The 1153433-nt window shown below is 40.1% G+C and overlaps 3 protein-coding genes and 1 pseudogene across 11 annotated transcripts; 1 reads left to right on the top strand and 3 right to left on the bottom strand.

The window, feature by feature from the left end:
• Positions 1 to 79467: 79467 nt before the first annotated feature.
• On the bottom strand, positions 79468 to 125492 carry GCNT1 (glucosaminyl (N-acetyl) transferase 1). Of its 7 annotated transcripts, XM_070375747.1 has the most exons (6): positions 125337 to 125492; positions 124371 to 124493; positions 100690 to 100810; positions 88997 to 89051; positions 85107 to 85242; positions 79468 to 83863 (listed from the first exon to the last, which is right to left on the bottom strand). In XM_070375747.1, exon 6 carries the CDS (start codon positions 83721 to 83723, stop codon positions 82437 to 82439), a length of 1287 nt encoding a protein of 428 aa, XP_070231848.1. In that variant the 5' UTR covers positions 83724 to 83863; positions 85107 to 85242; positions 88997 to 89051; positions 100690 to 100810; positions 124371 to 124493; positions 125337 to 125492; the 3' UTR covers positions 79468 to 82436. The 7 variants fall into 7 exon arrangements, with proteins under 7 accessions (XP_070231848.1, XP_070231849.1, XP_070231847.1 ...); XM_070375748.1 differs by lacking the exon at positions 100690 to 100810; XM_070375746.1 differs by lacking the exon at positions 88997 to 89051.
• A 63096-nt stretch (positions 125493 to 188588) lies between these two features.
• Positions 188589 to 194922, top strand: RFK (riboflavin kinase). The gene is made up of 4 exons (XM_005892980.3): positions 188589 to 188818; positions 189740 to 189891; positions 191947 to 192049; positions 192808 to 194922. Exons 1-4 carry the CDS (start codon positions 188737 to 188739, stop codon positions 192936 to 192938), a joined length of 468 nt encoding a protein of 155 aa, XP_005893042.1. The 5' UTR covers positions 188589 to 188736; the 3' UTR covers positions 192939 to 194922.
• A 23531-nt stretch (positions 194923 to 218453) lies between these two features.
• On the bottom strand, positions 218454 to 735579 carry PCSK5 (proprotein convertase subtilisin/kexin type 5). 3 transcript variants are annotated; one of them, XM_070375751.1, is made up of 38 exons: positions 734883 to 735579; positions 690196 to 690300; positions 639837 to 639950; positions 595678 to 595821; positions 590197 to 590273; positions 553397 to 553485; positions 549549 to 549721; positions 516139 to 516351; positions 502799 to 502899; positions 457970 to 458073; positions 434288 to 434405; positions 425522 to 425710; positions 412430 to 412566; positions 400963 to 401106; positions 396885 to 396987; positions 394846 to 395039; positions 381518 to 381602; positions 377738 to 377835; positions 376575 to 376704; positions 376034 to 376149; positions 325712 to 325814; positions 317391 to 317527; positions 309357 to 309563; positions 307964 to 308032; positions 269557 to 269599; positions 265868 to 266004; positions 264656 to 264856; positions 259585 to 259665; positions 256550 to 256633; positions 253665 to 253860; positions 248524 to 248741; positions 247006 to 247242; positions 244369 to 244599; positions 241885 to 242062; positions 239549 to 239766; positions 228698 to 228798; positions 224926 to 225112; positions 218454 to 219644 (listed from the first exon to the last, which is right to left on the bottom strand). In XM_070375751.1, the coding sequence occupies exons 1-38, from the start codon at positions 735072 to 735074 to the stop codon at positions 219244 to 219246; spliced, it is 5655 nt and encodes a 1884-aa protein (XP_070231852.1). In that variant the 5' UTR covers positions 735075 to 735579; the 3' UTR covers positions 218454 to 219243. The 3 variants fall into 3 exon arrangements, with proteins under 3 accessions (XP_070231852.1, XP_070231854.1, XP_005893041.1); XM_070375753.1 differs by lacking the exon at positions 259585 to 259665; XM_005892979.2 differs by lacking the exons at positions 218454 to 219644; positions 224926 to 225112; positions 228698 to 228798; ... (13 more) ...; positions 317391 to 317527; positions 325712 to 325814 and adding an exon at positions 372648 to 372853.
• Positions 557381 to 557510, bottom strand: LOC138989051 (U2 spliceosomal RNA; annotated as a pseudogene).
• Positions 735580 to 1153433: the final 417854 nt, after the last annotated feature.

The raw sequence follows: 1153433 nt of genomic DNA on the forward strand, positions 1-1153433 counted from the left end.
TGCTCCCTTTTCTACCCATGTCTATCTCTTTTTTCTTCCCCAAAGGCTCCATCAGTCCCCTCTTTCCTGACAGAGTAGTTGATGGTGCTGAGCCCACCTGCTTTCTCAGAAACAATGGAGACAACGGACCAGATGCTCTTAATCTCTTTGGAAACCCACATTCCACAATTATCCATTCCTCTTCCCTCTTCCCTCTTCATTGCCCTTCAGCCTTCAAACTCCTGTGAGAAAAATTCTAACTGGTTGAGGTTGAGTTAGAAGTTGCTAGGAGGTATAGCAATGTGAGAGAAAGAATTCCCCAGGGATCTCGGGCTTCCTTACTAGGAAAGCAGGATTGGGTTTCCAAGTCCCACCACCACTGCATGATTTGTGGAAGAGGAAGAGGTAATGCCTCGAAAGAAATCAGAAAGGAAAAATAGACATTGGAGCTGGGATGACACAAGAAGAAAGAACTACTATAGACACTGTGGAGAAAGAATAAAATCGGCTGCATGTTTCTTTTCCATTCAAAAGTTTATTTATTAACTTATTCATGTATTCACTTTTGAGAGTCTAGACCACTGGCGAGACAAGCTTAATCTGAATCTCAGGCTGTTTAGAAAGGGTCATATTGAAAAGTTCATGAAAATATTTTGTGGTAAATGAATAATATAGGATCCCCTCAAAAAGTAGAGTGGATCCCAAGTACTAATTGAATTTATCCTCAAGGTTGACCACATCCTTAAGGGATGGCTATATAAGACCTATGAAGGCATAACATTCAGAGGGCCCTGGGATATGAACCAGTCCTCTAGTTCTCAACCTGGGGTGATTTTTGCCCCACCCCCGACCCCAGAGATATGGAAGGGGAGGAAGTGCTGCTACTGGCACCTACTCAGTAGAGACCAGGACACTGCTACACATTCTGCAAGACAGCTCTCCACAACAAAGAATGATTCTGCTCCAAACGTCAATAGTGCCAAAGTTGAAAAATCCACAGCAGATAAACAAGGGGCGGGCCTTTCAGCCCAACAATCTTGATGCCTTCTTTTGAGTCTGAGACTCTTCTCTTCATAAGAGCTTTTTGTAGTCATAATCTAGTTTACTCAACCGGTTGGTGACTCTTCAATTGAGGAAGTCAATGGGCCGCTGAAGGATCTTGGCCCCATATCCTTCCTCTTTCCTCTCTTGTATCGTGAAAGAGCAGACAGAACCAAGCTCATCCAATTCAAACTTTCTACAGAACTTTGAATGTTAAGCTAAATATTTCAATATAAAAGAAACAAAGTTTTCTAGCAATTAGGCACATCTGATGTAAAATTCCTGCTGATGTGAAATTCCTGCTTCTAAGTCTCCCGCCAGGGGCTTCCCTGGTGGCTCAGATGGTAAAGAATCATCCAGCAATGCAGGAAACCCAGGCTTGATCCCTGGGTATAGAAGATCCCCTGGAGGAGGAAATGGCAACTTACTCCAGTATTCTTGCCTGGAGAATTCCATGGACAGCGGAGCCTGGTGGGCTAAAGTCCATGGGGTTACAAAGAGTCAGACATGACTGAGTGACTAACACTTTCACTTTTTCACACTTCAAGGCTCCTTTTAGCTGACTCATCAGTTTTAAATCTACTTTCCCAGTTTCTCTTGGATTTTCTGAGCTACACCATATTGTTTCAGTAAATTACCTTTTTGTTTCAATTAGCTAGTCAGTTTATTTTGCCTGCAACTAACTGAGAAAAGAAAATTTCAAATCCCTTTAATGACTTCCAAACTTTACACAAACATCCCAAGGATATCTCATCCAAGAAATACAGGACCCCAAAATATCCTGACACACAACCTGCCTCTCTGGGATCTGCCATTTGATCACTCAACCAACCAAGGATCAATGGGTATTGAATGACACCCATATGTTTTAAACAATGCCAGCCTAAGGAAAAGTCAAATAGAGAAGAGGGACTAATAGTTGTTGGGTGCCTATGTAGCCAGGTACAGTGCTAAGGTCTTTATATCTAGAATCTTAGCCTTGTCACTATACTAGCTGTGGGTTTTACTATCCCATTTTACATTCAAGAGAAATGAGAATTGGAGAGGTTAACTAACCTCCAGAAGACCATGTATCTAGAGTTTCCCTGGTGGCTCAGTAGTAAGGAATCTGCCTGCCAGTGCAGGATCAATGGGTTTGATCCCTGATCTGGGAAATCCCACATGCTATGGAGCAAATAAGTCGGTGGACCACAACTATTGAGCCTGTGCTCTACAGCTGGGGAATGACAACTACTGAGCCCATATGCCACAACTACTGAAGCCCACAGGCCCTAGAGCCCATGCATGGTCCACAACAAGAGAAGATATCTCAATGAGAAGCCCTCACCTCATAAGTACATAGTAGTCCCCGCTCAGCACAACTAAAGAAAAGTCCTTGCAGCAACGAAGACCCAGAGCAGCCAAAAGTAAAAATAACAGATAAATAATTTTTTAAGACCATATATCTAGGAGCCATTAGAGCTAGGACTAGAGTTCATGTGTCTCCCCATAGACTTGATTTTTTTTAACCTCTCTACCACCAGAGTTGACAAACGGTGGCCATAGGCCATATTTTGCCCACCATCACCTATTTTTGTAGGTTAAGTTTTATTCTAACAGCCACAACCATTCTTTGGCTCTATAATGGCAAAAAGCCCTACTGTGTCGCCTGCAGCTAGTCTTCAGGGCTGCCTGGCAGCTCCCTTCCTTCTGTTTATGTCTCTCCAGATCCCCCGTGTCTGGGTGAAGATCTAGGGGTGCCATGAGGACTTCTACCAGCACATCTCTCCCCTGTCACTCTGTGAGGAGTCAGATGTTCTTCCCTTTGATTCACTCTTAGTGCTTTCTAGAAACGCTTCTTGTATAACTGGTTTAAGATGTTGTATAACTTGGGAATAATTCTATGTTAGCCAGGACCAGAGCTTTTGATCCACTGACTCCTCACTGAAGGGGAACCCAGACAGAATGGTCTCAGGATGAGGAAGGCCTGTCATTCAGCTCCTTGGTGAGAGGCTCTGGGCCAAATGGAGATGCTGGGTGAGAGGAACAAAAATATAGCTATCACTCATGGGTTGAGGGGTGCTTCAGCACAAAGAGCAGACTCCACACAACTGCCAAGCACCCACCCCATCTTCCTCCTGCACCTGGGGCCACAGGCCCATGCACTTTCACTTTCAAAACATACAGATCTCCAAAGACATACAGATGGCCAGCAGGCACATGAAAAGATGCTCGGCACCGCTAATTATTAGAGAAATGAAAATCAAAACTAAATTGAGGTTATCACCTCATACCAGTCAGAATGCCACCACTTAATAAGTCTACAAATACCAAATGCTAGAGAAGTGCGGAAAGAAGGGAAACTCATACCATTCAGTTCAGTTCAGTCGCTCAGTCGTGTCCGACTCTTTGCCACCCCATGAAACGCAGCATGCCAGGCCTCCCTGTCCATCACCAACTCCCGGAGTTCACTCAGACTCACGTCCATCGAGTCGGTGATGCCATCCAGCCATCTCATCCTCTATCGTCCCCTTCTCCTCCTGCCCTCAATCCCTCCCAGCATCAGAGTCTTTTCCAATGAGTCAACTCTTTGCGTGAGGTGGCCAAAGTACTGGAGTTTCAGCTTTATTAGTGGGAATATAAATTGGTGTAGCCACTATGGAGAACAGTATGGGGGCCTTGCTTAAAAAAAAAAAAAAAAAAAACTAAAAATAGAACTACCATCTGATTCAGCAGTCTCACTCCTGGGCATATACCAGAGAAAACCATAATTCAAAATGACACATGTACCCCAAGGTTCATAGCAGCACTGTTCACAATAGTCAAGACGTGGGAACAGCCTAAATGTCCATCAGCAGATCAATGGATAAAGAATATGTGAGATTTTATATATATATATATATATATATATATAATGGAGTATTTCTCAGCCATGCTGCTGCTGCTGCTGCTAAGTCACTTCAGTCGTGTCTGACTCTGTGTGACCCCATAGACAGCAGCCCACCAGGCTCCCCCATCCCTGGGATTCTCCAGGCAAGAACACTGGAGTTGGTTGCCATTTCCTTCTCCAGTGCAGGAAAGTGAAAAGTGAAAGTGAAGTCGCTCAGTTGTGCCCGACTCTTAGCGACCCCATGGACTGCAGCCTACCAGGCTCCTCCATCCATGGGATTTTCCAGGCAAGAGTACTGGAGTGGGGTGCCACTGCCTTCTCCATTCTCAGCCATAAAAAGAATGAAATAACGCCATTTGCGGCAACATGGATGGACCCAGATATCTTAAGAGAATGAAGTCAGACAGAGAAAGATAAATATCATATCACTTATACATAGAATCTAAAAAAAAAAATGATACAAATGAACTTATTTACAAAACAGAAATAGACTCACACACATAGAACAATATTATGATTACCAAAGGGGATAGTGGGGGGCAGGGGGTGGTGATAAATGAAGAATTTGGGATTAACATATACACACCACTATATATGAGCTTCCCAGGTGGCACTAGTGGTAAAGAACCTGCCTGCCAATGCAGGAGACATAAAAGATATGGGTTCAATCCCTGGGTCAGGAAGATCCCTTACAGGAGGGCATGGCTACTCACTCCAGTATTCTTGCCTAGGGAATCCCATGGAGAGAGGTGCCTGGAAGGCCTGGAGGGCTACAGTCTACAGGATCGAAAGAGTCGGACATGACCAAAGTGACTTAGCACATACAAGAATTCTGAAGGCCTTGAGCACTTAAGTTGCTATTTTTCAAACAGATGGAAAAACAACCACACTTCATATCAGAATGAGATTAACATATATACACACTACAGTGTGTAAAAGATGTAAACAGCAAAGACCTACTATAAAGCACAGGGAACTGTACTCAATATTGTGTAATAACCTACAATGGAAAAGAAGCTGGAAAAGTGTGTGTGTGTATACATACAATCACTTTGCTGTTTACTTGAAGCTAACAACACTATAAATTAACTATACTTCAGTTTTTTAAAAAGACACAGAGATAGGCAATGGTTGTTTGCCTTTTCTCTACATGGACTATGGAGACCTCTGAAGATATCCTTCTTTAGGTGAAACTGCCCTGAGTCTTTCAATGATGCCTGGGCTCCTGTAGAAAATCATGCGACCTCACTGGCAAGATAAGCCTGGCCTGGGCACCCTTCCAGCCCCATTCCTGGACCTTTTCCTGCTCACACCCTTTAGTGCAGCCATCTCAGGATATTTTGGTTTCCCCTTTGTGGTCCCGTCCGCTGTTCTTGCTGGAAACGTCCTTCCTTCTGCAGCATCCAGCTGGCCCTCTGCACACGTTTCCTCATGCCCTCTGCCAGCCTGTTTGTTTTAGGGCCACTTGGATGCCCTTACCCTACTGGGCAGAGTCTATCCTGCTCTTTCCCGCTGCACAATAAGCATTTCCCTTCCTGGCTGACTTTTCCCTTGGACTGTATCTCCTTACAACAGCAGGGACTGGCACTAATCCTGTATCCAGTATCCACTGAGTGGCATCTAGTATAGGTAGGAGCCAGACAGCCCAGTATTTCAGCTTTCTGTTTAGTGAAACAGGCATATACACACACACACACACACCCGTTTTGTGCGTTCAGTCTTATTCTTATGGCACAATATTACTTCCATGCATAAGCAGGGCAGAAAAATTACCATAATATAGACTGTAATTAAAAAAAAATGTTGTTTGGCTCTCTGAATCATTAGAGGATTCCCTCTGATGTCTGGTGGCTCAGGCTTCCTGCTCATTTAAAAGTATGCTATGGAAAGAGCTGAGAGCGTGACTGAGGCCTATCCACAGCAGCCCCCCTGCAGTGAGACACAGCTGGGCTATTTTTGTAAAGAACATCCACTCTCAGAATGGGTCTCAGTTTCAGTTCAGTTCAGTTCAGTCGCTCAGTCGTGTCTCTTTGTGACCCCATGAATCGCAGCATGCCAGGCCTCCCTGTCCATCACCAACTCCCGGAGTTCACTCAAACTCATGTCCATTGAGTCGGTGATGCCATCCAGCCATCTCATCCTCCGTCGTCCCCTTCTCCTCCTGCCCCCAATGCCTCCCAGCATGAGTCTTTTCCAATGAGTCAACTCTTGGCATGAGGTGGCCAAAGTACTGGAGTTTCAGCTTTAGCATCAGTCCTTCCAATGAACACCCAGGACTGATCTGTAGAATGGACTGGTTGGATCTCCTTGCAGTCTAAGGGACTCGCAAGAGTCTTCTCCAACACCACAGTTCAAAAGCATCAATTCTTTGGTGCTCAGCTTTCTTCACAGTCCAACTTTCATATCCATACATGACTACTGGAAAAACCATAGCCTTGACTAAACGGACCTTTGTTGGCAAAGTAATGTCTCTGCTTTTGAATATGCTATCTAGGTTGGTCCTAACTTTCCTTCCAAGGAGCAAGCATCTTTTAATTTCATGGCTGCAATCACCATCTGCAGTGATTTTGGAGCCCAGAAAAATAAAGTCTGACACTGTTTCCACTGTTTCCCCATCTATTTCCCATGAAGTGATGGGACCAGACCCCATGATCTTCATTTTCTGAATGTTGAGCTTTAAGCCAACTTTTTCACTCTCCTCTTTCACTTTCATCAAGAGGCTTTTTAGTTCCTCTTCACTTTCTGCCATAAGGGTGGTGTCATCTGCATATCTGAGGTTATTGATATTTCTCCCGGCAATCTTGATTCCAGCTTGTGCTTCTTCCAGCCCAGCGTTTCTCATGATGTACTCTGCATATAAGTTAAATAAGCAGGGTGACAATATACAGCCTTGACGTACTCCTTTTCCTATTTGGAACCAGTCTGTTGTTCCATGTCCAGTTCTAACTGTTGCTTCCTGGGTCTTAGTTTAGGTTCCCCCAAAGGAGACCCAGGGACAAGGAGCTGAGTACAGTAAATTAATTTCAAGGTAATCAGAGGAACATTCAAAAAGTTAAGATCATGGCATCCAGTTTCATCACTCCATGGCAAATAGATGGGGGAAAAGTAGAAGCAGTGACAGATCTTATTTTCTTGGGCTCCAAAAGCACTGCAGATGGTGACTATAGTCACAAAATTAAAAGACACTTGCTTCTTGGAAGAAACACTATAACAAATTTAGACAATGTATTAAAAAGCAGAGACATCACTTAGCAAAGGTCCATTTAGTCAAAGCTATGGTTTTTCCAGTAGTCATGTATGGATGTGAAAGTTGGACCATAAAGAAGGCTGAGCACTGAGGAATTGATGCTTTGAACTGTGGAGCTGGAGAAGACTCTTGAGAGTCCTTTAGACAGCAAGGAGATCAAACCAGTTAACTGAAAGGAAATCAACCCTGAATATTCATTGGAAGGACTGATGCTGAAGCTGAAGCTCTAATACTTTGGCCACCTGATGCAAAGAGCTGACTCATTGGAAAAGACCCTGATGCTAGGAAAGACTGAGGGCAGGAGGAGAAGGGGGGTAACAGAGGATGAGATGGTTGGATTGCATCACTGACTCAGTGGACATGAGTTTGAGCAAACTCCAGCAGACAGTGAGGGGCAAGGAAGCCTGGTGTGCTGCAGTTCATGGGGTCACAGTTGGACAAGACTGAGCGACTGAGCAACAAAGCAGAGAAGTGAGACAGGAGAAGAAGGTCATCCACAGTGAGCAAACTCAGTGCTCTGAGAAACTTGAGTCCCCATGGGTCCTGCAGCTCAGGGTTGTCTACCCAGTGAAAGAGCCAGGCAACTGGGCTCTTTATCCACCAACTGCAAGGACATCGGTTCCGGCATTTCTGGCTGGGATGTGCAGGCTGAGAAGCACATTCTCCCCGAGAGAGTTGCAGGCATTTGCAGGAACCCATCTTCATGCGCAAAAGTGAACGTTGGGAGATAGCAGGGTCTGCCAGGGTTTGCCTGGGGCTCTGTAGGTCTTCTCCTAGGCTATCCTGGGCTGAGTGTTCCCTCTCCAACCTGAGGTTAGCAGACCAGCTGCCGTTCTGGGATCTGAGTGAGGGAAGGGACTGGGGTCTGACTATTTCCTGTTAGCTTTCACTTGGCCATCCTGTTTTCAGTATGGGAACTCCTTGACTGCGCCCTTGCTCCAGAGTCCCCCTTGGTTCACATTCTCTAGAGCAATGCTGTGCAACAGAAACATACTGGGAACCATGGAAATCACCTTAAATTTTCTCTCAGCATATAAAAAAAAAGTGTTTTAAAAAGAGGAAAATGAATTTAATCATATGTTTTCTTATGTAACCCAACATATCAAAACCACTATTGTTTCAGTTGAGCTATTCCAAATCCTGAAAGATGATGCTGTGAAAGTGCTGCACTCAATATGCCAGCAAGTTTGGAAAACTCAGCAGTGGCCACAGGACTGGAAAAGGTCAGTTTTCATTCCAATCCCAAAGAATGCTCAAACTACCGCACAATTGCACTCATCTCACACGCTAGTAAAGTAATGCTTAAAATTCTCCAAGCCAGGCTTCAGCAATATGTGAACCATGAACTTCCTGATGTTCAAGCTGGTTTTAGAAAAGGCAGAGGAACCAGAGATCAAATTGCCAACATCTGCTGGATCATAGAAAAAGCAAGAGAGTTCCAGAAAAACATCTATTTCTGCTTTATTGACTACACCAAAGCCTTTGACTGTGTGGACCACAATAAACTGTGGAAAATTCTGAAAGAGATGGGAATACCAGACCACCTGATCTGCCTCTTGAGAAATCTGTATGCAGGTCAGGAAGCAACAGTTAGAACTGGACATGGAACAACAGACTGGTTCCAAATAGGAAAAGGAGTACATCAAGGCTGTATATTGTCACCCTGCTTATTTAACTTATATGCAGAGTACATCATGAGAAACGCTGCGCTGGAAGAAACACAAGCTGGAATCAAGATTGCCGGGAGAAATATCAATAACCTCAGATATGCAGATGACACCACCCTTATGGCAGAAAGTGAAGAGGAACTAAAAAGCCTCTTGATGAAAATGAAAGTGGAGAGTGAAAAAGTTGGTTAAAAGCTCAACATGCAGAAAACGAAGATCATGGCATCCAGTCCCACCACTTCATGGGAAATAGATGGGGAAACAGTGGAAACAGTGTCAGACTTTATTTTTCTGGGCTCCAAAATCACTGCAGATGGTGATAGCAGCCATGAAACTAAAAGACACTTACTCCTTGGAAGGAAAGTTAGGACCAACCTAGACAGCATATTCAAAAGCAGAGACATTACTTTGCCAACAAAGGTTCGTCTAGTCAAGGCTATGCTTTTTCCTGTGGTCATGTATGGATGTGAGAGTTGGACTGTGAAGAAGGCTGAGTGCCGAAGAGTTGATGCTTTTGAACTGTGGTGTTGGAGAAGACTCTTGAGAGTCCCTTGGACTGCAAGGAGATCCAACCAGTCCATTCTGAAGGAGATCAGCCCTGGGATTTCTTTGGAAGGAATGATGCTAAATCTGAAACTCCAGTACTTTGGCCACCTCATGCCAAGAGTTGACTCATTGGAAAAGATTCTGATGCTGGGAGGGATTGGGGGCAGGAAGAGAAGGGGACGACAGAGGATGAGATGGCTGGATGGCATCACTGACTCGATGGACGTGAGTCTGGGTGAACTCCGGGAGTTGGTGATGGACAGGGAGGCCTGGCGTGCTGCAATTCATGGGGTGGCAAAGAGTCGGACACGACTGAGCGACTGATCTGATCTGATCTGATTGTTTCAATGTGGAATCAACATATTTTTTTAAATATCAAGAGATTATTTCATATTCTTTTTTATTGTGCTAAGTCTTCAAATCCGGTGTATATTTCACACGTACAGCACACCTTGATTCAGAAGAGCCACATTTCAAGCGCTCAGAAAACCACAATGTGCTGAGTGGCCACTGTGTCTGGCCGCACAGCTCTTTAGACGAACCTTCAATCCTGTGCAAAGGTAGGGAAGCAACCCTCGCCTGTAGGACATTGAGAAGGGAGCTGGGGGTCTAATAGCTTCTCAAAAACATTTTCAACCTGTTTTCTTCCCCATTTTAGAGAGACCTGGTGTCACAGATTTCTGAGCATTTCTGGGACCTGTGGTGCAAAACGGAGGACTCCCTTCCCACCACAGTCCCCTTAGGATTTCACTTCTTTGAGTTGGCTACGTCAGTTCCCACTCATCTACTGGCTTTCCATCTTGCCTTCTTTCCTGTGGTTTCTTCTACTCTCTGTTCTGATGCACCTGTGCTTTGAAGTAAAGGTCACTGTTATTTGTAATGGAGTCTTTCAAGAAAACCAAGATAAATATATGTGTCCAGGCCACCACCTCTAACTAATACGTTTTCGATATTATTGGAAGTTTAGGTGTTGCTTTCTTTAAAAATTAAAAAAAAAAAAAAACAAACAACTTAGTCTATACATTTTTATTGTGTGTCTGGTATTTTTGGTTTAAACCACTTGACGACCCTATGTATGTAATAACTACTCCCTAAAGGAATGAATGGATGAATAAAGAAATACACATGAAATTAGCTTCATGTTCAGAGGTCATCCAATCCAGCTGACACCAGTGCCATATAGTGAGACCCTCTGGATCACCCTGTAGAGAGTCTGTTCCTCCTCCCATTCACTCTCCAGCTCAGTTACCTACATGGCTCTCATCTGCTGAGCTAAGAAATACCTTGCAGTTACAACATACCTACAGAAATAACTAAAAATGTGTAATGACACTTGGCAGCCCACCAAATGAAAGAGAAGCCCATGAGTCAGTGGTTTTCATCTCCTTTCAACCTTGCTGCCCACTCTCTGCTAGAGCTGACCACTTCCTTGCAATGTTTATGCTGTTTTTAGCTTTCTCAAATGAGGGGATTTCTCAACTCTGCCTTTCCTAAAATTTGCCCACATTTCTCCTTTTGAACATACTTAATTTTTCTTGGGGTTTTTCTAGAATCTTAAAAAAATAAAACCCAAGCCCCTCTAACAGAAAGTAACATTAGAAGCCAGTCTTTACTTGTAATCTATACGGGTTGGTGGCCTCAGGGCCCTTTTCTGGTTTAGTTGTATGTATTAATTCATCATCCTAGCATTCAAAACTAAGTGAAAAGTAATTTAAATGTGTATTAGAATCACTTATAAAAATGCCAGAGAGGGGTTCTGTTCATAATATTCTTAAATTCTTTCTTTTTGCATAAATGGAAGCTTTGGGGATCAAGGAATTTTCGGATTCAGAGACCTCCCATTGAGTTGGCTTCTTTTGTTGAAACAGAAGATAGTTCACTTACACGCCACACACATGGTAAACAGTAATGAAAAAAGGAAGTTGTAGAGGCAACTACAAGAGTATCAGTACACAGGAAATTTCCACAGAAAAGACAGGGAAGTAAACTCGGGGGCTGAAGTATCATTGAAGAAAATAATCTTGCTCTTAGAAAGATTATAATAAAACAACTGATAAATATGCAACTGAATTAAATTGGAAGTTCTTCAAAGCTCTTCCAAAATTTACAAGTTTCTGGTTTCAGCAAGATCTAGCACATGCTGTCCCTACCCCTACCCAGAGTCCCATATTTTATTTGCCCAGCACACATTTCCAGCTCTGCATATTTGGGTATATCAAAGAAAATGGGATATTTCCCTGCTAAAACTTTTGTATTAAATTAGTGTTTCCTGATGAAATATTTTTCTTATAAAAAATATCATATATGCATAGGTTTCTATAGTTTTCAAAACATTTCAGAATGTTTTACCTCAATTCATATTCACACCACTATCTCTACTTCATATGTGCAGAAAAAGGATTCCTACTGGGCATTTTACCTATCGATCATTTTGCTTCTTTATCACCCCATTTATACCAAGGGCTAGAGGTGGAACAGGATTCCCACCCCTGATAAAGTGCAGACTCAGGACTAGAGGCCAGGCCTCCTAACATCTAGCCTGGTGCCCTGTCTGCTGAAGCTCTTAATCACCCAGATTTTCAACTCTGTGCCCAGAGATGGTCTCCAAAATAAACTCGATCAGAAGCATAGAATCTGACAAGCTGACCTGGGGTTTGTCATAGTGATGATTGAGGGCTGTGAGGTTTCTGCACTTAATTCCAATGTGTGGGGGGATTGTGCCCATAACACCAAGCAATTTACAGACACCAGCTGGGTGTTCTACAATTCAATTCAATTCTGACACCATCTACCTAGAGACAGAATGAGATACCACAGGATAAGGGCTCAGTCCCACAAGACTATCCTCCTCTCAGATGCCAATCACAAGTCCAAGTTGCTACCTGTGCTTCTGAGCCACTGGTTCTCAACTGGAGGTCCCACCATCCCCTCCTTGGGTCTGATTCATTTGCTAGAAAGGCTGACAGGACTTAGGAAATCAATCTTATTTACTTATTAGATGCAAGTTTATAATAGAAGATATCAAAGGACACAAATCAACAACCAGAGAAGATGATACAGGGTGAGGTCACAAACAGAGGAGCCTCTGTCCTTGCAGAGTCTGGGGTCTGGCACAGTGGCATATACAGGCACCTGGTTCAGCAACTGAGAAGCTCTCTGAACCTACTCCTTTCAGGTTTCTATGGAGGCTTCACTACACAGGCATCATAGATAAAATCATTGGTCATAGGTGACTGATTCAATCTCCAGCCCCTCTGCCCTCCTCAGAAATCAGGGGGTTGGACTGAAAGATCTAACCCTCGAGTCATAGTTGATTCCTCTTCTGCCAGTGCCCAGCCTTAGGTGCTTTCCAAAGATTAACATAAGCCCAGTTGTGGTGGAAAGGGATTTGTTTTAACAGATTTCAGGAATTGAGAACAAGAGACCAATATAAAAGTAACGGTCCCTTTACTCTTGTTGCTTGGGAAATTACAAGGATTCGGGCAGCTGTGAGCCAGGAACCATGGATGAAGACCAAATATATATGAGAAAAATATTCTGGTCATCAGAATCACCAAATACACACACACACACACGCACACGCACACATCACAATATTGCAGGCTAAGAAAGACAGTTTCTCGTCTTCTTCTTCCTCTTCTTTCCCCCTTTCCCACTAGAACAATGCAGCCCTAAAACCAATTAGTGAGGCGGAGAAGGTTGAGGACCAGTTCTAGAAGAGGTGGTGGTGGCCCAGAGCAGGGTGGCTAGCCAGAACTCAGTGAGTCATGATCCTTTGGGAGAGTGAGGCACAGGTTCTATCAGGGCCTAGGTAGCCAAGGGGGCCCTCGTGTAAGAGACGCCCATGCTGGGTATGGGATTCCCAGCACAGTGAAGACAGCACTGCCATGCAAAGATGGCTTAGCATAGATGTAGAGTCCAAACAGGGTGAGAAGGGTCAGTGGGGAGAGGGGAGGCGGATTTTTCCTCTACTCTTTTAGGTCCTTGTCTGAGAAACCTCTACTAAAGGACAGATTAACAAGAGAAAAATGGGGCTTCCCTGGTGGCTCAGTGGTAAACGATCTGTATGTAGGAGACATGAGTTTGATTCCTGGTCTAGGAAGATCCACGTACTCCAGAACAACTAAGTCCCTGTGCCACAACTATTGAGCCTGCACTCCACAGCCTGGGAGTCATAACTACTAGGCTCACATGCCACGAGTACTGAAGCCCGTGCACCCTAGAGCCTGTGCTCTGTCACAAGAGAAGCCACGACAAGGAGAAGCCCAAGCAGTGCAACTAGAGGGCAGCCCCTGCTCACTGCAACTAGAGAAAAGCCCATGCAGCAACGAAGACCCAGTACAGCCAAAATAAATAAAATTTAAAAAATGAAATAAAATTTAGTCCAAAAGACTGTGTACTATAATGGTATAGTTGGCCAATATAAACCACAAGTCCTTAGATTTACATGGCATCTTTTTGAGCATTGCTGCTGCAACAAGAAGCCCATGCAGCAATGAAGATCCAGCACAGCCAAAGTAAATAAATAAAATTATTTTAAAAAATTCATAGGAGACATTAACAGGAGAAATCACATAAAAGTTTAATAACATGTACACATGGGAGAGAGCCAGAAGAACTGAGTAACTCACCAAAATGGCTGAAACCCTCACCTTAAATACCATTTTCAGCTAAGGACAAAAGAGGAGGTTGAGGGTTTGGAATTTCAGCGGGAAGGAAGGTAATGCACAGGAAGATGGAAAAGCAAGTGTCTGGTAAACAAATGTTTTATGGGTCTTGCAGAGACCATGAGACACAGTGAGGAATTTTAACAGACTTCACTTGGACCCTCCCTGCATGACACACACAGTTCATACCATAGTTAGCTATGGCGCTAGTTCCTTTCCTGGAATAGGTTCTCTACCTACTTTCTTTTAGGCAACTAAGGGAAAGGGCAAAGTTTCTTTCTGAGTCTTTTGGGCCTTGATTTGTTTTCAGTTCCAAATAATCTACATAGCAGAGAGACACTCTGAGATGGCAATTTTGTTCCCCTATAATTAATAAATATACAAATATAGGTGAAAATGTATATAAATATATATATATAATATTTTATTTATTTTTATATTTATGTGTGTGTATGTAAGTCATTCAGTCATGTCCAATTCCTTGCAACTCCATGAACTATAGCCCACCAGGCTCCTCTGTCCATGGAATTCTCCAGGCAAGAATACTGGAGTGGGTTGCCATTCCCTTCTCCAGGGGATCTTCTCAACCCAGGGATTGACCCAGGTCTCCCATACTGCAGGCAGATTCTTGACTGTCCGAACCATCAAGGAAGCCCATTTTCAGAGAAAGTTATGAAATACATGTACATAAAAATTTATATAGGTATATACATATACCCTGCTAAGATAGCCTTTAAAAGCAATCAACACAGTCTAGATCTTACACTCTTGAAATCATCCTCTACTTCCTGAGAAAATGGCTGATTGCAAGACTGAGGAAAGGAATTTAGAGGATGAACTTTGAACCAGAAAGCAAGGAAATAATAGGGACATATCAAAAGAACACAGATGCTAGCTTCAACATGGAGATATATCATCATTATAATGGATGATAACTTCTTGAATAAAATAGAAAACCATGAGACCTAAGCAATATAAATAGACAGATACACTGAAAGTTTAATGAAGAATGGGATATTTACACAGAAATTTCCTGACAAAATATATATTAATGACAGCAGGAAAAGAGTAACTTCCTAGTGGAAATGGAGGCAGACACTACCTTAATCAAGTGATCAAAATTAATATCATTGGTAACAGAGAAAACTGAAGTTGTATACTCCTGATTGGATGCAATGAGAATAAAGCAGCACTTGAGAAATTCCTGTCAAAGATGCATAAACTAAATTTTGTATCAGAAGGACCCAGATTGAGTGATGTCTATAAAACAATGGGCCTAGATACATGCACCTAAATGTCCATCAACAGACAAATGGATAAAGAACTTGTGGTACATATACACAATGGAATATTACTCAACCATAAAAAAGAATGAAATAAGGCCATTTGCAGCAACATGGATGGACCTTCTTAGATTATCTTACTAAGGGAAGAAAGCTAGAGACAGAAAGACAAATATATGATATCACTTTAGGCAGAATCTAAAAAAATGATACAAATGAATTTATTTTCAAAACACAAATAGACTCATAGACATAGAAAACAAACTTATAATTACCAAAGGGGAAAGGAAGGAGAGAGGGTTAAATTAGGAGTCTGGGATTAACAGATACACTCTACTATATATAAAATGGATAAACAACAAAATAATGAGGACCTACTAGATAGCACAGGGAGCTATATTCAATATCTTGTAAAAATCTATTGAAAAGAATCTGGAAAAGAATATATATAATATATACTATACAAGAATATATATATTATACAAGAATATAATAATATAATTATAAAAGAATATATATATATATATAAAAGACTGAATCACTTTGCTATATACCTGAAACTAACACAACATTTTAAATCAACTCTACTTCAATTTTTTTTAAATGGGTCTTGAGAAGGTGAAAGAGACTGATAACTAAATGCAACAAAGGGTTCTGAAGTGGATTCTTTTGCTATAATGTACTCAAGAAGATAAACACTTCAGTGGGGTCTGGAGTTGTAATGTAACAATGTTGATCTGCAGCTCTTAATGAACGTATTTGCACTTTTGTAAAAGGATGTCTTTGTTTTTAAGAAATACCTGCTGACACAATGGGGAAGGAGAAGGATACTGTACCACATAGTCAACTTAGCATCTTATGGTTCAAGGGAAAAAAAATTCTTTGTATAGTTCTTGCAGTTTCTGTGAGTTTGAGATTGTTTAAAATAAAATGCATTTGAAACCAAAATTAGTTGTCAGTGTTAGTAAGAACAACAGCAACAGAAGAAAGAAAAGACTATATAACATCCAGAGATGCAAGACTATGATGACAGGAAAATGTTAAACTGTAAGATTCCCACGTGGATGCCTTTCCCAGCAAACAGAATGCCCTTTCCAATAAGTTACCCACTCAGGTGGAACAAGGTAAAGTTACGCCCATTCCAAACAAAACAATCCAGAAGCTTTTCTTTTTCCATAACCACAGACAAGCCCCAGAGAGACTATACAAAAGCAAGTTCCAGGAAAAACAAAAGGTCACATTCCCCCTCCCAATATTACCAACAAGGTGATGTGACTTAATTGTTTTTATAAATTCCACATTTTAATTGGTAAAATTAATCTTCTCCTTTAATTCAAAGAAAAATGGCATCCCAATGAAAAGGTCATTTGAAGCAGGACAAAGTTTCTTCCAGCATAGTTTTAGAAAATAGAGAAAAATACAAACTACACCACAGACACAATGACTAGTATGCACTTCATATGCTCCTTTGAATCTTTTTATGTGCCATCTTCCAACAGCTGTAACCCTAGCATACAATTGTTTTCTGAATGTAGAACAGAGATTACACACAGCCTTTGAAGCTGACTGACCGAGTTCTAGACCTGGCCCCTGGCACTCAGTCTGACTCTGTGTTATTTTCTAAACTGCTATAAGCCCCAGTTTCCTTCTGTATCAAATAGGGTTAATATTCTCCCTTATCTTAGGATTTACGAGAGGAGTAAAGATAACAAATGTAAAGCAGTTTGGTATATCGCACATTTCATGTATTTGGTAAATATACAATTATAAGTACTTTTTGATTTTTAAAATCATCATCATTACAATTATTATTGGCTGATATTAAAGAGATACTCACCTTACCTGCTGCTGCTAAGTCGCTTCAGTGGTGTCCGACTCTGTGTGACCCCGTAGATGGCAGCCCACCAGGCTCCCTGTCCCTGGGATTCTCCAGGCAAGAACACTGGAGTGGGTTGCCATTTCCTTCTCCAATGCATGAAAGTGAAAAGTGAAAGTGAAGTCGCTCAGTCGTGTCCAACTCTTAGCGACCCCTACCTCCCGAGAAATCTGTATGCAGGTCAAGAAGCAGACATGAAACACCTGACTGGTTCAAAATTGGGGAAGGAGTATGACAAGGCTGTATACTGTCACCCTGCTTATTTAACTTATACACAGAGCACATCATGCAAAATGCTGGGCTGGATGAAGCACAAGCTGGAATCAAGACTGCTGGGGAAAATAGCAATAACCTCAGACATGCAGATGATACCACTCTAATGGTCAAAGTGAAGAAGAACTAAAAAGCCTCTTGATGAGGGTGAAAGAGGAGAGTGAAAAAGCTGGCTTAAAACTCAACATTAAAGAAACTAAGATCATGGCATAGTCCCATAACTTCATGGCAAATAGAAGGGGAAAAAGTGGAAGCAGTGACAGATTTTCTTTTCTTGGGCTCCAAAATCACAGCATACGGTGACTGAAGCCATCAGGTTAAAAGACTTGCTCCCTGGAAGGAAAGCTATGACAAACCTAGACAGCATATTGAAAAGCAGAGACATCACTTTGCTGACATAGGTCTGTATAGTCAAAGCTATAGTTTTTCCAGTAGTTACGTATGGATGTGAGAATTGGACTATAAAGAAGGCTAAGTGCTAAAGAACTTATGCTTTTGAATTGTGGTATTAATATCTTTTAAATAAAATATTAAATACTTTTAATAAAAATATTAATATCTTTTTCAGGGGTTGGTGTGGCAGAGTCCATTAGCTGTCCTGCAAAATAAGTTTTCTTTGCTTCCTGAGCACACAGCTGGATATTTCCCCACACCCCTGCAGTTAGACATGTTCTGTAACTGAGTTCTAGCAAGTAGAATGTGAGTGGAAGCTGTGTGTGCCACTGGCGCTCCCTGAGACTGCAGTACACCATCTCGACAGTGTAGTTTGAGACATACTATTTTGAAAATGACAAAGCCAACATTTGATGAAGTCCTACAAGTCTGCAGAGACCTTCCTCTGACGACCAGAAACCCCATTCTGGACTGTAAATGAACGAGAAGTGAAATTTTACTGTGTTTAAGTTATTACCCATTCTTGTTGATCTTTGTTACAGGAGCCAGTGTTACCCTAATATGAATTGCTTGGGCACAGTTCCAAAAGAAAACACTGAAGGACTCTGAAACATTTTGAACCTCTCCTCTAAATTCTGGGAAAAGAAACAACAGAAAAGACAGTTCCTCTATGGCAGTCCAGAAACCATATGCTCTCTCTGGAGCAGGTTTCTGAAGTGGTTTACTTACAATGCTAAGCTGTGCTTAAGTGATTTTGAAACTTCTTTGAGCAATTTTCAAAAGGTTGGTGGAGAAGCGGTGAAGTGGTGGTATCACAGAACAAGGTCAGATCCTAACTCTGCCATTACTTGGGGTTTCAGCGTCCTAGCGCTATCTGCCTCACAGGACTGAGGTCAAGAAACAGGGAGGTCACGTACACACAGTGCATAATAAAGAGCCTGGTCTGGAGAATGGCATTGAATACACATGAGCTTGTCTCGTTTCACCCCTAAACGTCACAGTTTCTGAAGCATGTTTCAGCAGCAATCATCCCATGATGTATTCTCTTAACTATACCTTAAAAAAAGGGTTCATGGTCAAAAAATACTGCAACTGGTCAGAACTGTGACCAGCTGTTGCAGCGCTCCCATTAGTACTGGAAATTAGAGAAGACGTCCTGCAGTTAACTTCTTTCATTTTTCTTTGAACCAACTAACTATAAAGTCAGCTTTCCCATAACACAACTATTAGTACCCTGTTAACGCCCAGCTAATGTTCTGCAGGACAAACTGCAAGAAATGGCCACAGTGCTTGGCACATGGGGAATAATCACCAAATGTCTACCCAATGTGAAGTGACTGACAGAAGGAATAAGGGAGCTCCCTGCCTTCTTACCCTCCTCAGCGAAACGGCTGCAGGAGTCTATAGCATATGAGGTGCAAGCAACTTTTAGGGGCTGGGAGAAGAAATATACGCAGATGTCTCACCACCATCAGAGGACAGCTGCCTAGACCACAGCGCAAGCACCAGGTGAGGATCAGAAAGGGCATCCTGACCAGAGCCTGGCGGGGGATTGAAACTTGCCACATGAATGTGTCCATTCATCCTGAGGCACAAGATGCTGAAAAATCAGGCCATGCACCGGTTGGGTTTTCTCTGCTCCCAAGTCTGAGCAAATGTAAGAAGATGAAAGGGGTTAAAGAAGTTTCCTCTGGGTTCCTCAGCAGGAACTGGCACCTGCCTGCCTTGAAACAACCACGGAACAGAGATCAGGTTTTCTGTACCCAACTGCGGATACTCAGACTACTAGAGCTCATCCCCAACAGGCAGCAAAAAAAAAATACAACCCATCTGAAGAGACCAGCAGTAAGAGACATGAAGATGGACATGAACAAGCAGAAGACATACATAGAGAAACAGCACTGCTATAGGAGGAAGATCATATCTTAAATATGAAAATAGTTTAAAGTGCTTAGATTCAAGTGTAGCACACAAAGCACTCTGGTCTCTAAGTGAAATAATTTCAGAACAAACAAAATCAGTAAACAAGCGGAAGGACATCGCTGAGGCCAAACCGGACAAAGCACGAGAACACATCCCCACCCAGGCCTTCACAATGTCCCCACCTTGCTACACGAATGCACTTCCTTTCTTCTGGTTTTTCTTGCTGAAACGTGGGTTCCTTAACTGAGGTCAGCCCTGCCACTTGTGGCTAGATTTCTCGGCTACACAGTGGTGTTGCTCTGGAACTTGGCTCCATCTTGCTGCTGCAGCATCAATTTTTTTCTCTTCCCTGCCTATGCTGTAATATTCCCCCGATTCATAAAAGAAAGCTTCTCCATTCACTTCCTCATGTCACTGCCCCATTTCTCTGCTGTTCTTCCCACTAAAACTGCCCACTTTTCTACACAAATATTCCAAAGGGAATCTCAGAGGATCACAGTATGTCTTGTAGTTGGTTCTGTGAAGTGTGTTTGTGGGTGCTGCTTTATTTGTTTGTTTTATTCATAGTTGTTAAATTTAAATTAGCAGAAGTTACCTACCAGGGTATGATTAGGTTTCAGTATTAAGAAATATAACAACCTTTTTATTTGAAGTGCCAATAATAGGAAAAATGCTTAATCCCTTATTCACTTCTCTCTTGAATCAACACCAGCCAAGCTTTCATCACCACCCCCGCAGCCAAACAGTTTTCATCAGCTCCACCAGCGACTTCCATCTCAGCAAATCCAACGGTCCCTTCTCCAATTCAACTTACTCCATCTCAGCTGCCCCTGACCAAACTCAGCATTCCCTCCTTCTGGAGGCGCTGCCTTCACTGGGCTTTAGGTCACCCATCTCTCTCAGTTCTCCTCACATCTCACAGACTGCCTTCTCTCAGCCTCCTTTGCTTTTTCATTCTCATTTTCCAGCCTTAAATCTCTTATCTATACAGCACTCATTCCTTAGGTAACCTCATTCAGTATCATGAGGTTTTTTTTTTTCAGTTTTATTGAGGTATAATCCACAACATTGTAAGATATTTAAAGTGTACATTGTGGTGATTTGACTGAATGTACACCCGTACATTGTGAAAAGATTCCCTCCCTTGAGTTAATTAACACACCTATCACTTCATGTATTTACTTTTCTGTGTGAGAACATTTAACATCAGCTCTTAGCAAATCTCAGTTACACAATATGGCGTTATCAGCTATGGCCACCATAGCACATAGTTCCTCAGACCTTATTCATCTTATAGCTAAAAGTTTCTACCCTTTTACCAACCTCTTCTTATTTCCTCTACCCCCAAGTCCCTGGAAACTACTTTGTACTTTCCGTTTCTATAAGTCCAACTTTTTTTTTAGATTCCACATATAAGTGATACCATATAGCATTTGTCTTCACTGTCTGGCTTGCTTCACTTAGCACATGCCCTCTATGTTCATCTCTGTTGTTACAAACGACAAAACTTCCATCTTTTTAAATGCTGAATAATATTCCATTGTGTATGTACTGTGTGTACGTATATATATATACATACATATAGTATCATGATTTTAAGTACTATCTATCTGCTAATAATTCCCAAATTTCTTATTACCAGCCAACACTTTTCCTTTGAATTTCAGCAGAGAGATCCAACTGCTTACTCAATATTCCAATTAGGATAGTTAAAAGAAATTTCACATTTACCATGTTAAAAGTAGAACCCTTAATTTTACTCTCAAACTATGTCTCCTGCAGTCATCTTAATATCAGTAAATGATTCAATTCATCCAATTTCTGAGGATAATGACCTTAGAGTTTTCCTATATTCCTTTTTCTCTTTACCACATTCAATCTAATGGCAAATTCTCTTCATTCTATTTGTTCACTTACAATTCACCATTATCCCCATGACCCCAAAATGTTCACCATTCACCTAGGTTATTGTACTGATCATAGATTCTTAACTGGACAACTTACTTCAAAGTCTCATTTTCTTATAGTCTATGGATTTGTTAAAAATGTAATTCAGAGTTTTGAGGATTTTTTCATTCTATCATTCAGTCCCAAATATCTCATTGCCATTGTATATTAAGGTCATAAAGTACATTTTCCAATTCCTGATGAAACGTAAAGAACATATTCCTTTGGTGAACATCATTAACCATGATCAATGTGGACCTCATTGTTTGTTGATGTGATGTGATCATTACTGTTGCTAATGTGATCACTGATGAAAAAAGAAATCCAGAAAACACTAGAAAGTCATGGGTTCAAATATCTAACATAAGCATATAGCACACAATAGCCACAATAAAAAGGCAAATAACCCAATTAAAAATATACCACTTGAATAAACATTTCTCCAAAGACATACAAATAGTCAACATATGTATGAAGACATGTTCAACATCATTAGTCATTAAGGAAAGGCAGTATTGTGAGAAAAGACACATTTTAGCCAAATTTCAATGAAAGTCTTGAATTCTAAGGATAAGGAGAAGATTTTGCAAGCTTTCAGGTAGAATGAACACATTACCTACACTCAGAAAATAATCAGAACAGGTATCACATTAGACCACAAAGCTGGAAGCCAGAAAACAGTAAAGTATCATTATATAGAACTGAGAGAAATTCCATACCCAGGCATTATCTCATCAGTCTGTGAGAGTGAAAGGAAATATATACGAGGAAGGACAGGCAAGCTTTCAGAGAGCACATCAGTATACCTCTGAGGTGCCCTGAGGAAAATACTCAGAAAAAGACTAAACAAACATCAAATAAACCAGAATATAAATCTCAATATGGGAAAAGATATTAATAAAAAAAGAAGAGTAACTGGTAAGCAATGCGTTTTTATACATGTATGTATACACATATATCAAATAGATAGAAAGACTCAAAGACTCTACTCTTTGAGTAGAGATAGGTAAGTTCAAATGAGGGCTCTTGAAAGATTTAAAAGATTCATAAGAATAATTCAAATGACAACATAAAATTAAAACACTAAATTATATCAGAAAAATCTAGGTACTTAAAGTTGGGTGGGAAAGAGAAGGGAAATACAAATGTTTAAAAACTTACCAGGCAAGAATTTCTAACTGAATTTTATCTAATCCTTAAAGTAAATATTAATTTTATTTAAACTACTCTGAGCCATAGAAAAGGATACAAAGACTCCAATTCATTTTATAAAGTCAAAATAAACTTAAAGCTGATAAAGATAAAACTAAAAATTAAAGAAAACTTCAAGTATAGATTTGCAAAATCTAAATAAAACATTAACAGGTAGAATAAGTCATATACCAAAAAACAAACAAAAACCAGATCATGACTTCTTCCACGAAGTCAAGGGTGGTTCAGTAACAGGAAGTTTAAACACAATCTACTATATCAGTCTTTTGAAGGCGGAAAACCATATGATAATATTTTTAGATGTTTAAAATGTATTTAGTAAAGTGGCAGCCATTCCCATGAGTAAAATAAGAATTAAAGAAATTAGTTAATATGCAAAGGTTATTTATCAAACTGATGACAGATAATATCCTAATGTGTAAAATGCTAAAACCATTTCAATTAAACAGAAACTACATAGGGATGCTCACCATCATCATTATGACTAAAAACTGCCTTGGAAGAGACCCCAAACTTATTAACACAACAAAATTAAATACAAAATTATATAAATTACATAAAGAAGGAAGGCTTAAATGCAAACTTAAAACAAACAAAAAAATACTACAAGAAAACGTAAGGCATATACCATGTAGAGATGAGCAATATCTTAACTGGGACTGGAATCCCAAAACATATTTTTAAAGACTCAGACATACTTAAACATAAATAAATGAAAAACTCAAATCTCAAAAATGTGCCAGGTAAAAACCAACTGACAAAAAATACAGTTCAAAGAAATGAGTAATGCCAACGCCAGGTATTAGGATTTCTACCATACAAAGAGCTCTTGCAAATGGGCAGGAATGAGACAAATAACCCATTAAAACCAGAGTGCACTGCTTGGCCGTCAGTGGCTCCATTTTTCCATCTTCGTATCTCTAACAGAGGTTGGTTCATCCTTGGGCAGAATTTTCAGAGCTCTAAAATACTATTATTTTTATAATTTCATAGCTGTCAGAACCAAGTGAATGATGACTTTGCTGGTGACTAATATGAAAATGGTTATCTGTTCTTGCCAGTAAGAGAATCAAATATTTTTTCACTTCTGTCTGACGCTGTTTAAACTGAAAGAAGAATGTCCTTATTCATTTGGTTTCTTTCTCTTTCTCTCTGCTAGAGATCACCTAAAAGTTTCCATGATGAGCTAAGTTTGGGGGTTGTTTTTAATGAACCTAATGTTATTTTGCTTTGCAGAGTGATTCTCCCCTCTGAATTTTAGATTTTAAGGTTGGGTATTTTGTTTGCTGCAATATGTCAACTTTTCCCCTCTTCTTTTATTCAGTAAGCTTATGCTAAACTTGAAAAGAAAGAAAATAATGACCCAAAGTTGGCAAAATGTGAGGAAAATAGAACCTCAGCTTGTGCCTAAGACTGTAGACTCACTTACTTGTTACACCCAAAAAAGAACTTTCTATTTTGAGTCAAACTCTCTCTCCTTCCAAAACATAAATCCAGACTGAAGACATCATGTGTTCATCATGTATTGCAGGCAAATCTCTATTGAAATCACGTCTAGAATCTATAGACATTCTAGATGACATTTGTGGTGACAAGGGTCAGAAAAAGACACAAATATTCTTCAGGGAAACAATATGATGGGAGGAAATATGGAGTTCTATGTAGTGCAGAACATCAGCCCTAAAAAAAAAAAAAAGAACATCAGCCCTAGAGTCATACATGCCTCAGTCTGAGTTCTTACTGTTTCATACTAAGCCTCCATTTCCTTATCTGTAAAACTGGAAGGAAAAGAGTATCTGGTGCTCAAGGTTGTTTTAGAAATTAAATTGCACAATTAAGGTAAAAGCCTGGCATACAGTAAGACATCAAATGTTCATCATTATTATTTTATGTTTAGGTACAGCCCCTGAGCCCTACATTAGGAGGATGGCTGTATGTCCATCTCTCTTCTGGGAGGCACTGGCCTCTGCTAGACAAGGTGGAGGCCAAGGAGCAGAGGTTTTCCAATTCTGCTCCTCACAGCCTTGAAACTCCGGAGGGCCTTTGAGGGTTGTGGAGGCATGCGCAAGAGGCTGTGATAATGTGTGAAACTCCCCATCCTAGCTTTGTTTTGTTTTTCTGTTTTATGTAAAAGGAACCTACCTAACATATCACCTCAAAAACCACTGGTGCTCATAATCTGCAAGGCAATTACAATTCTGTTAGTCAACAGGTTATTCCTCCTTTTAAATGACTTTTCCCGACTTTTTAGTAATCCCTGTCTTCGTTATCCATCTGTAGCTATCTGATCCCTCCTGAGAGAAAGAAAACATTCGAGAAGCCCCATGTGTTTCAGTCTGGGTTGCTTTGATGTATTATGCCTTCTGAAAGGTGCCTACATTTTCAAAAAGTCTAAACAAGAAGAGAACAAAAAAAAGATTGCTTTTCTGTTCACAGAAATTCTGGCACTGCAAGGAAGACACTTATGGGGGGAGGCAGATTTTGTAGACTTACTAAAATGCCAGCTCTAACCACTGCCTTAATGAAATAATAATGATGGGCATTTGTGAGGAGAGTCGGGTTTACACAGCAATCTCAGCTCCACTCTCTCAGCTGATGAACAACAGCTTCCTGTGATGTGCTACTTTTTTTTCCCATTTGCCTTTCCAAGATGAGGACATAGAGGCTCTGGGTGGCTCAGTGACTGGTCTCAGTTGGCAGAGTCAGACCCTGACTCTGAGTTTTGGGCTGCTCCCCGGGCTTCTCTGACACCTCCGCCCATCAGGGCAGCCAGGCCCACCAATTACCCACAAGGCCCAGACTCTCCAACAATGCCTGTGCAGAATTGGCACAAGCCTGTCAGCTGGTTTTTCTGATGCTTTCTCCATGGGAGTAAAGGAATGGCTGAAATAGGTCTGTCAGCTCTCAATGAGCTCTTTGTGAAATAAATTCCAGAGTTTTTATGAACGATGATGGCAATGGAGGCCACTTTTCCCCCAAGTAGTCAGAAAGTTGATGCTTCAGCCATGCTTGGCATCCCTCCAGAAAACTTTTGGCCATATGCACTGCAAGTTGCAGACTCCTGGATGAGTGAACTCAAGAGACTGGATAAAAAGAGACATAAAAAGCTGAGGGCAAACCAAGAAGTCCTCATTTTTAATGGGCAAAATTTTCTTTCTCTGTCAAAATCCCTGGTGACACAACTTTCTAAATTTCAAAAATGTAAGCATGAAAGGCATCAAATCAGTAGAGGAAAAGACTATCTTTTTCTATCATATTTACACAGAGCACAGTTGTCTGATTTGTATTTATACACTCATATCAGGAATGGCTGATATGAAGGCAGATGTGTAATAAGATCTTGATACATATTTATTGAATGACTGAATGAATGAATATGTCCTTTAATTTGGGGCTAAGAAATTATGATAGCAGAAATAATATAACCTCCTCTGATTATCTTTCATTATGACTACTCCTTGGAAATGCCAGCAAATAGCTCTGAAGTCATTTTTTACTGTATTCAGGAAGACTGTCACCTTGATAGAGTCTTAGCAGCATCTCTGGGTTGGGAGAATCAAGTTAAAGTACTGAATATTTATGAGGTGTTGAGGTCCGACTGAAGGCAGGTCTTTCAATGCAGGATTGTGATATAATAGTTTAGGACTGGGAGACACAGCAATATGAGGGTTTTGCAATACATTTTGAAGAGTCTTAGAAAACCAGCATATGATGCTATTCAATGAAAAGTTCAGCAGTTGAATGTTCACTCAATTGAGTCTTTCCAAAGCTATTTGCAACTTTTATTATCTTGAGCTATTATCTTGAGCAAGAATTTCCTGGAATAGAAAAGTCATGGTGATGAAGACAGTGGAATTGCAAGGTCACGTTAATGAAGATAGCAGAATTTTATAGTCACGGTCATCTAGATCAAATCTGGTTTGTGACCTGTTTTTGAAAATAACATTTTAGTGGAATACAGCCATGTTCATTCCTTTAAGTACTGCCTCTGGCTGTTTTCATACTACAAACACAGTTCAAATACTGTGATGCAGATTGTATGGCCATCAAGTCTGGAATAGTTACTGTTTGGCTATTTACGGGAAAAGTCTGCAACCCCTGATACAGACAGTAAGCTGTGTGGAAATAGATGGCTTCATTTCTCATTGCATCTATTCATTCATCTAGTATTCATTAAGCACCTACTGTGTGCATGCTGCCTTCATAGTGCTGGAAATACAGCACACAAAAGACAAATCTAGCTTTCATGGAAACAAATCTGTAAGTAATGTAAATGAGAGTGATAGTGCCCTAAAGGAAAACAAATATGGAAAGAAGACAGAGAGGTTACAGGGTTGGTAGACGGGCTGAAAGGGACTCTTTGTGATGTGGTAGTCAAGGAAGTCTTCACTTATGAGGTAACATGTGAGTAAGACTCTAAATGAAGTGGACTGACTATGTAAAGATATGGGATAGGGCTTCAGGGAGAGATTTCCACACAGAGGGTACAGAAATGAGAATATCTGGAGCTGGAACAAACTTGGTGTGTTCACAAGAGCAAGCAGACCAGTGCAGCTAGAGAGCCCAAGCAAAAGGCAGAATCAAGAGAGCTGAGATTGGAGAGGCAGTAAGGGCCAGAGGAAGCAGGAAAGCCTCATGGGAGGTGGCAGGGTTTGAATTTTATTCCCAATATGATAAGCTAATGGGGGGGGTGGTTAAGCAAGGGAATGACCGAATATGATTTCTATCATAAAGACTTACTCTGGCTGCATGTAGAGAACCGACTGCAGAGGAATACAGTGGAGGCAAGGATGCCACCATAGAGGGAAATCAAGCTTATGTAACAGAGCAGGGATTGGAGATGAACGAACAACAGTGTGATCTGGAAAGAATTTTAAAAACATAGCTAATTAGCCCTGCCAATGAGTTGCATGTGAGGTATAAGAGAGAGATAGAGTTAGGAATGATTCTGAGGGTTTAGAACTGAGTGACCAGGTGAATGATGATGCCATGTACTGAGATGGTAGACGATGTGAAGGGAAGTGGGGATGAAATCAAATGTACTGTTTTATTCTTGTTAAACTTCACATGCCTATTAGACATCCAAATGAAGATGTCAAGTTGGCAGTTGGATATGAATATGTGCAAATGGATAAACTGGGCATAAGATCTAATTTAGGATTCATCAGTATGGAGGTGGCATTTAAAGACATGGAATGTGAGGAGATCACCTAGGAGATGACTACCAAAAAAAAAAAAAGTTTGATTAAATTCTAGAGCTATGGGTGAGCTGCTGGTGAGAGTTGATTAACTGCATCTCTTCCCAGATCCTCATTCCATAACATGATGCAAACAGCCTGAAATCAGCCATCATGGAGATATTTGCATCATGAAAATTGGCAAAAACCACACATCAGGGCTTTTTTTCCCCCATAGAGTCAGATATTAAACATTTACCAGCATATCACTAGGAGAAGGCAATGGCACCCCACTCCAGTACCCTTGCCTGGAAAATCCCATGGATGGAGGAGCCTGGTAGGCTGCAGTCCATGGGGTCGCTGAGGGTCGACACGACTGAGCGACTTCACTTTCACTTTTCACTTTCATGCATTGGAGAAGGAAATAGCAACCCACTCCAGTGTTCTTGCCTGGAGAATCCCAGGGACAGGGGAGCCTGGTGGGCTGCCATCTATGGGGTTGCACACAGTCGGACACAACTGAAGCGACTTAGCAGCAGCAACATATCAATATCTGGAAACCCTCACATTTAGAGGTCAAGAAAATCAAGAAGAAACAATACAAGAGATTGAGAAGGAATGGAGCATGAATTAGGTAGGAGGAAAACCAAAAGAGCATTTTTGCCCTTGTCCAAGATTATCACGTAATACTATGTCTTGTCAAAAACTCAAGTAACTACTATATGGTCTTTTTCTCCTCTCCCTTTACAAAAGCTTTCAGTACTTAAGAGTTGCTAGAACATATCAATACAGAATACAAATCTTTTTGCTTAACTCTCCAATCTATTCTTCACCTCATAAATTTAACTCATCCTGTAAACCCTGATGCTCTCAAAGCTATTATATGAAAAAAAAATTTCCATGAATTTTAATGAGAAGAATTATGATGTATTCTAGCTCAAATAACCCAAGCAAGATACATAAGTGATTTCCAAATACAGAAAATAAACAATTGGAGATAACTTTAAATAACAGAGGATAAGTTGAAAGTAAATAAAGACTAACCATAAAAGGTAAACTAGTGAAAACGTAAACTAGTCATCAACAGAGGAAAACAGTCTTGAGAATGGATGGTGGGTGGTAGAAGAAGGTAAATGGGAAACATCCTTTGGGATGTATGTTTTGTGTTTTTTTACACTGTTTTCAGCTTCTGTGGCTTATAGATATCTTACACTCAAATGCACTTAAGATTGTAACATGGAAAAACAATTTAGAGACTGCTTTGAAACATATGCTAATAATATATATGCATAACAGGCATGAAGAGTCTAAGAAGATGCTCCCCATTCATCCTTCTTGCCCATCTCACATATGCAAAGCAAAATATATGAGTTTGTTCACACATGGCACACAATAATGTTCTCTTAGTAGAAACTATTGTGTCAAGTGAATTGGTGAGCATGGCTTTGCCCAAAACCATAACATCAAATTAGTAGTTCTTACAGACTCTATAGCTACTGTGTTTGGGGGTGCCCCCTTGGGCTCTGACACTCTCTACTCTGCCACACTTTCTCTTCCACTTCACCTTTATGTTTTGCCTTAAGAAAGAAAAGCTCAGCCAATTTCAAGAAATCTGCACATTCTGCTCCATGGAATTCTAAACACAGAACTTGAGACTTCACTGGTGGTCCTGTTAAGACTCCAAGCTTCCATTGCAGGGGAACCAAGGTGCGATCCCTGGTCAGGGAACTAAGATCCCACATGCCACAAAGGACTAAAAAGTCGCCTGACTGGGTTCAGAAGTCTCAAACAGGAAGTAGACACCATGGTTCTTTGCCTTTCCCAATCCTATCAACAACACAAATAATATTATCTCTTCCAACAACAAGGATTACTGTTAGTAGTATTATATCTGCTTTAAAAAAAATATATATATATATATATTTAATTTTATCTTTATTTATTTGGCCACACCAGGACTTAGCTGCAGCATGTGGGATCTAGTTCCCTGACCAGGAATTGAACCTGGGCTACAATGGCACCCCACTCCAGTACTCTTGCCTGGAAAATCTCATGGATGGAGGAGCCTGGTAGGCCGCAGTCCATGGGGTCGCTAAGAGTTGGACACGACTGAGCGACTTCCCTTTCACTTTTCACTTTCACGCATTGCAGAAGGAAATGGCAATCCACTCCAGTGTTCTTGCCTGGGACGGGGGAGCCTGGTGGGCTGCCGTCTATGGGGTCGCACAGAGTTGGACACGACTGAAGCGACTTAGCAGCGGCAGCAGCAGCACCTGCGTTGGGACTGTGGAGCCCTAGCTACTGGACCACCAGGGAAGTTCCCATCTTCTGCTTTGACAAAAGAGTAATTCAGGCCATCTGAGAGTCAACGTCTTCATTTGCTCTGTATGATTTGCCCTTGTCCTCCCAGCCACTAGTTCTCAGCAAGTGGGGAGAAGTGCTGACAAACAGCAGTTGCACAAGAAAAAGGAAATCTATATGTTCATGTCATTTCAAAAGTTTGTGTGATCTGTGGGTTCCCCTCAGTTTGGGGCTGAGTCTTTATATTTTCTTCTATCCACTCTCACCACCCAGCTTGTTTCCCTGTGCCACAATGCCCAATTTACTGTCTTCTCTACACTAGAAGACTCAGAGGTGGCAACACAAGGCTTTCCAGGACAGAATACCCAGAGGATACCCTAGACAAAATCAAAGTCAGAGTCGGCAGGCGCAAGCTACTGTCCACTGGCCTCAACAGCCTCACCCACTGGGAGAGGAGCCCATAGGAGGGAGCCTTCAGCACAAAACCCATCATGCTGGAAGGACATCCATTCCTACCCTGTGAGGATGCTACGGAATGTGGTAAAGACAGAGTAAGACAATAGACAGTAAGGTCTGAAACATCCACGTTTTAATCCTACCCTTTTCACTTTGATTATTACATTCTTTTGTTTATTCATTCACTCAGTAAATATTTGAGCACCTACTACATGCCAAGCATTGTTTTACATTTCAAAGATATAATGAACAACAAAATTTCCCTGTTCTTGAGAAGGCTAAGATAAAGAATATACCTGATGTGTGATGTTGGTCAATTCACTTAAACTCTTTGAAGGATAAAAAATACTTACCTCACAGGTAAAGATTAAAGTGAAATAATAGGTGCTGGGGACATGGTAGCAGAAGATAAATTGTAGCTATTATTACTAGGTATGTATTTCCTGGCCCCAATCCATTTCCCTGGTGCCCAAGTTCCTCCTTCAATGAAGCCAAATACTTCTTAAAATGCCTTTAACTCTAACAAGAAATAGTATTTCAGATTTAGTGTCTGTGGTCCTGTGATTTTAAAGGCATAGGTACTTACTGGAACTAGGCTGGAAGAATTCTCTAACATCTGAACCCCAAGTACACTGAGGCCATGCTTCAAATCTCCCATCAGGGTAGAAAATCAACAGTGGAGTAGAGGAAGTTGGAAAGGAGTTTAAATTGTCTGGGGTGAAGATTTTGTTACCAAGTAGGGGCCTGTGTGCCTGTCATGCAAAAAGTCAACTCTGACAGCAGGTGTTTGCAGCAAAGTAAGGCTTTATTTGGAGAGTGCACAACAAGGTTTAAAATTCAACATTCAAAAAAACTAAGATCATGGCATCCGGTCCCATCACTTCATGGCAAATAAATGAGGAAACAATGGAAAAAGTGACAGACTTTATTTTCTTGGGCTCCAAAATCACTGCAGATGGTGACTACAGCCATGAAAGTAAGACACTTGCTCCTTGGAAGAAAAGCTATGACCAACCTAGACAGCATATTAAAAAGCAGAGACATTACTTTGCCAACAAAGGCCCATCTAGTCAAAGGTATGGTTTTTCCAATAGACATGTAAGGATGTGAGAGTTGGACCATAAAGAAAGCTGAGTGCCGAAGAATTGATGCTTTTGAACTGTGGTGTTGGAGAGGACTCTTGAGAGTCCCTTGGACTGCAAGGAGATCAAACCAATCAATCCTAAAGGAAATCAACCCTGAATATTCACTGGAGAGACTGATGCTGAGGCTGAAGCTTCAATACTTTGGCCACCTGATGCGAAGATCCAATTCATTACAAAAGACTCTGATGCTGGGAAAGATCAAAGGCCCAAGGAAAAGGGGATGACAGAGGATGAGATGGTTGGATGGCATCACTGACTCAATGGACATGAGTTTGAGCAAGCTCTGGAAGATGGTGAAGGACAGGGAAGCCTGAGGTGGTGTAGTCCACGGGGTTGCAAAAAGTCAGACATGAGTGAGTGACTGAACAACAACAACAAAGCAAGGAGAATGGGCAGCTCATGCTCAAAAGACCTGAACTCCCCAGTGGCTTTCCGGGAAGGGATTATTAAGACAAGGATTTATTGTATAGCACAGGGAACTCTACTCAATATCTTGTGATAACCTAAATGGGAAAAGAATTTGAAAAAAAGAACAGATATATGTGTATAGATATAAATGAATCACTTGGCTGTACACATGAAACTAACACAACATTGTAAATCAACACTCCAATATACAATAAAAAAATTTTTTTTTTAAGTGTTAGGGGAGAGGTTCATAGGGTGGGTGATCAGTTTGTAGACTTTCTGATTGATGAGTGGCAAGATAACAGTGATCTTTTGGGGATCTCAATCATCAACCTTCTGGTTCCAACCAGTTTGGGATCTATGTGCTTGTGGCCTGAAGATAGTCAGCATTTTCTACCATGGGTTGGGGTCTGGGCTCCTGCAGAACAACTCAAGATATGCATCAGATTGCTATATCCCTTCAGGAAGAACCAAAAATATGCGACTCTATTGTTCTAATCATCAACTGCTTGAACCTGCTCTTTGGAACTTGGGACGATCAAGGAGACTAAAGCCTTTTTTTTTTTTTAAAAAACAAACAAGAAACTGGGGACACTAAGCAGCTTTTATACCTTTTAAACCCTGCTTGATTTCAGTGCCCTGTTTTCCTTGATACTCCTCAATCCTGAGGGCAACAGGGGCAGGACAAGAAAGAGAATAAAGTTTTGGATAGAGAGGTTCATCAGAAGCCCAGTAGGGGAACTTGGTTTCTAGGGGAATTGGTTTCAACATCATGAAATTTAACCACAGTTATACAAAGTTATTCAAATGTCTCAAACGTATAGGGTAATCTAGAAGAGAGACACTATATATTTTTATAATATTCTTATGCTCTGTTTTAAGTCATTTGAAATGAGATGCCTCTCACACTTACTATAAAATTCAGCAAATGCTTAGCAGCTGTGTCCATCAAAGCTGAAATTTCCCAGTTTCTACTAACTTGTGGCATGACCTTAAGTTTAAGTAAATGTTTATGTGTAAGCTTCCAGAAGTCAGCTGGCATAGAAATAACTCTCGACGTAGAAAAGGGGAATTTTTATTCTAAGCTAAAAAACAGATTGTGGAGTTGGTCTTTTTGTTGTGGATTGTACCCCTGCCCCCCTCACTACTTCTTCAAATATTCTTGCTGTAGTTGTGAAACAAACATGCCTTTATATCTACCAGTTGAGTAATCTGATCCTCAGCCAAAAAAAATGTAACTAGCTCCTAATAAGCAGGTATGATGTAAAGAATGTACCTAAAGGGTTACTCTACACATAGGTTACTCTACACATCAATGGGGTGGTTGTGTGAGTCCCATGAATTTTTCAATAAAGAAAACAACCAAAGGAAAAAGAAGTTTTTGCAGCAGAAACCTCTGACCAAGTTAGAAATAGATCAGTTTGATACTGCATTCATCTGGGGAATTGTCTAGTCAAATCCAGTATATTCTTATTTCATGAGGACCTGCAGAGTATATCACTCGGGACATTCCTACATAAAAAGCAACACAGGGCAGAAGGCAAGACCCTCTTCATGTGCCAAGACACTACACAACCCCACAGACCAGCTGATGACATTAACCTCTGTTTACTTGAGGTAAACTTTTAAAATGCAATTTCTCTTTCTAAGGTGTGTGAAATGTCTTCATTTTCTGATAGTTAGAAGTGTGACTCCTGAACCAAAATTATAAATTGTGAGTTGACAGAAACTGAGTTTGTAAATTGCTTTGGAGGTTTAAGAATCTGGTGAAACAGGGCAAGTGCCAAGAAACAGTATCTGGCAACAAAATTCCTTTCTTATCTTCAAAGATTTTAACTCTGAGAATCCACCAAACTACATTTAGAGACCTTTCGTTTATGGCTGACATAATGAATTAGCTGGGACCATAATGAATTAGCTGAGTACAGTATGTAAAATTTTAAATAGTGTCAGTGTGGTGATACTACATTGGTGATTATAAGCATTCTCTTTGTTTTGTCAGATTAATTATCTATTAATGTCCATCTGAAATACAGAACTGATTTCTTTTTCCTAAGTCAAGTAGTTATTATCAGCGGTTTCTGTTCCTGTTTCCACTGCCTATCTCCAAAAGGAAACCAACAGATTTTCTTTTAGTGCCTCCTAATTGGAGAGCAACAGAAGATTTATGTTTACATGAATATCTGTGTTCCTTCATTCATTTATGTTTACATGAATATCTGTGTTACTTGGGCAAAATGGCATGTTTTCATTAACTAGAACCCCAAAGTATGGAAAGACAAAGAATTCATCATCAAAGAAAAAAATGTCAGGAGATGTAACAAGCTCTGCTGCTTGCTATTTAATAATATTTAGTCTTCCTCCATTCCTAACTAAGAGATCCATATCTTGCTTAGATCTCTATCCATTAGAGAGGGTGGCTCTATTCCTAGTTCAAGATTAAATCTGACACTGCAAACTTTTTAGACTGTAACTCAGAGTAAGAAACAAATATCACACAGCAACCCAGGACACATATGCATTCTATGTGATTTTACAGAAAATTGAAAAGAAAGCTTAATAGAATATCTATTTTTATAATGTGCATTATGCTTTGATATGCTTCTTCAATTATATTTCTTTTTCAAATGATAACTCTGACCCACTAAATGTGACTTCTGAACCCGCTAATAAGTCAAGAAGCAAATTTCAAAACACTGGTCTAAGCTGTCATGTCAATCCTACTCCTCTTGACAATGACTGGCTTTGGGCTTAGTGACCCACTCAAGTTCATGAGACAAGAGGAAGTCTTCCAGGAACTTTTCTTGAAAAATTTCCTCACTCTTAGTGTGAATTAGAGTGCATTAATTTGGAAAGTATGCATTATACTGAGTCCATGGATTAGAACTAAATATTGTTAAAATGTCAATTCTCTCCAAATTGATCTATAGCTTCAACATAGTCTTAAGTCTCAGAAAGAAAGATTTTTCTTCTTTTGTAAAGACTGAGAAGCTGACTCTAAAAAATAACAGACTCATACTACTTGACTTTGAGATTTACCATTATAAAGCTACAGTAATCAAGAAAATTTGGTATTGGTGAAAGAACAGACACTCAGGCAAACAGAATAGAGAGTTCAGAAACTAACCCACACAAACAAAGTCAACAAATTTTGACCAAGGGACACAGGCAATTCAAAAATGAAAAGACAGTGTTTTCAACAAATGGTGTTAAAAAATTGGACATCACTATGTTAAAAAAAAAAAAGAACCTCAATCTGTGCCTCTCACTTGGTACAAAAAATAACTTAAAGTGGATCACAAATATAAATGGGAAACTATAGAATTTTTTTTCACTCTCCTCTTTCACTTTCATCAAGAGGCACATTAGTTCTTCTTCACGTTCTGCCATAAGGGTGGTGTCATCTGCATATCTGAGGTTATTGATATTTCTCCTGGCAATATTGCTTCCACCTAGTGCTTTATCCTGCCCAGCATTTCTCATGATGTCCTCCGCATATAAGTTAAATAATCAGGGTGACAATATACAGTCTTGACCTACTCCTTTCCTAAGATCATGGCATCCGGTCCTGTCACTTCATGGGAAATAGATGAGGAAACAGTGAAAACAGTGTCAGACTTTATTTTGGGGGGCTCCAAAATCACTGCAGATGGTGACTGCAGCCATGAAATTAAAAGACACTTACTCCTTGGAAGGAAAGTTAAGACCAACCTAGATAGCATATTCAAAAGCAGAGACGGCAACCCAGGACACATATGCATTCTATGTGATTTTACAGAAAATTGAAAAGAAAGCTTAATAGAATATCTATTTTTATAATGTGCATTATGCTTTGATATGCTTCTTCAATTATATTTCTTTTTCAAATGATAACTCTGACCCACTAAATGTGACTTCTGAACCCACTAATAAGTCAAGAGGCAAATTTCGAAACACTGGTCTAAGTTGTCATGTCAATCCTACTCCTCTTGACATATTGAAAAGCAGAGACATTAGTTTGCCAACAAAGGTCCATCTAGTCAAGGCTATGGTTTTTCCAGTAGTCATATATGGGTATGAGAGTTGGACTAGAAAGAAAGCTGAGCGCCAAAGAATTGATGCTTTTGAACTGTGGTGTTGGAGAAGACTCTTGAGTCCCTTGGACTGCAAGGAGGTTCAACCAGTCCATCCTGAGGGAAATCAGTCCTGAGTGTTCAGTCCTCAGTGTTGGAAAGACTGATGTTGAAGCTGAAATTCCAATAACTTTGGCTACCTGATGCAAAGGGCTGACTCATTGGAAAAGACTCTAATGTGGGAAAGATTGAGGGAAGGAGGAGAAGGGGATGATGGAAGATGAGATGGTTGGATGGCATCACTGACTCAATGGACATGAGTTTGGGTGGACTCTGGGAGTTGGTGATGGACAGGGAGGCCTGGTGTGCTGCGGTCCATGGGGTCGCAAAGAGTCAGACACAACTGAGCGACTGAACTGACTGATAGAACTTTTAGAACATAGAAAAATATCTTTGTAAGCCTGGGTTATACAAAGACTTGTTACATATGACACTAAAACTATAATCATTGAAAGAGAAAATTGGTAATTGGACTCCCTCACAATTAAAATCTTTTGCTTCACAAAATAGAGCAGTAGAAGAATTGAAAGACAATCCACAGGCTTTGGAGGATATACCGGCAAAACGTACACAAGAAAGAACTTCTACCTAGAATATATAAAGAACTCTCAAAACTCAATAGTAAGAATAAAAACACAAAAACGTGGACAAAGATTTGAACAGAATCTTCACTATAGAGGATATACAGATGGCAAATAAGCACATGAAAAATTCTAAAATCATTATGCTTTATGGGAATGCAAATAAAAGCCATAATGATACATTACCACACGTATTAGAAAGGCCAGGACAAAGAAGATATCAATCGTTGCCAGATTTAGGGATGGGTACGGCACACACACATACAAAAGTGGGGGTTAATGAAAGTGTTCTGTATCTTGACTGTGGGCGTGATGACGTGAGTATGTGTTTGTCAAAACTCAAAGAACTGCATGATAAATAGTGAATTTTATGTAAATTTAACCATTTTGAAAGAAACACAAAGGAAGACATGGTTTCTTTTTGCTCAGTGGAGGGCTGCATGTGACTTGTAGAAGGAGGACAGCCATTTTGTTACCATGGTTGAGCCAGAATCAAGATAAAATTGACACATGCAGGTGGAAGATGGAAAAAATGAAAGAAGTCGGGTATTCAAAGATGTTATCAAGCTAACTGTTTATTCAAACCTGAAACCAACCCACCTTGAATCTTATTATATAAAATAATGATAATTTTCTTTGCTTAAGCCATTTTGAATTGGGTTCTCTGTTATTTGAAGCCAAATGTATCCTGCACAGAAAGTCTCGTTAACTTTGTTTCAAACCCTGCATCATCTCCATCATTAAAAAAATAGAATTTAGCAATCTTTTGAATGTTTTGAGTAATCTGAGACTACGTTCCAGATGGAGGCAGGAGATAGATGGGCCCCAGGCTGAGCACCTGGAATTTGTTCCCTGTGGACAGATACTACGGAATACCAGGAGAGAGGAGTCTGGGCCCTGCCCAGATAAGAGATAGAGAGACCACAAATTCCTCATTCCAGAAGTCAAAGAGACATTCCTGACTCCACATGTGCAGAAAGGCTCCTTGAAGGTCAAAAGGGAGGGGGCGCCACCCCATAGTAAGTGGTATCAATACCCATTCTAGCAATGGGTATTTCTAGAATCCATCTTGGCTAAGAGATGCGTGCACACACATGGTACGACCTTGAGACATACCAAATACAGACGCAGTCAGTCAGTTCAGTCGCTCAGTCATGTCCGACTCTTTGTGACCCCATGAATCGCAGCACGCCAGGCCTCCCTGTCCATCACCAACTCCCAGAGTTCACCCAAACCCATGTGCATCAAGTCAGAGATGCCATCCAGCCATCTCATCCTCTGTCATCCCCTTCTCCTCTTGCCCCCAATCCTTCCCAGCATCAGGGTCTTTTCCAATGAGTCAACTCTTTGCATGAGGTGGCCAAAGTACTGAAGTTTCAGCTTTAGCATCATTCCTTCCAAAGAACACCCAGGACTGATCTTTAGGATGGACTGGTAGGATCTCCTTGCAGTCCAAGGGACTCTCAAGAGTCTTCTCCAACACCACAGTTCAAAAGCATCAATTCTTCACAGTCAAACTCTCACATCCACATGACTACTGGAAAAACCATAGCCTTGACTAGATGGACCTTTGTTGGCAAAGTAATATCTCTGCTTTTTAATATGCTATCTAGGTTGGTCATAACTTTCCTTCCAAGGAGTAAGCGTCTTTTAATTTCATGGCTGCAATCACCACTTTGCTCTTGTGACGAGCAACCCTACATCCAAGGAGTGGTGGCTGCATGGGCGCAGGAGGGCTGAGAGGAGCTACCCCGTGTTCAAGGTCAGGAGGGATGACCTCGTCCAAGGTAAGGAGCAGTGGCTGCACTTTGCTGGAGCAGCTGTGAAGAGATACCCCACATCCAAGGTAAGAGAAATCCAAGTAACACGGTAGGTATTGCAAGAGGTCATCAGAGGGCCAACACACTGAAACCATAATCACAGAAAACTAGCCAATCTGATCACACAGACCACAGCCTTGTCTAACTCTGAAACTAAGCCATGTTGTGTGGGGCCACCCAAGACGGACAGGTCATGGTGGAGAGGTCTGACAGCATGTGGTCCACTGGAGAAGGGAATGGTAAACCACTTCAGTATTCTTGCCTTGAGAACCCCATGAACAGTATGAAAAGGCAAAATGATAAGATACTGAAAGAGGAACTCCCCAGGTCGGTAGGTGCCCAATATGCTACAGGAGATCAGTGGAAAAATAACTCCAGAAAGAATGAAGGAATGGAGCCAAAGCAAAAACAATACCCAGTTGTGGATGTGACCAGTGATAGAAGCAAGGCCTGATGCTGTAAAGAGCAATATTGCATAGGAACCTGGAATGTCAGGTCCATGAATCAAGGCAAATTGGAAGTGGTCAAACAAGAAATAAGAGTGAACATCGAAATTCTAGGAATCAGCAAACTAAAATGGACTGGAATGGGTGAATTTAACTCAGATGACCATTATATCTACTACTGTGGGCAGGAATCCCTTAGAAGAAATGGAGTAGCCATCATGGTCAACAAAAGAGTCTGAAATGCAGTACTTGGATGCAATCTCAAAAATGACAGAATGATCTCTGTTTGTTTCCAAGGTAAACCATTCAATGTCATGGTGATCCAAGCCTATGCCCAAACCAGTAACGCTGAAGAAAGCTCAAGTTGAATGGTTCTATGAAGACCTACAAGACCTTTTAGAACTAACACCCAAAAAAGATGTCCTTTTCATTATAGGGGACTGGAATGCAAAAGTAGGAAGTCAAGAAACACATGGAGTAACAGGCAAATTTGGCCTTGGAATATGGAATGAAGCAGGGCAAGGCTAATAGAGTTTTGCCAAGAGAACACACGTAAACACCCTGTTCCAACAACACAGGAGAAGACTCTGCACATGGACATCACCAGATGGTCAACACCAAAATCAGACTGATTATATTCTTTGCAGCCAAAGATGGAGAAGCTCTACAAAGTCAGCAAAAACAAGACCAGGAGCTGACTGTGGCTCAGATCATGAACTCCTTATTGCCAAATTCAGACTTAAATTGAAGAAAGTAGGGAAAACCACTAGACCATTCAGGTATGACCTAAAATACAGACTCAGAACTGGTCAAAGCAAGATGACTGGCCAAAGGAAATCTAGAAGAAATACTCCCTAAAAGTGATTCAACCTATGAGTGTGCAACTCTCTCTGAGCCTGTCTGTGTGTCTATCCATACATATTCTTTTTCCTCCTAATAAACACTTTACTTATTTCTCTACTTTCCATCTCTATGTGAAAATTTATTTCTACACAGATGATGTGCAGAGTCTTGTCACTGGCCACTGGTCCCTGGCTGTCTATTGACTAGGATTCCATGCTCTCACTGCCAAGGCCTGATCTCTATTCCTGACCCGGAACCGGAACTCTTGCCCAAGCTTCTGCAGGCCAAACCACCCTTGTATATTAACATTTCTACAAGGAAAAAAACACATGAGCTTTCACAGTTATCTCCCCCCAACTTATATAAAGAATTCTTAAATCATGTTCTTTATTTAGCATTGTATAAAAGACTATCCTGTGACTTCTGAAAAGAAAAGTGAGTGAAATATGTGTTGGGATTGGCTGGTGCCACAGACTAGGAGGAGGCAGTCAACCCTGACCCATGGTCATCTATTTCTCTTCACAAGTACCTCAAGCACCTTAACTCTTTTTCACCATAGTTAAAGTGCATTCATCATGATAAAAAAAAAAAAAAAGAATGTTACATATGAATTTAAGAATGAATAATTTTGGAACCAAAGAGAAAATAAAGTTCAGTATATTTCCTTGGCATATACTTAATGTCAGACACCATGAGTTGTAGTAATCAACACTGGCAGTGAGCCAAACAGGACAAATAGAAATTAAATGGGTAATTCCAAATGTGACAAGTGTTATAAACAAAAGTAAGGACAGGACGTTGTGGGAACATATAACGAAAGTATGGAAATCACCTTGAACATCCCAAGAATGCCCCAGGAAGGCACACTCAGGCTGAGATCTGAGGAAGGAGTCATCAAGGCCAAGGGTGGGAGTTTATGTACTCATGAACTTAATTTTAAAATGTAAATAGAGTGGGAAGGGGAAAAATAGAGGGAAGGCTACTTTGGTCCAAGTGACCCATAATAACCATGACTAGGATGAAGCAAAGACATTTTGATATGGCTCTTTTCATTTAGGGAATATTTTGAAACTGGAGCTTTGGAAAAAGGTATCTTGATTTTAAAATCATCCTTCTTATTACCAGGTATGGGTCCAATAGAATATCCTTACCTAACTCTTTGGTTCTCAGTGAGGAGTTTTGTCCCCGAGGGGACAGGTGGCAAAATCTGGGGACATTCTGGTTGTCACAACTGGAGGTGGGGAGTTCTACCAGCATCTGGTGGTAGAGGCCAGGGCTGCTGCTCACTGTCCCACAATGCAGTGGGCAGCCCCCACCACAAAAAAATTATCCAGTCCCAGGTCATTTGTGCTCAAGTTGAGAAATCCGTCTCTAAGTGCCTTCCCCTGCATAATTTTTCTCTTAGGAACTGAAATGATTATTTCCCACCTTATTATGGTCTGTGTTGTTTGAATTATTTATGAATGAACATATAGTACTTTCAAAGAATAGTTTGAAATTTTTTTTTAATCTAATAGATTCTAAAATTAGCTTCTTCTAAAAGTAGGTTGTCTGTAACCCAGCAATCCTGCTCCTTGGCATATATCTGTGGAAAACCACAATTCAAAAAGATACATGTACCTCAGTGCTCACTGGAGCACTATTTACAATCGCCTGGACATGGAAGCAACCTAAATGTCCATCAACAAAGGAATGGACAAAAAATATTTGCTACATATATACAATCGAATATTAGCCATAAAAAAGAACCAAATAATGCCATTTGCAGCAATGTGGACGGACCTAGAGATTGTCTTACTGAGGAAAGTCAGACACAGAAAACAGGTATCATACAATATCACTCATATGTGGAATCTAAAAAAAAAAAAAAAGGTAAACGAACTTATTTACAAAACATAAGTAAAGTTACAGATGTAGAAAACAACTTATGGTTACCAGGGGATAAAGGCATGATGGCACAAATTGGGAGATTGGGATTGACATATGCATACTATTTAAAATAGATAACTAATAAGAACCTGCTGTATTACATAGGGAACTCTGCTTAATACTCTATAAGGGTCTATATGGGAAAGAGTCCTAAAAAAAAAAAAGTGGATATATGTATACCTCATTCAATTTGCTATATACCTGAAACTAATATAATATTGTAAATCAACTATACTCCAATAGTTTTTTAAAGTAAGTTATTTTTCCCTCAAAACAATTATTTATAAAAGCCTATAAACAATTTTGATGAATAGACATTACTTAGCTAAAAGAAAACATAAGAAATTTAGTTGAACATTCTTTTTTTTTCTTATCAGAATGTTATCATTTTTAGCCAAAATTTCCTTCTCTCCTTTTTACCCTTGAAACATTTCTCTGCAGAGCTGAGTATACATCTGACATGCATTATAAGTAAGGCTGCAATAAAAAGTACATGTATGTGTACATGCATACTAACAGAAAGTGAATTGCCATTGTTAAGGACACATACGATTATTTAATGGATGTGCAGTCCGTGAAGCTGAAGTGAATTCTCAAAGTCATCACTGGGCTTGACAGTCTTTTCTGAGCCAGTGTGGTGACCCTGCTCTCCTCTACTTGTGATCTTTCCATGGGTGTTTACTGCCCTCCCATCATTCACCCCAGTTCAGTCACATCATGTGAGGTGGGGTGAGTGATGGAAAAAGTCCCTGTGAGAGAGGAAGACTGACTCATCTCCTACATGATAATTAATGGCAGTTTTATTTATTTATCAGTCTGCATCAATTCATAACAAAATCATAATAACTTCATCAACATCACTTTGGACCACTGAGTAAGTACTCAAAATAGGATACAAGAATGAGCATGAAAAGACTCTCATTATTCAAATCTAGGATAATTTGAGCATAAAAATAAAAACCTGTGTGTAATAGAGCCTATGTGTTCATAAAGATACTTTATTAAAAACTTAAATGGAGTACCAGAGGGGAAAGTGAAAGCTCTTCTTTAGAGAAAAAAAATGCCAGCTAGAAGTGGCAAGAATACACAGAAGAACTATGCAAAAAAGGTCTTAATGACCCAGATAACCACGATTGTATTGTCGCTCACCTAGAGGCAGACACTCTGGAGTATTGAGTCAAGTGGGCCTGAGGAATCATTTCTATGAACAAAGCTAGCGGAGGTGATAGAATTCCAGCTGAGCTATCTCAAATCCTAAAAGATGATGCTGTGAAAGTGCTGCACTCAATATGCCAGCAAATTTGGAAAACAACGATCATAGGACTAGAAAAGGTCAGTTTTCATTCCAATCCCAAAGAAAGGCAATGCCAAAGAATGTGCAAACTACCATACAATTGCCCTCATTTCACATGCTAGCAGGTAATGCTCAAAATCCTTCAAGTTAGGCTACAATAGTACGTGAATCAACTTCCATATGTACAAGCTAGATTTTGAAAAGGCAGAGGAACCAGATCAAACTGCCAACAAACGCTGGATCACAGAAAAAGCTAGGGAGTTTCAGGAAAACATCTACTTTGGCTTCATTGACTACATACACTAAAGCCTTTGACTGTTTGAATCACAACAAACTGTGGAAAATTCTCAGATAGACAGGCATACCAGACCACCTTACCTGCCTCCTGAGAAACCTGTATGCAGATCAAGAAGCAACAGTTAGAACCAGGGATGGAACAATGGACTGGTTCTAAACTGAGAAAGGAGTTCAGCGGGGCTGTATATTCTGCTTATTTAACTTCTATGCAGAGTATATCATGTGAAATGCCAGGCTGGATGAATCATAAGCTGGAATCAAGACTGCCAGGAGAAATATCAACAACCTCAGATATGGAGATGATACCACTCTAATGGCCAAAAGCAAAGACGAACTAAAGAGTCTCTTGATGTGGGTGAAGAGGTGAGTGAAAAAGCTGGCTTAAAACTCAACATTCAAAAACTAAGATCATGGCATCTGGTCAAATCACTTCAAGGTAAATAGAAAGGGAAAAAGTGTCATCAGTGACAGATTTTATTTTCTTGGGCTCCAAACTCACTGTGGCTGGTAATTGCAGCTACAAAATTAAAAGATCCTTGCTCCTTGGCAGAAAAGCTATGACAAACCTAGACAGCATATTAAAAAGCAGAGACATCACTTTGCTGACAAAGGCTTGCATAGTGAAACTATGGTTTTTCCAGGAGTCATGTACGGATATGAGACTTGGGCCATAAAAAATGCTGAGGGCTGAAGAATTGATGCTTTCAAATTGTGGTGCTGGAGAAGACTCTTGAGAGTCCCTTGCACAGCAAGGAGATCCAACCAGTCAGTCCTAAAGGAAATCAGTCCTGAATATTCACTGAAAGGACTGATGCTGAAGCTGAAGCTCCAATACTTTGGCCACCTGATGCAAAGAGCTGACTCACTGGAAAAGACCCTGATGCTGGGAAAGCTTGAGGGCAGGAGAAGCGGGTGACAGAGGATGAGATGGTTGGATGGCATCATTGACTCAGTGGACCTGAGTTTGAGCAAACTCTGGGAGATGGTGAAGAACAGGGAAGCCTGATGTGCTGCAGTCCATGGGGTCACAAAGAGTCAGACAAGACTTAGCAACTGAACAACAATAAATGTAGATGACATTATGGAATTAGAAAATAACCATCTGGGAACTTTCCTGGTGGTCCAATGGCTAGGACTCCCCACTTGCGAGGCAGGGGGCCGGGGCTCAATCCCTGGTCAAGGAACTGGATCCCAAATGCACTAAGACTCAGTGCAGCCAAATATATTAATTAATTAATTTGAAAGAATTGTCAGAAAATAACCATTTTTCAATAGCTGATATAGCCAATAGTCATTAAATGTTAAAACTTCTTCATGAAAAGATTTTGGGAAATTAAATATTCAGAATTTCACACAAAATATTACCTAATTACAAAAGCTAAAATATCTTTATAATGGAGAAATGTGGCATATATTACCAAGCAAAGTGATATTATGTGTCTCATGATATACTGAGAAGGACACAAAATAACCTATATAGCTGTTATATAATAAAGAATTTGTCTGGTCTTTATCCCTGGTTCCTGGTACAGAATCTCTAAAACTCTTGAAATTTCCTGAGTGAAAGAAGAACCTTTGTTTCCCATCAGCCCCTTGGATCACACCTGAGTTTATGTTAAGAAAGTGAGTCATGTGGGTGCTCAGCCTGAGGATGAGGGCTGGTTACCAACCACAAGACCAATCACAAGATTAGAGGGTCGGGTCTTTGCACCAGCCCAGTTTCTGGGGAAAGGGTAGGGGCTGGAGATGAGTTCAACCATATGGCCAATGACTCAACCAATCACGTTAATACCATAAAGCTCTAGACACTGTAGCTCAGTGGACTTTCTTGGTTGGTGAACACATTAATGTCCCAGGAAGGTGATATGTTCTCATTCCATAGGAACAGGACACAGAAACTCTGCTCTGCCAGACCTCACCCTCTATGTCTTCTCATTGACTGTTCCTAGGTTGTATTCTTTATAATAAAATAATCAGTATAGCGAAGGGAAGCAGAACCCTGTGGCTGTTAGTCACTCTTTGCAACCCCATGGACTGTAGCCCACCAGGCTCCTCTGTCCATGGAATTTTCCAGGCAAGAATACTGGAGTGGGTTACCATTCCCTTCTCCAGGGGATCTTCCCGACCAGCTGAGCCACCAGGGAAGTGCCACCCCAAAATATATTTGTTTGGCATTAGAATTATGTTGAGATGGTCTTAAAAAAAAAAAAAAACAAAAACAAAACAGTAGACATGAGAGAAACTCTGAAAACCAAATAGATGTTACCTTTTGTAAGAGACACTTACAATTATGAGGGAAACTTGGCACGTGTTAAGGGTGTCTCCCTCTCTGTACCAGGAAGAGGATGACTAAAACTCTAGAAATTTTTATCAGTGGAGAAGGCATGGACTTAAATCTGCAATAACAACATACCCTTGTTTACTATACTTTGCCTAGTAAGCTTCCATAGCTGGTGTCCCCATGCCCTCAAATGTCTAGTTTGTCTTTAACTGGAGATGGTAAAGGTGGTATCTTGGGCCATTTGGGGGAGTTAGTTTTCATGGATCTCTCTCATGTATACAGAAGGTATACACATTATTAAACTTTTATTTTTCTCTTGCTAACCTGTCTTTTAGCCAAGAACCTAGAAGAGTAGAGGGAAATGTATTTTTCCTCCTCTGCAACAGCATTTTTATGAATTCTGTGAGTCATTCTAATAAATTACTGAACTCAAGGCGGGGTGTAATTAGAACCTCTGAATTTTCAGCTTGTCAGTGGATGGGTAGCCTGGGAATCCCCTGAACTTAGAGCGGACATCAGAAGATTGTGGGATCTGTGCTGACTCCAGAGGTATCCTAGGTATCTGAGCTGCAGTATCCTAGGTGGTGTTGAAATAACAACCTTCCTACCAGCAAGACTCAACTTGAATCCAAACACAAGGAAATAAACAGCCAAACCAAATCAACAAATACTCTGTAAAACAACTGACCTGGGCTCTTCAGAAGCAACAATGTCAAGAAAGACACACACACACGCACACACACGAAAAACAGGTATGTGTTCTAGATTCAAGGATACCGAGGAAACATGATGATAACATACAAAGTGATCTTTGGATCCTGAATTAAAAAAAAAATAATACACAACAGTTTGTGTGCCTTGAAAAGAAACGACCTTTGTTTATGGGGTACATGGAGAAAATTTTAACAGTGACTTGTCATCATGATGTCTGTAACTGAATCTCAGATGATTCAGCAAAAAATCAAACTAGTGTACACTGAGAGAGAGAGAGGAAAATCAAAGAAAATGTTAAATGAAGAATCTATTTTTGTCACATCATGTTACTTTTCAGTTTCCTTAAATTCTCTCTAGAACAATATTATATATAAATAAAATATTTGAGATTTAAAAAAAAAACAAACAAATGGCGAATCTAGGTGAATGGCTATTCACTGTCCTATTCTTTTGAAGTGTTTAAAACAAAGCTGGGGAAAAATGACAGCCTCAAGTGGACTGTCTTCAAATGTTCCCTGCACCAAAAGGCTGTGTCAAGCACAACACTGCGAATGTACTCAATGCCACTGAATTGTACATTTCAAAATGATTAGAATGGTACATTTTATGTTACGTATACTCTACAATTTTTATAAAAATATTATGTCAAAATGTCTGCCTCAGGTCTTGGCCTTCCGCCATGGGGGAGGGGCAAGGCTGGGAGGTGTCCTGTCTGCCTGACACAGGCGGGCCAGGAAGGGAGGCCTGAAGGGAGGCAAGAGTCCGGTCAGGCGGGGCCCCCTCAGGGTGACATGAAGCCCTCAGAGGTTTCAGCCAGCTGACTCTTGGGATGGGGACCCAGCTTCCCAAGACATCTCCGTCTAGCCTAACGGCAGTACACCCAGCATTCCTTCCCTCCATGGCCTAGAACGTGGACCCTGCCCCCTGTCCCCTCCCCTCCACTGGTGGGCATCTGGCCAGGAGAAGTTTGCTGGGCTAGTTCTAACCCAAGGAACACAGGGGTCTGGGATGTTTTTATTTTGTCTCTATTTTTAACGGGACAGTGAGTGAAATAACAATGTGGGCACAGCTCCAGGCAATGTGCCATGGGCTGGGCAGCTCCTGGAAGCAGCCTGGAAGGTCAAATCCAGAGTTGTTCTGTGTGAAGGTGGGTCCAGCCGGGGCCGCCCTCAGCCTGAGCATACAGCCAACCTGGAAGAGGGAACGTGATCAAAAATGTCCCCGAATGTTGCTCTTTTCGCTGCTTAGGGGGATAATTTTAGAGCTGCCCAAGTAGCATGCTTTTTCTTTTTAGCACATGTCACATCAAAGACTGAACAATTTCAGTAAAAGCAGAACAATTTTAAACATTCGTTTTTAGTCCTATATTTATCAATGGAAGATATCCTTCCCTCTCCTTTCTACCCCTCCTTTCCTCTTTCTCTTTCCCTTTCTTTCATGTTAAAATCTGCATAACATAATATTTACCTTTTTAACCATTTTTAAGTATATAGTTTAGTGGCATTAATAAGGACCTTTCCCTTTTTCTTTTAAACTAGTTTTTACAATTATTACAAAAAGTAATTCGCGCATATGATTTTTAAAATGTGAAGGCAACAAAATTGAAAAAAAATAAATAAATAAAGTCTCCCTCCCTATCCTTCCACAAAGTACAATTAACAGTTCTTATGAAACCTGTCCTGAATCATTTTAACGGAGCATTGCTTTTTAGTAACACAGGTGTATTTATTTGCTCCTTGGGAATAAGGGACTCAGGTCTTGGAAGCATGATGGCTACTCTTTCTTCCTGGAAATGCAGGTAAGTTTTCCTTATATAGCCTTATGAATATATGCCCACAAGCAGATATGCATATATTTTTATACACATGTGCATATATTTTCATAACTGCTACACATATATATGAATTTTATACATATACATTTATATAAAAACAGTAACATTCCTACTGCTTCATGCCTTGATTTTTTTCACTTAATATCTGTCCCACAATGATCCAATCTCAGAGATGCATTTTATTCATTCTCTCCTCTAAAGCTTTAAAAAACACTTTTCACTGCCTTAAAAATACTTCATCATCTCTTTTCCTCCAGGTAATTCTAAAAACCCATCAAGATCTATCTCACATTCTGTATTCTCCAAGTATTTGTTTATATTTTAGTAGGTAATTATAATGATCATAATTCACTGAAAGAATCCTGAGTCAGTCATTCATAGGTCTTCACCTCAGATCCATCACTAACTAATGTAGAAGGAGTCTATGTAAGTCCCCTTGGACATTTTCCCAAATGCTTCTGGATCTATTTACTCATATGGAAGCTTTAACTTTTTATAAAAAGAAGTAATTATATTATTATTTTTAGAGATATTATACATGTGTGTTAGGTGCAGGGATTAGTCAGGATTCTCTAGAGAAACAGACCAGTAGGATGTATGTATAGATAGACAGAGCCGGGGAGAAAGAGAGAAACTTATTTTAAGCAATTGGCACACATAACTAGGGAGACTGGCAAATCCAAAATTTATGCCAGCAGGCTGGAGACCCAAGGAAGAATTGGCATTCATGTCCAAAGTCAGTCTGCTGGCATAATTCCCTCGTTTGGGAGGGAGGTCAGTCTTTTTTATTGAGGCTTTGAACTGACTGGATGAGGCCCACCCACAATATGGAGGTTAATCTGCTTTACTCAAAATCTACTGATGCTAAAGCTGAAACTCCAGTACTTTGGCCACCTCATGCAAGGAGTTGACTCATTGGAAAAGACTCTGATGCTGGGAGGGATTGGGGGCAGGAGGAGAAGGAGACGACAGAGGATGAGATGGCTGGATGGCATCACTGACTCAATGGATGTAAGTCTGAGTGAACTCCGGGAGTTGGTGATAGACAGGGAGGCCTGGCGTGCTGTGATTCATGGGGTCGCAAAGAGTCGGACACGACTAAGCAACTGACCTGAACTGAACTGATCATCTAAAAAAATACTTTCACAGAGGTATCTAGAATAATGGTTGACCAAATATCTGACTACTGTAGCCCAGCCAAGCTGACACATAAAATTAACCATCACAGTGCTTTTTAAATTTAAAAAAGCACAAAGAAGAATTTTTATTTCTCTTCATCCCAAATCCAAATGTCTCGCAACAAGAAATCTCAATACATATCTGCTGCTGCTGCTGCTGCTTTTAAGTCACTTCAGTCGTGTCCGACTCTTAGCGACCCCATGGACTGCAGCCTACCAGGCTCCTCTCTCCATGGGATTTTCCAGGCAAAAGTACTGGAGTGGGGTGCCAATGCCTTCTTCAGTGACCTTCAAAACTTCTGTATAGCCAGCTAGGCTACTAGAGAGAGAAATACAGACAAAAGATTAAAAGCATATAGAGACGTCACTCTGATATTGTAGGTCTGTTTCCAGACCACTACAACAAAGCAAACATCACAATAAAGTAAGTCACATGAGTTTTTTGGTTCTTAGTGCACATGAAAGTCACATTTACTCTATATTGTAGTCCACTAAGCGCGTAATATATTACATCTAAAAAGACTATGTGCATAGTATTTTTAATTTAAAAATACTGTATTGCTAAAAAATGCTAACCATAATCTAAGCTTTTAGTGAGTCATAATCTTTTGGCTGGTGGAGGGTCAATGTCGATGGCTGCTGACTGATTAGGGTGGCGACTGATAAAGGGTGGGGTGACTGTGGCAATTTCTTGAAAGAAGACAATGAAGTTTGCCACACCATTGACTCTTCCGCTCAGGAATAATTTCTCTGTAGCAGGCAAAGCTGTTTGATAGCATTTTATCCATGACAGAACTTCTTTCAAAATTGGCATCAACCCTTTCAAATCTTGAGGTTGCTTTATCAACTAAGTTTATGTAATATTCTAAATGCTTGTCATTTCAACAGTCTTCACAGCATCTTCACCAATAAACTACCTTCTTTGCTTATCCATTAGAAGCAACTCCTCATCCACTCAAGTTTTATCATGAGATTGAAGCAATTCAGTCCCATCTCTAGACTCCACTTCTACTTCTGTGTGTGTGTGTGTGTGTGTGTGTGTGTGTATTAATTGCTCAGCCAAGTCCAACTCTGTGACCCCATGGACTATAGCCCGCCAGGCTCCTTTGTCCATGGAATTCTCCAGTCAAGAATACTGCAGTGGGTTGCCATGCCCTTCTCCAGGGGATCTTCCCAACCTAGGGACTGAACCTGGGTCTCCTGCATTGGCAGGCAGATTCTTTACTGTCTGAGCCACTTCCACTTCTAGCTCTTTTGTTATTTCCACTACATCCACAATTACTTTCTCCACTGAAGTCCTGAACCCCTCAAAATCACCCATGAGGGTTGGAACGAACTTCTTCCAAACTTCTGTCAATGCTGGTATTTTGACCTCTTCCCACAGGGATGGGGGACCCTGGTGGGCTGCCGTCTATGGGGTCGCACAGAGTCGGACATGACTGAAGCGACTTAGCAGCAGCAGCAGCAGAATGATGAATCCTTTCCAGTGGTTTTCAACTGACTTTGCCCAGGTACATCAGAGGAATCATTATCTATTGTAGCCATAGCCTCATGAAGTATATTTCTTCAACAGTAAGACCTGAAAATCAAAATGACTCCTTGCTCCATGGGCTACAGAATGGATTTTGACTTAGCAGGCATGAGAACAACATTAATCTCATTTTATGTCTCCATCAGAGCTCTTGGGTGACCAGATACCTTGTCAATGAGCAGTAGTGCTTTGAAAGAAATCTCTTTCTGAGCTGTAAGTGTCCACAGTGGGTTAAAACATTCAGTCAACCATGCTGTAAACAATATGCTGCTACCCAGGCTTTGTTGTTCCTTTTATAGAGCATAGGCACAGCAGATTTAACATAATTCATAAGGGTCCTCATAATTCATAAGTGGCCACAGGACTGGAAAAGTTCTGCTTTCATTCCAATCCCAAAGAAAGGCAAATGCCAAAGAATGCTCAAACTACCACACAATTGCACTCATCACACACGCTAGCAAAGTAATGCTCAAAATCCTCCAAACCAGGCTCCAACAGCACGTGAACCATGAACTTCCAGGTGTTCAAGCTGGATTTAGAAAAGGCAGAGGAACCAGAGATCAAATTGCCAACATCCACTGGATCATCAAAAAAGCAAGAGAGTTCAAGAAAAACATCTACTTCTGCTTTATTGACTACACCAAAGCCTTTGACTGTGTGGATCACAATAAACTGTGGAAAATTCTGAAAGAGATGGGAATACCAGACCACCTGGCCTGTCTCTTGAGAAATCTGTATGTAGGTCAGGAAGCAAAGGTTAGAACTGGACATGGAACAACAGACTGGTTCCAAATAGGAAAAGGAGTACATCAAGGCTGCATATTGTTACCCTGATTATTTAACTTATATGCAGAGTACATCATGAGAAATGCTGGGCTGGATGAAGCACAAGCTGGAACCAAGATTGCCAGGAGAAATATCAACCTCAGATATGCAGATGACACTACCCTTATGGCAGAAAGTGAAGAGGAACTAAAGAGCCTCTTGATGAAAGTGAAAGAGGAGAGTGAAAAGTTGGCTTAAAACTCAACATTCAGAAAACTAAGATCATAGCACCTGTTCCCATCACTTCATGGCAAATAGATGGGAAAACAATGGAAACAGTGACAACTTTATTTTGAGGGCTCCAAAATCACTGCAGATGGTGACTGCAGCCATGAAAGTAAAAAATGCTTGCTCCTTGGAAGAAAAGCTATGACCAACCTAGACAGCATATTGAAAAGCAGAGACATTACTTTGCCATCAAAGGTCCGTCTAGTCAAAGTTATGGCTTTTCCTGTAGTCATGTATGGATGTGAGAGTTGGACTCTGCTGAGCGCCAAAGAATTGATGCTTTTGAACTGTGGTGTTGGAGAAGACTCTTGAGAGTCCCTTGGACAGCAAGGAGATCCAACCTGTCCATGCTAAAGGAGATCAGTCCTGAATATTCATTGGAAGGAGTGATGCTGAAGCTGAAGCTCCAACGCTTCGGCCATCTGATGCAAAGAACTGACTCCTCACTGGAAAAGACCTTGATGCTGGGAAAGATTGAAGGCAGGAGGAGAAGGGTATGACAGAGGATGAGATGGTTGGATGGCATCACTGACTCTATGGACATGAATTTGAATAAGCTCTGAGAGTTGGTGATGGACAGGGAAGCCCTGGCGTGCTGTAGTCCATGGGGTCACAAAGAGTTGAACATGACTGAGCAACTGAACTGAATTAGGAAGGGTCCTCAGATTTCCAGAATGGTAAATGAGCACTGACTTCAACCTCAACTCACCAATTCCCTTCGCTCCTAACAAGAGAGTCAGTCTATCCTTTGAAGCCAGGCACTGACTTTTCTTCTCTATGAAAATCCTAGATGGCATCTTCTTCCAATAGAAGTCTACAATGAAAATCTGTTATTCAGTCACCTTCATTATCTTAGCTAGATCTTCTCATTAACTTGCTATAGCTTCCACATCAGCACCTGCTGCTTCACCTCACACTTTTATGTTATGGATATGGCTTTATTTTTTTTAACCTCATAAACCAACCTTTGCTAACTTCAAGCTTTTCTTCTGCAGCTTCCTCACCTCTCTGAACTCTTAGAGAATTGAAGAGAGTTAGGGCCTTGCTCTGGATTAGGCTTTGGCTGAAAGGAATGTTGTGGCTGGTTTGATCTTCTATCCACACCATCAAAACTTTCTCCATACTAGCAATAAGGCTATTTCACTTTCTTAAATCTGGAGTAACACTTTTAATTTCCTGAAAGAATGTTTCCTTTGCATTCACTGCTTGGCTGTTTGGTGCAGGAAGCCTGCCTATCTCGGCTTTTCATGCCTTCCTCACTAAGCTTAATCATCTCTAGCTTTGTGCTTTAAAGTGAAAGACATGTGACTGTTCCTTTTACTTGAATACTTAGAGGCCACTGAGAAGTTATTGGCCTAATTACAGTGTTGCGTGTCAGGTAATACAAAGGCCAGAGGAGAGGGAGAGAGATGGGGAAAGGGCAGTCGATAAAGCAGTCAGATAACATTTATTAAGTTCACCATCTTATACGGGTATGTTCACTCACCCCAAAACAGTTACAACAGTATCAAAAATTACTGATCACAGATCACTATGACAAATATAATAATAATGAAAAGTTTGAAATATGAGAATTACCGAACTGTGACACAAAGACACAATGTGAGCAAATGCTCTTTAAAAAAAAAAGGTGCCAACAGACATGCTTGATCCCAGGTTGCAAGAAACAGTCTATTTCAAAAAATGCAATATCTATGAAGCACAATAAAATGAGGTATGCCTGTACTATAAATGCTAGTTTTAAGACAAAATTTTAAAATTTAATACTTCTGTAAAAGGAGAAAAAGGAATTAAGGTGTAACTTCAAATAAATGTTTCCTTACAATAAGGTATGTTCATTCCCCAAAGATCATTTTGAGGCTCAGTAAAGCTTTAATGATGTAAAGCCATTAAGAAGGTAGAGGTCACCGTGGGCTTTTTCCTTTGTCATTTTTTTCCCCCTACTTGTTTCAATTTCAAACAGAATCAAGTTCCTATCATGAAAGAAATTAGCTCAATAAAGGACCTCCTGACTCCCTCTCTCTCTCTACTTTTCAACATTTGTTATTTGCATAATTATAGTACCTTGTTAAAATTTATAAAACTTATAAGACATGCTGGCTTATAACCTCCACAGTGGTTTCATTTTAAACACAAATATAGTTGGTGCTTATTACCATTTCTTTTACAAAGCCTATCATATTTCTGACCACTTGATTTTGATTGTTTGTTGGCTTGATTTTGCCAACAAATCTTTTTTTTTTTAAATCTTCAAATTATTTTTTTTCATGAAAAGTTCATGACTGCTGTGTGGTTGTTATTGCTTACTCGCTAAGTCACGTCTGACTCTTTGCAACCCCTTGAACGGCAGCATGCCAGACTAACCTGTCCTTCACTATCTCCCAGAGCTTGCTCAAACTCATGTCCATTGAGTCAGTGATGCCATCCAACTATCTCATCCTCTGTCGTCCCCTTCTCCTCCTGCCTTCAATCTTTCCCAGCATCAGGGTCTTTTCCAATGAGTTGGCTCTTCAGATCAGGTAGCCAAAGTATTAACTGCTATGTACATAGTAACAAACTATCCTCATTTGTCTGGGACTATCAGGTTTTAACACTGACTGTCTTGTATCCCAGGTATGCCCTCTGTGCAGGTAATCGGAGACAGGACTTCTGAACAGATAAACTACCATCTTCTTTGGTGGTCCCGAAATAGAAGAGTGAACCAACTCCCATGGGATCACAGAGGCTGGCGAGTCATGCAAGCTGTCTGGAAGGAAGAGGAGAAGGTGGTAGGATGAGGGAGTAAACGTCAAGGGACAGGGCACCCTATAGGGACTCATGCTGCTGAGTTGAAAGCGAGCATATTCTAATGCTCAAGGAATAATGGAAACTTTGAGGCGGCTGGAGCATAACGCGCAGGGAACAACGTGTGAGACATGCAACTGCAGAGGCAAGTTAGGGCCAAACGATCACTAGAAGTTTAAAAGTTCTTGGAAGGCTCATATATACTCAGTTCAAACTTTCTACATACCACCCTACGTCTTATGTCAGTAGTTGGGTTTTTTTTCTGGTTCATCCTTGATATTCCAGTAGATTATAAGAATATACTTCTACTTTTGGTTTTTACATTCAATCTGCCCAAGATCTGCAGTTGGGTTATCATTCCCCCTCTCCTAAAGAAGTCAATCTTATCCATTTAACCTCTTTCCAGGGCTTCCCTGGTGGCTCAGTGGTAAAGAATCTGCCTGCCAATGCAGGAGACACAGGTTCGATTCCTGGGTCAAGAAGATCCCTTGGAGGAGGAAATGGTAACTCTCCAGGATTTTTGCCTGGGAAAACCCCATGGACCAGGAGCCTGGCAGGCTACAGTTCTTGGGTTTGCAAAGAGTCAGACATGACTAAGCGACTGAGCACACACAGACATAGTGTGATGTAAGCAACATGGAGAGCAGAAGACAAACATAGAAACCTAAGGAAATACAATAGTTCTTTTCGGGGAACAAGGTGGGGTTTTATTTTGTTTCATTTTTCATCTGACAGCCAACTTTTTGGCAGCACCTTCCCATCAAGGAGAAACTAGTACAAGGGGTTGCCTAAGGGTGGGCTGGCAGGAAAGTTAAGTACACTGACTCAGTTGAATTCAGTGTTTTCTGGATATCAGAGCCCACAGAACTGCAATCCCTGGTTCCTGAACCCACACAAAAAAACTGGATTTGGGATTTGGGGAAAAAACTAAGTTTTTAGGGTTGAGGCACATGTACCCATAGAAAACTACAGCTCTCTGCTTTTAAGAAAATTCTTGTTGAGTGTATAGTTGGTAAAAATTTTTCCAAAATGGCAAATCCATTTTAGAAAACAACAAATTAATAACTTAATGAGTGCTTTTTTTTAAATTGAAATAGCTGGCAAATGATTAAACATAGCCCACTTACAGGGCAACTTTCCAGTGTCAGTAAAAAGTCTGATTTGGATAGAGTTCAACGAAGTAGTCAGAAGGGGCTGTAAGTGAGAGGAGAGGAGAAAACTGCTGGAAAAAAACAGAGGGAAGTGGTTACCAGGAACACCGTATCCATTAGTCACAGTTGGCAAAGTGCCCGGGGCACACGATACTTTTAGAGACCCACAAAAGTGATTTAACTTTTATTTCAAAATCAAAAGAAAAATATACATATATTATAATGAACCCAGCTTGGGCCATATTCATCTTTATACTAATGCAGCTGTAAAGTGTAATTGTTTAAAAAAATTTTTCATGGAGGAAGGAACCCACAAAGGCAGATGTGCTGAGGGGCCATGGCAGTCTTAATAACAGTGCTGGCGGTTACTAACACGTTGGCTCAAAGGCCTAAGAAAACATAACCCTAATGTCTTCCATTGCATTAATACTGATCATGCTCACATTTTGCCAGCTGGGTGGGCCCCATCCACAGAGCCACACATACTCAAGTTTCCCTATTTCGAGAGACCCCTTCCACTTGCTCAGGGAAAAGGCTAGATCCCTTTGTGCTGCCCTCCCCCACTCCCCACCTTTTTTAAAAATTTTTCTTGGAGTATAGTTGTTTTACAATGTCATATTAGTTTCAGATGTACAACTGAATGAATCAGTTATATGTATACATATAGCCACTCATTTTTAGATTCTTTTCCCATATAGGCCACTACAGAGTATAGAGTAGAGCTCCCTGAGCTATACAGTAAGGCCTTATTTGTTGCCTATTTTATAGTGTGTATATGTCAATCCAGTCTCCCAATCTAACCCTCTCCTCCTAGCCCCCTACCTGGTAACCCAAAGTTTGTTCTCTACATCTGTGACTCTATTTCTGTTTCATAAATAAGTCCATATTTACCATTATTTTCGAAACCACATATAAGGATATCATATATTTGCCTTTGACTTACTTCACTCAGTATGACACTCTCTAGGTCCATCTATATTGCTGCAAATGGCAATATTTCATTCCTTTTTATGGCTGAGTAATATTCCATTGTATATATGTACCACATCTTCTTTATCCACTCCTCTCCTGATGGACATTTAGGTTGCTTCCATGTCCTACTATTGTGAATAGTGTTTGTGCAGCCCCTTTATTAACTTTCACTGCCGTAAGCCACCCAGGAGATACCCCACCAATGTTCCTTTATTGGGCACCTCCTTCAGCTTTTCTTTCTAGGTCCTGTTTCCAAAACCTCAACCCATTCTGTGCCCAATAGCACTATAATGCCATCTATCCTGATACTGTGTTAAAGCTATGCTGTGTCTACCCAGAACAGGGAGACTCCTGAATCCATAAATGTTTTAGGTTGTTTTATTAGAAAATAACTAGAAGTTTGAGGAAGTGAGATTTATCTACATCCTCATCACCAGGTTACAGAGAAAGCAACCACAACTCAAATTCTGCCACCCATATAGCTGTCTGTTACATGCATAGTCATCAGCAGTCATCAAAGAGTTGACACTCTCCTGTTAACTCAATAATATTCTAGCTCTGTACCCTTTCAGTGATCCAACCACACTGCAGGAAATGTTCACAGGTGGCAGATGCTTCAGAATCAGGAGTCTATGTCTCCTAATTGGCATCATTCAGAAATCCTCCTACACCAATACCTGGGCAAAGGACCAAGCAGGGATCAAGCCAGATTTTACATTTCCCTAAATGTTACACTCTATTCATACAAGACTGTGGAGCTTCTCTAAGGTATTTTTAGCCAGTTTTCATATTTTGAATACCTTTAATGTCACCACTGAGACTTCATTTCTAAGAATCATCATGCTAAGTAATTAAGTTTATTAATAAATTAAGCTACTAGTTTCTCCAATAAAATCCCCTTTCTGACATTCACTATGCTGATTAGCAAAGTATTGTTTTGACAGAGCCACCATTTCTGGACTGCAGCCTCTTTTTATTTAATCCTAGCCAATCATTCTTTGACTCTCTTTGACTGTGCATGCTGTACTACTTCTTGGGTTTGGGCTTAACCTAAAAACAGATACAAAAATATCAGAATGTTTATACTGAGTATTTTTAAACAAATTATAACCTCTGTAAGGCTGTGGCATCCCCATGGGCCCCAATGCTGTGATCCACACGTACAGATCTGCCATGACTTAGACACCCTGGGTATCACACAAATGCCAAGTAAACAGTGGGGGCCAAAGGAAAGCAGAGGACCAAGAGAGAGAGAGACTCAGAAGCAAGATGACTCCTTCCTCACTCTCAATTACTGGCAGGGGCTTAAGAATCCAGGAATTTAGAACTAATTGAGAGGGAAGGCAATGAGGAAGAAAAACCCTGGGAAAAGGGCATTCCCCCTAATGGGATAGTTGTTTAACTCTGAAGAATCCAAAAAGCTAAGAACCTGAGTTGTTAATAGAATGAAGAAATTTATTCACAAGTTTAACAAAATTAAATGTTTCTTCCAGATAGAAAATGGAGCCATGATCTTCTACATACAGCTGACTTACTTCAAATTAAAGTTATATTCTTGTGCCTCTGAATTTTGTGGACTGATGTGACTGTGAAGTTATACCTGTTACAGAGCAATTACATATTCATGTGTGTAGAGTCCACACTCTACACACAAATAATAACTCAGAGTCTTGCATGAGGCACAGGCTTATCCACCATGCCTGACATGAGTACCACCAGCCACTTGGAAGGAAATGTAGCCTTCAGATGTGAAGCTGGGTCTGTAGCTTCAGAAGAACTCTGGATGAGGAAGTGTTTATGGGGTAACCTGCCCTCATACCCAGAATACAGAAACATCTCATGCCAAATATGAAACAGGAAAAGGAGCAGGTAACTGTGCTAGGATCTGAAGTTTGTGTTTCTCATATTTTCTGGCTTATTCATCTTCGGTTATCTTTGAGTACGTTTGGCAAGATGTTTTTTAAAATTCCAGCCATACTAAGGAAGTCAAAGCAATTTTGTTGCTGTCTGCTTGAGAGATTTAGAAGGAAACGCTGCTCTCCAGTTACCAGTCTGCTGATGGCAGCAAGAATAAACCTATTTCCCAAGTGGAGAGTGAAACTCGGGGGTACAGATGGGTCCCTCTTGTCTGCCAAATCTATCTGAATGGAGAATATTTATTTTATTCTATCTTAAAATTATGTAAGTAATTTGTATTCACTGAAGAAATGTTTGAAAGCACAAATAAAATGTTTTTAAAAGATCAAGTCACTTGGAACCTCCCTACTCAGTGAGAACCATTGTCAACACTTTACAATCTGGACATCTTTACAGATCCAGTGTTTCTCATACTGGAGCATACTCTTGAAGAGATCCATACAATACAAGGTGTTTGGTCTTCACCCACCCAATCACCTCGTCTCCACTTTAGTAGCTGGGGAGAGGGGACAAGAATTTGCATTTCTAACAATTGATGCTGATGGTACTGTTCTGGGAAGTACAATTTGAAGACTGTGGTCTACATCATCACATTAATGACTGTTTAACATTTCATTATATGGATGAATGAATTTATTTAGCTGTTGCCCTTTATTTGAATATTTAGATTATTTCAAACCCAAATGATGCTGACAGCAACATCCTTATACTGAAACCTGTGCTTGTTTTCACGAAAAATCAGTTTCCTTAACACTGAGACCCAACAAAGGTAAAACACTGGGAAGAATTCTCACTACCATGAAGTGAGAGAGGAAGAAAGATTAAAGGGCTCCTGGTTTACAATTATTTAGAGCCCACTATAGAAGGTCAAATTTACAGTGGTTATAGGATTAATGAAACTGCAGATAGAGAAACCTGCCCAGAGAACTCTTTGGCTAACTTCAGTCCATCCCTGACAGCCCTGTTACAAGTAGAACACGGTTATATGAGATGGCATGAGTTAATGAATAAAAAATTTTAAAAGCCAGAAAAGAGAAGAAAAGATGAAAAGTGATTTTGACAGCGATTACAACAAAATGAGTGTGTGTCAAAAAAATTAATGATCTTCATGTGACTGAGAGGTTTCAATTACATTAAAACTTAAAAAAAAAAAAAAAGGAAAAGTGGCTCAAAATGCATTGCTTTGAGACTTTTCAGATTTTGAACAATTTTCAATTCTATCAGTTCAGTTCAGTCACTCAGTCCTGTTTGATTCTTTGCGACCCCATGAACTGCAGCACGCCAGGCCTCCCTGTCCATCACCAACTCCCAGAGTTCACCCAAACCCATGTCCATTAAGTCGGTGATGCCATCCAACCATCTCATCCTCTGTCAAGCCCCTTCTCCTCCTGCCCTCAATCTTTTCCAGTATCAGAGTCTTTTCAAATGAGTCAGCGCTTCAATAAATAGGAATTTTAGTACATCTCAAAGCTAGATCTCATAAATAAAATAAAATGTGTATGAAGCAATCTGATTTTAAAAAGATCAGAAGCGGGACTTCCCTAGTGGTTTAGTGGTAAAGAATCCACCTGACAATCAAACTTATAACCTAAACTCGTAACAACTAAACTGACATGCCACAACTACCGAACCTGAGCTCCAGAGCCCAAGAGCCCCAACTACTGAGCCCACACACTGCAACTACTGAAGCCCGTGGACCCTGGAGCCCACGCTCCACGTCAAGAGAAGCCACCGCAATGAGAAGCCCACGCACCACAGCTAGAGAGGAGCCCCTGCTCGCCGCAACTAGAGAAAAGCCCGCTTAGCAACAAAGACCCAGCACAGCCAAAAAAATTTTTTAAAAGGATGAGACGTTATGAGTGGAGTTTATAGAAGTAATATAAAGTAAAAGAAACCGAAGTCATACTTCATAAAGAAATACAACTCAACATGATGTTAGCTTCTGGTGTACAACACAGTGATTTGGCATTTCCATATATTACAAAAAGATTACCAGATAAATTTAGGTACCATCTGTCACCACACAAAGATATTATACTCTTACTATTGATAATTACAAAATGATCACCATGATGAGTGTAGTTACCACCTGTCACCATACAAAGATATTATACTTTTATTGACTATATTCCCCACGTTGTATATTTCATCCCATGACTCATTTATTTTAGAACTGAAAGTGTGTATCTCTCAATCTGTCTCATTTATTTGGCTCATTCTCCCAACCCCTCCCCTCTGGCAACCACTTAATGTTCTCTGTATCTATGATTCTATTTCTGTTTTGTTATGTTCATTAGATTTCACATATAAATGAAATAATATGGTATTTGTTTTTCTCTGACTTACTTCACTTAGCATAAATACCCTCTAGGTTCATCCATGTTGTTATAAGGGGCAAGATTTTCTTTTTATGGCTGAGTAATATTTCATTATTTGTGTATGTTTGTATATGAATATGTGTGTATCACATTTTTCTTTTATTTTGTATCTATATATGATGAGCATTCCTTATTGTAGTAATCACTCCATGAAGTATGTAAGTCAAAATCACAAGCTATACGCCTTACATTTACACAGTGTGTGCGTGCATGTTCAGTTGCTCAGTCAGTGTCCAACTCTGCAATCCCATGGTTTGTAGCCCTCCAGGCTCCTCTGTCTATGGAATTTCCCAGGCAAGAACACTGGAGTGGATTGCCATTTCCTCCTCCAGGGGACCCTCCCAACCCAGGGATTGAACCCATGTCTCCTGTGTCTCCTGCACTGCAGGCAGATTTTTTACCACTATACCACCTGGGAAGCCCCACTTACACAGGGCTCTGGGTCAATTATATCTCAATAAAACTGAAAGAAAAAAGTTTTTAACTATTATCCTCCAAAAATGCAAATTAAATCATCATTATTTTCTCCTCTAGCAGATAGCAAATATTTAAAGTATGATGATGCTCAAGGTTGGCTAGAATATCAGAAACAGGTATTTTCAAATATTTCTGTTAAGAGGTCAAAACAGTACAAATCTTTGGAAAATAATGTGGCATTTTTAACATTTAAAGTAGGTATTATTAAGCCTATAATATTATTGCCAGGAATCCTATGGAGATGCTTTAAACTGTTTCTGAAAACATATAAAGATACTCACTGAAACATCATCTATTACAGAAAAAGACTGAAAACAATCTAAATGTTCTTTAACTGGAGGGTCTCTTTAAATAAATTATCTTCATCTGTGCTATATAATCTTTAAAAACAACAATGCTGGGCCTTCCCTAGTGGTACGGTGGATAGGAATCTGCCTGCCGATACAGAGGACATGGGTTCGATCCCTGCTCCAGGAAGATTCCACATGCCTTGGAACAGCTAAGCCTGTGTGCCACAACTGCTGAGGCTGCACGCTACAGCTACTGAAGGCTGTGTGCCTAGCGCCTGTGCCCCATGAGAAGAGAAGCCACCGCAACAGAAGCCCGTGCACAGCCACAAAGAGCCCCCATGTGCACAACTAGAGAAAGCTCGCATGCAGCAAGAGATCCAATACAGCCAAAAATAAATAAAGGAAGAAACTTCTAAAAAGCAAAAACAACGATGCTTTATACTGATATCCAACTATAAACAAAGTTGTCGATAAGTCAAAGTACGTAGAACACTTTGTAGAGTATAATTCCTTTTGCATAAACAAACATAAGCATATATGTTTACAGAGAAGTATATATGCAACCATTTTTTCTCAAAGGGAACCTCCAAAATTGTTCATTGCCATTTCCTTTTCCAGATGAGATGATGGGGGAATACCAAATATGGACATGGGTGGGCAGAGGTCAAAATCACTGATACTCACTGGGATGGAAGAAAACTTCTTGGTTCGGGGGACATATTTGATCCAAATCTTAACAGATGAGCCAAATTTCAAAGTCTTCCATAGTGCCTGAGGACATGGTTTCTTTTTTTAACCATTAAAAACTTCTCACGTTTACAAATATGCTTATAGCAGATTTATTCATTATGGTGCCCAAATGGAAACAAGCCAAATGTCCGTTAAAGGGAGAGCAGCAGTGTAAAAAGTTGGGTATTCATTCAAAGGATACACAAATACTATGGCATTCACAGCAATTTTTTTTTGAAAAAGAATAACCTACTGCTGCATCAACATGCATATATTCCAAAGACACTGTACTGAGCAAAAGAAGCAAAATACAAAAGAATTCATACGTTTGTGTGTTGAAGAACAGGTAAAAACAAATCTGTAGTGGTTGCCATCAGAACAGAGCCTACTAAGGTTGGGGGGACGTTACTGACTGGCAAGGGTGTGAGGGAGACTTCAGAGATTCTAGACTTGTTTGATATACTGATCTGGGTATGGTTTTACAAATACACACACATAGGCAAAGATACTGAAGGTATGTATATTTTATTATACATTGTTATCAATACTTCAAAAAATGTTTTTACCTCTTTAATATGTTTTGAGGCAACAAAATTTTTAAAAGAAAAATTTTTGGAGCTCAACAAGGAGCATCTGATATGTTACATGTTTCCAGTAATTTTTCACCAATCTAAAATAAATAGCCCCTTGATTCATCATTTCTCCCTTGATTTATACTGTTAATTTAGTAAAAAGGGTGTACTAGGATGAATCATGAATAACAGCTCTCAAAGATGTCCTCATTCTCATCTCCAGATCCCGCAAATGTGCTATCTTCACGGCAAATGACACTGCAGATGTGAGTAAATTAAAGGCCTTGGTGTGGGGGATTGTCTCAGATTACCCTGGGTGGGCTTGATGTGCTCATAAGGCCCTTCCAAGAAGGACGCAGAGGAAATAATCAGAGAAACAGATCTGAGGATGCTACTCTGCTGGTTGTGAAGATGGCTGGGAGCCAAAGAATGCAGGAAACACAGCCCAGGCAGAAACATGATGGAAACCAAACTCCCCTCTTGAGGCTCCGCAGAAAACAGCCCCGTTGACACCTTGACTTAAGCTCAGTGAAACTGGTTGCAGACTTTTGGCTTCCAGAACCATAAGGGAATACACTTTTGTTATTTTAAGCCACTAAGTTTGTGATTATTTGTTACAACAGCAATACAATACAAAGGGGAAGCTAATACAGAGGAGAAAAAAGGTAGGGTGCAAATACTCTTACTCTTTTGAATACTCTGGTTTGTTTTCCATTGAGAGATGCAGAAAATCCTTTTGCTGAGTCATTTTTTATGTCAAAGATGATTTCCATATCAATAAAGGTATTATTCTCTCCTGCTTAAATGATTCAGGCATTTCAGTGAAGAAATCAACACTAACATATTTTAAATTAATACTAAGCATTTTTTCAGCTATAAAACTTCCACGTGATCCTTGCATAAACTAGATAAAGAAACCAAAACTCTCCTTTAACAGCTCAGAATCAAAACTCTCTGGGCTGCCCTGAGCATTCTCACATCATTATCTGGGCTGACAGACCCACATGGAAACTGGACTAAGCACTTTCAGTTTCCAACATGTCACTATTCACAGTATTAATAGTTAGTGAACAAGAAAAGGAAGGTAGGATGGTTTCTTCCCTTCCCTGGCTCACCTGCATTTGGCATGAGAACAGGTCAGCTGGAAGAGCAATGCCCCCTGGGAAATCATCCTGTTCCGCCTACGTCCCCGGGGGATCCAAGTTGCTCAGTGATCACCGTGCTCCCTTCTCCATGCTGGAGATTGAATAGGCTTGAGTGGGCTACGAGGGGAGTAATCTTCCCAGGTAGCACTAGTGGTAAAGAACCAGCCTACCAGTGCAGGAGATGTAAGAGACAAGGGTCGATACCTGGGTTGGGAAGACCCCTGGAGAAGGAAATGGCAACCCACTCTAGTATTCTTGCCTGGGGAATCCCATGGACAGAGGAGCCTCACAGGCTACAGTCCATAGGGTCGCAAAGAGTTGGACACGACTTAAGCGACTGAGCATGCATGAGCTGAGAGGGAAGGTTGGGGGCTAAATGCTTCAAAAGTGAGAATCCTCAATCCCAAAGCAGGCAGGTAAAGGCATGTTACTGGAGCCGAGGCTGTGTGCTTTTGAGAAGGCTGATGTGTGTGAGTTGAATTCTCTCTCTGCTACATTCCTTCAAGGGGTGGGGGGCGGGGGTGGTAGGAAGGAGGGGCACGGAGAAAGGTTCATGCTATCTGGCAATCATTAAAGTCAACATCAAGACTTGGGAGTAAATGGGTCTCAACTCTAAAATATGGGTGCAGAAACTCTGCCCATAGTGTCTGCATGGAGTTCTGAAACTGGAAAAAAGCTTGTAAGGGGACACTGTGTGTGTCTGTGTGTTCATTTGGGACCAGTAAGAGACAAGTTTGTGTTCACAAGTTCCCTAGGTATTTATACTGACCACTATTTACACAACATGAACCTAGCAGCCTGGAAAGAAGCCCAGGGAGGATGAGGTAGCTCTTTTCCTTTCTGTCCTAAATACTTTCCTTTAAGATATCCAGCCCCTCTGAACCCAGGTGTGGACACAGAGCTCAGGGTGGGCCAATCATGGTACCCAGCCACAGTGACTGGTCCAGGAAGGCGCATGTGACACAAGACCTTCTCCAGGGTGCTTCTTTAGAAGCCAAAGAACAGTCTCACCTTTCTCGTGGGTGTGCCTCTGATGTGGAAATGGCCGATGACCAGGTTCCAAGCCAAGGAAGGGAACCTGGAGGCATCAAGTTCCAAGCAAAGCCTTCTGGGCTGTTGAGCCTGGATCTGTGTATGAGTTACAGACCACTCTGGGGTTCACTCATGCATGAGGCCCACTCCACCCTTCTTGAGGTTTGGTTATGAGAGCTAGAATTTCATCCTTTACTGTTTCAGTTAATTCACTTTGCATATCTACCCATCAGAATGAAAAAGAAACTGACAAGTGGACTCTTATGGAAACACAAAGCACAGATGCTGCCCTCGGAGAACTTAGGATTCATATGAAAAAATAGGGACAATTACAGAAGAAAATAAAAGTTAAAATATACTGAAGGGCTTCCCCGGTGGCCCAGTGGTAAAGATTCCACCTGCCAATGCAGGAGATATGCCTTCAATCCCTGGCCTGGGAAGATCCCACATGCCACGGAGCAACTAAACCCATGCGCCACAACTACTGAGCCTGTGCTCTAGAGCCTGGGAGCCACGATACTGAACCCACATGCTGCAACTACTCAAGCCCACGTGCCCTGGAGTCCACGCTCCGCAACAAGAGAATCCACTGAAATAAGCCCACGCAGCACAGCTGAGAGTAGCCCCTGCTTACCATAACTAGAGAAAAGCCAAAGCAGCAACAAACACCCAGCAGAGCCAACAAATTAAAAATATATACATATACTTAAGCATCATGTAGTACTTACTTCACATATACCTGTACAGTGAATAATTCTACTGTCAAATGTATGAAGAATGAGCTAGAGTGGACAAGCTGAGTGGTTTACAACAATGCCCATTATTCAGCTCCCCTTGGGACTCAGAAGTTTCTGGCCTTTGTTTTAAACAACTTCACTTTCTGAAAGACAGTGGAGTGGAAAGCACACATCTGAGTGAGATACAGGAAAAAATCTGGACCTGACACTCCCAGCTACCTATTCATGTCAATCTGGATGTCTTCATCTGAAAATACCACCTTGACTCAAAGTGCATGAAACAATACAGAAATGGATTTTTCCAATCTGACAAGTTCAGGGGTGGAGTGACCTTGAGGTTAGTTAAAGGCTTATTCACATCATCATAGACCCTGGTTCTTCAGCTTCTCCACTTTGCTATTTCAGGTCACAAGATGACTGTATTTATTCCAGGCATCATACCTGGGAAACATCAAATCCAGAGATTCTACATTTTTTAATGTCCCCTTAGGAATTCTACATCTTTTTCAGGACATCCAAACCCCAGCATTAGTTTGAACTGAGTCACATGTCAAACCCCAAATTAATCACTTAAAAAAGGAACAACTTCACCCTGATTGTCTTAAATTAGTCAGGACGTACACTTGGAATGTGGGCTAGGAATGCCTTTCTCTAAAGCATGTGAGGGTTAGGGGTAAGGTGGTGTGCAATATACTCAACATAATTCAGGCTCTACCGGCAAGGAAGAAGGGGAGATGCAAGCTAAGCTAGCAACTAAAAATGTCTGATGGAGTGACACAGGTTTCTTACAAAGCCTCTCTGAGCCTTGATTTTCTCATCTATAGAATGGATGCAAAATATCTATGATAAAGGTCTGTGAGGAACAAATGGAATAGTAATTTGCTTAACATATAGTAAGTTCTCAGTAAGTATTCACTTTCGCCTTTCCCTTCTCATTCAAAATACACGCGTTCAACCACACTTTTTTGAACATTTACTATGCACTAGGTATCAGGGACATGGTTGTAAATAAGACAAACACAGTCCCTAGTATATTTACATTCCGCAGGAGAGACAAAACACAGCAAATGGTAAGAAAAGTAACTGTGATCATGGTAAGGCTGAAAGAAGTAGAGGGAGACATCATGTTCCAGGAATCTTTTGATTCCTTTCAATTTGGGGCGGGGGGTGGGGGGGGGGCGGGGTGGGGGGGTGCGGAGAATAGTATCTCATTTCTCCTGAGCATCAAATATAAAGAGAAACGTTCACCATACACTGATCTTTGCTCCTTTAGGCTCAGCTGATTTTAAAAACTGAAAGATTATTCCAGTTGTACTTTCCTATCTTAATTCTGCAGTGGTAACCTAAATTTTTGTATACTTCCATCACATAGATTTTTTTTTTTTTCATATTTGAAAACTTTATTTTCTCAAATGAGCACCAACACAGATTGGAAATATGACAGAAACAATGCACTTTTCTCTAATACTGAATCACTATGTACAAATACAGGAAATGGTGAAGACAAATTACTTGAAAATAATTTTCTTTGTTATTGAAGCAAAGTGACCTGAAAATGCCACTAAAAAAAAATAATAATAATAAAGATAAAAGAAAAACAAAACCCAATACAGTTTGTAAACACAAGCATAAATAGGCAGAGTCTGTATTGAAATAGTCTCTGCAGGTTGGAAAAGGGAACTGACTCACTTTCACCCAAATGTTATACAAAAACATATGGGCAGGTAGAATTTGATACAATGAGAACGGCTTGTTTATTCTTGGCTTTATCTTTCACTGCTGGCTGATTTCATGACGTTATCCTAATTTTAAATATTAAATATTAATATATCTCTTTCCTCGACCTAGACCACTAGCATGTTTTCTCATTTGAGGCAGACTCATTTTTTAAAAAAATATCTAAGTTGATTGTGTTCAATATTTGATTTCCCAGCCTCTTCCTGAACCTGAGGCAATGTGACCTTAAAAAAAAAAAAAAAAAAGCTGTTTACCTACAAAATATGTGTATTATTTTATTGACATTCTTTTCAACCCAAACCGGTTTAATGTTTAACATGATGTGGCTTCCACAACAACTGGAGCCCTGGGTCCATGATGAGTACCCTCACCTCTCAGTGAGGGACACAGCTGTGACTGCTGGGTCTTCACAAACAACAGATTTCCTTTACAGTCTGTAAAAGCTGAGCACACAAAGACGAAGGGGCAAACTCGCAACAGCTCCATGCTCGGGGAAACAAACTCCTGGAGGGTTGTGCTGTTGGTCCACTCGGAAACAAAACCAGCAGAGAGAAAGAGAAGAAAAATCTTATGTGCCCAAGGTGTAAACTGTAGGTATCGCATCACATAGATTTTTTAAAAATCTCTCTGCTTATCTATGGTTAAAAGAATAAAAATGATTTCCTCAAGGAAAGTTCAACCAATGGTAACAGCCACAGTTGCACCACAAGGCATAGGCATAGCTTTTAACATTTTTTTAAAATTAGGGCAGGACATTAAATCTAAATGTATTTTGAAATTTTTATAAGTTTTGTACTGTCACAAATAAAAGCACTACCTCACATTCACAAATTATATAATTCAGAGGTTCCTCAATTTGGCTGTGTATCACAGTACCACAGTACCACAGAGAACTTGTTAAATATATAGATAGCGTCAATCCTCATTATTTGTGGATTCTGTATTTGCAAATTTATACTAACTAAAATGTATTAATGATCCCAAAAGCATCACTCATGGCACTTTTTACAATCACTCACCAACAAATACAAAGAGGTAAAAAATCTCAGTCATCCCATATGCACCTTCCTGGCTGAGGCAGAAAAAGGCAAGGCTCTGTTTTCTCGTTTAGGCTTTCATACTTTTTCCACACACTTTCTGGAAAAATTAGTCCTTTTTGCAGTCTAATTAGTGGCCTGATTTTTGCATTTTTGTGCTTTTTGTTCAGCACCCCCCCTCAACCCGTGCAGTCCCCCCAGCAGAGCTGAAATATTGTCTAGCATCCCTTAGCACCAGAAGGCCATGTGCCTTACAGAGGAACATGGGTGACAGGAGCTTGGTTCAGGTACAAGTGCTGTTGGCCATGAGTTCAATATTAAAGAATCAACATCCAAAATAGGAAGAGAAAATGTGCTGATCTCTGTGTAAGGCCTCTCGGGAAAGTGCCAGAGTAACACCTGTAGTGCATAATGAAGCTATGGGAAAGATGGAGAAGTAGCTAAATTTGTGGGTTCATGAGACAACGATAATTGTTTTGTTTAAGCAGAGTGGGTAGCATTACTGTGAGGGTGAAAGACAAAGAAATTTGTGGTCATGTTACCCAGAGTCAAGAAATTCTAAACCCTACAAAAATAAATAAGATACAAGGATATATTGTACAACACAGGAAATGGAGCCAATTTTATAATAACTATAAGTGGAGTACCTATTGAGACACCCTCCACCCATCTATCCACCTTCTCATCCACCAAATGTAAGCATCAAACAGGCAGCATCCATGAATATTTGTCCACTAGAGTGACTCTAATAACCACTCAGTGATTTTTCACATTATAGTCACTCTTTCCAAGCTGTGAGGGGAACTGAATTCTTCCTATAAATCAGTGGTTCTCAAAACAATGGTGATTTTGCCTCCCAAATGTCCAGGGGATATTTGGCAAATCTAGAGCCATTTCAGTTGCTACTGGCATCTAGAGCGTAGGGGACAGGGATGCTGCTAAACATCATACAATCCACAGAACAGACTCCACCCCCAAAATAAAGAATGACCTGGCCCCTAATGTCAATCATGCCCAGGATGAGGCAAATCTGCTTACAAGCATGGATGTAGTAATCACAGTAGGCAATTTCTCACCCTTGGACACTGCACTCCTGCCATATTTTGCTGTTGAAATGACACAGCAGTTTTGAGTCACATTACCTCCCAACAGCATGCCTACCATGCAGTATGTGTTAGTCACTCAGTCGGGTCTGACTCTCTGTGAGGCCATGGGCTATAGCCCACTAGGCTCCTCTGACCATGGAATTCTCCAGGCAAGAATACTGGAGTGGAGTGCTATTTCCTTCTCCAGGAGATCTTCCCAACCCAGGGATCAAACCTGGGTCTCCTGCACTGCAGGCAGATTCTTTACCGTCTGAGTCCCCACTATGGAGTAGTTGTGTGGAAAGGTGCCTGGGGAAGGCGTTTCTCTCTCCTGTCTTACTGGTTTATTGTTACTCATCGTAAGCCAAGAAGCCATAATCTTCAGACATCTATCTTTCCCATCTGCATTACCCATCCCTATTTCCTTCTTTGCATATCATACAAAGTGCAGTCCAGCATCATAGGAAACAGGTGTACCCTGACCCTGTTTGTGAGTTTCCATAAAGGGTCTGGGGTGAGGGGAAGTACATCCAGGGGCCCATGACCATGCCCTGTGCCTCCACCTCCCTCTTCTTCCTCCGGAGAATGAAGGGAACCTTGACCTGCCAGAGATGCAAACTCTGTGATAGCCCATGAGATCAGACCTGCTCTCCAGCTACCTCGGTCACATGCTCAGGCAGCGAGCAAAGAACAACAGATTAAAGATCGTATTCCCTGAACAGAAATATCTGTGGGCAGGGCAGAATACTTGAACTCAGGTGCAGCATTTCATTTTCAGTAAGGTCTTATTTCACAATGAATATGGGATCTTCCTGGACCAGGCATCGAAACGCTATCTCCTGCACTGGCAGGCAAATTCTTTACCACTGAGCCACCAGAAAAGCCCCCCAATAGACTATTTTTTAGAATAAGTTGTAAGTTCACAGCAAAATTGAGTGGAAGGGGCAGTTTTCCTCTGTATCCTGTCCCCTCGTTACATCCCTATCCTTCCCTACTATCAACACCCCAAACCAGAGTGGTTGATTTGTTATAATAGATGAACCTACCTTGACATATCGTCTTCACCCAAATCCATAGTTTGTATTAGGGTCCCTTGTAGTATTGTCCGTGGTGTGGGTTTTGACAGGTGTCCACCGTTTCAGACCATGCAGAAAATAGTTTCACTGCTCTAACAATCCTCTGTGCTCTGCCTGTTTATTCCTCCCCTCCCCATCCCTAACAACCACTGAATTTTTTTTTATGGTCTCCATTCAGGATATATAACCTTTTCAGATTGGTTTCTTTCACTTGGAAATGGGGGGTGGGGCACAAAAAAACCCCAGATGAGACCTATTGGAAGAGACATAAAATAGTATCCTGTGTTCAGAAAACCAGGGCTTCCCAGGCGGTGCAGTGGTAAAGAATCTGCCTGCCAGTGAAGGAGAGGCAAGAGATACAGGTTCGATCCCTGGGTCAGGAAGGTCCCCTGAAGTAGGAAATGGCAACTCATTCCAGTATTCCTGCCTGGAAAATTCCACAGAGAGGAGTCTGGCAGGCTACAGTCCATGGGGTCACAAAGGCAGACATAACTGACTGACTGAGCACACAGGCGTGTTCAGAAACCACAGGTGATCCAAACAGAGCATCATGTACAAACAGGAGGACTGGAGAGGTACACAGAGGTCAGATCAGGAAGGGCCTTTGCGTCATTTGAAGAAATCAGGCCTTATCTTTTAGGCAACAGGCAGTCATTGAAAGGTTTAAGAAAGAATGTGAAATTACCAAATTTTCACTTCTGACAAATCACTCTGATGATGAAGGTGATATGTGATTTGGTCAAGTAACTTGACCTGAGTGACTTTATTCCTACACTTGTAGAATGTGGACAATTGTGTGCATACCATAAGACTGTTGTGAGGATTAAATGTGCTAATATATTTTGTTATTATTGTTGTTGTTATTGCTGCTGTTATCAGAAGAGTGAGAGGTCAGAGGGAAGGTGGTGAGAAGCAAATTCATCTGCTCCCACGTGGTCTTCATCAACACAACATTATTATTCCAGAAAACGCTTGTCCTGAAAGGTAGAAGTGGCAAATAGCTTCATTTTTAACTGCAGGAACATCCTCTAAGACCAATGAATTTTGCAATAAATAAAAAGCATCAAAATAAATAAAAAGCATTAAACCCCAGGACTGTTTGAACCCTTTCCCTCAAAATCGTCACCTTCGCTGCTTCCTCCAATCTACACTACTCTTCAGTGTCATTATCCAAGACCCTACATCATCAGACCCACCAAGCAGAATTCAAAACCTCTGAAATAGCTGGGCTAAGCCCTCCTCCCTCCAGATGCTACCAGGAGCCTGGAGATGGGGCCTTCCTTCACTGGCCATCAGCAAGAGACTCCGCTCTGTCTTATGACCAGATTGCTGGTGACATTTTCAGGAAGGCAGCATTCAAGAACAGGCGGCCTGGCAAGTAGCAATGCTGCAGGTGAGAGAGGAAGAGAGACTGATGATGACGAGAGAGGAGCGACTGAGTGAAGCATTATTGAGAAACCTTAGGGACAGGCTTACACTTCAGGATGAAAATTGAGTAACTGGGTAGGTCATAGAAGGATTTTCTCAAGTAGAACCTGCAGTTTGGTGGGTATGATCTGGTATGTGCACTGACACCTATCAGAATCAGTTTTGTTGGGCTTATTCTGATTTCTACCCATTCAACAAGATGTAACCCCAAAGACCCCATCAGAGGTGGGAAAGCCTGGATGCAAACAGTTCAGCTGAGGCTTCTCAGGTTCCATAAATGAACATCATCTCCATGCTCCGCTTGGATAGAATTCTCTCCTCAATGAGAAACTCCACCTGTACACGGCTGGGTCTGCTTGTGGGCCCTCTGTTCCTTCTTGTGCCTGCCTACAGGCTCTCTCATGTGTGGACGTGAGAGCTGGACCATAAAGAAGGCAGAGCGCCGAGGAATTGATGCTTTTGAGTTTTGGTGTTGGAGAAAACTCTTGAGAGTCCCTTGGACAGCAAGATGATCAAACTTATCAACTAATCAAACAGCAAAGTCAATCTTAAAGGAAATCAACCCTGAATATTCATTGGAAGGACTGATGCTGAAGCTGAAGCTCTAATACTTTGGCCACCTGATGTGAAAAGACCCTGAGACTGGGAAAGATTGAAGTCAGAAGGAGAAGGTGACAGAGGGTGAGATGGTTGGATGGCATCACCAATTCAATGGACATGAACTTGGGCAAACTCCAGGTATTGGAGATGGACAGGTAAGCCTGGCGTGCTGCAGTCCATGGGATCACAAAGAGTTGGACTCGACTAAACGCCTGGACAACAAAGGCCAATTTCTAAATTCCTAATGCTCAGAAAGCATAAAATCCATTCTCACTGATGCAGATTTTCCTGAAGATTTGGGTGGAAAGACAAAGGGTGAACAACTCCTCCTGGTGTTAGCAATGGAGGTCTGAGGTCCCAAGAACCTCCTCCTCCCCTACCACCCCTGGGCAGAGCAGGATGATGGATCACCTGACCATCAAGGAAAAGGTGAAGGCTCCCTTCGCAATCTCCCTCTGCCCTCAAGTTCCTCTCCGTAGGCTAACCCACTACCCTGCCTCCCCAGTAGTCCTTTCTGGTCTTTCCAACTGATAACTCCTCCGCTCACATTCCTTAGCAAAATCCACGCATTTACATAATTCCCTCAGCAACACAAAAGCAAGCAAATAGGGCTCAGCCAAACAAAAATTATCTCACCATCCCCAGGCCACCCTTCTTTCTTTGTCTGAAGGTATACTTATTAGTTAGAGAAACAACGCTGACTACAGGAAAAGTATACTTAAATGAAGACTAGTCTCTGGAAACTGGAGGTTGGCACTTGCAATATATTTTATGCCCAAATATTTCCCTGTCCAACCTCCCAAACCTTCTAGTGTGAAGACTGATGGCACTTGTTAAAACTATTCCCCTTTGCGGCTTTAAGACTCCTCTCCCCAACCCTTTCTTCTACCTTTAAGACTATAAGGGCTCAGGATTTCTGGCCCATCTCTCCCTTTCAGTCGCCCTCATCAAAATGAAGTTCACCACACTCCTCTGCTCCTGATCTCAGGTAGCCTTGGTCTGCAACCGTTTGGAGCAGGGCTTGGGTTCCCAGCCAGAGGCTAGGCTGGGTCGCAGCGGTGAAAGCGCCAGATCCTAGCCACTAGACTAGTGGTCAGTCAAGGGCCCTGGTCCTTCAGCTTTGCAGAAAGGAATTCCCACAAAGATGAAAAGTAGTGAAGGTAGTAAAGCAGTTATTAAGACGAAAGAGGACAGTATGTGTAGACAGGCCCATGAGCCGACGCAGAGGGAGAGTCCTTGAGTCACACCCTTGTGGCAGCTTGAATTACTTTTATGGAGTATTTCTTCTGGGTTTCATTTGGCCAATCATTTTGATTTGCCTGGTTCACAGTCCATATTTGATATATCTCAGGAGCCTTCCATGTGTGCGCACACATCTCTTAGCCAAGATGGAACCTACTGCAAAGGCATCTGGGTTGACATTGCTCCCCCTCTGGCCTGCAAGGAACCTGTTCTGTGCATGTGTGCTCGGGGCAGTCTCCTGAACAAGAAATATGTGGTTTTGGCAGGGCCCAAACTCCTCCCTCAATTGTCCTGCTATTCTTGACTCAGTTTCAGTCCATAGGGAATGACTCTCCAATTACTTTACCCTGGGTGGCAGTTGGGGGGGGCGGGTGGAAAGGGCATCTACCTCCTGCCTCACTCCCACACACTCTTTTGGGAATAATTTCAGCATGAGTCAAGGGTTCTTTCTGTTTCCATCCTTTGCATGTCTTCTTTTTTAAAGTGCTACACTCAGAGCAGCACAGAGTCTGGGGAATGGATGGGACAGTTGAGATAGAAAGGAGATGAACAGATCAGAAGAAAATCTTTTTTTTTTTTTAAGGATGTGCCATTTGTTACAGATTCACATACTTCTTTACCCTCTTTCTAAATTAGGCCAAGAGTAGCTCCCAAGGTTGTTATGAAGTGAGTATTAAAAAGTGCTTAGAACATGCAGAAAGGAAATGCTCAACAGATATTAGCTGTTGTCATTATTCTCTCAAAGGGTTTCAGGGAACATATTTGAAGGGGCATTTTCCTTTAGAAAGAGAGGTAGGGAAAATTTCCCCAAGGGAAAACATGTCTCCTTTGAATAAAGTTAAATGAAGGAACTCTGACTGGGCCAGTGAGAGTTTACTAATAAGTTTGACAAAGTAAACTGTAAATAGCCAGTAAGTAATGTTTAAGCTCTTGATTAGCTCTGCAGAAATCTTAAAAAAAAAAATTGTGTGTGTTTTTTAAAGAAAGCATTGGGTTTTGTTTCTTAGCTAATCTTAAAGGTAGTGAAGCCTTCACATGGAATGCAAGAAAACTATGGAGTTAAACCAGATCCTCCTTCTGTACCAAGATTGCTCATCCAAGAGACTCCCACGCTACCCATCTGAATTTTTTCCTGTCCTCCTGCTGAAGAACATTTGTTTTGCCACTGGTATGCAGCTAAAGGAACCAAACTATCCTCACCTAGTAAGCAATTAACATCTGGGATCAGAAAATGAAATTCCATCTATAGAGCACCTGGGATCCTGAAGTCAGGTTGACAGTCCTTTGAGACTGGTTCAATGATTCTTCTGGAAAAAGTTCTCTCCACCCAGGATATACAAATGGAGTATCTTACAGGGTTGCCTAGAGTATAAGGACTCAGGACACACTGAAAATCACCAAAGCTTAAATCTAAAAACATTTCTGTAGGTAAAAGAGGATTGCTCCAGGAAATGAGAGCTCCTTTCCCCCAATCCAGCAAGTAAAGGCCAGGGGTAAGGAGTCTCACTAAGACTCCCTAAGGCAAAGCATACGTGGAAAATGCTCCAAATAAATATTTGGCAAGCATCAATTTTATAGAGCTGGAAGGAATAGTTCTCAAAATATCAAGATGTGATATTTCAGGGAAATTCTGAATGCTCCTTTCCGTTCAGCATCATTTTTTTTTAACATAATTGAGATCACATTATAGGTCCTGTTCAGTTTGTTTACTTCATTTAAACTACAGTAATTTTCCATGGCATAGGTATACTATAAGAATATTTCATATTCCCAACATATGTTTTGTAAAATAATTATTCCTCTATCACTGGAGATTTATGTATTTTTACATTTCACCATAAATAAAGAGCTGATAAAAACTGGGTTTAAATGTGGCCCCACATCTCTGGTTATTAGCCTAGGATATTTTCCAAGAAGTGAATTATTGATCAAAGAATTTGAGTGTTTTTAAAGACACTGAATGATAGGTTTTAACACTGCTCCTGCAGTAAGTGCATGCGTTCCTCAATACAGTCTCATAAATAAAACCAAAACTGATGCCCAGGAATTGGTTTTAGCTTATTGAATTTGAGTTTTCATATTAGCAATTTGTATTCTTATTTCACCCTCTGTGAATACTTCCTGTAGCTCAGATGGTAAAGAATCTGTGTGCAATGTAGGAGACCTGGGTTCAATCCCTGGGTCAGGAAGTTCCACTAGAGAAGGAAATAACAACCCACTCCAGTATCCTTGCCTGGCGAATCCATGGACAGAGGAGACTGGCGGGCTACAGTCCATGGGGTTGCCAAGAGTCGAACATGACTGAAATGACTTAGCACTAACACTCGTTCATTTTACTCTGGGCATCTTAATAATTTTTAAAAATATATTAATATAAGGGGTTGGGAGGTAATGGTGAGTAACAACTAAAGGGTAGAGTTTCTTTTTGGAGTGATGGAAATGTTCTAAAATTGACTGATGTTATACTAAAACCCACTAAACTGGAAACTTTAAATGGGTAAATTGTATGGTATATGAATTATATCTCAAAAAGCTGTTTTTAAAATAATATTAGCAAATGGAGGAGGGAGGAAGGTTCAAGATGGGGAACATGTGTATGCCTATGGCGGATTCATGTTGATATATGGCAAAACCAACACAATATTGTAAAGTTAAAAAAAAAATAAAAATAAAACCATTTATTTGCAAAGAGAAAAAAAATAAAAAATAAAATAATATTAGCAAAAATAACTTCCATATTTCCCTCTTTCAAAATTTGTTGGCAAATTTTCCGAGTCTGTTTTTTGCCTTCTCATATTTGGGAAATACACACTTTGAATTAAATCTATTATCTGTTCCTTAATGAATCTCATTGTTTTTATCTGGAAAATTCCCTTACATGTAAAGACAGTCACCAACAAGTTCTTCCAATTTATTTTCATCCTTAATCCATCTGGATTTTGGTGCACATTACAAAGTTATAATTTAATGTTCTCCAAATAGGTATTTATTGAATAAGTTTATCCCTGTCCCCTCTTCCTCACCATGTTCCGATGCTTGCTATTCAATGTTTTATATATACCAGTATCTATTTCTGGGCTATTACTGTTTTCAGTCTGAGAGTTTAATTATAACTTATAATACTCTCTTAACATTTATCTTTAAAATATGGCTTTATATATAGTATTAGTTGACTTCATTAATCCCTTTCAAAGCATTCTTAGCTATTCTTGTACTTTTTTCCTTCTGGATGAAATTTAGAACAATTTTACCAACCCTTTGAGAATATGACACTGCACTTATATTTGAAGGATGGATTAATCTGGGCAGAAGGGTCATATTTAAAATATTTACCAGCTAGGAGCAAAAATTTTTTTAATCTACTGAAGTATTTTATTCATCAGGTCCCACACATATCTTAAGTTTGTCTATACATTTTACAGAGCTTCTTGCCATGATCAAAGATAACCTATTCCCCTAACATCTTAAAACAACTTTTTTTTTTTTTTGCTTGAATATGGAAAAACTGGTTTTTGCATGTGTGGCGATATTCGCTAATGTCTTATTAATTTCAAGTCCAGATTCCCGAGCATTCAACTTGGACTATCATCTGCACTAATGAAAACAGCCTTTTCTTTCCCAATACTTATAACTCATTTCTAGTTTGGCTTTTATTACACTGAAAAATAGTAAATCAATATTCTGATGACAAGCTCTGAGAACTTTAAGCATATATTAAAATTAAATCCTTGACAAGCAGACTTAAAAAGGATACATAACGCTCTCAAGCTTTCAAGAAAGAGCTGAGGTTAATCAACTGTGCTACATTGTAGAGTCTGTTTCATCTAAAACAAGGCTAAAAATTATGTATACATATAGCTGATTCACTTCATTGTACAGCAGAAACTAACACAACCACTGTAAAGAAATTACACTCCAATTAAATAAATGAAATAAAATGGGGCTAAAGAGCACCCAGAGTCAGCCTGGTGGCTCAGACGGTAAAGAATCTGCCTACAATGCAGGAAGACCCAGAGTTCGATTCCGGCGTCAGGAAGATCCCCTGGAGAAGGGAATGACAACCCACTCCAGTATTCTTGCCTGGAGAATTCCATGGGCAGAGAAGCCTGGTGGGCTACAGTTCCTGGGGTCACCAAGAGTCAGACATGACTGAGGGACATTCATGAACAGCACACAGAAGGGTTTACCAGATCAGGTGAGGAGACATCTGGAGCTGGCACTCAATACTTGGGGAGGGGGGTTACTTCCCTTTTCCCTCTGGTGTGCTCTCCACATCCAGACCGCATGTAACAACCTGTTAGTATCTACGGTCACTGTTCCTCAGCAGACCTAAGCTTTCTCAGCAGATATAAGCTGAAGCTAGTGACGCCCAGAAAGTAACACTGGCTATTAAACTGCGTTCTTCTAAAGTTCCCTGTCTAGCTCTTTTGGCATAAACTGTGTTACACTTTTTACCATGACAATACCCTCTCTCTCAGACATTTCTGCCTAAAGAATAAATTTTTATGTTTTGAATAACTACTCACACAAAACCCTTGTTGGTTACAAACTATCAGATCCAACTACTAAATTTAATATTGGGGTGCTTGTAGCTAACAAAAAAGTAGTAACTTATGTAGCTAACAAAATAAGACTAACTTGTGGAGACAAGGCACTAGTTTCTGAATAGCTGATTTTAATGGTGATATGACTACTTCCAAATGCATTCAGTCACACTCATATTCAAAAGAGTAAAACCCACAGTAACCACACATGTCATGAAAGTCTTGCATTTACTGATTTATTTTTACCATAATGAGAAATGATTTTTACTTTTCTAAGCCAACTAAAAAAGTTCAGGTCAGTTTACTCTACTGGTGAAATGAAGTAAAACATGCCTTCCTCCTCCACCAAATGACTACAAAGGAAAATCCATGTATGTTCTTTCATTTAAGTAAATTGTACTTGAATGACACAAATATCAACACATGTTTAGAGACAATAGTAGTAGATTTTCAAGGCTGAGTGGTGGGTTACCATGCTCTGAGAAAAGCCTAGGTAATCGCCTGTCAAGGAAGAACCATTTTTGTTAACTCTTATTCTTAACATGAATCTTGATCAGCACTTCATTAACTAGAATACTTCCATTTAAAAAACTGCAGTTTCTGTACACTTAAGGATTTATTTGGGAACACAATTTCTAATAATTCCCTATAAAAGACCTTAAATGACAGTAAAAGAAATTAGTGTTTAATAACTGACATATAGAAGTTTAAGTAATTTATATTTGCCAAAGAACTTACACTTCTGCTCCTCCTGAATGTAGTATGGGTTTCCTTTTGAAACCATCTTCTTGACTCTTCCAGTTCTTGTCCCACTAGTATGAATTTCATTTAAGTTATGTTGAAAAGCATAAAATGAAGAGTCCTAATGGCTATATAATCCCTGTAAAGCTATTAGCAATAGGGTAATATTCAGACACATTTAAGTAAACTTTCTAGAAAGAAAAGGTACCACAGTTTCATAAAAGACAGTGGGTCCAAAGTTTTAGTGTGGGGCTTGGGGAAATGGATTCTAAAATCATTGTTTTTATGTCTATGGGGAGGAAAAAACCCCTCAAAGCTGCCAATTTAAACATTAACAAGATTTAGTCACACTACAATAAGAGCATTGCTCTGAATAAAAACTTTAGATATTTATAAACTTTAACTTTCAATTTTCAATTTTGTTAAATTAAAAAATCCATACAATTGAAAGCACATAGGCACGAGGCTAACAACCAGTGACTCCAGGTGAAGGTTATATAATGTTCACTGTACCATTACTTTTAGCTTTCCTGTAACTTTGCAAATATTCCAAATAAAAAGTGAATAGTAGTCAAGACACCACGAGTGAAGTTAAGAAAACACAAGACAGAGACATGAAGTATGTCACTGAAAATCACGAGTTGTAGAGTTTTTTTTTTAAAGGCCTAACTTACAGGTAAAACTTTTCTTCTAAAAGAGAGCATGAGAGAGACTCGCAACATGCATTAAAAGAACAAGATGGTTTAGAAGTCAACAGAGACAGAATGCTATGCATATAACGCCCTCATTGACATCACGTCTTGAATTTTCAATGTCGGTATATTTTTCTTGGTCCAACACTGGCTGCCATGTTAAATCATGCAAACCATAGCAATCCACTGACTTGCATGTTTACAAATGATAGTCTCCCAAAGTGTGAAACTTTCATTCAGGAGGGTTGGTATAACAAATCTCTCCGTAAGATAAAACTGTTTCCTAACTCTATGGAACAAAATGTTTTCTCAGCTGAATGCCTGAACACTGTGTGATATTATGAACTTCCCATATACTATTTAAGTTGGCTAAGTTTTAACAATAAAGTTCATGAATTTAATTCTTTTTTGACATCTCAGGTAATGATAAAAACTTCCTATGTCCTATTAGATCTTTGGCTGAATGCTATCACCTTAGAAAAAGTCCAAGTTGGTGCTTTTTAAAAAATCTTCATTTACTTTTAGAAATGAGATAGCAATAGCAACCACAAATCTATCTTTTGGTGAAAAGTAGAGTAAAAACTATATGCTAAAAATATCAACACTGAGACAATCTGTCTCAAACCTAATGCTCCCCTTTAGGATTCCCAGGCCTTCAAGCACACTAGGTGGTACAACAGACATCTTTCCCCTCCTCATAGGTTCTGAGAGAGAAGGGAACTTACAATGCAAAAGCTAAGGACTAACCAGTGGGCCGGTAACTTGAAGAAACAAGCAGTGGGGAAGCCAGTTCCTTTCAAAGGGTGACAGAGTGGCAGCTGGATGCAAGAGTCTGGAGCATGGACACAAGCTGATCCAAAGAGCAATATCCTTAATTTCTGGGGATAGTACAGATTGGTGCTTTTTAACACTCATTAGAAATTGTCTACATATGACTCTTCACCCTTTCTTAGTTCTACAGGCCAATTACTACCAAACATAAGAGACTGAGGCTGTAATATGGGTCACTATGAAAACTAGTTTATATACAGCTGGATAGCAGGGTGTGGGGAGACTGGAGAAGAGAGACATTTGAAAAAATTGAGTGTTACTCTGTAGACACTATAACAACCCAAGATACCTTAACTTCTTAAGTAACCTGATTCACAGAATCAACTAGAAACTGCTTTTTCTTTTAAAAACACATATACATTGTTAAAAGCAAAAATGAGAAATATTCACATTCAGTCAAGCCTGTTTTTTCAAGTTCCCTGAGATGGCATATATAGATACACAACATAGCTCAAAGTAACAGCAGAAAGTCAATCATTTAAAAAGATCATTTAGAATACAGTCAAATTTCTTTTTCAACAAACATAATCTACAAGATAAATTATATCCCGATTGAGTTATTGCTATAAATCTATTCAAATCAGGAAAATCCCTCATATTTAAAGCTCTCCAAGTAATTTTGGCACAAGTCAAATCTTAGAATTCTGAGTTTAAAGTCCCTGAGCTCTTTAAAAGGCTAGCTTGCCTTCAGCCTCTTCTCCAGCTACCTTCCCCTACAATGCCTTGCAACCTGCCCAAGCCTCTCATTAACTCTAAGTCCAGGCTTAAGGATACAGCCTTTCTAACTGACTCTGCTCTGCAGAAACCATGCAGCTTCTCTGGCTTGAAGAATCCAGTTGGATTCTGGAGGCGGAAGAATCAAATGGGGGTAGATCTCCTGCCTCCTTATTAATATTTCTAAAACTGCCTACAACATTCAGGGTTTTAACGTCTCCAGGGCTTTATGCCTCAGATGCTCGTCCAAACACTGGATGGCAAAGAGGTCAATGTCCGTGTCGAATTTGTTGGCAAACAAGTGGTGCACGTGCAACAGCCAGTTCAAGTCACCAGCTCCGAAAACGCACACAGAGCGAACGTGGACGCCGCTGCACGGCGGGTAGGGGGCGCCCTTGGAAACGTCTCCTTCAAAGTACTGCCATTTAACAAACCTGGCAATCGCTTGCATGTCAGACGTGTCATACTTATAGCTTAAGGACAATGACCCTGGGACTTCGGGGATCCTCTGAATAGTGGCCCAGAGATACTCGTCTGGGCTGTATGTGTCTTTTGCCCACTCCATAAACTTTTGTATATTTTGGTTCTGGAGCACGTACTCCACATATTCCCTACTGACCACAAAATAGGCACTGCCTGAAAACAGAGGTGTTTCAAGAGGTGGATGTATTTTGTCAGTCCCCATGTTTGTCAGCTTTCCATTCACGACTTCATAATGCTTTTTCCACCTTTCTTTCTTATGGGATGGCATTTTCTCTGTTTCTAGGTTGTTCTCGCCCATCAATAGCTTGAGCTTCCTGACAATTTCCAGGTTGGTTTTAATAGGAAAATCCATACCGCAGAGATTTATCAGGTACTTCCAGCCTGCATTCATCTGGTAGAGGTCCTGCATGCAGTTAAGGTCAGCCTGAACCCGGCTCCAGGACGCATACACCACGCTCTCCAGCTGACTGGCGACAAAGACATTACTGAAGCAGGATGCGATGCCAACAGCTGCAGCCAAAAAGGATTTCTCTGATTTTGCATCCACGTGAATACAATAGAAATTCTGAGGCATATAGATGGCCCTCAGGAGCCTGTCAAGCATTTCAATTTTGTGATGAACCACTATAGAATATGCTATTGGAAATCCCGCCTCTTCTTTACTAAGTGGTTCTGTAATATACTTGCGCTTCTTAATGAAAGAAGCACAATCACCAGTCATGTTTATGTAGTCATAGTTTGTCCATCGAGCGCGCTTTTTAAATTTCACTGTTAGACTCTCAAGCTTTACCTTTTGGATTTCATCTACATCACCCTGTAGAATTTTGGTGCAATTAATATTACTACTAGGATTCTCTTCAAACAGCTCCAAATGTCCAAAATTTACAAATTCAGTCTTTTGATGAATTCTTAAAACAGTGAATGTGACCACCGAAAAAGCAAGAAATAAGAAGCAGTATTTAGTGGGAAAAGAAAAAAGTTTCCTCCTCCACAACTTCCTCAGCATTTCAACAATTGGGGACTTGGCTTTATTAAGGGTAGTCTTTCAGGCTTCAAGCAGTACTGATTTCCTCTCTGTCGTGGTCTGGAGATTTGTCAGTTTGCATTTATCAAAAGTGCAAAGGCATCTTGAAATGGACGATAGCACTAAGAGAAAAATAGAAAGGGTACACACACATATATAAATAGAATCTTTTACGACATCTTCTCATCAGGTTCGAAAAGTGTCCTCTTTGCTATGAGGTCAGAAGACAAAAACAAAGTGGGTCAATCCGAGAAAAGTGTTAAAGGAAACCCATAATCTCTAGTATTAATGCCAGATTATCTTTTTTAAAAAGTTGAGTACAAGGATATGCTAGAATATCCTATAATCAACACTTTACCTCTGAGGTATATTGAGGTGCAAAATACAGTTGAAGACCTAGGCTGTAATTATTGAATTCTCCATAGGGTGAGTTTTGGTGTTTATTTTGCAGGGGAGGGAGGGGTTATTGTTGCTTTTTGTTTTCTTTGGTTGTACTGCACAGCATGCGGGATCTTAGATTGAACTGCACCCCCTGAGTGGAAGCACGAAGTCTTAACCATTGAACCACCAGGGAAGTCTCAGTTGGTGAGTTTTTGATCCTGGGCCAGTGGTAATTAGCACCCCTTGCCTTGAAATTGTTACTAATCTGGGTTTCTCCAGACACATCCATTAGTGTCCATCAGTTGGCATCAGCAGCCCCAAATATTTGAAGAGATCAGATCCATTCTACTCTTCATCAACTTAGGAGTGGGGTCCACTGAAGGAGACATTCAGAAATGACTGTGGATGCTAAGAATCTCTGAAGGAAAAGCAGGTCAACTGGATTTTCAAAGTGGAACAGAAAAGTTCAGGTGAAACCAGATCAGATTTGGAACTGTTTTGGGTTGACATCACTTTGTTCAGTTCCATACCAGCCACCACAGGAAGAGAAAATATACACGACCCAAAATAGAGAAGCAGCTTTGTATTTCCTGCACTGGTTATACCAGGTTATAATAATTAAGCCTTACTGAAAAACAACACTCGTATGCAAATTGTAACTTATGAAAGACTCTTTGTCTGGATTCAAATTCCAGGAGCCTAACCCACTTTTATTATGGAAAATGTTTACAAACATACAGATGCTGTTTCATTTTCAAAAGTCAATTTTATTACTTGGCAACTGGTTCTAACAAAGAAAGTCAAATACTATCAACTCTCTCAAAACCAGATTTATAGAGATTTGCAAACTTTTTAACACCAGAATTAGCACTAGAATTTTTAAATGCTTATTTAGGAAATAATTTGTGAATATTGATAATACAAATAAAAATAACTGACCATCATTAGTACAGAATAATATTACAAAAAGTACTTAGACTTTACCATTTAAAATCAAGAAAAGTCAGGATCATTTAGTTCTGATTCCAGGTAACATCCTGTGCCCATGTAGAGCGCTTCTTATGCAGTCAGGTTTCTTAAATGTACCAGGCATCCAGCAGTGGTGTTATGTCCCATGAGTCTTTTTAAAAAAAAACACATGTGAAACAAAAAGAAAAATTTTTGAAGAGATTCATACGCCCACGTAAGTATACATACACACTCATAAAGCATACTGGTCTACTAATTCGACATATTCACTTTTTTCTTCAAAATGATGGCTGGTCATATTCACTTTTTTCTTCAAAATGATGACTATTTGATGTCTCTCTCTTAAAATTTTCTTCTCTCCAGTTTTTTTTTTTTTTAAAGTCTGTATTTGTGGATAAATATTTTAAAGGTTTGAAGACATCCTGCAATTTAGGTTGAACTTTAAAAGAAAACTCTGGTAGCATTTCCCAAAATGTGTGCCAAGGAACAGCTTAATAGTCCTATATGATTGGAAAAGTAGTCAACATACTCTATGCCTGCTGTGAGAATTTCCAGTGCTCACTGGCCCAGTGAAGACAATCCTACAGCTGAATTAGCTGCTTATCTCATCTTCTTTCAACTGTCTTGTCTATTACCCCACTCCAAATCTTTAATGGAAAGCAAACATTGAGAGATACGGTTAAAATACTTAAGCATCTTAACCATTAAGACATCCCCAACTATTATGCCCCAATCACTAATGCTGAAGAAGCTAAACAGTTCTATGATGACCTACAAAACCTTCTAGAACTAACACCAAAAAATGATGTCCTTTTCATCATAGGGGACTGGAATGCAAAAGAAGTCAAGAGATACCTGGAGTAACAGGGAAGTTTGGACTTGGAGTACAAAATGAAGCAGGACAAAGGCTAAGAGAATTTTACCAAGAGATTGCAGTGGTCATAGCAAACACCCTCTTACAACAACACAAGAGAAGACTCTATACATGGACATCACCTGATGGTCAATACTGAAATCAGACTGATCATATTCTTTGTAGTTGAAGATGGAGAAGCTCTAAACGGTCAGCAAAAACAAGACCAGGAGTGAACTATGGCTCAGATCATGAACTCCTCATTGTAAAATTCAGACTTTAAATTGAAGAAAGTAGAGAAAACCACTAGGTCATTCAGATATGACTTAAATCAAATCCCTTATGATTATACAGTGGAAGTGACAAAGAGATAAAGGGATTAGATCTCAAAGCCTGAAGAATTATGGACAGAGGTTCATGACACTGTACAGGAGGTAGTGATCAAAACTATCCACAAGAAAAAGAAATGCAAAAAAGGCAAAATAGTTGTCTGAGGAGACCTTACAAATAGCTGAGAAAAGAAGAGAAGTGAAAGGCAAAGGAGAAATGGAAAGATACACCCATCTGAAGGCAGAGTTCCAAAGAATCGCAAAGTAAGGAAACTTAAGAAAACCTTCCTAAGTGAACAATGCAAAGAAATAAAGGAAAACAATAGAATGGGAAAGACTAGAGATCTCTTCAAGAAAATTAGAGATACCAAGGAAACATTTCACGCAAAGATGAGCACAATAAAGGACAGAAATGGTATGGACCTAAAAGAAGCAGAAGATGTTAAGAAGATGTGGCAAGAATACACAGAAGAACTATACAAAAAGAGAGCTTAATGATCTGGATAACCCTGATGGTGTGATCACTTGCCTAGAGCCAGACATCCTGGAGTGCGAAGTCCAGTGGGCCTTAGAAAGCATCACTACAAACAAAGCTAGCAGGGGTGATGGAATTCTAGTTGAGCTATTTCAAATCCTAAAAGATGATTCTATTAAAGTGCTGCACCAAATTTGGAGAACTCAACATGGCCACAGAACTGGAAAAGGTCAATTTTCATTCCAGTTCCAAAAAAGGGCAATGCCAAAGAATGTTCAAACTACTGCACAATTGCACTCATTTCACATGCTATCAAGGTCATGCTCAAAATCTCCAAGTTAGGCTTCAATAATATATGAACCAAGAACTTCCAGATGTTCAAGCTGGATTTAGAAAAGGCAGAGGAACTAGAGATCAAATTGCCAACATCTTCTGGATCACAGAAAAAGCAAGAGAATTCCAGGAAAATATCTACTTCTGCTTCATTAACTACGCTTTGACTGTGAGGATCACAACAAATCATGGAAAATTCTTAAAGAGATGGGAATGCCAGACCACCTTATCTGCCTCCTAAGAAATCTGTATGCAGATCAAGAAGCAACAGTTAGAACCGGACATGGAACAACAACTGGTTTGACTTCCCTGTACCTCAGATGGTAAAGAATCTGACTGCAATGCAGGAGACCTGGGTTTGATTCCTGGGTTAGGAAGATCCTCTGGAGAAGGGAATGACAATCTACCCCAGTATTCTTGCCTGGAGATTCCCATGGAGAGAGGAGCCTGGTGGGCTACAGTCCAAGGGGTTGCAAAGAGTCAGTCAGTAATGAGCAACTGACATTACTACTACTACGTCAAGACTGTATATGGTCAGCCTGCTTAGTTAACTTCTATGCAGAGTACATCATGAGAAATGCCGGGCTGGATGAAGCACAAGCTGGAATCAAGATTGCCGAGAGAAATACCAAATAACCTCAGATGTGCAGATGACACCACCCTTATGGCAGAACGTGAAGAGGAAGTAAAGAACCTCTTGATGAAGGTGAAAGAGGACAGTGAAAAAGCTGGCTTAAAACAACATTCAAAAAACTAAGATCATGGCATCCAGTCCTATCACTTCATGGCAAATAGATGGGAAAACAATGAAAACAGTGAGAGACTATTTTCTTGGGCTCTAAAATCACTGCAGATAGTGACTGCAGCCATGAAATTAAAAGACACTTGCTCGTTAAAGAAAAGCTATGACCAACCTAGACAGCATATTAAAAAGCAGAGACATTACTTTGCCAACAAAGGTCCGTCTAGTCAAGGCTATGGTTTTTCCAGCAGCCATGTACAGTATGGTCCAACATGTTAGAGTTGGACCATAAAGAAGGTTGAGCCAAAGAACTGACGCTTTCAAACTATGGTGTTGGAGAAGTACTTAAGTACTCTTAAGAGTACTGCAAGGAGATTAAACCAGTCAATCCTAAAGGAAATCAACCCTGAATATTCATTGGTAGGACTGATGCTGAAGCTGAAGCTCCATTACTCTGGCCACCTGATGCGAAGAACTGACTCATCGGAAAAGACCCTGATATTGGGAAAGATAGAGGATGAAGAAGGGGACAACAGAGGATGAGATAGTTGGATGGCATCACTGACTCGATGGGCATGAGTCTGAGTAAGCTCCAGGAGTTGGTGATGGACAGGGAAGCCTGGCGTGCTGCAATCCATGGGGTCTCAAAGAGTCAGACACAACTGAGCGACTGAACTGAACTCATAGTTCAGGGCTTCCCTGACAGCTCATTGGTAAAGAATCCACCTGCAATGCAGGAGACCCCAGTTCAATTCCAGGGTCGGGAAGATCCACTGGAGAAGGGATAGGCTATCCACTCCAGTATTCTGACCTAGAGAATTCTGAATAGTCCATGGAGTCACAAAGAGTCAGACATGACTAAGCGACTTTCACTTTCAAGATATACTTATTAAACACTAAATGTCAGAACACTGGGGAAAAAGAGTATCATGTAGGTTTCTGGGGTGGGGGAATGGAGATAAACCACATGAAAAAGATTCAGAAGCAGAATGTCTTCATATTTCATAAAAGCCAAACAAAAAAGCCAGATGATAATGGAGTAATGCCTCCAAAGTGCTAAAAGAAATTAAATTCTAGATGAGAATTCTTAGAACTAGATGAACTATCATGTAAATTAAGGGTAAAATAAAAACATTTTACATATTAAGAGAGGAAAAGCTTCAAAATACTTACCCTTCTGCATCCTTTTCCAGAAAGCTGCAATGAACTTTGCTGAGCTCCATCAAAACTACATTGTAAGCCAAGAAGGAAGACAACATAAGAATCAGAAACTGTATCACAACACCAGAAGGAAGGAAAGGAAATACCACCGGGATGATAGTAAAGGAACCTTAGGCTGTGTGTGTAACAGGCCAACAGACAAACCCCGCACATACGGCCGTGGGAGAGATGTTGAATGGAAAGAAAAGGAAATGGAATAACTGATGGCAATAAGCATACTGAAAGCCCATTTGAACAACTGGCAGAGTTTGGGGGTGAATCTGTAATAACTATTTTGAAAACAAAGCAAACAAAGGGGGTTAGGGAGATAATTATTATTGACCCCAAAGAAAGTAGAATCACACAATGATGAAAAAAAATATCACAATGCAGTCCATGGGTTGGCTCGGAAAAGCACCAGTCTTAATAATGTAAATGCTGTTTTTCACTTGAGATTCAATAAAACAATATTAGGAGCACAGAGCAATGGGAGAGATGGGTGCTGAAACACAGGGGTTGTGTACTTTGCCCAGCATTACATAACTGGCCACAGCTGTGTGTTTAGAATTACACTGCTGTTCCAAGCAAAGGCCTCCTCCTTCTAACTTTATTCTTCTCCCAAGTGCTCTTTGTCTTCAACATGTCAAAATGGTAAGGAGCTAATCAAAAACATAAAGTAGAGAGAAAGGGTACCACCCAGTGCAAGCTTGTTTACACAGTGATAAACAGATAAGGAGATGCACGTAAGAGAAGTCCACAACTCACTGAGCATCAAATCTAGACCGGAATAATTGGAATAAGTAAGAAACATTAGAAGATTTCACAATGTAAAAGAAAAAGAAGTGCTAGAGTGGCACTTAAAAATCAAAATCTACTAGATATCACTAGCACATGCCTCTGTATTTTAAAATGAACCCAATTCTAAATGATGATATTCATCTCAATCACACATTAGTTTAATTTAGAGAACTATCACCATATAAATAAGACAACAAGGACTTCTCTTGTGGTGCAATGAATAAGAACCCGCCTGCCAATGTAGGGGACACGGGTGTTCAATCCCCGGTCTGGGAAATTCCACATGCCTCGGAGCAACTGAGCCTGCACGCCGCAACTACCGAAGCCTGTGCTCCACAACAGAGAAGCCACTGCAATGAGAAGCCCGCACCCCACAACAGTAGCCTCTGCTTGCCACAACTAGAGAAAGCCCGCTCACAGCAATGGAGGCCTAGAACAGCCAAAAAGAAAACAAAACGGTTCAGATGTATAAACTAAAAAAGAGAGAAGATAATGAAAAAAATGTGTAACAAAGTGAGCTAAATGTGGCTCAGGATATAGTCTTAATTTCTTTTTAATAATAAAAAGAAAGGCAAAGCAGGAAGAGGGAGGGAAAAGGGAATAAGAAATGTTTCACTATACATTAATATGATAACATATTCAGAACTTGGAAGCAAAAGGATTTATCATATTTACATGACAATTCACATACATACATACACGCCTTTAAGAATGATCAGAATCTTCTTGTTCAGCCTCTAATTACACCTGTGACTCCTAGTCAGAGATGGTGTCCATCAACAGATAATAAAGATGTGGGGGTGCATTTGTGTGTGTATTTCTCAGCCATAAAAAACGAATGAAACCCTGCCATCAGCAACAACATGGATGGGCTTGGATGCCATCATGCTAAGTGAAATAAGTTGAAGACAGACAAATACTGACATCACTTATATGTGGAATCTAAAAAATGCAACAAACTAGTGAATATAACAAAAAAGAAACTCACAAATACAGACAACAAATAAGTGGTTACCAGTGGGAAGAGGTAGAGAAAGGCAATGGCACCCCACTCCAGTACTCTTGCCTGGAAAATCCCATGAGCCTGGTAGGCTGCAGTCCATGGGGTCTCGAAGAGTCGGCCACGACTGAGTGACTTCACTTTCACTTTTCACTTTCATGCATTGGAGAAGGAAATGGCAACCCACTCCAGTGTTCTTGCCAGGAGACTTCCAGGGACGGGGGGGCCTGGTGGGCTGCTGTCTATGGGGCCGCACGGAGTCGGACATGACTGAAGCGACTTAGCAGCAGCAGCAGTGGGAAGAGGGGAGAGCCATTATAGGAGTAAGGATTAAGAGATGCATGCAAGCTCATTCAGTCATGTCTGACTCTCTGTGATCCCACGGACTGTAGCCCACGATGTTCCTCTGTCCATGGGATTCTCCCCTCAATACTGGAGTGGGTTGCCATTTCCTCCTCCACGGTATCTTCCCAACCTAAGGATTGAACCCACATTCCTGCAGCTCCTGCTTGACAGATTTTTTATCACTGAGCCATTTGGGAAGCCCCAAGGGATTAAGAAGTACAAACGATTAGGTAAAAAGTAAGCTACAAGGATACACTGTACAACACAGGGCATATAGCCAATATCTTATAATAACTCTAAATAGAGCATAACCTTTAAAAATTGTGGATCACTATATTGCACAACTATAACTTATATAATATCACGCATCAACTATATTTCAATTAAAAAATTAAATTAGGGACTTCCCCGGTAGTTCAGTGGCTATGACTCCATGCTGTCAACACTGGGGGTGGGGTGCCCCGGGGTTCAATTGCTCATCAGGAACTAGATCCTGCATGCCGCCACAAAGATTCCTGCGTGCCACAACTAAGACCCAGTGCAGCCAAATACTTTTTAATATTAAGTTCAAAAAAGTGAGAAAAAATAAAAAGATAAAAAGAGCTCTGCATTGGTTAGCTTTGTTAACCTTTTTGAAGGTTAAAGCTGACAGACATAACTGTCAACTATAATGAAAGAAAGGAACAGAATTTTAAAAGGTAAACTCTTTTTTCAACAATTTCCACCACAGTTAATTCTGGTTTAAGTCCAAATAAAACTATTATAGATAAGAATAATTCTGCCTGTTGCCTATTGTACCATTTTTTTCAGTAGTGGAAATATTTCACAAAAGAAGTACACACACATGTGTGTGTCCACACATGTGTGTGTCTGCATAAACGCATAGCTGGATGGATACATCAGGGTCCATGACCTGATCCTTCTGCATGAAGGTCCATGATCCTTCTGCAGCAGGAAGCTTTCAGTCTAGGTTGTCACCCTCGAGCTCCACTGAATACTCCTCTGGAGCTCAATTTCGCAGATGCTCCAAGGACCATTGTTCTTGTGGTCTCTGGAGGCTGTGACAGGAGCAAAATACCCACTACTGTGATTGATGCCAAGGTCATGTAAGATCTCAGAGGATTGGGACTCAAGCCAGGGTGCCTAAATGCAACCCTGAAGCATGGCCAAGGGAAGGAGAGGGAAGCAGGTAAGATCCCAAGGCAGAGGGTTTGCCAACTGCAGTTCTTTCTGCCCCCTGCACCCCCATGCTCTCGAATCACCTGGGAGTACCTGATCTCTATCTCTTGCCAGCTGTGCCCTTCCTGGAGGGTGGTCTCCGCTATCTAGCTGTTGTCTGTGACTCACTGCGGTGAGCTCCCTAGCTTCTCTTGAGAGTTCATGTTAAAACGAATTCCTGAGACCCCACAGTGCCTGCCCCTCCAAATTGACCAGGAGAAGCTCTCTGGGTCCCTGGACCTCATCTCCAAGCTCTACAGTTCAGGCTGTTGTCTCGTAGAATCCATCCTAGAGTTTTCTCAGGATCCAGCTAAGGAAACAAGGGCACTAGGGGACCTTCTATAAGACTGGACCACATTTCCTATGCATCTTGGAAAGGGTGCTTTCTACACGAATTAAAACCAGATGATGTGAGGAAGCGGAAAGAGGGCCCATGTCTCCCTTCTTCAGAGCCTCATGTCCTAGAATCAGGCACAGAAGGTGGCACAGAGAATCACAAAGTTATGTTTGTTGAATGAATAAATTCTCTCTCAAGTGAACTAGTTCCTCTGCTAGAAATTAAACACCTATCCTTTCTCCCTTTGGAATATCAGAGAAGAGTTCTGTCTCCAGTTCTCTACACTTGCTGCAAGGACTATCCTGTCTTAGAGAGTACAACCTAAAGAACATACTGTTTAAAGATGAAATGATGATAAATGATTGTGTATGTGTGTTAGTTGCTCAGTAGTGCCCAACTCTTTGCGACCCCATGGTCTGTAGCCCACCAGGCTCCTCTGTCCATGGAATTCTCCAGGCAAGAATACTGGAGTGGGTTGCCATTTCCTATTCTAGGGGATCTTCCCAACCCAGGCATTGAACCCAGGTCTCCAAAATTAAGGCAGATTCTTTATCATCTGAGCTACCAGGGAAGCCCCAGTAAATGACTAAACCCCTCAAAAAATTGAAGAAATGGCACCAAAATTTTGCAAGAGGGACTGAGTGACAGCTGACTTGGGAGATATCAGAAAGCTGACCCCTTGAAGCAGGCAGCAGAGAAAGCTGAGCAGCAACTCAGTCTACAGCACAGTCCCCCCAGCCCTCCCCTCCCACTACCAGCCACTGATTCCTCCCCTCCAAACACTCCAGAGTTGGCAACACAAACTCCTCTGGAAGCAGGACGAAGTGGAATAAAACTCCACTGAGTGGAAATCTACTTAAAAGACTCTTAAGACTCCCAGACCCCTCCCTCTATTCTTCATAATCCAGTAAACACCCTTCCTGACCCCACCAGAAAACTTCGGAAAACATGAAATAAAATATTTGACCTGGAGGGCACAAGGCACAACTGAGGGCAGGAGTACCAACCGGAAAACGAGGGAATTAAGTCAAAAGTCCTCATTTCCAGAATACCGGCAGGCCGGTATACATAGCTCATTCAGCCTCAGAGAACAGAAAACTACTTGATATCCAAGAAAAGCTCATGACACAAAAGAGATCAGAAACAAACAGAGGAGGTTATCAGGTTAACTATTTCCATATAATCAACCACAATCCTTAGTGACAGAAAATAAAAACAACTTATTATTTCTCACTACTTTTGGAATTGGTCGGGCAATCCTTCTGGTGTTACCTGGGCTCACCTAGGCAGTTGCATGCAGATAGAGGACTGTCCAGATTGGAGGGTTCCATACAGCTCGTTCACATCTGCATGCAGTACTCAATGTTAGCTGGGGTGCCTCTCATCATGTATAGGCTGGATGAGATTCCTTATCTGGCAGCCACAGGGCAGCATACCAAAAGAGCCCAGCAGCTCCAAAGCCTCATAAGGGCTAAGCAGCAGAATATACACAACATCACATCTGTTATATTCCATTAGAGAAAGTCACCAGGCCTGCCATGATTCCAGAGGAAATAAGGTTTACTTCTGGATGGGAAGGGATGCAAAATCACACTGCAAGGGGGCACGGATACTGCAATGGGAGGAATTTGTACCCATTAAATATTCTGTCACATGGAGAAATTAAGATCAAGAGATGACAACTGCAATGATGAAAAAATCCTAGAGTTTTTATCAGCAAACACATAAGACAAACTATTACAATCATGAAACCAGAACAAGAGACTATGAAAACGGAACAGAGAATAAAAATGAGCCCTCAGAATCAAAAGTATGATAGCTAAAATTAAAAATTAAATTGAAGAATCAGAAATTAAAGTTAAGGAAAGCCCCAAGACAATAGAGCAGAAAGATAAATAAATGGAAAATAGGAAAATGAGAAAATTGATACAGAAGATCCAACATTCAAATAACAGGCATTCCACTGAGAAAGAAGATAATGAAGGCAAGAGGGGTGAAAAGGAATGGGATGTGGGAGGGAAGTTCAAGAGGGAGGTGACATGTATACCTATGGCTGATTCATGTTAATATAAGGCAGAAACCAATACAATTTCAACCTAGAATTCTATATAACCTGCTGGGGAATAAAGGCATTTTCATACAGTTGCATGTAACTTTTCTCAGCAGGCTACTGCAAGAAGCACACCACCAAAAGACAAAGCCCATCAGTAATTATAAAAACAGTACCACTATTTTGGAATGCTTAATATGTGCAAGGAGCTCATCTAAAGGATTTACCTAAACAACTCTTAAGATCTTCAGGATATACATATAATATCATATATGAAATGAGTCACCAGTCCAGGTTCGATGCACAATACTGGATGCTTGGGGCTGGTGCACTGGGACGACCCAGAGGGATGGTATGGTGAGGGAGGAGGGAGGAGGCTTCAGGATGGGGAACACATGTATACCTGTGGCGGATTCATTTTGATATTTGGCAAAACCAATACAATATTGTAAAGTTTAAAAATAAAATAAAAAAAAAAAAGATCTTTAGGATAACTCTAAACAGAAGACAATAACTACCAAGGTCACTAAAGGAGTTCTTATCCAAATTCCACTGGAGGAGAATATACCAACAAGTAATTCTCTAGACACCAACCAGGTGTCTTACAAGTCAGCTGAATTCTGACAAGATCTAACCAGAGACAGTGTCAATTTCATGGTTTAAGAGTTCAGTCTCGCCAAGTCTGACCTTCAGACTATAAAATCAGAAATTTCCACAATCCCTTCCTCAGGTTCAATTAATTTGCTAGAGCATCTCACAGAACTCAAAGAAACATTTTACTAAGTAGATTACTGGTTTATTATAAAAAGATATGATAAAGGATACAGGTGAACATCCGGATGGAAGAGATGCACAGGGCATGGAATGGGAAAAAGATGCAGAGCTTCCATGCTCTGAGAGCCCCATTCTGCAAATCTCCACACTCGCACCAAGCTGTCCTGGGTTTCTATGGAAGTCTCATTACATGAACGTGATTGATTAAATCACTGGCCATTACCCAACCTCCAGACCCTCTCTCCTCCCCAGAGATGAGCGGTAGGGATGTAGGGGGTGGGACTGAAAGTTCCCACCCTCTAATCACTTGGTTGGTCCTCCTGCAACCAGCCCCCATCTTCAGGTGGGATCCAAGGGTCACCTCAACCACAGAATAGACAATTTTTGTTGCTCTCATCACTTAGGACATTGCAAGGGTTTTACAGGAGCTCTGTGCCAGAAATGGACCAGAAAAACAAATATACATTGATTATAAATCACAGTATCAGTCACAAAGCTAGTAAGTGGAATAGCTAACATTCAAACCTACACAATCTAGCCCCCCAAGTTTATATTATGCAGCTGGCACTCCACATTTATGGACTCTGTATCTGTCAGTTCTGCATCCTTGAATTCAACTAAACTCAAATCAAAACTATTTGGGGAAATTCCCTGGCAATCCAGTGTTTAGGATTCTGTACTTTCACTGCAGGGAGCATGGGTTCAATCCCTGGTTGGGAAACTAAGATCCTGCAAGCCATGAGGGCAAGAAAAAAAAAAGTGATGTATTAAAAAGAGAGAAAGAAAGAAAAAATTACACGTGGCTCACATCCTATTTTTATTGGACACTGGGATTCTAGGGAGTAGGAAGTTTTGGGGGCACTGAGAAAGGATTATTTTTCATAACTACAACTTTTTGTTAAGAGACAACTGTCCATGGGTCCCTCATACTTCTGCACATCTTGCAGGTGAGGTACTAACTGCCTTTTCATTCTGGACTATTTTTTTTTTAAGGCTATTTGTGCAGTGAATAGCCTTGAAAAACAGACAGTGCTTCCCTCACTAGCAAAGGGCCAGTGTGCTTGCTGCTGCTGCTAAGTCACTTCAGTCATGTCTGACTCTGTGAGACCTCATAGACGGCAGCCCACCAGGCTCCCCCGTCCCTGGGATTCTCCAGGCAAGAACACTGGAGTGGGTTGCCATTTCCTTCTCCAATGCAGGAAAGTGAAAAGTGAAAGGGAAGTCGCTCAGTCGTGTCCGACTCTTCGCAACCCCATGGACTGCAGCTCACCAGGCTTCTCCATCCATGGGATTCTCCAGGCAAGAGTACTGGAGTGGGGTGCCATTGCTTACTGTTGGGATAATAAATGCAATACCTCTGGGAGCAAAGGGGAAGCACGTTCAATGGCCCACCATAAAAGATACAGGTTCCCTAAGCTCAGGGTTCCTTCCCTGTAATGCAACCCACTCTCTGTGCAGATTATCATCTAGCTATGTTCATACTGCCCTGTGGGAACTAGGACTTAAGAACCTACATGAAAAATAACAATACTCTGCTCTGTTATTGCTATAGGTACTAAACTATGCCTTGTGTTTGGCCCAGGAATCTTAGGTCTTCTGCAAGCATCCATGAAAACTGACAGATCTGCTAGCTTTCAAATAGGGTAAAATCTAAGCCTTTTGATAGGTCTAAGAGCTTTGATGTTACACTCTTGTGGATATATCTGCTTTTTCAAACAATGTGCATTTATAAACTTTGATTAACATAAAGGCTACATTTTTCTAGTCTTAAAGGTGGTGATAAAATAAGAGCTATAATGATAGTCAATGAGTTTTTAAACATAACTAGTATAAATTAATATTCTCAAGTCTTGGTAAATAAAATAATTATTAAAACATTTTTGCCTTTTTACATCTTCATTAACTGTTTAATCTCACATCAAAACATATTTAATAATTATATAAAATTGTGAAGTACATAGTAAATATAATTAATGGAAGTCTCAATGACCTGTCCCTAATTTAAATGAGATGAAGGTTTCATCCATGTGGTCATTTACAGAAGAAAAATAAATAAAAGGTTCTCCATGCCTGAATTAGAAGTATGAAATGGCAACCCACTCCAGTATTCTTGCCTGGAAATACATGGACAGAGGAGCCTGGTAGGCTACAGCCCATAGGGTCACAAAAGTGTTGGACACGACTGAGCGACAGAGCACGTGTGCCTGAATCAATAACATGAAAAGTTTTACAGAAAATTTTTTCCATTTATTCATTATACTACTATAGGACAAAATGTCATTTAAATAACTAACTTTTGCATTTCATTCATGCCTGGAAATAGTATTCATTGTTCTCAATTGTCATCATTTTCTCCCCTGAGGCTAGGCAGCTGATGGCCTAAAATAAGAACTAAAACCTACCATTTCTGCACACAGGCTTGGCAGGACCCATGAAATACACCCCAGTCTGCACTATTTCAGAGAGGAAAGCTTTAAGTCCTCCTAGAGGAAAAGAAAGGATCCACAGAGGCTTCCTCAATTACAACCCACCTGAATCCTGAAAATGGGTAGGATTTAGGTACTAGGAAAAAGGAGAGAAAATTTTGCTGACGGAGTGAAAGCCTGAAGCAAAGGAAGCCGGAAAGGAAGACGAGATAGTGATGTGTAACAGAAGCAGCTTTAACAAGAGGAGGAAGGTAAGAAATACTGGCTGTTTACCACTCAGGTTCCTTAACCCTAGGGATGTCCTTTTAAATTCTAGTATGACACGAGGTCTGTTTCTCAGTTATAGTGAACCACAACAATGAATAGATGTTTATATATATACACACACAGAGAGTGGAATATTCTTCACCCTTCAGAAGGAATCAAAATCTGACACATGCTACATTCATCTTTGTTAAGTGAATAAGCCAGTCACAAAAACACAATACTATATACTTCCACTTAGAAGGAGTACCTAGAGTAATTAAATTCATAGATGTGGAAAGTAAAATAGAGGTTACTACAGCAGTGGGAGGGGGAAAGGAGAAGTTATTGTTTAGTGAGTACAGAGTTTCTGTTTAGGATGATGAGAAGTTCTAGAAATGGACAATGCAGATGGGTGTACAACACTCTGAATACACTTAACGCCACCAAATTTTCCCCGACTCCATTAGTGACACAGTTTTATACTTGACGGTTATTTTTTTTAAGCTCTGTTATGATTTTTAAAAAGATGCCACTGGCTTGTACCTTGACACCTTTGCAGTAGGTGTGTACATTTAGGCAAAAATGTTACTTAGAGGAGGCTTTTTAAATTAAGAGAAATTTGTTAGGAGTATAGGCAGGAGTGTCCCCAGGTGGTTTGAACACACAAAGACAGACCTTTTCAAGTCTCATGCCATGAAAATTTGGAGATAAAGAACAAAGATCATCTGTCTGGCTGTCTCTCAAAGACCAGTGTGTTTCCTATTGCATTCGAGGCTAGAGTATTAGCCCAATTTCCTTCAAGTACAAGTAACAGCTAAATGTGAAATGCAAAAAACCTATCCTCTAAGGCACTAAGTTCGTTCACAGAGGTGGACCTCATCAGAGTTAAATAGAGATACATCTATTTATGCACAGACATACACACACACACAGTTTGTTTTCTGAAGGAATCTTCAACCTCCTTACCACTACATGCCAAAATAAGTATAAAAGGTCTCATTGTTCACTTCAAAATTCCAGACTGAAGAGTAATAAACTTTTTTTTCTTTCCTTTTTTAAAAAATGAATAGTAGGTGGTTTATAATACTGAAGAGAGCACTGAATAGAGCATAGTTTCATAGAAACAAAATTTTAGATTTCAAAGGTATCTTAAGGTTCATTTTCCCCACTCTTACTAAATAATTTTAAAGATGAAAAAATCAGCACACAGAGTGTACACACCTGGCAAGGTCGCCCAGCAAGAACAATTCTTAAGCAGAAACATCTTACCAGTGAGTGGCTCTGGTTTCTGTCCCACCCAATCATCATGAAGCCCCACAGGTCCCGAATTTTTTGAAATCTTAATTTTAAATACTCTCGGGTTTAAACACTTGCTGGGTTCCAAAAATTCTAATTCTAAAATACTAGATTCTGTCTTGCTTTTAGAAGAATTCCCAAATTTCCAGATCATACCACCTGTCTGGATTTTCAGCTTGCTAAGCAAAATCGTCAGAGCAAATATTCTGAGTCCATACAGAAAAATAAACAACCATCAGCAGGAATAAGAAGTGCTCTCTCTTCCCAGTTTCCTTCAACATGTTAAAATCCAGCTCCACCTGTTGCACACGGTCCCTTCTCTGAACCACAGTGATTGCCCCCTTCTTCGAAATCCAATATCATTCACTATAGGAAGCCACAGATGGAAACAGCAGGGTGAAGTCAAACACAATTGAGAATAAATGCTAACTATGCCAAGTCCTAATGAGTGGCTTCAGTAAGCCACCTAACTTCTCTGAGCCTTAGTTTCCTCATCTGAAAAATGAAGCTTATAATCCCCTATTTGGCTGGTGGTGATTCAAAAAACAAAAACAACCTATAAAGCAACTAACATGGTAATTAGTATGCATCAGTTTGTCAATAAACAAGGGTTATCACCATCCTTGGTCACTTAATTCCACAGATCCCCATCTCTGAACTGATCCAGGCACCTGCTCGGTCAGCTCCTAGTAATCAGTAATCTAGCCTCACCCTTCATTCCCACCCCTCCACCACCACACCACCATCCCCCCCAACACCCTACTCACACTGCCCCATGGGCCTTGCATAGGCTAATGCAACCAGTAAGGACTCAAAGAATGAACAAAACAAGTCTACATATTGCAAAATCCACTCCCTTCCACTCCAAAAAAGGTAGGGTGGTATCTTGGATGCTTCTTGTTAACTGGGCCTTCTACCTCAGTCTTTTCCAGATAAAGAATCTAAAGTACAGTACTTAAATGCTCCAAATTATAGCCTGTGAGTGTAATATGAATTCAAAGCACTCTGTGTTGGATCTCACAAACTGAACATCTACAACAAACCCCAAAGGACTGGCCTCATGCTGGGTGGCTCCCATCCTATCTTCAGGATTGACCTACCTTTCTTAACCTTTCTGCACTTCAGTCTCCTCGCCTGTGCACAAGAGCAGATGAGTTCAGTGAGGGGAACCTATACCTGAGTGATACAGCATTCTGCTGTTCTTCAGCAGATGGATGATGGACAGGACCAGGTGTGAGAAGGCTGAGTTTTGACTGAGTTGAGGGTCAAGAGAGCACAGAATGGTAGGGAAGTCCCACTGCAAGACAAAATCTTAATTAGAATGTATTTCCACAAGTCTGAGATCTTATTTTTCTGCCCACATTGACAGCTTTGAAAATGACAGGCATTTGATGCATTTGTACACTATGTGTTCATTACTATGGTGGTTTCTTTTTTGTAATTTCCTTTGTTGTTGCTCAGTCACCGAGTCATGTCTGACTCTTTGCAACCCCATGGACTGCAGTAATTTCCTTAAGGACTCATATTAAGTGGATGATGCTCATACAAATGAAGTTATTGCAGAATTAAGGACATTTTAAAAAATTGAAGGAAATGTTAGGCAAGTTCTTTTTACATACATGTTCTCTTTAACAGTTAAGGAAACTGAGGCATTCACTGCTCTGATGACCATCTGCTGGTGATCTGCTCCAGCTAACCAGCAGAGGTGAGGTGGGGCTCAACCCACAACTGACTCTGGGGAGAGAGGAGAGGGAGCAGAACAGTCTGACTTTCTAGCCAAGAACCACACTGGATCCAGTTACTAACAGCTTTGAATCATACCTTGCCCTACCTCCTCACCTTACAAGGAGCCCCAGAACCTTCCAAGTCTTCCCTCAGGAGTAACTATGACACAATCTCCTCCTAAAGACTTCAGACCAAAGGTACAACAGAACAACTTCTTCAACCCTCAGATACACATATGTGAGCTGAGTCAACATTCCCTTTAAGAAGCTTCATAAACTTGATGGGCAACCTTTATCTATCATTTTATCCAAATGACATTTAGGTCCAGTTGTTGAATTTGAAATTATTGCCCAAGAGTGAAGGAATTCTGTATGTAATGACAGAAAAAATAGTGTTTGAGATGATTCAAAGATGAACTATGGACATGTACGAATATACTTATATCTTTGTTTTCTCTTAGCTTTTCCTTGGAATTCCAGGAGGACTCTTAGATCAAAATTTATCAATTTCTATGGCTCTTGATGCTCTTTCAAATAGACTATAGTATTTACTTAAACTGAGTACCCTAATATCTGAGTATCATTTTCTCTATATTGACTCTATACTTATCTAAATTATGTAGTACATATTCATATACTGTGTAATTATTTTTGACCTATTCCAACTTTTAAAATGATACAGCAGAGAGGCTTCATTTTGTATTTCTTTTGTTGCTAGTGGCTCCATATGAGTATGTCTACATGTGAGAGAAAGAGTCTGGTAGCAATGATTTCTACTCTAGAGCCAGACTATCCAGTTCAAAAACTGGACACAGTCATCTACCAACTCAGACTTTCTTAAGCCCTTAACTGCTCCAAGTTTCAGCTCCTTCACTGGTTAAAATAATAATAATTTTAAGCAATTTAATTGGGTTAAGGATCCTACATACATTAGTTTTTAAAGACAGTAAGTGAGCCAACTGGTAATATGCTTAAACTATACTTGATACAAGTCATGCTCAAAATTCCCCAAGCCAGGCTTCAACAATATGTGAACCGTGAACTTCCAGGTGTTCAAACTGGTTTTAGAAAAGGTAGAGGAACCAGAGATCAAATTGCCAACATCCGCTGGATCATCAAAAAAGCAAGAGAGTTCAAGAAAAACATCTATTTCTGCTTTATTGACTATGCCAAAGCCTTTGACTGTGTGGATCACCACAAACTGTGGAAAATTCTTCAAGAGCTGGGAATACCAGACCACCTGACCTGCCTCTTGAGAAATCTGTATGCAGGTCAGGAAGCAACAGTTAGAACTGGACATGGAACAACAGACTGGTTCCAGATAGGAAAAGAAGTATCTCAAGGCTGTATATGGTCACCCTGATTATTAAACTTATATGCAGAGTACATCATGAGAAACGCTGGGCTGGATGAAGCACAAGCTGGAATCAAGATTGCCAGAAATATCAATAACCTCAGATATGCAGATGACACCACCCTTATGACAGAAAGTGAAGAGAACTAAAAAGGCTCTTGATGAAAGTGAAAGAGGAGAGGGAAAAAGTTAGCTTAAAGCTCAACATTCAGAAAACAAAATCATGGCATCTGGTCCCATCACTTCATGGGAAATAGATGGGGAAAAAGTGGAAACAATGACAGACTTTATTTTGGGGAGCTCCAAAATCACTGCAGATGGTGACTGCAGCCATGAAATTAAAAGACACTTAATCCTTGGAAGAAAAGTTATGACAAACCTAGACAGCATATTAAAAAGCAGAGACATTATTTTGCCTACAAAGGTCTGTCTAGTCAATCTATGGTTTTTCCAGTAGTCATGTATGGATGTGAGAGTTGGACTATACAGAAAGCTGAGCACCAAAGAATTGATGCTTTTGAACTGTGGTGTTGGAGAAGACTCTTAAGAGTCCCTTGGACTGCAAGGAGATCAAACCAGTCCATCTTAAAGGAAATCAGTCCTGATTGGAACGACTGATGTTGAAGCTGAAATTCCAATACTTTGGCCACCTGATGTGAAGAACTGACTCATTTGAAAAGACTCTGATGCTAGGAAAGATTGAAGGCGGGAGGAGAAGGGGACAATAGAATTGGTTGGATGGCATCATCGACTCAATGGACATAAATTTGAGTAAACTCCGGGAGTTGGTGATGGATAGGGAGGCCTGGCATGCTGCAGTCCATGGGGTTGCAAAGAGTAGAACACAACTGAGCGACTGAACTGAACTGACTGAACTGATACTTGATATATAATGAACCTTCAATGAACATTAGCAGTTTATTATTATTGCTTATATTTCCTCACCTGGACACTGTTCAAATCTTTAACTTATATCTATCCCAGGGATCGAATCTGCGTTGCCTGTGTCTCCTACCTTGCAAGTGGATTCTTTATCCGCTGGGCCATCAGGGAAACTTGTAACTTTTTTCAGAGGCCCCCAAATAAGAAACTGTATTTGAAGTTTATTAACAAATACCTAAATATACTTAATTTAACTCCATAGGAGCTATTATACAAAACACTATATTACACAAAAAGCTATTATACAAAGCCTATTATATAGGTTCTGAGGAAAATGCATCTCCCTAATCTCAAAGAATTCACACAAAGGTTATTTGCTGAGCCTTCTGGGGGAAATTATAGGCTTGGCAAAAAAAATATAGTAAAAAACTATTTTGGAAACAATGCATCCATTGTAAAGCTGAAACTTGAGATTGTATCTATTCTGCTAGAAACACCAGCTCTGGGGGCAGTTACTATGTTGTGAAGGTGGGGTAGATTCTGTGATCCAAAAAATTGTGAGAAATGTGGTCAGAAACAAAGTTAGACAAAATGCTGCATTCCTGGGCTTCTTCCTCCTCATAGCTCGTAAGATGGCAATGCTTACCATGAATATTTAAAGACAGGTACAAGGGACAAGAGTATTCAGCATTTCCCAAACTTATTTGACCAAGAACAGACTTTAGAGCCACATTACCAGCCCGTAAGGAAAAAACTCAGCTAGTCCCAAGTCCCACCCTCCTCCTTAACTAAACAAGCTGGGCCACAGGGAAACAAGTGACTTTTCTAAGGGTCAACAATGAGAGGAAGGCTGAGCGTTCGCTCTGAACTTCACTGTGTCAGAGTGTGCCTTTTCACACTCTACTGCTTTCCCTCAACCCTGTTTGGTGGGAGAGGGGAGTTGGGGGATAGGAGGGGCCATCCACAGAGGTCCAGAAGGGAAATCTGATTCCTATGTGGTCAATGCCATTAAACATCTTTTTTTCCCCATCTGCTTTCAATACAGGTCAAATTTCACAACCAAAAACAGGAGGAAAAAAAAACTCTTTGTGTGAGTCCACCAAGAGATCTGGTGTATGTTTCTTACATCACACTCTATTTTTAACCTCCCCATCCCACCTCACCCTCAACAGTATTAACAAGGAGCACGGTCAAGCTTCCGTGTAAGGCTGACTTCCACCATGTTCCAAAATCACATCTACCATCAAACACTGGGCCCTTTGCTAATGGCTCCAATTTAGCCCAGAGGACAATCCTCAAAGTGACCAGAAGCATCTAAGGATGTTACAGAACCAAACTCGGGTCCACGCATCTGTGCCAATCTACTGACACTGGGCTATGGTGAAGGAAAATGCATCCTTTATTGTTAAGTCTGGGGCTGCCAATGCTCAAAAAACCCTGAACTCTTCAATGGTTTGGAGGGAACAGTTTTTATAGGCAAAATTTGGGGACAGGTCTGCAGGGTATGTGGAGAAGGAAATGGCAACCCACTCCAGTACTCTTGCCTGGAGAATTCCGTGGACAGAGGAGCCTGGTGGGCTGCTGTCCATGGGGTCGCACAGAGTCGAACACAACTGAAGCGACTTAGCAGCAGCTGCAGGGTATGTAACCTTCCTCTGATTGGCTGGGGGTGAGGAAGAAACAGGGTGCTGTTCCAACAATCTCAATCATCAACCTCCTGGCTCTAACCAGTCAGGGGCCCACAGACCTGTTCTCAGCCTGAAGTTATCACCCTTCACCCACGTGGGAGGCCGTATTACCAAAGAAGAGCCTCAGGAGGAATGGGGATGGCCGTATCATTGTCTCTTGACTGCTTCTCCTTTGTTTCTGCTTACCTTCACTCCTCTAATGAGTAACTATTTGAATCTGCCCTTTGGAACACAGGGAAGGTCTAGGAGGCTAAAATCTTTTTCCTACAAGCAAGAAGTGGGGGTGAAGAGGAAAAGTTAGAATTTTATATAACCTCCTATTCCTTCTGCCTCTGTAACTCAGCTTGCTCCTTGCAAAGTCTGGATCATGTAGTTCTCAGAAAGTGGGGGCTCACAATACTAGGAACTGGAGCTTATCTCACTCACCCCTGTCCTGCTCTTTGCAGTTGCCTAGCCCATGCAAACCCACAAACCCACTTAATCACACCTGTCCATGTACAAAAACTCTTTTGGGGCTCAGAGCTTGGAGGGTCCGCCAGAATAATAAACCTGAGTTCTCCAACTCTCCAAGCGTGGTGCTTGGTTTCTGGAATACTGGTTTGTGCAACATTTCTGGAGGCCCCAGAGAGATTCCAATCGTGCCCGCCCCTTGAGCCTTTGGACTGGTGGCTTGGCTAGGCTGGAGCGAAGGAACCCTGGGGTAAACGAGCAGGACACCACCGGACAGGATTCTGAGTTCTCTTTCGGACTGGTGTCCCGACTCTCTGGACAATCGAGCCCTGACTGGGCTCGTTGGAGGGACGGACCAACTCACCAGGAATGGCCACAGGATCAGCTAAGGCCCCGAGGCCAGTCCCCAGTCAGGCCTACCCCAGTGGGTAGAAGAGGAGACTGATCACCTCCTTGGAGCTCCCAGGAAGGGAGCAACAGTTAAGGAAACCTGAGGACTTGGGAGAAGGGAGGCGTGATAGACTCCAAATGATTGTGACTGCATAACTGCTGATTGAATGGAGTGAAACTTTTTTTCTTTTTGGAAACTGCAAAACTAATTCTTCTTGTATATGCAATTAAAAACTGGCTCGTTGAAAGGCCTGCCTAGGGAAAACCTTGAAGTTAACCCTTTCCATGTCCTTGAAACACACATCCAACTTTGCCTGAGACATCAGTCTTGGGCAAATTAGAACCTCAAGCAAAGAAAAAAAAGGGGGGGGGTCAAAGAGGTATTTTAAATCTCAAACAGAAAACTATAAGATCTCTGTCTGTCTGTATTTATGTATGTCTCAGTGTATATCTTTTTTTTTTTAATAATATTGTTGAAGTTGTAAATGAATTCTAATTTAATTGGCCTAAAAAAAGTAAGCGCTTAGAAATCAAACAATTCTAAATACAAGAAAAATTAACCTAAATAAATTTCAGGTTCATGTAAACTGGGAAACATTCAATATTAAATATCTAGTATTAATGTTTGTTTGCTAATCTAATAAGGAAGTAGGATGTATGTTTTTAATAAAGAAGATATAAAAAACAAAATTACATTTTATAAAGGGAAAAGAAAGTAGGTTTGACTTATAGGTGGCTGTTATGGAAAGTGATTAAAAACTCTGTGGAAAATTGTGCATGGTTAGAACTAAGAAACCTATATGCAGGTCAGGAAGCAACAGTTAGAACTGGACATGGAACAACAGACTGGTTCCAAACAGGAAAAGGAGTACGTCAAGGCTGTATATTGTCACCCTGCTTATTTAACTTATATGCAGAGTACATCATGAGAAACGCTGGGCTGGAAGAAGCACAAGCTGGAATCAAAATTGCCTGGAGAAATATCAATAACCTCAGATATGCAGATAATACCACCCTTATGGCAGAAAGTGAAGAGGAACTAAAAAACCTCTTGATGAAAGTGAAAGACAGTGAAAAAGTTGGCTTAAAGCTCAACATTCAGAAAATGAAGATCATGGCATCTGGTCCAATCCCTTCATGGGAAATAGATGGGTAAACAATGGAAACAGTGTCACACTTTATTTTTCGGAGCTCCAAAATCACTGCAGATGGTGATTGCAACCATGAAATTAAAAGACTCTTACCCCTTGGAAGGAAAGTTAGGACCAACCTAGACAGCATATTCAAAAGCAGAGACATTACTTTGCCAACAAAGGTCCGTCTAGTCAAGGCTATGGTTTTTCCAGTAGTCATGTATGGATGTGAGAGTTGGACTGTGAAGAAAGCTGAGCGCCAAAGAATTGATGCCTTTGAACTGTGGTTTTGGAGAAGACTCTTGAGAGTCCCTTGGACTGCAAGGAGATCCAACCAGTCCATACTGAAGGAGATCAGCCCTGGGGTTTCTTTGGAAGGAATGATGCTAAAGCTGAAACTCCAGTACTTTGGCCACCTCACGCGAAGAGTTGACTCATTGGAAAAGACTCTGATGCTGGGAGAGATTGGGGGCAGGAGGAGAAGGGGACGACGGAGGATGAGATGGCTGGATGGCATCACCGACTCGATGGACGTGAGTTTGAGGGAACTCCAGGAGTTGGTTATGGACAAGGAGGCCTGGTGTGCTGCAATTCATGGGGTCGCAAAGAGTCAGACATGACTGAGCAACTGAACTGAACTGAACTGAGAACTAAGTTTAAAATAAATTTAATTAAGTTTACCTAAATGAGTTTAAAGTAAGCTGGTGTAAAAACTTAAATTTGGCCTTTCTCTCTGTTAAGAGGACATACTTTCTTCAGATGATGAACTGCTTTTAATTATAGATTTAACTTTCTTTACCTCTTAATTGATCTGTTCTATATTTACCTTTGAAATCTTCTGTTAAATTTGGCTAAGTAAATAACTTTTATTTCACAGTGACTTATATGATCCTGTTTGACTGAGTGTTATAAACCCTTCTGATATTTATTGACAAAACTTCCTAAATAACTTGACTTCCAGCTAAGTTTGAGATGCTTCAGAGGGCCCCTGAGACATCCCAAAGAGCTATTAAGCTGCCTGGGTTCATTGGACATGTTAAATTACATGGGAAGTACTGTTAAAGGAGTGAAAAATCTTTTTAGGTTATACTGCACGGTTGATGTTACTAATATAGATATCCTAAAATTGTATGAAATTCATATAGATCTGACATACCCTGATAAAATATGGTCAATTATAATTCTAGTTATCATATTAAAGTGTTACATATCACAACAATGACCAGGTTTCTTTGCCAATTATAATAGAATCAGATTTTAAACATGCCTTCTATGGTTTTACTCTCATGCCTTTAAAAGAATACTGCTAGTTCTTCAAGATATATGGAAAAGACTTTCTAAGATTAAACAGATAAACAAATTTTGTTATTAACAGTAAGCTGGTACCAGATTGGAATTTGGTCCTCTGTTTAGAGAACAAAGTTTACTTAGAATGCAGATTTTGATAATAGATTATGAATTTCTTTGCCTTTAAGTGATTTATATTTGTTTTAAAATCTTTTTGTTACCTTGGTAAGGTAAATAAAATTATTTAAGATTATGGCACATGTAGACAAAGTTCATTCTGCTTCTACAAAAAAATAACCCCTCACAGTAAGACTTTTGCTATCCTGATGTCCTTAAAACATGGCAATAGTCTGCTCCTAAATCAAGAAATTAAAAATGGATAAACAACAGCTAAAAATCAAAGAGCCAAGGCTATGGGAAATCCAAGACAGCCTCTTGACTTTCCCCAGCTCCCTGACAGACCTCATTTTTATTTGATGTGTTAAAGCCTTCCCTGGCTACAGTGTTAAGGTCCTCACAATGAGTTCTCCAAAAAAAATTATATTTCACTGAATATTAAGTTCTAGTTTTGTTAATTAAGGTCTATGCTTACTAAGACTCACTTCTGAGATAGTTCCTTGTTATGTTATACTGCTAAAAGGTTTAATTAAGTTATTAAAAAGGACAATCTAAGATAGTTTTTAAAGCTTATCTCAGTAACCAATCTTTGGATAAAGGTCAGATGCTCCATGATGCACAACCAGGAGATTAACACTTGCCTAGGAATGATGCTAAAGCTGAAACTCCAGTACTTTGGCCACCTCATGCGAAGAGTTGACTCATTGGAAAAGACTCTGATGCTGGGAGGTATTGGGGGCAGGAGGAGAAGGGGACGACAGAGGATGAGATGGCTGGATGGCATCACCGACTCGATGGACATGAGTCTGAGTGAACTCTGGGAGTTGGTGATGGACAGGGAGGCCTGGCGTGCTGCGATTCATGGGTTCGCAAAGAATCGGACACGACTGAGCGACTGAACTGAACTGATAATCATTTAACTGAGTCAGATGACCTGGGGTATACCAGGCTACACCCAATGAAAGTTCTGGACTTAAATTCTTGCTTGTGACCTTACTAATAACTGCTAGCTATATTATTTTCTATGTAGCTTCTTTCAGAAGATTATTTCTTATGGTACCAAATGTGTGACTGAGCCTGTGATAAAATGCTGATGTACAGTTCCATATGAAGGCAGTAACTGTAATAATGTAACTCTAGATATGGGAAGAAGCAACAAGAGGAAATATTTTCCTGGACCAAAAGGCTAGTAAGACAGGTATGGTTCAGAGACTTTGGCTACTTACAAGGCCTGGTCTAGTGACAACTCATTGAGTGGCCTGTCAGTGGAATCTTTGTTAGACCCAGGAATGAGCCTTCCCAGCACTGTGGGACACAATGACCATTAAATGTCCCCAAAACATGGTCAAATATGTGGCTATGAAGGGGTCCTGCTGACTGGAATTTGGCCCTTGCCAGCTGCCTCTACAAAGATTAAATCATGACCACTACAAGATGCTGACCTTCAACACCCCCTTGAAAGGAGTTCAGGGTGGAGACAAAAAACAAGGCACTCTGTGCTCTGGGAAAAACCCGGAAAAACAGGCCTTCAGATAGTCAAATGTTTTCAGGGAGACATTTTTTATGAGTCCAAATTCTTGCATCTTCTCATACCTAGAGACACAGTAATGTCATGAACCAATGTCTGGACCTGGTTCTCCTGGATAGCCCCACCACAGCTTTCCCTACTTCTGTTAATCTTTGGGCCATGTATCTTTAACTTTCTTAAGCTTGTTTTTCCAAGCAGCAGTACAACAAAAATATCCCCCAGCCAACACCCAGACAATGCTGGAACAAGCTGCCTTATCATTCTGTGGATTCATCTCCCTCCGTAAATGCACCCGAGGTCCTCAGGCTACTCTCCCTTTGAGATCTTATATGGGAGACCACCCCCAGTGATAAAAAAAAAGCTCAAGGGAGACCACCAACAACTAGCCAGCTGGAGATGTCCTGACACCTGGAAAAGCCTTCTGCCATATCATCCAAGAAACCTTAGAAACGACACCCATTCCTTTGGGCAATTGGGTTCATCCCTATCAGCCAGGGGAAGAGGTATGGGTTAGATTAAAAACAAAACAAACACTTCAGCCAGTTTGGACAGGCCCTCACAGGGTCATCCTGACAACCTCTACTGCTGTTAAAGTTATAGGTGTCATCCTTTGGATCCACCACACCAGAGTCAAGAAGGCAGTGACTTCCTGTGATAATACCTGGAAAGCAGTTCAGGACCCCAAAAACCTCAAAGTCCAGTCCCAAAGACAACAACCCTCACCCACGAAGGACGCTGAGCCCTGCTCTAGTCATTCCGGAAGCTGACTAGTCAATGCACAGCAGACGCCTGAGGATTCTTCAGCCTTGCTCCAGCCACACTCCGGCAGCTGACTGGTCGACGCATGGCGGAAGCTTGAGGATCCAGCTATCGAATTATTAATGGATTTTCATTGTCAACCCTGGCCTCTATCCCTGAACAGTATTACTGCTGCTCTTCATTACAGGACCAACTAGACTCCCTGGCTGAGGTGGTTTTACAGAATAGGAGAGGGCTAGACCTACTGACAGCTGGAGAGAGAGGACTCTGCCTCTTCTTGAATGAAAAGTGCTGCTCTTATGTAAACCAATCAGAAATAGTCAGGGACATGGCCCAACAGCTAAGGGAACAAATCATAAAAAGGAGAGAGAAACTAGCTAATTTCTGGGGTAACTGGAACAATATCTGGAGCTGGGCATCGTGGCTTCTCCCTTTAACAGGTCCTCTCTTCATGCTCTTTGCAGTGCTCTTGTTTGGCCCTTGTAGTCTCAATACGATTACCCAGTTCATAACCTCTCAGATTAAATCCATAAAGTTACAAGTGCTAATAGCTCAATATAGCCCCCCAAATGATGGGGAGCTCTGAATGTCTTACCAAAACATGAGATGATGCTTTCTACAATGAGTGATAGGAGCATCAAGAAAGGGGAATGAAGAGGAAAAGTTAAAATTTTACATAACCTCCTGCTCCTTTTGCCTCTGTAACTCAGCTTGCTCCTTGCAAAGTCTGGATCATGTAGGTCTTAGAAAGTGGGGACTCACAATGCTAGGCACTGGAGCTTACCTCACTCACCCTTGTCCTGCTCTTTGCAATTGTCCTGCCCCTGCAAACCCACAAACCTGCTTAATCATGCCTGTCCATGTATAAAAACTCTGTTCGGGGATCAGAGCTTGGAGTGTTAACTCCTCTGGGCCCGCTGGCATAATAAACCTGAGTTCTCCAGCGCTCCAAGTGGGGTGCTTGGTTTCTCGAGTACTGGTTTCTGCAAGGGGCACTAAAAGGCTCTGTCCTTGGGAGGGCCCCACAGGACCCTGCTTCGTTTCATGAATACTCAAAGGCACTCATTTTGATTTGTGCATGTGTTTGAAAATCTTGGCTTTTTGTTTTTCGTTTGGCCAGGCTGTGCAATGTGCCCCATCTTAGTTCCCCCACTGGGGCTAGAACCTGTGCCCTCTGCGATCAGAACTTGGAACCTTAACAATCTTAACCAGATGAGATCAGGGTGCTCCGTCTATGTGGATGGATTGGGATAGTCTAGAGGCATGTCCTATGCTTATACCAAAAGGACACACAAGCCTGACAAGTCAAGTAGCCTGGGACGGTGCCTAGGGCGCATTCCTGAGTCCAGCTGCTGATTCCACAAAATTCATGATTCCTTGACTCCAACACGTTTGTCAGCTGAATCTAACAGTCAGCTGACTCCTGCTGGAATGTTTGATTCCCTGTGCCTCAAGTCAAAGATTCCTGGGAAGGGCAATCAGAGCCCCAACACAGGACACAGCTGACCTGAGACTGGCTTTTTAACCTTTACCTGCCTGAAGAACTGCAGCCCTCCACCAATCTCCGCTTGCCAAAACTACCCAAACTGGCTGTGTGGGTTCATGGACAACAGCACTGACATGGTTAGTGAATAAAAGGATGGACAGCCACATGACTGAAAGCATTTACCTGCCCCAGAGCAAAGAACTGATGACAAGATTTCTGGAAATTCCACGGCTTTTTGTGTTTGTATCTTAAAGTGTTCAAACTGGCTTGTTGAAAGGAAGTTTATGTACACATTTCAAGAGAAGACAGTATTCAATACTTTCCAGAGTGTGAACATTTATTTCAACTCTTATAACAATTTCATTTTCCACTGAATGAACTACAGGAGCATGGGGAAGAGGCAGTTTTAGATTAAAGTTTAAAAGGAAGCAAGTTTCCAGACTACTGTGGGGCAGGGGGTAGGGGAGACAGCAGTTTGGCTCAAAGCTTTTAATGATAAGCTTGCAAAAATTTTTACTATGAACAGCTAAGAGTAAAAGCTTTCAGTAAGTACATTCAATATATGCATATTTCTTTCAAAATTACAAGTACTACTGTACATATGTATCTTTAAATGATGTGCATTACAAAATAAAAAGATGAAACAGAGTTAATTCAGTTCAGTTCAGCTTAATTAAGGCAAAAAACTTCTTGCTCACTACAAATTTGTAACTAATATTTGTAATGGAAGCAATAAATTAAATATGGCTCATTATCTTTGAAAACCCCAGTTAATTACTTTGCCATCAAGTGCTTGAATGACTGCTTCCAAGCTCAATGGCCTGTAACATTTTGCTTTAATGGCCGTCTAGGGTGACAAGGATACACTGGAAAAACAGAAGAACACTCTTAGCTCTCCTTCCTAAATCTTGATACTTACTTCTCTGTCTATCCACCAGTTACACAAAGCTCCTTGATGAGATTCAGCTGGTAAGTTTCAATCAATTGTTCTTGCAAATTAGCCAGGCATCACATTTTTATAAATTCAACAAATAGATTCAAAATTTACTGACACTCTTCACCTAAAACACTTTAACAGGTAGACAATTTTGCTTCCAAGCTTTTTCTTTGTGGAGGGGGAGAGTTTTGGTTTTCTAAAAACTTTTTATTTTATATTATAGCCAATTAACAACACTGTGATAGTTTCAGGTGGACAGCAAAGGGACTCAGTCATACGTGCCATTTTCCTCCAAACTCCAAAGTTTCAATGACTCATAAATCTACCATATTTCTTGGCAACATGTTCACATTCAATGCAAACATTTCCAAATGGTTATTTCCAAATGCCTCTGTAGCCTAAATTACTTTTGAAATGTGGTCACTCTCCCTCTCCTTGTGTGAACTTCACATTTATCTTGGATTGTTCCTGCTCTACAAAGTAACAACAACTACTGATGCATGAGGGGTGTGTGTGTGTGCGCGCGCACGTGCTCAGTCACATCCCATTCTTTTGTGACTCTACGGACTGTAGCCCACTAGGCTCCTCTGTCCATGGGATTCTCCAGGCAGGAATACTGGAGTGGGTTGCCATTTCCTTGTCCTGGGGATCTTTCCGACCCAGGGAGAGAGTCTCCTGCGGCTCCTGCACTGGAAGGCAGATTCTTTACCACCTGGGTGGTCACCTGGGTCACCTGGGAAGACAACTGCAACTACCGACAGGCACAGCAAAACTGGGAAAGGGCATTTGCAAACCTTGTCTTTTGCTAAAGAAAAATGCAGACACCAGTAAACTCAATTACTCTTAGATGTGTGCCTGCAAGAGAACCAGGGAAGATAAGCAGTGGAAAGATGCCCTGCCCACAGCATTACAATGGATGATAAAGCATCTGCCATCTGAAGCTGCGATGCTTTTAGCACACATATCCAAGAAGGTGACTGCTCAACTTCAGCCCCCTGGCTGAAGGGAGATGGATGAGAGAGAATGAATCTCAGGAAACCTGGAACCCACTCACAGGTAAGTCTCCATTCACCGTTTGAGAGGTGCCATGATTTAAAGCCTTTGTGTTCATAAAACCTCATAACTCCATGATACTGTCACTGGCAAATTGCAACACTTCCCAATACACTTAGGGGTCAGGTGAGGATTCCTCACCTCTTCCTCCTGAGAAAATCACACTCCCCATACAAGACACCAAATCTAGAAGGCACCACACAACAGAGACTGGAGATGACATAGCTTGACTTCTTTCTTAAATGTTTACAAAATTATAAATAGAAGGTTTCATATGTTCCTTCAACATCCCATAGAATTGTCATTCACCTCCTTCTTTGGGCGCTAACCTATTTCATTCATAAGGGTCCGGACCTAACTGTTCATACACAACAGGCAAATTCCAGGCAATGGGCTGGAGCTCAATGGGGCAAATGGCTTTAACTGGTCTGGTATCCCAGTGAGCGGCTCTCAGCCTTGGCTGTACACACATTAGAACCACTGGGAGCTTTCAACGAATACCAATTCCCTAACCCGAGAGATTCGATGGAATTAGTCAGGAGTTTGACTTGAGTGCCAGGAATTTTTAAAGCTGCCAGGTGTTCCTACTGTACAGTCAACACTGAGAACCTGGACACGAACCTGCAAACTGACAAAGGAGCTAGGGAATACCCTTCCCCTCCAGAAGCCTTCCCGGCACCCACCCAGGGGCCTTGATGTTCAGCAAAAGCAAGCTCTCAGGTGATGCCTTCAGTCATCAAGTATAAGGTCAAAGGTGGTTTCAAGAAAAGATAGTGAGAGGCTATTTCAGGTGTATAGGGTTGAGCTATTTTTACAACACTTCTGACACCAAACGTGGGTTTTTTTTTCCCTCCAGATACAAGCCAATTCTGACACCAACTGGGTACCCAAATATTCAGTTCAATTCTGTCATAAACTAGCTGGAGTTAGCCCAGATCCCACATATTAAGGGCTTAGTCCCACAAGAATGCCTTCTGCAGGCATCAGCTGCAAACGGGGTGCCCAGGCAAATTATAAATTTGGGGGTTCTGTGAATTCAGGGCCTCTCATGAATCCCAAGGTGTGAAAATTTGCTTGCACAGCTCAGATTCCAGACAACATTCTACTTACTACTACAGTTTATTAGAAAGAATATGACTTACAAACAGTCAAATGGAAGAGATACAGAGGGTAAGGTATGGAAGGGGTGCCAAGCTTCCTGGCTTCTTCTCTGCACAGGCTGCCTCTATTAGCACCTTGATGTGCCCATCAACCCAGAAGGTCTCCCAACAGCTTCTTCAAGTGTCTGTGTAACTCAGTCCCTAGCACCTCTTTCCCTTCCAAGAGGTCAGCCTGTGGGGCTGAAAAGTCCCAGCCTTCTAATTACTTGGTCTTTCTGGTGACCGTTGATTATACAGTGGAAGTGACAACTAGATCAAGGGACTACATCTGATAGACAGAGTGCCTGAAAACTATAGTCGGAGGTTCACAACATTGTACAGGAGGCAGTGATCAAGACCATCCCCAAGAGAAAGAAATGCAAAAAGGCAAAATGGTTGTTTGAGGAGGCCTTACAAATAACAGAGAAAAGAAGTGAAAGGCAAAAGAGAAAAGGAAAGATCTACCCATTTGAATGGAGAGTTTCAAAGAATAGCAAGGAGAGATAAGAAAGCCTTCCTCAGTGATCAAAGGAAGAAACAGAGGAAAACAACAGAATGGGAAAGACTAGAGATCTCGTCAAGAAAATTAGAGATACCAAGGGAACATTTCATGCAAAGATGGGCTCAATAAAGGACAGAAACGGTAGGGACCTAACAGAAGCAGAAGATATTAAGAAGTGGCAAGAATACACAAAAGAACTATACAAAAAAGATCTTCATGACCCAGAATACCACGATGGTGTGATCACTCATCTAGAGCCAGACATCCTGAAATGCGAAGTCCAGTGGGCCTTAGAAAGCATCACTATGAACAAAGCTAGTGGAGGTGATGGAATTCCAGTTGAGCTATTTCAAATCCTAAAAGATGATGTTGTGAAAGTTCTGCACTCAAAATGCCAGCAAATTAGGAAAACTCAGCAGTGGCCACAGGACTGGAAAAGGTCAGTTTTCATTCCAGTCCCAAAGAAGGGCAGTGCCAAAGAATGCTCAAACTACTGCACAATTGCACTCATGTCACATGCTAGCAAAGTAATGTTCAAAATTCTCCAAGTCAGGTTTCAACAATACATGAACTGTGAACTCCCAGATGTTCCAGCTGGTTTTAGAAAAGGCAGAAGAAACAGAGATCAAATTGCCAACATCTACTGGATCACAGAAAAAGCAAGAGAATTCCAGAAAAACATCTACTTCTGCTTTATTGATTATGCTAAAGCCTTTGACTGTGTGGAACACAACTGTGGAAAATTCTTAAAGAGATGGGAATACCAGACCACCTTACCTGTCTCCTGCAAAACCTGTATGCAGATAAAGAAGCAACAGTTAGAACCAGACATGGAACAATGGACTGGTTCCTAATAGGAAAAGGAGTACGTCAAGGCTGTATATTGTCACCCTGCTTATTTAACTTATATGCAGAGTACATCATGAGAAATGCCAGGCTGGATGAAGCACAAGCTGGAATTAAGATTGCCAGGAGAAATTTATCAATAACCTCAGATATGCAGATAATACCACACTTATGGCAGAAAGTGAAGAGGAACTAAAGAGCATTTTGATGAAGATGAAAGAGGAAAGTAAAAAAGCTGGCTTAAAACTCAACATTCAAAAAACTAAGATCATGGCATCCAGTCCCATCATCTCATGGCAAACAGATGAGGAAACAATGGAAACAATGACTGACTTTATTTTTGGGGGCTCCAAAATCACTGCAGATGGTGACCGCAGCCATGAAATTAAAAGACACTTGCTCCTTGGAAGAAAAACAATGACCAATCTAGACAGCGTATTAAAGAGACATTACTTTGGCAACAAAGGTCCACCTAGTCAAAGTTACGGTTTTTCCAGTAGTCATGTATGGATGTGAGAGTTGGACTATAAAGAAAGCTAAGCACCAAAGAATTGATGCTTTTGAACTGTGGTGCTGGAGAAGACTCTTGAGAGTCCCTTGGACTGCAAGGAGATCCAACCAGTCCATCCTAAAGGAAATCAGTCCTAGGTATTCATTGGAAGGACTGATGCTGAAGCTGAAACTCCAATACTTTGGCCACCTGATGTGAAGAATGGACTCAGTGGAAAAGACCCTGATGCTGGGTAAGACAGAGGATGAGATGGTTGGGTGGCATCAGCCACTCAATGGACATGAGCAAGCTCCGGAAACTGGCAATGGACAGGGAAGCCTGGCATGCTGCAGCCCATGGGGTCACAAAGAGTTGGACACAACTGAGCGACTGAACTAACTCTGGTGATCAGTCCCATCCTGAGGCTACCTAGGATCCCTCCCCACCCTCACCTAAGTCACACATTAGCATAAAATCAGGAGTGGAAAAGTGCCCCACTGTGAATAACAAAAGATGTTTTTACCACCCCTATCTCTCTGGACATGCCAAGGGTTCTAGAAGCTGTGGCAGGAACCAGAGACAAACATCGAATATATTGCTTATTATATCACAAGGGCCAACACTAATGCCAATCAACATCATTCCTGATACTTTCCAGGAAGCCTACCACAATGTCTGGCACTAGAAAATGCTCAGTAAATACTGCGCTGATGAAATATCTGACTTTATACACAAACACACCCACCTTGGCAAATGGTTTTGCCACCTCCTTCAGAGAAAAAGTCCTCACAATTCTGATCCCCAAATCTGAGACTACTTCATCCATCTTCTCCCTCCCACTTTCTATCAAAGCCCAATTTCCCCACCTGGGTTCTCAAAACCATCTTCTTTCACCTTCTCTGAAGCCTGGCCCTAGCATTTCTTTCTCATTCACATATCTTTAGCCTCTCCCTCTGTACCAGAGACTTTCCATCAGCATTAGAATATGTTCAATTCTCTTCAATCTCAATTTGAAAAAACAAACAAGAGCAGGCCACAGACCCCCCAATTCCTGCCTACCTTGTAGGTAGGCCTGGCTTCTCAGTCTTAACCAGCTTCTCCTCTTCCTCTGAGCACAATGATCAAACTCTCCAAGGCCAGCCCCCTCTCCTTCTCATTCTACACCCCTCTTTGGGTGATCTTTTTAAAGCACCTCTTCCTCTTAGGAACTGAGCTAGCGGTGTTCTGGAGATCTTTTTCATATAGTGTGTGCTGTGCTTAGTCACTCAGTCGTGTCTGACTCTTTGTGACCCCATGGACTGTAGCCCAGCAGGTTCCTCTGTCCATGGGATTCTCCAGGCAAGAATACTGGAGTGGGTTGCCATGCCCTCCACCAGGGGATCTTCTCAACGGAGGGATCGAACCCTGGTCTCCCGTACTGCAGGCAAATTCTTTACTGCCTGAGCCACCAGGGATATTCAAGGACTATTTATTTGCAACGGCCTCGAAATATGTATTTCTATCCCAGATCTCTTTCAGGAGTTCCCTCTGCCTACTCCCCGACTCCATCTGGAATGCCTCAAAAGCAAACAGATTCAAGTGGAATTACTTTCCCTCCCCCACCTGTGCCAAACCCACTCCTCCCCTAGTCCCCTTCAACCGAAAATGGTTTCACCATCCTATCCCACTCAGGTATTTATGCCCAGCTTTTTTTTTTTTTTTTTAATTTAAATTTATTTATTTTAATTGGAGGCTAATTACAATATTGTATTGGTTTTGCCATACATCAACATGAATCCGCCACGGGTGTACACATGCTCCCCATCCTGAACCCCCCTCCCTCCTCCCTCCCCATAGCATCCCTCTGGGTCATCCCTTCATTTCTTATATGATATTATACATGTTTCAATGCCATTCTCCCAAATCATCCACCCTCTCCCTCTCCCACAGAGTCCAAAAGACTGTTCTATACATCTATGTCTCTTTTGCTGTCTTGCATACAGGGTTATTGTTACCATCTTTCTAAATTCAAAATATATGCATTAGTATACTGTACTGGGGAGAAGGCAATGGCACCCCACTCCAGTACTCTTGCTTGGAAAATCCCATGGATGGAGGAGCCTGGTAGGCTGCAGTCCATGGGGTCGCTAAGAGTCAGACACGACTGAGCTACTTCACTTTCACTTTTTCACTTTCATGCACTGGAGAAGAAAATGGCAACCCACTCCAGTGTTCTTGCCTGGAGAATCCCAGGGGCAGGAAAGCCTGGTGGGCTGACATCTATGGGGTCACACAGAGTCGGACCAACTGAAGTGACTTAGCAGTAGCAGTATACTGTATTGGTGTTTTTCTTTCTGGCTTACTTCACTCTGTATAATAGGCTCCAGTTTCATCCACCTCATTAGAACTCATTCAAATGTATTCTTTTTAATGGCTGAGTAATAATACTCCATTGTGTATATGTACCACAGCTTTCTTATCCATTTGTCTGCCGATGGACATCTAGGTTGCTTCCATGTCCTGGCTATTATAAACAGTGCTGCGATGAACATTGGGGTACACGTGTCTCTTTCAATTCTGGTTTCCTCGGTGTGTATGCCCAGCAGTGGGATTGCTGGGTCGTATGGCAGTTCTATTTCCAGTTTTTTAAGGAATCTCCACACTGTTCTCCAAAGTGGCTGTACTAGTTTGCATTCCCACCAACAGTGTAAGAGGTTCCCTTTTCTCCACACCCTTTCCAGCATTTATTGCTTGTAGACTTTTGGATCACAGCCATTCTGACTGTATGCCCAACTTTTAAATCATTTTTGATAGCTTCTCTCCAACAACTATACCCAAACAGTAACGACCTTCTTACTGATTTCTAACTACAAACTCATTATCTCTCTCATGCTCTCCATCCGTCCTCCATCTACTCCCCTCTCTACCCCTGGGTGGCTGCAAAAAGCCTTTGCACTATCAGGCCACACCCCATTCTCCCCCTCCCCAGCGTGTGTGGACAGGCTGTGCTCACACAAAGTGACTGGCTCAGGGGACTGCCTCTGACCTGACCTGGTGGGACAAGCAGTACATCTTTTCTAATTGGTCCACCCAGAAGGGAGTCTTTTCCTGGTTTGCACAGATACCATATATGCCAATAGGGCCTACCCCTCCAAACACAGCAGTGAGGATGATCATTTTTAAAACCCAAATCTAATCATCTTATCTCTTATTTAAAAGTTTTCAGTGAGTTCCCTCTACCTTTTCATTAAAGTGCAAAGTCCAAAAGATGGCCCAAGAGGCCTCATCCCAAGCTACATTCCTTCTTTGGTCTCAACCATTTCAGCCTGAACACTAAACCCTAATTCACCTCACTTCTACTCATTTTTAAGGCCTCATTTTAAGTACTTCTTTTCAGAAACACCTATCCTGAGAAATCCCTTCCCCTAATCTGGGTTAGGTCTCCAGGTTAAATGGTCTCCAGACACTTGTGCTTCTCTGAAGTACCACTTATGACTGTAATTGCCTATATGACTATGTGCTTGTCTGTCGCCCTGTCCTTGAGACACTAGACTAAATGGTCCGTAAAGGTAGAGCACTTCTATCCCATTCACAGCTGTAGGCCAGAGCTGACAATGCCTAGAATCGAATAGGTGCTCAGTAAATAGTGGTTCAATGAGTAAACAGGTCATTCAAGTTCACAGGACCCTCCCAAACAATCTGGCTCCCTCTTTAGCAAAAGAAAAATTCATCATGGGAGGACGTTCTTAGTAAATTTACTGCACTGATTATCCAATAACACATAGACTCCTGACTGGAAATATTAGTACAATCAATGAATCAGAAATTCTGGGTGCTTAATGGTAGCAGGAGCAGTTCTCTGGATTTGTATTTGTGATTATAATCCTCTTTTAAGCTACCAGGACCAGTTTCCTGTGTGCAATCACACAGGACCCTATGCTCTGCTTAATGCTCAGTTATCTGTTGCCATCTTAAAATTCATAATGTTTAAAGAAGGGGCCCCACAAACTCTGTAGCCAGCCTAGAGCCTTATAAATTAGTCTGATTTCTGCAAGGGGCCAATGAATAGCCAGTCCCTAGCTAAGAATGCATCTTTTATAACCAAGGCAATGTTTTCAACCTCCATAAGGTCTATATTATACTTGCAGGATTATACATGAGGATTATACTTGCAGGACATTTTTTTCTTCTGGTAAGCAAAATCATATATTACTTATAATTCTCTTCCATAAAATTAGTATTTCTCAGACTAGAGAAACACACAGTTTTCCTAGTTATTGATGTTAGGCAAAAAAATTTTAATTTCTTTTAAAACTAAATTCTACTTTAAGCATAATTTACACCAGGTCTCATTGTTAAATTTTTGCTTAGAATTTTGTTTGACGTTCTTATATGAGAGACTGTGTTGATTTTTTCAAATCAACAACCATCATTCATTGATACCCCATCACCTTAAAAGACAACTGAAAGACATCAAGCAATTAAAATGAGAAAAATGAAAACTGCTGTAGGATTCCTTTTTAGCTTCCACATTTTAAACTTTAGAAATTTGACAAAAAAAAAAAAAGAAAGAAAGAAATTTGACAGCCACATCAAACACTTAAAATTTCTTTGGAAGCAAAGTCTTGCAAGATATACATGGCCATTCAGAAAGAACCCTGATTCAGTCATCTTTATTATAAAAATACTTAAAGTGTTAGATAGCTTCTCTAGTCATTAGAAGTTTAAAGTTAATTATGTTCAGTATACACTTTAGTTCATAAATGTCTAAAGCATTTTAAATATTCGCTCATTTTTTTTGTCAACTAGGTAACTATGCTCCCCAGGGGATATCTAACAACGTCTGGAGACATTTTTGGTTGTTATAACTAGACGGAGGCAGTTAAAACTGGGACCAGTAGCATCCAGTGGGTTGAGCCAGGAACACTGCTGCTACACAGCTTACAATGCACAGGACAATCCCAACAGGAAATCATCTGGCCCAAAATGTCAGAAGTGCCAATAGTGAAGGAACTCTGGTCTAAGCATACATGCATTTGCCACATATAGGCAACAAGGACATGTGACAACCTCAAGCCATGTCTCCTGTGTCAAAGCCAGTGTGTTTAAAAATACAGACAGACCCAGGAGAAACACCAGACTTATAAGAACAGTCATTTGGGAACTCCCTTTTTAAGACAGGGAGTAAGGTAGCTGACAGCCTGAACTAGAACTATAAACAAACAGTAACACAATTCCTTGGTTGGCCCATAAAAAGACTACTTTTGTCAGTGCAGGTGACCTAATCTACATGTCACAGAAAACAGAAATTGAGACTGAGATCACTTTCAATAGGATTAATTTGTTTCCTGCGACCTCATTTCAGAAAAATGTACAACATATATATTATAGGTCAGAATTTTTCATTCACTTGAGAATGTGATCACCAGGTATAGCAGTTTATAAGAGATTTGAAAACACGATGAATAAACCAAATTTGATTTGATTTCTTGTGTTTTAAGAAAGGAAAAAAGCCAACATTTAAAATCACTTTTTACATTTTTTTTTTAAATAAAGTTTGTTCAATTATTGGGTAGGGAAGCTCTGGTCACACTGGGCTAGAATTCCTGTACGATTAGAGGGAGAGAATGGCCGATACCTGCCCAGGTGTTGGCAGGTCACCTGGAACCAATTTCAGTCCATTTAGTTCTCCCCATGAATTACCTATTTAGTTCCTGTAGATCTGTAGTGTGTTTTTTTGTTTTTTTTTTCTGGCCAAACCAAACAACATGTGGAGATCTTTGTTTCCATATCAGGGATTGAACCAGTGGCCCCTGCAATGGAAGCTCACAGAGTCGTAACCACTGGGCCACCAGGGAAGTCCCTAAATTTCATTTTGTACATAGTTGATCCTGCTTGTGCTCAGTCACTAACTCACCTCTGATTCGACAATTTGGACAGTAGCCCACCAGGAGATAGTTCATAATTCTCAAGAGAAACAGTTCTTTAGTGTTAAGCAACAAAATTGCAAATGGAAAAGAGCTAGAGAACTTTTCCGGTGGTCCAGTGGTTAGGAATCCACCTGCCAACGCAGGGGACACGGGTCGGCCTCCTGGTCCAGGAAGATCCCACATGCCTCAGAGCAACTGAGCCTGTGCGCCACAACTACTGAGCCCACGTGCCGCAACCACTGAAGCCACGCTCTCAGCAAGAGAAGCCACCAAAATGAGAAGCCCCTGCTGGTGCCAACTAGAGGAAGTCCCTGCAGCAACAAAGACCCACATGACCAAACAGTAATAAAGAAGAAGTAACTAGTGACTGGAAGCTGTCCTATAATTGAAATCCAGTACATGTTTAGGGTCAAGGCTGAGAAGTTCCTTTCCAACATCAGGCTGAAGGAAAGGCAGAGGCGCTGACTGGAACCTTCCAACCCTCACCATGAGATAGAAGGGGGAAAAATCAACCTCTTTTATCTACCAATAAAACTCTGTAAAAGTAAATTCACTGTGTGTTGCTGCTGCTGCTAAGTTGCTTTAGTCGTGTCCAACTCTGTGTGACCCCATAGATGGCAGCCCACCAGGCTCCCCTGTCCCTGGGATTCTCCAGGCAAGAACACTGGAGTGGGTTGCCATTTCCTTCTTTCTAAACATGGAACGGTGTTTGAGAACTCCAAAGTTTCCCTGAAGGACCATCTTGAAGGTCTGCTAAAAATCCGTGAAGGCTTAATGATTAAGCCACAGCAGAAAGCCATTTTCCTTAATCCGGGGCAGTGGGGTTGGAACTGCCTGGGTTCCTAGCAGGTAATTTACGCTGATCTTTAAAAACCATTCAGCCCTCTTCCTCCCTTCTGTAAAACAAATCCGCCCTTCAGAACAGCTCTAAAAGGGGGGCAGGATGCCCAGAGAAGCTTACAAGTAAGTGTCCGGCCAGATGCTCACCTAGCCCTCACCAAATGCAGACCACAAAAACCTGTGGCCCTGTTCTCATCTCCAGGCACCAGGCTTTCTCTGAACACTGTATATCCCCTCAATTTGCCTCCTGTCCTACTACTTGTAAAATGAAGACTCTCTTCCCCCTAGAACGAAATAACAAAGCCAACGAGTGTGCAGGATGCCAGGTGACTATAAGACTCACCTCCAACCGGGCAGCCCGCAAGGTCCAGCCTCGATGCACGGGCGACCTATCATCCACCGAGAAAGATGAGAAGTGGGTAGCAGGCTGGGGTGCCTGTGTTTTGCTCGGTATCCAGAAACAGAGCTGCAAGGCAGGGAGGGAAAGAGCTGTGAGGGAGAGCTTCTTCCACCTCAAAAAGCTAATCAACAAAAATTGGAAACATTTGAATCAGAAATTGGGCGCTAGCAACACAAAACCAAAAAGAAACCTAGGAAGGGAATATAATGCGTTCAAGAACAATCACCTGTTTCACCACAGAGCCAGCAGCAGCAGCACGCGTTTTCTAGACGTGGCGTGAAGCATGCAGAGCAAACAGGAAGGTGAGGAAACGCGTGAGGGCTTTGGAGCCCCTAGAGTAGCGTCTCTTTTCCAGTGGTTAGCCCCTAGGATGAGTCATTTAACATCCCGGCGCAGGCTTCTATCTTTATCAGTAAAATGGGGGTAATAAATACCTCTCCGCAGGGCCACGATTAGGCTTATTCGAAGTTAAAGCCTCTGGACCCCAAAGCACAACAGTGAGTAACTGTTCGCGCCCGGCCTCTCCACGCCCGCAGCCGCCAACTCCCGATTCCTAAACTACTACTCGCTACGTGAACCAGGGGGAAAGACAGCAGAAACAAGCGGCTTCCAGGTGATACTGGGCACCAAAGTCCTAGCCCCAGGCTCCCCGAACCGGACGGAAGAGTTGGGTCGAGGCAGGGCGCTCTGCACCACCCCCGGTCCCGGACGCACAAGCTGGAAGCGGATTCCCACCGCGCATCCTCTTTCTCCTGCCCCGGCTCCGCGTCCTCTTTCCCGGAGGAGCTGAGCCCACTCGCTGCAGCCGGGCCCTGGTTAAGTGGCGGCTTCCTCTTTCCCGCCTATCCTTCCCATTTCCTCCCCTCCAGCCAGGCAGCCAAGCAGGAGACCTGGTGGGGCGTTGGTTACCTGCAGCGAGCGCCTGGCCCGGAAGACGCTGGAGGGTGCTGGGCAGCACGGGGACGCTCTCGCCCGGCGCTGCTCCGCGCTAGGCTGACTGAGCTCTTGGCGCCGGAGGACCGCGCGGCCGGGCCTCGGGCCGCCCACCCTCGCGCCCGTGCGCCACGCCCCTGGGCCCGCCCCGCTAGGCCCCGCCCAGCGCATCCCTGCTTCGCAGACCTCTGCTGCCGTGGGCCTTCTGGCCCAAGTCAGCGCGCCCTCTGGGCATTTCGTTGTCTGGTGGAAGTGCTTGACTCTGCGTGCTTCCTTTTTCTCCTTCCTTAGGTTGACTTGGGTTCTTAGATGGGAGAACCGCTTAGGGACTGAGCACTTGAGTGGGGTCTTCAGAATTTTATACCCCCTTCCTGGGAGGCAGGAACCGCGGGAAGCGCTGTCTTTTCTGATTTTAAAAATAGAGTTTACAACCAAAGGAAAAATAAAATTCCGGAGGTCTTTATATTGTGTTAAAATTTGGTGTGACCATTGGGTTTGTTTGTTTTCCGTGATGAGAGACGTCTACAGGGTTCTGTGGGTCTCCTGAACACAAGGCCTTTCTGTGTCCCCCAGTTCTTTGATTATAGGAAACAGCCTCCATTCAGCTTCCATGACCTTCCCTGAGTTCCACTGAGCAGATTCAAGCAGTTATTAAGACCAAGGATAAACAATCAAGAGCAGCCCTGGGGCAAGGTCCCTTTTCCGCATCAACAAATACACACACAATATCTTTGAACTGTTCCACAAATACTGAAACACAGTATATTGCCCAGGAGCATTTAGACCCCAGTGCCGTTAGACCTGAAGGTTGATGATGCTGACTTATCTCACCACCAACCCATCAGAAAAATGCTTGCGAGCTAATCACACCATCTTTGAATAGTTAATGCAAAACTTCTCACTATCCTCCCCAAGTTGGGACAATACAGTTTTGAGGGCAGTTAATACACTGTGTCCCTTTTTGCCTGGAAAAGTAATAAAGCGATCCTTTTCTACTTCACCCAAAACTCTGTCTCCAAGATTCAATTAGGCAACAGTGTACAGAGAAGCTGAACTTTTGGCATCATGAGGTTTACTTACTAAAAAATTTAGTATTTTAAAAACTCATTACATTCGTGTGTGAGTGTGTGTGCACACGTGCCAAGTCATGTCTGACTCTTTGGGATTTTAACTCCTGGAGTGCAGGTTATTTATCTTCCTATCACTAATTCACCCAACACATATGCATTGAAATAAATGAAGGAACTAACTGAATACAGTCATTTCCCTACCCACCGGTTCCTGTTGGGGCTGTGGGGTAAAGCTGAGGTGCTGTGAGTGGGTGGGTTTCCCTGTAACAGGAAGTTTGCCTAGTGTTCATCATTCTAATCAAAGGGGGTCACTGCTCAGGGCAGACGCATGAACACAAAGAGAAGGGCTGGTACCCACTGACTCTCTGAGGCTCACCTTCTTGGGCTTTGGACTTGATGGGGTTAGATGCCCTCGGGACAGGGGTGTTTGTATAGATATATCCACACAGAGCAGAAGGTGACAGTTCCAGGTAAGTGGAACATATATTAGCCACTCGGCAGCGCACACAGGTTTCAAGCCAACTCACCTGTCTCTTTTATGGAGACCTGACCTTTTCTCTTCTAGACAATGGAACATTCTAAGAGGACTGCTATGGACTCTCCTCCTCCCCACCCCTGTGCCAGAGCATTGCTAGGCGAAGCAGCAACAAGCAGGCCAGCCATCCTGACAATGGGGGAGTCACTAGTGAGATATTCCTGGGGGGATATAGATCTTGCCTGAGGATATTCCTCCTCCTCCAATAATCTTGGAACATCTTGCTTTAATTTTATTTAGGAATCTTCTTAAAATGCATTATGTGCAAGACCTAGAACAAGGAAAGGGAGCTCCTTGTTCATGAACCTCTAAGCCATGGTTTATATTTTTATCATGGAAACAAAAATCAGAACCCAAAATATCTTCTGCAGATATACACAGCATGTACATATTGGTTAGAGTTAGAGAAAAAGTAATTGCAACTTTTTTTCAATCTATTGCCAATCCAGATGACGTTTTTCACTAAAAGACAAAGTGGTATTTTAAAATTCCTTAAGTCAAGCCATTGTGAAAGCAATTATACTAAAACTCTAATACTGCATTATGAAATTAAATTCATAAATTTTATTAATTCAGTGTTTGAAACTAAGCCTGTCACTTCCACTAGATTAAACATGTTTCCTCCACCCTCACTTGACCAGTTTTTTTCTTACTGTGCTTTCAGCAAGACTATTTTCAGTTTTTTGGGTTTTTTTTTTAATTATCAATACTTAGTATTCCTATTTAGGGGAGCAGAATATGCCATCCCAAAACACGTCCCTTTGTCATAAGAGTCATTTTAAACTGGTTATTTTTAAGAAACTTCAAACACAAGAAAAGCTCTGAAACCAAGTTAAAGTTACTCTTGTGTGAAGATATTTTTATATACAAGAGAAATCATATGTGACACCTTTGTAAAGGTGTCTCTTTCCCTGTACTAGGAAGAGGTAGTGTGGAAGTGTTAGTCGCTCAGTCGTGCCCAACTCTTTGCAACCCCATGGACTGTAGCCCCGCAGGTTCCTCTGTCAATGGGCTTCTCCAGGCCAGAATACTGGAGTGGATTGCCATTCCCGTCTCCAGGAGAACTTCCCAACCCCGGGACTGAACCCAGGTTTCCCGTGTTGCAGGAGGATTCTTTACCCTCTGAGCCACCAAGGAAGCCCTACTAGGAAGAGAGAGAATGACAAACCTCTAAAAATTCTTATCAAAGCATCACAACACTCCTTTTGTTCACTGTGCTTTTTTTTTTTTGATGACTATCTAAAGTGACTATGCCCTACCCCGCCCACATCTTCTTTCATCTTTAGCTGAAGATGGTATTTAAGGTGAGGGCTTAAACCATTTGGGAAAATTACTCAATTTTACCAGGCCTTTCCCAGTAAAGTGTAAGATACACAGCCAATTTTGAAGTCTTAATATGAAAAAAAAAATTTAGTATCTCATTTAAATGTATTAAAAAATATTAATTATAGGTTGAAATGACAGTATTTTGGATATATTGTTTATAAAAGTATTTAAACATTTTTAATTAAAAGAGCGGAAGAGTGAATACAATTTGTTGCTAGTGTTACTGAACCAAACTTGAGTCTACTCACCTATTTTGCAGCAAAATCAATTTACTGACACCAGTTTTGGTGAAGGAATGCACAGCATTTATTTTCAGGGTGCCAAGCAAGGAAAACTGGCAGCCCATGATCGAAACTCTCAGACTCCCTGACAGCCTTCAGGGTGGGGCTTTTAAAGAAACCATTTGGGGTGAGGGTTGCAGCTCATGGACTTTTTTCTGACTGGTCAGTGGTGCTGTTTCCAGAATCTTTATCATCAACATTCTGGTTCCCACCAGTCTGGGGTCTACTGTTTCTGGTCAGCTTGTAGACAGCATCCTGGGTGGGTGGGGGTCTTAGAGGTTCTTGACGACAACTCAAAGATATGTATCAGATGGTTCTTTGTATCCCTTGAGGAGGAACTAGGACTTTGTTTTATTGTTGCATGCTGTAGTGTTGCACTATTGCTTTTTGCCTGCTTTCCCTCTGTTTCTGCATTCCCTCACTTTCCTAATTGATAACTGCTTGAGTCTGCTCTTTGGCATACAGGACTAAAGCCTTTTTCTACAAACGAGAAACAAGCAACATGGAAGGGTTTTTGTACCTGGGAAGGTCCCACAGGGTGGTGATCAGTTTCAATCCCCCCTTTGCTTGATACTCTTCGATCTTGAGGGGAACAGGGGCATGACAAGAAAGAGAATAAAGTTTTGAATAGAGAGGTTAGTCATAAATTTGACAAGGGAACTCATTTTTAGGGGGCTTGGTTTCACTAGCATTACAGTTGCAACTTTGAATATATATTGCCAAGCAACGCTAGTTCTGTTGCCTAACACAGTTTGCATAGTTTGTTCAGTTATATTGTGAACACTGATGAATTGATCATCGGACTTAATGTGTAGTATTCTTTTGTTAGGAAAATTCATTTCAAGATCCAGATAGTGAATTATAAATTAATTTTTAGAATATATCTTTGTCAGTTGGATGTGGCATATATCCTATGGATATAATCCACTTATTCTTAATTATCACAATAATTTATAATCCATCATAAATCTATACAAGTTCAGACAGTATTTCTGGATCTCTTAGGGGTTATAGCAGTTATTTTTATAGAGAATTTAAGAATTTAAGGAATTAAACGTATAATGGGGGATTGAAAAAGCAGAAAGGGAAACATGGGCAGTGACAAAGAGATGCCCATAACTGAGGGGAGTGGAGCGAGAAGTGTGGCGTTATCAGAAACTAAGAGCTGGAACAACGTTATGTGGCAGCCTGGATTGGAGGGGAGTCTGGGGAGGAATGGATACATGTGCGTGTATGGCTGAGCGCCTTTGCTGTTCACCTGAAACTGTCACAACGCTGTTAATCGGCTAGACTCCAGTACAAAACAAAACGTGAAACAAGAAGAAACTAAGAGCTGGGAGAATGCCCCTGAGGAGCAGCACTCAGACCTCTGAGGTTGGGGAGGGGAGTACCCAGCTGGGCACGCTACTTCTGAAGGCAAGTGTTGAGGCTGGAAGAGAGGGTAAATTAAAAATTGGAAAATTGGAACCAACTGCCGCAGCCAGGTAAAAGAGCCGCTGCTTGGTGACACTGGTGGGAATGATTACCTGAATTGTTTTTCCTCACTGACCAAATATCAAGGAGCAAATCCCTTCTCCCTCCACCAGCTCTCTGCTCTGCTCGAGCGCCCCCTATTGGCAAAACCTTGCAGGAAAAGTCGTTGGCTTTGTCACACCCACAGCATCCCAGAAGAGTACAGAAGAATGGGCTTGAGTCACAAGATAACACCTTAATAACCAGCATGAGGAGTAAACTCATAATTGCAATTTTCAACTATCCTAATGTTATAGATTCAGGGTAGGTAGGTAGGTAGGTAGGTTTAGTCACTCAGTCATGTCCAACTCTTGCAACCCCATGGACTGTAGCCCACCAGGCTCCTCTGTCCCTTGGATTTCCCAGGCAAGAATACTGGAGTGAATTGCCATTTCCTTTTCCAGGGGATCTTCCTGAGCCAGGGATCAAACCCAAGTCTCCTGACTGAGCCACATCTTAATAACCAGCACGAGGAGTAAACTCATAATTACAAGCTATAACTATTCTAATATTATAGATGCAGGGAAGTGCTTATAAACAGAGCTGTTACAGTGATGACACTTCTGATACATTTTTTTAATATAATAAAACTGATTAAAAGCACAACTCAAATAAGGAGACAGTATTAAACTTAATTCAAACCCTGTGCTCTCGAAAGACAGTGGAGGTTTAAAAGAAAAAACAAACCGTCATCCCCACACCATTTTGTGTTTCAGGAAACGGCTTACTGCAAAGAACCACCACCTTTCCTCAAGTAACTTAGATAAAACTCACCCAGAACTCCCTATGATAAGACCAGACACAGAATCCTCCAAATTCCCTTCTTTGTTTCGTAAAATCAGTAGCTGAACTGTTTTTCCTACTTACCTATCTGGACAAAATGCCTGCCCACTTGACTTTAGTTAGGCATTCTTCTTTTCCCAGTTTTTCTTTCATTCACCCTCTGCTAAGCTAACATTGAGAGGCAGGAAAAAACCCTAATTGCCCCTACCAAGAAGCCCCTTCCTGGGAATTCCCTACAGGTCCAGGAGTTAGGACTCCATGCTTCCACTGGAAGGGCATGGGTTACATCCCTGGCTGGGGAGCGAAGAGTCTGCATGCCACCTGATGGACGTTGGGGGATGGAAGGGGAGCCCCTTCCTTTCCTGACCTCAAGGAAAACTTTTCCTGGTCAGTTGCCTGGTCAAGACAGCTGTTCCTCTCACTCTTTCATTCTAGCCCTGTTGACTCTCCCATGAAAGAAAGGCTCTTTGCTGCCTGACCTTTCAAAAGCTTGTAGAGCTTATAAATGGAGTACTCTCCATTATAATCTCCCCTCCCCCTAGTGCAATAAACCCCTTTTCTGAATTGCAATAATCCTTTTGAGTAAAGTCTCCCCTTACCAAACCTGGAATTGGTTTCTGTTTGACAGTATTCTGGTGCTATGACTTGGCTCAAAAACTATGGGCCTCTACCTACAAAGGTAGAGATTCGAGGCAACTTTGGTGAGTTCAGGAAACCTTGGTAAATTCAGGTCTTGAGCCAGCGCTCTGGATTTCTTTGTTGTGCATGCTAAGTCGCTTCAGTTGCGTCCAATTCTTTGCAACCCCATATACTGTAGCCCACCCGGCTCCTCTGTCCATAGGATTCTCCATGCAAGGATGCTGGAGTGGGCTGCCATTTCCTTCTCCAAGGGGAGCTTCCTGACCCAGGGATTGAATCCATGCCTCTTTTGTCTCCTGCACTGGCAGGTGGGTTCTTTACCACTAGTGCCACCTGGGAAGCCTCTCTTGTTTGTTTGTTTGTTTTTAATTAATTAATTTTAATTGAAGGCTAATTACTTTACAATATTGTAGTGGTTTTTGCCATACATTTACATGAATCAACCGTGGGTTGAACCACAGTAAAGTTACTTTTATTCTTTCCAACAAAAAGAGAGTCTTTGCTTGTCACAATTCAGTTTAATATCTTCAAAAATGGCAACCTTTACCAAAAGCAATTTAGAACTTCAGAGGCTTCTTTAGCAAACATGGGATCTTGCCAAATTCTCCCTTCCCATCATTCCCCCATTCCCTTTTATCATTGGAACCTTCTCTTCAGCTTCCTTGAATCCTTTGATCCGTCCCCCTTCAACGCCCATATCTCCTCCAACCCCATCCACCGTATGGGACCCCTCCCTACCCATCGCAGGCCCTCAAATCCTTACCTCTTAAGAGTTGGGCCCCTTCTGTTCTGCTCACCTCCTCTTCACTCCATTGGTGAAGGAAGGACCTCCTGTCCTAAAGAGAACCAGACGGTCATAGACATGACACCTGGTATTAGACAGGTGAGACTGATAGAAATTTATTAGTAGGCTCAGCTGGGGAAGGAGAATACAGCATGTCATTCAGGACCTCCTGGGAGTTACACTCACCATCAGAGTGAATCAGCAGGGCCTGTGAGAGGCAGGCTCTGTGGCAGAGACACAAGTGATGGTGACCCTTGGTTTCCGTGGGAATATGTGATATCTTATTTAAGTAATTGTGTGGGCTGGCAGGGAGGTAAGACTCCTCCCTGAGGAGTCAGCAGAGCATCTGGTCTGGCTGATAGGGGAACTAGCTGAGTGGAGACGAAAGCAGGGGAACTCAGGGTGAGGCCCTTGAGTATCAAGGCAGCACAGGGAACGTCAGGCCTTCAAGTACACCCTCCTCCCATCAGGGGCTCTTGAGGGCCTCAGGGAGCCCAACGGTAACACTTGCCTGAAAAAAAGTCATTGGAAACAGACTGGATATTTTAGCTACTCACATAGGCTTTGGAGGCACACGGATGACCACTTGATCTTTCCTTGGTCCCTTTCCCCAAATTTAGTCCACAGACTCCATAAGATTACACATCAGGGCAGAGGAAATCTTAAAGGTCTGCTTTACCAACATGCATGGTGATGCTTAAGCCTCATATTGAGCAAGTAATTCTTGGCTAGAAACACAACTGTGGTCAAAATATAGAGGTGGGAAAAAGATGAGAGCTGCACACCCACTTACATGAACCAGTGAGTTGAAACGTTGACATTGAAGCTGTAAACTTTCTATTTGTGCCTGTCTCTATTTGCATGTATATGTGTACATACATAAAAGAATATATGTATTATCTGTGTTAGCTATGTGCTCAGTTGCTTTAGTCATGTCCAGTTCTTTGCAATGCTATGGACTGTAGCCCATTATAGACTACAAGGCCATATCTTGTCTATGGCTTTCTCTAGAAAAGAATCTTGGAGTGGGTTACCCTGCCATCCTCCAGGGGATCTTCCTGACCCAGAAATCAAACCCGCATCTCTTGTGTCTCCTGCTTTGTAGGTGGATTCTTTACCAATAGTGCCACCTGGAAAGTCCATGTATGTTTATGCATATACTACTTTCCTAAATACAGATGGTATTACCAAATTAGATGATAAAATCCCTTAAATGTCCTCAGTTCTGACTGACGTAGAAATAAGTTAGTGCTTATGTAAATTAAATATTCCTAAAATTCCCAGAAATTAAAGACATTGAACTTCTAATATATTTATCCCTAATACTTCTAAAATGAAATTTTAATACTCAGGTGACTGCAGCCATGAAATTAAAAGACGCTTACTCCTTGGAAGGAAAGTTATGACCAACCTAGATAGCATATTCAAAAGCAGAGACATTACTTTGCCAACAAAGGTCCGTCTAGTCAAGGCTATGGTTTTTCCTGTGGTCATGTATGGATGTGAGAGTTGGACTGTGAAGAAGGCTGAGCGCTGCAGAATTGATGCTTTTCAACTATGGTTTTGGAGAAGACTCTTGAGAGTCCCTTGGACTGCAAGGAGATCCAACCAGTCCATTCTGAAGGAGATCAGCCCTGGGATTTCTTTGGAAGGAATGATGCTAAAGCTGAAACTCCAGTACTTTGGCCACCTCATGTGAAGAGTTGACTCATTGGAAAAGACTCTGATTCTGGGAGGGATTGGGGGCAGGAGGAGAATGGGACGACAGAGGATGAGATGGCTGGATGGCATCACTGACTCGATGGACGTGAGTCTGAGTGAACTCCGGGAGTTGGTGTTGGACAGGGAGGCCTGGCGTGCTGCGATTCATGGGGTCGGAAAGAGTCGGACACGACTGAGCGACTGATCTGATCTGATCTGATCTGAAGAGTACTTTCAAGGTACTTCTGCAGAAACTATCCCAAATATTTAAAGAATTCATGTTCACATAATTTAGGTAAATATTTGGAAAATAACACTAGCCTGATATTGTCAGTTTAATAAAAGTTTTTAATAAAAACTTGTCTTCTGAGTTATCATCATCAAGCATAAAAAAAGCACACATTTTTTATTCTATTTGGACACATTCTTCCTAAAATTATCTAGATTTTCTGATTAATAAGCTAACATTATTGGAAAAGTCTCTGATGCTGGGAAAGGTTGAGAGCAGAAGAATAAGAGGGCGTCAGAGGATGAGATGGCTGAATGGCATCACTATGGATGTGAACTTGGGCAAACTTCAGAAGATGGGAAGGGACAGGGAGGCCTGGCTTGCTGTAGTCCATGGGGTTGCAAAGAGTTAGACGTGACTGGGGGACTGAAAAACAACAATATCTACTATATGTTTGTGGTAGTGGTGTAGTCACTAAGTCCTTTTCAATTCTTTACAATCCTATGGACTGTAGCCAGCCAGGCTCCTCCTCTCCAGGCCAGAATACTGGAGTGGGTTGCCATGCCCTCCTCCAGAGGATATTCCTGACCCAGGGATCAAAGGAAACATATGGCTATAGAAAAAAGTTTTGAAATGTATATTCTTTAGCTTGGCTAGTCAGCTACAATATGGCAATATATAAGAGTTTGCAGTTTTTACATCATAGTTCTGTCTGTAAGTGTATTATTAAATAGTTTTCTAAGGCTACACTAACCAAGTATCAGAGACTGGCTGGCTTAACCAACAGCACTTTATTTTCTTACAGTTCTGGAGGCTGGAGGCCCCTAGGCTTGACACAAGTCAAAGTGTTAGCAAAGTTGATATCTTCTGAAACCTCTGTCCTTAGCTTGTAGATTATTGTCTTCTCCCTCTGTCTTCCTATAGGGACCCTGTCTGTATCGGATTAGGACCTACTCTAATGACCTCATTTAACTTACTATTTGAAGACCCTATTTCCAAATACAGTCATATATGGGGACACTTAGGTGTTAGGTCTAAAATATATGAATTTTAAAAGAACATAATTCAGCCCATAATTCATGGCATCCGGTCCCATCACTTCATGGCAAATAGATGGGGAAACAGTGGAAACAGTGGCTGACTATATTTTGGGGGGCTCCAAAATCACTGCAGATGGTGACTGCAGCCATGAAATAAAAAGACGCTTACTCCTTGGAAGGAAAGTTATGACCAACCTAGATAGCATATTCAAAAGCAGAGACATTACTTTGTCAATAAAGGTCCATCTAGTCAAGGCTATGGTTTTTCCAGTAGTCATGTATGGATGTGACAGTTGGACTATAAAGAAAGCTGAGCACCAAAGAACTGATGCTTTTGAACTGTGGTGTTGGAGAAGACTCTTGAGAGTCCCTTGGACTGCAAGGAGATCCAACCAGTCCATCCTAAAGGAAATCAGTCCTGGGTGTTCATTGGAAGGACTGATGTTTAAGCTGAATCTCCAATATTTTGGCCACCTGATATGAAGAGCTGACTCATTTGAAAAGACCCTGATGTTGGGAAAGATTGAAGGCAGGAGGAGAAGGGGACAACAGAGGATGAGATGGTTAGATGGCATCACCAACTCAATGGACATGAGTTTGGGTAAACTCCGGGAGTTGGTGATGGACAGGGAGGCCTGGCATGCTGCAATTCATGGGGTCGCAAAGAATCGGACACGACTGAGCAACTGAACTGAACTGAATTCAGCCCATAACAGTGGGTGAGACTCTACTTGGAGGAATACTACCAGAAAGAGACAACTTTGTATGTAAGGTCTACAGGATATATTTTTTTTAAGAAAGGGAAAGTAATTTTGCCTAGAAGATAAACATTTTAGATCTTATCATAGTAACTTCCTGTGCCTTGGGTTGACTTTATCATGTTCTTGATTATGTAAAAGAAAAACAAAGTTGATTCACTTTTGAAAGAGCCATGGTTCTTTAGAGCCATGTTACCTCCTATATTTACTTTTAAAATCTTCTATTGCTACTGCAGGCAGATAGCATATAGGTCCCCTGGAAGAAGAGAACCAGACATAGCTCTCTTGACATATCGAAGATAATGTATCAGTTGTAAAGACTCCCAGTTCTTTTTTGAAGGTAAAGATTAGTCTGAAAGACATTCTTGAGGAGTTCTGTGGAACCCAACACCCTGGAACACTAAGGGCTAACTGGAACCTAAGAAATGTTATCGTTGACTTCACTGACTCTCCTAGATCTCAATCAACTGGAGCCTGGACTCTGTCAACCTTTACCCCACTCTATGCCGAATTCTCCTGTGTTCAAGACCCTTCATGAATATGCATGTACCCTTAACTTAAAACTTTCCCAATTTTTTAAAAATTTATTTTTGGTTGTGCTGGGTCTTGGTTGATGGGCAGGCATTTCTCTAGATGTAATGATTGGGGCCTACCCTCTAGCTGCTGTGTGAGGGTTTCTCATTGTGGTGGCTCCTCTTGTTGGGGAGCACAGGCTCTAGGGCACGTGGAGTTCAGTAGTTGAAGCACATGGGCTCAGTAGCTGAGGCTTCCGGGCTCCACAGCACAGGCTCAATAGTTGTGGTGCATGGGCTTAGTTACTGCACGGCATGTGGGATCTTCCCAGATCAGAGGTCGAACCCATGTCTCTGGCATTGGCAGGTGGATTCTTTACCACTGAGCCACCAGGGAAGCCCTCCTGCTTTTGCCGTTCAGGGAGACACTTCTTTGGGAAACATCCTCGGGTTTTCTCCTTACTTGTTGCAAGTAATAAATCCTTCCTTCTGCTCTTGGGCTTGATTGTGTCTTTTGGCTCCACATCCACCAAGAGGCAAACCCTATTTTCAGGTAAAACCCCTTTGATTTTTGGATTGACTTCATTCTTGCATTGCCACATAAACAAATTTTCTTGCTTCTTGCATTATTTTTGTCATGAATTCTCATCAGATCTTCCACTTTTGAAAATTACCAGGTATAAGTTAACCCTGGTCATTCTAAGTGTTTCATCATCTACAGATAGTTCTTTTTGTTTTACTTTGATGCTTCTTTAAACGTGCCTACAAATCAGCTACAGGTCAGAGTGTTTTGTCTTCTGCAGAGAAGGACTATCCCAGAGACCCAGGGAAAAGAACTCTGCCAACTGAGCAATCCTGTGCACAGACTTCCAATGGTATCATTTAAGTGCCTTTGAGGATATACTAGTGGAATGAGTCGAGATTTCCAGAACTCTAGAGAAGCAGATGCATTCATGAGATTGCAAACCAAGATCAATCAGAACATTAATTACTTAAGACTGAATGAAGATCTGATAAAAGATGATTCTGAGTTTTATTTAAAATATTACTGATTCCCCAATATTCTATTTTTTCTGGATATACAGAACCTCTTTCTCTTTTCCCTTAAGCTATCTCTAACTCATAACAATTTAGTAGACTACATTTTTATAAACAGAAATGAAATTTAGGGACTTTTCTGGTGCTCTAATGGTTAAGTCTACACACTGCCAATGCAGGGGACAGGGATTTGATCCCTGGTCAGGAAACTAAAATCCCACATGCCATGCAGCATGGCCAAAATATTAAGTAAATATATAAAAATAAAATTTAGAAAAAGAAAGAAGTTTATCTTTCTTTTCCCTGCTTTCTCCCTCAGAATTAAGAATCTCTTATTGAACATTCTTATTTTCATGACAATATAATTATTTGTATAGGCTCAGTAAGACTCTCTCCTCTTTGTTAATAGGATATGATAAAACCAAGGCTTTGGCTGGAATGTCAAATTTGAGAATTATGCTCACTTACTTTTATTCACTTTCAAGAAGCTAATGTTGACTTTATTCTAGAGCCAAGGCTTACTAAGCCCCTTTAGAAAAACTGGCCTGGTACCTGCCTTACAGGTTTCCAGCCTTACAGGTGGGCAAGAAAGGTCACTTTGAGAGGTCCAGGAATCTTAGAAAAATTTGGGGACATAGAGAAAGTGAAATCACTCAGTCGCTCAGTCATGTCCAACTCTTTGTGACCCCATAGAATGTAGCCTACCAGGCTCCTTCGTCCATGGGATTTTCCAGGCAAGAGTACTGGAGTGGGTTGCCATTTCCTTCTCCAGAGGATCTTCCTGACCCAGGGATCAAACCCAGGTCTCCTGCATTGTAGGCAGACGCTTTACTGTCTGAGCAACGAGGGAAGCCTAGGGACATAGAGAGAAGAGGGATTTACGCAAATCCATAGATACTGCAGGTGAAATGTGATGGCAAGTTCATGAGTTGGGTTCCTAACCTTCAGATGTCTGTACAAGTCCAACCTGAAATTCCCTATGAAAAATTCCAGTAAAGCAAACTTTAAAAGGTTTATATGTCAAATTAGCATTCTTGCTGCACCCATGTAAATTATCAGGTTAATCTTAATGAGGCCAGTCTTATTTTGTGATAAAGAATAATCTTTCTTTAAGGCTATTTTTCATCAAAAGAGGAATGAACATAGAAATTTCATGTTTCATAGAAAATAAAATCACATCCTCTGGAGTGATCAAATTCTGGTTCTATTCATTGCTTTTGAGCTATTTTGCATGTCTTTGTAAATTGCAGGTCACTGATGGATGTGCAAACTCATTCGTCAGGTAGGAATTTCATTTGTTTCTTTATTGCTATGGAAAAGCCAATTACATTCCTTACCTGTGACTTGGACTAGATCCTGTCACCTAGTAAAAATTGTCAGCCCTTGCAAATTTTCAATTCTTCCAGTTTCATGCAACATCTGGTTACAGCTTCCAGACTAATGTTTCCTTTTTTCTCCCCTCCCTCTTGACCAAGAACTAAAACCTGACTGCCCAGACTGTTATCAGGACTCTGCCTTGTTGTTGTTTTTCAGCCACTCAGTCATGTGCAACTCTTTGCAACCCCATCGATTGCAGCATGGCAGGCTTTCCTGTCCTTCACCATCTCCTAGAGCTTGCTCAAACTCATGTCCATTGAGTTGCTGATGCCATCCAACCATCTCATCGTTTGTTGTCCCCTTCTCCTCCTGCCTTCAATCTTTCCCAGCAGCAGGGTCTTTTCTAATGAGTTGGCTCTTCACATCAGGTGGCCAAAGTATTGGAGTTTCAGCTTCACCATCAGTCCTTCTGTTGAATATTCAGGGCTGATTTCCTTTAGGATGGACTGGTTGGATCTCCTTGCAGTCCAAGGGACTCTCAAGAGTCTTCTCCAACACCACAGTTCAAAAGCATCAATTCTTTGGTGCTCACCTTTCTTTACAGTCCAACTCTTACATCCATACATGACTACTGGAAAAACCATAGGTTTGACTAGACAGACCTTTGTAGGCAAAATAGTATCTCTGCTTTTTAGATTTGTCATAACTTTTCTTCCAAGGAGCAAGTGTCTTTCAATTTCATGGCTGCAGTCACCATCTGCAGTGATTTTGGTGCCCAAGAAAATAGTCTGTCACTGTTTCCATTGTTTCCCCATCTATTTGCCATGAAGTGATGGGACTGCCATGATCTCAGATCTTTGAATGTTGATCTTTGCTCTCCTCTTTCATCTTCATCAACATCAAGAGACTAGTTCCTTGTTGCTTTCTGCCATGAGAGTGGTGTCATCTGCATATCTGAGGTTATTGATATTTCTCCCGGCAATCTTGATTCCAGGTTGTGCTTCATCCAGCTCAGCATTTTGCATGATGTACTCAGCATGTAAGTTAAATAAGCAGAGTAATGACAATATACAACCTTGCTGTACTCCTTTCCTAGTTTTGAACCAGTCTATTGTTCCATATCTGGTTCTAACTGTTGCCTTTTGACCTGCATATAGGTTTTGCAGGAGGCAGGTAAGGTGGTCTGGTATTCCCAGCTCTTGAATTTTCCAGTTTGTTGTGATCCACACAATCAAAGGCTTTAGCCTAGTCAATGAAGCAGAAGTAGATGTTTTCTGGAATTCTCTTGCTTTTTCTATGATCCAACAGATGTTGGCAATTTGATCTCTGGTTCATCTGCCTTTTCTAAATCCAGCTTGAACATCTGGAAGTTCTTGGTTTACATACTGTTGAAACCTGGCTTGGAGAATTTTGAGCATTACTTTGCTAGCATGTGAGATGAGTGCAATTGTGCATTAGTTTGAACTTTCTTCAGCATTGCCCTTCTTTGGAACGGAATGAAAACTGACATTTTCCAGTCCTGTGACCACGGCTGAGTTTTCCAAATTTGCTGGCATATTGAGTGCAGCACTTTAACAGCATGGGGACTTAAATCTGCATAACAACCTTTTGGGTTGTCTAAGGGTTGCCTCATAGCTGGACTTTTTCTCCAGGATCTGAGGAAATGGTGGGAACTGAAGATAAGAAAGCCTTCCTCAGCGATCAATGCAAAGAAAGAGAGGAAAACAACAGAATGGGAAAGACTAGAGATCTCTTCAAGAAAATTAGAGATACCAAGGGAACATTTCATGCAAAGATGGGCTCGATAAAGGACAGAAATGGTATGGACCTAACAGAAGCAGAAGATATTAGGAAGAGGTGGCAAGAATACACAGAATAACTGTACAAAAAAGATCTTCACGACCCAGATAATCACAATGGTATGATCACTGACCTAGAGCCAGACATCCTGGAATGTGAAGTCAAGTGGGCCTTAGAAAGCATCACTACAAACAAAGCTAGTGGTGGTGATGGAATTCCAGTTGAGCTATTTCAAATCCTGAAAGATGATGCTGTGAAAGTGCTGCACTCAATATGCCAGCAAATCTGGAAAACTCAGCAGTGGCCACAGGACTGGAAAAGGTCAGTTTTCATTCCAGTCCCAAAGAAAGGCAATGCCAAAGAATGCTCAAACTACCGCACAATTGCACTGGCTTGGAGTGCATCTCACATGCTAGTAAAGTAGTGCTTAAAATTCTCCAAGCCAGGCTTCAGCAATATGTGAACCGTGAACTTCCAGATGTTTAAGCTGGATTTAGAAAAGGCAGAGGAACCAGAGTTCAAATTGCCAACATCCGCTGGATCATGGAAAAAGCAAGAGAGTTCCAGAAAAACATCTATTTCTGCATAATGACTATGCCAAAGCCTTTGACTTCCACAATAAACTGTGGAAAATTCTGAAAGAGATGGGAATACCAGATCACCTGACCTGCCTCTTGAGAAACCTATATGCAGGTCAGGAAGCAACAGTTAGAACTGGACATGGAACAACAGACTGGTTCCAAACAGGAAAAGGAGTACATCAAGGCTGTATACTGTCACCCTGCTTATTTAACTTATATGCAGAGTACATCATGAGAAACGCTGGACTGGAAGAAGCACAAGCTAGAATCAAGATTGCCTGGAGAAATATCAATAACCTCAGATATGCAGATAATACCACCCTTATGGCAGAAAGTGAAGAGGAACTAAAGAGTCTCTTGATGAAAGTGAAAGAGGAGAGTGAAAAAGTTGGCTTAAAGCTCAACATTCAGAAAACGAAGATCATGGCACCTGGTCCCATCCCTTCATGGGAAATAGATGGGGAAACAATGGAAACAGTGTCAGACTTTATTTTTTGGGCTCCAAAATCACTGCAGATGGTGATTGCAACCATGAAATTAAAAGACTCTTACCCCTTGGAAGGAAAGTTAGGACCAACCTAGATAGCATATTCAAAAGCAGAGACATTACTTTGCCAACAAAGGTCCGTCTAGCCAAGGTTATGGTTTTTCCAGTGGTCATATATGGATGTGAGAGTTGGACTATAAAGAAAGCTGAGCACCAAAGAATTGATGCTTTTGAACTGTGGCGTTGGAGAAGACTCTTGAGAGTCCCTTGGACTGCAAGGAGATCCAACCAGTCCATTCTAAAGATCAGCCCTGGATGTTCTTTGGAAGGACTGATGCTGAAGCTGAAACTCCAATACTTTGGCCACCTCATGCGAAGAGTTGACTCATTGGAAAAGACTCTGATGCTGGGAGGGATTGGGGGCAGGAGGAAAAGGGGACGACAGAGGATGAGATGGTTGGATGGCATCACTGACTAGATGGATGTAAGTCTGAGTGAACTCCGGGAGTTGGTGATGGACAGGGAGGCCTGGCGTGCTGCGATTCATGGGGTCGCAAAGAGTCGGACACGACTGAGGGACTGAACTGAACTGAACTGAAACCCAGTAACTTTATACATCCCTGAAAGACTCGTCGTCACCACAGACCATGCATACACTGGCTGGAGTCTTCCCACACAAGCCCCTGGTTGGGCCACCAGAAGTCCGACAAAATAATGCTCATGTCATACATGCCCTTCTGTGAGAGGCAATCAAGATCATAGATAACACTGCTAAGGCCACTGACATTTTTGTTTTCAGAAACAATGACCAGTTCTTTCATAATCTAAAGATCTCTTAGACCGTTAACATGTCTTTTTTTCATTGTAAGTATATCTCTTTTTAGAGCCTGACTTATGCTACTATCTCTCTACACATGGTTCAACTGATTTGGCAGGAACAAAACCAATAAGAGACCTCAAGAAATTATTTCTTAGTCCCTGTCTTGCCTTGCTGAAGAGGTTCATGATTGCCTCTGGGTTGCTCAGCCATGATTAATATTCACTCTTCTTAAATCTGAAGGGATACAAAATATACCACCCCAAGGTATGCCTTGTTGGCATATTGATTATTTTAATCTGGTTATTTTTTCTATAAAAGCAGACACAGGTGAAGCTCTGAAAACTGAGTGGCAGTTGCCCTTCTATAAGAAATATTTACATTTATAAGGGAAATCTTCATTTGTAAAGGGTGTCTTCCTCTCTGTACCAGGAAGAGAAGGATATCCAAATTTCTAGAAAACTCTTGTCAATGAGAAGATGAGGACTTAAATCTACATAACAATCTTATACTTGTTTTCTGTGCTTTTCCTGGTAACCTCCCATGACTGACTCCACACCACTATCATCTTTTGTCTTAGCTGCCTATGGTATTTCAGATGGCAGTTTTAGCCATTTCAGAGAGTTACTCAGTTTTCCTGGGTTTCTGGCATGTATATAAGGAGGTATGTGCTCAGTCACTGAGTCAGTATACACATTATTAAACTTTTGCTTGATTTTCTATTAACCTGTCTTGTATTAATTTAATTGTTAGACCAGCCAAAGAATCTAGAAGGGAGGAAGGAACAACTTTTCTACCTCTACAGGTGGCAATGCAGATGGGACTCTGCCCACTGCAGGGTTGCTGCAACTGAGGGATCCCAGGACCTCTGAGACAAGTATGCAGAGAATGAGAATTCTCAGCATGCCAGGCAACACTGTTTTTACTGATTTAACTGGACAGAAATATGGATCGCACCCCATCTGCAGCTAGATCTTTCTTAGGGAGTGGATCTTCTGCATCTTTTGTACTTTCTTATGGACTACCTCTTGCAGCCTTGGTTAAACCATAAAAAGGATCATTTGTTTGAGTTGCTATTGAGGCTAATATTAGATACAACTTGTCAGTGGCTACGTGATGGATCCCTTGAATTGGCTATGTTTAAGAGAGAAAATGGTAGAGGGCACAGCAGCCCGTTCCAGTATTCTTGCCTGGAGACTCCCACGGGCAGAGCAGCCTGGCAGTCTATGGTCCAGGCTAGGCTTGCAAAGAGTCAGACACAATGGAAACACGCAACAGAGAAAAGTGGATACCTATGGAAATACCAAATTGAAAAGAAGACAGGGAAATATAATGCTAGCCACAAGGACTCCCCTAAGAAGAAGGGACAGAAATTATGTCCCTTAACAAGAAGAAAGGACAGAATTAATATCTACATCCAATGTAAATTCCCTTCTAAAAATCCAGACCCATCTACCTGCTTTAGCTTCTTTTTCCCTATAAGATTTATGGAGAGCATGGCAGGTAATCTCTAGACCCTGAGTATACAGGTTACTCATAAAAATGCCAAAAATTAGGAATTGAATTTAGCAGAAGCACCTGGTACAGGCAGGAGGGCTCCCTTGCTGTCTCTTAAAATTCCCCCTACTCTGCAGGGCTCTATGAGGCTCTGCCAACTTCAGACCTTCCTATGAAATGTCCTTTGCTGATGTATCCTGGACCTCCATGGCAATGCATTCACGTATCCTGACCAGCAGCAGATCTTCTGATTTATGAAGCCCTTTTATCTCCACCTTCAGAAGATCCTATTAAATTTAGAGAGGAATTGAAAGATTAGTGCATTTCCACCTAAGATGGAAACCAAAAGATCTCTACATTTTTAGAACTTCAGGTTTTAGTATGGTAAGAATACTGGAGTGGGTTGCCATTTCCTTCTCCCAGAGATCTTTCCAACCCAGGGATTGAACTCACATCTCCTGCATTGGCAGGCAGATTCTTTACTACTGAGCCAGCAGAGAAGCCCAACTTAGGTGATTTTAGAGGGAAAAATTATGTTTCAGTAGCACATGTTTGTGGATTCGTGTGTGCTTAGTTGCTCAGTCATGGTCTGACTCTTGGTGACCCCACAAACTATAGCCTGCTATGCTCCTCTGTTCATGGGATTTCCCAGACAAGAATACTGGAGTGGGTTCCCATGTCCTTCTCCAGGGCTTCTTCCTGACCCAGGGATCGAACCTACATCTCCTACGTTGGCATGAGGATTCTTTTACTGCTGAGCCACCAGGGAAGCCTTCCATAGAAATGCTTCTTATTAAATCCTGATTCATGTAATACAGACCTGAAAGGAGCATCATTCACCTCCTGTAATGAGACACAACTCTTTAACTGAGTAGACTTACTATCAAGACAGACTGGTTCAATAAGATGTGGAGCAATCTATTAATTTAGCTTTTGAACTGTGAAACTTCTTTAAAGTTTTGAAAGTAGTACTGATGAGAAACAAAATATACTACCCCAAATTATGCATATTGATTATTGTAAACTGGTTATTTTTAAAGAACAGTAGTTTCTAGAATTTCTAGAGCTTTAGTCATCCTCCTATTCCTGGTACGGTGAGGAAGACACCCCTTCAAATGGAGATTCCCCTTGTAAATATCCCATACAATAGGGTGGCTTCTATTCTGTTCTCAGAACTTCACCTGTGTCTCTTGTTTCTTAAAAATAACCAACCCAAGATAATCCTTATGCCAGAGAGGTATATCTAGGGGTGGCATATTCTGCTGCTGCTGCTGCTGCTGCTAAGTCCCTTCAGTCCTGTCCAACTCTGTGCGATCCCAGAGATGGCAGCCTACCAGGCTCCTCTGTCCCTGGGATTCTCCAGGCAAGAACACTGGAGTGGGTTGCTATTTCCTTCTCCAGTGCATGAGAGTGAAAAGTGAAAGCTCCTCTTCATATATTAACTATACTTCAATAATACTGATTTTTTTTTAATCTGTTTAAGAAAACTAGAAGGTATAAGGAGAAAAGAGAGAGATTTGTTGAGCAGGACACACTGCGTTTGCAATGATGATGAATCTCAAAGAACAGAGGCTCTCTAGGCTCCTAGAAATATACCTGGACTTCATCTGTTTCCCATCTAGAAGTCACCTAGGAAGGGACAAGAGTACTTAAGAGAAGCTTCGAGGAAGTTTCACATTTAGGAAGCGTTAGTACAGCAAACAGAGAAGGCAATGGCAACCCACTCCAGTACTCTTGCCTGGAAACTCCCTTGGACGGAGGAGCCTGGTAGGCTGCAGTCCATGGGGTTGCTAAGAGTCAGATACGACAGTGACTTCACTTTCACTTTTCCTTTCATACATTGGAGAAGGAAATGGCAACCCACTCCAGTATTCTTGCCTGGAGAATCCCAGGGAAGGGGCAGCCTGGTGGGCTGCCGTCTGTGGGGTCACACGGAGTCGACCACGACTGAAGTGACTTAGCAGCAGCAGCAGCAAAGGAAGGGGAAGGGTTGGAGGCAGTGGAGGAAAAACAAATTAACATTATGCTTCCCTGGTGGCTCGGGTTTCCCTGGTGGCTCAGTTGGTAAGGAATCCAAATCCACCTGCAATGCGGGAGAACTGGGTTCTGTCTCTGGGTTGGGAAGATCCCCTGGAGAAGGGAAAGGCTACCCACTCCAGTATTCTGGCCTGGAGAATTCCATGGACTGTATAGTCCATGGGTTTGTGAAGAGTCAGACACAACTGAGCGACTAAGCACAGCCTGGACACCAGGAAGAGTGGGCTGACATGCTAAGGGAAACAGAAGAGCCAGGTAGGCTCACAGAGGATTTTAAGCTGAGGACTAGAGTTCTCTTTCTATATTAGCGGGAACATCCCAAAGATAAATTTGTTTAATTCTGACTTGTAAGTGGTTGAAATATGACTGAAGTGCCCTCTGCTGGTAGTATGCAAAGCCAGATGTGTAAACATAAAATAGTTGAGAAATATGAGGAAAAGCAACTTCAGTTTTTATGTGTATTGAATATAATAAACTTGGAAAATTCACTACAGCTAGCTAATTTTATCTAAAATAAAGGGCTTGATATAATTCAACTAGAAATGGAAGGAGGGAGCTGATTTACATGCTGTTAAAAACAAGACAATAGGCTCAAAATGGAATCACTTATATTAAGCTCCATGTCACCAAACCAAGGCTTAACTATAATTTTTGCTCTCCCAGAAACAGAAATTTCAACTAATCAAACAGGAATCACCTGTTCAGTGTTAGTTAGCCAATCTGCCTCATTGGTCTCTGCCATCCCCTAGAGGGAAAGTAACATTGCAATAACCAATTTGAATTTTTTTTTGCCTAGTATAACTTCCTTGTTCCTGTCTCCTATGAAAGTCTCTCATTTTGTACAGCTCCTTGGAGCTCCTTTCTTATCTGCTAGATTGGAATCCTATTTCTAGAATATTGAATAAAGCCAACAAAAGTTTTAAAACTTACTCAGTTGGGTTTTGTGTTCTAACACTTCCCATCTGAAGCAAATAAGAAATCGTACAAAATATATCAAAATTATTTTTGAAATAATGGTTTTAAGAAATTGGGCATTGGGCAGCACAGGACAGTGATTCTCTCGAAACAGGAAACAAATCAGGTGAGCCATGTGATTGCCCTGGAGAATGCTTCCTCACGTGTGTGAGACTGCACATCTTTTCATAGAATAACAATGAAAGACATATAAGTCTCTAGTGCTACCAAGGCCAACTCTTCTGCTTGAGCACCTGATCCCTATCCTTCCGTGAATACTTGAGAACGCCACCCAGGAATTTTTTTTTCTGCAACATCAATTTTTATTCTTTCTCCTGAATCTTTTCAGCATACACAAATGTTATTTCATTCTTCTTTTATTTATTCTGCAGCCATGAAATTAAAAGACGCTTACTCCTTGGAAGGAAAGTTATGACCAACATAGATAGCATATTCAAAAGCAGAGACATTACTTTGCCAACAAAGATCCGTCTAGTCAAGGCTATGGTTTTTCCTGTGGTCATGTATGGATGTGAGAGTTGGACTGTGAAGAAGGCTGAGCACTGCAGAATTGATGCTTTTCAACTGTAGTGTTGGAGAAGACTCTTGAGAGTCCCTTGGACTGCAAGGAGATCCAACCAGTCCATTCTGAAGGAGATCAGCCCTGGGATTTCTTTGGAGGGAATGATGCTGAAGCTGAAACTCCAGTACTTTGGCCACCTCATGCGAAGAGTTGACTCATTGGAAAAGACTCTGATGCTGGGAGGGATTGGGGGCAGGAGGAGAGGGGGACGACAGAGGATGAGATGGCTGGATGGCATCACTGACTCGATGGACGTGGGTCTGGGTGAACTCTGGGACAGGGAGGCCTGGCGTGCTGAGATTCATGGGGTCACAAAGAGTCGGACACGACTGAATGACTGAACTGAACTGAACTTTTATTTATTTATTTTGGCTCTGCTGGGTCTTCGTTGCTGCACTTGGGCTATCTCTAGTTGTGGCCAGCGGGGGCTACTCTTGGGTTGCGGTGTTCAGGCTTCTCACTGCAGAGGCTTCTCTTGTTGCAGAGTTTGGGCTCTAGGGCTTGCAGACACGGTAGTTGTAGTTCTTGGGCCTAGTTGCCCCTTGGCATGTGGGATCTTCCCGAACCAGGGACTGAACCCATGTCCCCTGAGTTGGCAGGCAGATTCTTAACCATTAGACCACCAGGGAAGTCAAGTGGTCCTTAGGAAGCATCACTATGAACAAAGCTAGTGGAGGGGATGGAATTCCAGTTGAGCTATTTCAAATCTTAAAAGATGACGCTGTGAAAGTGCTGCACTTATGCCAGCAAATTTGGAAAACTCAGCAGTGGCCACAGGACTGGAAAAGGTCAGTTTTTATTCCAATCCCAAAGAAAGGCAATGCCAAAGAATGTTCAAACTAACACACAATTGCACTCATGTCACATGCTAGCAAAGTAATGCTCAAAATCCTCCAAGCCAGGCTTCAGCAGTACGTGAACCATAAACTGCCAGATGTTCAAGCTGGTTTTAGAAAAGGCAGAGGAACCAGAGATCAAATTGCCAACATCTGTTGGATCATAGAAAAAGCAAGAGAATTCCAGAAAAACAGCTACTTCTGCTTTACTTACTATCCCAAAGCCTTTGACAGTGTGGATCACAACAAACTGTGGAAAATTCTTCAAGAGCTGGGAATACCAGACCACCTTACCTGCCTCTTGAGAAATCTGAATGCAGGTCAAGAAGCAACAATTAGAACAGGACATGGAATAACAGACTGGTTCCAAATCAGGAAAGGAGTACATCAAGGATGTATATTGTCACCCTGATTATTTAACTTATATGCTGAGTACATCATGTGAAATGCCAGGCTGGATGAAGCACAAGCTGGAATCAAGATTGCTGGGGAAAATATCAATAATCTCAGATACGCAGATGACACCACCCTTATGGCAGAAAGTGAAAAGGAACTAAAGAGCACTCTTGATGAAAGTGAAAGAGGAGAGTAAAAAAGCTGGCTTAAAGCTCAGCATTCAAAACACTAATATCATGGCTTCTGGTCCCATCACTTCATGGCAAATGGAAGCAGTGACAGACTTTATTTTTCTGGGCTCCAAAAATCACTGCAGCTCGTGACTGTAGCCATAAAATTAAGATGCTTGCTACTTGAAAGAAAAGCTATGACCAACCTAGATTGCATATTAAAAAGCAGAGAAAAAAAAAAAAAAAAAGCAGAGACATTACTTTGCAGACAAAGGTCCATCTAGTCAAAGTTATGGTTTTTCTAGTAGTTATGTATGGATATGAGAGTTGGACTATAAAGAAAGCTGAGCACCAAAGAATTGATGCTTTTGAAATGTGGTGCTGGAGAAGACTCTTGAGAGTCCCTTGGACTGCAAGGAGATCAAACCAGCCAGTCCTAAAGCAAATCAGCCCTAAATATTCATTGAAAGGACTGATGCTGAAGCTGAAATTCCAATCCTTTGGCCACCTGATGAGAAGAGCTGACTGCATGGAAAAGACCCTGCTGCTGGGAAGGATAGAAGGCGGGAGGAGAACAGGACAACAGAGGATGAGATGATTGGATGGCATCACTGACTCAATGGACATGATTTTAAGTAAGTTCTGGGAGTTGGTGGTGGACAGTAAAGTTGGAGTTCTGCAGTCCATGGGTTTGCAAAGAGTCAGACACGACTGAGCAACTGAATTGAGACCATGAGGGAAGTCCTATTTCATTCTTTTTTAAAGCAAAACAAAACAAAAACCTTTTCTTAAACCCTTTCATCGTTTACTCACTGCCTTAATTCATTCTCTCTCTCTCCCTATTTCCAACAAAGCATGGCAAACTTTTCTGGAAAAGGACAGAGAGCTAGTAAATATTTAAAGCACCATGGGCTCTCTTGTCTCTACCCAAGACAACACATACATGATTGGGTGTGGCACCCTTTGCATTAGTTTACCCACCCTGCCTTACAGAAAGCAGACCATCATTTCATCCTCCCAGTGACCAGTCAGGAAGCTGTCGTTATTCTATACCTTCCCTTGTGCAGGATTCTAGATGGGAGTTCTAGAACAGAACAGAGGGGCTGGGGACATAAACCTCCCTTTGAGCATGGCAAAGGGAGTTTCTGGAAGAACCTGATTGTTCATGTCTGTTAAATCCTCTCTAATCCAGGGTTTCCTCCTGTGTCCCCAGGGACATCACTCTTGTCAAATTCAACTCCACGTTATCCACCAGGCATTTATCTGAACTCATCTTATTCGTCATCTTGGCAGCATTTCAGGCAAATCATCACTTTGTCCTTGAAAAGCTTTCTTCAGCTGGGCACTGAATGCTCTCTTCCTCCTGTCACTCCTTCTAAGCCTGCTGGTTCTTTTTCATCTCCCTTCATCTTCCAGGCCTTTTAACACTGCGAAGCCTCAAGACAGGCTTCAGATCTCTTCTCTTTTGTCCCTACAGTCCTTTATTATGACCTCACTGTCTTGTTTGGGGAGGGGTGCAGGCAGGGAGAGGCAGCAGGTTATATGAGATTGTCTTTCTTAATGTTTTATTTAACACAGGTCCAATGTGGAAATTACGATAATTTCACAAGTCAATAGCATAATGTCTCAATTAGTTGCATTACTGTTCCAAGCAAGGGAAGATGAAAGGAATTGTTTTTGGTCGCTAAGTCATGTCTGGCTCTTTTACGACCCCGTGGGCTATATAGCCCGCCAGGCTCCTCTGTCCATGGAATTTCCCAGGCAAGAATACTGAAGTGGGTCACCATTTCCTTCTCCAGGGGATCTTCCCAACCCAGGGACTGAACCCACATCTCCTGCATTGGCAGGTGGATTCTTTACCACTGAGCCACTGGGGAAGCCCTTCTCAGTACCATATCCACATTTAAGTCAAGAAGGAGAAACAGAGCAAAGATGGAACCACTAGTCACTTTTGCAAAAAAAAAAAAAAGTCTTTTCAAACCATATCCTGCACATATGTACAGACTTCCCTTAATGTCTCAATGACCAGGGCACTATACCCCCAGCTGCAAGAAAGTCTGGGAAAATGAGGAAATGATTACTTTAGACCAATCATGACCTAATGTCTGCTGATGGGCATACTGCTGCCAGAAAGAGAATTTCCATTTGGTTAGCAGAAGGGTTCCAGGTTTAATAAATAAATATACAGGATGCCTTGTTAAATTTTATTTTCTGTGAAAAAAATGTGGTTTTTTTTTTTAGCATAGGGATATAATATTGGGGACATATTTATACCAAACATTATTCATTATTTATTTGAAATTCAGATTTAACTGGGCATCCTCTGCTTTATCTGTCAAGAAAAAGGGGAAGATAATGGTCACTGTGGAACTCTCAAGATCATCCATGAGAGGGATGGCATTTTATTCTAAAGTTTGAATTTATGGTAGAAGAATTTCAGGTCTCATCTGCAGGCTGGTGGGGGAACTCTTCTGTAACAAGTCCTCTAGGAGAATGTTGACCTTCCATTCACATATTCATAGTTGCAGGATATTCTATATAATCTCCAGGTGAGACAAATCTTCAGGGAGGTTGATGGAGTTTTCCACTCTGATAATCCAAAATCAAAGGGCTTCTCCTTTCCAGTGATGTTTTCTGCTCTGCTCATCCCAGTGCAGAAATCGTTCATTTCTGGAAAGCAAAATAGAAAAGTGACAGAAGCAGCTGAAACGCAGTTCTGCTGAAAGTAATCCTGGCCCTTCTTTTGACTGATTCAGCTACTGGTTATGATGAGGTCGAGCTGGGAGGATCCCCTGGAGAAGGGAATGGCTACCCACTGCAGTATTCTTGCCTGGAGAATCCCATGGACAGAGGAGCCTGACAGGCCACAGTCCATGAGGTTGCAGAGAGTCGGACACAGACTGAACGACTTTCACACTAGACGCTAATGATGAGATTAGTAATTTATAACCAGCACTCAATCAGAGAAAAGGATTATTAAAAATATGAAACTAGGGACTTCCCCTGACAGTCCACTAGTTAAGACTCCACATTTCCACTGCTGCAGGGCATGGGTTCAATTCCTGGTTGAGGAATTAAGATCTGCCTGCTGAGGACAAAAAAAAAGAAAAGAAATGAAATTTAAAACTCTAATTTTCAGAATAAAAGCTCTGTCCCTATCAACTTCTTTCCTCTCATTTTTTTCCCCCACTGTAATTTAAATATTCTGTAACCATCCAGGACATGGATTCCATGGCCTGACAAGTCCTTTGGTCTGATATTTTTGACATTTGTTTTGAGCCAGAGCTGATGAAGAGAAGTATCTCCAGAAACACATGGTATGAATTGCTATGGAACACAGTTAAAGTATTTTGATGTTGATTCTGACCACACGTGAGCATTTCCCACAGTTCTTAGTCAGATTTAATATTAAAACCAAAACCATACTGTTAATTTTAAAAATTCATGATCACTTTACTTCTTCAGGGTTCTGGTTTCTCACACAGAAAAGCTTAATTCAGAAATTAATGCATGATGATTCCATTCAAATTGCCTGCCTCCTTCATTTATTGATAGATTCTCCAAACTCTTTTTGGTCTCTGGAAACCTCAAAGACTAATACAGCATTTACCAAGTCTCAGTCCTTGATGACAGCAGTGACATTTCTATAACCCCTGTAACAGTTCATTTGTGGCCCTCCTTTTGAGTCACATTTTCCTTTTATGTATCAAATTTCCCATCTGTGAAACAGCAAGTGACGACAGTATAACTAATTTAGCTATGTGAAGTGCTTTGAACAAGATGGTTATAATGTCTTAGGGTAGTATATGATTGTGTACACAGTCTGGTCCAGTGGCTCTCAAACTGGCTGCATTTTGGAATTACTCAGGGAGTTTTCTGGTGCCTAGGTCTGTACCAAAGATTCTGATTTAACTGATGTAGAGTATGGCCAGGGTGTCAATAGCGATAATGCTCCCCAGGTGATTCTAATGTGCAATTAAGTCTGAAAGCAGATAACACTGCACCCCAGAAGCTATAAACTGACCTCTTTCAGATGTGCACTTGTTAGACAGAGTCCCTCAGTGACACCCTGTGGATACAACCTTCATTCTGCTCACTGGGCTTGGCTCCCTGTAACCAGGAGGGAGGCCGAACAGTGGGGGCAGGACCCGATCCACACTAAGGGGGCCTCACCCAGGTTGGAACAGCCATGTAAAAGGAGACTCTGGAGTCTGACTGGAACAAACCATATCATGGAAACATGATATGGTTTTAATTCAGGTTTTCTCTGCCAATGTAGGGAAACATCAAGTGATGTCACCCTTGCTCAGGACAGCTTTGGTGAAGCCTGGGAGCTGAGGGAGCTCTTTGTTCACAAGGCAAACAAAGCTTTTGGTCTTAATATAGTTCCTCCAGTTTCCTTGAAGATAGTATTAGCTTGCAGGTGGGTGTGGGATAGAGACTTTTGAAACTTTTATGGGCATTGAACTGAACTTAGAAGAAAATGTCAAAGAGAATGCATGGGGCCAGGAACTAGAAGAGAAAGACCGCCCAAAAGCTGCCAAGCCAAGAAGAGAGGTATGGGAGAAGAGCTATCTCAAGTAGGGGACGGGAGGAGATGGAGGCGTGTTGGGGAACGTGGGCAGAATTAGCTTTTTAAAAATGTTTTTTATTTATTTGGCTGTGTTGGGTCTTCGTTGTGGTGCACGGGCTTAGTCGCCTTGTAGCGTGTGGGATCTTTGCTTCCCGCTCAGGGATCAAACCCAGGTCCCCAGCACTGCAAGGTGGATTGTTAACCACTGGCACCAGGGAAGTCCCCAGAATTAATTTTTTCAAAAGCAAAACCCTGATACCACGCTACTCAGCCCCTCTTCTGGGGCTCTCCTCTAACATCTTGAGTATGTTTCATTTTCCTCACTAATGCACTAGTCCTAGTGCAGAGAGAATGCTGTTTTCAAAGATCTCACAAAAGACAAGAGAAGATCAGAGTATGAGTCACAATATAAAGAAACAGGCTGTCACCTTTTACAAAAAAGTGGTTTGCTCCCATCTCTACTAAGAACATGCAGACAAATATTTAAAGCCTGTCTCCTGGAAGGACTCAAAGGTATTAGTCTGCTAAGGCACCCACCTGTCTCCGTTCTGCACTGGGCAGAAAAATAAAAAGAAGGGTTATAAGGAGGCAGTGGTTTTCAAACCCTAGCAATGCATCAGAGTCCCAAGGAGGGTGGATTAAAACACAGATTGCTACTCCACCCCCAGAGTTTCTGATTTAGTAGATAAGGACATTTCTAACAAGTTCTCAGGTGATGCTGACACTGCTGGTCTGGGGACCACCCTTTGAGAACCTCTGGTTCCTCATGCTCTCATAGAAATTTATTTCCTAGTAAAGTATTTATTATGATCTGTTTCTTGACATTTTAACGGGTTTTATGAGAGGAGAGTGATAAAGTTGAGTTGGGGAAACACTGGATTGAAGGAAGTTTTTTAAAATTATTTTTTATTTGGAGTATAATTGCTTTACAATGTTGTGTTCATTTCTGATGTACAACAACACGAATCAGCTATAAGTATACATACATCCCCTCCCTCCTGAGCCTTCCTCCCACCCTACAATCCCGCCCCTCTAGGTCATCACAGAGCACCAAGTTGACTTCCCTGTGCTATACGGCAGCTTCCCACTAGCTAGTTATTTCATGCATGGTAATGTATGCATGTCAGTGCTCCTCTCCCAGTTCATCTCACCCTCTCCTTCCTGCTCTGAGTCCACAAGTCTGTTCTCCACTCTGTGTCTCTATTCCTGCCCTACAAATAGATTCATCAGTATCGTTTTAAAAGATGTTAAAATAGGTTTCTTTTGAGACACTGAAATAACTTCCTGTCTACACATACACAACTTTATTTGACGTTCCTATTCCAGGAAACTCTTAGAAAGATGAAACGCAAAAGAAGATTATTATTTGTTCTAAGAACTTCCTGAAAATCCATTAATTGGAACTCTAGACTAATCAGTTTACCTTCATAAAGTAAATATGCTTTCCCAGGAAAGTATATACACAGAGGAAAGATCATGTGAGAACACAGTAAGAAAATAGCTGTCTACAATCCAGAAACAGAGATCTCACCAGAAACCAACCCTGCCATGACCTTGATCTTGGACACCTAGCCTCCAGAACTGTGAGGATATAGATTTCTGTTAAGTCACCTAGTCGGTAGTATCTTGCCATGGCATCCCAAGCTGGCTAATATACTTTTCTTAAGGCCGAACTCTAAACCAATGCGTCATGACCATGACCCTGACCTATGGCTCAGAAAACTCCTTGCCCAGCTTATCCCCTGACATTATAGCTGTTTTATTTGTTAATTTATTTCTGGCATATGGAACTTCCTCAATCATGGATTGAACTCATGTCCCCCACATTGGAAGAGTAGAGTCTTAACCTCTGAATCACACGATTATAATCATTGTTTTGATGTTACTCTACAGATTCTTTCAGAGACATGAGCTCAGAGGCCCTTCACAACAATTGAGAGATGTAAGGAGTTTTTTAAAAATATATTTATTTATTTGACTTTAGCAGGTCTTAGTCCTGGCATGCTGGATATTTTGTTGTGGTACACAGGCTTAGTTGCCCTGTGGCATGTAGGATCTTAGTTCCCCACATCCCCTACATTACAAGGTAGATTCTTAACCACTGAACCACCAGAGAAGTTCCAGGTGAAAGGAATTTTACTGAAAGCCTGGAAACTGAAGACTTACTTAATAGTCACAGCCACTAGAATATAGAAGGGCCAGAACCCTGTGTTGTTCCAAATTTATCTCAAATCATCCTGTCTGGTAATACTAAACTAACTAGATAGTAAACATTTCTAAATTCAATTGCTGGTGTTTTCAATGTGTGTGTGTGTGTGTGTGTGTGTGTGTGTGTGTGTGTGTGTGTGTGTGTGTGTGTGTGTAGTCCCTCAATTGTGTCCAGCTGTTCATGATCCCATGGAGTGTAGCTCATCAGGCTCCTCCGTCCATGGGATTTCCCAGGCAAGAATACTGGAGTGGGTTGCCATTTCCTTCTCCAGGGGATTTTCCCAACCCAGGGATTGAACCCGAGTCTCGTGCACCACCTGCATTGGCAGGTGGATTCTTCACCATTGTGCCAGTTGGGAAGCCCAGTATTTTCAATAGACCATTTTAATTGTCATTGCTCACATATTTTTTGGACTGATGTACTATATTTTATGTTTCATAATAAATAATTTATTGGGTCTTCATCTCAGGTTTCTGGCACAGAGCTTCTAAAAACCTTGGAATTTTCTCAGGGAAAAGGTATCTTTGTTATGCTAAAGAGATGATTTGTATTGATACTGGCCCAACCTCCTGAAGCTTATAGATGGCTGCAGATTGAGTTCACTTATGTAGGCAATGACTAAACCAGTCATGCCTCCGTATTGAAATCCGAATAAAAATTCTAGACATGGAAGGTGATTAGAGCTTCGTATTTGGTGAATAGATGCACATTGATGTGCAGAGAGGGTGACATGCCTGTTTCTCCAAGAAGAGGGCAAGGATCTTGGTGTTCCCTCCCAGACCTCACTCTGTGTGCACCCTTTATAATAAAACTATAAAAATAAGTATAGCACTTTCCTGAGTTTTATGAGTCAGTCTAGTGAATTATTGAACCTAAGTGAGTCATGGGAACTCCTAAGTCTACAGACAATAGATCAGAAGTATAGGTGGCTTAGGGACCTTACTTAGGGCTGGCATCTGAAATGATGGCTGTCTTGTGAACCACAAAGTCTTTAATTTGTGGAGTCTGATGTTACTCTGTGTGGTTAGTGTCAGAACTAAATTGTTGTACACCCAGTTGGTGTTAGTTCTGTTTGGGATTTTACCAAAATATTTTAAATGAGAAGTTATTTCCCTCCTTCTGACTTACTTCACTCTGTATGACAGGCACTAGGTTCATCCATATCACTAAAACACAGACTCAATTTCATTCTTCTTTGTGGCTGGGTAATATTCCATTGTATGTATGTGCCACATCTTTATCCATTCATCTGTCAATGGACATCTAGGTGGCTTCCATGTCCTGGCTATTGGAAATAGCACTGCAATGAAATTTGGGTTACATGTGTCTTTTTGAGTTATGGTTTTCTTAGGGTATATACCCAATAGTGAGATTGCTGGGTCATATGGTAGTTCAATGTTTAGTTTTTTAAGGAATCTCCGTTATGTTCTCCACAGTGGCTATACCAATTTACATTCCCACCAGCAATGTAAAGGGATTCCCTTTTCTCCACACCCTCTGGTATCTAGAAAAATGGTACAGACAAAACTATTTGCAGGGCAGGAATAGAGATGCAGACAGAGAGCATGGACTAGTGAATGCAATGGGGGAAGGAGAGGTAGGACGAACTGACAGAGCAGCATGGGCATTCACACACTATCCTGCGTATGGACAGCTAGTGGAAGCTGCTGCGCAGCACAGGGAGCTCAGCTTGGCGCTCCGTCATGACCTAGACGGGTGGGGGAAGGACTCAAGAGGGGGCGGTGTATGTATATATGTGACTGATTCACCATGTTGTGTAGCGGAAACTAACACAACTGTGTGATGAAATTATATTCCAATAAAAAAAATATGATAGGGCTGCCACAACAAAGTACCACAGACTAGGTGGTTTATACAACAGAAATGTATTTTCTCACAATTCTGGAGGCTGGAAGTCTGAGATAGAAGTGTTAGCGTGGTTGGTTTCTTCTGAGGCCTCCCTCCTCTTATAGATGGCTGTCTTCTCCCTGTGTCTTCACGTGATCTTCCTTACATGTGTGTCTCTGTTCAAATTTTGTCATATAAGGATATCAGTCTCATTGGATGAAGGCTTACTCTAACAACATCGTTTAAAAAATTTTTTTTTTGTTTGGCTGTATTGAGTTGGGGCATACAAGGTCAGTAGCTGTGGTGCATGGGCTGAGTTGCTCCGCGGCATGTGGGATCTAAGTTCCTCAACCAGGGACCAAACCCATGTCCCCTGCATTGCAAGGTGGATTCTTAACCGCTGGACCAGCAGAGAAGTACCTGACAACATCATTTTAACATAATTATCTTTCTAAAGACTTTTTCTCCAAATAGTCATATTCTGGAGTATTGAGGCTTAGGTCATCCATACATGACTTTGGGGATAACACAATTCAGTCCATAACAGATAGTGAATGTTTTTTCATAGATTCAGTAACCAACTGAATTGTTCTATTGAAAATTTTTATACTTGTGTCCTTTGTCCTTTTATTGCATCTTCTTACAGGAACACCACCCTTATGGCAGAAAGGGAAGAGGAACTAAAAAGCCTCTTGATGAAAGTGAAAGTGGAGAGTGAAAAAGTTGGCTTAAAACTCAACATTCAGAAAACAAAGATCATGGCATCTGGTCCCATCACTTCATAGGAAATAGATGGGGAAACAGTGGAAATAGTGTCAGACTTTATTTTTTTGGGCTCCAAAATCACTGCAGATGGTGACTGCAGCCATGAAATTAAAAGACGCTTACTCCTTGGAAGAAAAGTTATGACCAACCTAGATAGCATATTGAAAAGCAGAGACGTTACTTTGCCAACAAAGATCCGTCTAGTCAAGGCTATGGTTTTTCCTGTGGCCATGTATGGATGTGACAGTTGGACTGTGAAGAAAGCTGAGTGCCAAAGAATTGATGGTTTTGAACTGTGGTGTTGGAGAAGACTCTTGAGAGTCCCTTGGACTGCAAGGAGATCCAACCAGTCCATTCTAAAGGAGATCAGTCCTGGGTGTTCTTTGGAAGGATGATGCTAAAGCTGAAACTCCAGTACTTTGGCCACCTCATGCAAAGAGTTGACTCATTGGAAAAGTCTCTGATGCTGGGAGGGATTTGGGGCAGGAGGAAAAGGGGACGACAGAGGATGAGATGGCTGGATGGCATCACCGACTTGATGGACGTGAGTCTGAGTGAAATCCGGGAGTTGGTGATGGACAAGGAGGCCTGGCGTGCTGCAATTCATAGGGTCGCAAAGAGTCGGACATGACTGAGCGACTGAACTGAACTGAACAGGAACTTTTGCTTATTCATTTATAAGAATTTATTATATATTAAACTACTTGTCACAAAAGTTGCATGTTGTTTAAAAAAATGATTAGAGAAGACAATTTAGGTGATACAAACAAACTTTATTTAATATTTCCTGAAGTGGATGGTCTCCATTTAAAGAACTGCAAGACGGTGCAGAAGACAGGAGCCTTTTTAGTATAAAGAATTAAGAAGAAAGAGGAAAAATGGAAAATAACTGATTGGCAGGAGTCACACAGTCAATCTAGTTTGGACTGAGAAGGAATAAGGAACTAAATAAATAACAACCAGAGTGGTTGACTAGTCATTTTAGGCAGAACATTTACAAGGACAGAAAAATTATTTAAGTTTCAGCTTGCAGACATGGTACCTCATGCCTAGAAAGTTTTTTCAACTATATTTTTTCCCAGTTTTTCATCGGTTATTTGACAGGATTTTGTTTCCAGGTAGAAGAATTTTGTTCCCATTCAGAAGTTTTATGTAGTCAAATGAAACAGTCTTTTCTTTTATAGTTTTCTGCATTAAGAGTACCAAAAGCTTCATCTTTATACAGTTTTTCCTTGGCGTTCACTTAGAATACCATTTCTCAAGAATGGTGGTGGTGGTGGGAATCTCAAAATCTAAGGAAGTTCACCTTTTTTATGTAAAATATCATAATATTTGCATATAACCTTTGCACATCCTCCCATATCTTTAAAATCATCTCTAAATTACTTATAATAACTAACAAAATGTAAATTACATATGCATGAGTGCTAAGTCACTTTAGTCATGTCCTACTCTTTGCGACCCAATGGACCTTAGCCCACCATCCTCTGCTGTCCATAGGATTCTCCAGGCAAGAATACTGGAGTGGGCTGCTATGCCCTTCTCTAGGGAATCTTCCCAACTTAGGGATAGAACCTGAATGTCTTATGTCTCGCATTGGCAGGTGGGTTCTTTACCACTAGCACCACCTGGGAAGCCCAAATTACATGTAAATAGTTGTAAATATAATGTAAATGCATAGCATACAGTTGCTAGCAAAGGGCAAGTTCAAGTTCTGCTTTTTAGAAATTTTAAGATTTTTTTTTCTGAATATTTTCAATCTGCAGTTAACTCCATGGATACAGAAACTGCAGCTATGGAGAGAAGACTATATATTTAACACACATTAAAAAACTTTTACTTGTAATTCATAGATAAATTTTACCTATAATTTACATTACTTTTATGGTTTGTTTTTTACATATAAACACTTAAGCATTTTTTACATGTAAGTATTTAATCCAGATGCAATTCATTTAGGGTGCATTATGAAATGTAGAACTAAAATTTTTCCTAGAATAGCCATTTGCCTAAACTTGGTAGTCTTTATTTTTGGTAAATATTAAGTATTTTAAAAGCAAAATAAAAAAAAAAAACTACTGTCTCTTCTTTTCGCCTCTCTTCTTTTCACAGCTATTTGTAAGGCCTCCCCAGACAGCCATTTTGCTTTTTTGCATTTCTTTTCCATGGGGATGGTCTTGATCCCTGTCTCTTGTACAATGTCACGAACCTCAGTCCATAATTCATCAGTCACTCTATCTATCAGATCTAGTCCCTTAAATCTATTTCTCACTTCCACTGTATAATCATAAGGGATAGCTGTGAAAAGAAGAGAAGTGAAAAGCGAAGGAGGAAACGAAAGATATAAGCATCTGAATGCAGAGTTCCAAAGAATAGCAAGAAGAGCTAAGAAAGCCTTTCTCAGCGATCAATGCAAAGAAATAGAGGAAAACAACAGAATGGGAAAGACTAGAGATCTCTTCAAGAAAATTAGAGATACCAAGGGAACATTTCATGCAAAGATGGGCTCAATAAAGGACAGAAATGGTAGGGACCTAACAGAAGCAGAAGATATTAAGAAGAGGTGGCAAGAATACACAGAAGAACTGTACAAAAAAGATCTTCACAACCCAGATAATCACGATGGTGTGATCACTGACCTAGAGCCAGACATCGTGGAATGTGAAGTCAAGTGGGCCTTAGAAAGCATCGCTAAGAACAAAGCTAGTGGAGGTAATGGAATTCCAGTTGAGCTCTTTCAAATCCTAGAAGATGATGCTGTGAAAGTGCTGCACTCAATAAGCCAGCAAGTTTGGAAAACTCAGCAGTGGCCACAGGACTGGAAAAGGTCAGTTTTCATTCCAATCCCAAAGAAAGGCAATGCCAAAGACTGCTCAAACTACCGTACAATTGCACTCATCTCACACGCTAGTAAAGTAATGCTCAAAATTCTCCAAGCCAGGCTTCAGCAATACGTGAACCGTGAACTTCCAGATGTTCAAGCTGGATTTAGAAAAGACAGAGGAACCAGAGACCAAATTGCCAACATCCGCTGGATCATGGAAAAAGCAAGAGAGTTCCAGAAAAACATCTATTTCTGCTTTATTGACTATGTCAAAGCCTTTGACTGTGTGGGTCACAATCAACTGTGGAAAATTCTGAAAGAGATGGGAATACCAGACCACCTGATCTGCCTCTTGAGAAATTTGTATGCAGGTCAGGAAGCAACAGTTAGAACTGGACATGAAACAACAGGCTGGTTCCAAATAGGAAAAGGAGTACATCAAGGCTGTATATTGTCACCCTGCTTATTTAACTTATATGCAGAGTACATCATGAGAAATGCTGGGCTGGAGGAAGCACAAGCTGGAATCAAGATTGCCAGGAGAAATATCAGTAACCTCAGATATGCAGATAATACCACCCTTATGGCAGAAAGTGAAGAGGAACTAAAAAGCCTCTTGATGAAGGTGAAAGAGGAGAGTGAAAAAGTGGGCTTAAAACTCAACATTCAGAAAACAAAGATCATGGCATCTGGTCCCATCACTTCATGGGTAATAGATGGGGAAACAGTGGAAACAGTGTCAGACTTTATTTTTTTGGGCTCCAAAATCACTGCAGATGGTGACTGCAGCCATGAAATTAAAAGACGCTTACTCCTTGGAAGAAAAGTTATGACCAACCTAGATAGCATATTAAAAAGTGGAGACATTACTTTGCCAGCAAAGGTCCGTCTAGTCAAGGCTATGGTTTTTCCAGTGGTCATGTATGGATGTGAGAGTTGGACTGTGAAGAAAGCTGAGTGCCAAAGAATTGATGGTTTTGAACTGTGGTGTTGGAGAAGACCTTGGAGAGTCCCTTGGACTGCAAGGAGATCCAACCTGTCCATTCTGAAGGAGATCAGCCCTGGGATTTCTTTGGTGGGAATGATGCTGAAGCTGAAACTCCAGTATTTTGGCTACCTCATGCAAAGAGCTGACTCATTGGAAAAGACTCTGATGCTGGGAGGGATTGGGGGCAGGAGGAGAAGGGGATTACAGAGGATGAGATGGCTGGATGGCATCACTGACTCAATGGACGTGAGTCTGGGTGAACTCCGGGAGTTGGTGATGGACAGGGAGGCCTGGCGTTCTGCGATTCATGGGGTCGCAGAGAGTCAGACACGACTGAGCGACTGAACTGAGCTGAACTTAACTGCCTTTTCTTAGCCTTTTGGTAATGTTTTACATATAAACTTACGTGGTGGTTCAATATGCTTTTTCCAGTGGAAGTTCTGGAAAAAGGTATCTGTTTGTTGATTTTAGTTGTAGGTTGACTGATTTCATTTTTACTGTTGCCTGAGGTGGAGTAAAGGAATCATGTTTGCCCTGATGTCAATACATAACTTCTTTCCTTTTCATTTTGAACAGGGTACACAAAGAGATAAGCTACTGTTCATCTCCTAGTTCTATGTTACTGAGATCAGTGTACAAATGCTTCCATTTATAGGTTCGGTTTAGCTTTCAAAAAAAAGAAGGAACTCTAAGTATTGAATTACTGAAGATTTCTCATAACAGTCAACAAGAGAATAAAGACTGATTTTTTTTTTTCTATCAGTGAGGATGAATATCCATTTCACTAGGGGAAAACACACTCTTCAATTCTTCCCCCAGCCTTGGTGTCTCCTTAGAAAGTATCACAGTTCAGAAAATGTTTAAACAGTCAACGCTATCACCTTTTATTCAAAGGTAAACCACTCTTTGAAATCTCTACCACGTAGTAGTGAATGCAAGGTAGATAGAAAAATGTAAAAACATAGTTCTAATAAGGTAAATTTAACTATGAACCAATTCTGTCCGATTTGAGCAAAAGCCAATGTTTGAATTATTTCAGAAATCAAAACAGTATTCTGTCTCAATAAACTCCTTGCCCATTCCACACTGGAAAGGTTAACAATAGCATCACATTGACTCACTTCTATGGATTTCACTCAACTGTATTATAGTGTATGCCATTCTTAGAAGAGTTGTAGAATTCTCACCCATGGAGGCATGAAAAGCATCTGTGATATTCTCCATTTCTTTCTTGTTGCAGAACTGCAAGGGACATGTCATTTTGGGGAACAAATCTAGCCATTCTTTTATTCATAAAGGTTTTGAAATGGGTTACTGTGGTGACCTGGAAAGAGGAAAACTTTGTGGTTAGAGGCAAGACCGGGAGAGGTGGCAGTAGTGGGAATTTACTTCTCATTCTATATCATATATTTGTACCTTTTCAATTCTATATGTTGTGCGTGTATAATATATTTAAATGAGTTCTCTTTGAAGTTATTTTTAAACAGTAATTTTTATGTTAGGGCCCAATTACATTTGGAATAAATGCAAGCCAGAGTGTAACAATAGGATGTACCACTGCTCCAGATAGAAAAAATTGATTTACATTTTAAACAATTTCTTTTTTCTTTCATTCATTCAACAAATATGTAGATAATAACTCTGCCAATAATCATGTAAATAAGCTGATGAAGATCGCGGTGGGGCCGTAAGGGATTCTGCACAGAGAATGGAGAGAGGGGGTTTACTGAGATTATACCATCTGCACACGAACTAATAAAGCCATCATACAGGTGAAGAGAGAGTGAGATTTGCTATAATCTTGCTGAGATTCAATTAGTTGCCAGAAAAGTACACTCTGAAAAACACTGAAATGGGTAAAAAAAATGATGACGCATTTTGTCAAATATCTGTCATGCTTCTTTCTCTGCTGCCGAGGTGACATTTTTCATCCGTATGCTTCTTGTGCTGTCTTCCTAAATTATGATCCTTGTCTTAGAGTCTGAAGAGGGGGAGTCAAGGGAGGATTCCTTGTATTTTACTAGTACTTATCGAGGCAAATAATTTGAGGAACTTCTAAATAACTTTATAATTGATTCCAAAGAAAATTGTTTCTTATATCATTGTTTAGATATAAAGCAGATAAAAGACAAATTTGTGACCAAATGTGGTTCATAGCTTCTAAACTGCTAAGTATCATAAAAAAAAGCATTCTCATTGTCTTCAACACTTAAAAAAAAGTTATACCTTTGAGTGCAAACAAACAGAAAACAAGCCCTGCAAGGCTTGCTTCAGTTAAATGCAAGGGCGTGGCTGTTTGCTCCAGTTCTTACTATTAATTACCAAGATGCAAAGGGTAAGCTTGACAACAGAGTTCAAAACACTGAATAAACTTGATTTGAGGGCAGAACATAGGAAATCACATAAAAAGATAAATGCAAAATCTTTTAAGTTTTTTTCTGTTTGTCCTTTGTCTTGAGGAGGATGAAGAGAAATACTTTTCTAAAGCACAACTATTAAATTATCTTTCATATCTATTTTCCCCACTCAAATACTGTTAGAGTTACCTTCTACTATTTCTTTTCAAAACCAATATTTCCATTTCATTAAAAACTGCTTGACCTTCTAAGAAAAGCCCAAAGGCTATAAGAGAAATTTAACCACATTCTTCTCATGTTTGTAGTAAACTTCATAAATTCAGAGAAGTAAACTTTTTATAATATAAATAAATTTTACATCAAAATGACCTTTTGATATCATTATTTAGCATGTTTTTTAAGATATCAGATTTAATAGGGAGTTCTTATTCATTCCAGTAACACAGGGAAGCTAATGCAATTTTCCTATGGATTAGAGTTTTTATTTTGGAACCAGTGACTCACATTATATGCCTAGAGAGGAATGAGAACAGCTTGATGGAACCAAATGAGATAAGAAGGATCAAGTTCTCAACTAAGCATCTAGTAATAATGTAATGAGTATTTTCAAATCAGAGCTTTCCTAACTATAAAGTAGAAAAACATTGGAATTGGTGCACTGATCTGTGCAATATTGTTTTGCTAAATATAGCACTCTTTCAATTTCATTCAAAAAGCTTAGCTCACTTCTGTCAAATGACAAAAACAGCACAATTTAGTAATGAGGTTGATGATTTTATTCAAGGGAAAATAATCCATGGATTGTGGGGAATACAGTGCCTCATAAACAGTAGAATGCTTCTGGATGGATTTTGAGCCAGAGCAAATTTTATAGAACGTTCATAGAGACAATGCGGAAGTGGACATGAGTGGCTAGGAGATCTGGGATTTCCTTGCAAGGCTGGCAGGTCTTATTTTCTAGGATAAGCTGAGCTGGACGATTGTGACTGGGGGATGTTAGATCTCCTTGATTGGAGTTTCCCATAAAGTGCAGACTGACTTAGGTTTTGATCTGTAACATGGGCCAGGCCACTGGGGTAGCCTGCATTTTGTGGGTCCTGATCCATATATGAGGGATTGGGGTGAATTGGGAGATTGGGATTGACATATATATACACTATTGAAAGAAGAAGAAGAAGTAAAAGTCGCTCAGCCATGTCCAACTCTCTGCGACCTCATGGACTATACAGTCCATGGAATTATTAAATAGATAATTAACGAGAAGTTCCTGTATAGGTCAGGCAACTCTACTCAGTGCTCTGTAGTAACCCAAATGGGAAGGAAATCCAAAAATAAGGGAATATATGTGTGTGTATATATATATATATATAAATATATATACACAGCTGGTTTACTTTGCTGTACAGCGAAACTAACACAACATAGAGAACAACTATCCAATAAAAATTAATTAAAAAAACAAATGAAAAACTTCTAAAATGTTTCAGTGAATAAGTTTTAGCAGTTCAACTTTATAACAATTATAAATAAACCTGTTACATTTTTTCTGGACAATGCAGCATTGATATTTTTTAAAACAAGTAAATTTTTTATTGACTGCAAAGTAGAAACTAAAAGAATTAGCTATCACTTCATTGTTTACCTGATAACAACCTACCCTGCGATATTAGCTGTAACATAAAGAGCAAACAGTTTGAGGAACTCACACAAAACTCTGTAACAGTGGGCAAAATTTTATATTACAGAATGTTTACTTTCATGTATTATATATTTAAATACATTCTTAACATAGCTTATTTTTAATGATAACATTTTTAAAGTAGTTTTTAAAATTAGCTTTGATAAGAAACACATGTTGAGTGAACATTCTCTTTCCCACCTCTATTAACTCCTCCCCACCCCGACCTCAGGTTCGCAGGACAATCAGCTTCTTGAGTAAGGAATTCTATACATACCTAAGCATTATGTATGTATGTGACACCTTGGTTACACAGGGGTGTGATTAAACTTTATATTTTCTTCCTCTTGTCCATTTGACATTAATTCAACAGGCTTTATTTTCCTGTTCCTGGATGAACGCTCAGCAGCTAACACAGGACACATTCTTAGTTCAGTGATTTGTTCAGTCATGCATTAACAAACTCCAGAACTAACTTAAGGCTTCTTACTGCCACCACCCCATTCCCTTTGGTATTTTTATTATTATAAATTAATTTCTACTGTGGTATAGTTGCTTTACACTCTTGTGTTAGCTTCTACTGCATAGGAAAATGAATCAGCTGTACAAGTAAATATATCCCCTTCCTTTTGTTTTCTTCCGTTTAGGGCACCGCAGTGCATTAAGGAGAGTTTCCTGCACTGTGCAGTATGCTCCCATCAGTCATCTATTTACATAATATCAGTAGTGTATCGCTTCTCTTTGAAAGTGGTGGCTTCCTAGAGGACTGCAATAGCCATCTTCAAATAAACCTACTCATAAATCCTCCCTCCTCCCTATACTCTATTTTTAAACCATGATTTTAAACACATGTGTTGTCATTCCCAGACCCACGTAGAATTTTTCTTACCTGATCATCTTTGGTCCCATCTACTACAACAGATTACTCTGTGTTTTGGAATGAAAGATGGGGCAAGAAGAACTAGACAAGGCTTTGATAAAACTTTTTTTTTCACATCAGCATCACAATTATACTGGCTAGAGCTGAAGGAAAAGTAGATGATGAAATCTTTAAGAGATACTTTCTATAATGTATATTTAGTACTCTCTTTCCTGCACTGCCTTGCACAGTGATGTTAGTATTCAACACAGTCTTATTATCTGATTAACACTACTTTAGCCACCAACTGATGAGAACAGAGGAAAGGGAGGAAGTAGGTGATTAAACAGTTAATCTCCTAGGGGATCAGAGAGAAAAAATATGGGAGCCCTAGTATGTTAATGATCACCCAAGAAATTACCCTTACTTAACAACAAAACCAAACAGGCTTGCCTAGCAACAAAACCAAGCAGATTTGCTTAACAACAAAACCATGCAACGGTAGCATGAGACATGCCCCAAACCATAGAACAGTGGTGAAATGATACATACCCATTGGAGTCAGCAAGTTAGTGATCCTTTCGGTTCAGTTCAGTTCAGTCATTCAGTCATATTTGACTCTTTGCGACCCCATGGGCTGCATCACGCCAGGCTTCCTTGTTCTTCACCAACTCCTGGAGATTGCTCAGATTCATGTCCTTTGAGTTGGTGATGCCATCCAACCACCTCATCCTCTGTCGATCCCTTCTCCTCCTGCCTTCAATCTTTCACAGCATCAGGGTTTTCCACTGAGTCAGTTCTTCACATCAGGTGATTCTTTAGCAGCTTTTTCCACATGTATGAAACAGAAATATAGGGAAAAGGTGACACTGAAACCTGACATGACTTACTACATTCTAGTGTATGTTACTGCCTCATCAAAAAAGCAAGAGAGTTCCAGAAAAACATCTATTTCTGCTTTATTGGCTATGCCAAAGCCTTTGACTATGTGTATCACAATAAACTGTGAAAAATTCTGAAAGAGATGGGAATACCAGACCACCTGACCTGCCTCTTGAGAAACCTGTATGCAGGTCAGGAAGCAACAGTTAGAACTGGACATAGAACAACAGACTGGTTCCAGATAGGGAACGGAGTACACCAAGGCTGTGTATTGTCACCCTGCTTATTTAACTTTTATGCAGAGTACATCATGAGAAATGCTGGGCTGGAAGAAGCACAAGCTGGAATCAAGATTGCCGGGAGAAATATCAGTAACCTCAGATATGCAGATGACACCACCCTTATGGCAAAGTGAAGAGGAACTCAAAAGCCTCTTGATGAAGGTGAAAGAGGAGAGTGAAAAAGTTGGCTTAAAGCTCAACATTCAGAAAACGAAGATCATGGCATCTGGTCCCATCACTTCAAGGGAAATTGATGGGGAAACAGTGGAAACAGTGTCAGACTTTATTTTTTGGGACTCCAAAATCACTGCAGATGGTGATTGCAGCCATGAAATTAAAAGACGCTTACTCCTTGGAAGGAAAGTTATGACCAACCTAGATAGCATATTCAAAAGCAGAGACATTACTTTGCCAACAAAGGTTTGTCTAGTCAAGGCTATGGTTTTTCCAGTGGTCATGTATGGATGTGACAGTTGGACTGTGAAGAAAGCTGAGCACCAAAGAATTGATGCTTTTGAACTGTGGTGTTGGAGAAGACTCTTGAGAGTCCCTTGGACTGCAAGGAGATCCAACCAGTCCATTCTAAAGATCAGCCCTGGGTGTTCTTTGGAAGGAATGATGCTAAAGCTGAAACTCTAGTACTTTGACCACCTTGTGCGAAGAGTTGCCTCATTGGAAAAGACTCTGATGCTGGGAGGGATTGGGGGCAGGAGGAGAAGGGGATGACAGAGGATGAGATGGCTGGATGGCATCACTGACTCGATGAACGTGAGTCTGAGTGAACTCCAGGAGTTGGTGATGGACAGGGAGGCCTGGCGTGCTGCGATTCATGGGGTCGCAAAGAGTCAGACACGACTGAGCGACTGAACTGAACTGAACTGCCTTTTTGCTTATTTCCGTAGCATCATGACAGTTCTGGTTGGGCCACATAGGGTCAAAAACTCCCCTGCCCAACATGGAGGAAGAACTGATGACAGAAGCTTAGCGTCTACTCAAGAGAGAGGAAGAAGGTGGCTTTCTTCCCTCCCCACTCTTCCTTTGATTACAAAAATGTAGCCCACTAAGCTCTCAGTGCAGCATTCCCTTACCCTCTTGCTTGTATCTCTCACAACTATCCAAAACTAATACAGTTTCTTTCATTTAGTAATATGCATTGAAGTTTCCTCTATGTATTCTTATGACTTGATAGCTTTTTTTTTTTTTTTTAATGCTGTACTGTATTCCATTGTCTGGATGTACCATAGTTAATTTATCCATTTTCCTACTGAAGGACACCTTGGTTGCTTCCAAATTTTGGCTATTATGAATAAAGATGCTATAACATCCATGTGCTATTTTCTGTATGGAAACAAATTTTGAACTCCTTTGGAGTAAATACCAAGGAGTGTGATTGCTGAATCACATGGTAGAAGTATATTTAGTTTTGTAAGAAACTGACAAACTGTTTTCAAAGTGGCTGTACCATTTTCATTCCCACAAGCGATGAAAAACAAAGTCCTGTTGCTCTCCATCCCCAGCAGCATTTGATGTTATCAGTGTTCTGGAGTTTGGCCATACTAACCGTTGTGTGATAATATCTCATTATTTACCTTAATCCGCATTTCCCTGCTGACATATGAAGTGAGCATCTTTTTATGTGCTTCTTTGCCACCTGTATATATCTTTGATGATGTATCCATTTTGATCTTTTGCCCATTTTTAAAGACACTGTTAATTTACTTATTGTTGACTTTGAACTCTTTGTTTGTTTTAGGTAATAGTCCTCTATCAGTTACATCTTTAGCAAATATTTTCTCCTAGTCTGTGGCTTGCCTCCTTATTCTCTTGACAATGTCTTTCAAAGAACAGAAGTTTTAAATTTTAATGGTCTAGCTTATCAATTGGAGAAGGCAATGGCAACCCACTCCAGTACTCTTGCCTGGAAAACCCTATTGACGGAGGAGCCTGGTAGGCTGCAGTCCATGAGGTCGCTAAGAGTCGGGCACGACTGAGCGACTTTACTTTCACTTTTCACTTTCATGCATTGGAGAAGGAAATGGCAACCCACTCCAGTGTTCTTGCCTGGAGAACCCCAGGGACAGAGGAGCCTAGTGGGCTGCCGTCTATAGGGTCGCACAGAGTCGGACACGACTGAAGTGACTTAGCAGCAATAGCAGCAGCAGCTTATCAATTGTATGTTTTATGAATCACATCTTTGGTGCTGTGTTAAAGTCATCACCATATGCAAGGTCATTTAGATTTTCTCCTCCGTCATCTTACAGGAATTTTATGGTTTTGCTTTCTTACATTTAGGTCTATAGCTCATTTTGAGTTAACATATTTTGTTGGATCTATATCTAAGTCTTTTATTTTTGGTGATACTAATATAAAGGGTAATGTGTTTTTTGTTTCAAATTCTACTGTTTTTGTATATGTACCATGTATCCTGCAACCTCAGTTTAATCACTCAATTAATTGATTAGTGGACTTTTTTCTCTCAGCACTTTAAATATTTCATTTCACTCCCTTCCAGGTTGTATGCCTCTGAGAAGTGGGATGTAATTTTTATTTTTTCTCCTCTATGGGTAAGATGTTTTTCCCTCTGGCTTCTTTGAAATTTCTTCTTTGTCTTTGATTTTCTGCAACTTGAACATGACCTAGTTCTTTTGACGTTTACTTTGCCTGATGGTCTCAGCTTCCTGGGTCTGTGGTTTGGTGTCTAACATTAATGGGGGGAAATTCTCAATCATGATTGCTTCATGTGTTCTTCTGTTCCTTTCTTTCTTCTCCTCCTGTTAGCCTCATTAGGCACATATTACACCTTTTTAGTTGTCTCACTTGTCTTGGATGTTCTGTTCCAATTTTTTCAGGCTTTTTTCTCTTTACTTCTCAGTTTTTGAAGCTTCCGCATATCTTCAAGCACAGAAATTCTTCCCTCAGCCCATCAAAGGCATTCTTTATTTCTGTTACAGTCTTTTTTTTTTTTTTTTTTGAGCTCTAGCATTTCTTTTTATTTTCAGAATTTCCATCTGTCTGCTTACATTGCCTGCCTATTCTTGCATGCTGTCTACTTTTTATATTAGAGCCCCTAGCGTATGAATGGTAGTTGTTTTATTGATAGATTCACAGTGAGATAATTCTAACATCTCTGCTTTATCTGGGTCCGGTTCTGATGCTTGGTCTAGTTCTTCCAACTGTGTTTTTTGCCCTTTAGTATACCTTGCAAGTTTTTTGTTGAAAGTTAAGTTTGGTACACTGAATTTTAAAAACTGCTATAAATGAGCCTTTGGGCTTCCCAGGTAGCTCAGTGGTAAAGAACCCACCTGCCAATGCAGGAGATGTGGGTCCGATCCCTGGGTCAGGCAGAATCCCTGAAGAAGTAAATGGCAACCCACTCCAGTCTTCTTGCCTGGGAAATACCATGGTCAGAGGAGCCTGGCAGCTATAGTCCATGGGGTTGCAAAAGAGTCAGACATGATTTAGTGGCTAAACAGCAACTTAAATGAGCCTTTACTGATGTGATGGCAAACTGCGGGAAGGGAAGTCCTATGCTTAGGTCTCTGGTCTTTTGATGAGCCAGTACCAATGGCATGTGACCTACACAGGTGCCTCTTAGTTTTTTCCCAACCTTAGGTGGGACAGGATGTCTGGAGGGGGATGGAGCTGAGTATTTTCTTTCACTCAGGTCAGTTAGACTCTGATAAAACTCAGTAAGTTAGGCCTTTGATAAAGTAGTTTCTCTGAAGGGCAGACTTTCTTCAGAAGAATGAAATGCTATGTTGTATTTGAAATGGTTACTTTCCCCTCACCCTGCTGAAAGCCCAAGGATATTTTCTCTGATATTTACTGTGAGCACCTTCCTGGTAGAGCTCCAGGCAGACTGGTAAGTATTGAAGTGAAGAAGAAGAAGTAAAGTCGCTCAGTTGTGTCCGATTCTTTGCGGTCCCACGGACTGTAGCCTACCAAGCTCCTCTGTCCATGGGATTTTCCAGGCAATAGTACTGGAGTAGATTGCCATTTCCTTCTCCAGGGGATCTTCCCAACCCAGGGATCGAACCCGGGTCTCCCACATTGTAGACAGACGCTTTACTGTCTGAGCCACCAGAGAAGTCCTTTAAGCATTGAACATCCAGCAATTCACCAATTACAGCTCAGATTTTCCTACCCTGGCAATAATTCCATGGAGGTTTCTGATCCACTGAGTTGTATCTCCCTAATTCCTCTTTCCATTTTGGGGAGCAGTCATTTGTCCTGTGAACTCAGTTTTCTGACAGATCTAAGAAGACTTGTTTATTTTTCAGTTTGTTCACATTTTTACTTGTTGGTCAAATGGAGTGGTGACTTCTAAACTATTTGCATGCCAGACCAGAACCTAAATTACCTTTCATGGTCCAGTATTCCTATAAACAAAAGGAAAATGTGATTTTGGAACCACAGAACACATCTCAGGACTCAGTAGAGCATGGGTTCTTCTGTCTTGACACAGAAAGCATTCAATGAGAGGCAGAGTGACAGGTGAGGAAAGAGTTTACAGTAATCTAAAGAGACTGCATCGGAGAAGAAAATGGCACCCCACTCCAGTACTCTTGCCTGGAAAATCCCATGGATGGAGGAGCCTGGTGGGCTGCAGTCCATGGGGTCGCTAAGAGTCAGACACGACTGAGCGACTTCACTTTCACTTCTCACTTTCATGCATTGGAGAAGGAAATGGCAACCCATTCCAGTGTTCTTGCCTGGAGAATCCCAGGGACGGGGGAGCCTGGTGGGCTACTGTCTCTGGGGTCGCACAGAGTCGGATACGACTGAAGCGACTTAGCAGCAGCAGCAAAGAGACTGCATACTATATAATTTCAACTATATGACATCTGGAAAAGGCAAGCCATGGAGATTATAAAAAAAAATCAATTGCAGACTTCCCTGGTGGTCCATTGGTTAAGAATCTATCTGCCAATGCAGGGGACTTGGATTCGATTCCTGTTCTGGGAAGATTCCACATACCACGGGGCCACTAAGCCTATGTGCCCCAACTACTGAGCCCATACTCTAGAGCCCCTTTGCTCTGTGACAAGAGAAGCCACCACAGTGAGAAGCCGGTGCACAGGAACTAGAGAACACCCCGCTGCTTGCTGCAGCTAGAGAAAGTCTGCACACAGAAACAAAAAGCCAGCACAGCCAAAAATAAATAAATTAAAAAAATGTTGTTTAAAAAGATCAGTTGCTAGGAAGCACAATATAGGGAGGAATGAATAGATAGAGCACAGAGGATTTTGGGCAGTGAAACTATTCTGTATGACAGTGAAATGGTAGACAACACATCATTACACATTTGTGAAAAAGCACAGAATGGAAAATACCAAGAGTGAACCTGAAAGCAACATGAACTTTGTGTGAAAATTATGTCAGTGCACGTTCATCCATTTTAAGAACTGGACCACTCTGGTGAGGGAGGTTGATTGGGGGGAAGCTGTGCACACAGGGAATCAGGGATATATGAAAACTGCTCAAATTTGCTATGAAACTGAAACCAAAAAAAAAAAAAAAAGTCTTAAAATTAAAGTCTAACTAAAAGAAAAAAAAATGCTGGCAAAACAGAGTTCACTAGCTGGTTAGGCTATCTATTCCTGCAGAACAAATTACCCAAAACTTAATGACAAAACACTTTTAAAAAAATTATTTGTTTATGGCCACACCAACACATATGGGATCTTAGGTCCCTGACCAGAATCAAGTCTACACCGCATGCATTGGAAGCGCAGAGTCAACCACTAAGCATCAACAAGTCCCAATTTTTTTACTTTCCATGATTCCTTGGGTTGACTGGGGCTCAACTGTATATTTCTTCTTCTGGGATCTCAGTTGTGGCTGAAATGTCCATGACATATTAAGGTCTCTCTTCATACAGCTCTCTCACTGGCAAGGTGGCTGTACTTTTGATATGGTTAGCTTCTAAGAGAACATTCAAAGCATGTGAAGTGAATGCTGTAGATCTCTTTGGGTCTGTTCTGTGAAGTTACAGAGCATCACTTCTACCTAATTCTACTTGTCAAAATTACAGATTCAGGCCAGTTTAAAAGGGAGGGGAAATGGGTTCTGCCTCTCCGTGGAAGGAGTGGCAAAGAATTTGTGAACATTTAAAAACTACCATGCTATCTTTTATTCAACTGGTGACCACTTTTCAATCTGAATCACCCTGCGTATGTATACTTTTTTTGTCTTCAAAGTATAGCTGTCCATGATGAAAACAACATGGTGAATTAGAGAACTTTTCTGTGTAGAAATGTTTCATACTGGGAAGAAAAAAATGGCAGATTTAGAAATTTCATAGGCAGATTTAGGAATTTCATATCTTAATTGTGTAAAAGGAAACACTAGTAATTTTAGAGACAAACTGAAATAATTAAATATGTAATTAGGTTTCATAACATTGATATTTTTAACTTGATTGTCACATGGTGAAGGTATCATGAAGTTGAGAGAAATCAAGATAGGGGGCTCTCATTGAAGAGAGAATGTCCATTTTTATGATGAGTAAATCCTGCCTTAAAAAAGGAAGTTTTCTAGGAATTCCCTGGAGGTCCAGTGGAATTAGGATTCCATGCTTCCACTGCCAGGGCTACAGAGAACTAAGATCCCACAATCTGTGCTGCAGAAATAAAAAGGAAGTTTTCTGAAAAGAAGTGAAAATTTATCTCCACAATCTGAGAAGTATTTACTAATTATTCTGAAAATATTCCAGTGTCCTGGAAATTTTTTCTTACCTTTCTTTTCAGAAATTTTAGCATCTCTTTTACCCCAGGGCTTCTCTGATGGCTCAGATGGTAAAGAATCTGCCTGCAGTGCAGGAGACATGGGTTCGATCCCTGGGTCCAGAAGATCCCCTGGAAGAAGGCTTGGCAACCCACTCCAGTATTCTTGCCTGAAGAATTCCATGGACTGAGGAGCCTGGTGAGCTACAGTCCGTGGGTTGCAAAGATTCAGACATGATTGAGCAACTAACAATTTCATTTTCTCCTATATCATAGTCACATCAAATATATAATTTAAAACATTTTTTTAAATGGGAAAGAAGTCTGTATTCTTCTGTTGAATAATTCTGGCTTCTCTTCCATGTTATTCTTCTTAATGAATTCAGATGGAGCTTCAAAACTTATAAACTTTTCAAATTAGAACAATTGATTCTCAAATACTCTCATGATTGAGGAGAGTTCAAGGATCCTTCCTTAACAAAGAACCAAATCCAAGTGCAGGGGACAGTGAGTAAGTCAAAGTCTTCTGCTGAGGGTAGAATTCTCCTGTGACTAGTAGTGTCTGAAATGAACACGATTACTTCACTTTTGATTTTCTGCTGGCATTTCTAATTGTAAGTATCAGAGAAATAATAAAAAACAAAGTGGTAATGTGCCACCTTGTGGATGCACATGGAATGGAACGATTGTAGGATTTTTTTTTTTCCCCATGATGAGAATTTAACATTGTATTTTTATGCTTTTTCCAATTATATAAGCAATAATTGTTCGTGGGAAAACTCAGAAAGGGTGATCTTAGGTCCACAACCATCAGAGGTGGATGGCTCCCCAGAATTCTAGAGATTCTTCATGTTCTTCTGGATTTAGCAAGTTTCAGGCTCTCAGTCTGTCTCCTTTTCTGCAAAATAATACTGTTAGACAAGATTAGTAAATTTCAAGCTGTGTGTTTTAGTTTCATTATAAATATATATTTTATGAACTTAGTTCATACAATATTTTTCTTATAATATATTGATACTTTCTGGAAGTAGTATGTTATAAAAATGTATACAGTAATATGAACCAAATTTGGAGGTATTAGAGATTGTTAATGCATTAATGTTTCCTCATTGAAAAAACTTACAATATAAAAGTGGTCAAATAGGAGATGGCAAGAGTGAACGTTGATATTTTAGGAATCAGTGAACTAAAATGGACTGGAAAGGGTGAATTTAACTCAGATGACCATTATATCTACTACTGTGGGCAAGAATCCCTTAGAAGAAACAGAGTAGCCATCACAGTCAACAAAAGAGTGTGAAATGCAGTACTTGGGTGCAATCTCAAAAATGACAGAATGATCTCTGTTCATTTCCAAGGCAAACCATTCAATATCACAGCAATCCAAGTCTATGCCCTGACCAGTAACGCTGAAGAAGCTGAAGTTGAATGGTTCTATGAAAACCCACAAGACCTTTTAGAACTAACACCTAAAACAGATGTTCTTTTCATTATAGGGGACTGGAATGCAAAAGTAGGAAGTCAAGAAACACCTGGATTAACAGGCAAATTTGGCCTTGGAGTATAGAATGAAGCAGGGCAAAGGGTAATAGAGTTTTGTCAAGAGAACTCACTGGACATAGCAAACACCCTCTTCCAACAACACAAGAGAGGACTCTACACATGGACATCACCAGATGGTCAACACCAAAATCAGATTGATTATACTCTTTGCAGCCAAAGATGGAGAAGTTCTATACAGTCAGCAAAAACAAGACCCAGCATTGACTGTGGCACAGATCATAAACTCTTTATTGCCAAATTGACTTAAATTGAAGAAAGTAGGGAAAACCACTAGACCATTCAGGTATGACCTAAATCAAATCCCTTACAATTGTACAGTGGAAGTGATAAATAGATTTAAGGGACTAGATCTGATAGACAGAGTGCCTGATGAACTATGAACAGAGGTTTGTGACATTTTACAGGAGACAGGGATTAAGACCATCCCCAAGAAAAAGAAATGCAAAAAAGCAAAATGGCTGTCTGAGGAGGCCTTACAAATAGCTGTGAAAAAAAGAGAAGCAAAAAGCAAAGGAGAAAAGGAAAGATATACCCATTGAATGCAGAGTTCCAAAGAATAGCAAGGAGAGAAAAGAAAGCCTTCCTCAGCGATCATTGCAAAGAAATAGAGGAAAACAACAGAATGGGAAAGACCAGAGATCTCTTCAAAAAAATTTTAGAGATACCAAGGGAACATTTCATGCAAAGATGGGCTCAATAAAGGACAGAAATGGTATGGACCTAACAGAAGTAGAGATATTAAGAAGCGGTGGCAAGAATACACAGAAGAACTGTACAAAAAAGATCTTCACGACCCAGATATCACGATGGTGTGATCACTGACCTAGAGCCAGACATCCTGGAATGTGAAGTCAAGTGGGCCTTAGAAAGCATCACTACGAACAAAGCTAGCAGAGGTGATGGAATTCCAGTTGAGTTATTTCAAACCCTGAAAGACGATGCTGTGAAAGTGCTGCACTCCATAAGCCAGCAAATTTGGAAAACTCAGCAGTGGCCACGGGACTGGAAAATAATCAGTTTTCATTCCAACCCCAAAGAAAGACAATGCTCAAACTACTGCACAATTGTACTCATGTTACACGCTAGCAAAGTAATCCTCAAAATTCTCCAAGCCAGGCTTCAATAATACGTGAACCGTGAAATTCCAGATGTTCAAGCTGGTTTTAGAAAAGGCAGAGGAAACAGAGATCAAATTTCCAACATCCATTGGATCATCAAAAAGCAAGAGAGTTCCAGAAAAACATCTATTTCTGCTTTATTGACTATGCCAAAGCCTTTGACTGTGTGAATCATAATAAACTGTGGAAAATTCTGAAAGAGATGGGAATACCAGACCACCTGACTTGCCTCTTGAGAAATCTCTATGCAGGTCAGGAAATAATAGTTAGAACTGGACATGGAACAACAGACTGGTTCCAAATAGGAAAAGGAGTACGTCAAGGCTGTATATTGTCACCCTGCTTATTTAACTTATATGCAGAGTACATCATGGGAAACCCTGGGCTGGATGAAGCATAAGCTGGAATCAAGATTGCCGGGAGAAATATCAATAACCTCAGATATGCAGATGACACCACCCTTATGGCAGAAAGTGAGGAACTAAAGAGCCACTTGATGAAAGTGAAAGAGGAGAGTGAAAAAGTTGGCTTAAAGCTCAACATTCAGAAAACTAAGATCATGGCATCCGGTCCCATCACTTCATGGCAAATAGATGGGGAAACAGTGGGAACAGTGACAAACTTTATTTTTGGGGGCTCCAAAATCATTGCAGATGGTGATTGCAGCCATGAAATTAAAAGATACGTACTCCTTGGTAGGAAAGTTATGACCAACCTAGATAGCATATTCAAAAGCAGAGACATTACTTTGCCAACAAAAGTCCATCTAGTCAAGGCTATGGTTTTTCCAGTAGTCATGTATGGATGTGAGAGTTGGACTATAAAGAAAGCTGAGCACTGAAGAATTGATGCTTTTGAACTGTGGTGTTGCAGAAGACTCTTGAGAGTCCCTTGGACTGCAAGGAGATCAAACCCATCCATCCTAAAGGAAATCAGTCCTGAATATTCAACAGAAGGACTGATGGTGAAGCTGAAACTCTAAATACTTTGGCCACTGATGCGAAGAGCTGATTCATTTGAAAAGACCCGGCTGCTGGGAAAGATTGAGGGTGGGGGGAGAAGCAGACGACAGAGAATGAGATGGTTGGATGGCATCATCGACTCAATGGACATGAGTTTGAGTAAACTCCAGAAGTTAGTGGTGGACAGGGAAGCTTGGCATGCTGCAGTCCATGGGGTCGCAGAGTCGGACAGGCCTGAGAGACTGAACTGAACTGATACTATAGAAAGTGAATTTTCTACATTTAAACTACAAAATACAAGGTGGTGATGCATTTTTTTTTTTTTGCCTCATTTCTCTTTTATATTGGGGTTTCATGTGAGATCTTACACGTCTGTTTTCAAAAATGGCATTCTGAAGACATTTACACCTCAGCCAGCCCCTTTATGTACGATCAGGGCACTCAAGATGGCTGTTCTCTTGGTCTCTGTACATTTCCTGCTCAACCAGTACCTGCTTCACATATACCCTACTCACGTGACGGGCCTTTTTACACCCAGGCTCAGGCCAGTGATTGTTTTATTAATAGCTTTAGGTTGAATATCTCCACTAGGAGATCAAAGGGGCAGTGAGGGGCATGCCCACTGCTGGTTTCCCTGGTAAACAATGAGCCAACTGTTATCAGTTCCCCTATAACTGGTAACCTCCCTCTCCCTAAAAGGAGTGAAGGCTGGGGTGCTGGCCACTCCAGGACCTTGCTTCAGTCATGCAAGTTTTCCCCATCCATTAAACCATTGAGTCTCTGAGGCTGATTCCAGGCTCTTTCTTTGGTCTTGAAGCTGGGCAAATACAGGGCTTGCAGGCCTGTTGGAGGCAGCCCAACACCTGATTATAATAAATTCACTATAGCACATCAACAGGTATAGAGGAGAATAATAATTTTTTGTTTACATTCAGGTTCTTGGCAGAGACCCCTCTGTAATAAAAGGCAGATTAAAATGAGAAAAACAAACAGAAGTTTACTAACATGGATAACTCCTGTATACATGGGAGTTCTGGGGGTAAAGGGGTAGGAGAGTTTCAGAGAAAAGGAGAAATTTGACAAGAGAATCAGTATGGGGGATTTGAGGGTAGAGTGGAGAGGTAGCTGGCATAGAAGTGAAGGCAGAAGTGGTCCTAAAATCTTATTTTGCAGAGAGTAATTTTAGTTTACTGATGATGTTGGGATGCTTTTAAATAAACGTTCCACTGAACTCTGGAGATTTTTGAGTTATTGTACTCCAGTTCAATTTTAAGAAAATTAAGTTTGGAGATTTCAAAAATTCCCTATAGTGGTCACTGATACTCTAAATTGCCTTTGGTCATATTGGCCCATTTAGTTAGAAATATGCATGAAGAAGGGCCATGGATTTTAAACATAAAATTGGCCTGAGTCCCTATGTGTGGCTGCCCTCAAAATACTTACATAACTGGAAACCCCCATCCTAGAGATTTTCCCTTTAGAACAAAGGACAATTCTCAAATGGCTTAAGCAACTTACAGCACAAATGGCTCAATTTAAACAGCTTGTAAGCTAACCCCAGCCAGTTTTAAGAAGACAGGTTGGTTTGGTGGGAGCCAGGCCAGAGACTTTTTTTCAGCCGTCTCCAAAAGACAGCCATTCCAAAGGAATAGGTCAAATCTGAAAAATCCTGGCCATTCTTCAGAAACAGTTTCAGAGAAACAACCCCTGATTTCGATGAATGGCCAGGACTAGCCAGTTTCAGTGAATCAGTCTGATCGCAAAATCAGAGCAAAGTGCCAAATGAATACTCCAATATAGAACAAGGCCCTAACCAGAACAGAGAAACCTTTGACTATATTCTGAGTAAAACCTGGAGAGGTAAAACCTGAGTAAAGCAAAGAGGGCGCAAACTCAGATCCAGGAGAAAAACCTTCAACTCTAGGGCCTGTGAGAAAGCGGTGAGTGGCAGTGGCTCAATTGTGGTCATCAGAACTGCGTGCTCACCAGCCCCAGAGCTATCAGGAGTCTTTTTTTCTTTGGCTGCATTGGGTCTTCCTTGCTGTGCGCAGGCTTTCTCTAGTTGTGGCCTGGGCTACTCTTCGTTTTGGTGTGAAGGTGTCTCTTTTTGCACAGCACAGGCTCTAGGACACACAGGCTTCAGCTCTGCTGCACACAAGCTCAGTAGCTGAGTTCAAGGGCTCTATAGCACAGACTCAGGAGTTGTGATGCCTGGGGTTAGTTGCCCTGTGGCATGTGGGATCTTCCCAGACCAGGGATTGAACCTGTGTCCCCTGTATTTGGCAGGCAGATTCTTAACCACTGGATGACCAGAGAAGACCCCATCAAAAGTCTTTTGTGGTCTCCTACTAGTCACAAAAATGTTGACTTGAAATGAATAGACTACTAGATATTTCTCCAGCAAAGATGGGTCTATTTGGGATTAGCAGAGAATTGTATTTGGTGTTAGCAACCATTGTAAATCATGTACAAGTCCCCTACATAGAAAGGGAAGAAGAATGCTTTTATAGAGAGGAAAAGGAATTTTGGAAAAATGAAAGTGTTAGTCACTCAGTCATGTCCAACTCTTTGCAACCACATGGACTGTAGCTTACCAGACTCCCCTGTCCATGAAATTCTCCAGGCAAGAATACTGGAGTGGGTTGCCATTCCCTTCTCCAGGGGATCTTCCCTACTCAGGGATCCAACTGGGTCTCCTGCATTGCAGACAGATTCTTTACCGTGCAAGCCACCAAGGAAGCCTATATAGCAAATAAAGAGTCTATGGCTTTTTTTTGGCTGAGTTCTTGCCAGGGAAGGAGTCTTCTTCCAGTTGAGCTCTGCTATCTGCCCAGAGATAAAGAGTTCCCCCTTATGGTCTTCCAACTCTATTTGAGGTTTTTGTTTAATTTTTTATACTTCTAAGTTTTGCAATTCTGAATGAAGCTACTATAAACATATAAACATAAATGTGCAGGGTTTGTGTGGATATAAGTTTTCAGCTCATTGGATAAATACCAAAACCGTTGGATCATACAGGAAGATTATGTTCACCTTTGTAGGAAACTGCCGAACTGTCTTCCAAACTGGCTGTACCATTTTGCATTCCTGGCAGCAATGAATGAAAGTTCCTGAAGTTCCACAACCTTGTCAGCATTTAGTATTGTCTGTGTTGGGGTTTTAGCCATTCTAATAGGTAGTGGTATCTCATTGTTGTTTTAATTTGTAATTCATTAATGACATATGATGTTGCATGTTTTCAAATATGTACTTGACATCTTTATAGATTCTTTGGTGAGGTTCTGTCCAGACTATTTGTCCATTTTTAAAAACTGGGTTGTTTTCTTATTGTTGAGTTTTAAGAGTTCTTTAAATTCACTTTTTAATTGTTCATTGTTTAATTATGGTGGGCCCTCTCTTTTTCCTTCACAAGTCTCTCTAGTTCTGCTCCCGCTTGATTCCCCACTGTGCTCTCTCTTCCTGTTGAAAGTAAACTCAACAGCAGAGAAGTATGCTCTTTGCCTACTGCAGAGGCAATGATGCTGCCAGTGGAGCTCATAGGGCAAATCGAAAAGCATATTTCTAACATTTCTTTGGCTAAAAGTTTGGAGCTTCATAAAGACACACCGACATACACACTCTAGATTTACATCTGAAAATGCTATAGCATATTTTTATAAAGGAGTGGGAAAAGCAATAAATCCATTAGGTCAGGGGTCCCCAGCATCCGTGATCTATTGCCTGATGATCTGAGGTGGAGCTTATGTAATGATAATAGAAATAAAGTGCACAGTAAGTGTTATGTGCTTGAATCATCCTGAAACCATCCCCCATCCCTGGTCTGTGGAAAACGTTTCTTCCACAAAACCAGTCCCTGGTGCCTAAAAGGTTGGGGATCACTGCTTTAGGCTACAGAATAATCACCAGAATTGTTTCAAGCATATTCTTTGGCCACTGAAGTGGGGTGTGTGTGTGTGTAGGGGGGTGTCTCTGACTAGACTAGTCTATAAAGTACTTGAGGGGAGTCCTTAGAGATAAAATCCAGATGGTAAATTGAAGGGGACCCTTGAAAGGCTATTTTATTCTGTTGTACCAGGGAGCCATTGAGGGCTATTGAGTAGCAGTAGAAGAGTTAGGCTTTTGCTTTTCATATCCTGTGCTGATAACACAGTATTTAGGCATAGTAATTGACATGTCAACACACAGTTTAAAAACTGGAGCCCAAATGCCGCATCTTAGAAATTCTCCAAGTCTCCCTTTCCCTCTTTTTAAATTGGGGTTAATGCTTTACTCCAAAGCTGATATGAGGGTTACGTGAAATACTGTCAGAAGTACTTATTACCCATTTCATTAAGACCACTCCTCCTCATTTATCCCGACTCATTTAATTATTCTACTTCATTTAATTGTCACACTTCTTGTAATGTTGAAGGAGTAGGACCCATCATATATCCTTTCCCAGGCTCTGATCTCTAGGCTTTTCTTTTTTTTTTAATTAATTTATTTTTAACTGAAGGATAATTGCCTTACTACATTGTGCTGGTTTCTACAATGCATCAATAAGAACCAGCCATAGGCATACATATGTCCCCTCCCTTCTGAACTTCTCGCCCACGTTCCATCCCATCCTATCACTCTAGTAGTCACAGAGCCCCAGTTTGAGTTTTTGGAGTCATACAGCAAATTCCCACTGGCTATCTATTTTACATATGGTAATGTATCTCATTGTAAAAGCCCCTGATGCTGGGAGGGATTGGGGGCAGGAGGAAAAGGGGACGACAGAGGATGAGATAGCTGGATTGCATCACCGACTCAATGGATGTGAGTTTGAGTGAACTCCAGGAGTTGGTGATGGACAGGGAGGTCTGGCGTGCTGCGATTCACGGGGTCGCAAAGAGTCGGACACGACTGAGCGACTGAACTGAACTGAATGTATCTGTTTCCATACTACTCTCTCCATTTGTCCCACCCTGTCCTTCTCTGACTGTGTCCACAAATCTGTTCTCTATGTCTGTATCTCCATTGCCGCCCTGCAGATTTGTTCATCAGTACCATCTTTCTAGATTCCATATATATGTGCTAATATACCATATTTGTTTTCCTCTTTCTGACTTACTGTATTCTGTATACTAGGCTCTAGGTTAATCTACCTTATTAGAACTGACTCAAATGTATTCTTTTATGGTTGAGGAAAAATATCAATAACCTCAGATATGCAGATGACACCACCCTTATGGCAGAAAGTGAAGAAGAACTAAAGAGGCTCTTGATGAAGGTGAAAGAGGAAAGTTAAAAAGTTGACTTAAAGCTCAACATTCAGAAAACTAAGATCATGGCATCTGGTCCCATCACTTCATGGCAAATAGATGGGGAAACAGTGTCAGACTTTATTTTTCTGGGCTCCAAAATCACTGCAGATGGTGATTGCAGCCAGGAAATTAAGAGACACTTACTCCTTGAAAGGAAAGTTATGACCAACCTACATAGCACATTGAAAAGCAGAGACATTACTTTGCCAACAAAGGTCCGTCTAGTCAAGGCTATGGTTTTTCCAGTGGCCATGTATGGATGTGAGAGTTGGACTATAAAGAAAGCTGAGTGCAAAAGAATTGATGCTTTTGAACTGTGGTGTTGGAGAAGACTCTTGAGAGTCCCTTGGACTGCAAGGAGATCCAACCAGTCCATCCTAAAGGAAATGAGTCCTGAATATTCATTGGAAGGACTGATGCTGAAGCTGAAACTCCAATATTTTGGCTACCTGATGCGAAGAGCTGACTCATTAGAAAAGACCTTGATTCTGGGAAAGATTGAGGGCAGGAGGAGAAGGGGACGACAGAGAATGAGACGGTTGGATGGCAACACCAACTCAATGGACATGGGTTTGGGTGAACTCCATGAGTTGGCAATGGACAGGGAGGCCTGGCGTGCTGCAGTTCATGGGGTCACAAAGAGTCGGACATGACTGAGTGACTGATCTGAATTGAATATTGCATTGTATATATGTACCATTCATATTTATCCATTCATCTGTTGATGGACACCTAGGTTGCCTCCAGGTCCTAGCTATTGTAACTAGTGCTGCAATGAACATTGGGCTACATGTATCTTTTTCAATTATGGTTTTCTCAGGTTGCATGCCCAGTAGTGGAATTGTTGGGGTATATGGTAGTTTTATTTCTAGTTTTTAAAGGAATCTCCACACTGTCTTCCATAGTGGCTATATCAATTTACATTCCCACCAACAGTGCAGGAGGAGTCCCTTTTCTCCACACCCTCTCCTGCATTTATTGTTTGCAGGTGTTTTGGTGATGGCCACTTTGACAGACATGAGGTGATATTTCATTGTAGCTTTGACTTGCATTTCTCTGATAATGAGTGATGTTGAGTATCCTTTCATGTGTTTATTAGCCATTTGTATGTCTTCTTTGGAGAAATGTCTGCTTAGGTCTTCTGCCCACTTTTTGATTGGGTTGTTTGTTTTTCTGGTATTGAGTTGCATGAGCTGCTGTGCAACTATCTAGGCTTTTCTTATTTAGTGTATCACTGATAAAGATGCTCCTGCCATTGTTGCTGTTAGGCCAGGCAGTTGTTGTTAACATAGTTTGTTAAGTGCAGTGCACACATTATCTCACTTAAAACCCACAAAATTATTAATATTCCCATTTAGTTGATAAGAACACTGAGACTCAGACAGAGGGTTTTGCCCAAAGTCACCCAGCAATTAAATGAGGCAGAGCCTGCATTCAAACCCTGGCTTATCTAGCTCTAGCTCCTACACACTTCACCATTAACTGCACAAAATGCCTTTTATGTGCAGGCTTCTCCCACTAGCTACTTTCCAAGCACTTTATCAGGACTTCATTGGCCTATTTACAGCATAGAATGCTATGTTATCAGGCTTCCCAATAGGTCTCCCCCACTAAACTGAGTCTTCTGAGGGCTGTCTTTGTCTCAGACACTTTTGTTCCCCAAGCACCCTGTATTGTGCTTGGTGAACACTGGGCTCATTAATTCATTCCTTCTGCAGATACTTACAAAATGTTTGTTATAAAGCAGGTGCTATGCAGGAAGAGGAGAAAGGGACAACAGAGGACGAGATGTTTGAATGGCATTATTGACTCAATGGACATGAGTTTAAGCAAACTCCGGAACATGGTGAAGGACAGGGAAGCCTAGCATGCTGCAGTCCACAGAGTCACAAAGAGTCAGACACAACTGAGTGACTGAACAACAACACAGGTGCTATGCTAGTGTTGGTAAATAAAACAGTGATACCAACAAAGACCCCTTTGGTACTGTCAACTTAAAGAATATTCAACCTAAAACTTGAGTTATGTTATGTTTGGTGGGAGTTTTTAGGACTTCAAGCCCAAAAGGCAGCATCTCAAGTAACCTTGAGAGAACTGCTCTGTGGAAGTGAGGGGTGGGGGAGTCAAGGTTATACAGAAGTTTTGCAACAAAGGGCAGTTACTCCAAAGGTCAAAAGATTATTGTTAATTAAGGAAAACCAGGTATCTCAAGTTCATAAATTCAGTGCTTTTCTATGTATGAGACTATGCAAGAGTCTGGGCTCACTGAAATCATTCCTTTGATAAGCACCTCAGCTATCTGGGGCCAATATCCTATAGTTTCACATCCTGCATTCGGTCAGCGCTCACCAGTAGGTAGTGGCTACAGTCTGATGGTTACTAGATAGCAGGCATTCTTTCCTTCCAGAGTTCCCTCAGGGCTCACCAGCTCACTTTGGAGGGCTATAATCTCTAATGATGTGACATACTTTGTTTACTGATTTGGCGGGCAATAACCCATTTCTCAGTACCAATATAGGGAGAAGATAATTGGAACACAGGGTAAGCATATTGTCACCCTGCTTACTTAACTTATATGCAGAGTACATGATGAGAAACGCTGGACTGGAAGAAGTTGGAATCAAGATTGCCAGGAGAAATATCAATAACCTCAGATATGCAGATGACACCACCCTATCGCAGAAAGTGAAGAGGAACTAAAAAGCCTCTTGATCAAAGTGAAAGTGGGGAGTGAAAAGGTTGGCTTAAAGCTCAACATTCAGAAAATGAAGATCATGGCATCCGGTCCCATCACTTCATGGGAAACAGATGGGGAAACAGTGGAAACAGTGTCAGATTTTATTTTTTGGGACTCCAAAATCACTGCAGATGGTGACTGCAGCCATGAAATTAAAAGACCCTTACTCCTTGGAAGGAAAGTTAGGACCAACCTAGATAGCGTATTCAAAAGCAGAGACATTACTTTGTCAACAAAGGTGTCTAGTCAAGGCTATGGTTTTTCCAGTGGTCATGTATGGATGTGAGAGTTGGACTGTGAAGAAGGCTGAGCGCAGAACAATTGATGAGTTTGAACTTTGGTGTTGGAGAAGACTCTTGAGAGTCCCTTGGACTGCAAGGAGATCCAACCAGTCCATTCTGAAGGAGATCAGCCCTGGGATTTCTTTGGAAGGAATGATGCTAAAGCTGAAACTCCAGTACTTTGGCCACCTCACGCGAAGAGTTGACTCATTGGAAAAGACTCTGATGCTGGGAGGGATTGGGGGCAGGAGGAGAAGGGCATGACAGAGGATGAGATGGCTGGATGGCATCACTGACTCGATGGACGTGGGTCTGGGTGAACTCTGGGAGTTGGTGATGGACAGGGAGGCCTGGCGTGCTGTGATTCATGGGGTCGCAAAGAGTCGGACACGACTGAGCGACTGAACTGAACTGAAAGTAAAATGATGACTATATAAAGTTTGGACAGAATTTCATACACGTTTGTAGAGAAAAGTAAGAGAACAATTAAAACTTCTATCTCAAGAATAAGAGGATGTGTCTTGTGAGCAACCCAGAAACGATTTCCAGAGGTAATGTTTATAGTTCCAAGAGTCTGAAGGCCCAGAAAATTGCAGTTCGGTAGAGATCAAGTCTTTATCAAGCTTTTAAAGTTCCTCAGAGAGACCAGGAGATCAAGAGGGAGAGTGGGTAGACAGCCCTGTCCTTATCAAAAAAATTGCATCGCTGTAACCTTCCGCTAGTCTCTGGGATTGCAGGTTTACAGATCAGGGCACGCTCCCTGGAGCTTGAAGAAGTGAAGTGAAGTGAATTGAAGTCGCTCAGTCGTGTCCGACTCTTTGGGACCCCATGGACTGTAGCCTACCAGGCTCCTCTGTCCATGAGATTCCAGGCAATAGTACTGAAGTGGATTGCCTTTTCCTTCTCGAGCTTATCTTCCCCACCCAGGGATGGAACCCAGGTCTCCATGCTGATGGAACCTCATTGTAGACAGACGCTTTACCGTCTGAGCCACCAGGGTAACTTCAGATCGTGGACAAGTGGTCTAGAGAAGAGGATCACTTCCGGTAGGTAGTCGTGAAAACCCCAATGAAGAGGTGATTTCCGAGTTGAAATCTTTGAGGTTTATAAAGTGTTTAAAGAGCGACTGATTGATGAAGAGCAATCTAGCAGTTGTCAAAGCGCTAAAGAAAGTTTCTCTTTGGCGTCAAATCATAATGAAAAGGAAAAGGGGGGAAGAAACACTTAGGAGTGTCCGAGAATAGTGCTTTTCACAGCCCTGAGGCTGAAAAAAACGTGTCTCTGCCTCAGATCCCAACGCCAGGGATACACCCGAGGAAGGGCAAAGCAGCCATTCCCCATCTACGGCTGGGGGCGGGGCTACGGAAGCCGAACGGGCGCAGGGGCGCTCTGCCGGAACAGTGTGCGCAGGCCCGGGGCACTCGGTGAGCTGGGGTGCCTCCGGCGCAGGCCCGCCTCTGCCGCGCTCCCCGCCCACACCCGTACTTACTTCCGCAGTCGCCGGCTTCCCGGAGCCCAGACGCAGCCTCTGAGTCGTCCGGTACCTTCTGTTGGGTCAGCGGGCGTGAGACTCTCGCGGCGGCGTGTAGTCCGCACCGCTCGGCCGTTGGGCACCCTTCCGCTCGCCCGCCCGGCGGGCCGGCCGAGCTCCCTCACGTGTCTCCCGGCTGGTCCGGGGGTCAGGGCACCGCCTCCACGGCGGCCCCGCCGGACTCGCGGTCGGGGCCGCAGCCCGAACCTGAAGCGGACGGCGTCATGAGGCAGCTGCCATACTTCTGCCGCGGCCAAGTGGTGCGGGGCTTCGGCCGCGGCTCCAAGCAGTTGGGCATCCCTACAGGTGAGCGCGGGAGAGCGCGGAGTCCCCGACCCGCCCTTGGCTGGGTCACCTGGGAGCGGAGCTGGGACATCAGCCGGGGGAGCTCCAAGCTGGGTCGTGGGACTACGGGCAGGGATGACACTTTCCTCCACCCAGGTACCCCTTTGTTGAGGCAGAAGACCTTTGGTCGGGCTGATGGAGCGCGTCCTTGCTCGTGGCTCAGAGCTCACCCGGCTTGTGGTGTGGTGACCTCAGAAAGCTGAAGCTGAGTTTCAGGATCCCCCTTTCCCGCCTCCCAGTCCAGCTGTGATCAAGCCGCCAGGCGTGGCGCCTGTTTTCCCCTTTAGAAAATGTAATGTGGGCCAGATAGGCTAAATTCTTAAGCCAGCAATATGGTTTTCTTTCTTTAAATACGTTAGTAAATTGTGTCCAAATGACGACACAGGCACTTGAATGAGAACCAGGTATCATTTTGATCTTTCTACCTTAGTTTTCGTAGTTAGGACCTGAAGGTATGCTTAATCATCCTTAAAAGTACATTCCCGGGCTGCCTTTAGGCCTGTTAAAGTAGTCTTTGAGCTTGGGGCCTAGGCATGTGTATTTCAAAAAATAAGAATCTTCTCAAGAGATTCTGAGCCTCTTTAAGAAAGACCAGGGCTAAAAATCCAGCTGTTCCTGTATTTGTTTTCTTCTCCTACTGTGAGACTTTACATTTTTTGATACACTTATATAACCTGGTACCTTATACACTTATAATATGGTACTTTTTTCCTAACCAGTTGGTATGAAGAAGAGAAAGAAATCCTAGCCAGAGTATGAAATGATGGTATTAATAGTCTTAGAGTCCTAGGAATCTTGTTTGATGATTTAGACTAGGCTTTCATGTGACTTATAAATATTGAATATGAAACTCTAAACAGCATATTTTCTTCTATTGTTTAGCTAACTTTCCTGAACAAGTAGTAGATAATCTTCCAGCTGATATATCTACTGGCATTTATTATGGTTGGGCCAGTGTTGGAAATGGAGATGTCCATAAGATGGTGGTGAGCATAGGATGGAACCCATACTACAAGAATACTAAAAAATCCATGGTAAGAATTGTATTTCACTCCATAAATGAGGATGAGATGATGATTTGGAATAATACACAGGTAGAACTCATCAGTGGTGATCACAACAGTAATCCAGATTCTAGAATTTTGGCAGTGTATCTGAAGGGTTTAAAAGTGAAGTATTTAGTTACTATTTGAATGGAATAACTTTTCCATCCTTTCACTTTCAAGCTGTTTGTGTCTTTGGATCCAAAGTGAGTCTCTTATAAGGTATAGTTGGATTTTGTATATTTTTAACTAGGCTGCTAATCTCTGACTTTTGGTTGGAGAGTTTAATCCATTTACATTTCAAATAATTACTAGTAAGGAGGGACTTTTGCTATTTTACTTGTTTTTTTTAATATGCCTTCCAGCTTTTTTGTCCATTGGTTCTTCGATTACGGCCTTGTTTTAGCTGATTTTTTTTTGTAGTAACACGTGTTGATCCCTTCTTATTTCCTTCTGTGTATTTTCTATAGATATTTTCTTTGTGTATACCATGGGGACTGCATTTAACATCCTAAAGTTATAAAAATCCATTTTGAATTTATACCAAATTGGTAGTATACCAAAACTCACAGATTATGTCATTGTGTACCCAATAACATAGATTAATTTTATAAATTACAGAGAAAATAGAAAGTGGAATCACAAACCAAACTACAATAATTAAATTTTATAACTGCCTGTCTATTTACCTTTATTAGAAATAAAAGTGAAATAAAGTTGAGTTTGCCACAGTTAATGTAGGTCATTTACCCTTTAATTATTGCTCACTCTGTTAGGGCTTCCCAGGAGGCACAGTGGTAAAGAATCTGCCTGCAATGCAGGAGACCCAGGTTCAATCCCTGAGTTGGGAAGATTCCCTGGAGAAGGAAATGGCAACCCACTCCAGTATTCTTGCCTGGATAATCCCTTGGACAGAGGAGAATGGCAGGCTATAGTCCATGGGGTCGCAAAGAGTCGGACATGACTTCAGCGACTGAGCATGCACGCACCCTGTTAAGGTGGAACTGCTCACTCTATGAATGGTGCTTTCTGATAAAATTGCAGAATGATGCTTTTTCTCATCTTTCAGCCCCCTTTGAGGTTATACATATTCTCCTGTTCTTATCATCAAATTTACACAGCTTTAGTGCATAATCTTCTAGATATGGCTGAATCTTTTGGTCATCTAAATTTCTCTTTGAAGGGTTTATAGAAATCTGTCACAGTTGGAAAGCTAGCTGAAAAAGTACTGGCGTAAGCAGCAGAAGTGGTCCAGGACTACTTAACGTTATGCTCAATGGTCCTCTTATTTTTCAGGATTAAGGGTGTGTTGGCATAGATAAAGAAAAGAATTGATGAAAGAATACAAAATATTTTTCTGTGGAGTGAGGGAGGAAATGAAAGGAAGGGGAGGCTATCCCATGACTAATTTTTCTTATTTAGCTACTCAGATAACAGAACTGTTATTACAGAGCCAGTTAAGGAGTGCCTTCTGCAGTTAGGAGAAACTTAGTTTTCCATTGGTAGGAGGTTCATTTTAGATTTTTTCTTTTTCCTTTTCTTTGCTGATAACAGATGTACATGATGTACCTGTTGAAGTCTTTACTCCTTTTTTAAAAAATGGGATTGTCTGTCTTACTGACTGAAAGTTCTTAATATATTCTGGATCCAGTTCTTTTGTTGGAACTATGTATGACAAATGTCTACTGTGTTGCTTTTTTTTTTTTAATTTCATTAATGGAATGGTGTCTTTTGAGAAAGAGTTTCTTTGTTCATTACCTCTTTGATGTATTTGCTCAGTTTTTTTGCCTTAAGAGTCTTACTTTGTTGCGTGTTAACTTTTTCTAAAAACAGCAAATCACACCGGATTTGTGAGATAGCATCTACCTTACTCAGTTATAGTGTTTACCTGTAAGGTCAGGGTCAAGAACAGGAGCAATGGAAGAGTTTAGAAAAAACTGCATGTATATTTTAACCTGTCTTTAAAAATTTAAGGAAGGTTGATTGTTTCAGTGACCCCACCGTAAAAATAAAGATACATTCAATTTTAACATCTTTTAACTGTAGGAAACTCATATCATGCATACTTTCAAAGAGGACTTCTATGGGGAAATCCTCAAAGTGGCCATTGTTGGCTACCTCAGACCAGAAAAGAACTTTGATTCTTTAGGTAAGTTCTTTTTTAGATCTTCTTAGATATTGCTGCAGCCCCTTTTACTGCTTCTCCTAATAATAATCACGGCAGGACAGATTGTATTTGAGCATGTAATATGCCAGGCCTTGTTTTAAGAGCCTTACATGAATCAACTCACTTTATCCCCACAACGACCGCATGAAGTATTATTTAGTCTATTTTGCAGGTGAGGAAATTGTTAGAAAGGTTAAGTAGTTTGCCTGGGGTAACAGTAAGTGATGCAGCCTAGATTCAAACTGACTCTCTCTCTCTCCAACAGTATGAAGTTAGTGAAATATATTTCCTTTTGTATTTTAAGAACAAGTAAGAATTAATATTGTGAATAATGGGTGCTTAGCAGTACTTGAAGTGTAAGAAACAGTAAATCAGAACATTTAAACTAATTGGTGCTGAGTATCTTATTGTAGTGTGATAGTTTTAATTCTAATGTAGAGTTTCTTTTACAAGTGTAAATATTGAAGAGAACTGATAGTGTTTGTTTCATTTAGTATGTGACTTGTACCTTTTTGCTAATGCCTTTCTCTAAGTAATTGCAAGACGATTAGGGACATCCTTTATGTACCATTGACTTTTACTTAAGTCTAGAAGAAAGGATGAAACAAACATTACTGGGCACCTACCCTGTGCCAGGGATACTGCCAGCTTCTGAGATTTAAGGAGAAGCTGAACAAAGAAGTAATAAAAAGCACAGCAGCAGTTTTTCATTATCTTTACCTGGTATATTCTCTCCGCAGAGGCACTTATTTCAGCAATTCAAGGTGATATCGAAGAAGCTAAGAAACGACTAGATTTACCAGAACATTTGAAACTCAAAGAAGACAAATTCTTCCAGGTTCCTAAAAGCAAGATAATGAATGGCCACTGATGGAAAAATCATCTTATTTATTCATTCACTGTTTTCTAATATTTTACTGCTCATAACTCTGCAGTCTCATCTTGGTTATATTTTAAAAAACATTTTCCTACAGCTGTGAATTAATTTAAATAGTGCAATGTAGTTACCATATTATGTTCCAACTGTTCAATTAAACCCATCATGTCACAGTACTAAAAAAGTTTATTTTAAAAAAATCAAGATTTTTATGTAATATGTTGATTAAAATATACCACTAGAAAGGTCTTAAGTATCTTATAATGGAAATGAAATATGTATAAATATGGTTAACAGGCAGGTCATTAGTTTGAGATGAGAACAGTAATTCTCATGGTAAAATTCTAGCATGCGTGTACTTGTATAGCATGCTCTGCTCATCAGAAAGCTTATAAAAGTAACTGTATTAAGCAGAGGTTTGACAGTTCATTATAAACCTAAGGGGAAAATCCAGACTTCATATTTTTTATATTTTGGGCATTTATGTATTGTTAAAGACATGAAGACTGGTGAAATTTCATTTTAATTAGTCATTTCCTTTAAGGCCTCAAATCATTGTACTGTGTTCCATTTTTCATTGCAGCTGCCTCAGTTCTAATTGGTCTAGACTCCCTGCCTTTTATTTGTTTGTTTTTCTTTTAAAACAGTAAAATGGGTCTTTTTCATATCTCTAGGTCTCATTTTTGTGTTGTATAGCACTTCTCTCTTTTTAGGAGTAGGTATTCTTCAACATTTTTCTTTAACCTTTGTTTCCTGTAAACAATGGTCAACATCAGTTTTTCCATTTACAAAATGTAGAGTTTCATCTGCATCTGTATCTGCCATTCCACCCCTTCACTATATGAACAGTGGTGAAGCTGCATATCTCTTGTATTTAAGAAAAAAACACCCCAAAACTTCATCTTTAGGTTTTCTCAAAGTTTAAATGAACACACAGCTGTTCATTTATATATACCAGTTTCCTAACGTAAGATACTTATTTCCGCCCCTGCCAGAGAAAATAACTTAATTGAAGAGCCAACTGAACTGTGAAGTAGAAAGTTACTTATTTTTAATGTGATTTTATGTTCCTGAGCAAATACAAACTGTTGTAGTTGTGTGCACACAATGTAATTTAGGGCTAAAGAGTGCTTGTGGTTGGGAGGAAGGCATAAATAATAAAGTTTCAGTTAAATAATGTTCATGCTATGCATTTCTTCCTCTTGCTGACTACTAGGAAATGACTCTTAGCCACTTAAGACTTCTGTTTATATCGGCAGAACAAAAACAGATATTTGGGATATTTAGGAAATTGAGACTACAGATTGTTTTGGTTTTTGTAGCACATTGTAATATTGTCCACTTTAACACCAAATTTGGGGAGGGGATTGGGGGCAGAGTATCTAAATGGTAATTTTAAAGATAACTCATTATAAAATCATTTTCTCCTAATCTGTATAAATGAGAGAACTGATTGGAACAAAGCTGTTTATATAATATTTACAGAAACATCTAAAGCTAATGTTGGAGAAGGGGGAAGCATGCGTAAAAGCAGTTGGGTTGTTTTTCATTTTGATGTATGAATTTATGGCAAACAATGTAGTCTGTGTCTTTTTCATTTCTCTATAGAAATACTTAGGAGATGTAATTTAATGTTAGGAATCCTATACTTGAAAGAAGCCTCAATTATCAGTGGCTCTTTGAAACACAGTTAAAAACAACATGGAAAGTGTAAAAACATTTGTGTTTGAATAGCTTGCTGCTGGTTATGTCTTCATTAAGTGTAAAAATTGATATTGTCACCTTACGTCTTGTTAAATAACTAGCTTTTGAAAATCATATAGTGTGTGGTTTAGAAGTTAGTTAATAGTGTCTACATTTTTTTTAAGTTTTATATTAAGTATTTATACATTATAAGAAATTGCAGTAGGGCCTTTTTCGATTAGTCAATGTTTTCAGGCCTTGAAATAAATCTTGACCAAGTGATGTTTCTTCTTTTTCTCTGTGTCAGTTTGAATCTTTTGGTTTGTCTGTGTGAATTCCTGATTTGTTGGTTGATGGTTATTGGTTACTGTAAGGTGGTTAGAAGCCCTGAATAGTGAGTTACAGGCAACAGTTACAGGGAGAACCTGGTGAGCAGCAGCGGTTCTACAACCAGAGGCCTTGCCTTTAAGGGGCCCTGTAAGTAGGTCTGGATGCTTCCCTGATGGCTCAGCAGTAAAGGATCTACCTGCAGTGCAGGAGACATGAGTTCGATCCTGGGTTGGAGAAATCCCCTGGAAGAGGAAATGGCAACCCACTCCAGTATTCTTGCCTAGAAAATCCCATGGACAGAGGAGCCTGGTGGGCTACAGTCTGTGGGGTTGGAAAGTCTGACACGACTGAACATACACGCACTCAAGTAGGTCTGAGTATCTTTCCATATCTTCTGCTTCAGAACAGTTCTGTAACCCTCATGACTTGCCATCAACCCCACAGCAGTGAATTGGGACTCTTGCCTATCTCTACTATATGCAGAAATTCACAGATGCTCTTTGAACTCTTCATCACCAGTGCTGTCAATTATGGAGGCTTAAAGGCTTGCAGTTAGGGCTGTTTACATGGTTCTGATCAGGGAGATGTAAGCAGTAGTCTACTTGGAATTTATGAGGACAGCTCCGCTTTCCCTGGTGAAAGTGCTAGCCTTTTCCTGTTCTCTTCCTTGGAAAACGGACAGGGGCTGGTAGAGGAGAAGCAATCTGACCTTCAGGGACTGAACTAGGAAAGAAATCTACCTTGTAGAAAGAGATGCCATCATAAGCAAGAGTTTGCAAAAACAAAGTTACAAAATAAGCTCTATAAAGATGATGGATATAGGGATTATCAGATACTGAACTTGAAATCATTGTTAAAGAAGAGTGTCAAAAATGGGGAAATAAAGTTCTATTAAAAACCAGGCAGATTTAAGAATTGTCAAAACAATTTATATTGATGAAAAAATAATTGAAATTTAAAGCTCAGCAGACAGCTTAAGTACAGCATAGATACTGAGCTATGAGATCTGAGTCTGACTGCTCTCATATATTGTATGTACACTCCAAATTCACCTCTCGTGCTCTTTGTGATGTGGCTGGGACTTAACATTTCTTTGAAGTTGGCTTCCTTTTGGGTCAAGTCATACATGGAGGTTGAGCCCAAGCTTGTGTCACAAGTAACTCAGCCCTTGGACCTACAGTCTGCTTACCTCCCCTGTTCCTGAGTATGATTTTGGGATAGACATACATACCTGACCACTGAAAGAATCCCCATTTTGATGCCCTGACCATAACAAGGGCCAAGTAGAAGTTGGAATAGTAAACCACATCTGCTGTATCTTGGGAAATTGCCAAGTGCCATCATTAAAAATACAGAAAGATTCAAGATAAAGTCTCCTATCTTCTGAGGACTTCTTGGTGGTCCAGTGAATAAGATCTGTGATCCCCATGCAGGGGGCCCAGGTCTGATCCTTGGTCAGTGAACCAAGATCCCATGTACTGCAACTAAGCTCAAGTGCCACAACTACCGGGTGTGCATACTGCCCCTGGAGAAGCCTGCGTGCCGCAGTGAAAAACCCAGCGCAGGTGAGAGGTTCGCATCTGTTCAGGCTGTGCAGAAACTTGATGGGTCTTGGGAAGTGACTGTATTATCAAAATTGTCAGGTGATGACCTCAGCTGCAGCTGTTGTACAAGATATATAAAACATCTCAACATTTCTAAGGATTGGTGAATGAACACAACACAACATAATGGAGAAAAATCAGTATTTTAAAAATAACAGTGGAGAGCTATGTTGAATGATGGTATGCAACGTACAAAAGTTTATAGGATGTAACTAATGCTATCAAAATATTACAGCTTTAAGTACAAAGAAAAGAAAGATCAATGACCTAAGCTTTGATGTGTTAATGCAGTTCATCCTCAGTTTAAAAAAAAAAGTACCACTCTGTTGATAATGGCTACGCATGTGAGGGAAGGGAGTATATGGGGAATTTCTGTTCCTTCCTGTCAATTTTGTTGTAAACCTATGCTAAGTGCTAAGTCATTTCAGTCATGTCCGACTCTGTGCGACCCCATAGACGGCAGCCCATCAGGCTCCCCCGTCCCTGGGATTCTCCAGGCAAGAACACTGGAGTGGGTTGCCATTTCCTTCTCCAATGCATGAAAGTAAAAAGTGAAAGTGAAATCGCTCAGTCGTATCCAACTACTGCTTAAAAAACAGGGAGGGGCCTCAAAAAATTAATATGCAGGGTAGATGTTTTTGGCAAAACTTTTGTTTCAGTTTTATATATGTCTATATATTATATATGTGTGTATGGTGGATTGTGATGCAAAATGTTATTTTTTAGATCAAAAACTGCATATCACTGTAGTTAAATTATACTGGCAAATAAGAACACAGATTAACGTAAATCCGTGGTCTGGGAAGATTTCACATTGCCTCAGCTATTGAGCTTGTGCTCTTGAGCTGATCCATGCTCTGCAACAAGAGAAGCCACTGCAAAGAGAAGCCTCCACACTGCAATTGCAGAGTAGCCCCTATTCGTCACAGAGAAAGCCCACATGCAATAAGAAAGACCCATTGCAACCGCCCCCCCCCCCAAAAAAGGAAAAAAGACCCCAGTGAGCTCTCTCACTGTCTTTCCACTATGTGAGGATATAATGAGAAGTGGACAGTCTGCAAACTGGAAGAGGGTCTCACAGGAGGACTGGACCATACTGGCTCTATGATCTCAGACTTCCAGACTTCAGAACTGTGAGAAATAAATTTCTGTTGTCCCTGAGTCATCCCGTCTATGATATTTTGCAGAGTAGCCTGAACAAACTAAGCCAGAAACCCTGATGTGAAACAAAGTAGATGACCTCTTCCCTCCCCTCTCCCCTTCTTCCTCTACCTCTTGTTCAGGCTCTCCTCCTCTCCCGCCTCTGTCTTCCCCCTTCTCTTCTTCTCTTTTCTCTATCTCTAATGGAAACAGGTGTGAGCAGTTGAATTGAGAGCAAAGAAGATACAAAGGCATCATCTGTAACATTTCTGTTTGGAACTAGATATGAAATGCCCCAGGGCTTCCCTGGTGGCTCAGACTGTAAAGAATCCACCTGCAATGCAGGAGGCCAGTGTTTGATCCCAGGGTCAGGAAGATCCCCTGGAGAAGGGAATGGCTACCCTCTCCAGTATTGATGCCTGGAGAATCGCAGGGACAGAGGAACCTGGTGGGCTACAGTCTATGGGGTTGCAAGGAGTCAGAGATGACTGAGCGACTAAGCAAGCACACACGCACACATGAAATGACCCCTAGGGTATTAGTCTTAATAGAAGTTATTAAGGTTAATGCTCCAAACCAGTACTAGTTACTCTGGACAATGGGGAGGGCATAGCTGCCGAGGGGTGTGCAGGAAAGGGGTTGTTGCTAGTCCCTGTACATTTAAGAGTCTTGTGTGCTTACCATTGCTGTGCAGAGTGGAGCCTCATCTTAGGAAGAAGTTAGGTTGTAAAGTCAGCAAGCATGGCCAAAAGGCGGATACAGAGGTCAAAAGGACCCAAAAAATTTTTTGGCCACATGGCTTGCAGGATCTTGGTTCCCTGACCAGCGACATTTGCAGTGGAAGTGTGGGATCTTAACCACTGGACCATCGGGAAGTCCCAGAAAACTTATCTTTAAATTTCTAAAACCTAAGTTGTTTGGTAATGCAAACCTAATTTAATTCTTTTGTGTCTCTCTGCATTTTGGCCACAGACTCTCTACTCTGGGATAGCAGAGGTTGAGTTTGAACAGGCCCTGGTGGCTTAGAGGGTAAAGAATTCTCCTGTATTGCTAAAGACCTGGGTTGGGAAGATCCCTTGCATGGCAATCCCCTGCAGGCAAGAATACTCCAGCATTCTTACCTGGAGAATCCCCAAGGACAGAAGAGCCTGGCGAGCCACAGTCCATGGGGTCACAAAGAGTTGGACACAAGTGAGCAACTAAGCACAGCACTGTTCCATCTTTTATATTTCCCATAGCAGACAGCCTCACAGTTACCATCTCAGCTGGGAATCTGTTTGTAAGTAGCAAATGGATTCTGGCTGATTTAGGCTGGAAAGGAATTTATTGGAAGGATGATGGGTAGTTCAGGGAACAGATGGGAAAGCTGGAAACTGGGTGGGAAAAGGGGACCTCTGAGCAAAGGTAACCTCAAAGCAGGGCCAGAATGACCACAAAGAGCTCGTTCACTGAGGGCAGTGCCACTGCTGCTGAGTAGGGAGGTCACAACTTCCCATCAAACGCCAGCAGACCCATGCCCTCCACACTGCTACCTGGCTCTGTTGCCCTAGAAACCAATGTTTATATGTTAGGATCAGATAGGCCGAGCTTCGGCCGCGTGCCCGTGTGTTAGCTGCAAAACGGGCTGGAAAACAGTACTGGCTATTTCAGCTTCTCTGAGGAACTTTGCTAGCAAGCCTCACACAGTGGGAAATAAATTCCCTAATATATTTATCATATATATATATATTTATTTATTTATCAGAAGGGGTTCTGATGCTGTGCCTGTGTGTGCTCAGTCATGTCCAACTCTTTGCAACCCCGTGGACTGTAGCTTGTCAGGCTCCTCTGTCCATGGAATTCTCCAGGCAAGAATACTGGAGTGGGTTGCCTTGCCCTTCTCCAGGAATCTTCCCAACCCAGGGATTGAACCTGCATCTCCTGCTTTGGCAGGCAGGTTCTTTACCAGCAGCGCCACCTGGGAAGCTTCTGATACTGGGCATTAAAAAAAAAAAAGACAAATATCCACTACTGTTATCTAATTCTGAAGGAAATGATCTTACTATATGCCATCCATCCTCTCCTTCAGCCACTCTGAACACCATTCTTTATATTAAATTAGAATGTTTCAGAGATACTGATGAAAACTTTTGTTTTATTGAAAGAAGAAAAAGTGATCCACAGTATCTCCCTTTTTATCCTGATTTGCAGGCTGCTAGCCCAGGGCTAGTGTTCAATCACAGTACCTATAATTGTCTAGAACCCTAATTTTCAAAATGTTCTCCAAAGAGCTGCAGAGCCTAGTGGAAGTACCCTGGGCAATGGGCAAGCCAGGGGACCTCTGCCCCTTTCTGCTCTCCTTATTTTAAGGCAGCACTCTCAACTGTCTGGTGGAAACTACGGTTGATTAAAGGCCTCCATTGCTAAGAAATAGTTAACTTCTGCTTGGATGGATTAACCTACTCACACCCTCCTCCCTCAGGGTTCACGTCCTCGATTTCCATGTCAACAATTTCATTTGTGTAAAAGACAGCACTGCAAGCACTTTTCTGGAAGCAGATGGATATAAATCCTAGGTGAGTCACTCCTTCTGGGGCTTCGAGAGGATTCCCTGGTGTAGGTTCTGCCTTGGTTCCATGTAAACAAAATACCTGCTTCTAACTAGGAGTCACACATGGGAATTCCAGGTTAATCTCAGGTCTCTTTTAGGCCTCTTTGAGCTTCAAAATATTTTCTACCATTGTCCAGGGAGTTGTTTTGCTTACAGATTTGCTTATATTTCAAATGAATTAAAGGCTTCCCATCCATGACAGTATGTCTGTCAAATGAAGTGGTGTTTTTTTTTTTTTCCTCACATCTATCTCCTGAATCTGACAAAATGTAATACTAATACTCTGAGATTTCCACCATATTCCAAAAACAGGATTTCCCCCTAGCTCTTCGTCTAACCAGCTAGGCCTATTCTCTGTTGTTTCCTATTGCTTTGGTTTGAATACTTTTTTGAAGTTTTAGAAGATAGAAGGAAGTGTTATCTTGGATTCTCTGCCCCTTTTGAAAGTTTATTTTCTTCATTTTTTTTCAAACAGTCTTGCAAAGGTATGGCTAATGTGAAATATCACTGCAACAATTTAACTACACGAAGGAGATCATGTTCTTTGTAAGAATATACTTTTAAAAGTCAAGCATAGATAACTAAGCACACACTGAACATTCAAAAGAAGAGTAAGGTCCCCACGTTCCTCTGTAGAGATTCAGATGGGAGTGGTTACGTTCTCTCCATCTCATCTATTGCCCAGTGGTAAACTACAGTGATTGTACCCCCAGGAGTTTCGATGTATCTTAACTCACATCACTTCATTGTTCCTCACAAGAAGTCTGAGGCATCCTGCTAGGTGTTACTGTAACTACACTTCAGATGAAGAAATTGGAAGTCAAAAGTAAACTCACACCCACTTGAACTGCGTTGGCAGAAGATTTCAGAGCTGAGTGTGGAACCCAGGTCATCACCCATTACAGGTGGGAATAAGTCTTAGTAGACTCAGGCTTAGCCTCCCAGTCCTGGAGGAGTTGAGTATATGGGAGTCTGGGAGCGATGGATGGTGGAGTGGTAGGTGAGCACAATCCCCAGGCCCATCCGTTAGCAGCTTTATTTTTAAAAAGTTATTTTTTAAATTGGAGTACAATTGCCTTACAATGTTATGTCAGTTTCTGCGGTACCACATCATGAATCAACTACCATGCTCATACTTAGTCATTCAGTTCTATCTGACTCTCTGTGACTGTTTGGAGCCCACCAGGCTCCTTTGTCCATGGGGTTTTTCAGGCAATAATCCTGGAGTAGGTTGCCATTTCCTCCTCCATGGTATCTTCCCAACTCAGGCATCCAACCTGCATCTCCTGGGTCTACTGCATTGCTGGCAGATTCTTTACTGCTGAGCTATTGGGGAAGCCCCTGAATCAGCTATATGTATATATCTATCCCCTCCCTCTTGAGCCTCCCTCCCACCTCCACTCCCATCCCACTCCTGTAAGTCGTCACAGAGCACTGAGCTGAGCTCCCTGTGAGTTTGAGTTTTTGCACGACATGGCAGCTTAGTCTTTGCTTGTCTCTTTCCTCTACTAGCTGGAGTGTTTTAGACACAGGATAGAACTAGCAATGCTGAGATCAACCTTTTAGTTGAGGTAGTAAAAAGGCAGAAAGTTCACAAACACATAAGTCTTCATTCCATCACATATGGACCCTCCATGGCAAGCTCCTGTTCCCTAGTAATCCCCAGACTCTGCTTATCCCAGACGCCAAGCCTCTGATAATTCTCTTCCTTTCCCTCCACTTACCCATAGCCCATCCATCTGTAAAATGATGTGAATATGAAGCCTTTCTTTTCATCTTGCTTTTAGAAGAGCTTGCCAAGCAGAAAATCTCTGTAATAGATGATGCTAAATCTCCCATATTTCAATACTAAATCCTAGGAAATCTAGGCCATGCTAAAAGAATGTGAAACTGTTCTGCCCACCACCCGTCTTCTACTTACGGGGGAGTGGAGTTGAAGAGGGGAAGAGGGAATGTTCCTTTGGAGATAAATAGCAGTGTACTCTGTCTGTAGCCCCTTCAAGTGTATCCAATGGAGAGCCTGTGGGCCCTCAGTTAGGAAGTGGGACATAAAAATTGTATGTATGAGAAGCTGTAGCTGGATTGGCCTTAGCCAACAGGGCAGAGAGAAGGGGGCACTTTCTTCCTCAATGGAGGGGAAAGGGTAAGGGGCAAAGATGCCTGCTTCCCATGGACCAGAAATGCAGATGTGGCTGGTTGTTGTGTTCAGTTGCTCAGTCATGTCCGACTCTGTGATCCCATGCACTGCAGCACGCCAGGCTTCCCTGTCCTTCACTACCTCCCAGAGCTTACTCAAGCTCATATCCATTGAGTCGGCGGTACCATCCAACCACCTCATCCTCTGTTGCCCTTTTCTCCTCCTTCCCTCAGTCTTTCCCAGCCCACTCTTTTCCAGTGAGTTGGCTCTTGACCTCAGGCAGCCAAAGTATTGGAGCTTCAGCTTCAGCATTAGTCCTTCCAGTGAATATTCAGGGTTGATTCCCTTGAGGATTGACTGGTTTGACCTCCTTGCTGTCCAACAGACTCTCAAGAATCTTCTCCAGCACCACAATTCAAAAGCATCGGTTCTTCATAACTCAGCCTTCTTTATGGTCCAGCTCTCACATCTGTTCATGACTACTGGAAAAACCATAGCTCTGACTATATGGACCTTTGTCGGCTGGAACCAAATCTAAATGAGACTCTACCCAAGATGGCAGCCTGGAGCACTGATGTAACACAGAAGATGAGCAGAGGAAGGATTTCCTTCCTTCCTCAGGCTCAGGCTCCACGGGGCCTAAAAGGGGCTTGGATGCATGACAAACATTGCAGTATATTTGGATATATTTCCCAATAGAGAAATTTCAGAGAATCCATTTTAAGTACAGCAAGCTCAGTTAGCCAGGTAATCTTGAATTCTTTTCCCTCACCCAGGGTTTTTAAAGCTATGCATTGTGAAATCAAATTAATTGATGGTAGTAAGCTTCAAAAAAAAAATTAGAATATGATGGGAAAAATGTAATTTGTGTAAGTATCTTTTCTTGAAACTTTTGCTTCAGTTTTATACAGGTATTGGTATAAAAAATTTTTTTAATTGTGGATCATAGTCAAAAGACATTCCAAAGCCCCTGTTTTAATTTGCTCTTCTTGTGCTTGGTTCTGGAAGGATTAGGCAGCTGCAGTTTTGGAGATTAGAAACAAGGCCTGTGGAGCCAGTTTCTATTCAAACTTGGGCAAGTTATTTTACCTTTTTTTTGGTTTAGAGTCTTACCCGTAAAATAAGGATAACAAAAGCGCTTACCTCATCAGGTTATTATGACAAAAGGATTAAACAAGTTGATCCCTGAGTAGTGGTTCCCACAGTACCTTAAAAAGTGTTTACTTGATAAATGCTAATTATTGTTGTAAAGTGGTTATTTTCTCCTCTGGCCAAAGATAACATTGTAACTTTAAGGACACTGAAAACTCTTTTATAGATTATATGCAGAGTGTCTAGTATTGTTCACTAAAGACAACAACTTCTGTGAGCACAGAGGACCTCCACAAATATTTATAGAGCAATTACTGCGTTTTAGAACTCTGTTGTGCATTAAGGATACAAAGTGGAATAAGACAGTTTTTGAGGAACATACAGTTTCCCAAAGAAATTGCACGTTATTTGACTTGATCTCCATCAGCCCCATGTGGTGCCTGGTATATTTTTGGTCCACAGTAGATATATGTGTGTGTATGCGCTAAGCTGCCTCAGTCATGTCTGACTATTTGTCACCCTATGGACCGCAGCCCCACCAGGCTCCTCTGTCCATGGGATTCTCCAAACAAGAATACTGGAGTGGGTTGCCATGCCCTCCTCCAGAGGATCTTCCCCACCCAGGGATTGAACCTGTGTCTTTTACGTTCCTGCATTGGCAGGTGGGTTCTTTACCACTAGTGCCTCCTGCGAAGCCCGTATGTTGAACGTATTCTGTGACAGGAATCACGAACTTTCTACCTCACCCAGATGCAGTAAATAAGGGAGCATCACATCCCTTTATTTTTTCCAGTACCTTCAAGATGTGGAGCAAAGAACAGCAGCACTGGAGACTTTTCTGTGGATGCCAAAAATCTACCCTTGAGGAGACATGAGTTTGCTCTCCTAGACATCCTCTGTTGTCTACTTCACTGTGTTTATTGGAAAAGGTTTTCAGAAAAGAAATGAGAGAGGGAACAGATGAAGCCACATGACAGAGAAGTTTACAAATTTCATCTCTCTTTGCCGCTCAAAACAGCTGACAAGTCAGCAGGAAATAAGAGCTGCTGTAGCCTCCTGAATCATCCACGTAGTCTCCTCCCTCCATTCCAACATTCCCAGCACTTCAACTAGGTAAACAGAGCTCTAATGTCACAACCCAAGGAAGGTCAGGCTGGGTAACTATGTCCAGCCCTTCTTCCCGCCCTGACTGCCCTTTGAGCAGCGCAAAGACGTCCACGCAGGTTACACATAAAATTAACAAACTGATAGGGTGGTTTGCTTTTCTTTTTAGCTCAGAGGCAGTGGAAACTAGAAAAAAAGAGGGAGAGAGATGGAGGGAGAGGCTGATTTGGGAGACTATAAAGTCCTTCCTGGGGCTTCCTAGGTGACGCTAGTGGTAAAGAACCCACCTGTCAATGCAAGAGACATTAGAGACACAGGTTCAATCCCTGGGTTGGGAAGATGCCCTGGAGGAGGGCATGGCAACCCACTCCAATATTCTTGCCTGAAGAATCCCCATGGACAGTGGAGCCTGGAGGGCTAGTTCATGGGGTCGCAAAGAGTCAGACACGACTAAAGCGACTTAGCACACACGCAAAATCCTCTCTATCTGTTGCCTTGGAAGGAGTATACAGCTGCATCTAGGTGGCAACCAACTCAGAATGTGTGTCTGTCTTTTCTAAAAGGACCAAGAGCTACCCTTAAAAATGGCAATGGTAAAAGTTTACACTTTGTTTCGCAGTTTACAAGCTTACAATATACAAAGCACAGCCTGTGACATCATCTCCAAAGACTCACTCAGCATCTCATAGAGCTACGGTGGAAATGAAGTTATCCTGACTGGAAGATCAGTTGTCTTTCGATTTAGCTTTTCATCCTGAAAAGAAATCCTTCCTCTTCCAATATCTTGAACTCTTCCTTAATGTTGTCTTTACAGCTACATGTTTTGTAGATCTTAACAACCTTCTCATCCACTTTCCCAGAGTCACCACCTTTGGTGTCTAAATACTTGGACCCATTTGCATTAGTGGATGCATTTTGCACACCTCACATTGCTTTGACTATACTGAAGTCATGTTTAGCTTCATGGCTGTGCTACCTGGGAAGATGAACAGGGCCTGATGCTTGCAAGGGCCCCAGGCTTAGTTTCAATGTTCTGCTGCTGCCATCTTGAAATTCTCCATTTTTATTCTGGGTCCCACAACTTACATAGCTGCCTCTGACTGACCCACTTAGTTTTTCTGAGGAAGCACACTCAAATGGTTGGCCTGAGAAACTTGTTTTTCTGTTTTGTTTTTTTGGGTTTCTTTCTTTCAAGCGCACTTGTGGGATCTTAGTTCCCCAATCAGGGATCTAACCCATGGCACCCTGAAATGGAAATAGCGATCTTAACCACTGGACCACCAGGGAATTCCCCAAGAATATTGTTTGATTTCTCAGTTTCCACAGTCTTAGTGGCATGCCTGCCTAGGATGGACTACAGGTGAACAGGGGAAATAACACTGGTATAGCACCGGAGGGTTTACCATAGATATTCACAAGTCTTATCTCCTTTAATGCTCATGTGCAAGTGTTCACAGGCAGGTCTATTTAAGGCCAACAGAAATCCACCTACAACGGATGAAATTGGGAAACAGCAAACAGCTGTTTAAAATTGAAAATCAACAGAAAAACAGGACAGAGAAATTATCCACATGTTATACAGCTATACAGCTGTGCTGCAAAGCATGTTGCAAAGGCAGTAAAGGACTCATGGAGTTTGGCCAAAGGGATCATGGGGAATAAAAATTTCAATCCCAGTTCAAAAGAGAGGGAAGGGGAGAGAGAGACATTGTTCTTAGATAATCCTGGAGCATCCGTCACAAAGATCCCTTCTGATCCCTTACAGCCTAGCGATAAGTATCACAAAGTCTGGCCTTTGTCAATTCTATCGTTGCCCAGTCACTTCTTGATTTGCAATTTGATTAGGTTTCTGTGTTCTTTTGTTTCAGGAACAGATCCATAAAGAAAATACTTCCGAAGCCATCTTTATAAGGCTGCCGGCCTGAGACCGGGGACTCTGGAACCCAGGCCAACCACCACCTTTTGACAATCTTGCAGCACCCAGACGAGAGTTCTACTTCCACTGAGTTGTCTGACTTGGTGATCTCCTGCCTGCCTGTCCTGTTTGCACAGCTCCCCCTCCAACCTGATGTCTGAAGTCCAGCCGCTGGGAACTGGCTGAGTGGAGCAGTGTCATACCTACATGTTCATCCTCAGCTCAGCCCTTTGGGGCAAAGGAGGCTTTCCTGAGTTTTCTCCTCCACAGTTCAGATGAGCCTGCTTTCCTGACTTTCTTCTCAGGCCATGTTCCAATCCTGTATCTAAGGGTTTTTCTACATGGATTCAAAGTGAAAGTGACCTAGAGAGGGTCTAAATTCCTGCTGTCTTTCCTTTTCCAATGTTCTCAGCACATGACTAAGATCACCTGTGGCTTTGTAGCTAAAACCTTAACATTTGAGGTTTTTAAGACTTGGGGAGAAAGGAGGGTTTTATTGTAGAAACACGGCTTCTCTTGGACAGTCACAGTATAAATAGGGCTTCTATTAAGAAACTCTTCTGCTAGTTGCTTTGTAGATAATGATAAGTTGTGTGAGGAGAAACAGGTTTCATTAAGGTCAACCATTTGGCCAGTTATGAAATATGTATATGGCCCTTTAACCAGAACATATCACTTTAGCGAAGAATGAGTGTTTCCTCGGTATTTCTCCCCAGAAAGGTTTTAGGTGCATTGATTTGCTTTATCTAACAGTCTCTGTGTTCCAATGGTTTTGTTGTGGTTTTTTTCCCCCTGGAATTATTGTACTGCTTTCATTCTCCCTCATTTTGTGGTTATTTGTACATGAATTTGTTTTTCCACCTCAGTATTAAGCTCTTTGGGGACAGATAATGTTGTTTATCTTTGCTTTTTACAATTCAGCTTGCATAATCCACATAGCTTTTTAATTTCAGAAATACACATGAATGGTAGTATACATGAATTTCTATATCTTGCTTATTATATGTAACTATTATAGGGTATTTTGTATAGTCTTTGTAAACTTCAGTTCAGTTACTCAGTCATGTCTGACTCTTTGTGACCCCATGAACCTCAGTGCGCCAGGCCTCCCTGTCCATCACCAACTCCCAGAGTTCACCCAAATTCATGTCCATTTAGTCGGTGATGCCATCTAACCATCTCATCCTCTGTCATCCCCTTCTCCTCCTGCCCTCAATCTTTCCCAGCATCAGGGTCTTTTCCAATGAGTCAGCTCTTCGCATCAGGTGGCCAAAATATTGGAGTTTCAGCTTCAGCATCAGTCCTTCCAATGAACACCCAGAACTGATCTCTTTTAGGATACATTGGTTGGATCTCCTTGCGGTCCAAGGGACTCTCAAGAGTCTTATCCAATACCACAGTTCAAAAGCATCAATTCTTCGGTGCTCAGCTTTCTTCACAGTCCAACTCTCACATCCATACATGACCACTGGAAAAAACATAGCCTTGACTAGACGGACCTTTGTTGGCAAAGTAATGTCTCTGCTTTTCAATATGCTGTCTAGGTTGGTCATAACTTTCCTTCCAAGGAGTAAGCGTCTTTTAATTTCATGGCTGCAGTCACCATCTGCAGTGATTCTGGAGCCCAGAAAAATAGTCAGCCACTCTTTCCCCATCTATTTGCCATGAAGTGATGGGATTAGATGCTCATGATCTTTGTTTTCTGAATGTTGAGCTTTAAGCCAACTTTTTCACTCTCCTCTTTCACTTTCATCAAGAGGCTTTTTAGTTTTTCTTCATTTTCTGCCATAAGGGTGGTGTCATCTGCATATCTGAAGTTATTGATATTTCTCCCAGCAATCTTGATTCCAGCTTGTGCTTCATCCAGCCCAGTGTTTCCCATGATGTACTCTGCATAAAAGTTAAATAAGCAGGGTGACAATATACAGCCTTGACGTATTCCTTTCCTTTTCCTATTTGGAACCAGTCTGTTGTTCCATGTCCAGTTTTAACTGTTACTTCCTGACCTGCATACAGGTTTCTCAAGAGGCAGGTCAGGTGGTCTGGGATCCCCATCTCTTTCAGAATTTTCCACAGTTTCTTGTGATCCACACAGTCAAAGGCTTTGGCATAGTCAATAAAGCAGAAATAGATATTTTTCTGGAACTCTCTTGCTTTTTCTATGATCCAGCGAATGTTGGCAATTCTGTAAAGTAGTTTTAAATTATAAACAACGATGATTTTTTAATGCTTTGGTTCTGTTTATAATATTTCCTAGCAGGGAATTGGTGAATTCAAATAGAACACACATCGAAATGACTAACATATTTTGTTAGATTGATTTGTAAAAGAATTTTATTTGTTATAGTAAGAGGAGTCCTAAAATAACACCTCAAGGCTCAAGATTTCTCGCTCTAATCCCCAGTGAATACAATGAGCTATCATGCCTGTGATTATGTTACACTAAAGCCAAAGGGAGGTTCTCCAGGTGGGCCCAATTGAGGAATCATGCTGCTGCTGCTGCTAAGTCGCTTCAGTCGTGTCCGACTCTGTGCGACCCCATAGATGGCAGCCCATCAGGTTCCCCCATCCCTGGGACTCTCCAGGCAAGAACACTGGAGTGGGTTGCCATTTCCTTCTCTAATGCATGAAAGTGAAAAGTGAAAGTGAAGTCACTCAGTCGTATCCGACTCCCAGCGACCCCATGGACTGCAGCCAGCCAGGCTCCTCCATCCATAGGATTTTCCAGGCAAAAGTACTGGAGTGGGGTGCCATCGCCTTCTCCATGAGGAATCATAGGAGCCTTTTAAATGCAAGGTTTTCTCCAGCTGGTAATCAGAGGGATCATCAGATTCAGAGCATGAGAAACATTCAATGCATGGATGTTGGCTTTGAAGAGGGCCACACTGTGAGGGCATGCATGAGCCCCGAGAGTTACCTCTGGAGCCGAGTGACCTCTGGCCTACAGCCAGAAAAGAAAGCAGGAACCTCAATTCTAGAGCCACAAGAAACTGGATTCTGTCAGCAATCTGAGTACCTGGGAAAACAGTTTTTTTCCAGAGCCTCCAGGTAAGAGCCAGCCTGGCTGACACCTTGGTTTTGACCTTGTTAGACTCAGGCAGAGAACCCAGTCAAGCCCACCTGGACTTCTGACTTATAACATTATGAGATAATAAATGGATGCTAATTTAAAAAATTATTTATTTATTTTTGGCTGTGCTGGGTCTTCGCTGCTGCACGCAGGTTTTTTTTTTTTTTTTCCAGCTGCAGCCAGTGGGGGCTATTCTCTAGTTGCAGTGCATGGGCTTCTCATTGTAAAGGTTTCTCTTGTTACAGAGCACAGGCTCTAGGGTGAGTGGGCTTAGTTGCTCCATAGCAGATGGGATCCTCCCAGACCAGGAATTGAACCCATGCATCCTGCGCTTTTAATCACTGCAAGTGGATTCTTAATCTCCAGACCACCAGGGAAGTCCTGAATGTTATCTTAAGATGCTAAATTTGTGGCAGTTTGTGATTCAGGAATAAAAAAATGATATATTGGCATACCCTACACCAAGTAATACATGAAATTGTCCATGTCACTATCTCTGGCAGTGGGCAGAACTTCAGAATTATATGCTATAATTAAAACAGTTTTTGCTGTGACATTATTGATTACATTTGCTCTTCTTTGATTGCTGGTGGAAATGAGCATAATAGTAACAGTTATACTATCACTATTATTACTATTTTTTGTCTTCTGAGAATATTAGAGTGGGGGAACTTGTGGGAAAAAAAAGAAAATTCTTGATGAGATATTTATTATTGAGAGAAAGAAAAAAAAATCATAGAAAAGATTCTACCTAAAAAAGAGCAGAAGAGTGGAATGCTGAAGCTGTCTTGTCCCAGATTAGAAACCCAGTTGTTAATTTGTCAGGAATCTCGTTAATACTCAGACTCAGCTATGACTAAAAAAATTAAGTCATAAGACTTTCTACTAAAGCTGTATTAAAAACTCAGCTAAAAATAAGCAAACCTGATAACTTCCTAATTATTTTACATTCTACTATTAGCTGTGTTCTTGAGGTTATTGAATCTGATGCATCTGTGCAATAGAAATGCTGTATAATGCTTCCCCTCTTTACACTTCTTCCAGTTCAGTTCAGTTCAGTCACTCAGTCGTGTCCGACTCTTTGCAACCCCATGAACTGCAGCACGCCAGGCCTCCCTGTCCATCACCAACTCCCAGAGTCCACCCAAACCCATGTTCATTGAGTCGATGATGCCATCCAACCATCTCATCCTCTGTCATCCCCTTCTCCTCCTGCCCTCAATCTTTCCCAGCATCAGGGTCTTTTCCAATGAGTCAGCTCTTCACATCAGGTGGCCAAAGTATTGGAGTTTCAGCCTCAGCATCAGTCCTTTCAATGAACACCCAGGACTGATTTCCTTTAGGAAGGACTGGTTGGATCTCCTTGCAGTCCAAGGGACTCTCAAGAGTCTTCAACACCACAGTCCAAAATCATCAATTCTTTGGTGCTGAGCTTTCTTTATAGTCCAACTCTCACATCCATACATGACCACTGAAAAAACCATAGCCTTGACTAGATGGACCTTTGTTGGCAAAGTAATGTCTCTGCTTTTCAATATGCTGTCTAGGTTGGTCATAACTTTCCTTCTAAGGAGTAAGCATCTTTTAATTTCATGGCTGCAATCACCATCTGCAGTGATTTTGGAGCCCAAAAAAATAAAGTCTGACACTATTTCCACTGTTTCCCCATCTATTTCCCATGAAGTGATGGGACTGGATGCCATGATCTTAGTTTTCTGAATGTTGATCTTTAAGAATTTCTTCCAAATGCACATTAATTGACATTACATTTGAAGCTTGAAATTGGCCACAGGTGGAGTATTTATACCTGGAAACTAGCAAATGCCTTTTCTGAGCCAATGAGATAGCACAGAAGTTTTCCTGAGATGTGATCGGAGGTAGGATCTTTTTCCTACTGGAAGTGGACCAGGTCTGATATTTCAGGCCCTCATTCTGTCAATGTGAGGGAGACTTCCAAGGAGGAGGGAGCCAATATAGCAAAAGACAGGCAAGAGATGGAAAGAAACCTGTACCTGATGCCATTGTCTAAGCCCCATTTCCAGCAGTACTGATTTCACCCTTAGCCCTAGACCTTTTTGATTAAATGAGCCCATAAATTCCTTTTTAGGCCAGTTTGGGTTGACTTTTCTATCATTTAAAACTAAAAGCCTAAAGGATATGGCAGAATTGATAGTTGACCCTTAAAGAACATTAGGGTGTAATTTACAGTTGGTCCTCCAGGTCTGTGGTTCCTGCGCATCTGAGGATTCAACCAAACACAGCAGTACTATAGTATTTACTGTTGAAAAACATCTGCTTGTAAGTGAGCCCAGGCAATTCCAACCCAGATTGTTCAAGGATCAGCTTATCAGGTCCAGAATCACCCTCCTGGACAACAAAGAGCCTTCTTGGATAACAATAACTTAGTCAGAGGGATGCTAATGCTCCTGACCTCAATCTGGTTCTGCTCCAGTATTAGTTATAATTCTCTGTTGTACAAACATATTTCTTTTTCACTTAATATTTTAGCAAGGCTTATATCATTTCCCTTGCTGGCTAGGATCAGTTCTTATCAATGAACACTTTTGTTAGAAAGGCCTTCTTATCAGGCTACCTAACAGCTACTCTCTCCTACCCTCCTCTTTCTGGATGATGGAAAACTTTCATTCTGGTGGCAAAGCCCTAGAAGATTAGTCATGATTGTACTAACCTCGTCATGGTAATCTCATATCCTTATACCAAAAACTTGTTTTCAAGCCTTCTTTACAGTTAAGCATGGCTGCAGACCTTGTTCTAGCTTCTACCCTTAGCTCCAAAGGCACTCACATGCAATGATTTTCATTCCTGTAAATAAATGAATGGCCTTTCTACCTAGTGTTGGTAACCAAGACTGCATAAGTGAGTAAAACAGACTTCAATCCTCAACTCTTTCTTTACCTTATAACTTTTTAAAACAGGCTTCCTTTTCCATCAACAACTCCCACAGCTCATTCAAACTCATGTCCATCGAGTCTGTGATGCCATCCAATCATCTCATCCTTTGTCCCCTTCTCTTCCTGCCCTTAGTCTTTCCCAGTATCAGGGTCTTTTCCAATGAGTCAGTTCTTCACATCAGGTGGCCAAAATATTGGAGCTTCAGCTTTAGCATCAGTCCTTCCAATGAATATTCAGGTTTATTTACTTTAGGATTGACTGGTTTGATCTTGCTGTCCAAGGGACTCTTGAGAGTCTTCTCCAACACCACAGTTCAAAAGCATCAATTCTTTGGCACTCAGCTTTCTTTATCTTACATCCATTCATGACTACTGGAAAAACCATAGCTTTGACTAGATGGACCTTTGTTGGCAAAGTAATGTCTCTGGTTTTTAATATGTTGTCTAGGTTTGTTATAGCTTTTCTTCCAAGGAATGTCTTATAATTTCATGGCTGCAATCACCATCTGCAGTGATTTTGGAGCCCAAAAAAATAAAGTCTGTCACTGTTTCTGTTATTTCCCTACCTATTTACCATGAAGTGATGGGACCAAATGCCATGATCTTAGTTTTCTGAATGTTGAGTTTTAAGCCAGCTTTTTCACTCTCCCAAGGTAGACATAGGAGGCTTTAAAAGTGAAATTCCAAATACAGCCTCAAATTTTTCTCTCACTTCTTCAGTATCAGATGTTGTTTCTGTGTGGTGATTAATTAGACCCAGAGTGTATGCCAAGCATTCACTGATAAAATTAATATATTTCCTTTGGAAACACAATCTATTTACAGTTCTTACATTTCAGTGTAAATTGCAGGCTACTCTTTATTTCAGTTGATGGCATCTGAACTTCAGTCTTCAACTGGGTAGTACCCTAAACAGCTTCTTTTTCATGAGCTCTGAAGTATACCTCCTTAACTCTGAACAGATCTTAAAAGGTCTACTCCAATGTCAAGTGTTTGTGTTCAGCACCTAAAATCTTTATCTCCAGTTTCTCTAAATAGCAGTCTTCTTTCCCCACTTGATGCCCTTCTGATTTCCATGTTTGGAAATTCTTAATGTTTGAATTTTTTTTTCTTTTATATGGTAGAATCTCTCATGAATACCTTTTATCTTTTGAAATTGTATTTTATTTTCTCATGAATACTTTTAAATAATTTGACTTATACACAGTTTATGTGCATAATTACCTAAAATTCTTTTCCTCATTACCCCTCAACACTATGCCTCTAGGTGAAATTAGGCACCTGAACTGTAGGATCCCATGGGTGCTTCCCTGGCATCACTTTCTGATAATTCAAATTCCATATAGCTAAAAAAAAAAAAAATCCCCAAATGAAATCCAGGGATTACTGACAAAGCCCATATTCTTTCTTCCCTTAGAAGTAGGGTGGTACAGCAGAAGGAAGATGGACTGAAGTTTTAGGTTCACATGCCAGTTGGACCACTCACACCCTGTCTGATGGCACTCATCTGTAAAGAGGGAGCACATTCCTACTCTACAGCATTTGTGCTGTAATGATTCAATGAGGTCATATGAGAAAAGGGCCCAAAACTGTGGCTGGCACATAGAAGGCATCAAAAATGGTAGTTGTGTTATTATTTATTTCTCCCCCACTAGACTGAAAATTCCTAAAGTCCAAGATTTGATTGATTTCACTCACTGTTATTTCCAAAACAGTGCCTAGAATGTGGTAAATTCTTAATACACAGTGAATAAACATTATAATTATTGTAAAAGCCAGGTCAGCAACTTACTAACTCCACTGCCTTCCTTGAGGAATACACTCTGCATCCTCTTTTCTTTTTCAAATCAAATCCAAGCATGAGTCCTTTTCCCATGAAGCCATCCCTAACAAGGTCTAATTTGTGTTTATCTCATACTTCTCGTATTTAACTGACAGAAGCACCTGCACCACCTGCCTTATCATTTACACTCAAGACTAGGAATGGACTGCATAATATATGCCTATATCATCGCCTGATTACTTCATATTTATGAGTCCTGTCTTCTTAATATTCAATTCCATCAATATTTCTTGGTTGTTTATCAAATGCTGGACACTGTGCTAGGTTCTGGAAAGGAAATCGTAGTTGCCTCAAGAAGTACCCAGTCTCTTAGTAAATAGATGTACCCTGCCTCTTAGTAGATATAGATGTGAATGAAACAGTTATAACAGAGTATGATATGAAAGCACACTACTGTTTGCACATAGCTGTTGCTGCTGCTGCTAAGTCGCTTCAGTCATATCTGACTCTGTGCGACCCCATAGACCGCAGCCCACCAGGTTCCCCGTCCCTGGGATTCTCAAGGCAAGAACAGTGGAGTGGGTTGCCATTTCCTTCTCGAATGCATGAAAGTGAAAAGTGAAAGTGAAGTTGCTCAGATGTGTCCAACTCTTAGCGACCCCATGGACTGTAGCCCACCAGGCTCCTCCATCCATGGGATTTTCCTTGCAAGAGTACTGGAGTGGGGTGCTATTGCCTTCTCCGATCTAGGTAGCAGAGAAGTGATAAACTGATTAACCTTCTTCAAGAAGGTCAGGGAAGGGCTCCCAAGAGAGGTTATAAGGGAATATGATTTTTAAAGAATGGTTAGAAATTTCCTAAGTCAAAGTAGGGGTGGGGGTAGAATATTCCAAGGAGAGTGAACAATGTATGCCCAAGGACATGAGATAACAAGATATACCCTAGAGACCTTAGAAGCAATTCAGTACTATTGAGTGTAAGTAGAGAAGCTAGGAGGAAAAGGCAATGGCACCCCACTCCAGTACCCTTGCCTGGAAAATCCCATGGACGGAGGAGCCCAGTAGGCTGCAGTCCATGGGGTCGCTAAGAGTCAGACACGACTGAGCGACTTCCCTTTCACTTTTCACTTTCATGCATTGGAGAAGGAAATGGCAACCCACTCCAGTGTTCTTGCCTGGAGAATCCCAGGGACGGGGGAGCCTGGTGGGCTGCCGTCTATGGTGTTGCACAGAGTCGGACATGACTGAAGCGACTTAGCAGCAGAGAAGCTAGGAAATGAGGAGGGGCCAAGAACTGCTGGATGTTAAGATTTGAGATACAGACAGTTGTCACATCTTGCAAAATTCTGAATGTTATAATCAAGGTAGGTGATGGTGAGCCCAATGCGATGATCTGATAGAACTTAGAAATGATCACTGATAGCAGGGTAGATAAATAGGGTGAAAGAGACTGAAGTTCAGTAATAAGTCAGGAGAAGTTATATAGTAAAGGTCCAGATGAGAGAGACTAAGAGCCTAACTGAGTCAGTGATGATGCGACTGACAGATTGGATTTGATTTTTAAGAAGGTTTATCATTGATATGACTAACTCAGTCATTAGAAGTAGAAAGATAAAAGGGAGGGGAAAGAAGCACTTTCATTGCTTTGTACTCTTACTTGGTAAAGCATAATACTAATCACATAAAAAGTCAGTTCAGTTCAGTCGCTCAGTCGTGTCCGACTCTTTGCGACCCCATGAACCGCAGCACGCCAGGCCTCCCTGTCCATCTCCAACTCCCGGAGTCCACCCAAACCCATGTCCATTGAGTTGGTGATGCTATCCAGCCATCTCATCCTCTGTCGTCCCCTTCTCCTCCTGCCGTCAATCTTTCCCAGCATCAGGGTCTTTTCAAATGAGTCAGCTCTTCGCATCAGGTGGCCAAAGTATTGGAGTTTCAGCTTCAACATCAGTCCTTCCAATGTACATCCAGGACTGATCTCCTCAGAGGTAATTCATTAATCAGCTAGCTGCTATAGCATTATCTGGTTTTGATTCATTTTAAATTTTAAAATTACTTTCCATGAACTAGAACTTTCCAAGCTCTTGCCCAGTTTCTTGGTGTATTTCCAGTCTATGAGGATTCTCAGTATTTCCAAGTTATTAGCAAACAGAAGACCAAAAGGTGACTTTGTTTTACAACTACATATTTATGTCTTTAGATAGTTGTTAGTGGAATATTCAGAAGAAGTCTGAGAATAATATGGCCTAACTGTGAACAAAGAAGGAAAGATGTCAAAGTACCCATGTACAGTTTGAGCCTTATTTTTCGGATCACATGGAGTAATGACACAATTTTTCTTAGTTTTCAAGGTCATCTTGACCTCATTTAATGCTTAATTGTGTATCCTAAAGACAGAATTTTCTTGGGAAACGATTTCCAAGCTACACAAAGAAATGTCAGACTCAGTTTATCAGAGTTTTGAATTATCAGGAAGACGCACAACACAATATAAACAAAATCACTTATTTCCATAGGCTACACTCCAATTACACAACAAGAGATGAAGAATTCTTCCATTGATAAAATGGCTGGTGTGTGCATGCTCAGTCACTCAGTCGTGTCTGACTCTTTGCAACCCCACTGACTGTAGTCCACCAGGTTCCTCTGTCCATGAGATTTCCTGGGCAAGAATCCTGGAGTGGATTGCCATTTCATTCTCCATGATGAGATGGCTATCTTATATGTATTTCTATTTGTTTCTAAGATTTGCAAAAGGATCCATAAAGGGTTCAAATAGGTTTTCAGGGGGTGATTTTAAATGATCAAAATTTTTTGGAGCATATCATATGTGTCTGTGATATACATGGTCTCTTAGGAATTTCTGTCAACAAATTACAGTCTCTTGACCAAATCTGGCCCATTACCTGTTTCTGTATTGCCTTGAGGCAAGAATGGTTTTTCACATTTTTACGTGATTGAGGAAAAAAATCAAAAGAAGAATACTATTTTATGATATGTGAAAATTATCTTAAACCCAAATTTCAGTGCCCATAAATACAGTTTTCTTGGTGCACAGCCCACCCATTTGTTGTGGGTTGGCTGCACGCATGCCACAATGGCAGAGCTGATAGTTGCACAAAGATCCTAGAGTATTTAGGATCTGGCTCTTTTCGGAGAAAGTTTGCCAATCTTTGTTTTAAGAGCTTTCCCTTAAAGAAACACAGAGGCCTTCAGTAAACCAAGACTTCTTTACAAAGATTTCCTGTGTCAGTGATATGTTTTTTTAAAAAAAGAAAATGTACACATTCAGCAAAGATAATAGCATTGCCATATCATAAAGTAAGATAGGCCTTTATTAGATTTAGGAGGCTTCTTTTTCTACTTCGTGTCAGTGTAGCATAGTTTTTAGGAACACACACTTTAGAGTCATCCTTTTTTTCTTAAATCTTGATAAGCTTTCTGTGACCTTGGGCTATTTAACTTTTCATAAGCTTTGGCTTTCCTATTTAAAAAAAGAGTAATAATGGTACCAACCTCAAGAAGTTACAGTGATATTAAACGGGGTGAGTTTTTAAAAGGAATTATCTAGCTCAGTACCTAGCGCATAGTGTGAAATACATTTTGTGTGTGTGTGTGATTGTCCTCATTATCTGAAAATATCTCTTTCTGGTGGTTCACTCCCAAGACTGCCTATCACTTCTGTTTTGACAAGGAAATCCATAAAACCCTGCTTACTTAATTTCACTTAGTAGGAGCTCTTCCCTCTATTGCCTGCAGAAAAACTGTCCTGTGTGCACAAATCCAAGAGTGTACTGGACAGGAGGATGGAAAAAGGGATGCCTAGGATGTCTAGAAACAGAAATCATAGACATGAAGAGTGTTGGAAGGCTGATCCGCAGCTGGATTAAGCTGGTGAGCAGGATGTTGGAAATTTCCATGTTAGACTCCATCCTAACTTTTTCTGTGAAGAGCCCACAGTTCTGTGATGGGCTGTTCATAAAAGCTCTTTAATTTAGTAACTAAAGCCTTTTTTTAAAAAGAGTATTTCAAGTTTTTGTCATTTTATCCCATTTTATGTTAGGTTAACATTACCAATTTTCTTTCATTACTTGATGTTTTAGCTGATGTTTCTAACCAGAAACACCCTTAGAAAAATCATGAGAGTGTAAGACTGACATTCTCAGAAACAGTGATGTCTTTCCTCCTGGGCTTGCTGCCACCAATCTCCTGCCTGAGCTTGCTCTAGAATCATCATGACTATGGACTACTGCAGAGGAACCAGGGCATGGAGGACACATGCTTCTTGGCAATGAAGCAACCTCTCATGTCTTTCCTCCTGTCTATAAATAGATCCTGATCAGCCTCAGCAGAGGTGGCCTCTATTACTCAGGGGTGAGCTGGAATAATTGGTATAAATGGCATGAGGAGGAGAACTTTCTTTAGTGGTCCCTTAAGGAACAAATCTCTGCCCAAGAGAACTAAAAGGGGAGGAAAATCCCCTAAGACAAACAGTTCTTTTGTCTCCTCATCCCCCCAAATCAATTACAGAAATATCAGAAATCGAAAAGGTAGCAAATATCTCTACAATGCAGCTGAGAAACAGAATTTCTATAGGTCTATTTCTTTTTTTTTAATCACATGAAACAGTTTGCACAAAAATTTCACTTTTTTTTTTTTTTAAACTTCCTATGTTTTGTGTCTTGAGATATTGTTTTGAGAACAATTACTCTGAATTTTATCCTTGTCCCTCAGTCATGGTTGAATAATTATGGTTAATTGAGTTTAACTATCCAAAAGAAGAACAAAATATTTCAGCATCCTCATATACTCTAGCTGGACTCTTGGTTAAGAAGACAAGCACCCTCACGTCAGCCTGGTATGTTGGGATAAAATCCAACTTTGTAATGCTCACATGCATGCCCATGAGTGCAATGTGGTGGGGTGGGCATGGCCTCTGTTTACTGGTAGGAGTAGCTCTCATCATCGTATTCCAGGTCATCTTCATTGTCATCATCCAACAGCCCATATTTAAATTTCCGGTAGACAGTGCCATCTTGGCCCATGTAGACAATGTCATCATCATCATCCTCATCATAGTCCCGGTCTCTGTACTCAATCACTTGATCCTCTTCAAAGCTCTCACGATGGCTGCTCTTATAGGAGGAGTAAGACACGCTAGGTTCAGCCAGCTTTGCATAGCCAGCTTTTCCTGTTGACTTGGCTCTGCTCCGAGATTTCCTCCAGACAATCACAGCTGCCCCAAGCAGAAGCACCAGCATAATGGAGGAAGTGATCAACAGGGCTGTCTTGGAACGCTCACCTGCAGGCTCCACCGTACTTGCTCGAAGGATACACTCATCTGTTGGAAGATGATCCCAAAGGAAGAGGACAGAGGGGAAGGGTGGAAGAGAAGAAATGGAATGGAGAAAATTAGTTTCTGAAGTAAAGGGTTTCACCTTTATCTTTTGAATCTAAAATAGTAGAACCACTGTCTTTGATTTCCTTAGAGAGCATATCCCTCTACAGAATTGCTGTGTGGGCTCCAGGAGAGTTTCAGCCTATCCCAGATGATACCAACAAACTCTTTTAGGGTGAAAGTCAGTCTGAGGACCAAAGGGAGTCCCCCGTCATACCCATACCTCATGGGTCAGTTATCAAGTGTCCAATGTTACCAAATCGATTCTTCTGTTTCCTTCTTGAGAGAAATATTCCATTTTGGACCAGGTTTCAGTTATTGTTAAATGCTCTATTTCTGTTTCAACTTTAGCTTTTTCTAAGACTGAGTCTTTTCCCCAGCTTTAAATCAGGTTTACATTTAAACCTGATTCAACAGGATTGTCCCATCATTCAAAGACAGGAACAGATTCTTTATAAAACCATTGACTTATTGCTGTGTGGGGCCATAGAAATCACAGGTCATTCTGTTACTTGATAATTGAGGAAACTGAGACCCACAGAGAGAAAGTGAATTATCACATCATTAGAGCTTAGAAGTTGTTTGTGGAGTGATCAGAATTCAAACCCAGGAATCCTTACTTCAGGCTACTGTCTGGAGACAGTAGGGCAAAACACCGGCAATGTGTTTTTTTGTTGTTGTTGTTTTACTTTCTGACATCCTGTGGACCTTATCTGGCAGGAAGAAAACTACCATCTTTAAATTCTTTTTTTCCCTCATCTTTAAATTCTGACTGCCAAATTGAGAGATAGATTTCTTCTATCATAACTAAGATTTCCGAAGCTGAGAGCTCTGCCTCTATCTCGTTTATCATCCTTGGTTTTGATGACTTAATTGAGAACATGGAGCAACCAAAACAGTTTCATAACTCAGTGATGAACTTATTTTCACTCATTTATTCAAGTGGTATGATTTACCTAATATTTTTTTCTATTCTTTAACCCACCAAATGGGAGTGTGAGAGTATGAAAGAACTAGAGAGAAAAACTAGCAGGCTTTACTGGATGTACAAGTTGAAATACAACAGTTCATTTTCCACAAATATTTTTTGAACCAACTAGTTCTGCCCTCAGGATGTTTTATGAGATTCTAGGTACATTATGTACACTAGCTTAATGAATACAATATTGTGGCAGTTATTTTAGGGTCAATTACTTTTGCTTAATATATATTAGCCAATTAGGTGTGACTCATCACCACTCTGTGCTTCTTTCCTTCTCTTTTTGTTAGTGATAAGCAAGTTTTAAAATTTTATTTTATCCTAACTTTCATCCTTGTGGGATTTTGCCCATCAAACAGAATTTCATCTCCTACAGTAATGATACTATCATGACCACTTTTGTCATTAATATACTAGAACAGAATTTTTCCCCTGGAGGAAATATTAAAGCATTAGAGGGAAGGATAAGCAATAAGCAATAAGGACTGCAATCTGTGTGTGGTGTGTGCATGCTAAGTCGTGTTTCGCTTTGTGACCTTATGGATCATAGCCTGCCAGGCTCCTGTGTCCATGGCATTCTCCAGGCAAGAATCCTGGAGTGGGTTACCATGCCCTCCTCCAGGGGATCTTCTGGCCTAGGGATTGAGCCCATGTCTCTTGTGTCTCCTGCATTGGCAAGCAGATTCTTTACCACTGGAGCCACCTGGGAAGCCCTCTGTATGTGGTACTTTGTGATAAATGCTGTCTGAGACAGGAGACTCAATAAAAGACCTTGTGAGGTTCTTTCAATTAATAGGGCATCATATGCAATCCTGTCTTACTATCCTCCAGTCTTAGGTCTGGAGAGTTGGGTCAGCCTCTGTGATATGGGTTCTTCTTTGAAGGAGCAGAGTGTCTCAGTAAAGAATGAGCAGGTAATCAAGAGTATTTAGTCTTTTGAGTATTTAATCTTCAAGAGCTACAGAAAGCCCATGAAAGCTGAATAAGTAGTTCTTAGTTGTAAAAGGCTTGCTGAAACTCTATATCCAACACGCACACACTTCTGGTTTCATTTAAAGCCATCAATGTAATGAGGGTTGTTATTCTTAGCTGACACAGCATGAATATTAGGCAATCAGACCCTGAAGGTGGATGCGTGTGAATAGCTGGGGAAACCAGCTGCTCTGGGAGGCAGGATTGCTGAAAGGAGGAAATAATTAGTTTTTGGAAAGAGGATATTTAGAAGTAAGTGAAAAGGTTGATAAAAAATAAAACAGAAAAGGCTAGTAGTGTTTTGGGGTCTGGGATTTACTTTTTAAATAAATGGACAGGCTCCCATAAATATGATGTCTCTTTTTTTTGGTCAAGCCATGATGTAGCTGAACCCCAAAGAAATGATATGCTTTTGCACTATAGAATGTTTTTAGAATTTATTTTTTTCTTTTTACAAGAATGGAACTGGAGGAATCAACCTGCCTGACTTCAGGCTATACTGTAAAGCTACAGTCATCAAGACAGTATGGTACTGGCACAAAGACAGAAATATAGATCAATGGAACAAAATAGAAAACCCAGAGATAAATCCATGTACCTATGGACACCTTATCTTTGACAAAGGAGGCTAGAATATACAATGGAGAAAAGACAATCTCTTTAACAAGTGGTGCTGGGAAAACTGGTCAACCACTTGTAAAATAATGAAACTAGAACACTTTCTAACACCATACACAAAAATAAACCTAAAATGGATTAAAGATCTAAACGTAACACCAGAAACTATAAAACTCCTAGAGGAAAACATAGGCAAAACACTCTCCGACATACATCACAGCAGGATCCTCTATGACCTACCTCCCAGAGTAATGGAAATAAAAGCAAAAATAAACAAATGGGACCTAATTAAACTTAAAACCTTTTGCACAACGAATGAAAGTATAAGCAAAGTGAAAAGACAGCCTTCAGAATGGGAGAAAATAATAGCAAACGAAGTAACTGACAAAGAATTAATCTCAAAAATATACAAGCAACTCCTGCAGCTTAATTCCAGAAAAATAAATGACCCAATCAAACAATGGGCCAAAGAACTAAACAGACATTTTGTCAAAGATGACATACAGATGGATAACAAACATATGAAAAGATGCTCAACATCACTCATTATCAGAGAAATGCAAATCAAAACTACAATGAGGTATCATTTCACGCCGGTCAGAATGGCTGCTATCCAAAAGTCTACAAACAATAAATGCTGGAGAGGGTGTGGAGGAAAGGGGACCATCTTACACTGTTGGAAATGCAAACTAGTACAGCCACTATGGAGAACAGTGTAGAGATTCCTTAAAAAACTGGAAATAGAACTGCCATACGACCCAGCAATCCCACTGCTGGGCATATACACCAAGGAAACCAGAATTGAAAGAGACGCATGTACCCTAATGTTCATCGCAGCACTGTTTACAATAGCCAGGACATGGAAGCAACCTAGATATCCATTGGCAGACAAATGGATAAGAAATCTGTGGTACATATACACAATGGAATATTACTCAGCCATTAAAAAGAATAAATTTGAATCAGTTCTAATGAGGTGGATGAAACTGGAGCCTATTATACAAAGTGAAGTAAGCCAGAAGGAAAAACACCAACAGAGTACACTAACGCATATATATGGAATTTAGAAAGATGGTAATGATAACCCTATATGCGAGACAGCAAAAGAGACACAGATGTATAGAACAGTCTTTTGGACTCTGTAGGAGAAGGCAAGGGTGGGATGATCTGAGAGAATAGCATTGCAACATGTATATTATCATATGTGAAACAGATTGCCAGTCCAGGTTTGATGCATGAGACAGGGTGCTCAGGGTTGGTACACTGGGATGACCCAGAGGGATGGGATGGGGAGGAGGTTGGGGGGTGGTTCAGGATGGGGAACACATGTAAACCCATGGCTGATTCATGTCAATGTATGGCAAAAACCACTGCAATATTGTAAAGTAATTAGCCTCCAATTAAAATAAATAAATAAGAATTTATATTTTTCTTTTTAGATGATATCACTCCATTTGGGGCCTTTCTAACCTTGTAGCCAATGATAACCAAGTATCTGTACAAGTGGGGTTGGGGTGGGGAGACAGTTGGGGGGTTGGAATTGGTAAATTGGGTTTTGTAAGAAAGCCTTCAATAAAAATTCGTTTATAAAATGTCTTAAGTCTCTAATGGGAGCCCTGGATTTGAACTGACTTCCACAGAATGATTTTTCAACAGAATCAAGATAATATTGGCATCAGTTTCTGTGATAGATGATTCTTTTCCTTTTTTCCTAAGAAAGGAAAAACCAAAAAAAAAAAAAAAGGAATAAAGTTTATAAATTTATAAAGATGAAACTTTAGACCAGCTTGAGTTTGAATCTGGGAGGCAGCACAGGAGTGGAGAGAATGCTGGCTTTGAGTCCAAATGATCCATATTCTAATTTCACATGAGCCTCTTAACATTGGTATGGAGTCCTCTGCCCACGGAATTCTCCAGGCAAGAATACTGGAGTGGGCTGCCATTCCCTCCTTCAGGGGGATCTTCTCAACCCAGGGATCAAACCGAGATCTCCTTCATTGCAGACATATTCTTTACCGTCGGAGCCACCAGGGAAACACTTGGGCACACTGATCAAACCCTTTGAACCCAAGTCTTCTCATCAGTAAAATGGGATTAATAATATCTACTTAAATAGTGGACAGAAAGTTCCAAATATACTAGACATATAGTAAGCGTTCAATAAAAAGGTAGCTTTATCTTATAATAAACCATACTAGCAAAATATGAAAGACTATATATTATATATATGTATCTTCCCCCATGGCTCAGTGGTAAAGAATCTGCCTGCAATGCAGGAGACATAGGTTCAATCCCTGGGTCAGAATGATCTCCTGGAGGAGGGCATGGTAACCTGTTCTAGTATTCTTGCCTGGAAAATCCCATGGACAGAGGAGTCTGGTGGGCTACAGTCCACGCAAAGAGTTGGACACGACTGAAGCAACTGAGGATGCAGACACGCATATATATATAACTGAATCACTTTGCTGTACACCAGAAACTAACATTATAAATCAACTATACTTCAATTGAAAAATACACTTAAAAAGTCATTAGGAAAAAAGGTAGCTCTATTGATCCTCTGAAACGTCCCATCCCTCTCTCCCTCATGCTCCTGTGAGCATCCTGAAGACATGTCCTTCCTCTGGTTCTGCAAAACTCTTCCCCTCCCCTCACCTTCGGTGTCATGGCAGTCACAGCACTCCTGGGCATCGGTGGGATCGGAGGCACTGCAGCAACGCAGGCAGCGGCTGTCGTCCATGTGCAGCACCAGGTTGGCAGGACACACGGTACAGTTCCTGGTGCCAGGTCCCTTGCATTCTATGCAGCTCTCGTGGCACTTTTCACAGTTAAATTTCTCCCCCTGTTAAGAACAATCAGATTCATTTTAAGTGTGGAGAAATTAACAAGGCACAGAGAGTTCCCAGATGGGGGTTCCCTCTTCTCTGGATAAAGGAAGGAGGCAGGTTGGGGATAGCAGAAAGGTGATTTGTTCTGGGTCCATTTTAACTCCTCTGGGTGAAAACAGAACCAGCTGTCTGCACTCGGTGGAGCCAATGTTGACCTTCTCCTCTGAGATCTGCTGGTAATAATAGTGAGAGAACAAGCTTCTAGAATAGCTCAGGTCCCTGACCGCCATGTGCTGTACCTGGTCAGGGACAAGTTTTGTTTGGCCCGTACTCAATTGGATTTCATGGTTTAAAAAAATTTGAACTCATTGCCTACATTTCAAAATTGGGATATTTCACACATAAGTCAGTTCTGAGTTTCTCTTTCAAAACTATCAGACTTATCAACACTGGATTCATCACTCCCATATCACAGATGGAGTTGAGTGGCAGTGGCCCCTTTTTATGCTCTCCTATTGGATACAATCCTCACAATGTGCTCTGATGTCACCAACACATAGATGAAATGTCATATTCTGCCTATGGTCAAGTTTGCAGGTTTTTTTTTTTTTTTTGACCCAGTACTCTTCACTCATTTACATGATCTGCCCTGCATCTGTGGCTATTAAGATTCTTGTGTGCCTCTGCCCTCAGTTCAGTTCAGCCACTCAGTCGTGTCTGACTCTTTGTGACCCCATGAACCGCAGCATGCCAGGCCTCCCTGTCCATCACCAACTCCTGGAGTCCACCCAAACCCATGTCCATTGAGTCGGTGATGCCATCCCACCATCTCATCCTCTGTCGTCCCCTTCTCCTCTTGCCTTCAGTCTTTCCCAGCATCAGAGTGTTTTCCAGTGAGTCACATCGGGTGGCCAAAGTATGGGAGTTTCAGCTTCAACATCAGTCCTTCCAATGAACACCCAGGACTCATCTCCTTTAGGATGGACTGGTTGGATCTTCTTGCAGTCCAAGGGACTTGCAAGAGTCTTCTCCAACACCACAGTTCAAAAGCGTCAATTCTTCTGCATCCAGCTTTCTTTATAGTCCAACTCTCACATGCATACATGACCACTGGAAAAACCATAGCCTTGACTAGACAGACCTTTGTTGGCAAAGTAATGTCTCTGCTTTTTAATATGCTGTCTAGGCTGGTCATAACTTTCCTTCCAAGGAGTAAGCGTCTTTTCATTTCATGGTTGCAATCACTATCTGCAGTGATTTTGGAGCTGGGAAAAATAAAGTCTGACACTGTTTCCACTGTTTCCCCATCTATTTCCCATGAAATGATGGGACCAGATGCCATGATCTTCGTTTTTCTGAATGTTGAGCTTTAAGCCAACTTTTTCACTCTCCTCTTTCACTTTCATCAAGAGGCTCTTTAGTTCTTCTTCACTTTCTGCCATAAGGGTGGTGTCATCTGCATATCTGAGGTTATTGATATTTCTCCTGGCAATCTTGATTCCAGCTTGTGCTTGATCCAGCCCAGCGTTTCTCATGATGTACTCTGCATATAAATTAAATAAGCAGGGTGACAACATACAGCCTTGATGTACTCCTTTTCTTATTTGGAACCACTCTGTTGTTCCATGTCCAGTTCTAACTGTTGCTTCCTGACCTGCATATAGGTTTCTCAAGAGGCAGATCAGATGGTCTGGTATTGCCATCTCTTTCAGAATTTTCCATAGTTTATTGTGATCCAGACAGTCAAAGGCTTTGGCATAGTCAATAAAGCAGAAATAGTTGTTTTTCTGGAACTCTCTTGCTTTTTCGATGATCCAGTGGATGTTGGCAATTTGATCTCTGGTTCCTCTGACTTTTCTAAAACCAGCTTGAACATCTGGAAGTTCACGGCTCATGTATTGCTGAAGCCTGGCTTGGAGAATTTTAAGCATTACTTAGCTAGTGTGTGAGATGAGTGCAATTGTGCAGTAGTTTGAGCATTCTTTGGCATTGCCTTTCTTTGGGATTGGAATGAAAACTGACCTTTTCCAGTCCTGTGGCCACTGCTGAGTTTTCCAAATTTGCTGGCATATTGAGTGCAGCACTTTCACAGCATCATCTTTTAGGATTTGAAATAGCTCAACTGGAATTCCATCACCTCCGCTAGCTTTGTTTGTAGTGATGTTTCCTAAGGCCTACTTGATTTCACACTTCAGGATGTCAGGCTCTAGGTGAGTGATCACACCATCGTGATTATCTGGGTCATGAAGATCTTTTTTGTACAGTTCTTCTCTGTATTCTTGCCACCTCTTCTTAATATCTTCTGCTTCTGTTAGGTCCCTACCATTTCTGTCCTTTATTGAGCCCATCTTTGCATAAAATGTTCCCTTGGTATCTCTAATTTTCTTGAAGAGATCCCTAGTCTTTCCCATTCTATTGTTTTCTTTGCATTGATTGCTGAGGAAGGCTTATCTCTCCTTGCTATTCTTTGAAACTCTGCATTCAAATGGGTATATCTTTCCTTTTCTCCTTTGCTTTTCGCTTCCCTTTTTTTTTCACAGCCTCTACCCTAGGATAATATAAATTGTGACTGTTTAGCTAACACAGTGAAATATCAGTGGAAAGATTCTTGAGAGATTAGATAAAGTGATTTCCCTCCCAATAGGCTGCTTCGTTTCACTGGTGCTGAAAATGTGGACGAGGGAACATAACTTCTTATTTCACTTCTGCACTTTGGAATGCAGAAAAAGAAGGAATGGAAATTGCCACTGTTTGGCAAGTTCCAGGTGTTGATAAGATGCTTTCTCAGCTGAGATTTCATCAAATCCTGGATTAGGAGCCAGAACCCCTGGGTTTAATCCCAACTTTGTTTTTTAGTAGTTGTATAATCTTTATCAGTGTACTATATTTAACCTCTGAGATTCTCAGTTTCTCCAAAGTGTACTCAGGACTCTTATCTGAATTTAAAGAGAGTGGCATATGTGAATATGCTGGGTCATGTGAGTTTTACCATTTACTTAATTTCTAAAGTTTGGAAACACAATCATGAAGTTAGTGAACTCAGGTATACCTATGGCTGATTCATGTTGAGGTTGACAGAAAACAGCAAAATTCTGTAAAGCAATTATTCTTCAGTAAAAAAAAAAAAAAAGCCTCGGAATCCATGGTTCCTAGGCTAGCAAGTGAAACATCTCTCTCTCGATAGTCTGTGAAGGGAGGAGGTGAAGGACCAACATGGGTTGTGTAGTTCTAACATTCTTCAGATGTTTCAGGTTAGTCAGCAGAGGGGGAAAAGAGAAGACAATTCTTAGTTCTGGCATAATATTCCTGTGTAGACCTGAAACTTCTAGGGTTGTGAGCAATATATTGTTGTCCTCATTAAATAACTTCCCATTATTTCTCTCAGGTCTTTTCAGCTCCTTTGATTGGAATTAAGGCTACAGATGGGTAGTACCATTATTCCACAATGCAATGGTAGAAGATTTACAAATATTAAACCTGAGCTATAGTGTGTGTAGCAATTTTATGATTTTTTTGGACTTTGCCCAAAATGACAAGCAGAAACTAGCTCACGTCCCTCTGCAGCAACGGTTGAAGGCACACCACACCCAGCTCTGTACCTCTCCCACTCTGTACTCCCCCACAAGACAGTCCGAGGTACAGAGTCCTCCTGCCAGGTGGTAACTCCACACACAGGATAAGCAGTTCAATGCTCCTTTTCCTGAAAAAAAAAAAAAAAAATTCCAAGTTATGAGACTGACCTTAGATTTTACCCTCTGTCTTGGATCTGAAACAGGAGCAAGGAACATGTCAAATAACTTGAAGTAGAAAGGTGAATTGATTGAGGATATGGAAAAACAAATTCTATGAGATATCAAGTAAAGACCTAAAAATTATCCAGTTAGTCTAATCAACATAAACTCTCAGTTTGGAAAATTATGGGTTAGGAGATGACAGATATTTTATTACAGCAAAAGGAAAGATTTTCAGAGAATGACAAATCATGTAGAAATTTTGTAATAATTTTTTATCATTCTGCTTATTGTTTAACTAGTAGAGAGGATGAGAATGATTTGGAGGGCTCCAAAACTTTATGAGTAAATCACGAATGGGCAGTTCCTAATTAAGATACAACACCAGACTTGCAATTTAAAATGCTAGGGCTAAAAGAATTTAGCAGATCATTTTGTCCAGTAGTTCTTAATTTTGAACATTGTCATGATAGGTTCCTTTGAAATTCTCTAGAAAGCAGTCAACTCTCTTCTCATAAATTTGACATCCTATTTATTTAATTTTTAAATAAATGTAAACTAATGCCCAGACACGTGAATTCATCACTCAAGGTTATATGGAGAATGGTTGAGCCAAGAGTTAGACCAGGTTTGTTGACGGACAGTGCAGTGCTCTTTGATCATACTACTTGCCTTCACACATGAACCAAGTAGAGGAAGTCTGCTGCCTGTGGAGGTAATACAGTTCTCTCCTAATTCAGAGACCGAAAGAATGACTAACCCAAGCATTTCTTTCTATGTAATTAGCAAGGGATAACTTCTGGAGAGAGTTTGGGAACAGGAGAGCTGAGCTTTAGTTCACTGTGTTAGAAAGAGAAGCAGGAGCAGGGAGATAGATGAGGCATGGAATGTGCCTGATACCATGAGCTGGAACATGATCTATAGATCTTTCCATTAGAAAAATATTGTAAAGGGTGGTTAGTTGAACTTGAAGTAGAACCTTGAGTCCTCATCTTAAATTCACTATGGATTTCAATCTACTTTTCATATCTGATCTATGAACTATCATTTATAATGTTTCTATGAAAAAATGAATTCTGACTTCTGAACAACAGCTCAGATAATATATCTTTATTACCAAACTTCTTAGATTGGGGGCTGCCTATAATGATAGAAATTCAAAGCCATTCTATTTCTATATTCCCTCCAGCCTCACACAGAATTTCCTACATGTTCCGAACACAACTGTGGTCTCTGATGAAAGAATCAATCTTCTCCTACCTCTTTCCTTCCCCCTCGCCAGTTTTCTAAAATACATCTTCAGTGTTTTACTCCAATTTTAAAATACAAAACTGTGGGGTTTTTTCCTTTATGAAGAGAAATTAAAGGTAGGAGAAATTAACAGAGTGGGGGAAAGGGTGTAAAAGGTTAGATTACAAAATTTGGGTTGTAAGTTTGCTTACATTTACCCAGGAGGCCAGGAGAAATTTGGTTTGGATTCTGGGAAATTCCCAAAGGTACTACCTGTCACTTCTGGGTGACAAGCCAGGACTCCATTTACATCGCCTACACTGATTTGTTACAAAATCTGCATACTTAGGGTACTCTGTGTCTTTTGCAAAAGGTAGTTTGTTAATTTCCAGAATGTTTTCTATTTTTTTTTTCAAGTTTAACACCTTTCATTTATCATTGCTTTGAAGGATCTGTAAGAAACTTGGGACCTATAAAGACAGCTTTGGTATTTCCCTAAAATTCAGAACAGCTCACCATCTGCTCTCCCTTGGACTGACCCCCATGGGATGAATTCAATAATGCAGAGCCACCCCAGGGTCTGTCTGTGGTGTCATTCCACACTGGAAGAGAGAGGCAGCTTGAGAGAGTTAGGAAGCTTTGGTTAACCAGCCTGGATTTTTATTTAAAACAATTTTGTGTGGAGGATAAATACAAAGTGAAATGCATGAAGGCAAGGAAAGAGCTAATTATAAAGAAACCTGGTGCATAAAAGATACATACTGGTCCTTAGTAGGTTGTCCTTCCCCAACGCCTTTAGTTCTTTTAAGTATTTTGTAACAGCCTAATATTATTGGGCAGTCAAATGTGAATGAAACACAATTTACTTGGTAAGTTACTTATTTAGGGTGGGAAATTTTCCCTGGACCCTTTATGCACCCTCATTTCTTATATGACAGCTAATACTTTAAGAAGGAAAGAATTCATCCTTTGTTTTTTTCACCCAGTTTACAACCCAGGAGAAAACTTGTCCCCAAATTTTGTAATCTCTATATTGCAAAATCAGAAGGCAGCACAAAGATTCATTAACCAGCAAAGGATGTGTGTGGTAGGTGAAGAAAGGATGGCAGAAGAAATGAACATCGAAGATAGAAGGCATTGACCAGGAATACTCGGGGTTCATGTCAAATACAGGAGGGGAGGCACAAACACTCAGGGTGGCTTTACGATTCACCCAGCTATGCCCTGTCATCCCTGGAATACAATCTTAGGGAGGTTGTGTTGATGAACTTTATCTTTAAGACTTTACTATTATTATTCATTTAGAGCAGTTTTAGGTTTACAACAAAATCTTTGACAGAGAGGTACAAGGATTTCCTGTATACCTCCTGCCTTCACACATGCATAGCCTTCCCCATTAACATAACTCACCAGAATTGAATTTTTTTTTTAAACAAAGATAAACCTTCTTTGACATATTATAATCACCCTAAGTCTGTAGTTTATGTTGGGGTTCCCTCTTTGTGTTGAATATTCTATGGGTTTGAACAAGGGTATAATTACATGTATCCATCATTTTAGTATCATACAGAATATTTTCACTACCCTAAAAATCCTCGCAAGGAGATCCAACCAGTCCATTCTAAAGGAGATCAGCCCTGGGTGTTCTTTGGAAGGAATGATGCTAAAGCTGAAACTCCAGTACTGTGGCCACCTCATGCAAAGAGTTGACTCATTGGAAAAGACTTTGATGCTGGGAGGGATTGGGGGCAGGAGGAGAAGGGGACGACAGAGGATGAGATGGCTGGATGGCATCACCGACTCGATGGACGTGAGTCTCAGTGAACTCTGGGAGTTGGTGATGGACAGGGAGGCCTGGTGTGTTGCGATTCATGGGGTCGCCAAGAGTCGGACATGGCTGAGCTTTGACTAAACTGAACTGAACTGAACTGAAAAATCCTCTGTGCTCTGCCTATTCATCTCTCCCTATCCCACACCCCCTGCCCCCGCCACCCCCTCGAAACCACACCATTTCCACAATGTCACATAGTTGAAGTCATACAGTAGGAAGCTTTTTCAGAGCTGCCTCTTCCACTTATAGGTATTTAAGTTTCCTCTGTATCTTTTTATGGCTTGATAGCTCCTCTCTCTTTAATACTGGCTAGTATTCCATTATCTGAAGGTATTGGTGAATTTTTGAGCCTGGGAATGCTCCCAACCATCACCATTAATTCACTCAGGAAATCCCAAATCCAAGTAAAAAAATTTATAGTTTTTTCAAACTGTGCTGACATTACTAAAAATTTTTCCAATCCCTACAAAATTCTTAAAAAGCTGGTGCTGCCCTGTTTTGATTGACTGATGTTAAGAGACATTAACTTACCTAATGATGGTTGCCTGATCCTGATTAGAAACTATTAACAAATGTTTCTCCTCCCCCAAGTAGCACTGCACTGAACTAGGGAGTTGGGACTTGTTTTTATATGTAGGAAATTAAAATACAGTATTTTATCTGGCAATCCTAGATGGAATGAAAGCCCCTCATATCTAGTAACAGTGGCATCAGAGGTACTACCTTCAACTTTCCAAAAAACCTCATAGAAGGTCAATATTTACTATCACAGGGCCAATGACAACGCAAAGTTCCCACTACTCTCCCACTTCACCCCTAATTCACTGTAATCTCTTGTTTGTTATCTGATCCTGATTAAAAGTTCTGAGCAAACCAATTTTAAACGCCTCTTCTCAGTAAACCGGCTACAATTTACACTAACAATTTGAACAGTATTACAGAGATCAGAAGGAGTTAAAAGAAAAGATGAAATTGGTACAAGACTCAGAAGAGAAGAAAAGTTGATACTACATGGAGTTGAACTGTAATTGCTTAAAATTCCATTGAAATTATGCATTGAGTATTAATAATTAGTAAAAAGTTATTCCCTATTAAAAAAAAAAAAAAAAAAAGGCGTTTAAAATTGGTTCGCCTCAGGATGCCGCGTGGGTAACTGTCCAGGCGGAGCGCCCCTGCTGCAGGGCGGGCCTCTCTACCGCCCCCTGGCGACCGTGACGCGCTGGCGGTGCGCCCGTCTGTGTCTGCGGCGTTGTCCGCGTTGTGCTGAGTGGAATGGGTGTCAGGCTATCACCATTCATACAAATTTTTAAAGAGAAACTTTTATCAAGGGAGCATCTTTGGACTCCCTGTTTTTAAAACCTTCGGAACCGTGACTTGGAGTGGGCAGAGTCGGCTGTGGCTGTGGACCTCAGCACAACCATCAACACTGCTGTTCAAGGATTCACAATTCACGTCCATTCCAGGTTGTAAATGCTAGTCTTTTTTTTTTTTTTCCCAATAAAAAGACCATTAACTTAAAAAAAAAAAAAAAAGTTCTGAGCAGCAATTATACATGCCTCTGAAATGAAAAAAAAAAAGAATGCAAATTAATGATTAGTTAAATACAGTTTGTTTGGAAGGTAATTCTTTGAAAGATTAAAATCAATTGTAGATGAGTGAATGGATACCACTGTATGCTATGGATTTATGGAGCTACCTCAAGAACTGCCTGGAAGTGCTTGGGAGGGGACAAATGGGGCATCAGATGGGGCTCTGATATCCTGTTCTGCTTCAATCTGAGCAGCAGCAGCAGCCCTGATTATTTACATAATAGGATTCAGCCAAAGGTTTCATCTGAAGAAGATGGCCTACTGCTAAAATACAATCTGCAACCGCTGTTCTAAATTAGAAATGAGCTGTCCAATATGGTAACTCCTAGCCATACAGTTGGAGAAGGAAATGGCAACCCACTCCAGTATTCTTGCCTGGAGATTCCCAGGGACAGAGGAGCCTGGTAGGCTGCCGTCCATGGGGTCTCACAGAGTCGGACACAAGTGAAGTGACTTAGCAGCAGCAGCAGTTATACAGTGACTACTGAACACTTGTAATGTAGCTACTCCAATTTGAGTTGTGTGTAAATGTAAAATAAACATCAGATTTTGGGACTCAGTACAAAAAAAAGAAAGTGTAATCTAAATAATTTTCATATTGACAATATGTTAAATATTTTTATATGTTGGTTAATATATTATTATTTTTATTTGTTCATTTTTAAGAATGTGACTATGAAAAAAACTAAGATATATCTGCCTTAGATTATCTTTCTATTGATCAGAGGTGACACACCATGCTGTGAGATACATAAAAGAAATTCTAGGACTACTATGAAAAGCACATGACCACTCCTAGGATAGTTGAGGTTGTCCACTAGCCTATAAGCACTTTCTAGCTATGAATAACAGAGAAGGTGATGGCACCCCACTCCAGTACTCTTGCCTGGAAAATCCCATGGATGGCGGAGCCTGGTAGGCTGCAGTCCATGGGGTCGCTAAGAGTCGGACACGACTGAGCGACTTCCCTTTCACTTTTCACTTTCATGCGTTGGAGAAGGAAATGGCAACCCACTCCAGTGTTCTTGCCTGGAGAATCCTAGGGACAGGGGAGGCTGGTGGGCTTCCGTCTGTGGGGTCGCACAGAGTCGGACATGACTGAAGCGACTTAGCAGCAGCAGCAGCTATGAGTAATGTAATGTTTATGTTACTTAGAGTTACTTTAAAACAATACAAAAACTGTATTGAGCCCTCTCACCAAGTTTTCCCCCACTTCGTGTTAAGACAATTGAGGGGTGGGGGGTGGGGTGTTACGTTGGCAACCAGCGAAGGAGGAGGGAGGTCGTGGCTGGGAGTTTCAAAAAAACCCCACAGGTTACATCTTAGCTGGAAGAGGCGGTCCCACGCTGGAGATAGAGATCGTGGGCGCCACGCGGGGCAGTACCTTGGCCTGGCTCAGCCGCCCCACAATTAGCATTATGGGCTGCAGGTTCCTCCTGACCTGCTGTGGTTTCCTTTCTCTGTGTGTGTTTTTTTGTTTTTTCCTCGCAGCATTTTGCTCCTTTACTTGCAGCTTCTAGAAAGATTCTGATGGAATTCCCAGCCCTTCTGCTTTAGTTCCCTCATGTGGAAGCTTCTCTGCTTTCTCTCCAGTTCCTCTAGTTCTCTAGTTTTTCCTGTTTTCCTTTGCTCTGCTCCTCCTGTGCCTCTGCCTCTCTGGTGCTCTTCTGCTCTCTGCTGTTTCAGCTGCAGAAACTTCTGCCGCTTGAGGAACCAGTTCTTAATTGAGGCATCACTCAGGTGTTTGGTCTAATCAAAAGAAACCTGGAGGCCGCAAACCATGGCTTTGTAAGCCTCGCCTGTGTACGTGAGCGTCACCCTGCGCAAGGCGCCCGCAGCTTGGAAGAAGATCCATCGTGCTGGACCTCAAAGGTCCAGTGTCCCCCAGACTGAAGGTGTGGAAGTTCCTGGTCGGTCATCTCCTCCTAGCCTGGGTCACCTGTCGTGTTTCCTCAGACTTAGACTCCTCGAGCAGAACCTCCTCGCCCAGCTTCTCCGAGCCGTACTCCTTCAGGAGGAGCCGTTTTCTGGGCTGCCCTCGCTGCCACGTGAATCGTGTTCAGCCTCTCGCGGCAGCGTTTCCTTCACTCCTTCCATCACAGGAGAAGGAGTCCCAGTCGTGGCGGGTGGTGAAATCCATTTTGAACTCAGCAGTGCTCACCTTAAGGACGTCGGCGAAGCTGCTGAGCTGAACGGTCTTGCCCTGGAGGCAGGTGAGGAAAGAACTGACTATTCTTGTCTCCACCTCACCCTTGAAGTGGAGGAGGCATGTGGTGCTCTTGGAAAGCCGGGCGTGCGCCATGCCCTCTAGCTTTTCCATCACTTCCCGGTTGGAGATGGCCTTCTTGCCTGCCTTAGCTGCGGGGGGCGGGGGGGGGGGGGGGGGGTTGGGAGGGGTGGGGGGACGCTGATGGTCATGATGGATTGAGGTAGAGATTGTACAGAGCGCAGAGCTCCACTGCCTTAGGTGTGTTGAGGACTGCGGTCAGTTCAGTTCAGTTGCTCAGTCGTGTCCGACTCTTTGCGACCCCATGAATTGCAGCACTCCAGGCCTCCCTGTCCATCACCAACTCCCGGAGTTCACTCAAACTCATGTCCATCGAATCGGTGATGCCATCCAGCCATCTCATCCTCTGTCGTCCCCTTCTCCTCCTGCCCCTAATCCCTCCCAGCATCAGTCTTTTCCAATGAGTCAACTCTTCCCATCAGGTGGCCAAAGTATTGGAGTTTCAGCTTTAGCATCATTCCTTCCAAAGAACACCCAGGACTGATTTCCTTTAGAATGGACTGGTTGGATCTCCTTGCAGTCCAAGGGACTCTCAAGAGTCTTCTCCAACACCGCAGTTCAAAAGCATCAATTCCTTGGTGCTCAGCTTTCTTCACAGTCCAACTTTCACATCCATACATGACCACTGGAAAAACCATAGCCTTGACTAAACTGACATTTGTAGCTGCTACCATAACCTGGGCCTTGGGCAGGTGTGGGGCTCTGCCTGCTAACTAGACCTCTGCAGCCCTGGCTTGAGGTCCCCACCATTGCCTGCAGGAGCCCTTGAAGTAACTCACTGCCACTGCCACCCGTTCCCTTGACCGTGCCAAGTGCTAGAGAAGCCAAGGTAAGCAAGACACATTACTGTGTGCATTTGAGGATCTCAGTCTAGAGGAAGAGAGACAAAAAAGTAAGCAATCAATTATAAAATATGCCCTTTTGACCGCAGGGAACCTGTTTTTCCTGTTCACAGTTGTATTGGCATTATCTGGGTCATAGTGCTCGATGAGTGTTGCATAAATAAAAAGGTGAATGATTGTAGTGTACTTATCAAACACAGATAAGTGGAGACAGGTTACAGGAGGCTTTCTAGAGACAATGCTGACTCTAATGGGCGGAAAAGAGGTAGCCAGACAAAACAGGCTGGAGAAGTACCCCAGAAGGAGAAGCAGCATGGTTGGCTCAGGTTTACAGTAAATAATCGTGTTTGGATAAGAGGATGGTCGGAGAAGGCAATGGCATCCCACTCCAGTACTCTTGCCTGGAAAATCCTATGGACGGAGGAGCCTGGTGGGCTGCAGTCCATGGGATCGCTAAGAGTCAGACACGACTGAGCAACTTCACTTTCACTTTTCACTTTCATGCATTGGATAAGGAAATGGCAACCCACTCCAGTGTTCTTGCCTGGAGAATCCCAGGGACGGAGGAGCCTGGTAGGCTGCAGTCCATGGGGTTGCTATGCAACTGAAGACTGAAGCGACTTAGCAGCAGCAGCAGCAAGAGGATGGTGGTGGAGGAGGAGGAGGGATAAGAGGTGACTATGAGCAGAGTCTCATTATGAAGAACTTCCTATGCAAAGCTACTAAGATTCTACCCTGAAATCAGTGGAGAGTCTTATTAGCAGAGAGACGTCCTTACACTATCAGTCAGGTAGAAAAATAAGTCTGAGAGCTTAACAGAGGACTGGTTGGTCACAGAGTGCCTGACATTTTTTGATTTGGAAAAAGACATTAGAATTTATTTGTTTTCTATTCATTCATCCATTTGGAAAACACTTAATGAAAACTTATTATGTATGATACTCTAGACTAGAAATAGGGGCTACAAAATGAATGTGGTCCAGTCCTTGCTTTGAGGGTCTTACAATTAGTAAGCGAGACAGACATGTTTAATTGAAATGTAATGTAAAAACAGCTGTGACTGTAAAATTAGGAAGAAGAAAGATTTCTGGGAAGACTAAGTAAAGCTTCACAGATAAGATGACATTCAAACTGGGTCTTTAACTTGAGAGTTAATAGTGTTGTTCTCCAGGAGGAAGAAATGCACAGATAAAAGTCATGGAGGCATTAAAGTGATGATCTATTTGGTGGCTGCTGAGTGGTTCTGGGTGGTTCCAGGTTCAAGGTATATGGAAGGAGAGTTGAGACCATAAACTAAGAGGACTGACTGAGCAAAGAATTCAGTTACTTTTTAAAGATAGAAAACATTTATTTAAAGTATCAGGAAAAAGAGTGAGTGTGTAGATTGGAGAGATAGCTATCAGTCAGTCAGTTCAGTTGCTCCTGCTACTGCTAAGTCGCTTCAGTCGTGTCCAACTCTGTGCAACCCCATAGACAGCAGCCCACCAGGCTCCCCCGTCCCTGGGATTCTCCAGGCAAGAACACTGGAGTGGGTTGCCATTTCCTTCTCCAATGCATGAAAGTGAAAAGTTAAAGTGAAGCTGCTCAGTCGTGTCCGACTCTTTGCGACCCCATGAATCACAGCACGCCAGGCCTCCCTGTCCATCACCATCTCCCGGAGTTCACTTAGCCTCATGTTCATTGAGTCAGTGATGCCATCCAGCCATCTCATCCTCTGTCGTCCCCTTCTCCTCCTGCCCCCAACCCCTCCCAGCATCAGAGTCTTTTCCAATGAGTCAACTCTTCTCATGAGGTGGCCAAAGTACTGGAGTTTCAGCTTTAGCATCATTCCTTCCAAAGAAATCCCAGGGCTGATCTCCTTCAGAATGGACTGGTTGCTATACCATGTTCATAAACATGATGACTCCAGATTGTAAAGATGGATTTCAGTGCAATGCATTAATATCCAAGGGGTTCTTTAAATGATATGTGACTGATTATAAAATTTATATAGAAAAAGAGCAAGTTATAGCCAAGATGATTGGAATGTATCCTATCAGCTGTCAATATTAATCTAATATATTTTAAGAAAAAAACATCATAGGAGGTATTTCTTTCTTAAATGTTGAGAGGAATTCACTATAATATTCTGTGTCAGACTATGGAGAAAAATGAGTGAAATTAAATTTTAGAAAGATTGCTCTGGGATTACTTATTGTGCAGGATGACCTGGGTATGGAGTAGCAAGACCAGAGTTGGGGTAGTGTGCCGACTATTTCAGAAAATTATCTAAGATGCTAAGAATAAAGAATCAGGATAGTAGGAATTGAGAAAGAAATCTGAACAGAGAAATGTTTAGTGGGGAGAATAAATAGGCCTTGAAGTTTACCACTGTTGGAGGGTATGTGAGTGTACAGGAGGCAAATGAAAGATAACTTCAAGATATCAGACCTGGGCAATTTGTTGGACAGTGGATCCATTAACAGAAGGAGTGAATATCAGAGGAAACCCAGATTGTATTTACTCTGGGACATGTTGATTTTAAGAATCTCTGAGACAGACAAGTAGGTCTCTGGAGAATAAGATGGAGCTTGGAACAATTTTAGGCCAACATAATTGTTGAAATAATGAAATTAATTCTGCCTGGCAGATTCCAAGTTAGTCAGGCAGAGAAGGAAGGCAGTAGGTGGAAAACACTTGCTGTAGGGGATGATGTCTGTATCTGGGCCTTGAAGGATGGGAGGATCTGATGAGGCAGCAGTGTGGTGCAGGAGCAGTTAGGGGTAGAGGGCTAATGCACAGAAGCTGAAAGAGAGCATCGGGTGCTGATCTTAGGATCGGCTATGAGGTTGGCAAGCAAGAGGAACCTCCAAAGGTGATGAAAGGAGAGAAGGAAAAAGCAGAAAGAAAAACTTTGCATTTTTCCATTCACATGTGCAACATGATTAGATGGGTCCTCACCTTTGCATTTATCACAGGTCGGGTGGCATCTCTCACAGGTCTGGGTGCTTGGCTCCATGTAGTAATGCTCTGGACAGGTGCGATGGCACTGTCCTTTGGAGCGGAGCAGAAAGAAGAATGGATCGCAGGACAGGCAGTCTGTGGGCTGCGGGCCCTGGCAGGCCTTGCAGCTCCTGTGGCACCTCTTGCACTGTCCTGTGGAGTTTTCTGCATAATATCTGAACCAAGGAGAGAAGCAAAGGATCAGTACTAAGCTTGCTCAGAGGTTGGGTGTGGTGGGAAAAATCATGGTTACAAACTGAGTGCTTTTAGAATCTACTTATTAGATTCATTACCAATTATACTAATACATCTCTTGAGTCTCATTTTCTTATCCATAAATTGAACATTACAATCCCTCCCTGATATCTGTGGGGATTACGTTAGATGACACACGTGGAAGGACCTAGCACAGATCACACCAAGTTGTCGTTCAGTTGCTCAGTCAAGTCCGACTCTTTGAGACTTCATGGACTGTAATCAGCCAGGCTCCTCTATCCATGGAATTCTCCAGGCAAGAATACTGGAGTGGATTGCCATTCCCTTCTCCAGGGAATCTTCCTAATCCAGGGACTGAACCTGGGTCTCTTGCATTGCAGGCAGATTCTTTACTGTCTGAGTCATCAGGGATGCCCTTTTTTTGGCATGAGGTGACTACGAAATCACTTGAACCTCATAGCCTGGAAGAGGATCTCATGCATAAGTACAAACAGTAACTGGGCCTTAAAAATGTTCTGAGGTTAAATACCAAAATAATGATGTGCATGGGGTCAGGGTACAGAAGAGTATACACCTGTCTTCCCAAGGGGATTTAACACACAAAGTTTATGCATGTGGATGAGTGATTTTACGAAAGGAACTATATCAATAAAATAGCCACTTATATCTAATTAATACCCTATTTATTCCCCATTTAAGGGATTTATGGCAACCTGTGCCTCACTTCCAAAAGGGAACTTCACTTACTATGGAGTAATTGTTTTCTTAATTGCATGTTCTGCAATCTTTTTAGATTATTTTTTTGTGTGTGTGTGTCTGCATAAGAGTATCTAATGATTTGATTTGAGGAAGATGGAGATTCTTTATATGGGATCCAGATTTTTCAAGCACTTACTAAGATAAAGATGAAGGGCTGAGCCAGGCCACCCCATTCCCTCTCTAGTCTGGCAGGAACCTTTCTTTATTGATTTATGTGACTGGTGTTTTTTGAGAGCTGCTAATGTGTGTGGCTCTGTGCTGAGTGTTGTAGAAACTTGTGTGAAAAATAAGATGTGTTTTTCTTCCAGGAGCTTATAATTTTCTGGGAAAGAGATATATAAGAAGAATAGGCTCTTACAAAGTCTTTGTACTACTCACCTTAACTCTATATTAAGCATGTGTTGAATGAATGAGGTGAATCAAAACACAAGACAAAGAACTGAAGATAAGGATGTGCACATTTGGTCAAGAGCATTTGGGGAAAGTCCAAGATTATAGCCCTGTAATTTGGGTCTGGAAACTCTCAATGCTTTAGGTTACTGACTGGGAAGGAAGAGTTAACAACAGACCTGTAATCAGTCTTTATCTTTTCTGGGGATGCCTGGTGGCAGAAGAGATGACCCAGTCAAATCCTCTTCCAAATGTGCTGGTTACTAGACCTTCTGATAAACACACTCAGTGTTTCCTAGCAGAATAAGCATAGGATGGAGAGCTCTTATCTGCGAGATGCTTTTAAAAGGACACATCTGTGTATCTAGGTTGCTTATGGTAGCTAAACCTGCAATTTGTGGATTAATGGGGGCATGGCAGTTGGAGAATTAGTGGGGTAAAAGTGGGGAGAATTAGTGGGGTAAAAGTGGAGATATTTAATGGAAATTGTGCCCTTTATAAAAATCAATGCTCCACATCCATTGCTTAGACCTCATGTATTAAATATGATCAGAACAGATCCAGAAGAGAAAGAACCTACTTTCATGGTCATGGGCTTCTCTAAGAGAAGAATCACCTCTGCCTTGTAATTATTGTGTCCTTCCAATTGGTGATGTTTGGCATGTGGGTCTGACTTGACAGTCTGACTCTGTGTGTTATCTCATTGGGTCCCTCTGCCTTTCCTGTTTACTCTTCCATGACTGTGAACTGGCTGAAATCCTCTAGAGAGCAATTACATTTGGGTTGGACTCTCATCTTTGTTTCTTACTGGCAGTAAGACTTCAGTCTGGCTATCTAAGTGTTCCAGGATTTAGCTTCCTCATTCGCAGAATGGGTTTGCTAACAGTGAAATCTGGAGTGATTATGGGCTAGTGCGTTGAGCATCTTACCCTTCTCTGCACTGGGTCAGGCACTCCTGTCCCAGCTGGAACCAGCCTGGCTGGCAGGAGAGGCATTGCATGCTGTGTCGTCCTTCACATGTCCTACAAGAGCTGTGGCAGGAGGCACACCGGTGGCTGTCCTCATCAGCGTAGTAGCCTTCGGGGCAGTCCTGCACGCAGGTTGTGTCTGCCAAGGGAGGAAAGAGTCTGACCTGATGTCAAGTATGACATGGGTCTTCCAAAGCTCTATATGCTCCCCACTGTTTACCGGGGTTGGGGGTGATGAGAGGGGATGCAGGAGGAATGAGACAGTGACCCTGTGGACTGATGAGTATCCAAGGAGCTAAGATGAATGTCCAAGTATCAACCATAAGGTCATTAGGAGTTGAGGAAAAACAGAGGTCAGAGTGGATGGACTGTGGTGGGCAGGACAGAAACCACTGTCTGTCAGAGTGTGCAGGAGGAAGTTAAGGGCCTCCAAGGATAGGGAGAACATTTGGGGCAGGGGTGCTGGGATGGCAGGAATCAGGGCTCCATTCAAGAAAACAAAGTGCAGGGTCAGTGCGATGACAAGTTCTTACAATTTCAACTATTTTTAGCCTAAACTATGAGATTTTACCGTCAGCTTTGCTGTGCTGTCCAGACAGTGTGACTCTTGAAATACAAGTGAATTAAAATGAATTTTAAACTTTGTTTCCTCAGTGGTAGGAGGACAGACATACAACATTACCATTGAGACACAAAGTTCTCTGGGCAGTGAGACTCTCTTTCTGCCCATGTATTTAAAGAATTAGATTCTAACCATGAATCCTCTGCTCAGCAAGATGAGTTGGAGCTTTGTTGTTCAGCCCCACATAACCCCAGTCTTTCCTCCACCCATCCTGGTGGAGTCTTGATTCTTGCCTTTTCACCTTCCTTGACAATATTTAGGGGGTGGAAGGCAAGGGTGGATTCCTGATAAAGTTAAAACATGAGATTTTCTGGCTTCACAGTTTAACATGCAGTCTTAGAGGCACCTTCTTCCCTGGCTTCTGCTTAACCTCATAGAACAGAAGCCAGGCTCTCCTGCCTTGTTAATATGAGCCACTGGTCACAAACCTCTAGACCAGAAGCCGGTGTGTCTCTGTAACTTCAATCAGCATTTGCACAGGCACTGGTGGGAACAACAACAAAAAACCCCTAAATGATATTAGAGTTGCTGTTAGTGCTGTTGATCCACCCAAACTCTGTCCTGGGAGACTCTGAGCTGCTTAGGGACAGCGGTCATGTCATTCATCTCTGCTTTTCCAGCACAATGCCAGTTTTGGTTCAGTGGCTATTCTGTTAAAGATGGATGTTGACAGTGGTTTATTGTCTAGCTAATGTTATCTAATTAACTCGGGGGGAGGCCTGAATACCCCTAAGTTGAAGCACCTGTGTATTAGGTTCCTCTTACCACAAATGTGTAGGCTTAGAATAGTGCAAATTTATTATTCTGGAAGTCAGAAGTCTAACGTGGGTCTAGGGGATTGTGTTCCTTTTAGAGACTCTGAGGGAAGATCTGTTTCTTTGCTTTTTCTAGCTTCTAAAGGTCATCTGCATGCCTTGGCTTGTAGCCTTCTCCTCCAGTTTCTTATCAATATTCCAATGGTCTGACATCACATAGACTTCAACTACTGACTCTGTTTTGTCCTGCCTCCCTCTTAAAAGGACCCTTGTGATAATACAGAATAGTCCTATTAAATTAATTAATCACATCTGCAAATATTTTTTGCCATGTAAAGTAACATATTCACGGGGTCTGAGGATTAGGTCATGTACATTTTTAGGGAGAGCCTTATTCAGACTACCACAGCCTCCAGAGGAGTTATCTAGTTTATAAGTAGCCTGACCTTGATGGGGTGGCGGTAAGGGGCAGGGTGGGAGAATACGAGAAGACCAGGTCTTTGACATCCTGCATCCAGCTTTGGCGGGGACCACAAGTACTGAAATCTCGGTCCTAGTCTAATTTATATTTCTAGTTAGAGATACAGTGATAAGATAGCTTCTGTCTGTATGAAGGCACCTGAGGTGGTCTCTGGTAACACTCTATATTGGGGATAATTAGAAAAGAAGTTTTGGCATTGGGATGAGACGAGATCTGGAATGGTCTCAAGAAGCCGCAACTGCTGGGAAGAAGGTTTACTGAGATATATGAAAGAGGAGCTAAGACAGATGGATAAGGAAGACTGAAGTCCTCAAATGTTTTCTATAGGGAGGTGAGTGAGTGAGAGGAAGCATATGTAAGGCCAGTGGGGGTCAGTTGGTACAGGGCACGTGTGCAGAGCTCTTTGTACTATTCTCCCTCTTGCATCTTTTCTGTAGGTGTCAAAATTTCCAAATACAGTGTGAAAAATTGAAAAAGAAAAGAAAAAAAAAAAAAGACACCAATTCCTGCAGGGCACCAGGCATTGTACAAGGTAGTCTCCCAGATGGAGGGGAAGACAAGCTCTCCTCTGAGGAGAAGTTACTCACTGAGCAGGAGGCTGTCGCGCAGGCAGGTCTGACACTGGAACTCTGAGGGCCCCGTGCAGTGGAGGCACTTGGCATGACAGGCCTCACATGCCTGTGCCTCCTTGTCCCAGTACTCCGTGGCAGCGCATTCGGTGTGAGGCACACAGCCCCCGTGGTTGTTCACCCTCAGGCCTTCCTGACACGTCGTGCAGGCCCCCGAGGACGAGCAGGTGCGGCAGGACTTTTGACAGTCTGCAGGTGGGATGGGGACAGCACACGAGAGAGAGAGAGAGTCAGGTCACCCCTCGAGGGAATCAGTTCCTTGAAAAGTGTGCTCGCTGTCCTTGCTCAGAGATTTCTAGGGCTCTGTGTCAAGGGTGTGGGGCCAGGAGTTGGGCTCTAGGGTGGAGCATTCTTGTTGCAAGACGAGAAAAAAAATGTCTGGTTCACTTTCTCTGCAATCCCCAGGCAGTCCCTTCTTGCAGCAGCCACCTCAGAGATGTTAGTAAGAGCTACCGTAATTACACAAACTGCAGCATGATAATAACCAGCAGTTCTGTGCTAGCAAAGTCACACACTAGTATGTGGGCTCTCACCACTGTAACTCCTCCTCTGTGGTCCTCTGCTGACCTCCCAGTAGTTTGAGCTTATTACTAACATAAAAATTGCCAATGTGTATTGTAAATACCTCTTGATTAAAAAAAGACATAAACCTCTTTTATAGTCATTTTGAAAACCAGAGTGCCCATTAGAGAGCCTGGAATATAACAGGTTAATTCCCAATAGCTGAGCTGGCCTGAGTTCAGTCATCTGTATTTTTTAAAGCTCCTCTGGTGGTTCTAATGGGCAACCAGGGATGAGAACCAGAGGGCTTTTTCAATAAGAAAATTAAATCAGGAAGATTAAGAACATGTACTCAAAACTTGTAAAGTTATCTATATGGCAGATTACTTTTATTATTGAACACCAGGGAAAGGCCCAGTCGATCCTCAGTTCCTACCCTAGTGCAGGCAGGATGGCCTGCAGGCAGGTGGCCTCTGGCTGAGTCCTTAACCTTCTTGTGGAAACTGACCCATAGGTTTGCAGCCTCCTCATGTGCTCGCTCCCAGCCCCTTTCCTTCAGGTTTATAGAGATAAAAAGAACATACAGCATTGTGTACGTTTAAGGTGTACAATGTGATGATTTGATATATGCATATATTGCAAAGTAGTGACCACGATAAGGTTAGCTACACAGGTACAGCTGCTCATCTTCATGTGCTTTCACAAATGGGGGGAACATTGTCACTAAATAGGGCTTTACGTAAAACACACAGAAAGGTATATCCAGATCGTAAGGTTAGATCAGAAAGACTGTAGGAACGTACTGTATCTTCACGTTTGACCAGACACATTTCCTGAATACGTTCTAGGATGTGGGTGGCCACGAGGTTCTCCTGCCACGTGAGTTCATCCTCTAGCTCTCACTGTGGTTAGGGGGCCTGTGTCTGGATTTGCTTAGTGGCAACATAAGGAGCTAAGCTGATTCCCTGGTGGCTCAGATGATAGAGAATCTGCCTGCAATGCAGAGGACCCAGATTTGATCCTTGGGTTGAGAAGCTCTCCTGGAGAAGGAAATGGCAACTCACTCCAGTATTCTTGCCTGAAGAATTCCATGGACAGAGGAGTGTGCTGGGGTCAGTGGGATCACAAAGAGTTGGACTGGGCTGAGCGACTAACACTTTCACTTCTTTCGAGGAACTAAATTACCACTAACTGCCTCATTGCAGTGAATCCTGTGATTGTAGTTAACAATAGTATATTGTATACTTGAAAGTTGCTAAGAGTAGAGCTTAAGTGTTCTTACTGGAAACAAACAAACAAACAAAAACAAAACTATGGCTGTATTAGCTGGTCGACCTTATTGTGGTCACCATTTATCAATATATACATATATCAAATCATCCCATCATACACCTTAAACTTATACAAGGATATATATGTCAATTATATCTCAATAATAAAACTGGGGGGAAAAGGAAAGTCCTTTCAATCAGAATGCTTCTCTTACTTGCTTTAGAATTCCTCTAGTGGTGGACAGTATATTTAATTAATTTTTCTATTTCCTGACAACTAATAGGAAGCAAAGAATTCATGCCTAGTTAAAATATAAGGAGGCATAATTAATAACAGATCCTTTCTTGAATCTACAGGGGTTGAAATGCCAAATGGGATGTGGAATAGAGGACCCCAGGCAGTAGAGGCTGCCTGCAGGTGATGATGAGGGGGAGGGGGCTTTAGGGAGACAAAAAGCCTGGAGAAAACCCTCTGTGGCACAGCTTTCCTTACACTGCTATGATCCTCTAATGAATTAACATTTTAAGAAAAATTTTCTATAATTTGGATGACTTTCAAAGGCTCAGCATCTCTGTTGTAAATCTTCACCCGAGAATCCCTTTTGATCAGGTCAACATTATTCAGTGCTAATAAGTTACATCATGAAGCTAAGGAATGATTCATTTAAAAATAAATAATAAACTAGAGCAGGTATAGTGTTGAGATTGCAGCTCTGGGGCTGGAACTGTACAAACCTCAGACCTGCTTTCTCTCAGTAGAAACCCATCATCCTCGTGGGTTCCCTGGGATGTGGTGCTTGGCCACACACCCCGAAATCTTTACCTTTGCAGACCTTAGTCTCTTTTTCCAAGTAAGTTCCTTCTGGACACTCATCTAAACACTGCCCATCGTAGAGAACCAAGGACGCCTCGGCACAGAGGTCGCAGTCATCCGCCCAGGGACCACTGCACTCCAGACAGTCTTCATGGCAGGAGACACAGTGGCGCCCGTCTGCGTAGAAGTGGCTGGGACAGGACTGGTGGCATGCATCCTTGTGCAGGAAGAACTCAGGCATGCACTCTGGGGGAGGGGGAAGCAGCAGAAGGAATTTATTTGTTCTGCAGTGGGCTAGCCCATCCCCTACCACTTTGACCCATTTGACTCCGGGGTACATTTGCCTCACCCCCATCCTCCCAGGGGCTTCCCAGGTGATGCAAGTGGCCAAGAATTTGCCTGCCAATGCAGGAGACACAGGAGATACATGGGTTCAATATCTGGGTCAGAAAGATTTCCTGGAGAAGGAAATGGTAAACTGCTCCAGTATCTTTGCCTGGAGAATCCCATGGACAGAGGAGCCTGGTGGGCTACAGTCCATGGGGTTTCAAAAATCAGATATGGCTGAACACACACACCCACACACCCACCCACCCACCCCCTCTCCCAGGGCATGTCATTCTTATCTCACAAGCCCTGCCTTGGGAAAGGAGACCACTTATGGTGGCCCAGTTAGATGGTCCTGGGTTCAAATCCTGAAGCGATCTGCCGTTTGGATTGCAAAAAACCACAGGGAAGTTGAGTCAGGGCTGAGATGCTGGATGTATTGTTCTGAAAGCCCAGAAAGCATTAACAGATTTTTAAACTTCTATTGAACACTTCTGGTTCTATTTAATACAGAAAGCAGTTTCAGAATTAGTGGAATAGTTAATTTTCCATTCACTGATAGGGTAAACTAATGAAATATACATGGTTAATCCATATGAAGAATGCATTGTTAGTTTTTTTGTGCCTATTCTCTTATTCGTGGGGGAATTCCAGAAATCACTTAGGTAACACCAAATCTTTTGGGTTGGACAGATGGAACATTTAAATGAATCTGTCTTATTCTGTAGAGGAAATTAGACAGCCTTTCTCAGGAGATAATCTCAGGGAAAGTTCCTAGCCAGAGGGCTACTCTCCGAGTCTTACAGTTGCCTGATCCTTACTTTTGTATCTTTTATAACAGTTGAAATTCTCCAGCCACCTCTGTGTTTTGTTAATATTAGTCTCTCCTATGAAATTTTGTGATCAGAGCAGCAGAAACTTTGGGTTCTTATCTGTATCTCTAGCACTTGGGACAGTGCTTGTCACACCCTAACTGCCCAGGACATGTGTGTGGGAGAAATCTTATAAAAAATGGGCTCTTGTCTGTCTTAATTTGCAGAATCCATCATGGAAAGGCTTTATGTCACCCTCAGTTTTCTCGGTGACCCCCATAGAGGTCAGTTTCAGTAAAGGTATGGAGATGGTTTCCCCAGATCTTGTTGGACATCCCACTCTCAGGTAGTGGGCCCCCACGCTCTCCCCTGTGAGGCTCCCAGGTACCTTTGCATGTTTTCTCATGGATGCAGTCCTGACACATCTCTGGGCAGCGCTTGCACACCCCTTCCATGGCCACATGCCTCTCAGGGCAGGTTTCCCGGCACACCCCCTGGTCTAGGACAAGGCCTCTTTCGCAGGACTGACAGTTGGTGGCATTTCCTTCACAAGTTCTGCAGGAAGAGCTGCAGTGCTCACAGGTATCGTTATCTGCGTAGAAGCCCCTATGGGGAGAAGAGGGAGCCACTAGACAAGCTTTCCAACTAGGGAGTTGATTCACACCTGGCAGTCAAGAATTAGGGCTGAAAATGGAAGGACTATGGCTGTTGTCAACTAAAATGAATTCATCAGATTTCCTGGGGAAGGCGCTTAAAAAAAAAAAAAATCAGGTTTAAAAAAAATTAAATGAAAGAGGTAGGTATTATCCTTGTGAATTTAGGGTGTTTGAAAACAACTTTTTAATTTGTATATAGTTTAGTCATCTTCTGATTTTCTATTTTATCTCCTAATTTTTGTTCTCTTTTTTTTGTTAGAGTAGAAAATGCTTTTTATCCCATTTAATACGGTTTTAATTTAAAAACAGTTTAAAATGTAACAGTTAAAATATTTTTAAAAGGCTCTAAAGGTTTAATGACATATACAGTTTTTGCATATGAAAAGGTGGGGAATGCCCTTGGAGTTAACACCTAGAACACGGGGACCACCTCTGACCCCGTAGGGTACTTGTAGCCAGCAACTGGACCCTGTGGAATGGGGATACCCCTCTTGCCTTAGAGTCATTATAGCCACTACCCTTTCAGTTGAGGCCACTGAGGAAATTGCTGTGGAATCCCCTTTAGCCATTTTTGTTCCTCGTGTAGTAGAGATACTCCTGAATTCTCATCACATTCATTTCTCAGCCAGACAGTTTCTATGAAGTCTTTTTGTTAACTGCTCCTCACCTAATTCCTTTATGTTAGAATAACCGTAACCCGACTACTCTTCTCCCTTCTGTCGCCCATGAAGTAGCTCACCTCTGCTTAGTGCTGATGACCACCTTCTGATTCCTCGTACTGATCTACAGGAGACTCCACTGGGCAGCACTGACTTCTCATGGTTTACTGATGGTCTCATTTAACAAGGTGACAATAGTAAATAGTGTACCGGGTATGTTAGTACCACTCCTTTTGATATTGTTGAGGCAGCGTCTTTAGCTATGGCTACTTTAACTGAACAGGCTGAATCATATGCTCTTTTACAGGTTTGTACTTTAGCCAAGGACAAAACTGCCACTATTTAAATTGCTTTTAGAGTAACTCGTGGTTTTGAAATATTGTGGAAGCAATAGAAATAAAACTTAAAATGCCCCTTATGTGTAAGAATTAGTGAATATACTTTTTGCCCATCACTTTAGCTATTATGGTTTGGGGGCTTCTCACTTGACTCTCTGGAAGCTAAGGGAAACCATCTTGTTGATATTTTTGCAAGGAATCCTGCTCTTAAAGGGACCAGTTGCAGCCAAATGATATTTTATAATATCTTTTTCCAAATGATTTAGAAAAACTGGCTAGAAAGGTACAACAGCTGGCCTCAGAAAAAGAAAAACAGGTTTGGAAATTCAACAGTTGTTAGTTGGATAAAAAGAGAAAACTCTCATTTGGGCTGTATAACAAGCCAGTCCTACTGGAGATTCTGAAACTCCCACTCCCCACCGCTGGTTACATGCATTAAACCTTCAGTCTGTGACGAAATGATAAACTTCATGAATCAGTATTAATGGGGAAACATTAACAAGGCCACAAAAAATATTTACCTTACTTGTCCTGCTTATCCAAACTACAACCCAGGGAAGCCTCTTCCTACTGTTCCCCGACATTTTAAACTGCCCAGACCACTTGAGGTCTGGCAAATGGATTACATAAAATTTCCTCTGTCTAATGGATGTAAATAAGCTTTAGCCATGGTCTGTATGTTTTCACACTGGATTGAAGCCTTCCCTTGCAGGCAGGCTACTGCCTTTTCTGTGACTAAAATTAATCCCTTTAGAAAAGATTATCTTTACCTGGAACTTATTGTGATTGAGGAACCTATTTTATTGGCCATGTACTTAGGTCTGCACTGTATGGCCAGTTTTACAACTTTTCACTTGCTTAACTACCCTCAATCCTCTGGTTTAATCTAATGCACTAATGACATTATTAAGACTCAGTTGGCAAAATTTGCAGAGGCCCTCCCAATACCTTAGGGCTTCCCTGGTGGCTCAGATGGTAAAGAATCTGCTTGCAATGCGGGAGACCCAGATTCGATCCCTGAGCCAGGAGGATTCCATGGAGAAGGGAATGGCTACCCACTTCAGTATTCTTGCCTGGAAAATCCCACTGACAGAGGAGACTGGCGGGCTACAGTCTTTGGGGTTTTAAAGAGTTAGACGTAACTGAGCAACTGACACTTTCCAAATACCTTGGTCAAAAGCATTGCCATTGGTACTTCTGAATCTCATATCCACCCCTTTTGAAATTCATAAACTCTCACCACTTGAGATAGTCATAGGATGCTCATTGTACTTGACTTCTACTTCTTCTGACCCTCAACTGATAAAAGGAGAGAAACTTCAGTGTTGGAAGGGCCTAATTGCTTTTATTAAAAAGAACCATGTTTTAGTGCAGCAATCTTTTCATGGTGTGGCCATGGATTACATCCAAACAGGCAATTTTTCACAAAGAGAAACAAAGCTGCCAAGCCAAGCTGGGTATTATATGTCCCTAAGACTTTATCTCCCCTGTTTTTTTGATAAACATAAAAATGGGGGAATCCCATGGTAATCAGACCACCCTACTCAAGACAGGAAAACACATACTTGTGATTTCATAGTCTGCAGGATTTTCAGGTCAGTTTAATAGCATCCCTGTTGCTCAAAAAAAGGAAAAAGGCTGCCATGTATCCATGTGTGTGCATTTGGAGGATAAAAATCTCTTCTCCCTGCTGGGTTTTATTACCCTGACCCTTTCACTATTAAGCCTCTTTTAAAATACCCAACTGGGGAGGCAACTTGAAAATATTATGCTGAATAAAATAAGTCACAAAGTTACAAAAAGTTACAAAAAGTCACAATCTGTATTATTTATATAAAATGTTCAATAGGCAAGTCTCTAGAGACAAGGTAAATTAGTGGTTGCTTAGGGTTGTGGGAAATTAGGAATAACTGCTGAAAGGGTACAGAGTTTTCTTTTGGGGGTGATGGAAAGATTTTAAAATCAATTGTGATAGTTGCACAAGTCTCTCACTATACTAAAAATCATTGAATTGTATACTTTATGTGGGTAAATGGTGTGGCATGTGAGTTATATCTCAACAAAGCTGTTACAAGGAAAAAAGAAACCCTGGTTGAACAAGAAGGTGACATTGTGTAGTGGTTAAGCACATGGATTTCAGTGCTAGAGAGATTTGGTTTGAAATCCTGACCGTGCCATGTATTAGCAGTGTGACTTAGGGCATGCCACCCTTTTTTTCATCTGTGAAGTGAGGGAGATAATGGTATAGTGTCCCTCCATATCTGTAGGAGATTGGTCCAGGACCTGACGTGAGTGCCAAAATCCATGGATGCTCAAGTCCCATAGTTAGCCCTTTATATCTGTGGTTCTGCATCTGTGGGTTTGGCCAACTGTGGATTATGTAGTACTGTATTTATTGAAAAAAAAAATAAAGGGGATGGTGCATTTGAAACTCTTAGCACAGTGCCTAGATATTGCAAGATCTCAGTAAGTATCTGTTTTTAAATGGTTTCTTTTCCCTTGGAATCTCTTAGCTGTTTGTGTATTAAGGACCTGAGAAGTATGACATTGATTGATGTAAACCTTCCCTACTGGATTATAAGCCTGTTGCAAACTCAGACTCCCTTCACTTGACTTTATCTTAGCTTCTAGTATCAATTCTTAACACCCAATAGGTATCTGTAGAATTGAATTGTATATGTTTGCCTTCTATGATAGATTGGATGCTTCTTGAGGGTCAGTTCCTTGACTTATATTTGTATGCTATAGGATCAGTCTCAGTAATGGATATAAACAGGTCATTAGAAAACAGGAGTTGTTTTTATTTGCAGCAGGCAAATAAAATTTCTAGTTCCTTTAGATGTTGGCTGCTTCCTCAAACCCATTTCTTGCCTCCCTCTCTCCACTCTTCCTGGCTGTTAGTGTTGTGATTTTTGTGGGTTTTCAGGGGCGAATCTCGTTCAGCCTACGTCAGTCCTTATATTTCCATTCTCCTTGCCAGGGATCAGTTTAGGAAGGTGTTAGTGATGCATTCTGGCTGATGAGATGTGAAGGGAAGTCTGAGGAAGTTTTGTTTCCTCTTAAAAAGAGATAAACAAGAAGAAAGGCACCCTTTTCTGTCTCTGGTTATTGCAGCTTGGGATGATGATGTTGGGGATGGGCAGGCAACATGAACTCTGGGGAGGACAAGCTATGGAAGATACGAGAGCACAATGGAAAGATTGTGGGTTTCTAATGAAGCATTGGCCACCAAAATAATAAATGCTACACTTCCAAACTTTGTATCATATGCATAAATAAACACCATATTTTGTGCCAGGCCCTTTGACATCTTTGTTTCTTGTTACTGAAATTTTCCTGATGAACTTTTCCACTTGCTATTCCCACTTCCCATTTAGGTAAATCTTGGAGCCAGGACCATTGATAGGAAGAGTAAAGGAATTGTAAACCAGGGGACAGAGGAAGCCATGAGGAATCAATAAATAACTAAGCAGGCATTGCTCTCTATTTATTATCTGTGATTCATACCTCTCTTTCAACATGTAGAAGAGGTTCGTGCCTTCCACAGCTTATCACAACCTCACTTTTGTCATGGGAAAAAAAAAAACAAAAACCCTGACAACTATTTGATCATAAATACAAGGTAAAATAAAGAACATATTTTCATAAGAGTAAAAATATATACATCTTGTGGTCAGAAGGGAGAAGCATGCATCTGGTCTTAAGTAAGCTTTGGCTGCTGTGGCTGAGAGTGATGTCAGCCAGTTAGGCAGGGAGGAGGACATAGGTGCTCTAACTAGGCAAGAGAAGAGGTCTTTGGTGAATAGGGAGGAATTGCCCCCAGTGTTGCAGGAGAAGGAACACAGAGTAGCAAGCGAAAGGAAGAGGAAAACTTACTCAGGGCACCTGGTGGAGCACCTGCCTTGGTGGAGGAAGAGGGGGCGGTCTGGCCGCATTTGGCACTTTTGGCAAAGATTGACTTCAGAGCAAGAGGCGCAGTCCTCTGTGCAGTTCTCGCAGCTGCCGCTCCTCACCGAGGGCCACGTGCCTTGGGGACAGGATGGAACGCAGGTCTGAGCCAGCAGATAGGTGCCTGGAGTCCCAGGGAAGAAGACAGGTCAGATGATCGTCAGGTGTCTCCTCTAACAGTACACGCACCCAAGCAGAGAATTGACACTCCCAACAGCTTTTTTAACTGCTCAGGAGATCCAGGTTTGATCTCTGGGTTGGGAAGATCCTCTAGAGAAGGAAATGACAACCCACTCCAGTATCTTGCCTGGAAAATCTCATGAACAGATGAACCTGGCGGCCTATAGTCCATGGGGTCAGATACAATTTAGCAACTAAACATCAACAACAAAGACCCAAGTATCCGGAACACTTATTTCAGGATTACCAAAACATCTTTAGTGATGCAGATGGTGATTGCAGCCATGAAATTAAAAGACGCTTACTCCTTGGAAGGAAAGTTATGACCAACCTAAATAGCATGTTGAAAAGCAGAGATATTAGTTTGCCAACAAAGGTCCATCTAGTCAAGGCTATGGTTTTTCCTGTGGTCGTGTATGGATGTGAGAGTTGGACTGTGAAGAAGGCTGAGCGCCGAAGAATTGATACTTTTGAACTGTGGTGTTGGAGAAGACTCTTGAGAGTCCCTTGGACTGCAAGGAAATCCAACCAGTACATTGTGAAGGAGATCAGCCCTGGGATTTCTTTGAAAGGAATGATACTAATGCTGAAACTCCAATACTTTGGCCACCTAATGCAAAGAGTTGACTCATTGGAAAAGACTTTGATGCTGGGAGGGATTGGGGGCAGGAGGAGAAGGGGACGACAGAGGATGAGATGGATGGATGGCATCACCAACTCGGTGGACATGAGTTTGAGTGAATTCCGGGAGTTGGTGATGGACAGGAAGGCCTGATGTGCTGTGATTCATGGGGTTGCAAAGAGTCGGACACGACTGAGCAACTGAACTGAACTGAAGTCTTCTAGGATGAGTTAAAACTCTAGAAAGGAAATTGACAACAGAAGACTTTTGGCTTGTTTCTTTGACTTTCCTATTGGTATTGCTGCAGGTTACCATGGGGCTTCCCTTTGCCCAAGAGATCTGTCTATTAAGACCTCTGTCTTCCTTGTGTGAGGCAGTTGTGTATACACAGTTCAATGGAGTCTGCTCTGCATCTCAAAGCATATCTGTTGGGTCACTGACACAGTAGCAACCCTTCCACCCAACTGCACCTTTAATGGACAGTCCATCTATTTAGTTTTAATTGAAAAAAATAAGATGCACCATCATTAAAACAACCCAGAAATCACTCTGAACTCCAAAATTCCAAGAAAATTGTCAGGTTTTTTTTTGTTGTTGACTTTTATATATTGTAGAAGTAGAATTGTGGCAGATTGCACATTCTAACATAATGATCACTTTAATGGGAGTATAATATTCTTAGTTTCTAATGTGCCATATTGATAAACTGTCACCTTAATTCAGGGGAGTTGTTTCTGACTTGATTTTATAGATGATGAAGCCGTTAATTTGTTGAGCTGCTGTTGTGCTTTTTTCCCCTCCCCTAAATTCAGTACCAAAAATAAAGAAAAATACCAGATAGACACTTCATCCCCTTGTAGATTCTCTACCTTAGTTCTTTTCTTTCAGCTATGCTATGCTATGCTAAGTCCCTTCAGTCGTGTCCGACTCTGTGTGACCCCAGAGATGGCAGCATACCAGGCTCCCCCATCCCTGGGATTCTCCAGGCAAGAACACTGGAGTGGGTTGCCATTTCCTTCTCCAATGCATGAAAGTGAAAAGAGAAAGTGAAGTCGCTCAGTCGTGTCCGATTCCTAGCGACACCATGGACTGCAGCCCACCAATGCACTTTATTTATTTATTTTTTTAAATTTTATTTTATTTTAAAACTTTACATAATTGTACTAGTTTTGCCAAATATCAAAATGAATCCATCACCGGTATACATGTGCTCCCCATCCTGAACCCTCCTCCCTCCTCCCTCCCCATACCATCCCTCTGGGTTGTCCCAGTGCACCAGCCCCAAGCATCTAGTATCGTGCATCGAACCTGGACTGGCATCTCGTTTCATACATGATATTTTACATGTTTCAATGCCATTCTCCCAAATCTTCCCACCCTCTCCCTCTCCCACAGAGTCCATAAGACTGTTCTATACATCAGTGTCTCTTTTGCTGTCTCGTACACAGGGTTATTGTTATCATCTTTCTAAATTCCATATATATGTGTTAGTATACTGTATTGGTGTTTTTCCTTCTGGCTTACTTCACTCTGTATAATAGGCTCCAGTTTCATCCACCTCATTAGAACTGATTCAAATGAATTCTTTTTAATGGCTGAGTAATACTCCATTGTGTATATGTACCACAGCTTTCTTATCCATTCATCTGCTGATGGACATCTAGGTTGCTTCCATGTCCTGGCTATTATAAACAGTGCTGCGATGAACATCCACCAATGCACTTTAAAAGAACAACGGAACCTCTAGAAATGTCGGGCAGCCAGAGACCCTAGCAAACTCTGTGGCCAAATTAATCACTAACTTAATCGTGCTTTGGATAAGAACCATTTCTTTTCTTTTTTGTTCTGGTCCCTTGAAAACTAGTTTTTATTATAGGGCAGTGTTTGGGTCCCTGTGTTTCTCCAGAGTTCCTACTGTGACAGCAACATGCGATGGGACTATACCATGAGATGCTGACAAATAACTGAATTGGCTTGGCCACTGCTTCCTCCTGTAACATGCCACACTGACCTTTTGGACATGAAGTGCACAGGGTTGCCGATCCATGGCAGGTTTTACAAGAAGAATGGCACGACTGGTGTCTTCTCAAAAGGTCTGTATAAGGAGAGAAACAAGAAGTCTGCCTCTTTTGAACAGGTGCATAGCATTGTTGGGAAAATCTCATGAGTAATCTTGTTTCCCTTTTCACCCTAAATAGACCCTTCAATTTGATAGTAGTTAAATGTTGGCACCACCCATTGCCTGCCAAGTGGACTTCATTAATTTTATTTTCCTTACTCCTTCATTGACAATTGATGTCAAGACTTTCTTTGCAAATTTCCAGTGACAGGATAGCCTTAAATATAGGGAGATATTTGAACTAACAGATGTTACTTATTTTATATTTTGTAAACGTGTGGTTGTATGTATGTGTGCTGGAGTTTCTGTGTCAAAGGTAATCACTTATTTCTCCAAGATTCTTTGATGATCACTTTTCTTTACTCCAGGATGATAACTGAGAATTCATTGTGCCCCCTCTTTTTGTGTGTGTGTGTGTGTGTTCTTTAGGACCAGATTTCATAAACTGGTCAGTGTTTGGGTCTCTCTGTTCTTCATAGTAGCCACTGTGGGATGCAGCCTAAATTGATCTTTTAAATTTGTCCAAAATCATCATTAAACATCAGTAGCCATCAGAGAGCTTGCTGGCTGGTCAGTGACAGGAAGGTCATCCCAGGTTAATAAGCCATTAATCTGAGAAACATGCGAGCTGCTTCTCCTTTCTTCCCCCGCAACCATTCGCTGGGCAGGTTTTGTCAGGAAGACAGCAGCAACTCAATGGGATAGTTGTGTAACAAAGAAAACAGCCTCAGTGACGTCACTCACTCAGTACACACAGAGATCTTGACTAAATTCCAGTAATTGCTCAGGAATTAGCATGACTCATACAGGGGAAATTTAGAAAAAGAAGTTCTAGCTCAGAATATGTCACACAAATGGCCCTGAAGTTCAGTCAGTGATTATTGTTGGCATCTTACCATTCCCCTCCCTTCCTTCCTCCCCGTTTTTCCTCTTTCCTCCCTGTCTTCCTCTCTCGCCTGTCTCTTCCTTCCTTCTCTTCCTGAGAGCCTGGCAGAGTCTAGTCACACCTGTCTTCAGATCCCAGGTGTGCTTTTTCTGGGTAGGGTAACCATGGATACAGTAGTTAAACTCTTCCAGTCTTACAATGCTTTCCACATCTCTAAAATGAGAGCAAGTGATTCTTTACAGGACTCTCATGAAACCTGAGTAAGATAACGTGTAAAGTGTGCACACGGTGGCTCAGTAAATGGTGGTTCCTTCTGCTTCATTTCTTCGTTTGTTATCATCCCACCCCATTTCTCAGGCTTCTGTTTTATTTCCCATTCGCTTTCTTCTGTTCCATACTTGGAGTGGCACCAGGAGCCAGTACTTGATTCCTCTGATAGCACTCCCAGTCAATACACTGCTGAGCCTTGCTGCAGAGAAAGCTCGATAGGTAAGTAGGCAATAGATAGCCAGAGATAGAGGTCTGTGGACATAAATGATTGTCCATGCTGCCATGCTGAGTGGCAATTTCTTTCCAACTGTGAAAGAAAATTTTGTACTGGTTTTCTAGTAGACCAATTAAAATGTACTCTGCTGGGGAGTTCTGTTAAGAGTTCAGCTAGCCAGTGCAGAGCAATGCTAGTCCCTGGATTTTCACAAAAGTGATGATGATGGGTGTGTTAACTAACGTTATTGTAATCATTTTGCAGTATACACGTGTCAAGTCGTCATTTTATACATGATAAACCTATATAATGTTGTATGTCAGTTACATCTCAATTAAGCTGGGAGAAAAAGATGCTTACTTGATGAGAGCAGTTATTCAAGGAATAATAACTAAATATTCATCTGATATTGAGCACCTTGAAGATCTTTATACATCCAGGCCATGGGTTGATTTTGTTTTGATTTTATCACTTTTGTGCTAAAATGTTATATTTTAAAAGCTAGCCATTTTAATTAATTTTCTTACATTTAAAAAATATAATGTAAATATTTACACATAGTATACATACGTTTATAATTACACATACATATCTCACGTTCTGGTAGCTCGATGTATCACTCCAATACACTTGGTATAAAATTCTGTAATGTCCTCACATCTCAACTAGAGGGTGCTCTGCACACACCGTTAGCAGTCAGGCTTGGGCAATGGATAAAGATCCCCAGCAAGACCTCTTTTATCAGAAAAGATTCGATCTCAACAAGTAAAATTTTTGACTTTGATCAGTTTCTCTTTTTCCTACTCCAGAAATTTTAGACTGAACAGGACCTCACCCCCTCCCCTGCAAAAACAAAAAAGTCACCTTGCCCAAGAAAATATAATGTATATCCTTCAAATATGACTAATAAAGTATGGGTTCTTCTTAAATGTTTTAGGTTAAATAAGCAATACTCACAGGTTCACAATATAGACAAGGTATATACTGTGAAGTCTCTCTTACCACCCCCCTCCACCCTTTTTATACAGACTATTCGCAGTGTTTATCATGTTGCTTTTTTTTTTTTTTTGTAGTTCTGTATTTTGGAGACCATTGTTTATCAGTATATAAAGACTCTCATTCTTTTTGGTGGCTCCATAGTATCCCACTGTGTGGCCATGTCATCTTTCATTTTTATATTCTTGTTGGTAGCTGTTTAGTTTTTTCCAACCTTTGTTATTTCAAACAAGGCTGCAGTGACTAGGAAGGCAAAAGTTGCTTTTCTTAAAGACCTGCAAGGACACAGGCTTTTCTTGATAACTTTTCTCAAGAATAACCACTTTGTGCCTCAGGGATGTCCTTACATGTTCTTGAAGTCTCCACTGCTGAAATTCCTGCCAGTCTTTCCCTTTGGATACCCACTTATGTTTTAATCGGAGGTCCCATCCTCTCTCCATTTTTCTCACAACTTCTGCATCCCTGCTTGTTCCTCACTGCCTGATTTCTTGGGTTAGTTTTTACATCACAGAGACTCTGCTGGTATGCTTGATCATCTTCTCCTCCCTATTTCCCTATTACCTCTTTTGATTTGAACCTTCCGCCTTCGTCGATCCTGGAGCAGGCTCTTCACCAAAGATGGGCTTGCAGTGGACACAGCTACTTTTTTTATTAAAAAAAAAGAAATGTTTTATTTTTTTAATGCAAAAAGGATGAAGAAGATAGTTTGCCCCTTAATCTTACCACTCAGAAATGTCTGCTGTGTATACTTTGGCATTTAGATTTCCCATCTTTCTATTGAATGCCATGAGTATAATTACATATGTGTATATATATGTAATCATTGACATCTTTTACATATATATTACTGATCTTAAATTTTTCATTAGTGTAATGAAGCTTATAGGAATATTCTTTTGCCATGAAAATTCTTTGTAAAAATATTTATGAATCTTAATTCACTTAATGTTTTTCTTCATTACATTTTTAGATTGCTCTCTCCTTTTTTTTAGGTTATAAATAAAACTGCTGTCAACATCTTTGTACACATTCTTGGTTAAGTCAGGACTCAACTTGGCTATTAGGCATCCCAGCTGACTATCATTTGCCCTTCTTTCTGGGACTCTGTCTTTTTTTTTAAACAGACATGTATTACTCCTTAGGCTTCCAAATTGCTTTATTTCATAAGCTCAAGAAGGCAGTTTTTAAAGTAAACTAGGGTTTCGTGGGTGAAACTGGATTAGGTTAAAGGGTTAGAGAATAGATTAACCTTTTTTGCGCCATACTATGTGTTGGGGGTTTCATATGCATTCTTCCGTGTAATTCTCAAAATAACATTGTATGAGACATTTCATGTTCTCATTTTATCGCTGAGAAAACTTGAGGCTCGGAGAGGAGGAATATCTTGCTCAAGGTCACAGAGCTGATAAAGAATAGAGCCGGGAATTGAATTCGGGTGTGCTGAATTCTAAACTCTATCTTCCTTAGATGTTTTAGTAATTCATTTAGTTTCAAAATAGTTTGGTAGAGGTCAAAGCAGTGATGTACTGGTAAAATGGTTCTTTGGAAAACAAAACAGCAACAAAGACTTGATTTGTCATGTTTACCAATTTCAGTGGTGTAAATATTCCTGCCATAGCTGATTTCAAGCTGCCAATTGTTTAATAATCCACTCATAAAATTCCTGGATGTTTAATAATCAGTGTAAGCGGATACACATGGCTCCTTCATATCACTAGGCCAGAAGTTCACTTGGCTGCCCAGCCATGATTTTCTGCACTCTGAATTATGATTGATTAGTTAAGTAAATATTGTGTCCTCAGTTGTAAGTGAGGCAACTATACACAAAGTTCTTCTAAAAAAAAAAATCAGATTTTTATGTTTTTTTTTTTTTTAATTATCTGAAGTTCACTTACTATGAAGTAACATATCTCCCCACTGTTGAGAATTTTTTTTTTCACACATGTGTGGCTTCCAGGGTTTGTAACTGACTCCGGGATTTCAGTCTTTCTTAGAGCATAGGAATTAAAATCAAAAGACAGACCAGTGATAAATTGTTAGGATGTGGTCAAAGATAAAAATTTAATTTACCATGTCTGCGCTTTGTAGATTAGACTACCATCAGAATAAGTAATTGGAACCTGCTACAAACATGGTTTTAATCAATGATGGAAATAGGTGGGTAGGGGAAATGTGCAGGAATTATTCTGAGGACTTTCCAGCACCACCAGGGGGGAAACCATTTAAGAAAACCCAGATGATTTAACAGTAATAAACTGTTTCCACTCCCAACAATGGTTTTAGGAAACCAGCAGAAGCTACCGTTTTCTTTCAAAGCCCATGGCCTGCCACACCTGAGCATTTCCACTGACAGTGGGTCTGCATGGTGCCTGAGGCCCTGCTGATGCCATTGGCAGCAGTCTGTTTGACATTGGTCATTGCCACACAGGGACATTGGACTAGACAGTCCTCACAAATATATTAGTGACTGAGACAGGCAATCTGGGGATGATCTGTGCTTTTGTGCAGGGACTTTTTGGTGGTAGGAAGAACCTTTGAAGATGACTTAGTCTTGGCTTAGGATTTTCCAGCTGTGGTCTGATGTGTAGGTAAATCTCCATCTTGAACCAGGGTAGGAGGCATTCCTGCTCAGTTGGTAATTTTTTTTTAAAGACTTATTTATTTAACTTTTTTTGGGGTGGGGGCTGTGATGGGTCTTCGTTGCTGCACATGGGCATTCTCTATTGGGCTGAGCAGGGGCTACTCTTCGTTGTAGTGACCAGACTTCTCATTGCGGTGGCTTCTCTCGTGTCGAGCACAGGCTCTAGGCACATGGGCTTCAGTAGTCACAGCATGTGGCTCACAGCATTTAGTTGTTGTGCAGCATGTGGGATTGTGGGATCTTCCTGGACCAGGGATCGAACAGGTATCCCTTGCTTTGCAAGGTGCATTCTTAAGCACTGGACCACCAGGGAAGCCCTCAAAGGGCTTTGACAAAGGATGATGACCTGTCATCATCAGCACTCTCATTATGAGGAGCCACCTTATTAAAAGAGAAGTCCAGTGGACTCTAGTTGGATTTTTATTTCAAGGCGTTGTTTCTCCAACACATGCTGACATAGACAATGGGGTGGTTTTAGCTTTTGGATATAAGCATGATCTTATTGTTTCCACTGGCAGTAGTGTGGGTGAAGAAATGGGATTGAATTTGTCCCATCTGCTCTGTCCTACGTGTATCTGAGTCTGTGTTTGAAACAACAAAAACAACACAACACCTACTGGTACCAGCTGGATGGCTCCATTGTCTCATGAGCACTCTGGTTTGGGCTCCCTCTGAGTTGACCAAGGATGACTGCAGTCTTCTTTCTATCATCTTAAAGGTGCAGCTAATAGTGCTTGTTCTCTGGAATCCTCTACTTTCCTATTACAACCTCAGCCTTAGTTTCTTAAGGAAAAAAAATTCAGGAGGAAAAATGTAGGCATTGGTTTAAATACACTCAGGGCCTTGTGGAGTATGTTGCCATTTACCGTCCATTTCAGTGGTGCCTAAACCATTCCGGGGGAGCTGAGCTGTGGCCTCACCTTGCTCAGTGAAGACACAGTTTTTTTCTCATTGTTCATAGTCTGCATGCATGTATTATTCCCTGAATTGTAGGTGTGGAAAAGTTCTGCTATGTCATTGACTTCATTGCTCTTGTTTGGCCACGAGAAACAGTCTCATCTGCTTTGTGAATCCCTCATTAGAGCTATCTCCTCAAATGGACTAATTCCTTTCTCTCTTCACAGATATTGCATTTTGATAGTAGAAAAGGAAGAGGGGTAGATATGGTGCCTCGCAAAGTGGGGAGCAGTGAAGTCTTGATTTCTGCTTGCAGAGTGCGTAGTCCAGTTGAAAGGGATGTGTAATCATTTGGGGAATCGAGTCTGCTCTGGCTCTTGGCTCCCTGAACCTTTTCATCATCTGGACGCCAGATAAAATACAGATGTTCTGAGCTAGAAACACAGCACAGACTATTTTCCTCTTGGCTTGCACTGCCTCTTAAATGCCTGCATGCCAGACAAACTCGTTTTCAGCATTTTGGTTCAGCTATAATTCACGGAAGATATCCCAATCTGGAATGAATGATTTTCTTTCCAGCTCTGTCTCTGAAATCAGCCCGCATTCTTGGTGGCCTTTGGCTGCTGGGTTTGTGATGGTGTCTGAGCTGCTTCTTGCGTTAAGTCACGTAGGCGACACTGTCATTGTAGACAGCAGCTGTGGACATCCTTCCTCTGAGACTTAGCAAGAGGCTTTTCTCCTGCCCCAGATCATCCCTCCCTTCAGCTCTTACAAGACTCATCCCAAGCAGACCTGCTTTCAGCTGCTGCTGCTTCTGCACTGAAATGACCTTTTTAAACAAATCCTTGCCTTGAAATCAAGACAGAGAGCATCTCTTGTTTTCATCGGCGTCTCTGCATGGAGTGTGAGTCAGATTTTTCCAGCAGGAGGAGGATTTTGTTTTTTAACCACCTCAGACATGGAGAGGCCACTGCAAGGTTGTAATTACCTTACCAGGAAGCCCGTGACCAAGGCTTTAGGGTCTGGCGGCCACTTCTGAAGACTCAGGTGGGAATGAATACATGTAGGTATTTACTGTTAGACTCCAAGCTCCCACACGTTTTCTCCCTCCTGCCCCCTTTCAAGCCCACCTGCTTCCCACATCTGCAACTAGAGAGGGTAAATTTTAAAAGGTAAACTTGAATGATGGCAAGTTCTAATAATCCAGCCAGAAAGACAAGCCATTTTAGCTGAAGTTCCCATGCTTTACAGTGATTCTTTTTTGTCTCGAGGCTTCTCAGGTGGCACAGTGATAAGGAATCCACCTGGCAGTGCAGTAGATACAAGAGACCTGGGTTTGATTCCTGGGTCAGGAAAATTCCCTCAAGTAGGAAATAGCAACCCACTCCAATATTCTTGCCTGGAAAATTCCATGGACAAAGGAGCCTGGTGGGATACAGCCCATGGAGTCTCAAAGAGTCAGACATGACTTACTGACTAAGCACTGCCTTGTCTAACCAGACAGGCTGTCCCACTAGTGATTTTCTTTCCTCTTTTTTATAAAGAGATATATGAATGTCATCGAAGCTATTCTGAAATCTTTGAGAAAATGGTAGTCATTTCTCTTTCTCTGTGTGCTCTGCAGCCCACTCCACCCAGCTAGAAACACAAGTGGCCAGATCAGTTGTCAGTTGCCCTTTGGTGTTTCCCTTCTGACCAAGGGCTTCCCAGGTGACTCAGTGGTAAAGAATCTGCCTGCAATTCAGGAGACGTGGGTTTGATCCCTGGATGGGGAAGATCCCCTGGGGGAAGAAATGGCAACCCACTCCAGTATTCTTGCCTGGGAAATCCCACAGAGGAGCCTGTGGGCTACAATCCTTGGGGCCGCAAAGAATCAGACACGACTGAGCAACTAAACAGCAGCAGCTCCTGACCAAATGCCAGCCACACCCTCCTGCCCTTTCCTGTGGTTAGTATCACAGAGGCTCCGGGATACCACACTTTTGTTTCACTGCCTAGCCTGCATCTCTTGGGTATCCTGAAAGCAAGGGTTTGGAGTGAGGGGAGGGGGAGGAGACAGCTGGACACCTGCGATCCCTCTTGGGGGGCACATACCATTCCAGAAGCTGCCTTCCTCCTGGGTCTGGTCGTGACGCACACATGTCCCCCGCAGCAGCTGTAGGCCTTCTCGGCAGCTGCTGCACTGATTGTGGCCAAGGCCGGTGCAGGTTTCGCAGGCTTGGTGGCAGGGCTCACAGTCTCCCATCTCTGGGTCACCGTAGAAGCCAGGGCCACAGTTCCTCACACAGCTGCCCCCTACGTGAGAATATAAGACAGGAAGCCTGAAGTGGAAGCCTGGCTGGCTGAGCCGGGTGCTCTGAGCAGGGCCAAGTTCTAAACAGGCCAAAGGGAGGCTGAGGAACATTTTTTAATCTTTAAAGAAACCGTGATGACATTCGCATATTCCAACCCAAGAATCGTGTCTTAATAAATCCAACACTTTAAGTCCTCTTTCAACTGAAAATTTAAGTTGGCTATCAAGGGTTGGGAGCATAAAAACTTTTATGTTCTCAAGACCTTGAAAAATTGCAGATAAAAGGATCTCCACACATACAGAACCCCTGAAGGTCACTGTGTCTGCCCCACTGTCTCTCCCAATGGAAGACTCACAGTGTATTTCCTTCCCAACCATTCATTTCCATCATAGTCAATGAACTGACTTAAATCTAAGACTAAAAGATCTTATTTAACTTTTACAGTGCAGGGAATATAGAACATGAATAAAGTCTCAAGGAAAGAGTCATGTTCTGAATGTTCCAGGTGACTTCAGTTCCAAAGCATTTATTTCTCTTCAGTGTCTGTCCCTCCCCTCCACTCACTCTGCTTTCTGTCAGCTTGGAGATGCTTGAGAGTAATTAGTGAAGTAGGAAATATGCTTCACTAATAAAAGCAGAAGGAAGCATCCTGACTAACGATTATTTTCAAACCAAAGTAAAATTCCTCCTTGGACAAGAGGCATAAGAAGACTCTAAAACCTATCCGACGAGCTCTCGTGTTTCTGAATAGTTCTGGAGCCTTGTTCTCACTTTGTACCATGCCTGTTTTCAAGCTTGGGGCTTCCCTGGTGGCTCAGAGGGTAAAGAATCTGCCTGCAATGCAGGAGACCGGGGTTCGATTTCTGGGTTGGGAAGATCCCCTGGAGAAGGGAATGGCAACCCACTCCAGTATTTTTGCCTGGAGAATTCCATGGACATAGGAGCATGGCAGGCTACCATCCATAGGGTCGCAAAGAGTTGGACGCGACTGAGCAACTATTTTCAGGCTTACCCAAGAGGAAGAAGCCCTCTTCACACCAGTAACACTCATTCTGGTCACAGTTGCCACAGTTGGTATCACACGCCTTGCATTCAAATTCTTCCCTGTAGGTCTTCTCAGGACAGGTTTTATAACAGTGGTCTTTGAACCTGGGGAGATAAGATGTAGTTTCTTCTGTGAGCTATGTTAACATATTAATATTTCTCTTTATCACCATAATTTAATCTCCTTATGTGTCTACACATCATTTCTTTTGAAGTTATAATCTTTTCTCCCTTAATAACTTAAAATATAAGTGACATACACATTAAATTAATTCCAGGTATACAACATAATAATTCAGTATTTGTATATATTGCAAAATGACCACCACAGCAAGTCTAGTTAACATCTGTTATCATAGTTACAGAATTATTTTTCTAATGATAGGAACATTCAGGATCTATTTTCTTAGCAATTTTCAAATATTGTATATCATTAAATTTTTTATTGAGGAATAGTTGATGTACAATATTATATATTTCAAGTGTATCATGTAGTGATTCATAATTTTTAAAGATTATATTACATTTATAGTTATAAAATATTAGCTATATTTCCCATGTGTACAGTGCATTCTTGTAAATTATTTATTTTATACATATATTGCACATCATTTTTAAATTGAGGTCTATTAATTTACTATATTGTGTTTCAAGTGTAGAGCAAAGTGATATATATATATACTGAATATACATATACACACATATATGCACATATATGTACACATACACACATATATGTACACATATACTGAATATGCACATACATGCATACACATATATGTATATACATATGTACATGTATGTGTACATATATACATATATATTGAATGTACGTATACATAATATACATATATATATATATACACACATGTGTATCTTCTCCTTTAGATTCAGTTTTATATTTATATTCTTTTTAAGCTTCCTTTTCATTATAGGTTATTATAAGATGTTGAGTAGAGTTCCCTTTGCTATAGAGTAGGTCCTTGTTTTCTCTTTTATATATAGTAGTGTGTGTGTGTGTCCAGTCCCTCAGTCATGTCTGACTCTTTGCAGCCCCACAGGACTGTAGCCCGCCAGGCTCCTCTGTCCATGGGTTCTCCAGGCAAGAATACTGGAGTGGGTTGCCACTTCCTTCTATAGGAGATCTTCCGACCCAGGGATCAGAATTGTGTCTCTTGCATCTCCTGCATTGGCAGGCAGATTCTTTACCACTAGTACCAGCTGGGAAGCCCCTATATACAGTAATTTGTGTATGTTAATGCCATACTTCTAATTTATCTCTCTCTCTGTATTACACATTGTTTTCAACAGGTGTCCATATTTGGGTTCAAGGGAGAAAACTTGGTCTGGTGTTTGTGTGTGTGTGATTAATCACCTTCCTCTAAACTTCAAGTGCCCTTTATTGGGACTTCAGGGAGGGGCCTAGGAAGAAGGAGAAGGGTATATTTATTCATGGAGTACTGATTATGTGTCAGGTATTAGCTCACTTAAACCTCTGCACAATCCCCATATGGTAGCTGTTACATATCTTTAATTTCCAAATAAGGGAACTGTAATTCCCTTAAAATTACATAGGTAAATCACATAGGTAAGAGGGGGACTGGGATTCTACCTAAGGTCTGTTTGAACAACTTGTGTGCTTTTGCCGCCTGGCACTCCCCAGGCCTGAAACAAGTCAGTGTTGAGTTCAAGTAGTCTCATGAGTCCATGATGTCTATTACCAGATTATTGGTATTACCCAAGCTTTTCTGTGTTTATCATTTTATATAGATCATTTCTTATTCTTGTTCTATGGTAAAACATTGTAATTCAGACTCCATTGAGGTTCATTTGAAGGGGGAGTGGAATGAAGTTGACCTTTGCCCTCACACTGTCAAAAAGATATCACAGGGAAGCTTTGTATTTCTTCCTTAACAACATCTATTGTGCAATGTTTAATTAGCTGTATGACTGCATATCATAAAGCTATAATATGTATTTCTGGAAACAAATGTCTGATGTTTTATGCTTAGTGATGCTGGCCATGTTCTTTCAGTGTATTTGTTTTTCAGGGGGTTTTATGAAATGTGTTCATTAGTGCGCAATGCTGAAGTGGAGAGGTGGGCTCCAAAGTCCAACAGAGGAAACGGCTCTCAGGTGACAGAGGATGTAGGTGCAGATGAAGGGGTGTGTTCTGGTATCAAAGTGAAGAAGGCAGACAGGGTAGAGCTAGGCTGGAGGGGTGTTGGTTGTTGTTTAGTCACTAAGTTGTGTCCAACTGTTTTGTGACGCCATGGACTGAAACCCTCTAGACTCCTCTGTCCATGAAATTCTTCCCAGGAAAGAATACTGGAATGGGTTGCTATTTGCTTCAGGGGATCTTCCCTACCCAGGGGTCACACCCGTGTCTCCTGCATCGCAGGTGGATTCTTTACCATCTGAGCCACCAGGCAAGACCCAAGGTGGAGGGATGCAGAGCTGTAATAGGGACAAAGAGAATTACCCACCTCCTTCTGCATGGTTGCTATTTTTTTTATTTGAGTCTGAGTTCTCCTTTCTTGGCTCCTAGAGGAACATTTTGTAGCTTCAACCATGTGACCTTGTCAAGAAATGCTTGCATTTCTGCTCTTCATGTCTGCTGTGGGTTCATGTGGTGGACCACATGCCAGCTATGAATGTGCTGACAAAAGACTGGCTGCTCATTGAGTGTCATCTGGTCTACCTTACAATAATCAAGTCTAGACTCCTATTTAAATGGGACAGTAATTTAAATCATTCAATCAGGAGGATGTAGAGACATAGTCAATGTAGAGAATACTAGGCAATTCTGGAAAAGTTGAATTAAAACCATAAGTTTAAGTAATGCTGAGGTTAATAGATTATTTTTAGTATGTCTCAGCTTGTTGGGTTTCCCTTCTCTCCCATTGTCCTCACCCCTTTTAACCTCTTTCTACCCGCCACCACATTTTGAGTTCTTGGAATCTGATGGAGGAGAAAGGCCAGGTGGTGACAGAAGGAGTCAGCCCACCAAAGTGGAGGCGACCCAAACATAGACCACCCCAAAGAGCCTTGTCTCCCTTCTTTTCTTAGTTTTTCTTCCAAGATAGGCACCAATGTATCCTGGAAGGCTGACAAGAATAGGAGGGGGAGGTGATACTGAGACATAACATCCTTGATTTGTGGATTTGTAGCAGAGAACTTTGGGGGTGATGGTTATCTGCATTTCATTTAACCTAGTGGTCTTCATCTCTCATTGCCTGTAGGGGGATTAAGAGCTTAACAAACACCTGGCTTCATCCTGGACTGTCTGTCCTTTAGAACGAGGTCTCCACGCAGACATTTGGAAACAACTTGCTTGGGGTCGAGTGTATTATTAAAGTCTGTCCATAAACAGCAAGGTCTGAATCTTGGTAACCCATGGCAAGATTCCTAGACACCAGTGTCACGCTGGGTGACTTCCAGGACCAAGAGAGAGAGGGCCTCCTTTCGAGGCAAGAAAACAGCTGGGCTCTTATTGCTAAATCCAAGAATTGTTCATTAATAGCCTGACAAGAGAGAGTTGCTTCAGGCTGCAGGGCCTCTTTGCTTTAATCACTGGATTTAAGATTAAGTCAGTAATGCTTAAACTGTAGAAAAAGTTAGTGCCATGGAAAAAAAAAAAAAAAAGACCAGACTTACATGTAGTACCCTGTAGCGCATGATGTGCAGGTTCCTGGATCATCTGGAAAAAAATTATAATAATCAAAATAATAACCATCGAGTTCATCATTTGAAAAACTGAGTTTTAGAAAAATTGTGGCTTGAAACACATACTTATGGGATGGTTTCACAAAATGTACTGTCTAGAAATGATGTTTCAGTAGATTGCACCATTTTTAAATTAGTAACAAGATGTACACTATGATTTATCTTTATTAAAGCTAGTAAAATAAGAGTTCTCATAAAAACTTGGCCCTGACTTTCAAGGAGGAATAGGTCCAAGCTACTGGGTCTTCAAATTGTTGCTCATGAATGATCTACATAAAGAAGCTCCTGACCACAACCTAGGTAAAGGCTTCTGGTGTGTTCACACACACATTTGGAAGGGACTGCAAGCTTCCGACCTGAATGGGGGATTTTAATTGAGTTACCCCTTAATGGCAATGTGAGGGAATCTCATCTGGGAGGCTTCTTTGAAATCTGGGTAAGTATTTATTTATTTTTCTAGTACAGTATATCCTTTTGTTCTGCTCTTCATTGCCCTCTTAAAGAAACTGTCCTGTTCGCATTAAGTACAGTGATTCATTGTGTCCCTGTTGGCTCAGAGGACTCTTTCCTACAACTTTCAGGTGACTTAATGAGAAAGAAAGGACTTTGCGAATCACTGACTTAGACTGTTTCTCTCACCTGTCCCTCCCTGGAAGATCCCAACTCCAAGGTCCAGTTATTAAGACAATTTGGTGACTTTCTCTGGCCTGAAGTTCTTGTGAGTGACAGAGTTACTTCCAGTAAGTTCTTTCTGTGATCTAACTTATACTCTAAGTTTGCTCTTTTCATTCTAAAAGGAGATAGAAAACAGTTGCTCCTTTCTGAAATGTGCATCTTGGTATATGAGGATTTATGTCCATCTAGTCAAGGCTGTGGTTTTTCCAGTAGTCATGTATGAATGTGAGAGTTGGACTGTGAAGAAAGCTCGCACCGAAGAATTGATGCTTTTGAACTGTGGTGTTGGAGAAGACTCCTTGGACTACAAGGAGATCCAACCAGTCCATCCTAAAGGAGATCAGTCCTGGGTGTTCTTTGGAAGGACTGATGCTGAAGCTGAAACTCCAATACTTTGGCCACCTCATGTGAAGAGTTGACTCATTGGAAAAGACCCTGATGCTGGGAGAGATTGGGGTCAGGAGGAGAAGGGGATGACAGAGGATGAGATGGCTGGATGGCATCACTGACTTGGTGGACATGAGTTTGAGTAAACTCCAGGAATTGGTGATGGACAGGGAGGCCTGGTGTGCTGCGATTCATGGGGTCGTGAAGAGTTGGACACAACTGAGTGACTGAACTGAACTGAACTAACTTTATTTAAACTAAATATTGGATTGGCCCAAAAGTTCATTTGAGATGTTATAGAAAAACCCAAACAAACTTTTGGGCCAACCCAATAAAATTATGTCCTTTGAACTTTCTGCTTGGTTTTCCTTTCTAATCTAATTTAGGCTTTATTCTGGTTCTTGAGAAGTCTGCTCCTTGATGGCAGAGTCAACTTCATCTGAGTCAGACTTTCATCTTGGCTCCTCCTAAACACTGCTGTGTATCACGCATACTGTGACTAATACATGTGCCAAAAATTAGTGGAAAAATTTCTAGAAGAGGTTCTACCATGTAAGCAGGGATCCCTAGAACCTTCTGGAAACAGTCTAGTGATGATACCATGGAGAGGGCACTGGCCTAGGAACTGGGCTACCTGTGTTTAATTTGAAGTTTTCACCCTGGCTCAACTGTTTTATGAACTTGCATAAGTATCACTCTACTTTCTGGGTGCTGATTTCTGCAGGTATAAAATGATTCCGTTAGATAAGACTGTTGCTAAGCCTCCCCCAAAGTCAAATATTCTGAAGCTAAGTCTAGCAGGAGTAGGCAATCTATGGCCTACTCGGGTGGGCCCCTTTTGTTTGCATATTGTGTGTGAATTCTTCCATGCCATAGCCTCAGAGTGGTTGAAACAGAGTTAGAAAGTATTTACTGTCTGTCACTTTACATGTGCTGGCCCTTGGCTGTAGCACTGTTGGCTTATGACTTGGTCATGCTCACCTCTGTTAGATAACATGGATGCAAACATTATTATCTTAACAGCTTGTCCCAGAGTTCCTCTAAAGAGCTGTCTATATTTAGGAAAATATCTTGTTAAGCCACTTGGGATACAAGTTTAATCAGAATGATTAAACAAGAGCCAAGACAATCAAGGAGATAGCCAGGCCCTTCTGCAGGAGGCCATGATTTGCTAATGGGAGGGAAATAGTTTTTGTGTCTGGGTCAGCATGGTTTGCTGTAGGGTGACCAGAGCAGGACAGTAAAGTGAACCATAAACCAGGCGAATTGTGTCATCATGGAAAGGAAAAGCTCACTGGAATTTGTGGAATTCTCAGGAGTGGGCTTTATGCTTCTACAATCCATTGACTGGGGATCTGAGTCCTTTTTAAGAGGGTGCAAAAGTCCCAGTGAGCACTAATGGTTATATTGGGTAAGTTTATTTCCCACTATGAGTCTGTGTTTACATCTGCATTCTTTTTAGTCCTCTTAAAGAAATTGCTACTACTCGGCTTGCATTTGGGCAGCTTTCCTCTTCCCTGCCTGTCCTCAGTGAACATATTTGACTCTGACAGTTTTGCTAATTTGGCAAGGGCTGAGGAAATTCTAATCCTGTTCTCTAATGTTCTGGCCATCCCTCCCATCTAGGAACTTAATGAGTTTGCTCCCTGCTCCCTTAAGCAAGTCACTGTTGAAAATGTGAAACAGAATCAAGCCTCAGAAATGTGCATACCAATGTAATCTCCAGTCTAGGGACTTTTCCAGCCCAGTTGCATAGTGAATTTGGTACCCTTACAACAGTTTGCATAAATGAATAATGCATAGAACAAGAACTCTGTCTTATAACAGCTTATGAATGCCCATTAGTCTTGCTCATTATTACCAGTTCTAAAGCATAAGAATTGTTGAGAAAAAATTTTCTACCCCAGAAGATTCACAAGTCAGACATAACCTAAATGGATTTAGCTTGACCACTGGGAGGCAGCTGCTATGGGATTAAGGTAAGGTAACAATCCCAAACCTGGAAGTTGACTCTAAATCAAGTTGGCATTTGGATGGTAAGGAGGGCTTAAGGAAGAAAGAGACATTTTCCTGACTTTTTGTGTGTGTGTGTGTGTGTTGGGGTGGTGGTTGAAGAGTCTAAACAAGCTAGAATTGTTAACTGTCTTGGAAGGTGTCGTCCAGAGTAGGGTATTTAAATAGATCTGGTTATTTGATCTCATCAAACTTGAGCTGAGAGAGCATATTTTGAGAAGGGATGGGGCAAATTCAGACAGATCACAGTGAGAGCCTTCTACTTTTGGAAAAAAATCTTCAGAAACAGCCACTGACTTTCAGCTGCTTACATCCCAGCTAAGGAGAATGTGTGAGCAGATGCCTTGTCAAGACGTCCCTTCTTGCAAAAATTTGTTTTATTGTCTCATTTTTACAGGATGGGCTGGGACGGATAGGACTACAGTGTCCACTCTGTCTGGAGAGAGCTTCGTGATTCTCTGCGTCCCTTTTCCATAGTTTCCTTGGAGACCAGCAGGGCTGGAGCCCAGCATGAGTGCACTGTCCTTGTGGAGACATTGACTTCTGCTGTCAGCGCCACCTTCAGTGGTCAGCTTACATTCTCTGCCATTTTATTACATTCTCAGTAATACCTATAGCCTTTACCATTGAGTTGGGTGGATCAGGCCACATCAGGAGTTAGTAGTTCTTAATTACCAACTATATTGGAAAAGGGGTATTTTAAACTTGAGATGGAGCTGAACATTTAAAAATGTCCAGAGAAAAATAATTTATTTTTATGGTTTACATAAACTTTGAGCCACATAATTAAAAATACATACAAGTTAAAATGATTCTAGTTTGCTTTTTCTAAACTTGTTTCTTATTGTGTGTTTATTTTTCATCTGAGGGAGGCAGAGGAAACTTGGTATCCTAAGAATAGCCTTTTATTAATATCATGTAATATCTAGATATGCCAGAATTAGCCAGGAGTTATAGAGATTGTTTAGGCAGAATTGACTCTCTGCAGAACTGTAGGGAAAAGTTAATGTCAAGGTGCTCCCAACTTAGTTATGGTTGTTTTTCTCAAAATTCATTTTCAGGCTCCTAGGACTTTTATCCACACCCTATGCTAGCCAGGCCTCTATCTTCTACTGGCTATTGAAACCTATCTGGCCCCTGTCCCATCACTGCAAAGACCTACTAGGTTACTGCATAGGATTCTAGACTAATGGGTGTGTTAAACTTGCAGTCTTGGGAGGCTCCTAAACCTCAGTCTCTTCTCGGGTGTCCTAGATTCATTAGGGTCCTTCTACTGTGGCCTCTTAGACCATGTCCGTAAAGATGCCATAAAACAGTGCCCACCTCATTGTAATTCAACATACCCCAGATGCTTGCTTGCTTTTCTCAGATGGTTCCAACTTTTGGACTCAGTCACCTTCTTGGGTCCAGTCACCTATATCCTAGGCTTGAGAAAATCTGGGGCTTTACCTGCCTTCCCAGTGCCTCCTACATTCAGGCAGAGCATTAGACCAAACTGATGCTCCCCCCATATTTTATAGGTTTCTAGTCCCAATAACTTTCCAAAGCTCCATAACAACACAAATCAAAAGCAGTAGTCTCCATATTTTTTGAAATGTTTAAAAAAATTAGCATGTGCCTGCAATGCATATATGTCTGTCTAAATTATTTATATGTACTGGTGCATGAATATTTTACATATGTTAGAAGGGCATGCCAAAGTAGAAGATTTAAGAGGATAACATAATTTTGAATACAAATTCTGTATTTTTATATAGCCCTAATGGATTGTCTTGCATACTTTAGAGACTGCTCACTCAGGCCCACCTAACCAAAAGCTGTATCTGAGCTAATGAATTCATATATTAAACTCCCCAAAATGTGTCTTACATTTGGTTCCTTAAAGTTATAATTGAAAGGAATGGCTTTCCAATGGGTTCACTCGTATGCATATGTCTAAGGACTGCCTGCTCTTGACTTCCAGCCCCTATTTATAGACAGACTATATAATTCTAATCAACTTGTTCATCTAGCACTTTTGGGTTGAAAGAAAAGTTGAAAATACAGATATGAATGAGCATGCTTTAATGATGGGGCTGGGTGCCACTTTCTCTACCTTTCCACCACCCTCTATAGATTTAGTACACAAATTTATTTCTCTAGATGAAAATAACTAGGTCTCATGTCCCTGCAAAAGACAGCCTAAAAGTTCTTCTGTTGGGAACAAGTTAAAAAAATATGGCACATTTGTATAAGATGGGCTAGTACAAAACCATATGAAAACATTTTCATGATAGGCTAGGTGAAATAGGATGATAATCCATATCTAGTACATGCATAATCTATCCATCTATATGTATGTATAGATACAACTTTATAAAAAATCAGAAGAAAAAGCTAAAATGTTAATAGTAGTCATCTGTGATTTCATTTGTGTGTCTGTCTATGTTTCTATTTTCCTAATAAATGTGTGTCATGGAATTTGTTAGAATCAGAAATGCTATTACGGGAAGAAAGAAAGTGCTTAGGTTATGAGTCTCTGGCGTCCTTTGGGCCATGTGTCTGGAAACACTCTCTGCCCACAGATCTCCCCTGAGGAAGCTGGCCCTTTGGTTCTGCTCTTCATTTTTTGTCCCTTTCCTGCCCACTTCTGTTCTTTCATCTTTCCATTTTGCTTCTCAGCATTCTCTAATTCTACATCACTGGGAGAGGACTGACGTTCTTCCATGGGGTGCAGTTAAAACAGTGGCAGATGTTTGTACAAACTCCTTTGTAAAAATTCACTTTTAATATGAATTGTTTTTCTGATAGGACTCTGTAAAGAAGGTAGTTGACTAGGAAATGGGGTTGTTCTTGGCTCTGTCTCAGACTCCCTGAGTGGACTAGGGCTGTCCCTTGGGCCAGCCATTTTAAAACCACCTCTTTATGAGCAGCTGCAGCCTTCTCGGAGCATCAGTAGGATGTCACCTCCTACTGAGGTGCACTGCTGCTTCCTTTGAGGAAACAGATAGCATTATAAGCAGCCAGTACTTAAATTGTTTATGGAAATAATTAAGCACATTGTCAATAATGCATATTCTCTGAGAGTAAATATGTACTTCATTACCGCACAGTGCTGTACAAATCTGTAGGCAAGTCAGTGACGTTCCTCACCCCACTCCAGGAAAATGAACTGGGTTAAGGGATTTATATGCCAAAAGAGTGCAACTAATTATAAGCCCCAAATAGCACTAGAAAGTACATAATTCAAATATACTTTGCACTTATAATTGCTTCAAATAGTGAACACTCAAATATGAAATGGACCCTCTGACAGCTTTGTCAAAGCAGAAGATTTTTCTGGAAGGTTCAGTGGTGCTGGGATACAAAGTATTTGGTTAGGGGGACTGTTGATGATTTTCAATCGTTTTGTCCTCAATGGTGTCCAAGGACAATGAATAAATATTTGAATTGGCAGTAATGCAAGTAGTGCAGCTGACAGTGGGGCACAACCCACTGGAGGGACACAGTAGTAGAAGAGACATGAATAAATCATCCAAATCATTGTCTACAAATGTTGGCTAAAGAGGGCTCTATTCTATGTTGGATTTTAGTCTTTACCAGGTCTCCTGATTCCAACAATGGAATAGCATAATAGTCAAGCTGTTTATGGATTTTCATCCTTCTCTAAACCAACTAGCAGGTAAAAGTGATGGCTGCATATACACAGCTGAGTTCATGTGAGGATTGCTCTCTACAGCTGTAGGTTCTTTCACTTATTCATTCATTCTAGGACTTACATTTTAGGGGGAAGACAGATGATAAAAGAAAAATTAGATAATTTTTAGAATCTAAATAAAAAATACATATTTTCAATAAATGTGTTAAGTAGCCACTAAAATTCAGGCTCCATGTTTTGTTTGGTTTTTATTTTTCTGTACCTTAATACCAACAGCATTGCCTGACACATAGCAGATACTCCAGAAATAGGCATTGAATGAAGAAGAAAAACATAAATAATATATTCAGATAAAGGGTTAGAAGTGATGAGACTATAATGGAGAAGGGAGGCTTTAACTTAGGCTAGTTGGGAAACAGCCTTTCAAGAACTGACATTTGAATAGAGATTAGAATGATAACACAGAGTTAGCCCTGTGTAGTTCTGAGGGTAGAATGTTCTAGACAGAGACCAAGAAAGTGTGATCTGTTTATGGAATGTCAGGAAGGCCAGTGGGGCTGAAGAGAATAAAGAGAAAGGGAGAGAGTCGGGATATGAGGCCAGGGTCCAGGGCAGGACCAGATAAAATATAGTCTTATAGACCAAGGTAACAGGTTTGCATTCTAATCTAAGAGTCATGGGAAGACATGAGGTGCTGTATTTAAAAATAACTTATTTTTACTATAGACATGATTGCCTTTATTAAATTATAGATAGCAAAACTACTGTTGCATGTAACACATTGAGAAACACCCTTTTAAGAAATATAGTAGAGGAAAAATGATTAGGGATACACTAAAACTCCAGTACTTTGGCCACCTCATGCGAAGAGTTGACTCATTGGAAAAGACTCTGATGCTTGGAGGGATTGGGGGCAGGAGGAGAAGGGGACGACAGAGATGAGATGGCTGGATGGCATCACCGACTCGATGGATGTGAGTTTGAGTGAACTCCGGGAGTTGGTGATGGACAGGGAGGCCTGGCGTGCTGCGATTCATGGAGTCGCAAAGAGTCGGACACAACTGAGCAACTGAACTGAACTGAATACTATAGGTGCAGTCATGAAGAAAAGTCAGATTTAAGAGAAATTGAGAAGATAAAATTGAGAATAGATGTAAGATGTGAGAGATAAGAAAGTCAGATGACTCCCTGACTCTTGCTGGAGCACCTGGATGGATGGAAAAGGAGGAGAATTCAGCAATGAAATAACTTAGGAGCAATAAACACTTAACTGAAAGCAACCCATGCACTGCTTTTCATGTTGTACAGAGTATATGCAGATAAGAAAGGCAACCTCTGCTCTCAGGGAGCTTGCAATCTGGTGAGAGGACAGCAAGTAACAAAGCTGGCTAGAGAAGACATCATGATGTAGTAAAATGTAAAACAGATGTAAAAACCTTTAAACTAGAGCACCACAGAAATATTTGTTTAGGGCCTGAAAGAAACTAAGTTGTGATTCTCCTCTCTTCTCCTTTAAATAGGCTTTTCTTTCTCATTTTGAATGGAAAAATTCAGAGTATTCTTATTATTGTTAGGGTTGCCAGATAAAATATAAGACTAAAATGAGAACCTAAGGACTACAGTTTCAGTGTAAGGCTGAATTAAAAAATAAAGTTGCCTGGAGAAGAGGGCAACAACCACCGAACAAGAACCAAACCATCCTGGTCCTGTATTTGGCATTGGGTAGATTAAAACAACGACGACAACAAACCTCTTCTGGGAATTTGATCTTACGTGGGTTTTTAATTATGTTGCATCTTACATTGGCTCTTACATAGGTTTTTAACCAGAATTCATGTTATCTGTGTGTTCTAAAGTATCTCATAAGGAAAACTTAAACTAGACCCAGGTAGGTAGTATCCCAAAGCAATTGGTAGAGGCAAATGCGAATCCTCTCTAGAGAAATGTAATCTTAACCCAGATCTCAAAGTATTCTCACATTCATCCTTGATGTTAATCTCTCATTTTGATATTAATTTCTCATTTAAATTCTTTCTTTTCTGCAATTACCCTTTGTGTTTTTTCAGTTTTTTAACTTTATTGAGGCTTTTAGTGCTAAGTCAAAGAACTCTCTTGGTAAATGTCCCATTGCACTTGAAAATATGTGGGTTGTTTTCAAGATACCTTTTTTTTTTTTTTACATTTTAGTATAACATTTTTATTACCACCAGCACCTGTAGTATGTTTTCTTTTTTAATTTTAATTTTTTAATATCAAAAACATTTTGTATTGGCGTATAGCTCAAACATCTTTTGACATTGATTTCTAATGTAATTCCATAGTGGTAAGAGAATAGACTCTGTATGATTTCAGTACCTTTAGACCATGACATTTTTGCACTTTGTTTTGTGTCCCTGAATATGTTTCCGTGTCTCCTGGTTTATAGTGTATGGGAACTTGAATAGAATTTGTACTCTACTGTTGTGTGAAAATGGTATAAATCTCAATTATGTTGAGTTGGTTAAAAAAAAATAGAAATATTCTGACATTAAAGGAGAGTGGTCACAGTTTAAAAACATGAGCCATAAGGAAATCAGATGCTCTGAATGCAAGTCAGCAGAAATAATAGACAGCAGAATCAGACCCACAGAGACTACAGATCTTGAAATTATCTGACATAAAAATAAAAATTTAATATTTCAGAGAAATGAAAGAGCATTTTGAGAGTAGAAAAGTAACCAAACAGTTGAAAATAACCATATGTAAACTCTGTAAGTGAAAGACATAAAAATTCAAATTTAAAACTCAATGGATAGATTAAGTAGATTAGGCACAAGAGGCAGAAAACTAGTAAACTCAAACACAAATACAACGAAAGAAAATTCAGTCCAGATAGACAAAAAAGCAAACAGGAAAGAGCAATGAGAGATAGTGGAGGTTAAAATGAGAAGGTCTAATATATGTTAAAGTTCCAAAAAGAGATGATAGAATGTGAAAGAGGCAATGTTCAAAGAGAACAGAATACCTAAGAATTTTCCAGAGTTGTTAAAAGATAACTAGGCTGGGCTGGAAGAAACACAAGCTGGAATCAAGATTGCCGGGAGAAATATCAATAACCTCAGATATGCAGATGACACCACCCTTATGGCAGAAAGTGAAGAGGAACTAAAAAGCCTCTTGATGAAAGTGAAAGTGGGGAGTGAAAAAGTTGGCTTAAAGCTCAACATTCAGAAAACGAAGATCATGGCATCTGGTCCCACCACTTCATGGGAAATAGATGGGGAAACAGTGGAAACAGTGTCAGACTTTATTTTTGGGGGACTCCAAAATCACTGCAGATGGTGATTACAGCCATGAAATTAAAAGACACTTACTCCTTGGAAGAAAAGTTATGACCAACCTAGACAGCATATTAAAAAGTGGAGACATTACTTTGCCCACAAAGGTCTGTCTAGTCAAGGCTATGGTTTTTCCAGTAGTCATGTGTGGATGTGAGAGTCGGACTATAAAGTAAAGCTGAGCGCTGAAGAATTGATGCTTTTGAACTGTGGTGTTGGAGAACACTCTTGAGAGTCCCTTGGACTGCAAGGAGATCCAACCAGTCCATTCTAAAGGAGATCAGTCCTCGGTGTTCTTTGGAAGGATGATGCTAAAGCTGAAACTCCAGTACTTTGGCCACCTCATGTGAAGAGATGACTCATTGGAAAAGATTCTGGTGCTGGGAGGGATTGGGGGCATGAGGAGAAGGGGGTGACAGAGGATGAGATGGCTGGATGGCATCACCCACTCGATGGATGTGAGTCTGAGTGAACTCTGGGAGTAGGTGATGGACAGGGAGGCCTGATGTGCTGCAATTCACTTGGCGGCAAAGAATCGGACATGACTGAGCAACTGAACTGAACTAGGCATTAGTCCCAAGAAACAGCATAAACATATAATTATATCTTTGATCTGAAAGAAGACCTATTATACTAAAATAGAATAATCAAGAAAATGAACAGCTTTTAGACTGTGGAGAAGAATCAAGAGACTTAATAAAGAGAAGGAAAATACCTTGAGAAGCAGATGTGAAATTTTGGTGTATGAAAGAATATCAGTCATTTCAGAAAGACACTAAAAGAGTTGCAGGAAGTTCTCTGAAATTGTGATGAAAGACTTGGAATAATAAAATATAAGAGCCAGAGGAGAACTTAGGCTCAAAGCCCAGCTTAAATGTTAGAAGAATATGAGGGATTTTTGTTTGTTTCTTTTGAATACTCTGCTTCTTCCAAAAGAATGAGTCTTTTTCTGAGTTTCCAGTGAATTTTGTGTTTATGCTGTCACTCTTATCCAGTGGGGGTGTTGTGAATTATTAATGATCTGCCATATTCAGGGAATATATCTTACTCATCTCTGCAACCCTAGTCCCTAGTGTTATGCCCAGCATTAATTTATCCCTTTTGCAAGTATATTTTGGGTTCTACTATATGCTGTGGCTACAATGATGACTAATTCCTGATACAATATGGAGCTTATGGTCTATGGATCAATGCAGCAAGTAAAAAGATATTGTAGAATGCTATGTGATCAGTGTTACTAACAGAATTGTGAACAATTTATGAAGAAAAAAGAGTGTGTGTGTGTGTGTGTGTGTGGTGGGGGGTTCCTAGAGGAAGTGGAAGCTTAGATGAGATCTGAAAAGTGAGTTTGAGGGGGGGAGAGGGTGGAAACTTTTTAATGTGGAAAAGCCTGGAGGTAGATAAGAGCTGAATTTATGGAGATAATTCCTTTAGTAAATGGGTTCATGAGATTCTCCTTGAAGAAACCATAGAGAGAGTGGCAAAAACCTTGTTAGAATACAGCATAGATGCCCTCACCTTAAAAACATACAGGTTTTTAAATTAAAGAATGGGAAAAGTACAAAAGTGGTTTCCAAAGAATTTGAGGTAGCACCTGTAGAGTAGATGTTAGGACTCAAGTAAGCATGAAGAGATAGGAGAGAGAAGATGGAAGAAACCAGTGGCTAAATTACGAAGTTTTTATGTCATGCTCAGGAATACAGGTTTTACACAGAGCTGTAGGAAATCATTTTAGATTTGTAGGCAGTTGTCACAACAGGTTTAAGTTTTAGAAAGCATGCCATTTTGCAGGATAGAGCATGAAATTCAGAAGTGAAAGAATAGAAAAAGATTAGAATTAGGGAGACCAGTTAAAAAGACTATTGCAGTATCCAGATGAACTATGTTTATGACCTGAACTATAGTACTGGATGTGGGTTGATGTGGACAGGGTGAACAACGTTTAGAAAGTAGAAATGACTTGGTGACTCTTTGGGTTGAATTATGTCCCCCAAACAATGTGTTCACATGCTAACCCCTGGTGCCTGTGAATGTGACCTTACTTGGAAATAAATTCTTTGCAGATATAACAAAATTAAGATGAGTTTCTACTTGTAGGTCGCTCAATCCTATCCGACTCTTTGCAACCCCATGGAATGTAGCCCACCAGGCTCCTCTGTCCATGGAATTCTCCAGTCTAGAATACTGGAGTGGGTTGGCTTTCCCTTCTCTGGGGGATCTTCCCAACGCAGGGATCGAACCTGAGTCTCCTGCTTTGTAGGCAGGTTCTTTACCATCTGAGCCACCAAGGAAGCCTCACAGTAAATTAGGGTGGCCCCAGTCATTGGATTTAGGGGTCACACACTAGATTAGAGTAGCCCCTAAATCCAGTGATTTATATTTATATAACAAGGCATGTGAAGACAGACATACAGTTTCAGAAGGAAGATGTTAATGAGATCACGAAGGAAGAGATTAGAGTAATGTAGTTGTAAGCCAAGGAAGGCAAGGATGACTAGAAACCACCAGAAGCCAGGAAGAGGTGAGGAAAGAACCTCCCTTGGAGCCTCCAAAAGGAGTCACTTACGCTGACTCCATGATTTTGGATTTCCAGCTTCCAAAACTGTGAGAAACATAGATTTCTGTTGTTTTAAGCCAGTTCAATTTGTAATTCTTTGTTATAGCAGCCCTTGGAAATGAATGCAGTGATAATAGTGTTTAGTGGCCGTCATTTTTCCTCTGTGTTTCTGCCTTCCTTTTTCAAATATTGGAAAGATCGCTACTAGTTCTTCTTGGTAATTCACCTGTTTCTTTATAAGAGGAAGAGGAATGCTCTGTCTTACGTGATTGAGGAGTTTGGGAGAAGGGACTCAGCATGCTTGAGATGGGAAGTTTAATGGGGGTGGCGGAGTGTTAGGAGGCTCACTTTTTATGGATCTAACATGTATTCTCCACTTTGATCTGTTTCTGTATTCCACCCCCCCACCAAATCTTAATGCTCACCTGGTTCTGAATTGTGGAGAGAAGTATTTGTAATAAAGCCCAGAAAGAGGAGGAGAAATAATAGTTTCTGGGAATTTGGGCTTGAGCAGCTGAGTGGTACTCTATTTGGAACCATATACTCAGGAGTAGGGGTCGTTGACACAGGTGGGAGCTGATGACATATAGAAGGTGCTTGATATATTGGCTAAACTGAAGGTGGTCCAAGCCCCTATTTTTTTTCCAATTTTTTTATTTTTTAGAAATTTATTTCTTTTAATTGAAGGATAATTGCTTTACAGAATTTTGTTGTTTTCTATCAAACATCAACATGAATCAGCCATAGTTATACATATCAAGCCCTTCATTTTAAGGATGAGTAAACTGAGCCCCAAGGAATCTCAGCCACTTGTTCAAGATCATACAGAACAAATGAAGACTTGGAAACTTCTGTTCCTATGAATTCCAAGTGACTTTTCTATCTCTTCCACACTGCCTCTATTTAAGATTACATATCCTTGTTTAAAAATATTCCCACACTCACTCTAAAAGATCTTAATATGCAGGCTTACTGTGCTATTCAAGACTGCTGATTCGTCTATCCATTATTAAAAGCCCACATCACATTGTCAGCTAATGAATGTCTGTCCAGGCACAGCCTTGGGACATTCAGCTGGACTTTGCACTAAGTCTACCCGCATCGTGTAACTAAGAGCCTTCCTCCCTCTGCAGAAGGGGTCCCCAGGATATTTCATCATTGCAGTTTTCATGTCCAGACTTTGCTTGGAATCTCCAATCTATTCAGGATACTGTGCCAAAGTTAAACTGCCTGGAGCAAAACAGAACAATCCTTTGGATCCTGAAATAAGTGTCCAGGGCTGCGGGAGCCAAGCTGGAGAAGGCAGAGGGACTGGGTGTGCAGTCTCCCCTAAATCATATGTTTTATTACCTCTCTATTCAGGTAAGAGAAGGTTACAGAAAGCATAACCTTTCATTTCCTGACTCTGTTTAGGTGCACTTCACAACCTCAGCGTCCACGGAAATTCTCCAGCTAAATATATCGTTAGAAAAAAAGAAAAAACAAGACAACATACGTTGTTCTCCCTTGCTGCCTAAACAGAAACAAAACTGCTGAAAAACAAAATTTACTCTCCAACAGACATATTTTCTGGTCATTACTTTTTGCCCAAATTGCTCGTTTGTGTAAGCAAACTAGAGCTTGTGTAAACAAGTTCTGTTATCTAGAGGAAAAAAAAAAAAATCTAAGCACCATCCTCTGTGATAGGCTCTTAAAAAAAAAAAACCAAAAAGGAGCCTCTTTCATTTCTAAGAAGATATTTTGAAAGACTCTGCCTATTCATCATCAGGAATATTTTAAAGAAGTGATGTTTTCTTTTGTGTATCTTCAAGTCACTATAGCAACTGGATCACTTTCTGCTCGTTAATCAGGTGGCACCAGCCAGAGAATCTATCCTTCCCCCTAGGTTTGGAGCCTTTGCTTCTTACTTTACCTTTTGAAAACTTCACAGAATTTGGAAATAGTTTTCTTCAAAAATGTTTCCCTTGATCTGCGAGTTTTTCTGTGTTCAAGGTCTTCTTCGTCACTACACATTTTCTCTCTCGTGGTATTTGATGGCTTCTGTGGAGTACTGGGTATGTTTCGATTGCTCCTTTTTTCTGTACTTCTGTGCTTTGATTTCTTACAGCCCTGGGAGGTTTTGCTGAGTCTCTAGAGTTGTGTGGTAGATTATATAGAGACCTACTTCCTCTTCCTTGTGTAGACTATCAGCCACAAGTACATGTACAGTTAAAAGTGGAGTTTTGTTTCCTTTAATGTTCCTTTTAAGCCCCTCCTCCTTGTCAAAAGTCATCAATCCCATATTGATTTTCATCACAAACACTTGGACCTGCTGAAACAGTGTTGAGTGAGCGATGACCATAGCTCATCATTGTTCAGTGATCTGAGGGATTCAGTGACTGGGTTCCCCAATGTCCATACATTCTTCTGAATACTCAGTTTGCATGCCAGTTCCTGGATGACTCTAAACATTATACAAAATGGGGCCAGAGGACCTTGGAGGGCAGGTAGTTCAGAAGCTGCTTAACTGGAGTCTGGTTTGCAGAAATGTTTGGTGGACCAGCACAGGGTTGACCTCTATTATGTCTAAAGAAATCAAAAGATTTCTCATGACAGTCTGGATTACACTCAGGTTCTACCTGCAACAACAGATAGCTGAGCAGCAAATGACTCATCTGAACTGTTGGACCCCTGGCCCTAGGCCTGAGCTCCCCAGCTGGCCAACCCAACCGTGGTTCCTGCCTGGCACCTGCAGGGATTTGAAGTTAGGCCCTTGATCTTGTTTGGTTTCCACCCCCACCCCCCCTTTTGTACAGATTAAAAAAACTGAAACCTACACTTTTCAGGACTTGACCTAAGCAAGAAGCTAATTAGTGTCAGTTTGAGCTTTCAATGTAGATTTACTGACCACTAGCCCAGGGCTTCAAGTTCTTTGATGATCAAAAGTACATTTTATAGTGTTTCTCGGGTAGAACGGAGTTCACAGGAGATACACACTTGAAACTATGGCTCTTTAAGAACTACACACATCCACACACATGATCAACTGCAACTGGCAATGCTATAACAAATCTTGTCAGCGTGAGCTTTTTGAATAACACTCTGCATGTTATTTAGAGTAAGAATGGCATTTTTTTGCGGTTGTAGAGGAACAAAGTACTGGAGCTGAGCGTGTGCATGTGTATATGTATGGGATGGGTGGGGTGAGACGGGAGAGACCCTCTGAGCACATTCTCCAAAAGTGGTAGTTTTTCAGGGCTTCTTAAGTGTACTGGATTGAGGTGAGGACTAGGATTAGAAAAAAGTGGAAAGAAAGTTAGAAGCAGCACTGTGATTTATCTAGAGAAGGTACTGAAAGAGCAGAAACATTTTTATGTATTTGCTTCCCCACCTGTTCGTGAAGGGCACATGTCCTGTTTCCAGCACAGAGTTAGTCTCTGCACCCCCAATCACATGTTAGAACACTGATGTGTCTGTGGTGTATGGGGGGGTGTTCCCCAAGCACACATGTGTGTGCATATGAATGTACCCACAGCACGTATATAGGTTTTGTGAGGGTGGGCAATGAATTACTGAATGAAAAGGTAATACTCTTCAGGTTTTTGAGAGCCCTTTCTCCTTGTAGCCATTCCCAAAGAGAACAAAGATTAATAAACAAATCCTAGTTGTTTTGGTGCTGCAGTAAATAAAATGAAAAGTTGACCATAAAAGAGAACTCAGGCTATGGCTATACTTAGTCCAAACAGTCCATGGGGAAATGAATCCATTATCATAATAAAAATAAAAACATAGCACCTGCTAATGAGGCAAGCCACCCTGAGATATGACGGCTTGCGGGGCCTTGCAAGGATGGAGATGCGGGACTGACGGAGCCACAGTAGCCCTAACACAGGGGCTTTGTGATGACAGAGAAAACATTCTGTGAAATAGCCGAATGCCCAATCTCTACAAAGCCAAACTCTTCTTAATGAATCTCATGTGACTGCTCTAACAGAATTCCGGTGGCACTTAGGTCTGAAAACAAGAGGGATTTCACAGTGTCATTAATTCTACACAATAACACATGAAGTAGAGAGCAGGCTAACAATTGTCTGTCGAATTTGCAGAGAGCTTGGCCCCACCATGAAATATCTTTGATTGGCTGTCTATCTTGTAGGATTCTTTGAGGTAATTGCTGGCAGTGTCTTCCCTTCATTTCGTATTTTATGGGCCTGATTATTCTGTGAATGCTCTTCTATTTTCTTTCTCCATGGCATGGGAACACCCCAGGACAAGTTTTCAAAAAGAGCTCTGTTTTATAAGGCAGGCCCCTTTGCAGTCAGCTGAGATTCCTCTCAGGAACCATAAGGATTCTGTCTCTAAGGCCATTATTCTTTCTGCTGTTCCTCAGCCCTCCAGGAGCCTTCATTCATATTGGCAGGTGATAAGCTATTTTCAAGTCACGGGCAATCATAGTAATTCGGCATTTTTCCTTATTAGCACCTCTGAATGGAGAAAGTGTGTGGAAACTGCTCATCTGTGCTGTCTCTTTTCTCTAGGCTTGGGGTTTTTATGCTCCAGATGGGCTGTGTTGTTAGTCCAAAGGGATTAAATGGAAGAGCATCCTTCAGTCTTTCTAATGGTCACAAATGACATGGATGAGATGCTCAGCGTTTCTTTCTTCACTTTGAGAGAAGCCACCGACCTGGTAGGAGAGCCATTGCTATTTTCATTCCTGGGTCTTGAGACAGTTTTGAATAAGATGTTGTCAAATGATGGATGCACACGTGGGTGCCTGAGCGCATTTGTGTTTCTTGTCAGTTATGAGAGCAATTTTCCAAAGCTTTGATACATTTTAGGAATCTCCAGTGTTTTCTAAAGAAGCTTGGCACTGAGGGAAGTGGGGCTGGCTTGACCGCAGAAGGCTCAAAACCTCATATATTTTGGTGTGTGAATAGAAGGGAAGAGGATTCAGTCTCCATAGCACACCACCCCAAACACCGACATTCTTTACCAACACTGTCAAAGATGAAAGGGCTTATAGTGCAATGAGAATTAAATGGGCAAACATTTAGAATTATTTGGAGGCACCTGTGATTTATCCAGCCCACCATGATCCCTTCTGTAGGTGCATTGTTGTCAATAATTCTGTCTATGTGCAGTAAATACATGTAATTATTTTTTATGATGAACTGATTATTTCATTCGTTTAACATTTTGGCTGACAGCTGTGCCACCTTTTTGAGGCAGTGCATTTAGTCTTCTGTATGGATATTTCTAAGCAGGTGGCAAGCACTTCAGGGACTAAGAACTATGGTGTCTAAAACTAGTGGATTATTTGAAAATTGTGTTTTCTCTAAGACTTATGTTTAATACATATAATGGAAAGTTTGAGAAAATTTTGTGTCTCGATGCTGGTTTGGGAAGCTGTACATTCTAAATGCCTGGAACATGGACAGGCATGATGAGATAGGGTATCTGATGGAAAGACAAATCAGTAGAAAACATGTGGTTTGCCTTTAATGGATGCCAAGAGCTACTCATTCCTTCCCTTTACAGTTTTGCAAACTGGGATTGCTTTTCTTTTAACATTTTACAGGCTTACCTCATTTCATTGCACTTCACAGATATTGCGTATTTTACAAATGGAAGGTTGTGGCAACCCTGTATTGAGCAAGACTGTTGGCATCATTGTCCCAACAGCATTTGCTCGCTTCATGTCTCTGTGTCATATTTTGGTAATTCTCACACTATTTCCAGCTTTTTCTTTATTATTGTATGTTTCTCCCTGTTTCCTGAGACACAGTATTGAAATTAGGCCAATTGGGGTTGCAAAGAGTCGGACGTGACTGAGCAGCTGACCAACAACACAACAAATAATCCTACAGTGGCCTCTAAGTGTTCAAGTGAAAGCAAGAGTTGCACGTCTTTCACTTTAAATCAGAAGTTAGAAGTGATTATGCTTAGTGAAGAATGCAGGTCAAAAGCTGAGGTAGGCTGAAAGCTAGGCTTCTTGTGCCAACTAGTCAGCCAAGATGTGAATGCAAAGGAAAAGTCCTTGCAGGAAATAAAGAGTGCTACACCAGTGAGCACACAAGTGATAAAGTGAAACAGCCTTATTGCTAATGTGGAGAAAGGTTGAATGGCCTGGATAGAAGAGAAAACCAGTCAAAAATTTCCCTTAAGCCAAAGCCTAATCCAGAACAAGGCCCTAAGTCTCTTCAGTTCTACAAAGGCTGAGAGAGGTGAGGAAGCTACAGAGAGAAAATGTTGAAACTAGCATAGGTTGATTCATGAAGTTTCAGAAGCCATCTTTATAACATAAAAGTGCAAAGTGAAACAGCAAGTGTTGACATAGAAGTGGCAGCAAGTTATCCAGGTTTAATTAAGACCATTTATGAAGGTGGCTTCATTAAACAACAGATTTTCAATGTAGACAAACCAGACTTCTGTTGGATGGTACCATTTAGGACTTTCATAGCTAGAAGAGATGTCACTGCCTGGCTTCAGAGTGTCAAGGACAGGCTGACTCTCTTGTTATGGGCTAATGTAATTGGTGACTCGAAGTTGAAGCCAATACTCATTTACCATTTTGAGAATTTTAGGGGCCTTAAGAATTATGCTAACTCTATTCTGCTTGTTCTCTATAAAATGGAACAACAAAGCCTGGATGACAGCACATGTATTTACAACATGGCTTGCTGTGCTTAGCTGCTCAGTCATGTCTGACTCTTTGTGACCCCATGGAATGTAGCCCACCAGGCTTCTCTTTCCATGGGGATTCTCCAGGCAAGAATACTGGAGTAGGTTGCCATGCCCTCCTCCAGGGGGGTCTTCCTAACCCAGAAATTGAACCCAGGTCTCCAGCAATGCAGGTGAATTCTTTACTGTCTGAGTATCTTAAGGCCACTGTTGAAATCTGATCACAAAAAAGAGTATTAGTATTCACAGACAATGTATCTCGTCACTAAAGAGCTCTGATGGAGATGTTCAATAAGATTAATGCTGTTTTCTTTCTTGATAACACAACATCCTTACAGCACCCCATTGATCAGGGAGTCATTTTGAGTTTCAAGTCTTATTATTTAAGAAATCTCATAAGGCTGTTGCTGCCATAGATAGTGATTCCTCTGAGGATCAGGGTAAAATTAATTGGAAAAGTCAATTGAAAACTTTCTGTATAGGATTCACCATTTTACATGCCATTAAGAACACTTGTGATTCATGGGAAGAGGTCAAAATATCAGCACTTACAGGAGTTTGGAAGAAATTGATTTCAACCTTTATGAATGACTTTGAGGGGTTCAAGACTTCAGTGGAGGATAGGGCTTCCCAGGTGGCTCAGTGGTTAAGAATCTTCCTGCAATGCAGGAGACATGGGTTTGATCCCTGGGTCAGGAAGATAGCCTGGGGGAGGGCGTGGCAACCCACTCCAGTATTCTTGCCTGGGTTCTCCTGTGGACAGAGGAGCCTGGCAGGCTACAGTCCATAGGGTTGCAAAGAGTCAGATGTGACCGAAGTGACTTGGTATAAATAGCAAGAGAACTAGAACTCAAGGTAGAGTCTGAAGATGTGGCTGATTTGCTGCAATCTCATAATGAAATTTGAACACATGAAGAGTTGCTTTTTATGGATGAGCAAAGAAAGTAGTTTCTTGAAATGGAATCTACTCCTGATAGAGATGCTATGAAGACTGTTGAAATGACAGCAAAAGATTTAGAATATTACATAAACTTAGTTGATAAAGCAGTGGCAGGGTTTTAGAGGATTGACTCCAATTTTGCAAAAAGTGTTACTGTGTTAAAATGCCATCAACACATTGATGGCATTGCCTGCTTCAGAAAAATCATTTGTGAAAGGAAGAGTCAATCGATGTGGCAGACTTTACTGTTGTCTAATTTTAAGAAACTGCCAAAGCCATCCCAACTTGCAGCAATCACCACCCTAATCAGTCAGCTTCCATTAACGTTGAAATAAGACCCTCTACCAGCAAAAGATTATGACTTGCTGAAAGCTTGGATGAAGGTTAGCATTTTGTAGTTATAATGTGTTTTGAAATTAAGGTACTTATATTGTTTTTTAGATATACCATTGTATACTCAATAGACTTCAGTGTAGTGTAAACGTAGCATTTGCACTGGGTGAAGAGAAACAGATTTTGTTAAGTTGCTTTTTTGTGCTATGTGCTTTACTGTGGCGATCTAGAACTAAACCCACAACATTTCCAGGATATGCCTGTAATTTCAAACTTACAAAAAAGTTGCAAGACTAAAACCATTTATCCTTTACTCAGATTTATCTGTTGTTTACACTCTGATTGCTGTATAATTTACTCACTTGGTTTTATGTATATGTATATACATATACCTTAAAAATATACATATACTTTAGAAACATATGTGTGTGTTTGCATGTATGTATACACGGGTTTCCTTGGTGGCTCAGACAGTTACGAATCTGCGCACAATGTGAGAGACCCAAGTTCAGTCCCTGGGTTGGGAAGATCCCCTGGAGAAGGGAATGGTTACATATATTTTCCCCTGAACTACTGAAAATACAATGCATACATTGTGGCCCTTATCTCTAAATATTTCAGTGTATATTTCTTAAGAATAAATACATTCTTTTATATAACCACAGTATAGTCATTAACTTCAAGAAATTTATCAGTGATAAATACACTGATCTACCCTCTATATTCCACTTTTTTTCAGTTGACTGTCATGTCCAATGGGGATCTGTTCTGGAATTACACATTGCATTTAGTTGCTTGTCTCTTTCATAATCTGGAGCAACTCCTCGGTCTTCTTTGTCCTTTGTGACACATTTTTGAAAGGCAGCAGTTCCTTTTTAATAGCATGTTTCTCATTTTGCTTTTGCCTAATATTTCTTATTGGTTAGACTCAGGTTAAACGTTCTCAGCCAAACTGTTGCATAAGTCATGTGGTGTCCCTCTCAAGCCATCCTATCCAGAAATATACAGCATCCATCCATCCGTCTGCCCCTCTTTAGTGGTGTTAATTTGCACTGTTGTATTCTTGCATCTCAAGAAATTTCCTTGAGCTGTAATCCAGCACACCACTCAGCCCCTGAAACTGGTAAACAGTTCCTCTACAACAGCTACAAAGATGATGTTCCAAGAGAGGCAGGACAAGGGGTTTCAGAATTCAGAGCTCAACATCCAGGCAGGAAGAGATAAAACAATATTAGTAATTATGCCATTAATAATATCTATAAGAAATGGCAGTATTTATTGAGCCCTTACCATATGCGAAGTACTTAATTATGTATTTTAAATGGTGTATTAGGTTTCTATTGCTGTTGTAACACATTACCATAGCCAGCTGAAAACATTACAGACTGATTATTTTACTGCTCTGTGGGTTAAAAGCTGATACGGGTCTCAGCTAAAATCAGAGTTGTGGCAGGGCTGGCTCCTTTCTGGGGGCTCTACATAGAGAATCCAATTCCTTACTCATCTGTGTCGTTGGCAGAATTCAGTTCTTCACAGTTGTAGGACTGAGATCCATCTCCTTACTGGCTATCTTTGAGGGTTGTATCCAGCTTTGAGAGACCACCTACATCCCTCGGCTTGAGCGGTGGTGGGGGGCTTCAACTAGCTTCAGAGCCAGCAGTGACGGCTCTCCCCTTCTCTCTTATTTCTCTCTGACTGTAGATAGAAAGGTTCTCCACTTTTAAGGACTCATGTGCTTAGGTTTTGCCCATATGGATAATCTAGGATAATATCCCCATCTTAAAATCTTCCACATTAATCACATCTTCAAAGTCCCTTTTGCTGCAGAAGGCAACATATTCGTGGGATTCAGGGATTAGGGTGTGGATATCTTTCGGGGAGCTGTTACTCCCCGAAAGAGGGATTGACTCCCAGCAATGCTGCCAGGCAGGTACCGAAATTGCCCCCAGTATGTACAATGATACTGAAGTTTAGAGAAGTTAAATGCTTTTCCCAGAATCAGACAACTGCTAAAGAGGCTGAGCCTGGATTAATTTCAAGCCGAAGGGTTTATCTAATCTGGAGGATTAACATTTTTATTTTAGCAGCAGAATCCTTCATCAAATGGAAACTTATGAAAAATCAAATCCATAAAAAAAGAGGAAAGCAAAGCTGCTCTGGCTAAATTGGGAGAAGTGGACAGTGGGGGAGAGAAAGGCTTCACAGAATAGGAGGCTGACCACTCACAGTCCAGTCTCTGCTTCCACACAAGCACGTGAGGCCCATAGACAAGTGTGTAGTAACTTGGCTGGCACAGCGTGCTCTGGGGCTGGAGTTCGGCTCTTCCACTCCCCACAAGGGCCCTTTCAAACCTGTACCATAGGTTTGCTTGTTAGGAATCTGCTTGTCTGTTTGTTCTAAAACTGTGGATTGAGCATCTACTCAGGGTGGGCAGGATTCAGAAACTGATGAAAGGACAGCAAAGAAAATAACGTCCCTGCCTGCCTGACTGGCAGTTACGTGTTAATGAAGAAATACAGCAAACAAGTTTTAAAACTGCATACAAAATTGAAATAAGAGATCATTGCATGTGATCTGCCAGCATTGAAAAAAGGTAATTGATGTGCGTATGTGTGTTTGTTGAGGATGAGAATGGAGGTGAGGAGTGGGGGCAGGAAGGAGAAAGAGACAGAGCGAGAGAGAGACAGAAAGAAAGGCTGGCTTTAGGTTGAGTGCTGAAGGGAAGCCTCTTAGAGGTGATGTTTAAACTGAGATGTGATGACAGGAAGGAACCAGCCAGGTTAATATCTAAAGTATTCCAGTGGAAGAAACCACAGCTCAGGCAGGGCCTGGGATCAAGAATAGGCCAGAAACAATCATGAGCAGGAGCCCCCAGTGTAGCTGGAGAGTGAGGATGAGGGGAGCGAGGTAGTGTTGAGGTCAGAGTCCTGGAGGAGGCTAAAATTAGTAAGGCTCTTTGGATTTAAAAACACATCTGTCAGTTGCCCAGCGTTTTCTACTAATTCTAACTTGAATCAGTCTTAGAATCCCCAGTGCAGGATCCCTGGCTTCTTGGCTGAGCAGAAGTGTTACACCCTATCAGATGAGGTTTCTGTTCACTGGACAGGGTTCCAATGCTTTTTCCTGATTTCTTGCTAAGTTCCCAGGTGGCCCATCCCAGTAATGCACACTGGGCACATAATGTGCCAGTCAGACAATGGCTCTGGGTAATTGTCGTTAGCCATGTGTGCCGTGGTCAGGGTAAGCAGTTACTGATTTCATGGTTCTGATTTCCATTTTAACATTCAAGGGGGGGTAATTATGATACCCAGTCCCCAGAAATAATTGACAGATTTTATGTTTTGAAATCTCAGTAGGTCAAACTTCCCATTTGTAAAACTTTGCAGTTGCTCTTTTGCTGAACACATAAAACAATTTTACTTCTGAACTGAGACCTTTTATGCCAAATTTTTATAGCCTTAAATATAGTATTTTATCACTACTATAAATGGTTCTTGACTCACCTCCCACAGACCCTTCAGTGCTAAAGGCAATAGCCTCCCTAATTCACTTGTTTCAATTCATAGAAGATTTTTAAGTTGAAGCCAGGTCATTTGGATAATATTTCAGATGTACAGACTGCATTTCTGCTAAACATAATAAATCTGCACTTTTACAATTGGTGTGGGCATGCTTGTACTAGGCTTTCCAATAAACACACCTTCTGAACGACCTCTTTTCTCTTTTTACACTCACCTCCAGACCTCACCCAATGGCTCGATGTCATCCTGAAATGTTGGGGACTACATACGGAGACTACATTTTTAGGTTGATTTATTTTTCTAGTGGAGCATCCAGGTTTCTAGCAATTATTTTAGGGCATTAAGTTCCATCATGATGATAAATCAAGCTGTCAGTTCTTTCTGGTCCAAATTAGAGATTGGAGAGATTGAGAAACTTTTCAGGTCGAATATTCCACCTTTTGCGTCTCCAGATCAGTTTACATGTTTTGGCGTTAGTCTGGAGGTAATGCCATGTGTATCCTAGGATTTGCTCTGATCCCGATGAGCTGATTGGATGGGGACTTCACAGGCAGAAATGCTCCTCTCCCAGTGCTCTCATGGGCCTCCCAGTTCCGGGTGGACATGGAACAAGGAAGGGGCTGGGAGGGAAATATCCCTGGGTTGCTTGCTTAGTTCATAACAAAACATTATCTAGTTGTCTCATCTAGGGGTAGATAGTTTATAGACAAAACACACTGTCTTAATGGAAAATATTTGAAAAACAAGTTGGCAGCTACAGATGGCTATAGGCACTGGTGGGAGGAAAAAAGGTTTGATTGACCTGATAACAGCACCAGTGAGGACACGACTAATGTTTGGAGATGTTGGCATGGTTATCCCCTGCCTTCTAGTACTTCAACTTTGGGTACTTGGCCAAGGGGTGGGAAATGAGGGTCTGTGCTGCCTGGGCCCTGTCCCTGCACCCCCGGCTGTCTCTGGCTTCCTTGACCATTTTGTCCCCATTCTGCTGTTTGTGCCCTGGGCTGGCCCACTGTGCTGGATGCTGAGCTAAGGCTGCGTGTCAGGCTGCAGCCAAGGTTCCTCTGGTGGGAGTTGCAGGGAGACTTCATGGAAAGGATGAATCTGGACTCCTACCAAATTACCCTCCTGTTGACTGTTGGAAGGCTGGAATTTCAGACCCAGGAGGTGCAGAGGCAATTTACTGACACTCATTGTTGGCCTGAGTCTTAGCTGGAGATCTGCCTGTGGAGCAGCTGGGTATCAACATGCAGATGCTCCTGCGTCACCCACATTCAACTTCTCTCGATTCTGGTGTCTGCTCTGTGACTTCAATTAATTTTTTTCCTCCCCTGCCAGTGGAGCTTAAAGCTCTTCTTACCATCTGGCAAAGGACTGTGAAATGGCACTGTAGCAGTGGTCCTGGGAGATGGAGCCCTGGGGGTCAGAAGAGGACAGCTCCTGGTAGGCACAAAAATCACAGGTATTTACTGAGTACCTTCCTGGTGATAAACACTATGCTAAGTGCTTATGACATGATGCCACGCAAGTTAGACATACGGCCTCAGGTATAGCAACAGACCTCTTGATGATAGCAGAGATGATAGGAAAGAAAAAGTATGGAAATGGAGAGAAAGCAAATAGCATTTTATTTTGGTGTTAATAATAGAGCCTCTTGGTTTCACTCCCTTAGGGAGTCCAAGATATGATCATTTTTCTAGTTTTCATTATAATCTCTAGGGCTGTATTAAAAGGTAGAAGGAAGGCAACTTATGTATGTTTTCCTTTACGAAACAGGATGGAGTTAGGAAATGAAAAGTGTACCACAAAGATTTTCATTTGTGGTAGGGGAAGGATGGAGACAGATGCTATGATTATAGACTCCATTTTCCACAATCCCACAAAATCAAGTAAGATCTAACCATCCAAGATTCCAGTCACTACTGGTGGTCTCACTTTTACTTTTGTTTTAAAATTAGCAGATAGATGTAAGCTGAACTCTTGGTTACTGAGGGATTTCTGATATCAATAGTCAGAAATACCTTTCACTACAAAAATTAATGTGGCAACATTTTTCCAGTTTGTGTTTCCAATACAGAAGAAGTCCTCTCATTGTTTTCTAGAGAGCTCTGTTAAAGTGAAATCCATCCCCATCCAGCCCAAGTGTTCTTTGCCCCTAACTCCTGGCAGTTTAATGTTGCAGACGCCATGGTGCTTTCAGAAATGGCAGCCAGCCTTCTGAACCCCTCCGGCCTGTGTGTTGTGCTCAGCCACACTCTGTGCTTTTGTTTAACTAGGTTTGTTTTGGAAGTAATTGGCTCAGCTCTTCTCTGCAAGCATACGTGATTCAGACAGCCTTGGCTTGCAGCTTGACTTCACAGGTCACTTACACAACAAGTAGGAGGAACTTTGATTATACCCGGCTCTGGGGGAAAATAGTGTAAAGAGCCAATGATGAGCTAGTTGCTCTAGCATTGAACTTAGGATACCTTCCCACTATTTTCTTCTCCCTCATTGCCATAAGAATGTGAACATGAATGTAGGAGGGGAAGGGGGAAACTTCAGGAAACACAACTAATTTAGCATGAGAATATAGCCCAGAGAGAAACAAATATGGCAGATTGACTTAACAACCTTCATTTACATTCTTTAGGAGAATGATGTATGAGTGCAATCTGCTCTGGAAAAAGAGCATATATTTGAATATTCTGTTGGTTTGGAGCCAGAGAGTCCTAAGTTTAAATTTGGTTCTGAAACTTGCTACTTATGTGAATTTGGGCAAGTTGCATACTCTCTGGGCCTTGGTTTTCTCATCTGTAAAGTGGGGATAAGGATTTTGAACAGAGAGGATTGTATTGGGGAGTAGAGATCATGTTTGTAAAGTGCCTACCTAGCTGAGCACCCCATATGGAATGGACTGTAAGTTGTAGTTGATAGACTGTATCCGACTCTGCTTTAGCTTCTGTCCTCAACAAAGTGTTTTAAATATGATAGTGAAGTTATCTTTTTATATTCTAATCTTAAATTAATTCTGATTTCACATTAGAATCAGTCCAAGAGTTTTAAAAAAATATGGGTGTCTGAGCCTCACTCAAGACCAATGAAATCAGAGACCTTGGAAATGGGTCTCAGCACCACATTTTTCCATTCCCACCACCTCCCCCCACCACCCCGGGTGATTCTCAGAAGGACCCAGGCCCGAGAATCACCAAGCCTTCCATTTCCACATGAGCCCTTTGAGAGCAGAGAGCATATTTTTCACTTGTGCATGGTGGGCTGCAGTCCATGGGGTTACAAAGAGTTGGACATGACTGAGTGACTAACGGTAACACTATATCCCCAGGCTTAGCCAAATATAGGTGCTCAGTAAATGTTTCTTGAACTAAATTCCAACAAATGGAGAGAAGTTGTCCAGATTTCCAAGGTTGGTCTCATATGGCACATTTCTTGGGCAGCAGATGAAGGCAAGAGATACCAGCATCTTATTATTCTCATAACAGGGATTTAAAAGTGCAAGGTAGAGAAAGATCAAGGTCCTTTCAGCTGACAGTTTACCTATCATGTCATTTATCATGGGTGCTCTTTTTGACTCTTCTGTTGCCAAGGGATCAGAGAGAAGTGAGATAGTAGAATACTTTGGAAAACTCCATCAGTTAAAAAAAAAATAGCACCTATTTCAGAAGAGTTTTTCCTTGAAAGAAGGAAAAAGTCAGACACTGCCAAGGTAGATAGTGGGCAGTTATCTTGGGTAAGATTCAGAGCTGCAGAAGAGAGAAATCAGTGACACAGATGGGGTGCAGGTTTGGGGCTGTTTCATGCACAAATATATGAGGTGAGACCTCAGCATATACAGTAACAATCTTAGTCATTATCTTGTGAGAATGTCCTTAGGGTATTCACAGTATTAGTTTCTCTTTTGTGGGCAACTGGCAAGATTGCAACTCCCCCAGTCTGCAGGCTCAGGCAGAACCATATGACTTGCTTTGACCAAAAAATATGTGAGCAGGAATTACAAGTGTTAATCCTGGGGAAACCTTTAAGAGCCATTGTATCAGGTTGGCCACAAAGTTCATTTAGGATTTTCCATATTATCTTAAAACTTTTTGGCCAACCCAGTACGTTGCTTCTGCCACAACAAGATAATTAATGACTGCTCCATCATCCTGGGGCCTGGACTAAGGACCATGAAGAGCAGAGTTCTCAGCTGACCCATGATGGAGATGTAGCATGAGTGAGAAATAAACTCTTCATTGTTTATTAACTTAAGTTCTTGAGATTTGGGGATCATCTGTTGTCACAGCACAACCTTGCCTATCATAGTGTATACTTAGGACAAACAGTTTTAAAGCCAACTGCTTCCTCTGTGAAAAAGAGTAAGCAAAGTTATGTACAAGATTGCTTGAAACTGACAGCTTAACTCCTCTTTCACTTCCCATATGCATAAAATCGATCAAGTTTTGGCAATTCTTTAATCCTCAGTTTCTCTATCTGTAAAAACCACTGGATTATAGATGTGAAAACACATCATCTACATTAAGTGTTCAGAGGAGGGCCTGGTGAATGAATGATGACGCTAGATAAATATTAGGTTAAACAGTCCAATTGTTTGTGGAATAAATAATGGGAAAGCACAAAAGTATGCAATAAATATTTGCTAAGTGAATTCATCAAGAAAGCTAAGATGAATAAGGAACCATGAAACTGCAAAACTTATGCAAATTCTTTCAACAGTGGGTTCTCTTTTCTTAAGGTTTCTTTCCCTCTAACCCACCGCTTTTGAAATAAGGTAGCACTTAGAAAGTGAGGGGAGAAGGAGGCTCTAATAAATGGTAAATATATACACACACACTTTAAGGCAGTACTGTCTGCACTGTCTAATGGAGCTTGCTCGTTTCTCTTTTCTTCAGCGAACTGATGACAGTGCTTTTAGATTCCAGTCCTTTCTCTGAAGATGGCTTGTGTTGGCCTTTTAAAGAAAAGAGGCGTTTTGAACTGCCCCTCCCCACATATCCATGGAAAATGATAGTAGCACACCACCCGGGTCACGCACTAAGGCTGGTCAGACAGAGAGTAATGCAATAGGTCACTAGAAGGCCCTTTGTTTCACTTTTACCGTCAGCAACTTCTTTCCAATTTTAAAGTTGGGGGGGGAAAAAACACTTCATGCTCTGTCAGCCTAGAAGCAACATCTCAGTAGCAACAAGCACACCTAGTGCCCAGATCTTGATTCCTAACACCGTTCTTCAATAAAAGTTTCCAGGGCTCCTTGGAGAATTGGCTGATTCTAGGACTGGGAGAGGAAATACACAAGAGGAAATACACAAGGAGACACCAACCTGGTATACATTTTATTCTGCAAAGCCTTTTCTTTGAAAGGCACCAAAACTGTTTGACACTGTTCTTGTTCCCCTGAGACTTTGTGGAAAAGGTCCAAAGGGAGATCTGGATAAAATTCAAAGAGTGATCTGTGACCATGATGTTTAATTTGAAAAACCCTGTATGTCTGCTCCATTGGAAAACTAAAATGTGAGTGTCATGTCTCAAATGTTTTGATACTATTTCCTCTATGAACAAGATCTCACTCCTTAATAGAAAATAGAGTAGCAGAAGGAAGTGAGGTTGGTTCTCGTAATTCCTAGATCTGAAGCTTGAATTAAACATGGGTTGGGGGAGAGAGCACATGTCATCTTCACATGGAGAAGAGAGGGTTGTCTCTTGTGATGGGCCTACTTTCCAGAAACCAAGAGAATTACTGTGAAACTGAATGAACTGAAGGGATGTCAAGTCACAGAGAGGAATCCAGGGCTAAACAAAAATGTGCCACTTACTCTGAAGGATTGTACTGTCTTCTCTACCCCACCTCAGAACATTCCAGATGCAGGTCCTGAAGGCTAACAGCCTCAGGTGAACTGGGATCCAAGATTAATGTACATGACTATTATGAATAGTTTCATGATTCAGTAAATTTGGTTATGGCATCTGCATAAAGTTGTAGCCAAACAAAGAATCACTACTGTGTGTAGAACTGAGGAAAGGGGCAGATATAAGGATTTTTAAAAAATCTTTTTATAATTCCATAAAGCGTAAGACTCTTTGCTATAGAATCAGAAGGAAAGCACGTTAGATGGTACGGAGATAGTGGTTGTAAAGCGCACGGCTTTTGATCTTGAGCTATCCAGTATCAAGTCCTGGTCCTATGGTCACCAGCCCTGTTACCTTGCATAAGTTGCTTAACTGTTCTGAGCTTAATCTCCTCATCTGAAGAGTGAGAATGATAATTACACTTGCTTCTTAGAATACAAATAAGTGTTCAATAAATGCTAGTAATTAGTTGACTGTCATGGTTTTACTATGTGGAAATGGGAAAGAGGGGCCTTAGTAGGCCCATTGTAATGTTATCCTTTTCTTTCTAAGTCGCATGTATTGAAATACAATTTTTATTGTGTAACATTTGCCCCTTTCAAGTGTGCAGTTCTATGAATTTTGACAAACATACAGTCATGTAATCACCCCTGACAGTCAAGACAGAGAATATTTCCAACACCCTGGATAGTACCTTATGCCCTTTATGATGAAGACGATGAGATTATTAACTGAAATCCATAATAGATTCATATTTCCCGAGTTTTTACCTATTGTCTTTTTCTGTCCCAGGATCCCATCTAGGATACCATATTATATTTAGCTCTCATGTTTCCTTAGGCTCCCCTTGACTATGACAGTTTCCCAGACTTTGTTTTACCACCTTAACAATGTTGAGGAGTACTAATCAGGTATTTCATGAAATATCCCATTATTGAGATTTGTTTGATGTTTTCCTCATGATTAGACTGCCCTTATGAGTTTTGAAGGGGCATCCCTGGTGACTCAGCTGGTGAAGAATCCTCCTGCAATGCAGGAGACCCCGGTTCAATTCCTGGGTCAGAAAGATCTTCTGGAGAAGGGATAGGCTACTCATTCCAGTATACATGGGCTTCCCTGGTGGCTCAGATGGTAAAGAATCTGCCTACAATGCAGGAGACCTGGGTTCGATCCTTGGGTTGGGACGCTGGAGGAGGGCATGGCAACCCACTCCAGTATTCTTGCCTGGAGAATCCCCATGGACAGAGGAGCCTGGTGGGCTACAGTCCATGGAGTCACAAAGAGTTGGACACGACTGAATGACTAAGCACATACACACACAAGGGTTTTCGCATGGAAAACTGCAGAGGCAAAGTGCCATTCTGATATTATTACATCAAGGGTACCTGCCTATTAATCTGATATGCCACTGCTGATGTTGACCTTGATCATATAGGTAAGGTAGAACTTGTCAGTTTCCTGCACTGTGAGGCTCTTCTCTCTTCCTCCCTTTCATGCTTCCCTCCTGGAGAGAAATCACTACATGTGACCTACACTTTAGAAGTAGGGAGTTAGGGTTAGGGTTAGGGTTAGGGTTAGAGGGAGGAGTCCTAGGTAGTTATTTGGAATTCTTTTGCACTTAAGGTGTGTCTCCTTTCTTTCATTTACTTATTTATTCTACCATTTATTTATTTGTATCTTACGATCTCAAGGATTCCTATTTCTTTAATTTTTTTGGCTTCTCACACGCTAGTAAAGTAATGCTCAAAATTCTCCAAGCCAGGCTTCAGCAATATGTGAACCATGAACTTCCTGATGTTCAAGCGGGTTTTAGAAAGGCAGAGGAACCAGAGATCAAATTGCCAACATCCGCTGGATCGTGGAAAAAGCAAGAGAGTTCCAGAAAAACATCTATTTCTGCTTTAATGACTATGCCAAAGCCTTTGACTGTGTGGATCACAATCAACTGTGGAAAATTCTGAAAGAGATGGGAATACCAGACCACCTGATCTGTCTCTTGAGAAATTTGTATGCAGGTCAGGAAGCAACAGTTAGAACTGGACATGGGACAACAGACTGGTTCCAAATAGGAAAAGGAGTTCGTCAAGGCTGTATATTGTCACCCTGTTTATTTAACGTCTATGCAGAGTACATCATGAGAAACGCTGGACTGGAAGAAACACAAGCTGGAATCAAGATTGCCGGGAGAAATATCAATAACCTCAGATATGCAGATGACACCACCCTTATGGCAGAAAGTGAAGAGGAACTAAAAAGCCTCTTGATGAAAGTGAAAGTGGGGAGTGAAAAAGTTGGCTTAAAGCTCAACATTCAGAAAACGAAGATGATGGCATCCAGTCCCACCACTTCATGGGAAATAGATGGGGAAACAGTGGAAACAGTGTCAGACTTTATTTTTCTGGGCTCCAAAATCACTGCAGATGGTGACTGCAGCCATGAAATTAAAAGACACTTACTCCTTGGAAGGAAAGTTATGACCAATCTAGATAGCATATTCAAAAGCAGAGTCATTACTTTGCCAACAAAGGTTCATCTAGTCAAGGCTATGGTTTTTCCTGTGGTCATGTATGGATGTGAGAGTTGGACTGTGAAGAAGGCTGAGCGCGGAACAATTGATGCTTTTGAACTGTGGTGTTGGAGAAGACTCTTGAGAGTCCCTTGGACTGCAAGGAGATCCAACCAGTCCATTCTGAAGGAGATCAGCCCTGGGATTTCTTTGGAAGGAATGATGCTAAAGCTGAAACTCCAGTACTTTGGTCACCTCATGCAAAGAGTTGACTCATTGGAAAAGACTCTGATGCTGGGAGGGATTGGGGGCAGGAGGAGAAGGGGACGGCAGAGGATGAGATGGCTGGATGGCATCACTGACTCGATGGACGTGAGTCTGAGTGAACTCCAGGAGTTGGTGATAGACAGGGAGGCCTGGCGTGCTGCGATTCATGGGGTTGCAAAGAGTCAGACACGACTGAGCGACTGATCTGATCTGATCTGATGCCTCGAGGCATGTGGGATCTCAGTTCCCCAGCCAGGAATCAAGCCCACACACCCTACACTGGAAGCGCAGTGTCTTAACCACTGGACCACCAGGGAAGTCCCTTGGATTCTTATTTTATGCTTTAGGCTATAAGCTAATATGACTTTATTTATTTTCCTGCTTCAGCTACTGGGAGCTCTTTCGGGTGTCTCCTCATCCCACCCCATCATGGTGGGGTTTTTCTTTGAGTGCGTTCTTACCTTCTGTCACTACAAGAGGCTGCCCCTCATCTTGTGTATTTCCTGTCCCAGTCCTAGAATCAGCCAATTCTCCAAGGAGCCCTGGTAACTTTTATTGAAGAACGGTGTTAGGAATCAAGATCTGGGCATGAGGTGTGCTTGCTGCTACTGAGATGTTGCTTCTAGGCTGACAGAGCATGAAGTGCTTTCTTCCCCCCCAACTTTAAAATATTTTTTCATGTCTGCAGAAAGCCTGAAATAGTACAAAAAACAATTTTGTATGCTTCACCTCGATCCTTTTTTTCCCCTTAACCATTTGAAAATAAGTTGTAAATATGATGGCATTTCATTCCTAGCTCCTTAGTCATGAAAATTGAAAGTGTCTCAAAACATTGACAAACGTCCCCTGGGGTCACAGTCACCTCTAGCTGAGAATCGTTGGTCTAGACACTTTTATCGGGTCTACTAGGTTATATTGTGTACTTATTAATGTATCATATCAGGAGACGCATGGTGTTAGGTTATATGGAACCAACGATGGTGATGTTTAGTGCAATAGCTGGGTTAAGTTGGTAACCAGCAAATCTCTCTATTATGATTAACTAGTAGTTATGGAAGTACTTTGAATCTGTGTGATTATTCTGTTTGAGAACAATTTTCCACCTAATAACTTTAGCATCCACTGATGGTTCTCCCTTGAGTCAGTACAGTAGGGGGTGTAAAATGATAATTTTCTAATTACTTTCTCACATATATACCAGGTAAAAATTTACTGTAAAGAAGAGCTTTCTGCTTTATTCAATTTTTGTCCTCCCTTCTCTTCATTGCTGTTTTTAAAATACCATTCTTGATGGATGGATTTTTATTTATTTATTTTTGGCTGTACTGGGTCTTCGTTGCTGCTTGAGCTTTTCTCTAGTTGTGGTGTGGGCTTCTTATTGCAGCGGCTTCTCTTGTTGTGGAGCACAGGCTCCAGGGCATGTGGACGTCAGCACAGGCTCAGTAGTTGTGGTGTACAGGCTTAGCTGCTCTGCAGCATGTGGGATCTTCCTGGACCAGGGATTGAACCCCGTGTCTCCTGCATTGGCAGGCAGATTCTTTACCACTGAGCCACCAGGGAAACCCCTGGATTTTTATTAATTGAATTGAAATTCTTTATCATCATTTTTTTTATGTTCAAATTGTCCCAAATTGGCCAGTGGGAACCCATTCACACTAATTACTATGTCATTTGTATGAATACGTAACACGGTTCAAATCAAGAGCATGTAAAAAGGTATACTTAGAGAAGTCTCACTCCCATTCCCTTTACCCTTTTCTCTATGGGTAAGCATTTTCATGGCTTCTCAGGTGATGGAATAGTAAAGAATCTGCCTGCTAATGCAGGAGGTACAAGAGACATGGTTGGATCCCTGGGTCAGGAAGATCCCCTGGCGTGGGAAATGGCAACCCAATCCAGTATTCTTGCCTGGAAAATTCCATGGACAGAGGAGCCTGGGGGGCTACCATCATGGGATCACAAAGAAATGGACATGACTGAGCATACACACGCACAAGCATTTTCATTGGTTTCTGATTTATCTTTTCTGTGTTTCTTATTTTAAACTAAGTAAAAATGTATACTACTACTACTAAGTCGCCTCAGTCATGTCCAACTCTGTGTGAGCCCATGGGCTGCAGCCCACCACGTTCTCCATCCATGGGGTTCTCCAGGCATGAACACTGGAGTGGGTTTCCATTTCCTTCTCCAAAAAAATGTATATATATACACAAATATCTTATTTAACCGCCTTATCTTACCAAAAAGATGGCATGCTATGTACGTTCTTTTGTACTTTGCCTTCCACTTAACAGTATATCATAAAATCACTATCAGTTCATATAGTGTTTGCTCTTTTATGGGTGCATAAAAGAGTATATGTCATTTAGTTGATTCAGTGTCCATTAGTTCATTCAGTTTCCATTAGTATGTATCCTTTAGTTGATTCAATGAATTTCTTCCACAAAAAGGCATTTATGCCATTTAAAATAGTTTATAAAATGTTTATACCACAAATGTAGGCTTCCCTGGTGGCTCAAATGGTAAAGAATTTGCCTGCAATGCAGGAGACTCAGGTTTGATCCTTGGGTCAGGAAGATCCCCTGGAGAAAAGAATGGCAACCCACTCTGTTATTCTTGCCTGGAGAATTCTATCAATGGAGGAACTTGGTGGGCTACAATTCATGGAGTCTCAAAGTCAGGTACTTCTGAGTGACTAACACTATACCACAAATAATACCACAGTGAATAACATCGCGAATATGCTGTTTTGAGTTTGTGGATGCATATCCTCAGGACAGATTCCTAGAAGCAGTGTCGTGGGGTCAAGGGATAAATTCATATATGATTGTGTTATGTACTTCCAGCTGTTCTTCAACAGTAGTTGTACCATCAGTCACAAGTAAGACTGCTTTCTTATAGCCTTGCATGTACAGTGTTATAAGCTTTTGAAATCTTGCCAATCTGATAGGTGAGAAATAGTATGTTACAGTAGTTTTAATTTGCATTTCCCACATAATGACCGAAGCATCTTTTCTTATGCTTAAGGGCCATTTGTTTCATGTGATTTTTAAAACCTGTCTCTCTCTTCATAATTTTCTGGTTCCTGTTACTTCGTACCCAGAATTCTGAAATAGTCATCTAGCTGGTTTCTCGGCCTACAGCCTCACTCCCTGTCAGCTACCCTGAACATATTAATAATTATCGTAGTTACAAAATTAATCTTAAAACACCTCTTTAAAAAGCATTTTTTCCCCTGTAAGAACCTTCAAGTATTCCCTTTTAGCCACAGAATACTTTTAAACTTATGAGTCCAGAATTCAAGTTATGGTTTTCATCCACTTCTCTAAACTTCTCTTTGCTTATTCCCTTGTATTTATAGTCTTACGTTCCTTCTGCAAAATTAGTACACTCAGTGTCTAATCCATGGCAGAAATTCTTCCCTCCAAACCTTTTTTCTTGCAGTTGTCTAGTTCTAAAGCCCCTCCATGGTGCAACCCTGTTCTTTTATCTGTCTTAATTCCATGGAAACTCTTAAGACTTATGTCAAGTCCCATTTTCTTGGAAGCCTTCCTTAATCACTTGGGTGCCTGGGGGTTTCCTGCTTTGCTAAATTCACTTGGTACATATATTTATCCCCTTAATTGGTACTTAGTTTAAATAGTCTTTTTTTTTTTTCTTTTTGCAGTTACTTAAAAATTTTCAAATTCATGTATATTTCCCCCCAAGAGTATGAACTACCACTATTTTAGTAAGCAGATATTAATCAGTTTTCATCATCCATTTCTGAGCCAAGATAAAGGCACATTAACCTCTATTTTACTGATAAGATAAGGAAGTAAAGAGATCTTATACAATTTGACTAAAATCAATAATTAAGTCAATGGTAATGTGAGTTTGGGCCCCAAATCTTAGGTTATAGTTAAGTGTCAAGTGTAAAAATGATTCTATTTGCTCATCCTCTCAATTAATGAAGAGATATAATGTAGGACACTTATGTAGATTTATCTTATTTAAAATTTTCATTTAAGGTATTGGTTAGAAAAACAAAGAATTTGGCATTAAATCCTCTTAGAATAAAATGGTATTATGTAAAATACTGTTTTCAGCCTGAAGAAAGGCCCAAGAACACAATTTGACTAGAGAAAATATATCTAAATCCCTTTGTGTTCTGAGCCATGCATCTCTGTTTTGAATTTGGGAAACTCTCAAGGGTTTGCACATTTATTGTGCTTTTATTATACCTTAGACAAGCTGCTGGTTCTAGTGGGAGCAGAGTATATAAGTCACAGAGTTTGTTTGCAAGTATTGATAGTTTACTCTCTGAGCAGAAAGATATGTACACACCAGATATTACACAAATCATCAGTAAAAGGTATGATCATTGGCCTGCAAACAAGGAAAGATGAGAAAAAAGAATTCAGTTGGAAAGATTAATGAAAGCTTCAGAAATAAGATGATTGATTTCAGCTCAGGCAGTCCAAAAATAAACAAGGTCCAACATTTAGAGATTTTATAAATTAAGAGAAATTTTCAAATTAGAAATTAGCAGATTGTTCTGCGTCACTCTATGCCTCCCTGTCCTGTAGTCCTACTGCACTGTGTAGCTCTCTCTACTCTGGCAGGTTGACTTGGAAAAGACATGGTTCCAGGTGTGCCACTTACAGCAGCCAGAGGGGTCCTTACAGCAGAATCAGTCATGCTGCCTTTGAATTCCCTCTGCCATGGCCAACACTCTGCACACAGTAGACAATTAAAGTTTCTTAAAGGGGTGAATGTAGTCTTTTAACAGCACTTTGTAAAGTGAATCAAACTATCTAAGGTATCTCTTTTTTTTTTTCCAGATTGATTCTTTTGGATTTTGAGTCTCTAGATGGCTAGGGTCTTCTGTGGAATTTGTTTCCCAGGGAAGATGGCTCAGTTTCATCTTTAACTGAATCAACTAGGGGAGGGGTGGGTACAATGCATGGTTGTCACTGTTCCCACCCCCATGCCAAGATTCTCATTGATCCTAAATAAGTCCACACACATTCATCCATCCCTTTAAACATTGAGAGTCAAAATCATAGGTTTGAGATTTTACACACATGCACATGCATGTACACACACACACAAACATACTCACACACAGGCACACACCCCTCTGCCCATGATGCATAAAGATGTCAGCATGGACACACAACACATGATAGCAAAGGTGTAGAAAGAGACCACAAAATTTAGCTGGGAAAATGAGCAAATGAGCTGGGAATGGGCAAATATGGTCTGAAATGGGCAAAAAAGTGAAATCAAGACTGTCAAAACATTTATCCTTGCTCCCTGCAGGAAAGACCACCTCTTGTCTCTTCATAAGAAACACTGGGAATTGCTCATCTTTTAGATTTTAATACTTTCATTACTTAGTTTAGATCTGTTTTTGCTTTCTAAAAAATTATTATTTTGTCTTTAAATCTCTTGACTCTAAATGCTACTTCCTTCTTGTGTGATTGTCCTTTCCTAAAGTTGAGTTTCATGAAGACAAGGGACCTATCCATTGCCTCAAAAGGGAGTATCTCTCCCGGTAACCACGTTTGTGTCAGAGTTAACCTACATAATGGATATTGATGATGACAACAATGACAAGAGTCCCTGTTGAAGGGGTGACAGGAGAGGATGTGTGAAGGACACAGTTGTTTCAACTCTAAGCAAAAGAGAAGATGACATACCTAGGCTGCATCCCAGACACCCTTCTTCACAAGACACACATTCTTCATAGTCTGGGTCTTGGATTTCACCTACACAGTATAAAGAGAAATAAAAAAGCACAATTTCACTTCACTTTCACTGAGTGGAAACACAAATAATTGCTATAAAAATATGTTGGTGTGTAGCTTATTTTCAAGCAAATTGTAGAGCAGTTAGGAAACCCCAAACCATGCTTTGGAGATAAGTATGTCACCCACATTTTTTATCTCCTTCTATTAATTTAATATTTAGTAGATTGGATTAGCTTGATCGGGTATAAATAGAATAGAGTTAGACTGTATGCCATGCAACTAATTTTGAAGTCAAGTTGGTGTGCTATATCTATTAAAGAAGTAAGTTCTGTTTTGAAAATGTGGTTGGGTATATAAAATGATGAAGCTCTGTCTCCTTATGTCTGTTGTCGTAAATACTTTTTAAAAAGTTTTAAATTCTATACTACCTTAGTAGGACTTCCCAGATGACACTAGTGGTAAAGAACCCGCCTTGCAATGCAGTAGACTTAAAAGACGCAGGTTTGATCCCTGGGTTGGGAAGATCCTCTGGAGGAGAGCATGGCAGCCCACTCCAGTATTCTTGCTTGGAAAATCCCATGAACAGAGGAGCCTAGTGGGGTACAGTCCATAGGGTTGCAAAGAGTTGGACATGACTGAAGTGACTTAGCACACACACACAACCTTAGTAAGCATTAAGAAGGAAAAAGAGAGAGGTCTTCATTATTCTAGAAATGTGCTAAAGCTCCTTCAGCACCAGACCAGGCATAATTCTTATACAGCAGAGAAAGTCTGCAGCATTTTACATGAACAAGAGCAAAAAATGTACTGTTTTTTAATTCCCTTCTTGCAGTGTAAATAGGAATTGAACAATAACAGTAACACATATATTCCCAGATCATTTTTATATTTCCAGGTCATTTTAAGTAGGCTGACTCTCACTGGCTCCTGCCAGCAAGCAGCACAGAGCATGCTATGCTCTCCCTCTTACAAATGAAGAAACCAAGGCATGGAGAAGTTAGATTGATTTTGCCCAGGGTCTCATAACTAGTGATTGGGAAGGAGAAAATTGTTGGCGGGCATTTGAATTCTAATCTGATTTTCTCTCCATTATACCTTTCCCATATACCCTCCACTGGAGTTCACCTTCTATGTATGTGATTAGCTGCATTCCTTAGTCCTTGGATTGTGTCTAAGCAAACGCTTGGGGAAAGAGAGCAGGGTAGGTATCACTGTCCCCACTTGGGGTGTAGAGTCGTGAGAAATCATCCAGGTGCGACCATTGCACCAGGTAGATATTCAAGTCTCTGGGGCATCCAGGGTACAGCCCTTTTTGCCTGCATTGGCTCCAAGGCAGCTTTACCTTGTCCACATTCTAACTTCTGGCAGGTGTGATTGGAGGGCACCATGAAGTAGCCGCGCACACATCGTGTGCAGACGTGTGTGCTGTGACAGAGCTCACAGTTGTCTGGGCAGGGCTGACAGGTGTGGCCCTCCTCAGGGTAGTAGCCTGGGGGGCAGCTCTCTCGACACTCCCCCCAGTACAGGAACCGCTCTTGGCCATGCTTATCTAAAGAGAAAGGCGCAAAATGAAAAGAGGGAAAATGTACAAAATTAGCTATGAAGATAATAGCTGAAGACATTTTGTTTAAATGATGTGACCAAGTGCTTTTACTCCCAGCAGATCAAGGAGATAAGAATGGATTGAATGAAAAATGCAGTATCTTTGAACTTTTAGTTGAAAAGATTTCCTTGAACTCCTTTTGGTATCAGTGGAAGCTCTCAGAGTTGGTGACTATAAAGATCCCATGAGAATAAACAAGTGCTTGATGCATTTCTATGATAGTGCAATCTTTTAGAATGATTTTGAATTCTGTTATCAAAATCACATGCTTGTCTTAATTGTCTAAGGACTGAATTTTTGCACAACTACCAACTCCTGTATTGACAGCCTACTGAAGCTCTCAAACAAACACCCCTCTTTGACTCCTTTGCACGAATTTCTGGAAGTCCTGTCAACATTGGACTCTACAAGGAAAGAATCAACAGTACCCCCAGTATGAGACTGGGAATTTTCTCCTGTGGAGAATCCAATGTTCAGTTCAGTTCAGTTCAGTCGCTCAGTCGTGTCCAACTCTTTGTGACCCCATTAATTGCAGCACGCCAGGCCTCCCTGTCCATCACCAACTCCTGGAGTTCACTCAAACTCATGCCCATTGAGTTGGTGATGCCATCCAGCCATCTCATCCTCTGCCGTCCCCTTCTCCTCCTGCCCCCAATCCCTCCCAGCATCAGGGGCTTTTCCAGTGAGTCAACTCTTTGCATGAGGTGGCCAAAGTACTGGAGTTTCAGCTTTAGCACCATTCCTTCCAAAGAACACCCAGGGCTGATCTCCTTTAGAATGGACTGGTTGGATCTCCTTGCAGTCCAAGGGACTCTCAAGAGTCTTCTCCAACACCACAGTTCAAAAGCATCAATTCTTCTGTGCTCAGCTTTCTTCATAGTTCCACTCTCACGTCCATCCATGACTACTGGAAAAACCATAGCCTTGACTAGATGGACCTTTGTTGGCAAAGTAATGTCTCTGCTTTTGAATATGCTGTCTAGATTGGTCATAACTTTCCTTCCAAGGAGTAAGCGTCTTTTAATTTAATGGCTGCAGTCACCATCTGCAGTGATTTTGGAGCCCAGAAAAATAAAGTCTGACACTGTTTCCACTGTTTCCCCATCTATTTCCCATGAAGTGGTGGGACTGGATGCCATCATCTTCATTTTCTGAATGTTGAGCTTTAAGCCAGCTTTTTCACTCTTTCACTTTCATCAAGAGGCTTTTTAGTTCCTCTTCACTTTCTGCCATAAGGGTGGTGTCATCTGCATATCTGAGGTTATTGATATTTCTCCCGGCAATCTTGATTCCAGCTTGTGCTTCTTCCAGCCCAAAGTTTCTCATGATGTACTCTGCATAGAAGTTAAATAAGCAGGGTGACAATATACAGCCTTGACATACTCCTTTCCCTATTTGGAACCAGTCTGTTGTCCCATGTCCAGTTCTAACTGTTGCTTCCTGACCTGTAGACAGGTTTCTCAAGAGGCAGGTCAGGTGGTCTGGTATTCCCATCTCTTTCAGAATTTTCCACAGTTGATTGTGATCCACACAGTCAAAGGCTTTGGCATAGTCATTAAAGCAGAAATAGATGTTTTTCTGGAACTCTCTTGCTTTTTGATGATCCAGCGGACGTTGGCAATTTGATCTCTTGTTCCTCTGCCTTTTCTAAAACCAGCTAGAACATCTGGAAGTTCACAGTTCACGTATTGCTGAAGCCTGGCTTGGAGAATTTTGAGCATTACTTTACTAGCGTGTGAGATGAGTGCAATTGTGCGGTAGTTTGAACATTCTTTGGCATTGCCTTTCTTTGGGATTGGAATGAAAACTGACCTTTTCCAGTCCTGTGGCCACTGCTGAGTTTTCCAAATTTGCTGGCATATGGAGTGCAGCACTTTCACAGCATCATCTTTCAGGAGTTGAAATAGCTCAACTGGAGTTCCATCACCTCCACTAACTTTGATCATAGTGATGCTTTCTAAGGTCCACTTGACTTCACATTCCAGGATGTCTGGCTCTAGGTGAGTGATCACACCATCATGATTATCTGGGTTGTGAAGCTCTTTTTTGTACACTTCTTCGGTGTATTCTTGCCACCTCTTCCTAATATCTTCTGCTTCTGTTAGGTCCATACCATTTCTGTCCTTTATCGAGCCCATCTTTGCATGAAATGTTCCCTTGGTATCTCTAATTTTCTTGAAGAGATCTCTAGTCTTTCCCATTCTATTGTTTTCCTCTATTTCTTTGCATTGATAGCTGAGGAAGGCTTTCTTATCTCTTCCTGCTATTCTTTGGAACTCTGCATTCAGATGCTTATATCTTTCCTTTTCTCCTTTGCTTTTCATTTCTCTTTTTTTCACAGCTATTTGTAAGGCCTCCCCAGACAGCCATTTTGCTTTTTTGCATTTCTTTTTCTTGGGGATGGTCTTCATACTTGTCACCTGTACAGTGTCACGAACCTCAGTCCATAGTTCATCAGGTACTCTATCAGATCTAGTCCCTTAAATCTATTTCTCACTTCCACTGTATGATCATAAGGGATTTGATTTAGGTCATACCTGAATGGTCTAGTGGTTTTCTCTACTTTCTTCAATTTCAGTCTGAATTTGGCAATTAGGAGTTCATGATCTGAGCCACAGTCAGCTCCTGGTCTTGTTTTTGTTGAATGTATGGAGCTTCTCCATCTTTGGCTGCAAAGAATATAATCAATCTGATTTCGTTGTTGACCATCTGATGATGTCCATGTGTAAAGTCTTCTCTTGTGTTGTTGGAAAAGGGTGTTTGCTATGACCAATGTGTTCTCTTGGCGAAACTCTATTAGCCTTTGCCCTGCTTCATTCTGTATTCCAAGGCCAAATTTGCCTGTTACTCCAGGTGTTTCTTGACTTCCTACTTTTACATTCCAGTCCCCTATAATGAAAAGGACATCTTTTTTGGGTGTTAGTTCTAAAAGATCTTGTAGGTCTTCATAGAACCTTTCAACTTCAGCTTCTTCAGCATTACTGGTTGGGGCATTGACTTGGATTACTGTGATATTGAATGGTTTGCCTTGGAAACAAACAGAGATCATTCTGTCGTTTTTGAGATTGCATCCAAGTACTGCATTTCAGACTCTTTTGTTGACCATGATGGCTACTCCATTTCTTCTAAGGGATTCCTGCCTGCAGTAGTAGATATAATGGTCATCTGAGTTAAAAATCACCCATTCCAGTCCATTTTAGTTTGCTGATTCCTAGAATGTCAACGTTCACTCTTGCCATCTCCTGTTTGATCACTTCCAATTTGCCTTGATTCATGGACCTGACGTTCCAGGTTCCTATGCAATATTGCTCTTTACAGCATCGGACCTTGCTTCTATCACCAGTCACATCCACAACTGGGAATTGTTTTTGCTTTGGCTCCATCCCTTCATTCTTTCTGGAGTTATTTCTCCACTGATCTCCAGTAGCATATTAGGCACCTACTGGCCTGGGGAGTTCCTCTTTCAGTATCATATCATTTTGCCTTTTCATACTGTTGCCAATCTAATGTTGCCACTGGAGAAATGGATGCAAACTATCATGATCAATGCAAAAGGATTCTAATCAGTTCTAATCACACACTTAAATGCACACGATTAATGTAGATGCACCTGAAATCCTCTGCCTCCCACCCCCGGCCTCCTGGAGTTTTCACTTGTGCTGCATGTGCCCAGGGCATCTGTCTTCCGTGAATCAGGTCTCCCATGTGCTTCTAGTTTTGAAATACCTGTGTTCCCTAAAACAACTGGGTCTAGAGCTTGCTCATCATGTGGTCTACCACATGAAGATCCTGAACCATTGACCTTCGAGAAGCAAGGCTGCCAGATTTCTAAAGATAGTGCTGACCTCATGTTACAAGTGCAAAATCCAAAAGTCAGAATAATATTAAATTGAACCACATAAATTTGCCAACAATCAGGTGTTTCTTTAACCTGTAAGCTAGACACTTTAAAAAGATTTAACATAATTTTCTTATTTAATTAAAGTCCTATTTGAAATACAATTTAAAAACCACACCGTTGAATTATGAACTCTGAAGCGCCCTTTTTATCTGATGGCATTTTCATGCCAGAAGTCTGCTGGTCCTTATAGGTCAAGGAATATAAAGAGAGCCTCCAAAGAGGTAGTTAAAAAAGAAAAGTGTTTGCAGTTTCCAAGTTAGACCTGGAAGAACATTATCCTCTAAAGGAAGGGAGTGTTTGGGAGGATGCAGCATGCCTTTGGTGATTCTGCAGCTACAGATCAAGGTTTGGAGCACAGAATCCTAATCTGGTGGGACCTGGAATCTCAAGAGACCACACAAAGGTCAACTTTCCAAGCTGTGTTCTTTTCAGTCCACCATGACTCATTGAGAAAAGATCCTGCTTTACAGAGTGCCAGCCTTCCCACACATAGGTAGTAAGATGTGAAGGCTAGCAGTGGCAAGCCCACCCTATCCTCCACCCTCCTGTCCACCCCCTACACCTTCCCTTGATGTCAACTCAGGATCTGGAGGCTTGGGAACAGCTTGGCATATGGTTATGAGTTTTAAATATATATTTATTGAATGATTGAATGAATGAGTGAGTGAATTCATATTTATCAACATTCCTGTTTTTCAAACATATCCAACTGGATCAAAAATCTTAAAAATGAATGATGATGATTTCAGATATTAGAAGAAATGTTATTCAATTCCATTTTGGTTGTTCAGATATGGCTTTGTTATTTGAACCCCTTTGGGTATTATACTTTGGGCTTAAAGGACAGATATTTAAAGGGTCTTGTTTAAAATACATGGACTGTGCAAAAGGAAGTCACTTAGGCACCTTAAAAATGGCAGGCTTTCCCCACCTGCTTGGGTCAGGATTATGCCAAGATTTGATCATATTTCTAATAGCTTGACAGCATGGCAGCTCACTTAGCCTTGGGTGATAATTTGGATACCTCAGTGATTTGCATATCATACATAAAATTTTGGCTACTTGCCCAGAATCTCAGAATTTAAGTTCCTGTAATGATATGTAGGAGAAGTTGGTTCTGATAGTAGAAGGGCTGATATTTTTGTTAGGTGCCAAATCCTTTCATGTGGCAATGTGAGACAAAAGTTAAAAAGCAAAGAACTCCCAGAGAGGTTCAGGTTGGCTTTCATTTATACTGAAGAGTAATTAATTGTTTTCAGAGTATTTCTTGGCAGCTGATTCTGTTAGAAGGGAGGGTGGACCAATGTGAAGTCATTGGATGTTTGCCAGAGGTAAAGAAGGTTGAAGGTTGCAGGCAGGATGGGAACAGGATTGCTGGGAAGGAAGAAGGAAAGGCTGAGGACTCTGAAAATAAGCTTTATAAAGTTTACTTCAACATTTTGCTTACTGCAGCTACTGTATAATTGGTAGAATTTAGCTTAGGGTTCAGTTTAGTAGAGGATAAACTGGGGTGAGAGTCTAGAGTGAATTTTCACCAATAGAGCTAGCCTTCTGCCTTTCCAAAAGGATTCAGACCTAACTTTAACAAAGTTACAATTCAGCAAGAGGTGAAGTTTCTGCAAAGAGTTGGGAGAGGCTTGTGTGTGTGGATGGGGCTCCCTAGACAGAGGAATTTCAGCCTTTGAATAAAGCCTCTTGATACAGAACTGCATCCATTCCATCATCTATCTTCTGTAGCACTGCATCATGGATTAGCTGCCCTAATACATGGACTTGGGATATAGCACTCTTAACAGGCAGAAAACCCTGCTAATCAGAATCTGCCCAACCATCCCCTCTTCAGGAAGCCTCTTTTGCTCACTACAGCTGAAATTAGTGACATGTGGTAGGGTTACTGCCATTCATTCAGTCTTTATCTAATATCTTCTCATTTTATAATACACGAGGACAAACCTGTTTGTTAGATTGTTAACTTGAATGTGAGTATCATGCTATCATTTACTGTATCTTCCAAGGCACCAATGTAGAGTAACTTATACACAGGAGTGGCACAATACATTTAAAAATTTTTTATTGAAGTCTAGTTGATTTAAATGTTGGGTTTATTGTATGCACTTTTGAGCCTGACAGTTCTTCAGTCCTCAAAAACTTTTCTGATGAGATCAGTGGTGATATTAACAAATGTTAAAAAAAACAAAAAAGTTGTGTTTAATTTCTGCTGTACATAAACCTAACTCAGCTAGAGACTGAAATGCCCATAGAAGTAAGTGGGTACAAACAATAACAGTAGTAGTAATAATAATCATTATTAATATTTTTTGTGTGCTTCCTGTGCAGTTCACCTTGTTCTAAGTGCTTTATTATTTTATCTCATTTCATTTTCATAATAATCCTAAAGGAGGCAGCCATGATCACCATCTTATAGGTGAGGAAGGAAACAGAATAAGCAGGGTAGAGGTAAAATTGGACAGATATACTTTGTTTACAAACACAAAGAAATCATTTTAATTTACACAAAGATATGTGTTTTCCCTCATTTTTCTGCAAATGCATGATACTATTGATTTATTCTTCATTTTTCTTTGTTTTATGACAAGCAAGAATAAAGCTAAATAATTCTTTCCCACCAGTAAAACCATGTAAATGTCGTGATGATGGTAACTGACGGCCTCAGGATCAGTGAGACAGCTGGGAGGGGACTATGTGGGGACTATGTGGGGACTATGGCAAATGGAGAGCAGCCTGGAGGTCTCTAGTCAATCATTTGAGCACCAGAAGACACAGCGTTGCCAAATCTTCCAGGTTTTCAAGAGAAAAAAATTTTTTAATTTCCCAATTTCATTCAAATTTTTAAAGTGTAGGGCAAATAAAATATAAATCAGTCCCTGAACCTATTTGAAGGACAGCGGTGGAGACTCAGACATAGAGAACAGACTTATGGATATGGGGAGTGGGAGGAAGGAGAAAGTGGAATGAATGGAGAGAGTAACATGGAAACATATTCATTAACATATGTAAAATAGGTAGCCAGTGGGAATTTGTTGTATGACTCGGGGAACTCGAACCAGAGCTCTGTAACAACCTAGAGTGGGGAAGAAGTTGGGAGGGAGGTTCAAGGAGGGAGGGGACATAGATATACCTATGGCTGATTTATACTGATGTTTGGCAGAAACCAACACAGTATTGTAAAGCAATTATCCTTCAATTAAAGATAAGTAAATTTAATTATATAAAATAGAAATCAGCCCCTCATGAAGTCAAATTTGGGGACAGAGTATGTAGGGAGGCTAGAGAGCAGTCAAGGGTCAAACTGCAGAGGACCAGAGTGATCATAGAATATAATTTATTGACAGCAGAAACTTTAGAATTGTGAAGGTCTGGGACAGTAAAGGTCATATTTGTGTTTGGAAAAGATTACCCTGCCATCCCACAGGGCTCTGATAGCTTCTAAATGGTGTCACTCAGGGCTGCAGGGACCCTGACACAACCTCTCTTAGGCTGTTTCTCCTGAAGACTGAATGTGTCTGTCTTAATTTCCTAGCTTTTCACTTTCACTTCAGTGAAGCTTAGCTTTGCTGTCTAGCTTGTGCCTGTCATCATGTTTGCATGCCCTTACTTTCTCCTTCTCTGGAAAAACATCTCTTAGCTTCCCTCTCACCTCCTCAGGGGAAGCAGGTCTGTGTCTCTAGCATTGTGAACTTATGTTCTGACAATATGCAGACACTTCAAGGTTGTACATATTCTTTAATGAACAGCTGTCTAATCTCTCCTGCCTCTTCCCCAGAGATGAGGCTTCTGAGTCAAACAAAGTAATGTCCAGTGGGAGAGCAAGTTGAAGAAAGGGGAAGAAATGAGCAACCAGACCCCCTTACCTACTCCACAGGAGGTACAGTTGGAAGGCTCATCTCCTTGGCATTCTTGGCAGGTGAAGTGACATGGATGACATTGGTTCCTGAATTCAAATTTGCCCAAGGAGCAGTTCAAAACACAGCGGCCATCATCCAAAACCCTAGAGGCAAGCAGACGTTTAGTTTGTAAGGGTGGCTTTGTGGGATGGCATTAAGTATTAAAACATGTGGTGTTTGTGTTTTTCTGCACAGACTTGGTTTCATTGTTCCAGAAACAAGGGTGATGCCTGGGACTGATCATCTTAGAACATGGGGAGCATTAGTCACGTACCCATCCTTGGCCAAAGATTTGGACCCAACAGCAGGCATGCCAGGAACCGGCTGTGGATGTAATCTTGATTCTGGTTTCAAATAAATTAACCAGTGCCCTGGGGATTAAACCTGCATGGTAGGCTCTAGCCAAACCTAGTCAACACTGAGATGGGGGTCTTTGAACTTTCAAGGCACTTTAGTGGTCTTTGAATCCAGAGGCTTTGGAGAAAGTATCTTTCTTTAGTTATCAGTGTGCCCACACTTTGCAAGGAAACGTCAAGTCCAAGGGCTCTTGAAGAAGCACCATCCTGTAGTTTAGGTGCTACTTATAAACTTGACGTACACATATGGCGAGTAATCAATGAACTCTGATTTGGGGTGTCATTTTTGCAAGTGTTTCCTGGTGTATAGGGTACCACAGTCTCTATTTTCTGACCATGTTTGCCATCACCTACAAGGGCACCACAGATAAGTTAGTATGTGGGCTTCTAAAACCTTTGGTTTTATACAATGCAGTATATATATATATCATAATGTCATGGTTAATATTTTCAAAGTTTTCTTTCTTCTTTCCCTTGCAAAGTAATCCCATGTGATGAAGTAAATTGTATCCAAGAATTTTGCTCAGAAAAAAAAAAATACACAGTGTCTAAGATTTTGCTCAGAAAAAAATACACAATGTCTAAGTGCAAGTCGGATGAATAATGTAAATGGATGAAGTGAGCTGGGGAGCTCCAACCCCAGAGTTTCAGATTCAGTCGTGCCTTGGGGGAGAGAGCCAAGAATCTGCATTTTTGACAAGTTCTTGGATTGTACTCATGGTGCTGGTCTAGGGAATTTACTTTGAAAACTTCTCAAAAAACTGGTGGTCTAGGTTACTGTGGAACTTGCTAAATGACTCCTACCTAAGTCATATAGGTGGTGCAAACCAGTGTCTCAGAGATCTTCCTTAGAGCAGTGGTTACTGTGTCAGTCCTGAGGGTGACCGAGTAGTAGCACACAACGTGCTCCCCGGGGGGCGTGATGCTGGTATCCATGTCTGGGAGAGCTGAAGGCCTGCAAACACTGCTAGGGGTTCTTCCTCTCTCCACCCAGAACGATGTCACAGCTCATTCCTGGGGTGGCATTGGTTTGTCAGACTTCTTCTGTTTCCATAGCTGGAATCAGCCCTACATGGAGGACTGGCATTTCAATCCTGGGTTTGGTGGAAACCGGGGTGGGGACAAGGCATCCTGAGTATGTGTTGCTTGCAATCTTCCACCTCATCCCTGAAAGTCTGTGTCATTTGCATCTGCTTGGAAACAGAATGGAATTCAGGCCAACCACACAAGAAGGTCGCCTTGTTCTTGGATCCTCAGCCCCTCAGGTTCTGGTCACCCTACCCAGCACAATGGCGTGAATAATACTTTTGGCCACTGCAGTGTGTGGAGTCCCAGCCCTAAAAAAGACACGCACACACATCTGGCTGTCCACGTCAGAATAGATCTCCCGCACCACAACCTGGAATGGGAAGCCTGTGCTCTTACGCCAGACGTTCAGCTGATGGCACTAATGCTAGCTGGGAAATCCTGACCCCACCCTGGCTGTGGTCTCTGAGCTAGAGGATTTGTCAAGGAATAATTTGGATGTGGCTAGTTAAAAAAAAAGAAACATGAGAAAAACCTCCCTTTATGAAAAAACTATATAAGAGCTTTCTGAGGTTTTTAAACAAGTGAACTACTCTGTTCTTCACTAAGAAGGAGAATGGGGCATGTTTATTTGTGAAGGTTCATTTTCTTGCTAAATTAAGAAAAAGATGGAAAGCACATCATCGTTTTATTTGTTGTGGGAAGAGATGACAGATTGGTTTTGGGGGCAATTATTTCTCTTGAGAGAGTGATCTAATACTGTCAATGGTTGGAACCTTTTAAAACCGTTCAGAAACTTGAGTGGATGTGGCAGTGAAGCAAAGTGTGTAGTGCTGCCATGTTGATGTAGGGGAAGGGCTGTCTGCATTTACTTGAGAGCCTGAGTTTAAGACAGCCCTAAGCAAATAATTGTGCTTTAAGCCACCTCCCTCTATCCCTACCTTGAAGAAAGCACACGTGACATACACAGTTTTTGTAAGAACATAATTCTTTATAAAGATTGAATGATAAGGAAACTAGTTGTGTTTGAGTGAAGGACGGAATTACATCATCTCCTGCAAACTCCCCCACCCCAACTTCCTTAAGAAAAATTGTTAAGGAACTTGAAGAAAAGTCCCATCTCAAGTGACACAGATTCCCACAGATACCAACAGATCTCCCCTAGTGGAGGAAAAGAGATTATCTTAGTCTGGGCTTCATGGGGCTGATGACAATTTTCTTTAAAGCCAACTCCAGCCATCTCTGGGACACCAGTCATCCAGTTTGTGGATTTCTGAGATACCCAAGCAAGCTTATCTGTACTTGGGGAAGCCCTACTGTCCCCAGGTCACATATGCTCTTGGCCCTTTCATTAGCAGTGAACCATTCTGAGTCCCACAGGCCTCATGGAAAGGAAGAAGGTGTAAAACCAAATGCTGGAAGAGCTGCTGGAGGTGAAGTTCTCAACATTGGCACTAAATTTTCCAGAGACCCCAGTGTGTGTGTGTGTAGAGAGAGAGAGAGAGAGAGAGAGAAGTGAACTGAAACAGAAAAGATGCAAGTTAGGGTTAGCTGGACCTCCCTGTTGACTGTTGGTTTGCCTAACTAAAACCGTCACAAGAGTATTTACTGTAATTTCTTGGTAATGTTGTAACAGAATTAAATCTGACAAAAGGGTTTTTTCCCCCTGAGTTCTCGAAACAGATCAAATAAAACATTTGAGGGTGGGTCAGAAAACTTTTACATGTTTTTAATTAGTTCATGGGCTCTGCAATTCCTCAGGACTGGGTTGGGAAATTATCTTGGGCAGTGAGGACCATGACATTATAGAGCGATTGAATTGGGCAGAAAGTTCATTCGGATTTTTCCATACGATATTATGGAAAAACCCAAACAAACATTTTGGCCAACCTGATACATGTTATATAGCCATGACAAAGACTGTACCCCACGTTTTAAATCATCTCGAAGGAGCAAAATAAACCCAAAGGTTTGTAGAAAATGTAATGGCAACCCAGTCCAGTATTCTTGCCTGGGAAATCCCATGGACAGAGGATCCTGGTGGGCTGTGTATGGTCCCTGGGGTCACAAAAGTCAGACTCAACAAGTGACTAAACCGCCACCACCACCAAAGGGAAAACTAGAAGATAAAGAAAGGGCTTTTCAATTTCCTGTAAAACAACTTCAGAGTTAAATGATTTAAAAAATTTTTATTATGGAAAAACTTAAACATGTAAAATAAACAATACATAACAGAAACCACCACCCCCACCACCACTCAGGTACTCATCTTTCAGCTTCACCAATTATCAGCACATGCGCAATCTTATTTCACCTACATTCCCACTGATTTTCTTCTCTCTCATATTAGGAAAACCTCTAAGTTAACATTTCTTTCCCAGATAAAAACTCCTTTAGGGATGACCTTTATTCTGTCAGTACTACAGATCCTCCCAAAGCGTAAGATTAGAAAGAAACCCAGAGGGCCCTTTAGTCCTGTTTGTCCCGTTTGCCCCACCTTACTGCTACCCCATGTCCATTTTCTGCCAGTCTCTGGCCTGCTGTGCCTACTAGTGCCCACTAGAGACTGCATTCCTAAGCTCACTTTCCTCACTTGTAGGTGGTGTTTTCCTTTGGGATTCAGATGTTTCAGACAAAGAAAGGAAACACCAGCAGGAGATCTGAGGATGGGAGGAGAGAGGTTATGGTAATTATTCCTTCTGGAGCCACAGCTTAGGTTCCTCCTTGCATGTTTCTGGAGTGGTTATGTCCCCTCCAGCTCCAGTTTCTATCAAGCCTCTTTTCTTCTAAGGCTACAGGTTTTGCTTCAGGCCTAGGGTGTAAAAGCTGTCCCAGTGTTCTGGTCCCTGAGTGCATCAGCCCTTGACTTTGACCCACCACCCCCAAGTCACCTATTAAAAAAAAAATGGAGTTTGCACCTAACTCAAAACTGGACATAAAGCAGGTGCTGAAGATTGCCTTGAATAGACCTGATTCCAGTAAAGGAAATACTTTGGAGAACACCTAAAGAAAATACCTTGCTGCCCTTTTGAGAACAAACAAGTCAATGACTATATTTTTCAAAATAGTTTCTGAGATCTACACACTTGCTTTTCTGTCTTCAAAAGCTAAACCATGGGCTGCTGAAGCCAGACTATCCACATGGCCCAGGAGACCTCTGATCTTGTACCAATGAGCTTAGACTTTTAAAAATGGCCATTGATGGTAGTTGAACTTTTTTTCACTCCTGGTGAGCCTGGGACAGTCATGACTTCTGCAGTGTACACTGGATGATGGTAGCTGCCTTATTAAACAAATACTAACAAGTTCCCTTAGTTCAAAGATGTTCAAACATGGTGTAGGGTTTGATTGTTGATATGGTGAGGACTTAAAGGAGAAACAGGAGAAACAGAATGTATTTCCAAAATGGTGTCTGTGTCTAATAATATGCCTCAAAGCTGACTTAACACAAATTCAAGAGTCATAGGTATCTTAAAGAGACATTTAGAAAATGTTATCACAGCATTAAGAATTCCTAGTAAGACACTTCTTTTGTTTCCTTCTTTACCTCCTTCCCTCCTTTCTTTCTTTCTTTCTCCCCCTTTTCTTTCTTTCCCTCCCTCCCTCTCTCCTTCTTTCCCTTCCTCCCTCCCTCCCTCCCTCTTTCTTTCTTTTCTTCTTTCTGAGGGAGTTATTTGGAGAGCCAAGCTCATGATGTTAGTTATATACTTTATCAGGTTTGGTAAAACATATATTTATTGATTTATTACTGTGTGCTGATCACTAGAGAATAAAGAGACAAAGACACAACAGTTCATGCTCAGGGTATTAGATCCAGATAAAGAATTAGATGAAATAACTTTTTTTTAAATTTTAATTTTTATTTTATTTTATTTTTAACTTTACAATATTGTATTGGTTTTGCCATATGTCAAAATGAATCCACCACAGGTATACATGTGTTCCCCATCCTGAACCCTCCACCCTCCTCCCTCCCCATACCATCCCTCTGGGTCATCCCAGTGCACCAGCCCCAAGCATCCAGTATCGTGCATCGAACCTGGACTGGCAACTCGTTTCATATATGATATTATACATGTTTCAATGCCATTCTCCCAAATCATCCCACCCTCTCCCTTTCCCACAGAGTCCATAAGACTGTTCTATACATCAGTGTCTCTTTTGCTGTCTCGTATACAGGGTTATTGTTACCATCTTTTTAAATTCCATATATATGCGTTAGTATACTATAATGGTGTTTTTCTTTCTGGCTTACTTCACTCTGTATAATAGGCTCCAGTTTCATCCACCTCATTAGAACTGATTCAAATGTATTCTTTTTAATGGCCGAGTAATACTCCATTGTGTATATGTACCACAGCTTTCTTATCCATTCATCTGCTGATGGACATCTAGGTTGCTTCCATGTCCTGGCTATTATAAACAGTGCTGTGATGAAGATTGGGGTACACGTGTCTCTTTCAATTCTGGTTTCCTCAGTGGGATTGCTGGATCATAAGGCAGTTCTATTTCCAGGTTTTAAAGGAATCTCCACACTGTTTTCCATAGTGGCTGTATTAGTTTGCATTCCCACCAACAGTGTAAGAGGGTTCCCTTTTCTCCACACCCTCTCCAGCATTTATTGCTTGTAGACTTTTGGATCCCAGCCATTCTGACCGGTGTGAGATGATACCTCATTGTGGTTTTGATTTGCATTTCTCTGATAATGAGTGATGTTGAGCATCTTTTCATGTGTTCGTTAGCCATCTGTATGTCTTCTTTGGAGAAATGTCTATTTAGTTCTTTGGCCCATTTTTTGATTGGGTCATTTATTTTTCTGGAATTGAGCTGTAGGAGTTGCTTGTATATTTTTGAGATTAGTTGTTTGTCCATTGCTTCATTTGCTATTATTTTCTCCCATTCTGAAGGCTGTCTTTTCACCTTGCTTATAGTTTCCTTTGTTGTGCAGAAGCTTTTAAGTTTAATTAGGTCCCATTTGTTTATTTTTGCTTTTATTTCCAATATTCTTGGAGGTGGGTCATAGAGGATCCTGCTGTGATGTATGTCAGAGAGTGTTTTGCCTATGTTTTCCTCTAGGAGTTTTATAGTTTCTGGTCTTACGTTTAGATCTTTAATCCATTTTGAGTTTATTTTTGTGCATGGTATTAGAAAGTGTTCTAGTTTCATTCTTTTACAAGTGGTTGACCAGTTTTCCCAGCACCACTTGTTGAAGAGACTGTCTTTAATCCATTGTATATTCTTGCCTCCTTTGTCAAAGATAAGGTGTCCATATGTGTGTGGATTTATCCCTGGGCTTTCTATTTTGTTCCATTGATCTATAGTTCTGTCTTTGTGCCAGTACCATACTGTCTTGATGACGGGATTTCTGTGTGTTGATTTTATATCCTGCAACTTTACTATATTCATTGATTAGTTCTAGTAATTTTCTGGTGGATTCTTTAGGGTTTTCTATGTAGAGGATCATGTAAACTTCCAAACTCATTCTATGAGGCCACCATCACCCTAATACCAAAACCTGACAAAGATGCCACAAAAAAAGAAAACTACAGGCCAATATCACTGATGAACATAGATGCAAAAATCCTTAACAAAATTCTAGCAATCAGAATCCAACAACACATTAAAAAGATCATACACCATGACCAAGTAGGCTTTATCCCAGGGATGCAAGGATTCTTCAATATCCGCAAATCAATCAATGTAATACACCACATTAACAAATTGAAAAATAAAAACCATACGATTATCTCAATAGATGCAGAGAAAGCCTGTGACAAAACTGAACATCCATTTATGATAAAAACTCTCCAGAAAGCAGGAATAGAAGGAACATACCTCAACATAATAAAAGCTATATATGACAAACCCACAGCAAACATTATCCTCAATGGTGAAAAATTGAAAACATTTCCTCTAAAGTCAGGAACAAGACAAGGGTGCCCACTTTCACCATTACTATTCAACATAGTTTTGGAAGTTTTGGCCACAGCAATCAGAGCAGAAAAAGAAATAAAAGGAATCCAAATTGGAAAAGAAGAAGAAATAACTCTTGTGCATGGCAGAGGGGATGTCCATGCTAGAGATTTACTTGCCACTGGAGCAGCCTCATTATATTGATCTTGGGAGAGACCCTGCTTCCTTTGCATTTATCAGAGCAGTGATGAGACCAACAAATATTACATACTAGAATTTATTAATAGAGGAATATTGATTAAAAAATACAGTGTGCTCCCAACTCTCTTCACTAGAGATTCTCAGTGATTAGCAAAGATGCTTGTCCCATTCAGAGATTTGCTATTTCCTCATTCGTTCAGTTATCAAACATTGACTGAGTGCCTACTATTTTCTTAGCACTGTGATAGATAATTGAGGTACAAAGATGAGTATTTTAAGGGGCTTACAGTCTAACAAATAGATTTGTGAATCAGTGTCTTAAAATGTCACAAGTGCAATTATGGAAGTTTGTACAGAGTATAGGGGACATAAAGGTGAGGTTTAATTCTATTGGAAAGAGGTAACAAATGCTTTCATAGAACAGTTCACCCTTGAATTGACTCTAGAAATGTGAGTAGATATTTTATCAGCAGATGGAGATGATGGTTGAAGGATGGGTGTGCAGAAAGGGATGAGATTCTAGGCATCAAAGCCATCACCACCTTCATTGATCAGAAGGCTTATCTAGTGTCCAGGGAACCTATTCTTATGGTGGTTATGGGGTATCATGGCAAGAGGATGCAACAGAAGTGAGCTGTGGCCAGACCACGGTGGTTTTCTATGTCAGGGGAAGGAATCTGATTCTTTTTTTTTTGTATGCTCAAGGGGTGCCTCCAGGTGGTAAGTACCTCTTCCTCCATCCTGCCTCTCATGAGCTTGCAACCCCAGGAGCTACTGAGAAAGGTCGCTCACCTCGTGACAGGGCAGCCTGTGCAGTCTTCCTGGGTTGGTCCTTGGCACTGGATACACGAGGCTTCGCAGATCTGGCAGTGGCCATGCTCATCGATGTATTCTCCTGGGGAACAAAATCTAGCTGTTTATCTTATTTCTACATGAGAGCAACCAGATCCCTCTGTGGCTATGAAAAAACAGTGGAGACAATTCAGAGAGAAGAGACATTGAATGACTCAGCAACCAGTCCTAAATCCTGACTTACGTTGCTGTTGTTCAGTTGCTAAGTCACGTCCGACTCTTGGCAACACTGTGAACTGGAGCATGCCAGGCTTCCCTGTCCTTCACTATCTCCCTGAGTTTGCTCAAACTCATGTCCATTGAGTCAGTGATGCCATCCAACTGTCTCATCCTCTGTTGTCCCCTTCTCCTCCTGCCTTCTATCTTTCCCAGTATCAGAGTCTTTCCCAATGAGTCAGCTCTTCACATCAGGTGGCCAAAGTATTGGAGCTTCAACTTCAGCACCAGTCCTTCCAATGAATATTAAGAGTTGATTTCCTTTATAGTTACAACTATTACTTTCCCACGGGTCCCAGAAGTTAGAACGTCAGAAAGTTACGAGGCAGTGACATTATTCTGAATCTAGTCAACATGTGTTATAGATGTGTTATATAAGTGTTATATGTGTTATATAAGTAGAAAGAGGCTGGGGTGGGGTGTCCTACAGGACCCCCTTACTGAGTTCCTACTAACTTTCCTGTTAAAACCTGAGGGCTCCTGGCCCACAGAGACCCCAGTTATAATCCTGGTTGAGGTCAAGCCACAGGCATGACCTGCCCAGATCTTGTCCCACTGCTCCAGGGTGAGGGGTTGATTGTGATTACTAGCCAGAAATGCCAATTGAATCTTGGCTGACATTGGACAGATGTGAGCTGCATCTCACCCTGAGAGAGTAACAATAAGGAGATAGCCAGAGAAGTTCATCTTTCCCAAGGAAAAACCCATATGAGGCCTTCCCACATGAACGTTTCATAAAAGTTTAACACACTTGGGGACATTTAAAAATTTTTTCACATGGCAAAGGCAGTGGAGAGAAGCCAGCTTTATTGCTGGTGATAATCCAATAATGGGTCTCCATTCATTGAATTCAACCCTTTATCCACACTACATTGTCATTGTCTTAAAAAGAAAAAAAAAAGTGGAAAAATGTCTCAGTCAGATCCAAAGACCCACTTTGTATGATGTGGAAACTGATTACACCCAGGAAATATAGTTTCAGATTTCAGTCGAGTCACAACCTTCTCTTGCCCCTCTACCTCACTTCCAACTTTCACAGCCCTGTAAGCCTGTTGCGTTGTCGGTTTGAGATCCAGCCAGCCAGAAGAGGGATGGGGCAAGACTTGCCCCTGGTTAAGTCAAATGGTCTAACTCAAACTCCAAGGTTCACAGCCTGATTTATTGCAGTTGTCTTGCAAAAAGCCCTGGAAACTTGAACTTTACTGATGAGGAGGGGAGTGAAGTCCACCCCTCTGCCTTTCCCCATAGCTTTACTGAACTAGCAGAATTGGGTAAGGCAGACCTTACTTACATAAATCTTCCACTTGCTAGCACTAAAGCACAGAAGTGAAAATGAAGAGGCAACTAGAATTTGCCTTTACATAGCAGAAAAAGCCTTTTACAGAGACTAAGTCTATTGGTTTTGTTAATTAATGGGGAAGAATATATACTCAGAGCAGAGCAAGAATCTAACAGTGGCCCACCCTGCATATCTTGGATTCTTTTCTTCATTGCCAGGATGCAATGTGGACCAGAAAAGTATAATTTTTAGAATGGGACTATGGTTCTTAGCCCAGGAGTGACTCCCAGAAGTCCTAGCCCCTAAAGAGTGAGGAACCAGAGAGGGCAAAGAACGCAGAGGTTGTTCACTGCGCTAAAAGCCCAAATCTAGTTGAAGCGAAAACCACTGCTCCCCCCAGGTTCATCTCACCAAGCCAGGCACTCTGGTGTGGGCAGCCTCTGCCTCTGTAGGGAGCAGCACCCTTTACTAATTCACGCAAAAGTGTTAGAATGGACTAGTTGTACTTTTGGTAATCAGCATCCTGAGGCAGAAAAAGCTGGGATTTCTGTCTAGTAGGAGTGGTGGTTTCAAGATGGGGCTGTCTCACTCAATTACAATACAGGCATTGTATTTCTGCAGGCTTCTTTTTATTTACTCAGACTCCCCCATTTCACCTCTTTGTTATTACCCTTGCTGAAATCTCTTCCATTTTTGCTGAGGGAGGCACAGTCAGTTGAGCAGTGTGATTTTCAGCCCAGGCATCAGCAGGATAAAGAGCAGAGGAGGACCCAGGGTGGACCAGGTGGGAAGAAGCAGATCATGCCTGCACGGCCAATGAAAATGATCTGTGTTTAGAGTTAGATGACAGCTATGTGTCTTTCAAAAGATATGTGCTGAGGGCAACAGGAATGGGAGACAGTCACAGAGACTCCTAAACCCAAAGAAAGTGTATTCTAGAGAAATGTAGGATCATGGAGAACACAGCTCACTCATTCATTCATTCCATGGATATTTTTTGAACTTCTGTGTGCCAGGTACTCGGTGAGATTTAGATACACACATTTTAAGAGGCCCTTTTCTTGGGTTTGCAAAGATTTTGCGGTAGAATGATTTGTAAAGAAATAGTTATAATACAAATGCTGGCCACATGCCTTTGACTTTTTGGACAGTCTAGGTTAAAGTCTTAAACAAAAAAGCAAGGGCATATGCTAGACTCTGCTAGACCTAGAGGCAAAGACCATCCCTTTGCCTTGGCACGCATGCATGTAGGAACTGACACAGTGATGTGGGTCTCCCAGCTCCTAGTATCCATCTACCTTAACCTCCATGATATATCAGAGGCAGTGCTAGGGTAGGATTTTAAACTAAGTACACCTTGCTCTGCTAAATCGAATGCTACTTAGCTGGTTCTGAGAGTTATCCCGTATCTATACCCAGAATCTCCTTTGTAATTACAGGTGATGCATGGCTAGGTCAAGCAAGAGTTATCCAGTTATTACTGTGAAAATTTTAAATTCTACTCTGTATCTGATTTGCCTCCTCTTTGGCTTCCGTAAGCCAGTAGGTGGCACTGACAGCTTGGACTTCTACTTCTTGATCTGCTCACCTATTATGGCCTCTGTTGGTGTTCACAGAATGCCAACTTAGATATAATCATCACTTGGAATTGCCCCATCTCGAGTGAGATTTCAAGTACACACTCCAAACACAACCTTCTTATGCCCCACTATGAATCTAGCTTACCGTAGGTGGAGCCCTAGGCCACTTGGTCATCTTTTTCATTCATCTGTCTAGTTCCCTCTTGCATTCCTTATTTGGACTAGGCCAACCTTTCCAAGACCCAAGTCCCACCCATTTTATCTCCACTGTTTCTCAGAATGTGACGTCACTACCTAATTTGCTGTTAAGATACTGAGTATCCCCGGCATCTTTTTTTATTTTCTTTTTCAATGTCAAAATTCCTGTGTTATTGACTGTTCACTTGTCCCCTGTCTTTGAGGAAGTTAATTTTTTTTTTCCTGGCCATTGTCAACTCTCCATCTAATGCTTTTAGTCTTTCCTCAGGGTATTTCCCCACCAGTCTTTCTTTAATGTTTTCTTCACGTCTTCATCCTCTGATCTGTAAAAGTTCTCCCCAACTTAAAACCTTCCCAAGCATTTTTCTTCCCTAATAAGTGACTCTTTAAGCCTTTTCCCTCCTACCATTTGGAAACTAAATGGAGAAAACCTCATATTATGTAAGAGTCAGCATAGGACAGCTAAACTGTTCATCTCTCTCCTGTCTGCACACCTCTTAACTTGAGAGCAAGTTCTGGCTTTGGAACAGATGAGAAGAGAGGAACCTGCCCCATTTCTCATATTTATGTAGATGTCTGATTAGTTACATAAACTACTACCCCAAGCCCTTGGAGGCACAAAAGTTCCACTGCACATTTGAAACCAAAAAAAAAAACCCCAGATTCCAACAACGTACTTTTTTTTTTTTTTTGATTGTTGGAACAATAAATTCTTGTCATCTGTCTTCATTGCACAATGAAGCTGAATGTTTATGACAGGCGTGATATACAAAATTCTTAGGAAAAATCACTTTTAGCACAGACTTCAGGGGTCAGTATTTTTGTTCTCCACCTCATCCTATAGGCTCTTCCTTCTGGTGTCTTCATTCATTATTATCATGTCCAAATTATCTTTCTTCTGTCATCAGAAAAATTTTCATTCTCCTTTTAGTTTCTTTCTCATCTTCTAATAATTCAAAGGACACTGAGACAGTAGGGTTTCCTGGTTGGGAATGATGTCTCTGCAGACACAGCTTAAAAATTAATACTTGTAAAAGAGGCTTAGTCTGCCCGTTCTACCTGTTGATGACATTGCGGAATGTGTTTGTTTCAACAAGTCTAAGTTATAAATAAACTTTATGAAATCATCCAGAATAGGTGAACATTGATTACATCCTCCACAGATACTAAATTTGGTCGAGACTCACATGATAATATCTTTTAGGCTTACATGGGCCAGAAGAGCTTCATGTCTCCCGTGGAAATGCTATGATTTCTTTTGTACCTTGTAATATTTCTTTAATGATTAGAGCCACATTTATTGTAATATTTAAGCAAATATATAAACTCAGTAAATTAAACATATAAGTAGATTATAATGTGAGTTTAAAACAACTTTTTATCAAGGGTGATTAATTAGAGAAAATCAGGAGGGACACTGGGATAAGAAATCAGTCATTTCGTTTTTGATCCAGTTATTTCAGTGAGCAAACTTCAGTTCAGTTCAGTTCAGTTCAGTTGCTCAGTCATGTCTGACTCCTTGCAACCTAATGAACCGCAGTACGCCAGGCCTCCCTGTCCATCACCAACTCCTGGAGTCCACCCAAACCCATGTCCATTGTGTTGGTGATGCCATCCTCTGTCGTCCCCTTCTTCTTCTGCCCTCGATCTTACCCAGCATTAGGGTCTTTTCAAATGAGTCAGTTCTCTGCATCAGGTGGCCAAAGTATTGGAGTTTCAGCTTCAACATCTGTCCCTCCAATGAACACCCAGGACTGATCTCCTTTAGGATGGACTGGTTGGATCTCCTTGCAGTCCAACGGACTCTCAAGAGTCTTCTCCAACACCACAGTTCAAAAGCATCAGTTCTTCTGCACTCAGCTTTCTCTCTTGGGGTACCTGAATTATCTGTAGACCTCTGTTTAAGTGCCTTAGCACTCAGATACCAGAAACCATAGAATGTGACCTTCCTGAATGTCTCTACAACCAGAAGTGCTAATCAAATACTACTATTTCTCTGCAGGGATGTCAGTAACTAGTTTCCAACTTAAGAAACCACTGTGTGAAGATAGTTTTCATGAAAAAAATCTATATATTTATTGTGTTTCACTAGCTTAAATAAATATGCTCAGTAATACTTTCAACTAGTTGTAAGTTATATACTAATGAAATAGTTCAGGTTTTAAGGCCTCGTTAAGTGTGGAGTTTTATAGCAAGACTCAAAATATGAGGCCATCAACTGAGACTGTAATATCTTCACTTAAAAGTCTACACAATTATTCATCCTTAAAAAGGAAGGAAATTTCTTATACATGCTACAACATGGATGAACCTTGAAGACATATGCTAAGTGAAATATATCAGTCACAAAAGGACAAATATCATATGATTCCATTTATGCAAGGTACCTAGAGTCATCAACTTCAGAGAAACAGAAAGTAAAAGGGAGGTTGCCAGGAGCTGGGGAAATAGAATGGGGGAGTTAACTCCCTAAAGGGTACAGAATTTCAGCTGGGGAATATGAAAAATTATTGTGATGTATCCTTGGTGGTAAGGGTTGCACTACAGTGTGCATAGTAATTAATGTTGTAGGTCTATACATTAATAATGGTTAAAAAGGTAAATTTTATTTTTAAACTTTTCATTTTGTATTGGGGCATAGCCAATTAACAATGTTGTGATAGTTTCAGGTGGACAGTGAAGGGACTCAGCCATACAGATACATGTATCCATTCTCCCTGAAACTTCCCTCCCTGTCCAGGCTGCCACATAACCTGGAGCAGAGTTCCCTGTGCTATACAGTGGGTCTTTGTTGGTTATTAAAATGGTAAATTTTATATTATATACATTTTGCCATACACACAAAGTCTACACAATGAGTTTATTTCTTAGCAGGGCAATACTTAATTTTAACCAAAATCTCAGAATTATCAGCCTGTGGAGATGCATTTGAAAAGCACCAGCCATCTTGGAGAGCTAGTTTGTTTCAGAGTCTTGGGAGACCTCTTATACTCATGGAGATAAGTGAGGAAGTGGATAAAGCTTGTGACAGTGGAGAAAGCTGGCAGCTGGCACACTGTTTCCTTTGCATTAGGATTTACAAAGATAGAGTGAACATCAAGCGACTCAAAGGAGAGGTGTTTCCACAGCCTGGAGGTGTCTGGGGCTGCTGCTGCTCTCTCCTGTCCTGCCAATGATTCCCGCTTTTACTCCTCCACAGGCTTTTCTAATTGATGAAACTTATCTTTGCTGATCTCATTGCATTTTCATTTTCAGGCGCTAGTGTTCTGTGTGGTTTGTGCAGATGCTCTGAAAGGCTAGTCTGGCACCCACCCCCCACATATCCTGGCACTCCTGCAAAAAGGATAGATCATAAAGTGTGGATCTAACACACTGCAAATGTTGTTTCCCTCTACCTGCATGCTGAATGAAGAGTAAGGAATCAAGAGTTGATCCTTTGAGTTTTTCCACTGTTGTTGTTTGGACCCTGACCACAGGCTTCTTTAAAAAAAAATGTATCCAGTGTATGCACCCCAGTGTTCATTGCAGCACTACTTACAATAGGTAAATAGTCCAGGGCATTTAGGTTGCTTCCAGGTCATTGAAGCAACCTAAATGTCCATCAACAGAGGAATGGATAAAGAAGATGTGGTACATATATACAATGGAATATTACTCAGCTATGAAAAGGAATGACAACTGTTTCATTTGCAGAGACATGGATAGACCTAAAGACTGTCATACAGAGTGAAATCAGAAAGGGAAAAACAAGCATCATATAATACCACTTATGTGTAGAATCTAGAAAAATGATACAGATGAACTTGTTTGCAAAGCAGAAATAGAGACACAGATGTAGAGAACAAATATCCAGATACCAAGTGGGGAAGGGGATGGATGGGATGAATTAGGAAATTTGGATTGACATATATACACTGCTTTGTATTATATAAAATAGATAACTAGTGAGAACCTAAAAAAAATTTATCCAGTGTGAAGTCTTGGCCAACATACCTGAATAGAGTGGTGATGTAGCAATCACACAAACTCCCATTCACTGACACCTACCATGTTAGAAATAGTGTTCTAAGCCAATAATGTTTAAGGCAAACAATAGTTTGTTTTATAAATGAGAAACTGAGGCTCAGAGGGTTGAAAAATTTGCATAAATTCATTCAACTAGGTCAGTCACAGTGTTGGGTTGTGACTCAGATGTGTCTGTGCCCATGCTCTTTCTGCAAGATTTCCCTGGTACAAATTCATTTCCACTTTTGGAGTTCCAAGTAGCTTTGCTATTTATGAAGAGAAAGAACGGAGCACATGCCTGCTCTAAACCACTTGATGAGGTAAGGGTATCAAAAAGGAATTCACTGTGTAAACAAATGAACTTTGAGCAGGCATGGTGCACTAAGCAGATTTACTCAGTGACTGAATATGCCCTCCACATTTATTTTCTCTGATACAATAGCCACCATTTATTAAAAGACAATTCTGTTTATTGAATAGAGATCTTACAGACAGCTTATTCTGTCCACTAGGATAGAAGCTTTTAAGGGAAACCCCCACTTTTTAAAAAATGAATAAAATAATTGATTGGAGCTCTGCAAAGGGATTTTTCTATACTTAACTGCTGTCCAAAACCAAAATAAACTACCTCCTAAGAAATAGCTTACAATCAGAATTATAGTAACCTTTCTCTGGTCCCTCAATTTATATGAAAATTTAGTATAGATCGACTGGTTCCTGTATATCTTTTTCTCAATTAAGAGAATTTTGCATAGCCTTTATGTTAGTGAAAAATCACTCTTAAGTCTTAGTCAGGGAAGCTGAAATTAAAGACACTGAACAGTTGATTCTAGAATCAGGCACAAGAGAACACAAGAGGCATGAGTATGATTATTATCTGTAATTAAACAAAATAAATGTACAGAGCCTATTGTTAAATCTGTGGATGAGGGAAACTGTGAGCACTTTCCCACAAGCAGGGTTCAGTGGGTAGGAGCCATTTTTTCACCCATTGGAGGGGTACAAACTGCTGTAATGCTATCTGCTCTCCCTGTAAGCGAACCTAGGCTCACTGCAGGTTCTTCTGGGCACTCCATCCCTCTCTTCCTCGGAGGTAAGGTTTTATCCCCCAGTGTTCAGTGTTCCCATCGTTTGTACCAGAGAGACCACTCATGGGAGAAACCGTACAGATTCGGATATGTTCATGGTAAGGGGTTATGTGAGGTTCAGTACCCAGTGCTGGAAGTAAGGGACCATAATTTGGGAGAATGACTTGTTTACCTTTTGGAAAACATGGCTGATTTCCTGGGGCAGGTCACGCTTGGGTGACGCTTGTTGAGACAACCAGTGACCTGAGAGGAGAGGTTGCTGACTAGAGCTTCCTATAAGCCCGAGAGTGATCATGGGCGCTGTGAGGCCTTGAGGACTGTATCATTTCCCTGCACCTCAGACCCGATGAAGATGGCAGGTGAAACTATCAGGGCTGTGGCCCACAGAGCCTTCCTGACACTTTTGAACTAAACTAGCCCATGAATTGGTTGAACCCAAAGTCTTTCCCAAGGATCTAATACAATCTAAATGTGTTCTGTGATGGTGGGAGTCCTGAACACAAGCACAAGATGAGACTTGTTATCATCCACTTTCTTTGCTAGAGTGACCCAGAGAGCCTCCCTAAATAACCACTTTTATTGGTTGTTGGTTATTTTATTGGTTAAAAAACTTGCTCTTTCTTTTTTTTTTTTTTTTTTTTTTTAAACATAAGTTGGTGCAGCCATTGTGGAAAACAGTATGGAAGTTTCTCAAAAAGCTGAAAAATAGGATTACCATATGACCCTGCAATTTCACTCCTGAGTACCTATCCAAAAAAACCCCTAAATGCCAATGTGAATAGATAGTGCAGCCCAGTGTTCATAGCAGCATTGTTTACAATTGCCAAGATATGGAAGTAACCTAAGTGTCCATCAACAGATGATTGGATACATGGGATATATATGTGTGTGTGTATAAAACACTACTACTATTCCTTAAAAAAGAATAAATTTTACCATTTTCAACAACATGGATGGACCAGGAGGTTATTATACTAAGTGAAATAAGTCAGAAAGACAAGTACTGTATGATATCTCTTGTATGTGGAATCTAAACTAGTGACTATAACAAAAAAGAAACAGACTCATGGATACAGAGAGCAAACTAGTGGTTACCAGTGGAAGCGGGAGGGGCAGTACAGTGGTGGGAGAGTGGGTGTTACAAACTACTGGATGCAAGATAGGCTCAAGGATGTATTTTACAACATGGGGACTATAGCCAATATTTTGTAATAGCTGTAAATGCAAAGTCACCTTTAAAAATTATATAAAAATTTTTTAAAAATTAAAAAATAAGATGAACATAAAAGCCCAAACCCATGCTCTTAAGCCCATCAAGGCACCACTACTGTCCCTTCCCCAATGCCAGTGCCCCTGGGAAGGAACATCCTCAAATTATCCTTCTAATCTTGCTCTGCAGTAACACATCCAGCGTACTGTCTTTGTCTTTCCTCTTCCTCTCTTAATCTTTCCTCTCCCTTCCTTAATCTTTCCTTTTCCTTCCTTAATATTTCCTCTCCCTTCCTTAGCCTTTCTGCAAGCCCTGCCTGCTAACTCTAAGTTGCAGACTAATTGCTAATTAAGAGAAAGAGAAGCTCCTGGAAAGAGAAAGAAGTTGCCTTCCAAGGCCTAGGGCTCTATCTGCACCTGAGCTGGTAATTGACAACTTAGTCTTTCATTGGGTCATCATTAACTCTCCCCATCCTCAGGCAGGGGATGCTGCCTTCTAAGAGATGGTTTGGTTTGCCTAGTGACAGGTCTGAGTGGAGCATGGCACCCAGCACACCTCAGTCCCTTAGTGACCAGGGAAGCATTTGATGAGTCAGGCTGCCATATGTTTTGTTGAGAGTAACCAGATTGTGCTTTTGAAAAGACTCAAGTATGGAAATAAGACAGGGAACCAAAGTCTGCCTTGTGCCTACAGTGGAGTGCCAGCCTAGGAGGAATAATTGTCTTGGGTAAATGCACAAATTTCAGAGTTATCCCCACCACCTGGGTTTGATTTTGGCTTCCTTCTCCAGCTGCCTGACATTAATCAAGTCACATATTTCCCTGACATTCCTCTTCTGTGTACTGTGTATTGTGGATAATATTTTCTTTCTCACAGAATGTGGTGGGGATCAAATGAGAAAACGGACCTGAAAGTGCCTTGCATAGTGGATAAAAGAATGGTAGCTGCAGTTATCATGTACTTTGGTGTGTTATCTCATTAAATGTCAAATTAATAAGGTAGGGTGAAGTGAAAGTGTTAGTCGCTCAGTTGTGTCCGACTCTTTGCGACCCCATGGACTGTAGCCTGCCTGGCTCCTCTGTCCATGGCCTTCTCCAGGGAAGAATACTGGAGTAGGTAGCCACTCTTTTCTCCAGGGGATCTTCTTGACCCAGAGATTGAACTCGAGTCTGCATTGCAGGCACATTCTTTACTGTGTGAGCCAGGGTAGGAGCTATCAACTTAATTGGGAATTTAAGCATCAAAATGTTAATTCTCTGACCATCACTCATATATCCTGGTCTCACTAGATCCCAAGTTGTGCCTTCTTCACTACCCTTGAGGGGACTTGAACGTATTGCCTGCATAGGCCCGTGGCAATGAGGCAACTGAAATTAGCAACCTGTATAACTAGAACATTCCCTTCTCAAAGCAATTCAGCTGCAAGATACAACTTGCACACCTCACGTACCTCATGAAGGCAAGGTCATCTTCATACATAATTAGCAGCCCCTTGGAGCCAGCCTCCCTCTATCAGAGCAGCAGCTTTCCCTGAATTTAGCTGTGGAAACTTCTGAGGCCGTGACTATGCCCTTCTCAGCCTGCTGAGGTAGAAGTTTGGGAAGGCACACGAGGCTTTTTCCAAGTGGAGTCTCACTAAGTCAGGCACAGAGCGTGGGATTCTGCGCCGCATGCTGGGGTGGGCACTGCTCTTGGACAGCCCGCTTCTCCTTTAGGTGAGAGGCCCAGGACAGGCCCTAGCTTCTTTCCTTGGCTGTCATTGGGACAGATTACAGTGTTCCCTCTCTGTCTCAGTGACGCTGGCACACATAAGCAGACGACAGTGGAAGTGGGGGCGGTGTTGTAGGTTATGAGTGTTGTGTGCTCCGTGTGTGGCCAGGGGGATGGGTGGGGGAGTTCGTGTTGTGAGGCAAGGGGCCTCAGACTCCCTGGGTGTCAGAGGGAAGAGTCTCAGGTGTGTCCCTGCCCACCAGCCTCCTTCTGCATGGTTTGTATCTGATTAGAGCTTTAGGCTCTGCCCAGAGCATGGGATCCAGGACTAGAAGCTCACTTGGCACCACCATAGAATGCCCTAGCCTCCCTCTCCACTCTTCAGGATTCCTCTCTTTCCCATTGAGCCCCTGGATGACCATGCACTGGCCTTTCCTCACTGAGAGAGGAGAGAGGCTGGAACAGGTGAAGTGCTTGTATATGTTGGAACCAGCTGTCCTAGCTGTGAATCCCAGGGCTCTCTCCTGTGTAAACTTGCACATGTGCTGGAACTTCTCCCCTGGGCCTGACCGCCATTCTTCACAGCCAAGCCCACCTCAAAGCAGACCCTTAGCATCTCCCCAGGGGCCACTGCATCTTCCTGCTTTACTTACATCATTGTCCCGGCTAGGGGAGGGGCTCTTCAGCATCACTGTTGGGGAACAGACCCCATGGTAGGGGGTCCTGTGCCCTCTGGGACCAGCCCCTGGCCCCAGGTCTGCAGCCAGCAGGCGGAGAGGTGGGGCTCGTCATCCAGGACTCCAGAAGCCTGGCACTCCCTATAAATTCCCTGAGATCCCCACAGGCAGAGCTGATGAGTCAGGCTCTCCTCCCCTTTTCAAACTTCCTCTGGCGGCTGTCTGACCTGCTTTGACTCCTTTTTCCTTTCAAGGCTGCTCTTAATATTTATCTTAACCAGATTTTACACGGTGCAATGTGCCTGAGGCCCCTAGTCCTCCCAGAGCAGGAGAGGGCCGGTTTCTCTCTCTGCCACTCACTGTTCACCAAAATGGGCAGGGATGGGCTGTGGAAGAGCTGCCTGTGGGCTCGGGAACTTTTGGTTATGCAATCATCGAGTGTAATTTAGGTTGTAATTTCCTAAATATGAATTTGTAAGAGGCCAGCATTTTCTATGGGATAAATACAAGTGCTCACTATGGTAGCATGAATGATGGGCAGGCAGAACTGCTAAGAGGAACAGGGACAGGAGAAGGATGACACGTGTGTTTTGGGGATTAGAAGTCCAGGTCATGGATCAGGTATAAGGGGACCTTTTCTGGGATAGCTGCTGGGTGCTTTCTCGATGGTTCCACATTTAATTCTCAGAGCCAACTTGTAGATGTAAGCACTGCTCTCATTTTGAAGATGAGGAAACTGAGGCTCAGGAAATTTAATCTGTCAAAGATCACTTAATTAGTGATAATCCAAATAGCTCACACTTACTCACTAATGGCCGAATGCTTGGAATTGTCCTGAGCACTTGGCATGTATTAAATCAGTCCTTATAATAATCCCATGGGGAAAGGAGGACTCTGTGTACAGCTGGTATTTTGTTTTTTAAAAATGATCCTAATTTTTCTGTTGAGAAAGTTGAGTCAATGAGATATGAAGTGACCTATTACAGTCACCCAGCTGGTGGCAGAGCTGGGACTTAAACCTAAGAGGTTAGATTCCAAACTCTGCTTCTTTAATCCTGGTTTTGCAGCACTCCTTTCCCCAGAAGACAGTGGAGATGGTATTTATCCCAGGCCCTGCTCACTTCTCATGCGCCTCTTCCACAATACCGGAAATTCGAATAACTGGTGGGGTGTTTGTGTGTGTGTGTGTATGGGGATAAGTTCCGCAATCCTAGGCACCTCAGTTGTGCAACCTGCACTATTCTTTTTTTTTTTTTTTCATTTATTTTTAAGTTGGAGTATAATAGCTTTTCAATATTGTGCTCGTTTCTGCTGTACAGCAGCATGAATGAGCTATGCTGCTGCTGCTGTTCAGTTGCTAAGTTGTATAGACTCAAGTGTTCAAAACTTAATGGTTGCCCAGGGCATCCGGTTCTCATCGTACCCCTCCCTGAAGACAGGGCCATTTCTTGTTTAGTTTTGGGTCCTCGTGGCTTTACCGCATCAGTAGAAGATAGTTCCTAGACTTGTTTTGTGTTTTGGGGGGAGAAATTCAATAAATATTTGTTTGTTGTACTGAAATCAGTGACTTGGGCCTGAAAAATATAGGGGAAATGGAGCATATTTCGGGAGGGGAACACTTAGAAAGCAAAGGATTGGGAGACTGGATGAGGCATGTCTCTGTGACTCAGGAAAATGTTTGGATGGACTGAAGCAAAAACTGAGTTTGGAGAGAGGATACAGATCATGGAACATCAGACAGAGGTGTATCAGATGCGTGGGGTTGGCCAAAGTGAGCTGTGGGAGATCTAGGCATAGTGTCACTGATGAGAATAACTTTGGTGGACGATCACCCTGTTCAGGGGAGACTGACTGAACTGGGGGGCACAGTCTGAAAAGTCAGCTCTGAAGTTGCCTCAGAAATCCTGGAATGAGGGAGTTGGAGCTGTTGCAGCCCAAATCATGACGATAAGGTGGTTTGAGGAAACAGAGTCACAGGCTCTCAGGGAGAGGGGGATTTTGGAGCTTATCTACTCTCACTACTCCCCGTCCCTTATGGATCAGGCTTAATCGTCTCAGTGGTTTCCAGTCCAGTGACTGCCCAGTGTTTGAATGAAAACGAAAAGGGAGAACTCATTCTTCTCCATTTTTGGAAAATCCTGTCAGAAATGTCTTTGTAGTTAGTAGGCCAAAATGGCTTCTGAGTAAATTTCACATATCAGTCATTTCCAAAGAAGAAATAACTACTATGAAAAGAAAAAACATATTTATGAGAATAGTGAAAAGAATCAGATTTGAGTCCAAGACTCAGGCACATGTGGCTTCGAGTAAATAGGTAATTGCTGAGCTTTAGTTACTTCTGTGACAGTGGGGATAAAACATATCCTGCCTGGTTCTCTAGTTTATTTGGAGGATCAAGTGCTATGCTTTGTGACAGTGTTTTGGAAACTTCAAAATGCCTTATAAAGAAGGGGAAGATATGATGATTAATGCTCCACAGGAGGGAATACAGTACAGTTTAGTGACGGACAAAGTTGGATCCATATTCTGACTTTACCGCTTTCTGTGTGTGATCTGGGGCTCTACTTCTAACTTCATTTCCATAGCTGCAAAATGGAATACAAATAGCCCTACTGTATAGAGTTGTTGTGACAACTATTTGATAAACGACTCAAAAGCACTTAGCATGGAGTCTGCCTGACATATAATAAGCTTTGAATAAATACAATTACTGATTGTTGGTAAATGATGGCTCCAGCACACAGGAGACGAGCTGAGAACAAGAAATCAAATCCATGGACTTGAGCTTTAGGGATTAAAGAAGTGGTGGTAGCATTGATAGGGCCTGAGAATGTGAGGAAAGCTGGTTGGGATGAACTGGCACGTGTTTTGAAAATGCACAGCTCCCGGGATGGTGCTGTGTGTTTATACAGATGCCCAGGCAGGATTTTGACAGTGGTTGTTTTCTGGGTCTGCTCAACAGTGAGCAGCTGTGTTCCCTATCCGACGCACGTATAACAAGAGTTGATGGAGTAAACTATAGTGCAGGCGTTCACAGCCCATTCCGCCAAGAGCCATGCCATAAGCAATCAGGCGCTCAGTGCATTATTACCAGATAGAGTGTCATGTTTAGATGCCAAGACGTGAAAGAAATGTCATCACCTACATTCCGGTGGAGGGGCCATCCTGTGCTTGGCTGGATGGCTGTTTGGCAGAAAAGTCAAACATCTGTAGACATTCAAATATAAAACCCATGTGGAAGGAAGGTCAGCTGTTACAAAGGGCTCTTATCATAGTGATTTCAGATGCTTCCTTGTGCTTCGTGCCCATCCTATAACATGCTTTTCAATCAGTGATGAGTCTCAGGTAAGTGAACTAGCATTAGTAGGTTAAAGGCGCATCACACTGGCAGAGGCTATGCTTGTGGAAGGTGCAGTGAGCAGTGTCCTTATAATCAATGCTAATCAATCTGGCTAAGTGCCTGGTAAGGTGAGAGCATGAGTTTGATATGATTTGTGTTCAGGAGAGCTAGCACTTTGAAAAGTCTATATTTCTCAAGAAAGTTTCATCAGTTAACTATCAGGCAAGCTGATATTCATCTAGGAGATCCCGTTTTTACAGATGAAAAAGCTGAAAATGAGAGTTTACACAGTTTGCCCCAAATCACTCAATTTGCCTGTTGCGTGTCCATATTCAGCTCTGCTGAGGGGAAAAGAAATAATCATTTGGGAAAACTGTGGAGAGAAATAAAGGCAAAACAATACCCAGAGATGATAGAAGCTGTGCTTTTTCTTGGTTGGCAAAGGACTTGATACCAGAAGGCTGTTGATAGTGACATTCAACTTAGCTCACATATTAAAATTCTAGAGCTCCATGGGGTCACACAGAGTCGAACACGACTCAGTGACTAAACAATGAAAGTTGTCAAAACATTTTGGTAAATAATCTATTTGGAGTCAGGAATGCCCCAAAGTCACCTGGTAGTAGATAGCTCCCTGGAAATGTATGCATTCATTCATTTAACATAATTTTTGATCACCTACTGCATGCCAGGCACGCTTCCAGGGATTTGGGACACAGTGGTGGGCTAGACACAAGTCTCTGCCCTAGTTCAAACACAGGAGGTAGAGAGTAAACCACAAGTACAATGAGCTAGTAAACTTTGTCTAATTAGAAGCTAATCAATGCTACAGGGAAAACAAGGCAAATAGGGCAAGCAAATTGGGGAGTGCTGGCAAGGGATGCAGGTTGCAAATGGAATATAATGAGATCCAGAAACAACAGCTATAGAACCCAAGATGTGAGTGTAGGCATTAAGCTGGAATTGTTCCGAAAGTTAGTTGACAAGGTTAATTACCAACATGCAGTACAGTAATTTTGCTTCCAGTAGGCTAGACAGTTGCACTTCAGAATACACTAGCCCTATTCTATCTAGACTTGTAATATCCGTAGTTAAAAATGACTGCTTTCCTAGACATGTGGTCCCCAGGCAGATTGCCCGCTGTGAGTCCAATTTTTAATGCAAAATGTCTTTCCAGCACAGAAATGTACTGCCAATTTATTGAAGTTCACAGAGAGAATGATACTGGTTGACAAAAGCATGCTAAGTAGGAGTGTTATGTTTCAGGAGGTAAAGTGGAGGGATGAAGCAGACAGGGACCCCACATCCAGGCAATCAGGTATTCCCAAATAAATTCACATCACAGTTTTCATCAACCCACTTTTCAGAGAAACCACCAGGGCTGGAAAAAAGAATAACTGCCTGAGCATTCAGAATTACTGTGAGCTACCTAAGGCACTAATAGTTAATATAGTAGATCTATCTTTTGGACAACCTCATAAAAAGAACCATAAAGAGTAGGGGGTTAAATGTGATCCAGGGGGTTTAACAGTATTTTTAAGAGAAAGTACTTTAAAAATGAAATTGACAGGGAGTCTAAGGGAGATGATGGCTCACTATATGAGGAGGCTCTAAAAGTAAAATTCTTAAAGTATAAATCACAAAGGGTCTCAATGAGGAAGAAAAGGCAGGAGGTGCTTAAAGAAACCAGTACCACTTCACAGCGAAGTCTGCCAAGTTTGATACTTAGATGTGGAAAAGGCGGCCAAAGCATCCATGATTTCCTGCTTGGAGCCCTGGTTGCTGTTGGGGGATGGGATATTGAGGAAGGGCTGCTTAAACTTTTCAGTGGCTCTCCAGAGCACATGATGCTGTCTAGATCCTTTACAGGGCACTTGGGGCCATTCACAGCTAGGCCCTGGTCTGCACCGTTAGCTCGTCTCTCTATCTGCTCCCCAGCTTATTGAACCCAAGACTCTAGGCCAGAGAAACTCCTGGCACTTCCGAGCCCCTTTCTCCAACTCTGTCCTTCCACTCCTAACCTCCTGCCCAGAGGACTGACAACTCACTCTACTATATGCATGGATAGTATTTCCTCTCTGTTATTTTTTTTTTTCTTCATAGTCTATGTTGCTAGGTTAGGTTACTTTCTCTCTAGCATTTATCTGTTTCTGGTGGTGGTTTAGTCACTAAATCATGTCTGACTGTTGTGACCCATGGACTGTAGCCCACCAGGCTCCTCTGTCCATGGGATTTTGCAGGCAAGAATACTGGAGTGGGTTGCCATTTCCTTCTCCAAGGGGATCTTCCTGACTCCAGGATTGAACCCTGGTCTCCAGTACTGCAGGCAGATTCTTTACTGACTGAGCTACCATTGCAGTGTAAAAGCTGTAAAGGCAGGGTTCCTCATTCATTATATTCCCTGTGTCTAGACAGTACTTGGCACATAGTATTAATATTTAGTGAAAAGGTGAGCAAATGAATAGTTTAATTAATTAATGTTAGATAAATGCTAATAAGAATGAATGTGTATGTTTTAAGTTACCAAGTTGTGGTCATTTGTTATAGCAGCCATAGGAAAGGGATAAACCAAAATTCCAAGGGCACGTCGGTGGTAGAAGAGTCTGATGATGTGTTGTCCAAACTCTGGAGTTCCCCATTAGTGCTGTGTGGTTGGGGATGAATTAATAACCTGTCAGTCTCAGGGAAGCAAGCCATGTGGGATACTGATCTTGCAGAAGTGTCAAGACAGTTGCCTGGTTCTCCCTCCTTGTAGACAGGATGCTTCTGGACAGAGGCAGGTGGAGGCTGAATTCACTGTGCCCTGCCCACCACCCAAATGTCCCACAGCAGCCCTGCCAGGGACAGTCACAGAGAGCATCCTGTATCCTTGAGGGAGGGCAGAGCATGGCATAGGGAAAGGGGTTCCTTCTCTGTAGAGGAAGGGGGTGGTTTGTATGCACCCTTGTCTATCACCATACATTATCTTGTGTTATTATTATCTGGTACTATTATTCCTTTTTTTTTTTTAATAGATGAAGAAAGTGAGGATTAGAGGGATTCAGTAATGCATCCATGGTTACACGATAAATGGTCAAGCTGGGACTTGAATCTAGATCTCTCTGGTCTAATGACTGGGTCTGTGACTATCATCAGTGCCAGTGGTTCTCAGGGTGGGACTAGCAGCATCAGCATCACCTGGTTATTACATTATTAGAAACATTATTATTACATTATTAGAGATGTTAATTCTCAGCTTCCACCTTAAAGCTACTGAATCAGAGACCCTGGGGTGGGGCAGCAGTAATCTGTGTTTGAACAAGCTCTTCAGGTGATTCTGATATCTGTTCAAGTTTGAGAACAGGTGCTCCCTGCTGTTCTTCTTCGAGTCTTTTGGAAGGACAATCACCATCTTGCTTGCTACTCTGAGTTAGTATTTAGCACAAGCGGAAGAAAGTGGCCAGTGTGCACGGTACAAGGGTATTCCAGACTGTTGTAGAGATTGATGTAAAGTCTTTCGGTAGTGGATATAAGAGAGAAGAGGGGGGATCCAGCACAGAGTCAGCAATTCTGTTTACTGCCTGGAGAGTAACCGTTGTGAAAGTGAAAGTGTAGTTGCTCAGTCATGTCCAATTCTCTGTGACTGCATGGACTGTAGCCCACCAGCCTCCTCTGTCCATGGGATTCTCCAGGCAAGAATACTGGAGTCGGTTGACATTCCTTTCTCCAGGGGATTATCCTGACCCAGGGATCGAACCCCAGTCTCCCACTTTGCAGGCAGATTCTTTACCATCTGAGCCACCGGGGAAGCCCTCTGTAACCTTTAGATACAGATATAATTACCCTAAGACAACACCAAGAGAGTGATGTTGCTTCTGTTGACATCATTATCAGCATTTTTAAAGCACCTACTTGCATCCGGAATTCTCAGCACTAGATGTGACTCCTGTGTTCTTAGAGCTTATGAAACCGAAAGTCCAAACTATAATGATCAGAAGCCCAGAGAACACATGTCACAGAATGGGGCAGGGCCTGAATTAGATTCTGGAGGAAGCCTGACCTTCATATTCTCCCAGTTTCATGAAGAATTTAGTGAGCTTGCCTATTTCATTTAGTTTATGTTTCCAATTTCTCTCTCTCTCTCTTTATTCTTTCTCAGGCCTTTATCAAGTGTAGTAGAAAAGTTTTTGTATATATATATAAATTGGGGGCTTCCCCAATGGCTCAGCAGTAAAGAATCTGCCTGTCATGCAGGAGACATAGGTTTGATCCCTGGGTTGGGAAGATCCCCTAGAGGAGGAAATGGCAACCCACTTCAGTATTCTTGCCTGAAAAATCCCATGGACAGAGGAGCCTGGCAAACTACAGTACAAAGAGTTGCAAAGAGTTGGATATAACTGAGCACCATATGTGAATGGTATATGTATGTGTATAATGTAATACATATTTTAAAAACTTATGAATTTTTGCCTAGCTAAAAATTTTGACATTTTGGTTCCACTTGTTTGTCTGAGTATGAATAGAATACTAGAATTCTAATTTATATTCACTCAAAACTTTGATATAGTTCTATTTATTCTGGCATCTAGTATTACTGCTAAAAGTCTAGAAAGCTTATTAGCTTAGTGATTAAAAAAATTGTTTTTGAATGAGGCTTGAAACTTGTAATCCAATTCTGAGAATATAAAGAAATACCATGTGTTGTAAAAAAAAAAAAACAAACAAACAAAACAGGAATTGAAGATGTGATACAGTATTATTAACTAAAGTACATATTTTTTTCAAATTTCACAAAATCTTATGCTGGTGTCCATTATTTGTTTTCATACCTTATTCAAGATTCGGCATTGCATTTAATTGCATCTAGCAGCTTCAGCTGCATGCAACAAATTCTGATAAATTCTCTTCATTTTACTCTGTTGCCAATGTTTTCTAATTTTTCTTGTTATGGCTTCTTAGATACACCTATCATTTAAAAATAGACATTTAATTTCCAAATACCTGATGTTTTTAAAGTGTCTTTGATATTAATCTCTCATTTTGATATTAATTGCTCATTTTGAAATGCTTCTCTTCAATCACACTCTGTCTTTTTCAGTCTTTTAACTTTATTGAGGCTTTCAATGGCTAAGTCGAAGTTCTCTCTTGGTAAATGTCACATTGCACTTGAAAATATGTAGGTTATTTTCAAATCTCTTTTGATATTGACGTCTAACATAATCCCACAGTAAGACAACAGGCTCTGTATTTTAAATACCTTTAGACCGTGAAATTTTTGCCCCTTGTTTTATGTCTCTGGATATGTTCCAGTGTCTCCTGGTTTATATTCTATGGGAAGTTGAATAGAATTTGTACCCTGATATTATGTAAAAATTGTATAAGTCTTAATTATGTTGAATTGGTACATAGCACTTTTCAGGCCTACTGTATCCTACTTTTCTATCTATTCTATTATTTTTTGAGAGTTTGGTATTAAAACTCCAGCTAAAAATCTTAATTTATCTACTTAAAAATAATTGCAATGTATAGTAAGACTATATGTAATTTTGTTCTGTATTTGCAAAGTCTCCTGTAAATGTGTTATCATACTTCATAATTTAAAAAATAAAAAGAAGGTAAAATGATGTTTGCAAGAAAAAGGAAAGAAGAGCTTAGTGAGCTTGAACTTTCCCAAATGATATATCTATTAGTCGTCTTCCTTTCTGACATAGATATCAAATGGAAAATTGCTGACCCTAAGAAGCCCTCTGTGGTCTGCAAATGTCTGGCCACTTCCTCACACTGTATTCTGTGGGAACAGCATGGGTGGGTCTTTGCTTTACAGGTCTGGATCATGGCGTTTTACTCCCACAGAGCTGGGAAGGAAATAAGGTCCCACATAGTAGTGAGATAGTAGCAAACTACCATGTTTTTTTTTTTTTTTTGGTGGGGTTAAGATCTTTCTAGAGAGTCGTCCCTAAAGAAATAATAGGTTTCAAGTAGTGAGAATGTGGAAAGTCTATTTTTCAGCTTCTGTTTTTTATGTAACCCTTAAGACCTGTGTATTTTGAGATGGTGGGATTCCCTGGTAGCTCAGCTGGTAAAGAATCTGCCTGCAATGCAGGAAACCCCAGTTTGATTTCTGGGTCAGGAAGATCCCGTGGAGGAGGGCATGGCAACCCACTCCAGTATTCTTGCCTGGAGAATTCCCACGGACAGAGGAGCCTGGCGGGCCCTAGTCCATGGGGTCACAGAGAGTCGGACACGAGTGAGTGACTAAGCACAGCATATTTTGAGATGATACCTTTGCTAAACCAACTTCTGGCTGCACGTCTTGTGCTGGCTCAGCTGCCTCAAACATAGTTTGTGACATGCAGGCAAAGGTTGCATTTACTCAAGTTATCCAGCCAATGACTTGAAGTTTGTTTGTTTGTTTGATGATTTTATTTGCTATGGCTGTGCAGGCCCTTCCTTGCTGTGTGGGCTTTTCTCTAGCTGTGGCAAGCAGGGACTACTTTCTAGTTGTATGTAGTCTTCTCACTGTGGTCGTTTCTCTTGTTCCAGAGCATGGACTCTAGTGCCCACGGACTTCAGTAGTTGCGGCTCCCAGGCTCTAGAGCACCGGCTCAGTGGTTGTGATGAGCAGGCTTAGCTGCTCTGTGCCATGTGGGATCTTCCCAGACCACGGATGGAAGTCGCATCCCCTGCATTGGCAGGTGGGGATTCTTTACCACTGAGCCACTAGGAAAGCCCTCAGGCATATTTTAGATTCTAGTTTCCCATACTCATATCTGGTGAGCGAAGTGAGGATCAAGATGCCTGGGAGCTAGGAGTTCTCAACCACAGTTCTGGCTCTGTCATCAAAAGCTCTGGGGCCTCGTGAGCACCTGCTACTTCCTTAGTTTTGTCTGACTCTTTGAGACCCCATGGACTGGAGCCCACGAGGCTCCTCTGTCCATGGGATTTCCCAGGCAAGACAACTGGAGTGGGTTGCCATTTCCTTCTCTGACTTGAAGTTTTGAAGCTAACAAAATTTAATCCTCACCCTCCTTCCCTCCAAGCAGGAGTGAATCCATGAGACACATCAGCCCTTACTGGTCCTGCCTGTACAGTTGTGCCAGTGTTTTCGTTCACTAATTAAAACAAAGTTTATTGAGCAAAATATTATATGCCAGTGACAGTGCTAAGTACAGAGATGCAATGGTGAGGAAAGGTAAATGCACTTCCTGCTTTCAGAAAGCAGCTGGGTTCTGGAATGGTAGACAGCTGTCAGTCAAATAATCACAAAGGCAAGTGTGAAACTGTGGCTGCAGCAGTGCTGACGGAGGAGGTAGTTGGACATGGAGGAGGGGAGTGGGAGACACATCTGAAAAGATTCCACATCAGGGGAAGACTGGCCAGCATGAGGAGCTGAAAGGAGGCCAGAGTGAAAGGTGGGGAGACAGGGAGACATTGAGACAGGGAGAGAGAGAGAGAAGAAATTGGGGTGGGGGGCAGAACTTTCGGGATCTTGAAAGACCCCTAATATACCTAAAAATCAGAAAGTTTCAGCAAGATTTGAATATTTTAAATGTCACTTAGGTTTCTTTATAAAGCAACAACTGGAGAGGATGTGGGAGAATAGTTTGCAGATTGCTTTTGGCAAATGATCTTGGTAGCTAACCTCATGTGGTAGTGGTAGAAATGGAGGGAAGAGGACAGACTCAGGAGGTAGTCAGGAGGTAAGTTAACTAGGTTTAGAGATGGGTCAGATGTAGGCAAGAGGTATCAAGGATGTATCCAAAGTTTCTGGCTCAGGCAAAAATAACAACCAACACATATTTTGTCTAATATATATAAGCACAAGTGCTTTAACCATTTTAAGTGTTTCAATCCTCACAATAACTAATAACACCTCTAGGGGGAGAGAGATGATGATTATCCTCTTTTTATAAATGGGGAGGCAGAGACACAAGAGATTAAGTGGGTTTTTACTAAGATCTCATACCTAGTAAGTAACAGAGCCAAGGTGTGAATCCTGGCATCTTTCCTTCATATTCTGTGATTGTAATTATGATATTAAACTATCCGTATCCTGAAAAGGATGTATTGGAACTTATTTAGAGATGGATTGTTGTTCAGTTGCTTAGTCATGTCTGGTTCTTTGTGACCTCATGGACTGCAGCACACCAGGCTTCTCTATCCTCCACTATCTCCTGGAGTTTGCTCAGATTCATGCCATAGAGTCGGTGATGCTGTCTAACCATCTCATCCTCTGTTACCTCCTTCTCCTGCTCTCAGTCTTTCCCAGCATCAGGGTCTTTTCCAGGGAGTCGAGTCTTCATATCAGGTGGCCAAATTATTGGAGCTTCAGCATCAGTTCTTCCAGTGACTTATTCAAGGTTTATTTCCTTTAGGATTGAGTGGTTTGATCTCTTGGCAGTCCAAGGGATTCTCAAGAGTCTTCTCTGGCACCACAGTTCAAAGGCATCAATTCTTCGGCGCTCAGCCTGCTTTATGGTCTGACTCTCACATCTGTACATGACTACTGGAAAAAGCATAGATTTGACTTATGAACATTTGTCAGCAAAGTGATGTCTCTGCTTTTTAATATGCTGTCTAGGTTTGACATAGTTTTCCTTCCAAGGAGCAAGTGTCTTTTTAATTTCATGGCTGCTGTCACTGTGATATTTTTGGTGCCCAAGAAAATAAAGTCTGTCATTGCTTCCACTTTTTCCCCTTCTGTTTGCCATGAAGTGCTGGGACCAGATGCCATGATCTTATTTTTTTAATGTTGAGTTTCAAGATTTTTCACTCTCTTCTTTCACCCTTATCAAGAGGCTCTTTGGTTCCTTTTCACTTTCTGCCATTAACGTGGTATCATCTGCACATATAAAGTTGTTGATATTTCTTCTGGCAGTCTTGATTCCAGCTTGCGATTCATCCAGCTTGGCATTTCTCATGATGTACTCTGCATGTAAGTTAAATAAGCAGGGTGACAATATGCAGCCTTGATACACTCCTTTCCCAATTTTGAACCAGTCCATTGTTCCATGTCCAGTTCTAACTGTTGCCTCTTGACCTGCATACAGGTTTCTCAGAAGACAGGTAAGGTGGTCTGGTATTCCCATCTCTTTAAGAATTTTCCACAGCTTGTTGTGATCCACACAGTCAAAGGCTTTAGCGTAGTCAATGAAGCAGAAGTAGATGTTTTTCTGGAATTCCCTTTCTTTTTCTGTGATCCCACAGATGTTGGCAACTTGATGTCTGGCTCCTCTACCTCTTCGGAACCCAGCTTGCAAATCTGGAAGTTCTCTGTTTCTGTACTGCTAAAATCTAGCTTGAAAGATTTTGAGCGTTACCTTGCTAGCATGTGAAATGAGCACAATTGTATGGTAGTTTGAACATTCTTTGGCATTTCCCTCCCTTGGGATTGGAATGAAAACTGACCTTTTCCAGTTCCATGGCCATTGCTGAGTTCTCAAATTTGCTGGCGTATTGAGTGCAGGATGTTAACAGCATCATCTTTAGGATTTGAAATAGTTCAGCTGGAATTCCATCACCTCCACTAGCTTTGTTTGTAGTGATGCTTCCTGTGGCCCACTTGACTTCACAGTCTAGGATGTCTGGTTATAGGTGAATGACCACATCATGTATCCGAATCATTAAGATCTTTTTCATATAGTTCTTCTGTGTATTCTTGCCATCTCTTCTTAATCTCTTCTGCTTCTATTAGGTCCTTACTGTTTGTCCTTTATTGTGCCCATCCTTGTATGAAACGTTGCCTTCATCTCTCTAATTTTCTTCAAGAGATCTCTAGTCTTTTCCATTCTTTTGTTTTCCTCTATTTCTTTGCAGTGTTCATTGAGGAAGGCCTTCTTATCTCTCCTTGCTGTTCTCTGCAGCTCTGCATTCACTTAGGTATATCTTTTCCTTTGTCCCTTGCCTTTCACTTCTCTTTTCTCAGCTGTTTGTAAAGCCTCCTCAGACAACCACTTTGCCTTCTTGCATTTCTTTTGCTTTGGGATGGTTTTGATCACTGCGTCCTGTACAATGTTCTGAACCTCTGTCCTAATTCTTCAAGCACTCTGTCTTCCCAATTTAATCCCTTGAGTCTCTTCATCACCTCCACTGTTTAATCATAAGAGATTTGATTTACATCATACCCAAAAGGCCTAGTGGTTTCCCTTCCTTTCTTCAGTTTAAGCCTGAATTTTGCAGTAAGGAGCTGATGATCTGAGCTGCAGTCAGCTCCAGGTCCTGTTTTTGCTGACTGTGTAGAGCTGCTCCATCTTTGTCTGCAAAAAACATAACCAGTCTGATTCCGGTATTGAGCATCTGGTGATGTCCACATGTAGAGTCATCTCTTGTGTTGTTGTAAAAGGGTGTTTGCCTTGATTAGTGTGTTCTCTTGACAAAACTCTGTTAGTCTTTGCTCTGCTTCATTTGTACTCCAAGGCCAAACTTGCCTGTTACTCAGGGTATCTCTTGACTCCTACTTTTGTATCCCAATCCCCTATGATGAAAAGGACTTTTTTTTTTTTTGGTGTTAGTTCTTTTTTTTTTTTTTGGTGTTAGTTCTAGGTGTTGTGGGTCAATTTCAGCTTCTTCAGCATCAGTGGTTGGGGTATAAACTTGGATTATTGTGATGTTGAATGATTTGCCTTGGAAACAAGCCGAGATCATTCTGTCATATTTGAGATTGTGCCCCAAGTACTGCACTTTGGAGTCTTTTGTTGACTATGAGGGCTACTCCATTTCTTCTAAGGGATTCTTGCCCACAGTAGTAGATATAATGGTCATCTGAATTAAATTTGCCCATTCCTGTCCATTTTCATTCACTTATTCCTAAGATGTCAGTGTTCAGTCTTGCCATCTCCTGCTTGACTACATCCAATTTACCTTGATTCATGGACCTAACATTCCAGATTCCTATGTAATATTGTTCTTTACAGCATCAGACTTTACTTTCACCACCAGATGCAGCCACAACTGAGCATTGTTTCTACTTTGGCCCAGCCACTTCATTCTTTCTGGAGTTATTAGTTATTGCCCTCTGCTCTTCCCCAGTAGCATATTGGACACCTTCTGACCTGTGAGGGCTCATCTTCCAATGTCATATCTTTTTGCCTTTTCATACTGTTCATGGGGCTCTCCAGACAAGACTACTGGAGTGAGTTGCCATTTTCCTCTTCCAATGGACCATGTTGTGTCAGAACTCTTCACTATGACCCATCTGTCTTGGGTGCCCTTGTATGGCATGGCTCATAGCTTAGTAATGCTTGGGGATTTAATAGTATCCTATATAAGGTTCAACCTAGTAACTACTGAAATATGCATAAGTGGGTGGAGGTGGTAGAAGATATGCCATCTGAATAGGAGGACTTTGGAAGGCTGGGATGTGGAAAGAAGAGGAACAGATAGGGGTAGCTGTTGGAAAAAGCACTGGACTAGGAACAGAAGACCTGGCTAATTACATGTCTTTGAGAGAGCAATCAGCCACTCGAATCTTCTGATTCCTCACCTTGAAATGGGGACAACTGCACTGAGTTGCCAAGTAATGAACACAGAAGGCCCCAGTGCTGTGCCTGACCTAAAGTAGGTTATCAGTAAGCCGGTGATAATTTTGAAACTGTAGTAAGGGAATTAGAGAAGGATAAGTCTTTCACTTGCCTGTTTGCCAAAAATGTAACTGATCATGGAACTTATTTAAGAGGACAGATGTGGAAAATGGTCACAAGGACAGAGTCCTTTATCTCCGTGAGTACAAATGCTATCAAGGCAGAGCTTACTGGTGAACTGACTGGATTGTTAAAGTAGCTATGGACAGACTTTGTTGCTGCATCAACTGCTGAGACCCAGTGTTGGGAGCCTGTAAACAAATTTCCAATTCACAGCTCAAATAGCTGAGTCTTTCAGGCTCCCTGATCAGACTGGGGATCAGGCTCCCTGATCAGACTGGGGTTCTAGCTGCCATCTAGTTGTCTGTTTAACCTAAACTGCTGTTAACTCGCCTCATTTCTGATGATTAATGGTGAGTCAAGGACCAGCTGCCTAATTCCTCAGTGTGCATCCTTTAACACTATGAAGTTTGTAGAAGTGACTCTCAATAAATCAAGGGTACACTTCTCACACTCTGGAAAGAAGTGTCCATCTGTGGCAGTGCATTTTAAGCTCTGTGTTTATAGATTATCTGAGAATTTTGCAAAAATATATATTCTTGTTGCATGGTTTTATTCTAATTGTATTAGTTTTTCTTTTTTTTTAATGTAAAGTATTCTATTTTTGAGGTATAATTGACATTGAACATTAGTTTCAAGTATATGACATAATGATTTCATATTTCTATATACTGAAAAGTAATCTAAGATCTGTTTTCTTAGCAACTTTCAAATATGCAATACAGTATTATTAACTATAGTCGCCACACTGTACATGACATTGCCGTAACATATATCTTATAACTGGAAATTTGTACCTTTTGACTCTGTTAACCTGTTTCACAACTCCGCCCCCCACCCCCGTCCCTGGCCAACTTCTGGCAATCACTGATCTGTTCTCTGTATATAATCTGTGTGTATGTATACATACATACATATATATATATATATATATATATATATATATATATATATAAAGATTCTACATATAAATGAGGTCATACAGTTTTGTCTTTCTTTGTCTGACTTATTTCACATAGTGCCCTCAAGGTCCATTCATGTTATTGGCAAATGGCAAGATTTTCTTCTTTTTTATGGGTGAATAATACCTCATAGTTTTTATCCTTTCATCCCTCAGTGGGTACTTAAGTTGTTTCCATATGACTGTTAGTCATTCAGTCGTGTCTGACTCTTTGTGACCCCATGGACAGGATCCTATGATAATTCTATTTTTAATTTCTTAAGACAGCTCTATACTGTTATTCAGTGTCAGACTTTATTTTTCTGGACTCCAAAATCTCTGCAGATGGTGACTGCAGCCATGAAATTAATAGACACTTACTCCTTGGAAGGAAAGTTATGACCAACCTAGATAGCATATTCAAAAGCAGAGACATTACTTTGCCAACAAAGGTCCGTCTAGTCAAGGCTATGGTTTTTCCTGTGGTCATGTATGGATGTGAGAGTTGGACTGTGAAGAAGGCTGAGCGCTGAAGAATTGATGCTTTTGAACTGTGGTGTTGGAGAAGACTCTTGAGAGTCCCTTGTACTGCAAGGAGATCCAACCAGTCCATTGTGAAGGAGATCAGCCCTGGGATTTCTTTGGAAGGAATGATGCTAAAGCTGAAACTCCAGTACTGTGGCCACCTCATGCGAAGAGTTGACTCATTGGAAAAGACTCTGATGCTGGGAGGGATTGGGGGCAGGAGGAGAAGGGGACGACAGAGGATGAGATGGCTGGATGGCATCACTGACTCGATGGACATGAGTCTCAGTGAACTCCGGGAGTTGGTGATGGACGGGGGGGCTGGCGTGCTGCGATTCATGGGGTCGCAAAGAGTCAGACACGACTGAGCAACTGATCTGATCTGATACTGTTATTCATAATGGCTGCATTCATTTACATTGTCTCCAACAGTGTACTAGGGTTCCCCATTGTCTGTATTCTCACCAACATTCATAATTTCTTGTCTTTTTGATAAAAATTGCCATTCTAACAGGGGTGAGGTGATATCTCATTGTGGTTTTGACTTTCATATCCCTGATAGTTAGTGATGTTGAGCACATTTTGATGTGCTTGTTGACTGTCTGTATGTCTTCTTTGGGAAAATGTTTTTTCAGATCTTCTGCTCATTTTTAATCAGATTGTTTTTTTTTTTTTGCTGTACAGTTGTGTGAGTTCTTTATATATTTTGGATATTAACTTATCAGATATATGATTTTGCAGAAGGTTCCTTTTTAATTTTGTTGATGGTTTTCTTAGCCTTGCAGATCTATTTAGTTTGATGTAGTTCTACTTGTTTTTGCTACCTGACTAAAAAATTATCACCAAGACAGATGACAAGGAGCTTACCACCTATGCTCTCTTCTGGTAGTTTTATGGTTTCATACCTTATGTTCAAATCTTCTATACATTTTAAGTGAGGTTTGTGTATGGTATTAGATAGTGGTCCAGTTTCATTCTTTTGTGCAGCCCAGTTTACCCAAACCATCACCTGAAAAGACTGTTGTATATCCTTGGCTTCTTTGTTATAGTTGACCATATATGAATGGGTCTAGTTCTAAGCTCTCCGTTCTGTTCCACTGATCTGTGTGTCTGGTTTTATGGTGATACCACCATAGTGTTTTGATTATTATAGTTTTGTGATATAATTTGAAATGAGAGAATGATATGCATCTAGCTTTGTTGCTATTTCTCAAGATTCCTTTACTAGTTGGGGTCTTTGGTGGCTCCTACAAATTTTAGGATTGTTTGTTCTGTTTCTGTGAAAATTGCTATTGTAACTTTGGGGATTGCATTGAATCTGTAGATTGCTTTGGTTAGTATGGACATTTAAAAAATAATTAGTTTTTTCATGATACTGAATATCTTTCCATTTACTAGTCTTCTTCAATTTCTTTTCCATGAGTTTTCAGTGTACAGGTCTCCCATATCCTTGGTTAAATTTATTACTAAGTATTTTATTCTTTTTGATGCAGTTGTAAATGGGATTATTTTCTCAGTTTCTCTTTCTGATTGTTCCTTATTAAAGAGATGGAACAAATTTTTGAATATTGATTTTGTATCTTGCAACTTTACTAAATTTGCTTGTTAGTTTTAACCATTTTTTGATAGAGTCTGTAGAGTTTTCTATATACACCATCTGCAAATAGTGACAGTTTACTTCTTCCTTTCCAATTTGAATGCTTTTTACTCCTTTTTTTTGCCTGATTCTCTGGCTAGAATTTCCAGTGCTATGTGGCAAGAGTGGGCATCCCAATCTTAGAGGAAATTCTTTCAGCTTTCATCATTGTGTATGATATTAAAGGCTACCCACTCCAATATTCTGGCCTAGAGAATTCCTTGGACTGTATAGTCCATGGGCTCGCAAAGAGTTGGACACGACTGAGCAACTTTCACTTTGTTGATGTAGTGACTTAAATTGATAGCTTTGTGGATGTTGACACATCTTTGCATTCCTGGAATAAATCTTTCTCGATCATGGTGCATTATGCTTTCAATGTATTATTGAATTCAGTTTGCTAATATTTTATTGAGGACCTTTGCATTTATTTTATTAGGAATATTAGCCTGTAATTTTCTTTTCTTGTGATATCCTTGTCTGGTTTTGGTATCAGGGTGATGCTGGTCTCATAAAATTAATTTGGAAGTGTTCCCTCTTTTTCTGTTTTTTTGGAAGTGTTTGAGAAGTATTGTATTAATTTTTCTTTTAATGTTTGTTAGAATTCACCAGTGAAGTCATATGGGCCTAGAGTTTTCTTGGTAGGAAGGTTTTTGATTACTGACTCAATCTCTTTAATAGTAATTGATCTCGTATTTTCTGTTTCTTCATGATTTGGTAATGCTAGGTTGTGTGTTTCCAGAAACTTATCCATTTCTTCTAGGTTGTCCAACTTGTTGGCATGTAATTGTTTACAATTGTCTCTTATTGTTCTCTGTATGTCTGTGATATCAGTTGTAAGACCTTCTTTAATTTCTGATGTTGAGTCCTCCCTTTTCCTTGGTGAGTCTAAAAGTCAATTTTTTCTTTTAAAAAAAGCTCTTATTGATCCTTTTCACTGTACTTTTAATTTCTATTTCATTTATTTCTGCTTGAATCTTTGTTTTCTTTCTTCTATTAACTTTGGGCTTTGTTTGTTCTTCTTAGTGCTTTGAGGTGTAAAGTTAGGTCATCTGAGATTTTTCTGTTTCTTGATGAAGGCATTTATCATTATGAACAACTTTCCAAGAACTGCTTTTATGGCATCCCATAAGTTTTGGTATGTTGTGTTTCCATTTTCATTTGTCTCAAGGTATGTTTAAAAATTTCTCTCTTGCTTTCTTTTTTGACCCATTGATTTTCAGCAGCATGTTGTTCAATCTCTATATATTTGTAAATTTTCCAGTTTTCTTCTTATAATTGGTTTCTAGTTTTATACCATTATGATTGAAAATGATACTTGATATGATTTCAGTCTTAACTATTTAAGACTAATTTTGTGGCCTACCACATGATTTGTCCTGGGGAATGTTCCATGTATGCTTGAGAAGAATGTGTATTCTGGGTTTTGTTTTGTTTTTGATGAAATGTTCTGTGTATCCGTTAAGTCCATCTGGCCTAATGTGGTGTTTAATACCAGTGTTTCCTTATTGTTTTCCTGTCTTGATGACCTATACATTGATATAAGTGAGGTATTAAAGTCCCATACTATTATTGTGTTATGATCTATTTTCTCTCTTTAGATCTTTAATATTTGCTCTGTATATTTAGGTATTCCTGTGTTGGGTGCATAAATATTTAAAATGATATATCCTCTTGTTGGATTAATCCCTTTATTATTATGCAATGCTCATCTTTATCTCTTATTATATTCTTTGTTTTACAGTCTATTTAATCTTGTGAATTCCCTCATAGTCCAGTGGTGAGGGCTTGGGTTTCATTACTGGACCTGGGTTCAATTCTGGTCAGGGAACTAAGATCCTGAATACCATGTTGCATGGCCAAAAAAAAAAAAAAAAAAGTCTGTTTATTCTCAAGTATAGCTACCCTGGCTTTCTTTGGTTTCCATTTGCATAGAATATCTTTTTCAATTCCTTCACTTTCAGTCTTTGTGCACTTTTACAACTGAGGGGAATCTCATATAGGCAGCATATAGATGGGTCTCAGTTTTTAAATCCATTCAGTCATTCTGTCTTTTGACAGAATTTAGTCCACATACATTTAAAGTAATTATTAATAGGTATGTACTTTTGCAATTCTGTTAGTTGCTTTTTGGCTCTTTTGTAGTTTCTCTGTTTCTTCGTTTGCTCTCTTTGTAATTTGATGATTTTCAATAGTGGTATGGTTGCCTTCCTTTTTTCTTATTTTAAATCTTTTGTGTCCTGCTATAGATTTTTGCTTTCATGATGGCTTCCATGAAACTTACCTATAATAAGTTATACTTATGAAAGTGAAAAAGTGAAAGTCATGCAGTCGTGTCCGACTCTTTGCAATCGCATGGACTATAACCTGCCCAGCTCCTCTGTTTATGGAATTCTCCAGGCAAGGGAGTACTGGAGTGGGTTGCCATTCCTTTTCCAGGGGATCTTCCTGACCCAGGGATCCAACTTGGGTCTCCTGCATTGCAGGCAGATTCTTTACCAACTGAGCCACCAGAGAAGCCTGAAGTTATAACTGTCTATTTTAAATTGATAATAACTTACATTTTAATGTATTCTAAAGTTTTACATTTTTACTCCCTCCCAACGATTTGTTTTGATGTCACAATTTACATCTTTTTATCCTGTGTATCCCTTTACTATTTTAGTTATAGTTTTTTTTTTTTTTACTTTTGTCTTTTAGCCTTCTTACTAACTTTATAAGTGATTAATTCACCATCTTTACAACAGTTGATTATTCTAAATTTTACTGTATATTTATCTTTACCAGTGAGGTTAGGTTTTCCTGTTACTAACTAGTACTCTTTCTTTTCAGCCTAAAGAAGTCCTTTTAACACTTCTTATAAGGCCAGTTTAGAGGTGATCAACTCCTTTATGTTGTCTGGAAAACTCTCCTTCAATTCTGAATGACAGCTTTTCTGGATAGAGTATTTTTGATTGGAAGTTTTTTCCTTTCAGGACTTTGGCTAGTACATGCCAGTCCCTTCTAGTCCACAAAGTTTCTGCTAAGAAGCTGCTGATGATCTTATAGGGATTCCCTTTATATAACAAGCTGCTTTTATCTCCTTGTCTTTAATTTTTGATTATTTAATTTTCATGTATCTTGGTGTAGGTGTCTATTTGGATTCATCTGGATTGGAACTCTCTGGACTTCCTGAATCTGAATGTCTCTTTCCCAAGGTTACAGGAGTTTTCAGTCATTATTTCTGCAAATACATCTTCTGCTCTTTTTTCTCTTTGTCTTCTCCTCCTGGGGCCCTTATAATGTGAATAGCGATCAGCTTGATGGTGTCTCATGGGTCTTTTAAGCTATCTCCACTTTTTTTTGCACTCTTTCTTTTTTTGATTCTTTGTTTGGATGAGTCCCACTGCCCTGTCTTTGAGCTCACTGGCCTTTTCTCCTGCTCCGTCTTGTCTGCTGTGGTACCCCCTCTTTTGTATTTTTCAGTTAAGTTGTATTCTTCAGCTCCATGACTTGTGTTTGGTAGTCTTATGCTTTCTTTCTTTGTTGAAGTTCTCACTGTGTGCATCCATTTTCCTCCAAGTTTAGTGAGCATATTTATGACCATTATTTTGAACTCTTTATCAGGTCAATCATTTACCTTCATCTCATTAAGGACTTTTTCTGAGGTTTATTCCTTGTTCTTTCATTTGGAACATTTTCCTCTGTTTTTTCATTTTCCTTGACTCTTTGTGTTAGTTTCTATGCATAAGATTAAACAGCCACTTTTCTCATTCTTGAAGGAGTAACTTTGTGTAGGGGATGAACCTTGTCATTCAACCCTGTCTTAGATCTTGGTTGTTTCTCAAATCTTCATGATTTTATTTTAGTGGGTCCCAGTAGTTGAACTGTGCTAAAAACTTTCAATGTCCCAAAGGGGAAGATCTCAGTCAGCACCTAGATTCAGGTTGACTGGAAGCCGGACCCACAGGCAGCAGCTTTTAAGGTGTACAAACACATAGAGTTCTGTGAGACCACAAGTATAAATCCTGCTGGCTGCCAGAGCCAGGTGATCTAGAAGTGTCCCCTGCAAGGTAGTCACAAAAATCAGTGTGCTAGACAAGTGTACAAGATCCTTTCTGGGAGATACCAACCACCTGAAGTGAGATGGAAGGGGAATACAAAGATGTCATCCACTGGCTTCTGTCCCAGGAGTGCATTTTAGTAGAACTGTAGAGGGTGCCAAACCAGAAGCCTGCTATCAGGCCCAAAGCTCCAAGTAAGCAGATAGACTTCTTTCACAAAGAGACTAGGGGTACATTTCAGTCTTCTCTGCACAGGTTCCCTTGAGATGGTGGTCAGTCACAAACTGTTGGTTGCAATTCCATAGGACCCAGGAATGCAAGCTTTGCTGGCCACCAGAGCTAGGTAATCAAGAAGTATCCCTTGGGTTGCAGCCACAAAAACTGGGGAACCAGACATAAAAGCTCCTCTTGGGGAGATACTGGTTTGTAGCATGCAGAGGGAAAGTGAAAAGATAGCATCCACTTTTCATCTCTTCAGAAGATTAGAGTAGGCCCTTATATATGTATTTAATTAGAAGCCTGCTCTTCAGGTCACAGTTATGAAAATAAGCTAATATGCATTAGTTTTCCATTGCTGTTGTAACAAGTAACCATTACCTTTGTGGCTCAACAAAACATTTATCTTCTCATCATTCTGTAGGTTAGTAGTCTGGTTTCAGTATGGCTCAGCTGCTTCTCTGCTCCTATTTTTACAAGGTTGGAATTAATGTGTCATAGGCTACATTCTTTCTGGAGGCTCTGGGAATGAATCTGCTCCAAGTTTATTCAGGTTGATGACAGAAGTTCAGAACTGAGGTCTCTATTTACTTAACAACCTGTAAGTTGGGGACAGTTCTCAGTTTCTAGAGACTGCATGCATTTCTTGGCACATGGCCCCCTTCTTGCTTCTTCAAAGCCAGTTACTGTGGGACAAATCCTTCTCTTGTCTTGAATCTCTCTCTGTGATCCCCTCTTCTGCCTCATGGCTTCTCTGCCTCCTTCTACTGCATCCCTCTGATGTATACCTTGGGCCCATATGGATAATTCAGGAATCATCTCCATATTTTAAAGTCAGTTGATAGTATTCCATCTGTAAAATGTCTTCACAGTAATGAATGGATGGTAATTTTGGGGGGACACTTTATAACTCTGCCACCACACTAACTACCAGCTATACACTTTTAGTGGGAAGATCCCAAAACATTAGCTTTAGTGAGTTTGTGATAAAGGTTTTGTGTATGGTGAGTTTTAGGGCTAGTGATAGAATCTCTATCACTGGGATTTTCCCTTACATTGAATACATGGGCTTAAAAGGTTATGATGGTATGATGCTGTAGATGGGTGGACACATCTCAGTGGAAACTGGGGTGGACGCATAAGGGGCTATACTCAAATTATATGGAATCAAGATTAGAATTTAGTTGTACTGATGTCTGGGCCAGGGCTATTTCTTCCCTGTCATTTATTCAGTTATTTACTTAATTATTCATTTATTAACTTATCTACTGATCAAAGAGTTATCAAGTGTCTATGAGACACATTTTGCTAGAGTCGTGAGATGTAAGCTTCCCTCATGGCTCAGGTGGTAAAGAATCTGCCTACAGTTTGGGAAACCCAGGTTTGATCCCTTGGTAGGAAATATCCTCTGGAGAAGGAAATGGCACCCCATGCCAGTATTCTTGCCTGGAGAATTCCATGGACAGAGAAGCCTGGCAGGCTACAGTCCATGGAGTCACAAAGAGTTGGACATGACTGAGCAACTAACACTAACACGTGAGATGTAAGACATTTACAGACTTTGTCCCCATGGAACAGACTTTGTACTGAGAATACATACATCAAATATTCCTACAACTAAATACATATTAATAGTATAATTGATATGAAAGTAGAGGCTTCCACGAAACCATAGTAAAGAGATCTAATCTTGTCTGTAAGGATCAGGAAATGAAGTGTCATTTAAACTGAGATCCAGATAATAAGATTTAGCTGGGTGTAGATAATTAGGGGTGGAATAGTATTAGAGTAGGGGGAATGTCATATGGGAAAGTTATAGGGTCAAGGCAGAGTAGAGGAGTCAGGGAAAGTTAGTGTTGCTGCAAAATATGAAGGGAGGGAGAGAATGGCATGAGATGAGGTTAGAGACATGGAGTGGTCAGATTGACCATAGCCTGATTACCATGGAAAGGAATTTCAGCTTTATCTTAGGTGAAATGGGAAGCCACAGAGGGATTTAAACAGTTGAATCTCATGTGAGCTTTGAATTTAGAGAAATAGCACTCTGGCCTAATCTACTCTGTGTAGAGATTAGGGGAAGAAGATGAGGACATGTGGAGCATGGACATAAGGGGTGCGTTCAGTAGGGAGATGGGAAGCAGCGTGACCCAAGGTGATGTTGACAAGGATGGTGGCAGGTGAAGGACAGAAAATGGATCCAAAATATGTTTTGGAGGTAGAACTGTCTTGACGTGCTGACGGATCAGATATGGGACTGCTCAAGGGAAGATGATCAAGATGATTCAGTTCATTTCAGTTCTGTTCAGTCACTCAGTCATGTCTGACACTTTGCAACGCCATGGACTGCAGCATGCCAGGCCTCCCTGTCCATCACCAGCTCCTGGAGTTTACTCAAATTCATGTCCATTGAGTCTGATGCCATCCAACCATCTTATCCTCTACTGTCCCCTTCTCCCACTTTCAATCTTTCCCAGCATCAGGGTCTTTTCCAGTGAGTCAGTTCTTCGCATCAGGTGGCCAAAGTATTGGAGTTTCAGCTTCAGCATCAGTCCTTCCAATGAATATTCAGGACTAATTTCCTTTAGGATGGACTAATTGGATCTCCTTGCAGTCCAAGAGACTGTCAAGAGTCTTTTCCAACACCACAGTTCAAAAACATCAATTCTTCAGTGCTCAGCTTTCTTTATAGTCCAATTCTCATGTCCATACACGACTACTGGAAAAACCATAGCTTTGACTAGATGGACCTATGTTGGCAAAGTAATGTTTCAGCTATTTAATGTGCTATCTAGGTTGGTCATAACTTTTCTTCCAAGGAGCAAGCGTCTTTTAATTTCATGGCTGCAATCACCATCTGCAGTGATTTTGGAGCCCCCCAAAATAAAGTCTGTCACTGTTTCCACCGTTTTCTGCATCTATTTGCCATGAAGTGATGGGACCAGATGCCATGATCTTAGTTTTCTGAATGTTGAGTTTTAAGCCAACATTTTCACTCTCCTCTTTCACTTTCATCAAGAGGCTCTTTAGTTCTTCAACTTCTGTCATAAGTGTGGTGTCATCTGCATATCTGAGGTTATTGATATTTCTCCTGGCAGTCTTGATTCCAGTTAGTGCTTCATCCAGTCCAGCGTTTCTCATGGTGTACTCTGCATGTAAGTTAAATAAGCAGGGTGGCTATACAGCCTTGATGTACTCATTTTCCAATTTGGAACAAGTCTGTTTTTCCATGTCCAGTTCTAACTGTTGCTTCCTGACCTGCATATAGATTTCTCAGAAGGCAGGTCAGGTGGTCTGGTATTCCCATCTCTTGAAGAATTTCCCACAGTTTGTTGTGATCCACACAGTCAAAAACTTTGGCATAGTCAGTAAAGCAGAAGATGCTTTTCTTGAACTCTCTTGCTTTTCGATGATCCAGCGGATGTTGGCAATTTGGTCTCTGGTTCCTCTGCCTTTTCTAAATCCAACTTGAACATCTGGAGTTTCATGGTTCACGTACTGTTGAAGCCTGGCTTGGAGAATTTTGAGCATTACTTTGCTAGCGTATGAGATGAGTGCAATTGTGCGGTAGTTTGAACATTCTTTGGCATTGCCTTTCTTTGGGATTGGAATGAAAACTGACCTTTTCCAGTCCTATGGCCACTGCTGAGTTTTCCAAATTTGCTGGCATATTGAGTGCAGCACTTTCACAGCATCATCTTTTAGGATTTGAAATAGCTCAACTGGAATTCCATCACCTCCACTAGCTTTGTTCTTAGTGATGCTTCCTAAGGCCCACTTGACTTCACATTCCAGGATGTCTGGCTCTAGGTCAGTGATCACACTATCGTGATTATCTGGGTTGTGAAGATCTTTTTTGTATAGTTCTTTTGTGTATTCTTTCCACCTCTTCTTAATATCTTCTGCTTCTGTTAGGTCCATACCATTTCTGTCCTTTACTCTGCCCATTTTTGCATGAAAAGTTCCCTTTGGATCTCTAATCTTCTTGAAGAGATCTCTAGTCTTTCCCATTCTATTGTTTTCGCTATTTCTTTGCATTGATCACTGAGGAAGGCTTTCTTATCTCTCCTTGTTTCTAATGATACAAGTCAGTTAAAGATTACAATTCTGTACATAATAAAACTTACATTTTCTTGATAGTTTAGATTTTATTATGTTGCAACAGTTATGGATTTGTGTCAAGAAAATCCTGTTGAATCTCACCTGGAAAGAATTTTTTTAAATGGATTTGTCAAAGGAGCTCATGGAATTTGTATTTTGTGATGGTTTTCAGCACTGTAATGTTTCTGTGTTCCCTGTATCTCTGTTCTGTTTCTTCTTCATTTCATTGAGGCTGCTGCTGCTGCTAAGTTGCTTCAGTCGTGTCCAACTCTGTGCGACCCTATAGACAGCATCTCACCAGGCTCCCCCGTCCTGGATTCTCCAGGCAAGAACACTGGAGTGGGTTGCCTTTTCCTTCTCCAACACATGAAAGTGAAAAATGAAAGTGAAGTCGCTCAGTCGTGTCCGACTCTTAGCAACCCCATGGACTGCAGCCTATCAGGCTCCTCCGTCCATGGGATTCTCCAGGCAAGAGTACTGGAGTGGGGTGCCATTGCCTTCTCCGTCATTGAGGCTAGAGAATGCAAATGATGACTTCCAAGACAAGGATAAATTAGCATGAAAGGGACATCATGTGCTCATTTCTTATTAGTCACTGCCTCATTTCCTTTAGGTCCTATCTGATTTCCTTTGCCCACATGGCCCATTGGTCACTACTAATTCTCATAGTGATATTGAAATACACTCCTAGCTTGATCCCACACAACACTATGTGGCCATGCTCAGTAGTCCTGGGTAGAGATTGCTCTAGTCACAAGAGACAGCATGGACCTTGGACCAGACATTGTCAGGTGACCTATATAATCCTGATGTAAGCTTCATGATCACAGCCTGAAGCTTGTTTCAACAGACAACTTCCTTGGCTCTTATATTTTTCTTGGAGACTTTGATATCAGATCGTCTGGATTTAAATTAATTCCCAGATCTTCTATTTAACCACTGGGGTGCTTAAAGCATTTACCTCATCTGCATTCTCATTTGTAGAGAGAATAAAATCAGGCTATTGGCAATATTGAATGAGATAGCTCATATGAAGAATTGAGCACAGTACTTAGTACATAGGAAGCATTCCATATATGGGAGTTACTCTTTCTGTTGTTCTGTTGTTATGAAGGGTAGTTCCTCACATGTTGTTAATTCTTTCCTTTTAGTCTTCTCTGGTAATGACAGTTTAGAGGACAAAGGGTTTTCTTTTAGAAGGAAAAGAGGATTCTGAGCCAGTCCTTGTCCCCTAGTCTTGCAAACAGGCTTTGCCAGATTTCTTGCTCTAGCCATGGACATCCCAGTGAAGAGAAGCTACAGGCTGCCTCCTCTCATGTGAGCTAATCTAATAGTTGAGCTCTGCTTAGTACCCTGTCCTTTGATTTAGTTGGCTCAATGCAGCCATCAATCCCGTGGGTACTGAAGCAAATACAGCCTTCTCAGCATTCTGCCTGAATGAATGCTTCCTGCATTTGTTGGCAGGAGGCCACAAGTTGACTTCATGGGGTCCTTAAGTAAGTCAGTTAGCCTCTCTGAAAAGAAAGGCTGATGATTCAAAAAATAAAGAGGTTGAAGAGGGCAGTAGCCCATCCTAGGCCCTTTGTGAGTTGAACTCTGGGGTCTTCCCATTCCCTTCCTTCACTTGCTCACCTTGCCCACTCTCTGCCTCTCAGTCCACAAGCCCTTTGATGGTTTTGTCCCTTTGTACCAGTTCTCTCTCTCAAGAATCCTTCTCGGACATCCTCACCTTCTTTGACTTACAAATTTCTGCTTATCTTTCAAGACTCATATCTAATGTAACTTCTCACTGAAATCTTCTTATTCATTCATTCCACAAATATTTACTAAGCAAGACACTATGTTAGACACTTCCAAGGCACTGTGTTAGACATCTTGTCCACTGTGGACAAGACGGAAAAACCTCAGCTCCTGTGGTGCTGAGGGAGAGACTGACAATAAACAAGGCAATGAACTGTACAATGTCATGTTTGTGGTGCTAGACCAAAAAGGTGGGCAGGTGTGGGGTGAATGAAGGAGCTGCTTCTGAGAAAGCTGTTTTTGAACTAAGATCTGTAGGATGAGAAGATATCAGCCATGTGAAGAGCAGGGTTCCGGATGCACAAATACGCTAGTTTTGTTTGGAGAACAAAATGAAGGTTGGTATGATTAGAATATGAACAAGGGAGCATGAGAAGATATCAGAAAGGTCTCAGGTAAGGAGTTCAGATTTTATTCTGAGTGAACAGGGAGAGGTGAAATCAGATTTTGTGTTTATAATGGCACTCTGCCATCTGCGTGGAGCATGGATGGGGGGAGAAGCAGAGAGCCTGATTAGGAGGCTCTGCAGTAGTTTAGGGTAGAGAGGATGGTGTTTTGATCCAGAATTACAGCTACGGAGTGGGGAGAAGTCACTTAGAGATATATCATGGAGGTCAGTGGGATCTTGCCAACAGATTGGGTTTGAGGGTAGCAAAAAGAGAAATCCTAGGGTTTAGGTTTGAGCAACTGGTGGATGGATAGATTTTTAGATGTATTTTAATACCATATGCTGAGATGGGAGACAATCTATGATAATGTTTAGGGGATTAGCAAGTCTAAAGTCTATTTTGGACATGTTAATTTTGAGATGCCTGTTAGCCATCTGAAGGGAAATGGCAGGTAGCTTTTTGGATCTACAGGTGGGAATCTTGAGGGAAGACATCAGAATTATGTATAAATATATCCTCCCCCTACATGAGGAGTGAATTTGTCCCTCCTCTGCAGGGTTAAATTAGAAACCCAACAGATCCTAGGTTCTCCTGTCTCTGCGAGTACCACATCATATCAAACATTAAAATTCACCTTTATCCCACATTAATTATGTGATTCCTTAAGTGTTGAGCTGTAGTTGACTAGTTTGATATGTTGCATTTTGTAGATATTTAATTAAAATATCATTTGATTTTGCACATTTTAAAGGCAAATCTGTTTTGAATGCTTCATGTTATTTTTGGATGCCCTTGGAAAGCTTATCGTGTGAGCCGTGGTACATTTAACCCTTAATTGGTAGAGTGAGTGTGCTTGCTCTTTTCGACTCCCAGCAATATTGTGATGCTTTTTAAAAGGCCTTTCAGTAGCTTCATATTATAACCATGTATTCTGGTTTGTTTACCACTAGACCATAAGCTTGAAGAGGGCACGAAGGACCTCAGTGCTTGGTATATAGACAGAAACTCAAAGATTGTTTACGGAAGCAATTCACTTGGATTAATAAGGAGAAAAAGCCAAGTCCAGGAATATAGTGTGCTTTCTATCCACACTTGGGAAAAGGCTCTTACCCCTGTCTTGCAATGTATGTAATATGGACTTGTTTTCTCCTTGGCACTGATAAAAGGGAGGCAGTGTTGTACAGAAAGTTGATGTTCTGGGCTTGATTTTAATCCATACCCTTGATAGTTGTGAATCTTGCAACAGAAAGTTAGTTTCTGTAGGTCGCTCTGATTTTTGTGGGGGCAAAATTAAATAAAGCCATTGTAGTAAAACTCTGCCGGCTTAAAAACACTGTATTCTTGTAGTATATTCTTTTCTAAAAAGTGTCTTACAATTCCGACCTCAGGGAATGTTTCTGTAAATTTCTAGAAGTGGAGATGCAAAATATCTTTTGTTGCCTGACATCTGACCTGGAAAAAGCCAAGAGCTGCAACAATTATTGTGGTGAGGGACTCAACAATGGCCCTTTAGAGAAGAAATCTTGCAAGAAAATCCTTCAGCAATAAGACAGTTAAACATCTTTCTAAGTCTCTTATAGGAAGAAGGTAGGAAGGAATGGCTGGAGTTCCCAGGTCCCAAACTTGCCCTAGGAGACTCAATGATGCTGTACAGCTGTATCCTTCTTGCCCAAGAATTGACTTTGGGCCAGATCTTTGCCTCTCATGATGAAGAGGAGACATGATTTTATGGTTTATAGCGCCAATGCTATTGCCAAATTGCTCCAATGAGCCATAGTGAAATTAAGTCCATCTTGGCTATGCCTTGCTAAATTTGTCAGTGGCTCCAAAATATTCCGCCAAGAATTTCAGATTTTATGGGTTTTAACAAAAATAATTTTGGAAATGGCCATCAACCAGGGAAGAGAAATGGTTTATACTTTGTCATTGACACATACTGAGTTTGGAGCCCAGGCCCAGCTGGGGACAGGTGAGGTCGAACTGCAGCTGGACTTTGTGTTCCCCTCCCATTTTGTATTAGAAAATTCCTCCAGTTTTCTCTAATTGTCAAATTGCTGTCTGTCACTGCCCCTTGTGTGAAGCTGAATGATCATATGAAAGCAGTTAAGAAGGCATGACCACTTACATTTCAGCTGCATATTTTTTCTACATGAGGGGGATGTTAAATACTTACATACTCAGATGTGCCTATAGTGTTGATCACTTGATGGAGAAATTTTAACTTAGCAGTTACTACAACAGTTACTTTTCCTTCTCTGTGAAGCACTCAGTTTGCAACTTCCTCAAAATGAAGAGTAGACTGCTGTGTGGAAATGAGGAGTCTGATAGAAGAGATGAGTAGCATGATGATGGAGCTCTAATACTGGCTGAAAGGTGAGAGAGTGCTGATCAGTCCAGGGATGGATATTACTGAATAGCAAGGTCTTCCAAGGGTATGGAAATGAAAGGAATGGGCACACTATCCATCTTATGGAAAATGTAAAAATGTTGATTCTTCTTGACTGATCCATCACATCTTGAATTACTGTTTTTTGTAGCAATGGGGTAATTAGTTAAAATCATTAGAACAATCGACTTGCTTCCCTGAACAACTCTTGGGCAGCAGATTTGCTGGTAATGCTCCTCCTGCTTTAGTTTCATCTGCTTAGTTAAGCCTCAGCCATCCTCCAAGATCCAGTACAAGTCTAAACTGCTCTAAGAAACACCTGACTAATCCAATTCAAAAGGATTTCTACCTGTCTGAACTTAACTTACTCATCTGAGATTTAGAAGTCACTCCTTAGGATTAATGGTCTTATTGTTGAATTTTATTTTTATTATTCTGAGTCTGGTTATGCAATCCCAATCAATTTATTTCAAGTCCATATGCCTCAGCTTTCTCATTTATAAACAGAGGATACTACATGTACTTCTGTTCTAGAATTTTTGTGAGACTTAGAAGAGTATATTTATTGGGTTGGCCAAAAAGCTCTTTCAGGTTTTTCTGTACCATCTTAGGGGAAACCTGAATGAACTTTTTGGCCAACCCAATATATCTACACACACACACACTGTATTCCCATATTGTACAGCACATAGTAAATGGTCAATAAAATTAGTTTCTCCCCATCTTCGTAATGGGACTTCATGGCAACAGAAGCTCTTATACCTTTTTGTATCCCCAAATCTTTAAACCTAATCAGAGCTCAATATGTGTGTCACTTCTGTTGATTTCTCATTTCTTTTTTTTTGCAAAAGGCAGGGCATTGAACCTTCAGGGCTAGTGACTATCACAAGCAGGGTTCACAAAGGTCTATGATCCATGGTTGTTTATTTGCTAACTATACAGTTCTACCCTGTAGCATGTACTAGAGACTAGTTTTAGAGTCATCTTCTACCATCCAGGGATACAGCCCCAGGGATATGATACAGCCAGGGATAATGATGCACAGGGTATCAGCCAACCGAATAAGGCCATCTTCTATAATGTCTTTCACACTCCCCACCTCTTTGTGCCCAGCACCATGGTCCCCACCATTTCATACACCCACAGGCAGGTGTGCAGTAGTCCATGCCCTGGGGGAAGCCAGGGAAAGAGCATGTCCAGATGGCTTTCACTGGACATTGTGTCTGTACAATGCAGTAGCAACTGCACCAAGCTTCTGTAGATTTTTTCACAAGCTGCGTACTAAAAATGGGATTCAACAGTCATTCATGACCAAACCTAAACTGTTCCTTTCTTCTACCGCTGTTACAGTCTCCTTTTTTCAGTTCCCACCTCTGTTCACCCTTTCTTCCCAATCTTATGTATATGCTCCATTCACCTCCACCCTTTCTTCCATATTCAGCTTCTGTATGGAAACACAAGTTTCTCATGACCTCACCCTTTCAGAGATGTTTGCACATGGTTATGAACAGATCAAATAAACAGGAACTTAGGTTAATTTAATAGAAAAAATAAAATATGGAATAACATTGATTTTGGCCAGTATCAATTACAACCATTCTACTATATTTTACAAAAAAACAACTGAACATTTTACACATGTACAGTATTTTTCAGTAAAAGTGAATTTGGATTTAACAATGGATCACTAATGAAAAGACAAAAGAAAACAGAAAATAGGACTTCTGGCTCTAGGTTAGAGTATTTGTTAAGTCTCCAAACTTTGTACTATCCATTACATATATCTCATTATGAATATATATATTTATACATAATATATAACATTAACTTAAACTTTGAAAGCATTATGTTCTAGTTAATAATATTCTGTAGATAAACGAGGCAGTAACCACTAGTAGTTAAACCAGTATTTCCACAATGTGCACCTGCATGGTCAGTGAGAAATGGAACACATGTTGGTGGACCCCAATGGTTTTGACTGTCAGATTGATGGTTATTTGTGTAAGAACACAGACATCATTTTTATTTTTCCCTTCATAGTAACTCTGTGCCTCAAATATTATGGGCGGGTTCAGTTAAATGGATTCTTCTGCAGGCAGATCTGGTTTCACCATCTACTTGACCTTGCTTTAGGCTCTCACTTTTGTCCACTTAAGAGACTGCGACTTTAAATGTTAAGACTCTACATGCCAGACCCAGGACTAACTTGCTTTCTTCAGGTCAGAAGGGCCTGCAGTGTTACGAAGAGGAAAAATTACTCAACAAAATCAGTTGATCCCCTAGTTATATATGAATCATTATATGACTTAGTATCACTGCAGTGCTATTAAAAGGGTCATTAGACTTTGTACTCATTATTTACCTTGGGTTAAACGTTAACTTTGATGTCTTGGAATACAAAATTTCAAGTTAGGCCTTTTTATTAGCTTGCTTCTTGGATGGGGACCTTAGTTAGCATCCATTTCCCAGGATAACCTATATCATTCCTCCTCTTATCTTGGAAGTGAGGCTGTCCGAAGCCTAAAGCCTGCAAGATGGCTGGTCACTCTGAAAGCAAATGAGGTCACCAATGGAGCTTTGATATGAAACATGAAGAAACTTGATATTAGTCTCTGCTCTCCTAAATAGAGAAACTCAAGAGTTATAATAAGATCTATCAAGCTTCCTCATTTCTGACCACTGATCCAAAGAGTATTCACATAAGTCAGTCTGCTAGATTCCAGGATGTGTTTGGGGACTCATAGGAAACCAGTGAATATATTTCCAGGAAAACAGATGGTCTCATTGACATTCAGTGGACAGGTGTATCAGCATGGTTATAGAGAGACAGAGGAGTGGGGAAAGAACAGAACCAGGAGGGTACAATCATGCTGCCCATATTCCATTTCCAGTTTTATTTTCTTAAAATGATAAGATGAAAAACACTTCTAATAAGCACCATTGAAAAATGTTACCCCGCCAACTTGGGCACAGGCTTAAATATTATTTAAATAAATTCCATTTCTTAAAAAATACAGGACCTTTTAGAAACTTTTGACTTTAGGAAGAAATTTCCTTCATCATATCGAAAACACTTTCCACTACAACACATGGAATTTCTGATGGCCTTAAAAAAATGCTATGGGGTAATGGCTGAATAGCACCAAGAGCATGTGCAGGGTTTACGAGTGAACACTCTGGATTTGGGGGGAGCTGGATCAGTCTCAGCTATTCTGTGAATCTTTGCATTCTGTCCATCACCAATTTGACTATGCAGAGCAATCCCATTTGACCAGCTGTATGTAAAATAACCGAATCTACCATGGAAAAGCCAGTAGCAGCAAGTCTATCTGATGAAACCAGTGGAGCAGACTTATCAAGTGGGCATAATGCTAAAACCAGCACATAATGCATGAAGTAAATTATGTGTGGAAAGTATCAATGGCCAGCTGTGAAAAACCAAGACAAATGACACTGAACACAACTCTGTGGGATGTTCTTAATGCCCTTAGGTCCAGTTTTCTGCCATTTCCCCCAACAGTGGACTCAGGCATGAAAAATGATGGATGCAAGAGCTTTCTGTTTCATTTTGATCTATGTCTGCTCTTGTGATGTTTTTGAAAGGGATTTTTAGGCATCTCAAAGAGGGAAGCAAGCAAGTAAATGCAAAAGGAAAAAAAAAAAAAACCAAAATGGACCTTCAAAAACAGGGCAGGAAATCAAATCATTACTTTAACGTCAAATTTTGGCATCAGATGCTTTGGTCATACAATACTGTCTCTGTGGTTCTGGCTGTTTAGCACTAAACACCCAGTTATAAAAGGTAGGCTTGTTGTAGGTTTCTTTCTTTTTCCATTTAAGTTCTGACAAAACAGTTCACCATCTCCCTGCACAAATTGGAGCGAGAGAGAAAAAGAGAGCAAGAAAGAGAGAGGTGGCTTGCTTTTTTTTTTTTTTGCTTGTTTTTTTCTTTTTAATAATAATATGGAGTAATCTATAAGTCTACAGGAACAAAGAAATCTAGGATGGCAGCTCAGCCTTGGAATGTACATGTTTTGCAGCACAGTTGTTGAAGAACCTTCCGTTGGCACAGATTGTTCTTTTTCACTAGCATACAGAAGCCTCCTTCCGCCCAGGACTCTTCCGTTGCTTTTCCAGGAATTCAGCAAGAGACGGGGGAGTTGAGGACGAGAGCAGCATGATGGACACACATGGAAGAAGGTTGTGATTGGCCAGAGAGGCAGATTGGGGGGATTGGAAGAGATCACTCGGGAGCAGTCAACAGGAGGAAAATTTGGTCCACCCAAAGTGATTTCAGTCAACAGGATTGTTTTTCAAGAAGCATTGTTTTGCAGTCCAGCGGTAAATGTGATTGGTATCCATTTATGAAAAGGAAAAAAGATTAGAAAAAGAATAAATTAGAAATCAATAATAATACAAGCAAGGATTTTTCTTTCTGGAATTACCTACAGCAGAGCATACACAGTCATTGACACTATATTTCATTGAGTCTAAGACACTGGATTTCACATACACCACTTTTTTAAGTACCGCCAAGAAAAATTCTTATTAAATGGTGACACAATAACCTTTTGTCAATTAGCATATTAGTTTTATGCTTATTAAAATATTTGCATAACATGCTGTTTTTTTTCCTGGGCTTATGTAATAACTCTTCCTTTGAATATTGAGACATAGTTTAACTTTTTGAAGCTATTAGGAAGTGCAATTAAATGCCACATAAGTAGGAGTGATCATGTGCCTCAGTTGACTAGATATATCTGTGACTAAGTCACAGGCGATGACAACTATATCACATCAACCTGTGGATCAAAGCAGTTGTAAGCTGCCACAAATTATAAGTCGCATCTGATTCCAGAGCTATTAAAATATACTAAAAAAGTATGTCTTAGAATCACTGAAATATGACAGTTGGAAGAAAATAATAACACATCCCTAACAGCACATGGTGATTGCCATGTGATTTTAAAAGCGTAGTGAGCTGTCAATGATCTCATTCTTTAACCTACCTGAAAATGGACTCATCACAAATCATGAGTCTTCATTTTCTACTTTTGCCCACAATCCTGACACTCCACTTTTACCAAAGTTCCACTGGCATAAATGATCCCATGCTTACCACGGTTGAGGGAAAGCAGTTAAAGATCATAAACCTTGAAATGCCTGTTACCAAGTACTATGGGTGAACCTCTCAAGTTATAGTGCATCTTTTGGGTCAATGGCTTAAAAATCTTCCTTGGTTTTTCAGTTACTAACTTACAAAAATTCTGATCATATTCAGATAGAGGGGGATCAGCTTTTAACATGAGGGTAAGGATCACTGGCTGATAACTAGAGAGTAATACTTACATGGTATCTGGGGTGCTGTCACTCCCAGTCTTCTTACCTGAGTGTTGTGTGGTATGAATTAGCCCTGGCCATGGAAAGTCTGAATGCAGAGCCTGAGCAGGTCTGCCTGTCCCTGCCAGGTCAATCCATACATTAGAAGAGCTATGAAGACACAAAGTCACTTAGATGCTCTGTGGATATGAGAGCATAAATGATTTCCCTATTGGTGCCATCACGTGCTCAGATATCTTTGTTGTTTGAGATTCCTAATGGAAAGTTATCAGATAACCATATGACGGCAACAGCATTATCCTTTTTATTTTCATAGATGAGGGCAGTGAGGCCCAAAAAACTCCTAACCTGTCCAAGGTCTGGAGTCTAGATAAGAATGATGCGTCTGACTTCTGAATCTGCATTCTCCCGGCCATAGCACTCTTCTGCCTCTTGTGAAATTTCCAGAAGAAGAACCATTCAAAGGAACACAAAGATTAAACCCAGGGAAATGACTTTTATCAGGGAAAACTGTTCCAAATGCATCATTTTTTATTTTCCTATTTCCCTAACAATCCAAGATGTTTAGAACAATGATGGTTCAAACATTTTATTTCTACATTGTTGAGGTGCACATGTGCATAAAGTCTAGGCACAAATTTAAGAGTCCTCTCTGCATGAATTATATCTAGAGTCAAAGCTCACAAGAGACTGGGGTTGGAATAATTTAAATTCATTCATTTTATGGATAGGGAATGGCGGAAGCTAGAAAATGAGAGAACTTGGCATTTGCCAAATTATCAGAGGGAATGGCTGCACATTAAAAACACTTCAGAAGCTTCTAAAGCTATCGGTGCCTTACCCCAAGAGCAATTTAAATGAATATTGGGGGAAGGTGTGGGGTCCTGGCCTTTTGGTTGAGAACTACTGGTGCAATGAAAAGAAAAATGGACCAATATTAGCATTAGAACCAATCTGTAATTGTTTTATCATTAGATAGATGCCTATCTATCACAGCTTAATAAAAGATTCAGATGCCATTTGATTGTTATTTACATATCACAATTACAAACAATCCAAATGAGAGGAGAGTGGCAGTAAACTGTGGCATATCCACAAGATAGACTGCTAAGCTGTTATTAGAAGTGAAGTTTCTGAAGATTTTGTAAAAACACAGAGTAGCATTTATCTATTGCTTAGAGCAGAAAGCAAGGTACAAAACTCTATGTGGTATTTTAAAAATCTAGCAAAAAGTACATATGAGGGAAGATTGGAAAACAATACAATATGTAGCCTTTTCTAGTTAGTGTTTGTATAATTCCAACTATATGTCACTCTGGAAAAATCAAATCTGTGATGACAGTGAAAAAAAAAATTAGTGGTTTCCAGAGGGAGGGAAGAAGGAAGGGATAGGCAGAGCACAGAGGATTTTCAGGGTAGTGAAGGGTGATCTGAATGATATTACAGTGGTGGATACTTGTCTTTGTACATTTGTCCAAACTCATAGAACACCAAAAGTGGACTCTAATGTAAACTGTAGATTTTGGTGACAATGATTTGTCAGTGTTGGCTCATCAACTGTAACAAACATATCACTCTGGTGAGGGATACTGATGGTGAGTATGTGTGTATGTGTGTGTGTATGTATGGTCAGTGTGGTCGGAGGATAAATGGGAATTTTCTTTACTTTCTGCTGAATTTTGCTCTGAACCCAAAGCTCTAAGAAGTTTTCAAGAACAAGGTTTACTAATTAATAAAAATTAACTAGTGCCATCTTCATAAATGGATGCTTTAGTTCTTTTTGCAGTTAAAACAACCAGAAAACTAAACCCATTGAGGGTATAAGTTCAAGGAACACCAACAAGACATCAGCATGTCCTATCTGAGACATGCTTGATAGTTAATATTTTCAAGTGGAAATATATATTAGACCTTAACATGGAAGGATCACATGGTTCTCCGAAGATCAAAATAAGTAGTTGTACTCACCGTCCTTGCAGATGGCCCCCATCTGACACATTCCTAAGTCTAAGAGATACCCACTGGGACAGCTTGTACAGTTCTTGATCCCTGGACCATTGCATGTCAAACAGCTGGCGTCACATCTATGGGGAGAATGTACGATGTATCATCCTTTCACACATCAGGTGAAGGAAAAGATGTGTTTACTGTCAATCTCTTAACATCTTAAATTTAATTCTCCCTTTGAAGATGCCACAAAAATATTTTCTTAAATGAACTGCTTTAATTGACAACATTAAAGAAAACCTAGCAGGTAGACCGATTTTAAAGAGGAGAGAGCATGCACTTGAAACAGAAATACAACTTTAGAGGTTTTAAAGTGCTCCTGAGGCACACACACAAAAATCAGTTGGGTTTAAAGCTGCAGAGTGTAGGTGTCCATAGGTAAATGTTTGCACCTTATTTTTCATTAATAATTGTATGTTTCATATTGTTAATGAAGGCAGTCAAATAAGGAACCCAGTTGCCAAACACTGGAGCTTAAATGGGGGGAGGGGAATCCACTTACTTTTTGCAGGATTTGTATCCATTTTCTGAAGAGTGGTCAAAGTAGTAGCTGATACTACAGCTCTGCACGCATCTCCGCTCCTCCATGAAGTAGCCTCCTGTGCAGTTAATACACCCATCAGCGCCCGCTCCTTAAAAGCAAGACAAATGCAGGAAACAGAAACAAAGCCTCAGAAAAGGTTGCACAGCGGGCTGCTTTTTGCATAATTGGTGAAAATGGCATTAATAGGTGGCAATTTTGAGAACTGTAACATTTGTACTTTTCCTTATGTTCTCTGGGGGAAAAGGCTTCAGTTTTAGATTGAACCCATTTGCCAAAAAACATCAAACCTCTTTTGAAAGCAAAGGAGGTATCACTGGGACGTTTTAAGTTTTCAGTGAGGTTAGGCTGCTGATTACTGACTTTTGAGACCGCATGATGATTGTCAGGAGAGCGCCATACTTCTCCAGCATTTACACTAAAATTATCAAGAGGTTGCCTGCACACATCTTGCATCTACCCTTGGCCTCCTTGGAATGTATCTTCAACACAGAAGTTTGAGTACTACTGTTACATTTAAAATCGAACCCAGATAAGAAAAGACAAATACCTCATGATCTCACGTAAATGTGGAATCTAAAAAAGAAGTCAAACTTATGAAAGCAGAAGTAGAAGAGGAGCTGTCAAGGACCTGGGGTGGGGAAATGAGACCTGGATCCATGGGTGCAGTTTCAGTTATGCAGGATGAATAAGTTCTGGAAATCTAACGTACGCCATGGTAACTATACAATACTATACAATAGTATTGTATAGTATATAGTATTGTATACAGTATATACAATAGTATATTCAATAGTATATACTATATACTATTGTACAGTACTATACAATACTATACTGTATTGTATACTCAAAACTCAACTAAGAGAGTTGATCTTAAGTGTTCTCATCACACACAAACTATGTGAGGTGATGAATATGTTAATTACCTTGTATTATATATATCAAAACATCACACGTACATCTTAAAGTATATAATTTTTGTCAGTTATGCCTCAGTAAAGCTAGAAAAGTAAGTCTAATTAAAAAAATTACCAAGGGGGTGTGCATGACTGATGGATAAAGACAAATGAAAGCCAAACCAGAGCTAGAGGAATAAATAAGAGGAGTGGGGGAGGAGGTACCAGCACAGGTGGCGCAGGAGCGGTGGCAGGGCTGGCAGTCTTGGCCGTTGAAGTACCATCCGTCCTCACAGGTGATGGCACACCGGGACCCCTGCAGGCTGGAAACACAGACGGCTGTGGTCAGGCAAAGAGGTCATGACTCCCCAAGGCCATATGTAACGCATACAGTTTCCCCCAGAGGTCAGTGGATTTGGGAGAACTTCAGAGCAGGAGAAATAGCCCCTGTACCCTCTGTTTTTCTCCTCCCGATGCCTAGAATGCTTCTCTGTGCCTGTAATAAGTCTGTAGCCTATACATGTGCTACAAGTTTGGAGGACATTCCTCTTAAATTATTAGGCTGGCTGACACATTTTTTCTTTACTCAACATTTTATAACCTGGAGGTTTTTAAAAGTATTTTATGAACCAAAACAATCACGTTCCCTAACAATATGCCTACCAATCCCAGATCTGCTAGACCTACTCCACAATAAATGTGGTGGAGTAACTGTTGTTACTGTAAATGTTAAATGTTGTTCTGTTACTGTATATGTTGTAGGAATACGTGGTAAAATGATTACACCTGAAGAGAAGGGTACAACTATCCTGCCCAACCTTCAGCTCAAAATCCCATGAATAGCCTTTTTAAAATTTTAAGTGTTTCTGATTTTAGTTCTTCTCTTGGACCAAAGCAAGAGAATCCTAACATACATTTGCTTCTATTGCTTTATTTATTAATTTTAAACTCTAATGAAATATTTGGCAAAATTATTTACTTATATTGCTGCTTCACCAAACATCTCAACTTTTCTTAGTTACACTATCATTTAGTATTTTTAGGTGTTATCTGTGCTATGTTTTATCTAAATAGCACTCTTAGGCATTACCTAATATGTTGCTAGAATGTCGAATGAGGAATGTGTATTTTTTTCTTCTAATTTTTTAACACCTGTAAGGTTTTTCATAGCCTACAGATTGATGCTTAAAAACAAATGTCTAAAATTTACAGCATTTAATATACAAACACTACTCATGGAATAACTCAGTAGTGAGACTGTTACCATAATCCCATGTCACCCAGTAGACAGTTCTAGAAAATGGGTGTCTAAGCAACAGGGTCAAATGCTTTCTGTGTTCTTATAGAAAATACATTTCTCTACATTGCTGCAATTCACATGTTACTTGACTGTGCTTTGTATATGGATCATACTATTAAAAACTAACATTTAGTTTTCCCTTTATTTTTTATATGTATATAAGTATTTTTATATATTTATTTTTCTCTTTAAAGTAATTTGGAAAGAACAAAACAAAAGTAGATGAAAAAGAATCCCAGACAGTCCTGTTCACATTTTAATTCATATCCTTCTAGTATTTTATGCATAGATATTTTTCTGTTTGCTTAGCCACTATTTAAAAATTTACAGGTCTTTTGAGGCAAAATGGTCAACCCTAGAAGCCCCTAAGAAAAACACAGGGAGCCTCAAGAAGACAGAAAGTGTATTTCATTCATAGATCTTCTCTTCTGGCCAGAGAGGTGTCATTTAAAAAGCCAATAAAAGAAAATCCCTTTCCTTTTGGTAGAGCTGGAAAAAGGGACAGTGCATCACATGAATCTGTTTGTGGGAGGAAATGGGACCTCTGATAAACTTATCAAAGTTGTTGTTTTTTTTAAAGCTGCCTTGTTTTTCTAACAAAGGAAACTGCTTCTGAGGCTGGCACTTGCGCAGCTGGAGACAGAGGGTGCCGTGTGTGAGGAGGGAATGCACTAAGTGGGGCGTGCAGCAGAGCACCACCGGGAGCCCTGGTGCACTCTGCCGCGTCCAGACTCCAGGGGTGGCACGGTAAGCCGACCCGGTCCTGGGTTCATGCTGGGGTGAGCCAGCTGAGTTAGATGTGTGCCGTCCCATATGCTTTAGCACCTGCAGGCTCGAGAGCACTTGAAATGTGGCTAGCGTGGCCAAGGCACAGAATTTAACATTTTATTTTTGTTCATTTCCCTCTCAATCTTACAAATTGGCACTTGATTCAGTTATCAGAAAACTTTTAAATAAGTGCGGAACAACTTGGTTATCTAAAATCTACTTCAACTAAATTTTTATAAAACCTATATACAGATCAAGTATTTCCCCCAAAATTACTATCTTAATTGAGATATGCTTTAAGGGTGAAATACACACCAGATTTCGAAGACTGGGCACTACAAACAAAATATAGAATATCTCATTGATTATCTTTCATATTGTCTTATATTGATTACATGTTGAAATAATATTTTGGATATATTTGGTTAAAGATTTCATTAAAATAAATTTCACCTGTATCTTTTTACTCCTTTTAATGTGGCTACTCAGGTATTTAAAATTAATATATATGGCTCTTATTTCTATTAGAGAACATTTTTTACTCTATAAAATGTTCCCTAAGAAATATAGAAAATAATCTTGATCGTTTATTTTTCATGGGCCAATTCAGTGTCAGATATTGGAATAAGTGCTTTATAGATGTTATCACAATTAATCCTTATCATAATCCACCAATTTTGAGGTTAGTACCACCCTTTTATAGATGAGAAAACTGAAGCTCAGAGGAGTGAATGGACTTGACCAAGATCACACAGCTGATAAATGGCAGAGAAAGATTTAAGCCCACATTTATCTTCCTTTTTAAAAAATTATAACAGTCTGCTCCTTCTCCAAAAAGTAGTAGGATGCTGACTGGACTGATATTTATCAAAACTGAAGTCTTGAGATGAAAGGTACAAAACAAATGGACACTGAATGCATTTATGGGGCAAGAGAGAAAGCCACAAATAATCAATCAAAATAAAAATGATGTTCCCCTATTAATTAATGTAAAGGATTGCCTGCCTAGACTGCCTGAACCCTGATTATTGTGCCTTTGATCAAAAGTGGAAATAGAGGTACTAAGTGAAGTCGCTCAGTTGTGTCTGACTCTTTGCGACCCGGTGGACTGTAGCCTACCAGGCTTCTCCATCCATGGGATTCTCAAGCAAGAATACTGAAGTGGGTTGCCATTGCCTTCTCCAGGGGATCTTCCCAGCCCAGGGATCGAACCCAGGTCTCCTGCATTGCAGGCAGATGCTTTACCCTCTGAGCCATCAGGGAACTCTTAAAAGGGATGGAATGGAGCAGAATTCTAGTTTTATGTAATAAAGCCAGAGTCCAGCCCCTCACTCAGCATGGGATGATCTGACCTTCTTTAAGCATATCAAGAATATCTACTTCACTTTGATTCTCTCAAAGAATCTATCAACTGTCTGGCTTTAGCAATGAGCAAGTCTCATCCATTCAAGGATGACATCCCCTGGTATTAAATCTATGTGCATACCACAGCATAATGGAACCAGCCTGAGGTGCTTAAGATAAGACAATGATTGGCTATATGGAGAGAAATAATAAAGATAAGGGAATAGTTTCGACCATCAGAGGAATGAATCAGGGGGATTAAATATAATTCATTGATGTTACCTACACAGTAATCCTTGACTGATACACTGTCGGTCAAAAAGCCCAAAGAAAGCCTCTCAAATGGCCATTTATTTACTTATAGTTGAGCCATCTTTTCTAAAGAGAATTTTATTTGGCTTATAAACCTTCTGAAGCCAAGGTAGCATCCAATTTTTCACATAAAATGATAGAGATAATGCAAATAGCAATCAAGTGTCTGAATGGGAGTCAAACCAAGGGTGACTTATAAGAGAACTACCTATTTACTTTTTTTCAAATTTATTGAGAAGTCCTTGGGCTATGTTACTTGGTGAAATCTTTCACTCTCTTACCTTAACCCCTCCCTGCATTCTGTACAGTTGTCAGATTCAGTACATGTCTTGCAGTTTTCATTGCATTTCCGGCAAAGACTTTTCTCTGTTAAAAAAAAAAAAAAGGAACAAGGTTATAAAGCAGCTGGTCAGCTGGATTTCATAAAAGCATATGTTCTAATGTTTGCTAATGTATGCTATAGTATACACGGCCCTGAGTAGGAAATTGTAGGAAAAGCCCCAGACTCAACATTTGCTCTCACTTCTCATCAAATCAAATACAGGTAGGAATATAGAGCATTGCGAAATACCTTAGTAATATCTACCAATTTGTAGACAAGAAAGCAACAGCCCACTTAATTCTTAAATAGTTTATTGGTTTTGTCTTCTTCCTATTCTCTTTCCCAAGCAGAGTTTCCTAACTTGCAATTGTGCAAATCTCACTTATAAAGCTGGGGCACATCAGTAGTAAGTACAGAGAGGCAACACTAGCAGCGGAAGAACGGAATGGTAGACCTCATGCTCACAGCTTTAATGACTACTCCGATGAACTACACTGAAAAGGGCAACCTGCTTTTAAGATTGCAAGGTAAGGGCTGATTATTTCTTGCGTTGTTTTATTAAAGTTTATAGAACTGTGGAATCAATATAAATGTTACTATATTTCAGACAACACTTACATTTCTGGAGAACAAAAACATTTGAATGAACAAATACACTGTGAATACTGGCTTTCTTGTTTAATACCGAGCATTGAGGCAGAGGGGTGGGGGGATGGCAAGTACGTTACTGTCCTGTAGTGGAGAATGGTGATGTTATATTAAGTAAGGCCTTTTACCTCAGGTGACATTTTCCTGGAGACTTTGATCCCTTCTCTGAGATGCCGGTAGATCCTAACTTCAGGTATATATAGAACTGAATGAGGCTTTGTCCATAGGCTTCTCTGTCTGCTCTCTAAACGCTGGTGTTCTTCAGGGATCCAGAGAAGCACTGCTTCACCGGATCCCTCTAAGGACCTCCTAGAGGTCTAACTCCTTTCAGAATTCTGAGCTCCTCAGCATGAAATACAAAGTTCTTCACCGTCTATGAGCTCCCCATCTTAGGGTCATCGAGAATGCTGGACATGACATAGGACCTGAAGCCAGAGGACCTAGCGTGGCATTCTGCTCTTAGCATTGCTAGTGGACAAGTTCACAATCTCTGTTCATTTGTTAACTAAATATTACAATGATGACTACCGCTGAGCTGCTCTTGAGGAGTTAATGACCTTATTCAAGGGAACTGTAGATATGTTGGCAGTAATTATTGCTAGTCACATACATATCACTATGCTATATGTAAATGGACTTATTAAAGGAGGAAATTAAAACAAAAGGCAATTGCCTAGAAGGAGAGAGATGCACAGACCACTTGTATCAGTGAGTGAACTGAAAATTGCTCAATCATCTGTGACTCTCTGCAACCCCATGGACTATGCAGTCCATGGAATTCTCTAGGCCAGATACTGGAATGGGTAGCCTTTCCCTTCTTCAGGTTTATCAGTGAAGTAATTGTTTAAATAGCCTTCTTTAATTATCAACCTTCCAGGCTCTGGCAAAAGAACTGATTGTCTCAATTATCATTTTCCTATCCAGTACCACCTAGATTTCTTTTCCAAGGCTCAGTCTTCTTGATAGAATTTTGATTTTTTTCCTCAAGGAATACTACTTTAAAACTTTTTTTAAGTATAGTTGATTTACAATGTTTATTACTGCTGCACACATAGTGATTCAATTATACATTTTATACACATTCTTTTTAAAGTTTCTTTTTCCACTGTGGTTTATCTTAAGATATTCAATATAGTTCTGTGTGCTATTCAGTACGACCTTGTTGTTTATCCATTCTGTGCATAAAAGCTTACATCTACTAACCTCAAACTCTCAGTCTATCTCTTCTCCAGCCCCTTCCTCCTTGGCAACCACCAGTCTGTTCTCTTTGTCCATGATTCTGTTTGTTTCGTAAATAAGTTCATTTGCGTCTTATTTTAGATTCCACATGTAAGTGTTATAATATGGTATTTATCTTTCTCTTTCTGACTTACTTCACTTAGTATGATAATCTTTAGTTGCATTCATGTTGCTACAAATGGCATTATTTCATTTGTTTCTATGGCTGAGAACTGTTCCATTGTGTGTGTGCGCATGTGTGTGTGTGTGTGTTTATACACACCATATCTTCTTTATCCATTCATCTGTCAATGGACATTTAGGTTGTTTCCATGTCTTTGCTGTTGTGAATAGTGCTATTAACATAGGGGTATATGTATCTTTTTGAATTACACTTTTGTCCGGATATATGCCCAGGAGTGGGATTGCTGGATCATATGATAGTTGTATTTTTAGTTTTATAAGGAACCTCTATAATGTTTTCCACAGTGGCTCATCAACTCACATTCCTACCAACAGTGTAGGAGGGTTCTCTTTTCTCCACATCCTCTCCAGCATTTCTTTTGCAAAGTTTTTAATGATGGTTATTCTGACCATTGTGAGGTGTACCTCACTGTAGTTTTGACTTGCATTTCTCTTATAACTAGCCGTGTTGAACATCTTTTCATATGTCTGTTGGCTATCTGTATTTCTTCTTTGGAGAAATGTGTATTTAGGTCTTTTGCCTATTTTTCAGTTGGATTTTTTGTTGTTGTTGTTGAGTTGTACAAACTGTTTGTATATTTTGGAAATTAATCCCTTGTTGGTCAGATCATTTGTAGGTATTTTCTCCCATTCTGTATGTTGTTTTTTCATTTTGTTTATGGTTTCCTTTGCTGTGCAAAAGCTTGTAAATTTGATTAGGTCTTGTTTATTTTTGTTTTTATTTCTATTGTCTTGGGAGCCTAAGGAAACAGTGGTATGATTTATGTCAGAGAATGTTTTGCCTGGGCTCTCTTCTAGGAGCTTTATGGTATTACACCTTATGTTTGAGTCTTCAAGCCGTTTTGAGTTTATTTTTGTGTATGATGTAATGGAGTATTCTAATTTCATTGGTTTACATGTGACTGTCCAACTTTCCCAACACCACTTGCTGAAGAGATTGTTTCATTCCACTGAATATATGTGTTTCCTCTGAAGATTAACTGATGATAGGTGTGTGGGTTTATTTCTGGGATCTCTATTCTGTTCTGTTGATCCATATGTCTGTTTTGGTGGCAATATCATAATGTTTTGATTACTGTAGCTTTGTAGTATTGTCTGAAGTCTGGAGGGTTATACTTCTTGATTTGTTTTTCTTCAGGATTGTTTTGGCAATTCTGGGTCTTTTATGGTTCCATATGAATTTTAGGATTATCTGTTCTAGTTCTGGGCTTCCCTGGTAGCTCAGTTGGTAAAGAATCTATCTGCAGTGCAGGAGACCTAATGTTATGGTAACTTGATTTGTTGTTCAGTAGCTCAGTCATGTCTGACTCTGTGTGACCCCATGGACTGCAGCACACCAGGCTTTCCTGTTCTTCACTATCTCCCAGAGTTTACTCAAATTCATGTCCATTGAGTCGATGATGCCATCCAACCATCTCATCCTTTGTCGCCCCCTTCTCCTTTTGCCCTCAATCTTTCCCAGCATCAGGGTCTTTTCCAATGAGTCAGCTGTTCACATCAGGTGGTCAAAGTATTGGACCTTTGGTAATTTAGGGATCACATTAAACCTATATAGATTGCTTTGGTAAGTATGCCCATTTTAACAATATTAATTATTCCAACCCAAGAGCATGAGGTATCTTTCATTTCTTTGAATCATCTTTGGTTCCCTTTATTAACGTTTTATAGTTCTCAGCAAATAAGTCTTTCACCTCCTTGGTCAGGTTTAATCCTAAGTCTTTTATTTTGGGGGTGCAATTTTAAAAAGTTCTTTTTTTTTACATTCCCTTTCTTATTTCATTGTTGGTATAAAGAAGTGGAACTGATTTCTGTATGTTAATCTTATATCCTGCTACCTTGCTGAATTCATTCATCAGTTCAAGTAGTTTTTGTGTGAAGTCTTTGGGGTTTTATATACATATAGTATCATCATCTGCATATAAGGACAATTTTACTTCTTCCTTTCCAACTTGAATGCCTTTTATTTCTTGTGTGATTGGTGTGACTAGGACTTCCTAGTATGTTGACTAGAAAAGGTAAGAGTAGGCATCCTTGTCTTGTTTCTGAATTTAGCAGGAAGGCGTTCAGCTTTTTAGTATTATATTGGCTGTGGGTTTGTCATTAAGTAGCTTTTATTGTGTTGAGATATGTTCTCTCTGTACCTACTTTGGTAAGGGTTTTTATCATGAATGGATGTTGAATTTTGTGAGATGCTTTTTCTGCATCTATCCAGATGATCATGTGTTTTTTGTCTTTTGCTTATTTGGTGTATCACACTGATTGATTTGCATATGTGGAACCATCCTTGTGAACTTCAGAAGAATCCCACTGGTCGTGGTGTATGATCTTTTTTATGTGTTGTTAGATTCAGTTGCTAATATTTTGTTGAGAATTTTTGCATCTATATTCACCAAAGATACTGGTTTGTAAATTTCTTTTCTGGTGGTATCTTTGTCTGGTTTTGGTATCAAGGTGATAGCTTCAAAGAATGGCTTTGAGAGTGTTCCCTCCTCTTCAGTTTTCTGGAAGAGCTTGAGAAGGATCAGTATAAGTTCCTCTTTGTATGTTTAGTAGAATTCACCTGTAAAGTCATCTGGTTCTAGACTTTTGTTTGTAGAGAGGTATTTTTTTTTTTTACTCCAGTGGTTACTCAATTTTTTAAAATTAATTTTTATTAGAGTATAGTTGCTTTACAATGTAGTGTTAGTTTCTGCTATACAGCAAAGTGAATCAGCTATATGTATGCATATATCCCCTCTTTTTGAATTTCCTTCCCATTTAGGTCACCATTTAGAGCATTGAGTAGAGTTCCCCGTGGTATGCAGTAAGTACTCATTAGTTATCTATTTTATACATAGCAGCATATATATGTTAATCCCAATCTCCTAATTCATCCCACTCCCCTCATCCTTCCATTGGTAGCCATACATTGTTGAGAGTTTTTAAATTAGATTCTATTTCAGTTCTAGTGATTGGTCTTTTCAAATTATCTTTTTAATTCAATTTTAGTAGGATGTTTGTTTCCAGAAATTTGTCCACTTCTTCTGGATTGTCAAATTTGTTGGCATATAAGTGTTTATAGCATTCCCTTATGGTTTTTTGAATTTCTCTATCAGTTGTTATGTTTCCTTTTTCATTTATTTTATTTGGATTATCTCTCTTTTCTTTTTGATGAGCCTGGTCTGAGGTTTGTCAATCCTGTTTATACTTTCAAATAACTAGCTCTTGGTTTTATTGACTTTTTTCTATTTTTTTAAAAAAATCTTTTATTTCTTCTCTGATCTTTATTCCTTCCTTTGCTGACTTTAGATTTTGCTTGTTCTTTTTCTTTTTTTTTAAAAAAATATTATTTTTGGCTGTGCTGGGTCTTTGTTGCTTTGTGTGGGCTTTCTCTAGTTGCAGTAAGTGGATGCTCCTCTTTAGTGTGGTGTGCGGGTTTCTTATTGTGGAGCTTCTCTTGTTGCAGAACATAGACTTAGGCACATGGGATTCAGCAGTAGTTGCAGTACACAGGCTCAGGAGTTGTGGTGCATGGGCCTAGTTGCTCCACGGCCTGTGGAATCCATCCGGCCCAGGAATCGAACCTGTGTCCTCTGCATTGGCAGGGGGACTCCCATCCACAGTGCCTCCAGGGAAGTTCCTATTTTTCTTTTTCTAATTTTATTAAGTGGGAGATAAAAGTGTGTTTATTTGAGATTTTTTTTTAAACAGTAAGGAAGCTTTTTAAAAAAATTATCTTATATTGGAACACAATATTGAAGTTGGTTCATAATGTGTTAGTTTCAGGTATACAACAAAGTGATTCAGTTATACATATACATGTATCTATTCTTTTTCAAGTTCTTTTCCCACTTAGGTTATTACAGAATATTGAGCAGAATTCCCTGTGCTTGTTGGTTATCTATTTTAAAATGGTAGTATGTACAGTCAATCCCAAACTCCCAATCTATCTCTGCCCTTCACCCTTCCCTCTGGTAACCATACATTCATTCTTTAAGTCTGTGAGTCTGTTTATGTTTTGTAAATAAGTTCATTTGTATCATTTCTTCTAGATTCTGCATATAAATGATATCATATGATATTTGTCTTTGTCTTGCTTCACTTAGTATGATAATCCCCAGGTCTATCCATGTTGGTGCAAATCGTATTCTCATTCCTTTAAATGACTGAGGGATATTCCATTGTTTATATGTAGCACATCTTCTTTATCCATTCATCTTTTGATTGACATTTAGGTTTCTTCCATATCTTGATTATTGTAAACAGTATTGTAGTGAACATTGGGGTGGCATGTACTCTCTCAAACCATGTTTTTCTATGAATATATGCACAAGAGTAGGATTGCTGGATCATATGGTAGCTGTATTTTTAGTTTTTAAGGAACCGCCATTCTGTTCTCCATAGAGGCTCTACCAATTTACATTCCCACCAACAATGTAGGAGAGTTCCCTTTTCTCCACACCCTCTGCAGCATTTATTGTCTATAGATTTTTTGATCATGGCCATTCTGACTGGTGTGAGGTGATATGTCTTTGTAGTCTTGATTTGTATTTCTCCAGTAGTGATGTTAAACACCTTTTTATGTGCTCCTTGGCCATCTGTATATCTTCTTTGGAGAAGTGTCTATTTAGGTCTCCTGCCCATTTGTAAATTTTGGAGACTAATCCCTTTCTGGTTGCATTTTTTTTTTTTTTTTTTTACCATTCTGTGAGCTGTCTTTTCATTTTGTTTAGGTTTCCTTCACTGTGCAAGTGCTTTTGAGTTTAATTAGGTAACATTTGTTGGTTTTTACTTTCATCTGGGAGATGGATCAGAAAAGATATTGCTGTGATTTATGCCAGGAATGTTCTATGTTTTCCTCTAGGAGTTTTATATTAATAGTACTCAGTCTTACATTAAGGTCTTTAATCCATTTTGAGTTTATTTTTGTGCATCGTGTTAAAGAATGTTCTGATTTCATTTTTTTGGTTTGTTTTTATTTTTTACATATAGCTGTCCAGTATTCCCAGCACCATTTATTGAAAAGTCTTTTGTCCATTGTATAGTCTTGCCTCCTTTTTTGTAGATTAATTGGCCATAGATATGTGGGTTTATTTCTGGGCTTTTTATCCTCTTCCATTGATCTATATTTCTGTTTTTGTGTCAGTATTACACTGTTTTGATGACTATAGATTTGTTATATAGTCTTAAGTCAAGAAGCCTGATTCCTCCAGCTCCGTTTTCCTTTCTCAAGATTGCTTTGGCTATTCAGGGTCTTCTGTATCTCTAAACAAATCTTACGATTTTTTTTGTTCTAGTTCTGTGCAAAATGCCATTGGTAATTTGACTGAATCTGTAGCTTGCCTTGGGTAGTACAGTCATTTTGACAATATTGATTCTTCCAATCCAAGAACATGGTATATTTCAGTCTGTTTGTCATCTTTGATTTCTTTCATCAGTGTCTTATAGTTTATAGTGTACTTTCCTTAGGTTTCAGTTCAGTTCAGTTGCTCAGTCGTGTCGGACTCTTTGCGACCCCACAGATTGCAGCAGGCCAGGCCTCCCTGTCCATCACCAACTCCCGGAGTTCACTCAGACTCACGTCCATCGAGTCAGTGATGCCATCCAGCCGTCTATCTAATCCTCTGTTGTCCCCTTCTCCTCCTGCCCCCAGTCCCTCCCAGCATCAGAGTCTTTTCCAATGAGTCAACTCTTCGCATGAGGTGGCCAAAGTACTGGAGTTTCAGCTTTAGCATCATTCCCTCCGAAGAAATCCCAGGGCTGATCTCCTTCAGAATGGACTGGTTGGATCTCCTTGCAGTCCAAGAACTCCTAGGTATTTTATTGTTTTTGATATGATGGTAAATAGGATTGTTTTCTTAATTTTACTTTCTGATTTTTGTTGTTAATATATAGAAATGCAACAAATCTCTGTGTACTAATTCTGTATCCTGCAACTCCCTGAATTTATTGATGAGTTCCAGTGGTTTTCTGGTAGCATCTTTAGGATTTTCTATGTGTAGTATCATGTCATTTGCAAACAGTGACAGTTTTATTTCTTTTCCACTTCTTTTACTTCCTTTTCTTTTTCGATTGCCATGGTTAGGACTTCCAAAACTACGTTGAATAAAAGCGGACCTACTTGTCTTGTTCCTGATCTAAGGGAAAATGCTTTCAGCCTTTCACTGTTGAGTTAGCTGTAGGTCTGTCACATATGGCCTTTATTATGTTGACGTATATTCTCTCAATGCTTACTTTCTGGAGAATTTTTATCGTAAATGGATGTTGAATTTTGTCAGAAGCTGTTTCTGCATCTATTGAGATGATCATATGGTTTTTATTCTTTAATTTGTTGATGTGTATATAGTATCCTTCTTTATTTTTCTTTGTGGCCTTTGTTTTAAAGTTTATTTCGTCTAATGAGAGTATTATGACCCCTGCTTTCTTTTCATTTGCATCTGCATGAAATATCTTTTTCCATCCCCTCACTTTCAATCTTTGTGTGTGCTTTGCCCTAAAAATGGGTCTCTCATAAGCAGCATATTGTAGGCTCTTGTATTTTTTTAATCAAGTTGTCACTCTGTGTATTTTGATTAGAGCATTTAGACCATTGACATTTAAGGTAATTATTGATAGATATGTATTTATCACCATTTTAAACCTTGCTTTCTCATTGATTTTAAATTTCTTCTTTGTCACTTTATCTTTTTTTGTTGTTGTTGTGGTTTGATTTTCTTTTGTATTATACTTAATGTTCTCTTCTCTTTGGTTTCTGTGAATCTATTGTATGTTTTTGATTTGTGGTTATCCTGTTTTTCAATTATGTTAACCCATTCCTATATCTACTTGCCTTAGACTGGTAGTCATATAGGCTTAAACACATTCTAGGAGAAGTGAAAAATCTATACGTTCTTACTCTTCTCCACATTTTATAACTTTGATGTCCTCTTTTATATCTTCATTGTTAGGGAAACTAAAATAGAGGTAGTCTTGTTCAGGCTTCAGAAGCAGGAGAGCAGGCCTCTGACTTCTGACCCTGCCAGGACTATGTGCCTGCCTATAAGTACACCACTTGTTGCTGGAAAGTTAAGGGGCACTTTACATAAGAAAGTTTAGTGGGTCTTGAACTTTTCTTAAGCCGTTGAGGGCCTGGCCAGCCCCCTCTGCTCTCCAGGGTCTAAGAAGTCTTATGACTCACAAGGAGAAACAAATAGTATTGTAAAAGTTAAAGGAAAAAACCAGGGCTGCTGTTTTGCATACAAAGTGATGAATATATCAGTTTTTGGCCTGGGATTATAAGCAGGAGCTCTCAAAACTGCAATTTCAAGTCTTAACCTGTGGAGTGTATACACTTCCTGGGACCGTTTCCCAACTGGGACTCCAGATTGCTGTCATTCAGGACTTTAAAGCACTATTCAAGTCTAGATGTAGGTTGTTGGCCCAATTTGGTGATAATGTATGTTGTTACTTCTCTGTTGCTTCTATTTCTTTTAATGACTATATAATTGAAACTAAGTCAAATAATCCCCTATTAAAATATTAAAATTGTTCATTGTGTGTGCAATGAGTGGTTGCTTTTGTTAACTAATCCTTCTAACTGAAAATGAGGTAAAACTTTCAGCAAAACGATCATGTTCATCCTTTTCGTATTCATTGTAATTATCGTTACTTTCATAGAAATTTTTTGATTTAATTTTAAATTTATGTACTGGCTTATCAGTTTGTGTGCAAAATGGCTGCCCTGGTTTTTTTCCTGATAGCTCAGTTGATAAAGAATCCACCTGCAATGCAGGATACCCTGGTTTGATTCCTGGGTTGGAAAGATCTGCTGGAGAAGGGAAAGGCTACCCACTCCAGTATTCATGGGCTTCCCTGTTGGCTCAGCTGGTAAAGAATCCACCTGCAATGCAGGAGACCTGGGTTTCTGGTTTCCTGGAGAAGGGAAAGGCTACCCACTCCAGTATTCTGGCCTAGAGAATTCCATAGACTGTATAGTCCATGGGATCACAGAGTCAGACACGACTGAGAAACTATCACTTTACTTTCCAACTGTGATTTTCTCTTACCTATAGATTATTTCTTTTCTATTTGGAGAAGACCTTAATATTTCCTTTAGGATAGGTTTGAAAGTGAAAGTGAAGTCGCTCAGTCGTGTCCAACTCTTTGCGACCCCGTGGACTGTAGCCTACCAGGCTCCTCCATCCATGGGATTTTCCAGGCAAGGATACTGGAGTGGGTTGCCATTTCCTTCTCCAGAAGATCTTCCCCACCCAGGGATTGAAACTGGGTCTCCCATATTGTAGGCAGACACTTTACTGTCTGAGCCACCAGGGAAGTCCTAGGATAGGTTTAGTATTGTTGTATTCTTTTGATTTTTATCTGAGAAATTCTTTATCTCTCTATTCTAAATGGTAATCTTGCTGGGTAGAGTATCCTAGGTTGCAGGTTTTTCCCTTTCAGGACTTTGACTATATCTTGCCACTCCCTCCTAGCCTGCAACATTTCTGTAGAGAAATGAGCTGATAGCCTTATGGGGGTTTTCTTGTCATTAACTCTGATTTTCTCTTGTTGCTTTTAGAATCCTCTCTTTAAATTTTGCCATTTTTATTATAATATGTTTTGGTGTAGATCTGTTTGGGTTTTTTCGTATTTTGAATTCTCTGTGCTTCCTGTACCTTGATACCTGTTTCCTTTACGTTTGGGAAGTTTTCTGCCATAATTTCTTAAAATGCATTTTCTATCCCCTTTTCTTTTTCTTCCCCTTCTGGAATCCCTATCATGTTTACATTGGCATGTTTTATACTATCCCATATATCTCTTATATTGTTTCTAGTTTTTTTTTTTTTCCATTTGGCTTTCTGTCTGCTGTCCTGATAGGATAATGGAAATAATCCAGTCTTCCAGATCACTTATTCATTCTTCTGTTCATTTCCATTAGCTCAGCTTTCATCTCTGTAAATGAATTTTTGTAATTTTTCTGTATAGTTTCTAGTTCCTTTTTACAGCATTCTGCATTTCTGTCAACAGCCTTTCTTAGCTCCTTCAGTTTTTTCATTATCTTCTTTCAAAACCTGGTGTCTGTTAGGCTGAAGAGGTCTGTTTCATTTTCTTCCGGGGGAGTTCTCTTGGTCTTTTAACTGGGAGTGGTTCCTCTCTTCTTCTTTGTCCTTCTCTTACCTTGTAAGTTTAGGAGAAAGAATGACCTATGTGGTCTTGGAGGGCTGTGTGGGGGAGTTCATGTGTAGCTTGTGTGGGTTTAACGTATTTGGTGCAGGGGCTGCTTTAGTACTGGTGCCTGTTGCCTCGTTCCTCAGCGTGTGCTCGTCGTCATTCTCTTGATATAGGGTCTGCCCAGTCCTGGGGTTCTTGGCAGTGGTGGTGGCTCAGACGTGCCCCCAGGGCACATGATGGGAGAAGAGCTGGCTCACAACCACTCCGTGGGGCTGGGTGTCTTTTCCAAGATTCAGCCTTCTTGACAGAATGTTGAATTTTTCCTTCAAGGAATACTACTTACTTCTGAGCCCTTAGGTCTGCTCCACATTCTTTTTCTCCTTTTTCCATCAAGTTGCAGATCATGTTCCAAACTTGAGGGAAAATAAAAACTACAGCCGTAACCCCTCCCCATTGCTCTAAGGCTAAGTCAAAAGCCCCATCTCCCTCATAGAGAAGTGCTGCCTGTGTTTGAATAAAAAACTGCTTAAGGAGCAAGGGTATCCACTTTAAAATTTTTGCTGCTTTTGAAAAAAAAAAACAACTCTTGTTCCTTTAAAGTTGGGTTTTCTTTTTTCTTAAGTTGGGTAGAAACAAGAAATTTCACTGTCATACTGTGGTGTGACACTCTCATTCTGATAAATTATCCAGGGCTCAGAAATAAAGCAAAAAATTCCTGCAGTCCTTACCAGAGCTATAATAGAGCACTCTCTAAAAAGAGGTGTGCCTGAGGATTACTGGATTCTCTAGGGAGTGTGCCTTATCTGTTCACTAATGACATTTGATTAGAGCCCACATTCTGTGAAGTTACATGTTAATTTATAAATTTTTGTTTGATAAAAGTTGCAAGTGAGTTCTGCCCATTTGAAAAAATAACCCTCCAAAATTCTAATTGTATTCCCATGTATGAAATTTATTCAGTTTTTTCTCTAACTCAGCAAATGGAGTTCATTTGCCTTTCCTGGTGGACTGTGATACCTGATAGTCTTTGAACCCACTTATCACCTTTAGGTTCCTTTATTGATGGGTTAAATAACTCTGATAAATTTCCAGTGTCTATTTACACCTTACTGATATCATAAAAGTCTGTTTCCTTTGCTTAATGTGCAGAAAAAAACAGGCCTGGCTGTTATCCTTGTAAGGTTGGCCCATGGCTGACATTTGGAAAGTTGGATTTCATGAAGTTTCCCACTACCTTGACTAGAGTGGCTCATGGTGCCTAAACTGTTCGTAGAAACAATATGGTTTGTATTGAATACGTGCTTTCCTTTGCAGAGTCTGGAATTTTGGTATGGTACAGGCACAGGGTGCCTTCATGTTTTTGTTCAGTCATTAAGTCAGGTCTGACTCTTTTGAGACCCCATGGACTGCAGCCCGCCAGGCAACTCTGTCCATGGGATTTCCCAGGTAAGAATACTGGAGTGGATTGCCAGGGGATCTTCACAACCCAGGGATTGGACCCATGTCTCCTGCATTGGCAAGTGGATTCTTTACCACTGAGCCATCAGAGGAGCTTTCATGACCAGATCCCAGTTACACCTCTGGGTGCTGAAACTCTAGGGAGGTTCCCTGGTAGCTGACATTCACACATAATCACAGATTTTTGATGGGGATGGGATGTATCCTGTGTCACTCCATTGGAAGAAAACTCTTGGAAACTTGCACCTGGTTTCCTCCAGACTGTCCCGCATGCCTTTCCCCTTTGCTGATTCTACTTTGTATCTCTTTACTATAGTAAGTTATAACCATGAGTTCTTGAGTATAATTATATACTGAGTCTTGTGGGTCCTCCTAGCAAGTCAGTGAACCTGAGGGTGAGGCAGAGCACCCCTTGAAGGAGTTAGTTACAGGCATTTTTACACAAAATATTTTTTGCAAAATTTTCTAAAATTCATTTTTACAAAATATTCTAGTGTTCTCCTAAAAACTGACTAGCTCTTTTTTGATATTAAGAAAGGCCTAGATTTCATGAGGACTATCCCTCCCAAGGTCGTTCAAGTGAAAACCTTATATTTCCTCTCTAAAAACCAAATTTGGGAATCAACTCACTGGTGTCCTGATATGATCCATCAGGGCAGTGAGTGACACAGCTGTTGGTTTCTTCATTCAGGAAGTATCCATATTTACAGGACAGGCACTGGTCCCCGTGGCTTCCAAAGCAGGAGTCGCAGTTGGGGGCACACTTTCTGCATCGCTTCTTATCAGCGTGATAGTGGCCAGGAGGGCAGCTGGAGACACAGATTCTGCGTTGTGGGATGATAAAGAAGAGCAGTGTCACCAGAGATTCAGTCCTGAGTGAGTAAGGTGCTGAGCACACAGCTGTCCTCATTCTCAAAATCCTTTTTAAACTGTGATGGTAATACCACATCCAAAGGGCCAAATTCTGTTGGTTAAAGCCTTCTCGTATGTAGGGTGCTGACATAGCACTGCAGTTACATAATACCAAGTCCACCAAGCAAGGAATGTCTTGGTCCAAACCATCTTCCAGTTCGGGTCTAGCTCTTTAAAGGGGATGATGGTTAGAAACTGAGTCTCAACAGGAAGGTTGTCTGTTGGGTTGAAGAGAAGACATGTGAACCATGATTTTATGCAAAAATCCCTATATAAAGGATTAGTTTCTATTGTTGTGTATTGTTATATGAATTCTGGGATGTGTATGCTATTGTCTAAATTAATATATTTAGGGAGTTCCCTACTGGCTTAGTGGTTAGGATTCTGGGCTTTCACTGATGCGGCTTGGGTTCAGTCCCTGGTTGGGGTACTGAGATCCTGCAAGCTGTGTGGCATAGCCAAGAAAAAAAAATGTATTTGAAAATTTAATGCTGTTTATGATAAAAAAAAAAAAGCAAAAAAAACTTCTTTGTTTGCCCATAACTGAAGATCTGGGCTTTATTTATTCATTTAACAAGTACTTGCTGCTGCTGCTAAGTCGCTTCAGTCGTGTCTGACTCTGTGCGACCCCATAGATGGCAGCCCACCAGGCTCCCCCGTCTCTGGGATTCTCCAGGCAAGAACACTGGAGTGGGTTGCCATTGCCTTCTCCAATGCATGAAAGTGAAAAGTGAAAGTGAAGTCGCTCAGTCGTGTCCGACTCTTAGCGACCCCATGGACTGCAGCCTACCAGGCTCCTCCGTCCGTGGGATTTTCCAGGCAAGAGTACTGGAGTGGGGTGCCATTGCCTTCTCCAACAAGTACTTACTGAGTACTAATTAAATGTCAGGCATTTGCCAGTCTAGGAGATAATGAGAGGGGCTGGGGTAGCCAAGGACTTTTCCTTTTAAGAAATTTATTTTTAATTAAAAATTCTTTTTAAATTTAATTTTTGCTTTATATTCCCTTTAAGGAACTGAAATTCCAGCATGGATGTGACAGGAATAGGACCCTCCTGGGTGACTGGAGTGTGGATACCAGGTCGGCTTCCTAGAGTGAGTTTCCTTCTGAAACAGGAGGGAGAGGTGTTAGGGATGTGGGAAACAGCCTGGAAGAACATAGCTTCTGATGAGCAGTGTGTTCCACAGCCTTCCCTGTGGATACATATCCGCTCGAGGCAGAAGCCAGGGGCTCAGAAGCATGGGTTCAAGCAGGCCCACCTTACTGTCCAGAGCAGAGTAGTGAGGATGCACAGGGACCAGTAGCTTTGCCACATGGAAAGCTTACACTTTGAGGAATTCAGAAAATCATCCATTTCCTGGAGGGAAAGTGCAGCTGTGGGGCATCAAACATCAGTGGGATGGAAAGGTCTAGAAGGGCAGATCAGGCATGTGCATAACTAGTCCCTCCCCATCATCCTTTGAAATGTGAGAAAAGACCTCTGCAGTTTCCTAGCCTAGATCAAAATCGGGTTGTTTTGTAATTCAGTATCAGTTTGTAGATCAAAAAATTGTAGATCAAAATCGGGTGTTTTGTAATTCAGTATCAGTTTCACTATTCAAATGATGCAGCGAGGTGTAGGGGCCTGTGCAGCAGCATCTGGACTTTGGTTCTGGTGGGAGACCATGGAACACCCTGCCGCTGGTGAACTGTGGGAGCTCCCAGGAACTACCACCAGGGAGCGCGCTTCAGGTATCCTGATGGGGCATCTCTCTTACCTGGTGTTATTTTTCAGCTTGTAGTAGTAGTGCAAACAGTCATTGCAGTGGTCGGGTCCTGGCCCATCACAGCCCACCTCACTGCACTCGGGGTCACAGGGGCCTCCAAAAGAAATCAGAATAACACTTGGAAAAAGTGATTTTAAGCAAGTAAGTGTTAACTTGAATTTGGGATAAAAATAGGCTTTTTCTCCCCCTTATGCAGTGAGAGTTTTCCTTAAGAGTTTCTAATGCAGTGAGATGGAATAATGTTTAATGTGGCTATAAGCCGAGATAAATTCTTGCTTTTATGGGGCGGGGGGGGAACCTCAATTACCTAAGTATCAAGCATGTAACTCCTAGTCAGGACCTTGTCTTCAAAGTACATGTATAGTTGCTTTGTGGGAAATGACAACCCAGAATTCAAAGAAAAAAACCACTGCAGCAACTAAAAAAAAAAAAAAAACAAAACTGATTGCAATTAAATATGCATAATAATTAAAATGCTGGATTTATAGAAAAATGAGAATTTTATGCTGTTAGCAGAAAAGAAAAGAGGGCTGTTATTCAATGTCCTGACCAGACTGCCTCTCTCATCCAAGGTCATTAAAGCCACTGAGTACCTCTGAGATTCTAGAGCCAGAAAGAAACATCATTATGGGGTCTGGCACAATTTTATCAGCATCTCGTCTTGGATTACAAAGCAGGTACTTCAGGCACAGATAATAGATTTAAAATTGCATCCTACCCATAGGCCAATGGGCAACTCAACAAAAGAAAACTATACATAAGTTTTAAAAGATGCAAGCAAGCTTAAAGAATTCCAGACCAAGGATGAATGTTCCTCATCTCTCTTGCTGTATATTCTTTGGTGAAGAACTAGAAAGAATGCACAGGCAGGAAAAAAAATGCTAAAAAGAGCTATTTTGTGATTGATGAAAAGAGATTTTCTAATGACATGGGCTAGTTATAGATAACTTACTTCTTTGACTCCTTTTTTTTGTTTTCTGTAGTTTGAGACATTTGGTCTCATAATCTTCAAGCTATTTCCCAATGAAAACTCATGATTTTAACCAGCGATTTACATGGTACATGAAATGCACAAAAAGTCAATCAAGGGTACCAGAATTGTCTTGAGCCACACTTATTTTAATCAAAAGGTCTTACTTTTGTTGAAATTTGTTTTCCTTTAGTCACTGTAGGACTATGTTCTACAGTTACTAAATTGAAACATAAAATGGTAGAAGTAGGGGAGGAATGACCTGGAGAAAAATCTAGTAGCCATACACTCTCATTTTACAGATAAAAATGATTTTCCAAGAGTTATAGTGGCTTGTCTAGTTGATCTCCCTAGGAGAGTTGGGGTCAACAGAGGTCCTGCTTCTTAGTTCAGGTCTCCGACTTAGGGGTAAGTCATGACCTTTGGCTCTGAATAGAAATGAGTCATTTTAAAATGCTAGACTTGATGTATATTTCTGCTTAATCATAAGAGTCATTTGACACTGTTTATCTCTATTTTCCCAAAAGCCTTAACATTGATCTTGAAATTAAGTTCCACAGCTATTGCAACTTGCAACATTTTAGCTGACTACTGCAGTCCATGAGGAGAGAGTGCTTCTGCTGCCTAAGAGTTGAAGTTCAGCCAGCTGTGGGTCCCACCGTGCCTGGAATTCAATGAAACAGTACAGGGACCTGGTTATGAGAATGCCATCTGACCCTCTCAAAGGCTGACTTCTTAATGAAAGTGAAAATCACAGCTCCAAAGAAAAGGAGTTATTGGGTGGCCCTAAATTTTCACCAGATGATTACTACAATTAAAAAAAAACCAAAAACCCCAAACCATTTATTCTTGATATGTGCCAAAGGACTCTGTATGGCAGGGTCACATGCTGTGCTGTTTCTTTCATAATCCTAAACTATCCCAGATGCAGTTTAGCATTTTAGGTTGCTGGGTCATAATGAAATAATTGTCTTTGTTTTCTCACAAGTGCCAATGTGGACATTTTGGAGATGCAGTGAGAAAAACCACAAAATGTATATAACTGTTTAGAATTTTAAGATTACCAAAAATTGAATGGGAAACATACCATAAGACACATAGTAATATATTATTATTATGCTCCATTCATGTTTTTAAATATACTTTCTCCTATCAGAGAAGACAAAATAAATGGTTTGCTGGTTGTAACATGAACAGTAATATTATAAACGCAAAGCAAAAGTTGAACACAATCTAGCTCTGGTTAGTTCAATTGGTCTGAATTCTCTATTGACACTGGGATACTACCTGTTCAGAATAAAAGGAACCAAATGCATATTTCAAATACTCTGTTAAAGTGATTAATGAAAAAGAATCTCAGAGAGCTTAGCTGCAGGAAGACAAGATGGTTCCAGTCTAAAGGTACAATCAACTGCTATTTAAAAACAGTTCTTCATTAGGGAAAGCCTTTTTTGTTAAGTGTTATATCCCAGAAGAACTGCATGCTGCTGGAAGTGGTAAACAATACAATAAGACAGGACTCAGAAACGCACTGGGAAAGAGACAAGATAATTTGCAGAGGATATGGCTATAGTACCTAACTGCTCCAGAAAATCAACTCTAAAATACACAAATAAAGGTAAGTGAAATGGTCAGATGTAAGATAAACATACACTAGCCAATAGATATCTCTGATACCAGAATACAGTAGTTAGAAAATATGGAATATTTTCCATTACAGTAGTAACTAGACCCAAAATATGTAGAAATAATACTACCAAGAAAAACACTTCATAAAATTAAAGGATTTCAGTAAAAAAGTCTGTTTTGGATGGAAAGACTGTAAATTGTAAAAAGAATTCTTCCCATGAGATTGCATGTAAATTCAAACTAAATTTCAATGAGATTTTTAAAGAGGGACTTAAGAATTGCTATGAGAATAAGTAGATATTCAGCATATTAAAATATAGCGTGGGTGCTACTGGATTAAGTATTATTAGATTGATAAACCAGAAAAAGTGGTACCAGAAGAGACCCTGGTATAAGAAATTACTGTGCTGTTATAAAGGAAACAGTAAAAGTAGGGATGACAACTCAGTCATTAGTCTGTTTGGAGGATAAAAACAGAACTTCACTTTACACTGTATATTATAAATGAAAGTAAGTTCTAGATGAGTTAATGGCCAAATGTAAAACCAGATTATAAAAATATGGATATTTATTTTTAAAGAATAAACATTCTGTATAAAAGAAATTATAAATGTTATATGAAACTATAAACTGCCCTCCAAACAAAAACTGCATTTTGGAAGCAGGTGATAACAGAGAAATGGTTTCCAGCAAATATGAGACAATGTGAGAGTCAATAGCATACAAAGAGTTTTTATAAATAAGAAAAATGCTGCCACTTTGAATTGACAAGTGAGTAAAAGACACAATTCAGAGAACTACAAAGGAAAAAATGGTTTGCTTTACTAAATATTTAGATTTACCAGGAGTCAGAGCTATAAAAATTTAAATCTGTTCTTTTGCTTTTTTCTTTCCACTCAAGGCTGGCAGGAATGAGGGCAGTAACATTCGTGCACTGGTCATGGTGTAGACTGGTACATGTTGTCTGGAAAGCAACATATCTAAGCCCTAAAACTGACGATTCCCTTTGATGCAGTAATTCTTAGAACTCTATTCTAAAGAAACAGTCAAAGATGATATAGTCAAAAACTGATAATGATATTCATTAAGCTCTTATTTAAAATAGTGTAAAATGTAAAGCAAACTACATATCTCAGATTATGGATTAAATATAATACAATCACAGGATGGACGATTATGCTGTCTTTTAAATATGTGTTCTAGGGATATTTGACAACAGGGAAATATGCTCTTAATAATACCTTTAATGGGAAAAAAGGATATGAATGTTCTATATACAGTGTGATTTTAGTTTTGAAGAAAAAAACATTGATATTTGAATATATGAATGTACACATACAAATATGTTTAAGGGATAGAAAGGAAGATGGATTAAAATAGATCACAATATGAGTAGAAGTGTGTCTCCTTGGGGGAATGACGCGTGAGTTTTTTTTCCTCAGCCTGCCTTCTCACTGGAAGCCAGCTCACCTGCATAATCCTCCGTCCCGTAGTCGTCGGTCGGGTCTTCGACTCGGCTATACCGGACACGTTCCACTTTAGGGAACTCATTGGTGGGTGAGTATGGCTGCACAGAGGTGCCGTAGAGGACCAGAGACCATTCTTTCAATTTACCTTGGGAAACAATAATAAAAGTATGTCATGAGCAAACATTCTCTCTTGAGCTTTACAATTTCTTTCATTCCTTCTAACTGAAGAAAAAGCGGTAGAAAAATAGAACTGCGGGAAACAGATTCATATGAATCACTGCATCACATACAGGGCTAGAAATGCATTTTCCACTGCTTGCAGAATTAACTATTGAATAAGTCACATACCATGTATTTCCTGAGTAACAATTGCAGCATACATCCTAATTTAATCAGCTCTTTTTTTGGTAAGAAACAACCATCTCAGATTGCTGGATCAAGGGCTGAATGTCAAATTATGAGTATTTAAGAGAATCCTAGAATCTTACAGAAGGCTTTCTTTTTCTAGGTATAAAGGTCTTATTTACATTAAAAGCAGGATCGACATTCTCTGACTTGTTTATCAAAAATAAAAAGATTATAACAACTACTTTGTTTCACCCAATTCAAGGGCTCAGTCAGTCTTAAGAATATATCACTATATTAACTGATAGACCTGTGCTGTCCAGTGACAGTCACTCGACCCATTTGGCTGTTTCTGTGTAACTACAATTTAAACCTCAGTTCTTCAGTCAGACCACATTTCAAGTGCTCAGTAACCATATATGACTAGTGGCACTACGGTGGACAGCACAGCTATAGGAAACATTTCCACTGCTGGCAGCATGTTCTACTGGGTGGTACTGTCGGAGCATTTCCCTGCCATGGGCACCTTGGGGCACGAGGGAAGTGCTTTTCCTCCTTTGGATGGCAGGCTCTCAAGGAACATTTGCCTAATCCTTAGTCATTCATTTCTCAGCTTTATAAAACTAAAATCTTTAATGCAAAACATGTTTTGCTGACTTACTGTAGTTTCCCTGACTTACTGTAGTTCTTTTTAATATGAATCTTAAGTAAAAGTGATTAAGACAGAATCATTAAAAACATGGAAATATGCTGGCAGGAAGGCAGGATACTTCCCCCCCATGCCCACACACCTTAGATCTCCTTCTTATCTTGGCATAATACAGAGAATCTAGGTAAGGTTGGGGTTGGGCTCTGTCACAGTCCAGAGAGTGATGAACTTCAGATATCTGATAATTTATCTGTTAGCATCTATTATCCCCATCAAATTGATGCTTATTTTTTATAAGTACTTACTTTATGCTAAGTACATTTTATTCTATTCAGTGGTCACAAGTGGGGGTAAATAGATATTTTCACTATAAAGATGAGAAGACAGAGGCACAGAGGCTGATAAAGTTCCCCAAAGCAGTAAGAGGACAGACTGATATTAAAACCCATTTGGGGGTTCTGATTTAAGAGTAATATAGGAAGGTCCTGAACTCACTGCTTCTCATACACTCAGTGACTCTACAGCCACACATGGGACAGTTTCCTCCAGAAAAAAAAAAAAAAAAAAAGGCAGCTGAGTGGCCCCAGCTTCTCCCTCAAGGAGTGAAAAGTTTGATCCCTACATTGGGTATCACAACTTTTAAGACCTGCACTTGAGCCCCCAGACCATGTAGCTCTGAAAGCCAGTGGGGCTTGGGTCCACTAAAGAGTTCACCAGCGTGGGCTCTCACCCTTGGGTATTGAACAAAGGCGGTTGACTGCATAGCACCCAGACTTTCTGGGAAATAGGCTTATTTGCTTATCTTAAAGCACTGGCTGAGGGGCAGACATGTAATTTAACATACAGATGAGGACCTACTGAATACTCTCCAAAGATGGAGGCTCATGGGAGCCATCTGTATGTTCTCCCTTGGCCTCTCCATCTTGTTGGTACCAAAAGAAAGGGCTTGTACCCTCAGCTGGCACCCAGGGGACACCTCTAGGTTGCTGGCTCTGCTGGTTAGTGGGGCTTAGGTTCACACATCCTCTAAGACTATGAATAAAATTGATAAACCAATTTATCAATTGGCAGATTCACAAAGAAGAAGAGAGAAAGCCTCAAACCAGAAATTAAAAAGGAGACATCTTAATTAATACAAAATAAGGGCTCATAAGACTACTATCAGCAATTATATACTAACAAACTGGAAGACCTACAAGAAATGAATGAATTCCTAGAAATATATATTCGACTAAGACTGAATCATGAAGAAATTGAAATCTGAATAGACCAATTATTGTAAGGAGATTGAATCAGTAATCAAGAACTTCCTAACAAAGGTATGTCCAGGATTAGACACTTCACTAGTGGATTCTACCGAACAGTTTAATAAAAATTATTACCAATCCTTCTTGTGCGTGCATGCAAAGTTGATTTAATCATGTCTAACTCTGTGTGACCCTATGGACTGTAGCCTGCCAATCTCCTCTATCCATGGGATTCACCAGGCAAGAATACTGTTGTGGGTTGCCATGCTCTCCTCCCATGGATCTTCCCAACTCAGGGATCGAACCTGTGTCTCTTAGGTCTCCTGCATTGGCAGGCAAGTTCTTACCACTAGCACCACCTGGGGAGCCCGATCCTTCTCAAATTCTTCCAAAAAATAGGAGAGGAAGGAATACTTCAAAACTCATTTTATGAAGTCAGTATTATTACTCTGATGGGTTTCCAGGGGGCACAGTGGTAAAGAATCTGCCTGCCAAGGGTTTGATCATTGGGTTGGGAAGATTCCCTGGAGTAGAAAATGGCAATCCACTCCAATATTCTTGCCTGAAAAATTCTATGGCCAGAGGAGCCTGAAGGGCTATAGTCCATGTGGTCACAAAGAATAGGATGTGACTGAATTGAGCATACATGTTACTCTGATATCAAAACCAGATGTAAACATAGATGCAAAAATCCTTAACAAAATATTAGCAAACTGAATACATCAGTACCTTAGAAGGATAATACATCATAATCAAATGGTATTTCAGGGATGAAAGCTTGTTTCAACATCTGAGAATCAATCACTCTCATTTTCCACAGTAACAAAATGAAGGCTTAAAACTCATAATTAGCTCAATGGACGCAAAAAAGCATTGACAGAATTCAACATCCATTTATGAAAAAGACTTTCAACAAAGTGGTTATAGAGGGAACATTTGTCAACATAGTAAAGATCAGGAACAAGGATGTAGGCAAGAAAAAGAAAGAAAAGGCATATAAGTTATAAAGGAAGAAGTAAAACATTTGCAGATAACATATTACATATAGAAACCCCTAAAGATGCTACCAAAAAACTTAGAACTAAGCAACAAAGTCAAAGAAGTTTCAAGATACAAAATTAATGTACAAAAATCTGTTGCATTTCTTTATACAAATGACAAATTATCAGAGAAAGCAATCCTATTTACAACTGCATCAAAAGAACACAATACCTAGGAATAAATATAACCAAGAAGGTGAGATATGTGTACATTGGAAACTGTAAGAAATTGATGAAATAAATTGACATGAATAAATGGAAAGATATTCCATGTTCATGAATTATAGGAATATTATAAAAATGTCCCTACTACCTAAAGCAATCTACAGATTCAATGTAATCCTTAGGAAAATTCCAAAGGCATTTTTCACAGAAATAGAACAAAGAATCCTAAAATTTTTATGGACCCCAAAGACCCAAAATAGCCAAAGCAATCTTGAGAAAGAACACAGCTGGAGTTATCACGCTCTCTGATTTCAAACCATATTACAAATAATCAAATAGTAATGGTATTGACATAAAAACAGATAAATGAATGAAACAGAGATGCGCATGTATATAGTCAATTTATGACAGACTAGCCAAGAATATATTGATGCAATAGAGAAAAGGCAGTCTTCAACAAACGGTGTTAGAAAAACTGGACCGCTAACACCACGCACAAAAACTAACTTGTAATGGCTTAAAGATCTGAATGTAAGACCTGAAACCATAACACTTCTAGAAGAAAACCAGTGGCACACTCCTTGACACTGATCTTGGGAATGGTTTTTGTATTTGACAACAAAAGCAAAGGGAACAAATACAAAAATTAACACATGGAGCGATATCAAACTATAGAGCTTCTGCACAGCAAAGGAAATCATCAATTAAATGAGAATGTAACTTGTGGAAAACATTTGCAAATCATATATCTGATAAGCGGCAAATATCCAAAACATATAAAGATCTCATACAACTCAACAGCAGAAAAGCAATCTGATTAAAACATGGGAAGAGGATCTAAATAAACATTTTTCAAAAGAGTACATACAGATGGCCAGCATGAAGAGGTGCTCAACATCACTAATCATCCAAGAAATGCAAATTAAAACCACAATGAGCTATTATTTTACACCTGTTAGAATGGCTATTATCAAAAAGACAAGAAATAGCAAATATTGGTGAGGAAGTGGAGAAAAGGGAATCTTTATGCCCTGTTGGTGGGAATGTGAATTTTCAGCCATTCTGGAAAAATTATGGCATTTCCTCAAAAAATTAAAAATAGATCTACCATGTGGTCCAGAAATTCCACTTCTGGAAAAAAAAAAAAAAACACTCTTAAAAGTTCTATGTACCCACATGTTCACTGCAGCATTATTTAGATAGCCTAAAAAAGAAGGCAGCCCACATGTCCGATGATGGATGAATGGATACACACACACACACATAGACACATACTCATATAAATGTATATAGATAATATTTGGCCATAAAACGGAATCTTTCCACTTGGGAAAACATGAATGGACCTTGCTAAGTGAAGTCAGATAGAAAATGACAGATACTATATGATCTCTGATATGTGGAGTCTTAAAAAATTTTAAAAAGTAGAAGATTGAACACATAGATACACAGAACAGATTGGTGGTTGCTAGAGGCAGGAGGTGTGTATGAGTGGATGTAATAGATGAAGGGGATCAAATGGTACAAACATCCAGTAAAACATTATTAAGTCCTGGGGGTATAATGTACAGATTGGTGAGTATGTTTAATAATAGTGTATTGTATACAACTAAGTCGTTAAACAGTGTATCTTAAAAGGTCTCATCACAGGAAAAAAATTATGTGAGGTGATGGATGTTTACTAGACTTATTGTGGTTATTGTTTTGTAGTATATACAAATATAAAATTGTACAATTGTACAACTAAAACTAATATGTCAATTACCCCTCAATTAAAAAAAATTCTGTATCCAAATCTTACATTCTTAAACTGTTATATAATTCTGTCTTCCTGGTCGTTTCTAGGAGTATAAGCATATGAGGTTTAAAAATGTATTCTGGGCCACATTCATTGTTTTCTGACATGTGCACTGGGCCAGCAGGCTGGTTTATACTTGGTTTGCCCTCTGCCAGCTTTTCTTTGGACTCACTTGTTAATAACTATGCTAATCATAATTAGGGTGTTATTCAGTCTCAGGATTTCAAGTCGTAGACATTAAGTGCCGTCAAGAAATGAATGACTACCTGAAATTAATGACCTATCTGACTGCCTTTAGGTGGCAATGCAAAAAGAGAACCTCTTTTCCTTATGGCTTCTCTCAAGTGCATAACTGGAGCACATGATACAAAGACAGTATGGGAAACCCCATCCATCAGTCACTCTAAAACCTGGTCCATTTAACTTAAGATCATCTTGGATCTAAAAATTTACCCTTGTAAGTGTTTAGAGAGTGCTGACTCATAACTGATTATTTCCCCTGGTGCCATTTCTGAAGTACATCATAAGCCCTCTGGGGACACCCTTGCCGGGCAATTTATCTTTTTATTTTTCACTTATTATGTAATTTTATTTCCTTAGGATCTCTGCCACAATTCACATCAAATGCTGCCATATTTGGGCTGTCAATTTTTTCCTCCCCTACTACTTTTTCCATTTGCTAATTTCTTTTTTTTTTTTTTTTCGCCCTCCCAACTTTATTAAAGAAAAAGCAATGATGGTAAATCTCTAGAGGTTTTGCAGTGGAAATGGCAATATCTTGTGAAGAAATAGCAGTATACATGCAGAATAAGAGAAAATCCATTCTGTTTGCTAACACTCAAATGCAATCTGCCCAAGGTAAAAATCAAAGATAGATTTAATATGCAATGGAACAAGAATAAGAAAAAAATCCTCCAAAAACCTTATTATGTTTTAATAATTAACAAATGGGAAGAAATAATAAATAAACTCAAGTTTGGAGCCATATATATATATAAATATAAATATATATACATATACATATATATACATATATATATGTACATATATTTTGGAAATGATTCAACTATTTAATTGGGCTAGAAGATTCTACATCTGCAATTGAATTACTAAAGAAATCCCGCATTAATTGGAGGACTGTATGCCATAGTAACAATGACAGAAACAGAAAAAAGTGAAAGTCCCTTTTCAAAATTGTGTCTAATCCTGACCTGAAAGGTTACTTGAAGAAAGGATACCTGAAGACTATGTGTTTCTATTAAAGCCTTCTGACCCCAGGTTATATAGCATTAGGGTATCTCTTCTGGCACAAAGGAGCATCTCTTAAGATGACTGGAGGTGACTGCTGTTAAACATTTAAACAGTATAAGGAGAAGTCAATGATACGAAATAGACAACTCTAGATGATCAGAGCTACTGCAGAGACCTTTTAACACAGATAATCACAGTAGGGGGCTTCCCTGGTGGCTCAGAGGTTAAAGCGTCTGCCTGGAATGTAGGAGACCTGGGTTCAATCCCTGGGTTGGGAAGATTCCCTGGAGAAGGAAATGGCAACCCACTCCAGTACTCTTGCCTGGAGAATCCCATGGAGGGAGGAGCCTGGTAGGCTACAGTCCCTGAGGTGGCAAAGAATCGGACATGACTGAGTGACTTCACGACACGACATGACAATCACAATAAACTCTGGATAGACTCTGAACTCCTTGAGGGCAGAGAGAGAGATTAGTAGCCTCACACACATGAATGCAAACCCCAGGTCTGTCATCAGTGTGCCCCTAGGGGCAGTCTGCTTGTGGGGAGGAGCATTTTATCACTGAGATGCATTAGAATGGTGATATTAAAGAGTTACTTTTATATATAACTGTCTCAAATCCTCAGTAGATAGTGCACCCCTTATGTCTGTAGGCTGCACCTTTCTTGGCACACAACTGCCACATCTAGACAGTGTTTATTTCGCTTAGATCTCCTGAGACGTAAGAGTGACACATGCTGATGGATCTAGTGGGAGCTGCCCTTTGGTCAGGGCAGCCCAGTCCAGCTACCATGCCTGCTATTGCCCCTGAGTGCCTTGGCATAGTGCATCTCCATGGCATGAGCAAGAGGCATGGTTTGAAGAGAAGAGGAAGGAGAGGGGAAGGTCCTGGGAACTGAGATTAGGAACAAGTGAAAGCTTTCCAGTAACTAGGATCTAGTTTATTCAGATGTTTTCTGTCAACCCTGCCTTGTTGACAAAAATCTGGTTTCTGAGTAAGACCTTGGCAATTATTACATATATGGTGGCTGCTGGAGGTGTGCGGGGCTGATATGCTTTCACAAAACTTTTACCCTGATTCATTGTGACCTTGCTACCATGATGGTTTTGATTCCCCTGAGTCTGGGACCACTGTGACAACACAGATGAACCACATCATGGAATAAAGGGAAAGAGATGGCTACACCGTGTGCCCTAAAAATGGACCTCTCAGAATGAGTGACTTCCCCTGACTGGTGGGCAAAAGTGTGGCAAATGTATGCAGCAGGGGGACTTCCTTGGGGGTCCAGTGGCTGACTCTGTGCTCTCAATGCAGGGGGCCTGGATTTGATTCCACGTGCTGCAACTAAAGATCCTGCATACTCCACTAAGATCCAACACAGTAAAATAAATAAGAAATTAAAAACAATTAAAAAAATGTATGCTTCACTTTTCACTTTACTGTTTGTTTCTTTTGCCCAATACAACCCACAGTATCCAAATGATACATACCATTACAGTTAACTACAGAATGTTTGGGTTAATCTATTCTGATCAAAAGAGGACTTAGAATTGTACACCAGTCCTATAACGGCCCTCAAGCCTTGTTCTTCTGCAGATGGACTAGACAAAGGATTAAGAGGCAACAACTTATTAGATGATGGAAGATGTGGCCACGGCTGGGTGGGAACTGGGGTAGTTATCAAACAAAGAGAGCATTTGTTACTAGGCAAGTACTACTCAGGGCTCCGCCACAGGCAAAAAGTTCAGTCACTCAGTCATGTCTGACTCTATGATCCCATGGACTGCACACGCCAGGCTTCCCTGTCTATCACCAATTCCCAGAGGTTACACAAACTCATGTCCATTGAGTTGGTGATGCCATCCAACCATCTCATCCTCTGTCGTCCCCTTCTCCTCCCACCTTCAATCTTTCCCAGCATCAGGGTCTTTTCAAATAAGTCAGTTCTTAGTATCAGGTAGCCAAAGTATTAGAGTTTCAGCTTCAGCATCAGTCCTTCTAATGAATATTCAGGACTGATTTCCTTTAGGATAGACTGGTTGGATCTCTTTGCAGTCCAGGGGACTCTCTAGAGTCTTCTCCAATACCACAATTCAAAAGCATCAATTCTTTGGTGTTCAGCTTTCTTTACAGTCTAACTCTCACATCCACACATGACTACTGGAAAAACCATAGCATTGACTACACGGACCTTTGTTGGTAAAGTAATGTCTCTGCTTTTTAGTATGTTGTCTTGGTTGGTCATAGCTTTTCTTCCAAGGAGCAAAAAGCGTCTATTAATTTCATGGCTGCAGTCATCATCTGCAGTGATTTTGGAGCCCAAGAAAATAAAGTCTCTCACTGTTTCTATTGTTTCCCATCTATTTGCCATGAAGTGATGAGACCAGATGCCATGATCTTAGCTTTCTGAATGTTGAGTTTTAAGCCATCTTTTTCACTCTCTTCTTTCACTTTTATCAAGAAGCTCTTTATTTCTTTGCTTTCTGCCATAAGGGTGGTATCATCTGCATATCTGAGGTTATTGATATTTCTTCTGGCAATCTTGAGCCCAGTTTGTGCTTCATCCAGCCTGGTATTTCTCATGATGTACTCTGCATGTAAGTTAAACAAGCAGGGTGACAATATACAGCCTTGACGTACTCCTTCCTGATTTGGAACCAGTCTGTTGTTCCATGTCCAGTTCTAACTGTTGCCTCTTGACCTGCTTACAGGTTTTGCAGGAGGCAGGTCAGGTGGTCTAGTATTCCCATCTCTTTAAGAATTTTCCACAGTTTGTTGTGTCCACACAGTCAAAAGCTTTGGTGCAGTCAATAAAACAGAATTTGATGTTTTTCTGGAACTTGCTTGCTTTTTCCATGATCCAGCAGATGTTGGCAACTTGATCTCTGGTTCCTCTGCCTTTTCTAAAACCAGCTTGAACATCTGGAAGTTCACAGTTCATGTATTGCTGAAGCCTGGCTTGGAGAATTTTGAGCATTACTTTACTAGCATGTGAGATGAGTGCAATTGTGCAGTAATTTGAGCATTCTTTGGCATTGCCTTTCTTTGGGATTGGAATGAAAACTGACCTTTTCCAGTCCTGTGGCCACTGCTGAGTTTTCCAAATTTGCTGGCATATGGAGTGCAGCACTTTCACAGCATCATCTTTTAGGATTTGAAATAGCTCAACTGGGATTCCATCACCTCACTAGCTTTGTTTGTAGTGATGCTTCCTAAGGCCCACTTGACTTCACATTACAGGATGTCTGGCCCAAGGTGAGTAATCACACTATTGTGATTATCTGGGTCATGAAGATCTTTTTTGTATAGTTCTTCTGTGTATTCTTACCACCTCTTAATATCTTCTGCTTCTGTTAGGTCCATACCATTTCTGTCCTTTATTGTGCCCATCTTTGCATGAAATGTTCCCTTGGTATCTCTAATTTTCTTGAAGAGATCTCTAGTCTTTTCCAGTCTATTGTTTTCCTCTATTTCTTTGTGTTGATCACTGAGGAAGGCTTTCTTATCTCTCCTTGCTCTTCTTTGGAACTCTGCATTCAAATGGGTGTATCTTTCCTTTTCTCCTTTGCCTTTTGCTTCTTTTCTTTTCTCAGCTATTTGTAAGGCCTCCTCAGACCATTTTGCCTTTTTGCATTTCTTTTTCTTGGGGATGGTCTTGAACACTGCCTCCTGTGCAATGTCACAAACCTTAATCCATAGTTCTTCAGGCACTCTGTCTATCAGATCTAATGCCTTGAATCTATTTGTCACTTCCATCATATAATCATAAGGGATTTGATTTAGGTCATACCTGAATGGCCTAGTGGTTTTCCCTACTTTCTTCAATTTAAGTTTGAATTTTGCAATAAGGAGTTCCTGGTCTGAGCCACAGTCAGCTCCTGGTGGTGTTTTTGCTGACTGTATAGAGCTTCTCTATCTTTGGCTGCAAAGAATATAATCAATCTGATTTGGTATTGACCATCTGGTGAGGTCCATGTGTAGAGTCTTCTCTTGTGTTGTTGGAAAAGGGTGTTTGCTATGACCAGTGTGTTCTCTAAGCACAACTCTGTTAGCCTTTGCCCTGCTTCGTTTTGTACTGCAAGGCCAAATTTGCCTGTTACTCCAGGTATCTCTTGACTTCCTACTTTTGCATTCCAGTCCCTGTAATGAAAAGGACATCTTTTTTGGGTGTTAGTTCTAGAAGGTATTGTAGGTCTTCATAGAAATATTCAACTTCAGCTTCTTCAGCATTACTGGTTGGGGCATAGACTTGGATTACTGATACTGAACACAGGGTGCTGCAAAAAACTGTTCAGTCTCCCATCTCACGCTGCATTTGTACTTTTCCTTATTTTATGTTACAAATAAGGTTCATACACTAGCAGGAAGAGGGAAACAGGCCATGTGTGGCAACACAGCCTGAGATGACCTGAAAAGAATTCTGTTGACATCATTACCGTGTTTTACATATCAGGAAAGCTTTCTCTTTACTTAGCTCTTGGTCTCATGCAGGGCAGAGTGCTATCACTCATTTTTTTAGGTGGCAACCAGTTTAGCTGGCATAGGCCAAGCTCAAGGTCTTGTCTGCGCTGAAAATTAAATTTAAAGCAAACTCAGAAAAAAGATATCGAAGGAAACCTGTCTGCTCTTATAACTATGTGATTTAACCCATTGCACGGGGACAAGGCTGGCTTGTTTTTTGATAAAGTAATGGAAGGTGGTTAGAGACATGGCTCATAATTCTGAAATATCAATCAATAGCTGTCATGTTTTATCTTGTCTTTATATTTAAAGGTCTTTTCTTGAATTCTTATCCTAAATTATTACTTTTCTAATGGTAATCTCAAGAATTGGAGTACAGGAGGACAACTCGAGGCGTAGAATTACATGATAAAGGATAAGGTTGATATATGAATGGGAAACACATTTATTGGCCAGAATATACACCGTTTTTCTGTACAATAAATCAAATTATAGAAAGAGAGTTCTTACCTGGAGTCTTGAAGTTCCTCAGCTGAGAGGGAGTGTCATAAACTTCCAGGATCCAGTCACCAGCAGCTCGTTCTCCCCAGCAATGAATGGTCATGAATTCCCAATTTTTAAATCCTTCCATGGAATGATCAAAAAGCCTGAGAGAGAGCCATAAAACATTGCTTTTGTGTGTTGTTTAAAATTTAGCGAGGATCCAGTCAAGACCGTGATCAAAGACCTCTCTGTATCCATCACATGTTCAGTTCAGCACTGGAGATTGTCTTCATCCTAGGCATCACTGATTAGTAGATCCAAATACACACACACAAGTACATACACACACATAATTATTGGGAAACAGGCATGGGACTTGCCAAGCAGTAACAAATCTGGGAGGGATAATGACGTGGGTATCAGGGAACCAAGGCTAAAACTCTACCCACAAGCCTGGTAGTACCATGAGTTGGAGATGTGGAGCAACTGAAGCTTGCTTACACTGCTGATAGATATGTAAAATGGTGCAGCTGCTCTTAACAACAGTTAGATAGTTCTTACCATATGACTAAGCTATCCCCCCAAGAGGAGTAAAGACATGTGTCCACATAAAGAACTCCACATGAATGTTCACAGCAGCATCATTCATAATGGTCAAAAACTATCAGCAACTCAGGTGTCCATCATCTGGTAAATGGGTAAATAAATTATGCTATATTCATACAAGGAAACACTACCTAGTAATACCAATTTGAATGATTAATAACTGCAACAACATGAATGAATTTCAAAGGCAATAAGCTAAGTGGAAAAAGTCAGACACAAAAGATTATGTACTATCTGATTCAATTTCATATGACATTATAGAAAACACTACTTAAACAGAAACAGATCAGTGGTTGCCATGGGCCAGGAGGGAGGAGGCAGGGGCATGATGGAAGTTTTGGGAGTGGAAGAACAGTTTTATATCTTGAAACTAATGTATAGTTATGCAAGTATATATTTATCAAAACTTCCTCAATTATTTACATTGAAAGTGAATTATATGGAAATTACCCCTAAATGAAAAGACCATGCCCATTAATATTATCCAGTTCAGGAAGTCATGCCTGGAACTGCAGCCTAGATTCTGTCCTTCCAGTCTGTCCAATAATTTTCTAAGTTCCTAATTCCCTGTATGAAATCTTTTTCTGCTCGAACCATATCCAGTTACTAGGATATTATCTATCCTTCAGAGCAGATAAATACACAGGTCATGACAACTGGATGTTGATAGCTATTTGTGACATTCAGTCAACTCTCCTTGCTTTAATTTCATGTTCACCAAGGAAACTGGTGGCTCCAATGTGAACTTCTGTGTGGCTATTCCCATTGGGGGAAAAATATGCTGTTCTAAAAACAAAACCACTTTAATCTCATTGTAACTAATACATAATGACTCTGATTTTTTTTTGTATGTGTGTTATATAAATGTGTTTGAGGCTCCCTCTAAAATACCAGCTGGCTTCTCAAACAGAAGGGTTGGATGGTGTAAATAGGGACTGTGTAAGGTAAGTGGCTGACACTTGGAGAAGAACAATAAACAGGAAAATCACCTGTTACAGGTTCCTGAGCTCTTGAAAGAAGAAAAAAGTATTTTAGCAGCATTCTCAGTGTCCCATGTCCAGAAAATTGAGAAGGCTGAGTTAAAGTTGAACAGATCTCTTTAATAGAGAACATTACAGATCTTTGGAGTATTCATACATGTTTTGTGACTTTTTCATATAAATTTTGAAAATCACTGCCTCCATTCATAATGAAGGAGGTCTTGTCTTTTTTTTGTAGAATATCTGTACACTATCTGTAAAAGGCTACTTCTGAACAGAGGGGTGTGGCATTTCAATGAGGACCATGTTGGATTGGGCAGCTTTCCCTCATGCTAACAGAGATGGAAATGGTGGCTCCTTACATGAGTGTCTTTCCATTGTAAATGATCTTCAATAGATCATGGGTGGTACACACATCCAGGAGATCCTACAGTGCATGCACTATCATTGTAGGGCTTGTTTCACAAGTTAACGCTTGAAACTGGACTTGGCCAGGAAGAAATTGCTGGGCCATTAAACAACTGACTTACATATTGAGTCCTTCATGCAAAACCCAGAAAGTGTGTGTTGGCTGCAATGGAGACACAGAGGTAGAGAAGAAGGAATGTTTTCAAATAACCCCTCCTGCCAGAGAGACATTACTGAAGCGAACATGTTGACACAGAAATGGATGGAGGCAGAAAATTGGTCTAGAACCACTTCTCAGCCCTTTTCAGTTCTAATTTAGGTTCCAGTTCATTGAGGCTGTTGTGCCATTTGAGGGCACTGAAACAACAACTTGTCACGGAATACCTTTCCAAGAGTGCTGAACTTAAAAGCAATTCCCAAACAGTTTAGACAGAACACTTGGCTCACTGCCTCAGGTCCAGAAACTACAAAGGAGACTTGAGGCTGCCATCACATGAGGGGCAGTCTTGTTTCCACAACCTCAGCCAACTCTTAATTACTCACGGGTCAGTTATTTGACTGCTGGATTAGCAGACCCTATGTTTTTTTCCCTTACACCCTTTCCTCTCCAACTTTGAAAATCATTCCACTGCGATCAATCATTTTAAAATCACATTTGGAATGAAAATTAAATGTAAACTAGTACCCAGAAGAACTATCCATAATTCACTACTCACAAAAGTGTCTTAAAGCCCAAATATAAACGGGCTTTGTCTCTCTGGCTAAATGGTTCCCACCCTGGTCTCTTCATTTTATGCAGGGCTGGAATGCTCATTAATTTCATGTGGACATACAAGTTGAGGAGAGGAATTAAAATGCAGCCAAACACGATCACTGCATTTTGCTAAAAGAGTTGATGAGGAGAGAAATAGACACTGATTGTTGTTGTTTCAACTAGCTGGGCATTGACTTTTCTAATCCCACACTTTTATTTTTATTCCAATTCAATACTTAATCTATTCCCTATCTTTAGTACTGTACTGTTTAAAAACCTTATGTTGTCTGCATATAACAAAAGGTAACGTAGTTAGCAGATGAGATTCATGTTGCAAAGAATATACTTGCTCAAACCAAGTGTCAAACCATTGGACACCACTATAGAGATTCTAATTGTGCGGTTGTTTATCAGCTAAGAGGTCCAGTGCTCTGTCTGAATGTCTGTGCTCTGCCAACAGTGAAGAAAACAGACACATGTCAGCATTATTAGTGTGGATCAGATGTTAATAAAGCAAGGCCAGTGTGCTGAAAGCTGGAGTAGATTAACTCCATGCCCGTGTCCATATCTCCTATTGCAGTGAAACCTTGTTCTGTCAATTGACTTCATAATCGTGTGCTCACTGAAATGATATATGCATGCGGTGGCACAAATTATGTAGCCAGTTATTAAAAGGGTGCCCCACAGCCCTATCCCTGTGAGCGGTTTTCAAATAAATTGCTTGGATAAAACCTGGTAGAAAGGACTGCCATTAAATGTAGTACATCCTTTTGAGGGTTACTTAACTCAGGAAATAACTCATATAATTACTGTAAGCTTTTTTCCTCCCCTTTCACTTAAAGAGTCAGTCAAAGTGTCAGGGCTACCACATGCTTCTATGATGTTATGGCAACTAAATAATAAGACATTTTATAGCTATTGACAGCTATGTGTTATATTATTATTTCCCAAATGTAAATGGATATTAATTTCAGAATTATCCACAACTTCCTAGACGGTATTTGTGTTCACTACAGAATTAGACATTAATCGAATATTTTGGGAGGTTCTCTTTTTTCTTTTTGTTTTCTTTATTTAGTGCTTCATCACAATTTAACATAAAGCTGATAGAATGCGTAAAGCACTCATTTGGCTCAGTTGAAACCGAACTTTTGATTTTCTTTAGATGTTTGTCTTTTGTAAGTTTTAAATTATTTGCTTATGAAATAGGGTATTTAAAACACATTATTAAGTTTTTTGCTCTCTCCTAAATCATTTCTTTAAGAAATGTTGAGAGAAAGGTACTGGTTCTAGAAGTTTGGAATACCTGAAAACACGAGTTTCAAAATGAACTTTCAACATGTTCACTATCACTAACCTACCAACCCCCAAAGGCATTGATCCTTGTGGGTACATGATAAGTACCTGTAAATAAGTACTCACTTAATCGTCTTGAAGATTTATTCTTTAATAGTAGGCTTTATCTAAATATCTGGTTTACATTATAAATGCCTTTGTAAGTGACTTTCACAGCACCCAGCAGCATATTGCTCACAAGTCTTTTAGTGACATGAAAATAAGAAGAACGTGTTTGAAAAAGTTGGGTGATCTTTTAAATCGGTGCTATTTAAAAATGTGCTCTGCGGCAGGCCAGGAAGCTTCAGCGTCACCTGTGAGCTTATGAGAAATGCAGATCCATGGGCCTCTCCCAGACCTTTAGAATCAGCCTCTGTGGGAGAAGGAGCCAGTCTTCTCTGTGTGATAGTCATTTGCAAGGTGTTTTGAAAAGTACCGTGTGAGTAAGGGTTAGCACTTCCAAGTGCTTACTATACTAGGAGCTTACTGTATTACCTTATTTACTACTTGTAACACACTTGCGAGGCAGATACAACTACATCTGTTTTCTAGATGAAAAAAATCACTTTTCCGAAGTTGAACATAAAAAGGGGTGACATCAAGACCACCCCAGCTATAACTCCAAAGGCTATACTGTCTTTTGAATAAAGAAAGAAGCTTTTTCTCATGGTGAGGCCTTGTATAACGTGAAACTTCCACAGCAAAAGTGTAATTTTGGCAAGTCATACCTGCATTTATATAGCATGACTTTGCAAAATGTCAGTAGTCTGTCATTGAACACTTGGGCAGTGACAAAAATATTCAGGTAGAAACACGACAGTTAAACACAGTTAATTACAGAAACTATAGGTTGTACAGATGAGAAAGTATACCTTCTTTCCACTTAAGACCATAATTAGAACCAGAGATACACATCTGTAGTCAAATTTAGAAAGAGAGGCAAAGTTTCAGCTTTCAGTCAGAGGCCAAAATCTAGAACAGAGAGCCAATAAAGCTAAACTAAGTCTAAAACTCAATGAGTTGAAGACAGTATGCGGGTATTTAGGGAAGAAAAAAAGCAAGGTTTTTATAATTCTGACACATGCAGTTGAAGGAAGAATGTGATGGGACAGGCTTTCTGTTGGAAAATTTGTAGGCAGAAGTTGAACATGTGGTCATATAAGGGGTAACATCCAAAGTTGCTTTAGGAATGGACTGTGGACACAGTGGGGGAAGGGGAGGGTGGGAAGTGGGATGAATTGAGAGAGGAGCACTGACATACATACGCTACCATGTGTGAAAGAGATGGCTAGTGGGAAGCAGCTGTGCAGCACAGGGAGCCCAGCTCAGTGCTCTGTGATGACCTAGAGCGGTGGGATGGGGGTGGTGGGAAGGAGGCTCAGGAAGGAGGGCATATATGTATGCACATGGCTGACTCACACTGTTGTACAGCAGAGATCAACACAACATTGTAAAGCAATTATCCTCCAATTAAAAATAACTTTAAAAAATAAAAAGAAGCTCACTGCAACAATGATGAAATATAGTTGCTCTTCTATCTATCATAAAGGGATCTAAGCCCACCTAGGTCCCCTACCTATGCCAGATCCCCATGGTCTCCCCAGAAGTAAAGCATTTGTGCTGATTATTTGGTTTGATTCTTTGTTAGGCTGGGTAGACAGGCCAAGAGGAGGAGTGGAAGGGTGGGAGGGCAGGAGAAAACAAAGGGGAGAGAAAGCACTAACTGTCCACTCAAGGATGGCTCTGTTTACCCACTAAATCCTCCACCTGACCTGCTAAGGGTGGTGCCGGGGCTTGCCTGCTGGGCTGATGGGGCACGCAGCTCGAGTTGGACTAGCTGTGAAGGCTGCCGAGTGCCTTCCAGGGCTCAGCACCTGCAGATGCTCGGGTAAACCCTGCTTCCTGGAACAGATGTTCTCCACAGGAGCTCTAGCAAGTGCCCAGCAGCCAGCATGGGGAGGCACTGAGGGGCTCCAGACGGCCCACATGGGCAACATGTTCAGCGACTGCAAAAAAAATCTGTTCCTGAGGAATTCCCATGGTGAAGGGCTGAGCAACACTGAAGACACTCCTTCCTGAAATGTCGAGGAAAATAAGGACTTTCAGAATGCTAACTGTGGCCCCTTTGTTTTTGGAATTGACAGTTAAGGATAGCATTTTCTGGTCCTAAGACTAGAACACAGGTTTTGTCAATACCAAAATGAAGGTAATAGGGGGGGGAGGGTTGCTGTCCCCTCAGCTTCCTTCCTAGCTCATTCTCCTGTTCTACATGTCTAGTTAAGGGGAGATGCGTGTCATCATTAAGGGGAGATGACACGGAGTGAGCCGTGGATTCTGAGTCTGAGCTGGACCTCAGTATCCTTCCTTCTCACAGAGGCCAATGCCCAGTCCACTGTCAAGGGTCATGCCTCATGGAGAAACAGGAGAGGTCAAATAGGGATGACTCTGCCACCAGAGCTCTAACTCTTCATCTCAGATGACCCCACGAGGAAAGCTTTGTGTTTTAAGCCTTGCAGAATTCCTGTCTTTTAACTGCACAGTGTTCTTTGTTTTACACGGTCCTCCTCAGAAATACTGACTTTCCTGAAAGAAAGATGAGTGTCTAATAGGGGAACTATTTATTGTCCTCAATAATAATCTCTGACACACAAATAAAATACTAGGAATAAACTTGACCAAGAAGGTAAAAGACTTAAATACTGAAAATTATAAAACATTAATAAAGGAAATTGAAGATGAGTCAAAGAAATAGAAAGATATCCCACCTTTTGGATTAGAAGAATTAATATTGTTAAAATGACCATATTCTCCAAAGCAATCTACAGGTTTTATATGGTCCCAATCAAATGGTGGCTCAGACAGTAAAGAATCTGCCTGCAATGCAGGAGACCTGGGTTTGAACCCTGAGTTGGGAAGATTCCCCTGGAGAATGGAATGGCTACTCACTTCAGTATTTTTGCCTGGAGAATTCCATGGACAGAGGAGCCTGGTGGGCTACAGTCCATGGGTCTGCAAAGACTCAGACACAACTGAATGACTAACACTTTCTATCAAATTACCCATGACATTTTTTTCACAGAACCAGAACAAATAATCCTAAAATTTATATGGAACCATAAAAGGCCCTGAAATGCCAAAGCAGTCCTAAGGAAAAAGATCAAGGCAGAAGGCATAACCCTTCCAGACTTCAGACAATACTACAAAGCTACAGTAATCAAAACAGTGTAGTGTGGGCACAAAAACAGACATATGTATCAACAGACTAGAGAGCCCAAAAATAAGCCCACACATCTACAGTCAATTAATCTTTGACAAAAGAGGCAAAAATATACAATGGAAAAAATCTCTTCAGCAAGTGGGGTTGGGAAAGCTGGACAACTGCATGTAAAAATCAATGAAGTTATAACACACCCTCTCATCATACACAAAAATAAACTCAAAATGGCCTAAAGACTTACACATAAGATGTGACGTCATAAAATTCCTAGAAGAGAACACAGGCAAAACATTCTCTGACATAAACCATACCAATGTTTTCTTAGGTCAGTCTCCCATGGCAGCAGAAATAAAAATAAACAAATTGGACCTAATCAAATTTACAAGCTTTTGCACAGCAAAGGAAACCATAAACAAAATGAAAAGACAACCTACAGAATGGGAGAAAATATTTGTGAATCATGTGACCAAAAGGGCTTAATTTCCAAAATATGTTAACAGCTCATAAATTCAACGACGACAACAACAACAAAAAACAACCCAACTAAAAAATGGGTAGAAGACCTAAATAGACATTCCTCCAAAGAAGACATACAGATGGCCAATGGCATCTACAAAGGCAGATGAAAAGATGCTTAACATCACTAACAGAGAAATGCAAAGCAAAACAACAATGAGGTATCACCTCACATCACTCAGAATGGCCATCATTAAAAAGTCTAGAATAATAAATGCTACAGAGTGTGTGGAGGAAAGGGAACCCTTCTACACTATTGCTGGGAATGCAAGTTGGTGCAGCCACTGTGGAAAACAGTATGGAGGTTCCTGAAACTAAAAATACAATTACCATATGATCTAGCAATTCCATGCCTGGAAAAAACTATAATTATATCCAGAAAAAAACTATAATTCAGAAAGATCATGCACATCCCTATGTTTGTAGCACCACTACCCACCATTGCCAAGTCATGGAAAAAACCTGTATGTCCATTGACAGATGAATGAATCAAGAAGATGTGGTACATATACACAGTGGAACCCTAGTCAGCCATGAAGAAGAACAAAATGATGTCATTTGCAGCAACGTGGATGGACCTAGAGATTATCATACTAAGTGAAGTCAAGTCACAAAAATGACTTCCCTGGTGGCTCAGATGGTAAAGCGTCTGTCTACAATGCGGGAGACCCGGGTTCAATCCCTGGCTTGGGAAGATCCCCTGGAGAAGGAAATGGCAGTCCACTCCAGAACAAAATACTGTCATTTGCAACAACATGGATGGACCTAGAGATTATCATACTAAGTGAAGTCAAGTCACAACGAGAAAGGCAAATACCGTATGATATCACTTATATGTAGAGTCTAAAATATGTCATAAATGAACCTATCTACGAAACAGAAACAGACATAGACTGCCCAGTGGAGAGGGGGACTGGGGAGTTGGGATTAGCAGACGCAAACTATTACATATGGAATGGATAAACAACAAAGTCCTACTGTGTCGCATAAGGAACTATATGCAATATCCTATGCTAAAACATAATGGAAAAGGATATAAAGAAGAATGTGTACATATGTGTGTGTGTATATATATAACTGAATCACTGTTCCGTACAGCAGAAATTAACACAACATTGTGAATCAACTATACTTCAATTTACAAAAATTAAAAAAATCTCTGACATACAAATTCCTTCTAAACCCTGACCTGGTCACCTTTTCCTTGAGGACAGGTATAGTGCCCAGGCCAGCAGGCCAACTTGAAGGCCACCAGGAGCAAAGCAGACCTTCCCCTCACCACCTGCCCATCCCGTGTTGATGCTTCTTGCCCTCAGATCCCAATCCTGGGAGTGTGCTTTGAAACAGGGCCAAGGAGAGAGGACACAGATTTCTCTTTGCCAGGAGGTCAGAGACTGGGAAGTTCTGAAGAGAGATTTCCTCATAAAAATAAAGTTTTGGAATATGCCAGAAGGAAAACAATACCTAAAGAAACCATCTTGCCTTAGCTACCTCAGTAGGAGGGATTCTACTAGCGTCAAGTACAACAAGGACGGGGGAGCCAGGCCCTGGAAGGTGGCCAGACTGGTTTGGGGACCAAGTGCGGCTGTTTTACATTTAAAAGGTCAGACGTTCATAGCAGTGTTTTGGGGAACTGTGGGCCAATGAATTCATAACATCCTTTTACATCCCTTATCTCCAGTCCCCTCTCTCCACTCCATTTTGTCTGCCATTTTTTTGGGGGGTGGCTACTTATTTTCAGCGCTGAGATGGAAGATCGACAAAAGAGCAGCACTTTAAGAAATGCTCCGGACCAAGAGGATGTACTCTGCATGCAGACCTTATTCCCAGGGGGTCCCTATGGGACAGACTAAAGTGAACCATAAGATGGGTCACCGCGCATTGGAAATGCCTGTTACTTTTCTTTGACACAAGTCAGGCAGCACTTTGGGGTTCAGCACTTTGCAAAGAGCAAAGCGGATGCCTGCTGTTGAAGAATTCACGAGGAACTGGAGCCAGTGACACTGTAATTCACCAAATGCCTGTCTTGGAATCTTTTGCTCCTCTGCTCACAAGTTTCCTCACTGATGTCATTTCCAGGGAAGCCAACAAGAAATATTGAAATATGCAGAAGATCCCAGAAAGGCTGAAGGGACTGAGTTTTCCAAGCAAACAACTGTGGGTAATTTTTCTACATGGAGGGGGCTCCAGGGAGAAGAGTTACACATGTGTGAAGCCAACCTTTGTATTTCACTGGGGTCACCTGGGTACTCCAAATGCAATGCACATGAACAGCAGTCAAGAAAAGAAAAGAAATCAAGAACAAGGTCTTCCCTGGCTTCGGTAACAACAGCTGGCATGATCTCCTTTAATCATAGAATTGTGCATCTGAAGGCCTTGCTTGCTGAAGAGAAGCTTCAGGCAGGTAGTAGCAAGACCTGGCAGCAGCTGAGATCCCTGACTGCACAGGGAGGAGGGCGTGCAGCGACTGGATGCCAAAGCATCCTTCAGTTTCTCACAGCTGCATATACTGATCCTGGCAAAGTTTCACTTAATAGAATATGAAGCCCAGGTTACCTCATGCTCTAATGAAAGGTGTTAGGTTTTAGGGACGAACACAAGAAGACTTCCAAGAACAGAAATAAAATGCAATGAGAGACTCTAGACATGCTCTTGCTTTCTCTCTTTCTAACTGTCCTACAACAGATGAATTTGGAGATTTTGAAAAGCCACTGAGAGTTCCTCAGTCTCACACTCGGCCCTGCAGGCCTGCATTGGACGTGGCCCCCCAGCTTGTCTGGGCTGTTGTCAGTGTCCTACCAGAGATCACCACGGCCGCAGACACCTGGCATGTGGACAGGCGGCCCTGTCGACATAAAAGTTTGACTTTCATTTGGACTGTATAGGCCTCTGACAGTAAGGTTTTTGCTCCTATTCAATGTTCCTCTTGGAGAAAAACATCAGATTAAAGAAACTTTTAGGCTTCTCACTGTGGCTTGGAGTTTGGAACCATAATGGGAATGGGGTGTATAAGAAAACCTGGCCTTTCCCCATCTGGTCCCACTTGCTGACAAGTATCCCCCACCCATGATCCCAACCACTCAAAAAGCCAATGGAGCAAAAGAAGACTTGTGCTAGAACATTCTGGCCTTTCAGCAGGGTCCTGGAAATATAATTATCTGCTGGAGAAATGTTTGAAGGGAGTAGAGAGAATGGCAGAGAAGGCAATGGCACCCCACACCAGTACTCTTGCCTGGAAAATCCCATGGATGGAGGAGTCTGGTAGGCTTCGGTCCATGGGGTCACTAAGAGTTGGACACAACTGAGCGACTTCACTTTCACTTTTCACTTTCATGCACTGGAGAAGGAAATGGCAACCCACTCCAATGTTCTTGCCCGGAGAATCCCAGGGACGGAGGAGGCTGGTGGGCTGACATCTATGGGGTCGCACAGAGTCAGACACGACTGAAGTGACTTAGCAGCAGAGAGAATGGAAGAGGCTACAAAGAGAAAGTGAGTGTTCCCTTGGCCAATAAAGACTAAAGGGCCAACCTTTAAATAGTGGTTAGGAAACTATTGCCAGCCCTCAAACTAAATCCGGTCCTTGGCCTGTTTGTATAAATAAAGTTTTATTGGAACACAGCCATGCACATTCATCTATGTTGTTTACAATGACTTTTGCACTCTAATGGCAGAGTTGAGGAGTGGTAACAGACACATGACCTGCAAAGCTTGAAACATTTACTAACTGAATCTTTGTAGAAAAAAATATGCCAAAATCTTTTTTAAAACAAATAGAATTTCCTTTAACTTTGGAAAGTGCTCAGGCAAAAGCATTCAGTTTACCTGCAACAAATGCCAGCAGACATTTAGGGGCCAGGAAGACCATCTCAGAGGCCTGAAGAGTCAGTGTTCTGCATTTCTTTTATAGGATAAAGAACAACAGGTGGCCTTTAACTTTTCTGTGGCATCCTTTTAATATTACACACATCTTAAGTGTTACACTGTTTCATGCCAATAGATTCTAGGCAGCTCATTACTCTGTTTATGTGTGGGCAGTGAGAGCTATGACCATCTCATCATGACATCTAAGTGGCACCCCTCACTGAAGTTCTTAGGGTAGTAAGAAATTAAAGAACAGCTGTATTTTTAATTTTCTTTTTTTTTTAAAATCTACACCCAGGAGTGGAATTGCTAGGTCATATGGTAGTTCTATTTTTAGTTTTTTGAAGACCTTCCCTATTGTTTTCCAGTTGGGGCACCAATTGAGATTCCCACCAACAGTGTACAAGAATTTCTTTTACCCCACATCCTTCCCAACATTTTGTTTGTATTCTTTTTGATGATAGCAATTCTGACAGGTGTGAGGTGATAACTCATTGTGGTTTCGATTTGCATTTCTCCTGATGATTAGTGATGTTGAGCATCTTTTCACGTACCTGTTGGCCATCTACATTTCCTCTTTGGAAAAATGTCTATTCAGTTCTTCTGCCTATTTTTTAATCATGTTGTTATTCAAGAAGATAAGTAGACCCCAATGTGCATAGCAAATTATTTACAACAGCTGAGATATGGAAGCAACCTAAGTGTCCGTCGCAAGATGAATGAATAAAGAAACTGTGGTATAAGTGTGTTTGTGTGTGTGTGTGTGTGTGTGTGTGTATATTGGAGAAGGAAATGGCAACCCCCTCCAATATTCTTGCCTGGAGAATGCTATGGACAGAGGAGTCTGGTGGGCTACAGTTCACGGGGTTGCAAAGAGTAAGCTACGAGTGAGCACATATGTGTATATATACATACATCTCTATATAGATACACACATACATACATATATACATGGAATACTACTCAGGCATAAAAACAATTTTTGTCATTTGCAGCAACATGGATGAACTTGGAGAGCATTATACTAAGTGAAATAAGTCAGAGAAAGACAAACACTGTATATCTTACATGTGGAATTTAAAACTACAATAAAGTGAATATAACAAAAAAGTAGCAGACAGATATAGAGAAAAAATTAGTGGATGGGGTTGGGAGTGGTAATATATAGGTGGGGGAGTGGGAGGTACAAATTATTGGGTATAAGACAGGCTCATGGATGTATTGTACCACACAGGGAATATAGTCCATATTTTGTAAAAACTGTTAATGGAAAATAATATTTAAAAACTGTATAAAAAATCATGATTTTATAATATTTGTACATGCACAATCTTCAACTTCATAAAAAGTGAAAAAAAAAAGAACTGCTGATTCTTCATTCTTTTTCCAGCTTAATGAGTAGCTGAGTGCACACTGCTGGTCAGGGGCCATGACTGTACCTGTTGGCCAAAAGCTGGGACCTGGTTCCTGAGGGCGAGGTCAGGTAGATGGCCAGGTCTCCCCTCCTGGGGTGGGTGATGGTGATACGCACAACTACATGCTCCAGGTAGTTGACGTGATGGTTGGGGTTGTCGGAGCAGCCCGAAGCTTTGTAGATGGAGCGCACTGCACTGTTGGGGCGAATCGTCCTGCAACAGAGAGAAGAAGTTTGAGCAAAGTGCACAGCAGAGCTCAATTGAGTGAACCTGCAGGCCTGGCAGGACTACATGATGTAAGATAAGCAGTGGGTGCTGCTTACTAAAGGACCAGCCCCTCACGCAAATGGTTAGGTTGCTTAAAGGAGTAATCCTGCTTGGACTGTGAGAAAGATGTTAAATGAGAGGAATGGGGAATTTAAGGTGTCTCTGATCTTCATGAAGGTAGTGGATATTGATCTTGTTAAAACAGATTCCTAGGCTCTGGAACTGGAGTTCCTGGGGTGGGTCACGAATGAGCATTTCCAACAAGTTCTCCAGTGACAGTGATGTTGCTGATCTATGGAATCCACTTTGTGTACCACCAGTATAGGGTACTTGAGGACTACTATGACCTTGGTTCAAATCACTGGTCTACCATTTTCTTGCTCTATAAACTAAGAAGAGCCCACTCTTCTTCTTGCCTACAAGGTCCTGTCTTCTTCCCAAACTCCCTCCTGTACCTCTCTGCCCTCTGAATACTGGGTTCCAGCCACACCAGCACTGGTTTGAGTTCTGGGATAATTCAAGTTTCCCAGCTCAGGGACATTACATATGCTACTCTGCCTCTAGTGCCTTTTTATTGCTGTTCCTATGGCTGACTCTTCTTCTTTCATGATCAAAGCTTAAATTTCACTCTCTAAGCACATCATTGAACCATAGGAAAATCATGTTCCCTACCTTTCATTTTCTACCCTTTTTATTTCACTTATTATAACTTGTAATTATCTATTTATTTTATTGTTTTGGTTTGACTTCCCCAATAGACTGTAAGCTCCATAAATGTGGAAGAATTTCTTATTCCTGTTTCTATCCCTAATATCTAGCCCCATTCTTTTTTTTAAATTTATATTGTATTGAAGGATAATTGCTTTAAAGAATTTTGCTGTTTTCTGTCAAACCTCAACATGAATCAACCATCAGATCAGATCAGTTGCTCAGTTGTGTCCGACTCTTTGCGACCCCATGAATCGCAGCATGCCAGGCCTCCCTGTCCATCACCAACTCCCGGAGTTCACTGAGACTCATGTCCATCGAGTCAGTGATGCCATCCAGCCATCTCATCCTCTGTCGTCCCCTTCTCTTCCTGCCCCCAATCCCTCCCAGCATCAGAGTCTTTTCCAATGAGTCAACTCTTCGCATGAGGTGGCCAAAGTACTGGAGTTTCAGCTTTAGCATCATTCCTTCTAAAGAAATCACAGGGCTAATCTCCTTCAGAATGGACTGGTTGGATCTCCTTGCAGTCCAAGGGACTCTCAAGAGTCTTCTCCAACACCACAGTTCAAAAGCATCAATTCTTCGGTGCTCAGCCTTCTTCACAGTCCAACTCTCACATCCATACATTACCCCTCCCTTTTGAAACTCCCTTCCATCTCCCTCACCATTCCACCCCTCTAGGTTGATACAGAGTCCGTGTTTGATTTCCTGAGCCATACAGCAAATTCCCATTGGCTATCTATTTTACACATGGTAATATAAGTTTCCATGTTACTCTTTCCATACATCTCACCCTCTCCTCCCCTCTCCCCATGTCCATATGACTATTCTCTATGTCTTTTTCTCCAATGTTTCCCTGTAAATAAATTCTTCAGTACCATTTTTCTAGATTCTGTATATATGCATATATTCTAATGTATATATGCATTAGAATATAGTATCTATCTTTCTCTTTCTGACTCACTTCACTCTGTATAATAGGTTCTAGGTTCATCCACTTCATTAGAACTGACTCAAATACATTCCTTTTTATGGCTGAGTAATATTCCATTGTGTATATGTACCAGACCTTCTTTATCCATTCATCTGTCAATGGACATCTAGGTTGCTTCCATGTTCTAGCTATTGTAAATAGTGCTGCAATGAACAATGGGATACATGTCTCTTTCAATTTTGGTTTCCCCAGGGTATATGCCTAGGAGTGGGATTTCTGGGTCATATGGTGGTTTTATGCCTAGTTTTTAAAGGAATCTCCATACAGTCTTCCATAGTGGCTGTATCAATTTACATTCCCACCAACAGTGCAAGAGAGTTCCATTTTCTCCACACCCTCTTCAGGATTTATTGCTGTAGCCTTTTTGATGATGGCCATTCTGACTGGTGTAAAGTGATATCTCATTGTAGTTTTGATTTGCTTTTCTCTAATAATGAGCGATGTTGAGCATCTTTTCATGTGTTTGTTAGCCATCTGTATATCTTCTTTGGAGAAATGTCTGTTAGGTCTTTTTTCCACTTTTTGATTGGGTTGTTTGTATTTCTGGTATTGAGTTGTATGAGCTGCTTGTATATTTTGGAAATTAATCCTTTGTCAGTTGTTTCATTTGCTATTATTTCCTCCCTTTCTCAGGATTGTCTTTTCACCTTGCTTATAGTTTCCTTTGCTGTGCAAAAGCTTTTAAGTTTAATCAGGTCCCACTTGTTTACTTTTGTTTTTATTTCCATTACTCTACTCTTGCCTGGAAAATCCCATGGACGGAGGAGCCTGGTAGGCTGCAGTCCATGGGATCGCTAAGAGTTGGACACGACTGAGTGACTTCACTTTCACTTTTCACTTTCATGCATTGGAGAAGGAAATGGCAACCCACTCCAGTGTTCTTGCCTGGAGAATCCCAGGGATGGGGGAGCCTGGTGGGCTGCCGTCATTGGGGTCTCACAGAGTTGGACACGACTGAAGCGACTTAGCAGCAGCAGCAGCAGGAGGTGGGTCATAGAGGATCTTGCTTTGATTTAGGTCATCGAGTATTCTGCCTATGTTTTCCTCTAAGAGTTTTATAGTTTCTGGTTTTACATTTAGGTCTTTAATCCATTTTGAGTTTATCTTTGTGTATGGTATTAGGAAGTGTTCTAATTTCATTTTTTTACATGTAATTGTCTAGTTTTCCCAGCACCATTTATTGAAGAGGCTGTCTTTGCCACCTTGTATATTTGTGCCTCCTTTGTCAAAAATAAGGTACCCATAGGTGCATGGGTTTATTTCTGGGCTTTCTATCTTGTTACATTGGTCTATATTTCTGTTTTTGTGCCAGTACCAAACTGTCTTGATGACTATAGCTTTGTAGTATAATATGAAGTCAGGAAGGTTGATTCCTCCAGGTCCATTCTTCTTTCTCAAGACTGCTTTGGCTATTTGGGATCTTTTGTGTTTCCATATGAATTGTGAAATTTTTTGTTCTAGTTCTGTGAAAAATGCCCTCGGTAATTTGATATGGGTCACATTACATCTGGAGATTGCATTTGGTAGTATAGTCAATTTCACAATATTGATTCTTCCTACCCAGGAACATGGAATACCTACCCATCTGTTTATGTGGTCTTAGATTTCTTTCATTAGTGTCTTATAATTTTCTGTGTACAGTTCTTTTGTCTCCTTAGGTAAGTTTATTCTGTGTATTGATTTTGTATCCTGCAACTTTGCTAAATTCACTGATTAGCTCTAGTCATTTTCTGATACTATCTTTAGGGTTTTCTATGAACAGTATCATGTCATCTGCAAACAGTGAGAGTGTTACTTCTTCATTTCCAATCTGGATTCTACTTATTTCTTTTTCTTCTCTGATTGCTGTAGCTAGGACTTCCAGAACTATGTTGAATAATAGTGGTGAAAGTGGACATCTTTGTCTTGTTCCTGATCTTAGGGGGAATGCTTTCAGTTTTTCACCATTGAGAATAATGTTTGCTGTAGGCTTATCATATATGACCTTTACTATGTTGATGTAGGCTCCTTCTATGCCCATTTTTTGAAGAGTTTTCATCATAAATGGGTGCTGAATTTTGTCAAAGGCTTTTTTGACATCTATTGAGATGATCATATGGTTTTTATCGTTCAATTTGTTTAATATGGGGTAACACATTGGATGATTTGCATATATTGAAGAATCCTTGCATCCTGGAAATAAACCCAACTTGATCATGGTATATGAACTTTTTGATATGTTGCTGAATTCTGTTTGCTAAAATTTTGTTGAGGATTTTTGTATCTATGCTCATCAGATACAATATGCTACAGGTCAATATACTATGATATTGGCCTGTAGTTTTCTTTTTTTGTGTTGTCTTTGTCTGGTTTTGGTATCAGGGTGATGGTGGCTTCACGGAATGAGTTTGGAAGCGTTCCTTCCTCTGCAATTTTTGAAAGAGTTTTAGAAGGATAGGCATTATTTCTTCTCTAAATGTTTGATAGAAGTCTCCTGTGAAGCCATCTGGTCCTGGGCTTTTGTTTTTTGGGAGTTTTTTAAATCACAGCTTTAATTTCAGTGCTTGTAATTGGGTTGTTCATAATTTCTATTTCTTCCTGGTTCAGTCTTGGAAGACTGAACTTTTCTAAGAATCTGTCCACTTCTTCCAGGTTATCTGTTTTATTGCCATATAGTTGTACATAACAGTCTCTTATAATCCTTTGTATTTTTGCACTGTCGTAACCTCTCCTTTTTCATTTCCAATTTTGTGGATTTAATTCTTCTCTCTTTTTCTTGATGAGTCTGGCTAAAGGTTTGTCAATTTTGTTTATTTTCTCAAAGAACCAGCTTTTAGTTTTATTAATCTTTACTATTGTTTCTTTTTCATTTATTTCTGCTTGGATCTTTATGATTTCTTTCCTTCTACTAATTTTGTTTATTTGTTTGTTTGTTTTTAGTTCTTCTTTTTCCAGTTGTTTTAGTTGTAAAGTTAGGTTGTCTACTTGATGTTTCTTTTTGTTTCTTGAGTTTCTAGAACTGTATTGCTATAAACGTCCCTCGTAGAACTGCTTTTGCTGCACCCCATAGGTTTTGAGTTGTCGTCTTTTCATTTTGTTTCTAGAAATGTTTTGATTTCCTTTTGATTTCTTCAGTAACCTGTTGGTTATTTAGAAACGTGTTGTTTAATCTCCATATGTTGCTGTTTCATACACTTTTATTCTTGTAATTGATATCTAGTCTTATAGCATTGTGGTCAGAGAAGATCGTTGGTACAATTTCAGTTTTCTTAAATTTACTGAGGTTTGATTTGTGACCCAAGATATGGTCTATCCTGGAGAATGTTCCATGTGCACTTGAAAAGAAGGTGTATTCTTCTGCATTTGGATGGAATGTCCTGAAGATATCAATGAGATCCATCTCATCTAATGTATCATTTAAGACTTGCGTTTCCTTATTAATTTTCTGTTTTGATGACCTGTCCATTGGTGTGAGTGGGGTGTTAAAGTCTCCTACTATTATTGTGTTACTGTCAATTTCTCCTTTTATGTCTGTTAGTGTTTCTCTTATGTATTGAGGTGCTCCTATGTTGGGTGCACAGATATTTACAATTGTTATGTCTTCCTCTTAGATTGACCCCTTGATCATTATGTAGTGTCCTTCCTTATCTCTTGTAATCTTCTTTATTTTAAGGTCTATTTGGTCTGATATGAGGATTGCTACTCCAGCTTTCTTTTGCTTCCCATTTGCATAGAATATATTTTTCCATCCTCTCACTTTCCGTCTATGTGTGTCTTGAGGTCTGAAGTGGCTTTCTTGTAGACAGCATATATATGGGTCTTGTTTTTGTATCCATTCAGCTCGTCTGTATCTTTTGGTTGGAGCATTTAATCCATTTATATTTAAAGTAATTATTGATATATATGTTCCTATTGCCATTTTCTTAATTGTTTGGGGATTTTGTAGATCTTTTTTTCTGTTGTATTTCTTGACCATATAAGTTCATTTAACATTTGTTGTAAAGCTGGTTTGGTGGTACTGAATTCTCTTAACTTTTGCTTGTCTGAAAAGCTTTTTATTTCTCCATCATTTTTGAATGAGATCCTTGCTGGGTCCAGTAATCTTGGTTGTAGATTTTCCCCTTTCAGTACTTTAAATATATCCTACCATTCCCTTCTGGCCTGCAGAGTTTTTGCTGAAAGATCAGCTGTTAAGCATACGCAGTTTCCCTTGTATGTTACTTGTTGTTTCTTCCTTGCTGCTTTTAATAATCTTTCTTTGTGTTTAATCCTTGTCAGTTTGATTAGTATGTGTCTTGGCGTGTTTCTCCTTGGATTTATCTGTATGGGACTCTTTGTGCCTCTTGGACTTGATTGACTATTTCCTTTTCCATGTTGGGGAAATTTTCAACTATAATCACTTCTAAAATTTTCTCATACCCTTTCTTTTTATCTTCTTCTTCTGGGACCCCTATAATTCGAATGTTGGTGTGTTTGATATGGTCCCAGAGGTCTCTGAGACTGTTCTCAGATCTTTTCATTCTTTTTACTTTATTCTGTTCTTCAGAAGTTATTTCCACCAATTTATCTTCCAGTTCATTGATTTGTTCTTCTGCTTCAGATATTCTGCTATTGATTCCTTCTAGAGTATTTTTAATTTCAGTAATTGTGTTGTCTCTATATGTTTATTTTTTAATTCTTCTAGGTTTTTGTTAAATGATTCTTGCATTTTCTCCATTTTGTTTTCAAGGTTTTTGATCCTCTTTACTATCATTATTCTGAATTCTTTTTCAGGTAGTTTCCCTATTTCCTCTTCATTTATTTAGACTTCTGTGTTTCTAGTTTGTTCCTTCATTTGTGCAGTATTTCTCTGCCTTTCCATTATTTTTTTTTAAGTTATTGTGTTTGAGGTCTCCTTTCCCAGGCTTCAAGGAAATTTGAATTCTTTCCTTGATGAAGGTTGAATTCTTTCTTTCTTTTGGTTTCTGTTCTCCTAAAATTGGTCCAGTGGTTGGTGTGAGCTTTGTATAGGGTAAGATTTGTGCAGAGTTTTTTTTTGTTTGTTTGTTTTTCCTCTGATGGGCAAGGCTGAGTGAGGTGGTAATCCTGTCTGCTGATGATTGGGTTTGTATTTTTGTTTTGTTTGTTGTTTAGATGAGGCGTCCTGCACAGGGTGCTACTGGTGGTTGGGTGATGCCGGGTCTTGTATTCCAGTGGTTTCCTTTGTATGAGTTCTCACTATTTGATACTCCCTAGTCTTAGAGTCAGTGCTCCTATTCCAAAGGCTCAGGGCTTGATCTCTGGGGCATATGTTCCATGCTGAACAGCCTCAGAAGCTTCAGGCTTAGCATCTTGAAGTTCGGCTGGGAAGACTGGTGGGTGACAGCTGGTCACTGTCACCAGGGCTTGCTCAAAGTTCTGACGTGGCTCTGGGTGCCTCTGGTCAGCTGTGTCTGAGCTACTTCACTGGGCTCTGAGGGTCCTGGGCATCTGGCAGAAAGGGCGCAGAGATGCAGCACATGCAGGAGGAGATCTGGACTCCTCCCAGCTGCATGTGCCACCAGTCCCATTCTTGCTATCCAATAAATGAAAGAAAAATAGATGCTGAATTGGTAAATGAAATATGTGTAGAAATAAACAATTATTCCATTTGATCTCATTTCTTCATTTGTCAAAAGGGAATAAAACCCATGTTGTTATCAAGTTTTAAGAAGAAAACACACTTTAAGTTGCTAAGAACTCAATAAATACTGGTTAACTTTTTACTCCTTTATTTATTTTTTTCATATTCTTTGCCACAAATGGGTAGAATGAGAAAAAATTTAGTCCATTTGTTTCTGCTTCCTAACAGTTTCCTCAAGAATTATAATGGCTTTGTTCTTATTACAAACCAAAGTTCATAAGTATTTTTCTGAGCTAACTCTGTATAAAAAGAAAGCCAAAAGCAAAATACTAATAAAATCATTATGCTGCTGCTGCTGCTAAGTCGCTTCAGTTGTGTCCGACTCTGTGCAACCCCATAGACGGCAGCCCACCAGGCTCCCTCGTCCCTGGGATTCTCCAGGCAAGAACACTGGAGTGGGTTGCCATTTCTTTCTCCAATGCGTGAAAGTGAAAAGTGAAAGCAAAGTTGCTCAGTCGTGTCCGACTCTTCGCGACCCCATGGACCGCAGCCCACCAGGCTCCTCCATCCATGGGATTTTACTGGAGTGGGGTGCATAAATCCTAATTCTTCAAATTCAGTGCCTAGGAGAGACTTCACCATCACTTGGTAAATCCTGTTGCACAGCCTCCAGGTTTGTGTGACTGAAACAGGACACTGGGCCCTGGAATCTGAGTAAAGTGCAATCTCATTTACTGTGCATCCTGCATCACTCTCAGAGAACTACATGGTAAGCAACTAAATTTCCAGAACATAAGGTCGAGTTTTGGGGGTATACCAACTTATGGGAGATACTTCTACCACCAGACAGAAATACTTACAGAGTAGAAACTTGAAGAACATCCACCTGTAACGGTTCTCCCATCCCCTTATAAAATATGCTTTTCTTTTAAGGATTCTTGGCTTATACTAGCGGGCTTTCCTGGTGGCTCAGATGGTGAAAAATCTACCTGCAATGTGGGAGACCTGGGTACTATCCTTAGGTTGAAAAGATCCTCTGGAGTAGAGCATGGCAGGTTATACTAGGACGGATTTAACAGTTTAGGGTCTTAGACATTCTATTAAGATTTTATAATCACGTTAGAAAAAAACTACACAAACTACTAGTTTTCATGTGCAACACAGGGCTGTCTCGAGACATCTGCATAGGCCAGCTCTCTTTTAGGGAATGGTCATGCTGTCTGCTTGCAGCAAACATTACTTGATTTGTCGGTCTGTGCTCTCCACACACACGTGCTGCTGGGGAACAGTGGTCCACTTCTCCGCCTCCATCACCATGGCTTCTGCATCCATCAGTCCAAATCCATAGAGATGGCTCACTACAGAAGGCAAGAAGTTGGTCAGCTTTACCATGGTTGGTAGCAACCTATGCTATATATGTTGACTTATACTTTCACTCTGTAGAAAAGCCAGACACAACCCAATGGGAGCCAAGCTTTCCTTCTAGTAACAATTAAAAAACAAATAAAACAAGTAAATAATCAAAAGAAGAAAATAAGATGAATGCATATTGTTCACTGAATATGTATTGTAACTAGTAACAGAACTACCATTTATGAATTGTTATTACATGGCAAGTATTAGTCCATATTTTTACATTTAATCCTCCTAACAATCTTAAGATGTTAGTGCTATTACTATTATCACTCATGGATGAGGAGAAAGAAATTTGGCTGAGACTGACTAGCAGTTCAGTGGTTGAGCCAAATTCTAACCCACAAAGATTTACTACCAGGCTCCACTGTTAACCACTTGTATTCAAGTGATAACACCATTCCATTTGTAAGATAAAATAATTAGTAGGTTTAAAGAGAAGTGTACACAACTTCTCTTAGTGCAGTCAAAACTAACATGCAAGAAATACCAATTTTCTGACATATCTAGTTTTTTGGTTGAAAATCCTAGAAGACATAAATCATTACCTTTCCTCTAGCATATGAAAAATTTATTAAAGTTTATGCATGAAATATTTGGAGGCTTCTAAACTTTCCTGACACCTTCTTATCCTCGGATGTTGTAAACTTTTAGTTCTCAGTGAGAATATCTATTTATCTAAAGCTAAATTTGACCTAACTTTCTCAGAAACTTTACCTATATATAGGAAAACTTAATGATGATACAGTGATAGCTACATTTGCAACTCTTTCTAAAAATACTTTAAAATCCCAGTTGAATACATAAAATCTCCACCTTGCATTAAACTCTTTTATATCTTTAAACACAAAGTCCTACTTTACTCTGCTATGGCAAAGATATATGTAGAATTTTTATACAGGTACTTTTGCAACTTTTATTATAAATATTTTTCTTAATTAAAAAATAATGTATGTTCATTGTAAAAACTTGTAAATACATCCAGAAAAGAATAATTAAAACTCATCAATAACCTCATCACAAATTGGTAACTGTTATTAACAAGTCTATTTAGATTTAGTTACATAATATTACATGAGGCAAGCTTGCCTCCTTAATTTGAAGAGATACAGAGTAACACACATATAATAGAGGAGAAATGTCAAATTTGGGATTAAGGAAACCAAATTGTGGAGCTCTTTTGTTAAAGTTCACTGAAATCCTATGTTGTCACTTATCACTTAACCACAGTCTATATCATTTCACCATGGATATTCAAAGGTATTTTCTTGCCCTGGAGGAATTGAAATTATTGATGAAGACACAATGCGAGGCTAACTCTTCATGGTACCCAAATATCTCCAAGCCAGTGTCAAGTGATTTTAAACCAGTATAATTTATAATTTAATCTCAGTTCAGGGAAATAAGATGAGAGATTTGATTGATATGAAGGGGGCGGGGAAGAGGGTGAGGGGGTGGGTTTGGGGAGGGTAAGGATTTTGAATAGTCTGCAAAATGGGTGTTTCGGCCCCAGCTCAGCTTTGCACACTGCCCTTCCCCACCTCCCTACCCCCAATAATTGTCAACTTAACAACCTTTAGAATAAATTAACACGCAGAGCTGTCAAATACAACAAACACTTCATGGCTGTTAAACAACCACTTGAGTTAAGTAGAAAAGCACCTTGAGTCTTTATGAAGGCTGTAAATTGTTTCCTTTTCCGACTCAATTCCTACCCTCCAGAGACAAGGTCTGTTCATGTAATACTCAAAGGAGGTGTTCAGAACAAAGGCTGAGTAGCTCCCGTTAAACTACAGAATGGCGAGTCAACAGAAAAAAAATTTTTATTACTAGAATATTAATAAACAAGGAAATTAGACTAGATCAGTGAAGGCCACCAAATCTCTAATGGAGACTTGCAGCATTTTAAAATATTTTAATATACTGAAATTGAGAATCTGTCCACAATCATGATACACAGCTGAAGGAAAAAAAAATGAAATAAATTTATTTTTTCTTTTTTTGGGAGGAGGGGGGCAATGCCAGCAATGTATCAACTCTCTTCTGAATGGCAGTTATTTGTTTGGTTTTTGGTAAATACTAAAGAGAAAATAATTACACAATAAATGTGTTGGGCAGATAAACTCCTTCAAAACATGGTGTTAACAGGGAAAATAGCCATTAAATGGTTTGAAAGCTCTAGTAGTTTTATGAGATATAAGTGACATGTAATAATTTTTTTTATATGACATGAAGTTTCACATTCTAAAATTAACTTATAAATTCAGAACATGTGTTTTATTTTGTTTGCTTGTTTCTGTTTTGGTGACCATTTGAGTCACATCTCGCTCATCACACTGTTACCATTGTTACTATGCCACACGGGGTATGATTTCTCTTCAGTGACTGCAGGGCCTCTGGCTTAGAGAAGAAGTTCCAAATGTATTTGTGAAGTAAATGAATGTAACTGATCTGAGAAACTGTATTTAATTCACCAAGTGGCATAAAATGTTTCCAGGAGAATTGTAAGGGGGAATTAGGAGGCCTGTTCATTTTGTTACAGACTCCTATAAACTCATCATTAATAACTAAAAATGTATCCTAGTGTAGAGCCAATATTCCCACTTTCAAAAATTTTACAATTACCTGTATATAATATGCCATGCAAACAATTGGTTGTGATATGACCATTCTGTAACTAAAATAGTTTTATCTATGCACATTTCTCATGCCATGACCTGAGCCTGAAAATAATTTTATGATGATCAAGTGGAATCTCTCCATGCAGGCACTGTGCCAAACGCAAAATTCTATGGATTCAGTATTTAGAAAGACAATGAGGGAATAAAGCATGTATACAGACTAAATATCTTGAAGCATAGCTATGATAGGTATTTCAGAAACTAAATCTAACTCTTTGAAGAATGTGGTTGAACAAACTTAATAAAAGGAATTTGAAAAACTCGCTTACTAGTATATTTGTTCCATTAGGTGGCATGACTGTTTATGCAGAGAAGTTCCAAAATGTGGAGCTGCCTTGTGCCAGAAGTATAACTAGCTTTTATTCCAAGTAATCCAAAGGCTTCCCTGCTTGGACTGTTAGGTGGACAAGCAAAGAGAGGAAGATAGATGATGTTCCTGGGAGGTATATTTTCATTTTCTAATGAGACTAGAAGTGCCAAGAGGAGCTAGTCATTAAATACACAAGTAAATAATTGCATAGTTCAAAAGCAGATACAGTTGATTTAGACAGCAGTACTAGCTATAAGACCTAAAAAAGTCAGTTCTAAAGAAAAGTTAGAGAACTTAGTAGGCAAAGAAAAATTGAAATTTTGGGGCACAGGAAGTTATAACCAGGGAATTTGATATATCCTTATTGATGCCAGCTATTTTAAACCCTTTAAAAAGAAATATCACACTGATTGGCTATTTAATGATAACTCTAAATGGCTATTAGTAAAGCCCTGTCTAATATAGTAAAGGAATTGATTGGAACAAGTTTGTTTGTTCTTTAACTTTTTTGAGCTCCCTGAAGTAATAAGGCTTTTTGCTACCAGCTGTCAGATATACAGAGAATGCTATGTAGCAACCAGAAGGGCAAACAACAACAAAAATGGCTATGAGAGATTTAAAATTTTGCCTGTGACTGCAAAAAATACCACTAAGTAACTGCTATCCATTCCTGAGCATTTAGTATAAAAGTACAGTCAATTTCTTCCATTGGGGAAATCATTTCTTATGACTAGTTTGACTAAATGTCTAGGTTTACCCAACGTTGTCCTGGTTTGAGCACAGAATTCCTATGTCCTGGAGAAACTCCTTACTCATGGGCAAACCAGGTGAGTGGCCACCACACGTGGAACTGAGGGAGCATGGAGTGGCGCTGAACTTTCAGGTCTTTTCCTATCAATAGCCTAGTAACTGGGAAGCAGCTGTACAGGAATTCTGAACTTTGTATTTGTTGAGACGTATTCAATCATCAAAATATAAAGTGTGGTTGATAAATTAGGTTCGATTACTCAATTGTTAGAAAGGGACAGTTTCAATACACTTCACTGATATAAGCTAAGAATTTATCCCATTAATTATGATATCACTTGTGCAGTTTAGAGCACCTACTACGGTCAACACAATGAGGCTCTGAAAGAAACAGAAAATGCTGTGAGTTCTCAGACTGCCAGGGGATGAGATAAGAATAGCTCTATGATTTCACTAAGAAACAAAAGTGGTAACTGTGTAATCACTGTAAGTGTGTACAAAAGACTTCAAAAGTCAAGAAAAGAAATCAGTTAAAAAAAAAAGATAATGTATAAAAAGCTTCCAAGAGAGCCTGCTCTATAGAAAGTACTCAATGAATGTTAGCTGAAATTTGGAGTCCGGAAGATGACATAGAGGGGAAGGTGATATCTGGACTGGGCTTTGGAGCTCTCGTCAGATTCAGCGAGGTGGAGCCAGAAGCTGGGGCCAGAATGGAGCCTCCTGATTAAAGAATCATCAGGTCTGTGTACCGTTCTTTGGCGCAGTGAGTAACATGGCAGCGCTGGCATGTGGGGACAGTGGTCGGCAGGGCATGGGCATTAGCAGTCTATGTGGCCGGAAGTAAGGGGGAGAGAGTGGACTGTGGGGGAACTGGATGCCAACCATGACTGTGGGGTGTCTTCTGCCATCAGTCAGGCTGCTGTTCTTCTACCTAAGGGGAAAGCCACCAGGCTGAGAGATAGTTAGGCAAATGCAAATTACTGGCTTGAGGGGGGCTGCAGATCTGCAGGGTGGGGTTGAAACTTCCACTGAGATCAAAGAGCTCCTGCGGCTGCTGGAGTCCTCGCACCTTTGGGTTCTTTGATCCTCAATGTGCTGAACCACCTGTTCTGAAATAACTGCTCCCACCAGGGACCCTGCACCTCCCGCACCTACTAATCAAACCAGGCAGAGGGCGTGAAACACACCCCATTGCACATGAATAATGTAAATGCTTAAGTACTGCTTCTTTTAAAGTAGAAGTAAACAGCTAAATAGGAAAACATAAAATGTAAGATTCATAAGCATGAAGAAGCAGAAGTAATACTCTTCCGTCTATGTCAGCATTTCTACACCCAAACATCTTGACAAATGAAAACAGGATGCTTGCAGAATTAGCCTTTTCTTCCCTTTTCTTACTCTCTTTCTCAGATATCTATCTCTTTATTATGTATCCTTTAAATTTCAGCATGAAAAGCACATAAGCTTCTTAGAGAAATCAGAACTAGAACTGCAGTGCTTTCTTCTGCCTCCTCCTGCAAAATGCAGACTCCCCGGGGGCAGGAAAAACCCCACATCCAGCACCTGCCTTATTGCCTTACTTTGCATGGTTTGTTTTTAGTTTTCCTTTGCTTTTCCTAAAATTGTAGGCTCTACTAACAACTGCAGCCAGATCCAAAGATGCCAGCCATCACCAGCACTATCAAGGAATTGCATGTGGAAGGTTTCCAGACACTGATACTTGGCTGTCTGCGGGGTCTGCACTTCAAAGCACCCCTTGGGATATGTTTGGTCAGCAGCTGTAGGTAGTCAGGCAGGCTCATCATTACAGAGATGAAGTAAAAAGAGTTTAGGAAACCACTGCTGAGTTTTTCTCCTCCATGTACAATGTACTTCATTATACTTGGTGCATATGCACACAATTTATTATATATGCATACGCTAGTAAAGTAATGCTCAAAATTCTCCAAGCCAGGCTTCAGCAATATGTGAACCGTGAAATTCCAGATGTTCAAGCTGGTTTTAGAAAAGGCAGAGGAACCAGAGATCAAATTGCCAACATCCGCTGGATCATGGAAAAAGCAAGAGAGTTCCAGAAAAACATCTATTTCTGCTTTATTGACTATGCCAAAGCCTTTGACTGTGTGGATCACAATAAACTGTGGAAAATTCTGAAAGAAATGGGAATACCAGACCACCTGACCTGCCTCTTGAGAAACCTATATGCAGGTCAGGAAGCAACACTCAGAACTGGACATGGAACAACAGACTGGTTCCAAATAGGAAAAGGAGTACATCAAGGCTATATACTGTCACCCTGCTTATTTAACTTCTATGCAGAGTACATCATGAGAAACGCCGGAATGGAAAAGCACAAGCTGGAATCAAGATTGTCGGGAGAAATATCAATAACCTCAGATATGCAGATGACACCACCCTTATGGCAGAAAGTGAAGAGGAACTAAAAAGCCTCTTGATGAAAGTGAAAGAGGAGAGTGAAAAAGTTGGCTTAAGGCTCAACATTCAGAAAACGAAGATCATGGCATCTGGTCCCATCACTTCATGGGTAATAGATGGGGAAACAGTGGAAACAGTGTCAGACTTTACTTTTTTGGGCTCCAAAATCACTGCAGATGATGACTGCAGCCATGAAATTAAAAGACACTTACTCCTTGGAAGAAAAGTTATGACCAACCTAGATAGCATATTCAAAAGCAGAGACATTACTTTGCCAACAAAGGTCCGTCTAGTCAAGGCTATGGTTTTTCCAGTGGTCATGTATGGATGAGAGAGTTGGACTGTGAAGAAAGCTGAGTGCCAAAGAATTGATGCTTTTGAACTGTGGTGTTGGAGAAGACTCTTGAGAGTCCCTTGGACTGCAAGGAGATCCAACCAGTCCATTCTAAAGGAGATCAGCCCTGGATTTTCTTTGGAAGGAATGATGCTAAAGCTGAAACTCCAGTACTTTGGCCACCTCATGTGAAGAGTTGACTCACTGGAAAAGACTCTGATGCTGGGAGGGATTGGGGGCAAGAGGAGAAGGGGACGACAGAGGATGAGATGGCTATATGGCATCACCGACTCAATGGACGTGAGTTTGAGTGAACCCCAGGAGTTTTAGGTGATGGACAGGGGGGCCTGGAGTGCTGCGATTCATGGGGTCGCAAAGAGTCGGACATGATTGAGCGACTGATCTGAACTGAACTGAAGATACATATTTACTGTTATCTTTTAAAATTTACAGAGTTAAGATATGCCTGCCTTCTCTTAAGGGGATTTAAGAAAAGATAAACATGTCAAATTATTTCTTCTTCTTCTCTGGCCATTCTTCCTTTGTTTGCTTCCAAAGTGACTATAATAGGAAAGTAATTTGTTTAAGGTGCTTGACTAGTATTTCTTGACTGGAGGTAGGAAAACTATTTTACTATCTTGGGGAAACTTAGCCATGTATTCCTAGGCATATATAGATCACAACTGGGCTTGTTTTTAGGAAACTATGATTGTTTAGACAGAGATGAGAACAAAATAAAAAATGTTCCACAAGGGTTTTTGGGTGAAAGCTAATTGAAGATTAGATTGACCATATGTCAGCTCCCCAGCCTAGATCTTCTTGTCATATAACCTGGACAAACAATTACCAGACTGGGATCTTAATGAGCCAGCAGTCAAAAATTCATATTTTTGAATTATTCACATATTATTTATAGATAATGCTTCATTTACCTTTCGTTTATGTTTGCCTTTTCCTTAAATTTGCATAAAGGCATAGAAAATCTGACTGATGTTTATATTTTCGTGTGGGACAGCCACGACCTCCAAGGCCTGGTTAGTATATTTTCATACTCAGTAGTTAATAGAGGTTGCAAAGATATGATTATTTTATCCAACTACACCAAACATCCATGGCTCACCTGATATGATGCCATCACCTACTGTTGATATGATGGGTGGCAAACCCCAAAGAGTGATACACAGAAGAGCTTATTCCTTGCAGCTAGGAATGCCGCCTTCTGATTGGGAAGAAAGCCAACACTTATCTTTGTAAGTTTCAAGTGCTATGTAAGGCTTCTCGTGAAAATTCCTTTTCATTTAGATAAAACTCAAATAACGAACAATAATAAGGACATTTCTGTAAAACTCACAAAAATAGGCCATTATAGAAGACTGCATATTCTCTTAAAAGAAATAATACTTGAGATGGTTCTTATGTCCTGGATTAAGATTTGGATTCATAGAGGTGTAATTCATGGAGTAAATTATGAGACAGGGATATTTGGAATGGTGCCTTCCTCAAGAAAGCTATGTGGGCCTGGAATCCCATGAATGGATTTAATCTGCAGGTAATGAAGTAGCCAGCAATCAAAAAATGACATCATTTATTTAATTAATATTTTAGAAAGACTGATCTGGCATTGATGTGTGGGGTATGAAATAGCAGAAGGACTGAGGCAGGGAACTAGTTATTTCAATGGTGCAGGCATGGGAGACCATAAAGAGGGTTATGCAAGAGGTGAATGAAATAAGAAATCACATAAGAAAGGGGCAAAGAAATTTCACATCTCACACTGTAGGATGCTCAGTCAGAGTGAACAGGATCAGAGTGAATGGGGTGATCTAGAGAAGGATATTCCCTGAGGATAGAGGTAACCTTGGGGGAGAAATTGCTTTATAAAAGATGACTGATAGTTCTATTTTGGAAGTTCTGAGTTTTAAATGACACAGGAGAGCCCTGTGCAGAGATTCTAGGTTGGTAATGGATTAAGTCAATGTGGAAGATGGTAGAACTGGGAATCATTAGTCAGGAGGTGATCCTTGTCATTGAATGGAAGGCAGGGATGTGAATGTGGAATTAAGAGAATGTGAAAGGGAGGAAAGGAAGAAGGCAGAGAGGAGTGGAGAAGGAAAGAGAGCAAAGGTGTTCTCCCTCTAGAGCTCTCAAAGCAACAGTCCTTAGGGAATGGCCCAGGGAAAGGGAGAGAAAGGACTCAGGAGAATATCAGAGAAGAACGGGGCTGTATCTCTGCAGCACGAAAGGTAAGGAAAAGTAGTTCTGGACTGTGTAGATCAAAAGTATGAAACCCTGGAGAAAAACAAGGATCCTTCTGATCTGGCAAGCACGAAATGGTTGAACATCTTAAAGAGTAACTGCACTTCAAAGGCGGAAGTGGAAACAAGACTGCAGGAGAATTAAAAGACTGCAGAGTAAGGAAACGGAAGCAGCTAAATCAGACTGATGTGTTAGTCACTCAGTTGTGTCCGATCTTTGCGATCCCATGGACTGTATGTCCATGGGATTCTCCAGGCAAGAGTATTGGAGTGGGTTGCCAGTCCCTTCTCGAAGGGATCTTCCCAACACAGAGATCGAATCCTGGTCTCCTGCATGGCAGGTGGACTCCTGACTATCTGAGCCACTAGGGAAGCCCCTAAATCAGACTACTTGTTGGGAATTTTTAATTGTGTAAGGAAGCACAGAACTAACACAGGACGATAATGTAAAAGTTCCCCCTCCCCCCTGAAGTTTGAAAAGAGAATGTGATCATCCAATTGACCAAAAGGAGAATGCGTGCAGCTGGGAGTACACGCATGCAGTAAGAGACTGACAAGAGATGAGATTTTTTATAGAGCATCTTTCATACATGGGATTCTTTATCCAAGCTACAGAAAAAAATTATTGGAGAGAAATTTTTTTCATTTCTTCTGAGGATACTATTTCAATTAGCAACACTCAAATTTGACTAGGAGAGAAATTAATTCATTACATACAGTGTATAACTTGGGCCGGTGTTTCCAAAATCTACATGTGCATCACCCAGAGGACTTGTTAGGGCACTCATTGTGCAACCTCACCAATTAGTAGTTTCAAGGCAAGGCTCAGATTTGCATTTCTACCAAGTTCCTGGGTGATGCTGATATTGTTGGTTCAGGGACCCCACTTTCAGAGTCACTTCTTGAAGCTACTACACTTAGTATCTTTCCTAGAAACCTAGTTTACCAGTGATAAAGCCTGGTTAATTAGGCTTATATCTCCAGCATAGGGCTTGAGTCTCTGCAGGCATGGTTTACAAATATCCTGCCCTCACGCCAGAAGTGCCAGAAGTAAGCTGCTTACACAGAAGATCATGCCAATATCTTTTCATGTGGGCTACCTACCAGAAATGTTTTTGCTTCTCTTACAAAATTACTTTTAGATGATAAAGTTCTCCTAATTAATCTATAGATGCAGATCCCTCGTTGTTCAAGCACAGGTTTGTGTAGATATTTTCTTCTTTGGATGCACATCACTTGAAGAGTTAAGTTCTCTGCATTGTTAGGATAGAATCACTGTTTGATTGAGATATAAAATCATGGTCAATCACAATGTTGAAAATAGTAAATGCAGTGAGGTAGCTATCTCTTAACCCTACTGCCTCTATAACTGAAGTGCACTTATCAAGCATGTTTCAAGTATGCTTCCCAAAAGAAGAGGTCCAGAAGTTTTGTATGGGTGGTAAACATATCTCATACATGCACCTTTTTAATACATTAGCTAATGAAATCTTTAAAATAGTCCTATTAGCCAGATAGTATTATTCACAATTTACAGTTGAAAATACTAAGTCTCATGAACTTAGTATTAAAAAAAAAAAAACAAAAAAACTGTCTTAAACTCACTGGGACTTGATCCCAAGTATTCAAAATCTTCATCTATTATACACATACTCAGTGATCACCACTATACAAAAGACACATAGTATTTCTTTCAACAAAAGTACTCAAATAGAATTCTCAGAATAAGACAGCAAAGGTAGGGGGGGCATTTTGGGATTTATCTATGCATCACAAATGAACACTGGAACATTTTATCCTCTCTGCTTTCTGCAAATCAACCGCATTAAAAACTGCTCTCTTCTTCAAAACTCATTAAAATAGTATGTGCAGAAAAAGATATATGTGAAGTTTGGAAGAAAAGTTAACTGGCCCAGAGCCCTTATTCTTGCTGAGAAATGACCTTCTTCAGTCATTTCTATCAGGAGTTTTCCCTGACTGAGAAAATATTATTAATATGGCAAAGTTACTTTATTTTATATTCATGCTGAGGCCATTTTTTTTATTACAGCTAACTAGGCATGCACAGATGGACAGATGGCACTGGGTGGCAAAGAGCAGCTTCCCATTTGTTAACATCCAGCAGTGATCACAATACCCTCTTTTTTTGGCTCTTTCAAAGATGACTCTGGAAACTTCAGGGTGTACCATGGCTTCTGGTAGAACATCATAAAATGAAGCCTGTTGAAACTATTACTGGGATGTGTGATGGAAGTTTAATTGCTTTCAAATGCCTAAGGCTAGCAAGATGTGAACATGTGTAAAGAGTTGAATTGAGATTCTAAGACAAAAAAAAGTCTGGATCTATTTATGTCACAGAAGATGTATTCAGATGGATTCCACAAAGTGATCGCCTGGTGTGTGTAACTGTACCTTCCTAGATGCAGTGGCCCTAGGAAGTTATGCATAAAACTAGGGAGGGATTAATTTTCAGGATTTCTTTTTGAATCCTTGGGTCTGGTTTATATTGTATTTATAAATACAATATAATACAATATATTATTGTATTATAAATATAATACAATGTACAATATAATATATGTACAATATGTACAATATATGTACAATAAAAATACAATAAATACAATATAATACAATACAATATATTGTATTTATAAATATAAATATTTATATTTATATTATACACTAGCATGAATATAAAGATCTCCATGGGTAGAAAAAAAGGATAGGCAAAACCATCTTTACTAAAGTTTAAAAAGAGAGGAACAATGTTTCCTTTCGTTCATTTGGCTTATCTTATTGATCTTGAGGGCTTCCTATGCAGCAAAAGTGGTAAAGAATCCGCCTGCCAATGCAGGAGACTTAAGAGATATGGGTTCAATCCTTGGGTCAGGAAGATCCTCTGGAGGAGGGCATGGCAATCCACTCCAGTATTTTTGCCTGGAGAACCCCACGGACAGAGTCTGGGGGGAAGTCCACAGGGTCTCACAGAGTCAGACACAACTGAAGCAACTTAGCATGGCACAGCATGTACATTGATCTTGAACCGATTTTCACAGCTGGAGCACTGCCCATTTGGCATGGTCTCAGTGTGGTCATAGCAAGTTAGAGCCTCCTGTCCCTCCCGGGGGACAGGGAATTGGTGCCGTAGTCTGTTCTGGGAAAGCTGATGCCAGAGTCCAAAACTGATAGGCAAGGACTAATTTCAATGACAGAGTTCCTCCTGTGCACCTCAATCACATCTCTCTCTCTCTCTCACATTTAAAGCTCTATTCCTTTGTAGAAAAGAAGGTCTGTTGGGAGTACCTTCACAAGACAGCTTGTTAATAATCATGAAAGCATCTCATATAGCTTTTTCACCACTGCCTTATGCCTGTGCTCATGTATCCTGCATATGTCAATTTTTAATCACTCCACATAAGAATCTCCTACTGACTCCACGTGAAATAAGCATATATTTGAATGCATGAAGCTTCAATTATTTTTGGTCAAAAAATCAGGCAGAATAGAGAAAGAATAAGAAGAGAAAACTAGATTTGTGCTTAAACTCATTCACTCAAAATTCTAAGATTTTACATCAAACTATGTCTAGAAGCTGGGGATGATGAAAAAGATACTGGAAAACTCTATCTGACTGCAATAACTTTGCAAATGAAGGTCCTGTGAATGTCAAGCTTGAACCAATAGATGAAGGTTAAAATGATCAAAACCATCTCTGGAAAGATACCTTTTAAAAGATACCTAGGCCTTTTTGACAATTGTGGGAGAAATTACAACCAAATTCCATGCGACATGGTTGCCTATATGGGACCCATGTGAATTAGATGCCTCTTGCTTTAAGGGAACATCATCCCACTCTGGGGGCTTTCCTCTTGGCTCAGTGGTAAAGGATCCACCTGTCGATGCACGAGACACAGGCTTGATCCCTGGGTCAGAAAGGTCTCCTGGAGAAGGAAGTGAAAACCCACTCCAGTATTCTTGCCTGGAGAATCCCATGGAGAGAGGAGCCTGGTGGGATACAACTCCTGGGATCACAAAAGAGTCAGACACACCTTAGCAAGTAAACAACAACATCCCACTCTGGGGCACATGACTTGTTGAGTCAATCATAGGCTAGATTTGTCTCCACTCAATTTCCTTATCTGATTCCCTAGTTCAGTTAAATAATCTGTGCAAAAAACTATGGTACACCCTAACATGTAATCATAGACATTTCATGCATTTTTAGGTATATCCTCTGATTGTTTAATCATATATAGTTGGAATTTAGTGCAAATTTTAGGCTTGTAAGATGCACAATACTGAACTCTGGAACAAAGCTGGACACATATCTTTTACCTTGGTTCTAAAGACAATTCTGAGAGCAAAACATATAAAGAGAAGCAAAGGATTTCCAGACAAAACCATCCCATACAGTATATTAAGAAAGCATAGATGCTGTCGCCTCTGGCAGGTTCAAAAAATTTATGCAGCTTCCTAGGACTACAGATGATTCTAAGTTTGCTTCACGCTAAGAAAAAGAATACTGATGTAAAACTTAAGAAAGGGAAAAAGTTACTTATAAACTGTAAATGAATCTTTCACTCTACCTGCAAGAGACTCACAGCGACTCCAGAAGCTAACCGGAATTGTGTCACTCGCTTTCTTTAAATGTCTGCAAACTGACATGGCAAATTCAAAGACCAAAGCTGTATGTGCAAATAATTCAAATATTGGAAGTTAAGTGGCTTTCTGAAGTTCATGGTGAACAATAATAAGCAACAAAAAGACTGGTTTGAAGGAAATTTGTGAAGTCTTCTTAAAGTACAGGTTCTGGCCTGACACTTTTCAAGAAGCAATCTCTTCACCACACCCTTTGCCCTGGGTTTATTAAAGAGCCATTTCCAAAAGCATTTCTTTGTCTTCACTTAAAGAAAAAGAATTTAGCAAAGATGATTATATATACCACCTCTGTAACTCTCCTCTTAGAAGGAGACCAAGAGATGATGAAAAATTCCACTGAATGTCACAACCTTTGAGGTGAGGAATATACAATTGCATGCTAAGATGAGAGAAAACATCATTGCAAGAGCATTTTCACCCATTTTAGCAAGTCAGTTTCTTCTATCCGTGTCATTTTGTAGCACATATCATACGACCCATGGATTTACACAATCAGCTTAAAAAAGAAAACTTTGACATCAAAGCAACTGGAATTGACTTTCTTGAAAGTCATTACTGTTATCCAGCTCACTTTCTCAAATCACTGCAGTGGCTCCAAAATGTTTTTCAAATCAAATAAGAACTTTTTACTCTAAGATTCAGGTAGCTTTGTTCTCAGTTTCTTTTAAATTACTTCACTCATCACATGATACCTACCCTTTTTGCATACTGGGCTCTCTTTCTCCTCCCTTATCCTGACCAATGCTTTTAGCACAGCTGTTTCCTCCAGTTTTAATCCCCAAATCCTCCAAGAGATATGAAGAAAAAATAATGCATCTATTTAAAATAACTGCTTTATAAACTATTTCATACAAGTTTTGGTTCCCAGGAGTAGCTCTCAGACTGAGAGTTCAACAGTCTCTTTATACTCATGTATGCCTCTCATCTAGGTTATATACATACCATTAACTCAAATCACTCAGGATCAGCAGATTATGCTTTTTTTCAAAACTTCTGACTCTACCTATTGTTTCTTGAAATCCAAGTAGTCTTCCAGAAAAGCAGAGAACACAAATAAGGAAATTAATCCTTCATCCAGAACCATCAACTAAAATCTTGGCAAATGGAAACAAGAACCCAAATCAGATAAAATAGGCTACAGAGAGCGGGACAGAATTACAAGAAATACGTGACTATAGTAGTGAAAGACATATTTGCAAGGGAGAGTGGAGCTAGTTTCATTCCTAAGCTACATTCTGTGTGTGTGTGTGTGTGTGTGTATGCATATATATAATGCATGCTCCATTTTTATCATACAAAATTCTAACAATATTAACCATTTATTAATTCAATATTAAATGCCATATGAGAAAGATGCATAACATGTAGATGATCAAGTTCCCTGAGTGTCTACCAAGAAGGAAGAGCTGTGCTCAACTCTGTATATGATACTGTTTTCCTTCTTCTTCCCTTTGCCACACACTGCAGCTAGGATGAATGGTCTTCCAGCTTTTCCTTGATTGAGTCTTAGTATGTGCTATATACCTGGCCTGAAATGTTCTTTACATCTGGTTAGTCTTTTGGACCATCCCCTTACTCCTCAAAGTCTCTCCTTAAATTAGGTCTTTTGCCTAGTGTGTAAAGTTTAAAAAGTTGTAATTTGTCCACACAGAGGCTTGTCCATGAATATTCATACCAGCTTTACTCACAACACCCCCAAATTAGAAACAGTAAAATTATCCATGGAAAGGGGAATCTTCGTGCACTGTTAGTGGAAATGTAAATTGGCATAGCCACTACAGAGTATGGAGGTTTCTCAAAAAAACTGAAACTAGAACCATATGATCCAGTAATTCCACCCTTGGGTACATATCCAAAGAAACCAAAGCACTAATTTGGAAAGGTACATGCACCCCACTGCTCACAGTGACATTATTTATAATTGGTAAAATACGGAAGTAACCTAAGGGTCCATCAACAGATGAATAGATTAAGTAGACATGGTATATATACACAACAGAACACTACTCAGCCATAAAAAAGTATAACAGTTTGCATTTGCAACAACATGGATGGACCAGGAGGCTATCATGCAAGTAAAATAAGTTAGAGAGAAAGACAAATACGGTATGATACCACATATATGTAGAACTTAAAAACTAAAACAAACTAGTGGATGTAACAAAAAAGAAACAGATGCACAGATACAGAGAACAAACTCACAGCTATCAGTGGGGAGAGGGAAACAGGAAGAGGTAAGATACTATATACAAAATAAAAAAGCTATATTGTACAACACAGGGAATATAGCCAATATTTTATAACTATAAATGGAGTACAGCTTTTAAAAGTTGTGAATCACTGTCATATACCTGGTATTTGCATAATATTATAGATCAAATATACCTCAATAAAAAATAAAAATGAAAATAATCTATGAAATAGTGAATGATAATACAAATTGTGGTACATTCTTACAATAGAATACAGGTCAGTAATAAATAGAATAAACCCCTCATATACTTAATGATATGGATGAACCTCAAAAAATATATGGAGAGAAAGAAGCCAGTTTCAAATAATCCTATCTGTATGAAAGTCTACCAAAGACAATCTAATCTATAGTAATAGTAAACATATCTGGTTGCACAGGGCAGGATTGAGGGGGTGGCGGGGGATAAGAAAGAATGCAAAAGAACTTTTTGGGGTGATGGGAATGTTTTACACCTTGGCTGTGGTGATGGTTATATAGATGTATACATCTGTACATTTAAAATAGTACTTCTTATAATATGTAAACTCACTCCAATAAAGTTAAGAATGTATGTGGATTTCCAGATGTACTGTTTATTTGTTTATAAAGCTGGGATTCAATCCCAGGTTATTTGACTTTGGAGCCCATGCTCCAAACTACTATGATAAGTGAGTTTTTTTTGTTTTAAATAACATAAGAAAATCACTGTTGAATTTTAAAAATCTCTGTAAGAGAATGTGCATGTACATGCAGGTAAGTGTTTTCCGATAAGACAGCCTTGGCTTAAGTCTTTCAGGCATCTTATTTTACAACTGGATTCAGAATCCAATTATTAGTGATTCACATGAATCCATTTCCCTACTACATGGTTAACAGCACACTTTTGGTCTGAAGTAGCACTGGCCCTGGTTGATCACTCCCTGTAATTACCAAGTTTACAGCTTGATGATTTTTATCTTTTTCTAAAATATCAGTTGTAACCACAAAATATTAAGCTTTGTTAACATGAAGGATAGCCAAACTCATTTGCTGAAAGAAGAGTTTTAAAAATACCTAAGGAAGTCCAGTCTCATTAGAATTAGCAAAATTGAGTTTCATCAGGTGATAACACAAAGAGAGACATCAACTCTCTCTTAAGTACACAAATTTTGCATATTGTTAAAAAATCAAATTTTATGCTTGTAGCTTTTATACTGTACATTAAAGGCTAAAGAGTTGACAGGACATTTATAACTACAATTTGTTCAGATTTGTCATTAGTTCCTATGCTAAAACAAATTTTCAAGGTTTAGTAGGTTGAAGTCAAGGTGATATTTAAACATTAAAATTAATTTGCAAGACAGTAGAGCTGTGTTTATATATGATTATAGTATAGTCATTGATAAGCAATTATGGAAAAAAAGGAAGACCTATTGTGCTAATTTCATTACAAAAGCCTTAATGCATTTTGTCTTGCTCACTCATATAATTTAATTAACTTCACCCCCAAAACAGTATTCTAATTCACAACGTAGTTCTGTATCTTTATCCTCATTTTTCAGTAGAAAGCTGTGACATATGAAAATACACTTTAAGAGTCTTATCTTTGTTAAGACTCTTTTTATGTTTGATATTTTCCAATTTCAAAGCACTTTTCCTTCAACTCAGCCTTCTCATTATGTTTGGTATTTTGTTACCCACATTCTAAAAACCCAAGATACAAAAACTTTAATTGGTTTCTTCAAAGGCCAAAGAAAATATCAATAACAGACTCTCTACTAAATAAGGTTCTTAAGACTGTGGCAAAACCACAAAACTACTCTAAACATAATTCCCTTCATTAACTAATTATATCTGGTAAAGAGGTAACAGTCATATAGTACAACCATCATTTTAATTCTATTTTGAAGATGGATTTTAAGTGTGAAACCACATACATTTAAAACTTCTGTGTGCAGGGGTATAAAACAAAATTACCCCCAAAGTCTAACAAACCTAACACTACCATTCAAAGACCAGCAATGAGAAAACAACATTTTGTTTGCATTTTCATTAGCAGAAAATATTTTTAAATCTCACATATTTAGTATGTATGAATAGAACACTCTGATGGGGCAAGTGAGCACTGTGAATGCAAGACTCCAGATTGAGCAGTGACCAGGCAGATGGCTGTCAGGGGTCCTATATTGCTGTTTCCAGGTAGATATTTAGGTATATCATCCGAGAGATAAAAGAATAAAAGTAAAATCCCTAAATTATGTGTGATTCATATCTTTTTTTAAATAAATGAGCAAGAAGGTAAGCTCATATATTCAATGATCAATAAATGCAAAATGAAAGGTTTTAAATTAATATATTAAATAAATAGAGTTCATAGAGTACAATGGAATAAAGCTCAGAATCTTGAAAGAAACTCAGGTAGCATTTCTAGGGAGCAAATTTTATTAGGTAGGATCAAATGTATTTATATAGCTCTCTGCATTTTAAAAGAACTAAATGTTTTATTTCTGAAAACAGGATTGGGACCAAAGTCAAGCATCTGATTCAAATATCCCCTCTGACACTGACCAGATGAATAACATTTCACTTTGACCTTTTTTTGAAAACTTGATGTGCACATTTCCAATTACGGTACATTATGGACTTTAATCATAGCTACCAACATCACATCAGCATGCTAGGTGGCAAAGATAAAATATTATTTGTACAGTGAAATAATATGATAACAATATAGCTTTACTCTTTCAAATGGTAACACATCAGATATCACTTTATATACGCAAAAATAGCCGCACACATTTCAAAACCTTTAGTTTCAATTCAACACATGGCATGCTTAATGGTTTCAGCACTTCTAAATTCTTTTTAAATAAGCGTTACAAACTGAAAGCAAGACAAGTAGGTATTAAAAATATATTGGAACATCTTAAAATTACCAGCCCTACCAGTGGAAATAAAATGATGGCAATTAAAAGTAATAAAGGTTATTAAAAGTTAAGGGCCTCTGAGGCTAAGAAGTCATGTTAGACTGTCAATTGTTTTCCCCACAGTGGGAAATCAGTTAGAAATAAAAATTTAAAAATCTAGTAGTTTAGTTGTGGTCAAAGAAAGAGTCAGTGGGGGATGGGGAGGTTTCAGCAACATGCTGGTAGAAAAAAAGAGACTTACATAGTCTGGGAGGGCAGTGAAATGGAAGGCGTGGTAACCTCGCTCACTTAGTTGTCATTTTGATTTTCAATGACATTTTTTTCTTTCTTTCGCCTAGTAAAGATGACAGAAGTTCCTAATTTATTATCTGACGTCTATTCCTGTTCCTAGATTTAAGAGAGTTTAACTGTATAATATCAAGTTATCATATCCAAATACAGACACTTTGAAAAAAAACTACAGCATTGATGTTGCATGCATTCAGTTAGACTTCTCATAGCTGCATCAGCAAACCAAGGCTATGGATGCAGGGGAAAGATTCAGTGAGCACAGCCCAGGAGACTGGGGGAAGAGATGGGTAGGAAATAGGTAGGTCCTCAAATTAAAGCAGAAAGAGGGAGGGGTTCTTCCTGAAAGGCTCTGAGCCATGGATTCTAGAAGAATGCAGAACTCAAGCAGGCCCTCTCTAGGGCCCTAGGATCCATATACCTTCTATGCAAAAACAGAGCTCATCAAAATGTATGTGGCATGCCACAGGAGAGATTCTTTCATTAGCTGCCTTCTGCTGCTCAGGCTGGGCTGCTTTTTAGATGGTGAGAGAAGGGTCACTGACACTTTTATAAACATGAACCTGAAAGACTGATTGGATTTGACTGGAGGGAGAAAAAAGTACAGCGTAAACTTCTGTTTCTGTAGGTAAATCACAGTGCAGCCAGATCACAGGAGGCAAAGTCATAGGACCTGGACATTTCCTTCTGCTTCTGCTCTTTGGGTGTGCTTCATCATGTGTTGGGCTGGCCTGCTGACAGTGTGCAGGAAATATTTGTGAATAAGTAAATCAGGAGACTACGTAAATTAAATTCCTTGAAGAAAGTCACCCAGATGGCAAAACCCTCACTTCTATGGTTGATTTGCACATTTTAAGGAGCACGAGGGGGTTATTAAAAAGAAAGGAAAAAAATAGAAAAGACATTTCATAAGAGCAAAGGGAAAAAAGGAGAAAGAAATACTAAAGAAACTCCCAAACAAACAATTGAATGCCAAAGTTGTCTCCAGGCATTGCAAATGTTGGTCAGTAGCAAAAATACTGGAATTTGGATTTTAGTTCTCTAGTGGCAGATAACACATCTGGTGATGTGGTTGCATGCACATACTTTCCTATTTTCATGCATAATCTCAGATTATTTGATAGATGCATCATATTTATTCCATTTATTATTAAACTATCTTAGAAGAGGTTTAAAATCAAAAGGTATTATCTGAAACTTAGCTTGGATTATTCACAGGATGAACATATCAAAATAACATCCAGTTAGTTTTCATAGGTATGTATTCATTGAATTATGTTTATTTTAAAAAACAGATCTTCTACAAAAGGTATTTTATCTATATTAGATTATTGTTATTATAAAGAAGCAGCAAGATAGAATCATTTTAGTTCAGTTAACATTGTTAAAAGTTAAGCTACCATAACGTAAAAATGTTGATGAGTGGCTTCCAGGTTTGGGGCTGCCTTTACTGTGAACGAATCTCATGACAGGACTGTTTATAAATTGATCTCACTGTAAGGAGAGTGCAGAGAAAGGGGAAGAAAGTTCTCTGCATCCAGCTTATCTGTAACTCTGCTCTCAGAGAAATGCACAGAGGAGTCAGTCCTCCCTAGGCAACTTCCTTGCCTGAATGCAATCTGTCCGTGCCAGTTAATGGAAGCCAGCAGTTGCTTCTGGAAGGAATGTCCTTCTAGGGGCCAGGAATCCAGGCCCATAACACATGTAGGTAAGAGTGGATCAACTGCCTTGAACGGAGACCCACATCAGTCTAGATCTGATAGCATCTAGGTCTGTTCTCTAACTTAGATGGACCACACGTGGGTAGGTTCAAAGATATGTAAGGACGCTGTATGAAAGGCACTTGGCAGGGTTTGGGGAAAGACTGATCTGTAGGGTGCTGGCTTCTCCCAAGTTATCAGTGAGAACTAAGACTATCAAGACTATTGATGGAGAGACCCCCAAACCTAACTGGTTGTTACACTGAGCTGTCTGCTTTACCAGGTGAGAAAGAGGAAATCTGGACATTAATACTGACAGCCCCATTGCAGAAGAATACCTGCCAACCAGTTTATGAAATTCTAGTGATTTGAAAAAAAAAAAAAAACCCCAACACCCCACTCTTCATACAAGTTAAATCACTCAACATGAGGCCATAGGAGCAAGCCCAGGGAAGCACAGGTGTTTTCAGATTCGTTTCGTACCTACATCTCACTCAGCATTAGGACCAAGCCCAGTGGTAAGGGCACACACCCAGGGTTGCAGGCTTCTGTTTGCAGGCAACTTCTGTTGCCTAAGGAGAAACACTTGGCCATGTGTTCCCACTAAGTAAGGCCTGCAAAAGCTGGCTGACCTAATTTAAAATATGAGCTCTCATTGCATGAACATTTTCCAAGCCTTCCCTATTTTTTGTTCATTCAGTTCTTATTCCATAAAGTCAGCCCATCTTTCTCCAGTCCTAGTGACCTGCATTCCCCAACCCCTGCCTGCCAGAGCACGACTCCTCTCCTGCTAGCCTCATCGCTTCATCGCTTTTATTTGTGGGATGCTAGGGAGGGGATGGGAATGCTTAGAGAAGGGACAAAAACGTCAAAAATTCTTCTTATTATGATCATGTTTAGATGAAATATGGGGCTTGCCATCAACAAAATTACAAAACAATTCCGCTGGGAGTCCAGACCATTCAGGGTAATTCATCTATGAAAAAGCGAACTTTAATTGTTACTCTTGGCAGTAATCTAAGAGAAGAGTGAAATATTATACTAAATATTGCCACGTGCAATAGTAAAACGCTCTTTGCCCCCTGCCAGAAGCAGTGGATAGCCCCCTTCAGACTCAGGTTTGGATCTGGTGAGATTCAGTCTAAAGCCTCTGCTTCCCCCTCTCCAAAACCAACAGAGGTTTTCAAAAGAGTTGCGTTTTTTATTAGAACCATTTGCTCTTTTTAAGTTGCCAAAAAGGAATAAGTAAAACTAAGACTTTTATTTGGGTTAAAGTTGATTCCTCAACTTCATGGAGGTCAATGTACTTAGTGTATGAACCTTCTACTAAGAAGTTCATTGCAGTGTTGAACCAACCAAGGTTATGTTTCCATCCCTTCCCCCACCCCATCTTGCTCCCCAAACTCAACCCCTTGACTGCCTGAATTTATAGTAGGGGTTGGAAGCATGTGGAAGCTAATCAAAAGGAAGCATACACATGGCAAATTACATCCTGGATTTTCTCGAACAACTGAACTTTCAAATGTTTTTTATGCTGCACATAGCATTTACTATTTTGGGACTGTGTCTTGATTTGGGCTTCAGAAAATATGATCTCAACTGGTATTTACAATGCTTTCGATTAAAAGCTCATTGAACACTGCTGCATTATATAGTTTACAAGCATGGAAAGGTGTTTGATAATACTCAAAAGAAGAGGGCTAGTCTTTATCTTTTCTAAAAGTGAAGTCTTCAGGCAAGATGTTAGTCAAAGAACTCTTTTATATAGCACTGGTTAACTGGCATATTGAAAGGTTTGGGCAAAGCATGAGACTCTAGTAAGCTACTTGCAAATAATTTTTAAAATTACACGTTACATTTTCACCATGAATATTCATATACATTGAGTATAATATACTATGGATATATGGAAACCATACATAAGATATTCTCTGTAGTTAATATTCAGCTTCTAAACTAAGTTGGGGAAGTTAGGGCCTGGAAAAATTAAATGACTTGCCCAGGATTATTCAGCTTATTACCAGTGATCTGAGGACCAGAACTGCAATTTGTAAGTAGTTATTCCTTCTGTTATGGAATACTGTTTTTCATCTATAGGGATATATAATGATACAAATATTATTTGGGAATAAATGTAACTCTGCAGATATGACAAAAAGTAATCTTTGTTATAACTTAAATTAATGGTTTAAAATCTAGGTTATCTGAAACCTGAGTAAAGACACTAAACTGTAGGACATCCACTTTATATAATTATTTTCTTTTGATTATAGCATATGTTATGGATGACAACAAACAAAATAAGTAAGATAGTTTGAGGAAGATAGTTTGAGGAAACTATAAACCTTATCAGCCATGGGAAAAATAGTTAGCACTTATTATAGCCTGTGTACACTTGCATAAGACTGCATTATGAAGCTTCATAAGAATTATTAGTTTATGTAAAGTAATGTCATAGAATTAGGCCTGTTTTCCTATTTGTGGAAGTTTGGGGAAAACAAAAACAAAATATATAGAAAGCATAGCCTACCAACTAACAGTGCTACCCTCAAAGGAACAAAAGATACCAGCTGTTATTAATCGGAAGTAGTCACTCCAGAAGGTAAGGAATTTTTAAATTCATTGTTACAAATATCACTCAGATAATCAAGGACAGCAAATAGTAAGCTAACAAGGAGCCTCATAGGTCGACAATACTTGGGAGATGGTTACCTTTAAAAAATCTGACCTATGATATGGGAAGCCAAGGAAATCTGCCATAAATATGTTGTTTTAATTTTTTTTAAAGAGGAATCTGCCTTTTAAATTTTTAAATTTTTTTACTAAGAGATCAACCTCTTCCTGTGTCAGTACAAAATTTAAAGTTTCTGTGGAGGGGTTCTGTTTCCTGCTCTCCATTTAAAATGGGGGAAAATAAAAATATTTTGCCTGTGACAGAAGATGAAAGAAGTTCTCACCCTTAAAACCAGCAGCATTGGTTTTCCAGTCATTAGCGTTCAAATGTCCTGCACGGGAAGTCCTGACAATAACATGCTGCACGTCTCTCCAGGTCAGAAACGGACTGGGGAAAGACAAGGTAAGAATCATTGTACCAAAAAAAAAGATGGGGGAAGCAGAGAGTCACAAGCAAGTTAAAAAAGCAAAAGCAAAAGGGCAAAGTACTAAAAACAAAGGGTCAGCGATTTGGGTTTGGGATAAACGAATGCCAAATGCCGCTCTTGTTTTCCACTTGGAGAGGTGACATTAGTCTTAGGGAGGCAGAAAATGTAACCTTTAATTTGAGAAATAATGTGATACTAGTGGATGTAAGGTTTTAAAAGGGTGAGGATTTTCAGTTTCCTCAAAAAGGCTCCCGATTCTGGCCCTGTCATCCTGTGTGTAGAATCTTGCATCATCAGTAGAAAATTACAACAAGCTAAAGTCAAAACCGAAGGGCTCTTGAACATTGCTTGTTCACTTGTTTAGCCAGGCAGTAGACCTGTAATTTAACAAAGAACTTAGCAATGTTAACCATTCTGGATGGATGTGTGGGATATGAAAACAGTCTAAGCTGAAACTGAGTCTCCATTTTCAGTGTTCTGAAGGCAAGAGGATGTGGTACAGAGCCCAACACTGGGCACCAAGGCACAGACACCTATGGGAGTGATCTTAATTTGCAATAAACAGTTATTAAATTATTGAATATCTATTTCTAACAGCTGCTGGCACTGAAGATCACAGACACTACTGAATGGAAGATACTTTCATCAGAGAGCTGCAAAACTAATAAACACACAGAAAACAAATCCGAGTATAAATTCACAGTCTTTCATTCTCTTTCAAAGAACATGCTATTTTCTAGACAGCATTTGACTCACTGCCTGCAAGAAATTCTAACCAGGATACTTATTCAATTCAATCTTGAATGTGAGCTATGACTTTTTTCTTATACTTAACTTGGAAATATGGCAACTTATCATGAAGCTTGTGTGGTTATTTTCTTTGCTTCTCGTCTACCACTTTCATTTTAGAAGGATATTTGCAAAGGATGGGTCAGAACATTTGGGGGAGGAGAGAGAATGATTGCTACCTCCCTTGAGGTATGACAGGGGCAGGTGGTGATCTCTGCACCCCCTCATACGGGCACGTATGTACTCTGGTGTGTCTCCATGCAGACAGAGAACCCGCTATCTTTATAGCTAACTTTCAGTGATGAAACTGCACACTGCTTCCCTTGATACTACATTTTCTTGTCATACTCACCACATCCATGTTTTTGAGGGTGGCCTCCTAATGAGAGGGGGCCCAGCGACCATTTTCTGGCTCCTTCATTTTCTATCTATGTGAAACTGACTTTTCAAAGAGTCAGTTTCCCCACTTAGAATGTGGATGCTAATATCTACTTTACTTTGTTGTACCAACTGAATCAAAGTATGGTTGCCCTTTGAACAATGTGGAGGTTAGGGGTACCAGTCCCTGAACAGTCAAAAGTCTGAATATAACTTATAGCTGGGTCTCCATACCCAGGGTTCTGCATCCATATATCCAACCAACAGCAGGCTGTGTGGTACACAATTAGTGAAAAAAAATCTGCATATAAACGGAACTGTGCAGTTCAAATCTATGTTGTTCGAGAGTCAGCTGTCATGCCGAGTATTTAACCTAGTTCCTGGTGCATAATAAGGCATTAGAAGTGGTAGACAGTACATCATTTTGCTAAAATTAATAGCCATAGTTCCTATTTATGATCTGAAAATGAAGGAGATGGGGATAGAAAAGTACTACAGAGTTCTTATACCTTTTTGCTATGTTCTCAGATGAAAAATAAGAGAGATTACTGTCATTTCCAAGGTTTCCATAGGGAACAAGATAGGATCCTGACTATTTTGTATAACTGCATTAACAAAAGAATGTACACTAAGGAATTAAAACCCAGGCATATGAATTTTAAAGATATGAGAACAATGAAAGCAGACTTATTTTTGCTTTGATACAATATTTGTTAGCAGCCAACTTCAGAACCAGACAAGGTACAACAACTCTCAAGAAAGGGAGGGAGGTTGTGTGACGGATCCCAGGAAGCAGAAGAGTTCTGGTTCTAAAACAATTAGCATATTTGGTTCTTAGCTAACTAATACTGAATCCACAAAAACACAATAACAACAACAACAAAAACCCTTGGTAGATTCAATGCGTTACAGTCAGGAAAATTAGAAGAATGAGTCCGTGGATAATTTTGAACACTACTCTCAAGATGTTTTGGTTCTGCCTAAAATGTTACTCTCCTTTCCCTTTTCCAGTCTAGTTACTTGGATGAGGGGCGAAAAGAACAATAATAAGTTCAGTGTGGAAAGACATTCTAGTCAATTATTTATGGGAAAGCAAAATCCACTTAAGTGAACATGTATGCTTTTATTTTTTTCATGAGCAAACAGATACCTAGAAGTACACTTGGATTTGATAAATATGTCTAAATCAACCTTGTAATTTTAAAATAACATTTAACACACAGTTGAAACTTTCACGTAAATGTTACCCTTCCGGAAAAAAAAAAAAAAAAATAGAAATCACTGAAGTTTTCTTGATACCTATCACCAGGGTAACATTCCTTTAGAAATACCAAACACGCAGTTCTGACCATTGGGAACTCATTTCCCCAGTGACCCTTAGCATTAAAAATAGAATAATAATAATAGAACAGGAAACACTTATCTTGTACCTTAGGCACTTGTATTCAGGCACATTCAGGAAGTCTCCTGCATTCAACTCAGCCTGAAGAAATAAGAGTTACTTGCTCTCATGCTGAGTTGCAAAAACTAATTCTTCTTGGAGTGCTCATAATTAGAAGGGAGAAATTAGCTTCAGGAAATTGAAACTACATGTGGAAATAAGGAGGCATTCATATAATTTTACTGTGACATTTGATAATGCACAACTTCAGAAATGATTTAATTTCAAAATTTCCTGAATTTCACCAAAATGAAGTGAGAAAGATAATATGGGAAACCAATGTGTTTTTGAAGCAGTGGTGTTCCTACCTGGGAGGGTAATTGATCAGCTCGGGAAATAGCCATAGGTTAAGTGACTAGTATCCTGAGAGAACTCTTATTTATGAGAAAGTCTGAGTCACAGTTTATGACCTACTTGTTTCATGCTCACAGGGATGATGTAGGAGTGAAGAAGTCATCAAACATGGAATAAGCCACATACAGAGTGAAAGCAGGCTGCCCTGTACAGTGAACCCACAGTACCTGACAGTAACAGAGGACCCCCTGAAACTTACCCTATTCTGCCAATTACCCTGGACTCACACTCCACTGGCCTCTGACAACCAGCATGCCTCTCACAGCCAAAGCCTCAAAAGCTTTAGGGCAAATAACAATCAAAAAAGCCCAAAGTCTAACCAACCTGGAGAAAAAGAGTGGTACGTCTCAACTCTGAGCCCAGTGACCACCAATCTCATAGTAAGCCACCAGGATAAAAAAAAAAAAAAAAAACAACACCAGGAGTTATGCCACATACCCCTTGGGTTTCTTCTTAGAATCATTAACAATTACCCTTGGCCAACAATATACACATAAAGGTCACATGCATAAATGTCTGCAAAATGTGGCTAACTAGTGATGACCTTTCAAGACTACATGATTTTCTGAGGAGTCCTGTACATGTCGTCTTTCCCCATAAGGGATTTTGCATCACTTGATGACTTCAAAATAGTAACCAACATTTACTGAACACTTGGCCAGGGGCAGGTACTGAATGCTGTATGTGTACGTGTACTGTGTAATCTTAAAAAAGCATATGATAGAGGTAAAGTTTTGATTCCCATTTCACAGATGACAAAAGTGAGACTGAGTTCCACATAGTAACTCAAGGACATACATACAGGTAGGTTGTGGTAGAGCTACAATTCCAACCAGCTGCACTCGGCTGCAGAGTGTGCAGTCAATTGCTATTTAACACCATCTACAGAAAGATCCGTGAAGCTGAAACCAAAGTACACACAGTGGTTTGTCAGGTGGTTCTCTAACAGCTGGGTAAGGAAGCCAAAGATGGCACACCCTGTCCTCATGGCCACACAACTTTGTGCCCACTCTGTCAATCTCAACCCAGTTGGCTAAGTTTTATTTGCCACAGAATTCAGGAGATTCTTGAGCCTTCATTGAGTTTTCAGGTTCCAAAGGCCGAACTTTGGCACACTCTATCAAAGGTGAACAGAAAGATACTGAGCTAGGAAAAGCCATATTCCGTTTCTAAAATAATATTTTATCCTAGATGTCATAACATCCTATCATTCCTCAGCATTTGTTATGAACTGGTCGCCTTGCCTGACACACACTCACTTTGATGTGGTTTAAAGCCTGATTAGGTAACGCCTCCCCAGTTAGGGAGCCTCGGCTGAACCTCGTCCCAAACACTTCCAGTGGCCAGCTGCAAAAACAGGATCAGGAACAACACTATCACTACCTTGTGCTTGTGCTGCATTTTTGTTCTGAGCTGTTCAAAGCATTTCGTGCACCCAACAACAGGTTTAGAAGAAGTAGGACAAATCCCAGGAGAGACATTCTGTCTAGTGCTTCTAGTTGGACGTCTAAGTGCAATTGTTGCTTTGGCTAAGTCACTTCAGTTGTGTCCCACTCTGTGCGATCCCATAGATGGCAGCCCACCAGGCTCCCCCGTCCCTGGGATTCTCCAGGCAAGAACACTGGAGTGGTCTAAATGCAACTGCTAGCATTAAAACAAAAAAATCTCTCCCGAAGAGTTTCCCAGATAATTCTGCAAACATGTGAATAAATCTGTACTTGGTGGTCCTTAAAAATAAGAATTTTAAATCCCGAATGACTGATTCACTTGCATTTATTAAAAAGAAAAAATAACTCACCTTTCCCTCAAACCCCCAGATGGATCTAGCATTAGAGGCAGTTTAAGGACAACTGATAAAAGGAACAACAAATGCACATCTTATTACAGAAAGAGACTAGATCAACAAGAGGAACAACAGCAAATGCAAATAATGAAAACCGTTTCCTAAATAGGACGTGTATGTGTGTGCTAAGTTGCTTCAGTAGTATCTGACTCTTTGCGACCCCATGGACTGTAGCCCGCCAGGCTCCTCTGTCCATGGGATTCTCCAGGAAAGAATGCTGGCACCGGTTGCCATGCCCTCTTCCAGGAGATCTTTCCAATGCAGGGATCGAACCTGCATCTCTTATGTCTCCTGCATTAGCATGCAGGTTCTTTACTACTAGTACCACCTGGGAAGCCCCTAAACAGGACAATCTTCTTTAAACTCAAGAGTGAGTCCATCTATTGCAATGATGAGAGAGCACGTGGACCAGACCTATAGGGAAACAGCGTGAGCAACCACCATCATCAATTATCTGACTTACTAAATAGTCAACCCGAAATCTGAGACCAAAGCAGTCTCTTTTTATGTTTCCTAAGAGTGTGTAAAAGAAAAATGGGAATAAGTAGCCAAAAATGAATGTCATTGTACAGATGCTAAATAAGCCAGCAATTATGCAAAAGGATTTATTGTGAGTTGGAATAACTAAGATGTGGCAGAAGTGTTTAAAGCATGCAGAGATTGGGAAAAACATTACTCTGACTGCAGCCTATGTGTGCCAACAATGATTCAACAGAACTTTCAACAAAGGGCACCAATCTTCTTTTGTCAGGTAATGAAGGCTCCAAGGGGATCAACAGGTGGTGAGTCCCACTGTGAGCAGGAGTATATCACTAAAGGGCATGTATTTGTTTTGTGTTCTAAATTTATTCAAAAGTTCTAGGCCTAATGTTGGGTTGTAGTAACAGAAAACACAGTTAATAATACCTCCAGATTTAGAAATATGACTTGTATTGGTATCACTTGGACCCCTGCTTCTGATCCATCCACACGTGAACCAAAGCAGAAAAGATAACAACAACAACAAAAAAACCCGTGTGAGATCAACTAAGTAAAATTTTTATTTTACTCTTTTGTGAAACTACTCACTGATTCCCTGAATTTAGTCTAAACCAAAGGTATGGAAACTTGGTGTCTAAACATATTTAAGACAGCCCCTAATTTACAAAGAAAATTTCTGTCATTTAAACTGAAGTGCTTTCTTTCCATTTTAAGTCCTGGCTTATCTGTAGGATTTGTCGTTACACCTTAAAGAAATTGATTAAGTTCCCTGTAGCCTTACAAATGATGTTTTGTTTGTAAGCTCAATAATCATTTCCTTGAAGTGCTTTGCTATGTAAATGCTTATGGAATAAAATCTGATGAGAGGTCAGGCACAGGTACTCTAAGCTGAGATCACATGCACCGAAATCAATTCATAGTCATGGAACTTTCTTTCCCACCTTCTCTGTGGTACCCTCAATTTTCTCCGAAAATATTACCCTGAGATCACAAATTCTGGCCATTCTAAAGGCCTCTCTCCTAAAAAGGAACCATCTTACCCTGTTGGTGGGAATGTAAATTGGTACAGCCACTATGGAAAATAATAAGGAAACTCCTTAAAAAACTAAAAATAGAGTTCCCATATGATCTAGTAAGTGCACTCATGGACATATAGCTGGAGAAAACTCAAATTCAAAAAGCTACATGTACCCCTACGTTCATAGCAGCACTAGTCACAATAGCCAAAACATGGAAGCAACCTAAATGTCCACTGACCAAAGAAAAGGTAATGTCGGGAGCCGGCGTGAGGAGCTCCACCTGTGGCAAAGGTCATAAGGAAGGAGGCTCGGCATGCGCAAAGGTGGGATCGAGCCTCAGGAGTCCCCCCGGAAATTTTCGAGCATCTACCCCCAAAACCAGAGTCTGCCTACTTTCTGCTTTGTGCTCTCACCTACACCTCTGACTTTATGGGGGGCTGTCCCCCACTACCTCTCTCTGAAAAAGAGAGTTAACTTACAGTTCCAGTTAATAAAGTTTCTGGGTGTGATAGTGTTTTAACTTACAAACTCCTTTGGAAGTCCTCTAGCCTGCCTGAATAGGTTTTTTTGGCCACATGAGATTGCTCAGAGCCTCCCAACTGTGAGAGGCATGAGATGTTCTAAACTGCCTAAATACAGATTCCTTTGAGCAGTTAAACGATTGATTACAAATTGTACGGGTGAAGGGTTTTTCACTTTTTGGGCCAATGTTTGCTGCTAAGTCTCCATATCCCTCACCTGCTGTGTCCCTGGCAGTGTATTGATTAATATAATTGGTATAAGTAGTAGCTTTAATGTTTGTAACCTTGGACCCTTGAGTTAATTCTTTTTCTTGTTATAGCCCACCACACCTTTGCCCTGTAGGAATGCAACTTTATCTAATGTTTTGAGAGGGTGGCGCCTGACTAATCACCTTTAGAAAAAAATAAGTTTTCTGAAGAAAGGGTCTTAAAATGTTAACAGGCCTCTGGGCCAGAAGATGATGTAAATCACCTAAACTTTTACATATGATAAGTTTGCAAGAAGAAAGCCTGGCTTACTGCATGATTCTACCCCTTCCCCCATTATCCTCTATGCATAACTTAGGGTATAAAAACTACTTTGGAAAATAAAGTGTGGGCCTTGTTCACCAAAACTTGGTCTCCTCGTTCTTTTTCTCACCTTCTGGCTGAATTATTCAGCCTCTTTTCTCTCCTAAATTTCCTCACTGAGCTATCTGTATTTCAGCCTCTTTTCTCCACTGAATTTACTCACTGAGCTATCCTTATTTAACCACTCTTTATATCCTTAATTAACGTTTAATTAAGCAATTGTTTCCTGATCTTCGCAGACGCCGTCCCTGCTTCAAATTTCCTGGATCCACCGGGGCTGGACCCGGGCAAGCGGCGCCTGGAACAGGCTACTAAAAATCCAAATTCAAAAAATTAAAGGAAGGAGAATTTAAATATAGTTCTCCCCATCAAATCTTGCAACATGCTCTTTCCGTAATAAATATTTTAAATACTGATTCAGCCGGAACTACTGCAATGCTTCGCCATTGATGCCCGGAGCAACTGAATGCAAAACCGTTAGTCAAATGGAAGGACCTCCTCTCAAGACAATGGAAGGGTCCTGACCCATTATTAACTAGCGGTCGAGGATGTGCCTGTATTTTTCCACAGGATGCAGATTCTCCAATTTAGATCCGGGACAGGCTGATTTGCCATGTTGCAGTCCCCCAGACACCCGGTTCCCCCATTGCTTCGATCACAAAAGAGGAGGGGCACTCCTCTGCACAGAATAGCCACACATTGGGAGCCGCGGGCTGGACCAGCCTGGCTGCCAGGACCCAGCGCACAGCGCTCGCAGCCGGTAGCCCCGCCAGCGTTGGTCTGCGCTCGCTTGGCTGCAGCTGAGCTCAAGGCTGGTTCAGCGAGAGAGCGGGGGCGGCGTCCGCCCACAGGGGAGGCAAGATAAACATTGAGATCCTGGCGAGACTGACAAGGCTGCTGCAGCACGAATTCCAACCAAAAAATAATTCTACTTATTCTGTTTTGGCTTGTCTACCCTCTCCTTAAGTTTTTCTCTTTACCAATGATTCTAGAAAACTTAATGTACATATGACTTTCACTGGTGGACCCAATGTAGGGACTTGTGAACAATACATGCTCTCATTTAAACCCTCAATATAATGTTTGCTCCTTTGTAGTGTTACAACGTCCACCTTATCTTATGATGTAACCACTTATTGATATGATAATTTTGGTCTTGCTGTATTACAACAACTACAGGATTTAATGCGATTGCAATGGTTTGTGGGCTTGCTTATCCTGGAAATAGCAGCTTTAATAACCACCATTACTTCTGTTACTGTGGCAGCAATATCATTGACTCAACAAGTGCATACTGCCCAATTTGTTGATACCATGTCTAAAAATGTCTCTTTAACTTTAGCAACACAAGAAACTATAAATAGGAAATTCAGATCAGATCAGATCATCAGTCACTCAGTCGTGTCTGACTCTTTGCGATCCCATGAATCGCAGCATGCCAGGCTTCCCTGTCCATCACCAACTCCCGGAGTTCACTCAGACTCACGTCCATCGAGTCAGTGATGCCATCTAACCATCTCATCCTCTGTCGTCCCCTTCTTCTCCTGCCCCCGATCCCTCCCAGCATCAGAGTCTTTTCCAATAAGTCAACTCTTCGCATGAGGTGGCCAAAGTACTGGAGTTTCAGCTTTAGCATCATTCCTTTCAAAGAAATCCCAGGGCTGATCTCCTTCAGAATGGACTGGTTGGATCTCCTTGCAGTCCAAGGGAGGATGAGAATAAATGCCTTGGAAGAGGCAATAATGCATATTGAGACTGAGTTACAGGCTTTAAAAGTGAAAATGGCTCTGTCATGCCACGCTGATTACCGGTGGATATGCATGACATCTTTAAAGATAAACGAGACAGATTATAAATTAAAAAAAAATCAAAAATCATATCTCAGGTGTTTGGAACAGCTCTGACATTGGCCTGGACTTAGGGAAACTTCATAATCAAATACAGACCCTGGAACACTCTCGACTGTATTTTACTGCCGCTGGAGCAGCTAATGACTTTTTTTCACACTTTCTCTAACTTCATTTCAGGGAAAAACATTCTGTCTAATATCCTTTGTTATGTCGCTGCTGGTGCTTTAATTTTGCTTCTCATAATCGTTCTTCCTTGTATTGTCAGGATTCTTCTGCAGAATATTCAGAGGCTCGCGACTGAGCTGCATCTGGCTGTTTTAAGAAATAAAAAAGAGGGAGATGCCGGGAGACGGCGTGAAGAGCTCCACCTGTGGCAAAGGTCATTAGGAAGGAGGCTTGGCATACGCAAAGGTGGGATCGAGCCTCAGGAGTCCCCCTGGAAATTCTCGAGCATCTACCCCCAAAACCAGAGTCTGCCTACTTTCTGCTTTGTGCTCTCACCTACACCTCTAACTTTACGGGGGGGGGGCTGTCTCCCACTACCTCTCTCTGAAAAAAAGAGTTAACTTACAGCTCCAGTTAATAAAGTTTCTGGGTGTGATAGTGGTTCAACCTACAAACTCCTTTGGAAGTCCTCTAGCCTGCCTGAATAGGTTTTTTCGGCCACATATGATTGCTCAGAGCCTCCCAACTGTGAGAGGCATGAGATGTTCTAAACTGTCTGAATACAGATTCCTTTGAGCAGTTAAACGATTGATTACAAATTGTATGGGTGAAGGGTTTTTCACTTTTTGGGCCAATGTTTGCTGCTAAGTCTCCATATCCCTCACCTGCTGTGTCCCTGGCAGTGTATTGATTAATATAATTGGTATAAGTAGTAGCTTTAATGTTTGTAACCTTGGACCCTTGAGTTAATTCTTTTTCTTGTTATAGCCCACCACACCTTTGCCCTGTAGGAATGCAACTTTATCTAATGTTTTGAGAGGGTGGCGCCTGGCTAATCAATCACCTTTAGAAAAAAATAAGTTTTCTGAAGAAAGGGTCTTAAAATGTTAACAGGCCTCTGGGCCAGAAGATGATGTAAATCACCTAAACTTTTACATATGATAAGTTTGCAAGAAGAAAGCCTGGCTTACTGCATGATTCTACCCCTTCCCCTATTATCCTCTATGCATAACTTAAGGTATAAAAACTACTTTGGAAAATAAAGTGCGGGCCTTGTTCACCAAAACTTGGTCTCCCCTTGTTATTCTTTCTCTCACCTTCTGGCTGAATTATTTAGCCTCTTTTCTCCACTAAATTTCCTCACTGAGCTATCTGTATTTCAGCCTCTTTTCTCCACTGAATTTCCTCACTGAGCTATCCTTATTTAACCACTCTTTATATCCTTAATTAATGTTTAATTAAGCAATTGTTTCCTGATCCTTGCCGACACTGTCCCTGCTTCGAATTCCCTGGATCCACCGGGGCTGGACCCCGGCAAGGTATATATGTGTACACACACACACACACACACAATGAAATATTACATGTCTATAAAAAAGAAATGAAATAAATAATGCCATTTTGCAGTGATACTGATGAACCTAGAGATTATCATGCTAAGTGAAGTCAGACAGAGAAAGACAAATATCATATAATATCACTCATATATAAGAATCTAAAAAAAAATGATGCAAATGAACTTGCAAAACAGAAAAAGACCCACAGACATAGAAAACAAACTTACGGTTACCAAAGGGCAAAGGCGTGGATGGGGAGGGGGCATAAATTAGGAGTTTGGGATTAACATACACACACTATTATAACCGAATCACTTTGCTGTACACCTGAAACTAATACAACATTGTTAATCAACTATGCTTCAATTAAAAAAAAAGTGGGGGGGGAGTCCTCTCTATGCAACCACAATCGGGAATTTAAATATGATTCTCATTTTTGTCACCAAACTTTGAAATTGGTTGAAGTAGACAGAATATATTAGTATGAAAGCTTCCTTCCTAAGTTTTTCCTGGTCAAGCTAGGAGAAACTCTAGTCTGGGACAGAAGCTGGAGGACACAGCTCACTCTTACCTACCTGCTAATGTTGTAGGCTACCTAGCGCTGGGCATAAATAAATACATTAATTCTAAGCTAATTGATCCTGTCCCATTGGAAGACACTATGACTCCCGTTATGTATTTCTCATTTAAATCTGTTCTCAAAATAATATGAACATAGCTTTCAATCACATGTGATTTATATCAATCTGAATATTGGTATGTTTATACCAACCACATGAGATTTATACCAATCTCAATGTTGACACATGTGTTTTGGAGTCAGAAAGACTTGTAGTTAATGATGACCTACTGCTTAATAGGTCTGTCACCCTAGATCATTTACTAAAACCTTCTGGACTCAGTTTCCCACCCGAAATGCAGAAACAAATTCACCACCTCAATTCTTGGTTGCAAGAATTTGAAGTAATGAATATGAAGAGCCTGGCATATAACGGGCTCTCAACAACTGTAGTCATTATGATTATTTGAGAGGAACAACTTATTATGTTAGAGAAAAATTTAGAAGGACCACTTTTTGAATTTATACTAACATTTGATGAACTTCCATTCAATTAAGCTGTTTTCCTCTATCCATGGGTTTGCAAAGAGTTGGACATGACTGAGCAACTAACACTTTCCTCTATGCTCCTAAATTTTAGTATTATGTTTTTAGTTGCTATAATAGTTGAGCAAAATACCATTTCCAACACCTTGACATATTTCTTTTTAGCAAAATAATGATGCTGCTGCTGCTAAGTCACTTCAGTCGTGTCCGACTCTATGCGACCCCCTAGACGGCAGCCCACCAGGCTCCCCCATCCCTGGGATTCTCCAGGCAAGAATACTGGAGTGGGTTGCCATTTTCTTCTCCAATGCATGAAAGTGAAAAGTGAAAATGAAGTTACTCAGTCGTGTCCGACTCTTAGCGACCCCATGGACTGCACCCTTCCAGGCTCCTCCATCCATGAGACTTTCCAGGCAAGAGTACTGGAGTGGGTTGCCATTGCCTTCTCTGAATAATAATGCTAAGATGTGACAAAAGTTCTGGTTTTAAAAAATGATGTTGGAGGCAGCAAGCTGACTGGTTGGGAAAGAACTGCTTGTACCCCTTGTGATTGTAATGAATCCTATTTGTGGAAAGATCTCTTTTGATGGCTGGACACTGATGTGACATTGTAGAAAATGTTAAAAATGTTCTTTGATTTGATATCCTAGTGCTTTTTAAGTACCGATGTTAGAATGAAGACTGAACATACTTATTCGCTTAACTGAACTGCCAGACTGAAGTGTTTTTGAAGCTTTTCTATGCAGTTTAAGGATTTGCAGAGTTCTCACCTCAAAAGCCAGCAGGTGAACCCATGGACAGGCAGCAAAAATATCTACTGCATCTCTGTTATTACTATTATTTTAAATTATAGAATTTCTCTCTCATTATTTTTTCCTGTTAAACACAAAATTAAAATGATCATTTTTTATATGCTTTTTGACAAAGTATGTTTTTAAATGGAGGCTTTCAACATTCAGCTTTAATTTTAAACTTAAAATTACTAAGCATTTTGGATTCTAGAATTTTAAGTAAATGTTATTCTATTCTAGACACTCTTGGTTTATTATGTCAACTCCTAACAACTTTTCTAATTATTAGACTTCAATAGGAACAGAAAATATTTTTCAAAAATTTCATGCTACACACACACACCAAGGAAAAGATCAACTAAGATGAACAGAAATCTATTAAACTAATTTTGAGGTATTTCAAATAACACTATGGCAGACATGATTGGATTGAAAAAAATAATGTTTTAACTTTCCCATATTTCACATTAAGAAAACAAAGCTGACTTGTCACCTAAAGGAAAGTAGATGAACAAAAAGTAACAAATTCCCCAAACCTCAGCCCTGTCTTCCTATCTGTCTCCCAAATTAAAGAACCAAGATATTAATGGACTGAAAAATCAGGTAGGTAATTCCCTACTATACAAGTACTCCTTTTTAAATTTTAAGGCAGTCCATGTACTAACTCTGATATCTCTCCTGTCTTTATTATCAGTGTTTCAAATTTCCAGAAACTATGACAGAAAATAAAGGATAAATTTCAACTTTCTTTTTTATTGCTTCCTCTATTCTATATGGTGGGATGCCAAAATCTTTCCAGTGAGGAAAGACAGAGCTCTGACTAATAAAACATAGGTGGGAGTCAACTGAGCATTTCTGAGATAGTCTCTGCTTTCCTGCTGCAGGCAATGCCTGATCCTCATCCTTTCTTTCCTCCCTCTTTTTACCTGAATGCAGACGTGGTGGCTGGCACTGCAGCAGTCATTAAGGGAAGGTCAAGAGATAACACAGATTTGGCCTTGGTAGCCTTGAGCTTCTGAACTAACATCTTGACTTGAGGATATCCTGTTGTACTAGCCACACTTATCTACTAAATAAAATTCCTAAAATATGTATCTCCAAAACTATGGAATATTAGACAGCATTTATTGAGTACTCACTATGCACCAGGAACATTGTGAAAAGTACTCAATATTTATTATTCATTTCTTTCTCACAGGTACTATTTTTATTACTGAAATAAAGGCATCCAAATAGAAAAAGTTTAACAGTCCTGTTCAGGGTCACATGGTTAGCAAGAGCTGAAATTGGCTACAGGCAGTCTAACTCCAGAGCTCTAGATCTGACCTATTTCATGTCTTGTACTGGATGAGGGGCCACAAGGGGTAGAGTCAGCGTAACAATGCTTGTAGAGACTGGCTAGCAAGCCTCCAGTTTGATAGCAGGGGTAGGAAATGATCCTGTGCTCTGTCAGCATCCTTACTTTGGATGGATCTCTGCCAGCATCTCAGAGCTGACTGAGGATTTTGTCCCTCATCCCACAATTTAATGGCAGATTGGATTAGATCCATGCCTGGATGCTAGCCAGAGCAGTTCAGCATAATACCCTTTTTGAAGCCAGAGTTTCTTATAGAGAAAAAAAATTTTTTTAAGCAAAGAATGGAAACAAAGAAAGTAAGGAAGGAAAAAATTTAAAGGTAAAAGAAACATAAGAGGAGACTGCAAAGGACAGGAAAGAAAAGGAAGAGAGAGAAGAAAGTAGTAGAAGAAAAACAATAATATGGAGCCCATGGAAAAGATAGTGCAGAAAAAAGCAATCAGTCAAGAAAGCAAGCTGAGATGTCAAAACAGAAGCTGAGAGAAAGATTACAAAAGAGTATAAAGTGGTATTAGCAAAAGCAGAGTTTGCATTGGAGGGAACAACTTGATACAGGTATGGATATTGGGGAGCTGATGTGGAGAACTGAAATAATGATGTGGTATACGAATGTAAGAATTTTCCACAATGCTTTTTTTTTTTTAAGGAAAATAGTGCAGAGATGACAAGGACAGAAAAAAATGATAGATTCAAAAGACAGAAAACAGAAACCTACATCAGGATACTAGCTTTGTCTTCCTCTGAAGACTGACATCTACTAGTCTTTACTATTTATTCATCAGATATTCTATTGTGTATTTTGTATACATTACTTCACTTAATGCATACATAACAACTCCACGAGGTAGACAGTATCATTTCTCTCTCCATTTTTACAGATGGTACTAAAAAACCCAAATGTTGTGGCTAACCTATAGGAATTGAGGTTTCAAATAGTTGAGTATCTTTCTCAAAATCGTAACAGTGACAACCAGAATGGGACTTTGAAGCCAGGTCTCTTAGACTGCAATCTTTGAAGGCCTATGGCAGACTCTATCAGGAATCAAAATCACACTTGATTAAAGATGTCCAAGAGAAGCCAAAAGGACACAATATGTTTCAGGAAATGTTAAGAGCTGTATCTCCGAGACTCCCACCAAATAAAATGTAACTCTCAACTTCTAGGTTGTGACTACTATTTTATATCAACACACGTCAGAATTCGTGGATCACCTAAGGAGTTTTGGAAGAAAAACTGAAGATACACTAGGCCATCTCAACAACTGCCCTGATGAAAAAGCAATACTTCTTAAAACACTGCCATTGCTTATCTGACTTTATTATCTGACCACAAAGCAGTGAAAAAAAAAACAAAACAGTCAATAGTAAATCTCAACAGAAACAGTTTGTTAAACGATTAACACTACTATTCTCAACTGTCATTCTATCAAACAGGAAGACATTCTTAGAAAATAATGACATGCAGCTAAAAGTATGTTCAGAGGTAAATGTCCATTTCTAAAAATTGTATTAATGTAAAAGGAAAAATAAATGAACCATGATTCATCCAGTAAGATTCATAAAATAACAAAGAGTGATCTTAAGGAAAACAAGAAACAACAACAAAATAAAAATGGAACAAAGGAAAAACAGCATTACTGAAAACTAAATCTAAGAACTGACCTTTTAAAAAACAAGAACACAAACATCTAATAAAGAAAATAATATATATATGCATATTAATATAATGATACTACATAATAAATATCTTCTATTGTGAGAACACCAAAATCAGAACTAGCTGCTGAACACCATTGACAGGAGGATGTTGGAAAACAACAAAAAAGATAACCCACATGCAACGACAAAGGGGAAGATGCAAGGAGATGGCTTTCTGTATGCAGGACAAGAAGCAACGGTTCAAATTCGACATGGAACAATGGGCTGGTTCAAAATTGGAAAGGGAGTACCTCAAGGCTGTATATTGTCACTCTGCTTATTTAACTTCTATGCAGAGTTCAGTTCAGTCACTCAGTCATGTCTGACTCTTTGAGATCCTATGGACTACAGCATGCCAGGCCTCCCTGTCCATCACCAACTCCCAGAGTTCACTCAAACTCATGTCCATTGAGTCAGTGATGCCATCCAACCATCTCATCCTCTGTCATCCCCTTCTCCTCTTGCCTTCAAACTTTCCCAGCATCAGGGTCTTTTCAAATGAGTCAGTTCTTCGCATCAGGTGGCAAAAGTCAGTCCTTCCAATGAAGATTCAGGACTGATTTCCTTTAGGATGGGCTGGTTGGATCTCCTTGCAGCCTAAGGGACTCTCAAGAGTCTTCTCCAACACCACAGATCAAAAGCATCAATTCTTCGGCACTCAGCTTTCTTTATAGTCCAACTCTCATATCCATACATGACTACTGGAAAAACCATAGCTTTGACTAGACAGACCTCTGTTGGCAAAGTAATGTCTCTACTTTTTAATATGCTGTCTAGGTTGGTCATAACTTTTAACTATAGCATATACATAAGTATAACATAATATGAAGAGTACATCATGTGAAATGCTGAGTTTGATGGCTCACAAGCTGGACTCAAGATTGCCAGAAGAAATAACAACTTCAGATATGCAGATGATACCACTCTAATGGCAGAAAGTGACGAGGAACTAAAGAGTCTCTTGGTGAGGGTGAAAGAAGAGTTAAAAAGCTGGCTTGAAACTCAACATTCAAAAAACTAAGATCATGGCATCCAGTCCCATCAGTTCATGGCAAATAAATGGGGAAAAAGTGGAAACAGTGACAGACTTTATTTTCTTGGGCTCCAAAATCACTGTGGACAGTAACTGCAGCCATGAAATTAAAAGACACTTGCTCCTTGGAAGAAAAGCTATGACAAACCTAGACAGTGTATTAAAAAGCAGAGACATCATTTTGATGACAAAGGTCCATCTAGTCAAAGTTATGGTTTTTCCAGTAGTCACGCACAGATGTAAGAGTTGGACTATAAAGAAAGCTGAGCACTGAAGTATTGATGCTTTTGCATTGTGGTGCTAGAGAAGACACTGGACAGCAAAAATATCAAAACAGTCAATCCTAAAGGAAATCAGTACTGAATATTCATTGGAAGGACTGAAGCTGAAGCTCCAATACTTTGGCCACCTGATGTAAAGAGCAACTCAGTGGGAAAAACCCTGATGCTGGGAAAGATTGAGAGCAAGAGAAAAGGGCGACAGAGGATGAGATGGTTGGATGGCATCACTGACTTAATTGACATGAGTTTGAGCAAACTTTGGGAAATAGTGAAAGACAGGGAAGCCTGGAATGCTGTAGTTAATGTGGTCACAAAGAGTCAAACATGACTTAGTGACTGAACAACAAATATAATAATGTTGTGAACAAAAAATATTGCCTGCCATATCAGTCAGTAATCACAGGCTTCTCTCGTGGCTCAGTGGTAAATAATACACTTGTCAATGCAGGAGATGCAGGTTCAATCCCTGGGTTGGGAAGATTCCCTGGAGAAGGAAATGGCAATCCACTCTAGTATTCTTGCCTGGGAAATCCATGGACAGAGGAGCCTGGGAGGCTATGGTCCATACTGCAGCAAAAGAGTCATACAGGACTAAATGACTAAATAACAACAAATCAGTAATCAAAGGATATTGCAGCCATCAAGCCATCACATTACTGCCACCCCCATGGTGAGCCCTGAAGAATTCAGGACAGAAACATAATGTCCATCATCAACAGACACTGCAGCTGATCCCCTCTCCTTTCTGCCCCCAGGTAGCTAAGGAATGATTTCAAAGGAATATCAAAGGAATGATTTCAGTGAGCCCAGACTCTTGCATCTTCTCATATATAGAAAAGCACTAAATTCCTTAACTTGAAATATCTGATTTTCTTTAATTAGTCATAATTGTTTGATATTCCAACTACTTGGTCTTTGTTGCAAAAACTCCTATATCCTGGCTCCCCACCTTGCCTCTTTGGAGCAGTCTTTCAGAGCTATCTGAGATGCTATGTCCTGCGCTTATGTCCTCAGTTTTGTCCACTGAATAAAACATTAACTCTCAACTTTTAGACTGTGCTTTTTCAGTCGACAATATACAATCTGTCTGTCTATCTATCTATATATACATACATATAATGGTATCACATACAATTGAATTACAGTTTTATATGTATATATACACACACACACACGCATATATATATGTGTGTGTGTGTGTGTGTGTGTGTGTGCATGTGTGCATCAGAGAAGGCAATGGTACCCCACTCCAGTACTCTTGCCTGGAAAATCCCATGGATGGAGGAGCCTGGTAGGCTACAGTCCATGGGGTCGCTAAGAGTTGGACACAACTGAGCGACTTCACTTTCATGCATTGGAGAAGGAAATGGCAACCCACTCCAGTGTTCTTGCCTGGAGAATCCCAGGGCCGGGGGAGCCTGGTGGGCTGCTGTCTATGGGGTCGCACAGAGTCGGACACGACTGAAGCGACTTAGCAGCAGCAGCAGCATGTGTGCATGCACGCTCAGTCCCTTCAGTTGTGTCCAGCTCTTTGCAGTCCTTTGTAGTGTAGCCCACCAGGTTCCTCCGTTTATAGGATTCTCCAGGCAAGAATGCCGGAGTAGGATGTCATGCCCTGCTCCAGGGGATAGTCTCGATATACATAATTCTCTATCTATATATATATCATTGGCTAAAATTTTTAAAAACTCATATAAAATGGACATCACTCTGGAGAATATAAATGAAGAAATTAAAATTGAGAAAATTTACCAGAGACATGCCTTTCAAAGAGGCTTTAGAGCCAGATGATTTCCTTTAAACTTATAAGGACAGCAATCCTAAGTGTCTCCAGAGGAAAAAATACATTGCAAAATTGCACAATTTATCTTGTGAATTTTACATTGCTTGGTATCAAAAACTGGAAGAGACAGAGGCCAGCTTCAAGGTCAAATAAATCTGGGTTAGGAAGCCTGGCTCTTCATTTATTACCTGTGTTACCTTTAACAACAGGAATGAAAAAAAAAAAAAGAATACTTTAAAAGATTCTGTTTATCTGCTGCAAGTACACAATTATTATTACCAAGCTGCTAACAAGAACACACACACATTATTCATTAAAAGAAAATTATAAATTTCTACAAAGAAAAATACACATAAAAGCATAAAATATTGTAAAGCCAAACCAAGAGCATATTAAAGAACTAAATTTAATTCATGAATATAAGAATAAAATATATTAAGAAATCTATTATCCTAGTAAGTCACATGAACAATTCTAGATGAGACACTATATATTAATCTCAACAGATACTGAGAAAAAAATCCAAATTCTATTCTTAACAAAATCTTTATAACATTGTGCTGCTATACAATTTGCTTTCTTTTTCTGACTTATCACAAACAAACATCAATAAAAAGTGAAAAAAAAGGTAACTAAAATTACCCCCCAAAATCTAGTGAAAATCAGGACCAAGACATGAAAACCTACTGTCATTCTTGATATTTAACATTTTAGATGGTTAGCTAATAAAAATATTGTCATGGTATCAGCTTCCATATACCTAAATTCATTTAATTCTAGTCACAATCTCGGAGAAAACAATGGCACCCCACTCCAGTACTCTTGCCTGGAAAATCCCATGGACGGAGGAGCCTGGTGGGCTGCAATCCATGGGGTCCCTAAGAGTAAGACACAATTTCACTTTCACTTTTCACTTTCATGCATTGGAGAAGGAAATGGTAACCCACTCCAGTGTTCTTGCCTGGAGAATCCCAGGGATGGGGGAGCCTGGTGGGCTTCCGTCTTTGGGGTCGCACAGAGTTGGACACGACTGAAGCGACTTAGCAGCAGCAGCAGTCACAATCTGGTGATTCTAGGTTATTAACTCAAGTTTCAGATGAAGAAACTAAAACTGTAGATTAAGAAACTTAGTTTTCACTCATTCAAGGCTACACAGGTAAAACTGATGTAGAGACTGGTTTGAAACTGAAATCAACCTGATTCCAAAACTGAACTTACAGCGACCAATTTTTACAATAAGAACAAACATTAAAAATACTTAAAAGAACAGGGCTAAGTATTACTATCAGATGCTATGTATTGGAAAAAAAAAAAAAAAAAAAAAAACAACCTCAAGGTAATCAGTTACAGTGTAATGTAATTAGAGAGGCAAGAGATAAGCAACATAGAAAAATAATAGCTCTGTAAGCAACAATCAATTAAAGGCATAACGAAAGTGAAAGTGAAGTCGTTCAGTTGTGTCCGACTCTTTGTGACCCCATGGACTGTAGCCTACCAGGCTCCTCCATCCATATGATTTTCCAGGCAAGAATAATGGAGTGGGTTGTCATTTCCTTCTCTAGCCTATCTTAATAGCAAAAACAAATACTTACTATTCCAAAAATATCTAATTCTCAAAGTATGGAACTAAAGACAAGTCTAAAACTTTGGAAAATCAATTTCTATAAAGAGATCAGGCTTCATATAACTTTCATAAATTATCACTGGTATTATTTTTGGAACATAGCAAAATGATGCTAAATTTTATCTGGAAAGATGAACAGAGTAAGAGTGGTCAAAAAGTAGGGTGACAAACAGACTATGGAGACCAGTATGGAGATTCCTTAAAAAATGAGGAATAAAACTACCATATGGCCCAACGATTCCACTACTGGGCATATACCCTAAGGAAATCATAACTGAAAAAGACACATGTACCACAATGTTCATTACAGCACTATTTACAGTAGTTAGGACATGGAAAAGGAAAGATATACCCATTTGAATTCAGAGTTCCAAAGATTAGCAAGGAGAGATAAGAAAGCCTTTCTCAGTGATCAGTGCAAAGAAATAGAGGAAAACAACAGAATGGGAAAGACTAGAGATCTCTTCAAGAAAATTAGAGATACCAAAGGAACATTTCATGCAAAGATGGGCTCAATAAAGGACAGAAATGGTATGGACCTAAGAGAAGCAGAAGATATTAAGAAGAGGTGGCAAGAATACACAGAAGAACTGTACAAAAATGATCTTCACGACCCAGATAATCACGATGGTGTGATCACTCACCTTGAGCCAGACATCCTGGAATGCGAAGTCAAGTGGGCCTTAGGAAGCATCACTACGAACAAAGCTAGTGGAGGTGATGGAATTCCAGTTGAGCTATTTCAAATCCTAAAAGATGATGCTATGAAAGTGCTGCACTCCATATGCCAGCAGATTTGGAAAACTCAGCAGTGGCCACAGGACTGGAAAAGGTCAGTTTTCATTCCAATCCCAAAGAAAGGCAATGCCAAAGAATGCTCAAACTACCACACAATTGCACTCATCTCACATGCTAGTAAAGTAATGCTCAAAATTCTCCAAGCCAGGCTTCAGTAATACATGAACCGTGAACTTCCAGATGTTCAAGCTGGTTTTAGAAAAGGCAGAGGAACCAGAGATCAAGTTGCCAACATCTGCTGGATCATGGAAAAAGCAAGAGAGTTCCAGAAAAACATCTATTTCTGTTTTATTGACTATGCCAAAGCCTTTGACTGTGTGGATCACAATAAACTGTGGAAAATTCTGAAAAAGATGGGAATACCAGACCACCTGACCTGCCTCTTGAGAAACCTGTATGCAGGTCAGGAAGCAACAGTTAGAACTGGACATGGAACAACACATGGGTTCCAAATAGGAAAAGGAGTATGTCAAGGCTGTATATTGTCACCCTACTTATTTAACTTATATGCAGAGTACATCTGGAGAAGGTGATGGCACCCCACTCCAGTACTCCTGCATGGAAAATCCCATGGATGGAGGAGCCTGGTAGGCTATAGTCCATGGGGTTGCTAAGAGTCGGATACAACTGAGCGACTTCCCTTTCACTTTTCACTTTCACGCATTGGAGAAGGAAATGGCAACCCACTCCAGTGTTCTTGCCTGGAGAATCCCAGGGATGGGGGAGCTTGGTGGGCTTCCGTCTATGGGGTCACACAGAGTCGCACATGACTGAAGTGACTTAGCAGCAGCAGCAGCAGCAGAGTACATCATGAGAAACACTGGGCTGGATGAAGCACAAGCTGGAAATAAGATTGCCAGGACAAATATCAATAACCTCAGATATGCAGATGACACCACTCTTATGGCAGAAAGTAAAGAAGAACTAGAGAGCCACTTGATGAAAGTGAAAGAGGAGAGCGAAAAAGTTGGATTAAAGCTCAACATTCAGAAAACTAAGATCATGGCATCTGGTCCCATTGCTTCATGGCTAATAGATGGGGAAACAGTGGAAACAGTATCAGACTTTATTTTTGGGGCTCCAAAATCACTGCAGATGGTGACTGCAGCCATGAAATTAAAAGACGCTTACTCCTTAGAAGGAAAATCATGACCAACCTAGACAGCATATTCAAAAGCAGAGACATTACTTTGCCAACAAAGGTCCATCTAGTCAAGGCTATGTTTTTTCCAGTGGTCATGTATGGATGTGAGAGTCGGAGTGTAAAGAAAGCTGAGTGCCAAAGAATTGATGCTTTTGAACTATGGTGTTAGAGAAGACTCTTTGAGAGTCCGTTGGACTGCAAGGAGATCCAAACAGTCCATCCTAAAGGAGATCAGTCCTGGGTGTTCATTGGTAGGACTGATGTTGAAGCTGAAACTCCAATACTTTGGCCACCTCATGCGAAGAGCTGACTCATTTGAAAAGACCCTGATGCTGGGAAAGATTGAGGGCAGGAGGAGAAGGGGACGACAGAGGATGAGATGGTTGGATGTCATGAGCAACTCAATGGACATGGGTTTGGGTGGACTCCGGGAGTTGCTGATGGACAGGGAGGCCTGCCGTGCTGCGGTTCATGGGGCACACGAGTTCATGGGGCACAAAGAGTCGGATACAACTGAGCAACTGAACTGAACTGAGGACGTGGAATCAACCTAGATGTTTACTGACAGATGAATGGATAAAAAAGTTGTGGTATATATACACAATGGAATGTTACTCAACCACAAAAAGAAACACATTTGAGTCACTTCTAAAGAGGTGGATGAACCTAGAACCTATTATACAGAGTGAAATAAGTCAGAAAGAGAAAGACAGATATTGTCTGTCTTAACGCATATGTACGGAATCTAGAAAGATGGTACTTGTGAACTGTCTGCAAGGCAGTGATGGAGATGTAGATATAGAGAATGGACTGATGGACACAGGAAAGGAAGGAGAGGGTGTGAAGAACTGTGAGAGTAGCACTGAAACCTGTGCATTCTCATGTGTAAAATTAGACAGCTGGTGGGAATTTGCTGCATGATGCACAGAGCTGAAATCTGACGCTCTATGAACCTACAGGGCTGGAGGGATGGCGTGGGAAGTAGGAGGGAGGTTCAAGAGGGAGGGTACCTGTGTATACCTATAGCTGATTCATGTTGATATGTGGCAGAAATCAACACAATATTATAGAGATATTATCCTCTAATTAAAAATAAATAATTTTTAAAAATAGGGTAAAAATAAAAGGTTATTGGAAAATTTTTGTAGGTTGATGTAATTCAGCTATGAACTTGTGAAACTTAAAAATATGTAAAGTGATACTATAATGTCAAAAAAGTTGTCAGAATAATAGAACAGGAAGCTCTAAAACAGGTCTTCATAAATGCAGCAATTTGAATGGAAAACAAATCGTTTTAGGAGGAGGTAGATTACTTAACAAATGACACTGGGTCAATGGAGAACTCTATAAAAATTCAATCTAGGTGCTCACACTGAACAGCAAGATAAGCTCTAGTTGATTAGATACTAACATTGAAAAATGAAAAAATTGATTAGATTTTAACATTGAATTGCATCAAGAAAACACTATATGCAAAAAGAAATTGGTAATTAATAGATTTTGAGATGGGAAAGGACTAACCTAAGAGTTATTAACCTGGGGTACACGGATGAACCTGTGCAATAGCAAATCCCCTGCTATGTACGTTTGGGCTTATTCTAGGGGGAAAGCATACATAGCTTTCATCAGCATGCAGAAACTTCTCCAGGAGGTACCAAAAGATGAGGTGTGATGAACTGAAGAACTTGTAGAGAACACAAATATTTGACTAAATAATAGCTAAAAAATAAAGATATAAACTCTCTACATCAAAACAGTATGAAGAAACCTCGAAAGCAAACCACAAATCAATAAAATATTTGTAATAACTATGGTCAGGGGGTAATATATTGAGTAGATAACTGTAAGAAAAGTATTAATAACATGAAAGATTAGGTGATATATAGAGAATTCACAGCATTCTTACCCATCTGAGTGATAATGAAAAACATTTCTGAAATTCAACTTGAATATTAATTCTTACAATTTAGGAATTTCTAATACCCAGTTTCCAACAGGAGAAGACATAACCCACAAAAACTTGAAATCTTCTTTAATCTTCCTTGATTGCACAATAGAGAAAGCATTACTTGGTTAAAAAGTATGGTAAAAAAGCTAATGAAGAGATGACAAAATACACAACAAAATCTGAAAAGAAAGCAACATGCAGATTTAGATTCTTTTTTTAATGAAGAGTATGTATTCTTTTAGTGATAATCTAGTTATAAAAATGGTCCTGCTGCTGATAATATTAGTGGCTATGGTGTTGCTCTTCCTAGGATCTTTCAATATTAAATATTTATTTGCTTCAAAGAAGTTAGTGGCAGAGGAATCAGTGGATGATTGGTAACTTCTAATTTTGCCAAATAGAGGTAGCCTTATTTCACATAATTAAGAAAATTTTATATAAAAGTAGTATATAGTTTCCTAATAAATCATTTAAACATTTTTTAAATAAAAAAACCCACAACTTTATTTTTAAAATAAGCTACCTTACATTATTAGTCTTCTCCTTTGCCTAGTGATCTTCAAACACTCTCACTAAATAGCATCTCTACAGACCAGATGGTCTCTGGGCAACCTTCCAATGTTATGATGTCTCACACAAACTGATAACAATTATTTTATGTTCCAGGTATGGTATCACATGTAATTGAGAGTTTTAGCACAATGAAAATTATAAAATTGAATACATCTGTTATGGAAAACAAGGCTATGAGATGTCAACTCCAATGGCACCAAAATTCAGAGCAATGAATAAAAATTCAGCGTGACTAATATGATCACTTCCATAACATGCTCTCTCCAGGAAGCTCTCTACAACATTCTTTCAAGTCAGCTGTAAAGGTTTCCAACAGCTAAATAACAAGCAGCCTCTTCTGAAAGCCTATCTTAAATTTCACTCAAATTCTCCTTTCTCTTCCCCAAATTCCTTAATTGTGGACCAAGTTTTTCAGATGTACTGGTGGTACACATCAAAGACAAATATTAAGGTTTTGCTGTATTCTTTCTGACTGGATGAACAATTGTAATCTTTGAAGTGATACTCACCAGCTTCATATACAGGAATATTTTTAAGTTTGGTTGTAGGAATTTTAAAAAGTTATAGATCATACAGGCTTTTCTCCCTTTTATTTGGCCTTCTGTTGCCTTCTTGGTCATGACTGCAGCACCATTGCAAGAAAAATGTGAAACCCAGTTAATTTTGCAATTAAACAGTAACTCATTAAAACTCATAAAACCCAGGTATAAGTTGGATCACTTTAAGTACCCTTGTCATTGATGGCCTTGCCTTATCTTTATTTGCTATTATTGATCTTTTTCTACTCTTAGTCTATTTTCTGTCACAGTGTTATGTTTTATTTTTTCTTTCATAGCACTTAATGTTAGTGTAATTGTCTTTAATCTATGGAATGCATGCTTTACTGGAGCCAGGTCCAAAGGATCCCATACACTTGTACTCAATCTGGTCCACCATGCCTGGTATCTCTGGCATGGAACATACATGTTTTGCTTATAGGTATCTTCTAGTTCCAAGCATATTACCAGGCACATATTGTGACTATGGTGCTAAAGATTATAACTATGACTGTAAGATGCAATACAATTTCAGAATGTGAAAAAAATGCTTATTTCAAAATAAAGAAATGATGGTAACAAGTATGACTCAATAAACATTTCTTTTTTTTTTTGCTGTCAAAGTGAGGAAAAACAAGATAATAATTAGGGGAAAGGTAGAGGTTGAGAAAGACCTTAAAAATGGAAGAGGCTTGGACACATTTAAAATACTGATGAAAAAACTCAGGATAGAGACAGGGACTTTAAATACAGAGATGAGATCAACAATAGAGCAAAATTCCTGAGAGCAGGGAGGAGTTGGGAGCAAGATAAGAAGCTAAGGAATTTGTCAATAAATGGATCTATGACAATCTACAAGACCTTTCAGAATTAACACCAAAAAAAGATGTCCTTTTCATCATAGGGAAGTGGAATGTAATAGTAGGAAGTCAAGAGATACCTGGAGTAACAGGGAAATTTGGCCTTGGAGTACAAAATGAAGCAGGGCAAAGGCTAACAGAATTTTGCCAAGAGAATGCAATGGTCATAGCAAACACCCTCTTCCAACAACACAAGAGATGACTCTATATATGGACCTCACCAGATGGTCAATACTAAATCAGATTGATTATATTCTTTGCAGCCAAAGATGGAGAAGCTCTGTACAGTCAGCAAAAACAACATCAGGAGCTGACTGTGGCTCAGATCATGAACTCTTTATTACCAAATTCAGTCTTAAACTGAAGAAAGTAAAATCACTAGGCCAGTCAGGTTTGACCTAAATCAAATTCCTTATGATTATACAGTGGAAGTGACAAATAGATTCAAGGGATTAGATCTGATAGAGTGCCTGAAGAACTATGGACAGAGGTTCTTGACATTGTATAGGAGGTGGTAATCACGACCATCCCCAAGAAAAAGAAATGCAAAAACGCAAAATGGTTGTCTGAGGAGTCCTTACAAATAGCTGAGAAATGAAGAGAAGCTAAAGGCAAAGGAGAAAAGGAAAGATATACTGAATTCAATGCAGAGTTCCAAAGAATAGCAAGGAGAGATAAGAAAGCCTTCTTAAGTGAACAATGCAAAGAAATAGAGGAAAATAATAGAATGGGAAGGACTAGGGATTTCTTCAAGTAATTTAGAGATACCAGTGAACACTTCATTCAAAGATGGGCAGAATAAAGGACAGAAATGGTATGGATCTCAGAGAAGCAGAAGATTTAAAAAGAGGTGGCAAGAATACACAGAAGAACTATACAAAAAAGTTCTTAATGACCAGGTAACCATGATGATGTAATCATTCACTTAGAGCCAGATATCCTGGAGTGTGAAGTCAAGTGGACCTTAGGAAGCATTACCACGAACAAAGCTAGTGGAAGTGATAGACTTCCAGGTGAGCTATTTCAAATCCTAAGAGATGATGCTGTTAACGTGTTCCACTCAATATGCCAAGTTTGGAAAACTCAGCAGTGGCCACAGGACAGGAAAAGGTCACTTTTCATTCCAATCCCAAAGAACGGCAAAGCCAAAGAATGTTCATACTACTACACAACTGCACTCATTTCCCATGCTAGCAAGGTAATGCTCAAAATCCTTCAGGCTAGACTTCAACAGTACATGAATCAAGAACTTCAAGATGTTCAAGCTGGATTTAGAAAAGGCAGAGGAACCAGAGATCAAATTGCAACATCCATTGGGTCATAGAAAAAGCAAGGGAATTCCACAAAAACATCTGCTTCATTGACTACACTAAAGCCTTTGACTGTGTGGATCAGAACAAACTGTGGAAAATTCTTAAAGAGATGGGAATACTAAACCACCTTACCTGCTTCCTGAGAAGCAACAGTTAGAACCAATCATGGAACCATAAACTGGTTCAAAATTGGGAAAGGATTACATCAAAGCTATATATTGTCACCCCGCTTATTTAACTTATATGCAGAGTACAAACTGCTGGGCTGGATGTAGTTGGAATCAAGATTGCTGGGAGAAATATCAATAACCTCAGATATGCAGATGATACCACCATTATGGCAGAAAGTGAAGAGGAACTAAAGAGTCTCTTGATGAGGGTAACAGAAGAGTGAAAAAGCTGGCTTAAAACTCAACATTCCAAAAACTATCACCATGGCATCCAGTCCCACTACTTCATGGCCAATAGATGGGGAAAAAATGGAAACAGTAACAGATTTTATTTTCTTGGGGTCCACAATCACTGCAGATGGTGACTGCAGCCATGAAATTAAAAGACACTTGCTCTTTGGAAGAAAAGTTATGACAAATCTAGATATTGAAAAGCAGAGATATTACTTTAATGACAAAGGTATGTATAGTCTAAGCTATGGTTTTTTAGTAGTCATGTATGTATGTGAGAGTTGGACCATAAAGAAAGCTGAGCACCAAAGAATTGATGCTTTCAAACTGTGGTACTGGAGAAGACTCTTGAGAGTCCCTTGGACAGCAAGGAGATCAAACCAGTTAATCCTAAAGGAAATCAATCCAGAATTTTCACTGGAAGGATTGATGCTGAAGCTAAAGCTCCAATACTTTTCCACCTGATGCAAAGAGCTGACTCACTGGAAAAGACCCTAATACTGGGAAAGATTGAGAAGGGGGAGACAGAGGATGAGATGGTTGGATGGTATCATTGACTCAATGGACATGAGTCTGAGCAAACTCTGGGAGACAATGAAGGACAGGAAAGCCTGGTGTGTTGCACTGCATGGGGTTGCAGAATCAGACATGACTAAGGGACTGAACGACAATAATTTTCTTAAATGAATTAATCAATACTTAGAGTTAAGAATGGGGTTTCCAAGGTAGCTCAGTGATAAAGAGTCCACCTGCCAATGCAGGACATGTGGGTTCCATCCCTGGGTCAAGAAGATCCCTTGGAGAAGGAAATGGCAACCCATTCAGTATTCTTGCCTGGGAAATCCCATGGACAGAGGAACTCAGTGGACTACACTCCATGGGGTCAGAAAGAGTTGGACATGACTAAACAACAACAAAAAGAGAGTTAAGGCTAAACTTGTTGTCATTACACCCTACTGACTCCACCTACTTGAATAGGTATCTTTCTATACTTTTGAAAAACCAAAGGGAGAGGTTCCTCCTAGCCTGCTTCCTTCATTCCCTTCCTTCATTTCTTTATTATACAAGTATTTGATTGCCTACCATGTGTCAGACACTGATTTTCTTGCTGGGTCTACAGCAGAATACCCGGTTTCAAGAGAGCTTACAGTCAGGTGGGGGTGTTCTTATGATCCATGGGTCACTTGCAATTGAATCACCCAAAGTATTTTGAGGACTTCAAAATCTGCATTTTTATTTTATTTTATTTTATTTTTTTTTATGTGTTCCCCATCCTGAACCCTCCTCCCTCCTCCCTCCCCATACCATCCCTCTGGGTCGTCCCCGTGCACCAGCCCCAAGCATCCAGCATTGTGCATTGAACCTGGACTGGCATCTCGTTTCATACATGACATTTCACATGTTTCAATGCCATTCTCCCAAATCTTCCCACCCTCTCCCTCTCCCACAGAGTCCATAAGCCTGTTCTATACATCAGTGTCTCTTTTGCTGTCTCGTATACAGGGTTATCGTTACCATCTTTCTAAATTCCACATATATGCGTTAGTATACTGTATTGGTGTTTGTCCTTCTGGCTTACTTCACTCAATATAATAGGCTCCAGTTTCATCCACCTCATTAGAACTGATTCAAATGTATTCTTTTTAATGGCTGAGTAATACTCCATTGTGTATATGTACCACAGCTTTCTTATCCATTCATCTGCTGATGGACATCTAGGTTGTTTCCATGTCCTGGCTATTATAAACAGTGCTGCGATGAACATTGGGGTACACATGTCTCTTTCCCTTCTGGTTTCTTCAGTGTGTATGCCCAGCAGTGGGATTGCTGGATCATAAGGCAGTTCTATTTCCAGTTTTTTAAGGAATCTCCACACTGTTCTCCATAGTGGCTGTACTAGTTTGCATTCCCACCAACAGTGTAAGGTGGGGGTGTTCTTATGATCCATGGGTCACTTGCAATTGAATCACCCAAAGTATTTTGAGGACTTCAAAATCTGCATTTTTAAACAAGATTCCATATGACTCACATGCACATTAAAGCTGAGAAAGCTTTCTTCAGATAAACAGGTTCCTACTGTATAGCACTGGGAACTATACTTAATATCCTGTGACAAACCATAATAGAAAAGAATATGAAAAATGCATATATAACTTAATTACTCAGCTGTATAGCAGAATTAACACAACATTGTGAATCCACTACAAAAAAAAAATGTTTTTCAAAGTATAGATCAAGTCCCTCTTCTTTTGTAAAGCCTTCCTAAATCATCTTTGTTCAAAATTTCATCACCCTTCTCCATAGTCTCAGCCCTTATACTCCAAAGCAGCCATTTATAAATCATGTCTTATTATGGCTCTTAAAATAGATAGATGATGTAATGTAATGGTGGCCTCTGGTGTCACACTACTTTGAGTTCAACTTCTTACCTGTGCAAGTTTCTGGGCCTCAGTTTCCACATCTGAAATACTGTGATATTGTCTACCTTACAAGCACTGCTTTGAGGATTAAATGGGATGACCAATGACAATACTGAGCACAATGTTTGGCAAAGAGTAAGAATTCAATAAAAGCTGACAGCTATTTTTATTTTATTTTCTTGTATTTGTATGCACTACTTTCACACTCAGTTGGGGCCAGTGGCAAGAAGAATCTTTTGCCTATACACAGTATGTCACAGGCAGATGTGCTATGACCTTTACTGGTTATGATGGCAGTACCAACTTTTGCAGGCATACTGGGGTTTTTCCCTATAATATGCAAAGAACATAAAACTTTACTTCATCTCACACATATGGTTACTCAATAAGATTCAGAATCAGAATGAAGAGAGAAATGAAAATTTAATCCAAGATGATAAGGAACTAATCTTCCAAAAACAAAATGTCTTTCTGTTTTCTTGCATGCTTTATTTCAGGTATCATAGTTTATTTCACTACAAACTTGTTGCTTTGAACTTTTGACATATCAAATGCACAAATGACTTGTGGATGTCAGGATGAATAAATCTTATATGTTAGTGAAATGACATGCCTTTTAATCAGTCATGTGTATTTCTCTTATTTATTTGTCTCTCATATTGATGATGGCAAAATGTATTAAAACTAAAATTCTTTACAAAGAGAGAAAGTCTGCTGAAACCAGTTCAGTTCACTCGCTCAACTGTGTCTGACCCTTTGCGACCCCATGGACTGCAGCACGCCAGGCCTCCCTGTCCATCACCAACTCCCGGAGTCCACCCAAACCCATGTCCATCGAGTCGGTGATGCCATCCAACCATCTCATCGTCTGTCGTCCCCTTCTCCTCCTGCCCTCAATCTTTCCCAGCATCAGAGTCTTTTCAAATGAGTCAGCTCTCTGCATCAGGTAGCCAAAGTGCTGGAGTTTCAGCTTCAACACCAGTCCTTCCAGTGAACACCCAGGGCTGATCTCCTTTAGGATGGACTGGTTGGATCTCCTTCCAGTCCAAGGGACTCTCAAGAGTCTTCTCCAACACCACAGTTCAAAAGCATCAATTCTTCGGCGCTCAGATTTCTTTATAGTCCGACTCTCACATCCATACATGACCACTGGAAAAACCATAGCCTTGACTAGACGGACCTTTGTTGACAAAGTAATGTCTCTGCTTTTTAATATGCTGTCTAGGTTGGTCATAAGTTTCCTTCCAAGGAGTAAGCGTCTTTTAATTTCATGGCTGCAGTCACCATCTGCAGTTATCACTTAAATACAAAAACTAGATGCTAGTGTCACTAGGAACAAGTATGCTCTTCTGAAAAAAATGACACAAAATGTCTGAGAAGTAAAAACTGTAGGTAAAGACAATGTGGGCATAGGCAAGACTGATTCAAAATGCAGCCCAAGAACAATTGGTATAAAAATAGATTTGAATTTTAACTGGGTTTCAATATAGAGCTAAGAAACTTCAAATACAAAGTGGTATTTGAGGAAGCCATAATGACAATAAGTCATTTTGCAGAATGTACTGAAATATGCTGTGATTAAAGTGATTAAGTACCAGATTATGATGTGAAACTATAATGAACCCTGGAAAAAAGTCAGCTTCTTTTATTCCTAGCAAGTTAAATTATATTTGCTAGTATTTGGAGTGTTACCATAGACACTATCAAGAACAAAAATTTCCTGGCAATGAATATAATCCACAAACCCTCATGAGACTAAATATAAATACTGAATTTTACATACTTCTTATAAACCCAATAATACATCAGTAGATTTGCTAAGCAATTTTATGGTGTAAATGCATAAAAATTAATTTGTTACTAAGACTCTACTTATATTAAAGAATATGGCAGCAGATGAGCAATTTATAATATAAATTAATCTATTCTCTTTATTTTCTTTCTCTTTTTTAAAATGTAAATTTTCTTAGACATTTATAGCCATCATGGTCTCAGTGAAGTATTTCCTGAGGATTAATTAATAAACTTTGAGGGAGCTGATACACCAAAGCACAGTCAGTAATTGCAGGAGAAATTTGCTACAGGTCTTGTCACAAGACCTGTAAACCTAGGTATTTTATTCCATTGGGCATTTCTGCTTCTTCTAATTCTCAGGATCCTATTTGAGGAATAAAGGGTATTTATTTCAATAAACGGTATGTAATCCACCCAAGAGCTCAGCTGAGAAACTAGAACTCAGACTTGAATTTTTCCTTTCCCCAAACACATGATCTAATTCCCTGTTTGCTGTACCTGCAAAATGTACAGCAGATCTATCCACTTCTCTCTGTCTGCATTACCATCACCTAGACCAGGCTATCCTAACCTCTCCTGAACTATGGCTCTAACTTCCAAAATGGTTTACCTGTCTTGTTCCCACACTAGGACTTCTCTGAGGAGAATCTGGAATGATCTTTAAAAAATTTAATCGAAGTAAGTCTGCCTCCTTAGAAGACTCCATAGATCTCTATCATGGTTACCTACTATGATGCCATATGTAAACTGGACTTTTCCAACCCTCTCCTCAAACTAGCCATATAGATCTTACTACTCAAAACTAGAAACCTTGTTCTAAACACATGGTCTTCCTAGCTGGCTCCTCCCTCTCCCTGAAATGCACAGGCCAGTTCTTTACAAGACAGGGTTCTTCTCCTGTTTTAGGAATCAGCTGCAATGTTGCTTCCTCCCAGAGATCTGTCCTTAACCACTGTATGCAAAAATACCTGCTACTCTCTGTTATCCTACTCTGTTTTTCTTAGTGCTTATGATTTGCTTTTTTTTTTTTTTAATAGACTGCCTCACCAAATAGGATGAATGTTCCACCTCTGTCAATCTACCAATCAATTCACAACACCTAGCATAGGAACGGATAACTAGCAGACCATTAATACATGTTTGCTGAATGAATGAATGGATGAATGATTCCATCTAAGGTCTATGTTCAGTTCAGTTCAGCCGCTTAGTCATGTCCAACTCTTTGCAACCCCATGGACAGCAGCATGCCAGGAGTTATCCAGCACCAACTCCCGGAGTTTACTTGGACTCATGTCCATTAAGTCGGTGATGCCATCCAACCATCTCATCCTCTGTCGTCCCATTCTCCTCCCGCCTTCAATCCTTCCCAGTATCAAGGTCTTTTCAAATGAGTCAGCTCTTCGAATCAGGTGGCCAAAGTGTTGGAGTTTCAGCTTCAACATCAGTCCTTCCAATGAACACCCAGGACTGATCTCCTTGCAGTCCAAGGGACTCTCGAGAATCTCCAACACCACAGTTAAAAGCATTAATTCCTCAGCGCTCAGCTTTCTCTATAGTCCTACTCTCACATCCATACATGACTACTGGAAAAACCATAGCTTTGACTAGACGGACCTTTGTTGACAAAGTAATGTCTCTGCTTTTGAATATGCTGTCTTGGTTGGTCATAACTTTCCTTCCAAGGAGTAAGCGTCTTTTAATTTCATGGCTGCAGTCACCATCTGCAGTGATTTTGGAGCCCCACAAAATAAAGTCTGACACTGTTTCTACTGTTTCCCCATCTATTTCCCACGAAGTGATGGGACTGGATGACATGTTTAGTTTTCTGAATGTTGAGCTTTAAGCCAACTTTTTCACTCTCCTTTTTCACTTTCATCAAGAGGCTTTTTAGTTCTTCACTTTCTGCCATAAGCGTGGTGTCATCTGCATATCTGAAGTTATTGATATTTCTCCTGGCAATCTTGAAGCTTGTGCTTCATCCAGCCCAGTGTTTCTCATGATATAGTCTGCATATAAGTTAAATAAGCAGGGTGATAATATACAGCCTTGATGTACTCCTTTTCCTATTTGGAAAAGTCTGTTGTTCCATATCCAGTTCTAACTGTTGCTTCCTGACCTGCATACAGATATCTCAGGAGGCAGGTCAGGTGGTTTGGTATTCCCATCTCTTTCAGAATTTTCCACAGTTGATTGTGATCCACACAGACAAAGGCTTTGGCATAGTCAAAAAAGCAGAAATAGATGTTTTTCTGGAACTCTCTTGCTTTTTCCATGATCCAGCAGATGTTGGCAACTTGATCTCTGGTTCCTCTGCCTTTTCTAAAACCAGCTTGAACATCTGGAAGTTCACAGTTCATGTATTGCTGAAGCCTGGCTTGGAGAATTTTGAGCATTACTTTACTAGCATGTGAGATGAGTGCAATTGTGCGGTAGTTTGAGCATTCTTTGGCATTGCCTTTCTTTGGGATTGGAATGAAAACTGACCTTTTCCAGTCCTGTGGCCACTGCTGAGTTTTCCAGATTTGCTGGCATATTGAGTGCAGCACTTTCACAGCATCATCTTTCTGGATTTGAAATAGCTCACTGGAATTCCATCACCTCCACTAGCTTTGTTCATAGTGATGCTTTCTAAGGCCCACTTGACTTCACATTCCAGCATGTCTGGCTCTAGGTGAGTGATCACACCATCATGATTATCTGGATCATGAAGATCAATTTTGAACAGTTCTGTGTATTCTTGCCACCTCGTCTTAATATCTTCTGCTTCTCTTAGGTCCATATCATTTCTATCCTTTATTGTGCTCATCTTTTGCATGAAAAGTTCCTCTGGTATCTCTAATTTTCTTAGAGATCTCTAGTCTTTCCCATTCTATTGTTTTCCTTTATTTTTTTGCATTGATAGCTGAGGAAGGCTTTCTTCTCTCTCCTTGCTATTCTTTGGAACTCTGCATTCAAATGGTATATCTTTCCTTTCTCCTTTACTGTTCACTTCTCTTCTTTTCACAGCTATTTATAAGGCCTTCTCAGACAGCCATTTTGCTTTTTGGCATTTCTTTTTCTTGGGGATGATCTTGATCCCTGTCTCCTGTACAATGTCATGAACCTCCATCCATAGTTCATCAGGCACTCTATCAGATCTAGTCCCTTATATCTATTTCTCACTTCCACTGTATAATCATAAGGGATTTGATTTAGGTCATACCTGAATGGTCTAGTGGTTTTCCCTACTTTCTTCAATTTAAGTCTGAATTTGGCAATAAGGAGTTCATGGTCTGAGCCACAGTCAGCTCCTGGTCTTGTTTTTGCTGACTGTACAGAGCTTCTCTGTCTTTGGCTGCAAAGAACATATCAATCTGCTTTTGGTGTTAGCCATCTGGTGATGTCCTTGTGTAGAGTTACCAATACCCACTGTCCCTTTATACAACTTTCAGAGATAAGAAAAATGAGAAATTTCCTTCCGAACTCCTTTCTTCTATACCTCCTCTTTTTTGTGTGGACTTAAACTGGGAGAAACTTCTTAACGTGTATTTTTTCAGAGTGGTGTCATTACTTATAGAATTCTCAGATATAGTGTCCTTTCAGACAGTTTTCTGTCAAGGTGGTGGAGAGGATCGCATATCACAGATAATGGTATCAGTGCTATCAAACCAGTCAAATCCCAGAGGACACTGTAAAGACCTTTCCCACCCCCGATCTTTCAGCATTACTGCTTATGTTAAATCAGAATTTGAATATTTAGAACTTGAGACATTTTTATATATGACACTTGCAAATGACATTTGATCAGCTATATATGAAAAACTCTGGGGATTGCAACAAGACTGAGAACTATTATTAAGAAATAACCTTTATTATAAGAAATAATCTTTATTATTACAGTATTAAGAGCAACATACTTTCAGTGAATAATAATAACCTGAGAGCTTCTCTGTTCTCAGTTGAGTCTCTGAGCAACTCAATCATCCATCAAGTTTTTTAGTTTCCTTATCTTAGGAAGGAGATGGAAAACACTGGCTAAATCTCAAGAGAATACAAGGTGACTAAGCCTAATGACCAGGACCTTTCTAGCAGTAAAGGATAACTTTGAAAGGTCCATTGTTTTAAACCACTGACCATCAGTTAAGCTACAAAGTTGAGTTCAATGAAAATTGGCTCTACAATATTTGAACTTGAAAAGTGCTAGAGGACAGTGTATTGTCTGTGTGTGTGTAGACATAACAAAGCTATTTTCAAGCACAGTCCTGGCAGAAGGCCCGTGGTAACTGCTCTGTGGGTCTGGTTACAATTATTTCACTATAGGGAACAACCCAGGGCAGTACATCCCTTTTCTGTCTGCTCAGCCTCATATGGAAATATGTGCTGTTTTTACCTCACAAACCCCTTTTTTTCAGCCCTCCTCCTTGACTACGTTTTCATTTTCTGTCCCCTTGTTGCAGAATATAGCCCAGCCATTCATGCCAGAAATCTCAGCTCAGTTCTATGCCAGAACTACAACACTACATGAGAAACATTAAGAGTATGTGAAAGGAAGGGCATGTGTAATACCTCCTTCTTTACCCTGTAATTACACAGATCCTGGGCATACAGGCCTGTATACTCACTATCTGTGCATGTGCTAAGTTCTCGTTGAAATAAATAAAACCCTCCTAAAAGGAAAGAACTGGTATATCCACTGTTATTTTACCTCAATAACCAAATGCATTCATGCTCTCCACCCACTGCAGCATTTCATATAGCTGAATGTGGCCCTTGGGAGAATTGTTAATGGAACATTTTATCCTGAAATGTGGTTCTAATTAAAACAAAACAAAGAAGATAAGAACAGTTTACAAGGTATCAGGCCTAAGATGCTCACTCCAATATTTAGAAATGTTTATGCCCATCACATACTTCCTATGTGGTCTCCCTTCAAGACGGTTGGTTTGAGAACTTTGAACCCCTCAATGAGTTACTTTAACTTGTTTGTTAAAAACTCCAGACTCCCTTTCAATTGTCTTATGTATTAACTTCTCAAAATAATTGCATTTCAAATTTTTTTGGCAGTGGCCCATATTTTTCCTGCATTGGAAGTATACATGAGTAAGGGAGAGATTACAGTGAAAGGTAAAACAGACAAGAAGTGGCTGATAAATGGGAACTGCATACAATTTATACAGATGGACATTTGGGGCTCATAAGACATGCAGATGGTAGGTTTAATTACCTAAGAAAAGAATGTTGGGGATAGTATTTTGAAACCAACAGCATATGGTGTGAATCATCCTGTGGCCCAACACGTCTTTAATTCTTTGCGTGTAGATCTTTCTATGTCTCACATTATCCCTTTCACCGAAGATCTAAGCTAAAGGAACTTCTTTTAGAAGCTAAAAGAGGGCATAACATCATGCCTTTATTTTACCCAGATTAAGCGCAGTTGTAAAGAATCATAAATAAACTGGGTAGGATGAACTGGAACAGTGCATGGGAGAAGTTGCTAGGCAGTATCAAGGAGAGAAACTGAAAAGTAAAAATATATGAAATTGAGCAATTCCGTTAACTTCATTTCCTTTGTACAAAAAACAAGAAGGTTGAAATACATGGATATTTAATGTTTATTTAGAATTGACCTTGTTTAAAACATTGTACTTAAGGTGTCACGACACAAAGGTTCCAATTTGGATCAAGTCTGGTATAGATTTTCATCCAAATCCTGCACCCTCCACCACCCTTCCACCAAAACTACTTCAATGACTTTCTTAAACTGTTCAGACATGAATGTTAGTGTCCATTTGCACCCCTAATGAGATTAAAAGATCCTCTGAAAACAAATGACATATTTTACAAATATTTATATTATGCCCTGCCTAATTCACTTAGCTCCTATCATGATGCTTTAAAAAATTATTCTTAAAATACAATAGATATTGATTACATATATATTAATAAAGACTGTAAGGCACAATCTTTACTCTCAAAGAATTTAAGCCTTGTTGGAAGCTAATATATACAAAAACATCTTCTGTACAAGAATAGAAATTGTCTAAGTTATCGATAAGTATATTCTTCCTATATACATTCTACTATCTTGTTCTAGATATATCTATATGGTATATTCTGTAAACCAACGGTCATAGGACAATTTAAATAAGAGAGAACAGACAGATAAGACAAAGAAAGTAGCTGAGCCTACCTAGGAATGTGTGTGTATGTATGCATGCATATATGTGGCATACCAAGGGCAGCAAGCTTCCCAGGCGATTCTAGTAGTGAAGAACCCGCCTGCCAATGCAGGAGACATAAGAGACCCTGGATTGCGAAGATCCTCTGGAGGAAGGCATAGCAACCCACTCCAGTATTCTTGCCTGGAGAATCCCATGGACAGAGGAGCCTGGCAAGCTATGATCCATAGGGTCACAAAAAGTCAGACAGGAAAGAAGTGAATTAGCAGATACCAAGGAGAGCTAACATTCAATGTACCGGGTCTATTTTTAGTATACACAGAATACATACATGCAGATATTGGATATATGTATAGAATGGAAAACATATTATAGAATACAGAGTAGAACAGAATAGTAGGTACCACCCCAATTTATTTATTTAGATCTAGATATATTATATGTTCTCAAAGGGCACTCTCCCTCTGGTCCCTGAGATATGAAATCTGAGGAAAAGGCTTTAGGTCACTTAAAACAAGAATTCATGGCAGATTCCTTGTATCAGTCCTAAATAATTTCAGATGTTTCTACCCAACTCTGTCCCTTTTATTTACCATTCACTGTGCAACATTTCTAGTTTGCCAAGTTCATATTATTCAAATTTCCAATGAGAGACCACTTGCAATTCAAGGCAAAAAGGTTTCTTTGGTGAACTTATATTTTGAATTTCTTGAGCTAATGCTGATAATTTAACATATAAAACATTCTACGAAAATGGCTTTCCTCTGCTAATAGTTGCAGACTCAAGGCAGGAAAACTTTCAGTAAAACAGAGTTTATGATTGTGAACACTATGTTTTTATGAATATCAGTTATTTCAACTCTATTTTATAAACCATTTTATATAAAACATCATTTGCTAGCAACATAGTTTTTCTTTCTACTTGTCTGGAATACTGGTAATATATACTAGCACTGAGATACAAAGCACCTTACAAATGTGACTTGATGTTTTTCTAGGTTGTTCACTCAAAACTATTAGTCATGTTTCACTACTTTCTTCATTTAAGAAACCTGCTCCCAGGTTCCTCAGAAAACTAAAAACAGAATGCCCATATGATCCAGCAATCTCAGTCCTGGGCATATATCCAAACAAAACTCTAAACCAAAAAGATACACATACCTTTATGTTCAGAGCAGCACTATGCACAACAGTTAAGACATGTAAACAACTTAAATATTCATTAACAGATAAGTGGATCAGGAAGAGGTGGTATACACACATATACAATGAAATACTACTCAGTCACAAAGAAGAACGAAATAAAGTCATTTGCAGTGACATTGACACAACTAGATTATTATTCTTAAGTGAAGCAAGTCAGAAAGAGAAAGACAAGTACCATATGATATCACTTACATGCGGAATCTAAAACATGGCACAAAGGAACTTATCCATGAAACAGAGACAGATTCAACAGTCAGAGAAAAGACTAGTGGTCGCCAAGGTGGAGGGGTGTGGGGGAGGCATGAGTGGGAGGTTGGGGTTAGCCAACCTAAATCATTGTACATGGAGTGGATAAACAAGGTCCTACTGTACAGCACAGAGAACAACTATGTTCAGCATCCTATGATTAACCATAATGGAAAATAATATTTCAAAAATAATGTGTGTATATACATATGTATATATATATAAAACTGAGCCACTTTGTTGTACAGCAGCAATTAACAGAAAATTGTAAATCAACTACACTTCAATAAAAAATAAAGAAACCTGCTTCCAGGACACATTTTACTTAAATGTTTTCAGTTATACTATTTAAAAAGACATCGTTTTAAGTAGCGATGACCCAAATGATAATTTATTTGTAGTCACTGATTACATATTCCCTATTCACTCGGAAAAAAAAAAAAAAAAAACAGAAAACTACTCCCCAATGCACAAAATCCAAATTAGAGAAATATTGTAAGTCTCTGAATCAATACATATGTGATGAGGGTACCCCAACACAGAAACAGTTTTCTCTCCTTTAAGATACCAGTGATTTCTCTTCTTCTGAAATTGCTCATAATTTTTAGAAGGGAAAATATTTAGAGCTTCTTTCACCCAGGGAGCATCCTTGGGAACAGGGGGAAGTTGCCTAGTAATTAGAGAGGTAAAGTTATGATCAGACTGTCAGAGGTGGCTGTAGAGCTTAAAGAGGATCAGACTCAGAGCAAAAAAGGAAGGGAGGCAGCTTTTTGGAGGATCTGAGAATCCTTTCAGTCTGGGGAATGGTGCACTCTTACCAGTGTCCAGCAGTGTGTTACAGTGGAGACTGTTGCAACACATGTTCTTACAAACCCTATAGGATAAGGATGGCCTACAAATCCTATTACAGCAGAGTTAATGATCAAACTTTTTTTTTGCATTCAGATAAGAGATCAGAACACTTTTAACTTATTTGTCTCTATGTCTTATATTTATTTTCTCTTCCCTTAATTTCCCAAGAATATTTTTCAGAAAAGCTCCAACCTTAGGGCAACAAGAAGACTCAGAAGGCAAAGGGGTCAATGGTTGGAGTAGCATCCAGAGTAAGAGCCATAATCCTACTGATCCAGGCAAATCTGCTGATGCAGGCAAGCACTTGCGGATGTAAAGGAAGCAGGCTGTAAGGAAGCTGGGAGGTGAGAGTTTTCCCCAAGTGAATACTACTCGAAACTAGTGACACTGTGAGAGATGACGCATTTCTCCTCGTCGGACAGGAAGAGCTAAGACATGCAGCTGAATGGGGACTGGCAGTCAATGACTGCAGTTTTTCACCAGAACACTCAGCCTCATTCAGGGACTCATCAGACCTGAGCAGGCGGTGTGTATCCGAAGTGTTGGCCAGAGTTCTGGGCCAGAATTCTGCCCAGCTCTGGGTCTCTCTCTTCCCTCCTTTTATAAGGGAGTATAGTGGTCCACCTCCCCACCCCAATCATTGTTTTCTCTTTCTGTGGTTTCAATTACCCATCAAGCCTGGTCCAAAAATATTAAGTGGAAAATTTCAGAAAGAATTTATAAGTTTAAATTGCACACCATTCTGAGTAGTGTGATGAAATTTCATACAGTCCAGCTCCGTCTCTCCTGGGATCCCCAACCATGGCGTGATGATCCAGATCACCCAAGGATGACCCTCCTTCTTATGCACCATCAGAAGGGCAACAGTAACCTAACACTACATCACAATGTCTATGCCATTCACTTCACTTCCTCTCATCATGGAAGCATTTCATCATCTCACAGCATCACAAGAAAAGTAAGTACAGTTCTACGGTTCCAAAAGATACTTTGAAAGAGACCACACTCATATAACTGTTAGTACAGTGTTTTATTATAATTGTTCTATTTTCACTTATTGTTGTTCACTTCTTACTGTGCCTAATCTATAAATTAAACTTTGTTACAGGTATGTACTTATGGGAAAAACATAGTACTATAGGACTTGGTACTATCTGTAGTTAAAGGCATCTACTGTGGGTCTTGGAACATGGATAAGGGGGAACTACTATCAGGCTCTTCAACGTGTGATAGTAAAGGCTGAATCTCAAAATATTACCAGTGTTGAAGTGTTGCTAAGAAGTACTGGTGGTAGAGGCTGAGTGATTGGGTGACGTACACTTGCCAGGGTTAAACTTAGCTTTAGAACTGCAACCACGGTACACTGTTACCTGAGTTCCTCACTACAATTTCTTAGCTTCAGATCCTTTTTCTCCTGTGGGAGGCCTATTGCTTATTGAAGCTAGTTTATCCATGTTTGACCCACTCTTTAGGTACTCAGACCTCTTTCCCCTAACGTTCAGCTTCACTTACAAGCAGAGATTGGCCTGTAGAACAAACTGATGGAGATGTATGGAAAGATTTATTCTTTCTCATATGATCAGGGTGTCTACTATATACCGTGGCCAAATCATTGGACTAGACCATTAAAAACCTTAAAATATAGTGGATTTTCTACCTAAGCTGTATTTTACGAACTTAACTTCCACCTATCACAGTTTTGGCAAAAATCAATCTTAAAAAAATACTCAAAATTTGCTCAAAATGCAAGGGAAAAGAAAACAGGCAGCTTTCCAGTGTGTTCCCTGGACCCAAAGCAACTTTATCCAACTGAGTGTGTTGTTTTGAGGCATAAAATTAAGGATTTTTCATTTGAGCTTGAATAGCGGTTAAAGGAATTATTGCTGAAAATATTAGTGTTATAGTAATATTTTAAGTAACTAAGTAGCATGTGGTTGTATAGCCATAGTTATAGTACTTGGTTGCCACGTTTGAGATTATTTATCTCTTTTTGGTGGGGGTATAGGGGAACAGGGAGATGCAGGAAGGATTCCTGATTTTCTTTCAGTATTTTGTGGACAGAAAAATATTCCAGAGAAACAACCCAGATTTCAGAATGAAGATGATATATTCTTCAAAAGCCAATTTAGTTACCAAATTAGAAACATATACACTTAATGTGCTGTCACAACAGTCCAGAGAAAGGTTATAAAGTGAGAATAGGATAAGTGCCAGTTCCTTGCTAAACTTTAAACACTTTAAAAGATATAATACGTTGAGATGATTTAACACTTAGCTAACACTGTCCAAAAAACCCAAACATTCAATGTCAATGCTAAGGGGCAGGAGGCCACCTAAAGATATGGTACCTGCTGTGGTCTGAATATCTGTGTTCCCTCAAAAGCCATATGTTGACACCTAACACCTAATGTGATAGGATTAGGAGGTGGGGCCTTTGGGAGGCGATCAGGTGACAATGTAGGAGCCCTCTTGAATGGGACCAGTGCTCTTATAAGAGATGTCAGAGATCTCCCTTGCCCTCTCCTTCTACCACGTAAGGCCAAATGGGAAGTGGGTCCATGCCAGACACTGCATCTGCTGGCACCTTGAGCTTGGCTGTTCCAGCTTCTCGAGCTGTGAGAAATAAGTGTTGTTCATAAGCTACTCAGCTTATGGTATTTTGTCACAGCAGCTCAAATGTGCTAATAGAGCACCATCCCCCGAGTCTGTGTTCTTCTGCCTGTCTCAGTCCAAGGAATTACACATGACTTAGCAATTGACTGAATCCACATTACATTGAGGCCCAACTGCCTTACAAAGAATCAGCTGTAAATGTTGGGAAGTCATCTGCATACTGAGAATGAAACTGTACTGTTCTTATTAATGCCCAAGTCTCGTCATGATTCTTATATTCTTTTCCTGTCACCTGCTATTGTTCTACATCAGATTTAGATGAAAGAATCTTTCCAGTCCTCCCTAGGGCAGTGGTGCAAAGCTATTTTTGGAAAAACACTTAACGTCATTACTTCAGTTCTTTTTTGTCATGACCCTCTTGTATGATGGCCTCAGTGTGCAGGTTCACAATCCCTTCTACAAAATTCTTGGACCAGAGGTGTTTGGAATTCAAGATTTTTTCAGGTATGGTGTCCTTAGCATGTAGTACCCAAAACTTCCAGTGAGGTCCAAGCCAGCACTTCGTAATCAAATACATTAACGTTTCTGCAGGGAAATGTATGAATTTTCACAATAAAGAAAAACTGTAAATAGCCTCAAATTAGTTTAGGGCAAGCTTTGCCATCAAATGAGTTTTGGTGTCAGATCTGCAAAAACAACTGTCAGTTTGGGGGGCATTTTGGCTTTTGAAATTGAGGATAAGAAAGTGTCGATCTCTACTGGCTTTTCAAAGAGTTAAGACAAACTAAACTATTGGTGCTTAGAGAAAGAAGAGACGAAAACTACCACCATACAAATTTAATCCAAGAACCTAAAATAACCTGAGGGGGGGCCTTTCAAAGGGGTCTTTGAAACACCAGATTTGACTACATTAAACAGGGCTTTATGGTAAGCGGGTTGCCTTTCTTCCTGGGCTCCCATCATATGACCCTTGACATACGTTATTCTCCAGAGTGAGTCTGTGATGATTCTATTGTCATGGAATCTGAGCTGCATTGCTGACCTGCAGGGAAAGGGCCCAGAAGTAGGCAGACCTAAGTGTTCTGAGACTCACAGAACATTCCCAGACTAGAATAAAAACCTCAACAAGGCAAGAAGAGTGTTGCAGCCAACTGGCAAGCTTATACTATGACTCCACAATAAAGTAATTACACTGTTTGATTTTTTAAGAAGATAACCCCAAAAGTTGCCTTTTCCCTTAATATAGGGGAACCGTTTGTTAAGCCCTATTCTTTGAAGTTTTAAAGGTGGAATTGTGAAGATTATATCCTGGCTTGTGCTAGGGATTATATACTAACGAAGGGATAAAGTGTCCTTGAGCTGAGGGGCTGTCACCAGTGGAGACAAATGGAGGTAAAGGCTTACTTGGCTTCCAGGGCCAGTGCGATGATGCCTGCAGCCATGGGGGCTGAGGCTGATGTCCCTGTGTGGTTGTCCGTACAACGCTGCCTCAGGTCCGTAGTGATCTAGAAGACAAAAGTGGAAAATTTAGGGCTCTGGAGTCAATGTGAGTCACATGCAAGTAGAAAGAAATGTACTCATAAAACTGGAATGGAGGGGTGTTAAAATAGTTGTTTTAAATTCCTGGTTCCTGTGCTCCTGTGACCGTATCACTTCCAGAGAATTGCCTGTGTAAATCAACTTTGCAAAGGGAAGGGTCTGGAAATTGGATTCCACTTGTGTTACAACTGGGGTCAAGACTAAGGTGAGCCTTTGGCCAGAAACACACAGGTTGTGCAAGTTTATCCTTAAAATCTACACCTAGCCACCTCACTTGCCTCACTCTGGTCCCAGCTCTAGCTAATATCAATGTACTTTTATTACTCCAACATTTTAAATAATCAAACATGTTGAGCCAATCACCAGACACTGAGTTAAGCATGATCAGCGTAAGGAATAAAAGTACAGGGTCTTGTTCTTGCCCTCCTAGAACTATCACTTTGGAAAAGCTGCAGGTGCAAGCAAAAGATTTGTTCTGTTTTAGAAGGAACATTTGCTTACAGACTGATTTTTAGGATACACAGAAATGTGACTCGGATGAACCAAGATTTAAATCCTGACACATTTAACACAAACACTGAAAACAAGGTTGAAGCCAGTATAATTGATGTGAAATTAACAGCCCTAAGTACATGCTTGAACACTAGAGGAGATTAGCCACTTTCCATTTTTTTGAAAACCAAAATGTAAGAATCAGATCATTGTCTCCTCTTGGTTTGAAGCCAGTTCACTTTAGCTGTGGTTGAATAACATGCCCATCAGCAAGGGCAGGATTTCTCAACCTGTGTTTCATGATCATTTCCTGAAGGAAGAAAAATAAAATGCAGATTCTTCATAACCAGCGAAAGGAAGCATCAGGGTAAAAGATTTTGCAAACCATTATAACAGCTAAGATTTAAAAATCCTTCCTCCCTGATAAGAATCCATTTTTGCGCTCCCTCCTTGGGACTAACAGCCCTCCTGTTGGGAAGGTATAAGGCTTATGAGATGAACTTAGTAGGACTCACATCGCAGCTATTGAAGGACACTGGTAAAGCTTTCTCAGGCATCAAGATAAGCACATTGCCCATATTTTACAGATAAGAAAACTGAAGTGAGGACATATCTGGTGGCTCAGTGGTAAAGAATGTGCCTGCCAATGCAGGAGACATGGGTTCCATCCCCGATCTGGGAAGATCCCACATGCTGCAGAGAAACTAAGCCTGTGCTCTAGAGCCCGGGAGCCGCAACTACTGAGTCCTTCTGTCACAACGGCCGAAGCCCATGCACCTGAGAGCCTGTGCTCCCCAACAAGAGAAGCCACCATAATGAGAAGCCTGGGCGCTCAAACTAGAGATAGCCCTGCTCACTGCAACTAGAGGAAAGCCCACGCAGAATAAAGACCCAGCACAGCCATAAACAAACAAATAAAATTATAAGAAAAATTAAGAAGAAAGGAAAACAGGTGAAAGATCAGCAGAAAGGTGCAGGGAGACAGAGGCGGCGAAAACAAAGCCCTGCTTTTCTAAGGTGCATCCTTCAAGAGAAGTATGCAGATAAGCTGATTCGGAAAGAAATTTGATCATCACCAAAAGAAACGAATGCATAACTGCTTAGAAATGAATCCTCCCCTAAAAGTTTCCTTGGTGTCGGGTGAGGATGTCTGAAGGGACTCTCTAATTATCAGTTATAAAACGAGATGGACATCTTGGTGATTTCATTTCACACAACACCATCAGCGCTCATTGTCTGTTCCTAATGCCTTTTGACACCTCTAATATTACCAGCTGGGGCTTCCAAGGTGGCGATAGTGGTAAAGAACCCGCCTGGCAACACAGGAGACTTAAGAGACACAGGTTCAATCCCTGGGTCAGGAAGATACCCTGGAGGAGGAAATGGCAACCCACTCCAGTTTTCTTGCCTGGAGAATTCCATGGACAGAGAAGCCTGGTGGGCTACAGTCCATAGAGTCACACAGAGTTGGACACGACTGAAGTGAGTTAGAACGCACACACACAATGTTACCAGCTTACCCATCCTAGAGAGGTGCTGATACAAAAGAAGTAGGAGAAAGAACAAAAATATAGATAACTACATAGATATGGTGGCAGTAGAGAAGAGTCTTGTACTCTTCTCTGGACTAACTGATTGCTGGGCAAGAGGCTGACAGTGTGTTTGGCAAGCAGCGAGAGTTGTTTCTAGATTCACAGATTTGATTAGCCGGCCATCCATGGAGCCTCCACACTGTGGATGTTCAAGAGATATCTGGGTAAAAAGAGCCCTACCTGTTTCTCCATTAAGAAACCCTCTTGCACTGTTGGTGGGAAGGTAAATTGATGCTGCTACTATGAGAATATGAAGGTTCCTTAAAAATCTAAAACTAGAACTACCATATAAGTCAGCAATCCCACTACTTGGTATATACTCTGAGAAAGTCACAATTCAAAGAGACACATGTACACCAATGTTCACTGCAGAGCTATTTACAATAGCCAGGACACAGAAGAACCTAAATGTTCATCGACAGGTGAATGGGTCAAGAAGATGTGGTATATGTATGCAATAGAATACTACTTAGTCACAAAAATGAATGAAATTGGGTCATTTGTAGTGATGTGGATGGACCTAATAAAGTCTGTCATAACAGTGAAGTAAGTCAAAAAGAGAAAAAAATACTATATACTAATGCATACACATTAAAAATACTGTATACATTATGCATAATGCATAATATATGGATGTGAGAGTTGGACTATAAGGTAAGCTGAGTGCTGAAGAATTGATGCTTTTGAACTATGGTGTTGGAGAAGACTCTTGAGAGTCTCTTGGACTACAAGGAGATCAAATCAGTCAGTCCTAAAGGAAATCAATCCTGAATATGCATTGGAAGGACAGATGCTGAAGCTGAAGCTCCAATACTTTGGCCACCTGATGCAATGAACTGACTTATTTAGAAAGACCCTGATGCTGGATGGTTGGATGGAATCACCGACTCAATGGACATGAGTTTGAGCAAGCTCCAGGAGTTGGTGATGGATAGGGAAGCCTGGCGTGCTGCAGTCCATGGGGTCACAAAGAGTCAGACACGACCGAGTGACTGAACTGAAAGTATAGACATGAAATCTAGCAACATGGTACAGATGAACCTGTTTGCAGGGCAAGAAAAGAAATGTGATGTAGAGAAGGGATATGGGGACATGATGTGGGAAGAGGAGGGTGGGATGAATTGGGAGAGAAGCATTAAAATATATACACTAACGTGTAAAATAGATAGCTAGTGGAAAGCTGCTGCATAGCACAGGAAGCTCAGTCCAGTGCTGTGATGACCTAGGAGGGTGGTTTGGGGGTAGGGTGGGAGGGAGGCTGAAGAGGGAGGGGTTATATGTTACTTACAGCTGATTCACTTTGCTGTACAGCAAAAACCAACACAACATTATAAAGCACCTGTGTTGTCATTTGTTTAGTTCCAAGTTACATCTGACTTATTTGAGACCCCACGGACTGTAGCCCTTCAGGCTCCTCTGTCTATGAGATTTTCCAGGAAAGAGTACTAGAGTGGGTTGCCATTTTCTTTTCCAGGGGATCTTACTAACCCAGGGATCGAACCCGCGTCTCCTGCATTGTCAGGAGGATTCTTTACCACTGAACCACCTGGGAAGCCCTTAAAGCTATGATATGCCAATAATAAAATGTTTAAAAATTAAAAAAGAAACTTCCGAGATATTCAATTGTTGACTTTAAAAAGGTATTTTTTTTTTGTGGGGGGTGTGGGTAAAAAAACCCCACAGATTTACTGTTTTAATAATTTTTAAGAACATACACTACAGTATTGCTAACATGCACACTGTTGTGCAATTCTAGAGCCCTGTGACATTTTCATCTTGCAGGACTGAACTTCTACCCATTAATCAACTCCCCACCCCTCTCCCTGGCAACCACCATTCTACTGTCTGCTTCTATGCCTGTCACTGCTCTGGGTACCTCATGTCAGTGGAATTACCCAGCATTTTTTGTGTAAGTGCGTGTGTGTGACTAGCTTATTTCACTTAGAATAATGTCCTCAAGGCTTATCCATGTTGTAGACTATGGCAGGATTTCCTTCTTTTTAGGCTGTATAATATTCCACTGTATTACTCCATTGTGTTATATAGTATATTTTCTTTACTGAGTTATCTGTCAATGGGCAAATGACAGATGAATGGATGTGTTGCTTCCACCTCTTGCTTACTGTGAATAATGCTGCAATAAACATGGGTGTGTAAATGTCTCTTCCAGATCCTGTTTTCAATTCTTTTGGATATATACCCAGAAGTGTGACAGATGGACTATCCAAAAGTGATTTCTATCTCATTCGAATATATGGGTGAATCTGCAGCCTTATTTTCCAAAGGCCTGGTCCTTAAGTCAGTGCATAAACACCACAGGCACAGCCTTTTTCCAGGTCTCTAGATACACTGCTGTTGAGAGATGGCCTTGCCTGCATTCTTCTCATTTTACCTCACCCTCATGGCCACATTCCTTTGCCAAGTTCTATTTTTTTTCAATGACTTGTGCCTGAATTCAAGATTTTTCATGATGTTTTCCCACTTGGCTCACTTTGCTTATTCTTCAGCTGCACCAGAATGCACCGCTTTCAATGCACAGAAATGAATCCAGAATAAACACTCCAAGTGTGTGTATGTAGTGTTTTTGAATCTAATAAATAACCACCTCCAGCCAATCTCAAACGTGAACAATAAAAGTTTTATAATGTTGGATTTGCCAAATACCCCATCCAAAATAGAGTCAGCAGGCACAGACATACACGATATGTATGTAAATAAAAAGCTACTCAGTACCTTTATATATAAACACCAATTTACTGTTAAATGCTATTAATATAGGTTTGTAGAATTCGACAACATCATTGTCGTGCTTTTATATTTTTCTCCCAATCAATTTCACTAAATGAAACTTGAGCAGTGAGTAGCGGTGTTAAGGGATTAGAACAGGAAGGTGATGGAAAGAAGGGAGGTTAAAAGGAATGAAGAAAAAAGAAACAAAAACATCCTCACTCCCTTCTCATCTTGCTTTAAGTGAAAATTCCAGCTGGGTCATTTCAAGAGGAAGTTACTGTCAGTGGTGGAGATATTTAGGTGTAAATTACCAGAAAGATCTAAGGCAGGGTTTTCATCATTAAGAGAAGCCACAGTATCAGGATATTTTTATGTCCATCTTTAGAAGGAAAAGGCAAAGACCACCAAGAAGCAATCTTGAAGAAAAACGATGTTGCCCAAACTGGAACCACATGGGGTAACCCCATTAATCACAATGCATACATACAAGTTCTGACAGTGTAATTTAAAGGAGAAGCTGCATTCAAGGGTCAGCCCACATCATGGGGCTGGGAGTTCAGAGATTTGATACGTGAAAACGGAACAACAAAGCACTTTAAGTTTCGATTCCATTTCAGAGAGTGTCTCAGAATTTGGTTTTGGTCCCGCTGGCGCATCTTGCATGCTCCAAATTCCCTAAATTCACTACCCAAATGAGAAACAGAATTTTTCTCCACAGAACTTCTCATGTTGCTCAAGAAAATATCATTTCTGTCCATCAGAGTGAAGGAAACAGGAGATGACACCGGGCCCCATGCCAGATCAAAGCTGTCTTGATCAGCAAATTAGATTTTCAGCCTGTCCCAGGATGGGTAGCAGATGGCTTTTGGAGTCTGCAAAGTTAGGGATGTTGTCCTGATCTGGTGAGAAGGGGTGGGTATTGTTCAGGTTGAGTCAGGCTCCCTCTGAGAAGAACCATCCCTTTTTCTCATCCTAAGCTCTTATTTCCTAATATTTCACATTTCATTACTTGGGCTGATTGGATCTTTTATTCTAGCCTGTTGATGTAATTCTCCAGGGAATCTCAGTTCAGACTGAGTCTGGCTATAAATGACAAGTCTTTATAGCAACCCTACAGTTAAGAGTTTCTATCTCCCTGAGACCCTGTGATCTGTTTTATTTTGAAGGTGCCATATTGTCTCATATCTGTTAAAAGAACAGCTGAAGAGATATTTTTAAAACATGAAATGATTCTGTCTGTTAGGTTGAATTTATTTCTGGTGTCGATTTGGATTTAGATTAGAAATGTGCTCCGAGGACAGAAACAAAGTCTTAAATGTGCTAATGAATAAAATAGGAGATGCTGATTTATTAAGCCAGCAAAATAAAAAGGAACTGAAGACCAGCTAAAAGCTTTCTGTGTTCACTGAAGTCACAAAGACTGGTGTAGAATTCATTCATGACTGACAAGGCCACACAAAATTCCACTCCCATGCTGCAATGAGAATCTGTAACGGTAGAGTGCAAATGTAAGGTTTTGCTTATATATGTGAGATTGCTATCACTAAAGAAGGATGCCATCTTATATCTTTTTTTTTTTTTTTTTTTGCATCTCTATAATGTTCAGTTCAGTGCTGAGTACAGAGCAAAGGTGCAGTATTGGCTACGTTGAATTACTAGTGTCAAGCTACTTTACACTCATTTTGTTCTATATTTTAAACTCTCCCACTTGTTAGGAAAGACTTCAAGGTTATTTTTTTTATCGATTTCTAAATAAGACTCATATAAACTTATAAGCAGCCTACAAAAATTATGTGTGTATGTGTATATATACAATTCTGGGGCTAAAGCAGACCCTTCCTCTTACTAGATGCACTGCTAACACTAGATCCACTGCTTTGAAAATGACTCACACAGCAAGTGCAGAGACTGAGGGCAATGAACAACAGGTGTGTAGGTGTATGCACACATCGGTGTATATAAAATTACCTTTGATTCCCTCAAGAACTCTACAAGGGAGATATACTATTTATTAACTAAGGAAATGGAGGCTCAGAAAGACTCATGAGCCCAAGGACATGCAGTCACTAAAGAGCTAGTAAGGGGTGAAGTATTAAATTCTGAAATGGCAGCAAAATAAAAAGTTGAGCTATGGAGTGTAGTCACCAATCCGAGCAAAGGCGGCAGTTTCAGACTATCACCGGCAATCTCAGGGGAACCACCCTAGGGCTCCTTCCCTGTCAGCAGGTGGATATCTCCATTCTCCCTCAGGCCACAATCAAAATTAGAACTTTTCAGGAATAAATTCCCCCCCCTTCTATTTAACATTCTTGAGAGAATATGGATCAAATGTCCATACAAACTAAACACATCTGGATTTGCTAGCTTTGACTCATGAAAAATCATGACATTTCCCAAATCAAAAGGAGAAACAGAAAGATGATAGTCATGACTGCTTCTGAATAAATAATTGGGTAGTGAGAGAGGGTACTTTCTGCAAAAAGGAAATGTGTAGCTGCTTAGGAATATTAAAAGCAATAAGATAATTCCTCCACGTGGAATTGGTCTTTCAGGCCAACCCTGAGATACCCCAGGCAGCAAGTCTGACATGAACACAAATGAATAAAATGACATCAGAAGAGGGCTGAGCAGAGCATACATTCTCTAAACCTTGGCTCACAAAACCCCTCTAAGAAGGAATACAATGGCCTCCATATTCCAAACACTGTGATAAATTACTAGAGAAAAAAAAAGGTAAAAGGCTGAACTAGTTCCAAAAGAAGCAGATAATTTAATGATGGAATGACTGGAGGAAGAGGAAAGCTTTATCTCTAACACAGAACTTGGGAGAAATTCAGGAGGTAGTGAAGGGTTACATAAAGACAGGACCTTTAATGCTCCTTGACACTAAGAACGGTTGGATGTACAGTTTTATGTAGCAGGATTCCTGCAGGCAATTTCCTATGTGAAATATATTGTCAAATACCCTTTGCCTTTCACCAACCTTTCTACCAGTAGAAGGAGATTCTCTGAAAGAGAGAGAATACCCACCTGTCTCCTGTCGCAATATGAACCCCCTGTGATGCTTCTACCTTTTCCAATGTCTGAGAGTCAGTTATGCCTCAACATTTATGGAGCTCAGGTTCTGGGAAGGTACAAAATAAACTCTTCAACCTCAAGTGGTTTCCAGTCTAGTATGGAAAATGGATAGTCAATAAGCAAATGTGTAACATCACATTAAGTAGCTCTAAGGACACTAGAAAGAAAATTGAACAGGATAAAAGAGGAGAGTGTAGGGGAGGGTCACACCATTCTTTCAAGGGATGGTGAGGAGGAACAGTCCTCCTGAAGAAAAATTTGAGAAGAGGCATAAAAAAAGTGGTTTCTGGAGAAACAGTATTCCTGCCAGATGTCATGTCTCACAGAAGAGGGTCCTGGTTTGAAATCACACAAAAGGCATGGTAACTTTGGAGAGCTCAATGCCAGGCCATAGGAATTAGCAACTCAGACTGGCAAAGGGCTTAGGTGTTTTGCAAGAGGACTGATTGTCTGAGGCAATTAAGAAGAGGTCAAAGGCATGAAATTCAAAATTAGTGAGCCATAAAAATAAAAATATGCTGCTTGATGTAATTACCACTAGTCCCATGTGGATATTTAATTTTAAATCAGTTAAAACATAACAAATTAAAATTAAAGTTCCTCCATTGGACTGGCCACATTTCACAATAACATATGTCTGGTGACTACCAGTTTGGCAGCACAAGTGGAGAACCTTTCCATTACAGCAGAAAGTTCTACTGGACAACGCTGATATAAAGGACAAAGGAACAAATTGTTCATTGTATTCAGAGTGTATAAAACTTGAATATACTGTTGCCAAGAATATAAATGAAAGTAAATGTACTATACTTAAAAATTAAGATTACCTCCTATATTAAAAAAAATACTGGGCCAAGGAGTACAAAACAATGGATGCCTATATATTCCACAAACGTTTTCATTTTTTGGATCACTGTGAATGAACCTCAAACAGGCAAGAAAAACGCCATTCCTTCATACAGCCCCATGCTGGACATCCTTGGACTGGACAAGACAGCACGTTGGTCACAAGGTGGGCTGGGGGTTCAACCCAAATTTGGTTGGAATTCAGACTCTACTACTTACTAGCTGTGTTTCTTTTAATTCTTACTTTCCTCATCAGTAAAATGGGTACAATACCTGATTTCCTGCATAGGGTTCTGAGGATACAAAGAGATGGTACATTGAATGTGCACAGCACGCTGCCAGGTATACATTACAAGGGCAAAAAATGTTACATTTACAACATGTCAATATAATTATAAAAGTACTACATGCCCAGCATGGAATAAAATGGATATGGTGTTATTAAGAAAAACATTATTTCATAATAGCCAGTCATTTCCACTGATTTCTATTTAGCTTATAGGGGAGCTTCTTATCATAGTAATCTTGACACTCTGAATGCTTCGCTTGCTGTAGTAAGGTTCAAGGCCAACACTGATCTCAATCTATTAAAGCATGAGTGGAATACTAAGGTCCACAACTGTATCGATAGTGACGGCAGGAAAACGAGGGATGGAGACTGGGCTACATTCTGAAACTCGGGGCAAGGTTCTCCTGCTTGAACACCATTAAAAAGACAAGTAAAATTTATTTAACAAAAGTGCTTTCCCAGAAGCAGTGAGACCTTTCCTCTCTCCTGGATCCTCAGCGGCTGCCTCAGTTAAACTCACAAAGGTGCTCTATGAATGAAGAATGACAACTGTGCTCTTCTCGAGAAGGTACAAATTACAAAAGGAAATGGATGGCCTGGGGAGGGGAGCCCCAGAACAAAGGGAGACACTGTTCCTGTAACACTCAATCACAGATGCCACTAACAGGATGCAGGCATCTCTGAGGGACCAGAGGCAGCTTTTTCAAAGCCCGGTGGAGAACAGGCCCCAAGTGCAGAGCTGGATTATCTGTCATTCTGACATCTAGAAGGGAAAGGGGCAGCTGGACCCCCAAAGGCTGATGCTGCCGCCAACTCATGTTCAAACTGTTAGTCAACATTGTTCACCTTCAAAGCGCCTTTCTTTACGGGGTGGATGGAGCAGATCATGGTTCTACAGATCGGAAAAATGAAGCACCTCCATTAACAACATCTGGAATAATGACCAGCCTCAGTTCCCATGATGCAGAAAGCTACCCTGACTTACGGAACAAGGATACCAGCCACTTACTAGGTGGCTTGCTGCCATAGGAGCTATGCAAATATCTTATGCTCAGTATCTTGTTATCTTCATGAAAATCCATGAGGTTGGTACTGGCTTTACCTCCATTTTACAGATAAGGAAACCAAGATTCCAGGAAAGTTACTTAGCCACTGAGTGGTCTGTCTGCAGCTAGAGATTATAATTTGAAACAGCTACAGCACTCCTGTCCAAGGAAGGGTAATTTGAAGATTCAGGCAAAATAAGAGATTCTGAGAATTGGTTACAGAAGAATTACTAACAAATGGCTGCCATGAGAATGGGAGAGGTTAAACAGAAGGTAGAGCCAAGTAAAAGTTACATAGATAACTTTATACATTGAGTGACTCAGTAAAGGTCTTGATATCAGTAGCAACTAGGGAAAAGTGAAATATGACCGAATCAAGGATATTGACATTATTTCATGGTGTCCATTTTTTCTCTCAAGCCCTATTTTTCATCACAGAATGATTGATTTGTCCATCCGTGGGAGAATCCTAAATGACCACCCAGTCAATCGGGGACATAGCAGCTGCCACACAATCACAGGAGACATGGATGAAAGGCCCTAGGAGGTCGAGTGTAAGCAGTAGATCTCTGGGCAGTGATTCCGAGGTCCCTCTATCTGCACTGTGCTCTTCCACCTGGATCCAGGCAACCCTTCCTTCTTCCTGGATATTTTGCCCACTGGACTATAAGCTTCTCTAAAGGAAGGTATTTATGGAACTTAAAAACACCTTTCTCACAACCATCTCACAGGAAATAATAGCACTAGATAGGCATGTTTACTTTGAGGCAATGGTGAGATACCTTAAGATGCATTCAGACTCTGGAAGTTTGAGAAGAAAATTCTTATTCCAGAGAGTTTCATCAGGATTTCCATGATGCAGAACTGATAGATGCCACTCAGTATTAGTGGGCCTTGACCACGAGTTCTGCTGCTGCTGCTGCTGCTAAGTCACTTCAGTCGTGTCCGACTCTGTGCGACCCCATAGACGGCAGCCCACCAGGCTCCCCCGTCCCTGGGATTCTCCAGGCAAGAACACTGGAGTGGGTTGCCATTTCCTTCTCCAATGCATGAAAGTGAAAAGTGAAAGGGAAGTTGCTCAGTCATGTCCGACTCTTAGCGACCCCATGGACTGCAGCCCACCAGGCTCCTCCATCCATGGGATTTTCCAGGCAAGAGTACTGGAGTGGGGTGCCATTGCCTTCTCCAATGAGTTCTGAAAGATAAGCAAATTTGGAAGCCAAAGAAATATTCCTAGATGAAAGCATTTCCATTATGAAGGTAAAATATCATAGAGCATCATTTCCCATGAAAAAAGCCATGATATTTCAAAACTTGTCATCTCGGTATTTTCTCCTTTCATATACAAAGTAATGTGGAATATGTTTATTGATGAATGATGGAAGTACTTTCAGGGGAATTTATATGAATATGTTTAATCCAGTTGTTATGAAGGTATTAGAGAAAGAATGTATTATATCCATATTTTTAGGCAGCTTTTATTTAAATCAATCTGAAAATGTAACTAAAGCAGATAGTAAAAGGGGACTCCCTGGTTGTCCCATGGTTAAGAACCCACCTTGTAATGTAGGGGACGTGGGCTTGATCCCTGATTGGGGAACTGAGATCCCATATGCCACAGGGAAACTAAGTCTGTGTGCCACAACTGGTGAGCCCGTGTGCCACAACTAGTGAACCCGTGTGCCACAACTACTGAGCCTGTGTGCCACAACTAAAGAGTCCATGTGCCACAAGGAAAGATCCTGTATGATGCAATGAAGACCCTTCATGCCACAAATAAGACCCAACTCAACCAAACAAATAAATAAAATAAGAGGATAGGCAAAGGTAGCTGAGAAATCAAATATGAAGCCTATAATAATCAGGAATCAAGAGGAACCAAATGGATATGGATGAAGAATTACATGTAGACATAGTAGCCTATCACCTCTATTTCTAGCACTGTATAAAGCAAGAGGGAGCATCACAGAGTGACTCAAACCTATATGAATCCTGGGATCTAAAAGCAGGGTATTGGCTAAATGCTAAAAAGATTCAGACATAGCAGCTCAGCTTCACTTTAGAAGACAAATCCTGAGACATTTTGCAAAATCATGATCGGGAAAAGAAGACAGTGCAAAGGTGTCTGAAATTCAGAGTCGGCTATACTGAGTGGGGACATCCCCAAAGTCAGATCTTTCTTGAGCACCAATGGATCAGTGTACAAAGCACTTTTTGTCTACTTCCTCATAATCACTGAAATAAACCTTGTGAACTACATATTATCAAATGTCCCCATTTGACAGTTAAGGATGTTGAGACAGAAAAATTAAGTAATTTGTCCAAAGGTACCAGCTAGCAAACGGTTCAACAGTCAATGAAACCTAAGCAGGCTGGTTCTGCAAACATGAACTCTTAACTATTTTACCATCTGCATAATAAGGAGGGCATCTTGGTAAGCAGATCACACAGGATTACTGTGCTTTTTGTTCAGGCAAACTTTGTGCTGGTGTTAGAGAAACACTTTTGATATAGGTTTAGGTCACACTGAATTCGTTGTATCTACTTTGAAACCAAAGATCTGAAACTGAAATTCAAAGACAGTATGGGGACAGAGTAATAGGGAACTGGGCTGAGAATTCCACCCAGTCTCTTCTCTACCACTAACTCACAGGGTGAATGTGGTCCACTCATTTGTCTTTGAGAAAACTGAGGCTTAATCATGTCTAAGGCCACATTCAATGCTGGATTGTAAATGACCCAGAAAGGCTTTTCAATGACTTGGTAACAGAATGGTTGCATTTACAAATACTTGTGTTGAAAGAAAGTGAAAGTGAAGTTGCTCAGTCGAATCTGACTCTTTGAGACCCCATGTACTATAGCCCGCCAGGCTCCTCCATCCATGGGATTTTCTAGGCAAGAATACTGGAGTGGGCTGCCATTTCCTTCTCCAGGGGGTCTTCCTTACCCAGGGATTGAACCTGGGTCTCCTACATTGCAGGCAGACTCTTTACCGTCTGAGCCACCAGGGAAGTAATTAGCTAATTTAACATTCTATTTCCATATATTACTTGTGCATATAAATGTATGCATTCTCCCTTTGTGTTTCAAGATAAATAAACCAATCATGCCAGAGAAGCAAATGGTACATACTATTTTCTTATCATAGGACTCTCCACTGCTGTAGGTTGTGGCCAGTGTAGATGAACACTCTTCCAGGTACCAAGGCTTCTTTCCACTTTCAGCTGTGCTGCTGATGGAGATAGTATAGATGCTGTTGGTGTAGCCATCACAGGAGCAGTGGTCTTTGCTCCTTCCACCATTTCCTGACGCCCAGACAAAAACCGAGCCGAGGCCTCTCCGCCCCTGCGCACAAACAGAAATAGGTCACAGATTCCGCATGAAGACAAGATCAATATCAACACAGCAGAATCAAGCATTTGCAGGAGGGGTATGATACTTCCCAGGTGGCTCAGTGGATAAAGAACCTGCCTGCAATACAGGCGACGTCAGAGATATGGGTTCAATTCCTGGGTCAGGAAGATCCCCTGGGTGGGCACTCCAGTATTTTTTCCTGAAGAATCCTATGGACAGAAGAGCCTGGCTGGCTACAGTCCATAGGCTGCAAACTGTTGGACATAACTGAAATGACTGAGCACAGCACATGATGCTCTATTAATAATATGCTGGATCTGAGCTGCTTTCTGAGGTTAGAGGGCTTGCTTTTAATGAAAATAATCCAAATGCAATGTACAGCCTGATGACTATAGTTAATACTATTATATTGCACATTTGAAAGTTGCTAAGAAAGTATATCTTAAAATTTCTTATCACAAAGAAAAATACTGCAACTATGTATGGTGATGGATGTCAACCAGACTCACTGTGCTGATCACTTCACAACTGTATGCAAATATTGAATCAATAATGTTGAATACTTAAAACTAATGTCAACTATATCCCAACTAAACAAAAAGAAACAAAAATAATCCCCTTTACCTGATACAGTCCTAGAAGTAACAAGAGCACCAACAATGACAATAATAAGGGCTAACATTTGCTAGATACCTACCGTGGGCCAGGCACCATTCTAAATATTTTACATGAATTGGACTGAATTCCTCCAGTGACTGTGAGAATGGTACAAAGTTTGTCCCCCTCATCGAGATAAAGAATTGAGATACAGAAATAATGTTAAGGTCACAAGCCAGTAAATGGTAGGACAAAATTTGAACCCAGACAGCCAGACCTCAGAGGTGGCATATTATTAGTCACATTTTATAGTCATATGATATTCCTATAAATCTACATCCACATGAAGTGGGTGCTATTATGTACCCTCATTTGATATATTAGCAATGCGAGGTGTACAGAAGTAATGTAACGTATTTACTCTGAGATCACACTGTCAATAAAGGGCAGAATTTGGGACAATGTCTTTCATTCTAGAGCTGTGTCTCCTCTATGTATGGCAGGGACATTAATTATGAAGGATGCTAATAGATGTTACCAGAAATATAAGAATTTCAAGATCAAATATCTTTGGGAAACTGAATTAAGCAAATTAAACAGGTTTCCTTTTTGCAGAACTTCATAGTCTTTAGGTGAGTGACCATTCATTGCAAAGCCCTAAAAGGGTGGCATGACTTGTAATTTCCAAACATATTTGCTTGTGGATATCTTCTTCAACCAGATCCAAGAAGTTTTTGGTTTTTCTTACAAAACTTGGCATAAACTCAAAGACTTTCCTAGGGTCATAACATAAGTAAGGAGAACAAGCAAAGAACATAGATGTAGTGATTATTTTTCTATATAAGATGAGATCTTCCAGAGAAAAGAGATAAATAAGCCAAATTGAAGATCTCTCAGAACAGTTATAGCTCAATCCTTCAGAAATTTTACCATATCAAATCTACAAGGCATGCTGGAGGAACCTAGGCCAAACCTATCATTTTGTAGTTAGGAATACAACAGTGTGTTCTAAGTTGTGCCTGACTCTTTGTGACTCCATGAACTGTAGCCTGCCTGCTTCCTCTGTCCATGGGGTTTCCTAGGCAAGAATATTGGAGTGGGTGGCCATTTCCTCCTCCAGGGCATCTTCCCAAGCCAGGGATCAAACCTGTATCTCTTATGTTTCCTGCACTGGCAGGCAGATTCTTTACCACTAGCGCCACGTGGGAAGCTAGTTTGTAATTAGGAAGTGAGAACCAAAGTCACAAAGCTAGTGATGGTTAAATTTCTTTCCAGGCCCCAAGTCTTCTGGTCTCAGAGTATTTAGTGTGTTATCCTGGAATTTCTAGAAAAAGAGCCAAAGAAAGAGAGACAACAAAGAATCTGGAGTATCTTTGATAAACTCTCCCTGACCTTGAATTTTCAAGGAATAGAATATTTATGACAGGATTTGACTTGACCTGAGCATAGATTTCTTTCTGTCCTTCAATGTGGAAAAATGCAATATGACTACAGAGGAATGGGAAAAATTCATGAAGAGAGGGGGGAGAGACTTCTGGATGTTACTGCCACTAGACAGCTGGGCCCGGTTTACCATCCTTCAATTTCCCATCCAAATATTCATGAAACATAGAGAAAGATGCAAAAATCACCCAGATATCATAAATGAAGGATTTTGTTCAATGCTTCTAATTCTCTGGAGGGAATTACTCCTCACTGTGATATGGACGGCAATATTGAGAAACTCTGGTGACTGACCCGTATCTGTATCTCAGATACATTACATTGCAGCCAGAGAAGAAGAAGAAAGTCCCATTTCATCACCAACATCTGTCCTTTCCATCACACACTGAGGAGCTCTGTCATCAGGAAAAAGCATGGTCATGTGGGAGATTTACCTGACCAGTCAACAGAATGCTTGAGATGATGCCAAAACTTACCTGGTTTAAAGAGCCCCATAACAGATGATGGCTTAACACCCACAAAATGATGGAAAAGCACATATGGCACAATCACATTTATATATCTATATAAAATTATGACTGCGTGCTTATGTATAAACGTCAAAGAAAACATCTTGAAAAACATATTCGATTTACTCCAATTTAAAAGAACTAATAAAATAAAAAGCATTGTTATTATGTGACTCAAAAAATGAAAAAAACTATTTTGTAAGACAATATTTGGAAGATACTTTTGTGTTGTAATATCATTACAAATGTAGGATACAAAATGATTTTGTACAATCTCAGTTTAGAAGTGTATGTGCTTGTGTATGCCATGAAGTTAATGTGCAATACAGTGATATGTTTAAAGCTACCATCAGGTGACAATGTAATAGAATTTCTCCTGCTCAATAAGATTGGAAAGGAATTTTATTTTATTAATACCATCCTACTGTGACCATGTAGGATTTTTATAAACAGAAATAAATACATTTATTTCTCCATTAAGACTGACAATCCAGGGCTAATTCTTAAGAGATAATTTCTGTTTTATGATCAACAGGAATTTTATACATAGAAGGTTCATTGTGCCCTAAAAACCACAGAGGCTAACACTTACAGAGGCTTTCTATAGTCAAGCACTGTACAAACATTTTTCTGTTTGTACACAATCAGTTCAGTTCAGTCACTCAGTCGTATTCGACACTTTGCGACTCCATGGACTGCAGCACTCCAGGGCTCCCTGTTCATCACCAACTCCCAGAGTTTAGTCAAACTCATGTCCATCGAGTTGGTGATGCCATCCAACCATCTCATTCTCTGTTGTCCCCTTCTCCTCCTGCTTTCAATCTTTCCCAGCATCAGGGTCTTTTCAAATGATCAGTTCTTGGCATCAGGTGGCCAAAGTTTCAGCTTCAGCATCAGTCCTTCCAATGAACACCCAGGACTGATCTCCTTTAGGATGGACTAGTTGGATCTCTTTGCTGTCCAAGGGACTCTCAAGAGTCTTCTCCAACACCACAGTTCAAAAGCATCAGTTCTCTGGCACTCAGCTTTCTTTATAGTCCAACTCTCACACCCATACATGACTACTGGAAAAACCATAGCTTTGACTAGACAGACCTTTGTTGACAGAGTAATGTCTCTGCTTTTTATTATTATTGTACACAATAATTCTGCACAATTCAAGTCTGTATCATTTTTTTTTTTTTAACGGATGAGCAAATTGGGACTCAGAAATGCTCACTAATGCCAGACCCAAAGCTTAAATCCAGCTAAGTATGGTAAAGACAAACTCCAGAGGAGGAGGGTATGGAGTCTGTAGTCACCTCACAACCACATCCCTGGGCCTGAAGGGAGCGAGATAGAGAGGGAGTCACAAAAACTGGAGACTGTGGGGTTAAATGGAGCTGAAAACTGGTCAAGGGATGTGCCAGCCCATGTTGGTCCTGCAGGGAAGGAGCCCAGGGGACTATGCACTGAGCAAGACCCCGTCTTTTCCTCCCTCTCCCCCATTTTCCACTAATGTACCCATTGGCTGGACGCCACCAGAAGCCAGAGGACCTGGAGCCCATAGAGATCAGTATCCCAGAGCAGGAAGCTTGTGGAAAGAAGGGAAGAGGAGAGCTGGAGGGTCTATTGGAAGACGTAGCTTCCTCTTTAAGCTGTGCTAGGGTCTGGACTGTGTCCTCTCAAATTCATATGTTGATATTCTAACCCCTGAGGAGACTGTATTTGAAACAAGAGCCTTTAAAGAGGTAATTAAAGTTAAATGAGGTCAGAAGAGTCGGCAGGATGACAGGATGGTGTCCTTTTAAGAAGATGAGACAACCAAAGTGTGTGAACAGAGAAAAGACCTCCTAACAACACAGCAAGAAGGCAGCTGTTTGCAAGCTGAGGAGAGAGGCATTCCTAGAACCGAACTCTGCCAGCACCCTGATCATGGACTTCCAGATTTCTAGCCTTCAGACTGTGAGAACATCCATTTGTGCTGTTTCAGGCCCCCAGGCTGTGGCATTCTCTGCTGGCAGTCTGGCAGTGAATGACACAGGTGAGAGGAGGAGATAAAGGGTGCGTGGCCCCCCTCCCCGCCCCCAGGCTACAGCACGTTCAGACGCTGCCCTCACTTTGTCTACAAGGCAACCAGACCTCTCTGCCTGTGTGTATGGCTGATGATTAAAGTCCCAGAAATAAACAGACTGAATTTGTGGGCTGAAAATGCCATAAAGACAGCTGCTAAAGATCTAGGGGGCTAATCTGAAACAATTAGTAATTCAAAGGTTTATTTACTACAGATGCACAGGGAATTTTCATTAGTGTGCAATATTTGGAAAACCAAAACATATGGGGTAAAAAAGAAATCTGGACATTTATCTGAAATTCAGAGTAATTTAAGTATTAAATCTTAATGTGGATATAAGGAGAAAGGAAGGTGGGCAGAAGATTTTAAAGAGAAAAATATATTGAGACATATTTTCCCGAAGTACAGGAAATAACATTATTTTATACTGTGGTAAAGTATTATGATTACAACTGGTAACTCTGAATGAGAGAGAAAAAAAGAAAAGTCCTCCAATATGAGTGCCAAGTCAAAAGATAGTAAATTTACAGTAAAATATCCTGTGAATCCATGCAGGACCCATTTGATCAAATGCTAAATATTCTCTTTCATTGTGTATCTAATTGTGTATGTGTTTCTGGATCAAATCTGGGTCTCTTTACCATATAGTATTTACATTAGTAAATACTATAGTATTTACATTAGTAAATACTATAGTATTTACTATTGAAAAAACATCCATGTCAAAGTGGACCTGTGTTGTCCAAGGGTCAGCTGCATTCTTCAGGAGCATGACTAAACGACCAGAGCCTTCCGGCAATACAGAAGACGTGCCAGGACACTGTGCTGGATGCTTTCACATCTATCAGTTAATTTCAAGCCAATTAGATATGCATTTTTACAGATAAAAACGTGAGTAACATTAAGTAATGGGCACACTATAATGTAAGGAGAGTGGGATGGAGACAGGAAAGGGAGACTAACAAGTCTGATCAGAACCTCCATATCTGTATGTGTTGACAAGAAGAGACATAGACACAATAAAACAACTGGAGGAGGAGGAACTCTCACTGAAGGGCCATGTTTTTCAAGTACAGCCTGATACCCAATTTTACCAAAGCCCCTCAGTGCTCTGCTGCCTGCCCTTTTCTGATCTTTGCACATCAGTGAGAGCAGACTGCAGAAGACTTCCCTTTACGGAAGCTCTTCCATCCATGATTCACCAGGAAGGGGTTTCAGGTTGGAAGAGGCTGGAGAAAGACAAGGACGCCTATGACTATTCAGTACCTAAGATATGAAGAGAGAACTTCATCTTTTTGAAAGCTCAAAAGTATTCTGACAAACATTTCCAAAATAAATCCTGTTCCTTAACAGAGCTAGGTTCACTGAAAAATTAGTTTTGGTTTAGAATCATGATGTAAAGGCAACACAGTAGCAACAACAAAGAAGATGCTTGTTTCAGAATTTAAAATACATACATATTGCATTTTAAAGTCATACTTAATAAATCTTTGAGTCACGATCATCACTAGGACAAATGAGTCACATCAAAATGAAGTTTTCTTAAATGTTATCTGAAAAGAAATCTAACCCACAATTCAAAACAAATCAGGAGAACACAGCTTCTGGTGCCTCGGAGACTACATTGATGTAACTTGGTGGGAGGAAGCCTTCTCTGGGAAGACACAAAGAGAACATAGTCATGGGACAGATGCGCGAGTAGATGTCTTTGGTAAAGACTAAAGCCCAAGACTTGTTTCTTCAATCAGTGAATCTGGGCAAGGTGAGGATGGGGAAATTAATTATATGAGATGGAATAAGACCCAGGGAATAAGGTGGGTCAAGCCCCACAAATGCCCAAGGGAAGTAAATGAGGCAGATATATACGAGATGTTTTTAAATGAGTAAAAGAAGGAGACGTGGCCTCTGACAGTGAGGAATCTAGGGATTAAGTGCTGCTTTTGTTGGGAACAATCCTATGCTGAGGTACTACCTGTGCCAGCCACAGCATCCTCCCCTGGGAAATAAGCACACTGGACTGATTTTATGATCTACTTCATAATGGTATAGCGCCCGATGTACAAAGTATACAGGTTTCTCTTGATTCTGCTCTGTGTTCAGAATGTTTAGTTATCGTGTTCTCAGGATTATTAAGGCAAACAGAGGAATGACTCTAAGCATTTTAAAATAAAACTGTCAGACTTCCCTGGTGATCCAATGACTAAGACAGTATTGTTCCACTCCAGGGGTGCAGGTTTGATCCCTGGTCAAGGAACTAAAATCCCACATGCCATGAGTTGCAGACAAAAAAACAAAATAACACTGTCATTAATTGTGATTTATCTCAGCAAGACTCAGGCTGTTACCCACTGGTTTCCAAGCAAAAACTCTAGGATTAAAAAAGCTTAAAAATGGACAGCAACAGCTTCTCAAAGACAATTTCACCAGGCAGCCAACAAACAACAGAGTGTTCTCCACCAGCACCTGCAGGGGTTCAGCCCTCCATGGCTCCAAAGCCTTCTCCTGCTGCTGTTCTCAATCTTTCCATCCCCACTTTCATGTGTGCACTTTCAGAACAGCTCCTGTAGCAGGAAATTGGATTTGGTGGAAGGACCATCTAAATATTCACAGACTGACTTACAAAAAACACTCTGTAGGAGTGTCTTTACCAATCTCATTTTATGCTACTTAGCCTATCAAAGAATGGTTGATGAGAGAAAAAGTCTGAAAATACAAATGCAGTTAAAGAAGGCTTTTGTGAATGATAACCTATTTCTCTGCAATTCTGTCTTTTCTCCCTTTTCTCAATCGATAGTACTTCATTGTGTTCTCTTCCTCTCCATCTCAACCTCACCCATCTTTTCTGCCCCACATCAGTTTTCCATATTCTGATTTGCTGTATACATAATAGGTCACTAAGCCATATATATTAAGCACTTTTAAATGTCCTATTGGCTCTTTAATAACACACTGAAAATATCAGATACAGTTATTGTTGCTGTTGTTTAGTCACTTAGTCGCTAAGTCATGCCCAACTCTTTTGTGACCCTTGGGCTGTTCATAGGATTTTCCAGGCAAGAATACTGGAGTGGGTTGCCATTTCCTGTTGCAGGGGATCTTCCCCACCCAGGAATTGAACCTGAGCTCAGTGGTAAAGAACCCGCCTGCAGTGCAGGAGACCAAGCGGGAACCATGGGTTCAATTCCTGGGTGGGGAAGATCCCCTAGGGAAGGAAATGGCAACCCACTCCAGTATTCTTGCCTGGAAAATCCCATGGACAGCCCAGCAGTCTCAAAAGAGTCGGCATGACTTAGCGACTAAACAACAGATGTAATTATTAGTGATCATATACATTTTACCATGCACAAAAGAAAATCCATTTTATATGATTCCTGAGCATACCACACGCAGCTGACTTTCCTTTCAAAGAAACAGAAAGCCTGATGATGATGACTGTAGTATCAGATACTGGTGACGAGAACTGCATTTCTGGTAAAATGCCACCACTTTAAATTCTACTTAAGTATCTACATTTAGGGTCTTTCCACCATATTCTTTGTGTTCGAGTACATGAAGGAGCAGCATGATGCATTGAGTTCAGGGAACCTCAAGGGGACTTTAGCTCAGTTTTCTAAAAGGACGCTTATAGTTATATAGTCAAAGACTAGCGTAAAGAATAATCAATCAATGCTGCAAATACAGAATTCTTCCAGTCTCAGGTTCCTGATAAAAAGCTACTATTATATTTACCAAGTGCATATAAAAGAAAAAACCAAAACAAAACAAACTGAATTGCTTATTCACCATATCTGCCAGAATATAAATTCTGTAAAGCATCAGCTCACCAAAGACGTATAGAATCAATCCTGTTACCAGAGCTGCCCTTTCTTCGAAGGGCTGACCAAGGACTTGAACACACAATACAGCTTCTGCACTTTATCACCAAGTGCACAATGGGGTGACCCTTGGGTCCCAAGAATAGTATGACATCAGAGTAGATTTATTTAACCTTGTTTATTTTTAACTGGAAGAAGAAAATCAGTCTTTCAGGGAGAAAGGATAATAGAAGATCTAGAAGTAAATAAAAACCAGGTGTGTTCACTAATGGAAATAAGTATGCTTTCAAGCAAGGAATTCTATTCCTGTTAACCTGTGGATTTTCTGTACATTTAAAAACTCCAGATAATTAAAATGTGGAGCCCAAGAATGTGCTACGAATATTACTTAAAACTGGACACACAAGGTTCATACAGCAAATTTTTACATTTCTACATAAGGAAATTAAGGGAATAAAGTGAGCAGAGCCAATCAGTGGCAGGGCGAGGACCAGGTAATCCAGTCCCACCTCAACCAATGCTGTCCTGCACTGACTCTTACTGACACTAGGTATAGCTAAAAATGCTTAACAACATGGTTTACAGAAACACTGCTTAACAATGGTGCATTCGAGGAGAGGAAAAAAAAAACAAAAAACAGAAACAAACCCCCAAATCCTTCTTTTCCTTCTTTATCTCATTTACCAAGTCAATAATCTCCAAGTAATTGTCTGCCTTTCATGTTTTAACTATGGTCAATTCAGACTGATCAATGCCCCCCCCTTTTTTTCTCAGCTCCTGTCTTCCTCATTTGACTCACAGAAGCCTAAGTAATACTCAGGTTTATTACCAATATCAACTTCTGGTCACTTCCACAGTCCTGCAAGCTCTAAGCCCTGTTCCAGTGGTTCTCTCAGGGCCTGGGGAAGGCTAACACTGGTCGTAGGGGAGGAGGAGGCAATTTGGGTTTGTCAGTTTCTCATTCCAAGCAACTGAAAAAGTACATGCGAATCTCTGCCCTCAGAAATAATCACAAGAATGATTACATTCACCATCCCAGCACTCCCCTTTTGAGGGAAAAAGAGAAACACCTCCCAAAGGTTTCAGGTTTCTCCATCCTGGGTCATCACAGAGCAAATGCAGTGTCATGCTCAGACTTTGCGGAGAGCCAGACTTATGAAATGGAAAAGGATATTTTCAATATTAACATTAATTCTCTATTTTGAAACTGCCCAGAAAGATACCATCACCTTTCAATTATACTGAAGGAGTAGAACTTGAAAATGTCCTTTCACAGAGAATGAGAACATTTATTATCAACAGGAATTGTGGTGCTGGAAAAGCCTCTTAAGAGTCCCTTGGAATACAAGATCAAACCAGTCAATCTTAAAAGGAAATCAATGTTGAATATTCATTAGAAGGACTGATGCTGAAGCTGAAGCTCTAATACTTAGGCCACCTGATGTGAAGAGCAGACTTATTGGTAAAGACCCTGATGCTGGGGAAGATGGAGGGCAGAAGGAGAAGGGGACGACAGAGGATGAGATGGTTGGATGGCATCATCGACTCAATGAACTCAAGTTTGAGCAAACTTCAGGAGATAGTGGAAGACGAGGGAGCCTGGCATGCTGCAGTCCATGGAGTTGCAAAGATTCGGACATGACTTCGCGACTCAGCAACAACAATGAAAGGAATTTATTGTAAATGTTTGAAAAGGCATTTGGAAAGAAGGATAGAGGATGATCCGGTAATAATGAAAAACTGATCGCCTTCTCTCAGGTAGCTCTGGAGAAGTGAATATCTCCTGCTGGCTAGTTCCAACTCCCAGTTCAGCTTTGAAGGGGTGAGCAAAGCTGCCCTTCTCTGAAGCCCACCATGAGCGATGACTTTGACCTTCTGTGGGGCAGCTCATAACATTTCTGAAAGGGTGTACATCGGTCTTTTACATTTTCTTCCCATAATAAAATACTGATTCAAATGAAAGCAAATCACACTTCTGAAAAAAATTACGACTGATATTACACCTATATTATTCACAAGATTGTGAAAGATACTCTAGGGTCCTTAAAGATGCACCAAATGTTGGCCTTCATCTTGAGAGAAGACCAGCAATTGGTCTGACAGGCGTGTATGTGGGACCTCAGTCAGTTTTCATGATGGTGCCATAAAGTGAGTGTCATCATAGCTCTGCCTCAGGGAAATGTAAACTCTGATAACTTAGTAACTTTTCAGAACTCTAGAGAGAAACCAAACTGAGGTTTCAACTCTGGTCTTTGTGACGTTAAAGCCAATACTTTCTACATCATCCTGGGCTGCATCCTGGGATGAAGGGAAGAGACAATATACTGAAGTGTAGGATATGGCAAATCAGTTGCCTAAGTGATAAATTCACCAGGAGTTCAGAGGAGAGAGAGATCCCTGTTGCAGTGTTCACTTTCACACCCAGAATTAAAGCTACTGTTCACCGAGAGCTGGGTATGTAGAGACAGGCCCAGGAGATGCGTTTCATAAAAGCAGACATCACACAGAACATGGGCACCAAGAGAACCGGATTTGTGGCTTGAGTCTGACTCACAGTCGTGCTTCTTAATGGCCAGGTTACCTATTTTGCCAAGACTTAGTTTCCAAATCTATAAACTGGGGGAGGTTCCACGAGGATTATCTCTATGCCTAACTCAAGAGGCCATCAGAGGTAATAATCATAATAATGTTTATAATCCTGAATATTAAATTTGGTTGTTTTCATCTTAAAGATGAGGAACACAGGCCCAGGGAAAGTGAAAAAAAAGTCTTCAGTGGAAGTCATATATACTTCTAAATCATTTGATATTATCAACTCAGTTCAATTTATCCTTGTTTGTTGCATGGTGGCCTGTCTTTTCTGATTGCTGACATGTTTTGTTGAAGGAAACTGATGTATCTGTCCTCCCCATCAGCTTTCTCAAATCTATGTTTAGAATCACAGAAGCTCAGAATTGGTATGAACCTGAACTTGACCCAAGCTAATCCTTGTATGATGTTGTATCTTCCCTATAACACAGACATCCAGATTATACTAGAATGACTTCTGTGATAAGGACTTCATTTATTCCCCAGGCGGCCCAGTAGTCACTAAAAATAGAACAAAACAAACTAAAAGAAAAGAGGACTGTTCTTGATATCTGGTTAATCCACGAGAAGAATGAAGGGAATTAGAATGGAATTTGCAAAAGTTAATAAAAACTACTCACAGTGTTAATAACAAATCTCTAAACTAAAAACAAGGTGACAAAAGATTCTAGACATGTGCATTATACAAGGCAGGATAAACATGTGCTCCTTTCAATATAAATGCAGCACAATTCACAATGATACAGCAATCCAAATCTGATACTCAGATACCAGACAATTTTCAACTACAGAATGCGAAACCACCTATGTATTTATGAAAACATATTTCTTTGTTTCTAAAATGGATAATGATCTTCTGGGTTCATTTGGCAAGTAACTTCTTAGCTCTGTTAATGTTCTAAAAACACAGAATTCCATCAGGACATAGTTCAATTCTAGGGGAGGATTTTTTAAAACAAACTCCAGTTAAAGTCAATTTTCCTGAAGTGGAACCGATATAAAAAAAGCTCCCCTGTCTATCTTTGCCTACCCATATTTTATTTCAAAGTTTTTCATCATTTGCCAACTAATTTCACAGCAATCTGTCATTTATTAAAATGCAAACTGGTACCAAGTTTGCTACAGCTGGGTGTGTATTGGATAAAAACATATCCTTTCCAAGAGGAATTGATTAATTTTATCATGATTATTGGGCTTCCCTGGTGGCTCAGCTGCTAAAGAATCCACTTGCAATGCAGGAGACCTGGGTTCAATCCCTGCATTTGGAAGATCTCCTGTAGAAGGGAACGGCTACCCACTCCAGTATTCTGGCCTGGAGAATTCCATGGACTGTATACTCCATGGGGTCACAAAGAGTCAGACACAACTGAGTGATTATTACTGCTTTATTGTATAAGCTCATTATATCTCTTCTCTCCTGTTCTGGTGAACATATTCCTTTAAGGGTGAAGAAATGTGTGTGTGTGCACATGTGCACATGTGTGTAAATGAGACAGTGTGTGATAATAAAGCAAGCTTGTGCTTTCAGCAAGTATTCCAAATATTCAATCAGTTGTAAAATCTAGTGAATTGAAAACAAAATTGATGATAGAAAGGAGATATACTAATCAGAGACGTCACAAGAGACTCAACAACCTGACATACGCCAATAGGTGTTCATCAAATGTCCTGGTTTCCCTCTGGACTCCTGAGAGCAGAGTGAGGATGGGATGAAGGCCACCGGTCCAACAGGGAGACTACAGACCACTGAGGCTGATTTCACCTACTTGTGTTCCTCATCCTCGACACTGGTTCTGTATGAAATCATTACAGTGTTTTAATTGATAATCCCAAAGCCTAAAAAGCTCAAATAAGAAGAACCTGGTATTGAAAGTATACTTGTGTAGATAAAATGGCAAAGCAAACACTGTAAGTCATACTTCTACAATATCTACAGTGAAGTACATGGTTTCTCCAGATGAAAGATTAAGCTAAATATCAAATCAGTGCTTGATATATAGTGAACAATGAAGAAACAGTTCTTCAGTAAAATAATCAGGGAAGTATTGGGAACCCCAGTATAGGGTTTTATGATTATGGGGAAAGAAAAAGATTTAATTCCAGGCTTTCTTGCTTGTTTTCTAGAGGATATTATTACAAACATTTGTCAGGAAATTGCAAAACTGTCAATGCATTAGATGCCTGCTGATGAATATCAAATGTATTGTTATAGTTTAATAACCCAAATAGAGCAAAAAAGATGACTGCAAGGCAGTAAGTTTTATTAGGTGTTTTTATCCTGTCCTTATTGTTTAATAGATCTGAGAGTCTGTCGGCACTCAATTTAGAACTTTTATTCATCATTATATGCTGAGCTCCCCAAAGACAAGTCCTGACTGTTATTCACCTTTCACTAGCACCTAGCAAAGTGCTTGGAGCCAAAACACCAGTGAGTGTTTCCTGAATACAGTAAGAAATAAATGAATAGTCAATTGAAGACAACTTTAGGCAATTAGCTCCTTATTCTGACACAAATCTTGGGTCACCTATCCCTGAAACACTGTCAATCAACTCACTCATTTTATAAAATCATTTCTTATTTAGAACTGTCTGGGCAGATGAAGCCAAGAGTTTTCCCTGAGAGAAGTCTTTGCCAGTCATACCAAGGAGCCAAATCAAAGGATCCCATGGTAAGTGAAATAGTATCCATTTGAATGAGAGCAAATTTTTAAAAAACTATCCTTTCTCAAGATTTTGATTCTGGGACTCCTGCAAAAATTGAAAGAGACCGTATGTGCCCTCCTAAGAAGCTTAGAGGGAGAAGGCAATGGCACCCACTCCAGTACTCTTGCCCGGAAAATCCCATGGATGGAGGAGCCTGGTAGGCTGCAGTCCATGGGGTCGCTAAGAGTCAGACACGACTGAGCAACTTCCCTTTCACTTTCCACTTTCATGCACTGGAGAAGGAAATGGCAACCCACTCCAGTGTTCTTGCCTGGAGAATCCCAGGGACGGCGGAGCCTGGTGGGCTGCAGTCCATGGGGTCGCACAGAGTCGGACACGACTGAAGCGACAGTTGTGTCGCTAGCAGCAGCAGCAGCAAGAAGCTTAGAATGCTCCTTGTTGGTCACAGGGAGAAGTGATGAGTTCTATAAACAAAGGACAAATGTAAAGATGTACATGTAGAAGTACTTCAGCTTCGGTGTTCATGCTGAATTGAAAGTTGACGCTCAAGCTGGGAGGATGGAAGTTTTAAAATCATGCTATTGCCAAAGCCTGTAGGAGAAATGTTGGTTCTAAGGACAAGAGGCCCGATTCCACGGACTTTTCAGAAGTAGGACAGGAAAGAAAGACTTATTACATGACTAGAATGAAGGAAAGAGGAAATGACAAGTTTCAGGAAGGGAGATTGGGTGAATGGCAGTAACATAAAGTAAACACATACATAAATGTTGGTAAAAGCAACTCAATCACTAAAATTATTTCCATTCTAACATTCTGACTCTAAATATCTAATAAGATTAGTTGAATTTTCACAAAGCAGTTCTAAAGAATTCAAAATGAAATTTAATAGCAAGTCAAAAGAGGTCATGAAAAGAAAACCTTCCTTGTGGTTAGAGTTTAGAATGCTGATTAAATAAACAAACATAACCTTTCTATTGGAAGACTTCTCAAAGCTTTTAATATGCTTTTAAATTTATAAAGGAAGCATATAGTAAGTGGTATTACTTAAGTGTATTTGATAGCAAAATCCCTCTATTGGTCCCCCTTTTTAGCATTTTATTAGTGGTTTTTGGAAAAGCTTTAGAAAATATCCTCCCATTTTCTTCCATTTGTTTTGGTCATTTCCTAATAACAACCTCAGGATTATATATTTACCTTCCCTAAGGATCATTCAGCAATACGAAACCGATTAAACCCAGAAATTTGGAACAATAAAAACTTTTTATAATATTTCACATGATTAACTGGTATTTTACTTTTATTACTCTTGCCATTTTACTAATGATAACGATTAAGATTCATAACATAATTTAGAGACTCTTATGTTCCAGAACTCTGCTGAGTAGTTTACAGGCATTAATCCTATAATCCTCATAATAGTTCTACAAAGTAATTACTAGCATTTAGCTCCATTGTATAGAGGAACAAACTGATACTCAGAGTGGCTAATTGACTTGAAAAGGGCAAGGTATCAGAACTCACTAGAGAGTCTGAATGCAGAGTCTGGGTCCAGTAATCACTAGACTATAGCATGTATAATAACTCACTTCCAAAATATTAGCCAAAAGCAATTCAAGTGTTATCCTTAAGCAAATTAACTCAATATATGCAGCAAGTGGGCATGGAAGTCATTCATACATTCATTCACTAAACATCTACTGAGTGCAAGACACTGTTTTGGGTACTTGAGATACACTACAGAACAAAACAGTCAAACTCTGGATCTTTATGGAAGAGACAATCAACACAGTAAGTAAATCTATTACACGGAAGAAGAATAAAAATTGCCACGAAGGGGTTCTGATGGGTTGGAGTGCATGTGTGTTATACTGTGGATAGAAAGAACCAGGCAGGCCTCCTTGTCAGGACATTAGATAAGAACTCAGGGAATAGTACTGGGTTTAACTGTGACCTTGACAAGGAGAGTGAAAAAGCTGCCTCAACATTAAAAAAACGAAGATCATGGCATATTGTCCCATCACTCCATGGCAAATAGATGGAGAAAAAATGGAAACAGTGACAGACTTTAATTTCTTAGGCTCCAAAATCACTGCAGATGGTGACTGCAGCCATGAAATTAAAAGACGCTTGCTCCTTGGAAGAAAAACTATAACAAACCTAGAAAGCATATTAAAAAGCAGAGACACTACTTTGTCGACACATTACTTTGTCGATAAAGGTCCATCTAGTCAAAGCTATGGTTTTTCCACTATTCATGTATGGATGTGACAGTTGGACCATAAAGCAAGTTGAGCACCAAAGAATTGATGCTTTTGAACTATGGTGTTGGAGAAGACTCTTGAGAGTCCCTTGGACAGCAAAGAGATCCAACCAGTCCATCCTAAAGGAAATTCGTCCTGAATATTCATTGGAAGGACTGATGTTGAAGCTGAAACTCCAATACTTTGGCCACCTGATGTGAAGAAGTGACTCATTTAAAAAGACCCTGATGCTGGGAAAGATTGGAGGCAAGTGGAGAAGGGGACAACAAAGGATAAGATGGTTGGATGGCATCACCGACTCAATGGACATGAGTGTGAGCAAACTCCAGGAGTTGGTAATGGACAACGAGGCCTGGCATGCTGCAGTCCATGGGGTCGCAAAGAGTCGGACACAACTGAGTGACTGAACTGACTTGACAAGAATAGCTTTAGTGGAAGGATAGGGCAGAGTCCAGATCCCATGGCTTCCCAGATAACAGGAAAAATGAGATTGTAGAGGGCAAGTATGGACTACAGTTTCAAGGAATTTTGCTTTAAAGTGAAAAAAAAAGGGAGTAATTGGAAGGGTTTCCCTGGTGGCTTAGATGGTAAAGAATCCACCTGCAGTGTAGGAGACATGGGTTTGATCTCTGGGTTGGGAAGATCCCCTGAAGAAAGGAATTGCTACCCACTCCAGTATTATTGTCTGTAGAATTCCATGGACAGAGGAGCCTGATGGGCTACAGTACATGGGTCGCAGAGTTGGACACAACTGAGTGACTGAACACGCACGTGTGCACAAGGAGACCAGAGATGGCTTTTCCTCTTTCCTTTTAGCAGTATGAATGAATGTGGATGGCAATAATAAAGTTGAGAGAGAAGTTCTGAAGATGAAAGAAAAGATAATTGAGCCATGTCACTGATGAGGTGAGAAGGAATGGGGTTTAGTGAAGAAATAGAGGAAGCAGACTAAGGTAGAAGAGCAGTTAATTTGCCATGGTAACAGGAGAAAAGCTTGAATATGTGGTCACAGGTGAAGGGAGAAGATTAGATGCAACAAACAGTATAAAAATGACACAAAAAGACATTAGTTTGCTGAGGCCCACATTCTAACTTCTTTATTGTTGTTCAGTCACTAAGTTGCATCTGACTCTTTGTGACCCCATGAACTGCAGCATGCCAGGCTTCCTTGTCCTTTACTATCTCCCAGAATTGGCTCAAATTCATGTCTGAGTCAGCGATGCTATCTAACCATCTCATCCTCTGCCGCTCCCTTCTCCTTTTGCCTTCAATCTTTCCCAGCATTGGGGTCTTTTCCAATGATTCAGCTCTTTGCATCAGGTGGCCAAAAGTATTGGAGCTTTAGCATCTATCCTTCCAATGAACATTAAGGGTTGATTTCCTTTAGGATTGACTGGTTTAATCTCCTTGGAGTCCATGGAACAAAGCCATGTCTCTGCTTTTTAATACTTTGTCTAGGTTTGTCATAGCTTTCTTTCCAAGGAACAAGCGTCTTTTAATTTCATGGCTGCAGTCACCATCCACAGTGATTTTGGAGCCCAAGAAAATAAAATGTGTCATTGTTTCCACTTTTCCCCCTTCTGTTTGCCATGAACTGTTGGGACTGGATGCCATGATCTTAGTTTTTTGAATGTTCAGTTTCAAGCCAGCTTTTTCACTCTCCTCTTTCACCCCCAGCAAGAGGCTCTTTAGCTCCTCTTAGCTTTCCGCCAGTACACTGATATCATCTGCATATCTGAGGTTGTTGATATTTCTCCTAGCAATCTTGGGTCCAGCTTGTGACTTATCCAGCCTGGTATTTTGCGTGATATACTCTGCATATAAGTTAAAAAGCAGGGTGACAATACATAGCCTTGACATTCTCCTTTTTCATTCTTGAACCAGTCCACTGTTGCATGTTCAGTTCTAACTGTTGCTTCTTGACCTGCATACAAGTGCCTCAGGAGACAGGTAAGGTGGTCTGGTATTCCCATCTCTTAAAGAATTTCCCACAGTTTGTTGTGATCCACAGAGTCAAAGGCTTTAGTGCAGTCAATGAAAGAGCAGTAGATGTTTTCTGGAATTCCCTGGCTTTCTCTATGATCCAAAGACAGTTGGTAATTTCATCTCTGGTTCCTCTGCCTTTTCTAAGCCCAGCTTGTTTATCTGCAAGTTCTCAGTTCACAGACTGCTGAAGCCTATCTTGATGGATTTTGAACATAACTTTGTTACCATGTGAAATGAGTGCAACTGTATGGTAGTTTGTACATTCTTTGGCATTTGCCCCTCTTTGGGATTGGAATGAGAACTGACCTTTCTCTGTCCTGTGGCCATTGCTAAGTTTTCCAAATTTGCTGACATACTGAGTGCAGCACTTTACAGCAAAAATATTAGTTCATCAAAGCCTGCATTCTGACTTCTTTAGCTACGCTATGTTCTACAAAATTGAGAAGAATATATATCTTATGAGATTATTGTGAAGATTAAAAGCTATCTATTTTAGGGCTTAGGAGAGTGTGTAAAGTATAATAGACTGGCAAATGTTAAATATATTACTATTATTATTATTTTCATGCAGCCCAAATTATATAATTCTAATTCTTACATTTAATTTTATGGCCCCTTAGCATCAAATAAAGTGCTATTCACATCTTTAAGAGAAAGAGTAAGTTGTCACCTGTGACATGGTTTCTCTTAAGCAGTTCTGGCACATTAATTCTAAAGGGGTGATAAATTGAATCAATTCTGATTTTGTTAAAGTCTTTGAAAACAGTGTTCCATTTTACCAGGTCAAATACTTAGAGTAAACAAACAGAGAGCACTTTGAAATTCAATACTTGCTATATTTTTTGATTAGCAAGCAGAAGTAAAGAATGCAATCAATACCTGGACTCCCTGAGCAAAATTTATTTCCTTTGTGAAAAATCTTTCTTGATCCTTAGTCTTCTCTCTCTTGCCACCAGGCTCTCCAGATGTCTTGGTATTGCTGTCATTCTAGTCTACCTCATTAACAACTCCTTCTTGGACCATTTCAACCTTCCTCTCTTGCCTTCCCATCCCTTACCCCACCTGCAGTCCATTCTCTACACAGCAGTGATGTTTTCAAATTGTGTATTCCATCAGGCTGCTACTCTGCTGAAAACCTCCACTGGCTTTCTCTATGGGTTTAAAAGCAAATGCCCTCCATGGTTTAGGAGGGCCTGCTGAGCTGCCTCCTGCCTACATCTGTGGCCGCCTCCTACTGCGTACTATCTGTTCCTGTTGCTCCCACCACCCAAATAAACATTCTGTTATGGAAATACACCTAATCATTCTCCATTCGGGGTGCTTTTTTTGCTTTTGCTGTCCCTTCTGCAGAGAACATTCCTTTTATATTTATCGACCTGACTGGCTTCTTATCATGCAGGTCTCCATTCATATATTGCCTCCTCCTCAAAGATGACTTGCTGTCCTCCCTAACTAAAACATTCTTCCCCAGCCCCCCACCCGTACTCATCAGTTTAACTTCATTCATAACTCTTAGCCTTAGCTCAACAGTCTTGATAGTGTGGGGAAACTTTTAGGCATTACATAAAAAACTTAGATGTCATCTTCTCTCTTTTATCTACAGTGTGGAAGTTCACTAAGCTTAATAAAAAGAAGAAATTCCAATTTCTGTACTTTGTAGATGATGTAGGTAAAACTGTATTAAGTTACAGCGACTTTAAATTGCCACATGGGCTTTCAACTGGTTCCTTGAAGAAATTATTTTATTACTCATTTATTCCCTTATTCCTTAAATCACTCAGCCAATATATCACTTATTTCTTTTGTTATTGTGCTCTCTAATAATTTTACATGAAGTAATTATCCAATTATTTTCCATATATTTGACAATGTTATATAAAGAGCACAAATTAAAATAATCTCAAAGAATATAAAATTTACTATTTCATTTGATGCCTGATAATGGAAGAAAGAATGAGTTCTTTTACTTGGAAAAGACTGTCTAATATATGACTTTCAAAGTAATAAATTATATAGTCACAGATATTTAGAGAAACAGCCCTTGGAAAATAATTCAAGCCACAGTCATAGATAACTGAAATGAATCTGTATACTGATAGGCTATCTTAATGAAATTAAAGATGAGCTATTATAAGACAAGTAAAATTGAAGATGAGTATAGACACAGGAAGAACAAAATAAATGACATTACAGACCTCAAAAAGTCTATACTGACTTTTATCATATTATTTTAATATACCACTATAAGTAACTAAACAGAATCATCTAGAACTCCACAGTGTGGAAATGGTATGGGAGAGAAGAAGGAGGGATTGAGAATATATACAAAGTTTTATGGAAGGACAAGATCTACTTCCTGAAAAAAAAAGAAAAACATATATATGGTATTTCTTGAGCACCTGTTATGTCCCAGGCATTGTGTCAATTGCTCTATATGCATTATCATCTCACTTAGTATTCATAACATCTTTGTAAGTAAATGCCATTATTGCCCTACTGTAGATGAGGAAATGGAAGCAGAGAGGTACTTTGATGTAAATAAGGTCAGAGAGCAGTAAATGACAAATCCTAGACTCAACTCTAGCCTAAGTCCCAAACCCCATGTGTATTAAACACATGAAAACCCTTTCATGCTGATCCTATCACATTTTTAAATTTTTTAAAAACTTTATTTATTTTAATTGGAGGCTAATTACTTTACAATATTGTGTTGGTTTTGCCATACATCAACATGTATACCGCCATGGATGTACACGTGTTCCCCATCCTGAACCCTCCTCCCACCTCCCTCCTCATACCATCCCTCTGGGTCGTCCCAGTGCACCAGCCCCAAGCTTCCTGTACCCTGCATCGAACCTGGACTGGTGATTCGTTTCTTATATGATATTGTACATGTTTTAATGTCATTCTCCCAAATCAGCTCCCCCACTCCCTCTCCCACAGAGTCCAAAAGGCTGTTCAGTACATCTGTGTTTCTTTTGCTGTCTCGCATACAGGGTTGTCGTTACCATCTTTCTAAATTCCATATATATGCGTTAGTATACTGTATTGGTGTTTTTCTTTCTGGCTTACTTCACTCTGTATAATAGGCTCCAGTTTCATCCACCTCATTAGAACTGATTCAAATGTATTCTTTTTAATGGCTGAGTAATACTCCATTATTTATATGTGCCACAGCTTTCTTATCCATTTATCTGCTGATGGACATCTAGGTTGCTTCCATGTCCTGGATATTATAAACAGTGCTGCGATGAACATTGGGGTACACGTGTTTCTTTCCCTTCTGGTTTCCTCAGTGTGTATGCCCAGCAGTGGGATTGTTGGATCATAAGGCAGTTCTATTTCCAGTTTTTTAAGGAATCTCCACACTGTTCTCCACAGTGGCTGTACTAGTTTGCATTCCCACCAACAGTGTAAGAGGGTTCCCTTTTCTCCATACCCTTTCCAGCATCAAAAAGTGGGCCAGAGAACTAAATAGACATTCCTCCAAAGAAGACATACAGATGGCTAACAAACACATGAAAAGATGCTCAACATCACTCATTATCAGAGAAATGCAAATCAAAACCACAATGAGGTACCATTTCACGCCAGTCAGAATGGCTGTGATCCAAAAATGATCTTATCACATTTAAATGAGTCACCACTGCCTTTCCATAATTAGATATGCAATGCTGAGAGTTAGAATAATTTTTTAAGAATTCTTTTGTTACTATCTTAACTCTAAAAGTATAATAAATGGTTTGTTTTAAAACTAAACTTCTTGTTTTTCCAGATTAAAACCTTGAAAGATCCTCTATGTAAAGTAGAATAAACTATGGGATTTCCATACTCCAAAAATTTTAAAAAATGAAAATAAATGAGTCCTACCCTATGGAATGCCCCAGATGGATACCCATGCTGCACTGTTAGGGGAAAACAGCAACATGTATAGACATATGACCCCCATTTGGCACATGAATGTGGATAGAGTATGGAAAGATACAGCCCATACTCTTAGCAATAATGTTCTAGTTGGATAGGAAATCGATTTCAATTTGATTGTTACAGTAATGCTTATTGTAACAGGCATGGGTTACTTTTATAAGTAATGAGTATAGAATATTTTTTTCAAATTATTCATTTCTGAATATAATCTTCCTATATGTTTGCTAGTTTTCTCAGATCATCTTGTTTATAATCTTAGCTCTTTTCTTCTTCAATCAACATACCACATTCGTGTTTGTTTTTTATATTAGACTTCCAGTTAAGACTTTCAATGAATGAAAGATTCACTAGCAAAAATAAAATTGAAAACTATGGGTCCACACCATGTGATTCAGTGATAGCTACTGAATACAGGACATTCTCTCCATATATGGACATATTCATGAGGCTTTGTGCATTACTGACATAAGCAGATCCATTTTCATGAGAAATTTCAGATTGTTCTTTATTGTGTTAAATGCTAGATACAAACAGTTGAAAATGAAATATGAACTAAACATGACTTATTTAACTTGAATAACCATTCCATTAATGACACACACAGAGAATGATAATGTGCAGTCCAGAGCTTTGGTAATAATATCACCAGATTACTTAGAGTACATTTATTTAGTGTTTAGGCAACACTGAAAGGAAAAGTCTTTGTAACAACTTAGAACATTATCCTATTGTTTCAAAGGGTTCTAATGTAGCTGGAAATTGACAGACCTAGGAAAGTCTGAACCAAACCTGAATTACATGTAGAAAGTGCGTACAGAACAAGTACAGAAGCTTTTCCTCCAGGCTGTTTCAGAATAACCAGGAAATGGCTTAGTCCAGTCTTCTGATTAAAACCCTAACATCAATCCCACAAAGGTGAAAGAATGATAATTATTTGTATTCCAGCGGCAACATTAACTGCATGCACTTCACTGCTTCAAATTAGGGCTGGATTTATAACAACCCTATGGTTAACATAATTCTCAGTGATTAAATTAGATTCAACAAACATTGGCTGAGTATTCACTAGAATTCAATGTACTTTATGGGAAATGGCAACCCACTCCAGTATTCTTGCCTGGAAAATCCCATGGATGGAGAATCTGGTAGGCTACAGTCCATGGGGTCGCACAGAGTTGGACACAACTGAGCCACTTCACTTTCTTTCTTATGGGTTTGGAAAGCCCATAAGATACATAGAGTACAAGCTCTGCTCTTCAAGAACTTATTCTTTAGTGAGAAAGATACATGCAAAACTAACTGATACAGAGCGAAATATGACAAAAACTATACAAACCACCAGGAAGAATACAAAGTACAGGGAAAACAGAGTAGAGATCACATGTTCTTAATTCTAGTTTGGGCAGTGAAAAGGCTTCTGGGAAGAGGTAACAGGTTAGCTGCAGTTCGATAGTCAGATAGGATTTGTCTGTATAGCTGTAGGTCATCAGAAAGAGGGAAGGACCACATACTGCAGAGAAAGCACTATATGCTACTGGGCAGTGAGAGTGGAGTAAGCTTCACGGACACAGAAAACAAACCTATGGTAACCAAAGGGGAAAGGGAGGGCAGGGATAAATCAGGAGTACGAGATAAATAGACTTGCTGGTGTTGTTTAGTTGCTAAATCATATCTGACTCTTCTGTGACCCCATGGACTGTAGCCCGCCAGCCGCTCTGTCCATGGGATTTCCCAGGCAACAATACTGGAATGGGTTGCCATTTCCTTCTCCAGGGGACCTTCCTGACCCAGGGACTGAACTCACATCTTCTGCATTAGCAGGTGGATTTTTTACCACTCTACCACCAGGGAAGTAGACTACTATACATAAAATAGGTAAGCAATAAGGATTTACTATATAGCACCACCTGACCTGCCTCTTGAGAAACCTATATGCAGGTCAGGAAGCAACAGTTAGAACTGGACATGGAACAACAGACTGGTTCCAAATAGGAAAAGGAGTACATCAAGGTTGTATATTGTCACGCTGCTTATTTAACTTATATGCAGAGTACATCATGAGAAATGCTGGGCTGGAAGAAGCACAAGCTGGAATCAAGATTGCCAGGAGAAATATCAATAACCAGATACGCAGATGACACCACCCTTATGGCAGAAAGTGAAGAGGAACTAAAAAGCCTCTTGATGAAAATCAAAGAGGAGAGTGAAAAAGTTGGCTTAAAGCTCAACATTCAGAAAATGAAGATCATGGCATCTGGTCCCATCACTTCATGGGAAATAGATGGGGAAACAGTGGAAACAGTGTCAGACTTTATTTTTTGGGGCTCTAAAATCACTGCAGATGGTGATTGCAGCCATAAAATTAAAAGACGCTTACTCAGTGGAAGGAAAGTTATGACCAACCTAGGTAGTATATTTGGAGAAGGCAATGGCAACCCACTCCAGTACTCTTGCCTGGAAAATCCCATGGACGGAGGGGCCTGGTGGGCTGCAATCCATGGGGTCGCTAGGAGTCGGACACGACTGAGCGACTTCACTTTCACTTTTCACTATCATGCATTGGAGAAAGAAATGGCAACCCACTCCAGTGTTCTTGCCTGGAGAATCCCAGGGACGGGGGAGCCTGGTGGGCTTCTGTCTATGGGGTTGCACAGAGTTGGAAACGACTGAAGCGACTTAGCAGCAGCAGCAGCAGCAGCAGCAGGTAGTATATTGAAAAGCAGAGATATTGCTTTGCCCACAAAGGTCCGTCTAGTCAAGGCTATGGTATTCCCAGTGATCATATATGGATGTGAGAGTTGGACTGTGAAGAAAGCTGAGCGCCGAAGAATTGATGTTTTTGAACTCTGGTGTTGGAGGAGACTCTTGAGAGTCCCTTGAACTGCGAGGAGATCCAACCAGTCCATCCTAAAGGAGACCAGTCCTAGGTGTTCATTGGAAGGACTGATGCTGAAGCTGAAACTCCAATACTTTGGTCACTTCATGCGAAGAGTTGACTCATTGGAAAAGACTCTGATTCTGGGAGGGATTGGGGGCAGGAGGAGAATGGGACGACAGAGGATGAGATGGCTGGATGGCATCACCGACTCAATGGACATGAGTTTGAGTGAACTCCGGGAGTTAGTGATGGACAGGGAGGCCTGGCATGCTGCGATTGATTCATGGGGTCGCAAAGAGTTGGACACGACTGAGTGACTGAACTGAACTGATGGGAAACTATGTTCAATATCTTGTAATAATCTATAATAGAAGATTAAACTAAAAAATATATATGTAGTTGAATCAGTTTGGTGTACACCCGAATAACACAATATGGTAAATCAAATATATTTCAATAATAGTAATAAAAGAGTGGTGAATGATGAAATTCCAAAAAAAGTAAACAGAGATGAGGAAGCAAAAAGAGGTCAGGCCCAGGTCAACAATGGCCTACATGAACATGATTAAAATGTGTGCTTTAAACTCACACATATAGAGAACAAACTAGTGGTTACCAGTCAGGAGAGGGAAGAGGGGAGGGCCAATATAGGGGAAAGGAATTAAGAGGTACAAACTACTAAGTATAAAATAAGCCACAAGGATATATTGCACAACATGGGGAAGACAGCCAACGTTTTGCAATAGCCATTAATGAGTATAACCTTTAAAAACTGTGAACCACTATACTATATACTTGCAACTTATATAATATTATTTATCAACTATACTTCAATAATTTTTTAAAAATACAATAAAAAAATGTATGCTTTAAGTTACCCAATGGTCCATTCACAAGTGAGAAAGAGAAAGGAGTTGCTTTTGATGGAATATTACAAGTATCTATCCCTTAATCTTTATTTAATTTAAATAAGATGGTATTTCTTAAGATCTATAATTTGAAACAGATATTATATTAAATTTTATGGTTCTAGTTACATTAGAATTAGGGGAGGAGTGGTCAGTGAATTCTTTAGTGAAATCAAGAAAATGATGATGAGTTAAGCTGCCCAGTTAGGGAATGTCGGAAGAGCATAAAAATAATTTTGTTCTAGGAAAGAGGTAAAGCTCTGTCCTGGGATAGAGGGAGAGGACTACACAAAGGAAACACACAGAAGGGTGTTGTGGGACAATCCATCAAACCACCTGGAGGGTTTCAACATCTCTAGTTCTCAATCTCATGGTTTCAAGAATTTATCCAAATTAAAAATTAACATATTGATGAGTACTACTACACAGACAGCAAAACAAGACCTGATACTGATTGTGGCTCAAAGGCTCCTTAGCGCAAAATTCAGGCTTAAATTGAAGAAAGTAGGGAAAACAACTAGGCCATTCAGGTACGACCTAAGTCAAATCCAATATGATTATACTGTGAAGGTGATGAATTGATTCCAAGTGATTAGATCTGATAGAGTACCTGAAGAACTACGGACAGAGGTTCATAACATTGTACAGGAGGCGGTGACCAAAACCATCCACAAGAAAAAGAAATGCAAGAAGGCAAAGTGGTTGTCTGAGGAGGCCTAACAAATAGCTGAGAAAAGAAGAGAAACGAAAGGCAAAGGAGACAGGGAAAGATACACCCAACTGAATGCAGAGTTCCAAAGAATAGTAAGATGAGATAAAAAAGCTCTCTAAGTGAACGATGTAAACAAAGAGAGGAAAACAACTGAATGGGAAAGACTAAAGATCTCTTCAAGAAAATTGGAGATACCAGGGAACACTTAAGACTAAAGAAGCACAATAAAGAAGAGAAATGGTAAGGACCTAACAGAAGCAGAAGATATTAAGAAGATATGGCAAGAATACACAGAAGAACTATACAAAAAAGGTCTTAATGATCCAGATAACCACGATGGTGTGGTCACTCACCTAGAGCCAGTCATCCTGGAGTGTGAAGTCAACTGGGCCTTAAAAAGCATTGCTACTAACAAAGCTAGCAAAGGTGACGGAATTCCAGCTGAGCTATTTCAAAATCTTAAAAGATGATGCTTTGAAAGTGCTGCACTCAATATGCCAACAAATATGGAAAACTCAGCAGTGGCCACAGGACTGGAAAAAAGTTTTCATTCTAATCCCAAAGGAAGGTAATGCCAAAGAATGTTCAAACTACCACACAATTGCACTCATTTCACATGCTAGCAATATTATGCTAAAAATCCTTCAAGCTAGGCTTCAGCAGTATGTGAACCAAGAACTACCAGACGTACAAGATGGATTTAGAAAAGGCAGAGGAACCAGAGATCAAGATGCTGACATCTACTGGATCATAGAGAAAGAAAGAGAATTCCAAAAACACATCTACTTCTGCTTCATTGACTACGCTAAAGCCTTTGACTGTGTGGATCTCAATAATCTGTGAAAAATTCTTATAGAGATGGGAATACCACCCAAATTATCTGCCTCCTGAGAAACGTGTATGCAGGTCAAAAAGCAACAAGTTAGAACCATACATGGAACAATGGACTGATTCAAAACTGGCAAAGGAGTACGTCAAGACTGTATATTGTCACAGTGTTTATTTAACTTTTATGCAGAGTACACCATGCAGAATGCCAAGCTGGATGACTCACAAGCTGGAATCAAGACTGCCAGGAGAAATATCATCAACCTCAAATATTCAGATGATGCTACTCTAATGGCAGAAAGTGAAGAGAAATTAGAGTTTCTTGATGAAAGTCAAAGAGGAGAGTCAAAAAACTGCCTTAAAATTCAACATTCAAAAATGAAGACTATAGCATCTTGTCCCATCACTTCATTGCAAACAGATGGGGCAACAGTGGAAACACTGACAGATTTTATTTTCTTGGGCTCCAGAATTACTGCATATGGTGACTGCAGCCACAGTATTACAAGACCCTTGCTCCTTGGAAGAAAAGCTATGACAAATCTAGACAGTACATGAAAAAGCACAAACATCATTTTACCAACAACGGTCTGTATAGTCAAAACTATGGTGTTTGCAGTATCATGTATGGATAGGAGGGTTGGACCATAAAGAAGGCTGAGTGCTGAAGAATTGAGGCTTTCAAACTGTGGTACTGGAGAAGACTCTTGAGAGTCTCTTGGACAGCAAAGAAATCAAACCCGTAAATCCTAAAGGAAATCAACCCTGAATATTCAATGGAAAGACTGATCCTGAAGCTGAAGCTCCAATACTTTGGCCACCTGATATGAAGAGCTGACTCAAGTCTCTGATGCTGGGAAGGATTGAGGGGAAAAGTAGAAGGGGGCAACAGAGGATGAGATAGTTGGATGGCATCACTGATTCAATGGACATTAACCCAAGCAAATTGCAGGAGATAAAAAAGGACAAGGGAGCCTGGTGTGCTGCAATCCATGGGGTCACCGAGTCGTACACAACTTAAGCAACTGAACAACAACAATGATGATGCTAATATTCATATTAATAAATGTTTCCCTTGAACAAATCTAAGCATCCAAATATACCTCTGTTTTTATTAGGGGCAACTCTTTAACCCTTAGCTTATTTGCAGAACAGATATGACACACAATCCTGTCTACTGACTCAGTGTAGAACTCCATCCATTCCTCTAGTTGGGAGAACTGGAAACCCATTTCAGAGGTGGCTTCATGATCACCAAGCAACACAGTTTGAACTGAGGTCTTTTAAAAATACACAAAGAGCTCATGCAGCTCTGTCAAAAAAACCCAAACAACCCAATCCAAAAATGAGCAGAAGATCTAAAAAAGACACTTCTCCAAAGAAGACATACAGATGGCCAAAAAGCATATCAAAAGATGCTCAACATCACTGTCAGAGAACGAGGTACCACCTCATACCAGTCACAATGCCACCATTAAAAAGTCTACAAACAGGAAAACAAGATGGCAGAGGAGTAGGTAGACGCAGAGCACATCTCTCTCCACAGATACATTAGGAATATGCTTTCAGACACAGAAGTGCATGCAGAACACCAGTTAAGAACAGACAGGAGTACTTGACCAGTGGAAAAGAATATATAGACCCACACAAAACTCAGTAGGACAAAGGAACTAGGGGGAAAAACAGGAGTGTTAGTAGGACTGGACCTGCCCTTGGCGGGTGGGGGAACTGAAGCAGGGGTCTGATCCCTACACTGGGGCAGCAGTCTGAGTCAGAGGAGAAACATTTAAGGCTGAGAGTGAAACAGCTGATCTGTGGCAGCCTAAATGGAATGAGAATCAGACAGGCGTTGCCGCAGCCATACATATCCTGGACAGGGATGTGGGTCCTCTGGAAGGCACAGCGGCTAGAAGCTGGAATTTAGGGATTGTGGAGCAATCCCAGGGCAAGGACCGCTGTTAACTGTGGAGAGACAGATTGAGGAGATGTGAGGGAGGAGACTGTGGTGCAAAATGCCTGTGGAGGAAAGCCAGGCAGCCATGGAAGCAAGGCGATACTGCTGAGTCACATATAGGGGGTGGAGTCATCACCATAGCCTCTCTCCTGACTCACCAGCATCCGAAGCTGAACAATTGAGAGGCTGGCCCATCAAATGCATGATGCACTGAACTAGAGTAGGGCCCCACCCAGGGTACATCTTTAAATGCCTGATGCACCGATCTACAGAGTAGGATCCCAGCCACGGGAGCCCCTCTATGTGCCTGAGGCTCTGAACAACAGAGAAAGACCCCAGGAAAGGGAAAGCTCTAAGTGCCTGAATGGGCACAGCTACGGAGAAGACTGGACAAAGAGGCCTTCTGATCCCCAGCTACAAGAGGCTCAAAAAAAGACTCAGATAGGGCCATAATTCCTGGGACGGAGGCAGTCCGTGTCCCTGAACACTTTGCATTGCCAGGGTTCCCGCAAGCCAAGCAGCTGCACCACCTTCATGCACAACTCTCACTGGAGCAGAGCTGCCACAGGGAAAAAAATCTTGCATCTATACGTTCAGGGTAGCTTCAGCTGTGTCCAACATTTTGCATCCCCATAGACTGTGGTCTGCCAGTCTTCTCTGTTGGGGGGTCTCCAGGCAAGAATACTGGAGCGTACTGGCCAATTCTGGTTGCCATACCCTTCTCAGCTCAGTCGCTCAGTCATGTCCAACTCTTTGCAACCCCATGAACCACAGCACGCCAGGCCTCCCTGTCCATCACCAATTCCCAGAGTCCACCCAAACCCATGTCCATCGAGTCGGTGATGCCATCCAACCATCTCATCCTCTGTCGTCCCCTTCTCCTCCTGCCCCCAATCCCTCCCAGCATCAGGGTCTTTTCAAATGAGTCAACTCTTCACATCAGATGGCCAAAGTATTGAAGTTTCAGCTTCAACATCAGTCCTTCCAATGAATACCCAGGACTGATTTCCTTTAGGATGGACTGGTTGGATCTCCTTGCAGTCCAAGGGACTCTCAAGAGTCTTCAATACCACAGTTCAAAAGCATCAATTCTTCGGCACTCAGCTTTCTTCACAGTCCAACTCTCACATCCATACATGACCACTGGAAAAACCATAGCCTTGACTAGACAGACCTTTGTCGGCAAAGTAATGTCTCTGCTTTTTAATATGCATACCCTTCTAGAGCACTATATTTCCTGCTTCCCTAGCCGCCAATTTCCCTGAGTATCTGGTGCTGCCAGAACCCCTGTGACCCAAGCAGCTGCACCACCTCCACACCTGGCTTTCATAGGGGCAAACCCAAGTCCTCCAAGGCAGCCTCAGGAGCAAACCCCAGTGGACAACCCACATGCAAAGGTAGAAATAAAACCACAACTGAAATCTAGGGGCAGTGTGGCTAAGGAAGAAGACCCCAAACCTTCCCACCAGCTATACAAGCTGCAGATTAAATCCATATGATCAACTGGGCAGGCTCTGTGTCTATGGAATATATAAAAGGACATTGAGAGCTCCCACAAAAGAAAACACCCTAGTTCTGACAGCTGTAGACATTGGAGGCAAGAACACACAGGAGTAGGATCAGATTGGAGTCTGAGCTGCCCCCACAACAGGTCCAGAGATCAGCACAGTGTTGGAGGGCATCCTAGGGAGGTGAGATGGACTGTGACTCCCAGCGAGGGAGAGGACTCTGACAGCAGTGACTCAAGAAAAACATTTATTATTCCTATATCTTCACTTGTTCTGTAGATTCTTTTGGATATTTTTTTTTCTTTCCTTTTTTTTCCCCCTGTGTTGTAGTTGTCAATTTTAATGGCATTATACAATCTAATTAAGCTTTTGAGCTTTTTTTTTATCAGTCACATTTTTAATTATTGTCATAAACCTCTGCCTCTACATTGGGTTTTTGAAGTTCTGTGGGGTTTTCCCTTTTTTTTCTTTACTCTTTTTTAATTTTAATTTTAATATTTTTAAATCTATTATTTTTCCTACACTTATTCCTTCATTTGTTTTTCCTACTGTTCTTTTCCTCTTGCAGCTAATCTTTAATGTATATAAATATTCTTTATCTACCTCTATTTAACTTTGCATATCTATTCTTCCTTTCTTTCCTCTAAACATATTTGTTAGTTTTATTTTCATTGCCTTATTCCCCAATTGGCACCTTGCTTTAGTTGTGTTTTCCAGTTTGTGTTTTGTGCTTTTTAGTTAGTTTTGTTCGTAACTGGTAGATATAATTTTTGGTTTCCTTTGTTCACTGGGTCAATCTATTGTACTTTATTTTTATTGGACTGTTTTGATTTGGTTATGGGTGTATATGTATATGTGTATATTCAGTCACACTTTTTATTTTTGTGATAAACCTCTGCCTCTATGTTGGGCTTTTGCAGTTCTATGGAGTTTTCCCTTTTTTTTTTCTTTTCTTTCTTTTTCCTTTTTTTCTTTTCTCTTCTTTATAATTTTAACTTTTAACTTTTTTAAACCTGTTATATTTTTTCTACATTTATTCCTTGTTTGCCTTTCCTACTGTTCTTTTCTCCTTGCAGTTAATCTTTAATGTATATAAATCTTCTTTATCTCTCTCTATTTAACTTTGCATATCTATTTTCTTTCCTTTTCTAGGAATAAAACCACCATATGGCCATATGAAATTCACCATATGAATAAAACTAGGAATAAAACCACCATATGACCCAGCAATCCCACTCCTAGGCATATAACCTAAGGAAACCAAAACTGAAAAAGATACATGCATCCCATTGTTCATTGCAGGACTATTGACAATAGCTAGAACATGGAAGCACCTAGATGTCCACTGACAGATGAATGTATTAAGAAGTTGTGGTATATATACACAATGGAATATTACTCAGCCGTAAAAAGAATGCCTTTGAGTCAGTTCTAATGAGGTGGATGAACCTAGGACCTATTACACAGAGTGAAGTCAGAAAGAGAAAGATAAATATCATAAAATCTAGAAAAATGGTACTGAAGAATTTATTTCCAGGGCAGCAATGGAGAAACAGACATAGAGAATAGACTTATGGACATCAGGAGAGGGGAGGAGAGGGTGAGATGTATGGAAAGAGTGGAAACTTACATTACCATATGTAAAATAGATAGCCAACGGGAATTTGCTGTATGGCTCAGGAAACCAAATAGGGGCTCTGTATCAACCTAGAGGGGCGGGATGGGGAGGGAGATGGGAGGGAGTTTCAAAAGGGAGGGGATATATGTATACCTATGGCTGATTCATGTTGAGGTTTGAGAGAAAACAAAAAAATCCTGTGAAGCAATTATCCTTCAATAAAAATAAATTAATTTTTAAAAAGGTCTACAAACAATAAATTATGGAGAGGGTATGGAAAAGAGAGAACCCCACACACTGTGGGTGGGAATATAAATTGACACAACCACTGTGGATGAGATCATGGAGGTTCCCAAAACAACTAAATACTGAACTGTCATATGATCCAGCAATCCCACTTCTGGGAAAAACTCTCTGGAGAAAAAATATAATCTGAAAGGATATGTGCATCCCAGTATTCATTGCAGAACTGTTTACTAGAGCCAAGACACAGAAACAAGTTAAATGTCCACCAAGAAAGGAAAGGATAAAGAAAATGTGGCACATATATATAATAGAATATTACTGAACCATCAGAAAAAATGAAATAATGCCATTTGCAACAACAGGGATAGACCTGGAGATTATCATACTAAATGAAACAAGTCAGAGAAAGACAAATATCATATAATCTCACTCATATGTGGAATCTAATTTTTTAAAAAATGAAACAAATGAGCTTATTGACAAAACAGAAACAGACTTATAGATACTGAAAACAACCTATGGTTACCAGGGAACTCTACTCAGTATTCTGGGATAACTTACATGAGAAAATAATCTAAAAAATAATGAATATATGTACATGTATAGCTGAATCACTTTGCTGTACACCTGGAACTAACATAGCATTGTAAATAAACAATACTCCAATAAAATTAAAATGAAAAAAAACTTACCATTCTAACACCATTTTCGAAGGCTTGCCGGGTGAGTGGCGCTGGTCCATCCACCGTCTTGCCATCATCATCTGGACCCCAGCTTGCACTATAAATGTGCACATGCTGGGGATTGAAGCTAACAGATTTTGCTTCAACCATATCTGTGACATCTCCATCCAGCATTCGAACTCCTTCAAGACAGAAAGGAGAAGCAACTCTATTAGAAGCTTTATCCAAACAGACCAAGATATATTTCAATTGCAGCATTTTTAAATGGAAACTACATTGTATGTAAAAGATCAAAACTTCTTTACCAATTGTTCTCTTTTTCTAAGTTTCCACATTCTCTCCCTTCTCTTTATCCCTGTCTTAAATGAGTACTTGACAAAGAGAGCCTCAAGCAATCCATCTTCCCTAAACTTTTCTTCATGAGGTTCCTAGTACTCATAATTGGTATAAAACATTCTAACCTAAGCAGTCTTCGAAAATTTGGAGAGCTGCCAAGTTAGAGTGCTCCAATTTCCTCCATATTTAATATTATCTCCTAATCTGAAATACTGATGTGAACTTAATATATTACTTCTTTGCCAAGTTATTTATTAAGTCAAATAATAAATGAGAATGCCCTCTGTGCATGTAACACATCAAATAATTCTCAAAGGGTTTTGGCAATGTTTAGTCATTAATCTTCATGTAAGTATTCCCACCAGACAGATAGGAATTTATTATTAACCTTAATTTGCTAAAATAGACTAAAATCTTAAAAATAAATTTTATGTCAGAGCTTTCTTTCTTCTTTTACTTTTATAGACTCACAATAGCAATGAAACATCTAATTGTTAAGTAAACATATCTTTCCTTCAGCTGAAGCTATATACCATCACTGAGACATCATAGTATTTTAAAATTGTATCTTTATAGCCCAAATTTACTCCTTAGGAAAATGTTGTTATCTAGTAAGATTTCAAGTTTTATTGGTTACCAATAAATGAGGATTAAATAACAAAACTCTAAATCAGGCAGCTTTAGAGACAATGTGGCTTGAGGAACTCTGGTGGAATATAAAAATATTCTTGAAGGACATATATATTTTTTGTGCTTTTAAAAATGTTTAACTTAAAATTACAAACATAGAAAAATACAAAGAATGACAATGAACCCAGATATAACCAGGGCTCAACAACTGTTAACATTTTGCCACATTTTCTTCATCTAAAAATATAAATATTAAGCTAAACCATTTAAAATTACATGACAGACTTGACACTATCCTTTAATATTGTTTCCAAAAAAGGGAAGAAATAAACATCCACTCAACCTTAAATCTCCCCAAAGCATCCCTAAAGATTTTGGCTACTATATCTCATGACTATCTTTTCCTCTAGACTTGCATATTTTTAAAGGAGATGTATTATATATAAACAGGTAGGTTTCCCAGGGCTCTGTGGTAACGAATTCACCTGCCAATACAGGAGATACGGGAGACAGGGGTTCGATCCCTGGGTCAGGAAGATCCCTTGGGAGAGGAAATGGCAACCCATTCCAGTATTGTTGCCTGGAAAATCCCATGGACAGAGGAGTCTGGTGGGCCACAGACCATCCAATCACAAAGAGTTGGACCCAACTGAGCAGATGTGCATGAAAAATAGATGATGTGAAAAACAAAGGTTTTGAACATACCCCTTTAAAAATTACTGGTCTTCAGCAGTTTATTCTGTGGGAGAAAATTACCCAGCAGGATGCTCTGCACACACTGGGTCCTCAGCAACTATCAGTTTGTTTTGATTTGACATGAATATTCAAAACTCGTCTGCATGGCTTTCACCAAGTAAGACGAACTACTTCATATTCTTACTTTCTATTTAAAAGCATAAAACTGAACTATTTCACCACTACAGGGAGGTCTGAAATAATCTAACCAGTATGTCTAAACATGGGAGTGTCTACACATCTGAATTTGGTTTCTACATCATGAAATTCATGTGAAGTCCATGAAAACATGCTTGATAAAATTGTATCTACAGGGTAATATTAATTTTCTGACCAGAAATTGATAAGAATTTTATTTTTGCAAGTTTAAAGATGAATGGTTACTTATTTTTCATTTAAGTGCGAGACTTCATGCCTTGGATCTGGAGGGGTTACATTTATAATTTGGAAGCTTCTTGTTTTCAGGATGACTGAACATTTGTCAGGCATTGCAATACATTCATTTTTTTAGAGGTCTTATCAGCTAGGTGAGCAGCTTATCTGTGAGGTTCAGAAGTTCATGCCTTCATTCCCTCAAGGTCAGAAGTGCTGGGTTAGCCCTGAAGAGTAATGACAGGGACCTGAGAGTATCTCCCTGGAGGAGGAAATGGCAACCCACTCCAGTATTTTTGCCAAGAGAATCCCATGGACAGAGGAGCCAGGCAGGCTACGGTCCATGCGGTTGCAAAAACTTGGACACGACTGAGCAACTAATACTGAGAATGTTTCTACATGTATGAGTGTGTGTGTGCTGGACTGCAAGGAGGGTTGACTGGACAGCCATTGTAGTTATCTGATTATCTTGAAGAGAGAGCAGGGGCCTCTAGCACCCTCACGATTCTTCAGAGGACGTCTGTCTCCGTTCCATAACTCCTCTAGGAACGTTTCACTTGACACACAGCAGATGCTCTCAGAGTACAGCTAATTACTGGTTAATAAGCTGCCATACTCTAAGAAACCCAGGTGAAATAAAGAGAAGAAAGAAGTTGGATTTACTGACAACTGACATACAAGACAGTCTCAGAAAACCTTTTCTTAGCATCATTATCATATACCTCAATTATTCCATGTTTTAAGATGTCTACATTTACTTTAGAAAGGTCTATCATTTTTATTTTTTAGATCTGGTGGCTCAGGTGGTAAAGAATCTGCCTGTAGTGCAGCTTCGATCCTTGGGTTAGGAAGATCCCCTGAAGAAGGGAACAGCAACCAACTCCAGTATATTTGCCTCGAGAATTCCATGAACAGAGGAGCCTGGTGGGCTACAGTCCATAGGGTTGGACATGGTTTGGACATGACTGAGCAACTAACACTTTCATGTTCACCAGTGGAGACAAATATTATGTTGGAAATGAGGATGTCAGCCTAATTCCAGGAACTTCATCTTAAGAAATTCTTCAGGTGATACCCAGGGGAACACTTCCAAAGCCAACAGGATCTACACATCTCTTACAATGTTTTCCTCCCATTTGTGTGTGGCTGTGGCACCAGGCTATACTTACAAAGATGATTGTACATGGGAAAGTGAGAGCTTGCTTCTGTTAATATCTGAATGTATACTGCTTGGGTTAGGTCCCTGTGGTAAGTATAGGTATATTTGAATTTGTGTGTGTATATATACTATCTATAATTTGCAATTACTAATGGTAATAGTATTACTATACTCTTTGAAAAGGAGATCTTACTATTTAAACTGAAATGAAAAGAAGCTTTTTGTAAATCCTAAGGGAAAAGAAAAAAAAATATTTTCTGTTTGACAGAATTTCAAAACGCTTTTTTCTGTAGAGATATTCTGGCCTGGTGTTTATCTTTTTAGTTCTTTCTGACCTAGGTATCAATTTTACAGTTACATATAGATGCTAATGACCCCATTTTTGCTATTGGACAAGCTTCTTTCATTTTTATCTAAAGAAAGATTTCTGTGTTTGCAACACTTCAGGGGGCTGCTTCAAAGTCTTTGTTTTAATAACACAGGTTAACACAGTCATTTTGCTGTTGGCAGTAGTTGAACACTGTTATGCAAACATATGCTTGTCTTTAGTTCAAAAAGGGTTCTGAAAACGAGTTAGCAGAACTCTTGGCTCATTTCTACATCCACAGGAGTCTGGGTCCCATACCTCCGATCTTGGCGTTGAAAGCAATGCCGACTGTACAGTGAGAGTTGTTTGCTGCGGCGGCCACTTCTCCAGCACAGCGGGTCCCGTGCCTGTAGGGAGAACACACACACACACCTCATTCTCCCAACCTCAGCAAGTCCTTGCCACCACTCAGACCTCAAAGTGGTGAAGAATGTAGCAAGCTGTGGGTATTTCTGGAACTTCCTACCCATGTAGCACTTAGTCTGTCCACAGCAAATTTTAGCACTTAATTATATTCTATTTTGGGTTATATTTTTATATGCTTATTTTTTGATATCTTGCTTTCTCAACTAGAAAATCTCCTTGAAGGCTAAAATCAAATTGTATGTTTCTTTGTATTTTTTGAACTTTCAACATCCAACATGGTAACCACTAGCCGCATAGGCTAATGGATACCTGAAATATGGCAAGTGTGACTGCATATTAATTTTAGTTAAATTTAAAAACTAGTACTCAATTATTAGAAAACTCAAGAATTGTGAATATAAGAAGTACTTTGTAGACTGGAAATTTAGATACACATCAAGGATCTCCAATGAAAATTTATCTTCTAAAATGGGACTGCTGTAAATACACACAGAATTTCAAAGACCTTGAGTGAAAAGACACCATAAAATAATGCATTAGCACTTATTTCATATCAATTACATGTCAAAATATCATACTCAATACAATATATTATCAAAACCTATTTCACCTGTTTGTTTTCACCTTTTTCCTGCTTTTTCAAGATGTGACTGACAGTAAAGTAAAAAAATTTTCTGAAAGATATTCTGTTAATTCTTACCACGATAACAGTTCTTTGATCAGAAAAGTCATTTAGCTGAAAGGACTTCTAAGATCTTACTCAAGGATTGCAAAGAAGTGTCAAGTGCAAAGGACAAGCTCTTTAAAAATGGTGGCCTAATACAGTGTGTGCTGAGAATAATTCTAAGGCATGGTTGAGCCTAGAGAAAGAAGGTGAAGACTGATGATTAATGCCTGCCCTGGGTGCAGGAAGGGGGTGACAACCATTGTGGTGTAGTTCTATGATGATGAAATCCAAAGCTCACCTTCTTTCCTACATTTTGAGAAATGAGTTAAGGAGGTCCTGCGATATAAAGAGGTCTGTCAAAAATAGCTCAACAGTGACTAAAACTCAGGACCCCAAATTCTGTTTTAGTACTATTTATTTTACAGTATATTCTATACTGTCATCATGGGATATAACTACTGTCTGTGCAACTATAAACAAGTTGCTGCTTACAACTGATAGGTACACATCAGTTTATACAAGAGATATACTGCTTTTACCACTTAGTAAATAGATGGGGAAACAGTGGAAGCAGTGTTAGACTTTATTTTTGGGGGCTCCAAAATCACTGCAGATGGTGATTGCAGCTATGAAATTAAAAGACGCTTTCTCCTTGGAAGGAAAATTATGACCAACCTAGATAGCATATTCAAAAGCAGAGATATTACTTTGCCAACAAAGGTCCATCTAGTCAAGGCTATGGTTTTTCCAGTGGTCAGGTATGGATGTGAGAGTTGGACTGTGAAGAAAGCTGAGCGCCAAAGAATTGATGCTTTTGAACTGTGGTGTTGGAGAAGACTCTTGAGAGTCCCTTGAACTGCAAGGAGATCCAACCAGTCCATCCTAAAGGAGACCAGTCCTGGGTGTTCATTGGAAGGACTGATGCTGAGGCTGAAACTCCAATACTTTGGCCATCTCACGCGAAGAGTTGACTCATTGGAAAAGACCCTGATGCTGGGAGGGATTGGGGGCAGGAAGAGAAGGGGACGACAGAGGATGAGATGGGCTGCATGGCATCACCAACTTGATGCACATGAGTTTGAGTGAACTCTGGGAGTTGGTGATGAGTTGAGTGAACTCAGGGAGGCCTGGCATGCTGCGGTCCATGGGGTCGCAAAGAGTTGGACACGACTGAGCAACTGAACTGAACTGAATGTCATCTATTCTTCCTAGGTAAATATTAATCTATATATCATTTAAATGGTTATAATTATTCTTTACAATCTTTTAAATTTATATAAAATGGCATAAACCTATATACATATACCTATATATATGTGTGTGTACATATACACACACATGCATCATAATTTTATTCCTAGAAATTTACCTATTTTTCGCTAGTATTAATGAAATATAAAAATAGTAGCTTGTATATACATTTTAAATATCTTGGGATAAATTTCTAGAAGTGGAATTACTGGATCAAAGAGTACAGAATATACTGTCATAATGTCAACAAAAGATGAAAGCGGTTTAATCGAACCTCATAAAAATGGCAAGACTGATAAATATTACTACAAAATACCAAGTTGTTATGCATGACAAAACGAAAAGATAGGCCATAAGCCAAGTTGGATGATAATAGGGAGAATGGAGAAAATATCTAGACAAACCTCTGTGTACATAAAGCCCTATATATAAGTTTTTCAATCTTTTTCATCCTTGCCAAACTGAGTTGAAAAATATTATCTCATCGTCATTTCCCTCTTTATCCCTTATGATTACATTTGTTGCTATGCATCTTTTCAAATATTTATTAGCTATTTCTATGTCTTGCCTTGTGAATAACCTCTTCATGCTTTTTGCCCAAATCACTCATTGCCTTTCCATCATATCTGTTATAAATATGTTTCCAAATGTTTTATTTGGAACATGAAAATCTTGTTTATGGAATTTTTAGGTTGTCACACACAATATTTAATCTTAATATACTCATAATTATCTTGCCCCCTGATACTGGGTTATACCACTTTAATCATTACAAAAAATGATCTCTTTTTCAAAAAATACTTCTGGAAGCCCCAAGCTAAACTACTAATTTTCCCCTGAGCATAGCAATTATTTACTATGATTTTTTATTAGCCTCTTGTTGCATATTACTTCCTGGTGTAGGTTATTTTTATTCAAATGTCAAATTCCCTTTATGGGTTTACTGTTTTTATACTACATTGCGTCTATTATTAATTAATGCAGTTCTACAGGAGCATAAGGACATCTGTTTTTAATTCTGCCCTGGTTTATTCTTAGGCCCATGGGTTATTAAGAAGTAGGATTTAAATTTTTTGAATGTTTGCAGCTGTTATATTTTTTATAATCAATAACTTCATTAACTTACGATAAAATAATTTTTATGAAGCAATCATTTGAATTTTGTGAGTGCACAAAATGGTGAAGTATGTGGTCTATTTTTATAAATGTTCTATGTGGTTGAAAAGATATATATTTTCCAATTATTCTAGATAAGTCCATCATGTCAAGCTTGTTCATTATTTTGTGGATTTGTTAATATTCTTTGTGGTTCTATCCATTTTTATTGCCTTTAGAATGGAACTATCAAATCTTTCTAGTGAAACAAATTGTTTATGTATATGTAATAACACTTTCTGTTTCTTAAATAAAATTAAAGATATCTTGTTAGTACTTAAATTATAAACCACTTGATCCTTTTACTTTCAAATATTCTGTTTATATTATTTATACCTCATAAATAGAATATAATTTTTTTAAACCCTGGAAATCTTTATTTTTGACTCAAGAGTTAGTCCATTTATATTATCTAAGTATTCATATACACATAATCATTTCTGTATTTTTCCCCTGTACTAGTTTGGATATTATACATTCTATTATTTAGTGCTTATCCTAGATATTTGATCATGGGTACCTAAGATCACAAAGTTACTGATATTTTTTTCAACTTTTCCCAAACAGTACAGATGTCAGAATGTTGTAAGTCTGATTATCCAGCTCTTGACTTGATCCTCCCATAATTATAGTTACACACTGGATATTTTTTTAACACTAGAAATCACCCATCACTGTTCTACTTTGAACAATCAATGTTTGTTTAGACTTACATTTCTTGCTTTGTTTACTTTTGTAGCACTTATTTCCTTCTGGGATCACTGGTTTCTTTCTGAAGAACATTCTATAAATTTACCCATCAGAGAGGCTTTTGATAGCCTCAGAAAATGACTTTACTTTACTGCTCTTCTTAAAAACTAATTTCAATGGATATAGTTAAAATAGTAAGAACAGATACTATACTCAATCTTAGCCAAAAGGTAGAGAAGCATTTTTTCAATGGGTATAGAATTCTAGACTAATAGCACTTCAAAGATGCCATTCCACCATTTTTTAGCTTCCCTTCTTTCTGGTGAGAAGTCAGCCATCTGGATGACTTTTCAGATCTTTGCCTTTTCTATTCTGCAGGTTCATTAAGATATTGTATGTGTGGATTTTAAAAACCTCTTTCTTGGAATTCCTAAACCTATAGTTTAACATTTAAATTTTCAGAAGTCTCAGCTAGTACCTTGATGTATCCCTTTATATCATTCTATGGTTCTTCTTATCAGAATCCCAATTAAGCATACATTAGACCTTTTCACACTTTTCAAATCTTTATCTCATCTTCAGGCTTCCCACATACATTGCTCTCTTGGCTGTCTTCTCTGTAACTTGCTCAGTTCTATATTTCACTTATCCTGACTTTAGCCATGACTAACCTGATATTTAATCCATTCACTGAATTATTCTTTTCAGGTACTATACACTTTATTTTTGAAGTTCTTTTTTCAAATTTGGTTAATTTGGATAGTCAATTTTTCTTAAAAATGCTTTTCAATATTTATTTATTGATACAAATAAATTATATATAAATAATAATTCTAAGTAGGTGAATCTATTTCTACTATTTGTGTTTTTTACTGGCTTGTCTTTATGGCAATGTTTACTCCATGTAGTTGGTGAACTGTCCATTTAGAAGACTGTGCTATTTAGGCTTTTTTCTTTGTGAATTCTTTGAGGATGGTATGGAAAACTCATTAAGAACTGTGAGTTATTCTCAAAAGTAGTTATTTGTTTATCCCTTTGTCCCATCCATTAACCAGGGAGAGAAAGTCAAATACATCCTTTCACTTCCCATGTAGGATTTCTTTTTCTGTGTTTATTGCACTGAAGACAGTAACTTAGGGATTCCATTTTATGCAGGTCTCAGCCCTTTGGACCAAAGCCTTGTCTCCTGCTATCTCTGGACTTTTAAAATTCAGTTCCAGGCTGATTGGGATTGGTTAGTCATCCTGGGAAATGCCTGGTGTTGCCCACCTAGTTATAGATTTGAGGTTTCTCAGAGAAATACCCTAGCACCCCATAAGCTCAACCATGCACTAAGAAGTTCTTTAATATTTTCCCATGATTTTTAGATATACTGTGGGAGGAAAGATTTAACTGAATATCTGTTCTACCATATTACTAAAACAATAGAAGTGACTTGGTTCTGTATTTCTAAAAGCCCTGTACATATTATGTGCGTCATTCATGTACAGTGAATGTTTGTAAGTGCAGAACACAGTGAATATTCTCCTTATAAAAACATTTCTTCTGTACAGGGCTCTACATCATGATATGTGGACTATTTTGAGGAGACAGGCAAGTTATACTCTACTGCTGACACATATATTTTAAATATCAGTTAAATCATGTATTTCAGCATACTGTAATTGAGGGTCCAAATTGCAGCTCAACTACATTTAAACAGCCCACTCTTCAGATGACAATGATCATTATTCCAAGTAAAGTACTAGTCATCTTTTTTATTTTTATATCTTAGTTAGACTCTGTTTTGACATGAATTTTAAATAGATCATAGAACAATGGATATATCATCATGACCTATTCAAGTATGTGATCATGACTCAATTTCTTCCTTCTCCCAAACAACAAAGGGTGGTCAACAAAAAAGTATATTCATGATGTCAGTAAATATGCAAGTCACAAAACAAACAAAACGGTTTTTCAGATGTAGTTTTCTTCAGAGATGATTGAGTGTGAGCATGTAAAGTATTTTTAGCATAAGAAGAAAGACTTAGTAGATTTTAGTCTAGAAAACAAAATACTCATTAGATTAAGCTCGGACGCACATGGTACCTAAATAAAAATTTTAATATCCAAGTCCCATACAATGTTCTTTGGAAAGAAAATGAGTCACCTGTTTAACTTTCTTACATATGTTCACAATATTACTAAGAAACATATTTTCTGAGACCTTTAAAAGATAACCCAATTATGTAAATTATAAGGATATATAAATCAAGGACTCAAATTGAATAGCATCTAAAATAAAGTACATCCAGAGAAACTAGGAATTAAAAATGCATCAGTTCTCTGAATCCCTTAAGGATATGGTTATGTCTGCCCTGCTGCTGCTGCTGCTAAGTCACTTCAGTCATGTCTGACTCTGTGTGACCCCATAGACATTTCTCCAAAGAAGACATACGGATGGCTAACAAACACATGAAAAGATGCTCAACATCACTCACTATCAGAGAAATGCAAATCAAAACCACAATGAGGTACCATTTCACGCCAGTTAGAATGGCTGCTATCCAAAAGTCTACAAGCAATAAATGCTGGAGAGGGTGTGGAGAAAAGGGAACCCTCTTACACTGTTGGTGGGAATGCAAACTAGTACAGCCACTATGGAGAACAGTGTGGAGATTCCTTAAAAAACTGGAAACAGAACTGCTTTATGACCCAGCAATCCCACTGCTGGGCATACACACTGAGGAAACCAAAAGGGAAAGAGACACGTGTGCCCCAATGTTCATCGCAGCACTGTTTATAATAGCCAGGACATGGAAGCAACCTAGATGCCCATCAGCAGATGAATGGATAAGAAAGCTGTGGTACATATACACAATGGAGTATTACTCAGCCATTAAAAAGAATACATTTGAATCAGTTCTAATGAGGTGGATGAAACTGGAGCCTATTATACAGAGTGAAGTAAGCCAGAAGGAAAAACACCAATACAGTATACTAACACATATATATGGAATTTAGAAAGATGGTAACAATAACCCTGTGTACGAGACAGCAAAAGAGACACTGATGTATAGAACAGTCTTATGGACTCTGTGGGAGAGGGAGAGGGTGGGAAGATTTGGGAGAATGGCATTGAAACATGTAAAATATCATGTATGAAACGACATGCCAGTCCAGGTTCGATGTACGATACTGGATGCTTGGGGCTGGTGCACTGGGACGACCCAGAGGGATGGTGTGGGGAGGGAGGAGGGAGGAGGGTTCAGGATGGGGAGCATGTGTATACCTGTGGCGGATTCATTTTGATATTTGGCAAAACTAATACAATTATGTAAAGTTTAAAAATAAAATAAAATTAAAAAAAATAAACTACAAAAAAAAAGAATACATTTGAATCAGTTCTAATGAGGTGGATGAAACTGGAGCCGATTATACAGAGTGAAGTAAGCCAGAAAGAAAAACACCAGTACAGTATACTAACGCATATATATAGAATTTAGAAAGATAGTAACTATAACCCTGTATGTGAGACAGCAAAAGAAACACAGATGTATAAAATAGTCTTTTGGACTCTGTGGGAGAGGAAGAGGGTGGGATGATTTGGGAGAATGGCATTGAAACATGTATAATATCATATATGAAACGAAAAGATGGAAAATCAGATCAGAGAGTGCCTGTTAACTCCTTTCTATAATACTGTGAACTCATGCAAGTGAAGTGAGGGTAGAATATAAATTTTGGGGTCCATTACATCTGCTACATAGTAAAGTACTGCCTTCACTCCTTTGTTTGCTTTCTCCTACTCTAGTCACACTGCTTTATAAACTTTTTTTAATTTCATATGAGTTAGTAGGGATGGAAATATTAACTCACTTGAGATTTACCATGAATCTGAAGGTAAGACGTGAACAAGCTCAGCAATGAATCAGAAACATCAGGACACATGCAAGAGGTCTCCGGTTAGTGATCACTACATTGCTTGAAATTATACTTGTATGGAATCAAGCAATGGCAAGTTGGAGAAAGACTGCTTTCTACTTCTGTTCTTTCTTAGGACAAACATCTTCAGCTGTTCATGGATTCTGTCTCCAGGCTCCAGCCCCCACTGTTTCTAGTCCCTTTGACATCTGATGTGTCCATTCTCCTTGGCATGTTTTGATTTTGTTTAAATCTGAGTGAAAACCTTCCATCTGAGCTTACTTCAAAAGCCCCCTTAGAAAGGGACAGGACAGCAAGAATAGTGATATGTTTGAGGTATTCTCCAATATATCACGCAGAGCTTTTCTTTCTGATTGGTTTTGTAGCTCTTGATATTACCACTTGGTTTATATCACCCTCTCCACTTCTCAAAGTACTTTAACCTCATCTGGTTCTCACTTCAACTCTGCAAAATAAGCAAAACAGACACTACTACTCTTATTGCGAGAAATGTAGTCAGTCATACAGTGATTAGTAGGTATAAACTGTGATGGGGCAATGACTAGATCTGGGTCTCCTGGGCACAGATAAATTAATGCTTTTTACTCTTGCAGCAAGACTCACAGGGGCCCATATTCCTAAGTATTTGAATGATGGCCAAGATTTTTGACTTCCTTGCCACTACCCTACTTATTCTGTGAGGCAGAGGCAACTACTTCCTTATTAGTATTGATGACAATATATTTGACAATATATTTTATAGAATCTCCAAACTAAATTATTCAACTTGAGGTATAAGTAGCAAATGCTGAGAATCTTAAAAATGAAAACTTCAGAAGAATGGGAAATAGCTGAAAATAGATTTTCACTCCATCTCCAGCGAAAAGCTTAAGGAACATGTTGGCAGCAGGGAGGTGGGGGGCAGGGGTGGAAGGGTAAATGAAAATTTTTAGGGAGGAAAAAAACCACACAGTCAACTTTCTGATGATTCGTTTTTGTGAGAATATTAAGATAACAGTTTCTGATGTGATGACAGTTAAACATAGTCGCTGGGGCTTCCATAATACTAAATTTTTTTAATATACTAGGAAGAAATTCAAGAAAATTCATTCACAATAACTGCTATGGATTGAATGTTTCTGTCCATCCTATCCCAAGCCACATATGGAAACCCTAATCCCAGTGTGATGATATTTGGAGCAGAGGCCTTGTGGACACGACTAGGTGATGAATGGTAGTTTCATAATGGAAAGAGTGCCTGTATAGGAAAAGACACGAGAGAGCTGACTTCTCTCCTCTGCCATGGAAGAAGGCAGCCATCTACAAGCCAAAAGCCAAATCTGCCGGCACCTTAATATCAGAATTCCCAGCCTCTAGAACTGTGAAAAATAAATGTTTGTTGTCTAAGCCACCCAGCCTACTCTGTTAGAGTAGCCTGAATTAAGACAGTGAAGGGCACATAAGATATGATCATATTCACAGGCCTTTTGATAGCCTAATATTCAAAGAAATTTAAACATGAACTTAAATTATGACAGTTTTTATACCTAGCAACACACATTATGAATCCTCCTTTTGGCTCTCAGGAGTAATATATACAATATTTGAAGAGATTAATAAAAGCATTCATCAATTGCTCCAAAGCCTAACAGATACATTGCAGGCAAGGAAAGAAAATGAAAAAATACTGTATTAGAGCATTATGTAGTAACAGAATACTACTAAGAATTAGCATCAGAAATACAATATGCAAATGACTAATAAGTCTTTTTAAAAAGGTACAGAATATTTCTCTTGGATGGTTAAAATTATTGTCAATCTCACACACACACACACACAGGAATACACCTAAAAACTTGAAAAATATGAATAATGTGTGTAAATTGCATTAATGTAATTTTCCTGGCTTTGATATTTTGCTATAATTACACATGTTGCTACCACTGGGGGAATTCAGGTGAAGGATATGGGGGACCTCTACTATTTCTTAAACTTGCTGTGAGTTTATAATTACTTTAAAGTTTAAAAATCATTGTAGGTTTGAAGAAGTTTAAAAATCATTGTAGGTTTGAAGAATTTGTACAGTTATTTATAATATTGACTGTAATCCAAGAAGATTTCAGTCAGAACCTAAAATACTGAAAATAAATAAATCTCAAGTGGTCAAACTGTTTTAGAATTTTTTTCTCACCTCTGCCATTTTCCTTCCTCCTTAACTTCCCCAGCCTAGGAAAATTACTTATTCATTGTTAAATAAATTAACTGTTAAACATACTAGCTCACATTTAAAGGAAAGAGTAAATAGCTTGGGTTATTAGAAAACCTAGTTCTTTACCTCACTTCTGTTGCTTTCCCAACTATAACATTGTATGGAATGATGAAGTACAATAAAATCCACAGCAGCTTAACTCACACACACTTCTATATATATAACAGATAACCCTATTGTATAGCAAAGGGAACGATATTCAGTATTTTGTAATCATCTATAAGGGGAAAGAATTTGCAACACAGACACACTGCATGGAGTAAAAACTTGTTTGTGTATATATATGTGGGCTTTTCTGGTGGCTCAGACTGTAAAGAATCTGCTTGCAATGCAGGAGACACAGGTTTGATCCCTGGGTCAGGAGGATCTCCTTGAGAAGAGAATGGCTGCTCCAGCATTCTTGCCTGAAGAATTTCATGACAAAAGAGGCTGGTGGGCTATAGTCCATGGGATTACAAAGAGCTGGATACAACTCAGGGGCCAACACTACATATGTATGTATGTATGTGTGTGTGTTTATGTATGAGTCACTTTGCTGTATATCTGAAACTAACAGAACATGGTAAATCAACCATTGTTTGTTTGTTGTTTAGTTAGTAAGCCATGTCTGACTTTTTTGTGATCCCACAGACTGTAGCCCGCCAGGCTCCCGATCCATGGGATTTCCCATGCAAGAATATTGGAGTGGGTTGCCATTTCCTTCTCTAGGGAATCTTCCCAGCCCAGGGATCAAACCCACATCTCCCACTTGGCAGGCAGAATCTTTACCACTGAGCCACCTGGGAAGTCCAAAAACAACAATACTTCAATTTTTTAAAAAAACCTACAGTAGGCATTTTTATACATGTTTTTGTATATAGTGGCTGACCAAGAGGTAGGCTTTTCATCAGCCTCCCTCTCTTCCTACCCTTATCTTATACATCAACGACAATGTCAAAGCACTGGGTACGAGAGATCCCTTTGATGAAACTCATTAATCATGATGATTAAATTAGGCCCTTTTACTTGGCTCCCTGGTTGATATTCTAAATTTACCCAACCATGCTTTTCAACTTTTTTTTGCTTTACTGATTAATATTTTGATTTACTGATATCCACATGTTACTTGAGCTTATTTCTATGAATTCACATTGCCATGCCTGTCTATGCTGCTGCTAAGCCACTTCAGTCGTGTCTGACTCTGTGTGACCTGATAGATGGCAGCCTACCAGGCTCCCCCATCCCTGGGATTTTCCAGGCAAGAGTACTGGAGTGGGGTGCCATTGCCTTCTCCGATGCCTGTCTATATCCCCTAGTAATTCTGTGATGCTATTCCTTCCCCACTGGATCTATTAAGAGCCCATCGCACTGCTCTTCCAGCTCCTTAAGCTCTTATCAGAGGGTTCTGTTCGGTCTCTGAAAATTACACAAACTAGATTTTACTCCATGTAGTCAAAGCTTTGGGAACACTCTGATATTTTTCACCACGAATTGGGGCCTGAGACATTATCTCCCTTACCCCTTGACTACAAATATTCAGAAATTAGTCATTTCTGTTGATTCTTTTTAGATGTGTTTTTAGTGAGCTGAGAGTCAAGTGTCCTCTCTTGAAAGTTCATAAATGTGGATCTGGAGGCTCCAACTCATCCCTGGAGCTGGAGGAACAACATGATGCCCATCTTTCCTACTGGACATCTGTCTGCTTTACTAGGATAATTACTACCTACAGTTCCAGCACAGAGAAATGTAAAGTTACTTTTTAGGTAAGCAATGAACTCTGTCAGGAATGCTATTTTATTTTTATTTTTTTGAAAATTATTCAAGTACTTACCAAGAATTCTTTTAGTTAACAATATTACTCCCTCCAAGCTCTTCCTTCCTCCTTCCTTCCATTTGTCCCTTCTCCCTTGCTCGAGTCCAGATAATCTACATCCTGTGTTCCAGACATCTTCTTAACAAGGGGCATATAGAGTTGAAGTATCCAAAGCTATGGCACTCACAGTCTTGGTGGGGAAAAGTCTGAGTAAAGGATTAACAAAAGATTTTCTCTTTATCTATGGAAAAATCACTTTAAGATTCTAGCTCTATTTCCCTTGGTATCTGAAAAAGGTGGAATGTCAGCTACCAAACAACACCATTTATGGTTAAAAAAAAAAAACAAAAAAACAAAACACTGAACTTTAATTAGTGAGTGACCATGAGCTGGGAGGTCTGTGGCCAGAGCAATAAACACATGGTGAGGAGTCGTGGCTTTGGGCTTCTGAGAGAGGACACTGGAAACTGAGTGTGACCTTCCCTGTGTGGCCGCGGAAGCTCTGTTCATAGGTAACTGCAAGAAATACTGTTCTTAAGAGCATGAGGCTTCTAGGGCAAAGGGACTCTCACGCTTTTCTTTCTAGCACACCAGCAGTGTCACTTGGGTGTCACTTGGGTCATGGTGGGGGGACAGGGGAAGAGTAAAAAATAGTCCTGGAGCTGGTGAGCACTCCTCCTGAAGAAATGTAGCCGATACTGTCTTACTAAAATGTATTTCTATCCATCTAATTACCACTTGTGGCCTAAAGAGTCCTGTGATTTCAACTAACCAATGAACTAAGATCACTGACAGGGGTGTTGTAAGATGTATGCAAATAATTACCAATTATTGAGGTACACACTAATCAAGGTTTATGTATAAGGTGTTACAGAAATTTCGGCTCCAAGAGTTCTGACTTCAGGTTGGTGTTTATGAAAATGCTTGGTATGCAGCCTAAACAACTCTTCCTTACACCTGAACTGATTTTTCCTGTAATTCTGCATCCTCATAATTATAAGAAAATTTCATAATTAGAACTCATGAAAGCATGAAATATGAAGAATATATTGAGTATGTATACCAGGAGACTGGAAAAAGATCTATAAAGATAATGAAAGAAATAATGACCTGTATCAAATTATAATTTTGATTTTTCTGGTCTATTTCTTTCCATACATACTTCTCTTCTACAAATGTATACTGAAAACCACTTCATATAAATATTTCTAAAGTAGCAAAAATAAGAGACCAGGATGCTAGAATGTACCTTACACAGAGAATACTTCAATTTTACCCATGGTTCTGTATATAGGTAAATTCTCATTTTATAAATATTATAATGACCTAGTTAAATGTGTGTATTGAGACAACTCCCATGTCCTGGTTCATAATTAATTAACTTTTCTGTGTCATTCATTCAGCAAATATTTATTGAGTACCTAATACATCCTATGGAATGTATTAGTCACTAAGGATTCAAATAGTGGGAAAAGTAGCCATGATATAATGTATTTTCAATGAATTCTGTTGGCTTAGAAATCCTGAATAATAGGTAATAATTCACAAGTCTCTGTTCATTTAGCAGTAGACTATTTAACATTCTGCTTCTATTTGCTTTAGCTAAAATATTCAGGTAAAGATATCTTTCAGTGATACATTCAGTGGTACATACATTGTGAAATAGGCTAAAAATATTTGTTTTGCTCAAAAATCTGTTAACGATTGACTGATGAAGAAATGTGATCTTATAAACACTTGACTTCAATTTGCTTGAAACTGCTTCAATATCATGAATGAACTGTCAAAACACTTTTAAAGATGTGAGTTGTACTTTTCAGGGAATAATCATCTAAAATAGGTGACTATTACAGAACCCCGATTGTTTGCAATACAGTAGGTAAACTGTGGCCCCGAGGTCTAAGGAGCTGGGTGGCGCTTAGTCCCAGGGTCCCTCTGAACTCGAGAAAGAGGTCCTAAAGTATAGATGAGTAACTCAAACACCTCTATTCACTGGGTGATCCTCACTTCAGCTCAGCTCCGCCAAGCACATGCCAGCCCTTCTGTTTATTGACAGCTATTCTTGGTTGTCTCTGTAGAGTCCATCAGAATCATTTCCTTACATATTGGAATGTTCTCAACATTATGGAGGTATGAAACCAACAATTAAGGAAGGCCTCCCTCCAAAACATATAATTTATCATAATTCCTAATTATCAGTTCAGCATTTTAGCACAGAAATAATACTTCATTTAGAAACAACATAAGGAATGGGTCTCTGTTATGATGGTATTTGCATGAGTTTATGAGCAGGGGTTGGCAAACATTTTCTGTAATGGGCCAAATAGTAAATATCTCAGGCTTTATAGGGCCACATAAAGTCTCTGTCACATATCCTTTTTTTTTTTTTTAACCCTTTGAAAATGTAAAAAATATTTTTAGCTAGAAAATTAACAGATTTACCTGCATTGTACAGTTTGATAAATTTCTGGTTTCTAGGTATGCAGGGTAAATACAGCCATAGCCATTTATGTCTTTTTGGTAACCAAAAACACATGCTTCTATGTTTTCTATCTCCCCTTCCTATGATTTGATATTAATACTGAATATTTTTAAATATAAATTCATCAACTCAATAGCTATTATGTATCATTCATATCCAATGGTTAATTTCCATTTGAAAGAATGCTTAATGTAATCTGCAGTTTAGACATCAAATCAACAAACAGTAAGGTTCATTTATTTATTATTAGATAATCTCACCTAAATTCTCATAAATTTAATTTAATTTGATCTCTCTGATAATCTTGCACTGCATGTACTTTTATCTCTCTTATAGCGAAGGAAATGGAGATTGCTATGGGCTAAGTGACTTCACCAAGGTAATCCAGCCAGTTTACTGCAAAATAACTTGAAACCAGGTCTCCTGACATCAAGTCCTAGTGTTTCCACAACAGCAAATGCATAATCAATTTGTGAAAAAACATGTATCTATCTTCAGGCGCACACACACTCAGCAGAGCCAATAAAGTCATGATGACTTGAAACTTTTTCTGAGAGGAACGCTCACAAGTACACCTTTGAAGCTATTTGGATCACTGCCCACAGGTTCTTTTTAAATTGGGTATCATAATGATTAGGATTCCTAACTAAGCAAGTAAAAATGATATTCACGAATGATCCTACCTCTAACAAAATCACTGTGGACTCAAGCAGCCCCACCCTTTTCAGTGCTAGAAATTTTTATCTCTGCGTAAATATAAAAGGCAAACAATACAAGGCAAAGCAAGCAAACAACTGCCTAATGAACTTGCAAAAGACACAGGATTTCATACAATCAATGAAAATAATATTCGAAAATAACTTTAATCACTCTGAAAGCTTTTGTTGAAAGAGGATCCAGAAGAGCGAGATTTAGTGAAACTGGAACAAGGCTGGCGACGTGACAGTGGCTTTAAATGAGAATGATTTGTCAATAAAATGATTCCAAATGGCCCTTGGAAAAACCGATAAAGATTTTTATAAACTGAGTCTGTTTATTACTCTACTAAAATTCAAATTTCGTAATATTACATAAAAACTACAACTTTAAACATGATTCATTTTTGTTTGATGTAAGAATGGCTATAGCTGCCTGTTCTGCTAGATAATAAACTACATGTATTTTCATCATTTTAGTTTTATTGTTTAAAATAAAACACCATTTGTATCGTTCATTACAAGACTCTGGCCCCAATTTAAGGGGATTCATTTTTAATGTTTTCTCCTCCCAACACCCATTTATTTCAGTAATAAGTCCCTCATGCACAGCTTCTCTAAACCAGGAAGGCTGTTGATTAAGTAAGAGAGTAAGGAACTTGCTCTCCTCTCTTGAGAGTGCAGAAGCAGTCACAGAGTTTGAGTCACTGCCATGCCAGAATTGGCTTGTTATCTTAACCTTCACTCTATATTCTATGCAAGTCCCTTTCCATAGCCTAAGTGCTTTTTTCTTGTCACTGGAATACACAAGCTGTTTACACCAAAATAATCATGAGAAGGCTACTCCCCCATGAACACAATGTGATAATAGAAAATGTCAGGCCCTAAATCGCATGATCAGCAACAGTAAGATTTCCCTTGAAGCAGTCATGCAGTTTCTTAAGTTTGGGGTGAGGTTCTTATTTCCTCAGTTCACACATTACTTGCTTTGGCTTAGGTGTGAGACCACACTGACAGACACAGGGAAGGTCTGTGGCTGGATGTTATTATGTCTGGTTTTCTTTATTAAAATTAGACACTGTGACACTCTTTATGTCCCACAAGAAGTGAGTTCATAGAACTCCACTGGGTGATATTTAAGAACTTCTTGGTCTAGTATCTAAACATCTTAGAATATAAAAGAAAACAGCATGTATTAATGCTACTACTAGGTTCTTTTCCAGCATTCAGATCTATTCAACTCTTTAGACTCAAAAAAAAAAACCAAGATAAAAGAAAACAACTATATTGAGAAAGATATTCGGGTTAAAGCATTTATTTATAGTATTCTTCATTATCTTCCCTACATAATAGTTTTAGAAAATGTAGCAACTGGAGGTGACAATCTCAGAAATAGGAAATCTTTGTGGCAAAATTAACAAACATTCTCTCAAGAGTGATCATTTTCTAACTTGCCCCCATGTACTCCCTTCTTCAACAGATTTTTTCCCCTTCAAGACTCAGTGAAATCACTCAGTTTAGTGAAATCACTCAGTTTAGTGAAATCACTAAACTGTCTCTTTCCAACATTTCTGACAACATTTTTCTGTTCAGTGACCATCACTGGGACAGCAGGTGGACAACCAGGAAGGCAATCACAGGCCAGTTAAATCTCAATGAGGTAAGAAACTTTGTGAAGGGTGGAAAAGAGATTTAAACAGATTAGTCAGAAGAGGCACTCTTGGGCATAGTATGTGTTCGATAACCATCAGTCAATAGCTCAGACAATCATAAAACTGTGTCCTTTTCAAAGGGAGAAAAGCAAAATGACTTGGCAAACATTTTCTATTCCTCTCTCTCTGCCACTTTAAAATGGAAGAATTCTGGATCCTTGCTGTTAACCAAATGGCATTTACAGCTCTCAGTTGGCATGGGGCAGCTGAGAATCTAAAACGAGGAATGCTTATTCCATTTCCATTTCCATGGAAACCAGTCACCAACTGGTGAAAACAAGGTAGATCAAATTTTTGAACAAGAATGTTGAAATAATCACTGTTTTAAAACTTTTCTCTTGCCTTGGGATGGAGAGCATATTGTAATCTTAGGAACACACTGAGATGCGTGTTCACCACTGTTTTGTCATAATTCTTTTCATAATCACAGTAATGATTGTATCCATAGGAGTTTTTTGGGTCATTCTTTGAAGGAAAGATTGCTGTAAATCCAATAAATAAATCATTTAATAAAATGCAAAATTAAATGATCTTTTAAGGTTTTTTTTAAAAATCAAAATAAACTTATAGCAATTAAGTAAACCTAAGGCAACCCACTCCAGTACTATTGCCTGGAAAATCCCATGGACAGAGGAGCCTGGTAGGCTACAGTCTATGGGGTCACAAAGAGTCGGACACGACTGAGCAACTTCACTTTCACATTTCACTTTCACTTTCAAGAATGCCTTTCAAAATTTATGATCATGTTCCTCTTCTTCCATGTCCTCTGAGCAAATGCATGAGGCAAGAAATGTGGTAATTTCCATAGAATGGCTTGACTCTGATCAGTTTTCTTGAACAGATTCAGAAGTGATATTCAATATTTTATTGACACTTGACTATGAAAATCTGACTTTGAAAAGACTCTTGAAACAACCAATTGTTACAGAGTGTAGATGAACTCCTTAAGCTCTGGGATCCATTTAGTTTTTCCAAGAGAATTTGACTTGCACCCTCCCCCGGTCCCACTAAAATCCATATACCACTCCCACTGTTTCCACTTTTAGAATATAAACATTCCAAACTGGGTAGAAGTGATTTCCCCTGGAGAAATAGGAGGAAAAGTGTGTCAGTGATTCATTTCATTCACAGCTACATTGCTAAGTGTTCCTGATGATAAAACCTCTAAAGCAGTGCTAATACCCTGCATTATCACATGGGCTAGTAGGGCTTATAGTATCCTGAACATTAAGAATGCATTATCTGTAATTCTCACAGCAAACTTCAAGGAGCTATTTTTGTCTCCATTTTATATATAAGAGAAAATTAAGTCCCCCAGTGGCAAAAAGATTTGTCCCAAGTTATTCCTATAACCATTTAGCGTGTCTCCCCATGTCAGACTTTTACAATCACAGTCACACTGCTCAGACACCATTCCCTAATTCCAGCTTGTATTCCTAGTTCAAAAACATCACCATGTCTTAATTCCTAATCTCTAGATTAATTCTAATCTCCTCATATCAGTAAAATATAAACATAATTGGAAATGTCTGACCTCAATCATTATTTTTTGAGTATGAAGAACTCATGTATGATTATTATTTTTAATTTTTCAGCTAAATTCTAAATCTGAAGCTGTTCCTTAAGTTGGTCCAATTATTTCTGATTTGCTTCTTTCCAAGGTATGCTAAATATTTAAGCAGTTTGACCTTAATTTTTAATATCAACATTGTAGTTAATATATGAGAACACAATAAAAAGAAGGATATTTAAGTGTAATGAGATGGAAAGATAGATTTTCACTAGATTTCAAATCTCTAAAGGAATTACCTCAAAAGTTCCATCAATCAGTAATAAATGTACACAGTCTATTTTTACCATTTCATACTAAAATTACTCTGTGAAAACAATTTTTTAGGCTTATACTACTTGATTTAACTCCCTGTTTAAAGAAAAGCCAGGACATAATATCTGAAAGAGAAAAAAAAAAAACTTAAATAAAAGTTTAATTAATTTATAATTTTTCTGATGGCTAAGAATTAATGATCAAGTGATATTAATGAACATGGTTCCACATAACTTGCAATATTTTCTTTCCATGTAAATTTTACTCTGCTATTCAGAGTTGAAATGAAGCTCCTTAATTTTATCTAAGGAAAACACTAACAAGTATGCATATAAAGGGAAGATTTCCTCCTGTTACTGAAACTGTTAGTTATTTATAGTCACTTAAGGCAGGAGAAGATTGAGGGCAGGAGGAGAAGGGGATGACATAGGATGAGATGGTTGGATGGCATCACTGACTCAATGGACATGAGTCTGAGCAAACTCCAGGAGATAGTGAAAGATAGGGAAACCTGGCATGCTTGGGGTTAATGGGGTCACAAAAAGTAGGACAGGACTTAGCAACTGAACGATAAAGACCAATAGAAACAAAAATGGCTGTTAGGGCAATTTACTCAATAACTTAGAATATTAGAATAAGGACAGATTAAAATAAATTTAAATCTTTTATTTCTGACACTGGTTTTAAATTCTTCACCACATTTCATGGTCTTTTTTCCTCCTCTGGTTTTCTCAAGGAAAAAAAAGGGCAATGATCTTGCCACAGAGCAGAGATATAGGGAAACTCAGCTTTCATTTGTGTTAAATTAGTAATAATTATAATGCATATCAAGATTACACCTTATAGTCAACAACTACAAAGCATGGCAGAATGATAATCACTTATTGCATGTCTATTATTCACCAGTGTCCAACACAAATGAAGCACGCTGTTTTCAGAGAGCTGTAAAAAAAATTTAGTTAAAACTAGAGTATAATGCAATATAAGTTAAAAATAGAGGACACATTATGAATTCTTTGCATATATCTAAAGAGTTTGGACTTGGTCACAAAGGGCTTGAAGAAAGAGTAAAAACATGTTCAGATTTGTAATTTAGATAAGAGGCTCTAGGAAAAATAAGAAATTTATGACTTCTCTTACCAAAAAAGAAAAAACCAAAATGGGTAAACAGGAAGATGCTTTTTATTTCAAAGCTTGCAAGGAGCTCACTGATACCAAGGCACTTCCAGCCACCACACATTCTCTTTGTAATGATTATTCCCTCTCATCAGTCATTTTTCAAGACTCAGGTCAAATGCCACAGCTCCAGAAGACTTCACTATAATGTCTACCTACCTCCAGTGACAGCTCTTCTAAACCTTATTTCTCTGGTCTGTAGCACTGATTTACAATGGCTTATTTGGTTCTGTATAAACAGAACTCTTTATTTCAAATCTGATTTTAGGAGGAATGTTGTTGTTCCCACTCTTTTGCCAATCCATGGACTGCAGCTCATCAGGTTCCTCTGTTCATGGGATTTCCCAGGCAAGAATACTGGAGTGGCTTGCCATTTCCTTCTCCAGGGGAGATCGAACCTGTGTCTCCTGCATTGGCAGGTGGATTCTTTACTCTGAGCCACCAGGGAAGCCCTTTAGGAGTAACTGCTACTGCTAAGTCGCTTCAGTCGTGTCCAACTCTGTGCGACCCCAGAGATGGCAGCCCAGCAGGCTCCCCTGTCCCTCGGATTCTCCAAGCAAGAACACTGGAGTGGGTTGCCATTTCCTTCTCCAACGCATGAAAGTGAAAAAGTGAAAGAGAAATCGCTCAGTCGTGTCCAACTCTTAGCGACCCCATGGACTGCAGCCTACCAGGTTCATCCACCCATGGGATTTTCCAGGCAAGAGTACTGGAGTGGGTTGCCATTGCCTTCTCCTTTTAGGAGTAAAACTACCAGTAAAATAGATTTTAATGAGGTTTTTAAAAAGGAGAGTGGTTTAGTTGAGGAAGAAGGAACTACACCCATTCCACACAGCCTCCTGACTGACAGAGAGCCTATTAAGATTGATCAACAGACTCCAGGCTTCCATGAAACACAAAAAACAAAATGTCTCCAAACTGCATCTTGCCTAATGGCTTGTTTTTACTGTATCAGTTTAGTAACCAATCACTGTATTAGTTAAACGGTGGATTAAATCTTAAATTTCTACATACTCTAAGTATATCACTAGTTCGATTTTTAAGTGCTATTCTCCTAGTAAGTATTCAGAAGGTCTTTTCTGAATGAAACTATATGTCATAATATAAGCACTAGATTCTCAAAAATAACTACAATTACTGCCACGAACTAAAAGTGCTCATTATTTATCAACACTGTATTCAAAAATAGCACCTAGTATCATGTTCCAAATTAAAGTGCATGAAGTGATACAAAGAGCACAAATTTGGAAGATTCACTTTCATAAGCTATGTGAACCTGCCTTGAATTGTATTTTCCCCCCCTGGAAAAACAGGGACACCAGTGTTACTTCATTTCAGTTTCTTTGCTGCAACCGAGTTGAGCAGAAAAGCAGTTTGTTCAAAAGCCACTGTGAAGCTGAGAATCAGAATGGTTGGGAGCACAGAATTAACAAGATGGAGGCGAAGGATCAAGAAAAACACCTGGCTGTTCTATGAGGAAGGACCTGCTGGGAGAAAGAGGGGCTGCGCAGAAAGAACACAAGCGAGGGAGAGCTTACTTGGCCTTTTCTTTCGCCAGCTTGCACATGTGCTACTGATCTTTAGCATCTAGACTACATGGCCCCTGACCAAGACTAGAGCAGGGGAGGATGAGCAAGTCACTATTGAATCTGGCAATTCTAGCCACTATACTGGAGAGCAGTCTTGGCTCTCCATCAAGATTCAAAAGACAGAACATTCCTTACACATAAAAAACAACGCAGACACTGGGGGCCCAAAACACCACCTACTACCTATCTGATATGAATTTTTACAAGTCAGAGAATTATGTAAAAATGCTTTGTGAACTGTAAAGTTCTAAATAAATTATTATCCTTGGTAGATGGTGCCTCTGTATTTGAGAAGATGAAATCTGAAATGTCTTGGAAGGACTAATGCCAGGTGAGGGAATCAGAAAATCTGTTCTTTTTTCTTATCCCTCTTGGAAAACATATACTGACCCTGATGAACTCTATTTAGACTTTGCTGAGTTTATAGCCCAAGGGAAAAACAGCCAAGGTTTCTTTACAGGACAAAGTTGTTCCCTGCTCCCCCACGTAAATCATGTACCAAGCTCATCAAAGCTATAGAACTGTTCACAGGAAAACCAAATAAGCAGGTTGTATATACTGGGCTTCAAAAATTATAATTACTTAGCCGTGAATTTTCAAGTATGAACAACATGTAGTGTTTGTCCATGTATCAGCACAGCTTTTGGAGGGTATGGCTCAAAACATCCTCTCAGTGTACAAAAGGATCATTCAATTTTATTTAGCAACTTATCTAACAGTTACTTGGGCCTCCCTCCTCCATTCACATTGTCCTGGCTTACTACAAATACATGTGTGGGGAATCTATGTGTATTATATTCATAAAGATTTCAGAAGCTTCTGCATTTAAATACATGTGAATTTAAGATGAGTACCATTGTTCTAACAAAGTCTATTTTCTGAGCATCAGAAAAAACATTTCCCTAATAAGAAACAAGGGAAGAACACTAACAGATATGAAGTTGCTGTGGGTATTTTGTTTCAACCAAGATGAATTAAACAAGGGTTAGTAGACCTTCCAGTTGAAATAAGTTTTACAATGGAGATTCTAACAGAAGCTCATAGAAACATTATTAGAAAATTGGATGATAATAAATGGCATCAACTGATATAAAAACAGTACATACGATCATAAAATCTGAAAGAAAGAATATCTATATAACTTGTAATGGCATACCTGAATAATTGCTCAGATTTGCATTTGAGTTACAAACATTTCAACAAATATGAATAAACACTCCTAAACATGAATGAACACCAGCAAAATGGGTCTCATCTCCATACTTCCATGTTGTAGAATGTGGTTCTACCATTATAATGTCACCAGCATTACTCTCTGTAGAGCAATTTGATACAAATTCAGTGCACTGAAAAATTAAGCCACAGTTGCTATGGCACCTCTGTATTAGGGACAACTACTGCCACAATAACTGGGGCCTCTCAGATCAGATCAGATCAGTCGCTCAGTCGTGTCCGACTCTTTGCGACCCCATGAATCGCAGCACACCATGCCTCCCTGTCCATCACCAACTCCCGGAGTTCACTCAGACTCACGTCCATCGAGTAAGTGATGCCTGCTAGCCATCTCATCCTCTGTCGTCCCCTTCTCCTCCTGCCCCCAATCCCTTCCAGCATCAGTCTTTTCCAATGGGTCAACTCTTCGCATGAGGTGGCCAAAGTACTGGAGTTTCAGCTTTAGCATCATTCCTTCCAAAGAAATCCCAGGGCTGATCTCCTTCAGAATGGGTTGGTTGGATCTCCTTGCAGTCCAAGGGACTCTCAAGAGTCTTCTCCAACACCACAGTTCAAAAGCATCAATACTGGGGCCTCTATTGTCCTGTAAATGGTAATACTTCAAAGTGCAGATGAGATGAGGCAAATGCATGGTTGTTCACGGAGCTACTTCTGAGACTGTCCTTCACTTAGGGACTCCTTTTGCTCCCTTTGAATTAAATTTCAATCAAATCAAGACCTCTAATTCTTTTCCATTCAAATTCCACTTCTTTCTCAGATGCTCCATTATCCAGTCTCCCACAACACTACTTACATGATGTGTGAGATGGGTGGATAAGAGAAGAAAAAAATAATCAAGGGTTTTTGTTTCAAATATTCCTTTTTCCTTTGAGAAGCATGAAAGGGATCTGTCGTTCCTTTAGGAAGGAATTAAATTGTATGAATTGTATGAATGTTGTATGAATGTAAATTGTATCAATTGTATGAAAATTGTGAATTTCAGCCAATGAAATTAACAACACAAGTCACAGTTAAAACTGCTTGAATCACTCAAGGTCTAGCCAGATTCACCCAGTACAAACTATATAAACTGGTGCCAAGACCAGGAGATTGTGAGTGACAAATGCATTCTTCTGCATAATGGCAATATAATGCCAGAGCCTATGGGAAGGTTAAGCAACCAGAATGGGGTGGGGGCGGGGTGGGGGAGGTTGGAGGAAGAGAGAGATCTGTGATATGAGGAGGGGAGATGCTAGAGGGTTGGGGAGAAAATAAAAGTCTATATTTGGTCATCAGGACAGGTGTATGAGGGAGGTGAGTGAGTGAGACTCAACCTCAGAAAGAGGGAAAATCAACCAAGAGCATAAAGGTCATACAAAATCTTTAGTAGTCAGCTACTCTCAGCCCAGGATCTAGCCATAGGAACTTTATCTGCAATTCATGCAAATTTAAATGCATTTACTAGCATATGTAAATGATATGCAGATGGTGTAAGGATATCTAAAAATGGAAGAGGTAAACTCTTCTAGCAAAGGTCAGTCTTTTCTGAAATTCATGAGATGGCAGCTTGTGATGAGAACATGAGGCAGAGAAAGTGGGAATTCAGGGAAATCTGCTGGAAAATCACGAGTAGTCAACTGTTTTTCTCAATTTATTTAAGTTATTTTAGGCGTTCTATAGGCAAGATAATTCACAATTTTCCAAAGCAGGACACATCTTTAAGACCCTACACCTTCTGTACCCTAAACCTTCTCCACGCAGGAGAAGGTTTCTGATTCCCACTGGCTCTTATTGGTCTCATTTTCTTCCTCCTAAAGAGATTCTTTCACAACCCACGTTTCCAGAGCACTCTCAAGGGCTGTCAATTACGTGTAAAAGCATTGGGAAAGTGTCTCTTAGGTTTTGTGATTCCAACTTCAAACAGTCCCTATATCCATACAGAGAAAATTAACTACCTGCCACCTGAGAATCAGACTAAAACTTTATCTTATTACTCTTTTATCACCCTTAATAATATTAACAGAATCCATATCTGTGGCAATTTTATATAGTTTACCAAAACATTTATTTACATTAACAATATGACCAACCTGATAATCATTCAAAAAATTTAAAAGCTATTAATATATACTAGTAGAATTATTTAAGAGCAGAGACCCAAGCTCTAACTTCCACATGGCACCCTCTGATCAGACCATAGCTGAAGCCATCCTTTAAAAAGAAAAACCAAAATCTATAAAGCTTTTCGGAGTATCATTTGGGTGGCCTTCATTGATTTCCACAGAATAAATGCCACTGTGAGGTCAGACCTGTACAGTCATTCTCTGTAATAAAGGATTTTTTGTTATTTGGTCAAAGTCATGGGTACGCAAGGTGTGGGCAATCTTTATGGACCAACCTCCTCTCTCTGGAGAAGCAAGGCTCTAAGCACCAGCACTTGGTTCTTTCCTGAATACAGCAGTAAGGCATTCTGGTAATCGCAGTTCTTTCAAGGTAGTAAACTTACCGAAGCATGTGATCAGCATAGGAATTAATTTCTCATCTACTTGACCACAGGTTAATTAACTATGCAGGTGAATAGATGGCATGGGAACAAATGAGCTCAAATTGCGATTCTGCCACATGGTGACAATAGCCACTTTAATTCACCTCTCCAGTCTCTGTCTCTGACAGTGGGTTGTTGTGAGCAGTAGATGAGAGGACCCACTGACGTGCTCACTGTATTAGCAGCTGTTTACACTGCATTCAAATGCAGCTGAGTAGCAACCCCACAGACATATAGATTATTTGTTTTTGTTTAAGTCAAACAGGGTCACAAAGATATTGATGTGGCAGGGGGAGGCTTTGCCAAGAACGCTTCTCCCCAAAGTCACAAAATGAACAGCAAGGTGGAGACTGTTAACCAGGTCTCACCCAAAATCAGGACCGTTTTCTTTCTATCACCTTGCATTCTTTGGTGACCTATTTTATGAGAAGAGAAATCAGCATGTATGTCCTGATCTAAGACATATTTTCTACCTCTCTATCTTTTATTAAGGATTATAATGGAAAAGGACAGCTACATGGATATTACACACACACACACAACATTTATTTATCTTCAGTACACTGGAACAACAGGCTTCTACTGTAATTAACTGAATTGCTAAAACAAAAACATCATAACATCTCTTCTAGCTTGTAGAAACAAAATTCTAACTTCAGTCCCTTATCTTAGAAGGCATTTTATTTGAATAAGAAAGCAACCAATATCTAAATATTAATAATATCTTAATACTAAAATAAGCCCTTAGTTTGCAGTTTGATTATATTTTCAGCATATTTTTCTTCAGGGATCTATATACGGAGTGAAATAAACAAAACAACAGTGCTTTTCTCTTCAGTTTGTTTCCTGCTCAGCCTGTGGACACTGGCTGATCACACAAGAATGGTGCTGGACGCCTTGTCCACCTCTCTGTAATAATAATACAAATAACACAGTGCTAGCACTGACCTCTCAAGGTCTCTGTGCTCTCAACTGTACATATTTCTGGATATAAGGAAACAAGAGAAATAGAAGGATCCAAGGTGGAGGTTAGAGGAGAAGATGAAAAGAGAAAGATAAATAAATATACCTGTCTGGAAACCCTGCTCAAATGCTTAATCCATTATTTAAAAAGGATACTTATGTCTTTCTCTTACTGCAATTTCCATCTGCTTTAGAGGCTTTAGGAATTTGTGAGTTTGTTTTTTAAATAAGAAATTTAAATGGAAGCCACTATCAATTATTCATGTCAATAGTGCACTGTTTAGCATAAATTAAACCCAAACTTCATTGTAACCTATAGCATCAATCAGACCCTTTATCAGAACTGGTACTGTGAGCCCCAAGAAACTATGTCCCCAAGTCCTTGAAGAGAACACACTGAAACCGACAGAGGGAACAAAGGCCTGAAAACTGTGCCATTTAATCATGCTTATGAGCCCTGGAGAAGGCAATGTCACCCCACTCCAGTACTCTTGCCTGGAAAATCCCATGGACAGAGGAGCCTGGTGGGCTGCAGTCCATGGGGTCTTGAAGAGTCGGACACGACTGAGTGACTTCACTTTCACTTTTCACTTTCATGCATTGGAGAAGGAAATGGCAACCCACTCCAGTGTTCTTTCCTGGAGAATCCCAGCAATGGGGGAGCCTGGTGCGTGGCCATCTATGGGGTCGTTCAGAGTCGGACACGACTGAAGCGACTTAGCAGCAGCAGCAGCATGAGCCCTGGAATCATTCATACTGTAGCTTATTAAAGAAATACACTTCAGGTGTTAGGCTTACAGGAATTTGAGGTTAGACAACCACTTTCTGTATTTACTCAGCTCTCATTAAAGAATAAATAAACAGCCACCAAGACAACTCTTACAGGCATAGTTATTTTCTTTCTTAGAGGTATCTGAGCTCTTTAATATTGGGTATAAAAATTTATTCCAGGGACTTATATCTTACTGTTAAAAAGTATATTCAAGGGACTTATATAGAGAAGCAGACAGGATTTGGGAAAATCAATGAGGAAGAATACAACATTCTAGACTAGCAACACTGGGAAGTCAGCCTTAGGGCCACCTAAGGGGAAATATGATCATCTGGGACACAGCTAACCCCCAAGGGCTCGGCAAGGAGGGAGCAGAAAGTAAATACCCTTTCTTTACTCTTCTGCATCCCACTGATGTCTTGCTTGAATGTTCCACTGGCCAAACCCAGTGGAAAGCCAGAGGGCCAGGGAGTCCCTTAATGCAGTCCTCAGAGGTCAGCTTTCTGGGTGGAGGGTAAAAACTATCCAACACAAGGTTCATTATATATAACACCCTTTAATAGTTACTACTTTGGGATACATTTTGCTAATTCATCTAGATGAGCCAGTCAAGGTTGATACTTTTGCAACTTTTGTAGGACCAAACAGACATTTCATATCCCAAACATTGGAACTCACCTCAGAATCTGTTTTTGCCTCTCTATTCCCTATCTTGGTATGTGTGACCCCATTTACAATAGCAAAGGTTTTATTCACTAAAAGAAGTAAGTTCACAGATGCTGTGAAAATTCACTGGAGGGCATCCAACTCGGATGCAGGAGGTGAGAGAAGGCTTCCCAGGAGAAGTGATGCGAATGGAAGGGAAAGGAGGAATTACACGGATGCAGGTGGTGGAAGGCTGAAAGAGTGTGGCGCTTCAGGGAACTGTGCAAGTCCTGCAGGGTTGATAAAGTGGGGGCAGGGGTGGGCACACAAAGCAGAACAGACTTAATAATGAGGGAAGAGGCGGGTCAGGAAGGATCTTGCATTTCAATAAAATTTCAAGGTATTAAATCTCCCTGACGGCTCAGATGGTAAAGAACCTGCCTGCAAAGTGGGACACCTGGTTAGATTCCCTGAGTCAAGAAGATCCCCTGGAGAAAGGAACGGCTAACCACTCCAGTATTCTTGCTTGGAGAATTCCACGGACAGAGGAACCTAGTGGGCCACAGTCCATGGGGTCGCAAAGAGTCGGACGTGACTGAGTGACTAATACTATCTTTGATTGAATATCTAAAAGATTTTTTAGTATTCTTATTTTGGTTCTAAAATACCACTTGAGCAGCAGGATGAGGTGAGACTGGAGACAGGGAGACCATCTAGGAGATTTTCCAAGGATGCAGGTGAGAAGAAGGGATTAGACTAACAGAAGGCTAGTGTGGATGACGGACAGGGGAGACGAGCATCGGTCTTTGGAGAGCTATAAAGAGGGGGATTTAAATGGTGAGGATGGTCAGGACTTGTGACTAATGGCTGGTGAGGGAAGGGACGGGAAGGCTGGCTTCTGGCCTGAGAGCAGACTTTTCCTACTGTTAATCAGTTTTCTGTGAGGCCCCAGACATGGACCACTTCCCAGAATCTAGAAGATGGTCCCAAATGTTACTTATTTCAACATACTGCATCATGAACCTATGTGATAGAAACAAATTTTATACAATGTTTGTTTTAGGTTCTCTCATGGACAAAAAAATCTATAGACGTATACGGAAAGTATCAAGGTTATTTTTCACAACCATCTCTTTTGAACACATTTGGACTCTGGTATGTACATTTGTAGTCAACTTTACATAAATTCCTGGAGAAGGAAATGGCAACCCACTTCAGTATTCTTGCTTGGAAAATCCCATCGATGGAGGAGCCTGGTAGGCTATAGTCCATGGGGCTGCAAACAGTCGGACACAACTGAGCAACTTCACTTACTTAAATTCATGTGCTAATCATTGATCAAGTATATAGTAGGATTGTTGTGATTTTTGTTGTTTAGTTTCTAAGTCATGTCTGACTCTTTTGTGACCCCATAGACTGTAGCCTACCAGTCTCCTCTGTCCATGGGCTTTCCCAGGCAAGAATATTGGAACGGGTTGCCATTTCCTTCTCCATATAGAAGTATGAAAGTGAAAGTTTCTTAGTCGTGTCTGACTCTTTGCAACCCCATGGACTGTACAGTCCATGGAATTCTCCAGGTCAGAATGCTGGAGTGGGTAGCTGTTCCCTTCTCTAGGGATCTTCCCAGCCCAGAGATCGAACCCAGGTCTCCCGCATTGCAGGCAGATTCTTTACCAGCTGAGGCACCAGGGAAGCCCAAGAATACTGAGTGGGTAGCTTATCCCTTCTCCAGCAGATCATCCTGATCCAGGAATCAAACTGGGGCCTCCTGCATTGCAGGTGGATTCTTTACCAGCTGAGCTACCAGAGAATCCTACATAGGAGTATATCACAGTGTTATTCTGTGAAAGGATGAGAGGAAATTTTTCAAAAATATTTGGAAAAAAACCAATCAGCCTCTGTTAATGGCCCCACTTCTTTTGGTCTTTTTGTCTGACCTACTTAGCTACAGGATAATTTTATCTGAACATGTGTGGCTAAATCCTGGGTATCAAGAAATGATGCTTCTACAGGCTAAGATTGTAGATTTCAAGTGTGGTCTTCTCTCCAGTGCCAAGATAAAATACTTGCTGTAACGGTAGACAGCACGGCCTACCTTCACCAGGTCTGCTTTTGAATACCATCTCCTGACAACAGTCCTCATCTGCAGGGATGAGAACGCAAAGGCCACACAACACGGTGACATTCTTAAAACCAGAAATGATGTGTGAAAATGACACTAGAGAACCAGAAGAAATGTACTTCCATCCACCCTGGCTAAACCTTCCTGGGAATAGAGATACGGGACAAAGATGAAAACTCCATTCCTTTTGGAAAATGAGTCTTTAACTTATGCATTGGTTTGTTTTGAAAGGAAATTAGATTCTGGGCTCACAAAGCACATATTCAAGATTCAACGTGTGGTCTCATCTCCCACTAAATATGTTGCTATGACTCTTCAGCAGAGGGAACATTTAAAAAGAAGCAACCTAGGGAAGGAAAAATCTAACTCAGACATCCATAATTCATTTATCAGAAATGGGAGTAGTGGCATGAAATGCCAGGAGACTGTTTCATTTACAGGGAGGCATTTTCTATTTTAAGCCTAGAACAATGCAGTCAGCTTTATTCTGCAAGTTAATATGAATGGAGGGAAAGTGAAATGGGAGAACAGGTTTAATGGTCTCTCTCAACCATGCTATTTCGTTAGTATCTGTTATTTAGGTTTGACACACCACTGTTTGGGGACTTGAAAAAAATGATAAGAAAAGGACTTTGATAACTTTTTTTACTTCAGAGGTGATTTTCTTTACCCCAAAGCTTCAGTGCTAGAAATGTAATCAGGTAAATCTGAGACAGATGATTTGCATATAGTTTTGAGGGTACATTGTCTGTTAGTACAGTCGTCCCTTGGTATCCTCTGGACATTGGTTACAGGGACTCCCTGCAGATACCAAACTCCAAGGATGCTCAAGTCCTTTACATAAAATGACACAGTACAGTCAGTCCTCCACACCCTCAGGCTCCACAGCACAGTTAGGAAGAGCCCACAACAGGACTAAAACTCTTCAGGTAACAGATTCTAAGTCATTTCCTAATTAGTTAGTAGCTTAGATTACTGCCTCATTGTATCCCCTAAGCACGTAACAGAGCCACTCAACAGGTAGTGTTTCAATCATTATCCACTGAATGAATGAACACACACAGCTAGGTGTCAAATAATTCCAAATATTCTCTGCAGCCTACCAGTCAGATTGTAAAACGAGAAGGTACTTGCACAACATATGCTTCAACTGCATTCAGGTGATGTTTAAAAATTCCTCCCCCTCACTCAGTTCAATTCAGTTGCTCAGTTGTGTCAGATTCTTTGCGACTCCCATGGATTGCAGCACACGAGGCCTCCCTGTCCATCATCAACTCCCACAGTTTATTCAAACTCATGTCCATTGAGTCAGTGATGCCATCCAACCATCTCATCCTCTGTCGTCCCCTTCTCCCACCTTCAATCTTTTCCAGAATCAGGGTCTTTTTAAATGAGTCAGTTCTTCGCATCAGGTGGCCAAAGTATTGGAGTTTCAGCTTCAGCATTAGTCCTTCCAGTGAATATTCAGGACTGAGTGGATCCTTTAGGATGGACTGGTTTGATCTCCTTGCTGTCCAAGGGACTCTCAAGAGTCTTCTCCAACACCACAGTTCAAAAGCATCAATTCTTCAGCGCTCAGCTTTCTTTATAGTCCAACTTTCACATCCATACATAACTACTGGAAAAACCATAGCTTCACTTTAAATTTAAGGCACCGTGATTGAGTAAAGGGAAATGGAATATTGGATGGAATTAAAGAGAAGCAGATTTGGTGACTTCCGTGGTCCCAAGTGACTCAGTGGTAAAGAATCTGCTTGTCAACACAGGAGATGCAGGAGATATGGGTTCAATCCCTGGGTTGGGATGATCCCCTGGAAAGGAAATGGCAACCCACTCCAGTATTCTTGCCTGGGAAATTCCATGGACAGGGGAGCCTGGCTGGTTACAATCCATGGGGTCATAAAGGAGTCACACATGACTTAGTGACTGAGCATGCACACACAAACTCTCTACCTAATGCTCACCATCAGCAAATAGTTCATGGTCCTGCACCCATCCACAGACCACACTGAGTAGCACTGCCCTAGATTAACATTCCTCCTAACTGGTGGTCAAGTGGCTAAGATTCTGTGCTCCCAATATAGGGAGCCCAGGTTCATTCACTGGTCAGAGAGCTAGATCCCACATGCCTCAACTAAAGATTCCACACGCTGCAATGAAGAAAAGACTCGGCACAGCCAAATAAATAAATATTATTTTTTCAAAAAAGCAGATTTACTGTCTACCAAATGAGTCATGGTTCCCAGCCCCAATAGAATCATAAAGCACATCTAAACCTCTAACCATGGAAATAAACAAAGGCTTCCAAGTCTTAATTGAAATTTATAATGTTCATATGTACATGTATTTTGAGACAATTATAATTTTAACTGATTATTTATTGAGAACTGGATGTAGAAACTGAATAATTACAATAAGTTATAATTATCTAGTACCTATTATATAGTCAGCCCTACGCCTGCTATTTTACATATTTTCTTGCTAATCTTTGGAAGTATTATTATGCCCATTTCAGAGATTTCTAAAAATACTAACGCTCAGAATAGTTAAGCCTAAAGTCTTAGAAAAGACTCTTGAGAGTCCCTTGGACTGCAAGGAGATTCAACCAGTCCATCCTAAAGGAAATCAGTCCTGGGTGTTCATTGGAAGGATTGATGTTGAAGCTGAAATTCCAATACTTTGGCCACCTGATCCAAAGAGCTGACTCATTTGAAAAGACCCTGATGCTGGGAAAGATTGAGGGCAGGAGGAGAAGGGGATGGCAGAGGATGAGATGGTTGGATGGCATCACCAACTCGATGGACATGGGTTTGGGTGGACTCCGGGAGTTGGTGATGGACAGGGAGGCCTGGCGTGCTGAGGTTCATGAGGTCACAAAGAGTTGAACTTTGCTGAGAGACTGAACTGAAAGACCATAAAGCTATTAGGGTGAACCAAAGCTAAAAGTCAAGTCTCGAACTACAAACCACTCTTTATTTTCTGATGTCAAGTGACTTCTACTAATACAGAATTATCTAAGGACCCACTCTTAAAAGACAGATCCATCAATTATATTTATAATTATGGTCTAGTGAACAGAGATGATATTTTAACCCAAAATGCCTAAATTTGGCCAAAAAGTTCATTTGGGTTTAGCCAACCCAATACATGCTTGTGGTTAGCCAAGAAAAATTGGGCAGCACTAGTGAGCTTCCCCGGAGAAAGCAACGGCAACCCACTCCAGTGTTCTTGCCGCGAGAATCCCAGGGACGGGGTAGCCTGGTGGGCTGCTGTCTATGGGCTCGCACAGAGTCGGACATGACTAAAGTGACTTAGCAGCAGCAGCAGCGAGCTTCCCGAGTGGGCAGTGATAGAGAATATGCCTGCCAATGTAGGAGACACAAGAGACGTGGGTTCGATCCCTGGATCAGGAAGATCCCCTGGAATAAGAAATGACAACCCATTCCAGTATCGCTGCCTAGAAAATTCCACGGGCAAAGGAGCCTCACGGGCTACAGTCCATGGGGTTGCAAAAGAGTCAGACACGACCAAGCATGCACACATGTGTCTTGGATGTGCATGGATTGATAGGGCCATCTGATGCCCCAGGTGACTGATGGTTTTCATAAAACAGAGGCAGGAGTGCGGGTGCTGCACTCTGGAAAATGTCATATTTCACTGTCAAGGCTACAAACCTAAGCACACATCCAGAACATCCCTGTGTCCTCTAACACTCATACCCACATTACACGAAAGAGCACTACTTAGAACGGGTCAAAACAGCACACACTAGGATATACCAGTGTGACCAGGAAGATAGCTACTCTTCTTGAGCAAAGGTCTTGGCAAGCAACCACGTTTGAAAGGTGTCCTCACAAAGGATACAGTTTTTAAAAGACAGCCAGTAAAAAAGCCATCAAAGCCAACACTCAAAGAATTGTCTTCACATACACACTTTGTGGCCAGCACCCTTAGTCACAGGACTGATTCACCTTAGGAGAATAGTTTTGATACAAAACTCACCACATCTAGATTCAGACAGAACTGGCTACAGGGCACTACACACTTGCAGTTCCCACCTACAGCACCCCTGTCCCTTCACACTATGTACAAGGATTCTTTGGGTGTTAACTGCATCTTGACTTTCCTCGAGCTTTCCTTTTCTCTTTTCTCTATACACACAAATGTTGATGAGATAACTTTAGCCAATGGATATGGTATAATCAGTTCTACTATAATGCTTGCCTTGAAAACAAAACAAAAATTTGCAATAACATTGACATATTACAGAATGATCTGAATATAATGTGAAATTTGCATTTGTTTATGAACAGTTTTGTATCAGAAACTCTAGGTGAATGTAGAGAACATACCAAGTTGCAATGAGCACCGTAGGAATACAGGAAACACACAGAACTACACACCTCAGGAACACAATGTGTCTACATCTGATGCTGTTGTTTCCTCTCTGACCTCGAATAACCTTCCTTCCACTTCATAATAACTTGCAAGCTTCCATGCTTCCAAAGACCATCCTGGAGGGTATCCTCCACTCTAGTGAATTGTACTCCTTCCTCCCAGCCTATTTCATTATTTTCCTATTTTCTCTTCTTCAAATTTTTCATCTTTATCTCATTTTTTCTTCCTCTTTTTCTCTTGCACACAGAGTGGCAAGCATGTGAGTAGAAGCAGATGCAATGGGCACACACTTCTATAAGCCAATTTCAGGTCTTAATCAAGATAAAGTGACAGGAGGGGCAGAATAGGGGTGGGGGAGTGGGAGGTTCAAACTACTGGGTGTAAAATAAGCTACAAAGATGTTTTATATAACACAGGAAATACTTCATAATAAATATTTTGTAATAACTGTAAATGGAGTATAACTTCTATAAATTGTATAAAAATAAAACAGTACAGCTTAAGAAGTCAGTGTCACAACAGAATTATAAACAAACTAGTTAGAATTTAATTTCATAATGATAAGACCACAGATTAAGTATAAAACTGATGGAAAGGGACTCTGAACCCAACCTAGCTCTCTGAATTATATTCTTTCCATTTTGAAGTACCAGACTGGCACACACTTTTTTTTTAGCCTTCTTTATGACAAGATGTCAAAGGTCAGCTCAGCACTCTGTATTATCAAACTATTTTGGTCAATAATTCAATCTTTCATTCTCTCAAACTTACTGTTATTGAAACCAATTATCTCTAGTCACAACTCATTGAAATGAAAGGTACTTGGATCATTTTCCTTTTCATTACCTTAAGAACTTAGCCTTGTGTATAATATACAGAGCAAGAGCTTATAAACAAACCACTTGAGTTGGATTCTTTGCTTCCTAACATCTCCATCTCTTACTACCTGTTTAATCCTTGTCCACTTGACCTATCTGGGCCTTTTTCTTTTTGCTTCACATCTAAGGATTGCTGGGAGAGTTTTTATATAAGATAAAGTGCCACATTGATTAGTTTTATATATTTCTTAATCACTTAAAATGAGTAAAACTGGGCTATTATTTTTAATAGGTGCCTACCATTTTTCTGTGCATGTCATTGATGAAGTTTCTGAGTGTGAGCTCCAACCACATTTTCCTATTACTCTGTGGTTTTAGACTTTGCAGAGCGCGAGTATTTTTAGGAGCGTATATGTTGCACTAGGGGAGAAGGCAATGGCACCCCACTCCAGTGCTCTTGCCTGGAAAATCCCATGGATGGAGGAGCCTGGTAGGCTGCAGTCCATGGGGTCGCAGAGAGTCGGACACGACTGAGCGACTTCACTTTCACTTTTCACTTTCATGCACTGGAGAAGGAAATGGCAACCCACTCCAGTGTTCTTGCCTGGAGAATCCCAGGGACGGGGGAGCCTGGTGGGCTGCCGTCTATGGGGTCGCACAGAGTCGGACATGACTGACGTGACTTAGCAGCAGCAGCAGAAGCAGCATGTTGCACTAGAATAGACTGCACTAGAGAGTGAAATTTATCACAGGTGACCTTTTAAATATGGAAGCTTCAAGTTTCTTTTTCAGTGTTTCATGTTAGTTTGCTAATTAGGTTAAGTAAATTAGCTCACGTTGTCTCAAATTATTGATCATAACTTTAAACAGTGTAATCTAGACAGTAATGACCAGGCTTGATGGAAAACTATCCAGTTTACTTCAGGGCCCTTTCTTTTGTTTCAAAAGTTCTGGAAAATTCTATCTACATCAATTTGTATATTAATGCTTTCACCACCGAATCTGATTTATAACATTGATTCAATTGCTAATATTATCAAATAGCATATTTTTCACGGTAACTTTTTCAAGGCTTCTTTGTAAATGGTTAAGAACAGGGAAGGGAACACCCCATGCATAGTCACAATTATCCAGGCTGCATGATTTTATCTAAATTTATCGACTTAATCAAATAATACCAGGTGAGAAAATTTTCCCTTAGGAAAAATGCAGGGTAGAAACTGTACATAATAAATGAACAAAACACCTCTCTTTATAACTTTTGTGATCCCAAACAAAAATAGGTAAGTAAAAATTCAGCTGATAGTATCTAAATCACAATATTATCCTGAAAAAACTTTGAAGTAAAAGCCCAAATTTTAATGTGATCTAGAGATTAGAAACATTCTACTAATCTTTGAAAAATACCTGGGTCATCATAAGCAAGAAATGATTGTGCGTTTCATTTGCTTTCCAAAAACTACCGTACTAACTGGAAAGTGTAAATGTGGCTACATGGGCTCTTACCTTGGAGAATAAGAGTGATAATGTGCTCCATACATGAAAAGCCATATAGGTATCACAGGCATGTTAGTAAAGAATATAATTACTGCAGAGTAGAAGACAGGAAAAAGAAGCAAACCAGAAAGCCCTGGCAGAGACTTCAGGTACAACATTCAATTCAATATGTTGAACTGGACAGAGTAAAGTCCAGGGGACACTTTGTTTTGCCTCTCCCTTGAGCATCCCTATTCTTAAACAAGTGGGTCACAGGCCAGTAACCACATGAGGAGCAATATTCCCCAGGCACATCCTCAAGTTATTCCCCTGGATTCTTTCTGCAACCATTCTTACCATGGGGACCACCCGGTTTTATATCCAGAAACTTTAGCAGAAAGACACTTGTTTATCTTACAGCAAAGTAGGGATCATTTGTTACCAAAGATTTCCAAGGAAAGATTTCCCTTGGCAAGAGCAGAAAACAAAGCTCTGTACGGGCCGCACACCAGCCACCCCACCGGCGTCTTACTTGTTCTCATTGCTTGCGTCGTAACGGGGCATAGGGTCTAGGTCATTCCCATTCACGTCACAGCTTGCCAGAGCATCCTGGGCCACAGAGGAGAGAGAGAAAGGATACAGATGTTCATTAATTAGCCATGGACCTGAAGGCTCATGACTCCTTAAACACATTTCTGCAAGAGAGTAATTAGATTAAATAAAACACTCATGGTCCAGTGGCGTCAGAATGCCTTGTTCGATAATGATCAGTGTCATATTTTGTCCCATAAAGGTGAAGAAATACTCTCTACAGACCAAAGATGTGCTCAGTCCATCCTTCTAGCACTGTTCCCCCATACCTCGCATTGACCCTTCACCCCAAAACCACCTACTCCGCAAAGTATTACTAGACCACCTAGAAGCAAAGTGATTTATTCTTCATAGACTCTCCCTCTATTGCTTACTTCATTTCTTGAGTGTGCAAATACATTATCACAATTCAGAGATTTCTGGAGACAAAGATTATTAAAGATGAGTATTAGAAATCTACTGTATCAGGTTATCTTATGACCTCTATGAGGGAATATTTGTCTGGTTTCAGATGTTTTATCTACTATGAAAGGGTCTACAATTCAAGACTTCTTATTTATACCCAATGGGCTTTTGCCCCAACTAAAACAATAGTTTTACTTTATGTCAAGGTTTCAAATGAAACAGAGGTTTCTCTGAAACCAAAGCTGCATTTATTTGCTTTTTTAAATAATTTTGAAAAATATTCAAATTTCTAAGAAAAAAAAATTAGTGGATTATTCCATCATTCAAATTTATATCACAGTAGACAGAACTAATTTAAGATGTTTTGAATTTTCTTATGCTTTATGATTTCTGTTATCAGTTTTAATAAAAGTAAATGCTCTTTGCTTTCTGCTTTCTTATCAAAGACTCTTGTTTCTGAAAATAACTTATAGGTACAGGGAGTTTGAAATGTTTGGGGGAAGTAAGTAAAATACACATGACATATAAAGATAGTAAGTCCTGCTTCCCATACAGAGAAACACAAAGCAGCCCAGCTTAGTGTTCATTCAAGCATGAAGGGTGATATCATCTAATTTTACTCATAAGAAAACAGAGGCCTGGGACAGGTTACGTAACTTGGCCACAGGCGTGAAATGAATTGCCTATGGAATGAAGACTGGAAGCCAGGCATCCCATCCAATCCAATGTGCTCTTCTCTACTTTCACCAGCTCTAACCTTAGGAGAACCAAAAGGGTACCTGTAACTGCACAGGTAAATTCTAGAGAATTTTCTTTCAAGGGAGGAAAAAAAATGAAAAAAGGTAAAGAATGCAATCACATTTAGGTTAAGGCTCTTTGTATTTAATCAGATGCATTTCAATGCAGTGGAGAATAGGAATGCTCTATAAAAACTGCACTGCATATGGTGAGAAGTCTTTCTTATCATGGACAGCCATAGTTCTGTTCTTTATATGACCTGGGCTAACTCATTTTAGTGTTCAGGCCTCAGTGTCTACCCTGTAAATGAGGAGTCTGAACTGAAGTTCCTTTGTAAGTTCTAAAGTCTGTTCTGTGAAGACCACGCTTACCTGTGTGTGCTTGGAGGCAGGGTGAGGGCAGCCACTCAAATGTTTGGTTCAAATGAGAACTAAATGAATTTGCAGTTCCTCCTCTCTCTCTCTTTTTCAACCTTAGGGAAAATCATCTAATTTAGGAGAAACTGTTTCAAAATTTCATTGTAGAAATTGACTTGTGAGGTTTCTTGGCTGAATTTTTGAAATGAAAAGGGCAACAGGATTGAATACTGAGACGAAAAGCTAAAGTTGATAAAGTATCAGGTGATATTGGGTGACCCTGAGGGAAGGAAGGTCTTCATAGGTTAGGAATTGGGGTGGCTGTGTGAGCCAGTGGTAGTTTCTGATGTGTCTAGGAAGTGACTTGGAAGTGTCTTATCTGCAAAGATAAAAAGAATCTTTTCAGGTTTATCTGACAAAAGGAAAACTAATCTGAGATTAAGGGTCATGCAATAAGTAATATTAAGCAAATGAGAAAGAAACACTGGAGAAAATATATGGACATTTCTACCTAAATGGTTTCATGTGAAGTTGAAGCAGTATTTGAGAGAGAGGGCAGAGGAGAGATGGCAACAGAGACAAACTGATTCTACTGTGAGGAGAAACCAAGCCTTCCCAGGCTGAAGATAAAGAGAGAGAGAGAGAGAGAGAGAGAGAGAGAGAAATAGCAGATTTCAAGAGGACATTATGTTCTTTTCTTGGAATCTCAGCCTTAAAGAAAAGGCCACGTCCATTCTGAGTGCATCCACTACAAGGCTCCTCAGGGCCGCTGCTGTGTCCACCAGTTACTGAGGAGCAATGAGGAGAGAAAGCAGCAGGCCTGTGAGAATGGCGAATCCTCTGTACTGATGTGTTTAGGGAACCTACGGGCCAAGCCTCTCTCAGGACTCCCACCAGCTCAGGGCACAGTGAGATAGGCTGGCCTTGCTGACGTTGCTCCTTTAACGACCATGGATATATTCAGTTCAGTTCAGTTCAGTTGCTCAGTCGTGTCCGACTCTTTGCGACCCCATGAATCGCAGCACGCCAGGCCTCCCTGTCCATCACCAACTCCTGGAGTTCACCTAGACTCACGTCCATTGAGTCAGTGATGCCTGCCAGCCATCTCATCCTCTGTCGTCCCCTTTTCCTCCTGCCCTCAATCCCTCCCAGCATCAGAGTCTTTTCCAATGAGTCAACTCTTCGCATGAGGTGGCCAAAGTACTGGAGTTTCAGCTTTAGCATCATTCCTTCCAAAGAAATCCCAGGGCTGATCTCCTTCAGAATGGACTGGTTGGATATATTGGGTTGACCCAAAAGTTCCTCCAGGTTTTTCAATACAATATTACATGAAAACTTGAGGAAACTTTTGGCCAACCCAATAGGAGAGAAGAAAAAAATCTGGAAGTGTAGTCCTCTGAGTTATAGCTTAGAATTTTCTGTGGGGCTCTTCTGTAAACACAGGGCAAACCCTGGCCCCTGACTTTCCTCCTTAAGGGTCAATATGAGTCCTGATTTCATCATGATTTAGAGCTGCTTGTCTTTTCAAGGCTGTGAAAGGAAATTCATAAGCTGATAGAAAATCACCAACTTCATTTTTTTTTCAATAACAACATGAAAACAATATAGGGAAACTCACACAACCAAAGTTTTGGAATTAAAAGAAGTCATGAAGTATAGAGAGGGACATGGGTAAAAGTGACTGAAGTCTTGATGGGTTTGCAGCAATACCAGTGTTCTAGTGGAAATAGTCGTCAACAGGAAAGAGATCAGAAGGCAATGTGGAAGGCACTGGTATGAGTGGGCTCCACCAGGAGTTTCTGCAGGGTCCTGACAGCAATCAGAGAGTTACATCTGCAGATACTAGGGAGTCACTGGAGGCTCTTCAGCAACAAAATGAATATTTTAGGGAGAACACTGAGGTATCAGGAAACACACATTTGGAGCAGAGAATGGCATATTAGGAGACACTTATGGACTTCTAACCAAACTTCCAGACCACCTGACTGCCTCTTGAGAAACCTATATGCAGGTCAGGAGGCAACAGTTAGAACTGGACATGGAACAAGAGATTGGTTCCAATAGGAAAAGGAGTACGTCAAGGATGTATACTGTCACCCTGCTTATTTAACTTCTATGCAGAGTACATCATGAGAAACGCTGGGCTGGAAGAAGCACAAGCTGGAATCAAGATTGCCAGGAGAAATATCAATAACCTCAGATATGCAGATGACACCACCCTTATGGCAGAAAGTGAAGAAGAACTAAAGAGCCTCTTGATGAAAGTGAAAGAGGAGAGTGAAAAAGTTGGCTTAAAACTCAACATTCAGAAAATGAAGATCATGGCATCTGGTCCCATCACTTCATGGGAAATAGATGGGGAAACAGTGGAAACAGTGTCAGAGTTTATTTTGGGGGGGCTCCAAAATCACTGCAGATGGTGACTGCAGCCATGAAATTAAAAGACACTTACTCCTTGGAAGGAAAGTTATGACCAGCCTAGATAGCATATTCAAAAGCAGAGACATTACTTTGCCAACAAAGGTCCGTCTAGTCAAGGCTATGGTTTTTCCATTGGTCATGTACGGATGTGAGAGTTGGACTGTGAAGAAAGCTGAGCGCCGAAGAATTGATGCTTTTGAACTGTGGTGTTGGAGAAGACTCTTGAGAGTCCCTTGGACTGCAAGGAGATCCAACCAGTCCATTCTGAAGGACATCAGCCCTGGGTGTTCTTTGGAAGGAATGATGCTAAAGCTGAAACTCCAGTACTTTGGCCACCTCATGCGAAGAGTTGACTCATTGGAAAAGACTCTGATGCTGGGAGGGATTAGGGGCAAGAGGAGAAGGGGACGACAGAGGATGAGATGGCTGGATGGCATCACTGAGTCGATGGACGTGAGTTTGAGTGAACTCCGGGAGATGGTGATGGACAGGGAGGCCTGGCGTGCTGCAATTCACAGGGTCGCAAAGAGTCAGACACGACTAAGAGACTGAACTGAACTGAACTGAACTGAACCAAACTTAGGGAGAAGCTGGTGGAAAGGATATGTTTGGAGAGTAGGGGACAGAAGGGTCACTGACCTATTTACAGGCAGGAAATATCACAGAGGTAAAGGGGACTGAGAAACCCCAGGGACAGAAACCGACCTGTGTCCACTGAGCACTGGGCAACAGGACTGTGGTTTTCAGTGAAAGTACTGAGTCTCAGCCCTTTCACTTGCTCTGTGATCTCAGGCTTACCATATGTTCTGAGTCCTGGAATCATGGTTCTTTCTTAAACAAGGGAATTGGCTGATTCCTGAGGACTATGGGGAGAATATCATTATTGTCCTTTAATAGGGGTAGAGGCAGAGAGAGAAAGAGACTCACAGAACAACTTGAGAAGAGTTATAAGTACACTTTCTCCATAAAGGAAAGTAGGAGTGTTATCTGGCTGCATGGATGAATTGTTGAGAGGAGCAGCTGTTGGCAGCAGCAGCTGGGGTTTCTGCTACCTTATCACCTGCTTTTTGTCATCACAATATCAAAGGCACAGGAAAGTGGATAGCATTATCTCCTGATTCCTGTCCTCTGAGAGAATCTTCTGTAAGATGGGAGCAATACATAACAGCTATTTTTCAGTGACTTTCCTCCTTTTGTTGTTGTTTAGTCACTAAGTTGTGTCTGACTCTTTTGTGACCCTGTGGACTGTAGATGGACTGTGGACTGTCAGGCTCCTCTGTCCATGGGACTTCCCAGGCAAGAATACTGGAGTTGGTTACCATTTCCTTCTCTAGGGGATCTTCCTAACCCAGGGATGGCACCTGCATCTCCTGCATTGGCAGGTGGAATATTTACCCCTGAGCCACCTGGGAAAGCTCCATGCTTTCCCCCATTTTGATCATCCTCACGTGAGTTCCATTGTTTCCCAGGAGGGAGGCATTGTGACCACAGTAACCACTCACATAGTTTTGCATCAGATCTGGATGGGTCCTCTCGATGCCATCGTCCAGGATAGTGACCACGATGTTCTTTCCCGTGTAGCCTCTCTTCCAGGCTCCTTCGATGTTCATGTCTGACTGGCAGGGATGCGTGTTGTCACTGCAGTGCTAAAGGAGGAAGAGGGAGAATTGGACATTGCAGATTACAAAAACGGAGAGGAGATGCGAGAATTACCTACTTAAGACAATACATTAATTTGGTGGATTGCCTGTTCAAGTAGAAGCACAGATCTCCAACATGACAACAGGGGAAGAGGGGAAGGAGAGACGTGGGTAAGGCAAGAGAAACAGAAATCTCTTCTGCTAGGTCTGCCTTAGATCCTTTGGGAAAACACGATAAGGTATCTCAACAGCAGAGCAATGAGTGCACCATTTTATTGTTAGCATTTATTAATGACACATAAAAAAGGCCTTGTAGCATTTCATTTATAAACCCAAACTAGATAACAGAAGAACATTATAATTTCTTAACCAGGCACCTAGTAAAGCCTGGCTACAAATGAGAAAAACCTCAGCAGCTTCTGTACAGTGTCAGCCAGAGGTGTGCCACTGCTGTGAGAAACCCAAAAAGAGAAAAAAATAACAATCTCCTCAAACTTCTTTCAGTAAATTAACAATGAGCATTGCACCATAATTTGCAGGGGGTGAACAGAGTCATTCAGCACTACTTTGAGAAGGGAGGGAAGAGGAGTGCACAGTCCAGACGGGGGACAGACACAGGAAAATGTGTGTGAGGGCTTTGAAGGGCAGGCTGAAGAGCCAGTGAACCTTAGCTCATTATGCGTAGTGATTTCATTCCACAATGGCTACAACATACAAACACATCAAGAGATGAATTAAACCAGCAGTTCTTCCCAATATAATTGACTAGCATTCATCCAACCCACACAATTATTCCTTCAAAGTCCATCTCTGTGAAATATCCCTCTGAGTGGTATTGTTTTCCAGGTTCTTAAGGCTCAGTTAGAGGAACAAAGGAAAAGGGATGTGCCACTCTAGCCTACTGCCATGGCAACGCAAGCCACCCCAGGTCCACACCATTCACTATCTTCCTCCGGCTTTGTAACCGTTCAGTACTTCAGGAGGGGAGGAGAACGCGTGCTCTGTAGGCTCGAGGAATAATGACGACCCCACTGACACGGATTCATCTAACACATACTTTGCTGAGCGCTTATTGCACGCGGGGGAATAGCAGTGAACAAGGACAATGAGGTCCCCTGTCCTCGTGACCTCTCTAAATGGGAAACCCAGGTGCTAAAGAAAACAAAGAAGACTATTTGTAGCACTCCTTATGTTTTAAAGGAATTGAAGAGGGTAATATGGCAGTCAATACTGAGGGGACTGAGTACACACCTCTCTCGGAAGGATGGTCAAAAAAAGACCCCAGTTTTTGAGAAAGTGAAATGTGAGTTGAGATATGTCTGAAGAGAAAGAGCTGGCTTGCCCAAGAGCTCAGAGCTCATCTTGGTAGTGCTTGTGCTTAGTAGCTCAGCCGTGTCCAACTCTTTGTAACCCCATGGACTGCAGCTCGCCAAGCTCCTCCGTCCATGGGATTTTCCAGGCAAGATTAATGGATGTGAGGGGAAATGGCACAGAAAGTAGCAGGTTAGAAGGGATAACAGAAGTCAGGTCTTCCTGAGCTTTGTAGCCATGACTTGACTTCTATTTTAAATACAACCTAAATGAAAGTCCTTGAGAGTCCCTTAGACAGCAAGATCAAACCAGTCAATTCTAAAGGAAATCAACCCTGAATATTCACTGGAAGGTCTAACGCTGAAGCTCCAATACTTTGGCCACCTGAGGCGAAGAGCCAACTCATTGGAAAAGACTCTGATGCTGGTAAAGACTGAAGGCAGGAGGAGAAGGGGGCGACAGAGGATGAAATGGCATCATCAACTCAATGGACATGAGTTTGAGCAAACTCTGGGAGACAGTGAAGGACAGGGAAGCCTGCAGTCCATGGGGTGACAAACAGCCGGACATGACTCAGAGACTGAACAACAACAAAATGGAAGCTTACCTCTTTCCAAATTTCATCCCTCAATGTCACATGGTAACAAGTGGCAGACACCTCTAGTATCTCCTGACACGAATTTGTTAATTTATTCTCCAAAGGAGATTGCCTTTTGTTGAACATTATAAGCACACTTGAGTAGTTTTATGGATTCATTCTAACAAATGGTATACCCATCTTTCAACACAGATAATATCAATTTTGTTGAAAATAGAGGCTTATATATTTTATGAACATTTGCAACTTTCTGTTACTTTCTTGATTCCTTCTGGCACTTGAGGCCCTGCACACACTGACCCGAATTCCATTCTCCCCTTGCTCCCCAGTTTTTGGAGTACAGCTTGGGAACAACTTCTTCCCAAAAAGCTTTCCTTCATTCTTCAGCCTAGTTGGCTATCTCTTCTCTTAGGAATGAAGACAGACAGACACATACATATATTTTGTTCTACACAATCTAACCCCTACACACTGAATTCTGCTTCACTATGGTTGACTGTTGAAACGTGTATGTAAATTTTGTCTCCTTTGACTGTAAGCCCCTAGAAGACTATGCATTAAACCAATTCTAATCTAGGATTTCAGTCAATATTAGCTGATCAATTACACCCCAAAAGTGAGGGCATATTCTCACTTTATATCCAAGTTCACAACTGCCAAATACTTGCTCCTCTGACCTCGTCAGAGATAGCCCAGCCAGCTAATGCTTGGTTAATAGATCACGAAAGAAATAGTGCAGGTTTCCAAAATGCCAATGTTTTTCGGAAGTCTCATTCTGGCCAACAGTTTGGGCCGCACCTAATCAAATATTTTAATTTAACAGAAAGCAACTTTGACAGGTTTCTATTTCATTTTTTCCTTTTTCAAAACCTGTTCTGGCCACCTGTGGTATCATTTGTGACATGAAGTAATGTTAATGTAGCTAAGAAGTGGGCCGGAGGAAGGAAGTGTACAGGAAATGGGTCACCCACACATGGGATGACCGTCCTGGAGTGGAAGGATGCTGCCTGAAATTGCAATTATGAAAATTGAAGAAAACCAGCCGTGTATGGAAAACATGTGTGTTCAAAGTGGAGCAATTAGGCTTCTTTCTTCCACCTCTGCTTTTGTTGAATCTGACTTCACCATTAAATATTTTTGTACCACTTTTTCTTTTCATCTGCCAACATGATACAGGAGAAAGAGGCAGGAGGGGAAATATCCAATTGATACTTTCATATGGATAATTTACTATTGCAGGTGGCTGAAATGTCAAAGAAAAAAAGATAATGAGAGCCAGGGGTGTTTCTGCAAGTCATAAGATTAGTGGACCCTTAAATCAGGACCCTTTAACCTGAATGTGACCTTTAGATTTTTAATACCTATTTCAAGTGGTCCAGGCTTCTGAACGTGTTTCTAATGTTGTTTCATATGCCCAAGATACCCAAAGAGCAAAGACTGAAGAGAATATCGATTCCAGTCAACATGGCCCAAGTGAAAAGGAATTAATCATTTCCTTAAATGCCTGATCAAAATGGTCTTTAAATTGGACTCTATTTATTTGACAGCAATCTATGTTAGAGCATCACCCAAAGGCCAAAGGAGCACATATTAACTATGACTTCCTCATACTCAGTCCGCCATGTTGAGAACTGGAGGAACTAATAAAACTAGTTTCTGGAATTCTGTTACCACATATGCAGTCCCCAGACTGGTATTCAAAAAAGGGATGGGTCAGAAACTTCCAGCTTATTTGAAGCAGATGAAAAACACATATTTGCGCTGTATAGGTACAATAAATATTCACAGTAAATTTAGGTACCTTCAGCTTTGAAAAATGTCTTGTGTTTCAATGATGGTCTACACGTAGATGACAAAGTATTTAGAAAGGACACAAAGCAGCAAATATCTGCAGAAACAATGGTTACTACATGGTCTCTCAGTGTTCTTATCTGTAAAACCTTTTATTCTTTTCAGGAATGAAATTTTAGGGAGATTGTTCTGTGAGTTCTAGAAACAGCCTCTTCCATACCAGGGCTATGAGCTATTTTGCTTATAAACCACTCTGGGTGTGTCCACTTCTCTTGTGTCTTTATAAACATATCACAGTGCTTGCTCAATGAAAGAACAGTTTGTACCCAAAATAAACACCTTTGTTATGCTCTCACCATCATTTTCTTCAGACTGGGGGGTGGGGAGGAACCCTCAGTGTCATTGTTTTTAAACTTTTCCAGGTTCTTAAGGTCTCTAATGAACTGCCAATTTATATGCTGCCAATAGCCTGTTAACATTGAAAACATCTGTTGTTCATTGTCATTGATACAGTGGTTCATAAGACTGCATCTCTGACTATACAATGATAATAAAAGAGTAGAATTAAATATAAATATCTGCTTTAAGAAACAGACTCAAAGACCCAGGAAATAAATTTATGGTTACCAAATGGGGGAAGCAAGGGAGGGATAAATTAGGATCTTGGGATTAATAGATACACACTAATTATATAAAATTGATAAACAACAAAGTCCTACTGGATAGCATAGGACACAATGTTCAATGTCTTATAATTATCTATAATGGAAAATAATCGGAAAAAAAGAAAATATATATTCTGAATACCAGAAACTAACACAACATTGTAAATCAACTATACTTCAATAAAAATAATTAAAATGTAAAAATCTATTTTATAGACAAACTCAGAAACATATCTAGTTAACTTATTAAGGTGTAATATGCCTGGAATTCTTTGTAAAATCTGGAGTCTAAGGTTCTAAGAAATGGAAAAAAATAGAATCGTTACTCCTTTAAGTGGACATAGAACTGACATCTAGATTCTTACCATAGCCAAGCATTGTACTAATCCCTTTATATGAACTAGCTTTATGTAAGACTCAGAACAGCTGGAGGGAGGTACTTTTATTATCTCCTTTTAACAGCTAAAGAACACAGGACTTAATCAGCCTTTAACCTTCTAGAGGTCAAACAGCTGGTCAATAGCAGAATTAGGATTCAAAACCAAGCAGTCCTATGTTCTAAGGAGAAATAGATTACTATGAAATGATGATCCTCTTCATTATTTTGAGATTTAGGTTAGGCAAACTTGAAAGGACAATTGATCTTTGTAAGGATAGCTAAGATGATCAGAATAGTTTTTATTTGTGGCTGGGGCCTCAGCTGGTGGTTGGAGATTACAAACGGGATGTAGGAAGAGAGAATGGTGTCCAACTATTTTCTAGTACATTGGTCAAATGACCCCCTATGTATCATCATGTTTTACTTCACATATTTATACTAGTATGCCAACTCTGCTGGAACCATGAATTACATCTACCATCATATGGGTTGAGGCTTCCCTGGTGGCTCAGACAGTAAAGAATCTGCCTGCAATGTGGGAGACCTGGATTCAACCCTGGGTTGGGAAGATCCCCTGGAGAAGAGAACAGCTACCCACTCCAGTATTCTGACCTAGAGAATTCCAAGGACACAGGAGCCTGGCAGGCTACAGTCCATGGGGTTGCAAAGAGCTGGACATGACTTAGTGACTAAGCACACATAATATGGGTTGACCAAATGAACTTTTTGGCCAACACAATTTAACTGGTGGAAAATTATATCTCACTCACAAAATTTTAAGAGTGTCCCACTTAATACCAAAAAAAAATTTTTTTAATAAAAAAAATTAGAAGAAATGTTGTATAAAAATGCCAAATAGAGGATAATGAAAATAAACCTAGCTCCTAAAACTCCACTCATAAATGAGAATCAAAAAAACTGAGGCAGCATAGTCAGTAGATCTTTGACAAAGGAGTGAAGGCAATATAATGGACCTAAGATAGTCCCTTCAACAAATGGTGATGGAACAACTAGACGTCCACATGCAAAAAAACAAAAGTGGGGGGACTTCCCTGGCAGTCCATGGGTTAAGAATCCACTTGCCAATGCAGGGGACATGGGTTCAAGCTCTGGTCTGGGAAGATCCCACATGCCACGAAGCAACTAAGCCCACACGCCAAGTGCTACTGAGCCCGTGTTCTAGATTCCATGTGTCACTACTGAAGCCTGGGCACCCTATAAGGCGGTGATCTGCAACAAGAGAAAGTGAGAGTGAAGTCGCTCAGTCGTGTCCGATTCTTTGCGACCCCAGGGACTGTAGCCTACCAGGCTCCTCCATCCATGGGATTTTCCAGGCAAGAATACTGGAGTGGTTTGCCATTGCCTTCTCCAAGAGAAGGCACCACAATGAGTAGCCCACTGTTGCAGAAGACACAGAAAGCCTGTGAGCAGTAACGAAGACCCACCACATCCAAATAAATGAATAAATAAAATTTAAAAAAAGAATCACATCTTTTGTGACAATTAACTCAAAATAGCTCATAGACTTTAATATGAAATGCAAAACTAAAATGAAATCCTAGAAGATAACATAGGAGAAAAATCTAGATGATCTTGTGTATGTTGATGACTTTTTAGATACAACACTAAGGACATAATGCATGAAAGAAATTACTGAAGAGATGGAAACTTCTGCTCCATGAAAGACAATGTCAAGAGAAGGAGAGGACAAGCCATAGGACAGGAAAAAATAGTTGCAAAAGGACTGTTGTTCGAAATGTACAAAGTACTCTCAAACTCAACGGGAAGAAAAAAAAGTCAATTAAAAAATGAGCCAGGGACCTTTATAGACACCTCACTGAAAAAGATGATACACATAAAGTAAATAAGCATATGAAAAGATGTTCCAAATCATATGTCACCAGAGAAATGCAGATTAAAACACCTATTAGAATGGCTAAAATCCAGAATATGACACCACCAAATGTTGGTGAAGACGTAGAGCAACAGGAACTCTCTCATTCATTGCTGGCAGAAATTAAAATCATATAGTCACTTCAGAAGATTGCTTGGAAGTTTCTTAGAAAACTAAATATACTCTTAACCATATGGATCCAGCAACTGTGTTCCTTGGCATTTACCTAAAGTAGCCGAAAATTTAGTTCCACATAAAAACCTGCAAAGGGATACTACAGCAGCTTTATTCATAATTGCCCAAACTTGGCAGCAACCAAGATGTCTGAGGATGAATAGATAGATAAACTGTGGTGCCATGGAAAATGAAATATTATTTGGTGCTTAAAAAGAGATGAGCTAGCAAGCCATGAAAAGACTGGGAGGAAACTTAAATGCATATGACTGAGTAAAAGAAGTCAATCTGAAAAGGCTAAAAAATGTATGTTTCCAACTATATGGCATTCTGGAAAAGGCAAAACTATGGAGGAAGTAAAAAGATCAGTGGTTGATAGGGACTGAGGATCAGGGGACAAACAGGAGAGCACTAAGGATTTTTAGTGCAGTGGAAGTGCTCTGTATGAAACTATAATGATGAATACACGTCACTGTACATTTGTCTAAACCCACAGAATGAACACCACGAAGAGTTAATCTTAATGTAAACTACAGATCTAGGATATAAGATGTGTCAATGCAGGTTCATCAACTGCAGCAAATGTATCGCTCTAGAGGGAGATGTTGATATTGAGGGAGGCTGTGTATGTGTCAGGGTAGGCGGCATATGGGAAATCTCTGTATTTTCCTCTCCATTTGTTGTGAAGTTAAAACTTCTCTTTAAAAATTAGTCTTTTAGAAGAAAAGAAGATGAATTTCACAGAGCAGCCAAAGGGTAACTGGATGATCTATGAATTTAGTTTAGTGGACAAGCTTTCTCTCATTTGTAAATTTTGTGATCCTCTTTGAATCTTTCCAAGCCTGATACATCTTTAATTAGAAACTTTCAGTACTAAAAACATTTAAGAAAGTAAAAACAATAAGCCAACAACAACAGCAATAAAAAAATCTTGTTTTCTTTAAGGAATTTCAACATGTCTTGTCTTATTGTTTGGAGACCCGGTTTCAGCTACATTACCTGACCATGATGATAAAGGGTAACCAGTCTCTGAAACTTACTGGATATTTTTGCAACACTAAGACTGAGCTTACCTTTACATATATGGGCCTCTGCATGTGCTATGGTTCTCACTATTCTCAAATAGCTCAGATTAAAAAACCAGATCCAGATTTCAGATCTGGAAATCTGGATCTTAAACCACACCTCCTTCTCTCCTGTTTCCTTTGATTTTCACAGCACCTTGCAGTTCAGGTCATTGGTTCTGATCCACTACTTTTAATCTTTAACTCAGTTTAGATTTTCAATCTATCCTCCTGGCATTAAAACAATTTTATCAATCCCCTACTACATTCTGGCCACTATATGGTCAAAGCAACGTTATTACACTCAAGTCCTTGAAGTCCAGTTTGTATGACAAACAAGGAGCTTACTTTTCTTTCTTTTTTTTTTTCCAAAAACAACACAAGTATTGTAACAGGAGTTCTCAGGGTATTGTGGGAACATGGAACCCAGTCAGGGGAATGTGTGGGAAGGCTGAGACCACTTCTGAGAGAAAATGACATTTAAGCCCCCAAATATGAGTTGACTAGCCAGAGGGCAAGCAAGGGACAAGGAGAATGTGTTCACAGAGCTCAACCTGATGCTCTGTGACAATCTAGAGGAGTAGGGAGGGAGGGAGGTTCAAGAGGGAGGGAACATGTATATACTTATGGCTACTTCACATTGTGTGGCAGAAACCAGCACGACCTTGTAAAGCAATTATCCTCCAATTAAAAATAAATTTTTAAAAAGTGGATGTGTTTATTTTTTATGAGGGTATAGAATAATCCAAGAGAGACTGGAATGCTCAAAAAATGGAAAAAAATTCAGTACCGCTGAAGGATACAGATGTGAGAGGTGGGGGGAAGATGAGAAAAATGGAGAGAGATGAAACTGGAGAGGCCAGACTGCAAACGTTCCTACAAGCCATGTTTTTTTCCCCCCTAATTTTTGAACTTTATCATAATTTGATGAAAAGACCATTCAAGAGTTGTAAGATAGGGACGGACATGTTTTGGATGCCTAAAGTGCATCTTAAACTTAATTCTCAAGAAAAACACTTGATCTCCACCCTCTCTGACCTCTCCAAAGCTGCTCAGGCCCAGGCTTCTCGCCTCCCCTACAACAGTGCATGGCATCTACAGCTGCTCTCCTCTATAGACACCCATCAGCAAATCCTTCCCAACAGCTATAGAACCTGACCTCTTCCCACTATTTTCATGGCTACAAACCAACTTTAGCTACTATCATCTCTTATTCCTCTAAGGTCTATTTTGCATACAGTGGTAATAGTGATCTTTATAAACTGTGTCAGAGTTATTCTCAATAAATATTCCAATAATTCCCAGTGACTTTACCTCACACTTCCAATATACTCCCTGTCTATTCTACAGCCTATAAAGTGCTCGTGACCTGATCTGGAGCTGTCTCCCTGACCTTCTGACCCATCCCTCTCATTCCCATTCACTCCATTCTACCACACTGTCCTCTCCCTCTCCAGCCCTACTCCCACCTCAGGGCCTTGACACTTCCTATTCTCCCACATGCGGATGTTCTTCCTCAGAGTCTGCGAGGCTCTCTCTTGTGCCCCAATATCACCTCCTAAGAGAGGCTCTTCCTAGTAAACCTATCTGAGATGGCATTCTGTGTCACTCTCTGCCCTTGACTCTGATTTCCCTTTCTTCATAGCACTCCTGCCTACCACATTATCTATCGATTTGAATCTTTACTGTTTGTCTCCCACACTGGATTGTAAACTCCATGAAGGCAGTCACTCTGCCTTGTTTATTTCTGTATTTGCATTGTCTAACACACAGAAGTTCAATAATTATATACCAACCGAAAGAACAGATTGAGTTTTAAGAAGTCATTATGGGTCTTCCCGAACATATAGGAAAGCATGGAGACCAAACCTGAAGAGAGAACTAGTGATTGAGAGATGACAGAGGTCTAGATTAGTGGAACCGTAGAAACCATAGTATTTGATATACAACACGCATTCTACATAAAATCATGAGTTTTCATGGCAACATGTGTATCCATTGCAAGTTTTGCCTAAAGAAACAATAGTGGGGAGTAACCTGAAACATCAGGTGATCCAAATTCTTAATCGTTTGACAACATTCCCAGCCGGTGGTAATCCTCCTTCTACCTTGATTTGTCCAACCCCAGAGAGCTCACTGCCTTAAAGAGCTGGGTAGCACTAAGACTGGAGAAGGCGATGGCACTCCACTCCAGTACTCTTGCCTGGAAAACCCCATGGATGGAGGAGCCTGATAGGCTGCAGTCCATGGGGTCGCTAAGAGTCGGATACAACTGAGTGACTTCACTTTCACTTTCAGGCATTCTACAGATTTGTTGATAACAACAGTGAATGAATATGGTGAGAGAAGAGAGAGGAATCAAGAAAGATCAAATATCTGGCTTGGACTACAGAGCAAACGATCACTTATTGAGAAAAGAAACACAGGAAGAGGGGAAAATTTGGCTGGAGAATGAAAATAGTGAGTTCAGTTTTAGAGACATGGAAATTTAAATAACATCCAACAGGAGTAGCCTATATAGTGATTGGATATGTGGATCTAAAGTTTCTTTCTGCCCAGATCCACAAGTGAATTCTTCCTAAAATATTGGCATCGTGCTGTCATTTCCCACCTCAAATCTATTTCACATCCATAAAGCACGAACATCTTGGCCTCTGAGCTGCTTCACAAGCTGGCAATGAGCACACACTGTCTAGTGCCATTTGTTGCCTCAAAGTGCAAATTCCCTAAGGGCCATATATATACATATATATATATATATATATATATATATATATATATAGTATATACATTTGACGGTCTTAGCAAATTCAAGGTCATCACCACCTGTGGCTGACAGCAAACACGGACCCAATTTCCACCATTCCCTGTGCCTATAGCACATGAATTCCTCATGAAGCAAGAGGGTTTTTCTTCACCTTTTGATTCTGGGTGGGCCTGGTGACTTGCTTTGGCCAAAAGAGTATAGCAGAAGTAACAGTGCTCCATTTCCATACTTCCTGCATTCTTCCTGGCTGCCATGTGTACAAGCCAAGGTAGCCTGCTAGCAGCCGGGAGACTATATGGAACAGATAAAACTGTCCCAGCTGAACTCACACCAAACAAGTTAGCCCCCAGCTGACCTAGAATGGCTCACAGATGCATCTGTGAGTCAAATTCAGCTCCAATTTCAGACATGCAGAATCATAAATCTAACAAACAGCTGTTGCCTTAAACTACAAAATTTCGGGAGTGGTCTTTATACAGTAAAAACCAACTAACACATAAAGTTATAAGTCTGAGGAAACTAAGCCAAGCCAGAAAGAAAGGGTGAGAAATCAGCAAATCAAGGTGAACTATTGATAGCTTATCTAGAAGCAAAAAAGAATTGATTTTGTAGTTGAGGAGGAAGCACAGTAAGAATGCTTAATGTATCAAATATACAATTTGAAAGCAAATTCAAAGTTCCCTGGGATTAATTCCCTTCACAGGAAGCTCAGTGCTTTCCTGCTCATCCCACACAGCCCTCATATCAGCAATTTCTAATTTTATATAGGTTTTATCTTCTCAATGAAATTTCAAGCTTCTTGTAGTAATGAAGTCGTCATTACAAATTTTAATAACCTCTGGAGTTCCTAGTAAAAGTGCTCAACAATTTATAAATTGATATTCAATGGAGAAGGCAGAAGTAAATTCTGAGATAAAATGCAGAAGAAAATTTACATAGGTAACACGTAAATGGAGGTAATAGAAAAGGTTCAAATAAGATCTAGAAATCTTTTCTTTTGCTCATGGCCCATAATAGGGCATCTAGTTATTCAACTTTACCAACAAAAGATTTAAAAAATACCAAAGATTCAAGAAATAATAGGAAATGTGCAAGGACTAAAGCCTTCACCAGGAATTATACAAGAAAAAAGGACCATCAATGAAATATTTCCTCATTCATAAAAAGCAACAAAATTGAGTCACCCATGATGTGGCTGAACCTAGAACCTGTCATACAGAGTGAAATAAGTCAGAAAGAGAAAAACAAATATTGTATATGGAACTGAAAGTCGCTCAGTCATGTCCGACTCTTTGTGACCCCATGGACTATACAGTCCATGGAATTCTCCAGGCCAGAATGCTGGAATCCCTTCTCCAAGGGATCTTCCCAACCCAGGGATCAAACCCAGGTCTCCTGCATTGAAGGTGGATTCTTTACCATCTGAGCCACCAGGGAAGCCCTTGGGATAAATTAATATATATTAACACATATATATGTAATCTAGAAAAATGGTACTGATGAACCTATTTGCAGAGCAGGAATAGAAATGCAGATGGAGGGAACAGATTTATGGACTCAGGGATGGGGGAAAGGAGGGAGTGGGACGAACTGAGATGGTAGCATTGACATACGTACACTACCATGCGTAAAATAGCTAGCTAGTGGGAGCCGCAGTATAGCATAGGGAGCTCAGCGCAGTGCTCTATGATGACCTAGAAGGGTGGGATGGGGTGGGGGGAGGGAGATTCAAGAGGAGGGGACATGTGTATACATATGACTGATTCACATTGTTGTACAGCAGAAGCTAACAACTACATTCCAATAAAAAAGGACATTCATTTGGGGGTACTGAGTATACTAATGCCCCGCTAATGATGTTCAACACTCTTGGCAGATGTCAGAAGAGACGCAACACTGTGACACATGAGCCATTATCCCCTTACAGGCTGTTTGGAAGATTCTCCTGGCCAGAGAAGAATTTGGGGATGCAAGTCTGTTTCCTCTGGAACAGTACAGGGTATGATGCTTCAAAGTAAACACTTCTTGACCCTTCTCTGGTATCCAGTCAATGGCTTAATGTTAATACTATTTTTCTTCTACGTCATGCAGTAAATTCTTCCATGAGTTGAGGAGACATTTGGTGTTACCAAATGACTTTTCCTGATTATGAATCAAGCACCAAATATTCATAATACACTATTCTTTGTCCAAACTGTGCAATTAGTAAATTAGTAATTTGTCTTTGCTTAGGGATAATATCAATTGAAATGTTTTCCTCAAGAGTCTATAAAGCCAAGAAATAATTCCTACACTGGAGTTCAAGAAAATGAATTTGAGAAGCGACTCAGCATTATTTAATAATTATGCAAACATTAGCAAATAACAAACCTCATTCATTTCTAAAATGTAACTTCTTTACATAGTTTACAAAATTCTGCTTGCATAGAACTCTCTTACTCTCTTGTCTCCTTTATGTAGAAATCTTACTCAGAAACTCCTGTCTCTTCTTTTTTCAAGATCTCAGGAAGAAAAGCCAATAGATTGGAGGACTTTGCCTTTTCTTTACAGTGAGTAGGATGCAGCATACTTCAGATAGTTGGTTAGCAACTGACTTTAGAATTCAGTTGCTCTGCTATTTCTATTTTTCAATAGAAGTTTTCACAGAAGTTCCGAAAAGAAATGACAGATAACATTAAAAAAAATAATATTAGAGACCTTTAAGGTCAAGGAGGAAAAATCTGAATATCATTTGAAAATATGGGATATCTTCAAATACCCTAATATGTCATATTTCTTCATTTATATTGTTTCATAAATGGCAATATTCTTCTGAAACATAATAGTAGAGGCAGCTATTTTTCAGGCAAGGAAAAAAATCCATTTTACAGTTAGAAAAATAATGAAGAACTACTATAAACCTATTCCAGAATTTCCCAACCTTCAAGCATTCTGCCATCAGGTTTTGACCACATAATCATATTCTCTTAGATGGTGGATGGACAGATGAATGGACAGAGGGACAAGAGTGGATAGACAGTGAAGGAAACAGACAACACATGCAGGTTTACCTTCCAAGGCTTATTATATTTTAATGTTCTTTTTTTCCAAATTTCTATTGAAGGAGGTGTACCTTTCCAGGATCCTGCAGAGCTTATGAACACTTCCACGCCCCTAAGTCAATTCTTCGAAAGGATATTTTCAATCAAGACCAAGTCAAAAAATGAAACATATGTATAAGGGAGAGGACACAGAAGGATGGAAGAGGAAGAGAGGGTCAAATCTGCATGACAGTGGAGCTACGCACAGTCAAGTGATGTCCAGAGCTGTTAGACAGCTCATACCTTTCCAGAAGAACCACTGGAACTTTCCTAATAGAACATAAACTTCAGTTTCTCTATGTATTTAAAGTTAACATAGAGAGCAGCATAAATCTGGTCTTAAATAGTGGTTTCCTTAATTTTCACCTCAAGAAAGATGAAAGTAGATACTTGAAAAGGACAAAAAAGGCATGTTAGTCTGTTGGACTTATATATATAAATTAATGGATATGGAATTTCAAAGTCTTTTAAGATTTTAGGTTTGCTTCTCTCTGGATATATGAGATTACTGACTCAACTTCCTGAAGGTTTGGAAGAATTTTCACTATGCTGTTTAACACGTCATTATCTCAAATATATTAGTTCTATAAGGAATCTATAATAATTGTGGTATAGAAACACTGAGAAGAGGGAGTAATATTATCAGTGTGTCAAAATTCTTATTCTTAAAATTAAGTGATTAAGTGATTATGTCACGAGAGGCAGGGTGGTCAAAGCTCACATGATCACGATTAGTTACAGACAAAATTTGAGTTCACCTTTGCTTTCCTGTCAATACAATAGCCCACTTGGGCACCCATGAATCTTTCCTTTTTCCTGATGACATTAATTCTTCAGATATAATCTAGTCTTTATGTTTTTATAGAATCAAAGAAGAGATCTGATATTTATAATGAATAAAAAAATAATTGTACTGCTTGGAGAGAAATTCCTTAGTATCCACAAATGTGGTTTATATTGTTAACTTTTTCTTTTTCCTGTATAGTACAAACCAATAATCCCAAAATTGAATGGCTGAAAAAATTATTACGCACATAGTTCAATGGGTTGGCAGGGCTCAGCTGGGTGGCTCTCCCTTGGGGTCTCTATGTTGCTGCAGTCAGATGTTCACTGAGGCTACATGCATCTGAAGGCTTGACTGACATGGAAGTTTAAGATGGCTCATTCATTCACATGAACAGCTGGAGAATTTTCAACCTTCTGTGTAAGATTCAGTAATTAATTCAAACTTGTCCCAGTTGAGTTATCTGCAAGTCCTTCTGAAGGACATATTATCTATTATATAATGATTTTGTCCCATAATAGCTAGATGAATGGCAGATCCATTAACATTTCTCTACATTGGTTAACTGTCAAAACATTTCATTCATTCACTTATGTTTTATTAGTTTGTTTTTAATTTTCCAATGCTAATTAAATGATTTCTAGATGCTGAGCTTACATCAGGGAATGAGAAAACACATGGTGTGGACTTCAAAAAGTCTACATTCAAGTTAGAGTAGACAGATAATAGACAAATGAGATAAACAATATAATTAGAGATTATGGTAATAGATGTGAGAAGTCGACTCATTAGAAAAGACCCTGATGTTGGGAAAGATTGAAGGTGGGAGGAGAAGGGGACGACAGAGGATGCAACAGTTGGATGGCATCACCAACTCAGTAGACATGAGTTTGAGCAAGCTCCGGGAGATGGTGAAGGATTAGGGAAGCCTGGTGTTCTGCAGTCCATGGGGTTGCAAAGAGTTGGACACAACTGAGCAACTGAACAACATAAAGAAAATAAAAAAGAGCACTTGGATAGCAACAAGTGAAATGTGTTATTCAATTTATACCTTAAGTTCTTTACAATTTTACAGTTAATAGGTATCAGACAATAAACCCTAGCCTTAGAAAAGCAAGTTAGAGCAAAATTGAAATTTCAGGCCTATTATCATTTAAAGTTTAAAAAGTAAAACAAAAAATATTATCACATTTCAAAGACAAAGTAAAATCAAAACATTTTCTAAGACAAACCTACAACAATAAAGAGTGTGACACATGCTACTACTGTGAGGCGTCTACAGAAAAATAAATCTATGCGGCAAAGCAAAAAAAAAAAAAAATCTCACCTCTGACAATCAGCCAAATCAATTCAGATTGCTACTAAAAAGCCTGCTTTAATATTGGTCCTTCTAGACTAAGTAAAAATCATCATCGGAATCTCCCCGACATCTTTGCTTTCATTGCCCACTTGAAGACATAAACAAGTATAAAATCTACAAAGTGGCTTGAAAGGACAATGAAACATTTTGCTTGGACAGACCAATATGTCTAGTGCTTCTTCTCCTGTAACAAGTATAGATACTTCAGAAAAGATTAGGATTCCATAATGCATTTGATTAGCTACTCAATAAAGGAACCTACAGAGAAGATTGCCTCTTCGACTGGTGAGACTCTCCAGAGCCTAAAGTATAATGAGTAAGAAAACCAAGTCATTTGAAGTCATTTGTATCCTACACTAGTAAGCGTAATTGCTAACGTTTCCTTATTAATAAAAAATGTTGACTCCTTTAAAGAATTTAACCAAGCAACTAGCTTTAAAAGTATCCTACAGAATTCCTTCTGTTAAAGAAAAACAACAATTTCAGAAAAGTAGCTATACAAACACAGCTGAACTTTATAGTAGCCCTTATAATGGCATATTCAGGGTAAACTGGAATAGGACTCTTGTAACACAAGTCACATCGTTTTCCATTCGCTAATGAAAGCACTAATGTTAACACAATTAAATCCAACACTAATGTTTCAGCATTCCACAGACACATTCACAGGACTACACACATATTTTAGAACATAGTTTTCCAAGCATCTGTAGTCCTTCCTATCTAATTAGCAAGCTCTTTACGAGTAACTAATACAAATACTTCACAGACAACCATGGCCCAAAACATTCCCACATCTGACAGTGGTATGTTTACACCTTTGGATAGGAATTTCCAAAGTGGAAAAAGTAGAGAAAAAAGTAGAGAAAGATGTTGAAAGATGGAGACTTCATGTTGGACAGATCCAAAGAGCTGCTCATCCACCATGGCAGGAACACCTACGCACTTTCCATTCATTCAGCAGCACCTTACTTTCAGTAAAAGGGAAGAAAGCACGGGATGAACTACAAAGTGACAGATCACTGTATCCAAAAGACTAACGAGAGCACACAGGCAAAAAACGAACTGCCTTTAAAAAGATGGGGTTCATCTATAAATCCTAAAGTTAATTTTCAGTGAGAAAGGGATAGTCTGGGATGTTTTTAGCTACAAAAAAGAAAGCCCAGTGAACCACAGTCACAAAGCTAATTATCACTTAAGAAATCAGGAAGCAGGGATTTCCAGTTTGGTGCAGTAGCTTAATGACATCAAGGAACCAGATTCTTTGTATTTGCTCAGCCACCATGCTTAGCTGACCTCTGTCCTCTGAAAGTGCCTCTTGGTTGCAAGATAATTGCCACCACTGCCCTTAGTATATTCCTCACCAGTATCCCAACTGGGAACGAAGGAAGGAAGAAGAAGTCACAAAAAGGCTTTTCCTCACAGAGGAAGAAGCCTCTCGATATTAGTATTAGATGTTTACTTGACAAACAGTAAAAAGTTATTTATTGTTTATCTGAAATTCAAATTTAACTGGACACTTTGTATTTTTATTTACTAACTCTGGCAATCCTTAGTACCACTAATCTAACAAAAGGTAATTTTATCAAGTGAAGAAGAACTAAAGAGCTTCTTGATGAAGGTGAAGGAGGAGAGTGCAAGAGCCAGCTTAAGACTAAATATTAAAAAATCTAAGATCATGGCATCCGGCCCCATTACTGCATGGCAAATAGAAGGGGGAAAAGTAGAAGTAGTGACAGATTTCCTCTTCTTGGACTCTAAAATCACTGTGGACAATGACTGCAGCCATGAAGTTAGAAGACTATTGTTTCTTGGGAGGAAAGCATTGACAAACCTAGACAGTGTGTTGAAAAGCAGAGACATTACTCTGCCAACAAAGGTTCGTGTAGTCAAGGCTATGGTTCTTCCCAGTGGTCACTCAGAGGTGGACTGTAAAGAAGGCAGAACGCCAAAGAATTGATACCTTCAAACTGTGGTGTGGGAGAAGACTCCTGAAATTCCCTTGGACAGCAAGGAGATCAAGCCAGTTAATCTTAAGGGAGATCAACCCTGAATATTCACTGGAAGGATTGATGCTGAAGCGTAAGTTACAGTATTTTGGTCATCTGATGAGAACAGGTGACTCCTTGGAAAAATCCCTTATGCTAAGAAAGACTGAGGGCAGAAGGAGAAAATGGCATCAGAGGAGGAGATGGCTGGATGGCATCACCGATGCAATGAACATGAACTTGAGCAAACTCCAGGGGATGGTGAGGGACAGGGAGGCCTGGCAGTGTTGCAAAGAGCTGGATACAACTGGGCAACAGAATAACAACTTCTTTATAAAATGATAATAATTTGTCTTGTAGTTTAGCCAACTGCATCTATGTTTCTCAAGGAAGAATTAAGATTGCTATAGTAGAGATTTAAAGAGAAGGAAATATGCAGTGTTCACTGTTCTTCATATCCAGCATAGACTCTGAAGAATCTAATCCTGGCTCCAGTAGGATAATGAAAACCACCTAAATCTCAATTTCTGCAAAAAAAAAAAAAAAAACACACATACACAAATATAGAACAAATAGGAAAAAATATTAAAATACTGATAATATATCTACATCATCAGGTCAGATCAGATCAGTCGCTCAGTCATGTCCGACTCTTTGCGACCCCATGAATCGCAGCACGCCAGGCCTCCCCGTCCAACACCAACTCCCAGAGTTCACTCAGACTCACGTCCATCGAGTAAGTGATGCCATCCAGCCATCTCACCCTCTGTCGTCCCCTTCTCCTCTTGTCCCCAATCCCTCCCAGCATCAGAGTCTTTTCCAATGAGTCAACTCTTCGCACGAGGTGGCCAAAGTACTGGAGTTTCAGCTTTAGCATCATTCCTTCCAAAGAAATCCCAGGGCTGATCTCTTTCAGAATGGACTGGTTGGATCTCCTTGCAGTCCAAGGGACTCTCAAGAGTCTTCTCCAACACCACAGTTCAAAAGCATCAATTCTTCAGCGCTCAGCCTTCTTCACAGTCCAACTCTCACATCCATACATGACCACAGGAAAACCCACAGCCTTGAGTAGACGAACCTTTGTTGGCAAAGTAATGTCTCTGCTTTTGAATATGCTATCTAGGTTGGTCATAAGCTTCCTTCCAAGGAGTAACTGTCTTCTAATTTCATAGCTGCAGTCACCATCTGCAGTGATTTTGGAGCCCCCCAAAATAAACTCTGACACTGTTTCCACTGTTTCCGCATCTATTTCCCATGAAGTGGTGGGACCGGATGCCATGATCTTCGTTTTCTGAATGTTGAGCTTTAAGCCAACTTTTTCACTCTCCACTTTCACTTTCATCAAGAGGCTTTTTAGTTCCTCTTCACTTTCTGCCATAAGGGTGGTGTCATCTGCATATCTGAGGTTATTGATATTTCTCCTGGCAATCTTGATTCCAGCTTGTGTTTCTTCCAGTCCAGAGTTTCTCATGATGTACTCTGCATATAATTTAAATAAACAGGGTGACAATATACAGCCTTGACGTACTCCTTTTCCTATTTGGAACCAGTCTGTTGTTCTACGTCCAGTTCTAACTGTTGCTTCCTGACCTGCATACAAATTTCTCAAGAGGCAGATCAGGTTAGCTGGGAGAAAAAAATTATAACAAACCTCAAGTTACACATTAGCAGGAGAAAAACACACAAATCCTACAGAAGCAGCTCTGGAGATGACATGGGGCAAAAAAAAGTCAGGTGAAGACTGAGCAGAGATAAAGAGAGCAGAATCCCAGTGGTGATAGAACAGATAAAACAATCATGTAGTGCAAAGGAGCAGAGATTCTGGGGAGAGGGGGCAACTTGAAAGGAACACTCCTTGAAGAGGTGATAGAGAAGGATATAAGAAAGAGATGAAAAGTAGAAGAAACAAAATAAAAAGAAAATCACAAAATCAAGACAAACCATCTTGCTTCAACTCCTTCCAAAAACATTGATCAAAACAAATAAACTTTACCAAAATACTAGCACTACTGAACTCTGGAACTTATTAACAAGTCATCCAAATTCCCACAGCTTTCTATATACAACTGCTACTAATGGGCTAAGAAAATAAAACATTTCAAAGTGAATGGAAACCAGTATAAAAATATTCATTCACTATTTCTACAAGAATATGATATACAGTGAATCTAAGTACTCCAGTTTGTAGAAATTCTGCTCAAAAATGCAAGAGGAAAAAAACTGCAACATAACACCTGAAGCAAAGTGAAATACACTAAAATAAAAATCTGTAGATATGAAACTATAGCTCATATAAAACATTTAAAAATACACATGGACAGAAAACATATATGTGAAACTAGAGTTGACTAATCTTGCAAATAAAGTAGAAATTAAAAATTGAGAGAGTTGATTCAACTGAAAGTATAATCAAGAACACTGAGAAAAGGCATAAATACATGAAAAGGACAAAGAAAAGTAGAAGTCAAAATGACCCAAGAGCAAGTAACTAATAAAGAAAATGGCATAAAGATCTAATTTTTAACAATACTCGTTAAAGAAAATTGATTGGAAAAAAAGAAGAGTCACTTTCAAGGAAAGAAAAATCAACCAAGATATTCTTCAAGTATCAAGGCTTTACAATTACATTAATACAATTAAGATCTCAGTTCAGTTCAGTTGCTCAGTTGTGTCTGACTCTTTGTGACCTCATGGACTGCAGCACTCCAGGCTTCCCTGTCCATCACCAACTCCTGGAGCTTACTCATGTCCATTGAGTCAGTGATGCCATCCAACCATCTTATACTCTCGTCCCCTTCTCCTCCTGCCTTCAATCATTCTCAGCATCAGGGTCTTTTCAAATGAGTCAGTTCTTCACATCGGAAGATCTCAGGGAAAACCACTATTGCAAGCCCCTCCTAGGTAGTCTGGTAGAGAATGTGCTTTATTCAATCAAGATGTGGCTTAGTCACTAGGTCGTGTCTGACTCTTGTGACCCCATAAGCTGTAGCCCTCCAGGCTCTTCTGTCCACGGGATTTCCCTGACAAGAATACTGGAGTGAGTTGCCATTTCCTTCTCCAGGGGATCTTTCTGACCCAGAGATTGAACCCAGGTCTCCTGAACTGCAGGTAGATTCTTTACTGACTTAGCCACCAGGGAAGCCTATCCAATCAAGATATGACCTGCAAAATAACTGAGAGTGCACATGAAATATATATTTAATTGTAAGTTTAAGAATAAAAGCAAAGGTGGGAACAAGGATGGAAGAAGGGTAAGTATAAGGTATGTGTTCTGACAAAGAAAAATGAACATAAAATGGACGGGGAAAAGAAATAGAAATGATAAAACCGAATAAGCTAATGAATAGTGAGGTAAGAGTTAAAGGATATGTTTTAAAGTTGATATATCAAATATAGAAGCCTAAGTGAGAACACAGAAACTGAGAGGATTTAAGTTATTTTTAATGGTCACTCAAATAATGATATAAATCCTCCCAAAAGCCAGAAGAAATTATTTTAATAGAGCCAAAACAAGCACATAATGAAACACAGTAAATGTAACACAATACAAATCATATATGTAGCATAATGTGACAATAACATGACAAAATTGAGACTTTTTTATTATATCTATAAACGTAAATGATCTTAAGTCTCTCCAAAAAATGCATTAAAACTGGCTCACAAGGCAGAATCTAACTCCTAAAATACAGTAATTCAAATGCCCAGGAATAAAGGGTTATTTGAATGCCAATAATATAAAAGCAGGCATTGTGATTCTGACATCAGCTAAAACACACAGAAATATAATTTCTCACATATCAAACTAGCCAAAAATGAAGCAACTGACAAACAAGGTGAAGGGGGCAGGTCCTCTTGAGCGTGGCTGATGGGAATATATCTGGCCTAGCCCCTACAGAGGGGGGTCTAACATTAAAAATATATATGCATCTACCTTGTGACTGAGCAATCCCACACATAGGAATTCACTGTAAAAATACACCTCCAACAACATAAAATCATAGCACAAGGTTATTCAATGAGAAGTTATTTGTAAAAACAAAACATTGAAAACAAGCTAACTGTACATTCACTGATGTCTAATCAAATAAATTATGGTAAGTCTACCAGAACACAGCTGTAAACAAAGAATAAGGATCTCTATGAACTAACAAGGAGTAATTTCCAGGGTATATTAAGTGATAAAGGCAAAAAATAAAAAAATGCATTTATAGTATTTTATGTATCTCACTTTGATATATATGTTTTACATATTTCAAAATAAAATTAAATAACAGAGTTAAATATATAATGATGGGAGAGGGAGGTCTAAAACTGAACAGGACAGAAACAAACTAATCTGTGTATTGATAATGACATAATCATAGAAGAAAAATGCATTTATTAAAGCAACTTTCAATTCAAGTAGTCTGACTGTATTGCCTCAGAGGGATACATTTTAAAAATAAAAAGAAATATTGAATTTCACCGGAGTACGTTTGTGGATGGTGGTGGTACTGGTATTGTAATTCCAATACATTTTTGTAAGTGCAGTACTACATTAGTGATATTGATGAGAAGTATGGTTCTCACTGCTGGTGGGGGGAGGGGGTAGAGAAATATGAAATGGGCTAAGAGGAGGAATCAGTGAACTAACATGGATGGGAATGGGCAAATTTAATTCAGATGACTATTATATCTACTACTGTGGACAAGAATCCCTTAGAAGAAATAGAGTAGCCCTCATAGCCAACAAAAGAATCCGAAATGCAGTACTTGGGAGCAATCTCAAAAATGACACAATGATCTCAGTTCATTTCCAAGGCAACCCATTCAACATCACAATAATCCAGTCTATGCCTCAACTATTGATGCCGAAGAAACTAAAGTTAAACAGTTCTATGAAGACCTACAAGATCTTTTAGAAATAACACCCAAAAAAAAAAAAAAAAAGATGCACTTTTCATCATAGGAGATTGGAATGCAAAAGTAGGCAGTCAAGCAATATCTGGAGTAACAGATAAGTTTGGTCTTGGTATACAAAATGAAGCAGGACAAAGGCTAACAGAGTTTTGCCAAGAGAACACTCGAGTCATAGCAAACACCTCTTTCAGTAACACAAAAGATAACTCTACACACGGACATCACCAGATGGTCAATAACAAAATCAGACTGATTATATTCTTTGCAGCCCAAGGTGGAGAAGCTCTATACAGTTAGCAAAAACAAGACCGGGAGCTGACTGTGGCTCAGATCATGAACTCCTTATTGCAAAATTTCAGGCTTAAATTGAAGAAAGCAGGGAAAACCACTAGGCCATTCAGGTATGCCCTAAGTAAATTCTCTTATGATTATACAGTGGAGGCTATGAATAGAGTCAAGGAATGAGCTCTGGTAGACAGTGTCTGAAGAACTATGGATGGAGGTGCGTAACACTGTACATGAGGCAATGACCAAAACCATCCTAAAGCAAAGGAAATGCAAGAAGGCAAAGTGGTTGTCTGAGGTAGCTTTACAAAGAGCTGAGGAAAGAAGAGAAGCAAAAGGCAAGGGAGAAAGGGAAAGATACACCCAAATGAATGAAGAGTTTCAGAGACTAGCAAGAAGAGATAAGAAAGTCTTCTTAAATGAACAGTGCAAAGAAGTAGAGGAAAACAATAGAATGGGAAAGATTAGAGATCTCTTCAAGAAAATTAGAGATAACAAAGGAACATTTCATGAAAGGATGGGCATGATATAGGACAGAAATGGTAAGGACCTAACATTCCTTAGGTCCTTAGAAGCAGAAGAGATTAAAAAGAGATGACAAGAATGCACAGAACTGTATAAAAAAGGTCTTAATGACCCAGATAATCACGATAATGTGGTCACTCTCCTAAAGCCTGACATCCTGGAGTGTGAAGTCAAGTGAACCTTAGGAAGAATTACTATAAACAAGGCTAGTGGAGATGATGCAATTCCAGCTGAGCTATTTCAAATTCTTAAAGATGATGCTGTTAAAGTGTTGCACTCAGTATGTTCAGCAAATCTGGAAAACTCAGCAGTGGCCACAGGACTGGAAAAGAACAGTTTTCATTCAAATCCTAAAGACGGGCAGTGCCAAAGAAGGTACAAACTACCATACAATTGCACTCATTTCACATGCTAGTAAGGTTATGCTCAAAATCCTTCAAGCTAGGCTTCAGCAGTACATGAACTGAAAAATTCCAGCAGAATACATCATGTGAAATATCAGGCTGGAAGACTCACAACCTGGAATCAAGATGGTCCAGAGAAATAGCAACAACTTCAGATAAACAGATGATACTACTCTATTGGCAGTAAGCAAAGAGAGAACTAAACAGCCTTTTGATGAGGGTGAAAGAAGAGAGTGAAAAAGCTGACTTAAAACTCAACATTCAAAAAACTAAGATCATGGCATCTGGTCCCATCACTTCATGGCAAATGGATGGTGAAAAAGTAGAAACAGTGACTGATTTTATTTTCTTGGGCTCCAAAATCAATGTGGATGGTGACTGCAGCCATCAAATTAAAAGATGCCTGCTCCTTGGAAGGAAAGCTATGACAAACCTTAAACAGTCTATTAAAAAGCAGAGACATCACTTTGCTGACCAAGGTCCATATAATCAAAGCTACAGTTTTTCCAGTAGTCATGTGTGGATGTGAGAGTTGGACCATAAAGAAGGTTGAGTGCCAAAAAATTGATGTCTTCAAACTGTGGTGCTGGAGTACAGTGTTGATATTCCCTTGGACTGCAAGGAGCTCAAACTAGTCAATCCTAAAGGAAATCAGTCCTGAATATTCATTGGAAGGACTGATATTGAAGCTGAAGCTCTGATACTTTGGCCACTTGGTGCAAAGAGCCAACTTACTGGAAAAGGCCCTGATGCTGGGAAAGATGGAAGGCCAAAGGAGAAGAGAGTGGCAGGAGATGAGATGGTTAGATAGCATCACTGAGTCAATGGACATGCATCTGAGCAAACTCCAGGAGATGGTGAAGGATAGGGAAGCCTGGCAGGCTGCAGTCCATGGGGTTGCAAAGAGACATGACTTAGCGACTCAAGAACAGCAGCATATTATGGGATTAGAATTGGAGGTAACACTAATAGATATACAACCCTTGTCACTGTCCACTGAAATAGCACCTACAACCAAGGATGCCCTTGCTACCAGAATCCTGACTTTTAAGTATCACTCCTCAATAAAAGAAACCATCTACTTGGAGAAATTGATTATTTCTAGGTCTGAGGTAGAGAAAATACAAGGTGAACACTTTGTTGTGCCATTGAGGAGGCCCTAAGCACTAAAAAAGTGATTGCGGTCTTCTCAAAAGGACTCAGGGGCAATGTGAAAAGTTGCTCACTCACCAAACTTGGGGCAATGTAAGAATCAAAAAACAAATAATGTCAGTAATGAATCATAACATTTTAGAAGAATTCATGAGCTCATAATGGTATTAAAAGATAAGAGAAGTGAAGAAGGGATTGCAGAATTAGACAATCATTGTCTTGTAATCACTAATCTAATGATTAATTTAGGTAAGCATCATCAATAGATGCCAAAACCTTGGGGGAGAGTTGACAGGAAACAAGATAATTCATGAGACTCAAACTATTACATCCCCAATTTCTTATTAATTAGAAAGCTAATTATTTCTCCTTTACAATGGAGAAATCTAGTAGATACCTCAACCAACCAAGGAGAAAAAATTAACATCACTAAAAACGAGACTTCTAACAATCTACCTCTTTAATATGAATCACTGAAAATGTATAATCTCATCTGGGTAGTTCTTGCACCAGAAATGTTTAATCCCTCTAAAGTCCTGAAAAACCATCAAACAAACCAAAATAGTGAGTTATTTTACAAACTACCAGCCTGGACTCATCAAAATCATCAACATGAAAAACCACTCCTCACAACTCTCCCCCTGCCCCCCACCCCACCACCCAGTAGGGAGACTCTTCTAAATTAAAGGAGATAAAAAGATCGAACAAATGTCAATGTAGGATTCTAGGTTCTGAATCAAAAGACACAAATCTATTATAAATATTTTTGTGACCACTGGGGAAGTTTGAGTATGGACAGTAAACTGGATAAGACCATTGTTAACTTTCTTAGAAGTATGAATGGTACTTTGGTTGTATAGAAAAATACCATTCTTAGGAGAGGCATCCTGCAATATTTAGAGGTGTATTTTTATACTGTCCGTGATTTTCTTTCAATATTCAGGGGGTAAACTGTGTGTGTGCAAAGAGGCAAAATATTAATTTTGGCTAAATCCAGGTGAACGGAATGTATGTGTTCCTGCTATTCTTTTCATGTGTCTATAGATTTCAAATTTATCAAAACAAAACACTGGGGGTGAAAAAATTTCTGGCACAATTAAAAAAGAAAAAATCAAAATGTTAGTTTCCCAAGGGCATACAGCACAGAGCTCATGCCATAATGACAGACTTCAAGAGGATCCAGCAAGAGGCAGTTGCCATCTAGTCACACTAGGAGCCAAGTGGAAGCCAAGCCAGCGTCTACAGATCACCCACTACCCTGGTCTTAGACACCGCACGTTACCCTTGCTGAGGCAGTGAGCCAACTACCTCTTCTTCAGGCTATCTGGTGAGGGCTTCTCAACAGCTGTCTTCACTCACTCTGACAAGGAACCTGCGTGACAAGGATACTCAGCCATACCCCTGGATTTCTGTTGAGGTGGGGTGACCTCCATTCCCAAGCCTCATGCTGTTCTATGGATTCCAACTACCTCTTAGTACACACTCTCCCTAGAAATCACTTCATTCCAAAGGTATTCAGTGTTCAGATGAGGTTCAGTGTTCAGAAAACAAGAATAGACTAGGGAAGGAAGAGAGCAGAGATGGAAAAGGTGTAGTCTCCCAAGGATTTTTCTCAGCATACTAAAGGAAAGGCTATTTTTTTTTAACCCGTTAGATTTCAACTAGAAACTACTGCCGGCTGTTATCTTGCAACCATGAATGGAAAGCTTGTTTGAGAAAGAAACCACTATTTGGAGAGATCAGAGCTACCCTGAGTGGTGGAAAGAACTGGGTTTGTGGAGACCTGCTGTACCTCCTGGATCAAGTCTGGCATGCCCATCTGGAGTTACATGAGCCAATAAATTCCCTCCACAGACTGAATTTTCTGATCACTTACAACTCAATGTCAATTGAAACAATATTTCACTTAAAGATGTATTCTCTTGGACAAATAGATCAACTATGAGTTTCCATTTATAGCCCCCCTATCAACTCACAAAGATAATAAAGGCTCTGAAAAGTCCAGCAATTAAAAAAAAAAAAACTTTTTAAATTCTGTTCATATCAGCATGTCCCAAATCACTTGACTTTGGAGACGCCTATGAACAATCCTTAGAAGTAATGTTCCATGGGAAATAATTTTTGTAATAACTGTGTGGAAATCATTCATTTGCCTGCCAAGAAATCCTGTCATGTATCACCATTTAATTTCAATATCACTTCAATTTTCATGTTAGGAATTTAAAGTCCAGGTACTCAAACCAAAGATTATAACTCAACGTCAAAATTCTTAAACACACTGTTAGATATTACAGAAAGCTAGCTATTTCCTAGCTTGCCTATGACACAATCTTTTTATATTTGTATCTCCAGCAGTTTGAATTATGCCTGATATGTAGGAGGAGCTCAATACATGTTGCTGAATAAATAAAATCATTACCAATTTACTTTTTTTTCTGTGGGAATTACATTCCCTGTTGCTTTCTGACATTTTCCCTCCTGTTACATGTTGAATTAATGCTTTTATTGAGCAGTCTGTGGTAACTCCTAGTTCTTAAGTCCTGGGAGGATAGAACTAATTCAATGTTCATTAGTGTGTACAACTAGTTTAAATGATTTGCTCACTGCACATTTCTTTTACGTGTCCAGAGTGCATCCAGTTTGATCATTACAGATGTCTTTAATCTTTCATTTTCTTGGACAAACTTTCACAATTAGAAATGTTTCTAGTCCTGTTTTATCTCATCTTTTTTATCAATAAAGAACAGCAAGTTTGACACATTCTTTTCTAAACTGGCACAGTAGGAGAAATGATCATATGCTATTGTGCACAGACCTAGTAGCATTAATGTCATTCCTCCAAAACAGAATATGAATTTCCAGGTTCCTAGCACAGATGATTTGGCTCCTCTGCATCTCTATCTTCCTACACAAGCCAGAAGACTGCTTATCTCTGTAATGTCTTTTATCTGTCATCAACAGCACAGAATGTGAAATAAACTACAACATGCTGATAAAACAGCAACTATGATGGTAGAATAGACTTGAAACCACATAACATGTAATATAAGGATTTTATTTTTAAGGAACTGAGGATGGTTAACCTTGAGAAGATTCTGGATCACCACAAGAGTCACTTAAACTTTTCATAGAAAGAGAAACATTTCAAAGTAATTTCAAACGAGTAATCTGATCATGTGACATGTGTGTAGTTTTCATTGTCTATAGTGACCATAGTCCTGGTTAATCTGTTTATCTGAGGTACTGTTAATCCGAGCTACTGTTGCATATAGTGGGAGATAAAACCAAGGAGGAATTCTGTTGGCATTACTGCGATTTTCAGCATGGAAAAAGTTACAGATATAAGACTGATGAAGGTAAATAACTCTGCTGAATTTATTCTAAACTGGAAATATCTATATAAATTCATTGTGCATTTTATATGTAAAATGCATATTTCCAACTCTGTTCCATAAAAAGGCCTGAAGAATAACCCAATAGTAATGAGAGTCTCAGCATTCATATAGTAGTCTTTCAATATCAATTTTTAAAAAAGGGAACTAGGGGGTCCTTGGGGAAATGGTTGATTCCATATCTGGAACAGAAAATAGACAAGAGTATGGAATAGCTTGTCAAGCCAGAAAAATAGAATGCTGAAGTCATATCAAAAGACTTAGGAGATAAATTGAATGATTTCTCACTGACCAAAGATGGGTCAATTTAAGAATAAGATTTATAATTTCAATGAAATAAAATACATCAAATATATTTAAATCCATGAACTTGTAATGAAGCAAGTGGAAAAAAAAACTCATTGGTAGCATTCAGTGAATGCTAGAGAAGTAACCCCTAGTAAACATTGTTCCTGCAGGGACTGTACCTCACTGTACCAAGTAATGTACAGCAAAGTTTCTTCAAGTATTTCTGCCAGTAAGTGAAGAAGAAATCACAGATAGAGAAGATTACTACTTTGCAAATCCCAACGAATAATTAAAGGATCTATACAATGGTGGGCTTCCCTTGTAGTTCAGCTGGTAAAGAATCCACCTGCAACGCAGGAGACCCTGGTTTGATTCCTGGGTTGGGAAGATCTCCTGGAAAAGGGATAGACTACCCACTCCAGAATTCTTGGGCTTTCCTCATGGCTCAGATGGTAAACAATCCGCCTGCAATGCAGGAGACCTAGGTTCAATTCCTGGATTGGAAAGATACCCTGGAAAGGGCATGGCAACCCACTCCAGTTTGGGCTTCCCTCATAGCTCAGTTGGTAAAGAATCTGCCTGCAACACAGGATACCCTGGTATGATTCCTGGGTCAGGATCCACTGGAGAAGGGATAGGCTACCCGCGCCAGTATTCTTGGGCTTCCCTTGTGGCTCAGCTGGTAAAGAATCTGCCTGCAATATGGGAGACCTGGGATGGGAAGATCCCTTGGAGGAGGGAAAAGCTACCCACTGCAGTATTCTGGCCTAGAGAATTCCATAGACTGTACAGTCCATGGGATCGCAAAGAGTTGGACATGACTGAGCGATTTTCACTTTCACACAATGGTAGATCCTTTGTAATATCACAGAGTGACAAGCAGATTTGTTGTACCTCCTGATACAACATATCTGCATACACATAACAACTAGATAGTAAGTGGTCACACACTCAGCAAAATGAAAATTGAACTTGAATCTGATCATACCTCTAGTTTTTACTACCTACTAATTTATTGATGATATTGGGACTAGAATGCAGTTAGTAAAATCTAGACCACATGAAGCTGTAAATAACCTAGATTCTTAAACTGAACATTTTCAAAGGAAAAAATAAAGATCTATAGGATAAAAGAGATTGAAGAGGTATACAACCAATCAACATATGAGACTTATTTGGATCTTGACTCAAATTACAAAGAAAAGATTATGAGCCAATAGGGAAAATTTGAAAATGTACTGGATATTTGATAATATAAAGAAGCTATCATTAATTTTTTTTATATGTGATAATTATATTATGGCTTTCTTGTTAATTTTTTTCCTTACAGAGCTACATATTGGGTTGACTAGAATGTTCATTTGGGTTTTTCTGTAATATGTTATGGAAAAACCAAAACAAATTTTTTGACCAACCCAATACTATAATACTCAAGGCTGAAATGAAATAAAATGTGTGATTTGCCTTGAGATAATCAGAGTGCGGGGGGCAATAAATGAATGAATACTGGCCTTGAGTTGGTAACTATTTGAAGTTGGTAATGGGAAAGGAGTGTTCATTCTATTTTATCTCTACTTTGTTTCAAAATTTCAAAAAGTTTCTGTAATATCTGTAGTTATGACCAAACTAGATAGCATATTCAAAAGCAGAGACATTACTTTGCCAACAAAGGTCCGTCTCGTCAAGACTATGGTTTTTACAGTAGTCATGTGTGGATGTGAGAGTTGGCCTGTGAAGAAGGCTGAGCGCCGAAGAATTGATGCTTTTGAACTGTGGTGTTGGAGAAGACTCTTGAGAGTCCCTTGGGCTGCAAGGGAGATTTCTTTGGAAGGAATGATGCTGAAGCTGAAACTCCAGTACTTTGGCCACCTCATGCGAAGAGTTGACTCATTGGAAAAGACTCTGATGCTGGGGGGGATTGGGGGCAAGAGGAGAAGGGGACAACAGAGGATGAGATGGCTGGATGGCATCACTGACTCGATGGACGTGAGTCTGAGTGAACTCCGGGAGTTGGTGATAGACAGGGAGGCCTGGCGTGCTGCAATTCATGCAGTCACAAAGAGTTGGACACGACTGAGCGACTGAACTGAACTGAGTATCGGTAGTGAGAGCTGGTGAAAGTGAGATCAGATGTAATCCTCAATCTGGAATCTAAACCATCGGGTGTGTGTGGAGTGACAAGGACCCACGTTTCTGATAAACTGCAAGGAGGTGTTTTTGAACTGAACTGTTCATTATGGAAAGAAAGGGCTGCCCAAGTAGCGTATTTTTCTGGTAACTTAAAATACACAAGGTGGGCACTGAGCACGAGCTGAGGACTTGAATGAAGTTATTATTTAGGCCCATCCCAATCTGGTGGTCTACAAGAGAGGGTTTCTTTTTCTTTTTTTTTTTAATTTCTTTTTCTTAAAGACCACCTGATTCAAGGTGCTAATTGCAGAAACATACACAGCACTGTTTCTAGGTGCTTCCGTATAGTTCATGGATGTGAAGCGGAAGGGTCTGGGCCACAGAGCAGGCATGAGAATGGTCAAATAAAACATTTTAGCAGAAGAGGAATGATTTAAAAAAATACGTATACCTGCTATGTTTAACCTACTAATGCTGCACTTAAGTTCACTAAAACATAAGGATGGTTTCTCTATCACTAGGTAACAAACCCAGACATCAAGTTTTAAGACACTAATTTAACTAATCTTCAGGAAACCATGCAAAGAGATCATTAGGAGAGCACAGTCTTGTTACCTGGGCATAATTTTCTTTTCTTTGCTTCAGACATGTTAATTTGGTATGTCTGGATCAGAATGTCTATCCTGGGAGGCTTTTACAAGAGACAAAATTCACCTCACCAGAAAATTGAGAGAGAAAAGAAAGCCCTCCAAAGCTACATTTCTTCCAAGCAGTCTTTGAGATTATTCCATAAATGTTGTACTAAATATCTGAATAGCTATCATCCAAATGGAATAGTTTTTTTTTTTTTTTTCTTAACGTAAGGGAAGAAATTAGGTTTCTTATCAGATTCTTCTCCTTTTAATCAAGGAAAGAATAATCAGTGAATGTATTTTGTACTTTGTCCACATTGTCTACCACCAAGAATAGCATTCTTGCATTGTGAACCCAATCTGATTCTGACCTACTCAATTAAGTAATCAAATCCTGTTTCTGGAACTTAAAGTTTTATCCTACTTGCCTCAGTATAATTTCATCTCATCTGGTATGGTGCAGTTCTTGGTGCCCATGTGATTTGCATACCAGATTATCTATCACTGGCCTACAATCCCATACCCAAGGCTGAGATAGTCTACAAAGGAATTTTTTTTACATTTGAGAAAATGGGGAAAAAAAACACACTGAAGTGCATTCAATAAAAGATGACTATTTCTTTCTCCTTCCCAGACGAATTAGATGTTTTCTCCTTTCTTATTCTTCTCATCATTGGATTGCTAAGAATTATTTCTTTTACTCCATTAATTTCCCAGTCAACTCACTGCCAACCAAAATTAAGGAAAAAACAGCATTCCAGCTGTCGCTGTCTCAGGCAACTTTAGAATTTGAATTCTCAACACAGGATATTTGAATATGTACCATCATCTTTCAGGAAGAGCCAGCTCAGTTCTGTGAATCTGGAAAATGAAGATGTCTAAATGACCAACTCTCTCCTCATTTTATATCTATAAATATTTATGAAGTACTTACTAAGAGAACCCTACTTATTGGCAGAGAAATGTATAAAAAATAAGCCAAAAAATGTGTCTTGATCACTAGAACTAATCCCAATACAGGGTGAGAAGTAAATAAGAAATGAGGAATTCAGAGAAACTTTGATAAAGGAACTTGAATCAACATGTTAAGAAGACAAGGACAGATTAAGTGAGCTCAAGGGTCAATCCCATCAGCTCTCCAACAGAAAATGAGTTACTAATTAAAGAAAAATCTTACTAAAATCTTGATAAAAACAACTCTGTTAACAGACCTTCATCATATTAGAGTCAGGGCCAAAGGACCAGACTATGGACATACTTTTACTCTTTTAAGTAAAGCTGAGAAGATGAACTACCAGTATGGAATAAGTTCTATTTTGCTCAAGGAAATTAATAAAGGTTGTAATAATTTGTCCGAGGCAAGAATGAATATTATCCGAAGTGATTTTTCACTAGCCTCTTCTAAAAGTACTTTGACTAGTTAATTATAGGTTAACTTAATACCTCTAATGTATTTCCTGGTGACTCAGATAGTAAAGACTCTTCCTGCAATGCAGGAGACCCAGGTTTGATCCCTGGATAGGGAAGATCCCCTAGAGAAGGGAATGCCTACCCACTCTAGAATTCTTGCCTGGGGAATTCCATGGACAAAGGAGCCTGGTGGGCTACAGTCCATGGGGTCACAAAGAGTCAGACATGACTGAGTGACTAACACTAATACGTCTAATATACTGACTTCCACCACAACCGTCTCATGGTCAGTTTGTCTAGTCAGTTGAGGTTAGTCCATTGAGGGTACCAATAGCAGAACTCTAATTGGATCTTGCTAATTAACTCATGATAATAATGATGACTTCATGTCATTCCATTATCCTTCATGAAGGGATTTTTCAGGCTGTAAAATAAATATGGACTTACACTTAGGATTCAAGTTTGCTTTTTCTTGGAGTTATCACTTATGAGCATTTTTCTTTGGGGTTAATTTATTCATTCAGTGAACACAAGTTCTAATAAAGGAGGAGCATAATTTCAACTCAGCCATTCATGTGTTTGGCTGCCCAAATACTCTTGGCGGGCATCTGGGAATTTGGGTTTGGGGAGAGTTTTCACCATTCCTTCATAAAACTGTCTCACTGTGTCTAAGCTGGTTACACAAACAATATGGTTGTGCTGAATGCCTCCGAGAGAATGGAATTTGGGTACATAGAAGGCCCTGAGTACCGACACGACCAACTCCCAGTAAAAACCCTGAGCACCAAGTCCCTCACGAGCTCCCTGGCAGCCAGCATGTCACACACGGCACAATTCATGCTGGAGGAGTTAAGTGCTTTCTGTGTTACTCCACTGAGAGAAGTCTCTTGGAAGCTTCAGCCTTGTTTCCCCTGGACTTTGCCCCATGTGGCTTTTAATTTTGCTGATTTCACATTATATCCTTTCACTGAAATAAATCATAGCTGTATGACTCTTTGCTGAATTATGTGACTCCTCCCAGTGAATCACCTAATCTGGGGGTGGTCTCAGGGACCCCAACATGGGGACATGCTGAGATTGAAGCAGTAATGAAACAAAAGCATGGGGTACAGCAGTCAGGAACAGGGTAGGTCTGAGCTGGAAATCAGGATGTGGTGGTATATGTCTCCCTAAGATTCCATCTCTAGTTCAACTTGCCATGTGGACCTAGAGGAGGTTCAAGCGGGAATGACCTCCAGAAAGCATCTAGTCTAGATTCCGCATTTGTTCAGATGAGCTAAGGGTGAGAGAGCTAAAATACCTTTCCACAGGACACAGAGTTAGTCTGAAGCAAAACATCAGTGCACCAAAACCACATCTCAACCCCCAGTAGTTCTTACCAGGAAATCATTTGCTGCCTGGCTGGAGTCCGTCCTTTCTCAGAAGGCCTCCTGCTTGCGTCAAGATGGACCACATGGCTGCAGATTTACACCATGTTGCATTTTCAATTAAAACAGTTAAATGGGGTGCCATAAAAGGATGATCTCCAAGCTGCCAGGACAATAATGCCACAAACCCCACCAGATTTTATTAGAGTCAAATGACAGTATAAGTCATTAGGAAAATGTGTGCCAACCACAGAAACAGCAATGCCTCACACTCTTGGAGAACTGAATACCATCCAGTTGGCTAAGAACGAACCATGTGGCTTACAATCATTTTTCACAATTACTATCCTAGCTAGTTCATAGTTTCTGGCAGATATGCCTCACACGCACAGCCGAACTCAGTTAATTTTCACTCCGCTGATCGACAAATATGATTTTTTTCCCTTAAAAAAAAAAAAACCACCCAGAGAGTTTTCATGAAATTTGAGGTAGTGCATCAAAAAGTGAGCCCATTTGTTAAATCCTGGCTTTAAAAATGCATATTAAGTAGGCCACCCAATATTCATCACAAAAAATTATGTGTTAAGGATGCCAGTCATACTCAACTACTCCAGTCTGAGAGTCAAATAGCAAGATTTCACAGGGCCTTCTTTACTTTTCCCTTTGGAATTGAGCTTGCCTTCTAAAAGGCAGGAAAAAAAACTTTTTTTTTTTTAATACTTCACTATGGACTTCTTCAAAATCAGTATTAGTTCTTAACAGTTAGACAAGAAATACTGTACAATGCTATAACATGTTTCTAAGGAAATAAAATATTTACATGACTAAAGGAATAAAAGAGCTATTTGGCTAAACTTATAGCTTCCTCCAAGTTTCACTTCCAAGTTGCCTTCTTGGGACTCGTTGTCAATAGCCTGAGTACAAATTTCATGTATAAATGCTTTAGGATGATTTCAGAAAATATAAAATCTACTATAAATTGAATAATCTCTCCCATAAAGAGAACCATCCTGCCAACAAAGGAGAATTCCCATCTCCTCCTGTATTTCAAATGTGGCATCTGCCATAACTGTGTAAGGGATCAACAGATCCTATAAAGACATGGCCCACAAGGGACTTCAACGGTATAGATAACATTCTATTCTTCAGATTGGGGGTGGGTGGACAGGCATTTATGGTTCTCTTTCAAATTTCTGTATGTCTTAAGTATTTTGTAACAAAAAATATTTAACTCCCTGAATTTGCTCAATTGGCTTTCTCAGATCCTTGAAGGGGCATCTTACTTAGCCATGCTCTTTCTAGAGCCAAAGTGAATTTTTTTCAGGGGATCAAAATGGCCCATTATACCAGCTTTGTATGTTAAAAACATGTCTATTACACCAAGTTCATGCAGACTTGGTCAGATTTTCACAATCTTTCCCATCAGATATCCTTTGTCTGTGGAACATCTTGAAAGACTGTTTTAGGCAAGGGCACTTCTCAATCAGTGCCAGTAAAGTGAAAATATCTTTTTAATTAAAGCTGTCGGCTTCCCAGATAGAAAATTTTGTCAGTAAGAAAAATGTATAAGATCAAGAGAAACAAGCTAAATTGATACTTTAAAGTGTCTCTAAGTTTTTGAAAGCTCTTCTTCCTCCAACTGATAATGGGGAGGTGGAGGCCAGCTGTGTTCACATAAACCCCGTGGTGAAAATATGTTAGAGCAAGGATATCTCTAAGTGGTCCTGAGAGTCAAATAAAATCAGCATCAATTGCGAACTTGTTCAGTTCAGTCGCTCAGCCATGTCCAACTCTTTGCGACCCCATGGACTGCAGCACGCCAGGCTTCCCTGTCCATCACCAACTTCTGAAGCCTACTCAAACTCGTGTCCATTGAGTTGGTAAAGCCATCCAACCATCTTGTACTCTATTGTCCCCTTCTCTTCCTGCCTTCAATCTTTCCCAGCCTCAGGGTCCTTTCTAATGAGTCAGTTCTTCACATCAGGTGGCCAAAGTATTAGAGTTTCAGCTTCAGCATCAGTCCTTCCAATGAACATTCATGGCTGATTTCCTTTAGGATGGACTGGTTGGATCTCCTTGCAGTCCAAAAGACTCTCAAGAGTCTTCTCCGACACCACAGTTCAAAAGCATCAATTCTTTGGCACTCAGCTTTCTTTATAGTCCGACTCTCACATCCATACATGACTACTGGAAAAACCATAGCCTTGACTAGACAGACCATTGTTGGTAAAGTAATGTCTCTGCTTTTGAATATGCTGTCTAGATTGGTCATAGCATTTCTTTCAAGGAGCAAGAATCTTTTAATTTCATGGTTGTAGTCACCATCTGCAGTGATTTTGGAGCCCAAGAAAACAAAGTCTCTCATTGTTTCCACTGTTTCCCCATCTATTTGCCATAAAGTGATGGGACTGGATGTCATGATCTTAGTTTTCTGGATGTTGAGTTTTAAGCCAACTTTTTCACTTTCTTTCACTTTCATCAATAGGGTCTTTAGTTCTTCTTTGCTTTCTGTCATAAGGGTGGTATCATCTGCACGTCTGAGGTTATTGATATTTCTTCCAGCAGTCTTAATTCCAGCTTGTGCTTCCTCCAGCCCAGTGTTTCTTATGATATACTCTGCATATAAATTAAATAAACAGGGTGACAATATACAGCCTTGATGTACTCCTTTCCCGATTTGGAACAAGTCTGTTGTTCCATGTCCAGTTCTAACTGTTGCTTCTTGACCTGCATACAGATTTCTCAGGAGGCAGGTCAGGTGGTCTGCTTTCCCATCTCTTTCAGAATTTTTCACAGTTTATTGTGATCCACACAGTCAAAGGGTTTGGCATAGTCAATAAAGCAGAGTTCGATGTTTTTCTGGAACTCTCTTGCTTTTTCTATGATCCAGCAGATGTTGGCAATTTGATCTCTGGTTCCTCTGGCTTTTCTAAATCCAGCTTGAACATCTGGAAGTTCACAGTTCATGTACTGTTGAAGTCTGGCTTGGAGAGTTTTGAGTGTTACTTTGCTAGTGTGTGAGATGAGTACAATTGTGCGGTAGTTTAAACATTCCTTGGCATTGCCTTTCTTTAGGAGTGGAATGAAAACTGACCTTTTCCAGTCCTGTGGCCACTGATGAGTTTTCCAGATTTACTGGCATATTGAGTGCAGCCCTTTCACAGCATCATCTTTTAGGATTTCAGTTCAGTTCAGTTGCTCAGTCGTGTCCAACTCTTTGCAACCCCATGACCGCAGCACACCAGGCCTCCTTATCCATCACCAACTGCCGGAGTTTACCCAAACCCATGACCATTGAGTCGGTGATGCCATCCAACCATCTTGTACTCTGTTGTCCCCTTCTCCTCCTGCCCTCAATCTTTCCCAGCATCAGGGTCTTTTCAAATGAGTCAGCTCTTCACACCAGGTGGCCAAAGTATTGGAGTTTCAGCTTTAACATCAGTCCTTCCAATGAACACCCAAGACTGATTTCCTTTAGGATGTACTGGTTGGATCTTCTTGCAGTCCAAGGGACTCTTGAGAGTCTTCCCCAACACCACAGTTCAAAAGCATCAATTTTTCGGTGCTCAGCTTTCTTTATAGTCCAACTCTCACATCCATGCATGACTACTGGAAAAACCATAGCCTTGACTAGATAGACCTTTGTTGACAACGTAATGTCTCTGCTTTATAGCTCAACTAAAATTTCATCACCTGCACTAGCTTGTCAGAAATGCAAATTCCCAAATTTCCACTGGGGGGCATGAGAGAGGTGGGCAGTAATCCTTTCAGGTGATTTGTGATGCCATTCATATGAAGTCCAGTGACACAACAGTTGGAAGTCTAGCCTCTGAAGTCAGAGTGACTGGGTTCGAATAACAGGATCTGCCCACTGGTAAACAGTGCGACTCTGGACAAGTTACTTGTCTCTTCTGTAATTTCTTCAGTGTAAAATGAAGACAATGCATGTGTGTGTGCTAACTCACTTCAGTTATGTCTGACTCTATGCAACCCTGTGGACTGTAGCCCTCCAGGCTCCTCTGTCCACGGGTTTCTCCCAGCCAAGAATACTGGAGTGGGTTTTCATGCCCTCCTCCAGGGGATCTTCTTAACCCAGGGATCAAACCCACATCTCTTGCATTACCTGCACTGGCAGGCAGGTTCTCCACCTCTTGCGCCACCTGGGAAGCCCTAAAATGAAGACAATAATAGGTCCCAACTCACTGGAATACTGGCAATAATATAATACACATGAAAGTTTGGCAAAATGTTTGACACAGCCAATTATTTTCTCAACTATGAAGATGATCACTGATATTCAGTTTACTCGTCTATTTATTTCATTAGCATTCATTGAGCATTTATCCCAGATGTGGGCAGTGAATAAATAACTCAGGATTCCTGGCTGCCTATTAGACTTACCAGGGGATTCTTATGAAATCTTGCTGCCTGAGCCCTCCTCTATACCAAAAATAAAAATCTCTTATAGGGGGACCCAAGCTTGGGCATCCATTACTACTCAGGACATTTTAACAGAAGAAGCAAATCTATGAGCAAAAATTAGAACCCAAAGCTCAGGGAGCTGGGTGTATGCACATGATCCCAGAGACACTTTCAGGGCAGAACTGTTGGTCCAGCAAACTCACTGGCACTTATATATTCCTCTTCTGCCTTACTGATCTTCGAAGGAAGTACAGATCATGTTTTCCTAAATCCTCGGGACTTGCCACCATGCTCACAAACAGGAGATGCTGGAGTCTGTCAATACAATGAGAAGCGAGTTCTGTTTCTAGGACTGGACCCTGCAAGCTCCTGGAAGCCCAAGCACAGCGTTCCAGGTCAGAGGAGTAATTAGCCAGCCATCGTCTCCATAACAAACTCTTGTAAATGCACCTTTCCTTGAATATACTGCCCAGGCCTCAAGGCTGGACATAATGGTTTCACATACCAGTTTCCAAGGGGAGGAGCAACAGGGGTAAAGCTTTTAAATTAATTAAGAGAGACACTCAGGCACACTTCATGCCATTCTTTAATCTCTGTTCTCCTGTGATAAATATAGACTGACAGGATCAGGCCTAGGCTAACGAGCTGAAGGCAGGACCCTATGGAGGTTCGCCAAGTAACCCTCAAAAAACACTGCAGCAGGGCCCAGGCTCAGAAAAAGGAAGGAGGAAATCAGCACTGTGTCTCAACAGTGTCAATGACATGTCACTGAGCCCTCTGAAGGATGTCCACTGCACATATAATCATACTCTTCTTCAACTGTAGCAATGAAAACAGATAAAAGGAAGATAGCATGTATTGTAATTCAAAAGAAGAACAATTATAATTTACTTTAAAGAGTCTTCTACTGCCAGGCACTGTGCTAAAGCTTTCCCACGTAGTATTTCATTTAATTATGGTAACCAGCTTCTTAACCATTCTCGCCTCCTAGTACACACACCCTTGTGTAGTCCCCTCATACACTGAATTAGAGTTCAAACATGTGGTCAACAGAAAATTACAGAAGTAACTTCTGAGATTAGATCATAAAAAGACATCACCACCTCTGACACAATCTCTTAAATCATTTGCCCTAGGGGAGGACAGAGCCATGTCAAGGGGCCACTCAAGCAGCCCTCTAGTGAGGCCCAGGTGGAGAAGAACCAGCCATGTGACCTCGTCAGTGGATCCTCCAACTCCAGTCACAATTCTGAGTCTTCCAACTGAAGCCCCAGACATCACTGAACAGAGGAGTCATCAGCACTGGGCCCTCTCTGCATGCCTGACCCACGGAACTCAGGAGATCTCTGTCTTAAAAACTAAGTTCTGTGATTTGTTACATAGCAGTCACTAACTCAACTTAAGAGGTAGGTACTCTTATTTTCTGCCTCTTGAGAAATTTGTATGCAGGTCAGGAAGCAACAGTTAGAACTGGACATGGAACAACAGACTGGTTCCAAATAGGAAAAGGAGTACGTCAAGGCTGTATATTGTCACCCTGCTTATTTAACTTATATGCAGAGTACATCATGAGAAACGCTGGACTGGAAGAAACACAAACTGGAATCAAGATTGCCGGGAGAAATATCAATAACCTCAGATATGCAGATGACACCACCCTTATGGCAGAAAGTGAAGAGGAACTAAAAAGCCTCTTGATGAAAGTGAAAGTGGAGAGTGAAAAAGTGGGCTTTTAAGCTCAACATTCAGAAAATGAAGATCATGGCATCTGATCCCATCACTTCATGGGAAATAGATGGGGTAACAGTGGAAACAGTGTCAGACTTTATTTTTCTGGGCTCCAAAATCACTGTAGATGGTGACTGCAGCCATGAAATTAAAAGACGCTTACTCCTTGGAAGGAAAGTTATGACCAACCTAGATAGCATATTCAAAAGCAGAGACATTACTTTGCCAAGGCTATGGTTTTTCCCGTGGTCATGTATGGATGCGAGAGTTGGACTGTGGAATAGGCTGAGCGCTGAAGAATTGATGCTTTTGAACTGTGGTGTTGGAGAAGACTCTTGAGAGTCCCTTGGACTGCAAGGAGATCCAACCAGTCCATTCTGAAGGAGATCAGTCTTGGGTGTTCTTTGGAAGGAATGATGCTAAAGCTGAAACTCCAGTACTTTGGCCACCTCATGCGAAGAGTTGACTCATTGGAAAAGACTCTGATGCTGGGAGGGATTGGGGGCAGGAGGAGAAGGGGACGACAGAGGATGAGATGGCTGGATGGCATCACTGACTCGATGGACGTGAGTCTGAGTGAACTCCGGGAGTTGGTGATGGACAGGGAGGCCTGGTGTGCTGCGATTCATGGGGTCGCAGAGTCGGACATGACTGAGCAACTGATCTGATCTGACTCTTATTTTCTAGTTGACAAGAGTTTAAGTGATTCAATCATGGCCATATAAGCGAAGTAATGGGGAACTGAATCCATGTTTGCAGACCTGAAGTTCTGACTCCAATTCTGTCACTACTACTGACATAAACATAGGTATGTAATCAATTTCCCATTGCTTTCATTAAGGAAAAAGTATGCCTTTAATAGGAAGCTTTGAAGTGCTTTGGCTGCTCCCAAGACACTTTGCTCATCCTACATGGCACCCATGACTCTTCCTTGAACTTCAGTCATTTCTCCATAGACAGATTAGAAGTTTCTGGAGAGCTGTAGTGTCTCGCTTACAGCTGTTTGTGAATAGTAGAAGGGTGGGGATACGATGCCATGTTCATCCTGTGGACTCCCATCAACCTACCTGGCTTGGCATCTCTGTTTCATCACTTTCAGGTTGGGTGATCTTAGGCAAGTGATGTAAATTTTATAAGCCTTGGATTCCTAACTCTTATAACACAGGGCCAATATTAAACACACATCTCTATTTAAACTACATTAGAAAAATATAAGAATAAAGTATAAGCACCTTATACTTTAGCATGTGCTAAGTGCTCAATGAACGTGATCTATTTGAATTATTACTGTCAAGTATGTGTTGAAAAACATCCAGTATTTTAAAGAGCCAAACAAAAGCTCTTCCCTCTTAACCTTTCCTCACATCAAAAAGAGAATTTCTGAAGAAATGGCAGAGGTTCTCAGGTGTAAGGAGATCTTCCCCTATACACACTGAAATCTTTGGAGTCACCTTGACCATGGCTCCTGCAACAGCCCAACCTGCCCTGCTGGAGTGATGAGAGGGTCAGGGGGAGCTGCTGTCCACCTGCACTGTTGAGTAGGACATGTGCAGATAGCTATGTGTTTCTTTCTTGCAAAAAAGAAATGCAAGTCAAAGAGGGTCTCACTGCCCCTGGGCCTTAAGAAGAGAGGTGTTACGGGCATGTTGCTTCCATTCTACTTCTTAATCCTATTACATCCTTATCATCTTGTCAGCATAGACAAATGCTCCTGAGCTCCTGCTAACACTCCCTCTAATGCCTTCCCTTGTGGTTCATTCTTTCTTGGTCTTGGAGCTAATAAGCTGGCAAGTGTCTCACTGTCCCCTCATTGTTGTTTAGTCACTAAGTCATGTCTGACTATTTGTGACCCCACGGATTGTAGCATGCCAGGCCCCCCTGTCCTCCACTATCTCCCAGAGTTTGCTCAAACTCGTCTATTAAGTTGGTAATGCTATCCAACCATCTCATCTTCTGCCGCCCCCTTCTCCTTTTGCCTTCAATCTTTCCCAGTATCAGGGTCCCCTCAGGTGATTTCTACTCAAATGATGCTTTGAGTAGATGAGAGTCTCATCTCCCTTTGAACTTAGCTTCATGGCTCCTTTATTTCCCCTTATGCGTGAAAGAGTTTTCTGTGTAAAACTCTGGTTGGGGTCCAGAATCTTTCCACAACTTTCCACTTCTGGGTAAGACTAAGAGGAGGGAAACTGGGAGAAATGCCAGCCACATTCACCCATCTCCAAATGAACACAGATTCCTAGTGTTGCTAGGTGCTAGGCTACATTCTCAGATGGGAGGATGTAAGTGACCCCCACACACAAAGTAACAGAGGAGATTTAAAACTACAATAAAAACTATAAAACAAAGCGCCAAGGGGAGGATGTCACGAATGGCAGAGACAGCGGGCCCAGGAGAGCAGAGGAAGGACCGTGACAGACGAGGACATGGGAGACATGAAACAGTCAGCCTCAGGTGTGGGCTCTGAGCGATGCAGAATTCTGACCTGAGGAGGTGGGACAGGACAGAAGGCCACTCTGGGAAGGAATGAAGTGCAAGGAGGCAGAAAAGCATGAGCCACGTATTTGGAATGCAATGGATGTATAGAGAAGCAGGGTCAGGGACTGCAAAAAAACAAGGTAGACTGGGGGAAATAATTCTGGCAATAATTTACAATAAAGATTTTCAAAAAAATTTTTAAAAAGTTAAGGTCTTTTTGCAGATTATAGAGCAAATTGATAACATATAAATTTCATGATAAAGTATCATATTCTAGTCAATTTTTTAGGGATCACAAACATAAAACCCTAAGGTTAGAGAAGTACATTTTCAAAGGAGGCAACATCAAGTGAATTTCTAGATCATTCTTCCCAACACATTAAGTTTCCCTTGCTGAAAGTTTTTGCTTGAACCACTGTGTGCGTGCTCAGTCACATACGATTCTTTGTGATACTTTGGACTGTAGTCCACCAGGTAAGTTCCTCTGTCCATGGGATTTTTCAGGCAAGAATACTGCAGTGGGCTTGAACCACTGAACTAGCTACAAGTCAAACACTTTTCAACTATTTTTTTCCTAGTCTAGTTTTTAAAAAATTGTTACCCAAAGTGAGAAGGTACATTTAGATAACTCAAGTTAGGAATCTGTTACCTACCAGCAGAGTCATTTCAATGATTTCCAAGAGCCAGTATTCATTAACCAGACTGGTTTCAGAGTAGAGTTGATGTGTACCAGAGGTGAACACAACTATTGCTAAGTCTCAGGGTGTCTGCCCTTTATGTTATTTTCCCATCTTCTGACCCAAACTTACAAAACTACTACACAGAGTAAGATCTCAAGTAGAAACACCTTCAGGATCAGAATTTCTCTCTTTCTCCTTAGAACCAGAGAGTTAACTTCAAAAAAGATCCAGAAAATAGCACGGGCCATTAACCCACCAGTGGCGGGTCCTGAAACAGGAAAAAGTCCTTGCTCACTGTTTCTCTGTCTTCCTCATCCCAACATTGCTGAACAACACACAACAGGATGCCACAGGCCCTGGCCAGCAGAACTCACCATATACCACATGCTTGGCCACTTGGGATCATTGAAGTAAGTGGACTGGGCGCGGCTGAAGTCATAATCCCTCTTGGTCCGTTTTTTTACCACTTGCTGTTGGATCCACTCCACCTGCCAAGAAGGACATTTGGTGAATGTTCAAGTTCTATCCAATGACAGTCTGAGACAGTTCCCATCCTGTGTCAGTCACAGGTTTCATTCTGGAGACTAGAATCCTAAGTCCAGGAGCTTCAAGAGTCCCTAGAAACCCTGGTTCTATTTTTTAAGGTAGATAGGTTTTGCATTCTTTTATGAAAGATCATTCATATTTCTCAACAATGTGCCAACCCCTTAAAGCTTTTTCAGAAAGCACATTTAACTCCCAATTTATTTTAAATTGATAGTGTTAGTTTTAAAAACTGATTTATTCATCCTAAGGGCTGGCAAACTTCTTCTCTGAAGGTCCAGATAATAAATATCTTCAGCTCTGCAGGTCATACAATCTCTGCTATAACTACTCATTCTGCCATTGTAGCACCATAGACAGTAAATAAATAAATGGGTGTAACTATGTTAAAAGATGCTTACTCCTTGGAAGGCAAGTTATGACCAACCTAGACAGCATATTAAAAAGTAGAGACATTACTTTGTCAACAAAGGTCTGTCTAGTCAAGGCTATGGTATTTCCAGTGGTCATGTATGGATATGAGAGTTGGACTATAAAGAAAGCTGAGCACTGAAGAATTGATGCTTTTGAACTGTGGTGTTGGAGAAGACTCTTGAGAGTCCCTTGGACTTCAAGGAGATCCAACCAGCCCATCCTAAAGGAGATCAGTCCTGGGTGTTCATTGGTAGGACTGATTTTGAAGCTAAAACTCCAATACTTTGGCCACCTGATGCGAAGAGCTGACTCATTTGAAAAGACCCTGACGCTGGGAAAGATTGAGGGCAGGAGGAGAAGGGGACGACAGAGGATGAGATGGTTGATGGCCTCACTGACTCAATGGACATGGGTTTGGGTGGACTCTGGGAGTTGGTGATAGACAGGGAGGCCTCACATGCTGTGGTTCATGGGGTCGCAAAGAGTTGGACATGACTGAGCAACTGAACTGATGTTCCAATAAAACAGTGAATAAAAACACATGGGAGGCTGGATTTGACCCATAGGCCAAATTTTGTATAAAAATTTTCAATGTTCTAGGATTACACATCAAACTATCCAGGGATCAAATGCTCTAGGATCACAAATTTTTTTAAAAATGTCTATCCACTCAGAGTGGTGGGAAAAGCACTATTTGGGTAATCAGAAAATCAAAGCTCTACTAGGCCTGTTTCTGGAATAAAGTGGGAATCGTCACTCAATTTCCTGAGTCACAGGTTCTCTGCCAGCTCCAAAATTCAAAACCTCTACGTTTGAGAAACGTCTTAACATTTAGCCTCAGCTTATGCTTAAACATAAGGGAACTTCTGAGTTTGATACAGATTTGTAACCTAAATGATATGGGTATGAATGGGGGTATTTTTAAAAATAGGAAATCATTATGGCAACATAAAAATAAGCATATTTCATTTTGAACAAAGCATCTCAAATGTAATATCAGCCCAGGTGGCATTCTACAATTTGTTCCTAAATTCTCTTTTGTTGATTTCTTCTTTCCATAGCTAATTTAATCATACTATTCTAAAATGCTTCCTTCCACCATTTATCTGTATTCTCCATAAAGGAATTAAAAACAGAGTGACAGAGATGTTATTGTCCACTACTGTGATTCTATACCCATACCATTCAATAATGACTTCCTTCCTATTTCAAAGATTACTGGAGGAGAAGAAATATTAAAGGAGAAATGAATACGCTCAAAATGCACGGCTATAAACAAGGTTTGTTGTTGTTTAGTCATTAAGTTGTGTCTGATTCTTTTGTGACCCCATGGACTGTAGCCCACCAGCCTCTGTCCATGGGATTTTCCAGGCAAGAACACTGGATTTGGTTGCCATTTCCTCCTCCAGGGCATCTTCCCAACCCAGGGATACTAGGGCCAAAAGCCCAACTAATAAATTTCTATGATTCTCATATTGGAAAATATTATTCAACAAAATATCAGAGGGCTTCCCTGGTGGCTCAGTGGTAAAGACTCCACCTGTTAATGCAGGAGATGCAGGAGATGTAGGTTCGATCTCTGGGTTGGGAGGATCCCCTGGAGAAGGAAATAGTAACCCACTCCATTATTCTTGCCTGAAAAACTCCATGAACAGAGAAGCCTGGCAGGCTACATTCCATTGGGTTGCAAAGGATCAGACATGACTTAGTGACTGAATAACAATTTGGTGTGCAAGATGAACTTAAATAGTGAATTCTTGGTTATATCACTAACAAGGCAAACAATCACATAGCCTCCCAAATAAATATAAGATCTATTTATGATTAGGATCAACAGCTCAACATCATATAAGTACCTTCTCTGATAGGTTATTTAAGCAAAATTATGAGCACAAAGTCAATAAATGAAAATAATATTCTGGAAAATGAAAGTTTTCTGTTACTGTTTTAATTAATCTATACCAAGTGACTCTCTGGCACTGAATCATTCTACATCACTTACACACATGCACATACACACAGACACACGTGTATACACTAAATAAAAAAAGATGTGTTGTGTTAGTTGCTCAGTGTATGATTCTTTGCAACCCCTTGAGCTGTAGCCCCGTAGGCTCCTCTGTCCCTAGAAGTTTTCCAGGCAAGAATACTGGAGTGGATTGCTGTTCTCTTCTCCAGGGGATCTTCCTGACCCAGGGACTGAACCCAGGTCTCCTGTATTGCAGACAGATTCTTTACAATCTGAGCCACTAGGGAAGCCCAAATAAAAGGTATTACAAATTATTTCTTTAAAGTATTGAACAATAGTTCCAAGGCAAGCTAACAGGGATTTTGTTTTTGCTTTATTTCAAGAGACTGCTATTCAGAAATCACATTGAAACTAATGTGTCATTAAAAATGTGTATAATTTTTTTAATGAAGAGACTAATTTCCAAAGTGACCATGTTTCCAAAACCACAGAACAAAATCAACTTCCTTCTTAAAGTAGAGCAGCAAGCATGGGCATGCATGTATTTTGTCTATTTCAAGGAAACATTTTAATCTATTTCAGACAATCTAAGAAATGAGTTTCTTTCACTCATTTATTCATTCAATATGCAGTAAGTGCCTATTCAATACCAGACACTGGGCTGGGAATACAAAGATGACTAAGAATAATCTTTGCCTCTGAAGGACTTAATTTTACCAAAGAATATTTAGCAAGTATTCTACAGTTCTTCACTTCATAAAAATGTTATCTTCATAAATGACATCTGATGCAGGATCTATCACTATACTAAACAGATCATTCATGAAAATTTTGACTATGCAAATAATATTTATAATTCTTATAAATGTCTATAAGACATTTATTATAACATTTATTATAAATGTTTATAATATATAACATTTATTATTATGTATTATACTAATATAATTATTATTTATTAATTTAACAGTTATACATTCTTATAACTGTCTATAAGATTTACCCCAACAAGATTGAACTAGTTCATATTTGAACACTTGGTAAGATCCATTTGGACAGAATGGTTTTCAAACTAACCCTATATTGGTGGTGGTCTTTCCTAAGAGAGCCTCCATAAATTCTGAACTGCCAATGTCTATTTACAAATCAGACATTAAATCTCGTGTGGACCCAATAATGAAATGACTCAAGCTCAGGACAAGTCTACAGTGGAGTAGGGGTGAATAGCTGTCTCTACAATGACACTGTATGTATTTCTCCTTATGTATACACACACAGAGAAATGGATAAATAGGATAAGTATGTGAGAAAAGTGACAGTCATTTTCCTAAATGAACTATAGGTATGAAAATAGAACAAAATATCTCACCAAGCACCGTCTCTTCTGTAATTTTACCAAACAAAAACGCTTAGTTACAGGATTCAGTGGCTAGAAGGTAACACAGCAAGTTGGCCTCTACATTTGACTATAAGTCACACTGCCTGATCACAGGGCTGCAAAACTCAAGAAAAGCACAGTTGGGTTTTTTTTTAGTGTCAAATACCATGTATTTTGCTTTGGTGCTTTATGAGTCCTGAGCCCTACATTTTTGGGAAAGCGGGAAAAGCACCTCTTGGGGCAGAAGATTTCTATGACTGGAAAGACCATATTTATATTTTTAAACCATTATCCATATGTCTGTCCTTGAGACCTTAAAAAAAAAAAAGAAACTCAGATGTAATGCGTTATACAGGTTTCACCTCTTGACAAGAAGCCCAACGCAAAGAAAAGCCACTTAGAAATTTATTTTCATAAAACTACAGCCAGCCCAGGAAAAAAGGAAAACAGTGTGCTTTCCCTCACTGGTTTAACTTCTAAATGTTCTATTTCCTATATATTATGAATCTACATTAAAGTCAGAATTAAAAAAAAAAAAACTTCAGTCCTGATCAGTGTAGCCTCCAGTAATTTCACCACATGTGTGGTACATGGTGTTAAAGGCACTCCCTCTCTCTATGCAGAGCTTACTGCTGATGTGGTCCACATGAACAGTGGACATTTGCCACTCCAGGATTTTTGGTGAAACATGTTTGCTTTTGTTAGTTTGATATGCCACGCGAAGCACGCTAATGGATGATTATGGGAAGCCTACCTACACAGTCTCAGCTGAACTCATATCTCATGATTTTGGAATTTACCAACTTTCTGACACTATATACATGAGGAAGGAAATCTGTCACCTATCAGAGAAAAGGATGTTATCTTACGAATCTGTATTATCTAAGTATGGACAGTATGTGTGTGCTCAGTCAAGTCCGACTCTGCGACCCCATGGATTGTAGCCCTCCTGGCTCCTCTGTCCATGGAATTTTCCAGGCAAGAATACTGGAGTGGGGAACCATTTCCTACTCCAGGTTCTATTCCTGACCCATGGATCAAACCCATGTCTCTTGCATCTCCTGCGTTGGCAGGTGGATTCTTTACCACTAGTGCCACCTGGGAAGCCCATTATATAGCTAATCACAAAATAGAAACAGAAGATCAATGGTGGTATTACAAGAAAGACAAATATGGCATGTATTATTTACATGTGGAATCTAAATAAAAGTCAAACTGATAAAAAATATAGAAAAAGTGGCTGCCAGGGGCTGGGGGTAATGGGGGAAATAGGGAGAAGCTGGTAAAAGATACAAACTTTCAGTTGTAAGATGAATAAGGTCTGAGGATCTAAGGAATAATATGGTGACCATTGCTGATAACACTATATTGCACAATAGAAATTTGTTAATAGCGAGTAGAACTTAAATGTTCTCACAAAAAAAGATAAATATGGGCAGTGATGGATGTGTTAGTTATAAATAACTAGAAGGGAGAAATGCTTTCAATAGACCAAATATATCAAATCACAATGATGTACAATTTTATAGTTTTAAAAGTCAATTATGCCTCAACTGAAAAAATATGTAGTGTCACTTTAAAAATGCATCCCATAGTGAGAAAAATCTTCTCTTTAGATATTAAAGCTAATGACTGAAATAAATACTGACATAAATATCTGTATCAATTGAATGGGATGGAAAGTCAACAAACTGACTGAAAATATGCAAGACTAGACTATGTCATAAGGTTGCTATCACAAATCAATGGGGAAAAACAGAGTACTTTATAAATGATGTTGAAACACCAAACAACTGGGGGAAAAATAAGATTTAAACCATTCCCACATCTTAATCATTAGGATCAATTCCAAATGAATCATATTAAAAGTAAACAAATAAACCTATAAAAGTACCATAAGAAACCCAGATTTTTTTAGGAGATTTTAAGAAATAACCTGAGAGTGAATGATGTTTATGTATAATACAAATCAAAAAAGTGATTTGGAAAAATTGATAAATTCAACTAAATCATAAATATGGCATGGCAAAAATTACTTCATAAACAAAGTAAAGACAAATTAGAAAAACATATAGCAAAGAGGAACTAAAGAGCCTCTTGGTGAAGGTGAAAGAGGAGTGAAAAGCTGACCTAAAACTCAACATTTGGGCTTCCCTGGTGGCTCGGTGGTAAAGACTGCATCTACCAATGCAGGAGACGAGGGTTTGATTCCTGTTCGGGAAGATCCCAATTGCCAAGAGCAACTAAGCTCATCACCACAACTACTGAGCCCATGTGCTGCAACTACCGAAGCCCCCATGCCCTAGAGCCCGTGCTCCACAACAGCAGAAGCCACCACAAGTAAAAGCCCATGCATCACAACTAGAGAGTACCCCTGTTCACTGCACCTAGAGCAATGAGACCCAGCACAGCCAAAACTAAATATTAAAACACACACACACACACACACAGAAAAACTCCACATTCAAAAAACGAAGATCATGGCGTCTGGTCCCATCACTTCATGGCAAATAGATGGGGAAACAGTGGAAACAAGCGACAGACTTTACTTTCTTGGGCTCCAAAATCACTGCAGATGGTGACTGCAGCCATGAAATTAAAAGACGTTTGATCCTTGGAAGAAAAGCTATGACAAACCTAGACAGCATACTAAACAGCAGAGATGTTAGTTTGCTGACAAAGGTCCGTCTAATCAAAGCTATGGTTTTTCAGTAGTCATGGATGGATGTGAGAGTTAGACCATAAAGAAGGCTGATCATCAAAGAATTGATGCCTTTAAACTGTGGTGCTGGAGAAGACTCGTGATATTGCAAGAGATCAAACCAGCCAATCCTAAAGGAAATCAACTCTGAATATTCATTGGAAAGACTGATGCTGAAGCTGAAGCTCCAATACTTTGGCCACTTGTTTGGAAGAGCTGACTCTTTAGAAAAGATCCTGATGCTGGGAAAGATTGAAGGCAGGCAAAGAAGGGGATGACAGAAGATGAGATGGTTGAATGGCATCACTGACTCAATGGACATGAGTTTGAGCAAGCTCCAGGAGATGGTAAAGGACAGGGAAGCCTGACCTGCTGTAGTCCCTGGGGTCGCAAAGAGCCGGACACAACTGACTGAACAACAGCACCAACAACCATAGAGAAAATGCTCTTTCCCTTAGATGTAAAGAGTTCCTACATTCAATAAGAGAAAAAGCAGTAGGAAAACAGGTAAAGAGAATAATACAATAATAGCTGAAAATATAAATCAAGTTCCTTTAACATATAAAAAGATGCCTAACCTCATGAATATAAATACAAAAAAGCAAATCAAACCCACACCAAGGTAAAGCTTTTCACATCTCACCTTTTGGATATAAACACTCTAAATACTGAAGACATTTTACCAGTGAGGAATGTTAAACAGTCATCCTCACATAATGGGACAGGAATGTAAATCTATTCAACTCTGTGGAGAGTAACTGGACATGACCTACAGAAATCCTAAGATGTCATTCAGTTTTTAGAAATTTACCTTACATTTTAAAAAATATTTTATTTAAGTATAGTTCATTTACAATGTTACATTAATTTCTGCTCTCCTCCATTTTTATTAACACATGTCAAAATGCAAGGCTATTTACTGAAGCACTTCTAGTAATAACTGAAGTAGTAAACAACCTGAATATATACTGATAGAGATTAATTAAATAACAACACACCAACATAGTGAAGTACAATGCAACCATAAAAGATGATGAAATGGGCTTTATATCTTGACAGAGAATAGTCTCCATGATGTAGCCTAAGATGAAAAAAAAAAAAAAAGGAAAAGTACCACAGACTATAAAAGATACAAGTTTTGCACCTCTCTGAGGTCATTGCTATACACAGAGAACTCTGATAACACTGGCTGCTTTCTTGGCTGCTTGGGGGCTGGGGGGTGGGGGTTGAACTAGGTGGTTGGGTTGAGGTCCAGAACAGGAGGGAAACCTTTTCCTGCTGACCCTTCAATATCTTGTTACTTTTGACCTATGCAAGTATGTTACATATACAAATGATTTTAAATTTCCTTTAACATGTTCCATTGGTTACTATTCTATAACCCTATAATATCAAATGTGACAAATGCCTAAATTAGAACATATTTTAAAAGCAATAATGATAAACATAGTATATAAAAAGTACCTTAGGTGGTTTTAATGTATGTTATAACACAGACAATATAGAGAAAGATGGGTAAATAAGAGAAGATGGGTTGGAATTTGGGGAACTTGGTTTATAATCTCAGATTCTCTACCAGCCACCTGTGTGACCTTGTAAAATCTTTATGGGCCTCTTTTATCTATAATAATAGAAGACAGACTAAATACGTTCTCCACTCTCTCTCTTCTGGCTTTGAAATATTTATCTGTGTGTGTGGTCTATCTCTGATTTGTCTGAAAATAAAAAGTTCGTGTTAAATGCAATACAGAGGTGAGGCAGGTGCTCCTGTGGACAGATGACCTTAAGTCATTCTGTGCAGATGCAAGATGAATATTTAGAAAGGAATACAGTAAATTATATTACTACTTCTATGACTCGATGAAGCAGATGCCAGGAAATAAATATGTGTGCTTCCATATTTCACAATATTTATTAGCTTTGACAAAACAGGGAAACGGAGCACAAAGGGATTTCTCTCCTCAGTTTTCTTCTGACTTTGAAAACAAACAAACAAAAAGTCCTACTTAAGGGAATATTGGCTATGCACTTTTTTCCTTTGGACATAAGGGACTGATGGAGACGATTTAGCACTGACAAGCTACTTCTAAACCTTAAAATCTGAAGCCAACATATCCCCAAAGTTTTCTCAAATATTGATTAAGAAATCAGAGTTAATTAGTGAAAAGAATCAGAGAATTCAGTGAAAGTCTGCATTCAGGTAAGGATGCTACAGTCTTTAAATCTTCCTCTATCTCAGTTCAGTTCAGTCACTCAGTCGTGTCCGACTCTTTGCGACCCCATGAATCGCAGCACACCATGCCTCCCTGTCCCCATCACCATCTCCTGGAGTTCACTCAAACTCACGTCCATCGAGTCGGTGATGCCATCCAGCCATCTCATCCTCTGTCATCCCCTTCTCCTCCTGCCCCCCAATCCCTCCCAGCATCAGAGTCTTTTCCAATGAGTCAACTCTTCACATGAGGTGGCCAAAGTACTGGAATTTCAGCTTCAGCATCAGTCCTTCCAAAGAACACCCAGGGCTATCTAGTCACTAACAAATAATCAAGGTGTTACTAAATACTGACACTGTTATTTGATGTGAGTCACTCTTTTTGTTGAAAAAACCATAATCAAATTCTGCCATTTAAAAGAACTATATTTGTAACAAAATAAGCATTACTGTTTATCTGCAGGAGAATTTTCACTTGATTTCTTTGAGATAGGCACATTGAATTCTATTTAATGACTGTATGCATCAGAAGCTTATATTAGAGAATCGTCAGGTCAGGACTATGAGGAATCATACAGTTTTGAAAGGTAACTGAGAAGAAAGTTGTGAAATAAACATTGCACATATGTTTACTGCTACTGCTAAGTCACTTTAGTCATGTCCGACTCTGTGTGACCCCATAGACGGCAGCCCACCAGGCTCCCCCGTCCCTGGGATTCTCCAGGCAAGAACACTGGAGTGGATTGCCATTTCCTTCTCCAATGCATGAAAGTGAGAAGTGAAAGTGAAGTCCCTTAGTCGTGTCCGACTCTTCTCGACCCCATGGACTGCAGCCTACCAGGCTCCTCTGCCCATGAGATTTTCCAGGCAAGAGTACTGGAGTGGGGTGCCATTGCCTTCTCGGCACATGTGTTTAGAACAGGGTAAAAGAAGACAACACAGGCCACAGTAAAAAACCTCAACCGTCCTAAAACTCTATAATTAGCTGGCTTTCTCCAAGAGAATCCCAAATTTTTAAATGTGTCATTAATTTAATCATGCTTTATTTAGTTCTGTGAAAAACTCATGGCATTATGTTTGTAACTGTATCACTCACTTTGAGAGAATTAGAGTCATATTTATTCCCTCAAATTATTCCACTCTTATTTGCACACTTAATTTCCTAAACTGTTGTCTGTTTTTTCCCCTCCCCATTCCTGGTAAAATGACGTGTGAGAGGGAAAAAGGAAAATGGTTACATCCAATTAAAGCAGCAAAATTTATTCCCCACCTTCAAGGCCTTTTCTTTCATTCATCTAATCACTCCAAAAATATTATATTGAGTGCCTACTATGTGGCAGACATTGTTTTGAATGCTACAGAATGGCAGTGAGCAAAATAACCAATTTCCTGCCTTCAGGCGCTTTCCATTCTCCTTGAAGTTAGGCCATAATAATGGAAATAAATAAAAGATTATGTAATAGATTTTCATAATGTTAAATGGTGCAAAAAGTAAATAACATAAGGTAGTCCAGAGTGATTATGGAGGAAGGAGCTATTTTAGGTAAGACAGTCAAGAAAGGTCTTTGAAAGATGTGATATTTTAACAGAATCCTGAATAAGAAGTTAGTCATATAAATGTCTCAAGGAAGATGTGAATAACTAATGCAAAGGTCCTAAAACACTATGCGTCTCTATTTTGGCTTATCCATGGGCCACAGATGCCCATGGCAATCCCTCGAGGCCTAGAGGTGGGTATACTAGGAGTGCATTTCACCCTCCAGTGGATGGATAAGGAAAGAAATTGACACAGATCATGCAAACTGGTTCCCAGTCATCTGGTCAACTAACTCTGGGCTCCAGCTTACCAGGGAAAATGGTCTAGAAGAAGACACAGGTTCAGGGTGGGTATGTTTCCTAGACCCCAACAACTCCTCAGCTGATAGGGACAAAAACTCAGCTGAAAAAAATGTTCAACGAGGCCTCTAAAGCATAAGGCCCTCTAAAGCATGAAGCCTTGGGCAGAACACCATTTCGACAATGCTCCTGTGATTCTAGCCACTACAAACTGGTCCAGTAAGGAGCTTTGAGGAAGACTCTGTTCTTTCAACTATACTGATATAAAAACCACAGGTTCGATGTCATCTAAATAGAGGAGAAATTATAAAATGACTCCTAGGATAGAAAGGAAACCAAGTATGAAGCATTCAAGCATAAGACAAGGGTAATGACATAAAAGACACTTGCTCCTTGGAAGAAAAGCTATGACAAAGCTAGACAGCATATTAAAGAGCAGAGACATCACTTAGCCAAGAAAGGTCCATATAGTCAAAGCTACGGTTTTTCCATGGTCATGTACGGGTGTGTTGGACCACAAAGAAGGCTGAGCACTGAAGAATTGATGCTTTTGAACTGTGGTGCTGAAGAAGACTCTTGAGAGTCCCTTGGACTGCAAAGAGATCAAACCAGTCAATCCTAAACGAAATTAACTCTGAATATTCACTGGAAGGTCCAATGCTGAAACTCCAATACTTTGGCCACCTGATGTGCAAAGCTGACTCATTGAAAAGACTCTGATGCTGGGAAAGACTGACGGCAGGAGAAGAGGTGACAGAGAATGAGATGGTTGGATGGCATCACCGAATCAATGGACATGAGTCTGAGCAAACTCTGCGAGATAGTGAAGGACAGGGAAGTCTGACATGCTGCAGCCATGGGGTTGCAGAGAGTCAGATACAACTTAGCGACTGAACAACAACAAAGGGCATAAAATGCTATTCAGTGTAACAGCAGGTGTGGAACACTGTATTAGAAAACAGCAGATATAGTTAATCCAGCTATCTAGGACATATCAATTACCACCTCTGCAACTCCATGAAAAAAAGGATAGCATATTGGAACAAATTTTGAAAAACAATTTCACATTAAATTAGTTTATATTAAAAAAGCAAGGAGCGTATTTCTGGAGCTATATGTAAAAGTATCTAGCATGTATTCTTCATACAAGCAAACAGACAAGAGTTAGGCTAGACTATGTCACAGACAGGCAGTGCAGAATAATGAACTGGGAACATATGCTGCCTGAGTTCTTGATAGAATGTCACCAATCACTAGCCTGGCTGCCTTGAGCAAACCATGTACATCTTAACTTTCTATATTCTCATCTGTAGACAACATTGCTGTGAAGCTCCAAATATATTGTGCTATATAAATGCATGCAGGCTCATACAGGATTTAACACCTTGAATTTGAATTGCATGTTTTTTCCCCACTTTCTTGAAAGAAAGAAACTAAGTTTTAGTGTTCCTAGTATCAAGGGCAATGCTTGACAATAGGCCCTCAATAAATAGGTGTAGAGGGGTAGATAATATTTTTACATTGAATTAATATATTTTCTATTAGGTATGTTTTATTGGAGAAGGCAATGGCAACCCACTCCAGTACTCTTGCCTGGAAAATCCCATGGACGGAGGAGCCTGGTAGGCTGCAGTCCATGGGGTCGCTAAGAGTCAGACACGACTGAGCGACTTCACTTTCACTTAGGTCTAGCTATTAAAAAAAATTGCAGGAAATTTTAAACAGGAGAGAGTGCTAAGAAGGGAATATGCTTAACTCCATCAAACGTAATATGGTATTTCAGAGTTCAACAAAAGGAAGATGACAGCACAAGCGTTTTTACTTTACTAGCAATGAATAGGATGGTTCTTTCTACATACTTTAAGGTATCATGGAACCCTTCTTGGTTTAATCCCCGACTTGAAATCTCTTGCTATACAGACTTTTATCTTCTGAGATGGGGCCATTTCTTCCACAATACCAATCTAACTCTTGGAAGGAACAAAAGACAGTGTCTAAATTGAAATGGATAAACATACATGAATGAAGTAGTGGTTGACACAGGACAAGAACCTGGAATATTATCGCAGAAACTAGCAGTCTTTCATAAACTACAAGGGCCCAGGGTTAAATAAAGTCAATGATTCCCACAATGCTAAAGGAAGCATTCTCTCAGATTAATAAAGAGCATCTCCGATATTTAAATGGTCAACAACTTGTCCACAAGCAAAGCACACAGTAGAAGCATGGTTTTAAAAGCAGTTACAGAGGGGGAATAAAAGAACAAGAAAATGATTTAAACCAACTCAAAGCAAAATGAGAAAAGGCGCCAAACTGATAGGAAAAAAACAAGCTGGGGCATACTCCTTTAAGGAAAACTTATCTTCTAAACTCCAGACCACCCATCCTAGGCACTAGTAATAATACCCACAAGCAATAGTATTTTCCCCTATGTTCAATAAAAACATATTGTTGTTGGCCAAAAAGTTAAAGAAAAATTCGAATGAACTTTTTGGCCAACCCAATATATATTTTGCTTTACCTTTCCAGGAAAGATAATTTCAGAAGATGTCACTTCCTAAACTTTCTTAAAATCCCTTGAGGGCATGACACATTTTATTTGATTCAAATATAAGATATCTGTCTTTTGAGACCAGTGTAATTTGTCCTTTTGGGAAAAAAATAACTCCCTATTCCTGGGCATGCCAAATTGCTTTCCAGTGCATAAAAACAGAATTCAATTTTTATTAAAAAAAGAAGAAGAAGAAGAAGAAAAGTGTGTGTTTGTGTATGCAAGCACATAGATGCACCTAGCACATGGACTAGAGGTGGTAGAAAGAAAAGCCAGTGATATACATTCACTAGATACTTAAATGGCAAAGAATCTTACATTTTTTATGCTGGGTTTCAGGTTCTTCTATTTTAAACTTTAGGACAAGTAGTGCAAGCAATGAGAGGAAATTCGAAAACAATTTTGATTGCTTAAAAGTATTAAAAGGAAATGGAATTCTAAAGTACCTAAAACTAATTCTACTGTCTGCATGCCACCTGGAGTTAAATTTACACTTTTGATTAAATGCAATCTTAAGGCAGGGATTAAATTGGGACAGCACAAAATTCCCTCCAGCTTCACTCTGGGATCAAGATTATCACAGCATTAAAAACATCATGGCATGACTTCATTCTACATGTATTTGTCTTTTGAATAATTGTCCTCTAAGCAATTTGAAAGCCAAGGCAAGATAATTAATAAAATCCATTGAGCATTTAAAATTACACCTCATTCTGCCCTTAATAGAGCTGAAGTTTTAGATAACTACCAAAATGACAATTTTACCTTAAAACAAAGTGTTAATCACTTAATAGATTCTGATTCTCTTTGACCAATCCTGCAACTCTGTGTATAAATCATTCAAGATATTCCCAGATCTGTATTTGCAAAAATTGGATGCCCTCAAGTTGTATATTAAGTGAATACAAAGACGAGCATTATTTTTTACAGAGTGGAGAAATTGTTCATTTCAGCTGAGATTAATATAAAAAGAGGCAAAGGCTGGCAAAGGAAAGGGCAGTCATTCTCATTATTTCTCCAAGCAGAGGACATGGGGTGATATGCTAAATATCAAAAGTATGTCAGCATCTTACTTCTTTATATAATGTACCACTTAATTCCACAGCTCATGAGCAATGATTGTGAAAGTTGTAGTCATACGAGAAGAAACACTTCTCCAGTGACTATTCAGCTCCACTGCACACATTGTCTTATTCTCTAAGCTATTTAAATATAAATGGCAATAGCTTTTGTTTCTAATTTCCATGGACCCTAATGTTATGAGTTGATCACAGTGGAAAAAACCTGAGGGGGAGGGGTGAGTACATAAAAATTCAGAATTGGGTACGCAAAGTTTTAATTTCATCCATTTTATTCTTTTTTCACTTTGAGGTCTTCTCAATACTTTGGTAGCTTCTGTTTTTAATCTTTCCAGCATCTGTAAACCTCTTTATTGTCAAGGTCTCAAATCCTGGAAATCAAGAAACTGCTGCTTGTTAGGTTGGTAAGCTTGAGCACTATGAATCAAATGGGGTTGGGCTAAAAATCAGTGTCTTCTCTTCCTCCTGTTACCAAAAGATAAATGTACAACTTCAGGAGTGAATGCATGAAGTCTGCACAAGTGTTCTATGCTCTATTGAGGCTCCCTGACATTTTTAAACCTAAAATGAGCTCAAAATGGGTTAAGTCAGCGAGCAGTAGGACATCTCTGATGAGGAGAGGTCTGGATGAAGACCCCCCACTGCTGGGTCCCCAGAAGGTCGAGAGAAATGAGAAAGGTAGGCCTTTGGGAAAATTGTCTAACTTGGGTTTCCACTCTTTTCCCTTTCTCTCCCTGAACTCTAACCTTACATTTGGCAGGGAGGGCAGGGATGTTTTGCAACAAAAACACTGGAATTGCGGCAGCTCTTAAACACCATCATCACCCTCTGAAATATTCAGCAAACAGCTACTCTGGTCAGGATAGGGGAAAAGCATGCCTTTCAGCCTCCGGGAAAAATATGGTCCAAAATCCCTGGGCCAACGGGAATGGGACTGGCATTTTCTCACCTAAATCCAGTTGCCTGAGGCAAACCAAATGTTTTCTCAATTTCACTGCTGTTCTTTCACCTCAGAAACCACTGACAAGGCTTCCAGCAAGGTGGTACTTGACCAAACTTGCAGGTCAGAGCACATAAAAGTCTGGAGCGGGGCCTGATGAGTGAGTGCACCCAACGGAGCTTCCGCCTACCCTCCGTGAAGGCCAGGCAGTGCCTGGCTCCCAGCTTCCTGGCGGCTTCTGTGTCACCGCGGAGGAGTGCCAAGTCACTCCACTGGGCCTCCCTCTCCCTGAACTCGTAACTCATACCCACCACAGTCAATTATGGGAGCCCTGGGGCTGAGGCTCAGGGGAGGAGAGAGAAAGCACGTTCTCATCACTGTCATCAAATCTGACACTTGTTCAGTGGGAAGACCCAGGAGCCGCAGCTCTCCCCCATCCAGCTTCCTTTTTCCCTGCTGTGTCTTTTGGATAGCTTACCCAGTCTGATGTGTCAGTGTTCATGGGGTTGCGAGGCCCTTATTGCACCCGAGCACTGTCAGCAATTCTATGCCCCACTCTCCTCCTCCAACGGGTCCCACTCTGGCACATTCGGGCTCTCAGCAATGGAGTGAGAGCCTGGCCTGGACCATAGTTCCCACTGAGTCTTGGCTACGAGAAAGGGCCATCAAAACTGTAGCACCTGCTGAGTCTACTTCCTAGAGACTTGGTTCATTATAACACTTGGTAGCACAGAATCTAGGGAGGGAAGGCAGAGGAAGAAAAGCAAAGCAACAGGCTTAAAGATGACAGCTAGAATTCATGAAGGTTTGGGGCCGAAAGCAGCATCTCAGGCTTTCTCAGCCCCCATAGCAGCCATTCCATGCCTTGTCTGGAGCAGGCACCCCGAAAGGATTTACAGAATGAATGACTGTTTTAATTACTCTTTCAGTAAAGGAATAAAAGGTAGGTCAGTCACTTTTCAGCCCCCAGTGTGTTAGAGAAAGCCAAAAAACAAATTCTCGTAGGATAGGAGTTCTCAGTCTCTGGCAAGAGGAGGGGAAATGATCTTCTGTCATTTTCAGATCAGAGCCTCTGGATTTAGGCTCAAAATATACCAATGAGGTCACTGCTGCTGGGCAAAGGAAGAAATCACATAGGTGGTGGTGGTAGTGGTGGTTTTCTCCAGTACTTGGATTTCCAGTGGGTAAAGAACTCACTGGTTACTGCTTTTGAAAGTAAAACTGAATTTTTTCATGTTTTGTGCAAAATCAAATCTACTTATTGTTTCTTTAACACCATCAAACTGTCCCATGATCATCCTTTCCCAGTGGGGAGCACCTGGCACAAGGAGATTAAGTGACTTGATCAAGTCACAGAATTGTAAGGCACCTGAAACAAGAATCCTGATCAAGTAAATCTATGCCCAAGTTTCTTTCTATAGAACACGGTGGCTCCCTTCTGCAATCTCTTCTCAGCTGATGGAGTGGGTTGAGGGAACATACTTTTCTCTTCCCCTTTGTGTCATTATAACATTTCTATGCCTGGAGATTAGTCAAATCTGATCACTTTATTAGAAGTTTTAGTGGGTGAAAGGTGAGAGAAAGAAGAAAATAAGACAGGAAATGGCATAATGCTGGAGTTTTTATCATCAATGTAAGGAATGTTGCAGAGGTCCTCCATTACTCAGCTGGAAGCATTTTAAGACAGTTAAGACACTCAGTCTGCAAATGGCAGGAGAGAATTGTCTGATGAATGAAAAATAGAAATATCAATCAGTAAAAGAATTCTCAGCACAGCCCTGGCAGTGATGAAAGAAATCCTTTTTCCCCTCAAGGGCACCTTCTGACTTGTAACTTAGAGTCCATGAAGTTCAATGTCTAAATATTTCCCAAATTAAAAAACAACAACAAAAATTAAAACCCACTAACTCACTGTAACCAAATCCCTGATTACCCAGCTCCTCTGAACTACACTGAACGGACAAGATGAGACAAAAGAAAACATGATGGTCACTAATTAAAAGTGAGGTTTCTGAAGTCCAGGCAACCTGTGTTTGAGAATGCTTGCCTGTCCACTGCAAAGCACGCTGACCTCAGACAAGTTACTTAACCTCTGAATGTGAAATGGGGCAGACAAATGAAACTGAAGACTAAAGGAAGTGATTCATGTCAGATACTTAGCAGAGTTCCTGCCACCAGACTACCCACCACGCAGCCATGGCAATGTGCTGGTGTGCCCAACTATGCCCACCAAGGAGTTCACTGCTCTCATTAGCCCAAAGGCTGCAAGCTTGAGTTCAGTCCCCATAGACCAGAATGTGACACTGAAGGCCAAAGTTTTATACAGGCACACTGGACTGGAAATCAGGAGATCTGTAGTCCAGCCTTCTTACCTCTTTGGTTTCAATTTCTCTCTCTACAGGCTCAAGGGGTTAGGCCAGGAGAGTGAGCCGGCCTTAGGGATTCAGAGAGTAACCTCAAAGGCCAAGGAGGTGGGGTTAAACAGTAGGGCCAATGGATATCCCTTCCTCCCCACCCTCCCCAGTAGGCCATTTCTTGAATAAAGTATTTATTTCACACCAGAAAAGAGACCCTCACCGGTTCCGAGATACCACCTGGTGAGTAAAATTCCACTGAACCTCTAAAATTTTTAGACCTACTTTTTGTCTAGTGTGAGGACAATCTGCATTAACCTCTGAGAATTAAGATTTTTTCTTTCTTTTTCTGTTTGTGTGTGCACACAAACTTTCCAACTGTTTTTTCCTTATGGACTAATCAGCAGTAGCCTGGGATTGAAGACTAGAACCAAGGAAAGCTACATTGATGCCAGAATTCCATTGAGGGCAGTCACGATGTTTCCCCATTCAAGACGGTTTCCAGACCTTCCAAGGAACAATTCTAATGAACGCATATGTCTTAGAGTTTACCAAAGCAAAGTTTAGAAAAGAAGTAAGGTATATGATGACTTCTAAGATAATATAAATGATTAAATAAGCTCACGATAAAGAAGGTCACAAAAAGATTCCACAAACTGTATCAAATGTTCCTCATCATTGACGGATCAGATCTGACCACTTTTCAGCATTTCCACAGCCATCACCCTAGCTCAGATCCTCATTCTCTCATATCTTTCTCACTGAGCTCCCTAATAATTTCCTGGTTGGATTTCTATAACGTTTGGTCCTCATTTCTTTCCTCTTCCAAACTCTTGGCAGAGGACTCCAGTGGATAAATTCTTTTATCCTAACATCTTGGTGAAGGTGTCTTTCCTCCTCTGGTGTATTCTGAGAAACCTATGTTTATCTCTACTACAACCATTATTACAAACCTTTGAACTATTGATTTGCTGGGTTTCCCAATGAAAGCTTACATTCCTAGAAGGAAGAGACTGTACTTCTCATGTCAGTGTCCTTGGCATTTAGCAGATTACCTGGCTGACAAAGGACTTACCGAAAGTGATTGCTAAATGAATCAATTTGCCTGTAAACACAGAAAGAATAAAACAGAACTTTTAACAGACTTGCCTTGACTCAGCTGGCCTAGTTCCTGAGACTGACCTCATGTTTGTTTGACACAGGTGGTCCTTGCTAATAAGTTGTCATATCAACCCAGTTGGAGGCCTCTTTTCTGAGCACCTACCAGAGGCCAGGCATTGGTGTTTCATCAGTAAATCCACCCACAGGCCTTTGACTTCCCAGAGTAGGCAAGACAATTTAGTTAATTGCTGGCAATTAAGGATCAGGCTGGTCTGCCCTCTAGGAGATTACAGCCCAGGAGGTGCAGTTATTACAACACCAAGGCGTGTAGGTCTTAGCAAAAGAGGATTCTCCTTGGTCCCTTGTTCTAAAATGTTCTATGTTGGCATCTTTAGAAAGCTGCAGTACACTCTTCCTGCTACACTATGTCTTGTGAAGTGGACCAACGACAAAGAAAATAGGAACCCTCACCCAAAGGAGTGGTGAAAACTGAACATCTGAAGCACATCACGACTCCTTCCAGGCCCTGGCTAAAAACTATCACCTTGTATTGGCAGCGAGGCTCCAGAGGAATGGATCACCTCCTTCCCCCTAGACGCTCTGTTTACTGAGGCTGGCTGTGCCCTGCGTGGAGAGAGCCAGAAGCCATGAAGAGGCAGAAGTAGTTTTCCAAAACTAAATGGCTCTAGATTTAATTCTAGAGAGCAACACTTCCTATACATTCTTGCTCAAGTGAGCTGACCTATCTAATTTAGGTTACCTTGGCTTGCAGAGAGCCAAGGCACATAGCAGTATGTATTTGTAGAAAATAGTACCTTTCCAATCCCCTCACCATCTTGAGACCAAACTGTCAAATATGTTTATTAACATACTAGCCGGACACTCTGGGGGTTCAAACATGGAGTTACTGAATTTAATTGAAGTTCATAGGACTATATAACAAGAGGAGAGATTTTTTTCAAGAGCACATTCCCACAGGCTGGGGTGGTAAGTTGGTCTCTTTTGGGGTGGAATATTCAATAAATACTCTATTTGTAAGTGGCTACTAAAAAAAGAATTGGCAAGGGAAGCACTGCAGGTAACAAGCATGAAGTCATTTTTCACTCTCAAGCTACCTTACATCAAGAATAGGATGAAACTGTCAGAGTTTTCATTTCCCAATCACCAGTCTAAGCAATCTCTGAGAGGCATTTTGGCCAGTTCCTAGCCAATAAACAGCCCACTGAAACTGACTCTTGCCAGGACTTCTGCAGAGATTTCTCCTTTCTCTGACCTACCTCCAGGGCCCCTTCCAGCCCTGCCTCAGTACAAGCTGATATGCATCTGAGGCATTAACCCTGGAGTTAACTTCTAGACGCACTTACTGATACAGGGGCTGAGAGGCAAAAGCAGTCAAGATGGCATTACAGGGCAAACCCCCTGTGGGCAGGGACGGGCTCCTTGTTTGTGCATCTGCACACTGTACTGGGCATGTCATCCACGCTCTGCTGCCTTTCGCTAATGTGCTCACCACAGCTCACAGGCTGGAGTCTCCTTCCTGACTGGGAACCTGTGGCCCTCGGGTGGCAGGTGCAGAGCGCAGGATGTTGTTCTCCTCAAGAATCCCTTCCTATTCTGGAATCAGTGACTAAACAAGCAAAAAGCTAGCTAACTTTCTGCATCGATTAGTCTTTGCTTCATACACCTAAGAAAGGGGGACACACCCTCACCACAAAAAGTCACCAATGAACATGGGATCCAGGCCCATGGCATGATCAGTTAGCAGACTCATGTTCGGCCATGGATCCTTGGCCTTTTGGCTAGGGATCTTAGAAATCATCTAGCTCAAACCTTTCATTTTACAAATGAGGAACCTGAATCCAAATGAGGTTAGAGTTTATTTGTGATAAGGAAGGTCTTTCTTCCTCCTCTGAGGCCTGCCCTTTGACCACCATTACACAGTCCAGTACTTGATACTTGGCTTTTACGTGCAACAGAATCAATACAGATAATGACCCCCCTACACGGGCAGGAAGAGACAAAGGTGCAATTTAGGACAAACTTGGCTTTCTAAATTTTGAAAATAAACTGACTCAAAATATGAGCCTAGGGAAAAATAAAATAAAATAAAACAGCAAATAAAATGTGAGCCTAAGCCTGGATAGGAGGGGAGTTTGAGAATGGATACATGTTCGTATGCAGCTGAGTCCCTTCACAGTTCCCCTGAAACTATCACAACATTGTTTGTTAATCAGCTATAACCCAATACAAAACACAAAGTTTGAAGAAAAAATGTGAGCCTACAAGGAAATAGCCTTGTAAACATATAGAGCAGATATGAAGGGAGGAGTTAACATGTGAATTGGAAATGAACCATGAATAATTAATAATGACACTCATCAAACTGAAATTATGCTGTTATTACTCATGCATTGGCATTTGTGGACTTTATTCCCTCAGTCATATGTAAAACACGCACGACACACACCTAGTAACCATCAAATACGACGGACAAACAACCCCGGCATGAAGGAAGCCTTGCTTGGTGGACGCAGCCTCTCTCTGGTGAGGCTGAGCTGACCACCCCATAGCTCATCCCACTGTTGGCATTTTTTACAACTGTGTTGTAAACACAAGTTTTGTTTCATTGATTCTAAGCCAAGGTGTGTGTAAAAGTATTCAAGTACATTGTGATGTCAGGAAGAGAGTTCTGAGAGTACTCTCAAAGTTCCAAACATATTAGTCAAGCAATGTAAATATTCACTGTCTTGAGGTAAAAATTAAAAAAAGAAGAAGAAAGAAAAAATGGTGATATAAGAAACTCTTGGAACACTCACTTGTTTGTATTCTGGCCAAAGAACTTTTACCGTTACGATATGACCTACCTAAGCGTGGAATTTACATTTTCCCAGTGTCCTGGCCTGAGCCATCTCAACCCTCCACACGTAAACGTGCTCTCTTGAGACAGAACAATTCAGCCACCAGTGCCAACAGCTCCGCTCACCAAGAACCACACTATCAGTTCCGGGTACTCTACCTAGACCGTCTCTAATCTCCAACAAAAGGTTGGATGTTCTCTCCATTTCCCAGATAAAGAAACCGAGATTCAAAGAGCTAAGCAAAGGTCAAGGTTACCCATGAGACCACGCAGAGCTGGGATGTAAACCCACAGCTCTGTCGGTGCTTTTCCACTACATTGTAAGCCATCATTCAATGATTCTTTAGCCAAAGTTAAAATGAACTTGAATAAACACTCTGATACTACCTGTACTTCCTTGCCTGGCACGGAGTCCACGACTCTCTGAATTGGCTGAGAACCTCACGAACACTAAATGTCAGAATGCAGCGGGGCAATCATTGCCAACAAAATGATTCAGGTGAAGATGCCTCCCTGTAATTCTACTTCCAAGTTGCTTATTTTAGACACAAAAGCTCCTTAGATTTTCACTGTAAATTGTGAGAACTGGAAATGTGAGAATAATGTCAGAGGAAAGCTGTGATTTCCATAGGTTTGCCAGAGCCTGCAGCCCATGAGAGCCAAGACTATGTTATTTTCCCCCAGAGTGGTGATAGTAGTGATCTCTTGATTTCAGATAAAGTATCCCCAAAAGACTAACCAGTGAGCCATGGGCCTGAGCTGATCCTTTAACTCTGCTGTTATATGGTATTTAAAATGAATAAAAGAAAGAAAAAAGGGAATAATGAAAATGATACCAATAATAATAACAGCTATAATTTATCAAGCACTTTCTATAAGCGAGACTCTATGTATATATCTTATTGCTTAATCCCCATAACAGTCCTAGGAGGTCAGTTAGCATTATGTAAAGGGTTTGATCAACAAAGAAGAAGCTGGGACTCTGATAGGTTTAGCTTTCTGCCCATGTTCTCACAGCTAGGAACTGGCAAGGCAGGATTAAGACAAGACCTGCCTCAAGAACCCATGCGATTGATTATTACACACACCGTTTCTTAAGAAGCAAGACAGGACCAGTGCTGAGTCCCTGGAGAAGCCCTAAGGACTCTGCCACCACTCATCATTTTTGTTGGTTCCATTTCAGTCTAATCTACCCAGTTGGGGGTGATGTCTTACCAGTTCCACAGCACCTGCTGACAGAGCCATTCTATACAGATGGGCCTATGATGTGTGTCCATCACAAATGCTGGTTCTCAGTCCACTTCCCAATCTCTGCTGAGACTTCAGAGAGCAGAGCACATAACTATCAATCCCAGTGCGTTCCACCCCTTTCCAAGGTTAGGCAGAACAACCAAGCCAGGCACAAACCACAGTTTAAAAATCTACTGCATATAATATCATATATGAAACAAGTCGCCAGTCCAGGTTCGATGCACGATACTGGATGCTTGGGGCTGGTGCACTGGGACAACCCAGAAGGATGGTATGGGGAGGGAGGAGGGAGGTGGGTTCAGGATGGGGAACACATGTATACCTGTGGCAGATTCATTTTGATATATGGCAAAACCAATACAATATTGTAAAGTTAAATAAAATAAAATTAAAAAAAATAATTAAAAAAAAATCTACTGCATATTCTGCTGTGAATACGCGGCTGTCAAAACTGAAAGCGTCTGGAGTTTTATGGAAGGGCCACCCTGTCACATTCCTAGCTTGAACATCCCGCTGGCTGCAGGAGGGTGAATCTGCCAACAGACTTTCTCATGTGCTGGCTGATGGCCTGGCCCCTGGCCCAGCTGGAGCTGAGCCTTCCGAGTTGCCAAGCCTGGTCTCAAGCCAGGCGCTTTCTCTACATCCTCCTTTTGACCCAGTAGCCCAAGAAGTCTTTCTGAATGAACTAAAGAAGCACAGTTTACCCACCCTTCAGGGCTCAGCTCAAAGATCTTCTCTTCCAAGAAACCTTCTATGATCCCCCCAGCAATTCCTCATCCTCCAAGGTCTCAGGCCAATTCATCCCTTTATCCCAGGAGGCTTTCCCCGACCACACTCTCTAAACGTGGCCTCCCTCCACCAATCAGTCCAGCATCATCCTGCATAACTGCTTTGCAGCACCACAATCTGAATCATGCTGCTTATTTGTGTGTATCTGTTTATTTTCCACCCTCCGTACAGGGACCCTAGGCTCTACCAGGGCAGGAACCTCACTGCTTCCAAGCCTGTTTGTGGGAAGCTCTGAGCTGGAGACACACAGGTAATCAACACCTGAATCAGAGCTACCCATTAAAAGGAGAAAGCAACCATGTGTATCGTTTTAAATTTGCTAGAGGCCCCACCCATTAAAAAGCAAAAATAAACAGGTGAAATGAATTTTAATAATTTTTAACACTACTCCAAAATATTCTCATTTCATCATGTAAGCAATATAAGACATTATTAACAAGCTATTTTAAATACTAATGAGATACATTCTGTTTTCTGGTCCTAAGTCTCTAAAATCAGGTATGTACTTTACCCTTACAACAAATCTCAATTAGGACATCAAATTTTCATTGGTAATACTTGGTCTGTACTTAGATGCCATAAAATTGGCAGTAGAAATAGTAGATTCACATATCCAAATTGTATCAAAGATCCCTAAATCCAGTTTCCAATAATTGGATCAAGGATAAGTTTTAAAATTTAAAGTTAATTGAGTACATTTAAAAATTGAGGTCCACAGCTGTAGTAGCTATGGGCTTCCCAGGTCGTGCTAGTGGTAAAGAACCTGCTTGCAAATGCAAGAGACTTGAGATGTAGGTTAGATCCCTGAGTTGGGAAGATTTTCTGGAGAGAGGCTTGGCAACCTACTCCAGTATTCTTGCCTAGGGAATCCCTTGAACAGAGGAGCCTGGCAGGCTATAGTCCATGGAGTTGCAGAGTTGGACAGGACTGAGCACACACTCCACTGTACTAGCTACATGCCAAGTACACAATGGCCACCTGTGGCTGCCATTTTGGAGACTCATTTAAATGATTTAATGAGAGAATGAATTCTAAAATATCAACCAATTGCTCAATTAAACTGTTAAGAAAATGCCACTAGTTGACTAAAAAGCTCTAAATCTCTTGGATGTTCTCTGGAGCTAAGTCACTTTGTATCAAGTCAGTGCACCCCTGAATCATTTCCCTGCAGCTGTACATCAGCCCCACCATCTGTGCCTTGCCAGGGACATAAGGCTACATAGTAACAGAAACCTGAACTTCCAGCTCAGTCCAATTACATAAGACTCAGTTCAGCTGGGGTGACAGTAACTGGTGGAATCAGAGACTAAGACAGAGCTCCTCTTAGATTAGCAAGAAACTGTCCTTGCTGGTACTTGCTGCCTGACCCAGTCCTTCAGCACGCCACCATTCCACTTTTCATTGTGATTGGATGCAGACTGCAGTTTGATCTATAAGGCAGTCAATACCTTAAGCCTGTGGAGCGCCTTAATCATCATGGACAGAGTGATCAGATGTCCCCGTTGGACCAGGACATCTGCAGTTCAAGCCTGTTATCCTGGTGTCATCTGCACCCCTTTTCACTCTCAAAATTCTGGAAGATTAGAATTCATCATGGAACCTCGCGGAGATCTGAGGTGCTAGCATGCACTTGGCAAACAGCTGTTAAGATATAAGCAAACAGCAAGGCGGGAGTCCTGAGGATGCCTGATGCTCACTCTGTCCTTCCTCTCTTCCACGCACATGATTTGGGGGAGTAATAAACAAAGGCAAACTTGTGAAAAATAAAACGAATAAACTCGACTTTAGACCTACAAGATTGAATTTGCATCTTCAGTATTTCAAATATCCTTTTGCTCTCTCCTTAATCATGCTTTTTCCCCATGACCACGTGCCTTGCCTTCCCTGAATATTACAAATTAGTTTTTTCTGTGACAGTTTCTATGGCTTTGCTTCCCCCACCCCTACTTCCTTTCAATGATTAGCTGCCCACAGAGCTTTCTCAGACTTCTCACTCCTTCCAAAGTCTAGCCTGTTGAGTTTCCCTTATCTTTGGTTCTTTCAAACTAATATTCCTCCCCATTCTTTCATTTCTCCTTCAATTCATAAGCCTGTTAGAATCTGACATCTGCCCTGATTGATTCTTCTGACTTATGATTCAAGAAATGTAAGCAAAAGAAAGATTTTTTTTTAATTTTTATGTTTTATTTAATACCCTGTAATAAACATTTTATTTTCATTTCCCAGTTGAAAATGGAACCTAATTCTAGTCTACATTATTTCCTACAATTTCCTTTACTCTCAAGTCTCCATCTTCCATTCAGTCATGTATACATCTGTCTCCATCACATGCCACAAGCAGGCACTGGAGCATGGATTCTCGGTCCTGAGCACCTGAGTCTGAGAGCCCAGCTCCTCTACAGACTAGGTGTATATGCAACACTGCTCATTCTGAGCTATGAGGAAAAGGGATTACACCACCATCTCAGAGGAGTGTTTAAAGGAGTTAACCCAAGTAGAGTACATACAACCATGCCAAAGCCACACCGAGGCCTTGATGAGAGGCAGCTACTGTCATTACTTGTCTTTATTTCTCCTTTGCACCTAGCACAGTGCTGAGCCGTGTACACAGTAGTGCCCAGTAAATGCTCTTTAAACTTGGATGTTTATTGTTGCAGATGAGACCAATGTGAGTTGACCCTCAGAAGGTTTCTTAAGCTTAACCTGGCAAATATCTCTACTTTTGCCAGAGCCTCAGAGTTGGCCCCAAGCCCAGCCACCCTGGGATGTGATGGACTGCTTAGGTAAGAAGCTCATTGGGTTAGTGAAAATCCTTCTCTCATCTTGGAAGGAGTAATGAGGAGTATCAGACTGCATGTGCAGCTCACGGTAGCTCTGCAACATCCTCTTTTAATAAGTACATGCTATTTTGTAGTCTCACATGTAGAACATGACACTCCAACATAAGCAAGCTGAAGCCTACATGCTTGGGTATGACATAAGCAGTACATCAAGACCCGGTTCCTAGGGTTCCTCCTTATCAGACTCTTCCTCTGTACCTCCCATCTTACCTGCCTCCTGGCCCACATACACCCCTAAGCTCCAGCCAAAATCAATGTACCATCATTTCCTGTCACAGGCCAGAAAGCCTCGCCAGTCTTCTCCTTTAGAAACCCTTGTCCCATGTCAGTTTTCTTGCCTGCAGTCCAACTTCTATTCCATACAGTTTGGTTTATGGGTCACCACTCCTCTGGGAAGACATTTCAGATTCCTCAAATAATTACACTTTTTTCCTCAGTGTGCCCTCCATGCCATGGGCACACTTCCATCACGGGCACACTTCCATTGTGCTGTAATTGTCAGTTTCTCTGTGTCTGCCTCTAGATTGCTAACGCTTTATGGGCAAAAATTCAAAGTAGATGTGTAGTGTTGACTGAATGAATAAATGAATGAATACACTGTTTTCAATTTTATAACATGTCTTCTGCATAAATCAACCTCTGTAACCTTTACATGAGTTCTTATCATAATTTCCATTTCATAGAGAAGGAAACCTTTGCTCATAGAGCTAAAAATCATTTGCCCAAATATTCACTGTCAATGAAGAACAAAAACAGAAATGTTTTTTCTGACTTCAAATCAAGGGCCCAGCCTTCCATGGAAAGAAAATTCCATGTGCATTATCTCAATTAATCTCTAAAACAACCCTGCCACATAAATAAACTGAGTCCCAAAGTGTTTTAAGTTCATGACTCTCGCAAAGGTAGTGGCTTTGTTCCTGCACACAGTTTTTTGGCTTTTTTTAAGCCTCTACAGTTCAAGCCTTTCCCCTGAACTCCAAGCTGCACAATCCATGGATACACATGGGGACTCAGCAGAATGTCTTCCAGCTGCTGTTTACAGTCAGGTTGGACAAATCACTGTGGAATACACAGAATGTCCTAATAAACTTGCTTCATTCTCCACTCCTGAACTCCACTCTATTCCAACTGGGACAGGAGCTCAAAAAGTCAAGTCCTGACCATGGTTGAGCCTGAACTGGGTCAAAGGCTGAGTTTTTTCTTGGCCCAATAAACTCAGGGGCCGTTCTCACCCAGGCATCATAAATAGTTAGCTAGTTTTACCCCAATTTCAATCTTATACTTGCTATGGCTAATGTGTCACTTTTACAGATCTTTTCAAGTTTACAAAGCATCTTCAAATGTCATTGGAGCTTAAAGACGACTAGTTAGATAGACAAGACAGATATCATTTCCCCCAGTAAATGATGGCACACTGCATGGGACACATCTTAAGATCTGGGATTCAGGGCAGAAAGCTGCTGTCCTTTTCTCTGTTTCTTAAACTATCACTCTCAGGTGAGAAAGGAGGATCTGTGTGCCCACTTATGGATCCTTGGAGGGGTGAGGGAGGGATGTGAAATGGACACAGAATCTCTCAGAACAGAATCACCTAAAACAGTAATGCCATTCAACCATCAGCAAGCACCACTTTCTATACGTGCACGATTGTCTCCATAAGGAAGCTAGACTATCACAACCGAGACAGTCTCAGCTCTTTGCGCCTAACAGGAAATGTCAATCTTAATACAGCAACATATTTCAACAGGATATTTTAAATTAAAAAAAAAAATGAGATTTGTAAAAATTAGAAAACCGAAAAGCTAGAGACACAGGTTAGAACACTTGAGGCAGATCGCAACAAGCCAGCTCATTAAGAGAATGCTAGACTCCACTGCTGGAGAAGGCAATGGCAACCCACTCCAGTACTCTTGCCTGGGAAATCCCATGGACGGAGGAGCCTGGTAGGCTGTAGTCCATGGGGTCACTAAGAGTCAGATATGACTGAGCGTCTTCACTTTCACTTTTCACTTTCATGCATTGGAGAAGGAAATGGCAACCCACTCCAGTGTTCTTGCCTGAAGAATCCCAGGGACGGGGGAGCCTGGTGGGCTGCTGTCTATGGGGTCGCACAGAGTCAGACACGACTGAAGCGACTTAGCAGCAGCAGCAGACTCCACTGCAGCCCCCCTTCCAGCCTTCCACTGGGAGAGGCAGAATTGAGTCTCTCAACAGATGGTAGCCAAAATCCTCAAATTCTGTTTTTGTCAGAAAATAGGAGGAAGGAAATTTTTTTTTTCCTAGTGACAATTTCTGATTCTTTGGTCCACCCACAAGTCCTCAAGTGTAGGAAATTTAAGCTAGAGTCACTAATTTGCTATTTATTGTAACAACATTGCCTTGTGTTTACACAGCACATTCCGTTCTGGGATCTCCTACAATGTTAAGATCCTTTCCACTAAAACAGATGGAGAAACTAAGGCAAGCAAGACCACCCACACGGCCACCGGGAGGAGCCAAGAGCCGAATCCATCTCACTCATCACTGGGCCCATAGCCTTTTCCCAGGACCAAGTCAAGACATGGTTTCATAACAAGACACAATAGCCAGGAGAAGGTGGGCTTCACTTAGCAAGGAGTTCACATCTTGGAAAAGGTGGATACCTAGGAAATCGCATGAAACCAACACTCAATTCTATTTGGAACCTGAGAAACAGGTCTATGGGTGAATCGGCAATCTACAGCCATCTGGGGAGGCTTCCAGGAGGGCATCAGTAAAGCCCTCCTGTGAATTTCCTCACCCTGAGTTGAAATTGTCACCCTTAACGTCTAAGCTTCAATTTCTGCCAAATTGCAAATCCTCTGGGAAGGAATAATACTTGAAGCAATTATTGGTCTTTTATAACTTGTTGTGAATTAAAGGCTTTGAGAGTCAGTCTCAGAACTGCTGAGGAAGAGAATATTGAGGATGCTGAGAACAAAAAATGTAAAGATACAGGGGAGAGAGAAGACTTCAGTGAGAGGCAAGTCACCAAGGAAAAACTGCATCTGTTTTATAATCCTGCCCAGGTTCCAAAATATTTTATCTTTGTCTCTAATTGATCTTCAGGCAGCAGTGCCTTCCAGCTATCATTTCAATATTTCTGTCTAGTTTGTACCTTAAGTTATATACAAATCATTCTATTAATCTCTTAGGTTTCACAGAAGGTGGTACATCTGACTCACTGTTTTGTCCATGAATCTAGAATTATTTCAAAGAAACACTTAAATGATATTAATAGATTTTCAAAAGTGTGATGAGATGTTGAACACCCACCCAGAATTTATGCTGCCATGGGAGATTATCTGGGAAGTGACTCAGGACATGCACGCACTTTGGAATATATGGATTGCTTGCTGAGTTCAGTAGTAGGTTATCTAAAGGATTAAAGTTGATAAAATAATAAAGTGTTGAGACAGGGGACAGAGTAAAGGGCTCAGGCTGAGACTTACAAAGTATGCCAAGGCCAGAACTCAAATGTATGTTAACTAGGAGGTAACAAACAGGACAGACTCAGACAGACTCAACCATGTTGCTAACAAAGATTACTGTTTGAGACAGTGTAAAATGTATTTATAGAAAGGCATCCACTGGTATGAATGACTAAAGAGTCAGAAGCAATGCAGCACAAAACGGTTAAGACAGTACAGCCTGGAAACTTTAGCTACTTAAACAATTTACTTAACCTCTCAAGGTCTTTGTTTTCTCATCTGTAAAGTGGGTAGACTAATCACAGGACCTCACTCTTAGGGCTGACCTCACTTTTGGGTTAGCATCAAATGATTGGAGTTAGTATACGTATTCTCACCAAGAGGACTATCTTTGGAGGGTGAAAAGATCTTAGACGTTAGAATGGTTTGTGGTGCTCTCAGCTCAATTCTGCCTGACAAAAACTTATTCCTTACTTATTTAATGTTTAAAAAAACTTAATGTTTCTCATTATAGTAAAATTGAAGTTAATTCAAATTCAAATTAATAAGGTTAATTGAATTTCACCCCTGAGGAGGACAATAACAAGAAAAAAAAAGTTGCAAAGCACCAAGTTAGTATATATTAATACAGAGCTACTACTACAGAGCCTGACACATAATAAGCAGGCTATCAGTATTTACGATGATGATTTTTTTTCTTACTTTTAGACATAACAGTAGTTTCCTGACTTCAGTTAAGTATAACTGGATTAATTGGAAGTTACTGTTTAAAACTGAAGTTCAAATGTTTTAAGCTATTTAAAATTACTTAAATCATGAGAAATGACTAGAGTGTTGGTGAGAAGGGATTTAAAGAGTTGGGAGAAGGGAAGCTGATTTGTCAGCCTAAGTAATGTTAAACTTTCTTAACTGCTATTTCTTACCCTCCTGCTTTTTATCTTTGTCAAAGGCAGGAGTAAGCATGGTGGAGTGAAAACAGCACATGCTTTAACAAAACCACCTAACCTCTCTAAGTCTTTCTCCTGGAAAGAAATGCCCCTTCTTCCAAAGTTTGTCTAAAACATTAAATGACAACATTCATGAATTGCATAGCACAGGGATTCAGCATATAGTAGGGGCTTGATGAATGCTAATTTTTCTTTCAAAGTATCTATTTTGCATGACTGTGATCCACACAAATGGAGTTTTTATTAGGATGCAGTCAATATTTAGTGTCAATTAGAAAACATTTCCAAAACAGTTTTTGAGAAAGATGTGTATTCAAGAAAAGAAAGATGTTTCATAGTTTAGATAGAATGTCAACAGACAGCATTACAGAGGCCTGTATGCCACCACTAGTAAGGAAGGTCTTAGCATGCATTTTTATCATTTTCCTTTCTCACTGGCAAGTGCTGCACAGACTTGGTCTCCTGTTGAGAAAGCCCTACAGCGAAACAGTAAGGCAGTTTTTCAGGCCACGCTCCTGTCTGTCGGCGGACTTGAGTGGTTGGAGGCTTCCATGGGATATGTATGTATTTATTTCCCTTTGGTTTTCCTCAGGTCTAAATCCACTTGATCCAGGCAGCCAAACTCCCTCTTCACTCGCCTTAATAGTGATGTTTGGAGAGCCAAGCATTTTAAGTGTAACAAATTGCCATTGTAACAGCTGCAATTATGAATAAATTTGATCTTGAAATATGCCATGGCACTGTAACTCAATAACTTTGTAACACAGCTATCATTATAATAAGGATAAAGTACCACAGAGTCTTCCTGGTGAGACATGAGCTTTCTTGAGCAGAAGAAGGAGAGGGAGCTAGACAAGGATGCCTTCCCCTCCCTCCCAGGAGGATCATTAGCAAACTTGTACACTTGTAAATTCAGAAGCTGCATCCAGGTCTACAGACACAAAGACAGATTATTGATGTTCCTTGAGTGTTACAATGACTGATGAACTTAATCTTAACGATAATATACCTACAAAGAAAAAGTGCTTCCCTGATGACAGTCTCAGAAATCATGGACAAACTACACAGGCGGCAGGTGGCAGAGGGGCGGGGGGGTGAACATGCCTGTTTCTAGAAACAAAATTCCAAGTATGTTCAAAATCACTTGGTTTTCTCTGTTTCCATGTACTGTTTAGTCACACAATTACCAATTATTAATCTTATTAATTATTAATTCAGATGGCCTCCTGTCCTTTTATTCCTATTTGAAGTGTATCCGTTTAGCACCTTTTGGTGCAATGCTAAGTCCAAAGTTTTCTATATCACTGTTTCCTTCTTGATTCTTAGCTCAGAGAAAAGAGAGAAGCTTATCATCCCCACAGGATTTTACTGAGGCAAATAAGCCTAATTTCACTTCTGCTTTAATTCTTACAATAATGACAAAACTACATAGAAATCTTTTTTCTTTTACTAAGGTCTGGTTATTCTGACTTAAAATTTCAAAAGTGTGGGGATTTGATAGCTGCTTAATACGTTTCTAGTGAATATTGAGCAAATGAACAAAGCAAGCTCTTTGTTTTGCTATTTCCAACTCTATTATGAATGCACACACACACGCATGTAAGTAAAACGACCAAATTGTTTCTGCTTTCACAGAAAATGCAAGAAGCAAGAAGAGACAAGCAGGTTTCATCCCAGTAGGCACCTGGCAGCTTCTCACATTTGGCACTGGATGTCTGACCAAAACAAAAGCACAATCTTCTGGTGAAATTCATCCCTTCATCAGTCGCTCAGCTCACTAAAAACCGGCATCAAGCAGACTTACTGTTAGGCAACTTGACCTGGTGTAACCGCTGCCACATAGCAACCCAGTGAAATATTTATTGGTGATTCTTACTGCTCTGTGGAGCCCTCTCCTCTCCCATATCCTTTCTTCCCAATCTCACTTTTCTTGCTCCTTTACGATCAAATCTTTGCCCTTGGTACTCAGTACATCAGGGTGAATTATACATACTTGCTTCTGAAACAAGACTAGAAAATCAAAATATTTGTCCTGCCAAGGAGAGAAAAATGCTCCAAACCCACATGAAAAAAATCACCCATAAGACAGACACTTTAAACTATGAAATTCAAACAGTTGATGATATTTTTTTTCAGGCTTCCAAAGTCAAAATGAAAAATGTCATGTAACACATACTGACATCTTGGATTTACAAGCTGCAAATTTCATATGAGTGAAATAACTAAACACTTTTTTTCCAGATCATATAATTCACACTTCTAGCAACTCCTGACTATGCATTTGTCCCATGTCTGATAGAGGACTGGGGATTTACAAATAAACACCAAAACCTGAGTAGGGCAAATCCACCTCATAGCAGACTTAAAAATCTATTACACTTGGTGTATAGCAGCTTTATACATATTTGCCAAAATCTGATATGATCCAAATGTCCTTCTACCAGTGAATGGATAAACTGTGGTCTAGCCACACAATAGAACACTACTCAACAATAAAAGAGCTTCCCTGGTGGCTCAGATGGTAAAGAATTTGCTTGCAATGTAGGAGACCTGGGTTTGAGCCCTGCATTGAGAATATCCCCTTGGGAAGGAAATGGCAACACATTCCAGTATTCTTGCCTTGAGAACTACATGGACAGAGGAGTCTGGTGGGCTACAGTCCATGGGATCCCAAAGAGTTGGACATGACTGAGTGACTAACACTTTTCTTTCAGCAATAAAAAGGAACAAACCACTGATACACACACAACCTTGTGCATGAAATCTCAAATGCATTCTACTAGGTGAAAGAATCCAGACTCAAAAGACTACAAACTATAGGGATGGAAAACAGATCAGTGGTTGCCAGAAGCTGGATGTGGAGGAAGGGGGATGACTACAAACGATGCAGAAGAATTTCCAGTGGTGATGGGACTGATCTATATATTGTGGTGGTGGTTACACAGCTGTCTACATTTATCAAAATTAACAGAACTATACACTAAAAAGGACAAATTTTACTCTGTAAATTAGACCTTAATTTAAAAAAATCAATTTACGGTAGGAAAAAATTAAACAGTGATTTTCTTCGGGGGGAGACTAGTGACTGGGGAAGAGGCTTGGGTGGTGATGGGAACAATCTATATCCTGAAAGGGTTTTAGGCTGCACATATGTATGCATTTGTCAGATCTCCGAGACTATACATTTAACATTTGTGAGTTTCACTGTATATGAAGTTTACATTAAAAAAAAAAAAAAAACCAGAAAGCAAATATATTAATGGCATGCATGCTGAAGTACTTGAAAGGGAATAGGCTGATGCTTGCAATTTATTTTTAAATACATCAAAAACCAGACGGATAAATGGATAAATGATCACAGACAGGTGCATAGATATGCAAATTAAATGGACTAATAGATGAGTCAAGATGGATAGGTACATAGATAGGAGATAAAAAAGCATGTAAATGCTAATGGTGGACTCTAGACAGCAAGTATAATGGTGATCACTTTAAATTCTTTAATTTTGCTGTATGTCTGAAAATCATAATGAAATGGGGAAAACCAACTATAAAGAATTAAAATATATACATAACACAGTGAAGATTTTAAAGGATTTAATAAAAACATATCCAAGCTTAAAAAGCTGTTAGGTACCATTTTCCCCATGACTATTCTGTCTAGTCATGTAACATATCAGATTCAAAACTTGTAAATTATGCCACAAATGCGGAGAGCTGTGCTTGTCACTTCACAGTTTGCTCAACTATAAATTTGAATTAGACACATAAGGCTAAACATGGGCTCTACTTACACTTCTGATAAGAGAAAATTGACTCTTAAAGAATGGCTTCCTAATTTCCCTACCACTGTTATTAACTCATATGCAGGAGGTTAGAACTGATGCAAAAGGGAGAAACACTCTAAATTTTATTCCCAGTGAGATAATCGCAATGCCCCCCAAAGGTGGAGCTGGCGAGTCAAGGAATTGGAAAAGTCCAGCTCTCTGTACTAATGATTCATCTTGTTATCTTCCTTTAGAGCCACACAGGAGCCTTTGCCCTCTCAGGGGTAATTTAGCAGTCTCAGGTTCTGTTCCAGGCTGGACTTCCAACCTGTTCCTGCTGCTACTGCTGCTGCTGCTGCTAAGTCGCTTCAGTCGTGTCCGACTCTGTGTGACCCCATAGACGGCAGCCCACCAGGCTCCGCCATCCCTGGGATTCTCCAGGCAAGAACACTGGAGTGGGTTGCCATTTCCTTCTCCAATGCATGAAAGTAAAAAGTGAAAGTGAAGTCGCTCAGTTGTGTCCGACTCTTAGCGACCCCATGGACTGCAGCCCACAAGGCTCCTCCATCCATGGGATTTTCCAGGCAAGAGCACTGGAGTGGGGTGCCACTGCCTTCTCCGAACCCGTTCCTATCAGTTAATAACAACTACTGGTTAGAACTCATGTCTAAGGAGTTGGAACTTTCTCTTGTGAAGGGGCACTGTTACAATGACACTGCTTTAAAATCTACAAAACCTACAAATCTGCACAGCTGATCAGAAGGCTAATAAATAGATGCTTTCATTTCAAATGCCCTTGTTGTGGCTGCTTTCAGGTTAGCTGTAGTGACCCCCCGCCACACACACACAGAGTCAGGTATACAGAGCTCAGCCACAGAGAAAATTGGCTTTGTCTCTTGGAATCAAGGACAGTTTGTAAAATGTTTTACTAGGGGCTGAAAGAGATTTTCTACCAAACAACAAAGAAGCAATTATCATGGGTGGGGACAGGGGAACTTTAATGGCATTACTATAAGCTAGGGAATCAATCTAAATGTCCCAACATACATAAATGGTAAATAAATAATGGTTACTCTAAGCAGGTTCTTATATAATGATAACGAACACTTCATGACATAGGAAACATGGGAAATCTCCTGACTTACTGTGGTCATGGTAGAAGGTGATTTTGATCCATTTTTACCCTTAGCTGTGCCTTACGGTAGTTACATGTACTAATGTCTCAGTATCAGTATGCTTTTTCATAACTATAGTCTCAAAACAATTTGCCTACAAATTAGCATTGTCAGACATACAAAACAATAACAGAGAACGCTCAGTTAACTTTCCATTTCAGGTGAAAACATATTATTTTAATAGAAGTATGGCCCATACAATATTTGGGACATGCTGGTATTAAGAATATATTCTGTTACTTGGAAGCCTAAATATAAATAAAAACTTGAAAGTGTTCGTGAAAAGCTTTTAAAACTTTATTAAGGGGAACTTCCCTGGTGGTCCAGTGGTGAAGGCATTGTGCTTCCAATGTAGGGGGCACAGGTGTGAGCCCTGGTCAGGTAACAAGGGTCCCGCATGGAACTAGGACCCGACATGCCACATAGTGTGGCCAAAAAACCAAAACCAAAACCCAAGAAGTATGAATTGATGTTTTCAAAAGTCTCAGTTTTCCAGTGTTGTTGGAATTGTATTTGAGGATAGGAACTAATGCTAAGAACTGGGTTTTCTGGCTTCCAGCCTGGACTTTAGGTTTACTAGGTGGTAAGCTCCATGGGTAAGCTCCACAGGGAAAAAGCTCTGGTGTCTAGCCCAGTATTTTGCACAAGATAAGCTCTCAAAATTATACCTGGAGAAAGTAAATGAAAGAATGGCTGAACCCCAGACAGTCCTCGCATGCTATCTCATTTCTGGGAGAATTCAGTTTTCCCTGTATTGGGTAATGACCCCATTTTTTCCCCCAAGTCTCCATGGAGTCTCCATCTTTCTTATATTGTCTTGTGAATAGATGGATCTGAAAAGGGGCTTCCTGCTGGTCCAAAGAGTAAGTCTGCAAAGCTTGTCCATATCTTCAGGGACATTACTGGAACATTCTTTCTAGAGCAAAGGCTGACAGCTTGATCTGGGGCCAAGTAAATTTGCACTAAGACACAGTCCTGCCCTTCATCTGCTCACTCTGCTCGCCCTTTGCCCTTTTTATTTCTGGGGTGTGGCATCACTGCCTAGGCTTGAAAATTCGAACCTGAAAACACTTGTTTAGCTTTGTCAACAGATTAAAGAAGAATCTATATCCCACCAACAGTTTCCATGAATTGTGCCCACCCTTATTCAATCTGATTTTATTTTGGGCCTCTTCTATTTCTACTTCCTACCTACCATTCTCACTACCCTCCCAATATATTTCTAATTTCCAAGGCAAGCTTTTAAAAATTTGTTCCCTTGTTGTTGTCTGTTCAGAAGGTATTATTTCTCCAAAAACCACATAAAATATTAAATTCCTTAGAAGAACTTGTGTTAACTATGTCTTGCTATACAAAACTGACTTTTGGAATTCATGATCATCAGTAATAATAACTACCATTCTTTTTATCATACTTTCGTATCAGTGAGAGACAGGTACTGTGAAAACAAAGAAGCAATGTTACCTGTTCCTCATTTATCATACGCATTGCTGAATAGGTAAGGTCTGCATCTGTCTCAAGACTAACCAGATTATTCTCAAGTCTAATTGCAAAATTCACTCTTTCGGGTAGAACAGGGTCCAGGGGGAGAGCTGAATGTGCTAAGAAATATTCTAAGTACCGGGAGAAAGAGAAGGAGGAAGTGTGGAAAGACATTAGAACAGGAAGATGAAAAGGGAACATGTGATGGGCAATGTGGACCAACAGCAAAATCACAAGTGACATTGGTTCAAGATGGTAATTAATGGCTCGGAATTAAAGTCAGAAAATAGATCACCTGCTCCATGATTTTACAAATGAAATAAGCCCAGTGAGGAGTGACCTGCTAATAGCAAGTTGAGCTAGGAGAATTGCTAAGACCAGAATCCAAATATCTCAACTCTATTCAACACTTCTTTCATTTTATGAAACAGTCTCTCCAACTGGCTGCCCCAAAATGAGATAGGACTGTGTATGTCACCATAAAATGATGATTTCTAAGCAAATTGAGAGACAGTTATAGCCCCTATGTTTATTATTTCCTCCATCATTTATTTTCCTATAAAAGTTAATTTGTAAATATCATTTATTCATTCATTTATTCTCCTATTGATGGTCCTTATGTGCCAGATGCAAAGAAATAGAGGAAAACAACAGAATGGGAAAGACTAGGGATCTCCTCAAGAAAATCAGAGATACCAAAGGAATATTTCATGCAAAGATGAGCTCGATAAAGGACAGAAATGGTATGGACCTAACAGAAGCAGAAGATATTAACAAGAGATGGCAAGAATACACAGAAGAACTGTACAAAAAAGATCTTCACGACCCAGATAATCACGATGGTGTGATCACTCACCTAGAGCCAGACTTCCTGGAATGTGAAGTCAAGTGGGCCTTAGAAAGCATCTCTATGAACAAAGCTAGTGGAGGTGACGGAATTCCAGTTGAGCTATTCCAAATCCTGAAAGATGATGCTGTGAAAGTGCTGCACTCAATATGCCAGCAGATTTGGAAAACTCAGCAGTGGCCACAGGACTGGAAAAGGTCAGTTTTCATTCCAATCCCAAAGAAAGGCAATGCCAAAGAATGCTCAAACTACCGCAGAACTGCACTCATCTCACACGCTAGTAAAGTAATGCTCAAAATTCTCCAAGCCAGGCTTCAGCAATATGTGAACCATGAACTTCCTCATGTTCAAGCTGGTTTTAGAAAAGGCAGAGGAACCAGAGATCAAATTGCCAACATCCGCTGGATCACAGAAAAAGCAAGAGAGTTCCAGAAAAACATCTATTTCTGTTTTATTGACTATGCCAAAGCCTTTGACTGTGTGGATCACAACAAACTGTGGAAAATTCTGAAAGAGATGGGAATACCAGACCACCTGATCTGCCTCTTGAGAAATTTGTATGCAGCTTAGGAAGCAACAGTTAGAACTGGACATGGAACAACAGACTGGTTCCAAATAGGAAAAGGAGTACATCAAGGCTGTATATTGTCACCCTGCTTATTTAACTTATATGCAGAGTACATCATGAGAAACGCTGGACTGGAAGAAACACAAACTGGAATCAAGATTGCCGGGAGAAATATCAATAACCTCAGATATGCAGATGACACCACCCTTATGGCAGAAAGTGAAGAGGAACTAAAAAGCCTCTTGATGAAAGTGAAAGTGGAGAGTGAAAAAGTTGGCTTAAAGCTCAACATTCAGAAAACAAAGATCATGGCATCTGGTCCCACCACTTCATGGGAAACAGATGGAGAAACAGTGGAAACAGTGTCAGACTTTATTTTGGGGGGCTCGAAAATCACTGCAGATGGTGATTGCAGCCATAAAATTAAAAGACGCTTACTCCTTGGAAGGAAAGTTATGACCAACCTAGACAGCATATTCAGAGGCAGAGACATTACTTTGCCAACAAAGGTCCGTCTGGTCAAAGCTATGGTTTTTGCAGTGGTCATGTATGGATGTGAGAGTTGGACTGTGAAGAAGGCTGAGCACCGAAGAATTGATGCTTTTGAACTGTGGTGTTGGAGAAGACTCTTGAGAGTCCCTTGGACTGCAAGGAGATCCAACCAGTCCATTCTGAAGGCGATCAGCCCTGGGTGTTCTTTGGATGGAATGATGCTAAAGCTGAAGCTCCAGTACTTTGGCCATCTCATGCGAAGAGTTGACTCATTGGAAAAGACTCTGATGCTGGGAGGGATTGGGAGCAGGAGGAGAAGGGGACAACAGAGGATGAGATGGCTGGATGGCATCATTGACTCGATGGATGTGAGTCTCAGTGAACTCCGGGAGTTGGTATGGACAGGGAGGCCTGGCGTGCTGCGATTCATGGGGTCGCAAAGAGTCAGACACGACTGAGTGACTGATCTGATCTGATCTGATGTGCCAGATATTACTCCAGGTCAAGGGTATACTACAGTTAATTAGATGGTGCTCCTACTCTTACTGAGTCTTATCCTGGAAGGGAAAACCCATAATAATCAAATAAAGAAACAATGTGATTTCAAATTCAGATAGGTATCAAAGAGGAAATTAATATGTAAAGCTAGACAGGAGCTGGGCAGATGAGCTTAAGGATGTATATTAGCAAGGATGACTCCTGAAGGACCTTCAAAGTAGGTGACATTTGCTTTGATATGTGAATGGTGAGAAGAAACCTTTGTGCAAAGACCAAAGGAAATTTGTTCCAGCCAAAGGGAAAGAGTTTGGTGTTTATAGAAAGAGGTCAATGTGACTGCAAGTGATAAACAAGAAAGAGGCATTTCAAAGCCTAGCTCATGGAGGTAGGAAGAGGCCAGATCATGATGGCCCTGAAAGATCATTAAGAAAAAGGATTTTACTCCAAAGTCCATGGAAAGTCTTTACAAGACTTGATCTCTGTACAGTTTAAGAAGTTTACTCTCTGTGGAGAATGACTGCAGAAGAACAAGAGTGGAAGTGGAAGCAATTGCTGTGGTCCAAGTCAAAGACAAGGGTGGGTTAACCAGGCTGGTGGCAGTGCAGGAGAGGAAAGCCCAGATTCACAGCTTCAAGATAAATTTTAGTGGTGGAGCCAGCAGGATCTCTTACTGGTTCCAAGAGGGGAAACGAGGAAAAGGGAGAGAATCAAGAATAGATTGCTCTATTTTTGGCTAGGATATCTAGATAAATTACAGTGCCATCTACTTGAAAGGAAAAGTGCCATGGTGATGGATGGAAATTTAAAGTATTGTATATGTCATATAATTGTTTTGATGATTACTAGATATCTAATTGGAGATGTCAGGGAGGTGAGAGAAGGAGATACAAATTAGAAGCAAGGACACCAGCATAAAGCTGAGCCCTGAGCTCTCTAAAATTTATAGGTGAGGTGGTGGAGAACCACCCAGAAAGAGTTGTTTTTCAAGAAGGAGCAAATGATCAATCCCCATATCAAGTGAAAGAAACAGGCAGATGAGAAAAGAAATTAACTCACCAGATATGAAATATCAAAACATTGTTGATATCAACAAAGACAGGGTCAGTAGAAACAGTTTTATAAAAGTCATACAGTGTGGAAAGGTAATTATTAAGAGTTATTTTTATGTGTTTGTATTTCCTTCCAAACCTATACTGCATATAACTGCACACACATATACACAGGTCTTTTTGTTTGTTTGTTTTTAAACATAAAACATAAACAGGATAGGCCCTTCTATACAGTTTCGTTTTTTTTTTTACTTTACATATTATTTTCAAGATTTTTCCTTACCAGTATGTATAGATTTATAACACCATTTTAATGGAGAACTTACTATTTTATTATAAGAATTTAACCTATGCTTTTGATCTTTTCTTATATATACAAATCGTTATACTGTACTATACATCAATATTTCCCTGAGTACATGCATGAACAATGATGAGTCTTCAAATGAAGGGAGAATCAATGGTCAGAGGAAACTAAGTGCTCACTCCCCAGAGATCAGAGCAAGAATAAGGATCCAAAGGTTCTTTATGCTGTACCATATTGTCTCTTTTTTATGTCATAGAATTGATTGACATTTGGTAGAATTGAGCACAGAAACAAAATTCACAAGGGCTTTTTAACAAATCATGCCTTTTCAATGGTGATGTTTTAGTTGGATCTCTTATTTACTCTTACATTCATTAAAATAAAGACATAAATCAGTATGTTTCTCTTCAAAGTCAGACAAATAAAACAGCTTTGAGTTTTGTTGTTGTTGCTGGCTTTTGTTGTTTTTTTTGCTGTTTTTGCTTATTGCTTACTTATTATATCCTAACTTGCCCAAGAGTTCAACAGAAGCTGTGGCTCTAAAGTTCCCTTCTTAAGACATGTTACAGACCAAATGTTTGTGTTTCTGCAAAATTCATATGTTGAAACCTAATACTCAACGTGATGGCATCTAGAGGTCTGGCCTTTGGAAGGTAATTAGGTCATGAGGGTGGAGCTCCTATAAATGGGATTAGTGCTGTTATAAAAGAGATCCCAGAGTGCTCCCCTGCCTCTTCTGCCAGGTGATATTACAGTAAGAGGATGACTGTCTATGAACCAGGAAGTGGGCTCTCGCCAGACACGAAATCTGCCAGCACCTTGATCTTGAACTTGATCAAGTTCATCACCTTAAACTTCCCAGCCTCTAAGACAAGAAGAAATAAATTTCTGTTGTTTACAAGCTACCTTGTCTATGATATCTTGTCCTAAGCAACCTGAACTAAGACCAGACCTATCTAGAAATTCAGAATGTTGTTTTCATTCCATTTTCATTTCATCACCCCCTGTTGTAAAAGCTGATACCTTAGAAATACTACATAAACTAAGAAAGTAATAAAGATTTTACATCTGACATTTCCTTCAAGTGACTGAAGCAGCAAAAATCCATAATCTACCCTGCTGCTGCTAAATCGCTTCAGTCGTGTCCGACTCTGTGCGACCCCATAGATGGCAGCCCACCAGGCTCCCCCGTCCCTGGGATTCTCCAGGCAAGAACACTGGAGTGCGTTGCCATTTCCTTCTCCAATGCGTGAAAGTGAAGTCGCTCAGTTGTGTCCAACTCTTAGCGACCCCATGGACTGCAGCCTACCAGGCTCCTTCGTCCATGGGATTTTCCAGGCAAGAGTACTGGAGTGGGGTGCCATTGGTTTCTCCATAATCTACCCTATGCCTGTCCTATCTAATTCCTCTTCCTCTTTTTACATGGTCATTACTTTATTTCTTGTTTGTTCTTTTCTTCAACTTATCCTGTTTCCTCCAGGCTTCATTTCCTGTTGAGACTGTTGTCAGTGGAAAACTGGTCAAAAACATAAGAAGAGCTGGAATGAACATTCCCCACACCACCACCACTGTGTCCTCACCTGCAGCAGCCCCTTCCTCAAAACTCAAGAGCCCTGAGCTTATTATTTATCCTTAAAAATCTTGATATTTTGGTTTAGAGACTAAGACATAGAGAAAAATCACGCTTGATCCACCCAGAGGAGCGTGACTGACACAATGAAACCAGCGTTCAGGTCAGGATAAGACCGAGGCCAAATTATGAAGGTGCCTGCCTTCCCACCTTGCCCATCTCAGGGATGACAACCTGGGGTGCCCTTCGGATGCTTTTTTGTTGGCCCCATGCATATGTTTAAACTTTTAAATCATTGGCCAACATTTCAAATTGAGAAATGTCCTATGAAAGTCCAGACTTGCCGGTTCTGAAGTGGCAAGCCCAGGCCAGCTCGCCAACACGATGCTGCTGGGCAGTGGCTACTCCCGCACACATGGCAGGGGCTCTCCCCTCTGTCCTACGCCCACTGATTTTCCATCTGGCCCATCATACTTTTTTCTTATCTCCAATCCACTGTGGGCATATGAGTTTATAACTTTCGAAATGAAATGCTGCCAAGTGCTCTCTAATCAAGATTTGGCAACTTTTCCAAAGTAGCTTAAAAAACTACTTTTTGAATTCACTCCTGTCTATAAGGGATTTGGGTCATGACCCAAACTTTCCCATCAGAGAACCTAGCAGTGTACAATCTGACTCTCTGGTTTCTGATCATTCTGACATCTAGGAGATGTGAAAACAAGACAGAAAAGAAGGGAAGGTGGAGGACTTAGTGGCATCTGTACCCACACACTCCTCTGTCTCTGCTATACTCCCAGCCATCCTGCCATTATACCTGCATCACAGGTTGCAAACTTACAGCTGAAATGCTTCTCCCAGGAGTCTACACAGTCTAATAGGATTTGCAAAGGCACAGAAATGCTATCAAAAGTTGAAGCCAGGACTTTGCTATAGCAGTCACATTTCATAACTGGTGAAAGGTGGTTAAAGGAGGTCATCCAGAACAAGAGAGCCCCCCAACACGCCTGTTGAGCACTACATCCACATCCTCTCTGCTTATCATCAGACCCAAGTCTACCCTTCTTCCAGAAGAACACAAGGCATTCTCAAGATATCTGGTAACTACTTTCATTCACTGGTGAGATCCTGTGAGGCAAGCGTGCAGTCATCAGGGTTATGACACATGCTGAGAACACACAGCCTCAGGTTCCTGCCCCAGAGGAGACAGCCGCTCCGTCCAAATGAACATACCCAGAATCTGCCCATGCAGTCACTGAGCACAAGCCCAGGAATGTTGTTATAAAACTGCACTTCACAGAACAAAGTGAAATCATGAAGTTAGCATCAATTTCAGACCAGAGAGCAGAAAACTAACCTACCAGAGAAAGCAGTCCAGGGGAGCCCCAATTGCAATGAGGGCACGTGAGGTGAGAGGAAGTGGGGCAGCAGCCGGAACAGGAAGCACTTGTACTCAGGGTAGAAGGAATGTGGAAGAGGCAAAGCTGCGGTTCATGCCTGGGAATAGGGCAAGATGCAGCGCAGACATTCCTGAGCATCTATTTCTAACTGAATAAGGTTTCTTTACTTTCAAAGGTCCCCTGGGCAGATCAGGTGTGTGCCAACAACTTATAAATGGTTTGCTTCAGAGTTAAGAAAAAGAGTAAACTAATGCACTGGTTGTCTCCATAGATCAGTGATATATCAATCTACAGTGAAGATAAACTGATTCTGAAATTATAAAGTGAATCCATGGGAAATGGGGTTTGCCTGATAAATAGGTGTATACAACTTTTCAGGAACATGACCACTATGTACAACAAAGTACTCCTGTACTCTCACTTTACTCCATCACATGGCCTTTTTAAAAATTAGTTTTTATTGGAATATAGCACATACACATGCACAATTGCTTTACAATGTTGTATTCATTTCTGCTGTACAGCAAAGTGCATCAGCTACATGTATACATGTGCAAAAGTGCTAAGTCACTCAACTGCATCCAACTCTGCAACCCCATGGACTGTAGACCACCAGGCTCCACAATCCATGGATTCTCCAGGCAAGGATACTGGAGGGGGTTGCCATGCCCTCGTCTAGGGGATCTTCCCAATCCAGGGATCAAACCTGCATCTCTTATGTCTCCTGCATTGGCAAATGGGTTCTTTACCTCTAGTGCCACAAGGCCATGTGTACATACATCCCCTCTTTTCTGGATTTCCTTCCCATTTAGGTCACCAGAGAGCACTGCGTACAGCTCCCTGAGCTATACAGTAGGTTCTCATTAGCTATCTAGTTTATACATGGTATCAATAGTGTGTGTGTGTATACACACACACATATATATACACAAACACACACACAATGGAATATTACTCAGCCATAAGAAGGAATAAAATTGGATCATTTGCAAAGATGTGGATGGACCTAGAAACTGTCATACAGAGTGAAATAAGTCAGAAAGAGCAAAACAAATATCATATATTAATACATATATGTGGAATCTAGAAAAATGGTATAGATGATCTTGTCTGCAAAACAGAAATAGAGACACAGACCCAGAGAACAAGCATATAGACACTAAGAGGGGAAGAGGGTAATGAGATGAACTGGGACATCACATGGTCTTCACCCTTGAGGCAAAAAGAAAAATTCCTATCATCTGAAAATCAAATCCTGGATACAACGGGTGCCAACTGGGATTAGCAAGGAATTTGAACTTACCTTTCTTCCTTCACAGGTTTGATTTCATCTGATCTTGCCAAGTATCTCTAATTACTTCATTCTCCCTTCTTGTCTTTTTCCTACACTCCTTTAGCTCATTGTACAAAGTTTGAATGCCCTGCTCTAAAATTCCCTTCAGAGGAAATGGCTTATGTGTAAATGTAACAAATGAGCAATTTCTCTGTAAACTAAAGCTTTGAACTTAATTCTGGGCCACACCGACAGAGGACCAATTGCAGTTCTATATGACTAAGTGATGCACTCCAAATATATAAAGAGCTGTTATGTATAAATCTAGGTAAAAGTAGATCCTACAGGTAGAAGTTACAGGCAAGCAGATTTTAGCTCAACACATTAAATCTCTTCAATTTTAGAAATGTTTGCCTTGTCCATTACTCAGCTTTCTGTCATTGGGCATGTTTAACAGATCTGAAAATGATCCTCATAGGAATATGATGGAGGGTATGCCAGCTATTGAATAAGAAAGAGAGAAGTCTTACTCTAAGGAGCCTATGCTGCTGCTGCTGCTGCTGCTAAGTCGCTTCAGTCGTATCCAACTCTGTGCGACCCCATAGACGGCAGCCCACCAGGCTGCCCCGTCCCTGGGTCTCCAGGCAAGAACACTGGAGTGGGTTGCCATTTCCTTCTCCAATGCATGAAAGTGAAAAGTGAAAGTGAAGTCGCTCAGTCATGTCTGACTCTTTGTGACCCCATGGACTACAGCCTATCAGGCTCCTCCATCCACGGGATTTTCCGGACAAGAGTACTGGAGTGGGCTGCCATTGCCTTCTCCAAGGAGCCTATGACTGCACAGTAAATAAAACAATGTGAATAGTTTTTCCGTATTTGAGATACACAGCTATACAACACCCATACAACACCATGGGTTGATAAGATGAACTTTAGGAAAAACTAAGACAGGATAAATTGCTCATCCCTGAGACCAGAGCAGAAGGTAATACTCTCCTAGATTTGGATTAAAAATTGATCTTTATATCTGAAGACAGAAAAGGGATTAGAAAAGATAAGAGATTGAAAGGCCAATATCTTCAAGATAAAATCTAATAGGCAAAGGCAGAAGTTGTGTTTGTATATTAACTATACATGGAGAGGTCATGGGGGCTCACTAACAGTTTATATTTTTTGTTTTTAAAAGCCTACTCTAATGGGAAATGTAGGATTCTGACTTTCTGTTCTGGGGAAGGAGGAGAAGAATGAAAGAAAAGTATCTCCTCTGCCCCCGCCTGTATCTGCATGGGCAGCTAAAGAGCTGTAAAGAACTTTTATTCCCAAGAGCTCCTGTAGATAACACCCTCTTTGACCAAAATGCCAAAGGGCTGGCAAAGATTTCTAAGCAGATTAATGAGAGGCTTCTGGGAATGTTAACTCAAGACTGCTATTTCTCAAATTTAACCTAGGTCTCTTGGAGAAAAGTTGATGAGTCAAGAACATTATGAGACTCACCCTTCCAACTGCTGTAACACTGTACCAACACTTTTCGGGGAACTGTGTTATTATTGTATAGTGATGCTATCTTAGAAGTCTGTGGATCCCTGTCATTTGAAAGCTAATCATAACATACTGTTAACATATGGGAATCCAGTCTATTCTTGTTCTCTGCACTCATGTGCCCCAACTGACCACAGCATTTTCTTAGCACCAAGCGGGTTATTCTTACAACATTGCTACTTTTGCATATCCTTCTTTAGAACCCTCTAAGTAAAAACGATAGCAGGGAGAAGAAGGAGCCATGCAATTTACTCCAGCAAGTAAAAGCTAGGATCTGTTGAGTGTATGTATTCCTTGCAATTCACCCATGTGTGTTTTCCTATTCTGGAGACGATGATGAACAAAAATAACTTCATGCATCACCAATGTTTTCCACCAAGCCATTTCACATGGTCCATCCCCTAATCATAAAAGTGCTTCCAACTCTGGCACACAAAGCACCCACCACACACACACCCAAGATTAAAGAAAAGGAGATCTGCCTAGAAAACAAGTCACACTGACACTTTATACTCCCCATGAGGTCTGCTGGGAGTGAAAAAATATAAAGTCAGCCAATAGAAATTTACATAGTCTCCAAGTCTTTCCCCACAAAACAGTTATTAATTAGGTGGGAGGAAAACTTTATTTTTAAAATAAAAAAAAAAAAAAAACTGGCAGACACCACCTTCATCAAGTAACCGAAGTTAAAATCAAGGAAAATGAAACACATCAATGTCATGTACCTCTGATCTGATACACTGGGAAGAACACAGCACTTCTCGGGTTCTTACCAAGCCTGAATCTAATCTCAAACAACCAGACAAGCCCAACTTGAGAGATTTGCCATTGGTCAGTACTCTGCAAAAGTTCTAGATCGTGAAAGAAAAGAGAGGGGAAGACAAGGGAAAGGAAGGAAAAAGAAAACAAAAAGAAGATGAAGATGAAGTATGACAGTGTTTATACCGAGGGGGCTTGGGGAACATGACAACTGATGTGCTCCTGGCTCAGAAAAGGGAGAACTGGCAAGATATGAATAAAATCTGTAAATTAGATAGTAATACTGAATCGATGTTAATATCCAGATTTTACCAAAATGTGAGCCAATGTATATCTGGTTATGTGTCAAAAATGTCCATGGTTTTAGTAAATACACAGTGAAGTATTTAAAGGGGCATTGTGTCTGCAATTTGCACCCATATTTTCAAAAAGAAACTTATATACATACCTGGGACTGCGTGTGTATAGAGAGAGAGAGAGAAAACGATCAAGTAAGCATGATAAAATGTAAAGAATGTTAACATTTGGGGAATCTGGAAAGCAAACATAGGAATTCTTCATAATGCTTTTGCAACTTCTCTGTAATAAAGTTTTTTTTTTTTTTTTTTTTTTAATTAAAAAGGAAACAGCCTCAGCAGGCCTGAGCTTTTTGAGGAGGAAACTGAGAAGGAGGAAGAATATAGTAGACCCCATCTCCTTTGCTCCTCCATCCCCAACACTGAGAAGCACTGTAACATCTTGTAATTAAAAAAAACTATATCTGAAAGCTACTGTGGGAGGCTGCCGCAAGCTCGCTAAGGGGACCACCCTAGCCACAAATCCTCAAAGCCTAACACGGGGGCTGGCATATCCCAGAGGCTCAAGAAATGACCAGTTGAAGGAATGATCGGACTTTAAGAAATATCTGAAAAAAACTGTGGGCAATTGCCCATTTGGGGCCCTCCATCTGCAAAGTTGGTAGAGCTGTGGCATGTCTTGTATAAACAGCTGGGTGGGAAAGAGGGGCAGGCGCGTCAGAATGAGGAGGAAGGTACAGTCCTACCCTGGGCTGTTCCTTGCGCTGAGGAGGAGGAGGAGGAGGAACTGAGTGTGTACCCTGAGGCTGGCATGAACCAGCCCTGCTTCTCTGCGCTGGGTGGGGAAGGATGAACACATCGAGCACTGTGTGTTCAGCATCCGAGGTCTCGGTTGGGTCCTGCACGTGCAATCTGATACATTGAGATAGGAAGGGGAGACAGCGTCCCCAAGAAAACATTAAGGATTGAAACAGCTCTATGTTTTCTTCTGTTCTAACCTCCCAAACCAATTAGTACTCGGATTTTCAAATTCACATTGGCTATGCACATGAGGTCTGAAATTAAAATCATTTAAATTACTGAAGTTCAAGAAAGCTTTGGAAAAGTTAACAGATGAAAAACGTGACTCCGCTTCAAAAACTTTGCTAATTCAAGAACGTCCTAACAGATTGCTTTTCCAGTAACATTTAATTCTGAATAGAGATGAAGGGGAAATATATATATTTATATAATCCACAGGCTGCCAGAGTATTAAGTATCAGGGGATGTTCCTCTAACCCATGGAAAATTGGGCCCTATGACAAAAGTGTTTTTTCTAACCACCAAGATATAATTTTACAATCATGAACACTGTGTGATAATATTCCAGAAAAAAATTAAACAAGGCAAACTGTGGCACATAACCGAGGGCAGGACTCCAAACTGCAAACCTGATTTGCATATTAATTCAAATAGGGACCTTGTTGCTTTAATAAGGAATATAATTTTCGAGGAATCTCGAGGTGAAATTGTTATGCTCACTGGTAGGGACTTGCTGACCAATTTATTTGAAAATGAGCTCATACGGTAAACCCCAATCATAACGAGGAAAAATCAACGCTTCCTAACGAGTAAACAGCAAACATGAGCCCACAGGTGACCAGGTTGGTACCCCTGTCCTCTCTTCCTCCTTACTTACCATATCTGGGAGGCCAAGTGGTTCTCTGTCAGAGACAATCCCTTCCTCCAACTTAATAAGGACAGACAGTTAACGCATCCCCAGAGCTTTAGTTGCCAGTTAACTAGCCTCTTTGTCCCTAATACAACCCGACCACTTACTATCTCTCATGTCAAAGCTGAACTGCCACCAACATGGACTGGGAGAATCTAGACATAGACACAGATTCCTCCTAGCTTCTCCTAGGATTATGCTTTCTGTACAGCCCAAGAGGATTGGGGTCAAGAGAACGTGTAAGAAAGGTCTCTGATGAGCCCCCAAGAGAAGTAGCCAGCTTCTATCCATTCTGTGCTCAGAATTCCTCCCGTCTCAGACATGGTCTAGGCCATGGTCTGGTCTTTGGGCTCCCAATGGACTGGCTGTATTAATGCCAACTGAAACTACAAGGATCACGGTGACCTGAAGCTTCTGGAAGAGACCCCTCTATGGAGCTCAGATAGAACTTCAGATTTATATGCAAATACACAGAAGGTATAGTCTCCTTAACACTTCACTATTTCTGAATACATCCTTATCTGCCCTCACATATATACCCTTTTCATTTCTCTATGACAACTCCTACTTCTGATAGCCCTGGGCTGTTCTACAACTAGGATGATACAGGCACTTCAATAAGAAATCAAACCATCGCCTATTTTTGGTCTGAAAAGGAAACAATGATACTGGATAGTACGATCGCTCTTGAAATTTAAGCCTTCGTGCTAGTTACCAGCTCCTAGTGTGAGATTACCAATGAAAAATGCAGAAGATCTATCTCTTGGTCCCCACCCAGCTGGTTCTTCTTACCTTTGGTTCCATTGAAATGAAACTGTGGGTTCCTCTGCTTGAGAGAACTGACCTTTTAATCGTCCTGCTGTGATAGAAGTGGTAGTAATCCTTCAGGGCCCCGATCTGCAAAGGTAGGAGGGAAGGAACAAAAGAGAGTTAATGTATGAAAAATCTTTGTTTTCCTTGTTTTTCATTAAAATAAGAACACTAAACCCAAAAAAACACACAAAAAAACCATAAATTATGCAGTTGCTGGCCACGCTTAAATGTTACTTGAACCTTGGTGATCACTTTTCAAAAGAAAGACATGTGATATGAAATGAGTGTCCTTGAGGCAGTGACTGCAGAACTAAAGATTATAATGGGGCAGCCTAGGCTCTCCCTATCTCCTTTTTAATGTTTAATTTATATGCAGCATTTTAAGTAATTCTATATCAATCTATATCCAAATGTGGGAAAGAAAAAAAAAATCGAATAGCTATCTGGTTATAAAAACACATTGCATTTTGTTTGCTCTGATAAATGTACAATGAAAGACCTTGTTAGATTACTTATATCATTAATTTGAAACAAGTCCTAAGCAGTTTATCATTTGCAAAGAAAACACTACTTAGTTTGTTTCCTGACTTCAGTAGACAGTATAAATACATAGCCTTTATTCATGCGTTGCAAAACTAAAAGCAGAATTTCTAAAACAAAAGATTGTATGTCTTATCAGCTAAGCTTCCTGTGTGAAAATAGCTTAATTGCCCTTATCTTAACTATTTCTTTAACAGATTAGTCTTCTCATTTATGCACCCCTTTCTTTAGTTAAAAACAATTAGGTTTAGGATAGCTGTAAAAATAAATCCCTGTACATTCTAAAAAAAAACACAATCCCAAACAAGCATATTCTTTCAGTAGATCATGAAATATGGATCACATAATGGACATTAAATCATGCAACGAGCTAATGCAGGAGAGCTTGGTTCTAGATTTGGCTTACAGTCACCAAAAATGTCTTCTTGAATAAATTGCATATACTTACTATGCCTCGGTTTCATTGTCTATAAAATTGGACTTCAGGCTAGTTCATGTCTAAGATCACTACAGCTCTCAGATTCCATTCTTTAACACTTATATTTCCTTGCTTTTGGGCAAATATATTAAGGGTCTATTTCTCCACTGCTAGAACAGCACTGCTCTACTGTAAAAGAATGACTATGATCAGGGTATTTTCCAATTAGGACAATTCCAAAGTTAGGCCTTCTTAATTTAAAAAAACAGAAGTCATTGGCTCAGCTTACTTTTTTCAGATAAAGGGTTTATTTTTATTCCCATCTTTTCATCACATTCTCAAACATCGTCCCACCCTTCCAATAGGGATGATTTACCAAATTTCTGTGCCATTTAACAGTCATCTCCTCACTGAGACTTCATGCTTTAATGAATGTTTTTTATCTTCATTAAATATGAATGTCTGCAGTCTCCCACTTCTGATTCAAGTGGAAACTGCCCAGATATACACAGAAGAGATCCTGGACTCTGCAAACAAGTGGGAAATGAGGAAATCTAGCTAAAACTTATCATCTCAGTGATCCTGAACTCTGAAGTAATAGAAAACAATAAGGAAGAGGGCACAGCTGCCAGTCCCAGTCTGTAAGGGTGTTTTAAGAAGGATTTACAGGCCAATTTTAAAATTCCAAAGGACTAAGGGTAGAATTCAGGAGGGGCTGCTTAATCCTTTATCAGAAAATCTTAAAATCCCAAGAAGCTTAGAGCTTTCATCTCATGGAGCTTCTGTCAAGAATGCTCCTTGGGTAAATATAGTAGTTTTTGTGAAAAGGAACAGAGAATCTCTGAGGAAGAATTTATTACTAACATGAAAAATATTAGTGTGTTTAAGATCATGTCCACTCAACTATTACAGAAATTCTCCTACTATAGGAAACGACTGAATTCAACTCAACTATTAAACCATGGATGAAATACACCCTGAAAATATATTCAGATCCTTTGTGGCTTCAATGGTACAGGCCAGAATCCTGACCTAATGCAGTGTGTACATGGAGCTGGAAAGTGGAACCCTTATCTTGACTTAACTTCACTGAAATCTGGGATACATCACTTAACCTCTTTGGGCCTTAGTTTCCTCAACTGTGAAATAAGGACACAGGAAGTGTAGTGCACAGAAATTGGGCATCAGAGTGAAAAGGGGGATGACAGTGTTTATGAGTTCACATGGCTATAAAGATCGAATATAACAGCAGGTGCATTGCCTTGTCAGGTCACTGCCTGTCACACAGTAAGTGGCAGAAGGTTATGAGTTTCCTTTCTAAATTTATATTTAAATCCTACCTTCTCTCACCTCTTATCTTCGAATTAATCCCTCACCTCTGTCTCTTGGTCAGGATTCCTCTTGATCTACTCTGGTATCACCTCCCTTACTTCACTGGCAAAAATCAAAAGGGTTGATGATACACTGTTGACAAGATGTAGGCACAAATGCAGCTTCTACAGGATCGGTAAAGCTCTGGTACAAGTGTTTGGAGAGTAATTTGGTCATATCAGTAAAATTATACACAGTACTTAACCTTTGACTTAGCCTTTCTACGTCTTAAAATTAATTCTACAGATATAATAGTCACTTATGAACAAGAATGGGTGTTCGACAGAGCAAATTTTGTAAAAGCAAAAGAAGCCAAACAACTGGCTGCCATCAATGGGTGATTGGTTCTACATGAACTGAAATGGATTGATCTTCAAGGGAGGGGGTAAATAAATAAATATAAGTGCAGAGAGGCATATATTATGACCCAATTTTTTCAGGAGAAAAAGGAAGAATGTAGAGGGCATGTGTGTTCATATGCATGGGGTATTTCAAGAAGGAAACTTGACAAACTGAAGAAGAAGGATTTTCTTTTCATTATTTATGTGGATGCATTATTTTTTTAAACTTAACACAAACACATATCTGAAACAGTACACAACCAAATCCCATCTACTTTTCCAGGGGAAAATATGCTCATCCAATCCCATAGGACTGATACAGGGGGCCACATCTATTGGGGCCATTAAGTCTTTTTAGCAGTAATCTTTATTTAATATCCATCTTTAAGGGATTCCATTTCCTCCATAGCAGGGGTCCCCAACCTTTGGGATCTAATGCCTGATGATCTGAGGGGGAGCTGATGTAATAATAGAAACAAAGTGCAGGGTAAATACAATGCTCTTGAATCATCCTGAAACCATCACCACCCCCTAGTCCATGGAAAAATTGTCTTCCACCAAACAGGCCCTGTTGCCATCAAGGTTGGGGACCACTGCTCTATAGGTTGCAGAATGGTGTTCACTGATTGGCTGATGCTTCAATTACTGAACGCCTGTCATGTCATGTTATTTAACTTCATCTCCCCAAGAGCTTTTGAAGACAAATATCATTATCTCCAATTTGATAAAGGAGAGTGTTGAGGCTCTAGTAGTGTCCAAATGCACACAGCTGGTATTGTGACGTGATAAAATGTATACCTTTATTGACTGTCTCACGTCGGGGTGAATTTAGTTAAGTTTCATGGATGGGTTCACAAGAAGCATTCCAACATCCTTCTAGTGAGTCTTCCTATACTGCAGAGCTAAATTCTATGCAACCAGAGTTCTGAATGTGATTAAGGTTCTACCAAAAAAAAGGCAGACTATAGCATTGTGAGGCATGCTCTTGGAGACATTTACGTTTCTTAACGATAGTGGTGGTAGAGGTCTTAGTACCTGCTTGCTAGCTTTCTGGGCATTGATTTGCACATTCTGTTTTGTCAGTCAGTGGGAAAGAGATTTGAGAAGAACTACAGGGGTATCATGAGCTTCCCTGGTGGCTCAGATGGTAAAGCGTCTGCCTGCAATGTGGGAGACCCGGGTTCAATCCCTGGGTCAGGAAGATCCCCTGGAGAAGGTAATGGCAACCCACTCCAGTACTCGTGCCTGGAAAATCCCATGGACAGAGAAGCCTGGTAGGCTACAGTCCATGGGGTCGCAAAGAGTTGGACACGACTGAGCGACTTCACTTCACTTCACAGGGGTATCATAGGGTAGCTTCCTCCCTCCTCAGCTGCCTCACTGAAGCAGAAGCAGCTGTTCTGTGGGGGCCCATTCTGTAGTGGCTTTGGGGCCCTTTTCTGAAACTTGGCCTTCCTGATGAATTCTCCAAGCTATTTAATAGTCAATAGTGAATGTCTTCCAAAACAGACCAAGCGCTGGATTCAGCAGTTGGCTCCACTGAACATTCCAAATTGGAAAGACGACAACTTCTGAAAAAGTAATTTTACACATATACAATCTCACGTGACTTAGAGACCCTCCAAGTTATGTACCTCTGAAGTCATGGGCTACAGGCAAAACCAAGCTCCAGGCTACAGATGAGCCACAGTGTCTGCTCTGATATCCTGTCTGTTAAAGATCTACCCTGGTTTCTAGGCTTCTCACAGCTGCTCGCACCAAACTCCTCTCTCCAGTCTTTCTATACAGTGGCTCGAGTTAGGTATAAAATGTACATTTGGATGTCATACGTCATACCCCTGCTCCAAATCACTGAATGGCTTCCCTTTGCTCTTAAAATAAATAGTAAGATTTGATATTATTTAATAATACAGTTTTTAAAGTAAATAATAATAATATCATATCAACATTTATGTTGTACCAGGAAGCAGTCTACGTGCTTTACCTAAACTCATGGAGTAAAGAGCACGATCCACCTTCGACCTGCAGGGCCTATGGGATCGGATGCTGCCTCCCTCTCGCCTCACGTCAAGTCACATTTGCGGGCAATTCCTTCAGTTCCTGGACCATATGGTGCCGATATACACCCTCTCCCTGTTGCACCCTTCCCTACCAGCAGCCCCCACCTTGCTTTCTCTTCCTTACCCTTTAGGTCTCACCACAAGAAGGAAGCCTGCAAACTCCCAGACCTGGTCAGCTTTCTTAATTACATCATCTTACAGAGTCCTAAGATTATATACCTTTAGTCATAGCTGGATTAGTGCAATTATTCTTTGAATAGCTGTGTCCCCACCTGCATGCCTGTAAGTTCCTATGAAGTAGAGGTGCCTCTGTTTGTTCCCAGTTCCTGGTACATGGCTCACCACACAGTGTGTTCTCAGGAGGGAAAAGACTCTTGAATGAACAATGTGAAAATCAGAATACTTATATTGCTAAAGCTACAGATGTTAGAGCTATATCTGATTCAAAATCTTCAGGATGAGAATCACAGAGCTATTAAATTAAGGCCCCCAAAAAAGAAAAAAAAAAGGGGGGGGGTTATTTCTACCCTAACTGAAGTCCCAAGTCTGCTGGGATTATGGTTCTGAAGGTGGTAGGTGAGACATCTCTACATTTTTTGGCAAGCCAAGAGCTAAGGAACAGTGTGCATTAGTTCAATTATTCTACCTCATCCAAACAAAGTAATCTGTATTAAATTTTTTCATATCTTTCTTATATGTTTAAGATAAATATAAAAATAATATCTATATATAAAAACATCTAAAAGCATCATTATGCCTCTCATCTAATAATATGTCTCTTATTGGCAAGAGTTGTGTCTTTTATATTCTTTCAACAGCCCTGTGCATGTGGAGGGCATTTAATAAACACTAAGAAGAAAAATGTCATAACATGTTGGAAGTGATTCAAAAGAAAGACAGTGTATGAAAACACAGCAGTAATATTATCTATAAGGAGGAATTTCATTTAGATCCTCTGGGGTAATGTAAAAGAAAACATGACTGTGTTTATATGTTATGCAATAGCAACAAGGGCTAAAACAAGGAACAATACATAACTAACACTGGGACATCTTATAAATAAATCAAGAACTAAAGGAGTAGATGAAGTATATGATCAATAGCAGATCAAAGCGCACACTTTTCCTTAATACCACATAAAGGAACGAGAATAATTCCTTCCCATTTGATCTTCTGAAACTCCTCTTTTATATAGCTACTCTCTTCCTTGCCTAGCAACACAACTTGTATACACAACACTAAGTCGATGAAATTCATCTCTCATTCTCAATTCTGTCAAGCATTTGTGCTTTTTCTTCCTTAGTCGCAGCCCTTCATCCTTGCACTCAGAATTTTCCTATCACTACTTTTACTCAAACTAGATTATGTTCTTAGGAAAGGCTTTTTATAAATTCTTTTTACTAAGGTGTAAATGACTAGTAAGACACTGTCCTGGTTCTTCCATGGACAAGTGAATTTGATCAGAAAATTAAAACATAAGCCAAATAACTGAGTTCATAGTGCTTGCAATTTTAAAAAAATCACTTTTTTTATCATTAAAAAAATTGATAAAAAAGAATCATCAGAGGGTTTTTTCCCCCTCTTGTTCTGTCAGTAGGAGATAACTTTTCCAGTGTTCCTAAACTCCTATGTCACAGGTGAGCTGTTAACTTCTGAGCAGAGAGCTGGAAGCCAGAAGACCTATATTATGCACTGGCTTTACCCCTGATGAGGAGCTTGTGGCCTGTCAGAATTCATTCACTACTAACAGACTTACCTGTGCTGGCAGCTAAAACCCTCACCAGCCTAATGACTTATACTCATTACACACATAGAGTTTGCAAATTTCTTCTAGACAGTTCTATAGGGTGCCCAATCATGCTGTTTGCTCAGTACAGACATGTTTCTAGGGACACAGGACCCTTCAGTGCTTAAATTGGATCAGTCCCCGGCAAACTGGGAGAGTCGGTCACCTTGGTTATGAAGTGCCGAGATCACGGGCCCCTCAATGAACTGGCAGCTCTTTAAGGCTGCTTGTCTGCCTTATTTTCCTTCCCATCCTCTCCAACTTACATATATCCCCAAATTCTGTACTCTTTTTTGATAAGTTTTTTTTTTTTTTTACCACTAGTCAACAACTAGATTTTTTTTTTAATGAGCAGAAGTTTGAACAGACATTTCACAAAAGATATACAAATGGCCACTAAGCATGTGAAAAGATGCTCAAATGAAAATTAAAATAACAGCAGCACTATACACATACCAAAATGGCTAAAATTTAAAAGGCAGACAATATCAATTTTTTTTTTTAGACAATATCAATTTTTAATGAGATTGCAAAGCATCAGAATTCTTATACATTGTTAGTGGGAGGAGAAAATGATTCAACATCTTTGGAAAATCATGTGGTAATTTCTTAGGAAACATATATCATCCTATTGATCCAGCTATTTCATTTATAGTATTTACACAAAAGAAATGAAGACCTATCTTCAGACAAAAAAATGTTTTTTTTTTTGTTTGTTTATAGTACACACAGATGTTTATAGCAGCTTTCTTAATAACAGCCCCAAACTGGAAACAATGCAAATATCCATCAACAGGTGAATGGATAAATAAACTATGGTATATCTATAGAATGGAATGCCCCGCAATAAGAAGGAACAAACCTCTGATGATGTATGCAGCAACACGGATGAAGGTCAAAACAGCATGCTGACACCAAGAGTACATACTGTATGATTCTACTGATAAGAAATTCTAGGACAGTTACTCTATCACAACAACAAACAGATCAGTGATAACCTTGGGGAAAGCCTAGAGAAACTTCGGAGTCTGGGGAATTTCTGTATCACGACTGTGGTGGTAATTCCATCAGTGATAAGTGCTCCTGCACGCTGGAACTAGCTCAATGAAGGTTTGCAAAATCCAAATGCATCTTTTTCCAACACATTCTTCAGGGACATCACATCAGGATAACCTGACATCAACAATGGCAGAAGTTTTTAGCACATCAGGAAAAATTGGTAAAGGTTACAATTAAGGTTTCTTTTTTTCTCTGAAAGTCACTTGTTTAGTGTTTATCAGCACACCTTGGGGTATGTATGTTTGTCAAAGCTCATCTAATCTTAGTTAAAAATGGCTGCCTTGGGGAATATTTAAATTATACCTCAATAATGGTGAATTCAAAAGTTGTAGCTCTTCTAATGACTTCTGGTTCTCTTTCCCATCTGTAGAATGATTCAGAGACTGGGAAATGCGAGAACCCAGTGACATGGGGCTCTTCGGTCCAGATTTTCTCCCATCCTCTCAGGTGAGGTGGGGAGAAACCAAGTCAGTAAGATTATTCTTCTTGCAGGTCAACATCTTTCTAATACCCACAATTAACGTTTGAAACTCCTGCTTGCTAAATTCCATTCAGACAGAAAGCTCCAGAAGCAGTGCCAGGGTACACTGATTTCCCTTCATTAAAATGTTGACTGTGGTGACTCCTTTGTACTTCCCTGAAAGTATTCAAACCATTGTTATTATTTGCCTTCTGTGCTCCAGACTTTGTAACATTCAAAGGAGACTCAAAGAGAGGGTGGCCATGATCGCTTTCTCCAAAGTCACCAAGAACTCTCCAAATTTAGAGCCTTTACACCTGCTTTTCCTCTGCCAAAAAATGCTCTTCTAGAAATCTCTATGACTCACATCTTCTCTTCTTTCAAATGTTTGCTAAAATGCCCCCTTCACAGGGAGGATTTCTGAGACCACTCCACTTGAAATTATCATCTCCCTCTTCAGCATACTCCATTGCCCCTTCCCTGATTTAATTTTCCCCTTCACACTTATCACCTCTTAACATTATATATTCTCTGTATTTGTCCCATTTATTGTTGGTCTTCCTCTACCAGAATGTTAGCTTCAGAGAATGTGAATTTTTGTTTTATTCACTGCTGGATCAGCCCTAGCTCTTATTAGCAGTGTCAGGTATCCCAATAAATAATTGAATGAATGAATGGCCCATGCTTTTGAGGTAATCAAAGCAACAGTGAGCATGTCTCTAAACTTTATGGAAGGCTTCCTGGAAATCTCTTTATAATCCTTTCTGTGATATAACATTAACACATAACATAACACAGACTTTACTCTTATTAAATGTTGAATGAATGAATGACATTATCATATGCAAACATGTTCAAAAGTTAATAATTTATTATGAACAACCGCATGATCACCAAAATCTGCCTTTATATTTCCCTCTCTTATTTTATCATAATCAATGACCTCTTAGAATTACTGAACCAAAATGGTATGTATAACAAGGCTGTTGAATTCATTAAATGTTAAATTAGAAGGCAAGTAACTTCAGAAATCTGATGAACTGCTAATATTTATGAAGTACAAATGAACTGCCCAGCATCACTGCCCTGTATCCTCACAACAGCATGAGGTAGATATCACGGTTTCCATTTCATATGCACAAAAGTAGAAGCTCACAAAATTTAAGAACTTGCCTAGAGCCACACAGTTAGGAAAGGGCCGAGCTCAGGTTGACTCCAGATAGCCTAACTCCACGGCAAATGTTAACTACTCTAAAAGATGTTTAAAATAAAAGGTTTCTAAGGGTGAATTTAAAACAATTACCCATAAGACGGTGCTCCTAAGAGTTGTATGCAGAGGGGATGTTTTTAGGGACATTTCTGTCTACTTTGAGCAGATACAGAAAAGAAAGTGTTGAAAAGCATCCCTGAGAGTAATGAGAGCCCATCCCTGTCCTCTATGCAGACAGGAAGCCTGGTCTCTATTTCCTATTCTACCACTGACCCCAAGACACTTACAACAGTGTCTTCATGTAGATGAGAAAGTATCTTTAAGGCACACCTTCACCTTGAAGTTCAAGGGGCATTCTAAGTTAAATTAGTATAATACCTGGTACCAAGCACCTTGGATGCTATTTCACTGGGCCATGAAGTGCCACAAAATGATATGAAAAATGTCTTATTTAGACTTGAAGTTTCAAGTCAATCACTCAGATCTTCAGAGAACCAACTGTATTAGAATACATGAAATCAGAGCAAAAGCATTACAATCATTTTTTAAAAATCAGGATACTCAAGTGAAAATCTATTACCTCTATGATTTTAGAGAAACTTTCTAAAACATGCATACATGTGACAGGCTCAATTATGGTGCCCTAAAAATGTTCATATCCTAATCCTCAGAACCGGTGGCTATGTCACCCTCTATGGGAAAAAGGACAATGCAGCTGTGATTAAGAGTTTTGAGATGGGGAGATTATCCTGGATTATCTGGGTAGGCCCAATGAGATCACAAGGGTTCTTATAAGAAGGAGGTAGCAAAATCAGAGAGGTTATGGCAGAAGCACAGGTCAGAGAGAGAGAGAGATGGAAACAGAGATCAGAGATGGGGAGACAGGGAGAAAGAAAAAGAGGTCAAAGAGAGAGACCTAGAGATTTGAAGATGCTATGTTGCTGGCTCTGATGATGAAGGAAGGGGTGACAGATGAGTCAAGGAATTCAAGTGGCCTCTAGAAGGAAAAGACAAGGAGATGAGTCTAGAATCTCATCTTGTCTAGAATCTCCAGAAGGAAGACAACTCTGATGACATCCTCATTTTAGGTTAGGACCTCTGACCTTAAGAACTGAAAGGTAATAATTTTATGTTGTTTTAAGCCATTAAGTTTGTGATCATTTGTTACATACAGCAGCAATAAGAAACTAATACAATATATAACTAGTATCTCAGTAGACATGCATGAGAAGCAAAGAAAATGAAACTAGACTATTTGTATTTGGAGTTTGTTTATTTTTCATAATTTTCAGGACTCTGGGTATTCAGTTATCAATTTCTATGTAGCTATGAAAGTGAAGTCACTTAGCCATGTCCGACTCTTTGCAACCCCATGGACTATAGCCTACCAGGCTCATCTGTCCATGGAATTTTCCAGGGAAGAGTACTGGAGTGGGTTGCCATTTCCTTCTCAAGGAGATCTTCCCGACCCAGGGATCGAATGCCGGTCTCCTGCATTGCAGGCAGATGCTTTACCATCTGAGCCACCAGGGAAGCCAGAGAGTGATGAGTATCAGCCCTGTACTCTGCTCAGCACCTCTGTTAGCACTCTCTTGCTTAATCTTCAAGCAAACTGAAAAGTAAGATAAAGCAACTTGCCCAGCAAAAGAGGAGTAAGTCACTTGTTTGTTCAAAGCCATTATGTAATTAATACTACTAACAACAATAGCCACCACTTGCTGATGCTTTCCTACATAATACCCAATCTTTTCAACAGCCCTGCAAAAGAAGGAGAATTATTCTAATTTTATGGAGAAGAAAACAGCCCAAGTGAGAAAATGTCTGAGTCTGATCTCAAAAAATCTAAGCTTTTTCTAGTCACAGCACTTTGCTTTTTATTTAAAATTTATTCAAAGGGTTTTTTCTATCACCACATTGGATTCAATGTGCACACTCAAATATCCACTCCTCATCCTACCCTTTTGCCCTCACCAAGATGAGGCCTCATTATTTTATTCTAAAGCTATCTGATCAGCTCAGCATAGCAGAATCTATATCCCTATAGTTCATCATAAAAGTGGGTGATCAAAAACATCTTGACTACAAATACCAAGCAAGCAAGAAACAGGTATGACAATTTCACCAGGGAAATGTAAGACAGAGAATATACAGTAAGCACCAGATTTTCCCAGGTTCAAGTGAGAAAACTACAATCTACCCCACTATTCACACAGGACAGGAGATCTGCCTCAAAACAAATCAGAGAGTAACACAGTTGGAAAAGACTTATACAGAATTTTGATCTGCCTTTCCTCCACCGAGTGCAGGAATCTATTCTTCAACCTTTATACACAGAGCACTGCATTTTCTGGGGCAGCACCTTTGTTACAAAGTTATTCCAGATAATCAGTCTAAATCCACTCCTCACTCCTGGTTCTAGCTTGTGATGGCAACCCATAGGGTCATCCTTCTTGCGTGTGCCAGACAACCAACACGTCCCGACTGGGTCTTCCTTGTTCTTGGCTGAACATCTGAGTTTTTCCATTTCTTCCCTCATGAGACAAGCCGTCGCAAAGTTGCTTCCCCTAGACATGCCAACATCTGCTATGCCTCCCCAGAAAACTTGGAGCCCAGAACATAACACGTCTCAATTCTAGGTATGGTGGAGCCAGAATGGAATCATGATCCTGTGACCTCCCTGGGTGATGTCCTGCTACTAGAAGTAGCTTAGAGTTGAAATATTTTTAGCAGAATGCACTTGGCCAACTAAAAAATCCTCAGATGCCCTTTTTATTTGGTTCTCCTCCAGTCTATATTTTAACTTCTTAAATGTAAATGATAGAAATTTACATTTCTGTTGAATATAGAATGTCATTTTCTATATTTTGCTCTATATATTCACAGCATGCCTAAACATCTGGTTCTTTACTGAGAACACACTCTAGGTCAAGCACTGATCCAAAGATACTGAAGACAGAGTGAACAAAACAAAGACCCTGTTAAGATGCAGGTAACATTCTGACCTGACTCAGACAACCGCATTGCGTCAATTGCAAGTTGGAAATTTACATCTTGTCTATTGAATCAGAATATTTCTCCCAAGAGCACTGAAATAATTTTTTATATTATTCTATTATACAAAAGAATGGGATTTCACATTCAATGTATAATATGTTTGTAACAGTTATGTAAGAATGAACTGTAAATAGTGTTAGGCTTTTACTTTCTTCTATCCATTTTTTTCCAAAATGAATAATTATGCCCTTAATGTAATATATTACATTATTACTGAGGAACCATACTATATTCCTCAGATAAAAACATTTATGACTGCTGTTTATAGTTAGCTATTCTTTTAAAAAGTTTTTAAAAATCCATATGTAAGTAATTTCTGGAGAAACTACAAGAAATTATTGTTTAATATTTAATCTATTCCACCTGCTTGTAATACACATATCACACAAATAAACACACACACACACACAAAGTAGAGAGTCCAAGAGAGGCTGAGAGAGAAAGAGCACACACAGCCTACATTATTCTTTTCATTACTGATTACCTTTGCAACTTGAAAGCATTTCCACATACTACGTGGAAACAAACACATTCTGATAGGTGGCCACATTTCTAGAATTACATCAGGAACACTAAATTTTCTCTTTATATTCAATGACTCTCAACCCTTGCTATACATTAGAATTATATGGAGGCTAAAAAAAAATACTAAATATTAGTTTCCCTCTACATTCAGCCCAGAGATTCTGATGTAAGGATATGAGTTAAAGCCAGGGCATGAGTATTTTCTTTGAAAAAGCATTCTAAATGATTCTACAGGTGAACAACCACTGTTCTAATCTATTCATCTAATTCTGCAGAAATAGGACAATTTAAAAAAAAAAAAGAAATAGGACAATTTACTCTGAATTCTATCATCCTTGCTCAATTATTCCTATCTAATTCATTAAAGTAAGTTTAAATGAGAAAGTATCTAATCAATTTGATTTCAGCACTAATGTGACTGGTATGTTTTGTTCTTTTATTCATCCTTTTAATTATTTCAAAAGCCATCTTCCCCCAAAAAATATTTTTAGAAAAATGTATTTAGTATAACCAGATTCAGAATTTCCTATATTTTATCATACTGGTAAACAGAAGCTATGTTGAGCTCTACAGAATTTTAAATGACACAGTTTATTCGTAAAAGGGAAGACTCTGAGGGAAAAGCTGTGAGCATTAAGAATACATGACAGAAACAATGTGTGCTTAAGACAGTTGATGGTCTCATCACCCTCAGTTAAAAAACCTTAGGAGGAGAAGCTCTGTCTCTTTCTAATGGCTGTTCAGAGATGCCCTGTTCTTTTGTCCCTATCTCGGTCCTTCCTGGAGACTGGCCATGTTAACACTTGCAGGAAAGTGACCTTAAACACAGAACCCAGAGCAGGGAATAAGCAATAGCATCTGTGTGTATGAGAGGTGGGAGAGGTGTCCAGTCAGGTGTTCAGTTCTCCATCTAAGCAGATGTGAGGTTGGGTCCCATTTTTATAGCTCCTGAAGCTCTGCCACTGGACACAGCTATTGGCCATTTGTATTAAAGATGTCACAGATGCGTACCTATTGGTGGTGGTGGTTTAATCACTAAGTCGTGTCCGACTCTTTTGACCCCATGGATTACAGCCCGCCAGGCTTCTCTGTCCATAAGATTCTCCAGGCAAGAATACTGGAGTGTGTTGCCGTTTCCTTCTCCAGGAGATCTTCCTGACTCAGGAATCAAACCTGGATCTCCTGAATTGCAGGCAGATTCTTTCCCAACTGAGCTATAAGGGACGCCCTATTAGAATGGATTAAATAAAAGAAAAACAGCAAAACCAAATGATGGTGAGGATGCAGGTAAATGGAAGGTCACATAGCGTTGGGAATATTTGGAAAATTGTTTGGCAGTTTCCTATAAAAATAAATATTCATGTATGATATGACCCAAAAATCCCCCTCCTAAATATGTTCTCCAAGAAAAATAAGAACTTACGTTCATACAAAAACTTGTACATGAGTATTTACAGCAGCTTTACTCATAATCACCAACAACTGGAAACAACCCTTTGTCCTACAACTGGTGAATGAATACACAAACTGGTGTACCCACAATGGAATACCACTCAATGATTAAAAGGAATGCGTTTACTCATTAATTAATTAGGAATGAATCTCACATGCGTTATAACAAGGCAAAGAAACCAGGTTCAAAATGTTGTATAAAAATGCATATTCCACTAATATGACATTGTGGAAGAGGTAATATCGACCAGAAAATACATTAGTGGTTGCCAAGAATTGGGGTGCAGCAAGAGACTGATTGGCTTCCCTGGTAGCTCAGCTGGTAAAGAATCTGTCTGCAATGCAGGAAACTTTGGTTCGATTCCTGGATCAGGAGAAGGATCCCCTGGAGAAGGGACAGGATACCCACTCCAGTATTCTTGAGCTTCCCTGGTGTCTCAGATGGTAAAGAATCCGCCTGCAATGCATGAGACCTGGGTTTGATCCCTGGGTTGGGGAGATCCCCTGGAGGGCATGGCAACCCACTCCAGTATTCTTGACTGGAGAATCCCCATGGACAGAGGAGCCTGGTGGACTGCAGTCCATGTGGTTGCAAAGAGTCTGATAGAACTGAGCAACTAAGCACAGCAGCAGCAAGAGGCTGATTACAAAGGAGCACTAGAGAGTTCTTTTCAGGTGACAGAATTGTTCTGTACCTTTATTTTGAAGGTGGTCACATGACTATATGCATTTGTCAAAACCTACAGAACTATACAGAGATTTTTAATATATGCAAATAATACCTCAAATAAACCTGATCCCCAAAAATGTGTATAGGGAAAGGTCCGGGAATAAAAGTGAATTAGTTGGAAAGGTGATGTAAATGGAAAAGCAAAAAGTTAAGGAGTTGTTTGGATTAAAATATATTACCAAATTGGCTTTATTCAATTAAAGAGCTTCCCTAAAGCCATAGCAACCACTTCAACATTTGGAATTACACAGTACAAACAGAAACCCTGAGAACCATTCACAATATGTAAAGCTTTCTTTTCATCAAAAGAATGAGGTCTTGCAACATTTCTTAGTAAAGGACTATTTTCCACGAACACGACCACCTGAGTCACAACAAAATACATGATTATGCTAAAAAATGGGGTCACATGAAGCTACTGTAAACTATGAAAATATGGCTGGTGACTTTGAAACAAAAATGAAAAAGCATAAATGTCTCGGTCTCCTAAATATTGTTAACGACATCTAACATAACTGCCTTGAAAATAAGCAAAAATCTATAAATTGGTGGTTCTCAAAGTATGGCCCCAGGATTAGAGGCATCAGACCAGCAGTATTGACAGCTCCCAGGAGCTTAGCAGAAGTGCACACTCCCGTGCCCAGCCCCAACCTGAATCGGAATCTAGTCATTTCCCTCTTGGCCAACTCTAAGTTCAAGAAGTGAGGACACGGCCATCATGAATGACTGATGAAAAAAACATCCAGAAAATGACGTGAGTATGTTGCTATCTTCACCTGTGCAGCCAAGGTGAAGTACAAACCTACCCCCACCATATTCCCATACAATCTATATAGTTTTAGGGTTTTAATTATAGGCTTTGCCCTTTTAAAATGCTACGAGCCCAATCTATATTTAAAATAAAATTGGATTTCAAGTAGAATTTTATGCAAACTCAATTCTAGGAGATAATTAAAAACATTAATAATGTTCATAGTACTAAGAGAGGTATAGTTATCTGTGATGGATCAGTTCATTCCATAACCAAGTGAATAAAGTTTCAGAACTAAAACTTCACAAGTGATATATGTACTAATAATTGAAATATTAAAAATTAAAAGTTGTCTCACAATAACCATTAGGTCTTGCCATATTCTACTTAATGTGGACTATATCTTCTTAGTTTCTGCTTTCTGTGTAGAGGATCAATAATGATTTCTAAATTTTCAATAACTATCTCAAGCCGTAAAGATCAGAACATGTTTTTCTTCCTCTTTTCAAGTAAACTGTTTTGATATTTCAACAGATGTCTTAGTAGAAAAATGTTATTTTCATCCATCTGAGAGTTTATCAAGCACTGAGAAGATGTATAAAGTAGCCCCAAATATCATCATAATTATACCATCAGATATACAAGGCTTTATCTGCATTATCAGTATCTCCTCTGGAGTCCTTCTTTATTGACACTACCAGTCTATGATATCCAAGGGCTAGGACTTCATGACTGAGCACAAATGGAATACCTACTCTTTCAATCATGGGGGGCACGTGTTTAATCCAATGCCAGTTCCCAGGTGACCCCTAGTTCTGTGGATAAATTCCCTTCTCCAGGGGATCTTCCCAACCCAGGGATCAAATCCAGGACTCCTGTATTACAGGAAGATTCTTTACCATCTGAGCCACCAGGGAAGCTCCTGTGGATAAATACTCAGAGGCAACAACATCTAAACATCAGTCTAAGCAAAATACCAACAAGGTAGATCTGTTGCCCCTCATATCCATGCATAAACTTGGCCCAAAATACTTGCAAGAAATACCAGTGTTCACAGACTTAGAGAACAAACTTATGGTTGCCACGAGGGAAGAATGGGAGAAAGAGATAGTTAGGGAGTTTGGGATCGATATGTACACACTGCTATATTTAAAATGGATAACCAACAAGGACCTATTGTATACCACAGGGAACTCTGCTCAATGTTATGTGGTAGCTTGGATGGGAGGGGAGTCTGGGGAAGAATGGATACGCATGTATGTATGGCTAAATCCCTTCGCTCTTCACCTGAAACTATCACGACATTATTAATCAGCTATATTCCAATATAATTTTTTTTAAATGCCAGGGTTTTGGATGATCTGCATGTTTTAGCACCATTGCCCAATTTAAGAATTCTGCACTTTTGTAAACAGGATTAATAGTTTATCAGGTTTTTGTCTTGTTTTATCCCAGAAAATGGCAATATTAATTTCCATCTTTACATTGTTCTACATGAGTAATTAAGATAATACCATGCTCCTTTGTAAAACTAGCCAACTACTTCCTGTTACTTTTATAATAAAATTAAAAATTGGTAATCTGGCCCACAAGGAGATCTGGCTTACCAGATCTGGCTCCTACGTATCTTTCTATCGTCATCTTGTAACACTTTTCCCTTTCATTCACTATGCGCCAACCCCACTGGCCACCTTTCTCAGGACCTTTGCAGTTGTGGTCCCATTTGAATTAGCATTCCCTTTTCCCAATTTCCGATTGCCTAATTCCTTCTCATCTTGTACATCTTAACTCAAATATCACTTCCTTGGAAAGTGTTCTCTAATCTTCTTCAGTTACTCTCTATCTGATCAAACTGTTTTCTTACTGTTTTTAAATATTGCTCCATTGGCTGCACCTGGCACAGAGTGGTTGCCCATTAAGCATTTATAAAATGAATAAATGAATGAGTACTGTGAAATAAGTGAAGAATTATTACCCCAGTTTTCCAAAGAATAAAACTGAAGCCCAGTTAAATCCAGCAATTTACCCAACTGTATACTATGAGTGGTAACAGAAACAAGATTTTTCTGACACGAGGCTCAGGGGTAGTTTCACTATTCAATATAAATCCTAAATAGACTTTAAAAAAAATCATAATCTGTGCTTGGAGCCCTATTTTCAATTATTTTTAAAGCTTCAACTCCTACCTGATTAACTCTAGGATTAATATCTTTATCTCAGCAATTCCTGAGCCAGCTGAAGTTTTAATTTTTTTTTCTTAACATAAAAAGTCCATTGACCTTTATTTCAGCAGCTTGTTTGATCTTAAATACATGTCAAATAAACCCAAAATGAGGGTTTAAAAAACCATTATGCCTACCAAGTAAATGTTTGTATCTATAAAATAGAAAGTCAAAAGTGATGTTTAAGAAAATGTTCTTGGGAGGTAAGTATTTCCCTTCTGTCAGTCCTAAGTACTTACTGTTGACATAAAAGATAAACCCAATACAGTGTTTTACCAAAAGAATCATTGCCATGTTTACAGTTTTTTGCAGTAACTGAAGACACAGACTTACCTGGACAAATACCTCATATCTGGATTTAAAAAAAAAAAAGGAAGGGAATTTAATATATATTAATTTTGTGAGGTGTTCACAAGACTAAAAATTAACCAATGAATTATTTTAATACTCCAAACACTGGATATTGCCTGATTGCGATGTTTGCATCACTTAGATAGAGGCAGGCAATTTAGCAGAAAAACAGGGCTTCACAAGTTTTCCTCCCTCTTAGTTCAAACATGCCAACCTTTTGTAGCTAAATTGTGAAATAGGTTTAAAGCTGCAATAAACTAAAGTGATAAAGACCAGGGCGGAGAATGGTTTGGACAGTCACAAGCATTTACTCCCATATCTCAAATGTATCATATTAATTTGAATTCTTACAGTGATATGCTGAAATGTCTCTATTTTGTTATTTTAGTTACTGCCTAACTTCCATAGACCCTTAAAGGGAATGTGTATGTGCTCAATGTAATGGCTACAACAATTTACCCCTCATCATACAGATTAACAAATCCAAGGAAAACAGAGTTCAGGTTACAGTCATGGGAACAAGCACCCCCATGATAACATGGTCATATTCCTATTTGTAAAAGTGACCACTACTCCTTCCTTTCCCAAAATGGGCCTTGTGACCTTCCCCAGAAAACAGCTCTCTGGTTCAAGAGATCAAGCAAGGTGTTCATGCTTCGGCCATTAGATCAATCATTTACCTCATTACTAAACAGCCACCGCCATAAAAACGACCTTTCGATGTACCAAAATCAGGAAGAAAAAAAACACTAACATTTCTTTTCAAGGTAGTTCAACAACAAAAGGTATAGATGTGAGATTTTTCACAGAAATAGGGAAAAGAATATTGCCTCCAAAATAGAGATACTTTTTCATACACTACAAACCTATCCATGCAAATGCCTTTGATAAATTTTCCCCACTCACAGATCTCCTAAAGTAACATAGGTCTTGATAAATACAAAAATTATTAGCAATACTTATTAAAGAAATATATGTCCTTCCTATAAAGGATTAAGATGGCCAGAAAAACTTCTCTCTATTATTAATAAGACAGTTCTCAGGAGACACTTTTAAAATCAGAGCTTAAAGATACTATAACTCAGGTCTGCTAAATGCCCATTCATTGCTCTAACTATACCTCTTCTCTTGAGGCCTCAGATTTCTTCATCTTTATAACGAAGATCTAGGTGACACAATTGCTAGCAACTCTGAAACCCGATGAGTCTTGCTACCTAATGGGGCATTTACATTTTAGGAGACATTATTAGGAATCTTCCAAAGCCACAGATTGTTGAAAGTGGCATTTGTCTTTCAAGACAAATTACCATTAATTAAAACACCCCCCCTCCACACCCTTTCTTTCCAATAAGGAATAGCCAAATCTGATGTGATAATGCACAAGGTGGTGCCTTAATGGAATGCTGGATCCAGCAAAACTCAAAGCAATAAATGTTATGGAACTTGATCATACTCTCACATCACAAAGCCCTTTATGATAACACTTGAGTAAACCCATCTGGTTGAGTTAATAATTAGTGTAAATCTGTTACAAGTTAATAACGCACAGACAAGTCATTTCGGGTAGATGATGATACAGCAAATTTGTGACACACGTTTCAGATAATATTTTGCACTGGCCTTTCATTTTTCTTTACTTCCTACTCTGATTAGAAAACAAAAAGGCATTAAAGAATAAGACCTTCAAATAAGACCTATATACTTACAGACTAGATGAAAAGGAAAAAGATAAAAGCACTTTCCTAAGGAATTTTTTCAGAAGGACTTCTCAAAGGTTGAGACAGACTCCAGGCCCCTTCTATATTTTGCACTGCCTGGTGGATTGTAAAATAAAGAAATGTTTAAGTAAGCAGCGTATTTATTTAAGTGCTTATGTGTAATACAAAAATATATCTGCTGTCCACCAGTGTTCCAGAATGCACAATGTATATTCATTTCTAGTGTTCTTATTATAAATTGTGAAATGTAGTAATGAGACATGAGATGAAAGTAAGCAGACATTGTATTCAGGGTATGAAACTACATCTATAAGCAACTTGGGCGATATTTCATAAACATGAAACCAGGAGCCAAATGATTTTCAGCCCATGCTCCTGGTATTCCATCCACTGGGTAAAGATCCTGGAGTTCACTTAACAATTTATTATGTGGCCAGGGCCTTTAAACAGAAATTGCACACAAAAAGCAGAAATCTGTGAACCTCAACATCAACAAATATTTATATACGTGTAGCTATCCAAAGATGACCCCCACCCTACTCCAAAAGCAAACAGATTGTAATTTAGCAAAACTTGACTACTGAGGCTGAAATTGTCAAAGTGCAACAGAGTTGAAAACAAGCTAATAATTCCAGTGTTTTGATGGTAATGAAAAGAGAGAAGGCTGAGACCAGAGTAGAGGACAGGTGGCCTCCTCGGGGAGAGAGAAGCTCTGAGCGCTGGGGACACAGCCAGGCCATCAGGTGCTGAGGAAGAACTGAGCACAGTGGTGGCTGTCAACCCCGGCTGCACATTTAAGACGACTGATGCCCACACCCCACTCAAGGTCTGTTCATCAGAAGCACTGAAGTTATCGTTAAAGGCTCCCAGGTGGCTGGAATGTGAGCCAGGGGCTGACGGCCACTTAGTCAGGGTCCCTGAAGCTGGGGGAAAGAAAAAGGCTGAGTCCAGCCCAGCTCTATTAACCAAGACTTGGGTGACTGCAAGGAGATGGAGCCAGTTTACTCTAGAGCAAATCCCATATGGGAGTGGGGTTGGGGAGAGGATGTTCAGAGACAGGTCTCTTTCATGTTCACCAACAAAGAAGAAAACAGCCCTGTAGAGGAAAGGCCACTCAGATGACTGAAGTCTCAGCAGGCTAAATCCAGACCAAGTTCCACTCCACATCAGATGGCACGATGTTTCCACCTCCTGTACTTTGTGGATGTCAACATTCTAAACAATTAATAAATCAGCATGTAACAGAGACCAGGTCACACCTCTGCTCAAAACTATCAAATGGCCTTCCTCTTCCCTCAGAGAAAGCCCAGTCCTTACTGGGCATGGCCTACAGAGACCTAAGGCTTGTGCCAAAGTGTGGTCCCAGCACCAGTAGCAGTGGTGTCGCTGGAGAGCTTGTTAGAACCACAGAAACTTTGGCCCCATTGACCTAATCAGAATCTCCATTTTGACAAAGTTCCCCAAGTGACTCTGTGCATATTAAAATGTGAGAAGTCATAAAATAAACAAGGTCCTACTGTTACATAGCACAGATAACTGTATATTCAATACCTTGTAAAAACCTACAGTGAAAAGAATCTGAAAAAGAATATACATATGCATAACTGAATCACTTTGATGTACACCTGAAACACCATAAATCAAATGTACTTCAAATATTCTTTTAAATGTGAGAAACACTGATCTACAGAATCTCCCTCACCTCTCTTTCCCATCCCCACTGCCTCTCCAGCCCCTCTGTTACCTGACTTGTTCCCTTAACATCTTACCATTGCTCCATTCTATCAAGCTCTCTCCTGTTCAGGGCCTCAACACTGGCTGCTTCCGCTACTAGAATGTGTCTCCTCAACATTTCTGGAAGGTCCATTTCTTTAGCTCACCTTCTTCAGATCTTTACCCATGTCACCTCCTCCATGAAACCTTCTCCAGTCGTCCTGTTTACAACTGAAAAACTGTTCCAGACATTTCCCCTTCCCTGCTTTCTATCCACTGCATCTACCACCAGTCGACACACTTCTGGTTCATCATTCAATTATTTATTAACAGTCTCCTGTGATAGACTGCAAAACAGACCACAAACTCTTTGCCTCTCTTCTTATGGAGCTGTGAAGTTTACGTCACTGCCTCTTGAAGCTGGGCTTGGTCATGTGACTTGCTTTGACTTAGGAGATGTTCATATACTTTATTGTTGCTCAGTCACTCAGTCTTGTCTGACTCTGATACCCCATGGACTGCAGCACACCAGGCTTCCCTGTCCTTCACTATCTAGCAGAGCTTGTTCAAACTCATGTCCATTGAGTCAGTGATGCCATCCAACCATCTCCTCTCATCCCCTTCACGTCCTGCTTTCAATCTTCCCCAGTACCAGTTCAGTTCAGTTGCTCAGTTGTGTCTGACTCTTTGTGACCCCATGGACTGCAGCATGCCAGGCCTCCCTGTCCATCACCAACTCCTGGAGTTCACCCAAACTCATGTCCATTGAGTCAGTGATGTCATACAACCATCTCATCCTCTGTCGAGCCCTTCTCCTTCCACCTTCAGTCTTTCCCAGCATCAGGGTCTTTTCTAATGAGTCAGTTCTTCACATCAGGTGGCCAAAGTATTGGAGTCTCAGCTTCAACAGCAGTCCTCCCAATGAACACTCAGGACTGATCTCCTTTAGGATGGACTGGTTGGATCTCCTTGCAGTTCAAGGGACTCTCAAGAGTCTTCTCCAACACCACAGTCCAAAAGCATCAATTCATTGATGCTCAGCCTTCTTTATATTCCAACTCTCACATCCATATATGACTACTGGAAAAACCATAGCCTTGACTAGACAGACCTTGGCTGGCAAAGTAATGTCTCTGCTTTTTAATATGCTGTCTAGGCTGGTCATAACTTTCCTTCCAAGGAGTAAGTGTCTTTTAATTTCATGGCTGCAATCACCATCTGCAGTGATTCTTGACTGCAAAAAAATAAAAGTCTGACACTGTTTCCACTGTTTCCTCATCTATTTGTCACAAAATGATGGGACTGGATGCCATGATCTTAGTTTTCTGAATGTTGAGTTTTAAGCCAACTTTTTCACTCTCCTCTTTCACTTTCATCAAGAGGCTCTTTAGTTCTTCTTTGCTTTCTGCCATAAGGGTGGTGTCATCTGCATATCTGATTGATATTTCTCCTGGCAATCTTGTTTCCAGCTTGTGCTTCATCCAGCCCAGTGTTTCTCATGATGTACTCTGCATACAAGTTAAATAAGCAGGGTGACAATATACAGCGTTGATGTACTCCTTTCCCAATTTGGAACCAGTCTGTTGTTCCATGTCCACTTCTAACTGTTGCTTCCTGACCTGCATACAGATTTCTCAAGAGGCAGGTCAGGTGGCCTGGTATTCCCATCTTTTTCAGAATTTTCCACAATCTATTGTGATCCACACAGTCAAAGACTTCCAGCGTAGTCAATAAAGCAGAAACAGACGTTTTTCTGGAACTCTCCTGCTTTTTCCATGATCCAGTGGATGTTGGCAATTTGATCTCTGGTTCCTCTGCCTTTTCTAAAATCAGCTTGAACATTTGGAAGTTCACCATTCATGTATTGTTGAAGCCTGGCTTGGAGAATTTTGAGCATTACTTTACTAGCGTGTGAGATGAGTGCAATTGTACGGTAGTCTGAGCATTCTTTGGCATTGCCTTTCTTTGGGTTTGGAATGAAAACTGACCTTTTCCAGTCCTGTGGCCACTGCTGAGTTTTCCAAATTTGCTGGCATATTGAGTGCAGCACTTTCACAGCATCATCTTTCTGGATTTGAAATAGCTCAACTGGAATTCCATCACCTCCAGTAGCTTTGTTTGTAGTGGTACTTTCAAAGGCCCACTTTACTTTATATTCCATGATGTCTGGCTCTAGGTGAGTGATCACACCATTGTGATTATCTGGGTCGTGAAGATCTTTTTTGTACAGTTCTTCTGTGTGTTCTTGCCACCTCTTCTTAATATCTTCTGCTTCTGTTAGGTCCATACCATTTCTGTCCTTTATTGAACCCATCTTTGCATGAAATGTTCCCTTCATATCTCTAATTTTCTTGAAGAGATCTCGTCTTTCCCATTCTATTGTTTTCCTCTATTTCTTTGCACTGATCACTGAGGAAGGCTTTCTTATCTCTTCTTGCTGTTCTTTGGAACTCTGCATTCAGATGCTTATATCTTTCCTTTTCTCCTTTGCTTTTCATTTCTCTTCTTTTCACAGCTATTTGTAAGGCCTCCCTAGACAGCCATTTTGCTTTTTTGCATTTCTTTTTCTTGGGGATGGTCTTGATTCCTATCTCCTGTACAATGTCACAAACCTCTGTCCGTGGTTCATCAGGCACTCTCTCTATCAGATCTAGTCCCTTAAATCTATTTCTCTCTTCCACTGTATAACTGTAAGGGATTTGATTTAGGTCATACCTGAATGGTCTAGTGGTTTTCCCTACTTTCTTCAATTTCAGTTTGAACTTGGCAATAAGGAGTTAATGATCTGAGCCATAGTCAGGTCCCAGTCTTGTTTTTGCTGACTGTATAGAGCTTCTCCATCTTTGGCTGCAAAGAATATAATTGCAAAGAATATATTTTGGTGTTGACCATCTGGTGATGTCCGTGTGTAGAATCTTCTCTTGTGTTGTTGGAAGTGGGTGTTTGCTATGACCAGTGCAAAGATCCAGTATCAGGGTCTTTGCTAATGAGTCATCTCTTCCCACTGGCAACCCACTCCAGTATTCTTGCCTAGAGATCCCGTGGTCAGAGGAGCCTGGTGGGCTGCTGTACATAGGGTCGCACAGAGTTGGACACAACTGAAGTGACTCAGCATGCATGCACACATTGGAGAAGGAAATGGCAACCCACTCCAGTATTCTTACTTGGAGAATCCCAGAGCCTGGTGGGCTGCCATCTATAGGGTCGCACAGTCAGACACAACTGAAGCGACTTAGCAGCAGCATCTCTTCTCAACAGGTGGCCAAAGTATTAGAGCTTCCGCATCAGTCCTTCCAATGAATATTCAGGATTGATTTCCTTTAAGATTGACTGGTTTGATCTCCTTGAAGTCCAAGGGACTCTCAAGTCTTCTCCAACACCACAGCTCAAAAGCATCAATTCTTTAGCATTCAGCCTTCTTTATGGTCCAACTCTCATATCCATACATGAGTACTGAAAAAACCACAGCTCTAACTAGATGATCCTTCGTTGGCAAAGTAATGTCTCTGGCTTTTAATACACTGTCTAGGTTTATATATGGGACACAAGCAAAAATTTGAGAAGAGCTTGCACATTGAGGATTTCTCTCTGGCCACTAAGATACCTTCTTGTCACTATGGGAAGAAGCCCAACCAGCTTGCTGGAAGATGAGAGATCCATGGCCAGTTACCCCCATAATCTAAGCCAGCAGCCAGGACCAACCACTGGAACATGAGTGAAGCCATCCCAGACCAGCCAGGCCCTACTTGACCCAACAGATGGCTGAAGAATCTAACAGTCGACTCACAGCCCCATAGTAGTTAACGACTATCATGTTAAGCCATAGGGGTTTTGGGTGATTTATTTTGAAGCAAGCTTGTAAACCCTTGTAAGTTCAAAGAAGGTAGAGATTTTTGTGCTCTGCTGCATTTCCAGAGTTCAGTAGTGTACTTAGTATTGGGTAAATATTTTAAGATATTTGCAGTGTATGTTGAAGGACAGAGTGATAGCAAAGGAAAAAAAAAAAAAGCCACAGTGGGGAAAAAAAAAAAAAAGTCCAGAAATGGCTCCATTGCTGCAGGACTAAAAGGCAGAATCAGAGCCTCCTTGGGTTCATTAGAACCTTTGTCTCTTCAGATTTTCAGATTTAGGGTGAACTAAATAAGATTTTGACTTCTTTGGTAACAATATTTTAGCAGTGAAAAAAATATCCACATGTTCATTCACATGCAGTTTCAAATTTATTCAAAATAGTTCTAGTTTCATGGTGCTTAACTTGTCTAAGGCTGCACAGCCATGTGACCTTTAGAATATTTTTCACATTATGCAGCGCTTACTCTCCTCATTCTAAGTTATTCCGATTTTTAACAGCTCACAAATTGGCGAACCAAATCACTGCATGTTGCTTCAATTCTGTCTTGCCAAAGAAGAAAAATCTGCTGCTTTGGATTCATGTCAACAGTTGGAAATTCAGGTCATAACATTTTAAATCTCAGATGTTCTCCACTATGTCCACCTCACAGAAATCAGTAAGAACATGTATAGCCACACGTTTGGGAGGCCAGTTCACTAACAATGAAGACACGATGGCCCATGGAATGCAGCGGCAAATTTAAGTGGATTCTGTAGCAGTGGTGTTATAATCTGAGAGTATGGTGTGGTCCTTAGCCAAGGCACAAACAAACAAGTACAGTTGGCAAGCAGAAAGCAGGTTCGCTATTAAACAATTAATTGAGGTACAAAGCTAACATTTATCTTCATTTGATGGGAAAAAAATAAGACAAACTGTAATACATGGTTTCTGTCCCCTTGGAAAAGGAAATAACCCTCAATTTTCCCTGGTCTTTTGAATGTATATCTGAACTCACGAAACAAATCTCCAGTCGGCTGGCAAGCCTGGAGAGAGGCAATGAGGTGCAATTAAGCTCTGGGATCTTCAGGGTTTCTTTCAAGAAATGCAAATCTCTAAGGAATAGAATCCTATACACACATTTGGAAATACCTAATATCTGGTTTCTGATTTTTTTAACACATATAATTATCACTTGCATAATGAGCAAAATGCATACCTGAGATCCCTGAGGTCTTCCTATTAAGTCACAGGGTTCTTATCCAGAATATCACATAATCTTTCTCCCTCTTCAATAACAGATCTCCACGTATACTCTGTGCAAGGCTAAGGAGAAAACTATTGTACTTTTGTATTAGTGGGAACTGGCCAGGTTCCCCAGCAGAAACAAATGAACCCATGAATCTCAGTGACTGAAAACAACAAAAGCGTGTTTCTAGCTCATGTTGCATGTCCATTGTGCGTTGGCTGGGAGCGCTGCTCAGCATGGCCCGCAAGGACCCAGGCCAATGGAGCACCCAGCACCTGGAGCTTGCAGATCACAGTGGGGCAGATGGAGAGCACTGACAATTAAAGAGGGGGTGTGTGTCATTTCTGCTCACATTTCATTGCCCCACAGAAGTTAGAGGAGCACACTCATACCCCAAATGCGGAAATACAATCCTATCACATGGCGAGGAGGAGAACCAAAAATATTCAGGGGCCAGTACTAATGATGCTATGGTTTCTGTTTCCTTTTCACCTTCACTTACTCACAACCATTTCTCCATTTCAGAATATTTTTCCGAGGCCCTCTGAATGGCAGAGCACACTCTTCTAGGTACCATATGTGATACAAAGATGAACCAGACAGAAAATCCTGTCTTTAGGGGATTAATATCTATTAAAGGAAAGAAGATAGACAAATAAATGGAATACAAACTGAAAACGTCAAATGCCAGGAAAAAGAAGCTTACAAGTTCAATAAGAGTTTAAACAAAAAAAGTTTTATCCACAGGCAGTCTCATCTGAGGAAATGACATCTGAGAAGGGCTTTGCTGAACAAGTAAGAACTGGACATGAGGCTGTCCACGCAGTGGGAGCCACATGATCAGGGGAAGGAAGGCAGGGCATGGCAGTACATGCACAAAGAACGGCAAAAGATTTAGGCTGAATGATATCTAGAATAGATGGTGGGTGCGGGGCAGGGGAGTGGGAAGGGGAAGGGGAGGTGGGAAGAGGGATCAAGAGCAGAGGAGAAAGAGGAAGTCTCTTTGACCAGAGTGGTTGCTGAAAAAACTACACTGCCTTACGTGACATGTTTTGCATAGGAAGACATAAGGACAGGGCAGGACTGGTACGATAGTCCACACAAGAAGTAACAGGGGGCTAACATACAGCAGGGGCTTCTCAGGTGGCACTATTGGTAGGGACCCCACCTCCCAATGCAAGAGACATAAGAGACATGGGTTTGGTCCCTGGGTCAGGAAGATCCCCTGGAGGAGGGCATGGGAACCCACTCTAGTATTCTTGCCTGAAGAATCCCATGGACAGAGGAGCCTGGCAGGCTACAGTCCAAAAGGTCACAAAGAGTCAGACAGGACTGAAGCGACTTAGCACACATGCACAGCAGATCCATCGCAATGGAGAGAAAGGAACAGCTCGCTTCAGAACCGTATACAGCACAAGAACACTCAGCTTTCCCATCTCCCTTTCATCTGACCCAGAAAATATAACTCACCTTCCTCTATCTGGTTATTTGAGGCTTAGATCTGATCAAAGTGAAAAGGTCAGATGGGGAGACCCATCTTGATTGAGAGACTGGCTTCTGGCCATGTCACCCAACTAAGAGAGCATTCCATTCATAATTAAGTGGAGCTAACTCCCAATGGATAGTTTCTCTATTTGTCCTGAGTTTATTTCCTATCTCCAAGGATATTTCTGAAGCTACTCCTTAAGGACTGGCTGCAGGGCTTAATTTATGTCTGTTTGTCCTGGAGCCTTAATTCCTCCTCTCATGCAGATTTAACTTGAGAACTTCAGCCTTTCAAAATGGCCCATCCAGGTAAGCTCCGCCACGGCTGATCCAGGTAGGCCAGCCATGGGCCTCTGACTATCACAAGACTCTCTGGCTTATATTATACAGAGTTTTAAGATCTGTCACATGCACCAAATCTGCTTATTTTTGCTACTCCCATGATTCCACACAGACTAAAATTTGCCTGCCATCTGAAACCTCCTCTTACTACTGACCAATTCCATCACTGGGGGTCCCTCTGTGCTGTTATTCCTCCCAGTCCGAAAGACACAAAGCTTGCACTGTTACCCCCAGAGAGATGAGCACAGACAGTAGAGCCCTCAGGGTTCCCTGGGATCCTTGGAAAAGCCATCCCAGTGCTAGGATGATCTGGGACTTGGCTCTCGGGGTGGAAGATGTCTCACTGTGTACTCTGACTCTCCCACTAAGAATTCTCATGAAGTTAAAGCCAGGAAGAACAACCCTGTTGACGATGCCAAGATCTGAAATAGCCAAAGATAAGGATTAGGCTATTTCCCAGGAATCCATGGACTTTAGAATACACACACACATATGACTCATCAATCCTGGATGTCTTCTTTATATCCTTTAAATACTCCCCTATAGAATTTACTATACACTGTTAGCCTTCCCTTTTGACTGGGTAGTAGAATTTTTTGTCATTTTTCTCCAGCGTTCAGATTTAATCTTATATACATTACTGGCTCATAATATACTTTAGGATTTGATCAATATTTAATGATTATTTACATACAGCCAACACCATGTTATGTGCTACAGAATAATTAAGCCTTTTACAAGGAGAAAAAAGAAGGAAAAACTTAACTACACTCAGCCTCTTAGGATTTGGGGCAAAATACAATTGGAGTCAACAAACTGAAATATCAGAGTGACTATGCCTATACCTGTATTTCCAGAGTGAGGTACTGTGCAAGTGACATCTGAGATGTACCTTGAAGAAGAGAATTTCCAGAAGAGCAAGGAGTCAGGTGAATATTCCAGGTGGAAAGACTGGCACAGAAACAGGAAAGGATTGCGTATAGGATCTGGGGAATAATGGGAAGTCCAGTTTGGCTTTGTTAAGGGATAGAGCAAAGGAAAAAAAAAGGGACGGGAAAAGTATTTTGAGAAAAGTAGATAGGAGCCTTTAAAAGCCCAGACGAAGAATCTGTTTAAATGCAGAAGGTCAATGGGGGCTACTGTTGACTTCTGAACAGGTAAATGGCATCATCAAAATTAAGCTTTAAGACCATCCTCTTCAATCGCAAGCTCAACCCCTTCATCCTTGGTAACTAGACTTCATTTACACCAGCTGGTTTCTGTTCCTCTAGGGACTTTGCACTGTTGTCACCTCTGTGTGGACCTCACCCCACCCTAGACCTCCAGATAGCCAGCTCCTTATTCAGATCTCTGCTCAAGTGCTCCCTACTTAATGAGGCTCCCTAACTAGCCTATCTAAAGGAGTCCTCCCATCCTCAGGCACTTGAGACTCTACCAATGTATTCTGCTTTCCAATAGCAACTTATCATTTGAAATTATTTTATGTCATAACTGCCTCATAGGTTGGCTCCTTCCACTAAATATAAGCTCCATGTGAGCAGCTGCTGCTGCTAAGTCACGTCAGTCATGTCCGACTCTGTGCGACCCCATAGACGGCAGCCCACCAGGCTTCCCCATCCCTGGGATTCTCCAGGCAAGAACACTGGAGTGGGTTGCCATTTCCTTCTCCAATGCATGAAAGTGAAAAGTCAAAGTGAAGTTGCTCAGCCATGTCTGACTCTTTGCGACCCCATGGACTGTAGCCCACCAGGCTCCTCCATCCATGGGATTTCCCAGGCAAGAGTACTGGAGTGGGGTGCCACTGCCATCTCCCATGTGAGCAGACATCTTACTAAAGACAGATATAGTGGGACTGGACTATTAAAATGGCTGTTAAACAACAGGTACTCAATAACTATTTTTTAGCAGCTTTATTGGGATAAAATTCAAATACCATACATTCATCAAAGTATACTATTCAATGATTTTTAGTACAGTTATATAGCTGTATAAAAATCACCACATTCAATTTTAGAACATTTTCATCACCCCAAAAGAAACCCCAAACCCATTAGTAGTACCCCACCACCACCAATTCCTCGCTGCTCCAGTCCTAGATGACCACTAATCTACTTTCTTTCTCTGTAGATTTGTCTACTCTGGACATTTCGTATAAACAGAATCCTACATGCATGGCCTTTTGTGACTGGCTCTTTTCACTTAGCCAGGGAAAATGTTTTCAAGGTTCATCCACGTTGTAGCTGTATTCGTTCTTAGTCACTCAGTCATATCAGACTCCTTGCTAATCCATGGACTGGAGCCCACCAGGATTCTCTGTCCATGGGGTTTCCCATGCAAGAATACTGGAGTGGGTTGCCATTTCCAACTACAGGGGATCTTCCAGGTCCAGGGATCGAACCTGTGTCTCCTGTGTTTCCTATATTGCAGATGGATTCTTTACCCAATGAGCCAACAAGGAAGCTGTATTAGTACTTCATTCATTTTTATTGCAGAATATTCCATGTAAGGAAACACTATATTTTGTTTGTCCATTCATCAGTTGATAGACATTTGGGTTGTTTCCATTTTTCTGGCTCCAGTGAATAATGCTGCCATAGACTTTTGTCTATAAGTTTTTGTGTGAACAAATGTTTCATTTCCCCTGAATGTATACTTAGGGGTGGAATTGTTGGATCATATGGTACGTCTACTAATACATTTAACCTTTTAAGAAACTGCTAGATTGTCTTCCCACAGTGGTTGCAACACTTTGCATTTCTACCAATAGCATATGAGAGTTCCAATTTTTCCATATCCTTGCCAACACTTGTGATTATCTGTCTTTCTGATTATAGCAGTCCAATTGAGTATGATGTGAATTAGTATCTCATTGTGGTTTTGATTTGCATTTCCCTAATGACTAATGATGCTGAGCATATTCTCATGTGCTTATTGGAGACGTGTCTATTCACATCTTTTGTGCCCATTTTTAACTGGGGTATTTGTTTTTTAGTATTGAGTGTAGGTGTTCCTTATATATTCTGGATACAAGTCCCATCAGATGTGATTTGCAAATATTTTCTCCCATCCTGTGGGTTGTCTTTTGATTTTCTCGATGGTATCCTTCAATAAATATTTTTAAAATAAAACAATGAATAAAACTAATCCTTTAAGACAGGAAAAAATCAACAACAACAACCTGTAACCAGTTCATGAGAATGTAGAAAATTTGTGGCAGGGCAGGACCTAGAGGAGAATTCAAGTCACCTGTTTTCATCCCTGAGTTTTGTTTACTGATTCTCAGCATCATCCAACCAGCCCAGAAGCAATGACATCATCCTATCGTGAGTCAAACAATGCAGCATTTGGTAAACTGGCTCATGAGCACCAAACAAGTAGAAAGACACCCCAAGGTTAAAAAAAAATAAAGAGAAAAGGTTTTGCTGGAAACTAGGCTATAATAAATCTTAAATGGCCTACAATTTAGTTTTCTCTTGAAAAACTGAAATTGATGAATGGGTCCCACACACATACAGGGGAAAAAAAAACAAAAAACATTAAATGCACCTAGAATAGGCCCAGGATGAGTAAGTGGCAAACTTCTAAACTTGTAGTTACGGATATACACTTACAAGATTAAAGGTCCTGAAACTGTCTTCCCCGCCTGCACTGCATTCAAACTCGTGAGCACTGCCCAGTTTTATTATGGTTGAGAAACTTCAACTAGTGAAAACAAGGTACAAGCCTGGGAACATTGATATGGAGAGAACTGGTATATTTTTACAGCTGTAAGAGCTTCTCAGAGTAGAAAAATACCAGGCCTTAAGTACTTATTACAAAAATATCAGCCCTTAAGTACTCAGGGAAAATATATATGAGATATATATTTGTGTGTGTGTACACATACATGCACACTGGGAAAGGCAGCAGGGTAGGACTTGTTTTTAATAAATCTTAACCAGTTTCAATGATGGCAGGGTATCCACAAAGCAATTTGCCCAGGACAGAATTAACCCCTTAGATGATGCACAGACAGGGCTTCCCAAGTGGCTCAGCAGTAAAGAATCCGCCTGCCAATGCAAAAGCCACAGGAGACATGGGTTCAATCCCTGGGTTAGGAATATCTCCTGGAGCAAGAAATGGCAACCCACTCAGGTATTCTTGCTGGGATAATCCCATGGACAGAGGAGCCTCGTGGGGTACAGTCCTTGGGGTCACAGAGTCGGACACAACTGAGCATGCACGCATAATGCACAGAACATTCAACTAGAAATTCATGCTTCTTGTATGATGCTAACCCTAACCTAACAATCTGATTCACATTAAATGCAAACAAGATTAATCTAAGATTGTAGAGAGCAATCTAAAAATATTATACATTATACGAGAGCAAATTATAAATAAGTTTAAAAACACATTTCAAAATACATCCATATTCTTATAAGGCAGTAAAGTTAAACTAAGAATACATAAAAGATACATAGTTTCATTATACTATATAATTATGTAAAGGGCAGACCACATGATGTGAATAAATTATAGGTATAATTATTTATTATAATGGAAAGTAGTGTACATGACAACTAAAAGGTAAAGGCAAGCATAAAATGTGGCATCGTATAAAACATTTTAAAATCACCCTTAAATATTATTCCTGGCTTCACATTCTTTGTCTACAACCTTCCCTCCATATTCAGTGCTCAACACAATCTTCAGTTTTTAAATCAAATATGGAAAGGTTCATTTGAGAGTTGAAAGCAATCACTCATGTGTCTGTCTTTATCCCTTAAGTTGACACAGGACCTGCAGTGCAAATAGTAATGCACAGATGTGTAAAGTAGAGATAATACCTAAATTTACCAAAGGAGAACTGAAGTATGGGGCAGACTTCATGTTTATCTGCCTAGTGGGTACACCAGCACGAAATACTTGGAAACCTTATCTTAACCAAGCTGATAACCCTGCTAATATCAGTCTCACAGTTTCCTGATTCCATCCAAGTCACTGACCTTCACCTGTTCTCTACCTGGTCATCCCACCTTGGACCTTATCTTTATGCAGAACAGTTCTAGTCTATATAAACAAAATTACCCTCTGGGATGACTTCCATCTTTCCACCTCTATTCCTCTTACCAAACTGGCTTTCCATTTTCATTTTGAACTACAGCCTTTATAACTGCCCTATGCCTTTGGTTCACCAGTCCTATTTTGGCCCTGCCTGGACACTGTGGTCTATCATTTCAAAGATGGAATCCTTTGCATTCAAGAACCATTCATCCCCATCACCCCCAGCTTCCCACAGTCTCTTGTTCCTTTCTCTCTCACCCTAACTCACATTCTAACTCCCTGTTTTGTCCTTATCTAACCTCAGGTTCCGGAGAAGGCACTGGCACCCCACTCCAGTACTCTTGCCTGGAAAATCTCATGGACGGAGGAGCCTGGTAGGCTGCAGTCCATGGGGTCGAAAAGAGTCGAACACGACTGAGCAACTTCACTTTCACTTTTCACTTTCATGCGTTGGAGAAGGACATGGCAACCCACTCCAGTGTTCTTGCCTGGAGAATCCCAGGGACGGGGGAGCCTGGTGGGCTGCCGTCTATGGGGTCGCACAGAATCGGACACGACTGAAGTGACTTAGCAGCAGCAGCAACCTCAGGTTCCTGAGTATTAGTGACAAAAGCACAAAACAATGGAGGCTGGTTCATTTTCTCACCCTTTCTGTTAACCACTACTTACTGAGCAATAACTACATAAAAGCAGCTATTGCCATCGCTATTTGGCAACTCTTCTCACTGGCATTGGTCATTATCTCTTATCAGAATTTCCTAACAATGTTCCCAAACACTGAAGCACTGGGCCACTAATTTCACCCAGTTCCCCCTCTCTCTGCCGGTGGCCTTCACCTCTGAACTGATAATGAGATCCAGGCCATTGTCCACACACGCTCGCTTCCTTTCCTCCCCAACATGAACTCCCTGTATTTCCATTCACCCTCGTTCCTCTTTAGTCTCAAGGCACCCATGTTCCTCTCGCTTTCCAGATCCATGCCTCTCCAGGTATACCCATTACGCTTGCTGCCCCAAGGGCCCACTGTGCTTCTATGCCACCCACTGTGCTTGGTGCTGGGGACACAAATAGGAATGAGGCACAGCCCAGCTTTCCCAGCCAATGGAAGAACAGATATGCAATTACACACCCACACACAAACACACACATTCAATCAGGCTGACCATATCATTTCTCTGCCAAACTCAGATATGTTTGAAAGTGAAGGGGATATTAAAAAAAAAAATACTGAATGGAGATAAACTGATTTACTACAGGCATAAACCAGTGCTCTCCCTTGCAAACTGTGGTATCAGTTCAGTTCAGTCCAGTCATTCAGTCATATCCAACTCTTTGCGACCCCATGGACTGCAGAACGCCAGGCTTCCCTATCCATCACCAACTCCCGGAGCTTACTCAAACTCATGTCCCTCGAGGTGGTGATGCAATCCAACCATCTCATCCTCTGTCATCCCCTTCTGCTCCTGCCTCAATCTTTCCCAACATCAGGGTCTTTTCAAATGAGTCAGTTCTTTGAATCAGGTGGTCAAAGTATTGGAGTTTCAGCTTCAGCATCAGTCCTTCCAATGAATATTCAGGACCAATTTCCTTTAGGACTGACTGGTGTATGGTCACACTAACTGCAACTTAGTATGGTACCTTCAATCATGCAGCCATTAAAGTGTGTGTAAAAGTATTCAGTAACATTGGAAAAGCCTCACGATATAATGGTAAGTATATAGAAACTGAGCATAACTTGGCTTATAAAAACAAGATAAAACAATTGAGATTCACTGGGTATGTAATATGTGCCAGGCACCATTCTAACTACTTTTAACTAATCCTCACAGCAATTTTAGGAGGGAAATACTATTAGATCTTTTTCACACATGAAGAAAATAAGACAAATGGGTGCCTCTTTAAGCATCTTTAAGATGCTTGCCTAGGGTGCCTCAGCTAGGAAGTGGCAGTATTAGGATTCAAACTCTTTTAGTTCTATACCTATGATCCTAAATACTCCAGGACATTGATGAGAAAGAGATGAAGGGAGATGACGTAGGAGGGAGGGCAGATGCGCAGTGAAACGTCCCCTCACTATTCGGTCAGGCACTGGTGTTAAGAGCACGGGCACCATGTTTCAATTCTCATCACCTAGATTCTCTCTAGTGTAGCCCTCCGTGGCTTCATGACTGTGTCTTCAGGGCCTCCCCACCCTCTTCATCTACTCCCTATATCCCTTGCCCTCTACATGGAGACATTCCTTCGGGTTGTATTCTCAGCCCTCCTATCTTGTTTGCCTCACATCTTAGCATCCTGCATCCTTTCACAGCTTTACTTACACTGAGATGGCCGAGCAGCAGTCCTCACTTCTCTCCTGCCCTAAATTCTCTCCTGGCTACTGTACATTTCCATCTGTATGACTCTCTACCTGCTGACAACACTACATCTGGACCTCCCAAGTCGTTCCCCGAAAGGCTCCTGCAGGCTGTCCTCATGCCACAGATGACCCCCATGTTCCTGGCCCCAAGCTATAAACTCTTTCCTCTTCATCTTCTCACTCTTTCTCATCGTTCCCTTCCACTGGATTACTGAGCCACATTGAATCCACCTATACTAGAGCTTCCAAATCTGTTCCTTCAGTTTTCCCAAGTTCTGTGTTTATAACAATAACTTTGCCCAACACAATACCTTCTCTACCTCCTCCAGTTCATTATGCACACAGCTACCAGCGAATTCCCCACCAGGCAAGGCTGAACCATACTGCACTGCCTGAGACTCCATCAGTACTTGCCTTCCTTAGTACTGGTTATGGATAAAAACATCCTAGGTCCCTGACAGCAGAAAGTATAGTATGGATTACATGGTAGATTCTCATGTGTTTTGAATCAGTAGGGTGTTGCCTCCTTCTCAGGGATCTTCAATGTAATTCTTTATCTTCCTTGATCATGTTGAAACTCCCTAACCTAGGCATTTCAGGCTTTATATAATCTGGTTTGTGGTGGGTATTTTTCTTGTCCTACATGTCCTTTCCTTTATTCTAGTGGTGGCATCCTCTCTTCTTTTAGGAAACTGTCCTTCCTCAGTTGGTAGGGTGCCCACCCAATGTCAACATCTCCCTCACTTCAAGGGTGGACAAGTGACCCAAGCTAACTCACCAAAACACCACCACCCCCACAAACAAAGTGACTGGCCTGAAAATAGGGATATGACCCAATTGGGGAAGAACTGAAATCTTTTTCAGGGGTTAATTTCAAGACTGCATGAGAGAGGTACTATGAATCAAAAGAGCTCTACTGCTCATGGAAAGGGCCCAACTGAAAATGAAGCAAATACAGGGAAACAGATAAGAATCCAATGTTAGTACTGCTTCTGACTTTTCAGCTGGATAGACCCACAATCACTTTTCTGAAACTTGAATCTATATGTGTTTCAGAAATTCATAATTCTTCAGATGAGAAAAGTACAGTGGAATGTAATATACACTCTATGTGGATCAAGGACAACATCCTCAAAATCAAACTCAGTCATAGATTTCTGCAATCAAACACATTAATGTCCTAATTGATGTCAGTTTAGGTCAGGGTAGGTTTTTGCCTTGAAGAAAGTACAGATAAGATGAGGCTTGGCTGCAAAAAGTTTCAGCTTCTGCCTTTAGAACTTCACATAAAGGCATGTGAATCTGTTTAAACCAACAGATTCCCTGCTCCCTTATCTGCCTGTTTATCGGTTTTATTTGAGCACTATGAGTTGGGTTTTTCACACATGTACTCAAAAGAGTCCCGTCTGTATTCTTTATGGGCCTCTCTGTATTTCAGTTTTATTTCCACTACTCTCCTACACATAACTCATATTTGAGTCTATCTTAAAAGACTATGTTTGATTGTCTATATAAAAATAAAAAATCATGCAACCTCCACATCGCATATGCCTTATAAACCAAAACTGTTCAACCAAGAGATGGGGAGCCCTGGCTGCTTGATGCTCTGGTCAGCTGTCCCAGCCCTACACCACCCTCCAAGGCTCTCAGGGGAAATGTGAGACTTGCCATGCAAAATGCTGGGCTGGATGAAGCACAAGCTGGAAACAAGATTGCCGAGAGAAATATCAATAACCTCAGATATGCAGATAACACCACCGTTATGGCAGAAAGCAAAGAATAATTAAGAGCCTCTTGTTGAAGGTGAAAGAGGAGAGTGAAAAAGGTGGCTTAAAACCCAACATTCAAAAAATGAAGATCATGGCATATGGTCCCATCACTTCATGGCAAATAGATGGGGAAACAATGGAAACAGTGACTTTATTTTCTTGGGCTCCAAAATCACTGTAGATGGTGACTGCTGTCATGAAATTAAAAGACACTTGTTCCTCGGAAGAAAAGCTATGATAAACCTAGACAGCGTATTAAAAAGCAGAGACACTGCCAACAAAGCCCCGTCTAGTCAAAGCTGTGGTTTTTCCAGTAGTCATCTGTGGATGTGAGAATTGGACCATAAAGAAGGCTGAGCACTGAAGAATTGATGCTTTTGAACTGTGGTGTTAGAGAAGACTCTTGAGAGTCCCTGGACTGCAAGGAGATCAAACCAGTCAATCCTAAAGGAAATCAATCCTGAATATTCATTGGAAGGACTGGTTCTGAAGCTCCAATACTTTGGCCAACTGTTGCGAAGAGCCAACTCATTAGAAAAGACCCTGATGCTGGGAAAGATTGAGGGCAGGAGGAGAAGGGGATGACAGAGGATGAGATGGTTGGATGGCATCACTGACTCATTGGACATGAGTTTGAGCAAGTTCCGGGAGATGGCGGAGGACAGGGAAGCCTAGCGTGCTGCAGTCAACTCTCAAAGAGTTGGACACGACTGAGAGACTGAACAACAACAATGGGAGAGTCAGATGCCACACTGACTCCTCCCCATTTCTGTTTCCAGTAGATCCCCAGGGGCAATTACGAGAACCTGGAAATTCACCAGTGCTCCACTAGAGAAACTCCTAGTAACTCCTGCATTCTCTTACTTTTCCTCTGGAGCAGCCTCCATCTCCTTGGAGCCCTTATAGATCATATAATACTTCCTATGTCTGTCTTTATTTATATGTTCATATTTGTTCTTAGGGCACTCGATAACACAGCAATCCTGAGAGGTAGATGGGGCAGGTGCTCAGGTCCCCAACTTGAGGGTCAGGTTGATAAATAAAAGGGAAAACCCTAGAGTTTCACTCAAACCTTCTGACTTAGTTTAGTTTTCTTTCTAGTCTCTTTTTCCTCCTAGGGTTAACTCAAATAGAAGAGTTTATTGGTCTGGATAGTTCCTTCTTGGTACACTTAGGTGGAGAGATGTAACCTGTTGAACTAGTGAGAATGTTGCACGCGCAACTGCACTCTAGTCAGTTCAGTTTCTCAGTCATGTCTGACCCTTTGCAACCCTAAACTACGTGCAAATTTAATCCTGATAAAAATAAAAATTCATATATATAGCATATTCATAACATGAGCATCTATACATGTTCATTTTTACTACCCAGGAAGTCAAAGTCAGCTTCTTTGTCATTTAATCCAACCTGAATTAGACAAGTGATCAAATCCCGAGGCACAGAGATGTCTGCAGATACTTCAGCCTTGGGGAAAACCCAGACACTGCTTCGCATAACTTGAACCGACAACACAAATACCCCTCCCTGCCCAGGGGATGTTTCTGGGTCAGGACTCCCTCCCTTAACCAAAGAGTCAGACATGGCTGGACACTTTCCCAGAGCACTACCCTGCTTCTCTGGCTGACCTTTAAGGTTAGGACCTCTGGATATAAACTTATTAAAGATAGTCATAAGGCAAATTCAACTGCCTTGGGGCTCACAAAAATGCAGTGTTTCATTTCAAATAGACCCCGAAAATCCCAATGGCCACATACAGCCATTCCTAGCCTATGAGGTTAAAGCAACAGACCCACCATCAGCAGGCCAAGAGCTCTGAACTGCTTTTTCTTCTGAAAGGTTCTCCCACTCATGAGAACGACACATGTGAGGGTGGATAGCAGAGGTCAGAGCTAAGGTTCTTGGGTGTGGAAATCAGAGCCGAGGTCCTTGCCGGGTGCAAAGCCAGATGCATCACACAGGGATCACTCTGGGACTCCCACATCCATTTACAAAGGCCTAAGGATATAACTCAGAGAAGGCAATGGCACCCCACTCCAGTACTCTTGCCTGGAAAATCCCATGGACGGAGGAGCCTGGTAGGCTGTAGTCCATGGGGTCACTAAGAGTCGGACAAGACTGAGCGACTTCCCTTTCACTTTTCATTTCATGCATTGGAGAAGGACATGGCAACCCACTCCAGTATTCTTGCCTGGAGAATCCCAGGGACAGGAGAGCCTGGTGGGCTTCCATCAATGGGGTCGCACAGAGTCAGACACGACTGAAGCGACTTAGCAGCAGCAGCAGCAAGGATATAACTAGGGGAGCACAGTGCACTCCCATACAACACACCAGACTATCCCTGTCCCCTATTTCTGATGCCATCCATAAGCACTGGGCACTCACCCTCCACTGTTTAGCCTCCCACATTATTCACAGGTCAAAACTAACCAAGAAAGTGAGAGACCTTCAGGACATTGCTGAAGAAGGTTCTTCCTGCTAAAGCATCCTGTCCTGCTGATTTGGAAAATGGTTCTTATCACCTTTCTCATGCAAACCACATTCAGAATTAAGTGAAATAGGAATTCATATATGATCTCTCATAATGTACCAAGGCAAGGTGCTTTATAAAATAATCAGTCTTCAGATTATTTTTTTTCCCTTTCTTCCATGCCCAGTGAGCTTATCCTACATTATTTAATGGATTATAGCAAAGATCAACCAGGGAGGGGAGCACTGCCATGGGAAATCAGCCAGAATTGTTTAGAACCCAGCAGAAAACTATTTTAAACTATTTCAAATTGTTAGTTGAAATGGAAAACCCATTTCCGTGTCTATAGAGCTCTGATTTAGCTTTTTTGACTCAGTCATCAAACATATTTTCCTGATCTTCAGTGTGTTGCATTTTCCATTATAAAAATGTCTTCCTTTTATCATACCTAAATAAAGTCTGAATCTCACTTATTTCAGATCCAGATTCAACAAACCTTCCAAAGCTACTTAACTATGTGCTGAGCAGTACAGAGCCGACTCCCTCTATTATCTCATTTATTCTTTTACAGATGAAGGAACAGGGGCTCCATTAAGTTCACTGACTTTCCTGCTTTCCTAGACCTTGCAAATGGCATCTGTAGAGTTTCCAAGTCTCTGCTCTCAATGGGACTGCCAGGTAAAACATTCTCCCCAGTATTACTCTCAGCTGGCTTTATCTTTCTGGAATCTTGCTCAACGTAAGTCACACTTTTTTTTTTTTTTGGCAGGGGGGGTGGTAATCTGGTAATCTCAGTTTGGAATCAAGGATTAAAAGCACCTCACAGATGGATAAATGCAGCTGGTGCACAGAGCAAACAATCTTTATGGAGGACCTTCTCTCTGGGTTTGAATACCCAGAAGTTAATTCCTCCAGGTTTGTAGACTGCAGCCAAACAAAGGTTCACAATTAACATTATGTTGGGTCTTATTCCTTCATGTCTTTTTCATCCTCTCACCACTACACTGCTAGCTAAAAACTAGGCCTCTTTTTTCCACCCCCGTGTGGGCCAACAGACAGATGTACCTACCCTCAGCCAGCTTAGCAGTGCTCATTATGATAAATATTGAGACTGCTTGGCGTTGGGTCTTATAGGGGAAGAAATGCAGGACTTTCTAGAGCTGATGGTAATGCCAAGCAAAATATGATATATAATGACATGAAAACTACCACTAGTTACAGCATCATTTTAGAGTTTCGAGACATAACCATTCACAAAATACAAACATTATGTGAAAACCTACCCAAACAACTGCTATCTCTAGAACCAAAGCCAAGAAAAGCTTCATTATTGTTCCCTTCCAGGATGTCAAGCATGTTCTTTTTGCCTGTTTGCTTACTTCTCCTGTGTTACTCTCCACGTACTATCTTTCTTGAAGATGACAGGCCAGGTTTAGGCCAGGTTTTCTGTAGAAATCTCCAGGCCAGAAATTTACCTGTGGTGGCTTTTAAATGCTAAGATGCTACACAAAACATGACACTGAACAGATATTCAAAATCAGATTGTTACTGTGGTACAAAGTCACTACCTTATTCACCTAAAATATTACTCAGAAAGACCTCAAAAATACTACCAGGATATTAAATGACTATAGAAACAATAAAAGACCTCAGTTCCAATCTGTGACACATGAGGTGGGACCCCAAGCCCAAATGCTTAAAAACAGGGGCACATTCTAGAGACATTTGCAAATTAGTTACTGCCCTCAACTGAACAACAGCTGGCTTACTGATATAAAGAAAGGACAACAAAAGGATGGCCCTTACAGTGCAATGATATTGCTTGTGTGAACTCAATTTACCACCTTCAAGACTTAGCCCTTTGATCTACAGAGGAAATGCTTTTCACTGTAAGAATTGTTTTTACACTGGTTAGGGTATCAGTTCAAGGAGTCCTCTGTCACCCCTGTAAGCTCTCAATTTCCTCATTGGCATTGTAAAAACCACAATAAACCACATTTGGTGTTACTTGAATGTAAATTTTCTTAGTATTACCTTTTAAATGAAAATCCACAGATCTTCACTATAAAGCCCTTGGTAAAAAGTCAGGCAAGGTTGCAGGATACTGCAATGTTTGGTTATTCAAAAATGAGTTCTGTGACAATTTCTTCTCCCCCATTCTGCCAGGTTCCAAATGTGTAAGTTCTACTGAATGAGTTTATTTTGATACAGATCTTTCCACTTCATAATTCCTGAAGCTGCTTAGGTTCAAGAAGTCCAGGTCGGTTGAAATTAAGTATCTGTGTATTAAGCCTGGACATTTGCTTTCCGTCTACTGAGTCACTAAATCAGAATTCAGGGAAATGGGGAGTTTACTTTCTTCCGCTTCCTTTCATCCTCACAGGCAAGCGTAGGCCTGGACCAGACAGTCCTAGATCTGATTCACACCCTTGTACTGTCTAGATAGGTGACCTGTATGGGTAACTTCTCCAGAATATTGGTTTCCCTGTTGCTGTAAGTGACGTAATATCCAACAAAAATGGTTGTTCTGTGGATTATGAAGTAAGTGTATGGTCAAGAACTATTCTTCCAAATATGCCTTTTTTATGGGAGATGCCCAGTGTTAGCTGAACCTGAAAGATGCATCTGGAAAGATTATTAACATGACTACTTTTATTATTAGCCTTTCCTTTTAAATTCCCCAGGTCACATGCAGCACCCCCCAACTTCAAGCTTATGTAAAAAAGATTTGAATAGACTTAATGTTTTCTTCCAGAAGAAGAAGATAGAAGAAGCAGGTAGAATCCCAACAAGCCATTAGGATGAAACTCTCCTGAAAATGACAAGCACTCAGACAAAAAAATCTGGCTGGCTGTGGCTTCCTTTCCGGTATGTGTTAGACCGGGGGACGAGAAATACAGACCATGCGCCTTGCCTTGGTCTCAGCCCTCCACCAGACTGGTTTCTCCAGAATATGTCCACTCTCTGGCACCTCAAACAGCAGCAAGATCCCCCCACCTGGCCCCCTCCTGCTCCTCCGAAGCCCCAATGCTCCTGTTAGATGCAGTAACAGCAGCTCTGCCTGCTCTGGATGTTGCGTCCCCCAGGCAGCCCAGAGTACCCATGCTGGAGGACATGTTCCTGGCCATGGAGTTCCATAGCATCAGAAACCAACAGTCTGTGCTCTTCTGCTCCAGTGGCCCCAGCCGGCATCTTCCTCTCCCCTCATCCAGGCAGAGCACGCAGGGCGCGTGCAGCCAGAGCAGTCCCAGCAGCGCGTCTGCTGTAAGGGCGCCTCTATCACCCTCGCCTCCCTCCCCCATTAGAGTCTCATCAGAGTCAGACCAGCGCCACTCCTCGGGCCAGGCCAGGGGAAGCGAGTGGGAGGGGTGTAAGGATGCGGGAGCACTTTCTGGGACCTGCTTCCACTGCCCCTTCCACCCATTTCTTGCAGGAAAGAGAGCGAGGAAGCCAAGCCCGGAGGTACCTCCAAATCTGTAGTGCTTCCAATCATTCCCATAACATCCCTCAATTCTGAGTCCCCAGCGGGGCAACTCCTTTCAAAGCACCTCACGAAAACCCCGCGCCACCGCCGCCTCCGGGTCCCGCACGTAACTCCCAGAGGGAAGACCCACTGTTTTCCAAAGCAGAACCAGGTCAGTGGTCTCGGAAGTTTGACACCTCCCACTCCGACTCTCCATCTAGAAGCCCCCACGCTTATCCAGTTTGAGAGGGGAAGCCAGGAGGTCTCCCCACAAGTCTTCGCTCACGCCGGGTCCGGCCGCCTCCTCTCTCTCCTTTCTCGAGTCTAGCTCCAGCCCTCCACGCCTCTGGCGCCTTCACTGAGTGACCAGAGGTTCTCTCGCTCCTAAAAGAGGAAACTTCTTTTCAGGGCTAAATTCAGGTCCGAGCAGGAAAGGCTTTCCCTTCTTTGCCTCCCCTCTTATCCCGGCTCTCAGAAACCACAGGGAGCCGGCACCAGGGGCGTGCTTACCCTCTAACCCCTAAAAGAGTCCACTGCTCCCCGACTTTCCACTGCAAAAGTCCAGTCGGGTCTGAAACTACTTATGTACACTCGTGATCCTTCCAGAGACCCTACCTGTCCCTCCTGATTTGCAAGAAACAAGTAAACAAAACACAAATCGTAGCAACTTTGGAGAGCGAGTGTGTGTGTGTGTGTGTGTGTGTGTGTGTGTGTATGAGTGAGTGAGAAAGAGGAGAGAGAGAGCATCGCAGAAGAGTTAGGGCAACAGCTGCAAGAACACATCTGGAAGAGGGGGAGGGGACAGACGAGGAAGGGACAAGCGCGAGGTCGTGGGGGACTCCCCCCATTCCCCCGCCCTCGCAGCTTCAGGGCCGAGAACCCGGCCAGCTAGTGGTTACCTGTCCTATGTTGATGAATCCGTACTTGCTGGCTATGCGGTTGGCCTCCGGGAAGCCGCCGGAGATTTTGACTGCCCAGTGGTTGGTGTAGACGCGCGTCCGGCACACGGGGAGCAGGCAGCCCCCGAGCAGCGCCAGTACGCAGAGCAGGTCCAGCCGTCCCGGGCAGCAGCAGCGGCTCCCCCAGCCCATGGCCCCGGCGCTTGGCTGCTGCTTCGATCGCTCGCTTGCTCCGCTCTCTAAGCTGAGCGCACAACTAACTTCTTCGGCCTGGGCCGCCCGAGCGCGCAGCCCCCGGCCGCCGCGGCTCGCAGCCCTGGGAGATCGACAGGAGGCGGCGAGCCCCGGCAGGGAGCTGAGCAGCGAGCCTCGCACCCACTCCTAGACCATCCCTGGGGCTCCGGGGACCTGTGCTTCCAGCTCTACGGCCCGCGGGGCGGTCGGCCGGCGCTCCCCGGCTCCGGCGCAGGAGGCGGCTGAGTGGGGCGGGCGCCCTCCCGCAGTTGGGTCTCGCCGGGCTCGGCTCCCGGACTCTCCGACTCGCCCTCGCTCCTCCCGGGGCCCCCGAGCGCGGCGGAGGCGGCGGTGCAGGCAGCGGCTGGGCGCCCCCTCTGCTGGCCCGGGCTCCGAGCGCTCGCTAGCTCGCTCCCCGCGCTCCCTCCGGCTCCGAGCAGCGCGCTGGGAGTGTAAGTGGCAATGGCAGCAGCGCCTGCTCTGCATAAATGACTCCCCCCGCCCCCCTCTATACCCCTCCTTTTCCACATCTCCCTCCTCCTCTCCCTCCTCCGCCCGCCCGAAAGCGGCCACGGTGAGGCGCCAACCAGGTCCTAGCGCCGCTGGGTTCTTCGGGCTGTAACCTACAGGGTCCAGAGCCGCAAAAGCGAGTCTTTCCAAAGGGCTGAGAGCAGAGCTCCGGTGTGGGGGTTTTACCCTCTTCTCTCCTCTCCCTTCTGGATTTGTATTAATTTACCGCCACTTCCCGAAAGACTAAAGAGATTTACAAGCTGGTTCTGGTCAAGCGGCCCCAAGATTCATTCATCCTAGCTCTGAACCTCCTTAAACAAGTAAGTATTTAAGGAGGTCACTTGCGTGTCAATTGCCGAACAAATAGCCCGAGATTTTCACTTCATTAATTCTTCATCCTTTTCAACAACTGTTTATTTCACAAAATCTGCTCCCGGGAGAAGCTACCACACAGGACGGTAAGGCGCATCGACCCTTGCAAAAGCCAATCACTGGCAATTCCAAAGCCGAGTGTGTTGCCTGCTGACTTTCGAAATCCGTGCTTCCTATACTAGGCAACACCACGGGAGAGTAAAATTCCAGTCGCGGAATTGGGGAAAGATGTTTCTGTGACTATTTGGTATGAAAGTGGATGGGCCAAGGGAATAACTTCATTCATTCGTTCCACTGAGTCTAATGAGAACTTCTTTTTCTCCACCAAGGGAAAAGTTTTGCAACTTTTCCAAGAACGGCCCTGTAACAGTGTTGAGTTCGATATAAACAGGACCACAGAGGAATTTCGAATGAAATAAATGTGTGGCTGCGCCGCCTTCATTACTGTATCTTGCACTGTGACTGCAGCAGGCAGGAAGAAGCTCGGATTTACCCGCTTCTGCTGAAGAACCTCCCCGCCTTTTCTGGCACAGAACGACTTCTTGTGAAAAGAAAATATACTCCTTATGAAATAATTCAACTGACCTTTGAAGTATTCACTATACCTCTAACCCGCTCCCCGCCCCCCCCACCCCTGCCTTCGCCCTTGCTCTCTCCTCTTCCCATCCCCCATTGTCTTTCTTAACTGTATTTGAAGGTAATTAACACATCACACTTTGAGTAATGATTCTTTTATCTGCCTAGGGCTTCACTTTTCTTCCTCCTCCCCTCAGCGGAACCAAAGCTGCAGAATCAAAACATGCAAATTTTATAAAACTCATAGTTAAAATCATAAAAATATCATTTTATGATTTTACATATCGTATAAAGTATGCCATATTAAATATTTAATCTTGAAAATAAACCCACCAAATGGCTTTATTCCCACTCTACTGAAGAAGTGGAAGATCAGAAGAACTAAATCATTTGCAGAAAGGCATGTATTTTAGTTATTTACTGGTTAGACACATATCTTTTCAACACCTAGAATGTGCCAGGCATTGTGCTGGATACCTGAGAAAGAGGAGGAAGGGGAAGATGGGGGGGCAACAAGGACTAGTGCATTTCAGACTCTGACTAACTCTAGCCTAGATGTGGTTTGTTGCTGTTGTTTATAGGTGGTAAAGCATAAGTACTATGCTTGGGCTTTAGAGTTCTGATACAGCCTCCTTACTGGCTAGCCCCTTTGCATGTTCCCTCTTCAACCTGGAGCCTAGAAAGTTTACAAACTGTTAGTTCAGTTCAGTAGCTCAGTCACGTCCTACTCTTTGCGACCCCATGAAACGCAGCACGCCAGGCCTCCCTGTCCATCACCAACTCCCGGAGTTCACTCAGACTCACGTCCATCGAGTCAGTGATGCCATCCAGCCATCTCATCCTCTGTCGTCCCCTTCTCCTCCTGCCCCCAATCCCTCCTAGCATCAGAGTGTTTTCCAATGAGTCAACTCTTTGCATGAGGTGGCCAAAGTACTGGAGTTTCAGCTTTAGCATCATTCCTTCCAAAGAAATCCCAGGGCTGATCTCCTTCAGAATGGACTGGTTGGATCTCCTTGCAATCCAAGGGACTCTCAAGAGTCTTCTCCAACACCACAGTTCAAAAGCATCAATTCTTCGGTGCTCAGCCTTCTTCACAGTCCAACTCTCACATCCATACATGACCACAGGAAAAACCATAGCCTTGACTAGATGAACCTTTGTTGGCAAAGAAATGTCTCTGCTTTTGAATATGCTATCTAGGTTGGTCATAACTTTCCTTCCAAGGAGTAAGCGTCTTTTAATTTCATGGCTGCAATCACCATCTGCAGTGATTTTCGAGCCCCCAAAAATAAAGTCTGACACTGTTTCCACTGTTTCCGCATCTATTTCCCATGAAATGATGGGACCAGATGCCATGATCTTCGTTTTCTGAATGTTGAGCTTTAAGCCAACTTTTTCACTCTCCACTTTCACTTTCATCAAGAGGCTTTTGAGTTCCTCTTCACTTTCTGCCATAAGGGTGGTGTCATCTGCATATCTGAGGTTATTGATATTTCTCCCAGCAATTTTGATTCCAGCTTGTGTTTCTTCCAGCCCAGCGTTTCTCATGATGTACTCTGCATATAAGTTAAATAAGCAGGGTGACAATGTACAGCCTTGACATACTCCTTTTCTTATTTGGAACCAGTCTGTTGTTCCATGTCTAGTTCTAACTGTTGCTTCCTGACCTGCATACAGATTTCTCAAGAGGCGGATCAGGTGGTCTGGTATTCCCATCTCTCAGAATTTTCCAGTTTATTGTGATCCACACAGTCAAAGGCTTTGGCATAGTCAATAAAACAGAAATAGATGTTTTTCTGGAACTCTCTTGCTTTTTCCATGATCCAGCGGATGCTGGCAATTTGATCTCTGGTTCCTCTGCCTTTTCTAAAACCAGCTTGAACATCTGGAAGTTCACGGTTCACATATTGCTGAAGCCTGGCTTGGAGAATTTTGAGCATTACTTTACTAGCGTGTGAGATGAGTGCAATTGTGCAGTAGTTTGAGCATTCTTTGGCATTGCCTTTCTTTGGGATTGGAATGAAAACTGACCTTTTCCAGTCCTGTGGCCACTGCTGAGTTTTCCAAATTTGCTGGCATATTGAATGCAGCACTTTCACAGCATCATCTTTCAGGATTTGAAATAGCTCAACTGGAATTCCATCACCTCCACTAGCTTTGTTCGTAGTGATGCTTTCTAAGGCCCACTTGACTTCACATTCCAGGATGTCTGGCTCTAGGTCAGTGATCACACCATTGTGATTATCTGGGTCGTGAAGATCTTTTTTGTACAGTTCTTCTGTGTGTTCTTGCCATCTCTTCTTAATATCTTCTGCTTCTGTTAGGTCCATACCATTTGCCACCCAGACCACCTGTATCTATTCATAAGGACATTGGATTATTCCTCTAGAAAACTGATGGGTTTCACATGGGATGGGAAGACCTCAGTCAAAATCCAATATATGCCAGTCAGCCTTTCTTTCTTTCAGAAAGGAAGGCATTTGCTGTTGGATGGACTGAGAGCCTGTCTGGTGATGACCCAGAGGAGGGTGGCCACTGTGGGGACAATATAAACTACTTCAGGACTTGAGTTTGTAGCATGGGCTGTAGGTTTCTCTGGGACTCTGGCGCCATTATTGTTTAGAACAGCAAAGGCCGCCCCCAAATGCTGCTCTTTGTAAGTTGTGTTGCCTCTGGGCTTCACCTTCTGAAGATAATGGGGAGCCACTTCTGCACCAAGTCTCCTGAGGTCTGGAGGGTGTTTCCTAAGAGGGGCAAATTACTCATTGACATTTTTTTCTCCATGTTGTGTTTTCTTTTTCTTTCCACTAACACCCTTGCCTTCTGTGAGTGTGCCCTGCCTGGCACACACACACACAGCATTCACTGCACCAAGCATGAGAGAATTGGAAAGGCAGGTAGGAAATGGGTAAACCACTTTTCTGCTTTGTAAACCAATCCCTGGGCCAGCATTTAGCTTACTCATAGGGTATACTCTTCCATTTGGATGCATATATACTTAGAAGGGAAAACTCTAGCTCTGTTTTAAAAAAATAAAGACTTGGAGCCCCCATTCATCTGTCAAATCAAGCGTATGAATGTAGATTCATTCATCTTGCTGTCCATGGCTTTCATGGTTATGTTCCACTTCAGTTATGTGTGTTTTCTCAGAGAGTAGGATTCTCAAACCTAAATAATATCGAAGAAGCCCCTTTCCTACTGGTGTACAAGCACACACCGCTTCCTGCTTTGGGGTCTACCTTAATGAACTCATTAGCTTCCTTGATTAGAGCCAGTTGGCCAGAATGAAGCTTCCAAATAAGGATCAATAGCTGCAGCAAAAAAAGAAAATCACCTTCTCTGATGACCTTCAGCTCTGCTCGTTATCCAACTCAGCCCTATTTTCAATGCCTCAGTAGCCAAAATAACAAGGTACCAATGAAATAGTAGTGGTTAGAGTACAACCGGAGAAGGCAATGGCAACCCACTCCAGTGTTCTTGCTTGGAGAATCCCAGGGACGGGGGAGCCTGGTGGGCTGCCGTCTATGGGGTCGCGCAGAGTCGGACACGACTGAAGTGACTTAGCAGCAGCAGAGTACAACCAGCACTAACACTGGAAAAAAAGCTGAAATCCAAGTCTTCCCCAAATGCTTCCTTTTTGTATGCTAAGAGTAGCACTCACTATCTGACCCTCCTCTCTCCCTCTGTAACATGCCATATGGCAGGAAACCTGGCAGTTTTAAGTTCTACTCTGCCTGATACTTAGCAACATATTACTTGATAATGAGGCCCCACTAGTGTTTGGCCTCTCTGCCAAGGTCCTTCACAGCTCTTAACAGAAAAATTCAGTGAAATGAGATGAAGAGAAACCCAGGCATTTTAGCACAAGGAGAAGTGAAAAAGTACTCCATGGGACTCATCTTGAAACTCTACAAATGGGAATTATTCTGAGAGGAGTCTGCCTTTTGAGACATCTCATTTCTTCCTCTGCTACCTCTTTTGTTGGAAAATGACCTTTAAGATCTCTTCCAACCTGAGATTCTGTGAATCAATGATAAATTGGTAATGGGCAGTTTGGAGCTGCCAAGAGGGAAAACTGTTCCTAGAAATTTCACTGTCCAGTAGAGGAGTCAGTAAATTTATGGGGATTCTAATCACTTTTCTAGTCGATCAAATTCAGAATCGGCAGTCAAAATTTGTCAAATTTCATAATGATAATAATAATAAATGGTAGTTATTACTACCATTTATTAAGAACTAGTTATATGCCAGGCACTGAGCCAAATACATTTCAGGCCTTAATCTAATTCACAGAATATCAAAACTGAAAGAGACCTTAGGTATTGTAGACTCTAACTTTTTTATATAATAGAGAAGAAAACTGAGGCCAATACTCTACCCTATGTGGGGGAAGAATCTGAAAAAGAATAGATGATATGAATATGTATAACGAAATCACTCTGCTGTACACCTGAACTAACACAGCACTGTAAATCGACTGTGTCTTTGTGTGTTGCTCAGTTGCTCAGTCATGTCTTACACTTTGCAGTCCCATGGACTGTAGCCTGCCAGGCTGCTCTGTTCATGGAATTTTCCAGGCAAGAATACTGGAGCGTGTTGCCATTTCCTACTCCAGGGGATCTTCTTGATCTAGGAATCAAACCCACGTCTCCTGCATTGGCAGGCAGATTCTTTATCACTGCACCACCTGGGAAGCCAGGATAATCAACTCTACTCCAATATAAAATAAAAAAAGTTAATTACATTGGCTTTCATGTTAAAAAACTAATTTGGAAGACATTAATCCTATCATGGAAAAATAAGTTAAGAAATAGGTGAATAATATAAATAAAGGAAGGGCTACATGGTGCACTATGAACCAAGGATTAACACTAATCTAATTTGCAAATTTGTGTTAAATTCAATCAGAAGAATGGAAACTTGAATTAACATTTCAGATTCTTTGGATGTTTAACCACCACCATTTAAAAATATGACCTTTGACACATATAAGCCCAGGAAAAAAGTTAATTCAAGGCTTGATATTCCTTTTATTGTTATAATATTTAAATAGTGGGATACAGACAAGTGACTTATATGCTGTAGATTTCGGGAAGCTTTAGCTCCTTCTTTGAGCTGCTTACAGTTGATTTAGATTGACATAGTGCCTTCCTCTGTGGACATTCAAATCCTACACCGACAGGCTAGTTCTCAGAAAGCTTTCCAGTCAGAAGCGAAGTATAAAGGTTGTGGGTGACCTCCTTCCGTGAAGTGAAGAAGTGACACCAACCGTCTGTTCTATCCCTCATCTCAGAGCAGTATACCCATCAGGATAGATATGGTGAATGGATGCGATGTTCTCCTCTCCCTAGCTTAGACTCTAATTCAGGGAAAAGCAGGTAGAGAAGAAGTGGGAGAAATCAAAGCAATAAACTTGGGTCTTGGAGCCTCACCCACCAAAAGGAACGAATCCTATGACAATGGCAGCAGCCCTTCCCCAGGAGTCAAGTCTTGCTCTTTTTGTAATGGTATTGGACCCTTTCTTCAAGACATTTTGTAATGCCACTGCACCCTTTCTCCAAGACTCTTAAGCCTCTCAGAGTCGGGGGTTTAATAACTACTGACTCAACTTGATCTTGCTTAGAAAGACCAAGTTGAACTGACACTTGAAATTAAAATATTTTTTGAGTTTAGGCTGTGTAGATCTCATTCAGTAATGCCAAATGATGCATTGTAATTCAAAATATATCTGGGAAGACTAACTTGTTTATCTGAAGCAAGATAAATTATGACAAACAGGCTTCCCTGGTGGTAGAGTGGTTAAGAATCCGCCTTGCAATTGCAGGGGACACCAATTTGATACCTGGTCTGGGAAGATCCACATGCTGTGGGACAAGCAAGCCCATGGGCCACAACTACTGAGCCCAGGCACCACAACTTCTGAAGCCCAGCCCATATAACCTAGAGCCTGTGTTCCACAAAAGAAGCCACTGCAACAAGAAGCCTTAGCACTGTAACTAGAGAGTAAGCCACTGCTAGAAAAAGGCCACACATAGCAATGAAGACCCAGCATAGCCAAAAATAAATAAATAAATGAAAAAAATTTAAATTAAGACAAAATTATTTCACAGATACCTGGTGTGAGTACATCCTTTATGCTTGTTACATTTCACCATTTCCAGAAATGGTGTCTCTAGATCACTCAGCACCCACATGCATGATGTCATTTCATTCTTCTGATAGTGTATTCTGGGTGTAGTTATTACATAACAATTGTAAAGCTTCTGCTCCCTACCATCCTTCCCTACACCCGCTTCAGATTTTAGGAATGCATGAAAAAAAGGTTCATCTTTTGTTGTACTTTAAACACATGGTAACAGTATTTCTCAGTACGGTACTCCAGAGCTGAACCTCACTGCAATAGTTTGCCTGGAAGAAAAAGTGTTTAAACATGACAATAAGCAGCTACTATTGTTTACTGTTCTGTATAGAGAATGGCAGCAATGTTCTGTTTTCAAAAAGGTATCCCATGCTTACAAATAATTCATTGATAAAATTTTATCTAAAGGCAGTGAAAATACAATTCACCAGGAAGCTTTTTTGGGGCTTTCCAATTTTTAAAAAGTATAATATTTCCCTGGCTTTTTATTTACAGGTTTCCTGTGATGGCGTAAAACCAGATACTGACTGAAAAAAGGAAAACTGACTATGATTTGAACTCTGGCAGTGCCACCCTTTTAAGTCCTATGACTTAGTTGGCTCTCCCAGAATATCAAGGACTGAGAGTTCCATAAACCATTGGAGACCCTGAGGAAGGCTTCTCTCTTCAATTTTCTCCAAATATGAACAGGGGAACCAGATTCATAGATGTGCTAAATAAGGCTATAATATAAATAGGCTTATAAATGCTAAACACTGCCTTCTGTGAGTGAAGATGAGACTAAGTTTTATGAAAATACTGTGCATTGTAATCAGAGTATGGATAAGGACATCCTTCTCTAGTACTGCTCTTCATTTATTTAAAAAATAATTAGAGCATTGTTTTGAGATCTGGTGGCATAGTGAGCCATGAGAGGTGAACATAGATTAAATCTGGTGCAGAAAGAATAGGCAATATATTTGGTATCATTAATCATTTCTTATTCTAGTCTTCGTTGTACATTTTTCACGTGTGTCCATACAGATACAAGTTGGCAAACTCATAGGATATTTGCATGTTGACATTTTGGCAGTGAAATGAAAAATGAAAAGAATTTTGCAGAAAATGTCAGCAATGCAAAACTTAGTGACAGTCTATAAAGCTTGGCTAAGCATTATTAGGGAAAAATCCCAAGGTATCGTGGAAGTGAAGATTTCTAGGCTCAAAGGGGTTGGATGCTAGATGTTAGACGAAAAACTTAACAACTATAAAGCTGATCACCTAAAGGTCAGCAAAATATTCAAGGCCACACCATTGACTAGACGAAAGAATTGGATGCACGTGGAATTGATTTTGCATTTAATACCCTGGACATTTTGGAAAATACTTTTTCTGCCCAATTGTGTTGTGTGGAGGTGAGCTCTAGGTTGAGCAGATGGAGTCTCACGATTTGAAAGATGTGAGGCTCCAGAAGTGGTTCATTTATGTGTGGAAACTAATGACTCTGAAACAAATGATCTAATCAATATTCTATTATCCAATAGCCTTTTGACTTACATTGGGCCTGGAATGCTGCAATTTCTCCTGTGTTAGTCATGCCTTCTGTATGTTTAATGATGAACTCTCTGCCAAATGGAATCTCGGTGGGAACAGGACTTTTCCATTCTACAAATTCAAAGTAAAATTCCCTGAAAACATCTGGATCAAAGTAAAGAGAGGAAACTGAAATTTCTATAGCCAAGGTGAAAGTCAACCCTGCCTCCTTGATTGGATAAATAATGACCCCAAGTGCTCTTGAGGACTATTTCTGATAGAGCACTGAGAGAGCATTTCTTTAGACTTTTCAACATAATTTCAGGTTATTATTATATTTACTCCTTGGAGTGATAGCCAAATAAGTGGAGACTTCGTCATTACTTTAACACTGTCACAACCATCAGGGTTACTTTACAGATATGAAAAGAGAGTGCTGAAATGATGTTTTCAGCTGCACACAGCTAGTGAGTGAGAGGACTTGGCCTGGAACTCAGGTTTTCTGAATTCTGTGTTTGTGCTAATTCCACCATACCAGAGTTGCAACAAAGTCTCTACAAAGATAAGCCCCTAAAATATATACTTCCATCCTATTCCTGTGCATTTACCAAGTCACTCACTATAAAGTTTTTGTGTTGTTGGTTGAGGAGAGAGACTGGAGCACTCACAGCTAAGGGCCTTCCTTCAGGGATTTCCAAGTCGGTCATCAAGTAGCAGCTACCCCTCCCCTCATCTTTCTTCACCTCGAAGTCCAATCATTTCTCAGCTCTGTCCCCAGATGAATATCCAAATCAACACGCTTTCAAAAGTTTCTAGGAAGAAAGCAGATGTGGGATTCATTGTGCCTCAAGTGCTTTTTCTCCTTTCTGATTGAATTCAGAGCTTTCCTTTTCATTTGCTAAGTTTCCAGGTCCTGCAAACTTTGGAATGTGATTAATTGCAGTGTGCCCATATGATGAAACTCCACTAGTTTTAGGAGAAGCGATTGTTAAATCTCGTTGAAACTCATTACAATGGACACTCTCCATAAAGAATGGTTTTAAGGTTCTCAGTTACAGGCGTCTTTTATAGGTGCTCCAATTATCACAGCTGTTTACTTGATGGCCCAGGTACGTTTCTAAAGTTGGACTTTCTCCTTATATCAATTATACCTCAATAGAGCCATTTTAAAAACTGTGTTCTCCCATAACACACACACACACACACACACTCCACATAATTATCAGTAGAACTTTGAGAACAACAGAAAGTTTCACACAAAAGTATACAGGTAAGTAGCAGATGTCACAGTAAGCTTTATCAGGAGCGAGGCAGCATTAACTAAATCTCCTTCCCTTTATAGTAAATTTAACTCCTTTACCTTATATCCCCATTTTCTTCCTTGTTCCAAGTTTTCTGTCAATTTGTCTATTTATCACATGTTGTCCTTCATCACCCTGATCTTCATAAATAATAATAAGAGAATATGTTTAGAATATTTTATAAAAAAAAGAAAATATCTAATAATATGTCCACTACTGAAACACAGCTATTTTCATATTTATGTACTCTCTCCTAGTACTGGTATGAAATCAACTATATATTTATTAAGTTATAAACACAACACACATATACTTTTATATTCTGCAGTTTTTACATAATATATACTATAAAAATGTCTGTGTGGTCTTTGTAATTATCATTTTAATGACCATATTCTATTGGGTTGATGTATCATAATTTACTAAGCTCTACTGTAAGACATTTAAATTGTTTCCAATTTTTTCATCATTGTAAATAATACCACAGAGAATATCTTCATGGATAAAAGTTGTATGTATTTTAGATTTTTTTCCTTAGATGCATTAATGCGTTTTCTTTAGATCCTTTTGGATCTCTCAGACTCCAAGAATTAGAGAGACTTTACAGGGATTAGGTATGTGTAATTTAAATAAGAGAAGTGGGACAATAAATATGGTAAATGAATCAGCTCTTATCTCAACTCTGATAGCGTTCCCCAAATCTACTTCTCTGACTACCAGTATTACTACATCCATCCATCCGTCAATCAAAAGTAGTATTAAAGACAACAGGCCCAAAATGGAGTCCCTTATGCCAAGCCCCACATCAACAGACTGAGACTTTACTTTCACAGTTTTGACTTTCCCAGAAATGGACTCTTAAAGCAGTCAGTCAGGAATCACTTAATCACAGCAGTTAGGCAATCTACCTGATAAGCCCCTCCCATTCCCTATTGTAAAGTAACTGCAATAATCAATCTGCTTTTTTTTTTTTTGGTCTAATATAACTTTCTTTTACTTGCTCATTTTTGTCTATAAATATCTTTCATTTTGTACAGCTCTTCAAAGCTCCTTTTAATCTGCTAGATTGGATGCTTCCTAATCCATTAATTGTTGAATAGTCAACAAGCTCTTTAAAATTATTATTTATTAACCCTGGACTAAGGGCCATGATCAATGACTAAAAAGCCATCTGGTGAAACTCTTGAATTGTTATATTGTTATTTAGTGTGTCTAATTGTAATGCTAAGTGATGACACTAAGAAAGAAGGTGAGGGGATGAAGATCTGCTGATGTGGTCTAGGCAACAATTTTCATGGAGAAAATAGAGCTTGGGATAAATGTTTAAAGATGAGTTAGGGGTTGAATTTAAATAGAATGAAAATATCATATGATTTTAATATTTGGTACACTTCTCAGTGCAAATCTTAGGGACCTTAAAATTTTAAGAATTTGTTTTTTAATGCTTTTAATCAAAGTTCTCTAACTCTTCAGGATGAAAAATATGAAGGAATTCCTCTTCAACCAGTGAAAATCTTTATGACTCTCTGTTTTCTCTTAAGATTTAAAGTCAATTTCTGAGCAAAGTAGGAGGATTTGAGCTCTTGATTAGATTAGGGGAAAGTGCTCTGTTCTCTGAGATATTTAAAATCCATTCAAAATAATCTCCTAGCCTTCAACATATGGAGAAAACCAGGCAGGGGCAGGAAAGTGGAATATCATTAACCTTCCCCATAAAGGTTGCCAGTCTGCTAACATGATCCACAAAATGCAGCTTTTGACTTCTCCAGTAACCAGGGCACAGAGGCTTGTTTCCAATAAGTTCAACCATTGTGAAGGATGCTTGATGGGTCTATAAAGTAATTTAAAATTTACCTGAAACTCTGCAATCTAATCAATAACACCAGAGGCCTTACTCAAATGAGACCATCAACAAAAATCACCAATTTCCTGTTCTAACAAAGAATGAATGGCCATTTCCCCTCTCCCTCTAGGTCTCAATCATGTGGATTTTCTCATTAAATATCAAATATAGTAAGGGTTCAAGCATTTTCTCTAAAAATGTTCATGTTTTTCGTTTCATTCTTCCCCTCTTTTGGGCTTAAAGTTTTAATACTTATTTTTAATTATTTAATTTCTTTACTTCATTATTTAAAGAAAAGACAACTCTGAGCATGCAGTATTCATGAAAGATGTATGACTCCATGTAGAATCGAAGAAAATTATGCAACACCACACTGCAGTAGGTTATTTAGTACAGAATATTTTGCAAACTCTAATTATCTTTTTCCTTAATGTATCCTCTTGCAAATATGGACTAAATGACCATTTTGCTTACTGTGTCAGATAAATACCAGTGAAGAAAAAGATTTTCAGGGGCTTGAAGAAAGGTGATATAAGTAAAGGTATATCCCTCTTTTCTGTTAAAAGCATTTAGAAATGGGTCGAGATAAAGATCTGGTAAAGAATCCGCCTGCAGTGTGGGAGACTTGGGTTCGATCTCCGGGTTGGGAAGATCCCCTGAAGAAGGGAATGGCTACCCACTCCAGTATTCTGGCCTGGAGAATTCCATGGACTGTATAGTCCATGGGATCACAAAGGGTTGGATATGACTGAGCGACTTTCACTTTCACTTTCAAAGATAAGACTAGAAATATTCATCACAGTATTTAACTATAGTTTTCATTGAATCTTTCTCCCAACATAAAATGGGATAGCAGTAGCATTGGAAACAAGTACAATTGTAAAACTGCATGGTTAGCTTATGCATTCTTTAACTAAAAGTTTAATTTCCTCAAAGCTCAAGATAGCTGTACTTTAAAAACAAACAAAAAGTTCTTTTTTGATTGGATGAGTATACATGACTGCAGAAAACAAAATAGATAAAAATATTTCATAATTTCCCCTAATACTTTTAACCTCTAATCATTATCTGGGCTTTTGTTTTTAATCCCCTCTATTCTCTCCTCTTCCATTCTCTCTCTTTTATTATACATTAAGCAAATTAAGGCAATGGCACCCCACTCCAGTACTCTTGCCTGGAAAATCCCCTGGACGGAGGAGCCTGGTGGGCTGCAGTCCATGGGGTCGCTGAGGGTCGGACATGACTGAGCGACTTCACTTTCACTTTTCATTTTCATGCATTGGAGAAGGAAATGGCAACCCACCCCAGTGTTCTTGCCTGGAGAATACCAGGGACGGGGGAGCCTAGTGGGCTGCCATCTATGGGGTCACACAGAGTTGGACATGACTGAAGTGACTTAGCAGCAAGCAAATTAAACATGTGTATATGAGTAATATATGTACATATACATATATACTTTTTATCCTAATTTAATGTTTCATTTTCATTTATATATTCCAAATAGACTCCATTTCCCTATTTATTTTTTAAATATGTCTTTTCATGGCTGCAAAAGAGTGTATCAGATGAATATACTGCACACACACACATTGTATAGACGCACATATGAAAGTGAAAAAGTGTTAGGTGCTCAGTTGTGTCCAACTCTTTGTGATCCCATGTACTGTAGCACACCAGGCTCCTCTATCCCTGGAATTTTCCAGGCAAGAAAACTGAAGTGGGTAGCCATTCCCTTCTCCAGGGTGATCTTCCCAACTCAGGGATTGAACCAGGGTCTCCTACATTGCAGGCAGATTCTTTACCATCTGAGCCACCAAGGAAGCCCATACACATATAACCATTATTCTACTGTGGACAATACAAGCAATTTACGACTTGGGGGGAGTATGTTATAGATTATAGATAATACGGTACTGACATCTGCATAGAGGCATATTTTCTTGGTTCAATGATTTTCACAAAGCAAGGTTCATAGTCTCAAAATAACATACGATATAGCCTGACTATACATGGAAGTCACAAAATATCAAAAACTCTATAAATGAAGCTATACTACATGGTGTAAATACTACAGATGACCTGGGTTTAAACACCAGACTTAGCACTTGTAGGATATTGGGAAAGTTCCTTAAACCGTTTTTGTGTGTGTGTGTGTGTGTGCGTGTATCTTTATCTGTAAAGGGTATAATTCTAGGGCCTACTTCATAAATCTGTAGTGAAGATTCAATAAAATAATTTCTGAAAAGAGATTTAATATGTTACTTCATATAGTAGTTTCTTACTAAGAACTAGCAGTGAATATTATGAACGGTCTATGAACTATGTATTACAAAACACTTCTGAATGCTCTAAAGTGGTATTTCAATTTCTCCTTGCAAACATTTTAACAGTTTTTCAATGGAACACATGTGAGAAAAGAACAACTCAACCTTCAGAGTTGATTTAATTGATTTTGTTAGCATCCTGGCTATATCATTTATCTACTTTTTCATTTTATGCTGCAAACACTCAAATCCAACAGCCTTGTGGGTAGCACAGAGAAAGGATGGCACAAAGTCACTCTCTGTAGATGGTGCCTTCTGATTCCCGCAGATCCATATACATCTCCTTCCATGCTGGACCGAACTTCTCCAGGTGGGTCAGGGGATGCAGGGACTTCCCTGGTGGCTCAGTGGTAAAGAATCCACCTGCCAATGCAGGAGATACAGGTCTGATACCTAGGTCAGGAAGATCCCCTGGAGAAGGGAATGGCAGCTCACTACAGTATTCTTGCCTGGAGAATCCCATGGACAGAGTAGCCTAGCGGGCTATAGTCCATGGGGTCTCAAAGAGTCAGACATGATTTAGCGACTAAACAACAGGAGATCCAAGGCAAAAATGCTGGTACAAGCTGTCAAAGCAGTCATAGATGAATAGACTTGTTCTCTTTTAGTGACTAGATTCATTTTGGAGGTTCTGTCTGGAAAAAGAATCTGAAGGTGAGCAAGTGTCTAAGTGCTGCTAAATGACTCCTCTGGGAAAACTGGAAAGAGCAATTTCAATGCTGGGCAGATAGGCACTTAACAGACAGCAGAGGTGGGGAGTTTCAGATGGTTTTTTCCACTGCCCAGAACATCTTTTAACCTTCATGTCATCATTTGGTGATGAATCTTCAAAGATTCACTCAAGATATTGGCAAAGAACTCTTCCCAAAGCTTGTGCCTCTCTGTCTACAACAATCACAAATTGCACTGTTGCCAACTTTATGCATTTCTTTCCTTTCTCCCCCTCCAAATACCTGCCTACCCGCACCCCCCACACACTCCTCTACATACGCACCACACACTCCTCTACATACGCACCACACACAAAGAACTTAAAGCTCCTGAAGGCAAATACCGTTTCCAGTACTATTTTCTGTTCCAAGTAACAAGCATGTAATAGGGTGGTGCTTAATCTGTCTGTTGAATGAATAATTCCGGAGTCTTCTATCTTTGATCTAGACTGATGGCTCACATCAATACCAGGAGATGTGCTGATAAATTAGTAATATTGATAGGGACTAAAGAGTATGTCTCTTCTGAATTATCTGTGAATGGAATGATATATCTGGGGTTTGCCTAAAACAAATCAGGTTTTATTAGAGTGGGAGTGGAGAAGGGGGTGGCAGAAATTATAGGTATTACTGGAAAAATTGGCCACAATACTAGTAACTATTGAAGCTAGGTAATAAATAAAGAGGAATCGAATATGTCATACTTCCTACATTTCTATTTGAAAATTTCCATTGTTATATTTGAAAATTCCCATAATACAAATAAATGTATATATACACACAACACAAACACAAAACATAACATATAAAAGCACAGCATCAGAAGAGTGACTTTATAATGACAGCATCTTAGAGAAGGGCCTCTTTGATGGAACTTCTGATTTTACATCACATGTCTATTATGTTTTAGGGGACATGATTTGAACGAGGCTCATGGATAGTTTGGTCTTCTCTGAAAGGCAACTACTACTGTACCTCAGCCCAAACTGGTGGGACTGTAAGAGCTATAAAGTCTCTTTTATACAAAGACCCAAAGACAGACATTGAACCAAAAATAAGAAGAAAGAGAAACAAACTACAAGCTAGAAAAAGAAAAAGAAACAAACTATAAGCTCTAAACACTGAAAATCTAGCCAATAAAACTCATCTGCAAAGTCCCGGGAGGCAGCAGCATGACTGAGGTGGTGGTATATATGTTTATGTTGGCTGTTTCATTCCCCTAAATGCATTTGACATCTCTAATTAATCCCTTTGGAGCAGTGGCTGCTGGAATTCTCAGCTCAGAACCTTGGCTCATGCCCACCAAATGGAATCCTGAGATGCTGCACATACACAGTAAGAGATACTATCGTCTTTCAGATTCAAGAATAACTATCTGATCTATTAGATAGAGAGATATCAAGCCTGGCTGCACACTGAAATCAATTCAATCAGAGAGCAGATATTGGGTGTTCATACTTTTTAAAGTTGCCCCAGATGATTCTACTTTGTTAGACAAATACTCCCAAACCGAAAGCCAGCAGCCCCAAGATGTCAATGGTATAGAGGAGCAGGAAGAGAAAATTGTGCAATTGGTCACTGAAGTGGCTGCTATGGTTTGGTACCCAGATAGTTCCCCTCTATGAGAGGGGAGACACAAAGGCTTTCATTCCCTGAGTGTTCTTTCTAAAACTGTTGACAGCTGTAGGTGCCCTTCATACCTGTTTCCTGCCTGGGACTTGCCTCAACCCAAAGAAGCACCTCATCCAAGCTTGCACTCCTCCCAGGAGCTGTCCCTATCCAATGACTGCACAGGTAAAGATGCATGGCCCCTAGCTTCAACCTGGGGCCTATCTGAATGGTGTCCCTCCTTCAGAGTTCCCCATGGGATCTACTGAGCACTGTAAATCAATTCTCCCTCTAGCCAATCCTTTCTGGAAAAACCAGCTTCCTCACAGGTATGGTTCTGCATCATGCTTCCCAGTAAACCAGCTTCCTGGAAAGCTCCAATTCAGAGGCTGTTTCTCAGGGCTTCTGACCAAACTAACATTGGAGGCTCACTAGAATGCTGCTTGAGCTCAGTACTTACCCATCTGTATCAAGCAGGGACATGAAATCTTCATATTTGCTTTGCTAAGAGTGATTATTTATAAAATCAATTCCAAACTGGACTAGAGCTGCTTTTCCAAAAGTCTCATCATTTCTACTAGCCGTAACAGATGAGAAACTTGAGGCTATGATGCATAATTAATGTACCCAAAATATTACAACTATGAGAAACATTTATCTATATGCTACAAATCAGTCAAAGCAATCACGAACAACCATCAGTGTTATTTTTCTCAGATGTCACCAGAATCACTGGGCGATTGGGGTATTTTTTTAGACTGTTCAGCTTCTTCGTTCCCCAGTTCAGTTCAGTTCGATTCAGTTGCTCAGTTGTGTCCGACTGTTTGCAACCCCAGGGACTGCAGCGCTGTCAGGCCTCCCTGTCCATCACCAACTCCTGGAGTCTACCCAAACTCATGTCCATTGAGTCAATGATGCCATCCAACCATCTCATCCTCTGTCGTGCCCTTCTCCTCCTGCCCTAAATCTTTCCCAGCATCAGGGTCTTTTCCAAGGAGTCAGTTCTTTGCATCAGGTGGCCAAAGTATTGGAGATTCAGCTTCAGCATTATTCCTTCCAATGAACATTCAGGTGGATTTCTTTTAGGGTTGACTGGTTTGATCGCCTTGCAGTCCAAGGGATGCTCAAGAGTCTTCTCCAACACCACAGTTCACAAGCATCAATTCTTTGGCTGTCAGCTTTCTTTATGGTCCAACTCTCACATCCATACATGACTACTGGAAAAACCATAGCTTTGACTAGACAGACCTTTGTTGGCAAGATAACGTCTCTGTTTTTTAATACTCCCCCTCTCCCTCTCCGCCCCACCAACCAGGCATCCCTTAAGGCTCTCTGATGCTGCTTTGTTCTTTTTCCAAATGCCCTCACTTCCTGGCTTTTCCTTGCCTCATGGTCAAAGTAGCCAAAGACAGATGTATGTTTCTATGGGAAAGTTTTTTAGGAATAGATCTTTTGGTTCATAGAAATCCACTGAGTTATTCACAGATAGCAGAGGCTCAGTATGTGGATCTGCTGGACTTGGGTGATATTCTAAACAGAAACTCTCTATTTGAAGTTCTATGATAGACTTAGAGGTAAGAAGCCTGAATAGTCTAAGTGTTCTGGCAATCCAAGAATGAATGTCTTTCTTTCTACTCTTTGGTGATTAAACTCGATGTGGAGTGAAGCACAATTTGTTAGGCTGTGTCAGTGGTCGCTCCCTTCACAAGCTTATGAGATTAAGAGCTTGTAATTATCTTCACTTTGATAAGTAACTTCAAGTTATAAACAGTTACAGAACAAATAGAACTGTGCAATTTGGTAACTTAAATTTACTCTTGCCTGTTAATGTGTGGTTTATGAACCAGCAGTATTGACATCACCTGAGAGCTTGTGAGAAACGCAGAATTTCAGCCCCTAGATCTACTAAATCAGATTATGCTTTTTAACAACACAATTCTGTATTTCTGGAAGGTGAAATTGTTGCTGCTACTGGATAACAGAACACATTTTGAGGGGCAAGGCTTTAGAGAGTTCCATCACATTCCTAGTACTTAAAATTCTTACTCTTTATAGGAAGCCAGTTGTCAGTGTGTCCTTCTATATCTCAGTACTGTGGGTACCATTTGGGTTCGATCCCTGGTTGGGAAGATCCCCTGGAGGAGGGCATGGCAACCCACTCCAGTTTTCTTGCCTGGAGAATTCCCATGGACAGAGGAGCCTGGAGGGCTACTGTCTATGGGGTTGCAAAGAGTCAGACACAACTGAGAGACTAAGCACAGCATAGCATTGCCCCAATAAGCCAAAACCTATGAAAGAGAATTAGACAGGAAGCAGCATCTAAGTGATGCTAGATGGCAGCTATCCCCAAAGAGATGAACAGAATCCTTTCTTCTGGGCCAAACTGCTCTCAGGTGTAAGGCATGTAGCTTACAGCCCAGTGTTGAGAAATGGTTAATTGTGTCATAGGGAAAGCTCACCGAGAATCAGCTTTCATGTGGGAAAGAACATTGCCTATTCAGCATGAGGACATCTCTATCAGCTCTGCTTTCAGTGGCAGCATAAAGCAGGACCTTGGGGGGAAAAAATCACATCAGTGAGATTTCTTAAATACAGAGAAATAGCACTGACTAGTAGACAGCAACCCTGGGTACTGAATCTGGCTCAGTCACCAACCAGATATAAACACTGAAAACTTACTTCTTGTCCTCTTTGGGTTTTAGTTACCTCCTCTGTAAAACAAGGGGATTTCTAAGATCTTACCCAGTTCTTTAGCATCAGAAACTCAGATTCTCTAGAATTAGCTGCAAAAACTGCTCTTGCCACAAGAGGGAGTTCTCTTTCTGAAATCATAGAAATTCTGTGCATTGTCTTAATGAAAAGACTTGGGTAAACCATAACATTTGAACATCCCGAACTAAATGGTCTTTCGTAAATAGTTAAAACAAGTTCAAGGGCTCATTAACATTTTAAAACTTAGATTAAATTGTGACTAATTCCTTGCTTGAACAAAGCAGAAAAGTAGATTAGTTAGACTGATGGGGGACAGTAAACAAAAACAAAGATTGAGAATTTATAAATTTAATGAAGGTGAATGGTTCTAACTTTCCTCCTCAGCTTTGTTAAGAATTTCAGGCCCTTTTAGTGCTTTTCTCCTTCTTCACAAATCAGCAAGTCTTGGGAGTGTCCTGACCTTATATTAGAATTTTGTGTGTCTGTGTATTAAATACGGGACTCAAGGTGTGTAAATGACAACAAATAATTCTGGCAGGGAATAGACTGGCACAGAGGGTGATAAGAGGAGCTGTTTATAGGATTCCAAATATTTGCATGAAAAGAGACATATTCCATCAAGATTCAACATACTGTCTCCCTAAGAGATGTTTTCAAATACCCTGATGTCAGGTGATCTGGGGATTCCCAGATGGCACTAGTTGTAAAGAATCTGCCTGCCAGTGGAGACCTAAGAGACAAGGGTTTGATCCCTGGGTTGGGAAGATCCCCTGGAGGAGGGCACAGCAGCCCCCTCCAGTACTCTTGCCTGGAGAAACCCATGGACAGAGGAGCCTGGAGGGCTATGGTCCATAGGGTCACAAAGAGTGGGACATGACTGAAGTGACTTAGCACAGCACAGCAGGTGACATGTGGGTACACACTTGGTTGAGGAGCTAAGAGTTTCCTCCATTCCTCCTGGATCACCTGGATGCCTAGTTCTGTAACTGCTGCTGCTGCTAAGTCGCTTCAGTTGTGTCCGACTCTGTGCGACCCCATAGACGGCAGCCCACCAGGTTCCGCTGTCCCTGGGATTTTCCAGGCAAGAACGTTGGAGTGGGTTGCCATTTCCTTCTTCAATTCATGAAAGTGAAAAGTGAAAGTGAAGTCTCTCAGTCGTGTCTGACTCTTCGAGACCCCATGGACTGCAGCCCACCAAGCTCCTCCATCCATGGGATTTTCCAGGCAAGAGTACTGGAATGGGGTGCCATCGCCTTATCCGAGTTCTGTAACTGATCTACCTTTTTTTCTTTCCTCTATTTTGCTGTGTTGTTAAAGAGAGATTTCCAGGCTGAAGTCATTTGACTTGCCTCCAACAGGTGGAAGGCAGAAAATGGGACGTGATATTTTGGCTAGGGCTGGGAGAAGGGGAAGCACTAGCTGACTCTTGGTGGGCTTCAAATGGCATCTCTCCTCATGCCCTGACCAAGCGTGTGTCTCAGAGTGTGGTGCCATTCAGCATCAGCCATCTAGTCCAGTGTTTCCCAAAGTGTAGAGAGTCTTCCGTCCCTAGAACAGTATGTGACTTTCACTTATGCATGGGCATGATAATTATGCTAGATCACACACTGAGAAATGTTATTCCCTTTTCAGTTCTCGGCCATCCCTCCTCACAGTCTCAAGGAGATACCTCGTTCTCATACTGGAATGTCTCAAAAACCCCTCTAACAGTTGTCAACTTCTCTTTTTAACAAAAAGAGAGAAGACCTCAAAAACCAGAGCCTTTAGCAGACATCATTATCTAGCTCTAATACAATAGTATTACTTGATTTATTGTATTGATTTTCAGGGCTGTGTTCTATTTACGGCAATTATACTGGTTCTTCTATCCAGATGACATCAAATTTGTTTTTGAAGTAAAAGAATGAATCAACATAAAGAAGAACAGTGTGTAAGTAACAGTACAGGGGGCACATAGGTAAGTCAAAGACTGCAGAGGGTGGCAGGAAGTAGAGTGACTTGACAATAGACACCAGTTCTATCTTCTGATTCTGTGATAAATTCTCACACATGTTGTGCCTCTGGTTCTATGATGGAATTGACAACTAATGAGTGACTTGAGTCAGGCTGACAGAAAAACAAACGTGCCCCAATTTTCTTGCAACTAGTCAAGTTTTTACTTTATTACATACATTAAATACCTCATATTGTTCCTTGGAGACAAACAGGAGAAAGAGGAAAATTCCTTTTGTGCCACATAATACAGTTCTATGTGAAATCCCACCATGGCCCATAGGCAAAATCCCAGAGCTGCCAATGCCATTTCAAAGGAAGTTCTCTATTTCCATATCCCTGTAGCTCAGAGTTAATAGTACTTGCTTTACCTAATTACAACAAATTCTTTCCAATAATAATCCTTACAAATAGCGCTTTTTCTGGCCCTGAGCCAGTGACTCAACAAAGCAAAACCCTGTTATTTCCTTTAGGCAGGAAATCCTTTTGCTATTACCTCGGATATATTTTATAAATTATAATTTTATTTGTATGTTTACCGCCAATCGCTATAATCACACTTGACCTGTGTGAGCTCCTTGAAGGCAGGGCTCTCTGTGTTGTTCCCTGCTGTATTCTCAGTGCTTGGAACAGTGCCTGCTCTTCAATAAACATTTGTTGATTAACTGGTAGATTCATTAACTGCACTGGTGGGAACAAGTCTTGATTTGGGGGAATGACTCATTTATGTAAAGCCAACTGGAACATCTGTTCAGTGGAGATGCATGTCACATAAGCAGCTTTCGTCTTCAAGAGGGAGATAAAGAAATATACTAGCAATGCAGGGTATACTCAGCTTGGGAAATTACCTCTTCCAAAAAGTGCCAGAGATTATTCATCATATTGAAGAGTGGAATCATCCTAGATGGGGAAACGACAAGTGATTATCCAAGGCCATCAGGGAAGCAGACTGGTTGACCACTCATTGTACACTGCCAACAGCAAAGGGTACTTCTTGAGAAAGAATACAGATTTACATAGTATTCTGAGGTTATTTTGATTTGGGCTTTGATTTTGTTTTAGCTAAACATTCTGTTGGTTTCACGTATACTTTGGATTTCATACTGCCAACAAAAATAGTTTCCTTTAATTCAGTGGGAAATATAAAATCAATGGGAAATTTCAGGATCACAGAATTATTGGTTTAGAAGAGACTGATCCCTTGAATCCTACCTGTTGTCACAACATTTTGTTTTCTCAACAGGTGTTTATTTCCAAATTGGAGAGCATCAGTGATACAGTGTATAGGCCCTTCTCGCAAGAAATGTAATCACTGCTGTGTGGAGAAGACAGACAGGCAAGCCAGTAACCACAATTCATATGTGCTATAGATCCTATAAGAGGAGAAAGTACCTGGTCCTGTTGGAGCATGTGGGAGAGGCATGTACCCCGTCTCTATGTGCAGAGTGGGGGCCAGTAGGAGCCTTTGGGATGATACTAACAACCTAAGTACCAGTGCTTAGCCAGTTCAGTTCAGTTCAGTCGCTCAGTCGTGTCTGACTCTTTGTGACCCCAGGGACTGCAGCACACCAGGCCTCTCTGTCCATCACCAACTCCTTGAGCTTACCCAAACTCATCTCTATTGAGTTGGTGATGCCATCCAACCATCTCATCCTCTGTCGTGCCCTTCTCTTCCCACCTTCAATCTTTCCCAGCATCAGAGTCTTTTCCAAGGAGTTAGTTCTTTGCATCAGGTGGCCAAAGTATTGGAGTTTCAGCTTCAGCATCTTTCCTTCCAATGTATATTCAGGACTGATAGCAAGAAGGCAGCCAACTGCAAACTAAGAAGCAGGCCTTTACGAGACATTGAAGCTGCAGGCACCTTGATCTTGGATTTCCCAGCCTCCAGAACTATGAGAAAGGAATGTTTGTGATTTCAACTACCCATTCTATGGTATTTGTTGTAGCAGCCCAAGCTAAGACAATGATGATGAACTTCAGCCCATTACTACGTAAGTATAATCTGACCTGCTGCTTCCAGCCTGAAAGAGTCAGAGTGCCTTCTCTGTTATCCCAGGAAAACCTTTTCAAACCCAAAGTAAAGTCTGGCCAGGGACTCTGATGCAGTGCTTGGGCCAGACACCGAGTGATACAAAGAAAAATTGCAAATACTCCCGTCCTCTAGATAGCATCAGAATTCATGCTGCTGTCAACTGTTTGCACAGCACTTTGCAATGATCAGTGTTTAGAGTTCACATACTTTTTAAACCTGGTTCTTATTCTCAGATGAAAAGAGAGAGAAATCTTTTTGCATCACAGGCTGTCTTTGAACAAAACACTGGTAGTGGGGAGGGGAGGAGAAGGAGACATAACCAAAATATGCCTTCTGCGTTTTCCTAAGAAATTCTTGGAAGACTCCATCCATTCTTCTTTAGGAGAAAATAGAACAACTGATTTTAATTTTTTAGAAGCATGTTGATTTTTGAGTAATTTATAGGAAATTAATTGCTACATGGAGTGTTCTTTTCCTTAGATTAAAAAAATACTTTATATTTCAAATAGTTTAAGACTCACAGGATGCTGCAAAAATAGTACAAAGGATTCCCAAATACCCTTCACCCAGCTTCCCCAATTACATTATGTACACAACTATACAAAACTGCCAAAACAGTTTTCCTTAGATTTTAATAGGTAACTATAAACGAGGAAAGTTTCTTTATTGTACATTTGTTCATTTCTAAATGCATTAATTTCCCAGGCTTAGTGATTGAAATTTGACTGAAACGTGGTTCATTCCCTCAAGGAGTTCATTATCTGGTGGGGAAAACAGACGAGGGTGCCATGTAAGTTCTAGGACACAGTTCTACCAGAAACTGGAGGACATTTCCAAAGACTCTGTGACCACACAGACTCCTTGAATACAAGCCTGAGTTGACCTGAGTTACACAAAAAGACCAGAGAATATTTCAGGCCCAGGAACTGCATATGCTCAGTCCCACCAATATAAGATAGCACGACTCCTCCAGAGAACCAAACTAAATCAGTTTGGAAGGATCAAAGAGCAAAGAGCATGTGTGTGCTTTGGGGAAGAGAAGGAGGGGAAGGGGAAAAAAGGACAGCAGATAAGGCGAGGCAGGCTCAAGCAGGAGGTGATATAATTATGCCTGATTTGCAGTGTCGTATGGTAGAAACCAACACATTGTATACCTATTTCCCCCAATTAAATAAAAAAAAAAAACAACCCACAATTTTTTTTTTTTTTAAGTTACAACAGGCTGTCAGGGGCCATATAATGAAAGGTCCTGCTTGCTACTACCATTGAAAGTTAACCTAAAATTCAAGGTGAGCCACTCGGGGCTTTGAGCAGAGAAGTAAGTAATATGTAGTAATATCTGCATTTTAGAATGATTGCTCTGACAACATTGTGGAAGACGGAGTGAGAAAGAGATCCAAAGGCCGAGAGATGAGAGGTGGAGATTTGGGAGGAAATTTAGTCTTAAATACATTAAAATAAGGTGGAATTATCCAGTTGACTATATAAAGATACACACACACACACACACACACATATGACAGCAAGGAGATCAAACCAGTTAATCCTAAAAGAAATCAGCCCTGGATATTCATTGGAAGAACTGATGCTGAAGCTGAATCTCCAATACTTTGGCCACCTGACATGAAGAGCCAACTCATTGGAAAAGACCCTGATGTTGGGAAAGATTGAAGGCAGGAAGAGAAGGGGGCAACAGAGGATGAGATGGTTGGATGGCATCATCAACTCAAGGAACATTAGTTTGATCAAACTCTGGGAAATCGAAGAGGACAAGGAAGCTTGGCATGCTGCAGTCCATTGGGTTGGAAAGAGTTGAACACAACTGAGCAACTGAACAACAAAAAAATGTATATATATACATGTAGCTGGGCTTCCCAGGTGGCTCAGTGGTAAAGAATCTGCCTGTCAATGCAAGAAGCACAAGATAAACGGATTCAATCCCTGTTGGGAATGGCAGCTTGCTCCAGTATTTATGCCTGAAAAATTCCATGGGCAGAGGAGCCTTGCAGGCTACAGTCCATGAGGTAGCAAAGAGTCAGACATGACTGAGGGACTAAGCATACACACATACATATAGCTAATTATAGTGATAAAATTATTATTATATAATAGTTTTTATATAATATATATAATAGTTTAAACCTTCCATACCCGGTTAGAGCTGCAACTTTGTTTGATATGAGAAAACCAAGCTAAAGTAAGTTCTCATCTTTCAATTCAGTTTGTTCCTTTGACAACATGAAGTCTCCACCAAAACATCAACTTGGGCGATCACCTTTGCTCCCCCAGAGTCATGCAGATATTAGGGGCTCAGTATATCCTAAATGAATGCATGACCACTCTGTTAGTTTCCTAGGTTATTTAAGTTTTTCCCATTTTGATCTCTTTCTTCTCACTAGCTGATGTCCCATCTATATGACCCCAACCCCCATTTATTTCCTTTTCCTCTTTATTCTTGGTCATGTGACAACACCTACTTAAGTAGCTTGACAGAGACAGCCCTCCTCATCCAGCAGAAGTTAGAATGGCAGAGGACACCCAGCACCCAACTTGTCTGCTGAGAGAAGAGGGAGGTAGTGTTTCCTGGAGGCAAAGCACACAGTCGTCAGCCCATGGCTGCTGCCATTGCACCTCAGAAGTAAGAAACCTCTCACCTCTCGCCTCTGACTTCTCCCCCATAGATGGGAACACAGCATTTGTCTTTGCTCACCATTTCTAGTTTTATGTAGTTTCTATTACATAATAGCTCTACTCCAATAAAAACAGAATATGACAAACAGTAATTTTTGAAAAGTGCACTCAAAGAAATTGAGTTACACACTGCCTGGGGAATCCCACCGACAGAAGAGCCTGGCGAGCTATAATCCATAGGGTTGCAGAGTTGGACACGATTGAAGTGACGTAGCATGCACGTGTGCGCGCACGCGTGCACGTGCGCGCGCGCGCACACACACACACACACACGGTGTTTCAACTGAATTTTCAACTGAATTCATTAGGATTTTGGCTAATGAAATTCCTTTATGCTATTGTTATCTAATAATAAGCAAACACACACAAAATTACTTGGCAGCATACACGAACCATTAATTCATTCTTCTGTTTATTAAACAAATACTCCTTGGGTACCTGGGGATACTACAGCAAAATAAAGAGCTTGCTTTTCTGGAACTTACATTCTGATGGAGTGAGGAGTTGGGGAAACAAACACAGCTTGTAAGAGGGTGCCGAGCTCCAAGGGGGTAAAGCGTCTGGAGCCACACGCTAGTAGTAATCACTATCGCTGTCCTCATCCCCGTGTGTGCAGCACACTTGACAGCCCCTAAAGTGTTCTCTCACTCGTTATTTCATTCTTTACATTAGAGGGAGGGCAGATGTTTTGGTAGAAAGGAAAACGAAGTTCAGAGCATGCAACATCATGTGGCCAGGGTATTTAGTGATTAAACTCTAGAGTTTGGCTTTAGAAACACTCTTAACCCAAGAAAAATCTTAACCCAAGACAACCCAAGGAGATGTCTTGATCACTTGTGGGCTGACAAACTGATTGCATTTAAAGTAACACCCATGCAACCATCAAACAACTATTTGCATTTTTTCCAAACTGTTAAGAAGGACTTTGCTCACAATGAAAGGAGCTATAGGAATGAAAAGCAGGTAAAGACAGGGTGGCCACAAACTTGGCCTCTGAGCCTAGAGGGACACTCCCACGTACATTCTCAGGGGTGGGGTGGCCCAGAGAGATGCATAGGTGGGCTTCTCACTCTACATCCCCAAGCTCCTTCCCTATCTTGGGAAGCTCCTTCCTTACCTTGGGAAGCCCCCTTAAAAGGGCTTCCATTTGATTCTGAAATTTCTAGATTTGGAAGAGCCTGTATTACCCTTCAGAAAGGGTTAATCGGTAGATGAATATTCATTAACCAGCTAAATAAAGGGATGATTTTAATAACCTAAAAATCATTTTGCTTTAGGATGCAACCCTATGCTGTGTTATTTTTGTACTCATTTGTCAGGTTTCTGTCAATAAAAAGGTGTTTCACTAGAGCACATCCTTTTTGTTAACAGAAAGTTAGCCCTTTATTTTTGGAAAACAAATAGAGCTTGGTGACTGCAGGGAAGCTCCTTGCTACTGACTAATTTATGTGTGTGCCCAACTGTTCACTGAGGTAGATCATGCAACTCCTTGAAAATGCTGACACGGGAACTCTGCTGGCCCCTTGCATTTCTTTGGTTTAACAAGAGAGCAGAGTTATTGAGTTTAAAGGTGACACCTTCTGACCCCCAAAGTCTGTCTGAAGTCCAGAACCAGATGTGCTATAATACCAATAAACTCTATTCCTGCAAATGTAACAAATACATTTCAGCTTGATTCAGGTAATAGTATCTCTACACGTCAGGCATGTTGGAAAAGTTGGCTTTGTTTGGAAACGTAATCCTGGAAGTTTTTGTGAGCACGATTCTCAGGATGAGAAAATAGATGAGGATCTCGACACTCAGGCCATCTTTGCTTTTCTTTGGTCACGTGATATGAGAAGGCGCATGGCTCCCTGGGTAGCTGTTCTACTACTTTTCACTTGTAAAATGTTGAGTTTTCTGCTTCTTATGTTTTGTACTGTTTGAGTCAGTAAAAAATAAATACAGGAAGAAAATTATATTTGGCAAAGGGATCCCAGCAAGAGGATGCAAAGGCAATATCTGCTGTTGTCTCTTTAATACAGAGCTGTGTCAAGGCTGAAGAAAACCTATCTCCTCTGACACGTATCTATGCTTATTTTTATTGTGGCAAATATGATTAAAATTATGACATGTTTCTATCTTTTCAGACATCTCTCAAGGAGATGACAATGTATTTTGAGTAGTTTTAGAGCAGCTGAGCCATGGTTTAGGAAAATGATTTTCTCAGGGGACTGAGGGCATGATTGAATGGATGGCAGTGGGGCTACTGATTTTTAGAAGTTGGCCCTACCCTTCCAGCTGGCATGTTTCAGACTGGTTATTATCAGGAGAAACCCATTCATTCGATGAAAGAGTGAGGTCATTGAGATGTCCCCACCCTTCCTACACTTACAATGCTGAGACCTTTTCTACCAGTGTCAGATGCCAAAAGCTGGCAATGGGTGGAGTCTCCCAACCAAACTGAACCGGGAGACTTGTCTTCTGGAGAAAGCTGATTTCATGCTCCACATGCAAAGAACTAAAGACACTATGTAGGAGACAGGCTTGGATAAGGGAAACTGCAAATACATAGAATTTTCAAATAATCGAGAAAATCAGAGATCGCCTAAATCAACAAATTGTGTACCAGTGGAAAAAAACCCTTGAAATTACATCACCTTTTTTTCCCCACCCATACTCTACAATGGTGAAAAATAGATTGTTTTAAGGAAGCATTACATGCAATAATCTTGAGCATTATCTGATAGAGCAATTTCCTATTCTGGCTCAAATTCTGTAAGTAAGTGCTTTTCTCAAATTCTAATTCCCAAATCCTGCTTTTTATATCTCTAAAAAGAGAAAAAAATAAATTTAAGGTTAGTATTTTTCCCCTGTTCCTATTTAGTGTCAACAGTTCGTGATATATCACTCATGATAGAAGAGTACTTGGTGATCAAAGCAGATGATCAATATATGTTTTTGCATGAATGAATGAATTACAGTTGATGTCTTCTTTGTGCCAGGTGTTTGAGGACCATTGAAATTAACCCACCAGAGTATTTATTTCCAATGAAGCTACAGGTAAAAAGAAGGAACAATATACGAAAATAAATTAGAAGCATACAAAGTAGAAAGTAACTTATGCTTATGTACATCAGCTCATTTAAGCCGCACAACAACCAAATAGGTAAATATGATTATTATTATTATTATTCCTATTTTACAGATACAAGCAAAAACCAACCAGGACATCTTTATGAAGAAGAGATATTTGAAGTATACTTAAAGATAAACAAGATCTTGGTTTCTTAGGCATAAAAAAGTGCAAGGAACTGTTAGGGTTTGAGATTTTCCCTACACACAAGCTAACAAGTTAACCTGCTCTAGTATAGATTCCGGTAGAAGACATGAGACTCTGGGGATGAGGAACAAAGAACAGTTTATTATTCACACTGATAGCTTGCTTTCGTGCCAGGATCCCCGTTATTAGCTGTCACCTATTTTCGGGGTGCCATCTGCAGGTGTCAGTGGTGAAGATGTACAACTTTATTTGCCTTGCACAGATCTTGTTATCTTTCACAGTTGTCTCCAAATGGGAAAGCCAGAAAAATGGACCTAGTTATATGTCACTGTGGCACTTGGAAGAAAGTATGCTAGCAGAAGTATGTTTCTAGTGGTGAGGAAAATACTTTGGGCTAATTCTAAGCTAGTCCAGAAGTGAGCTAAATTCCTAATCATTTTAATGTTCTCTTTATTTGAGTAGGGGAGAAAAGTAAAGGAGAAAGAGAATGTTTTTAAAGCCCTAGTGGGGTTTTGCACACATTTCATTATGATATTGTATTAGTCTGATATGTTGGGCCACCATAACAGAATACCAAAGACTGGCTAGCTTAAGCAACAGAAGTTTATTTTCTCATCGTTCTGGAGACTGGAAATAAAAAAATCAATGCATGAGCAGGGTTGATGTCTGGTGAAAGTTTTCCCCTTGGGTTGCATATGGCTGCCTCCTGTCTGCTCATAGGGGTTTTTCCTTGGTGCAAATGCACAGAGCAAAGGGAGGGAAAGAGAGAGCAAGAGAGAGACAGCATGCTTTCTATTACCTTTTCTTATAATGACACTAATCCTATTGGGTCAGGGCCCCAACTTTATGACCTCACTTAACTTTACCTACTAAAAATTTAACTTTACTCCGGGGAGTTCCCTGGTGGTCCAGTACCTCAGACTCCATGCCCCCAATGCAGGAGGCCTGAGTTCCATCCATGATCAGGGAACAAGCTTCCATATCCCACAACTAAAGATCCCACATCCCACAACTAAAGATCCCACATCCCACAACTAAAGATCCCACATACCATAAAGAAGATCAAAGATTCTGCCTGCTGCAACTCAAACCCAGGGCAGCCAAATAAATAAATGAATAAATAAATATTGTTTTAAAAAGACTCTACCTCCAAGCACAGTCACCTCAGGGGTAAGGGCTTAAACACAGGAACTAGAGGTAGGGAGTGGGTGGAGGCAGACAAAATTTGGTCCAGAGCAATATCATGTAATCTTTAATCAGTTCCAGAAGGTCTTGGTTTCCATTATACAGATGGGGAAACTGGCTCAAAAAGGTTCAGTGAATTGTGCCAGGTCATGAAACTGATAAGTGGAACAGATAAGAATGAAACATTGTTCTGGTTTAAAGCTCATTTGGTTTTCAGCGTCACAGGCTACCTTGCAGCGGTCATTTGCTAATATCTCCAGTATACTAAACACTCACAAGTGTCAGCAACTTTGCCATAGACTTTACAAGGTAAAAATTTTGATCGCTCAACAACAAACACAGAGAAGTTAAATGACTTGCCAAAAAACAGAGTTAGAAAATAGAATAGTCAAAAACTTAAATCCAGGTTAATTATACTCTAAAGCTGACATTTTTGTTCTTTTCCTCTACTGTGCACTTCTGGGGTTGGTCAGTTACTTAATAATCAATATTTTAATTAGAATGTATTATAAACCAGCATAATTCAAACTTTCTATAACCATGTTAATTTCATAACATGAAAAAAAATTCACAGAACAATGATCAGGCTGTGAAGTTTCAATATATATAAAAGGCAAAAGACATCAAAATCAAATTTATATTGGTTTGTACCTGAAATTCTGTGTTAAAGGGAAGTCAGTATGAATTGCAATCATATGGAAGAAACATTAATTGGTATCGGGGCTGCAGGCCATGACTCTCAGTATAATATCTTTCATTTCAAAGTTTTGTCTGGTCCAGTTAAAGTTATGTTTTCCACCCAAAGGTGGCAGCACATGTACTGTAGCTTTTTGGTGTGCTTTTGACTGCATTTAACACAGCAGAGTCTTTGTGAGCTTCAAGGATCTTAAAGATCATCTAGAACAGTCCCATCATTTTGAAGTAGAGGAACCTGAGGCTGAGAAAGATTCTATGACCTGCTAAACACCCCACACCTTTCAGAACCATACCCCAAACTAGAATGCAAGTTACCCAACCTTAGACCTGTCTTCACTATACTAAGCTCTCCTTAGCTCTGTAACACATTCACAGCTAACAGGTAAAGATGAGAGAGTACGCTTGAGTTTGAAAGAGGAAAGGTAGAAAGAAAGGAAAGAGGAAGAAAAGCAAGAAAAATAGATATCAGACTCAGGAAAAAATATTTGATGCAAACTTAAAGTCTTTAAGCAAGCTGTAACTTCACAACAACTTCAGAAGCTTACTTCCATTTGTAAAACAGGTCTCCTGTTCTAGAGAACAGTTTGGAATCCCTTATCGTACACAACATCAAACGTACACGGGCCAGATATACTGAACTGGCAAGCTCTGGGAGCTTGTTGGATACATAGGGCTTCAGCCCTCTTTCCTCCAGAATTGCTGAATCAGAATCTGTATTTTACAAGATCCCCAAGAGATTCACAGTCACATCACAGTTGGAGAAATACTGGCTCAGAGTTCAGCATGGTTCTCAAGTGTGATCACTGGACCAGCGGCATCAGCATCACCAACTAAATCAGAAACTGGGCGGAGCCCAGCAATCTGTTTATTACAGGCCCTCCCAGTGATTCAGATGCATGATGAAATTTGAGAAGCCCTGCTCTGAACTTTCTGACTCCTTTGCCCTCAAAAGTCCTCCATCTCTGTAACTACAACTGTTGGACTTGGTCTACATTGTTTTTTATCCAGATACCATCTCTCATTTTCCTCCCTTTGGCCTGAGTGCTTTATAAAAGTCCTACTAAAATAAATGGCTTAGCTTCTGTTTGTTGGCTTAATTATGCGCGCACACACACACACGTGCACACACACATCTACAGATCTATATAATTGCTGCTAAGTAACTAATTTCCTGGTTAAGGTACCAGTAGGAGCCATTAACTAGTTAGGCAGAATGACAGTGCCTGAAATGGGAACATTCAAACTTTCAGGATTTACTGAAGAGGAGATTGCGATGAAACTTGTCATTACTTTGCTCTGGCCCCAGTCCACAGGGATGCATGCGTGGGGACTCTTGGATTCCCTTCAGGAACCTATGAAGTGACCAAAAGTCAGAAACCTTCTGTAACAAAATATTGAATTGGGGTGCATTTATAGAAGCGCATGAAAGAACACAGCACTACTTATTCTCCCGATAGAAGAATATTGAGATGCAGATGTTACTCCGGGAAACAAAGGTCTTCACAACCCTGTTTTTATGCTACAAGTATTTTCTGCAGCAAAGGCAGTGCTCTTTCAGAATATGGGGCTCAGAAAAATTTAAATGCAGTAAAACCTTATCTCTGTATTAGAACCATGGTGCCTCCAGCATGGGGAGTTTTATGAAGCAACGTTCTTCAAGGCTCAACGCTGGACATTTTCAGGCACCAGCTTAGTGGTAAAAGAGGAATAAGGTTATAAGGTGAAATTATTATTATTTTGTTTTTGTTCAGTGACTGGGTATTAGGGAAAGACCCAACTGGAAATCAAATTTTTAAAAACAATTTATCCCCCACAGCAAGTAGTTTATTTCCTCATTTGTAAAACAAGGATATAATTTCCCTGTCTACCTCTTCTAAATGTTAATAGAATCAAATGAGACTACATATACAAAAGAATTTATAAATGTGTTTTATATATGTAGGTATGTTATGTATAGCCATTATCATAAAACTATCATTAAATATTATTATTTTCTTTACTGGGAAATTTTAAAGGCTTCTTTTCCTGTTCATAACTAATACACAAGAAGAGATACTATGGTTTTGTAATTTAAATGAGCAAGGCAAGCAAGGAAAAGGCAAGCTTTTCCTCTGAATTGCCAGATAGGAAAGGTTTTTGACCTTTCCTTTATAGGCCATATGATTGCAACTGCATCATAGTCGCTGGAGAATAGTAGCTATAGGTACACACTCATGGGCATGGCTTTGTTTCTGTAAAACTTTATTTAAAAAGACCAGTGGCAGGTGGAATTTGACACTATAGTCTGCCTACTCCTCACCTAGAGTGTTGGCTTGAGTCTTAACATTCTGATAAATTTCTGTCACGCTTGGAAGTGCAGAAACAAATGAAAGAAAAAGTAAAGTTCCTTTACTTTTGATTGAAACTTCCTTTCAATGTGGTGTTTTGGAAGGAGAAAGGCAAGCTTTAAGTAAAGGTAATGGTGGGAATTCTATTCAAATTAACAATTATTTATTGCATGTCTGCTGTAGCAACCACTGTCCTGGGCTATGGGATTGCAATGTTGAATAAGCCTGCCCCTAACCCCCTCACTTGTGTGCTAAATCACTTCAGTCATGTCTGACTCTTTGTGACCCTGGGGACTGTAGCCCTCCAGGCTCCTCTGTCCATGGGATTCTCCAGGCAAGAACTGAATACTGGAGTGAGTTGCCATGCCCTCTTCCAGGGGATCTTCTTGACTTGAGTCTTTTGTGTCTCCTGACTCCCTCACAGTGTTTGTCATCTAGACCATAGCAGAGATTCCACAGGTGGAGACATGTGGGTTGGGCTGAGAAAAGGCATAGTTTTGAACAGTAAGCTGAGATGTCAGAATAGATCAGCTTGAGCATTTACTATAGGTTCAGGGCTGTGCTGGTCACCATGGGGAGAGACATGATCGTGTTACCCATGGTGATCAACACAGCCCACAATCTACAGCTTACTAGTTGTTGGAATTAAAAAGCAATGCAGACCAAATATTAAAGACAATACGTAAGGACTAGACTGAGTATGAGACAGAGAAGGCTGCATCAAGGAGGAGGGACTAACTTCGAGGGTCTGGGAAAGGCTCAGGTTGACCTTCCTCTGAAGGTTGGCAGTTTGGAAGCAGAATGGATCATGCAGCACATCCAATTCCACCTAGTATCAGAGTTCTTGGCCAATAAGCAGAGAGAAACCAGGTACCTCCTTTTTGATCTGCCAATTTCCCCAAAGAAAGATAGACTGAAAACTACCTTCCCTTGCCGCCCCCACAAAGAATAATCTGGGAATTGTTGAAAACTTTCTGGTTTGGCAATTTTTGGGGGACAAAAGAAAAATCCATTTGAACCATTTTGAGACTCAAAACAAAGCCAACTTCACATGGCCTTAAGTCTATTACAGCAACAGTAAAAGCAGATTTCTTATAGCTGGAAAGCTAAAGTCATTGACAGATAGTGCTGGGCCACCTTACTTTGTGGGAGAAACAATAGCCTTTCTTCAGATGCCTGTGATACCACTGAAAAAACTAAGGTTAGAAATAGAACCTTGACATACTAAAGAACTGATCACTCATCTGTGCTCTGTAGTACAAAATACATTCTTATATGGTCCAATTCAACTATCAAGGTGGCAAATGTGACAAGTAACAGACACATTTCCTGAAACCTTGCTCAACAAATACACACTTAAATATTTTATTTTCAAGTTAGAAACAAAAACGTTACCTCATATTCCTAACACATTGGTCAAGCTGTGAGAGTATTAATAAAGTCATAAGAAAAGAGAAATTACAAGAAATACTTTGGAAAATAATATTAATCATCAGTTCAGTTCAGTCACTCAGTTGTGTCCGACTCTTTGCAACCCCATGAATTGCAGCATGCCAAACCTCCCTGTCCATCACCAACTCCTGGAGTCCATCGAGTTGGTAATACCATCTGGCCATCTCATCCTCTGTTGTCCCCTTCTCCTCCTGCCCCCAATTGTTCCCAGCATCAGAGTCTTTTCCAATGAGTCAACTCTTCGCATGAGGTGGCCAAAGTACTGGAGTTTCAGCTTTAGCATCATTCCTTTCAAAGAACACCCAGACTGATTCTAAAGGACTGTCTCCTTTAGAATGGACAGGTTGGATCTCCTTGCAGTCCAAGGGACTCTCAAGAGTCTTCTCCAACACCACAGTTCAAAAGCATCAATTCTTTGGTGCTCAGCCTTCTTCACAGTCCAACTCTCACATCCATACATGACCACAGGAAAAACCATAGTCTTGACTAGATGGACCTTTGTTGGCAAAGTAATGTCTCTGCTTTCGAATATGCTATCTAGGTTGGTCATAACTTTCCTTCCAAGGAGTAAGCGTCTTTTAATTTCATGGCTGCAGTCACCTTCTGCAGTGATTTTCGAGCCCCCCAAAATAAAGTCTGATACCGTTTCCACTGTTTCCCCATCTATTTCCCATGAAATGATGGGACCAGATGCCATGATCTTCGTTTTCTGAATGTTGAGCTTTAAGCCAACTTTTTCACTCTCCACTTTCACTTTCATCAAGAGGCTTTTGAGTTCCTCTTCACTTTCTGCCATAAGGGTGGTGTCATCTGCATATCTGAGGTTATTGATATTTCTCCCGGCAATCTTGATTCCAGCTTGTGCTTCTTCCAGCCCAACGTTTCTCATGATGTACTCTGCATATAAGTTAAATAAGCAGGGTGACAATATACAGCTTTGACGTACTCCTTTTCCTATTTGGAACCAGTCTGTTGTTCCATGTCCACTTCTAACTGTTGCTTCCTGACCTGCATATAGGTTTCTCAAGAGGCAGGTCAGGTGGTCTGGTATTCCCATCTCTTTCAGAATTTTCCACAGTTTATTGTGATCCACACAGTCAAAGGCTTTGGCATAGTCAATAAAGCAGAAATAGGTGTTTTTCTGGAACTCTCTTGCTTTTTCCATGATCCAGCAGATGTTGGCAACTTGATCTCTGGTTCCTCTGCCTTTTCTAAAACCAGCTTGAACATGAGGAAGTTCACGGTTCACATATTGCTGACGCCTGGCTTGGAGAATTTTGAGCATTACTTTATTAGCGTGTGAGACGAGTGCAATTGTGTGGTAGTTTGAGCATTCTTTGGCATTGCCTTTCTTTGGGGTTGGAATGAAAACTGACCTTTTCCAGTCCTGTAGCCACTGCTGAGTTTTCCTAATTTGCTGGCATATTGAGTGCAGCACTTTCACAGCATCATGTTTCAGGATTTGAAATAGCTCAACTGGAATTCCATCCCTCCACTAGCTTTGTTCATAGAGATGCTTTCTAAGGCCCACTTGACTTCACATTCCAGGATGTCTAGCTCTAGGTGAGTGATCACACCATGGTGATTATCTGGGTCGTGAAGATCCTTTTTGTACAGTTCTTCTGTGTATTCTTGCCACCTCTTCTTAATGTCTTCTGCTTCTGTTAGGTCCATATCATTTCTGTCTTTTATCGAGCCCATCTTTGCATGAAATGTTCCCTTCATATCTCTAATTTTCTTGAAGAGATCTCTAGTCTTTCCCATTCTGTTGTTTTCCTCTATTTCTTTGCATTGATTGCTGAAGAAGGCTTTCTTATCTCTTCTTGCTATTCTTTGGAACTCTGCATTCAGATGCTTATATCTTTCCTTTTCTCCTTTGCTTTTTGCTTCTCTTCTTTTCACAGCTATTTGTAAGGCCTCCCCAGACAGCCATTTTGCTTTTAGCATTTATTTTCCATGGGGATGGTCTTGATCCCTGTCTCCTGTACAATGTCACGAACCTCCGTCCATAGTTCATCAGGCACTCTATCTATCAGATCTAGTCCCTTAAATCTATTTCTCACTTCCACTGTATAATCATAAGGGATTTGATTTAGGTCATATCTGAATAGTCTAGTGGTTTTCCCTACTTTCTTCAATTTAAGTCTGAATTTGGCAATCAGGTGTTCATGATCTGAGCCACAGTCAGCTCCCAGTCATTTTTGCTGACTCTTTAGAGCTTCTCCATCTTTGGCTATAAAGAATATAATCAATCTGATTTTGGTATTGACCATATGGTGACGTCCATGTGTAGAGTCTTCTCTTGTGTTGTTGGAAGAGGGTGTTTGCTATGACCAGTGCATTCTCTTGGCAAAACTCTATTAGCCTTTGCCCTGTTTCATTCTGTATTCCAAGGCCAGATTTAACTAACTCAATATTAATTATCAGATCAGGTCAGTCACTCAGTCATGTCCGACTAACAATAGCTAATATTTATTTACTATTTGCCATGCATCAGGTAGGGCTTGGGCTTCTCTGGTGGCTCAGACAGTAAAGAGTCTGCCTTCAACGTGGGAGACCTGGGTTGAATCCATGGGTTGGGAAGATCCCCTGGAGGAGAGCATGGCAACCCACTCCGGTATTCTAGCCTGGAGAAGCCTCATAGACAGAGGAGCTTGGTGGGCTACAGTCCATGGGGTTGCATATCATGACCGGACATGACTAAGTGACTAAGCACAACACAGGTAGGGCTTTATATTAACTAACTTATTAAACCTTATACTTCCTCTGTGAACCCTATGATCCTATATTAGAGGTGATATTATTCTTGCTATATTAGAGGTGATAAAACAGACTAAGAAGGACTACATAATTTTCCAAGGTCTCCCAGATGGTAATTCCTTTCCAAGCCAAAGTTTAAATCATAGAATAAGACTTCCTTGGGTGTAATCAAGGCAAGATATGAGAAGGACCCTCCAAAGAGAGAATTTTTAAAGGGAATGATGAAAACAGGATCTACCTATCTTTGAATCTACAAGTTGGAGAGTCCTTATTGTCATGGCTGGTTAAGAAAATTGTGGCCCAGTGAAACATAACATGTCAATGTCCACCGCCTGGTCTCCTGACTCCATTTCCTGGTTTCACATTTCCTTAATTGACTACTCTAAAGCCTTTGACTCTGTGGATCACAACAAACTGTGGAAAATTCTTAAAATGATGGGAATTCTAGACCACCTTACCTGCCTCCTGTGAAACCTGTATGCAGGTCAAGAAGCAACTGATATAACAGGACATGGAACAACAGACCGGTTCAAAATTGGGAAAGGAGTATGAAAAGGCTGTATCTTGTCACCCTGCTTATTTACCTTATATGAAGAGTACATCATGTGAAATTCCAGGCTGGATGAAACACAAGCTGGAATTAAAGATTGCTGGGAGAAATATCAATAACCTTAGATATGCAGATGACACCACCCTTATGGCAGAAAGCCAAGAGGAACTAAAGAGCCTCTTGATGAAGGTGAAAGAAGAGACTGAAAACGCTGACTTAAAGCTCAACATTCAAAAAACTAAGATCATGGCATCTGGTCCTATCACCTCATGGCAAATAGATGGGGAAAAGATGGAAACAGTGACAGACTTTATTTTCTTGGGCTCCAAAATCATTGCAGATGGTGACTGCAGCCATGAAATTAAAAGATGCTTCCTCCTTGGAAGAAAAGCTATGACTAACCTAGACAGCTCATTAAAAAGCAGAGACGTTACTTTGCCAACAAAGGTCTGTCTAGTCAAGGCTATGGTTTTTCCAGTAGTCATGTATGGATGTGAGAGTTGGACTATAAAGAAAGCTGCACAGAAGAATTGATGCTTTTGAACTGTGGTGTTGGAGAAGACTCTTGAGAGTCCCTTGGACTGCAAGGAGATCAAACCAGTCCACCCTAAAGGAGATCAGTCCTGGGTGTTTATTGGAAGGACTAATATTGAAGCTGAAACTCCAATACTTTGGCCACCTGATGAGAAGAGCTGATTCATTTGAAAAGACCCTGATGCTGTGAAAGACTGAGGGTAGGAGGAAAAGGGGAAAATAGAGGATCAGGTGGTTGGATGGCATCACTGACTCAATGGACATGAGTGAGTAAACTCCAGGAGTTGGTGATGGATAGGGAGGCCTGTCATGCTGTGGTCCATGGGGTTGCAAAGAGTCAGATAGGACTGAGTGACTGAACTGAACTGAACTGAATTAGAAAAGGTGACTCATTAGAAAAGACCCTGATGTTGGGAAAGATTGAAGGCAGGAGGAGACAACAGAGGGGACAACAGAGGACAAGATGGTTGGATGGCATCACCGACTCAATAGACATGAGTTTCAGCAAGCTCCAGGAGATCATAAAGGACAGGGAAGCCTGGCATGCTGCAGTCCATGAGGTCGCAGAGTCAGACACAAATGAGCGACTGAACAATAACAACGTTTCCTTGAATCATCTGAAAGATCTGAGAAGAAATATACATACTAGCTGGCAATGCCTGCTAGGTTCATTCATTCTACATTTAACAAATACTGTTTGATATGATTTGGTGTGGGAAGAGGGAAAGCTCCTAATTCTTTTTTTTTTTTTTTAATGTATTTCTACTTCTTTAAAAATCTTTCTTAGTCCCCATATTGGAGATGTGTAGCTTTTTCTTCTAAAAGAATGGACCTGGTATTTGTTTACTGCATATTTTAAAGGAGAGTCACAGTTGCACATAATTAAATTAAGGGAGATAGAGTGCTTTGTCCAAAAGGGAAAAGCCTTCTTGAAAGCTGTTAATGCTGTTCTCCATAACATCTCTCATCCTTCATCATTCTAGCTTGCATTCAGCACACTGAATGCTGCTCTGAAGCCACTGTTGCAACGCATGTTTGCTTTCCTATGATTGTTTTAAGAAGCTGCCTAAGTCATTTGTGCTTTTTTGAGGGTGAGATCAAATTCTTAAGCAGGGAAGGAAAGAAACATTTTCTAGGTTCTGACTGCATTTTATACTTTCTTGCCTCATGAATCTTTAAAATGCCACTCTAATATGGGTGCTGTGATTCAAGGTGAGTTGTCTAGAGCTACCTAACCAGACAAAACAAGGATTTGAACCCAAAGCCTTTCAGCTCCCAAATTGCACTCTCTTCCTACTGCACTGGATAGCAGCCTATATGGTTGGCCCTTCACCTTAAGGGATAAAAAATAATGTCTTCAAACATTTTTAAACTTTATCTTATTCCAAAAAAATCATATGAATACCAGGCTTAGGTTACAAAGTTCCATAGAGAATAACAACATTTAAAACAATTACAACTACAGTGAGTGGAAAATGAGGTTAACATTCATTTTTAACACATTACAGAATACTTCAGTATGTGCAGTGTGACTCAGCTACTTGATCCTATTCATTTCCCTTTAACAGATGTGTAAGGAAAGAAGGAGAGGTAGACTGGTTTGGTCTAAATTCACAAAGCTTAGTGGAGCCAAGCAATCTCTCACTCCACCTCCATCTCATCCCTCCCAGGTTTTCTGACCTCACCCCCATACTTTCCTTATTAGCATGATTACGATCTGTAAGTTGACTATAAACTGACTGGATTCCAACATGAATTGACTGCATTGACGTTAGAAGGTAAGTTGTAGTTCTTGCATTGCTTTTGATTTTGTAGGGGTCAATGCTGACCTTTTATTTCCTTTTTTGGTAGACACAACATATCAGTCTCTTGAATGGAATAAACCTACCTCAGTTCAGTTGAGTTGCTCATTTGTGTCTGACTCTTTATGACCCCATGGACTGCAGCATGACAGGCCTCCCTGTCTATCACCAACTCTAGGAGTTTACTAAAATTCATGTTTTTTGTGTCAGTGATGCCATCCAACCATCTCATTCTCTGTTGTCCCCTTATCCTCCTGCCTTCAATCTTTCCCAACATCACAGTTTGTTCTAATAAGTCAACTCTTTGCATCAGGTGGCCAAAGTATTGGAGTTTCAGCTTCAACATCAGTCCTTCCAATGAATATTCAGGACTGATTTCCTTTAGGATGGACTGATTGGATCTCCTTGCAGTCCAAGGGACTCTCAAGAGTCTTCTCCAACACCACAGTTCAAAAGCATTAATTCTTTGGTGCTCAGCCTTCTTTATAGCCCAACTCTCACATCCATACATGACTACTGGAAAAACCATAGCCTTGACTAGCTGGAATCAAGACTGCCAAGAGTAATATCAACAACCTCAGATATGCAGTTGACACCAGCTTGTGCTTCATCCAGCCCAGCGTTTCTTATGGTGTACTCTGCATATAAGTTAAATAATCAGGGTGACAATATACAGCCTTGATGTGCTCTGTTTCCTGTTTGGAACCAATCTGTTGTTCCATGTCCACTTTCAACTGTTGCTTCCTGACCTGCATACAGATTTCTCAAGAGGCAGGTCAGGTGGTCTGATATTCCCTTCTCTTTAAGAATTTTCCACAGTTTGTGGTGATCCATACAGTGAAAGGTTTTGGCATAGTCAATAAAGCAGAAATAGATGTTTTTTTGGAACTCTCTTGCTTTTTCAATAATCCAACAGATGTTGGCAATTTGATCTCTGGTTCCTCTGCCTTTTCTAAAACCAGCTTGAACATCTGAAAGTTTACAGTTCATGTACTGTTGAAGCCTGGCTTGGAGAATTTTGAGCATTAAAACCTACCTATGGATCTCTAATCTGAAAACTATAAGATACTGATGAAAGAAATTCATGACATAAATAGACGGAAGGATATACCATGTTCTTGGATTAGAAGAATCAATATTGTTGAAATGAATATACTGCCCAAAGCAATCTACAGATTCAATGCAATCCCTCTCAAATTACCAATGGCACTTTTCACAGAACTAGAAAAAAACAAATCCCAGATCTTACATGGAAACAAAAAATATCCCAAATAGCCAAGTGAAGTCGCTCAGTTGTGTCCAACTCTTTGCAACCCCATGAACTGCAGCCCACCAGGCTCCTCTGTCCATGGGATTCTCAAAGCAATCCTGAAAAAGAAAACTGGAGCTGGTGTAATCAGGTTCCCTGACTTCAGACTATACTACAAAATTACAGTCATCAAAACAGTAACAGTTCAGTTCAGCTGGGTCACTCAGTTGTGTCGTGACTCTTTGTGACCTCATGGACAGCAGCACACCAGGCTTCCCTGTCCATCACCAACTCCTGGAGCTTGCTCAAACTCATGTCCATTGAGTCAGTAATGCCATTCAACCATCTCATCTTCTGTCATACCCTTCTCCTTCCACCTTTGATCTTTCCCAGTATCAGGGTCTTTTCCAATGAGTCAACTCTTTGCATCAGGTGGCCAAAGTATTGGAGTTTCAGCTTCAGCATCAGTCCTTCCAATGAATATTCGGGGCTGATTTCCTTTAGGATTGACTGCTTTGATCTTTCTGCAGTCCAAGGGACTCTCAAGAGTCTTCTCCAACACCACAGCTCAAAAGCATCAGTTCTTCTGCACTCAACCTCTTTATGGTCCAACTGTCACACTCATACATGACTACTGGAAGAATTATAGATTTGATTATACAGACCTTTGTTGGCAAAGTAAAGTCTCTACTTTTTAATGCTCTGTCAGTGTGGTACCAAAACAGCTGGCATAAAAATAGAAATATAGGTCAATGGAACAGGACAGAAAGCCCAGAAGTAAACTCATGCACTTCTGGTCAATTAATCTAAAATAAAGGAGGCAAGAATGTACAACATGGAAAATACAGTTTCTTCAATAAGTGGTGCTAGGAAAACTGAACAGCAACATGTAAAAGAATGAAATTAGAATACTCTTTAACACCACACACAAAAATTAACTCAAAATGGATCAAAAACATAACTGTAAGACTGGACATTATAAAACTTTCAGAGGAAGACATTGGCAGAACACTCTTTGACATAAATCACAGCAATATGTTTTTGATCCACCTCCTAATGAAAATAAAAACAAAACTGAAAAAAATGGGCCCTTATTAAATTTAAAAGCTTCTGCACAGCAAAGGAAACTATAAACAAATGAAAAGATAACCCACAGAATTGGAGGAAATATTTGCAAATGACTAAAAAGGGATTCATCTCCAAAATATACAAACAGTTCATGCAGCTCCATGTTAAAAAAAAAAACACAAAAAACACAACAAATAAATCAAAAAACGGGCAGAAGGGTTAGGAGGTTGGAGGTAGGTTCGAGAAGGGAGGGGACAGAAGTATATCTATGATTGATTCCTGTTGATGTATGAAAGAAGCCAACATAATATTGTAAAGCAATTATCCTCCAATTAAAAATAAATAAAAAATTTTTAATGGGCAGAATATCTAAATAGACATTTATTCAGAGAAGACATACAGATGGCCAAGAAGCACATGAAAAGATTCTCAACATCATTAATTATCAGAGAAGTGCAAGTCAAAACTACAATGAGATATCACCTCATACCACCCAGAATGACCATTATCAAAATGTCTACAAACAATAAATGCTGAAGAGGGTGTGGAGAAAAAGGAACCGTTCTTCCCTGTTGGTGGGAATATAAATTGGTACAACCACTATGGGGAAGAGTACAGAGGTTCCTTAAAAAACTAAAAATAGAACTACCATATGATCTAGCAAACCCACTCCCATGGGCATATATCTGGAGAAAACCATAATCAGAAAGGATACATGTACCCCAGTGTTCACTGAGGCACTATTTACAATAGCCAAGACATGGAAGCAACTGAAATGTCCATTACCAGAGAAATGGATAAAGAAGATGTGGTACATATATACAATATTACTAAGCCATTAAAAAATGAAATAATGCCATTTTCAGCAACATAGATGCACCTGGAGACTATCACACCAAGTGACATAAGTCAGACAGAGAAGGACAAATATCATATGATATCACTCATATATGGAGTCTAATCAAAAAAAAAAAGGAAAAGAAAGAAACAAATGAATTTACTTACAAAACAGAAACATACTTACAGATGTCAAAAACAAACTTACAGTTACCAAAGGGGGAATGTGGGGGTGGGGGGGAGAGTAGGATAAATCAGGAGCTGGGTATGAATGCACACACACTACTATATATAAGATAGATAACCAACAAGGACCTCTGTCAGTACAGGGAACTCTACTCAATATTCTGTGATAACCTATATGAGAAAAGAATCTAGAAAAGAATGAATATACTGAATCACTTTGTTGTACACCTGAAGCTAATACATTGTAAATCAACTATACTCCAATAAAATTTTAAAAGAAATAAAAATAATACTTAGAATGAACAACAACAAAATGAAGTAAAATAAAATAAATGTCTCTCTTCCAGAATACACTGCCTGAAGTCAACAAAAACTTCACTATAACGTTATATTATATTACATGTAATGTAATATATCCTATGTAATATATGCTATAGTTACCTTGTGAAGTTAAGAATCTTACAATTATATCTTATATATTTTAATTACATATGTATAGATAAGATATATCCCATAGTTATCCCATGAAAATAAGAATATTATAACCCTTTTAAAAATATTAAGCTGTTACTTTGATGTCAGCCTATAGGATATCCTATAATTTTTGTGATTCTGCTTTCAGAGCTCTTCATTTATTAGTAAACCAGGAGCTTCAAGAAATGCAGATTGCCTCTGCAAAGCACTGGTTTGGGAAGAAGTCTGTGGCTCTGCTTTTGTTAGTGACGTTATAGACCAGCAAATGAGACCTGGGCCCATCACAGAGAGAAGTGTCTCTGATCTTGTTTTTAGAAGGAGGTGGCTGATTGGCAAAGTTCACACTTGATCGAAAGTACCGACCAGGACCTGTGACAGACTTGACCAGGCTGCCTCTCTCCTTGGCCAGGCTGCTCTTCCCTCCACTCCCCATGGTCTGTCTGCTGCCTGCCCTCCTTTCCTCTACAGGAGTCAGGGTACATGTGAAGGAGGAGAGTGCAGGTGATAACACGGTAGAAGTGTGTGAGAGAGCTTACACTGGAGGCACCTAAGGGGGATGGTTGTTACAGGCAAAATCTCTAAACAGCAAAATAACCTGCTCATTCCTATAGTTGCACATCTAACCATATATCACATTTCCAGAAGTTTAAAAATACCCAAGGGGCCTTTATAGGTCTGTGATCTTAGACTACTTTCTGCACTTTGGTTTTTTTCATCTATAAAATGAGAGGACTAGATTCATTAGAAAACTTCTGAGTCACACACTTCTCCCATTTTATATGAAGCAAATATTTATTGCTTGCCTGTTACGTTCAAAGCCATGGGTATACTTTATATTCAGGCAGTCTCAGCCTTCTTTCCTAGTCATCTGCTAAAGTTTGCCTGAGTCAATGTTATTCTCATATGAATATCTAAAACATCTCAAATGGCATGACATTTCTCAACCTGCAAAATTATCCAATTTATTAAGATAATTTGCACCTTTTTACTAACAAAAAGTCATTTCACCCACAAATGAGGAAAATTGGTTGCATTTTGCAAGAGAAAGAATGACAGCTTTTGCCACCTTGCCTGGTTGTTGAAAAATTAAACCCCAGTACATGAGAAAATTAGATTACTCCTGGAAAAAATATCATTTGCTCTGGAAACTGTCCATGCCACTAGTTTCAAATTCTGTCAAATTGCCACCTTCTCTATATAGCACAGAGAGAAATGGATCAACAACTGTATCATTAAATGGGAAGTTAGAAGCTATGTAATAATATCCATTAAATTGGTGACATTTTTGGGGTGGTATTTATTTGTGGCAAGCTGAAAAATGGCTCCCAGAGAGTTGTTGTTTAGTTTCTAACATATGACTGACGTACGCTTTTGTGACCCCATAGACTGTAGCTCACCAGGCTCCTCTATCCATGGGCTTTCCCAGACAAGATGATAGGGTGGGTTGCCATTTCCTTCTCCAGGGGATAATCCTGACCCAGGGACTGAACCTTATTTTTCATGCATTGGAGGGTGTGTCTTTTACCACTGAGCCCCCAGGAAAGCCTAGAGTATCCAGATCCTAGTCCCCAGAATCTGTGAATGTTACCTTATATGGCAAATGGTATTTTGCAGATGTGATTAATCTTGTGATGGCGAGATTGTCCTGAATGATCCAGGTAGTCACAAGTGTCCTTATAAAAGGTGGGCGGAGGAGGTTTGACTACAGAAGTAGGAGGTGTAATGATGGCAGTGAGAGGTTAGAGTTACGTGGCTGCAAGCCCAGGAAAGATAAGTAATACCAAGGAATGCAGGCAACCTCCAGAAGCTGAAATAGGTAAGGAACAGACTCCAGAAGGAACCAACTGTGCCAGCACCTTGACTTTAATCCTATAAAACTAATTTTGGACATCTGACATGTAAGAATAAATTTGTGTTGTTTTAAGTAGTTAGTTTGTAGTAGTTTGTTACAGCAGAAAAAACAACAAATAGATTCTTTTTCAGGCTTTCTTATTTACTTAACAGTTTGATTTCAGGAGAAAGAGTGACAAGAATCTTTAGGAGCAAAAGTAGCCATTTGCCTGAATATTCTTGGAATTCCTTTGGTTGGCAAGGTTTGTCATGGAAATCTCTTTCTGATACAGTGCAGAAGGAAACACAGATGATGATTCAGTTCAGTTCACTTCAGTCGCTCAGTTGTGTCCGACTCTTTGCGACCCCATGAATCACGGCATGCCAGGTCTCCCTGTCCATCACCAACTCCCGGAGTTCACCCAAACTCATGTCCATCGAGTCGGTGATGCCATCCAGCCATCTCATCCTCTGTCGTCCCCTTCTCCCCATGCCCCCAATCCCTCCCAGCATCAGGGTCTTTTCCAATGAGTCAACTCTTCGCATGAGGTGGCCAAAGTATTGGAGTTTCAGCTTCAGCATAAGTCCTTTCAATGAACACCCAGGGCTGATCTCCTTCAGAATGGACTGGTTGGATCTCCTTGCAGTCCAAGGGACTCTAAAAGTCTTCTCCAACACCACAGTTCAAAAGCATCAACTCTTTGGCACTCAGCTTTCTTCACAGTCCAACTCTCGATTACCCACTCATAGAAACAAGAAGAAGAGGATGGAGAGACCAACAAGATTCCATTGGCTGAGTGGCTTAAACAATAGAAACTTATTTTCTCCAGTTTTTAAGGCTAGGAAGTCCAATATCAGGGATCTGACCAATTCAATTCCTGGGGAGGACTCTTCCTGGCTTGTAGTTGGCTGCCATCTTTCTGTATGTTTCCATGACCTGGTCTTTATGAATATAGGAAATGACACTCTCTCTGGGTCTTTTCTTAAATGGACACTCATGCCATGTGAAGAATCCCACCCTTATGATGTCATCTAACCCTAATTACTTTCCAAAGATCCCATCTACAAATACCACTGCATTGCTGTTAGGGCTTCAACATATGAATTTAGGAGTAGGTGCTCACAATTCAATTTGTAGCAACAGATAAGTGTAATAACTATGAAAGTCCTCTCTTTCTGGAAATGTTTATAATGTGGACTGGAAAATATTATGTAGTTTATACTGGCATCTGAGTTTGAGAAGTCTTCCCTCCAAAGATGAAAAATGGAAAGTATTTCTTTGTATTTAGACAGTGTATTTAGAGATACAGCACTACTTGACCCACAGCCCTTGTCCACTTAACATCAACATGTTAGGAGTGTGAATGCTTAACCTCTCTTTGTAAATGAAATTGGTTTGGTGACTGCCTTCTGTAAATGCATATGTTCTTCTTTGGACATAACACATAAATGTGAAAATGTTCATAGAGTGCTATGTTCCAAAATGATTAACTTGGTCACTGAAGTAGTTCTTTAGACCTCAAGAATCCCATGGTTAAAGAAAAGATTATGTTAGTAGCTCCTGGTAAAAGAATCATCTATCCCATAAGCGCATGAGTAAAGGTGGTAAGAAGGCTTGGATCATTGCTTCCTGCACAATGGTCATTGTTAGTAGTATCTCCAGTCAGTTTATAGACATATATGAATATACAATGTTGTCAAATGAGAGTAACACATGAAGCTGTCTTCAAAAACCAGGAGTCCCAGAGATCCTTTCTTTTATCTAATAATCTCCAGTCACAAGACCTTTCATTGGAGTTGAAACCTCCAGAGAGAAGACAAAATTGTATGTAGATTCTTACAGGAACAAGCAAGCAAGAAAGAAGTGTCAAGTATTCCCTAAGGCTTGCTTTTTCCCAAATAGTCTATAAATTAAGGCTATGCAATCTGTGTGAGTTGCATGTGTGAATACATATATTTCAAGTATAAAGATAATATGTATGTGTGTGTGTATATATATATATATATGTTTCAATGGATCAAAGAAACTGTCTAGCCTTAGGGAAAGGGATATTAGGAAAGATTCCATTTCAGAGATTATAGGGAATCCAGTCAAGCTGGAAAGACTTGACTGAGAGGGTTCTTTTGCAGCAAGAATATACTTCTTCATGAAATGTGGGTCTTTTGATGGCATTTATTAAATCTCTTTCTCAGAGAGGCTCCACTTGACAACTCCTGCTGCAGACATTTTTCAGGGCTCATCCTTCTCACAGGTATATTGGTACCCAACGCTATGTGCAAATATTCACAGTAAGAGTTCAGGCAAGCCTTAGACCACTTTCAGCTGGGTTGACTCAAAATCAATACTACTCAATAGAAATATAATGTAAGCTATATATGCCATACAACCATCTTGTCCTCTGTTGTCCCCTTCTCCTCCTGCCTTCAATCTTTCCCAGCATCAGGGTCTTTTCTAATGAATTGGCTCTTTGCATCAGGTGGCCAAAGTATTGCAACTTTAGCTTCAGCATCAATCCTTCCAATGAATATTCAGGATTGATTTCCTTTAGGATTGACTGGTTTGATCTCTCTGCAGTCTGAGGGACTCTCAAGCATCTTCTCCAACATCACAGTTCAAAAGTGTCAATTCTTTGGTGCTCAGCCTTCTTTATCGTCCAACTCTTGCATCCAAACATGACTACTGGAAAAACCATAGCCTTGACTATACAGACCTTGTTGGCAAAGTGAGGTCTCTGCTTTTTAATATGCTGTCTAGGTTTGTCATAGCTTTTCTTCCAAGGAGCAAGCATCTTTCAGTTTCATGGCCGCAGTCACCATCTGCAGTGACTTTGGAGCCCAAGAAAAGTAAAGTCTGTCACTGTTTCCATTGCTTCCCCATTTATTTGCCACGAAGTGATGGGACTGGATGCCATGATCTTAGTTTTTTGAATGTCGAGCTTTAAGCCAGCTTTTTTACTCTCCTCTTTCACCTTCGTCAAGAGGCTGTTTAGTGTCTCTTCACTTTTTGCCATAAGGGTGGTGTCATCTGCATATCTGAGGTTTTTGACATTTCTCCCAGCAATCTTGATTCCAGCTTATGCTTCATCTAGCCCGGCATTTCTCATGATGTACTCTGTACCTAAGCCAGGATACTGAGCTAACCTAAATATCCATCAACAGATGAATGACTAAAGATGCAGTATATACGCACAATGGAATATTTGTATGCCACTTCAATTGTGTCTGATTCTTTGCAACCCAATGGACTGTAGCCTGCCAGGCTCCTCCATCTGTGGAATTCTCCAGGCAAGAATACTGGAGTGGGTTGCCAAGCCCTCCTCCAGGGGATCTTCCCAACCCAGAGATCAAACATGTGTCTCTTAAGTCTCCTGCATTGGCAGGCAGGTTCTTTACCAATAGCACCACCTGGGAAGTCCCATGGAATATTCCCGGTGGAATATTACTCAGCCATAAAAAATAATGAAATAAGGCCATTTGTAACAACATGGTTGGACCTAGAGATTATTATATTAAGCAAAGTAAGCCAGAGAAAGAAAGACAAATACCATATGGTATCACTTATATGTAGAATCTAAAATATGAGACAAATGAACACATCTACAGAACAGAAACTGACTCATAGATCCAGAGTACAGATTTGTGGTTGCCACACTGGGGGCAGTGAGAAAGGAAGGACTGGGAGTTTGGAATTAGCAGATACAAACTATCACATAGAGAATATATAAACTGCAAGGTTCTATGATAAATCAGAGACAACTATATTTAATATTCTGTGATAAACCATAATGGAAAAGAATATGAAAAATGTCTGTATAACTGAATCATTTTGCTTTATGGAAGAAATCAACACAATATCGCAAATCAACTATACTTCAAAATTTTTTTAAATAAATAAAGTTAATTAATATGAAATAAAATGAAAAGTTCAGTTCTTCAGTTGTAATAGTCACATGTAGATAGTGGCTACTCTATCATACAGCATAGATGTACAGCATTTCTATCATTGTAAAATATTCTACTGGATAGTGCTGGTTTAAAGAGTGAAGGAGAGTTTCCTAGCCCTAACCTATTTCAAAGGATCAGACTTCTCTTGTGGCATCCCAGTCCCTGTACTCCCAGCTTTACAACTGAGCTAGCTGACAGTAGGCTTGCCCTGGGCTCCACAGTTGTACTGTGATTTTCATGCCAATCAGATGACACGTTATAGTCAAGGCATCACTCACTAGCAAGGAAAAGTAGCCTGGAGAAGTACCAGTCCGTTCTGGATGAGGCTGGAGTTGAAACTGTTTCACTGAAACTCCATCCAGGCACTAACTTCAAGTTTATGTTACAATGTAGACAAATAGGTTGCTTTCTAAGAAGCTGTCTGATTCAGTTTTGGAATTGCTCTTCCAAGATAGTAGCCATCAGTTCAGTTCAGTAGCTCAGTCGCGTCCGACTCTCCACGATCCCACGAATTGCAGAACGCCAGGCCTCCCTGTCCATCACCAACTCCCAGAGTTCACTGAAACTCACGTCCATCGAGTCGGTGATGCCATCCAGCCATCTCGTCTTCTGTCGTCCCCTTCTCCTCCTGCCCCCAATCCCTCCCAGCATCAGAGTCTTTTCCAATGAGTCAACTCTTCGCATGAGGTGGCCAAAGTACTGGAGTTTCAGCTTTAGCATCATTCCTTCCAAAGAATACCCAGGACTAATCTCCTTTAGAATGGACTGGTTGGATCTCCTTGCAGTCCATGGAACTCTCAAGAGTCTTCTCCAACACTGTAATTCAAAAGCATCAATTCTTTGGTGCTCAGCTTTCTTCATAGTCCAACTCTCACATCCATACATGACTACTGGAAAAACTATAGCCTTGACTAGACGGACCTTGAGGAATTTTCAAACTCTGATTCTTCTGCATCCTTTAGGGTGGTTTTTCAGAGGAAATTTGTATTAAGAATAACAAATGTTTACTTCATATTACAATGATTTCTTTAGCTGAATGGGATCCAAGGAACATAAGGCCATCGATTGGCAAAAAAAAACCCTATGAAGTAAGCAACCTCATTTCTTCAATAAATATTTATTAAGCCAACTATGAGCCAGACGCTATGCTAATTGCTAGGAGGATACAAAGAAACATAAGACTTGGTCCCTGTCCTTACGGTGCTTAAAGGTAATTAGGGAGATTAAAATAATCAGTCATAATAATAGTCCCTCTTTATGGAGCACTTATTCCATTTCACAAACTATGCAAACTCCTCTACTTCACTTAAGGCTCCTCACAATCCTGGAGGCAAATAACCAGACAGCTGTTAAGGCAGAGATTAAATAGGATTTAAGAAGACACAGAATGCCAGCCTCTCCCGTGTTGAAGGGTAGAAACAGCAGGTCACAGGGGCAGACCTCACTATTTAGAACAGAACCAAAGTACCCACTCAGTTTTACAAACTACAGTGTTAAAACTGTTTTTACTTGATCAATACTCCCACTCTTCTTGGTCCTTGGGACGCAAAGCTGGTCCTAGGAAGAGATGGCCCAATTCACATGAGAAGTTCAAAGTTCTTCTGAGGAGGAAGGTACAAATAGCAGGTTCCCTTCCCATACCTTCTCTCTGATACTTGGAATTATGGTGGCTCATCAATGTGGACTGAGTGGGTCCCAGCCAAGACCCTGTGGTTGGTGGCCTGGACCAGAGATAGTCATCTATGTATATAGGCAGAGTAAGAGGCTAAAAGTTACATACAGTTGTTAAAGGAAATGCCAGGGAAATACCCTCACTTTGGGGCCCAAAATGCCAGTTTCTAAAACAGGGGAAAGCAGATAAGTGAAGAGATTTTTAATAGATATTAACTGAATAGAGTCTCTGGGGCATTCACAAGTAAGAGATTTTTGTCTATAGATTTTGTTGAACTCAATATTTCCCAAAATTATTTAGTTATTTAGATGGAGAGATGTAGATAGACCTAAGATATTTTTTAAAGGCAAAATCTATAGGACTGAAGTACATTCTTGGGTATGGGAAGTGACAGAAAGAGAAATGATAACAGTGATACCCAAGGTTCTCATCTGTGGAACAGGTTACATGGGCATGAAATGTGCTGAGGTAAGCACATTGGAAGAGGGCCAAGTTTGGGGGGGCAGGAAAGAAAACAGAATATGAGGTCAGTTTTAGAAAGATTTTATTGAAACCTCCAACAGAAGTGTCAAGTAGACAACTGGCTAGTTGGTAGAACTGGGGAGAGATGTGACTTGAAATAGAATCTTAGAGGACAGTTACATATTGGTGGAGATAGAAACTCTGGAAGTAGGTGGGAGGGCTCAGGGAAAGAATATAACATAAGAAAAGAGGGGCTAGAGATGAGCCTGGAGGAACTCTAATATTAAAGAGCCTGAACTTGGAGGATGTGCAGGCAATGAAGCCTGAGGAAGAATGGTCAGAACAGTAGGAAGAACATCAAGACAGGGTGTCTTAGAGGCAAAGAGTGGGGGAATATTTTCAAATAGTTAAGATAGCAAACTCTATGATATCAAAGATGGTTTCTAGCTCTGAAATCTTATGCTTCTGTATTTTACAAAATAGTATGAAATTTTCTTTGCTACAGTTGTTTTGAATATCACTCAGCACAGTGAATGTAACAGAAAGAAACAACTTGACACGTGACGTCAGCAGTTTGACATTTGCATAGCACTTCCACATCTACTATTGTCTTGGCCCTCACACATGTGAGGAAGCATGAGGACTCTATCTTCCAGTCATTTTCCAGTAAGAAACTTAAGTTTAGAAAATTAAGTGTTTTGCCTAAGATTATGCAACTAGGAGAGATTTTCTGATTTATTGGCCAATTAATTTTCTTTCTCTTCTACTACTTTTTCTCATATATATAGTGTAATATTAAATTTTAGTCAGTCTTGCTTTAAATTTAAGAAATTCTGTTTGACATGTATATATTTGTATATATTTCCAAAGCTCACAGCTTACCAGTCTTGAAGCTATATTGGAGTGTGGTTAAAAATTAAAAAAAAAAATCATTATTACCTAAAATCAAGAAATTCACCTAGATTAAAATAACTTTTTCTTTTATAGAATAGTCTCTTTCTACGTACATTACTAATCAGTTCAGTACTTTCAGTCTGTTAATTTATTGCCATGGAAATATGTGCAAGGTTACAACTTTTTACGACCAAATCTGCAGACGGTGACTGCAGCCATGAAATTAAAAGATGCTTACTCCTTGGAAGGAAAGTTATGACTAACCTAGATAGCATATTAAAAAGCAGAGATATTACTTTGCCAACAAAGGTCCATCTAGTCAAGGCTATGGTTTTTCCAGTGGTCATGTATGGATGTGAGAGTTGGACTGTGAAGAAAGCCGAGTGCTGAAGAATTGATGGTTTTGAACTGTGGTGTTGGAGAAGACTCTTGAGACTCCCTTGGACTGCAAGGAGATCCAACCAGTCCATCCTAAAGGAGATCAGTCCTGGGTGTTCATTGGAAGGACTGATGCTAAAGCTGAAACTCCAATACTTTGGCCACCTCATGTGAAGAGTTGACTCATTGGAAAAGACCCTGATGCTGGGAGGGATTAGGGGCAGGAGGAGAAGGGGATGACAGAGGATGAGATGGCTGGATGGCATCACCGACTCGATGGACGTGAGTTTGAGTGAACTCCAAGAGTTGGTGATGGACAGGGAGGCCTGGCGTGCTGTAATTCATGGGGTCGCAAAGAGTCGGACACGACTGAGCGACTGAACTGACTGACTGACTGACTGAATGACAGTTGTTACCTGGAGAGTTCCCCATTGAAGACAATTGTAATCAATGTAACTAACTGAAATTTTGATTTATGACAGTAATTTAGTAACTAATTTTGATCTCAAAGACACTCTCATAGGTTAATAAAAGAGAAGAACAGGTTTTTCTTATAGAAAAAAATGCTTGCTAAGATTGGCAACAAAAGTGAATGCAGCATACACAAAAATTAATAGTGGTTTAAGAAATAAGTCTCTTGGCTTTAATCATAATCTGTTATGGGCATTGTAAGAAACTATACTCAGAGAGGTATTGAGGAGGATAATACAGTCAAGAGAATAATAAGTCACCACTTACATTAAATGTTGTACATATTGTCTTGGAAGCCAGTTCAGTTCATTAAAATGAACAAGCTGCCATCTTTATTTCAGAAATTAATGAAAAAAAGTTATCAAGTTTTACTCATGTTCAATATTGTATAACAATTGCCTGATACTTCAAAATATTTTAAAATCTCATATCTTGAAATTTATTTTTCTTTAGTTTTCCTTGGGTGACTTTATAGTGATATTCCTTCCCCTCTGGCCTTACAGCATAGAATCTCTGCCCACTCAACCCTTCTCCTTCCATTCAAACACACACAGTTGCCTTGTTGCCAATACACTGCTTCTAGGATTTAGCATTATCTTATTATGCTGTTTGCTTTCTTCCAACTAACTGGAAGTAATCTCCTCTTTTTTGAATCTAACTGGACTGGCAATATTTTATGTTCTTACTTGTTTATTTTCTCAGGAGCTTTTCCGCCCCTCTGATTACCAAATAACATCCTTTACACAAATCCAAATAAATACAGAAATGTGAAAATCAGAGAGTGATAATGCCCTATACCCTCACCATCATAACCACTGTTCTATAAGTATACAAAAATATGTATTTTATTTTGTGAGTGTATTTATATTTTATTTGACTTTAGGCTACATTTTCTCTTTCAAAACTTACTTTTTTTCAATCAAATCATAGATTTATTTTTTCATTCTCTATTTAATATAGAAGTTACACAAAATTTTGTTAACATCTGTAGAGAACTCTGCTGCATGATGAACTCAATATATTAATAACTCCCAAGTTATGCTTATGATACCTGAGAGGGAATATTAACACAATGACAGAAAGAAAGCCACAGAGTCCAAAGTCAATGTAAAACAAGGATCAGGAAACTTTTGTAAAGTCCAGTAAATATTTTAGGCTTTGTGGACCATATTGTCTCAGTTACAATTAATGGTCCCTTGGTATCCTAGGTGGATTAGTTCCAGGACACCGTGTAGATAATAAAATTCTTGGATGTTCAAGTCCCTTATATAAGATAGTTTGGTATTTGCATGTAATCTAAGCACATCCTCCATATCCTTTAGCATCTCTGGATTACTTATAATATCTAATAAAACAATAGAATTGGAAAGACTAGAGATCTCTTCAAGAAAATTAGAGATACCAAGGGAACATTTCATGCAAAGATGGGCTCGATAAAGGACAGAAATGGTATGGACCTGACAGAAGCAGACGATATTAAGAAGAGGTGACAAGAATACACAGAAGAACTGTACACAAAAGATCTTCATGACCCAGAGCCAGATATCCTGGAACGTGAAGTCAAGTGGGCCTTAGGAAGCATCACTATGAACAAAGCTAGTGGAGGTGATGGAATTCCAGTTGAGCTATTTCAAATCCTAAAAGATGATGCTGTGAAAGTGCTGCACTCCATATGTCAGCAAATTTGTAAAACTCAGCAGTGGCCATAGGACTGGAAAAGGTCAGTTCTCATTCCAATCCCAAAGAAAGGCAATGCTAAAGAATGCTCAAACTATTGCACAATTGTACTCATCTCACACACTAGTAGAGTAATGCTCAAAATTCTCCAAGCCAGGCTTCAGCAATACATGAACCGCGAACATCCAGATATTCAAGCCAGTTTTAGAAAAGGCAGAGGAACCAGAGATCAAGTTGCCAACATCTGCTGGATCATGGAAAAGGCAAGAGAATTCCAGAAAAACATCTATTTCTGCTTTATCGACTATGCCAAAGCCTTTGACTGTGTGGATCACAACAAACTGTGGAAAATTCTGAAAGAGATGGGAATACCAGACCACCAGACCTGCCTCTTGAGAAACCTATATGCAGGTCAGGAAGCAACAGTTAGAACTGGACATGGAACAACAGACTTATTCCAAATAGGAAAAGGAGTACATCAAGGCTGTATATTGTCACCCTGCTTACTTAACTTATATGTAGAGTACATCTTGAGAAACGCTGGGCTGGAAGAAGCACAGGCTGGAATCAAGATTACCCGGAGAAATATCAATAACCTCAGATATGCAGATGACACTATCCTTATAGCAGAAAGTGAAGAAGAACTAAAGAGCCTCTTGATGAAAGTGAAAGAGGAGAGTGAAAAAGTTGGCTTAAAGCTCAACATTCAGAAAACTAAGATCATGGCATCTGGTCCCATCACTTTGTGGCAAATAGATGGGGAAACAGTGGCAACAGTGGCTGATTTTATTTTTTTGGGCTCCAAAATCACTGCAGATGGTGACTACAGCCATGAAATTAGACGACGCTTACTCCTTGGAAGGAAAGTAGTGACCAACCTAAACAGCATATTAAAAAGCAGAGATATTACTTTGCCAACAAAGGTCCATCTAGTCAAGGCTACAGTTTTTCCAGTAGTCATGTATGGATGTGACAGTTGGACTATAAAGAAAGCTGCACAGAAGAATTCATGCTTTTGAACTGTGGTGTTGAAGACTCTTGAGTCCCTTGGACTGCAAGGAGATCCAACCAGTCCATCCTAAAGGAGATCAGTCCTGGGTGTTCATTGGAAGGTCTGATGTTGAAGGTGAAACTCTAATACTTTAGCCACCTGATGTGAAGAACAGACTCATTTGAAAAGACCCTGATGCTGGGAAAGATTGAAGGCAGGAGGAAAAGGGGATGACAGAGGATGACATGGTTGGATGGCATCACTGACTCAATGCACATGAGTTTGGGTAGGCTCAGGGAATTGGTGTTGGACAGGGAGGCCTGGCGTGCTGTAGCTCATGGGGTTGCAAAGAGTTGGACATGACCAAGCAACTGAACTGAACTGAATAAATGTAGATGCAATGCAGATAGTTGTTGGTACACAGCAGATTCAAGTTTTGCTTCTCAGAGCTTTCTGGATTTTTTAAAAAGATATTTTCAATTCAAGGTTGTTTGAATCCAAGGATATGGATTCAAACCTATAGATACCTAAGATACCTGAGAGCCAACTGTACTTAACTCTGCTGTGGTGGTGCTAATACAGGCATAGACAATACATAAATGAACAGATGGAGCTGTGTTCCAAAAAAAACTTTAGTTACAAAAGCAAGCAGTGGGTCATATTTGCCCCTGAGTCATATTTTGCCAACTCTAATGTAAAATCATTGCTTTCCTTACTGTGTCAGTCTTTTCAGAGTCCACTTCTGCTGAGCATGTGAAAATCACCCTCTTTCTGTTCTCCCTTCTTTTCTTTCTCCTCCGTAAACTTGTATATCCCTTTGCTCTGTTGCTAGGGCTTCCAGTTTCATCCTAAAATAGTAGATTCAGATCTGGAGGTTCTGTCATAGCTGTAAAAGTAGTCCTTTAAGTTTTTCAAAGTGAACCATCTACAAGACAAACACTTTTTCTTGTTAATATTGATTGTTTCTCCAAGCATAACTTCCTTAAAATATTGACTCTCTGGCCCTTTAAGACAAAATTTGTCAACGTCTTTTTTTCATCTACCTTTGGACTCAGAACTGTTCCATTACCACAGAGGAACTCTCTTGTGTTACCCCTTTTTAGTGGCATGTACCTTCTTGCCCTTGTCTGTGTCCCCTGGCAACCACTAATCTATTCTCCACCTCTGTAGTCTACAATCCTGTCTTTTTTCATCTTTGCATCCACTTTACCTACTATAATTGCCTGGCACACAAGTTTTGAATAGATATTTGCTGAATGAATGAATGGAAACATGTTAAATATTCCTGTTTTAATATTGAAGACATAAAATATAGGATATTTCATTAATGAAATTCTGATTGTTTGAAAATTATGATCAAGATTACAAAATAATTAAAACTTACACTAACACTATTAAACATAATGTTTTTTGATTATATAAATGAAATCCACAGATTGGTGAACTAGATGTGGTTAAAGCATTGCAATGATCTCCCCTGAGGGTTTGCTAATTGTGTTACACAGGAAGTGTTATCCTGGCACTTCACAATGGTCAATTTTTCAGCTCATGCACTAATCAGGAAGTGGCTGTGACCAAAGGAGCTTAAAAGGCCCACCCTTTCCTGTACCACTGTAGAGACTGGAGCAGGTCTTTGAAGATAGATTAGATCAAGTCTGAAAACCTAGCTATTCACTGTCATTTCTGGATTCAAACCTTCCCAGGTTCCTCTGGGATAGAGATCTCATAGAAGAATCCTTGGGCAAGTTAATAAGTATATCACACCCATACAAACCGCAAAAGTCACACAGATGACCATTAGCTGAATCTAAACACTGCAAGGACAAAATGGATTAGGCCAGCATGCATGCATTGGAGAAGGAAATGGCAACCCGCTCCAGTATTCTTGCCTGGAAAATCCTAGGGATGGAGGAGCCTGGTGGGCTGCCATCTATGGGGTTGCACAGAGTCAGACACGACTGAAGCGACTTAGCAGTAACAGCAGCATTCCTCAAATTGGGCCAAACAAAGATTTTCCAAGGGTTTTTCAGGCACAGAATTAGATTTTCAACATTCATATACGCACCTTCCTGAAAGTTTAGTAGTTGAAACTGAGTCTAAGGTCACAATAGTTTTTCTCTCAGTTGACAAAACAAAGGTGTTTCTTTTCATTCATTGAAAAATCTTTCCTGGTAGGTAGAAATCTCAACAGTGCCATCTAAAGGAGAAGGCTTGTTAATGATGGATCGAGCCCCCATTACCTGGTAGGACAGCCTTTCTTATACATACTGAACTGCTGTTTGGGGTGAAGCTTATTCTTGGAAAGTGGGTACGTTTGTTCTTGCTGGCATATTCAGAATTCAGATATGTGATACAGTATGTCAGTAATGACAGATTTATTTAAGTCCCTGACTATGGAGGCTTCATAACACTGAGAGAAGTTCCCACAAGAGCAAAGCAAAGTAGAAAATACTGAAAACAGAAACAGTTTCAAAAATTATCAAAATACAAATTCATTTCAGCTACTCAGCAAACTTATTCTCACATACAACTAGCTGAGAACAAAAAGCATCTTTCAACAACTGAAGCAGTATAAATAGGTGGTGTTGTTTAGTTGCTAAGTTGTGCCCCTCTATTTGTGACCCCATGGACTGCAGCACACCAGCTTCCCTGTCCTTCACCATTTCCTGGAGCTTGCTCAGACTCACGTCCATTGAGTTGGTGGTGCCATTTCACTATCTCATCCTCTGTTGTCCCCTTCTCATCCTGCCCTCGATCTTTCCCAGCATCAGGGTCTTTTCCAATGAGTCCGCTCTTCACTTCAGGTGGCCAAAGTATTGGAGCTCCAGCTTCAGCATCAGTCTTTCCAATGAGTATTCAGGACTGATTCCCTTTAGGATAGACTGGTTTGATCTCCTTGCAGTCCAAGGGACTTTCAAGAGTCTTCTCTAGCACCACAGTTTGGAAAGCATTAATTCTTTAGCGCTCAGCCTTCTTTATGGTCTAACTCTCATATCCATACAAAACTACTAGAAAAGCCATAGTTTTGACTATATGGATCTTTGTTGGCAAAGTAATGTCTCTGCATTTTATATTTTTAATACACTGTCTAGGTTTGTCGTAGCTTTTCTTCCAAGGAGCAAGCGTCTTTTAATTTCATGGCTGCAGTCACCATCTGCAGTGATTTTGGAGCCCAAGAAATTAAACTCTGTCACTGTTTCCATGGTTTCGCCATCTATTTGCCATGAAGTGATGGGACAGATGCCATGATCTTAGTTTTTTGAATGCTGAGTTTTAAGCCAGCTTTTTCACTCTCCTCTTTCACTTTCATCAAGAGGCTCTTTAGTTCTTTGCTTTCTGCCATAAGGGTGATGTCATGTGCATATCTGAAGTTATTGATATTTCTCCCTACAATCTAGATTCCAGCTTGTGCTTCATCCAGCCCGATATTTCACATGATATACTCTGCATATGAGTTAAATAAGCAAGGTGACAATATACAGCCTTGATGTACTTCTTTCCCTATTTGGAACAAGTCTGTTGTTCCATGTCCTGTACTAACTGTTGCTTCTTGACCAGCATGCAGGTTTCTCAGGAGGCAGGTAAGGTGATCTGGTATTCCCATCTCTAAGAATTTTCCACAGCTTGTTGTGATCCACACAAAGGTTTTAGCATCATCAATGAATCAGAAGTATATGTTTTTCTGGAAATCTCTTGCTTTTTCTATGATCCAGCAGATGTGGCAACTTCATCTCTGGCTCCTCTGCCTTTTCTAAATCCCACTTGTATATATGGAATTCCTGAGTTCACCTACTGTTGAAGCTTAGATTGAAGGATTTTGAGCATTGCCTTGCTAGCATGTGAAATGAGAGCAATTGTACTGTAGTTTGAACATTCTTTGGCATTGCTCTTCTTTGGGATTGGAATGAAAACTGACCTTTTCCAGTCCTGAGGTCACTGTTGAGTTTTCAAATTTGCTGGCATATTGGGTATAGATTGGTGTGGTAGATCCTTTTAAGTATAACATAAGGCCTTGCCTGGCAGTCTAGTGGTTAAGACTCATGTTTCCAATGCAGGGAGCATGGGTTGGATCCCTGGTTGGGGAACTAATATTCTGCATGTCATGTGGTATGATCAAAAAAATTTTTAATAAATAAATAAAACTAGGATATTTATCAGTATTATCCGAATGTTTCAGACACAGTGGGTAAAACCCATGGATGAAACTTGTGTGTGATCACTTTAAAATTCTGATGTATCATTTAAGAGTAATTACTATTTTATCAAAAATATGTTTCAAAATAATTATTTCAAGAAAAATAAATATTTCATTTTATAAAATATTTAGTATTTTCATTTTGGATTAACAAAAAATGCTAGCCAAATATTCAATTTTTAGCAGAATATGCTTTTTCATTAAGTACCTAAGTAAAGTTTGACTGTAATGTTTCATGAATATGTAAAGTTATTTCTGATATTTAAAATGTAATTATTACTCCTAAAAGCCAAGCATCAAAATATATTTACTAAATTTCATTTCTTTTTAATCATACTTCTTGCTTCATAAATACACAATCTTAGAAACATTTTACATTTTCATTAGGTAGAAAATGAGTAACAGGGTATTGATTTATTATCTTAAAAACATATTGTAGAATGGATGTATTGATTATATTAATTTATAATAATTTAATCCTGAATATTTTTAATAATGTATTTTGCAAGATGTGGTCTATTATTTTACATGTACTAGAAAAATATTCTCTGAAGTATATAATAATATGCTATTTCAAGTAAAAAATCAAATCAGACTTTTTTTGATGGAAAATAGATTTATATGGCTGATGGGTAGAAAATAAGATCAGCTTTCCTAACTAAGTTATATGGTAGAGAATTCTGATAACCTGAATAAGCAAAATCTGTAGGTCTAGGGTTTTGATGAATGTATATTTAATTATGATTAAATAATAGTATTTTATAAGAAAATAATACAACTGCAAAGTATACTATGGTTCACAATATTATGCTCTTCCTCAATTCTTTCTTATGCTAAGCATGATGCCTTTAAATTGAACAGTAGCAAGTATAATTAATAACAACTTTCTAAGCTTTCTATATTTCCTAAAATATAAAAAGTTAATGACTCAAATGTCTAACTCATAAAAAATTTTTGTGATTCAAGTTGTCTTCCAATTCTTCACATTCCACAAAATCAAAGAAGAATCCAATTAAATTGTCAACTGATACATCATACATATTATCTTAAAAAAAATTAGATGATACAGCACTATGTGGATTTCAGTTTATAACCAGGAAGGAATTTTAAAACATCAAGTGACATTTATTTTTAAAAGAAAAAATAATATTCATACCATACTGTGTGCACATGGTTTCTCAGGGCTTACAGTTATAGAATTAATGGATAATCAGTGATGACCCATAAGCCATTTTCATCCATAGATGCATGTACTAATTGAAAAAAAAACTATCTCATTGAAAGGCACTTGCACTAAAATTCTACTTCCTATATTTTAATTACTTTATTATATAAGTATAATATAATAAGTATATACTTATTACTTTATTATATACTTATTACTTTAATTACTTTATTTTAAATTTTATAAAATAGTTAAGATCAAATATTTACCAATAATAATTGCAATGACAACTTACTCCAGAAATAATTTGATCACATTAAGACTTAAGGTCATAGGAAATTAAACTAATTTGAAAATTTTATGTATAGATTTTGATTTACATTTGTTTGGTACAATGATTAGTAAAGGACTCTCAACATTACATTTATATGAAAGCATGTCAAGGAAGTAGAATAAAAATTTGAAAAACCCAAAGGGGAAAGAAAGCAATGATTAAATTTTTCAGTTTGTAAATTAAAGCTTTTTCATGTATTCTTTTAAAAAGGATGATTGGCGAAATCATTTGTTACTGATTTAGAATCTCAATATGAGAGCTAGGGCCATGGAAAGAGGTGTTAGTCTGGCTTGGGAGAGATAAACCATGGAGAAGAGGCAGCCATTGTCAGAGATCTTTCTAGCTGCACAGGAAAATTGGAGGAGGGAAGCCCTAGCTTCTTTCTTGATTCTGCTGCCTTTCATTGACTGAGTCTAGCCCTGAGCTAACTGGCAAGGGAGTTTGAGAAATTTAGTTTGCAAGGGAATGGCACTGAATAGATCAAGAGTAACAAGCAAAATCTGGCATGTTAGTTTTCAGCATTATGTGAACCAAGGACTTCCAGATGTCCAAGCTGGGTTTTAGAAAAGGAAGAGGAACAAGAGATCAAATTGCCAACATTCATTGGATCACAGAGAAAGCTGTGAAGCTGGAAAAGATTCTTGAAAGTCCTTTGGACAGCAAAGAGATCAAACCAGTCAATCTTAAGGGAAATCAACCCTGAATACTCATTAGAAGGACTGATGCTGATGATGAAACTCTAGTATTTTGGTCATCTGATATGAACAGTTGACTCTTTGGGAAAATCCCTGATGCAGGGAAAGACTGAGGGCAGAAGGAGAAGAGGGCGTCAAAGGATGAGATGTCTGGAAGACATCACTGATGCAATGAACATAAACTTGGGCTAACTTCGGGAGATGGTGAGGGACAGGGTTCTCAAAGAGTTGGACGTGACTGGGCAACTGAACAACAAGCAAATGACATTAAACAAGTTAAAGTTTAAAGACAACTGATTGAACCCTATCCCCACCGCCACCCTGAAGATTAAGAATTAGCTCCTTTTTATGAGTCACTCTTTCTGCTTTTCATTTTCTTCCCTTCCCAATAAGGTTATATAATTTTGATCATATCAATAGTCAACACCAACATTACTATGTTTAATAAATGTTTTACACCTGAGCCATGTAGTTTACTGAACACAGTATTAGTTCACTTCAGTTCATTTCAGTCACTCAGTCATGTCCAACTCTTTGAGACCCCATGGCCTGCAACATGCCAGGCGTCCCTGTCCATAACCAACTCCCGGAGCTTGCTCAAACTCATGTCCATAGAGTCAGTAATGCCATCCAACTATCTCATTCTCTGTTGTCCCCTTCTCCTCCTGCCTTCAATCTTTCCCAGCATCAGGGTCTTTTCCAATGAGTCAGTTCTTGACATCAGGTGGCCAAAGTATTGGAGTTTCTGCTTTAGCATCAGTCTTTCCAATGAATATTCAGGACTGATTTCCCTTAGGATAGACTGGATGGATCTCCTTGCAGTCCAAGGAACTCTCAACAGTCTTCTCCAACACCATAGTTCAAAAGCATCACTTTTTCAACACTCAGCTTTTTTTTATAGATCAACTCTCACATCCATACATGACTATTGGGAAAACCATAGCTTTGACTATATGGACTTTTGTTGGCAAAGTAATGTCTCTGCTTTTTAATATGCAGTCTTGGTTGGTCATAGCTTTTCTTCCAAGGAGCAAGCATCTTTTAATTCCATGGCAGCAGTAACCATCTGCAGTGATTTTGGAGCCCAAGAAAATACTCTTTCACTGTTTCCATTGTTTCCCCATCTATTTGCCATGAAGTGATGGGAATGGATGTCATGATCTTAGTTTTCTGAATGTAGAGTTTTAAGTCAACTTTTTCACTCTCCTCTTTCACTTTCATCAAGAAGCTCTTTAGTTCCTCTTTGCCTTCTGCCATAAGGGTGGTGTCATCTATGTATCTGAAGTTATTGATATTTCTCCCAGAAATCTTGATTCCAGCTTGTGATTCATCCAGCCCAGCATTTCACATGATATACTCTGCAAATAAGTTAAATAAGCAGGGTGACAATATACAACCTTTCCCTATTTGGAACAAGTCTGTTGTTCCATGTCCAGTTCTAACTGTTGCTTCTTGACCTGTATACAGATTTCTCAGGAGGCGGGTAATGTGGTCTGGTATTTGCTATGATCCACACAGTCAAAGGCTTTGGTATAGTGAATAAAGCAGAAGTAGATGTTATTCTGGAACTCTCTTGCTTCTTCAATGATCCAACAGATGTTGGCAATTTGATCTCTGGTTCCTCTGCCTTTTCTAAATCCAGCTTGAACATCTGGAAGTTCATGGTTCATGTACTGTTGAAACCTGGCTTGAAGAATTTTGAGCATTACTTTGCTAGTGTGTGAGATGAGTGCAATTGTACGGTAGTTTGAGCGTTCTTTGGCATTGCCTTTCTTTGGGATTGGGATGAAAACTGACTTTTTCCAGTCCTGTGGCCACTGCTGAGTTTTCCAAATTTGCTGGCATATTGAGTGCAGCACTTTCTCAGCATCATCTTTTAGGATTTGAAATAGCTCAACTGGAATTCCATCACCTCCACTAGCTTTGTTCATAGTGACGCTTCCTAAGGCCCACTTGACTTCCCATTCCAGAATGTCTGGTTCTAGGTGAATGATCACAACATCATGGTTATCTGGGTCATGAAGACCTTTTTTGTTTAGTTCTTTGTATTCTTGCCACTTCTTCTTAATATCTTAAGCTTTGGTTAGGTCCCTCCTTTATTCTGCCCATTTTTGCCTGAAACGTTAACTTGGTATCTCTAGTTTTCTTGAAGAGATCTCTAGTCTTTCCCATTCTATTGTTTTCCTCTATTTTTTTGCATTGATCACTGAGGAAGCCTTTCTTATCTCTCCGTGCTATTCTTTGGAACTCTGCATTCAAATGGGTATCTTTCCTTTTCTCCTTGCCTTTCACTTCTCTTCTTTTCTCAGCTATTTGTAAGGCCTCCTCAGTCAACCATTTTGCCTTTTTGCATTGCTTTTTCTTGGGAATGGTCTTGATCACTGCCTCCTGTACTATGTCAAGAACCTCCATCCATAGTTCTTCAGGCACTCTGTCAGATCTAATCCTTTGACTCTATTTGTCACTTCTACTGTATAGGGGATTTGATTTAGGTTGTACCTGGATGGTCTAGTGGTTTTCCTGCTTTCTTCAATTTAAGTCTGAATTTGGCAATAAGGAGTTCATGATCAGAGTCACAGTCAGCTCCTGGTCTTGTTTTTGCTGACTGCATAGAGCTTCTGCAAGAAGAAGCAAAGAATATAATCAATCTGATTTTACTACTGACCATCTGGTGATGTCCATGTGTAGAGTCTTCTCTTATGTTGTTGGAAAAGGGTGTTTGCTATGACCAGTGAGTTCTCTTGGCAAAACTCTGTTAGCCTTTCCCCAACTTTATTTTGTACTCCAAGGCCAAATTTGCCTGCTCTAATATCAAAAACAAAAAAACTCAGACATACATGGTACACTTCTAGGTACCCAGTGCCCAACTACAACAATCACAATCTCATGGCCATTCTTATTTTATCTATGTTCCACTTCATATATTTTTTTTTGGTGGTGAGGGGGCAAGTTTTGGACTGGTAATTGTGTTGTTAATTTTTTTTATTGTTTATCATTAATTCATCCCAAACTCTCCACTAGTTCTTCAAATTCCTTCTCAAGATATTCAGATATACTGCTTATTCTACCAGTTTCGTGTTAAAGATGACTTTCATGGGACCTTTTTCACATGCTCTAATCTGGATAGATTTCTCTCTCTGTCTGGTATACATTTGCTATTCTGGGGTCTTTCTTAAACTTCTCCTTACCATGCTCTCTGAATTTTAAGTCTTCCTTTTTACTGTATATATGAGTATGCATAAATTTGATTTTCCAATTAATTTTGATAGCACTCATCTTTCAGATGCCTGATAGAAAAAGAGGCAGGTATGTTAAGTTTTTTGAGGCACTGTGTACTTGCAATGTCATTTAACCCCGAATCTCACCTAAAAAAATCAAAGGTTAAATGACAACTAATAAATTGAGGGTTAAATCTCAACCAATAAATGGCTTTCCAGGTGGTGCAGTGGTAAAGAATCTGCCTGCCAATGAAGAAGAACTCAAGAGATGTGGGTTCGATCCCTGGGTCGGGAACATACCCTGGAGGAGGAAATGGCAACCCACTCCAGTATTCTTGTCTGGAAATTTCCATGGACAGAGGAGCCTGGTGGGCTACAGTCAATGGGGTTGCAAAGAGTTGGACACAACCAAGCACAACACACACACACAAGTAATAAATAGAATGATTAAATATACATATATAGAATTCGGGGTTGGAAATCATTCCCCAAATCCTTTTTTGGGCTCCCAAATCACTGCAGATAGTGACTGCAGCCATGAAATTAAAAGACGCTTACTCCTTGGAAGGAAAGTTATGACCAACCTAGATAGCATATTAAAAAGCAGAGACATTACTTGGTCAACAAATGTCTGTCTAGTCAAGGCTATGGTTTTTCCACTAGTCAGGTGTGGATGTGACAGTTGGACTATAAAGAAAGCCAGGTGCAGAAGAATTGATGCTTTTGAAGTGTGGTGTTGGAGAAGACTCTTGAGAGTCCCTTGGACTGCAAGGAGTCCAACCAGTTCATCCTAAAGGAAATCGGTCCTTGGCGTTCATTGGAAGGACTGATGTTGAAGCTGAAACTCCAGTATTTTGGCCATCTGATGCGAAAAGCTGACTCATTTGAAAAGACCCTGATATTGGGTAAGATTGAAGGCCAGAGGAGAAGGGGACGACAGAGGATGATATGGTTAGATGGCATCACTGACTCATGAGTTTGGGTAAACTCTGGGAGTTGGTGATAGACAGGGAGGCCTAGCATGCTGTGGTTCAAGGGGTCACAAAGAGTCAGACATGACTGAGTGACTGAACTGAACTCAATTCATTGTCTTCTAGCTTCCAACATTGCTGTTGAGAAGTCCCCAAACCATCTGAAGTCCTGGTCTTTTATTTGTGACCTTTATTTTATCTTTTTGATAGCTTGTAGTATCTCCTTTTCATTTCAAAGTGTTGTTAGTTATTCAGTCATGTCTGACTCTGTAGCAGCCAGACTCCTCTGTCCATGGAATTTTTCAGGCAAGAATACTGGAGTGGATAATCATTCCCTTTGCCAGGGGATCTTTCTGACCTAGGAATTGAACCCAGGTCTGCTGCATTTCAGGCAGATTCTTTACTGTCTGAGCCACTAGGGAAAAAGAGCTCTAACATTTTGAATTTCAAGTGTTCCAAAATTTCACAGCTGATGTGTCTCATTGTGAGTCTCCTTTCATCTATTGTTCTGGGTAATCACTGGATCTTTTCAATTAGGAAGCTAGTTCTTTAGTTCTGGAAATATTTCTCAACTATTCCTTTGATTATTTTCTCACTTCTCTGTGACTAGTTTTCTCATTTTCTAGTTCTCTGTCCTTTCACTCTACTCCAAGGGAAATTTCCTTAATTTTATCTTTGAACACCTCTATTTAATTCTTAGTTTCCGCTATCATACTTTTAATTTCTAATAGTCTTTATTTTGTCCTCTGTTCTTTTCTTTTTTTTTAAGTATTCTGCTCTTGTTAATGAGTCCAAATCTTTTCTTATTCCCTGAGCACATTAATAATAGCTTATTTCTTTCTCTTTTTTGGCTATGTTGTGCAGGTTATCTTGCAGAATCTTAGTTCCCCCTTAGGGATTGAACCCAGGCCCCCTTGCAGTGAGAGCATCAAGTCCTAACCTCTGGATGACCAAGGAATTCTCAGATAGCTTATTTCTAAAATTTTTTTCTCCCTGTAGTTCGTTTTCTCTAAAAAAAACACTTGGTTTTTGTTTTCCTTTGTGTTTATTTTGGTCCAGATTATTCATTTTCGATATGGATTATTGGGTAACTGAAATTGGGTTAGTTCAAACTAAGATGTACTGTAAGTATAACAAACACTCTGGATTTTGAGAAATTGGAATGAAAGAAAGGATATATTTAGTATATATTATTAATATTTTTATATTTGTTACATGTTGAAATGATATTAGGGGTAAATAAAATATATTATGAAAATTAATCTTTAAATTTTTACTAATTTTAATGTGGCTACTAGAAAATTTAAAAGTATATATGTAGCTTGCATTATATTTCCAATGGACAGTTCTGTATTACATCCTTCCTCAGATGTCTGGTGATTTTGGTTTTGTGCACGTATGTGATATGCAGATGTGTTTATTATAGCAGTTTTTTTTGAGACATAATTCATGTTCTACAAATGTACCCTTATAAAGGGTATGATCTAGTAGTTTTTAGTCTATTCACAGAGTTGTACAATCATCACCACTATCAAATAATAGAACATTTATATCATCCCAGGAAGAAACCCTGTACCCATTATCAGTCACTTCTTATTCCCATGTCCCTCAGTCCCTAAAAACTTCTAATTTACTTTGTTTCTATGGATTTATCTATTCAGGACATTTCACATAAATGGAATTATACATTATGTGGCCTTCTGTGACTGGCTTCTCTCACTTCGCACAATGTTTTCAAGGTTCACCCACATTGGCATGTATCAGTACTTCATTCCTGTTTATTGCTGAATACGGCTCCATTGTATGCATATACCACATTTTATTTATCCATTCATTCACTGATGGGTATTTGTGTTTTCCCTTTTTCTTTTGCTGTAAATAATGTTGCTATGAATACCCACAAGTATATTTGTGAGGACGTGTGTTTTCCTTTCTTTGGGCAGAGACCTTGGAGTGCTCATTTTTTCAGAATGAAGCACTATAGCCTGGCTGCACTCTGAGCATGGATATGAGGTTAGTACAGTGTGACTCTCCCTGTATGGGGACAGGACTAGAGAGGTACCATATCACTCTCTTCATTTCCTTTGGACTGGAAAGCTTTCACAGAAAAGCCCTCCAGTGCCTCACTACTATCCTGCAGTGACCTTCGCTCTGACAGTGTTTTAGAAATTAACTGAGAGAAGGCGGCTTGATTTTTCAACATAATATTCATTCATTACTCCTGTTTACATATCATACTTTCACCCTTGACTATCTCTAGTATCCTCTAGTTAAAAATTCTCTGGTTTCTGTTTACTAGGAAGAAGGTGGGCAAGAGTTAGTCCTTAACTGGACAGAGTGGGCAAAGGGGTCAGGACCTCACCCTTCTTAACCAGGTTTATCTCTAGCTTTCAGCACCACCAGTAAGGCCTACTTCTGGAGATACTGGAAAAGCAAATGGCAACCCACTCCAGTATTCTTGCCTGGAGAATCCCATGGACAGAGGAGCCTGGTGGACTGCTGTCCATAGGGTTGCACAGAGTCGGACACAAAATAAGTGACTTAGTATGCATGTATTCATTGGAGAAGGAAATGGCAACCCATTCCGGTATTCTTGCCTGGAGAATCCCAGGGACAGAGGAGCCTGGTGGGTGGCCATCTATGGGGTCGCACAGAGTCGGACATGACTGCAGCGACTTAGCAGCAGCAGCTGGAGATACCTGGGGTAATTAGTCTTGGAGACTTTGGTATATTCTGTGGAATAAATCAGTTTTCTTTTTGGCTTCCCCATTGCCAGCTTAGGATTTAGCATTCTTTACTTTCCTTATTTGCTTCCCAGATTCCAGAGTTTTGTGACTGTTGTCTCCTCTCCCATATTATTTTGTTCTTGTGAGTATATGCCTTAAAAATCTCTGTGAACTTTTAGAGGGTTTCAGAAGGGAGTGAAATGAAATGCATGTACTCAATCAGCCACCTTTATCCAAAGCCTCTGTCCTTGCATTTTTCATGCATTGTTTCAATTGCTTCCTCAGACAGACCTTTTCTCAAATTCGCAAACCAAGTCATCCTTCAAGACTCTTATATCCTACTGGGGTACCTGGAAGATATGATTATTTGTCATTAGTTGACTGATTCCCTGACTAAATTAAAAGCTCTTCAAAAGTAGGCATTGACATTCTTCTTTATCTCTCCTGATGCTTAACACTGTCCCTGGCTCTCTAGGAGCCCTCGGTAAATGCTTGTTGAATTTAATCAGCATGTAGAGGACTGAATGATGGTGGTCTGGGCAGATGAGGGCTTTAGGAGGAACAGAAGACCCAAATTACTCATTTTCCATGCAAGGTTTTTGTCCATCTACTCTCTGCTTTTGGTTATAAAGATGCATGTCTATTTAGATATTTTCAACTTTGTAATTTTAAGGAGGCAAGCCAGGGAAAAACTTTATCTACCCTGTTCACCACCAGCAGATGGTATCAGCGGTCCCATGGACATAGTGTCTTTGGATGTGTAGACAAGCAGACTTTGGGACAGTTTAGGAAGTCCCTGGGGTTTAAGATCTTCCCAGAACCTAAGCTGCTCATGAGCTTGTGGAGTTTCTGTAACATGCACACACAGAGCTGTCTATTCCCCTTGATGTCATGGTTATTCTAAAGAAAGTAAATGACTGCCTTTCTCCTGCCCTTTGCTATCTTCTGATATCATTCCCCTCAGGTCTTTGGGCCATGCTGACTTGCAATCAGCTTTCAACTGAGCGAGGGACTGGAGATGGTTCAGTCTGAAGGTGACTGCCTCTGTCTCCAGACACCCGCCTTGATACTGCTGTTGCTGTTCTTATCCTGATGCTAGTCCCGTGTGTGGATTTTCTTGCCTTTTTTGATAGATCCTCTGTGCAACCACGTGAGTTGGCTTCAGACCTCCAATTGGCTTTGCACTTGGGCCATTATAGTCTCTTGGCTTTCCAAGCTTTTGACCTACTGTTGTCTGGCCCTTCAGTTTTCTGTTTGATACCCAGTCTAGTTGTTTCTACAATATCCTCCATGGCCTGGTGGAGTAAGCACTGAGTCTCCTTGTTTTCTGGCCTCTCAGCACTGGCTACTCCACTCCAGATCCGGCTTTCCTTGTCCCTGCCATCAAAACCATTTCTTAACCTTGTGCACTTTCAACTCACTCAGTCACAAGTTGGCCAATGGGAGTAACACAGTGCTAAATGCTGTGACACTTCCTTGGGGCTGAGGAAAAAACTTGGATTAGAGTTCAGACATAGACGGGTATGTTGGATGTCTTGCAGAAGATGACTGGGTGGCACAGATTACAGGCTGCACCAGACTTAACAGTATGGTGTGAGTTGAGGAGGTCACTGGTTCAAGGTATGAAGTGAGGCTATATTTGAACCACCCCGAGGCACCTTGGGGATACCTAAGTATTTAGGGTAAGAGAAGGATGAAAAATAACACAACTAGAACTTGGCATTCAGATGCTCACATGACTGAAAGACCCCCTTCTCTTACTTTCCAAACAGCAAGACATAAGGCAGCAAGCAGTTTCACCCGTCAGCTGGAGACATGAGGTGCAGAGGTGAAGAGCAAGTCAGGAACACTACAGGAGTGGTCTGACAGTCTGGGCAGCAGAGAGAATCATGGCAGGTGACACGTGGTGATCAAGATTCATGGTCAGACAGTTACAGAGCTCCAGGCAGTGGCAGCAGTGGCAGTGACAGTACAGGATGCCAGGGCACAGGAATAAAGGTCAGGTCAGTGATTCCTCATAAGGAGCCCTAGGAGAATGCAGGGTGTGCTTGAGGTCACGCGATCAGAAAACAGAAGAGAGGGATGGCAAGAGTCTGGCTGGAACATGAAGACAAGCAGAGGGACAGGCAACAGGGAAAATTACACATGAATCCATAACCCCCCTATTTTGGGCCTCTCAGCAAAACGTAATAAAGGGCAAAGGGAGTTTTCTGAGTGCTTGCCCTTTGGAAAGTAAGAGGTTATTATCCAGAAGCACCTAGGGATGAACTGTCACTGTGGTCTTAACCTTTGGTTCATAAACTGGTAAGAACTCAGGTTATATGCACATTGTCTGAAAAACAACATTGCAGAGTGCCAAAAGCTCCAAGCAAAATTTAATATTTATGACTCATTGTGGAGCTCATAATCACTAGTGGATGGAGTCTCCTATTTATAATAAAAACAATTGTACATAGCCATTTCCTTCAGATGTAAAAAGAAAACACATATGCACACCCATGCATACACAGAAATGCCTTATTAAAAAGACTAGAGGGCAATGGGATGGAAGAGCGTTAAAAAATTGAAAATGACAATTACAACTTCCCCACGAGAGGCCCACATTTTAAAGTGTGTTGTCTATTTAGAGTGCTGCTCTCACCTCTGTTGTTCATTGTTCGTGTCCCTTTGGCAAATTAAGTCATTGGAAAATATAACAGTCTTGCATTTATATTGCAGCTTATTTGTAGAGACTCAAGATACTTGTCTGTGGTTGTGGAGGCTTTGTTTCCTATATGAATGCATTTCCCAAGATGTCTGTGTGGGAATCACAGTTTCCCTGTTTTTTGTTGAACTGATAAATCCAAAACAACCAATCCATCTGGAGAGTCTTCATAGCCCACAGGCAGCTTCTGTTGTACAATTTGGACTTGGGAGTTGTGTGTGTGGGGGGTGATATTTCATAAATCAGAGAACGAGTTGGTTCAGACTCCCATCAAGGGAGGGTTGAGATGTTAAAAGCAACAAGCAGAGGAGGAAGTTAGATGTATATCAAGTCAAGGAGATCAACTTCAAGAGGAGTAAGATCAGATCCATGGGGAGGTGCAGAGTTTGAGTCCACAGGCCAGAGTCAGGGCATTGAGTCAGCTGCAGATGCTGGTGGTATTGAGCAAGGCTTACCACTTCCCAGGTATGTCCCCTTGGTCTAGTCACTTAATCCCTCTGTAGCATAACTTTCTCAATTTTTTAAAAAATGGGGATGATAATATTTAATAACCACAGAAATTTCATACAGAATAAATGAATTAGTGTTTGTAAAATTATTAAAGTGTTTTGAAATTAACCTTCAAAAATGATAAGAGATGAGCACTGGTTTTAATAAATGAACCATAATTCAGCATCACCAGCCTTATGTCTTAGCAAGGTCTGTATTTCCATGTGTAGCACAGTATCTGGTGCACTCTAGGTACTCAGCCAACACTTCATGAACTGCTCTGACTCCACACCATGGTCTGCAAGCTGCTACAGACACTTGCCTGACATAGCCCAGTCTGGCAAGAACTTTGAGATGCTTGGTCTCCGGTAGTATGTTGCTCATCCTGGACTCAGCCTTTGTATTTGGGTCAATGCTACTACAGACTGGCCCAACCAAGTGAATGGGGCTTTCTGTCAGGCACCAGCTGCTTTCTTGTCATAGCAGGCTCACCATGTGGCCAGCAATTTAGGGATGTGCTGAGTCTATTTCCTTAATCATAATATCAACTATAATAATATATTAGGATGTTATTATTAGCGACCCAACACCTTTTAAGTGGCAAATCTGCTTTAAATACATTAATAGTCTCTGTCTCCATGGTGACAGAAGAAACTGTCAAAATGTTCAATATCCTCCTTAGTAATCTCATCTGGGCATATACCTTGTGTGGGGCTTATATTTCAGAAATGATAAAAATATGAACAAAAATTTTTAAATAAAGAACACATTAGATAATCATAGATAAAGCACTATGATTAAAACACAATGGTGTAAGGGGAAATAGATGAGATTAGTCATCGCTCAAGATACTCTGAAGCAGTGATTCTTAAGCTGGGTCCCTAAATGACCAGAATGTTTCAGACATGCAACTGTCTGAAGTGGGGTGAACTTGGCCTGTTAGAGGAAAAGAAGACTGTGGTCTAGTGAGTGGAGCAAGAATAGGAGGCGGTCAGTAGGGGAGGTAGGGGTCTGAGAGAACAGGGCTTTGTAAGTGGCTTGGATTTTACTTTACATCCAGTGGGATACTTGTCAGGAGATGGGTTTGTATAGGAGAGTGAATTTCCTGCTGAGACCAATCTAGTAGCTCAGGAGAGAGTGGCTTCTGTAGGGTGACTGTGGAGCACAAAAGATCAGTTAGGAGGCTATGCAGTGGTCCTCATTAGGGAAAATAATGGCTGGACTTGGATAGTAGCAGAGGGTTTAGAGAGAAGGAAATGAGTTAAAGCAATGTTTTGGAGTTACAGAGCCAATAAGACTTGATGATGGGTTGGATGATGAAGGTGAAAAGAAGGGAGAAATCAGGAAGTCTCCTGGGTTTTGAGTCTAAGTAATTAGACGGTTTGTGATGCCATTTACTGAGATGAAGAGAACTAGGGGAAGAACAGGTTTGGAAAGGTTAGAAATCAATGATTCTGTTTGGGGTATATTACATTCAAGATCTAATACTGTTTCCAAAGTTTTTAATTTTTATCTCAGTGAGCTACATGGCAATTCACTGGAGAAGGCTTATCTGCTAAATTTGTAGTGGAAAAAGCAATTACCGGAGAAACTGAAAGAAATGGCTTATATCTCAAAGAGCACAGGTAGGAGGCTGCAGGAATCCCTCCATTCCAATGAGCCCTGGGGCTCCCCATAGGAGAAGTTGAAAAGCAGCTCCCAGGATTCTCTCTAACTTATTGCAGTTTTCTCAGAACCATTCTCTTTAGGAAAAGGAAAACAAGAAATGTGCTTATACCATATTGCATTCTTTTCCTAGAAAAATCAATCAAAGCTGTGTTTATTTCCCAGGCTTGCTATATATGGAAATGAGAATTCTCAAGTACTAAGAATAATGTCTATGTGCCTCAGTACATAGGGGCCCTGAACCTTAACATGTCTCTTTAGAATTAGTTCCGTAATAGTTCTCATAGACTTAAAGAAGGAAAAATTTCTTAGTCTTTGTATAAATATTCTTTCCAAGTGAGTGATATACTTTTTTCCTACCTCCTATGGAATGTGTTTTTCTTGGAGGGTATATTCAGACCAGGAGTTCTCAAATTTCCAATACTGAAATATGCCACTTAAACTACAAAGTTGCCTACTGGGAGAAGAATGATATGCCCAGTACAGAGACAGGGTTTGTAATTTAATGAATGGTAAATAATGCATATTTGTCTCTAGTGTGTTCAGAAAGTTGTATAATCATCAGCACCATCTAATTCTAGCATGTGTGCATCACCCCCAAAATAAAATGATATATGGTCTCCTCATTTGCCCCAAACTTCCTCTCTCCTGACCCTTTAGCTTACTTTTTGTGTCTATGAATGTGGTTACTTTGGACTTTTCATAAAAATGGAGTCATACAATATGTGACCTTTTGCATCTGCCTTTTTTGACTTAGCATCAGGTATTAAAAGTTGATTTAAAGGTTCGTCTAGTCAAGGCTATGGTTTTTCCTGTGGTCATGTATGGATGTGAGAGTTGGACTGTGAAGAAGGCTGAGTGCTGAAGAATTGATGCTTTTGAACTGTGGTGTTGGAGAAGACTCTTGAGGGTCCCTTGGACTGCAAGGAGATCCAACCAGTCCATTCAGACGGAGATCAGCCCTGGGATTTCTTTGGAAGGGATGATGCTAAAGCTGAAACTCCAGTACTTTGGCCACCTCATGTGAAGAGTTGACTCATTGGCAAAGACTCTGATGCTGGGAGGGATTGGGGGCAGGAGGAGAAAGGGACGACAGAGGATGAGATGGCTGGATGGCATCACTGACTCGATGGACGTGAGTCTGGGTGAACTCCGGGAGTTGGTGATGGACAGGGAGGCCTGGTGTGCTGCGATTCATGGGGTCGCAAAGAGTCGGACACGACTGAGCGACTGATCTGATCTGATATGTAAAGTACAGACCTAACAGAAGCAGAAGATATTAAGAAGAGGTGGAAAGAATATACAGAAGAACTATACCCAAAAGGTCTTAATGACCCAGATAACCATAATCGTGTGGCCACTCAGCTAGCGTCAGATACCCTGGAGTGTGAAGTCAAGCGGGCCTTAGGAAGCATTACTACAAGCAAAGTTAGTGTAGATGATGGAATATCAGCAGTTATTTCAAATCCTAAAAGATGATGCTGTTAAAGCACTGCACTCAATATGTCAGCAAATTTGGAAAACTCAGCAGTGACCAGAGGACTGGAAAGGTCAATTTTCATTCCAATCCCAAAGAAGAGCAATGCCAAAGAATGTTCAAACTACTGTACAATTGTGCCCATTCCACATGCTAGCAAGGTATGCTCAAAATCCTTCAAGCCCGGCTTCAATAGTATGTGAAGCAATCCCAGAGGTAAAGGCTGGGTTTAGAAAAAATAGAGGAACCAGAGATCAAATTGCCAACATTAGTTGGATCATAGAGAAAGCAAGGTAATTCTAGAAAAGCATCTACTTCTGCTTCATTGACTACGCTAAAGCCTTTGACTGTGTGGAACAAACTGTGGAAAAGTCTTAAAGAGATGGGAATCCCAGATCACCTTATCTGTCTCCTGAGAAACCTGTATGCAGATCAAGAAGCAACAGAACCCAACATGAAACAAAGGACTGGTTCAAAATCAGGAAAGGAGTACATCAAGTCTGTATATTGTTATCCTGCTTATTTAACTTATATGCAGAATACATCATATGAAATGCCAGGCTGGATGAATCACAAGCTGGGATCAAGATTGCTGAGAGAAATATCTATAGCCTCAGATATACAGATGATACCACTCTAATGGCAGAAAGCAAAGAAGATCTAAAGAGCCTCTTGGTAAGAGTGAAACAGGAGAATGGAAAAGCTGGCTTAAAAACTCAACATTCAAAACACAAATACCATGGCATCTGATTTCATCATTTCATGGCAAAGAGAAGGGGAAAAATTGGAAACAGTGACAGACTTTATTTTCTTGGGCTCCAAAATTACTGCAGACAGTGACTGCAGTCATGAAGTTAAAAGATGCTTGGTCATTGAAAGAAAAGCTATGACAAACCTAGATAGTATATTATTATCCACAAGAGACCCACCTCAAAACAAGGGACACATACAGACTGAAAGTGAAGGGCTGGAAAAAGATATTTCATGCAAATGGAGACCAAAAGAAAGCAGGAGTAGCAACACTTATATCAGATAAAATAGACTGTGAAATAAAGGCTGTGAAAAGAGACAAAGAAGGACACTACATAATGATCAAAGGATCAATCCAAGAAGAAGATATAACAGTTATAAATATATATGCACCCAACATAGGAGCACAGCAATATGTAAGGCAAATGCTAACACATATGAAAGGGGAAATTAAGAGTAACACAATAATAGTAGGAGACTGTAATACCCCACTCACACCTATGGATAGATCAACTAAACAGAAAATTAGCAAGGAAACACAAACTTTAAATGATAAAATGGACCAGTTAGACCTAATTGATATCTATAGGACTGCTGCTGCTGCTAAGTCGCTTCAGTCATGTCTGACTTTGTGCGACCTCAGAGACGGCAGCCCACCAGGCTCCCCCATCCCTGGGATTCTCCAGGCAAGAACACTGGAGTGGGTTGCCATTTCCTTCTCCAATGCATGAAAGTGAAAAGTGAAAGTAAAGTCACTCAGTCGTGTCCTACTCTTAGCAACCCCATGGACTGCAGCCTACCAGGTTCCTCTGACATTTCACCCCAAAATAATGAATTTCACCTTTTTCTCAAGTGCACATGGAACCTTCTCCAGGATAGATCACATCCTGGGCCATAAATCTAGCCTTGGTAATTCAAAAAACTTGAAATCATCTAGAGCATCTTTTCTGATCACAATGAGGTAAGATTAGATGTCAACTATAGGAAAAAAAAACTATTAAAAATACAAACATATGGAGGCTAAACAACACTCTTCTGAATAACCAACAAATCACAGAAGAAATCGAAAAAGAAATAAAAATATGCATAGAAATGAATTAAAATGAAAACACAACAACCCAAAACCTATGGGATTCAGTAAAAGTAGTGCTAAGGGGAAGGCTCATAGCAATACAAGCTTACCTCAAGAAACAGGAGAAAAATAAAATAAATAACCTAACCTAAAGCAACTAGAAAAAGAAGAAATTAAGAACCCCAGGGTTAGTAGAAGGAAAGAAATCATAAAAATTAGGGCAGAAATAAATGCAAAAAAACAAAGGAGACTATAGCAAAAATCAACAAAGCTAAAAGCTGGTTCTTTGAGAAGGTAAATAAAATAGACAAACCATTAGCCAGACTCATCAAAAAAAGAAAGAAAGAAGAATCAAATCAACAAAATAAGAAATGAAAATGGAGAAATCACAGACAACACAGAAATACAAAGGATCCTAAGAGACTACTATCAGCAACTATATGCCAATAAAATGGACAACTTGGAAGAAATGGACAAATTCTTAGAAAAGTATAATTTTCCAAAACTGAACCAGGAAGAAATAGAAAATCTTAACAGACCCATCACAAGCACAGAAATCGAAACTGTAATCAGAAATCTTCCAGCAAACAAAAGCCCAGGACCAGATGGCTTCACAGCTGAATTCTACCAAAAATTTAAAGCAGAGCTAATACCTATCCTACTCAAACTCTTCCAGAAAATTGCAGAGAAAGGTAAACCCAAACTCATTCTATGAGGCCACCATCACCCTAATACCAAAACCGGTCAAAGATTCCACACACACACACACACACAAATTACAAGCCAATAACACTGATGAACATAGATGCAAAAATCCTTGACAAAATTCTAGCAAACAGAATCCAACAACATATTAAAAAGATCATATATCATGACCATGTGGGCTTTACCCCAGGGATGCGAGGATTCTTCAATATTTGCAAATCAATCAATGTGATACACCACATTAACAAATTGAAAGATAAAAACCATATGATTATCTCTTTTTCAGTGTTGCTGGATTTGGTTTGCTCATGTTTTTCTGAGGAGATTTATGTCTATATTTGCAAGGAATATTGATCTGTACTTTTCTTGTGATTTCTTTGGCTTGGGTGCCAGGGTAACCCTCACCTTGTAGAACGAGCTGGGAAATATTTCCTCCTTGTATTATTTTATTACTATGAATGGCTTATTTCACATAGATAATATCTTCACAATTCATTTATATTGTAGCATGTATCAGAACATGATTTCCTTTAAAGGCTGAATAATGCTTCATTTGGATGCATCCACCACATTTTGTGTATTCATCTGTCAATGGAGACATGGGTTATTTCTACCTTTTGCCCACTGTAAACAACACTATAAACAAATGGCATACAAGCATTTGTTTGAGCTCTTCCCTTCAATTCCTATGAGTATATACATAGGATGGGAAAATCTCAGTCATATGATAATTCTGTGTTTAGATTTTTGAGGAAGTGAGTGTTCATTCTTTTCAAACATAAATTTACAAGTGAAGTCATATGGGACTGAACTCTTTGTAGAGATTTTTTTTTCAGCTTTGGTGTGTAAATGGCAAATACAATTATAAGATATTTAAATTGTACACTGTGGTGATTTGATACATGGTGATTTGATACATACTGGGGAAGGATTCTCAACATCTAGTTGGTTAACACACCCATCGTCTCACTTTTTTTTTAATGGGAACATTTAAATTCTACTGCTACCAAGCTACAATTATATAACAGTGTTATCAGTAATAGCCACATTTTACATTAGATCCTTAGAATTTATTCATAAATTTTTATTCTTTTATCAACTTCTCCCTATTCCCCCTACCCCTCCACCCCAAGCAACCACTTTCCTATTCTGTTTTGATGGGTTTGACTTTTTTTTTTAAGCATTCATATACAGGTGATAACATGTAGTATTTGTCTTTGTTTGGTTTATTTCACTTAGCATAATGCCTTGAAGGTCCATCGAATGGTGTCACAAATGGCAGGGTTCCCTTATTTCCCATAGCTGAGTGAAATTCCCTGGTGTGTGTGTGTATGTGTGCATGGACTCTTTGATTGTTTCCACGTTGGGGCTATTGTATTATTGCACAATGAACATGGAGATGCATCCAACTTTAGTGCTTTCATTTCCTTCAGATAAATAACAGAAATGGAATTGATTGACTGTACGGTAGTTTCATTTTAAGCTTTTGAGGAACTGCCATACTGTTTTCCATAGTGACTTTATTAAATTACATTCCCACCAACAGTGCTCAAGGGTCTCCTTTTCTCCACATCCTTGCCAACACTTGTTATCGTTCATCTTTTTGATGATAGCCATTCCAACAGGTGTGAGGTGATATCTAAGTGGTTTTGATTTGCAGTTCCCTGATGATTAGTAATGTTGAAGACCTTTGCAAATACCTGTTGACCATTTGCATGTCTTCTTTGGGAAATGTCTATTCAGTTCTTCTGCCCATTTTTTATTTGGATTGTTTGTCTTTTTGCTATTCAGTTGTATGAGCTCCTTATATATTTGGAGTATTAACCCCTTATGATTTGCAAACATTTTCTCCCATTGTGTAGGCTGTTATAGAACATTTTTTGAGTATCAACCAATTTAAAATAGAACAGAAAGGTTGACCCTCCCTGATGGCTTTGATCCTTTCCTGCCTTTGGACTCACGCTGAAACGATAGCTATTTCTGGGTCTTGAACGTTCTAGAATTTGGACACCATTGCTTTTCCTGGTTCTTAAGCCTTCAGACTTGGACCGGAATTATATCACTCGATCTCTTGGTCTCTAGATTATGACTACAGATCTTGGGACTTGTCAGCCTGATTGTGTGAGACACACACACACACATACTGGTATTCCCTTATAATAATTCTTATTTCTGTAAAATAATAGGGATGTCCCTTCTTCCACTTCTAGTTTTAGTAATGTGTAATTTTTTGCTTGATAAGACTAAAGGTATATTAATTTTGCTTATATTTCTGAAGACAAATTTTTGCTTTGTCAATATTCTCTACTGTTTTCCTATTCTGTTTCATGAATTTCCAGTCTAATCTATTATTTCCTTCCTTCTGGTTAATTTGTGTTTAGAATAGTCTTTGTTTCTTCAGGTAGAATGCTATTGATATCTTTTAAAAATATATAGGTGTTTACAGGTATAAAATTTTCTCTAAACACTATTTTTTTTTTTTCCTATTCTCCCAAATCTCCCCACCTTCTCCCTCTCCCACAGAGTCCATAAGACTGATATATACATCGGTGTCTCTTTTGCTGTCTCGTACACAGGGTTATTGTTACCATCTTTCTAAATTCCATATATATGTGTTAGTATACTGTATTGGTGTTTTTCTTTCTGGCTTACTTCACTCTGTATAATAGGTTCCAGTTTTATCCATCTCATTAGAACTGATTCAAATGTATTCTTTTTAATGGCTGAGTAATACTCCATTGTGTATATGTACCACTGCTTTCTTATCCATTCATCTGCTGATGGGCATCTAGGTTGCTTCCATGTCCTGGCTATTATAAACAGTGCTGTGATGAACATTGGGGTACACGTGTCTCTTTCCCTTCTGGTTTCCTCAGTGTGTATGCCCAGCAGTGGGATTGCTGGATCATAAGGCAGTTCTATTTCCAGTTTTTTAAGGAATCTCCACACTGTTCTCCATAGTGGCATAGTACTAGTTTGTATTCCCACCAACAGTGTAAGAGAGTTCCCTTTTCTCCACACCCTCTCCAGCATTTATTGCTTGTAGATTTTTGGATCGTAGCCATTCTGACTGGTGTGAAATGGTATCTCATAGTGGTTTTGATTTGCATTTCTCTGATAATGAGTGATGTTGAGCATCTTTTCATGTGTTTGTTAGCCATCTGTATGTCTTCTTTGGAGAAATGTCTATTTAGTTCTTTGGCCCATTTTTTGATTGGGTCATTTATTTTTCTGGAGTTGAGCTGTAGGAGTTGCTTGTATATTTTTGAGATTAGTTGTTTGTCCATTGCTTCATTTGCTATTATTTTCTCCCACTCTGAAGGCTGCCTTTTCACCTTGCTAATAGTTTCCTTTGTTGTGCAGAAGCTTTTGAGTTTAATTAGGTCCCATTTGTTTATTTTTGCTTTTATTTCTGATATTCTGGGAGGTGGGTCATAGAGGATCCTGCTGTGATGTATGTCAGAGAGTGTTTTGCCTATGTTCTCCTCTAGGAGTTTTATAGTTTCTGGTCTTATGTTTAGATCTTTAATCCATTTTGAGTTTATTTTTGTGTAAGGTGTTAGAAAGTGTTCTAGTTCCATTCTTTTACAAGTGGTTGACCACTATACACTAATAATGAGAAAACTGAAAGAGAAATTAAGGAAACAATTCCATTCACCATTGCAATGGAAAGAATAAAATACTTAGGAATATATCTACCTAAAGAAACTAAAGACCTATATATAGAAAACTATAAAACACTAGTGAAAGAAATCAAAGAGGACACTAATAGATGGAGAAATATACCATGTTCATGGATTGGAAGAATCAATATAGTGAAAATGAGTATACTACCCAAAGCAATTTATAGATTCAATGCAATCTCTAAACACTATTTTAGAGTATCCTGTAAGTTTTGTTGAGTTTTAGTTTTAATTCATCTCAAGATATTTCAAAATGCCCCTTATGATTTCTTTGATGTATTATTGGGAGTGTGTTGCTTAATGTCCATATGTTTGTGAATATATCAAATATTCTTCTATTTGAGTTCTAATTTTATTCTACTGTGATTGGAGAATAAGCTTTTTATGCTATCCATCCTTTAAAATTTAGTAAGATTTGTTTTATGGGCCACCATTTGGACTTGCTTTGAGAATATCTTAATTTGGCTATCTTTGTTAAAAATGAAAGTGATTTTTAGAGAAAAACTATCTTTGAATAATATACTTTTGTGAATATGAAGTTCTAGTGTTGTTAATTGTCTTTGAGTTGTTGCCTAAGACTCACTTCCTAGATAGCTCTTTTTTGCTATGTTCAGATCAGATCAGATCAGTCGCTCAGTCATGTTGGACTCTTTGCGACCCCATGAATCACAGCATGCCAGGCCTCCCTGTCCAACACCAACTCCCAGAGTTCATTGAGACATCCATTGAGTCAGCGATGCCATCCAGCCACCTCATCCTCTGTCATCCCCTTCTCCTCCTGCCCCCAATCCCTCCCAGCATCAGAGTCCTTTCCAATGAGTCAACTCTTCACATGAGGTGGCCAAAGTACTGGAGTTTCAGCCTCAGCATCATTCCTTCCAAAGAAATCCCAGGGCTGATCTCCTTCAGAATGGACTGGTTGGATCTCCTTGCAGTCCAAGGGACCCTCAAAAGTCTTCTCCAACACCACAGTTGAAAAGCATCAATTCTTTGGCGCTCAGCCTTCTTCACAGTCCAACTCTCACATCCATACATGACCACAGGAAAAACCATAGCCTTGATATTGCAAAAGTTTAATTAAATTATTAAAAGGACATTCTAAGCTTGTTTCTGAAGCTTATCATAGTATTCTATCTTTGGATGAAGATTAGATGCCCCATGACCTACAACCAGATTATATATGCTGAAAATGACCCATATAAAGCATTCTCTCCTACATAGATGGAAGGGCCCTTATTGCACATGTGTGCTCCATCAATTCAGTCATGTCTGACTATTTTCCATCCTGTGGGTCGTAGCCCATCAGGTTCCACTGTTCATGGGATTCTCCAGGCAAGAATGCTGGGGCTGAACCTGTGTCTCCTGTGTTTCCTGTATTGCAGGTGGATTCTTTACTGCTGAGCCATTGGTGAAGCCCCAAGGGCCCTTACTGGTACTCCTAACTAGCTCATACAAAGGTCTGTATAGTCAAAGCTATGGTTTTTCCAGTAGTCATGTACGAATGTGAGAGCTGTATCATAAAGAAGGCTGAGCACCAAAGAATTAATCCCTTCAAAATGTGATGCTGGAGAAGACTCTTGAGAGTCCCTAGGACAGCAAGGAGATAAAACCAGTCAATTCTAAAGGAAATCAACACTGAATATTCACTGGAAGTACTGATGCTAAAGCTCCAATACTTGTGGCCACCTGATACAAAGAGCTGGCTCATTGGAAAAGACCCTGATGCAGGAAATACTGAAGGCAGGAGGACAGGGGGATGACAGAGGATGAGATGGTTGGGTGGCATCACTGATTCAATGGACATGAATTTGAGCAAACTCCAGGAGACAGTGAAGGACAGGAAATCCTGGCATGCTGCAGTCCATGGGATTACAAAGAGCTGGACATGACTGAGCAACTGATCAACAAACTTAAAAGGCCCCCTGCACCTGACTGATCTATAGAGAGAATTGTGGACTTCAAACTTACTTTAAAACAATGCTCAGAGGACCAACAACACTCACACCGGAACAAAATGACAACAGAAATACTAATAGATAGCTGTCCCAAGATGCTGGACCTGACCTGAAGGATTATTTATGTTTTCTTGATTTCTTGGACTTTTGTACACAAAGCATATATTTTTCTATCATAGGCATGACCCTATACAGGTTTTTTAAATTAACTCAATTTGTTAGTTTGTGGTCAATTACCTACATTCGGTACTTCTGGTTTACCTTGGTGGATTTCTCTTCTCCAAGCCTCTGATTAGATGACTGTTAGAAAATTTATTTTAGAAAAGGGGAGTTACAGTTCTGTTCAAACCACTATTGATATTACTAGGTGAGATTCTCTCATTTGGCCAGCCAATCATATTTTCTCTGACCCTGGCCATAAAAATAAATTTTCTTTAAAAGTTACTGAAGCTTATTCAGAGCAATAAGCTAAATTTTGGTAAAATCAAAAATCATAACTTCCCAGTTATCAGGAGGGACTCCCCCTCAGTTATGGGATGAATTTATACAGGTAACACCAAGCTCCAGTTATTTAAATTTAACGGCCCCCTTTATGTTGGAAATGATTAAGTCATACTAAGGAATATAATTCATTTAATGACCTACAGTAAAAATATCAGGTTTCTGCTTTAAGTGATCATCTTTCCAGCCTTAGTGATCCTTTAAGGATATGGTTTGTTTCTGAAATTCTTGACTTAAATTCTTACTTATGACCTTATTAATGTAACTATTACTTGTATTTTGCCTATTTTGCAAGATTGTTGTTTCTTATATTACCTAATGTGTAACTGAGCATTCAACAAAAATAATGATGATTAAGTGACCTGAAAGATTCTCTAAATATACTGTTCTATATAAGAGTTAAATGATTATAAGAGTATGACTCTAGATATGAGAAGATACAACAAGGGAGAATCACTTCCTGGACCACAGCAGAATAGTAAGAGTAGCAGTGGCCCATTAGAAGAAGCCAGTCCAGTCGCAGCACATACATATATACATACACAAGAACTAAAGTCATTAACTTGAGATAACCATTCTTTGTGACTAGCAGCCATCTTTAATTCAAGATGTTTGCTTGTCAGCATGGATTCTCTAGCCAAAAATCATACATACACTGCCTTCTCCCTAACTCTGGGAGCGGTTCCCTCAGAGCTACTGAGAGGTTGTCTTCCAAGGTGTAGTCCTTAGAAAGGTCCCCAGAATAAAAGTTAAACCCACCACTCTCATATTGTGCATTTTTTTCCTTTAAGTTGACAGTCTGTATGTCTAAAAATTTGTTGTTGAAAATGGGTATTTTTAACAACATAGTGTGGCAATTCTGGAAATTCTTCTTCCCCAGAGTTTGTTACCATTGTTGTTGCTGATGTCGCTGTTTAGTGACTTTTCTAGACTAGTTATTGTCCTTTGCAGCCACCAAAATCTCTACTGGGTTGCTTTAGTGGTCAGCTAATGCATGGACAGAGATTTCCTAAAATGTCTGCAACAAGTAGGTCTCCAGCCATTGCTGAGATGTTCTGGGTGTGTGTTGTGTGCCTTCAGGGCTCAGGGTGCCGCTCTGCCTTTTCCTTCACTTATAACTGAGACGGTCTCACCGTCAGCCATATATATGTGTACTTAAGGCTTTCTCAGGTCTTTCCTAAGTAGACACACAGCCCTGGGCATGCACACATCCCTACACATGTGTAGTCTTCTAGATTCCCCAGAATATGTGGGAGCTCTCAAAACCTCTTTATAGATATCTCATCCTGCAGCTTTTAACTATTTTTGTCAGCTTACCATTTGCCCCAACTGTTATCTCTACCTCAGGCAGTTTCATCATTAAACTATTGACACATATCATTTTTTTCTGCAAATACCACTGGAGGAAAATCTATTAATGAGTAGAGCTCTGAAATAAAGACAAGCCATTCAAGTGAGGTTTTCCAGGGAAATGCTAGATAGAACAAATGATAGTTCTCTGGAAGAAGGGCTTTGGAGGATCTTCATCCCCTTTCTGTCATTTCCAGAGGCTGCTGAGTTGCTGGTTTTCATGTGATTGTGGACATGCTGGTTTTCAAGGCTGCTGTGAAACCATGGAGTGGGGAATGGGAATAGAGCAAGTTAAAATGCCACAAAGCTTGTTGCTTTTCCTGATATTTGGCTGTCTCTCTCAAACTATCCCTGGATTGTTACAACACTTTGGCTAATTTCTAGAGTTCTGAAAATGTTGACATGACAATTTTTTTTTTTTTTTTGCCAGTGTTGGTCATAGAAGTGTGATGTAATAGTTGATTCAGGTAAATAAATGTTAATACAGTGTGAAACAGTCAACAATTTTCCCAAGATGAGTGGACTGCCTTAGAAGATCTGTTTACTGTCATCTTGCATCCTTTAGAATGGAGGTCTGCAAACTTTTTCTTAACCAGACTGTAACTATTCTAGTCTTGTGGACCTTAAGTCCCTGTTCTGATCTTATGATTTTTAAGCAGACGCTCAACAACAAACACATGGCCAGGAGTATTAAGGAAAAATTCTAACATCGGAAGAATGGCTGGACTAGATCATGTTGTTTTGTATTATTAAGATGTGCTGCTATTGCTAAAAATTTTAAATATCCACAAAATCAGAGAAAATAGTACAGCACATCTTTATACACTGATTACATAGACCTTATCACATTATCTTCATTAGTACCCTTATTGTTTTTCTCTACTGAAGGATTTAAGGCAAATCTCACATATCATGTAATTTTATCCTAATATAATTCAGCCTATGTCTCTAAAACAAATGGATTATTTTTTAACATAAATGATTTCTAAAAGCTACTTTGTGAGACCTGGAGTCCATCATAGGAAACTGGGAAGTTACAAACAAATTGAAGAAGCAGTTTATTCTGAATGAGTTGGGGATAAAAATCGGAGGGAGGCAGATGATACATAATTTCAAAAAATATATAACAACATTCTGATAAAGACTGTGGTGAAGGTTTAAATTCATCATCAAGTCAGCACATCAAGATGGAAAATGCCTTCAGGCTTTATCAACTGTTTTGTATATTCCCAAAGTATTATCTCAAGGGAATAACCCATGTTTTGTTATACTTTAAGCCAACTTCAACTCAGCTATAAATTTTAATGGTTTAAAAAATAAACAGTGCAAAGTTCTAGATAAAATTTTATCTTTGCTAATATTTAAGTTTGAACTCAAATTCCCACTAACTGCAGAAAGAATCCTATAAAAACTCTGTTGTTAGGTCATGGAAGAGAAGTGTCAGGAGACCTTGAGACAGCAAGCTGCGTTTTCCTTATGATTGTAGGTCTGGCCTCTTTCAAGTCACGTTTCTCCACACCAAGGTCTCTCTCAGGCTGGACCAGTGTTGACCATGGGACCATCTGCTTACATGCATTTTGGTAGAATAAAAGAGTTAAATTCTTCACTGAGTAGACATTATCTTTTATAGCCATTATTATGTAAAAGAAAAAAAGGCAAGTCTTTTAATGTTTGTGCAGATATTTGCTAAATATTCCCCTTCTCTCTGAAAACTGCCTGTGAGTGACAAATGTTGGCTGCCCTATCAGTAAACAAAGGGTGTTGCAGCCATCAAGCCACCGCAGCCAACCCAGTGAGCCCTGAGGGAACTCAGGATGGAGACAAACGGCTGCCTGCTGCCAAGCCATGGCCACTGCGGCTGCCCCCAGAGGTGCACCCTGAGGGGACTCAGGATGGGAGAGAGCAGGACATGGGCCCCAGGCAGCCAAGGTGCTAATCAAGGGAATGATTTCAATGAGCCCAGACTCTTGCGTCTTCCATACTCAGAAAAGTGCTAAATTTACTAACTTGAGATGGTTGGTTTTCTTTAGTAGTGATCTTTTGAAGTTCCAACTACCTGGTCCTTGTGGTGAAACCTCTTGTGCATCCTGGCTCCTCCCTTACCTCTTTGGAGCAGTCCCTCAGAGTTATCTGACAGGCCATGTCCGAGGTTTAAGTCCTCAGTTTTGTCCACAAAATAAAACACAATTCTCAACTTTTAGGTTGTGTATTGTTTTTTTCAGTCAATGGTCCCTAACTCCTCACAGAAATGGAAGGCAGATATCCGTGTCTGTGTCACATGTTGTCCTATCTACCACACTATGTGCCCACACTGACTGCCTGTTAGACCACCAGAGGACATCCCATCTGAGCTCATTGAGAAAGTTTGGCTCCTAGTAACTCAGAGTAACTCTCGAAAGGCCCTTGGACTACAGGGAGATCCAACCAGTCCATCCTAAAGGAAATCAGTCCTGAATATTCATTGGAAGGACTGATGTTGAAGCTGAAGCTCCAATCCTTTAGTCACCTGATTCAAAGAGCCCATTCATTGGAAAAGACCCTGATGCTGGGGAAGACTAAAGGCAGGAGAAGGGGATGACAGAGGATGAGATGGTTGGATGGCATTACTGACTCTATGGGCATGAGTTTGAGCAAACTCTGGGAGTTGGTGATGGACAGGGAAGCCTGGAGTGCTGCAGTCCATGGGGTCACAAAGAGTTGGACACAACTGAGTGACTGAACTGAACTCAGAGTTGGGAGTCACAGATAACCCATTCATTTCAGCCTGTGGACATGACTAAATGAATGTAACTGAGGGAGCTGTAGGCTGGACACCTTCTCCTGTGAAAGGAGACGGTGAAAAACTGCACAGTAAATAACAGTATAGAGGCTCATCAAATTAAAAACAGAGTTACCATGTGATCCAGCAAGCCCATTCCTGGGCATATATCCAGAAAAGACAAAAACCAATTAGAAATGATACATGCACTTCAATGTTCATAGTAGCACTATTTACAGCAGCCAAGACATGAAAGCAACTTAAGTGTCCATCGATGGATGAGTGGATAAAGAAAATGTGGTACATAAATACAATTGGGTATTAATCAGCTTTAAAAAGGAATGAAATAATGCCATTTGCAGCAACATAGAAGGACTTAGAAATTATCATACTAAGTGTATTATTAAGTCAGAGAAAAATTAATATCATATTTTTGTTGTTCAGTCACTTAGTCGTGTTTGACTCTTTGTGATCTCCATGGACTGCAGCGTGCCAGGCTTTCCTGTCACTATCTCCCAGAGTTTGCTCAAATCTATGTCTATTGAGTCAGTGACACCATCCAACCATCTCATCCTCTGTAGCCCCCTTCTCCTCCTGCCCTCAATATCATATTACTTACATGTGAAATCTAAAATATGATACAAATGAACTTACTTAAAAAACAGAAACAGATTCACAGATATAGAAAACAAACTTATGGTTACCAAAGCAGAAGGTAATGAGGAATAAATTAGGAGTTTGGGATTAGCAGCTACACACTACTATAATAAACAGATAACCAACAAGGACCTACTGTATAGCACAGAGAACTATACTCAATATTTTGTAGCAAACTATAATGGAAAAGAACCTGAAAATTATATATATATATATATACATATACACACACAGTTGAATCACTTTGTTGTACTCCTGAAACTAATACAACATTATAAATCCACTCTAGTTCAATGAAAAAATTAAGTATAATAAAAAAAAAACTCCAAAACTTCTCAGTAGAGAGAGAAGAACAGAGATGCACAGAGAAGCAGGGACAAAGAGCTGGGAGAGAGATGACTGGATCCCTATTCCCTTTCAGGTTCTGGCTGCAGGTACTTGGCAAGCCCAGTTCCTCCTGAATTCTGTAAGGGAACTTAGGAACGTTCCAAAAAGTGCATTTTCCCCCCTCAAGTAAACTTCAGTTGCTGTCAATTACTTGCAACCAAAAGAACCTTGACTAAGACAGTTTGCCTATACTTTAGGGGAAGATGGAATAACTCCAAGTGTCAATTGTATACAGTCATGAGCAGTCAGTTTCAAACAGGCATTTTTGAAAGTAAAGTCATTTGTATTTCACCAGGAAAGGCACTGATCCTCTCTCATTTACATGTTGTCTATAATGCACTTACTTTCATTCCTCCAAGAAGAGTTTCTCCATGTTGTAAATAAAATCAGCGGGAGGCAAGATGTCGATCTAGACCTCTTTGCCCCATGACGATATGAAATGACACAAGTTCAAAATGACACCCTAACCAAGGTCTTACTGAATTAGACCCTGGTCTTTTTAAGATAAAATGGCTTTATTAAGATGCCAAATCAAACAAAGCAAGATGGATCTTAGTTAAAGAATGATGGACAGATCTCCTTTGAGTGAATTGTCAATTATTTTTTCTTGTGCAAAGAGCGATGTTGATTCTCTTTTATCCCTGTGTTTGTTTATGTGGGACTTTTTACCCTAATGGATGAATACTGACTGAGAATGCAAATCAAACCTACAATTCTGAAGCTCACAAGAGCTGGCAGGGACAAAAGTGATTATAAAAGTTCCAGAGACAGTGTTTTATTCTTTATTTTGGCATTACGATTATAGTTTAAAAAACTTCTTCTACTCTTTAGGGGAAAAAAGAGAAGTCTTTTTTTATTAAAAGGCTCTTCTATTTTTAAACATATGGTGGTTGCTGCTGCTGCTAAGTTGCTTCAGTCGTGTCCAACTCTGTGTGACCCCATAGACGGCAGCTCACCAGGCTCCCCCATCCCTGGGATTCTCCAGGCAAGAACACTGGAGTGGGTTGCCATTTTCTTCTCCAATGCATGAAAGTGAAAAGTGAAAGTGAAGTCGCAGTCGTGTCCGACTCTTCGTGACCCCATGGACTGCAGCCTACCAGGTTCCTCCATCCATGGGATTTTCCAGGCAACAGTACTGGAGTGGGGTGCCACTGCCTTCTCCGCAGAAATAGATAATTTTTTTTAGGAGATCCTAACTGAAACTAGATTCTTCCTGGTTTTGCAGTTTCCCTCCACAAGTAGATGCTTGATTCTATTCTTGACACAGCACTTTCTCTACCCAAGGAGCCTGGAACAGGGTTTGCAGGTTGAGAAATTACAAATGTAACTTGGGGATAAGGACATCATTTTAGTGCTAGCACACTAAGCCATTTTCAGGCACTATTATATCTAATAGCCATCACCTCATTTAGCCCTCATATCACTACAGGTGAAAGTGAAAGTGAAGTCGCTCAATCATGTCCGATTTTTTGCGACCCTATGGACTGTAACCTACCAGGCTTCTCCGTCCATGGGGTTTTCCAGACAAGAGTACCAGAGTGGGTTGCCTTTTCCTTCTCCAGGGGATCTTCCTGACCCAGGGATCGAACCCAGGTCTCCCGCATTGCAGGCAGATGCTTTACCCTCTGAGCCATCACTATAGGTAGGACGGTTTTAATCCTGTCCTACCAATGAGAAAACCAAGGTATAGAGAGCTTAAGTAACTGCTAGAGGTTCCCTAAGTGGCCAAGCTGAGCTTAAGATACAGGCTCTTCCTGAGCCTTTGTTAAGAATCACCATGGTGAGACTTCTCAGGTGGTGCAGTGGCTAAGAGTCTTCAGTCCCAATGTAGGGGGCTTGGGTTCGATTCCTGGTCAGGGAACTAGATCCCGCACACCACAACTCAGAGTCCATGTGCCACAACTCAAAGATGCTGCAGCAAAGACGGAAGATTCTGTGGGCCACAACTAAGATCCAGCACAGGTAAATACATAAATAAATAAATACTTTAAAAAAATCACTGTGTCATGGGGGTCTTAAAAACATGTTGTTTTCTTTACACACCTGCTCTGCTATTAAAAAAAAAAAAAAGTCAAGACAGATATTATACCCATTTTACAAATGAAAGAAAATGGAGGACCAGCAGCTAAAAGCAGAATACTCAAGACTCTTTATTACTGGCTTTCTACAATTTGATTTTAATAGTAGGTAGGTTTTGTATGTGTGTGCTTATCCTGCTTAGGTTCATTGAGATTCTTGGAATGGTGGGTTAGTTTTCTTCAAATGTGAGAAACTGTCAACCATTATTTGCTCAACTTTGCCTCCTTCTTTCCTTCTGCAACTCAAGGTACAGGTATGGATTGGGCTGCTGAATACTGTCCCACAGCCTACTGAGGCTTTGCTCATGCTTCCTTTCCATCTTAAAGCTTGTAGTCCTGGAATCACGAGACAGCTAAATTACACACAGAAAACAGATCCAGGACATTGGGAAAAATTTCACCATCACAAAAATATTGTGCATTATCCAATAAATTATGATTTCTTTACTTTTTAGGCTATTTCTTAGAATTTAAAATTTATAAAATTTAGTTTACATTTTTTCAGAACTCACCTATTTCATAGGATAAGCTATATGGCACATGTATATATGCAAATATACATGTACCATAATGTATTCAGAGGTGCTATTATCTCCTCCTATAGTGAATTATACTGGTTAATAAACAATCACTTATTAAGCACCCGCTATTTGAAAGACATTGCTCTGGCCCTAGTAGGGAGATGAACAGAAGGGAGATACTCTGCTAAAGGATTAGACACAATCCCAACTCTCAATGTGCTTATAACAGGAGCGGGAGATATGACATGAACACATATGTGAAAAGGTCAGTAACAATGAGACTGCATCTTGTCTTATCATGACACCCAAACTGTATTCTCTGAAATCACCTCTCTTTATCCCTCATGACCATCCCTACCCCTCCTCCACCACATCCCACTCTTTTGTCTGGACACTCTTCTTCAGGATGCTTATTCTGATCCTCTTAGTTCAAGACAACCCAAACCTGTTCTGAGTTCCCTAGACTCCTGTGTATCTCTCTCCGTATTAAGTATCTGATTCAAATAACAAGTATTTGTTGATAATTCACAAGGGCTATGTCAAAAAAAATAGCTCCCTGGCCTCATAGAGCTTATATTTTAGTGATTACACCATCTCTCTTAACTACAACAGTTAATATGAATGCCTTCCCAACAAGGCTCTAAGTTCTCTAAAATCAAATCTTGTATAGGGTTCGGAGTGCAGTAGCTATTTAGCAAATGTTTGTTTTTAAAAAATGATGAATGAAGTAGGTAACAGAGGAAGTAGTAAACCATGTAGACCAGGGTTTCTCAACTTCAGTACCACTGATATTTTGGGCAGATAATTGTTTTTTGAAGGATGTTTAGCAATATCTCTGGCCAGACAGCCTAAGATAAAATTTCTTTGGATGGAGGAGGTGAGTATGAGTGGACCATGTGTGCTGTTAAGCTTTACTGAGTATGACCAGGACTTCATCCCACAGTCTGGAAACTCTGGTTTATGGAGTAAGCCAATGAATTAATTCACTGACTAACTGTGGCTGAGCTACAGGAGGGCAAACCACAGAGGGCAAAGAGGACAGGTTTGCAAGAGAGATCCAAGGTGGCCACTGTGGATCAGAAAACCAGGAGCAGGTAGTTTACAACTTCCTACAAAGGTGATGACCCAACACTAACATTCATCAGAGGTGTCTAAACTCCCCCCTCCCCACCAAAAAAAAGACTATGAATTTATACTTCTAAAAATCACACTGTAGAGCTGAATACAAGAATTGAATGACTAAGTTTAGTGTTTTTTTTTTTAATTCTACAAGAATTGGCTATGAAATCAAACAAATATCTGTATTAAAAGAACACAATTACTTTTTTGGTTCCCAACTCTTAGTTTTCCACTGATCCTGTAACAAATCACCGTAAACTTAGTGGCTTAAAATAATACCAATTACCCTACAGTTCTGGAGGTCAGAAGTCTGAAACAGGTCTCAGTGGGCTGAAGTCAAGGTGTTGGCTAGTCAGGTTTCTTTCTGGAGGCTCCAGAGGAGAGGACTCTGTTTCCTTAGCTTTCCCAGTTTCCAGAAGCCATCCACATCTCTTGCCTCATGGTCCCCTCCTTCATCTTCAAAGCCAGCAGTGTGGCATCTTCAAACCTCACTCTGCCTCCGACACTGCCTCTCCTGCTTCTCTTCTCTTTTACTGTGAAGGACCATGTGATCTCATTAGGCCCACCTGTGTTATCCAGAATACTCTCTCCATCTCAAGGTCACCTAATTAACAACCGTAATTTTCCTCTGCTACAAAGCCCAACATTTTCACAGGTTGGGATTAGGATGTGAAACCTTTGGAGGACCATTATTCTTTCCACTACAATCAGTAGAGCCTTTTAAAATTTAATTCATATTTTTGTTTGGTGCCACATTAGGGATTTGGAAGAAAACATCTCAACCAAGTCAAATCTGCAAAATAAAGAGGGATGCAGGAGTCAAAGCAGCAGTGCAGAAACCCACTCCCCAACCAGCGACTGGGCACATAGTGTCCAGCTCTGCACTAAATGCCAGGAGGACTACAGAGGAGTATCAGGCACAGTCTCTACCCACAAAGAGATAACATGCAAACAAATGTTGCCATGTCCAGGCAGAAGGTAGGGGGCATATCCAGTGTGAGAGATGCCTCTTAGAGGGGATGGAAAGGAGATGGGATATGATTTCTGAATAGGGTCATGAGAGTAGCCTCATTCATTGTGATGACAGAAATAGAATTCACTCTTGATAGTTCACATGGAAATGTTCATGAAAGGAAGGTGAGGGTGTGGGCAGGATTTAGGGAATGAACAAAGGGGAGTGTGGCACCTAGATTCCAGCTGCAGATCAAAAAGGTGAAGTAAGGAAATGCAATGACTAGAACCCAGAGAGACATGATACAGGGAAGCATGGAGGCAGGTTCCCCTGACAAGAGCTGTGGTCGTGGAAGGATGCAGGCATTCAGAGACATGGTGCCCCAGCAGAGAGGAGTAGGTGGGGTGGCTGGGTGGACCAGTGTGCCTGGAACTGAAGGTTTTCCCGGGATGGGGGACTCTGCTAAAACCGTAAAGTTCCAGGCAAATTGGGATGACTTGGTCACCCTAGGGGTAGAGAGGAACTGCTCTGAGCCCTCTCTCCTCCCACCCTCTCTGCACTCGCTGAGCCCAGTCAAGGGCAACTGCAGCAGCCAGGAAGTGAACACAGCCTGCAGAGGCCCAGCAGAGAAGGGAGAACCATGGAGCTGGGCGGCTGATGACACCTGAAGACAATCAGCACATAGGTTTTCGTTAAAATCTGAAGAAGAGATAGAAGTTGCTAGGGTGGGAGAGAAAGGGATTCTAAATCACCTATAAAAAGCTTCAGTATTTCAGAAAGTTTTTTCTTTCTCCATGTTTATCCACCTCTCCCCAACCCTCAACTCCAAGGCACATGTCTTTCTGCTCCTAACTCTTTACCCCTCTGCCCTCACTCTGATTGCCACGAGTCTCCCACCAAGCTTCCCTGCAGCCAAGTGTTTGAGGGAGAGCAGTAGCAGCAATTAAGAAGAATTTGCCAGTGGCCCTTCATCCACAGGGCCTGCTATTGCTTCAGAGCTAGTTTGATCTAAATCTGCCCCAAATCGAAGTACTTTAACTTTCAGAGCCCAAACATAGCGAGCACATCTTTAACCAGAGTATCCTCCAGCATCCGATGCCATGGCTGCCAGTGGAATCTCTTCAGTTCACACATTTCCAGTATTATTCACCACCCTCAAGCAGGCATGTATCATTTTGAACATAATGTTTTGGATGCATTCCATCTGAGTTCTGGATCAAAATGCATCTTGCTGCCTTCCCCTCTCCACACAGCCCGAGTTCACATGTTGACGAGTCTGACTCAGCAGGCAGCCCAGGTTAAATCCCCACTCTGCTGAGTCCTGCCTGCCTGCGGTCAGGTCACTAAGCTTCCCTCTGTTTCCTCAGTACTATATGGACAAGGAATTGTTCCTGCTTCACAGGTTGTTCTATGGATTTTTTTAAATAATTCATATAAAGGATTTAAAACAGTGCCTAGAACCAGAGCAAATACTCAGTCAATGTTTTATATTTTTTTGTTTCTATCCCTGCTCATCTTATATAAAAATGTCCTGAGGATGAGAAGCGTCATATATAAAGTTTTCTTATCAGTTACTTGTTCTTATGTATTGAAGAAATTTTTTAAATTACATTTGACAAAATACAATCAATTCTTGTTGTTTGTGGTAGTTAGGTTCTATAAAGTTGTCCTGAACACTGAGAAACTGAAACACTGCTCATAGGAGAAAGGCAGCGCTAGATCTGTGTGAGCCTCCGGTCACACTTTTGTCAATCAATCAACACTAGCCTTGTTTTACACGTGTTGCTATTTAAGGACACCTTATTTAAGATATGTGCTTCCCAGGTGTGCTAGTGGCAAAGAACACATCTTCCGATGCAGGAGACAAAAGAGACGAGTGTTCGATCCCTGGTTGGGAAGATAGCCTAGAGTAGGAAATGGCAATCCTGGAGAATCCTAAGGACAGAAGAGCCTGGCAAGCTACAGTCCATGGAATCACAAAGAGTTGGACATGACTGAAGCGACTTAGCAAGCACATATTTAAGATATATTATTGATCCATTCGGAGAAGGCAGTGGCACCCCACTTCAGTACTCTTGCCTGGAAAATCCCATGGACGGAGGAGCCTGGTAGGCTGCAGTCCATGGGGTCGCTGAGGGTCGGATACGACTGAGAGACTTCACTTTCACTTTTGACTTTCGTGCATTGGAGAAGGAAATGGCAACCCACTCCAGTGTCTGCCTGGAGAATCCCAGGGACGGGAGAGCCTGGTGGGCTGCCGTCTATGGGGTTGCACAGAGTTGGACACGACTGAAGCGACTTAGCAGCAGCAGCATTAATCCATTGCCACACACACACACACATACACAAGCTTATATATTGGCCATCAGCACTATAACTCATGTCTGAATGTATGACACACATTTTCTCTGTAGGCACATCACAGCCTTCTTGGTCTTAGGAACACTAGGCCACACTTCAGCACTGCACACGGGGCTATTTTAATCAGCCAACTCATCAGCAAAAAAAAAAAAAAAAAAAATGTGGAACTAAACGTATTGTGAAAAAGCCACTTGTTTCCAGTATGTGAACTGAAACGAGAAGGCAGAGCCTTGCCTTTCTCCCCTCAGTTGTGAACACACGCAATGAGAGACAATTTTTTTGCCTCTCTACATATGTCTGCAAATGATCACAAAAGCACCATGAATATCGATTTGGGAGTTACAAGTAAATTTTGGCAAATAGGCAGATTTGTGAATACAGATCTGCAAAAAGAGACATCTATGTATAATTAATTCAAACTTCCCACATAGCTAAGGGCTTTATGACTGGGGTGGGGGGTGGTAGTGGAAGAGGATTATTAGTGTCCATGTAAGCATTAACCTGATAAGGTAAAGATGTGATGTTCTGAATTTCTGCATAAGTTAACATTTCCCTCAAATGTATTTAAGTATATTGAATGATACCCAACCTGTCACTGTATTACAGAAACTTTCAAATTCTTTGATATGCTAATATACGTTGTAAATGTCCACAAAGCATAGTATTTCCTAAATTGGATCATTATACCCTCTGAGAAATGCTGCTCTAAGGTCTTTTTGACAAAATCATCTAGAATTTAATCCTAGTGCTCAGAAAATTTCTATTTGAATAGAAAAGTAATTTGCAGTGTAAAGGCTGTTGTTCCTACAGCCAAATGACCATTCTCTGGAATATTTCTTAAGGTCAGTGGGTGGATTCATCCTATTTCCAGATCTTAGATGTACTGTCCATTTCTCCCTCTGTGTTCTGTTCGATAAAGTTTGATCTCCATGGGCACGCAACTTGCTGGGCGATTTCCCAGAAGAGAGGCTCCTAACAGAACATTTGTATTCTTTCTTCTCATGGTTGTACATTTCCAATTTTAATAAGCAATTAAAACAATTTATATCAAGAGCAAAGCCTATGCACATCCACTGAAACTTTGCTAGGAGAGAAAAGATTGAGAGCATGACGGCTGAAGATTGATGACTAAGCCATAGCTCTCCAGGCGCCGTCTTGGAACTACTGTCTTAATGATAGACAGTGATTTAACCCATGGAAATGAAAGAGGTTTTCATTAGTTTGCAGTTTATTCCTCATGAGCCCACTGCAAGACAGATTTGTAGCCTATTAGTTTAAGATTGTGTTTAAAACTTTCATGTGTTGCTCAGAGAAAAAAATATGAGTAATTTCTTTCTGGAAGAATTAGCTCTATTTTAAGCCTGAAACCTGGGAAGCCTGTCGTAGACACTGACTTTGTCTTTTTCTTTGTTGGAATCAGGGAAGTAGGACAACTGGTCCAGGGTTTGAAGAATGTACAAAGGTCCTGAGGATCTGTAGGAACCAAACTGAGAGAGAGAGGGAGGGAAAGAGGGTGCACATTCAGATCAGGATGCTGGAAGCAAAGGTCCAGGAGCCACTGGCTTGGGCACTTATCCGAGTCCCTCCACTTCCTGCCTGGCAGACATGGCCAAGGTACTAAATCTCTTTGTGCCTTGTTTCCTTACTAGAAATACAGGGATTTAAATAGTCCGTACCTCTATTAGTCAGAGAAGGCAATGGCACCCCACTCCAGTACTCTTGCCTGGAAAATCCCATGGATGGAGAAGCCTGGTAGGCTGCAGTCCAAGGGGTCGCTAACAGTCGGACACGACTGAGCGACTTCACTTTCACTTTTCACTTTCATGCATTGAAGGAAATGGCAACCCACTCCAGTGTGCTTGCCTGGAGAATCCCAGGGACGGGAGAGCCTGGTGGGCTGCCGTCTATGGGGTCACACAGAGTCGGACACGACTGAAGTGACTTAGCTACCTCTATTAATGGAGACTAGATTCAGCTGCACAAAACAAAGGTGAGTTCAATGGCTTATTCAAATAGTAGTTATTTTTCTAGGGTAACAAAAAGTCAGGAGTAGGCAGTCCAGGGCTGCAACAATGGCTCCAAGAGGCCATCAAACTTTTTCCTTAGCTTTGTGTCATCATCCTTAATGTATGGAACAAATACATAACTTTTATTCTCAAGATCTCAGGATGGTTTCCGCACCTACAGATATTCATGTTTTAGGCAGAATGTGAAAGAGGGGAAAACAGAAAGACAAAAAGCAAGAGTCTTGTCTTGGTTTGTTCTATCTTATTATTTGATGATGCAAGTCTATTTCAAAATTCTATCTCATTGGGCAGAACTGCATCATATTTACCATGTAAGGAAGGTTGGGGATTTTACTAATTTAACTGGCCACACTGTCCCCCCAACAAAATTATGGTATTATTTACATGGAAGAAAGGAAGGAAATGGATATTATCTAAGCAAATAATAGTATCACGAGATAGTTGTAATAATGTTGTATGAATCAAATGAGTTAATACTTATAAAGAACAAAGAACCACAGAGGAATATTGGAAGTATCCAATGTATTAATCACAGACTTGGAGTGGAGCAAAAACTACACAAGGATGCCTTTGAAAGGAAGAATAAACTGCCCTCCCCTCCCCACCATCTCCATGTCCTACCGTGACTCCCTGTCCTATACCAAGTGAAAACTATTTTTCTAATATGTCCTTATCTCCTGATTTTCAAATGCTTGCAGAGCATTTATGCAATGGTGACTTTTTGCCCAAGGCTCTTTTGAACAATGGGAAGTCATCATGATCTCCGTCTGGTGTGCTTTTTCAGTCTGTGGACTGTGTTACCAGGTGAGAACACAGGGCAAATGAAAACAGAATGGCTCTGACGCAGCCAAACACCTGGATGCAAGAGAACGACATTTCTCAATATCTGAGTGGGTTCTGACAGCCAAATATGGATTGAGATTTGCAAAACCCTCCACAGGCAAACATTTTATTTAGACGTTTCTGTGAATATTTTGGTATAAGGCAACAGAGACTCAGAATCCAATGCCAAATATATTACATTCTTAAAATAACAAACATGCTGGTGGTCGCTGACATCTGTGATTTCCTTTGGAGCAATATTCCTCTCCTCGATGTCTTAAAAGAACTTTTCAGCTTGCCTCAGAGTTCTACCAGAGGCGTTCTTTCCCTCTTTCCTTCCCCTTTTCTTCACCAAAAATTTACTGAGTGCCTACCCTGAATTTAATAATAGCATCCTTTATTGCTCCGGCAGCGAGACGGAGGCTTAGTAGGCTATAAATCATTAATTAACTCATTCCACAGATACAAATCTGCATGTACTAGGTACAGTGCTTCACTTTGGGAAGTGGTAGAATGTAATGGTGTGCAAAACAGAGGAACAGGATGAGGTCTGGACCCTGAATTCTACTTGGGAGAGAGATGAGTCAACAACACTGTAACAAAGAAAAGTGATATGAACAAACAGGATGCCAAGGTCAACCACAGGCTGGCTGGATTTGGTTTAAGCTAAGAGCGCCCAACCCTGCTGTCTTCCTTTAGAAAAGGGGAATGTTTAACTGGAATGATGCTTAAAAATAACAGGGAAATTGAAAAATCCTTTCCTTTTTAGATTTGTTTGATACAACATACCCAAAATTGCATATTTATATACTTTCTTGGATGAGATGGTTGGAAGCTCTACAAGTATGAGCTATAATAATTTGCCTTCAAGTTATTCATAAAAATCTTGGCTTTTCTATCAAGTTTTGCCCTAAGTAAAACACAACTTTTAGTGGGGGAAAAAAAGATACAATATACATGCTATTATTCGTTGCCTGAGGGATCCTTCAATTTTGTCTTGTCTTACAAAAATAAATGAGATTTCAAAAGTGCTCATCCGGGGATAGTGGAACAGTGGTTGGAGAAGTGACGGGGTGTTTTGTTTTGTTTTGTTTTGTTTTTTTTGAGAAAGAAGTCTTTAAGTTGGGAGAAATCAGGATTTCCAGGCTGAAAGAGCTTTACGGCACCTGGCATGCAATGTGCAATGCGGGACGTAGAAATGATGAAGAAGTCAACTGGGACTAAAGAATCCAGCATTCTGTACAATTTTTAATGCTCCATTTTCAAGTCAAGAGGACTTTGATGTGAATACTGATGAAGCCAAATGAGATCATCTTATATATTGTTGAATGCAGTACTCCAAACACCGGGTTCTGGTGATGAGAAAGGAAGACATAGCCAACAAACTCTACCCAGAATTTAAAATTTTAGCATGACTTTAGGAGCAATTTTTAGATTCAGCTTTTACTATGTGAACTACTATAGCAAAACACATAAACAAAAAAGAGCTTGTTTTGTGTTCATATAAATGCATATGCTAGTAGGAATTGTGAACCATGTACCATTAAAATATATGCTGCAATATGTAACATAAAAGATTCTATAGTGTAAATGAGTTTCAGGAAATACACTTGTATACTGAGGTTTAGCTAGAATTGCTATGACAACCATAACTTTTGCATTTCCTTTTTTTTTTTTCCAGTTTGAATTTGCAACTTAAATGTCACATTACCATAGGTTTTGGCTTTCTCTTTTCTATGTAGTTCAAAAAGAAAAATTACACACCACTGCCCCTGTTAAATCCTCACTTAATGAAGTATACCTCTCGAACATACCACACTTGTTCAGGGATCAAACGTTTGGGTGGGTATGATTACAGTTAAGAAAAAAATAGGGAAAGGAAAGACTACAGTGAAGTCTTAAAGTAGAATTTTCAAAAGATTTATAACATGTATAATATTCAATCAATGTACCACATTTTCCTATTACAGATTTCATTCTTCTTGGTTATTCACTGGAAGTAGAAAGATACAAGAAAAAGGGGACATGATTTGACTCTTAAGACATGAAATCTATCTATATATGAAACACATATAAATTTTATTTCTAGATTATTTGGAAAAAGCATGTAAAGGAAAATCTTTCATAATAATTATTGTTTTGCTTAATCGTATCCACAGTAGCTTTGTAAGGTCTGAGTCACCCTGTGCTTTTATTTACATTTTTTTAAGGTCTGAGTCACCCTGTGCTTTTATTTAAATTTATAGTATTTAGCTGTATTCTCTTGCAACTCAACTATGTGGCATAAAAGTCTACAAACTGTCCCTTCTATCTCTTTATCAGGGTTCATCATTATTTCTGATCTTCCATAGTTATTTAGAAAATTAACAAATACTAGTTTAGAATTGTAAAAGATATTTAAAGAGCCGTTAGCCATTACCTACTCCTCAATCTTAGGGGTCAAACAATCTTATAGGGGAATTAAATAAATATATATATTTATATTCACTTACTAACTTAACAAGCATTTATTGGGTACCTATTCTATGCCAGGTCTGTCTCTCTCTCTGTCTTTTTTTTTCTCTCTCTCTCACACACAAGAGAAGCTGGAGATAGTGCATGTATATCTAGACTTTGTTAAAATGTGAGGGGAACTGGGGAAACAAAGGTCTGGAAAGGGGCAGTTGGGATATTAGACACTGAGTCCCTCCCTAATCAGTTCACCTGGACATTGGCGTGTGTGAACAATCTGGAGCTTGCAGGGAAATCCAAGAAGGTGAGCACATGCTGTTGCTGAAGAGACACTGAGAAAGGGGAGCATCATCACCTCTGTATGGAGCATCTGGGGCCGTTCTGTTCAGCAGCCTGCCCAGCATGGGCAGGAAATGACTGCATGTGGAGCAAAGTAGACTGGAGACAGGCTAGGACTGCTGGGCTTCACTGCATCCTTCCAAAACAGTGTCTGATGTGAAAAAACTTATTGAGAATAATAACTGCTGCTTCAATTTGTCTCCCAAATCTCATCCAGGTTCCTGCTTTGACCAATTCTAACCAGCTACCAAGACAGAAGAGATCTAGCTTCTCACCTAACCAAGGCGACAATAGCACAATGAGCAACACAGAAATAGTTGCTACTTCTCAAAAGTTTAAGGACTTACGCACATACATACAATGAGGTTATAAGAGAAAAAGGTGAAGAAGTGAGTCTAAGTGAAAGGACAGAGCTGTATAGAATTAAGATGGAAAGATGGAGAGACTCATGGACCTGTAGTTTAAAAAAGGGGGAATAATAGATGAAGAATATAATAATTCATGTAAAATGTATGTTGTATCAAACAATGAAGTTATATGAATTAGATGACTTTATTCCTATTTCTATTAAGAGAATCAAGGGCAAGAAAGCAAAGTAACTTGCCTAAGATCATATAGCCATCAAACACCAGAGCCTGAGTTTTAACTCAGTTTTCCTGATCAAAGTTTCTCTGCCCTTTCTCCTATACTGCTGCATTCTGAGTGGCCTCTTGATTAAAGACCTTCCTTATTCAATAAGTACTTTTTAAAGGGTTACTCTGAACAACCCGGTAGTCAGTTCTGCAAATGGAAAAACCAAGAACATTCTCTACCCCGGGGAACATAGAACCTTGAGGAGGAGATACACACTAAATTAACATGTAAGAAAGTCAATCTCCTTTAAATGCCATGGCAGCAGGACAAAGATGGTTCAGTGGGAGCTTAGGGAAGGAAGAGAACAATTCTGAATACTGGCAAGACAGGGCTTTGCAAGGGCATGGTGGAGTAGCACTTGAGAGCAGGGTTATCAGAATCAGCCTACCTGGGTCCAAACCTCAATGCCACCACTTAATAGCTGTTTCTTCTTGAATGCTTTATTTAGCTTCTTTGCCTCTGTTACTGCAGTTATAAAATGACAGTGATAATAATAGACTCTATCCCTCAGTAGTAATAAATATTAGCTAAATTACAATTTTTAAATTGCTTAAGTAGTGCTTGCTGCTGCTGCTGCTGCTGCTAAGTCGCTTCAGTCGTGTCCGACTCTGTGCGACCCCATAGACGGCAGCCCACCAGGCTCCTCCGTCCATGGGGTTCTCCAGGCAAGAGTACTGGAATGGGTTGCCATTGCCTTCTCCGTAAGTAGCGCTTGCTGCTGCTGCTAAGTCGCTTCAGTCGTGTCCAACTCTGTGCGACCCCATAGACGGCAGCCCACCAGGGTCCCTTGTCCCTGGAATTCTCCAGGCAAGAACACAGGAGTGGGTTGCCATTTCCTTCTCCAATGCATGAAAGTGAAAAGTGAAAGTAAGTCGCTCAGTTGTGTCTGACTCTTAGCGACCCCATGGACTGTAGCCCACCAGGCTCCTCCGTCCGTGGGATTTTCCAGGCAAGAGTACTGGAGTGGGGAAGTAGTGCTTAGTATATCCTAATAATAAGAACTAGAATTTTTTTTAAAGTTAAGATAATAGCATTTACTATATGATTCAGGGAAACCAAATCTGGTGCTCTGTGACAATCCAGAGGGTTGGGATGGGGTGGGAGTGTGGAGGGAGGGGACATATGCATACCTATGGCTGATTCATGTTACTGTATGGCAGAAACCAACACAATATTGTAAAGTAATTATCCTCCAATTTAAAATTTAAAAATATTATAGCATTTAGTTTCCATTTATAATAAAGGAATAGAAATGAAGGCAAAGAATAAGAGAATAAAGGACTGTGGGTATGGAGAACCATGAGGAACAAAGTGTGGAAACTTAGGATCAAGGTTAAAGATGGAGACACAGAAAGCATGTGGCCAGTGAGCAGCCATGGAAAATCAGCTAAACTGAAAAGTATATGTGTGTGGAGGGATAAGAGAGAGGTAGAGAAGTGGGGAGGCAAAGGGGTGAGTGGGCACTTCAAACAATCTATGAAACTAGCATGGGGCAAGTTAGGTTGACCTAATTAGGACCCAAGGCAGGGAGCCATGATAGGAGAATGGACAAAATTACAACTCTATGAAAAACTTTTCAAAACATAAAATGATTGGAGGTACAGTCCATTAAGGTTGAAACTCATCAGGATTAAGCCCAAGGATTTTTAGGCAGGGCTCTGGCCTGTCACCTTTGACTGTGATGGAGATACGGCCAGTGGAGGAAAGTTCAGAGACTGTGTGAGGACCTCAAGACATTTGGTTACAGATGCTCTCCAGAAGTAGAGTAGTGTGTGAATTTCATCCAGTCAATGAGTGACAGAAAAAGCCAAGGAAAGCAGCACTGAAGTGCATGCATGCGTGCTAAGTTGCTTCAGTCGTGTCCAACTGTTTGTGACCCCATGGACCGTAGCTACCAGGCTCCTCTATCCATAGGATTCTCCAGGCAAGAACACTGGAGTCCATTGCCATCCTCTTCTCTAGGGATCTTCCCAAGCCAGGGATTGAACCCACGTCTCTTACATCTCCTGCACTGGCAGGTAGGTTCTTTACCACTAGCATGACCTGGGAAGCCCTGAAGGAGAAGACCAGAGATCTTCAAGGGCAAAGGAAATTAATTTCCTACAAGGTTATCCTTGATGAGTGATTAGAAAGATAGCTTTCTTTGAATGCAAAAGATTTTCAGGGCAAATCAACTTTAAACACCTTGTTGTGATGAGAAAATTTTTAAATGAATCACAATGGAAGATAAAAATAAATTATCAAAAGTGAGTAATATGAAAATAACACTTACAATTTGAAGAATGTTATTACAGCAGAACTTAAAAATAAATTTATTGGTCTTAAATGCTTACATTAGAAAATAAGAAAGGCTGAAAATTAATGAGCCAAGTATTCAACTTATGAAATAACAACAAAGCTAACATCAAAAAAGTAGAATAAAGAAGATAATAAATATAAGGGCATAAATTAATGAAGTAGAGAAGACAGACTAAAGAAGATCAGCACAGCTAATAGGTATTTGAAAAGAATAGATTTTTTTGGAAAAGTACAGCAAGGCTGATTAACATCTAATAAGAATAATCAAGAAAAAAGGGAATACAAAACAATAATAAGAAGAAGAATGAAAAAGATCACAACCTCATATGAACACAACAGAAGAGAGAGAAAAAGAAATAAAATGTATAAGGACTGAAAAAGAAAAGTGAATTGAAGGCTAGATGGCATAATTGTTTACTGAAAAAACCAAAACAGACTGATTAGTAGACTCAATAAGGGAGTTTAGCAAAGCTAATAGATAAAAGATCAGTGTGTAAAAGTCAATGACATTCTTAACTTTTACCAGAGTTAGAAAATGGACTAAAAAAGATATAAGTTGGAAAAAGAATAGAAACGCAAAATGTTTATGAAGAAACAATACAAATATTTCCAAATGCAGACAAATAAAATTTTAAACTTTACTAAATTATATTTTTAATATCTTAGTTGAGAAACATATTCATATGTAGGAAGATTCAATTATTCCAAACTTTAATATAAAGAGTCAAAGCAATTTGAATCATAACTTAAAAGGATTTTTCTTGGAATATGACAACATGATTTTATAATTTATAAAAATCTCATTTGGATAGCTAAATAAATTTTAAAGAAGAACCAGACCGAGGAACTTATCCTACAAGATTATCAAGACTTTACTAAAAAGTTATAATAATTCATATAGTATTATATTGGTTTACTGCTGCTAAGTCACTTCAGTCGTGTCTGACTCTGTGCGACCCCATAGACGGCAGCCCACCAGGCTCCCCCGTCCCTGGGATTCTCCAGGCAAGAACATGGAGTGGGTTGCCATTTCCTTCTCCAATGCATGAAAGTGAAAAGTGAAAGTGAAGTTGCTCAGTCATGTCCGACTCTTAGTGACCCCATGGACTGCAGCCCACCAGGCTCCCCTGTCCCTGGGATTTTCCAGGCAAGAGTACTGGAATGCGGTGCCATTGCCTTCTCCGATTATATTGGTTTAAGGATAGACAAATACACCAATCGGGTATGATAAGTGGGTAAAAGAGTGATATTGAATAGCTTATACTAAGAAAATTGACTATCCATAAAGAGAAACATAAACAAGCAAACAAAAAAAGAAATTAATTCCTAACTCACACCATGCTCAAAAAATACTTCTGGATGGCTTAAGGATTTTAATTTGAAAGACAAATGTTAAAGCTTATATTTTAGAAGCAAATGTGTGAGCATATATTTGTTACTTTAGGGTAGGAAAGGATTTCTTAAATGAGACTTCCAAACTGGAAAACACAAATCAATAAACCCAAATAATCCAATAGAAAAATAAATTATGAGTATGTAGATATAAAAACAGAAATGAAAGCTAATTACAATAAAGGTATAAAGAAATACTTAACTTCAGTAGTATTCATATATGTAAAATAAAATTATAACAGAATACCATTTCATATGGAAGATCAGTCGGAGAAGGCGATGGCACCCCACTCCAGTACTCTTGCCTGGCAAATCCCATGGACGGAGGAGCCTGGTGGGCTGAAGTCCATGGAGTCTCAAAAAGTCGGACACGACTGAGTGACTTCACTTTCACTTTTCACTTTCATGCATTGGAGAAGGAAATGGCAACCACCCCAGTGTTCTTGCCTGGAGAATCCCAGGGACAGGGGAGCCTGGTGGGCTGCTGTCTCCATGGTTGCACAGAGTCGGACACGACTGAAGTGACTTAGCAGCAGCAGCAGCAGCAGGGAACATCAGTAATGTCAAGAACTCTTACTACCACAACCTACAGTTGAGTACTATGACATTACCCAATGAAATTGTACATACCCAAGAACTAGTAAGGGTGTATATATCCTAAAGAACTCTTGGTGCTGCCAGAACCCCTGCGACCCAAGCAGCTGCACCACTTCCACATCAAGCCCTCACAGGGGCAAACCCAAACCCTCCAGGGCAGCCTCAGGAGCTAAACCCCAGCAGATGACCCATACGTAGAGGAGGAAATAAAACCATAACTGAAACCCAGGGTCAGTGTGGCTAAGGAAGAAGACCCAAAACCTTCCCATTAGTTATACAAGCTGCAGATTAAATCCACATGATCAACTAAGCAGACTCCATGTCTATGGAATATATAAAAGGACGTTGAGAGCTCCCATAAAAGAAAACACACTAGCTCTGATAGCTGTGGACACTGGAGGCAAGAACACACAGGAGTAGGACCAGATTAGAATCCGAGCTGCCCCCACAGCAGGTCCAGAGATCAGTAGTGTTGGAGGGCATCCTAGAGAGGTAAGGTGGACTGTGATCCCTAGCATGCAAAAGGACACTGATAGCAGGGATTCAAGAAAAACATTTATTATTCTTATTTTTTGACATGTTCTGTAGATTCTTTTGGATTTTTTCTCTCTTTCTCTCTCTCTCTTTTTTCTTTTTCCTCAGTCACATTTTTTATTCTTGTCATAAACCTCTGCCTCTATGTTGGGCCTTTGCAGTTCTGTGGAGTTTTCCTCTTTTTCTCTCTCTTTTTTTAACTTTAGTTTTTAACTTTTTAAAACTATTATTATTTTTTCTACATTTATTCTTTTGTTTGCTTTTCCTACTGTTTTTTTCACCTTGCAGTTAATCTTTAACATATATAAATCTCCTTTATCTACCTCTATTTAACTTTGCCTATATATTCTTTCTTTCTTTTCTTTTTCTCCTTTCCTCTCTACATATTTGTTAGTTTTCATTGCTTTATTCCCCCGTTGGCATTTTTCTTTAGTTTTGTTTTCCAGTTTGTGCTTAAGTTACTTTTGTTCTTAACTGGTAAATATAATTTTTGATTTCCTTTGTTCACCAGATCAATCTACTGTACTTTATTTTTTTGGACTGTTTTCACTTTGCTCATGGGTATATACATATATGTGTATATTTCATTATTTTAATTACTATTTGCCTGATTTTGTAATTGCTACTCATCTGGGGTTCATCTTTTGTTTCTCATCTTTGGATATTTACTTTACTCTCCCTTAATGCCATAATAAACCACTTGTGGAATCTTCATTCCTGACCAGAGATTAAACCCTGAGCCTTTGGAGTGGGAGCACTGACTCCAACACCCTAGACCACCAGAGAACTAACCCTAAGGAGTATAAAATAGTGAGAACTCACACAAAGGAAACCACTTGAATACAAGACCCTGCATCACTCAACCACCAGTAGCACCCTGTGTAGGATGTCTCACCTAAACAACAAACAAAACAAAAAATACAAACCCAATCATCAGCAGACAGAAGTACCATCTCACTCAACCTTGCCCGTCAGAGGAAAAACAAACAAACAAAAATTCAGCAAAAATCTAACTATACAAAGCTCACACAAACCACTGGACCAACCTTAGGGGGAAGGAAACCAAAAGGAAGAAAGAATTCAACCTTTTTCAAGGAAAGAATTCAACCTTCCTTGAAGCCTGGGAAAAGAGACCTCAAACTCAATAACTTAAAAAAGAAAATGAAAAGGCAGAGAAATACTGCACAAATGAAGGAACAAACTAGAAACAGAATTTCAAATAAATGAAGAGAAAATAGGAAAATTACCTGAAAAATAATTCAGAATAATGATAGAAAAGATGATAAAAAAAAAAACCTTGAAAACAAAATGGAGAAAATGTAAGAATCAATTAACAAAGACCTAGAAGAATTAAAGAAAAGCATACAGAGACAACACAATTACTGAAATTAAAAATACTCTAGGAGGAATCAGTAGCAGAATATCTTAAGCAGAAGAACGAATCAGTGAGCTGGAAGATAAAATGGTGGAAATACTTTCTGAAGAACAGAATAAAGTGAAAAGAATGAAAAGAACTGAGGAAAGTCTCAGAGAACTCTGGGACCATATCAAATGCATCAACATTTGAATTATAGGGGTCCCAAAAGAAGAAGAGAAAAAGAAAGAGTATGAGAAAAACTTTGAAGAGATTATAGTTGAAAATTTCCCCACCAAGGAAAAGGAAATAGTCAATCAAGTCCAAGAGGGACAAAGAGTCCCATACAGGATAAACCCAAGGAGAAACACTCTAAGACACATACTAATCAAACAAAGACTAAACACAAAGAAAGAATATTAAAAGCAGCAAGGGAGAAGCAACAAGTAACATACAAGGGAAACCCCATATGCTTAACAGTTGATCTTTCAGCAGAAACTATGCAGGCCAGAAGGGAATGGTAGGATATATTTAAAGTGCTGAAAGGGAAAAATCTATAACCAAGACTACTGGACCCAGGAAGGATCTCATTCAAAATTGATGGAGAAATAAAAAGCTTTTCAGACAAGGAGAAGGCAATGGCAACCTACTCCAGTACTCTTGCCTGGAAAATCCCATGGACAGAGGAGCCTGGTAGGCTACAGCCCATGGGGTCTCAAAGAGTTGGACACGACTGAGTGCCTTCACTTTCACTTTTCACTTTCATGCACTGGAGAAGGAAATGGCAACCCATTCCAGTGTTCTTGCCTGGAGAATCCCAGAGACAGATGAGCCTGGTGGGCTGCCGTCTATGGGGTCGCACAGAGTTGGACATGACTGAAGCGACTTAGCAGCAGCAGCAGCAGTAGACAAGCAATGGTTAAGAGAATTCATTACCACCAAACCAGCTTTACAACAAATGTTAAACGGACTTATGTACTCAAGAAATATAAGAAAAAAGATCTACAAAATCAACCCCAAACAATTAGAAAATTGCAATAGGAACATATATATCAATAATTACTTTAAATATAAATGGATTAAATTCTCCAATCAAAAGACACAGATTGGCTGAATGGATTAAAAAAACAAGATCCATATATATGCTGTCTACAAGAAAGCCACTTCAGACCTCAAGATACATATAGACTGAAAGTGAGAAGATGGAAAAATATATTCCATGCAAATGGGAAGCAAAAAAAAAGCTGGAGTAGCAATTCTCATATCAGACAAATAGACCTTAAAATAAAGAAGATTACTAGAGATAAGGAAGGACACTACATAATTATCAAAGGATCAATCCAAAAGGAAGACATAACAATTGTAAATATCTGTGCACCCAACATAGGAGCACCTCAATACCTAAGACAAACACTAGCAGACATAAAAGGAGAAACTGACAGTAGCACAATAATAGTAGGAGACTTTAACACTCCATTCACACCAATGGACAAACCATCAAAATAGTAAATTAATAAGGAAACATAAGTCTTAAATGATACATTAGATGAGATGGATCTCATTGATATTTTCAGGACAGTCCATCCAAATGCAGAAGAATACACCTTCTCAAGTGCGTATGGAACATTCTCCAGGATAGACCACACCTTGGGTCATAAATCAAACCTCAGTAAATTTTAAAAAATTGAAATCATATCAAGCTTCTTCTCCAACCACAATGTTATCAGACTAGATATCCATTACAAGAAAAATACTGTAAGAAACACAAACATATAGAGGTTAAATTACAGGTATCTAAATAACCAACAGGTTACTAAAAAAATCAAAAGGGAAACCAAAAAATTTCAAGAAACAAATGACAATGAAAACAAAAATACTCAAAACCTGTGGGATGAAGCAAAAGCAGTCCTAAGAGGGAAGTTTATAGCAATACAATCCTACCTCAAGAAACAAGAAAAAAAATCGAAAATACAGCCTAACTTTACACCTAAAACAACTGGAAAAAGAAGAACAAAAGAACCCCAACATTAGTAGAAGGAAAGAAGTCATACAGATCTGAGCAGAAATAAGGAAACAACAGTAAATACAACCCCATGAACAGTATGAAAAGGCAAAATGATAGGATACTGAAAGAGGAACTCCCTTGGTCAGTAGGTGCCCAATATGCTACTGAAGATCAGTGGAGAAATAACTCCAGAAAGAATGAAGGGATGGAGCCAAAGCAAAAAGGATACCCAGCTGTGGATGTGACTGGTGATAGAAGCAAGGTCCGATGCTGTAAAGAGCAATATTGCATAGGAATCTGGAATGTCAGGTCCATGAATCAAGGCAAATTGGAAGTGATCAAACAAGAGATGGCAAGAGTAAATGTCGACATTCTAAGAATCAGTGAACTAAAATGGACTGGAACGGGTGAATTTAACTCAGATGACCATTATATCTACTACTGCGGGCAGGAATCCCTCAGAAGAAATGGACTAGCCATTATGGTCAACAAAAGAGTTCGAAATGCAGTAGTTGGATGCAATCTCAAAAACGACAGAATGATCTCTGTTCGTTTCCAAGGCAAACCATTCAATATCACAGTAATCCAAGTCTATGCCCCAACCAGTAATGCTGAAGAAGCTGAAGTTGAACGGTTCTATGAAGACCTACAAGACTTTTTAGAACTAACACCCAAAAAAGATGTCCTTTTCATTATAGGGGACTGGAATGCAAAAGTAGGAAGTCAAGAAACACCTGGATAACAGGCAAATTTGGCCTTGGAATACAGAATGAAGCAGGGCAAAGACTAATAGAGTTTGCCAAGAAAATGCACTGATCATAGCAGACACCCTCTTCCAACAACACAAGAGAGCACTCTACACATGGACATCACCAGATGGTCAATACCAAAATGAGATTGATTATATTCTTTGCAGCCAAAGATGGAGAAACTCTATACAGTCAACAAAAACAAGACCGGGAGCTGACTGTGGCTCAGATCATGAACTCCTTATTGCCAAATTCAGACTGAAATTGAAGAAAGTAGGGAAAACCACTAGACCATTCAGGTATGACCTAAATCAAATCCCTTATGATTATACAGTGTAAGTGAGAAATAGATTTAAGGGCCTAGATCTGATAGATAGAGTGCCTGATGAACTATGGACGGAGGTTTGTGACATTGTATAGGAGAAAGGGATCAAGACCATCCCCATGGAAAAGAAATGCAAAAAAGTAAATTGGCTGTCTGCGGAGGCCTTACAAATAGCTGTGAAAAGAAGAGAGCGAAAAGCAAAGGAGAAAAGGAAAGATATAAGCATCTGAATGCAGAGTTCCAAAGAATAGCAAGAAGAGATAAGAAAGCCTTCTTCAGCGATCAATGCAAAGAAATAGAGGAAAACAACAGAATGGGAAAGACTAGAGATCTCTTCAAGAAAATTAGAGTACCAAGGGAACATTTCATGCAAAGATGGGCTCGATAAAGGACAGAATTGCTATGGACCTAACAGAAGCAGAAGATATTAAGAAGAGATGGCAAGAATACACAGAAGAACTGTACAAAAAAGATCTTCATGATCCAGATAATCACGATGGCGTGATCACTCAACTAGAACCAGATATCCTGGAATGTGAAGTCAAGTGGGCCTTAGAAAGCATCACTACGAACAAAGCTAGTGGAGGTGATGGAATTCCAGTTGAGCTATTTCAAATCCTGAAAGATGACGCTGTGAAAGTGCTGCACTCCATATGCCAGCAAATGTGGAAAACTCACCAGTGGCCACAGGACTGGAAAAGGTCAGTTTTCATTCCAATCCCAAAGAAAGGCAATGCCAAAGAATGCTCAAACTATCGCACAATTGTACTCATCTCACACGCTAGTAAAGTAATGCTCAAAATTCTCCAAGCCAGGCTTCAGCAATACGTGAACCATAAACTTCCTGATGTTCAAGCTGGTTTTAGAAAAGGCAGAGGAACCAGAGGTCAAATTGCCAACATCTGCTGGATCATCGAAAAAGCAAGAGAGTTCTAGAAAAATATGTATTTCTGCTTTATTGACTATGCCAAAGCCTTTGACTGTGTGGATCACAATAAACTGCGGAAACTTCTGAAAGAGATGGGAATACCAGACCACCTGACCTGCCTCTTGAGAAATTTGTATGCAGGTCAGGAAGCAACAGTTAGAACTGGACATGAAACAACATACTGGTTCCAAATAGGAAAAGGAGTACGTCAAGGCTGTATATTGTCACCCTGCTTATTTAACTTATATGCAGAGTACATCATGAGAAACGCTGGACTGGAAGAAGCACAAGCTGGAATCAAGATTGCCAGAAGAAATATCAATAACCTCAGATATGCAGATGACACCACCCTTATGGCAGAAAGTGAAGAGGAACTAAAAAGCCTCTTGATGAAGGTGAAAGAGGAGAGTGACAAAGTTGGCTTAAAACTCAACATCAGAAAACGAAGATCATGGCATCTGGTCCCATCACTTCATGGGAAATAGATGGGGAAACAGTGGAAACAGTGTCAGACTTTATTTTTTTGGGCTCCACAATCACTGCAGATGGTGACTGCAGCCATGAAATTAAAAGACGCTTTCTCCTTGGAAGGAAAGTTATGACCAACCTAGATAGCATATTCAAAAGCAGAGACGTTACTTTGCCAACAAAGGTCCATCTAGTCAAGGCTATATTTTTCCTGTGGTCATGTATGGATGTGAGAGTTGGACTGTGAAGAAAGCTGAGCGCTGAAGAATTGATGCTTTTGAACTGTGGTGTTGGAGAAGCCTCTTGAGAGTCCCATGGACTGCAAGGAGATCCAACCAGTCCATTCTGAAGGAGATCAGCCCTGGAATTTCTTTGGAAGGAATGATGCTAAAGCTGAAACTCCAGTACTTTGGCCACCTCCTGCGAAGAGTTGACTCATTGGAAAAGACTCTGATGCTCGGAGGGATTGGGGGCAGGAGGAGAAGGGGATGACAGAGGATGAGATGGCTGGATGGTATCACTGACTCAATGTACGTGAGTCTGAGTGAACTCCGGGAGTTGGTGATGGACAGGGAGGCCTGGCGTGCTGCGATTCATGGGGTCTCAAAGAGTTGGACACGACTGAGCGACTGAATTGAACTGAACTGAATAAACTAAAAGCAGTTTCTTTGATAAGATAAACAAAATTGACAAACCTTTAGCCAGACTCATCAAGAATAAAAGAGAGAATAATCAAATCAACAAAATAGAAATGAAAAAGGAGATTACAAGGTTACAACAGACAATGAAGAAATAGAAAGGATTATGAGACTATTATAAACAGCTATATGGCAATAAAATGGATAACCTGGAGGAAATGGACAGATTCTTATCTTCCAAGACTGAACCAGGAAGAAATAGAAATTATGAACAACCCAAGCACTGAATTACAAGCACTGAATTGAAACTGTGATCAAAAATCTCCTCAAAAACAAAAGCCCAGGACCAACCAGATGGCCTCACAGGAGAATTCTATCAAACATTTGGAGAAGAGCTAATGCCTATGTTTCTAAAACTCTTTTAAAAAACTGCACAGGAACACTTCCAAACTCATTCTATGAGGCTACCATCACTCTGATAACATAACCAGACAAAGACAACACAAAAAAAGAAAACTGTAGGTCAACATCACTGATGAACATAGATGTAAAAATCCTCAACAAAATTTTAGCAAACAGAAGTCAGCAACACATCAAAAAGTTCATATACCATGATCGAGTTGGGTTTATTCCAAGAATACAAGGATTCTTCCATATAGGCAAATCAATCAATGTGATATACCATATTAACAAATTGAAAGATAAAAATCATATGATCATCTCAATAGATGCAGAAAAAGCCTTTGACAAGATTCAGCACCCATTTATGATTAAAACTCTTCAAAAAAAAGTGGGCATAGAAGGAACCTACCTCAACATAGTAAAGGCCATATATGATAAGCCTACAGCAAACATTATTCTCAATGGTGAAAAATTGAAAGCATTCCCCCTAAGATCAGCAACAGGACAAGGGTGTCCACTTTCACTACTATTCAACATAGTTCTGGAAGTCACAGCTACAGCTATTAGAGAAGAAAAAGAAATAAAAGGAATCAAGATCAGAAAAGAAGAAGTGAAGCTCTCACTGTTTTCAGATGACATGATACTGTACACGGAAACCCTAAAGATAGTCTAAGAAAATTACTAGAGCTAATCAGTGAATTTAGCAAAGTTGCAGGATACAAAATCAATACAGGAAATCACTTGCATTTCTCTATACTAAAAATGAAAAGTCAGAAAGAGAAATTAAGGAATCAATCCCATTCACCATTGCAACAAAAAGAATTAAATATCTAGGAATAAACTTACCTAAGGAGACAAAAGAACTGTACACAGAAAATTATAGGACACTAATGAAAGAAATCAAAGACCACATAAACAGATGGAGAGCTAGTCCATGGAAGAGTCAATATTGTGAAAATGACTATGCTACCAAATGCAATCTACAGATTCAATGCAATCCCTATCAAATTACCAATGACATTTTTCACATAACTAGAAGAAAAAATCTCACAATTCATATGGAAACACAAAAGACCCTGAATAGCCAAAGCAGTCTTGAGAAGAAAGAATGGAGCTGGAGGAGTCAACCTTCCTGACTTCGGACTATACTACAAAGCTACAGTCATCAAGACAGTATGGTACTGGCACAAAAACAGAAATATAGACCAATGGAAAAAGATAGAAAGCCCAGAAATAAACCCATGCACCTATGGGTACCTTATTTTTGGCAAAGGAGGTAAGAATATACAATGGGGCAAAGACAGCCTCTTCAACAAATGGTACTGGGAAAACTGGACAGCTACATGTAAAAGAATGAAATTAGAACACATCCTAACACCATACATAAAGATAAACTCAAAATGGATTAAAGACCTAAATGTAAGACCAGAAACTATAAAACTCTTATAGGAAAACATAGGCAGAACACTTGATGACCTAAATCAAAGCAAAATCCTCTATGACCCATCTACTACAGTAAGGGAAATAAAAACAAAAGTAAGCAAGTGGGACTTGATTAAACTTAAAAGCTTTTGCACAGCAAATAAAACTATAGGCAAGGTGAAAAGACAACCTTTAGAATGGGAGAAAATAACAGCAAGTGAAACAACTAAGGATTAATTTCCAAAATATATAAGCAGCTCATACAACTCAATACCAGAAAAACAAACAACCCAATCAAAAAGTGTGGAAAAGACCTAAACAGACATTTCGCCAAAGAAGACATACAGATGGCCAACAAACACGTGAAAACATGCTCAACATCACTCATTATTCAGTTCAGTTCAGTCGCTCAGTCATGTCCAACTCTTTGTGACCCCATGAATTGCAGCACGCCAGGACAGAAATGCAAATCAAAACTACAATGAGATATCACCTCACACCAGTCAGGACGGCCCTCATCAAAAAGTCTACAAACAATAAATGCTGATAAATGCTGGAGAGAGTGTGGAGAAAAGGGAACCCTCTTACACTGTTGGTGGGAATGAAAACTAGTACAGCCACTATGGAGAACACTGTGGAGATTCCTTAAAAAACTGGAAATAGAACTGCCATACGACACAACAATCCCACTGCTGGGCATACACACTGAGGAAACCAGAAGGGAAAGAGACACGTGTACCCCAATGTTCATCGCAGCACTGTTTATAATAACTAGGATATGGAAGCAACCTAGATGCCCATCGGCAGATGAATGGATAAGAAAGATGTGGTACATATACACAATGGAGTATTACTCAGCCATTAAAAAGAATACATTTGAATCAGTTCTGATGAGGTGGATGAAACTGGAGCCTCTTATACAGAGTGAAGTAAGCCAGAAAGAAAAACACCAATACAGTATGCTAACGCATATATATGGAATTTAGAAAGATGGTAACGATAACCCTGTATACGAGACAGCAAAAGAGACACAGATGTATAGAAAAGTCTTTTGGACTCTGTGGGAAAGGGCGAGGGTGGGATGATTTGGGAGAATGGCATTGAAACATGTATAATATCATATGTGAAACGAATCACCAGTCTAGGTTTGATGCACGATATTGGATGCTTGGGGCTGGTGCACTGGGATGACCCAGAGGGGTGGTATGGGGAGGGAGGTGGGAAGGGGGTTCAGGATGGGGAACACGTGTACACCCTTGGGGATTCATGTTGATGTATGGCAAAACCAATACAATATTGTAAAGTAAAAAAAACAACAACAATAAATGCTGGAAAGGGTGTGGAGAAAAGGGAACACTCTTGCATTGTTTGTGGGAATGTAAATTGATACAGTCACTATGGAAGACGGTATGGAGATTCCTTAAAAATTAGGAATAAAACCAACATATGATACAGCAATTCCATTCCTAGGCATATATCCTGAGGTAACCAAAATTGAAAGAGACACATGTACTCCATTGTTCATTGCAGCACTATTTACTATAGCTAGAATATGGAAGCAACCTAGATGTCCATCAACAGATGAATGGATAAAGAAGTTGTGATACATATATACAATGGAATATTACTCAGCCACAAAAACGAACACATTTGAGTCAGTTCCAATGAGGTGGATGAACCTAGAATCTATTATACAGAGTGAAGTGAGTCAGAGAGAGAAAGATAAATATCATATTCTAACATGTATATATGGAATCTAGAAAAATGGTACTGAAGAATTTACTTACAGGGCAACAATGGAGAAACAGACATAGAAAATAGACTTATGGACATGGGGAGAGGGGAGGAGAGGGTGAGATGCATGGAAAGAGTAACATGGAAACTTACATTACCATATGTAAAATAGATAGCCAACAGGAATTTACTATATGTCTCAGGAAACTCAAACAGGGGCTCTATATCAACCTAGAGGGGTGGGATGGGGAGGGAGATGGGAGGGAGGGTCAAAAGGGAGGGGATATATGTATACCTATGGCTGATTCATGTTGAGGTTTGACAGAAAACAGCAAAATTCTGTAAAGCAATGATCCTTCAATAAAAAATAAATTAATTTAAAAAAAGAACTCTTACACATTTATTTCAATAGATAATGAACAGAAAATGTATAATAACTAAGACAACTGGAAACAAATCAAATATAGACAGAGTAGAAAACAATGTTTTAGTATATCATTTATACAATGTAATACTATATGACAGTAGGAAAGAATGAAATGAAATCTTTCACAATTACAGAATAAAGAGTTTGGTGGACCATATCCTTCGCAAAATAACAATTTAACTATTGAAAGTTTAAATATATAAAAATTTTAAGTCCTTGGAAATTGTCTTAGTACATAAAACAAGTGAGGAAATATTCACTCAACAAAAGCAACTAAATCTTGGTAAGAATCCAGCAACATATAAAAAGGATCGTACACCATTATCACATGAGCTTTACCCCAGGAATGTAAGGTTGGCTTAATGTACAAAAATTAATCAATGTAATAAACCATATTACTAGACTAAAGGAAAAAATAACATAGAAGCAAGAAAAGCATTTGAGAAAATCCAAACTAGGAATAGAAAGGAACTTCCTTAACCTGATAAATACCATGAAGATCATATATGAAAATTAAAACTAATATCATAATTAATAGTGAAAAACTGAGTGCGTTCCCTCTAAAATGAAGAACAAGACAAGTACATCCATTCTTACCACTTTTATTCGACACTGTATAGTATTAGAAGTTCTAATAAGAACAATTAAGCAACTAAAGAAATAAAAACTTTCAGATTGGAAAGGAAGGAGTCAAATTCTCTCTATCTGTAGGTGACATGACTTTTTTTCTCCCACTGCATTTAGAAAATCCTAGGGTTAGCCCAAGAACAATTTAAGTATCCTACAGATTTTAGATTTTTAGAGAAATTGCTCACAAAGATTAGAGACAGTTGTATTTATTTTTTGTAAGTTACAGTAAAGAAATGTTCTCAAAAAAAAAAAAAAAAAGAAAAGAAAATCCTAGGGAATCAACTAAAACTATAATTAGAAATCTTTGTGCTTCAAATGATATCAAGAAGAAAGTAAAAAGAAAAGCCCACAGAATGGGAGCACACATACCAAACCATGTCTCTGGTGAGAGACTTGTATATGTAACTTTTAGAAGTAAATAATAAACAGACAAATAATTTAGTTAAAGTGGGCAACAGGGACTTCCCTGGCTTTCCAGTGGTTTTCCAGTGGTTGACTTTGACTTCCAATGCAAGAGGTATGGGTTGGATCCCTGGTTGGGGAGCTAAGATCCCACATGCATCAGAGCCAAAACAGAAGCAATGTTGTAACAAATTCAATAAAGATTTGAAAATGGTTCACACCAAAAAAATGTTTTTAAGTGGGCAATAATTTGAATAAATATTTTTCCAAAGAAGATATTAAAATGGCCTAATAAGCACAGAAAAAGGTATTCAACATCATGTCATTAGGGAAATGTGAATCAAAACTACAATGAGATATCACTTTACATCCACTAGAATGGTTATACTAATAACAGAGAAAAGCACAATAGGTGTTGGTAACTATATGGAGAAACTGAACCTTCTGTGCACTTCTGACTTTTATTTATATTGATTGAAAGACTGCTGTTCTTCTGATTATTGTATTTGTTCAGAGAATGGGCCTTTTACTTCTGATAGCTATTATGAGTCTTCCCTTTTATATTTTATAGTTTTTGTTATGATTTGGATTTGGCTTTATGGATCTGCTGTAGCTTTCCATCTAAAAATTATGTTCTTCTGTGAGCTAGCTTTCTTTGTTATAATATTATATCTTCACTAGTCCCTCTCCAGTTATTTTCTTTTTGGAAACTCATATATATATTAAAGCTTGTTATTAGTTACTCTATACTTTTCCATAATTTTCATATCTTTATCTCTTCTGACTTCTTTGTTCAACCCCTTATTTTTTTAATTTTCAAAGCCCATGGTCTTCATTTATAGACGTTCTAGTTGTAAAAAAATTTACCATAAAATTTCTACTACTTCTCTCTCTTTGAATATTCTATATATAAACATATATAAACTTTCTTTTTAATTTTTAAATTGAAATATGGTTGATTTACAATGTTACATTGGTTTCAGGTATTCAATACCATGATTAATTTTTTATAGATTATACTTCATTTAAAGTTATTATCAAATATTGGCTACATTCTCTATGCTAATTAAAGGCCTCATAGTTTTTGGAAAATTGTGCTTTTATTTTCATTTGTCTCAACATATTTTTTGATCTCCTCTTTAATTTTTCATCAACCCATTTGCTCTTTAGTAGCATGTTGTTTAGTCTCCATGTATTTGTTTTTTCCCCCATTTTTCTTCCTGTAGTTGATTTCTAGTTTCATCCTGTGGTAGTCAGAAAAAATGCTTCATATAATTTCTATCCTCTTAGATTTGTTGAGACTTATTTTGTAGCCCAGCATGTGATCTATCCCAGAGAATGTTTCATGTGCACTTGATGTGTTTTCTGCTGTTTTTGGAAGAAAAGTCATATAATAGACAGGTATTAACCTAACTGGTCTAATATATCATTTAAGACTACTGTTTCCTTATTGATTTTCTGTCTGGATGATCTATCCATTGGTATAAGTGAAGTGTTAAAGTTCCCTACTGTTATTTTATTATTATCAGTTTCTCCTTTCCTGTATGTTAATATTTGCTTTATATATTAATGTCTGCCTATATTGGAGAAGGCAATGGCACCCCACTCCAGTACTCTTGCCTGGAAAATCCCACGGACGGAGGAACCTGGTAGGCTGCAGTCCATGGGGTCGCTCAGAGTCAGACACAACTGAGCGACTTCACTTTTACTTTTCACTTTCATGCATTGGAGAAGGAAATGGCAACCCACTCCAGTGTTCTTGCCTGGAGAATCCCAGGGATGGGGGAGACTGGTGGGCTGCCATCTCAGGGGTCGCACAGAGTCGGACACGACTGAAGCGACTTAGCAGCAGCAGCAGCCTATGTTAGGTGCATCTATGTTAATGGGTACTATAGCCTCTTCTTATATTGATCCTTTTATCATTATCATTATATAATACTCTCTTTTGTTATAATCCCCTATGGTTATACAGTGGAGGTGACAAGTAGATTCAAAGGACTAGATCTGGTAGACAGAGTGCCTGAAGAACTATGGATGAAAGTTTATAACACTATACAGGAGGTAGTGACCCACACCATCCCAAAGGAAAAGAAATGCAAGAAGGCAAAGTGGTTGTCTAAGAAGGCTTTATAAATTGCTGAGGAAAGAAGAAAAGTAAAGGCAAGGGAGAAAGGGAAAGATATACGCAACTGAATGCAGGGTTCCAGAGAATAGCAAGGAGAAATAAGAAAGTCTTATTAAGTAAACAATGCAAAGAAATAGAGGAAAACAATAGAGTGGGTAAAGCTAGAAATGTCTTCAAGAAAATTGGAGATATCAAGGAACATTTCATGCAAGAATGGGCATGATAAAGGACAGAAACCATAAGGACCCAGAAGAAGCAGAAGAAATTAAGAAGTGAGAAGAAAACACAGAAGAACTATACAAAAAAGGTCTTAATGACACAGATAACCACAATAGTGTGATCACTCATTTAGAGCCAGACGTCCCAGAGTGTGAAGTTAAATGGGCCTTAGGAAGCATTAGTACAAACAAAGTTAGTGGAGGTAATGGAATTCCAGCTGAGCTATTTCAAATCTTAAAAGATAATGCTGTTAAAGTGTTGCACTCGATATGTCAGCTAATTGGGAAATTCAGCAGTGGCCACAGGACTGAAAGAGGCCAGTTTTCATTCCAATAACAAAGAAGAGCAATGCCAAAGAATGTTCAAACTACTGTACAATTGTGCTCATTTCACTTGCTAGAAGGTAATGCTCAAAATCTTCAAGCTAGGCTTCAGCAGATCATAAACCAAGAACTTCCAGATGTATTTCCAGAGAATAACACGGATTTTGAAGAGGCACAGGAACTGGAGATCAAATTGCCAACATTTACTGGATCATGGAGAAAGCAAGGGAGTTCCAGAAAAGCATCTACTTCTGCTTCATTGACTACCCTAAAGTCTTTGACTTTGTGGATCACAACAAACTGTGGAAAATTCTTAAATAGATGAGAATACCAGGTCACCTTACCTGCCTCCTGAGAAACCTGTATGCCAGTCAAGAAGCAACAGGTAGAACTGGACCTGAAACAATGGACTGGTTCAAAACTGGGAAAGGAGTACAACAAAGCTATATATTGTCACCTTGTTTATTTAACGTATGTAAGAGTACATCATGCAAAATGCCAAGCTGGATGAAACACAAACTGGAATCAAAATTGCAGGAGAAATATCTACAACCTCAGGTATGCAGATGATATCACTCTAATGGCCGAAAGTGAAGAGAAACTAAAGAACCTCTTGATGAGTGTGAAAGAGGAGAGTGAAAAAGCTAGCTTAAAGCTCAACATTCAAAAAACGAAGATCATGGCATCCAGTCCCATCACTTATGGCAAACAGAGGGGAAAAAGTGGAAGCAGTGACAGCTTTTCTTTTCTTGGGCTCCAAAATCAATGGTTAGTGACTGCAGCCATGAAATGAAAAGACGCTTGCTCCTTGGAAGAAAAACTATGACAAAACTAGATAGCATATTAAAAAGCAGAGACATCACTTTGCCATAGAGTCAACACTATGGTTTTTTCAGTAGTCATGAATGCCTATGAGAGGTGGACCATAAAGAAAGGTGAGTGCCAAAACATTGATGCCATTGAATTGTGGGGCTGGAGAAGACTTTTGAGAGTCCCCTGGGCTTCAAGGAGATCAAACCAGTCAATCCTAAAGGAAATCAACCCTTCATATTCACTGGAGGGGCTCATGCTGAAGCTGAAGCTCCAATACTGTGCCCACCTGATGCAAAGAGTCAACTCATTGGAAATGACTCTGGTGCCAGAAAAGATTGAAGGCAAAAAGAATAGGGGATAGCAGAGGATGAGATGGTTAGACAGCATCACTGACTCAATGAACATGAATTTGAGCAAGCTTGGGGAGATAGTGGAGGACAGAGGAGCCTGGCATGCTGCAGTCCATGGGGTCACATAGAGTTGGATATGACTTAGCGACTGAACAACAATAGACTTTGTATTAATATTAAACTATTTTGTCTGATGTATTATTACTTCCACTTTCTTGTCATTTCCATTTGCACGAAATAGCTTTTCTATCCCCTAACTTTCAGTCTTTATGTGTCATTAGCTCTTAAGTGAGTCTCTGGTAAGCAACCTATAGCTGTGTCTTATTTTTTTTTAAATCCAGTTATCCACCCTATGTCTGTTGACTGGAACATTCAGTCCATTAACATTGAAAGCCATCAATAAATATAGATTTTTTTAAAAGTTCAGCATGAAGGAGTGGTAACTATACTAATACTGATGATTAATCATGCTGAGTGAGGAAGAGAGTTTTTCACCATGTCTTGCTGTAAGGGAGAAGAGAGAAATGAGATTATAGTTAAAGGGGAATATCAGTCAAATAAGTTAAAGAAAGCTTTTATTTTTTAATGGGGAGGTATTGTAGCTTGTTTGCATACTATGAGCATATGTAGAAGAGAGGGAGAAACTGATGATGCAGGAGATATGGGGCCTAATTGCTATAGGGGATTGGAACCCACTGCACTTTCCACACAAACAGAAGCAGAATATTTGGGGACAGGTGCAGGTGGGCTGGGAGATGCATCAGGGGAAGCATTATAGAAACTCTGTGCTCATTAATTCTGTTTTCTTAGTGGAATGGGAACCAAATCTTTGGCAGAGAAGACACAGTGAGATGAGGTGTCCAGAGTTAGAGGAGTCTGATTGGACATAGCACATTTGTCTAGGAGAGTGAGAGTGAATGGACTAGAGAAATATAGTAAAACTGCGAGAGGTAAAAGCCCTCTTGAAGCTGGTAGATATAAAGTGAGACAGATTGGCATGATTGTGTGCTTTTCATCAGCTACATTTAGTCACCTAAGTGCTGATTTAATCAGGGCAGTTCAGTTCAGTTCAGTTGCTCGGTCGTGTCCGACTCTTTGCGACCCCATGAATCGCAGCACGCCAGGCCTCCCTGTCCATCACCAACTCCCGGAGTTCACTCAGACTCACGTCCATCGAGTCAGTGATGCCATGCAGCCATCTCATCCTCTGTCATCCCCTTCTCCTCCTGCCCCCAATCCCTCCCAGCATCAGAGTCTTTTCCAATGAGTCAACTCTTCGCATGAGGTGGCCAAAGTGCTGGAGTTTCAGCTTTAGCATCATTCCTTCCAAAGAAATCCCAGGGCTGATCTCCTTCAGAATGGACTGGTTGGATCACAATAAACTGTGGAAAATCAGGGCAGTATTTTGTCTTATTAGTAAAACATGGCGTAGCAGCGAGGATAAGCTACTTGGAAGAAAACAGGACGAAAAACTGACAGTACTGGCTACTGAACTTTTCGCTGGTGTCTGTGCTGCCCACATGTAGCCACTAGCACATGTGGTTATTTAAACTGATTAAAATTAAATGAAAGTAAAACTTCAGTTCCTCAGTTGCAGTTGCAGTTCCTCAGTCATATTTCAAATGCTTAATAGCACTTGTATCTCATGGTTACCATATGAGCTAAGGCAGAGATAGAACATTTACTGAAGAACAGTCTATTGGCTTGATTTATACAGATATTGATATCGATATTACCAATGATCATGACAGGTTGAATTTTGGAAAAAGTGACAGGGAGCCAGCTTATAACATCTTCAAGGAATGAGTACTAATGAGGATATCTGCCCTAACTCTAGTGGCCCTGACAGGTGGTGAAGAGAAGACAGTTACTGTGGGGACAGATGACAGGAAACAACGTGCAGAGGAGAGAATCAGGTCTCAGACTAAAAAGCTAAAAGAATCATTCAGAAAAGAGCTGAATATATCGGGACTGGCAGACAGTGCAAGGTTTTGTGAAGGTGGGGAGAATAGAAAATTGGATCAGAGCAAGGAATTTGCAGGTGGAGATGAAGGTCAAGGTAAAGAAATACAACCTCCAAGTGTTGAGCTTCTGTTCAAAGCGACTCAGGTAAAAAATGGAGTTTAATAAGGTCATTTCTTACAGTCTCTTGGGCAGGTCATGTTCCTGAGGTTGTCTGTACCGGCAGGGAGGGACAAGTAGGGTTCTAGTCAACGGTGTATCAGGTGGGCAGAAGGGAGGCTTCCTAGCAGTCACTGATACATATGTGTTTGTATATATGTTAGTTTTAAGATCTAGATAATACTTGTGAAATTAGTTCTATACATTATATATCTTTTCATAATTATCTTCTGTTTCCCCAATCCATTTTAAAACAGAATTAAAATACTATTGAAATATTTTAAATATGAATATTGCTGAGCCCTTTTATGATTTTCCAAGTCCTGGAGTATTTAGTACTGCTTCATCTCAGTTCCTTGAAGTAAGACATATATTTTCCAAGATGGGGATGTGGACAGCCTATTTCCTGGGATTTTTAATACCTGAGAATGTCTTTCTATTACCTTTGTATAAGGATGGCATTTTTAAATTATATAATCATTGGGCCATAGTATTTCTCCTAGAACTCCAAGTGTTATTCCATGATTTGTGTGGAATGTAATGTTACAGAAAAGAATTCAGTGGTAAATTGATTACTGCTTCTTTGTTAGAAATGGCTTCTTTTATTTGGTCTGAGTACCAGTAAGACACTGTGTCCCTTTTCCTGTCTGTATCTGGAAGTAGGTCTCTTAATTAGTTTTGCCTAGAGTGAACTTGTTCAATGTATAGTTGCTCCCTCAATACAAGAGAGTATTTTCTGCCAGTACCTTCATTCCAGGCTCTACGCTCTTCATTTCTCTACAGTAGCCCTTCCTTCCCCCTCAGTTTCACTTTCTGCGGTTTCAGTTACCTGTGGCCAAGAGCAGTCTGAAAATATTAAACGGAAAATTCCAGATATACACAATTCATTACTTTTAACTTGTGCATCATTTTCAGTATCGTGATGAAACCTCATGCCATCCCACTTCATCCTGCCGAAGACATGAAATCATTGCTTTGCTCCGTCTATCTGGTGTGTTAGTCACTTAGTGGCTGACTTGGCTATATCAGATCAACTATCTCAGCATCTCAGTGCTTGTGTCCAAGTCACCCTTATTTTACTTAATAACAGTCCCAAAGTGCAAGAGTAGTGATGCTGGTCATTCAAATATGCCAAAGAGAAGCCACAAAGTGGCTTCAGTGGAGGTTAGCCTGATCTTGAATTCTGTGTTTACTATTCTTCTGATTTTTTACCTAAACATTTTATTTTAGAACAGTTTTATATTTACAGAAAAAATGTGAAGATAGTACAGAGAGTTCCCACATAGCCCTGTGCTACTTTCTTTAACATGCAGCAATTTGGATTCTCTTTACCTAGTTTAGTTTATTTTTATTTTAATAGAGTTTATATCTATTCGTATTTTACAAAGGGTGCTAGACAATTTACCAAAATTTTCATCTGTGTCTTTCTGGAAATTATTTTTAGAGTATGTTTTTCTTCTGAGCCCTCTGGATGGTGATGTTTTCTTTTAAACATGGTAATGGCAAGAGTAGACTTTTCTTTTTGAAACTTGCTGTTTAGAGTTTATACTTTGCATTTTAATATTGTTAGTAATTTGAGAACTAAGATATTTTTCTTTTAAACAGCTGTCAATTGGGAAAACAAATTAGCACTATTAATGTCTTGTAATAAATGATCACAAACTGGGTGACTTAAAACAGCACAAATTAATTCTCTCACAGTTCTGAAGGCCAGCCGTCTGAAATCAGGACCACTGGGCTGGGAGCAAGGTGCTGGCAGGGTTGTGCTCCCTCTGGAGGCTCTAGGAGAGAACAGTCTTTCCCTTGTCCAACCCATTCTTTGCCTTGTGGTGGCGTCATGCCAGTTCTCTGCTTCTGTTTTCACATCTCCTTTTCCTGTGTGTGTGTGTGTGACATCTCCTTCTGCCTCCCTCTTGTAAGGAAACATGTCATTACATTTAGGACCTGTAGGATAACCTCCCCTCATCTCAAGATACTTAACAATCATATCAGCAAAGATCCTTTTTCTTACAAGGTAAAATTCAGAGGTTCCAGGATGCAGGACCTGATATCTTTGGCGGGGGGCGGGGGGTGGTGGTGCTTTATTCTACTTACCACAGGCACAATCTACTATGACTTAGCAATTCTACATACACATACACTCATTTTTTTTTTTCTACCAGAAGACATGTTAAAAAAAAAAAGTTCATAGTAGCATGGCGTGTAATGGTCAGAAACTAGAACAACCCAAATATCTATCAATGGTAGAGTGGGTGGATAGGCAGTGATACAGTCATCCAGTGGAACACTTCACATCAGTGAGAATGGAATCACATACACTACACGCAACAGCACAATGACTCGTGCACACATAACGGGGCTGAAAGCAAGCAGATAGAAAAGAGTAAGCCCTAGAAGAGTCTACTTATGTAATGCGAAAAATGCGCAAGACTGTTCTTTCCTAGTGGTCCAGTGGTTAAGAATCTACCTGCCAAGGTAGGCGGCACAGGCTCAAGCCCTGGTCCAGGAAGATTCCAGATGCCATGGGGGTAATTAAGCCCATGCACAATTACTGAAGCCTGCATGCGAGTCTAAGCTCTGCAACAAGAGAAGCCACCTCAAAGAGAAGCCCACACATTGTAACTAGAGAGTAACCTCTACTCCTCACACCTAGAGAAAGCCTTTACATAGCAATGCAGACCCAGTGCTGCCAAAACTAAAATAAATTTTTAAAAATATGGGCGAAATTAATCTTTGTGTTAGAAATTAGTATAGTAGTTATCTTGAAGGGGGTGATGACTATAAGAAGGTGAAAGAGGGCTTTGGGGATGTTAGCAGGATTTTCTGATCTGAATTCTGAGTGAGAATCCGTTAAGCTGTCTATGTATGATTTGTGAACATTACCAGAAAAGGATAATTCAATGAAAAGCTAGTGAACAATTTTCTCAGGGCCATGCAGAATTTCCAGAAGACAGAAGAGGAAGGGATCTGAACTTCAGATCAAAGCCAAGGTTTCAAAGTTTGAGATGATAAGAACTTACAGACCAGTAGGTGAGGTTGATGATATTAAGAGGAATGTCAGCTCCCTCACATTCTCTTATAAATGAATATTGTATAAATGAATCAGTTGATAGAGAGTTGAGAGAGATGTATCAATAGCTAAAGAAGACATCTGGTCTGAATTCAAGGCATTGGGTCAGTTAAGCCAAGTCAAAAACTACACTGTTCAGTATGTGTCTATCAATCATTTGAAACATTTCTGGTCCAAACTGAGACATTCTATACATCATATTTCAGACATGGTACCAAAAATAATATCATTTCTTAATATATTGATCACACTTTGAAATGATAACCTCTGAATTATTGGGTTAAATAAAATCTATTATTAAATTTCATCTGTTTCTTCTTAAAATGTGGCTACTAGAAAATTTTAAATTATATTATGGGACTAGCATTTGTGACTTGCATTCTATTTTTATTGGACAGTAGTGATCTAGATCTGGAGAAGGCAGTGGCACCCCACTCCAGTACTCTTGCCTGGAAAATCCCATGGATGGAGGAGCCTGGTAGGCTGCAGTCCATGGGGTCGCTAAGAGTTGGACACAACTGAGCAGTTTCACTTTCACTTTTCACTTTCATGCATTGGAGAAGGAAATGGCAACCCACTCTAGTGTGGGTTGGGGGAGCCTGGTGGGCTGCCATCTCTGGGATAGCACAGAGTCAGACACGACTGAAGCGACTTAGCAGTAGCAGCAGCAGTGATCTAGATCATGATAAATCTGATAGGTAGTTACTAGGCATGCAAGCTGTCAGTTACTTACTTTTCTTGCACATGTAGGACTTCGACTGGGCCTGATTAAGTTTGGCCTCATGATGGAAGGGCTGAAGTTATAACTGAACTATTATAATTGAACTATTATTTATGAGTTTTCTTATCTATGGAAAACCTAATTGTTCTAAACAATGAGTTCAAAACTAAGGCACCACTGCTCATGTGGTGGTTATATAATCTCTTAACAGACCCAGTGTCTAGTACCATGTAAGCTGTTTTTTGGGAGATGGTAATATGACAGATGCCAACAAAGGTCTAGTCAAGGCTATGGTTTTTCCAGTAGTCATGTATGGATGTGACAGTTGGACTATAAAGAAAGCTGCTACTGCTAAGTCACTTCAGTCATGTCTGACTCTGTGTTACCCCATAGACGGCAGCCCACCAGGCTCCCCCGTCCCTGGGATTCTCCAGGCAAGAACACTGGAATGGGTTGCCATTTCCTTCTCCAACGCATGAAAGTGAAAAATGAAAGTGAAGTCGCTCAGTCATGTCCGACTCTTAGCGACCCCAAGGACTGCAGCCTACCAGGCTCCTCCGCCCATGGGATGTTCCTGGCAAGAGTACTGGAGTGGGGTGCCATTGCCTTCTCGAGCGCCGAAGAATTGATTCTTTTGAACTGTGGCGTTGGAGAAGACTCTTGAGAGTCCCTTGGACTGCAAGGAGATCCAACCAGTCCATCCTAAAGGAGATCAGTCCTGAGTGTTCATTGAAAGGAAGGATGTTGAAGCTGAAACTCCAACACTTTGGCCACCTGATATGAAGAGGTGACTCATTTGAAAAGACCCTGATGATGGGAAAGATTGAAGGTGGGAGGAGAAGGGGATGACAGAGGATGAGATGGTTGGATGGCATCACCAACTCAATGGACATGAGTATGAGTAAACTCTGGGAGTTGGTGATGGACAGGGAGGCCTGTCGTGCTTCAGTCCATGGGGTTGCAAAGAGTCGGACACTACTGAGCGACTGAACTGAACGGATACGACAGAATGAGCAGAGAATAGTCACTGGAGCCCGACATTCCTGAACTTAAGCAGGATGTCTGTGACTTACAGGCTGGGTGGCTTCAGTCCAAGGACATAACTCCTCTGGACCTCAAGTCCCACAGTTATATAGAGGGCTTTGCAATATTCACCTGGTAGGGCAAGTGTCTGATGCTAGAAGGGATTGGGGGCAGGAGGAGAAGGGGACAACAGAGGATGAGATGGCTGGATGGCATCACTGACTCGATGGACGTGAGTTTGAGTGAACTCCAGGAATTGGTGATGGACAGGGAGGCCTGAAGTGCTGCAATTCATGGGGTCACAAAGAGTCGGACATGACTGAGCAACTGAACTGAACTGAACTGAGGGCAAGTGTTAGAGCTGAAATAAGGCATAAAGTATACAGGGTATAAATGACCCTCAAAATGTGGTAGCTGCTGTTGGTGTTATTCTTGGGTTCATTAAAAAGTACGAGGAAAATGCAATGAACACAAGCTTTGATGAGAAAAATTCTAAAGGCGTTTCTCTGCAGATTCTTGGGATACTTCAGACCAATCTTGGGGCATTTCAAACCTTTGGTTTCTCTAGCAAATAATGAGGATGGGCTCATACACATAGAAAGCCAATCCACAGGGAGTCACTTCTTTCTCATTGTGTACACTGAGCTTCGAGGATGTAACGCCAGGATCACAAAGCATTACTCTGCATTCAAAACACTCAGTGATGGCAACCCGCTCCTTCTAATCCCAGATGCTAGCGGCCACCGCATCAATCACTCTCGCAGGCACCTATCAGTGTGTCATCGCCGTGTCAGAGATCTGTTTTGGCAGGCTCACTGCAGGGTACACGTAATCAGCAGAGACGCCACACTTAACTGTGATTGATGCCCATCTTCTGACAATTTCTCCTGCCAGACCCCTCCATCATTCCATGGTAATGTTTTCCTGAGTGCTAAATAATTTCTCTGAATTATCACAGACGCTTTATAGATTGACTTGCAGAGATGTCTTTTTGTCACAGTCGCATTTGGAAGGATTTTTATCTTGTATGTTCCCCCCCACACCTTTTTTTTAACCTCTGATGATTCGTCCCATGTTTCTATCACTTTCTTCATTCATCACAGCAGGACATTTTTTGGAGGTAAATAACAAGGATATTATGATCAGTCTCGTTGGGCAGATGTCTGAAATCCATTTCAAATTCTTCATTTGGCTGGCAGCATGACCTTGAAAATCTAATTATTACTATGACTTTGTTTAAACTATGGTTTTGTTATTATGATGTCTCTTTTCTTAGAGGTTATGATTCTTAAGAATATGAGAGGTCAGACAAATCCAAATAAGTGTTTTTCACCCCCCTTTATAATCTGCCATTTGATGTTAGCCAGAGAGGTGTTCCATATTGGCACCTGGGTGAGGTGACTTCATTGCTCCCTGTCCTTCTTCTTCTTCCATCAAGCCCTAGTTATAACCCAGATGCATGAATGTCATGAAATCATTAGTAGATGACAGATTCAGGTGGCCCAAGAACCTCCTCTCTTACAAGAAGACACCTGTAACTGAAAGCTAAAGATTCGCCAAATGAAACATTTACTTGATCCTCTTTAATGAAAATAAACAGCACTTTCATTTAATGATATCCAAAGATTCACTGCAGAAAAATATATTTAAAATTCCAAATGTAATGTACGAGTATAAAATTTTGAGGCAGGTCCTATCTCCAAATGCAGCCACAGTGAGGGTTAAGGATTCAATGTATGAATTGTGGGGAACACAATCGAGTCCTTCATACCACTCCTCCCAAAATTATGTTCTTGAGAAGTATAAAAGATAAATCTGTTTTCCTTCCAGAATTGGAGCCATAGAGGGCTCATGAGCCTGGAGGCTACAGGGTACTCAGAACCTCCATAGCACAGTAAACAGAAGTAAGTAAAAGTTAAATGAGGTCATGAGAGTGGGGCTTTATGAAGAGGAAGAGACAGCAGGGATGCACATACATGGAGGAAAGGCCACGTGAGGACACAGAAAGAAGGTAGTCCTCTGTAAGCCACGGAGAGAGACCTCAGGAGAAACCAACCTTGCTGATACCCTGACCATGGACTTTCGGACTCCAAAAATGTGAGAAAATATGTTTTGTTGCTTAAGTCACCAGTCGGCAGCATTTTGTTATAGAAGCCCAAGAATACTATGGCAGGTAGTACTGCTTCCTCATTTTCTGTCCATACTACCATTCCACACCCTGCAGTGGTCTTTGCACTGCTCTGGGAATGGTTACCAGTCTTACTAGTAAGGAAGTCGTACCATCATAGAGTAAGAATGTACTCCTTCCATGAAGCAACTATCAAACTTCAAACTCAGTTATCCTGTATGTCCTTTTCCTTATCTTCAAGATGGTGTATGTATGTGGGGTGGGGGTGGGGAGCAGTGGTTGCTGAGAATTCTTGCACATTTTGTGGGAAGAAGAAGAGAGGAGATACTGTACTTTCTCCCAAAGCTGTTTTACCTCCCCAGCCATTCTGCATACTGACTGGGTTGTTGGCTGTGGTTGTGGTGGGAGTGCTCTTTCTGGCGAAATGACATCTCCTGATAAAACCTGTGAAATGATCTCTCATTGCCAACACTTGAGGAATTATCTCAAATAATCATGAGGCATTCAGTCCTCTTTGTTTTCAGCTATAGGACTGAGTCATTTTCTAAAACAATAGGGATGTTCTTTCTCATCTACTACCATATCACCCTACTTTACAAAATTCTTAGCATTTTCCTAGAAACATAGTGATAAATCTATCAAAATTATTGAGGGTGGTTTTAGTATAAAACACATATGATAGAAATTATCTCTGTTGTCTGGTTAATCACTAATCAAAGCATTAAGGCAGAGTCCTTTGATAGCCAGATAAAACATCTCAGATAATATAATTCAGTGACTAAACTGAGCTGAGCAAATCTCTCTCTTAACCATTTGGTAACGATTTCTTGTCATCTGATTAGGAAACAGGTTGTTTTCATAGCAATGATTGGTTCCATATCACTGTTCATTCCTTGGCCCTAGACCAATTATTTTGCTCCCAGTCACCTCAGGAATTTTCAAGATGTCAATTTTTCCTTGAACAGAAGCCACAATAATGGTTTCAGAAAAGATGGAATTAAGAAATGGAAGTGAGGGTAAGAAAACCGCTTTGTCTTCATCAACATGCTAAACATGGACACAGCTAGTTCCATACTATGCTGCCCAAACCAGGCCAAAACCTTTAGCGAACTTTACTGAAAACTGGGGTGTAGCAAAAGGGAATTACATTTCATAGATGCTCAAGCTCAAATACTAGATATAACTGATCTCATAGCCACAAGGGCCCAACTCCTTACCTTATGATCCCCTGGATGTGTCACAGTCTAGTTCTGAGCCTGCTTCCACATGGAGAAAGTCTGCCATACTCCCTGAACAGAGGGGGTGAGGGTGGAGAGAGAGAGAGAGAAAAGAGAACATGAACTCCATGCCTGCTCCCTGTGGCATCACAGGCCACAGACACCTGTTCCAGGTCTGCTTCCCAGAATCTTCACTTTCTATCCCACATCCCTCACCTTCTGAGATGATTGGCTTTTGCAATGCTCAATACTTTCATTGAAAAAAAAAAAAAAGCATTCCCTATCGTTGGTAGTTACTCTTGGCTTTGCCCTACAATCTTGTTCAGGATTTTATGTCAGTCACAAATAACTACTAAGAGTATTTTCATCAATATCTAGGAGATTCAGTCCATGGCTGCAACTAACAACCTTGACATGGTTCTTGTTGGGTGTCAGTAATCAAATCTTTCACCAGCATGAGATGAGATCATGTCCCAGAACTCTTTCTATCATTTTCTGGTTTCTAATTCTATTTGTGTGTGGATAACTGCTTGAATGAGAAAATTATACACATACACACATTTTTAAAAGCAATTTTTTAGAGGCAGTGAAATCTTAATCTACAATTTTGGAAAAAATAATCCTAAAAGAAGTGCTATCTAGAGATCAAACTTACCACAAATAAGATAAATTTGATATTTTAATGGATTTGATTCTTTTCTTTTTTCTTTGCTTTCCTTTTTACCACCAAAAGTCAATAGAAATAGACTTTTCAGAAAGAACTATTTGTCCTCAAGAGCAAATCCAAGCCCCCAACTTCTTGAAAATTTGAGATTACATTTTTTTCTATTAAGGTTTCAAAACTCCAATTCATAAAAGTACAATTTTTTAAAATGCCTTTATCTTTAGAAGTCTCTACAAGAAGAAAGCTTCCCAAATGTAAGAACGCAGTCCTGAGACGCAGACAGATCAGCCTCCACTTCCACAGCAAACCCCTAGGGGAGCGAGTCCTCCACTGGTAGCCTCTATAGAAGCAAGATCCCTGTAGCTAGAGATGGATTCTTCTGCCACCTTCAATCTTCAAACCTAAGAGAAGTGGCCAGCATAGAATGATCCAGCCCCTTCCTCCTACATGTAATAAAACTATAATTGCTAACCCTGTAAACCAGGCTTGCACAGAGAAATACAATCTAGTAATGAAATATTACTCTAACACCATCACTTTAAAAAATAACTTAAACTCCAAAGACTGAGATGTTTTAATGAAATGAGGTGAGGCAAGCCTTTTTTTCCAAGACTGTTCAGCCCAGCATCAAGCTCCTAGTCTCACAGTACAGAGCTACATGACTTTCCAGGGACCTCAATGCCTGACTGAGCCTCCCAGTGGGCCTTACCAACTCCCAAGGCTCAGGCCCCGGGTATAAGAGCCGGGGCCTGAGCTGCATAATCTGCATAATCATATTTTTTCCCTTAAACCCTTGGCTTCAGGGGACTACCTTGCAAAAGGAAATGCCAATTTACCATTAAACATTTAATAAAGAAAAGACAACAAAGAAAATCCTCTTTTAATCACACTGCATGTTTGAGACAGCTTTCATGATGAGAACTGCTAAACCGAAACCACAGAGAAGGATGTCTTAAAATTTTTCTTTCTGGAAACAAGGGATTTGTCCACTTCTCCCCAGGAAGCATAAATTTGCACTCTTCACCAGGCACTGGGCAAGGCTCTGGGGTTACAGTTAGGGAAGAGCCTTGCTCTCTGCAAGCAATGTACATTCCTCAGGAGGAAACACACTGGAGCTTCCACCAGTATCAGGCAGAATAAAACGTACATCAAATATAAAGCATAGGCAAAATACTATGGACACTCAGAAGCAATAATGATTACGATGATGATGCTACAGGTGATGATAAAATATCAATAATAGAACAGTTCCATTTTTAAAGGACAGGTACTCTGCTAAGCAGTTTATATACAGTGTAGTAGAGTCTTCATGATCCTTCTATGTGATGGGTTCTATTATTACCTCCATTTCACAAATATGGAAACTGAGGCATGCAGAGGAAGGAATGCCTTGGTGGGTTTCAAGCAGACAGAACATTCTCATTGAGGATGTTAGTGAAGTCATAGCCTCGGAGGATGAATGGGATTTAAATAGATGGAGTAGGAAGAGGGGAGAGACAGAAGGATGTTCAGACCAAGGAAAGAAAGTAGAAGATAGAAAGAACCAAGCTAAGCAAAATTAAAGGGACAGTTGTGCTGAACATGGAAGGAGGGCAGTGTTAAAAATGACATAGAGTGTTGAAAACAGTTGCAACAGTACCACACACCTAAAAGCCCTCAACAAATGTGATGTTGTGAAGTGAGGTAATGACTATTTCTCAGCACCAGCCTCACTTTCACTTCTACTGGGCCGTATTAATTGATATTTGCTTCTTGCTCATGCTTCAGACACTTTTATTATTATTTTTAAAATTCTTTAACCTGTATTATAACTCCTTTCTCCTATAAACTGAAGGGCAATGCAATCACAGCTGAGCAATGGGCTGGGATACCAAACAAAAGTTTGAAATGTGAAATAGGAAAAAAAAAAATCTACCTTGTCAACACATCAGCAAAATTGAATGAAAGTTGCCACTTGATGACAGGAAAAGAATGTGGAGGGTAAATGAAAGACATCAACTATCGCTCCAGTGACAGGAGAAATAAACCAGGTGTTTTCTGGTGATCACCTACTTCATGCCAGTACTTTCTCTATGTTCTCTCTCCAAACTCTACCAGCAAGGCACTATTATTCGTATTTTACAGATGAGAATACTGATATTTACAGATGTGACATCTTGCCTGAAATCATTGCAGTTAGCAATGGCAGATTCCACTTTCAAAACCTTGTCTATCTGACTCTCAATCCTGTGTTCTTTCTACTATGATGTATTGTATCCACGAGAACTAAGAGTCAATCAGGGTATTATTTTTATCTCAATCTTTCTCCCCCCTGCCCCAACCTATATGTTATATAATATGATATATTTGATAAATGTTTTTTTGCTTACTCAATACCATGAATAGATATTGAGTCAGTCAAGTTTTAGGATCCCAGAGCAAGTTTTCATGCATAAGAACTTGAGAAACAATCATGAGTAAAACAGAACTATAAGAATGGCTTTATTCGTCAATATGTTGGTATATTAAATAAAAAATATGAAAACAATTGTAAACACTAATCAAATAATTAAATAATTCTAGTATTTTAAAAGACTGTCTTTAAGTTAAAATGGTTAATCTTTCAAAAAATTGGAAAAGCTGTTTGAGAGAGTTGGGAAAAGAACCACATCAAAGCTGTGAAAAACAGAATTTCCTGACTGCATGCAAGCCAGTTTCTGACCATCTTCTAAACACTGCCTTTATGAGCTGTTGCTCCTCCTGCAGATTCCAGTGATTAGCCAAAATGTTATTTTCATAAGATAGAGAAAACTGAGACTTTATCTAAATAGAAAGCTTTGCCACTGTCTGATTTAAAATTTCACTCAAAATCACCTAGAATTGGTTTAACTTTGTAACTGGAAAGAAGCAAAAGTGTGATACTATTGATTAAACCATACACATAGAAATGATAAATTTGCACCCTTCCTCTGATACTAATCAAGCCTAAGTCAGTGTAGGGCTGTGTAAATTTCAAAGCAGTTATATATATTTATCTTGGCATTGAATTTGGTCAACATTCCTCTGGAGTAAATAGCATAGGAAAAAGAATCAGCATTTTATGTTAAGAAAACTTGAGGCCTGGAGACATTAAATAGCTTTCTTACAGTCTCAGAGTTTGGGAAAAGTTAGTGAGGACTAAACTTCTTGTCTCAGTAACTCCTAGCCTGATGTTTGTTCTACTGCTCTAGCATCTCATGACACAAGCAAAGGCACTACAGATATCATATCCCTTGATGGGCTCCCAGGTGGCGCTAGTAGTAAAGAACCTGTTTGCCAAAGCAGGAGAGACCTAAGAGATGCAGGTTCGATCCCTGGATCAGGAAGATCCCCTGGAGGAGGGCATGGCAATCCACTCCAGTATTTTTGTCTGGAGAATCTATCCCATGGACAGGGGAGCCTGGTGAGCTACTCTGGGTTGCAGAGTCAGACACGACTGAGCAACTTTCACTTTCACTGTGAGGATTCTATAGCAACAGAGATGGGATCTGAGACTCTGATGCCTTAAAAAGTGCCAGGGCATTCCTGATCAGAAAATTTGGGAAACTATCCATTTGGAAAAATCCTAGCTGAGAGCAATATACTGCAAAATACTTTTCTTTGGAAATTCAAGCTCATATTAATTGCAGTTAAAATTTCTTTAATATTCCTAGAGATAATTTTAACAACTGAATCAAAATATGAGTTACTTCAGCTCATGGTTCATTAAAATGCTGTTTACAAATAATGTTTTTAAAAACAACACAGTGTGATCACAATTGCAATCGGTATAGAAACAAAACAAGTATTATTTTGGGTGAATGGATTAATATTTTATGTACAGTGATTATGCACATAATTAAAAACAGAGTTATCTTTAAATACCATCAAGAAAGAGAAAAAGTAAAAAGAAAAGATAACTACAGAACTGTAAATTCTAGAACTACACTTAGAAACTCAGTTTCCATCCTGGGCACCTCTTGACTTGATTCTATTGTTGACTGCCTAGATGCTTATTTGATAATGATAGAAGTAGGAGAGTCATGAACTGTGTATAAAGACTCTCCACAATTCATTTATTCATTTATTCAACAAATATTTGTTGAACTCTGATCACATAGTAGGTACTGTGCTAGAAGCTAGTTTTACAAGGTGATGCAAACTGAGGATCTTTTCTCCCAGGATTTATAATCTATTGGGAATTGAAGAAGAGTAAAGTGATAACTATAAATAAAGGAGCTATGAGTACACAGGAAAGGAAATTACTCAAATCTGAGTGCCAGACTTCAACTACCATTTAAACTGAGAAGCAAAGATGAATAGAAGTTGTCAGGTGAAGAGTGGTGGGGGAATGCTCCAGGTAGAGGAGATATTTGTGCAACATCCTATAAGTGAAACAGAGCCTGAATCACTCATGGAACTGAAAGAAATTTAGTGTACAAACAGCAGGTTGTCAGGGGGATAGTGGGCTGAAAAGAGGCTTAAAAGATAAGCAATGCCAGATCATCAGCATTCTAGACATTGAAGTATTATAAGAAGTATAGAGAGATACGATTAGGTTTGTGTGTTTGAGACGCATCATACTGGCTATAATATGAAGAATGATTGAAAGAAGGAATGTCTAGAGTTTTATTAGAAAGCTTTTTTCATAGTTGAAATGAGATATGGAGTAGAATAGAACAGTAGCAGTGGGGATGGAGAGAGGTAGGTTTATTCAATAGAAACACCTGACTTGGTGAGTGATCACACATAGGAGTAAGGGGAAGGGAAGCTCCAAGGAAAATGTTAAAGTTTCTGACTTGAGGAACTGAGTAAGTGATTATTGCATTTCCTATTTTGAGTAGGAAACATAGAAGAAAAGCATATTTTAGGAAGTTGACAGTGATTTTGAGGGGCTCATATTATATCCAAGTAGAATATTCAACAGGTACCTTTATATATACATGTATATATCTGAGTCTCTGAGCTGGGACCATACATTTAAGAGACATCACCAGAATTCTATGCTACAACTAATAAGAGATGTTTCATCTTTTTAAAAAACTGCAGAATCAAATGAAAGATGCTGTAGTAGCAGCATAGCTTTTACATCTAAAAACAGGCCATCCCACTCTCATATTTAATTCATCATCTAGAAAGGGGAAGTTTCATTTGAATAGCTAGATTTAATCACAAGGCCCATGCTGATGGAAGAAGAGTTGGTCCTGAGTATATTGTCTGGATTTCTCCTGGTCCCATTTACCAGGGCACTTTGGGTGTGTCTCTAGGGAAAGAGCTGCATAGGAGTTTGAAATGGCATTATTGGTTATTAATAGCTGAAAAATGAAACAGGCCTACATGTGCATTAGGCTCCTGAGACTAAGTATAATGTTAGGAAAAGTAAAGACAATCATCAAATTACAAGAGAAGAGGAAAAAATAAAAGAACTACAAATCAACCAGAAAACAGTTAACAAAATGGCAATAGGTACATCAGTTCAGATTAGTCACTCAGTCATGTTCATCTCTTTGCAACCCCATGAACCACAGCACGCCAGGCCTCCCTGTCCATCACCAACTCCCAGAGTTTATCCAAACTCATGTCCATTGAGTCAGTGATGCCATCCAACCATCTCATCCTCTATCATCCCCTTCTCCTCCCACCTTCAATCTTTCCCAGCATCAGGGTCTTTTCAAATGAGTCAGCTCTTCATATCAGGTGGCCAAAGTATTGGAGTTTCAGCTTCAGCATCAGTCCTTCCAATGAACACTCAGGACTGATCTCCTTTAGGATGGACTGGTTGGATATCCCTTCAGTCCAAGGGACTCTCAAGAGTCTTTTCCAACACCACAGTTCAAAAGCATCAATTCTTTGGCACTCAGCTTTCCTTATAGTCCAACTCTCACATCCATACATGATTACTGAAAAATAGGTACATACTCATCAGTAATTATTTTAAGTGAAAAAGGACTAAATGCTTCAACTCAAAAGACATAGAATGGCTGAATGGATTTAAAAATGTATATATGATGCCACAAGAGATTCACTTCACATTAAAGTTAAGAAGTTGACAATGAAAAATGGAAAAATGTACTCCATTCAAGTGGGAATAAAGGAAAGCTGTGATAGCAATACTTAGACAAAACAGACTAAAACAATAACTGTAACAAGATACAAAAAAAGGAGATTATATAATGATGAAAGAATTGATCCAACAAAAAGTACAATTGTACAAATATATGCACCCAACATAGGAGCATCTAAATATATAAAGCAAAAATATTAACAAGCATAAAGGGAGAAATTGACAGTAATACAATACTAGTAGGAGACTTTAACATCCCACTTACATCAATGAATGCTTCATCCAGACTGAAAACCAATAACAAAATGCTGGTCTTAAATGACACATTAAAGCAGACGAACTTTCTCTCTTTCTCTCTCTCTCTCTCTCTCTCTCTCTCTCTGTGTAACTGGGGGGAGACAGAGACAGAGAAAATATTCCACTCTAAAACAGCAGAATACACATTTTTTTCAAGTGCACATGGAATATTCTCCAGGATAGATCATATACTACATCACAAAATAAACCTTGGTAAACCTAAATTAAAATCATGTCAAGCATCTTTTCTGACCACAATACTATGAGACTACAAATCAACTACAAGAAAAAACAACTGAAAAAAAAAAAAAAAACCACAAACATATGGGTCTAGACAGTATGCTACTAAACAACCAATGAGTCACTGAAGAAAGCAAAGAAATAATCAAGAAATACTTGGAAGACAAATGAAAGTGCAAACACAACAATCAAAACTCTATGGGACACAGCAAATAGTATTATAAGAGGAAATTTTATAGCAGTACAAGTCTACCTCAGGAAATAAGAAAAACTGCAAATAAATAACCAAATATAGAGCTTCCTTGGTGGCTCAGTGGTAAAGAATCTGGCTGCTAATGCAGGTGATGCAGGTTTGATCCATGGGCCAGGAAGATTCCCTGGAGAAAGAAATGGCAACCTACTCCAGTATTCTTGCCTGGAAAATCCCAGAGGAGCTTGGCGGGCTGCAGTCCATGGGGTGACAAAAAGAGTCAGACAGAACTTAGCAACTAAACAGCAACAAACCAAACGGACACCTAACAGAACTAGTGAAAGAAGAGCACACAAAACCCCAAACTGGTAGAAGGAAAGACATTACAGAGATCAGAGCAGAAATAAATGGGACAGAGACTAAGAAAACAATATGAAAGATCAATAAAACTAAGAACTAGCTCTTTGAAAAGATAAAAGAAAACAATGAACTTTTTGCTAGGGCCATCAAAAAAAAACCAGAAAGGGCCTAAAACAATAAAACCAAAAATGAAAGAGATGTTATAACGGACATCACACACACAAAAAACAAAGGATCATAACAGATTACTACAAATAATTAAACACAAATAAATTGGACAACCTAGCAGAAATCCATAAATTTCTAAACACATACAATCTCCCAAGACTGAATCAGGAAGAAATAGAAAATATGAACAGATCAATTGAATCAGCCATGAAAAAACTCTCAATAAACAAAATTCCAGACTAAAGGCTTCACAAGTGAATTCTACCAAACTTTTATAGAAGAATTATCACCTATTCTTCTCAAACTATTTCAAAAAATTAAAGAAGGAATGCTTCCAAATTCATTCTACAAGGCCAGCATCATTCTGATACCAAAGCCAAACAAGGACACCTTAAAAAAGAATATTACAGTCTAGTTTCACTGATGAACATCGACATAAACATCCTCAACATAATATTAGCAAATCAAATTCAACAATACATTAAAAGGATCATACACTGTGATCTAGTGGAATTTATTCTAGTGCCGCAGGAATGGTTCAATATCCTTGACAAATTGACAAAGAAATCAATGTGATACACCACATTAACACACTGAAGAATAAAAATCATCATTATGATCATGTACCACCTACATCTTGGCTTCAGTGTCTACTTTCAGGTGAGCTCAAACTGGGCAGAACCCGGGAAGTCTTTAGGATGTACTCGAATTTTATATTTTTCTTTATGAAAATTACCTGAGAGGTATCTATTTTATGGTGCCAATAAGAAATATAATAATAATAGTAATGGGTAGTATTTGTAACAAGTACTCTATACCAAGCACTGAGTCAGATGCCTTACACAGATTTGGTCCCAAGCAAACCATATGAGATAAGAGCTATCATTACCTGTTTTACTGATGACAAAACTGAGATTTAGAGTCATGACACTATGTGTCTGAAGTTATGACGTTAGCAAGAGGCAGAGCAATTTATATCCAAGCAAATTTTACCCTTAATGCGTAAGATTAGCACTCACTTAAGAAAGTGAAGAAGTCTGGGGGAGCCTGGGAATACTCAGTTAGGTAGGAGGCAAACCCCTTGCTTGATAGTTGGTTGAATGAGTGGCCAAGCCTGCGCAGAAGGAAGGAATACCAGGTTAAGGTTGGCTATCTTGGCCTGCATTAAAAGCAACACTCCTCCCAGGGAGTCTGTGTTTAACATATAAATAAGTAATCCAAATGTAAATTGCAATCCCTACAGTGCCTTCGTCCTTTTTTTTTTCCATTTGAGATATAAAAAGCATCTACAAACATATGCTCCTGCCGGATTTTTCTTTGTGGCCTGCTCCAAAAAGACACTTCAAAAACAACTGCCCACGGTCTCTTTCAGAGCCTGCATCTCTGGTGTGTCACTTGCAAAGGACAGAAATATTCCATGCGTGGTTAAAGGCAGTGCCAAGAGAAAGCATGGAAGATTAATTTTTTAGCTGATTAGGTTACATATTAATGAGGGACTGCGGTTCGAAAAAGGAGCTCACAGCTCTTCACATTAGAGGTGTCCCCTTCTGCTCAGTGTTGAATTAAACTGAACTGTAGCCACAAGGGAGGAAGGAGTGTAACAGGTTACTTTTAACAAGAGTGTCCTGAAGATAGACCACTGTGCTTCCCCCCACACCACCTCCTGGCTCCTGGGCTATAGCCATTATAATTAATGTTAATTATAATGCTGTGGCACTTTAAATGTCAATTTCAGTCTGTGACTTAAAGAAAAGCAAAATGATAAAATCCGACATTAAAGCAGTCAGAACAACTTCTAATTTGGTTAAGGAGCAAGCCCTCTCTTTAAGGTTCTAAATCTCTGCAATTGCTACTACAGCAGGAAACAAGCAAAAGAATGAATAAAAATCTAGGATGGTTCCTTTCCTCCTTGGAAATCTTTAAACCAAGAAGTAAGGAGTAGCATTTTGGATACATTTGAGGTACTGGGTTATAAAATGAATCCTTTTGGGGGGCTTTTTTGTGAATTCTATATCAAAATCTAAACAAACAGCAATATTATGATCTGAATACTAAAGAGTTTATGCCAGTTAGAGCTGCAGCATAGGGTTTCTGAATGTGTGAATGACATTCCAGCAGCTTCCTGCCTCTCAAGAAGTCTTCTGAATATGAACTCTTAAAGCCTAGGAAGAATTTCCCAGATAACTAAACCATGTTTGCATATTTGACAAGGAAAATGCTAATAACTGAACTGAATTAGAGTTAAATATTAAGTCTAACTGGTAGCAGTAAATGATTATATTACAATGTTTTTTCAAAGATTAATGTATGACTTCACAACTTTTTTTGTAGTAGACTCAAATAACCTTTAAAATATATGGTAATCACAGTTCTCTTCCTGAAGATACCTGCATTCCTGAGAAGAAAACGGTTCCTCCCCCACCCTTTTTCTGTTGTGATCAGTAGGGCACTCAATGAAAAAAAGGAAAAAAATGTGCCTGGATTTATGGGGGACAAAATTTAAAATTTCACTCAGATATACTTTGTTGTTGCCTTATCGTCTTCTTTATTCAGAAATATTCAGTTAGGAAACAGATGTTGGACTTCCCTGGTGGTCCAGTGGCTGGGAGTTTGCCTGCCAATGCAGGGGACATGGGTTTGATCACTGGTGTGGGAAGATTCCACATGCTGTGGAACAACTAAGCCTGTGAGCAGCGACTACTGAGCCTGCACTCCAGAGCCCTGATCCGCAACAAGAGAAGCCTCTGCAATGAGAAGCCTGAGCACTGCAGCTAGAGAGTAGCCTCCACTTGCCACAACTACAGAAAGGCCACATGCAGCAGTGAAGAACCAGTGCAGCCAAGATAAATGAATTAATTGAAAAAAAGAAACAGATGTTGTCAGGGTCGGCCAGGGCCAGTGCTATGTGAGATGAGTAAGGAAGTTGGTAGGGTGCAAAATTTAAGGAGGTTCTCCCTTTCAGAATCATGCAATGCTTGACACAACCACAGGGACCCACCTCACTTCAGTACAGCTCAGTGAAACCGGAATGGAGCTTTCGCTCTGGCCTGTGACCACTAGCACTTTGTACGGCACTTCATTCTTTCATCTATTTATTCACTCAATAAATATTTATTGAGCATCTGATATGTACCAGGTACTACTCTTGGTGTTCGATAAACAAAAGTAACAAAATTTCCTGCACTCACATTCTCAGAAAGGAACACAAACAACAAAAAACAAACATAATAAATAAGACAAAGAATGGTATGTCAGAACCGGCTAAGTACTCTGGCTAAATAAAAAGAGAAAGGATAAGGGAAACCAGGAGTGGCAGGAAGAGCTACAGTTTTAGATGGAGGTTTCTGTATTTATGAGGACCCGTGGACATGGGCCTCTCAGGTGGTACAGAATCCACCTACCAACGCAAGAGACCTGGGTTTGAACCCTGGGTCGGGAAGATCCCCTGGAGAAGCAAACAGCAACCCACTCCAGTATTCTTGCCTGGGAAATCCCATGGACAGAGAAGCCTGGCGGATCACAAAGAATCAGACACGACTGAGAGACTAAACAACAACTGGACATCAGCGAGAACACATCTAAGCAATTACTTGAGGTACATGTGGAGTAAGCCAGGCAGATATTGGGTGGGAAGGCATTCTGAACATCAGGAACAGTCTGTGCAAAGGCCCTGAACAAGAGTGTGCCTAATGTGTTTAAAAAACAGCAAATAGGTAAGGAAATGTAGTCAGAGAGGTGAGAGACCATGGATTAAATCCTGAAAGAAATAAGGAGCCACTGTGAAATTTCAAAGTCATCTGTGCCAGGTTTAGCAGGACTACTCTGGCTGTCTTGTTGATAGCAACCATAGCAAGGAGCAAATGTGAAAGCAGGGAGACAAGTTAGGCTACCATAACACACTAAGCCAAAGATGATAGTAGACTGGCTCACCCTGGTGATGGAAAGTGGTTGTATTCTTGAATCTATTTTAAAAGTAGCCGCCAGAATTCCCGATGATTTAGATACAGGGTGAGATAGAGGGGAGTCAGAAGTAACCTTAAGATATTTGGTCTGAGTGAACGGAAAATGGGCATTTCCATTTTCTGAGATGAGAATGAATACAGATGAGGGCAATTTTAGGATAAGGACCCCAATTTTGATTTTGGATAAATGTGAGATGGTATAAGACTTCTAATTGAAGATCCTGAGGGCTTCCCGTGTGGCTCATCTGGTAAAGAATCTGCCTGCAATGCAGGAGACCTGGGTTCGATCCCTGGGTCGGGAAGATCCACTGGAGAAGGGAAAGGGTACCCACTCTAGTATTCTGGCCTGGAGAATTCCATGGACTGTATAGTCCATGGGGTCACAAAGAGTCAGACACGACTGAGCAACTTTCACTTTCAGAAGGTGACTAAATATATGAGTCTAGAGGCAGGGGAGAATCCAGGTTGAATATACATATTTGGACATCAACATAAAGAAGTTATATGAAATTATTATAGATAAGATCACCAAAAGGAGAGAGAAGAGATCTAAGGATTAAAGCTTGGAGAATTCCGATAGCAAGAGATGAAGAGGAGGAACCCACACAAAGAAAACCAAGGAAATGTGCTATCAAAGAGTCAAGTAAAAGAGTTTCCAGGAGGAGTGATCAGATACCAAATGTATCTAATGATCAAATTAGATGAAGACTGAGAGTCCCTTAGACAGCGGTCCCCAACCTTTTTGGCACCAGTGACCGGTTTTGTAGAAGATACTTTTCCCACAAATTAGGGAAGTAGTGGTTTTAGGATGATTCAGAGTTTGAGGACCCCTGCCTTAGGACATTAAAGGATGTGGAGACCATCAGTGACTTTTGGTAAGAACAGTTTGAGTGGAGTCAGGTGAGAGGTAAAAGCCAGATGGGAGTGGAATTAAGAAAGAAACAAGAATGGGAAATAACAATAGACAAAATTTTAAAGGAGATTTGAATGAAAGGAAAGTTAGAGAAATGGTACTATGGCTTTTAGCCAAAACAAGGTCACAAACATAGTTTAAAATAAGATCAGAGAAGTAAAGCCTGGAAAAAATTGTAGTGTGTTTCTGTGCTGATGGGAACTGGCTTTTGCCAATGGGCTTATTCTGCATTGGCACTCTGCTATTAACATTTTGTCTTACCAGGAATAACTTTATCTACACAGCAAATAGTTTAATGCTTTATACAGAATAAAAGAACTTGGGATTATTTAATAGTAAAAGAGGGTTTCTCAGGTGGCTCAGTGTCCAACTTTTTGTGGCCCCATGGACCACCAGGCTCCTCTGTCCACGGAATTATCCAGGCAAGAATACTGGAGTAGGTAGTCATTCCCTTCTCCAGAGGATCTTCCCAACCCAGGGATCAAACCTGGATCTCCTGCATTGGAGGCAGATCCTTTACCATCTGAGTCACCAGGGAAGCCCCTAAATTTATGCTGGTCCTTATGATTGCTCACGTAGAAAAGTCAACATGGTTGAACCCTTTAAGATGTGTATTCAAGAGCATTTTTGAGGAGGCTAGAAGCTCATATAACTAACATTTCTTCTCACTTAAATGCATTAAGCTGTTTGTTTTTCTCAGATTAGTCCTCTATTCTAGGCAGAAAAGTAGCATGGTAGGGAAAGTAGGCGTGGGTCCCTGGAAACATACTCTTTTCTGGTGTTGGACAACTTCTCCCTCCCCCAGATTGACAGTTTCTGCCTCTACTACCCAAACTAAAACACTTCTCTGTCTCCCTTGTATCCGTTTATGTAAGTTATACTGCAGAAATAAACTCTTAAGAGACTTTCATAAAGGTTTATTTAAACCTTACACAAAGGTTTATTTCTGCCCATATTCATGTCAGCTGCAAGCTGGAGATGACTCTAATTCATAACTTCTTCATTAGTGGATTCAGGTTGTTGGAGCTGCCCATAACTGCCCTCATGGGAAGAAAGCAAGACCATATTATGAAATGCTCCTTAGGTTTCTGTTTGGGAGTGGCATATATCAACTCTGCTCAAAATATATCATCCAAAACACATCACATGGCCAAGCTGATGGGCAGGGAAGTAAACTACTCACTGGGAGAAACATGGAAGCATTGGGAACAATAACACAAACTACCAAACTCTAGATCCTGGGGCATTTTAGAGAAACAAAATGTCAAGTTTCTTCCCTGGAGGTAAAGTAGCAATGAGAAAATCAAACCAGTGAGCATTTTATTTCTTATTAACTCAGTTTGCTGTGTTGGCAAGCACACTGTGGTTACACAGAGATGCTACAGGAAATTTGGGATAGTGGGGTCTATCAATTCTATAATATTATCAAGCAGGCTCTGACCAAGCATTTAATACATATTTATTCATCTAACCCTTAGAAGAAATCCATGAGGCAGATACTATTTTTTACTTTCTCTCCTCATTTGTACAGATAAAGGAATTTAGGCATAAAAATACAGTCACTTAAGAAAAAACAAGTGATAAATTGTGGCTGGAGGATTAGGTATTTCGCTCCAGGATCTGAGCTCTTAACTATGTCCTAAAAATATATTGAAAATTAGACCTAGTCACAGTACTTAGGGTGCCCTAGTAAGAGAATCAGTGGCAATTATCCAGTTTTATTTTATATAATATCCTTCTATAAAAGTCTGGAAAAGGATTTTTTTCCCTCTGTGTTTCCTTTGAAGTATAAAGTCTTGCTGTGCCATCTTCAGATTAAAGCCCAATTAAGGGGGAAAAAGAAAATTTAAGCTGTTGCTCTTTCCGTAGGGAAGTTACAGTCATAATCATGTACTCTTAGGAACCAGTTATCTTTCCAGATGTTCAGCTGTGACCTTTCATTCATCTTTAGGGATTCCAAGTCCACAGTCCAGGCCCTGACATGTCTTGCTGTGTGCCAAGAATTACTCACAAATTTTTAAGGCTGTATACGCAAATCTCACCGCAGAAGTTTCTGCCATTTTCCCACTTCCTTCCTGCTTCCCTTCTTTTTCCTACACCTGATAAGAGTAAGAGAGGTGACTGGCTAAACTAATGAGTTTATAAAAGCAACAACTGCAGCCCGTGTTGTTACCAGGACTCTTCCTCTCTCTGTCACCTTTCATTGTATTTGGGGGAGGGCACATTATTCAGGATGAAATGCCACACTACCATCGCTGTGCTTTTCCCCTTACTTCATACATATGCAAACATGCAAATACCAACACAAACACACAAAGACACCTAAGTATGCATACAGGTATGCATAAGTATTCCCCCTGATCTCATGTTTTCTAGAAGTTTCACTTGCTGAATGTTAAGGGCCAAGTTGCTGGACCTAGTGCTAGGTAGGACTACCTTAAGAAATAGCATTGGAAACACATAGAGATGACTGACAATTCTATAATCCCATTTCTTCCTTCTTAAGGAATTTAAAATTTGAATACTTAAGCAAAATTGGCCAGTTTTAATTTTCTTTAGAAAATACTTAGCATAAACTAGAAAAATGCTTTCTTCATTCCTCCACACCACAAATCCTAGCAACTTCTACACAGAGATCATCAGGATCTTCTCTTTTTGTTAAGCACTCCAAATTCTATCATTAGGAAATACAGTATTCTGTAATTAAAATATCCTACAACAAAAGGATTATAAAAAATTGTTTCAGCTCCATATGGAAAAAAAAAAAAACCTAAATACTCAACTAAGTCAATTGTAAATGTTCAAAAGCTTAAATATGAATGGCAAAACTTTAAAGCTTTTAGGAAGAAATAAAAAAGTATATCCCAATGACCTCGGAGGTACATAATCTGACTGCTTCAGAAACAAAAAGCACAAACTATCTAGGAAAACTTGACTCATTAAAATTAAGAACATTCCTCACTGAATGATTCTATTAAGGAAGCCAAAATATAAGTCCCAAATTGGGGAACATATTTGCAATATCCAGAACTGAAAAAGGATTAACATACAAAGTAAACAAAGAAGAGAACTTACTTTGATAAATTCACTGTGGGAGCCCTCTGTGCAGCAGAGACACGAAGGCCTAAGTCACAGGATGAAAAAGAAGTGAAGGGTTGGAAAAGCATTCTAGCAAGAAGAGAGAATTCAAAGAGCAGTGTGGCTGGAAAACACAGGAGACAGGCTGGAAGAGGTAGACCAAGATTAGAACCAGCAAGACTGTAGAAAAAAGACGCCAATTGAGGGTTTAATTGAGCGCACCTAGCGGCTAGGTCGGAGAAGGCAATGGCAACCCACTCCAGTACTCTTGCCTGGAAAATCCCATGGACGGAGGGGCCTGGTGGGCTGCAGTCCATGGGGTCGCTAGGAGTCGGACACGACTGAGCGACTTCACTTTATTTTTTCACTTTCATGCATTGGAGAAGGAAATGGCAACCCACTCCAGTGTTCTTGCCTGGAGAATCCCAGGGACGGGATTCTCCGTCTGGTGGGCTGCGGTCTATGGGGTCGCAGAGTCGGACACGACTGACACGAGTTAGCAGCAGCAGCAGCAGCGGCTAGGTGAAACGCGCATGCGTGGCTGAGATGACAGTGGTGGGGATTGGGGCATGCCTATAGTCTAGTGGAGGAGCTTTCATAGGCTCTGAGAGAGGCAGCTACAGGGTCTTGGTTAGAAGCGTGAACTCTGGAGCCAGATCACCTGGGTTCCTATCCTAGAATTGTGCCTTATTAACTCTGATCTTGAGCAAATTGATTAAGCTGTCTTTGTCTCAGTCTCCTAACATATGAAATGGGTAATAGTGCCTGTTGTGTGCTGTGTGCTCAGTCGTGTCCAGCTCTTTGTGACCCCATTGGCTGAAGCCTACCTGGCTGCTCTATCCATGAAATTCTCCAGGCAAGAACACTGGAGTGGTCTGCCATTTCCTCCTCCACGGAATCTTCCCCACTCAAGGACTGAACCTACCTCTCTGGCATCTCCTGCATTGGCAGGCAGATTCTTTACCACTAGTACCACCTGGGAAGCCCAGTAGTGCCCATTAGGTGTTCTTAATCTTATCTATGCCTTGAACCCCTAGCAGTCTGATTAAACCTCTGGATCCCTTCTCAAAAAAATAAAATAAAATACAACAGGATTCCAAAAGATGTGATATATTTTTCAAGAGTTATATTTTAAAAGATATAGTTGTTATATGTATTTGTATATTATTAGATCAGATCAGTCGCTCAGTCGTGTCCGACTCTTTGCGACCCCATGAATCGCAGCATGCCAGGCCTCCCTGTCCATCACCAACTCCCGGAGTTCACTCAGACTCATGTCCATTGAGTCAGTGATGCATCCAGCCATCTCATCCTCTGTCTTCCCCTTCTCCTCCTGCCCCCAATCCCTCCCAGCATCAGAGTCTTTTCCAAAGAGTCAACTCTTCGTATGAGGTGGCCAAAGTACTGGAGCTTCAGCTTTAGCATCATTCCTTCCAAAGAACACCCAGGGCTGATTTCCTTCAGAATGGACTGGTTGGATCTCCTTGCAGTCCAAGGGACTCTCAAGAGTCTTCTCCAACACCACAGTTCAAAAGCATCAATTCTTTGGCGTTCAGCCTTCTTCACAGTCCAACTCTCACATCAATACATGACCACAGGAAAAACCATAGCCTTGACTAGACGAACCTTTGTTGGCAAAGTAATATCTCTGCTTTTGAATATGCTGTCTAGGTTGGTTATAACTTTCCTTCCAAGGAGTAAGCGTCTTTTAATTTCATGGCTGCAGTCACCATCTGTAGTGATTTTGGAGCCCAGAAAAATAAAGTCTGCCACTGTTTCCACTGTTTCCCCATCTATTTCCCATGAAGTGGTGGGACCGGATGCCATGATCTTCGTTTTCTGAATGTTGAGCTTTAAGCCAACTTTTTCACTCTCCACTTTCACTTTCATCAAGAGGCTTTTTAGTTCCTCTTCACTTTCTGCCATAAGGGTGGTGTCATCTGCTGTGCTGTGCTTAGTCACTCAGTCATGTCCGACTCTTGCGACCCCACAGACTGTAGCCTGCCAGGCTCCTCTGTCCATGGGATTCTCCAGGCAAGAATACTGGAGTGGGTTGCCATTTCCTTCTCCATTAACTGGTGTAATAACTATCATAATTTTGAAGTTGTGATGAGTGTAAATATTTCAAGATGTCTACAACAATTATTATAATGTGACACAAAAAAGAATTTTTACAGGTCATAAAATGACAGGTATTGCCAATTCTACTGTGTGGTTTGTTACCTACACTCTCAATTGAAGGATGTATTAAATTTCAGTTAAAAGTTACTGAAGTTAAAATATAGATATATCTTTAGATATCTATCTATATCTGTGTCTATCTAGATCTGTCTGTCTATGGCCAAGTTGAATTCTCTGAATTCTAACCACTAACTCTTTGGTCACCCATGATTTCTAGGATAAAAAGTCCTTGTCTTACTCTGTCCTGGCTGTCTAACAGAATTCCTTATACTAGGTCCTTATAAACAACAGAAATATATTTTTAAAAAGAGTTTCAAGTTTTCCAAAGGTAGAATGAGGAATCATAAGCTCTCTGCTGGGATAAAATGCATTTCTTGATTTGCTTATAGTTCTTTATTTCATAAATATTAAAAAGTTCCTCTGCTGCTGCTGCTGCTAAGTCGCTTCAGTCATGTCCGACTCTCTGTGACCCCATAGACGGCAGCCCACCAGGCTCCCCCGTCCCTGAGATTCTCCAGGCAAGAACACTGGAGTGGGTTGCCATTTCCTTCTCCAATGCATGAAAGTGAAAAGTGAAAGTGAAGTTGCTCAGTCATGTCCGACTCTTAGCGACCCCATGGACTGTAGCCCACCACACTCCTCCATCCATGGGATTCTCCAGGCAAGAATACTGGAGTGGGTTGCCATTTCCTTCTCCAAAAGTTCCTCTAATCTGTGATAAAAGCAAATAATGACACTGATGGTAACCCAATGCATCAAAGCTTCTATCCTCAAAGTCTGTTCCTTTCAGAAACACTGGATTCTTCAAAGCTGTCAATTGGTGTCTTGGGTTGGCTTCTTAGGAGCACCAGTAAGGGGTAGGGGTGGAGAAGGAAATGGCAACCCACTCCAGTGTTCTTGCCTGGAGAATCCCAGGGACGGGGGAGCCTGGTGAGCTACCGTCTATGGGGTCGCAGAGAGTTGGATACAACTGAAGTGACTTAGCAGCGGCAGCAGCAGCAGCAACAAGGGATGGGGAAATGAGATAAGAAAAGATTGAAAGTCAAGAAATTCAAGTGTTATAAAGCAGGTAGGCTACTGGAGCTTGGTCCCACTGGGGCACTCTGAGAGATACTAGAGAACATGGTTTCCACTAAGAAGCTATTTCACCCAGGGAGCAAGAAGACTATGGTTCTCATTCATCAGTGATTAAGGGCTGCTCCCAAGGGCTTTAAATCCCTAGCACTTTCAGCTTTCCTCTCACCTATGGATCAAGCGGAAGCACTTAGCTGCTTGTAGTTAATGGCCCATACTAGAATTTTTGTGTTTTGAGGGGACATGGGCAGGGCATCAATAATGTCACTGCAATTAGTGAAACATTAAAATAAACATCTGTTTAAATAATTTTGAAGTATATAAAAATGACAGCTAGGTTGCTTAGTTGCACATCTTTTCATGTCCTTTTAAATATTTATATAATAAATCTAAGAAAAGATTCAGCTAGTCCAATAGACTTTACTCAGAATTATTATTTTCACAAAAAGGACTTTTCCCTGTTGTCATTATCTGTTCTTTATACCTAAACATAAAACATGATTTAAAGTGAAAAGAAAGCCACACTCACATATTTGAAGATTGAAATTCTCACTTCTCAAAAGAAGAAATCATAATGGAAATTTGAAATTTTAGAAGTAACAATGAAAACACTGCATATTAATATTCATGGAATGTAGCAATATGTAGGAAATTTACAGCACATAATATACATATGTATACTTGAAAACAGAAATTTTGAAAACTGAAAAATGAGATAAGGCTCCAACTCAAAAATAAGTTGAAAAAATAATAAAATGGTTATTTTTCTTCCTCATATTGTACATGAATTATGAAATATTCACATCCCAGGAAAACTGATGTGATAATTCTGATGCTTAGTGTCTGCTAGCTGCTGCCCACATGCTCTTTGCCCTTAGGCCATGTTCAACTGGAGGTATTAAGCATTACTCACTATAATAACATTTGCTTAGTATTTGGCTGGTTTATGTTTTCCATCCTTTTGTTTTTTCTTTTTGTCGTCTTACATTTTTAGATGTCTTCTCTAAATAGAATAAAGCATTACTTGTTTAAAAAGCAAGCTGAGACTCCGTCTTTGAATTGGTGAGTTTAGCCCATTGGCATTTATGGTGATTAATGGTACACTTGAATTTATTTCTTCCATATTACTTTGTATTTTCTTTGAATGATGTTTTTTCTTAGGTTTCTTTACCTGTTTTCTCTTGTTTGAGTTTTCCTCCCTTCCATCTATACCTGCTCATTGAGGGGTTAGAAAGCTTGTAAATGTTTATGAATTTTGTTAGTTTTTCTCGGAAATGTGTGGTCTTCCTGGGAAAAGCACTAGCTGGATTATGTCCACAAAGCTTTACCGAAGACAAACTTCTTTTGATCTGTCACTGCTATGATGGCAGTTCTGCATGGATGAAAGTAGGAAACAATTTAAAGATACAGATGTCAACCACAGAAGGTTATGAAACTATAAAAGTAATATTTAGAAACAACGAGAATAATATCTGATGATTAGTTATTTTGAGTAGAGGTAAATGGACTTGTTGAAAAAACATTTTATTAATGACTTTTTCTTGGATTTCTGTGTTTTTTATTTATTGCCTTACAAAAGATAACTCGACAATTGATTTGAATATTGGCATAGAAGACAGAGTCTGTCAAAACTTTGGCCAAATAAACTCTCTGAGACTTGCACACATTCCACCTGAAAAGATGTGTCTTTTGCTTGTTCTACAAATGGCATTGATCACTGAATATTGTATTATAATGAACATTGCCAACAACCGTTTTCTTTTCTCTCCTTCTGAACTCCTATTAGATAATGTTTAATCTTCTCACCGTGTCCTCAATGGCGCTTAGACTCTCCTTTTATTTGTTTCATTTCTTCAGATCTCTGAGCTACTGTCTGGAAAATTGCTCAGATTTCTCTTTAATCATACCAGTTCTCTCTGCCACCAGGTCTGATCTGCTAATTAGCTTATAGATTGAGGTTTTAATTTAAATTGCTATATTTTTCATTTTTATAAATTCAAGTTTGATTTTTCTTTTCTTGACATCTGCCTGTTTTTTTTTTCAGTGTCATGTTATTTTCCAATGGGTTCTATTTCTGACATTATTTCAGATATGTGTCTTATACATATATGCATGTATATGTGTGTGTGTATGTATATATATATATATATATGTATTTATGTGTATATATGTATGTATATGGGGCTTCCCAGGTGGCTCAGTGGTAAAGAATCCGCCTGACAATACAGGAGACTCATGTTCGATCCCTGAGTTGGGAAGATCCCTTGGAGAAGGAAATGGCAACCCACTCCAGTATTCTTGGCTAGGAAACCCTATGGACAGAGGAGCTGGGCAGGCTACAGTCCATGGGATCACAAAGAGTTAGACACAACTTAGCAACTAAACAACAACAACAACGTGTGTGTGTGTCTGTGTATAAAAAATATTGTTCAATTATCCCAAGTTTGGGGAGCCATTAAACTGCTATTTATTGTGCTTGATAACTGACACAAGTGGAGTTTTTCAAATATGTTTTGTAATTTTGAATGAGAATTAAATTTCAACAAGGTTCCTTTTCCAAATACAAATCCTTCATCTTTGCTTGTAGCTGTATGTTTCTTATGTGTGTGTATGTGTGTGTGATATGTGTGTGCATGAGCATACATGTGTATATATGATTTCCTGCTAAGTGCCTCAAAGATATAACTTTGAAAATAATTCATCCAGCTCTCCAAGTAGTTGTTACATGAGAGTTTCTGAATAGTTTAGTTTGCCAAGTTACCAGAATTAGAAATCAAATTAGACTATTGTCTGCATTTTTCAGTTCAACTCCCTTAGTATCAACAGTCTGTATTTCATGACAGGCATCACTTGGAGCCCTTCCATGGACACTTCAATTCTTTTTCTTGGCCAATAAAAATACTTGGTTATAGCACAGTGGTTTAAAAAAAAACAAGGTGTGGAGTTAGATTGTCCCAAGTTGGACTTCTTATTCTTTTATTCAATAGCTTGATAATTTTGGCTGGGTTACTTAATCTCCCTGATCCTTGGCTTCTTTGTGTGAAGCAAAAAGAAGGACAAAAGATATACCTGTTTGAACAGTAAAAATAATATGTATGTAAAGCACTTAGCATAAAGCTTGGCACATAGTATAAATTAAAGAAATGTTAGTTCTCCTTCTCAACCAGAGATGACTGTGAGCTATCTTCAGCATCTGTAAAGTGATGTCATCTTTGTTGCATTATGAGCTAGAGTATATTCCAATCCAATTAAATTCAGCTAAAACTGATTGAATAGCTATTCTATATCATATATTATGCAAAGTTGCAATTCAGGGTCTTCTACTGACTAACTGGCAGGTTATGCCACCTACTATGGCCAGCATTTCCTTACAGTAAAGATGATCTTTCAGGCATCATTTGAATCATTTTCTGATTCAGTGTATTATCACAAAAGTGTAATATTCACATTCTACTTAGAATGGTCACAGCTATTTCATAAATAGATTTAGGAAGACATAAAAAGCCATGCCTTTTTCTTTTTGGGTGAGTTCCAAAGACTCAGCTTTGGACAGAATCGGTGTTGAGAACACAGAGGAAGGCTGGGGAGCAACTATGCAATTGAGCAATAGCAGAGCGTCCAGTGCAGTCTGACAGGGACATTTCACAAATCCATTCAATGATTCTCATCCATCCTTTATCTCCAGGGAGGTGTACTTCTTGTCTGTTTTTGCTTTTCAAGAAGGTATTGCTCAGATTTTTATAAAAAGAACGAGATACATTTGAATTGTCATGACTGAAAGAGCTTGGATCAACTGGCACTTCGCTGTAACGGGAGTTAATTCAAAATAGACATTCCTCACCTTTATCACTTTGCTCAAGAGAATTGCAAAGCTGCAAAACATGCTGGCAAAATCCTGACCCAAAGAAACAACTGTTCTGCAACCACTGAATTATTTGCTGATGTTTTATGTGTGGAACACAGACATATAATTCTACTTTCAATATCTCCTGGACTGAAATTTGTATTATTTGATTTTAATGTAGCAAACCTAGTCTATAGGCTTCTGACAAGAGGACAAACCTCCCCCTGGGCAGAGTTGTCTTTGGTTTCTTTGAACCATTTGTGTTATTTTCACACTTATATGTCTGCACAGCAGACTAATATTTGCTTTCATTCTACTCCCCCCAAATTTTGTTTTTTTTTTTAAGTCTTTCAAGGGAGGAAGTAATAATAATAGACAATCAAAACATGAAACTAAGTTCAATTTCACTATCATTCTTCAAGACTGCTCCCTATGTAATGTGTACCAAGAGGGACTAATTCAGTAGGTAAACTCAGCAACTATACTGTGTATTAGACACATCAAAACAACATTAGTTTGCAAATCACTCCTGAACCTTAATAAAATTGTTTTTAGTGAACACAGACCTTTCAGTGACTTCTTAGAACAGTATGATTTTTGTCTATTCAAATATTTCCCTAGTTAGTTGTCAGAGAGAATTAATTTATAATGAGTGTTATATAAAGAAAGGTAAACACCTCCTTAGAGAAGACTATTTCATGGATTTGTAACCAGAGCTCAACAATTCAAGGCCTTTGCTAGTGCATCAGATATATAATAGAAGGCAGGTGACAGTCTTCAGGTTCCTGGTGTTTTCAGCGATGATTGGAAACATATTTCTGTGCAGGACTCTTTTAACTCTGCTAGCACTCGTGTTCCTTTCTAAATCAGGGCTACACACAAACTGCATTTTTCTGTGTGAGTTTTCTGTACTGTATTTAGCAGTGACCAAACTAAACAAGTACAAATCCTCAGTCAGCTACATGAATGAATCAAAATAGGCAGGCTTACCATCAACCCTAGGGTCACATGGTCCCACTCCAAATTTCTGTTCACCTAACGGTGTGTATATGTGTTGGGGTGGGAAGACAGGAGATGGAAGTATTTCAGGCAGATATAATGACAAATACAAAGTTTTGGATGCAAAGGAACTAATGGTGTATTTTAAAAATTGAAAGACTTTTAACTAGAGTAAGGCAAAACACAATTTGTTAAAGGGGTAAAGCAATGCTGGGGAGAAATAAATTTGTGCTAGTCTCTGGAGAGGTTATGTATCTCTAATTTTAGCAAATGGCTATTTACTTCTGCTGAGGATTAAGGGATATCTATTCTCAGTTACCTTTTTGTGATCATTTCCTCTGGGAATTATGGAGTATTCATATTCCAGAAAAGCTGATGAGAACCTGTAATGTTTCCTCTATCCTATCTGCTGCTCCAGTGTATCCTGGCTGGAACTTCCTTCCATCTGAAAGCCAGCAGCATCATTCCATCCATGATGAACAGTGCAGAGACATCCATTTTCCATGGATTCCAAAATGTAGGCCTTAAGGCCTAGCATCCCAGAATGTATGTATATCTGAGGTCTTGCTACCTACTACAGCCAAAAATATAAGCAGAGTCCTGGTCCCACACTCATGAAACCCACAACTCACCTGTATTTCTGGTTTCACAGGAATGAAGAATTGGTTCTCCCTCTAGGACTGGGTCACATGATTTTCCTTATCAAAGTATCTTTTTCTATCCTTCTTAGGCCTTCTAAACAAAGGCATTCATTAGTGATATTATGGAAAAACAAAGGAATTATTAATCCTCACTATTCCATTGGGGCTTCCCCAGTGGCTCAGCAGGTAAAGAATCCACCTGCAGAGCGGAAGACACAGGAGATGCAGGTTCGATCCCTGGGTCAAGAAGATCCCCTGGAGGAGGAAAATGGCAACCAACCCATTCCAGTATTCTTCCTGAAAAATCTCATGGACAGAGGAGCCTGGCAGTCTACAGTCTAAAGGCTCACAAAGAGTCAGACATGATGGAGAGACTAAGCACAAGCACATTACTAGGACAAGGAGTCCAGGAGACAGAGGCTTGGCTGTCCTTCCAGGATACAAGTGGAAAGAATGTTTAGTTTTTCATTCTTTGAGCCTCTTACAGTATACTTAACATAAGACAATAAAGTGATATCTAAGTGAATTTTTGTGCTACATAAACCATGTTAAGGAGTTTGAATTTTATCTCTAGGGCTATTCTCAATAGATTACTGTCAAATGAAATGAGAGGAAGGAGCAAAAATCTTGACCCTAGACCATCCTTTCCAGGGTCATATATAAGGGCTTGCAGAAAACTCCATTTGGAAGGTAAAGGATGGTCCAGAGAAATGACAAATGGAAACCAGAGCAAGAAGCCTCCACCAGGACCCAAAGGAGAAGCAGGATCCAACAGAGGAGGATGGAGCACAGAAAGAAGGGGTATGAGGAAAGGCAACAACAGGGATTGCAGACAAGGAGTAGGGAAGAACAGGGAGACTTCCCACCCTTCAAACTGTTGAAGATGCTGGACAAGTTATTTAGGAATAAGCAGGCATTACCTTTTTAACCCAGGTTAGGAAAGACAGAATCACACCACTTCAGTGCTCCACCCCAAGGTGGGCAAGAGCTGGCAGCTCTTCCTGTACTTTCTGCTTCAATCCAAGGATGTTTCTCAGCTCCAGGAGAGATGCTGAACCTGTCAAGTGGGGATAATAAGCTTATTAATAAGAAATAAGGCATGAAAGCAGTCTAAATGTCCACTGACTGGTGAATGGATAAAGCAGATGTGGTACATATATACAACGGAATATTACTCAGTTACAAAAAAATGAAATAATGCCATTTGCAGTAACATGGATGGATCTCGAGATTATCATTCTAAGTGACAAAAGGCAGAAAGAGAAAGACAAATACCATATGACATCACTTATGTGTGGAATCTAAAATATGATACAAATGAACTTATATATGAAACAAAAACAACTAGCAAACATAGAAAACAAACTTACAGTTATCAAAGGGGAAAAGGGGCAGGAGATAAACTAGGAGTTTGGGATCAGCATATACACACTGCTACACATAAAACAGGTAACAACAAGGTCTTACTGTAGAGCACAGGGAACTACATTCAATGTTTTATAATAAACTATAATGGAAAAGAATATGAAAAAGAATATATAGATGTATAACTGAATCAGAAACTGACACAACATTGTAAATCAACTATACTTCAACAAAAAAGAGACACTGTGTCCAACATGCCCAGCAGGCATTTAATAAACGGTAGATACTCTTATTTTGCTGTCTCAGCAACTCTCAAAACCCTGAACATATATATACACAACCACTCCAATTGCCACATAAAGCACAATTGCCTTTTTCTTGTTTTCTTTATTGTTTTACTAAGATGTTTTTCACTTAAATAGATTGATCCATAATACATTTCTTCATGTTAAATTCACCTTCTACCATCTTCCACTATGAAGGGTAGGTGTTTCCATACTCCAAGGTAAGGTATAAGAAAAATTTGCATCCAGCTAAAACTAGAGCATCCAGCTCCACATTCCGCAGTGGCATGATAAATGCTTTTGGGATTTTAAACTTTTCCATGAATGAGTCATTCAGTTCAGTTCAGTTCAGTTTAGTCGCTCAGTCGTGTCCGACTCTTTGCAACCCCATGAATCGCAGCACGCCAGGCCTCCCTGTCCATCACCATCTCCTGGAGTTCCCTCAAACTCACGTCCATTGAGTCAGTGATGCCATCCAGCCATCTCATCCTCTGTCGTCCCCTTCTCCTCCTGCCCTCAATCCCTCCCAGCATCAGAGTCTTTTCCAATGAGTCAACTCTTCACATGAGGTGGCCAAAGTACTGGAGTTTCAGCTTTAGCATCATTCCTTCCAAAGAAATCCCAGGGCTGATCTCCTTCAGAATGGTTGGATCTCTTTGCATTAATATACTTAAAAAAACAAAAACAAAACAAAACCAAGTGAACTGAATTTACTTCCCTTGACACTCAATTCAGCGATCTCCTGTGTGCTTTCTTTTGACCATTTGTGTTTTTCAGGGAATAAGAGTTTTCTTCTTTGAGATAATCCCAGTGGAATTAACCAATGAAGCATAGAACCAAATTAGGGGAGTGGTGTGTTTCCAATACCTGCCTCTTTGTGGGTGTCACATTATCTCAGTGTGTGCCTGGGCACAAAGTGGTATCCCAGTGAGCTTCCAGGGGCTCTGGACTCTGGCACTTTTTAAAGGCGACTGACCTTTTCTTGCCTTTGTCAATTGCATATTGAGAAAGAAGTATTTACTTGGAAGTCCTTCATGCGATCAGTAAATGAATGTTAGTTATAGACCAGAAGTCCTGACAGGAACAATCAGTAACGCCTCCCCTGACCAACCTTCTATAGGTACCCATGGACATTTTCACCTCTTTCTCAGCACTCTCAAAGTTGCAACTTTTTTAAATAAAAAACAATTTGTTGTCATTTTTTTTCTGTGAAACATGCCATATAAAAAGAATATACGATAAAAATACATTTGAAAGGCTAATAATATGGTGAACATCCATGAAGTTCACCACTTTGGATGAAGCAAAAGAGCATCATCATGAATACTAGAGTCTCCTGTGTGTCCCCTTCTGAATGGATTTTCCTCCCTGTCCCTAAAAGATGTGACCACTGCCTTCAATTTGTTATTAATCATCCTTGCTTTGTTCTTTCAAACAGTTGTATAAGGTTCTATAGGGATAAGAAACCATTTAAATTTAAATTTTTAAAAATTTTAAGAATTAAAAAATTTTTATTGATTTTTGACTGTGCTGGGTCTTTGTTGTGTGCAGGCTTTTCTCTAGTTGAGGCAAGCAGGGGTTACCTCTAGTTGAGGTCTGTGGGCTTCTCATTGCAGTGGCTTCTCTTGTTGTAAAGCACAGGCTCTAGGGTGAGCAGGCTTCAGTAGTTGTGACACGTGGGCTCAGTGGTTACAGTTCCTGGGCTCTAGAGCACAGGCTCAATAATTGTGGCACATGGGCTCAGTTGCTCCACAGCATGTAGGATCTTTCTAGATCAGGGATGGAACCTGTGTCTCCTGCATTGGCAGACAGATTCCTTACCACTGAACCACCAGGGAAGCCTGGGAAAATTATTTATTATAACGAAATGGCTCATGGGATTATGGACACTGGCAAGTCACAAGATCCACAGGCTGAGTCGGTGACCTGAAGACCCAGGAGAGGCTTGGTGGAGTTCTAGTCCAAGGCTGAAGGCCAGTGGTGTAGTTCCTGCCTGAAGGCCAGTAGGTTTGAGACCCAATGTTCCAGTTTGAGTCTAAAGGCAGGAAAAAAGCAAATATCCCAGTTCAAACATCATCACACAGATACAATTTCCTCTTACTAGAGACAGAGTTGGGGCTTCCTAGGTGGTGCTAGTGGTAAAGAACCCACCCGCTAAAGCCAGAGAGAGATAGGTTCAATCCCTGGGTTGTCAAGATCCCCTGGAGGAGGGCAAGGCAACCCACTCCAGTATTCTTGCCTGGAGGATCCCATGGACAGATAAGCCTGGAAGGCTACAGTTCATAGGGTTGCAAAAAACTGGACACAACTAAAGTGACTTAGCATGCATACTGAGGGAGAGTTAGTCTTTTTTGTTTTACTCAGGCCTTCAACTGATTAGATGAGGTCCACATTAGGATTTGAAATAGCTCAACTGGAATTCCATCACCTCCACCAGCTTTGTTCGTAGTGATGCTTTCTAAGGCCCACTTGACTTCACATTCCAGGATGTCTGGCTCTAGGTCAGTGATCACATCATTGTGATTATCTGGGTCATGAAGATCTTGTTTGTATAGTTCTTCTGTGTATTCTTGCCATCTCTTCTTAATATCTTCTGCTTCTGTTAGGTCCATACCAATTCTGTCCTTTATCGAGCCCATCTTTGCATGAAATGTCCCCTTGGTATCACTAATTTTCTTGAAGAGATCTCTAGTCTTTCCCATTCTGTTGTTTTCCTCTATTTCTTTGCATTGATCGCTGAAGAAGGCTTTCTTATCTCTTCTTGCTATTCTTTGGAACTCTGCATTCAAATACTTATATCTTTCCTTTTCTCCTTTGCTTTTCACTTCTCTTCTTTTCACAGCTCTTTGTAAGGCCTCCTCAGACAGCCATTTTGCTTTTTTGCATTTATTTTCCATGGGGATGGTCTTGATCCCTGCTCCTGTACAATGTCACAAACCTCATTCCATAGTTCATCAGGCACTCTATCTATCAGATCTAGTCCCTTAAATCTATTTCTCACTTCCACTGTATAATCATAAGGGATTTGATTTAGGTCATACCTGAATGGTCTAGTGGTTTTCCCTACTTTCTTCAATTTAAGTCTTAATTTGGTGATAAAGAGTTCATGATCTGAGCCACAGTCAGCTCCTGGTCTTGTTTTTGTTGACTGTATAGAGCTTCTCCATCTTTGGCTGCAAAGAATATAATCAATCTGATTTCGGTGTTGACCATATGGTGATGTCCATGTGTAGAGTCTTCTCTTGTGTTGTTGGAAAAGGGTGTTTGCTATGACCAGTGCATTTTCTTGGCAACACTCTATTAGTATTTGCCCTGTTTCATTCCGTATTCCAAGGCCAAATTTGCCTGTTACTCCAGGTGTTTCTTGACTTCCTACTTTTGCATTCCAGTTTCCTATAATGAAAAGGACATCTTTTTTAGGTGTTAGTTCTAAAAGGTCTTGTAGGTCTTCATAGAGCACTCAACATGCCAGCAAATTTGGAAAACTCAGCAGTGGCCACAGGACAGGAAAAGGTCAGTTTTCATTCCAATCCCAAAGAAAGGCAATGCCAAAGAATGCTCAAACTACCGCACAATTGCACTCATCTCACATGCTAGTAAAGCAATGCTCAAAATTCTCCAGGCCAGGCTTCAGCAATATGTGAACCGTGAACTTCCTGATATTCAAGCTGGTTTTAGAAAAGGCAGAGGAACCAGAGGTCAAATTGCCAACATCCGTTGGATCATGGAAAAAGCAAGAGAGTTCCAGAAAAACATCTATTTCTGCTTTATTGACTATGCCAAAGCCTTTAACTGTGTGGATCACAATAAAATGTGGAAAATTCTGAAAGAGATGGGAATACCAGACCACTTGATCTGCCTCTTGAGAAACCTCTATGCAGGTCAGGAAGCAACAGTTAGAACTGGACATGGATCAACAGACTGGTTCCAAATAGGAAAAGGAGTACGTCAAGGCTGTATATTGTCACCCTGCTTATTTAACTTATATGCAGAGTACGTTATGAGAAATGCTGGACTGGAAGAAGCACAAGCTGGAATCAAGATTGCCGGGAGAAATATCAGTAACCTCAGATATGCAGATGACACCACCCTTATGGCAGAAAGTGAAGAGGAACTAAAAAGCCTCTTGATGAAAGTGAAAGTGGAGAGTGAAAAAGTTGGCCTAAAGCTCAACATTCAGAAAATGAAGATCATGGCATCTGGTCCCATCACTTCATGGGAAATAGATGGGGAAACAGTGGAAACAGTGTCAGACTTTATTTTTTTGGGCTCCAAAATCACTGCAGATGGTGACTGCAGCCATGAAATTAAGAGACGCTTACTCCTTGGAAGGAAAGTTATGATCAACCTAGATAGCCTATTCAAAAGCAAAGACATTACTTTGCTAACAAAGGTCTGTCTAGTCAAGGCTATGGTTTTTCCTGTGGTCATGTATGGATGTGAGAGTTGGACTGTGAAGAAAGCTGAGCACCAAAGAATTGATGCTTTTGAACTGTGGTGTTGGAGAAGACTCTTGAGAATCCCTTGGACTGCAAGGAGATCCAACCAGTCCATTCTGAAGGAGATCAGCCCTGGGATTTCTTTGGAGGGAATGATGCTGAAGCTGAAACTCCAGTACTTTGGCCACCTCATGTAAAGAGCTGACTCACTGGATAAGACTCTGATGCTGGGAGGGATTGAGGGCAGGAGGAGAAGGGGACGGCAGAGGATGAGATGGCTGGATGGCATCACTGACTCAACGGACGTGGGTCGGGGTGAACTCCGGGAGTTGGTGATGGACAGGGAGGCCTGGCATGCTGCAATTCATGGGGTCGCGAAGAGTCAGACACGACTGAGTGACTGAACTGAACTGAACTGAACACACATTAGGAAGAGAAATCTGCTTTACTGATTCAAAGTTTAATCTCATCCAAGAACACCCTCACTGAAACACCCAGAATAATATTTGAACAAAAATCTGGGCATCTTGTGGCCCAGTCATACTGACACATAAAATTAGCCACCATAATGAATATGAACTTCCCTCGTGGCTCAGACCGTAAAGTGTCTGCCTACAATGCGGGAGACCCAGGTTCAATCCCTGGGTTGGGAAGATCGACTGGAGAAGGAAATGGCAACCCACTCCAGTATTCTTGCCTGGAAAATCCCATAGATGGAGGAGCCCGGAGAGCCCCAGTCCATGGGGTAGCAAAGAGTCGAATATACCACCTATGAATGTATACCTAAACAATAAGTCTCTAGTTTTGTATCATTTAAAAGTTTACATAAATGGAATCATTCTGCCTGCATTTTTCTGTGATTTTCTTTCATTAAACATCATGTTTATGATGGTTGACTCATGCTTCTTCCTGGTTTTTTTCCTCCACTATTTTATATTCTACTGTCTGACAAATTACATTTATCCTTTCTGTTCTTGATGGATATTTGAATTGTTTCAGTTTTTCTTTTTCTTTTTTTTAACAATTCTAAAAGTAGCTTCTAGGACTATGCTTATGCATGTTTCCTTTGGCTTTTTTGGTTGTGCTTTCAAATCTGCTCTGTCCCTCTAGTAGTTAAGCTATATGCCAGTGGTTAAGATATATTAATAGCACAGGCCCAACAAGTCTGTGACTTAAGGGAGAAGTATATTTTTCTCCCAAAGCAGTCCGAGCATAAGCAATTCTGGGCTGTTATGATAATTAGTATGCCTATCCACCATGCCAATGTATACTTCTCACTACACATAATGCAACCTTTCCTCCCTAGATAACAATCTGTCCCTGTAATCCCCTGCAGAAGTGCAGAATTGCTGGGAGAGGCCCTAGTCACTTCATTAGGCCTGCCTCTGTAGGACCCGACCCAGCCAGGTCGGGTCCTGCAGAGGACTGTAGGCTGTTTATATGCTCGCCCTTGTCTGCCTCCTACACAGTTGTGGAGTATGAATAGAATTTTGGCAATAAAAACTCTTCACTGAGAAAAGGGGATTTTAGCAACACCTAGGAATCATGCCTTCATAGGAAGATTTCAACGCTACTGGCATGTGAAGATTTGCTGTCCTGACAGTGGGGACAGATTCTTGCTTAGCCCATGTTGCAGTGTCATTTCAGGTCTGGCAGGAATCCTTTGTCCTCTGGATTTGCCATTAGAAGGAGTTTTCCTGCCCCTTTCCTGTCCGGTGGCACATTGAAGAGGCTGTGAGACGGTGCACCTCTTTTGTCAGGCAATGGTATTATTACAGGCATTTCCAGCCTCTCCAGACTTGGGGACTTGAGAACTACTTTGAGAGGTCAACAAGGACAGATCTTTTAAGTTAGACTTGAAACTTCCTTAGGCTTCTTAGGCTTGCTTCTGGTTGGTTCCATGCTGGAGTGGCCATAGCCTAAGACCGCATGTAAAACCAAACTCTTCAAGCGGTGCACTGGGCATACTATGTAGCCACAAATAGGTCACAAATACATCCAGGATATTGTTCCTTTTGGGCTCTACTTGGGATGACTGGAGCCTGCAGCTTGGTCACCACTGGCTATAAGTAGCCTCACTGATGTACCCCTATGGTCTACATAAATATTAAAGTATATTTTGAGTGCTTGAGTGAACAAGGTTGAAAAGCACTAATCTCAGCAGTTCTTCACTTCTGGAGTTTTATTAATGATCTCCATGCTCTGCCAATCCTATTCTGCTTCAACTTATTGGCAGCTACCTTGAAGTCATTCAAAATAAAGGAGTTGAGAAGAAAGGCTGTGTCAGCATGTGAAAGACCTGCCAAAGCATCAGAGGAGACAGATTTACCAAGTGATTTGTGCAGGCCTCCAGATTTTCAGCTTGCCCTGACTGCATTCTCGGAGCCTGTAGGGTGTCTTCCAAGCAAATGTCACCCAGATTCTGTTCCTGTAGCTCTATCTCCAGGGACTAACTTTGTATTTGTTGTGATGTAGCTGGAGAAGGAAATGGCAACCCACTCCAGTGTTCTTGCCTGGAGAATCCCAGGGACAGGGGAGCTTGGTGGGCTGCCATCTATGGGGTCGCACAGAGTCGGACACGACTGAAGTGACTTAGCAGCAGCAGCTATTGTATCAAAGATCCACAAAAACTGTGCTTAAGATAGAGAGGGGTCTACTTCCCTCTTACACGGCAGTTAGGATACAAGCCATGCAAGCATTTACAGTGTCCAGGGCCCACATTCCTTTTGTTCTGTTGCTCTTCCTCCTCAACACACGACCTCCATCTCCTGGTCCATCTCTAGCTCTTACCTTCATAGTTCCAGCCTAGCCAGTTTCTTTAAAAGGCATGATCCAAACCGTGTACTTGTCACTTTCATATTTTTTCCTTTAGCAAGAACTTGGTCACAGAACTACACCTGGGTGTCAGGGAAGTTGGGAAATATAGCCTTTGGATGTGAAGTACATTTTTAAAAAAAAAGGGAAATAACCCCAGATATTGGAGGAAAGTAGCTCTTGCCTGGAAAATCCCAAGGACGGAGGAGCCTGGTAGGCTGCAGTCCATGGGGTTGCGAAGAGTCGGATACGACTGAGCAACTTCACTTTCACTTTCATGCATTGGTAAAGGAAATGGCAACCCACTCCAGTGTTCCTGCCTGGAGAATCCCAGGGACGGGGGAGCCTGGTGGGCTGCCGTCTATGGGATCGCACAGAGCTGGATACGACTGAAGTGACTTAGCAACAGCAGCAGCAGCTCTCTGCTATAATCCTTTTGATTTTTCTCTCCTTGACTAGCAATCAGAAATCTTAAAAATCTATTAAGCTAGTGGATTTGTCAATATCTTCTTGGGTTCTGTTAAGTTTTGCTTTATATATTTCTAAGCTATAGTACAGGTATAGACAAAGTTAGAAATATATCTTTCTGATGAAATTACCACTTACTAATATGCTTTGATCTTCTTTCTCTCTTATAATAACTTGTCAAACTCTATTTTGTCTAAAATAAACTTTTTTACCCCTCTCCACTTCTTGTGGTTTACATTTGCTTTATATATATTTTTCTGTCATTTTACTTTCAATCATTTTAAGTTCCTTTATTTCTGAAATATGTCTCACAAACAGTATACAACAGAGTATTTTATTGATAATCAACTTCTTAGTTTATTATAGTAATTTATTCATCTCCTGCTCTATGAGCATTTGCATTGTTCTGAGATTTTTGCTGTTACAAATAGAGCTGCAATTTTTAGCCACTTGCTGATATCAACTTGTGATTTTTTTTGGCAGATAGTTGGGACAGATCCTTAGAAACAGGACCCATGTGTGCAAGGGTGGATGTATATGTGATTTTACTAGTCTCCTCCATGGAAGTCAGAGCATTTTGTAAGACTCGTTAGTAGTTAATGAAAATGTCTTCCTCCGCAACCTCCCAGCAATAGAAAATAAGACACTTTGGTATTTTTTTACCAATTTGGTAGCTGCAAAGTATTATCTCAGTGTATTTTTATTATGACTGAAGTTTATCATCTTGCTGTATGCTAAATAGTCCTTTGCATTAATTTTCCCTATGAACTATTGGGAACACCTTAAATTACAATTTTGGCCTCAAGCTCTTTGGTCTTCACATTTAAATTCAAGCCTCAATATCAGGTGATTGAAGGCTATAGTAATGGAGTCTCAGAGGAGCCTGTTTTCCTTTTATTTCATTCTGCTCCACCCAGAGATGAGGGTGAGACTGAAATGAACTCATCTGTGGGATGGAGTTTGGCTGCCTCACTACCGTATGATTACTCCCTAGGGTGTGCCCTCAGTAGGGTTTCTGACCTGATCTGTCTTCCGTAGCTCCTGGCTTGCTTCCTCTCACTCGTAGCTTGTTGTAAACAAGCCTTGAGGACCCCACGGATATGGACCTTGATGTCCATTTTAGGTTATTCTGAAGCAATTACTATTTTTATATCAAACCAATCACTTCTTCCCCTCTATATCTGCTACTCAGCTATGGTTTTCTAAAGAATGTTTAAAAAACAAATTTATCCATCGTTTTCATAGCTCCTGAGTTGTATTCTCACAAATATGAATATTTGACTGACATGTATTCCCTCCATTAGGTGATGAGTTCATCAAGGCTGGAGCCATGGCTTCTCTGTTCACCACTGCTCTCCCAGTCCAACACAGGACTAGACTAGTGGATGCTCCACAACAATTTTTGAATGAATATGAGCATCATAAAAACCTTGCAGATGAATGGAACAGTGGAGACACTAGGGGTGGTGTCTTGAGTGAATTCAAATGCTGGGAACACAGCTCAGACAGGTCGGCAGCTCAGGAGTGGGGTGTTTGTGCCAGAAATCAATACTAAACTGAAGCAGTGGCTGATGCAGCAATTTGTAAGCAACAGAGATAGATTGAAAAAGTGAGTTAGCCATGGTTATTGACTAGAAATAAAATAATAAAGTTATTCCCATTGCCTATTTACTTACAAACTAGAGACAACGTGACAAGGAAGGAAATCTGAATCAGGCATTGTTAAGAGACTAAAGAAGAAGACATTGAAAGAGCCACCTCACGAGTGACTGAACAAGAGGAAATCAGAGAGACCAATGGCTTGCTTCCTGCCAAGGTGGTACAGTGAGAACTGGACTTATATTCCCCCAAAACACATTCTTAAAGAAATAGGCAACCAGAAAATAAGTGATAAAAATTTTTTTTTCAGGCAGTTGACAACAAACAGTACAGGGTAATGGCCTTTGAGAGAGGGGACACAATAAGAAGACGTCTGCTGTCACCCCACTTACTGCTTGCAGAGTGCTCCCAGGCCTCCTCATGGAAAGGGAAACCCAGGCAAGTCCTCCAGGTCTCCCTGAGTTTGGGAGACGGAGATGGGAGCTTTTGAAGGCCCAGGCAGCTAGAGCAGAGAGAAGAGAAGTACACAGAGCAGGAGCTCCAGAGATCTGCACACTAACCGCCTCTTAAACGTGTGGAGGAACTAGCCGAGGCCAGGGAGTGAACTACCCGAAAAGGAGCAGGCGGAGACAGCACCAGGGCGCACACAGGCCTGGGATAGTTCCTATTCCTGCCCACAAGAAGGCAAACCCTGAGGCCCATGGGGGCTGGGCCAAGGACTCAACGGGCTGTTTCATCATGGGGCGAAGTTAACACTACAATAAGGCCCTCTAATCCCACTTTACAAAGTAAAAAGGTCTTAAAAGGATCCTAGAATTTCCAAGTAACCTACCTGGATCCCAGCACAAAGTTCACTGAAAGAAAAGCCAGCTCCCAACAAGGAAAAATTCAAGACATCTGGCATCCAATCAAAAATTATCAGACATAAAAGAAGCAGGAAAATATGATGCACAAAGAATAGAAAAATCAACTTATCAAAAAGTGAAAAGTGAAAGAGTGAAGTCGCGTCCAACTCTTTGCGACCCTGTGGACTGTAGCCCTCCAGGCTCCTCTGTCCATAGGATTCCCCAGGCAAGAATACTGGAGTGGGTTGCCATTTCCTTCTCCAGGGGATCTTTCCAACCCAGGGATCGAACCCAGGTCTCCCGCATTGCAGGCAGATGCTTTAACCTCTGAGCCACCAGGGAAGCCCATCAAAAATGACCCCTAAATAACAAAGACAATGGAATTAGGACCAAGTATATTAAAATAGTTATTATGACTGTTACTTATAGGTTGAAGACAGTAGAGAAAAACATAAGCACAGTAAGGAGAGTTATGGAAGATATTTTTTAAAGACCCAGATTGAACTTCTGGGTATGAACAACATGAAGTCTGAGATGAAAAATATATAGAATGGAATTAAAATACACTAGGTACTGAAGAAGAAAATATCAGTGATTTTAAAGATATAGGAATAGAAACTGTCCAAAATGAAACACAGAGAAGAAAATGTCTGAAAAATAATAAACACCACTCATAGGACAACTTTATGTATACCCAATACATGTGTAATTTTGATGGAACTTCTCTATATCTTGATTTTGGTTGTGGTTATATGATTTTATGTGTTCTCAAAACTTTCCAACTGTACACTAAAATTAGGGTGACTTTATGAAATGTAAATGATAATTTTTAAAAAACGGTCAGGGAGAAGTGACCAGTAGCAAGGCACTGGACCCAGCTGGACTGGCAACATAATCTAGGGAGAGTTTGAAGTTGGTATGTCCTCATTCGTGTTCAGTGTTTACCTGTCACTACCTCAAGGGCAGAAAGACCAAAGTTCCCTATACTGTCTCTGCCTGTTTTAACAGTACAAACTTAGATACATCATTTAACCTCTTTCAGTTCAGATCAGTTGCTCAGTCATGTCCGACTTTTTGCGACCCCATTGACTGCAGGACGCCGGGCATCCCTGTCCATCACCAATTCCCAGAGTTTATCCAAACTCATGTCCATTGAGTCAGTGATGCAATCCAACCATCTCATCCTCTGTCGTCCCCTTCTCAACTGGCCTTCAATCTTTCCCAGCATCAGGCTCTTTTCAAACGGGTCAGGTCTTCACATTAGGTGGCCAAAGTACTGGAGTTTCAGCTTCAGCATCAGTCCTTCCAATGAACACTCCGGACTGATCTCCTTTAGGATGGACTGGTTGGATCTCCTTGTAGTCCAAGGGACTCTCAAGAGTCTTCTCCAACACCACGGTTCAAAAGCATCAATTCTTCGGTGCTTGGCTTTGTTCACAGTCCAACTCTCACATCCATACATGACCACTGGAAAAACCATAGCCTTGACTAGACGGAACTTAGTTGGCAGAGTAATGTCTCTGCTTTTGAATATGCTATCTAGGTTGGTTATAACTTTCCTTCCAAGGAGTAAGCGTCTTTTAATTTCATGGCTGCAGTCACCATCTGCAGTGATTTTGGAGCCCAGAAAAATAAAGTCTGACACTGTTTCCACTGTTCCCCCATCTATTTGCCATGAAGTGATGGGACTAGATGCCAGGATCTTCATTTTCTGAATGTTGAGTTTTAAGCCAACTTTTTTACTCTCCTCTTTCACTTTCATCAAGAGGCTCTTTAGTTCTTCATTTTCTGCCATAAGGGTGGTGTCATCTGCATATCTGAGGCTATTGATATTTCTCCTGGCAATCTTGATTCTAGCTTGTGCTTCTTTCAGCCCAGTGTTTCTCATGATGTACTCTGCATATAAGTTACATAAGCAGGGTGACAATATACAGCCTTGATGTACTCCTTTTCCTAATTGGAACCTGTCTGTTGTTCCATGTCCAGTTCTAACTGTTGCTTCCTGACCTGCATAAAGATTTCTCAGGAGGCAGGTCAGGTGGTCTGGTATTCCCATCTCTTTCAGAATTTTCCAGTTTATTAACCTCTTTGGGACTCAGTTTACTCATCTTGAAAATGGGGATAACACTGATTCACTCACTCGTGCATTTAGTCCTGCACTGAACAATACTCACTGAGCGCTGACCACATGCCAGCCACTGTGCCCTGGACAAAACGAATACAATGTTTGCCTTCAAGGTGCTTCATCACAAAAATCAAAGAATAAACGAGAGCAACAGAAATACTCAGAAGTCATCTGGCCTCACATTAGGAAACTTATGTCCAGAAAATAACTTACTGGAGGGTTTTGAGTTACTGGTAGCAGAGTTGTGAATACAACCCAAGTCTCCTTATGTAAAAATGTAGACCTATTGTTAAAAATATGGCCGAGGATAGAAATTTCCTCATCTCTTTTTCCCCTAAAAAAAAAAGGTATTTTCTCTTTAATCTTGTGGTGGAAACTTTAAATCAGTGGATACTTGCAGAAACCAGGCTTCTTCAATCATGATGATGATGATGATGATGATAACAATGATTTTACTTGAATTGGGTTTTCAAAACAATTTAACCAGTCATCTACATTTTTTTAAAAGTAGGAATTTACATTAAAGTTGGGATGTTTTGTTTTCCTTAAAGAATTTTATAATGTCTGGCTGTATTGTTACTAAAATTCACCTTCTAAGGGAGCAACAGTCACTGAAGTATCTGCTTCTTCTAGTAGCAGAGACCTCACTCTTAAGTGGTTGCAGCCCTCGCCCAGCTAACCTCTTTTATTTATATTACCTTCTTGGCCTTTAGGAAATTATATATATGGGCTTCCCAAGTGGTAAGCCCACCTGGTAAAGAACCCACCTGCCAATGGAGGAGATGTGGATTTGATCCCTGGGTCAGGAAGATCCCCTGGCGTAAGAAATGCCAACCCACTCCAGTATTCTTGCCTGGAGATCCCATGGACAGAGGAACTGGTGAGCTTCAGCCCATAGGGTCACAAAGAGTCAGATATGATTGAAGTAACTTTGCATGCAAGTACGTGTATATATATCTTAAATTTTATAAAATTACTTCCTAATGATTGGTTTTAGTTATCACCCAGCACAGATTATACTGGGCATCTCAACCTTCCAGTGGTTTTGCAAGGCAGCCATAGACACAGAGTATCAATAATTCAGGCCCCACACCAGGCCGTAATAATATTCAGTGGTCAAGGAGTCTCACAGCAACTAAAGTCCTCTCTGACCACAGTCCATAGATACAGGATATGAGTCTTTATATATATTAATAAATAAATGCTAAGTGTATTGTTCTATTTTTTCAATTTTTAAATTAATTTTCAAAACTTGGATTTTACTTGCATTTCCCAATTCAGGAATTCATATTGCAAGAGGTAATTTCTTGTGCCCTTTGCTGGCCTCCTCTTTGTGGCTTTGACTTGGAGTTCATTCTAGTTCCATAAATCTGCATTACAAGGCAGCCCATAAAACAGAAAGATGCCAATAAGTCAAAGTGACTCTCAAGAACTAGGCTCTGCCTTTATTGGCACTAGAGAAATGTTTAAACATTGTAAAAGTAATATCTGTCCCTGTTCTCTGAAGTGTTTTGTGAAAGGATAAACTGGATTGTGCATTCGAGTTGATGTGCCTTGTCTGGATAGCTACCTACACTCAGTGAGCTTCAAACCCCATCATTGCAACCAAATCAAATTGTTCCCATGCCAAAACATGTCCTGACAGCCTATGGGGTGAATTTCTTTCTGAAAAATGGACAGCTGAAGTGTCAGAGCAAGCTGAATGCCCAGGGTTGCATTTTCATAGCTGCAACCCACAGGGTTGGGATGCAAATCCAAGTCCAGTGTCTAGCCCTGGCCACAGACTCGACTGGCAATCTTGGGTAGGCGTGATGCCTTGGGTGAAGTGGAGAGGAAATGCTGTTGCACTGCCTTCAATTGTGTGCTGGCTTGAATAGTGCCCTCCCAAATTCACATCCACCTGGAAACCTGGATGTAATGAGTAAAGTTAAAATGAAGTCATACTGGATTTATGTGTGTGCATGTGTGCATGTTCAGTTGTTCAGTCATGTCTGACTCTTTGCAACCCCATAGACTATAGCCCAGAAGGCTCCTCGGTCCACGGGATTCTCCAGACAAGAATATTGGTGTGGGTTGCCATTTCCTTCTCTGAGAATCTTCCTGGCCCAGAGATCGAACCTGAGTCTCCTGAATCTCCTCGTTGGCAGGCGGATTCTTTACTACCCTACTACCTGGGAAGCTCATACTGGATTGTGGTGGACGCTAAATCCAATAACAGTTGATGAACAACACAGGTTTGAACTTTGTGTAAAGGAACATGGATTTTTTTCACTAAACACATACTACAATACTACACAATCTGTTGTAAGTTGAATCAATGCAGAATCATGGATATAGAGGTTGACTGTAAAGTTATATGTGGATTTTCACCTGCACAGGGCTGTGCTCCTAGCTCCCACATTGTTCAAGGGTCAACTGTAGTGGTGTTCTTATAACAGGAGAGACACAGACATACATACAAAGGAGACACAACAGAGGAGGGAAGGCCATGTGCAGGTGGAGGCATGGAGTGACGCAGCCACAAGCCAGGGAACACCAAGGATTGCGGGCACCGACCAGAAGCTGGGAAGAGGTAGGAAGGTTTCTTCCCCAAAGCCTTCGGAGGGAGCACGGCCCTGCTAGCACCTTGATTTTAGATTTCTAGCCTCCAGAACTTTGGAAGAAAAAGTTTCTATTGTTGAAATCACCCAGTTTTTAATGACTTTTAAGGCCAACCTAGGAAATGAATACAGATAGAAATGAAGGCTGCAGTCTAAAAGAGAAGGGTTGCAATACTGGGCTGGAGACAAGTTCAGGACAAAATCAGGCCCTTAGAGCTTATGGGCTCATGACAGAGAGAATGAAGTGGAATCAAGAAAGATTTAGCAACACTCATTAGGACTGTGGGATTCCCAGGTGGTGCAGTGAGAAAGAATCCGTCTGCCAATGCAGGAGATGCAAGAGACGTGGGTTCAATCTCTGGGTCAGGAAGATTCCCCTGGAGTGGGAAATGGCAACCCACTCCAGTATTCTTGCCTGGAAAATTCCATAGACAGAGAAGCCAGGCAGGATACAATCCATGAGGTCACAAAGACTTGGACATGACTGAGCAACTGAGCACATCAGGACTGTAACATACAGCACAGAATAAATGACATATAATATTATTCAAAAGCCAAAAACTGAAGATCAAGTATCTGAGATCATGATTTTCTTTTTATTACCACGGTGGTCTAAACTTGTGGGTAGGATAATATCTCAGCCCTTATAGCCCATAAATCTATAAACCCACTTTATACAGCTGATAAGGAGAGAGAAAGAAGGGGAGAGGTTAGGAGGAGAAAGAATGGAGAAAGGAGAGAGTGGCAGGGACGTGTTTTCAGGGAACGATATGAATGATATTTAACGTGAGTCACATGCTTCAGTCCCAGAGAAAAGCCAACAGTTAAAAGAAGATGGTCCTTGTAATCAGAAGCAATTTAAAAATAACTCGTCTATTATATATCTCTTGAACACCAACAGATAAATATATATAACACCTGTAATACTTGTTTAAAGCTCCTATGTTTTTTTTCCTGCCCTAAACACTGCCTTCACATGCCACGGTTGCTTTCCTCACTTGAGATTCCTCCCAAGCCCTTCCTATTCTTCTATTTCTATGCCTCTTTCCATGCTCCTCTTTTCTCCTTTCTCCAGATTCTCAACTAGGACAATTTCAGAATCAGTTTATCACATCAGGACCTTCACTGGGGTAGGAGGTGGAGGGTGCTATTGGGAAGCGAACAGACTGAGAAGGTCAAGCCATCATCCTCTTGAGTAAGCAATGCCTTGTGGTAAGACTGGGATATCCAAAAATGAATAATTTTTACCAGTCAATACTGGGTTGTTGGGGGAGGTGGCAGGCAGATTATGTTTTGAAATTTTAACCTATATTTTTTGCTGCCATATTCTGCTACCCTAATTCTTTTTTCCCCACATTCCCCAGTTCAGGCTAGAGTTGTCTTAGCAGAAATACAAGGAGAAATAAATATACAATGCTCAGCTTTTGAGCTTCAAAATATAGGTTATAAATTGTGATAGAGACATTAGCTTAAAAGAAAAGGTTTTAATCTTTGCCACTAGAAAAGTAGATATTCAAATGCATGACATAATATTGTGTATAATCCTGTCTCCAAGGTGATAAAGGTCTGGACTTGATGGGATGGGGGTGGGAGAGTCAAAAGCAAAGCAAATGAGTAGGATACTGGGGACTGTGTCTCAGTGCTCCTCCACCTAGGACTTGTCCTGTGTAGCCTTGGGGCCTGGGGTCAGGTCCCTGCAGCTAACCTTTGCCTGCAGGAGCTGTTTTAGTGAGCAGGCACAGACTCATCTTACAGTGGTGGCATCCTGTGACAAATGACAAGCTTCCTCTGCTAGTCTTCCCACTTTCTGCCTCAAGGCTATATGCAATGATGTAAGAGAACCAGAATTATAGGGAAATTAAACCTTCAGGGTTAATGTTTGCCCACTGGGATGGGAGTGTGGCAGGGGTGAAGGGGCAGAGCCAGAGAAGGGACCCTGAGGGTTTCTCTTTCAATTTTGCACCTTAAGCATCTCACTTGGCCTACCCTCATTCTGGCCATACTTAGCTCTGTCTCTAGATCCCCATCTTTTTGTATCTAGCAGTAGTTAAGGTGCTCCAGTGTCATCAGCTTCAAGGCACCGTGCTTTCTCTCATTTCCCTGACATTCTGCCCACACCTATGGAAATAAGTCATCTTCAGTATTATTTTGATGGGACAATCTGCTCCCATGAATGGCCCTGTGTTCCTATCATTTTTTAAAAGTGCTATTCAAATGATGACCTTTCCCAGCATCTGTCTTGATCAACTGAGATGCACTACTGCTGTCCTTCATGAAAGGCTGATGCTTGTATTGTCTCTAAGTTCTATCTTGAATAATTCATATCCTATTGTAGGACAGACAATCATAAAAATGACTAAGCACAGCATCAGTTCAGCAAATTAAGGAATGTTCAATCTTCCCAAATCAAGGTTGTTGTTTTTTTTCTCTACCACAGAGTATAAACTTCTGTCTTAATCTTAGGCAAATACTTTTAAAAGCAAGCTATATTTGATTAGGGGGAGAAAAAGGAAGAAAAAAATTAACATTAGCCACTGTGGGATCCATTTTCTGTACTTGCTCTTATTAGTAAGCAGTCCAAGTAATTCCTTCCAAGGATGATTGATTTTAATTTTATTCATAAAGTTTGGGCTTTTATTATGATTCCTTATGAAGCTTTTTTTAATGGAGAAATAGCACTATAAAGTTCATAGTCCCTAAATGAGACATCACTCCAAATATGAAACAAGATTAAACTTGACAAGCTTCTCCCCCAAAGTGGTTTGTTCTTGTTTTCATACAGATGTAAAAATTATGTTTTGGGAATCGCACCCAAACATCAATAGAGCAAGTTCCATGATGTGATGATTAGAATAAAGTTAAGGATTCTTTTTTGCTTTCAATCTTAAATATACTGTAAGCAATTTAGAAGCGCCAGATTAGCTTATATGCATTTTGACTCTCACTGGAAAAATAAACCTAAATAATGAACAGATTATAAACTGAAGTAGGTAAAGATGATAACACTTAATTGAAAAAGAGACAGTCTCTCTGGGCGGCCACTAATCTTGTGATAGTACCAGGCGGGTCCTCCAGTTCCTGGAGGTAATACAGGATGAGGAAGGAGCCCAAATCCACTGAGCCTGCCTACCTTCTGCTGCTTCTCCTTCTTAAGCTTCTTAATAATTGCCTTCCCCAGCTTTCCATAGTTGGCTTTAGCAGTAAATGAATTCGTTAATTTTTTTTTTAAATTTTATTTTATTTTTAAACTTTACATAATTGTATTAGTTTTGCCAAATATCAAAATGAATCCACCACCGGTATACATGTGTTCCCCATCCTAATTTTGAGCAGGAATATATCCGAACCCTAGCCTTTCAAGTAGCAGGAACAGAAGTTGTCTTGCAATATCCTGCAAATCAGTCTGTAAGCTACTCTGGGGCTGAATCTCTAAGTGCTGACAACCATCCTCAGAGGGAGTAAGACCGGCATGAGCGGTGGGGAGCAAGATCCTGGCAACATGATGCTCTGGGTTCCTGCATCATTGATGACACAAATCCCAACCCTGGACATTTTGAGAGCTAACAATTCTCCTATTGACCTAAGCCATTGTCGTCACTTTTCTGTACCTTCCAAGTGGTAGAATCCTGACTATCTCAAAGGAGATTTTAGTTGGAAATTAGCTTATTCACTCAATGGTAGAGCTATGTCTCAAGTACGCTTGCTTCTTCCAAGTACACCATTGAGGCTATTGGGTTCAATGTCAGGCCCTGTTTTCAGAGAGCTTTTTTCTATGGGTACAATAGTAAAGTAGTCCCCAAAGTCTGACATGAAGGTATTCCTTGAGACTAAGATATAAACTCAAAACACACTGGGCCAGCATAGAAAAGAGTTTATATTTGAGATTATTTTCCATATTGAATTGGAGTTAACCCAACTGTAAAGGCAAAAGCAGAAAGACAGAGATGGAAGCAGAGGTAGGGATGGGAAGTTCATTCTAAAATTTAATGTGCATCAAAATCCCTGATGATCTTATTAAAATACACAATCTGATTCAGTGGGTATGGGGTAGGGCCCAAGATTTTGCATTTCTAACAAGCCTCTAACAAAGGACAGAAATGGTATGGACCTAACAGAAGCAGAAGATATTAAGAAAAAGTAGCAAGAATACACAGAAGAACTGTACAAAAAAGATCTTCACGACCCAGATAATCATGATGGTGTGATCACTCACCTAAAGCCAGACATCCTGTGAAGTCAAGTGGGCCTTAGGAAGCATCACTACAAACAAAGCTAGTGGAGATGATAAAATTCCAGCTGAGCTATTTCAAAACCTAAAAGATGATGCTGTGAAAGTGCTGCACTCAATATGCCAGCAAATTTGGAAAACTCAGCAGTAGCCACAGGACTGAAAAGGTCAGTTTTCATTCCAATCCCAAAGAAAGGCAATGCCAAGAATGTTCACACTACCACACAATTGTACTCATCTCACAGGCTAGCAAAGTAATGCTCAACATTTTCCAAACCAGGCTTCAACAGTACATGAACCAAAAACTTCCAGATGTTCAATCTGGATTTAGAAAAGGCAAATTGCCAACATCCATTGGATCATAGAAAAAGCAAAAGAGTTCCAGAAAAACATCTACTTCTGCTTTATTGACTATACCAAAGCCTTTGACTGTGTGGATCACAACAAACTGGAAAATTCTTAAAGAGATGGGAATACCAGACCACCTTACCTGCCTCCTGAGAAATTTGTATGCAGGTCAAGAAGCATCAGTTAGAAATGGACATGTAACAACAGACTGGTTCCAAACTGAGAAAGGAGTATGTCAAGGCTGTATACTGTCACCCAGCTTATTTAACTTATATGCAGAGTTGCTGCTGCTACTGCTGCTGCTAAGTTGCCTCAGTCGTGTCTGACTGTGCGACCCCATAGACGGTAGCCCACCAGGCTCCTCCAACCCTGGGATTCTCCAGGAAAGAATACTGGAGTGGGTTGCCATTTCCTTCTCCAATGCAAGAAAATGAAAGTGAAGTCGCTCAGTCGTGTCTGACTCCTAGTGACCCCTGGACTGCAGCCTACCAGGCTCCTCCGTCCATGGGATTTTCCAGGCAAGAGTACTGGAGTGGGTTGCCATTGCCTTCTCCCATATGCAGAGTACATCATACAAAATCCTGGGCTGAATGAGGCACAAGCTGGATTCAAGATTTCTGGGAGAAATATCAATAACCTCAGATATGCAGATGACACCACCCTTATGGCAGAGAGCAAAGAGGAACTAAAAAGCCTCCTGATGAAGATGAAAGAGGAAAGTGAAAAAGCTGACTTAAAACTGAACATTCAAAAAACTAAGATCATGGCATCCAGTCCCATCACTTCATGGCAAATAGAAGGGGAACAATGGAAACAGTGACAGACTTTATTTTCTTGGGCTCCAAAATCACTGCAGATGATGAACGCAGCCATGAAATTAAAAGATGCTTGTTCCTTGGAAGAAAAGCTATGACCAACCTAGACAGCATATTAAAAAGCAGAGACAATAGTTTGCTGACAAAGGTCTGTCTAGTCAAAGCTATGATTTTTCTGGTAGTCATGTATGGATGAGAGAGTTGGACCATAAAGAAAGCTGAGAACTGAAGAATTGGTGTTGGAGAAGACTGTTGAGAGTCCCTTGGACTGTAAGGAGATCCAACCAGACAAGTGTAAAGGAAATCAGTTCTGAATATTCATTGGAAGGACAGATATTGAAGCTGAAGCTCCAATACTTCGGCCACCTGATGCAAAGAACTGACTCATTTGAAAAAACCATGATGCTAGGAAAGATTGAGGGCAGAAGGAGAAGGGGACGACAGAGGATGAGATGGTTGGATGGCATCACTGATTCGATGGAAATGAGTTTGAGCAAGCTCAGGGAGTTGGTAATAGACAGGGAAGCCTGGCATGCTACCATCCATGGGGTTGCAAAGAGCTAGATACGACTGAGCGACTGAACTAAACTGAACTGAACAAGCTTCCAGGCGACACCCATGCTGCTGGTCCCTAAACCATACTTGAGTGGTGAGTTGCTTCAGCATACTTCAAAAAATAATAATAGTCTAAAGAACAGACTAACAATGATGACAACAAAAGTAACATCCCCATTCATGTTATTATCATATCTAAAGAAAGAATATATCAATCAGAAGGATAGGGAGGAAAGTCAGCAGGAATAATATAGAGACAAAAGAGACTCAGAAAAGAAAAAAGTCAGAATAGCAATGTCTAAAAAAGTACAGCATCTTGGCAAGAAGAGATCTACTTTGCAGTTAATCCCTGTTGTGAATATAGATGTACTGGGCTCTAAATTTCTAGTGACATTAAACTTTTTCATTCCATATTTGTGAAGCAACTTTTTGAATTTTATTTGCTTCTTTGTATGACTTTTCTGTGGGAAGAAAATAGACTCTCCAGGTTAAGATGAATAATCTACTCCTCGTGTGAGTTACGTTGTTCCTTGTAAAATATGAAGTTGTCATTATGTTATAAATAGGACTTCCCTGGTGGCTCAGATGGTAAAGAATCTGCCTGCAATGCAGGAGATCTGGGTTTGATCCCTGGGTTGGGAAGATTCCCTGGAGGAGGGCATGGCAACCCATTCCAGTGTTCTTGCCTGGAAAAACCCATGGACAGAGGAGCCTAGTGGGCTACAGTCCATGGGGTTGCAAAGAGTGTGACATAACTGAGTGACTAAAACACAGCACATGTTATAAAAGCCTCCTTGAGTTTAGTTTGTGTGACTCAGCATCACTACACCCAGTTGTATTTTCAGCATTGATGAGCTGGAGTTTCTGATACTTCAACTGAATAAAATAAACAAAACTGAGGGTGTTTAAATCATCACATTGAAATGCTTGAGATCTATTGGCAAGAATATCCATTCCCCACCCACATCAGAGATTGTCAGGTACTTTTTTGAAATTTAACACATCCCATAATATAGTGGGTCAGAGTATTGATCTTTAATTTGTTAACTGGTGTCATTCTGTGATTTTCTTTTCTTTTAATATAATTATTGGTTGTTGTTATTTTTTTTCAATCATCAAGTAGATCCTGATATTGGAAATGGCCCTTATCTGTCTTCTCTATTCTCTCCTGATGGCTTGGAGTGGAAATAGCCCTTATCCATCTTCTCTATTCTCTCCTGATGGCTTGGAGTGCAGGAGAGGGGAAGGGGGGCGGTCACTGCTTTATTTGCATATGCTTTTCTTTAGTTTCAGGACATTGTCTTATTCACTATCCCACTGTACTTTATCCCCCAGTTTTAATTTTCATTCTTCCTTTTCTATTCTCAACAAAACAGGAGTGTTGTTTGAATACATTTCTATATAATTGGTTATGTGTATTATATTAGGAGGCCAGTCAAATTCACCTTTTCCATTAATAAACCTCATATCAGCATGTCACACACAATTAGGAACTGTTAGAAATGGATGTGTTCGCTGTTTGAAAAGCAGACACACTTTGGCTGATAGTGGTCTCTGGGCTTCTTGGTTTTGTGTCCACACTAATATTGTTCTTTAAACTGAGCTGCCTTGGTGACATCTTGTCAAATGATTCACCAAGGAAAACAAAAGGGGATGAGATGGCCTTTAAATCACTCTTATATTAGTTGACTATTTAATCTTCTATGCAACCACAAAACCAAATTAGTTTAGACACCAATGAGATGTTCCTCTATTAATTTATGAAAATAAGAGGAGCAAAAATTGGGAAGATGGGTGGAAAAAATAATGGTTTGTTATAGGGTCTCTCAGGAGAAAATAATAAAGGATCAGCAATTTATTTTCAGTTTTGTAGGATTATTGGTTTTTGACTTTGATGTGGTTCAGCAGTTTAATTTCAGGTATACAGATTGCCATCTTGTGAACTTGTAACTCAGCTTTCATCACATGCACACCATCGAGGCATCTGCTGTTGACTTTGTTCCTCCCCAAACATTACAGAAGCTAAACATGAGTTATCTGAATTTTCTGTGTCTCTTAGGAACTAAGCCAAGTTTGTATAAAACATTTCAGACATCTGAATTTTTGTCCACAAACCAAAATTTTGGGCTGCATTTAAAATATGTCATTCTTTCTTATTCCACATCTAACTCATTTCATTTTTTTCTATATGCATGCATAATCCATTTTAAAATAAGATTTATTCTGGTTTATGACATTCTTAATTTAACAGAATATTAATTGTTAAACCTTACTGCCTACTAACTGTATCTTTAAAAAGGACAAAGAAAAATATTTCATCAAATGACCAAATATATTTTTCATGCTTGTTAAGTTCTTACTAGATCAGACCTTCACTGGAAGGTCTTAGAGAGGTATTATAGTAACTGAATTTCCATTCCAGCACCTCAGGTGATTGACAAGTGCCCAAACCAATGACCCCGAATGGAGGGATTTGGAAATACCAGTTTCTATTCCTCAAGGATGGCAAAGTGCAGAATAAAAATCTCCAGCAACAAAGCAGGGAGTTTCCTCCTATAAACTTCCTGTGGATTCTTCCTACTTTAGGTAAAGAGTTAGTCTAACTTTAAGACATATACCAACGCTTGACTACTAAAATCTTTCATTGGTTTTTATCCCTCAGTCCTATCCTTGGGTGTCCTCTTTGTGTGCACTGCTCACGTACCTCAAGGCCTGTTTCCTTTAGACCTCATGTCCACTTGCTCAGTGCAACCCTCCTTAGCTCTGAAGTGGCAGATTCCCTAAAGGAAGGCTAAGATTTCTATTTTGTTCCTGATCCTGCAGGGCAAAGTGACACTGTGGTCCCTCCTGCTTACATGGTCACAAGTGAGAAGTGAACAAAAGCCTCTCTGATCTTGGATTTCCCCTGGGTTTATCTATACCACCTCCCTGCTATAGAACTGAGGCCAAGATGTCTCACAACCTGTTTCGCTACCTCCAACTTTTTCTTCCCATAATTCATTGAGACTGGTAGGAACTAGAAGTGTCCTTTTACCTTACCTTATACCTGGAATTTTCTGGGTTTGATCCCTGGGTTGGGAAGATCCCCTGGAGGAGGACATGGCGACCCACTCCAGTATTCTTGCTTGGAGAATCCCCATGGACAGAGGAGCCTGGCAAGCTACAGTCCATAGGGCCGCAAAGAGTCGAATATGACTGAGTGACTAAGCACATAGCTTATAAAAGGGCTCCATGATTAAGCCAGCCTCAGGTGCTAATGAGAACATAAAGGAATTTAGAAAATCCAACTGGTCATCTTGCAATGCTCACAGAAAATATTCTAATTTTCTAGCAAAAGAGGAATCCACTTTTCTCATACATCACTAAAGCTGACCATTTTAACTGATGTAGAAACCCCAGGTCAATTTAACTTGGGTGGACAAATATACCTGGAAACTTAAAAGAATGTTGTCCTGTTATATTAATATCCTTGAAGCCAAGCTCAGTGCCTCACTGCATGTTTGTTGAGTGACTGTATGACAGCGAACCATTAGCCATTGTGAGCATGGCAAATTGTTAGAACCCACATCTCTTCAAGACCTAGGGATCCATTTGGGGAAACAGCTGATAAAATGCCACTGGAACTAGGCAATAAGTGTTTCTTAAAATTAATGTTCATACAAATTTCCTGGGGTTCTATCAGACTGCAGCATATGATTCCACAGATCTGGAGCGGGGCCAGAGAATCTGCCCTTCTAACAAAGCTTCCATAGTGATGCTATGAGCATGTGGACCTCATCTGAGGAAACAGAGGGAAAGAGGGGGAGGGAAAGAAAGGCTTCACAGGGAAAGACAGAATCAAGCTAAGACCTAAAGAGTAAATACAACAGAAAGAAGCAGAGGACACACAGAGAGAAGGGAGGAGGGGGAGAGAGACAGCATCAGAGACAGAGAAGCAGAAAGACAGACAGAAGAGAATAAAAAAGGCAGCCTAGATAGCAGTGAACAACTGTTTGCTGCCAGGACTGCCTCCAACATGTCTAAGGGTTGGTGAACAGAGTAGTGGAGAAGAGGGTTGGTGATGGGATTAGGAGAGAGGGCAGGAAAACAGGTAGAAATCAGATTCCACACAACTCGTGAACTGGTTGAAAGTCACAAGCTGACTCTGCCAGCAGTGTCATCGTCAGACTGAAGGCCATCAGTAGGTTTGGAGGCCTTAACAATATTTGGACAATATTGACCTGATACAGACAGAATCCATATTGGGAAACCTAGTTGTTAACAACATCCTCCTCGGCCAAGCTAAGGAAATAGGTTTCCATCAGTCCCAAAAAAAAAAAAAAAAAAGGAAACAAGGTTGTTATGGTTCTTCAGCACTGACCAGCCTTTCCTGCTCCCAGGTGACCACAGGGCTTCAAGAAATTAATTGCATCTTGAAGTCATAGTGATAGTGAGTCCCATAAATCCATTCCTGGTGCTTCTGTGTTATCTCCTCATTTGAAACACAGAGAAGACAGACAGGAGGGGAGGGAGAAGTGAGCCTGGAGTAGAGTTCTCTGTAGGGAAGTAACTATACAGTACTGAACTTGAAAATCTAAATTCAGGCCATTTTGATCAAAACAGGAAGCACAAGTCATTTTTCTTACCCAGTCTTTCCCACTAATAAATGGCAGGCAGCTGGACATGGGGCTCTAGGAGGGAGTTAGGTAGTTTTATTTTTGTCTTAGCACATAAGGGGAAAACAGCCAACCTGTTTACACCAGAGGGGCTATGCTTGCAAAGTCCTGGGGACTGCTGCCCTGCATTGGTGGCTTTGCCACCTCCCACACATGTAGATAAGATGACAGAGGTCTTCACCTGCTCCTGGCTTTACCACTGATGAGGACTGGAGGGCATGCCGTTTCTTTGGTAAAGCTGAAAATCAATATTACTTACTAGCAGGCTATTTAGTTCCCAAGATTTGCTGTCTAAAACAATGCTTGTTACTGATCTGTTGAAAAATCTGAATATCCAAGAGCTTCTCTCTCCTACTTTTATGACCCTTTCTTGCTTTCCCAAGACCCTTCCCAGACTCATTCTCTCTTGCTCTCCTCCTACCCTTCTCTTACTGCTTTTCCAATGTTATAGAGAAAATAAATCAATAGTATGGGCAACCAGATGTGCTGCTACCTCCAGGTGGATAAGTCTGGTTTGCAATCTAGGCTTTGCCTTTACCAGCTTTAGAGCCTGTGCTCTGATGTTAGAGCCGTGTTTTGCGGTTCTTAGGAAGCACACATACTTCATGGGTCCTCTCCGCCACCACACTCACTGTCAATACCACTTAGAAAAGGGCATCCTTGGCAAGTCAGATCCTTCCCTCACCCATCCACTGGGCAGCACTGTTATTTGGGACAGTTCAAAAGAAGCAGCGGTGGGCAGAGAAGGTGTACACTCCTCAAATTGGTACCTAAAAGTAGGCAGGAGCAGCAACTACCTATGCAATGCAATCAAGGCTCCTCGGAGGGCTTCCAAATGCCTCCCTCAGTGGCCTGACCTCCAAAGAGCAGAGAGGAGAATAAGACCTGTTTCTGGGAGGCCAACATGTTTCTGGAGAAAGGATGCTACCGTAACTATACATATGCATTGCTAAGACAGTTTGTCAAAATAGCTAACATGTGACATAAGGATTATAAAGGAACAGGACACAGGATGTGTAAACTCTGTCAGTAAATAAGGCTGGACAACCAGGAAGCAGCACGGGAGCTGTCAGTGTCTGTACAAAGGTGGCAAATGGAAAGTCAGAAGAAACCTTGCAGAAGTCAACTACTTTCATGCGGGAGACAAACTCCTCCCTTTTCACTAACTACCGATATGTGGTTACGAGATCCTGGGGCTCCATCCGGAGCCTGTCTAATCTCATTTTGATTAGTCCAATACCCTTTAAAGTTAAAAGAGGCTACTTCTATTTACTGCTCCCCTCCTACGTCCCTTACTTCCTGCTGCTTCTGCTGGTCATTTCTGGATTTGTTTGTCCATCATGGGGCTTGAGCAGGAGACTTAAAGCACTAGACATGAAAGGGAGAGCAAGGGACAGATGATCAAATATTCCCAGCCACAAAGACAACCAGACATGAAGAACAGAGGTGTTGGGGGCAGAGGACATAGAAGGCAGCAGAGAAATAAACATTCACAGTGTAATGGTGAAAATGTCCATGTTGGAGTCAGGCAAACTTGGAATTAATAGTCATTTAGTTTTTTAATTTTATAATTTGAGTGAGCCCCCAGAGGTCTAAAATCCTACAACCTTCTCTCATACCCTTAAACAGCTGGTAAATTGTAACAATGTCCACATTTGGACACCTCATATCGTAAGAAAGTTCTTTCTTATGCTTCCATTGTGTAAACATACATAATACGATGCACATGTGGTTAAAAAGCTGGCTTAAAACTCAACATTCAAAAAACTAAGATCCTGGCATCCAGTTCCATCACTTCATGGCAAATAGATGGGAGAACAATGGAAACAGTGACAGACTTTATTTTGGGGGGCTCCAAAGTCACTGCAGCCATGAAATTAAAAGACGCTTGCTCCTTGGAAGAAAAGCTGTGACCAACCTAGACAGCATATTAAAAAGCGGAGACATTATTTTGCCAACAAAGGTCCATCTAGTCAAAGCTATGGTTTTTCCAGTAGTCATATGCATGTGAGAGTTGGACCATAAAGATGGCTGAGCACTGAAGAATTGATGCTTTTGAACTGTGGTGTTGGAGAAGACTGTTGAGAATCCATTGGACTGTGAGGAGATCAAACCAGTCAGCCCTAAAGGAAATCAACTCTGAATTTTCATCAGAAGGACTGATGTTGAAGCTGAAGCTCCAATACTTTGGCCACCTGATGCAAAGAGTTGACTCATTAGAAAAGACCCTGATGTTGGGAAAGATTGAAGGCAGGAGGAGAAGGGGACAACAGAGAATGAGATGATTGGATGGCATCACTAATTCAATGGACACGAGTTCGAGCAAGCTCTGGGAGATGGTGAAAGATGGGGAAGCCTGGCGTGCTGCAGTCCATGGGGTCGCAAAGAGTCGGACACAACTGAGCAACTGAACAACAGAATGTTATGCACATGTGGTTTTAATTTTGCATCTAATATTAAATTTAAAATTACAAAATAAATTACAGTATATCAGGATGTTTTTCTAACTCAAAGTGTGGGTCCGCAGTTACTAAATAAAGACACTCACTTTATCTTTCTTATGCTGATGTCCAGGAGTGTTGTTAAGATTTATATTTAGAACCTTTTAAATCAGAATGCAAAGACAGGAAAACTCTCTCGAAACCACTTTATCACCTCAAAATATTAGCTATTTATTCAACTCCATTTTCCTCAAATAAAATTAAAAATGTATAGATAACATGAAATTCTTTTAGTCCCATGTCTAAAAAATTCTGCTCTGGGGGATACTTCACAAGACTTCATAAATAAACTTTATAGATCTGGGGCAAATATCTAAATATCTAAAACAAAACAAATATCTAAAACAAAATAGAATTACATGTATCCTGCTATTAAAAAAACTTTCAAAATTATTACTAAATGAATATTTTTCTCTGGTTTTCTAGGCATTTTACTATACTGCTCTCAATTTTTAGAAAGTTTCAACATGAATTTTCCTTTTAAAACCAACAGCTGGTTTATGAAAAAGGAGGAAATCAGCCATGAGACAGAAGGAAATTCTTCTATTTGTGACAACATGAATGGACCTTGGGGACATTAGTAAATGAGATTATTAATAAATCCTTTAAATTGTACTTATTATCAGAGTTGCAACTCTGTATTTTTTAGTAGTCTTTACAGCAATAATAGTATACATCCTTAACTTCTCACAGTCTACATAAAGTTAACATTGTAATACTTTACTTAATACATAGAAACTTTGAAATCACATAGGCAATTTTGGCAAACCTGGTGCTATAATTGATATATATATTAAAATTAAATGCATTTTGAAATTACAGGATAATGCTCTATTTTGTTTTTAATCGTCCATTTGTTTTTTAAAATTAAATACAAACAATATTTTACATTTACCAAGATAGTTACCATTTCTTTACTGATGTTGTTCAGTCCCTAAGTCAGGTCTGACTCTTTGTGGCCGACCCCGTGGGCCATAGCCTGCCAGGCTCCTTTGTCTATGGGAATTTCCCAGGCAATAATATTGGAGTCTGTTGCCATTTCTTTCTTCAGCGGATTTTCCTGACTCAGGGATTGATCCTGCATCTCCTGTATTGGAAGGCGAATTCTTTACCACTGAGCTACCTGGGAAGCCCTCTAATATTCTTTACTCCTTCTCAAAGATACACATTTTCTTATATCATTGCCCTTCAGACTAAAGAAATTCTCTTAGCATCTTATCTTGAAGTTCTGTTGGCAATGAATTCTCTTAGATTTGTGAGGTACCAGTTTTTGTTTGTCTCTCGCCAATATTTTGGTAACATATCATAAAAAATTAATGTGTATTTCATGACAATGTCAACTTGCTTAAGTGTATATAAATGTTTGATATCATCTTTTGGATTTATCTCATTGTTAACTGGTAACAAATAGTTCATGAAGGGTTCTGCAGGTTGCTCACTGTAATAACTGTTTCCTAAGCATATACTTTACTGGCTTTATTTCCTTCCCTGTCTTACTTCTCTACCTCTCCACTGGTGTGTTTTGGGATCACCTCCCAAATAAACTACCTGAGCTCAAATGCTTCCTCCAGTCTGCTTCTGGAAGAGTCCAGTCTAAGACACAAGGAAATCCAACTAAAGTATCAAATACAACACTAATTGGAGGGGTTAGTACTGTCAATAAACAAATTAAAATGTTCTCTTTTACTCAGTGAAAAAGAAACTCATAAACTTTAGATGTTAAACTGCTGACTAGAATCTTTGAAGTTGTAAGATGAAACTAAAAACAAATGTGACTCAGACCCATAATTTCATTCCAAAGTAGAGAAAAATCTGATTTCAGAATTGTGATTATATGCTGCTACCGTCCATCTGGTAAAAGAATGCCATTTTCTTTGTGAGTCATGTGATTTGATGATTTCCTTCATAATGTCACAGTAAGCCATCAAAACAATAACTATTTTTCCCCTTTGGCTTCAATAGTGGCTTATAATTGGACATGAAATGTTTCTACATCAGTTAAAATAAACACAGTCCCTTTCTTTTTGTCCTAAGATGACCTCCTTTATCCTAGTGCTTGAATACAATCCTACAGTTGGGAACAGAATGAGTGTAAGGACCAGAATGCAAAAATATAATTTGGATTTGAGCTTTTAAAAGTAGAGTGCCCCAGATGAGTTATTGGTATAGAAAATATCTTCTTTTTCATTAATGGTGTATATGAAATAGGAAAATTCAGCAAGATTTTAGCATCATGCAATGGCACCCCACTCCAGTACTCTTGCCTGGAAAATCCCATGGATGGAGGAGCCTAGTAGACTGCAGTCCATGGGGTCGCTAAGAGTCAGACACGACTAAGCGACTTCACTTTCACTTTTCACTTTCATGCGTTGGAGAAGGAAATGGCAACCCACTCCAGTGTTCTTTCCTGGAGAATCCCAGGGACAGGGGAGCCTGGTGGGCTGCGGACACGACTGAAGTGACTTAGCAGCAGCAATGAAAGTATATAACTTTTGAGTTTCATTCCTGACAGCTCCAGCTTGAATTCTAATCTTACCAGTTACTACATATATGATATATGTAAGTTTCTGTAGTGAATTTAGTGATTATATCTACCTCTTAGGAATATTGAAATTTAAATAACCCTAATTAAAAGACACTTACTCCTTGGAAGGAAAGTTATGACCAACCTAGATAGCATATTGAAAAGCAGAGACATTACTTTGCCAACAAAAGTCCATCTAGACAAGGCTATGGTTTTTCCAGTGGTCACATATGGATGTGAGAGTTGGACTGTGAAGAAAGCTGAGCGCTGAAGAATTGATGCTTTTGAACTGTGGTGTTGGAGAAGACTCTTGAGAGTCCCTTGGATTGCAAGGAGATCCAACCAGTCCATCCTAAAGGAGATCAGTCCTGGGTGTTCATTGGAAGGACTGATTGCTGAAGCTGAAACTCCAATACTTTGGCCACCTCATGCGAAGAGTTGACTCATTGGAAAAGACCCTGATGCTGGGAGGGATTGGGGTCAGGAGGAGAAGGGGACGACAGAGGATGAGATGGCTGGATGGGATCACTGACTTGATGGATGTGAGTCTGAGTGAACTCCGGGAGTTGGTGATGGACAGGGAGGCCTGGTGTGCTGCAATTCATGGGGTTGCAGAGTCGGACACGACTGAGCGATTGAACTGAGCTGAACTGAATGATGTATTTGAAAATATCTAGCTCAGTTGAAGAGAGAAAGAAATTAAAAAAAGATTATAGTTGTCTGATTTCTGTAAGTGTGGATAAAAAGCATGTGAAAGAAAAAGTATCATGTGATATTGGGAGTTAAGGAGTATTCCAGTAAAGGCAATAACTGTCTAGTGTTGTTTATCATTGTTCTACCAGATAAAATTTGCCAGTCCAATTCCCTCTTCTCTGTCAACAGGAAGGGAGCTAGCTTAAATGGAGTACAGTGCATTGAACAGATGCCTCTCTGGCTTTCTTTGATTGTGCTCTGTGGAATGAAATGAAGCTCAAAAAAATCAAAGTCAAGCCTGCTGCATATGAGGCCACAAGGACACTCAATGTAACCATATCATAAATCATCAAAGAGAAATGCCAGGGAAGATCTATGCTTCTAGGACAGCTCGCTTCATTTAATATATGTAATGCCACCGTAATAGCGACTCTTTAGTTCCCTCTTCCCTTGGTTCAATGGTAATTGTCCTTCTGCTGGACCATTCATCTCTCACAGATTTGTCTCCCGACTAGGAGATGTGTACAACTGGTTGTGAGTTATGGGTTCTTAGCCTGGAAAACCTTGTTTCAGTTTGGTGCTGTTCAGAGTTGAAGTGAAGAGCAACCAAAAGCACAGGGGGAGAAAATGACCCTTGGAAAAGCTGGCTGAATAAAAAAGGGATGTTTGATAAAAATTCCTTCACTTTCTGCTGTATTTCTTTAATAAAGAACAAATAACAACAGACACTAGTTTTGGAGAATAATTAGGAGGATGGCAATAGTGATATAAAATGTCATAAGGATGTCAATTTAAGAGCCCAAATGCGGTGTGTCACAGTCTTTTACAAACATAAGTGGGTCATGATGAAATTTTTATAGTGCCGTTTGAAGCCAGTGAGTTAAAATGATCAAGTATATCTTCACTTGAAATCAGTGTCCTAAAAACAATATGGGGCTTCTCTGGCGGCTGAGATGGTGAAGAATCTGCCTGCAATGTGGGAGACCCAGGTTTAATCACTGGGTTGGGGTGATTCCCTGGAGAAGGGAATGACTATTCACTCCAGTATTTTTGCCTGGAGAATTCCATGGACAGAGGAGTGTGGTGAGCTACAGTCCATGCAATATACAACCTACAAGAGTTCCTTAGGATTTGACAAATCCACTAGGACTACTCATAATCACGAAACCATGAAGTACCGAAAGTTTAAAAGCTTTCGTCCTTCTCAAGTATGTAGCTACATCTCCCACTAGAGAGCTATTCATGCACAAAAGAGATGAATAGATTTAGCTGAGAATTTGAAAGCAAAAATTGATCAAAATACAAAGGCTCAGCCCAAAAGAAAATTATGAGTGAGTAAAAATAGAATAAGTAGCATTAGTATTCTGATTTTACTTCACACACTACTTATGAATCCTTTAGAAATAAACACAAAAAGAAACATTCCAATAACACAAGAGATCCCACATAAGCCTACAAAAGGAAAAAATTAAAAGCTGAGAACAGAAAGCATTATAAGAGAACGGTAAGGTAAGCACCCAGGGTAGCTGGTTAGAAGCAGCTGGCATAATAAATATATATTATATATATTTCTTGATGAGATGCATAGTCCAAAATTTTTCTTGATTTGTAGTCACAAAAGCAAGATAGATTTCCTTATTTTCATTCACAGCAGTATGCAATACAAAGATAAAACCCAACTTTTAAGGGACTAGAACACATGACCAAAGCATTCACTTTATCTTCCAAAGGACCAAGACAACAGCAGCAGAAAGCAAAGCAATGCTCTGAGGATATTAAGCATTCAAGTTCCCTTTAAAATTCATATGGCAGCTCCTGAAATTTTTACTGTTTAAATGATTCCATCTAAATTCTCTTTTCCTGTCTGGTTGAGTCCATTTAAATTGATCGTCAGTGGAGTTAATCATCACAAGTCAGAACCTGCACTTTGAAAGGGGTGTGACTTTAATATGATTTAATGCTTATTCTTGACCTCTTCTTTCTTCCTTTTAAAGGACATACCTGGTAGATGCAAAGCTGGTGAGAATTCTTTCTGTCCCTTGAGGAGGAAGCAGAGCAATGAGCCTTGTTCCCAGTAGCTCACAGCCAGTCTTTCCTGACCTGCTATAGGATACTGGGGGCACCAAAATCAGCAAAGCTAGAAATCCTGGCTCAGGTGGCAGGGGTGAAGTTTGCCCTTTAGCCTTGTGTGAAACTAAAATCTCTTTAGTACATTCACGTGCATGTATTACCTTCACCCCACAAGTTTGCATTTGCTTTCTTGTGCTGACAATACAGCAAGTCAAACTCTACATAGAATATCCCATCTTATAGGTTACATTTTTGGCATATCCTAGATTAGTGACATTTACATAGAAGTAAGATTTTGGAGAAGCTCAATTTATGGCAGGAAACAAAGCCCATGCCTGAGTGGTCTGCTGTTTAATTCACAGTCTCCAGTTAGTACTGAAGCCTCAGTTGCATTCTCACCAAGATCTGCAAAGAAGTTGACTGTTCCCTGTAACAGTCATGGGAAGGTAATGCATTATAAAGACCTTCCTTCTGGTCTCCAGTCCCATGTTGTTCTATAATTCAGGGAAGCTAGATGAATTATAGCATATTTTTATATGCTCTGTAAAAATGCAACATACTTAGCTATGACTGGTGATTTCCACCAGACAGAAAATTTGGTTCAGCACTTAAGCATTTTCACCCCACACTTAGTCATTGAGTTTAGTAGGAGTCTTTTTGCTGAGTGTTCAGAAAAAAAAGACCTGAAAGCCTAATACTAATCATTGGGTCATGTCCCTCCACCCCAAGTGCTAATCCAGACAACTATGACAATTAAAAGAAAGATACACCAGTCTCCACCACATAAGGGACTACATGATTGAGGAGGTTATAATAAGAATAGCAAACCATCCAACATGGAAAAAAAAAAGACAACATAAGACTATGGCCTCAAAGGATTAGCAGAGAGGAAGACTGAAACTAGTCAAGAAAACCTGGGGAAGTTTAAACAGTTTGTGTAGATCTGGGTCCAAGTTTTGGTTAGACCACGTCTTAGCTATGTCATTTTTAATACATTGCTTAACTTCTCTAAGGCTAAATTTCTTAAAATTAGGGTGATTATACCTACTACATAGTGTGCACAGAGCAATAAAATAGAGGAATAAAATGATGATGCATAAATGTTAGCTGCTGCTAAGTCACTTCAGTCGTGTCTGACTCTGCAACCCCATAGACGGCAGTCCACCAGGCTCCCCCGTCCCTGGGATTCTCCAGGCAAGAACACTGGAGTGGGTTGCCATTTCCTTCTCCAATGCATGAAAGCTAGGATAACATAAATGTTACCAGAGCAGGGGTAATTAATACCTAAACAGAAGCCACATGTTAATCTAATGGGGTTAAGGGATACAACTCTGAAAGATGACCTTAAAAATGTGTTCAGTTCAGTTCAGTCACCCAGTCGTGTCTGACTTTTTGTGACAAAATGTGTAGTGACAATTACAAAATGTGTAAAACATTTCTAAATGTGCAATGAGGCCTATTAACAGTAAGCCTCAGATATTCAGCTCAAGAGTTTGGGTTTGGAGTATGGACTAACCGAGATTCACAATCATGTGGAAAATATAAAAGAAGAAATGTTTTTGATGGTTAGGCTGGAGATGATGACTAACAGTAACTTTAATGACACTTGCTATGTACCAGGCACTGTTCTAAGTGCACTAAGCATTATCTCAGTTAATGATACTACAGAGGAAGTGCAAGGAAAGCTGAGAGGCAAAGGGAGGAAGGCAGCCACGGGAAGATAAGAAGCCTGAGTATCATGGTGGCTACAGAGAGAGATGGAGAAATATGGTAGACACTTGGAATGAGGACAAATGAGAGAAAAGGGTCACAGTAGCTGACACCAGAAGGCTAGAGCATATGGTTCCTCTATTAAGATGAAAAGTGATGAACAGCAGTTGTAAGAGAACTTTCCACTGACAATTCCCCTTTCTTGTCAACCTTGATTTAGTTCTTCAGCTCCCTCTCCCCTCTAGCCGTTCACAGCTTTTGTGTGACTGTTGGATGGAATTCATCTGAGCCTTTTGCATTTCTTGACAACGTGCACATGCTTCAAGACCCTTGGTTGTTTTTTCAGTTGTTGCTTTCCTCCACTCATCCTTAAAATTGACACAGTTGCTCTTTTGATTTTTCAATTTGCACCACATCTTTAGGTACTAATTCTACAAAGTACATGTGAAAACACCAAAGAGGCAAAAATGCTACAGAATCCATATGTGACTCATTGAATAAACCATTAAATAAAGATCATTCTCAACTTCCCAGAAGGAGAAATAATTAAAAATTGATACTATAGTTTAGAAAGAGAGTGGGAAAAAATGTTTCTGAAATGAGAGACATTCTGGGCTTCTCAATCCACAATAATTCCTTTATAGAAACGTCATAAAGTACTCAAAACAGAGGTTTGTTCCTAGATATGTGTCAGGCCCTTTCTAAGTGACAAGATGGGTCATAATTTTAATGAACATTGTGACACACCCATCAATTATCTTTGAATGTGAATGTGACCATGTGAGGGTACAAAAGCTGAAGAGTAGGCAATTTCAGTCAGCACATCCCTGCACATCTGTCAACAGTTGTCAAGGATCTAAATGACCCACACTAGATAAAATTAATTTTGTGTCTAAAAACAACCTCACCTGCATATTCAAAACACCTTTGGCTGAAAACCATGCAGAAAAGAATTACACAACAATGCACAGTAAAATATTGTGCTCAAGTACAGTAATGAGGAAAGCAGGGCAGGGAACAACTTGGAATTCAGAGCTAAAGAAGTTAAAACTATCAATGGAAGCTAAGGTTGTCATGGAAACCTAATGTAATTGAGGAGCCAGGAAAGCCACTGCTTAGCTATATCACACTGAAAGGTACAGATACTATTTAGAACAATTGGAATTGACTGAGAAGATAACTCTCAGAAACCAGTAAATGAGTTAGTGATGGGTCTAAAAATGACAAATAGAGATTGGAATGATGGAGGTACGGAATAGAGAATTCAGGTGGTCCCAAGCAGAAAACAAGAAAATCCCTTCAGGCACATGTAGAGTTGAATAGGAAAAGAAGAAATGAGAAAAAAGTAATTAGGACTGGCTGGATATTCTAATAAAATTAAGGATGACATTGAAGTTTCACAGTAAAGGAGGAAAATTGGAAAGCAAAAACATTCTTTCATTATAGTGTTAATCGTACTATTATGTATGAATTGCTAATGTATGATCTTTCTGTAGACTATGAGCTTCTTGAAAGTCTGCCTTTTTTTTCATTACTTCTCTAGCTCTCCACTCTTAGGGGGCCAGCACAGTGTAGGCACTCAACTGAGGTTTGTTGGACGGTAATAATTGCTACTATTTGTTTTAAAGTGGACTGTGGCACAGCTACTGTAAAAAAAGCTGTATTAGTTTGCTATGGCTGCCATAACAGAATAGCACAGACTGGGTGGCTCTGACAACAGAAAGCAGAACAGCTCACAGTTCTGGAGCTCGAAGTCCAGTATCAAGGTGTTAACAGATTTGTTTCATTCTGGGGCCTCTCTCCCTGGCTGACAGATGGCTGTTTTCTTGCTGTGTCCTCATGGCCCTTTCCTTGGTGTCTCTTCCTCTTCGTATAAGGACACTAGTCATATCAGATTAAGGTCCCACCACAAGAGCCCTATTTGAACTTATTAACCTCTTTTTATCTCCAAACATGGTTACACTCTGAGGTACAGGGGGTTAGAACTTTCACATATGAATTTTAGGTTGAATTCAGTTCACAACACAGTATACTTGACTCTTAAAAACATGAGTTTGAGCTCTCGGGTCCACTTATGCACAGATATTCTTCAATAAGTACCATGCGACTACACCAGTAAAGGTTTGTTGAATCCATGGATGCAGAATCACAAATATGTTAATTGAACATCATGAATTTGGTATCCGAGGCAGGTCTGGAACTAATCCCCTGAGGATGCTACAAGATGACCATGTATAGCTCATTTTGTTCAATCCTCACCCCCTATTAGTATTGCTTTTTTGCAGAAGAGGCGATTTGAATCTCAGAAAGATTATATAACTCATTAGTGGTCATACAGCTAGCAAAGAACCAACTGAGGATTTAAACATAGGTTTACTGACTTCCAAGTCCACATTCTCTACAATGTACCCCAGTGAAAGAATAAAATGGGAGTTAAAGGTGAATTGGGAAAGTTAAACTAATAGGCGTAGTTCTATCGTCATCATTAGGCTTAGAATATAAAGGTCACCTAGTAATACTGCATGGCTCTTCAGTCTCATAAATGAGGAGGCCGAGCTTCAGGGAGGGGAAGCTTGGCCCTTCAAGATTCATTTTGTGTCTAAAATTTCCAGTTTTGCTTCATAAGAATCACTCCCACAGTCAACATCAGGTAAATTCTTCAAGTGTCCAGGTAAAAGACTACAGACAAGGGCTTCTGAGAGAATAAACAAAGAATACACTGAAGCCAGCCTCATGCAGTGCAAAGCATGACTTGGAAATCTGTACAAAGACTGCATTATCTTTTACCTGTAGGAACTAATGGTACTAAAAACATATTTTGTTGTGGTTTTTGCTTTCTTTGAAAAGTTTTTTAAAACAAAAGCTGTTCTTTTTTTTATTAAACTCTGCTGATTTCTTCCTCTTCATTTAAATAGTATATCTCTAGAACTATGTGGCAAATTTGCCCTATGTTTTCCTGAAAAGAAAAAAAAAAATGACTTTAAACATTCCAATCAGTCCACTTGATTCCCCTAGTAAGGAAGTGGTGACTTATTTTTCCAGTTTTAGAGACTTAGGAGAATCCCAGAAAATCAGCCACTCTCCAGGTCTCTCCCATTTGATGAGGACTAATGAGGATCTCATTAATAAACTGATGCAGAGAGAAAAGATGGCAGCTGACAAATTCTATTTCAGCCTCTAACTGTTACTCGCTCTCCATTACCTTTGTAAATTTTCAACTATTACAAGCCTACTTGTGGAATCCTCCTCATGAGGGACAAGAGGTCTTTAAGAAGAAAATTTATCCTGCAGGCTCGCAGGCAACTAAAATTAATAGATTGACTGGGAGGTCCACCATATTGGGCTATATGTAATCCCATAGTCCTCTGCATTGCTCTTGGCTCAGATCTTACCAATGAACAGGATATGTTCCAGGGTTTTGTGTGCTGCTTGTGGGGGCTCTTTACTTTCTGTAGCCCCACTATTCCTCCCCTCCTCAACCCGCTAGACTATTTCATGAGCTCTAGAGTTTGCTTCCTGAAGCCAAACTAGGAAGACTGAAGAATTCTCCTCAAATTAACGGCTCTACAGCTAGATGGAACTGATTTAACCCTTTGGGGATGGGTATAACCCCTCTCCCAGCAAGAGAGTTTGAAAAACTGGTAAATTCTAGCCATTCCTAAAAAGTGATTTTGCTGCCTCATGATTCATAGCACACAGTGCTCAATGAAATGCAGTGAGGCCCTGTTATAAGGTATCCTGACATGGAGGAGGTTATGCAGAGACAAGGCCACACAAGGCAAGACTTGCAACACTTGGAGAATCCTGATTTGGGATGGATGGAAGCAAGAGGGAGGTGCCCAGAGGGAAGTAGGGAAGCTATCAAGGTAAATCTAAACTCCAGCATTTACTGAGCGCCAGCTATATTCCAGGCATTGTGCTGAACTTTGGGCTTAGTGGAAGCATAAACAATTCCCTGGTGGCTCAGCTGGTAAAGAAGCTGCCTGCAATGTGGGAGACCGGGGTTCGATCCCTGGTTTGGGAGGATGCCCTGGAAAGGGGAAAGGCTACTCACTCCAGTATTCTGGCCTGGAGACTTCCATGGACTGTATAGTTCATGGAGTCTCAAAGAGTTGGATACAACTGAGCAACTTTCGTACACACACAAACAATGCAGAGTCCCTCCCTGGGAGGTGCTCAGGACTGAAATCAAAGTTTTTTTCTGTTGTTTTTTTTTTTTTTGTTTTCTTCTCAGATGAAATTTCAATCATGAATACAGTAGCATTTATTATAAACTTAGAAAATCCATAATCAATCTTTGATATAACTAGTACAATCATGAGAATCAGCTTTTCTCCCTAGTTACTGCTCTACTTCATAGTCTTTCAAATGATATTGGTCATCTTAGATATTTAGAATTCCTAACAAATGACTCTCAGTTAATGAGTTATATGAGAAATTTACCTACTCATCTACTATCTATTATCATGTAAGTGTTTCTATACATTATATAGAAGCCAAAATTTTTTAAAAGATCATACTTTTTTAAAGAGTTCAGATTTTATGGTTAAGGAATAGAGGGTGGAAATCAGGGAGGTTTTGACCTTTCCCATTTTGTAAGAGAACTAGAGGACTGTGCACACTGCCAGACAGAAGCTCTGGGGCACAGAAAGCCTCTTCCTTTCCTTTCTGCAAGTTCAACCCCGGCTTCAGCAGAGCTCAAACCCTGCCTATGACAGATAGAGCTGGAGCAATTAAATAATTACTGTGTCTGTTAGCTCTATAGAGAAAAGGCAAAATGCTAGGCATCAATAGACACCAAATCAGAATTAAAAACTGCTTTCACTGAAATTATAAGGTTTATCCTGTTTCTTGTCATCTCATCCCAGCTGAGAGAAGAGACCCTAACTAACCTCAGAGAAAAAGCCAAATGAATGACACTCATGGTGGCCAGGCCTAGCCAGAGTGTCTTGAGAACAAGCAAAGAAGCCACTTGGTGGAGAAATTAAAGCTCCTCTTTACACCCTATAAAGAGGAACTATTAATGTTTTTTTGTCTTACTGACACACTTGTTCTCTTCTCAAGAGTTCATTTCAATCCTTACAGCTACTGTCATCCTTTTTGTTCTTTGCCAAGAAAGCTAGGTAGTTTAAAAGTAATTTCAGACTGAAGTTAAAGATCTGTCTTATTCCCAGTTTTTCTACACTTGTGTCCTATTTTCTCTCTAAGAAGGTGTAAGTGGTGAACACAACAAAAAAGAATAAGAATTATTATAGTTGGCTTTTATTTTAAATGAATATCAACTTTAAAAGACTAGACTTACATTTCAAAATATGAAAATTGGACTGCTGGCATTAGAATCATCTGGGGATTATTATTTTGTATAACAGCTTTATTGAGAAATAATTCATTTTTCACATGCTTAAAGTGTGCAATTCAATGATTCTTACCATATTCACAGTTACACAACCATCAACACAATCAATTGTGGAGATTTCCATCATTTCCAGAACAAACCATGCACCCATTAGGAGTTACTCTCCTTTTCCCTCCAGCCTCCTCATCTCTAGGCGACAACGAATCTACTTTTTGTCTCTATGGATTTGCTTATTTGGTGTATTTTATATAAATGGTATTATAAAATATGTGGCCTTTCGTGACTCAGTTCTTTCATTTATCAAGATGTTTTCAAGGTTTATCTTCATTGTAGCATGTATAAGCACTGCATTTCTTTCTACAACTGAACTGTGCTTCACATTAAAAAAAAAAATCCATTTATCAGTTGACAGACATTTGGGTTGTTTTCACGTTGGGACTATTATGAATAATGCTGCCATAAACATTTGTGCACAATGTTTTTTATAGACATGTGTTTTCAGTTCTCTTGGTACACACCTAGGAATGGAATTGCTGGCTCATCTGGCAAGTCTATGTCAACACTTGAGGAACTTCCAGACTGTTCCCAAAGTGGCTACACCATTTTCCATCCCACCAGCAGTGTGTGAAGATTCTAATTCCTATGCATCCTTGCCAACACTTGTTTTTATCTATCTTTTTGAATACAGCCAGCTTAGTGGCTGTGAATTGGTATCTCATTGTGGTTTTGATTTGTACTTCCCTGATGGTTGGGATTATTATTAAAATACATATTCCTGGCTTATGACCTGACCCTGAATTAGAATCAATGAGTATGCATTTTACGGAGACTTGTATATCCATTATCTGCTCCTGTGTAACAAATATTTATTCTCTCTCACAGTTCTTGCAGGTCAGATATTCAGGAGAAGCTTAGTTGAGCATTTCTGGTTTGTTATTACATAACGTTCTATTAGATATCAGTCAGGGCTGCAGAAATGTGAAGACTTGACTTGAACAGGAAGATCCACTTTCAGGTCTGCTTTGGGGGCATATAGTTTGTGCAGGCTTACAAGCACCATGCTCGGAAGGGTTTCACATACTTTATTTAATGCGCTGCTGTTGCCATCTTGATATTCTTATATAACTTGTTATCTTTGAACTTGTGCTTTGTAAGTAAAGTCCGATGAAACAGGGAGCACGTGTGAGCAGAGGAGATATGTACACATGTGTGTCTGTGTTCCTTGGGTCTCCGTTTGTATTTGAGGATTACATATCAACATAGCATTCTGGGGAACCTATCATGAATGAGTTCAGTGAGACTCAAAGTCAGTAAAAGGCAGGCATTTATATTAAGGACTGTGTAAATGGAGTTGCTGAGAGTCCAGAGAGGCCATACTTTTTGTCAGAACCAGAATTTGCTATGAACATAGTAAAGACTGCCTGTGACCTTGGAGGTGAAGAAGGAGAAGAGAAGAGGGATAAAGCTGTAGTGACGACCAAAGTCCTACAGTGCACCATGGACCCCCTCCATGTTCCCATTCAAACTCCTAGGAAAGTTACCAAACCCACTAGATGCAGGAGTGAGTCTTTTTGTGTGTGAAAATCAGTATAAGGTTTTAGTTTGGAGTATAGATGGATATGGGAGAAGGGAGACACAGCATAGATGGGTACAGATATAAGGGTTATAATAATCATGTATGGATGTGAGAGTTGAACAATAAAGAAGGCAGAGAATGAAAGAATTGATGCTTTCAAACTGTGATGCTGGAGAAGACTCTTGAGAGGCCTTGGACTATAAGGAGATCAAACCAGTCAATCCTAAAGGAAACCAACCCTGAGTATTCACCAGAAGGACTGATGCTGAATCTGAAGCTCCAATACTTTGGCCACCTGATGTGACGAGCTGACTCATTAGAAAAGAACTTGATGTTGGGAAAGACTGAGGGCAAGAGGAGAAGGGAGTAACAAGATGGTTGGATGGCATCATTGCCTCAATGGACACGAGTTTGAGCAAACTCTGGGGACATTGAAGTACAGGGAAGCATGGCGCGCTGCAGTCCATGGGGTCACAAAGAGTCAGACACGACTTAGCGACTGAACGACACCATAAAGGATAGAGGGGATCAAGAAGCATTTTAATTTTTTAGGACTAACTGAAATCACGAAGGAAGGCTTTGGACTGTCACTGGTCATAGAATGGGAGGATTTGAGTTTGAGTCAACTCTGAGATCTTCAAGGGTCATGGAAACCTCAGTTTACATCTGAGTTTTATTTATAAATTCTGCACACTGGACAGAATGTATAGCTTCTTGATTCCAAAAGAGTCATGCATACTTATCATTGATCTCATATATTTAAACATCCTTGTGATTACAAATATTTGAGACATATATCTTTGGATCTTTAAGAGGCATGAAGAAATAATGCTCACTTTCTAGATACAAAGAACTAGACTATCCCATATTCTGAATTAAGTGAGTCCCAAGATCTCAAGTTTTGACTGTTGTTTGGGGGCAGATTTGGGCTAGAGACCACAATGCTGAGCCTAATTGAAACCCGTGGATCCCTCCCACAACCATAGTGTTAGCTATGGTTGACACAAGAGACAGGAGGAAGAAGGAAGGCCTTGCTGGGCTGTGGGAGAGCTGCTGGGGAATTATAACCACATGAAACATTGGTATCTGAGGAATGTGAGGCAAAGGGGAAGAGGAAATGGGATGTTCTGGTCTCTAGGTACAATTGCTGCTGAGTCTTGGCATGGCTTGCCCTGCAGCCCATCATCATTCACTAATTGGTAGAATGTCCTCCTTGTTATACTGCCTCCATTGAAAACCCACTGAAGAAGCAAACCTGCTTGTCAAAGCACTGGCTTCAATGGAGCTGTGGCTCTTCAACCTGCATGGCCTTCATGCCTGAAAAATGCTGGGTACAGCATGATGCTGTGCACAACCAGGCCAGCAAGCACCAGACTAATGAGACAAAGGACCTCACCTCTGCTCAGCTGAGCCTTATTGACGAGACCCTGCTTTGCTGTTTCAAATGGCCAGTAGAAAGATGATAGACCACAGCTCTGAATCAGAAGCTTTTCTTCTTGGACACAAATTGAAAGAGTAAATTGCTCAGGAATAAAACTATTCTTGTGATTTATTTTACATTTCAAAATCAGTGGACTATGTTAGGAAGGAATATTTAGTATTATTTTAACCTGTATTGCTACCTATTTTTAATATAATTGCATATGTGCTTTGACCTGCAGTCCCATATAACTCAACATGCACTTTGGCTTCTAGACTCATCTACCCAATTGTTTACTCAGCCCTTCAGTTTGGAGGCTTAAAGAACATCTCAAGCTAAACACAACTAAAATCAAACTGTTAATTTCCCATAGACTCCTGTCCCACTCATCCGGCCAAACCTGTCTTCATCTTATTAAATGTCACCTCCATTCATTCTGTTGCTTAGGCCAACACTTATGATCAATCTATGTACCCTGTTCTTGATCAACCTTTGTCTAGAAGGATCCCTGCCAAAATAGCCACATTCCTTGCTCCTTTAGGTCACCAATGTCTCATAGCAATATTTTTTTGGATTTATCTCCTAAAATAAAGGAAATAAAAACAAAAATAAATGAATGGGACCTACTGAAACTTAAAAGCTTTTGTACAGCAAAAGGAAGGATTGACAAAATAAAAAAACAACCTACTGAATCGGAGAAAATATTTGCAAATAATGTGGCCAATATGGGGTTAATATCAAACATACAGGACAGCTCATACAACTCAACATTACAAGAACAAAAACCTGATTAAAAAATGGGCAGAAGACCTGAACAGATATTTTTCTGAAGAGGAAATACAGATGTAATAAGCACATGAAAAGGTGCTCAACATCACTAGTCATCAGGGAAATGCAAATCAAAACAACAATGTGATATTACCTGATACCTGCCAGAATGGCTAGCATCAAAATGAACACAAATAACAAGTTTGAGAAAGGGCATGGAGAAAAGGGAACCTCTGTACACTGTTGGTGGGAATGTAAATTGGTGCAACCACTATGGAGAACAGTATGGAGGTTTCCCAAAAGAACTAAAAAGAGAATTGCTATGTGTGTGTGTTGTTCAAGTGTTCAGTTGCTCAGTTGTGTCCAACTCTTTGCAACCCCATGGACTATACCCACCAGGATCCTCTGTCCATGGAATTCTCCAGGCAAGAATACTGGAGTGGGTAGCCATTCATTTCTCCAGGGATCTTCCCAACCCTGGGATTGAACCTGGGTCTCCCACATTTCAGGCAGATTTTTTTACCATCTGAGTCACCAGGGAAGCCCTGATAAACTGCCATATGATCCAGCAATTCCACTCCTAGGTATATGTCTGAAAAGAACAAAAACTATTTGGAGAGATACTTGTACCCCAATGTTCATAAAGATACATCCTGTCTTTTTACTATTGGGTTTTTAAGATTCATCCATTTTGTTGCATAACATTTCATTGTGTGAATATGACCTAATTCCATTGTCCCATAGACAGGCACTTGGGATGGTTCCAGTTTATCCTAATACAGACTGTGCTGCAATGAGCACACTTTTAATTCTATTATGGTGCACACATGCAAGAGTTTCTCTGAGAATATAACTAGAAGTAGAATTGTTGGATTTCAGGTCCTGTAAACATTTATTTTATCAGATAATGACACATTGTTTTGTAAAGAATTTTTGCTTCTTTATATTCTATTAGCATACATAAGGGGCTTTCCTGGTGTCTTTCTGATAAAGAATCCTCCTGCAATGCAGGAGACTCAGGAGAAGTGGGTTGGATTCCTGGGCCGGGAAGATCCTTTGGAGAAGGAAATAGAAACCCACTCCAGTATTCTTGCTGGGGAAATCCTATGGATAGAGGAGCCTGGTGGCCTACAGCCCAGAGGCTGCAAAGAGCTGGAACGACTGAGCACACATGCATAAGAAGTAGTACATAAAGTATCTGTTTAGCCATATTCTTGTCAACGCGTGGTATTTCGGACTTCTTTTTGATAGTTAATAGATGGAAAATAATACTTGACTGGGGTCTCAACTCACATTTTCCTGGTTGTTAATGAGGCTGGGTACCTTCTCAAATGTTTATTGGCCATTCAGATTTCTTCTGTGTGTGTGTGCGTGCTTAGTCACTCAGTCATGTCCAACTCTTTGCAACCCCATGGACTGTAGCTCACCAGGCTCCTCTGTCCATGGGGATTCTCAAGGCAAGAATACTAGAGTGGGTTGTTCAACCTCCTCCAGGCAATCTTCCCAACCCAGGGATCAAACCCAGGTCTCCCGTATTGCAGGCGGATTCTTTACCAGCTGAGCTACCAGGGAAGCCCCAGGTTTCTTCTTGAAAATACCTATTCATACCATTTATCCTTTTATCTATTTGGTTCTTTTTCTTTATTTTTTAATACATGGATCTTATATACTTGTTATATTTGTTGCAAATATTTTCTTACCTTTTTTTGGGGAAGGGTGGTTAGTTTTTTCACTTTTTATATTGTACTATATGAAACACAGAAGTTCTTAATTTTAATATAAGCGAACATTAATCTTTTCTTTGATGTTTAGTGCCTCTTGATTGAAGAAATTTTTTCCTTATTTCACTGTCAAAAAGATATTCTTCTGTCATTTCTTGTAAATGCTCTAAAGTTTTGCCTTTCACATATAAGCCTTTAATCCAGGATTATCGCAAGAGGTAGGCACATAATTTAATTTTTTCCCACATAGATAACTAATTGTCTGAGCAACATTATAAGACAGTAACTCTGTAATATATCATGTATTGATAAATGTATGTGCCTATTTTATTGACTTTCCTCTTCTGTTTTTAACAGAGACCATACCAACACCACACTGTTACAGTGAGTAAAGCTTTTTAAAAAACATTGATGTGGGCAGAACATATCCGACTATCCCATTGTCTATTCTTAGCATTTTGTTCTTTGATATGTTTCAGAAGCAACTTTTCGAATGTCTCTAAAAATTCTATCGAGGCTGTTTTGTTTTTTTACTGGAATGCATTAAATTTATAGATCATATTGGGAAGAATTAAAATCTTTATGATAGTGGATCTTCCTATATGTATACCTGATAAATTTCACAATTTAAGTATTCTTTAATGTTTCTTCATAAAGTTTTATAATATCTCCAAACAGATTCTGCACAATTTTTGTTAGATTTACTTCCAAGGCTCTTATATTTTCATTGTCATTTTAAATATTGTGCAGTTTTAAAAATAACAAAGTTTAGCTAGTATTTTAAAATGAAATTAATGTCGGTATATTGATTTAATCTATGTTCAATTTGCTTTATTCTCTTATTTATTCTAATAAATAACATAAATCAGCAATCTTCAAATAATGACCATTTTATTACTCCCTTGCTAATCTCCATGCCTTTAGTTTATGTGTGTGTGTGTATGTGTGTGTGTCTTATGGAATTGACAAGAGCCTTCAATAAAAGTTAACTGTATGCAGTACAGTGAGCACCTTATCTTAATTTTATCATTAAAGAGAATACTTTCAATGGTTTTCCATTAAGAATAAAGTTTTCTCTAGATATTTTAAAATAATATTTATCAAGATAAAATATTTTCTTCTACTCATAGATTACTAAATTATTTTTAATTTGAATGGGTGTTGTATTTTATCAAGTGATTTTTCTGTTTAAATGGAATTGGTATATGGTTTTTTAAAAATTCATTAATATAATGAATTACATTTATAATTTTCCAATGTGAAACCACTCTTGGCATCCCTGAGATAAACTTAGTTATATCTGTGATGCAATTGCTTATGTATATGCTGCTGATTTTGGATTGATAGTATTTTGCATAGGCTTTTTATTTCTATATTCACACAGAAAAGTAATATGGTTATCAACAATTTACCAGGCTGTATTTTTCAGTTAGAATGTATTGTTGGTTCACTACAGCAATGGTAATGACAAATACTTAATAGCCACTTAGCAGATCCTTTTGATATTGATGATGAACATACAAGAGTTGACAGAGTGCATTTCTATGTTAAGAAACTGCCTGTCTGAGAGTTAACAAAGTGCATTTCTATGTTAGGAAAATGTCCATTTAAGACTATAGTTTAGAAGATAAAGAAAGTCTCTGATTACAGAGTCCATCATAGACACTAACACAGCAAGTCCACAGATCTCCAAATAATACTGAAATGGCCAACAGAGAATAAAAATATTTTCAAAGCAGGATAATATTTCTAAGCTTCTGAAGTATAAAAGTGAAAATTATTTTGGAGAATGAGATGTTTTTATTCACAGCGTAGAATTTCTTGACTTTAAATAGACTAGCCTGTCTCTCCAAGAATACATTTCACTGAGAGTCCCTAATGCTGCAATGGAAATTCAAAGGGACAAGGTAATTGACTGTTCCTACAATTCAGTGTGTCACTTGTTACTATAATAATTACACTCACTGTCCTCTTTATATACCTTGCCTTTCACCTTGCTTCAAACATCAGAATTTATGTTTGCTTCTCAAATTGATTTTATACATGAACTACAACAGGAATCATCTCATTTTAAGACCTTGGTTATAGTGCTTACTATCACACCAGTCTTTCTTCTTCTTTCTTTGATTTAATCATTATTTCAGAACTCCATATTATTGTTCTGTTATCAGTTTTTGTACTGTGTTATGATATTCCTTTATGACTTGCTTTCATATACCAAAAGACATGCAATGAATCAAAAATCAATACTATAAAATGATAAAGCAACTCCAAAATAGATAAGCAACCAAAAAACAAATAAAATATGTAAGGTAGAAAAATAAATACACATCTACTGACGGCATGGTAATATATTCTAAGGACTCAGGTTGTTTCACAAGCAACGCTGACCCTGGGATTAAGAAATGGCAAGAAAAATCAAAAGAACAATTGGGTCTTGAAATTGTATCTCCTAAAAGGAGAGAATTTCTCTTACTAGTGGCCGCCCAATGTACTATTTTTATCCTTCAGCTTATATGAGAATTATAGAGGCTAACAAGAGGATTGCTTTTGCTATGATAAAAATAGAAGGAGAGTTGTATGGCAGGAATGTGTCTTAGGCTGTTACTTAGATGAGGTAGCCTAAACCTGGAGATACCACTGAACACAGAACATGGGGAAAGTCATTTAAATTCTAGTACTGAAACAAAGGCTAAGAAACAAAGGGAAAAACACCAAATGAGAGGTAACATAAGGGTCGATTTTGTTCATTTCTGAGGCATACCATGTGACGGGACATGCCACCTTGCAGCATCTGTCCTGATGGACTGTCATAGGTAATTTCTTTTAAAGAATCTTGCCCCTAAGTATGTGATTCACTAGATGGCAACTCCAGTCCAGAAGGCTAATAATCCACATTCTATCACTGACATGTTTTATTAGTTATTTATTCAACACACTCACTTCTATCTGACTGGAGGAGAGAGACATGACAGCTATTCCAAAGAGTTGCAGGTTAAAAAAAAAAATTATCTTAAAATATTGAAGACAGTTTGAGGCATCCAGTATAAAGCTCCCCAAATGATCATTCACTTTAAAGAATCAAGCAATGTTGAAGTAGCTTCTTTCACTTTCTGCCCTTCCAGGAGAGCTTTCAAGTATTAAAACTACATGGATAACTCATGACACAGAGAAAAGGAAAGGACTTTCAAAGGACTTCTCTGGTAGCTCAGCTGGTAAAGAATCCACCTGCAATGCAGGAGACCCCAGTTCGATTCCTGGGTCAGGAAGATTCCTTGCAGAAAGGCTAGGCTACCCACTCCAGTTATTCTTGGACTTCACCTGTGGCTCAGCTGGTAAAGAATCTGCTTGCAATGTGGGAGACTTGGGTTCGATCCCTAGGTTGGGAAGATCTCCTGGAGAAGGGAAATTCTACCCACTCCAGTATTCTGGCCTGGAGAATTCCATGGACTGTATAGTCCATGGGGTTGCAAAGAGTTGGACACGACTGAGCGACTTTCACTTTCACACATTCAAATTAACTTTGGCCTTCTACTGCCACAATAAGCCATAGAATTTTAAGGTGAGACATTATCATTTTTTTCTGTATCTTATACAATTCCCTTGGATTGTAATGAAATATCAGAGATGATAAAACAGGGAAAAGCATTTGACCTAGAAAGAATACTGAAAAGTCCACTTTTATAATATATCACCTGTTTGGCCGTTAATATTCTAATGGAGAGCACTGAGGACATTTGCAAAGACAAGGGATAAGAGCTCCATCCGTACTTCTAATACTATGACACCAGGTAAGTTATTTTCCACTGATCATAGGTGCGATTCCTAGCCAGATGGGGAGGAAAAATCCTGAATTACCTGTGTTAAAATCTGAAGTTACTAAATTACTTCAGAATGGGTTGTTTATTTTTTCCCATAATCAGATATCATGAAGTTTAAAATGGAGATTACATTGAGTTACAGAAAATAAATAACATTTTCTTCCCTACACATGAGTAAGAAGCCATTACACTTTCATTTTGATTTGTATATTAGTTATTTATTGCTGAGTAACAAGTGACCCTCATAAAGCAGCTTTACCATCTGAGCCACCAAGATGTGGCAGCCCCCAAAAGTGGCAGCTTAAAACAACTCTAAATATTTAGTTAACATAGTTCTTGTGGTTCAAGAATTCCAGAGTGGCTTAGCTGGCCCTGGGTGGTTCTGGATCAGGGTGTCTCATGGCTGCTGTAAATATGATGATTGGAAGAGCAATCATCTGAAGGATGGACTGAAATTGGAGGATCTGATTCCAAGATGGCTCATTCAATCACTGGCAAGTTGGAGCTGGCTATTGGCAGGAAGCAGCAATTCCTCACCACGTGTAATTTTATATAAAGTTGCTGGAGTGTTTTCATGACACAGTGGCTGACTTCCTTCCAAGAATATAATTCCAAAGAATACAAGGTGGGAGCCATATGTCTTTCATTATTTACCCTCAGAAGTCACATGCCATCATTTACACAATACCTTATTAGTTATAAGTGGTCAACCCTATTTAACAGAGTGGGCGAGGATCACTGGGGGACTGTGTAGAGGATGGCTACATTTCTAGTGCAAACTAGAAATACATCTTGCTTAGAAGGCTTTCCAGCAGTAACTATAAACCTGGAAATGATATTTCAAAGTATATACATTCAGATAAGCAAACCCAGCCAAACAGTCTGAGAACTCAGTTTTGTATTGTTTTCTTGTTGGCACAACATTGTCTGATAAAATTAACAGGATTTTCCATAATACATGGTTTCTTTTTTCTACTCCACGGTGTAGTGCAAATGGCATGTTATCAGCCCTTGTATGTGCTAAGTCGTTTCAGTCATGTCAAAGTCTTTGAGACTCTATGGACTGTAGTCCACCAGGCTTTACTGTCCATGGGATTCTCCAGACAAGAATATTAGAGTGGGTTGTCATTTCCTTCTCGAGGGGATCTTCCCAATCTAGGGATCAAATCTGTGTTTCCTGCATTGGCAGGTGGGTTCTTTACCACTAAGCCACCAGGGGAGCCTGTACACAATGCTAAAGCCAGATTCCTTGTTAAAAGTCATACAGCATGTTAGAGATGAGTAAGGCTCCAGCTGAAGTTATTTCATACACATGAAGCATTTTGTCTATATCTCTTTGTTCCTACAAATAGAAGCAATAAAATAAGAGGTTTGGAAATAAATGTCTGAGTAAATGCAATAGTTGTAACTGGTTGGCAGTATTATAAAATACAGACTTCTTTTCCCAAGTAAAGTAAGTGGTGAAAGGAAGGTAAGGAAAGAGGAATAAAACAGAGAGACCTCCAACAGGGTCTTCTAATTTACTCCCTTAATTCTACAAATAAGAAAATTAAGGCTCAGTAAATGTAATTCACTTATCCGAAACCATAAAGGAGATTAACCAGTTAAATATTCAGTGGCCATTTCACAGGTCTGACCTCTTTTCTCTTAATTTTGGATTTATACAACATCACATAATGGGCCAAAAGAATTGAGTTGAATCAGTTACTGATTATCACCTTGACAAAAACCAAAAGTGATTTCTTCATAGATTTCAACTATCCACAATTCTTAAGAAACAGAAATTTAGCTAAGCAACTTTGCATTGTGAAGACAATGCAAATCACCAGAAGAAATCTTTCTCTCTAGCTCTAAAACTTTAACTCAAAGTATTATTTTAAATTAAAGAAATATTTTATCACTCTTCGAAAGACACTGCCACAGAAAGAAATATTTCTGTTTCTTTTTTTTAAATGCTTTTATTTTTGATATTTGTTGTTCAGTGGCTCGGTTGTGACCAACTCTTTGCGACCCCGGGGACTGGAGCATACCAGGCTTCCCTGTCCTTCAGGAGCTTGCTCAAACTTGTGTCCACTGAGTCGATGATGCCATCTAACCATCTCATCCTCTGTCATCCCCTTCTGCTCCTGCCTTCAATCTTTCCCAGCATCAGGGCCTTTTCTAATGAGTTGACTCTTTGCATCATTTTTAATATAATTTTGGATATAAAGGATACTTCTGTCATGTAGGAAGCACTAATCATAGAAAATAATTTCATATCATGCCAAAAATTCTGATTAGATGAAACTGTTATCCCTTAGCTGAATGTCTCTTTAGCTGGCATTTCACAAGTGTTTTAGGAATTGTGTTCCAACCTACAGTGTGACTCATTACCTCCTTTCAGTTCTACATTGTCTGCTCCTCTTTAGTGTGCAAAACTTTCTGATTGTAGTAATTTTATTTTCATGCTGCATTACCCTAGAAAAGATTCTTCCAAACAAACAATTGCTGTCAAAAGGCATAAGATGCACTGTTTGTCTTGAATTCTAGTGAATGAAAATAACTCATAATAGTTTATGGCTTCATTTAGAAATGTCACTGCCTCATATGGAAACTTATTTAGCATATGCTAAATGGCAGCTCTTAGTTGTTAGGACAAGATAGAAAAGGTCCTTGGACTAATTGATTAGAAAATGTGAAAATATTTTCTGTGATGAAGCACACTAATGATGCACAGGCACTTGATTTCTCTATAAAATTAAACATTTACTGAGCACCTATCACTGACTGGTACCTATCACTGATCATGGATCAAAGCTGTTGTTGTGGGTTCAAGGTGGAATTTGGGTTTTAGGGCTCAAATCCTGTTTCTCACTTCTTTTGTTCTCCAGGTTATATGCTAAAAGTATTAAACACAGAACACAGAAGTGAGAAAGGTCAAATATCTTAGAAAATACTCAACAATCAAGACCCCTCTAGAAAAGGCTCTATAGCATGGCTAAGACCAAAAGGTTTAAGTAAGTCTCAGTCTCTTAACACCTAGTAACTTCCACCACATTGGAAAGTCAATTCAAAACACACTCACCAGTGCCAGTAATAAGGAAACAAGAAAGAAGTTTTAAAAAAAATCATGTAGTTATCACCAATGCATACTGTTGAGCTGCCTAGGCTCCCCAGACCCCACTATCTGGGCTGTCAAACTGATAGGAAGCTGTTAGATGAGACGAAAGAGAGCAAACAAAAGAGGCCTTGCCTTTCTGGGGAGAAAGGGTCCTGGTAGAGCCCGCCTCTGCAAGGTGGGTCAAGAGTTCTGCCCAAGTGGCCCTCCTGTGTGAGAACAGAAGGCCCAAGGGAAGAATGCAGGAAGCAGAAGTGTGAGCTGAGGGTCTGCTCTGAGAAAACTGCCATTGTGAGCAGAAGATGCTTGTCTGCTCTCAATGTGATGATCCCACCCGTTAGTGAACTGTGACCAAATGAAAGTCAGGCTTGGACAAAAAGAGGAAATCCTTCTCTCAGGTTAGGAAATCTGGTTGCAACCACTAACATTTCCTTCTGGAGTCCTCTAACTGGGGAAAAGATGCACGGGCAGGAATCGCTTTCCTTTGTGCAGAGGCTAAGCCCAGGGGAGAAGGACTCTCCATTCCTATTAGGTTATCAACATGCCCCTCAGGGACTTTGGAAACAGAAAGCTTGTGTTCAAGGCAAAGGCTGTCACCTTCACCACCCTCTAGCTGGAAAAATGTTGGCAGTTCTTTGTCACCTAGAAATCTCAATTCCCTCTGAAAATGTGGGTGTCATACCCCACTAGCTGTGATAAAGGCCTTCTCCCTGTTGGTTTATCCACGGAATTTTCTGGGCCAATCCTGAGTAGGTCAAGGAATCTCTTAGAGGTCTCTTATCCCTGGAAGGAAGAGGAAGGATGCAAAGAAAAAAGTGTAGAATAAGTCTTACAGCATAAAGTCTGTGTGCCTGGGGTAAGCTATTGAGTTCAGAGGCCCATTGAACAACATTTCTCTCTAAATCTTACTGTGATTTCCCAAGACTGGCTTCTACCCTGATCTCGTAAGCACGTTCCAGTTTCCCCAGGTTGAGACCTCTGTAACTGCAGTGTGACTCCTTCCCTGGCTCAACAGAAGAACCTATTTTTCCATTGCAGTAGTTGATTGGATCTTACTGCAAAGACTACACTGCCAGCTGGCTAGTCATAACAGTGTTGCCTGCCAGGAAATGTTAGGATCATCTCTTGAGTGTCAGCCCCAAGCTGACCACAGCCCTGGTTTAGTGTCATGTGTACTATGGGTTAGCTTCTTTGGGGCCAGTAGCACACCTGGGTTAGCCCTGTTGGCTCTGGCCCACATGTTTCCAACCTCCTCTCCAATTTCTACTAGTGTGCTACTGAAGTTACAGCACACCTCCTGTCTAAGACTACAGCTCTCCAATCCTCAGAGGCCCATGGAGTGATAGGCATTTACACCAGAAACAACCCAACAGCAGTCAGAGGTGGACAGCAGTGCTTTTCATTTGACAACACTCTCTGCTTGAGTGTAGTTTGGCTAAGAAATGTGTGAGGCTATTTTGGGGACCAGGAATATCCCTGCTCCATCTAAACAGCAGGTCTAGGTCTGTTCAGCCTTCCCTAGCAAAGAAGTTTGTTTATTTTTTTTGTAACAGTTCAGTTCAGTTCAGTCGCTCAGTCATGTCCGACTCTTTGTGACCTCATGAATCGCAGCACGCCAGGCCTCCCTGTCCATCACCAAACTCCCAGAATCTAACCAAACCCATGTCCATCGAATTAGTGATGCCATCCAGCCATCTCATCCTCTGTTGGCCCCTTCTCCTCCATCAGGGTCTTTTCCAATGAGTCAACTCTTCACATGAGGTGGCCAAAGCATTGGAGTTTCAGCTTCAACATCAGTCCCTCCAATGAACACCCAGGACTGATCTCCTTTAGGATGGACTGGTTGCATCTCCTTGCAGCCCAAGGGACTCTCAAGAGTCTTCTCCAACACCACAGTTCAAAAGCATCAATTCTTTGGTGCTCAGCTTTCTTCACAGTCCAACTCTCACATCCGTACATGACCACAGGAAAAACCATAGCCTTGACTAGATGGACCTTTGTTGGAAAAGTAATGCCTCTGCTTTTGAATATGCTATCTAGGTTGGTCATAATTTTCCTTCCAAGGAGTAAGCGTCTTTTAATTTCATGGCTGCAGTCACCATCTGCAGTGATTTTGGAGCCCAAAAAATAAAGTCCGACACTGTTTCCACTGTCTCCCCATCTATTTGCCATGAACTGATGGGACCAGATGCCATGTATTTCTGTTGCTTCACAAATAGTATCATATTATAACTATTGTGTTTAAGTCTATTTCTGAATTTTTCTGCAAGTTTCTTAAGGTTCAGGACCCTACTATATTAATTATCATTGTATTGTCAGTATCAAGCATTATGCCTGGGCCTTCAATAAATGTATTGTATGACTGAGTACTAGATGGATGGATGGGTGGATGGTTGAATAAATGAATGAATCCTACAACTGGACTGGGGTATCATGGAATATACATGTAAAAGATCATTACATGTCCTTTCCAAAGTATCATGTGTACTCCGAAGACCTCCAACAAACTCCAATTTGTAGGGCGAGGTGTCAGTTCTACATCACAGATTTTTTTTCCTGCATGTTTTACTTCTCTGCAACAGTGAGGCATCTCCTAGGCCCTTTGGGCAGAGTCAGGATATGGTTGTCACAATGTGTTGTTACAACACATCCAAAGTAGTGAGGTGGGTATCAGTGGTTTTGAAGGAATTCATGGAAAAGACAAAGGATGGTTTTAAAGAAATATGACATCACCAACGCTCCTGACACAACGGAAGATAACAGTGGGACAGGCTGGGACCTGGGACCTGGAACCCTTTGCTGCAGTGCTTGTACCTGGACAAACATCTCCTCAAGCAACAGAATACAAAGAAGCTATTAAGGGCTAGGGTTTCCCTTGTAGCTCAGATGGTAAAGTATTTCTGCCTGCAATGCAGAAGACCTGGATTTGATCCCTGGGTTGGGAAGATCCCCTGGAGAAGGAAATGGCAACCCACTCCAGTATTCTTGCCTCGAGAGTTTCATGGACAGAGGAGCCTGGAGGGCTACAGTCTATGGGGTTGCAAAGAGTCAGACACGACTGAGTGACTAACACACACACATATCAGGGGCTAAACACAAATGCACGCATGGGCAGTTAGGGCAAATTATGAACAACATGATGCAAAAAGACCAAGAATCTAACTGCCACTTCTGATATGTTGGGAGCAAAACAGAGTACTGCACATGATCCCTGCATGCAGCATCACCAAGGGGGTGGGAAGACCACCTGAGCCATCCCTCCACTCAACCTACAGACTCACCCCTACACTCACCCCATTCAAGGAAAAGCTCACTGCTGCTTAGGGGGTGAGCAAGGGCACCTGTCATTTGTTTTCACACCGTGTTGCAGCCCTAATCCTAATAAAGCCTTGCCTGAATCTCTCATCTGACCTCTTATCAATTTCTATTGATTAAAGAGTCTAAGACCCGGGTCAGTAGCAATAGTACGTGGAAAATCACAGTATCTACTGCTTTGAGTGAAAAAGTTTGTAGAAGAGACAACATCTAAATGTGAAGAAGTTTTTGGAATATCTCAACCAATTTAATTTGCTTGTTTTTCTTTTTAAGAAAAGTCTGAGTTCTATATTATAATAATCTATGTCTAAATAACTCCTAAACAGCTCATTCAATAAGAAGGAAATAAAACTCTAAGTGAGAGAAAAATGTTATGTAAATTTAATTGATAGTATTTTTTCTTTATTCAGCAATCTGTAAAATAACGGTGGTTCTTGCAGTCAGTGACATTATATTCCATGAAATATGGGATACTTGCTGTAAAATTAGTGATTTTTTTCCTTCTTTTGGGAAACAAATGGGATTTGCAAATTGTAACTGTTATCTCTTTTACTAAAGTAAAAGCACATGGAGATCTTCATGTACCTTTCTCAGAAAGATAAATTTTACACTGTTGCAATAAACAGAACACATGATGCTTACAAATTCCCCTAGAGAAGTTTTTCTATTCACACTAAGATTTTGTTTTTGTTTAATGTTGCCCAGGGAAGCCACATTAAAAACAGTCAATATGCTTTTGACAGCACTGCCAATCAATTTCGCCTTCCACATTCCCCACCCCAGAAAGATATAAGCATATAAAATATAAGTATATAAGCCTCTGTTCTTACTCACCCTCACTTTGAAGCAAACATGAGTTTGCTGAAAAAATAAAATCCTCTCTTTCCTCTAAAAAAGGTTGTTGGCCTACATCTTAGACAATCAAAAATAAAAGGAAAATAACAGTACCAAAGAAAAGAATCTTGGGAGTGCAGAGATAAACCATTAAAGAGAAGTAGGTAACTCTCTGGATAGTCACAGGGTCTCTGCTAAGGTTCTCCATGTCCTGAACTTTCTATTTTGTTGCTTATTTTAAAGAACCAAAATTAGATCTCACCCAAGTGGACGCCAAGCCTGATATTTTGGCAAAGGCCAAAAATACACATAAAAGTTCGCGTATTAGGTCTACCATCTCTACATTTTCTTCATTGTTCCCACCCAAGTGAGCCCATCTCTCCATGGCTTCTAAATTCTTCTCATCCTCCACTTCCCCATCAAACAAACAGTGAGAAGCAGTACCAGTGGGGGTATAAATGGTAGCCTTTGACCTCACTCCATGGATGATACATTTGAGAGCATCAGTCCTGGATGTTACACAGGCAGCACACAGCCCAGTTCCAGCCCAACCAACCAGAGGAAAGATGACTAGAAGAATAAATAAAAACTTCCCTTCCATATGCATGTGCCCCAGTGTTCAATTATAGTAGAGTCTGTAATTCCCAGTAGTGTCATTTAAGTTCTTGCTTTTTCAAACTCTCATAGTAGATTGTAAAAATGCTGATTTACCACCTTTCTTGGCGAGTTGTCTCTGGAAATGCTGACCTTACTCCACCCAACACTTAATAAAAAACTAATGTCCAAAGGGTTATAGGTTCATCTCCAAATTCCATATTTGTTCCAAGAAGGAAAAAAAAAAAATGTTGTTCTGGGGGTCCAAAAAAAGGAAATCAAGAAAGAGAAAATATTTGATATCCCAGGAGTGGCAAGTCCCAAAGCTTCACAACTCTCCAGCAGCATTCTTCAAAAAACCTGTAGTCCCTGGAGCACTGGTGGCTTTTGCCCAGGTCCCTAGTACTCTCCATAACCGCATAAACATGCAACTTCATGATTTTAGAGTGAAGTAGCTACAGAAACCTCTTTTAAAAAAATTTTAACTGTCATATCTCTTTAGAAACATGCCATGTTCCATGGGAGGAGGCTGGACAGCCCCCTGGGCAGGTTACACACAGAGAGCAGCTGCTGGGAGCCAAGGGGAGGCCGTGTGGAGGCCGTGAGGTAGTGTCTCGTCTGAAGGAAATGAAATACTGCATGCAGAGGGCTTATTAAAAACTTCATGCTTGAAAAATCCCTAGTAAAGTCAAGTCCTGGAAGCGGACAGTTTCCCTTTTGCTGGTCATGTTAACTTTATAGCTGGAAATGTGAATGCAATTTTGACATTTGTATGGACTTAGAAAAAAAAAGATAGTGGAGTATGCTGCCAGTTTTTTTGAAAAAACATGACAGAGAACAAAACTTCTCAAGTCAGCACTTTGCCAGTGACTAAGGTGCAGGCTTCTCTTCTGGGGCTCTGCACACCACCTCGTCACAGCTACAGTAAATAACAAAGCAAAACAGTACAGTGACCATGGAGGCCATGGCCCTCCTTCTGAACTACTCAGACAAAATGACTCTAGAAATTCAGCCAGGATATTTCAGGACATTGTATTCCAAGCAGCAGCAAGACAGCTCCTTGTGTTCTCCAAATTTAACTTGTAAAAACTCAAATGCCTTTATTTTTTAAAAGCAAATTTTATGCTTAAAGCTTTTAAATGGTAATTTATGCACATGGTACAAAATTCAAAAGCTGCAAAAAGTTTGTGCTGAAATGCAGATCTCGCCACGTTCTCTCCAGTCTACTCCCCCTCCTAGAGGCAGTTCTTGTTACCTTTTTCTTGTAGACTCTTCCAGAATCCTAAGGCATATACAAGCATACCCTATATAAACCTTTTATTTTGCTTCTTATATGGTCTTTTTTTGGGTTCACCCAAAAAGGTTAAATTTTAAAAAGATAATGCATTTGACGACATGAATAATTTTTACACGACTTGATGAAATGGTTATTTTACTAGATTCAACCAGACATTTAAAAAGTAGTAGCATGTTATTAAATGACTCCCCAAACTAAAAATGATTTAAGAAACAATGTATGTATCCAATATTCATACCAGATAAATTCCAGTGGGAGACTTCCTCTTGTTCCTTTTACTGTTCATGGGATTGTGTCTCTCATCAAGGGAAGTTTCCCTCTTATTCCAGTTTATTATGATCTTTAAACATTCTCACTGATGCTCATTTATCTCAGCCATTCCTTAAAATTATTCCTAAAAATAATTTTTCAAAGTTTTCTAGATAGAGATGGCAAAAGCCATGATTTTTAAAATTAGCCAACAGAAATCAAAGTCCTTACTGCTGGCCACAGATGGCCGAACACTGGCAAGAATGAGAGAAGTAGTGTTACACTGTAGGAAGACACTGGTTGAGATTTAAGTGGATTCTGATTTTTCTCTCTAACCATATTATCATCCAGATCTCAATCAAGTCTTAAAACCGCTCAAAAATCCTATTTCTTTTTTCTTCTATAAATGAAGGGAAATCGCAATTAAAGATTTCCTGTCAAAACACTACATTTCCCATCTGACACTTTCCAGTGTTTTGTCCATATGTATCTAGTCCTTAAAGTCCCAAATTGATCAGTGTAACAAACTCCCTTTTCTCAAGTTAAAATGAAAATGGAGAGCACCAAAAACCAAATCAAACTGAATTTACTAGGTGTTACGGCCTGAATATCTGTGTCCTTCTAAAAAGTCCTGTGTTTAAGTCCTAGCCTCCAAAGATGATAGTATTTGGAGCTGATGCCTTTGGGAGGTTTAGATGAGGTCATGAGTGTGGGACCCCCAAGGTGGGATTCAGTTCAGTTCAGTTCAGGTACCCCTTAAAAGAAGAGCTCTCTTTTAACAGAGAATGCTGCTGTTTAAGCCACTCAGTCTACTGTATTTTGTTAAGGCAATCAAAAATGTGTACAAATCAAAAATTTGTATTTTGAAACATCAATAACCTCAAACATGCAGATGAAACCACTCTTATGGCAGAAAGCAAAGAGGAACTAAAGAGCCTCTTGATGAAATGAACGAGGAGAGTTAAAAAGTTGGTTTAAAACTCAACATTCAAAAAAACTAAGATCATGGCATCTGTTCCCATCACTTCATGGCAAATAGATGGGGAAACAATGGAAACAGTGAGAGACTTTATTTTCTTGTGCTCCAAAATCACTGCAGATGGTGACTGCAGCCATGAAATTAAAAGATGCTTGCTCCTTGGAAGAAAAGCTATGATCAACCTAGACAGCATATTAAAAAGCAGAGACATTACTTGTCAACAAAGGTTTGTATAAAGCTATGGTTTTTCTAGTAGTCATGTATGTATGTGAGAGCTGGACCATAAAGATGGCTGAGCACTGAATTCATGCTTTTGAACTGTGGTGTTGGAGAAGACTCTTGAGAGTCCTTTGGACTGTAAGGAGATCAAACTAGTCAATCCTAAAGGAAGTCAGTCCTGAATATTCATTGTAAGGTCTGATGCTGAAGTTGAAACTTTGGCCACCTGATGCGAAGAACTGACTCATTAGGAAAACCCTGATATTGGGAAAGATTGAAGGCAGGAGAAGGGGATAACAGAAGATAAGATGGTTGGATGGCATCAGCAATTTGATGGACATGAGCTTTTGCAAGCTCTGGGAGTTGGTGATGGACAGGGAAGCCTGGCATGCTGCAGTCCATGGGGTCACAAAAAGTCGGACACGACTGAGCAACTAAACTGAAGGCAATCCAATTTAATACATTTCCTAACTCTTGGCAGCAAATAGTTTGGCCCCTCAAAGATATGGGTTTAACTGATGTTTTCTTTGTTTCATTCAGTCATATAAACCCTTTCAGTATTAGTGCCTTAGAAGTGTACGTTCCATCCTGCATACACATGGCAGGCCCCTATTCTCCTGTGCTGGCCACTGGGCACATTTCCAGCCCCTGGATCCTGCCCCTGAACTCATTGGAAACAGAACTGGAGTAGGCCAGTGACATCTGTCCAGCTTTTGCTTACCAACCACCCTGAATTGAACTGGGCTGTATGCGAGAACCTAAGATAGAAAGGACAGTGGGCTGCAGTGACAGAAACTAAGAGACATGTGAAATATTCTTTCCAGGGGTGAGGCCAAGATCAGGAACCACAAAATTGGCCTTCTTAAGGAAAGACTTAAGAGGTGGAAATCAAGTAGCAGGCTGCTTATATTTTGTTCTTCTAATTGTTACATTGAATATGCATTTTACTCAACAAATTTATGTTAAGGGAAAATTATGTGTTGAGCATTGTTCTAGGTGCCAGAAATACAACAGTAAAGAGATATTCCTACTGAAAAAAAAAAAAACTTTGTCCTCAAAGAACTCACATTCTTGCATTATGTCTTCTACTTCTGCTCCATCACCTAATTAGTGTCTCAACTAACTCTTTATCTTCTTAAAAATTTTATTATCTATTTATTTTTGGCTGCACTGGGTCTTCATTGCTCCTCGAGGACTTCCTCTAGTTGCGGCTAGCATGGTCTACTCTCTAATACAGGGCACAGGCTTTTCATTGTTCAACTAACTCCTTATTTTTAACATGAGGCTGCTGCTGCTGCTGCTGCTAAGTTGCTTCAGTCATGTCCGACTCTGTGCGACCCCATAGACGGAAGCCCACCAGGCTCCCCCGTCCCTGGGATTCTCCAGGCAAGAACACTGGAGTGGGTTGCCATTTCCTTCTCCAATGCATGAAAGGGAAAAGTGAAAGTCAAGTCGCTCAGTCGTGTCCGACTCTTCACGACCCCATGGTCTGCAGCCTACCAGACTCCTCCGTCCATGGGATTTTCCAGGCAAGAGTACTGGAGTAGGGTGCCATTGCCTTCTCCAAACATGAGGCTAATGGTGCCCAATTCTTTTATAGCTGAACTTATATTTTGCACATTATCAGGATTTTTAATGTTTCCATTCTGTTTTTCAAACGTAAATAGGTTGATTCTAAAAGTCAAAAATCTATTAATAGATTTACATTATCATAACTATGTACATGTGAATGACTACAAAGACAAGTAATAAGCTAGAATTATATATTTTTTCTAAAAGGTCTAATGACATAACCCTGAGCAATTTAAAGGAAAATATTTATATCCTAATAACTCAAATCAAACAAATTTCCCACTCTTATGACAAATCAATTAAATGCTAAAAATCATGGCATCCCACATCCAAAAAAAATCATGACACATTTTATTTCATAATATCTGACCTAGAATTTCCTACATAGATTTTTGTTTTTCCTGAAGTTAGTAATTGCTTTCTCTTTTCTTATTCATAGAAGAATAATTCACCTTCACCTTATCCTCAGGATTATCTAGACTATCAGTCATGCTGTTCAGTGTATGGAGTTCATCTTTTCCCACAGAACTCCCTCATCTCTGCATTCTCCTGCTCCACTCAGGAGTATTGCTGCTTAAGCCTATTGTATAGCTTTTATTCTCATTTCTTCTTGGATCTACTGTTTCTTGGATCTTATCTATTCCTTTTTATTTTTCACCCCTGTCTTCTTAGAGGATATCCCAAAATAGCTTACTAAGAAAGGCTATTAGGAGATCCTGGGACATGTATACCTTAAAAAAAGTCTTTATTTTTACTCTCATATTCAGTGGACAATTTGACCAAGTGCAGAATTGTAGGATAAATAAAGAATTTAAAAGGCAAGCTACAGACTAGGAGAAAATATTTGCAACACACATACCTGAAAAAAGCCAGGATCTAGAATTTATGAACAATTTCTAAAAGTCAATAAGAAAAATTAAACAACCCAATTTTTAAAAATGGGCCAATACCTGCATAGGAACTTTGCAAAAGAAAATAGAGGAGAGAACAAGATGGCAGAGTAGGTGGACACGGAGTAAATCTCTCTCCGTGGATATATCAGGAACACACCTTCAGACACAGAAGTGCATGCAGAACACCAGCTGAGAGCAGACAGGAGTACCTGACCAGTGGAAAAGAAGAGGAAGGAACTAGGGTGGAAAACTGGACTGTTAGTACGACTGGACAGGTGGAGGAACTGAAGCAGGGCTCCGATCACCACATTGGGGCAACTGTCTGAGTCAGAGGACATTTAAGGATGAAAGTGAAACAGCTAATCTGTGGCAGCCTAAACAGAATGAGATTCAGACGTCCTTGCCGCAGCCATACATACCCCGGACTGCAGAAGCTAGGAGCTGGAGTTTAGGGATTGTGGAGCAATCCCCTGGCGAGGGCTGCAGTTGACTGCGGAGAAACAGATTGAGGGGCTGTGAGGGAGGAGATTGTGGTGGGAAATGCCTGTGGAGGAAAGCCAGGCAGCCATGGAAGCAAGGCGATACTGCTGAGTCATGCTTAGTGTGTAGAGCCATCACCATAGCCTCTCTCCGCCCCCACACACGCCAGCATTGGCAGCTGAACAATAGGCCCATCAAACGCCTGAGGCACTGAACAACAGAGTAGGACCCCAGTCAGGGCAGCCCCTCTATGTGCCTGAGGTGCCAAACAACAGAGAAGGATCTAAGGCAAGGGAGCCCTCTAACTGTTTGAATGGGCGGAGCTACAGAGAAAGACTGGCCAAAGAGGCATCCTGATCACCAGCTACAAGAGGCTCAAAAAGAGACTTTGATAGGGTAATAACTCCTGCGGTGGAGGCAGTCCATGTCCCTGCACACTTGATGCCACCAGGGTCCCTGCAAGCCAAGCAGCTGTGCCATCTTCATGCTCAACTCTCACTGGGGCAGAGCTGCCACAGGCAAAAAAAGTCTTATGCCTGTGCGCACAGGGTCTCTTTGGTAGCATCTGACTCTGTAGACTGTGGCCTGCCAGGCTTCTCTGTCAGGGAGGGGGGTTGTCCAGGCAAGAATACTGGAGTGTATTGGCCAATACTGGTTGCCATACCCTTCTAGAGCACTATATTTCCTGCTGCCCTAGCTGCCAACTCCCCTGAGTACCTGGTGCTGCCAGAGGCCCTGTGACCCAAGCAGCTGCACCACCTCCACACCTGGCCCTCACAGGGGCAAACGCAAGCCCTCCGGGGCAGCTTCAGGAGCAAAGCCCAGTGGACAACCCACATGCAGAGGTGGAAATAAAACCACAATTGAAACCCAGGGGCAGTGTGGCTAAGGAAGAAGACCCAAAACCTTCCCACCAGCTGTACAAGCAGCAGATTCAATCCACATGATCAACTAGGCAGACTCTGTGTCTATGGAATATATAAAAGGTCACTGAGAGCTCCCGCAAAAGAAAACGCACTAGCTTTGATAGCTGCGGACATTGGAGGCAAGAACACACAGGAGTAGGACCAGATTAGAATCTGAGCTGCCCCCACAGTAGGTCCAGAGATCAGCAGGGTGTTATGTGGCATCCTAGGGAGGTGAGGTTAACCGTGACTCTCAGCAAGGGAAAGGACTTTGACAGCAATGACTCAAAAAAAGCAATTATTCTTTTATTTTGACTTGTTCTGTAGATTCTTTTGGATTTTTTTCCTTTTTCTCTCCCCTCTGTTTTAGTTGTCAATTTTATTTATACTATGAAATCTAATTAAGCTTTTAAGCTTTTTTTCTTTTTTTTCTTAGTCATTTTTTGTTGTTATAAACCCCTGCCTCTATGTTGGGCTTTTGCAGATCTGGGGAGTTTTCTTTTTCTCTTATTTTAAATTTTTAAACCTATTATTATTTTTCTACATTTATTCCTTTGCTTGCTTTTCCTACTCTTTTCGCCTTGCAGTAAATCTTTAATATATATAAATATTCTTTATCTACCTCTATTTAACTTTGCATATTTATTCTTTCTTTCCTTTATTTCCTTTCCTCTCAACATATTTGTTAGTTTTATTTTAATTGCTTTATTCCCCAATTGGCACCTTGCTTTAGTTTTGTTTTCCAGTTTGTGTTTTAGTTAGTTTTCACTGGTAGATAGCTTTTGGTGTCCTTTGTTCTCAGGGTCAATCTATTGTACTTTACTTTTGTTGGACTGATTTAATTTTGCTTATGGTTGTATATGTATATGTGCATATTCAGTCACACTTTTTATTGTTGTTATAAACCTCTGCATCTGTGTTGGGCTTTTGCAGTTCTGTGGAGTTTTTGCTTTTGTTCCTTTTTTTTTTTTCTTCTACTTTTTCTGTTTCAAAATTTTAAAAACTTTTAATTTTAAAATCTATTATATTTTTTCTACATTTATTCTTTTCTTTGCCTTTCTTACTGCTCTTTTGCCCTTGCAGTTAATCTTTAATGTATATAAATCTTCTTCATTTACCTCTATTATGGGCTTCCCTGGTGGCTCAGATGGTAAAGCATCTGTCTGCAGTGCAGGAGACCCAGGTTCGATCCCTGGGTTGGGAAGGTCCGCTGGAGAAGGAAATACAGCCCACTCCAGTATTCTTGCCTGGAAAATCCCATGGACGGCAGAGCCTGGTAGGCTACAGTCTGTGGGGTCTCAAAGAGTTGGACACAACTGAGCAACTTCACTTTCACTAACTCTGCATGTCTATTCTTTCTTTTTCTTTCTTTCCTTTCCTCTCAACATATTTTTTTAGTTATGTTTTCATTGCTTTATTCCCCACTTGGCACTTTGCTTTAGTTTTGTTTTCTAGTTTGTGCTTTAGTTAGTTTTGTTCTTAACGGGTAAATATAATTTTTGATTTCCTTTGTTAGCCTGGCCAACCTATTGTAATTTATTTTTGTTGGACTGCTTTGACTTTGTTCATGGGTGTATATGTATATATGCATATTCCATTATTTTGATTATTATTTGCCTGATTTTGTATGGCTATTTGCCTGGGGTTCATCTTTGGTTTCTCATTTTTGGATATTTGCTTTAATCTCACTTAATGCCATAACAAACCATTTGTGGAATCTTCATTCCTGAACAGAGATCAAGCCCTGAGCTTTTGGAGTGGGAGCACTGACTGCAAGACCCTAGACTACCAGAGAACTAACCCAGGGAGTATCAGATAGTGAGAACTCACTAAGGAAACCCCTAGAATAGAAGACCTGGCATCACTCAACCACTAGTAGCACCCTGTGCAGGATGCCTCATCTAAACAACAAACAAAACAAAAATACAAACCCAATCATCAGCAGACAGGATTACCACCTCACTCAGCCTTGCCCACCAGAGAAAAAACAAACAAACAAAAACTCAGCACAAATCTCACACTATATGAAGCTTACACAAACCACTGGACAAATCATAGCAGGGCAGAAACCAAAAGGAAGAAAGAATTCAACATTGAAGCCTGGGAAAAGTGGACCTCAAACACAATAAGTAAGAAATAATAATAATAAAAAGGCAGAGAAATACTACACAAATGAAGGAACAAACTAGAAACACAGAAGTCCAAATGAATGAAGAGGAAATAGGCACACTGCCTGTAAAAGAATTCAGAATAATGGTAGTAAAGAGGATCAAAAACCTTGAAAACAAAATGGAGAAAATGCAAAAATCAATTAACAAAAACCTAGAAGAATTAAAAAATAAACATATAGAGACAACACAATTACTGAAATTAAAAATACTCTAGAAGGAATCAATAGCAGAATATCTGAAGCAGAAGAACGAATCAGTGAGCTGGAAGATAAAATGGTGGAAATAACTTCTGAAGATCAGAATAAAGTAAAAAGAATGAAAAGAACTGAGGATTGTCTCAGAGACCTCTGGGACAATATCAAACACACCAACATTTGAATTATAGGTGTCCCAGAAGAAGAAAAGAAAAAAAAAGGGTATGAGACATTTTTTGAAGAGATTATAGTTGAAAATTTCCCCAACATGGAAAAGGAAATAGCCAATCAAGTCCAAGAGGCACAAAGAATCCCATACAGGATAAACCCAAAGAGAAACATGCCAAGACACATACTAATCAAACTAACAAAGACTGAACACAAAAAAAAGAATATTAAAAGCAGCAAGGGAGAAGCAACAAGTAACATACAAAGGAAACCCAATATGCTTAACAGCTGATTTTTCAGCAGAAACTCTGCAGCCCAGAAGGGAATGGCAGGATACATTTAAAGTACTGAAAGGGAAAAATCTACAACCAAGATTACTGGACACAGAAAGGATCTCATTCAGAATTGATGGAGAAATGAAAAGCTTTTCAGACAAACAAAAGTTAAGAGAATTCAGTACCACCAAACCAGCTTTACAACAAATGTTAAATACTTATATAGTCAAGAAATACAAGAGAAGGAAAAAGATCTACAAAATCAACCCCAAACAATTAAGAAAATGGTAATAGGAACATATATATCAATAATTACTTTAAATGTAAATGGATTAAATGCTTCAACCAAAAGACACAGATTGGCTGAATGGATAAAAAAAAAAACAAGACCCATATATATGCTGTCTACAAGAAACCCACTTCAGACCTAAACACAAATACTGAAACTGAGAGGATGGAAAAATATATTCCATGCAAATGGGAAGCAATAGGATGCTGGAGTAGCAATCCTCATATCACACAAAATAGACCTTAAAATGAAGAAAATTACAAGAGATAAGGAAGGAGACTACATAATGATAAAGGGATCAATCCAAGAGGAAGACATAAAAATTGTAAATATCTATGAACCCAACAGAGGAGCACCTCAATACATAAGAGAAACACCAACAGACATAAAAAGAGAAATTGACAGTAACACAATAATTGTAGGAGACTTTAAGACCCCACTCATACCAATGGACAGATCATCAAAACAAAATTAATAAGGAAACACAAGTCTTAAATGATGCATTAGATAGGATGGATCTCATTGATATCTTCAGGACATTCCATCCAAATGCAGAAGAATACACCTTCTCAAGTGCACATGGAACATTCTCCAGGATAGACCACATCTTGGGTCAAAAATCAAACCCCAGTAAATTTGATAAATTGGAATCATATCAAGCATCTTCTCCTACCTCAATGTTATGAGACTAGATATCAATTACAAGAAAAATACTGTAAGAAACACAAACATATGAAGATTAAACTACAGGTTTCTAAATAACCAACAGGTTACTAAAGAAATCAAAAGGGAAATCAAAAAATTTCTAGAAACAAATGATGATGAAAACACAAGTCAAAACCTATGGGATGCAGCAAAAGCAGTCCTAGGAGGGAAGTTTATAGCAATACAATCCTACCTCAAGAAATAAGAGAAAAATCGAATAGACAACCTAACTCTATACCTAAAACAACTGAAAAAAGAAGAACAAAAGAACCCCTAAATTAGTAGAAGGAAAGAAATACAGATCCAAGCAGAAATAAATGAAAGAGAAATGAAAGAAACAATATAAAGATTAATAAAACTAAAAACTGGTTCTTTGAGAAGATAAACAAAATTAACAAACCTTTGGCCAGACCCATCAAGAATAAAAGAGAGAAATCAACAAAATTGGAAATGAAAAAGGAGAGGTTACAACAAACAATGCAGAAACACAAAGGATTATAAGAGACTATTACGAACAACTATCTGGCAATAAAATGAATAACCTGGAAGAAATGGACAGATTCTTAGAAAAGTTCAATCTTCCAAGACTGAACCAAGAAGAAATAGAAATTATGAACAACCCAATTACAAGCACTGAAATTGAAGCTGTGGTCAAAAATCTCCCCCAAAACATAAGTCCAGGACCAGATGGCTTCACAGGAGAATTCTATCAAACATTTAGAGAAGAACTAATGCCTATCCTTCTAAAACTCTTTCAAAAAATTGCAGTAGAAGGAACACTTCCAAACTCATTCTAAAAGGCCACCATCACCCTGATACCAAAACCAGACAAAGACAACACCAAAAAATAAAACTACAGGTCAGTATCACTGATGAACATAGATGCAAAAATCCTCAACAAAATTTTAGCAAACAGAATTCAGCAACACATCAAAAAGCTCATATACCATGATCAAGTTGGGTTTATTCCAGGGATGCAAGGATTCTTCAATTATACAGAAATCAATCAATGTGATACACCATATTAACAAATGATCATATCAATAGATGCAGAGAAAGCCTCTGAAAAAATTCAACACCTATTTATGATTAAAACTCTTCAAAAAATGGGCATAGAAGGAACCCACTTCAACATAGTAAAGGCCATATATGATAAGCCTACAGCAAACATTATTCTCAATGGTAAAAAACTGAAAGCATCCCCTAAGATCAGGAACAAGACAAGGGTGTCCACTTTCACCACTATTATTCAACATCAAATCAGATCAGATTAGATCAGATCAGTCGCTCAGTCGTGTCCGACTCTTTGCGACCCCATGAATCGCAGCATGCCAGGCCTCCCTGTCCATCACAAATTCCCAGAGTTCACTCAGACTCAGGTCCATCGAGTCAGTGATGCCATCCAGCCATCTCATCCTCTGTGGTCCCCTTCTCCTCCTGCCCCCAATCCCTCCCAGCATCAGAGTCTTTTCCAGTGAGTCAACTCTTTGCATGAGGTGGCCAAAGTACTGCAGTTTCAGCTTCAGCATCATTCCTTCCAAAGAAATCTCAGGGATGATCTCCTTCAGAATGGACTGGTTGGACCTCCTTGCAGTCCAAGGGACTCTCAAGAGTCTTCTCCAACACCACAGTTCAAAAGCATCAATTCTTCGGCGCTCAGCCTTCTTCACAGTCCAACTCTCACATCCATACATGACCACAGGAAAAACCATAGCCTTGACTAAACGGACCTTTGTTGGCAAAGTAATGTCTCTGCTTTTGAATATGCTATCTAGGTTGGTCATAACTTTCCTTCCAAGGAGTACGTGTCTTTTAATTTCATGGCTGCAGTCACCATCTGCAGTGATTTTGGAGCCCCCCAAAATAAAGTCTGACACTGTTTCCACTGTTTCCCCATCTATTTCCCATGAAGTGATGGGACCAGATGCCATATGACCCAGCAATTCCACTCCTAGGCATATACCCTGGGGAAACCAAAATTGAAAAAGACAGATGTATCCCATTGTTCATTGCAGCACTATTTAGAATAGCAAGAACATGGAAGCAAGCTCGATGTCCATCGACATATGAATGGATAAAGAAGTAGTGGTATATATACACAATGGATTATTATTCAGCCATAAAAGGGAATGTATTTGATTCTGTTCTGATGAGGTGGATGAACCTAGAACCTATCATACAGAGTGAAGTGAGCCAGAGAGAGAGATGATAAATGTCATACTCTAACACATATATATGGAATCTAGAAAAATGGTACCGAAGAATTTATTTACAGGGCAGCAATGGAGAAGCATACATAGAGAATAGACTTATGGTCATGGGAAGAGGGTAGCAGAGGGTGAGATGTATGGAAGAGTAACATGGAAATTTACATTGCCATATGTAAAATAGATAGCCAGTAGGAATTTGCTGTATGTCTCAGGAAACTCAAACAGGGACTCTGTATCAACCTAGAGGGGTGGGATGGGGAGGTAGATGGCAGGGAGTTTCAAAAGGGAGGGGATATATGTATACCTATGGCTGATTCTTATTGAGGTTTGACAGAAAACAACAAAATTCTTTTAAGCAATTATCCTTCAATTAAAAAAATAAAATAAAATAACCAAATGGCTAAACGTATGTGATAAATTGCTGCGTATTAATGCTTATCTGGGAAAATCAAATGAAACTCATAGTGAGATATCACTTTGCATTGACCAACATGGCTTAGGTTAAAAAGATTTATAATACCAAGTACTGGCTAAGATGTAGAGAAACTACAGAATACATTGAATAGAAATAAATAAATATATATAAAATAATAAAATTTTAATAATTATTATTAAATAATAATAGAAATAAATAAACAGAAATTTCAGAATACATTGCTTATCAGAGGGTAAAACTCTTTTAAATGCTTTATAGCAGTTTCTAATAAATTAAACACACATTACCAACCCAGCAATTCGAATCCACCCAAAAGAAATTGTCAAACAATTCACAAAAACTTGTGTAAGAATGATTGCAGTAGCTGTAATCAAAATAGCTTCAAAGTAGAAACAACTCCATGCCTACCAAAAGGAGAATGGAGAAAGAAACCATACCATAATAATGCAATAGAAAACTTCTCAGGAATAGAAAAGAATGACCACTACCACACCCAACAACTTGGACGTTATTAAAACAATTATATCAGTCAAAAGAAGCTACACATACCTGTATATACTCTATGACTAAAATCATAGAAAGCTCAGAAACAAATATACAGGGTTAGAATTCAAATATCGATTATTTGAGGGAGAAGGTAATGCGTATGGATTGAGAGAAGACTCGAGGGAGCTTTCTGGGGTGAAGGAAATAGGCTGTATCTTGAGCTGGATGGTGGTTATTCATCAGGCTCTACACCTGGACTTCCCAGGTGGTGCTAGTGGTAAAGAACCTGCCTGCTAATTCAGGAGACATAAGATATGCAGGTTTGATTTATGGGTCAGGAATATCCCCTGGAGGAGGGCACAGCAACCCATTCTAGTACCCTTGCCTGGAGAATCCAATGGACAGGAGAGCCTGACAGGCTGTAGTCCATAGGGTCACAAAGAGTCGGACGTGACTGAAGCAACCTAGCACACATACACTACACTTAAGATCTGGGCATCTCACCATGGGTACTATACCTCAACTATTTAAAAAAAAGAAAAATATCTAGGTTGAAAACCACCTTCCTTTAGTACTTTGAAAACTTTTCCTCATTATCTTCTAACATCCACAGGTAATGATAAGAAGTCTTGTGCCAGTCTGATTCTCACTCCTTTGAAGTTTAAATTTATTTTCTCTGGAAGTTTTAAGAACTTTTCTTTAACCTTCATTTTCTGAAGTTCCATGAGGATGTCTCCAGATAGGAGTCCTTTTTGTATTCATCCCATATGCCCCTCAGTATGACTTTTCAATTTGAATACTCATGTCTATCTTTATCTGTGGGTCATTTTTCTATTAATTTTTAAAAGAATTTTCACCTCTTCCTTTTATTAAAATCTACTGTTCTTGAACCTCAGTGAGTCAGAAGATGGACTTTTTAAATTAAGCTGCAATGTCTCTTACTTTCATTTTCTAATAATTTCTTTGTCCTTTTGCTTTGTTTTATAGATTTCTGTCTGCTTTATCTTACAGCAATTATGTTTCATTTCTGAGCACTCTTACTTATCCTGTGTTCCTGTTTCATAACAATTTGATTTGATTTTAGGATACAATAGTTTCTAACATCTCTTTGAGAATACCAGAGGATTTTGAACAAGTCCCTCTCTATTTTCTGAATTATATCTATTTTCTCAGATAATTGTAGTCTTTCTCTTTCAGGCTACTTGTTTTCCTCATGTTTGATCCTCCTGAGAAGACATTATTATTAATATAATAATGAAGGTGTATGTTTCCTTCTCTGTTTAATAGAAATTTTTTTTTCTTGCTTGGGGGTCTTCTTGGAAGATCTGTGTAGAAGGTAAGGGGAGGTGGAAAGACCAACTTTATGGTAAGTAGGTATGGAGCTCCCTGATAGTTCAGTGGTATCCAAAGACCAGAAGGAAGAATGTTTTTGGTTGAACAGTCAACACTCTCAAAAGAGGTCATGGCTTTCCCTGGCTTAGTATCTTTGGAGAAGGATCCTGGAGACAATGGCCAGGTGGCCTGCAGCTCTGCTGTGGTGGTCAGGGAGCAAGTAGAGCTGCCAGACACAGACTTTCAAACAACCTCCCCCTGTTTACAGGTTGTTTACCCTGTCTTTCTTATCATTCCTGTGGCTCCAAGTCTTTAGCCCATCCAGACAGGTGAGTGCTCTTCTGTACTGCAGACCATCATAGCACATTCTAGGATATGGTTTTTCTACCCTTGTTTCATCTGCCTAAATACTTCAACCACTTCAACTACTATTGTCTACAAGTTTCTTGAAGTCCCTCATCTACTCATTTCCTCCTCTCTACACTCTTTCCACTCCTTTAAAAACTTTTATTATCATTGCAATGTAGAGCTTCCCTGGTGGCTCAGATGGTAAAGCATCTGCCTGCAATACGGGAGACCCGGCTTTGATCCCTGGGTTGGGAGGATCTCCTGGTGAAGGAAATGGCAACCCACTCCAGTATTCCTGCCTGGAGAATCCCAGGGACGGAGGAGCTTGGTAGGCTACAGTCCATGGTGTCGCAAAGAGTCGGACGCGACTGAGCGACTTCACTTCAATGTAGTCTCTACAGGAGGGGAGGTGAATATGTATGTTCAATGTATCTTAAATTAGAATATACATTCTTTCCTTTTTTTCCCCAAAGTACATTAATCTATTTAGGAAAAACAAGATAAGATGCTAAATATAATAGTTAAAGATATTACCAAAACAAACTCATTTTTTAAGGCATCAGGTGACCCTTCAGTGGAGATACTTCTCAAGTCTATATGCAGTATCTTTCCATATCTCCATGTGCTTGCTGATCATTCCCACTTCTCTGTCTTCCTTTACCTAATTTATACCAATCCAGGCCTATTCTTATTGCCTCCCTCCCCATGAAGACCTTCTTTCCCAACAGTACAGGCCCACTCGATCGTTCTGCAGGCTCTTTCCACATCCAGAACATTTCACGCAAGTCTTCGACCTTTCTTTGCCTTGTTTCTTCATTGGTAATGAACACTTAAATCCTCTCTGTTCTTCCTTTCTATTTTATTCTTTGTTTGGAGTGAATTCTCTCCTTTAGCTTACCTTGGGCCTAGAAAATAAAGGGGACTAAAAGCAGTAATAGGTACATTGGCTGTATCATTGCCAGGAGAAAGGCAAAGGAGCCATCACTTAACACCAAGCACTATCTTTTCCTTCACACATATGTGCACAGTTGATACTGCAACTGAGCAGAAAAAATGTGTACCTAGTCAACATTTAAAGAAAACAAATTGTATTTGTCACAGAGAAGAATTTATAAACATTTTCTAAGAGTTGGGTGCCAAATGCACATATTCTTATACCCCAAATTAGTTTTAAGTCCAGCAAATGAATTTCAGTCTCTCCTACTTTGCAGTCATTTTGATAAAGTCCCAGCCCCATCCCATCTCTTTCCTTCTTTTATGTAAATAAGACACTACCAGTGCATATATTATCTGAATGATCACATTAGCTCAAGTCCAGATCTTCTGAAAGCTGTAGTATATGTGGTTAGAAATCCCCTTCATACTCCCTCAAATACCATTGAACTTATGTATTTTTAGTGTTAGTCTGATGTTTGCATCATCAGCTATAATTAGAAACATAAAATTGTTATCAGGCTGAACTGCTGATAAACCTAGTTTAGGAATTTGATGTTTTTATGCTTTAGTTCATGCTCATATCACTACTGATAGATGACTGTAAGGTTTACACTAAGACATTTGGAAAATCCATCTTGCCATTATTTTGTAACTTGTGTGCCTCTTTCACTGAAATAAACTGATTAGATGCAGCCCTGAAGTCTGTTGGGAGGATGTGGTGGGGGTTGGGGCAGGCAGAGAGAGGCATGGTGATGGGAAGAAGGAGGGTATTTATATTGGGTGAGATTTTGATATTAAACAGAGAGGAAATCACAGATGGTGTCTGATTACTGTTGGATTACTGCCAACAACTTATAGGTGTATACTTAAGGAAAAACCAAACATGGCGCCCATGGGAACCCCATTCTCAAACCTCAGTGCCCTTTAGGGGCTCAGGGTATGTTCTGTGTCATTGTTGCTGATTATATACACATTTACACACACATACATAATTTCAGATTTAGAAATCTCACCATACCAAAACTTGAATTATTGAACACATACATTAACCCAAACATTTCCATCACAGAGGAGGCTTTCATTCCATTAAATGGTTTTTAAATGGTTTTTCCTATTAATGTAAAATTTGTTTAAGAAATATATTCCCCATGTCCTTTTTTTTTTTTTTTTTTTGCAGTTCAACTTTCTATTTTAATAAAATCAGAATCTGCACAATACATGCAGTGCTAGTGTGCATGCATGCCAAGTCGCTTAGTTGTGTTTGACTCTTTGCAAACCCTTGGACTGTAGCTGACCAGGCTCCTCTGGACATGGAATTTTCCATGCAAGAATATTGGAGTGGGTTGCCATTTCCTACTCCAGGGGATCTTCCTGATCAGGGATTGAACCCATGTCACTTGCAACTCCTGCATTGGCCACCTGGGAAGTTGACTTGAGGTAAACTCAATCAGTTATAAAAATGTCTATTGATGACACCCACTCCAGTATTCTTGCCTGGAGAATTGCATGGACGGAGGAGCCTGGTGGGCTACAGTCCATGGGGTCACAAAGAGTCAGATACAACTGAGCGACTTCACTTTCATACTCACATTAACAAAAACACATAAGTTAATGTAGAATAAGACTAATACATAAATCAAGACAGGCCAAGATCCTGATTTAACATGGTATCCTTTTGTTTTCATATATGAAATTGACAGTGACCCATTTTTGCTAAGTAAAGCCTCAGTTCAGTTCAGTCGCTCAGTCGTGTCCCACTCTTTGCGACCCCATGAATCGCAGCATGCCAGGCCTCCCTGTCCATCACCAACTCCCTGATTTCACTCAGACTCACGTCCATCGAATCAGTGATGCCATCCAGCCATCTCATCCTCTGTCGCCCCCTTCTCCTCTTGCCCCTAATCCCTCCCAGCATCAGAGTCTTTTCCAATGAGTCAACTCTTCGCATGAGGTGGCCAAAGTATTGGAGTTTCAGCTTTAGCGTCATTCCTTCCAAAGAACACTCAGGGGTGATCTCCTTCAGAAGGGACTGGTTGGATCTTCTTGCAGTCCAAGGGACTCACAAGAGTCTTCTCCAACACCACAGTTCAAAAGCATCAATTCTTTGGTGCTCAGCTTTCTTCACAGTCCAACTCTCACATCCATACTTGACCACAGGAAAAACCATAGCCTTGACTAGCCGGACCTTTGTTGGCAAAGTAATGTCTCTGCTTTTCAATATGCTATCTAGGTTGGTCATAACTTTTCTTCCAAGGAGTAAGTGTCTTTTAATTTCATAGCTGCAGTCACCATCTGCAGTGATTTTGGAGCCCCCCAAAATAAGTCGGACACTGTTTCCGCTGTTTCCCCATCTATTTCCCATGAAGTGATGGGACCAGATGCCATGATCTTCGTTTTCTGAATGTTGAGCTTTAAGCCAACTTTTTCACTCTCTACTTTCACTTTCATCAAGAGGCTTTTTAGTTCCTCTTCACTTTCTGCCATAAGGGTGGTGTCATCTGCATATCTGAGGTTATTGATATTTCTCCCGGCAATCTTGATTCCAGCTTGTGTTTCTCCCAGCCCAGCGTTTCTCATGATGTACTCTGCATAGAAGTTAAATAAGCAGGGTGACAATATACAGCCTTGACGTACTCCTTTTCCTATTTGGAATCAGTCTGTTGTTCCATGTCCAGTTCTAACTGTTGCTTCCTGACCTGCATATAGGTTTCTCAAGAGGCAGGTCAGGTGTTCTGGTATTCCCATCTCTTTCAGAATTTCCCACAGTTTATTGTGATCCACACAGTCAAAGGCTTTGGCATAGTCAATAAAACAGAAATAGATGTTTTTCTGGAACTCTCTTGCTTTTTCCATGATCCAGTGGATGTTGGCAATTTGATCTCTGGTTCTTCTGCCTTTTCTAAAACCAGCTTGAACATCAGGAAGTTTACGGTTCACATATTGCTGAAGCCTGGCTTGGAGAATTTTGAGCATTACTTTACTAGCATGTGAGATGAGTGCAATTTTCCGGTAGTTTGAGCATTCTTTGGCATTGCCTTTCTTTGGGGTTGGAATGAAAACTGACCTTTTCCAGTCCTGTGGCCACTGCTGAGTTTTCCAAATTTGCTGGCATATTGAATGCAGCACTTTCACAGCATCATCTTTCAGGATTTGAAAGAGCTCAACTGGAATTCCATCACCTCCACTAGCTTTGTTCGTAGTGATGCTTTCTAAGGCCCACTTGACTTCACATTCCAGGATTTTTGGCTCTAGGTGAGTGATCACACCATTGTGATTATATTAGTCATGAAGATCTTTTTTGTACAGTTCTTCTCTGTATTCCTGCCACCTCTTCTTAATATCTTCTGCTTCTGTTAGGTCCATACCATTTCTGTCCTTTATTGAGCCCATCTTCGCATGAAATGTTCCCTTGGTATCTCTAGTTTTCTTGAAGAGATCTCTAGTCTTTCCCAATCTGTTGTTTTCCTCTATTTCTTTGCATTGATCACTGAGGAAAGCTTTCTTATCTCTCCTTGCTATTCTTTGGAACTCTGCATTCAGATGCTTATATCTTTCCTTTTCTCCTTTGATTTTCACTTCTCTTCTTTTCACAGCTATTTGTAAAGCCTCCCCAGACAGCCATTTTGCTTTTTCACATTTCTTTTCCATGGGGATGGTCTTGATCCCTGTCTCCTGTACAATGTCACGAACCTCTGACCGCAGTTCATCAGACACTCTATCAATCAGATCTAGTCCCTTAAATCTATGTTTCACTTGCACTGTATAATCATAAGGGATTTGATTTAGGTCATACCTGAATGGTCTAGTGGTTTTCCCTACTTTCTTCAATTTAAGTCTGAATTTGGCAATAAGGAGTTCATGATCTGAGCCACAGTTAGCTCTTGGTCTTGTTTTTGTTGACTGTATAGAGCTTCTCCATCTTTGGCTGCAAAGAATATAATCAATCTGATTTCGGTGTTGACCATCTGGTGATGTCCACGTGTAGAGTCTTCTCTTGTGTTGTTGGAAGAGGGTGTTTGCTATGACCAGTGCATTTTCTTGGCAAAACTCTATTAGTCTTTGCCTTGCTTTATTCCATATTCCAAGGCCAAATTTGCCTGTTACTCCAGGTGTTTCTTGAGTTCCTACTTTTGCATTCCAGTCCCCTATAATGAAAAGGACACCTTTTTTGGGTGTTAGTTCTAAAAGGTCTTGTAGGTCTTCATAGAACTGTTCAACTTCAACTTATTCAGCATTACTGGTTGGGCCTACTGATTGGCAATTGATGTCTATGTTTATCATCAACATCATAACTTTAGGATTGCATCTTGATGGTCTGGATTCTCCAGCTTTATACCATCTCCACAATTCCCTGACAACCTGATGAAAATTAAAACTACCTAAATAACCAGTCACTTGTCTGTTGTACATCATTGTAACTGAATCAGTAGGTTTCTCTTGGAACATCATAGACTTAAACTGAATAGTCTCAACCTGACATGTACTAGATTTCTTAAACAGTAAAAAGAGAGGCCATTCACTGCAAAAAAGAAGTGCAAAGTCCTATGATGCTCTCTCAAATTCATGGCAGCCATGTCTAAACAAAAATAACAGAAACAAAATTCCATTTTATTTCTGTGGATAGAAAATCCACACTGTTACTATGGTTGTTGTTGTTGTTGAGCTGCCAAGTTTTGTCTGACTCTTTGCCACTCCATGGACTGTAGCCTGCCAGGCTCCTCTGTCTATGGGATTTCCCAGGTAAGAATACTGGAGTGGGTTGCCATTTCCTTCTCCAGGAATCTTCCTGACCCAGGGATCAAATCCATGTCTCCTGCATTGGCAGGTGGATTCTTTACCACTGAGCCATCAGGGAAGCCCATTACTATGGGTAGGGGGACATTAACATTAATCCATATAAGGTTCTTCTAAAGTGAAGAGCACAAGTCTAGAGATTAAGAACCATGATCAGACTGCCTGGGTTTGTATCTTATAAGCAAATGTATGTTTTAGGGCAAGTTGCTTAAAGTTGCTGTGCCTCAATTTCTTTACCTGTAAAATGGAGATTAAGTTGTATCTAATGGGGTGCTGGTAAAACTGGTCACCTACACATAAAAGAATGAAACTAGAACACCTTCTAACATCATGCACAAAAATAAACTGAAATGGATTAAAGACCTAAATGTAAGACCAGAAACTATAAAACTCTTAGAGGAAAACATAGGGAGAACACTCTGACATAAATCACAGCAAGATCCTCTATGATCCACCTCCCAGAGTAATGAAAATAAAAATAAATAAACGGGACCTAATTAAACTTAAAAGCTTTTGCACAATGAAGGAAACTATAAGCAAAGTGAAAGACAGCCCTCAGAATGGGATACAATAATAGCAAATGAAACAACTGACAAAGAATTAATCTCCAAAATATATAAGCAGCTCATGCAGTTCAATACCAAAAAATGAACAACCCAATCAAAAAGTGGGCAGAAGATCTAAACAAACATTTCTCCAAAGAAGACATACAGATGGCTAATACACATTTGAAAAGATGTGCAACATTACTCATTAATAGAGAAATGCAGATCAAAACCACAATGAGATATCATCTCACACCACTCAGAATGGCCATCATCAAAAAGTCTACAAACAATAAATGCAGGAGAGGGTATGGAGAAAAGGGAACCCTCTTACACTGTTGGTGGGAATGCAAATTGATACAACCACTATGGAGAACAGTATGGAGATTACTTTAAAAACTAGGAATAAAACTACCATATAACATAGCAATCCCAGTGCTGGGCATATACTCTGAGGAAACCAGAATTGAAAAAGACATATGTACCCCAATGTTCATTGCAGCACTATTTAATAGCTAAGACATGGAAGTAACCTAGATATCCATTGGCAGATAAATGGATAAGGGAGTTGTGGGACATATACACAATGGAATATTACTCAACTGTAAAAATGAATGCATTTGAGTTAGTTCTAATGAGATGGATGAACCTCTGTATTATACACAGTGAAGTAAGTCAGAAAGAGGAAGACAAATACTGTATATTAATACATATATACAGAATTTAGAAACATGGTAACAACAATCCTACACACTGGGCAGCAAAGGAGATACAGACCTAAGAACAGATTTTTGGACTTGTTGGGAGGACAGCATGGGATGATTTGAGAAGACAGCATGGGATGATTTGAGAAAACAGCCCTGAAACATTACCATATGTAAAATAGATAACCAGTGTGAGTTTTCTGCATGACACAGGGCACCCAAAGTCTGTGCTTTGTGACAACCTGGAGGGATGGGGTGCAGAGGGAGGTGGAAGGGGGTTCAGGATGGAGGGGACACCCATCACTAAGTTTTACTGATGTATAACAAAATCATCACAGTATTGTAAAGTAATTATCCTCCAATTAAAATAATTTAAAAAAAAAAAAGTTGTATCTATACAACTTCTGTATCTATATCATACAGATGTTGTAGGATTAAATAAGCTAAACTATAAAGAGCTTGAGAGAGAGCCTGGCAAGGAACAGTGCTGGGTAAGTGCCAGCTACCACGACTGTGGTAAATTCCTACTCTAGTCCAGGTGCTTTACATTGGTGATTGCAATCGATTCCTCCAGGTAGGTGATGTGTATTGTCTCTCTTTTCCTTGAAAAGGAAATGGACTTCTGAGGACATACGTGATTTTTCCAAGATCAGGTAGTGAGTAAATGGTTGAGTTACAAATCCTAAACAACTCTTTCTCATTCCAGGCCATCTCTTCCTACTTGTGAATAGGAAGCAGTTGATGAGCTAGCCAGTTGACTTTCTCACTTTTCAATTATTTGTTCTAGTGTTCCAATAGTGAGTCTTGGCTGGGCTTGGACAGCCACCTCAAAGATGCCCCATCTGTTCCTTTCCCCATTATGGCCAGGAAGAAGCCAGTGTTGTCACCCAGCATGGGGCAGCCTGCTCTGCAGGAAGCTGGGGAACAGAGGCCAGGATCAGAGGGCCCTGGTGCCAACCACTTTCTCTCCCCTATTGTCAGGGAGGCTCCCTGCAGTGGTTGCCAGTCAAGGGTATGTGATTTGCTTGCTCTTTCCCTTTCAAAATGCTTTAATTTTTTATACCATATTTAATATTTCATTGTTTCTTGTGGATGAAAGGAGAAAACCTTGTTCTGAAAAATACATAACTCCTCCTTCCACAGAAGAGATCCATCCTGAAGCAGTGCTCACAGCTGATGCTGCCAACTTCAAAAATAAATGGTTCTGATATCTTCAGAAACCAGATTTTCATATTTGTTCTCTGAAGAGCAGAGGGTACCTTTTAAATAAAACTCTCATTGTGATAAATCGCTGGTTCAAAAATAGCAGGTAGAGGCTCGGCAAGTGCAGTGGACTAGGAACCACGGGGTTGGGTAATTTGCCTAAATAAACAGGAGCATCAGCAAATCCGTTGTAAGGCTCAACACATTTTAGCTGGGCGACTTCATTTCCATTATCAGGTTTGATCTCAGCAAAGGTGATTTGTTTGCTGTCTTGATCAGGATAGCTCTGGCACAGACCCATCCAATCTGCCCTCAAATCTAAAGAAGAAGGGCAGATATTCATCTTCCTCATTCTATTGCAGTGTGTTTAAGCATGGCATTAACATAGCTTGCACATATTTATTTGCGACAAGGCTCAGACCTAGGAAAATCTTCTGGTTTAATTTCTTACACACAATGACTGAACACAGATTAACTTTTATGCCTAATACATGCTTAACATCAAAAGCAATTTCTTGCTACAACAGTTGGCTTTGTTTAAATGTGATCTGAAGTATGGAAGAGCTAGGAGGAATGAAGTCAGCCACATAGGAAAGTATGGCAAATGGTCATCATACCTCTCTCTGAACTCATCTGCTGTGCATTCAGCCCAGCTCCCCACTGCAGGTGACAGAAAGAGGTGATCTCAACAAGGGCCCTTAGGTAATTAATTCTTAACTCCTGGCTTGAGTCTTCTAAACCATGAGAGATGTCCTCTGGGTTATTTTTTCATGTGGAGGAGTGGAGATGTCGCCAAAAACTGAGAATGGAGTTAAGGAAAAGGGACATATGATGTAGCCACAGAATGTCCACCACAGGGTGCTATTTGAGCAGGCACATGAGGGGAAAGGTGTGAGGTTGCTGCCTCCCTCTTAGGGGCATTACTGATAGAATGCTGAGTTCTTTCCCAGCTAGAGGACCTGATGTACAGCAGAATACAGAAGAGGGGTCCAAGTCCACTCCAATCTGCTCCACCTGCCCCTCCTCCCGTTGCCACACAGACACGTTAAATGGCTGGAACTCTGGGTGTGCCATGGAGATCATATTCCAATGGAGTAAAAAAGTGCTAAAAGATCCTTCTCGGTTCCCAGCTCTGAAAAAGGAGGACATTTTCTTTTGGCTTCTAGATCTACTCTCCACCATATCCCCTCTACCCTGGGTCCTGGGAGGTTGAAATTTTTTACGGATTGTATCAATGGGCTCCCTTACTCTCTTCCTTCCAGTTGGATTCAGTCGATGGGAAGCACCAGCAAGAGAAAAAGACAGTAAGTGAGTGAGACTGAGGTATTTCTTTCCTGAGTCCTTCTCTGTGGGGTCACTGGAATTTGGCTTCGTCCTTAACTAGGGGCGCAGCTCCTGTCTGCTTCGTCTTGTAAGCACAAGGATTAGCTTTAGAAAGGACACTTCCTGACTCTGGCACTGTGATCTGAGAGGAGGAAGCAAAGCTACTTTTGAATACAGCCATGGGGTGGAGTGACAGGAAGTTGGGAGTTCTCACCAGAGGGCATCCTTTTATTGTGTGTGTATGAGGAAGGAGGTAAATGGATTTCTGATGCACAGGAGGAGAAAGGAGCGGCGGAGTGGGCTCTCGAGGTGTGGAAAAAGCTGGAGAGAGATGACTCATAAAATGTATAAATTCAAGGCATCTTTGAAGACTGCACAGAATTAGAGAAGGTGAATTTGTAGGAGCACCAAGCTTTATATGTATCACTGAGAAGCCTGTGAGTAGAGGCAGAAAAGGCAATCAACTGGAGATCTATAAAATTAGGAGTTTGTTGGATGTAGGAGATGAAAGGAAGACAGAGAATTGAAGACTTTGACAAGAGGGTGACTTAGGAAACTTGCTTTATAGTCGTGATGGGACTGAAGATGATGTGAGAACAGTTGAAGGAAAAAGGGAGCAGAGATCATAAAGAGACTGGAAAGCAGACATAGTGAGATTGAGGGAACAGAAGGAACATGTGACTGTGTCAAGAAATGTGAGATGTGGATGGAGGGAAGGAGTTCCTGGTAATGACAAGTTTTAGGGTCTGATCATGAAAATGGAGTAGAAGTCATTAAACTTTAAAAAGTCAGGTAATGGAAAGTGTTTTTAATCCAGAATGATACTATTTCTTGTTAACGCAACTAATTTTTTTTCATAAAAATTAATTCGTTGAGAAAATTTTATTTCAGTGTGAAACTATGTATTGTGTAGAAGACACCCTTTCCGGGTTACCAAACTCTAAACTTGTCCTTTTTTATGAGCCATTTTATAACTCTATAATTATAGATGACTAATAGACTTGCAAATTATATCCTGTCTGATAAACTTTAGACTGTAAAACCCATTTTGCCTTCATTTACAATTGACTAATATACCTTCACTCCATATAAATTTGAATTTAACTTATTTTTTCAAACTGTTTATAGTATCTGCCTGATTTCCTTACCAATTAGCAAGTAGAGTAAAATCTTTAACCTGTGTTCATTTTTATGCCTGTATGAAAGTCATGATTTCACTTGCACTTAAAAAAAATTATCTTTTAACAAAGTGTATTTTTATAACAAACTGGTAAGAAAAGTAGAGTTGTTTTGCACTTTTACAAATCTTTTAAATGTCTGACATAATAGAAGACAGCTGGTTTCCCATATCTACCTTCAATCTCCTGTACTTATGTTGTTTTAGTTGAAGTATATGAAGAAAATGTGACCTCACAGAGATATGTAGTTGGAAGAGGGAGGAGTATTTTAATATCCTTTTCAGATAATTGTGTATATTCTTATTAATACTGTATCAAAACTTGCCAAGTTGTAGCTTCTTAAAGGTTAGTTGCAATATGGGATCTAAAACCACTTCAATAAGCTTTACATACTCTATTAAATTATAAATTCATTGATCTGTCTTTCACTTTGAAAGGATCTTTTATTTATGCATGCCTTTCTAACATCAGGCATTGGTTATTGGGAAAACATTGGTTCATGAAGTCATGCAGATCTTCCAAATGTTGACACATCCTATAATACATATTTTTTAAAATTACATTGCTAATATCACAGTCAATCTCAAAAAAGCCTTAAATATGAGGAAGCTTTCAAATTTTACAGGTGGATATGTTTTCCAAAATCCTAATTTTCACCTGTAAACTTGAATTTTACCATTAGCAACAGATACACTCATTTTCTGTGACAAGCTCACTCCCTCACTTTTAGGAAATATTTGCCAAATACTTAAGTCTACATCTGGCTTCCTTGGTGCAGCCTGTTCATCATTAATTCCAGTAAAATGGCATTTCACAAACAGCAACTAGTCTAGCTTACAGTTCAACAACTGCACAACAGAGAGTGACCATGATGGTGGAGCAGAAAGACCCTGAGCTCATCTTCACTAATGAGAACACCAAAATCACAACTATCTGAAGAACAACCATCAGTGAAAAGACCAGAACTTACCAGAAAAGATCTACAACCAAAGGTTCTTTCCATAAGGACGGAACCACAATGAGATGGGTTAAAGGGGAAGACTGGAGATATAATCAAATCCCATACTTCTGGGTCGGTAACCCACAAACTAGAGAACGATTGTAATGTAGAGGTTCACCCACAGGAGTGAGAGTTCTGAATCCCTTATCAGGCTCTCCAGGCTGGGTGTCCTACACTGGGAAGTTGAGTCCCCAACTTCCCAGTGGCTTTGAGTGCAGGAGGACTTAATTTGGGGAGCCCCAAAAGACTATGGGAAAAAACTTATTGTTGGTCAGTCATAAGTCATGTCTGACTCTTTATGACCCCATGGCCTGTAGCTCACCAGGCTCCTCTGTCCTCTACCATCTCCTGGAGTTTGCTCAGATTTATGTCCATTGAGTCAGTGATGCTATCTAATCTCATCTTCTGCCATCCCCTTCTTCTTTTGCCTTCAATCTTTCCCAGCATCACAGTCTTTTCCAGTGAGGAGGTTCTTTGAAATAGGTGGCCAAAGTATTGGAGCATTAACTTCAGCACCAGTCCTTCCAATGAATATTTAGGGTCGATTTCCTTTAGAGTTGACTAGTTTGATCTCTTTCCAATCCAAGAGATCTCAAGAGTCTTCTCCAGAACCACAATTAGAAAGCATCGATTTTTCAGTGCTCAGCCTTTTTATGGTCCAACTATCACATCCGTACATGACCACTGGAAAGACTGTAGCTTTGATTATACCGGCCTTGTCAGCAAAGTGATGTCTCTGCTTTTTAATACGCTATCTAGGTTTGTCATAGCTTTCCTTCCAAGGGGCAAGTGTCTTTTAATTTCATGGCTGCAGTCACTGTCAGCAGTGATTTTGGAACCCCCCCCCCCAAAATAAAATCCATCACTGCTTCAACTTTTCACCCTTCTACTTGCCATGAAGTAATGGGACTGGATGCCATAATTTTAGTTTTTTTCAACGTTGAGTTTCAAGCCTGAGAAAAAAGAGACTTCACTTTTAAAGGGCACACACAAAATCTCATATGCACTGGGACCCAGGGCCAAAGCAATAATCTGATAGAAGCCTGGGCCAGACCTACCTGCTGGTCTTAGACAGTCTCCTGGAGAGATGGGGGGCAACTGCAGCTTAGCCTGGGGAAACAAACACTGGTTTCAGACATATTTGGGAACATTCTACTTTGTCAACACTTATACTGGTGGCAATGAGCATCTTGGTTTATTAGCACCAAGACCTGGCCCCACTCAACAGCCTGTAGGCACCAGTGCTGGGATGCCTCTGGCCAAACAACTAACTGGACAGGGACATAGGTCCATCCAACATCAGACAAACTACCTAAAGACTTCTTGAGCACTCAGCCACCTCTACACACTCCCCAAGGCACAATCTTGCCCACCTCAGGGCAGAGACCCAGTTCAATCACCAGTGGGCAGGCAGTGACCTCTCCCTCCAGGAAGCCTGCACTAATCTCTAGACCAGCCTCAATCAACATGGGGAAGATACCAAAAGCAAGAAAACTATGATCCCACAGCCTGCAGACCAAGTCCACAGATAGCAAGCCAGACCCTACCCTGGGGCCAGCTGGCCCTGACCCTGTCCACTACCAGGTCAACACAAGCTTCAAAATACCCTGAACCCCATACCCAACTGTGCCATGAACCAGCCTCCCAATGAGCTCTAGGATAACCTGGGCCCTGCACCCATGTTCCAGGACCCAGATCTGTCCACAAGTAGGCCAGCACTAACCCCAAGACCTCACTTCACCTGCCAGTGGGTGGGCAGCAGCTCCAGAGTCTTTGGGACCCTGACTCTATCCATCAATGAGCCAGTGGTAACCCCAGATCCCCCTGGGGTTATGCAGCCAGCCGCCTCATGACTAGGCCCCATTAAACAGCAGCCAGCAGCATACACACAAGGCAGAGCCTGGCAACCATCTACCAGACTTGGGGACAAACCAAGCCTACCAGACTGCCCACATAGTTAGCCCACCACAACAGAAGGACCCACGCAGCCTTCTTAGGGGGAACCCTAAGGGTCTAGGAACCCTAGACCTTAAAACTTGGGTGATGAGAAGGGAAGACATTGCTGGGACACAGAGCATCTCCTGCAGAAAGCTACTTCTCCAAGGTCAAGAAATGTAACTAACCTACCACATGCATAAACATGCAAACAGAAACTTAGACGAAGTGAGGCTGCAGAAGAACATATTTCAGATGAAGGACAAGATAAAATCCCAGTAGAACTAAGTGATATGAAGATAGGCAATCTATTTGAGAAGGAGTTCAGATGATCACTAAACTTGGGAGAAGAATAGAAGCACAGAGCAAGAAGATAGAAGTTTTTAACAGAGTTAGAAAATATAAAGAGCAACCAAATAGAGATGAAGAATAACATAACTGAAATGAAAAAAACACTAGAAGGAATCAATAGTAGACTAAATGATTCAGAAGAATGAGTCAGTGAGCTGGAAGACAGAGTAATGGAAAGCTCTGTTGCTGAACAGAAAGAAAAAAGAATGATAAGAAAAAAGGACAATTTAAGAGACCTCTGGGACAATATCAAGTGGACTACTGTTTGCATTATAGGGGTTCAAGAAGGAGAAGAGTCAGGGTGAGAAAATATTTGTCCAGGAAGCACACAGAATCCCATACAAGATGAACCCAAATGAAAAAAATTAAAGATGAAAAGAGAATATTAAAAGCAGGAAAGGAAAAGCAACAAGTAGCAAACAAGGGAACTCCCATAAAGCTATCAGCTGATTTTTCAGCAGAAACTCTGCAAGCCAGAAATGCATGGCATGATATATTTAAGGTGATTAAAGGGAAAAACCTACAACCAAGAATACCCTACCCAACAAAGCTCTCATTCAGATTTTGATGGAGAAATCAAAAGCTTTACAGACAAACAAAATCTAAAAGAATTCAACACCCAACCAGATTTACAATAAATGCTAACTGAAATTCTTCAGATGAAAAGAAAAGGCTAGAACCAGAAACAAGACAATTACAAAGTGAAAAAAGCTCACTGGCAAAGGCAAACATATAGTAAAGGTAGGAGATCATCCACACACAAAGTTAGTAGGGAGGCTAAAAGACAAAAGTGGTAAAATCACCGGTATCTACAATAAGTAGTTAAGAGATACATGAAACAGTCAGACATAAGATACGACATCAAGAATACTAATGATGATGGGAGGAGAGTGCAAATGCTGGGTTTTAAAAATGCGTTTGAAGCTAAGAGACCAGCCACTTAAAACAATCATGCGTGTGTGTGTGCTAAGCTGCCTCAGTCATGTCTGACTCTTTGCAACTCTGTGGACTGTAGCCCACCAGGCTGCTCTGTCCATGGAATTTTCCCAGCAAGAATACTGGAATGGGTTGCCATTTCCTCCCCCAGAGGATCTTCCCAACCCAGGCATCAAACCCATGTCTCCTGTGTTTCCTGCACTGCAGGCAGATTCTTTATCTTTGAGCCACCAGAGAAGCCCCCTAACAGATACAAAAGGACAAATTACACAATAATTACACAACTTCCTGAAGATAAAAACTATATTTCAGTATTTTATGTTTACTTCTCATGTGGTCACATAGACTATTAAAAAGACCTACACTGAAGGACTGAGATTTAAAACTAATAATTTTTATTATTTCGAAAAGGACATTCTCAAGGATCTTGAAATTTTCTTTACTGTGAACAGGAGGAAGTGAAGAATCCAACAAGTACCAGTTTAGTGTCACTGTCTTGATTCATTTTAAAGCATCAAGATGTTTGTCCACTATTGCTTTTGCATCATTAGTGCAAATGTCAATTTGTTAGAAAAACAAATAATGCTTTAATGTTATCATGAAAGTATATTTGCTCTTATGGACACCCTGGGAGAGTCTCAGGGATTCCCAGGGGACCACAAACCACACTTTGAAAACCATGGCCTTACCAGATTCTCTTGTGTGTGTGTTTTTTTTTTAAGTGAAGTAGATCTTTTTAACAGAGGTAGATATGAAGAAAGCTTTGTGAAAGACTGCAGGACAGTCCAGGGAAGGAGTAAGAATGGAGAAGAATTTTTCCAGTAGCTCCTATCTCTACTGGTCAAAGTTTTGCCCCAGAAAGCATCAAGTCTACTCTGCTAGTTTTCTAATATCTGGGTGCCTTGCATTTTCTCAGGGAAGCCCCAGGACGGAAGGTGAGTTACTGTGCCCACATGCAGATAGTAGGTGAAGCTCTACTTGGAAACAGCCCATGTAGAGCAGATCACTGTAGTGCATCTGGGGCAAAGTTAATGGTTGGAAAAGGTAAGGCCAAGAGGCTCTGGTCTTATGTGGAAAAGGTACCTGAAATAGGAAGTTAACTTGCCCATAATAGTAAGACTTTAAAAATCATCGGTTTCCTAAGAATTTGAGCAGCATGGAAGACATATTGGATACAAATATTCATACTGGCAATAATTTACGAAGTCATGTTGCATTATTCTCCAACAACATTCAGTGGTCCTACTATGAGAAGGATGTAACTACACTGCTGATATGACTAAAGATTTCTGGAATAGGATTAATGAAAGGTGAAAGGAGGTGAGGCTATAGGTGAGAAATGAAGTGACTAATCATAAAATTTGGACATAGCAAACAAGGAATCATATTTCAGGGTGGGCCCAAAATAATCAGAGAAATGAACTGGAAGCCCTAACATATTTGAAATCTCATTGAGTGGGAAAGAATAAAAGAATAAAAGTGGAAGGATACAAAATTGCGATCACAGGACAGTATATTGAAATTTATTGTTTTGGTAGGGAAATACTTTGGCAAAATGAAGAATCATTCTTGAACCATGGAAATGAATTTATGAAGCAGAATCAAAATGAAAATTCCATTTGATTTAATATTAAAGATGGATATATTGACCACATAGAAGTCTCTCAGGATCATAGTAAGAGTTGAGGGAGTGGAGTGAAGTGAATAAGAGATACAAGATGGTAAAACTGTCAATGAATATAGGAAAGTGAACTAGAGGTTGGTAGACCCAGCAATAAGAAGGAAATGGGGGAGGGGGGCGGCTGGCATTCACTAATTCTATTGTCTAGCTGGACTGAGTATCAGTTGCTTACCAGGCACTACATTAGGTGCAGGGAACACAAAGATGAGCAAGACAGTCCCATAACCTAACAGGGAAACAAACATTATAATACAATAAGGTATGTGTTTTAATTAATGTTTAATACAACAAGCTTAGGAGGTCATAGTAGCAGGTACTGAAGGTAAGGCTTAAAATTGAATTGATTTAGAGTTTTGCAGGTGAAAACCGAAGGAAAAGAACTCAAAGTAGAAGGGAGAACACAATCGTAGCCAATCACTGAGAGAGAGATTCAGCAGACAGAGACTAGGAACAGTGGAGGAACTTGATTACTTTGATAACTTTTAAAATACATTTAGCATGTGTTGTGTGTTATTTAGAAATTCTTTCAAGGTTTTTTATTTTTGTTGCAATGTACAAATATATATTTATGAATGTATAATTTAATTATAAAGATAATTCACACTTTCAGTTTGTTTATTTTCTTGGCATTCACATTTTTTAGCTCTCAGGAGTTCTGAAAAAGGATTACAGAAGCTAGTCATTCCAGGATCATCCATCTCACCTCAAACCTGGGGGTGTGATGGGAGATCACAGATCTCTTCAAGACAAAGACTGAGCACTCTATTCCAGGATCCATAAGTTACAAATGCTCAGTCAAGAGTACTGAGCATTTGTATAAGAATATTATGCATGAAAATCAAGAGTATTATCTTTAGAATTGTCTGCTTACTTTAAAAGATATATTCTGGTTGCTTCCCCCTTCTTTTGCAATTTTTGAAGGAAGATTACTCATTTTATTTTTATGGCATTGGTTTCACTTCCAATTTTTAGAGAAACAATAAAAAAGGAAAATAGCCTTGTAAACTATCATTAGTCCTTTAAAATGGTCCTGTGGATAAATGATCAGATGGTGAGGGCCTTGAAGACTTTTGCTCTGCCTATAAATGGTCACTAGCTGATGTGCTTCTCAACATCATTCTCCTACATTCAGTTTAAGAGCAAATAGTAGAGACAGCACAGGATGGATGATAGAGTATAGTGACCTGATTTAATGTCCTGAGTTCCATTCTGGCTGCATAACTAAGCTAGGCACTGGCTACAGGCAGATTTCTGTCTTTCTAGAAATTCATTTTCTTCCTCTATAAAATTAGGCTTGAGTGTAGTTTTCATTGGAGAAGGCAGTGGCACCCCACTCCAGTACTCTTGCCTGGAAAATCCTATGGACGGAGGAGCCTGGTGGGCTGCAGTCCATGGGGTCGCAAAGAGTTGGACACGACTGAGCGACTTCACTTTCACTTTCATGCATTAGAGAAGGAAATGGCAACCCATTCCAGCATTCTTGCCTGGAGAATCCCAGGGATGGGGGAGCCTGCTGGGCTGCCGTCTCTGGGGTTTCACAGAGTCGAACACGACTGAAGCGACTTAGCAGCAGCAGTAGTTTTCATGGGGTAGACCTGAACGCCTGAAGATCATAGGACTCAGTCAGCAGGGATGACTTTACAGCTGTGACATTCTTAGTGTGCCCTCGGGAGCTATAACCAGTCCCACAAGGACCTTCCAGGCTACTCCCTGACTGTGGTTTGCCTGATTCTGGATCCTCTGCTTAGTTCCCACATCACCTGCCTGTGTGTCCCTCAACATCCTCTTCCCCCAAGAGGCTCTGTGTCTTTCATTAAACTCCCAAAGTGACCATGATCCAGTAAAAAAAAGTGGGGGGAAAACCTTGTTCTGCCAGATCTACAGGATCAATGCAACCAGCTTCCAGCTGGAAGCATGGAATAGGCAGGTGAGGAAGAAGTCTATTCAGCCAGTCAGACACAGTTCCTTTAGAGGAACCTGAGAAGGCTTCTTAATGTCAAGTTAGGGGTCTCGTTCATCACATTTTACCATGTACAAAAGCAAACACTATAATCAAGAATGTTAAAGAGTACATTCTTGAACATACATTTGTGAAAGATTTTGTTACATCACCTGTCTCTCAGTAAATGTTTCTTAATTTGAGGAAAGGCCTGGAAATAACTAACCTGTAACCCAGAAGAAAAGCCAAAGGATTTTCATAACCTGCAATAACATGCCTGTAACCCAGAAGAAAATCCAAAGGATTTTCACAACCTGCAATAACATGCCTGTAACCCAGAAGAAAATCCAAAGGACTTTCATACACTGGATCTCATATCATTGGTCAAGTGAATCCAAAATAAGGAGAGTACTTTATATGATTGTTTAGGTGCTTCCTCAGGGACCCAATCTCTCATCACAGGGAGGTCAAGGAAAATTGACTCAAGGAGGTCTCTCCAAGGACAGAATTCTAATGGCTTATCAGTATATTTCACTTCAGACAATGCACTTACATTTACACCTCAGTTTCCTCATCAATGAAATGAAGTTCAGAAGAGACGAGTGCTTCTCAACCTATGACCGTGAAACTCCCTGCACAGAATCATCTAGAGTTTCTAGATTTAAACTTAAAACCTTTCCAGATGAGCCTCAGATACTTTATACTAAAGGAGAAAGTTAAACACAAAAGGTGCCATGCTACGTGATTACATTTATATGACATTGAAGTAAAGGCAAAGTTACAGAAAAGAAAGCAGACTGAGGGCTGCCTGGAGGCCGTGGGTAAGGGAGGAGAAAGATGGATTGCAAAACGGGGTACAACACAACTTTGTGGGAGTGATGCAACTGTTTTCTACTGTGATTGCAGTGGAGGTGACAGAACTGTGTACAATTACCAAAATTCATCAAAGTGTACATTTTAAGTGAACGGATTTTACTGTAGGAAACTTATATTTTATCCCCAAATTTCCAAATTCCTGGACCTTATTAAAATCTGAATTTCTAATAAGCTCCTATGGTGAATGTTTTATTCACTAAAATTTGGGAACTACTGAGTTTAATCATTTATTCATCCCTTACAAATTTAGGATTCCATAAAACTCCAATTTGGCTGACAGTGGCAAAGCGTTACTTAATGTCAAAGATAGATGACAAAGGATATTTTTAGCTGTTCTGAAGGCTATGAAAAATATGAAAGACTAAGAGCTCTAAAAAGTTAAAAGAAAAAAATTTTTAAGCTTGGCAAACCTCTGTCTAGAGGACAAATTTAGAAGGAGTCAGTGTGTGGGTTAAGAGGACTTGAGCATTGGCTGTGATACTTGGGCCACGCCTGGACAGAAAGATCCTTTGCCTCTCTGTTGAATACATGTACATCTGCTGTATAGAAGAACGCAGGCTTTGAGAGCAAGATGAGCCAACACAGGCATTAGTATGATTTTGCTCTGCCTACCAGCATCGTTCTCATTCCTGCTAGTCTGAGTTTTAAATAATTTTAATAAGCAAACTCGTTTCCAAGTCTCCAAGGCCTATTTTATTGTTAGAGAAACACAACACGATGGCCTGCTGAAGGTCTTGGAACAGAGCTAATCGCCCCAGAAGAGCTGAGCAAGGAAAGGGCTGGAATTCCAACCTTCTGCCACTCGTGGATTATGACATCATCCAAGTTAATTGATCGCATTCCTCTCTACCTTTCCATTTGGGACCATGCATTGTTCAGAATTTTTTTTTTTTGTTAATCCAAAACAAAAAGTACTCACCCTCTGGAGTGGTGCCCTGGCATGTGAGATCACGTTATTGATGGCTAACTGCTGTCAACTACTGGAGAGGGACCACAAGCTGCCAGCTGTTGCCTGGTAACGGCCTCAAAGTGGGCAGACGAGACCATGAGAAGGTCCAAAAATCAAAGAGAATTTCAACACTTGGAGTATAATAAATGAGTGGTTCCTTAACAAACAAAAATATGGAAAGAAAGAATGCACGAAGGCCCAAATGGGAAGCAATGAACTTGGAATGAACAGGCTTAAGTATATAAACTCATCATAGTCCTCTTTGGTCAACAGAGGAAAGGTGGACCTTGCAGTCATTCTCTCCTGCCTCCTTGGCTGCCTAGCTACTTGCTTTTGTCCTCCTTCCCTCTCTGCCCCTCTCTTACTGCTACCTTCACTCTCTTCCCTTAGTCAACAAAAGTCAGCGCCCTTTAAACAGAACCAAAAGAAGACTGGAAAAATACAATGAATACAAAAGACAGTTCCTTAAAAGGAGCTTGTAATCTTGTGGGAGAAACCGATAGCTATACAGTGACAGTTAAATATAAAAAGTGCTCAGTGAACCTAAGTGCCCAGGAGCCCAAGGGAGCAAGTGCTTTGCTCTCCTTACGGATGTGTTCTCACTTTCTAACAGTGGTTCTCAACCAGTGGACATTTGATGGTATCTGGAGACATGTATGGCAAAAGGACTAGACAGCAGAGAGAATTCAAATGATGATACAGGTCTGACAACTGTGAAAAAAGGAAAGGGAAGGAAGGCGGATTGAGTAGAATGAGCCTCAGACGTAAGGCAGCTCTGGAAAAGTTGTGGTCAGGCTGATGAGGAGCCCCTGTGCACATCCTGCTCCTCTGAGTCCTGTATCAGGCTGGAACAGCCCTTCTCTAGTCTCCCCATTTGCCCATACACAGAGGCGCTGACAATGCTCTCAAGAGCTTCCTTCTAGAAGGGACCTCTGTGGCCACCACAAACAGACTATGACTGTGTTATTAAGCAGAGTTTATTAAAGGTCTCCATTTCCCTTCCAAAAAGCTAAGTTGCACATCTGCACAGAATGAGGAGAATATAAAATTGAAATTTTTCTTCCCAAAGCCTTTTTGTTCATAAAGCAACTGACCTGAATTTTTGTTGCATGTGTCCATGCAACACTGGAAGAGAGACTTGTCCTCCTGTGTCACAAATTAAGTGGAGAAAAGTTGTGACTATGTGCCGCCGCTACTGCTGCTAAGTCACCTCCATCGTGTCTGACTCTGTGACTACGTTCCTCCTCTGTCCATGGGCTTCTCCAGGCAGGAGTACTGGAGTGGGTTGCCATGCCCTCCTCCAGTATGTGCCACTTTGAGACCACAATTTCTGCCCCTGGAATGTCAGTTAACAAGAAGGATCAGAACACACACACACACACACACACACACATTCTTTTATAATGATTATCTATTATCTCCACAGCATATTGGCTGTAGGTTGCTGAAGCCACCCTGCTCTGTATAGCCCATCACCAAAGGAGCAGCTTCAACTCCAGGATCCTAGTCTTTCAGATGTCTAAAGAATCTTCTCTTGGCAAATAATGAAAAGCCATACTGGAAATACTTAATATTTTGTGTCATTTTATTTGGAAGAATACAATGGGACAGTGAAGCTCCTTGACTACTTTCAGTCTCTCTTGGCATCTTGATTTTTGCAGGTCTAAAACAATGTCGCCTGGGGAGCCACCTGACTTCTGTGCTTGCCCCTTAAAGGAAAACGTGGTTCTCCTGTTGTGTTGTTGATTGCGCTGAAGCCTGCTGGGTTCCTCAGGAAATGATGCGACCATATTCCAAACAGAAACCTTGGCCCCTGCCACCAGTCAGAACATGCTGTTCCTGTGATTAATGCAAACTGTACTCAGTCACAAAGAAGACCCCTACTGTTGGCAGCTGGCATTTGGACCCATTGACTGTTGGACGATAAGGAGCCACTCCAGTGCTGTGGATTTAGGCATAAGATGTGGAATGTGACACAGTCCTGGGTGGAACTTCATAAATCCCAACTGTCAAGAGTAACTCTGATAAAATAGAAGGGAGAAAGTAAAACAAAGAAAGAGGGAGATCCTGTGTTTATGTGTGCTGGTTTGCTTACTTCTCATCCTCTTTGTGATGTTTTTTTTTTTTTTAATTTTATTTTATTTTTAAACTTTACATAATTGCATTAGTTTTGCCAAATATCAAAATGAATCTGCCACAGGTATACATGTGTTCCCCATCCTGAACCCTCCTCCCTCCTCCCTCCCCATACCATCCCTCTTGGTCATCCCAGTGCACTAGCCCCAAGCATCCAGTATCGTGCATCGAACCTGGACTGGCAACTCGTTTCTTACATGATGTTTTGAGGAAAGTAACTAGCATTAAAGCTCATAGTGAGAGTCTCTAGTTCACAACCAGCTTCAGGAAATTGGAAAAGAACAGAATGCAGTTCTGCCAGCAAGTTCAGCTCTAGGCACTAATGAAATCCTATCACATGAATTCATGAAATTCCCAAAGGGAAGTGACCCCATATCAGGTGCTCTCCTCTGGGGCACATCACACACAGGGTAGTTTATAGGAAAAATCCTAAGTACCCAGCTCTCATGTATCAGAAATAGCTAGGGAGCTGAGGAAGTGGGAGCTTCTTATAGTATTATTTTTCCAGAGGACTCAGCATATTTATTTTATCTGGAAATGATTTCCGGGAAAGAAAAGCTACTGTGCTCTGCCTTGTCAATGTCAGAAGACTTATCACACACACACACTCAATAATGACTTTAAAAAGTGATTATGAGTGGTGCATTGCTTGATGCAGCACACACTACAGTAATAATCCAAATTGCCTGTGACTTATGAGTGTATTTGGCAACAACCACTAGTTCCCACTGTAGTGTGAAATTAACACCACAGACTGTAGCTGTGGCATTTATTGAGCACAAGGGAGCTGATTATAGCCTCATAAATTCAAAGGCAACCTCTGCTATTACTTAATTAGAATCAGTATCTGTGCATAAATTACAGTAGCAATAACTAGTACTGTTAGAGTTAAAGATTTGTCAGCTTCCTTATTATACAACAACCCCCTATTTTTCCACATAAACCTATAATTTAGGGAGGTTGTAAGTTGTCTGTAAAAATGGCTCAGAGGGGAAAATTGGCACAGGGTATCCTGGAGGCCACTAGTGTTTTGTTTCTAAGTAAATTTTTAAAATATTAATCTTGTGCTATTGCTTTTTTTAAAGACTAAAATACTATATCTCTAATCCATCCCTAGTAATAAATTATCTTGGCTACACATGCATGTTTTAATAGTACAAAACATTATTTTAAAGCTAGTGTTGCCTTGGCACTTTTCCTTCTAGGATGCTTTGTATTTTCTTAACTATTATAAATCAAACTTTATGCACACACTCCTAGTGAACTTTAGATGATTACCCTCCAAATCTATTTTTATTCTTTGCTAATGTGTATAATACTTTTACATAGTTGTAATCAATATGTGCATTTTCTTTTGGATCCAGCTTTTAAATGTTTGACTTAATGCTTTTTTTATATGCACGTGAGCCCCAACACTACAGTCCATGTATGGCTCAGTATTCTATCAGTTAATCTAGAACATGTTAGAAAGATAAAATCAGAGTCGCATAATATCTTTGCATCATGCAAATATGTGTTCCAGCTTAAAAGGTAATTTTTAGCTATAGGAGAGCCAGTTGTGAGTCATCCGGAAAACAGTTGATCAAGAATATGCTACGGGTCCATGAAATAATATGAAACCATTAGTTTTTTGGCCCTATACTATATTTTTAAATATCACTGGGCTAAATTAACAATTTTTCAACTGGGTGTTTTTTCACTCTGTACATACTACCTGTTTCACTTACAAAGTTAGAGGCACATCATTTATAAAATGAGAAACTGCATATAAAGAGGCAGGATAGCTTTCTTTCTGCTTTAGTTATAGTTAATAACATTTTTTTTTTATCCTCCAAGTGTGTATGATCAAGCTTTTAGTAGTACAATATTTTTAATTTTTTAAACATTATTTTACTTATGTATTTGGCTGTGTTGGGTCTTAGTCATGGCACACAGGATCGTCCTTGCATCATGTGGGATCTTTACTTGTGGCGCATGGACTCTCTCGTTGTGATTCCAGGGCTTCAGTACTTGTGGCACATAGGCTTAGTTGCTCTGCAGCATGTGGGGTCTTTGTTCCCAGAGCAGGGATCAAACCCACACCCCCTGCATTGCAGAGCAGATTCTTAACCACTGGAGTACCAGGGAAGTCCGGTACAATAGTTTTTAAAATCACACTTTGAAACTGTCTTTGTACAAATGCATCAGGCAGATAATTTGAAATATAGAACATACTATTGCTAATAATGGGCTTCCCCAGTGACTCAGTGGTAAAGAATCTGCCTGCAGTGCAGGAGATGAAGGAAACAAAGGTTCAATCCCTGGGTTGGGAAGATCCCTTGGAGGAGGGCATGGCAACCCACTTCAGTATTCTTGCCTGGAGAATCTCATGGACAGAGAAGCCTGGCAGTCTGCAGTCCACAGGGTCACAAACAGACATGACTGAAGCAACTGAACATGCATTGCTAATTTTAAATTATTATTATTGTTGTTATTGTTATTTTTCTTTCTCAGAAATGTTTTTCCAGCTACATTTCCCTGGTGGTTGTTGGGGTGTGGGTGTCCTAGTGTTAGCAAGATAAAGTAAACAAATAGTTTTTTATCCATACCAAGAAATAATCATTATTTATTCTGGGCAGGTTAAAAGGTAAACAGTTGTTTTCAAGCATGCACTTGACTGTTCCCAAGGACTGATTAGATAAAACTTTAAAAATTCAAGGGAAGATTTTAGCAAAGTGATTCAACTATTGTATAGCCTGGTGGCTCAGTGGTTCAGCTGATTCAACTATTAATATCACAATTCACTTGCTTTGCTGTATAGGTTATCTAGCTGACCCCAAAACTTAAAACCAGGATGACCCACCCACACACTGTACAGATGATAGCCAGCAAGAATGGGTTTCAGGACATTGTATCACTATATATTGATGACTGGGCTCATGAATTTGGCTGCTTAAGTGACAGAATTAGGTTGGCTCTGTTTAATCTCATCAAATACTTATAAACTGTTATGATGATGAGTGGGGAAAAATATTGCTGGACGATGGCAGCTGTAATAAGTGTGGGTATGGAAATGCAGAGAAATTACTGCAAACAAGCTCAATTTATCCAGAGAGAGGGCAGAATATGGAATTCCGCCTGCCTGGAATAATTTCTGGGCTTCTGATATGAACTTGCTAGCTAAAAAAGAAGGAAAAGGGCATTCTTATTTTATCTTTTATGCTAGAAGTCATCACTTAAAACATTGAAGGACAATATAATTGCAAACAATGCTAAGGGGGGGTCTATTTTAAGAAAGTTAGACCATCTTAGTTTTGGAAGGTAAATTAGAGGGAGATTAAATTTAATCCAACTCAATCCAAGTCAATAAGATATTTACAAGTATCTCATCTATAGTAGTTTTTACCCACGACATTTCCTCTTTTGACCTCTGCCTTTCTCCAATAATGAAGGACAGGGAAGCATGGAGTGCTGCAGTTCGTGGGGTCTCAGAGAGTTGGACTCGACTTGGTGACTGAATAACAGCTCCTTCAATCTGCTGGGATATGAGTGTGAATGCAAATGGCTGAAGCCTGAGGAAGATCAAGTAACTGAACATAATGGAGGGGAGTTTGATAAAGAAGCTGGGGAGAAAAGAAAGTGAGAGTGGGAAAAAATTCCTCACATAGTAAGACTTTGGAGAAAGACTGGGAAAGGAGACATTCTCTAAGACGATATATTGTGTGATGTGCTTTATAACCTCGAGGGACTACCAGGAAAGATTTGCCTCCCATAAAGGCTAATTTTGAGTCAGATTAATGCTTCTATTGGGTATATTAGCAAGCTAAGATGGACCATGAGGGTTGCCTACAGGTTTATATCTTAGAAAAATGAGCTTGGGATCCTTTGCCTTGTGCATATTTTAGCAGGAAGACAATAAAAAATAATAGAAGGGCACTCAATCATGGAGGAGTCAGATAATGCATTTTTGGGTAAGGTTGACAGACTTAGCAAATAAAAAAATCTAGGATGTCCAGTTGGATTTGAGTTTCAGATACACAACAAATAATTTTTTTAATTGCTTTTATTTTAAATTTTTATTGACATACAATTGATTTACAATATTGTGTTAGTTTCAGGTGCACAGCAAAGTGAATCTGTTAGACACATACATATACCCACTCTTTTCAAGATTCTTTCCCCACATAGGTCACTACAGAGTATTGAGTTCAGTTCACTGTGCTACATCATAGATCATTCTTAGTTATTTATTTTATGTATAGTAGTATGTACATGTCATTTTCAACCTCCCAATTTATCCATGCCTCCCTTGCTTTCTTATTCCCAAACTCATCAAGTTGTACACATTCAATGGGTGCAGCTATTTACAAGTCAAAGACGTTTTGTTTTTTTACATGACAGAAATGAAAGAAAACAGAAATCACTGAGCTAATAAGTGCACACCTACAAAAATGGTAGAAAGAAAAATAATGATAAATATTTTAAAATAAATTAAGTTTTTGAATTTCAGTAATATAAAGGCAACATACGTCAACTTGATTATTTTTTTTAATTTTATTTTATTTTTAAACTTTACAATATTGTATTACTTTTGCCAAATATCGAAATGAATCCGCCACAGGTATACATGTGTTCCCCGTCCTGAACCCTCCTCCCTCCTCCCTCCCCATATCATCCCTCTGGGTCGTCCCAATGCACCAGCCCCAAGCATCCAGTATCGTGCATCGAACCTGGACTGGCATCTCGTTTCATACATGATATTATACATGTTTCAATGCCATTCTCCCAAATCTTCCCACCCTCTCCTCTCCAACAGAGTCCATAACACTGTTCTATACATCAGTGTCTCTTTTGCTGTCTCGTACACAGGGTTATTGTTACCATCTTTCTAAATTCCATATATATGCGTTAGTATACTGTATTGATGTTTTTCTTTCTGGCTTACTTCACTCTGTATAATAGGCTCCAGTTTCATCCACCTCATTAGAACTGATTCAAATGTATTCTTTTTAATGGCTGAGTAATACTCCATTGTGTATATGTACCACAGCTTTCTTATCCATTCATCTGCTGATGGACATCTACAAATAATTTTTATCATAAATATGTCCCAAGTATTGCGTGGGGCATACTTATACTAAAATTGTTTATCTGAAATTAAAATTTAACTGGATACCCTAGATTTTTATTTGCTAAGTCTGGTGATCCTAACACAGAGTCAAACAAAGATAGGCAAGAGGGGTGTCAAATGGGCAGTATCTATTTCATTTCTGAAATCAGAACATAATTCTGGTAGTGTTACTGGTTGTCACTCTGCTTTGAAAAAATCAGATTTTTTTTAGTAAGGAATATGAATGCTACTAAGTACTAGATGTCTGGTAAGAAGGATAGCATGTTAATATGACATGATGAAGGCCCAAATGCATACAATTTAGAATTCATAAACTCTATTTCTTCCAAAGCTGATTTAATATAGTTTATCACCAAAAGCCACAAAGCCCCAAATGACTTTCTAATTTATATAAAGTAGAAATTCTATAATGTGCTTTTTGAATTTGCCTAAGTATACATCTGCATTTGTCGAATTTCCAAATCCTCAATATACTAAGAGAACTGGTTGTCACATCAACCTTCACATGCTATACTGAGAATATTTTACTTTTTCTTAATTTTTAATGAAGTCAATTACAGAATAAAGTCAAATAAACATTGCTGCAGAAAATAGGGAAATAGATTTAGCATGTCTTCTAATGTACATGGAATAAGACTAACCAACCTTAGCCGTAAATATCCCTGTGTGTGTGTGTGTGTGTGTGTGTGTACTCAGTCGCTTCAGTCATGTCCAACTCTTTGCAACCCCATGGACTATAGCTCACCAGGCTCCTCTGTCCATGAGATTTTCCAAGGAAGAATACTGGAGTGGGTTGTCATTTCCTTTTCCAACAAATATCCCTGTTGGCACCTTATTACCAAAGATGTGACATGCAGGAAATAACTATTAAAAGATACTGCCTTTGCTCCCCTGGTTCAAGAATCACATTGAATTCATATTCATCAAAAAGCCACAAAGTACTGCTGCTGCTACTGCTGCTGCTAATTCACTTCAGTCGTGTTCGACTCTGTGTGACCCCATAGATGGCAGCCCACCAGGCTCCCCCGTCCCTGGGATTCTCCAGGCAAGAACACTGGAGTGGGTTGCCATTTCCTTCTCCAAGGCATGAAAGTAAAAAGTGAATGTGAAGTCACTCAGTCGTGTCTGACCCTCAGCGACCCCATGGATTGCAGCCTACCAGGCTCCTCCGTCCATGGGATTTTCCAGGCAGGAGTACTGGAGTGAGCCGTATTATAGGGATGTGTCTCTTGGGTGAGAACACTGTTTCTAGGAACACTTGATCCACAAAATTTCTGCATATCTAAAACTTATTTTCAACTCCTACTGACACTAATATTTTAAATAGACAATCTGTTACTATAAATTAGGAATTATAGCTTTTTCCTCTTAATAAGGAAATACAATCCATACATTCTGTTGCCAGAGATGCCAGGTCAATTTTGTCGAAGGACCTTTTACTACACTCATCTTCTCTCTTTGCTTTCAAAGGTCCTATGAATATCAGTCTGACAGTGAATCACTGTTACATATACACTTCCTGCAAGAATAATAATGATGGTAATTAGTAATGTGAGAATGAAGGCAATGATGATGCTATCATAGCAGACATTTACTGTTTCGGCTTACTCAGCATTCCTTCGCACCATTCTTTTGTAGCTATATCTCCTTTTCTTTTAGGAATTGCTATCTCCCTATCCAAATGGTTTTGGTGAAAATGTCAATTACATAGCACAACACACTCATCCATTCATGCATATACATATATATCTCAGAGATGGTTTCAGCAATGGTCAAGTGATTCAAGTCAGACCAACCTGAGTTTTAGGAACTTCTGCTTTGGGGAAGTTGCCTTCAAAGACACTGTAACATACTTCATAGACACTGAATGAAAAAGATGTCTTCTCTTTCCTCAGGAGTTACTGAACTGAAATTATGAAGACCTAAAATTATCTCTGGTCATGTCCCTGTTCCCATTTAATAACTCATTTATAGTAGTGGTCATAAAGCCAATGGCTATCAGGGAAGCAGAGGTAACACTCTCAAACTTCCTGGAGCCTCTAAGGCCAGTCCTTTACCTCAACACCCCATTTTAGCTCCATGACACATGAACCAAAAAATTCCATTTTTTCTTAAGCTAATCTAAGGATTAAATAAAATAGCTACCATTTATGGAGAACTATTTTAATGCTCTAAACCATATATAGATATGAAATAAATATGTAGAGTTGGAACTTTTATGCATATGAAAACTCTAGATGACAAGTGAAAGAACCCTGTTGTAATCATTATCCTCAAAATACACAATACATTGGATACAAATAATTTAAAAGATAATTTTTTTCCTTCTACTGCCTATTCAAAATGTACTCATGGAAGGAGCCTACCTCTTTGTAGACTGTTTCAATAAATTCTCAAGGAAGATACTAATTGGCTAGACTTGGGTCATATTCCTATATCAGCAGCAACCACTGTGGCCAAGTACTCTGGTCCTCTGTGTAGTGGGAGCATTCCTATTCCCAAACCATGTAGAATAAAAATAGGAAAGGGTGGTTCCCTAAAGAGATGCTGTGCAGACCAAGAAAATAACAGATCACAATAATAGCATCATTTCATTTATTCCTCCTTCTCATTCTTAGGAAGTAATATCTACCTTTATTTTTTAGAAGAAAATATACCCTTATAAAATTCAGTCATTTGTTCAAGTTACTTGGTTAGTAAAGAGAAGTTGGCATTCAAACCCAGGTCTATCTCATTCCACAGCTCCCTCTCTCTTCTACCATGATGCTGTCTGGGAGGATAATGGCAGGAGATTCTAGGCTTCACTGCTACCTGATTGCCTCTGGTGGCAGCAGCAGAGAAGTTGGCACATGGCTGCATGGGGTTACGGAGTGAACTTTTGGGAAGAAACTATTCATCAGATTTGGAACCGACCAGTTCCTGTCCAGAAAAAATGACGAGTTTCAAGTAGTGCTTAATGGAGACAGCAGGCTCCAAGGAACCTGCTCCATGGATGGGGGACAGAGGAAAAGGAAGACTAAGTCATCAGACAGTCAAATACCAAATCAATAAGGAGAATGGTTGAAGCAAAAGGATTTGGATGAATCTAGGCAGCCTCAGGGCTCAGGAGGTGTTAAAAGCACAGTACTTCCTAGGATGATCCTAAAAAATTATTTCCTTTCTTTTGGTTCCTAAAGAAGCTCCAAACATTCAATTCCTCCCAGAGTCAAGAGTTATCATCCAGGAATATTTTTTCTTTTCTACAACATTTAATCAGAGGGTGAGCCCAGGATCCACAAATTAAAGTGTGAGCCTCTTTGTTGTTTTATGCATGAGAAGAACTTGTGAGGGCAGTCAGGCCGCCAGAGCAAAGAAAGGAATAGGTGGAAGATGTGTGCAGAGGCTGTTTACCAATTAGTAGAGTAGCATTCCCATATTTTAACAACCAATATGACTATTGTTGGTGTTCGTGTGCTCACTAGAAGCTCTGACTTCTCTCCTTTCCTGAGAGTCAGAAGCCAGCAGCTCCTTTTCACTATACCCCCATACATCCTGCCACCAAGCCTCTTGGAAGTTCGATCCATTCCAGGTACACCAGAAAATAAGCGGCTGAAATCCAGACACACAACTGTTCAAATGTGGCCAAAGCAGGCTCTGAACATTTTCTAGACATGAAGGCATTTCTCTGATGTTTGTTCTCATTAATCTTGCCTCTTTCTCTTTTGTTTAGGGTCTCTCTCTGTCTCTGTATTTCACTAGGGGGCTGAATTTGAACAAAAGGCTCACACCAGATGCTCATGCATATTCCTGCATGTGTTCTTGAAAGGGAACCCTTTGAAAGGAAGTAGTCTCTGCTAGGCCAAGCTGTGGGACAAGAAAATGAAGCCTGATAGATTGGAATGAAGGACAGAGGGACAGACAGGCACAGGAAAAAGAGGGGGAGAGTCGGGAGGGAGTTGGAATGTCAATTATGCCTGTTAGGCACAAATGCAACAGGTCAGGACCAAATAATTAGAAAAACCAAAAGCAAATGACAAATGGGAAATACAGAGGAGACAGAATCCAAGATGCAGAAAAGTGTCTAGAAACCATATTTCTAGGTCCTCAGTGGAAGCAGAGCAGTACAGATATTGCACCATAGTCAAGACATTTCATGAACTGAGCTGCACACCACCTGGTATATCAGCCCTCGTGGCACTTAAATTCTTTATGTGTATACAGTTCAGTTCAGTTCAGTCACTCAGTCGTGTCTGACTCTTTGGGACTCTATGAATTGCAGCACGCCAGGCCTCCCTGTCCATCACTATCTCCCGGAGTTCACTCACACTCACGTCCATCGAGTTGTTTTGCCATCCAGCCATCTCATCTTCTGTCATCCCCTTTTCCTCCTGCCCCCAGTCACTCCCAGCATCAGAGTCTTTTCCAATGAGTCAACTCTTTGCATGAGGTGGCCAAAGTACTGGAGTTTCAGCTTTAGCATCATTCCTTCCAAAGAAATCCCAAGGCTGATCTCCTTCAGAATGGACTGGTTGAATCTGCTTGCAGTCCAAGGGACTCTCAGGAGTCTTCTCCAACACCACAGTTCAAAAGCATCAATTCTTCGGCACTCAGCTTTCTTCACAGTCCAACTCTCGCATCCATACATGACCACTGGAAAAACCATAGCCTTGACTAGCCGGACCTTTGTTGGCAAAGTAATGTCTCTGCTTTTCAATATGCTATCTAGGTTGGTCATAACTTTTCTTCCAAGGAGTAAGTGTCTTTTAATTCCATGGCTGCGATCACCATCTGCAGTGATTTTGGAGCCCCCCAAAATAAAGTCTGACACTGTTTCCACTGTTTCCCCATCTATTTCCCATGAAGTGATGGGACCAGATGCCATGGTCTTCATTTTCTGAATGTTGAGCTTTAAGCCAACTTTTTCACTCTCCTCTTTCACTCTACAGGTCTCCCCCAAAGAAAGACAGATGAAGTTGAACTGGATTAGACTGGATTGGATTGCATTGGACTGGACCGAATTGAAGTGAATTGACCTCCAGTGGCTGAAGAGATAGAGAGTTCTCAATAACTACAACCAGAGAGTCAGAGAAGAAAAATCGTATAACTTTCCACAGTCTGAGAACAGGTTGGAAGGAGAAAAAGAAAACATTTGATTTCTTAATCACAATTTTTGGCCCCAAGCATCTTGTGTTTAATGTCTGAAAAGACTATCTGGTCTGCCAACTTTCTGTTTTGCATGACTGCCCAAATGGGTTACAGCTGTTCAGTTTAAAAGTTCCTGATTCTAAACCAACTACTTATCTTGTTCTTATGATCTGAATGCCATATGAAACTTTATGTTCTTTTTCGGAGGGATTTCACATCTTACTTTTCAGAAATCAATTCTTCTTCATCAAGCCAGAGTTTCACACGTCCCTAAATTCAGTCTATTACTACAGGAATAAGTCATCATAGAATCCTCTGAGGCTTTCACTTCTAGTGCTTGGAGACACGTTTTCCCCAGGATCTCAGAGTATGTCTACACAAGTACCATCCAACAATATGTCCAGGAATAAGTTGAGGTTCACCAGAAACAAAGTAAAAAAGACTTTTATGGTTGAGTAAAGGTTCCTTTTTGCATTTCTTCTTTTATTTTTTTTCCTTCTTTGTCCCTATACACAGAAACCTTCTGTGGTTTCCTTATAATAAGTCTTAGGAACCTGAGATGACTATATATTGACTATCTACCACATACACGATGTTAGAAGTCAGTTGGATATGAGACATGAAGTTTTATGGTTCATATACAACCAAATATAGGTAGAAAGAAAGGAAGACGAGAGCTGGGACTTTATACAAGTTCAGTTCCAGGGCTAGGGACTGAAGGATTTCTGTATAGAGCTTATCTTCAGAGGAATGTAGGAAGAATTCTACTCTAGAAGTTATTTCTTTTTGGTTTTTCTTTGGTTTGTTTTCTGGTTTGTTTTTCTTAACTTTTTATTTTGTATCGAGTACAGTTTATCAACACTGTTGAGCCAGTTTCAGGTGTACGACAAAATGATTCAGTTATACATGCACAGGTTTCCTTGGTGGCTCAGACAGTAAAGAATTTGCCTGCAATGCATGAGACCCAGGTTTGATCCCTGGATCAGGAAGATCCCCTGGAGAAGGGAATGGCAACCCACTCCAGTATTCTTGCCTGGAGAATTCCCTGGAGAGAGGAGCCTGAGGAGCTGTAGTCCACGGAATCACAGAGAGTCAGACAAGACTGAGTGACTTATACTTCCACTTTCATTCTTTTTTAAATTCTTTCCTAATTAGGCTGTTACAGAATATTGAGCAGAGTCTTGTTCCATACAGTAAGTCCTTGTTGGTTATCCATTTTACACTGTTGTTCTTGAACATACATTCTAACCAGAAACTTGTTAAGAAGCCTTTGTTTAAATCTCAGGACCCAAATGTCCTTTTATAGTCTAGGCTAGATTAGACTAGTCTAGAAAGTAATCTAGAAAGTTCTTCAGACTAGAAGTCTGTGTGAATCTAAGTTGGATGAGCCCTTGCGTTTTATTTATTTTAAACTTTTTATTTTGTATGGGAGTATAGCTGATTAACAATATGATAGTTTCAGGTGAACAGCAAAGGGACCAGGTCATATTGGAAATTATTTTAATGGCCATCAGTCCATTCCAGAAGCCTGGTGGCCAATAAAATCAAAAAGACACAGAAAGTTCATATACATGGAAAAGCCAGTACCAGCAGAACCAATTGGGTAGCATCATCATCCAGTTGTACATATGGATTCAGCATTCTAGACACGTTTTTGAAAAACAGAGTAAGCAAGGAAGGCCAGTTGCCCTAACAATCACTCTTTTGGATTCAGAGGAGGGTTCTAAATAGAATTAGCAACAGAAACTGAAAGAGAAAACCATGAGGGGGGGAAGGCAGGAGCAAGGTCTGAGTGTTAATTCAGATGCCTAATCTAAATAATAAATAAATAAACAGGATTTTGTCCTGGATATGGTTTTCAGCAAAAGACACTGGATACTAGCAAGATTCAGATCCCACCCGAGAAGGGTCAAGGCTATTTACAATTAGCATCAAGACAGGAATTGGCCTTTCCGGTTTTAGGAATTAGGACACCAACTCTGAGTAATTAGAGAAGTCAGAGGTAGTAAAACAAGGCAAGGGCTGCCACATGGCTCACTCCAAATACCATGATGTAGATCAGCATCATTCAAGAAACAGTTCAGTATTAAGGAAGCAGTCAACAGCAGAATTTAATAGTGTGTATCTTAAATTTGTGATTCTCAATATTTAATGTGCATAAGAATCATCTGAGAATCTTGTTAAACTGCAGATTCTGACTCAGTAAGTCTGGTGAAAGACTTGAGGCTCTGAACATCTGAGAAGTTCCCAGGGGATAATCTTACTGTTGGTCCACAGAAGACACTGAATAGGAAGGGTCTAAAGCAGTGGTTCTCAACTTTGGCTGCATATTAGTTTTCAATAGTGCTGATGCCTGGGTCTCATTCCCAGACACTGATTTAATTGGTCTGGGTTGGACTGTGTTTTCTGATGCTCTCAAAGCTCTCTCAGGTAGTTCCATTTGGGAATCCACTGAAGGTCATTTCAGTTGGTTTTGGATAGATTTCAGGACAATGTTTTTTTTTTTTTAATTAATCCCACCAATAAATTCTCTATTGATAGTTTCGGGTGTTTGAAGTGTTCAGAGTCCTAGGTATTCTGGGTATTTTTTCAATCATAACACATTTCTGTATAATAAATCTTGTTTAATTTTTTGTTTTGTAATTTGATTTGGAAGTGATAACACTGTAACTCAGAGATATTTTGTTTCATTTGTCTTTAACTTTAACTTATTGTAAAAATAACCCTTTAAAATATTTCCTTAGAGTAATAGGAAAATTAGAAATTTATATTTTCCCTTAAAAAAAAAAAAAAAGCATTTCTTGTCTTCACCAGTCTTCCCACAGCTCTTTGCTATTGTGTTCATTTTCTTGAGTTGCTTGGATTGCACCCTAATGATGTGTTTGTTCTCTCATTATCCTCAGACTCGAGCCAACTCCAATAGCACATTCTTAGGCAGTTGATGCCTTTGTTTAATTCCACACATTTCTTCTCTTAGAGAGAAAAGGCAAATGAGGACAGTTATCAGTTACAAGATGTGTGGAACACAGATAATCTAGCACTCTGTTGGGAAGATCATTTGTGTGAAGAGGATCCAGTAACTTTCCACTTACATCATCTGTTCTCTCAAATCTTGCTCCTTCCCAGCCTCCCTGCCTCCTCCACTCCCATTCAGCCCTCCTTTCTATCATCCCCAAACAGAAGGCTTACATCATCTAAAAGGTTGACTTATGAGGCCTTTGATTCTCTATTAAGCTGATTTTTTTTTCTTATTTACTGCTATTCTGTAGCATTTCAGAAACTACTTCATTCTAGGCACAGTGCCTACAATTGGGGTTGGCTGCCACCAAAGGAATCTTGATTTTACCCTTTGTGTACGAACAGCTTGGTTTTCCTAAGCAGAGATGAACTCAATATAAGTGCTTTTCTTTACAAGATTGTTTAAAAATAAATATTTAATACAAAGACATAATGTTGTTTTTCAGAGGACCTTATAGCAAAGATTTTCAGACTACAGATATTCCTGAATATTCATTGGAAGGACTGAGGCTGAACCTGAAACTCCAGTACTTTGGCCACCTGATGTGAAGAAATGACTCATTTGAAAAGACCCTGACACTGGGAAAGATTGAAGGTAGGAGGAGAAGGGGACAACAGGAGATGAGGTGGTTGGAAGACATCACCGACTCAATGGATGTGAGTTTGAATAAACTCCGGGAGTTAGTGATGGACAGGGATGCCTGGCATGCTGCAGTCCATGGGGTCACAAAGAGTAGGACACAACTGAGTAACTGAACTGAACTAAGCTATAGCAATGATTTTCAGACTACAGATCATTATTCATTAGTGGGTTGTGAAATAAATTTAGTGATTCTTGGCCAGCACTGTATTTAGTAGACAAGAAAAATAGAGGACAGAAGAGAAAATATCAGGGAATATCTCACATTGTAAGGGTAAGTATAATTTTTTTTGACAGAACTCTCATTTCAGTTATACAGATGTAACTTGTATTTTCCTGTGAGTTTTACTGTAAGTTGTATTTAAAAGGAATAAAAGCCACTGTCCCCAAAACAATAATCTGTCAGTCTACCTTTACTCAAAGTCTTCCAAAACTATTATAAGGCAATGGTAATTTATTGTGATTGCAAGATCTTCAGATAATATATAAGCCTGCTGTTTCGGCACAGAAAGGTGATAGGCGTGTGTGTGTGTGTGTGTGTGTGTGTGTAGGTAAACCATTAGTGATTATATCTATAAAAGTAAAAACAAGAATAAAAAATACACTGAACTTTTTCTTATTCTGGAAATGAGAAATACTTATTCATGGCAATGTGAATTTTTAAAAAATAGCTCTATCCATCTCATTAAAAGATTAATTTTCAATACACTTCCACATTTTATAATTAACACATTTCAAAATTTATGATACATTTATACAGTTTTGAGTTAACTGGCTGTTCAGTTCAGTTCAGTTCAGTCGCTCAGTCATGTCCGACTCTTTGCGATCCCATGAACTGCAGCATGCCAGGCCTCCCTGTCCGCCACCAACTCTCGGAGTCCACCCAAACCCATGTGCATTGAGTCAGTGATGCCATACAATCATCTCATCCTCTGTCGTCCCCTTCTCCTCCTGCCCTCAATCTTTCCCAGCATCAGTGCCTTTTCAAATGAATCAGCTCTTCACATCAGGTGGCCAAAGTATTGGGAGTTTCAGTTTCAAAATCAGTCCTTCCAATGAATACCCAGGACTGATCTCTTTTAGGATGGACTGGTTGGATCTCTTTGCAGTTCAAGGGACTCTCAAGAGTCTTTTCCAACACCAGAGTTCAAAAGCATCAATTCTTCGGCACTCAGCTTTCTTTATAGTCCAACTTTCACATCCATACATGACCACTGGAAAAACCATACCCTTGACTAAAAGGCTAATTTGGCCTTGGAGTACAGAATGAAGCAGGGCAAAGGCTAATAGAGTTGTGCCAAGAGAATGTACTGATCATAGCAAACACCCTCTTCCAACAACACAAGAGAAGACTCTACACATGGACATCACCAGATGGTCAACACCAAAATCAGATTGATTCTTTGCAGCCAAAGATGGAGAAGCTCTATAGAGTCAGCAAAAACAAGACTGGGAGCTGACTGTGGCTCAAATCATGAACTCCTTATTGCCAAATTCAGACTTAAATTGAAGAAAGTAGGGAAAACTACTAGACCATTCAGGTATGACCTAGTTCAAATCCCTTATGACTATACAGTGGACATGAGAAATAGATTTAAGGGACTAGATTGACAGACAGAGTGCCTGATGAACTATGGACGGAGGTTCCTTACATTGTACAGGAGAGAGGAATCAAGACCATCCCCAAGAAAAAGAAATGCAAAAAAGCAAAATGCTGTCTGAGGAGGCCTTACAAATAACCTGTGAAAAGAAGGGAAGCAAAAAGCAAAGAAGAAAAAGAAAGATATATCCATTTGAATGCAGAGTTCCAAAGAATAGCAAGGAAAGATAAGAAAGCCTTCCTCAGTGATCAATGCAAAGAAATAGAGGAAAACAATAGAATTGGAAAGACTTGAGATCTCTTCAAGAAAATTAGAGATACCAAGGGAATATTTCATGCAAGCATGGGCTCAATAAAGAACAGAAATGGTATGGACCTAACAGAAGCAGAAGATATTAAGAAGAGGTGCCAAGAATACACAGAAAGAAAGTGAAAGTGAAGTCACTCAGCCATGTCCGACTCTTTGCAACCCCATGGACTGTAGCCTATGAGGCTCCTCCGTCCATGGGATTTTCCAGGCAAGAGTGCTGGAGTGGATTGCCATTTCCTTCTCCAGGGGATCTTCCCGATCCAGGAATTGAACCTGGGTCTCCCGCATTGAAGGCAGACGCTTTACTGTCTGAGCCACCAGGGAAGCTAAGAAGAGATGCCAAGAATACACAGAAGAACTGTACAAAAAAGATCTTCACGACCCAGATAATCACGATGGTGTGATCATTCACCTAGAGCCAGACATCCTGGAATGTGAAGTCAAGTGGGCCTTAGAAAGCATCACTACGAACAAAGCTAGTGGAGGTGATGGAATTCCAGTTGAGCTATTTCAAATCCTGGAAGATGATACTGTGAAAGTGCTGCACTCAATAAACCAGCAAATTTGGAAAACTCAGTAATGGCCACAGGACTGGGAAAGGTCAGTTTTCATTCCAATCCCAAAGAAAGGCAATGCCAAAGAATGCTCAAACTATCGCACAATTGAACTCATCTCACACGCTAGTAAACTAATGCTCAAAATTCTCTAAGCCAGGCTTCAGCAATACCCTATGCAGTCTACTCAAAGCTATGGTTTTTCTAGTAGTCATATATGGATGTGAAAATTGGACTATAAAGAAAGGTGAACACAGAAGATATGATGTTTTTGAACTGTGGTGTTGGAGAAGACTCTTGAGAGTCCCCTGGACTGCAAGGAGATCCAACCAGCCCATCCAAAGGAAATCAGTCCTGGGTGTTCATTGGAAAGACTGATTTTGAAGTTGAAACTCCATTACTTTGGCCACCTGATGTGAAGAGCTGATTCATTTGAAAAGACCCTGCTGCTGGGAAAGATTGAAGACAGGAGGAGAAGGGGACAACAGAGGATGAGATGGTTGGATGGCATCACAGACTCAGTGGACATGGGTTTGGGTGGACTCCGGGAGTTGGTGATGGACAGGAAGGCCTGGCGATCTGTGGTTCATGGAGTCTCAAAGAGTCGGACATGACTGAGCAACTGAACTGAACTGACTAAACGGACCTTTGTTGACAAAGTAATGTCTCTGCTTTTTAATATGCTGTCTAGGTTGGTCTTAACTTTCCTTCCAAGGAGTAAACATCTTTTAATTTCATGGCTGCAATCACCATCTTCAGTGATTTTGGAGCCCCCCAAAATAAAGTCTGCCACTGTTTCCCCATCTATTTTCCATGAAGTGATGGGACCGGATGCCATGATCTTAGTTTTCTGAATGTTGAGATTTAAGCCAACTTTTTCACTCTCCTCTTTCACTTTCATCAAGAGGCTCTTTAGTTCTCCTTCACTTTCTGCCATAAGGGTGGTGTCATCTGCATATCTGAGGTTATTGATATTTCTCCTGGTAATCTTGATTCCAGCTTGTGCTTCTTCCAGCCCAGTTTTTCTCATGATGTACTCTCCGTATAAGTTAAATAAGTAGGGTTACAATATACAGCCTTGACGTATCCTTTTTCCTATTTGGAACCAGTCTGTTTGTTGTTCCATGTCCAGTTCTAACTGTTGCTTCCTTAACTGCATAGAGGTTTCTCAAGAGGCAGGTCAGGTGGTCTGGTATTCCCATCTCTTGAAGAATTTGCCACAGTTTATTGTAATCCACACAGTCAAAGGCTTTGGCATAGTCAATAAAGCAGAAGTAGATGTTTTTCTGGAACTCTCTTGCTTTTTGATGATCCAGCGGATGTTGGCAATTTGATCTCTGGTTCCTCTGCCTTTTCTAAAACCAGCTTGAACATCTGGAAGTTTACCGTTCACCTATTAGTGAAGCCTGGCTTAGAGAATTTTAAGCATTACTTTACTTGCATGGGAGATGAGTGCAACTGGCTGTTACTAATGATTATAATGATAATAAAAATAAATTTAACCGTTAGAGCCATCGAGTTGCAGGAAATACGTTGCTATTTCAATTTACTTTCATATACATTTTTACATAGAATTAATCAATAAAGACAATCAAAGACTTTCCAGCCAGGGAATTCCCTGGTGGTTCAGTGGTTATGACTCTGCACTCTCACTGCCAAGGGTACTGGCTTGATCCCTGGTCAAGAATCTGCATGCTGAGCAGAGTGCCCAAAAATTAAAAAAAAAAAAAAAAAAATGTTATTTTTTAAAAAGGATGTTAAACCTAAATATATATTACATTAGGATAAAATTCAGAGGGGGAAATGTAATGAAAATATACTACTAAAGATAGCTTGCTCGTGTGTTTTTAAATGGATGATAATAGGTACAAATTCATATTATATTTAGATTCTACTGGATAAATTTTTAAAGTGTTGTAATAGTTTAATTTTACATGTAATACTTGTACTTTTTGCAGTTATTTAATCTTTTAACAGGTCACTCTCAATTTCTGAGATGGTCTGCCCTCTGTCTACACATTGTGTATCTCTAAATAAACTTGTTCTCTCTTTTGACAAATACAATTGCACACTTAAAATATAAAAGAGGTATTTATCAAAAACAAGTTTTCAACTCTTTTTAGAAGTTTCACAAACAAAAATTTAACATTGTTGAAATAGCCTTCTCACTGTCTATCGTTGTCAGAAATCTGCAAAGTCATCCCAATATAAAAATATTTCTTTCTTTCACAAAATCCTTTTAGGAATATTCTATGCTATAATTTTCTTAAGAGTAAAGTACATGCTGAATAAGGTCACTCATCACCTAGACTAATCTTAGTTGGCATGCTAAAACTGGTTGGAGTAGTAACTAGCAACACTGACCAGAATTAACCATATAAATGAACTTTATGACTTCATAATTCAGGATGCATTTAATAGATGGAGATGATTAACTTTATGGGACATTTGATATTATAATATTTTAATCAATTCTTAATAACTAGGCAGTCTCTTTGGGGAAGTATATGCACCTTCAACCAGTAAATGAAATGAAAAATATTTCAAAAAAGTTGAAAGTTGAAATTTGTTTCACTGTACAAGATCTTGAATGGAACACATATTGTCTTCTCTCAGATATCCCTTAAAATGATGGCAGAGATACATAAAAATATTTTTCCCAATAACAAAGGAAATAGATGTGGGGCGACACTAATGGATGAGAGTTTTTAAAACCGTCTGAAGAAAAAAAAACAGTGGAAACAAATAGAGGAAGTTATAGTTTCAGTGGGAACTTCAGCCAAAGAGGGAGTCAGGCAAAAATCCCAAAGAGGCTATGGATTCAAAAGTGAAAAAGTGCAGCAAAAGGGGAGATTATATTGAAAATCTATGCAATGAACTGCTACCTGTTATCTTTCTCCAGGTAGAGCTAAATAAAATGGTATTTCTTCAAGAAAGTGCTGGAATGGAAGAAACTTTCCTCTACTTTTATGTTCTTCTGGCTTGTCTAAGAATTAAGTTGACAAGACCCAAATTAACAGGAGAAAATAAAAATTAATTTTGTATGTATGTGAACCCTACATACACGAGAGGGTCTGAGAGTCCATACACATGAGAGGCTCAAAATCAGCAAGGTAAAATTATGTCTCTGTGATAGCCTGAGCTAAGGAATGGAGTAGGGGCCTGAGGCTTCCAAGAACAGAATGATAAAAAGAGCAGATGTTTGGTAATTAGAAGCTTACCCTGCCATATAGATGGGACCACTCAGATAAAATATCCCTCTAGTAATAGCTCTTTCTCTGGGAAAAATTTCCAACTTAAATTCTTCTAGATAGTTAAGGGAGGGGCAGTAGTTTCTCTTAACCCCACAGGGTCTCCCTTTCTTTCTTTTTCTCAGAATAATTCACATGCCAAAGTGACACATCTTAAAGACTCTACTGAACCCCTACAAAAAAAAAATTAACTTTTTCTAGTTTTTATTTTTGTGTTCTTTTTATTTCAGAACTCTCTCTTTTCATTGGAATCAAATCTTCTGATAGTTTACCATAGTTTGACTTTAGTTAGCTTATTTACGGAGAAGGCCATGGCACTCCACTCCAGTACTCTTGCCTGGAAAAATCCCATGGACGGAGGAGCCTGGTAGGCTGCAGTCTACGGGGTCGCTCAGAGTCGGACACGACTGAGCGCCTTCACTTTCACTTTTCACTTTCATGCATTGGAGGAGGAAATGGCAACCCACTCCAGTGTTGCCTGGAGAATCCCAGGGATGGCAGGGCCTGGTGGGCTGCCGTCTATGGGGTCGCACAGAGTCGGACACAACTGAAGTGACTTAGCAGCAGCAGCAGCTTATTTACATTTCACGTTACAGGCTTTCTATGAATACTTGATGATTCTTGATTATCTGTTCTCAGTCAAGAATAGGTGAGCTTTTGCTGAGTAAAGGAAATAAAAAAAAAAACAAACAAAAGAACAGCCTATCAAATGGGGGTAAAAATACTTGCAAATGATACAATCAACAAGGGGTTAAAATCCAACGTATGCGAACAGCTCACACAATGCAATATCAAAAGAAACAGCCCAAACCAAAAATGGGCAGAAAACTTGAATAGACATTTTTTCAAAGATGAAATGCAGATGCCCAACAGTCACATGAAAAGATGCTCAACAGCACTAATCATTAGGGAAATGCAAATCAAAACAATGTAATATCACCTCAAATCTGTCAAAACAGCTATCATCAAAAAGAACACAAATAAGAAATAGGAATCCCAGTATACTGTTGGTTCAGTTCAGTTCAGTTCAGTTGCTCAGTTGTGTCTGACTTTTTGCGACCCCATGGACTGCAGCACGCCAGGCCTCCCTGTCCATCACCAACTCCTGGAGTTTACCCAAACTCATGTCCATTGAGTCGGTGATGCCATCCAACCATCTCATCCTCTGTCGTACCCTTCTCCTCATGCCTTCAATCTTTCCCAGTGTCAGGGTCTTTTCAAATGAGTCATCGCTTCACATCAGGTGGCCAAAGTATTGGAGTTTCAGCTTCAACATCAGTCCTTCCAATGAACACCCAGGACTGATTTCCTTTAGGATGGACTGGTTGGATCTCCTTGCAGTCCAAGGGACTCTCAGTAGTCTTCTCCAACACCACAGTTCAAAAGCATCAATTCTTCGGTGCTCAGCTTTCTTTATAGTCTTGGTGCAGCCATTATGGAAAACAGTATGGAAGTTTCTCAAAAAATTAAAAATAGAGCTTCCTTGGTGGTTCAGTGGTTAGGGGTCCACATCAGAACACAGGGGCACAGGTTCAGTCCCTGGTCTGGGTAGATCCCACATGCCATGGAGCATTTGGGCCCATGTAGCACAACTGCTGAGCCAGTGCTCTAGAGCCCACAAGCCACAACTACTGAGCCCGCATGCCACAACTCCTGAAGCCTGCATGCCTACAGCCCCTGCTCCACAACAAGAGAAGCCACCACAGTGAAAAGCTGGCACACCGCAACAAAGAGTAGCCCCTGCTCACCACAACTAGAGAAAGCCCACATACAGCAATGAAGACCCATCACAGCCAAAAAAACAAAAAACAAAAAACTAAAAATAGAACTACCATATAACCCAGCAATTCCACTCCTGGGTACATAGCTGAAAAAACCAAAACCACTATTTCAGATAGATACATGCACCACAGTGTTCAAAGAAGCATTATTTACAATTGCTGAGATATGGAAACAACCTAACAGTCCATCCACAGATGAATGGATAAAAGAAAATGCAGTATTGAGATACACACACACAATAGAATACTGCTGCTGCTGCTGCTGCTAAGTCGCTTCACTCGTGTCCGACTCTGTGTGACCCCATAGAAGGCAGCCCACCAGGTTCCCCCATCCCTGGGATTCTCCAGGCAAGAACACTGGAGTGGGTTGCCATTTCCTTCTCCAATGCATGAAGGTGAAAAGAGAAAGTGAAGTCGCTCAGTCATGTCTGACTCTTAACGACCTCATGGACTGCAGCCTTCCAGGCTCCTCTGCCCATGGGATTTTCCAGGCAAGAGTACTGGAGTAGGGTGCCATTGCCTTCTCCACAATAGAATACTGCTGCTGCTGCTGCTAAGTTGCTTCAGTCGTGTCCGACTCTGTGCGACCCCATAGACAGCAGCCCACCAGGCCCCGCCGTCCCTGGGATTCTCCAGGCAAGAACACTGGAGTGGGTTGCCATTTCCTCCTCCAATGCATGAAAGTGAAAAGTGAAAGTGAAGGCAGTCAGTCGTGTCCGACTGTTAGCGACCCCATGGACTGCAGCTGGCCAGGGTCCTCTGGGATTTTCCAGGCAAGATACTGGAGTGGGGTGCCATTGCCTTCTCCCAATAAGATACTACTCAGCCTTAAAAAAAAAAAAAAAAAAAGAATGAAATTTTGCCATTGCCAGTGACCTGGATAGAGTTGAAGGGTATTATGCTTAGTGAAATAAGACAGTGGAAGATAAATACTATACAATATCACTTCTATGTGTAATCTAAATAATACCACAAAGTAGTGAATATAACAGAAAAGCAGCAGACTCACAGAAATAGATAACAAACTAGTGGTTACCAATGGGGTAGGGGGAATTTTTGAGTAGGGAGTTAAGAGGTACAAACTATTATGTATAAAATAAGCTACAAGGACGTATTGTTCAATACAGACAATATAGCCAATACTTTATAATAACTATAAATGGAATATAATCTTTTAAAAACTGTGAATCACTACACTGTACACCTGTAACATATACACCAACTATAGCTCAATTAAAAAATAATCAAAGTACCATTAAAAAATAATCAAAATACCATTCAGGAAAATCTAAAAAACAAACAAGAAAAATAGGTGATAGAAAGGCTGAGCAGAAGTTATTTGTATGTGAGTGGGGTTTGCCAATTAGAAGGTTTTGCTTTAGGTTGAACAATAAGGAACCAGGTTTTATACTTGAACAGCCCCAAATTTCAGAGTAAGGAGGACTTTGCTCTGGGGTTTAAATAGCCATGTTTGAGTAAAAGTTGAGGAAACTTCCAAAAATATAGGACAAAGAGATGAAGAAACAGAAAAATATTATTGTTGCTCTTTCACTAAGTCGTGTCCGACTCTTTTCGACCCCATGAACTGCAGTACGCCAGGCTTCCCTGTCCTTCACTATGTCCTTCACTAAACCCCAAGAACAGCATGAAAAGAAAAATATAAGCGTAAAGAAAGATGAAAGTGAAGATTTATTGAGGAGGCCTGATATCGATCTGATTTAAAATTTAGGAAGACAGAATAGAGAAAACAGAAGGGAAAATTTCAGAAAAACAGAAGTAAATTTTCTGGACCTAAAGAAGAACGTGGATATTTATATGAATAGGTCCCTTGAGTGCCCAACTGAATGAATGGATATGGCTCTACAGACTCCCCACTGTGATATTTCAAAAGATCAAGGATAAACCAAAGACCCTAAAAGCTTTCAGGTTATGTACCAGAAAATAGGATAGTGGAACCAGTTTTTCATCAATTACTGAATGCTAGAAAACTAAGCAGTGTTGTCAAAATTATGAGAAGACTATCTTCAGCCAAACTATCAATCCTGTGTGAAGGCAGAATAAAGATATTTAGAGAAATGGAGGACTCAGAATGCTTGTCTCCCAGTATAATTTCTAGGAAGTCATTTGAAGATAGACTTGTGATATTGTGATTTAAAGTAGTACACACTTGGCCTCCTTCCCTGTTCCTAGCACAGAGCTCCTAAAACCCTTCCTAAGTGATGAAAACAAAAAAGGTGTCTTGTTATGTGAATGGACTGATTTTGGGAAGCCACTTTAGGATGGGGGCTGGTGTCCAGGAAAGCTAACCTTGTAGAGGGCTGGAACTTTCAGTTTGAGCAAACTCGGGGAGATGGTGAAAGACAGGGAAGCCTGGCATGCTGCAGTCCATGGGGTCGTAAAGAGTCAGACACAACTGAACGTCCCATCTCCACCTCCATCATTTCAGTCCCACCTCCACCTCCAAAATCTGGGAAGAAAAGAGGAGCTGGGAAGTTGAACCAGTTGTAAAGGCCAGTGATGTAATCAATCATACCCATGAAATGAAGCCTTTATAAAAAACCAAAAGGTTGTTGGGAATTTCTGAATTATAGTGTGGTTAAAAGCTTGGAATAACTTGATAATATAAGATAATTGGTGTCTTTTTTTTTTAAAAGAGAGAAAGAAAAAAATCCAATCTAACTTCTGACAGGATTTATTTGTTTGGTATGATTCATGGAGGAAAAAATGTAATCTGGGCACATTATTTGACTCTGCACAGAAAATATTTACATAATCATAATATGATATTGTTGCACAACTTTCTAAATTTACCACAAATCATTGATTGTTTCATATTGAAGTTAATGAATTTTATGGCATGTAAATTAAACCACAATAAATTATTAAAAATTAAAACAAAATACCATAGCTTATTTCCTAACCTTAACACCGACTGTTTATTTATAAAATTAATTATGACAATGAGATTAAAAGATTTAAAATGCAGATTGCTGTACCATACTTTGGTAGCACTATAATAACAAATATGTTTAGAAACTTTTAAATTAAAAATGTAAAAGCCTTCTAAAAAAATATAGTATTGATTTTCATCTTTTAGAGTCAATAAGGGTAAATCAAGGGAGAAGATATAAAATGTAAATATTCTTAGTATTGACAATATTAAAAGAAAGATTATATTGGGTTGGCCAAAAAGTTTGAGTTTTTCTGTGAGGTGTTACAGAAACACCTAAATAAACTTTTTGGCCAACCCAATAGCTGATAAAAACTAAGAGGTAAAAGGAGGATGAGGATCGTGGAGGGAGGACTAAGTGACCTTATCTTACAAATTGGGGAACCAAGAGACACTGTCTATAAACTGAGAGCCTTCTCTCAGATTTTGCCATTGCCCTCAGCTACTGAATTCCCAAAGAAATTGAGTATCAAGTCTCACTCTCTGTAGGTCTGTGACTGAGAGAGAAGTAATATGAAAAAGAGAACCACCTCCAAGGCACCAAAAGTGGAAAATAAAAGCAACTGAAAATGCCATTGAAATATTTTCCAAGAAAGGAAAAGATAGAAGATTTCACATTTGTGTAGCTAAAGTGCTTTTTGCTAAGTGTTGAGGGTTGGGGGAGAGGTTGTCTGTGATTTATGAAATAAGAAACAGCTTTAAAAATCCTATTTGAAGATTCACTGAGGGACTATGAGAGTAGGAGTGACATAGAGGATGTCAGTAGTGATACAAGATAGCTAAATTCTCATGATTCATGACAGGAACTCAATGGGCAATGTCTAGTTTTGATATATCAAGAAACTGTATCATAAGTACACAATTTAGACATATGGAGTAACCACCAGAAGTAAAAATTGAAGAACTTTCTTACTGTGTCCCCAGTACCTAGAACAGCAATTGACTGATTGTAGATGCTCAATAAATACCGGCTGAAAGAATGAATTTGTTGAATACTGTGCAGGAATGAGAGAGGAGGTGAGGGAATTTGACATTGCTTTTTACATTCATTATAAACCTGCAATGGTTCTGTCCGCCCCTCTTTCCTTACAAACAGAATTCAGATTTCTACTCCACAGGGAATTTGACCATCTCTCACCCCACTCCAGTACTCTTGCCTGGAAAATCCCATGGATGGAGGAGCCCGGTGGGCTGCAGTTCATGGGGTCGCTAGGAGTCTGACACGACTGAGCTACTTCACTTTCACTTTTAACTTTCATGCATTGGAGAAGGAAATGGCAACCCACTCCAGTGTTCTTGCCTGGAGAATCCCAGGGACGGGGAGCCTGGTGGGCTGCCGTCTATGGGGTCGCACAGAGTCGGACACGACTGAAGTGACTTAGCAGTAGCAGCAGCAACCAAGGAGTAAATCCTAATTACTCTAAGGAGTCATGGTCATCCTATGATCTCTAGCCAGTGACTAGGTTAAAGGATATCTTATGGTCCAGTTCTGTCCATTGAGATATGAAAGGAGATTCTTGGAAGATTGCCTTCCTCTTCTTTCTTTTGAAACTGACTTGTTGGAATTTGATGCTTGGACTGAGACAACCACCAAGAAGCTAAACTGAGGAAAAAACGAACATCCACAGAATGCAGCACGTGGAAAGAACCCGAAACTTTCCTGACATCATTGAGCTCTTAGTTAAATAACCCTATCTCAACATGTCTTGTACATGACATAAATTTTCCTTTTTGTTCCAACTCATTGAGTTAAGGGCTACTATTATTTGTTCTTGGAAAAAAACAACAGATAAAGGTCCTTGTGTATTTGAGGATATAAACAAACATTTGCTTGTGTTAATATGTTTATGAAAACTGAAAATAAAATAAAGCTGTACTTAATTCCATTCTATTACAATAGAGGAGTATTTCTAAAATCTGTGTTTAAATAGTTGTGTCCTCTCAATTTTGGTGGCCAGGTTTCAAGCCCCAGTTATTCTCTCCTTTATTTCCACTTTGATTCTTGTCTTCCAAGACAAGTTTTACCCAAGTTCTTGCCCTCAAGTCTGATAACCTCAGAAATTTCACCACAATAAACTCTAGTTGAAAGGAATACCTATTATTGGAATCAAAAAGGAAAATAGAGAATATAGCTACATCTGCCTCTTTAGTTTCCTTATCACAATATTTGTTCTTTCACAAAGTGTGAGACAAAGTCAACAGCTGAGAGGAAATGAAAGAAATGAGTGCCAGATATGAAGAGAAAGAAGCCATAAAACAGTCATCTCAAAGACTAAAAGAAAGAAATTACAGATGTAAAAGAATTCTGAATGTGATATTTTCAGAATTTCAGTTAAAGCCCAAGAGCTGACAGGTTGTATGAAGGATCTACAAAAACATAGCAAAATGGCCTAGTAATCATCACATTCTATACCCTATAGAGAAGGAAATAGCAACCCACTCCAGTATTCTTGATGGGATAATCCCATAGACAGAGGAGCCCGGTGGGCCACAGTCTGTGGGGTCGCAAAGAGTCAGAGACGACTAAGCATACACACACTAGAACTCTTAGAGGAAGATTGCTGGAAAGGGAGTTTTGAGGAAAGACAGAGTTTTGAATGAAAATATTCATTCATAATATTCATTCAAAATAATATTACTGCCTTCCCCATAGACAGTAGAAGGTAGGTAGTGCTCCAAGGGAGCCTTTAGAGGGAGTCTCAAGGGAAAAAAAATGTAGCGCTACAGACACATGACCTTGCTTTTACCTGATCATAATAAGAGAACAAGAAAAGAGTCCAGATCAAGGTGTTGATCCAGCAGACCTAGGATATGTACTGTTTATTGTAGGATACAAGTAGTCACCGTAGAGGGGAGTCAGATATGAATATTTTTATAGCATCTTTGTCCAAGGAATTTTTTGTCTTTAAGGTTGAAGGAACTCTAAATTTAAAAGGCTGCTGGTGCATATTTTTTCATGGTATTGGTGGAGCTGGTGGGGTACATCTAGTCAAGGCTATGGTTTTTCCAGTAGTCATGTATGGATGTGAGAGTTGGACTATAAAGAAAGCTGAGTGCTGAAGAATTGATGCTTTTGAACTGTGGTGCTGGAGAAGACTCTTGAGAGTCCCTTGGACTGCAAGGAGATCCAACCAGTCCATCCTAAAGGAGATCAATCCATCCTGAGTATTCATTGGAAGGACTGATGTTGAAGCTGAAACTCCAATACTTTGGCCACCTGATTCGAAGAGCTGACTCATTGGAAAAGACCCTGATGCTGGGAAAGATTAGGGCAGGAGGAGAAGGGGACGACAGAGGATGAGATGGTTGGATGGTATCACTGACTCAATGGACATGGGTTTGGGTGGACTCTGGGAGATGGTGATGGATAGGGAGGCCTGGTGTGTTGCAGTCCATGGGGTTGCAAAGAGTCAGACACGACTGAGTGACTGAACTGAACTGAACTGATTATAGATTTCAAGTGAAGCCAGTCAGCTACATTGTGATAGTTCCCCCATGTATTCTGCTCCTCCAGAATAGGAACAGAAGAAGTGAATGATTTGATTTGACCAATTTTAGAATTTTGCTGTACAAATACATAAAAAGGGAGTGAGAAGTAAACTATTGTTATTTTCAAGGAAGCAACTACAATGATGGATTATGAATGGAATCCAAGTTGAGTGAGGAGGAAAACAGAGACAGCAGAAGTATGAAGAGTGTAAAGGGAGTAGAATTATGGAGCAAAAACTCACTGAGGCAAGAGCTGGTATAGTTAAGAAGCTTAAGAAGCTACAGGAAGCAACCAGAAGAATAAACTGCAATGATTCAAGAGTGATTTATTACTTGAAACAGAAATTTCAGAGCTTATGCAACTTCTGATAAGGGCAAGATTTCAGGTAAGATTGACTGAGTGAAAATTTTGTGAGAGATGAGGTAGTTAAGTAACTGAGAAGGTTAAAAATATCATCTTGCAGACTGGTTAGAACTAGTTTGAGTTAGTTTAAATGAGTTGGACCAATTTTTTTTTTCAATTTAAACTAGTTTGATTAATGCTGAACAAATGAATCTATCCGTTTCTAATTTTATATCTCATTGATTTCACCTACTATGAACTACATGTGAACTGGTTTTACCTAATTTAAAATTATTTTATTGGTGTGCCTGTTATGGAAAGCAGTATGGAGGTTCCCCCCAAAACTAAAAATAGAGTTGCCAAATGATCAACAATCCCACTTTCTGGGCGTATATCAAGAGAAAACTATAATTTGAAAAAATACATGCATCCCAACATATGTTACAGCACTATTTTACAATAGCTAAAACATGGAAGTAACCTGAATGTCCATCAATAGATGGATGGATAAAGAAGATGTGGTACATATATATAGTAGAATACTACTCAGCCATAAAAAGAATGAAATAATGCTATTTGCAGCAACATGGATGGACCTAAAGATTATAATGCTGAGTAAAGTAAGTCAGAGAAAGACAAATACCATATGGTACTTCTTTTATATGGAATCTAAAATACAACACAAATGAACATATCTACTAAACAAAACTGATTCACAGACTAGAAAACAGACTTATGGTTGCCAAGTGGGAGGGGTACCCGGGAGGGGTGGATTGGGAATATGAGATCAACAGATGCCAACTATTGTATATAGAATGGATAAACAACAGAGTCCTACTCCATAGCACTGCTGCTAAGTCGCTTCAGTCATGTCCGACTCTGTGTGACCCCATAGACAGCAGCCCACCAGGCGCCCCCGTCCCTGGGATTCTCCAGGCAAGAACACTGGAGTGGGTACTCCATAGCACAGGGAACAATATTCAATATCCTGTGATAAACCATAATGAAAAGAATATATATGTATAACAGAAGCACTTTGATCAACAGCAAAAATGAACACAGTGAAAATAATCAATACTTCAACAAAATAAATAAAAGAATCATACACCATGAAAAAACAAAATAAAATAATTTACATTAAATTATACAGTATTAAGTATTATTTTTTACTTTGATTAGTGGCTTAGAAGGTTAATTTTGATTTATAGTGACATATTTACATTGACTTCATATAAAAAATCCATACTAAAGTTGAGGAATAGTCCCACTAGAGATTCCTTCTGAACAGAATACAAAGTTTTATTAAGTGGATGAACACATTATAAGGATGGTAAAAATTATAGGAATCCATAGGGCTTTCTTCTCTTCCAAAATATAAAAATCGTTCTGTGGTTTGAACTTACCTTTGCAAATTTTGGTCATTCTTCTAAGTAAAGAGATTTCTTGCTTCATCCTTATGGAAGAAAGTCTGTTCATTAAGCTTGTCATACTTGGTGAAAGGATTGTAACAGAATTGCCAGAGAGTAACCATTTTGGGTTTCTAGTCATGGATTTCAAATGAAGCCCTAGTCTGCTACATAATACCCTGCTCCTCCTACTCAGACTATATCTTATAAACCTAACATCCCATTTCTGAATATTAATTCTGTCCACGTAATGCTACTGTTTCTCAGCCATTGCCTATAAATTTGTGACTACCTTCACATAGACAAGAAATGTTCTCCTTACTAGACTGAAGCAATGTCTACCAATAAAACCAGATTTCTACCAACACTGAGAATCATTTGACCATGTCAGTGTTCACTGTTGTCCAGTCACTCAATCATGTCTGACTCTTTGAGACCCCACCATGACCTATAGCACACCAGGCTTCCCTGCCCTTCACCATCTCCTGGAGCTTGCTCAAACTCATGTCCATTGAGTTGTTGATGCCATCCAACCATCTCATCCTCTGTCATCCCTTTCTCCTCCTGCCTTCAATCCTTCCCAGCATTAGGGTCTTTTCCAATGAGTCAGTTATTTGTATTAGGTGGCCATATATTGGAGTTTCTGCTTCAGCATCAGTCCTTCAAATGAATATTTAAGATTGATTTCCTTTAGGATTGACTGGTTTGATATCCTTGAAAGTTCAAGGGACTCTTGAGAGTCTTCTCCAACACCACAGTTCAAAAGCATCAGTTCTTTGGCACTCAGCCTTCTTCAGAATGTGAAAAAGACCAAAAGGGATATAATTGGAGCCCTCCTTTTCCCCCTTTCAGGAGAGGTGGGCTACAGCTCCCTGACCCTACTTTGATTTGTTCTTCATATCCATTCAAACATGAGCACTATGTTTGAAGATCCATCACTCCTCCCTGAGAGTTATAATCAAATGGTATTAGAACATCCTCTGCTTTATTTTACCATATCCATGAATATAGGCTATCTAACAATCAAATTATAAAGACCAAAAATGAATTGGAAAATATACGAATTTGTCTGACTCTTTGAGACCCAATGGATTGTAGCCCGCCAGGCTCCTCTATCCATGGGATTTCCCAGGCAAGAATACTGGAATGGGTTGCCATTTCCTCCTCCAGGGGATCTTCTCAACCCAGGGGTCAAATCTGTAGCTCTTGCAGTTCCTGCATTGGCAGGCAAATTCTTTACCACTGAGTCACCCGGGAAGATTGCTTAAAGATACTTTACATCTAGATGTTTCATTAATCATATTATTGACATTATTACATAAACCAATATTTTTTAAGTACAGTTTTAGGATCCTACATCTGAATCTCTTAGGATTATATTCAAAGCACTGAGTCCAGGATGAAACTACCACCCAAGTGACTTAGACTGAGGTGGGAGTGAGGGGCTGGGAATCCACAGTTTAAAGAAATTCCTCAGGGAGTCTTTACATACAGGATAGTTTGAAAGCCATCTTTCATATTAAAATCAGATCCAAGACTTGGAACTCAGGTGTCTGTTTCCCAAATTGAGGCAGGGCTTCTCTGGTGGCTCAGAAGGTAAAGAAAGAATCAGTCTGCAATGAGAGAGACCTGGGTTCGATCCCTGGGTAGGGAAGATCCCCTGGAGGAGGGCATGGCAACCCATTCCAATATTCTTGCCTGGAGAATTCCCCATGGACAGAGGAGACTGGTGGGTTATCTATGGGGTCTCAGAAGAGTCAGACATGACTGAGCGACTAATGAGCAAGCAAGCAATGCCCCATCTCAGCAGAAGTAGACAGAGAGGTTGTCACCCCATTCTCCAAAAAATTTGAGGAAGGTTGAAAGAAAATGGGACATTGAAACTGAGTCCCCCTAAAACTGAGTTCCTCTGCTGAGTTTATGATTAATCTTTATTCAAAATGATTATTCCCCTTCTTGTCCAACACTGGTTCTCCTCAAGATTGAGAAGTATCAAAGAAAAGGAGGGGTTGAAACTGAGCAGGACCCTCTGGGTCTCCTAGGCACAAAAGCCTTTCTGTGTCCCCCATTTCGTGATTATAGGAAATAGGCTGCCTTCATGACCTCCCCTGAGTTCCAGGGGCAGGTTCAAATAGTTGCTGACCAGGGAAGTAAGAGGATGCAGAGAGAAGTGAGGGGATGCAGAAACAAGGAAGGAACAATCAAAAAACAATAAATAGTGCAGCCTTGGGGCAGAGTCCTGGGCCCCCTCCAGAGAAACTCATAACAATATCTTTGTGCTGTTCACAGGTAGTGAAACCCCACCAGGTAGGAGAAGTTAACTGTATGCTGCCCACAAGCATGTAGACCCCAGACTGACTAGAACTAGGAGCTTGATGATGCTGACTCCCACTTACTTCACCACCAAACAAATAGATGAATATCCACAAGTTGATCACAGACTCTTTGAACCATTACTAAAAACTCCTCATTACCCCTTCCAGGTTGGTACACACAGTTCTGACGGCATTATTATTAGCCTGCTGTGGCCCTCTGCCTGGCAAAGCAATAAAGCTATTTTTTTCTATTGCACCAAAAAAAAAAAAAAAAAAAACCACCCAAGATAAATGATCTTAATTCCCATAAACAAGGAAAACCAGGTATTTAAGTTACAGGATTAAAAAAATACGTATTTTAAAATGCATACATGAACTCAAAATTAGATAAACAAAAACTATTCAACCAATGGCCCCCTGAAATACTAAAATGGTCCTACTTCTATAGGATTTATCACTGATTCATCTTTATAACAAATTCAGATGGAGAGTTGGATAATTCAATCTCCGTTTCTCTACCTTACACATTCAAATCCCATCTTACTATCAGAAATTTGGGGTCTGAGTCATCAAAAAACAAAAAAAGTTTCCTCAATTCCGATTTTCCATTTCCCTAGGCAAACTTTGGCTCTTAAAAAAAAGAACAAATTTATTTAAGAGAGACAAAAAGTTGCATTATAAGTTAGAATTTAAGTATATTTAAGTACAAGTACAAGTAAACTTAAGTACACTAATTTCCTATGGATACTTTTGCTCAGATGATCCTCTGTCCCCTGGCTCCTCACCACCGCTACGACAGTGCCTTCCTTTCTTCTTCTCATCCTAGGATGAGAAGTCATGAGTATTTCAGCTTTTTTTCAAGTTTTGGCTTTTACTAGCACTTATCTTCCTGCTGAAGGTCACTAACCTCATTTTTAATTTGCACAAACCTATTGTATTTGCATAGATTACAATTTTGCTGGCTCCGTGAAATCTACTTTCTGTACTTGTTAAGTGTTTTTGTCTTTCAAGACTTTTTAGGCTCATTTATTCTCCCTCTGAGCCTGAACAAAGTGGATAAACTATTGAAGGAGCATTTGTAGTTCCTTTAGAGATTTTAAAGTTTGGTTTCCTGTGCTTTATAAAGAGGCGATACTTAGCTTTTCAATCTTTTTAGTTAGACAGTTGCTACAAGAAGAGATGGCTGAGTAATTAACTTTAGAAATTGGCTCATCAGAAAATGAAAAGATTCAATAGCTATCTATATCATCTTAAAAAACTCATTTCCCCCCAATAATCTGTATGTGTATGTATGCGCATGCACACATGTGTTTGTAAAGAGAAAGGAGAGATAGAGAAGACGTCAGTGAGAGAAAGAGTATCTACTTTATGTTAAGCACCATGATGACTGCTGTGGGATATACAATAAGAATTAAAAATAATCTGTACTTTCAGAGGCATTTCCAGTATAACCTTGGAGGTAGATATGTCCACAGACACTAAGAGGAATCTGGGGAAAGGGCTTGAACTGAACTGCTGAGTGTAGGTTTCCATGCACAGCTGCTGCTGCTGCTAAGTCACATCAGTCGTGTCCGACTCTGTGCGACCCCATAGACGGCAGCCCACCAGGCTTCCCCGTCCCTGGGATTCTCCAAGCAAGAACACTGGAGTGGGTTGCCATTTCCTTCTCCAATGCATGAAAGTGAAAAGTGAAAGTGGAGTTGCTCAGTCGTGTCCGACTCTAGCGACCCCATGGACTACAGCCTTCCAGGCTCCTCCGTCCATGGGATTTTCCAGGCAAAAGTACTGGAGTGGGGTGCCATTGCCTTCTCCGCCATGCACAGCAGCTGATTTCAAATTCAAGCTCCGCTCTTCCGTGACCTTGGGGAAACAGTTAACACCTGCTGAGCCTCACATTGTATGTCTCTAGAGGTTAGCAGCGGAGAAGGCAATGGCACCCCACTCCAATACTCTTGCCTGGAAAATCCCATGGATGGAGGAGCCTGGTAGGCTCCAGGCCATGGGGTCGCAAAGAGTCGGATACGACTGAGCAACTTCAGTTTCACTTTTCACTTTCATGCATTGGAGAAGGAAATGGCAACCCACTCCAGTGTTCTTGACTGGAGAATCCCAGGGACGGGTGAGCCTGGTGGGCTGCCGTCTATGGGGTCGCGCAGAGTCAGACACGACTGAAGCGACTTAGCAGCAGCAGCAGCAGAGGTTAGCAACACCTAGCTCCTGCGGTGGCTATAAAAATAGAGATAAAGTAGGTAATGTGCCCAGTGCGTGGTAGATGGTTAATAAATAGGAGTTATTATTATGGAAATAGCTAGCAGCTGCATGTTTGTAAACTGAACACTTTGCAACTGTACCTAGAATGCAAAATGGACACTCCATGCACCCAGATGCAAACTTAGTTTTATTTCAAGAAGTTGGCTCCAAATAAAAATGTAGTTTTTAGGACAGGAGTCAACTTTCAATGCTGTTTAAGCAGTGTGGGCCACGTTAGAGACTTTGAGGTCAGCAAAGCATATGAAAATAAGGAGTCAAATAAAACCTTAATGGTTTGAAATCAGCTAATCTAATCTGATAAGAGGAAGCTCAAGGATAATCTTCTTTGCGCAGAAAAAGTTTTGTCCTCTGGATACTTCATCCATACTCAGAAAACACTGCATCTTATTTAAAAAGTAGATCTATATGTGCTGCTGTAAATGAAGGCCCATGACATACAGATGTGCGTGCTAACTACAAATTGGCACTTGGCATCTATCTCTACATGCCTCTGATGTGAAGAGCTGACTCATTTGAAAAGACCCTGATGTTGGGAAAGATTGAAGGCAGGAAGAGAAATGGACGAGAGAGAATGAGATGGTTAGATGGCCTCACCGACTCAATGGACATGAGTTTGGGTAAACTCCAGGAGCTGGTGATAGACAGGGAGGCCTGGCGTTCTGCGGTTCATGGGGTCACAAAGAGTCAGACCTGACTGAGCGGCTGAACTGAACTCATCTACCTCTACAAAGACTGAATCATGAACTGCTGCAGTTGCTGACCTTCAGCACCCCTGAAAGGAGTTCAGGGTGGAGGTCAGGAATAAGGCACGCTGTTCTGGGAAAACTAGCAGAAAGAGTCTTTAGATAGACATTTTTAGATTTTATGAGCCTAATTCTTGCATCACCTCATATCTAGAAAAGCACTAAAATCCTTCATAGTGACATCTGCTCCTCATGACTAGCAGTAACCTTCTGAAAAAGTGTATGTTTGTATGATTTAATTCCCTTTTACCAAAATCACATATAAACCTTCCTCCTCTTTGGAGCAGTTTCTTAGAGCTATCTGAAATGCTGTCTCCCAGGCTATGGCCCTCATTTTGCCAAATGAAACTTAACTTACATTTTTTCAGTTGACATAAAAAAAATTATAGTGAACATCTGAAGTTTGTATAAATCCATTCCCTCAGTTTCTGGTAATGTTTTATCTAGAGACCATCTCTCCCCTTTGTCAATCAAGGTACCCCAGCCAAGAGGAAGGCTTGTGACTCAAGCTAAGCAATCTGACATTTCCCTGGGAGTCTGAATCTCAACAGAGCTGCTGCATACTTAAAACAGGGGTTCCTGCTACCACAGTGCACAGAATGACTCCGATTCCTGTCCTTTCTAAATACCTTTACCTAGCTCTTCAACATTTTATTCAATTTTCCTTAAGGAAGAAATATGCTTTAGGACATAAGTGGGCATTCTTTGTGTCCCCCACTTATATATATCATATCTTGAATTTTTTTCCAATAAATTGCTTTGCTTTTAAGTTAGCAAGAATAGACTTCTTTACTTTCAAATAAGAACCCTAAAGTACAGTGATAATGTAATAAATATTGCATTTGTTTTTATATGTATATTTTAAACTCATTTACTCTAGAAATTTCTGTACTAATTTTTTCTTATAATGTTTGTTACTTTTATAAGTAAATAGCACTAATAAATTAAAAATAAATTTAGATAACCAGGTGAATTCTCTGCAAACAAACTTCACTTCAATCCTCTTTACAAGCTAGAAGCAATTTTTACTAGGAGTCTGGGCAGCAGCCTTAAAAACAAATTGTTACAAGTACCATACCAGAGGGAAGTCAGGAGAGGTACTGAAAGCAGAGAAAGGGCTGCAATGGGGAGGTTCAAGCTGTCCCATGTTTTGCTATTATTGATACAGTAAAGCCAACAGATCAGGAGACACTACCATAGGAAAGATGAATGGTGTACTCCTAGATCCCAAGAAGAGACAGTACACCCCATCATGCAGGACACAGAAGGAAGACAGAAGGAAGTTGGTCAGAAAACAGAGGGGCAAAGGAAAACTATGATTTGCATTTGAAAGGTATACTTATGGGTGAATTGTTTACTCTTTAGGAACTGGCATACCCTGAGAGGGGCAGTCCCTCCAAGGTGAGGAGGGATGTCAAAGCATCTAAATTCAGAAAGTATAAGATATGGTTAATATACCTCACCTTCTAGATATGACTCTTGAACTCCTACTCCTTCCCCAATCCATGGAAATACAAAATTTTCTCTGGAAGTTCTACAAAATTTCAAGAAAGCTAGCATTTTATTCTCAGAGTATTCCTGATCTCTGGGGTTCTGCATTTTTGCATTTATTTCTGTTTTATACCATAGAATCTCAATGTACATTGCAGCTCTATCTTCAGTTTCCAGGACAAGGGGATGGAGCACTGAGCCACATTGAAAACACTATGTGCCAAGAGGCAATAGCTATGTGTTCACTTCAGTTCAGTCATTCAGTCATGTCCAACTCTTTGCAACCCCATGGAATGCAACATTCCAGGCCTCCCTGTCCACCACCAACTCCCGGAGTTTACTCAAACTCATGTCCATTGAGTCAGTGATGCCTTCCAACCATCTATTCCTCTGTCATCCCCTTCTCCTCCTGCCCTCAATCTTTCCCAGCATCAGGGTTTTTTCAAATGAGTCAGTTCTTCACATCAGGTGGCCAAAGTATTGAAGTTTCATCTTCAACATAAGTCCTTCCAATGAACACCCAGGACTGATCTCCTCTAGAATGGACTGGTTGGATCTCCTTGCAGTCCAAGGGACTCTCAAGAGTCTTCTCCAACACCACAGTTCAAAAGCATCAATTCTTCTGTGCTCAGCTTTCTTTACAGTCCAACTCTCACATCCATATGTGATGACTGGAAAAACCATAGCCTTGACTAGACAGACCTTTGTTGGCAAAGTAGTCTCTGCTTTTGAATATGCTATCTAGGTTGGTCATAACTTTCCTTCCAAGGAGTAAGTGTCTTTTAATTTCATGGCTGCAATCACCATCTGCAGTGATTTTGGAGCCCAGAAAAATAAAGTCAGACACTGTTTCCACTGTTTCCCCCTCTATTTTCCATGAAGTGATGGGACCAGCTGCCATGATCTTGGTTTTCTGAATGTTGAGCTTTAAGCCAACTTTTCACTCTCCTCTTTCACTTTTATCAAGAGGCTCTTAGGTTCTTCTTCACTTTCTGCCATAAGGGTGTTGTCATCTGCGTTTCTGAGGTTATTGATATTTCTCCCGGCAATCTTGATTCCAGCTTGTGCTTCCTCCAGCCCAGGGTTCCTCGTGATGTACTTTGCATGTAAGTTAAATAGGCAGGGTGACAATGTACAGCCTTGATGTACTCCTTTTCCTATTTGGAACCAGTCTATCATTCCATGTCCAGTTCTAACTGTTGCTTCCTGACCTGCATATAGGTTTCTCAAGAGGCAGGTCAGGTGCTTTGGTATTCCCATTTCTTTCAGAATTTTCCACAGTTTACTGTGATCCACACAGTCAACGGCTTTGGCATAGTCAATAAAGCAGAAATATATGTTTTTCTGGAACTCTCTTGCTTTTTCCATGATCCAGCGGATGTTGGCAATTGGATCTCTGGTTCCTCTGCCTTTTCTAAAACCAGCTTGAACATCAGGAAGTTCACGGTTCACGTATTGCTGAAGCCTGGCTTGGAGAATTTTGAGCATTTCTTTACTAGTGTGTGAGATGACTGCAATTTTTCAGTAGTTTGAGCATTCTTTGGCATTGCCTTTCTTTGGGATTAGAATGAAAAGTGACCTTTTCCAGTCCCATGGCCACTACTGAGTTTTCCAAATCTGCTGGTGTATTGAGTGCAGCACTTTCACAGCATCATATTTTAGGATTTGAAATAGCTCAACTGGAATTCCATCACCTCCACTAGCTTTGTTTGTAGTTATGCTTCCTAAGGCCCATTTGACTTCACATTCCAGGATGTCTGGGTCTAGGTGAGTGATCACACCATTGTGATTATCTGGTGATCGGGAAGATCTTTTTTTTTTTTTTTTTCAGTTCTTCTGTGTATTCTTGCCACCTTTTCTTATCTGCTGCTTTTGTTAGGTCCATACCATTTCTGTCCTTTATTGAGCCCATGTTTGCATGAAATGTTCCTTTGGTATCTCTGATTTTCCTGAAGAGATCTCTAGTCTTTCCCATTCTATTATTTTCCTCCATTTCTTTACACTGATCACTGAGGAAGGCTTTCTTATCTCTCCATGCTATTCTTTGGAACTCTGCTTTCAAATGGGTATACCTTTCCTTTTCTCCTTTGCTTTTCGCTTCCCTTCTTTTCACAGCTATTTGTAAGGCCTCCTCAGACAGCCATTTTGCTTTTTTGCATTTCTTTTTCTTGGAGATGGTCTTGATCCTTGTCTCCTGTATAGTGTCAGGAATCTCCATCCATAGTTCATCAGGCACTCTGTCTATCAGATCTAGTCCCTTAAATCTATTTCTCACTTCTACTGTATAGTCATAAGGGATTTGATTTAGGTCATATCTGAATGGTCTAGTGGTTTTCCCCACTTTCTTCAATTTAAGTCTGATCAGATTGGCTAGTTTTCTGTGATTGTGGTTTCAGTCTGTCTGCACTATGATGCCCTCTCTCAGCGCCTACTGTCTTACTGGGGTTTCTCTTACCTTGGTTGTGGGGTATCTCTTCAAGGCTGCTCCAGCAAAGAGCAGCTATATTTTGGGAAATTTAAAGATAAATAGGAGATGATTTAAGGGGCAAAACATCCAGGAGAGACAAATACAAAAACGGGCATAAGACAATGCCTTATTGGAGAACTATAAAAAGTTAGAGTGATTTGCACACATCAACCCAGGTCTATCCCAATTATTTGGGGTTTAGGAAGAATAAAACTGAAGGCCCATGTAACATATGTTTAAATATTTAAATATTTAAATTAAATTAAATTAAATAGTTAAATATTTAAAAGGGATACATCAAACTAACAGACTGCTAAATAGAACATGTTCTACTCTTCTTCTGTGACAAACAGAACTTCAAAAAAACCCTGAAAGGCCAGGTCTGAATTTGGAATTCTCAGAGTCTGAGAACATGGCAAGGCAGGGAAAGATGGCCCATGGCTCCAGGCCTGTGGCTTTTGGCCTTCTTCCCTCCTATCCTTGGCTTCTTTCCAAACTTTCTCCCAAGTAGACACACAGGTGGTGTGTATAAACTCCAGCCACAGCCTCCATAAACAGTGTCCTTCGGTCACTACTTAGGCTAGAGTGTACCCACCAGGGGTGCCCTTCCTGTCTTTAGGAGCAAAGACTGAAACAACAGATTCACCCAGGCTCTGAAAGTTGGGTCAAAGCCATTTACACAGGAATCCCAAAGTCCCAGATATCAGTCTGGTTTAGAGGGGGTGCCTCTTGGGGTAGGCCCACCCCACTGGCTCCAGGGACTCTTTGGCCTATAAAAAGGATGAGGCACAGCAGACATGATCTACTGCAAGAGCTTCTGAGGCTTAGTCACTTTCTTGTCTGGGTCAAATGCAGAATTGTTTATCAGCCTTTGTCATCACCTTTTCCTCAAGGTGAATCATCTAAAAATGCAGCATTATAGCTTCAGATGTACGGATTTGGGTCAAGAGTGGGATAAGTTCACTAGATTTTTCAGTCTCCACCTGATGAATTTTTGAAGAAATGTTATTTCTAGACTTGTGAAGCATTACAATCCTATTTTCCAACGCATATATAGGCTGCTGCTACTGCTACTGCTGCTAAGTCACTTCAGTTTTGTCCGACTCTGTGCGACCCCATAGACGGAAGCCCACCAGGCTCCCCCGTCCCTGGGATTCTCCAGGCAAGAATACTGGAGTGGGTTGCCATTTCCTTCTCCAATGCATGAAAGTGAAAAGTGAAAGGGAAGTTGCTCAGTCGTGTCCGACTCTTAGCGACCCCATGGACTGCAGCCTACCAGGCTCTGCCGTCCACGGGATTTTCCAGGCAAGAGTACTGGAGTGGGGTGCCATCGCCTTCTCCGCTATATAGGCTACTAGGCTAATGAGCTAACATTAGAGAAAAGAAAATAGAAATTCTTTTTGGCTGAAAATCCCGATTTTGAGTCTAAAGTATAATAGGACCATCTTCAAAGACAAAGGACCATGTGTTCCAAGCATTTGCTTCAACCAGACATTTTGTTACCACTGGCCGTCTTCATTTACTACCACCTGCAGGCCAGGCTTGTCCTAGATCAGTTTGCACCAGGGTCACAGGAATGACATGACACACTCAGGATGGGTCAAAACAGGTGGCTCTTCACTACCGGTGTGCTGCTTTCTCACCTAGCTTGCCTTCACCTCAGTTTCTAATTTTGCTTGGCTTTCTGCTTATTTTTCAAGCCTTTTGCTTCTTACTCAGTGCCTATAGGTCTTCCAGTTGCTAATCATCCCCACCACCTTCTGACCACTTGCCATGTTTTGTTCTCAGGTACTTATGTCCTCCTGACTTCTGTTGACTCTGAACCCTGAGATATTGCTATCTTGATCCCTGAGGTTTTTGTGGTTTATGATGATCTAAAACAGTATCATCATCCAAACAGTTTCCTGACCTATAGCCACCCTGACATTGACTAGCAGAGTGGAAGCAAAAACAGTTCATGTCTTGAAATAAAATCCTCAGTCTTAATTTTCCTATATCATAGTAGCAGAGATGAGAGGGTTTTCTCTCTCACATATGTGGCTGCTTCTTTTCCAATAAAATTTTCCCCCACTCAATCCTAAGAAATCTATCTCAAACCCATAATACTGTTATACACAAGACTGTTATACACACCCATAATACACAAGACTGTTCATCTCCAAATCATGAACCTGGCTGTATTAAATGCCTTTGACTATGACATTGTACTTTCAACTATTTCCACTTTGGACTCAGCAGAACCTCTGGTATATTCACCCCTATATGCTAAGCAATCCTTCAGCCTGTTTAATTTCTTCACTTCCTTCCTTATCCAGTTTATATGCCATAATCATTCATTTCAAAATTACTCTCATTCATACTGACCAAAATGGCCATTATCCAAAAGTCTATAAATAATAAATGCTGGAGTGGGTGTGGAGAAAAGAGAACCTTCCTACACTGCTGGTAGGAATACAAATTGGTACAGCCATTATAGAGAACAGTATGGAGGTTCCTTAAAAAACTAAAAATAGAGCTACCATAAGATCCAGTCATTCTACTCCAGGACATTTATCCAGAGAACACTTGAATTCAAAAAGAGCATACATTCCAATGTTCATTGTTCCACTGTTTATAACAGCTAAGACATGGAAGCAACTTAGACATCCATCAACAGATGAAGGGACAAAGAAGATGTGGTACACATATGCAATGGAATATTACTCAGGCATAGTGAAGAATGAAATAATGTCATTTATAGCAACACAGATGGACCTTGAGATTACCATACAAAAGGAAGTAAACCTAACAGAAAAAGGTGAATATCATATGACATCATTTATATGTGGAATCTAAAAAAAAAGTACAAATGAACTTACAAAATAGAAATAGTTTCACAGACACAGAAAACAAAACTATGGTTACCAAAAGGGAAGAGAATAGGAGGGATAAATTAGGAACTTGACATTAATAGATACATAATATGGTATATAAAATAAACAACAAGGACCCACTACAAAGCACAGGGAACTATAGTTAATATCTTACAATAACCGAAGTAGAAAATAATGTGAAAGAACATAACTAAATTACTTGGCTGTAACCTGACACAACCCTTATGGCAGAAAGTGAAGAGAAACTAAAAAGCCTCTTGATGAAAGTAAAAGAGGAGAGTGAAAAAGGTGGCTTAATGCTCAACATTCAGAAAACTAAGATCATGGCATTTGGTGCCATCACTTCATGGAAAATAGATGGGGAAACAGTGGAAACAGTGTCAGACTTTATTTTTGGGGGCTCCAAAATCACTGCAGATGGTTATTGTAGCCATGAAATTAAAAGACACTTACTCCTTGGAAGGAAAGTTATGACCAACCTAGATAGCATATTCAAAAGCAGAGACACTGCTTTGCCAACAAAGGTCCATCTAGTCAAGGCTATGGTTTTTCCAATAGTCATGTATGGATGTGAGAGTAGGACTATAAAGAAAGTTGAGCACCGAAGAATTGATGCTTTTGAACTGTGGTGTTGGAGAAGACTCTTGAGAGTCCCTTGGACTGCAAGGAGAGCCAACCAGTTCATTCTGAAGGAGATCAGCCCTGGGTGTTCTTTGGAGGGAATGATGCTAAAGCTGAAGCTCCAGTACTTTGGCCACCTCATGCGAAGAGTTGACTCATTTGAAAAGACCCTGATGCTGGGAGGGATTGGGGGCAGGAGGAGAAGGGGATGACAGAGGATGAGATGGCTGGATGACATCACAGACTCCAAGGACATGAGTTTGAGTGAACTCTAGGAGTTGGTGATGGACAGGGAGGCCTGGTGTGCTGCGATTCATGAGGTCACAAAGAGTCAGACACGACTGAGCAACTGAACTGACTGAACCTGAAACACTGTAAATCAATTATATTTCAATAAAAGTTAATTATTAAAAAATACATTGATACCCTGAATTCCTTTATATCTTTGTATTTTGCCACTTTTAACTTGGAATCAACCCTGTTGTTGGGTTTTCTGTCTGGTAACACTTAGGCATTTATTAATTTCTGGAGAAAAACACAACAGGGCAAACTCACCACTATAAATCCATAATCACTAACCTCAAGCGAGCCCTCAACACTGCCCATCGATCCCACCAGTTTCTCTAAGCTAACTGGCCCTCTCATGTCTACATTTTCCTCAAAACTGTGATGATGCCTGATAGCTTCCCACTACTGGGTATGGCCAACCATCTCTCTTCCTTCCATCACAGAGAAAACTGAAGCTAACAGAAAGATTTCCCTCAGTTTTCAGTTACCAATTCCACAAATCTACCTGTTGTTCTTAAGATAATGCCCAATACATGGACATGTCCTGCTCTCATCCAACAACCCCGTAACCTTTAGGCTTCAGCCACACTTGCCTTCAAAAGTTCCTCTAACATCAGGTCTGAGACTTCTCTGATGATAGGAACCATTCAAGTTATTGAATACATTAATTTCCAAGCCCACTAGATAATACTTTAAGGGGAAGGGCTAGAAATGCTATACTTAACAAGAGCTTCAGGTCATTCTTACCACCAGGAAATAATGGTAAAAACATACCATGATCTCTCCTTCCACAAGATTTTTCAAATGCTGTTTGTTCTCCTTGGAAATCTTTTCCTTTGTCTTCCTTCCCTCCATACCAGAATTACTCTTACTCATCTCCCAACTTTCCACTTGCACATGATGTCAGCAGGAAAGCCCTTCTTCACAATCCCACTCTACCACCACTAAGTTCAGGAAGTTTCCTTTGTCCTATGCCCTCATCGGACCATATTCCTTCTCTTCAAGACGCTCATCACAAGTTTAACGTCATGCACTTATGTGATTATTTAGTCATTGTCTCTCTCTCTACCGGATTTTGACATTAAGTGCTACATCTGTTGTTATGCATCATTGTTTCTACAATGTCTAGGCAGTAACCTAGTTTACATGACAGTTCATCAATAATAATTAATACTTGAATGAGTAAATGAATGTGGAATGAATGAATTGGCTCTTAAAATTGACAGAGATGTTGGAGATTACATTATAGCCTTGACAGACTTATTTAGCTTCTACCTGGACGTTTTTAGTGCTGGGCAATCTGTTCCACTGTTGGATACTGTTAGAAATTTTATTTTTCTATTGAATTCAAACCTGCTCCCTGTATCTTCTCATCAATGCTTACAGTTCAGCCTCGTTGGAAATGCAATCAGCCTGTTTCCTCTAAATGATATTTCCTTCTAATGTTTGACTATTTTAAGCATGTGTCCCCTATGTCTTTTTTTCTCCAATGCGAATAAACACAGTTGCTTTATTTGAGATCGTTCTCAGACCTAACTATGCCCTCCTCAGTTGAGCACACTCTAATGAACACAGAAACAAGACAGAAACAACAGAGCTGTGAAACTCTCACGTCTTCAGCATAGTAGCTTTAAATCATTACTTTGAGAAGATGAGGCTGTTTTCTTCCTTCTACTGGTTACTGTTTAAATTGCAAAGTCATTGAACCACCAAGCAGCAATCTCCAAGAAGGATTGTACCTACAAGGCGATGAATCCACAGGGCACATGGGATTTATTACAAGTGCTTTTATTGGAGCAATTTGTTGACAAATGCCCAAGAAGGAGTATAGAGTGATCAGTAATAATAAAACCTTATGGAGATCATTTTCCCAAATGCTGTCTGGGAAAGAAACTGAGCCAGATTCCTTAACCAAAGATAAGTTTTCTGTACCTTTCCACTGGCAGTTTTTATATGTCATCTCTGGAGAAATTTCAGATGTTTCAAATCTAAGCCTATATCAAAGCTGTGATTCATAAAAATAGCAAAGGGGTTCTATTTATCTCTATTTGCTAATCCTAGCCAGCAGCTGAAAAGAATTGGAGTTTAAATCCTATTACTCTCTCATAGCCCCAACCCCCCAGGCCACAGTGTCAAATTGATAAAATTACTTCTGGAATGAGTGAAGAGGCTGTCACATTGACACACTGTTTCCAGTGCTCAGGAAAAGGAGACAGGTCTTCCAGATTAAGAAAATTACCTGTCCTTCTAATAGCTGAAAGTTTTTCCAAGGGTCACTTTGACAGGTTGCCCCAAAAACCTGAGGCAGAAGGACCATGACATTGCTTGACTTTGGGTCTAGGAGGTCGAGTCCCACTTAAGAGAGAGTATTAAGAGCTACTTAACAGTGTGTTTTAAGACAGCAATGTCACTAACTTACAGTGAAATATGGCAGTGTATGGCAGCCTGCAAGCTGGACATAATCAAATTGCTCTCAGGATCAGTACAATGCAGGACAATACTGACCCAGTATCTTTAAACTGACAAAATTAGGGTCAGAGCTGAGGCACTGGGATAAAAAGAATAAATATAGGAATAAAAGGAAAGGATTTATCATAAAAGGAATAAAAGGAAGGGATTTATAATAAAAATTGACAAAAATTAGAATTGGAAACACTTTATCTATCCAAATCTATTTTGCTTTCCATTTAGAAAATTGTTAACATTTACATAATTAAGAAGTCAACTAAATAAAAATTATTTTCAAAAAGATACTACTTTTATCCCATTTCTATCCCTGTATGCCTACCCATCTCCCATAATCATTTTCATTTCTTTCTGGCTTATATTCCAGGTGCAATTTCTTATCAAAAATTATGTATATATATATATATATACAATTCATATTATATTTCACTTATCAATATATCCTAGAAATCACTGTTTATCACTTCATTATATTCCACAACTGCAAAACTGCATAGTTACAGCACTATGTGACTGTATCATAGTTTATTCAATTAGTCTGTTAAGAATGAACATTTATGTTTCCAATACTGGGTTTAAATGAATAATGCCACAGTGGTGAATCTTCTGCATGTGTTTTCATTTTTGTTTTTCATATTTATAGAGTGTATCTTCTGGGTAAAATTCCAGTAGGGAAGTGCTTTGTAAAAAGGCAAATGCATGAGAAGTCATGTTGCTGCTGCTGCTGCTGCTGCTAAGTCGCTTCAATCGTGTCCGACTCTGTGCGACCCCATAGACGGCAGCCCACCAGGCTCCCCTGTCCCTGGTGGAGCTCCCCTGCTCCTCTGTCATGTTAGGTGTTGCCAAAATTTTCTCCACTTTGCACTCAAGAGAGGAAATAGTTTTAGGTGGCAAAGTGTGGGGAGCAGGCAGTACATTGCTAATGTCCCTACAAACCTCTTTGTCCTGTCCAGGATAGCTCTGTGATTAAGTCTCTATTGTCAAGAATGTTTTCCCCTAAATTTGCTGTTTTATATTAGGAAGCCACTGAGAAGTGGTGACCCCACTGCTGTTCTATACTCCCAGGACTCCTGTCTCCAACTGCAGCCTCATCTCAGGCAGAGCCAGTACAGAGGCGAGGAAAAGCCCCTTAGAGCCACCACCATCATCAACACTGAACTAAGCTCCCCTGCTTGTGCTCCAAGCTCCAACCTGCCTCGGCTTCTCAAGGACTTTCCTTTTTCCAGTTCCCTCTTTTATGTTTCATAACATCGACTTCTGTCCCATGACTGTGCCCACTCCTTCTCCACCAGCTGTTTACTATCCACAAACCAATATTACCTGCAGACCAATGCTGTACAACACCTCCATCTTCAAAAAGGAAAATAAACACTCCAGGCGCTATACTTGTCTCAAGTTATTACTTATTTTTTGTTCACTTCTTAGCCCAAATTTTCAGAAGTGCTGTCTCCACTCCCTCATCCCCCATACCCCAGCTCAACCCACAGCAGAATGGATTTCTCCCCCAGTAGGAAGCTCAACCTTCTTTTTACAAACTGACCAGCAAATATTACTTGCCTGTTTTTGTAGATGTTTTTCTCTCATCTCCATTATCCTTTAGCAATTTTCAACACTGCTGAGTCCCCTCATTCATGAACTGTTCTTCTTTGGGAGCTTCTAACAGCATAATGTCTTTATGCCCTCTTCCCTCTCTGCTTTTGACAGTTTTTCATAGGGGATCTGTTTTTATGATGGACGAATAAACGAGTCCTTAAAGTTAAGAACTAAAGCATTTTTGTCTCTCTTCTCTCTAGTGATCTCATCTATTCTTGTGGCCTTTCCTCATGATACCTACACTTATTTTTCTCCAGTCCAGTGCTCTTCTGTGAGCTTCAGACTCATGTCTTACTGATGACTTGACAGCTCTACTTTCTTTCTTCAGCAGCATTCCAATACAGAATGTCCAAAATGGAACTCCTGCTTCTCATCCCTAAATTTATGTCCCCAACACTAGGGAGCATCCTTAATTTGGCCATTTGTTAAAATTGTCATATGAAATTCACTAGCAAATTCCGATTGCTCTATCTTAGACCGTTTCCACTGTCAGTTGCATCTTCCCACTTCCTCTGCCTCTACTGGGGCCATATGCCATGATCTCTTGCCTGAACTACTGCAACTTGCTACTGCCTGGTCTGCTCTCCTTCATTGCTACCCATCAATCCATGCTCCATCAAACAGAGAGATGTTAAATATGTTAGGTGACGTGACTGTACATTATCTTGCCATTACTATCAGAAGGTCTTCAGTAGCTTTTAGCTGAACTTAGAATAAGCAATACAGGCAGAGAAACGCTGGGCTGGATGAAGCACAAACTGGAATCAAGATTGCCAGGAGAAATATCAATAATCTCAGATATGCAGATCACCCTTATGGAAGAAAGTGAAGAAGAACTAAAGAGCCTCTTGATGAAAGTGAAAGAGGAGAGTGAAAAAGTTGGCTTAAAGCTCAACATTCAGAAACTAAGATCATGGCATCCTCCCATCACTTAATGGCAAATAGATGGGGTAACAGTGGAAAATAGTGTCTGACTATTTTGGGGGGGCTCCAAAATCACTGCAGATGGTGATTGCAGCCATGAAATTAAAAGACACTTACTCCTTGAAAGGAAAGTTATGACCAACTTAGGCAGCATATCAAAAAGCAGAGACATTATTTTGTCAACAAAGGTCCATCTAGTCAAGACTATGGTTTTTCTGGTAGTCATGTATGAATGTGAGAATTGGACTATAAAGAAAGCTGAGCGCCAAAGAATTGCTGCTTTTGAACTGTGGTGTTGGAGAAGACTCTTAAGAGTCCCTTGGACTGCAAGGAGAGCCAACCAATCCATTCTAAAGGAGATTAGTCCTGGGTGTTCATTGGAAGGACTGATGTTGAAGCTGAAACTCTAATACTTTGGCCACCTGATGCAAAGGGCTGACTCATTTGAAAAGACTCTGATGCTGGGAAAGATTGAGGGCAGGAGGAGAAGGGGACAAAGGAGGATGAAATGGTTGGATGGCATCACTGACTCTCTGGACATGAGTTTGGGTAAACTCCAGGAGTTGGTGATGGACAGGGAGGCCTGGCATGTTGCGGTCCATGGGGTCGCAAAGAGTTGGACATGACTGAGTGACTGAACTGAACTGAACCGAAGAATCAGATCAGATCAGTCTCTTTGCGACCCCATGAATCGCAGCACGCCAGGCCCCCCTGTCCATCACCAACTCCTGGACTTCACCCAGACTCACATCCATCGAGTCAGTGATGCCATCCAGCCATCTCATCCTCTGTCGTCCCCTTCTCCTCCTGCCCCCAATCCCTCCCAGCATCAGAGTCTTTTCCAATGAGTCAACTCTTCGCATGAGGTGGCCAAAGTACTGGAGTTTCAGCTTTAGCATCATTCCTTCCAAAGAAATCCCAGGGCTATAAGCAATCTCAAATAAAGTCTTTGTATGTCCAGCCTTTGAATGTTTCTCCAATGGTCATCTAATCTTACTACTACCAGTTACACTAATGTTCTTTTTGTTACTCAGGTACACTTAGGTTCTTCTCTTTCACGCTACATAGTTTCTTTTTCTCCTTTAGGATTCAGCGTAACAATGGAGGAAGGGACTAATTGAGAGAGTAGCATTGAAACATATATATTATGTATGTAAAATAGATAGCCAGTGGGAATTTGCTGTATGACACAGGGAGCTCAAACCTGGTGCTCTGTGACAACCTGGAGGGGTTGGGATGAGGTGGGAGGTGAGAGGGAGGTTCAAGAGGGAGGAGACATATGTCTATCTAAAGCTGATTCATGTTGATGTATAGCAGAAGCCAACACAATACTGTAAGGCAACTTCTCTCCAATTTAAAAATATAATAATAAAACAAAGATTCAGCATAAATACTACTTTTATAAGAAAGGCTTCCTTATAAAGGACATAGGTCCTGCCTTGTCCTTCTCTCACTTTCATATTTGTTTCCATCACAGTACCTATTGCTATCTGCTAAGACTTTTTAGCCATCTGCCTTCACTGTAGGAATATCATCTAATCCCCAGGTATCTACAGCACCTACCAACTGCCCAATAAATGGTAGGTATTCAAGAATGCTTTTTGAACAAATGAATTGATTAATGGATGAATGCCCTACAAGAGCAGGGACCATTTCTGCCACACCCACATCAGTGTCCTCATTGCCTAGCACTAGAGAGAAACTCAATAAATGTGTGTTGACTTAATTATTTAACCCCTATGTTATAACCAAGGAAACTGCGGTTTAGAGAGTTTAAGCAGCCTCCCCTTAATCACACAGGGACTAAAGAGACAAAGTCAGGACTTAAACCCAAATGTCTGACAACACAATCCTTGAAATGCTGGCACTGGAAGGGACTTTGGATATTATCTTGTCTAACAGCTTGGTTTTACAAATGAAGAAAATGAAGCTCAGGATGGCGAAATGACACATCCAAGTCATTTGTTTTGACCTGTATTATACGGCCAGTTCTATAATTAGCTAGGTTGGTAAGCTTACTCAAATTACTTCTGTCCTTCATTTTCCTTATCTGTAAAAGGAGCTGGGACATCTTGGGTGGCATTATTTAATCATTCCTTCCAGCTCAGAAATCTGATTCTTCCTTTCTAAGTTTGCTCCTGACTCCTCCCCTCATATTTTGGGATTAGAGAGAAAACTAAATTGCATTTTACATGGTTTGTTCTGTACTTCAATAAAACCACTAGGAGAAAAAAAAGTGAGGACAAATAGTAGTTTCTCAAGTTTTATGTACTTTAGGAAGGGTAAGAGTGCCACCGCAGAAGCCCCCGAAAGGGGAGATAAAAGTTATATCTCCAGCTGCTAGCCATAGTTGAAAAAAAATATGTCTATAATAGTCATTTAGAAGAAATATCATTATCAATCCTGTAATGAGGCGATAAATTGAAAAAGAAAGGGGTAAAGATAATGTTCATGGCAATGTAACTGAATATAAAATTCCTTGGTGTGTTTACAAGAAAATGAATAACCCCACATTTCTGTGGGTTTCACTTTAACTGCTGGTGAAAAGTGACTGATATTCCAAGAAGACAAACCATTCTTATTTATACTCAAAATGTCAAATCCCATTTGCACTCAAAATGCCATCACCTTGCATAACTCTATCAACTTAACCTGCACAGAAAGCAAAAGCTAAAAGCAGAATATGAAGAGACCCAGTATATAAATCCACTCTCTTTTCTCTGCACTCTTAATGAAACACCCTGATTTCCTGCAACCATTCCAAGATGGAAATGTTTTGAATTCTAAAATAGCTTAGCATCAATGTGTCATAATTATCTGAAACTATATTTAGAATGATGAAGTTTGCCATGAAATCTAAAATATGCTTCAAATGTCAGTCTTATTTTTAATTAATATGCCAATCCACCTTTGTAATAATCAAGTTTTACAATCTCCCAGTGCTGAATAACTTGGATGCTGTGTGTGTGTGTGTGTTTAATCTCACAATTATGATAATGTAGTTCTCCTATAGATCCTTCCTTCTCCTACAGATTGTCAAGGGAAATCTGATTTCATCCAAGTAGTATATTTTGTCTATAAAACTAAACAGTATGAAACGAAAGTCTTGTCATACTGGTCACAAGTTAACAAAATCATTTTAACACCATCACATTTACCATCCTTATGATCTGAAATTTGTTGTCAGATGGCAAATATGGTATAGTGCTTTACTCCACCTGCTTCTTTTATTTAAATTCCAGGGTAATAGAAATGGGAGCCCCATTTTTAAGGAAGTATACACTTTGAAGTACATAATGAGTTTTAAAACACTGCCAAATAAAAAAAAAATGTTTCACTCATTTCATATTCCTTTTTAGGTATCTTCCATGTTTCTGCTGAATTTTTAATATTTAATATTTGATAGAAAAAATGTTATTCACGTGGAACCCCAAATTATAATAAGACCGTTACCTTCTCAAATTGTCGTGTATGAATAGAAAGTATATCTTTTGATACCGCCTTTCTGACCTTTAAAGACTCATTTGGTGAGAAAGAGAGATGATAATTTGCTAGAAGCTCCACACACATTATGTGTGAACTGAACTGGTGTCTTGAGACTTTTCTGCAATTGCAAATAGCAACATATCAGTTGTAGACTGTAGGTAAGGTTGCCAAGATAAACAAGAAAAGTGCAAATTTTAGAGTGTTTAAAACATTTTTAAGCAACTTGACATAGTAAATTTTTTCACCTATAAAAACTTAGGTAAGTGCTTTGTTTATTTTAGTTTACTATTATTAGCAATTTGTTTTTTACTGAAACCTTAAAAAGATATTTCTCAATCATTTGGAAATTCAAAATGTGATACTTCCCCAGTGATAATTTGAAAACCATTGCCATAGACAAATGTCTTAGTTCACTTGTTATAAAGGACCACGTCAGTAGAAATAGAGATAACAAATAAACCCCCAGAGCCTTTAGTGTGTGTGAGAAGCCATTGGTGTATGTTGCTAGGTCAATGATACTCACTTGCTTCTTGCTCAACTGACCTGAAATAAAACAGGTGAACTTTGGACTCAGGTCTCCTGCAGCATCATGGTGTTGCCAAGAACAAAAACTTCAAGTGATCATTTGGTTAACAGTTCTTAAGATTACAAGGCTGAAAGGCATTGCTCTCTTCTCAGGTCACCATGTAGACTTTAGATCTCTCCTTTGATGTGGCTGAGTATCTGCTCACCCTTTATTAACCTTAAGAAGACAAAAATACAATCAATATTAAAAGACTCTAGTATGCTTTTAAATACTTTTAAAATTAGCAAACACCTGTTGGGGTGTTTGCTAATAAATTAATCAGTCAAAATCCAGTGTACACCTCATATGTGCCAGATAAGACAAGGTGCAAACACCTTGCTCTCCTGTTATTTCAGGGAAATGATGCTGTGAAATGTATAGCAGATGGGATCTGACCTTTAAAGGACTAGAAAAGACTTATTCAGAGGACATGTTCTTTAGCTGGAACCTGAGGATGACTAGGAAAGCAGGGAAGAGTGACAGGGAGAGTTGTCCAGGCAGAAGAAAACTAGGTTAATTCTTGCTTTCACAGAGCCTGTTTTATTGTGTGTGTATTCACTTCTTAATGAAAAACACTAGCCCCACATAATTATACAATTGGACAACCTTGAACAACACAGGTTTGAACTACATGGGTCCACTTATATGTGGATTTTTTTCAATAGTAAATACTATTGTAATACACGATCTAAAGTTGGTTGAATCCAAAGGGAGCGTTGACTACAAGTTAAATGTGGACTTTTGACTGGGTGGAGGCTGGATGCCTCTAACTCCAGGTTGTTAAAGGATCAGTTTTAGTGATTTTAATCACTAAAATCTTTCTCCTAGCTTCTACATATCACCTGAACTCTTTTTTTAAATATTTCTCCCATCAACATCCATCCAGTTCTAAAATGTTATTTAAAGCAGTGCTTTACCAGCAAGCATGGGCAAGACTTGGGTATTTCTTTAATCTATACAGCTTCCAAAACCTATGCTTTCACAAACTCTCTTTGATCCAGCTTTCAGTCACTGCCTCTCAAATCCCTGCCACCAATAAGACTCTTAATGTGCAATGAACTTCAGCCTGACAGCTCCCATATCTCAAGCTCTTGCTCCATTTGGCCTGGGTGGGATCATTTCTAGATGCAGAGGTGGACGATATGACCCAGGCTAGGCCAGCTAAACAATGCACTTTGCTGATACATGGTGACAGGCTTATGAGAACCAACAAAAATGATGAACATTTCCAATATAGTAGAAAAAAGAAGGAGAGATGGAGAGAAACAATTTTTGATTATGTTGTTTCAATCTCCTATACAGACTTTCTATTTTCTCAAAATATATTTGACATATAACATTGTAAAACTCTAAGATACATAACATATTGATTCAATACATTCATATATTGTAGTATGATTGCCGTTGTAGTGATAATTACCACCTCTACCACATCCCATAATTATCATTGCTTTTCAGTGGTTGGAATAATTATGATCTAGAGTCTTAGAAAGTTTGATGATTGTAATATACTATTGTGGTCTATATTTATTTTCTGCACATTAGATCTCTAGGGCTTATTTACTAGCTACAATTTATACCCTTAAACAATCTTTCTCCTATCCCCCCTCCCGTCCCCTGGTAACCACCGTCTTTCTCTGTTTTTACAAGTTTGGCTTTTTTAGATTCCACATATAATTGATATTATACAGTATTTGTCATTTTTTGTCTGACATCTCACTTAGCCTAATGTCCTCAAGGTAAGGTCCATCCGTATTGCAAATGGGAGGATGTCCATGCAGACATTCTTGCAGCCAAATGTATTCCTGGAATTATTCACTAGAGATAATGATCGCGTCTTTTTTTTTTTTTTTCTTAGTGTGTTTTCCGGGTTGGTTTTTCTTTCATTTGCAAATGTGAGTCCTAACTTTCATGTATCTATAATCTATGTCACTCTTTCGATTTGTGTATTAGCAGCAGGTGTGTGAAAAGCAGTGGCCAAAGTCCTGAAGGATCCAACAGAAGACAAGGTTATCACATTTCAAGAAGAGTGAGGTATCAGTTCACTCCAGCCAAAGGCCACTAGGTACGCATCCGTGGATGAACAAATTGAGGATTTGTTAGCAAAGAAGAGGACCTATCATAAAGAAATATGGGTATCTTAATAAGAGAGGATTAGAAAGGATGTATAGTATTTTGAGGCTGGGACTAAGGAAGTAGGAGCTTTCTGGATTGAGGGCTGTCTGAAAGAAGCAACAATTTTATGACAGGCTATCTCAAGAAATTGTATCTATAAGAAAGGCAGTCTAAAGTGAAATGCAGTTGGTAAAGAAGGGCAGTCCTTCATATTAGCCAAGAAAGGTGATGTTTGATACTCTGTGGATTGCACAGTGATTTTATTTATTGAAAAAATTATGAAGTGGGCTTGAGTTTTCTCATCTTTCCAGACCAAGAGTGCTCCTGGCCTGACGCTTCCATTCTGTGAGATTGTTTAAATACAGCTGGAGAACAGCTCATCTAGCTATGAGTTATCAGGCCAGCTTCTAACACTGAGGACTGCCTGTGAGCATCAGACTGGTTCCCGGGTGTCTCTCTCTTTCCTGGAAGATAAGAGATGCAGAGTCACAGTGTAGGGGGTCTATACCCCTTTTAGCTTGAACTTGGCACTTCTGTTCCCAGCAGCCACTCCCTGCACCAGCAGAATAGGAAGATGTCCACCTCATTTTGTTTGGAGAGGGCTAAGAATGCTTTGGTATAACACCTTGCTTTTTCTGTAGCTGAATAATGACAGAATTCCCATTAAAAAGGATCAAACTCTTTCACTGCCTAAGGAAAGAAATGTCATAAAATTCAAATTCCTCCAGTAAAGGCAACACATTATTTAACTCTGACCTCTCCCAATAAAGAACTGGTGACATACAAGACAGGGAGTATTTTGATGATTTCTCCAAAAGGAACTATGAAGGAATCTCATTCCTTGACTCAGCATAGCATTCATAGAGGAATCCTAAATTCTTCTTTCCCACAGAGGGAGGTGACCTCACACTCTTTGAAGATTCCCTGTTCTTCTCCCCCACCTATCACACAAGGGACCACCAGGAGGTAAAAGGCAGAGAGAAAGGGTAATTTGAGACCCAGCTATCTGGGAACCATGAGGTAGAGCCCTCACCTTAAGGAAATAGGGTTCCATGCTTTGTCACATGCATTGCAGAGCTGGCAAGAAATGCAACAGGTCTGCCAAACCCAGAATCTTTCTCCCACAAACTTTAGGGCCCTGTAATACTCCTGTGTCTATTATAAACATATCTCTTTAACTTCTACTTGGTCTTTTGACTTCTTTCCTTCCAACTATTGAACACATCATCACGCCGTAGTAATTTCCCTTCTGAACGGTCCTTTGCCCTCAATAATGACCTCAGGCCAGGACACATGGGAAGGTATTGGAATAATTTGATTTCTCCCAGAAGGTTCTATGCCTCTCCTGCCACCTCTCATTTTCGTTCTGCTCCTGAAATAGTTGTCAATTCATCTTAGCCATATTTCTTCCTATTTATCCTATGAAGAAAAGACTGGGGTTGGAAGACACAAGTGTGATTTATTTTATTTTGTTGCCAGAAAAATCTATTTATACTGTATGTATGACCCATTTCATCCTCTTTAATCTTTCTTTCTAATTCATCTCCTCCAACTGGAATATTCATTCAATAACAAACATCTATTGCTAGGCACTCAGTGAAGGAGACTGGTATCAGATAGTTTCTTGGTAAATAAAGGAAAGAGAAAAGCATTCGTGAGCCCTGAACGTAACAGGTTATGGGTAGGAGGTTTTCATGAACGTAGACGAGGGGCAAAGAAAGGAGAGTATCGCCTTTCATTACTTTCACAAGCATGTCTTTGGGGATGCTCAGCTGCAGCACTTCCAGTCGTGTCACTGTGACCCCATGAATGCAAAACTTTAAGGGAAGAGACTTATGATCCTTAGGATATGAAGACTCTGGCTCCAGCCACTGCCCAAGTGACCTGGGGGATTTCAACCTTCTCACTTGAGAACACAGGACGGATAATGTGCTACTGTGGAAATCAAAACTAAACACTAAAAAATGTAGTTGAAACAGTGTGGTCCAAGACATCGCTGAGGTTTGGACTGAGATATATTTGTTGTAGGATAAGAATAGGTATGTTAATCTCATGCAATTTTATCCTTTTGGTTTTTCTGGGTTTGAAATGATCTTATTTTCAATAACCTTAATAAAATTTGAGTTTGAGAGAAGCGTAAAAAAATCCATATTTCATCCCAGGTCAATGTTCTGCTCTGTCTATTTTAATTTTTAAGGCAATGTGAAAATAGAGATTCAAAAAATAAAACAAAGACTGTCTTTGCTAATCGTGAAAACTAATGTGCAGTGGGGTATGTATTTTGAAGCATATGAGCTTCCAATACAAATGACATTTTTGTGGCTTGCCCCTGGGTGGTAAAAAGGTCACTGTAAGAAGCTGCTCTAGTTGTTACCAAAATCATGATACATTTAGAAAGAAAAAATAAAACTTGTATATTACAAACTTTTGGGGACTCAATTAGTAGGTGATCATATGTGTGCCTTTTTCAGTTTTTTATATCCTTCATTTTTACAAAAAATTATAGCAGTGTGGGTATCTGAGAGGCAGAAACCGTAGAGAACTACAGAAAGTAATACCCAGCTATGTAAATCAGTTTCAATCTGCCTTTTGCATATATCTGCCACATTTCACTCTGCCCGTGTTTCTGCTATTCATTTACTATTGGAGAAAACTCCCACTGGTATCGTACACAATGTCCACAGGTATTATAAATATCCTTTCATTTTTCTCCACTGAGGGATAAAGCACGGGGTCAATTCAAAGTCAATCTTAAATTTTCAAGGCAGGCAAGTATATCATTTGCATACAGATCGGCAAGCTGTCCTTTACTTAGGGAAAGATTTACAGATACTTTAAAATCAGGCCTAATCTATAAAACAAACAAGCACAAAGCTAAAACTAAGCCGAGAGAAAGAAACAGAGAGAGAAAGAAGACAAATCAAATTTTAATAGCTTTAAAATGTTTATCACGGAAGAAAACTCTTTCTGTAAATTGCTTTTGGTTAAGATTTCAAAACCCCAAGTGTGAACTAAATTGGGGACCGTGGTCCAGGAGTGGTCAGGAGTGACTCTGAGGTGTTTGGCATCATTTAATTGTCATTTAAAGTGACCACCATAAAATGTAGTTTACAGGCCCGGATTGGTTTGGAGGTTTTGTTGCTATTATTTAAATAAAATATTTTCAATTATCTTTGGCTCCATCATTGCACATTTGCAGCTTTCTTTGGTCAAACAGAACTTATCCGCATGTCATCCTCTGAAAGTCATTCATCTTCTTCTGCCCATCCTGAGGAAAAGATGTGTTATCCCAGGAGAAGCTAACACAGATGACCAGAACACTGACACATGTCCTGCTCCATGGGGATCAGTCATGGGGATCACTCTCTCAGAACCCTTAAGAGGGCTGCCTGCTTGGCCAGAAATCAGAATGAAAGACCAGGGGAGAAAGAGCTACAAAGACAAGCCACACTTAGTCTAAGTGAGTCAGTGGCTGAGTGAACACACAAGTTTCTGGTGCTATCAGACCCTGGAGACACCAGAATTGGCTGTTATTCTGCCCAGACTTTCTCCATCTGCATCCTCACCGTCATCTACCTCACAGCTATGCTGAGATCGAGCCTTTCACTCTTCTCAGGACATGGCATGGCCTCTCACACTAGTTCTGATTTAAACCCATTTTGCAGAATCGACTTTTCAAACTTTCTGAGGCATTAGCCTACAGGGTGTATTTGCTTCCTCCTGGAAGCAAATTATTAGTCTTTCAACAACTACCAAAAAAATACTAAAAATAAAAAGTTGTCATTATTAATTTTAGAAAATACACAATTATTACAATCACCAAAAAAAAAAACTCCCACAACTACAAAATTACCAAAAAATTACCCGAAAGAAAAAAGGAAAAGAGCCCTGACAGTTTGGTTTCACAGGGCAAAGGAGCCTTCCTAACACACTCCAAACATTATCCGGGCCATTGTTTCCTGGGTGCGCTCTGGAAGTACTATTTTCCTTGAGCTGTTAATAGATGTTTCACACACATACACACAAGCACAGAGTTGGAAGCTCTAGGGGAAAGAGTCAGAATTTCCCTGAGGTGTCAATGTGTTTATGTGAACTTCGGGTCTCAAAATACGAGCAGTCTATACATCATTTTCCAAAACTGTTTGTCCACAGAAATCTCTTCTGAGGCATGTGCCTAGGTCTAATAACCCTTTTCTTCTTGGTGACGTCAATCATGAGATAATTAGATACAAGTGCATTTTCAAGATCACTCCTTTGATCTTTCAAGACACTTCCTTGAACACCATGTCACATGCGCTTGCATCCCTACCTCTCGTCCATCCTCCTCCTAGTCCCACTCACATCCTTTCAGCTGTCTCTCTCTGGCTTTAAGACTTCACTCAGGCATGCTTTCTTCAAGAAGTTGCATAGCTTCCACTGGGTATTAGTTTCATAGGTCACTGTAATAAATGACCAACAACTGAGTGGCTTCTAACAACAGAAACTTATTCTTGCACAGGTCTAGAGATCAGAAGTATGAAATCCAGGTGTTGGGAGAACCACACTCCCTCTGAAGGCACTAGGGGGAAGTTCTGTCTTGCCTCTGCCAGCTTCTGGAGGCTGTAAACATTCCTTAGCTTTTGGCAACAAAATTTGAATTTTGGCAAAAAACTTGAATTTCCACCTCCATTTTCACACGGTCTTCTCTTCTGTGTCTTTGTCTTCTCCTTCTCTTATCTCTTATAGAGACACTGCTTTGGATTTAAGACCCTAATTGCGAATGATCTCATCTGGAGATCCCTAATTACATCCGCAAACCCCCTTTTTCCGAATAAGGTCACATTCACAGCTTCTGAGTGAACATATTTTTGGGAGAGCTACCAGTTAACCTACTACACACCACCAGGCTGAGCTTTCACTGCCTGCCCCCAGCACTTCCCCAGGACCTTCGACAAGTCATCATCACAGCACTTACCCTGCTGTGTTATAATGACCCTGCCCCACCTCACACCAATCTATGAGATCCTGAAAGAAGTGCCACTCCTTGATTTGTCTTTGAGTTTCCATTACCAAGTGGATAGTGCTGTTTCTGTAAATATCTGAAGGAACAAATGAACTATCCTTCTCACACTGTTAGGGCTACTGCTATATATTCTACTTCCTTTCCCTACATGGTCTTTATATGATTATTCAAAGATCTCAGAATCACAGTTCTCCTCCCATGGAATCCACTTTATACCTTTTGGGACATTTATAGAGGTTCCAAAACTGTCCAGAGCACAGCTTTTGAGACTCTCTGATACAATGCAAACTTCTTAGTGTAACTTATAGGGGTCTTCCCTTTCTTGTATCTTCAGCCCCATTTCTCCAGCCCCATGTCTCCTCCGTCCAGAACATGCTTTAGTCACACACACTCTGTTCCCCTTCTCCTCCAGGCCTCTGAATGTGCTGTGAACTCTTTCAGTGCCCTCATCTCCTGCCTCCTGTCTGCTCCTGCCCCCCGTCTCCTGTCTACACTACTGGGGTGTCACCTGGCTTATTCATCTGTTGAGTATCAACCTAGATATTACCCTCCCCTACAAAGCGTTCCCTGAATCACCCAAGTCAGAAGTAAATGCTCTTCTTCATGCTCGTAAAACTCTTACATGTGATTCTTCAGCACCATATTGCAGTTGTCTGCTTGCTTATCTGTTTCTCCCATTAGATTAGGAAGACCCTGAGAGCACTGCCATGGCTCGGTACAGAGAAGGCATTCAACACAGACTTGAAGAATGAAGTAAGGAAGAGCCTTCCAGAACTAGCCAAGTACCTGCTAGAACAGGGATCCACCCAGGCCTCCTCAATCTCTTCTCCTCCTCCCTACAGGTCTGTGCTCACATGTGGGGTGACAGATCGGGGTTAGTGAACTCCCCAGCAGCACCCAGAAGAATGCACCTACTCATCTGCGTCTATATGCTTCCAGCCATGGGGAAAGAGGATCTATTTTCTGACGTTGATGCTTGCTGCATCTTAATGAAAATAAAAATACCATTTCCCTTTCTCACATTAATGCTGAGAGACCGCTCTTGTATAAGCAGTCACCAAACTTCCTTTCCTTTTGTTTTCTTTGCCTCCTATACCTCGTTTAGATTCTACTGCTTATTGCATCAGAATAAATCATCAGGGCCTGCCCAAACTTAAGCAGCTGATAACTTTCCTAGTTTTTCCTGTGGGCTGGATAGGCTTTTGGCAGAGGTGCTCTCATGTGGAAGGGGCTGCTTGGGACTTCCCTGGTGGTCCGGTGGCTAGGGCCCCATGCTCCCAATGCAAGGGGCCGGGGTTCAACCCCTGGTCGGGGAACTGGATCCCACATACCACAAGTAAGGGGTTGTGTGCCCCAGCATAGGATCCTATGTGCCACAAGTAAGACCCAGCACAGCCACGTACATAAATACAGTATTCAAAAAAGAAAAGAAGAGGCTGCTTCAAGACGGGTTCTGAATACCCACCAGAATGTCATTATGCCGTCTAAATGGGGTTCCTGCATTTGTATATTGAGCAAAAAAGGTACAGTATGAAAGAATGAATGATGTCTTTCAAAACTGAGTGCCCTCTGTTTATTTGACCCTCCAGTAATTAGCATTCTGGCCTGGGCCCTGTTCTGGAAGAGGTAGAATGAGATATCTATTAATCTTTCTTCATGATCCATCACTTTTAAGACGTAAAACTTAAACACCCTCTACTTGGATTATACAAAGACTATGCAGTATCTGTAATTAGAATCCTTTTGTTTCATAATCAGATACATTTTTCATTCTCTAGGCCATAAGTTAAACTATCATAGATTAAAAAAAATAACTGATGTGTTTATTTCCATATTAGAAAAAGTGACTTTTTGTTACATGAGTCTTAGAATCACCGAAAAATTGAGAAGAGGTACAGAGACTACCTATATGCACCCTATGTATACCTATGTCCCCACACAGACATAGCTTTCCATATTAACAACATCCCCCACCAGAGGGCTAAAACTGATTAATCTATACCATAATCAAAGTTACTTGAAGTCCATAGTTTACATTAGGGTTCACACTTGTAGGCTGTACATTCTATCAATATATCTGGACAAACGTGTAATAATATGTATCCATTATTATAGTATAATAGGAAATGGTTTCACTGCCTTAAAAATTCTCTGTGCTCCTCCTATTCACCTGCCCCTCCTAACACTTCTACCTACGCTTTGGCAACCACTGATCTTTTTTTACTGTCTTCACGGTCCCTTAACATTTTTAAATTTTTAATTAGAAGATAATTGCTTTACAATGTTGTATTGGTTTCTGCCATGCAACAACATGAATCAGCCATAAGTATATGTATATTGCCTCTCTCTTGAGCCTGCCCCCTCAACCCATAATTTTGCCTTTCCTAGAATGTCATACAGTTGAAATCATACAGTATGTAGACTTTTCAGCTTAGCTTATTTCATTTGGTAATACACATTTAAATTTCCTCCATGTCTTCATGGCTTGATAGTTCATTTCTTCTTAATGCTGAATAGTAGTCCATTGTCTGATTTTCTTAGAATCACAGAACAATTGAGAAGAGGTACAGAGACTACCTATATGCAACCTATGTATACCTCTGTCCCCACACAGACATAGCTTTCCATATTATCAACATCTCCTACCATAGGGGTACAACCGATTAGTCTATACCATTTATTTATCCATTCAACTACTGAAGGACATCTTGGTTGCTTCCAAGTTTCAGCAGTTATGAATAAAACTGTTATAGACAGCTGCATGCATGTTTTTGTGTGGACATGTTTTCAACTCTTTTGGGATAAGTAACAAGAAGCACGATTGCTGGATCATATGGTAAGAGTATGCTTAGGTTTTTTTAGAATCTAACCAACTGCCTTCCAAAATGTTGGTACCATTTTGCATTCCGACCAGCAATGAATGAGAGTTCCTGATGCTGCACATCCTCACCAGCGTCTGGTGCTGTCAGTGCTCCATATTTCAACTGTTCTAATAGGTAGGCAGTAGTAGCTCATCGTTGTTTCAATTTGCATTTTCCTAATGACATATGATGCTATCACAAATTTTTAAAGGAAAATAAGAGCCTTCCCTCCTTCCTACTTGAAAACTTCAGAAGGAAGGTTACCTCTTCAGTTCTCAGCAGCTTGCTCTAAGGATAAATAAAGGAAACCAGTGATAATATGAGTTTTAGATATGTTTTTTTTAGGCTCATATCTTGATTGATAATATCCCCAAGAGCAAAATATCCTTCGACAAATGTAATAAAGGTTTTTCAGTTGATTCTTTCACATTAATAGAAAATTTTTATTTTAAAACATAAACTTGAAACAAAAATGTTATGATATGAGAGAGAATGACTACAAAACAAGGGAATTGCCTTCTTTACTGATGTCTCTGGATAGTTGCCCAGAGAGTAAACATTCCTTGGGGCCAGATCTCCAAAACAATTTATAGTCCTGGTGGTCTGGATGGCACAATAGATTTTCCTACCTGCTCCTTGATCTGTGAAAGCCAGTTGATCTTAATTTAAAACTAGACTCTCCTGAAAATCTTTCTAATAGACTAACTGCTGTGATCCCAAGTGAAATGATTTAGAAATTGTAAATAAATGTTTTGTGAAAGACTATGATAATTAAGCACAATAAACTGTGGAAAATTCTGAAAAAGATGGGAATACCAGACCACCTGACCTGCCTCTTGAGAAACCTATATGCAGGTCAGAAAGCAACAGTTAGAACTGGACATGGAACAACAGACTGGTTCCAAATAGGAAAAGGAGTTCAAGGCTGTATATTGTCACCCTGCTTATTTAACTTATATGCAGAGTACATCATGAGAAATGCTGGGCTGGAAGAAGCATAAGCTAGAATCAAGATTGCCAGGAGAAATATCAATAAGCTCAATATGCAGATGACCCCACCCTTATGGCAGAAAGTGAAGAGGAACTCAAAAGCCTCTTGATGAAAGTGAAAGAGGAGAGTGAAAAAGTTGGCTTAAAGCTAACATTCATAAAATTAAGATCATAGCATCTGGTGCCATCACCTCATGGGAAGTAGATGGGGAAACAGTAGAAACAGTGTCAGGTTTTATTTTTCTGGGCTCCAAAATCACTGTAGATGGTGATTGTAGCCATGAAATTAAAAGACACTTACTCCTTGGAAGGAAAGTTATGACCAACCTAGATAGCATATTCAAAAGCAGAGACATTACTTTGCCAACAAAGGTCCATCTAGTCAAGGCTATGGTTTTTCCAGTGGTCATGTATGGATGTGAGAGTTGGACTGTGAAGAAAGCTGAGCACCGAAGAATTGATGCTTTTGAACTGTGGTGTTGGAGAAGACTCTTGAGAGTCCCTTGGACTGCAAAGAGATCCAGCCAGTCCATTCTAAAGGAGATCAGTCCTGGTTGTTCTTTGGAAGGAATGATGCTAAAGCTGAAACTCCAATACTTTGGCCACCTCATGCAAAGAGTTGACTCATTGGAAAAGACTCTGATGCTGGGAGGGATTGGGGTCAGGAGGAGAAGGGGACGACAGAGGATGAGATGGCTGGATGGCATCACTGACTCAATGGACATGAGTTTGGGTGAACTCCAGGAGTTGGTGATGGACAGAGAGGCCTGGCGTGCTGCAGTTCATGGGGTCGCAAAGAGTCAGACACGACTGAGCGACTGAATTGAACTGAATGAAAATATGATATGACCTACTGTTTTCTGTAGTTTGTGGAAGAAGAATGTGTTTAGGCTTTTGGGTGAATATTACTTTGGGAACTCTTTTAATTTGGGAGAACTGTATTGAGCACTACTGAAACCTACAACTGTGATAAATAGAATAGAAGACTGCATCAGCAAAGATGTGATTTCAAGCCTTTAACATTCAGTAAAATTAGGACAGGCAAATTTATATCACTTAGTTTTACCTTATATTCTTCATGGAATTCTTACCTATTAGCCACTTTTAATGTGGGACTTGCTTTCTACTAAGACACGTAGTCCAATCTTTCTAGTAGGATTTCTTCTGGGTGAAGATATGATCAATTCAGTTAGGTATTACCAGATATCCCTAGTCTTGTCTGGGGTTTCCCTGGAGGCTCAGTAGCAAAGAATCTACCTGTAATGCAGGAGACCTGGGTTCAATCCCTGGGTTGGGAAGATCCCCTGGAGAAGGAAATGGCAACCCACTGCAGTATTCTTGCCTGGAGAATTCCAAGGACAGGGGAGACTGGCAGGCTATAGTCCATGCAGTCACAAAGAGTCAGACATGACTGAATGACTCACACTTTCACTTCACTTTCACTAGTCTTGTCCCAGGGCCAGTGATGTCAATTTTCATGCTATTAGAGAATATCCCTATGAACACACAAAAGAAATGCAATAAGGAGAGGTGACCTCACTAGCCAGGGTTCTTTAAAATAAAATACTGGATATTTTCACAGGCTAGGTAAACATTTTTATTCTTATCAGGAACTTACTGACTAAAGAGAAACAGACTAAAAAAGAGATAATCCACACTATCGACCATATTATTCTGAACAGAGGGAGAAAAGAATTTCAGCTTCTGTCATGGTAAAGTAAGAGTAGTCTTTTTCCAGATAGAACGCCGACCTCTCCTGTTTTTCTCCTGGGGTCTGACAATCTCTAACTCAAAGAGGAAGGTCATTAAGAACCCGTGCTGGGAAATCTGGTCAACCACTTGTAAAAGAATGAAACTAGAACACTTTCTAACACCATACACAAAAATAAACTCAAAATGGATTAAAGATCTAAACATAAGACCAGAAATTATAAAACTCCTAGAGGAGAACATAGGCAAAACACTCTCTGACATACATCACAGCAGGATCCTCTATGACCCACCTCCCAGAATATTGGAAATAAAAACAAAAATAAACAAATGGGACCTAATTAACCTTAAAAGCATATGCACATCAAAGGAAACTATAAGCAAGGTGAAAAGGCAGCCTTCAGAATGGGAGAAAATAATAGCAAATGAAGCAACTGACAAACAACTAATCTCAAAAATATACAAGCAACTCCTACAGCTCAACTCCAGAAAAATAAATGACCCAATCAAAAAATGGGCCAAAGAACTAAATAGACATTTCTCCAAAGAAGACATACAGATGGCTAACAAACACATGAAAACATGCTCAACATCACTCATTATCAGAGAAATGCAAATCAAAACCACTATGAGGTACCATTCACACCAGTCAGAATGGCTGCGATCCAAAAGTCTACAAATAATAAATGCTGGAGAGGGTGTGGAGAAAAGGGAACCCTCTTACACTGTTGGTGGGAATGCAAACTAGTACAGCCACTATGGAGAACAGTGTGGAGATTCCTTAAAAAACTGGAAATAGAACTGCCTTATGATCCAGCAATCCCACTGCTGGGCATACACACTGAGGAAACCAGAAGGGAAAGAGACACGTGTACCCCAATGTTCATCGCAGCACTGTTTATAATAGCCAGGACATGGAAGCAACCTAGATGTCCATCAGCAGATGAATGGATAAGCAAGCTGTGGTACATATACACAATGGAGTATTACTCAGCCATTAAAAAGAATACATTTGAATCAGTTCTAATGAGGTGGATGAAACTGGAGCCTACTATACAGAGTGAAGTAAGCCAGAAGGAAAAACACCAATACAGTATACTAACACATATATATGGAATTTAGAAAGATGGTAACGATAACCCGGTATACGAGACAGCAAAAGAGACACAGATGTATAGAACAGTCTTATGGACTCTGTGGGAGAGGGAGAGGGTAGGAAGATTTGGGAGAATGGCATTGAAATATGTAAAATATCATGTAAGAAACGAGTTGCCAGTCCAGGTTCGATGCACGATACTGGATGCTTGGGGCTAGTGCACTGGGACGACCCAGAGGGATGGTATGGGGAGGGAGGAGGGAGGAGGGTTCAGGATGGGGAACACATGTATACCTGTGGTGGATTCATTTTGATATTTGGCAAAACTAATACAATTATGTAAAGTTTAAAAATGAAATTAAATTAAAAAAAAAAAAGAACCCCTGGTTCACCAGGAATCAGACCAAAATCAGCTTCACTTAACTCCCACTATTCACTGGACACATAGCCACTGAAGATAAAGAGTTCACCTTATTTTGACTGTGCTTAAAGAATTTCAGGCTCATAGATTTTACCATTCTCTCTAGAACTGGCAGGAAACAGTAATAAGGTTGCCAAATAAGTAGCACACAAGCTATCTGCAACAAGTTTTAATACATCTCTTATTGCTAGGCTATATGGATACAGCCATAGTTACAGATATCAGAATTTTGCTCTATAATCCATAATCAAGGTATTCCATATGTCAAGCACTTAAAGTTGCTACAAATATAGACATTTTTCCTGCTCTCAATAAGTTGATAGACCAATGGGGAATAGAAAGAAAGAAACAAATAATTACAGAATATGACAAATTCTATACATGCCCAGAGGAAAAAAAGGTTAATTCTTCCATCTTAAAGAAGAAATACATTCATTGTTATTGGTGGTTGGGAAGATCTCCTGGAGAAGGGAAAGGCTACCCACTTCAGTATTCTGGCCTGGAGAATTCCATGGATTGTATAGTCCATGGGGTCTCAAAGAGTCGGACATGACTGAGTGACTTTCATTTCAGTCGCTAAGTCATGTCCAACTTTTTGCAACCACATGGACTGTAGCTGCCAGGCTCCTCTGTCCATGGGATTTCCCAGGTAAGAATACTGGAGTGGGTTGCCATTTCCTTCTCCAAGGGAACTTCCTGACCCAGGGATCAAACCCACGTCTCCTGTTTGACTGGCAGATTCTTTACCACTGAATCCTGGGAAGCCTGGAAGACATTCACCACCAGGCTAAAACTCTCCAAAGCACACATATCCATAGCAATATGACACCTGGACCCTTGCTTTTCAGTGTATGGTGCCCAGGCCAGCAGCACTGGTATCGCCTAGGAGCCTCAGGCCCCTCTTATTGACTCAGTCTGCATTTTAACACAATGCCCAGTAGTTTTGTATGCTCATTAACTTTCAGAAGTACTCATCTAAAACAGAGCTTCTCAAACTTTAGCTTCAATATCACCTGCAAGGTTTGTTGAAACAGACTGCCCCACGTTTCTGATTCATAAGTCTGAGTAGATGCTAGAATTTGCATGCCTAAAAGATTTCTAGGTGATGTTGTTGCTGGTTTGGGAACCATTTTGAGAATCACAGGTGTGGGAACCTGAGTCCAGAAGGCATCTTCATACTTACTTTTTTCCCTGGACTCTGGTTCCTACACCTGTGATTCTCAAAATGTTCAGACTCAGAAACATCTCATTGAGGTAATCAGGAAAAAGCCTAATATGTTGCACATTTAGGGGAAAACGTGCACACCAGTGGATGAAACTTCCATCCTGTGTCCCCAGCCTGGATAAGAGATGTACATTCCACATATTCCCAGTCTCCAGAACAGACTGGTAGTTGAGAATGTTAAGCTTTCGTTTTTCATGAGGTGAGTACAGAAGATTCTGTTCCTTGACAGACTCTCCATCGTTGATTATGCCACTGGTTGGAAGAGTAGACACCAAGTCTCCTGGGCCACATACTCCAGTCCATCTTGCCAAAAAGCCAGGCAATGAGAAGACATTAAGCACTTTTCCAGCTATTAGTAAAATAACCTAGGTTTCCTATGTGGATATTGCTTCCTTGAGTATATATCTACCATACACCAGAGAGAGTATGCTAGGAGTTAATCGTGAAAAATCATCTCAAATGCCTAATAGTCAAACTATCAGTTCAGTTCAGTTCAGTCGCTCAGTCTTGTCTGACTCTTTGCAAGTCCATGAATCGCAGCGCGCCAGGCCTCCCTGTCCATCACCAACTCCCGGAGTTCACTCAGACTCATGTCCATTGAGTCAGTGATGCCATCCAGTCATCTCATCCTCTGTCGTCCCCTTTTCCTCCTGACCCCAATCCCTCCCAGCATCAGAGTCTTTTCCAATAAGTCAACTCTTTGCATGAGGTGGCCAAAGTACTGGAGTTTCAGCTTTAGCATCATTCCTTCCAAAGAAATCCCAAGGCTGATCTCCTTCAGAATGGACTGGTTGGCTCTCCTTGCAGTCCAAGGGACTCTCAAGAGTCTTATCCAACACCACAGTTCAAAAGCATCAATTCTTCAGCACTCAGCTTTCTTCACAGTCCAACTTTCACATCCATACATGGCCACAGGAAAAACCATAGCCTTGACTAGACGGACCTTTGTTGGCAATGTCTCTTCTTTTGAATATGCTATCTAGGTTGGTTATAACTTTCCTTCCAAGGAGTAAGCGTCTTTTAATTTCATGGCTGCAATCACCATCTGCAGTGATTTTGGAGCCCAGAAAAATAAAGCCTGACACTGTTTCCACTGTTTCCCCATCTATTTCCCATGATGTGATGGGACTGGATGCCATGATCTTAGTTTTCTTTTCTTTTTTTTTAATTTAATTTCATTTTTATTTATTTTTTTAATTTTATTTTTAAACTTTACATAATTGTATTAGTTTTGCCAAATGTCAAAATGAATCCACCACAGGTATACATGTGTTCCCCATCCTGAACCCTCCTCCCTCCTCCCTCCCCATACCATCCCTCTGGGTCGTCCCAGTGCACTAGCCCCAAGCATCCAGTATTGTGCATCGAACCTGGACTGGCATCTCGTTTCATACATGATATTTTACATGTTTCAATGCCATTCTCCCAAATCTTCCCACCCTCTCCCTCTCCCACAGAGTCCATAAGACTGTTCTATACATCAGTGTCTCTTTTGCTGTCTCGTACACAGGGTTATTGTTACCATCTTTCTAAATTCCATATATATGCGTTAATATACTGTATTGGTGTTTTTCCTTCTGGCTTACTTCACTCTGTATAATAGGCTCCAGTTTCATCCACCTCATTAGAACTGATTCAAATGTATTCTTTTTAATGGCTGAGTAATACTCCATTGTGTATATGTACCACAGCTTGCTTATCCATTCATCTGCTGATGGACATCTAGGTTGCTTCCATGTCCTGGCTATTATAAACAGTGCTGCGATGAACATTGGGGTACACGTGTCTCTTTCCCTTCTGGTTTCCTCAGTGTGTATGCCCAGCAGTGGGATTGCTGGATCATAAGGCAGTTCTATTTCCAGTTTTTTAAGGAATCTCCACACTGTTCTCCATAGTGGCTGTACTAGTTTGCATTCCCACCAACAGTGTAAGAGGGTTCCCTTTTCTCCACACCCTCTCCAGCATTTATTATTTGTAGACTTTTGGATCGCAGCCATTCTGACTGGTGTGAATGGTACCTCATAGTGGTTTTGATTTGCATTTCTCTGATAATGAGTGATGTTGAGCATCTTTTCATGTGTTTGTTAGCCATCTGAAGACATACAGATGATCTCAGTTTTCTGAATGTTGAGCTTTAAGCCAACTTTTTCACTCTCCACTTTCACTTTTTCACTCTCCACTTTCACTTTCATCAAGAAAATAATATTCACAATCATGTGAAGAAAATTCCTTACGCGAAATACTGTATGTATTTCCATATACCCCGAAGATGGAGTCCCTCTTCCTTATTTTGTTGAAATTCAAACATGTTTTTTTTTTTCTTTCTCAAACTATTCCAGATTTGTCAGTTACAGTGCTAAGCTTCTAAAAGCCTAAGTAAAGGAATGAGGTAGCTATGAACTCTGCTAATACTTATTTATTCAAAACAATTGGGAAAAGAAACTGACTTTTATTCACATAGCTTATCAGTCCTCCATAGTCACCATATCTAAAGTAGGTGCTGTTGTTTTAAACAATGCCTTAGGGGAGGAAGGGACCGGAATTGCTGCAGCTACAACTCTAGGAGGCACTACTGACAGCGCATTATCACCAACTCCATTCTTCCTGTATGTGTAGGGAAATGGGTGTGAAAAGTGAGGGGGATATTACAAACGTAGAGATCCATACCTAATATTCCTGGAGGAGGGCATGGGAACCCAGTCCAGTATTCTTGCCCGAAGAATCCCATGGCCAGATGAGACTGGTGGGTTACGTTCCATGGGGTCGCAAGGAGTTGGACGCCACTGAAGCAACTTAGTACACATGCATACATATTCCATCAGCAATAGGACTAGACATGCTCTGTGAATATGAGAATATACACACATGCACATACATAGTATTTATACACACATTTACCTGACATTCAAGCAGTATGGGTCTTTGTGCAAAGGAAAACCTACAAACAAGCTTTTCTCTTTTTTTTCCTAAAGGAAGAAAGCAGGAGTAGAAGAAAGCTTTTATATCATCTATATAATTACCTAACTTGCCCCTTCCTTTTGCCTGAGCAGAACAAGCTGTGTAAGACCAAAAGATGAAACAGGCCCTTAAAGGTTTATAATTAAACCTATACAGCACCAGAAGTTGCTGCTCGTTGTGAAATGTTATTGTGGTTTCCTTCTCCCAAGGACATTCTACCACTGCTGGTTGTCAAGACGAGTTTCTCTAATGACACACATTTGTCTTTCACTGAAGAAGGTAAGATGGAGACCATTGAAAACAGGCAAAACATTGTACACTGAGGTTGGTAATCTAGAATCAATGACAGCCACTTCAATTTTTCCATGGCTTTTGTGGTACATTTTATGCAAAGAAAAATGAATAGAAATAGCTCAGAGAAATTTCCCAAACGTCTTATCCTGTATGCATAGAAATCTTACTTAGGAGTGGGAGAGGATGAGGAAGATCCAAATGGGCTACTTTTTAGCAAGTTCCCTCATAATGGAGTCCACGTAGCAATTTAGGAAATACCTATCTTTACTCAGACCCAAAAGGGTCTAGATTATGGCGAATTCTATCTGTAGGTAGAGTATTTGAATGAGCTTCCAAAGTATGTTTTTTGCACAAATTTATGGGCCTAAGGCTGCAAGGATTTGAGCAAATTCCAATCTTTCTTGGCCCTTCTCTCTTTGGAAATTTTCTGAGGAATTACATATTTTCACTGGAAAAGGAGAAGGAAATGGCAACTGGAGAAAGAAATGGCACCTCTCTCCAGTATTCTTGCCTAGAAAATCCCATGGACAGTGGAGCCTGGTGGGCTACAGTCCACAGGGTCACAAGATTTGGACATGACTTAGTGACTAAACAACAATTGTAAAATATGTAATTTTCACCTATTTGGCTACTTGCCTTCAGTTATGCAAAAACAGTGTTTAAAACTTGCCCCTCATCTCAGTCTGCAGCCTTGATCTGCTTCGTGCTGTCTCAGTGTGGGAAGAAGGAGAAACTACAAAGACTTGGAACGACTGGGAAATGCCTATCAAGGAGCAGACTGAAGTTCACAAGAACTGACACTGGATTCATGCCCTACTTCAGGCAACAAGTGGGATGTGGAGAGGATAACTCCTAACCCTCTGACCTAAATCTGGTCTGAAATCTCAGATGCTGTTTTATTTCCAGTGGAGCCATGCTGCTGCGGGGATAAGAGCAGGGACCTGTGATGACCCTGTTGCATCCCTGAGGGATCCTCTCTTCACTTACAAGAGGGAGTTAATATTACTTACCCTAATGAGGCAACTGTAAGATTCAGAGTGTTTCATGGATGTGAATGTGCTATCCATGGTGCTATCATTGCACTAAAGTAAGCTTCTAGAATGCAGAGATTTGCAAAGGTTTCCTTTTCTCACTGAGACTTTCCTCAGAGAAAATAAAAGCAGATAATAAATGCATTGTGTTCAGTAGCAATAAAGCAGACCTTCAATAAAATCACTTTTTATTGCTACAAAAGCTATTCTGGGCTAACTCCACTCTTTAAAACTACAACCAACAAACACAAGAATTCATACAGGAAAAAAAAATAGTCTCTGGACCCTAGCATGTATATTACTTTTGAAATGTATAAGGCCTATGAAAATTTAAGGCAGTGAGTTAAGGCACATGTGTGTTCTCAAAGCACTCAGATTTCCAAGAACTCTCTCTGGACCTCACGCCTTACTCATTAATTACAGAAAAATATGGCACTGCACACCACAATAACTGCTCTGGAGACTGTCTTTTTTTGATGTGTGGGAAAGAAAAATGATAATTGATACAGGTTTCATCTGTGCATTTCCTCCCGTGTAATGCAGTCCCTAAAAAGGCCTTGCAATATTCAGTGGTGTCATTTTGCATCTTATTTATGCTTTTGGTATAGAAGGGAATTCAGGAAATGTGATGCATGTTGAGCAAAATGACAAAACTATCAGGTTCATATAATAATTCCAGTGTCTAAGGAATGTACATCAAGCCATTTTGTCCTTATGAGTTATAGTGCCAAAGCCCCCATATGGTCTTTTCTTTGTAGTGGGCTCGATCATAACCATGTAAGCTGTTTGTGTTTGTAGAGGGGAGGAGATAAATAAGATATTAGAGCTGTGTGGAGAAAATTCTCACTCTCAGCAAAAACTAGCCTATTTATGGGATAATCTTAAAGGACGAAGTATTTTCACTCTGACCTTTAATGGTACAAGAAAAAAAAAAAATCAATGCAGATGGTCTTTCATGGAGGAAAGTGTAGATTTTCACTTTGGTGGCAATTTGGAGTTGAGTTTGCATTTTTCATATTAGAATGAGTCTCCAGTTTCATCTTATATCCACATCTTTCACTGCTCTTACCCACTTCCTCATTTCCTTTCACCAGAGGATGTCGCTCAATGTGCATTGAGATCTTGGCAATGAAAACATAGTGCAGGTCCTTCAAGGACATTGGACCAAGGTTACCCAGGTCAGAACATAATGCATCACTTTCTAATGACAGCAGAAAACTAAGAAAGCTGTTTTCTCCCCCATCAAACACAGTAATTTCAGGACCTAGTTTGGTGTTCAGGTAGGAGGAAAAAAAGCATGTGATGTAAATTAGAAGATTAGTTTGTTTACTTGTTTAATGTATTTCTTATTGTTTCTAAAATGAATTATCATTCAACTTACCAATGAAATACAAATAAATAATTCACCCTTTATTGGAACCTGCTAAATTAACTCAACAATTTCAAAATATTAATTAATTACCATTGCTGGTGAGGTTGTGGGAAGAAAGGCAGGCTCATTCACTGCCAAGGCAGCAACAATTGAAATGGTCTTTTATGCATTTTTACCCACTCCTAGGAATTTATGTATAAAAGTAATTCAAAGTGAGGCATAAAGTGATTTATTGCTGTATGACCTATGACTGTAGAAGAATTTAAATGAACTTGTGATTCCAACAACAAGGAAATAGTCAAATCAATCTAGTGGGTTAACTGCATAGAATATTATAAAATCATCAAAAATAATTATGAATATCATGTAACAGTGTGGAAAATACAATATACTATTAATTGAAAAAGCAATATATAAAGTTACTATGATTGCTATAATTACAACTACATAAAATATGTATGTGTTCAAAGACTAAAAGAGGACATCAGATCAGATCAGATCAGATCTGTCGCTCAGTCGTGTCCGACTCTTTGCGACCCCATGAATTGCAGCTCGCCAGGCCTCCCTGTCCATCACCAACTCCCGGATTCACTCAGACTCACGTCCATCGAGTCAGTGATGCCATCCAGCCATCTCATCCTCTGTCATCCCCTTCTCCTCCTGCCCCCAATCCCTCCCAGCATCAGAGTCTTTTCCATTGAGTCAACTCTTCACATGAGGTGGCCAAAGTACTGGAGTTTCAGCTTTAGCATCATTCCTTCCAAAGAAATCCCAAGGCTGATCTCCTTCAGAATGGACTGGTTGGCTCTCCTTGCAGTCCAAGGGACCCTCAAGAGTCTTCTCCAAAACCACAGTTCAAAAGCATCAATTCTTCGGCACTCAGCTTTCTTCACAGTCCAACTCTCACATCCATACATGACCACTGGAAAAACCATAGCCTTGACTAGATGGACCTTTGTTGGCAATGTCTCTTCTTTTGAATATGCTATCTAGGTTGGTCATAACTTTCCTTCCAAGGAGTAAGCGTCTTTTAATTTCATGGCTGCAGTCACCATCTGCAGTGATTTTGGAGCCCAGAAAAATAAAGCCTGTCACTGTTTCCACTGTTTCCCCATTTATTTCCCATGAAGTGGTGGGACCGGATGCCATGTTCTTTGTTTTCTGAATGGTGAGCTTTAAGCCAACTTTTTCACTCTCCTCTTTCACTTTCATCAAGAGGCTTTTGAGTTCCTCTTCACTTTCTGCCATAAGGGTGGTGTCATCTGCATATCTGAGGTTATTCATATTTCTCCCGGCAATCTTGATTCCAGTTTGTGCTTCTTCCAGTCCAGCATTTCTCATGATGTACTCTGCATATAAGTTAAATAAGCAGGGTGACAATATACAGCCTTGACGTACTCCTTTTCCTATTTGGAACCAGTCTGTTGTTCCATGTCCAGTTCTAACTGTTGCTTCCTGGCTTGCAAACAAATTTCTCAAGAGGCAGATCAGGTGGTCTGGTATTCCCATCTCTTTCAGAATTTTCCACAGTTTATGTGATCCACACAGTCAAAGGCTTTGGCATAGTCAATAAAGCAGAAATAGATGTTTTTCTGGAACTCTCTTGCTTTTTCTATGATCCAGCGGATGTTGGCAATTTGATCTCTGGTTCTTCTGCCTTTTCTAAAACCAGCTTGAACAACAGGAAGTTCACGGTTCACACATTGCTGAAGCCTGGCTTGGAGAATTTTGAGCATTACTTTACTAGCATGTGAGATGAGTGCAATTGTGCAGTAGTTTGAGCATTCTTTGACATTGCCTTTCTTTGGGATTGGAATGAAAACTGACCTTTTCCAGTCCTGTGGCCGCTGCTGAGTTTTCCAAATTTGCTGGCATATTGAGTGCAGCACTTTCACAGCATCATCTTTCAGGATAGAAAAGTGATAAAAACTTTTGTGGTGGTCAGGTTCAAGGTAAAATTTTTATCATCATTATTATTTTATTTTTATTTTTTTTCATCATTATTTTAGGGCCTCTAAAGTTATTAGAAATTTTTTGAGTTGGGGGGAAAGATGTGAGTCAGCTAAATGAGCCTTGGATGAAATCAAGCAGTAACTTGACCTAAGAAATATGCTCGCTCGCTCTCTCTCTCTCTCTCTCTCTCTCTCTCTCTCTCTATATATATATATATTTCCATTTTCTGGAGCAAAACTCTGCATTCAAAATCAGACTTCACCCTTAATTGGGTAAATTATTTACCCTATCAAGTCCCCAGTTTCCCATTTTAAAATGGAAAATAACAACACCTATCTCATAAAATTACTGCAAGGATTAATAATTTTATACAAGTATATAGCCTGGTAAGCATCTCTGTGTGTGTACTTAGTCACTCAGTTGTGTCCAACTCTTTGCAACCCCATGGATTGTAGTCCACCAGGCTCCTCTGTCCATTGGATTCTCCAGGTAAGAATACTAGAGTGGGTAGCCATTCCCTTCTCCAGGGGATCTTCCAGACCCAGGGATCAAAGCATGGTCTCCTGCTTTGGCCAGTAGCGTCTTCACAGTGTGATCCACCAAGGAAGCCCAGCCTGATATATTGTACTTGCTTAACTTCCCTGGTGGCTCAGATGGTAAAGCGTCTGCCCACAATGTGGGAGACCTGGGTTCGATCCCTGGGTTGGGAAGATCCCCTGGAGAAAGAAATGGCAACCCACTCCAGTTCTTGCCTAGAAAATCCCATGGATGGAGGAGGCTGGTGCAGGCTACTGTCCATGGTGTCGCAAAGAGTCAGACATGACTGAGCAACTTCACTTTCAATACTGGTTAATTATTACAGTAATTTCAATAGGGTTGGAAGCCTTTGCAAACTTGGGACTAAGATTACTGTAGGAAGCTGCTGAATTTAATTTTAAATTACAAATGCTCCTTCATTTAGAGTGGTGGGATGCAGTAGGAAGTGGAAGCAATTAAATGGAGGTGTCATTTATAAAATGTCAGCAGTTTCTTACATGTTTATAAACCACAGATCATGTTGATGGACCAACATACTGAAGAAAACTTTTTGTAGGCTAATTTAACCAAGAACATGATCTATGACAAGATAAACAAAAATGGAAATCTCTTTATACTCCATATGGGAGTTACTGAATAAAATTACAGATGCAAATTATGCCCACAGTCAGAAAATGTACGAATCCATTCTGGTTTGTCTAAATGCATTGCCTCTCTTTCCTCAAATCACTGTAATATGCCACCTTTTTTGATGACACTGATTCACCTCACTTTATAATGTATAACTCTGTTGACAGAAACAGATTCACATCAAACATTTATCATCAAAGCAACTGGACAGTGTTGCAGAATTACGTATGGGAGATTTTTCTTTCTCGGCAATTTACAACCTGGTACTTTCCAGTAGTGTTTTATTTCTTCCTGAATTTATAGGACACAGTGCTTAGGTCTGGGTGGATCATGTCATTTATCCCCTTGTCTCCAAAGAGTGGGTTTCAGACAGTTAGGCTTTTATTTTCTCTTGAAAAAGCAAGATATTACATATCTTAGACCATAGATCTTCTTCACTTATTCATGTAACAGAAATCTTTAGTGAAAAGGGGCGTGTGTGTGTGTGTGTGTGTGTGTGTGTGTGTGTGTATTGAGGGGAGGGGAGGATAATACTGATATGTAAGCAATTACACACATTCATATATAATTTGCCTCTCAGACTGGCAAAAATGTAAAAAGTTTGATGGCATGCTCTGTTGGCAAGGCTGTGGGGAATGGGCATATATATTTCTGGTCTGAACATAAATTTTGTATAACCTATATGGAAGGCTTTCAGCAATAACCACAAAAATTATAAATGCATGTACCCTTTCAGTCAGCAGTGCCATTAATGAAAATTTATTCTACAAGGAAACTCGCAACCTTGCAAAATTACTCACTGAAGCATTGTTGATAATACAAAAGACGGGGAAAAAAACTGTCCATCAATACTATGCAAGTTGGTTAAAAATAAAAAAGAATGAGAGCACAAACAATAAGGAGAGATTTCTAATATCTGCTATCAGGTGGAAAAGTAGCATGCAAAACAGTAAATAGAATATGTTATTTCTAGAAAAGGAGAGAGGATAAGACAATGTATTTGAATTTGCTAATTTTACATTAAAAACTCTGGAAAACACTAAAGGACCCAACAAAAAATTTTTACTTGGAGTGGCAGAGGCTGCGGGCAGGGTTAAGTAGATGAAGGGCAGTAGTGGGAGGAAGAACAATATAACTAGATTAGAAATTTTAATAGTACTATTTAGAAAACAAATATATACCTAGAATTTTTTCTCAAGTAATGTAATATCTTCCAAAAAAGTATCTTAAGCTACTATTCATTTGCAGTACTAGATTATTTTTATGAGTTCAAGGACTCATTGCTTTGCTGGTTTCTTTAGACATTCCTTATTATGTGTCTTCCCTGGTGGCTCAGTGGTAAAGAATCCACCTGCCAATGCAGGAGACATGGGTTCGATCCCTGGATTGAAAAGATCCCCTGGAGAAGGAAATGACAACCCACTCCAGTATTCTTGCCTGGGAAATCCCATGAACAGAGGAGCCTGGTGGGCTACACATCCATGGGGTCAAGAAGAATCGGATATGACTTAGCGACTGAACAACACCATGTTTTGCACTGTGTGTGGTGCATCACATGACCTAGAAAATAATAGATATGCCCTTTCTAGCTCCAAAGCATACTTAGATTCTGATGCGAACTTCACTCGGTCCCTGACCTGATCTCACCAGAGGCCTGTCTTGGAGGAGGTCCTATGAGCAGCACGTGTAGACTGCGGGATTCTCTCCTCTTCCTTGATGTCAAAGAGCACCTGGAGAGAAGAGACATCAACAGAGGGGATTTCTGGATTTGGGACGAAAACAGAAAGGGACCCTTTCCATAATTCCTGAGGTAAGGCTGCTAAGTGAAGTCTTGGAACACCTTAGAGTGACTTGTAGACAAGCAGGACACCACAGTTGTCCATCCAATCCTCCAAGAGTAGGAGGGCAAATGAGGGCAAGTGCATAGGCCATGGCAGCCCCACCACACCCATGGGCACCCGGTGTGGCAGACATGGAGCCAGGTCTCTAGGGTGCCCTTGTCAGCACAATGAGCCTAAGGTATTCCTCACTGTTTGTGGTTCTTCCATATGAGAGCCCCTTCTCTCTTACTCACGGGATCATCTCATGGCCTTCGGTCCTAATGCTAGCTAAGTGATCCTCACTCCTTCCTTGCCTGGAGTCTGCCCCATCCATGGTCATGCTACAGCTCAACTGACACCCTGCCAGTTATCGCCCCAATTCTGCCCCAGATACAGCCCAAGCCCAGCCCCAATCCTCTTTCTTACTCATCCTACTTTTCTTCTCCCTTGCTGGTTAAGACCTGTGGAGTACCCTTCCATCCAACACTAAGTGAGGTATGTCTATCACTCCCACTAATATTGAATCTCTTAACTGGTTCTTGTTGCAAAAGAAATTATTCATGGAGTTTACTCCTTTTTGTCCAAAAGTCTCAGAAATCTTTGAGTCCTCCTACTCCCAAGCTTCCTCCGTACTGCTTTACCTTCCAGACATTTAGCCAGTTTCCATCATTCTGGACATTTTACAATGAGTAGGGTCGGGAAGCACCTAGAACACCACCTTTAAAAGAGGCATGTCTAACACCGGTGGAACCTGGCTCATAGGATGCTAGTATCCCTGGACATAATGTGCCTAGGGACATCTAAGCCAAAGGCTAGACACATACTCTCAAAGCCTTCTGAGTTTAAGAAAGAGCCAGAGCAAAAGGACCTTGTGGAGATTGAGTTGTAACCCAGGAAGCTTCTGTGTGAGGGGCACAGCAAAGATTCTCCCAAGGAAGGACAGGTGGAAGGGTCTCAGGCATGGCCTGGAGAAGAGTTTAAAAAATCACAAGGGGTTCTAAACCCTACCTAGTGATGGTTCTAGGGGCTGCCCTGAGAAGCAGGCAACTGACTGGGTGAGCCACTCAAGGAAGGACTCAGAGAATGAATTCTCAAGGGTCAAAGGTATACTGAGACCAGAGGCAACTTGGATGCTTCCCAAGAGTCCATGTGGCAAGAGGTTAGACAGACCCACCTGGGATGGGTCCCCATGCTGAGTCTTCTCATGGCTTGCTGCCCGCTCTACACTGGCCTCTAGGGAGACTTGGCAGGAGCCTCAAGACACCATCTTTGGAAATGCATGTTTCATTGTCAACCAGAAAGTTCTCCCCCAACCACTCGTGGGAAGAAAATTTTATTCAAAGAAGTGTTTCCATCCAGTTTTAGCACCTCCATTAATGTTTAAAGGGCACATCCTCACATGAGGATAATCTCTGGTTTTTGTAATCTGTGTTTACCTTCTCAGTTACATGTTTCTTCGAACAGAAAAGTGGCATCTTCTGTTGTGTGTTCATTTGGGTTGAGGTTTGCATTATCCCTGGGGCTTGGGTTCTGAGAAGAAAGTGTCGGCTTCAAGTTTACTCAAGTACCTGTTTCGATTTCTAAAGTATGGCCAGGTGTATGGAGGGCAGTTGAGAGGGGCTTTGCATACCCATCACCATCGGGATCTTTTCATTCCTACCTGTTCACAGGACTTTTGAGAATTTTCATCTAAAAATTCCACTAGCCATGGAAACCTGAGTGCTATTTTCTGTGGCCACAAAAACGGGTTTGGGTTTCTTTAGGAATGCCAAAGGGTACCGAGGGGACTTAGCGCAGCTGTCTCCCACCTCTTTACTGAGCCTCAGACTTTGTTCCTTCCTTCTGTTAGAGAGGTTTGGGAGGGAGCTAATCATGGAGTTGAGAGGATGTGGCCGTTCTTCAGCCACAGGGTTCCAGTGAAAGGATGTGGTTATTTCCCTCTATAGGTCGATTTCGTATCTACCTTGTTTTAGATGATTTACATTTGTCATAGAACAATTTACCAAGCTATTCATTGCTGGCCCGACTCCCAGCATAGGGGACTCCAGGAATGAAAAGCTAACTTTTTCTTTTCAATTTCTAGAAAGTACTGGCCACTGGCCTCTAAGGTTGTTCATGGTTTTAATTTCTTCTAATCCCAAATAAGCTGTTATGCACTGGTTATACATCCCTATCCAGGCTGTCTTGTAGGAGTGGAATTAGCTGAGGGAACCTGAGGAGAAGGCAATGGAATCTGGTGTGGATTGCTGTATTGGAAAGCAGGATGATACCTGAAGGTAGCAGGGCCTCCAGCGACTTGAGGAAGGAACGTGGAAAGGAGTTTCACAGGGGGAAGGGGCCCAAGGAGGCCACACGATTTCTGATAGGGTGAACAGATGTTTCTGCAGGGTTAAATAATTGCGGCAGCGTTTCTCATGCAGTATGTAAATGTTTTTGAGAGGTTTCCAAGGGCTTCTCAGTGTGCAGAGGGTTCTGCTTTTGAGGGAGCCTGAGACCAGTCTCCCTGCACCAGTCCTTCCCAGGGGTGTTACTACACTGGGTCAAAGGGTGGTCATTACTGAAATACAAAAACGAACCTACCAAAACTAACTTTCAAAAAGTTGGTGTTAAAAGAGTAAGACTTGCAAATGGGACCTAATCAAATTTACACAATTTTACATAGCAAAGGGAACCATAAGCAAAATAGACAACCTATGCAATGGGAAGAAATATTTGCAAGCAATGCGATCAACAAGAGATTAACCTCCAAAATATACAAACAGCTTATATAGCTTGACAATAAAACAACAAACAATCCAATTGAAAAAATGGGCAGAAGACCTAAATAGATATTTCTCCAAAGAAGATATATGAATGATCAATAGACACATGAAAATATGCTCAGTGTCACTAATTATTAGATAAATCCAAATCAAAACTGCAATGAGGTACCGCCTCACACTGGTCAGAATAACCATTATCTAGAAGCCTAAAAATAATAAATGCTGGAGAGGGTGTAGAGAAAAGGGAACCGTCCTACACCGTTCATGGGAATGAAAGTACCTACAGTTCACTATGGAGAACAATATGAAAGATCTTCAGAAAACTAAAACTATCATATGATTCAGCAATTCCACTCCTGGACATATATCTGAACAAAACTTAATTCAAAAAGATAGGTGTACCCCTATGTTCATAGCAGCATTTTTCACGATAGCCAAGACATGGAAGCAACCTAAATGTCCATAGTCAGATGAATGGGTAAAGGAGATGTGGTGTATATATACAATGGTATACTACTCAGTCATTAAAAAGAACAAAATAACACCATTGGGCAGCAACATGGATGCAACTAGAGATTATCGTACTAAGTGAAGTAAGTCAGAAAGAGAAAGACAAATATCATATCACTTATATCATGTGGGACCTAAAATACAACACAAATCAACCTATCTACAAAATAAACAGACTTACAGACATAGAGGCCAGACCTGTGGTTGCCAAAGCAGAGGGGAAAGATGGATTGCAAATTTGGGGTTCGTAGACGCAAACTATTACATATATTAATAGGACTGACAAACAATGAGGTTCCACTGTATAGCACAAGAACTAAATTCAATATCCCGGGATGAACCATAATGATAAAGAATATGTATGTGTATAACTGAGTCACTTCACTGTGCAGCAGAACTTAACGTTGTAAATCTACTATATTTCAATAAAAAATAAAATTTGACAAAGAGTAAGGCTTGAATACAAAAGTGGTAGAAACATAATTATGATTTTTAGCAAATTTCTTAATTATAAATATTCACTCACAGACACAAACACACACATATCATCTCATATAATTTATTCCTATTTACCATGATTCACTCAAAAGTGTCACTTGTGGTTAAAGAATAGAAATAACTGGCTTTCATGGAACCATATGGGGTCTCTTTTCAAGCATAGTTGGAATCAGTTTTTAGTTGAGTAATTTTTTAAAGTTTTAAATTATAAAAAATACATAAATACTATAGACTTCTTACTTTGAACTTAAAGTATATAAATTTATATTCATTGGCAATCATTTGATATAAGGTCATGGTCTTTCCTTTGAGTATAGAATTTGTATTGGAATTGCAGCTCTTTCTTCTATAAATCATATGCACGAGGCATAAACTACTACTTCCAATCTACTGCTTACTCTCTTTTGTATCCGTTTCTTCAAAGTGATGCAGGACACTTCAGTGAAAATATTTAGGGACACAAAATCTGACTGTGTGTCAATTTTGTCACAATTTGAATTCAGGATCCTTCTAGTTTTATAATCCCTTCTCCAAACTTTAATAGCTCTTGTCCACACATAATTCATTAGAATATCTTTATTTTGTGAGTGGCCTTTATGGAGTCTCTCCAAAGTATTCAGTTTTGTTTCGAAAGGAACAATAACTTTTCTTTTTTAAAACTTACATTTCATTGATTTATTTAATATTTAATTGAAGTCCTAATTATATAAATACAACTGGCATAAATATTTAATCACATTATATCATTTGCTAAGTACAACTGCCATAGGAAGTTTAAGAGGAAAGTAAATTGACTTTGAGAAGCATGCAACTCAAACTGCTTCCAACTTTGGGAGCAGAAGTATGCAGACTCCCAGGGACTGGCCAAATAGTCAAGAACCCTCAGCATTGAGCAGACAGCAGTCAGTATGTTTTATGTGGATAAATGAAAATGTAATTTTATCTGGACATGTGGTTCAGGGAAAATTGGCTTCAAAATACTTCTCTTTTAAGTAGGAATGTCCCCAAGAGATTCCATTTCCTTAGTTTCTTTATGCCAAATTCAAGGAAGCTCAAGATGCCCCTTGTTTATTTACTCTCGGACATAATTTTCTCTGTAAGGCTTCCCCCCAGCCCCCATGTGTGGAACCAGTCATTCTCTCTGCTTCTTCTCGTATACAGTCTGCAATAGCATTGATCCCATTATATTGAATTATTTCCCTTTCTCTCTTATTCCCTGCTTATGAACTGTTCCAAGTATATCCCAGGACACAACTAATCTCACAACATGTAGCTGTGCTCTGAGATTCTTCTTCTTAGTTATGTAGTCTTACTTTACTGAATAACTTGATTTTATTATCCATCATTCTTTGAATTGAATCTTTAATCTTTCACTAAATGATACTTTAAAAGCCTGTTAATGTATGTACAGTGTTTAGAGTAGTGCCTGGCACATGGTAAATTCATTATGTGTTTGTTCCATTACCTTTTCACCTATATTAACTTTCATCTTACATGTCTTTCTGGATATGTTTCCACCTCCAGATATGTTTCCACCTCCAAATATGAAAAACTTTTTCATATTTTTAGGGATTGATCTGTAAGCACAAATTCAATTGTTAACTTGCTTAGTATCCTAAGCACTTAACATTGTAACTTCTTATTATAGTAGCTTCTGTAATACTTCTGATTATAATATCACTTTAATAATCACTTATATTTTGGTGAGGAAAGTAGAAAGATAGTATTATCAATTGGATAAACTGGGAAAAAAAAAATAGCATAGCAGCTTACCCCACAGTATATAATGAATCAAAATAGACAGGTAAGATAAGAATTCCAAGTGATCTTTTCATTTTTAGACTTTGATTTCCACAGAATCAAATATTTCCTTTATATTAAGTGGCACAAAGAAAAGGGCACATAAACACTTTCATTTCAGTGCCCATATTATGAGAAGAGCTAACAAATTGTAATCTGAGCTGTGACCCTAGACTAGAAGTATAATCTAATCACATTCCACAGCATTATAGCTCAGTACACTTTACCTCTTAAACATTCTACATAAGCTAAACCCTGAACCACCCTCCAACCTGTGTTTGCACCTTAGCCAGGCCAGTTCTCAACTCTCACTTTTTGATTTCATATATTCTTTCATCTTGACCACATTTTAGGTTTCTCAGCCTAGAAATACTTCCCCTACAACCCCAAACTGATTCAGCTGATCAGAATTGTCCAGCCGCTACAACATTTTAAAGACAAATTTTACATCTATTTTGTCCTATGAGACGTATCTCAAAGCTATACCATATATGGCAGCTCTGGATGCAATATCTATATTGTAATAGCCACATAATTCTTGTCCTTTCTTTTGGTACCCAGAATCCTGATGTTTTGTTTTTTGCTTTTTACTTTCAGAGCCACTGTTACCCTGCAAGGACTACAGAACGGTTTTAAGTCTTACTGTCTGACCCTAGTTCAGCAAGAAGTCATTGTGGAAAGGAACAAAGGGATGGCTGTGACTCAGGTTAAACAACTGGGAAGGAAGACATGGGAATTAAGAGGGAGAATTTGTTCCAAGAAGTAGGAACTTGCCCCAACACACTATGCATGGTTCACAATTTTACCACCAAAGGCTCCATCCACTCTGGCTTTTCAGTTAGTCCCAGTATATAGACAACGGGACAGAATATTTAAAGCATAATTTGTCTACAATATTTGGTAGTCATACATGTCGAACATTAGCCTAATTCTGTAGAGAAAAATAAGTAATAGATGAGAAGAGTTAATTCCCGATTTGCATGTTGGTGACAATTTTCTCTTTGCTTTTGTCTATTTTGACGCAAAATTATGTGAATTACTCTATGTTACCTAGAGTAAGTACAACTTTCCACAGTTTTAATGAGCTGAAGATTACAAAAATGATTATCTGTATGAGATTCTTCTCTGGGTTCTGTAGTTATTGTATGTACAAAAATGTTTCAAGACTTGATTTGACAATAGCAAAAGAAATTCATGCCCTGATACACAACATGGTGGACCCACAACCAAGTAGTAAAACACTCAAGTAAAAGGCATAATTAGTGTGCAGGTGGGGTGAAGCTTATTTTTTCTCAGTATTTTGATGAGGACGGAAACAGAAATTGCCCTTCTTTAATGTCCAGTGACAATAATTCTATCATAGCTGCTTTAAGCCTCATGATATATTATCCTTCATGGCTAGCCATACTCTTTCTAAATTTTTCCATTCCTCCTCCCCTCACCAAAACTCTGAACCTTTTTACCATGCTTAGCCCATGAGTTATCTGAACTGCCCTTTCATGAGTATATGGGAGAAGACATTGTTGAAGCTGTCAGTTAGACATAGAAAGTTAGAGCAATTTTACCAAGTCTTGTGGATATATGGAGATGAACTGTTTCTATTTTCCAGGGAATGAAAAAGTTCCTATGATATAAGGCTTTCAGAGTTATACCCAAAAAAGTCCTGGGTGAGGAGGGACAAATTAGTTAATCTACATCAAATATACAAATAGGATATTAAATCAAGATGGCAGATAGATCCCCCCTCTTCACCTGAAGCCCAGGAAATATACCTGTGGCGGATTCATTTTGATATATGGCAAAATCAATACAATATTGTAAAGTTAAAAAATAAAAAAAAATGACAGAATAAACTCAGAACTGTTTGAGAAAACTAAAAATAGAGAGAAGAAGGAACTCCTGAAAGATAGCAAAAATCAGATACAAAGTTAAGCAAAAATACTTTATAAAGTTTTACAATAACTTAGAAGGAAAATATACATGAGGGTAAAAGAGGTTTGGGAGTGCTCCAAACCTGAAAAAAAAAAAAAATGGAGACAAGAAAGCAGAGAAAATTCCAAAGCAATCGTTAGGGTAAGTGATTGGGGGTGTACACTCAAAAATCTAAGCCATTTCCCACTTCAAATTTAACCAATTTACATTAAACATTAAACAGCAGTTACATATAGCAACAGGCTAAAGCAGAAAATATGGGCAGTGAGGTTAGAGAGAAAAGACAGTGCTCCAGAAGCAACTGAAGAAAATGCACATCTTGAAGACAAATATTAAACTCAATCTTAAAATATTTATAATTCACACACACACACAAAGGTATTTATCTACCTATTTATCCATGTATATATATGCATATGCATCCTAAATCAAGGATGTAACTTAATAGGAAAACAATAGAAGCATTTCTGTTAAGGACAGGGAAAAGGCAAGAATGCACACTAACTCCGTAACTATTTAATGTGGTATCAGTGTCAATGCAATCAGACGAGAGAAAACAATTAGAGCCATCATGAAAAAGAAATGATCTGTATTTGAAGATGGCATGATAATATACCTGGAAAGCTCTAAAAAAATCAAGAATGAAACCAATTTAAACAGTAAAAGCAAGATATAAAATTAACATAAAAAATTAATAGCTTGGCCATACATGAATAATATCTAGATAGAACTAATGAAAGAGAAATTCAGTTTATAGTATCAACAAAATGAACTTAAAAATAAACAAAAAACCTAGAAATAAACTTAACATACAATATTCCAAAGCTATGTAAAGAAAACTATAAAAACCATCATTCCTCCCAGATTGTTTTCCTTTGGGCCTCTCAACATCATCAAGATATCCATTCTCTCTGATTTAATATACCAAGAAGATTTCTTCCAGCATTAAACAACTTGATAATTAAGCTCATATTGAATAATAAGCATGCAATAATACAACTACAAAGTGCCAAAAAAGAAGAGCTAAAGAGAGAACCATAGACTTTTAAAAAATAATGTTGGGACAAAGCGATAGTCATTTGAAAAAGATAAAACTTTAAAATAGATCTATTCCCTCACATCATATGCAAGAATAGAATCCAAATCAATTGAAGATCTAAATATAAAATAAGCATACAAACAAAACCAAAAAACATCTTGATAATAGAACAAAACAAGTGGATTCCTCTATAAATTTGGTGTGGGGAAAGGCTTTCTAACCATGACTCAAAGTGCAGATATAATAAAAGATTGGCAAACTTAACTACGTAAATTTCCTAATGCATGGCCAAAAAAAAAAAAATCTACAAATAAGTCAAAAGAAAAATGACAAATGTAGAGAAAATGTTTGAAATATATATCATAAAAAGACACACCAAGTATATAAAAATTATGAGGAAAAATATGAAAATGATACAACTATGACAATACAACAGTTTTCTAACATGAAAACATATTTACACTTACTCATAATAAGAGAAATTCGAACTATACTTAAATATTATTCCTCACCCATCAGATCGGCAAAATTTTTAAATAGTGACAATATATTCTATTGAAGAGGCTATAGATAATAACTACTTTTATGCACTGACAGTAGAAATGAAAAACTACACAATATCTATGGAGATAATTTACCAAAAGTATGAAACTTCATATGCATTTAGCTTTTGACCCATAAGTCCTACTACTTGGAATTTACTCTGAAGATACACCTTAAGCAGTATGGAAATAGATATACGCACATGATTATTCATTGCAACATTATTTATAATTGCACAATATTCAAAAGTACCTAAATATCCAAATAGGAGATATGTTGAATAATGATGATATATATACACAGGTGTGTGGATGATATATATCCACACACTTGATATACTATGCAGTGTTTTAAAAAATGAAGACAATATTCACATATTATATGGGGTGTTTTCCAGGCCAGACTAAGTGAAAAAAGCAAAGTGGAAAGTATTTTAAAGAGGAGGGAATAGAAAAAAAATATACACATGCTTAGTTTGTGCAGAAAGCAACACAAGATGATTAAAAAGATATAAATGAAATTGGTTATCTACAGTGGTAATTATAATGAAATGAAAGAACTGTGTTTCCCCAAAATCCTTATACTGAAGATCTAATCTATAGTAGCTCAGAATGTGACTATTTGGAGAGGTAATCTGCAAAGTTAAAATGAAGTCACTAAAATGGGCCTTAATCCAGTATGTCTGGTATGCTTACAAAAAGGAGAAATTTAGACATAGAGACACACATGGAGAGTAGACAGTAGGAAGAGACGTGAAAAGAAGATGTCCATCTATAAGCCAAGGAGAGATGCCAGTAACAGATCATTCTCTTACAGTCCTCAAAAGGAACTAACTCTGCATACATCTTGACTTTGAATTTCTAGCCTCCACAACTGTGAAACAATAAGTTTACTGTTTGGGCCACCCAGTCTGTGGGACTGTATCATGGCAGCCCTAGTATAGTTGATGGTGGTGGTGGTGTAGGTAGGATAGCGTATGTTCCCAGTTACTTATTACTTCTTAACAAACAGCCTCCAAATGAGAGGTAAAGTAGCAACTTTTTGCTTTGTAAGTCAAGAATTCCTACAAGGAATTGACAGCAACAAGTTTATCTCTCTTCCACAATATCTGTGGCCTCACCTAGGGTGGCGTGAATGGCTGGAGGGCTGGGAGAACCACCATGAGACAATATGTCTGGACTGTTCTTCCAGCGGCATTTGCTGGAGCTGGTGTATCTAAGATGGCTTCTTCACTCACAGGTCTGGCAGCTAAATGACTGGACAGCTGGAGACTGGAAGGATTGTTTTCTCTTTCTTTGGCTAGCCTGAGCTTCATCACAATAGGGTGGTCTCAAGGTATACATTACACGGGACAGGGTTCCCTCAGAATAAGCATCCCACCATCTTATACTGGTCAAAGCAATCATGGAATCAACCTAGATTCAAGGGGACAGAGAAGTGTATTCCACTTCCTGATGAGTGGATAGCAATGTGGCATTGCAGAAGGCCAAGTGGGATGGAAGACAGTGTTGTCACCATCTTTGGAAAATATAAGAAGCCCCTGGGTGGAAGAGTTAGGGGAAGGAGTGATATCTCTCTAAGCATACTTCCAAAAAAAATGAAAAAAAAAAAACATAGTTTAACTTTGGAAAGCATTTAGTGTTCTAGTACAGAACTGGAGAACAACAGCCCACAGACCAAATCCATCCTGTTGTCTATTTCTATAAATAAAATTTTACTAGAACTTAACAATGCCCATTTGCTTATGGCCTATGAGTGCTTTCATGCTAAACCAGCAGATTTGAGTAGCTGCAACAAAGACTGTATGATCCAAAAACCCCAAAATATTTACCGTCTGGTCTTTTACAGAAAAAGTTTGCTGATCTCTGTTCTAGAAAGTAAAAGTAAATTAATTGATTTAATTAAATCCACAAAGATATGGAGAAAATCACTAAAACTGAATGCAAACAGCAACAAATGAACACAGCTGTATTTGAAATGAGCAATGAAACTACACTGCAAGAGAGGAAAAAAACTAATTAAAGTACCTATTGAACTTAATAATATAACTGTATGCTCTCAGCCTAGCGAGAAAATAACATTACAATCAGATCTTGAACTCCTTTTGTAGGTGTGTGTTTTATAGTGACATTGGTATAGAAATTTTGAAAGTAATTTTTGTGCATTGTCAAACTGAACAAATGATTGAGAAAGTAGTGCTGATCTTAGAACTGCCAGATTATCTCCATAGAAGGAGAAAGATACAAAATGAAATGGAGGAAGGCAAAGAAGAATCCACTGGGCTGGATCAAATCTGTAAGAAGCCATATGAATCTACATCTAATCTATATCTTCTAAATCTCTGCTGAAAAGGCCTAGAATCAATGATAGCATCAATAAGCCTATGTAATGTTCACATGTTAGTTTCTAAATGCCATCTCTATTAAAGGGAACAGGGCTTTTTGAGGAAATAGCAAATTCCAGGGAAGTAACAAAATGAACCAAAAACATCTTCTTGTGCCAAAAAGCAAGAAAGTACTCAATAAAATAAAGAATTGGATATATCAAAAGGACACAGGACAATACTCTTAAAAACTGTCACGTTCATCAAAAACAAGGTAAAGCTGAGAAACTGTCATTGATTATCAGAGGCTCAGGAGACATGATGTGGTATTTTGAAAGTGATCCAGGAATAGAAAAAGGACATTAGGGAAAAAAGCTAGTGAAATATGAATAAAGTGTTCAGTTCAGTTGCTCAGTTGTGTCCAACTCTTTGCGACCCCATGGACTGCAGCACGCAGGCCTCCCTGTCCATCACCAACTCCCGGAGTCCACCCAAACACATGTCCACAAAGTCAGTGATGCCATCCAACCATCCCATCCTCTGTCGTCCCCTTCTCCTCCTGCCCCCAATCCCTCCCAGCATCAAAGTCATTTCAAATGAGTCAGCTCTTTGCATCAGGTAGCCAAAGTATTGGAGTTTCAGCTTCAACATCAGTCCTTCCAATGAACACCCAGGACTGATCTCCTTTAGGATGAACTGGTTGGATCTCCTTGCAGTCCAAGGGACTCTCAAGAGTCTTCTCCAACACCATAGTTCAAAAGCATCAATTCTTCAGTGCTCAGCTTTCTTTATAGTCCAACTCTCACATCCATACATGACCACTGGAAAAACCATAGCCTTGACTAGATGGATCTTTGTTGACAAAGTAATGTCTGCTTTTCAATTTACTATCTAGGTTGGTCATAACTTTCCTTCCAAGGAGTAAGCGTCTTTTAATTTCATGGCTGCAATCACTATCTGCAGTGATTTTGGAGCCTCCCCAAAATAAAGTCTGACACTGTTTCCACTGTTTCCCCATCTATTTGCCATGAAGTGACGGGACCGGATGCCATGATCTTCATTTTCTTAATGTTGAGCTTTAAGCCAACTTTTTCACTCTCCTCTTTCACTTTCATCAGGAGGCTCTTTAGTTCTTCACTTTCTGCCATAAGGGTGGTGTGGAGTTCAGTTAATAGTAATGTACCGTTGTTGGTCCTGTAGATGTTACAAATGAACCACAGTAATAGATGTTTTAACAGGGGAAAATGAGTGAGAAGGATGCAGGAATTCTTTGTGCTATCCTTGCATCTTTTCTATAAAATTCTTCTAAAACTAAAAGTTTTTTAATTCAATTAAAATATTGCATCAATGTCAAATTTTCTGAATATCCTCGTTTTTAGGAAAACCACAAGAAAGTTTAACTATTGAAGATTAAACTAGGGATGGCTAAAATAATGATAGGCATGCAATTTGCTTTCAACTGACTTAAAAATTATTAAAGTAAAAGAGAGAAAATAATGAAGCAAATTTGATAAGCTAGGTGAATCTGGATGAAGGGTATTTGGAAGTCCTTTGTACTATTTTTTAAACTTTTTTAGGCTTGAAATTACCTTATTTTAAAGTAGAAAGTTAAAAAAAAATTTAAAGATACGTATAAACATACCTAGCACAAAGTAGGAATTCGACAAATATCAGTTTCTTTGCTTCCTCTCTAATTAATTTGATTAATTGAAGTTCATTTTAAAATGTGAGTGTACTGGAGAAAACATAACTGTCAAAATTTCTGAATTTAGAAGGTAAGGAAAGCAATTACTTGATATCCCAGTTTTTCCTCCCAAAGAAACGAATATAAATATTTGAGAATTTGAAGCATAAACCATGGCTCTGCTGGCTACGTTTCCTTGGTAGCTACCAGCTTAAAAATCTTTGAGAAGAAATATAACAAGGAAACTTGTGGTTTCTTAAGTAAATGGACTGAATAAGTGGATTATTCAAAAAATGTAGAGATTGATAGACTGATGATTCAATAATATTAAATGTTGTTTTAGAACAACCTATGACTTTGATCCAAAAGAATGCTTAATATGCATTTCTAATACATACATAATCTATATTAGAACTCAGCTTCCCCTTCATATGCTGAGAAATACTAGGAAGAATTGCTAAATAACCTTTCTTTCCCTACAGAAATTTTACAGTGCTATTCTCTTTAAGTACACAGTTTATCTGGACTCAGGTAAGATGATGCATCACTTCCTCTTGAAAGGTGGTGTAGTAGTCTGTGCACATTAGTAAAGAATTTCCAGACACAAGGCAGAATGAAAAGAAAATAGAGTTTATAAGAGTGGGAGACACTGTTAGAACAGCAGGCCGACTCAGGGATAGCTGATCCCTTTCATGGGCTTCTGCTGCCGCCGCCAAGTTGCTTCAGTCGTGTCCAACTCTGTGCGACCCCATAGACGGCAGCCCACCAGGCTCCCGCGTCCCTGGGATTCTCCAGGCAAGAACACTTGAGTGGGTTTTCATGGACTAGTAGCCAATTTTTACAGCCTCAAGTCAAAGAAAATTCCTGTCAGGAGAGTGGCATTAGCTCATTGGTTAGGACGTTATACGGTGGGTAATAGAGTGGGTATTTTTACCTACTATGGGGTCAGGAAGATGGCAGGTTTGGGTCAGGGGGCTCATAGTAATGGTTGCAATGGGGCTTGGTCAGTTCCTGAGATGACCTTGGTACAGGGCTCCAAATCTGTAGCCTTGGTACAAGACTCCACACCTGTGACTTTCGTACAGAGCTCCACAGGTGGAACAGAATCTGTGAAGCAAAATCAACCAGAAAAAATATCTCAGCTGAAACAGAAGTCTGTGACCGGGTTGATACAGATCATGTATTCTGGATGCGTGAGTCTTTAATAATCCCTCTACACTAAATTACTCTTACAGAATATCCTCAAGTAAAAACACATTTAATTAATTTGTCTTTCTTTTTCAGTCCTATGCAAATTAATGGGACTTCTCTATCTCTTAACAAGGTGTTAGGACTATTAAATTCATGAAATTAAGAAAAAACACAAAAATTTGCTTTTTGTCCCATAAGCATTAATTGGATGATTAAATGCTTGGCTCTCAGTCTTCAACGTCACATCCATGTCACTACTCCTAGGTTTGGAGGGCCTTCTTAAAAGCTATAGTCCTAGAGTTCTATTTCAATGTCCTTTTATTTTGCAAATGTTGTGTCTGCAGTAAACACCACCTAAAAACCACACTTAGCATGGTCAAATGTCATTTTTGTACAGCTTTGTTTTACTCACACCAAGCATGTTCAAGTAGGATCCATATTTCTACTGATGCAGCCTTACTCCAAACCACTCCCTTCTCTCACTTAGGCTGATATAACATCTCCAAACTGATCTTGCTTCCATATTTCCCTGACTATGGTCCATGCCTCAGATGGTAGCCATGGTGATCATTTTGAAATATAAATCATCTGTCTGCACTAAGCCCTCTAGTGGTTTCTTATTTCTTTTTTACCATTAAAAAAAATTTAAGTGTAGTTAATTTACAATGTTGTGTTAGTTTCAGGTATACAGCAAAGTGATTCAGTTTTATATGTGTACAATTTTTTTCTGATTCTTTTCCATTATGAATTATCACAGGATATTGGATATTGAATATAGTTCCTTTGCTATACAGTAGACCCTTGCTGTTCATCTATTTTATATATAGTAGTGTGTATATGTTGTGGCTTCTTACTTGAATAAAACTGAAACTTGAAGCCTCCCTATAAAGACCTAGAAACCCTGGCACCTCCCTGACTCTCCAGCTTCTCCTAAAACTCTCTCCTCCCTTCAAGACACTCTAGTTACACTGTCCTTGCTGTCCTTCAGAGATGCCAAGCTTATTCTAACTTAGGGCCTTTGCACTAGCTGCTTCTCCAATCTGGAACGCCACTTTCCCAAATCTATGAATGGCTGCCTCATGCTCATCATTCAGTTCTCATCTTGAGTTGTCACCCTTCAAGGAAGTTTTCCCTGAACACTCCATAAAAAGCAGACTTCCTCCTATTTCAAGTGTACACTCCTAATTTTGTTTCTTTCAAAACTATCTAAAATTAATTGTTTCCGTCTTTATCTTCTTTCCTCACTCACTTGTACATCAGCTCCATGACAGCAAGGAACTCATGGGGATATTGAGCATCATATCCCCAGTATCTAGAATTGTAAGCATTCATTAAATCCTTGCTGAAAGAACATATAATATAGTCAATCACAAATAAAGCAATAATCTACTAATGCCTGTTATTTTGGTTTCTAGAAAATGGGCCCCTTCTTGCTTAGATATTTCTCTATATGTTGTCAACAAAGTTTGTAATCACTTCAGGTTCTGCTCTCATCCTTCTCCACAACTGAACACAGCATTGTTCAACTTCCTGGAGTTCCCAGAAAGCAGGTAGATTGGTTAAGTCCCTAGGACCTATTTCTTTATTCAGCCCAACTGGGTAACTTTAGGTCTTCTCCTTGGTTTCCATGTTCTCTTGACCTCAGTTCTTGACCTTATAGCACTCTAGGTGTGTTCTTTGTGTGGATTAAATATCAGTATGACACTGATAGTTATAACTGACACCCATACTGAGACACCACATTGCATTCCTCCATCCAACATTATTCCCTGGTATTCTAGAAAACTGTGCCCCTTAAAATTATTCAGCATGGTTTTGCTGTAGGATATCTAGATTGAGCAGAACACCAAAGACAGAAGTAACTACCCTTAGATCTGATAAGTCCCTGAGGCTGAACAAATTGTCAGATGTCTGCAGCTGGGTGGAACAGAAAGCAGATCACCAACCTCAGCAGAAGAGGGAACAGGCCAGACTTGGAGCCAATGATGTAATCAAGCCTCATCTTTTCCTCACTGGCCAGCAAGATGGAAGCCCAGGCATGCTTTCAGGGGCCTGTCAGCATTCAGTGTACCAGTCAACATCACTTGCCTCTGCCACAGGATGGAGGCAACAGCTCTAGAAGAAACAGAAACCAGCAAAGGTGGGTGTCCAGAGTTATAAGGGTTTCAGAGTCTGACCTCATATGACTGGTTTGCAGTCTCACACTTGGCAAATGCAGTAAGCACGCAACTAGGATTGATAAATGACACTAGGATTCCTTGAAAAATGGAAAGAAAACCCAGGGAAAAGATAAGGATCCCAAGCTAAGTTGGCAGAGAAGTTCTCCAAATCATTCAAGTGTGGATATTAAATGAAATATTGCCTTCTTTGTGGTCACAGGCTTATAAGACCAAAATGTGGGGTCTGGGAGTTCCCTGGTGGTTCAAGGGTTAGGACTCAGTGCTTTCACTGCCAAGGCCCCTGGTTCAATCCCTGGTCAGGGAAGTAAGATCTCGCAAGCTGTGCAGCATAGCAGAAAAAATAAAAATAAAAAGATTTGGGGACCTCCCTCTGTATCTTATGGGCTTCCCTGGTGGCTCAGATGGTAAAGAATCTGCCTGCAATGTGGGAGACCTGGGTTTGATCCCTGGTTTGGGAAGATTCCCTGGAGAAGGGAACGACTACCCACTCCAGTATTCTGGCCTGGAGAATTCCATGGACAGAGGAGCCTGGTGGGCTACAGTTCACGGGGTAGCAAAGAGTTGGACACAACTAAATAACTTTCACTTTCACTCTGTATTTAATAAGACTATATTCCTGATGAAAGTCAAGGATATAGAAGAGGTGATTCTTATTGAACACATGAATTGTATGTCTACAAATTGTATATACTGAAATATGTAAAATGAGAAATGTAATTTTTAAATAGTGGGAACATTTTTAAGTAGTAGAAACATCTCTTGCTGAGAAACCCATTCATCTCCCCTTCACCTACTCCCAATTTATTTTTCTTTAAAGCCTCATTTCCAAGTTCTCAGTAACCAAACAATGAGATTTCATAATTCTGATAACTCAGACATTTACAGTGGACTAAGCACTCTTAAAAACCGAGTTGCCACGGTCATGAACTGTTCTCTCAGAGCTTCTTTCACTCCTATTGTTTTTTAAATACTTGTTATCTCATCCTTTAACAGAATGACTTAGCCCTCCTAGAGTAAAATATTCAGGGCCTTCTAAAATTTCATCTTTCCCCTTCTTATTTCCACTTTAGTTTCACTTATTTTTAAATTTTTAACTACATTTTTCCCTATGCAGATAACAAACTACAAACATTCAAAAAACACAGGCACAGCTGCACTGGCTTCAGCATACTCTGCCTTGAGCAAAATTTGGAATAAGAAGCTTCTACATTTGTGAGCTATAAACTGGTATTGTATTTTTCTTGCAAACTTTATATCTAAATTTGAATATGCCCAATACAAAAATTAAAACATCATTTGCAAGAGTAAATATCGAATAGGTGGAAAACAAGCCATGATGAGGTAGGATTTAGCAGATTAGCATGGTTGCAGCAATGGACGAAAAGTACTGCAGAAGAGATTGGGTTACATAGTAGATTAAGTGATCATATTTTTATGGCAAGTAACAGATACCCATAAGACTCTTGAGCTGGTGATAAAAAAAAAAAAAAAAAAGACTTCATGAAATTGAGCTTAGCATGTAAGAAGAGATCACATTTTATTGCGTAGAATAGAAACTTCAAAGTAATGGTGGCTTAGAGACACATAGGTTTATTTTTCTCTCATGTAAAAGAAATGCAAAGAAAGATACTCCAGGACTATCATCAGGGACCAAGTCCGTCTCTGTTTCTGATCCACCGTACTCAGCACTGGTGTCTACGCTAATGGTTACCTCCTGTCTCAAGATAACTGCTGAACTCCAGTTATCATGACTACATTCCAGGCACCTGGTTGCAAGAAAAGGATAAGAAACTTTGAAGACATTTTCCAGAAATATTCAGCTTATATTACATTATCCAGGTGAAGAAACATCACTGTTCTTCTCATCATTTGCTCCAGCTGCTACATTGCCCAGGAAGAAAAAAATGGGTATTGGGTAAGCAATTAGCTATCTCTGCTCAGTTAAAAATGGTAAATTTAGTTGAATAAATGACAAAATACATTTACTGTGATAGACTCATGGAATTGATTTTTATAGGGAGAAATACAAATGTTATTGATTTTACCAGATGAAGTTAAAGTAAGGTATTATACATTCCTTGAATTACATATAAATAGGTTTCTGACTTGCAAACAATTAGAAAATTATACAAGAAGACTTTCAAAGCTAATTATTATAAATAAGCCAAGTAAATTATTTCAACATTTCTTTAGATCTCTAACTCAGAGTTTCTTACTAAGGATATTATTAAAATAGTTTAAAATTATCAAAGAAAACATTTTGTTTCTTTACTGTTTTACAAAAGAAGAAAAGGGCTTTGTTTGTCTTTAGTCTATAAATTCTTGGTTGCATAATGGTCCTGCTGTGGAAAACAATGATGATATTTGTCCATGGTTCAAAGCCATTCTCCTATATGAGATGAAATTCAAATAATGTCCCTAATTAAAACAAACAAAAGATAAACCCACACACACAGACTAGAACTTACACATTCACATGAGAGTCATCTTTCAAAATAAACCTAAAAAGTTGGGACATTTTCTTCTAGTGATGTAGTCAGTCATTACTTTAAAGGTTTTTGCTACTCTCTTCTAGAACTGAGTTTTTAGGGCAGGAGAGAAGGCAGAGCAGGGATTAGCTCATTGGCTAGTATGAGCTTCACAAAAATTTTTACCTCAAGACTATTTGATCAATATTTCTTCAGCTGCTGCTGTTGCCTAGTCACTTCAGTCATGTCCAACTCTGTGCAATCCTATGGAATGCAGCCCACCAGGCTCCTCTGTCCATAGGATTCCCCAGGCAAGAGTACTAGAGTGGGTTGCCATGCCCTCCTCCAGAGGATCTTCCTGACCCAGAGATCGAACCCGGGTCTCCAGCATTGCAGGCAGAGCCTTTACCAGGGAAGCCCCTATTTCTTCAGACCTAGCCCCAAAGGACTTTTCATTGTTTCTAATAAAGACTTGCCACACTGACATGGACAAGTTAAGGCAAATCAGTTCACCTTATCAGTTCTGTTTCTTCAAACGAAAAATGATGAGGAAGAATCACATAGACAAATGATTTCTAGGTCCCCTTTCAGACTGACATTCTGTGATCCTATAATCCCTTCTGCCAATCCTATGCTTTAGGATTTTTCTATATTTAGAAAATATAGAGTTTATTATTTAAATTTTTAATTTCTTTGATTTTAATTAAATATATAGATTATCAAAATTCCACATTAATATACTGACAATACACACACATAAACACATACCTACAATGTGTGTATGAAACTAGTGATTTATGTTTTTTTTAAATGGGAAATAGAAAAGATCTACTAGTCAAAATGCAAATTAACTCAGTTTATTTATGTTCCTTCCCTGCTGGCTTCTCTAAAATCAAGATCTCCAAGGGGAAGGGAAGTGGGGATGAAAATTAATGTGAACTGAAAATCTATTGAGAGTCAGGCAACTGCTAACAACCCTTGACTGTAAACCACCTTAGTTGGAAAAGGCTCCTGAAGTCAAAAAGCCTACTAATTACCCTTCAAACAAAACAAATGATTGTCTTTAAAGCAACCTTTAAACACAACTTTCCTATTACCAACTTATTGCTCACTCTGTTCCACTTAACTTTACCTCTTAATGATGTTTACTCTTAGTTTTAAGAGCTTGATAGACATACCTATCCCCATAGCTTTACGAGTATCCAGTACCAAGAAAGACAGCTCCCACTCTGCTTTGTGAGCCCCACCCAACATGCCTTTTCTGAAGAGAAATAAGTGTGTACAAAGCCATATGTGCTTTATAAATTCTAAGTTATTGTATTTCAAATACTTCTTGTCCTTTCCCACTGAATTACAAACTTCATGAGCACAGATATGTCAGCTAACCAGGTCTGTAGTTCAGTGAGCTCCCCTGCTACTCTAGCCCAAATCTCTATATTCTGAACACAAAAATCTTTAATCCTTGAGGTAAGTATTAAATTTATCTGAGACGTTTCAATTTTAAACCAAATCAGTGTTTCATTTCTCACTTGCTGGATTTTTCAAATTGTTTACCAATGAAAAGAACGCTGTGAGCATTGAAGCATTCAATCCATTTTGGTCGGATGTATGATATCTTCCTTTCTAACAAAAGTGCCTGTAAATCCCAGGCCAGCGCCACACTGCTTTTACCTTAATATAGATTACCCCTGTGGACTTCTCCTTTAAAGGTTCAGTCAATAGATAAATTTCCTAGGTTTCCTCCAATTTTTCAGAGGGTAATTTCTCCAATCTAGCAAAACCAGTTAGCTGTAAGCTAGATTTCTGTTAAAACAAAACATACAAATAAGTTTATCTACACTGAAAACTGTGAAACTCCTCGGGAATTAGGGCAGCCAGCTGATGACCTAGGGAAAAGAAGTTGTTACAAAGTTGCATACATCCAGTTTTTTTATATCTCTGAATTCCTGCTGGTGATAATGGAGGAGGAACACAGAGGTGAAAAAACATAGAGAAATTCTGGGTTAACCAGCAGATGGGAAGGAAAAAGGAAAGCTGTCAATGAGCCTAATAGATAAGACTGAGAAAATATTTACTTGAGCCTTGAGGAAATATGCACACAAAAAAAAGGCACACAGAATCATTATAGGATCATATAATCTGAGTGGAAGCAAACACTGGCTCTCTGCAATATTAAGAGATATATTTGCTTTGTCCATGTCAGAATGTGGTAGGATCACGGCACCCATGATAAAGTGTTAGCCACTCAGGTGTGTCGGACTCTTTTGTGACCCCTGTCACCCACCAGGCTCCTCAGTCCATAGAATTTTCCAGACAAGAATACTAGAGTGGGTAGCCATTCCTTTCTCCAGGGGATTCCCAGATGGTGCTAGTGGTAAAGTATCCCCCTGCCAACGCAGGAAACATTAAAGACGCGGGTTTGATCCCTGGGTTGGGAAGATCCTCTGGAGGAGGGCATAGCAACCCAGTCCAGTATTTTTGCCTGGAGAATTCCACGGACAGAGGAGCCTGATGGGCTCTGGTCCATAGGGTTGCAAAGAATCAGACATGACTGAAGCGACTTAGCTGCATCTACGGTAAAACTGAGACTGTTTAGAAATGTGCTTGGCTTGTCATTGACAATTATGATGCCCATTTCTGCTTTAGGAAACATGATTTTTCCTAATATACTTGCACTTCTTCTCAGAAATCTATTTTCAACGACAAAGTTAATGAAAGCAAAGCGAATGGAATTAACATTTATTAAAAGCCAAATAAGAAGCATTTCATTAGCAATTTTTGTGTAAATCCCATTAGTCTACTTTAGCTCTTTATGTAAAATGAAATTTTCCCTCCCCCAGTAAAGGCAAGGGTTAAAAAGAAAAGGCACCATGTTAGCACCCTCTCACCACGACTGACATGCTATCCCTCACGTCCAGTTTACTTTCCTTCCAAGGCATAGCATTAATCTGAAATGTTCAACAGGGGGGAACAGACATTCCTGTTTTTGGTTTCGAAAATTTGTGAAGCTATCTTCAGATTAACAGAAGCAACAACTAAAAGGTGAAGTGGGATAGTGTTTGAGAGAAAGAAACAAAGACAAATGTTGTTTGGTCTTCCCCCATCCGCAAATTTACATGTTGAAGCCCCAACCCTGCATATGACTGTATAGGGCTTTTTAAGAAGGTAATTAAGGTTAAATGAGGTCATAAGGTTGGAGCCCTAATCCAATATGAGCTGTGTCCTTTCAAGCAGAGAGACATCAGTGATGTGCTGGCAAGGAGAAAAGGCTATAAGGACACAGTGAGAAAGCAGCTCTTTACAAGCTGAGGAGACACTGAAGGAGAACCACCCTTCTAGCACCTTGATCTTAGACTTCCCAGCCTCTAGAACCCTGAAAAAAAGACATTTCTGTTGTTTAAGTCAGCCTGTGGTAGACTAATACAGATGATGGAAAAAAAATGATGAACAAGAGGGAAAGAAATAGAACTCATTTTTTAAATGACTGAATGTGTTATAACAAACAAGAATGGTTATAAACTGATGATCAATTTGACACCACTCTGAATAACTTGGCATCTCATAGAAGACAGATGCGAAGGCCCAGGGATTCAAATATCTCCTTGCTCCTGTGCCTGCAGAAAGAGCTGACAACTTCCTACTCCTAAACACATCACCCTGAATTGCAAAGACAAAATGTTCCAATGGAAACAATTCACCTTTCACTCTCTCTTTCCTCTGTTGAAACTCCTGCTGCAGTTTGGGGAGTCTTGGCAGTTGGTGCTCTTAGAAATGGTCTGAAGCTTGTCAATTCATTTCTTTAAATCACTGAACACCTATTGGGAGGTAATAAAACCTGACAAATTGATGGACTCTAATAAAGCCCACTCTGGAAATAAAACTGATTTGATTATCAGTCAAGTGTGTACAGTTAAGATGAGATATGTTCAAGTTATCCTATAGGATTTTAGAAGTACGTCAGAATTTATCTCAGAGGAAAAAAATATTACCGATTTGGTTTAAAATACTTATTACAATTGTTAACATTTTTCTTTATAACTTTATATACATTTTATATGTTATGAGGCCATGTCATATTTATCCTTACCCCATCCTCCCAAAGGTACATCACTTAGTACCAGTAGCCCCTCAGTTAAAGTTGTGAAATGAGTGGGTTGGTCTATCATTCAATCAATCAATCACATTTAATGAGAACATCTTTGTGACAGTATGTATACCTAAGCCTTCTATTTCTTCCAGCCAAAGGTGAATTGTTTGGCTGCTTGGGATCATCAGTTTAGCAAGCAAAACTATAAAGGTGGGATTCATATGTGTAAGGCTTACAGCTTAGAATACATTTATTAGCCCACCACTAAGCTTCACATCATGAGAAACGTTGAGCTGGAAGAAGCACAAGCTGGAATCAAGATTGCTGGGAGAAATATCAATAACCTCAGATATGCAGATGACACCACCCTTATGGCAGAAAGTGAAGAGGAACTCAAAAGCCTCTTGATGAAAGTGAAAGAGGAGAGTGAAAAAGTTGGCTTAAAGCTCAACATTCAGAAAACGAAGATCATGGCATCCAGTCCCATCACCTCATGGAAAATAGATGGGGAAACAGTGGAAACAGTGTCAGGCTTTATTTTTCTGGGCTCCAAAATCACTGCAGATGGTGATTGCAGCCATGAAATTAAAAGACACTTACTCCTTGGAAGGAAAGTTATGACCAACCTAGACAGCATATTCAAAAGCAGAGACATTGCCAACAAAGGTTCGTCTAGTCAAGGCTATGGTTTTTCCTGTGGTCATGTATGAATGTGAGAGTTGGACTGTGAAGAAAGCTGAGTGCCAAAGAATTGATGCTTTTGAACTGTGGTGTTGGAGAAGACTCTTGAGAGTCCCTTGGACTGCAAGGAGATCCAACCAGTCCATTCTGAAGGAGATCAGCCTTGGGATTTCTTTGGAAGGACTGATGCTAAAGCTGAAACTCCAATACTTTGGCCACCTCATGCAAAGAGTTGACTCATTGGAAAAGACCCTGATGCTGGGAGGGATTGGGGGCAAGAGGAGAAGGGGACGACAGAGGATGAGATGGCTGGATGGCATCACTGACTCGATGGATGTGAGTCTGAGTGAACTCCGGGAGTTGGTGATGGACAGGAGGCCTGGCGTGCTTCGATTCATGGAGTCACAAAGAGTCGGACATGACTGAACGACTGAACTGAACTGAACTGAACTGAAGCTTCACATCAGAGAAGGCAATGGCAACCCACTCCAGTACTCTTGCCTGGAAAATCCCATGGAAGGAGGAGCCTGGAAGGCTGCAGTCCATGGGATCGCTGAGGATCGGACACGACTGAGAGACTTCACTTTCACTTTTCACTTTCATGCATTGAAGAAGGAAATGGCAACCCACTCCAGCGTTCTTGCTTTGAGAATCCCAGGGAAGGGGGAGCCTGGTGGGCTGCCATCTATGGGGTCGCATAGAGTCGGACATGACTGAAGTAACTTAGCAGCAGCAGCAGCAAGCTTCACATAGAAATGGCTTTTTTTCCTGCCATTCATTTATTTTTTATTGAAGTATAATTTATGTATAATATTGTTTGGTTTCATGTATACGCCAAAATGTTTCAATTACATATATTTGTTTTCAGATTATTTTTCATTATAGGTTATTACAAGATATTGAATATAATTCCTTGTGTTATACAACAGGTCCTTGTTGTTTGGTTTTCTTCTATTTTCTAGTTAGAGGATTAGATAGATATGTAGGTAGGTAGGTAGATCAATAAATAGATAGATAGAATGATAAGCTATGGCCAAGAACATACCCAATGGTTACACTATCCAGATATTTCTTATGTTGACCAGCTTGATTATGACAATATTGAAAGCTTTAAAAAAAATTTTTGGAATCTAGCCAACAGCATTGCTAGGCTCCAATGGCCAAAGTACTGGCTTGAATTTTATAATCTGAGTGGTGATATTAGTATTGGGATGGCCAAGGAGTTTGTTTGGAAAAAACCAATAGTATCAGTAGGTTTAACATTGTTCCTTTTCCTACTGCAAACCTTCACCAATCTAAGAAAAAGGTTTCTCCTATCTACCCCTAACCTCACTCTTTTAGCCCAACCCTCAAAAAATAAAGTCACTAAAATGAAAAATCGCCTCCCCTGTTGGTGGCTTTACATTTCCTAGGCTTTTCGGCAGTTAGGTTGTACATAAAGCCCAGTCTCTGGAACATGGGTAGAAATGAGGTATGCCACTTTCAGGCTTGGCCTTGAAGATTTCCCACATGATCTTAAGCTCTGTCTCTCCCCACCCATACAACAGCAATCAGAACATGCCCTGAGGATACATATATACAACAGTTGTTATTGTTGTTTAGTTGCTAAGTTGTGTCCAACTCATTTGCAACCCCGCAGACTGTAGCCCATTAGGTAATGGGGTTTCCTAGGCAGAGATGCTGGAGTAGGGTGCATTTCATTCTCCAGCGGCTCTTCCTGACCCAGGGATCAAACCTGCATCTCCTACACTGCAGGCAGATTCTTTACCGCTGAGCCACCAGGAAGGCTCAATGGAAGAAGCCCAATTAACTGAATTACCACCTGAGGAAAAAAGCTGCCCAGAAAAGCTATCCAACTTGATGCAAATAAAGACCTGAGCAAGAAATATGTGCCAGCCCAGATGGGAGGCGGTTTCGGGGAGCATGAACACCTGAAATCATCACAATGTTGTTAATCAGCTATATCCCAGTACAAAATGTTTTTTGTGTTAAAAAAAATAAAATTAAAAAAGATCTCAGCAAGAAACCACTTTACCTTGTGAATCCACAGAGATTTAGGGGATTTATTTGTTACCGCAGCTCTGATGAACCTACACTTGTTAATAGAAAAAAGAAAGGTAAATATTTTTCCTAAGGGACAGTCTGCTGCTGCTGCTGCTAAGTTGCTTCAGTCATGTCTGACTCTGTGCGACCCCATAGACGACAGCCCACCAGGCTCCCCCGTCCCTGGGACTCTCCAGGCAAGAACACTGGAGTGGGTTGCCATTTCCTTCTCCAATGCATGAAAGTGAAAAGTGAAAGTGAAGTTGCTCAGTCGTGTCCGACCCTCAGTGACCCCATGGACTGCAGCCTTCCAGTGACCCCATGGACTGCAGCCTTCCAGGCTCCTCCATCCATGGGATTTTCCAGGCAAGAGTACTGGAGTGGGGTGCCATTGCCTTCTCCTAAGGGACAGTCTAGAATCCTACAATTTTATCTGCAGGGCTTTACCAGGACTTAATTACTCACATAAAGGTGGTGAAAAGAGCCTCAGTTTCACTAAAGTTCCCATTGGAAACTTCTATGGCAGCCAGTTTAGAAAAGGATCATCAATAGAATTGCTTTAAATCTAGAGGTACATAACACTGTCTGATAAGATTTGACATTGATTTCTTAGTTATTAAGGCTACAGACATAAAAGTTCTCTTGACAAGGAGAGAGTCTGAGGCTAAATAGCATATTTTCCCACATGAGTAAAGTTAGAAACTCATAGGAATACAGGGCTTGTGATATTCAGATGTTTATAATTTTTACTATATATTCACCTGTATCTCAGTTCCAAGGTGATTATTTAGCTCGAGATTTTTACTTCTTCATTACTTTTAAACAAAGAACTCTCCTTTTACCATTAGATATAAAATAGAAGTACCATTAACTGTGTGCCTTGGACACCTTACCTAATGGATGTAAACATGCGGTTTTTTAAGTGCAGTCACAGAACAATGTAAAGTAAAACCACAAGTCATAAATGGAAGGATCATCAGGTCTAGGTGGTGTAACAACACATGATTATTGCCCTTCAACTCGTTAGGCTAGTTTCAAAAAAAGCAGCATTGGCAGGCTGCTTTTCTGCCAGTTCCTAGTAGGACATAGTGTTTTACAGAGTATCTGTGCAACAAGCCTACAGATCATCTGCCCAATCAATTATTTTTGAAGGTTCCCAGCATTGATTTATTTTGAGCCTGACATTAACACCTTCAAAACAAATGGCCAAGTTTGGAAGTAGCTCACTGATAACCAGCTGTGAAGAATAATAATAATAACAATCTTCAAGTCATTTTAAATCAGAATTCTCAGGCATTTTTCTAAAAGCTTGACTTTGTTTATTTCCAAATAGTAGGTTTTCTCACCTCGGCATGTTCTATTTCTGATCAGAATCTGATATTCAGCATCATTTAGAAGTCTGATTTGGTACAACCATATTACTGTGACTGGATATAGATAAGTCAACTCCCAATTTGCAATGTGACCTTACAAATGAGCTAATTTCCAAATTTTAATATCCTCAGCCAAAATGATTAAAAGCACTTACTGACAGCTTGCTAAAGTGAAGTAACCAGCTTCATATTATGTAAAAATGACTCAGATTTCAGCTCTGCTACCTCCGGGCTGTGTGGCCGTCAGCAAGCTACTTAACTTCTCTGAATTTTGGATTTTGCATAGAGGTATTGTGAAGTTTAGGACTTAAGAGGTGATATATAGGTTCACTAACTCAGTGCCTGGCATACTGTAGACTCAACATGTATTCTTCACCAAGTTCTCTATAAAACACTGGAAATTCACTGGCCTAGGAGTACTAGATAACTACAAGGAAGACTCACTGAGAGTTCTCAGTAGACCGCTTTTATCCAAAAAGTTCATAGAGATTAGACTGGTTATTAATGACCACATCATTAGTTTTACCCTATGAAAAAAGAGGCAGCATAGACATAAAACACTTTTATCCCTGGTTTACAACCCTGAGGTATTTCCAGTGGTTATCTTTGCTGTGAATCAAACAGCTGCTCATATTTCTGAGACAGAAGGAAGCCACAGTGCTGAGTTGAGAGAATGCAACAGGCCCTGCTTTCAAAGAGCCTGGAAAAGGGAAAGAAGACACCCAATACACAGGGTGCCTAACAGCAACACAAGGCAGGCTTTAGCAGTCACGTAAACCTCACTGGCCCAGGAAGCACATGTGCACTCCAAGCTCACTATTTCGTGAACCTGCTCAGTTGAGGGAGAAAGCAGTGGCATCCCACTCCAGTATTCTGGCCTGGAAAATCCCAGGGACAGGGGAGCCTGGTGGGCTGCAGTCCACGGGGTCGCGAAGAGTCGGACGTGACTGAGCGACCCTTTCACTTTTCCCTTTCACGCATTGGAGAAGGAAATGGCAACCCACTCCAGTGTTCTTGCCTGGAGAATCCCAGGGACGGGGTAGCCTGGTGGGCTACCGTCTATGGGGTTGCACAGTGTCGGACACGACTGAAGCGACTTAGCAGCAGCAGCAACAGCTCAGTCGAGACTGCTTAACTTTCTTGGGTTTAGTTCCTGCAAGATGAAATCCTCCCAGCTGTGAATCTTCAGAAGTGCAGGTTAAGTCCTTACACTTGGCAGAATCATCAGGCGGCAAGCTTGAATGGCGGAAAGAGCTAGCACTCAAAGTGTAAGATGTAGCCTAAGAGGGAACTGAATTGATGCCATCTCTTATTTTTATCCTTGCTCCAGTCTCAGTTGTAAGTACACTTAAAGCATAGATGTAGGATTGTGTGGGATTATGTTTTCTGCCCCCATCATATCCTATTACTAACTTTAGAAGCGCATATAAATGCTACTTTCTCCATCAAACTCCTCAGATCTTTCCAAATGATGTCATCTTTGTCTTTTCTGAACTTCTCTTTACATCACACATATATTTCCTTATTTATAAGAGGTGTGGTGTAGTGATAAAGAGCCAGGACCAAGGAGTCCAATAGATCCTGAGTTCAAATTCTGCCTCTGCCATTACTTGGCACATTACTATATGGCACAAGCTTGCTAAACCTTAATTACATCATTAAGGTGCTATCACACACACATACAGAGTTATTATGAGCATTAAATAAAATCATGCATGTAAAATACTTAGCAGACCCATAGAGAATGTTCAAAATACTGTGGTGGTTGTACTATCAATGTTATTGTCATCCTTATTATTCTCGTCTCTCCTACCGTGACGTAAGCACGTAAGAGAACGTGGACAAGGTTTTACACAGCGTTGCTTTCCTTGGCGACTCTGGCTCAAAATAACTCCTCAAAAATTGTTGAATGAATTGAATGTTTATAGCCATTGGTTCTGGTCAAGATGCTTTTGATTGTACCTGACAGAGACCATTATCAAACTCAGGCAAATCAGAAATTCTTAAGAATAATATTGACTATATCTCACAGAACTGAAGGGTATCTCAACAATCAGCACTTGAGCAAAACAGAAATGCACCTGGGTTTCTGGAACAATTGTAACAGAGAATTTGAATGTGACAATGACTCGCTCTGATCCCACTTTTTTCCCTCTCTGAGTGTTCAGTATAATTTCAATAGCCAATAATTGTTTTCTTTCACATGGAAAAGAAGTGGCTGCCAAGGAAGCCTGAGTTTTGTAAATTGTGGTTCACATCTCCAGAGAGGAACTGACTATCTTTCTCTCTCCCTTTCACAAAAATACCGGGGGAGAGTTGCCTGAGTTTTATAAATTGTGGTTCACATCTCCAGAGAGGAACTGACTATCTTTCTCTCTCCCTTTCACAAAAATACCGGGGGAGAGTTCCTTTTGGCTAAGCTTTGGCCATGACCACTGTCTGGCCTTACAGTCAAAGTGCATCATAGTCGTGGAAAAAGGAGGCAGCCCCTGAGTAACCACATGGATATAATAGGGCGGAAAGCAATTCCCAGGAGAAGGAGAATGCTATTCATAGAGGAGAGAAGGGTACAAGCTAGAAGAGACCACCTGGATCACTAATCTACCATCATGTGTGAATGTGTGAAAGTCACCCAGTCGTGTCCGACTCTCTGTGACCCCATGGACTATACAGTCTATAGAATTCTCCAGGCCAGAATACTGGAGTGGGTAGCCGTTTCCTTCTCCAGGGGATCTTCCCAACCCAGGGATCAAACCCAGGTCTCCCACATTGCAGGCAGATTCTTTACCAGCTGAGTGCCACAATATTCTCAAAACAAACTCTGATATAAAATAATCATTTTAATGTCTTTACCCATGAAGTATTTGGAGGAGTGAAGTTAAGGTCCAAGACTAACGCATCTCTAAAAAGACAGGAGTGTGCAACAATAATACTTTAAAAAGAAATTACAGTATGTGCTTAAACTTTTAAAATGTGATATTATCATAAACATAAATAAGGCAACTTAAGTGGATAGATCATTTGACTAGAACAATACATCAATGTATAAGTTCATCCACATAATGCTGTCACCAAAAATATAAAATATTACACTGTTTCATACTGATAAACATTGAAAAGGAGCTAGATTTTCTTTTCCTTCTTATTTTTCAGAGTACCCATACATGGTATTCCAAATGACAGACCCATATGCTAGGTCTGAACAACAGATCATTAATAAGGAAAGGAATGTATACACAAGGAAAGGAGAGGGAAAAGGGATTTTATTTCTTCATAATAACAAAAGTAGTACCTCATTTTTTATTCCACCCAAAATAAATATATCAAATAAACCACCCTACAGGTTAGGCAGTCTCTTTTCAATAAATGACTTGGACCTCACCACATAATCAGGCACTTTTTGATATGACATTTTAAGACAGAACTAAGAGAAATCAACCTTTATCAAGAAAGTAAGAGAAACAGAGGAGCCCCTGATGTCATTGTAAGTGAATGACATTCCATTCAATAGCTGTTTAGCACCTAAAGTTTAGGCCTGCCCCACTTGTAGACCACCAGTAATCCTGGCTTGCCTAGTGTATCAGGGCCTTGGCAGGAAACAGATGGCACCCTCAAAGCTGGGATATGTGCAGAAAATTTAATAAATGGACTATTTCCTATGTGTAAGCAGGAAACAGGGAAACTACAAGGAAGAAGTCAGTAACCCAGGACTGGTGATGACAGTGTATTGTCACTCCCCCAGGCAGGCCTGAAGGTGTGGGGGAAAACGTGGTTATTGGAATCAAAGCCTGAAAAGGCTGTGTGGCACAGGCCCTAATGGAGCTGAGACTTCCCATGGGCCACCCTGCAGAGAGATAACTAGAGAAACACTCCTCCCAATCTCCTCCCTGCAAGGCTGGCCTCCTAAGGCTCCCACTGGACCATCAGACTGGAAGTCAGACAGAAAGAGAGCCAGTTGATACCAGCCCTTGCTGGTCAACCTCCCAGGGCCTGGAGCAGGGCAAAGAAGGGTGGACAGTGGAAGCAATGCATCAAGGAACAGTCCCCATATACACACAGCCTTCTGACCAAGTCATATCAACATCTTAATTCTCATTCATTCCAATCTCCCCAGACATGTGGTAGAAGATTTTTAAGAAACTCAAAACCTCACATAACTATATGTTACAAGTGTTCGGAGAGAGCTGAGAACACTCCTTCAGTTTAGTGATTTAGCAAGAACTGTTTGGCTCCCAGCTTCCCTGGAGATCTGGGCCGTCCCCTGAGCATCATTGGTGCGGCATCTGCAGTCAGGGTGTTGGGCAGCTGGCTGTGTCTGACAGCTCTTCAGGACAATGGCTTTTGTGGTATCAAGGCCAGATCCTACCAAGCCCACATGTTCTAGCGCTGTGTCATGGTGCAAATTTAACTACACAGCTTCCAGGGATCAAGTCCTAACCCCTGCTCCTGGGGTGTTAGGTGTTGACAGAATTACGGCCCCTCTGCTCAGGGTTTCTGAAAATTCCCACAAGGGAACCAACCAGATTACAAATCAGGGAGTACCAATGATCTCTCTTATGAGTCTCGGCATCTCATTGCTCAGACTCCAGAGAGCCTTTTTGGAATATGAAAATAAAGCTGCAAGTGTGTCCAACATAAATTTTCCCGTCTTGTGGGGATTTATAGTTTTGCTATAAATCATTATAGCAAAACTTACACATACAGTATCAAACTATGGAACGACTTGCGTCAATCACCAGTATTTCCTTCATTTTTTAAGAATCTAAAATCAACTTCGCTTCCCTCCCTTCCAGGAGCCTTCTCAGATGAATTCACACTAAACATAAAAGATTAGAATATTCATTTCCAAATTAACATTGTGGACAACTCAACAATAAAATCAGTTTGCCACTGTGCTCACAATTCAGATAAAGCATTCTACTTAAAAAGAGAGAGAAAAAAAGAGAGAAAAAGACAAAGAAACACACATCTGAGTACGATTCACAAAGCATGCACTCTAGATTCTTTGCCTTTCACAGTGATCATGAGAGGCAGCAGCCAGGTGTTACTATTGTTCCCGTTTTAAGCCAAGATTAATTGACACTTGTCAGCATCACAGAGTTTTTGAGTGACAGGGCCTGACTTGGAGCCCAGATGTTTGAGTATGAATGTCATGATCTGTCAGCTGTATTTGCTTCTTTTTATGGGTTTAGAACTAGTCGTACTAATACAATCTCCTTGGGGCAGCAGTAACACCAAAGCCAACTCATAAATAAACGAATTATTTCAGCAAATTTATGTCTTCATCTTTTCAATCTGTTTATAACTTATTATCACCAAAACAAAATAAAAATCCTTCATACCCTCCAAATATTTAGCCTCTATCATACTGAACATTCTGATATTTGAGAACGGCACCCATGGTTATTAATATCATGTGGATAATTCATTTGGATGGAATAATGGAGTATATTTATTCTTCACCATTATCATGGACTGACTTAATAAGAGAGAGTTTAGTTTGATTGCAGTTGTGCAATTTTCCTCAACGATGTGAGCACTGAACTTGTTAGCATAGTCAAAACTTTCAACTCTTGAAAACCCTAAGAGTTCTAGAGAAACTTCAGGGTTTGCTCAGACTTTAAGAGTCTAATTCCAAAGCACATTACTGGATGAGACAATATGTATGGTATCAACTGCACAGTTCCTGAAACAAAGTAGGTCCCTGGTTAGAAATGAATCTGAATAGTTTCTAAGGATTTTCTTGACTAGTCAACAAACTATTTTGCATCATATCTGGAAAAAAGGAGAAAGTAGCACTTTATTCTTTCTCTTATCACTTTAAAAGGCTATCATCTTCATTAAGATATAGTAGATTGGGAAGGGAATATATGTTTCAATAGTAATATTATAATAAAATGAATAACAATAGCAAAGAAATGTATGTGCAAAGCATAAATTCAGTGGCAGTAGATTCATCTTTCAAAATTGCCTCTTATGCCTTATAAATTTATCAGACACTAAGCAGTCTGAATTTATGAGTAAGTGTGTGATTTAGTCTACATATAATTTAGAATGAAGCAAATATTATTTTACAATCTTTCCTCAATGATGAGGGTTCAACAGGGGAATTGGCTCATTTTGTTACACAGTTCTATTTCTATAATGATACTAATCATGCCTCTATGATCAATGCTGAAGTTCCTTTCTTGGTTTTCTTCCCTGTGGTTCAAGGCACATGATATAACTCAGAATATATATATTATACACACATGTGCACACACGTGCACATGTAATGCTGTAAGATCACATGACCTAGGCACACGTGACCTAGGCACATAAGCCTTAAGAATCATTGATTCTGTTTCACTGTGACTGTGAGAGATTTTAAGCCACCTGACAGTCCTATTTTTCATAGCCCTCTCCTTTCTCCTGTCGAACAGGCCTGCACATTTTTTTTCCAGCAGCCTTTTGGCACTGTGTTCTGTGAAGGTAAAATATCCTTACATGTCCTTCAAAAATATTCCTATCCCAATAATTTTCTATTGAAATTGGTTGGCTCCTTAAGTTGGCTTCTTACATCTTTCTCTCTAGGCTTTTTTTTTTCAATTCAAGCTCTGCACCCTTCACAGTTTGTTTTCCATTTTAATTTTGGCATGGCTCCACTCAGTTTCCAACCTTATCTGTTCACGGAATGGGCCAATCTTTTCTACTTGGAAGGAAAGAGTATGAAGAAAAAATTCAATGGGAAATGGTATCCCAAAGAATCAACAGAAGGAATTAACTGAGGTAACCAATTATACTAGTATTTTGATCCTTGAGAAATAGTGGGTTTAACTGATAGGCACCCACAGGAACCAAGCAGGCAGGACAACAGGCCTTTCCATCCTGCTTCTGCCAGAATCAGTCTGCTTTTAGCTGTTAACTAGCTTTAGCTTTTAGCTGAAACTAAAAAAAGACTATCACGCCTTTAGAAAATACACACAACAAATGGCTGGTATACTGTAGGTGTCACGTCTCTATCACCTGCAAATGGTCTCTTCATCCAAGTCCTCCTCCTCCTCCTCAGTCATGGCCTCCAGTATTTCACACCTCAGGAAATGGCACCACTGCCCATAAGGCAGAATCCTGGAAGGCATCCTTGACCTCTCCTACCTTCCCATCACCATCAGTCACCATACCCTAGGCATGCTGCTGCTTCTCCATCTTTTCAATATATCCAGTTTTCCGCATTACTATCACCAAACTCTGAGTGAGCACCTCATCTCATGACTGGACAATGGCAGTAGCTGCATCCATGGCTGTCCGTTCATTTTCTTCTTTGCAACCAGTAATCGTTTAAAGAAGAATTTTTGACACACTGCTCCCATACTTAAAATCCTTAAACAGCTTTTTTACCCTTTCTCCATTGTCACTTGCAGTTTGGGGGGATGGGGGAAGAGGAGGATTTGTACTTATTTCAGAAATTAGAGGTTAACTCAGTGATTATGAATTGGTATGCTCTGGCTATTGGGCCTAAAGAAATCCTGTTAAGAAAGAGGAGGGTGCAGCAGCATGCAAATGAATCAAAAAGCTAAATTCAAGGCTGAAAGAAGAAGAACAAAGATCACTGACAATTCAGTCTGGACCCCAAAGTCCAGATTAATGTAGAAGAATAGAGGGCTAGAGACAGCACATCACGAAGAAAGAAAATAGAATAGATGGATTATCTAATACATGTAACCACTCTTGAAAATTTGAGGAAAAAATAGTTGTAATAGATTTTTAAAGAAAACAGCAAAATGAAGCAGCTCTTGATACTGGAAAGAATAACATTATGCATAAAGGTAAATGTAACTGTACAATTATGTTTCAGACATAAACAATATGAAATATTCATGAAATAAAAACTCTGAATAATGATTTAACCAAGAATCACGACTGTCCATGGTAGGAGGATGGGGGAGCAGACTGTGAGTGAATAGGTTCTTATCTACCACACTTGATGGATATGGCCCCAAAAGAAAAAAAGTTAAATTTTATATTTTATTTTAAAAAATTTGTTTATGTATTAATTGAAGGATAATTGCTTTACAGAATTTTGTTGCTTTCTGTCAGACATCAACATGAATCAGCCATCAGATCAGATCAGTCGCTCAGTCGTGTCCAACTCTTTGTGACCCCATGAATCGCAGCACGCCAGGCCTCCCTGTCCATCACCAACTCTATATCCCCTCCCTCTTGAACCTCCCTCACATCTCCCTCCCCATCTCACCCCTCTAGGTTGGTACAGAGCCCCTGTTTGAGTTCCCTGAGACATACAGCAATAAAATTTATATTTTTAATATGGTATTTTAAAATATAAAGGCAAATATGGAGCAGAAGACTGAAATTTTTAAATGTTTGTCTCTAAAGGACTGTGGTTGGTAAGAAAGAAGATTTCAGAATTTCATCAAATATTATAGCACAATTTGGGGTTTTTAATTGTGGTCACATATTATTTTTAAGAAAACACATAAATGTTTACAATGATGGAAATAGTAGAACACAGTGCTAAAACATTAACCAAAAAAAAAAAAGCAATACTGATATCAGGCAAAAGAGAACTTCAGGCAAAAATATGATTAGAAAAATGAGTTTGATGCACTATACTGGATGCTTGGGGCTAGTGCACTGGGACAACCCAGAGGGATGGTATGGGGAGGGAGGAGGGAGGAGGGTTCAGAATGGGGAACACATGTATACCTGTGGCGGATTCATTTTGATATTTGGCAAAACTAATACAATTATGTAAAGTTTAAAAATAAAATAAAATTAAAAAAAAATAAATAGCAAAAAAAAAATGAAAGTTTTATTCAATGATAGCAGAAATAACTTCCACCCAAATTTCTCAGAATTCTGTATTTACATCCCTCTAACAACATTCATTGTAGACAGTGACATGTGACATAATTACATGAAGAAGTAAAAATCCACAAGCAATTTGGAAGAAAGGGGCAGGGAAATGTGCAACCAGCAGTTGCACCCAGAAGTTTTAGTCCAGAGTACTTACTTGTAAGAAATGTTTTGTAAATAATTATCCATAGGAACTATGCTAAATAATAGCCAAAAATTTGAGAAAATACCACTGTCCATCCATCAACAGGTAAGTGGATGAAGTGTGGTGTATTCATAATTACAAATGAAAAGGAGGTAACTACTATTTCATATCAATAAACCAAAAACATCATTCTGAGTAAAAGAAGTCCAACCAAAAAAGATCACATACCTTATAATTCATTTATTTGAGATTAGAGAATGAACACTCCTAAAGGAAATCAACCCTGAATATTCATTGGAAGGACTGATACTGATGCTGAAGCTCCAATACTTTGGCCACCTGATGCGAAGAGCCAACTCATTGGAAAAGACCCTGATGCTGGGAAACATTGAGGGCAAGAGGAGAAGCGGGTGGCAGAGAATGGGACAGTTAGATAGCATTAGTGACTCAGTGGACATGAGTTTGAGCAAAATCTGGGAGACAGGGAAAGACAGGGAAGCTTGGTGCCCTGCAGTTCATGGGCTGAAAAGAATCAGACACAACTTAGTGACTGAACAACAACAGAATGAAAAAAATTAATATATAGTAACGGAAAGCATATCACTAGTTCCCTGGAAACGCAGTGGAGTTTGGAGAGGGAGCACTGACAGCAAAGGGACACACGGGAATTTGGGGGTAACAGCAATGTTCTACAGCTAGGCTGGAATGTTTACAGAGGTACATACGTTTGTCAAGATTCAGTCACATACCTAGACACCTTTTGTACATAAATTATAGTTCAATAAATTTGGTTTTTAAATATTTAAAGTAAGAGCTGTGTCTTTCTATAGCTGTCTGGACTATTATAACAAAATATCTTGCCCTGCATGCCTTAAACAACAAGTATTTATTTCCCACACTTTGAGTGGCAGAGAAGTCCAAGATCAAGAAGCTGGCAAACTCACTCTCTGGCGAAGGCCATCTTCCCAGTTTGCAGACAGCTGCCAGCCATCTTGCTATCTATCTATCTATCTGTATATATATATCCTTCCTTGCAGGGAGGGAGAGAGCAAAAGCTCTCTAGTGTCTTCTTATAAAGGCACTAACCTCATCATGGAGGCTCTACCCTTCATGAATTCATCTAAACCTATTTATCTCCCACAGGCTCCATCTCCAAAGACCACTGCATTTCAGATTAGTGCTTCAACATGAATTTGGGGGGCAACAAACATTCAGTCCATAGCAACACGAAGCCTTTCAAAGGGTCTCCAGCCTAGAGCCTGGGAACCTGGACTACATTTGTTGGTAGTGGGGATGATACTTTTTAAAAATCCAGTGAAAAAAGTGTAATAGGTACCAGTAGAAAGGAAGAGAACGATTTCTTCCTGTGAGAGGTGGCAACCTGAGAGTGGTGATGGCACAAAATCCACTCTGTAGTCTTGCTGAGATGGGAGAAGCAGTGTGAGCCAGTCAAGGCTACGAAGCAGTACATTTTGGCACCAGCAGCAAGAGAAAAATTTAATTAGCTTCTGAAAATGTTGCTGGAGGTTCCACTGAATTAGTAATATTTTATTACCCTAGTTAATATGATATAAACCTTTAATATTCTTTCCCCCATCCTAAAGCTGATGTCTTCTGGGGAAAGTGAATGTACATGTATTTTATGGTATTGTAACAGGGCCGGGAACAACATATGAGTGACTGTAGAGACTTAACTGCTCTTAACTTCAGTTCTTTTTCTTTTTGGCAATATCACACGGCATGCCATGCCCTCTGCCGTGGAAGCAAGAATTCTTAACCACTGGACTGCCAGGGAAGTCCCAACCTTAGTTCTTTAAAAATGAAAACATTAGTCTAGGTGATTTCCAAGGTCTCTTTTAATTTTATATTCTACGGCAGTCCCTTCCCTTAAAGACCATGGAAGGAAATGACATAAAATACTTATAATAATAAAAATAAAACATCAGTACTTACATATGCAGAAAACTCAACATAATCCATTTTAACTATTAAAATAATATGTTATTAATATAATAATAAATTAAGTTATGAGATTTCAATAAAGTGGGTGGAAACAAGATAATTATATTTACTAATCTCATCTATCTAAGAAATCAGTATGATTCTTGTATACCAGCAATAGCTGGATAATACCACAAGGTAGCAAGAATTTTAAAATTACTTTTAAAATAAGAGAAAAAAATATCAGTCAACCAGGAACAATCATAACAAGAAATTTGCAAAATCGCATAGACCTGCAAACTTTCAGGAGAACTAGAAAAGATTTGAGAAAATGAAAGTAGAATCATAAAATATGTACAGTCTGAATTGTATTGATCTCACATCTCCTTTTAGCTTTCACTCTCTTCTGTTCTTCCCTTAATAGTCAACATTTTTAGAGTTGTCAGCACTGTCCATCTGCATTCTCTTCCTTCCCATTTACTTTCCATTTCACTACAATCTGTCTCATGCCCTCTTTCTAGGCCATCAAAACCATTCTCTTCAAGGTCAAATACTTGTTGCTAAAGCCAATGACACTTTTATAGTCATTATCTTTCCTGAAGGTATTTAACAATATCATCAATCCCCTTTGAAGAAACCATCTTCCCTCTACTTCCAAGACAGTCTTCTGTTTCTCTGCTCTCCCTCTGGTGGCTTATTCTGTCTCATTTTGTGGCTCCCCATCCTCTGCCTGCACTTTCAATCTTCATGTTCTTTAGATCCACTCTGTGGATCCTGTCTGGAGATCATATTCAATCTTACAGCTTAACCCACTCTTTAAATACTAAAGACACCCAAATCTATACTCCAGATCTTCTCACCCTAACCCAGCCTTCAAAAGCCTATTGACCATGTAGTTTTGGGTATACCACATACATCTCAGACTTGACATATACAAAAAAATAACATCTGCCCATCTCATAACTCACCTTTCCTGCACTCCCTCTCAGTGAATGCAACCACTGTGTACCCAGTGGCCCTGTGGTGTCAGTTCCCTTATTTTATGTCCAATTACCAATTTCTGTTAATTTTACCTCTTAAATATCTTCCAAATGTCAAACCTTTATATTTCTGGTACCAATATCCTAGCTCAGACCTGCATAATTTTTCTTCTGATTTATTAGATTTCCCTGCCTCAATCTTTTACATCTACTTAAACTGACCCTCCATACTACAGCCAGATAGATCCTACTTGAACATGAATCTGGTGAAATGACTCTTACTTAAACCCTTTCAGTGACTCCCCATAATCATCAGGTTAAAGGCCACACTCCTTAATGTGATTTGGCCCCTGCAAACCACTCTCTTGTCCAGAACCAAACTTCTTTACTCTGTTTGAGGCATACAAATGTATTTTCAATTTCTCAAATGTATTAGGCTCTCTATTGACCTTTGGGCATTCTAGCTGTTGCTGTTTATCATCAACTTCTCTCTCATATATTTGACTGTCTACCATAAACCACAGGACTAATTTAAACATTTGTACTCCAGGAACTCTCACTGAATTCAAATCTGAGGTAGATCCTTACCACATGTTTTCTCAGCACCTTGTGCCTCTCTTATTGCTCATGCTTGATTGGGTTGATACGTAAAATGTCAATTACTCTGCAGTTTCCTGCACTAGAAACCGTGAATGTGAGGGCAGGAACTATCTCCACCTAGTGCATCACTGTATCCCCAGGTCAAGTACAGTTTCTCTCACGTAGTAGATACTCAATAATTATGGGATGAAATTTATTATTTAATTGTAGACTTATAATAATGAAGGTGATAATATCGATATAAGAATGAAACCTATATGCAGGTCAGGAAGCAACAGTTAGAACTGGACATGGAACAACAGACTGGTTCCAAATAGGAAAAGGAGTATGTCAGGTCTGTATATTGTCACCCTGCTTATTTAACTTATAAGCAGAGTACATCATGAGAACACTGGGCTGGAGGAACACAATCTGGAATCAAGATTACCAGGAGAAATATCAATAACCTCAGATATGCAGATGACACCACCCTTATGGCAGAAAGTGAAGAGGAACTCAAAAGCCTCTTGATGAAAGTGAAAGAGGAGAGTGAAAAAGTTGGCTTAAATCTCAACATTCAGAAAACTAAGATCATGGCATCTGGTCCCATCACTTCATGGGAAATAGATGGGGAAACAGTGGAAACAGTGTCAGACTTTATTTTCCTGGTCTCCAAAATCCCTGCAGATGGTGACTGCAGCCATGAAATTAAAAGACGCTTACTCCTTGGAAGGAAAGTTATAACCAACCTAGATAGCATACTGAAAAGCATGACATTACTTTGCCAACAAAGGTCCGTCTAGTCAAGGCTATGGTTTTTCCTGTGGTCATGTATGGATGTGAGAGTTGGACTGTGAAGAAAGCTGAGCGCTGAAGGATTGATGCTTTTGAACTGTGGTGTTGGAGAAGACTCTTGAGAGTCCCTTGGACTGCAAGGAGATCCAACCAGTCCATTCTAAAGGAGATTAGCCCTGGGTGTTCATTGGAAGGACTGATGCTAAAGCTGAAACTCCAATACTTTGGCCACCTCATGCGAAGAGTTGACTCATTGGAAAAGACCCTGATGCTGGGAGGGATTTGGGGCAGGAGGAGAAGGGGACGACAGAGGATGACATGGCTGGATGGCATAATAGACTCGATGGACATGAGTTTGAGTGAACTCTGGGAGTTGGTGATGGACAGGGAGGCCTGGCGTGCTGTGATTCATGGGGTTGCAAAGAGTTGGGCACGAATGAGCAACTAAACTGAACTGAACTGAAGAATGAAAAGATCAATGAGACAGAACAAAAGCCCGAAACAGATCTCTTGGAGACAGAAAATTTAATAGAATTTAATAAAAGTATCAATGTTAACAAGTGGAGAAAAGTGAGAATTTCTGAGTTACTCCTGGTTATCTTTTGGGGTAAGGCGTGAAGAAAGGTTTTCTAAAGTTAAGATATATGAAAAATGCCAGAAAAGGGCATTTGATTCTATAATTTTTTACCTGCTTTTTATTCAAATCTATTAATATGACAAACCAAATTAAAAGACAAATGAAAACCGAGGGGAATATATATACTCATTAAATAGGAGAAGAAAGGACTTAAAATTCTTTTTCATATAGTTTCTTCAAATTTAGGAAAACATGATGATCCTAGATAAATCATCAGAATGTAAAGAAACCTAAAAGAATTACAAACTAATAATAAACAAAAAAATTGAACTTCAGTTGCAATCAAAGAAATGCATATTTTAAAAATGAGACTTTTTCTAAACTTAACATCAGTAAATTTTTTTCAATTTTTTTAGGATAATTGCTTTATAATGTTGTGGTGATCTCTACCATATATCAACATGAATCAATCATAATTATATATACATCTCCTCCCTCCTGAGGTTTCCTCCTCTCCATTGCACCCCTCTAGGTTGTCACAGAGTGCCAGGGTGGGCTCCCTGTGTTATACAGCAACTTCCTTCTCTTTATTTATTTTACCCATGGTAGTGTATATATGTCAACACTGCCTTCTCTGTCCTAGCCTCTCCTTCTTCCCTGTATCCACAAGTTAATATAAAAATTCGAGGCAAATAAGAGAATAGTGTGATATTACTGGGGAGGGAGAAATTAATACAGCTTGAACAGTGTGCAGTATGTATCAAGGTTCATGAAACCTTTCAAGAATCTAAAATTCTTTGAACTTCAATGAATCAAACCTAAAGAAATAATCCAAAAGGGAAAATTTTTGTCTACAAAAATATTAATTACATTGCTATGCACAACCATGTAAAATGGGGAAAAATAAGAAATAAACTATAAGAAGTTGTTTAAGTAAATTTTACTATATCCACAAACTGGAGTGTTTTGCAGCCCCAGACAGAGAGATAGGTAGGTAAATTGGTAGGTAGACAGAAAGATGCAAAACTGCATAGGAAGTATCAGGTTAGCATTGTAAAATTAAGTATGTTCAAATACACAGAGAGGCTATAAGGAAATAAATATGTTAGATTTGCTTCCCTCTAGGTTAAGAGATTGACAGACTATTGTTTTTGCCTCTGTATGCTTCTGTATTTTCACATTATCTACAGAAATGCCAGGCTGGATAGATCATAAGCTGGCATCAAGATTGCCAGGAGAAATATCAACAACCTCAGATATGCAGATGACACCACTCTAATGGCAGAAAGCAAAAAGGAACTTAAGAGCCTCTTGCTTGAGGGTGAAAAAGGAGAGTGAAAAAGCTTAAAACTCAACATTCAAAAAACTAAGATCATGGCATCCAGTCCCATCACTTCATGGCAAATAGATGGGGGAAATGTGGAAACAGTCGCAGATTTTCTTTTCTTGGGTTCCAAAATCACTGTGGATCGTGACTGCAGCCATGAAATTAAAAGACGCTTGTTCCTTGGAAGAAAAACAAGGCATCATCATCTCAATGGACATGAGTTTAAGCAAATTCTGGGAGATAGTGAAGGACAGGGAAGCCTGGTGTGCTGCAGTTCATGGGGGGTCACAAAAAGTTGGAATGACTTGGCAACTGAACAGCAAACAACCTGACTGCATATAAGCATCTAGACTGATGGAGCCGAGTATTGATCTTTACACTGAAAAAGACCTCTGGGCTACAAATGTGAAAGAGTCCTGGAGCCTTGAAATTTGGCTAAGATGTCTTGTACCAATTATTGGCACAGGGAGGGCTCAGGAATGCTAGAGAGGCATAGGGGATAGGCCCCAAGCCTTGATGTGGGGCCTGGAAACCACAGAGAGTGGGAAATAGGGGACTGGGGAGCAATGAAGGGGCAAAAAGGGCCCCGGAATCAGGAAACCTAGAATCACAGATGGGGATATAGATTATGGGCCAGTAGACTTAGGGAACATGAGCCTCCAGCATCCCACAGAGTTTCTAGAGTACTGCAGGTGAGAGGTCAAGTGAACTAGAGATAAGGCCCATGGGTCACCATGTGTATTACAATCCTGTTTCAAAGTGAAAACATGGTATTTCAGAAAATTGCTTAAAAGGGATCGTGCCCAGCTCTGGAAGTAAGAAAGCTGACTAGAAAGAGAAGTTAAAAGATGGGGCTTTGAGGAATCTATGGGAAGGGAAGAGAGATAGGCAAAAGGACCTCAATGTGCTCAAGAAACTTGGGGCAATCAATGGCCTTCACCGAGAGCCCTGTATTCCTACACATGATACTGGCATTAAAAAGAGCTTTAAAGCATAAGACAGTTGATCCTGTTAGAATTAAGTTTACTATGAGTGACAAAAACCCCCAAATAACAATGATTTAAATTATTTATTTTAAATTTATTTTTGTTGTTGTTCAGTCACTCAGTCGTGTCTGACTCTTTGCAACCCCATGGACTGCAGCATGACAGGCTTCCCTGTCCTTCACCATCTCCCACAACTTGCTCAAACTCAAATTTTAATTGGAGAATAATTGCTTTACAATATTGTGTTGGCTTCTGCCACACAATAGTATGAATCAGCCATAAGTAAACATACATCACCTCCCTCTTGAACTTCCCCACCTCCCATCCCATCCCACCCCTCTAGGTTGTCACAGAGCATAGATGTTTGTTTTTCTCTACAATCTAAGTCAAAAGGCAGGCACCCAGTACTGGGCAGCTGTATCCGGGATGCAGGCTCCCTCTACCTAATGCTTCACCAACCATTAACTCCATGCACAAAGCCACTGGGACAGCTCTCCCAGCATCAGCCACCTTGCCTCCATGCTGGTCAGTGGTGGAGAGGAAAGGGGCAAAGAATGCTACTGCTGTTACCTGACATTTCTACTTATCTGCCATTGGCCAGAACTTAGTCACAGGGTCACATGTAGATGCAAGAGAAGGTGGGAAATGTCATGTTTATTCTAGAGAGCCACATGTCCAGTTCAACATTCTATTGATACTGCAGGTGGCTTCTAGAAAGGGGAAATAAGTAACGTTTCTTTCAAAGAAATATTTTAATAAATGAAATGAGAGGGATACAATATCCACAAGAGGGAACACTGAGCAAAATCAAAAAGGGGTGAAGAGCACTGTGTGTCCACAAAAAGAGTAAATACCATCTACTAGCTGGGGACTGCTGAATCAACCATGTGTAAGTGTTAGGTTCAACATACAAGGAACACTTGTCTCAGTGAAACCATGACTTATGTTACTTTCTAGTCTCCTTATCCTCTGAATTTGGCATAATTTTCCCCAGTTTACACATTCACAACATGTTGGTAGTTTGTTTTTCAAAGCACTTACTGCTCCAAGTTTGTTTTCATCCCCAAAGAATTATAGAAATGACTCAAACCTGTACAAGGATGCAAACTTCAGACTGTTGGATATATACTTACTTTGGATTTTAAAAGCATATGTTTGTCAGTGTTAGCCACCCACAGCCAGAGATCTAAGTGAATGCACCACGTCTAAGTTGGTAATTTTGTCCTCTGCAATACTGTATCTGAGAATATAAGTAAGATGAGTGTGCAACATTCAAAGGTGAGACAATTGAAGAATCATTACAGCACGCCTGATGATCATATCTCACAGAGCCATAAACACATCATTTTGTGTGAAATACGGTTGCTTCACTGCTTCATTTCCAGTAAATTTGATTTGAAATGGGAGAAATCTTTCCCTTTAACCCTGTCCCTAAGCCTTGATTCCAGAAAATAAACATGATGACATTTATCTGGCCCTTGGGTGGGTCTCAAAAATTTTGGACAAATGCCTTTATATTTTGCTGCAATAGAATGTCTTGAGGAAAATGTGGTCAGCAGTGAAGTGGCAGAAAATGCAGCCCACTTGGGTATCCAGGGTCAAGTGTTCTTTTCCATAAAGTACATCATCAAGGTGAATTTATATTAGAAGAGACTTGGTGACAGCAACACGTTTTTCTCTGAGGAAACTACTAAACAGGCTGCAAAATTGCCATCTTTTGCAGTATTCAGCTTAGAAAACTCCTGGAGCTAATGCTACCTTAGGGGAAAGGCTTTGGCAGAAGAAGACATGGCCAAACAGCTGGAATGAGTTACCTGCTACACAGAAAAGAGCCCTGGCCTTGTTCACACTGCAGACATCTTTATGCCCCTACTTTAAGAAGCATCATCTACAGGGAATATAATAACGATTCCTCATTGTTGTACTTTGGCATTTTCTTGTAGCACATTAACTTCATGCATTATAATCTTTGCTCTGGAAACAGCTGGTTTAGCTCAAACAGCTTGAACACAAATGAAATCCCTGCTCACCCCTTATATAAGTTTTGTATTTGAACATGAAATCATGGGATCAAATCCTCAACAGCCCTGGAACTTTTCTCTAGAAAAAGTGTTTCTTATAAAACCCTTGGTCTTCCTTTTATAATTATGATGCAGAGGAAAAAAAGAATCTTCATTTGAATATTTCAGGAGATATGACTTATACAACCTTTATTCATTCACGTAGCAGTTGCCAACATTTTTGCTATATCCAATTTCCCCCACTTGCTCCATACATGATTAATAAGGAACAAGCCTACAGCAAACATTATTCTCAATGGTGAAAAACTGAAAGCATTCCCCCTAAGATCAGAAACAAGACAAGGGTGTCCACTTTCACCACTATTATTCAGCATAGTTCTAGAAGTCCTAGCTACAGCTATCAGAGAAGAAAAACAAATAAAAGGAATCTAGAACGGAAACAGAGAAGACAATGGCACCCCACTCCAGTACTCTTGCCTGGAAAATCCCATGGACAGAGGAGCCTGGTAGGCTACAGTCCCTGGGGTCGTGGAGAGTCAGACACGACTGAGCGACTTCACTTTCACTTTTCACTTTCATGCATTGGAGAAGGAAATGGCAACCCACTCCAGCATTCTTGCCTGGAGAATCCCAGGGATGGGGGAGCCTGGTGGGCTGCCGTCTACGGGGTCTCACAGAGTCAGACACGACTGAAGCGACTTAGCAGCAGCAGCAGCAGATTGGAAAAGAAGAAGTAAAGCTCTCACTGTTTGCAGGTGACATGATTCTGTACATAGAAAACCTAAAGATAGTATCAGAAAATTACTAGAGCTAATCAGTGAATTTAGCAAAGTTGTATGATTTTGTTAAAATCATACACAGAAATCACTTGCGTTTCTCTATACTAACAATGGAAAATCAGAAAGAGAAATTAAGGTATCAATCCCATTCACCACTGCAGCAAAAAGGATTAAACTTATCTAAGGAGATAAGTTTAATCCTTTCAATCCTAGATTAAACTTATCTAATCTAGGAATAAACTTACCTAAGGAGACAAAAGAACAGTACCCACAAAATTATAAGACACTAATGAAAGAAATCAAAGATGACATAAACAGGTGGAGAGATATTCCATATTCCTGGGTCAGAAGAATCAATGTCATTTAAATGACTATACTACCAGATGCACTCTACAGATTCAATGCGATCCCTATCAAATTACCAGTGTCATTTTCATATAACTAGAACAAAAATTTTCACAATTCACATGGAAACACAGAAGACCCCGAAAGGCCAAAGCAGTCTTGAGAAAGAAGAATGGAGCTGGAGGAGTCAACCTTCCTGACTTTAGATTATGCTACAAAGCTATAGACATCAAGACAGTATGGCACTGGCACAGAAACATAGAGCAATGGAACAAGATAGAAAGCCCAGAAATAAACCCATGCATCTATGAGTACCTTATTTTTGACAAAGGAGGCAAGAACATACAATGGGGCAAAGACAGTCCCTTCAATAAATGGTGCTGGCAAAACTGGACAGCAACATGTAAAAGAATGAAATTAGAACACTTGCTAACACCATACACTAAGATAAACTCAAAATGGGTTAAAGACCTAAATATAAGACCAGAAACTATAAAACTCTTAGAGGAAAACATAGGCAGAACACTCAATGACATAAATCAAAGCAAGATCCTCTATGACCCACCTCCTAGATAACAGAAATAAAAAGAAAAGTGAACAAGTGGGACCTGATTGAACTGAAAAGCTTTTGCACAACAAAGGAAACTCTAAGCAAGGTGAAAATACAACCCTCAGAATGGGAGAAAATAATAGCAAATGAAACAATTGACAAAGGATTAATTTCCAAAATATACAAGCAGCTCATACAACTCAATACCACAAAATAAACAACCCAATCAAAAAGTAGGAAAAAGACCTAACAGACATTTCTCCAAAGAAAACATATAGATGGCTAACAAATACATAAAAAGATGCTCAACATCACTCATTATTATAGAATTGCAAATCAAAACTACAATGAGATATCAACTCACATCTGTGAATGGCCCTCATCAAAAAGTCTACAAACAATAAATGCTGGAAATGGTGTGGAGAAAAGGGAACACTCTTTCACTGTTGGTGGGAATGTAAACTGATATAGCCACTATGGAAGACAGTATGGAGATTCCTTAAAAACCTTGGAATAAAACCACCATATAACCCAGCAATCCCACTCCTGGGCATATACCCTGAGGAAATGAAAATTGAAAGAGACACATGTATCCAATTGTTCATTGCAGCACTATTTACAATAGCTAGAACAAGGAAGCCAGAGAAGGCAACAGCACCCTACTCCAGTACTCTTGCCTGGAAAATCCCATGGATGGAGGAGCCTGGTAGGCTGTAGTCCATGGGGTCGCAAAGAGTCAGACACGACTGAGCAACTTCACTTTCACTTTTCGCTTTCATGCATTGGAGAAGGAAATGGCAACCCACTCCAGTGTTCTTGCCTGGAGAATCCCAGGGACGGGGAAGCCTGGTGGGCTGCTGTCTATGGGGTCGCACAGAGTTGGACATGACTGAAGTGACTTAGCAGCAGCAGCAGAACATGGAAGCAAACTAGAAATGTCCATCAACAGATGAATGGATAAAGAAGTTGTGGCAAATGTACACAATGGAATATTACTCAGACCATAAAAAGGAACACATTTGAGTCAGTTCTAATGAGGTGGATAAACCTAGAACCTATTATAGAGTGAAGTGAGTCAGAAAGAGAAAGATAAATACTGTATTCTAACACATATATACAGAATCTAGAAAAATGATACTGAAGAATTTACTTATATGGCAACAATGGAGAAACAGACATAGAGAAGAGACTTATGTACATGGGGAGAGAGGAGGAAAGGGTGAGATGTATGGAAATAGTAACATGGAAACTTACATTACCATATGTAAAATACATAGCAAACGGGAATTTGCTCTATGGCTCAGGAAACTCAAACAGGGGCTCTGTATCAACCTAGAGGGGTGGGATGGGGAGAGAGATGGCAGGGAGTTTCAAAAGGGAGGGGATATATGTATACCTATGGTTGATTCATGTTGAGGTTTGACAGAAAACAGCAAAATTCTGTAAAACAACTATCCTTCAATAAAATGTAAATAAATTTTTAAAAAACCCCACTCTACTGATAATAAAAAAAAAAGCAGTGAACAGAACAGTGTAATAATGTGCTACCACTTGCACTTTAAAATAAATAAATAAAAACATATATCATGATTTACATACAGCTGTATCCCAGCTAAGGTTTTTATATGGGATTATGATATTAAAGAACAGATACTAGCTGAAGTCAATTTGAGGTAGCAGGTTGGTGATTTAAGAAACATGATTTTTCTATCTTCATAAAGATGAGGCTACTGATTCATTATTTGGAGCTGAAAGAGCCAGATTTGAGTTAGGATTTACCTTTTAACTATATGAACATTGTCTAATTTCTAAACTTCTCTGATCCCTAGCTTCCTGACCTAGATAAAATGGTAATCAAAATAATAATAATATTTGAAATTATGATTATTCTCTCAGGATGGTTTTTGGGATTAACAGAGCATTTTAGAGACTTTAAGGTGATGTTTAATAAATTAATTAATCATATGTGATTTGAGTTGATTGGATTCTTTCCCCAGTGATGAGAAGGGTCTGTCCCAAACCACCTGTTAATTTGCCTTGAAATCCTATAGCAAAACCTCCTGCACTTGATTGAAGACTGGCTAAGATCCATGCCATCATTTAGAGTGAATGAGCAGATATTCTCAGAACTTTAACTCCAGATCTTGGCTACATCCACTAAAGAATAGAGCCAACTAGCCTTGACCACTGTTAAACTGGTACTTCTGATCCCCTGAAAATATACCCATTTGAAGCCAAATGTGCTCAAATTCATTTTAAAAATGCATCTGAATTGATTGAAAAATGCTTTCAATCTGGCTAAATATATTTTTGGTGAAAACCTAGCAACGGAAAAAAACACTGTCTCTAAGATAAGGTAAGCACGTGAGTCCAAAACTTGTGTCAGGCAGACCACCTATGACTTGAATAGAACAGTTTTTCCAAGTTACTGCAGTTTGTGAACTTGTTTGCCTGGGCCTCATCAAATTAGACTAGTGGCACCTTTTTGTTAAACTTGCCTTAGCTTTCCAGAGTGGAATCCATTAAGGAAAACCATCTCCCCATTTGTTAGCTTGATTCATGCTCCAGACTCTTCTAAACTAGCAAGGGATAAAAATTTCCATTAACACTATTTTTTCTTTGCAGATCTCTCTGGCAGGAGACAAAGATTTGATCCCTGGGTTGGAAAGTTGCCCTGAGAAGGAAATGGCACTTCACTCCACTATTCTTGCTTGGGAAATCCCATGGACAGAGGAGCCTGTCAGGCTACAGTCCATGGGATCATAAAGAGTCAGACACAGCTTAGCGAATAAACCATAACAACAAAAACTGGTGAGTAAGTGAAGTTCAATAAAGGACAGAAATGGTAGGGACCTAACAGAAGCAAAAGATATTAAGAAGAGATGGCAAGAATACACAGAAGAACTGTACAAAAAAGATCTTCACGACCCAGATAGTCACAATGGTGTGATCACTCACCTAGAGCCAGACATCCTGGAATGTGAAGTCAAGTGGGCCTTAGAAAGCACCACTATGAACAAAGCTAGTGGAGGTGATGGAATTCCAGTTGAGCTATTTCAAATCCTGAAAGATAATGCTGTGAAAATGCTGCACTCAATATGCCAGCAAATTTGGAAAACTCAGCAGTGGCCACAGGACTGGAAAAGGTCAGTTTTCATTCCAATCCCAAAGAAAGGCAATGCCAAAGAATGCTCAAACTACTGCAGAATTGCACTCATCTCACACGCTAGTAAAGTAATGCTCAAAATTCTCCAAGCCAGGCTTCAGCAATATGTGAACGATGAACTTCCAGATGTTCAAGCTGGTTTTAGAAAAGGCAGAGGAAACAGAGATGAAATTGCCAACATCCACTGGGTCACTGAAAAAGCAAGAGAGTTCCAAAAAAACATCTACTTCTGCTTTATTGACTATGCCAAAGCCTTTGACTGTGTGGATCACAATAAACTGTGGAAAATTCTGAAAGAGATGGAAATACCAGACCACCTGACCTGCTTCTTGAGAAACCTGTATCCAGGTCAGGAAGCAACAGTTAGAACTGGACATGGAACAACAGACTGGTTCCAAATAGGAAAAGGAGTACGTGAAGGTTGTATCTTGTCACCCTGCTTACTTAATTTATATGCAGAGTACATTGTGAGAAATGCTGAGCTGGAAGAAGCACAAGCTGGAGTCAAGATTGCCGGGAGAAATATCAATAACCTCAGATATGCAGATGACACCACCCTTATGGCAGAAAGTGAAGAAGAACTAAAGAGCCTCTTGATGAAATTGAAAGATGAGAGTGAAAAAGTTGGCTTAAAACTCAACATTCAAAAAACTAAGGTTATGGCATCCTGTCCCATCACTTCATGCCAAATAGATGGGGAAACAATGGAAACCATGTCTGACTTTATTTTTCTGGGCTCCAAAATCACTGCAGATGGTGACTGCAGCCATGAAATTAAAAGATGCTTACTCCTTGGAAGAAAAGTTATGGCCAACCTAGATAGCATATTAAAAAGCAGAGACATTACTTGGTCAACAAAGGTCCATCTAGTCAAGGCTATGGTTTTTCCAGTAGTCATGTATGGATGTGAGAGTTGGACTATAAAGAAAGCTGAGCACCAAAGAATTGGTGCTTTTGAACTGTGTGTGGTGTTGGAGAAGACTCTTGAGAGTCCCTTGGACCTCAAGGAGATCCAACCAGTCCATCCTAAAGGAGATCAGTCCTGAATATTCATTGGAAGGACTGATGCTGAAGCTGAAACTCCAATACTTTGGCCACCTGATGCAAAGAATTGACTCATTTGAAAAGACCCTAATGCAAGGAAAGATTGAAGGCGGGAGGAGAAGGGGATGACAGATGATGAGATGGTTGGATGGCATCACTGACTCAATGGACATGAGTTTGGGTGGACTCCGGGAGTTGTTAATGGACAGGGAGACTTGGCATGCTGCGATTCATGGGGTCGCAAAGAGTCAGACACAACTGAGCGACTGAACTGAACTGATTCCTTCCTCTACTTCTAAGGGAACACAGGAAAAGACAATACAAAGAGCAAAAGGAACAAATGTGGGAGCAAAAGCCATATGATTAGATCTTATTTAATTTGTTTTTTGGAGCAAAATTTTCAGCAACATATCTTGTTTTCACTTGAGGGCAATAGGAAAGTGACAATATGGTGTAAACAGCTGATCAACCATGCATAATCTAGCTTCAATATTTTTGCCATATCTGAGACCTCCAGATAAATATTTAATCAAAAAAAAAAAAGCAATGTGAAGAATAGCATGAATAACAGACTATCAATTAGGCTTTTAAAAACTAACTATAAACACATATACATACACTATATGAACATACTATCCCTGAAAATACCAATAAGAAATTGTTTGCTCTAGTTGTCTTTGTAGAAAATATGGCTGGTTAAAAGATAAGGATATACCTCTTTGTACTTTTTTAGTATTGTACCATTTGTATATACTATCTGGTCAATATAATATTTTTATTGTGATATAATTAACATATATAATTACAATGATTTGATATATGTATAGTTTGTGAAATGACCACTACAGTAAGTTTTGTTAATATCCATTACCATGTACAATTACAGATTTTTGTTTGTGTGATCAGAACTTTTAAGGCCTACTATCTCAGCCACTTTCAAATATGCAATATGGTACTATTAACTGTAGCCACCAAGCTGTACTTTACATCCTCAAGACTTATTTATAACTGGAAGTTTGTACCTTTTGACCACCGTAACCTATTTTGCTCTCCCCAACCGCTATGGCAACCACTAAATGCTAAAGCTGAAACTCCAATACTTTGGCCACCTCATGCAAAGAGTTGACTCATTGGAAAAGACTCTGATGCTGGGAGGGATTGGGGGCAAGAGGAGAAGGGGACAACAGAGGATGAGATGGCTGGATGGCATCAATGACTCGATGGACATGAGTTTGAGTGAATTCCGGGAGTTGGTGATGGACAGGGAGGCCTGGCGTGCTGCAATTCATGGGGTTGCAAAGAGTCAGACACGACTGAGTGACTGAACTGAACTGAATCTGATCTCTGTTTCTATGTGTTTGGTACTCTCTTTCTGTTTGTTTTATTTTGTTTTAGATTCCAAGTGAGATCATGCATATATGTCTTTCTCTGTCTGACTTATTTCACTCACTATAATGTCCATCCAAGTTCTCACAAATGGAAGATATCGCTTCTTTTTTATGGCTGAATAATATTGTACTTTGTATATGTGTAGTGTGTGTGTGTATGTATATGTGTGTGTGTGTGTGTGTGTTATGCCTTATCTATTCATCCAAGAGTTGACACTTATGGTGCTTCCATATCTTGGCTATTAAAACAATAATGCAATGAACATGGAGGTGCAGATACGTTTTCCAATTAGCCTTCATTTCCTTCAGAAAAATACCCAGAAGTAGAATTGCTGGGTAATTGTTTTTTCAGAAGCCTCCAGACTGTTTTCCAGAGTGGTTGCACCAATTTACATACACACCAACAGTGAGCACATGTTCCCTTTTACCCATGTCCTCTTCAATATTTGCTATTTGTGTTCTTTTTGATGATGGCCATTCTGACTTGTGTGAGGTGGTATTTCACTGTAGTTTTGGTTTGCATTCCCCTGATGATTAGTGATGTTGAACATCTTTTCATGTATCTGTTGTTCACCTGCATATCTTCTTCAGAAGAAGGTCTATTCAGCTCCTCTGCCCATTTTTTATTCAGTTGTTCATTTTCTGCTATTGAGTTATAGGAGTTCTTTACATATTTTGGATATTAATCGCTTGTTAGATGTATGACTTGCAAATATATTTTCCCATTCAGTAGGTTCCTTTTTCATTTTGTTGATGATTTCCTTTTCTATGCAGAAGTGTTTAAAGTTGATGTAGTCCCACCTGTTTACTTTTGCTTTTGCTGTCTTAGGATTTGGTGTCAAATCAAAAAAAAATCATTGCCAAGGCCAACATCAAGGAGCTTACTGCCTATGTTTTCTTCTAGGAATTTCATGGCACTGGGTCTCATGTTCAAGTCTCTAATGCATTCTGAGTTAATTTTCATGTATGGTGTAAGATAATGGTTGAGTTTCATTCTTTGACATGTGACTATTCAGTTTCCCAACATTATTTACAGACAAGAATGTCCTTTCTCCATTGTATAATTTTGGTTCTTTGATCATAAATTAAATAAACCTATGACCACATGTATGTATGCTTATTTCTGGGCTCTATGTTCTGTTCCATTATTTTAACTAAAATATATTAATAAAATGAAAAGTTTACATTACTACAATAGTAGGTATCTGTGAAATGGAACTAATACACTGTATCCTGCTCCATATTTGTTGAAAGGAAAGATGTGCCAATATTAAAAGAGACTTTCTCCTTGATATATTTGGAAGTTTGAGAAAATAAATTGATCAATAAGAAGAGAAACCAAAATCTTGGAGAAAATATTTACAAAAAAGACATCTGATAAAGGACTATTTTTTTAAATATACCAAGAACTTGTAAAAGTCGACTTAGAAATGAACTAAATTGCAAAAGGCCACAGAAGGTACACATATGGCAAATAAACATATTAACAAGTTCTCCATATCATAGGTCACCAGGAATATGTAAATTAAAGCAACAATGAAATACCACTGCACACCTATTAGAATGGCAGACTTTGGAACACTGACAAAACCATGTTAGCAAGGATGTGGAGCAAAAGAATTCTCATTCATTACTGGTGGGTACAAATGTAAAATGGTACAGCCACTTTGGAATACACTTTTGTGATTTCTTTAAAAAATATATATACTCTTACCATATGATCCAGCAATCACACTCACTGTTATTTTCAAAAATGAGCTGAAAATATGCCCACACACACAAAAATTGCACATAGATGCTTATCACAGCTTTTTTCATAACTGCCAAGACTTGGAAGCAACCAAGACATCCTTCAATAGGTGGAGGAATAAACAAACTGCAGTACATCCAGAAAAAGTAATATTATTTATTATTAAAAATATATGAGCTACCAAGCCATGAAAAGGCATAAAGTTAAGTGTATATTACTAAATAAAAGAAGCCAATCTGAAAAGGCTACATACTATATTATTCTAACTAAATGATACTCTTGAAAGGTAAAACTATGGAGAAAGTAAGATCAGTGGCTGCCAGGGGTTAGAGGGAGGAGAGGAGATAAAGGATGAATAAGCAGAGCACAGAAGCTTTCAAGGGTAGTGAAACTTTTCTGTACCTGTATATAGTTGTAAATCAGTTTAGTTCAGTTGCTCAGTCGTGTCTAACTCTTAGCAACCCCATGGACTGCTGCATGCCAGGCTTCCCTATGCATTACCAACACCTGGAGCTTACTCATACTCTTGGCCATTGAGTTGGTGATGCCATCCAACCATCTAATCCTCTGTCATCCCCTTCTCCTCCTGCCTGCAATCTTTCCTTGCATTAGGGCCTTTTCAAATGAGTCAGTTCTTCGCATCAGGTGACCAAAGTATTGAGTTTCAGCTTCAACATCAGTCCTTCCAATTAATATTCAGGACTGATTTCCTTTAGGATGGACTGGTTGGATCCCCTTGCAGTCCAAGGGACCCTCAAGAGTCTTTGCCAACACCACAGTTCAAAAGCATCAATTCTTCAGCGCTCAGCTTTCTTTATAGTCCAACTCTAACATTCATACATGACTACTGGGAAAACAATAGCCTTGACTAGATGGACCCAACGTTGTTGACCAAGTAATGTCTCTGCTTTTTAATATGCTGTCTAGGTTGGCCATAACTTTCCTTCCAAGGAGTAAGTGTCTTTTAATTTCATGGCTGCAGTCACCATTTGCAGTGACCGTGGACCCCAAGAAAAGAAAGTCTGTCACTGTTTTCATTGTTTCCCCATCTATTTGCCATGAAGTGATGAGACCAGATGCCATAATCTTAGTTTTTTGAATGTTGAATTTTAAGCCAACATTTTCACTCTCATCTTTCAATTTCATCAAGAGGCTCTTTAGTTCTTCTTCACTTTCTGCCATAAGGGTGGTGTCGTCTGCATATCTGAGGTTATTGATATTTCTCCCGGCAATCTTGATTCCAGATTGTGCTTCCTCCAGCCTGGTATTTTGCATGATGTACTCTGCATCATGCATGTTAAATAAGCAGGGTGACAATATACAGCCTTGATGTACTCCTTTCCCAATTTAGAACCAGTCCGTTGTTCCATATTCGGTTCCAACTGTTGCTTCTTGACCTGTGTACAGATTTCTCAAGAGGCAGGTCAGATGGTCAGATGGTATGCCCATCTCTTTCAGAATTTTCCACAGTTTGTGGTGATCCACACAGTCAAAGTCTTTGGTGTAGTCAATAAAGCAGAAGTAGATGTTTTTTTGAACTCTCTTGTTTTTTCAGTGATCCAACAAATGCTGGCAAGTTGGTTTCTGGTTCTTCTGCCTTTTCTAAATCCAGCTTGAACATCTGGAAGTATTGGTTCACATACTGTTGAAGCCTGGCTTAGAGAATTTTGAGCATTACTTTACTAGCATGTGAGGTGAGTGCAGTTGTGCAGTAGTTTGAGCATTCTTTGGCATTGCCTTTCTTTGGGATTGGAATGAAAACTGACCTTTTCCAGTCTTGTGGCCACTGCTGGGTTTTCCAAATTTGCTGGCATATTGAGTGCAGCACTTTCACAGCATCATCTTTTAGGATTTGAAATAGCTCAACTGGAATTCCATCACCTCCACTAGCTTTGTTTGTAATGATGCTTCCTAAGGCCCACTTGACTTTGCATTCCAGGATATCTTGCTCTAGGTGAGTGATCACACCATTATGGTTATCTAGGTCTTTAAGATGTTTTTTGTATAGTTTTTTGTGAGCCTGCATGGAGAACCCAATGAGTGAACATGTTTTGTGTCCTGGCAGAAGCAGAACAAAAAAAAGTGGAAACACTGAGAAGCAAGAGTGAGGACTGTTCTAATGGCTTGCATGAAAAGACACAGGAATATTCTTAAATTTGAATAGGAAGAAAGGAGGCAATGGGGGCTTACCTATAGAGACACAGAACCAATCAGATGTTTGCCCCGAGGCAGGACGCTGGACTATTGCTCCTCGAGCTCTAGTGGAAAAACTCTGACTCAAGAGGACTTATTCTTTTATTTTGAACATAATCACATTTTCAGAATCATTTTCAAAATCATATGAAACCATGACATATCAGCCAACCATCTTAGACAATGAAAACAACCAGTATGGCAATTTTTTTCTTAGGATGTGTTCCATACAAAGGTATTCATCAGGAAGAAAATGGGTATCCATGGTCAAATAAGAACTAGAAACTCTAACTTAAATAAAAACAAATACTTATTTTATGGAAAAATATCTCAGAGTATTTAACTAATGCACTACCTATTTCCTAGGAGGGTGTAAGTAAGCAGTGCTTTCCTAACACCTGACCACAGGTCCCCTCTATTCCACCAACCCTCCCTTTCCCTTATTTTTTAGTGTTACATCTACTAACAACTATAATTGCAAAACTTAGAACTGAGTATATTGAGCATCACAGGCAGGGACTGCCTTAGGCTACTATACTGCCTGCACCCCCACAGTATATTCAATAAGTGGTGGAGGAATAGATGAATAATTCACACAAACCAGAATTAGCTCCTCTTCTATAACTGTTCTCTTAGTGTAATCATCGAGGCCCCTTTCAAAAGACTGTAAAAACACAGATCTATTGTCTCATAAACAACTTTAGGTAACAGTTACGCAAACACACACATACACACGCACATCATACAAACTCTCATTTTCTTCCAAAAAGGAATGCACACACACAGAGTGTCTCCCAACCCTCAACCATGATTTTTTATGCCAGAGCTAAGAAATGTATCATAAGAGTAAGTTAATTCAGAGTACTCCACTGGGATCTTTAGATCTCATTATTTCTCAGCATAATTAAATCTTTATTAGATTAAATTGCACTTTTTCTGGACTTCTCAATAAATTCCATACCCAGCCAACTTTTAATGTGGTATTAGATACGACCCAAAAAGAAATTTAAAGAAGAATATCCCTTTCCACTGCATTCAAAATTCTCAGTTTTATAGAAGAGTCCCCCTCAGACATATGCTACCCACATTATCATGACATGCCTTTCAAAGTGCTTTTTCCAAATAAGAAAAGGAAGGAATCAATAGAATTAGCACAAGAAGGCTTTTGACTGGCAAGAAAGTGAAAGGTAAAAATGGAAAGACTTTAAATAAGGAGGATGTGGTTTTAAACAACCCAGACATATTGGTCCAAATTATGAAGCCAAGGAAAACGGAGAAAAATTCAGCACTGAAATTACAAGACTGTCTTTATGATGCTCAGAAAATAAATACAATGGCTTAAACGCTGTAGTATCCTTGTTCATCCATAAACTACCACATACCCATACCCTCACCCCAGCCCTTCTCTCCTCCAAAATGTTCCACAAAGACAACCACACCTCCCTATATTAATCCTATTATGCCATATGAGGGTTTGAGCTCTCGAAGAAACAACAACTTAAAATCGCCAGTCCAGGTTTGATGCACGATACAGGGTGCTCGGGCCTGGTGCACTGGGATGACCCAAAGGGATGGGATGGGGAGGGAGGTGCGAGGGGGGTTCAGTGTACATGAACACATGTACACTCATGGCAGATGCAAGTCAATGTATGGCAAAACCAATACAATATTGTAACATAAAATAAATAAATTAATTAATAAAAAAAATAAAAAAAATTTACCCAGAACAGTGAGCACAGAAGGCTGGAGGCTGGTGAACACTCAGGGCATAGTCTGCCTTCAACCTGCCAGGGCATCATCAGGAAAATGGCATTATAGCTTTGCTGGCAAGAAAGAGTACTTTTCATTGCACACAGGTGTGGAAATGAAAGCTGTAGTTGTCTCACCAAATATGTTTTTCTTCAACAGCAATGTTAAACCAGCCAAACTTTAAAATATGGGAATCAAAAATCAACAGCCATTTTCATCCACTGTGCAGCACAGTCCTCACTCCATCTTCCATCTGTCACTACCCAAGGCGATGGTGGTGCAACCACTGATAAAGCCAAAATAGTCGAACTCATGTGTGTGTGCATTTGTATGTGTGTAAGACAGTGAAAATAACTAGTTTACCTTTTTTCCTATGAATTAACTGATGGGTTTCCATAGTAGTCAGTGATTACCTTGTTATTGGATCACTACACTGTATTGAAATATGTGTTTTTTTGCATAACACAAACCTCTTGAGGGAAAGGATCATGTCTTAGTCTCTCTTTGTATCCCCTAAGTACACAGCATAATGTTGAACATGTAACAGAAACTTGGAAAGTATTTGTTGAGCCACCCTGAATTGACCTGAATTGATTCCTGCAACAGGTAAAAGCAGACCACCACTGACATGTGCACCCAGAAGCTCCTTCCAGGAAAAAAGGTTGCTCCCTGTTTGACAGGGTGCAAGTGGTAGGAAATCACAGCTTAGTCTGTTGCATGAGACAACTTGTGACTTCCTAATTCTGCAGATGCACCTAATAGAGGTCAAGCCCTCAGCAGCTTCTTACAGAAGAAGTCATTCTCAGATCCCACCCCACTACACAAATCCACTTCATCCTCAGCGAACCCTGCCGATACTTGGCTTTTCTCTAGAAGTGCATTTTACAAAAGAGGTTGAGGCAACCAGTGGAACAGCTCACTGAGCTCTGGCTCACTTTCCTATCTGTTCCAAGAGTTTACTGAATAAACTTGCACTTCAGTGAGTGAAAATGAGAGCAGATAGGCTTGCAAGACATTTAGTCCTCTTTAGAAGAGAGAACCTCATTTTTAAAGGTTGGAATTTAAAAGTTAGATTTTTATATAGTTTGCTTCAATTCAGTAATGTTCCAGACAGGAGGATGTTTATCCAATCCCAAAGTCTATTTTTTTTTAACATAAATGCACCTTTTTACCATTTATGGCAACACTTCTAAAACTCAGGAAATGAACAGATTCCCTGTAAAGAAAAAAACATGTTTCTCCTTAAGCCCTTGCTTGGTGTTAGCTTAATTTTATTTGAATGTTTCTTAAATGCATACAGCCTTAAACTTACAAATATAAAAGCCCTTATGCTCATATTTATTGGACAGCTGAAAAAATGTTTAAAATTAAATCCAGACAAAACTTTGAGCCAGTAAACTTTTAATTAGCAATATTAATTTGATGTGAAGGATAATAGTGTACAGCAGAGACTACTTACAGTCTGAACCCAGATCTTATATCTATGAAAGTGGTCCTTTTCAAGCTCGGTAGGCTTAAAAAGAATAGATGCCACTTGATGACTCACTTCCTTCAGTTGGATTACTGCAAAATCTTCATTTATAAAATGTGTATTTGCATCATTTGTATATTAAATCAGCCTCTATTATTTTCTTATTAGCTTGAGATAATTAAAGTAATACTGCTGCTGTTGCTGCTAAGTCGCTTCAGTTGTGTCCGATTCTGTGTGACCCCAGAGACAGCAGCCCACCAGGCTCCCCCCTCCCTGGGATTCTCCAGGAAAGAACACTGGAGTGGGTTGCCATTTCCTTCTCCAATACATGAAAGAGAAAAGTGAAAATGAAGTCGCTCAGTCGTGTCCGACTCTTCGTGACCCCATGGACTGCAGCCCACCAGGCTCCTCCGTCCGTGGGATTTTCCAGGCAAGGGTACTGGAGTGGGGTGCCATTGCCTTCTGCTACTAGTTGTCACTAAAGATACTAGGAACATAAGCATAAACACAGGCACTAAATTCATCCAAATGATCTATGTACCTGTCAGGATTTCCTTTAGATCTAAATTTTTTGAAGTATCTAACTCAAACTGGGTCAGAGCTCAAAGACTCTTTGGCAAACACTCTCCATTGGCTCTGACATGTTACATGTTTATCCCTGAGGCCAATGGAGTACAATGCACTGATCACAATCAGAAAGTGAAAGTGAAGTCATGTCCCACTCTTTGCAACCCCATGGGCTGTAGCCTACCAGGCTCCTCCATCCATGGAATTTCGCAGGCAAGAGTACTAGAGTGGGTTGCCATTTCCTTCTCCAGGGGATCTTCCTGACCCAGGGGTCGAACCCAGGTCTCCCACATTGCAGGCAGACGCTTTACCACCTGAGCCACCAGGGAAATCAATCAGAACTAATGCCAGAGCTGAGGATGGGATTACCCTCACTCAAACTGTGTACCTGAAAAAGAGAGAAGTAGTTTCTAAAGGAAGTCAGTAGTATTGTTATCAAGAAAGAATGGGAATAGATGTGATGAAAAACAATCAATAAAGATCCACTATGCAGCAATCTGGACTCAGTGGTAAAGAATCTGCCTACCAATGCAGGAGATGCAGGTCTGATCCTGAGTCAGGAAGATCCCCAGGAGCAGGAAATGGAAATCCACTCCAGTTTTCTTGCCAGGATAATCCTTATGGACAGAGGAGCCTGGGGGGCTACAATCTTCGGGGTCACAAAGAGTCAGACACAACTGAGCACGCATGCACTCATGCAGTAATCTAGAACATATTTATATTAACATTTCAGGTTACTACTAAAATATGAACCCCCAATTTAAAAACCATTGGAAAGAACTCTCAGATCCTGTAAAAAGTGGTCCTTAGACAGCCCAGCATTTCTCAGACTCCTGTTTGAGAAGCACTAACTTAGAGGACCATAGGCTAAAACAGGGGTGAAAAAATTCAAAACTTGACCTTAAAAGTTCAACAAAGCAGGTCCAGATCATGGTACTGCCAACCAGAAAAGAGATGCCAGGGACCAAGGGAAAAAAAAAAAAAACACAGAAGTTTCAAGTATGAACCTTAAATCAGAAGTTAAAGAGCAACAGGTAGCAATTTGCCCCAAGCACTTACCTAATGGGCAACACCCTGAAGCATAGTCCCTGGCAAAAGCAAATTATTTATTCAACAATGGCCCATGGTTCTTTTGAAAAACACAGAGTGGCCAGCTGGCTTGTAACATGAAATATTATGGTCTCAGTGAGAGCACTCATGGCTTTCCCCAGGTAGGTCAGTTAACCTGGGCAGATGTGCACACTGGAACAAGGCTGGGATAAAAGTCCTATTCTCTTTGTCTTTGTTTCCTTGTACTGATACTCATTCATAGTCTGTTGGAAACATCTCATTGGGAACCTAAGGGTATCATCAGCTTTTAATTGTTAATATGTGAGCACAGTTATTACCACATGAAATAATCTAGGACTTTGATTTTTATCCAAAGGGGCATCTAGGTCTTGTTTCTATTCTTTGGCTTCCCGGCAGCAATGTCCCTGGACATCTCCAAATATAAATACAAAGGTGCTATTTAAAAGACTCTATACACTCTCTCCTTGAAATCTTCAACCACATTCATTATCATATGGGAGTCCAGATACCATTCAGGGTTCTCCTCCTGTTTATGCCTATAGCAATCAGGGTAACCTGGGACAAGTCACTTAATGCTTTGTGGCTTAATTCCTCTATATGTAAAACAGAATACTGACACTGTATTCCACTCACAGGCTGAAGGGAGAATAAATAAAAAGAGATTTTAGATAAGAAAACAATGTAAAAAATCAATAGCGATAAATAGACATGGAGTTCTATACAATTATGCAAGTATTTTTTTGACACTCTACCCTCTTCCTAGGGTTATCATTGATTCTTCAGTGTTGAGAAGCATATAAATTCAAGTTCACAAGATTGTGCCTGGAAAGGTGGCTAAAACTGGAGCTTCATGGTAATCTATAGATGTTGACATACATTTCGCACAAACGATATCTTAGAAACATTTGTATATATAGTAAACTTGGGGAAAATTAAACTCACTCTCTATTGTTACAATTACTGCTGCAATATTATTATTTTATTACTATACTTTAATTAAATTCCTCTTACTGGAACTTAAAAACCATGAAAACCAGACAGATTGAATATAGCAGACCATTAAGTCACCCTCCCCTTACTCAGAAGATTTCATTTTAAGGCACACAAGGACAATATTATAATGTAATTACTACTCTCAGTAGCAGTGAGTAATACCAACCCATCATGCAAGCACCAGAAATTGACAACCACATTTCGTTGTGATCTGTGGTTGCAGGCTATTTTTCTCTCCCCACCCAAGACTAAAAATCCAATAATGTCTTTTATAATGGGGGTGATGTGGCTTAAGAAATATCTGTTTATGATTCATAAACATAAACAGTGAGCATAATCTGCTACACAGAAAGCTGCTTTGCCTCAGAGGAAAACATATTCTATGTTGCATTAACTCAGCCTTGAGGCAAAATATCACAGCCACATCATCAAATAGAGAAGGCAGCTGAAACGTCAGCTGGCCTGATATTCCTTCTATACCAGAGACCTCTAAATGAGCTTCCAAATGGCCACGTGAGAGTGTGCTAGGTGCCATCTCACAGATGAGTCAACTAAAGGACAGTGATGCAGGGTGGCTTACAGCTTGGTCAGATACTTGTAATTTATATGATAAACAGCAGGATTCTAGAAACCTGGAGTCTAACTGTAAAATTAAGCAGCAAACAAATACATTAGCTATAGTCCTTGGGGGTCAGGTTCTCTTCCCAATTAAGTCCAGCCCCTAAGGAAATTATGACATGAGCAACTCTCATATTTAGGGATCTTCCACCACACCCTCATCCCCTGGCCTGCTTTTCTAGCCTTACCCAGAATCACATATTTGTAAAGGTTTGCTCTCAGCTGCCCCAAACAGAAAGCAATCAGATGAATGTATTAGTTATTCATTCACTTTTTCATTCATAAGAACATTTTCTGAGCTATATTCTAAGTACCGTACTAGACTCTCGGGATTCAAAGGTTAGTACGTCAGTAACATGCCATCAAAAATACATAATGTCAGAGGAGGAGCTAAGATGGCGGAGAAATAGGACGGGAGACCACTTTCTCTCCTACAAATTCATCAAAAGAACATTTAAACGCCGAGTAAATTCCACAAAACAACTTCTGAATGCCGGCAGAGGACATCAGGCACCCAGAAAAGCAACCCATTGTCTTCGAAAGGAGGTAGGAAAAAATATAAAAGACAAAAAAAGAGACAAAAGAGGGAGGGATGGAGCTCCGTCCCAGGAAGGGAGTCTTAAAAAGAGAGTTCCCAAACACCAGGAAACACTCTCACTGTCGAGTCTGTGCCGAGCCTTGGAAGCACAGAGGGCAACATAACAGGGAAGAAAAATAAATAAACAATTAAAACCCACAGATTACGAGCCCAACAGTAACTCCCCCAGTGGAGAAGCAGCACAGACGCCTGCACCCGCCACTAGCAAGTGGGGGCTGGGCAGGGAGGCGTGGGCTGCATTGCTTAGAGTAAGGATCTTGCCTGAATGCCCCGAGCACTATTTGAGTGAACTAATTTGGGCTAGCAAACCAGACTGTGGGATATCTACCACGTGAAAGCCAGCCCTAACCTAAGACATCGCCAGGCCCACGCACAGAACAAAGGAGTGAACAGAGATAGCCGGCTGCAGACCATCCCCCTCCGGTGATAGGCAGCCAGAGCTGGAAGGGGACAATTGCAGCCCCAGAGAGACATTATCTACAAAACTGTAAGCAGGCTTCTTTGCTAAGACTTCTTGGGGTTCTGGACGGTCAACATCCGCCTGAGAAGGTGCGCCGGTTGTACACCAAGAAAACTGAGCGGCTGGGAGGCAATAAGTCGCAGCAACAGTGCTCGCCAAACACCTCATCACCTGAGCTGCTCAGACCTGGGAAGGGCACAAAACGCAGGCCCAACCGAGTCTGGGCCTCTGAGGACTACCCGAGTGCCTGAACTTGAGCGGCTTAGACCTGGGAGGTGCAAGCAGCCTGGGGCCGGCCTCGGATGGTTTCTGGCGGAGCAACCTAGAGCCTGAGCAGTGTGGGCAGGGAGGCTACACGCGCTGTGAGCCGGAGCAGGCCCAGTGTGGCTGAGGCACTGCGAGCACACGCCAGTGTTACTTGTTGGCAGCATCCCTCCCTCCCCACAGTGCGACTGAACAAGTGAGCCTAAAAAAAAAAAAAAAGTGTCCACCACCACCCCCTTTGTATCAGGGCAGAAATCAGACACTGAAGAGACCAGCAAACAGAAGAAGCTATAACAGAGGGAAGCGCCTTGGAAGCGACAGGCAATAGATTAAAACCCTGTCTTTAGTACCAACTACATAAGAAGGGGCCTATAGATCTTGAGAAATATAAGCCGGACCAAGGAACTAGCCAAAAATGAACTGACCCCACAATACCCACAACAACACCAGAGAAAGTCCTAGATATATTTTTACTATTTTTACAATCATTATTTCTTTTTTTAAATTTTTTAAAAAACTTTAAGTCCTCTATTACTCCTTTAATTTTCACTTTTATAACCTACTATTATTTTTTAAAAAAAAAAAAAAAAAAAAAGACACTATTTTTTTTTAAAGCAAACTTCATATATATATTTTTTATAATTTTTGTGACCTTTTTTTTTTTTTCTTTTTTTTTTTTTTTCTTCTTCTTTTATTTAACATTGTCTTTTTGAAATTCCAAACTCTACTTTAGATTTTTAATTTTAGCTTTTTGGTATTTGTTATCAATTTTGTACCTATATATTTTTTAAATAATTTTTATGACTTTTTTCTCTCTTTCTTTCTTTCTTCTTCTTTTAACATTGTATTTCTGAAATTCCAAACTCTACCCTAGATTTTTAATTTATGCTTTTTGGTATTTGTTATCAATTTTGTACCTATATTTTCTTTATAATTTTTGTGACTTTGTTTGTTTTTGTTTGTTTGTTTTTCCTTTCTTTTTCTTCTTCTTTTCTTTAACATTGTATTTTTGAAATTCCAAACTCTACTCTAGATTTTTAACATTTGCTTTTTGGTATTTGTTATCAATTTTGTACCTATATTTTGTTTATAATTTTTGTGACTTTTTTTTTTCTTTTTCTCTTTCTTTTCCTTCTTTTCTTTAACATTGTATCTTTGAAATTCCAAGCTCTACTCTAGTTTTAATTTTTTCTTTTAGGTATTCGTTACCAATTTTGTACCTTTAAGAACCCAATCTTCAGTACCCATTTTTTACTTGGGAATGAGGTTACTGGCTTGACTGCTCTCTCCTGCTTTGGACTCTCCTTTTTCTCCACCAGGTCGCCTGTGTCTCCTCCCCAACCCCTCTCTACTCTACCCAACTCTGTGAATTTCTGTGTGTTCCAGACGGTGGAGAACACTCAGGGAACTGATTACTGGCTGGATCTGTCTCTCTCCTTTTCATTCCCCCCTTTTATCCTCCTGGCCACCTCTGTCTCCTTCCTCCCTCTTCTCTTCTCTGTATAACTCTGTGAACATTTCTGAGCAGTCCAGTTGTGGAGTGCACATAAGGAAGTGATTACTGGCTAGCCCACTCTCTCCTCTATTGATTCCACCTCATCTCATTCAGGTCACCTCTAACTCCCTCCTCCCTCTTCTCTTCTCCATGTAATGCTGTGAATCTCTCTGGGTGACCCTCACGGTGGAGAAACTTTTCACCTTTAACCTAGATGTTTTATCAATGGTGCTGTATAGAAGGAGAAGTTTTGAGACTACTGTAAAAATAAGACCGATAACTGGAAGCAGGAGGCTTAAGTCTAAACCCTGACTCCAGGGAATATTAATTGACAGGAGCTCATCAAATGCTTCCATACCTACACTGAAACCAAGCACCACACAAGGGCCAACAAGTTCCAGGGCAAGACATACCAAGCCAATTCTCCAGCAACACAGGAACACGCCCTGAGCTCCAATATACAGGCTGCCCAAAGTTACTCCAAAACCATAGACATCTCATAACTCATTACTGGACACTTCATTGCACTCCAGAGAGAAGAAATCCGGCTCCACACACCAGAACGACACAAGCTTCCATAACCAAGAAATCTTGACAAGCCACCTGTACAAACCCACACACAGCGAGGAAACTCCACAATAAACAGAACTTCACAAACTGCCAGAATACAGAAAGGACACCCCAAACTCAGCAATATAAACAAGATGAAGAGACAGAGAAATACCCAGCAGGTAAAGGAACAGGATAAATGCCCACCAAACCAAACCAAAGAGGAAGAGATAGGGAATCTACCTGATAAAGAATTCCGAATAATGATAGTGAAATTGATCCAAAATCTTGAAATCAAAATGGAATCACAGATAAATAGCCTGGAGACAAGGATTGAGAAGATGCAAGAAAGGTTTAACAAGGACCTAGAAGAAATAAAAAAGAGTCAATATATAATGAATAATGCAATAAATGAGATCAAAAACACTCTGGAGGCAACAAATAGTAGAATAACAGAAGCAGAAGATAGGATTAGTGAATTAGAAGATAGAATGGTAGAAATAAATGAATCAGAGACGAAAAAAGAAAAACGAATTAAAAGAAATGAGGATAATCTCAGAGACCTCCAGGACAATATTAACGCTACAACATTCGAATCATAGGAGTCCCAGAGGAAGAAGACAAAAAGAAAGACCATGAGAAAATACTTGAGGAGATAATAGTTGAAAACTTCCCTAAAATGAGGAAGGAAATAATCACTCAAGTCCAAGAAACCCAGAGAGTCCCAAACAGGCTAAACCCAAGGCGAAATACCCCAAGACACATATTAATCAAATTAACAAAGATCAAACACAAAGAACAAATATTAAAAGCAGCAAGGGAAAAACAACAAATAACACACAAGGGAATTCCCATAAGGATAACAGCTGATCTTTCAATAGAAACTCTTCAAGCCAGGAGGGAGTGGCAAGACATACTTAAAGTGATGAAAGAAAATAACCTACAGCCCAGATTGTTGTACCCAGCAAGGATCTCATTCAAATATGAAGGAGAAATCAAAAGCTTTACAGACAAGCAAAAGCTGAGAGAATTCAGCACCACCAAACCAGCTCTCCAACAAAAACTAAAGAATATTCTCTAGACAGGAAACACAAAAACGGTGTATAAATTCGAACCCAAAGCAATAAAGTAAATGGCAATGGGATCATACTTATCAATAATTAACTTAAACGTAAATGGGTTGAATGCCCCAACCAAAAGACAAAGACTGGCTGAATGGATACAAAAACAAGACCCCTACATATGTTGTCTGCAAGAGACCCATCTCAAAACAGGGGACACATACAGACTGAAAGTGAAGGGCTGGAAAAAGATTTTCCATGCAAATAGAGACCAAAAGAAAGCAGGAGTAGCAATACTCATATCAGATAAAATAGATTTTAAAACAAAGGCTGTGAAAAGAGACAAAGAAGGTCACTACATAATGATCAAAGGATCAATCCAAGAAGAAGATATAACAATTATAAATATATATGCACCCAACATAGGAGCACCGCAATATGTAAGACAAATGCTAACAAGTATGAAAGGAGAAATTAACAATAACACAATAATAGTGGGAGACTTTAATACCCCACTCACACCTATGGATAGATCAACTAAACAGAAAATTAACAAGGAAACACAAACTTTAAATGATACAATAGACCAGTTAGACCTAATTGATATCTATAGGACATTTCATCCCAAAACAATGAATTTCACTTTTTTCTCAAGTGCGCATGGAACCTTCTCCAGGATAGATCACATCCTGAGCCATAAATCTAGCCTTGGTAAATTCAAAAAAATTGAAATCATTCCAAGCATCTTTTCTGACCACAATGCAGTAAGATTAGATCTCAATTACAGGAGAAAAACTATTAAAAATTCCAACATATGGAGGCTGAACAACACACTGCTGAACAACCAACAAATCACAGAAGAAATAAAAAAAGAAATCAAATTTGCATAGAAATGAATGAAAATGAAAACACAACAACCCAAAACCTGTGGGACACTGTAAAAGCAGTCCTAAGGGAAAAGTTCATAGCAATACAGGCATACCTCAAGAAACAAGAAAAAACTCAAATAAATAACCTAACTCTACACCTAAAGCAACTAGAAAAGGAAGAAATGAAGAACCCCAGGGTTAGTAGAAGGAAAGAAATCTTAAAAATTAGGGCAGAAATAAATGCAAAAGAAACAAAAGAGACCATACAAAAATCAACAAAGCCAAAAGCTGGTTCTTTGAAAGGATAAATAAAATTGACAAACCATTAGCCAGACTCATCAAGAAACAAAGGGAGAAAAATCAAATCAATAAAATTAGAAATGAAACTGGAGAGATCACAACAGACAACACAAAAATACAAAGTATCATAAGAGACTACTATCAGCAATTATATGCCAATAAAATGGACAACATGGAAGAAATGGACAAATTCTTAGAAAAGTACAACTTTCCAAAACTGGACCAGGAAGAAATAGAAAATCTTAACAGACCCATCACAAGCAAGGAAATTGAAACGGTAATCAGAAATCTTCCAGCAAACAAAAGCCCAGGTCCAGACGGCTTCACAGCTGAATTTTACCAAAAATTTAGAGAAGACCTAACACCTATCCTACTTAAACTCTTCCAGAAAATTGCAGAGGAAGGTAAACTTCCAAACTCATTCTATAAGGCCACCATCTCCCTAATACCAAAACCTGACAAAGATGCCACAAAAAAAGAAAACTACAGGCCAATATCACTGATGAACATAGATGCAAAAATCCTTAACAAAATTCTAGCAATCAGAATCCAACAACACATTAAAAAGATCATACACCATGACCAAGAGGGCTTTATCCCAGGGATGCAAGGATTCTTCAATATCTGCAAATCAATCAATATAATACACCACATTAACAAATTGAAAAATAAAAACCATATGATTATCTCAATAGATGCAGAGAAAGCCTGTGACAAAACTGAACATCCATTTATGATAAAAACTCTCCAGAAAGCAGGAATAGAAGGAACATACCTCAACATAATAAAAGCTATATATGACAAACCCACAGCAAACATTATCCTCAATGGTGAAACATCGAAAGCATTTCCTCTAATCAGGCATAAGACAAGGGTGCCCACTTTGACCATTACTATTCAAAATAGTTTTGGAAGTTTTGGCCACAGCAATCAGAGCAGAAAAAGAAGTAAAAGGAATCCAAATTGGAAAAGAAGAAGTAAAACTCTCACTGTTTGCAGATGACATGATCCTCTACATAGAAAACCCTAAAGACTCCACCAGAAAATTACTAGAACTAATCAATGACTATAGTAAAGTTGCAGGATATAAAATCAACACACAGAAATCCCTTGCATTCCTATACACTAATAATGAGAAAAGAGAAAGAGAAATTAAGGAAACAATTCCATTCACCATTGCAACAAAAAGAATAAAATACTTAGGAATATATCTACCTAAAGAAACTAAAAACCTATATATAGAAAACTACAAAACACTGGTGAAAGAAACCAAAGAGGACACTAATAGATGGAGAAATATACCATGTTCATGGATTGGAAGAATCAATTTAGTGAAAATGAGTATACTACCCAAAGCAATTTATAGATTCAATGCAATGCCTATCAAGCTACCAACAGTATTCTTCACAGAGCTAGAACAAATAATTTCACAATTTGTATGGAAATACAAAAAACCTCGAATAGCCAAAGCAATCTTGAGAAAGAAGAATGGAACTGGAGGAATCAACTTGCCTGACTTCAGGCTCTACTACAAAGCCACAGTCATCAAGACAGTATGGCACTGGCACAAGACAGAAATATAGATCAATGGAACAAAATAGAAAGCCCAGAGATAAATCCATGCAGATATGGACACCTTATCCTTGACAACCCCACGTCCAAGGAGCTGTGGCTGCCCGGGCACAGGAGGGCCTAGAGGAGCTATCCCACATTGAAGGTCAGGAAGGGCAGCGGTGAGGAGATACCCCTCGTCCAAGGTAAGGAGCAATGGCTGCACTTTGCTGGAACAGCCGTGAAGAGATACCCCACGCCCAAGGTAAGAGAAACCCAAGTAAGACGGTAGGTGTTGCAAGAGGGCATCAGAGGGCAAACACAATGAAACCATACTCACAGAAAACTAGTCAATCTAATCACACTAGGACCACATCCTTGTCTAACTCAATGAAACTAAGCCATGCTCATGGGGCAACCCAAGATGGGCGGGTCATAGTAATGACATCTGACAGAATGTGCTCCACTGGAGAAGGGAATGGCAAACCACTTCAGTATTTTTGCCTTGAGACCCCATGAACAGTATGAAAAGGCGAAATGATAGGATACTGAAAGAGAAACTCCCCAGGTCAGTAGGTGCCCAATATGCTACTGGAGATCAGTGGAGAAATAACTCCAGAAAGAATGAAGGGATGGAGCCAAAGCAAAAACAATACCCAGTTGTGGATGTAACTGGTGATAGAAGCAAGGTCTGATGTTATAAAGAGCAATATTGCATAGGAACCTGGAATGTCAGGTCCATGAATCAAGGCAAATTGGAAGTGGTCAAACAAGAGATGGCAAGATGAATGTCAACATTCTAGGCATCAGCGAACTGAAATGGACTGGAATGGGTGAATTTAACTCAGATGACCATTATATCTACTACTGTGGGCTGGAATCCCTCAGAAGAAATGGAGTAGCCATCATGGTCAACAAAAGAGTCCGAAATGCAGTACTTGGATGCAATCTCAAAAATGACAGAATAATCTCTGTTCATTTCCAAGGCAAACCATTCAATATCACAGTAATCCAAGGCTATGTCCCAACCAGTAATGCTGAAGAAGCTGAAGTTGAACGGTTCTATGAAGACCTACAAGACCTTTTAGAACTAACACCCAAAAAAGATGTCCTTTTCATTATAGGGGACTGGAATGCAAAAGTAGGAAGTCAAGAAACACCTGGAGTAACAGGCAAATTTGGCCTTGCAATACGGAATGAAGCAGGGCAAAGACTAATAGAGTTTTGCCAAGAAAATGCACTGGTCATAAAAAACACCCTCTTCCAACAATGCAAGAGAAGACTCTATACATGGACATCACCAGATGGTCAACACTGAAATCAGATTGATTATATTCTTTGCAGCCAAAGATGGAGAAGCTCTATACAGTCAACAAAAACAACACCAGGAGCTGACTGTGGCTCAGATCATGAACTCCTTATTGCCAAATTCAGACTTAAATTGAAGAAAGTAGGGAAAACCACTAGACCTTTGAGGTATGACCTAAATCAAATCCCTTATGATTATACAATGGAAGTGAGAAATAGATTTAAGGGCCTAGATCTGATAGATAGAGTGTCTGATGAACTATGGACTGAGGTTCATGACACTGTACAGGAGACAGGGATCAAGACCATCTCCATAGAAAAGAAATGCAAAAAAGCAAAATGGCTGTCTGAGGAGGCCTTACAAATAGCTGTGAAAAGAAGAGAACCGAAAAGCAAAGGAGAAAAAGAAAGATATAAACATCTGAATGCAGAGTTCCAAAGAATAGCAAGAAGAGATAAGAAAGCCTTCTTCAGCGATCAATGCAAAGAAATAGAGGAAAACAACAGAATGGGAAAGACTAGAGATCTCTTCAAGAAAATCAGAGATACCAAAGGAACATTTCATGCAAAGATGGGCTCGATAAAGGACAGAAATGGTATGGACCTAACAGAAGCAAAAGATATTAAGAAGAGATGGCAAGAATACACAGAAGAACTATACAAAAAAGATCTTCACGACACAGATAATCACGATGGTGTAATCATTGACCTAGAGCCAGACATCCTGGAATGGGAAGTCAAGTGGGCCTTAGAAAGCATCACTACGAACAAAGCTAGTGGAGGTGATGGAATTCCAGCTGAGCTACCCCAATCCTGAAAGATGATGCTGTGAAAGTGCTGCACTCAATATGCCAGCAAATTTGGGAAACTCAGTAGTGGCCACAGGACTGGAAAAGGTCAGTTTTCATTCCAGTCCCAAAGAAAGGCAATGCCAAAGAATGCTCAAACTACCGCACAATTGCACTCATCACACGCTAGTAAAGGGATGCTCAAAATTCTCGAAGCCAGGCTTCAGCAATATGTGAACTGTGAACTTCCTGATGTTCAAGCTAGTTTTAGAAAAGGCAGAGGAACCAGAGATCAAATTGCCAACATCTGCTGGATCATGGAAAAAGCAAGAGAGTTCCAGAAAAACATCTATTTCTGCTTTACTGACTATGCCAAAGCCTTTGACTGTGTGGATCACAATAAACTGTGGAAAATTCTGAAAGAGATGGGAATACCAGACCACCTGACCTGCCTCTTGAGAAACCTGTATGCAGGTCAGGAAGCAATAGTTAGAACTGGACGTAGAACAACAGACTGGTTCCAAATAGGAAAAGGAGTACGTCAAGGCTGTATATTGTCACCCTGTTTGTTTAACTTATATGCAGAGTACATCATGAAAACTCTGGGCTGGAAGAAGCACAAGCTGGAATCAAGATTGCCAGGAGAAATATCAATAACCTCAGATATGCAGATGACACCACCCTAATGGCAGAAAGTGAAGAGGAACTCAAAAGCCTCTTGATGAAAGTGAAAGAGGAGAGTGAAAAAGTTGGCTTAAAACTCAACATTCAGAAAACGAAGATCATGGCATCCAGTCCCACCACTTCATGGGAAATAGATGGGGAAACAGTGGAAACAGTGTCAGAATTTATTTTTTGGGGCTCCAAAATCACTGCAGATGGTGACTGCAGCCATGAAATTAAAAGACGCTTACTCCTTGGAAGGAAAGTTATGACCAACCTAGATAGTATATTCAAAAGCAGAGACATTACTTTGCCAACAAAGGTCCATCTAGTCAAGGCTATGGTTTTTCCAGTGGTCATATTTGGATGTGAGAGTTGGACTGTGAAGAAAGCTGAGCACTGAAGAATTGATGCGTTTGAACTGTGATGTTGGATAAGACTCTTGAGAGTCCCTTGGACTGCAAGGGGATCCAACCAGTCCATTCTGAAGGAGATCAGTCCTAGGATTTCTTTGGAAGGAATGATGCTAAAGCTGAAACTCCAGTACTTTGGCCACCTCATGGGAACAGTTGACTCATTGGAAAAGACTCTGATGCTGGGAGGGATTGGGGGCAAGAGAAGAAGGGGACGACAGAGGATGAGATGGCTGGATGGCATCACTGACTCAATGGACGTGAGTCTCAGTGAACTCCAGGAGTTGGTGATGGACAGGGAGGCCTGGTGTGCTGCGATTCATGGGGTTGCAAAGAATTGGACACGACTGGGCGACTGATCTGATCTGATCTGATCTTTGACAAAGGAGGCAAGAATATACAATGGATTAAAGACAATCTCTTTAACAAGTGGTGCTGGGAAAACTGGTTAACCACTTGTAAAAGAATGAAACTAGAACACTTTCTAACACCATACACAAAAATAAACTCAAAATGGATTAAAGATCTCAACGTAAGACCAGAAACTATAAAACTCGTAGAGGAAACATAGGCAAAACACTCTCTGACATACATCACAGCAGGATCCTCTATGACCACCTCTCAGGATATTGGAAATAAAAGCAAAAATAAACAAATGGGACCTAATTAAACTTAAAAGCTTCTGCACAACAAAGGAAATTATAAGCAAGGTGAAAAGACAGCCTTCAGAATGGGAGAAAATAATAGCAAATGAAGCAACGGACAAACAACTAATCTCAAAAATATACAAGCAACTCCTACAGCTCAACTCCAGAAAAATAAATGACCCAATCAAAAAATGGGCCAAAGAACTAAATAGACATTTCTCCAAAGAAGACATACAGATGGCTAACAAACACATGAAAAGATGCTCAACATCACTCATTATCAGAGAAATGCAAATCAAAACCAGAGGTACCATTTCACGTCAGTCAGAATGGCTACGATCCAAAAGTCTACAAGCAATAAATGCTGGAGAAGGTGTGGAGAAAAGGGAACCCTCTTACACTGTTGGTGGGAATGCAAACTAGTACAGCCACTATGGAGAACAGTGTGGAGATTCCTTAAAAAACTGGAAATAGAACTGCCATATGACCCAGCAATCCCACTGCTGGGCATACACACTGAGGAAACCAGAATTGAAAGAGACATGTGTACCCCAATGTTCATCGCAGCACTGTTTATAATAGCCAGGACATGGAAGCAACCTAGATGTCCATCAGCAGATGAATGGATAAGAAAGCTGTGGTACATATACACAATGGAGTATTACTCAGCCATTTAAAAAAATACATTTGAATCAGTTCTAATGAGGTGGATGAAACTGGAGCCTATTATACAAAGTGAAGTAAGCCAGAAAGAAAAACACCAATACAGTACACTAACGCATATATATGGAATTTAGAAAGATGGTAACAATAACCCTGTATATGAGACAGCAAAAGAGACAATGATGTATAGAACAGTCTTTTGGACTCTGTGGGAGAGGGAGAGGGTGGGATGATTTGGGAGAATGGCGTTGAAACATGTATAATATCATATATGAAACGAGTCGCCAGTCCAGGTTCGATGCACGATACTGGATGCTTGGGGCTGGTGCACTGGGACCACCCAGAGGGATGGTATGTGGAGGGAGGAGGGTTCAGAATAGTGAACACATGTATATCTGTGGTGGATTCATTTTGATATATGGCAAAACCAATACCATTGTAAAGTTAAAAAACAAAATAAAATTTAAAAAAAATTAAAAAATAAATTAAATCACAACAAAGTAGAATCAGTGTGGATAAACACAGGCATACCTCAAAGATATTTTAGGTTTGATTCCAGACCACTACAATAAAGCAAATAGTCCAATAAAAAAAAATACATAATGTCACATTTAATAGGTTATATCTTGGCAGGGAACAGGACCAGATTTGAAGTGCCATATGAGTTCCCTGGTGGCTCAGACAGTAAAGAATCCACCTTCAATGCAGGAGATCCAGGTTTTATTCCTGGATCAGGTAGATCCTCTGTAGAAGGGAATGGCAATGCGCTCCAGTATTCTTGCCTGGGAAATTCTACGGAGAGAGAAGCCTGGTGGGCTATAGTCCATGGGGTTGCAAAGAGTCAGAGATGACTGAGCAACTAACCCATGAGTAAAGCAATGTCATAGGTGGCACAGACGGAGAAGGCAATGGCAACCCACGCCAGTACTCTTGCCTGGAAAATCCCATGGACGGAGGAGCCTGGTAGGCTGCAGTCCATGGGGTCTTGAAGAGTCGGACACGACTGAGCGACTTCACTTTCACTTTTCACTTTCATGCCTTGGAGGAGGAAATGGCAACCCACTCCAGTGTTCTTGCCTGGAGAATCCCAGGGACAGAGGATCCGGGTGGACTGCCATCTATGGGATCTCACAGAGTCGGACATGACTGACACAACTTAGCAGTAGCAGGTGGCACAGAAAAATAGAGTATTTTTAGAAGGTAGCAAGGAATGTTAATGACAAAGTTTGACAAGGTGTACCCTCTTCTTGTTTTTTTGTTTCCATTATTTTCCAGGTCATCTCTTAGAACCTAACAGATTTCCACTCAGATTCTCCCTCCATAGCCCTCTTTTAATAATTCAGCATCATTTGGTACTACTCAGGTAGTACCATGCTTTAGGAGTGCTACACGAAGTCTGCCCTTGAGCAGTTCACTGTATAGCTGGGGAAACAGTCACCAAACATGAAACATGAAATTATGCTATCATCAGTGAAGAGCAATCAATATTGGAGATTTGTACAACATGCCATGAGCAGGAGAGTGAATGTGGGCAATACATTCTCTCCTTAGGACTAATGAAAGGTTTCCCAGAGAAGTTAACATCTGAACAAAGTTTTAAACGGTAAGTAGGAGTAAACTATTGGAGAAGGAAATGACAACCCACTCCAGTATTCTTGCCTAGAGAATCCTGTGGTCAGAGGAGGCTGGTGGGCTGCTGTCTGTAGGGTCACACAGAGTCAGACACGACTGCAGCGACTTAGCATGCTTGTATGCATTGGAGAACGAAATGGCAACCCACTCCAGTATTCTTGCCTGGAGAATCCCAGGGACAGAGGAGCCTGGTGGGCTGCCATCTAGGGGTCGCACAGAGTCAGACATGACTGAAGCGACTTAGCAGCAGCAGCAGGAGTCAACCATACCCCAACACAAAATAAAAAATTAAATCTAAAAAAAAGGATGAGTAGGAGACATACATGTGAATGGGTAGGTACATATTACGTGGAGGAACAGGCGCTCCCTTTGAAAATCAAAATATTTAGCAACACCAGGCCCAAATTCCTGCATATGGCTATAACTACTGGAACTGAGTGGGGTCTCCCATTGGATAGAGCCTGTATTGAATTCAACCTACTTTATTTATCTACATGCTTAACTCTAAGTGACTGAGTTTGAGCTCTCTGGTCTATTGATTCCAGCTTGGGTCCACCTGACCATAGAACAATTAATGGAGTTAGTCAACTCTGCACAACTATCACTAAAATTGGTTTTATTTTTTTAGCAGAATTGCTAATTGGATATTTTGTAACAATTGGCTTAAATAGTTAAATTTTGACCATATATACCCATTATCCAAAGTGAAGAATTAAATATTGATGATCAAAGCAGTTATGAACTATTCTATCAATTTAAGAACAAACTAGTCATACTGTGAGAGACCAAAATGCCTGTCCAAAAGCCCATGTGTTCCATCTACCCTTACATATGTCAAGTGTTACCTTCTCCCATGATATTTCTAGTTTAAATGTGTGTACAGTGGTACTGGATCAAATTAAGACTCTCAGACCTCCTCATTTTGGTATGATGCAGTCTGCAATGATATGCTGACTCTCAGCAGCCCAAATTAAAATATCAGGCTTCTACCAGCCGTGGTTCCAACTCTGCAACAAAATGATAATCCCATGGCAGTGCGATCAGACTGCAAGAGGAGTCTAGGTTCTGGTTGGATATCACTGCCCAAAGTTAGATCTGATGCATGTGCATCTGAAAATATCTGAGCAGCTGTCTACAGGGGAAATGGGATGTGTGCGTGTATCAGATATATAACTTTGAATTTACACTGTCTCCTTATTAAAAAGCATCAAATGGATGTGCTGAAAGCACTCCCACAGAATAACATTCCTGTGAATATCTTATAAAAGTTATAATATCTGAAGAGAGCAGCAGAGCTTGCTAAATTTAGGTTGGCTTGGCTCTTGTTTCCTGGTTAGGTCTGGATACGCAGTCTAATTTACATGGTTGACTTCAATACATTCTCAGAGTTGAATTAGCATGCACTAAATCTACTATCACACTTTCATTCCAAAATCAACACAATGAATCGCTTCATTCCTTGTTGCTTTACTTACTTAAAAAAAAAAAAAAAAAAAAAGCAGTTCTTTCATGGAGGGAAAAGATTAGAGGTTGGTTTTTTGGTATTCTCTTTTTACAAGGATGAATGAAGAGAGCAAAGCAAAAAGAACGGCAGTGAGTTGAATCCAAGAAATGGCTAAGAATAGATGTGTTGGCTTTTTTTCATGGCCCTAAGAATGAACATGTAAATATATAGGAAAAATAAATAAGACCCTAAAAGTCTAATTATAAATAATATATTTCTTAATGAGCAGTTTTTAAATTTTCAGAAAGGTGAGAATATGTCTGAAAATTGTAGCAATTTCAGCAATTCCGCCTGATTCATTTTTCCCTGAGTTGTTTGTTCACTGTAATATTAGTCTCAACTATGTGGTTGGTGCTGCCAATTTGGATGACTTTATACAGAGCCTCAAACTCCACGGCTGCCAAATTCAACTGAAGACCAAAGTTGTGTCTACACAACCAGGTAGGGTTAGAAAAAAAAATCAATTGAGGCATTTTTCCAAGGCCTGTCTAGTTTAGGAGAAGCAGGAACCTAACAGGCAGGCCTCACTATTCAAGCAACTGTCCTAACAATGCAGTGAACAGAAGCAACTCAAGAGACATCACTGTAAGAGAGACCAAGAAAAAAGCTGATTTGTATCAATTCAAGCCAGAAAAAAGCCACACCCTGAAATCATTACAGTCACTTGTAATAAAATTTAATAATGTTAATAATGTTTATTAGCTATTCCAATATATGACTACTACTAATTTTAAAATTTCCTTAAGAAAATAAATCTCAGTTGTGGCATTTCTGATTTTTTTTCTTTTCTAATAAAATTATTTAAACTTATACTTTTCTGTTTATCAGCACAGTTTTGTGTTTAATATTCTGCTCCTGGTTTATTGTGCTTTGTATATATATAAAATTGTGTTTATTTATTTATGGTTGTACTGGGTCCTTATTGCTATTCGGGCTTTTCTCTAGCTGCAACGAGCAGGAGCTCCTCTCTGGTTGTAGTGCATAGGCTTCCATTGATGGCTTCTCTTGTCTCTGAGCACAGACTCTAGGGTTCGCAGGCTTCAGTAGTGGCACACAGGCTCAGTCCCTCCATAGCACATGGGATTCTCCTGGGTCAGAGATGAAACCCGTGTCTCCTGCACTGGCAGGTGGACTCTTCAGCACTGAGCCACCAGGGAAGCCCTATTGTGCTTATTTTTAAGATTAATTCACATCTTCATAGTAGTTTTTGCTGAGCAACATTTTAAGAACTGTGTTTATCTACAAAGTATAATGCACTACCCAACAATTCAAATTATTCATTCATCTTTATTTGAACTTGAGAATCATGACATCCATACGTCAAGAAGTTCCCCTGATACTATAGCTGCTTTATCAAGAAACACAACTAATTAAGGGGGAAAAGACAGTGATTTCATCTGGAAGCTTTTGGAACTCAATAGCTCCCCCCTATCTCTGACTCACTAAATATAAATTTAAAATATATATGCTTAGGGCTTAAAAGAAAAAGCTCTCATTCTTTTTTCCCTTTTTCCCTTCTATAATACAATGTTCATTTTACACACAGGACCTTAGATTTATTTATAAAAGTACCATGTGTAATGAATTCTCAATATTAGGATCTGAGAAGACCATCTGGAATAGAGAGTGTGCTTGAGTCAGTAGGTCCCAACAGCTGGTACTTTACGAAAACCTTCTGCCACTCTCCTTCAGATTTTCACTGCTAAGTTATTGTATTTCTAAATACATGATGCTTCTTTAAATAAGCTTCCAACTTCTGGCTTTCCAAAACATCTTTGGATCTTTTTGTCATATGGCATCCCAAACAAAAAAAAAAAAAAAAAAAAATTACAAACCCAAAAAAGAAGTCCTAATTAAGTGTAGGAGCTACAAAGTTAAATGATTTTTTTTTTAATAAACATTAAATTTCTAGATTCTGGAAAGAAGGCAGCCCAGCCCAATGAAAAACTATGGGCTTTGAAGTGAGAAAGATAATGTGTCGATGTCAGTATTTTCTATCTTTGAATTTCTTTTCTGTAAAATTGGGAGATCGTGCCTTTCTGAAGGAGTTTTCATGAGCACCAAATGATACAGGAGATGTAACCTGTTATTGCAGCTCTGAGGGTTTGAGTTAGAGCCACAGAGAAGTATATGGAGGAAGCCTTCTTTGAAAGTACAGGTTAAGATAATTCAAGAGGGCCGCTATTTCCCTCCAGTTGGCTAACAGTTCCCATGGCAGCTCCTCTGGGAACCAAGGCATAAGGGATGGGAGAGACCATGCATGGTGCATTCAAAGGAGAGCTGCACTTCAGAGTTTAGAGAGAGTCATCTCATGAAGGCTTGGCTGGGTCTGCGGGAAGATCTGAATACCAGTGCATCCAGTCTGTGCCTTCTCTCAATACAGAGTTACTCCAGGAGCAGGGGCAGGGGTTCTCACATTCTTCACTGATGAAAGAGGGCCACCCTTACGTGCAATAACAGTCTGGGACTCCTGTGGATTCAAAAGGCTTCCAATTTCCTTTCAGAGAGGTGTATTCCCACACACCTGCTGAGAGGTCACTCTCACACAGCAGCTCTGATTGCCTAGAATTTAGATTAGATGAACCCTCTGGCCATGTGCCCCCTTTCTGTTGGACTGGTCATCAATGGAGCCCAGTGATGTATACAGCAGAACCACTGTCAGTGCTCTCCATTCTACGGAAGCAACTCAGAAAATCCTGGAGACTCATTACCATGAGAGAAGTTAGCCCAGGGGTCCAGTCCAAGCAAATAGAATGTTTTCTTCATCATTAAAGTCAAGGGGGAAAGGAAGCCTAACTGACATGAGAAGTATTCCTGAGAAACAGAAGCAAATGAGAACCCAAGACTTTCTCATGGGAATAACAAAACCAATAAGTTCTTGATGGTTATGTGGACGGAGAGACAGGTAAGTTGACATATACTAACCATTATGTGCCTGGCCCTTTGATGGATATGTTACATACATTTATTTAATATTAATCCTCACAATGACTCAATTAGGTATTTACACCCATTTACTTTGTCACTAAATCTAGTCTTGGAGACATTTAAGCAACTGATTGAGATACATGTCTATTAAGCGGTAGAGCTGGAATTTGAATCCAGATGTAACTCTAAATACTTTTCTCAGAGCCTAATGGTGTCATGTTTCTCTTTCCACAGTGCTGACAGGTGGCTCAGTGCCAGGTATTCAGCTCTATTTATCCTTTATGATTGGCATATTTCTTCTAAGTGGTTAATTTTATTGCCACTGTCTTTTATGTTTTTGCCATTCTTTTTTGGAAAGAAGTAGGATCTACATAAACAAATTGGATTAAATTGACTCCAAAGCTCATGTTGTGTCTGTTTTATCATGCCCTGCATTTAAATAACAGGTCTCGGCAACAACCCAAATCTAAAGGCAGAACAAGGTTTGTTGGCAAATACACTGTTCAGACCAAAAAAAGCCATAAACGGTCACAAAATGAAAGATCCTTTCATTCTGGCTCTGAGGGATTCAGGAACATTGACAAGTGGATTCCAGTGGGGCCACTAAAAGCTGAGAGAAGCAGAACAGAGGCAGGAGTGGACTTCCTACATTATACAAGTAGGAAAGAAAATGAAATAAGGATCAGACAGGAGAGAGAAATCAAACACCAACAAATAAAAAACAACTCAAGCTTGCTGCATTATTTTCAAAGTCACTGCTTAAGTTTCCTTTCTTTTTTGCTTTAAATCAGAGGATTAGGGGTTTCTATGGTGTATTTGTTGAACTGAAATCATACCTACTCTTCCTTTTCTTCCTTTGACAACCTGCTCTCCCAGCAGCAACTGATCCTAAAGGTAAAACAGCAGGTGATCTTGCCATGCCCTGGGTAAAGGAATGATGGTACAGTTCAGACACTATCACCCTGAGAGCTTTACCTGTAGAGATACATCTCAAAAAAGTCCTTTCCCTTCCATAATCTAGCCTAAGAGTGCTTGAGTTTCATTTGGGAAATGAGATTAAGCTCTCCTTAAAGCTTGGCTGAGGATTCTCTAAGGCCAGGAAATAAGCAAAACCCTGTCAATAGCCTCTCTTTGACCAACTCATTCTGTTTCCAAATGGGTTCTGGAAAGGGACAGTTGGCACTAACACAGATCTTCCCCCATGTCCCTAAGATCCCCAGAGGAGAACAACCTTCAGAGGCATGGTCTTTATGGCAAAACTTCTTGCTTAACCATCAGAGGCAATCTTAAACATGAAAAACCAAGGAAGCTCACAGCCCAGGCTTTGTAAGCCTATGTGATCATTCACATGCCAGAGAGTTTTTCTCATTTGTAAGTTTCATTATCTTAAACAGCACAAGCCAACTTCTCTCAAAGGGATTCTTTTCCTCATCATTGCTGTTATCAAAAAGCATTTATTAAACATGCATCTGCATGTGGTGCTGGGTACAATAAAACACAAGGGCTATTCTCTGAAGTATGGTTCTGCAGCAACAGCTCATTCTCTGTTTTTGCTTCGATCAATTAACAATGATCAATCAGTGAACTTCTACCACCTGCAGAGCACAGACTAGAGAATCAGGAACCTACACAAAGAGACTTTACTAGGGGCCAGGAGAGTTGGGCTCTGCTCTACCTGGTGCTCTAAAATAGATAAGGCACACGAAGACATTGTTCACTTACAGATTTAGAGGGTCCATCCTCCACGATGAAAAAGGAGATGCAAAGAAGCAGGCACAAGTTATTTCCAGAGTCTTTGTCTTTACTTTCTTTTTTTCACTGACTTTTAAAAATTATTTGATATATGCTAAAGGATGTATGTAGCAAATATGTAAATTATAAAACACAGTCATCCCTCAGTATTCAAAGGGGATTGGTCTCAGGACATTATACAGTCACCTCCCTCCTCAGATCAAAATCCACAGAAGCTCAAATTCCTTATACAAAGTGGTTGTTTGAGTAGGCACTCCTTACCTGAGGTTTCCCCATGAAAAAGTGATCCAAAATTAGTTGAATCAGCAGCTGTGGATCCTGCAGACATGGAGGACCAACTGTATAATTATAAAAAGAACATTACGAACCTACCATGAATTTAGTAGTACTAGGGGTTTACTGTTAGCAATGAATTCACCTATGTGCTTTGCTTCTCCCCTACCCTACACTTTTCCTTCCAGAGCTAAACTCTGCACCTAATCTGATGTTAATCACTGATTTGCTATTTAGTGTTAGCACTATGGATTTTTTAATTGAAATATAGTTGACTTGCAATGTTGTGTTAGTTTCTGGAGAATACAAAGGTGATTCAAGTGTATACACACACACACTCAGAAAACTCAACATTCAGAAAACTAAGAAAGATCATGGCATCCGGTCCTATCACTTCATGGCAAATAGATGGGGAATCAGTGGAAACAGTGACAGATGTTATTCTCTTGGGCTCCAAAAGCACTGCAGATGGTGACTGCTGCCATGAAATTAAAAGACTCCTTTTAAAAAAAAAGCTCCTTGGAAGAAAAGCTATGACCAACCTAGACAGCACATTAAATAGCAGAGACATTACTTTGTCAACAAAGGTCCATCTAGTCAAAGCTACGTATTTTCCAGTAGTCATGTAAGGATGTGAGGGTTGGACTATAAAGAAAGCTGAGTGCCAAAGAATTGATGCTTTTGAACTGTGGTGTTGTAGAATACTCTTGAGAGTTCCTTGGACTGCAAGGAGATCCAACCAGTCCATCCTAAAAGAAATCAGTCCTAAATATTCATTGGAAGGACTGATACTGAAGCTGAAACTCCAATATTTTGAACACTTGATGCAAAGAACTGACTCATTTGAAAAGACCCTAATGCAAGGAAAGACTGAAGGCAGGAGGAGAAGGGGACGACAGAGGATGAGATGGTTGGATGGCATCACCAACTCGATGGACGTGAGTTTGAGTAAGTTCCAGCTGTTGGTGATGGACGGGGAAACTTGGCGTGCTTCAGTCCATGGCGTCACAGAGTCAGACATGACTAAGTGACTGAACTGAACTGATACAAAACATATGTTATTTTTCCTATTCTTTTCCATTATGGTTTATCACAGACTATTGAATATAGTTCCTAGGGCTATTCAGTAGGACCTTGTTATCCATTTAATATATAGCAGTTTGTATCTGCTAACCCCAAACTTAAATTTATCCCTCTTCCACTCCCTTTCCCCCTTGGTAACCATAAGTTTGTTTTCTATGTCTAACATATATTTATAAATACATAGTATATTAGTTATTCTTGATTGGTTTTGAACTTTATAAAAAGGTGTCTCAATTTACATTCCCTGCTTATGAATGAAATTAAACATCTTTTCTCATACACATTTGTCATTTATATTGCCTCTTCAATAGCACATCTTTTCTCCCTTCTTTTGTTGTGTTGATAATCTCTCTTGTAATTGATTTGCTGGAATTCTTTATACAATTCAAAACTTAATCCTATCTCAGTTATATGTCAGGAAAATGCCATCTCCTTGTATTTTCATTCATGTTTTTGTGTCTCTGATAAACACAAGTTCCTAATTGAATGTAGCTGAATTTTTAAAGATTAAGGTTAGTGCTTTCTGTGCCTTTTTTCATTTAAAGAAATGTTTCCTTACCCCAGGATATATAGCGTTCTACACATTCTGTGAGAATTTCTGTTATTCATATATATGCTTTAATCAAACCAGAATTAGTTTTATTTATGGTGTGAAACAGAACTCAAGTTTAACTATTTTTTTTTTCATATGGATAATCAGCTCGCTCAGCATCATCAGCTGAATACCACCTCCTTTCCCAATCACCTGCAATGCCACCTGTCATATAATGTTCCTTATGCAGACTGGTTGCTGAGTTATCTAATCACCCTATTTTTCACTCCAGGTGAATTACAGCTTTATGTAATTTACTTCATGTGTTAATTCACATGAATTATAACTTTACATATTACAATAGTTTTTTGCATGGTTATCTGGTAATGTAAGGCTGTCCACTGATTCCTTCTTCAGTAGAGTCTCGGTTCTCCTTGGGAGTTTGTTCTTTGGTTTAAATTTTAGAATTAGTTTCTCCAATTCCTTCAAAAACCACTATTGGGATTTTGATGAAAATTGTTCTTAATCTATAGTACAATTAAAGGAAAAGTAACAACTTCGTAATATTGAGGCATTCTGTAGT

Source organism: Bos mutus, chromosome 8 (genome assembly GCF_027580195.1).
Source record: "Bos mutus isolate GX-2022 chromosome 8, NWIPB_WYAK_1.1, whole genome shotgun sequence".
NCBI lineage: Eukaryota > Metazoa > Chordata > Mammalia > Artiodactyla > Bovidae > Bos > Bos mutus.

What these genes read in the sequence shown, in the direction of transcription:
- GCNT1 (XM_070375743.1), bottom strand. Translation starts at nt 83,723, where the DNA reads ATGCTGAGGAAGTTGTGGAGGAGGAAACTTTTTTCTTTTCCCACTAAA.
- RFK (XM_005892980.3), top strand. Translation starts at nt 188,737, where the DNA reads ATGAGGCAGCTGCCATACTTCTGCCGCGGCCAAGTGGTGCGGGGCTTC. An exon ending in AGAATACTAAAAAATCCATG is followed by an intron (nt 189,892 to 191,946) that starts GTAAGAATTGTA and finishes TTTTAACTGTAG; the next exon opens with GAAACTCATATCATGCATAC. An exon ending in AAAGAACTTTGATTCTTTAG is followed by an intron (nt 192,050 to 192,807) that starts GTAAGTTCTTTT and finishes TTCTCTCCGCAG; the next exon opens with AGGCACTTATTTCAGCAATT.
- PCSK5 (XM_070375751.1), bottom strand. Translation starts at nt 735,074, where the DNA reads ATGGGCTGGGGGAGCCGCTGCTGCTGCCCGGGACGGCTGGACCTGCTC. An exon ending in CAGATCTGATGCAAAACTAT is followed by an intron (nt 590,274 to 595,677) that starts GTGAGTGGTTAC and finishes TCTGTGGCCCAG; the next exon opens with GATGCTCTGGCAAGCTGTGA. An exon ending in GGGGGCCATCTGCAAGGACG is followed by an intron (nt 325,815 to 376,033) that starts GTGAGTACAACT and finishes TTTGTTCCCCAG; the next exon opens with GAGAATACATCGATGAGCAT.